The 1,086,730-nt window shown below is 35.5% G+C and overlaps 3 protein-coding genes, 5 long non-coding RNA genes and 2 pseudogenes across 8 annotated transcripts; 1 reads left to right on the plus strand and 9 right to left on the minus strand.

The window, feature by feature from the left end:
* Window positions 1–204: 204 nt before the first annotated feature.
* Window positions 205–106,624, minus strand: LOC138858252 (uncharacterized). Its single transcript, XR_011397438.1, has 6 exons — window positions 106,574–106,624; window positions 106,455–106,511; window positions 106,380–106,397; window positions 4,053–4,073; window positions 3,978–3,995; window positions 205–226 (listed from the first exon to the last, which is right to left on the minus strand). It is a non-coding gene; the product is annotated as an uncharacterized lncRNA (long non-coding RNA).
* On the minus strand, window positions 61,860–62,905 carry LOC118680112 (uncharacterized). Its single transcript, XM_036358507.2, has one exon. It carries the CDS (start codon window positions 62,513–62,515, stop codon window positions 61,868–61,870), a length of 648 nt encoding a protein of 215 aa, XP_036214400.2. The 5' UTR covers window positions 62,516–62,905; the 3' UTR covers window positions 61,860–61,867.
* Window positions 106,625–244,290: 137,666 nt separating the features above from the next.
* On the minus strand, window positions 244,291–247,961 carry LOC138858296 (uncharacterized). Its single transcript, XR_011397445.1, has 3 exons — window positions 247,914–247,961; window positions 247,513–247,560; window positions 244,291–244,344 (listed from the first exon to the last, which is right to left on the minus strand). It is a non-coding gene; the product is annotated as an uncharacterized lncRNA (long non-coding RNA).
* A 24,776-nt stretch (window positions 247,962–272,737) lies between these two features.
* On the minus strand, window positions 272,738–770,051 carry LOC138858253 (uncharacterized). The gene is made up of 4 exons (XR_011397439.1): window positions 769,998–770,051; window positions 424,564–424,617; window positions 275,880–275,933; window positions 272,738–272,791 (listed from the first exon to the last, which is right to left on the minus strand). It is a non-coding gene; the product is annotated as an uncharacterized lncRNA (long non-coding RNA).
* LOC138858265 (uncharacterized) lies at window positions 623,315–625,058 on the minus strand (annotated as a pseudogene).
* Window positions 770,052–793,723: 23,672 nt separating the features above from the next.
* Window positions 793,724–804,482, minus strand: LOC138858286 (uncharacterized; annotated as a pseudogene).
* Window positions 804,483–830,632: 26,150 nt separating this feature from the next.
* LOC118683610 (uncharacterized) lies at window positions 830,633–849,458 on the minus strand. The gene is made up of 7 exons (XM_070112783.1): window positions 849,411–849,458; window positions 844,676–844,729; window positions 844,454–844,507; window positions 840,747–840,800; window positions 840,525–840,578; window positions 830,859–830,912; window positions 830,633–830,690 (listed from the first exon to the last, which is right to left on the minus strand). Exons 2-7 carry the CDS (start codon window positions 844,708–844,710, stop codon window positions 830,633–830,635), a joined length of 309 nt encoding a protein of 102 aa, XP_069968884.1. The 5' UTR covers window positions 844,711–844,729; window positions 849,411–849,458.
* Window positions 849,459–898,885: 49,427 nt separating this feature from the next.
* LOC138858254 (uncharacterized) lies at window positions 898,886–906,567 on the minus strand. Its single transcript, XR_011397440.1, has 4 exons — window positions 906,518–906,567; window positions 902,863–902,916; window positions 900,392–900,445; window positions 898,886–898,939 (listed from the first exon to the last, which is right to left on the minus strand). It is a non-coding gene; the product is annotated as an uncharacterized lncRNA (long non-coding RNA).
* Window positions 906,568–939,770: 33,203 nt separating this feature from the next.
* On the plus strand, window positions 939,771–940,499 carry LOC138858287 (uncharacterized). The gene has a single exon (XM_070112784.1). It carries the CDS (start codon window positions 939,771–939,773, stop codon window positions 940,497–940,499), a length of 729 nt encoding a protein of 242 aa, XP_069968885.1.
* A 108,250-nt stretch (window positions 940,500–1,048,749) lies between these two features.
* On the minus strand, window positions 1,048,750–1,053,734 carry LOC138858300 (uncharacterized). The gene is made up of 4 exons (XR_011397447.1): window positions 1,053,673–1,053,734; window positions 1,051,221–1,051,274; window positions 1,049,208–1,049,261; window positions 1,048,750–1,048,933 (listed from the first exon to the last, which is right to left on the minus strand). It is a non-coding gene; the product is annotated as an uncharacterized lncRNA (long non-coding RNA).
* Window positions 1,053,735–1,086,730: the final 32,996 nt, after the last annotated feature.

Genomic DNA, 1,086,730 nt, shown 5'->3' on the forward strand with positions numbered 1-1,086,730 from the left:
TTTTTAGATGACTTTAGTAGTCCCAAATTATAGGTTCATATTATTTTCTTACTTGAAGGCTGCCATTATTAGTTTGGCTCATAAGATAAAATAATAATTCCACAGCTTATAGATGTTAAATATGTCTTACCGTAGTTTCCATATCCGTCTATAAGTGCGATCCAATTAATGCTTTTACACAAATCATGTCTTCGAAACTATTTACCGTCGTTGTAGGCATTTGAGTCTAAGGGAAAAAATTTACAAAAAAATTCAGTATATTTACCTAAATACATATATTTTAATAAACAGGGTGACATTATTTAAAAAGCTTAAAACCCAAGGACACCTGAACCGATATCGATGACAGACGAAAATTTCCGAAAAAGTCTCGAGCAAACAATGATAACAAAGCTCTACAATGCCTACATTATGACCTTATTCTTGAAAGTATTGAAGGTGCTTTTAGTTTTATGATAATTGTATATCTAATATTTTAATAACTATCCACTTTTTAATAATAAATATTTAGCTTTTCAGTCATGTATATGGTTTTGGTCCCTATCCTCAACTTGCTTACTGAAAATATGAGTAAAATTATGCGAAAAGGGTTAAGATATTATTAAAAATCAAACTCTAAGGTATTTAGAATGACAGTCTACAAAACGTCCTGTTTTAATCAATGAAAATTTAGTTCAAAAGTACACATTTACTAGTCTGAAACAATGATGCCGCCAAATATTCAGATATCGGTATAATCTACGGGTGAATGTAAATAAGAGGGTGAAACATCATCAGCAGAGTTTTTATCTCAAAATAAACTCAAATGGACTACTCTGAAGCAATGATGCCGTCATACACTCAGATATGAGTACCGTCTACCAATGGATGTAAATAAGAAGGTGAAACATCAACATCAGAGTTTTTTCTCAAAATAAACTGAGTGATTTAATATGTGATCAAGATAAGAATGACAAAACCATTTTGAAAAAGCTTATAACTCAAGAACACCTTTGACCGATATTGATGACCTGCGAAAGTTTGCAAAAATTGTAAGTTAGAATATTTGGTGATCCTCAAATACGACAAATAATGGGAAAGCTTGGAAAATTTTTGTGTCCGTAATCAAAAATTTGTTAGGCAAACAGTGAGTACCAAATTAAACAAACTAACAAATTGAAGTTATTTCTAGAAAGCAATTTGTGTATCAAGTTAAACTACAGGTATCTCCGTAATAATCTGGATAAATTTTAGGATTTCTTTGGAAATTATAGTAGATAACAGGGAGAGCGGTTCAACTAAAATCGAAAAGTGACGGAAAAAAGGTATCAATCCTGAAAAATTACAAAAGAAAAGTTCACCAAAGGCATTTTATTGAAATGTAATATATATATTCGATTTCGATGCATCTTTATTTTTCAAAACCAAACTAACATTACGAATATTTGTTTCATATTTTTTGATTTTTGTAGAGTTAAATAAAACTAAAGATTCAACTATGAAAGAAGAAAATCTTACAAAACAATTGATAGTCTCATGATCTGTTGACACAAATATAACCAAAATTGATTTTACACCTAAGGCAACAAAACCGCTGTAGACCAACGTAGTGTTTAAAAATTATTTGTTGCGTAAGTTACCAACGAATGGTAATTTCACAGATGTGAGTTCAGTTTGATGAAGTTCAATGTTATTTTCTTTGTGTTTGAGTGCGATCGATAATCAATCCAAATGTTAACTGTATGTGCAATTAATTATTGGTGTATTATTTTGAATATCAAATTTAAATTATTATTCATTGAATTCTGATTGATCATTTTGTCGTTGAATTCAACTTTCAAACGGCATATCCATAATTCCTTAAGTGCATTTGTAGAGTAGAGTTCGGAATATCACCAGTATTATATACTAGTGGGTTTGAACGCAATTAAATTTTTGAGTCAGAATATAACTGTGACACATTTTTTAATTGTTACATATTTTTCTAAGAAATCTTTTAATAGTGGAGTATTTTCTAACACATTTTTTAAATCAAAATGTTAGATCAATTGAATTAGCTTAAAAATTGGTACCAAAATAAGAGTAATCTGTTGTTGGAAGTTGTTATTATTAAATTAGATTTTATAAGTGAAATAAATGATTTTTAGTAGTGAGTTTTCATTATTAGCTTAGATTTTTTAAACTGAATTAATAAAAACCAGTTGAGGGTTGCCATTATTATATATACATTCTAGAGATTTTAAAATGTTTTTAGCAATCGCTAATTAAAGATTAATCTATTTTCCTTATTTAATGGCTGTCATTATTATTTTGGCATAAAAGACAAAATACTCCCATAATTCAACACCAGACAGATTTGACAAATGTCTTACCGTAGTTTCCCATGCCGTCTATAAATTCGATCTAAGTAATGATTTTACACAAATCATATATTTGAAACTATTTACCGTCGTTGTAGGCATTTCAGTCTAAGGAAGACAATTTACATGAAAACTGAATATAACCATAAATATATATATATATATTTAAAGAGAGTTACGTTGTAAAAAGGTTTATAACTCAAGAACACCTGGAACGATATTGATCACCTACGAAAGTTTGCAAAAATTGTAAGGTGGAATATTTGCAGATCCTCAAATACGACAAATAATGGAAGATAATGGGTGAAAATGAAACTTGGAAAATTTTTGTGTCCATAGTCAAAAACTTGTTAGGCAAACAGTGAGTACCTAATTAAACAAGCTAACAAACTGAAGTTATCTCAAGAATACAATTTGTGTATCAAGTTGAACTATCGCGGTAATAATCTGGATAAATTTTAGGATTTTTCTGGAAATTATTGTAAGCAAATGGGAGAGCGGTTCAACTAAAATCGAAAAGTGACGGAAAAAAGGTATAAATGCTGATGGGATCGCCACATGATGTCAGATTATTGCTAGTTCTTAAGAAAGAATTGCGACTGAAAAATTACAGAAGAAAATTTCATCAAAGGCATTTTATTGAAATGTAGCGTATGTTTTCCACTTCGATGTTTTCCACATCTTTATTTTTCAAAACGAAACTAACATTACAAATATTTGTTTCATATTTTTTGATTTTTGTAGTGTAAAATAAAAGAAAAGATTATAATATGAACGAAGAAAATCTTACAAAACATATGATAGTCTCATGATCTGATTACACAAATATAACCAAAATCGATGTTACACCTAAGGCAGCAAAACCTCTGTAGACCAGTGTAGTTTTTAAAAATTATTTGTTGCGTAAGTTGCCAACGAATGCTAATTTCACAGATGTGAGTTCAGTTTAATGAAGTTCAATGTTATTTTCTTTGTGTGTGGGTGCGATCGACAATCAATCCAAATGTTAACTGTATGTGCAATTAATTGTTGGTGTATTATTTTGAATATCAAATTTTAATTATTATTCATTCAATTCTGATTGATCATTTTGGCGTTGAACTCAACTTTCTAACGACATGTAGCCAACGAATATGTACTTGTATATATCTATAATTCCTTAGGTGCATTTGTAGAGTAGAGTGCGGAATATCACTAGCATTATTGTAGTTGTAGGTTTGAACGCAATAAAATTGTTCAGTCAGAATATTACTCTGACACATTTTCGAATGTTACATAATTAATAACACATTTTTTAAATCAAAATGTTAGATCAACTGGGGTAGCTTAAAATTGGTAACAAAATAAGATTAATCTGTTGTTGGAAGTTGTCATCATTAAATTAGATTTTGTAAGTGAAATAAATGACACTTAGTAGTGAGTTTTCATTACTAGCTTAGAATTTTTTAAACTGAATTAATAACCACTAGTTGAGGGTAACCATTATTATATATACACTTTAGAGATTTTAAAATGGCTTTAGTAATCTCTAATTAAAGCTATCTATTTTTCCTATTTAATGGCTGTCAATATTATTTTGGCTTAAAAGACAAAATACTCCCATAATTCAACACCAAACAGTTTTGAAAAATATCTTACCGTAGTTTCCCCTGCTGGCTATAAGTTCGATCCAAGTAATGCTTTGACACAAATCATGTCTTCGAAACTATTTACCGTCGTTGTAGGTATTTCAGTCTAAGGAAGATAATTTACAAGAAAATTCAGTATATTTACCAAAATACATATATTTAAATAAACAGGGTGACATTATTTAAAAAGCTTAAAACTCAAGAACACCTGAATTGATATCGATGACAGACGAAAGTTCGCGAAAAGGTCTCGAGCAACCAATGATAACAAAGCTCTACTGAACGTGGTTTTGGTTTTATGATAATTTTGTATCTAATATTTTATTAACTATCTACTTTTTAGTAATAAATATTTAGCTTTCCTGTCGTGTATATGGTTCTGATCCCTATCCTCAAACTTCTTACCGAAAATATGAGTAAAATTATGCGAAAAGAGTTAAGATATTATTCAAAATTAAACGCTAAGATATTTAGAATTACAGTCTACAAAATGTCTTGCTTTAATCAACGAAAATTTAGTTCTGTTTCAAAAGTACACATTGACTACTCTGAAACAATGATGTTGCCGTCTACGAGTGGGTGTAAATAAGAGGGTGAAACATCAACAGCAGAGTTTTTTTCTCAAAATAAATTCAGTGATTTAATATGTGATCAAGAAAAGAATGACAAAACAATTTGTTAAAGCATTAGACGTGGATGGATATTGTTTTAGTAAAACTGGCGGAAAGGTTGAAAGAGGGAAGGCTCGAAGGACCACATGAATAAGTGGGGTGTCAAGTATATTCCCCTATTGAACTTTCACAAAGAAAAATGACAGCGCTTTAGACGTATACACTTTATTTGACTTAATTTTTTTTAAATTAATTTTTCACAAGTAAATGTATCGAGTAAGTGTATAATTGTTCAAAGTAGTGTCGTATTAAATTGACCGGAGCGCGCGGGATTGTTGTGGTGACGTTTATATCCAAAAATGAAGTTGATGAAGGCGAAGGTTACTCTTACGGTGGAACGATGTCTCATCGGAATCGTTGTTATGTTGAATAAGGTTGCCGAACAAGTCTGGTTTTGCGAAAAATATCATGTGGTGCTCAGCAACGTGGATTGCTGTATTAGCAGAAGGGACTTTAACTTGGTTTTTTCTGCCAATTAGTGGAGTGTTGGAACATTGGGAGTTTAGTGGTAGGCGTATGACGTATCGGCCCTTATTTGATCGAGTAGTTGTGGCTTTGTGGAAGTCTTCACAATACTGATCCTTTGGGGTTGTAATTGATATGACGGGGAAAGAAAAATGTTCTAACTCCTCAAATTTACTTAATTGTGAATTAAGGTATTTTTTTGAATTTTCGTCAACTTGAGTTGTTGATGTGGAAACTGGTTTAGTAACTAGTCCACTTAGAATCCAACCGAATATAGTATTTTGGGCTAGAAGGGTCGTTGAAATTTTTTCAACACCTTCAAGCATTATTTGCGGTATAAGGTCGCTGCCTACTATTATATCTATTTGAGCGGGGGTATTGCAGTTGGGATCTGCTAGCTTCAGGTGTGAAACCTTTTGCCAATGCTTGCTATTTGTATGATAGCTTGGAAGCATATTTGTTAGCTGCGGTAAGACTATAGCTTCTGCTTTAATTCTTTTATCCGCTTGGGGGGAAATTAGGGTAATGGGGCAGATATTATTTGAGTTTTGGACTACTCTTCCGCCCATTCCCGTGATTTCAAAGTTGGCTTGTTTTGTTGGCAGTTGTAGCCTACTTTGTACCCTAGACGCTATGAAAGATCGTTGTGATCCTTGGTCTATTAAGGCCCTAAGTTTAAACAGTTCTCCTCGGTGTTCGATGGAGATGACTGCTGTGGGTAGTAATGCCCTATTTTGTATTTCGCTGTGTAGCGTTTGAGTGTTTTGTGCCTTTGAGCAACATGGTGTCATTAGGCAATTTTCGGTATTGTGGTTTTCGGGATTTGTAGTTGAAACTAAACTCGTGGTTCTTTTTATACTACTATATGCACTCTTTTAGGGTGAGCTGGGAAATGTGCTGTAGTGAAGCATTGTGTGATGTCTTTTTCGACAGTAAATGCAATTGAATTTGCTTTTACAATTTTTATGAGTATGCGTATGTGACAAGCAATTTGTACATAATCTTTTTGTTCTTATAAAATTGTTTCTTTCGTGAATTTTTAATTTTTTAAATATCTCGCAAGATTGTAGTTTATGCTCTATTGTGCATAGTTCGCATGACGTATGCTTATTCTGTTCGGATGTGAACGATTGCGTTTTGTAAAATCTTCTGTTTAATTTGTTTTTGCTACTAGCTTGGGGTCTATTGAAACTTCTTTTTAGGTCGTTTTGAACCATTTTTGTTTTAATTAGTTTTTTATCTACCCTTTCAGCGATTTCGTACTGGGTAGTTAGAAAGTCTTTCATTTGTTGCCACGTGGGGCATTTCTTTCGTGATGAGAGCGATTGCTCCCATAAAAGTAACGATTTTTGTGTCGATAAAACCGACTACAGTGGATTGTAGTCTAATAAATTTTTCACTTGTTTCTTTTTGAATTCCCAAGCCAAATTGAAATTGTCGTCATCTAGTGCGAACTGTTTTACTATTGCGCCTGCTTGACCTTTAGTTTTGTATCGGAGGTGATACCATTTTTGCGCTTTTAATATTTTTGGATGGTTGATGTATACGGCAGTGAACATGTCCCGGAAGGACGGCCATTCTTCATAACCTCCATAAAATATTTCTGTGTCACATGCGGGCACCTCGAGATGGATGCCCGAACTTGCCTCTTGACTTTGAATTTGTGGCAGCTCTACTCTCGGATGCGGAGTAGGTGCAATCGCTTTTATTAGCTTTAATTGATCAGAAATCATAGCTTTTGTTTCTTCATACTGGTCTAAGCAGTTTTCGTATAGTGCGTAAACCGATGATTTAAAATCGTGTGGTAGATCTGAATTGTCATAATCTACTATGGCGTCATGAGCCGTTTGGAGACGAGTCCAAAAATTGTCAATATTTTGTTTTTTTTATTTCCAATAACGATTCAGAGATGTCTTGAATCGGTGAAGATGAAAATCGAGTGCAGTATCGTGTTAATCTGTCACTCTCAGAAATGAATTTGGTGGCACAAATATTTTTGCCTTTCATCATGTTTTTTTTTGTATGTTAAAATATTTGTCAAAATTTATTAAAATTTTCTCAGTGTAAACTGTATTTGCTAGCAATATGATTTTGTTGTGGTTTTATTTTGAATGTATTGCTTTCATTTATTTAATTATTAAAAATCGCACTTTTAATTCAATAATACTTTTTATGTCCTTATATTGATGTATTTAGGTACACCCTAATAAACGGACTTGTTAGTATATATTTATGTGCTCGTAAATTTGAGAGCTCGTTGAAGAAATCAATTGGTTGTGGGTATGTATGTATACTTTCTAATGCAATTGAGAGCTCGTTGAAGAGATCAATGTGCTTTTAGTTTTTTATGTACGCAATCTTGCTTGTTTGTTACAAAGGGTATTGCGGGATGTATGCCAATGTGGACTTTGAAAATATGTACAACTATAATTGTATATGTTTTAATATGTTATTTATTATTTTTAATTTTTTAATATCTAGTAGTGTTACCTTTACCACAACGTTTATTGTTTTATTTTTCATTTAATTTTACAACTTTGTAATTTTGTAAATTTTCAATGTGTAATTGACCCAATGTATATAGGGTATATAAGCATAGGCATAGATTATATGCCGTATGTATAAATATGTATGTTCGCACTGCGAAGAGAGCGCGAAAGCGAAGTGAATAATGTGCAGGTATTTTCCCTTATGCACTTTGTAAATATATTTTTGTTTATATATATTTGTTTAGTAAAAATATATATATAACGACATATATAGATATAATATGTAAACGTTAATTCGATATGCATATATGTATGTTTGTCTGTTGTATTTTTATTTCTTTCTCTGTTTGTTTTATGTTTGATATTTTGCCTTTGCTTACTTATTGAATGCAATCCTGCTTATTGCTTTATTAAGCATAAGGGGTATTGCTGGATTAATGTGCAAGTATATACTTGAATTAGTTTTTTGTGTTTGTTAATTGGTGTGTTTGAATACACAAAGGTAAGCTAGTAGATAGGCACTAAATAATTAGATATTTGAGTCTATATATTACACCAAACTGTTTTCGGTTTTCAAGTAAATTAAACCCGAAAATTGAACCAGTTTGGTAACCGTATTAAATTGTTAAACGGATTTGGTATAACAGGTATTATATAGTTATATATAAACCTATAAATTGTACATACATATGGGCATTTTCGTATAATAAATATTTAAGGAGTAAATACGCTCACTTGGTATTCCATCCATGAAAATATATTATATGTGTATGTTTATGAGCCTGGGCGTTTTGTTCCAATTCATTCCTTCCCCTTCTTTTGATGTCTTCCAGCAGTGTTGTGTTATTTGTTGTTTAAACAATTTGAGTTTATGTGTTTAAATCCGCGCCCGTTTATTTTGTTTTTATTTTTATTTCTGTTTTGTGTTTAAGTGCTTTTAGGTTTCGCGCCCGATATGTCTTTTAGTTTTTTTTTTTTGTTTGCTTATACTGTTTTGTAGTTTTTGTTTTTTAAATGCACTTTGTGTTTTTAACTGTTTTGTTTCACTGCACTTTTTTCGTTGGTTTTTTTTATTTTTATTATATGTTCTGTCACTAAACTTTGTGTTAAGTATGGGTATACATAATTATGTATTTTATTTTCACTATGTATATTTGATCACCACACCACACTGTTTGTATAAGTGTTTTTTTTTTTTTTTATAAAAATCCGAAGGTGCCTTTCGGTAAGGCTCGAAGGACCATGAATAATTGGGGTGTCAAGTATATTCCTCTATTGAACTTTCACAAAGAAAAATGACAGCGCATTAGACGTATACACTTTATTTGACTTAATTTTTTTTAAATTAATTTTACACAAGTAAATGTATCGAGTAAGTGTATAATTGTTCAAAGTAGTGCATCGGTGTCGTATTAAATTGACCGGAGCGCGCGGGATTGTTGTGGTGACGTTTATATCCAAAAATGAAGTTGATGAAGGCGAAGGTTACTCTTACGGTGGAACGATGTCTATCGGAATCGTTGATATGTTGAATAAGGTTGCCGCACAAGTCTGGTTTTGCGAAAAATATCATGTGGTGCTCAGCAACGTGGATTGCTGTATTAGCGGTCTAATAAGCGAAAGATGATGTGGCGCTCAGGCCCGTAGTCGATAACGAATGAGGTGCGCGCAGGATCGCTATTACTTCGAATGAGGTGTATATGCTGCGGAGACCATCCTATTTGATTGCTGAAGGGCGCGATGCTGTGCTGTGTTGAGTTGTCCCGTGTGGTGATGTATGAGTGTGGTGTATTGTAGTGGGTTATACTAGGGTGCGCCAGTTCTTGCCGAGTAGATGGTATGGTAGGGGCGGCTTATCTCATTTAAACATCCTGGGCCCCCTAGTCGAATATTTTGCCTAGTATTACCCATCTGTGGCTGTAAATGTTGGAAGTATTTCGGCGTGCTGCTGGTAGAGTAGCCGAGGGCGCTTAATGTAAGCAAATTTATTTTGCGTGTTTATTTGGTTCACTATTTTGACGACTTGTTATTTTAGTAAAAGTATATGACTTTTGTGTTTATAATTTTTATTTCCGGTTATTTACCATTTATTTATTATGACTTAGTAAGGATAGCGACTCCACGCCTGGCTCACATATTGCCAGAATGGGTGCTACTTTGAAAACATTTGAAGAGGGATCTTGCGAGAGTGAGCTTTGTGATTTTCGCTCACTTTTTTGAAGTGAGATTTACAACTTTTACAAGTGTTTCCCATAAACTACCCGTTTGATGAGCGCTTAGATAGTTGCGATAAGTGCGACCTTTGCTTTTTGTAAGTCTGAGTGCGTCACTGTATCACATTGTAAATATGGTGATCCCTTAACTTTATTTTTGAAGTTTTATGTATTATGAAAATGTTGTCAACTATCAGGCACTATAGTAAGAGAGGTGTCGATTTTTCGACAACCTTTGGACAATTTTGTTATATATTATGTTAAGTGCGATTTTGGCAAGTAGTAGCGCGCCACATAACTCAAGATTTTTGAAGCAGGATTTTTGTATCATTATTGGCAGAAGCCATCCTGCGTAGTCGAAAAGTAACATATTTGTGTTTTTAAACCTGATCTTGTCAGAAGGGACTCTAACTTGGTTTTTTCTGCCAATTAGTGGAGTGTTGGAACATTGGGAGTTTAGTGGTAGTCGTATGACGTACCGGCCCTTATTTGATCGAGTAGTCGTGGCTTTGTGGAAGTCTTCTCAATACTGATCCTTTGGGGTTGTAATTGATATGACGGGCATTTTTCTAACTCCTCAAATTTACTTAATTGTGAATTAAGGTATTTTTTTGAATTTTCGTCAACTTGAGTTGTTGATGTGGAAACTGGTTTAGTAACTAGTCCACTTAGAATCCAACCGAATATAGTATTTTGGGCTAGAAGGGTCGTTGAAATTTTTTCAACACCTTCAAGCATTATTTGCGGTATAAGGTCGCTGCCTACTATTATATCTATTTGAGCGGGGGTATTGCAGTTGGGATCTGCTAGCTTCAGGTGTGAAACCTTTTGCCAATGCTTGCTATTTGTATGGTAGCTTGGAAGCATATTTGTTAGCTGCGGTAAGACTATAGCTTCTGCTTTAATTCTCTGATCCGCTGGGGGGGAAATTAGGGTAATGGGGCAGATATTATTTGAGTTTTGGACTACTCTTCCGCCCATTCCCGTGATTTTAAAGTTGGCTTTTTTTGTTGGCAGTTGTAGCCTACTTTGTGCCCTAGATGCTATGAAAGATCGTTGTGATCCTTGGTCTATTAAGGCCCTAAGTTTAAACAGTTCTCCTCGGTGTTCGATGGAGATGACTGCTGTGGGTAGTAATGCCCTATTTTGTATTTCGCTGTGTAGCGTTTGAGTGTTTTGTGCCTTTGAGCAACATGGTGTCATTAGGCAATTTTCGGTATTGTGGTTTTCGGGATTTGTAGTTGAAACTAAACTCGTGGTTCTTTTTATACTACTATATGCACTCTTTTAGGGTGAGCTGGGAAATGTGCTGTAGTGAAGCATTGTGTGATGTCTTTTTCGACAGTAAATGCAATTGAATTTGCTTTTACAATTTTTATGAGTATGCGTATGTGACAAGCAATTTGTACATAATCTTTTTGTTCTTATAAAATTGTTTCTTTCGTGAATTTTTAATTTTTTAAATATCTCGCAAGATTGTAGTTTATGCTCTATTGTGCATAGTTCGCATGACGTATGCTTATTCTGTTCGGATGTGAACGATTGCGTTTTGTAAAATCTTCTGTTTAATTTGTTTTTGCTACTAGCTTGGGGTCTATTGAAACTTCTTTTTAGGTCGTTTTGAACCATTTTTGTTTTAATTAGTTTTTTATCTACCCTTTCAGCGATTTCGTACTGGGTAGTTAGAAAGTCTTTCATTTGTTGCCACGTGGGGCATTTCTTTCGTGATGAGAGCGATTGCTCCCATAAAAGTAACGATTTTTGTGTCGATAAAACCGACTACAGTGGATTGTAGTCTAATAAATTTTTCACTTGTTTCTTTTTGAATTCCCAAGCCAAATTGAAATTGTCGTCATCTAGTGCGAACTGTTTTACTATTGCGCCTGCTTGACCTTTAGTTTTGTATCGGAGGTGATACCATTTTTGCGCTTTTAATATTTTTGGATGGTTGATGTATACGGCAGTGAACATGTCCCGGAAGGACGGCCATTCTTCATAACCTCCATAAAATATTTCTGTGTCACATGCGGGCACCTCGAGATGGATGCCCGAACTTGCCTCTTGACTTTGAATTTGTGGCAGCTCTACTCTCGGATGCGGAGTAGGTGCAATCGCTTTTATTAGCTTTAATTGATCAGAAATCATAGCTTTTGTTTCTTCATACTGGTCTAAGCAGTTTTCGTATAGTGCGTAAACCGATGATTTAAAATCGTGTGGTAGATCTGAATTGTCATAATCTACTATGGCGTCATGAGCCGTTTGGAGACGAGTCCAAAAATTGTCAATATTTTGTTTTTTTTATTTCCAATAACGATTCAGAGATGTCTTGAATCGGTGAAGATGAAAATCGAGTGCAGTATCGTGTTAATCTGTCACTCTCAAAAATGAATTTGGTGGCACAAATATTTTTGCCTTTCATCATGTTTTTTTTTGTATGTTAAAATATTTGTCAAAATTTATTAAAATTTTCTCAGTGTAAACTGTATTTGCTAGCAATATGATTTTGTTGTGGTTTTATTTTGAATGTATTGCTTTCATTTATTTAATTATTAAAAATCGCACTTTTAATTCAATAATACTTTTTATGTCCTTATATTGATGTATTTAGGTACACCCTAATAAACGGACTTGTTAGTATATATTTATGTGCTCGTAAATTTGAGAGCTCGTTGAAGAAATCAATTGGTTGTGGGTATGTATGTATACTTTCTAATGCAATTGAGAGCTCGTTGAAGAGATCAATGTGCTTTTAGTTTTTTATGTACGCAATCTTGCTTGTTTGTTACAAAGGGTATTGCGGGATGTATGCCAATGTGGACTTTGAAAATATGTACAACTATAATTGTATATGTTTTAATATGTTATTTATTATTTTTAATTTTTTAATATCTAGTAGTGTTACCTTTACCACAACGTTTATTGTTTTATTTTTCATTTAATTTTACAACTTTGTAATTTTGTAAATTTTCAATGTGTAATTGACCCAATGTATATAGGGTATATAAGCATAGGCATAGATTATATGCCGTATGTATAAATATGTATGTTCGCACTGCGAAGAGAGCGCGAAAGCGAAGTGAATAATGTGCAGGTATTTTCCCTTATGCACTTTGTAAATATATTTTTGTTTATATATATTTGTTTAGTAAAAATATATATATAACGACATATATAGATATAATATGTAAACGTTAATTCGATATGCATATATGTATGTTTGTCTGTTGTATTTTTATTTCTTTCTCTGTTTGTTTTATGTTTGATATTTTGCCTTTGCTTACTTATTGAATGCAATCCTGCTTATTGCTTTATTAAGCATAAGGGGTATTGCTGGATTAATGTGCAAGTATATACTTGAATTAGTTTTTTGTGTTTGTTAATTGGTGTGTTTGAATACACAAAGGTAAGCTAGTAGATAGGCACTAAATAATTAGATATTTGAGTCTATATATTACACCAAACTGTTTTCGGTTTTCAAGTAAATTAAACCCGAAAATTGAACCAGTTTGGTAACCGTATTAAATTGTTAAACGGATTTGGTATAACAGGTATTATATAGTTATATATAAACCTATAAATTGTACATACATATGGGCATTTTCGTATAATAAATATTTAAGGAGTAAATACGCTCACTTGGTATTCCATCCATGAAAATATATTATATGTGTATGTTTATGAGCCTGGGCGTTTTGTTCCAATTCATTCCTTCCCCTTCTTTTGATGTCTTCCAGCAGTGTTGTGTTATTTGTTGTTTAAACAATTTGAGTTTATGTGTTTAAATCCGCGCCCGTTTATTTTGTTTTTATTTTTATTTCTGTTTTGTGTTTAAGTGCTTTTAGGTTTCGCGCCCGATATGTCTTTTAGTTTTTTTTTTGTTTGCTTATACTGTTTTGTAATTTTTGTTTTTTAAATGCACTTTGTGTTTTTAACTGTTTTGTTTCACTGCACTTTTTTCGTTGGTTTTTTTTATTTTTATTATATGTTCTGTCACTAAACTTTGTGTTAAGTATGGGTATACATAATTATGTATTTTATTTTCACTATGTATATTTGATCACCACACCACACTGTTTGTATAAGTGTTTTTTTTTTTTTTTTATAAAAATCCGAAGGTGCCTTTCGGTAAGGCTCGAAGGACCATGAATAATTGGGGTGTCAAGTATATTCCTCTATTGAACTTTCACAAAGAAAAATGACAGCGCATTAGACGTATACACTTTATTTGACTTAATTTTTTTTAAATTAATTTTACACAAGTAAATGTATCGAGTAAGTGTATAATTGTTCAAAGTAGTGCATCGGTGTCGTATTAAATTGACCGGAGCGCGCGGGATTGTTGTGGTGACGTTTATATCCAAAAATGAAGTTGATGAAGGCGAAGGTTACTCTTACGGTGGAACGATGTCTATCGGAATCGTTGATATGTTGAATAAGGTTGCCGCACAAGTCTGGTTTTGCGAAAAATATCATGTGGTGCTCAGCAACGTGGATTGCTGTATTAGCGGTCTAATAAGCGAAAGATGATGTGGCGCTCAGGCCCGTAGTCGATAACGAATGAGGTGCGCGCAGGATCGCTATTACTTCGAATGAGGTGTATATGCTGCGGAGACCATCCTATTTGATTGCTGAAGGGCGCGATGCTGTGCTGTGTTGAGTTGTCCCGTGTGGTGATGTATGAGTGTGGTGTATTGTAGTGGGTTATACTAGGGTGCGCCAGTTCTTGCCGAGTAGATGGTATGGTAGGGGCGGCTTATCTCATTTAAACATCCTGGGCCCCCTAGTCGAATATTTTGCCTAGTATTACCCATCTGTGGCTGTAAATGTTGGAAGTATTTCGGCGTGCTGCTGGTAGAGTAGCCGAGGGCGCTTAATGTAAGCAAATTTATTTTGCGTGTTTATTTGGTTCACTATTTTGACGACTTGTTATTTTAGTAAAAGTATATGACTTTTGTGTTTATAATTTTTATTTCCGGTTATTTACCATTTATTTATTATGACTTAGTAAGGATAGCGACTCCACGCCTGGCTCACATATTGCCAGAATGGGTGCTACTTTGAAAACATTTGAAGAGGGATCTTGCGAGAGTGAGCTTTGTGATTTTCGCTCACTTTTTTGAAGTGAGATTTACAACTTTTACAAGTGTTTCCCATAAACTACCCGTTTGATGAGCGCTTAGATAGTTGCGATAAGTGCGACCTTTGCTTTTTGTAAGTCTGAGTGCGTCACTGTATCACATTGTAAATATGGTGATCCCTTAACTTTATTTTTGAAGTTTTATGTATTATGAAAATGTTGTCAACTATCAGGCACTATAGTAAGAGAGGTGTCGATTTTTCGACAACCTTTGGACAATTTTGTTATATATTATGTTAAGTGCGATTTTGGCAAGTAGTAGCGCGCCACATAACTCAAGATTTTTGAAGCAGGATTTTTGTATCATTATTGGCAGAAGCCATCCTGCGTAGTCGAAAAGTAACATATTTGTGTTTTTAAACCTGATCTTGTCAGAAGGGACTCTAACTTGGTTTTTTCTGCCAATTAGTGGAGTGTTGGAACATTGGGAGTTTAGTGGTAGTCGTATGACGTACCGGCCCTTATTTGATCGAGTAGTCGTGGCTTTGTGGAAGTCTTCTCAATACTGATCCTTTGGGGTTGTAATTGATATGACGGGCATTTTTCTAACTCCTCAAATTTACTTAATTATGAATTAAGGTATTTTTTTGAATTTTCGTCAACTTGAGTTGTTGATGTGGAAACTGGTTCAGTAACTAGTCCACTTAGAATCCAACCGAATATAGTATTTTGGGCTAGAAGGGTCGTTGAAATTTTTTCAACACCTTCAAGCATTATTTGCGGTATAAGGTCGCTGCCTACTATTATATCTATTTGAGCGGGGGTATTGCAGTTGGGATCTGCTAGCTTCAGGTGTGAAACCTTTTGCCAATGCTTGCATTTGTATGGTAGCTTGGAAGCATATTTGTTAGCTGCGGTAAGACTATAGCTTCTGCTTTAATTCTCTGATCCGCTGGGGGGGAAATTAGGGTAATGGGGCAGATATTATTTGAGTTTTGGACTACTCTTCCGCCCATTCCCGTGATTTTAAAGTTGGCTTGTTTTGTTGGCAGTTGTAGCCTACTTTGTACCCTAGACGCTATGAAAGATCGTTGTGATCCTTGGTCTATTAAGGCCCTAAGTTTAAACAGTTCTCCTCGGTGTTCGATGGAGATGACTGCTGTGGGTAGTAATGCCCTATTTTGTATTTCGCTGTGTAGCGTTTGAGTGTTTTGTGCCTTTGAGCAACATGGTGTCATTAGGCAATTTTCGGTATTGTGGTTTTCGGGATTTGTAGTTGAAACTAAACTCGTGGTTCTTTTTATACTACTATATGCACTCTTTTGGGGTGAGCTGGGCAATGTGCTGTAGTGAAGCATTGTGTGATGTCTTTTTCGACAGTAGATGCAATTGAATGTGCTTTTACAATTCTTATGAGTATGCGTATATGACAAGCAATTTGTACATAATCTTTTTGTTCTTATAAAATTGTTTCTTTCGTGAATTTTTAATTTTTTAAATATCTCGCAAGATTGTAGTTTATGCCATCTTGTGCATAGTTCGCATGACGTATGCTTATTCTGTTCGGATGTGAACGATTGCGTTTTGTAAAATCTTCTGTTTAATTTGTTTTTGCTACTAGCTTGGGGTCTATTGAAGCTTCTTTTTAGGTCGTTTTGAACAATTTTTGTTTTAATTAGCTTTTTATCTACCCTTTCAGCGATTTCGTACTGGGTAGTTAGAAAGTCTTTCATTTGTTGCCACGTGGGGCATTTCTTTCGTGATGAGAGCGATTGCTCCCATAAAAGTAACGATTTTTCTGGTAATGCGGCAGTGCATATGTTTACCAGTATAGGGTCCCAGCTGTCTGTGGGAATATTTTGTGTCGATAAAACCGACAAACAGTTTGAAACAGTGGATTGTAGTCTTATAAACTCTTCACTGGTTTCTTTTTGAATCTTAGGCAAGTTTAATAGTGTCGTTACTTGGTTATCGACCAATATTCTTCCATTTTCATATCTGGATTTTAGAGCTTCCCAAGCCAAATTGAAATTGTCGTCATTTAGTGCGAACTGTTTTACTATTGCGCCTGCTTGACCTTTAGTTTTGTATTGGAGGTTATACAATTTTTGCGCTTTTGATAATTTTGGATGGTTGATGTATACGGCAGTGAACATGTCCCGGAAAGACGGCCATTCTTCATAACCTCCATAAAATATTTCTGTGTCACATGCGGGCACCTCGAGATGGATGCCCGAACTTGCCTCTTGACTTTGAATTTGTGGCAGCTCTACTCTCGGATGCGGAGTAGGTGCAATCGCTTTTATTAGCTTTAATTGATCAGAAATCATAGCTTTTGTTTCTTCATACTGGTCTAAGCAGTTTTCGTATAGTGCGGAGGCCGATAATTTAAAATCGTGTGGTAGATCTGAATTGTCATAATCTACTATGGCGTCATGATCCGTTTGGAGACGAGTCCAAAAATTGTCAATATTTTGTTTTTTTATTTCCAATAACGATTCAGAGATGTCTTGAATCGGTGAAGATGAAAATCGAGTGCAGTATCGTGTTAATCTGTCACTCTCAGAAATGAATTTAATGGCACAAATATTTTTGCCTTTTGTTTGCTTTGTGGTAACCTGTCTTGCGCGTGTAGCTTCTGCAGGTGTAATTTGAATTTTATCCACATTCATCATTTTTTTTTTTGTATGTTAAAATATTTGTCAAAATTTATTAAAATTTTCTCAGTGTAAACTGTATTTGCTAGCAATATGATTTTGTTGTGGTTTTATTTTGAATGTATTGCTTTAATTTATTTAATTATTAAAAATCGCACTTTTAATTCAATAATACTTTTTATGTCCTTATATTGATGTATTTAGGTACACCCTAATACACGGACTTGTGTGTACATATATATTTATGTGCTCGTGAAATTGAGAGCTCGTTGAAGAGATCAATACGAATTGTTTGTGCGTATGTAATATTTTTATTTTCTAGGGCAATTGAGAGCTCGTTGTAGAGATCAATTTGCTTTTACTTTTGTGTATGCAATCCTGCTTGTTTGTTACAAAGGGTATTGCGGGATGTATGCCAATGTGGACTTTGAAAATATGTGTATTTTTGTTTTTAATAAATTATTTATTATTTTTAATATCTAGTAGTGTTATCTTTACCACAACGTTTATTGTTTTATTTTTCATGTAATTTTATAACTTTGTAATTTTGTAAATTTTCAATGTGTAATTGACCCAATGTATATAGGGTATATAAGCATAGGCATAGATTATATGCCGTATGTATAAATATGTATGTTCGCACTGCGAAGAGAGCGCGAAAGCGAAGTGAATAATGTGCAGGTATTTTCCCTTATGCACTTTGTAAATATATTTTTGTTTATATATATTTGTTTAGTAAAAATATATATATAACGACATATATAGATATAATATGTAAACGTTAATTCGATATGCATATATGTATGTTTGTCTGTTGTATTTTTATTTCTTTCTCTGTTTGTTTTATGTTTGATATTTTGCCTTTGCTTACTTATTGAATGCAATCCTGCTTATTGCTTTATTAAGCATAAGGGGTATTGCTGGATTAATGTGCAAGTATATACTTGAATTAGTTTTTTGTGTTTGTTAATTGGTGTGTTTGAATACACAAAGGTAAGCTAGTAGATAGGCACTAAATAATTAGATATTTGAGTCTATATATTACACCAAACTGTTTTCGGTTTTCAAGTAAATTAAACCCGAAAATTGAACCAGTTTGGTAACCGTATTAAATTGTTAAACGGATTTGGTATAACAGGTATTATATAGTTATATATAAACCTATAAATTGTACATACATATGGGCATTTTCGTATAATAAATATTTAAGGAGTAAATACGCTCACTTGGTATTCCATCCATGAAAATATATTATATGTGTATGTTTATGAGCCTGGGCGTTTTGTTCCAATTCATTCCTTCCCCTTCTTTTGATGTCTTCCAGCAGTGTTGTGTTATTTGTTGTTTAAACAATTTGAGTTTATGTGTTTAAATCCGCGCCCGTTTATTTTGTTTTTATTTTTATTTCTGTTTTGTGTTTAAGTGCTTTTAGGTTTCGCGCCCGATATGTCTTTTAGTTTTTTTTTTGTTTGCTTATACTGTTTTGTAGTTTTTGTTTTTTAAATGCACTTTGTGTTTTTAACTGTTTTGTTTCACTGCACTTTTTTCGTTGGTTTTTTTTATTTTTATTATATGTTCTGTCACTAAACTTTGTGTTAAGTATGGGTATACATAATTATGTATTTTATTTTCACTATGTATATTTGATCACCACACCACACTGTTTGTATAAGTGTTTTTTTTTTTTTTTTATAAAAATCCGAAGGTGCCTTTCGGTAAGGCTCGAAGGACCATGAATAATTGGGGTGTCAAGTATATTCCCCTATTGAACTTTCACAAAGAAAAAGGACAGCGCATTAGACGTATACACTTTATTTGACTTAATTTTTTTAAAATTAATTTTACACAAGTAAATGTATCGAGTAAGTGTATAATTGTTCAAAGTAGTGCATCGGTGTCGTACTAAATTGACCGGAGCGCGCGGGATTGTTGTGGTGACGTTTATATCCAAAAATGAAGTTGATGAAGGCGAAGGTTACTCTTACGGTGGAACGATGTCTATCGGAATCGTTGATATGTTGAATAAGGTTGCCGAACAAGTCTGGTTTTGCGAATGGCGTGTATGTGTAGGGGAGGCTTATCTCATTTAAACAATGGTAATCATATACGTCAAATAATGATAGATACAGATAACACCAATGTTATAACTGTTAAAATAAAATTAATAACCACTAGTTAAGGGTTAGCATTATTACTACGGATATTTTTAGATGACTTTAGTAGTCCCAAATTATAGGTTCATATTATTTTCTTACTTGAAGGCTGCCATTATTAGTTTGGCTCATAAGATAAAATAATAATTCCACAGCCTATGGATGTTAAATATATCTTACCGTAGTTTCCATATCCGTCTATAAGTGCGATCCAATTAATGCTTTTACACAAATCATGTCTTCGAAACTATTTACCGTCGTTGTAGGCATTTCAGTCTAAGGAAGACAATTTACAAAAAAATTCAATATATTTACCTAAATACATATATTTTAATAAACAGGGTGACATTATTTAAAAAGCTTAAAACCCAAGGACACCTGAACCGATATCGATGACAGACGAAAATTTCCGAAAAAGTCTCGAGCAAACAATGATAACAAAGCTCTACAATGCCTACATTATGACCCTATTCATGAAAGTATTGAACGTGCTTTTAGTTTTAGGATAATTGTATATCTAATATTTTATTAACTATCCCCTTTTTAGTAATAAATATTTAGCTTTTCAGTCATGTATATGGTTTTGGTCCCTATCCTCAACTTGCTTACCGAAAATATGAGTAAAATTATTCGAAAAGGGTTAAGATATTATTAAAAATCAAACGCTAAGGTATTTAGAATAACAATCTACAAAATGTCTTGTTTTAATCAATGAAAATTTAGTTCAAAAGTACACATTGACTACTCTGAAACAATGATGCCGCCAGACACTCAGATATGAGTACCGTCTACCAAGAGATGTAAATAAGAAGGTGAAACATCAACATCAAGGATTGCGACTGAAAAATTACAAAAGAAAAGTTCATCAATGGCATTTTATTGAAATGGAGCATATGTTTTCCACTTCAATGCATCTTTATTTTTCAAAACGAAACTAAGATTACAAATATTTGTTTCATATTTTTTGATTTTTGTAGTGTAAAATAAAAGAAAAGATTATAATATGAACGAAGAAAATCTTACAAAACATATGATAGTCTCATGATCACTTGACACAAATATAACCAAAATCGATTTTACACCTAAGGCAACAAAACTGCTGTAGACCAGTTTAGTGTTTAAAAATTATTTGTTGCGAAAGTTGCCAACTAATGGAAAATTCACAGATGTGAGGTCAGTTTGATGAAGTTCAATGTTATTTTCTTTGTGTTTGGGTGCGATCGACAATCAATCCAAATGTTAACTGCATGTATAATTAATTGTTGGTGTATTATTTTGAATATCAATTTTAAATTATTATTGATTGAGTTCTGATTGATCATTTCGGCGTTGAATTCAACTTTCTAACGACATGTTGCCAACGAATATGTACCAATATATGTACGAATATCCATAATTCCTTAAGTGCATTTGTAGAGTAGAGTTCGGAATATCACCAGTATTGTGGTACTAGTGGGTTTGACAGCAATTAAATTTTTCAGTCAGAATATTACTCTGACACATTTTTTAATGTTACATAATTTTCTAAGAAATCCCTTAATATTGGAATATTTTCTAACATATTTTTTAAATCGAAATATTACATCAATTGGGGTAGCTTAAAAATTGGTAACAAAATAAGAGTAATCTATTTTTGGAAGTTGTTATCATTAAATTATATTTTTTAAGTGAAAAAAATGACCTTTCATTATTACCTTAGATTTTTTTTAAACTGAATTAATAACCACTAGTTGAGGGTAACCATTATTATATATACACTTTAGAGATTTTAAAATGGCTTTAGTAATCTCTAATTAAAGATTGATCTATTTTCCTTACTTAATGGCTGTCATTATTATTTTGGCTTAAAAGACAAAATACTCCCATAATTCAACACCAAACAGATTTAAAAATATCTTACCGTTGTTTCCCATGCTGTCTATAAATTCGATCCAAGTAATGCTTTTACACAAATCATGCCTTCAAAACTATTTACCGTCGTTGTAGGCATTTCAGTCTAAGGAAGACAATTTACAGGAAAATTCAGTATACAGCGCCTATATATACAGTATACTAAATACATTAATTTAAATAAACAGGGTGACATTATTTAAAAAGCTTAAAACTCAAGAACACCTGAACCGATATCGATGACGGACGAAAATTCCCGAAAAAGTCTCGAACAAACAATGATAACAAAGCTGTACAGTGCCTATATTATGACCTTATTCATGAAAGTATTGAACACGCTTTTAGTTTTATGATAATTGTATATCTAATATTTTATTAACTATGCACTTTTTAGTAATAAATATTTAGCTTTCCAGTCATGTATATTGTTCTGATCCCTATCCTCAAACTCCTTACCGAAAATACGAGTAAAATTATGCGAAAAGAGTTAAGATATTATTAAAAATCAAACGCTAAGGTATTTAGAATTGCATTCTACAAAATGTCTTGTTTTGATCAATGAAAATTTAGTTCTGTTTCAAAAGTACACATTGACTACTCTGAAACAATGATGCCGCCAAATACCCAGATATCGGTATAGTCACCGAGTGGATGTAAATAAGAGGGTGAAACATCAACAGCAGAGTTTTTTTCTCAAAATAAACTTAGTGATTTAATATGTGATCAAGATAAGAAGGACAAAACAATTTTATTATAATAATAACCCAACGATTAAACTCCTCCCGCCCAACCGACGTGAGGGGCGCAATCCGCATACGTGCGGAATTAGCCGAGTCAGAAAAGGCAAGAGAGTTTTTTAAGTGTTGAGATCTAAAACTGCTCAGCTACAGAAAAAAAAATTTCAACAGCTAAGATCTAAAGTTACAATATAATAAATTGTTACATTTTCATTTATTAAGAGAAAACAATAAAGTCTTTTTAATTTTGAAAAGTGAGTCAGATAAGTCAAATGTGCTGGAATGAGAATTAAAATCATGACATATTCGGAGGAATGGCTCGTTTAGTTCAAAATTTGATCTACAGGATTTTAGCAGTAAAGGTCTAAACTGCCTCGAAAGGCGAACCGGGATATTAAATTTAATTTCAGACAGGAGAAAAGAACTGAAAACAGTTCCATTCAAAAGTTTCACTAAGAATGTTATGCCAAGCATTTCCTTACGAAAAGTAAAAATTGTTTTTGAACCGACTCTAACTTGTCAGAATGGATTTGGTAGCTAGGGTTCCATACCACAGAGCCATATTCCAATATAGGTCTAACCAAAGTTGTATAAAGTGTTTTAGTAATATACGGATCTCTAAATTCTTTATACCAACATTTAACAAAACTGAGGACAGCTTTTGAAGACCATGTATCAATATGAAGACTGAAATTAAGCTTAGGGTCCATATTAACTCCCAAATCAGCATAGTTAAAAACTTCTTCCAGAATATGGTGTTTTATTACATAAGAAGAGGGGTGCACAGATCTGCGGGAAAAGCACATCGTCTTACATTTATTGAGATTCAATGGCAAATCATTTATATCACACCATGCAACCAAATTGTTTAAGTCTGTTTGCAACAGACACCTTTCCTCAGTTGAAGTGTATGATTTAAAAAGCTTTACATCGTCAGCGTATAATAAAATTTTTGAGAGTTCTATTACTGAAGAGATATCGTTAATAAACAACAAGAACAGAATCGGGCCAAGATGACTTCCTTGCGGAACACCAGAAGAAACATTAATTGTATCTGAAGGTGTATCCTCAAATATCACTCGTTGTATTCTATTATAAAAATAGGAAGATACTAATTGAAGGAATCTTGGCTGAAAGCCCAGCAAATCAAGTTTATGTATGAGAATCGAGATATTTACTTTATCGAAAGCTTTGCTAAAGTCTGTGTATATAACATCCGTATGCTTATGTTCCCTAAAACCCAATGATACATGGTTTACAAATTCAAGTAAGTTTATTATAGTCGAGTTTCCTTTACGAAATCCATGCTGAGATGAGGAAATTAACGGAGAAATCGAAAATATTATATGGTCAGTGATGATAGCTTCAAAAAGTTTAGGTATAACTGATAGTTTTGCGATACCTCTATAGTTTGCAATGTTGGATCTAAATCCACTTTTATGCAAAGGGATTATAAATAACTGTTTCCATATTGAAGGAAATATACCGTGTTTAAGAGAGGAATTAAATTTCCTTGTCAAAGGCAAGTAAATATATTTGGCACTATTTTTTAGGAAGCATGAGGGTATCATGTCTGGGTCATAACTTAAAGATGGTTTTAACGTATTTAAATTAAAAAGGACGTTTTCTTCAGAAATAATTGGAGCGTTAATTAAAGTATTCGAACACAGCACTTGCTGATAAGAAAAAGTTTTGGAAGAATTATTATAGTAGTTTGACTTGAAAAATTCTGCAAACATATTGGATATAATATCCAATATATTTGCTAAAGTATTAGACGTAGAAGGATATTGCTTTAGTAAAACTGACCGAAAGGTTGAAAGAGGGAATAATGGTAATCAAATAAGGCAAATAATGATAGATACAGATAACACCAATGTTATAACTGTTGAAATAAAATTAATAACCACTAGTTAAGGGTTCCCATTATTACTACGGATTTTTTTAGATGACTTTAGTAGTCCCCAATTATAGGTTGACATTATTTTCTTACTTGAAGGCTGCCATTTATAGTTTGGCTCATAAGATAAAATAATAATTCATCAGCCTTTAGATGTTAAATATGTCTTACCGTAGTTTCCATATCCGTCTATAAGTGCGATCCAATTACTGCTTTTACACAAATCATGCCTATGAAACTATTTACCGTCGTTGTAGGCATTTCAGTCTAAGGAAGACAATTTACAAGAAAATGCAGTATATTTACCTAAATACATATATTTAAATAAACAGGGTGACATTATTTAAAAAGCTTAAAACCCGAGGACACCTGAACCGATCCCATCCGAGCTCCCGGAGCTTCTGACGAGTCATCAACGATGTGTGTGGTCTGGCTTTGTCCTGGTGGAACACTACACCCTTCCTGTTGGCCAATTCTGGACGCTTCTGGTCGATCGCCTGCTTCAAGCGGTCCAGTTAATCGCAGTAGATGGTAGAATTAAGCGTCTGGCCATATGGGAGCAGCTCACAGTGGATGATTCCCTTCCAATCCCACCAAACACACAGCAAAACCTTCCTGGCCGTCAATCCCGGCTTGGCCACTGTTTGGGACGATTCACCGGCCTTCGACCACGACCGTTTTCGCTTGATATTGTCGTATGTGATCCATTTTTCGTCGCCAGTTACCATCCGCTTCAAGAATGGGACGAGTTCGTTCCGTTTCAGCAGCATATCGCAGGCGTTGATTCGGTCCAGAAGGTTTTTTTGCGTCAAATTATGCGGCACCCAAACATCAAACTTTTTTTTTGTATCCAGCCTTCTGCAGATGGTTCAAAATGGTTTGGTGACTAACTCCCATCTCCTGGGCGATGTCACGAGATGCCATATGCCGGTCTAACTCGATGTATTCCATGATTTGATCGGTATTTGTCATCACAGGTCTTCCGCCGGCTGGCTTATCCACGGTGTCGTTTTCACCGGCTCTGAATCGTCGAAACCATTCCTCCGCGGTTCGAAGTGATAGAGTACCATCCCCCAAAACACCATTAATCTCACGGAACGTTTCTCTAACGAACGGACTCCATGTTTACACGTCTATACCTGTTGAACGCAATATCCAAACTAATCATGCATAGCGTTGTTTTGTACGTTATGGCAAGACCTTTCAAATTATGTATGGTGTTGCCAGATACGAGCTCTGTAGCGCTTTGTACATAGCCGCGAAATTCAAAAGACAAAAAAACGGAAGGGAGACAACCTTATATAGATTTATATAGAGAATTACGTTATTTAAAAAGCTTATAACTCAACAACACCTGGACCGATATTGATGACCTTCGAAAGTTTTCAAAAATTGTAAGGTAGAATATTTGATGATTCTCAAATACGACAAATAATGGGAGATAGTGGGTGAAAATTAAACTTGGAAAATTTTTGTGTCCGTAGTAAAAAACTTGTTAGGCAAACAGTGAGTACCAAATTAAACAAACTAACAAACTGAAGTTATCGCTAGAAAACAATTTGTGTATCGAGTTGAACTATCTCCGTAATAATCTAGATAAATTTTAGGATTTTTTTGGAAATTATAGTAGGCAAAAGGGAGAGCGGTTCAACTAAAATCGAAAAGTGACGGAAAAAAGGTTTCAATGGTGATGGGATCGCCACGTGATATCATTGGCATCAAAGGATTGCGACTGAAAAATTACAAAAGAAAAGTTCATCAAAGGTATTTTATTGAAATGTAGCATATGTTTTCCACCTCGATGCCTTTTTTGTTTTTCAAAACAAAACTAACATTACAAATATTTGTTTCATATTTTTTGATTTTTGTAGAGTAAAATAAAACTAAGGATTCAAATATGAACAACGAAAATCTTACAAAACATATGATAGTCTCAAGATCTGTTGACACAAATATAACCAAAATCGCTTTTACACCTAAGGCAGCAAACCTGCTGTAGACCAACGTAGTGTTTAAAAATTATTTGTTGCGAAAGTTGCCAACGAATGGTAATTTCACAGATGTGAGTTCAGTTTGATGAAGTTCAATGTTATTTTCTTTGTGTTTGGGTGCGATCGACAATCAATCCAAATGTTAACTGTATGTACAATTAATTGTTGGTGTATTATTTTGAATATCAAATTTAAATTATTATTCATTGAATTCTGATTGATAAATTTGGCGGTGAATTCAACTTTCAAACGACAACTTGCCAACGAATATGTACTTGTATATATCCATAATTCCTTAAGTGCATTTGTAGAGTAGAGTTCGGAATATCACCAGTATTATGGTACTAGTGGTTTTGAACGCAATTAATTTTTTCAGTCAGAATATTACTCTGACACATTTTTTAATGTTACATAATTTTCTAAGAAATCCCTTAATATTGGAATATTTTCTAACATATTTTTTAAATCGAAATATTACATCAATTGGGGTAGCTTAAAAATTGGTAACAAAATAAGAGTAATCTGTTGTTGGCAGTTGTTATTATTAAATTAGATTTTGTAAGTGAAATAAATGACCTTTAGTAATGAGTTTTCATTATTAGCTTAGATTTTTTAAACTGAATTAATAACCACTAGTTGAAGGTTACTATTATTATATATACACTTTAGAGATTTTAAAATGGCTTTAGTAATCTCTATTTAAAGATTGATCTATTTTCCTTACTTAATGGCTGTCATTATTATTTTGGCTTAAAAGACAAAATACTCCCATAATTCAACACCAAACAGTTTCGAAAAATATCTTACCGTAGTTTCCCTTGCCGTCTATAAGTTCAAACCAAGTAATGCTTTTACACAAATCATGTCTTCGAAACAATTTACCGTCGTTGTTGGCATTTCAGTTTTCAGTGCCTACTAATACTAATTCAGTATACAGTGCCTACTAATATTATATATACAGTATACTAAATACATATATTTAAATAAACAGGGTGACATTATTTAAAAAGCTTAAAACTCAAGAATACCTGAACCGAAATCGATGACGGACGAAAATTCCCGAAAAATCTCGAACAAACAATGATAACAAAGCTCTACAGTGCCTACATTATGACCTTATTCATGAAAGTATTGAACGTGCTTTTAGTTTTATGATAATTGTATATCTATAATTTTATTAACCATGCACTTTTTAGTAATAAATATTCGAAACTATTTACCGTCGTTGTAGGCATTTCAGACTTAGGAAGACAATTTACATGAAAACTGAATATAACCATAAATATATATATATAAGGTTGTCAAATATCTCCCTTCCGCTTTTTTGCTCTTCATTCAATGCTTTATAAAAAGTGTTCGGATTTAGTTAAAATATGCGCGGTTTTGTTCGATGATCTGTTTCCATCAAGACGGCAATTTCATAATACCTTCCTCGTAAAAGCCCCTCTCCTTATTTGCGAAGAATTCGGACAGCCACTTTTCACAAGCCTCTTTTGAGTTCAACTTCACACCACCAAGGGCATTCGCCATGGACAGGAACAGGTAGTAATCACTTGGCGCTACGTCCGGGCTATATGATGGATGCGATAAAACCTCCCATCCGAGCTCCCGTAGCTTCTGACGAGTCATCAACGAAGTGTGTGGTCTGGCGTTGTCCCGGTGGAACACTACACCATTCCTGTTGGCCAATTCTGGACGCTTCTGGTCGATCGCCTGCTTCAAGCGGTCCAGTTGTTCGCAGTAGATGGTAGAATTAAGCGTCTGGCCATATGGGAGCAGCTCATAGTGGATGATTCCCTTCCAATCCCACCAAACACACAGCAAAACCTTCCTGGCCGTCAATCCCGGCTTGGTCACTGTTTGGGACGATTCACCGGCCTTCGACCACGACCGTTTTCGCTTGATATTGTCGTATGTGATCCATTTTTCGTCGCCAGTCACCATCCGCTTCAAGAATGGGACGAGTTCGTTCCGTTTCAGCAGCATATCGCAGGCGTTGATTCGGTCCAGAAGGTTTTTTTGCGTCAAATTATGCGGCACCCAAACATCAAACTTTTTTTTTGTATCCAGCCTTCTGCAGATGGTTCAAAATGGTTTGGTGACTAACTCCCATCTCCTGGGCGATGTCACGAGATGCCATATGCCGGTCTAACTCGATGTATTCCATGATTTGATCGGTATTTGTCGTCACAGGTCTTCCGCCGGCAGGCTTATCCATGGTGTCGTTTTCACCGGCTCTGAATCGTCGAAACCATTCCTCCGCGGTTTGAAGTGATAGAGTACCATCCCCCAAAACACCATTAATCTCACGGAACGTTTCTCTAGCGAATTTGCCTTTAACGAAGGAAAACTTTAAAATAGCGCGAATTTCGGCGTTAGTAAACTCCATGTTTACACGGTTATAACTGTTGAACGCAATATCCAAACTAATCATGCATAGCGTTGTTTTGTAGGTTATGTCAAGACCTTTCAAATTATGTATAGTGTTGCCAGATACGAGCTCTGTAACGCTTTGTACATAGCCGCGAAATTCAAAAGACAAAAAAGCGGAAGGGAGACAACCTTATATATATATTTATAAAGAGAGTTACGTTATTTAAAAAGCTTATAACTCAACAACACCTGGACCGATATTGATGACCTTCGAAAGTTTTCAAAATTGTAAGGTAAAATATTTGATGATTCTCAAATACGACAAATAATGGGAGATAGTGGGCGAAAATTAAACTTGGAAAATTTTTGTGTCCGTAGTAAAAAACTTGTTAGGCAAACAGTGAGTACCAAATTAAACAAACTAACAAACTGAAGTTATCGCTAGAAAACAATTTGTGTATCGAGTTGAACAATCTCCGTAATAATCTGAGCAAAAGGGAGAGCGGTTCAACTAAAAAGCGGTTCAAAAAAGTGACGGAAAAAAGGTATCAATCCTGATGGGATCGCCACATGATATCATATTATTGCTAGTTCTTAAAAAAGGATTGCGACTGAAAAATTACAAAAGAAAAGTTCATCAAAGACATTTTATTGAAATGTGGCATATGTTTTCCACTTTGATGCATCTTTATTTTTCAAAACGAAACTAACTTTACAAATATTTGTTTCATATTTTTTGATTTTTGTTGAGTAAAATAAAACTAAGGATTCAAATATGAACAAAGAAAATCTTACAAAACATATGATAGTCTCAAGATCTGTTGACACAAATATAACCAAAATCGATTTTACACCTAAGGCAGCAAAACCGCTGTAGACCAACGTAGTGTTTAAAAATTATTTGTTGCGAAAGTTGCCAACGAATGGTAATTTCACAGATGTGAGTTCAGTTTGATGAAGTTCAATCTTATTTTCAATCAATCCAAATGTTAACTGTATGTACAATTAATTGTTGTTGTATTATTTTGAATATCAAATTTAAATTATTATTCATTGAATTCTGATTGATCAATTTGGCGTTGAATTAAACCTTCAAACGCCAACTTGCCAACGAATATGTACTTGTATATATCCATAATTCCTTAAGTGCATTTGTAGAGTAGAGTTCGGAATATCACCAGTATTATGGTACTAGTGATTTTGAACGCAATTAAATTTTTCAGTCAGAATATTAATCTGACACATTTTTGCATGTTACATAATGTTTTAACAAGACTTTTAATATTGGAATATTTTCTAACACATTTTTTAAATCAAAATATTTGATCAAATAGGGTAGCTTAAAAATTGGTAACAAAATAAGAGTAATCTGTTGTTGGCAGTTGTTATTATTAAACTAGATTTTGTAAGTGAAATAAATGACCTTTAGTAGTGAGTTTTCATTATTAGCTTAGATTTTTTAAACTGAATTAATAACTACTTGTTGAGGGTCACCATTATTAAATATACACTTTAGAGATTTTAAAATGGCTTTAGTAATCTCTAATTAAAGATTGATCTATTTTCCTTACTTAATGGCTGTCATTATTATTTTGGCTTAAAAGACAAAATACTCCCATAATTCAACACCAAACAGATTTAAAAAATATCTTACCGTTGTTTCCCATGCTGTCTATAAATTCGATCCAAGTAATGCTTTTACACAAATCATGCCTTCAAAACTATTTACCGTCGTTGTAGGCATTTCAGTCTAAGGAAGACAATTTACAGGAAAATTCAGTATACAGCGCCTATATATACAGTATACTAAATACATTAATTTAAATAAACAGGGTGACATTATTTAAAAAGCTTAAAACTCAAGAACACCTGAACCGATATCGATGACGGACGAAAATTCCCGAAAAAGTCTCGAACAAACAATGATAACAAAGCTGTACAGTGCCTATATTATGACCTTATTCATGAAAGTATTGAACATGCTTTTAGTTTTATGATAATTGCATTTCCAATCATGTATATTGTTCTGATCCCTATCCTCAAACTCCTTACCGAAAATACGAGTAAAATTATGCGAAAAGAGTTAAGATATTATTAAAAATCAAACGCTAAGGTATTTAGAATTGCATTCTACAAAATGTCTTGTTTTGATCAATGAAAATTTAGTTCTGTTTCAAAAGGACACATTGACTACTCTGAAACAATGATGCCGCCAAATACCCAGATATCGGTATAGTCACCGAGTGGATGTAAATAAGAGGGTGAAACATCAACAGCAGAGTTTTTTTCTCAAAATAACCTCAGTGATTTAATATGTGATCAAGATAAGAATGACAAAACAATTTGTTAAAGCATTTGACGTGGAAGGATATTGTTTTAGTAACACTGGGGGAAAGGTTGAAAGAGGGAATATTTACTGGTAATCAAATATGGCAAATAATGATAGATACAGATAATACCAAAATTATAACTGTTAAAATAACATTAATTACCACTAGTTAAGGGTTCTCATTATTACTATAGATTTTTTAGATGACTTTAGTAATCCCCAAATATAGGTTGATCTTATTTCCTTACTTGAAGGCTGCCATACTAGATTGGCTCATAAGATAAAATAATAAGTCCACAGCTTATAGATATTTAATATGTCTCACCGTAGTTTCCATATCCGTCTATAAGTGCGATCCAATTAATGCTTTTACACAAATCATATATTCAAAACTATTTACCGCCGTTGTCGGCATTTCAGTCTAAGGAAGACAATTTACATGAAAACTGAATATAACCATAAATATATATATATATATAAAGAGAGTTACGTTATTAAAAGGTTTATAAATCAAGAACACCTGGAACAATATTGATGACCTACGAAATTTTGCAAAAATTGTAAGGTTAAATATTTGAAGATTCTCAAATACGGCAAATAATGGAAGAAAATGAAACTTGGAAAATTTTTGTGTCCATAGTCAAAAATTTGTTAGGCAAACAGTGATTACCAAATTAAACAAGCTAACAAACTGAAGTTATTTCTTTAAAACAATTTGTGTGTCAAGTTGAACTATCTCCGTAATAATTTGGATATATTTTAGGATTTTTTTGGAAATTATAGTAAGCAACAGGGAGAGCGGTTCGACTAAAATCGAAAAGTGACGGAAAAAAGGTTTCAATGCTGATGGGATCGCCACATGATGTCAGATTATTGCTAGTTCTTAAAAAAGGATTGCGACTGAACAATTACAAAAGAAAAGTTCATCAAAGGCATTTTATTGAAATGTAGCATATGTTTTCCACTTCGATGCATCTTTAGTTTTCAAAATAAAACTAACATTACAAATATTTGTTTGTAGAGTAAAAAAAAACTAAAGATTCAAATTTGAACGTTGACACAAATATAACCAAAATCGATTTTACGCCTAAGGCAGCAAAACCGCTGTAGACCAGTGTAGTGTTTAAAAATTATTTGTTGCGAAAGTTGCCAACGAATGGTAATTTCACAGATGTGAGTTCAGTTTGATGAAGTTCAATGTTATTCTTTTTGTGTTTGGGTGCGATCGACAATCAATCCAAATGTTAACTGTATGTACAATTAATTGAATATCAAATTTAAATTATTATTCATCTAATTCTGATTGATCTTTTTGGCGTTGAATTCAACTTTCAAACTGCAAGTTGCCAACGAATATGTACTTGTATATATCCATAATTCCTTAAGTGCATTTGCCGAGTAGAGTTCGGAATAGCACCAGCATTATGGTACTAGTGGTTTTGAACGAAATTAAATTTTTCAGTCAGAATATTACTCTGACACATTTTTGCATTTTACATAATGTTTTAACAAGACTTTTAATATTGGAATATTTTCTAACACATTTTTTAAATCAAAATATTTGATCAACTAGGGTAGCTTAAAAATTGGTGACAAAATAATAGTAATCTGTCGTTGGAATTTGTTATTATTAAATTAGATTTTTTAAGTGAAATAAATGACATTTAGTTGTGAGTTTTCATTATTACCTTAGATTTTTTTAAACTGAATTAATAACCACTAGTTGAGGGTTACCAATATTATTTGTACACTTTAAAGATTTTAAAATTACTTTAGAAATCTCTAATTGAAGCTTGATCTAGTTTCCTTACTTAATGCCTGTCACTATTATTTTGGCTTAAACGACAAAATACTCCCATAATTCAACACCAAACAGATTTGAAAAATACCTTACCGTAATTTCCCATGCCGTCTATAAATTCGATCTAAGTAATGATTTTGCACAAATCATACAATATATTCGAAACTATTTACCGTCGTTGTAGGCATTTCAGTCTAAGGAAGACAATTTACATGAAAACTGAATGTAACCATAAATATATATATCTACTATATAAAAATAAGTCGGGTTTTCCTTCCTGACGCTATAACTCCAGAACGCAAGAACCGATTTCCACGGTGTCGCATTCGTTGGAAAGGTCTCGGGCTCTGTGAGGTTTATAGCACAGAAAATTTAGGAAAAATTTAACAGAAAAGCGGGAAAATCTTTTTTTATATACAGTGCCATCTCTGATACATAGCATGTACTATAAACTAACACATAAGTAGATGGCGCCGGTGCGTGATACGTTGTTTGACAGCTACTCATTGTTCTCTGCTCAGTAAATTTCATGTGACAAACCGGTATTGTGTTCACTATGAAATTGTGAAAAAAAACTAAAAAAAAATAAGTTATTCGTTTCCTAACATTTCAATTGGAAACCATCAAATCAATAACGTGTATTTTTATTCAATTTTAACAACAGCCATTTGTCTTTAAGGTGGTAAGTTGAACTGTGTAAATTATGTGGATCGTGCATTTGAGGTTAAATTCACTACTCTGTCCATAGTCCAGAATGCTGACATGCAAGTCAGCAACAAGTGTATTTACAGAACTTAAGCGAAGAAAGACAAAATATAATAAGGGAAAATGCCCGATTGAGACAACGCGTGAACACACGAAGATCATTAGCTTCATACAATCGTTTGGCATTCCAATATGATCCTACTGCGAACTACAGTTATGATGAAAATTTAGATATTGGACCAATGACGACTATATGCCGATATTGCAATGCGTTAAAGTTCAAAAGAAAAACGGCTGGATTGTGCTGCGCAAATGGAAAAGTCAAACTGGATCCATTACTTACACCACCAGAACCACGGAGACCATTGTTCGATGGAAGTGATCCCGATTCCAGCCATTTTCTTCAACATATCCTTGAATACAATAACTGCTTTCGCATGACTTCCTTTGGAGCTAATATCAATCGAGAAGGCGGCTTCATGCCGACTTGCAAGGTATAAGATACAACACACATAACCAATCATTCACACCAACACAATAAATTGCAACACAAAAAAACTACATATACACCACACACTACACTATCACACGATCAGAAGTTACACCGTATTCTTTAACAAATGATTGTTTGCATATACAGATACAAGGACAACTATATCATTTGCATGGTTCAATGGTGCCAACACCAGATGAACCGCATCAATTTCTGCAAATATATTTCATTTCGTCGATGGTTGATCAGCTGAATGTGCGGTGCAATATACAGGGAACACAACAATTAAAGAGACGAATTATTGAACAGTTGCAATCATTTTTACACGCTATTAATGCTGTGGTTAATATGTTCAAAACAGCATTGGAACGAATGCCATCGGATACGGATATTTGTCATAAGAGCGGATTGTACTCCAACAGGTGAAAATGTGCGAAGATTCAATGCACCCACCGTTAATGATGTTGATGCAATTATTGTTGGCGATCTAACTAAATCGCGAGACATTGTCGTTCAGCGAAGAAGCAATATCATGCATCGTGTAAACGAGACACATCGTTTGTACGATGCGTTACAATATCCAATCATTTATTGGCAAGGGCAAGACAGGTACGACATCATGATGAAGATGGTCGATCCAATTTCAGGTACAATATTCACACACTAATTATTGCTAATATTCGTTTCTATTAACAATTCATTTAATTTTGCATTTTCAGGCGTAACAACGAATACAAATCTAAGCGCAATGAATTATTATGCGTATCGTATGATGATTCGTACACATGAGGAGAATGTCATTCTGAAGTGCCGTCGGCTATTCCAGCAATTCGCTGTGGACATGTATGTCAAAGTCGAGACCGAACGTTTAGTGTTCATCCGATTCAATCAGGCAAAGCTACGATCTGAGGACTATATACACTTGCGTGATGCTATTCATTCAGATGGTGATGTTCAGAATATTGGACGTCTGACGATTCTACCATCAATGTTTTAAATATACACTTTAGAGATTTTAAAATGGCTTCAGTAATCTCTAATTAAAGCTTGATCTTTTTTCCTTACTTAATGGCTGTCATTATTATTTTGGCTTAAAAGACAAAATACTCCCATAATTTAACACCAAACAGATTTGAAAAATATCTTACTGTAGTTTCATGTTTATTTAAAAGCGTAAACTTAAGAACACCTGAACCGATATCGATGACAGATGAAAATTTCCTAAAAAGTCTCGAGCAAACATTGATAACCAAGCTCTACAGTGCCTACATTTTGACCTTATTCATGAAAGAATTGAACGTGCTTTTAGTTTTATGATAATTGTATATCTAATATTTATGGGTAAAACTATGCGAAAAGAGTTAAGATATTATTAAAAATCAAACGCTAAGTTATTTAGAATTACAGTCTACAAAATGTCCTGTTTTAATCAATGAAAATTTAGTTCTGTTTCAAAAGTTCACATTGACTACTCTGAAACAATGATGCCGCCAGACACTCAAATATCGGTATAGTTTACGAGTGGATGTAAATAAGAGGGTGAAACATCAACATCAGAGTTTTTTTCTCAAAATATGTGACCAAGATACGAATGACAAAACAATTTGTTAAAGTGTTAGACGTGGGAGGATATTGTTTTAGTAACACTGGCAGAAAGGTTGAAAGAGGGAATATTATGTAATCAAATACGGCAAATAATGATAGATACAGATAATACCAAAGTTATAACTGTTGAAATAAAATTAATAACCACTAATTAAGGGTTCCCATTATTACTATGCCTTTTTTTAGATGACTTTGGTTATCCCCAATTATAGGTTGATATTATTTTCTTACTTGAGGGCTGCCATTATTAGTTTGGCTCATAAGATAAAATAATAATTCCACAGCCGATAGATATTAAATATGTCATACCGTAGTTTCCTTATCCGTCTATAAGTTCGATCCAAGTAATGATTTTACACAAATCATATATTTGAAACTATTTACCGTCGTTGTAGGCATTTCAGTCTAAGGCAGACAATTTACATGAGAACTGAATATAACCATAAATATATATTATATATATATATAAAGAGAGTTACGTTATAAAAAGGTTTATAACTCAAGAACACCTGGAACGATATTGATGCCCTACGGAAGCTTACAAAAATTGTAAGGTGGAATATTTGATGATCCTCAAATACGACAAATAATGGGAGATAATGGGTGAAAATGAAACTTGGAAAATGTTTGTGTCCATAGTCAGAAATTTGTTAGGCAAACAGTGAGTACCAAATTAAACAGGCTAGCAAACTGAAGTTATCTCTAGAAAACAATTTGTGTATCAAGTTGAACTATCTCCGTAATAATCTGGATACATTTTAGGATTATTTTGGAAATTACTTGTATAGCAAGCAACAGGGACACAGTTTTTAATGTTACATAATTTACTAACAAGTCTTTTAATATTGGAATATTTTCTAAAACATTTTTTAAATCAAAATGTTTGATCAACTAGGGTAGCTTAAAAATTAGTAACAAAATAAGAGTAATTTGTTATTATTAAATTAGATTTTGTAAGTGAAATAAATGACATTTAGTTGTGAGTTTTCATTATTGCCTTAGATTTTTTTAAACTGAATTAATAACCACTAGTTGAGAATTACCATTATTATTTATACACTTTAAAGATTTTAAAATGACTTTAGAAATCTCTAATTGAAGCTTGAACTATTTTCCTTACTTAATGGCTGTCACTATTATTTTGTCTTAAACGACAATATACTCCCATAATTCAACAGCAAGCAGATTTGAAAAATATCTTACCGTAGTTTCCCATGCCGTCTATAAATTCGATCCAAGTAATGCTTTTACGCAAATCATGTCTTCGAAACTATTTACCGTCGTTGTACTTGTAGGCATTTCAGTCTAAGGAAGACAATTTACATGAAAATTCAGTATATTTACCTAAGTTTATATATTTATATAAACAGAGTGACATTATTTAAAAAGGTTAAAACTCAAGAACACCTGAACCGATATCGATGACAGACGAAAATTCCCGAAAAAGTCTCGAGCAAACAATGATAACAAAGCTCTACAGTGCCTACATTATGACCTTATTCAGGAAAGTATTGAAAGTGCTGTTAGTTTTATGATAATTGTATATCTAATATTTTATTAACTATCCACTTTTTAGTAGTAAATATTTAGCTTTTCAGTCATATATATGGTTCTGATCCCTATCCTCAAACTCCTTACAGAAAATATGAGTAAAATTATGCGAAAAGAGTTAAAATATTATTAAAAATCAAACGCTAAGGTATTTAGAATTACTGTCTATAAAATGTTCTGTTTTAGTCAATGAAAATTTAGTTCTGTTTCAAAAGTACACATTGGCTTCTCTGAAACAATGATGCCGCCAGACACTCCGATATCGGTATAGTTTACGAGTGGATTTAATAAGAGGGTGAAACATCAACAGCAGAGTTTATTCCTCAAATAAACTCACTCGGACTAATCTGAATCAATGATGCCGCCAAACACTCAGATATCGGTACAGTCTACCAAGGGATGTAAGTGAGAATGTGAAACATCAACAGCAGACTTTTTTTCTCAAAATAAACTCAGTGATTTTATGTGTGATCAAGATAAGAACGACAAAACAATACGTTAAAGCATTAGACGTGGAAGGATATTGTTTTAGTAACACTGCCGGAAAGGTTAAAAGAGGGAATATTTATTGGTAATCAAATACGGCAAATATTGATAGATACAGATTAAAATTAATAACCACAAGTTAAGGGTTCCCATTCTTACTATGTCTTTTTTAAGATGACTTTGGTAATCCCCAATTATAGGTGATATTATTTTCTTACTCGTAGGCTGCCATTATTAGCTTGGCTCATAAGATAAAATAATAATTCCACAGCCTATAGATGTTAAATATGTCTTACCGTAGTTTCCATATCCGTCTATAAGTTCGATCCAAGTAATGATTTTACACAAATCATATATTCGAAACTATTTACCGTCGTTTTAGGTATTTCAGTCTAAGGAAGACAATTTACATGAAAACTGAATATAACCATAAATAGATATATATATAAATATATATAAAGTGAGTTGCGTTATTTAAAGAGCTTATAACTCACGAACACCTGGACCGATATTGATGACCTACGAAAGTTTGCAAAAATGGTAAGGTGGAATATTTGATGATCCTCAAATACGACAAATAATGGGAGATAATTAGTGAAAATGAAACTTGGAAAATGTTTGTGTCCATAGTAAAAAATTTGTTAGATAAACAGTGAGGACCAAATTAAACAAGCTAACAAACTGAAGTTATCTCTAGAAAACAATTTGTGTATCAAGTTGAACAATCTCCGTGATAATCTGGATACAGTTTAGGATTATTTTGGAAATTACTTGTATAGTAAGCAACAGGAACACATTTTTTAATGTTACGTTATTTTCTAACAACTCTTTTAATATTGGAATATTTTCTAGCACATGTTTTAAATCAAAATATTTGATCAACTGGGGTAGCTTAAAAATGTATAACAAAATAAGAGTAATCTGTCGTTGGAATTCGTTATTATTAAATTAGATTTTGTAAGTGAAATAAATGACATTCAGTTGTGAGTTTTCATTATTACCTTAAATTGTTTTAAACTGAATTATTAACCACTAGTTGAGGGTTACCATTATTATATTATATAAACACTTTAGAGATTTTAAAATGACTTTAGTAATCTCTAATTAAAGCTTGATCTATTATCCTTACTTAATGGCTGTCATTATTATTTTGGATTAAAAGCCAAAATACTCCCATAATCAACACCAAACAGTTTTAAAAAATATCTTACCGTAGACTCCCTTGCCGTCTATAAGTTGGATCGAAGTAATGCTTTTACATAAATCATGTCTTCGAAACTATTTACTGTCGTTGTAGGCATTTCAGTCGAAGGAAAACAATTTACAAGAAAATACTGAATTTCACCTAAATACATATATTTAAATAAACAGGGTGATATTATTTAAAAATCTTAAAACTCAAGAACACCTGAAACGATACAGATGACAGACGAAAATTCCCGAAAAATTACCGTGCAAACAATGATAACAAAGCTCTACAGTGCCTACATTATGACCTTATTCATGAAAGTATTGAACGTGCTGTTAGTTTTATGATAATTGTATATCTAATATTTTATTAACTATCCACGTTTTAGTAATAAATATTTAGCTTTTCAGTCATGTATATGGTTCTGGTCCATATCCTCAACTTGCTTACCGAAAATATGAGTAAAATTATGAGAAAAGAGTTAAGATATTATTGTATTAAAAATCAAACACTAAGGTATTTAGATATACAGCCTCAGTAGTTCTGTTTCAAAAGTACACATTTACTACTCTGAAACAATGATGTCGCCAAATACCCAGATATCGGTATAGCCTACGATTGGATTTAATAAGAGGGTGAAACATCAACAGCAGAGTTTTTTCCTCAAATAAACTCACATGGACTAATTTGAAGTAATGATGCCGCCAGACATTCAGATATCGGTACAGTCTACCAATGGATGTAAATAAGAAGGTGAAACATCAACAGCAGAGTTTTTTTCTCAAAATAAACTCAGTGATTTAATATGTGATCAAGATAAGAATGACAAAACAATTTGTTAAATTAGACGTGGAAGGATATTGTTTTAGTAACACTGGCGGAAAGGTTGAAAGAGGGAATATTTACTGGTAATCAAATACGGCAAATAATGATAGATACAGCTAATACCAAAGTTATAACTGTTGAAATAACACTAATTACAACTAGTTAAGGATTCCCATTATTTCTATGGAATTTTTAGATGACTTTAGTAGTCACCAATTATAGGTTGAAATTATTTTCTTAATAATAATACCACAGCCTATAGATGTTAAATATATCTTACCGCAGTTTCCATATCCGTCTAGAAGTTCGATCCAAATGATTTTTACACAAATCATATATTCGAAACTATTTACCGTCGTTGTAGGCATTTCAGTCTAAGGAAGACAGTTTACATGAAAGCTGAATATAACCGTAAATATATATAGAGAGTAACGTTATAAAAAGGTTTCTAACTCAAGAACACCTGGAACGATATTGATGACCTACGCAAGTTTGCAAAAATTGTAAGGTGAATAATTTGAAGATTCTCAAATACGACAAGTAATGGGAGATAATGGTAGAAAATGAAACTTGGAAAATTTTTGTGTCCATAGTCAAAAACTTGTTAGGCAAACAGTGAGTAACAAATTAAACAAACTAACAAACTGAAGTTATCTCTAGAAAAAAAAATTTGTGTATCAAGTTGAACAATCTCCGTAATAATCTTGATAAATTATAGGATTTTTTTGGAAATTATAGTAAGCACCAGGGAGAACGGTTCAACTAAAATCGAAAAGTGACGGAAAAAAGGTATCAATGCTGATGGGATCGCCACATGATGTCAGATTATTGCTAGTTCTTAAGAAAGGATTGCGACTGAAAAATTACAAAAGAAAAGTTCATCAAAGGCATTTATTGAAATGTAGCATATGTTTTCCACTTCGATGCATCTTTATTTTTCAAAACGAAACTAAGATTACAAATATTTGTTTCATATTTTGTAGTGTAAAATAAAGGTAAAGGATATAATATGAACGAAGAAAATCTTAAAAAACATATGATAGTCTCATGATCTGTTGACGCAAATATAACCAAAATCGATGTTACACCTAAGGCAACAAACCTCCTGTAGACCAGTGTAATGTTTAAAAATAATTTGTTGCGAAAGTGGCTAACGAAAGGTAATTTCACAGAGGTGATTTCGGTTTGATGAAGTTAAATGTTGTTTTCTTTGTGTTTGAGTGCGATCGATAATCAATCCAAATGTTAACTGTATCTGCAATTAATTATTGGTGTATTATTTTGAATATCAAATTTTAATTGTTATTCATTGAATTCTGATGGATCATTTTGGCGTTGAACACAACTTTCTAACGACATGTTGCCAACGAATATGTACTATATATCCATAATTCCTTAAGTGCATATGTAGAGTAGAGTTCGGAATATCACCAGTATTATGGTACTAGTGGGTTTGAACGCAATTAAATTTTTCAGTCAGAATATTACTCTGACACATTTTTGAATGTTACATAATTTTCTAACAAATCCTTTAATATTGAAATATTTTCTAACAGATTTTTTAAATCGAAATGTTAGATCAATTGGGGTAGCAAAAAAATTGTTAACAAAATAAGAGTAATCTGTTTTTGGAAGTTGTTATTATTAAATTAGATTTCTTAAGTGAAATAAATGACATTCAGTTGTGAGTTTTCATTATTACCTTAAATTTTTTTAAACTAAATTAATAACCACTAGTTGAGGGTTACCATTATTATATATACACTTTAGAGACTTTAAAATGGCTTTAGTAATCTCTAATTAAAGCTTGATCTATTATCCTTACTTAATGGCTGTCATTATTATTTTGGCTTAAAAGACAAAATACTACCATAGTTCAACACCAAACAGATTTAAAAATATCTTGCCGTAGATTCCCTTGCCGTCTATAAGTTGGATCCAAGTAATGCTTTTACATAAATCATGATTTCGAAACTATTTACCGTAGTTGTAGGCATTTCAGTCTAAGGAAAACAATTTACAAGAAAATTCAGTATATTTACCTAAATACATATATTTAAATAAACAGGGTGATATTATTTAAAAATCTTAAAACTCAAGAACACCTGAAACGATACAGATGACAGACGAAAATTAACGAAAAATTTTCGTGCAAACAATGATAACAGAGCTCTACAGTGCCTACATTATGACCTTATTCATGAAAGTATTGAACGTGCTGTTAGTTTTATGATAATTGTATATCTAATATTTTATTAACTATCCACTTTTTAGTAGTAAATATTTAGCTTTTCAGTCATGTATAGGGTTCTGGTCCATATCCTCAACTTGCTTACCGAAAATATGAGAAAAATTGTGAGAAAAGAGTTAAGATATTATTAAAAATCAAACACTAAGGTATTTAGAATTACAGTCTCAGTAGTTCTGTTTCAAAAGTACACATTGACTTCTCTGAAACAATGATGCCGCCAAATACCCAGATATCGGTATAGTCTACGAATGGATTTAATAAGAGGGTGAATCATCAACAGCAGAGTTTTTTCCTCAAATAAACTCACTCGGACTAATCTGAAGCAATGATGCCGCCAGACACTCAGATATCGGTACAGTCTACCAAGGGATGTAAATAAAAAGGTGAAATATTAACAGCAGAGTTTTTTCCTCAAAATAAACTCAGTGATTGAATATGTGATCAAGATAAGAATGACAAAACAATTTGTTAAAGCATTAGACGTGGAAGGATATAGTTTTAGTAACACTGGCGGAAAAGTTGAAAGAGGTAATATTTACTGGTAATCAAATACGGCAAATAATGATAGATACAGCTAATACCAAAGTTATAACTGTTGAAATAACACTAATTACAACTAGTTAAGGATTCCCATTATTACTATGGAATTTTAAGATGACTTTAGTAGTCCCCAATTATAGGTTGAAATTATTTTCTTAATAATAATACCACAGCCTATAGATGTTAAATATATCTTACCGCAGTTTCCATATCCGTCTAGAAGTTCGATCCAAATGATTTTTACACAAATCATATATTCGAAACTATTTACCGTCGTTGTAGGCATTTCAGTCTAAGGAAGACAGTTTACATGAAAGCTGAATATAACCATAAATATATATATATATACATAAAGAGAGTAACGTTATAAACAGGGTTATAACTCAAGAACACCTGGAACGATATTGATGACCTACGAAAGTTTGCAAAAATTGTAATGTGGAATATTTGAAGATTCTCAAATACGACAAGTAATGGGAGATAATGGGAGAAAATGAAACTTGGAAAATTTTTGTGTCCATAGTCAAAAACTTGTTAGGCAAACAGTGAGTAACAAATTAAACAAACTAACAAACTGAAGTTATCTCTAGAAAACAATTTGTGTATCAAGTTGAACTATCTCCGTAATAATCTAGATAAATGTTAAGATTTTTGTGGAAATTATAGTAAGCAACAGGGAGAGCGATTCAACTAAAATCGAAAAGTGACGGAAAAAAGGTATCAATGCTGATGGGAGCGCCACATGATGTCAGATTATTTCTAGTTCTTAAGAAAAGATTTCGACTGAAAAATTACAAAAGAAAAGTTCATCAAAGGCATTTTATTGAAATGTAGCATATGTTTTCCACTTCGATGCATCTTTATTTTTCAAAACGAAACTAAGATTACAAATATTTGTTTCATATTTTTTGATTTTTGTAGTGTAAAATAAAAGTAAAGATTATAATATGAACGAAGAAAATCTTAAAAAACTCATGATCTGTTGACGCAAATATAACCAAAATCGATGTTGCACCTAAGGCAGCAAAACCTCTGTAGACCAGTGTAGTTTTTAAAAATTATTTGTTGCGAAAGTTGCTAACGAAAGGTAATTTCACAAAGGTGATTTCGGTTTGATGGAGTTAAATGTTGTTTTCTTTGTGTTTGAGTGCGATCGATAATCAATCCAAATGTTAACTGCATGTGCAATTAATTATTGGTGTATTATTTGGAATATCAAATTTTAATTGTTATTCATTGAATTCTGATTGATCATTTTGGCGTTGAATTCAACTTTCAAACGGCAAGTTGCCAACGAACATGTACTTTTATATATCCATTATTCCTTAGGTGCATTTGTAGAGTAGAGTTCGGAATATCACCACTATTATGGTACTAGTCCGAATATTACTGTGACACATTTTTTAATGTTACGTAATTTTCTAACAACTCTTTTAATATTGGAATATTTTCTAAAACATTTTTTAAATCAATATGTTTGATCAACTGGGGTAGCTTAAAAATTTATAACAAAGTAAGAGTAATCTATCGTTGGAAGTTGTTATTATTAAATTAGATTTTGGAAATGAAATTAATGACCTTTAGTTAAAACCTTCATTATTACCTTAAATTTTTTCAAACTGAATTAATAAACACTTGTTGAAGTTTACCATTACTATATATACACTTTAAGGATTTTAAAATGGTTTTAGTAATCTCTAATTAAAGGTTGATCTATTTTCCCTACTTAATGGCTGTCATTATTATTTTGGCTTAAAAGACAAAATACTCCCATAATTCAACACCAAACAGTTTTGAAAAATATCTTACCGTAGTTTCCCCTGCAATCTTTAAGTGCGATCCAAGTAATGCTTTTACAAAAATCATGTCTTCGAAACTATTTACCGTCGTTGTAGGCATTTCAGTCTAAGGAAGACAATTTACAGGAAAGCTGAATATAACCATAAATATATATATATACAGAGAGTAACGTTATAAAAAGGTTTATAACTTAAGAACACCTGGAACGATATTGATGACCTACGAAAGTTTGCAAAAATTGTAAGGTTCTCAAATACGACAAATTATGGGAGATAATGGGAGAAAATGAAACTTGGAAAATTTTTGTGTCCATAGTCAAAAACTTGTTCGGCAAACAGTGAGTAACAAATTAAACAAACTAACAACCTGAAGTTATCTCTAGAAAACAATTTGTATATCAAGTTAAACTACAAGTATCTTCGTAATAATCTGGATAAATTTTAAGATTTTTTTGGAAATTATAGTAAGTAACAGGGAGAGCGGTTCAATTATAATCGAAATGTGACGGAAAAAAGGTATCAATGCTGATGGGATCGCCACATGATTACAAAATATTTCTAGTTCTTAAGAAAAGATTGCGACTGAAAAATTACAAAAGAAAAGTTCATCAAAGGCATTTTATTGAAATGTAGCATATGTTTTCCACTTCGATGCATTTTTATTTTTCTAAACGAAGCTAAGATTACAAATATTTGTTTCATATTTTTTGATTTTTGTAGTGTAAAATAAAAATAAAGATTATTATATGAAGGAAGAAAATCTTACAAAAGATATGATAGTCTCATGATCTGTTGACACAAATATAACCAAAATCGATTTTACACCTAAGGCAACAAAACCGCTGTAGACCAGTGTAGTGTTTAAAAGTTATTTGTTGCGAAAGTTGCCAACTAATGGCAATTTCACAGATGTGAGTTCAGTTTGATGAAGTTCAATGTTATTTTCTTTGTGTTTGGGTGCGATCGACAATGAATCCAAATGTTAACTGCTGTATAATTAATTGTTGGTGTATTACTTTGAATATCAATTTTAAATTATTATTGATTGAGTTCTGATTGATCATTTTGGCGTTGAATTCAACTTTCTAACGACATGTTGCCAACGAATACGTACTTGTATATATCCATAATTCCTTAACTGCATTTGTAGAGTAGAGTTCGGAATATCACCAGTATTGTGGTACTAGTAGGTTTGAACGCAATTAAATCTTTCAGTCAGAATATTACTCTGACACATTTTTGAATGTTACATAATTTTCTAAGAAATCCCTTAATATTGGAATATTTTCTAACACATTTTTTAAATCGAAATGTTACATCAATTGGGGTAGCTTAAAAATTGGAAACAAAATAACAGTAATCTATTTTTGGAAGTTGTTATTATTAAATTAGACTTTTTAAGTGAAAAAAAATTACCTTTAGATGAGAGTTTTCATTTTTAGCTTAGATTTTTTTTAAACTGAATTAATAACTACTAGTTGAGGGTAACCATTTTTATATATACACTTTAAAGATTTTAAAATGGCTTTAGTAATCTCTAATTAAACGTTGATCAATTTCCCCTACTTAATGGCTCTCATTATTATTTTGGCTTAAAAGACAAAATACTCTCATAATTCAACACCAAACAGTTTTGAAAAATAACTTACCGTAGTTTCCCTTGCCGTCTATAAGTTCAAACCAAGTAATGCTTTTACACAATTCATGTCTTCGAAACAATTTACCGTCGTTGTTGGCATTTCAGTAAAGGGAAAAAACTGAATTAATAAACCCTTGTTGAAGTTTACCATTACTATATATACACTTTAAAGATTTTAAAATGGCTTTAGTAATCTCTAATTAAAGGTTGATCTATTTTCCCTACTTAATGGCTGTCATTATTATTTTGGCTTAAAAGACAAAATGCTCCCATAATTCATCACCAAACAGTTTTGAAAAATATCTTACCGTAGTTTCCCCTGCCATCTATAAGTGCGATCCAAGTAATGCTTTTACACAAATCATGTCTTCGAAACTATTTACCGTCGTTGTAGGCATTTCAGTCTAAGGCAGAGAATTTACAAGATAATTCAGTATATTTACCTAAATACATATATTTAAATAAACAGGGTGACATTATTTAAAAAGCTTAAAACTCAAGAACACCTGAACCGATATCGATGAATGACGAAAATTCTCGAAAAAGTCTCGAGTAACCAATGATAACAAAGCTCTACAGTGCCTACATTATGACCTTATTCATGAAAGAATTGAATGTGCTTTTGGTTCTGTGATTATTGTATATCTACTATATTATTAACTAACTACTTTTTAGTAATAAATATTTAGCTTTCCAGTCATGTATATGGTTCTGATTCCTATCCTCAAACTACTTACCGAAATTTTGAGTAAAATTATGCAAAAAAAGTTAAGATCACACGCTAAGGTATTTAGAATTACAGTCTACAAAATGTCCTGTTTTAATCAATGAAAATTTAGTTCTGTTTCAAAAGTATACATTGACTACTCTGAAACAATGATGCCGCCAAATACCCAGATATCGGTATAGTTTACGAGTGGATGTAAATAAGAGGGTGAAACATCAACAGATCAAGATAGGAATGACAAAACAATATGTTAAAGCATTAGACGTGGAAGGATATTGTTTTAGTAACACTGGCGGAAAGGTTAAAACAGGGAATATTTATTGGTAATCAAATACGGCAAATACTGACAGATACAGATAATACCAAAGTTATAACTGTTGAAATAAAATTAATTACCACCAGTTAAGGGTTCCCATTATTACTATGGATTTTTTTAGATGACTTTAGTGATCCCCAATTATAGGCTGATATTATTTTTTTACTTGAACGCTGCAATTATTAGTTTGGCTCATAAGATAAAATAATAATTCCACAGTCTATAGATGTTAAATATGTCTTACCGTAGTTTCCATATCCGTCTATAAGTTCGATATAAGTAATGATTTTACACAAATCACATATTCGAAACTATTAACCGTCGTTGTAGGCATTCCAGTCTAAGGAAGACAATTTACATGAAAACCGAATATAACTATAAATATATATATATATAATATATAAAGAGAGTTACGTTATAAAAAGGTTTATAACTCAAGAACACCTGGACCTATATTGATGACCTACGAAAGTTTGCAAAAATTGTAAGGTAGAATATTTGATGGTCCTCAAATACGGAGAATGGGAGAAAATGAAACTTGGAAAATTTTTGAGTCCATGTCAAAAAATTGTTCCGGTGGAAGTGCTGACATTATCTGTGTTCTCATCTTCTGCTTATGCTTTGCGCAGAATGTTACGTTAGGCTTGAGTTGACCAGAAAGAGACCTATCGTCTGTAGGAATGAGCTTAGAACTAAGAGGGCACTCCTTATATCAATAGGTTTTGATTCTCTTAATGGGGATACATCGCAGCTGAAGTAGCGCGTTTTAATATGTGCGATAACAGCGACCTTTGCGTTTTGTAGGGTTAGGTGCGTCATTGTTTCCATTGGGAGTTTGCTGATCAATTGACTTTGATTTTGAGTTGCTCTATAAATTTGAACATGTAAGCAACTACACTTAAGGCCCGGGGGACCGATGAAAATCGTTCAAAGATGTCGGTATCATCCAGTGTTGTATGAAAAATGTCGATCTTTCGACCCTCTGGGGCAATTATGTTACGCATGGGCGATTGTGGTCAAGAATCGGGAGATTCTATCAGCCGCCCTCTCGTACCTAGATTGTCAGCATTGGCTACGGGCCAAGTGGCTGATCCTACTAGGTCAAGTATTTGAAATATTCGATTGGAAATATACGCCTTCCATACATATTTTGGTTTTTCTAACCAGGCCGAATCGGACCACAGATATAAATAATTTGTATTTTACCATATTTAAATGCATTCGCACCATGGATACTAGTTTGTAGACATATTGTTTTTAAAAGAGCCACTTTTGCTTTTGCTACTAGTAAGTGGCTTGTGTTCGCAATTTCGCTTTGTGTGCGAACGTATACCTATAGTGGCGCAGTATGCTTTTTCAGAGGCGTCACAGAAGCGGTGTAGTTCGACTTTGTGCTCTAAGACATAGTTTGCCCATAGAGTGATTTCTGAGATATCATTTAGAGTGCTCGGAAACTGGGACCACTTTTCTAAACTTAGGGGTTATAGTTGTTCATCCCAGTATTCCATCTAGCCATAATTTTTGTATAAGGATTTTTGCTTGTATCATAATAAGCGAAAGCCTATGAAAACTGGTCAGATATCGCATTGCATTGGATCTCCAGAGTTTTTGTTGTACCCTGGTTGTTTCGAATTTAAGGAAATTAGTGTTCAACAAATTTTCCTTTAATATATTTTTTACAATATGGGTCATTTGCATTAATTTTTTTTAAAGGAATCCTTTAGGGTTTGAGGGCTGATATAACCTGTGGTACGGATTCGTATGCTTGTGAAAGACTGTGACTTGCAGAGAGGATATATTTTTAACACCAGAGAAAGTTCTGACTTGGTGTTTTCTGCCAACTCGTGAAGTGTTCGAATGGCTAGATATAGAGCACAGTTGACACCAAGGGTAACTGTTTTTAGTTGCGGAGTGGACTATTAGGAGATTTTCGAAAAATAGTTCACTAAAAATCGTGATTGTCGTTGTGTACGACTATTTGTGAATACACTTTCACAAAGTCCCCATTGTATACGTATTTGAATATACGCCTATTAGATAGATATCTGAGATAAGGGAATTTTCTGAGCTAGTCGAACTTGAGACATTGAAGACCACTTTAACTTTTGTTGTTTTTTTTTTTGGCTTTACTACTGCGTGCCAGGGCAAGTAAAATGAGTGATATTTGCCGTTTATGATTTTTTTACCTGCGCTTACTTTCTCCATGTGGTCTAAATGGAGGTATTTTTAAGCTCATCTTTTTATACTCTCGCAACCTGTTGCTACAGAGTATAATAGTTTTGTTCACCTAACGGTTGTTTGTATCACCTAAAACTAATCGAGTTAGATATAGGGTTATATATATATAAATGATCAGGATGAAGAGACGAGTTGAAATCCTGGTAACAGCAAGCTGCAAGCTCTAACTTGAGTAAAAATTGAGATATCTTTATGAAACTCGGTAGACATGTTTCTTGGTACCGTTAGACGGTTTTTATTGCAGATGGGCGTAATCGGACCACTGCCACGCCCACAAAATACCATTAATCAAAAACAAATAAATTGCCATACCTAAGCTCCGCAATAAGACACAAGACTGTTATTTGGTACACAGAATCACATTAGGGAGGGGCATTTGCAGTATAAATGTTTTTTTTAACGCTATAATAAAAATTTAGAACCTCTACCCACAGTGTGAAAATAGTTGAAATCGGGTGGCAACTCCGCCCACCTCCGCATATCATGATACTATTAAAAACTACTAAAAGCGCGATAAATCAAGCACTAAACACGCCAGAGACATTAAATTTTATCTCTGGGATGGTATGAGATGACTTAATAGTAACCGCGTTCAAAATTAGTTAGTAGGCGTGGCACCGCCCACTTTTAAGTGAGACCCCATATTTTGGGATCTGCTTAACCGATTTCAACCAAATTCGGCGCATAACGTTCTTTTCACATTTCTATATTATAGTGCAAAATGGGCGAAATTGGACTACAACCACGCCTATTTCCCATATAACACCATTTTCAATTTCATCTGATTCTTTCATTTTCCACTAAGCATATCAAGCAACAATGATTATATCGGGGTAAAACTTTGCGTGAATAATACCTTTAAAGTATGCCACCTTGTGACCAAAAATTGTCTAAATCGAACCAAAAATCTTCAAGCCCCTATGAACTAAATATGTGGACCCCAGTGCCAATAGTTGACCTTCTACCGAAAATATCAGTCAATCCACAAAGAAATCACAAACGAGTATACCATTTGACTTTGCGAGAGTATAAAATGTTCGGTTACATCCGAACTTAGTTCTTCCTTACTTGTTTTAGTAAGCTTTTTTCCATACTTAAAAACTGCTGTATTGCAGAGGTGTGAGAGTGACCTAAGGCGATTGTGTTGGGAAATTGTTGTTTTAGTGGTATTCGTACGACGTGCCGACTATTATCTGATCTAGTAGTTGTGGCTTCGTTAAATTCGTCACAATACTAATCTTCAGGGGTTGTGATTGATATGGAGGGTTGTTCTTCTAACTCCCTAAACTTCTTTAATTGTGAATTGACGTATTCATTTGAGATTTTCTCAACCTGAGTGGTCATGGTTGTAACTGGTTCCGTAACTAGTCCACTTAGGATTCAACCGAAAACAGTATTTTGTGCCAGAAGTGTATTTGAAATTTTCTCAATACCTTCGCGTATTATCTGTGGTATGAGATCGCTGCCTAATAGAAGATCTTTTTGAGCGGGGGAGTTGCAGTTGGGATGTGCTAGCATGAGGTGCTGAGGTCCCAATGTTTGCTATTTATACGATAGCTTGGAAGCATGTTTGTGAGTTGTGGTAAGACTATAGCTTTTGCTTGAATTCTTGGAGGATAGTAACGGGGCAGATTTTATTCAATTTTTGAACTACTCTTCGGCCCATTCCTGTAGTTTCGAAACTCGCTTGTTTTGTTGGCAGTTGTAGCCTATTTTGTGCCCTAAACGATATGCATGATAGTTGTGATTATTGGTCTATTAAGGTCTAAGTTTAAGCAGATCTCTTCGATGTTCGATGGAGACGACTGCTGTGGGTAGTAGTACCCTACTGTGGTTTCCACTGTGTTGCGTTTGCGTTTTTATATTTTGATTTCGGGATTTTCTGTAGCAATTAATCCCGTAGCCTTTTTAATATTAATTTGAGGTGAGCTGGAAAAATGTGTGATATGTAACATTGAATAATATTGTTTATGACAATAAACGCAATTAAATTTACTGTCGCACTCTTTAAGGGTATACACATGTGACAGTTAATTTGGGCAAAGTATTTTTGTTTTCACAAAATTGTTCCTATCGAAAATAATAAATTTTTTGAATTTCTCGCAAGATTTCAACTTATGCATTTCTGTTCGCATACGTTTGTTTATACTGTTCGGATGTGAACGATTGAGTATTAAACAAGCTTCTATTTAGATTGTTGTTGCTACTGGTTTGGAGTCTATTGAAGCTTCTATTTAAGCCGTTTTGAACATTTTTAGCTCTAACTAGTTTTTTGTCTACCCTTTCTGCTATTTCGTATTCCGTAGTTAGAAATTTTTTCATTTGCTGCCGCGTTGGGCATTTTGTTCCGAGATGATAGCGATTGGCAGAATAGGGTCCTAGCTGTCTGTAGGAATATTTTGTGTCGATAGAACTGACAAGCAATTAGAAACATTGGATTGTAATTCTTCACTTGTTTCTTTCTGAATTTTAGGCAAGTTCATTAGTATCATTACTTGCTTATCGACCAGTATTCTTTCATGTTCGTATCTTGCTTTTCCTCTGGATTCCCAAGCCAGATGGAAACTATCGTCATTTAGTGCGAACTGTTTGACTATGACGCCTGCTTGACTTTTAGTTTTGTATTGGAGGTGATACGATTTTTGTTCATTTGAAAGTTTTGGGTGATTTATGTAAACGGCTGTATACATGTCCCGGAACGACGGTCATTGTTCATAACCGCCGTCACATGTGGGCACCTTGATGACTAAATTCGACTCCTGATTACTTTAATTAATTTTAATTGATCCAAATAATTGATTTGGTTTCTTCTGGTCTAAGCAGTTTTCGTACTTAGCGTAAGCCGAAGATTTAAAATTTTCAAGTCGATCTGAGTCGTCAGGTTCTACTATATATTATCAAAACTTTCCTTTTTTATTTATAATACCGATTCACAAGTGGCCTGAATCGGCGAAGAAAAAAATGGAGTTAAGTATCGTATTAGATTGTCACGCTCAGAGATAAATTCTGCAGGTGTACATAGACTCTTCTCTTGAGAAATCATTTTCGGTACTTTTACAGACTGTGTTGTTTTGGATTCTGAGCTCATTTAGAAAATATATTGAAATTAATGTAAAAATTCTTCGACCGATGGATTTTAAGCCATATGCGTGTATATGAATGTGTGAACGAAACTTATGCTACCGTTATGTTTTCGTCCTCGTAATTATATGAATATTTGAAATGCCTACAAGTACAACGACGATAAATGGTTTCGAAGATATGTTTTGTGTAAAATGATTACTTGGATCGAACTTATAAACGGAAATGGAAATTACGATCAGATATTTTTTAAATCTGTATGAATTATGAAAGCATTGTATCTTTTGAGCCAAAATAATTATGGCAGCCTTTAAGTAAGGAAATAATATCAACCTATAATTGGATATTACTAAAGTCATTTAAAATAATCTAAAGTGCTAATGGTAACTCTCAACTAGAGGTTAATAATAACAACCTCCAAATACAGGTTACTATTATTGTTGTGTCATCGATTGAGAACCACTGCATTTTACCGTCATATGTTCCAACATTTTTTTTGCTATTTCTTGTTCTCTATTTAATAACCTAAAATATTCAAGGGCAAGCAGTAGAATTCATTCACCTCAATGTAGTTAATAATTGTATATTCGTTGTGTACACACATATTTGCTTGCTTGCGCTTGCTTTGTACACTTATACTACCGCTATTTTTTCGTCCTCGCAATTATATGAATATTTGTTTGTGCACATTAGCTAGTCCCATTTAACATGTACTAAGCTTAATATGTAAGCAGCCTCTTGCAATGCTGCATTCCCATTTTTTAAATTTCTCTCTTTTTTTAATAACTACATTATATACGAAGGAGCAATAACGCAAACTAGGAACTTGGATCATTCTCCTTTTATGAACTGTTAAATGTATATAATTTACATACTTATGTATTATATAATACATATGCACTAATATAAAACGAAGCTATGTATTTAGCGGTAATGAAATATTGTTAAGAATATTATTTAAGGAGAAGAATGTTGCAAATAAAGAGAGTAAAAAAATTCTTTGTAGCCTACATAATTTTGGGTCCAACGTTTGTTCTTTAGCATATTATTTCGAAATATGGTCAGTATTTGACTGGGCATTATCGTCATTGCATATTATCGTCGTTAGAAATTACCGTCATTGGACTTCGTCACCATTGGATATACCAGCATCGCTCGTACACAGTATTGCTTAACTTAGCTTATTGCTTATTTTAATTAAATTCTCTCAATTCATACTGTTATCGAAAGATTGGATTCTGATGATGGAAGACGTGCTGGTCTGGAAAAACTTTACCTCACAACTAAACTGGTTGGCCAATCGCAACTGGCAGAAGATAACAACGTTTCACTTTCGGACTCAACTTGCGTAGTACAATCAAGTTCAAAACTTTATCAAGCAAATAATTGGTCGTGAGTTTAATTTACCTAATATTAAAAATTCAATAATTTGCGAAATTGTCTCCAAGGTCAAACTTTAGAAACTGTAAATGCGTTTCAAGTGACAAGGGAAAACTACCCAAAAGCGTTAGACTGGTTGAAGATACGGTATGGCAACAAAACACTAATTTTGAAAGAAATAAATTCGTTATTTGATTGACCAGCAGTTATAAACCAAATGGCATTCAGCTAAGAAGTTTTATTGATAAGGCTTCAGCTATTTATGGTTCCTTGTCATAGGTAGGTACCGACAGCCAAATATAATAATAATAATATAATAATTAATTTAATATTGCAGAAGTCTGATGAAAAAAGGTGGAAATATATCATGAACAACAGATTGCGAACACATATACCATTTAGCTGTTTTAAAAAGACCTTACGGTAGAATAACAAATTACATTTCAGGATGATCCGACGTGTTTGTGCGAGTCATATACTACGGCGTTGATACGATTCAATGCACAAGAACTTCGATTAGTCAAATCACCACAATTGAAAGCCCAATATGTTGAATTAATAAACGACTACGAGAGCTTGGGTCATATGAGCGTTGTAAAAAATCCAAATCTTCACCCCAAATTATTAAACACATCCCAAAAATTATTAAACGATATTTAGATGGTTGGTCCTATTCATTAAAAAGGAACTTCTTCTTCTTTTACTTTGTTTTCGATTCTATAGGTTTGTAATCACTGTCGATTTAGTGAAGATGTATCGCCAAATATTAATGCATGAAGATGATGGAAAGTTCCAGTACAATCTGTGAAGGAGTTCACCGACTGAATATATTCGCACGTATCAACTAAATACTGTAACCTATGGAATGGCTGTGCTCTCGCTATATGCAGTTTGTTCTATCTAGCGGAGCAGCATTCAGAAGTGAAGTCATCATTCTACGTAGATGTCTACTCTGTGGTGCTGATACTCTAACCGAACTTTCACAGATAAAGCAACAGCTGTTAGAATTAGGGCAGTTTAAATTAACAAAGTGTCCATCACTAGCACACTTGTACTAAAATGGAACCAAAATCTTGATTGTTTGTTTTTTCATTTGAAGCAAAACAAGCACTGACTAGTTGTTGGACTTTTGGTTCCTATTGTTATAACATCAAAAGTTATTTTGCAAAAAATATGGCTACTAAAGTTGGATTGGGATGAATCTGTGCCAGAGAACATTGAATTTGCGTTAGAAAACTTTCTTAACTGTTTATCGGATCTTTCATTAATTAATCTGCCTAGATCCTGTTTCTCGACAAATATGGAGCCTTATCAGACTCACAAATAGTATTACATTGGCTGAATATGCATTTTGCAACACTTTCGTCTCTTGTTGGTAATCGAATTTCGGAAATTCCGGATTTATGCAAGGGTGCCCATCAACTCATTGTAACCCGGTGGAGATTGTTAATTGAATATGGTACACCGAACCAAAGTTTCTATACGAAAACTCAGAGAAACGGCCAAAGGACAGCAGCGATGATATCGACATGAAAGTTGTCAAATAGCTTGGATGTTCCGCTTCATCAATAAATTTTGATATGGTGCAAACCTTAATGATTCATTAACACTTTCACCACAAGCGCTACATTACGCCTTTTTTTGCGTAATTTGGAATATTCAACACATACATTTCGCTAATGAAATTCATCTTCTACGGAAAGAGCTCACGATAAACGGTCCGTTACGTTATTTAAATCCTTTAATCGAGTATACCGAAGGATTTCAAATACTCAAAGTTGAAGGTCGATTGGAATCAGCAGATATTCCAGAATAAATTAAACACCCAATACTGTTTTACGATCGCCATCTACATCGGAAACACTACCATGCAGAAACAAAGGCACTCGTAGCAATTATAAGGCTTAATCAATTTAATTTTTATTTAGCAAGACGCACTGTCAGATTGTGCACACATTGTATATATTTTATACATTACAAGCCTAAGCTGATGAACCAAGTAATGGGAAGGTTACCTGTCGAGCGATTAACTTCATATCGCTTTTTTGCATGGTTCGGTATTGATTTCTGAGGACCAGTCAACGTATCGGTGTTTGCGTATTTGAGGCAAAACACCTTATAAAGCGTACATTGAGATCTTCGTTTGTCTAGCGACAAAGGCGGTTCACATCGAAGGACATAAACATACTGACCCTTAAAACACAATAACTTCACTCCCAATAGATGAAATGTCAAGAAATTTTTACTCGAAGTCGCCAAAGGATAGGAGATTCTAACGCACTAGTCGACATATAGATGGCGCATTTACTTTGTAACTTTTTTACTGTTTACTTTGGAACGCACCTTGTATGTTATATTTATAATATAATAATTATTATCAGTTATCAATAAATTCATGTGCGCGCACTGCTCTGTAAAGTAAGTATGTATGTACGTATGACATTGCAATAGAAATAATGCATACGCAAATCTACATATATATGTGTACAAATGTAAGGATGTAAGCCAATAGGAAAAATACAAACGTTGTTATACAAAAACAACAATTCTCTAATTAAATATGTTAAATAAACAAATTTGAACGGAGTTTCATTATAAAACTAATAATACGAGTGCTTTCTTTATAATTCTATTTAGAACTAGTGGAAATAAATTTCGTGCTCCCCAATAAATTTGGTATCCTTTTATTCATGGTCCTTCGAGCCATACCGAATTTATTTATTTTTTTTTTTTCGGGGGAGGTTGAGAAAAATGCCTCCCGCATCGTCATTGTGTCATCACAGCAATAATATGTGCCACTTGCGGGTCACTAAAAAACTCTCCTCTAGGGAACCGTCGCCCACCCTGGAACCGCTTTCGCATTACTTCAGGGTGGCGTTCCATATTTCTCGTCTTAAGACTTACATGTCGTTACCTGCGTCTAGATTCCGGTTTTTAATCCGTAGTACGTTTTCTATATAATTTTTCACGTTCTTCCAATTTTCCTCGTTTTGGAGCGTGATAGTTATGATGTTATCTGCATTCAGGGTGCCGACCAAAGTGTAGACCTTATTTCGTTGCGTTTGCCAGCGTGTGCATTTGAAAAATGTGTGTTCAGCGTCGTCCTCGATCGCGTCATTGTATATACAGGACGGCTCTTCGACTTTCCCCATTTTATATAGATACTTCCTGAAATATCCATGCCTGGATAGCATCTGAGTAGTGTAGAAATCCACCTCACCATGTTCCCTGTTAGACCATTCTTTTATGTTTCGGACTAGTCTGGCCGTCCATCTACCGTGGCGTCCTTGCTCCCAGCGAGCTTGCCATTGTTCCAAGGTGTCGCTCTTTATTTCCTCTTTTGTAGCGGCAGCATCTGTTCCTTGTTTCTTCAACGTCCACATTTCCTTTCGTTCAAATGCTAATAATTCGATGGGTGTGTTTCCGCTTATTACATATACAGCTTCGCCCGAGGCTGTATGGTATGCCGATGCTACTCTTAGAGCAGCTGTACGACACAATTTTTCGAGGGATTTGCGTCGATTATTTTTGCTTAATGTGTCTGCCCATAACTATGTTTCGTAGAGCAAGACATTTAGTGTTGTCGACATCAAAAGCCGTTCCGTTTATCCTGTCTCGGTGCTCCGATATTAGACATCAGCCTGCTCAGTTGGCTAGTTATTATGGACGCTTTTTTCGCAGCGTCTTGAATTTGTGCCCAGTAGGTAAGCCTGGAAACTATTTTTACCCCAGGTAGTTGATAACCTTTTGTGTCCTTAATGTTTCTGTTGTTGTCCTCATGTCTACTAGAGTCGAAATATGCTTCTTTGTTAGCAGTACCAGCTCGGTTTTTCAGTGGCAAGTTTGAGACCTTTCGCATCAAGCCACATTTGTGCTCTGATCATCACCTGGTTTAACTTCCTGCGCGCATCTTCGGGGTCTCTCGCAGTTATTATCGCGGCGATGTCATCTGCGTAGCCAACAAGATATGATCCCTGCGCAGCTCCGGACGTGACCTTCAAGTGTCGTGGTCTTTCAGAGGTTTTATACAGCAAAACTCTGTCTCCCAAATAGCTCCTCATCATTATGCTGAGAAATGTGGGTATTTGAAGGTTTTCCTATAATGCTTCAATCATGTTTTCTCATCGAGCGCTGTTGCAGGTGTTCCGAACTTCAAGGGTGCCGAGTAAAACAACTCGTCTGAGTTTATTGCATCCTCTGTGCGCTTCTTCTACGCTCCTCACGACCTTCTCAATAGCCCCCAGCGTTTATTTACCAGGTCTAAAATCGTATTGCTTCGGTGATAAGCCACCTGCTGTCGTGATTGCTTCTTCTATTCGCGGTTTCAGCATTCTCTCGAGAAGCTTATCGGCTGTGTCAAGCATGCAAAGAGGTCGGTATGCTGATGGTTTTTATAATTACCTTATACCCTAGACCCCACGGGTTTATGTTTAAGTCATTCCGAAGCTCTTTCCATTTTCCTCTTTTGCTAATTTCGAAAGCCCGCTTTAGTTCTTTCTACGCGGCGTGAATATTATACATTTCTGTTGTTGCGTTACTTCTACGTCTGTTTCTTGTGTAGATACGTCTTAAGTAAACAGGAGTGTGTTTTTAACTGAGCAATGTTCACTGTCCACCAGTATGCAACCCATTTTTGTCTCCTGCTTTGGGTCCGAGGCATTCCTTCACTACATACTTGGGTGATTCGCCTCATTGTTTTCTTGACGTTTTCTCTTGAATCCCATATGTCGTTTTTTGGGAGCTCATGCTTATCAATTTCTGAGATAAGTGCCTCGCTATTAAGTTTAGATACATTCTAGTTTTTCGTGATACCGTGTAATCTATTCTGGGTGACTGCGTTTTGGGGGTCTATTTCGAAGGTTATGTACTGGTGGTCACTACCAGTGTAATCCTCCATATCCTGGATATCTGGTGCAGTTTCCTCGATGCCTGGTCTCCTAAATGTCGTTGCTGCTCCCGTGTTGAGTACCATAACGCCGAGGCCGGCAGCCATGTCAAGTATACGTTTACCTCTGGAGTCAGTATTTCGAATTCCCCATTCAATAGCTTTTGAGTCTCGTGAATCCTCCAATATCTCGTTCTGTGTCTTCCATGCTGTCTAATTTGGCTTGGAAGTCATGAATATTATCGCTAGGGGTTAAGAAGCAGCTACAGAGATCGCATTTGGTCCAGACGAAACCGTGCTCAATTCCTCTACTTGGCGTGGCTATTTTGCTACTGGGGGAAAGCTAGGTCGCGGCAGTGCCACTGTCGACTTCTATCTATATTCCATTCTGTTTCCTTTTGTACTTCTCGCTTATAATGACAACGTCATAATGGCGCTACGTTGTCATTTGAGTCAGGAGTGCGTATGCATTTTTACTTCTGTGCGTGTTGGCTTGGAGAACTTTAATTTGTCTACGAAGTCTTTAAATACTGTGCATTTATTTGATCCGTTCGTATATGTTTGGCCTCTGTGCATATGCAGCAGGTTAAAAGCTTGTTGTACTCCTTAAGTCTGTGTGCCGGTTGGCCGTATTTAATACAAATAGCTTGCTCTCTTCTGTCTGATTCCTTGCAATCATAAACAAGGTGTCCTCGTTCGAAGCAACGGAAACATCTATTAAAAGATTTAAGTCCTAGTCTGCAGCTGATCAATGCAAATTTGTCTTAGCAATGTATCTGCTTTAGCACTTGGTAATTTAATATATGCTCTGACCTGCTCTCTACTGTTGGGTGGAGATATGTTTATTTTCGGGTCAGGCACTGCTTCTCCAAGAGCGCTCTCTATTGCTTCGATCACTTCTTCCTCTGTCGTTAGGGAATCCAGGTCTCCAATCTCCACTGTGGTCTTTGGTTTAAGGTCGGCTACTGATGGGCTCTCTTTTAATGTACTCTTTAGAGATTCGAAGAAATTCGGGCTTGCCACCTGGCCTTTTTCTAGCTCTAGTAAAAGTGCTCCTGCTCTAGTTTTTCGTATTCCTTTTATTTTGACTGCTGTTTCGTCGGGCTTTAAGTTCTTTTTGATATCCCTGAGGGCATCTGCGTAGCTGTTTCCTTTTGTTGGATTAATAATGACGGCTTCCGAGAGTATTTTTGGCCTGATTTTGGCGTTGGCCTTTTCTATTGGCTTTCCTGAGCTGCCAGTTTTTGTGGAGACCTTTGTTGATTTATGACGCTCGTCGAGTTTCCTTGGCTTCTTCGGCATCACTGTTTTCCACTGCTCGGCTTCTTCCTTTCGGGGACGTGTAGCGGTGCGTGTTTCTGCAGGGCTGGTGGCCCGTCGTTTGGATGTGGTAGCCTGGGGCGTTGTCCTTGGTTGATTATTAGTTTCGGCTAAAGGCTGCGGTTTCTTCTCTGACATCATCCAGCTCCTTCTATCTCTTTTAATGATGTCGAAACGCTCTTCCAGCTGAGCTGCTCCGTTTTTTACGTCGAGACTGACGTTCTTCTCTTTAGCCATTGCCTGCTTCATTTTTTGAACAATGGCTCTACACTTTTCGAGGGACTCTTTTTCTGCAAGTCGAATTTTGTGCACGAACTCCCTCTCGGGGACTTTTGTGGGGTATAGGTTATTTTTGCCGATGTTGGAGTGTTGTGTTCCGTCATTGGTCTTTCCAGGATTGCAGCTGAAATCGTCGTTGTAGACTCGGTCGGTACCAAGTGTTTTTGGCTGGTATTCGCGCTCTTTTGGGTCACTGGCGATCGCAGAAGCAGTAGGCATTGGTAAAAGCATTGTTGTATTCATTGTTTCTGTTGTTCTGTTTCTCTTGTTGTGATTTTTTTTCGCTGTTGTCGTTTTTCTTGTTTTGATTTTTGTTTTGAATGTTCCTGTTCAATTGAGTCTTCGCCGTGCTTGTCTACACTTACGGTAGGTCATGTGAGGGTTGGCACAAGTTCTCATGAGAGATTGTGTTTAGAGTCAGCCGGACGCTAGTCAGGAGTTCTCTCAACTGAGCCTGTACGACCAATTTAATGGGGACGTGCTTTGAACGTACTCTGCCTGGGTTTTAACGAGACGGAGGCGATTGTGATATTAGCCTACCAGCCATTTCAGCAAGGTGTCACCCTTGCTTACTGAAGTGGTAGGATATCACTCTCACCAGCCCGAAAACAATTTTGTCCTATCAGTTTTTTTCCAGTATGCCTTAATCAGGATCTTACTGGTCTCGACCCTGATGGGCGCGAGCCCGTGGTGGTTTTTCCGTGCAGTTGTGCACGTGCATACATTGGGGATTTTTTTTTTTGATGTGCCGTCTCGCGTCGCTCTGTCACCTTCCTCTCATCGGTAGGTAGCGGTTGCCTCGAGACCCCTTAGGGGCTGTGGATGCTTATACCGAGGCGGCATCTATTCGCCTCGCCACCGGAGTTTCGTAGGATGTTTCTGGTCTTTTAGGCCGAACCCTCCTCTACTGTCGCTCTTGGTCAATGGCTGCTTATTGGATATTCACAGCTAACCTAAGATTGTAGGCCGTCTACAGTTCGCCAAGCTGTAGCCCTTGGTGGCCTGGGCACCTTTGGTTTTAACATAAAATTAACTAAACTGACAAATAAAACAGTGCAGTTTCCTAAAAGTGCAATGTAGTGACAAATAAAAATGAAAAGATACAAATAAATATATGAAAAAGAAAAGAAATTTAAACATACATATGTATACATACATAGAATAAGTGCGGGCTAAACAAAATACCAAAAGGTGAAAACATTTTCACTAAAAGGAAAACAAAACCCAAATCCATAAAGCGGGTGCGAAACTATTTATAATAAAAATAAAATAATATATAAATACCGGTCGCGACTAAACAGAAAACATTCAGTGGATAAATTTTTTCAATATTCCTTTCAGTTTAGAAAATATTGGGATGCGAAATTTATATCGACTGCTGTATCAAAAAAGCTGTGACCCACTGTATGTATATACAACAAATAAGTTCAACAAATAACAGGCACAAGCAATCTTTCACGGAGGCGAAGGAGGAATTCACGACTAAATAATTCGATTACGCACTCACCTTTTTTCACTTGTTGGCACTGTTCCCTAACAAAAAAACCAAACGGACACGGTCACGGCTGATGTCGAAAATATACGGACGCAAAAAAGGGGCGGAAAAGTGGCACGTCTTGTTCGCTTGAAATGCTAACGAAAAAGGGAAAGATTTTGTCCTCTGTTAGCCCCTTTTTAGTGTTGAGTTGTGTAGTGTTGTGGTGTGATGTGATGTGTATGTGTGGGTGGTCTGAGTGGTGTGATGTCTGTTGTGGATCGTGTTGATGTGGTGTGTTGGCGCGCAGTGGCGTGTATGGAGGGGGCAGGCGTAACTCATCTAGCCATCCCTGCCCCCCTAGGCGAATTCTAGCCTAGCAATCGCTGTAGTTGCTGCAGCGTAGCAACAACACTGCTGAGGCCAGTGGAACGGCGGTATGTTGGCCTGGGCTGCCGACGCCGCGTTGATGCCTCCTGTCGCCTCGGTCTGGATGGAGGTGGAGCTGCCTGTCTTCGGTTGTGCTCCGGATGGCTGCTCTGCTGCGATCTGCGGCTTGGGGCGAGTTGTCGCCCGACGGCCCGCTTTGGGGTGCGATGCAGCATAGTATGGTGCTGTCTATGGCACAGTTGGCAGAGCGTAACCGACGTACACTCCGGAGTCGTGTGGACCGTAGACAAACAGTTGAGGCAGTGCCCGTGCGCTTGGGCAACCTGCTGACGCTTTGGTGGCTGCATGCTTCGGAAAATGCTGCAGTGTTGCAGCCGGTGTGTGCGTCGACACAGTGGGCATCGGCTGCGTTGCGGCACCGTTGCCGGGGCTGATGAAGGTGTCAGTGGTCGTGCGCCATTACGGGGAGCGGTTGCAGGAACGATTGCCGCTGCGTTTCGTGGTGTTGGAGTTGCCCCAGGGCGTGGCACATTGATGGCGGACCTCACAGCTGGCGTTGGTGTTGCTGCCATATCTACTTCCATATTGATCTGTATGAAGAAGTTGGAATGATTATACATTTGTTGCATGTAAATTTATGGCGAATGTGCCACGGTATGTGGCAGGAATGGATCGTCACTTTGATCGATCATTGCGGTTAGAATGGTTGGTTTATAACGGTTTTGTCATTTGCGGGTTTATTGGTTATTTATACGACTAATTCATTTGCGTCGCGGTAATATCGGCGGATTGGTTGTTATTTGCGATTTTGTCATTAGATACGGTTGGCAGAAAACATAATTTCACGAGCGGTCTTGTCAGCGTTCCGCTTTGAGTACGGAGATCAACTACTCGTATATGACCGTCGGAACCGTAATATAGTTTTTCTATGCGGCCAAGCCGCCATTCTGTGGGGGGTAGACAATCATCGTGTATGATAACACAGTCTCCAAGCTTTGGTGCCTTTTCTGGAGTTTTCCATCGGTACCTTTTATGAAGGTCATTGATGTACTCTTCCTTCCATCGGCGGCTGAAATCATGATGGAGAATTTTGATTCTTTCCCATCGATTTAATAGGGATAGCGACCCCACGCCTGGCTCAGGTATGGCCAGAATGGGTGCTCCTTTGAAAAAATGACCTGGAGTTAGGGCTGTGAAGTCGGAGGGATCTTGCGAGAGTGTTGGGAGTGGCCGTGAATTGAGAACGGCTTCAATTCGGGTTAATAAGGTAGTGAATTCTTCATAATTCAATTTATAATTTCAAGCTACTTTTTTGAAGTGGGATTTGAAGCTTTTTACAGCTGATTCAATTAATGCCTTGGGGAGCATACTTCTGAACAATTTCAGGTGATACTTGTTTAATAAAATCCACAAACTGTTTTTCAGTGGCTCTTTGAGCTCCAATGAAGGTTTTGCCGTTATCGCTCATTAGTTTTGAGGGGAAGCCGCGTCGTCCGACAAAGCGAGCAAATGCCGCGAGAAAAGCCTCCTTAGTCTGATTTGTACATAGCTCGAGGTGCAGCGCTTTTGTCGTGAAACAGACAAAGACAGCCACATAGCCTTTCATTATGGTGGGCGACCTTAGCATGGACGCCTTTATTTGAAAAGGCCCAGCAAAATCGACACCTGTGACTGTGAAAGGCAGAGCGAAGTTACAGCGTTCCGGAGGAAGTGCTGCCATAATCTGCGTTCGCAACTTCTGCTTATGCAGAGTGCAGATCTTGCACATGAAAATGCATTTTTTTGATTTGGGGCTTAAGTCGGGGAATATAGAACTCTTGGCGGACTATATGTTGCATTAGGCGATGTTCTGCGTGGACCATAAGTAAGTGGATATAATTGAGGAGTAAAGTGGCAAGTCGAGATTTCTCTGGTATGATTAGAGGATGGCGTTCATTATACGTGAGGCTTGAATTGGCAAGCCGACCATTCGCACGAAGCAGACCTTTCGTGTCTAGGAATGGGTTAAGAATTAAGAGTGAACTCTTTTTGTCAATGGGTTTTGATTCTCTTAATAGTGTTATATCGCGGCTGAAGTAGCGCGTTTGAGTTGATGCGATTAGAGCGACCTTTGCCTTTTGCAATTCCAGGTGCGTCAATGTATCGCATTGGGGGTACTCTGAGGGAACTCCCTTAACTTTAATTTTAAGTCGCTCTATGAACTTTAACATATAGGCGATTACTCTGAGGGCTCGGGAGAACGATGAAAATCGCTCAAGGATGTCAGTATCCTCCACTGCTGTGTGAAAGGAGTCGATCTTTCGACTTTCAGGGGCTATTATATTGCGCATGGGCGATTGTGGCCAAGAATCGGGAGATTCTGTTAACCATCGGGGGCCATTCCACCAGAGGGTGGTGGTGGCGAGATGCAGGGGTTTGCATCCTCTTGTACCTAGATCAGCAGGATTGTCAGCACTGGCTACATGTCGCCAAGAGGCTGATCCCACTAGGTCAAGTATTTGAGACGTTCGATTAGCAATGTACGTCTTCCATGCATGTGGTGGTTTTTCCAACCAGGCTAGAACAATTTCAGAATCGGACCAGAGATACAATCTATGTTTCTTCATGTTTAAATGGGTCTGCGCCATAGAAGCTAATTTTGCGAGTAGTAGCGCGCCACAGAGCTCAAGTCGAGGTAGACTTAGCGTTTTTACAGGAGCCACCTTTGCTTTTGCTACTAATAAGTGGCTTGTGGTCGCGGTATCGCTTTGTGTGCGCACATAGATAATGGCACAGTATGCCTTCTCCAAAGCATCACAGAAGCCGTGTATTTCGACTTTGTATTCGGGGAAATAGTTTACCCATCGAGGGATTTGTATCTGGGAAATGTCTTTCAGATTGTTTGCAAACTGGGACCATTTTTCTAAGCGAAGAGGTTTCGTCCCAGTCGGTTCCGTCTAGCCATAATTCTTGTATCAAGATTTTCGCTTGTATCATAATTGGCGAAAGCCATCCTGCGGGGTCGAAAAGTTTTGCCACAGAGGATAAAATTTGGTGTTTTGTTATGGCGGATAATGCTGATATTGACTCTGTAGTGTATGAAAACTGGTCAGATATCGCATTCCATTGGATCCCCAGAGTTTTTGTTGTACTTTCCTTTTCGAATTTAAGGAAATTTAGTGTCCAACAGATTTTCTTTAGGTATGTTCTTTAAGATATTAGGGTGGTTCGCCGTTATCTTTTTTAACGGAAACCCTGCGGTTTTGAGGGCTTGTGTCACTTGTGCTAGTGACTCGTATGCTTGTGGAAGACTGTGACTTCCAGACAGAATATCGTCTACATACGTTTGTGTTTTTAACACCTGGGTTGCCAGAGGAAACTCTGACTTGGTGTTTTCTGCCAATTCGTGCAGTGTTCGAATGGCTAAATATGGGGCACAGTTGACGCCAAAGGTAACTGTTTTCAATTTATAGTCGCGGAGTGGACTATTGGGAGATTTTCGGAAAATAATTCGCTGAAAATCTTGATCATCTTTATGTACGACTATTTGTCTATACATTTTTTCGACATCTCCGTTAAATACGTATTTGAATATACGCCAATTTAAAATTAGTAGCATTAAATCTGGTTGGAGCGTGGGTCCCGTAAATATAATATCATTTAGGGAATTCCCCGAGCTAGTAGATCTTGATGCATTAAAAACAACTCTTACTTTAGTTGTTTTTTTGTCTGGCTTTACTACTGCGTGATGAGGCAAGTAAAATGAGTAATATTTGCCATTTGTGATTTTTTCGCATGGGCTTACTTCCTCCATTTGGTCTAAATGGAGATATTCTTCTAACACGCCATCGTATTCTGGCTTAAGCTCACCTTTTTTAAGTAAGTTTTTTTCCATACTTAAAAACTGCTGTATTGCAGAGGTGCGAGAGTGACCTAGGGCGAGTGTGTTAGGAAATTGTTGTTTTAGTGGTAGTCGTACGACATACCGACCATTATCTGATCTAGTAGTTGTGGCTTTGTAAAAGTCTTCACAATACTGATCTTCAGGGGTTGTGATTGATATGGGAGGGAGTTCTTCTAAATCCCAATATTTTTTCAATTGTGAATTGAGGTATTCGTTTGAGATTTCCTCAATCTGAGTGGTCATGGTGGTAACTGGTTCCGGCCAACATACACATCACATTTCCTTTAAAACCCTTGTCGTATTGATTCCACTTATTGTTTCATTTAATATGCACTTATGTATACCGAAAACTACAGTTTACCCTTATAAAAACTGTAAAAAAAAAAAACTTAATAAAAAAAATCCGATCAGTAATTTTACGCAATGGCTTTAATTTGCCGATACCATATATGCACACACATTGTGCATAAATATACATTCCATCCATAGTAAACATAATTATTTGCTATATTTATATAAAATTACAAATTTACATGCATACATATATGTACATACGGAGAATACCTGTACATTATCAATTTCCTTTTCGCGCTCGCTTTCTATTGCAAAAATATAGAAACGCAGTTTATACATACATACGGCATATATTATACCTAGATTTTTATACCATACTCAACATTGGGTAATATTAGGTAAAGTAAAAAGTTCGTTCGGTTTTTTATTGATTTTTCAAAAGATGATAACTTTGTGTACATTGGTCCGATTTAAGTCAAATGTGCGCTGTTTTGTTCGTAAACGTGTTGCCAACGAGATGCTAACTTCATTATACTCTCTCGTAGAAGACTGCGTCCCTATTGCCAAAAAACTCGGAGAGCCAATTTTCACAGGCCTCTCTTGAGGCCAACTTCTCACCATTAAGCGCGTTCGCCATGGACAGGAAAAGATGGTAATCACTTCGTGCCAGGTCCGGACTATAAGGTGGGTGCATTAGAACCTCCCATCCGAGCTCCAGGAGCTTCTGGAGAGTCACCAAAGACGTGTGTGGCCTGGCGTTGTCCTCATGGAACACAATTCGGCCTCTGTTGAACAAAGATGAACTCTTCTGGATGAGTGCTGCCTTCAAGCGGTCCAGTTGTTGGCAGTAGAGGGCCGAATTGAGCGCTTGGCCATAGGGGAGCAGCTCGCAGTAGATGATTCCTTGCCCATCCCACCAAACACACAGAAAAACCTTCCTGGCCGTCAATCAGGTCTTGGCCACCATCTGGGCCGCTTCCCCGAGCTTCGACCACGACCGTTTGCAAATGGTTCCAAACGGTTTTCTGGCTTATCTTTAGTTCCTCACCAATTAAATAACTGCTCACGTGACGGTCTGTTTCTACTATTTCCATGATTTTATCGCAATTTTCGGCGACAGGCCTCCCGACGCGTGGTGCATCTTTGACATCGAAATTACCGGAACGGAACCTAGCAAATCACTTTTGTGCTACACGTTCGTTTACAGTATCGGGCCCATAAATTAATTAATGTTTTCAGCCGCTGTGGCTGCTTTTTCGCTTTGATCGAAGAAAAATCAAGTCAATCAATCTGTCAAAGACAAACTTTTAGCGCGAATAAACACGTTTTCACGAACCGAACGAAGGTTTTACTTGACCTAATATTAAACTATTAAAACGCAATAAATTCACTTCCAATAGGTGAAATGTCATGAAGTTTTTACTGGAAGTCGATAAAGGATAGCAGATTCTATGGCACTACTCGACATATAGATGGCGCCACTAGAGTTTACTTTGTTACTTTTTTACTGTTTAATTTGGAATGCTCCTTGTATAAACGTGAAGGTGTGTGTATATGTTCCGGGTAGGGTCCAAAACGGCTAGACCGATTTCAGTGAAACTTTCAGGAAATTTCTACATTGACCTGAAGAGTAATCTTGTAAAGTTTTTCAACTGTCAAATACAGTCTTTATTTACTATGATGATATTCTCCTGTTTTATAACCCAAATTGTGTTGACACATGCGTTGTGGATATATTTGTCATTGTGACACATATTGAAGTACAATGGAGTATATTGAAGTATAAAGAAGTATAATAACTTTATTATATAATATAAGTAAACAATTCACGATTTTTAAAAATTTAAGGTAAGTTGTAGCCCCGCGAATGTATTCGTTTACTGATATGTTTTAAATTGATTTTTACAACGGAAAATTGTATTTTCTTCACCATTCATGTTTCTTCGCAGAATCATTGTAATAAATAAAAAATGACACCAAACAAAAAAAAAGTATTGTTAAAAAAACCCCCAAATCAAAGAAAGTTAAGGAAAAAGGATCAAACGAAACAGCTGAGGAACGTGAGTTACGCCTTGGGACAAATCGTAACAGAATATCTACAAGAAGAAATATGGAAACTGAAGAAGAGCGTGAATCACGGCATCAACAAAATCGTGACAAAGAATCTTCATCACGAGCTACTGAGACAATTCAAAAATGTACGACTTGACGCTAATCGTAACCAAATGACTCAATAACGAAAAAGAATAAAACTTGCGGCGTTCAACTACAACAAGGATGACGATTACAGAAAGCACAAGAACGTAGTCATCGGTGAAGTGAACAAAGTTTGTTCACATTGGGGTGCCTTGAAGTTCGCGAAAGAATCCTCTGGATTGTGCTGTTCGAACGGTAAAGTTAATTTGTCACCATTGATGAAACCTGAACCACTTCTGTTTGTGTATTTCTAAGCGCACTCCAACTTCCAAACATTTTTTTCAAAACTTGCGAAAGTATAATTCATGACGTCCCATCCCTGTTCCCGGTCATGATCACTACAGCCTTATCCGTTCATTCAAAACAGCTCTAGACCAGATGTCGACAGATGGTTAAAATATTGTGATAAGAGCAGACAAACCACCACCCGTGCAGCCTAAGCGGCAATTCAATGCACCGGTAAAAGCCGACGTTGCAGTGGTTATGGAACAGAATTCGAGCGACGATCATATGATTTTTCCACGTGGTAAGATGAAGGAAGTAAATTTAAATGTAAATAATGAGTCATCATCCTTATGAATACATTTTTATGTGAATTATTACATCAATTCATGGTCGAAATGTACGCAAAAATTGAAAGTGAACGTCTTCTTTTTATTCGGTTGAATCAATGAAAGCAGGCCTCGACATATGAAAGAGTACGCCCAAGATGCTAAGACTTACGTGCGCAAGTACGGACGATCAGATCTCTTCATTACTTTCACGTGCAATCCAACATAGAAAGACATTAGACGAGGCTTACCACACGCTCATATTTTAACCTGGCTAAAAGAAAAAATTTTGCTAACGAAAATTGATGATGTGATTTCCGCCGAGCTACCAAATCCCATAGAAAATCCAATTCTATTTGAAACTGTACGGAAGCACATGATCCACCGACCTTGCGGTGGACTTAACCTGAATTCCCCATTTATGAAAGATGGTAAGGGTACAAAGCGATATCCACGTGAGCTGATCCATGAAACTCAAACGGGACGCAATGGATATCGTCTACATAAGCGCAGAAAGCAATATGAAGGTGGATACATAACCACAATAAAACGCAGTTGTTGATATCGACAACAGATGGATTGTGCCCTACTCACCGCTGCTTTTAAAAAGGTTTGATGCCCATATTTGGCAACACTTCAAGCCCTTAAGCTGTAATTTTTTAGCTGTGTACATTTGTGTTTTTATTTTAAAAAATTCTTGAAGTTTAATTGATTTTTATTACCGTGTTAATACAAATTTTTAGTGATTAAACTCTCAGTTTCATGATAAGTATTAAATGTTCTGTTTTGTGCGGTATTAAAAAGTTTAAACTTTCCAATTTTTGGTGCCGAGTCAGCCTTTTGTTTCATTTTGTTTTATTTTATTTCTATTTTCTCTCTTTGTTTATCTTATTTACTTCTTTCTTCACAGCTGTGATACGTTTAGCTTTTTATTTGTTACAGTGCTTCTAAAACTGCTCGCTATATTGCTTCTTCAAATTGTCTTGGTTTTAAACTTTGATAAAAAAAATAGTTCTTAATTGAATTTATTATTATTAATATTTTATTAACACACTAATTTATTATTTATCTATTAAATTTTGTTCTACTTACTCTTTTATTTGATCTTCATTCTTGTGGTTTATTATGTCTTGTAACTTCCCCAATTGTAACATTATTGGCGAGTCAGATCGCTACGTTTCATGCTGGCTTTGTGATGGGCTTGCCCATATTAAATGTGCTGGACTGACTGGTAGAATCTTAGATTCTATTCTCGACTGTAAGGCATTGCGTTGGTCCTGTTTAAATTGTAGATCTATTGAAATCGATCTATTTAAAGTTTATAGGGAGACACGCAATGGCTTTAACGAAATCGGTCGTGATCTTGTAACCCTCACTGAAAAATTTTGGCACTATGAAAAATTGTTCAAATCTTTTAAGTGCCTGAATGATTCTCACGAATCCTCTAAACCTGCTCCTAAGCGTAAACGTCCTTCCGATGAAGTAACACTTAGTTCTTCTGTTCTGAAAAGATCGTCTCCTCCCAATGACCTAATAAATCTCTCTACTCCTTGCCCTCAAGGTGATAAGCCGTCAATTTCCAAAGAGCTCAATTCCCCAAAAGCTCTATCTAATAGTAATAAGTGTCTCACAATTCCAGAGGCTCCCCCTATTAACTTAGTAGCATCAGTTAATAATTTGATAGTTATTCCACCTAAAAAGTCTATATTTATTTCGAGACTTGCCAAAGATACCTTGGTGGAGGACATTAAATCTTACATTTCGTTACGTTTAAAAATCGATGATATAAATATACGTAATTTTAACTTCAATTATGATAGAAGTATATCATCGTTTAAAATAGACGTATCTCTTGAAACATTCAAAAAGATCTTAGATAGTTCATTCTGGCCACCTGGGACTTTTGTACGCGAATTTAAACCTAAACTTAGAAGTCAAACTGAGGAAAACATTGTTAAATTACCAAAAGCAACCACCGATATAAAAAACTGATTTGTAGAAATTCGCTAAGCATTTATTATCAAAATGTTAGAGGTCTGAATACAAAATTAACTGACTTGTATTTGAACAGTTCCAATTTTAATTTCCATATAATTGGATTTACAGAAACTTGGTTAAAACTTCACATTTTTAATAATGAGATTTTAAACAGCGAATGTTAAATTTTTAAATGTGATCGACTGAACAGAATCGGTGGAGGTGTTCTATTTGCCGTGCATTCCTCTATCCCATCTGAAAATATTCTTGTTCCAGGGACCGACTCATTTGAATTTAAATGTATTAGAGTATACGTTAATAGTTGCTTTATTTATTTAACCCTATCTTATATACTATCCCATTCAGGCTAATCTATATACATGCAGCATGCTTCTTTAATAAATAGTGCTACCTCGATGGCAAATAAAGCAGATTCAATAATTGTATTAGGGGATTTCAATTTACCGTGTGCTTCGTGGAAACCTTTCGATGACTATATCGTGCCGATTTGCAATCGGTCATGTTTTAATGAGTTTTTCGAAAAAATGTCCGAGTTGGGTCTGAACCAAATTAATTTGATTCCGAATAAATTTGGTAAATGCTTAGATTTAGTATACGTTGATACCTCTGCAAATTGTTCCGTTATCCAGAGTAATCTTCTTGTTCTACCAGAGGACTCATATCATCCTGCTTTGGAAATATCTGTCGAAATCTCAGGCATTGTACGGGATAATAATCATCAAACTTCGTGCTTCTGTACTCGGTTTAACTTTGCAAAAGCTAATTTGAAAGAATTAAATACAGAACTTTCTACAATAACATGGCCTAATTATAATGGTGACATTGAATTGAGTGTCTCTCATTTTAATAACATTATTATGAAATTATTTGAAAAGTATGTTCCAATAGTAATTGTTAATAAAAGCAAAAGTATAAGGCCGTGGTTTTCGAAAGAGTTATATAAATTGAAAAACAGAAAAACTCGAGCCTTTAAACATTTTAAAAAAACCGGTTCACTTGTCGACTATTCTAAATATTCGCTATTGCGTCGACAATATTTTGACCTAAACAAAAAATGTTATAATAATTACTTAAATAAAGTTAAAAAAAATATTGTAAGTAATCCAAAATCGTTTTATGATTTCGTCAACTCCAAACGCAGGATTTCCAAATTTCCGTCCGCAATGAAATACAAATCTATCATTTCAAGTGACAATGATATTATATCCAATATGTTTGCAGAATTTTTCAAGTCAAACTACTGTAATAATTCCTCCAAAACTTTTTCTTATCAGCAAGTGCTGTGTTCGAATACTTTAATTAACGCTCCAATTATTTCTGGAGAAGACGTTCTTTTTAATTTAAATAAGTTAAAACCATCTTTTAGTTATGGCCCAGACATGATACCCTCATGCTTCCTAAAAAATAGTGCCAAATATATTTACTTGCCTTTGACAAGGATATTTAATTCCTCTCTTAAACACGGTATATTTCCTTCAATATGGAAACAGTCATTTATAATCCCTTTGCATAAAAGTGGATTTAGATCCAACATTGAAAACTATAGAGGTATCGCAAAACTATCAGTTATACCTAAACTTTTTGAAGCTATCATCACTGACCATATAATCTTTACGATTTCTCCGTTAATTTCCTCATCTCAGCATGGATTTCGTAAAGGGAACTCGAATATAATAAACTTACTTGAATTTGTAAACCATGTATCATTGGGTTTTAGGGAACATAAGCATACGGATGTTATATACACAGACTTTAGCAAAGCTTTTTAAATCATACACTTCAACTGAGGAAAGGTGTCTGTTGCAAACAGACTTAAACAATTTGGTTGCATGGTGTGATATAAATGATTTGCCATTGAATCTCAATAAATGTAAGACGATGTGCTTTTCCCGTAGATCTGTGCACCCCTCTTCTTATGTAATTAAACACCATATTCTGGAACAAGTTTTTAACTATGTTGATTTGGGAGTTAATATGGACCCTAAGCTTAATTTCAGTCTTCATATTGATACCATGGTCTTGAAAAGCTGTCCTCAGTTTTGTTAAATGTTGGTATAAAGAATTTAGAGATCCGTATATTACTAAAACACTTTATACAACTTTGGTTTGACCTATATTGGAATATGGCTCTGTGGTATGGAACCCTAGCTACCAAATCCATTCTGATAAGTTAGAGTCGGTTCAAAAACAATTTTTACTTTTCGCCTTAGCGCATTTCCGATGGGATGCTAGAGTAAGTCTACCTCCATACACTAGTCGTTTAAAACTTTTTAATCTACCTACACTTTCTAGTCGTAGGGAAATTCTTGGAATAACATTCTTAGTGAAACTTTTGAATGGAACTGTTTGCAGTTCTTTTCTCCTGTCTGAAATTAAATTTAGTATCCCGGTTCGCCCTTCGAGGCAGTTTAGACCTTTACTGCTAAAATCCTGTAGATCAAATTTTGAACTAAACGAGCCATTCCGCCGTATATGTCATGATTTTAATTCTCATTCCAGCACATTTGACTTATCTGACTCACTTTTCAAAATTAAAAAGACTTTATTGTTTTCTCTTAATAAATGAAAATGTAACAATTTATTATATTGTAACTTTAGATCTTAGCTGTTGAAAGTTTTGTTTCTGTAGCTGAGCAGTTTTAGATCTCAACCCTTAAAAAACTCTCTTGCCTTTTCTGACTCGGCTGATTCCGCACGTATGCGGATTGCGCCCCTCGCGTCGGTTGGGCGGGAGGAGGGTAATCGTTGGGTTATTATTATATCAATGATGAGTATTGTTACTCAGTAAGGTCCATGAAATATATTTGCAAATACGTCAACAAAGGCAGTGACATGGCAGTATTTGGGCGATTTCCAACGGTTCAACATTAGCTGTTCATTTGGAAAATGGTCAGCGTATTTACTTCACCGAGAAAAATAGAGAAGCTAAAGCTGCGCAACCACCGCAAACTTCTCTCACCGCTTTATTCGGGTTGTGTTCAACCGACGATTTCGTCAAGATTTTATTATACCCTGACGTTTCTAGATATTGCACATGGAACACGCTTCAAAAGAAGTTTATGGGGAGAAAGGTTAGCGCAATTGTTCCAGAATATCCTGGTCTGTATTCATCTCATGCTCTGGGGCGTGTTTATACCTTTAATCCGAATAGTGCTGAATGTTATTATTAAAGATTGTTATTGCATACAATTAAAGGCCTTACTTCATTTACCGCGTTAAAAGCTATCGATGAGAATGAATACGAGACTTATCGGGAATCGTGTTTCAGATTAGGTTTACTGGAAAGTGATCAGCATTGGAATACAACATTAACTGAAGCATCACTTACGAATTATCGGACACAAATTCGAACTTTGCTTGCAATCATTTTAAAAACAGCTGTCGAATCCAAGAGAGCTGTAAAAAACGCATCGTGAAAGTCTCAGTGAAGATTTCTGAGACAATCGCGTGTAACTGATCCTAACCAAGAGTACTCTGACGATATTTTCAACCAAGCTTTACTACTGATTGAGGATATATGCTTATCAATTATTAACAATGGTCTTAGTCAACTTGGAATGCCATCATTGATAAGAACCAAAGACAATATTTATGACAGTTATCTCACAAGATAGCAGCTCTCCGATTTGCAGCAGTTACTACATTATGTAGATACATGTAAAACTACTGATGCCGGACCAAAAAAATGCTTACGATAAAATCATGCAGCATGTAACAAATGAGATATTCGGAATATTTTTTCTTGATGCACCAGGGGGGACAGGCAAAACATACCTGATTAATTTGATATTGGCGTGCATTCGAGCGCAGAAATGTTTTGCTCTCACAGGTGCATCATCAGGAATTGCATCAACGCACATTCAGCACTTAAACTTTCCTTAAGTTTAAATCTAACAGAAACACCAACTTTCAATATTGGAAAAAATTCTGTTATGGGTAAAGTCCTCAAAACATGTAAAATTATTATTTGGGGTGAATGTATTTACAATTTCCAATAAAAAATCACTGGAAACGTTTGACAAGACCCTGCGCGATTTTTAAGGAATTGACCAACCAATGGGAGGTGTTCTTATTATTCTTGCTGGACTGCAGATGAGCTGAATGCTTGCCTGAAATCTTCATATCTTTGGAAGAAAGCCGAGAAAATCACACTATCAACGAACAGGCGTGTTTATTTACAGCAAGACTTATCTGTTCAAACCTTTTCGCAACAACTTTTAGACATAGGGAAAGGCAAAATTCAAATTGATCCTGCCACAAATGAGATTTCTTTTGCACAGAATTTTTGTCAAATGCAACCAAACCAAATATTCAAGCTGTTGTCGACCAAGTATTTCAAAATTTAACAATTAATTACAAAAATTCGAATTCTGTTTATTAATGCGCAATTTTAGTACCAAAGAATGATGACGTTAACTATCTCAATGACCAAATCAATTGAAACAATTGAAAAAATCAATTACAAGTCAATCAACACGGTAATGGATGAAGAACAAGCTGTTAATTATCCAGTTAAATTTTTAAACTCATTAGAGCCACCTGAAATTCCGCCACATACACAAAAATGAAAAATGGGATCATTCATAATGCTCATTCGCAAATTTGACGCACCTAAGTTATGCAACGGAACAAGATTAACAATTAAAAAATTATCACGAAGACATACTGATTCTCCGAATACCAATGATTTCCAACGATTTACCGTTCGATTTTAAGCGGTTCAAATTCCCTTTGGATATTACTTTCGCAATAACTATCAACAAAGCACAAGGTCAATTGTTGACTATCACAGGCTTAAATGTGGAGAATTTGTGTCATACGTCATCCGAACTATGCACAAGAGGGCATTAATTACAATCTTGCGAGAAGTTTAAACACTTAAAAGTTAACGAACGAAATAATTTCGTAAAAACAAAAAACATAAAAATTGCAAAAGCAAGTTCAATTGCTTGTATTGCCACAAAAGACACCACTCAATGCTTCTTTACAGTAAATTTCCCAGCTCACCCCAAAGCAGTGCTTGTAAGAAAAGAACCACTTGTTCAATCCCGAAAATTGCTAAGAAGCACCATGCTGCTCACAGGCATTAAAAACACAAACCAACAGCAGTCGTCTCTATCGAAAATTGAGGAGAACTGTTTAAGCTTAGGGCCTTAATAGACCAAGAATCACAATAATCTTTCATAGCGTCTAAGGCACAAAATGGGCTAAAACTGTTAACAAAACAATCAAATTTTGAAATTACGGGAATGGAATAGACTTACAAGAATCAAAGGTAGCACTTATCGCATCTACCTCGAGAAAAGCCATTCTCAATTCTCGACCAATCACTGTACTATCGTAAGATCCCTGTTCAAAGGTTTCAAAGGAGCACCCATTCTGGCCATATCTGAGCCAGTTATGGAGTTGCTATCCTATAAACCGAAATAAAGAAATCGCAAAGAAGTGCCGCTAAAAGGTGGCAACACTTCAAGCTTTTAAGCTGTAATTTTTTAGCTGTGTACATTTGTGTTTTTATTTTAAAAAATTCTTTAAGTTTAACTGATTTTTATTACCGTGTTAATACAAATTTTTAGTGATTAAACTCTCAGTTTCATGATAAGTAATAAATGTTCTGTTTTGTGCGGTATTAAAAAGTATTAAAAAGTTTAAACTTTCCAGTTTTTGGTGCCGAATCAGCCTTTCTTTCATTTTGTTTTATTTTATTTCTATTTTCTCACTTTGTTTATCTTATTTACTTCTTTATTCACAGCTGTGTTGCGTTTAGCTTTTTATTTGTTACAGTGCTTCTAAAACTGCTCGCTATATTGCTTCTTCAAATTGTCTTGGTTTTAAACTTTGATAACAAAAAAAAAAAAAATTGTTCTTAATTGAATTTATTATTATTAATATTTTATTAACAGATTAATTTATTATTTATCTATTAAATTTTGTTCTACCTACTCTTTTATTTGATCTTCATTCTTGTGGTTTATTATGTCTTGTAACTTCCCCAATTGTAACATTAAAGGCGAGTCAAATCGCTACGTTTCATGCTGGCTTTGTGATGGGCTTGCCCATATTAAATGTGCTGGACTGACTGGTAGAATCTTAGATTCTATTATCGACTGTAAGGGATTGCGTTGGTCCTGGTTAAATTGTAGATCTATTGAAATCGATCTATTTAAGGTTTATAGGGAGACACGCAATGGCTTTAACGAAATCGGTCGTGATCTTGTAACCCTCACTGAAAAATTTTGGCACTATGAAAAATTATTCAAATCTTTTAAGTGCCTGAATGATTCTCACGAATCCTCTGAACCTGCTCCTAAGCGTAAACGTCCTTCCGATGAAGTAACACTTAGTTCTTCTGTTCAGAAAAGAACGTCTCCTCCCAATGACCTAATAAATCTCTCTTCTCCTTGCCCTCAAGGTGATAAGCCGTCAACTTCCAAAGAGCTCAATTCCCCAAAAGCTCTATCTAATGGTAATAAGTGTCTCACAATTCCAGAGGCTCCCCCTATTAACTTAGTAGCATCAGTTAATAACTTGATAGTTATTCCACCTAAAAAGTCTATATTTATTTCGAGACTTGCCAAAGATACCTTGGTGGAGGACATTAAATCTTACATTTCGCCACGTTTAAAAATCGATGATATCAATATACGTAAATTTAACTTCAATTATGATAGAAGTATATCATCGTTTAAAATAGACGTATCTCTTGAAACATTCAAGAAGATCTTAGATAGTTCATTCTGGCCACCTGGGACTTTTGTACGCGAATTTAAACCTAAACTTAGAAGTCAAACTGAGGAAAACAGTGTTAAATTACCAAAACCAACCACCGATATAAAAAACTGATTTGTAGAAATTCGCTAAGCATTTATTATCAAAATGTTAGAGGTCTGAATACAAAATTAACTGACTTGTATTTGAACAGTTCCAATTTTAATTTCCATATAATTGGATTTACAGAAACTTGGTTAAAACTTCACATTTTTAATAATGAGATTTTAAACAGCGAATGTCAAATTTTTAGATGTGATCGACTGAACAGAATCGGTGGAGGTGTTCTATTTGCCGTGCATTCCTCTATCCCATCTGAAAATATTCTTGTTCCAGGGACCGACTCATTTGAATTTAAATGTATTAGAGTATACGTTAATAGTTGCTTTATTTATTTAACCCTATCTTATATACCACCCCATTCGGACTTATCTGTATACATGCAGCTTCTGCTTCTTTAATAAATAGTGCTACCTCCATGGCAAATAATGCAGATTCAATAATTGTATTAGGTGATTTCAATTTACCGTGTGCTTCGTGGAAACCTTTCGATGACTATATCGTGCCGATTTGCAATCGGTCATGTTTTAATGAGTTTTTCGAAAAAATGTCCGAGTTGGATCTGAACCAAATTAATTTGATTCCGAATAAATTTGGTAAATGCTTAGATTTAGTATACCTTGATACCTCTGCAAAGTGTTCCGTTATTCAGAGTAATCCTCTTGTTCTACCAGAGGACTCATATCATCCTGCTTTGGAAATATCTGTCGAAATCTCAGGCATTGTAGGGGATAATAATCATCAAACTTGCTTCTGTACTCGGTTTAACTTTGCAAATGCTAATTTAAAAAAATTAAATACAGAACTTTCTACAATAACATGGCCTAATTATAATGGTGACATTGAATTGAGTGTCTCTCATTTCAATAACACTATTATGAAATTATTTGAAAAGTATGTTCCAATAGTAATTGTTAACAAAAACAAAAGTATAAGTCCGTGGTTTTCGAAAGAGTTATATAAATTGAAAAACAAAAAAACTCGAGCCTTTAAACATTTTAAAAAAACCGGTTCACTTGTCGACTATTCTAAATATTCGCTATTGCGTCGACAATATTTTGACCTAAACAAAAAATGTTATAATAATTACTTAAATAAAGTTAAAAAAAAATATTGTAAGTAATCCAAAATCGTTTTATGATTTCGTCAACTCCAAACGCAGGATTTCCAAATTTCCATTCGCAATGAAATACAAATCTATCATTTCAAGTGACAATGATATTATATCCAATATGTTTGCAGAATTTTTCAAGTCAAACTACTGTAATAATTCTTCCAAAACTTTTTCTTATCAGCAAGTGCTGTGTTCGAATACTTTAATTAACGCTCCAGTTATTTCTGAAGAAGACGTCATTTTTAATTTAAATAAGTTAAAACCATCTTTTAGTTATGGCCCAGACATGATACCCTCATGCTTCCTAAAAAATAGTGCCAAATATATTTACTTGCCTTTGACAAGGATATTTAATTCCTCTCTTAAACACGGTATATTTCCTTCAATATGGAAACAGTTATTTATAATCCCTTTGCATAAAAGTGGATTTAGATCCAACATTGAAAACTATAGAGGTATCGCAAAACTATCAGTTATACCTAAACTTTTTGAAGCTATCATCACTGACCATATAACCTTTTCGATTTCTCCGTTAATTTCCTCATCTCAACATGGATTTCGTAAAGGGAACTCGACTATATCAAACTTACTTGAATTTGTAAACCATGTATCATTGGGTTTTAGGGAACATAAGCATACAGATGTTATATACACAGACTTTAGCAAAGCTTTCGATAAAGTAAATATCTCGATTCTCATACATAAACTTGATCTGCTGGGCTTTCAGCCAAGATTCCTTCAATGGGTATCTTCCTATCTTTATAATAGAACACAACGAGTGATACTTGAGGATACACCTTCAGATACAATTAATTTTGTTCTAGTGTTCCGCAAGGTAGTCATCTTAGCCCGATTCTGTTCTTGTTGTTTATTAACGATATCTCTTCAGTAATAGAATACTCATAAATTTTATTATACGCTGACGATGTAAAGCTTTTTAAATCATACACTTCAACTGAGGAAAGGTGTCTGTTGCAAACAGACTTAAACAATTTGGTTGCATGGTGTGATAGAAATGATTTGCCATTGAATCTCAATAAATGTAAGACGATGTGCTTTTCCCGTAGATCTGTGCACCCCTCTTCTTATGTAATAAAACACCATATTCTAGAGCAAGTTTGAAACTATGTTGATTTGGGAGTTAATATGAACCCTAAGCTTAATTTCAGTCTTCATATTGATACCATGGTCTTGAAAGCAAAAGCTGTCCTCAGTTTTGTTAAACGTTGGTCTAAAGAATTTAGAGATCCGTATATTACTAAAACACTTTATACAACTTTGGTTAGACCTATATTGGAATATGGCACTGTGGTATGGAACCCTAGCTACCAAATCCATTCTGACAAGTTAGAATCGGTTCAAAAACAATTTTTACTTTTCGCCTTAGCGCATTTCCTTTGGGATGCTAGGGTAAGTCTACCTCCATACACTAGTCGTTTAAAACTTATAAATCTACCTACACTTTCTAGTCGTAGGGAAATGCTTGGCATAATATTCTTAGTGAAACTTTTGAATGGAACTGTTTGCAGTTCTTTTCTCCTGCCTGAAATTAAATTTAGTATCCCGGTTCGCCCTTCGAGGCAGATTAGACCTTTACTGCTAAAATCCTGTAGATCAAATTTTGAACTAAACGAGCCATTCCGCCGTATATGTCATGATTTTAATTCTCATTCCAGCACATTTGACTTATCTGACTCACTTTTCAAAATTAAAAAGACTTTACTGTTTTCTCTTAATAAATGAAAATGTAACAATTTATTATATTGTAACTTTAGATCTTTGCTGTTGAAATTTTTGTTTCTGTAGCTGAGCAGTTTTAGATCTCAACACTTAAAAAACTCTCTTGCCTTTTCTGACTCGGCAAATTCCGCACGTATGCGGATTGCGCCCCTCGCGTCGGTTGGACGGGAAGAGGGTAATGGTTAGGTTTATTATTAAAAATATAGAAATATCAAATAAACACGAAAAATTACTACTACAAGCACAAACTCCCTCAAAATATATAACATCCATTTACAACAACTTTCTCACACTTACAGCACGTATGCCGCACCCTCGGCTGCTCCATCAGCAGTACGCCGAAATACATGCAACAACATATGCGTTCAATACTAGGCAAAATATTCGCCTAGTGGGCCCAGGATGTTTAAATGAGTACAAACCTCCCCTGCCAAGTACACCACGTCCCCCGTGAAAATAATGGCGCACTCTAATGCAACGCACCACATCTGAAAACACTCAAATTCAGGTGTGGCTTGGTAATCAGCTGGACCCTAAGGACTGGGGATAGAAGTTGGTCGACAACACACTAGAGCCAGTGCAAAATTTACTTTCACGAGCTCCACAGAAACTTCTTAACAGGATATTTTGCTTCTGCAAAAAAAGATGTAATACCGGATGTAGTTGCAAAAAAGTTGGACTGTTTTGTTCCCTGGCACGCACAGGGCCGGTCGTGCTCTAATGTTGAGTCACCAACTGACATCGTCTTTTGATATCGTGCCAACTTTTTGCATACACTGGAACGATGAGGACTTTTAAAATTTTTTTTACAATTCTGTTTTAAGCAATTTTGCTGAGTTTTTGTAGCCTTTCTCCTTGTTTTAGGCTTAAATTGACCGGACTTGAATTTCTTTATTTTGTTAAAATTAATAAAAAGTGTCTGAGTTCAAAATCTAGGTATATATATACTTATGCATATATGCATTTTTAACGCAAATAAAATGTTATATGTCAAAAACATACGCCTATAAAGAGAATACAATTTTAAAGGGAAGAAATGATAGTTTGGAAAATTATTCAAAGATGGTCAAATAAGGGTTTTGAAGTATGGTAATAAAGGAACTCAGATTGAATAAAGCGATATACCTAGTGCTGTTGCGCTGCATGCTGCTGGGCCCCAAGCTTATCACCAACTTTAAAAAAAAGAGATTTCTCCTACCGTGTTTTTAACAATGCATAGATGACTGCAAGAAATGATATATTGTAGTTCGTTTATGATAAACTCTGCACATGTGGAAAAAGCGAAAGAAATTTATTTTGTAAGAAATTTTGTTTGAATAAAAAGCCGTATTCGCTAAAGTTTTTAGTCTCAGTATAAAAATTATCTACGTTACTATGTAAGTTTTCTCTAAAAATGCAAAAAGAGAAAGCAAAAAACGATTCAACCCTAATTTTTTTACAGCTACTACTACGAAATAATAGCAACACGTCCATTGTTAAATATTATATTTACACTCTTCGCTACCATCTTGTTTGTAAAATTTAATGCTTGTGGCTCATTTATTTAGTAAATTATCGCACTTTTAGTAGCTTTTTCCGTTATTATCTAATATTACCCAATTTCACAGCGTATGGAAAAGTGCTAACAAGACTGCTCCCAGCAAATTTTATTGAGATGACTTCAGCGGTTTTGAAGATATGTACATTTCACCATGTAGGGGCGGAGCTACGCTCACTTAAAAGAAACAAGACAGCCAGTAGGTGTGCCTTGTCACTACGATCTCCTATACCAAATTACAGTTCGGTATCCTAATTTAGTACTTAGTTATAGCATTTTATAGGTTTCCTTTTAACGGCGTTTTGTGGACGTGACAGCAGTTCGATTACGTCCATCTGCAATACCGACCTCTCTTGGTTAAAAAGGACCACATGTAGCAAATTTCATCAAGATATTTCAATTTATTCGCAATTTATCGCTTCAAGAGAAAAATGTTACGAACATATACGTCAAGATAATAAAAGCGTTACATTTAATAAGGAGTTTCCAATCGTTTTTCAGCTGATTACTCGGATCTCTTTTTACGTTTTCTGAGAAAACTTATAATAGGGTTTATATCATCAAAAAGTAAAGATTTTAATAAAAGCCTACTGATTTTTTTTTAAATACTGAAATTTGGACTTTAAATTTTTTTAATTAAAATTAGGGGTTTTCTATGATATTGGCTTACACCAAGTTCCGTAAAAGAATAAAAAAATGTGTACAAGACAAAAATAAAAGATTGAATTTTCCACACAGGGTTTGAAATTATGTGAAAAAAGTCTGCATGCAAAAATTATAGATCTTTTCATTACCTACAAAATTTCCATATAAATTTTTTTATATAGGAGGCTTAGTTTTACTGGAAGTCGAGATAGACTGTTTTCAACCCTTAACTATTCAACTTTGAACTTAATTATTATTATTATTATTAATAATTATTAATTGTTTGTATGGAAGTATAGAAACATGTTGTTTTTAAACTTTTGTAATAACTTGAATAATTTTTATAACGCTTTTATTAGCTTCTCCTGTGTGTTTGTATACTTGTATGCATGCATGTATGTACAAGTATGTTTGTATTTTTGTAACCTTTTCTGTACAAGCAATCACTTGAGTATAAAATGAGATATCTCGATGTAGCTTGCTACATATGTTGCCTGATATCCAAAAGAGGTGGTTATTGCAGATGCGCGTAGTTGGCAACGCCCACAAAACGCTATTAAAAGAAAACCTATAAGTGCCATAACTAAGTACTTAATTAAGATACCGAGCTGTAATTTGCTACGGTAAAAAATAGACACCTATTGGCTGATTTTTTTTAAGTGGGCGTAGCCCCGCCCCTTAAATATTTTAATATACAAATGTAATAACTGTTTAGAGATCGGTCTGTTAAAAACATTGTGATGGCTCCTGTAAAACAGGTCGTAGCAGGCAGTAGCGGTCATAAAAAGTTTTTTTCAGTTTTGTTTATTTACCGCACCATTCAGATGAAAGTGAGCTTTATCATTGAATCATTTGTTGTTCTTGCGTATTTCTTTCTATCATGAATTTGTAATCATTACTGAATATTCTTGTGTGTACCCAATCGATTTACAATATGTTACGTTGTTTATTTACATATGCATGCGTATGACATGTAAATGTAAATAATTTTATGTGTTGACTTATGTACAAGTATGTATGTACGTTTTGTATTTACTTGTATATAAATTTGTGTTCAAAGATATTTGAACATATTGCCGATTTTTATACCCGAACAGGGTATACTAAGTTTGTCACCAAGTTTGTAATACCAAGAAGGAAACGTCGGATACCCTATAAAACATATACATAAATGATCAGCATGATGAGCTGAGTTGATTTAGCCATGCCCGTCTGTCTCTTCGTCCATCTGTCCGTCTGTATATATGCAAACTAGTCCCTCAGTTTTTAAGATATCGATCTGAAAGTTTGCACCTGTCCTTTTCTCACTAAGAAGCTGCTCATTTGTCGGAACGGCCGATAACGGAACACTGTAGCATATAGCTGCAATACAAACTGAACAATTTGAAACAAGTCTTTGTATGAGAAACTCTTTCAGTTGACGAGGAATCTTCACGAAATTTGGCATAGATTATTATTTAAGGCAATAGTGTGAAGAAATTGTACAGATTGGATGACTATAACGTACATCTGCTATATTAACTGAACGATCGGAGTAAAGTGCCTGCATAGAAAACTTTTTTATTTGACGAGGCATCTTCGCGAAATTAGATCGGAATCAAGTTATTGTAAGAAATCTTTGTATCAGTGAATGGAATGGTATTATAGCTATAATTAATTATTCTTCTTTTCTGCCTGTAATATTGACGTTTTTGTGCCCGGTATTATTGCAGCCATTGGTTTGCGTCTACCCCGTTTACCACCAGCACCACATCGAGAACGTTTTCTTTTGGTTATGGTACCAGTATCATCTGAGTCATCTTCGGCTGTCACACCACCATTGTTGCATCTATGACAATATAAGCAGGCGCTCGTAGTACTTTATTCTTGCTCCGCGCAGTATCGCGACGTTTTCAACTCCAAAGTAGTTGGCATAAGATCCTTTGGGACTGTGGATACTGACGAATATACATACTATTCACTCTGGAAAGACTGACATGTTTCTCCATTTTAGCAGTTTCGCGTGCCGCACTTGTTGTCTTCAATATAATATTTTTTTCAGTGAGATATGAATTTTGATTAATGAAAACAACTTTGAGTTTTTCGGCAATTACGTTGGTTTATGCAAACGCGATTTGAGACTTAATTTAGCTCCTCATATGATTCACCTTTCTCTTCTAAAATGTATTCGATTACTTCAGCTTCGTTCTCGTATTCAAGCGCTTTAACACAAGTTTCGCACATTTCTCAAAGAGTTCGCTAGTCCTTTTCTTCAGAATTATATAAATTATGGTGTTTGTTTAAAATATCAACGTCAATATTTTTAACGTTACATATCTGCATCGGTAGGCGATTGTTCTAGCGTATTTAATATGGCGATACTCAGGCGCTTTAGCTTTTGATTTTTTTGTTCACTAAAATTGAATTGCTGCACCTTTCGTTGCTCAGTTTTATTTGTATATCTTTTAAAGCTTTCTGGGATATTGTTGACAAATCAGCTGATTGTTTTGTTTTCGTTTAAGACCCATTTTCTCACGAAGGTGTGTATGATCATATTTCATATTCATGGTATCCTTTCATTATTTTCTTCATTGAAATATTTTGAACCCTCAGTTGCATACAGATTTCTAATGCCACAGAATAGCGTTTCCAAATATTTTAATTGGTCACTATAGAGTGGTACTTCAAAACTTTAAATGTCCATTTCTTTTTGGAATCTTAAAATTTTTCTTTTAAAAAAGGAGATATTACGATCCCAGCCTATTGTAACCACATTTTTAAATTTGTACATTCTTTGGTACTTATTTTTTAAGATTATATTTTTCAAATGTTGGCCGCAGCTACGTCTTAGTCCAGAGCATCTCGACGTAAAATTCGCCAAGTAGTTCCAGAGGTCAGTCCGAGTAGCTACGAACGGCGCCGGATGAACTTTTTACTATCTTCGTGTACACTCACACCTACCGTCACTGTATTTTCTTCACTACGTGCAGAACGTGGTATGTGCGGTCGAATATTATCCAATAATGAATTCTGAATCTCCAGATGGGTGACGGGGTTACGAATAGTACGCTCAGGATTCCGATTGTGTTGACCATAAGTTGAGCAAAGCGCGCGAAACACATTATTTACAGAACGTGAATTTAAAAAAGCACCTCTACTTGTACCACTCGTTATAACAGGATTTTTTATATTTTTACAGTATTTTTCAATACAGAACTGCTTATACTCTTATACTCTTGAAACATGTTGATACAGAATATAATAGTTTTGTACACCTAAAACTAATAGAGATACGGGGCACATGTATCGTGCTATAAAAATAAACCGTAATTACTCTTTTTCGGTGTCAGTAATCGACATACTTTTTGTTTTAAATTTACAGGTTATTATCTAAATTGTTGTTTTCAAGAATCGATCGCTGCTATGGGTACGTCAGTTCAAGTGAATCCAAGAATTTCGACATTCATGATGACTTACATCTTTTTCAGCCCAAAGTTCAATAACATGACATAAACTGTCTAGATTTACATACTAGCCCGAAATTTTCCAAATAATTATTCGAATTGCCTGTCTTTATCTAGTATGGCCCCTTTTAATCTAAAGGTAAATGCAAACATGCAAAATTCCACGAAACAGAACTTCATTCAGAATGAGTAACTGTTTGGTGCGCAGTTCATCAAGGTGTAATGCCGGGTCATACTTCTTTGAAGAAAATGGAGCAACAATAGCTGTCAATGGCCATCATGATTTAAAGATGTTAATGAGTTTTTTACCCGAAGTGGTTTCCTTTTCAATAGCGTGTGGTTATAGCAAGGTGGAGCAACTGCTCACATAGCTAGATTGGTTATTACGGAGCTCCAACGAAAATTTTAAAACAAATTAATATCAACAAACTCCACTTTTAGCTATCCCCAAAGTCAATTGTTCTGACTGCAACAGACTTTTTTTATGGGGTTATGTTAAGCAAAAGGTATACATGTAAAAATAGTTAATTATATAAATTAAAATAAAATTTGCTATACAATAAAATGAAAATAAATGTAATGTGTTTATTAGAAAAAAAAGTTATTACGATTCTCTTATTGTTGCACGATTCGTGAGCCACACTGTAGATTTAGGAATATATATGTATGTATTAATTATTATGATCTTGAACACTCCAAACGCAAACGCAATATATCACGTATTAAATCTATAGTTGAGGTATCAAAAGACTCTGATGAAAACCCTTCACATGCAAAGTTACAATGTCGGCAGGAAATATTAGAGTCACACTTCAAGCAAGCACTCTCAGTCCAAGCTAACATTGAATATCTTAATCCATCAGACACAGGTCACGCAGATTTAGAAGTTAGCTATGTCATAGCCAAACTTAATATTCAAGTACAACTTGGGGGGGAAGGGAACCTTACAGTTAGCTACGCCGAGACAACAGTTCCAACTCCTGCTTCCAAGCCATCACACTTGCCAAGGTTGTCGCTGCCTAGCTTTAGCGGGAATTATGGAGAATACAAAAATTTTATTACATATTTCACTCAACTTATCGCTCTTGAAACTAGACTTTCAAATATAGAACAATTTAATTATTTGTTGACCTGTTTTAAGCGTTCTGCTCTGATAATCGTGCGAGCCTTCCAAGTAACCAGCGGAAACTACCTAAAATATTCTATAATCCAACTCTGATCTTAGGAAGGTATTGCCTCGCTATTTACTCTGCAAACAGCCGATAAATCAAACTATCAACGATTGCGTAGTTTGATTGACAAGGCATCAGCTATATTTAGTTCGTTAGAATCGTTATGCACAAACTCCAATATCGTGCAAGCAATGCTGATTTACATTGTTATTGGCAAATGTGATCAGCAAACTCGTAACAAGTGGAAGAAATCGATATATTAGAAATCGCTTCCAACTTGGCTACAACGCACCTAAGTTTTAGAACGCTACTATCAGTTTCTGCATTCATTCCACTCTTCATCATACCGTAAGTCTGAGTTAATCAAACTCATTCGTATCACTACCCGTGGACAAAACTCATTGGTCGCAATCACTTAGCCCTCTTGTGTTCTTTGTTCTAGCGATAAATTATTGGTTGCTCTCAATTTAAGGACATGAATACGAATTAACGCTTCGATTCGGCCAAGAAATACGACCTCTGTATCAATTGTCTGAGCACGTGTCACAGAGTAGCTCAGTGTGCGTCGAAACATCGCTGTCGAACCTATAACAAAACGCATAATCCGCTCTTGCATCATGACAACACAACTTTGCCTACCCTCATTTCGCATAAACCTCATACATACAACCAACTAGCAGCCACATATTCGCATATGGAGACATGGGACACGGGCAAGTCATTCTAGCAACAGCGTTGGTTTTTGTTAAAGACTCTATGTATTCGTACAAGCTTGAAAGAGCTCTTCTCGACTCATGCTCACAAGTGAATTTCATGACTGATGAATTCGCACAGCTCGAAACTGTCGACTGGCCATCCAAACCAATTCAACCTGATCATCAGATTTGTGAACGTCAGTTCATAGCCACAACACGTCAAGATAATACTGGACGCATAATTGTGAGGCTGCCATTTAAGGACAATCCCGCTACACTTGGAGCCTAATCCGATTCTTGGCAATCGAATGCAGTCTTTTGCATTCGACAGACATTTATTTCCAATACGTCTCGTTCATGGAAGAGTACGAACGGCTTGGTCCCATGTCTGTAGTAAAGACGCCGAACTTAGATAAATCACACTATTACATTTCGCATCACTTCGTACTCTTACCAAAGATCCAAACAGAGCTGTTGCTACTGCGCTTCTGTCAGCAGAGTTACTCTATCATCGCAGATGTCACTTAAATGTATAGGCAAGTTTCCTTGACTAGAAATTATCGAAAATTTCATTATATTCTTTGGCGAGCTTCTTCAGACGCAGATCTTCTCACATACCAGCTCAACACTGTGACACTTAGGCACTGCCTAAGCTCCATATTTAGCAGTATGAGGCCTTCACTACTTAACAGATAAGCATATAAGCGAATTTCCATTGGGTGCTGCGGCTGTAAAGACTTCGTTTAGAATTGATAATATTCGGTGTGGTGCGGATGATACTGATGCCTTACACACATTAAAGCAGAAGTTGGTGAGATACTTCGACGCCGTCAGTTTCCTCTATTCAAATGGCATTTCAATCATTCAGATTTCATGGAAAGCCAAACTATAAAAGAACTAAGTATTACCGAAGGCCCTATAACAATTGCACTTGGCGTGACATGGAATCAACGCAGCGACACGTTGTTGTTCACTTGGAGCGGCTAAAATTAGGATGGGACAAGTCGGTGCCTCAATATATGCAATACCACAAGCCTGGAATAGTTGCTTAGCATCTTTTAACTCACTCAATCTGATCCGCTTTTGTCTGCTACCAAACGCTCAAGCATACAGTTATATGGGTTTTGCGACGCATCAATTCGTGAATACGGATCGGTGATTTACATATGCACAAAAGATTTCAACGGACATTTTGCAGTACATTTACACACGTCGAAATCAGAGGTCGGACCAGTAAACGGACAATCTCTTCCAAAACTCGAACTTTGCGGTGCCCACCTTCTCGCTCGCCTGTATGCTTTGGTAAAGCATATATTCACCATCTATTCCGAAGATATGTGCCTTCTAAAGGGAATCTAGCCGACCTATTATCTGGAGGCTGCCCTGCAACTGAGCTGAAATCTTCGATATGGTTTTTTGACCTTGAGTTTTTGCGGGAAAATGCATAGTAATGGCATATGCGATATTGAACTTGACATAGACATTGTGAACGCAGAGAAACACAAGAAGATGTTTGCTGTTTCGGCTGCCTCTGGTGCTTTACTAATCATACATGACGACAACATGCCACCTCAACGCTGGATACTAGGTCGCGTTGAATCGACAATACACAAATTAGCCATTTTTCTGATTTTTTGAACGATAGTTCTTTCCACGGAGTCGGACGTTGGCTCACCCTAATAACATTTATCTGTGCTCCAGATAAAATAATGTCATAGTTCTATTTCGATAGGATTCGTTAATTCAATTCACTGTTTATATTCATACACACACACTTATATTGTACATGCATTGTACTCGTAAATCTCTTTTTATTATTTTCTCAAACCTTGTAAAGAGAACAATATGTATACACATATGATCAACTATTAAGACAAATCATTCGCTAATGAATTGCTAATAGGAGCATATCAGAGCTCGTTATTTGGTCGGTCGATGGAAATATAGTACGTCTCCGTTGACTGACATCACACTTGTATCGAGATAGATATAGAGTTGCATACATACTTATACACATATAAATAATCACGATGACGAGACGAGTTGAAAGTTAAAATCCACGTAACTGTCTGTCCCTCCCTCCGTCTGTACGTGCAAGCGATAACTTGAGTAAACATTGAGATATTTTGATGAAAATTGTTACACATATTACTTATCTCCTTACCCACTTTGTTCCTATAACACTCACCACGGTTGATAATTTCAATAGAAATTTTAGTGTTTTAAATAAGTCGACATATTTACAATACTACTTACTTGTCACAATCACTATGCGTATGTGCAAATACGATTAAAATTATCTGGAATTTTTTTTTAATGGGTTCACAAAGTTTCCGTTTAATAAGTATATAAAAGTTATTTTAACAGAAACACTCCCTGGTCGTATACCAGTGGAGACGTGGTAAATATACTTGTATGTACAATATATAAAGTAAATGAAACAAGAAAAAACGTTAACTTCGGTTGCACCGAAGCTATAATACCCTTCACAGATACAAAGGTTACTTACAATAACTTGATTCAGATCTAATTTCGTAAATCGGCAATAAAAAATAAAATTTTTTTCCAAGCAGCCACTTTACTCTGATCGTTCAGCTTATATGATAGCTATATGACATAGTGATCCGATCTAAACAATTTCTTCGGAGATTCTTGCCTTAGAAAATAACTCATACCAAGTTTCGTCAAGATACCTCGTCAAATGCAAAAGTTTTTCATGCAAGCACTTTTCTCCGATCGTTCGTTTAATATGGCAGCTATATGTTATAATCACCCAATCTGTACAATTTCTTCGGAGATTCCATTGTTGTCTTAAATAATAATCCATTCCAAATTTCGGAAAGATGCCTCGTCAAATGAAAGAGTTTTCCATACAATTATTTTACTCCGATCGTTCAATTAATATGGCAGCTATATGTTATAGTCATCATTTATTCGGAGCTTACACTATTGCTTTAAATAAAATTCGTGAAGATACCTCGTTAAATGAAAAATTTTCCCATACAAGGACTTGCTTCCGATTGTTCAGTTTGTATGGCAGCTATATGCTATAGTGGTTCGATATTGGCCGTTCCGACAAATGAGCAGCTCCTTAGTGGGAAAAGGGCAGGTACAAAATTTCAGATCGACAGCTTAAAAACTGAGGGACTAGTTTGCATATATACAGGTGTTACAAAGTTCGTGGCAAACTTAATATACCCTGTTCAGGGCGTAAGAATATATCCGCTTCGAGGATAGATGCTTTGTTCGTTGGGCTGTGTAGAGATCCTACCGATGTGTGTGTATGTGTGTGGGTGTACTGCTGTTTCCAGGTGGGGTGGATGTGCCAGTGTTGTTTTCTGAGTGGTTGGTTGTGCGGTGGAGTTCAGTTCTTCAGGGCAGGAAGCTTAACTCATTTAGCCATCCCGGCCCAAACTAGGCGAATGTTCCTAGTCGGTGTTGCGTTTCGCTAAAGCGTTGTCGTCGTGCCCCACGGTTAGTTTGCTGTGGTTTGTTTGGGGCGCGGATGCGTGGGGCAGGCTGCCGACTGACCGCTCGTCTCGGGGTGCGGTGAAGCCTCGGAGTCGCATTCCTGCGTCGTATTCGTATGTGCCAGTTTTTTCATATTTGCGCTGGTTGGGCGTGAAATGGAAAAATTATTTATATGAATCTCTCGGAAGAGCTTATGCCCTCCTGAACATAGTTCGTAAGACGTACACTTAATCTGCTCAGATGAGAGCGATGTGTTTAGAAGAAGCTTCTAAATAAATTGTTGTTGCTATTGGCTTGGTTTCTATGGAAGCTTCTATTGAGAACGTATTGCATACTTTTGGTTTTAGTTATTTTTTTTGTCTACCCTTTCTGCGATTTCGTATTGGGTAGTGAGCAATTCTTTAATTTTTTGCAACTTTGGGCATTTTTTTTTCGAGATGAGAGCGAATCAATTATATCATTATTTGCTTATCGAACAATATTCTTTCGTTTTCGTATCTTGATTTAGGATCTTTTTAAGACAATTTTGAAGCTTGACATTTTATTTTGTATTTGATAATTTTGGTTGGTTTATGTAAACGGCTGTAAACATGTCCTGAAAGGACGGCCAGTGTTCATAACCACCATGGAGATGGATGCCTGAACTTGCCTCTTGATTTTGTACTTGCGGCAGCTCTACTCGCTGATGTGGAGTAGGTGCAATTGCTTTAGTTAATTTTAAAGCAATTTTCGTATTTGGCGTATGCCGAAGATTTTCCGGTAGATCTGAGTTGTCAGATTCTACTATGGCGTCTTATTCAGCTTGGAGACATATCCAAAAATTTTCGAGATTTTCTTTTTTGATTTCTAATGCCGACTCAGAATTATCTTGAATCGAAGAATAGGAAAATAGAGTGCAGTATGTTATTAAACTGTCACCCTCAGCAATTATTTTTGTGTATGAATTGTAATATCTTTTACCCTTTTTTTTTTGTAGCAACTTGTTTTGAGCGTAATTTCAGCTTTCGTACATTTAGTACAATAGTTGTGTAGATTTAGATTCTTTAGAATATGCGTTAATTTAAAAAAGTTCAACTATTAAAATGATTCTTCTCCGTGCAAACTAATTAAATTTAAGCGAAATTCATAATTATAACGCATCATCTTCTTTATATATTCTAAATCGGATAAAAGAAAATAGCGCGTTTTGTTGTTACGGTATTTATTTATTATTTTTCTAGATTGGATTGCTTATATCAATAATTATTAAAAACAAAATTGAAATATTTGTGTTTGATTGATGTACTCATTTGAACCCACCGGTGATATACGTTTATTGAAAGAAAAAAAATTAAAATAGATTTTCCAGCGGTATTTGCTTTGTTTATTAGGAAAAAAGATATGTAAAAGTTAAAAACTTCACTTAAGGTCCTCGGGTAAAAAGTTGCTGCGACCGGCGGACGTCTTCACGGTTCGAATGCGTACAAAAAAGAAGGGGTCTAGTCCTGTGTTAGTCCCTTTTGAGTGTTGGGTTGTGTAGAGTTGTGGTGCGAAGTCTGCAGGGGTGGTGTGTGTTTGTTTGTGTTAGTGGGTGGAGTCTCCTTGTGGATTGTGTTGATGTGGTGTGTTGGCGCTCAGTGCCGTGTATGGAGGAGGGAGGCGTAAATCATTTAGCCAATATTGTTATTTCTTTTTTTGTGTTCGTATGTCTTATAGGGTATACCTATATGCGAATTAGTGCAAATGAGAGCTCGTAAAAGAGATCAATGCACTTTATACATATGTATGCAATCCTACTTGTTTTTTGGTTGCCAAGAAACAAGTGATATTGCCGGATATATGATTATATGGACTTTGAATATATTATATATAATATAATATATTATAATTGTATTTTTGTAAGCAATCCTGCTCGTTTTTGTTTGCCAAACAATAAGGGGTATTGCAGAATATGTACTAATTTGGACTTTGAATATACCTATAAGATAAAATTGTATAGAAAGCAATATGTACAATATTGTTTATAAAACTAAACTAATCGAGTTAGATATAGGTTTATATGCTCAGAATGAAGGGACGAGTTGAAATCCGAATGACTGTACGTCTGTCCCTCCGTCCATTCGTCTGTGCAAGCTATAACTTCAGTAAAAATTTAGATATATTTACGAAACTTGGTACACATGTTCTTAGTACCGGAAGACGGTTAATATTGCAGATTGGCGAAATAAATTAAGCATAACCAAGCTTCACAATAACATACAAGACTGTTATTTAGTATACAGGATCACATTAGGGAGAAGCATCTGCAGTCTAAAATATTTTAATAAGTGGGCGTGGTTCCGCCACAATAGGTTTAATGTACATATCTCCTAAACCGCTACAGCCATAAAACAAAATTTACTGAAAACTACAATGCTTACTTCAGTATAGTAGTTTTTCTATTTTATTCCAATCACAAAACCTAGTATTAAATTATTCAAATATCTCACAATAATATTTTAATTTTAATTTAATTTACTGATGTATCTTTCATCTTATTAAAATATCTCACAGAGATTTGAAATTAAGTTATTTACGTATTCTTTGCTGCGTGACGGTGACGACCGGGACTATGCTTATCGAAAAATAATGCGGCGTGTTCGAAATCCAAATAAAAAACAGATGCGTGTAGATACAACGAACTCCTCTGTTGATGTTGCTGTTAAGTGATATCCATACGTGGTGTCTTCAACCGTGGCGTATGTTTGCATGTATGAAATGTGGTGCTCTCACGTGCGCATTATATTGGTGTAGTGTATTGAAGTGTGACAGTGTTGTGTATTTTGTGAAGAGGTGCGGTAGGCTTATCTCATCTGGCCATATCGGTCTCCCTAAGCGAATGTTCAGCATTGCAGTCGCGGGAGTGCAGCGTAGCCACAACATTGCTAAGCCCGGTTGTGTGGCGATTTTGCGGCCTTTGCGAGCAATATCTAGCTGCTTTTTGCTGACGGCATGGACGGGTTGCTGCTGGTCGATGTCATACTGTCTGTTTTGTGTGCTTTTAATTGCTGGTGCTGCGGCTGTATGAAGCAGGTGGCCCGCGATGAGCGATCTTCTGGCGTTATGTGGGTGACAGTCCTTTGAAGGGCCCACAGTGCTCCAGCCGATGTTTGCGGCGACATAGGGGGCACCGGATGCGACGCGGCTCTACTGGTTGGGACGGTGTTGAGGGGTGTACTCGTGAGCCATTACGAGTGGCGGTTGTTGCTGTAGTGGCATTGGTTGTTCAAGGCGTGGGAGTAGCCCCAGTGCGTGGCATGTTGCTAGCCGACCGAACAGTTGGCGTTGATGTTACAGGAATGACCATGTCCATATTGATATGTGTAAAAAATTTTATTTTGATTATACATTGTAGCATATAAAATATAATAGGTTATGTAGCAATAATAGGTCGGTAATATTGACTGAACATTTCTGTCAATTATAAGGTGCCTTTTATCGCTTTGTTGCTGTTTGCGGATTTATCAGTTTAGTTGAATTTATTTTTAATTGTGTTTCATTAGTAACGGCGGATTGTTTATAAATGCATTTTCGCTATAAGCCGCGGTTGGTAGAGACCATAGTTTAACGAACGGTCTGGTTAGCGTTTTGTTTGAGTATGGAGATCAACTGCCCGTATATGATCATCGGAGCCGTAGTGTACCTTGTCTATGCGACCAAGCCGCCATTCTGAGCATTCCAACGGTTACTCTTGAGGAGGTCCTTTAAATACACTTCTTTTCATAGGCGGCTGAAATTAGGATAGGGAATTTTAAATCTTTCCCATGGGTTTAATAAGGACAGCGACTACATGCCTGACTCAAGTATGGCCTGAATGAGTGCTCTTTTAAGAAAATGCCCTGGAGTTAGGTCGATGAAATCGAAGGGATCTGGCGAGGGTGTCGTTAGTGGCCGTGAGTTAAGAACGTCTTCAATGCGAATTAATAATATTATAAATCCTTATAATTAAATTTGTAGTTTTCAGCAACTTTCTTTAAGTGGGATTTGAAGCTTTTTACAGCTGATTCGCATAAACCACACATATGAGTAGCTTTTGGGGGGGGATAAATTACGAATTAAAGGTCTGGGAACGTACCTTTGTATAATTTCAGGCGAAACTTGTTTAACAAAGTGCGCAAACAGTTTTTCAGTGGTTCTTTGAGCTCCAATAAAAGTTTCGCCATTATCACTTATAATTTCTGAGGGGAAACAACACCGTCCAACTAAGCGAGAGAATGCCGTAAGGAAAGCATCTGTCATGAGATGACGCGTCGCATACCTACTGAGGTTAGTGGAGGTGCAACCGCCAAGCAAAAAGGAAAGAGCTAACCTAAGAGCTCCATGCATCGATTGACTGGGCGAGAGCAAACATACCCAATTTTAAGCTGGAACCTCCAGTAAAAGTAGCAAAGCGACAGAGGTCAGCTGAAGAGGCTAAGCCATCAGCAAAACGACCGAAAACAAAAGGTCGTGACGCCCGCAAAATAATTTGCAGAAGTGGCCCGGAACCGAATTGGCATTGGCGTTCTGGATGAGGGGGACCTCGAAAAAAAAATCTCCAGAACCCAATGGAAAAGGGTGCAGGCTGCGCTGAAAAATGTGGCGCTGGAAGTGTTACTTAACAATCCAGGTCCGCCACCGCCATGCACAGATGCGTACTGGCACCAGGGCCAGATCAAAATTATTGCATGCGATGGATATCACGCTTGTGTCGGAAGTACTATTTAACAAGGTAACCCAAGAAGAACATTCCTTTTCGGATCACCGATATATTGAATGTATAACAGAATATATATCCCTATGATCCCGCCGTTTCAGCCTAATGGATCTCGACATCCTCGTTGTTTGATTCACTGAATCTTGTCGGGAAGCATTTGAAGTAGGTTGTCCAATAACAAGAAGTAGGGGTAGAATTAGACCAGTGGTGGTCTCCAGAACTTAAAAAGTTACCGAAAGAATGCAGACATCTGTTCAATTTAGCCAACCAATTCCAAGGCGAGTGAGACTGGGATTATTACTACGACCTCCTTAGGTCATACCAAAAGGAAGTTTTTGTAACGATATCGAGAATACAGCGGAAGCGTCTCGACTTAGGAAAATAATGGCACAATCGGTGCATAGTATCGGTTATCTTCAGAAGCCAGGCGGCAGTTGGACGGTCTCCAGTGAAGAGTCGCTGGGACTACTAATGGATACCCACTTCCCAGGTAGTTCTGAAAGCCATACGATTGAGCATACTCAAGACAGTAGAGAAGAAATAGACTCCACTCTTATAAATACAGTGTCAGACAGAAACGTACACTGGGCAATAAATAGCTTCAAGCCCTTCAAGTTGCTGGGAACAAACGGTCTACTCCCGGCTCAATTACAGCAGTCGCAGAATTATATAATCGATTGGCTAGTTACCATTTTTAAGGGGGCGCTGCAATTAAACTATATCCCTTCGCTGTGGACGGAAGTCAAGGCAATAAACATACTTAAGGCAGGTAGAAGCTCGAATATAAGTCCAAAGGACTTCAGACCATCTAGTCTCTCCTTATTCCTTCTAAAAACGTTGGAAAGGCTAATAGAACTACATATAAGAAACAACTAAAACCAGATAAGTTGGCTGATTGGCAGCATGCGTATTCTAATGGAAAATCGACAGAAACAGCGCTGAGCTCTGTGGTGGCGGAGATTGAAAATTCTCTGGAAATTAAAGAATATACTTTAATTACCGTCTTAGATATAGAAGGAGTCTTCAATAACACACAACAGTTATTATAACACACTTCACTGAGAACAAATACTTTTAGCATCTCGTGGGAAAATGGATGATATCTTGTGAAAACTCCGCCTATTCCCCATATGACGGTGCTGTTCGTGTAACCTCGTTCAAAATTAGAAAATGGGCGTGGCACCACCCATTTTTAGGTGAAAATCCATATCTTGAAATTTGCTTAACCGATTTCAACCAAATTCGGTACATAATATTCTTCGCATATTTTTATGTTACGGTGCGAAAATGGTCGAAATCGGATTACGCCTATTTCCCATATAACACCATCTGATTCTATCACTTTCCACTATGCAAATCAAGGAACAATTATTGTATCGGGGTAAAACTTTGCCTAAATAATGCGTTTAAAGTATACCAAACTGTTCAAGCTCCTAAGTACTGAATGTATGGATCCCAATGCCTATAATTGACTTTAAATCGAAATTATGGTCAATGTGTAAGATATATTTTTGTAATTCAAATAATAAAATAAATAAATAAAACTCTTAATAATAATATATTTTTGTGCCAAATTAAGTTGAATCGGATCAATACTTCCTATAGCCCTCATACACCTACTATAATTTCTCATAATATTAGTAAATTTAGTTTACAAATTGCTCTAATTAATTTCACTATGAATGCAAATAACTGAAGCAAAAGTTCCTGCTTCTAATTATTAAAATATATAAAGAAATCTCAAATGAGGGTACCATTTGACTTTGCGAAAGTATAAAATGTTCGGTTATATCCGAACTTAGCCCTTCCTTACTGATTTTCTTTATTTCTTCTGGTGTTTTCGAGCCGTCAGTGTACCACTGAATAGTGCTGCCTCTCAGCTGTTGGTCCAGTGTGGAATCGCTCCCGTCCGCCTTACTGCCGAGAGTAACTTTAAACTTTTTCGTAAAGTTTACGCTCTTCGTTACGCCGTCTCTTGGAAGAAAAGCCAGTGGCGTGTTGTCCTCTAAGGCCCTCATTTGTTGAGACGGGATTAACATCCCTTTTCCATACCCCTCTGCTGTCATAAGCAGCATGGTATGCTGCGCAGTCTGGTTGATAACTAAATGGAGCGGTGGGAGCTCTAGCATGACCTCAAGTGCTGCGGTGGGGCTGGTGCGCACTGCCCCAGTGACGCAGACGCAGGCAAGTATTTACAGCTTCGATAGTTGAAGAGCTATTGAAGTCGTGCTGCTTTCGATGCCCAGACCACCGCTCCATAAGTAACAATAGGCCTCACGATCATGGTGTACAGCCACCTGATGATACTAGGCTTGCAGCAACAGGATATGCCGGCCAGGCGTCTGCACACCATGAGTGCCTTTGTGGCTTTGGATAGCATTATCTCCACATGCCTATTCCACCGCAAGGTGGAGTCCAGTGTGAGACCTAAGTATTTTACTTCCCTAGACACTTCTAGCTCTCTGCCCCCAAGGGATATTATTCCAAAGCCCGGAAGAGATCTTCTTTTTGTGAAAGGGATGATGGTTGTTTTTTGCGGGTTAATGCTCAACCCTACTGTATCGCACCATCCCTTTGCTAGGCTTAGGCCCCTTTGGACTATGTCGCAGAGAGAGTTCTCAAATTTCCCTCTTGCCATTATGACAATGTCGTCGGCGTACCCCTGGCACCGAATATCATTGTTCGTCAGCAACTCAAGGAGTTCATCTACTGCTAGGCTCCATAGAAGAATACAATACCCAAACCTGAGGGCAGCCTCTCGTAGTACCAAGACGTATCTTGCTCTCCCCCACCGTAGTTTCTGCAATCCTAGTATGCAGTACGGCCTTAATCCATCTGCATAAAGGAGCTTCCACGTTCCTTTTCTTCAGTGCTCTGATCACGCTTGCGTGGGACGCATTATCGAAAGCACCTTCAATGTCTAGCAAAGCACATATCGCAACCTCATTGTTCTCCAGCGAGTTTCGGATCTCAGCAGTTAGTTGGTACAGAGCAGTATTAGTAGACCTACCTGCTCTGTACGCGTGCTGATTTACATGCAGAGGTGCTACTTTTAGTGCTTTCGATCTTATGTGGTTGTCTATAATCTTTTCCATTCCTTTTAGCATGAAGGAGGTGAGGCTAATATTCCTGAAGGACTTGGCTAGTGAATAGTCCTTCCTTCCTACCTTGAATATGAAGATTACCTTTGCTATCGAAATCGCAAAATAACTTGTGCCAAAAATGGGTAAAAGCAGATCAATACTTCTTATAGCCCCCATATACCTAACATAAATATTTTCGAAACTGCAGTTCACTTTATACCGCATCTTTCAGTCAATATGTAAGAAATTTTAGTAAAATTCGGAAATAATGTTTTGTATCCTCTTTCCTTCAATTATTGAAATCACGGCGATACTTTCCTTAGTTTGATAAAAAGTTTTGCAAACCCTAAAGGTACTCCTCCTATTATATATAGCTGACACTGCTTCATACCGCCAAACAGCCGATTTTTTAATTATTTGGTTATTCGGGACGTCGGGTCAGCTAGTAAGATAAAAAAAGAAAGTTAATAAATTCGCAATTACATTCTGTCCAAAAATACAAATTATTAAACACCTAAAAATCGTTTATAGTCAATAAAAAATCACATTTGTTTATTATGCTACCCACTTATTATACAAGGAGCTTATAGAGCAAAATCACAAAAGAAATGGAATAATAAGAAAATAAATTACTGTTGAAATATTTATTGGAAAATGCGGAAAATTAGGTAATAATTTATAAAACAAGCTTAACCCCTTGTTGATCAAGCGCTGAAAAATACAGCTTCTCTAATTTACTTTCGTATTATATACATGGTTGGAAGGTATCTCCCTTCCGCTTCATTCAATGCTTTATAAAAAGTGTTGCAGTGATCGGATTTAGTCAAAATATGCGCCGTTTTGTTCGATGATCTGTTTCCATCTAGACGGCAACTTCGTAATACCTTCCTCGTGGAAGCCCCCTTCCTTATTTGCGAAGAATTCGGACAGCCACTTTTCACAAGCCTCTTTTGAGTTCAACTTCACACCACCAAGGGCATTCGCCATGGACAGGAACAGGTGGTAATCACTTGGCGCTACGTCCGGGCTATATGATGGATGCGATAAAACCTCCCATCCGAGCTCCCGTAGCTTCTGACGAGTCATCAACGAAGTGTGTGGTCTGGCGTTGTCCCGGTGGAACACTACACCATTCCTGTTGGCCAATTCTGGACGCTTCTGGTCGATCGCCTGCTTCAAGCGGTCCAGTTGTTCGCAGTAGATGGTAGAATTAAGCGTCTGGCCATATGGGAGCAGCTCATAGTGGATGATTCCCTTCCAATCCCACCAAACACACAGCAAAACCTTCCTGGCCGTCAATCCCGGCTTGGCCACTGTTTGGGACGATTCACCGGCCTTCGACGACGACCGTTTTCGCTTGATATTGTCGTATGTGATCCATTTTTCGTCGCCAGTCACCATCCGCTTCAAGAATGGGACGAATTCGTTCCGTTTCAGCAGCATATCGCATGCGTTGATTCGGTCCAGAAGGTTTTTTTGCGTCAAATTATGCGGCACCCAAACATCAAACTTTTTTTTTGTATCCATCCTTCTGCAGATGGTTCAAAATGGTTTGGTGACTAACTCCCATCTCCTGGGCGATGTCACGAGATGCCATATGCCGGTCTAACTCGATGTATTCCATGATTTGATCGGTATTTGTCGTCACTGGTCTTCCGCCGGCTGGCTGAATCGTCGAAACCATTCCTCCGCGGTTCGAAGTGATAGAGTACCATCCCCCAAAACACCATTAATCTCACGGAACGTTTCTCTAGCGGATTTGCCTTTAACGAAGGAAAACTTTAAAATAGCGCGAATTTCGGCGTTAGTGAACTCCATGTTTACACGGTTATAACTGTTGAACGCAATATCCAAACTAATCATGCATAGCGTTGTTTTGTAGGTTATGTCAAGACCTTTCAAATTATGTATAGTGTTGCCAGATACGAGCTCTGTAGCACTTTGTACATAGCCGCGAAATTCAAAAGACAAAAAAGCGGAAGGGAGATACCTTCCAACCTTTTATATATATAGTATATCATTCATGCATGTTTTAATTATCCATACAAAATATCATACACTTCAAGGATATTTTAGTAAAAAAAGATAAAGCTCGTAGAAGTACCGTCGAGTTTGAGGAACATATAAGTTTGTATGTACTAAGTTTTGTTCATTGCAAAATAAAAATATTCCACTGTGTTGACGTTTCGAATGCGGTTTTGACTGATACGATTTTATGCTACACATTTTTCATTGTAATCGGATATCGATTGACACTGACTCGCTCTTACCACAACGTCTTTTATTAACGGTGCTGATATATTACTTAAACTTTGTTTGTTGGCAGCAACGTTATTCTGTGTCAATTAACCTTATAAAATGTTTCGTCTATATTTTAGCAAAGCAATTTCTCATAACTTTGACAGTATACGAGAAAGGAATTGAAGAACGCAATTTCCAAAAGCCCTCATGCATAGGCATTACGCAGCTGATCGGCATGGTCTACTCCACCCATGAATACATTGTAATATTTAATGACATTTGAATAATAAACATGTATTTATTAACCTTTTCGATTTCTTGACTGTCAAAAAAAAGTATACCGTTCATTGTTGCTCGTGAATCGAACTCGTCTCTTTTCTTCTTTTATTGCATGATTTAAATCTATGGTGGCAACACTTCAAGCTTTAAATCTGGAATTATTTTGCTGTGAACAATTGTGTTTCATTTTGCAAAATTCTTAAACTTTAATTGATTTTTTAGTGATTTAATTAAAAAATTAGGTATTTAACTCTGAATTTCAAGCTAAGTATTAAATGTCCGAGTCAGCATTTGGTTTCATTTTGTTTTATTTTATTCTTCTTCTTGTAACCCTCACTGAAAAATTTAGACACTACGAAAAATTGTTCAAATCTTTTAAGCGCCTGAATGATTCTCATGCTGGATGATCCAAACCTGCTCCTAAGCGCAAGCGTCCTTCCAATGAAGTAACACTTAGTTCTTCTGTACAGAAAAAAACGCCCTAATAACTGAGTAACATCTATTAAAAACTCGGTAGTTATTCCACCTAAAAAGTCTACATTTTGTCACGTTTAAAAATTGATGATATCAATATCCGTAAGTTTAACTTCAATTATGATAGAATTATATCATCGTTTAAAATAGACGTATCTTTTGAAACATTCAAAAATATCTTAGATAGTTCATTCTGGCCACCTGGGGCTTTTGTACACGAATTTAAGCCCAAACTTAGAAGTCAAACTGAGGAAAACATTGCTAAATTTCCAAAAGCAACCACCGATATAAAAAACTGATTGGTAAAAATTCATTATTTACTAAGCATTTATTATCAAAATGTTAGAGGTCTTAATACAAAATTAACCGACTTGTATTTAAATAGTTCTAATTTTAATTTCCATATAATTGGATTTACAGAAACTTGGTTAAAACTTCACATTTTTGATAATGAGATTTTAAACAGCGAATTTCAAATTTTTAGATGTGATCGACTGAACAGAATCGGTGGAGGTGTTCTATTTGCCGTGCATTCCTCTATCCCATCTGAAGATGTTCTTGTTCCAGGAACCGACTCATTTGAATTTAAATGTATTAGGGTCTATGTTAATAGTTGCTTCATTTATTTAATCCTGTCTTACAAGTATATACCACCCCATTCGGACTTATCTGTATACATGCAGCATGTTTCTTTAATAAATAGTGCTACTTCGATGGCAAATAATGCAGATTCAATAATTGTATTAGGAGATTTCAATTTACCGTGTGCTTCGTGGAAAACTTTCGATGACTATATCGTACCGATTTGCAATCGGTCATGTTTTCATGAGCTTTTCGGAAAAATGTTCGGGTTGGGTCTGAACCAAATTAATTTGAATCCGAATTAATTTGGTAAATGCTTAGATTTAGTATACGTTGATACCTCTTCGAAGGTTCCGTTATTCAGAGTAATCCTCTTGTTCTGCCAGAGGACTCGTATCATCCTGCTTTGGAAATATCTGTCGAAATCATGAGCAATGTACGGGATAATAATTATCAAACTTCGTGCTTCCGTACTTGGTTCAACTTTGCAAAAGCTAATTTTAAAAAGTTAAACACAGAACTTTCTACAATATCATGGCCTAATTATAATGGTGATATTGAATTGAGTGTCTCTCATTTTAATATCATTATTACGAAATTATTTGAAAAATATGTTCCAATAGTAACTGTCAATAAAAGTAAAAGTAGAAGTCCGTGGTTTTCGAAAGAGTTATATAAATTGAAAAACAGAAAAAATCGAGCCTTTAAATATTTAAAAAAAACCGGTTTACTTGTCGACTATTCTAAATATTCTGTATTTCGTCGACAATATTTTGACCTAAACAAAAAATGTTATAATAATTAATTAAATAAAGTAAAAAAGAATCTTATAAGTCATCTAAAATCGTTTTATGATTTCGTCAACTTCAAACGCAGGATTTCCAAATTTCCGTCCGTGATGAAATACAAATATGTCAATTCAACTGATAGTGTTATTATATCCAATATGTTTGCAGAATTTTTCAAGTCAAACTACTGTAATAATTCTTCCAAAACTTTTTCTTATCAGCACGTGCTGTGTTCGAATACTTTAATTAACGCTCCAATTATTTCTGAAGAAGACGTCCTACTAAAATTATATAAGTTAAAACCATCTTTTAGTTGCGGCCCAGCCATGATACCCTCACGCTTCCTAAAAATTAGTGCCAAATATATTTACTTGCCTTTGACAAGGATATTTAATTCCTCTCCTAAACACGGTATATCGACTCTAACAAACTTGCTTGAATTTGTAAACCATGTATCATTGGGTTTTAGGGAACATAAGTATACGGATGTTATATACACAGACGAAGCTTTCGATAAAGTAAACCTCTCGATTCTCATACATAAACTTGATCTGATAAAATGATATTTGAGGATACACCTTCAGATACAATTAATGTTTCTTCAGGTGTTCCGCAAGGTAGTCATCTTAGCCCGATTATGTTCTTGTTGTTTATTAACGATATATCTTCAGTAGTTGAATTCTCAAAAATTTTATTATACGCTGACGACGTAAAGCTTTTTAAATCATACACTTCAACTGAGGAAAGGTGTCTGTTGCAAACAGACTTTAACAATATGGTTGCATGGTGTGATAGAAATGATTTGCCATTGAATCTCAATAAATGTAAGACGATGTAAAACACCATATTCTAGAGCAAGTTTTTATCTATGTTGATTTGGGAGTTAATATGGACCCTAAGCCTAATTTTTGCCTTTATATTGACACCATGGTCTTGAAAGCAAAATCTGTCCTCAGTTTTGTTTAACGTTGGCCTAAAGAATTTAGAGATCCGTATCTTCCTAAAACACTTTATACAACTTTGGTTAGACCTATATTGGAATATGGCTGTGTTGTATGGAACCCTAACTACCAAATCCATTCTGACAAGTTAGAGTCTGTTCAAAAACAATTTTTCGCCTTAGCGCATTTCCGATGGGATTCTAGGGTAAGTCTACCTTCATACACTAGTCGTTTAAAATTTGTTAAACTACATACATATTCTTAGTGAAAATCTTGAATGGAACAGTTTGCAGTTCTTTTCTCCTGTCTGAATTTAAATTTAATATCCCGATTAAATTTTGTAGATCAAATTTTGAACTAAACGAGCCATTCCGCCGTATATGTTATGATTTTAGTTCTTATTCCAGCACATTTGACTTATCTGACTCACTCTTCAAAATTAAAAATACTTTATTGTATTCTCTTAATAAATGAAAATGTAACAATTTATTATATGGTAACTATAAATCTTAGCTGTTGAAATTTTTGTTTCTGTAGCTGAGCAGTTTTAGATCTCAACACTTAAAAAACTCTTTTGCCTTTTCTAACTCGGCTAATTCCGCACGTATGCTAATTGCGCCCCTTGCGTCGGTTGGGCGGGAGGAGGGTAATCGTTGGGTTATTATTATTATTTTTAAAAAAAGTTGTTCCGCAAGCAAAAAATGTCAGTGTATGGAGAAATTCTAGGAGTAGAATAATTGTCCAAGTACACGTACTTATTATTGCCTCTTTCGGCTTTTGTGAAGGACAAAACCGCTCTTTCCCCGAGACCAAATATTTCGTAATTTTTTTCAACAGCTTAACATTTTCCTTGGTATATAGATATTTTTTTAATATAATTATGAAGATAAATTCAATATCATAATTTATGGCTACGTAGAATTGGCTTCCCAGGATAATATTGTTTGATAGCGCCCTACCTCTAAACATAATTATAAATTCGTCCACTGATGATTCGATGATTAATAACGACAAAGGGTAAAAGTAACCAGTTTAAATAAATAATATAATATTATATATTAAATATATATTATAATATATATATACAAATTTTGTATAGAAGCTAAACGCTCAGCTATACTTCAAAAGAGTAATTGACCATTGATTAAACTCAAATATAAACATATGTATAAAATCTTATAATACTTTTTAGTGAATGTAAAATATGTCACCAAAACAAAATGATATATATAAGATATGAATTGACTTTGGAACAATATTTTCTCTCCTCTCTACCTCTATGACAGTTTAGTGGAATGAGCAAATTACCACACAGCTTGACAATGGTATCCTCAACTTCCTCACTGAATACATCTTGAAAAAATTAAGGTTCCACGCTTCTCTGCACATCAGTTTTAAATACTTATCAGTAATAAATTTGATCTCCTCCACAGAGATTTCAATTAAACTACTTACAATGTTTGATTTCGCACTTTCTCAAGGCATTTTTACTGCTTAATAAAATTGAATCAGCTGTTTTAGAACAAAATTTATCACACTACGGAGACGGAGATAGAGCAAAAAGTATGTTCACAGTTAAGTGTTTTAACAAAGTATCAACTATCGAATCAGCAGAATAACATGCTCGACATGAATACTCATTATAGTTTAGGTAATGTTGAAAGAATTGAATTGAATCAAATAATATGGATTTCCCATCCTTTGTTTGATGTTTTTTTATAAACCCCGTATATTAAATTTAGCTCCTTTGAGAATGGAATGTCTTTTAAATTTAGATACATGTATAATTTAAACAATTTTAGGAATTTTTTTCGATATACATACCTCAATTTCGTCCACCCACTATTGATGTTTTCCATTTATTAAAATGTCGTCAATATAAATAAATTTGATGAATACTTTAGATTCTCCTTTTGGAAGGCGATACTTGGAAAATTTGTTGTGACCTAATCCATCCTTTATAAATATTTAAAGTTCCAATATTAGTTAATATTCCTCTATGCGAAAACTTTATTTACCTTCCATTGTGTTCTTCGACCACGAAATTTCTTTATTGACTTTGTTATATTCTGGAAAGTATATTAAAAAATATTGATTAAATATATCAAAAATTGTATTTCGGGCGTGATTAGATTCTTTGTTTCGAAATGCAGAGTGATAAATCAGTATCTAAATCTGTCAGATCATTATATTTTACAATCAGGATGCAAGAGGAGGGCTTGTCGCCTACTTTTAAGTGAAATTACATATCTCTGGATCTGCTTAACCGATTTCAACCGAATACGGCACTTAACATTCCTATATCATATTCCAAAAATGGGTGAAATCGGACCACAACCACGCCTAATTCCAATAACATATGACACAATTTTAAATTCCTTCTGGATCTTTCACAATATGTGATATTTTAATGAAATTAAATAGACAAGTTTTTAAAAATTAGCGTGTAACGCCGAATTAGATGGGTGTGGTCAATGCCTCATACTTCTAATATAATAAATTCAGATTCGATTTAATATCATATATGGTACATCTGTATTCTTGACTTGAATCTGTTTTTTATATTCTCGCAAGCTGTTGCTACAGATTGTAATAGTTTTGTTAACCTAACGGTGACTGTATCACCTAAAACTAGTCGAGTTAGATATAGGGTTCTATATATACATACATATATAAATGATCAGGATGAAGAGACGTGTTGAAATCCGGGTGACTGTATATCCGCCCGCCCGTCCGTCCGGCTCTTCAAGCTGTAACTTGAGTAAAATTGGAGATTTCTTCTGAAACTTGGTACACATGTTTCTTGGTACATATGTTTCTTGGTACCATAAGACGGTAGGTATTGTAGATGGGCTTAATCGGACCACTGGCACGCCCACAAAATGCCATTAATCAAAAACAAATAAATTGCCATAACTAAGCTTCGCAATAGGACATTAGGGAGGGGCATCGGCAACTTAATATTTTTTTAAAAAGTGGGCGTAGTCCTGCCTCCTAATATATTTAATCTGCATATCTCCTAAACTGCTAAAGCTATAATAGCGAAATTCAGTGAGAAAAAATTATTTCAGCACCTATATGGACAGTGGGAAAATAGAATAGATAGAAAACCCCGACCTCTCCCCATATATCGGTACTGCTAAAAACTACGTGAAAAATCAAGCACTAAACACTTCAGAGACATTAAATTTTATCTCTGGGATGGTACGAGATGACTTTATAGGAAGTTCAAAATTAGACAGTGAGCATAGCACCACCTACTTTTAGAGGATCTGCTTAACCGATTTCAACCAAATTCGGTACATTCTTCTCATTTGTAGTGCAAAAATGGGCAAAATCGGATTACAACCACTCCTATTTCCAATATAACTCCATATTAAAATCCATCAGATTCTTTCACCTTCCACTATGCAAATCAAGCAATAATGTGTCGGATTAAAACTTTGCGCGAATATGCGTTTAAAGTATGCTACCTTGGGATCAAAAATTGTCTAAATGGAACCAAAACTCGGTTACATCCGAACCCTTCCTTACTCGTTTAATATAAAGCTTTACCAACAGCTCAAGGAATTTCTAGGGCTTTAATTTTTGTAAGTCGCAAGAGTATATACTGTGCGGTTACACCCAAAAAAAAAATGTACACGATACCTATACGTTTTCAACACTTCTTACGACAGAATAAAAATAAATAAAATTCGATGATATCCAAGCCCATTTTCCATAAAAAGTGCGATAAATCAATAACTAACCTGGGATGGCACGTGCGGGGTTTATACAAATCAAGAACCAACCGATGTATCCGATTTTGCCGCAACTTCATGCGACGTCTGATACCTCGACATTTTGCAACTAAGCACACAACCCACCGTACAACATCAAAGAACACAACATAACACAATGCAACATCATACACCACCTACAACACACCATATCACCCACCAACACAACCATATACAACTCACCAACCACACTATACACCGACACTTAATCATCATCTTTTTCACCACCCAAATCAAAAAAAAAGGATTGTTCAGACCAGAATGGCCCCCTTTTTGTTTCTTGACATACATTCGTAAATCGAAAACGTAGCAGCGCAGTTTGTCCGGAAGTACCGTAAAGTGAAAGAGAAAAAGCAAGTGTATTTAACATTAAAAAAAAAACTATTGTGTGGTTTTATGAAACCACGGTAAAAGTGAAACTTATTTTCATATCGCAGACATTAAATTAATAATTTTTGAAATAATATTCTATTAAGAGTACTGAAATGGCATAATCAATTTCAATTTTATTTTTGGAAAATCGAAGTGGTAATGGAAAATGATACAAGCAGATTAGTTTTCCTAGTAACACTTTTTTTATTCAACTCTGTGTTTTAGGATACTCTTAAATTAAATAATTCTTAACATTTATTTAGATGATATACAAACATTAAAGAACTGAAAACAATATTAATTACAATCGTTAAGTCAATTTGACCTATTTTCAATTATTGCCAATTATTCTATTGTCAATACCATCTTCATCCTGAGTTTCTCAGTTTATAAATGTAACCAATATTTTATGGGAACTAAAATACGTAAACAGTGACTTACATTCATTTTTTCAATGTATCTAGTAAACACCGCATCGATCGTTGTACCATATCTCGTGGTGTGTATATTTCTATCATTTAACATTTATAGATTAAATACTTTTTTTAAGTATTCAATAAGTGGAGCAGATTCTTCTTTCTTAAAGTCTGTATTGAAATCACCAGACATAATAATGGGCATTCGTGAATATATATATTTCTCGAGAACGGAAGATTTGTGCTGATGACGTAGCAAATGGAGCTAGATGGAAACCCAGGAAATCCATCACATCATCTATTTTTTGATTTACTTTAATATAAATTGACGCAATTACGAATTTTCTGTTTTCATCAAATTGACAAATAGATGCATAAAATTTCCTACAGCAGATTCGGAAGCAGTTGTTTGACTTACACTCAAGTTACTAATGTATGCTTGCATTTCTGAATAAACCCTCAATGAATTATCATTGTTTTTTAGTATAGCTACTCCACCATATCGAGAAGTACTATGTTTCTGTCTACTCTGATGAAATTTTTTGTTACCATTTTCTGACACAATGTAAAGACCGTTTAAATCAGTGACGCGGCTAAGAGCTACGTAAACTAAATCTTGAGCATGACTTTTTTCGTAATGATAAACAACTTCACTATACGTCCCCCCTTGCGCTTTATGAATCGTTGATGCATTGAAAGCTGATAATGGAAAATGTGTTCGTTTTATTACAGTACTACGTTGACGAGAGTTAATTGGTGATGAAGTTAATAATAACTTGATTGGCACGGATTATTTATTAATATTTAATTCCTCGATGCGATGAGCAAATTTGTGTCGGATTTTTTTCCCCACATTCTTGTCCGGGAACAGTAACCACACTCTTATTACTGTAGTATTGTCAAATTCAAGATGTATCAATTTCCCTACATTACCGTTAGCGATTCCATCTGAAACGTCAATATTTTTTGTTAAGACGTACGGTAAATCATAAACAAAAATTATTTTATGAGGCAGTCCACCAGCATCAACGCGTGATTTTTTTGCAAATGCATCCAAATATTTCTGAGCAAGTACCGGGTCATCCCAGTTCATAATTATGTCCTCAGCAATTGACTCGTATTTTTCATCATACGTCGATAGGATTGAATTGTTGTAATTTTCAACTTTCTTAACTTGAAAAAATAATCGTATTCCTGATGGACACATTCGTTTAGCTTCGTCATCAGTAAACATCCTTGATTCGATAATATTTGTTTCCTCTAAACTTAACTCTGATCCACTACCAATTTTTAGTCCAGTCATTATAGTAAGTTCACCTCGGAATTCAGATACCTAGCTGTAAGTCTGTAAATACTTGTATATTGACAGTCTAAAAGTTGTCTCAAAACCTACATATGGTAGGGTGTATCGGTGTTTTGCGCTTTTTTTGCAAATATCTAATTTCCTATGGGTTTTTTGCTATTGGTATTTATTATCAATATTGTAGAATACAAAATTCTCTACAAATTGAATAGATAAAGATTTAGGGCATGAAGAAAATGATAAAATATAATATAATAGTTAATAAAAATTGACAAATATTTATAATCATTGATTTATCGATAGTTCATCAACTATATATGGCTCGTTTTTGATCGGAGGCACCGGTTGACCTGAAGTGATGCTGTGACCGCGCGCTCTAAGCCCTCTATCTCGAAAACGGTTCACCGTATGAAAAAAATTTTTATACAAATATTGTAGAGAATTTTGAATTCTACAATATTGATAATATCATATATACCAATAGCAAAAAACCCATAGGAAATGAGATATTTACAAAAAAAGCGCAAAAAACCGATTTTTGTGACCTTGACCTTGAAATTTAATAGTTGCGTACACCCTACCATATGTAGGTTTTGAGACAACTTTTAGGGTGTCCATATACAAGTATTTACAGACTTACAGCTGGGTATCTGAATTCCGAGATTCTTACCTAATTTAAGCTTAAATGACTGGACTATTTTGTTAAAATAGACGAAAACACTCGATCTTCCTGACGCATAACTTCATGTAACTGATAAAATTGTAGTTTTCGCCAGAGCATAGGCCCTGCGATACTTTGTTGTGCGAGATATGCAATCAAGTAATGATATTTTTTTTCAAGTTCCGTTACGATTATTCCAGCTTCTACGCATTGTTGTTGTAGAATGGAATGTGTATAAGGAATAAGCGAAAAAATCCCGTTAGATTTGCGAGATTTAAGCAAATGAACAACTCTTTTTGCTAGAAGCACCAGTCTTTGGCTGTTCATTAAAATAGCAGTGCGTATCTTCATAAGCCAAAAATATTTTGTTAAGATGTTTAATTGATAAAAGGTAAGTGGTTTTGGATTAGTGACTATTATTAACATTAGAAAACACTAAAATAAATTTATATTTTTTCACTTAGTGGGCAAGGGCAAACATTGTACTCCTGAAAAAAGAAATATCATAGTGCAACTAAGAAACCTGGGAAAAACATATAAAGACATCCAAGAAATATGTAGATGTTCAGCTAAAATGATTCATAATGCTTTAAACTTAAAAAAAAAACCCGAAAATCGTGGTATCCAACGTAAAACCACGCCTCATGAGGACCGATCTATTGTGCGATATAGCAGGGCGCAGCCTTTTGCATCGTCCAGCAAGATAAAAAATTACTTAAGCTTGAATGTTAGTGGCGTTACTATTCGGCGCATCTTAAAGAACAAAATCTCAAAGCGTGCCATCCACGAAAAGTTCCACTGTTAGCCACCAGACATGGTAAAGCATGTTTGGAGTTCGCCAAAAGTCACCATAATTGGCCCATTACAAAGTGGCGAAATATTTTATGGAGTGACGAAAGTAAAATTGGGTTATTTGGTGGAAAGGGCTCCAGACAATATGTCAGACGTCCACCTAACACAGAGTACGATCCTAGGTACACAGTTAAACACGGCGGATTGAGTGATACGGTATGTGCATGTTTTTCTTACAGTGGAGTGGGCTCTATATTCATGATTGATGGGATCATGGATCGATCTGTATATGTTAACATATTAAAAAATGTTATGTTTCCTTATGCCAATTGGGAAATGCCACTAAAATGGACGTTTTAACAAGATAACGACCCCAAACATACAAGCAAACTGGTCAAAAGCTGGATGGCATCAAAGCGGATCGATCTTATGTCATGACCTGCGCAGTCTCCGGATTGAAATCCAATTGAAAACCTATGTCGAGATGTTAAACGATATGTTGCAAATTCAACATCTCGATCACAGCTTTGGGAGGTTGTTCAAAAATCATGGCAGCGGATCCCTGTCACGCGCTGCCAGGACTTGGTGGAAGATAAAAAATAATGGGTACAGGACTAAGTACTAACCCAAGCAAACAAATTAAAATAGTTTTTTGAAGTTTAACAATGTTTTTTTCAACTAATTCCACTGTTTTCATTACTCACTGCTATTTTTATGAACAGCTGTAAACAGCACTTTTTTGTTTAAATTAATAATGTAAAAAAAATTAACAACATTTTGAATAATAAATTGATTTGTTTTTGTTTAAAATAATCACAAAGTTAAAACAAAATTAAATTTGTGAACATTCATTTACTTTTTGATATATAAAATTAAGTTTAAAGCTGCAGCTCATGAGCACTGCTATTTTTATGAACACAGCTGTATATTTGATATATATATTTGGTACATATGTATATTTGGTATCACAGGACATTATATATAGCACATATTCATATAATATATTTATTTGCTTTGATCATTAAAAGCTTTGATAACATCTGAAAAGACCAAGCGCACATATGCTCATATGTGACTTCCGGCAGATTTTTGGTTCTTCCCACATAGTTCCCGTTCTTGCGGGATTTTCGGAATGGTCGAGTTCCCGCAGAATTTTCAGGATAAAACCTATGTTTTTTTTTCGAATTTCCAACTATATCTGTACAATTTTTAAAGTAAATTTAATTATTTTAAAGAACTTGGCGTAAATCGATCCCCACGTGTTTGAATGTTTGCCCCTGTGATTTATTTATTGTGACTGCGAAAGATAATTTAAGCGGAAATTGTATTCTTTTAAAATTGAAAGGTAAGTCGTTGGGTATCATTGGGATGCAGGGTATGAGGACTGTTTGAATAACTGCTGGACCAGTCAAAACTATTGCAACGATGACGTTATTGCGCAGAAATTTTACTTGAAGGCGGGTCCCGTTGCATAAATTTGGTGGTTTGAGATTTCTTAGTAAAATTATTGGGGCACCTATTTTTAACTTAAGAGAATGTGGGGGAAGGCCGCTTGGGTTCAAGCAATTGAGGAACTCCTGTGGGTAATGAACTACATCTTCTTGATCCATCACGGTATCAATGGATGTGTAGGTTACAATATCTCCTGGGAGTTTACTCAAAATGATATCATTTATTTCGTCAACGCTACTATTTCTTGCCGCCAATATTGCTCTTTGATACATCCATTGATGGTCCTTGTTTTCTATTTGGCTGATGTCAGGGTATACCTTAGTTACTAATTCGTCGATGTTACCCACTTTTACTCCTAAATCGCAATCAATTTCAATTTTATTATTAGAATGAGGTATTTTGCCGTCTCCTACAAAAAGTAATTTTGAAGGGAGTGTTATACTACTTCCCCCCAAATGTGCTCTCATATTTGTCGATAATTTTAAAATATTTACAAATTTCCATAATGGAGAACTTTTAAGGCAAGCCTTCACAATGTCTGCTCTAGTTCCCCTTACTATTACCGGTAAAGTTTGGCGAAAGTCCCCAGCAAACATAACAGTAATCCCACCCATGATTTTATTACAGCTTCTAAGATCTCTAAGAGTTCTGTCTAGAGCTTCTACGTGAGCTCTATGTATCATGGTACATTCGTCCCAGATTATTAGACTGACGTCTTGTAAAATTTTCCCCAAAGGGCCATTTTTGCGTATAGAGCACACGCTATCTTTCTCTAAAGACACAGTTAGGGGCAGTTTAAAAGTGGAATGAGCTGTGCATCCACCTGCTAATAAGGTTGCAGCAATACCTGACGACGCTACTGCCAAGGCTAGATTTCCTAGAGACCTTACTTTTGCTAATATAAGATTAGTGATAAACGTCTTGCCGGTCCCACCGGGAGCATCCAAAAAGAAAATTCTTCCTTCATTAAAACGAACACTTTTCATGACACAACTATACGTTGTCACCTGGTCATTAACTAATCTTGGTTTATTTTGTGTGATATACTAATTTAATTCATTTACCTTTGTTATATGGTTTTCGCAACGCTACTTCTAATGGGTCCATAAGCGAATTATTTCTTTTTGCTGCAGGAAGCCCAAAGTCGGTTAGGGATTTATCTGAAATCTCATGAATTTTATCTTCAATTATGATTAGTCCATCATTGTATATATCATCATTATATGCTAATGTCATATCCTGATTCTCATTACGCATTCTGATTAATATATCTTCACATAAAGTATCCCCGAAATTTATTCCATAACTCTAAGGGGTCAGATGGTTGGCAAAATATAAGGATAGTGGTAAATAATTCTCTTAATTTTGTAGCTGGCTCGGATATGATAGCCAAAATGTTCATCTCCCTACAGTAAACCTAATTCCTTGCAAGCACCTTGGTACGTTTGGAAAATAACATTCTTAGATGTTGAAATGGCATTGGACCGCCAACATATTGCAATAACATTCTTAAATAAAAACATCCAGTTTGAGTTGGATGAATGTTATAAACACGCCCTAAAGTTGTGTCTTTTTTTGCACCGGGATATCCCTCAACAACTTGCCCGCGTCTTCTTCTAGAAAATGAATTTCTTTGCCAAACGTAATACTGGAGAACTTCGTGATATAAAAGGGTTTTTGCAAAATAATCGCTTTTGCAGAGATCAAAGAACGCTGTAAGTGTCGTTGATGAAGGATTGTTCACACGATCTTGGAGATTTTCATTATTATAAAAATATACTCTTTGTCCATTTTCCAAATGAACGGCTAAATGAACTGCTACCGGAAATCGTTCATGAATAGAAAATTTGAAAATTCTCCAAAACGCCTCCGAGGAACTTATATAGCGACCATTTAGATATTTTTCTACTTCATCGTTATTACTTTGTAACGAAAATGTGGCTTGATCAGAACCTTTATGAATAGACTTACAGATGTATTTAATAGCTTTGACCGATAGACAAAACTCTACGTTAATGTGTGCATTGAAAATTCGTGATAGCAGTGGATTATAGGGAACCACCCAACGATTATCCACGCGCATTTCTGTACCTTTTACACGAATTATAGCTGTGTTTCCACCATTATCTGGAGACCTGCGTCTGTAAGTTCGATAACCGTCATCCCCCGTTTGTGTTTCCGAAATAAAATGCCTAGGGAACTTTTTAGAACAAACGTTTTCTTTCATACATGGTGATGTAGGACTATGAAATCCGCAAGGACCATGTATCATATTTTTTATGACAATATTATGAAGAATCGGATTTTGTTGTATGTCAGGTACTTCAGCCGATATTATTGCATCTATAGAATCTGGTTGAACTTTGTTAGCCAGCTACAATAAAATGTGGGCGTGAGGTAAACCTCTTTTTTGCCATTCTACACTGTAAACAAAGGCTTTCAATGGGCCAAAAATATTTTTCTTCGTTAATAGATCATTTTCTTGAGTTTTAAATGAAATACCCTAGAAATTAAATCATGTCTATTATAAGAATGTTGATTGGGCAATAACTCACTTTTTATTTCTGGCCATTACATGTATATTAGAAGCGTTTATATGTCCATCATTTACGACGGCATCTCTTAAATGAATGTACTCTTCTGCTCTCAATTTTTTTTTTGATTTCTTTTGCCGCCACATCAACATAATATTGGTTCAATAATCCTTTGAAATAATGTATACTGTTAAAGTAATTTATTCTCACCATGAATGTAAATGCATAAAACAGCATACATGAAACAATTTTAGATGTAGCCATAGTATTCTGCTGTAGAATATTAATACAGTATCCGTCGTTTCCAAAGGGTAACAGTAAGGGATATTGAAGCGGGTCATAAGATCTATGAATTTCAGAAACTCGTTGAAGTTTACCACTATATCTTTGCTATTAGTCGTAGCGTGATGTTATATAGCCTATAGCCTTCCTCGATAACTGGACTATCCAACACAAAAAGAATTATTCAATTCGAACCAGTAGTTTCGGAGATTAGCGCGTTCAAACAAACAAACAAACAAACTCTTCAGCTTTATAATATTAGCATAGATAAATATTATATAATATATATAATATATATGTATATAATTATGTGTGCATCTAAACAAATATGAAAGAACGCATACTTTTTGTATATCTGACTACCTACAACATATGTACATATGTATGTAAATATGTACACTAATTTCTTCATGCGAAATCTCACGTTTTTTGCTTTCATTTCAAAGGATCAATGTGTTGAAGCCAAATTTATAATAAATCACACAACAACATTTTCATTCATGAACGCAGGCTTAGTCTTAACAAGCGACGTTGACTCATTCATAAAAGTAAACGCCATACACATCTTCCCGAGCATGCGTTTGCCCACAAGCGTTTTTTCGCGACGATGGCAAAAGCTAAAAATCATAAATTGAACAACTTTCTGATGTTCCTTCTTGAAAGGAAAAGTGTCAACCCGGCAACACAGAAAAAAGTGACAAAAATGGCAACATAGCTCTTGTCGATTTAAATTATTTTACAATTTTAAAATATTTTTATATGGCTCGCAAAAATCTGCGTCGATAGATTTGCGATGGTTTATTGGCAAAGCTGTTAGAGAGGCAAGGGAAGCGGTGAAAATCGGCAATCGTTCGTTTGTTGTTTTCGACACAGCTCGGATTTTCTACCAACAACACAATGTTGTGACGCTTTGTCGTCGCGTGAGCCGCTATAGCAATTTGGCTGTTATATTGACATGTGTGTGTGCTGCTTATGCTACTTGAGACGATTGTTGTTTTTGTAGAACAATGTTTGTAATTTTTGCCGGTGACGTATTTACATGTGTACGCATATGTGTACGTAGGTTTGTGTATGCATATGTATAGAGCATTACAAAAACGGCATGCCACGCAGCCCAAAAAATTTGAGACGATGTAATAAAAGTTTCACTTTAAAAGCAAAGATAAATTAAATTAATAGAATCAAAAGCTAGTAGTTATAAATATATACAATATGAGCGATAACCATTTAACACAGCAAACTCATTAGTTCGTTAAAACTCATCTTAAGGGTAGTGGGTATAACACATTTTTCGTTTTTTCATTTGAAGTATAAACGTAAAAGTTTTTAAGTATATAAGCCGACTCGGGAGCAAGCAACATACAATTGACTATGTGAAAAACAATAATTCTCCAAATTTAAACCGGCGATAGTCAACGGTTGACCTTGTGCTTTGTTGATAGTTATTGCAAAAGCAAAACACAAAGGGAATTGGAGCCACTTAAACGTGTAAACAGTTTACGTGGAATCAGTACGTATTCGCCTTTGAATTTACCACCGATGAATAAATTCGGTGACAATTTTTTAATTGCTAATCTGGTTCCGTTGCATAATTTAGGCGCGTTTAAGTTGCGAATGAGCATTATAAGTGATAAAACTTTAAATTTTAGTGTGTGGCGGCATTCCAGGTGGCTCTAATGGGTTTAAAAATTCAACTGGATAGTTAATAGCTTGTTCTTCGTCCATTACTGTGTCGATTGACTTGTAATTGATTTCCTCGCCGGGAAGTTTTAATTGAATTTGATCAATGAGTTTGTTAACGTCATCATTCTTTAGTGCTTAAATTGCGCGTTAATAAAGCTAATTCTAATTTTTGTAATTAATTGTTAAATTTAACAAAAATTGTGTGGGAAAGAAATCTCATTTGTGGCAGGATCAATTTAAATTTTGCGTTGCCTATGTCTAAAAATTGTTTGGGCAGATGCGCGTCGCGTCGAAGGTTTTGATTTCGGAGATGTATGATGAAATCGCGTCACTCGAATTCTGTTCCGACCATAACCCGTGCAACGTCGTCTTTTACCGGTGCATTGAATCGCCGCTTATGATCCCCGGGTGGTGTTTGGTGTGCTCTAATCACAACCTTATAATCATCTGTCGGCATCTGGTCTAGAGCTATTTTGAATGAACGGATAAGGCTGTTGTGTTTATGAAACATAGTTTGAAGTTCTAAGACCATTTCTCGTCTTACTTCAGTACTGATTGCGCAATACTAAGTGGTTAAATAAAGTTAAAACATTCGGTCGCGAAACCAACTATAAAAATAAAAAGCTGGCGCGATACAATACAACATAAGGGAAACAACCAAACTTACAATTACTTAAAACAAAAACAAAGAAAAATCTAAATAAGCTACCGGAGAGTACCCTAATAAGCAACGTGGGAGGAGGAATGCAACGCAGCAGAAAAGTCGGATAATAAAAAGAGAAGAGAAAAGAAGAATTATAAGTATTGCTACCCATAAACCCTTGGCGGAAAAAAGTGCGTCCATTCCAATTTAATTTCCAAACAGAGGCATTTTATGCACATACTTGTATGTACATATATATGTTGCATATATAATCACGTGGTATATACATAAATTAACTAATTCTAAAAGTTCTAAAAAATAATTTACTGTTGTTCAAACACCTGCCATCTTAATTCGTGTCTCCGAACACACCAAAAGAAGAAATGCAACAAAATCGTATAAGTCAAGTTCATCGACTTGCAAACTTTCCAGCGATACCCCTTGGGCCAATAACGCAACAAGCAGGATCACAAAAAGAAAAATAAAACAATAACATTATAGGCATTGGCACATTTCCCGCGCTACATATAAACCGCAACCCAACCTTCTCACTTCTCTTATATATTCTCTTAAAAAATATACATATAAAATAATATAGTTACAAACTGCATGTACATATGTATGTGCACATATCAATATAACTAAAAAGTATACGGTCAAAACGGATAATCATAACCAAACATATGAAAATTAAAATTAATATACATGTTCAAATATCTTTGAACATGCTTATTTTTAGCGTCGACAATGCCAAGGCAGTGAAAGACACTTATACATAAAAAACACATAAAATGCATTAACATGCAATACACATGAAATACACATGAAATACGCATGTAATATGTATGTTTAAGATAAGATCATGCACATGTTTATATGTACACATTGTACCCAACAATGAGTAATATACATATTCACATACACACATACACATATATTTAGCTAGTTAAGATAGTTTTAAAAATTGTATATAAAGCCTTCGAAAATTAAATAAAAATCAGAATCTATTTATTCTCACTGAATGTAAGACTATCATTGCCCCCCACCAGTGGTAAGGAATTTTAGCATTTACATACAGTTTAACATTGGTCCTTCGAGTAAAATAAAGAGCTCAGCCAAAGTAATAAGCCCTGCTATTTATAAAAATACAGGCAAATTTAAAAAAAAGGCAAGAAATCCTTAATAAAATAAAATTGTAAGACGGGTGTATATTCCCACATATTAAACTGATCACATAAGCCGTATTAGTAAGAAACTAAACGCTGTGTCATCATAAACTGTTATCCAAATAAATACTCAACGGCTGTGAATCGAGGCACAGCAAGGTCAACAAGGCGACCAAATCAATATACATACCTCCAGCGATTTCTTTGGAGAATATAAAACAGTTATACACAAAAATACATACACATAGGTACAAGAAGTGTTATAATAAAAAAAATCCAACATGGGAATAAATAGAAAAAAGTTCTTGAAGCCCAAGCGGATTTATATGAAAAAGTGTTGCACACATACAACACTATTTCACTAAACCCATTGAGGAAACATAAAGTTGAAGATATCATCAAAACTCTTTCAAAATACCAAAAAGAGTTCGATGCGAATCACGAAAAACTAATGGCAGATGGCATTGGAGAAAAAGACTACTTCATAAAAGATGTCTATAACAATACAGTAATCAAAATTGAAAAAGCATATGGAAACTGTCTTTCTGGACATTCAAAATTGTCACAGTAAATCAGACTTCAATAATGCAGAAGTTGAGGACATGTACGAAGAGATAATTCGAGATTATTTCCAGGAGCTTGACAACTGTGAAGAAAGACTACAAAAATAAGAGCCCAAAATTAATTACCGCTCTAATTTGGAATTAGAAAAATTAAAAATCCCATATTCTACGGCGATAATAAAGAATGGGCAAATTTAGTTAACGTGTTCCAAGATATGGTACATAATAATGAGCAGCTATCAAGCGCAGAAAAAATGCTACGTCTTAGTCTTTGCTTAAAAGGCGAAGCTGCGCGATTAATACAGCACCTGCAATTATCGACAAAAAATTATGAAGCAGCGTGGAGTCTACTAAAGCAAAGGTATGACAACAAAAGAATTCTGTTCACAACACAGTGGGACAGAATATTGGATCAACCAAATGTAAATAGCAACAATGCGGAAAGTGTAAGACTATTATTAGATACTAGAAATGAGTGTCTTAACGCTATCGATTCACTAGGAGTGCTTACTGAAGATGCTGATCCATTCATTGCACGTATAATTGTCTGTAAATTAGACAAAGAAGGTCTAAAATTATACGAGCAAACAGTAAAAAAGACCAGAAAAATCCAACAATTATCAGATATAAGAGATTTTTTGGATCAACACTTTCAAACATTAAAAGCAGTGGCTGATAAAGAACAAATTTATAGCAATCGTAAACAACATATGTTCAAGGCCAGCAACACAGTGACTAATATAAGACAGGCGATCAAAGAGATGTGTATCTACTGTAAAATGTTAGGCCACACTTTACAATAATGCAGGAGATTCATAAATATATCCATTGATGACAGGCGTAAATATGTAAAGGATAACAAAGTCTACTACAAGAGCCTAAATCATTATTGGGGAGAAATTTGCAACAGCAACATCAAGTGCAATATATGTTAAAAAAATCATCATGAAATATTATATTACATTTCGAATTCGAAGAGAAGAATAAAGCTATGTCCACAAAAAATAGTTCAAAAGGCGTTATTCTAGCTACTGCTCAAATAAGAGCAAAGACAGCAGGTGGAGCCTATATATTACTACGGGCGCTCATAGATCAAGGATCGCAAATAATCACAATATCCGAAGAAGCAGCGCAGATATTAAAGCTGCCGAGGATTAAAAAAAATACAAAACTCTATGGTTTAAGTGATGCTGTAGTAAGCGAATCAAAATCTCCAATTTAAGTAGAAATTAAACCAAGATATCTAAGCACACATACCGAAAACATAAATTACCAACGCTAAAGCGCACAACCGGATCTATCCTTTAATTATAATTTTAAAATATGGGAAAATTATACACTGGCTGATCCGCTTTTCAATAAATCTGACATAATCGAAATGGTACTTGGAGCAGATGTCTTTAGTAGTATCATTGAAAACGGAATAAAAAAAGATCGCGGTGTCCTTGGGCAAGCGACAAAATTCGGCTGGATATTATCCGGCATAATAAAGCAAAAAGTTGCCAGAAAAATAACGACAGCAGTAACAAATTTGGAACGATTTTGGGAACTATAGGACATATCAATTAATGAAGATATACAAGATGATGACATCACATTAAAGCAGGTTGAAGCAACTACCAAGCAAGATGAAGATGGCCGATTTATTGTGGAAATTCCGTTCAAAAAAGATAAGGAATTAGCAGAATCGCGCAGGCAAGCAGTAGCGCGTCTAATTTCTATGGAAAACAAATTCAAAACTAATCTTTAATTAAAAGAAGAATATCATAAATTCATCAGAGAATATATAGACCTTGGTCATATGACAAAAGCAGATGGTAAAGAAAAAGGCAAATATTATTTACCACATCAAGCTGTTATCCGTGAAAATAATTTAACAACAAAACTTAGAGTGGTATTTGATGCATCAGCAAAAACGTTCAATGGTAGAAATCTAAATGACATTATGTGTACAGGACCCAAACTACAAAGAGACATATTCGATATCATACTCAAATGGAGGCTATGGCAAGTTGTTATCACCGCTGACGTAGAGAAAATGTTCAGACAAATTAAAATATCAAAAAAAGATCAGCCATATCACAGAATCTTATGGCGTGAAAATTAAAAAGAAAAAATAGATGAATATGAGCTAACAACAGTGACGTACGGAACTGCATCAGCACCATATCTAGCTGTGCGTACATTAATTGAAATAGCAAATAAGTGTCCAATTGAAAAATTGCAAACAATAGTAAAAGAAGACAGACAAAGAACAGATTCAGTAGAAGAATGTGAATACATCCAACGAAACATCAGCAAACACCTTGAAGAATTTGGATTTCATCTTAGGAAGTGGTTATCAAATCACAACAGCATCACTAATAACATTTCTAACACTGGAGACAATGAAAGCATACAAATAAAGAAAAATGAAGCTGTAAAAACACTTGGACTGCATTGGGACCCACAAAAAGATCAATTTCAATTTAAGATAAATTTTAAAAACTCAAAAAGTGTCACAAAAAGGAATGTTCTTTCTCAACTTGCACAAATATTTGACCCACTGGGTTGGCTTTCACCAATAATTATAGTTGCAAAGTTATATATTCAAAAACTTTGGTCTATGCAAACTGGGATAACCAACTCACAGAAGATCTACAGAAGGAATGGATGCACTTCATTGAAAAATTGTGTTTAATAGAAAACGTCCGGATTCCAAGATGGATAGGAACTTGTATGGATTCTCAGATTCAAATACATGGGTTCTGTGATGCTTCAGAAAGGGCTTATGCAGCAGCAATATACATAAAAAAGGTAACAGTGTTCAACTTTTAACAGCAAAAACAAAAGTAAACCCGCTAAAAAATGGGAAAACAATTCCGAAATTTTAGCTCTGCGCAGCACACTTATTAGCTAAATTGATCAGTAAAGTGACAAAAACCATTACTATTTATCATACAATCTATGCCTGGAGTGATTCTGCTTAACCTTGGTTTGGATTGAAAATACAAAGAACAAGGACAAATTTATACGAAATCGTGTTGGAGATATCAACCAACTTACTTCTCAAGTAAAATGGAAACATGTAAGCTCTAAAGACAACCCAGCAGATATCGCATCAAGAGGAATTTCTGCAGACAAAATACTGAATGTAGACATTTGGTGGTATGGTCCAAAATGTCAGTCAAAACAAACGACGCAGCAAGAACATTGTTAACGACAAATAATGGAACATCGGAATTTATGGAGAATTTAATTAACAGATATTCTAATTGGTTGAAGCTACAAAGAGTTGTAGCGTATATACTACGATTTAAGAAAAAACAAAGAAATAATCAAACCGTAAATTTATCTGCAGAAGAACTTCAATCAGCAAGAAACGTAATCATTAGAGAAACTCAAAAGCAGTTATTCAAAGACGAAATGAATAAATTACTGAATGACAAACACATAAGCAATGCAAGTCAAATCATCAACCTCAATCCATTTTTAGATAAAAATGGCATTATGAGAGTTGGAGGAAGACTAACAAACGCAGAGTTATCGTATTGCAAAAAGCATCCTGTAATTCTAAGCAAATCCGATTTGAGTTCGCTAATAATCAAAGATGCTCATCATTCCACTCTACATGGAACCCATTAGAATGGGTTGGATCTATTTATAATATGCTATTTGGATTAATGGATAACGACGACCAAGAAGTAAAAGAAAGTAATTTCAAAACGTTACTTTCTAATCAACATCAGATCAACAATAGGTTAAAATCACAAATTTTTTTAATCAATTCTACAGAAAACATCATAAATAAGAATTTATTTGAAGTCAACTCACAGTTCTTTAAAATTCAAACACAAATAAACAGCGGAACTACCTTTAATACAAAGTGAATCATCAGAAATATACAAATTAATAGTAATCCCATATGAATGCAGTGGAAGAATATTAAAAGCAAAACTAAGAAAAGAATTTTTAGTCTACAACTTTGGACTTAATTCATACTTTTTAATATCACATGCAGAAGTAAACAGGTGTTCCAAAAGTCTTAACAACCATTTAATATGCAAAGGAAAATCACCATGGCAACCTGCTTTAGATCAAACATGCGAACTTTCAGCATTATTAAAAAGCGGACATAGCAATTGCAAATATGAGGAAGTAAATAAATCAATATTCTGGACAGAACTCTTTGAAGAAAATACATGGATCCTTAAGGTGCTTAAAAATTCCAGCATCCATTTATACTGTCAAAGAGGCAAAACTCAGATATTGAATATTCCACCACAAGGGATTCTTTCAATCAAAGCGGGCTGTACAGCAAGATATGAAGGTATCACCATATTCGGCATGCAAATATTTAAGATGCAGAGCGACATAAATCCGAAGCTGGACCCGATTGTGACAACTATAAAGGAAATAGCAGAAGACCACATAACAACTCTTCAAATAAGCAGTATATTCAACAAAGAAGATCAAAGAAAGCTACGGGAAGACATTGCGAAGATCACCAACGACGAACTAAATTTAAGGGAATTAAATTTAAGAAATCATAGCGGACACCTCTCTTTAGTGTTAATAATAATTACAATATTATGCCTTTTAAAAGTATATTGCCGTTATAAATGTAAAGCGAATCATGCTGACAGAATCATTGTAAATATTCACTAATCACTAGTAGAATATTCATAACAAACACATACAGTCCACTAAATTTAAATAATTAATTTCCTTCCCTCGGCAATATGTTCAAATATCTTTGAACATGCTTATTTTTAGCATCGACAATGCCAAGGCAGTGAAAACACTTATACATAAAAAACACATAAAGTGCATTAGCATGCAATACACATGAAATACGCATGCAATATGTATGTTTAAGATAAGATCATGCACATGTTTATATGTACACATTGTACCCAATTGGTACTAAAAATACATTTAGGCAATTGCGTGTGTGCATCGAAAACCACCCTTATCACGTAACATAAACAATGAGTAATATACATATTCACATACACACATACACATATATTTAGCTAGTTAAGATAGTTTTAAAAATTGTGTATAAAGCCTTCAAAAATTAAATAAAAATCAGAATGCATTTATTCTCACTGAATGTGAGACTATCATTGCCCCCCACCAGTGGTAAGGAATTTTAGCATTTACAAAAATATATAACACATTGGAGGGTACTGGAGGAACATTCCTTCTCAGATCACCGCTACGTTGAGTGTATAATTGAAGATAATGTAGTTAGGAAAGAGAAATTTAGGAATCATAGGAAAACGACCTGTCAGCTGCACTTGCAGGAGAGTATTCCTATGATTCCACCATTTCAACCAGAGAACAAGGAGGACCCAGACATCCTCTTTAAACAGTTCATAGATTCTTGTCGTCCAGCACTGGAGGTGGCTTGTCCATTAACCAACAGTAGGGGAAGAATTAGGCCCCCTTGGTGGTCTCCCATACTTAAGAAGATGCAGAAAGATTGCAGGAAGCAGTTCAATTTTGACAAATTATCTCAGAGAGAAGATGAGTGGGATAACTATTATGACCTCCTACGGTCATATAAAAAGGAGGTAAAAAAGGCAAAAAGAAATTCGGGGAAATCTTTTTGTAAAGACATCGAGAATACGTCAAATAAATTTATTAAGGCCATGTAGAGCCATTACTCCTCCTCCGAGAGTAGTTACAAATCTGAAAGAAAACCTAGATACAATTATGTTTGTAAAAGTACCAGCTTGTGATACTGAAGTTTTTCATGGAGGTTATGATCAATGGCCGTCCTTCCGGGACATGTTCACTGCCGTGTATGTCAACCATTCTAAGCTGTCACGAGCACCACGAAAATTTTAATCTGGCTTGGGATGCACTGGTCGAATGACACGAAAATGAAAAAATGTTGGTAGATAACCAAATAACTATTTTAATGAATTTGCTAAAAATTCAACAAGAAACCAGCCAATAATTTCAAACTTTACTCGACAGTGGCTAATTGTTTACCAAAATGTCTCCACAGAACCATGGGACCCTATCCTAGTAAATATCTGTGCAGCAACACTACCTGATGCTGCTTTGCTTCGATGGGAGTAATCACTAGTGGAAAGAAAGAAATCTCTAAAATGGCATCAAATGAAATAATTTTTAATAACTCAGTACGAAATAGCTTTCAAATCCTCGTCTTTCGCTAAATATGAAAACTGTTTAGACCAGTGTGAAGAAATACAAGCAATGATTGACCAATAAAAATTAATTAAAGTGATTGCACCTATTCCACAGCCGAGAGTAGAGCTGCCACAACTGCAAAGTCTAAAGGCAAGCTCAGGTATCCATCTCAAGATCCGCGCATGTGACACAGAAATTTTTCATGGGGGTTATGAACAACGGCCGTCCTTCCGGGACATGTTTGCAGCCGTTTACATAAGCCATCCAAAATTATCAAATGTGCAAAAATTGTATCACCTCCGATAAAAAACGAAGCTCTTAAATCGAGATATGAAAATGAAACAATATTGGTTGATAAGCAAGTAGCGATATTAATAAACTTGCTTAAAATTCAGAAAGAAACAAGTGAAGAATTTATTAGACTACAATTTACTGTTTCTACTTGTTTGTCGGTTTTATCGACACAAATTATTCCCTGGGACACTATACTGGTAAACATAAGCACCGCCGCATTACCAGAAAAATCGTTACTTTTGTGGGAGCATCATCACGAAGAAAAGGCCCCACGTGGCAACAAATGAAAGATTTCTTAACTACCCAATACGAAATCGCAGAAAGGGTAGACAAAAAAATAGTCAGAACAAAAATTGTTCAACATGACTTAAACAGAAGCTCCAATAGACCCCAATCCAGTAGCATCAACAATCTAAATAGAAGCTTTTTTAAAAATCAATCGTTCACATCCCACCAATACTAACAAACCACATGCGAACTCTGTACAGGAGGGCATAAGCTCAAATCTTGCGAGAAATTCAAAAAAATGAATATTATTGACCGACATAATTTTGTAAAAACAAAAAGACTTTGAACCCCACCGGCGCTGACAAGAAAAAATACGGATCCAGAGCCACGGGTTTAGTTGCAACAGCAAATCCTGAAATTAGAAATCCCGAAAATTGCCAAGAAGCAGTCGTCTCCATCGAACACCGAGGAGAACTGTTTAAACTTAGGGCCTTAATAGACCAAGGGTCGAAGCGATCATTTATAGCGTCTAGGGCACAAAATGGGCTACATCTGCCAAAAAAAAACTAGCCAACTTTGAAATTACAGGAATGGGCGGAGAAGTAGTGCAAAACTGCCCCATTACCTTAATTTCCCCCCAAGCGGATAAGAGAATTAAAGCAGAAACTATGGTCTTACCGCAACTAACAAATATGCTTCCAAGCTATCATATATATAGAAAACATTGGCAAAGGGTTTCTCACCTAAAGCTAGCAGATACCAACTGAAACACCCCCGCTCAAATAGACATTCTATTAGGCAGTGATCTCTTACCTCAGATTATACTCGAGGGTGTAGAGAAAATTTCAAACCCACTATTGGCACAAAATATCATTTTCAGTTGGATCCTAAGTGGACTATTTACGGAACCAGTTACCACCATGGCCACTCAAGTTGAGGAAATCTCAAACGAATAACTCAATTCACAATTAAAGAAATTTTGGGAGTTAGAAGAGCTCCCTCTATACAAGTATCAATTAAAACCCCAGAAGATCAGTATTGTGAATACTTTTACAAAGCCACAACTACTAGATCAGATAATGGTCGGTACGTCGTACGACTACCACTAAAACAACAATTTCCTAACACTCTCGCCTCAGGTCACTCTCGCACCTCTGGAATACAGCAGATTTTAAGTATGGAAAAAAACTTACTAAAAAAAGGCGAGCTTAAGCCAGAAAACGATGGCGTGTTACAAGAATACCTCCAGTTAGACCACATGGAGGAAGTAAGCGCAGGCGATAAAATCATAAATGGCAAATATTACTCATCACGCAGTAGTAAAGCCAGATAAAAAACAACAAAAGTCAAAGTGGTTTTCAATGAAAAAAAAAATAACGGTGAACCACCCTAATATCTTAAAAAATATAGCAAAAGAAAATTTGTTGGGCACTAATTTCCTTAATTTCGAAAAGGAAAGTACAACAAAACCTGTGGGGATCCAATGGAATGCGATATCTGACATTTCATATACTATAGGGTCAATACCATCATTATCCGCCATAATTAAACGCTAAATTCCATCCTCTGTGGCAAAACTTTTCGACCCCGCAGGATGGCTTTCGCCAATTATGATACAAGCAACAATCTTGATACAAGAATTAAGGCTAGACGGAGCTGACTGGGACGAACAAGCGAAACATCTTCGCTTAGAAAAATGGTCCTTGTTCGCAAATAATCTGGAAGACATTTCCCAGATACAAATCCCACGATGCGTAAATAATTTCCCCAAACACAAAGTTGAATTACACGGCTTCTGTGATGCCTCTGAGAAGGCATACTGTGAAACTAACTATGTGCGCACAAAAAGGGATACCGCGACCACAAGCCACTTATTAGTAGCAAAATGGAAAGGTGGCTTCTTTAAAAACGCTAGGTCTACCTCGATTCGCAAAATTAGCTTCCATGGTGCCTGAAGGCGTACATTGCTAATCGAACGTCTCAAATACATGACCCTTTGGAATCAGCCACTTGGCGACACGCTGCACCTTACTACCACCAAATTCTGGTGGAATGGTCCCCGATGGTTAACAGAATCTTTCGGGTTCTTGGCCACAATCGCCCATGCGCATTATAATAGCTCCAGAAAGTCTAAAAATCGACTCCTTTTACACAGCAGTGGAGGAACTCCCTTAACTTTAATTTTAAGTCGCTCTATGAAATTTAACATATAGGCGATTACCCTGAGGGCTCGCGAGAACGATGAAAATCGCTCAAGGTTGTCAGTAACCTTAAGTTAAGGAAGTTCCCTCAGAGTACCATCAATGCGATACATTGATGCACATAGAATTGCAAAAGACAAAGGTCGCTCTAATCGCATCAACTTAAATGCGCTACTTCAGCCGCGATATAACACTATTAAAAGAATCAAAACCTATTGAAAAAAGGAGTTCACTCATAGTTCTTTACCCATGCCTAGACGTGAAAGGTCTGCTTCGTGCGAATCGCCTACTTCCCAATTCAAGCCTTACGTATGACGAACCACCCTCCAATCTTACCAGGGTAATCTCGACTTGCCACTTTACGCCTCAACTATATCCACTTACTTATGCTTCAAGCAGAACATCGCCGACTTAAGCCCCAAATAAAAAAATGAATTTTTATGTGCAAGATTTGCACTCTGCATAAGCAGAAGTTGCGAACGCAGATTTTGGCAGCACTTCCACCGGAACGCTGCATTTTCGCTCTGCCACAATCTGCTTCACAATCACAGGTGTCGATTTTGCTGTGCCTTTTCAAATAAAGGCGTCCATGCTAAGGTCGCCCATTATAAAAAAAGGCGATGTGGCTCTCCTTGTCTGTTTTACGACATAAGCAGCACACCTTGAGCTATGCAAGAATCTAACTAAGGAGACTTTTCTCGCAGCATTTGCTCGTTTCATCGGATGACGCAGCTTCCCCTCAAAAGTAATGAGCGATAACGGCAAAATCTTCATTGGGACCCAAAGAGCCACAGAAAAACAGTTTCTGAATTTATTAAACAAGTATTACCTGAAATTGTTCAGAAGTATGCTCCCCAAGGCATTAATTGGTAGTTTATCCCCCCAAACGCTCCTCATATGGGTGGTTTTACGGGAATGAGCTGTAAAAAGCTTTAAATCTCATTTCAAAAAAGTAGCGTGAAATCACAAATTCAATTATGACGAATTCATTACCTTATCAATTCGAATTGAAGCCGTTTTCAATTCACGGCCACTTGCAACACTCTCGCAAGATCCGTCGGACTTCACTGTCCTAACTCCAGGGCATTTTCACAAAGGAGCATCCTTTTGTGGCAATATTAGCAATTGAATATACTTTTACAATTTTTATATGTATGCGCATGTGACAAGTAATTTGTGCAAAGTCAACTGAGAGCTCGCTGAAAACATCAATGCGTTTTTTTTTTGTATGCGATCCTGCTTGTATGTTATAAGGGGTATTGCGGGATACATGCCAATGTGGACTTTGAAAAGATGTACAACAACAACTGTATATATTTTAATAGGTATGTACGTATAGTGTTCAAATTCATAATTTTTGTTTAACCGCTGGCTTTTTGTATGTTTGTTTTGTAATAAATTACTTATTATTTTTTAATAATTTATTTGTTTACCGGACTGTCTATTCATTTTAGAAGTAATATGTATGTATGTATACTATTATGTAACTCTCGTAAAGTCAAATGGTATACTCCTTTTAGTTTTCTTTGCGGACTGAAAACAGTGGCTTCAAGAATGTTGCCCATGATTTTTTTTATGACTAATTTGCCATTACACTATTTTGGCGCATTCAAATTTCTAAGCAAAATCTGGATCAACACCAGTGTCGATTGATTTGAATGTAAATTCATTACCAGGGAGTGACTGTTGTATTTTGAAATTGATAGCGTCGACATTAGCACGAAGACGTTGATTGCGTTGCTCTGAATTCTCATTTGCACGTGAGTTTGCTATTTGTCCTCTTACATTTACATTAGTTGCCACATGTTCTTCTACTGTTCTGTTCAGTCGGATATTACGGACCATTTGCGCGGTATGCGACTAATATTTCTTGCTCTTCCGCGAAGACGTGAAAAATACACAACAACCAAAGTAGGTAACTTATAAAAGTGAACATTACCCCTCTCGAAGAAGAGTTCGGCCTCTGTTGAACAAAGATGAACTCCACCAAACACACAGAAAAACCTTCCTGGCCGTCAATCAGGTCTTGGCCACTATCTGGGCCGCTTCCCCGAGCTTTGACCACGACCGTTTGAGCTCGATGTTGTCACAAGTGACCCATTTTTCATCGCCAGTCACAATCCGCTTCAGAAAAGGGTCGATTTTGTTGCGATGCAACAGCGCTTCGCAGATGGAAATTTAGTTTATCATGTTTTTTTGCGTCAGTTCGTGTGGCACCCAAGCATCGACCTTTTATTTGAATCCAAGGTTATGCAAATGGTTCCAAACGGTTTTCTGGCTTATCTTTAGTTCCTCAGCAATTAAATAAGTGCTCACGTAAAGGTCTTTTTCCACTATTTTCATGATTTTATCGCAATTTTCGACGACAGGACTCCCGTTGTGGTGCATCTCTGACATCGAAATTACCGGAACGAAACCTAGCAAACCACTTTTTTGCTACACGTTCGTTTACAGTATCGAGCCCATAAACTAAATTAATTTTTGCAGCCGCGTTGGCTGCTTTTACGCCTTGGTCAAAGAAAAATTGTAAAACATAGCGAATTTTCCCTTTGCTGGCGTCCATCTTTGATGAGCGCTCAGAACGTACTGAGTCAATCAGTTGAAAAACTGTCAAAGACTTTTAGCGCGAATAAACACGTTTTCAGCGCCGTATAGTATAACATGATATGACAAGAAACACTAGTACTATGGACAATAACGCTATATCTATTGGATATATGTTTTTACCGGAAAATAAACCGAAATATAGAAGCAGTTTGGTAACCGCTGGTTTTTGTTATTCCTTTCATTAAGACGTTAGAAGGGAATCGATACGACACACTTAGATTTCTTCCAAAGGGTTTTGGAGACAATGTTATTTGCTGATTAGCTGCGCAGACTTTGGTAAGCTGGTGTGGTTGTTGTTGTTTGCTGTTGAGGTGCTTGTTGTAATTCGCGCCTGTACGTAATTTGGGATTATTTCGCGTCCGTTGTTTGTTTTTTCTTGCTTCTTTTATGTATATATGTTTGTGTCACCCTACACTTCACTCACTTCTATTTGTTTTTTTATTTTACTATGTGTATATGTTTGTCACTCCACTGCACAGCACTTTTCAGTCACTTGTATATATATATATATTTTTTTTTGTTCTTTTTGTTTTCCTCTTTTTTTTTGTTTGTATGTGTATATATGTGTTATTCCACTGCACTGCACAACACTCTAAGGTCATTTATATATATTTGTTTTTATTTTCTGAATAATGTACTAGATTGTACTCACTCTTTATATGCGTTTACTGCAAGCACAAAAAATAAAAACAGATTTTCCGGAGGTATGTTTTGCTTTGTTTATTTGAAAAAAAATATTTATATACTTGTATATATAAGTTAAAATTCCACTTAGGGTACTCGGGCGAAGCGACGCTGCGCTCGGCGTGGTTTTAACGGCTCGAAAAGCGAAAAGAAAAGAAGAGGCTCTAGTCCTGTGTTAGTCCCCTTTGAGTGTTGGGTTGTGTAGAGTTGTCGTGTGATGTGATGTGTATGTGTAGGTGGTCTGCGTGGTGTGATGTCTGCAGGGGTGGTGTGTGTTAGTGGGTAGATTCTTCTTGTAGATTGTGCTGATGTGGTGTGTTGGCGCTCGGTGGCGTGTATGGAGTGGGCATGCGTAACTCATCTAGCCACTTTGAATGGATATTAAGTATCCAATTCAGAAGAAGACCTGGCATGCGAGGCCTATTACAAGTCCACAACAACAGGAAACGAACATGGTCGTTATGTTGTGCGACTCCCATTCAAGCCCACCTGTCCAGAAACTATAGCCTAGGCCATTCTATCAGCAGTCCAGCAATTCCTAAGCTTGGAAAAATGCCTGATAAAGAAAAGGGAGGAAAATTTATACGTATAGTCTTCCGGAAATCTAGTTATAGTCCAATCAGCGACTACAAACTTAAAACAGTTACCTTTGGCATCAATTTGCACCCTATTTACTCTTTACGACATTACATGAAGTGGCAAAAATCTGTCAAACAAATTTGTCTTTAGCAGCTTCTGCACTACAAAAACAAATACACGTTGACGACATTCTATCAGGAAGCCACAGTCTCTCATTAGCGTGCGAATCACTATCTCAAGTGATCAAAGCAATATATTCAGCCGGATTCCCCCTAAATTAAAACATAAATTAATTTAAATTAAACATAACAAGTAAGGAAGGGCTAAGTTCGGATGTAACCGAACATTTTATACTCTCGCAAAGTCAAATGTTATACCAGTTTGAGATTTCTTTGTGGATTGACTGATATTTTCGGTAGTAGGTCAACTATAGGCACTGGGGTCCACATATTTAGTACTTACGGGCTTGAACATTTCTAATTCGATTTAGACAATTTTTGGTCAGAAGGTGGCATAATTTAAACGCATAATTCACGCAAAGTTTTACCCCGATATAATTTTGTTGCTTGATATGCATAGTGGAAAGTGAAAGAATCAGATGGAATTGAAAATGGTGTTATATGGGAAATAGGCGTGGTTGTAGTCCAATTTCGCCCATTTTCGCACTTTAACATAGAAATATGAAAAAAACGTCATGCACGGAATTTGGTTGAAATCGGTTAAGCAGATCCTAAGATATGGGGTTTCACCTAAAAGTGGGCGGTGCCACGCCCACTATCTAATTTTGAACGCGGTTCCTAGAAAGTCATCTCATACCATCGCAGAGATAAAATTTAATGTCTCTGGCGTGTTTAATGCTTGATTTATCGCGCTTTTAGAAGTTTTTAACCGTACCGTTATATGGGGAGTGGGCGGAGTTGCCACCCGATTTCAACTATTTGTTTTTGATTAATGGCATTTTGTGGGCGTGGCAGTGGTCCGATTATGCTCATCTGCAATACCAACCATCTCACGGTACCAAGAAACATGTCTACCAAGTTTCATAAAGATATCTAAATTTTTACTCCAGTTAGAGCTTGCTAGGACGGACGGACAGACAGTCACCCGGATTTCAACTCGTCTCTTCATCCTGATCATTTATGTATATATAACCCTGTATCTAACTCGATTAGTTTTAGGTGATACAAACAACCGTTAGGTGAACAAAACTATTATAGGTACAGTACTACAAAAACTCTCGGGATTCAGAGGAACGCTATAATAGATCAATTTTCATATACAATTGAGTCAGTATCTGCAACATCCGCCAAAACCAAACGTCAAATAGCAACAAACAAAACGCTGAACATGGTTGGAGTTGGCTTAGACCTTGGTCTTAATCACATATCCCTAATATCATCAATGACGATCTTCTGTCAATCAAAATGGTGGTTTCGTTAATGTGTTTCCTTAATTTTTTAATAACTAATATTCTGTGATTGCAAAGCCGTAAAGGGTTCAAATTAGGAAGCCAAATATTCGGAGATCCATCATTCAGTTGTAAATGATGCGATGGCATGCTCGGCATATCCAATGAATTTAAAACTCAATTAGAACAGCTTCATTGGTATTGAAAACGACATCGATATATTGGTATGATGCCAAGCCCTTTGCAACAACTGATTTATCTTAGAATTTAATCCATTGACATCCACATTTCTTGTTGTTAAAATCAAACTTTCTGCCAGCTAATCACATATTTTGATATCCGTCAGTAATTTTATGCCTCCAGTATTTTCATGCACAGCTTCTTTTCTATTGCCAATTATCTAACAATTGTTTTCAGAAAGTTTCGGCAGATGGAGCTTGAAGCATATGAATGCCTATGTTCATTGTCAGTTTTACTTTTTCAACATTATGCTACAGTCTCCATGGTTTTACGCAAGCGTTGATTTCATCAGCGTTTGTTGAACACGAAATAAAGAGTATCTATCTGAAATCAATTTTGTTGGAGTTGCAGGGTGTCGCCAAATAGTTCATCGTTATATATTATATCTTTCAATATCCTATCAATGCCTCAAGCGAATGTTTATGTGACATGGAGCATTCATCCCACATGATAATTTTATACTGTTTAAGCGCTGTGGCTATGGACGATGTGTTTAGGATGCGCACTGCATCTATCCAACAAAATTTAGTCTAATAAATTCTTTACTTGTTTTTATTAGTGTCGTTACTTGCTTATCGACTAATATTCTTTCATTTTCATACCTTGCTTTTAGAGCTTCCCAAGCCAGGCTGAAATATTCATTAATAAGGGCGAACTGTTTGACTATTACGCCTGCTTGACCTTTTGTTTTGTATCGGAGGTACTACAATTTTTGTGCTTGTGATAATTTTGGATGGTTAATGCAAACGGCTGTAAACATGTCCTGGAAGGAAGGTCATTCTTCATTATCTCCATAAAATATTTCTGTGTCACATGCGGGCACCTCGAGATGGATGCCTGAACTTGCCTCTTGACTTTGAATTTTATGGCAGCTCTACTCTCGGATGTGGAGTAGGTGCAATCGCTTTTATTTGCTTTAATTGATCAGAAATCAAAGCTTCTTTTTCTTCGTACTAGTCTAAGCAGTTTTCGTATATTGCGTAAGCCGATGATTTAAAATTGGGTGGTAGGTCTGAATTGTCATAATCTACTACGGCGTCATGAGCCGTTTGGAGACAAGTCCAAAAATTGTCAATATTTTGTTTTTTTATTTCCAATAACGATTCAGAGATGTCTTGAATCGGTGAAGATGAAAATCGAGTGCAGTATCGTGTTAATCTGTCACTCTCGGAAGTGAATATGGTGGCACAAATATCTTTGCCTTTTATTTGCTTTGTGGTAACCTGTCTTGCGCGTGTAGCTTCATCTGTTAGAAGTGAAGTTATTGCGTCTTAAGTGTCAGAATGTTTTTGTCATCGGTGCGAAAATGAGCTTCGAACAAAGAGCCAACATTAAATTTTGTTTTAAAATTGGTAAAACTTCTACCGAAACGTTTCAATTGATGAAACAAGTTTATGGCGATGATTGCCTATCCCGTAGCAGAGTGCATGAGCGGTTTCAAGTGGAGGAGTCATAAGTGTAGACAATGCTGATTTGTTTTTATGATTTCAAGCGTATTGTCCACAAAGAACTTGTTCCACCCGGCGAAAACGTTAATACGGTATTCTAATTTTGAGTTTTGAAGCGTTTGGTGCGCCGTATTCGACGTGTTCGGCCCGAAAATCGCGAAGATGGAAGTTGGCGTTTGTTGCACGGTAATGCGCCGTCTCATCGATCGAGGCTTGTTGACGATTATTTGACCAAAAATCACATTTTAACAATCAACCACTCCCCGTATTCACCTGATATGGCCCCGTGCGCCTTTTACCTTTTCGGAAAAATGCATTTGCCGATGAAAAGAAAGCGTTATGCAGATATGGAGGCCATTCAAAAGGCTTGCACCGGCATACTGGCGGCCATACCGGGCAACGAGCTAAAACACTCGCTCGACATGCTTTTGGACCGTGCAAAAAGCTGTATTAAAGCAGAAGAAGACTGTTTTGAATAAAATGAATTGATTTTGCCGATAAAACCATTTGTTCTGTATTTTTTAAAATTCCTGTTTACTTTGCAACGCACCTTGTATATATGCATGATTAAATAAAAGAATAGGAAACGATACGATTCACTTTATGCCTCAAGAGTTTTTTTGTGGGGATAATATATAAGTTAAGTTTTTTATTTATTAAATTGTTTTTTAAAAATAAGCGGACACACGTCCACGGTCTTTATTATTTTGATGTTATTTTAAGACTAAATACAATTAATTTCTTGACTAAAAATTAAACCTAAATCCGTACAGACGATCGGAAGCGCGTGTGTGGAGCGTCAGCAATTGGTCGGTTTCGGTTCAAGTTACTGACCGACGGTGAGAATTGGCTGACCGCGTGAGCTGCTGTGTTAACTCCTCCCCTCTTAAATATGATCGTCCTCGATCATCAATAGAAAGGTAAATCGGTAAATTTTATATGTTTTGGAAAATTGATATTTGCTACCGGCGGGAAAACTCCTTGACTAATATTTGGCCTTTTTGTCTCTTTTTATAGTTTTTTTTTAATATTTCTTCTTCGTACCAAAGTTAGTAGTATAATGGTGGTGATTAAAGCTACCGATGTCAGACTGCCAATAGATAACGTAGCTTTCTTGAGGAAATTTATTCGTTTGATGTTAGTTAGGTGTAACTCTTTTAGAGCTCCCAATGATAGTAATTCGAATCGTTCTTTTTCCCGTAGGGAATTTGATTGTTAATTTTAATTGTTGTTTTGTAGAATATTACAACATGCGTTCCATTTACTTCTTGAGTTGTCCCATCTGCTTCTATCTGTCCATTGAATTGAAAATTCTACAGTTGGCACGTGATTCCCGTTTGTTAATGTACATGTTGAATTTAGACTATTTACTATTCTACTTATACATTCATCATTACTTAAATATATTAAATTTGCTTCTTTACAAATTGCTAGTTCATTAATATTTTCACAATCATTTTTAATTTCGTATATTCTACTTCTTCCTTTTAGAGTTTCTTTGAAATCGGTTTTAATTATAACATTATTTTAATTTTTAACCGGTCTTATAATTATTCTTTCAAATGTTACATATAATGTTAATGGAATTTTTATCATGTACAAGATAGTCACTTCTTTGCTTAATACATTAATTTTTGAAAATTTTAGTGCTTCTTTAGCATTTTTACTAGGCATGTTTTTTTCTTTTAGCTTCCTTATGGAAAGTTTAATTTCGTCATTGCTTAAAATTATTGATTTTACTATATTCTTCGTTGCCCATTGAATGGCATACTTTATATTAACTAATTCCTCTTTTATCAATCTGATTCTATTCTGTAGATTTATCATGATTTCTGTTATAGTGTCTTCGTCTTTTTTTATAGTATTTAACATTTTATTGACAATATTTGTTATATTATTTATGCGTTTTTCAAATAAATTGTTAATAATAATTAGATTATTATGATTTTGGTTTAGATTATTCAAATTATCATTTATGATATTAAGATCATTGTGATCAGGAGATCCGGCTATATATTTCCATGCCGTTCCTAGTATGTCAGTTGATCTTTTTGTTTTGCTGTTTTCTACGGGTTTAAGGGTGTTAAGGATTTCAAATGTTTGGGTGGTTTCGTGTTTGAGGATAGGATAAAGGAAATTATCTTTAGGGACTTGAGTCGTTATTTCGTCATAAGTTTCTTTAAGAAATGTTCGTAACGGTCTCGGTCAATGAGATGTATCAGTCTTAGGGTACCTTCCTGTATTTTTACATTTCCGTTGTCTATTGTAACAAGTTGAGCCTTACTGTAATCCAAGTTTTTACATCTGCTTGTAAGGATGTAATTGCTGTGGAAATAATTATAAGTTTTATTGAATCCATTTTTATTAAAGGGAAAATTCAAGTTATTGTTAGGGGTTCATGTATTCCTGATCTTGTTATAACTGTTGTTCTATTATTTTCGGATACTATTTCTTTTATATATTTTTTTGTTAATTTTGAACCAAGCCTTTTATTTATTTTCGCGTATAATATATCACTTGGAGAGTAATCTTTAGGTTCTGTTCTTTTAATGTTGTGGTAAGAAAGATCTTGTTCCTGTTTTTTCCTGAGTAATCTAATATTTTCGTTTCTTTGCTGTTCTAACTGTTGAGGGTCAGTAAAAATTCTATTCCCAAAGAATGTGGCTAAAGGTTTATTTTTGGTTGTTGAGTGTATTAATGAATTGTATTCCTGCACTAATTTGAATAATAGTTCTTCGAATGTGATTCCTATGTTGTTCACTTATTTAGGCAATTCACAAGCTTCGTCTAATGTCTTATGTCGTAATTCAATAGCTTAAAATATACGACACTTGTGAGCACCTCTTAATTGTTGTATGTCATGTAATATTTCTACACTTCACCAGCTGGTAATGAAAACTTAAGAATACAAAAATGCCACGGGAAAGTGACAAAACTAAATTAGAAATTCTTTATGTTGAAACAGCGGCATTTTCGTTTACATTGCAACCACAGAAACAACAAAATATGTTTATATCTTACTTTTCTTCAACTTAATTTACCTGAATATCGTGGCTTCCTTCAATATTATTAAAGAAATTGATGAAATGTATTTAATTTATTAATTTTAGACATTTAAACGTCAACAATAAAAATACAGATACAGCTGATAGAATAGCACACTCAAAAAGCACACCTCGCCGTGTTGTATTTGTCGCATTTTAATTTTGTATGGGAAATAACAACAGTGTTGCTTTGACAGTCATAAAACAATAAGACAATACGACGATACAATATGACACCTTGTGAATACCTTAATTATTTCAGAAAGTGTACTATGGAATCTTTTAACTTGTCCGTTGCTAGTTCTACTATAGGTTGTTGTGGTATAAATATTGATAGACATTTGGTCTTTGAGTAAGGTTTATATTGTGCCAGAATGAAGAGATTTTTCGTTATCTACTATTACTTGTTTTGGTATGCGATCATTAATTCTCGTATTGGGTTCTTAATATGTTCTATTGCTTTAGACTGTATAATTTTAACCTGTGCGTATTTCGAAAATTTATCAATGGCCGTGAGTATTAGTCTCTTTTCCGTCGAGTAAATGTCGATATGTACAATTTCTCCTGGAAATTGCGGAATGTGAGTGTTTTGTATCTGTGGTTTTGGAGGATGTCTGTCAGATGTATTTTTTCGATTTTCGAATGCGTGCTTGGAAAGTAAAATTTCGGTAATATTTGTGTTTTATTTTCCCGACTATTTTTATGTGCTCTTTGATGTTCCCTAATAATTATTTCTTCCTGTTCTGTTTGTGACACGATATCCTGTAGTAGAGATTGTGTAAATCGAATTTTGATATTTGCAAAGTGAAGTGAATATATTTCCTGATTTTTTTCCATTAAGCTTTCTGTGGTGAATAGTCCGTTGCCTAATGCTGGGTCGTGTGAATATGGCTGTAAAGTCCTGTGTTGAATAGTCTCGTTTCATAATTGTGTGTCTGTGAAAACTGGGAAATGGTATCTCGAACGTATAGTTCTCTTCGACACCGAGCAGGATGAATAGCTGGTTTTTGAAGACATTTATTGATGCTTCTGTGGCTGGAATGAGCCGATCTGCGGAACTTTCGTCGCGATGGTCAGTAGTCGTCAGTCTGTGGAGGCGTCGGCTACCACGTTTGTCTTTCCTGGTTTGTACTCTTCAAGGATGCATTTCCATCTTTCCATTTTTCCGTTATAGTTTTTATTACTCAATGTAGGTTAAATGTTGGTGATCTGTGAAAATTATTACTTTGGGTAAACCAAACAAATAACTTCTGAAGCTATAAAGTGCCCATATTATCGACAGATTTTTTTTTCATTTGCTTCGTAGTTTTCTTCGGCTTTTCTTAGCGAACGAGATATGTATGTTATGGGCTTGCCTGATTCTTCTAAAACTGCTCCGAGAGCATAATTAGATGCATCGGTGGTAAGTTGAAAGTCTTGATTAAAGTCAGGATATACCAGTATTACTTCCATTGAAATGAGTGAGGATTTTTTTTTGTTGAAGGCTTCCAGCGGTGCGTTATTGAGTAGTATCTGCTTTTTACTGGATGCATTTTTTGAAATGCGTCCATCCTTCCTTTTAAGAGCGAAGTAAGGGTTTTTGCTAACTTAGCATAATCCCTTATGAAGCGACGATAATAGCCGGAAAGGCCAAGGAAAGATCTTAAGTCTTTCAAAGGTTTCGGACATGGCAATTTTTGTATAGCTTCAACTTTTGAATGGTTAGTTTTTACACCATTTGTTGAAATGATGAAGCCTAGAAATTCGACTTTATTTCTGAAGAATTCGCATTTGTTCAGTTGCACTTTCATATTTGCTTCTTTGAGAGTGTGAGATATTTGTTCAATATTTTGGGGATGGTTTTCTTCGTTTTCACCGAAAACTATTATGTCATCGATGTAGACATAGCAGATTTTACCTACATAGTTTCTTAGAATATCATTCAAGGCCCTTTGAAATATTGAAGGCGCGTTTTCAGCCCGAATGGGAGTCGTGTAAACTGATATTTGCCATTATTGACAGAAAATGCAGTTTTCTCAATGTCGGAATCCCTTTAAAGGAATTTGGGGGAGTCCGCTTTTTAGATCCAATACGGAAAAGTATTTATTATTCCCTAATTGAGCAATGATTTCCTTTATTTCGGGTATGGGGTGTCTGTCGGAAATAGTGACATTATTTAATTTCCTATAATCAATTACGAGTCTAAATTTTTTTTCGCCGGAAGCGTCTAGTTTTTTTGGGACAACGTACACAGGCGAGTTGAGTAAGGTTTGGATTTCCAAAGTGACAAACTCGCTCATGCCTATAGGATATGGATAATATCTGTATACGCATGTATTTGAAGAAGTTCTGATTTCGCCTACTACGGTGGTTGTGTAAGTCAGTCTTTCATTCGGATCGGAAAATAACTGAGCATATTTATTTGCAAGTTTATGAATATTTCTGAGAAGGTGTCATATGTTCTATTCTAAAGTCAATATTATTTACCGTAGGAGAAAGTTTCTGTTTGATTTTTATTTCTTTGCCATTACCGAACCTAATTTTGTCATCAAGAATGTTTATAGTAGCATTGAGGTATTTGACGCTATCGTTTCCGATAATACCATCAAAAGATTTCAGTCCTGGTAGAGTGAAAAATTTCAAATTTGAATTATCTATGTGGGCTAGATTAAGTATGATGTGATGGGTAATTTGGAATTTGAAAAAAAAGGTTCTCCATTCGGAATGGGTTTTGCTACAAGCTCTGGTTGTATGTAATTTTTGCTTGATCCTCTATCTTTAAGTATTTTTAAAAATTTTCTGTTCTTCGTTCTAAATTCTATATATGACAACGAAGAACTTTTCATTTAAAAAATTAACATCTATGTAGTCGGGATGGTTATGATCAGATTGTTCTTGGACTAGTTGTTCAATCGGTTCATTGTCTAGCATTGTTTCGTATTCTTGTTCGGTTGAATTCAAATTCTGTTCATCATGTTGGTATTGTTGATCATATGGATATTGCTGCTCCTATGTGGCTTGTTGGAAGTATGGACCTTCCGTACCGGTTTCTATATGAAAGTTCCTCTGTTGCTTGAAAGGCAGTTGTTGAGATAAATTTGACGATCGTTTCCATGCTTGGTTATTGGGTGTATTTCTATTCATGTAGTTAACCTTTTTTGAATGTAGAGGGCGGTCTACATCCATTGGCTCCGGACGTGGGAGTCCGAAAGGTCGTGGTGTTGTGGCCTAGCAGGAGGTTGATATGTTGGCCGAAATTTTGGAGAATTGCGATAATTAACAGTATGCTGTGACCGTTGCTGCTTCTGTTTAAGTAAATATGGTTTAGGAATATAAGCCAATTGTGGATAGAGCTCGTTGGTTACTTTCCTATGGGTCTAAGGGTTCCCTCACGCAAAGGAGTCTTGGCAAATCACCATTAAGTCCGCGAATAAAAGTGTCAAAGGCTTTGTCACGATATGTTCGTGTAAGTTAGTGCATGGATTCAGCACTGACTTACAACCAACCAAGTTTATTAAGAATAAGAGATAGGTGGGAATATACCCTTTGGTAGAATTCCTGAAAGGTATAGCTTTCCTGAACTAATGATATCATTTGGTACTCTAAGATACCTACGTCCCTTTTATCCGCGTAATATAGAGTAAGACATTTCGAAATAGCCTTCCACTCTATATGTGTGTTATATGATTCAAGAGCAATGTCTGCGTTGCCCAAGATTTTGTTTCTTATATCGTTAAAGATACCATAGATCTTCTTCCATAAATTGAATACGCCTGGATTCCCGGAAAATTTGCGAAGGTATCTTACCGCATGGGGGATTTTATCTAGTTCGCTAATGTTGTTTGGTAATGTGGGGTCTATGGTGACGTCCGTTGTGGTTGAAAAATTTGCATTCGGATTAAGGGCGGTCTGAACTAGGTTCCGTCCTTCTTGTCTAAAAATATTTGTGACTACGCCACTTACAATGTTTGTCAATTGTTCTAGATTCATTTCGTTAGGATTAAGAATAGGCTGGGATTTTTGGGTATCGCCTGCAGTAGGTGGTCATTGTTCAGTACACCAGGTCATTGGTGGTGGGATTGGTTGGCATATTTTTTAGATATTTGCTATGATTTTATTTTATTTTGGTTAGGTGTCCTTATACTCTGGAGGGTCCCTTTGGTGCTGAATCGCAGAGTTGGACTCTAGTTATTTAGGGTCCCCCGTTAGGTGGTGAATCGCTTGTAAGTTATTGGCTGTACGAGTCTTTTTTTATTTTGATTTGTAATTTATAATTCTCTGGAGGGTTCCTTGGGTGGTGAATCGCAGAGATTTTTATTTATGTGTGGTGGAATGTCCTCCCGTAAGCTGGTGAATCGCAGCTTCTATTTTTATTATTTTTTGTTTTTATTGGCTGTACGAGCCTATTATTACTTATATGTATTATTTAGGGTTAGTAAATATACAAGTTTTAGATTTTAATTTAATTAATAGTAATTCGCAAGACATACATTTTAAACTCTTAAAATTTATCTTTAAATATTTTTTCCTTTTCAGTTTCCTTCTTATTTTTTTTTATTTAAATGCTTAGAAAATTTCAACAGAATAATTTTTAAATTCTTAAAGTTTTTTCTTTAAATATTTTTCTTTTTCAGTTTCTCTCTTACTTTGTTTTATTTAAATGCTTAGAAAATTTTACAGAATACTTTTTAAACTCTTAAACTATTTCCTTTAAATATTTTTTCATTTCCAGTTTCTCTCTTACTTTGTTTTATTTAAATGCTTCGAAAATTTCTTAATATTAGGTGCTTACTTATTACTAGCTTCCTGGCGCATGGGGTGTCCTCCTGTTTGTTCTTTACTACTAAGGCTACCTCGTTGCGCTCGAATAGAGGGTACGTTTTCTTCCTACTGGATTCTAACGCGTGATTGACAAACCAGCTCGTTTGATCCGGGTGCCTTGGTGTTTTATTTCTCGGCCGTCCTTCCACGGGCGATTTTAATGTTGCTCGGATGCCAGTTAAGTTGCTTTATTCATTAAATTGTTTTTTAAAAATAAGCGGACTCGCGTCCGTTGTCTTTATTAGTTTGATGTTATTTTAAGACTAAATACAATTAATTTCTTAACTCTAAATTAAACCTAAGTCCGTACAGTGTCACGTTGCCTAAAGTTACGGCATCAGCAGTCGATCGGACGCGCGTGTGGAGTCGTCAATTTAATATCGCTGCTGCAGCGTCAGCAATTGGTCGGTTTCGGTTAAAGTTACTGACGGATGGTGAGAATTGGCTGATCGTGTGAACTGCTGTGTTAACTTATATGTTTGTTAGCGTGTGTATTCCTTTGTTGTCAATTTCTTTTTCCCCGCTTCCAGTTGTGCCTGGTTTTAGTGAGTGTTGAGTGTTGTTTTATTATCGTTTGTTTTAAATTCACGCCTATTTAAGTTGTTGATATTTATGTATATTTTGTTGTCTTGATATATCGCGCCCGATTTGTGTATCTGGCTTTTTATTTGCAGTTTGTATTTAGATTTCGCGCCCGATTTGTGAGTTAGTTTGTGAAAACCTCTTGTATTTTTTGTTGTTTTGGTTGACACGCACCTTTTATGTATATCTACATGTATATATGTTTTTGTGTCATTGCACTCTTCCTTAGTAATGTGTATGTTTATGTATATTATTTATTTTGTTTGCCACTGCACTTCACCACACTGCACTGTTTTTGTTTTATTTTGTGGTTTGTCTTGTCACCACAGTTTAAAAGTTTTTCTGGATAAAACCAGTAGTGCCATTCGGAATGGCTCGAAGGATCATGTTTTAAACTGGCATCCGATATATTACGAAGCACATCCCACTTTAACAGCAACCAACCAATTAAAGAATTGAAATATTATTTAATCCGGAGGGAGTGGTGGTACTGAGGCTTAACTCAAAATTGTATTTATGAATAAAAACGTATACGTTATTTTTGAATTTGAAAATGATAAACACCAATTATCTTTGTTTTGTCAGAGATCATTATAGTACAAACGGATCAATAGAAAGAAGTTTTTGTATATATTTTTACTGAAATTACAGATGGGCGAATCTCCCTGTGGAAGATTCAATGGTATTAATGGCAATTTTCAAACAGAATGTGAAGTACGTTTTTTGGCTCATCTGTGTCACTTAACAATAAAGTTGTTAAACGTTCTTCTGGTTCCCCAAGTAATGGAAGTGAATATTTACCATTGGTACAGCTCCATCCATAGAGGCAATAACAATTAAGGGATGATTATAATGCTCAACTGAAGTGTCATATTGAAACCCCGTACCATTAAAGCCATGAAATTTCGTCGACGCGTGGTCCTTACTACTGCATCAGGACAATTGTTTCCTTCGCTCTACTAGCTGGCTGTTGCATAGGTTGTTTTAGGTGCTCTCAAAACACGTTGTCTCTCTGCTTGCTGTTGTCTTCTCAACTCTGCGTGAACTTTAGACTCTTGATTTCGTGCAACTTTAGCTTTACGGACCGACGAAGAATTTCTTGATAGCGCAGATTTCCGCTTTCGAGATATTTTTAGAGTATATCAGACCAACAATTATACTCAAATAATAAATTGGCATCCATACGCATATAATGACGGTAGAAATAACAATGAAGAAAAATTCAAAATAGCTTAAGGTACACTCTATAGAAGTATAGTGTTTAGCCTCCGTAGTATAGAAAATTGGATATCTGAAAGTATTGTTTATGGAAGTAAAGTGTGTATTCTCCACTGTATAGTTAATTTGAATGCTTCTTGACGTGTCTGTCGGTAATATAGATTAAGAGTTTATATTGACAATAAAATGTCTACATATTATTTAAAACATATTTTTTATTAGGGATATCGTAACGTAGTACACGAATGAACAGAAAATATAAAAATTACATTTCAACATTAATTGGGAGTTTTGGTGCATTATAAATATTTGATTTACGCTCAGCACCGTATGTATTCCCCAATCTTACCGAAGGGCACCTCCGGATTTTTATAAAAAAAAGAAATATATATATATACATGTATTTACCAAACATGATATTAAATAACATACATAAAAAACATAATAAATAACTTTATGAAAAATAATTTTGGTGACAAAAATCGAAAGTTAGTTAGGTATAATACAAGGTGCGTTCCAAAATAAACAGTAAAAAGTAACGAAGTAAACTCTAGTGGCGCCATCTATATGTCGACTATTGCGTTAGAATTTGCTATCCTTTATCGACTTCCAGTAAAAATTTCATCTATTGGAAGTGAAGTTATTGTGTTTTAAGTGTCAGTATGTTTTTGTCATCGGTGCGAAAATGAGCTTCGAACAAAGAGCCAACATTAAATTTTGTTTAAAAATTGGTAAAAACTTTTACCCAAACGTTTCAATTGATGAAACAAGTTTATGGTAATGATTGCCTATCCCATAGCAGAGTGCACGAGTGGTTTCAACGTTTTCAAAGTGGTCGTGAGGACATAAATGACGATGAACATGAACCAAAAAAATCGCGCCTGGAGAAGTCAAAAGTGAAGACAATGCTGATTTGGTTCTATGATTCCAAGGGTATTGTCCACAAGAATTTGTTCCACCCGGCCAAAACGTTAATGCGGTATTCTACCTTGGAGTCTGAAGCGTTTGGTGCGCCGTATTCGACGTGTTCGGTACGAATATCGCGAAGATGGATGTTGGCGTTTGTTGCACAATAATGCGCCGTCTAAATCGATCTTCGCATGTGGACGATTATTTGACGAAAAACCCCATTTTAACAATCAACCACTCCCCGCAGTCACCTGATATGGCACCAAGCGACTTCTATCTTTTCGGAAAAATGCATTTGCCGATGAAAGGAAAGCGTTATGCAGACGTGAAGGCCATACCGGGCAACGAGCTAAAACCCTTGTCCAACATGCTTTTGGACCGTGCTAAAAGCTGTATTAAAACAGAAGGAGACTTTTTTGAATAAAATTAATTATTTTTTGCCGATAAAAATATTTTTTCTGTCTTTTTTTTGAAAGTCCTTTTTACTTTGGAACGCACCTTATACATACATAACATATATGTATACACATAAAAAAACCTAAAAGTGCAGTGACGCGAAAAAAATCGTACATATGTATACATAAAACATAAATTACAATAAAATTTGCAAAACCAAAAAAGGCGTGACAATAAGTAACAATTGAAAAAACATAAAGAAAACACTTAAGCCTACCATTATATGCAAACGCATATGTAAGGAGGAAAATAAGTTCGGTGAAAATAACAAATACATAACTATACAGTGCCAAATATTACAAACCATTTTGAACAAACAAAAAACAACACAATCGAGCGCGAAACCAAAAGCAAAAAACAAAGAAACGGGCGCGAATTTTTAAACAAAATACAACAGCACAACATACCTGGACGCCGCTGGCGAAACACAGGAACTGACACAAAACGCACTGGCATATATACTTATACCCTACAACGTGAGCGTATTTATTTCATTTACAAGTTTTATTTTATATTATTATTTTTTAAATACATACAAGTAGTTCTATATAACATTAACTTATTTAGCTCACTTTCCTGAATTCAAACACATAATCAAGAAACAAGAAACAAATTCAAGTATATACTTGCACATTTCTCCAGCAATACCCCTAATGCTTAATAAAGCAGTAAGCAGGATTGTATATAATAAGTAAGCGAAGGCAAAAAAGCAAACCTAAAATAAGACAGAAACACAATAAACAAACATACATATACATATATATCTAATTATCGCTTACATATTACAGGTATATATATCGTTAAATATATATTTTTGATAAACATATATATATACAAAAATATATTTACAAAGTGCATACGAGAAAATACACATTATTCACTTCGCTTTCGCGCTCTCTTCGCAGTGCGCACATACCTATTTATACATACGGCATAGAATCTATGCCTATGATTATATACCCTAAATACATTGGGTCTATTACACATTGAACATTTACAATATGGAAAGTTGTAAAATTACAAAAAAGTAAATAATATTCATTGTGGTAAAATTAACACTAATAGAAATTAAAAAAAAAGTATAATAATTAATAATTTATTAAAAAATGAAATATACATCCCGCATACCCCTTGTAACAAACAATTAGGATTGCGTACAAAAAAATGAAAAGCACTTTGATCTCTTCAACGAGCTTTCAATTGCATTAGCAAATAAACATGCATACGCACAAACAATCCGTGCATACTTATGTACAAAGTGTATTGATCTCTTCAACGAGGTCTCAATTTCACGAGCACATAAGTGTATCCAAACAATTACGTGTATTAGAGTGTACCTAAGAAAATCAGCATAAGGACATAAAAAGTATGGCTAAATTAAAAGTGCGATTCTTAATAATTTAATTAAGAAAATTTAAATTATACTCACAACAAAATATTTAAAATAAAATCCAAATGAAAAAATTTATTTCGCAATAAATATTTATCTAATCGGAAAACAAACTTTTATATACGTAAAAGAGTATTCGGTATTTATTATCATTTATCGCTGCATTTAAATCAGTTTACATTGAGAAAATTTTAATCAATTAATGACGACAAAAATCAAATTACACCTACAGGAGCTACGCGCTCAAAACTGGTAGTCAAATTCATTCATGAGAGTGACAGATTATTACGATACTGCAAGATGCAATTCAAGACAACTCGGGATCATTCTTGGAAATAAAAAAGCAAAATCTTAAAAAATTCTCCAAGCGGCTCATGATCATCAAAGTAGAAACTGAGTCATCACATCTACCAAAAAATTTTAAAAGATCGGCTTTCGTCAAACACGAAAACTGCTTAGACAAGTACGAAGCTACAAAAGCTTTGATCTCCGATCAGTTAAAGTAATAAAAGGTATTGCAGCTACTCCAACATCCGAGAGTAGAGCGACCACAAATTCAAAATCAAAAGGCAAGTTCAGGCATCCATCTGGAGGTGCACGCATGTGACAGAGAAATATTCAATGGAGGTAATGAAGAATGGCCGTCCTTCCGGGACGTGTATACAGCCGTATACATCAACCATCCCAAATTATCATAAGCGCAAAAATTGTGTCACCTCTGATACAAAACTAAAGGTCAAGCAGGCGCAATAATAAAACAGTTCGCAATTAAGGACGGTAATTTCAATTTGGCATTGGAAGCTCTAAAAGCAAGATATGAAAATAAAAGAATAATGGTTCACAAACAAGTAACGACACTAATAAACTTGCTTAAGATTAAAAAAGAAACAAGTAAAGAACTACTATCCACTGTTTCAAATTGTTGGTCGGTTCTATCGACCCAAAATATTCCCCACAAACAGCTGGTACCAATACTGGTAAATATGTGCACATTCAGTTTACCAGAGAAATCGTTCCTTTTATGGGAGCAATCGCTCTCATCACGAAAGAAATGTCCCACGTGGCACAGATGAAAGATTTCCTAACTACCTAATACGAAATCGCAAAAAGGCTAGACAAAAAGTATTCAGAACGAAAAGCGTTCAACACGATCTAAATAGAAGCTTTAATAGACCTCAAGCTAGGAGCAAAAATAATTTAAATATAACCTTTTTTAAAAACCAGTCGTTCACATCCGAACAATATAATATTTATAACAAACGTCATGGGAACTATGCACAAGAGGGCATAAATTAAAATTTTGTGAGTAGTTTAAAAAATTAAGAATAAAAATAATTTTATTTACGGTGTTGAGTGTATTCCCCAATAAACTGGGTCCTTTATTATTCAGTGAGGTTAGACACATTGGTCTATATTCCTTCGATTAAAGAGGGACTACGTTGGTCGCCTTCGGTATGAATACGACCCCCACCTCTCTCTAAAGGTTAGGTATGTAGTTAAGCCTTAAACATCCTTCGTATATTACGACAGGTATGGTACTTTTTGCATCATGGCTGGAAAAAAACCCGCTAAAGCTGAACGAATGGCAAACTGTAGTCTTTTAATTCCTGTCAAAATAGTTGCTTTAAGAACCGTTGCATAATTAAGGAAGGTTTAGATTTCACAGTAGTATAATCGGTGATTCAATTTTCAATCGAAGAGGGTGTGATGGCATTCGTGATACGTCTAAAGAATTTAAAAAATCGATTGGAAAATTAACTGCCTACGTTTTCTTCTACAGTAGCATCGATAGATTTAAATGACATTAAATTACTTGGCAATAATTGTTGTATCTAGTAGTTAATCAGGTCAACATCAACATTTTTATCTGCCAAAATTGCACGATTACTAAGCCAGTCCTGATTTAAGTAGTTATGTAGTTATTTAAGATATTAGTTCATTTTTAGTTTGAACGACAGTACAGAAATTATCAGGCAATCGAATGTGTTGCGTATCTTGATGAAATTCTATTTCATAGTTTTCAAGATCCAGAAATTTGTTAGAAAGTTCTTGTGTTTTTGGATCATTTTGGAGTTGTATACGCGTGTTTTGTGTCAGTCTGAGTGTTTCAACATTTCTCCATAAAATTGGTTGTTTAAGACATGCATTAGTTTCATCTGCAAAAGTAAAGCGAGGAATAACTGGCCATGTTTGTTGAAAATCACCAGATAGTAGTAAAATAGTACCACCGAAAAGTCTGTCACTATTGTTTACATCCTTCATATTCCTATTTAATGCTTCGAGCGAATGCTTAAGAGCCGTACATTCATTCCATATTATAATCGAAGTATTCTGTAGCTTCCCCTGCTACATATTGCATTTGGATTGTTATGAATATCTAATGGTAGCTTGACAGCAGAATGGGCTGTCCGCCCACCAGCTAATAAAGCAGCAGCTATGCCTGATGATGCAACTGCTAATGATATTTCTTGTTGTGGCCGCGGGTTAGCAAATATGCCAACATACATATGTAGTTCTTATATTTTTTCCCACAATGTAGATGACTGTGTTGGAAAACATGTCGTCAAAATAATGTCAGATAGTTGACGAATATAACTCGACGAGGACTATAAAGTAGCATCAGCAAGTGACAGATCCCAATGGTTGTCATATTCCGAAAGTGGCTACGCGTGACAGGCATCTTTATACCTACTGAACTCTTAGCCATCACCTGTTCTTAAAAATTAAAAAGAAATTGGTCCAGGAACATATAACGCAGAAAAAATCAGTCACGCTATTTTGGATGTTCAGTATAAAGTCGTCCCAGTGCCTTAGCTTCTTAGTTCCCATTTTTTAGCTGACGTGTTCGATGGAAAATAGCATAGAATATCGGTGTATTATAATGTTTTTGAGAATTGACCATACACATCAGTTTTTTCGCAAAGAGTTAAAAATTCTGTTGGTGTCATTTTTGGTGGTTCAAATGCTCTTTTGAGTGTATTTTCTATAGTTAAATACACACGTTGTCCATTTTCAAGATGCACTGCAAGATGTTGGATAGCAGGTTCTCTGTGGTGTATGCCAGGTATGCCCCAGATAGCTTCTTTGCAGCGTGCTATTATATTATATTATATCCGTTTATATTTTGTGCTTCAAATCCGGCTAAATCACTGCCCTCATTAACGTACTTGCAAATATACTTGATGGATTTGATAGAACTGCAAAGCTCAACATTAATATGAGCCTTGTACGTTTTGGAGAATAGTGGTGAGTATGGCACCACCTATTGATTGTTAGTTTCTAATTGGTTTGAATTTGCTGTTCGCATTTTATATGTATGACCACAATTGTTAGCGTTCTGCGGCGATAGAATGGATACCCATCAATATCAGTGATTGTATCGTTTGTGAATTTCTTAGGAAAATTTTTGTAACATAGGTATTCCATATTCCATGCATGAAGACGTTATGTTAAAAGCTATACACGGTCCATGAATCATATGACTTGTAACAAATTTAAGTAATCCTTGATCAATTTAAAAATTTGGATTTTTGGCTGAAATAATTTGATCGATTTTTTGGATGGATCTTTATTTGGCATTGGCATCAATGACCCAATTATGTGGTATTCCTGGCATTGAATTTTGAATTCTTTTAAATTTTCTCAAAATTACAACCATCACATGACAAATCACAAACTTTGGATGATCCAAACGACGTCATTTGGAAGCAAGAATTAAATTGTCGTGTCTTGACAATACCACTTTTCCTCATGCGCAGTAACATCGCACCAGTAGTAACCTTGGAATCAGCCGAGTAATTGATGTATTGTTCATTATTGGGTGATGCATTAATTCGTGCGGTTTTTTTTCGAAATTTAAGACTTTATTGTGAAAAAATTGTTATACATTTAATGCTCAAAGTATTACTCATCGGAAGCTACGATGCTTGCCCATTTTTCTGGCAGTTTGTGGATTGCATTCCGAAAGAACTTCTCCGGCTTGGAGGTCAAGGAAGAATCGAGCCAATTTCTGATACTCTGTTCTGAACTGAAGCGTACTCCGGTGAGGGCATTTTGCATTGATCTGAACAAGTGGTAATCGGAAGGTGCTATGTCTGGGCTATAAGGCAACATGTGGCTGAGCGTTGTCATGATCAAAAATTAATGATTCGTGTCTGGTCGCATATTCTGGTCGTTTTTCCGCGATGGCCTTTTTCAAACGAATCAATTGTTTTCGGTAGAGGTTCCCATTGATCGGGTCAGAACCCGATTTCATTAGCTCATAATAGAGCACACCCTTGTGGTCCCACCAAATATATAGCATAACCTTGGCACCATGAATATTTGGCTTTGTCGTGGATGTCGATGGTTGGTCGGGCTTCACATACGATTTCTTGCGCGCAGAATCGACGTCCGACGTCTCTTGGCTTTAATTCATAAGGCACCCAATTTCCAAGCTTCTGGATCAATCCTAATCGTCTGGAAACGGTTGCTTGATCAACTCTAGTTAATTTTGTAACTTTGTTCTCACCTTTTCGCTCCACTAAATACTCAAGTTTATGTAAAAATTAGGAAAAAAAATATTACCCAATTTGTTCCGGTTGCAAACGTTGAACGCAATTTACAATGTAATTTATTTATAAATATGTTAATATTTTCTCAACAAATCAAAAACTTATAACGTCACTTGGATAATAAAAAGGTATAATCGGGATGTACGACCGTGGAAAAAAAGGCTAAACTTCAAATTGCGACCTCCCTGTTGACGATTTCGATGGAAAAAGGAAAAGCGCAATCGCCCTCCTTGGTTTTGTTCATGTTGGGGTGTAGAGTTATTCTGCTGTGTGTGGGTGTATGCTGCTGCTTCCAGCAAGGTTGCCTTGGTGAGTGGTGTGTGGGTGTGCTGATGTTTCCAGATGTGGTGTGCCAGTGTTGTCCTGTAAACGGTGTGTTATGCTGTCGTGTGAGTGGTGTGTTGTGTTGTCGCATGAGTGGTGTGTTGTGTTGCCGTATGAGTGGTGTGTTGTGCGGTGTTGTTGACTGCATTAGGGCGGGAAGCCGAACACATTTAGCCAAACTCATAATACTTTTGCAAGTTCTTCTTGCGTCTAGCATGTATCTGCGTCGTGCAATGTATCCAAATCTTCGTCTTGAAAGTTTTTTGGCTGTCCGGGTCGTTCTCCGTCGTCTAGGTAGAAATTGCCGCTTTTAAACCGTGCAAGCCACTTTTGGCCCGTTCGTTCGGCTAAAGCATGGTCACCATAAACGTCCAATAAAATACGTTGGCTTTCGGTAGCACTTTTCTTTCTGTTAAAGCAATGAAGAAGAACTCTTCGTTAAAAAATTTTATCTGGTACAAATTTCGACATTTTCAAAGGAATGAAACAAATTGTTGTTCACGCTAAAATAAATGACATCTATTGAAAACGATGCGAAATGGCAGTACCTTTGAAATGAATATATCCACAGATGAACACGATGCGAAATGCATGCAAATGAAAAAAGGATCCATGTGTTACTATGGGTTGGCTTCTCGGTTTTGTTTTCTCAATGCATTTATGTGTTGTTGATGTGCCACCCTGGTTCTCAATGCATTTTCTTGTCGACGCTGTTCTCGTGATTATCGTGCACGAATTTCAGCTTTCAGCTGTGCGAATTCCTTCAGCTGCATTTCTCTCTGTTCTCAGTTCGATTGACCCATGAGTTCTTTCAACACGTGCATCGAGTCTTCTTGCTAACCTTAATAGATTTTTTGGGTGGCATTTTACTAAAAATAATAATTGAGTTATTAATGTGAATGAATTTCGCTGTTTTCTGATATTGCAGAATATATATTTAGCTGTATTTATATAACTTTAATAATAAATAAATAAAAATATTCTAAGTAATGTACGCAACGAAGAGAAAATGAAGAATGATTGGAAAGAAGCGGCTTTAAGTGATATCAGTAGGATAGCTACGAGGTGGGTTTCAAAGTAAACAGGACTTTTAAAATAAAGACAGAACAAATGGTTTTATCGTCAAAATTAATTTATTTTATTCAAGATTCTCCTTCTGCTTTAATACAGCTTTTAGCACGGTCGAAAAGAATGTCGAACGAGTTTTTTAGCTCGTTGCCCGGTATGGCCGCTAGTATGCCGGTGCAAGCCTTTTGAATGGCCTCCATGTCTGCATAACGCTTTTCTTTCATCGGCAAATGAAATACGGGGAGTGGTTGATTGTTAAAATGTGATTTTTGGTCAAATAATCGGTCACAAGCGTCGATCGGTGAGACGGCGCATTATCGTGCAACAAACGCCAACTTCCTTCTTCGCGATATTCGGGCCGAATCCGTCGAATACGGCGCACCAAATTCTTTGTAGACAATACCCTTGGAATCAGAAATCAGCATTGTCTTCACTATTGACTTTTCCAGGCACGATTTTTTGGGTTTCGGCTCATTTCTTATTTAGATCATCACGACCACTTTGAAAACGTTGAAACCACTCGTGCACTCTGCTACGGGATAGGCAATCATCGCCATAAACTTTTTTCATCAATGGAAACGTTTCGGTAAAAGTTTTACCAATTTTAAAACAAAATTGAATGTTGGCTCTTTGTTCGAAGCTCATTTTCTTACCGATGACAAAAACATACTGACACTTAAAACGCAATAACTTCACTTCCAATAGATGAAATGTCATGCAATTTTTACTGGAAGTCGATAAAGGATAGCAGATTCTAACGCACTAGTCGACATATAGATGACGCCATTAGAGTTTACTTTGTTACTTTTTTATTGTTTACTTTGGAACGAAACTTGTATAGTAGTCTAAGAAAATATATCACATTAAATCTTGGCGCCATCTATGGGGTGCAAAGGACAAAATTTTACAGTCCTCTGTAAAGAAATTCGCTTAATTCGCCATCTGTTCCAGACTTATGGAACCTACGATTAAAAACAACAATTGACTTGATGATCAGTTTATTATTAGTTATTAATTATTGAGACCATAAATTTAAATAATAACAATCATTTATGTTATTGAGTTCATTCGGAACATACTCTGAACACACTGATCTTTTATATATAATATTAAGATAAAACTAAGTGAGTATATAACCTTCAAAATAAGTTAATATGATACCAAAGTTGTTTATAATCCATTCACTAGTTCATTTATCAATTAATGTTGAATTCTTTTGCTACTCTTGCAACATATTGCTACAGAGTAGAAGAGTTTTTTTATCCTAACCGGTTTGTATCACCTAAAAATAATCGAGATAGATATGGGGTTATGGAGATAGTTTATTTTTGTTATATTAGTACACATATGTTTATCATGTACTTGCATTAGGAGCCAATTTCGATTAGTAATTTGTTTTTGAGAACAGAAAAGGTTAGTCTCGATTTTGTGAGCTTTTTGACTTTTGAAAGAAATGGATCAAACGATATGTAATAAATGTTTTATTAAAAATGGAACAAATTGCTTAAAGACACTTGAAATGTTGACTGTGGTAATTGGTGAGTCCATTTTGTACTCAATATAAGAAGTACAAGCGCTTTACAGAAGGCCGAGAAGATGTTGATGATGTTGAACATCCTGGAGATGCGACCACGTTAACAAGCGAAAAAAAAAAATCGAAACCGTGAGAAAAAAACAAATTCTTGAAAATCGTCGAAATACTATTGACGAAGTTACAGAGGATATTGTCATATTAATCGGCTCATGCCATTAAATTTTCTCGAATGCTTTGGACATGAAACCTGTGGCAGCGAAGTTTGTTCAACCAGTTTCTTTGTACCAGCTTACACAGAAATGCTTATTTATGATTTTTTGGCCAAAAACAAAGTCACAATTATGCCTCAACCACCGTATTCACCAGATTTAGCTCCCTGCGACTTTTTGCTATTATCAAAACTGAACAAACGAATGAAAGAAAAGCCTTTTGCCACAATTGATGATATCAAGTCAGAATCGAAGAAAGGCCCGATGGCCATACCGAAAAGTGCTTTTCAGACGTGCTTCGAGGATTGGAAAAAACATTTGAACAAGTGTATTACATCCGAGGGGAATTACTTTGAAGGGAACAAAATACATATCTATATATATAAAACAAAGTCGGTTCGTTGGATTTGTCCCCGCCCGAAAGAGCAGAATACATCTTAAAAACAATAAAAACTCGACGAAAACATAATTATAAAATATGAATAATTTTCCCTAACAGTTTCTTTGCGATTTGTCATAGCGATCCGTTCGCACGAATATTGCTGTACTCAGGATACCCCGTTTTTAAACTTGGATCGTTGCATCGAAGAAATTTCAACATCGGCAACAAGGCCATGCAGTTCCTCGTCATCCAGATATGCGTTCTACTGATGCTCTTGGTTGTATTTATACAATTCATCCGAAGAATGATGAATGTTTCTATCTGCGGTTGTTGCTGATACATGTACGAGGACCAGCATATTTTGAATCCCTACGAACTGTTAATGGTATACTGTGCCCCACATTTCGTGCGGCATCTCAAGAGCTCAATTTGCTTGAAAACGATGCTGATTGGGACACAACAATCGCTGAAGTAATTGTTTCTGCATCTCCAAATCAGATACGCAGATTATTCGCTATCCTCATTTCGACATGCTTCCCATCGAACCCACGTAATCTGTGGAACAAATACAAAGATAACATGTCAGATGACATTTTGCATCGATTTAGTGTCAGCACAAGAAATCCCGATATTGAGACGAACGAGGAGATGCATAACAAGGCTTTGCTCTTGATCGAAGATATGTGTTACCACATTTGCGGCAGTTTGTTAGTCAGGTTAGCAAGGCCAGCGCCCGATCGCGGAATGAATGATGCATTTAATAGAGAATTGGAACGTGAACGTGAATATGGTCCACATGAAGTAGTACAATCAGTTCAAACGAATGCACCACTGTTGAAACCTAAACAGAGAGAAGTCTGTGATACATTGATTAAAGCAATTGATGATGGAAATGGCGGCTTATTTTTTCTGGATGCCTCTGGCGGACCTGAAAGACATTTCTCATATCATTGATTTTGGCCTCTTTACGTGCGAAATCAGAAATTGCGGTAGCAGTTGCTTCTTCTGGAATTGCGGCCACATTGCTAGACGGATGCCGTACGTCTCACGTTAAAATTGCCATTAAACCTTCAAACTACTGCACAACCCACATGTAACATTTTGAAACACTTTGCAAAGGCCAAAGGTTTAGCAGCATCAAAAATCATCATATGGGACGAATGCACAATGGCGCGCAAACGCGCCTTGGAAGCTCTTGACCAAACAATAAGAGATTTACGCAATGACTCAAGATGTTGTGGTGGTGCAAAGATTTTACTATCTGGCGATTTTTGGCAAACACTACTATTGTTGTATTGTATACTTGTTATTCCAAGATCTACTGCTGCCGCCGATATTAGCGCTTGCCTCACAGCATCAAATCTGTGGCGATATGGAAAGAAACTTCAACTGTCAGAAAATGTGAGAGGTGCATTAATGAACGATCTATCTGCTGATGATTTCTCCAAGCAATTTCTGACCATCGGTAATGGCCGTGTTCCTGTTGATGAATCGAGCGGATTGATTTCATTTCCTCCTAATTTTTGCAAATTCGTCTCATCGAAATACGAGTTTATCAACAAAGTATTCCCGGATATCATTGCTAACCATAAAAATATTAAATGGTTAAGTGAGCGAGCAATTTTGGCGGCTAAAAATAAAGATGTAGCTGACCTAAATATTGTAATTCAGAATCAAGTCGTAGGTACTGTGTATTATTTCAAAGCTATCGACTGTGTTTAAACTCCTTGGATGTGCGTGGTTTCCCACCGCACAATTTACAACTGAAGGTTGGCTCAGTAGCCACCATGCTTAGTGTTTAAATGAGTTTAAACTCCCTCCTCCAAGTACACCACTCTACTCGGGAAAAACTGGCACACCTTAATGAAACACACCACACCGCACTCAACATATGAGAAAACTACACATGATGACACCACAACACTCAACCTCTGAGTACAACATGCAGGAAGATACCTAACAAAAAGGACGGGATCATCGCTAAATCAGCATTCGCTTATTAGACCGCTAATACAGCGATCCTAGGCATTTTGCAAAACACTCGCTTATCGTTTACGGGCCTAAGCGCCACCTTACCTCTTTCGTTTATACCACGTCGTTCAACATCGCTTTGGACTTTTTTACTGCGGATTCCATTTGGACAGTTACTCGACCCTCCTTTATTAAATAATTTATAATTACCTGCTTAATAAAATAATACCTGGTTTTTTAAATAAAATCTTTCGCACGAAATAAATGGCATTTTCATTTAACTAATTAAAGCGGTTCTAAGTGACGTAAGTGAAGTGAATAACCCAGTGGTGTGTACTCCCCAATAAATTGTGTGCGAAATTATTCATGATTATTATTCAATTAAAACCAACCAAAACTGTGCAATGGAGCACGTTTGTTGATAAGAAAACTGACAAGTAATGTGATTCACGCGTGGCCTCTATCTAGAAAATTCATGTTTTCTCATGGTCAATTGTACGTGGCCTGTTCACGTGTCGGTAAGCCATCCGCTTTATTTGTTCTTGCGCTTGACAAAAACACAAATAATGTCGTTAACTACAAGGTGCTTGAATGAACAGAGTTAATCCAAGTGTATCACATGATAAACAACATACCCTAATTTAATTATTTTATTTTCACTTACTTAATTTTTATTTGTATTCTCTTTCTGTATATGTTGTTGATCATAAAAAAATACTTTTATATATCTATCTATGTTCATATTTATTTTGTATCATTGTATTACGTTCATCAAAGCCTAAATTAGTTTAGCTAAAATATAATACAACATTAATTGACTGTTAGGCGGTACGAAGTTCGCCGGGTCAGCTAGTTCATGAATAAAGAAGTAAATACTTTTCAAAAAAATTCAAAATTCACATTTTCCTTTGAAGACACCTCGTATAACATAAATGATCAGAATGACGAGGTAAGTTGAAATCAGAGCTACTGGCTATCTGTCCGTCTGTGCAAGCAATAACTTGTGTTAAAATTAAGATAGCTTAATGAAGCTTGGCAAAACAGTTCGTAGATGCGCGTAATCAGACCACTGTCACGCCCACAAAATGCAATTAAACGAAGACCTATTAAATGTCATAGCTAATTCAGACATAAACCTGTAATTTGGTATAGAGGATTGGAGTAGCAAGGGGTACCTTTGGTATAAATATTAAAAAAATGGTCGTGGAATCGCCCTTTAATGGGCTTAATGTATCTCCTCAACCACAAAAGCTACAATAACTAAAAAATAACCAAGGTCAAACTTACCTTAGTGTGAAAATAAATGAGTAATAACTTCGTCCTCTCTAGATACAACGGTTTTATTAAAAATTATTAAAAGCACTATAAGTGAATAACTAAATTCGCCAGAGATATTAAACTTTATGCCTAAGATGATATAAGACGATTTCAGATGATACAATGTCAAATTAAGACAATAGTCAAAACCAATATCTCGGGACCTACTACAATTATTACCCTAATCTTCCTACAATAATTTCAAATTCCTTTATACAAATCAAGAACCATTCACTGTATCCGGATAAACTTCACCATATACCTACCATAAAGATTTTTAAATTTCCGGTTGGTTTCATTCATCTTTGTGCTCTCACTTACTTGCTTACATTTCTAAGTTATACTTTAGAACTTATTTTATATATAAATAAATAATAAACATACTTTTAAAAAACTAAAAGACACGCATAATACGCAATATATCTGTTAGTTTATATAAGGACCTATTTTTCAGTTTGAAAGTGTGTTGTTTAATATTATAAACCATACTTATTATTCAGCCACACATAGTTTTCTCACGTTCCTTAAGTATGCCTTTGAGTAAATTTGCTATTCAAATGATAGCATGGATCGCTGATGCTTTTTACTGCATAGCGTTAGGAGCTTTTTTGGATAGTACATGCTTGTATTTGGATACCTTTTAGCTGCATGGTTTTATAGTCCTATTTTCACAATGTGTGATAGGAATGGTTGGATAACCTCACATACCAAATTTGATTAAAATTAGTTCTATAGTTCCTGAGATATAGAATTTCACCTAAAGATTGGTGATGCCACGCCCATTTTACAATTTTTACAATTCCTTCCACAAAGTTCATCTCTACCATCTTGTTTGTGAAATTTAATGTTTATGACGCATTTATTTCGTGAGTTATCGCACTTTTAATAGTTACCAACATAATCGTTATACTAGTATAAGGAGTGGGGGTGGTTATTATTTGATTTTACCCATTTTCACAGCGTATGAATAAGTGCTAAAAGGACTTCCTAAGCAAATTTGGTTGAATTAGTTTTAGCGGACTGGATGATATATACATTAAACCATTTAGGCGACGCGGTGACGCCCATTTTTAAAATAATGGGAAACTGTTTCCAAATTACTGCATTGCCCTCTGTCCTTGACACGTGTGCAAAGTTTCAAGTTTATCAGACTTCTGTAAGCCAGTGAAAATTGAGGTATAATTTTCCGTTACATACATATAACCCAAGCTAGTATAAGCGTGTTAATATAAGATATAAAAATATGCTATATAAATATAAACATATGGTATACATGGAGCAAAGTCAGCACAAAGATACCCTACTATTAGAAAAACTCGTTTTCTGAATGTCATTAAAAAGATTTTATGCAAGTTGTAAGTTTTTTATCATCAAGTAATATAATCTTTTGAAAATCTGTTAAGGCTTCACTGTTTTAATATTAAATCTATTATAAATATTTTAAATAGAAACAAAGTACCCTACCTAATAGAAATCAATTGAAAAAAATTAAACTCCCCACATCTATAATTCGAAATATTTGCTACATCCCAGGGTAACCGTAGGAGAGCAACACAAGAGAAATGGACCAGTTCAATGTACCAACTGCCAAGAATTCGGCCATACGAACTCCTATTTCATACCTCGCAGTGTTTATGAAGCATGTGGAGATCTACAACTCACATCTGAATGTACATCTCAGAGGGACGATGAAACTATGAAAAAGTATTGTAATTGCGGAGGAAATCGTACTGCTAATTATAGGGACAGCCCTTTATACAAAGGTCTGAAAGTTAGGTTAATTAAAAAAAAAACAAGTACCTGTCGGCGACGGCCTTACCTCATGGTGCTCAAAAGAACAAGGGGTCAAAACAACGCCCCAAATAATACGAGCTATTTGCAAGTATTAATTTGGTTACCAGTGGCCAGTGTGATTGAACCGAAGTCCAAGAGCATTTTGCTCCCCGTGGTACCAGAGTTGAGTCCGGTAAGACTGTGTAGCCGAAGCTACTGCCAATTGAGCTCCGCCTTACTCAATGACTGGTGACATTTTTCGCTTGAATTGTCATAGTGAATTTGGCTTTTGGTCGCCTCTCACGACAGGCATGCCTTACCGCGGGTAAATTCTTACTCCTACCCGCAGGGGGAACTTCGTCTTAGAGTCGTAAACAACAAATTATCTACAGAGATAGCTTTGAAGAAGAGGTGTAGCTTTTAATCATTTTGGCAAAGAATTAAACCTGTCCGCCATTTATTGCCCTCCAAGATATAAAAATCCCAGAAACTTCAATTTTACGAATTTTTCGATACCCTAAGATAGATTTGTAGCCGGAGCAGACCATACTTCAAAGCACGTTTATTTGTATTCTCCATTGATAAACCCAAAAGGGCGTCAACTCTACTGAATAATTTCATTCCCATTATTGGGAAGTATACACCACTGAGATATTCACTTCACTCACGTATAGAATCGCTTTAAGTAGTTAAAAAAAAAAAAAACCGTTACTGTTTTTAAAAATAGTTATTTATAATATATTTTTTGAGGGTACTTGAGTAACGCGTACGAACTGTCCGAATAATACCCCCAGTAATATCCGTCCTTATCTTATCCAATGTTTGAGGTTGATGTGGCGTTTAGGCCCTTAGATGTAAACGTGTAAAAGTGTTTTAGCGAACGAATAAACCGTCCTTTTGTCTATCCTTTTTGTTGGTTGGCGGTGTGGGGTGTTGTCGTGAGGTGACATCCTGCTGAGTGTTGTGGTGTTCTCATGCATGGTGTGTATTAGTAGGGTGCGGCTTAACTCATTTAACCATCCTGGGGCCCTAGGCGAATATTTTGCCTAGTTTTACATATATACAGAAATGGTATATGTACATATTTATTTCGACGTGCTCAAGTAGCCGAAGGCGCAGGGAGGTCACATGCTGATGGAGTAATTTTATGTCCATATTGACCTGTGTGTATAAAACGACTTTGGTTATAAAGACATATTTTGTATGCATTTTGATATTCGTGTAAGTGCTTTAACGTAAGCAACTTTATTTTGCGGGTTTGTGAGGTTGCAGTTACTTTTTATACTTATTATATTTGCGGTTGTTTCTTTTATAGTTTTATTATTTGTTTAAAATTTCTTTACCATCGGCTTATTAGGGTTAGCGACTGCACGCCTGGCTCAGATATGGCCAGAACGGGTGCTCATTTGAAACCTTTGAATAGGGATCTTGCGAGAGCGAGATTTGTGATTTTCGCTCACTTTTTTTTGTCCGAAAAAGTTTTGACTGGGTTTTTGTGTCAATTTGTGGAGTGTTGGAAATTTGTGATTTAGTGGTAGTTGTACGAGGTACCGGCCATTATTTGATCGAGTAGTTGTGGCTTTGTAGAAGTCTTCACAATACCGATCTTCTGGGGTTGCAATTGATATTAGGAGCATTTTTCTAACTCCCCAAATTTCCTTAATTGTGAATTAAGGTATTCTTTTGAATTTTCGTTAACTTGAGTTGTTGATGTGGAAACTGGTTCTGTTTTGGGCTAGAAGGGTGGTTGAGATTTTTTCAACAAATTCAAGTATTATTTGGGGTATAAGGTCGCTGCCTATTAGAATATCTATTTGAGCTGGAGTGTTGCAGTTAGGATCTGCCAGCCCTAGATGTGAAATCTTTTGCCAATGCTTGCTATTATGTGATAGCTTGGAAGCGTGTTAGTAAGTTGCGGTGGGACTATAACTTCTGCTACAATTAGCTTATTCGCCTTGGTGAAAAGGTGGGGTAATGGGGCAAATTTTATTTGAGTTTTGAACTACTCTTACGCCCATTCCCGTAATTTGAAAATTTGATTGTTTTGTTGGCTGTTTTCGATGGAGATGACTGCTGTGGGTAGTAGTACCCTACTTTGGTTTTCACTGTGTAGAGTTTGTGTGTTTTGTGCCTTTAAGCAACTTGGTGTCTTTTGTGTTGTATATAATACTTTCGGGATTTTGGTTTTTGTGATTTGTTGTTTCCACTAAACCTGGGGTTCTTTTTGTATAAGCGCTTCTCTGGAGTGATATGGAAAATTTGCTGTAACGAAGCATTGTGTGGTGTCTTTTTTAATAATATAAGTAATTGAATTTGCTTTTGCAATTTTTATCTGTATGCGCATGGGACAGCCATTTGTACAAAGTCTTTTTGTTTTTACGAAATTAGTTCGTTCGTTAACTTTTAAGTTTTTAAACTTCTTGCAAGATTGTGATTTATACTTTGATGATGAGAACGATTCATTTTTACAAAAGGTTATATTTATATTGTTGTTACTACAGGCTTGGGATCTATTGAAGCTTCTGGTCGTGTTGAACGCTTTTCGTTCTGATTCTATTTCTGATTTCTATTTTTTTTCTACCCTTTCAGCGATTTCGTACTGAGTAGATAGAAAGTCTTTCATTTGTTGCCACGTGCATTTCTTTCGTGATGAGAGCGATTGCTCCCATAAAAGGAACGATTTTTCGGGTAATGCGGCGGTGCGTATGTTTACCAGTGCAGGGTCCCAGCTGTCTGTGGGAATATTCTGTGTCGATAAAACCGACAAATAATTTGAAACAGTGGACAGAAGTTTAACAAATGAAGACACTTGTTTCTTTTTTAATCTTAAGCAAGTTTATTAGCGTCGTTACTTGTTTATGGACCAATCTTCTTTTATATTCATCTCTTGCGACTCACTTTATGCTCCCTCAAAGGTTTTTTGAGGGGATAACATATGCATGTACGAGTGTGTGTTCCGTCGTTGTCAATTCCTTTTCCTCTGGTTCCAGTTGTGCCTGGTTTTAGTGAGTGTTGTTCCTGTTTATTATCTTTTGTTTTAAATTCGCGGCCATTTAAGTTGTTGGTATTTATGTAAGTTTATTTCGTGTTCTAATATTCCGCGCCCGATTTGTATTTTTGGCTTTTTGAAGAATTTTGCTTGTTGAAAATTTCGTGTTTGTTTGTACACATGTATGTACATATAAATATATTTTTATGTCACTGCACTTTTCTTTATTTTATTTTATTACACGCCCACAAAATGCAATTAAACGAAGACCTATTAAATGTCATAGCTAATTCAGACATAAACCTGTAATTTGGTATAGAGGATTGGAGTAGCAAGGGGTACCTTTGGTATAAATATTAAAAAAATGGTCGTGGAATCGCCCTTTAATGGGCTTAATGTATCTCCTCAACCACAAAAGCTACAATAACTAAAAAATAACCAAGGTCAAACTTACCTTAGTGTGAAAATAAATGAGTAATAACTTCGTCCTCTCTAGATACAACGGTTTTATTAAAAATTATTAAAAGCACTATAAGTGAATAACTAAATTCGCCAGAGATATTAAACTTTATGCCTAAGATGATATAAGACGATTTCAGATGATACAATGTCAAATTAAGACAATAGTCAAAACCAATATCTCGGGACCTACTACAATTATTACCCTAATCTTCCTACAATAATTTCAAATTCCTTTATACAAATCAAGAACCATTCACTGTATCCGGATAAACTTCACCATATACCTACCATAAAGATTTTTAAATTTCCGGTTGGTTTCATTCATCTTTGTGCTCTCACTTACTTGCTTACATTTCTAAGTTATACTTTAGAACTTATTTTATATATAAATAAATAATAAACATACTTTTAAAAAACTAAAAGACACGCATAATACGCAATATATCTGTTAGTTTATATAAGGACCTATTTTTCAGTTTGAAAGTGTGTTGTTTAATATTATAAACCATACTTATTATTCAGCCACACATAGTTTTCTCACGTTCCTTAAGTATGCCTTTGAGTAAATTTGCTATTCAAATGATAGCATGGATCGCTGATGCTTTTTACTGCATAGCGTTAGGAGCTTTTTTGGATAGTACATGCTTGTATTTGGATACCTTTTAGCTGCATGGTTCTATAGTCCTATTTTCACAATGTGTGATAGGAATGGTTGGATAACCTCACATACCAAATTTGATTAAAATTAGTTCTATAGTTCCTGAGATATAGAATTTCACCTAAAGATTGGTGATGCCACGCCCATTTTACAATTTTTACAATTCCTTCCACAAAGTTCATCTCTACCATCTTGTTTGTGAAATTTAATGTTTATGACGCATTTATTTCGTGAGTTATCGCACTTTTAATAGTTACCAACATAATCGTTATACTAGTATAAGGAGTGGGGGTGGTTATTATTTGATTTTACCCATTTTCACAGCGTATGAATAAGTGCTAAAAGGACTTCCTAAGCAAATTTGGTTGAATTAGTTTTAGCGGACTGGATGATATATACATTAAACCATTTAGGCGACGCGGTGACGCCCATTTTTAAAATAATGGGAAACTGTTTCCAAATTACTGCATTGCCCTCTGTCCTTGACACGTGTGCAAAGTTTCAAGTTTATCAGACTTCTGTAAGGCAGTGAAAATTGAGGTATAATTTTCCGTTACATACATATAACCCAAGCTAGTATAAGCGTGTTAATATAAGATATAAAAATATGCTATATAAATATAAACATATGGTATACATGGAGCAAAGTCAGCACAAAGATACCCTACTATTAGAAAAACTCGTTTTCTGAATGTCATTAAAAAGATTTTATGCAAGTTGTAAGTTTTTTATCATCAAGTAATATAATCTTTTGAAAATCTGTTAAGGCTTCACTGTTTTAATATTAAATCTATTATAAATATTTTAAATAGAAACAAAGTACCCTACCTAATAGAAATCAATTGAAAAAAATTAAACTCCCCACATCTATAATTCGAAATATTTGCTACATCCCAGGGTAACCGTAGGAGAGCAACACAAGAGAAATGGACCAGTTCAATGTACCAACTGCCAAGAATTCGGCCATACGAACTCCTATTTCATACCTCGCAGTGTTTATGAAGCATGTGGAGATCTACAACTCACATCTGAATGTACATCTCAGAGGGACGATGAAACTATGAAAAAGTATTGTAATTGCGGAGGAAATCGTACTGCTAATTATAGGGACAGCCCTTTATACAAAGGTCTGAAAGTTAGGTTAATTAAAAAAAAAACAAGTACCTGTCGGCGACGGCCTTACCTCATGGTGCTCAAAAGAACAAGGGGTCAAAACAACGCCCCAAATAATACGAGCTATTTGCAAGTATTAATTTGGTTACCAGTGGCCAGTGTGATTGAACCGAAGTCCAAGAGCATTTTGCTCCCCGTGGTACCAGAGTTGAGTCCGGTAAGACTGTGTAGCCGAAGCTACTGCCAATTGAGCTCCGCCTTACTCAATGACTGGTGACATTTTTCGCTTGAATTGTCATAGTGAATTTGGCTTTTGGTCGCCTCTCACGACAGGCATGCCTTACCGCGGGTAAATTCTTACTCCTACCCGCAGGGGGAACTTCGTCTTAGAGTCGTAAACAACAAATTATCTACAGAGATAGCTTTGAAGAAGAGGTGTAGCTTTTAATCATTTTGGCAAAGAATTAAACCTGTCCGCCATTTATTGCCCTCCAAGATATAAAAATCCCAGAAACTTCAATTTTACGAATTTTTCGATACCCTAAGATAGATTTGTAGCCGGAGCAGACCATACTTCAAAGCACGTTTATTTGTATTCTCCATTGATAAACCCAAAAGGGCGTCAACTCTACTGAATAATTTCATTCCCATTATTGGGAAGTATACACCACTGAGATATTCACTTCACTCACGTATAGAATCGCTTTAAGTAGTTAAAAAAAAAAAAAACCGTTACTGTTTTTAAAAATAGTTATTTATAATATATTTTTTGAGGGTACTTGAGTAACGCGTACGAACTGTCCGAATAATACCCCCAGTAATATCCGTCCTTATCTTATCCAATGTTTGAGGTTGATGTGGCGTTTAGGCCCTTAGATGTAAACGTGTAAAAGTGTTTTAGCGAACGAATAAACCGTCCTTTTGTCTATCCTTTTTGTTGGTTGGCGGTGTGGGGTGTTGTCGTGAGGTGACATCCTGCTGAGTGTTGTGGTGTTCTCATGCATGGTGTGTATTAGTAGGGTGCGGCTTAACTCATTTAACCATCCTGGGGCCCTAGGCGAATATTTTGCCTAGTTTTACATATATACAGAAATGGTATATGTACATATTTATTTCGACGTGCTCAAGTAGCCGAAGGCGCAGGGAGGTCACATGCTGATGGAGTAATTTTATGTCCATATTGACCTGTGTGTATAAAACGACTTTGGTTATAAAGACATATTTTGTATGCATTTTGATATTCGTGTAAGTGCTTTAACGTAAGCAACTTTATTTTGCGGGTTTGTGAGGTTGCAGTTACTTTTTATACTTATTATATTTGCGGTTGTTTCTTTTATAGTTTTATTATTTGTTTAAAATTTCTTTACCATCGGCTTATTAGGGTTAGCGACTGCACGCCTGGCTCAGATATGGCCAGAACGGGTGCTCATTTGAAACCTTTGAATAGGGATCTTGCGAGAGCGAGATTTGTGATTTTCGCTCACTTTTTTTTGTCCGAAAAAGTTTTGACTGGGTTTTTGTGTCAATTTGTGGAGTGTTGGAAATTTGTGATTTAGTGGTAGTTGTACGAGGTACCGGCCATTATTTGATCGAGTAGTTGTGGCTTTGTAGAAGTCTTCACAATACCGATCTTCTGGGGTTGCAATTGATATTAGGAGCATTTTTCTAACTCCCCAAATTTCCTTAATTGTGAATTAAGGTATTCTTTTGAATTTTCGTTAACTTGAGTTGTTGATGTGGAAACTGGTTCTGTTTTGGGCTAGAAGGGTGGTTGAGATTTTTTCAACAAATTCAAGTATTATTTGGGGTATAAGGTCGCTGCCTATTAGAATATCTATTTGAGCTGGAGTGTTGCAGTTAGGATCTGCCAGCCCTAGATGTGAAATCTTTTGCCAATGCTTGCTATTATGTGATAGCTTGGAAGCGTGTTAGTAAGTTGCGGTGGGACTATAACTTCTGCTACAATTAGCTTATTCGCCTTGGTGAAAAGGTGGGGGTAATGGGGCAAATTTTATTTGAGTTTTGAACTACTCTTACGCCCATTCCCGTAATTTGAAAATTTGATTGTTTTGTTGGCTGTTTTCGATGGAGATGACTGCTGTGGGTAGTAGTACCCTACTTTGGTTTTCACTGTGTAGAGTTTGTGTGTTTTGTGCCTTTAAGCAACTTGGTGTCTTTTGTGTTGTATATAATACTTTCGGGATTTTGGTTTTTGTGATTTGTTGTTTCCACTAAACCTGGGGTTCTTTTTGTATAAGCGCTTCTCTGGAGTGATATGGAAAATTTGCTGTAACGAAGCATTGTGTGGTGTCTTTTTTAATAATATAAGTAATTGAATTTGCTTTTGCAATTTTTATCTGTATGCGCATGGGACAGCCATTTGTACAAAGTCTTTTTGTTTTTACGAAATTAGTTCGTTCGTTAACTTTTAAGTTTTTAAACTTCTTGCAAGATTGTGATTTATACTTTGATGATGAGAACGATTCATTTTTACAAAAGGTTATATTTATATTGTTGTTACTACAGGCTTGGGATCTATTGAAGCTTCTGGTCGTGTTGAACGCTTTTCGTTCTGATTCTATTTCTGATTTCTATTTTTTTCTACCCTTTCAGCGATTTCGTACTGAGTAGATAGAAAGTCTTTCATTTGTTGCCACGTGCATTTCTTTCGTGATGAGAGCGATTGCTCCCATAAAAGGAACGATTTTTCGGGTAATGCGGCGGTGCGTATGTTTACCAGTGCAGGGTCCCAGCTGTCTGTGGGAATATTCTGTGTCGATAAAACCGACAAATAATTTGAAACAGTGGACAGAAGTTTAACAAATTCTTCACTTGTTTCTTTTTTAATCTTAAGCAAGTTTATTAGCGTCGTTACTTGTTTATGGACCAATCTTCTTTTATATTCATCTCTTGCGACTCACTTTATGCTCCCTCAAAGGTTTTTTGAGGGGATAACATATGCATGTACGAGTGTGTGTTCCGTCGTTGTCAATTCCTTTTCCTCTGGTTCCAGTTGTGCCTGGTTTTAGTGAGTGTTGTTCCTGTTTATTATCTTTTGTTTTAAATTCGCGGCCATTTAAGTTGTTGGTATTTATGTAAGTTTATTTCGTGTTCTAATATTCCGCGCCCGATTTGTATTTTTGGCTTTTTGAAGAATTTTGCTTGTTGAAAATTTCGTGTTTGTTTGTACACATGTATGTACATATAAATATATTTTTATGTCACTGCACTTTTCTTTATTTTATTTTATTACATAAGTTAACACAGCAGTTCTCATGGTCAGCAAATTCTCGCCATCGAATCGACCAATTGCCGACACTGCATCAGCGATATTAAGTTGACGACTCCATACGCGTATCCGATCGACTGCTGACGCCGTAACTTTAGGCAACGGTACGGACTTAGGTTTAATTTAGAATTAAGAAATTATTAAAGATCGCGGACGCGAGTTCGTTTATTTTTAAAGGACGGGCGAAGAAAATTCAACATAAAAATCACTCAAATCATTAGTGGAAGGACGGCTGAGGAAGACTCTATATCAAAATCGTCCGGAAGGACGGCCGAGAAATAAAAACACCCAGGCACCCAGACCAAACGAGCTGGTTTGTCAACCACGCGTTAGAATCCAGTAGAAAGAAACTTACCCTCTATTCAAGCGCAACTGGGTAGCCTTAGTAGTAAAGAAAAAACGGAAAGACACCCCATGCGCCAGGAGTCTATTAATAAAAAAGTACCTAATATTAAAAAATTTTCGAAGCATTTAAATAAAAGTCAGAGAGAAACCGGAAAAAAAAATATTTTAAGGAAAAATTTTAAAAATTTAAAAAGTATTCTGTTAAAATTTTCTAAGCATTGAAATAAAACGAAGTAAGATGAAGACTGAAAAAGAAAAAGTTTAATAATAATAATAAGTTTATTGACATTTTCAAGCATTTAAATAATAAAAAAAGTAAGATGGAAACTGAAAAGGAAAAAATATTTAAAGGTAAATTTTAAGAATATTAAATGTATTATTTTTTGCGAATTGCTATTAATTAAATTTAAATTTAAAACTTCTTTCTTTACTACCTCTAAATAATACATATAAATAATAACAGGCTTGTACAGCCAATAAAAATAAAATAAAAATAGAAGCTGCGATTCACCACCTTCGGGATACCTCCCAACTTATAAAAATAAATTTCCCTGCGATTCATCACCAAAGGGACCCTCCAGAGAATTATGAATTACAAATCAAAATAAAAAGTGATCGTACATCCAATAACTTACAAGAATTGAAAAGAACTGCGATTCACCACCTAAGTGGGGACCCTCCGGTTCTAAATAACTACAATCCAACTCTGCAATTTACTACCAAAGAGACTCTCCAGAATATAAACACACCTAACCAAAATAAAACAAGATCATTGCAAATATCTAACAAAATATGCCAACCAGTCCCAGTAGACCTGGTGTGCTAAACGTACCTATTTTAAGACAAGAGGGACGGAAGCTAGTTCAGGCCGTCCTTCATCCGAATGCAAACTTTTCAAACACAACGGACGTCACCACAGACCCCACATTACCAAACAACATTAGCGAACTAGACAAAATCACCCATGTGGTAAAATACCTTCGCGAATTTTCCGGGAATCCAGGTCATTTCAATTTATGGAAGAAGATCGTAGAACGAAAACTAGAAATATATGAACCTCAAAGAGGATCTCCAAAATACTATGGTATCTTTAACGTTATAAGAAACAAAATCTTGGACAACGTAGACATTGCTCTTGAATCATACAACACACGTTTAGAGTGGAAGGCTATTTCGAAATGTCTTACTCTACATTACGCGGATAAAAGGGACGTAGGTACCTTAGAGTACCAAATGACATCATTAGTTCAAGATAGCTATACCTTTCAGGAATTCTACCAAAGGGTATATTCCCACCTATCTCTTATTCTTAATAAACTTGGTTGCTTGTAAGTCAGTGCTGAATCCATGCATTAACTTACACGAACATATAGTGATAAAGCCCTTGACACTTTTATTCGAGGACTTGATGGTGATTCGCCAAGACTCCTTGGCATGAGGTAACCCTTAGACCCGTTCGCATTACGCGATCAATAATAATTCTCATATTAAGAAGGCCCAAGACTTTAAGCCGCCTCTTTCCACTAGGAAAATGACCAACGAGTTCTATCCACAATTGGCTTATATTCCTAAACTATATTTACCTAAACGGAACTTCATGCCGCAGCAACGGCCACAGCATACTTTTAATCATCGCAATTCTCCAAAATTTCGGCCAACATATCAACCTCCTGCTAGGCCACAACACCACGACCTTTCGGACTCCCACGTCCGGAGCCAATGGATGTAGACCGCCCTCTACATTCAAAAAAGGTTAACTACATGAATAGAAATGCACCCAATAACCAAGCATGGAAACGACCGTCAAATTTATCTCAACAAGTGCCTTTCAAGCAAGAGAGGAACTTTCATATAGAAACCGGTATGGAAGGTCCATACTTCCAACAAGCCACATACGACCAACTATATCCATATGATCAACAATACCAACATGACGAACAGAATTTGAATTCAACCGAACAAGAATACGAAACAATGCTAGATAATGAACAGATTGAACAACTAGTCCAAGAACAATGCGAACATAACCAACCAAACAACAAAAGTTCTTCGTTAAACATTCGTGATGACATAATTAGGTTCGGTAATGTTGAAGAGATAAAAATCAAGCAGAAAGTTTCTCTAATGGTAAATAATACTGACGTTAGAACAGAACATATGACACCTTCTCAGAAATTTCATATTCATAAACTTGCAAATAAACATCTCAGTTATTTTCCGATCCAAATCTTAGACCTTTCCTAGGCCTATCCGGCTATTATCGCCGCTTCATAAGGGATTATGCTAAGTTAGTAAAACCACGTACTTCGCTGTTAAGAGGGTAGGATGAACGCATTTCAAAAAATTCATCCAATAAAAATCAGATACTACTCAATAACGCACCGCTAGAAGCCTTCAACAAAATAAAATCCTCACTCATTTCAAAAGAAGTAATACTGGTATATGCTGACTTTAATCAAGACTTTCAACTTACCACCGATGCATCTAGTTATGCTCATGATGTAGTTCTTGAACAATCAGGCAAACCCATAGCATTCATATCTCGTTCACTAAGTAAAGCCAAAGATGGCGATAAGATGGGCAAGTAAGTGCCTAGAAGTTATTTGTATGGTTCACCCAAAATAATAATTTTAACAGACCACCAATCCTTAAGCTATGCATTGCGTAATAAGAACTATAACGGGAAAATGATCAAATGGAAATGCATCCTTAAAGAATATAACTGTGATATCAAGTAAAATCCAAGAAAGACAAACGTGATAGCCGACGCGCTGTATTTCATAAAACAATTTCTAAAATTTATTTTATATTGTAAGTTAACGAAAACGTTAATGACATTTTATGTTGTCTATCAGTTTTTAAAAATTTATTACCAAGGTTAAAAAGTGCACTATCCAAAGTAGTGGTGTATTATCTAAGCCATTGCCTCTATCTCGAAAGTTCAGGTACTCTTTAAATTTGTTTGCAAAAACGAGGCTTGCTGCATGCACACATCCTAATTTGGTTAGTCGAAAGAATTCGGCCAGATCAAATAGATGGCATCATATATGCGGAGATTCCTGATCCTCATCATCCTGAAACCGACCCAGACCTACATGATGTTGTAATCAAGAATATGATTCATGGGCCGTGTGGCACCATCAACCGCTAATCACCGTCGATGATCAACGGCAAGTGCTGCAAACGATATCCACGAAAAATGGCGGCAGAGACCATCACAGGCAACGATGGTTATCCACTGTATAAGTGTTTATCGCCCGATGATAATGGTAGAAATATCACAACTACTAGAAATTTCAACGTCGGAAGCAAGGCCATGCAGTTCCTGGTCACCCAGATGTGCGTTCTACTGATGCTCTTGGCATTTACACAGTTCATCCGAAGAATGATGAATGTTTCTTTTTGCCGATAAGCACATTTCAGCAGAATATATTGTCTTACCGCAACTAACAAATATGCTTCCAAACGATCACATAAATAGCAAGCATTGGCAAAAGGTTTCACACCTAAACACCTAGCAGATCCCAACTGCAATACCCCCGCTCAAATAGATCTTCTATTAGGCAGCGATCTCAAACCTCAGATAATACTCAATTTCAAACAAACTTCTTGCACAAAATACTATATTTGGTTGGATCCTAAGTGGTCTAGTTACGGAACCAGGTACCACCATAAGAACTCAAGTTGAGGAAATCTCAAACAAATACCTTAATTCACAATTAGAGAAATTGTGGAAGTTAGAAGAGCTCCCCCCATATCAATCACAGCCCCTGAAGATTAATATTGTGAAGACTTTTACGAAGCCACCACTACTAGATCAGATAATGGTCAGTTCGTCGTACGATTTCCACTAAAAAAACAATTTCCAAACCCAATCACCTTAGGTCACTCTCGCACCTCTGCAATACAGCAGTTTTTAAGTATGGAAAAAAAGCTTATTTAAAAAGGTTGAGCTTAAGCCAGAATACGATGGCGTGTTAGCAGAATACCTCCATTTAGACCAGGCAGTAAGCGCGGGCGAAAAAATCGTAAACAACATATACTACTTATTTTCCTTGCCAAAAAAAAACAACTTAAGTAAGAGTTGCCTTTAATGCATCAAGATCCCCTAGCTCGAGGAATTCCTTAAATGATATCCTATTTAGGGGATGCACGCTCTAACCAGATTTAATTCTACTCATTTTAAATGGCGTTTATTCGAGTACGTATTCAACGGAGACTGTCGAAAAAATGTATAGACAAATAGTCGTACATAAAGACGATCAGGATTTGCAGCGAATTATTTTGTGTACAAAACGAATCTGATGAGTAGAGTTGCGCGCAGGATCGCTATTCCGTCGAATGAGGTGTATCTGCTGCAAAGACTATCCTTTTTGTTAGCTGAGGTGGTGTAAAGGCGCGATGCTGTGGTGTGTTGAGAGGTCCCGTGTGGTGATGTATGAGTGTGTTGTATTGTAGTGGATTATACTAGGGTGCGCCAGTTTTTCCCGAGTAGATGGTATGGTAGGGGCGGCTTATCTCATTTGAACAGACACTAATTTCTTTAAATTCGAAAAGGAAAACTCTGGGTGTCCAATGAAATGCGATGTCTGACCAGTTTTCATACACTACAGAGTCAATATCAGCATTATCCGCCGTAACAAAACGACAACTTTTATCCTCTGTGACAAAACTTTTCGACACGGCAGGTTGGCTTTCGCCAATTATAATACAAGCGAGAATCTTGATAAAAGAACCTCTTCGCTTAGAAAAATGGTCTCAGTTCGCAAGTAATCTGTTTGACATTTCCCAGATACAAATCCCGCGATAGGTAAACTATCTCCCCGAACACAAAGTTGAATTACACGGCTTCTCTGCATGCCTCTGAGAAGGCATACTGTGTCTCTATCTATGCGCGCACATGAAGCGATACCGCGACAACCCACTTAGCAAAAGCAAAGGTGACTCCTCTAAAAACGCTAAGTCTTCCTCGACTTGAGCTCTGTGGCGTGGTACTCCTCGCAAAATTAGCTTCCATGGTGCAGACCCAATTAAACATGAATGGAAGACGTACATTTCTAATCGAACGATTTGCAATTCCGATTCTTGGCCCCAATCGCCCGTGCGCAATATTAAAATTCGGAAAATCGACTCCTTTCACACAGCAGTGGAGGATACTGATATCATTGAGCGATTTTCCTTGTTCTCCCGAGAACTCAGGGAAGTCGCCTTTAAGTTAAAATGCATAGAGCGACTTAAAATTAAAGTTAAGGGAGTTCCCGCAGAGTATACCCAATGCGATACATTGACGCACCTAAAATTGCAAAAGGCAAAGTTCGCTCTAATCGCATCGACTCAAATGCGCTACTTTAGCCGAGAAATATCATTGCTAAAAGATTCGAAGCCGATTGATAAAAAAAAGCTCACTTTTAGTACTAAATTCATTTCTGAATACAAAGAGTCTGCTTTGTGCGAATAGTCGGCTTGTCAACTTCAGCCTGACATACAACGAACAATATCCCTAAATTACACCATAAATAGCACGACTAGCCACTTTATTCCTCAATTATATCCACTTACTTATGCTCCACGCAGAACATCGCCTAATGCAACATATAGTCCGCTAAGAGTTCTATATTCCCCGACTTAAGCGCCAAATACAAAAATATATTTTCATATGCAAGATCTGCACTGTGCATAAGCAGATGTTGCGAATGCAGGTTATGGCAGCACTCCAACCGGAACGCTGTAACTTCGCTCTGCCTTTCACAATTACAGGTGTCGATTTTGCTGGGCCCTTTCGAATAAAGGCGTCCATGCTATGGTCGCCCATCATAATGAAAGGCTCTATGGCTGGCTTTGTCTGTCTTACGACAAAAGCAGTGCACCTCGGGCTATGTACGAATCTGACTAAGAGGGTTTACTCGCGGCAGTTGCTCGCTTCGCCGAACGACGCGGCTTCCCCTCAAAACTATTGAGCGATAACTGTGAATCCTTCATTTGACCCCAAAGACTCACTGAAAGACAGTTTGGGGATTTTATTAAACAAGTATCACCTGAAATTCTTCAGAAGTATGACCCCCAAGGTATTAAATGGCAGTTTATCCCCCAACCGCTCCTCCTATGTGTGGGTTATGGGGATCAGCTTCTATCCCCGCAGAATGGCGGCTTGGTCGCATAGAACAATATAAACAAAAGTCATGCGAACTATGTACAAGGGGGGGGGGGAGGGGTCCCAAATCTTGCGAGAAATTCAAAAAAATTAATATTGCCGATGGAAACAATTTTGTAAGAACAAAAAGACTTTGCACAAATTGTTTGTCGCATGCGCATTCAGTTAAAGTTTGCGAAAGCGTTTACTGTCATAAACGAAATCATTCTATGCTTCATATAAATACTTTTTCCAGCTCACGCAAATTTGAAAAGGGCCACGGGTTTCATTGCAATAGCTAATCCCGAAAAAGATCAAATTTATAGAGTAACTTAAAACTAGAGTTAACTCCAAGTAACCGCCAATGCGGTACATTAACGCACCCACACCTACAAAAAGCAAAAGGCGCTGTTATCGCATCTACTCAACCACGCTACTTCAGCAGAGAGATATCATTGCTAAAAGACTCAAAGCCGATTGATAAAACGAGCTCACTTTTAGTAAAAACCCTATTTATAGAAACAAAGGCTCTAATTCATGCGAATGGTCGGCTTGTCAACTCCAGCCTGACATACAACGAACACCATTCCATAATCATACCAGAAAAAGCCCGGCTTGCCACATTTTATCTCCACTATGTCCACATACTAATGCTACACGCCGAACACCGCCTCATGCAACAAATGGTCCGCTAAGAGTTTTATATTTCCCGTTTTGAGTCTTAAATAAAGAAGTGCATTTACATGTGCAAAGTTTGGACGAGGTAAAAGCGCTTGTGGAGTTCCTAATGGAAAATAGAAGCTTCAAGGTTTGTTATTTCTACTTTTAAACAAACAACAGCGTCAAATAATTTTTATTAAAAAGAAACCAACGGCTCAAAACTTCTATGGTCGTGGGACGGGTTGACAGGTGCAGGTATGGAAGGCTTTATTGTGTCGTTGTAAGTTCTTTGAATGAAATCTCATTTTTTTTTAGTTGTGACCATACCATTGGAAGCACAAGAAGCGGGCAGTTCAGCTGAAGTTGAAGATGTGGCACACACACAAAGTCGAAGGCAGAAGGGAATTTATTCCAAAACTGCCTTGTCGGCTATTTTAGAGCTTCATGGCGAGATTGCGAAGCTAAGGAAGCAAAAGTTAGAGATGGATGTGGCAGCAAGGGAAACGGAAATTTTTACTTAAAGAAAAAGAACTAGAGTTAAGGAAAAAAGAAATACAAGGGCATTCCAAAGTAAACAGGACTTAAAAAAAAAGACAGAACAAATGGTTTTATCGGCAAAATCAATTAATTTTATTCAAAATAGTCTCCATCTGCTTTAACACAGCTTTTTGCACGGTCCAAAAGCATGTCGAATGAGTGTTTTAGCTCGATGCCCTGTATGGCAGCCAGTATGCCGGTGCAAGCTTTTTGAATGGCCTCCACGTCTGCATAACTCTTTCTTTTCATCGGCAAAATCATTTTGCCGAAAAGGTAGAAGTCGCACGGTGCCATATCAGGTGAATACATGGAGTGGTTGATTGTTAAAATGTGATTTTTGATCAAATAATCGGCCATAAGCGTCGATCGATGAGACGGCGCATTATCGTGCAACAATCGCGATATTCGGGCCGAACACGTCGAATACGGCGCACCAAACGCTTCAAAACTCCAAGGTAGAATACCGCATTAACGTTTTGGCCTGGTGGAACAAATTCTTTGTTGACAATACCCTTGGAATCATAAAAACAAATCAGCATTGTCTTCACTTTTGAGTTCTCCAGGCTCGATTTTTGGGGTTTCGGCTCGTCCGGCGCCTTTCATTCAGCACTCGGGCGTTTTGTTTCGGGATCATATTGAAAGCACCACGTTTTGTCATCAGTCACAATCTTGTAAAGGAAGTTCGTGTCTTTTTTTGCTTCTTTAATGATGTCCTTCGAATGTTGAATTCTGAGCACTTTTTGGTCGTCAGTCATTTTGTGTGGAACAAACCGTGCACACACCTTTTGTAAGCCCAAATGTTCGGTCAAAATGCGATAAATCGATGTTTTGGAGATCTTCCTTTCTATTTCCATTCTATTTCCATCAATTTCAATGATGATTGTGGCTCTTTTTTCGAAGCTCATTTTCGCACCGATTGCATAAACATACTGACACTTGAAACGCAATAACTTCACTTCCAATAGATGAAATGTTATGCATTTTTTACTGGAAGTCGATAAAGGATAGCAGATTCTAACGCACTAGTCGGCATATACATGGCGCCACTAGAGTTTACTTTGTTACTTTTTTACTGTTTACTTTGGAACGCACCTTGTAGAGCTAAAAAAAGAGAAATTGACGACTAATTAAAAATAGAAAAAATGAAATTGCAAATGCAGGAGAGGTTGGCAATGGAAGAACTTAGACTTAAATATAAGTAATTCTATTATTTATTGTAGTTTTAGTTCACATTTGTTATGAAGTTATTTTTTTGTGTTTTTTTATATTTTAAATTAAGTTTTTATGTTATTATAAATTTTTTTGTGATATTAATAGTTCTTAGTACCTTTTGAAGTATATATAAATATGAAAATATAATGAAAACCATATTGCGATGAATGTACCTAACGCAAATTAAAAAAATTAGAATGAAAAATATAGTGGTTAACTATTAATGAAGTAAAATGATCACGCATTTTTATTACATTGTATGATTAAAGAACAAATACATGTGTATAAGTATTAAGTATTTTGATTTTGTATTTAACGAAGCAAGTAATTTCTCCTAAAATTTCCTGATGTTGAAGGAAATTGAGGCATCGAAACTTCATTGCTGTTTGCATTATCTGTTTCGAAAGTTATTAACATGTTGTGAAGAATCTGAGAATGCGCCATTTATAGTCGCAAAACGCTTGTATTATTACAGAATATTGACGTTTACGCGAATAGTAAATTTCAAGCTGCCTAACTGGAGCTCCGACTAATTTTATTTCAGAACCATCGATGTAACCTACACAACATTGCATTTATTTCGCAGTTGCGGACGCAATCTCCAGCCTTTCTCTTACATTGGGCGAGTATAAAAACTAATTTTTTAATCGAAATATGGCTCTAAAAATTTGTTGTTTTACATTTTTAATAATGCCTCCATCACCCACACCGAATAAGGAAGCCTCTTTGCGAACGGATAGTCCATCGCCGGAAGATCTCAACCGATACAGCACTATTTTGAGTTGCAATTCGATTTGAAGTTGTGTAGCACTTGAACTTATTTAAAAAACAGCGTAATTTTTAATTAATTCTAAGATTCGTTCGCATTCCTCCGGGCGAACACGAAGCATCTGATTGAATGATTCCTTAGCTCATTTCGCTGCCAACTGGAACATTTTGGTAAACCGAAATAAACGCTTCTTCGGTTGCGCAGCAAGCAGCTCATGCTGATTAAAAAAAATTTAATGGCTTCGTCTTCTTCCTCACCTGCAAAAGTGTAAATATTTGTATTGTATAATGAAGAAATGTATACAAATACTTACTTGATTCAACTCCTAATGCATTATTTTCACATAAAGAAGCTATCATTTTATGCTTGTTACTTTCTCGTGGCCATTTTGTATTCTTAATTTTTAACTATCAGCTGATGAAGTGTAGAATTATGACACACAACGATTAAGGGGTGCTCACAAGTGTCGCATTTTTTAAAACTATTGAAATACGACATAAGATATATTATATATAATAATATAAAAATTATATACATATTTAAATATTTTTACGCTGCGTCGAATGTGATTTTTTTATGGAGTGGCTTGAAATATAATTTCATTTTGAATAAAATTGTTACGTGGTGAATGATGACATACAAAGGGTAAGAAAGATCGTTGTGCTCCTTGGTCTATTAAAGTCCTAAGTTTATACAGTTCTCCTGAGCAGCATGGTGCCCCTTGGCTGTTGCAACTAGGCCCGTGAGTCTTTCCACAGTTGCGCTGTTTGGGGTGAGCTGGAAACATTACTTATATGGAGCATTGAATGATGTCGTCTATGATAGTAAACGCAATTAAATTCGTTGTTGTACTCTTTCTGACCACAATGACGTACATAAGTCATTTCATCCTGAATGTATTCTTGCATGTTTCGTGGGCTACCTACGTAGCTGGATGGTAAAATGACAACACTGCCGATTTCATTGCTGTTTAAATTTCCATCGACGTTTTCGACAACCTTAAGTGAATGCAATTCTCTGATCATAGTATAGATTGGTTAAATCAAATCTATCCACAACGTATTGATGATACAATTGACGATATTGAATGATATAATTGTTATGGTTGTGTCTAATCATTAATTGAAACGCATAGTAGTTCATTGAACTAACTTTTTTATTTAATTCATTACCATTGACTGGATCACACTGTTTAATGTTGATATTATATAATATATCCACCTTGTCCTTCTCAGAATATTAGCGAGTACTGGACTACATCGTACGAACGGTGTAAATCAGAAAGTCTATTCACTGAATTCAACTCTTGAACCAATTGATTACTGTGCTCAAAAAGCAATTCTAAGGACAATACAATTGCTCTCTCTTCTGCTTGTTCAATGAAATTATACTGGCATGTTCTTCACAATTGCAAGTGAATGTAATCTTGAATTTTTAATGTGAATGAATTTCGCTGTTCTCTGGTTATGTAGATTATATATTTGGCTGTAATTCTATAACTGTATCTCTAATTTTGTAGATTATATATGTATGTAAATGATTAGGATGGTTGAAATCCGGAAGTCTGTCTGTTTATTATTCAATAAAGTAATAATCAAGAAACCACAACTCTTCGTGTCTTTTACTGGTACAGTCGGTCGCGAAAGAATTCCAAAGAATTATTAAAGGTATCACTTACCATTAAAAAAATAAAATAATATTTCAAGCAGAGTCGGCCGCGAAATAATTCCAAAGAATAATTAAACGAATCACTTACATTGAAAAAAAAGTGATATTTCAACCAAAAGTTAAAAGCAGTTTCATAAAAATAAGCAGTAATATTTTAAATTATAAATCACTCAACCTAATTTCTTTAAAACACTTTACAACAAGTATTTAAAATAAAAAAAACTTATGGTGTAGTGATAAGTGAAAGCGAAAAGGTCTAACAACCAACTAATAAGTAAAAGCATTAATTATCAACCAATAGTGCAAGAACTATTGAAGGGTGCTCAACGTATAAACGAGTTTAGAGGTGATGGAACAATCTCATTATCGTCATTCATCAGGGAGGTGGACACACTCTTGCAACTTGTATCGGATGTAAACGCAAGAAATTATATCTTCGTAAGGGTAATTATTAACTTATTCCAGGGACCAGCTTTAGACGTAATGAGGACTATAGGAGAGAATATATCGTGGGAGCAAATTAAACAAATATTGGTACACAATTTTGGAATTAAAGAGTGTTATCATTCCCTATACCATAAGGTGTTTTCGGTAAGAAATTATAATCTAAGAAAATATTTTACCATATTATGAGATATTTTATCAAAACTTAACGAAAAATACGAATACGATCAAAATAAACCAAGAGAGTTTAATCCACTAAATAATGAGAAAGTTGTGTTAAGGGCATTTTTAAGTAATATAGATGCAAACTTATCATCAGTAGTGTTAAATACAAATGCAAGAATTATCAGAGAAGTATTTTCTATTTTGGAGGTTAAGGGATTAATTCACGAACAAAGTTATAATTTTAATCAAAGTATGCCATCGCAAAATTTTGGGAAGATTTTCGAATTCTAATAATAGACCAATACAACAATGACAGAATTATCCTTGGAAGCAAGAAAATTATGCAAGAAATTCAGGACAAACACGCAAAGCCAATGGATACCAATTACACTGAGGAAGTAACATGTAGTCAGGTCAGAAAATTTACTCATAGTATTACTAACAATTAACAATGAAAGAAAAAAATGCCCAATAGATACAGGTTCATCGATTTCACAACAGTAATAAGTTGAAGTTATGTAAACGAATAATATTAAAACATTCTATTAAGTTTAAGTCATTGCGAAACACTGAAATACACAAACTTATTTAATGAGGATGCTGACATGGTTTAGAAATTAGCTTCATCTATACATACAAAAATGAATTGCTGTTCGTTAGTCTCGCTAAAACTCGAGAACAGCTGCACGGATTTATCTTATCTTGGTTTTGAAATGTTTGTGGAGATTTAGGGAAGGTCTAAAAGATGAGAAAATTTCATTTAATTGCCGGGCAAACCCTCAAAATAGCCCTTTTCTATTTCCTATACAAAGGTTTTCGAAAAAAAGTGGTGAGTCAATTGCTAATTTATTACCGCTGCATAAAGTTCAAATTTGTGTGCACGTTGGAGGATCTAATGTCGTGTTCCGAAATTTTACCAAATTGAATCACCTAGTCGACTAAATTGCATAGTCACAAAAGAGACAAAATTACATAGTCACAAAATACATAGTAAATAAATAATGTTCGGCTTTTAGCTAACTTCTGTTGTTAATCTCTCAGATTTGTTTTTTTATAAGATTGATAAATCTTAAGTTTTGTCACAAATAAAATTTCTGAACGGAATTATAATATTTTAAATTAGATTTGACAATCGACAAATATGTCAATCCAATCTTTCGTACTTCAGAAAACGGAAAAACGATTACGATATTGAGTTATCTATATTTGTTAGTTATCTTTGTGGCTACGTGCGCGAGAACTTTCTTTCCTTTGGTGATGCTTTGTGATAGTGACCAAGTATTGTGCTCTAACTTCGTGATAGTGACACTTTATTGCTAAATGAGCTAAAAAATTCCTCACGTTGATGAGAAACAAAAAATAGTAAAGAACAATTAAAATAATATTTAAAAATTTAAAAAAGTAAGGTTTAGATATAATAAATTGTTTAATTACAATTTACGGTGCCGAGGAGAAGACGACCTGACTTAGGTCGTCGCAGTCAATAAAATGTGCGAAGAGCTACCTCACGGGCTAATCGCACTGATGACCAGAGAGAGACAGATCAAGAAAATAGTCGTATTACTATATCATAATTGCATTCTTTAATATGCAGACGCAGTGCTGTGGTGATTATTCAACGAGTTGCATTCCACTATGATCCGGCAATTGATAACTGTGCCGACAAATCGTTAGCAATTGGGGAAATGAAAATAATTTGTAAATATTGTAAGCCGTTAAGTTACACTGGTGAATCTAATGAATTATGTTGTGCTGGAGGCAAAGTAAAACTGCCGGAATTGGTCCCACCACCAGATCCTTTACGCTCTTTAGTTTCTGGGATTGGAAATGATTCTAAGCACCACTTATAACAATTGTTTCCAGATGACATCATTTGGCGCTACGCATATTATACAGGACAATTTCATACGGACTTTCAAGGTATTATACCAGAATAATTTTTTATAATATTCAAGTTTGTACTACAACATACAGGTATATCAGAAACTAGAGGACCCCGTCCACGCATTGCTGTGGCTAAAGTATATATTAATTATAAACTATCCAATACAGCAATATTGTATTTATGAGTAAAAACGAAGACGTTATTTGCGGTGTAAGAATAACCTCGCGGATCACTTCCAAATCAAGCACAAATAGCCACAGCAACGCGTGGACGGGGTCCTCTAGTTTGATAATAAAAAATCTTATGCAGTTATATGTTATAAATTATTAAAACCATTGGAGGATATAATAAACAAATACTGTTATGATAAATAAAAAACTAACTAATTTCATTTACCCATATAATGAGAATGATAATAGTAAATTTGAGTGTTATGTGTTTAACCGGGAAAAATTACTACAAAATCTAAATAAATAAGAATTCTAGCTACCTAAAAGAATATAATTGTTTATTTTACCATGAAGGATAGGAATTAACAACAACTGAAAGTATACAACATGAGATATTAACTAAAGCAAATAAAATTCATGAGAAAGAAATAGTTAAACAAATTCAAGATATGTTAAAATTAGGTATTATTACAGAAAGAGATTCACCATATACAATAACATCTTATCAAATCCTTGTGAAAAATGATGATCGGCCTAAAACAGCAGTTTCTACATTATTTGGTCATTATGAATTTGTACGAATGCCTTTCGGTTTAAAGAATGCACCGGCAACTTTCCAAAGAATGATAAATTTTGTCCTAAAGATTTCAACAACATAATATGTGTTGTTTAAATGGACGATATGATTAAACACGCTCACTCCCCATAAAATGGTTATGTTGAAAACTACTTAAATCACGATTACTCACTGAATAAAAGAGCCACAAGCATTAAAATCAGAACCAGGATGTCAGAGACGTGGTTTATAGCTTTATCACATACCCCCATATACCTTACATAAATATTTTCGAACCTCCGTTTCACTTTACACCGCATCTATCGGTCAATATGTAAAAAACCTTAATGAAAAGTATAAACAATATTTTTCTAATAACAGTGTATTCTCTTTCCTTAAATGGATGAAATCAAGGCGATACGTGATTTAACAAGGATTTGAAAGACAAAACTTAATACATATTAACATAACATTTTTATAACATTTATTTAATAAATATTGTACTTAAAGTATTTTTATTTGATATTTATACTCTCAATATCTTTAATTGTAGTCAATAATAGCTCCTGTTTAATGAAGCGCCAATCGATGTACATTATTTTTGCTCGATCGGCCCTTTGTTAATACAAATAAACTTGTCTTCCTACTCGTAAACAAGGATTTTCCAAGTCTAAACCGCATAAGCAATGTTTTGGCTTAGTTGCTTTAAGAACTTACAGTGATTTGATCACCAAACGTGTACCGTTGCATAATTTAGGAAGGTTTACATTTCACAGCAGAATAATCGGTGATTAAATTTTCAATCGAAGAGGGTGTGGTGGCATTCCTGATATGTCTAAAGAATTTAAAAATTCGATTGGAAAATTCACTGCCTCGTTTTCTTCTACAGTAGCATCGATAGACTTGAATTACATTAAATCACCTGGTTATAATTGTTGTATCTGGTAGTTAATCAGAGGAACATCAACCATGCGCGATTACTAAACCAGCAATTATTTAAATAGTTATTAATAATGTCTGGGAAGACACTTAGTTCATTTTAAGTTCGAATAACAGTACAGAAGTTATCTGGCAAACTAACATATTGCATATCTTCCAAAATCCAGTAATTTCTTAGAAAATTCTTGTGCTGTTGGATCATTTTGGAGTTGAAAATTTGTTTGTTTTAGAAATGCATTAGTTTCATCTGCGAGGAATAACTGGCAACGTTTGCCGAAAATCACCAGATAGTAGTAAAATAGTAGCACCGAACAGTCTGTCACTATTGTTTAAATCCTGCATTCTCCTATGTAATGCTTATGAGCCATAGTATGCTCATCACAAATTATGAGCGAAGTCTTCCGTAACGCAGCTGCCATTCCGCTTCTTTCTTTGATGATACATATTGCTTTTGGATTCTTATAAATATTTAATGGTAGCTTGAAAGCAGAATGGGCTGTCCGTCTATCATCCAACAAAGAGTAGCTATGCCTGATGAACTGCTAATGCAACTGCTAATGCTATTTCTTGCTGTGGCCGTGGTTTAGCAAAAATGAAAAATATCAAATATGTTTTACCGGTCCCACGTGGTGCATCTCTATCGTGTGAAGATGGGTGCAATCGGGTGACAACTCCGCCCAGTCCCCATATAACGGTACTGTTAAAAACTATTAAAGGCGCGATAAACCAAGCACTAAACACGCCAAAGACATTAAGTTTTATCTCTAGGATGATATGATATGACTTTATAGGAATCGCTTTCAAAACCGCCCACTTTTAGGTCAAAACCCATATCATGGGCTTTGCTTAACCGATCAAGTAACCAAATTCGGTACATAACATTCTTCTCATATTTCAATGTTACAGTGCAAAAATGGGCGAATTACAATCACGCTTATTTTCCATATAACACCATTTTAAATTCCATCTGATTCTTTCACTTTCCACGGGGTAAAACGTGAATAATACGTTTAAAGTATGCCACTTTGTGACTAAAAATTGTCTAAGTCGAACCAAAACTGTTGAAGCTCTAGGTACTGAATATGTTGACCCTAGTACCTATAGTTGAATTTTTACCGAAAATAACGGTCAATGTGTAAGATATATAATTACTATAAGTAAATAAATGAAACTCTCAATAATAGTACGATTTTGTGTCAAAAATTGGTTGAATCGGATGAATAGTTCTTATAGCCCTCATATATCTAACATAAAGATTTTTGAACTTCCGCGTGACTTTATACCGGATATATCGGCCAATATAATTGTACGAGTTATCTTAATAAAATGATAGAGCGTGTTTTACTCATAACAAGGTATCTCTATGCCTAAAATGGATCAAATCGGGTGAAAATTTTATCTAGCCTCCATGTAACTACAAGTAATATAAAAATTTTCGAACATTCGTCTGATTTTACTCCATTTGATTGGTGATAGTATATGAGGTGCCTTAATGAAATGAAACAGTGGAAGCATTTTATTAGTCTGTGTCATGTTAGTAGTATGTGGTATTAGCAAAAATTTATAAAATCGGATTAATACTACCCTCAAATTCCATATACTATTGTACTTATAATGCTTTTCGTTATTCTAACCAGTTTTATTCCACTACTTGTATGTCGGTCAGTAAGTATTAATATTTTTTTTTTTTTATATATGAAATTGCTTCAAAATCAATTCTCGAGTATAACTGAGCAGTGTCAAAATTAATATCTCTCTCTATCCCCAATATATAAGTGAACACATAAGAAATAAGAAACTTTTACCCATTTGCTCCGCTGACGCATGAGTTCAGTGGCCTGAGTGTTGAATTTGATTATGCTGCAAATATCTACGTTATTGCTTATACTGAGTCGGCTTGCCGGCAGCTTTGTAGCTTATGGGTTCAACTTTTAGGTTTAGCTTAAAGTTAATTTTGTAATGTAAATTAGTTCTAATCAGACTCAATAAAGCACAGAAGTGCACTACACCATAACTTATATGCAAGTCCGTTTGTCAACAATTGCGAAACTGTACGCGCATTTAACGCAACACTGCTTAAAACTTCTGCGCAGACGCAACAGTTCATTAGGAGCATACTAAATAACATAACTGGCGCCCAACAGACAGAACTGGCGCACTAGTTAGAGTTGGAGTTACTCTACTTTCCATACCATGTAAGTTCGTTTAGATTTTCTCCAAATTACTTGCACTAATTAGTTATAAACAGCTACCAGTAACAGATGTGATTGTGAAATATAGAGTTATTTAAAAAACAAAAAAAGTATATATATAAAATATATACTGCTGCTAAAAATTTGTTTTATACACATGAGCACAAGAGTTGGTTAGACGCGTTACGCAATATTAAAATCGAGTGCGACAGTGATATTGAGTGGGACATAGAAAACAACGTTAGCCAAATCCCAAACCAAACGAATTTCGCTATGGATGTAAACCAAGTGCAAGCATTAATAGTCACCGCTGTTAGCGAAGCATTAGCGCAAAAAATTAAAGCAAAAACAAAGAATTTAAACACAGCTTAACGCTATGACTGAGCGGGTATATAACTTGAGTATCGAAGTATCACAGGTTGAACGAATTTCTGTGGACCCACAAATCAATTGCAATATTCCTCTGGATATAACAAAATCAGACCCAAAATTTAATGGCGGGTCAGAAGAATACGTAGCATGGAGGCAGGATCTAGCAATCTGCTTTACTTGTAGCATTTGCTAGAGAAGCAAAAGCTATCATCAAGTGTATTATGTTTTTGCCTCATATATAGCAGAAAGAGGGCAGAGGAAAGAGGACCATAGAAACCGCGCCTATGCAAGGCAGGGAAATCTGGACGCTGGCTAGGGACGAACGGGACAGCGAAAAAATTCTCATTTCGTCAGGAAACAGCAAAACAGCAATGGTTATAAAGAACTGAACAGGGACATGCCCTAGAACCAATGGAAATTGACTTTTATTTCAAGTTTAGGTCGCGCACTAACTCCTCCAAACCTCAAAGGAGCAATCAACACATCAAAAGATGAACAATATTGTTCAGAGTGACCCCAATGCTAAGAAACCAAGATATGAAAACGCAGCAGAGACTGCTGCAATTGAAATTGCAGAGGACACTGAGTCGCTGTGTAGTAATGACTCACTGCATTTTTGAGCGAACAAAATCGTACATCAAACAACAGTTGCCTGGGAGAATTTTAAAAATATTAATCGATACAGTGAGCTCGGTACAAGGTTCGAGCAGAATAATAAATAAATGCCTTATGGAAATGATATTGTAGTGCCCATATTCGTCAAAAAGTAGTTCAAAAGCATGATATTAAGAAGGTCAAAGTCGTTTTCGACCTCTAACGAGGCATTACCCTTTAACACTTCGGTCATTGACACGATCGCACAATAAATAATGAACCAATCTATGCCAAACTATATCCATACAACTGCTCAAAGATAGTATCATTAGACTCCCCAAATCCCCATATAACAGATCCATTTGGCTTGTTGACCAAAAACGGTCTTTTAACAATGGCAATAAAAGTAAACGGCTGGTAATCGACTTTAGAAAGTTAAAAGAGCGAACCATAGCCGATCGATACCCGATGCCGAGCATTCCAATGATTCTTGAGAATCTAGGAAAGGCAAGGTTTTTTACAACCCTAGATTTAAATTTCGATCACATGAAGCATATCGACACAATTTTAAAATGCTTATGCGATGCTAATATGAGGGTATCACAATAGAAAACGAAGTTTTTTAAAGAGAGTATCGAATTCTTGGGCTTTGTAGTAACCAAAAACGGGGCAAAAACCGACCCCGAAAAGGTTAGAACCATACGGAAATATGTTGAGCCTAAAAGCTTATTCAGTTTACGATAATTCCTTGGTCTAGCTAGTTATTACAGGGGATTCATTAAGGACTTCGCGTTAAGAGCGGAACATTTGACCAACATTTTCAAAGGAGAAAATGGCACGGTGAGCAAACATATCTCCAAAAATATTTTTGCATCCGAGGATGTTATTTTCATGTACCCAGATTTCACACAGCCTTTTGACTTAACCACTGACGCCTCCATCAACATTTTAACAAACCACCAACCCCTCACCTTTGCTGTATCTGATAGGAACACAAATGCGAAAATCAAAAGATGAAAATCATACAACGATGAACACAATGCAAAAGTGTTCTACAAACCCGGCAAAGAAAATTTTGTGGCGGATGCTCTGTCCCGACAGAATGTGAACAATCTGGAATATGAAGTGCAGTCAGATGCTGCGACAATTCATAGTGAAATAGCATTATCCTACACGATCGATTCGACAGAAAAGCCTTTAAATTGCTTCAAGAACCAGTTCGTTCTCGAAGAAGCCAAATTTCCGTTAAAAAGAAACATGATACTCTTCGGCAAAAAAATACGCCACCTAATAAATTTTTTCAGATAAAAACGCTCTATTCGAAACAATTAAACCACTAGTTAGTACCAACTCAGTAAACGCGATTTACTGCGACTTACCGACGTTGGCCAGTATACAACATGATTTGGTGTTAAATTTTCCGGCAACTAAGTTCTGGCACTGCAATAATATCGTTGTCGACACTACAAACAAAGATGGACAAACTGAAATTATCATCGCTGAACACAATCGCGCACCGGCCCTATGTCTCTCTCTCTCAGGAAAATATTAAACAAATCCTTCGTGATTATTATTGTCCGAAAATGGCAACATTAGCCAATGAGGTGGTATTCAATTGCAAAAAATGTCCCAAAGCGAAACACGACAGGCACCCCAAGTAACATATGCTTTGCACGATAATGTATGTAAAAATGTCCATTATCCAACTTCTAAATTTGTTTCCTCAAACAAAAACAATTTATTGCGATAATGAAGCCGGTTTCAATTTGGAGACAATTAGATCACTGTTAAAAACCCGAACATGCAAAAGAGAGTTTTTGAAGTTGGTGAAAAAGTGTTCGAACAAAACAATAAAAGGTTAGTACTTGTAAATAAGTTAACACCGCTTTGCACAGAGGAAATGATTCAAGCAGACCTGGGAACGTCTGTTCTGGGAGGGTGGTCCACAAAGTAGCACTTACTTACACACGAGAAAATCGCACAGGCTAAGGTTAATAGTTAAGCACACAACTATCTTTATTCTCTATTTTTCTATCTTTGTAGGAATAACTTTGCAGTCCTTTTAATGTCAGGAGTCATATATTGTCGGATTATCGACTACTCTCATTCCAATTATATCGGTGATAGACGGGAAAGTATTGGTATGGGAACATTGGGACTATTTGAAGCATTCGAGTAACCTGACAGAATTTTCTAGCATGTTAGATGGGATGAGCATTTATATGAAACATTAGTAACGAGAAATAGAATTTTAATAATCCAGATTTCAAACATGATTCTCACAATTACATTGGCTAAGGCTAAAATAATAAATCCCACTATTTTTGATTATGAAGATTTGGAGAGAATCTTATAGGAAGAACCCGTAGAGATCCCCATAGTTAGCCCAACCGAAGCATCCAAGATTAAAGTCCTACATTCCGGGAATATAATTCATATACTTATAGCCTACTCTAGATTTAAGTTTATCTGTACCAGAGTCATCATTTTTCTGGGACACACCTCGTCACCTTCCGTTTCTCCGCAATCATCAATGGAACGAAATATGTGAACCAGCGTGAGATACTAAATAGAAAGCCAGGCATGGCGGGGTCACCGCTGCTGAAAATCGTTAGTCACGACCCAGTATTGAGTATTCCGCAACTCCATAGAATTAACAATGTCAACCTTCGTGTCATCCAAGATGTCAAAGACGAGCGGCTAGTCTTAGTGCCTTAAGTTGTGAACGCCGTTCGTTAAGGGTGAGCTCGATAGTAAGTTGATCCTCTGACCGACTCAACCCTTAACTTTCGGTCGCCAATACAGGGTCTTGTGGCCTGGGATTATTTTTCATGGCTATACGCGAGCGGCGGCAGAATCGGAATCGAAGACTACACGGGCAGCAGCAGAACCGCCGTCGAAACCTACACGAGCATCCGGGCGTTGTCGTCGTAGCACCCGCGAGCGTCAACGCACGCAGCAGGACATCGTCATCTAAGCTACACGAGCGCGGACAGAAACATCCGAACGTCGTCATCGTAGCTGCCACGAGCGTCAACGCACGCAGCGGTAGAATCGCCTTCGAAGCCTACACGAGCAGCGGCAGAATCGTCGTTGTAGCACATATCAGTTTGACATCATCACCACAAGACGCAAACATAAGTCATCCTAAGTCGCTTAGCACCCCCAGAGTGGCAGAGTAAAATACGCTATCGTATAATAAGTATTCAACGGGAGTACGAAGAGGCGGATGACGCTACTGAGTCGATCCTCTAACCTGATCCACGCTTAGCAACGCGGCTGCTGCCACTGCATTCCGTAATTCTGTGTATTAGTGAAGTGCTAACGAGCCACGCAAACCGCTACCCTGCCTTAGCGCTGTCCTCGGGTGACGCCACTACAACGCGGAAAGCACCATCTTGTACAGTAAAGTAAACGCAGGCGAAATTGTGGATGTTTGGTAATTTTGATAAAATACGATTTGTAAAATGTCCCACCGTTTACAAATTTATTGTAACGTACCCTGACACGGCGAGTATACCTCAGCAAATCACAAGAAGCAGGGGCAGTAAAAGTTTCCCATTTGCTCCGCTGACGCATTAGTTCAGTGGCCTGATTACTAGGTCAGCTGCGGTAACCTGATATTTGATTATGGTGAAAATGTCTACGTTATCGCTTATGCTGAATCGGCTTGCCGGCTGTAGCTTTGAAGCTTATGAGTTCAATTTTTAGGTTTAGCTTAAGGTTAATTTTGTAATGTAAATTATTCAAAAACGAATTTCCGTAGGGCTTCATATAAATGTAAAATATTAGATATACGATAGTTTAAGGCCGAAAATGTGTGAAATCGGACCACGAATTTTACCATCTCTACTTTTTCTAAAATTTTTTTCATTAATTTGATAATTTATCGTATATCGCTGCATATGAATGAAATTGGTCTAGCCATTTGTTTAAACTTTATAACCCTAAAAGACTGATTTCCGCTACTCTGGTACAACAGCAACCTCATATACCCCACATATTAAATCTAACCCCTTTGGTTCAGTTTATATCATGTTTTAAGTTAAATAGCTTCTGGTTATTAAAGCTAACATTTCAGAGAAAAAAATAGTATTGACACTAAATAAATCTATGATCAATAACATAAGTTAATAATATACCAAATATTAATGGAATAATATAATATAATAATATAAATATTAATGGAATATTTTCGTAACATGTTGCCACAGAGTATATTTTTGTTCATCAAACGACGCTTGCATATCCTAAAACTTATCGAGATAGATATAGATTTCTATATACTTATATTTCTTCTAATATTTGGTGATAATTAGTGGATAGGTATATTTTTTCAGCCATCATGTTGAACTTATAACAAAATATACCAGACAACAATGTTAAAAAGTTTCTTAGAGTGCTTGACTTTATATAAGTCAAAAATATCTTTCTAGGAAAAATCGCATGAAATAGATATAAGTAGTGTAGTATCAAAAGGGTTAAAGACCCTTTTTATGTGGTAATAGATTAACTACGACCCCATCGGTTTAAATGCTACTGTCTATTACTTCAGTTTTGCGACACATTTTAATATAAAGGTTATGAAGTGAACTGTAAACTCAAGAAGATTACATTTTTACCCAGCGCCGTTGGCAGCTTATGAAAGGTTTAGATATTCAGACAGAAAGAACAAAATCTACATACCTGCTCTACGTATGTGTATACCATACTTAATTATATGTAAATTATTGTTAATTTGGCCTTCATGGAGAGACCTTTAAAAATAGGTACCAAAGATCCTCCTGTTTTAAAAAATGTTAGTCAAAAGCAATTTAGGGTGGTTTTCCGAGCACTTAATTTCAATACAATCAAATAAACTACTAATTTCTATAAATAAAACTAAATATTATGTAGGTATTATTATGATAATGAATATCTAAATAATATATAGGTATACAAAAGCACGTATGATGTGTGTGCAAAAATATCTCTGTATACTCTGTAGAAACATGTTGCAAGAGTATAATAAATATCAGTATATAGTGTTTATCAAACTAATTGTGTATTAGTTATATAGTGTTTAAACTATTATTATATTATATAAAGTGGCGAGCAAACACATATACATATGTGCACGAGTACACCATATCACCTATACACCGAACAGGAAAGGAGCCATAGCAAGGACTCGATTACAGTGAAAGAGAGCAGCACCCGGACGGACTGAATAATATAAGTATTTTATATATTAAGCCATTTATTATTTATTAATTATGTCTAGATTAAGGAGAAAGTCTATATAACTAAGTCGTCTTCAGAATAGAAGATGAGAGTTCTTCGTGCAAACTCTTTATAGGGAAATAGTAATAGAACACTCACACGTTCTCACCACACATGACGCACCACACCACACTTAACTTTTGACAACACTACACATGATTACACACCACACAGCAACCTAACAAAAAGGACGGGATTATTGCACACACCTTGTTTGCGCCAAGTCAACATTTGATACGAAACCTCCTACGCGCAACTTTTCGATCGATCGCCGTCATCGTAAAGTTCAATTTATCTGTGTAAAAATATCTCAATAAATTTTAAATTTGTAAACTTTTTTCATCACATTTTCTTTGCTTTATTCGGAAATAAGTGTTAAAGGTCAAGTGTAAAGTGAAAGTGGTGAATAGCTTTGTGCAAATTAGCATCCATTTATTCAAAGACGATATCCAAAGTCCTGAAACTAGTCAGGGAAAGCGAAGGGCATGCAATATTTATCCATCCAAACTGCACAGAATGGGTGTTGCAATCACATATGTCTGCAATATTCTCGCTCCTTGTGCGAAAATTCGCAATGATTTATGCCAAATTGAGTATATGTTAGAATTTTTTTTTTTTTTGATTTTAGAAAAAGCTTTGTGATTTTTTTTTCTTTCTTGATCAGATTTTGAGTAAATATGTTAAATTTGTCATATTAATATTTATAAAAGGTCTATTAAAATGCTAAACAAGGAACTCATGTCAAATAAGACTTAAAAATTCCACAAATTATTAATTAACATATTTAAACAAAAAAAATTTATTAAATTCATTTAAATTTGTTTTATTAACTTTGAAAGTGGTAGCCTGTGAGACGTCATGTCTCTTATAGTGTTATAAATTTGTCATGTCGATAGTTAAGGCCTAGAAGGCGTTTGGAATATGCCCCGCAAAGATTATGGAAGCTTTGCAATTCTCAGTGAATACCCCTCTGTATCGTGAGCGCAATATACATATTAATGAGAACAGGATTTTAGAATTTAATAACCAAGAAGAAGTTCAGTTTGTTACCTCTGCAGAGGATTTCCGATTGGCGATCCAGGTGGTCAAGATACTCTTTTGGACAATATTCCTGTTGAAAACTTAGACTATAAACGTTTAGTTATAGCGCCAGGTGAAGGACAAAGACTAATTGACATTAATTTAAGATAATAAATCAGAAAAGTTGTCATTTGGAACAATATATGTTGGGCAGAAACGTACATGCTCTGAACCATATATCAAGATAATATTATATTATACGTTCTGAAATTCGCGTTGTTCTATGATTACAAAAAATTACCACAGCTACAAATTAAGAATAGTACATCTATTTGTCTTAGAAATTTTCAGGTCTCAACCGAGTTACGGCCCAAAACTTATTAAACGAAAACTTTGTTCAAAACTTGGTTTTGAAAAAAGAAAAAGGCAATCGCTATGATTCACCAATTTGGGCATTTATTGGCTTAATAATGATCCCAGGAGTAAAGTTTAAGATCCTCAGACATTCCCCCTTGCCATTAGTTAATTGACAATTATATTTCTACAAATGGTTCGGTAAGCCACTTAGAAAATTATTTGGGTTATTAAATGTATAACCACAGTCGGTCTTGTAGTAGGGAAATAAGAGGACAACAGTTTTGTCGTTTTGGTATACCATATCCGCCAATGACTTCAACGCAAATACTGTTACCTTTTACAGAAACAAGTCAAAATTAAGAGAAACAAGGAAAACTTTTTCAAAATTCTTAGATCAAGTTTAACAAAGCCCAAAATTTTTCCCATAAGAAAATTACAGGTTCGTTTTGATAAACGTATTTAGATTATTGGAACTCCTTAGAGAAAATATGGATGCATATGCTTGCTGTTTTTATATAATTAATTATATTAACAAGTCTAACTCTTAAATGTTGCTATATCAGAGGCAAGTTCTGGAAATTATACTGTTAAGCAAAAACTTAAACATATAGGTAACAAATTTATATCAGGGACAGAAATATCTGCACAAGAAGCTGTATATTGCTGCATTGGGACCATCTTTCGGAAGCAGATAATACGGAAATATTTATAAATACATCTCTACATGTTCGAATGGTAAAACCTAGAGTGGAACTTCAGAACCTTCCTTCAGATTCGACTGAAATATTCGTAGTCGTTATTTTAGTTTAAAGATCCGATCAGTTGGAAACTCTTTGTTTAGCTGATTATTCATCTACAAGTATGTAAGTATAAATGTTTTAAATCTTTTAAAGTAGCACAAGACAGTGATCATGAAGAAGAAGAAGAAGAAGACAGGGAAGAAGATAATTTATCAGAAAGCAGGGTTGTCATGCCTCTTAAAGACGGTAGCGGTTTTGTTAAAAAACGTACCAAACCTTATATAATTCGGTATTAACCCAGATTTGGATTTCCGCGAAATGGTAATGCTTTACTATCCATGGCGGAATGTACAGCAAGATCTCATTGAAAACGATAATGAGCAGACTTGCATAATACATCGTATTCTAATTGAGTAAAATCAAAGAAAATATGATGTTTTTGAGCAAAGGGAACTGTAGGGCTACAAAGCTTTTTTTGTAAACGCAAAACTGCTTCATCTGACCATGACTCCTGGACCGCGGCCCTTTAGCATCAATGAAGTCGATGCAATTGGCGATCCACTCTGTAACTGATTGACGACAACCAACCCAATAAAATCTTTGTTTTAATTTCTCCAAGGTTTTAGTGATACCCATGTGTCCTCCACTTGGACCGTTGTGCAGCTCGTTGAGAACTTCAGGAATTCTTACCTTTGGAACAATCATCAGAGCTCGTGAACTTTGCCCATTTCGCTTTTCCATACGCGATGCAAGCAGCCAGACTCTAACTTCAAACTATTTCATTGTGTCCAATGAGCCTTCGCGACTGGGCTTTCTGCAGCTATTTCTTCTCTCGTTGGACGTTTATTTATCTTCAATCCGTGTATTACACTTTTCAAATCTGGATCCTCTTGCTGACATTTCCGTAGCTTCTCCGGATCCCAGTCTAATGTTATAGTCATTAATCGGATATCTATAATGTCTTCTTTGGCCTCAGCTTTTCGCTTCCGTCCAACTGGATTATTGTGCTTGTTACAGTTGCGTGCATTTAAGCACCATTTTTCTTATGCGCTTCTGTAGATTTTTCCAGTGCTTTCTGCATGTTGTCAATTTTTTCAAGTAATTGGTTCGCCCAAGTGTGTTCCTCTATTTCTACTTTGGGAGCTTTAAATGTTTGACTGCAAAGCAGAGATGCAGTTCCCTGTGTCAGAGCATACGAAACTGTTTCTGCAAATGTTAGTTTTAGACATACTAATAGCGCGAAGCGTATAGTGTTATCTCATATTCCATTGACGAAAGTCTGAATTTTTGTGTTCTCGATGTATTTCATGGTATTTATGTAATTAATAAATTAATTTTCACTTCGCTCACCTTGGCAAAACTTGGCAAAACTATTTTTTGTAGGAACGAAAGGAAGAGTTGGTTTAGGCGGATGCTCGAAAAACGGTCAAATCGCTTGCGAGTCGAATGCTAAAAAGCAAACGGGGTCCTTCTTTTAGTCCCTTATATATCTGTTGATGTCTTCATGGTGGTGTGATCGGTATTAAGTTGTATTTGTGTGCGTGTTGGTGCATGGTGTAGTGATGTGGAATGTATGGTTTGTAGGTGTGGAATGTATGGTAAGTAGGTGTGGTGATGTGGATGTGAATTGGTGTAGTGTGACAGTGTCTTACGGTGAGGGGGGATTGAGTGGTCATTTAGCCATCCCGGCCCCCTAGGCAAATTATTAGCCTAGTAGTCGCTGCAGCTGTTGTAACGTTTCCACAACGCTGCTCAGTCCATTGGAACGATGTGGTTGCGGTCTAGGCTGTCGACGCCGTGGCGTTACATTCCGCGGGTGTACCGCACGAGTTGAGGGTCGAGGTCCTGTTGCGCGGCTTCGCAGAGTAGGTGGCCGACCAACGTCGCGCCTCGAGGTGCGATGAAGTAGTGTGTGATGTGGTCTACTGCAAATTTGGCACAGACCCGTGGACACACACTCTTGAGTCCCATACGTGTGCGATAGGCATTTTAGACAGTGCCCGTGTGTGCGGTCGCATACTTCGGAAAATCCCACAATGTTCCAGGCAATGTGGGCGCCGAAAAATGGGACATCGTATACAATGTGCCTCTGAAGGCGGCGATGATAGCGTCGGTGAAGGTCGCGTGCCACCGCGAGGAACTGATGCTGACATCGGTGTCGTTGCAGGTGCGCTTGCAGGGGCAGTTGCAGCTGCAGATCGGGGCGTTGGGGTAGGGCCCGTACGTGGCACGTTGGTAGCCGACCGCACAGTTGGCGTGGGAGTAGTTGGCGTATCCACATCCATGTTAATCTGTATGAAAGAGTTGTTTAATTATGCAGACTTGTCATATAAAGGATATGGATGATCGTACCACGTTATGTGGCATGAATGGGTCATCGTATTGATCGACCATTTTTTTATTAGGTATTTGTTATTTAAACGGTTATTAACGAGCTTTTCGGTTTTTTGCTTATTGATTTGATTATTTTATAGAATTTCAGTAGTATCGGTTGATTGTTTGCGATTTGCTGTGTCACTATTATCGGCGGTTGGGAGAAAGCATAGCTTCACGAGCGGTCTGGTTAGCATTCCGCTTTGTGTACGAAGATCAACCACTCGTATGTGACCGTCGGAGCCGTAATGTAGCTTTTCTATGCGCCCAAGCCGCCATTCGGTAGGAGGTAGACAATCATCATGGATGATGACACAATCTCCAAGCTTTGGTGCTTGTTCAGGAGTCTTCCAACGGTATCGTTTATGGAGATCCTTTATGTATTCTTCTTTCCATCGACGGCTGAAATCGTGATGGAGAATTTTAATTCTTTCCCAGCGATTTAATAAGGATAGCGACTCCACGCCTGGCTCAGGTATGGCCAGAATGGGTGTTCCTTTGAGAAAGTGCCCTGGAGTTAAGGCTGTGAAATCGGAGGGATCTTGCGAAAGGATTGTAAGAGGCCGTGAATTGAGAACGGCTTCAATTCGAATTAATAATGTCGTGAATTCTTCGTAATTGAATTTGTAATTTCCAGCTACTTTTTTGAAGTGGGATTTGAAGCTTTTTACAGCTGATTCCCATAAACCACCCATATGAGGAGCGCTTGGGGGGATGAATTGCCAATTAATGCCTTGGGGCGCGTACTTTTGTACAATTTCAGGTGAGACTTGTTTGATAAAGTCCACAAATTGTTTTTCGGTGGCTCTTTGAGCGCCGATAAATGTTTTACCATTATCGCTTATGATCTTCGATGGAAAGCCGCGTCGACCGACGAAGCGAGCAAATGCCGCAAGAAAAGCCTCCTTCGTCAGATTAGTACAAAGCTCAAGGTGCACTGCTTTTGTCGTAAAACAGACAAAAACAGCCACATAGCCTTTCATCAGATTGGCAGACCTTAACAAGGACGCCTTCATTTGAAAAGGCCCAGCAAAGTCGACACCTGTGATGGAGAAAGGCAGAGCGAAGTTGCAGCGTTCCGGGGGAAGTGCTGCCATAATCTGTGTTCTCATCTTTTGCTTGTGCGTGGTACAGATTTTGCACAAGAAAATGCACTTCTTTATTGCAAGAAAATGCACTTCATTATTTATTTCATATGTTGCATGAGGCGATGTTCGGCATGAAGCATTAATATGTGGATATAATTGATGAGTAGTGTGGCAAGTCGAGACTTCTCTGGAACAATTATGGGATGGCGTTCGTTATACGTTAGGCTTGAATTGGCAAGCCGACCATTCACGCGAAGAAGACCGTTCGTGTCGAGGAATGGGTTGAGGTTTTGATTCTCTCAAAAGTGATATGTCGCGGCTGAAGTAGCGCGCTTGCGTAGAAGCGATAAGAGCGACCTGAGTGCTCGGGGATACGATGAAAATCGTTCGAGGATGTCAGTATCATCCACTGTTGTGTAAAAAGAGTCGATTTTTCGACTTTCTGGGGCAATTATATTGCGCATGGGCGATTGTGGCGAAGAATCGGGAGATTCTGTTAACCATCGGGGGCCATTCCACCAGAGGGTGGTGGTGGCAAGATGCAGGGGTTTGCATCCGCTCGTACCCAGATCAGCAGGATTGTCAGCACTAGCTACATGTCGCCAAGTGGCTGATTCTACTAGGTCAAGTATTTGAGACGTTCGGTTGGAAATATACGTCTTCCATGCATGTGGTGGTTTTCTAACCAGGCGAGTACGATTTCAGAATCGGACCACAGATATAGTTTGTATTTTGCCATGTTTATATGCATTCGCACCATGGATACTAGTTTGGCTAGTAGTAGCGCTCCACACAGTTCAAGTCGTGGCAGACTTATTGTTTTTAACGGAGCTACTTTTGCTTTTGCTACTAGTAGGTGGCTTGTGGTTGCAATGTCGCTTTGTGTGCGAACATATATAGTTGCGCAATATGCCTTTTCAGAAGCGTCACAGAAGCCGTGTAGTTCGACTTTGTGCTCTGGGGCATAATTTACCCATCGTGGGATTTGTATCTGTGAGATATCATTTAGATTGCTCGCCAACTGGGACCACTTTTCTCAATGAAGTGGTTTTACTTGTTCGTCCCAGTCGGTTCCATCTAACCATAATTCTTGTATTAGGATTTTGGCTTGTATCATAACTGGCGAAAGCCATCCTGCGGGGTCGAAAAGTTTCGCCACAGAGGATAAAATTTGTCGCTTTGTTATGGCGGATAACGCAGATATTGACTCTGTAGTGTATGAAAACTGGTCAGATATCGCATTCCATTGGATCCCCAGAGTTTTTGTTGTACTTTCCTTTTCGAATTTAAGGAAATTATTGTCCAACAGATTTTCTTTAGGTATATCCTTTAAGATATTAGAGTGGTTCGCCGTGATCTTTTTCAACGAAAACCCTGCGGTTTTGAGGGCTTTTACCACTTGTGATAGTGATTCGTATGCTTGTGGAAGATTGTGACTTCCAGACAGGATATCGTCTACATACGTTTGTGTTTTTAACACCTGGCTTGCCAGAGGAAATTCTGACTTGGTGTTTTCTGCCAATTCGTGCAATGTTCGAATGGCTAGATATGGAGCACAGTTGACGCCAAAGGTAACTGTTTTTAATTTATAGTCGCGGAGTGGACTATTGGGGGATTTTCGGAAAATAATTCGCTGAAAATCCTGATCGTTTTTATGTACGACTATTTGTCTATACATTTTTTCGACGTCTCCGTTGAATACGTATTTAAATATACGCCAATTTAAAATGAGTAGCATTAAATCTGGTTGGAGCGTGGGTCCCGTAAATAGGATATCATTTAGGTAATTCCCCGAGCTGGTGGATCTTGATGCATTAAAGACAACTCTTACTTTAGTTGTTTTTTTGTCTGGCTTTACTACTGCGTGATGAGGCAAGTAAAGTGAGTAATATTTGCCATTTATGATTTTTTCGCATGGACTTACTTCCTCCATGTGGTCTAAATGGAGATATTCTTCCAACACACCATCATATACTGGTTTGAGTTCGCCTTTTTTAAGTAGGTTCTTTTCCATAATTTGAAACTGCTGTATTGCAGAGGTGCGAGAGTGACCTAAGGCGATGATGTTGGGAAATTGTTGTTTTAGTGGTAGTCGTACGACGTACCGACCATTATCTGGTCTAGTAGTTGTGCCTTTGTAAAAGTCTTCACAATACTGATCTTCTGGGGTTGTAATTGATATAGGGGGGAGCTCTTCTAACTCCCAAAATTTCTTTAATTGTGAATTGAGGTATTCGTTTGAGATTTCCTCAACCTGAGTGGTCATGGTTGTAACTGGTTCCGTAACTAGTCCACTTAGGATCCAACCGAAAATAGTATTTTGTGCCAGAAGTGTATTTGAAATTTTCTCAATACCTTCGAGTATTATCTGTGGTATGAGATCGCTGCCTAATAGAAGGTCTATTTGAGCGGGAGTGTTGCAGTTGGGATCTGCTAGCTTTAGGTGTGAAACCTTTTGCCAATGCTTGCTATTTATGTGATAGCTTGGAAGCATATTTGTTAGCTGCGGTAAGACTATAGCTTCTGCTTGTATGTGCTTATCCGCTTGGGGGGAAATTAGGGTAATGGGGCAGATTTTATTTGAGTTTTGGACTACTCTTCCGCCCATTCCTGTAATTTCAAAATTGGCTAGTTTTGTTGGCAGTTGTAGCCTATTTTGTGCCCTAGACGCTATGAAAGATCGTTGTGATCCTTGGTCTATTAAGGCTCTAAGTTTAAACAGCTCTCCTCGATGTTCGATGGAAACGACTGCTGTGGGTAGTAGTACACTACTTTGATTTTCGCTGTGTAGCGTTTGGGTTTTTAATGTCTTTGAGCAGCATGGTGGATCTTGGCAATTTTCGGGATTTGCTGTTGCAACTAAACCCGTGGCTCTTTTCATATTTGCGCTGTTTGGGGGTGAGCTGGAAAATGTGCTGTAATGCAGCATTGAATGATGTCGTTTATGACAATAAACGCAATTAAATTTTCTGTCGCACTCTTTAAGTGTATGTGCATGTGATAGGCAATTTGTACAAAGTCTTTTTGTTCTCACCAAATTGTTCCTATCGACAATATTTAATTTTTTGAATTATTCGCAAGATTTAAGTTTCTGCCCTCCTGTACACAGTTCGTATGACGTTTGTTTATACTGTTCTGACGTGAACGATTGATTTTTAAAAAAACTTCTATTTAAATGGTTATTGCTACTGGTTTGGGGTCTATTAAAGCTTCTATTGAAGTCGTTTGGAACGTTTTTAATTCTAACTAGTTTTTTGTCTACCCTTTCTGCTATTTCATATTGGGAAGTTAGAAATTCTTTCATTTGCTGCCACGTTGGGCATTTTTTCCGAGATGAGAGCGATTGCTCCCACAACAGTAACGATTTTTCTGGTAGTGCCGCGGTGCATATATTTACCAGAATAGGGTCCCAGCTGTCTGTGGGAATATTTTGTGTCGAAAAAACCGACAAACAATTAGAAACAGTGGATTGTAGTCTAATGAATTCATCACTTGTTTCTTTCTGAATTTTAGGCAAGTTCATTAGTATCGTTACTTGCTTATCGACCAATATTCTTTCATTTTCGTATCTGGCTTTTAGAGCTTCGCAAGCCAAATTGAAATTATCGTCATTTAGTGCGAACTGTTTTATTATGACGCCTGCTTGACCTTTTGTTTTGTATCGGAGGTGATACAATTTTTGCGCATTTGTTAATTTTGGGTGGTTTATGTAAACGGCTGTAAACATGTCCCGGAAGGATGGCCATTGTTCATAACCACCATGAAAGATTTCTGTATCACATATGGGCACCTTGAGATGGATGCCTGAACTTGCTTCATGACTTTGGATTTTTGGCAGCTCTACTCTTGGCTGTGGAGTAGGTGCAATTGCTTTGAATAATTTTAGTTGATCAGAAATCATTGCTTTTGTTTCTTCGAACTGGTCTAAGCAGTTTTTGTATTTGGCGTAAGCCGAAGATTTGAAATTTTCCGGTAGATCTGAGTCGTCAGATTCTACTATTGCGTCATATGCAGCTGGGAGACGTGTCCAAAAATTGTCAAGATTGTCTTTTTTAATTTCTAATACCGATTCAGAATTGTCCTGAATCGGCGAAGATGAAAATCGAGTGCAGTATCGTATTATACTGTCACTCTCAGAGATAAATTTGGTGTATGAAATATCTTTCACCCGTTTTTGTTTTGTAGCACCTTGTTTTGAGCGTGTAGCTTCTGCAGGTGTACATGAACTCTTTTCTTCAGAAATTATTTTAGGTACTTTTAGAGACTGTGTTGCTTTGGATTCTTTTGAATCTGAGCTCATTTAGAAAATAGTGAAATAAATTTAAAATTCCTCAGTGTCGACCGATGGAATTCAAGCTATATGCTTGTATGTAACGAAACTCTTTTAAGTAAATAGAGTGTTTTTTTTTTCGAAAAAATTAATTTTAACTTTCGTATATGTGTATAACCGCAAAATCTTTTAGTTAATAAGAGTTTTTAATTCGAATTATGTTTCTTAAATACGAGGATTTAGTTTTTTATAATTACTGGTCGTATTTGGTTTTAATTTATTAATAATCGAACTTGTATTTATTTTATGTTTTTATGTCCTTATGTAGGGGTATGTAGGTACATCCTAATGCGTGGACTTGTAGATATGTATTTATGTACTTGAGCAATTGAGAGCTCGTTGAAGAGATCAATGCACTTTGAACCTAGGTATACACGAAAAATTGTGCTGAAATTATTTTGCGCAATCCTGCTTGTGTTTGTTTGAGAATTTTTTATATTATTGTGTTTAGCTTTCTTTTACCAAAAATTTTTTTTTTTTTGTAATTATTAATTATTTATGTAATTAATAATTATTTGTTGCTATTTAACCGCACTGTTTAATCAGTTTTAAAATAATCGATATTTAAATAATTAAATTAATTAAAAATGTGTATTTGTACACACTGTATATGGGGTATGTGAGCATAGGCAGATCGTATGCCGTGTGTATGTATATGACTGAGCACGCGTGGTGTTTTTCGGCGCGAGAGAAGCGTGTGGAGAAAAATAAAAATTTTAATACGCAGGTATTTTACCGACTGCGCTTAAGCTAATATATTCTGATATAATATATATGTAAAAATATAAGAGAATGTTTAGTTAAGAGATTTATCGGTAAATGCAATTTGCATATTGTTTGCCGATTGAATGTATATATATGTATGTTTGTATTTTTGTCTTTTTGCTGTAGATTCTAGCTGTAATTGTTATTGTGCCTTTAGCTTACATATTGTTACGCAGTCCTGCTTATTGCTTTATTAAGCCTAAGGGGTACTGCCCCTGGAAATTCTTTGTAAATATGTGTATATATATATATATATATATATATACAAATGTAAGCACATAAGTTTAGGCAATCAATAATTTGTTAATATAATATATATATATACATATATGTGTAAATATAAGTATATATGTATATAAGGATATTCACCCGATGTTTTGTTTTGTATGTATCGGTTTTTTTAAATTTTCCGTTAACGTTAGGAAAAATTATAAGTCTGTAGTACTTAAATTTTTAGTTCCGTTTTTTTTTTTATATATATTATCCGTTAACGTTTCCTGTACCCGTGCTTTCAAACTGTTAAAAAGGATTTTCCTAGTTTTAATGGTATACAGGATTTACAAACATACATATATAATTAATAAGAAAAAAGAAAACGATACACTCACTTTGTCTCGCCTCAAGGGGGTTTTGGGGAGAATGTGGTTTTCTTTTTGAGGTGCAGCTCTCTTCCTGTGTTTTGTTGTTGTTGGCTGCTATATGTTTTGTTTTAGTCTCGCGCCCGTTTTTGATTAATATTTTTTTGTTGTATATTTTCGGGTTTCGCGACGCGTTTAGTTTTTTTTTGTTTTTTGGTTTCGCGCCCGTTTGTTTTTGTGTTGAAGTAATTTTTGTTTTTATGTTTTTGTAGCACAGTTAATATGTTTTGCCTCTTTTCCACTTTTTTTCATATGTGTATATGTACGAACATATATTCGGTCACTCAACTTCACTAATCTATTTATACATATGTATGTATGTATGTATATATATGTACAAATATTTCTTTTTATATGGTACACTGCATTTCGCTTATGCTCACATTTGAATTTTTTTTTTTTTGTTTGTTCACTTCTTGGCCCCGCTTCTTTGTCACTGCACCTTTTTGGTTTTTGTTGTTTTTAATGAAATATATATATATATTTTTCCTTTTTTTTTTTTTGTTCAATTTCTGTCACATCACCTTTTTCGTTTTTGTTCACTTTTTCACTGCACTTGTTTTTTGTTTAAATGCACCGGTTCTTTTTTTTTCCCTGTTTGTTAATTTTTTTTTCACGTTATTTAAATTTTTTTTTTTTTATGTTTTGTACCCCATAGTGCCGTCCATCCGGCTCGAAGGACCATATTTATGTAATTAATAAATTAATTTTCACTTCGCTCACCTTGGCAAAACTTGGCAAAACTATTTTTTGTAGGAACGAAAGGAAGAGTTGGCTTAGGCGGATGCTCGAAAAACGGTCAAATCGCTTGCGAGTCGAATGCTAAAAAGCAAACGGGATCCCTTTTTTAGGCCCTTATATATCTGTTGATGTCTTCATGGTGGTGTGATCGGTGTTAAGTTGTATTTGTGTGCGTGTCGGTGCATGGTGTAGTGATGTGGAATGTATGGTTTGTAGGTGTGGAATGTATGGTAAGTAGGTGTGGTGATGTGGATGTGAATTGGTGTAGTGTGACAGTGTCTTACGGTGAGGGGGGATTGAGTGGTCATTTAGCCACATGGATTTATATGCATAAGCTAAGTGAGCTAACCTCTCAATCTCTGTCCAAAACTCCTGCAGAGACTCATTGCCTTTCTGGCGGCGATTTCGCAACTCCATTTGAAAGATCTGCTTCCTGTGCTCACTACAATACCGTCTTTCTAATGCACCCAATGCAGATCCTTTTAACACAACGAACAATGCAGCTACTTTATCTTCAGCGTTCCAATTATTTGAAGATGCCGTCTTTTCGAATTGAAGCTAAAATACGTGGAACGGAACAGTGTCATCAAAGGATGGAGGTTTTACCTTGGATTTAATTGTAGCTCGCGGAGACGATCTTTTAATTCATCCATTTCAATTTTAATTCTATCCCGCTCTTCCGAAATATGTAAGAACACTTCTGTTATTTGTGAGGTTGCGCTACGAACTGCTGTTCCAACCGCGTTTCTAACGAGGACAATTGGGATTGTTGTGTTGGGTTATACGTGCATTCTGCTCTTTAAATTGTGTCGACATTTGCGTTGACATTTGAGACATACGTGTATCCTGCCCTTTAAATTGTGTCGACATTTGCGTTGACATCATCATGTTTTTGTCCACAATCTTTGGCGAGTATTGAGCCTCTTCCTTTTCTTCTATCTTTGTTGTCTCTTTCTCTAATTCCATGATAAAGACCTATTCCTCAACATTAATGTTTTCCGCCTCCATGGCCTCTCTCAACAGTGATTGTAATTCAGTTTTTAATCCATTTGTCGCCAAACCACGTTGCTGCAGCTCCTTTTTCAGTTGTTGAATCTTCAGATCGTTAAACTTGGCCATTTTTAAGTAATTATCTCCTTGGGAATTTATTTGACAATCCCACTTCTGACACCAATTGTAACGGATTTCTCGATAAATCGTCTAACTATAACTCACTCTTGAGCTCGATCACTGGATTGTTAAATTAAAGTCCAAATTTAATGCTATACACTTCTTTCCAATTCCAACAACTTAACACTTATTGCTCTTTATTCGAACTTACAACTTATTGCTTATAGCTTAATTGCTCTTTACACGGCAACACTCTAATTAGAAATGTGTCTGCAGCACAATCCGGCAGTCCTTATATAGTAAATTTTTAACAAAAGTTCGCTACTAGAACATTCTGGCAACTACGAATTCGCTGTCTAGTTGATTCTGGAAGTTTATCGTCAATTCTGATTTGTTCTGGTACTCGTGTTCGCCACAATATGTAAGTATGTACACAATGCAAATACAATTATTAACTGCATTGAGGTGAATGACTTCTAATGCTTGCCCTTAAATATTTTAGGCAAATGAATAGAGAACAAAAAATAGTAAAAAATTTATTAGAACTTATAATTTAGTGGATCTCAATCGGTAACCCAACAGGAACTCATTGTAAGATTGTTCAAGAAAGTCTTTATAAAGAAATAGACTTAGAGAAAGGTGCTCAAAATGAACATTGCTCTAAATCATTTCACTGTGAATGTAAATAACTGAGGCAACAGTTCCTACCTCGACTTATTATAATATAATATAATATATTGTATGTACATATATACACATAGCCAATAAAGTCTGCTTTCACCCGAAACACAATGTAAATGGGTAATTCAGTTCAAATTTTATATATGTTTTTCTTCTTTATATTCTTAAGTTCAAAATGCAAAAAAACTGTATATATTTCTGTTTTCATTTTTGAGATAACTGGATTTTAGTGTAATAACAAATAAATATAGGCACCAGAAAGTCTGTATCATTAAGTTGTGAAAAGATGGCGAAAGTTTCAGAAAAATTGGGCAAACTATTGGAAGAACGTATTTTTCTGTCCAGCGCGTCGAAAAGACTCGCTTATCGTCTACGGGTCTGAGCGTCAAATCACCTCTTGCGTTTTTGTTCCGCCGCGCCGACTTTCAACGAACGAAAAACAACGCTTTTATAGAAATTATTCACGCGATTGTAAATGCAGTGTTAATATCTCGGTGGTGTTCACCAAAATAGTACATACACATTTATTGATGGTCCTTCGAGCCTTACCAAAAGACACGTTCGGATTTTTACAAAACAGTGCTAAGAAACACAATAAATAATTATAGTGGTGACAAAGAAACAGAACAACAAGAAAAGTAACAAAATTTTCAAAGTGGGCTTTTACACACAGACTCTTTTGTAACCCAAACCGGTTTATTGTGGGTGAGGGGACGACGAGGAAAGACGAAGGGACGCTTTGTGTTCTTGTTCGTAATAGCTCGCTGCTACCCTTTTCAGCATTCCTTTTCACTTTCAAATTCTTTGAACGGTTGCAAGAGTTCGTTCGCAAATTTGAATTCTGTTATCTATTTTTTGTATGTAATATGCAAATATGTATGCATAGAATATTAGAAATATTTTGAAAAATTGTAAATAAGGAGCAAACTCAAAAATATTCAATTTAAATTTTTAATAACATACCGCATAACCGCAAAGAATTTAGTTCGAATATCATTTTATTTAGAACAAGAATTGTAACTAATTCAAGGTTGTTTTATAATAAAACTATAGGATTTTAATACTTAAAGATTAGGAAATTCCTGTTATAAATTTGGCCTTGAAAATATTAGTGGCGGGTATTCAATACATTCTGGTGGATTAGGGAATTAGCGTCTTAAGTATTTGTTTGAAACTATTAAGCGGGTATTATGCATATTGTTCTACCGTATGCATGGTAATTCCTTGCAAGCCAAATGTGAGACCACGACATACAACTGAGATATGCAGCACACTCTAAGTGTTGCGAAAATTTTATGAAAAGGAATGACAGAAAAACTAGACTCGAGTTGCTGGACTCTTTTTGCTCGTGTGAATGCACAGAGCGACACCAAAAGAGAATTTGCCGAAAACGAGGGTCGAAAGAGTCTGTGTGTAAAAACCCACATACTAAAACAAAAAACTTTAAAAATGGTGCAGTGACTTAAACAAAAAATTTATATATATACATATGTATATAAATAATTACAATTATTAAATTTTAAAATGTAGAAAACACACAAAACTCACCAAAGATATAGTTATATATCAACAAACATTTTAAACAAATAAAAATTCACACAACCGGCCGCGAAACCTAAGCAAAAAACATATGTAAATAGAATAAAACGGGCGCGAAAACAACAATACAACATACCTGTAAGCAGCTGGAGAAGAAGCACACGAATTGGCACAAAAGGCATATATAGGTATATAAAAACCTTATACCCTACAAAGTGAGCGTATTTATTTTATGGTATATGCATATCGAATAAACGCTTACATATTATATCTATATATGTCGTTATATATATATTTTTACTAAACAAATATATATAAACAAAAATATATTTAAAAAGTGCATAAGGGAAAATACCTGCACATTATTCACTTCGCTTTCGCGCTCTCTTCACAGTGCGAACATACATATTTATACATACAGCATAGAATATATGCCTATGCTTATATACCCTACGTACATTGGGTCTATTACACTTTACAAAATTATATAAAAAGTTGTAAAATTACATAAAAATAATATAATAAACGTTGTAGTAAAATTAACACTACTAGAAATTAAAAAATAATAAATAATTTATTAAAAACAAAATATAAAAAACGCTGTTAAACATACGTACATACTATTTAATACTACATATAATACAATTGTAGTTGTACATTTCTTCAAAGTCCACATTGGCATATATCCCGCAATACCCCTTGTAACAAACAAGCAGAATTGCGTACACAAAAAAAAGCACATTGATCTCTTCAACGAATTCTCAATTGTATAAGAAAATAAACATACATACGCACAAGCAATAGGTGCATACTTATGTACAAAGTGTATTAATCTCTTCAACGAGCTCTCAATTTCACGAGCACATAAATATATACTAACAGGTCCGTGTATTAGGGTGTACCTAAATACATCAACATAAGGACATAAAAAGTATTATTGAATTAAAAGTGCGATTTTTCATAATTAAATTAATTAAAGCAATACATCAAAAAAAAACCACAACAAAATCATATTGCAAGTAAATACAGTTTACACTGAGAAGAAATTAATTCGTTTTGACAAATATTTTAACATACTAAAAAAATTATGAATGTAGATATAAATCAATTTACACCTGCAGAAGCTACACGCGTAAGACGGGTTACAACAAAGCAAATAAAAGGCAAAGATGTTTGTGCCACCAAATTCATTTCTGAGAGTGACAGATTAACACGATACTGCAATAGCTTTTCATCTTCACCGATTCAAGACATCTCTGAATCGTTATTAGAAATAAAAAAGCAAAATCTTAACAATTTTTGGACTCGTCTCCTGCGGCTCATGACGCCATTGTAGAAACTGACTCATCAGATCTACCACAAAATTTTAAAACCTCGGCTTTCAAAAATTATGAAAACTTAGACCAGTACGAAGCCACAAAAGCTATGATCTCCGATCAGTTAAAGCTACTAAAAGCTATTGCACCTACTCCACATCTGAGAGTAGAGCGACCACAAATTCAAAATCAAAAGGCAAGTTCAGGCATCCATCTGGAGGTGCACGCATGTGACAGAGAAATATTCAATGGAGGTTATTAAGAATGGCCGTCCTTCCGGGACGTGTATACAGCCGTATACATCAACCATCCAAAATTATCAAAAGCGCAAACAAATTTATTAGACTACAATCCACTGTTTCAAACTGTTTGTCGGTTTTATCGACACAAAATATTCCCACAGACAGCTGGGACCCTATACTGGTAAACATATGCACTGCCGCATTACCAGAAAAATCGTTACTTTTATGGGAGCAATCGCTCTCATCACGAAAGAAATGCCCCACGTGGCAACAAATGAAAGACTTTCTAACTAACCAGTATGAAATCGCTGAAAGGGTAGATAAAAAACTTATTAAAACAAAAATTGTTCAACACGACCTAAAAAGAAGCTTCAATAGACCCCAAGCTAGTAGCAAAACAAATCAAACAATTAAAAATTAAAGAAAGAACCCCAAAGAAGCGCTTATACAAAAAGAACCACAGGTTTAGTAGTAACAACAACTCCCAAAAACCAAAATCCCGAAAGTTGCCAAAAGACACCAAGTTGCTCAAAGGCAAAAAACACTCAAAGGCTACACAACGAAATTCAAAGTAGAGTACTACTCCCCACACCAGTCGTCTCCATCAAACACCGAGGAGAACTGTTTAAACTTAGAGCTTTAATAGACCAAGGATCACAACGATCCTTCATAGCGTCTAAGTCACAAAATGGGCTAAAACTGCCAACAAATCAATTAAATTTTGAAATTACGGGAATGGGCGGAAAGTATTCTAAAACTCAAATAAAATCTGTCCCATTACCCTAATTTCCCCCCAAGCGGATAATCGAATTCTAGCAGAAACTATAGCTCTACCGAAACTTGCTAACATGCTTCCAAGCTATCACACAAATAGCAAGCACTGGCAAAAGATTTCACATCTAAAGCTAGCAGATCCTAACTGCAACACTCCAACTCAAATAGATATTCTAATAGGCAGCGACCTTCTACCTCAAGTAATGCTTGAAGGTGTTGAAAAAATTTCACCCACCCTATTTCACCCAAACACTTTATTTGGTTGGATTCTAAGTGAACTAGTTCACTTATCGCAACTACCTAAGCGCTCATAATACGGGTAGTTTATGGGAAACACTTGTAAAAGTTGGAAATCTCACTTCAAAAAAGTGAGCGAAAATCACAAATCTCACTCTCGCAAGATCCCTCTTCAAAGGTCTCAAAGGAGTATTCATTCTGGCCACACCTGAGCCAGGCGTGGAATCGCTATCCTTAATGATGCCGATGGAAAAAACAAGTTTTTAAGGACCTCAACAAGGCGAAAGAACGCCAAACCTTGGAAATTGTGTGATTGGAGCAAATACCTTGTGTTGTAAAATCAACAACAAATTCAAGTAGAGAGTAATCAATATGACTACTCCTAAAAATCAGTAAAATTGCTTACCCACAGCATCGCGCCTGTACACCACCTCAGCAAACAAAAAGGATGGTCTCCGCAGCAGATGAACCTCATTCGACAAAATAGCGATCCTGCGCGCTACTCATATCATCTTTCGGAAAACTACATTCGAAAAGACTCGCTTATCGTCTATGGGCCTGAGCGCCACCTCACCTCTTTCGTTTTTGTTCCACCGCGCCGACTTTCAATAATAAAACTTTGTTTATATATACGAAAAACAATGCTTTTATTTAAATTATTCACGAGATTGTAAATGGAGTGTTAATATTTTAAAAGTGTTAATACCTCGATGGTGTTCACCAAAATAGTACATAGGTACACATTTATTCAGACCTCTTCGCTTAAAACCGCGTAGCCAAATCGGCGGGGCGACTGCTGGCGGCAAGGGCATTCACATATAGAACTTTCGGGCATAGCTCGGTGTGCAAAGGCGGTTTGCCAAGTACCAATGATCCCACTTTTCATATGGGAAATAGGGTTCAGAGTAAGTATATTTCGAGCATAAGTCTTTTATATTGGGAAAGCCGCATCAATGCATCAGCAAATACCTCCAGAGTCACACAGCAAATAAGCTTTAACCTCGTTTCGCATATCGGCTAGAAGTGTCTTCAGATTAAAGTTGCAACATTCTTGTCTGTATATTATATTTTGCTAGCTATAACAACTTTAGTGTTTATTTATTTTGCTAGCTACGCTAACTGTAGTAACATTCTATGTACATATGTAAATACAGAAAAGTATAACATGACATGGAACAGATGGACAAAGCATTTTTAGATGATAAAGAAGTTTCGCTTTAAAATACTAAAACCAGTTATTTTTTAAACGAAGTTGACAAAGCTTCTTTGTAATTCCTATACTTTTGCAAATATTTTAAAAAATATTAAAAGTTCGATGCAAAATATATAATATTTTTCAGTAGTAGCTCAGTAGCGAGGAAAGTTGAATTCCTTCGATTTCAATGCATTAAAGTTCCGTTATATTAAAAACATTTATCTTATCAACGAAGAGTTAAAGATAATTTTCTGTGATTTATATGAAGTTTTTTCCGATAAAGAGGGTGAGAATTTTGATTTAATTAGAAGTATATGTATATTATTTTGATTACAAAGAATTTAGTGAAATATAGGGGACAGTAAGAACTAAGTAGGTGGCTAATATACATTTTTATTTTTCCTTTCCACCAACAATTGATAAGATAATTATGTGCCCTACAACAATTTTGTATATTAGCGTGCATCGGAATTATACTCTTTTAAAGGTTCAAATAACGGTGTGTTGCGGACGTGGCGATTGTTTTAGTACGTCCATTTAAAGTACAACCTCTCTGTAATACCAATTTGTCAAAAATCTGAATTTTTCCTCAGGTTATCGCTTACAAAAAAACTATTTTAAAATTGTTAAAAAATATACATAAATAAAAATCTAAATAACATTTTCTTATCTTCTTGGTCGTCGAATTGTCTCCGGTATTATTTGGACTAAACTGAAACTGAAATAAAAAATCTAAGTGGTTATTCATATAGTTTACAAAATTATAGCAACATTGTGGCATCAAGCGATATTTTGTGAAACCAAATATAATATGTATATTTAAATAAGTTCGGTAGGGCTAAGTTCGGATATAATAGAATATTTTATACTCTCGCAACTTGCAAAGATCAAAGCCGAGAAAATACCTTCGGACAACCTGCACCGAAACTATAATACCCTACATAGAAGCATTTTTTATGCGAAGTTTCGTGAAGATATCTCGTCAAATTAAAAGGTTATCGACGAAAGCACTTGATTCCGATCAGGTTGGACGATAGCCATACGCTATGGTAATCTTGTGAAGATATCTCGTCAAATGGGAAAGCTTTCCAAACAGGCATGTCAGAATGTTCAGCTTATATGGCAGCTTTATGCTAAGGTGGTTCGATATGAACAATTTCTTCGAAATTTACATTGCTGCCAGTAAGCCGTTCCAAATTTCGTGAAAATACCTCTTCTAATTAAAAAGTTTTCATTGCAAGCACTAGATTCCGAATGTAGCGACTGGAGGATATTGAGCATGGTGAAGTCTTTAACTGAAAATGAAGGTCACAGCTTTGTCCTCCATATTTATAAGGAGGCTGACGACATTCTCTACATAAGGTTTGGGAAGTTGGCATGGGGCGTTGGAAGCGTGTTCCTTCGCCTTAAAATGCGCCATGTGAAGTGGAGAAATATTAAGTCTTAAGAGAAATTATGGCGACTTCACTTGTCCTTGCTTCTTTTCATAATGCGCGAATTACCTTGCGACTCAAGAACAAAACAAATCCCCCTTGGTGAAACAAGGAGCTCGGCTTTTGCAGACGCTGAGTTCGGGAATTCTTCAACTTGGTCAAGCTAGCAAAAAACGAGTATAGATATCTCTTAAAGGAATTCAAAAAGTTGATGTGCGGGACAAAATGAAAGTCTTGGAAGAACTTTTGTAGCGGCTTTAAATAGACCGATGAGGTGACGGGGTTTTGGAAACTATTATTTATATACCCAGCACCGCCAAGCCCAATTCCAGGCTAGGGTAGTTTTCATACCGAAGGCAGGCAGAAAGAACCCAACCTACTCGAAAGAGTTAAGGCCGATAAGCTTAACTGCCTTCCTATACAGGGTGGAGTGCTACATCCGCACCTAAGTACATTAGTGGTGAATAAGCTGTTAAGGAACTTAGGCGACAAGGCCCCCAAGATAGTGGGATATACTGACAATATTGTCATCTTAATAAGGGGAAGGTGCCTACACACTACTATGACCATCACTTTCAATACAGTTCTGTAGGGTATCGCAAGCGGGTCTGGGGTTAAATAAAAAAAAACTCTGTGTAACTCTGTCTCTGTACCATGGCACACAAAGCATCTTTCGGCTGGTCTTGCACAGAAAACTGCTGTAAAAGCACTATGTGAATGAAAGAGTAAGAAAGGCAATGCCTTATATGCGTGTAAGAAAATGCTCGGCACAACCGGGGGGCTTTCTCCCGCTCTGATGCTCTACGGTGCAGTAGTGTGGTGGACAGGTTTACAGAAATGTACTAACTGCGTAGCAAAATCGGCGGGGCGACTGCTGGCGGCAAGAGCATTCACACATAGATCCTTCGGGCATAGCTCGGTGTACAAAGGCGGCTTGGCAAGTCCGACCACATGATCCCACTTTTCAAATGAGAAATAAGGTTCAGAGTAAACATAGGAAAAGATGATTTAAGTAAAGGCTGCAACACGTTAAACATATATACCGATGGCTCGAAAATGGGAGTAGAAGTGTCTTCGAAAGCAAGGCAGCAATAAAAAGTATCGCTAGGAGCAAGCGACTTCACTTCTACTGGATGCCAGTTCACAAATGCATCGAGGACAGTTAGAAAGTGACTGTTCGATACTAAGATTCAGAGTGGGTTTCATTTTGAGATTTACAATATATTATTTTGAACCCGTTGTATTAACTTCTGTTGCTATTGTTACTTATTACAATTTTTTAAACTATGTTTTAATAATTAATCAAATATTATATATAATTAAGTTCCAGATCTTCTTCTTCTGCATCCTTCTCCGGACAATTTCGTTTTAAGGAGTTGAGTTCCCTGCTAAAGCGTGGGTGATGTTACTAGATTGCCGTTGTATAAAAGTTATGTTAATTTCCACCGAATAAAAGAAGTCGTCTTGATCTTACAAAAGTCTGTCAAAGAATAGGTCGCTTCTTTATTGAATTTCTTCTTAAATATACATTTGGTCAACGGGACATAGCATCACGCCATATGATATAGGTATATGTACATACATATACGGACAGTTTGGATGTTTCAATTTTACATTTACATTCCCTACGCTATTCTGCAAATGCAATGCCAAAAAGAGGACGCAAGGCTTTCGCTTGTTTATTTTATTCATATGTTAGTTGACTCTGACTGAGTTTTCAATATTTTCAACAACACATAAACTGTTTTCTTGTTTAGCCTTTCATGGTGTTTTCGAGTTATACTTATATATTAGAGATGATTTAAAATTCGGATGTCTGTCTGTCTATCCGTGCAAGCGATAACTTAAGTAAAAATTAAGATATATTGATGAAACTAGATACACATAGTATTCGTCTCTTAAAGGAGGTTGGTATTGCAAATGGACGGAATCGGACTATTGCGACGCCCACAAAACGCCATTTAACGAAAACTTTTAAAATGCCATAACTAAGGCACAAACTCAAATATAAATTTGTAATCTGGTATAGAAGATCTCTACGCCCTTAAACTGCTTTAATGTACACAGCTGTCAAACCGTTCAATATATATCAACCTAACTCGATGAAATGAACTGATTTTATCACCTCTTCAAACTTTGTGGTAATTTGCAAAATCAAATAAATATAAACCAAGCCCTCTTCCCATATAACGGGTATGTTGAAAACTACTTAATAATAACAAAACAGCCACAAGCATTAAAATCACAACCAGGATGGCAGAGCAGGGCTTTATAGGATCTGGTGTGAAAATTGGACAAGGGGGTTGACACCGCCCACATTTAAGTGAAATCCAATATCTCAGGAACTACTCGACCGATTTCAACCAAATTTGGTGTGTGATGTTACCCGTTTCTATTAGACACTGCAAAAATGGACAAACTCAGATGACACCGCGTCTAATTCTCATAAAACCAACTTTTAAGTTACGTCTGATTCTTTCACTTTACAGTATACAAATCAAACATTAATAAAGTTATCAGAATAAAACTGTGCCCTCAAGGTATTTCATTTTACGTCCAAAAATTGTCGAAATCGCATTATAACTTATGCCAGAACTGGATAAAAGCAGATCAACACTTTCTAGCCCCCATATACTTAACATAAATATTTTCGAACCTCCCGTTCACTTATACCACGTGTATCGGTCAATATGAAAAAAAATTATTTGTGGAAATCAGAAACAAATTTTTTCTAATAATAGTGTATCCTCTTTCCTTAAATAGATGAAACCACGACCATACTTTCCTTAGTTTGATACATGGTGACATTTTGCCAAACCCTGAAGGTACTTTTACACATTTGATCCCGAACTTTGCCCTTCCTTACTTGTATGTATTATATTTAAAGCCTTGGGTGCCAGGTAATGCTATCCACCGCACACTGAATACAATCGGTCTCTTCGGATTACAAAATTGAACTCAGAAACTTTATTACTTTGTTAACTGACATATGTACGAGTTCTTATTTGCTAGTACTTATTTCTAAATAATCAATAATGATAACGTAAGCATTAATTTGGAGCGAACCTTAGTTTGATCGAGAAACGGCCTACATTGCCGCGTTAGGGTTTCCGCCTTGGTTTGGCCGACGAAATGTGTGGTTTCTGTTTTTGAAATTTTTAGAAATAAACTTTAATTGAGCAAAGCTGATAACAAATATGTTTTGGTTATTTTTGCAATAATTGAACTAAAATTTTTTGATCAATACTAATTTTGTCGCCAATTTTTAATTACATTTCAGATTAAAGTTGCAATATTCTTGTCTGTATATTATATTTTGCTAGCTGTAACAACTTTAGTGTTTATTTATTTTGCTAGCTACGCTAACAAAGCTTCTTTGTAATTCCTATACTTTTTCAAATATTTTAAAAAATATTAAAAGTTCGATGCAAAATCTTAATATATTATATAAATCTCGTTTCACAATGTTTGTCTTCAATGGACTCCTAAACCACTTAACCGATTATAATAAAATTCGCACACCATGTGCAGTTCGATCCAACTTGAGAGATAGGATAGTTTAAATCTCAAATTATAGTCGCAATTTTAATTTATTGGTAATTATTTGTCTGTTATTATTTGACAGTCACAATTATCTGCTAACTCCAAATGATTCTAACAGATGTCGATACCTTTCGACTGGGTTGAGTAAGTAATCAATAGATGGCGCTGCTATGGTAAATCTACGAACGTGTCATATAAGCTACATTTTAACAGCATAATTACCATGTGTTGTTGACGCTATAACATTAATTAAATTTATTTTGTAGTGAACGAAATACCGTAAAATTCAATTATTTCCACTTTTTAAATTTTTGGTGTTATTGGCCGGCCACGTGTTACTAAGACTAAAGTGTAAATTGAATTCATATTATAATGAAGATAATACAGTGAAATTAATCCTGTTTTTTACTTATTTGTCCTTCAATGATCAAAACTTCGATATCGTCAGCTGTTCCATCAATACATTGTTGATATGTATGCTAAGGTCGAAAGCGACCTCTTGCGATTCCTTCGATTCAACCAGGCAAAACTACGATCGGAAGAATATATTCACTTACGAGATGCTGTTGCTGGAAACATCGATGGAAATTTAAATCCCAATGACATCGGTAATGCTTTCATTTTACCTTCAAGCTACATCGGCAGTCCACGGAACATGCAGGAATACATACAAGATGCGATGACTTACGTACGTCATCACGGCCGACCGGATTTATTTATTACATTCACATGTAATCCGAATTGGGAAAAGATACAAACTTTACTATTGCCAGGACAACAAGCCATTCATCGTCATGATTTAACTGCACGTGTGTTTAAACAAAAATTTAAATCCTTAATTGATTTTATTGTTAAATATTCAATTTTTGGTATCACACATTGTTGGCTGTATACGATAGAGTGGCAAAAGCGAGGTTTGCCTCATGCCCACATTTCGGTTTGGCTTAAAGATAGAATCCGTCCTGAAAAAATCGATCAAATAATTTCTGCCGAAATTCCAGACCCATTAATTGATCAAGAATTATTTGATATTGTCACCAAACACATGATCCATGAGCCATGCGGTGCTTTCAACATGACGTCACCGTGCATGGAAAATGGAAAATGTAAAAAAAACTTCCTAAAGCCGCATACGAATGGCACGATCACGAATATTGATGGTTATCCAATGTATCGCCGCAGAAGTACTGAGAATGGTGGCCACACATTTACAATGCGACTGCCGAACTTTCCAAATCAAGTTGAGTTTGATAATCAGTGGGTGGTACCATACTCACCACTACTTTCGAAAACTTACAAAGCTCATATCAATGTTGAGCTTTGCAGTTCTGTTAAATCAATTAAGTATATTTGTAAATATGTAAACAAAGGCAGTGATTTGGCCATATTTGAAGTACAAAACATAAATAAAAATGGCGAAATAGCACGATACCAAATGGGCAGATACATTAGCAGCAATGAAGCTATTTGGCATATTCTCAGCTTTCCCATCCACGAAAGAGATCCTGCTGTCCAACATCTGGCAATACATCTTGAAAACGGTCAACGTGTATACTTCACTGAAGAAAATGTTCTCCAAAGAGCGTTCGAAGCTCCGAAAACGACTCTAACTGAATTTTTTACATTGTGTCAAAAACCTGATGTTTTTGGCCAATTCGCATTTCGACATTGGTGTATGGTGATGTTCCACGTTATTTCACATGGAACAAATCCAGTAAAAAATGGGAGCCACGGAAACAAGAAAAACAACATCCTTCCATTACAGGCATAATCAAAGCTAAGACATTGGGGAGACTTTACACGGTACATCCAAAGCAACGTGAGTGCTTCTATTTACGTTTGTTATTGGTGAATGTTCCCGGACCAACGTCTTTTGAATTTTTACGAACAGTTAATGGTCGAGTATTCAATACATACCAGGATGCATGTCGTGAACTGCAATTACTAGAAGACGATGACCATTGGGACTTAAAGCTTGCTGATGCTGCGTTGACATCAACACCGAATAACATTTGTCAGTTGTTTGCAATTATTTTGACGACATGTTATCCCTCGCAAGCACAAACTTTGTGGGAAAAATATAAAAATTGTATGACAGAAGACATCTTGCACCGAATTAGACAAACAAATCAATGCCAAAACATAGATTATACACCAGAGATGTACAATGAAGCATTGGTGTTTATCGAGGATTTATGTGTTCTTATTTCAAATTTACCACTAAATCATTATGGTATGCCATCACCTAAACGTCCAGCCACCGTCTTAGTCAATACCGATTTACAACGATAAAATCATGAACAGTGAACCATGATCGGATTATGCTGGCTGTTGCTGCTGAACAAGACGGTTTTTTTTTCTTGGATGCACCCGGTGGAACCGGTAAGACATTTTTAATATCGTTGATTCTTGCCAAAATATGGTCGCAACAAAACATCGCATTAGCAGTAGCATCGTCAGGCATTGCGGCTACTTTACTGGATGGTGGGCGAACAGCACATTCAACATGCAAGCTGCCATTGGACGTTCATAATAAACCAGATGCAATGTGTAACATCAAAAAGAATAGTGGAATAGCTGCAGTGTTGCGGAAGAGTTCTATAATAATTTGGGATGAGTGCACAATGGCACACAAATATTCACTTGAAGCATTAAACAGAACTATGCAAGATTTAAACAGCAATAATAAACTTTTCGGTGGTGCTATCTTACTTTTGTCTGGTGACTTCCGGCAGACCTTACCGGTTATACCTCGCTCTACTTTCGCGGATGAGATTAATGCATGTTTGAAACAATCATTCTTATGGCGAAGTGTTGAAACACTTCGATTGACCATAAATATGCGAGTACAATTGCAAAATGATCCATCAGCACAAATATTTTCCGAACAACTACTAGATATTGGGAACGGTAAAATAGAACTGCAACCAAATACGCAATGCATTAAACTACCAAACAATTTTTGGACTGTTGTTAGGGATAAAAATTAATTGATTCAAAGTATTTTCCCGGATATACAGAATAATTATTTGAATCATGAATGGCTTAGTCAACGGGCGATTTTGGCAGCCAAAAACGTTGATGTTGACGAAATTCACTTCCAGATACATCAGTTGTTACCAGGCGATCTGATGTCTTTTAAATCAATCGATACTGTTGTTGATGAAAATGAAAGTGTAAATTTTCCGATTGAATTTTTAAATTCATTAGATATCCCTGGAATGCCACCACATAATCTTCGATTAAAGATTGGTTCCCCTATTATTCTCCTCCGTAATTTGAATCCACTACGATTATGTAACGGTACGCGTTTGGTCATCAAAAAGATCCCCGGAAACATTCTTGAAGCAACCATTTTGGCTGGGAAGTTTAAAGGAAAAATGGTCCTGCTGCCACGTATTCCGATGATACCATCAGATTCTACCACACCCTTCAAAAGGCTACAGTTTCCAATTCGTTTAGCTTTCGCCATGTCTATAAATAAATCTCAAGGTCAAACAATGTCCATTTGTGGTTTAGATTTGGAAAATCCATGCTATTCTCATGGGCAACTATATGTTGCATGTTCAGGTGTTGGGAAACCGTCGAATCTATTTGTGTTAGCTAAAGACAGGTTAACAAAAAACATTGTGCACCGATTGGTGTTAAATTAAATTGAAATTGAAAGTATTTATAATTCAAAATAATAGATATTAATGTTTAAAATTTTAAGACTGTCTGCCTTGCCTACCTCATTCATGAGTTTAAGCGCCACATGTTATTTACTGTATTATACTGTAATATACTTATTTGTTATAAAATTAAATGGAAATAATAAATATGATAAATTTTTACTTTGTATGGATTTCTGCTTAATATCAAGTGTAAGAACATTTTAATTAATTGTGTTCAACGTACTTCCCCTTCAAAAATCCAGTGAATTTGTATACCAACATCAACATTTTCGTCTTTGTTCGTAAATAATTTCATTGTACTAAAGGGTTATAGTAGTAGAAAGTCAAATAAGGAGATCACCATATTTTTTTACAAATACCATCTGCGTGAAAAAGCATAGTGGACTCCGTGACTGATGTTCTCTTATTGCTCCTCTAAGATTCCTTACTATAATGTAATATAACAAAAACTTTAGCCACAGCAACGCGTGGCCGGGTCAGCTAGTATATAATATTTTTCAGTAGTAGCTCAGTAGCGAGGAAAGTTGAATTCCTTCGATTTCAATGCACTAAAGTTCCGTTATATTAAAAACATTTATCTTATCAACGAAGAGTTAAAGATAATTTTCTGTGATTTAGATGAAGTTTTTTCCGATAAAGAGGGTGAGAATTTTGATTTAATTAGAAGTATACGTATATTATTTTGATTACAAAGAATTTAGTGAAATATAGGGGACAGTAAGAACTAAGTAGGTGGCTAATATACATTTTTATTTTTCCTTTCCACCAACAATTGATAAGATAATTACGTATCCTACAACAATTTTGTATATTAGCGGGCATCTGAATTATACTCTTTTAAAGGTTCAAATAACGGTGTGTTGCGGACATGGCGATTGTTTTAGTACGTCCATTTAAAGTACAACCTCTCTGTAATACCAATTTTGTCAAAATCTGAATTTTTCTTCAGGTTATCGCTTACAAAAAAACTATTTTGAAATTGTTAAAAAATATACATAAATAAAAATCTAAATAACATTTTCTTAAAAATCGACTGCGTTGTTATTTTACCTTTTTACTTACATTTTTCTGGTTGGTCGTCGAATTGTCTCCGGTATTATTTGGACCAAACTGAAACTGAAATAAAAAATCTAAGTGGTTATTCACATAGTTTAGAAAATTATAGCACCATTGTTGCATCAAGCGATATTTTGTGAAACCAAATATAATATGTATATTTAAACAAGTTCGGTAGGGCTAAGTTCGGATTTAGTAGAATAATTAACTAATTTAGGCTTATAGATATTACAGAAAAAAAGTTTAACTAAATAATATTGAGTACCTATATACTAATTAATAAAAATGGTAATGTTACTATTTTAATATTTAAAATTAAGTGTGATTTCTGCTGTTGCAATATAATAGATGGTAGGTAAATTATATCAGGCTGATTTTTAATTACTTTCAGTAGGATGCAAGCTGAACTAGAGTCATTCGACAAACGGTTTCGATGAACTTTTTGAATCTTATTCATTTCTGAAAATAGTGACTCATATGCATAGGTTGGTGAAGATATAGGTCAATATAGAAAAGCCAGCTTCTTCAGACCATTGAATAAGTAACGGTCTCTGTGCCGTTATTTAAGGATGTTGAATCAGGTTTTTTTACCCAGAACTGCGCCGAAGACGTATCCCTTTCAATCGCGTTTGATTCGAGTCAGCTTCCAAATAGCCAGATTAATATCGAGAAATTCTACTTTCCGCAGACTACCAAAGTCACCTGACTTGATCGGGATTATATAAAGCGAGAGGTGTAGAAAACAAGACCCAAAAATCTGACTGAATTGAAGCAGTCATTAAAATTTTCTATACAATAAAAAAAACAACAAAAACAAAACAAATAAAAAAATAATTGAGTAATTGCGATTTGGTTTTGTAGCACGATTCGTGAGTCTCCCTGTATTTCAATCAATTCCAATTCTTTTATAATTCGATAAATTTTGTATCCATATTGACCAAAATTGGAAGCCGATCAGCTGCATTTCAAATTATTCAATGTACAACTATTCAAATTTATGTAAGTTTAATTTGTCGCCAGAAGCTACATCAGGATACAAAATTAATTTTAGTGTTTCTCTTAATTCTTTAAACTGACCAAATCTCGCTAAAAATTCTTAGATTGATGAATGAATTACTGAGTTGAACTCTTCGGTAATTTTTCTTCGTCAGGTTTTTCAAAAATTTTTTAGTCCCTGGTGAGATTTACCAAGTTTGTAAAATATTTGTAGTTTTCAGTAGTAATACCATGATTCGATACTTTTAATTTAGCTTCGAAAACACGAATGAGATCTATCATGGCTGTAATGATTTTATTTGGTCCTTAAAGCCTGATTTCTGTCAAACAGCAAACAAATCTTTGCAGTTCGTTAACGCGACTAAACCAGCGTTTAGTAATCTGTTGTACACTGAGTTGACTTCATTTAACAAAAACGTAAAAAAAAGCGAGAGACAACTGCTGTTATACTTTCAACAGAGGCAAAACCGCCCTTAGCTCACAAGGCTCGTTGGTGGATGATGCAATGAAATTCAAGAATTGAGTGTCTGATATGTGCTTGATATGGTCAGATAGAACTTTTTTTTTGTCATCGCAGTAGGAACATCATTAGTCGTTATCAAAACAACTTTAATTTCTTTTTCAGCAAGTGATTCTTCAACAGCCGTACAAATATCTATACCCTTAGTAGTCGTTAACAACGAATCGCTCACATAATTGTATGTTGACAGTTTACAAAGCCAAACCAAGAAATAAAGAAAGTTCTAATTCTCAGTTCAATGCAGAATTCGCGTAGATGCTATCGACCAAATGGCCAGAAATTATTTGGTAAAATCTAAATATCGGAGATGGCTTTTGCAAGTATTTTTAGTATTTTTTTATATCTTGGATTTATCCGGGATAAATGCATAAGTGATATATCTAGAAACTACGGGAGCAGGAATTACAAAACAGGAATTTCTATTCGAATTGGCAGAAGAACTTGCCATGGAATACCAACAAGAGCTCGGCAAAGACAATCAACCAATTCCCCTATCGCAAGTACAAGTACAGGTTCCTGTGAACGGAAAACATGTCAGATAAGGTATTGTAAAGATAATAAGGTGAATAAAATCAATCTAAAATGTAAAAAGTACGTATGGGTAAAAATGTACCGCTAAAAATCCCATTTCTAAAAAGTGCGACGAAAAATAAAAACATGTAATTTATGTATTAAATATAATAATAAAAAAAATATTTTTATGCTTGGTGTGCATTCTATTTTGAAAAATATAAGTTGTGATAGACCGGTAAATTGACCGGCCGAGGTAGGAATAGGTGAAGTACGTGAAGTGTCGGTAGGAATAGTGTTAAATGCGTAATGGTATGTAATACTCGACACAATATATTTTATTGTTATAAATTTAAAGATCTCTCTATCTAGCAGAGGTGCAGCGACACAGCAATGAAAAACAAATTATGCACCAAATGTCTTGAAACAGGAATAAAGGAATGTAAAAGGGAAAATTGTCTTACATGTCAAGGCAAACATCATCTATGGCTTCACAAAGATAAGTCTTCTAAAGGAAAATGCTCAATTATTAAAAATATGGAAAATGAGAGTTTAAGAAGTGATTGTGAATATGTCCTGCTAACAACAACAATCGTTGGTATAAAAGGTCGTGATGAAAGAACTATAAAGGCACGTACCTCACTAGATAGTGGGTCTCAAGTTCACCTCATAACCAAAGAACTCACAAATGAATTGAAACTGTGGACTGGTAGTTTTTTGTACCTGTAGTTTTGGAGGATGTCTGTCATATTTACGCTCGCGGCAGGTGGAATATTGTCTAACTATTTTTTCGATTTTCGAATGTGCGCTTGGAAAGTAAAATTTCTGTAATATTTGTGTTTTATTGTCGCAACTATTTCTATGTGCTTCGTTGTCTTCGTGTTCTGTTTCTGGCAAGATATTCTGTAGTAGGGATTGTGTAAACGGATTTTGATATTTGCAAAGTGAAGTGGATATATTTCTTGTATTTTTTCTTTAAACTTTCCGTGGTGTATAGTCCGTTGAGTAATGCTGCAAGGTGTCGTTTGAATATGTCTATAATGTCCTGTGTTGAATAGTCTCATTTGGTAATTGTAAGTCTGTGAAAACTTGGAAATTGTATTTCGAATGTATATTTATCTTTGACACCGAGTAGGATGAATAGCTGGATTTTGAAGGCATTTATTAGTGCTTCCGTGGCTGGGATGAGCCGATGTGCGGAACTTTCATCGCTATGGTCAGTAGTCGTTAGACCATTAACGTCACTCTGTGGAGGTTTCGATAGCGCGTCGGCTACCACATTTGTCTTTCCTGGTTTGTACTTCATTTCGCAGTTGTACTCTTCGAGGATGCATTTCCATCTTTTAATTTTTCCGTTACAGTGTTTATAACGCAATGCATGGACGTGGGAGTCCGAAAGGTTGTTGGTGTTGTGGCCTAGCGGGAAGTTGATACGTTGGCCGAAAATTTCGAGAAATGCGATGAATAAAAGTATGATGTATACAAAACACTCCGGCATGAAATTTTGCTTAGGTAAATATGGTTTAGGAATATAAGCCAATTGTGAATAGAACTCGTTGGTCACTTTCCTAGTGGAAAGAGGTGGCTTAAAGTCTTGGGCTTTCTTAATATGGGAACTATTATTGATCGCGTAATGCGAACGGGTTTAAGGGTTCTCTCATGCCAAGGAGTCTTGGCAAATCACCATTAGGTCCTCGAATAAAAGTGGCAAGGACTATGTCACGATATGTTCGTGCGAGTAAATGCATGGATTCAGAACTGACTTCCATGCAACCAAGTTTACTATGAATAAGAGATAGGTGGGAATATACTCTTTGGTAGAATTCCTGAATAGTATAGCTACCTTGCACTTATGTTGTAATTTTGTTCTTTAAAGTACCTGTGTCCATTTTATCGACCTAAGGGAGAGTAAGACATTTCGAAATAGCCTTCCACGCTAAAGGTGTATTTATGATTCAAGAGCAATATCTGCGTTGCCCACGATTTTGTTTCTTATAACGTCAAGTACACCATCGTATTTTAGCGATCCTCTTTGAGGTTCGTATATTTCTGGTATTCGGTCTATGCTCTTTTCAATAATTGGAATTCGCCTGGATTCCCGGAAAATTTGCGAAGGCATCTTACCACATCGGGGATTTTGTCTAGTTCGCTAATGTTGTCTGTTAATGTGGGGTCTATTGTGACGCCCGTTGTGTTTAAAAAGTTTGCGTCCAGGTTAAGGGCGGCCTAAACTAGGTTCCGTCCCTTTTATCTTAAAATATTTGTGGCTATGCCACTTATAATGTTTGTCAATTGTTGTACATTCATTTCGTTGATTAGAAATAGGATAGGTTGGTTGAGTATTGCATGCAGTAGGTGCGTTTAGCACGCCAGGTCTTATGGGATTGATTTGCATTTTGTTTTTTGTTTTGCAAAGATTTTATTTTATTTTGGTTAGTTTTCCATCTTTGCAATGAATCTTCTGTTCGACGGATGACTTCGCCTTCAAAATATCTCGCAACATCAGGATTAAAAAATAAAAATAAAATTTTTATTTGAAAATGTTTGAATTTAAAAAAATCGCAACACGTTACAATCAAAAGTAAAACATCTATGACTAAAAATCGCATCTACGCATTTGCAATACCGTTAAGAGAGCTGCCCCTTATCTGCTATTGCGATCACAATTAACCCTATGAAACTGTACTGTTAAAAATCGCAATTTATTGTGTTATTCGAACGGTTATTATCTGCAATTCGAACGGTTATTATCTGATTTTACAAATTTTCAGTACGTATAAAGTAAAAGAACTTCCTCCCAGCAAATTTGGTTGAGTTAGTTTCAGCGGTTTGGTAGTTATGTCTATTAAACTATTTAAGGCCAACGACATGGTGAGAAAAAAATTTATAAAATTGTTAATAGGACAAATGATAGCGAGATTGATAGCAGAATATAAACCACAGATGTAAACTACAAGTTATTGAAGAATTTTCGCGAGACACCTTACAAAGAAAATTCTGTGAGGAGGCGGAGTCGACTCAGTTACTCGTATCCCAACTACTTGTATATCTTGAAAGAAATCTCTTTATTTATATCGAAGCAACGTCCACGAGACGGAACTTCACCCAGAACGAGTTACTGTGTGTTGCGTAGTTTCATCAAGGTGTATTGTCGAGCCATAGTTCTTTGAAGGAAACAGTAGCTGTCAATTGGCACGTTTATTTAAAGATGTTGAATTATTTTTTTTATCCAGAACTGCGCGGAAGACGTATCCCTTTCAAGCAAACAATAAATAAATATTGTTTTAAAAAACTAAAAACATGCTTTTAAACCACTTCAAACTAAAAAGTGAAAAATAATTCTATATATAAATTGACAGAAATATTGACTAAAAATATTTGTAATATTGTGAGAACAGTGTAATGTGCTCGATATACGCTCTTTTGTGTAAATGGGTTATGGTGAAATTGTAAATACGTTACTATAGTCGTTTCGATTCAACCATCGTCGCAACGCAATTAGCTTATACGATTTGACTTTAAACGAAGCAGCTCATATCGTTTACTCGGTCACTATTGTCGAAAAATATATAATACATATTGCGTCAAATCAGTTGACGCTGTGTCTGTTTACACTAATTAATCTCTGATATCTATACACTTACATTATATCAGGAGGGCTGACATCTTTTGTAAAATTCCCTCTTTTATATAATTGCATTTTTGAGCTTATTAATTACTTTAGCCTATTGTTATGCAATAAAACCAGGCTATGTAATTTTGAAATTGTATTTATGTTACCGCGTTGGTCCACCTAAGCGGATTTTATCAGTACTCAGCCACTTAGCCAAATATGCACACAGAGCACTTAGCACATAAGCATCTTTTCATATATGTAAGCATAATATTTCGACAAAAAACAACTCAATAACCCAGTGCTGTTAAGATTTCTTTGTATTATTTAATTTGGTCTTAAAAGCTGATATTAATATATAAAAATATGTAACGTAATATTTGTTGTTTTATTTTTAAATATTTGCGTTGATCTTAGTCTACTCGTACATGACTGATCATTAATTCTACTCTGCATGAACATAACTGGGCCCATACAAATTTCTGAACAGTTCTTAAAATCTACAAGTACAATTGTAGATAATATATTTTTTTTAATTTGTACAAAAACAAATATCATATTACAAATATTTATGTGCATTATCAACAGCATATACGAGATATGTTCAAAGAAAATGGTGAAATTTTAATTATTTTGAAAAATACTTAACTCAATATCTATTTGTCCTCTTCAAGGTAGACCCCTTGAATATAATACACTTATGCCAATGCTTTTTTCAATCCTCGAAGCACTTCTGAAATGCTCTTTTTGTATGGCCATCAGCACTTGCTTCGATTCTGACTTGATCTCATTAATTTGTGGCAAAATGCTTTCTTTCCATCGGTTTTTTCTGTTTTGGGAAAAGGAAAATGTTGGAGGAGCTCACACTGTTTTTTTCAGTTTTAGTTTTTCCCAAAAATCGCAAATAAGCATTGATGTGTGAGCTGGTGCATTATCGTGATGCAGAATTCACGATTTTTTTTCCACAATTCCGATCGTTTGAGCCGTAACAGTAAGATCGTTTGGCTGGAACTCATGATGCACCACACAATTGTAATCAAAGAAAACTATTCAATTGCGATTGATCTGCAACTTCCATAATAGTGGAGAGGACTTTCTTCGATTTTTAACGCAAAATTTAATACAATAATTAATTAATGTCCCTTAACTTCAATACACATATTCCAATGATCCTTCTTAATTTTAATGACTTTCCGGAAGCTCTGCAAAATACTCGTCTACGGCTGTAATAGCTTCTTCATTCAACAAAAACGCTTTCCACAAAGGAAGTACTTCAGATTTCTAAAGAAGTAGTAGTCACGGGGAGCCAAATTGTCAATATCAAAATGGTGAATGCGGAGGTTGCTCAAACAATTCGTACTTTAGTTCATTGAGTTTTGTCATTGTTAAAATACCTTTGTGAACAGGTGCATTGTCTTGATGAAAACTGACTTTTTTGTGCTGCAAACCAGCAACCTCTTTTCACAAATTTCTCCATTCAGCTGATACAAAAGACAACTCTTGGATCTTCACTTACAATATTATGAACTTGCTCAATGATTTCTGCTGAGGTTGCGGTTGTTGGTCGTCCTTCGCATGAATAGTCTTCAAACCTAATACGATCACTTTAAATTCACCAGCCCGAAATTCAACGGTGCGTTTTGAAGGTAAGGACGCTTTATATACTTTTATATACTGTTCATAAATTTCCTTTGCTTTTAAACCTTTCAAAACAAATAATATAAACGCTGCGAGATATTCCATTTTTCTATATGAAAAAAAATACTCTGGATTAAGAAATGTATGAATTTTTTTAATACACTATGTATCTGTTATCTATAATATATAAATTAAGATAACAATGAACCTGGACACATCTTTATTAACATTTTGGTTACGGCGAGTGAAGTAAAAAACTGATTGAGGAAAAAAAAATTAATTATCTTTTTAAAATACGCGAGTGATATAAAACTTAATAGTTAAATTAAAATTTAATAGCAAAATGTGTTGAATTTTTGGTTACCTCAGGTTAACATTCCCGTTTTTAGGAGAATAAGATCAGTGGCAATCTTTTAAAGATTTGTGAAGCAGTATAAGTTGTGCGTTTTATAAAACTAAAATAAGAGGATCGGCTACAAGTTGTATTGCAAATCTGCCTTCAAGCTCGACGAATTTTTCTGTTGCTTGTCACCTTCTTAATGAAAAATTTACAAATAAAAGTTTATTAGCAAATAATTATTTCAGACAAATTTTAGATGTACCACTATTGACTGATACTGCTTTTAATATATGAAAATTTCCAAAAAAATGTCTAAAGTACACAAACATAGGAAAATTATAGCTTGTCTGCTCAAAATTTGTTACAGCTTTATTATGTTATACGCGAGTAGAAAAAAATGTGAGCCTTAACGGGACACCTGTCAGGTGTGAAACATCGCCATTATTTTGTAAAAGTAATATGCAGAAAAGAAAATATTGATTGGTTTTCCAAGAGCTCTACTATTATTATTTTGCGTCGTGTTCATCTGTGGCTACATTCATTTCAAAGGTACTGTTATTTCGCGTCGTTTTCAGTAGATGTCATTTGTTTTAGCGTGAACAACAATTTGTTTCATTCATTTGAAAATGTCAAAATTTGTACCAGATAAAGTGTTTTTACGGGGAGTTCTTCTTCATGTCTTTAACATGAAAAAGTGGTACCGAAAGCCAACGTATTCTATTGGACGTTTATTGTGGCCATGCTTTAGCCGAACAAACGGGTCAAAAGTGGTTTGCATGATTTAAAAGTGGCAATTTCGACTTAGACGACGGAGAACGACCCGGACAGCCAAAAAACTTTCAAGACGAAGAATTGGATACATTGCTCGACGCAGATACATGCCAGACGCAAGGAGAACTTGCAAAAGTATTAGGAGCAAGCAACCGTTTGCAGACTATTAAAATCATTAGGATTGATCCAGAAGCTTGGAAATTGGGTGCCTTATGAATTAAAGCCAAGAGGCGTCAAACGTCGATTCTGCGCGCAAGAGATCGTAAGTGAAGCCCGGCCAACCATCGACATCCACGGCAAAGCCGAATATCCATGGTGCCAAGGTTATGCTATATATTTGGTGGGACCACAAGGGTGTGCTCTATTATGAGCTACTGAAATCGAGTTAGACGATCAATGGAGACCTTAACTGAAAACAATTGATTCGTTTGAAAAAGGCCATCGCGGAAAAACGACCAGACTCGAATCAATAATTTTTCTCCATGACAACGCTCGGCCACATTTTGCAAGGACAGTTAAAAACTATTTTGAAAACTGTGGGTGGGAAGTTCTACCTCACCCACCTTATAGCCCAGACATAGCACCTTCCGATTACCACTTGTTCAGATCAATGCAGAATGCCCTCACCGGAGTACGCTTCACTTCAAAACATGGTATCAGAGTGGTCGATTTTTCTTGACCTCCAAGCCGGAGAAGTTCTTTTTGGATGGGATCCACAAACTGCCAGAAAGATGGGCAAACAGCAAAGCTTTGAATGGGCAATACTTTGAACATTAAATGTATAACAATTTTTTCACAATAAAGTCTAATCGAAAAAAAACCGCACGAATTAATGCATACACCCAATACTTATTACAATTTTTTAAACAATGTTTAAATTATAGGTAATTATAATATTATATGATAAGATCCAGATCTTCTTCTTCTGTATCGTTCTCCGGACAGTTCCGTTGTAAAGAGTTGAGTTCCCTACTAAAGAGTGGGTTGGTTTTGTTCGCTTTCGTATTGGCTAAATGAGCATACGTCGTCCCGAAAACATACACGCCAACACACCTAACACAATCTACACATCAACTAACACAATCTACTTCACACATCAGCAACATTCACCACATCACCTCTCGCAACATTCACCACCTCACCTCACGCAACATACACCTCACACAACGACACTACCACCCAGGATATCCAACACACCAGCGATCACCCCACCAACCATCAACAAAACCAAAACACGGGTAGCGGCTGGCCTCTTTTGCGTATCAAAATTCGAAGCGGACACCTCGTCATCGTTCTGATTCCCGTTGAAGTATCAGGCCTGAGCCGGGCAATCAATCCTTTTTTCTATTTTTTTAAATATTTTGCGCTGCGTCGCAAGTGACGTTGTATTAAGTGGGTGTTAAGTATATTATATTAGAATTCAGTTTATTCAATTGTTGCGAAAAATATTCAAGTTTATTCAATTATTGCGAAACGATATTGAAGAGTGAGTGGTGAGTGTAATACTTCCAAAGGGTTGGAATAAATACCTGGTCCTTCGAACCTAAAAGACAGGCTCTATAGATATACTAGCAAACAACAAAAAAAAAGCTAAAAAGTATATATCTAATATATAAAAATAAGTCGGGTTTTCCTTCCTGACGCTATAATTCCAGAACGCACGAACCATCTCTGATACATAGCATGTACTACAAACCAATATTTTAAGTAGATGGCGCCGGTGCGTGATACATTGTTTGACAGCTACTCATTGTTCTCTGCTCAGTTAATTTCATGTGACAAACCGGTATTGTGTTCACTGTGAAATTAAGTTATTCGTTCCCTAACATTTCAATTGGAAACCATCAAATCAATCACGTGTATTGTGCAAATTTTTATTCAATTTCAACAACACGCATTTGTCTTTAAGGTGGTAAGTTCAACTGTATAAATTATGTGGAGCGTGCATTTGAGGTTAAATTCCCCACTCTGTCCATAGTCCAGAATGCCTAGAGGACGACGTGCCAACATCGGCCGCCGCACAAGCATGCAAGCCAGCAACAAGTGTATTCACAGAACTTAAGCAAAGAAAGACAAAATATTATATAATAAGTGAAAATGCCCGATTGAGACAACGCGTGAGCACACGAAGATCATTGGCATCATACAACCGCTTGGCATTCCAATCTGATCCCACTGCGAACTACAGTGATGATGCAAATTTAGATATTGGACCAATGACGACTATATGCCGATATTGCAATGCGTTAAAGTTCAAAAGAGAAACGGCTGAATTGTGCTGCGCAAGTGGAAAAGTCTTACACCACCACAGCCACTGACACCATTGTCCGATGGAAGTGATCTCGATTCCAGCCATTTTCTTCAACACATCCTTGAATACAATAACTGCTTTCGCATGACTTCCTTTGGAGCTAATTTCATTCGAGAAGACACACATAACCAATCACTCACACCAACACAATGAATTGCAACACATAACAACTACATATACACCACACACTACACCATCACATCGAAAAGAGAGGAAAGGACCAAGAGCATTACGCTGTGGCAGCAACGGTGGCAAACCTCATCCAAAGGGCGGTGGACTCACAGACTGATACCAGACATCAGACCGTGGATAGATAGACAGCATGGGGACCTGGATTTCCACCTGACCCAAATGCTAAGTGGACATGGGTGCTTTAGAAGCTACCTTTACAAATTTCGTCATGACTACAGTCTGTACTGTCCGACGTGTACAGAGTGTATTGAAGACTCTGAACATGTTTTTTACCATTGCCCTCGGTTCTCAAGTATAAGAGAAAATCTGAAAACCACACTTGGCGGTAGTTTCAAGGTGGAAAATTTGACAGCACTTATGTGTGAGTCCTCTATTAAATGGAAAGCAGTCAGCGAAGCTTCAGCTTTGATAATGAAAAGATTGAGACACTTACAACTGATTAGGAGTCAGTTAGTCCGTATCGTAGAGGAGACTTAAATGTCTTCTTCTCTCCCATGAAGTAATACTTTGTCCAGTGGTTCCATGGGAGAGATTTGGGTTGAATGTAGGTTGAGTTTAGCGGATTGAAGTTTCGCACTTCGGCTTTCGATGCTTCCCCCTACTATAAAAAACAAAAAACAAAACAATAAATTAGATCAGAAGTTACACCGTATTCTTCAACAAATGATTGTTTGTAATTACAGATACAAGAACAAATATATCATTTGCATGGTTCAATGGTGCCAATTCCAGATGAACCGCATGAATTTCTGCAAATATATTTCATTTCGTCGATGGTGGATCAGCTGAATGAGCGGTGCAATATACAGGGAACACAAGAGTTAAAGAGACGAATTATTGAACAGTTGCAAGCATTTTTTCACGCTAATAATGCTGTGGTTAATATGTTCAAAACAGCATTGGAACGAATGCCATCGGATACGCACAAATTTGTCATAAGAGCGGATTGTACCCCAACATGTAAACATGTGCGAAGATTCAATGCACCCACCGTTTATAATGTTGCTGCAATTATTGTTGGCAGGCAATTTCAGGCAGACGTTGTCAGTAATTCACCGTGGAACGGCTGCAGATGAATTGAATGCTTGCCTGAAGGCATCACCTTTATGAACCACTAATATGAGAGTTCAACTTCAAAATGATCAAATTGCTGCACAATTTTCCAAACAATGTTGATGCGACATCTGGATAAATTACTCTTTCCAACGACTTTTGCCGATTTGTAGACTCCCAATTAGCTATTTTTGAAAATGTTTTCCCAACCATTAGTGCGAATTATCAGAATTATGCTTGGTTAAGTCAACGAGCAATTCTTGCCGCAAAGAATAATGATGTACAGGCACTGAGTTTCACCATTCAATCAAAACTTGCTGGCGATTTGGTGACATACAATTTCGTTGATTCCATAACAAATCAATCACATATTCATTGCGAATTACAGATTATATTTTGCACAAAACTGTAATAAAACATAAAAAAACCGTTCAATATCTTGTTAACGGGTGCCAATTTGGTCTAACTTACCGATTTAAATTGCGGGTTCAAATAACGAAAAACCGTTTATTGTATTATATATGTACATTCATACACATACATATACGACAGATAGATATTGTATATGTATATAATATATAATAATTGACTACCTGTATCTGCTTACCTTCGTGTATTCAAACACAATATACAAAAAAAAAACCCAAATTTAAATATTTCAATACTTACAAATTTTTCCGGCAATACCCCTTACGCTTAATTAAGCAGTAAGCAGGATTGCGAAATATATGTGAGCAAAGGTAAGTCAAACTTAAAGCATAAAAGGCAAAATAAATATACATACATATATACAATAAACGAAGTTAAACGAAAAAAAAATATGTATATATACGTACAAAAAGGAGTACTTACATTTACTTCTAACGTATATATAACAATTACATATATAAATATAATATACAGTGCATAATTACGTATACATACATATGTATTTTAAACATTAAATATTAAATATTAATATCGTATTTTACATACATATGTATATATTCTATACATCATTTATACATGCAATTAAAACCTTTCATACGTACATACAGTGCTTACGGAAAATTGCGCCAATACATGCAATTGCCAATTTCTCTTTCGCGCTCTTTTACGATTATACATCATTCGCTTTTTTACATTACTTACAATATACAATACGCTTATACTTATATACCCTATATATGTACATAGGGTAAATACGGTTCGGTAAATAAAACGCGGATTATTTAATAATAATCATACTATATTATATAAATAATACAATATTTTGAAAAATATACATACATATTGGTTCAAACTAAATTTATAATTATATTCAAAGTCCACTTTGGCATATATACCGCAATATCCCTTGCAGCAAGCAAGCAGGATTGCGTATAAAATTTTTCAGCACAAATAATTCGTGCTTACTAGTACATAGATACAAAGTGCATTGATCTCTTCAACGAGCTCTCAATTGCACAAGTACATATATACATAACTACAAGTCCACGCATTAGGGTATACCTATATACCCCTAAATAAGGACATCAAAAAATAAAAAATAAAATAGATAAAAAATTTATTCAATAAAATTAAATTAAAAATAAATACGAATCGGTATCTATAACAACTAAATCCGGGAATTTCAGTTATTTATTTGAAATTAAGAACGCTAATCAACAAAAAAAAAAAATTTTTGCGGTTATACATACAAGTATATACGGAAATTAATATTAATTTGGTTCGAAGTGAAAACTCTATTCACTAACAATAGCTTTCGTTCACACATTTATACGAGTATATACGAAGATATTTTCTGAATTATCCATCAGTCGAAACTGAGGAATTTTTAATTTATTTCATACAATTTCTAAATGAGCTCAGACTCAAAAGATTCAAAAACAACACAGTCTCTAAAAGTACCAAAAATGATTTCGGACGAAAAAAGTCCATGCACACCAGCAGAAGCTACACGCTCCAAACAAGGTGCGACAAAACAAAAAAGGGGTAGAGACATTTCTTACACAAAATTCATTTCGGAAAGTGACAGTTTAATAAGATACTGCACTAGATTCTCATCTTCGCCGATTCAGGACAATTCTGAATCGGTATTAGAAATCAAAAAAGACAATCTTGACAATTTTTGGTCACGTCCCCAAGCTGCATATGACGCAATTGTAGAATCTGACTACTCAGATCTACCAGAAAATTTCAAATCTTCGACTTACGCAAAATACGAAAACTGCTTAGACCAATTCGAAGAAACTAAAGCAATGATTTTCGATCAACTTAAGCTAATAAAAGCAATTGCACCTACTCCAAATCAGCGAGTAGAGCTGCCACAAGTACAAAGGCATCCATCTCAAGGTGCCCACATGTGATACAGAAGTATTTCATGGTGGTTATGAACAATGGCCGTCCTTCCGAGACATGTTTACAGCCGTTTACATAAACCATAATACCTCCGATACAAAACAAAAGGTCAAGCAGGCGTCATACTAAAACAGCCCAACGTGGCAACAGATGAAAGACTTTTTAATAACCCAATACGAAATAGCAGAAAGGGTATCTAAATAGAAGCTTCCACAGACCCTAAGCCAGTAGCAATAACAAACAAACGTCAAATCTTGCGAAAGATTCAAAAAGATGAATATTATCAACCGAAACAATTTTATAAAAACAAAAAGACTTTGTACAAACTGCCTATCACATGCACATACACTTAAAGAGTGCGACAGAAAATTTAATTGCGTTTATTGTCATAAACGACATCATTCAATGCTGCATTACAACACATTTTCCAGCTCACCCCCAAACAGCGCAAATATGAAAAGAGCCACGGGTTTAGTTGTAACAGCAAATCCCGAAGGGCGAAATCCCGATAATTGCCAAGAAGCACCATGCTGCTCAAAGGCATTAAAAACCCAAACGCTACACAGCGAAAATCAAAGTAGAGTACTACTACCCACAGCAGTCGTCTCCATCAAACACCGAGGAGAACTGTTTAAACTTAGGGCCTTAATAGACCAAGGATCACAACGATCATTCATAGCGTCTAGGGCTCAAAAAAGGCTACAACTGCCAACAAAGCTAGCCAATTTTGAAATCACGGGAATGCGCGGAAGAGTAGTCCAAAACTCAAATAAAATCTGCCCCATTACCCTAATTTCCCCCAAGCGGATAAGCACATAAAAGCAGAAGCTATAGTCTTACCGCAACTTACAAATATGCTTCCAAGCTATCACTTAAATAGCAAGCATTGGCAAAAGGTTTCACACCTAAAGCTAGCAGATCCCAACTGCATTAGTCCCGCTCAAATAGACCTTCTATTAGGCAACTATCTCATACCACAGATAATACTCGAAGGTATTGAGAAAATTTCAAATACACTTCTGGCACAAAATAATATTTTTGGGTGGATCCTAAGTGGACTAGTTTCGGAACCAGTTACCACCATGACCACTCAGGTTGAGTGGAATCTCAAACGAATACCTCAATTCACAATTGAAAAAATTTTGGGAGTTAGAAGAACTCCCCCCCATATCAATCACAACCCCCGAAGATCAGTATTGTGAAGACTTTTACAAAGCCACAACTACTAGATCAGATAATGGTCGGTACGTCGTACGAATACCACTAAAACAACAATTTCACAACACACTCGCCTTAGGTCACTCTCGCACCTCTGCTATACAGCAGCTTTTAAGTATGGAAAAAAACTTACTTAAAAAAGGTGAGCTTAAGCCATAATACGATGGCGGGTTAGAAGAATACCTCCATTTAGACCACATGGAGGAAGTAAGCCCATGCGAAAAAATCATAAATGGCAAATATTACTCACTTTACTTGCCTCATCACGCAGTAGTAAAGCCAGACAAAAAAACAACTAAAGTAAGAGTTGTCTTTAATGCATCAAGATCCACCAGCTCGGGGAATTACCTAAATGATATCCTATTTACGGGACCCACGCTCCAACCAGATTTAATGCTACTCATTTTAAATTGCCGTATATTCAAATACGTATTTAACGGAGACGTCGAAAAAATGTATAGACAAATAGCCGTACATAACGACGATCAAGATTTTCAGCGAATTATTTTCCGAAAATCTCCCAATAGTCCACTCCGCGACTATAAACTAAAAATAGTTACCTTTGGCGTCAACTGAGCTCCATATCTAGCCATTCGAACACTGCACGAATTGGCAGAAAACACCAAGTCAGAATTTCCTCTGGCAACCCGGGTGTTAAAAACACAACCGTATGTAGACGATATCTTGTCTGGAAGTCACAGTCTTCCACAAGCATACAAGTCACTATCACAAGTGATACAAGCCCTAAATACCGCAGGGTTTCCGTTGAAAACGATAACGGCGAACCACCCTAATATTCTAAAAAATATACCACATGAAAATTTGTTAGATACTAATTTCCTTAAATTCGAAAAAGAAAGTACAACAAAAACTCTGGTGATCCAATGGAATGCGATATCTGACCAGTTTTCCTACACTACAGAGTCATTATCTGCATTATCCGCCATAACAAAGCGGCAAATTCTATCCTCGGTGGCGAAACTTTTCGACCCCGCAGGATGGCTTTCGGCAGTTATGATACAAGCCAAAATTCTAATACAAGAATTATGGTTAGATGGAACCGACTGGGACGAACAAGTAAAACCACTGCGTTTAGAAAAGTGGTCCCAGTTTGCGAGCAATCTACATGATATCTCACAGATGCAAATCTCACGATGGGTAAATTATGCCCCAGAGCACAAAGTCGAACTACACGGCTTCTGTGACGCTTCTGAAAAGGCATATTGCGCAACTATATATGTTCGCACACAAAGCGACACTGCGACCACAAGCCACTTATTAGTAGCAATAGCAAAAGTGGCTCCTTTAAAAATAATAAGTCTACCACAACTTGAACTATGTGGAGCACTACTACTAGCCAAACTCGTGTCCATCGTACAAACGCATTTAAACATGACACAATATAAATTATATCTGTGGTCCGATTCTGAAATCGTATTAGCATGGTTAGAAAAACCACCACATGCATGGAAGACGTATATTTTCCATCTAAAGTCTCAAATCCTTGACCTAGTAGGATCAGCCACTTGGCGACATGTGGCCAGTGCTGATAATCCTGCTGATCTAGGTACAACAGGGTGCAAACCCCTGCATCTTGCCACAACCACTCTCTGGTGGAGTGGCCCCCGCTGGTTAACAGAATCTCCCGATTCTTGGCCACAAGCGCCCATGCGCAATATAATTGCCCCAGAAAGTCGAAAAACGACTCCTTTCATGCAACATCGGATGATACTGACATCCTTGAGCGATTCTCATCGTTTCCCCGAGCCCTCAGAGTAGTTGCCTACATGATCAAATTTATAGAGCAGCTCAAAACTAAAGTTAACGGAACACCTCCAATATACCCCCAATGCGATACATTAACGCACCTACACTTACAAAAAGCAAAAGGCGCTCTTATCGCATCTACTCAAACGCGCTACTTCAGCCGAGAAATATCATTGCTAAAAGATTCGAAGCCAATCGATAAAAAGAGCTCACTTTTAGTACTAAACCCATTTCTGGACACAAAGGGTTTGCTTCATGCGAATGGTCGGCTTGTCAACTCCAGTCTGACATACAACGAACGACATCCCATAATCATACCAGAAAAAGCACGGCTTGCCACATTATATGTATATGCATTATATCCACATACTGATGCTACACGCCGAGCACCGCCTCATGCAACAAATAGTCCGCCAAGAGTTTTACATTCCCCGTCTTAAGCCTTAAATAAAGAAGTGCATTTACATGTGCAAAGTTTGCACAACGCAAAAGCAAAAAATGCGAACGTCGATAATGGCAGCACTCCCACCTGAACGCTGCAACTTTGCTCTGCCTTTCACAACAACAGGTGTCGATTTTGCTTGGCCTTTCCAGATAAAGCCTTCAATGTTAAGATCTCCCACTTTAATGAAAGGCAGTTTTTGTTTGTTTTACGACAAAAGCTGTTCACCTTGAGCTATGTACAAATCTGACGACAGAGGCTTTTCTCGCGGTATTCGCTCGCTTCGTCGGAGTCGTGGTTTTCCTTCAAAAATAATGAGTGACAACGGCAAAACGTGTATTGGACCCAAAAGAGCCACTGAGAAACAGTTTGTGGACTTTATCCAACAAGTCTCATCTGAGATTGTACAGAAGTACGCACCCCAAGGCATTAATTGGCAGTTTATCCACCCAAGCGCTCCTCATATGGGTGGTTTATAGGAATCAGCTGTAAAAAGCTTCAAATCCCTCTTCAAAAAAGTAGCTGGAAACTACAAGTTTAATTATGAAGAATTCTCGACTTTATTAATCCGAATTGATGCGGTACTCAATTCACAAATAATCACAATCCTCTCGCAAGATCCCTCCGATTTCACCGCCCTAACTCCTGCTCCGCCGAAGCTTGGAGATTGCGTGCTAGTACACGATGATTGTCTCCCCCCTACTAAACGGCGGCTTGGCCGCATAGAAAACCTTCACCATGGTTCCGACGGTCACATCCGAGTAGTCGATCTCCGTACGCAAGCCGGAACACTAACTAGACCGCTCGTAAAGCTATGCTTTTTACCCACAGCCGATAATACCGAACAAACGTAAATAATAACCCGATTAGAACCAAAAATCGCTAAAATTAATAAATAAAAAAAACCTAAATCCGTAAAAGGTCGATCGACCAAACGACCCATTTATGCCACTTAACGTGGCCCAAATTTCCAACTCAATCATGCGACAAACTTATAATCTAAATAACTTTTTCCCATATAGATCATTGTGGACGGAAATGCACCAACACCAACGCAAGCAATACGTTCGGCCGTTAATGTGCCACACCCTGGGGCAAACCCTGCACCCCGAACTACGGCTACCACAGCCCCTCCAATCGCTTCTCGTAGTGACACGTGGCCACTAACCCCGTCATCATCGCTTCCGATGCCCGCTATGTCGTCGCCCACACCGCTTGCAACATTGCGGCATATTTAAAGGTATGCCACCAGTCCAACGACAGCAAATCGCCCAGGCACATGGCCACTGCCTGAATTGTCTGGCGCACACCCATGCAACAACCGCATGTAAGTCAAGGGGCCATTGTCAGATGTGCGGTGAGCAACATCACACACTCCTTCACCGCACCGCGAGGCGCGACAGTGGTCGACTAACTGAATCCCACCGCAGCGGCATAGTCAGGCGACTCCCCAGACACGCATCAGCACGACCTCGCCCATTGGACCCCCCTCCGGAGCCGCGTTCCTGGCGCCCACGCAACGAAGCAATTACGCGGCATAACCAGCTTCGGCCACCACCCCGCCGTGCCACTGGGCTGACAACAACAACAACTTCAGCGTCTGCTAGGCTAATATTCGCCTAGGGGGGACGGGATGGCTAAATGAGCCTCCGTCGTCCCGAAAACATACACGCCAACACACCTAACACAATCTACACATCAACTAACACAATCTACATCACACATCAGCAACATTCACCACATCACTTCTCGCAACATTCACCACCTCACCTAACGCAACATACACCTCACACAACGACACTACCACCCAGGATATCCAACACACCGGCGATCACCCCACCAACCATCAACAAAACCAAAACACGGGTAGCGGTTGGCCTCTTTTGCGTATCAAAATTCGAAGCGGACATCTCGTCATCGTTCTGATTCCCGTTGAAGTATCGGGCCTGAGCCGGACAATCAATCCTTTTTTCTATTTTTTTAAATTTTTTGCGCTGCGTCGCAAGTGACGTTGTATTAAGTGGGTGTTAAATATATTAGAATTCAGTTTATTCAATTGTTGCGAAAAATATTCAAGTTTATTAAATTATTGCGAAACGATATTGAAGAGTGAGTGGTGAGTGTAATACTTCCAAAGGGTTGGAATAAATACACGTATGTTAGTTGAATCTGACTGAGTTTTAAATATTTGCAAAAACACATAAACAGTTTTCTTGTTTAGCATTACATAATGTTTTTAAAGTACAGCAGTTATGCGTATTTATAATTTTCACTCGATGTTAACTTAATCATTTGATACTGATTTGTTAAATAATATACACTTCTTTGGCTCTAGACCTTTGGGTCTAGACCTTCTGTGCGAGTTGTTCACAGAAAAGAGCAGCGTATGGTGCGGACTCGAACTCGGCTTCAACAGCCGAAGAGAGGACAATAGCGAAGCTTGGTCCTGGAGCAAAGACAAGCACTACTAATGGAGTAGAAGCCAAAGCTGGCACCAGGAAGCATACAGCAGCCAATGCCAACTCCTCTAGCCAAGGCTTGGTTGCTAAACAGAGGAAGGAGGGAGGTACTGCTAGCGAATGCAAAGTATGCAGAGAAGCGACGCGCCACACACTTGCTGAGGAAGGTGGAGATGCAACCGCCAGCCAATCAGGAGCTTACAAAAGAGCTCCAGAAATCTATTAGATGCGCCAGAGCAGTCTTACCCAACTTCTAGCTGGAAGCGGCAGCAGTGGCAACTAAAAGACAAAAGTCAGCTGAAGAGGATAAGCCGTCAATCAAGAGACCGAAAGGCGTGACGCCCGCAAAATCTTTTGCTAATGTGACCCGGAATCGTATTAGCATTGCGGTGCTGGATGAGGGAGATCCCGAAGGAAAATTTCCGGGAGCCCAATGGAAGAGGATGCAAGCCGCTCTGTCGAATTTGTCCTCATTCAGAAACCATGGGTTAATGGAGTGCGTATTTGCGGTCTGAGGAAACCGAAGTATAATTTATACATGGGAAGCTGCGTAGGAATGGCTAGAACATGTATATTGGCAAGTAAAACGCTTACCGTCTTTTTATTACACAGTTACACTAATAACGACAAAACAGCTATTAAACAGTGGTGCCAGCGACCGGTGCAAAAATTACGCCGTCTAACAGGTCCCGCAGAAGAATTACTGAACCGCGAGGGTTCAGCCGGGCAAGATGTTCAAGATTTAAGTACATTAGAATGCAGTCCTGCGCATAATTAGCAAGGACCCAAACCAATACCAGTCAGCTGTTTGCTGAATGCTGAATGATCAGTATAATTGTGTCCTCCTTTTAGCATTGCTTGCTTTCCATTCTAGCGTAGGGAATGTAAATATAAAATTGAAACATTCAAACTATCCATATATGTATGAACATATGTATCATGTGGCGAGATGCTATGAAGGAATTCAATAAAGAAGCGACCTATTCCGTAACAGACTGTTGTAAGATCAAGACGTCTTCTTTTATCTGGTGGAAATTAACATATTTTTTATACAGTACCTATACTTATTTTTGAGAAAGGTATTGAAAATTCTAACAGCTAGTTAATCTCGATTTATAAAGTTGGATTTTTAAAATCGTATTAAGTATTAAGTATTTCGTAACATTTTTAAAGCCTCTGGGATTAACCCCTGCTGGAAACACATCATTTGAGACGGAGATAAACGAACATTTAAATTAGAGACGTTGAAAAACTGCTTGTAATTTTTTATATATTTCCTTAAGTATTACTTACATTTTTGGTTTCAGTTGTCGAAGGTTCTCCGCCATTATGTGGACGTAACTGATACTGAAAATTTAACACAGCAATAATTAGGAATAATTAATACTAAAAGTTATTTGAATGATAATAAATATTAATGTACTTTTATATAGTATGTTAGTTATTACTAGTTACAAAAGAAGTAAAAATGAATATTACTTATTACTTCAGACTTATGTATTTGATTTATTTAAATTAGTCCATACAAATATATTGGAATGAGACTTAGTTTAGTTTAGAAAGCCTTTATTAAACTTTTTGCAGGTAATGAAAAGTATCAATGAAAGAACTAGAAACATGAATCATATTTAAATATATATCTTTCAATGTAAGGAAATATATACTTAGGTTAATAATTTTTAGATATAGTTATATGGAGTTAATGTTAAAAGTAATGTAGTCTACCATGTTAAAGACACGGGAAACAAAAACGGAGCGAAGCAGCATTTTTATTCAATGCATTACCAAGAGTTTTTCTATATAAACGTCAGTTTTTATTACGACATTTATCTATTAAGTATTTTGACTTACACTATTTGTTGCAGTATTCGAATATTCTCCACTATCAATTGAACGAAACTGATACTGAATAATTAACATAAATTAATTAGGGTATCCTCATAAAGTTATAGGCATAAATAATAAGTAAGCAATCGCTATGTTCGGGTGTAACCAACCATTGTATACCCTTGCAACTGGCAAAGAGCAAAGCCGGGGAAATATCGAAAATTATTTATTTAGTATATGGTAGTATGTGTATTTTGTGGATCAATTTCACTAATTTTCGTCCACCCAATGTTATATGTATGTTTAGTTAATCTTTCGAAGATATCTTACTTATGGAACTTCATACGGACCTTAAAGTAAAATCACGCCACGTAAACCAAATAACAAGTAGCGTACATACTTCCGACATTAGACGCAGCTGTCAATCGATCCTCGGGCTAGTCTTGGTGCCCTAACTTGAGAACACCGTCTTTAAAGGTAAGCTGGGTCGTGAGTTGATCCTCTTACCAACTTAATCCTTAACATTGCGGTCGGAAACACTGTTTACTGTGGTTCGGGATTTTGCACGGTTATGCAGCAGTCACGCCCCAGTACAACACGAGTTAAATAGCAGGGAGTAGACGCAGACTATATGAGTGCGGACATCACAGCATTCCCGCCGCCTATACCAGCGCGGACATACACAGCAGAAAGTCACTGTCGCCTACTCGAGCGCGGTCATACAGCACAGAGTCGCCGCCACAGCCGATACGAGCGCCGACATGTATCGCAGTGAATCGAATCTCTAGCAGGCATTTCGCTTTTTAACTTACGAAGACTGGAAGTCACGCGTGAAGAGGGAAGTGAGGCGATCCTCTGACCTGCTCCACGCTTGGCATCGCGTATGTTGCTACTGCTGTCCGTGATAGTAATGCGCTAACGCGACAAGCTAAACCGTTACTCTGCCATAGCGCTGTCCTTGGGAGACGCCACTACAACGCGGAAGATATCATTTTATATATTTAAAGTACGAGGAATTCTAAATATATGAAAACATAAAAAAAAGTAAGATTTATGAAAAGTCCCATAGTTTACAAATTTATTAAAACGACTCTGGACACGACGAGTATAGCTCAGCTAACTACAAGAAGCAGAACAGCAAAAAGTTTCGTTACAATTGGCTCTCGAGTAGTGGCCCTTCATATCGTATAACATTAATGAATGAATCTCCTTCACTGAGTGTTTGGGCGTTGACCACATAGAAGCCCGAAATACTATAAATATTTTAAGATTGGAATCTACATAAAAAAAAGGGCGGGCGAAGCCCATTAGAGTTCATCGAGTGATTGGGTGAGCTCACCGAAGTATACATGATAGACATACACCTTCTTCCAAGAACCATGCTCTCCATTAGTATCGCAACAACAACGAACACTGTTGGAGTTGGATTACTTTCAAAATAGTTCTTTTTTGCGTTTCTTCTTACTAGCACGTTACTTCGAACGCCTCGAAGATGACATACGGCAACGAAGACAACACGTGCGCGAAAAATACAAAGACTATGTTTTCGCTATCCGGAACCAGGAATAGCGATTGAAAGGAGATTTTTCGAAATAGCCACACTCATTATCTACTCTACATTCGGCGTCGAGATTTCGAGACACTAGCCGAACTTATCACACTCGCAGAATAACTGGGAAATGGCCGAGGGTTCCGCCAGAGACAAGGCGGGGGAACCCACAAAACTCAGCTTCGAACCACCAGTAATTATGCGTCAGGAACACGTCTAGGTATACGCTCTCATCGGCACTGGCGCCTCTAAAAGTTTTGTATTGTCACGAGTTGTTGGACATATGGACGCAACCGGAAATGGTAAGAAGGTAACCGTAGCTATGGAATTACAAATAGCCGACGGGATAGAAGACGTCATACTCGAATTAGATACACTGGAGAGCATGGGAGTTAGAGCGTCCAGCGGAGGTCACCAGGTACTGCTTACAGCTCCAGATGCTTAGCATTCAGCGGCCTTCTAGACCATGTCATCAGAAATGCTAGGTAACTATATCAAATAGCCGAGTACTAAAACACAGTAGAACGAAGCGCAATAAAACTCGTAAACTAAAAAACTCGAGGGATGTAAGCTATCATCAACGACGAAATCAATGTGCTGTTAACGAAGGGATGTATCGAACCCACAAAGCGCGCCGATTGTATTATACCTGACGTATAGGATGCAACACATATTAGACAAGTTACGACGAGTGAGGTATATTTATAATCTGAACCTTAAGAACATCTGCTGGCAAATACGTTTAAAGCAGGCGCCCATATACATTTCCTTCGCATGGATATATTAAATACTTTACTCTACAGTTTTTCGACAAGACTACTCTTTACTTTTTGGTGAGCATACTGGAAAGTATGAGTTCTTGTATAGTTCTAAAACTTTATTTCGTCATTAACAATTGTACGTAAACTTATTTTCGCACAAGGTATTAAAAATTCCATCACCTAGTCTCGGTTTAAAAAAAATTTTTTTTTAATTGTAATGAGTATTGATTATTTCGATAGTTTTTCAAAGTCTCTGTGATAGGCCCTGCAAGAAAAGCATCATCTGAGACGGAGATAAATGAGCACTTAAATTAGAGACGTTGAAAAACTGTTTGTAGTTACTGTTTTATATATAATATTTCCTTGAGTTTTACTTACATTTTTGATTTCAGTTGTCGAATCTTCTCCGCCATTATGTGGACGTAGCTGATAATTAATAATATTATTTAAAGTTATTTGGATGATAATAAATATGTATGTGCTTTTGAATGCACTATTTCATAAAAGAAATAAGAATATGAATACTATTAATTACATCAGACTTAATTAAATTATTCCAATTAATCAATACAAATATATATTGCTCATACAAATATCCAACATAACTAACTAAATTCAGTTTAGAAAAACTTGATTGAACTTTTTGCAGATAATGAAAAGTTTTAGTGAAAGGAATAAAAACGTGAATCGCATTTAAATAAAAACTTTTAACGTATCGTCAACATAAATTTAACATCAGTTTTTATTACTACATCTATTTATTAAGTATTTGAACTTACACTAGTTGTTGCTGTTGTTAAATATTCCCCACCATCAATTGAACGAAACTGATAATGAAAAATTAACATAAATTAATTAGGGAATCCTCATTAAGTTATAAGTCATAAATAACAAGTAAGTAAGGACTAAGTTCGGGTGTAACCAAATAATTTATACTCTTACAACTTGCAAGAACCAAAGCGAGCGAGATAAAATCATATAATATTATATATTACGTATCTTGGAGTTTAGCTAATTTATGGACCAACTTTACATATTTTCGACATAAAACTATAGTCTGTACAAGGTTAAATGTATGTTAATTTTTCTAGATATCCAAATCATGGATCAATATATATGTTATGGAATATGAGATAGGATATGCTATGGGATCAGGAGGGCGATTTTTTAGGTGGGTATAAAGGGACCAGTATATCTATAAATTGCCAAAACTAAACCGCAAATATAATATTATATATTATTATATATAATACGATACAAAATCTTTATTTGGTACAAGAGATCACAGAGTCGTCGCCACACTTCCTAATAGGTTCAGTGTATATATCTCCCAAACCAATAAATTGGTAACACCCAAAATTGCTCACCACTGAAAGTATAATATGCAATATGTTTTGTAGTATAATATCGAAAATATGTGAAATTATATTTTACTACATAGAACAAGTTTGGTTATTCTACGCTGGTCAGTGTGCGCGCTATTTATTTATAAATTGCTTGAAAATATTTTCTTAAGTATATGTAGGAGTTGAGGGGTAAATAATATAACCACGTTCAACTCGTTACTAATCTTTTATTTAAATATATAAATTTAACTTACGCTAATACACGTCTTATCACGTTGGATGATCAGTCGAGAAAAAGGAATAAAGAGATGTAACATAATGCAATTAATATTGTAGCGGGATAATATAATTTAGTTGCTGAATTCAGTACTGCCATGTTCAAAGAAATAAGTGCAATAATTTAATTGCTGAATTTGGTGTTACCAGATTATAAGAATTAAGAACAATATTAAGAATAGTTTTTTACATAGGTCTTCTACAATTAGGAGTCATGCTAGTCGCTACAATACTCCCCTTCTATAAAAAATGTAAAGTTTTTAAGAAGAATTTTAAATTTTACAAGTTAAAATGGAATATAGGTGATCTTATTTTTGAAACTTTATTTTTAAAGTTTTATATTATGTTTCCATTTCTGCTGTGCAAGATACTGGTTCATTTACGTCGCTGTCAGCTACGTAGACTGGTTTTAGTCTGTCTATTGAAATAGAAGTTGCTTTCCCTCGGTAATCTATGACAAAATATTTTTCATGGCGCGCGATAACTTTGAACGGTCCTTCGTAGGGTGATGAGAATGAAATTTCGATATGGTCATTTCGTACTAGAACGTGTGAACAGGTGTTAAGTTCCTTAAAATAAAAAATAGATCTCTTCCCATGACGTGACATTTCTACAGGAGCAATAATTTTAAAATGGTTTTTTAAATTCACCAAAAGTTCGGCGGTGGTTATTATTTGAAGGAGCGATGAATTCTCCTAGTAAACGTATTGGCTCTTCATAAACAAGTTCGGCTGGCGTTGTGCCCATGTCTTCCTTCCATGCTGCTCGTAGACCAAGTAGTACAACTGGTAGTGCGTTCAGCCAAGTTTCGCGATGACAAAGAAGTGCTGATTTAAATTGGCGATGAAAGCGTTCGACTAACCCGTTTGACTGCGGAGGATCTAGAATCTGTAACAGTAAGTTAAAAAGTTCCGACTCAAATTGTCGTCATGGTCAGATGTAATTCGTTTTGGTACTCCGTATCGAGCTATCCAGTGGTTTACTAGTGCTCGAGCTACGGTATCTGCTGTGCCGTATTCCAAAGGTATTGCTTTCGGAAAGCGCGTAAACGATCAATTATTGTTAAACTTTGGTTAAAGCTTTTAGAGGTTGGTAGAGAAACTAAATCGATTTGTATGTGCTCGAATCGTTGTGATGGTGCCTGGAAAGTTGCATACGTGTCGTTGAATTTTGTTACGTTGGGGTTTCTTAGTGTCAACCTGTATTCTCCGCAGTAACAGTGATGTTGACGGATTGCGGAGCAATTTTGTGTCGTTTCACGGCTTCGAATATTGCATGTAACTCACGATCGTAAATGGACAGTTTCTGTATTGACGGTGGTAGCTTTTTGCTGAAGAATGCTAAAGTGTTGCTGACAGCGCCTATGTCTTGTTCGGAAGCGTCTGTAAAAATAGCCCATTATGTGGTTATATCTGGTTGAACTAATAATGTTGCCTGAGCTAGTGCTTGTTTTGCTTTGTTGAACGACGCTTGAAGCTCTTTTGTGCTCTCAATTTTGTGAAAATTCTTAACGTTTGGTCCTTCCAGCAGTGAGTTTAGTAAAGCGAGGATTGATGAATTTTCTGTAAAAATGTATAGTACCCAGAAATCTTCGTAAGCTTTTGATAGTATTAGGAAATTCAATACTTAGGATAGCGTTAACCTTATCTTTTAAATTTAACCATTTTTGTTGACAGTGTGGCCCAAGAATTGTACTTTGGTTAAACCAAAATGTGATTTTGTTTGATTAATCACTAGCCCGTAATCTCGAAACCGGTTAAATAGAATTTCAAGATGTTGCAAATATTCTTTCTTGTCGGCTGAAGCTACCAGAATGTCATCGATATACACAAATAAAAATGGTAGATCCCGTGTTACATCATCAATGAACCTTTGAAACTTTTGAGCAGCGTTTCTTAAACTAAATGTCATAAAAGGAAATTCATATAGTCTAAAAGGCGTTATAATGGCTGTTTTACAGATGTCTTCTGGTGCGACTGTGATTTGATTAAATGCACGGACCAAATCTATTGTTGAAAAAACGTGCTTGCCATGCAATGATGTGGTGAAATCTTCGAGGCAGTGGACAGGATATTTAGCGATTCCAAGTTTGATAATTTTATCGAACTCTTCACGTGCAGCTTGTAGTTTATCCGGTGGTAAACGATGCGCTTTGTTGGTTACAAGGGGTTCATCTGAAGTACGAATGTGGTGGAGAGTACTATGTTTCTTCCCTTTAGTTACCACATCTGGATTTGCTTTATCTGGAAATTATTGTACCAAATATTGTGTATCCGAGGATCGATCTCTGATGTAAAGACGGTGAGAAATTTTCTGAGAGTCTCTAACCGTCATAAGCGATTCTCTGGTGGATTTTCCGACAATGTGCAATCTTGCTTTGAGCGTTTTTTCCAAATTTCGCATGATAGTAACAAAAACCGTAAGAACTAAGCTAGTGTACCTGGGAGTGACTACGTGATCTCGGTTTACTATGCTGTCGTGTGTTTGACCTAAACTCCCGTTTGTGAATAATGGCTGACAATGTTGCTAACTGTTTGTTTAGATCCGAAATTTGTTGTACAATATCTATATCGGTAGTGTTGTTGGTGCTTTTCAATATTGTTGAAAGGTGCATGCTTTGTAAGATCTCGTGGAGCTTGTCTGCACTACCGCCTAAATCTTTTAAAGTTGCATTTGTTTGTATAGCTAACATAGCATGAGTGTCCTTTGGTAAAGAGGGTAACCATTTTGCCTTAAGTACAGCTTCGTCGACTCCTGGAACCAGTGCTTTCAGGTGGTGCAGGAATGGTGATGGTGTGCGATATATAGGAAAAGAATCGCAGCTATCGGATAGGGTTTCTCAACGAAGTCTCGGAGGTTGCACTTCTTAAAACTTCTTTCACTGATGAGGGTGATCAGAAGTGCGGAGTGGTTCAGAGTGGACCCAATAAAGGGGCCCTTAGTCCGGTGGTATTATAATGGGCCTCCTAAAGGCTGAGGCGTGTCGAAAGATAGGCACTCTACCTACCTACCTACCTTAGCTTTTACCGAATATATTTTTATACTCTTACAGCACGTTGCTACAGAGTATAATAGTTTTCTTCACCTAACGGTTGTCCGTATAACCTAACACTACTCGAGATAGATATCGAGTTATATAGATATACTTACATAGCGAAATGAGTTGAAATCCCGATGTCTGTCTGTCTGTCCCTGTAAGCGATAACTTGAGTAAAAATCAAAATATATTGAAGAAACGGCACCCAAATGAGATTGGTATTGAAAATAAGCGGGTTCCGACCATTGCTACGCCCACAAAACGCCATTTAACGTAAACTTTTAAAATGCCATAACTAAGGCACAAATTAAGATATAAATTTGTAATTTGGTATAGGACATCGCAGTAGTCAGGGACTCCTGTAGGCTAAAGATATTTAAAGCGGGCGTGGCTCCGCTCCTAAAATGCTTTAATGGCACAGCTTCCAAACCGTTCAATATATATCAACCTAACTCGATGAGACGAAGTGATTTTATCACCTCTTCAAACTTTGTGGTTATGGGCAAAATCGAATATAAACCACACCGTCTTCCCATACAACAGTAATGTTGAAAACTACTTAAAGTACGATTACTCATTGAATAAAACAGCCACAAGCATTAAAATCATTACCAAGATGACAGAGAAGGGTTTTATAGGATCTGGTGTGAAAATTGGACAAGGGAATTGGCACCGCCCACATTTAGGTGAAATCCAATATCTCAGGAACTACTCGACCGATTTCAACCAAATTTGGTGTGTGATGCTACCCGTTTCTATTAGACACTGCAAAAATGGACAAACTCAGATGACAACCGCGTCTAATTCTCATAAAACCAACTTTTAAGTTACGTCTGATTCCTTTACTTTACAGTATACAAATCAAAAATTAATAAAGTTATCAGAATAAAACTGTGCCCTCAAGGTATTTCATTTTACGTCCAAAAATTGTCGAAACCGCACTATAACTTGTGCCAGAACTGGATAAAAGCAGATCAACACTTTCTAGCTCCCATATACCTAACATAAATATTTTCGAACCTCCTTTTCACTTTATACCACATGTATCGGTCAATATGAAAAAAATCTTAGTGAAAATCAGAAACAACCTTTTTCTAATAATAGTGAATAGATGAAGTCACGACGATACTTTCCTTAGTTTGATATATGGTGACATTTTGCCAAACCCTGAAGGTGTTCCTTCACATGTGATCCCGAGCTTAAAGTCTCCGGTGCAAGGTAATGCTATCCACCGCACACTGAATACAATCGGTCTCTTCGGATTAAAAAATTTAACTCAGAAACTTTATTACTTTATTAATTTAAATATGTACGAGTGCTTATTTGCTAGTACTTATTTCTAAATAATCAATAATGATAACGTAAGCAATAATTCGGAGCAAACCTCAGTTTGATCGAGAAACGGCCTACATTGCGGCGAAGAAATGTGTTGCCTCTCTTATTGCAATTTTTAAAAATAAACTTTAATTGAGCAAAGCTGATAGCAATATGTTGTGGTTATTTTTGCAATTATTGAAATAAAAGTTTTTGATCAATACTGGTTTTGTCGCCAAATTTTAATTAAACAACCAGAATGATATTTCCTATTCGCTTACGCCATTCTGGTTGGATATGAATTGGGGTTACTAATGGGTTAGCTGGGATGAAATTATATTTTTTATTTAGAAATTATAAAGTAGAGTGTGGAGATAGAAATTATTGGCAGATTAATTATATTTAAATTAAATATGCTAGCTATAACAACTTTATTGTTTATTTATTTTGCTAGCTATGCTAACTGTACTAACTTTTATGTATATAAATACAGAGGGTATAAAGTGACATGGAACAGATGGATGAAGCATTTTTAGACGGTAAAGAAGTTTCGCTTTTTTTAAACGAAGTTGACAAAGCTTCTTTGTAATTCGTATACTTTTTCAAATATTATATTTTATAAAATATTAAAAGTTCGTTGCAAAATATATAATATTGTTCAGTAGTAGCTCAGTAGCGAGGAATGTTGAATTCCTTCCATTTCACTGCACTAAAGTTCCGTTATTTTGAAAACATTTATCTTATCAAAGAAGAGTTAAAAATAGTTTTTTGTGATTTAGATGAAGTTTTACCGAGAAAGAGGGTGAGAATTTTGATTTAAGAATTTAATGAAATATAGGGGACAAAAAGCACTAAGTAACTGGCTAATATACATTTTTATTGTGCCTTCCACCAACAATTGATAAGATAATTTTGTGCCCAACAACAGTTTTGTATATTAATGTGCGGCTTAATTATAGTATTTTAAATGTTCAAATAACGGTGTGGGCGTGGCGATTGGCCGAGTACGTCCATCTTAAATACAACCTCTCTGTAATACTAATTTAATCAAGAATCTGAATCTTTTCTCAGGTTATCGCTTACAAAAAAAATTTTAAAATTGCTAAAGTATATACATGAATAAAAATCACAATAATATAATATTTACCAAATATCTACTATGAAGTTACTTAACGTTTTTACTTACATTTTTCTGAAATAACAAATCTAAGTGGTTATTCATATTAGTTTAGAAATTTATAGCAACATTGTTGCATCAAGCGGGATTTTGTGAAACCAAATATAATATGTATATTTAAACAAGTTCGGTAGGGCTAAGTTCGGATATAATAGAATATTTTATACTCTCGCAACTTGCAAATATCAAAGCCGGGAAAATACCTTCGGAGAACTTACACCGAAACTATAATACCCTACATACGAGAATTTTTGTATGCGAAATTTCGTAAAGATATCTCGTCAAATGAAAAAGTTATCGATGAAAGCACTTGATTCCGATCGTTTGGGTTGTACGATAGCCATACGCTATGGTAATTTTTTGAAGATACCTCGTCAAATGGGGAAGCTTTGCACACAAGCACTTCAGAACGTTCAGCTTACATGGCTGCAGAAATTCGCATTGATTTCTTGGGCAATAAGCCATTCCAAATTTCGTGAAGATATCAGTTCTAATAAAAAAGTTTTCGTTGCAAGCACTTGATTCCAATCGTTCAGTTTGTATGTTTGGATTGCCGCCAATTAGCGACTGGAGGATATTGATCTTAGTGAGATCGTGAAATGAAATTGGAGGCCAAAGCTTTATCCGCCAGAATAATAAGGAGGCTGACGACATGCTCAACACTTGGTTTGGGAAGTTGGCATGGGGCGTTGGAAGCTTAGAAGGGATTCTGGCGACATTATTTGTCCCTTGGTAAAATAAGGAGTTCGGGTTTTGCGGACACTGAGTATGGGAATTCTTCAACTTGGTCAAGCTAACAGAAAACGAGTACTGTTGAAACAAGTATAGAGATCTCTTAAGGGAATACAAAAAGTTGATGTGCTGGACAAAACGAAAGTCTTGGAAGAACTTTTGTAGCAGCTTTAAAAATACCGATGAGGTGGCGAGGCTGAGGAAACTATTATCCAAATGCCCGCGTCCCCGATCCTAATTCGCAAAAGGTGAAGGAATCAACGAACTACTGTAAGGAGTCACTAGAGGACCGAGTCAGTGTGCATTTTCTTGGCTGTAAGGACGCGATTAATCCGAGCTATGAAGGAAATAGTACTGTAACATTCCCCGTACATATCATATACGGAGAATAAGATAGAATGGGCAATCCGTTCATTCGACCCATTGAAATCTCCAAGTATGGATAGAATCATTTGAAATACGTTGTAAAATGTACTTTCTCTATCCGTGTCGTGGCTAGAAGCGATTTTTAGAGGATGCATGAAGTTCAGCTATGTGCCGCACTCATGGAGAGAGGAGGGTAGTTTTCATACCGAAGGCAGACAGAAACAACTGAACCTACTCGAAAGAGTTTAGACCGATCAGCTTAATTTCGGTCCTGCTGAAAATTTTATAGAAAATCTGTATGAGCATATAAAGGGCGCAGAGCCCCTGCAAGCTTTTCCAAAGTTCAACATTTATTCAAGAAAGGCAGATCAATTGCGATACACTAGTATTCAACATCGAAAAGGCTCTGGAATACAAGAAATTCGCTAAGGGAGGGTTTCTGGAGATTTCTGGATCATTCAGCAATGTGTCTACGGAATCTATTCTGAATAGTATCGAGTCAATGGGTGTTGATCCTGCTATACAACGCTGGGTCGGAATCCCCTTGATTTCTCAGAAGATAACATCGGAATGGAACAACGGTAAGGCTATAAAGGAAGTCTGGTCAGAGTTCGAGGCGGTACACGCCTGCAAAATGGGGCTGACAGTTCAAGAAGACTACTGAAAATGTCAAGAGCAAGTCACCAGTTAAACAAAAGAACATCTTTTGTGTGCTTGTCCCTCATTGACAAGGCTACGCTTGAAGCATTTGGGGGCCCCACGGTATGAGACACTGGAAGAGGTATCCATAGTGAGGCCATATAGTCTATTGAAGTAACCGGTAACTGAACTCCATCTGGTATCGCAAAGGACTAAAGCTGGCTTAGTTGTCTACCAGAACCTATCTGCTATAGTGATCCGATTTGAACACTTCCTGTTGAGGGTAAAATAATCTGACTCTGGGAACTTCGTACCGCCCAACAGATGATTTTTAAATATTTTAATTCCTATTCTGCTATTTGGGACTCCGTGTAAGCTTGTAAAAGAAAAAAAAAGAAAAAAGAAAGTTAATAACTCAAAAATCACATTATTACAAAAATAAAAATTTTAAATTAGTCAATTTTTTATTCTATATGATTTTATTTTATTTTTACTTATTTTAAATTAGATTTTATTTTCATTGTAGTACGTAGTTCCTATTCTGCTATTTGAGACTCCGTGTAAGCATGTAAAAGAAAAAAATAATAAAAAAGAAAGAAAAAAGAAAGTTAATAACTCAAAAATCACATTATTACATAAATAAAAATTGTAAATAAGTAAATTTTTTATTATATATATATATATTGTTCGATTTCATTTTATTTTTACTTATTCTAAATTAAATTTTATTTTCATTGTAGTACGTAGTGGTACACGATTTTTTTTGTTTGATTTCCTGAATTTCCAATACGGAAACTGGCTACATAGGTACAATTCACCATGTGAGAAACATAGTTTTTCTACTTTAATATCACAAACACTTAATCGCTACCCTTGGAATTTGTTTATACTTATAGCGCAAGCAAACCGTACTGGAAACTGCAGTCGTTCAAACTCGAATGGTACGTCATTTAGAATCATTGGGATACCGGTTATCAAAACATTTTCTCCTTTCAATAAGATTGCTTCTATTCATTTTTTCATTAGTTTGTTTTTATTACTGATCAAGTGCCGTTATAATGGCGGAGTTAGTTATATCTATAGATCCAACCTCTAGTAGAAGATTAAGAGGCGGCAAGCCTATTTACTATTACCAATATCGGTGAGTTGTTTAGCGAATATGTCTCCAGATTGATCGTTTTGAAACATAATACGTAATACGAGATCTAATTTACTATATTATTCCACATCTAAAATTCAAACGATTTAATTTGTGGCTAATTTCTAGGCAAATAGTTTCTTCCAAACGATTTTGGATATAATCTTTTGATATTAAAATAAATTGCCCATTTATATTTTTAAATATTTTTTCACATTGGAATCTCATTTCCAATATCTGTCCAGTTGATTTCACCAACCCGCCCTCGCTTACGTGAATAAACTACGTCTACTTTGTGTTCTTTTAATACTCAACCACATCAGTTTTTAATTTTCTATATATAATATATATCCCACCAAAGGTTCTAGACCTTAGGTGGTTTTCAACCATTTGAAGTGGATGCCTATTTCGAAATCTTCCACTTTTAAATTCGACCAATCGGAGGCGTGTCAATAAGAAGTATGCTTTCAAAGATGTTAAATGAAAAGGTTGAATCTTAAACTACTCTATAATGGGTATTTATTCTTAGAGTTAATTAAGAATTTAATTATATGGATTCAGAAGTACAACTTCACCTTGAACTTTTTCACTCAAAACAGTGGCTTCAAGAATGATGCCCATGACACCAGTGTCGATTGATTTGAATGTAAATTCATTACCAGGGAGTGACTGTTGTATTTTGAAATTGATAGCGTCGACATTAGCACGAAGACGTTGATTGCGTTGCTCTGAATTCTCATTTGCATGTGAGTTTGCTATATGTTCTCTTACATTTATATTAGTTGCCAAGTGTTCTTCTACTGTTCTGTTCAGTCGGATATTACGGACCATTTGCGCGGTATGCGACCAATATTTCTTGCTCTTCCGCGAAGACGTGAAAAATACACAACAACCAATGTAGGTAACTTATAAAAGTGAACATTACCCCTCTCGTAGAAGACTGCGTCCCTATTGCCAAAAAACTCGGAGAGCCAATTTTCACAGGCCTCTCTTGAGGCCAACTTCTCACCATTAAGCGCGTTCGCCATGGACAGGAAAAGATGGTAATCACTTGGTGCCAGGTCCGGACTATAAGGTGGGTGCATTAGAACCTCCCATCCGAGCTCCAGGAGCTTCTGGCGAGTCACCAAAGACGTGTGTGGCCTGGCGTTGTCCTGATGGAACACAATTCGGCATCTGTTGATCAAAAATGGCCTCTTCTGGATGAGTGCTGCCTTCAAGCGGTCCAGTTGTCCATAGGGAAGCAGCTCGTAGTAGATGATTCCCTGCCAATCCCACCAAACACACAGCAAAACCTTCCTGGCCGTCAATCAGGTCTTGCCCACCATCTGGGCCGCTTCCCCGAGCTTTGACCACGACCGTTTGCAATCGATGTTGTCATAAGTGATCCATTTTTCATTGCCAGTCACAACCAGCAGCGATTTGCAGATGGAAATTCGGTCCATCATGTTTTTTGCGTTAGTTCGTGTGACACCCAAACATCGAGCTCCTTTTTGAATCCAAGGTTATGCAAATGGTTCCAAACTGTTTTCTGGCTTATCTTTAGTTCCTCAGCAATTAAATAAGTGCTCACGTGACGGTCTGTTTCCACTATTTCCATGATTTTATCGCAATTTTTGACATTGAAATTACCGGAACGGAACCTAGCAAATCACTTTTGTGCTACACGTTCGTTTACAGTATCGGGCCCATAAACTAAATTAATGTTTTCAGGCACTTTGGCTGCTTTTTCGCTTTGATCGAAGAAAAATTGAAAAATATTGCGAATTTTCTCTTTGTTGGTGTCGATCTTTGACGAGCGCTCACAACAGCACCGTATATTATGACATGATGCGACACGTAACACTAGTACTATGGCCAATAACGCCCTCTCTTAGATAAAAACCGAACGAACTTTTTACTTGACCTAATATATAAATATTATATAACTTTTTCATCGCAAAAAATATTAGAAAGCTTTGTTAAATCTTCATATTTAGGAAAGCTCAAGAAATATATTGTGGGGACCCAACACATCGGGCAACACAATTTCATATGCCATAATTCTTTGATTTTTATTTGCATTAGCATTCGAGGGGATATCCCAACCATTACACTGTTGAATTCTTACAATTATACCAAGCTGAATTTTTTAAAGAATTTTTTCTTCTACAGCTTACGCGTAGTTAAATAGCCAATCGATACAGACGTCATGGAACGTAACACTACATAGTAACAAGAACTTTAAAATTTTGGTTAAGGTTTCAGCTTCAGTTTAAATTATAAGATAGTTTTAATAGCAACATTTGAATTAAAAAGAGATATGTGAATCTAATAATATATTTGAATCTAATAATATACATACATATGTATGTCTACGACAATATTAAGCAAAATAAATAATTTAGTTTTTGAGCAGAATTGAAATACTTAGCAAATGCAGAAGTAGGAAAAACAAATTATAAATTTTCATAGAGATATTCCAGTGATATACTGGTACAAGAACAATGTCATGAATATTCTCCTATTCATATTAGTTAATTTCAACTTTCATTTGGGAAATACATATGTGATACATATGTATGCATGTTTGTGTAACGCGAAATGGAACAGAAGGACGAAACGATTAAGAACTTTCGCTTTAAAAATTATCGTTAGTAAATACAGTTATTATACCCTTGTATCATGTTGCCACAGGGTATAATAGTTTTGTTCACTTAACGATTGTTTATATCATCTAAAACCAAACGAGATAGAGATAGGGTTATATATATAGATATATACAAGTATATAAATGATCAGGATGATGAGACGAGTGGAAATCAGGGGTCTGTCTGTTCGTTCGTACGTCTGTCCGTGTAACCGATAGCTCGAGTAAAAATTGAGATATCTTTATGAGACTTAGTACACAAATTGTGTACACAAGATCGCCTGTGGGCAATCAACTGATTTCAACTAACTGTGGTGTGTGAGGTTACCTAAACATTCCTTTTCTTCTGATGTCGACCATGTCTAATTCTCATAAAACATAAAAATTTTAAATCCCATCTGATTGTTTTACTCTACTGTATACAACCCAAACATCCATAGAGTTATCAGAATAAAAATTTACACATATAGTGCCCTTAAGGTATTTCATCGTCTAAACATTGTCGAAATCTCACTATAACTTGAGCCAAAAATGGATAAACAGTGTATCCTCTTTCCTTAAATAATGAAAACACGACGACGACACGAATACTTTCCTATTTCCTTCTTTCATTATTTATGGTAAAATTTTGCCAAACCCTGAAGGTGGTCCTCCGCCTTTTTCCTTGCAAGTATGAAATGTTCGGTTATACCCGAACTTAGTCCTTCCGTATTTGATTTTTAACGATTTTGACAAAAAAATATTAGAATTTCGAAATGTTCATGCAATACTGTGTTTACATTGAGACTCTTTTTACCCTCATTATCAGCAAATTCTTTTTTGGTGTCGCTCTGTGCATTCACACGAGCAAAAAGAGTTCAGCAAATCAAATCGAGTTTTTTAGTTTCAAAGAATTACTTAAGTCGGGAATTCCTTAATCCACCAGAATGTATTGAATACCCGCTACTAATATTTTTTAGGCCAAATTTGTAACAGGAATTTTCTAATCCTTAAATATTCAAAACCCATAATTTTTTATTCCACATTTTTTTCTATTTATTATAAAACATCCTTGAATTAAATTTGAATTTTGCGTATCTTAATTTTCTCCTTATTTACAATTTTTTAAAATTAATATTACTCTATGCATACATATTTGCATATCACATACAAAAAATATATAACAGAATTAAAATTTCTGAACGAATGGTATATATTCATTTAAAAGCGAAAATAACCGAACTTTAGTTATTTTGAAAACATTTTATATTATCAAAGAAGAGTTAAAGATAATTTGGAGTGATTTAGAAGAGATCTTTCGTATAATGACAGAAATTTTCGACTGAGTGGGAATTTTAATTTTATTATAAGGTTTTTGAAGGTATTGAATATCGAATTAAAGTTGGAACATTATGGTCTGTAGAAACATTTTGAGACAATTAAGAGGGTTTTTAATGGAAGTCAATCTGAGAAAGAGGTCAAAGTAGTCCCGTCAATGTTCGATTTTTTGAAAACAATATATCTTATCAAAGAAGAGTTAAAGAGAATTTTGAGCGATGTAGATAATAAGAGATAAAGATCTTTCGAATGATGACGGAAATTTCAGACTGAGTGAGAATTTTGATCTTATTAGTAATATACGTGTATACTTTTGATTAAAAATAATTTAATGAAATATAGGGGACAATAAGAACTAAGTAGCTGGCTAATATACTTTTTTATTGTGGCTTCCCCCAACAATTGATAAGATAATTTTGTGCCCAACAACAGTTTTGTGTATTAATGTACGGCTTAATTATAGTATTTTAAATGTTCAAATAACGGTATGAGTAGGTCCATCTTAAGTACAACCCTCCTATAATACCAATTTAATCAAGAATCTGAATATTTTCTCAGGTTATCGCTTACAGAAAACAATTTTAAAATTGTAAAAAAATATATATGAATAAATATCTCAATAATATCTACCAAAAATCTACAACGAAGGTATTTAACGTTTTTACTTACATTTTTCTGGTTGGTCGTCGAATTGTCTCCGGTGTTATTTGGACCAAACTGAAACTGAAAAAAAAAATGTAAGTGATTATTCATATTTGTTTAGAAATTTATAGCAGTATTGTGCATCAAGCGATAGTTTTTGAAATTAAATTTTGTATGTATGATTAAACAAGTAAGGAAGGGCTAAGTTCGGATATAGCCGATCGTTTTATACTCTCGTAAAGTCAAATGGTATACTCGTTTTAGTTTTCTTTGCGGACTAAAAACAGTGGCTTCAAGAATGTTGCCCATGATTTTTTTTATGACTAATGTGCCATTACACTATTTTGGCGCATTCAAATTTCTAAGCAAAATCTGGATCAACACCAGTGTCGATTGATTTGAATGTAAATTTATTACCAGGGAGTGACTGTTGTATTTTGAAATTGATAGCGTCGACATTAGCACGAAGACGTTGATTGCGTTGCTCTGAATTCTCATTTGCACGTGAGTTTGCTATTTGTTCTCTTACATTTACATTAGTTGCCAAGTGTTCTTCTACTGTTCTGTTCAGTCTGATATTACGGACCATTTGCGCGGTATGTGACTAATATTTTTTGCTCTTCCGCGAAGACGTGAAAAATACACAACAACCAATGTAGGTAACTTATAAAAGTGAACATTACCCCTCTCGTAGAAGACTGCGTCCCTATTGCCAAAAAACTCGGAGAGCCAATTTTCACAGGCCTCTCTTGAGGCCAACTTCTCACCATTAAGCGCGATCGCCATGGACAGGAAAAGATGGTAATCACTTGGTGCCAGGTCCGGACTATAAGGTGGGTGCATTAGAACCTCCCATTCGAGCTCCAGGAGCTTCTGGCGAGTCACCAAAGACGTGTGTGGCCTGGCGTTGTCCTGATGGAACACAATTCGGCATCTGTTGATCAAAAATGGCCTTTTCTGGATGAGTGCTGCCTTCAAGCGGTCCAGTTGTCCATAGGGGAGCAGCTCGTAGTAGATGATTCCTTGCCAATCCCAAACACACAGCAGAACCTTCCTGGCCGTCAATCAGGTCTTGCCCACCATCTGGGCCGCTTCCCCGAGCTTTGACCACGACCATTTGCACTCGATGTTGTCATAAGTGACCCATTTTTCAAGCAGCGATTTGCAGATGGAAATTCGGTCCATCATGTTTTTTGCGTTAGTTCGTGTGACACCCAAACATCGAGCTCCTTTTTGAATCCAAGGTTATGCAAATGGTTCCAAACTGTTTTCTGGCTTATCTTTAGTTCCTCAGCAATTAAATAAGTGCTCACGTGACGGTCTGTTTCCACTATTTCCATGATTTTATCGCAATTTTTGACATCGAAATTACCGGAACGGAACCTAGCAAATCACTTTTGTGCTACACGTTCGTTTACAGTATCGGGCCCATAAACTAAATTAATGTTTTCAGCCGCTTTGGCTGCTTTTTCGCTTTGATCGAAGAAATTTCGAATTCCACATTTTTTTCTATTTATTATAAAACATCCTTGAATTAAATTTGAATTTTGCGTATCTTAATTTTCTCCTTATTTACAATTTTTTAAAATTAATATTATTCTATGCATACATATTTGCATATCACATACAAAAAATATATAACAGAATTAAATTTTCTGAACGAATTTTATATATTCATTTAAAAGCGAAATTAACCGAACTTTAGTTATTTTGAAAACATTTTATATTATCAAAGAAGAGTTAAAGATAATTTGGAGTAATTTAGAGCGCTCACAACAGCGCCGTATATTATGACATGATGCGACACGTAATACTAGTACTATGGACAATAACGCCATCTCTTAGATAAAAACCGAACGAACTTTTTACTTGACCTAATATATAAAGATTATATAACTTTTTCATCGCAAAAAATATTAGAAAGCCTTGTTAAATCTTCATATTTGGGAAAGCTCAAGAAATATATTGTGGGGACCCAACACATCGGGCAACACAATTTCATATGCCATAATTCTTTGATTTTTATTTGCATTAGCATTCGAGGGGATATCCCAACCATTACACTGTTGAATTCTTACAATTATACCAAGCTGAATTTTTTAAAGAATTTTTTCTTCTACCGCTTACGCGTAGTTAAATAGCCAATCGATACAGACGTCATGGAACGTAACACTACGTAGTAACAAGAACTTTAAAATTTTGGTTAAGGTTTAACCTTCAGTTTAAATTATAAGATAGTCTTAATAGCAACATTTGAATTAAAAAAAGATATGGGATAACGTAAGTCCCCATAATACATTTAAATCTAATAATATACATACATATTATATGTATGTCTACGACAATATTAAGCAAAATAAATAATTTAGTTTTTGAGCAGAATTGAAATACTTAGCAAATGCAGAAGTAGGAAAAACAAATTATAAATTTTTATAGAGATATTCCAGTGATATACTGGTACAAGAACAATGTCATGAATATTCTCCTATTCATATTAGTTAATTTCAACTTTCATTTGGGAAATACATATGTGATACATATGTAAGCATGTTTGTGTAACGCGAAATGGAACAGAAGGACGAAACATTTTGAGACGATTAAGAAGTTTCGCTTTAAAAATTATCGTTAATAAATACAGTTATTATACCCTTGTATCATGTTGCCACAGAGTATAATAGTTTTGTTCACTTAACGATTGTTTATATCATCTAAAACCAAACGAGATAGAGATAGGGTTATATATATAGATATATACAAGTATATAAATGATCAGGATGATGAGACGAGTGGAAATCAGGGGTCTGTCTGTTCGTTCGTACGTCTGTCCGTGTAACCGATAGCTCGAGTAAAAATTGAGATATCTTTATGAGACTTAGTACACAAATTGTGTACACAAGATCGCAGTAGACAGAGACACCTGTGGGCAATCAACTGATTTCAACTAACTGTGGTGTGTGAGGTTACCTAAACATTCCTTTTCTTCTGATGTCGACCATGTCTAATTCTCATAAAACATAAAAATTTTAAATCCCATCTGATTGTTTTACTCTACTGTATACAACCCAAACATCCATAGAGTTATCAGAATAAAAATTTACACATATACCCTTAAGGTATTTCATCGTCTAAACATTGTCGAAATCTCACTATAACTTGAGCCAAAAATGGATAAACAGTGTATCCTCTTTCCTTAAATAATGAAAACACGACGACGACACGAATACTTTCCTATTTCCTTCTTTCATTATTTATGGTAAAATTTTGCCAAACCCTGAAGGTGGTCCTCCGCCTTTTTCCTTGCAAGTATGAAATGTTCGGTTATACCCGAACTTAGTCCTTCCGTATTTGATTTTTAACGATTTTGACAAAAAAATATTAGAATTTCGAAATGTTCATGCAATACTGTGTTTACATTGAGACTCTTTTTACCCTCATTATCAGCAAATTCTTTTTTGGTGTCGCTCTGTGCATTCACACGAGCAAAAAGAGTTCAGCAAATCAAATCGAGTTTTTTAGTTTCAAAGAATTACTTAAGTCGGGAATTCCTTAATCCACCAGAATGTATTGAATACCCGCTACTAATATTTTTTAGGCCAAATTTGTAACAGGAATTTTTTAATCCTTAAATATTCAAAACCCATAATTTTTTATTCCACATTTTTTTCTATTTATTATAAAACATCCTTGAATTAAATTTGAATTTTGCGTATCTTAATTTTCTCCTTATTTACAATTTTTTAAAATTAATATTATTCTATGCATACATATTTGCATATCACATACAAAAAATATATAACAGAATCAAAATTTCTGAACGAATGGTATATATTCATTTAAAAGCGAAAATAACCGAACTTTAGTTATTTTGAAAACATTTTATATTATCAAAGAAGAGTTAAAGATAATTTGGAGTGATTTAGAAGAGATCTTTCGTATAATGACAGAAATTTTCGACTGAGTGGGAATTTTAATTTTATTATAAGGTTTTTGAAGGTATTGAATATCGAATTAAAGTTGGAACATTCTGGTCTGTATATTTTGTTTGCTGTGACAACTTTGTTGTTTGTATATTTGGCTAGCTAACTGTGGGCAGGGAGGTTCAACGCGACATTGAATACTTGTAGATATAAGAAACATTTTGAGACAATTAAGAGGGTTTTTAATGGAAGTCATTCTGAGAAAGAGGTAAAAGTAGTCTCGTCAAAGGTCGATTTTTTGAAAACAATATATCTTATCAAAGAAGAGTTAAAGAAAATTTTGAGCGATGTAGATAATAAGCGATAAAGATCTTTCGAATGATGACGGAAATTTCAGACTGAGTGAGAATTTTGATCTTATTAGTAATATACGTATATAATTTCGATTACAAAGAATTTAATGAAATATAGGGGACAATAAGAACTAAGTAGCTGGCTAATATACATTTCCACCAACAATTGATAAGATAATTTTGTGCCGAACAACAGTTTTGTGTATTAATGTACGGCTTAATTATAGTATTTTAAATGTTCAAATAACGGTATGAGTACGTCCATCTTAAGTACAACCTCCCTGTAATACCGACTTAATCAAGAATCTGAATATTTTCTCAGGTTATCGCTTACAGAAAAAAATTTTAAAATTGTAAAAAAATATACATGAATAAATATCTCAATAATATCTACCAAAAATCTACAACGAAGGTATTTAACGTTTTTACTTACATTTTTCTGGTTGGTCGTCGAATTGTCTCCGGTGTTATTTGGACCAAACTGAAACTGAAAAAAAAAATGTAAGTGATTATTCTTATTAGTTTAGAAAATTATAGCAATATTGTGCATCAAGCGATAGTTTTTGAAATTAAATATTGTATGTGTGATTAAACAAGTAAGGAAGGGCTAAGTTCGGATATAGCCGAACATTTTATACTCAAACGTAAAGTCAAATGGTTTACTCGTTTTAGTGTTCTTTGTGGATCTTGCCGCCTTGTTCTATGTTGACCGATATTTTCGGTTAAAAATCAACTATAGGCACAAGGGTCCACATATTCAGTACGTAGGGGCTTGAACAATTTTGGTTCGATGTAGACAATTTTTGGTCACAAGGTGGCATACTTTAAATCTATTATTCATGCAAAGTTTTACGCCGATATAATCATTGTTGCATACTGGAAAGTGAAAACATCAGATGGAATTTAAGATGCTGTTATGTAGAAAATAGGCGTGGTTTTAATCTGATTTCGTCCATTTTCGTACTATATTATAAAAATATGAGAGGAATGTTATGTACCGAATTTTGTTGAAATCGGTTAAGCAGATCCCAATATATGGGATTTCACCAAAAAATAGGCGGTGCCACACCCACAGTCTAATTTTGAACGTGGTTCCTATAAAGTATAAATAATCAATGATGATGACGTAAGCAATAATTTGGAGCGAACCTCAGTGTGATCTAGAAACGGCCTACAGTGGGGCGAAGAAATGTGTTGCTCTGTTATTGCAATTTTTAAAAATAAACTTTAATTGAGCAAAGCTGATAACAAATATGTTGTGGTTATTTTTGCAATTATTGAAATAAAATTTTTTGATAAACACTGATTTTATCGCCAATTTTTAATTAAATTTCAGATTGAAGTTGTTATTTAGTTTGTTAGCTATGCTAACTGTACTAACTTCTATGCATGTACATACAGAGAGGTATTACGTGACATGGAACAGATGGACGAAGCGTTTTTAGACAATAAAAAAGTTTTGCTTTAAAATACTAAAACCAATTATTTTTTAAACGCAGTTGACAAAACTTCTTTGAAATTCTGTAATAGAAGTTATGTTAAGAAACAGGTTGATACGTTGACTCAGTAGCGAAGAAAGTTGAATTCCTTCCATTTTTCTTATCAAAGAAGAGTTAAGGAAAATTTTTTGTGATTTAGATTACGTTTTTTACGATAAAGAGAATTTAATGAAATATAGGAGACAATAAGAATTAAATAGGTGGCTAATATACATTTTTATTTTTCTTTTCCACCAACAATTGGTAAGATTGTGCCCTACAACAATTTATGTGTGGCTAAATTATATTATTTTAAATGTTTAGATAACTATATGTTTTGGGCTTAGCGAAGGCCTGAGTAACCCCATTTGAAGTACAACCTCTCTGTATTACCAGTTTTATAAAAAATCTGAAATTTTCCTCAAGTTATCGTTTACAAAAAAACTATTTTAAAATTGTTAAAGAATATACATAAATAAAAATCTTAATAATATGTACCTAAAAAACTACTTCGAAATTATTTTAAGTTTTAACTTTCTTTTTCTGGTTGGTCGTCGAATTGTCTCCGGTATTATTTGGGCCAAATTGAAACTGAAATAAAACATCTAAGTGGTTATTCATATCAGTTTAGAATAATACAACAATATTGTTGCACCTAGTGATATTTTCTGAAACCTAATAAAATATGTATGTTTAAGCAAGTCAGGTAGGACTAAGTTCGGGTATAACCGAACATTTTATACTTCAGCAACTTACAACTTACAAGGATCAAAGCCGGAGAAATGCCTTCAGATGTGAAAACTTTATATTAAGCAGAAAAAAGAAGCAGAAAGGCTAAATAAGTGTACAACCAATATTTATACTCTCACAACTTGCAAGGATCAAAACCTTGAAGATACTTTTAGATGTGTGATATAGGTATATGATCTATATATACTCTAAATATTTTAGTTGTTGCTGCTTAATGAAGCGCCACTCGATGTACGATATTTTTGGTCAATCGGTCCTTTGTTAATACAAATAAACTTGACGGTCTTCCTACTCGTGAACAGTCCCCATTGCCCATAAGAGAAATATGGATTTTCCAAGCCTAAACCGCAAATGGACATTTTTTGGCTTCGAGGTTTGTTTATAATCATCGCGAAAGCTAAACAAATGGGAAACTGTGGTCTTTTAAACGGTATGCTAGAATCGGATGATATCATCGGAATTCTTGGTAACAAAACGATTTCTCTTTTAAACTTTCCTGTCAAAACAGATGCCTTAAGAACGTTTTAAAAGATTTTTTTAATCACCAAACGTGAATCGTTGCACTGTTTAGGAGAATTTAAATTCGACTGTAGAATAATCGGTTATCCAATTTTCGATCGAAGATGGTGTGGTGGCATTCCCGATAAGAATTTAAAAATTCGATTGGGAAATTCACTGCTTCTTTTTTTTCTAGAGTAGCAGTAGCAATATACATATATTGTATCTGGTAGTTAATCGGATCAATTTCGGATCATCGGATATTTAAAGTAAAATGGATTGAGTAGTAGTCAAATAGAACCACCGAAAAGCCTGTCACTATTTTTGAAATCCTGCATAGTCCTCTTTAATGCATCGAGTTTTTTGAAAACAATATATCTTATCAAAGAAGAGTTAAAGAGAATTTTGAGCGATGTAGATAATAAGCGATAAAGATCTTTCGAATGATGACGGAAATTTCAGACTGAGTGAAAATTTTGATCTTATTAGTAATATACGTATATAATTTTGATTACAAAGAATTTAATGAAATATAGGGGACAATAAGAACTAAGTAGCTGGCTAATATACATTTCCACCAACAATTGATAAGATAATTTTGTGCCCAACAACAGTTTTGTGTATTAATGTACGGCTTAATTATAGTATTTTAAATGTTCAAATAACGGTATGAGTACGTCCATCTTAAGTACAACCTCCCTGTAATACCGACTTAATCAAGAATCTGAATATTTTCTCAGGTTATCGCTTACAGAAAAAAATTTTAAAATTGTAAAAAAATATACATGAATAAATATCTCAATAATATCTACCAAAAATCTACAACGAAGGTATTTAACGTTTTTACTTACATTTTTCTGGTTGGTCGTCGAATTGTCTCCGGTGTTATTTGGACCAAACTGAAACTGAAAAAAAAAATGTAAGTGATTATTCTTATTAGTTTAGAAAATTATAGCAATATTGTGCATCAAGCGATAGTTTTTGAAATTAAATATTGTATGTGTGATTAAACAAGTAAGGAAGGGCTAAGTTCGGATATAGCCGAACATTTTATACTCAAACGTAAAGTCAAATGGTATACTCGTTTTAGTGTTCTTTGTGGATCTTGCCGCCTTGTTCTATGTTGACCGATATTTTCGGTTAAAAATCAACTATAGGCACAAGAGTCCACATATTCAGTACGTAGGGGCTTGAACAATTTTGGTTCGATGTAGACAATTTTTGGTCACAAGGTGGCATACTTTAAATCTATTATTCATGCAAAGTTTTACGCCGATATAATCATTGTTGCATACTGGAAAGTGAAAACATCAGATGGAATTTAAGATGCTGTTATGTAGAAAATAGGCGTGGTTTTAATCTGATTTCGTCCATTTTCGTACTATATTATAAAAATATGAGAGGAATGTTATGTACCGAATTTTGTTGAAATCGGTTAAGCAGATCCCAATATATGGGATTTCACCAAAAAATAGGCGGTGCCACACCCACAGTCTAATTTTGAACGTGGTTCCTATAAAGTATAAATAATCAATGATGATGACGTAAGCAATAATTTGGAGCGAACCTCAGTGTGATCTAGAAACGGCCTACAGTGGGGCGAAGAAATGTGTTGCTCTGTTATTGCAATTTTTAAAAATAAACTTTAATTGAGCAAAGCTGATAGCAAATATGTTGTGGTTATTTTTGCAATTATTGAAATAAAATTTTTTGATCAACACTGATTTTATCGCCAATTTTTAATTAAATTTCAGATTGAAGTTGTTATTTAGTTTGTTAGCTATGCTAACTGTACTAACTTCTATGCATGTACATACAGAGAGGTATTACGTGACATGGAACAGATGGACGAAGCGTTTTTAGACAATAAAAAAGTTTTGCTTTAAAATACTAAAACCAATTATTTTTTAAACGCAGTTGACAAAACTTCTTTGAAATTCTGTAATAGAAGTTATGTTAAGAACAGGTTGATACGTTGACTCAGTAGCGAAGAAAGTTGAATTCCTTCCATTTTTCTTATCAAAGAAGAGTTAAGGAAAATTTTTTGTGATTTAGATTACGTTTTTTACGATAAAGAGAATTTAATGAAATATAGGAGACAATAAGAATTAAGTAGGTGGCTAATATACATTTTTATTTTTCTTTTCCACCAACAATTGGTAAGATTGTGCAATACAACAATTTATGTGTGGCTAAATTATATTATTTTAAATGTTTAGATAACTATATGTTTCGGACTTAGCGATGGTCTGAGTAACCCCATTTGAAGTACAACCTCTCTGTATTACCAGTTTTATAAAAAATCTGAAATTTTCCTCAAGTTATCGTTTACAAAAAAACTATTTTAAAATTGTTAAAGAATATACATAAATAAAAATCTTAATAATATGTACCTAAAAAACTACTTCGAAATTATTTTAAGTTTTAACTTTCTTTTTCTGGTTGGTCGTCGAATTGTCTCCGGTATTATTTGGGCCAAATTGAAACTGAAATAAAACATCTAAGTGGTTATTCATATCAGTTTAGAATAATACAACAATATTGTTGCACCTAGTGATATTTTCTGAAACCTAATAAAATATGTATGTTTAAGCAAGTCAGGTAGGACTAAGTTCGGGTATAACCGAACATTTTATGCTTCAGCAACTTACAACTTACAAGGATCAAAGCCGGAGAAATGCCTTCAGATGTGAAAACTTTATATTAAGCAGAAAAAAGAAGCAGAAAGGCTAAATAAGTGTACAACCAATATTTATACTCTCACAACTTGCAAGGATCAAAACCTTGAAGATACTTTTAGATGTGTGATATAGGTATATGATCTATATATACTCTAAATATTTTAGTTGTTGCTGCTTAATGAAGCGCCACTCGATGTACGATATTTTTGGTCAATCGGTCCTTTGTTAATACAAATAAACTTGACGGTCTTCCTACTCGTGAACAGTCCCCATTGCCCATAAGAGAAATATGGATTTTCCAAGCCTAAACCGCAAATGGACATTTTTTGGCTTCGAGGTTTGTTTATAATCATCGCGAAAGCTAAACAAATGGGAAATTGTGGTCTTTTAAACGGTATGCTAGAATCGGATGATATCATCGGAATTCGTGGTAACAAAACGATTTCTCTTTTAAACTTTCCTGTCAAAACAGATGCCTTAAGAACGTTTTAAAAGATTTTTTTAATCACCAAACGTGAATCGTTGCACTGTTTAGGAGAATTTAAATTCGACTGTAGAATAATCGGTTATCCAATTTTCGATCGAAGATGGTGTGGTGGCATTCCCGATAAGAATTTAAAAATTCGATTGGGAAATTCACTGCTTCTTTTTTTTCTAGAGTAGCAGTAGCAATATACATATATTGTATCTGGTAGTTAATCGGATCAATTTCGGATCATCGGATATTTAAAGTAAAATGGATTGAGTAGTAGTCAAATAGAACCACCGAAAAGCCTGTCACTATTTTTGAAATCCTGCATAGTCCTCTTTAATGCATCGAGTTTTTTGAAAACAATATATCTTATCAAAGAAGAGTTAAAGAGAATTTTGAGCGATGTAGATAATAAGCGATAAAGATCTTTCGAATGATGACGGAAATTTCAGACTGAGTGAAAATTTTGATCTTATTAGTAATATACGTATATAATTTTGATTACAAAGAATTTAATGAAATATAGGGGACAATAAGAACTAAGTAGCTGGCTAATATACATTTCCACCAACAATTGATAAGATAATTTTGTGCCCAACAACAGTTTTGTGTATTAATGTACGGCTTAATTATAGTATTTTAAATGTTCAAATAACGGTATGAGTACGTCCATCTTAAGTACAACCTCCCTGTAATACCAACTTAATTAAGAATCTGAATATTTTATGAGGTTATCGCTTACAAAAAACAATTTTAAAATTGTAAAAAAATATACATGAATAAATATCTCAATAATATCTACCAAAAATCTACAACGAAGGTATTTAACGTTTTTACTTACATTTTTCTGGTTGGTCGTCGAATTGTCTCCGGTGTTATTTGGACCAAACTGAAACTGAAAAAAAAAATGTAAGTGATTATTCTTATTAGCTTAGAAAATTATAGCAATATTGTGCATCAAGCGATAGTTTTTGAAATTAAATATTGTATGTATGATTAAACAAGTAAGGAAGGGCTAAGTTCGGATATAGCCGAACATTTTATACTCTCGTAAAGTCAAATGGTATACTCGTTTTAGTTTTCTTTGTGAATCTTGCCGCCTTGTTCTATGTTGACCGATATTTTCGGTTAAAAATCAACTATAGGCAGAAGGGTCCACATATTCAGTACGTAGGGGCTTGAACAATTTTGGTTCGATGTGGACAATTTTTGGTCACAAGGTGGCATACTTTAAACCTATTATTCATGCAAAGTTTTACGCCGATATAATCATTGTTGCATACTGGAAAGTGGAAACATCAGATGGAATTTAAGATGCTGTTATATAGGAAATAGGCGTGGTTTTAATCTGATTTCGTCCATTTTCGTACTATATTATAAAAATATGAGAGGAATATTATGTACCGAATTTTGTTGAAATCGGTTAAGCAGATCCCAATATATGGGTTTTCACCAAAAAGTAGGCGGTGCCACACCCACGGTCTAATTTTGAACGTGGTTCCTATAAAGTATAAATAATCAATGATGATGACGTAAGCAATAATTTGGAGCGAACCTCAGTGTGATCTAGAAACGGCCTACAGTGGGGCGAAGAAATGTGTTGCTCTGTTATTGCAATTTTTAAAAATAAACTTTAATTGAGCAAAGCTGATAGCAAATATGTTGTGGTTATTTTTGCAATTATTGAAATAAAATTTTTTGATCAACACTGATTTTATCGCCAATTTTTAATTCAATTTCAGATTGAAGTTGTTATTTAGTTTGTTAGCTATGCTAACTGTACTAACTTCTATGCATGTACATACAGAGAGGTATTACGTGACATGGAACAGATGGACGAAGCATTTTTAGACAATAAAAAAGTTTTGCTTTAAAATACTAAAACCAATTATTTTTTAAACGCAGTTGACAAAACTTCTTTGAAATTCTGTAATAGAAGTTATGTTAAGAAACAGGTTGATACGTTGACTCAGTAGCGAAGAAAGTTGAATTCCTTCCATTTTTCTTATCAAAGAAGAGTTAAGGAAAATTTTTTGTGATTTAGATTACGTTTTTTACGATAAAGAGAATTTAATGAAATATAGGAGACAATAAGAATTAAGTAGGTGGCTAATATACATTTTTATTTTTCTTTTCCACCAACAATTGGTAAGATTGTGCAATACAACAATTTATGTGTGGCTAAATTATATTATTTTAAATGTTTAGATAACTATATGTTTCGGACTTAGCGATGGTCTGAGTAACCCCATTTGAAGTACAACCTCTCTGTATTACCAGTTTTATAAAAAATCTGAAATTTTCCTCAAGTTATCGTTTACAAAAAAACTATTTTAAAATTGTTAAAGAATATACATAAATAAAAATCTTAATAATATGTACCTAAAAAACTACTTCGAAATTATTTTAAGTTTTAACTTTCTTTTTCTGGTTGGTCGTCGAATTGTCTCCGGTATTATTTGGGCCAAATTGAAACTGAAATAAAACATCTAAGTGGTTATTCATATCAGTTTAGAATAATACAACAATATTGTTGCACCTAGTGATATTTTCTGAAACCTAATAAAATATGTATGTTTAAGCAAGTCAGGTAGGACTAAGTTCGGGTATAACCGAACATTTTATACTTCAGCAACTTACAACTTACAAGGATCAAAGCCGGAGAAATGCCTTCAGATGTGAAAACTTTATATTAAGCAGAAAAAAGAAGCAGAAAGGCTCAATAAGTGTACAACCAATATTTATACTCTCACAGCTTTCAAGGATCAAAACCTTGAAGATACTTTTAGATGTGTGATATAGGTATATGATCTATATATACTCTAAATATTTTAGTTGTTGCTGCTTAATGAAGTGCCACTCGATGTACGATATTTTTGGTCAATCGGTCCTTTGTCAATACAAATAAACTTGACGGTCTTCCTACTCGTGAACAGTCCCCATTGCCCATAAGAGAAATATGGATTTTCCAAGCCTAAACCGCAAATGGACATTTTTTGGCTTTGAGGTTTGTTTATAATCATCGCGAAAGCTAAACAAATGGGAAAATGTGGTCTTTTAAACGGTATGCTAGAATCGGATGATATCATCGGAATTCGTGGTAACAAAACGATTTCTCTTTTAAACTTTCCTGTCAAAACAGATGCCTTAAGAACGTTTTAAAAGATTTTTTTAATCACCAAACGTGAATCGTTGCACTGTTTAGGAGAATTTAAATTCGACTGTAGAATAATCGGTTATCCAATTTTCGATCGAAGATGGTGTGGTGGCATTCCCGATAAGAATTCAAAAATTCGATTGGGAAATTCACTGCTTCTTTTTTTTCTAGAGTAGCAGTAGCAATATACATATATTGTATCTGGTAGTTAATCGGATCAATTTCGGATCATCGGATATTTAAAGTAAAATGGATTGAGTAGTAGTCAAATAGAACCACCGAAAAGCCTGTCACTATTTTTGAAATCCTGCATAGTCCTCTTTAATGCATCGAGTTTTTTGAAAACAATATATCTTATCAAAGAAGAGTTAAAGAGAATTTTGAGCGATGTAGATAATAAGCGATAAAGATCTTTCGAATGATGACGGAAATTTCAGACTGAGTGAAAATTTTGATCTTATTAGTAATATACGTATATAATTTTGATTACAAAGAATTTAATGAAATATAGGGGACAATAAGAACTAAGTAGCTGGCTAATATACATTTCCACCAACAATTGATAAGATAATTTTGTGCCCAACAACAGTTTTGTGTATTAATGTACGGCTTAATTATAGTATTTTAAATGTTCAAATAACGGTATGAGTACGTCCATCTTAAGTACAACCTCCCTGTAATACCAACTTAATTAAGAATCTGAATATTTTATGAGGTTATCGCTTACAAAAAACAATTTTAAAATTGTAAAAAAATATACATGAATAAATATCTCAATAATATCTACCAAAAATCTACAACGAAGGTATTTAACGTTTTTACTTACATTTTTCTGGTTGGTCGTCGAATTGTCTCCGGTGTTATTTGGACCAAACTGAAACTGAAAAAAAAAATGTAAGTGATTATTCTTATTAGCTTAGAAAATTATAACAATATTGTGCATCAAGCGATAGTTTTTGAAATTAAATATTGTATGTATGATTAAACAAGTAAGGAAGGGCTAAGTTCGGATATAGCCGAACATTTTATACTCTCGTAAAGTCAAATGGTATACTCGTTTTAGTTTTCTTTGTGAATCTTGCCGCCTTGTTCTATGTTGACCGATATTTTCGGTTAAAAATCAACTATAGGCAGAAGGGTCCACATATTCAGTACGTAGGGGCTTGAACAATTTTGGTTCGATGTGGACAATTTTTGGTCACAAGGTGGCATACTTTAAACCTATTATTCATGCAAAGTTTTACGCCGATATAATCATTGTTGCATACTGGAAAGTGGAAACATCAGATGGAATTTAAGATGCTGTTATATAGGAAATAGGCGTGGTTTTAATCTGATTTCGTCCATTTTCGTACTATATTATAAAAATATGAGAGGAATATTATGTACCGAATTTTGTTGAAATCGGTTAAGCAGATCCCAATATATGGGTTTTCACCAAAAAGTAGGCGGTGCCACACCCACGGTCTAATTTTGAACGTGGTTCCTATAAAGTATAAATAATCAATGATGATGACGTAAGCAATAATTTGGAGCGAACCTCAGTGTGATCTAGAAACGGCCTACAGTGGGGCGAAGAAATGTGTTGCTCTGTTATTGCAATTTTTAAAAATAAACTTTAATTGAGCAAAGCTGATAGCAAATATGTTGTGGTTATTTTTGCAATTATTGAAATAAAATTTTTTGATCAACACTGATTTTATCGCCAATTTTTAATTCAATTTCAGATTGAAGTTGTTATTTAGTTTGTTAGCTATGCTAACTGTACTAACTTCTATGCATGTACATACAGAGAGGTATTACGTGACATGGAACAGATGGACGAAGCATTTTTAGACAATAAAAAAGTTTTGCTTTAAAATACTAAAACCAATTATTTTTTAAACGCAGTTGACAAAACTTCTTTGAAATTCTGTAATAGAAGTTATGTTAAGAAACAGGTTGATACGTTGACTCAGTAGCGAAGAAAGTTGAATTCCTTCCATTTTTCTTATCAAAGAAGAGTTAAGGAAAATTTTTTGTGATTTAGATTACGTTTTTTACGATAAAGAGAATTTAATGAAATATAGGAGACAATAAGAATTAAGTAGGTGGCTAATATACATTTTTATTTTTCTTTTCCACCAACAATTGGTAAGATTGTGCAATACAACAATTTATGTGTGGCTAAATTATATTATTTTAAATGTTTAGATAACTATATGTTTCGGACTTAGCGATGGTCTGAGTAACCCCATTTGAAGTACAACCTCTCTGTATTACCAGTTTTATAAAAAATCTGAAATTTTCCTCAAGTTATCGTTTACAAAAAAACTATTTTAAAATTGTTAAAGAATATACATAAATAAAAATCTTAATAATATGTACCTAAAAAACTACTTCGAAATTATTTTAAGTTTTAACTTTCTTTTTCTGGTTGGTCGTCGAATTGTCTCCGGTATTATTTGGGCCAAATTGAAACTGAAATAAAACATCTAAGTGGTTATTCATATCAGTTTAGAATAATACAACAATATTGTTGCCCCTAGTGATATTTTCTAAAACCTAATAAAATATGTATGTTTAAGCAAGTCAGGTAGGACTAAGTTCGGGTATAACCGAACATTTTATACTTCAGCAACTTACAACTTACAAGGATCAAAGCCGGAGAAATGCCTTCAGATGTGAAAACTTTATATTAAGCAGAAAAAAGAAGCAGAAAGGCTCAATAAGTGTACAACCAATATTTATACTCTCACAGCTTTCAAGGATCAAAACCTTGAAGATACTTTTAGATGTGTGATATAGGTATATGATCTATATATACTCTAAATATTTTAGTTGTTGCTGCTTAATGAAGTGCCACTCGATGTACGATATTTTTGGTCAATCGGTCCTTTGTTAATACAAATAAACTTGACGGTCTTCCTACTCGTGAACAGTCCCCATTGCCCATAAGAGAAATATGGATTTTCCAAGCCTAAACCGCAAATGGACATTTTTTGGCTTTGAGGTTTGTTTATAATCATCGCGAAAGCTAAACAAATGGGAAAATGTGGTCTTTTAAACGGTATGCTAGAATCGGATGATATCATCGGAATTCGTGGTAACAAAACGATTTCTCCTTTAAACTTTCCTGTCAAAACAGATGAATTAAGAACGTTTTCAAAGATTTTTTTAATCACCAAACGTGAATCGTTGCACTGTTTAGGAGAATTTAAATTCGACTGTAGAATAATCGGTGATCCAATTTTCAATCGAAGATGGTGTGGTGGCATTCCCGATAAGAATTTAAAAATTCGATTGGGAAATTCACTGCTTCTTTTTTTTCTAGAGTAGCAGTAGCAAAATACATATATTTTATCTGGTAGTTAATCGGATCAACATCAACATTTTTCGCTACCAAAATTGCGCGATTACTAAGCCAGTCGTTATTTTGATAGTTATTTAGTATTTAAAGTAAAATGGATTGAGAGGTAGTCAAATAGAACCACCGAAAAGCCTGTCACTATTCTTGAAATCCTGCATAGTCCTCTTTAATGCATCGAGTGAATGCTTACTAACAAAAGTACACTCAACCCAAAAAATTATCGAAACCTTCCGTAACACTGCCGCCATTCCTCTTCTTTTATTGATGCTACATATTGTATTTGGATTGTTATGAATATCTAAAGGTAGCTTGAAAGCAGAGGCTGTCCGCTCACTATCCAACAAAGTATTAGCTATGCCTGATAATGCAACTGCTAATACAACTTTTTGTTTTGGTCGTAGTTTAACAAGAATGAAAAATATCAAATATGTTTTACCGGTCCCATAATTCGATGGCACATGTTCCCACGATTATTAAATTGTTCCTCTCCCTGCAAATCACTATTCACTGAGTCTGTAGCTGGGCGATTAGGAGATGAAATACCATAATGACTAAGTGATGAACTTGAGATGATAATATATACTATAAATATTCAGTCATTATTAATGCTTCGTTATACATATCTTGTGTGAAGTCTAAGTTTGAAGAGTGGGTTATTATTAAATGCTGCCTCTGCGAAGAGGCTAAACACGAAAAAGACGACCATATCACGGGCTCCGCAAAATGTACGGTATGTAGGAATCATCAGAATAAATGAATATTCTACAGGCCAATATGCATAAATGCAAGGCTGCTGATGCTTTACTCTCGCTAATGGTGACGGAGAGCGGTTACGACTTAATTATCATAAGCGAGCAATATAAAAAGAAGGAGAGTGGGACCTGGTTAGAAGATAGCAGCTCAACCGCAGCTATATTGCTACCCTCAGGAAGTAAAATCACCATCACAGGTAAAGGGAACAGCCAACGGTTTCGTCTGGTCCAGTTGCGACCTTTTCACAGTAATTAGCTGCTACCTGACGCCAAGCGACAGCATACAAGAATTTCAAGAAAAGCTCGACAATATAGAGGATACAGCCACAAGAATTTCAAGAGAAGCTCGACAATATAGAGGATATAGCCAGGTCAATTAATTATCGCCGGAGACCTGAATTCGAAGGCCGCAGAGTGGGGTATGCCAAACACGGAATCGAAAGGAAAGCGCATTCTAGAAACGACTGCGCGGCTTGTTCTAACAGTGCTTAATACGGGAAATGCAACCACGTTTAGAAGACCGGGTTGCTAGGAACCCACACCAGACATCACCCTATCAACAGAATGCATGGCTGGATTAATAAAGAAATGGAGAGTCCTTGAAGATTACGCTGGCAGCGATCACCAGTACATCTCTTTTGAGGTGGACACCGAAACAAACGCCCACCAGTACAGAAAAAATACTGGAGCCCGAAAATTAAACGTCTCGAAACTAAACACTTCGAAATTAATCTCCGCAATAGACGCCCATAACCCATCTAGCAGCTCCCCTAAGAATGCAAGAAAAGTTGTCGAGCACACAATGCTTAATATAACAAGAGCATGTCACAAATCGATGCCCAAGGCTTCCCACATCAAACATAAAGCGGCAGTTAACTGGTGGACAGAAGATATTCCCCAACTCAGACGCACATGCCTTCGCCTTAGTAGATCGTATACGAGATCCAGGCGAAGAGGAGCCGCATCTCAAGAAGCCGAGCAATATCAAGCGGCGAAAAAGGAGCTGAAGCACGCTATCGATGATAGCAAAAAGAGAAAATGGAAGGAACTACGCGAGGACGTTAACAAAAACCCCTGGGGACTCGGGTTCAAAATAGTAATGAAGAAACTCGGAGTTCGAGCAAAACCACCTGACTTAACCGCTGCCAAAATGGATCATATCATAAGCGCACTCTTCACCACACACGAAAACAGGATAAGTGATCCAGAACAGACAACAAGACTTCTGCAAATCCCTCAGTTCACCCTCGAAGAGCTGCAACTGGCCACTGGCAAGCTCAAAACTAATAAATCACCCGGCCCGGACGGGATTCCAGCAGAAATCCTTAAAAAAAACGCCGCAGAGCGACCGGCATTACTTCTGAATATATACAACGCCTGCCTCGAAGCCGGAATATTCCCTGAACCTTGGACAAAACAACGGCTTGTGCTAATCAGTAAGGGAAAAGGTGATCTCATCTTACCATCAGCATACCGTCCACTATGTATGCTTGACACAGCGGGAAAACTTTATGAAACTCTACTTAAACCCAGACTCGAAGCGGCCATCAGTGAAGCCGGAGGACTCTTCCCTAGACAACATGGCTTTAGACCCGGCAAGTCAACTTTAGGAGCTATAAGATGCATCATTGATCGTAGAAGCCGCACAGCGTAGATGCCATAAATACAAAAGAATAGTTTTGCTGGCGACTCTAGACGTCCGAAACGCTTTCAACAGCTCTAGATGGACGGACATGATCGACGCTCTTGAAAAAAGCTTTAAATCCCCAACTACCTCAGAGCTGTGGTGCGGAGCTACCTCAGCAATAGGTATCTGATGTACCAAACTAGAGAGATACCGGTTACGTCAGGAGCTGCACAAGGATCTATTTTAGACCCAGACTTTTGGAACATCAACTACGACGGCATACTAAAACTCGAAATGCCAGACGAATCGTAAATAATTGGCTACGCGGACGACATTGCAGCAGTAATTACAGCCCGACTTCTTCGACTTTTCCCATTCTGTAGAGATACTTTTTAAAGTATCCATGACCAGATAGTAGCTGCGTTATGTAGAAGTCGACTGCTCCGAATTTACGACTTGTCCATAAGATTAGGTCTTTTATAAGTCTGGCCGTCCATCTGCTGCGACTCTCATTCTCCCATCTTCGTAGCCATGCTGAGATCGTGTCTATCTTTATTTGGTCTAATGCGCTGTTGTTGTATTCAGACATTTTCTTTAGCTCCCACAGCTTTTTCCTTTCGTATGCCAGAAGATGAATTGGGGCATTTCCGCTTATGACTAATATTGCATCACCTGACACCGTTCGACTTTTCGAAACTAAAATAAAATATAAATTAAAAATAAACTTAAAAAAAAAATAAAAATAAATTTAATAATATTGGAATAAATTATAAATGTTTTATGATATGTAAAATACTTTCCTTTTTTTTTACTTATTACAAATCACACAGGCAATTTGCACTTTTTATTCAAGTTGGGCATCCCAATAATCTAATTTTATCTGAAACAGGAGAAAACGTTATTTTTGGCTGCGCTATAATACCGTTCACAGGTGCATTTCTTTTAGTAACTACTATATGTATGACTACATTTGAAAGCGTAACTTGCCAACGGTTTGCATCCAACGGAAAGCATTTTGCCAGTTCTTTCTAGCCAAGTTCTTTGCTATAAACGATCATATATAACATATAATAATATTTATTATTCTATAACACTTTTTTATATGATTTATAAATTACACTAATAACATCTACGACTTACACTTTATATTATAATACAAAATTAAATTTAATAATATTGAATATAACATATATCTATATCTGGGAATTCTTCTTGAGGTAAGGCCCATGTCTCGGCAAATCACAGAATATCAGTAGAACAAATCAGCTTGTCTGATCTGATATCTTCAATATGCTTTTTTAGGCTCCTTACATTTTGATAATAAATATCTAGGCGTTGTTGCGATTTTTCAGTTAAAAATCTGTAGCATGTCGTCAATGCTCCTTCTGTCTTCAATCTATTAAGTTGAGTTTTAATTGGATCCTGCGGTCCAAATGGGTTCGGGGGAGAAAATGTCCCGATTATATATAATCCATTGGCACTTGTGGCTCTGCTACATCCTATATATAAAGCTGATCTGCTTACTCTACCCTCTAGATGAGCAGCAACTTGTGTGTATGTTTTACCTTGACTTTTATGTATCGTGATGGCTTCAGCTGGAATGACTGGAAACTGTCTGCATTCTATGATTACTTTCTCATTTCTCTTGTATTGGAATGATCGGAACACGCTCATGATTGGTGTCCAATCTGCATTGCCACTGTGAGGCTGCTTGGAACGTGCAAAGCTTCCAACTCATGATTCTGCGAAAACTTTCAGATCTATGCGATTCGAAATCAACCTGCATTAGTTCCCCGATAGCACCATTGACGAGAACATCACTTATGCTTATGTTAACTGTCACCATATATTTGATCGAAGTCTTGAGATGCAATGTATAAAGCAGTCCTTGTGTTTCCGATGGCTTAAAAGACTTCACAGCTTCTAAAATGTTTGTCCTGCTACGTTCACTTAAGAAACTTGACTTAATTGTATCATTCGCAGTCAAAATGAACTCCTCGGTCATCATGTTCGCCAGTTTAGTTACATTGAAATCATTTACTCCACCATTTGAATAAAATAGATAGATGGCTTCGTTCGGTATCTCATTAGAGATCTTTACCCTGGTTTTGATTAATTGGATATCAGCGTGTGTCATGATTCCCTCTGACATGTTATTTAAAGCGATGGCAAATGCACATCTTCACGCTGGCGCATTATTTTAGTGAGCTCAAATTACCGAAATTGATCCCAAAGCGTTCCTGTAATTGTACTGTAATGATCATTCCTATTCGGCGCAAATATCCATCGATATCCTACTGGCGGCAGCTGCTTTAAGTCACCAAATACGATAATTAGTATACCTCCAAAGTAAGCGGTGCTCCTGAAAATTTGCTTTAGCCTGCAATCTAAATATGCTAAAATCGTTGCTCCAACCATTGAAATTTCGTCAATTATAATAAGCCTAATATCTATGAGATTGGCATGAATAGTGTTTAATGTGTCACTATTTAGTGGCAGATCGCCGAAAGAGTGGTTGACGGGGAGTGAAAAAACCGAATGAAGGGTTAGACCTCCAATTCCAAATGTTGCTTTGCTAGTGAGTGCGCAGAGTAACACTTTGGCTGTTTCGGGGTTGGTTCCTGGTACACTATTAGCTCGCAATGTCAACGACTGATATATAGTTGTTATAAACTGACTCCAGCACCGCCTCCGACATATTCGATACATTTCCTCTTCTAATATTAGAGGTGGGAGTTTAATTAATCGAACTGCCTCTTCCTCTTCCTCTGTATTGTTGTGCTCTTGAAAAACATTAATGTCTCCTGTTTGCTCTGGAACAGATAGAGCTCTAAATTCGGGATCTAAAAGTTGTGAGGCAGCTCGATCACCAGCTGTTTCTTCCACTGTGAAATGAAGGTTTTCCAAAATCTGTTCTAGTTCGGTCGATGAAAATTTGTCATATTTGAGCAGTAAATAACTCAATTTGCTGCTTGTGTGCATTGCAAATAATTTCGACGTCATTACTTAATAAGTCTGTTTCCTCATTTCTCCATGGGCGAAACATCATGGCGATTTCTCTGAAGAAATCGGCTCTTGAACTTTCAACGCTAAAATATTTCCAACGCAGAATAAGGGCTTGCTTCCTTTTCCTTAGAAATCCTGATCCATCCTTTAATGTCATTGGAAGTGCAGCTGTCGTGTCATCCTCGTTCTCTACTTCGTTGTACTCTTCGTTATTTTAAGAAATATTTCTGCTCAAAGTATTTCTGCTTGTTTTGCCAAATCTGAACCATGCTGCAAAATCTGCTAAACATAGTTCTTCCAATTGATCGGGCCTTTGAGAGTAGTGCTCCAGCTTACTCGGCACATATATGCCCGTAGAGTCCTCCTGTAAAGCATTCAATTCAAGTCGAGGCTTTATCATCCTTACCCGGTTGTTAGGATGTGGTGTATTTATAAATATTTCCCTATTACTGGCTTCTGATAGATGCAGTATTTATACCTATAATTATTGATATAGCTGCAGCAAGCGTATGCGAATGAATTGAATATCCATATTTGCTCTATGGAATTTAAGGATATTATTATTATAGGCTAATAACTGTCTAAAAATTTTCTTTTTAGGAAAATTTGTGGCTTTTTTACAAATGAGCGAAAAGCAAGCTTGTATCCTTCATAATCAGTATTGATCCGCTCATCCGCCAAAAAATTTTCGAAGCAGTTCAACCGTGTTATTACTTTCTATTAGAGATCCGTTAGAGTTCATAGTTCCTGTATTTTTTGGATTCGAACTTTGTGTTGTCAATACTATCCTCATTCTCCAAAGGGAAAAGTATTTCTGTCCGTGGCATCGGCGGATATGGCATATTGAATCGACATACTTGTTTTCCATGTAGGTCTCTTGGGCAAGCTCGACTATCTCTGTGATTTTGATACTGAATGAATTCCTGTAAGTCCATCCCATTTTAGTGCCTCCAATATTTTTGCTGGACGCATTGTTCCGTCATAAAGTTTTCTTCATATTCCAATCGACGTTTCAAGTGCACTTGAATAATATGGCTGTTATCAAATCTTCGTGGAAGCATTGTTACGACTGTCTCTACAACAGAAATTGGGATATTCACCACTGCTGTACGAATAGCACATTGTCGCTCATATTCTAAGGAGATAATGGGCATAAATGGGATCCTCGGTGATATCAGTCAGATATTTGGTATCTTGCACTTCCTAATAATACGATAGCATGTGTTGCAAAAGATGTATTTTTGGTTCGACGGAAATTTTGATGACAGATAAAACACTTTTCTAGCATCTTCTGAGCGCGCAAATTTTGTTGAAGCTTGACATTTTTCTAGGTTTTTCACTTGATGAGGGAACCAAGTGCCACCGCAACACACGCATATTTCAGTGGGTCTTTTCTTGACAACAATGTATACATATCAAAGATATTGACAACTCGACGTTGACGTTCTTGTTCTTCTAGCTGTGCATCAGGAGAAAGTTCACAACGTCTTCTTATATTCCTCCTGGATTGCCTCCCGCTTTCTTACTGACGATTTGCGAGATCAGATCTATGCAATTGTACTCTTTCCAACGTTGATTCCTGCTCGTTTGCTAGTTGTTGCCTGATTTGCTGGCGGTTCACTCTTCTTTGAGAAGAATTTAAAATTTGCCTACGACGCCTTCTTATTGGATCTTCTCGACGACTTCTCCTCAATGCAGCATCTTGTTGCCTCTCTTCTTCCCTTAATATTGCATTCTGACACAGAACGTTCCATTGTGTTGCGCTCCTGCTCCGCTGCTCTATATTCCGGATTGGTTCTCCTATTTAAATGTTCCGCAGTGTTGCGTTCCTGCTCTTCAGTTCTATATTCCTAGCTGCTCGCGTAAACTGAAGGGATCCGATGTGTTGGGCCCTATTTATTGAATGTTTTAGAGCCCGACTTCACATCTGCAAACTCTTTTGCCCTTCTTGGAATCATCAAGGAATTTTCGACGAAATGTTAAGGCGTTAATTACAAAAGTTGCATTGTAGACGTTCTTTTTTACCTAGGTTATATTTTCTACCTCCCCTGCGAACTATGTTTACTTCCTACCAAGGTTTGGTTTAGTACCTACCCATCAGTTAATTAGGATTTTAAAATTATTATTAATAAATATATTGTATTTATTTATTTTATGGGTATTAAAAATATTATTTTTCCGTTAAATATAAAAGGTGCATTATCGAAGTTTTTTTACCTATGTTATGCTTTTGAGCTACGCTTAGTACAATGTTTATTTCCTACCTGTTATTTTACCTAGAATGTTTTGTACCTACCCATCAGTTAATTAGGGTTTTAAAACTGATTAATTACGTTTTCAAAGTTAGTGTTCTATTATTATTAATAAATAATAATATATCTTGAATAATTAGGGATTTGTTTATTTTATGGTTAATTAAATAATATTTTTGCTCCTTACTGATATGTATCCATTCTTAACACAATTTTCAACTTACATTACCTTAATGTCATACCTCACTTTTGGCACAAGCAAAGCAGTTTTTAGCAGATTAAAGAAAAATTTTATTGAAAGCTCAAATTGGACAGTATAAATTATTAATTAATCTGATGGTTTATTATATATTTTTTGTAAAGTGGTTAAATCTGATCACAATGTAAATATATTGGAAAAGATTGATTAGTTATGTTACTCACTATTTACCATATAGGAAAAATTTAAGGGTTTAATTTTCTATTACAAGCTATATTACATTTTCTATTACAAGCTATATTACAAAAGGAAGTCATGCCAAACTTTGTGAAGATATTTTGTTTATAAAAAAATTTCCCATACAACAACTTGAGTTTGATCGGTCAGTTTCTATGACAGCTGTATGCTATAGTGGTCCGATCTTAACCATTCGTTCGAAGATTGAAGTCATATCTTAAGCAATAATCCATACTAAAAACTTCCATACAAAAATTTATTTTGATCGGTCCGTTTCTATGATAGCTATGGTCTGATATGAACAATTCGTTCGAATATTGCAGCGATATCTTGGACAATGATCATCCATGCCATATTTCGTGAAGATAACTTGTCGTAAATAATTTTTTTCATGTAAGAACTTAATTTAGATTGTCAGTTTGTATGGCAGCTATATGCCATTAAGAGAAATCCATGCCGGATTTCGAGAAGATATCTTATCTAATGAACAATTCTTCTATACAAGCACTTGATTCCGATCGTTCAGTTTATCTGGCAGATATATGCTATAGTGATCCGATCTGTACAATGTTTTCGGATATTGCAATACTTTTTCTAGCAATAACCTATGCCAAATTTCGTAAATATACCTCTTCAAATGAAAAAGTTTTCCCTGCAAGTATTTGATTCTGATCATTCAGTTTACATGACAGCTATATGCTATAGTGGTCCGATATCGGCCGTTCCGACAAATGAGCAGCTTCTTGGTAAGAAAAAGACGTGTTCGAAATTTCAGATCGATAGCTTAAAAACTGAGGGACTAGTTCGCGTATATACAGACGGACGGACGGACGCACAGACGGACATGGCTAAATCAACTCAGCTCGTCACGGTGATTATTTATATATATACTTTATATGGTCTCCGCCATTTACTTTTGGGTATTACAAACTTCGTGGCAAAATTAATATACCCTGTTCAGTGTATAAAAAGCTTGAGAATTTTCATGGCGCCCGAGGAGGGGCGTAGTGCGTGCTTAAGATTTAAAGTGTATATTAACTTTTCGCAAAACTAATTTAACTTTTCGTTTGATACTGCCTCTGCATTATCTCTTTTGTCGGATTTCGGTTAAGTGAGTGCAAGTACAAAAATCTTCTAACGAAAGATTAGAACGAGTAATTGCGACAAACTACAAGTTTGTTGGACATCATAAAGCCAAAGACCCAATTGCACCAATAAACACAAACTTTCAGCGACCTGTATTTCTAATGTCGCTGACACAACCTCAATATATGAGTTCTCAACTTTCAAATTCATTTGCATTACCAAATAGCATAGTTTGCTAAGTAAGCATTTTTTTACAATATAAGCGAATAATTCTAATAACAAAACGGGAGAATGTAAAATAAAGTACAACATTTAACAACAAACGAACACTTGGCTATTAACTGTTCCATCAACACATCAACAATAAACGCAGAAAAAATCATTCACATTGTTTTGGATGTACAGTATAAAGCCGTCCCAGTGTCTTAGCTGCAAATACGCCGGCAATTGAAGAACGTGGCTCTCCTTTTTTACATGGTTTCCATTTCTAAGCTGACGTGTTCCATGTAAAATAGCATTATAATGTTTTTGCCAATTGACCATACACGTAAATTTTTTCACAAAGAGTTAATAGTTCTGTCATATTTGGTGGTTTAAATGCTCTTTTGAGAATATTTTCTTCAGTAAAGTACACACGTTATTCAATTTCAAGATGCGCTGCAAGATGTTGGATAGCAGGTTCTCTGTGGTGCATGGGAAAGCTAATTATACGCCAGATAGCTTCACTGCTGCTAATGTATCTACCCATTTGGTAGCGTGCTATTTCATGATTTTCTTTTATATTTTGTACTCAAAATATGTCCAAATTAGTTCTCTTATCAACATTAATATAGCCTTCTACGTTTTGCAGAGTAGTGGTGAGTATGGTATCACCCATTGATTGTCAATTTCTAATTGGTTAGAAATTGAAGTTCTCATTTTATATGTATGATCACCATTATCATGAACCTCATAGGAAAATAATTTGATCAATTTCCTCTGGACGAATTTTATCTTCAAGACAAATTAATATGTAAACATGCGGTAAGCCTAGTTTCTGCTCACTCAATTGAATACAGCCAACAACACGTTTTGCCAAAAACTGAATATATAGCATTAAAATCAATTTTTGATTTCAATTTTTCTTTAAACACTCGTGCAGTAATATCGTGACGATTTCCAATTTGGATTATACGTAGGTGTTATAAACAAATCTGGACGCTTTTTGTAATGACGTACATAAGTCATTGCATCCTGTATGTGTTCCTGCATATGTAACTGGATTGTAAAATAACAGCACGGTCGATTTCATTGGTGTTTAAATTTCCATAGACGTTTCCAACAATATAATTTCGTAAGTGAATGTAATTCTCTGATCGTAGTTTAGCTTGGTTGAAACAAATGAATCGCAAACGTTCGCTTTCAATCTAAGCAAACATATCCACAACGTATTGATGATACAATTGACGACATCGAGGGATATATGCAGCTGTCCTGATTGTATCTAATCATTAATAGATACGCATAGTAGTTCATTGAACTAACTGTTTCAATTAATTCACTACCATTGACTGGATCACACTGTTTAATGTTGATATGATATCCATCTTGTCCTTGCCAGAATATGTATGGGTACTGGAGTGCATCGAATGTGAATTATATCGGCGCCTAATTTTTATCGATCTGTTGTCAACTGGATCACCGACCATAATAATAGCAACTTCATCAACGATTGGTGCATTGAATCTGCCGGCGTGTTCTCCCAAAAGTACTTTGTCCGCTTCGATCACAATTTCATAATTGCCACTTTTTAGTTTTGGTGACACTCTTTTAAACAATTGAATTAATTGATTACTGTTCTCCAAAAATCATTCTAATGACAATACAATTTCTCTTTCTTCCACTTGTTTAATGAAATCGAGTTCTTACATAAAATAGACCGAAAAAAATTGTGGATCCTCATTCGGCCGCGAATTTCGATTGTTGCCTCAAAGTATGACCGTCAGATGAAAATTCACAAACTGTGGATGCTCCAAACGACGTCATGTGAAATCAACAATTAAATTTTCGTGTCTAACGAAAAATAATTTTTATTCATTTGAAATGTAAAAAAGAAGACATTTCAAAGGTTTAGGTAGAGTAGGGAGTGGTTACAATTCAACTTTTCCTAATGTGCAACACATGTTGGGTCTTTCATTTAGCGCCTGACAATAATTGTGTAATTTTTCCATTGCACCGATAGTAACTTTTGAATCTATGTGTTTATTACGTGCCCCCCTGGTTATCACTGCATTTTCTTGTCGACGGATATCACACTACTCTCGTGATTCTCCTGCACGAATTTCAGCTGTGCGAATTCTTTGAGCATTGCATTTCTTTCTGCTCTCTGTTCGACTGATTACTGTGCTCGTTCAACACTTACATATCGAGTCTTCTTGCCAACCTTAATAGATTTTTAAGGTGGCATTTTACTCAAAATAGTAATTGAATTTTTAATAGGAATTAATTTCGCTGGTTTTGATTTTGTGGATCATATATTTGGCTGCATTTATATAACTGTATCTCTGATTTCGTAGATTATATATTTGGCTGTAATTATATAACTATAAATTTGAAATAAAAAAAATACATTCGAAGTAATGTACGCAACGAAGACAAAATGAATAATGATTTGAACGAAGCGACATTAAGTGGTATAGGTAGGTATATAGTAGTCCAAGAAAATATATCTCACTAAAGTTTGGCGCCATCTATGAGCTGCAAAGGACAAAGTTTTGTAGTCCTCTTTAAAGAAATTCGCTTAAGGCGCCATCTGTTCTAGACTTATGGAACCTATGATTAATAACAACAATCAACGTTGATGATCAGTTTAATATTAATTATTGAGACCATTAATTTAAAATATAAGTATTCTATCATTTAAGTTGGACGAAATTCGCCATATGCCAACTTTCATGAATATTAGTTGACTCGTTTTTGAGTTCATTCGGAACATACACACGGACAATAAATTTTTATATATTATATTAAGACTAGCAGACCCGGACACGCGTTGCCGTTGGATTATTGATGTGCTGTTGGATCATTTTGGAGGAGAATTTAAAAATTCGATTTTCGAATCCAGCGAAACGAGTTATGGTAGGGAAAGCGCCGTAAGTATCCTCTATTCATAAAGATAGAAACACGACAAAAAGACTACGTGAGATATAACCTCCAACAAAAAAGCCTAAAACGCAGATGATAAAGCGCAGGCTTCATATCGTGGGGTTACAAAAGTAATGCAGAAACACAGCTCAGGAGATAAGCCTGCAGGCGAGAAATGGGTGGACGTAGTTAAAAAGAGGAAGCCGATCGAAAACAGAATCAGATCGATCTATCTAAATTATTCTAAAAAAAAGAGGGAGCGTCGAATGCGGATATCCTAAAGAAAATTAAATGTGGTAGTGGCCTTGAAGAACTGGGCTCACACGTAAGGTACATCAGGATAACCCTCAAAGGAGATCTGCTTATAGAATTAAAACACCAAGCAGACAAAAGAGCCAACATGTTCGAAAGTGCCATAGAAGGAGTGATTGGTGAGATGGTGGTAATACAGCCAAAAATCCATCATGTTACCATTATGTGCAAGGACCTAGACGAGATAACCACTCCCGAAGAAATTTGCGACGCATTACAAAAGGAATGTGGGCTTAAAAATCTAAAGAAAGAAAATGTTAAAAGTATGCGAAAAACCCGAACATAAATAGCGCTTATATATTTGCGTGCCGAGGATGCCAAAACCGTACTTAAACAAGGCAAAGTAAAGATCGAGTGGTATATTTGTCGCCTACGGGAATATTCATAGGTCGCTCGCTGCTTTAGGTGTTTCGAAGTAGGGCATATGGTGCATAAATGTCGCAACCCTATTGACAGGTCTTTCTTCTGTACACATTGCGGAACCCGTGACAAAAGTATGCACTAATGCCCCGAGCTGTATGCTTTGTAAAAGGAAACACTATGTCTTGAGTACGACCTGTCCTAAGTATCTAGAAATGAAAAAATCAATGGAAAAATTAAAATATTACAATTAAATCTTAACCATTGCTCTGCAACACAAGACCTGGATTAAAGATATAAGTGGAAAGGTAGCAATATGGTCTTGCAAAGGACAAGCTTTCACAACGTGCTCCAGAGAAGAACAAAACGGCTTCACATGGGCAAATAGATGTACATGGAATATATCTTGTTGCTATGCTCGCCCTAGTGCGTCACTAAATAAGTTCTAAGACTTTCTCCTTCAGCTGTCTCTTATGACTAATAAAAAATCCGCGATAATAATAGCGGGAGATTTTAATGCGTGACTGCTGCTTGGGGTAGCAGAAGCACGAACCATCGTGGATGTCTTGTCCTAGAATTCTTGAGTCAAACGAACCTTACAATAATAAACAGTGGCACGCAAAATACCTTTCAAAAGGGCAATTAAGGTTCCGTAATAAACCTAATGTTTACTAACGACGAGCTTAGCAGGCACATTAAGTGGGAGGTGTAAGACATGTACACAAATAGTGACCACATGGCCATAATTACTGAAGTTTTGTTCTCCCGAGAAACGGAACACCTCAGCAGAAATATCTCTCGAAAACGAAGCTGGAGACAAAAGAAGTTCGATACTATCGTTTTCGAGATCATCTGGAGGGCGGCAAAGGCACCAGGCATCGGCGCCGCCCCCCTGTTGGTATCCGCTATGCAGAAGGAACTAGTTACAACATTCGACGCAACTATGCGCAGAACGAGATACAATAACAAGTGAAAACCAGTTTACTGGTGGAACGAATAAATCGCCACGCTGAGGAAGCACTTCCACTCAGCTAGACGTCGCTTCCAGCGTAACCAAGGAGGCGAAAATGAAATCGCCTCAGAGAAAAATTTAAACGCCAAAAAAAGCTCCTGAGGTCAGCACTCACTCGTAGCAAAAGAAGTTGTTGCGAAAAGCTTTTTGAAGAAGCAAACATAGACCTCTGTGGAATCGCGTACAAAATATATATGTTGAAATTCAAAAATATGTCGCAACAACCTAAGAATGCATCATTTAGGAAGAAAGTCGTCGATGCATTATTTCCAGCATATGACCCCATTTCCTATGCTAAGCGAGACGATGTCACAGAGCCGCCTCTATTAGTCACACAAGAAGAACTACTGACCATCGCGAAAAAAAATAAAAACTAGAAAGCGCCTGGCATAGATGATATACCAGATAGAGCCCTAAAAGTCTACGAAAGCATTGTAAGAAACCGCTAGGAGTTAGCAATCCAAAAAGCTGGCGGGTTATGAGAGAGACAATACGGCTTTATTAAAAAGAGGTCCACAATTGAAGCACTAAGTAAAGTCGTTGATATTGCGGAATGTGCAATAAGTGGCAAAGGATGGAAAGGTAGCACCAAAGAATATTGCGCGCTAATTACCCTGGATGTGAAGAATGCATTCAATTCTGCAAAATGGGCAAATATCATCAAGACCCTGTACGAAATACGCGCTCCCGAATACATCAACAACAATCGGCGAAACTAATCGTCTATGCGGTTGACCTCATAGTGGTAGCAGTAGCGAAACATCTTGATGGCCGCTGAGCCAAATGCAATGATTGGCTGAGGAGAAAACAGGGGTCTTGCTTATTAGCTCCAGAAAAATTGAGGAAAAAATATGTGAGCTCATAGGAGAATGTCAAATAACTTCACAGCCACAGCTGAAGTATCTTGATGCAATATTGGACTGAAGGCTAAAATTTAAAGAGCACTTCGAAAACACGACGGGTAAAGCAAATAAAATCTATAATTCTTTATCTAGAATGATGGTAAATAGAGGCTGTGTGCGTTCCAGACGACGATTTTTAATAGCTAAGGCAATGATATCAGTTATAATGTATGCGTCTCAAATATGGATCCGGCGCTAGACATAAAATCATATGCTAGACCAATAATCACATAGGCTTTCTGCAATACTTGTGATAAGTGCTTTCCAAACCGTATTATACCAGTATGGTGGCTGGCCCCGGTTCTCAAGTAAAGAGAAAATCTGAAAACTACACTTGGCGGTAATTTCTCGGTGGGAAATTTGACAGCACTTATGTGTGAGTCCTCAATTAAATGGAAAGCTGTCAGCGAAGCGTCAGCTCTGATAATGACAAGACTGAGACACTTACAGCAGATTAGGAGTCAGTCAGTCCCTACCAGACTTTAATGTCTTCTTCTCTCCCATGAAGTATTACTTTGTCTATTGGTTCCGTGGGAGAGATTTGGGTTGGGAGTATGTTAGGTTTAGCGGATTAAATTCCGCACTTCGGCTTTCAATGCTTCATCCTACTATAACAAAAAAAAAAAAAAAAATTGCGAAATTTTAAAGCCTGACAATATGTATATTTGCATATTTTGAAGAACAAATGATTCACGTGTTACTGCACGGTTAGTCCGACAATTTTTTCGTTTTTCTTCTCTAAAGTCGAGTCAACCTGTTGTTTACGTGCCACCCTGGTTCTCAATTAATTTTCTTGTCGACGATCATCACGCTGTTCTCGTGATTCTCCTGCACGAATTAAAACTGTGTGAATTCTTCGAGCTGCATTTCTTTCTGTCCTCTGTTCGACTGATTCATGTGCTCTTTCAACACTTTACGATCGAGTCTTCTTGACAAGATGGATATCAACATAAAGCAATAAACTAAATAAAAAAGTTAGTTTAATGAACTACTACGCGTATCTATTAATGATTAGACACAACCAGGACAGCTACATATAAACTTCGATATCGTCAATTCTACCATCAATACGTTGTGGATATGAATTCGGTTCAACCAAGCTAAACTACAATCAGAGAATGATATTCACTTACGACATGCTATTGTTGGAAACGTCTATGGAAATTTAAACACCAATGAAATCGACCGTGCTGTTATTTTACAATCCAGCCACATAGGCAAGAATACATACAGGATGCAATGACTTATGTACGTCATTACAAAAATCGTCCAGATTTGTTTATAAAACCTACGTGTAATCCAAATTGGGAATCGTCACCATACTACTGCGCGAGTGTTTAAAGAAAATTTGAAATCTGGAATTGATTTTAATGTTAAATATTGAGTTTTTGGCAAAACGTGTTTATTAACACCACCACTTACGTGCTACTTTAACTCCGCGTATATGTTAATGAAATAAGAATCGTATGGTTTTTAGTTTCAAAAATATTCACAAACTTTATTTCCTTTTTTTTTGTAATAATTTCAAGGATTAGCTCAACGCAATCCCTGGTCGCATACCAGTGGAGAGGTAGTAAAAGATGTTGTGCAATAACAAATTCCAAGAGTATAAAAAGGTTGATAGCCAGAATGAATTCACGTGCGCCAAAGAAATGGTGTTTTTTACTCGACCGTCGCTGGTAGAAGGGCCGTCCGCTTCGAGGACAGATATTTTTGTACTGTGTGTTGTGTAGAGATCTTAGTCGGTGTGTGTATGTGTGCGGCTGTATGATGAGTGGTGTGTGGGTGTTCTGCGGTTGCCAGGTGTGGTGGGTGTTTTTTTTTTTTTTTTTGGTTGTCGGGGGGGAATCTTACATAGATGCCGATGTTTAAGAGTATGCAGTATGCAGGATTCGTACTGGCCGCTAAGGGGTACACCTCTTTCGGGACCACGCCCAGTGAGGAGTATCGTCCCAAGTTGGACTTGCGGCGCAGTACGCCTACGTACTAAACTCTGAACTCCGTCACCTGCAGCTTTGGTGAAAGACCCTGCGGTACCGCCGTTAGGCATTTCATCGCAGGGTCAGCTTAGCCTTTTGGCTCACGTCATTTGTTCGCTATTCGCGGCTCAAGCTTCACTGCTTCTCTGTCTTCCGGCTCTTCTCAGCTCTTGGATTATCAGAGCTGTCGTCTTTTCCATAATGCTCCATACATGTCTCGATTCCAACATATAAGGCACTATATTATCTTGTCTTATTTGGTCTGCCCCTTCTTTTTCCAGATTCTGTCTTTCTTTGGAAAATTTTGGGCAGTGAAAAAAGATATGCATTGCATTTTCGTTACTGATATCACAAAAGGAGCAAGCGACTCCATTGTCATGTCCGTACTTATGCAAGTACTCTCGGAAACACCCATGCCCTGTTAAGAACTGCGTCATATAGAAGTCAATTTCTCCATGTTTTTTTTCCATCCATGCTTGTACATTACTAATTAATCGGTGCGTCCATCTCCCCTTGACTGATGCGTCCCAGCCATTCTTGTGTGCTGGCTTGTCTTTCCTCTTTGCGTTCTGCCAATGTTAACTTCCTGCCCAAACTCTTACTTTTATCGTAAATTCGTTTCAGTTTACAAGCCATTATATCTGGTGGCATTATTCCTGATATAATGCTAACAGCTTCATGTGACCCCGTACGAAATGCACTGACGGTTCTGATGGCACTCAACCGGCATACCGTTTCTGTCATTCTGGCGTATGTTTTTTGTATTAACGTTGGTCCCCATACAGGTACGGCATACATTATGATTGACCGGCTAACCTTAGCCAGGAGCGCTCTGCTGCTCTGTTTTGGTCCTCCAAATTTGGCCATTATTCTGTTTAGGGCCACATTCACACGGGCGGCTTTTTCGCAGACTTTCTCGATATGGACTTTATAACTTAGTCGTGCGTCTATCATTTCCCCCAGATACTTCAAAGATATTTGATGTTAGAAGATAGTCGAGATGTTATGCCCATCTATACTAAGAGAAATCGACTCCATTTTTTTTCTGCTTTTAATAAGCACTGCCTCAGTTTTTGTTCCGCAAATTGAAGTTTTGCGCTTGCTAGCCACTGCTTTATCTGTTGTACTGTATCACTAAATATATTTTGGATTTGGTGTAGTTCTTTAGCTACTATTGTCACTGCAATGTCGTCGGCATATCCGATTATTTTTACTTCTTTAGGCAACGGGAGACGCAGTGTACCATCATACAGTACGTTTCACAGGATCGAACCCAATACGGAGAATTGTGGTAACCCACCCGTGACTTTATATTTTTTTGGTCCTTCCTTTGTTTCATATAGCAGCAGCCTGTCAGATAAATAGCTCTTTATGATTTTGAGCAGATAAGATGGTGTTCTCTTGTTTTCTAGTGCTTGCAGTATATGGGGCCAGCTGGCCGAATTAAACGTGTTTTTTACATCGAAAGTATTGCTTTTTGCCGTACATCCACCTATCTCCTTCAATAGCTTTTTTTTCTATCTCTGTCAGCTTCTTGATTGCATCAACGGTTGAGCGTTTTCTGCGAAAACCATATTGGTTGTCGGATAGGCTGCAAGTTTCCCTTTCCAGGTGTACTTCTAAGCGGGCGCAGATTAGTCGCTCCAGGATTTTTCCCATTGTATCGATCATGCAGAGTGGTCGATAAGAGCTCGGTTCCCCTGGCGGTTTGTTCGTCTTCTGCAGAAGTACGAGCCGTTGTATTTTCCATATCTTTGGGAAGACACCTTCTCGCAAGCATCGTGTATATAACGCCGTGAATGGATTTGTGTTAAGTTTTACTGCGAGTTTCATAGCCCTGTTCGGAATACCATCCAGTCCTGGCGCTTTAGAATTTCCGAACCGCTCCACCGCTTGTAGTACTTCCATATCTTTGACCTCTGGTGCATCTGTAGCTTCTGGCTCTTCAAGGCTTAGAGCTCTACTTTTTTGGTTTTGTGTAGGAAGCAGTGTTTAAACTACCTTTTGGAGTAATGAGGGACAGGTAGGTGCTTGTCCTTTGCCCCCTCCAAACCTTGATAGAGGCATTTTTGCTCTGTTTTATCGCCTTTTTGAGCTTGCTTCGTTTTTTCTTGAAAATGTCACGGAGTACCGTATATTCGCCTCTTCCTTGGTTCCGCAGACATAGGCGCATCGCAAGCTTTAGTAATATGATGAACCAGAAGTTTGGCCAGCTGGTCTACGTCATTAGTTTCATTGAGGTTTTCGTCAAGAATAAATTGGTGTTTCGATCCTCCATCCTTTGGCCTGTACTTTTTGTTGGCAGAGGTTCCTTCTTGGCCGTTCCATGTCCTTGTTGATATTTATCATTATTGCCGGATGATCACTCTGGGTATATGTGTCAGACACCCGCCAGTCTGTTGATCGCAATAACGATCTGCTGGCAAAAGATATATCAATAATGGAGCCACGTCCATTCTTCTCAAAAGTGTTTTGTGTCCCTGTGTTCAACAGTATAACGTCTTACCGAAAGCGTTGAGCAATGTACTGCCTCTGCGGTTAGTGGCTCTGCTTCCCCATTCTAGAGCCCAGGTATTAAAGTCCCCTGCAATTATGTTAGGTGTGGTGGTCATTGCTTCTTGCACAACTTCGTCCAGTATTTTTTCGTAGTCAGTATGCGATATACTTGGCGGTATGTAGCAACTGTAAAAATAAATCCCACATATTTTACCTCGTGTGAAGAATGCATTTTGTGTGAGTGGTTTGTCTTGTATCACTTTATCTCCACATGCCCAGATTGGTGGTATCTCAGATCCACGTGTTAGTGCCTTTATTTTTATATTTTTCACAAATTATTGCTACGTCAATATTGTTTTCATAGGCCATTTGCGTTAAGAGATCTTCTTAGTTTTACTACATGCTGCTGTGTAGATGGGGTATCTTCGGCTTCCTATTTGGTGGTCAGTGTTCATTCTCCCACTGTTTTTGCACGCAGTACAAAAAGGTTTGTTAGTACAAGTTTTGGCCCGGTGGCCCGCTTCTCCGCATTTAAGACAGCACTGACTCCTGTCTTCCGTATTGTTGCATGTTTTTAACATGTGTCCATATTCCAAGCATCTAAAACATTTCCTCAGTTGTGGCTTTTCTCTTATTCTGCATACTGTTCAGCCGATCTTTATCCTTTGCGCCTGCAATAGATATTTTGCTTCTTGCACCGGAAGATTTATCACTGCTTTTTGGGTGCCTGCGTAGGCCGCTCTGATGTTTTTTATTGAAGTGTCGTTGAAAAGACTAAGCTCTTTAATTTGAAGACGGATCGCTTCTGCAATATCCTCTTTAGTAGTGATATCGTCCATGTCACTCACCTCCACTGTTGGCTCCTGTTGCATTGTTCTAATTTGCGCCTGGTCGCCTAGTATTTTTCCTATGTCCTCCTCGTATCCTTCAGTGCTTCCTGTTTGTGTCTTCTTTAGTTCAAGCAAAATCTCTTCTTTGGCTGTCTTCTTTACTCGGGCGACGTTTTTGCCAAGTTCTTGCAATGTTCCGTTATTTTTTACTGCTCAGAGTATGTCAGCGTACGTCATATCACCATTTTTTGCAATGACAATTGCATTAGACCGTGGTGCGGGGTTTGCATTCTTTTTATTTTTCTTCTTTTACTCTTTCCGTTGGACCGTGGTCCAGTCCTCTTCTGTTGACGACTCCATTCTTGAGTATTTACTATTGCTCTTTTCTTCCTCGCAACTCTTGTTAACCACCGTTTTCCCCGTCCGGTTTTGGTCCTTTTTGGTGGCGTCTTTCTGTTTATTTGGTTGTTCTCTCGTGGCCTTTTTGGCGTTACTTCAACAACAGTGTGCTGGCTTGCTACAATTCGATATGTTCCCGTTTGGTTTGCCCCTTCTTTACCGCGATCGTGGATCCCTCCTGTAGCGTCGGTGGTGACGATTTTGCGCGCGTGGGTTTATCCGTAGAAAGCACCTTTACGGGAGATCTGGCCAGACGCGAAGCCTTCTTAAAGGATCTGCTTCTTAGAGGTCACTCGTACTAGCAGTTCTATCTGCGCCATTTATCAGCTTCTCCATATTGGGATCATTCGGTATCGGCGTCTTCCAAAGAGAGCTGCCAAGGGTACCGCTGTATTTCAATCAGTTTTACCAGCGTATCGTGTGCAGGGGGGGCGGGCCGAAATAGACAGGAACGGGTATACCCTCGGAGACGATGCCCCTACTCCTGTTCCCTGAGGCCTATCTTTCGCTTTACCAGTTCCGGAATACACGGACAAACCGACGCTCGCCCGGATCAGCGCAGTCTACTAGTTCTGCGCCCAAAGGACACTTCCTGACCAAGGCCCGAAGGGGCTGGTTACTGATTCACATCGTGGCTAACACTTTGGCAGAGCAAGCTCACATCACCCTCTGCAAAACACCAGCGGTATACAGCTGATGATGTTTCGTGGGACTCCCCGTGCGCCCCGGTATGGACCGGTCGTAGTTACAGCCGCACCTAACATGGTGGACAGACGCTGACCAGGAAGCCGATCATTGTGAGTCCGTCGCGCCTGGATTTTTGTATTACTCACCACGCTCATGCATGGTGAGGGCGACACCTATTTTAGAGAGGCGGTATCGGCTCGTCTCTGTCGCAGGAGTTTCATCGGCTTAGCTGGCTTTTATACCGCATCCTCCACTCCTGCCGCTCTTCGTCGGGGATTGCTTATTCGTTGTTACTTATTTCGCAATTAACCTGCTACTACAGGCCATCCGGCTATCCACGACCTGGCGACCCCCCAGTAGCTTAGAGCTCAGCCGGAAAAGCCTGATCCCTCATAGAATCAAAACCAACGGCTGTGGTGTGGTGGGTGTGCCAGTGTTGCATTGTGTGTGGTGTGTTTGAGTTCTTCGGGGCGGCCCCCCTAGCCGAATGGTTAGCCTAGCAGTCGTTGTAACTGTTGCAACGTTGCCACAACGTTGCTGATTCCGGACGTGCGGCGATAGTTCGGACTACGCTTAGTAGGTGCAATGTTTTGCTGACGCCATGGACGGGACGGTCAGATCGGGATTCCGTTCTTCGGCGACATGCCACGCAATTGGTTTGCTGCGGTTGGTTTGCGCCACGGATTCGTTTGGCAGGCTGCCGACTGCCCTCTCGCCTTGGGGTACGGTGCAGCAACATGTGATGCTGCCAGTCACACATTTGGCACAAAGCCCCGGTCGCATTCCTGAGTCGTGTGGGTATATGCCAGACCATTGTGACAATGCTCATGTGCCTGGGCAGCTTGCTGGCGCTGTGTCGGCGTCATGCTTTTGAAGAGACCACAGTGCTGCAGTTTGTGTGGACGTCGACAAAGGGGGCATCGGATGCGTTAAGGCGCCTGGAAGAGACGGAACGGCTTCAGATTCTCATGTACCGCTACGAGCGGTGATTGACGGTGCGCTTGCGGCTGATGTACGGGGCGCCGCTAGTGGAATAACCCCAAGGCGAGGCACAGCGATGGCCGATCGCATTGTTGGCGTTGGGGTGGAATGCATCTCTGTATCCATATCTACCTGTATGGAGAAAGGGGCATGTTTAGTTACGATTCAGTGGTATAGAGTATGGATATCTTTCTATATGTGACCAACTTTAATTGGTTTGGTGATCGTATTAGTCTACCCATTATTTTATTTGTATATGATTGTAATTTGTCATATTATATTTGCGGCTTTTTATTTCTGTTTTCGGTTATTTAGACGGATATTTCGATTTCTGATCTAGTAGTTGTGGCTTTGTAAAAGTCTTCACAATACTGATCATCTGGGGTTGTAATTGAAATGGGTGGAAGTTCTTCTAACTCCCAAAATTTTTTCAATTGTGTTTTGAGGTGTTAATTTTAGATTTCCTCAACTTGAGTTGTCATAGTGGTAACTGGTTCCGTAACTAGTCCACTTAGGATCCAACCGAAAATAGTATTTTGTGCCAATAGGGTATTTGAAATTTTCTCAATATCTTCGATTATTATCTGTGGTATGACATCGCTGCCTAATAGAAGATCTATTTGAGCAGGAGTGTTGCAGTTGGGATCTGGTAGCTTTAGGTTTGAAACCTTTTGCCAATGCTTGCTATTTATGTGATGGCTTGGAAGCATATTTGTAAGTTGCGGTAAGACTATAGCTTCTGCTTGTATGTGCTTATCCGCATAGGGGGAAATTAGGGTGATGGGGCAGATTTTATTTGAGTTGTGGACTATTCTTCCGCCCATTCCCGTGATTTAAAAATTGGCTAGTTTTGTTGGCAGTTGTAGCCTATTTTGAGCCCTAGACGCTATGAAAAATCGTTGTGATCCTTGGTCTATTAAGGCCCTAAGTTTAAACAGTTCTCGTCGGTGTTCGATGGAGACGACTGCTGCAGGTAGTAGTACTCTACTTTGATTTTCGCTGTGTAGCGTTTGGGTTTTTATTGCCTTTGAGCAGCATGGTGCTTCTTGGCAATTTTCGGGATTTAGCACTTCGGGATTTGCTGTTGCAACTAAACCTGTGGCTCTTTTCATATTTGCGCTGTTTGGGGGTGATCTGGAAAAATTATTTAAATGAAGCATAGAATGATGTCGTTTATGACAATAAACACAATTAAATTTGCTTTCGCACTCTTTAAGTGTATGCGCATGTGACAAGCAGTTTGTACAAAGTCTTTTTGTTTTTACAAAATTGTCCCGCTGTACACAGATCGCATGACGTTTGTTTGTACTGTTCGGATGTGAACGTTTGATTTCTGAAGAAGCTTCTATTTAAATTGTTGTTGCTACTGGCTTGGGGACTGTGGAAGCTTCTAATTAGGTCGTGCTGAACGATTTTCGTTCTGACCATTTTTTTATCTACCCTTTCTGCGATTTCGTATTGGGTTATTAAAAAGTCTTTTATCTGTTGCCACGTTGGGTATTTTTTTCAAGATGAGAGCGATTGCTCCCACAAAAGTAATGATTTTTCTGGTAAAGCTGCGGTGCATATATTTACCAGTATTGGGTCCCAGCTGTCTGTGGGAATATTTTGTGTCGATAGAACCGACAAGCAATTAGAAAGAGTGGATTGCAGTTTTATAAACTCTTCACTTGTTTCCTTTTGAATCTTAGGCAAGTTGATTAGTATCGTTACTTGCTTATCGACCAATATTCTGTCATTTTCATATCGAGATTTAAGAGCTTCCCAAGCCAAATTGAAATTATCGTCATTTCGTGCGAACTGTTTTACTATTACGCCTGCTTGACCTTTTGTTTTGTATCGGAGGTGATACAATTTTTGTGCATTTGATAATTTTGGGTGGTTCATGTAAACGGCTGTAAACATGTCCCGGAAGGACGGCCATTGTTCATAACCATAATGAAATATTTCTTTGTCACATGAGGGCACCTTGAGATGGATGCCTGAACTTGCCTCTTGACTTTGTATTTTTGGCAGCTCAACTGACTGATGTAGAGTAGGTGCAATTGCTTTTATTAGCTTCAGCTGATCGGAAATCATTGCTTTAGTGTCTTCGAACTGATCTAAGCAGTTTTCATATTTGGCGTAAGCCGAGGACTTAAAATTTTCTGGTAGATCTGATTCGTCAGATTCTATTATGGCGTCATATGAAGCTTGAAGACGTATCCAAAAATTGTCGAGATTTTCTTTTTGGATTTCTAATGCCGATTCAAAATTATCTTGAATCGGTGCAGATGAAAATCGAGTGAAGTATCTTATTAAACTGTCACTCTCAGCAATGAATTTACTGTGTGTAATGTCTTTCCTCCTTTTTTGTTTTGTAGCACCTTGCTTTGAGCGTGTAGTTTCTGCAGGTGTACATTGACTTTTTTCGTCCGAAATCATTTTTGGTACTTTTAATAATTGTGTAGATTTAGAATCTTTAAAATCTGCGTTCAATTAATCAAATGATTTCTCTCAGTGTAAATTGATTAAATTTAAGCGAAATTCGTAATTGTAACGCTTAATCTCTTTTATCTAAATAAGAGAATTAGTAAATCGGTTTATTTTTATTTTTTTTTTTTTAATCGGATTAAATTATATAGCGTGTTTCGTTATTAAGATATTTAATTATTATTTATCTCGATTGTATTGTTTATTTCAACAGTTATTCAAAAATTGCAATATCTATTTTTTTATATCTTTTTTGTGTTCGTATGCGTTATAGGGTATACCTATAAGCGAATTAGTATGTGTCAATGAGAGCTCGTATAAGAGATCAATGTACTTTATACATACCTATGTATGCAATCCTACTTGTTTTTTGTTTGCCAAACAACAAGGGCTATTGCCGAGTATGTGCCAAATTGGACTTTGGAATATATTAAATTAAATTGTCTAGAAGCAATGTATATATTATTGTTCATAATTTTTTATTATTGTTATTTATTTATTTATAGGAATATAAATAATTATTTTTCTTTTTTTTTTTGTTAAGAATTCTTTTTTCTTTACCGAACCGTTTAAATGTTTTTTTTCCGAATGCGCTTTTTGAATTTCTTAAACTTTTAGTGGTACCCTAGTAGGGTATAATAATATGTCCCGTACTTGTATAAGTATGTATGTAAACGAGCGGACGTTGTTTCTCAGTTACGAAAGAGCGCATAAACGTAATTAGCAACGAAGTAATCGTATGTGCACTACGATTCGTAAATATGCACTCTCGGTATTGAATGTAAATATGTGCGTATGTATAAGAGTAAAATAATGTACGTATATTTTATATGTTTAACAATTTTTTATTTTCTTTACCTTTCTCTCTCTTATCTTTTATTTGTAGATAAAATATGTTAATAATATTAAGAATATATATTTGCATGCGCTCAAAATTATAAGTTGCTAAAAATTTTGGTATATATTGTGCAAAATATGTAAAAATCTATGTAACGAGAGATTTGGCATATAGGTAAGAAATTCTTTAATTTTATTTGGTTTTTTGAGAATATTGTTCTTATATCTCTTTTTATTCGTTATAAGTATGTTGCTGTGTGGGTATAAGTATATGTGCTTTTTTTTTTTTTTTGTTTTTACCTGCCTTTGCTTACTTGTTTTTGGCAATCCTGCTTATTGCTTGATCAAGCATAAGGGGTATTGCCGGATATTTTTGCAAGTAGAGTACTTGAATTTCATATCTTTGGTTTGCTGCGGTTGGTTTGCGCCACGGATTCGTTTGGCAGGCTGCCGACTGCCCTCTCGCCTTGGGGTACGGTGCAGCAACATGTGATGCTGCCAGTCACACATTTGGCACAGAGCCCCGGTCGCATTCCTGAGTCGTGTGGGTATATGCCAGACCATTGTGACAATGCTCATGTGCCTGGGCAGCTTGCTGGCGCTGTGTCGGCGTCATGCTTTTGAAGAGACCACAGTGCTGCAGTTTGTGTGGACGTCGACAAAGGGGGCATCGGATGCGTTAAGGCGCCTGGAAGAGACGGAACGGCTTCAGATTCTCATGTACCGCTACGAGCGGTGATTGACGGTGCGCTTGCGGCTGATGTACGGGGCGCCGCTAGTGGAATAACCCCAAGGCGAGGCACAGCGATGGCCGATCGCATTGTTGGCGTTGGGGTGGAATGCATCTCTGTATCCATATCTACCTGTATGGAGAAAGGGGCATGTTTAGTTACGATTCAGTGGTATAGAGTATGGATATCTTTCTATATGTGACCAACTTTAATTGGTTTGGTGATCGTATTAGTCTACCCATTATTTTATTTGTATATGATTGTAATTTGTCATATTATATTTGCGGCTTTTTATTTCTGTTTTCGGTTATTTAGACGGATATTTCGATTTCTGATCTAGTAGTTGTGGCTTTGTAAAAGTCTTCACAATACTGATCATCTGGGGTTGTAATTGAAATGGGTGGAAGTTCTTCTAACTCCCAAAATTTTTTCAATTGTGTTTTGAGGTGTTAATTTTAGATTTCCTCAACTTGAGTTGTCATAGTGGTAACTGGTTCCGTAACTAGTCCACTTAGGATCCAACCGAAAATAGTATTTTGTGCCAATAGGGTATTTGAAATTTTCTCAATATCTTCGATTATTATCTGTGGTATGACATCGCTGCCTAATAGAAGATCTATTTGAGCAGGAGTGTTGCAGTTGGGATCTGGTAGCTTTAGGTTTGAAACCTTTTGCCAATGCTTGCTATTTATGTGATGGCTTGGAAGCATATTTGTAAGTTGCGGTAAGACTATAGCTTCTGCTTGTATGTGCTTATCCGCATAGGGGGAAATTAGGGTGATGGGGCAGATTTTATTTGAGTTGTGGACTATTCTTCCGCCCATTCCCGTGATTTAAAAATTGGCTAGTTTTGTTGGCAGTTGTAGCCTATTTTGAGCCCTAGACGCTATGAAAAATCGTTGTGATCCTTGGTCTATTAAGGCCCTAAGTTTAAACAGTTCTCGTCGGTGTTCGATGGAGACGACTGCTGCAGGTAGTAGTACTCTACTTTGATTTTCGCTGTGTAGCGTTTGGGTTTTTATTGCCTTTGAGCAGCATGGTGCTTCTTGGCAATTTTCGGGATTTAGCACTTCGGGATTTGCTGTTGCAACTAAACCTGTGGCTCTTTTCATATTTGCGCTGTTTGGGGGTGATCTGGAAAAATTATTTAAATGAAGCATAGAATGATGTCGTTTATGACAATAAACACAATTAAATTTGCTTTCGCACTCTTTAAGTGTATGCGCATGTGACAAGCAGTTTGTACAAAGTCTTTTTGTTTTTACAAAATTGTCCCGCTGTACACAGATCGCATGACGTTTGTTTGTACTGTTCGGATGTGAACGTTTGATTTCTGAAGAAGCTTCTATTTAAATTGTTGTTGCTACTGGCTTGGGGACTGTGGAAGCTTCTAATTAGGTCGTGCTGAACGATTTTCGTTCTGACCATTTTTTTATCTACCCTTTCTGCGATTTCGTATTGGGTTATTAAAAAGTCTTTTATCTGTTGCCACGTTGGGTATTTTTTTCAAGATGAGAGCGATTGCTCCCACAAAAGTAATGATTTTTCTGGTAAAGCTGCGGTGCATATATTTACCAGTATTGGGTCCCAGCTGTCTGTGGGAATATTTTGTGTCGATAGAACCGACAAGCAATTAGAAAGAGTGGATTGCAGTTTTATAAACTCTTCACTTGTTTCCTTTTGAATCTTAGGCAAGTTGATTAGTATCGTTACTTGCTTATCGACCAATATTCTGTCATTTTCATATCGAGATTTAAGAGCTTCCCAAGCCAAATTGAAATTATCGTCATTTCGTGCGAACTGTTTTACTATTACGCCTGCTTGACCTTTTGTTTTGTATCGGAGGTGATACAATTTTTGTGCATTTGATAATTTTGGGTGGTTCATGTAAACGGCTGTAAACATGTCCCGGAAGGACGGCCATTGTTCATAACCATAATGAAATATTTCTTTGTCACATGAGGGCACCTTGAGATGGATGCCTGAACTTGCCTCTTGACTTTGTATTTTTGGCAGCTCAACTGACTGATGTAGAGTAGGTGCAATTGCTTTTATTAGCTTCAGCTGATCGGAAATCATTGCTTTAGTGTCTTCGAACTGATCTAAGCAGTTTTCATATTTGGCGTAAGCCGAGGACTTAAAATTTTCTGGTAGATCTGATTCGTCAGATTCTATTATGGCGTCATATGAAGCTTGAAGACGTATCCAAAAATTGTCGAGATTTTCTTTTTGGATTTCTAATGCCGATTCAAAATTATCTTGAATCGGTGCAGATGAAAATCGAGTGAAGTATCTTATTAAACTGTCACTCTCAGCAATGAATTTACTGTGTGTAATGTCTTTCCTCCTTTTTTGTTTTGTAGCACCTTGCTTTGAGCGTGTAGTTTCTGCAGGTGTACATTGACTTTTTTCGTCCGAAATCATTTTTGGTACTTTTAATAATTGTGTAGATTTAGAATCTTTAAAATCTGCGTTCAATTAATCAAATGATTTCTCTCAGTGTAAATTGATTAAATTTAAGCGAAATTCGTAATTGTAACGCTTAATCTCTTTTATCTAAATAAGAGAATTAGTAAATCGGTTTATTTTTATTTTTTTTTTTTTAATCGGATTAAATTATATAGCGTGTTTCGTTATTAAGGTATTTAATTATTATTTATCTCGATTGTATTGTTTATTTCAACAGTTATTCAAAAATTGCAATATCTATTTTTTTATATCTTTTTTGTGTTCGTATGCGTTATAGGGTATACCTATAAGCGAATTAGTATGTGTCAATGAGAGCTCGTATAAGAGATCAATGTACTTTATACATACCTATGTATGCAATCCTACTTGTTTTTTGTTTGCCAAACAACAAGGGCTATTGCCGAGTATGTGCCAAATTGGACTTTGGAATATATTAAATTAAATTGTCTAGAAGCAATGTATATATTATTGTTCATAATTTTTTATTATTGTTATTTATTTATTTATAGGAATATAAATAATTATTTTTCTTTTTTTTTTTGTTAAGAATTCTTTTTTCTTTACCGAACCGTTTAAATGTTTTTTTTCCGAATGCGCTTTTTGAATTTCTTAAACTTTTAGTGGTACCCTAGTAGGGTATAATAATATGTCCCGTACTTGTATAAGTATGTATGTAAACGAGCGGACGTTGTTTCTCAGTTACGAAAGAGCGCATAAACGTAATTAGCAACGAAGTAATCGTATGTGCACTACGATTCGTAAATATGCACTCTCGGTATTGAATGTAAATATGTGCGTATGTATAAGAGTAAAATAATGTACGTATATTTTATATGTTTAACAATTTTTTATTTTCTTTACCTTTCTCTCTCTTATCTTTTATTTGTAGATAAAATATGTTAATAATATTAAGAATATATATTTGCATGCGCTCAAAATTATAAGTTGCTAAAAATTTTGGTATATATTGTGCAAAATATGTAAAAATCTATGTAACGAGAGATTTGGCATATAGGTAAGAAATTCTTTAATTTTATTTGGTTTTTTGAGAATATTGTTCTTATATCTCTTTTTATTCGTTATAAGTATGTTGCTGTGTGGGTATAAGTATATGTGCTTTTTTTTTTTTTTTGTTTTTACCTGCCTTTGCTTACTTGTTTTTGGCAATCCTGCTTATTGCTTGATCAAGCATAAGGGGTATTGCCGGATATTTTTGCAAGTAGAGTACTTGAATTTCATATCTTTGTGTTTTGGATTTGGAATATTTGTGTTAAACACGAAGGTAAGCTTTCCTAGAATAAAAATATGTATATATTTAGATATATATATATACCTATATAAATTATATAAATTATTATTATAAATATATATATGTATATTATATGCATTAATTTTTTCGGTAAAACCCGAAATACCGCAAATACAACAGTTTGGCAACCGTTTTTGAAAACCGTAATGAATATACATATACCCTGCAGTAATGAGGTATAAAACGGAATCGATACAACTCACTTGAATATCCGTCAAGGGATTTTGGGGAATATAGCCTGTATCTTTTATGTGGATGCCTGTAGGTGTAGCCAATCCTTTCCTGTAATGTTCCTTGAGGCTTTTGATTGGCTTTTGTTGTATTACTTTCGCGCCGTTTTATATGTTAATATGTATATATACATATATATGGGTTTTAATTCGCGCCCGTTTTTATTTGATTGTATTTTGTTTTTCCGCGCCCGTTTTTTTTTTTTTGTTTTTTTTTTGTGTTTGGTCACTGCACTGTTAATTACGCACCAAAGCATATGCCTATATATATTTTTTTTGTTGTTGTGGCCACTGCACTGTTTTATGCACCAAAGCATATGTCTATATATATATATATATATATAAATTTTTGTTTGTTGTTGTGGTCACTGCACTTTTTTGTCTTCTGCCTTTTTTTGTTGCAGTAAACTTTGTTGTTGAACTCTCCGTTTATATATACATATGTATGTCTACACTGCTAAATCACTTTTGACCACTTTTTATATATATATTTATTTATTTATTTTTTGTTCACAATAGTGCCATTCTGAATGGCTCGAAGGGCATCATCACTTACGTGCTACTTTAACTCCGCGTATATGTTAATGAAATAAGAATCGTATGGTTTTTAGTTTCAAAAATATTCACAAACTTTATTTCCTTTTTTTTGTAATAATTTCAAGGATTAGCTCAACGCAATCCCTGGTCGCATACCAGTGGAGAGGTAGTAAAAGATGTTGTGCAATAACAAATTGCAAGAGTATAAAAAGGTTTATAGCCGGAATGAATTCACGTGCGCCAAAGAAATGGTGGTGGTGTGCGCTTCGAGGACAGATATTTTTGTACTGTGTGTTGTGGAGAGATCTCTGTCGGTGTGTGTATGTGTGCGACTGTATGATGAGTTGTGTGTGGGTGTTCTGCGGTTTCCAGGTGTGGTGGGTGTGCCAGTGTTGTATTGTGTGTGATGTGTTTGAGTTCTTCGGAGAGGGAATCTTAACTCATTTGGCCAGTGTTGTTGGCTGTATTCAATTGAGTGAGCAGAAACTAGGCTTACCTCATGTTCACATTTTAATTTGCCTTGAAGATAAAATTCGTCCACAGGAAATTGATCAAATTATTTCCCTAAGAAATTCATGATAATGGTGTTCATGCATATAAAATGAGAACTTCAAATTCTTACCAATTAGATAGTGACAATCAATGGGTGATACCATACCCACCACTACTCTCCAGCTTGGCAGTACTGTCAAATCAATTAAGTATATTTGCCACTACGTTAATAAGGGAAGTGATCTGGCTATATTTTGAGTACAAACTATAAAAGAAAATAATGAAATAGCACGCTACCAAATGGGTAGATACATTAGCAGCAATGAAGCTATCTGGCGCATACTTTGCTTCCCATGCACCACAGAGAACCTGATATCCAACATCTTGCAGCGCATCTTGAAAATGAATAATGTGTGTATTTTACTGAAGAAAATATTTTCAAAAGAGCATTTAAACCACCAAATATGACAGAATTTTTAACTCTTTGTGAAAAACTGACGTGTATGGTCAATTGGCAAAAACATTATTATACACCGATATTCCATGCTAGTTTACATGGAACACGTCAGCCTAGAAATAGAAACCATTTATAGCTAAGACACTGGGACGACTTTATACTGTACATCCAAAACAACGTGAATGATTTTTTCTGCGTTTATTGTTGATGTGTTGGTGGAACAGTTAATAGCCAAGTTTTCAGATGCACGTCACGCGTTGCGACTTTTAGAAGATTACAACTATTGGGATCTGACACTTGCTGATGCTGCTTTATTGTCCTCGCCGAGTAATATTCTTCAACTATTTGTCATTATTTTGACGACATGGTTTCCAACACAGTCTTCTTGTGGGAAAAATACAAGAACTAGATGACTGAAGATATGATCTACCGACATGAACAAAGAACCCACTCTTCAAACTTAGACTTCGCACACGATATGTATAACGAAGCATTAATAATGATTGAAGATTTATGTATTATGATCTCAAGTTCATCACTGAGTCATTATGGTATTCCATCTCCTAATCGCGCAGCTACAGGTTCAGTGAATGGTGATTTGTAGCGAGAAGAACAATCGTGACAAATCGTACGCAAATACATTTGTTACTACGATTGAATCATTATTAACTGACGAACAGGAGAACATATGCCATAGAATTATGTTGGCTGTTGTAACCAATTCGGTTTTTTCTATTTAGATGTACCAGCTGGGACCGGTAAAACATATAATATTTGATATCTTTCATTCTTGCTAAACCATGGCCAGAACAAAAAATAGCATTAGCAGTTGCATCATCAGGCATAGCTGATATTTTGATGAATAATGGGCAGACAGCTCATTGTGCTTTCAAGCTACCATTAGATATTCATAACAATCCAGCAGCAGTGTTATGGAAGATTTCGATCATAATTTGGGATGGGTGTACTATGGACATAAGAATTCGCTCTAAGCGGTGCAGATGACTATGCAGGATTAGAAAATAGTGACAGACTTTCCGGTGGTACTATTTTACTACTGATCTATCTTTTTTACTACAACTCTAAAATGATCCAACAGCGCAAGCAAAACTTCTAAGCAATTACTGGATCTTGGGAATGATGAAATAAATTTCATTAAGATACGCAACATATTCCATTGCCGGATAATTTCTGTACTGTCGTTCAAACTAAAAATGAACTGATTGAAAATATCTTCCCAGTCATACTATATAACTATTTAAATAATGACTAGCTTGGTAATCGTCCAATTCTGTCAGTGAAAAATGTTGATGTTGATATGATTAGCTACCAAATACAATAATTTCTGCCAGGTAATTTAAAGTCATTCTATCGATGCTACTGCAGAAGAAAGCGATACAGTGATTTCCCAATCGAATTTATAAATTCTTTAGAAATATCAGGAATGCCACCACACCCTCTTCGATTGAAAACTGAATCACCGATTATTCTACTGCGTAATGCAAACCCTCCTAAACTATGCAACAGTACACGTTTGGTGTTCAAAAAAATCACTGGAAACGTTCTTGCAGCACTATTTTGACAGAAAAGTTTAAAGGAAAATTCGTTTTGTTACCACGTATTCCGATGATACTATCCGATTCTTCCATACCATTTAAAATACCACAGTTTCCCATTCGTTTAACTTTCGCGATGACTATAAATAAATCTCAAGGCCAAAAAATTTCTTTTTGCGGCTTAGACTTGGAAAACCCATGTTTCTCTCTTGAGCAACTATACGTGAGCTGTTTCCATGTAGGAAGACCGTCAAATTTATTTGTATTAACAAAAGACCGATTGACCAAAAATATCGTACCTAGATTGGCCGTTCATTAAACAGCAACTGTATTTACTACAATTAAACATATTGAGAGCATAAATAGAAATATTTAAAGTATTTATTAAATAAATGTTATACAAATTTTATGTTAATTTGTGTTAACTTTTGTCTATCAAATCCTTGTTAAATCACTCAGCCACAGTAACGCGAGACCAGGTCTGCTAGTCTTAATAATCAACTGATATTCATGAAAGTACGCCATATATGAGTAACAACGTCCAACTTAAATAATAGGATGGTTAATATTTAAATTAATTGTCTCAATAATTAATTATCTCTATATATATATTTCTTCTGTGCGTGTGTATGTCACTGAACTCCTCCTTGAGGGCTGGACCGATTTTAATGAAATTTTTTGTGGGAGTTCAAAGGGTGTCGAGGATGGTTTAGATTCACAATTCAATCAACTAGATAATGTTTTAACAATGAATTTATTTATTTTTTAAATTGTTGTTGATTTTAGAACGTTTTACACAGAATTCCGGCAGACTGCGCTGCAGTAAGAGTTGGCGTTATAGAATAGCGCCATCTGTACTTCATCTCTTTAACTTGATATTGAAACAGATAAAAATCTATTACTCTATTGTTATTTTTGTTGTCATCTTATACGTGGAGTGTGATAATAGATGCATTTTTTTAGTTAACACTGCTTCTTTATTTCACTTCACTCATACAGTATATGCATACTTACACACACAGTATATACTCACATGCTACTGATTGGTCAAATTTGGATAAGTGTACATGTAATGACGTTAGATATTAAAACAACTCTTGAATAATAATTTTCATCAAAACGGTCCAGATGGTTACAGCTTATTAAAGAATGTTTGAAATTTTCGAATTAACGACATGTGTACAGGACAACGTCTGTCGGCTCAACTAGTATATAGGTATATATAAAACAAAGTCGGGTTTGTTACAACATCTGCTGGACCAATTTTCATGGTTTTTGGTTCGTTGGATTCGTCCCCACCCCGAATAGCAGAATACATCTTAAAAATAATGAAAACTTGCTAAATCATTTTCCCTATATGTTACTTTGTTTCGTACCTGTTATCCGAAATGGATGAAAATTATTTAACTGCTTCCCGGACAAAGTGATCGACATGACAAGTGATCGACACGACATCACCGCACGTGTTTTCAAGCAAAAAATCCAGTCACTGATGAATTACATTGTTAAACAACACGTCTTTGGGATTACTCAAAGCTGGATGTATTCAATTGAATGGCACGAAACACGAGGCTTGCCGCTTGCACACATTCTGATTTGGTTAGTCGAAAGAATTCGATCAGATCAAATAGATTCCATCATATGTGGGGAGATTCCTGATCCTGAAACCGACCCAGACCTACATGATGTTGTAATCTAGAATATGATTCATGGGCCGTGTAGCACCAGCAACCACCTATCACCCTCCATGGTCAATGGCAAGTGCTCCAAACCGTATCCACGAAAAAGGACGGCAGATGACGCCCGATGATAATGGTAGAACTATCACAACTAAAGTGAAAGGAAAAAATTTTGTGATCGACAACGGTGGGTTGTTCTATATTCGCCACTTCTTTCCAGAACATTCAAGGCACATTGTAATGTTGAACAACAAACATCCAATACCACCGATGAAATTACGCGCTATCAAGTCGGTAGATATGTGAACTGCAATGAAGCAACTTGGCGTATATTCTCATTCCCTTTTCACGAACGGCATCCCACTGTTGTTAATTTGGTAATCCATATAAGGAACGGTCAGAGAGTTTATTTCACAACGTCGAATGCTGGTCAATGTGCGGCGAACCGTTCGCACGAAGGTTGCTGTACTCAGAGATGCCACATTTTTACACTTGGAGCGCTACATCGAAAAAATTTCAACGTCGGAAGCAAGATCATGCAGTTCCTGGTCATCTAGATATGCGTTTTACTGATGCTCTTGGTCCTATTTACACAGTTCATTCGAAGAATGATAAATGTTTCTATTTGCGGTTGATGCTGGTATATGTTCGAGGACCAACATCATTTGAATCACTACGAACTGTAAATGGTATAGTGTGCCCCACATTTCGTGCAGCATGTCAACAGCTCAATTTGCTTGAAAACGATACGCATTGGGACACAACAATCGCTAAAACAAATTTTCTGCATCTCCAAATCAGATACGCACATTATTTTCTATCATCATTTTGACATGCTTTCCATCGAATCCACGTGACCTGTGGAGCAAATACAAAGATAACATGTCAGAAGACATTTTACATCGAATTCGTGTCAACACAAGAAATCTCGATATTGAGGCAAATGAGGAGATGATAACCAGGCTTTGCTCTTGCTCGAAGATATGTGTTACCAAATTTGCGGCAGTTTGTTAGTCAGGTTAGCAAGGCCAGCGCCCGATCGCGGAATGAACGACGCATTTAATAGAGAATTGGAACGCGAACGTGAATATGGTCCACATGAAGTAGTACAATCAGTTCGAACGAATGCACCACTGTTGAATCCTAAACAGAGAGAAGTCTATGATACATTGATTAATGCAATTGATGATGGAAATGGTGGCTTTTTTTCTGGATGCCCCTGACGGAACTGGAAAGACATTCCTTATATCATTGATTTTCGCCACTGTACGTGAGAGATCATAAATTGCGGTAGCAGTTGCTTCTTCTAGAATTGCGACCACATTGTTAGAGGGATGCCGTACGGTTTACTCAGTGTTAAAATTTCCATTAAACCTTCAAACTACTGAACAACCGACATGTAACATTTCGAATCACTCCGCAAAGTTTTAGTATCATCAAATTGGAGGCTCTTGGCCAAACACAAAATCTACGCAATGACTCTAGATGTTTTGGTGGTGCAATGATTTTACTACCTGGCGATTTCCGACAAACATTACCAGCCATTCCATAATGCCAACGAAATTGTCGCTTGTCTCAAGGCATCAAATCTGTGGCGATATGCAAAGAAACTGTCAGTAGATATGAGAGTTGCATTGTTGGACGATCAATCTGCTAATGATTTCTCCAAGCAGTTACCGACTATCGGTAATTGCCGTGTGTCTGTTGACGAATAGAGCGGATTAATTTCGTATCCTCCTAATTTTTGCAATTTCGTCTCATCGAAATACGAGCTTATCAACAATGTATTCCCGGATATCATTGCTAACCACAAAAATACTAACCATTTAGTGAGCGAGCAATTTTGGCGGCTAAAAATAAAGATGTAGCTGACCTAAATATTATAATTCAGAATCAAGTCGTAGGTACTCTGTATTCTTTCAAATCTATCGAATGTGTAACGAACGAAGGTGAAACCACTAATTTTCCAACTGAATTTTTAAACTCCTTGGATGTGCGTGGTTTACCACCGCACAATTTGCAACTGAAGGTTGGCTCGGTAGTCATCATGCTTAGAAATTTAAACCAACAAAAACTGTTCAATGGAACACGTTTGGTGATAAGAAACCTGATGAGCAATGTGATTCATGCTTTGATAGTCAAAGGAAAATTTAAAGATGAGGAAGTTCTTAGTCCAAGTATTCCGATGATCCGAAACAATTTAGAATGTATTTCTCCGCGTAAACAAACATATTGGCCCACTGATCGGAGAAAAATACCTGACTTAATAGACTTCGCAGTTTCCATGAAAATCGACCGCCAACTTGTCTCAACTATGTCTGTTGCTGACTTATTATCTGACCACTCGCCAGGTTTAAGCAACCAGTGATAGTTACCCAAGAACTAAGCCTAACAAGCAAATAAACAAACTGACTCCAATTCAAACAAGTCGCGTGCAGCACAGTACACGTGATAGAAGTGAATACTTCTTTACCGATTCATTGATAGTGAGAGAGAGAGAGAGAAAGAAAGAGAGACAGAGGGAGAGTTGTATAATATACAATATATTACAGGAATAAACGAAATAATAAAATATTGTATTGGGTGTAGAGGGCTCTTCTAGTATTATTTTGCGTTGTGTTCATCTGTTTAATTTAATACTTAATTTATTTATTTAATTTGTACATTATCTCGGAACAGGTATGAAACAGGTAGATAAAACGACTATTGCCCCTTGAAATATCTTCATTTGTGATTGTATACAAATATATATTGTGGTTGATTTAAGATCTACATTAAATCGGGTATTGCTTTAGACCAGATTTAAAAGCCCCTTTTCATGCTCTGTATTCTCGATTACGCTCGATCCCCTCCTGATTTAGCCGTTTTCTTAATATGTGGAAACTTTTTTCGAGCTCGAGCTCGAGTATTATATCTTTGCAGAAACTTTAGGCATTGCGTTATCTGTAGAATGAAAGTACGATTGTGTGTTTATATGATCCGTTCACGTAGATACACACTACGTGAACTCACTCTCGCATACACAGACACGTATACTGATTATATACCGTGAGAATACGTACACTAAAGGTAAATAGATAATTTCTTCTATGTAATTTAGACTAAAAATAAATTAATCTTAATATGTATAGGGTGATCAATTTCGAGGTTCCCTACATTTTTAAAGAAAAATCACATAAAATTCTAATTTAATAGAGAATGTTTAATGTCATTCGAAAGAACATTATTTAGCATTTAAATTTGGCTCGAAAACGTCAGATCTTCTTGGAACTTTTCAAGAGTCCATAGAACGAAGCGATGTCACTTGTTAAGGTGGAACAGCTTTAACAAGTGGAACAGCAACAGCCTCTCGACGTAAATTGCGCCAAGTCGTTCTATACGTCAGTCCGAGTTGCTGCGAACGGTGGATAATTGACTGTCCATGGACTTCGTGTACACTCTCAGCTATGGCCGCTATATTTATTTCCCTGCGTTCTGGACGTGATCTATGCGGTAAAATATTATCAAATAATGAATGCTCAAAATGGGTGATGGTGTTTCGAACAGTCCGCTAAGTACGCCGATTATGTTGATCGTAATTTGAGCGAATCGCACGAAACAAATTCTTTACAGGACCAGAATTTTCGTAATAAAGTTAAACGATTTGTAAACGTTGTTCAGGCGTAACTTTTTCCATGATGAAGTGCCTTTACTTGGATAACCCGTTGTATTATATTATAGCTTGGGAGCATAGTTGTTAGTTGCGGTAAGCCTACAGCTTCTGCGATAAAATCATGGAAATAGTGGAAACAGACCGTCACGTGAGCACTTATATAATTCCTGAGGAACTAAAAATAAGCCAGAAACCCGTTTGGAACCATTTGCATAACCTTGGATTCAAAAAAGGGCTCGATGTTTGGGTGTCACACGAACTAACGCAAAAAACATGATCGACCGAATTTCCATCTGCAAATCGCTGCAGAATCGCAACAAAATCGCCCCTTTGATGGTTTGGAAGATGGCCAAGGAATCATCTACTGCGAGCTGCTCCCCTATGGCCAACCGCTCAATTCGGCCCTCTACTGCCAACAACTGGACCGCTTGAAGGCAGCACTCATCCTGAAGAGGCCATCTTTGATCAACAGAGGCCGAATTGTGTTCCATCAGGACAACGCCAGGTCCCACACGTCTTGGGTGACGCGCCTAAAACTCCGGGAGCTCGGATGGGAGGTCCTAATGAACTCACCTTACATTCCGGACCTGGCACAAAGTGATTGCCATCTTTTCCTGTCCATGGCGAACGCGCTTAATGGTGAGAAGTTAGCCTCAAGAGAGGCCTGTGAAAATTCGTTCTCCGAGTTTTTTGCCAATAGGGACGCAGCCTTCTACGAGAGGGGTATAATGAAGTTAGCATCTCGTTGGCAACAAGTTTATGAACAAAACGGAACATATGTGACTTAAATCGGACAAATGCACACAAAGTTATCATCTTTTGAAAAATCAATAAAAAACCGAACGAACTTTTTACTTTACCTAATATTAATATCTTGTTGGTGTGTAATTCAAAACTACTTTAAACAAATTGTAACATAAGATACTGCTTTTGTGCTGAACAAAGTACATAGGATGAAAGCTTATGTACATTGTATAATCCTACAAGTAACAAAAGAATCAGCTGTTTTCCAATGTGCAAGACAACTGAGGTCGTCTGATTTATACATTCCTATTCAGTTCTGTGAGTTGACCTTTGGATTATTCATAATTCGTTATACATCAGTCGGAGATGTTTTGACTTTGAAATTATCCCGACCCAACTTATAAATAACGGGTTTTTCAATAAATTGACATGATTTTTTAGTATCATTTAATGTCATGATCTGCAATTTTTTCTTTTATTGTATTCAGTAATGTTTACATTTTCATCACGCAAGAACAACGATTACAAATTATTCAATTTTATTCCATAATAGTTCTCGAATCGCAAGTTTTCATGCGATTTTGCCATTTTATGGACGTTATGGTTATGGGGTTATATTCAGTTAGAAGGCCAAAAAAGTGTGTTTTCCAGAAGTTTTAATAAAATAGTGCTGTGATTTCTTCACTGAATATGCCGGCAGCTATGTACGCAGCGATTTCCACAGTTTCCAAACTGGCCGGAACAATTTTGAGAGAGATTTTTCAAATCAGTTGATTGCAGCTCTTGTTGTTGTTTTGTGTAATGATTGGCAGCTGCAGCCCTCTGCCAGGGGCACAATGAGTCTGGTCCACCTTCGTCAGTTAAACAATAATGGTAATATGTGGCCCAGATATCATTATACATGTTTTTAAAGGATTCACAACTTCTCCGTATTGCTAAGCCATAATAAACTGTCAACTTATCGATCATCTTTCTAGTAAGTTTGTCTTTTCCACTGAGTGGTTTTTTGTGTTGTTTTTCCTTTATTTTTTTGTTTTCACCTATTTCAAAATTTTTTTTGACATAATCTCGTAGTCGCGTGCCCTTTCGTTTCTGTACGTTTCTTTACAACTTCTTGATAACCATAAAGTGCATTATTTAAAATTCCCGAGTACGTTTTGGAGTCGTCTCCGATGTAATTTTTGTACATGCTTGATTTGCAGTGCAAGTATTTTCATGTTCTGCATGCCATTCATTATATTCTTCGGTATCGAGTTTCTTCTTCCAAGTTTCACACAGTTTGCAGTAGCACTTTTTACAACAATATACATATAACCAATAAAGTCTGCGTTCACTACATTTTTTTAAGTGAAGTAAAAGCACAATGTAAATAGGTAATTCTGTTAAAATTTTCTACATGTATTTCTTCTTTATATTTTTAAGTTCGAAATGCAAAAGCAAAAATGTATATTCCTATTTTTAATTTATTAAGTATTAAAAATGAGAAAGAAAAATTTAATTCAATGTTTTGTTGGACAGTCGCGTTGTTTTAAAATCTCGCTCAATCGATTTGGCATTGATCTTGTCACCTTATGTGCTTCCTCAGCTGTAATCTGGGACTATTCTTCTTTCATAACACTTTGCAAAGCCTCTTTACTTGTTATTGTGTTAACTTTTGTCTATCAAATCCTTGTTAAATCACTCAGCCACACTAACGCGAGACCAGGTCTGCTAGTCTTAATAATCAACTGATATTCATGAAAGTACGCCATATATGAGTAACAACGTCCAACTTAAATAATAGGATGGTTAATATTTAAATTAATTGTCTCAATAATTAATTATCTCTATATATATATTTCTTCTGTGCGTGTGTATGTCACTGAACTCCTCCTTGAGGGCTGGACCGATTTTAATGAAATTTTTTGTGGGAGTTCAAAGGGTGTCGAGGATGGTTTAGATTCACAATTCAATCAACTAGATAATGTTTTAACAATGAATTTATTTATTTTTTAAATTGTTGTTGATTTTAGAACGTTTTACACAGAATTCCGGCAGACTGCGCTGCAGTAAGAGTTGGCGTTATAGAATAGCGCCATCTGTACTTCATCTCTTTAACTTGATATTGAAACAGATAAAAATCTATTACTCTATTGTTATTTTTGTTGTCATCTTATACGTGGAGTGTGATAATAGATGCATTTTTTTAGTTAACACTGCTTCTTTATTTCACTTCACTCATACAGTATATGCATACTTACACACACAGTATATACTCACATGCTACTGATTGGTCAAATTTGGATAAGTGTACATGTAATGACGTTAGATATTAAAACAACTCTTGAATAATAATTTTCATCAAAACGGTCCAGATGGTTACAGCTTATTAAAGAATGTTTGAAATTTTCGAATTAACGACATGTGTACAGGACAACGTCTGTCGGCTCAACTAGTATATAGGTATATATAAAACAAAGTCGGGTTTGTTACAACATCTGCTGGACCAATTTTCATGGTTTTTGGTTCGTTGGATTCGTCCCCACCCCGAATAGCAGAATACATCTTAAAAATAATGAAAACTTGCTAAATCATTTTCCCTATATGTTACTTTGTTTCGTACCTGTTATCCGAAATGGATGAAAATTATTTAACTGCTTCCCGGACAAAGTGATCGACATGACAAGTGATCGACACGACATCACCGCACGTGTTTTCAAGCAAAAAATCCAGTCACTGTTGAATTACATTGTTAAACAACACGTCTTTGGGATTACTCAAAGCTGGATGTATTCAATTGAATGGCACGAAACACGAGGCTTGCCGCTTGCACACATTCTGATTTGGTTAGTCGAAAGAATTCGATCAGATCAAATAGATTCCATCATATGTGGGGAGATTCCTGATCCTGAAACCGACCCAGACCTACATGATGTTGTAATCTAGAATATGATTCATGGGCCGTGTAGCACCAGCAACCACCTATCACCCTCCATGGTCAATGGCAAGTGCTCCAAACCGTATCCACGAAAAAGGACGGCAGATGACGCCCGATGATAATGGTAGAACTATCACAACTAAAGTGAAAGGAAAAAATTTTGTGATCGACAACGGTGGGTTGTTCTATATTCGCCACTTCTTTCCAGAACATTCAAGGCCCATTGTAATGTTGAACAACAAACATCCAATACCACCGATGAAATTACGCGCTATCAAGTCGGTAGATATGTGAACTGCAATGAAGCAACTTGGCGTATATTCTCATTCCCTTTTCACGAACGGCATCCCACTGTTGTTAATTTGGTAATCCATATAAGGAACGGTCAGAGAGTTTATTTCACAACGTCGAATGCTGGTCAATGTGCGGCGAACCGTTCGCACGAAGGTTGCTGTACTCAGAGATGCCACATTTTTACACTTGGAGCGCTACATCGAAAAAATTTCAACGTCGGAAGCAAGATCATGCAGTTCCTGGTCATCTAGATATGCGTTTTACTGATGCTCTTGGTCCTATTTACACAGTTCATTCGAAGAATGATAAATGTTTCTATTTGCGGTTGATGCTGGTATATGTTCGAGGACCAACATCATTTGAATCACTACGAACTGTAAATGGTATAGTGTGCCCCACATTTCGTGCAGCATGTCAACAGCTCAATTTGCTTGAAAACGATACGCATTGGGACACAACAATCGCTAAAACAAATTTTCTGCATCTCCAAATCAGATACGCACATTATTTTCTATCATCATTTTGACATGCTTTCCATCGAATCCACGTGACCTGTGGAGCAAATACAAAGATAACATGTCAGAAGACATTTTACATCGAATTCGTGTCAACACAAGAAATCTCGATATTGAGGCAAATGAGGAGATGATAACCAGGCTTTGCTCTTGCTCGAAGATATGTGTTACCAAATTTGCGGCAGTTTGTTAGTCAGGTTAGCAAGGCCAGCGCCCGATCGCGGAATGAACGACGCATTTAATAGAGAATTGGAACGCGAACGTGAATATGGTCCACATGAAGTAGTACAATCAGTTCGAACGAATGCACCACTGTTGAATCCTAAACAGAGAGAAGTCTATGATACATTGATTAATGCAATTGATGATGGCAATGGTGGCTTTTTTTCTGGATGCCCCTGACGGAACTGGAAAGACATTCCTTATATCATTGATTTTCGCCACTGTACGTGAGAGATCATAAATTGCGGTAGCAGTTGCTTCTTCTAGAATTGCGACCACATTGTTAGAGGGATGCCGTACGGTTTACTCAGTGTTAAAATTTCCATTAAACCTTCAAACTACTGAACAACCGACATGTAACATTTCGAATCACTCCGCAAAGTTTTAGTATCATCAAATTGGAGGCTCTTGGCCAAACACAAAATCTACGCAATGACTCTAGATGTTTTGGTGGTGCAATGATTTTACTACCTGGCGATTTCCGACAAACATTACCAGCCATTCCATAATGCCAACGAAATTGTCGCTTGTCTCAAGGCATCAAATCTGTGGCGATATGCAAAGAAACTGTCAGTAGATATGAGAGTTGCATTGTTGGACGATCAATCTGCTAATGATTTCTCCAAGCAGTTACCGACTATCGGTAATTGCCGTGTGTCTGTTGACGAATAGAGCGGATTATTTTCGTATCCTCCTAATTTTTGCAATTTCGTCTCATCGAAATACGAGCTTATCAACAATGTATTCCCGGATATCATTGCTAACCACAAAAATACTAACCATTTAGTGAGCGAGCAATTTTGGCGGCTAAAAATAAAGATGTAGCTGACCTAAATATTATAATTCAGAATCAAGTCGTAGGTACTCTGTATTCTTTCAAATCTATCGAATGTGTAACGAACGAAGGTGAAACCACTAATTTTCCAACTGAATTTTTAAACTCCTTGGATGTGCGTGGTTTACCACCGCACAATTTGCAACTGAAGGTTGGCTCGGTAGTCATCATGCTTAGAAATTTAAACCAACAAAAACTGTTCAATGGAACACGTTTGGTGATAAGAAACCTGATGAGCAATGTGATTCATGCTTTGATAGTCAAAGGAAAATTTAAAGATGAGGAAGTTCTTAGTCCAAGTATTCCGATGATCCGAAACAATTTAGAATGTATTTCTCCGCGTAAACAAACATATTGGCCCACTGATCGGAGAAAAATACCTGACTTAATAGACTTCGCAGTTTCCATGAAAATCGACCGCCAACTTGTCTCAACTATGTCTGTTGCTGACTTATTATCTGACCACTCGCCAGGTTTAAGCAACCAGTGATAGTTACCCAAGAACTAAGCCTAACAAGCAAATAAACAAACTGACTCCAATTCAAACAAGTCGCGTGCAGCACAGTACACGTGATAGAAGTGAATACTTCTTTACCGATTCATTGATAGTGAGAGAGAGAGAGAGAAAGAAAGAGAGACAGAGGGAGAGTTGTATAATATACAATATATTACAGGAATAAACGAAATAATAAAATATTGTATTGGGTGTAGAGGGCTCTTCTAGTATTATTTTGCGTTGTGTTCATCTGTTTAATTTAATACTTAATTTATTTATTTAATTTGTACATTATCTCGGAACAGGTATGAAACAGGTAGATGAAAACGACTATTGCCCCTTGAAATATCTTCATTTGTGATTGTATACAAATATATATTGTGGTTGATTTAAGATCTACATTAAATCGGGTATTGCTTTAGACCAGATTTAAAAGCCCCTTTTCATGCTCTGTATTCTCGATTACGCTCGATCCCCTCCTGATTTAGCCGTTTTCTTAATATGTGGAAACTTTTTTCGAGCTCGAGCTCGAGTATTATATCTTTGCAGAAACTTTAGGCATTGCGTTATCTGTAGAATGAAAGTACGATTGTGTGTTTATATGATCCGTTCACGTAGATACACACTACGTGAACTCACTCTCACATACACAGACACGTATACTGATTATATACCGTGAGAATACGTACACTAAAGGTAAATAGATAATTACTTCTATGTAATTTAGACTAAAAATAAATTAATCTTAATATGTATAGGGTGATCAATTTCGAGGTTCCCTACATTTTTAAAGAAAAATCACATAAAATTCTAATTTAATAGAGAATGTTTAATGTCATTCGAAAGAACATTATTTAGCATTTAAATTTGGCTCGAAAACGTCAGATCTTCTTGGAACTTTTCAAGAGTCCATAGAACGAAGCGATGTCACTTGTTAAGGTGGAACAGCTTTAACAAGTGGAACAGCAACAGCCTCTCGACGTAAATTGCGCCAAGTCGTTCTATACGTCAGTCCGAGTTGCTGCGAACGGTGGATAATTGACTGTCCATGGACTTCGTGTACACTCTCAGCTATGGCCGCTATATTTATTTCCCTGCGTTCTGGACGTGATCTATGCGGTAAAATATTATCAAATAATGAATGCTCAAAATGGGTGATGGTGTTTCGAACAGTCCGCTAAGTACGCCGATTATGTTGATCGTAATTTGAGCGAATCGCACGAAACAAATTCTTTACAGGACCAGAATTTTCGTAATAAAGTTAAACGATTTGTAAACGTTGTTCAGGCGTAACTTTTTCCATGATGAAGTGCCTTTACTTGGATAACCCGTTGTATTATATTATAGCTTGGGAGCATAGTTGTTAGTTGCGGTAAGCCTACAGCTTCTGCGATAAAATCATGGAAATAGTGGAAACAGACCGTCACGTGAGCACTTATATAATTCCTGAGGAACTAAAAATAAGCCAGAAACCCGTTTGGAACCATTTGCATAACCTTGGATTCAAAAAAGGGCTCGATGTTTGGGTGTCACACGAACTAACGCAAAAAACATGATCGACCGAATTTCCATCTGCAAATCGCTGCAGAATCGCAACAAAATCGCCCCTTTGATGGTTTGGAAGATGGCCAAGGAATCATCTACTGCGAGCTGCTCCCCTATGGCCAACCGCTCAATTCGGCCCTCTACTGCCAACAACTGGACCGCTTGAAGGCAGCACTCATCCTGAAGAGGCCATCTTTGATCAACAGAGGCCGAATTGTGTTCCATCAGGACAACGCCAGGTCCCACACGTCTTGGGTGACGCGCCTAAAACTCCGGGAGCTCGGATGGGAGGTCCTAATGAACTCACCTTACATTCCGGACCTGGCACAAAGTGATTGCCATCTTTTCCTGTCCATGGCGAACGCGCTTAATGGTGAGAAGTTAGCCTCAAGAGAGGCCTGTGAAAATTCGTTCTCCGAGTTTTTTGCCAATAGGGACGCAGCCTTCTACGAGAGGGGTATAATGAAGTTAGCATCTCGTTGGCAACAAGTTTATGAACAAAACGGAACATATGTGACTTAAATCGGACAAATGCACACAAAGTTATCATCTTTTGAAAAATCAATAAAAAACCGAACGAACTTTTTACTTTACCTAATATTAATATCTTGTTGGTGTGTAATTCAAAACTACTTTAAACAAATTGTAACATAAGATACTGCTTTTGTGCTGAACAAAGTACATAGGATGAAAGCTTATGTACATTGTATAATCCTACAAGTAACAAAAGAATCAGCTGTTTTCCAATGTGCAAGACAACTGAGGTCGTCTGATTTATACATTCCTATTCAGTTCTGTGAGTTGACCTTTGGATTATTCATAATTCGTTATACATCAGTCGGAGATGTTTTGACTTTGAAATTATCCCGACCCAACTTATAAATAACGGGTTTTTCAATAAATTGACATGATTTTTTAGTATCATTTAATGTCATGATCTGCAATTTTTTCTTTTATTGTATTCAGTAATGTTTACATTTTCATCACGCAAGAACAACGATTACAAATTATTCAATTTTATTCCATAATAGTTCTCGAATCGCAAGTTTTCATGCGATTTTGCCATTTTATGGACGTTATGGTTATGGGGTTATATTCAGTTAGAAGGCCAAAAAAGTGTGTTTTCCAGAAGTTTTAATAAAATAGTGCTGTGATTTCTTCACTGAATATGCCGGCAGCTATGTACGCAGCGATTTCCACAGTTTCCAAACTGGCCGGAACAATTTTGAGAGAGATTTTTCAAATCAGTTGATTGCAGCTCTTGTTGTTGTTTTGTGTAATGATTGGCAGCTGCAGCCCTCTGCCAGGGGCACAATGAGTCTGGTCCACCTTCGTCAGTTAAACAATAATGGTAATATGTGGCCCAGATATCATTATACATGTTTTTAAAGGATTCACAACTTCTCCGTATTGCTAAGCCATAATAAACTGTCAACTTATCGATCATCTTTCTAGTAAGTTTGTCTTTTCCACTGAGTGGTTTTTTGTGTTGTTTTTCCTTTATTTTTTTGTTTTCACCTATTTCAAAATTTTTTTTGACATAATCTCGTAGTCGCGTGCCCTTTCGTTTCTGTACGTTTCTTTACAACTTCTTGATAACCATAAAGTGCATTATTTAAAATTCCCGAGTACGTTTTGGAGTCGTCTCCGATGTAATTTTTGTACATGCTTGATTTGCAGTGCAAGTATTTTCATGTTCTGCATGCCATTCATTATATTCTTCGGTATCGAGTTTCTTCTTCCAAGTTTCACACAGTTTGCAGTAGCACTTTTTACAACAATATACATATAACCAATAAAGTCTGCGTTCACTACATTTTTTTAAGTGAAGTAAAAGCACAATGTAAATAGGTAATTCTGTTAAAATTTTCTACATGTATTTCTTCTTTATATTTTTAAGTTCGAAATGCAAAAGCAAAAATGTATATTCCTATTTTTAATTTATTAAGTATTAAAAATGAGAAAGAAAAATTTAATTCAATGTTTTGTTGGACAGTCGCGTTGTTTTAAAATCTCGCTCAATCGATTTGGCATTGATCTTGCCACCTTATGTGCTTCCTCAGCTGTAATCTGGGACTATTCTTCTTTCATAACACTTTGCAAAGCCTCTTTACTTGTTATTGTGTTAACTTTTGTCTATCAAATCCTTGTTAAATCACTCAGCCACACTAACGCGAGACCAGGTCTGCTAGTCTTAATAATCAACTGATATTCATGAAAGTACGCCATATATGAGTAACAACGTCCAACTTAAATAATAGGATGGTTAATATTTAAATTAATTGTCTCAATAATTAATTATCTCTATATATATATTTCTTCTGTGCGTGTGTATGTCACTGAACTCCTCCTTGAGGGCTGGACCGATTTTAATGAAATTTTTTGTGGGAGTTCAAAGGGTGTCGAGGATGGTTTAGATTCACAATTCAATCAACTAGATAATGTTTTAACAATGAATTTGTTTATTTTTTAAATTGTTGTTGATTTTAGAACGTTTTACACAGAATTCCGGCAGACTGCGCTGCAGTAAGAGTTGGCGTTATAGAATAGCGCCATCTGTACTTCATCTCTTTAACTTGATATTGAAACAGATAAAAATCTATTACTCTATTGTTATTTTTGTTGTCATCTTATACGTGGAGTGTGATAATAGATGCATTTTTTTAGTTAACACTGCTTCTTTATTTCACTTCACTCATACAGTATATGCATACTTACACACACAGTATATACTCACATGCTACTGATTGGTCAAATTTGGATAAGTGTACATGTAATGACGTTAGATATTAAAACAACTCTTGAATAATAATTTTCATCAAAACGGTCCAGATGGTTACAGCTTATTAAAGAATGTTTGAAATTTTCGAATTAACGACATGTGTACAGGACAACGTCTGTCGGCTCAACTAGTATATAGGTATATATAAAACAAAGTCGGGTTTGTTACAACATCTGCTGGACCAATTTTCATGGTTTTTGGTTCGTTGGATTCGTCCCCACCCCGAATAGCAGAATACATCTTAAAAATAATGAAAACTTGCTAAATCATTTTCCCTATATGTTACTTTGTTTCGTACCTGTTATCCGAAATGGATGAAAATTATTTAACTGCTTCCCGGACAAAGTGATCGACATGACAAGTTATCGACACGACATCACCGCACGTGTTTTCAAGCAAAAAATCCAGTCACTGATGAATTACATTGTTAAACAACACGTCTTTGGGATTACTCAAAGCTGGATGTATTCAATTGAATGGCACGAAACACGAGGCTTGCCGCTTGCACACATTCTGATTTGGTTAGTCGAAAGAATTCGATCAGATCAAATAGATTCCATCATATGTGGGGAGATTCCTGATCCTGAAACCGACCCAGACCTACATGATGTTGTAATCTAGAATATGATTCATGGGCCGTGTAGCACCAGCAACCACCTATCACCCTCCATGGTCAATGGCAAGTGCTCCAAACCGTATCCACGAAAAAGGACGGCAGATGACGCCCGATGATAATGGTAGAACTATCACAACTAAAGTGAAAGGAAAAAATTTTGTGATCGACAACGGTGGGTTGTTCTATATTCGCCACTTCTTTCCAGAACATTCAAGGCCCATTGTAATGTTGAACAACAAACATCCAATACCACCGATGAAATTACGCGCTATCAAGTCGGTAGATATGTGAACTGCAATGAAGCAACTTGGCGTATATTCTCATTCCCTTTTCACGAACGGCATCCCACTGTTGTTAATTTGGTAATCCATATAAGGAACGGTCAGAGAGTTTATTTCACAACGTCGAATGCTGGTCAATGTGCGGCGAACCGTTCGCACGAAGGTTGCTGTACTCAGAGATGCCACATTTTTACACTTGGAGCGCTACATCGAAAAAATTTCAACGTCGGAAGCAAGATCATGCAGTTCCTGGTCATCTAGATATGCGTTTTACTGATGCTCTTGGTCCTATTTACACAGTTCATTCGAAGAATGATAAATGTTTCTATTTGCGGTTGATGCTGGTATATGTTCGAGGACCAACATCATTTGAATCACTACGAACTGTAAATGGTATAGTGTGCCCCACATTTCGTGCAGCATGTCAACAGCTCAATTTGCTTGAAAACGATACGCATTGGGACACAACAATCGCTAAAACAAATTTTCTGCATCTCCAAATCAGATACGCACATTATTTTCTATCATCATTTTGACATGCTTTCCATCGAATCCACGTGACCTGTGGAGCAAATACAAAGATAACATGTCAGAAGACATTTTACATCGAATTCGTGTCAACACAAGAAATCTCGATATTGAGGCAAATGAGGAGATGATAACCAGGCTTTGCTCTTGCTCGAAGATATGTGTTACCAAATTTGCGGCAGTTTATTAGTCAGGTTAGCAAGGCCAGCGCCCGATCGCGGAATGAACGACGCATTTAATAGAGAATTGGAACGCGAACGTGAATATGGTCCACATGAAGTAGTAGAATCAGTTCGAACGAATGCACCACTGTTGAATCCTAAACAGAGAGAAGTCTATGATACATTGATTAATGCAATTGATGATGGAAATGGTGGCTTTTTTTCTGGATGCCCCTGACGGAACTGGAAAGACATTCCTTATATCATTGATTTTCGCCACTGTACGTGAGAGATCATAAATTGCGGTAGCAGTTGCTTCTTCTAGAATTGCGACCACATTGTTAGAGGGATGCCGTACGGTTTACTCAGTGTTAAAATTTCCATTAAACCTTCAAACTACTGAACAACCGACATGTAACATTTCGAATCACTCCGCAAAGTTTTAGTATCATCAAATTGGAGGCTCTTGGCCAAACACAAAATCTACGCAATGACTCTAGATGTTTTGGTGGTGCAATGATTTTACTACCTGGCGATTTCCGACAAACATTACCAGCCATTCCATAATGCCAACGAAATTGTCGCTTGTCTCAAGGCATCAAATCTGTGGCGATATGCAAAGAAACTGTCAGTAGATATGAGAGTTGCATTGTTGGACGATCAATCTGCTAATGATTTCTCCAAGCAGTTACCGACTATCGGTAATTGCCGTGTGTCTGTTGACGAATAGAGCGGATTAATTTCGTATCCTCCTAATTTTTGCAATTTCGTCTCATCGAAATACGAGCTTATCAACAATGTATTCCCGGATATCATTGCTAACCACAAAAATACTAACCATTTAGTGAGCGAGCAATTTTGGCGGCTAAAAATAAAGATGTAGCTGACCTAAATATTATAATTCAGAATCAAGTCGTAGGTACTCTGTATTCTTTCAAATCTATCGAATGTGTAACGAACGAAGGTGAAACCACTAATTTTCCAACTGAATTTTTAAACTCCTTGGATGTGCGTGGTTTACCACCGCACAATTTGCAACTGAAGGTTGGCTCGGTAGTCATCATGCTTAGAAATTTAAACCAACAAAAACTGTTCAATGGAACACGTTTGGTGATAAGAAACCTGATGAGCAATGTGATTCATGCTTTGATAGTCAAAGGAAAATTTAAAGATGAGGAAGTTCTTAGTCCAAGTATTCCGATGATCCGAAACAATTTAGAATGTATTTCTCCGCGTAAACAAACATATTGGCCCACTGATCGGAGAAAAATACCTGACTTAATAGACTTCGCAGTTTCCATGAAAATCGACCGCCAACTTGTCTCAACTATGTCTGTTGCTGACTTATTATCTGACCACTCGCCAGGTTTAAGCAACCAGTGATAGTTACCCAAGAACTAAGCCTAACAAGCAAATAAACAAACTGACTCCAATTCAAACAAGTCGCGTGCAGCACAGTACACGTGATAGAAGTGAATACTTCTTTACCGATTCATTGATAGTGAGAGAGAGAGAGAGAAAGAAAGAGAGACAGAGGAAGAGTTGTATAATATACAATATATTACAGGAATAAACGAAATAATAAAATATTGTATTGGGTGTAGAGGGCTCTTCTAGTATTATTTTGCGTTGTGTTCATCTGTTTAATTTAATACTTAATTTATTTATTTAATTTGTACATTATCTCGGAACAGGTATGAAACAGGTAGATGAAAACGACTATTGCCCCTTGAAATATCTTCATTTGTGATTGTATACAAATATATATTGTGGTTGATTTAAGATCTACATTAAATCGGGTATTGCTTTAGACCAGATTTAAAAGCCCCTTTTCATGCTCTGTATTCTCGATTACGCTCGATCCCCTCCTGATTTAGCCGTTTTCTTAATATGTGGAAACTTTTTTCGAGCTCGAGCTCGAGTATTATATCTTTGCAGAAACTTTAGGCATTGCGTTATCTGTAGAATGAAAGTACGATTGTGTGTTTATATGATCCGTTCACGTAGATACACACTACGTGAACTCACTCTCACATACACAGACACGTATACTGATTATATACCGTGAGAATACGTACACTAAAGGTAAATAGATAATTACTTCTATGTAATTTAGACTAAAAATAAATTAATCTTAATATGTATAGGGTGATCAATTTCGAGGTTCCCTACATTTTTAAAGAAAAATCACATAAAATTCTAATTTAATAGAATTTTCGTAATAAAGTTAAACGATTTGTAAACGTTGTTCAGGCGTAACTTTTTCCATGATGAAGTGCCTTTACTTGGATAACCCGTTGTATTATATTATAGCTTGGGAGCATAGTTGTTAGTTGCGGTAAGCCTACAGCTTCTGCGATAAAATCATGGAAATAGTGGAAACAGACCGTCACGTGAGCACTTATATAATTCCTGAGGAACTAAAAATAAGCCAGAAACCCGTTTGGAACCATTTGCATAACCTTGGATTCAAAAAAGGGCTCGATGTTTGGGTGTCACACGAACTAACGCAAAAAACATGATCGACCGAATTTCCATCTGCAAATCGCTGCAGAATCGCAACAAAATCGCCCCTTTGATGGTTTGGAAGATGGCCAAGGAATCATCTACTGCGAGCTGCTCCCCTATGGCCAACCGCTCAATTCGGCCCTCTACTGCCAACAACTGGACCGCTTGAAGGCAGCACTCATCCTGAAGAGGCCATCTTTGATCAACAGAGGCCGAATTGTGTTCCATCAGGACAACGCCAGGTCCCACACGTCTTGGGTGACGCGCCTAAAACTCCGGGAGCTCGGATGGGAGGTCCTAATGAACTCACCTTACATTCCGGACCTGGCACAAAGTGATTGCCATCTTTTCCTGTCCATGGCGAACGCGCTTAATGGTGAGAAGTTAGCCTCAAGAGAGGCCTGTGAAAATTCGTTCTCCGAGTTTTTTGCCAATAGGGACGCAGCCTTCTACGAGAGGGGTATAATGAAGTTAGCATCTCGTTGGCAACAAGTTTATGAACAAAACGGAACATATGTGACTTAAATCGGACAAATGCACACAAAGTTATCATCTTTTGAAAAATCAATAAAAAACCGAACGAACTTTTTACTTTACCTAATATTAATATCTTGTTGGTGTGTAATTCAAAACTACTTTAAACAAATTGTAACATAAGATACTGCTTTTGTGCTGAACAAAGTACATAGGATGAAAGCTTATGTACATTGTATAATCCTACAAGTAACAAAAGAATCAGCTGTTTTCCAATGTGCAAGACAACTGAGGTCGTCTGATTTATACATTCCTATTCAGTTCTGTGAGTTGACCTTTGGATTATTCATAATTCGTTATACATCAGTCGGAGATGTTTTGACTTTGAAATTATCCCGACCCAACTTATAAATAACGGGTTTTTCAATAAATTGACATGATTTTTTAGTATCATTTAATGTCATGATCTGCAATTTTTTCTTTTATTGTATTCAGTAATGTTTACATTTTCATCACGCAAGAACAACGATTACAAATTATTCAATTTTATTCCATAATAGTTCTCGAATCGCAAGTTTTCATGCGATTTTGCCATTTTATGGACGTTATGGTTATGGGGTTATATTCAGTTAGAAGGCCAAAAAAGTGTGTTTTCCAGAAGTTTTAATAAAATAGTGCTGTGATTTCTTCACTGAATATGCCGGCAGCTATGTACGCAGCGATTTCCACAGTTTCCAAACTGGCCGGAACAATTTTGAGAGAGATTTTTCAAATCAGTTGATTGCAGCTCTTGTTGTTGTTTTGTGTAATGATTGGCAGCTGCAGCCCTCTGCCAGGGGCACAATGAGTCTGGTCCACCTTCGTCAGTTAAACAATAATGGTAATATGTGGCCCAGATATCATTATACATGTTTTTAAAGGATTCACAACTTCTCCGTATTGCTAAGCCATAATAAACTGTCAACTTATCGATCATCTTTCTAGTAAGTTTGTCTTTTCCACTGAGTGGTTTTTTGTGTTGTTTTTCCTTTATTTTTTTGTTTTCACCTATTTCAAAATTTTTTTTGACATAATCTCGTAGTCGCGTGCCCTTTCGTTTCTGTACGTTTCTTTACAACTTCTTGATAACCATAAAGTGCATTATTTAAAATTCCCGAGTACGTTTTGGAGTCGTCTCCGATGTAATTTTTGTACATGCTTGATTTGCAGTGCAAGTATTTTCATGTTCTGCATGCCATTCATTATATTCTTCGGTATCGAGTTTCTTCTTCCAAGTTTCACACAGTTTGCAGTAGCACTTTTTACAACAATATACATATAACCAATAAAGTCTGCGTTCACTACATTTTTTTAAGTGAAGTAAAAGCACAATGTAAATAGGTAATTCTGTTAAAATTTTCTACATGTATTTCTTCTTTATATTTTTAAGTTCGAAATGCAAAAGCAAAAATGTATATTCCTATTTTTAATTTATTAAGTATTAAAAATGAGAAAGAAAAATTTAATTCAATGTTTTGTTGGACAGTCGCGTTGTTTTAAAATCTCGCTCAATCGATTTGGCATTGATCTTGCCACCTTATGTGCTTCCTCAGCTGTAATCTGGGACTATTCTTCTTTCATAACACTTTGCAAAGCCTCTTTACTTGTTGTTGTATGCTGACGAATTCTTTTTTCCAACAGATCCCATAGATGCTCAATAGGATTGAGGTCAGGTGATTGTGGGGGCGTTTTAAGTAGTCTAGGAGCATTGTACAAGAGCCAAAATCTAACTACTTCCGCAGTATGCTTCGGGTCATTATCTTGTTAGAACCAAAACGTCGAAAAGAATTTTCTGCACTTTGTTCCAAATTGTTTTTTTTAATGGTCAAATAATCCCATTTATGCATTGTAGATTCAATAAATTCAAGCTGACCAATACCACCAACCACCATGCAACCCCACACCATAATTCCGCCACCTCCGTGTTTAACTGTACCAAGCTTTTCAAGGGTAGTTCCTAACTTGCGCCAAACAATTTGTCGACCTTTTATGCCAAAATGCAAAATTTTTTTCGTTTCTTTTGAGCGATTCTACCATGATATCCAGCTTTTCGTAAAATTTTTGTAGCAGTTTCCGCACAAATTGTTTTTTTAATGGTTATATTTACGTTTTCAATAATCTTTGTGGACGTAATTCGAGGGTTAACTTGCACCATATTTATTATTTTCCATTCTTCCCGGGCTGATAATATCTCGGAAAACCGGTTTTTTTAAAATTGTTTACGACCCGCTGGACAGAATAATACGTTCTTTCAATAGTTTGCCCAATTTTTCTGAAACCTTCGTCATCTTTCCACAGCTTAATGACAATTTTTCTTTCCGACAGACTAATTTCTTTTCCTTTGGTTTCTATTTTTTTAAATATTATTAAAACGTGTCATGACCTCTTTGAACGACTTACTCTCTCTACTTACGACTCTTAAAAAGAACGAACAGATTCATGAGAGTAATGGTATTTCCAATTCAAGCTAACTGAACGCAGACTTAATGGTGCCTATGTTTACTTGTTCTTCCACTAAAATCCCGTTATCACAAAAATAAAATAGGAATATACATTTTTGTTTTTGCATTTTGAACTTAAGAATATATCGAAGAACGAAGAAAATTTGAACTGAATTACCTATTTATGAAATATTATTTATTTTCCATATTTATTATTTTCCATTCTTCCCGGGCTGATAATATTTTCGGACGGCCAGATCACGGTTTTGACGTTAAAATCCGGTTTTTTTTAAATTTTTAACGACCCGCTGGACAGAATAATACGTTCTTTCAATAGTTTGCCCAATTTTTCTGAAACTTTCGTCATATTTCCACAACTTAATGATAATTTTTCTTTCCAACAGACTAATTTCTTTTCTTTGGTTTCCATTTTTTTAAATATTATTAAAACGTTTCACGACCTCTTTAAACAACTTATTATATTAAAACACAATAGAATCTACGCAAAAAGAACGAACAGATTCATGAGAAGTAATAGTATTTCCAATTCAAGCTAACTGAACGCAGACTTAATGGTGCCTATGTTTACTTGTTCTTACAATAAAATCATGTTTGGTGGGATGGGCAAGGAATCATCAGCTGCTTCGGCCCTCTACTGCCAACAACTGGACCGGCTTATAGTCCGGACCTGGCACCAAGTGATTACCATCTTTTTCTGTCCATGGCAAACACGCTTAATGGTGAGAAGTTAGCCTCAAGAGAGGCCTGTGAAAATTGGCTCTCCGAGTTTTTTGGTAATAGGGACGCAGTCTTCTACGAGAGGGGTATAAGGCAGTTGGCATCTCGTTGGCAACAAGTTTACGAACAAAACGGCGCATATTTGACTTAAATCGGACAAATGCACACAAAGTTATCATCTTTTGAAAAATCAATAAAAAAACCGAACGAACTTTTTATTTTACCTAATATTTGAGTAAGCTGTTTAATATAGTAAATATTATTATCGAAACTAATTTCAGCATTTTTTGCTGTCAATATAACCCAATTATAGTGCCAATTTTGATTTAAGTAACTATTTTATTTTATCTGGGAAAATACTACAAATTAATAATTTTTTTCCGTGTAAAGTAGTACTGAAATTATGTGGCAATTAGCCTAATCCGATTGTAAATAGTATTTTGTTCATCTGTTTGAAATGGCTCACTCTTCGCGATAATTTTAAATTACATGGTTTAATTAAATAACATAAATATACAGTACCCACATGTTAACAGAATTGTGTAATAAAAATAATAACATATCAGCAGTAAAAGAAAATATCATTGACATTAAAAAACAATTTTTTTTTTAATTTTCAATCGCCACCAAAACCTTACCGGATCACTCGCTGGCCAACCTGAAGCTCCTCCGAAAAATGTCATTGAAATCGTTTCAGCCGTTTCGGAGATTATAAGGAGCATACGTATAAATTTTGTCTTGGTGACAAAACAACTTTACCGTTCGAACAGCACAATCCAGGGGACTTTTCGCGAACTTCAAAGCACCACAATGTGAACAAACTTTGTTCATTGCACCGTCCTTGTGATTTCTGTAATCGTCATCTTTATTGTAGTTGAACGCTGCAAGTTTTAAATCTATTATTTTTCGTGATTGAGCCATTCGGTTACGATTGACATCAAGTAGTTGCGTATGTTTTTGGATTGCCTCGGTAGGTCGGATAAAGATGCTTTGTCACGATTTAGTTGGAGCCGTGATTCACGCTTATCTTCAGTTTCCATATTTCTTCTTGTAGATATTCTGTTACGATTTTTCTCAAGGCGAGAAACGTGACCCCAGCTGTTTCATTTACACTTTTTTCCTTAACCTTCTTTGATTTGCAGTTGTTTTTACCAATGCTTTCTTTTCTTGGTGTCATTTTTTATTTATTACAATGATTCTGTGAAGAAAAACATAACTTTCCGTTGTAAACCAAATGTTTGGTTATGTTATTTATTACTATATGTGTCAAAGTTGACTAAATTTTTCTCAGTGTAAACTTATTAAAACGCAGCGATAAATGACAACTAATACAGAATGCTCTTTTACGTTTATAAGAGTTTTAGATAGATATTAACTTGCGAAATAAATTTTTTAATTTGTATTTTTTTGAGTATTTTGTAGTGAGTGTAATATTAATTTTCTTAATTAAGTTATTTAGAATCGCACTTTTAATTTAACAATACTTATTATGTCCTTATGTTGATATATTTTTAGGTACACCGTAATACTGGGACTTGTATGTATATATTTATATGCTTGAGAATTTAAGAGCTCGTTGAAGAGATCAATACACTTAGTAATTTAATTTTGCCTTTGCTTACTTATTGCCTTCTGCTTTATTAAGCATAAGGAGTATTGCCGGAAATCTGTACAAGTAAATACATGAATTTACAATATTTCATATGATTTTGTATTTGTTAAATTAGTGTGTTTAAAGACACAAAGGAAAGCATATAAGGAGTTTATTTACTTTTTTTTTTGTTTTTTATTCTTACAGTTTTATTTATACTGATCGACTGTAACATACTTGTACATACATAAATGCTTGATGTAATAAAATACGAAACAATACGACTCACTTTATGCGCCCTCAAGGGTTTTTTGAGGGGATAACATATGCATGTACGAGTGTGTGTTCCGTCGTTGTCAATTCCTTTTCCTCTGGTTCCAGTTGTGCCTGGTTTTAGTGAGTGTTGTTCCTGTTTATTATCTTTTGTTTTAAATTTGCGGCCATTTAAGTTGTTGGTATTTATGTAAGTTTATTTCGTGTTCTAATATTCCGAGCCCGATTTGTATTTTTGGCTTTTTGAAGAATTTTGCTTGTTGAAAATTTGGTGTTTGTTTGTACACATGTATGTAAATATATTTTTATGCCACTGCACTTTTCTTTATTTTATTTTATTGCATAAGTTAACACAGCAGTTCTCATGGTCAGCAAATTCTCGCCATCGAATCGACCAATTGCCGACACTGCATCAGCGATATTAAGTTGACGACTCCATACGCGTATCCGATCGACTACTGACGCCGTAACTTTAGGCAACGGTACGGACTTAGGTTTAATTTAGAGTTAAGAAATTATTAAAGATCGCGGACGCGAGTTCGTTTATTTTTAAAGGACGGGCGAAGAAAATTCAACATAAAAATCACTCAAATCATTAGTGGAAGGACGGCTGAGGAAGACTCTACATCAAAATCGTTCGTGGAAGGACGGCCGAGAAATAAAAACACCCAGGCACCCAGACCAAACGAGCTGGTTTGTCAACCACGCGTTAGAATCCAGTAGAAAGAAAACTTACCCTCTATTCAAGCGCAACGGGGTATCCTTAGTAGTAAAGAACAAACGGGAGGACACCCCATGCGCCAGGAGGCTATTAATAAATCAGTACCTAATATTAAAAAATTTTCGAAGAATTTAAATAAAACAAAGTAAGAGAGAAACTGGAAAATAAAAAATATTTAAAGGAAAAATTTTAAGAATTATAAAGTTTTCTGTTAAAATTTTCTAAGCATTGAAATAAAACGAAGTAAGAAAGAGACTGAAAAAGAAAAAGTTTAATAATTTAAAAAGTCTTCTATTGAAATTTTCAAGCATTTAAATAATAAAAAAAGTAAGAAAGAAACTGAAAAGGAAAAAATATTTAAAGATAAATTTTAAGAATATTCAGTGTATTATTTTTTGCGAATTGCTATTAATTAAATTTAAATTTAAAACTTGTATGTTTACTACCCCTAAATAATACATATAAATAATAACAGGCTTGTACAGCCAATAAAAAATAAAATAAAAATAGAAGCTGCGATTCACCACCTTCGGGAGACCCCCCAACTTATAAAAATAAAATTCCCTGCGATTCATCACCAAAGGGACCCTCCAGAGAATTATGAATTACAAATCAAAATAAAAAGTGATCGTACATCCAATAACTTACAAGAATAGAAAAGAACTGCGATTCACCACCTAAGTGGGGACCCTCCGGTTCCAAATAACTACAATCCAACTCTGCGATTTACTACCAAAGAGACTCTCCAGAATATAAACACACCTAACCAAAATAAAACAAGATCATTGCAAATATCTAACAAAATATGCCAACCAGTCCCAGTAGACCTGGTGTGCTAAACGTACCTATTTTAAGACAAGAGGGGCGGAAGCTGGTTCAGGCCGTCCTTCATCCGAATGCAAACTTTTCAAACACAACGAACGTCACCACAGACCCCACATTACCAAACAACATTAGCGAACTAGACAAAATGCGATGCTTCGGCGAATTTTCCGGAAATCCAGGCGAATTCAATTTATGGAAGAAGAGCGTAAACCGAATACAAGAAATATACGAACCTCAAAAAGGATCGCCAAAATACTATGGTATTTTTAACTGAATATATGATATTTGATTATTTACCTTTAGAGTGGAAGGCTATTTCAAAATGTCTTACTCTTCATTACGCGGATAAAAGGGACGTAGGTACCTTAGAGTACCAAATGACATCATTAGTTCAGAGTAGCTATACCATTCAGACATTCTACCAAAGGGTATATCTCCACCTATCTCTTATTATATTTTATATAGATGTTTTGGAGGTGCAATGATTGTACTATCTGGCCATTTCCGACAAACATTACCAGCCATTCCATAATGCCGACGAAATCGTCGCTTGTCTCAAGGCATCAAATCTGTGGCGATATGCAAAGAAACTGTCAGTAGATATGAGAGTTGCATTGTTGAACGATCTATCTGTTAATGATTTCTCCAAGCAGTTACCGACTATCGGTAATGGTCGTGTTCCTGTTGACGAATCAAGCGGATTGACTTCGTTTCCTCCTAATTTTTGCAATTTCGTCTCATCGAAATACGAGCTTATCAACAATGTATTCCCGGATATCATTGCTAACCACAAAAATACTAACCATTTAGTGAGCGAGCAATTTTGGCGGCTAAAAATAAAGATGTAGCTAACCTAAATATTATAATTCAGGATCAAGTCGTAGGTACTCTGTATTCTTTCAAATCTATCGACTGTGTACCGAACGAAGATGAAGCCACTAATTATTCAACTGAATTTTTAATTTACCTGGTTTACCACCGCACAATTTGCAACTGAGGGGTGGCTCGATAGTCATCATGCTTAGGAATTTAATACTCAAAGGAAAATTAGAGATGAGGAAGTTCTTATTCCAAGGATTCCGATGATCCGAACGGAACGGCCCTTTGAATTTAAACGAATTCAATTCTCGATTCGTCTTGCCTTCGCGATGACGATTAACAAATGACAGGGGCAATTATTGACTATTTGTGGCCTCAATCTAGAAAATGCATGTTTTTCTCATGGTCAATTGTACGTGGCATGTTGACGTGTCGGTAACCCATCCGCTTTATTTGTTCTTGCGCCTGACAAAAAAACAAAGAATGTCGTTAACCACAAGGTGCTTAAATGAACAGACTTAATTCGAGTGTATCACATGCAACACAACATACTTTAATGTAATAATTTTTTTTTTGACACGTGTTTGAAGTACTTAATTTTTATTTTTATTCTCTTTCTGTATGTATTGTTGATCATAATAAAATACTTTTATATTACTATTTATGTTCATATTTATTTTGAATCATTGTATTACGTTCATCAAAACCTAAATTAGTTCAGCTAAAAGGTAACACGACATTAATTGACTGATAGGCAGTACTAAGTTCGCCGGGTCAGCTAGTTAATAATAAACTGATCATCAACGTTGATTGTTGTTATTAATCGTAGGTTCCATAAGTCTAGAATAGATGGCGAATTAAGCGAATTTCTTTATAGAGAACTGTAAAACTTTGTCCTTTGCACCTCATAGATTGCGCTAAACTTTAGTGTGATATATTTTCTTAGGCTACTATATACCTACATATACCACTTAATGTCGCTTCGTTCAAATCATTATTCATTTTGTCTTCGTTGTGTACATTACCTCGAATATATTTTTTTAATAATTTAAAATTTAAAATTTTCTTAGGCTATTATATACCTACCTATACCACTTAACGTCGCTTCTTTCAAATCATTCTTCATTTTGTCTTCGTTGTGTACAGTACTTCGAATATATAAGGTTGGCCGTTATTTCCCTTCCGCTTTTTTGTCTTTTGAATTTCGCGGCTATGTACAAAGCGCTACAGAGCTCGTATCTGGCAACACTTTACATAATTTGAAAGGTCTTGACATAACCTACAAAACAACGCTGTGTATGATTAGTTTGGATATTGCGTTCAACAGTTATAGACGTGTAAACATGGAGTTCACTAACGCCGAAATTCGCGCTATTTTAAAGTTTTCCTTCGTTAAAGGCAAATCCGCTAGAGAAACGTTCCGTGAGATTAATGGTGTTTTGGGGGATGGCACTCTACCACTTCGATCCGCGGAGGAATGGTTTCGACGATTCAGAGCCGGTGAAAACGACACCATGGATAAGCCAGCCGGCGGAAGACCTGTGACGACAAATACCGATCAAATCATGGAATACATCGAGTTAGACCGCCATATGGCATCTCGTGACATCGCCCAGGAGATGGGAGTTAGTCACCAAACCATTTTGAACCATCTGCAGAAGGCTGGACACAAAAAAAAGTTTGATGTTTGGGTGCCGCATAATTTGACGCAAAAAAACCTTCTGGACCGAATCAACGCCTGCGATATGCTGCTGAAACGGAACGAATTCGTCCCATTCTTGAAGCGGATGGTGACTAGCAACGAAAAATGGATCACATACGACAATATCAAGCGAAAACGGTCGTGGTCGAAGGCGGGTGAATCGTCCCAAACAGTGGCCAAGCCGGGATTGACGGCCAGGAAGGTTTTGCTGTGTGTTTGGTGGGATTGGAAGGGAATCATCCACTATGAGCTGCTCCCATATGGCCAGAGGCTTAATTCTACCATCTACTGCGAACAACTGGACCGCTTGAAGCAGGCGATCGACCAGAAGCGTCGAGAATTGGCCAACAGGAAGGGTGTAGTGTTCCACCAGGACAACGCCAGACCACACACTTCGTTGATGACTCGTCAGAAGCTACGGGAGCTCGGATGGGAGGTTTTATCGCATCCAACATATAGCCCGGACCTGGCACCAAGTGATTACCATCTTTTCCTGTCCATGGCGAACGCGCTTAATGGTGAGAAGTTGGCCTCAAGAGAGGCCTGTGAAAATTGGCGCTCCGAGTTTTTTGCTAATAGGGACGCAGCCTTCTACGATAGGGGTATAATGAAGTTGGCATCTCGTTGGTTTACGAACAAAACGGCGCATATTTTAACTAAATCCGATCACTGTAACACTTTTTATAAAGCATTGAATGAAGAGCAAAAAAGCGGAAGGGAAATAACGGCCAACCTTATATATATTTTTATCAAGAAGACTCGATGTGTACGTGTTGAAAGAGCACAGGGAGCAGAAAAAATGCTGCTCAAAGAATTCGCACAGCTGAAATTCGTGCACGAGAATCACGAGAACAGCGTGATAATCGTGGACAAGGAAATGCATTGAGAACCAGGGTGGCAACACATAGATTTATTGAGAGAAGAAAACCCAGAAAATCAATTGACTAACCGTGCAGTAACACGTGGATCATCTGTTCGTCTTGTATATAATAGTGAACCAGACATCAACTACTCGGCTGATTCCAAAGTTATTATTGCATCCAAAGGGTGTGATTTGTCATCTGATGGTCATAATTTGAGACAATATTCAAAATTCAATGCCAGGTTTTACCATAAAATTGTATCATTGATGCCAATGCCAAATGAAGATCCAAAATTTCTTCAGATATATTTTATGGGCAATTGTGAAAAACGTGTTACAACTCAATGCCAGTAGAGAGAGTAATTGTATTGTCATTAGAATTATTTTTGGAGAACAGTAATCAATTCGTTCAATTGTTTAAAAGAGTGTCACCAAAATTATCAAATTGTCATCTAACCGGAGTACCTTTTTGAGAACACGCCGGCAGACAGCAACAGATCCATTAAAATTACATACCGCAATATTTCAGAGAGTAAATTTCAGGGACCGCTGTTATTCTGGTAAGGACAAGATGGATATCATATCAATATTTAACACTGAATAGCCAGTAATGAATTAAATAAAAAAGTTAGAGCAGTGAACTACTATGTGTATCGATTATTGCTTAGACACAATCAGGACAACTACTTGTATATCCTTCGATATTGTGAATTGTCTAATCAATACGTTGTGGATATGTTTGCTAATATTAAAATCGAACGTTTGCGATTCATTCGACCTTTCATGAATATCAATTGACTGGTTTTTGAGTTTATTCGGAACATACACAGGGACACTCAATTTTATATATTAAGATATACTTTGTAGGATCTCCGACGTTGCCTTTTGGGCCTAACGAAGTTCGTGCCAAACATAGTATACCCTGTTCAGCGTATAATAATGTTGCCATCAAATGCAACATTCTTTATTTGACGAAAATGAGAATGGAATTTTATAAAATGCGAAATTTTATAAAATTATATTATTTGTCAAAAACTTAATTAATTTTATTGAGAACTCAATTAAAAATCACTAGTCACTGTCCAATCTAGTGAGTTTAATCGTTAGTTCATGACATCACCTTTATTAATTGCTGTCTTAACTAATTTATTGTCCTCATTTAACCAGTAATGTCATCTTGTATTTGGAAATTTAATCAATCAGTATTTTTGGTAGACAGTCTAAAAAACTACAAAACATTATTATGTTGTTGTCGTCTTTTTTATTCTTGCGTTTTTTGTTCAATTATCTGATATATATCTATTAAGAGATCTACTTTGAAATAACATTCGATATCTCAAAATCAAACGTTTAATTTTGCCACTGTATTCTAGGTTATTAATAAATATTTATAAATATATATTTTTTGATTTAAAGGGTTTGACCATTTATAATTTTAAATATTTTTTCACTTTGGAATATCACTTCCTCTATTTTTCCAGTTGGTTTCACCAATTGGTTTTTAGTTTTCTAAATATATATCCCCCAAATTTACTAGACCATTGAATTCGATATCCCATAACTCCAAAATTACTTTTACTCTCTTATTGTACAACAATAAGTCTTAAACCCAAGTTTTAATAACAACCTTTCCCAATTTGAAGGGATTGCCTTACCTCTTGTCTAATCATATTCTTTGTACACACCGTACAATATCATACAACACAACACAATGCAACACCACACACCTCATACAAGACACCATATCACCCACCTTCAACCATCGTCTTTTTCACCACCCAAATAATCAAAAGGGATTAGTCAGCTCGGGATGGACTCTCTTTTCGATTTCATCCGTTACCTATAAGGTTTGCCATTAATACGCTCCCGCAACGTGGATTTCGTCGTATAAAAAGTGAAAGTGAACTTGTCAAATTATAAATCATTTTCAAAAAAAAAAAATAATAAATTGAAGTTGTCAAATTTTAAATTATTTTCAAAAAAATTATATAAAGTGAACTATGTCAAAATATAAATTATTTTTAAAAAAAGGGAAATTAATTAAAGAGTTAAAAAACAAAAGGCTTTTCTTTCCAACTCACATTTCCTAACTAAAACTAGTGTAGTGAGTGCAACACCGAACGCAAGGTGAACAAGTAGGAAGGGCTAAGTTCGGATGTAATCGAACATTTTATACTCTCGCAAAGTCACTGGGGTCCACATATTTAGTACTTAAGGGCTTTAACATTTCTAGTTCGATTTAGACAATTTTTTGTGACAAAGTGGCATACTTTAAACGTATTATTCACGCAAAGTTTCACCATATCATTTTTGCTTGATATGCATAGTGGAAAGTGAAAGAATCAAATGAAATTTAAAATGGTGTTATATGGGAAATAGACGTGGTTGTATTCCAATTTCGCCAATTTTCGCACTATAACTTAGAAATATGAAGAGAATGTTATGTAGCGAATTCGGTTAAGCAAATCCCAAGTTATGGGTTTTTACCTAAAAGTGGGCGGTGCCACGCCCACTGTCTAATTTTGAACGCGGTTCCTATAAAGTCATCTCATACCATCCCAGAGATAAAATTTAATGTCTCTGGCGTGTTTAGTGCTTGATTTATCGCGCTTTTAGTAGTTTTAAACAGTACCGTTATATGGGGAATAAGCGGAGTTGCCACCCGATTTCAACTATTTTCACACTGTGGGTATAAGTTCTAAAAATATTATATAATAAAAATGTCCAGTGAATTTTGTTATTATAGCATTAGCGGTTTAGGAGATATGCACATAAAACCTAATAGGGGCGGGACCACGCCCACTTAAAAAAAATTTTAATTGAAAATGCTCCTCCTTAATGTGATCCTGTGTACCAAATAACAGTCTTGTATCTTATTGCAGAGCTTAGTTATGGCAATTTATTTGTTTTTGATTAATGGCGTTTTGTGGGCGTGGCAGTGGTCTGCAATACCAACCGTCCCACGGACCACCAACCTCGGACGGACGGACAGACAGTCATCCTGATCATTCATATATACATAACCCTATATCTAACTCGATTAGTTTTATGTGATACAAACAACTATTAGGTGGACAAAACTATTATACTCTGTAGCAACAGGTTGCGAGAGTATAAAAATAAGTTTGAGCACCAAATGGTTTTTCGAGCCTCTTTGAAAAGCTACTGGCAAAAAAAAAACCGAAAAAACGATATATATACAAACATAAAGTTTTGAAAACCAAAACACCCATAATCAAAAGTACAAAAGTACTGATATATGCACATATATGCATAAACACATGCTAACAGTGGTTAAACAAAATAACAACAACGGGCACCAAAGCAATGGATATACAAAACTAAAAAAAAAATCACTAAGAATTAAAAACGGGCGCGATCTAACATAAGCTAAGTGAAAAAAACACAATCAACATAAAGCAAGGGAATTAAATGCACCAAGCACACAGAGAGGAGGGCAGTAACGCACAGGAAAAAAGCCGGAGAAAACAAAAAAAAGAAACCAAAGGAAAACGAGAAGAAGCACCCATACGTAAGTTCACTCCCAAAAACCCTTGGCGGGAAAAAGTGAGTCCATTCCAATAACCTTTGAAAATAGTATGTATGTACATATGTATGTTAATTTATAGTTTTATCGGTATTTCGGTGGAAATAATTAACCGCAAAAATATACGGTATCTGCCTTATCTTATTTTGTGTTTCCAAACACACATTCTATAAAAACAAAAAATTTTTTATTAAGTCAAGTATTTGTATTTTCAGCGATACTCCTTGGGCGAATAAAGCAGGATCGCTTATAGAACATAAGCAAAGGCTAATAAAATCAAAAATGCATACATACATATGTGTATACACTTATAATATTATTACAAAATTTTTTAGGATTTAAAACTTTGCCGTGAAATATATTAAACGCAAGTAACATGCTTTCTAACATACATACATATATGCGTACATATTCACATGGTACATAAGTAAATTTATTGACTCTAAAAGTTACAAAAAAAGTACTGTTGTTCAAATACCTGCCTACTTAATTCGTGTCTCCAAACATACCACAAGACAAAATAATAAAAATTTTATAAATCAAGTTCGTTGACTTCTAAACTTTCCAGCGATACCCCTTGGGTTAATAAAGCAACAAGCAAGAATAAAAAAAAAAACCAAAAACAAAAAACAACAATAAAATTATCGACATATTTGTGTGTAGACATATATTCTTAAACATTGGCACATTTCTCGCGCTACATATATACCGCATCCCAACCTTTCTGCTCTTCTCATTTCTCTTATATTGGGTTGACAACTAAGTAAGTTGTATTGTCACCACTCCCCACTCCATATGTACCTTTGAAATCCCTTATTTCTAGCATTTCAAATGAATCAAAATTATTGGGTTGGCAAGTAAGTAATTTTTTTTTTAAAATCAAAAATAGCTTTGCATTGTCATGATGGAATACAATACCTTTTCGATTTATCAATTCGGGCCGCCTTTCGTGAACTACATACATTGTTTAATTTCTTTAGGTGTTCAATGTAGACAACAGAAATGAGCGTTCGGTTAGGTGGTAAGAGTTCAAAGTAGACAATTCCTTTATAATCCTACCAAACTGATAACAAAACCTTCTTTTGATGAATACCATACCTTGATGTTGTTTGAGCTGGTTCACCTGGCCTGCTCCACGATCTTTTCCGCTCGATATTGTTGTAAACAACAACAAAAGAAAAATTTGACAAACACTTGTTATATTAACATACATAGGTATGCTAATTTTAAGTTTCATATATATGTTTATAACAATTTATTTTCGAGTTCCTTTTAAACATATACTTGTATTGTAGATACATATAATAAAAACGAATATATTGTATGTTTACTACCCCTAAATAATACATATAAATAATAACAGGCTTGTACAGCCAATAAAAAATAAAATAAAAATAGAAGCTGCGATTCACCACCTTCGGGAGACCCCCCAACTTATAAAAATAAAATTCCCTGCGATTCATCACCAAAGGGACCCTCCAGAGAATTATGAATTACAAATCAAAATAAAAAGTGATCGTACATCCAATAACTTACAAGAATAGAAAAGAACTGCGATTCACCACCTAAGTGGGGACCCTCCGGTTCCAAATAACTACAATCCAACTCTGCGATTTACTACCAAAGAGACTCTCCAGAATATAAACACACCTAACCAAAATAAAACAAGATCATTGCAAATATCTAACAAAATATGCCAACCAGTCCCAGTAGACCTGGTGTGCTAAACGTACCTATTTTAAGACAAGAGGGGCGGAAGCTGGTTCAGGCCGTCCTTCATCCGAATGCAAACTTTTCAAACACAACGAACGTCACCACAGACCCCACATTACCAAACAACATTAGCGAACTAGACAAAATGCGATGCTTCGGCGAATTTTCCGGAAATCCAGGCGAATTCAATTTATGGAAGAAGAGCGTAAACCGAATACAAGAAATATACGAACCTCAAAAAGGATCGCCAAAATACTATGGTATTTTTAACTTTATAAGAAACAAAATCTTGGACAACGCAGATATTGCTCTTGAATATATGATATTTGATTATTTACCTTTAGAGTGGAAGGCTATTTCAAAATGTCTTACTCTTCATTACGCGGATAAAAGGGACGTAGGTACCTTAGAGTACCAAATGACATCATTAGTTCAGAGTAGCTATACCATTCAGACATTCTACCAAAGGGTATATCTCCACCTATCTCTTATTATATTTTATATAGATGTTTTGGAGGTGCAATGATTGTACTATCTGGCCATTTCCGACAAACATTACCAGCCATTCCATAATGCCGACGAAATCGTCGCTTGTCTCAAGGCATCAAATCTGTGGCGATATGCAAAGAAACTGTCAGTAGATATGAGAGTTGCATTGTTGAACGATCTATCTGTTAATGATTTCTCCAAGCAGTTACCGACTATCGGTAATGGTCGTGTTCCTGTTGACGAATCAAGCGGATTGACTTCGTTTCCTCCTAATTTTTGCAATTTCGTCTCATCGAAATACGAGCTTATCAACAATGTATTCCCGGATATCATTGCTAACCACAAAAATACTAACCATTTAGTGAGCGAGCAATTTTTGCGGCTAAAAATAAAGATGTAGCTAACCTAAATATTATAATTCAGGATCAAGTCGTAGGTACTCTGTATTCTTTCAAATCTATCGACTGCGTACCGAACGAAGATGAAGCCACTAATTATTCAACTGAATTTTTAATTTACCTGGTTTACCACCGCACAATTTGCAACTGAGGGGTGGCTCGATAGTCATCATGCTTAGGAATTTAATACTCAAAGGAAAATTAGAGATGAGGAAGTTCTTATTCCAAGGATTCCGATGATCCGAACGGAACGGCCCTTTGAATTTAAACGAATTCAATTCTCGATTCGTCTTGCCTTCGCGATGACGATTAACAAATGACAGGGGCAATTATTGACTATTTGTGGCCTCAATCTAGAAAATGCATGTTTTTCTCATGGTCAATTGTACGTGGCATGTTGACGTGTCGGTAACCCATCCGCTTTATTTGTTCTTGCGCCTGACAAAAAAACAAAGAATGTCGTTAACCACAAGGTGCTTAAGTGAACAGACTTAATTCGAGTGTATCACATGCAACACAACATACTTTAATGTAATAATTTTTTTTTTGACACGTGTTTGAAGTACTTAATTTTTATTTTTATTCTCTTTCTGTATGTATTGTTGATCATAATAAAATACTTTTATATTACTATTTATGTTCATATTTATTTTGAATCATTGTATTACGTTCATCAAAACCTAAATTAGTTCAGCTAAAAGGTAACACGACATTAATTGACTGATAGGCAGTACTAAGTTCGCCGGGTCAGCTAGTTAATAATAAACTGATCATCAACGTTGATTGTTGTTATTAATCGTAGGTTCCATAAGTCTAGAATAGATGGCGAATTAAGCGAATTTCTTTATAGAGAACTGTAAAACTTTGTCCTTTGCACCTCATAGATTGCGCTAAACTTTAGTGTGATATATTTTCTTAGGCTACTATATACCTACATATACCACTTAATGTCGCTTCGTTCAAATCATTATTCATTTTGTCTTCGTTGTGTACATTACCTCGAATATATTTTTTTAATAATTTAAAATTTAAAATTTTCTTAGGCTATTATATACCTACCTATACCACTTAACGTCGCTTCTTTCAAATCATTCTTCATTTTGTCTTCGTTGTGTACAGTACTTCGAATATATAAGGTTGGCCGTTATTTCCCTTCCGCTTTTTTGTCTTTTGAATTTCGCGGCTATGTACAAAGCGCTACAGAGCTCGTATCTGGCAACACTTTACATAATTTGAAAGGTCTTGACATAACCTACAAAACAACGCTGTGTATGATTAGTTTGGATATTGCGTTCAACAGTTATAGACGTGTAAACATGGAGTTCACTAACGCCGAAATTCGCGCTATTTTAAAGTTTTCCTTCGTTAAAGGCAAATCCGCTAGAGAAACGTTCCGTGAGATTAATGGTGTTTTGGGGGATGGCACTCTACCACTTCGATCCGCGGAGGAATGGTTTCGACGATTCAGAGCCGGTGAAAACGACACCATGGATAAGCCAGCCGGCGGAAGACCTGTGACGACAAATACCGATCAAATCATGGAATACATCGAGTTAGACCGCCATATGGCATCTCGTGACATCGCCCAGGAGATGGGAGTTAGTCACCAAACCATTTTGAACCATCTGCAGAAGGCTGGACACAAAAAAAAGTTTGATGTTTGGGTGCCGCATAATTTGACGCAAAAAAACCTTCTGGACCGAATCAACGCCTGCGATATGCTGCTGAAACGGAACGAATTCGTCCCATTCTTGAAGCGGATGGTGACTAGCAACGAAAAATGGATCACATACGACAATATCAAGCGAAAACGGTCGTGGTCGAAGGCGGGTGAATCGTCCCAAACAGTGGCCAAGCCGGGATTGACGGCCAGGAAGGTTTTGCTGTGTGTTTGGTGGGATTGGAAGGGAATCATCCACTATGAGCTGCTCCCATATGGCCAGAGGCTTAATTCTACCATCTACTGCGAACAACTGGACCGCTTGAAGCAGGCGATCGACCAGAAGCGTCGAGAATTGGCCAACAGGAAGGGTGTAGTGTTCCACCAGGACAACGCCAGACCACACACTTCGTTGATGACTCGTCAGAAGCTACGGGAGCTCGGATGGGAGGTTTTATCGCATCCAACATATAGCCCGGACCTGGCACCAAGTGATTACCATCTTTTCCTGTCCATGGCGAACGCGCTTAATGGTGAGAAGTTGGCCTCAAGAGAGGCCTGTGAAAATTGGCGCTCCGAGTTTTTTGCTAATAGGGACGCAGCCTTCTACGATAGGGGTATAATGAAGTTGGCATCTCGTTGGTTTACGAACAAAACGGCGCATATTTTAACTAAATCCGATCACTGTAACACTTTTTATAAAGCATTGAATGAAGAGCAAAAAAGCGGAAGGGAAATAACGGCCAACCTTATATATATTTTTATCAAGAAGACTCGATGTGTACGTGTTGAAAGAGCACAGGGAGCAGAAAAAATGCTGCTCAAAGAATTCGCACAGCTGAAATTCGTGCACGAGAATCACGAGAACAGCGTGATAATCGTGGACAAGGAAATGCATTGAGAACCAGGGTGGCAACACATAGATTTATTGAGAGAAGAAAACCCAGAAAATCAATTGACTAACCGTGCAGTAACACGTGGATCATCTGTTCGTCTTGTATATAATAGTGAACCAGACATCAACTACTCGGCTGATTCCAAAGTTATTATTGCATCCAAAGGGTGTGATTTGTCATCTGATGGTCATAATTTGAGACAATATTCAAAATTCAAGGCCAGGTTTTACCATAAAATTGTATCATTGATGCCAATGCCAAATGAAGATCCAAAATTTCTTCAGATATATTTTATGGGCAATTGTGAAAAACGTGTTACAACTCAATGCCAGTAGAGAGAGTAATTGTATTGTCATTAGAATTATTTTTGGAGAACAGTAATCAATTCGTTCAATTGTTTAAAAGAGTGTCACCAAAATTATCAAATTGTCATCTAACCGGAGTACCTTTTTGAGAACACGCCGGCAGACAGCAACAGATCCATTAAAATTACATACCGCAATATTTCAGAGAGTAAATTTCAGGGACCGCTGTTATTCTGGTAAGGACAAGATGGATATCATATCAATATTTAACACTGAATAGCCAGTAATGAATTAAATAAAAAAGTTAGAGCAGTGAACTACTATGTGTATCGATTATTGCTTAGACACAATCAGGACAACTACTTGTATATCCTTCGATATTGTGAATTGTCTAATCAATACGTTGTGGATATGTTTGCTAATATTAAAATCGAACGTTTGCGATTCATTCGACCTTTCATGAATATCAATTGACTGGTTTTTGAGTTTATTCGGAACATACACAGGGACACTCAATTTTATATATTAAGATATACTTTGTAGGATCTCCGACGTTGCCTTTTGGGCCTAACGAAGTTCGTGCCAAACATAGTATACCCTGTTCAGCGTATAATAATGTTGCCATCAAATGCAACATTCTTTATTTGACGAAAATGAGAATGGAATTTTATAAAATGCGAAATTTTATAAAATTATATTATTTGTCAAAAACTTAATTAATTTTATTGAGAACTCAATTAAAAATCACTAGTCACTGTCCAATCTAGTGAGTTTAATCGTTAGTTCATGACATCACCTTTATTAATTGCTGTCTTAACTAATTTATTGTCCTCATTTAACCAGTAATGTCATCTTGTATTTGGAAATTTAATCAATCAGTATTTTTGGTAGACAGTCTAACTCGTTCAATCAACCAATTGTGATGAATACAAAAACAAAACATTATTATGTTGTTGTCATCTTTTTTATTCTTGCGTTTTTTGTTCAATTATCTGATATATATCTATTAAGAGATCTACTTTGAAATAACATTCGATATCTCAAAATCAAACGTTTAATTTTGTCACTGTATTCTAGGTTATTAATAAATATTTATAAATATATATTTTTTGATTTAAAGGGTTTGACCATTTATAATTTTAAATATTTTTTCACTTTGGAATATCACTTCCTCTATTTTTCCAGTTGGTTTCACCAATTGGTTTTTAGTTTTCTAAATATATATCCCCCAAATTTACTAGACCATTGAATTCGATATCCCATAACTCCTAAATTACTTTTACTCTTTTATTGTACAACAATAAGTCTTAAACCCAAGTTTTAATAACAACCTTTCCCAATTTGAAGGGATTGCCTTACCTCTTGTCTAATCATATTCTTCGTACACACCGTACAATATCATACAACACAACACAATGCAACACCACACACCTCATACAAGACACCATATCACCCACCTTCAACCATCGTCTTTTTCACCACCCATATAATCAAAAGGGATTAGTCAGCTCGGGATGGACTCTCTTTTCGATTTCATCCGTTACCTATAAGGTTTGCCATTAATACGCTCCCGCAACGTGGATTTCGTCGTATAAAAAGTGAAAGTGAACTTGTCAAATTATAAATCATTTTCAAAAAAAAAAAAATAATAAATTGAAGTTGTCAAATTTTAAATTATTTTCAAAAAAATTATATAAAGTGAACTATGTCAAAATATAAATTATTTTTAAAAAAAGGGAAATTAATTAAAGAGTTAAAAAACAAAAGGCTTTTCTTTCCAACTCACATTTCCTAACTAAAACTAGTGTAGTGAGTGCAACACCGAACGCAAGGTGAACAAGTAGGAAGGGCTAAGTTCGGATGTAATCGAACATTTTATACTCTCGCAAAGTCACTGGGGTCCACATATTTAGTACTTAAGGGCTTTAACATTTCTAGTTCGATTTAGACAATTTTTTGTGACAAAGTGGCATACTTTAAACGTATTATTCACGCAAAGTTTCACCCCGATATAATCATTTTTGCTTGATATGCATAGTGGAAAGTGAAAGAATCAAATGAAATTTAAAATGGTGTTATATGGGAAATAGACGTGGTTGTATTCCAATTTCGCCAATTTTCGCACTATAACTTAGAAATATGAAGAGAATGTTATGTAGCGAATTCGGTTAAGCAAATCCCAAGTTATGGGTTTTTACCTAAAAGTGGGCGGTGCCACGCCCACTGTCTAATTTTGAACGCGGTTCCTATAAAGTCATCTCATACCATCCCAGAGATAAAATTTAATGTCTCTGGCGTGTTTAGTGCTTGATTTATCGCGCTTTTAGTAGTTTTAAACAGTACCGTTATATGGGGAATAAGCGGAGTTGCCACCCGATTTCAACTATTTTCACACTGTGGGTATAAGTTCTAAAAATATTATATAATAAAAATGTCCAGTGAATTTTGTTATTATAGCATTAGCGGTTTAGGAGATATGCACATAAAACCTAATAGGGGCGGGACCACGCCCACTTAAAAAAAATTTTAATTGAAAATGCTCCTCCTTAATGTGATCCTGTGTACCAAATAACAGTCTTGTATCTTATTGCAGAGCTTAGTTATGGCAATTTATTTGTTTTTGATTAATGGCGTTTTGTGGGCGTGGCAGTGGTCTGCAATACCAACCGTCCCACGGACCACCAACCTCGGACGGACGGACAGACAGTCATCCTGATCATTCATATATACATAACCCTATATCTAACTCGATTAGTTTTATGTGATACAAACAACTATTAGGTGGACAAAACTATTATACTCTGTAGCAACAGGTTGCGAGAGTATAAAAATAAGTTTGAGCACCAAATGGTTTTTCGAGCCTCTTTGAAAAGCTACTGGCAAAAAAAAAACCGAAAAAACGATATATATACAAACATAAAGTTTTGAAAACCAAAACACCCATAATCAAAAGTACAAAAGTACTGATATATGCACATATATGCATAAACACATGCTAACAGTGGTTAAACAAAATAACAACAACGGGCACCAAAGCAATGGATATACAAAACTAAAAAAAAAATCACTAAGAATTAAAAACGGGCGCGATCTAACATAAGCTAAGTGAAAAAAACACAATCAACATAAAGCAAGGGAATTAAATGCACCAAGCACACAGAGAGGAGGGCAGTAACGCACAGGAAAAAAGCCGGAGAAAACAAAAAAAAGAAACCAAAGGAAAACGAGAAGAAGCACCCATACGTAAGTTCACTCCCAAAAACCCTTGGCGGGAAAAAGTGAGTCCATTCCAATAACCTTTGAAAATAGTATGTATGTACATATGTATGTTAATTTATAGTTTTATCGGTATTTCGGTGGAAATAATTAACCGCAAAAATATACGGTATCTGCCTTATCTTATTTTGTGTTTCCAAACACACATTCTATAAAAACAAAAAATTTTTTATTAAGTCAAGTATTTGTATTTTCAGCGATACTCCTTGGGCGAATAAAGCAGGATCGCTTATAGAACATAAGCAAAGGCTAATAAAATCAAAAATGCATACATACATATGTGTATACACTTATAATATTATTACAAAATTTTTTAGGATTTAAAACTTTGCCGTGAAATATATTAAACGCAAGTAACATGCTTTCTAACATACATACATATATGCGTACATATTCACATGGTACATAAGTAAATTTATTGACTCTAAAAGTTACAAAAAAAGTACTGTTGTTCAAATACCTGCCTACTTAATTCGTGTCTCCAAACATACCACAAGACAAAATAATAAAAATTTTATAAATCAAGTTCGTTGACTTCTAAACTTTCCAGCGATACCCCTTGGGTTAATAAAGCAACAAGCAAGAATAAAAAAAAAAAACCAAAAACAAAAAACAACAATAAAATTATCGACATATTTGTGTGTAGACATATATTCTTAAACATTGGCACATTTCTCGCGCTACATATATACCGCATCCCAACCTTTCTGCTCTTCTCATTTCTCTTATATTGGGTTGACAACTAAGTAAGTTGTATTGTCACCACTCCCCACTCCATATGTACCTTAATCCCTTATTTCTAGCATTTCAAATGAATCAAAATTATTGGGTTGTCAAGTAAGTAATTTTTTTTTTAAAATCAAAAATAGCTTTGCATTGTCATGATGGAATACAATACCTTTTCGATTTATCAATTCGGGCCGCCTTTCGTGAACTACATACATTGTTTAATTTCTTTAGGTGTTCAATGTAGACAACAGAAATGAGCGTTCGGTTAGGTGGTAAGAGTTCAAAGTAGACAATTCCTTTATAATCCTACCAAACTGATAACAAAACCTTCTTTTGATGAATACCATACCTTGATGTTGTTTGAGCTGGTTCACCTGGCCTGCTCCACGATCTTTTCCGCTCGATATTGTTGTAAACAACAACAAAAGAAAAATTTGACAAACACTTGTTATATTAACATACATAGGTATGCTAATTTTAAGTTTCATATATATGTTTATAACAATTTATTTTCGAGTTCCTTTTAAACATATACTTGTATTGTAGATACATATAATAAAAACGAATATACATACAAACAAAATATACAAATTAATCGCAAGTGAAACGAATACCCAGCAAACAATTTTCGTGACAGTGTCAAGTAGATACTGCACACGATTTCCGGCTTCTCCTATTAACGACTAAATTTTAAAGCATAGATAATATATGGGCACGCGTTCTGGCATCGTACGATATAATATCATTCGCTTTGAATGATGAAAATTTAATCTGGCTTGGGATGCACTGGTCGAAAGATACGAAAACGAAAGAGTATTGGTAGATAACCAAATAATGAATTTACCAAAAATTCAACAAGAAATCAGCCAAGAATTTCAAAAACTATACCCGACAGTGACTAACTGCTTATCTGTGTTAGAAACACAAAATGTATCCACAGAATCTTGGGACCCTATCCTAGTAAATATTTGCGCAGCAACACTCCCTGATGCTGCTTTGCTACGATGGGTGCAATCACTAGTGGCAAGAAAGAAATAGCCAAAATGGCATCAAATGAAAGAATTTTTAACAACTCAGTACGAAATAGCTGAGCGAATGGACAAAAAGGTAGTTAAGCCAAAAGGTCATCAAAATTACTCAAATAAATTTTTTTTAAACCCAAAGTCAGTAATAACACACAATATAATAGACACGTTAATAGAAGCCAAATATTCGTGTGAAATCAAACAAACCATTAGCAATCAATATGTGAAATCTGTAAAATAGGACATACTTGTAATATAAGATCTTGCGAGAAATTTAAAAATATGTCCATTTCAGATAGAAACAATCTTGTCCGACAACATAAACTTTGCATCAACTGTCTGTTCAATTCTCATGGGACAAAAGACTGTGAAAGCAAATTCAGTTGTGTGTATTGTCAACGACGACATCACTCATTGCTTCACATAACCAATTTTACAAATATGAAGCAAAATCATATAAATAAAACCACGGGTCTAGTCGCGACAACCAAATCAGGTAATCCCGAAATCCCGAATCCCGAAAATAAAGAGGAAGATACATGTTGCTCAAAAGAAGCAAAAGTTCAAGCGCTTCATTCAGAGAATGAAAGCAAAATTCTTTTACTCACAGCGGCCATTTCTATAGAATATAAAAGAGATTTATTCAAATTAAGAGCATTAATAGATCAAGGCTCTCAAGAGTCAAAAATTCCAGTTTCCAAATTTCGGGAATGGGCGGAAGAATTATACAAAATTCAAGTAAAGTTTGCCCAATCACCATAGTCTCTCCAAACGCGAATATATGAATAGATGCACAAGCCATTGTTCTACCGTAGCTCACTAATTTGCTTCCAAGCTATGAAGTAAATAAAAAACAGTGGGAAAATGCGCATATCTCAAATTAGCAGATCCGAACTGCCATACCCCTTCACAAATCGACATATTATTGGGCAGCGACTTAATACCTCAAATAATTCTTGAAGGTATAGAGAAAATCTCTAAAAAACTGTTAGCCCAAAACACAATATTTGGATGGATATTAAGTAGCCAAGTCACAGAAAAAATTAATTCCTTCAAAACTTAAGTTGAAAATATTTCAAACAAATATTTAAATAATCAACTCAAAATATTCTGGGAAGTAGCAGAATTATCCCAAATCACACAACCTTTAGAAGAAGACCTATTTTAGTACATAAAGATGACCAAGATTTCCATCGTAAAGTCTTCCGAAAATCAATGAATAGTAAAATCAACGACTACAAACTTAAAACAGTTACCTTTGACATTAATTGCGCAAACAAATTTGCCTTTAGCAACTTCTGTGCTACAAAAACAAACATACGCTGACGATATTCTATCAAGTAGCCACATTTTCTCGTTAGCGTGCAAATCATTATATCAAGGGATCAAGCAGTAAAGCCGGTTCCCCCTAAAGAAAATTTCCTCAAATCATCCCGAGATAATAAAAAACACAAAGAGGGAAGACCTATTAGATACAAACTTTCTTAAATTGGAAAAGGTCAGTACTACACAAACCCTCGGGATTCAACGGAATTCGATAACAGATCCATCGTCATATACAATTGAGTCCGCCATAACCAAACGTCAAATATTTTCCTCGGGGGCAAAACTTTTCGACCCCGCAGTATAGCTTTCGACAATAATGATTCAAGCAAAAATCCTCATTTAATAACTGTGGCAAGTTGGCACTGAATGGAATGAGAAAGCAAAACTCATACGTTTAACAAAGTGATTTCAATTTGCTAACAATCTACATACCATCTCGGAAATTCGATGGGTAAATTTCGCACTTGACTAAAATGAAAAATTACATGGTGGCTAAATGAGTTTAGCTTCCCGGCCTGATGCAGTCAATAACACACCACTGACACGACAACCCAACACACCACACTTGGAAACATCAGTACACCCACACACTACGCACCAAGGCAACCTTGCTGGAAGCAGCTGCATACACCCACACATAGGAGAATAACTCTACACACCAACATGAACAAAAGGAGGAAGGACGATCGCGCCTCTATTATACACGTGGAGTTATAATTGTTACAAAACCAAAATAAATTCAATTCAAATTCAAATTTGCGTGCGCGTTGGAGGATCTAATGTCGCGTTCCGAAACTTTACCAAAGTAAATCGCGAAGTCGACTAAATTGCATAGTCACAAAAGAGACAATATTGCATAGTCACAAAATATTACGAGTTCGTGCACATCAAACACAACAATAGCAGGCGAGACATAATGAAATTGAGCGAATCTGCAGACGCAGTGCTCCTATGATTCTTGAACGAGTTGCATTCCACTATGATCCGGCAATTGATTATTGTGCCGACAAATCGGTAACAATTGGGGAAATGAAAATAATATGTAAATATTGTAAGGCGTTAAGATACACTGGTGAATCTAATGGATTATGTTGTGCTGGAGGCAAAATAAATTGGTCCCACCACCAGATCCTTTTCGCTCTTTAGTTTCTGGGATTGGAAATGATTCTAAGCACTTCTTGGCCAACATTCAGAAATATAACAACTGTTTCCAGATGACATCATTTGGCGCTACAAATATTATACAGAACAATTTCTTGCCCACTTTCAAGTTATTATACCAGAATATTTTTTTATTATATTCAGGTTTGTACTAAAACATATATATCAGAAATAATAAATGGACAAATTTTAGAAAATTACATACACAAGGATAAATTTATCACTTACTGGGAATACTATTGCTACTACCTGATGCAGATCACCACTTTTTACAATTTTATTTTATGTGCAATTCAGATGCGGAAATTGATAATCGTTGTGCTCACAACCCAACAGTGAAGAGAACCATTGTCCAAGAATTACAAATGTTTTTTCATCAGATTAACGACTTAGTGAACATTTTCAAAATAGCATTGGATCGGATGCCATCTGATAGCCATAATATTATCATTGGAGCTGACAAAACACCTGCCGGTGAACACACAAGGAGGATTAATTCCCATACCAAAAATAAAGTGGCGGTTGTTATTGTAGGAGAAAATTTACAATCTAGAGATATTGTGCTTCTTCGTCTGAATAGTGATTTAAAACGTGTATCTGAAAAGTTATGAAGCACTACAATATCCTTTGATCTTCTGGCAGGGGGTAAGATGGATACCATTTTAATATCAGAATGGTAAATCCAGTAACAGGTAAATAAATTGAACAAATTAAATCATATTTTTTAAATTCAATTCATCTAAGTAACAATTTAAAGAATTATCATTTTTTATTGTAGGTGCTGAAGCCGACAAAAAAATTAGTGCTATAAATTTCTATTCATACAGACTCATGATCCGTCAAGGTGAAGTAAATCATATTTTCATTTGTTAACGACTTTTTCGTCAGTTTGCACTTGACATGTATGTCAAAATTGAGACTGATGCTATGTCATATGTTAGGCATTAGGGCCGCCCAGACTTATTTGTTACGTTCACATGTAATCCAAACTGGTCCGAAATCGAGAGGGAATTACTACATAGCAAAACACCAGTTGGTAGACATGACATAACTGCCAGAGTTTTTAAACAAAAACTAAAATCTCTCATAAATTTTCTAATAAAGCATTGTGTGTACGGCCGAGACCGTTGTTGGATGTAATATGTAGAATGGCAAAAGCGTGGATTGCCACATGCGCATATTTTAGTCTGGTTAGTAAACAAAATCAGGCCAGATGAGATTGATTCCATATTTTCATTTCAGCGTCGAAAACAAGGAACACCGGTTGAAGGACATCCAAACATATTTGCCTCAGACGCTATGGGTCGCATCTATTCAGTACATCCAAATAACGATAAATGTTATTATTTGCGGTTGTTGTTGGAGAATATTAGTGGTCCGACATCGTTTAAACATCTGAGAACAGTTAATGGACAGCTGTGTGAGGCTTACCGTGAGGAATGTCAATAATTACATTTACTTGAGAACGATTCGAACTGGGATGATACGCTCAAAGATTCTCTAATATCTTCATCGCCTCATCAAATTCATACATTGTTGGTGATTATCATATCAACATATTTCCCCTCAAATCCAAAAGATTTGTGGGTTAAGTATAGAGATGACATGTCTGAGGATGTTTTGCCTCGTGTGCGCCGTCATGCTTTGAATCCTACACTACAACTGATTGAAGAAATTTACAATGAGACATTGATCATGGTAGAAGATATGTGTTTATTGATGGTAAATAAAGTATTATCGAATTCAAGAATGACGGCACCCAATTGTCATATGCGCGATGCATTAAATCACGAGTTGCAAGGAGAACAACAGTACGACATAGAAGCATTGGCCGAAACAGTTCGTGCAAATGTTCCACAAATAAATCAACAACAGAGAATTGCGTACGATACTTTGATTGAAGCTGTGAACAGTGGATTTGGTGGAATTTGTTTCCTTGATGCTCCCGGAGGAACCGGAAAAACGTTTTAAATTTCATTACTTTTGGCGAGGCTCAGATCGCGAAATGCTGTTGCTCTAAACTTGAACTGCACATTCTGCCTTTAAATTACCATTAAACATGCAAATCACCGAAACACCAATTTGCAACATCGCCAAAAATAGCGCAATGGCTAAGATTCTAAATGCATGCCTAAAATCATCGAATATATGGCAGAATGTAAAAACACTCCACTTAACAACTAACATCCGAATATTTTTGCAACAAGATGAAACTACAAATGTATTTGCGAAGCAGTTGTTAAACATTGGTAATAATAAAATTGCAGTGGACACCTCGACCAGATTCATCACATTACCCACAGATTTTTGTCACATCACAGACTCAAAAGAGGAGCTTATTCAGTGTACTTTTCCAGATATAGCGCAAAAGTTCCATAACCATAATTGGCTGGGTAAATGTGCAATATTGGCGGCGAAAAATAAGGATGTCGAGGATCTCAATGCGACCATTCAGAATTTTCTTCCAGGACAGTTAGCGCATTAGTTCTATGCAATGGAACAAGACTGGGTATGAAAAAGCTGATGAATAACGCCATTGAGGCAACAATCATATAAGCAAAAATCAAAGGAGAGGATGTCTTGATCCCGCGGATACCGCTGATTCCAACGGACTTACCATTCGATTTTAAACGCTTACAATTTCCAGTACGACTGATCTTTACGAAGACCATAAATAAATCGCAAGGACAGTCGTTAGAAGTTTGTGGAATCAACTTAGAGTATCCCAGTTTCGCGCATAGACAGTTATACGTCGGGTGTTCGCGCGTCGGCAAACCGTCTTTTTTGTTTATTTACGCACCACAAAACAAAACAAAAAATATAGTTCATGAAAAAGCTTTAAATTTATTAACAGACTGTCAATATCTTTTGACCGTATGCGTCTGTATATATATTTTTTTTATTGTAAATTCATTTATTTCAAATTTAAAATAATCATACATTTTGTAAGTAGTTTTAATCTAGGGTGTTAGTAGTACCTGCTTAGTATAAAAATAAAGATAAAAGTTAAATGTTAATTTTAAAAATAGTAAGTACATCAGGAAAACTGGTTTGTAAATAAGCAACATGATATGTCGAAAAAGATAATAAAACTTGATGGTTTAATAAAAAATGTTTTTTTATTAAATACGGATTCGATTTATTTGTTTTGCAATAATTTTTACAAAAGTTTAGGTATTTTATTTATCGTTTATTAAGGCAGTACGAAGTCTGCCGAGTCAGCTAGTATTTATATATTTCTATACAAGTATTCATTTTCTTTTATTCTTTTCTTGAGCGGGTAAAGATTATTACCTACACCCATATACATGTTAGTAAATAAATATCATTCTTATCATCAATTTCAATTTTATTTTTGGAAAATCGGAATGGTAATGGAAAATGATACAAGCATTAGTTTTCCCAGTAACACTTTTTTTATTCAACTCTGTGTTTTAGGATACTCTTAAATTAAATAATTTTTAACATTTATTTAGATGATATATGAACGTTAAAGAACTGAAAACAATATTAATTACAGTCGTTAAGTCAATTTGATCTATTTTCAATTATTGTCAATTATTCTATTGTCAATACCATCTTCATCCTGAGTTTCACAGTTTATAAATGTAACAAATATTTTATAGTAACTAAAATACGTAAACAAAACTTACATTCAATTTTTTCAATGTATCTAGTAAAAACCGCATCGATCGTTGTACCATATCTCGTGGTGGGTATATTTCTAACATTTCACATTTGGAGATTAAATACTTCTTTTAAGTAAATAAGTGGAGCAGATTCTTCTTTCTTAAAGCCTGTATTGAAATCACCAGACAAAATAATAGGCCTTCGTGAATATATTTCTGGAGAACGGAAGATTTGTGCTGATGACGTACCAATCGGAGCTAGATGAAAACCCAGGAAATCCATCACATCATCTAGTTTTTGATTTACTTGTTGATAGTAATCAGTGGATTTAACGAAAGTCGCTCCAATTCTATTCTCAAATCTTGTGTTTGTTTAGTAACTCGACAACCAGTGTGATGAAATTTTTTGTTACCATTTTCTGACACAATGTAAAGACCGTTTAAATCAGTGACGCGGCTAAGAGCTACGTAAACTAAATCTTTAACATGACTTTTTTCGTAATGATAAACAACTTCACTATACGTTCCCCTTTGCGCTTTATGAATTGTTGATGCATTGAAAGCTGATAATAGAAAATGTGTTCGTTTTATTACAGTATTACGTTGACGAGAGTTAATTGGTGATGAAGTTAATAATAACTTGATTGGCACGGAGTATCTATTAATATTTAATTTCTCGATACGATGAGCAAATTTTTGTCGGATTTTTTTCCCCACATTCTTGTCCGGGATCAGTAAGCACACTCTTATTAATGTAGTATTGTCAAATTCAAGATGTATCAATTTCCCTACATTACCGTTAGCGATTCCATCTGAAACGTCAATATTTTTTGTTATGACGTACGGTAAATCATAAATAAAAATTATTTTATGAGGCAGTCCACCAGCATCAACGGGTGTTTTTTGTGCAAATGCATCTAAATATTTCTGAGCAAGTAGCGGGTCATCACAGTTCATAATTATGTCCTCAGCAATTGACTCGTATTTTTCATCATACGTCGATAGGATTGAATTGTTATAATTTTCAACTTTCTTAACTTGAAAAAATAATCGTATTCCTGATGGACACATTCGTTTAGCTTCGTCTTCAGTAAACATCCTTGATTCGATAATATTTGTTACCTCTAAACTTAACTCTGATCCACTACCAATTTTTGTTAAAATAGACGAAAACACTCGATCTTCTTGACGCATAACTTCATGTAACGGATAAAATTGTAGTTTTCGCCAGAGCATAGGCCCTGCGATACTTTGTTTTGGTTGCTTGTAAATTGCAGTGTCGCGTACAGGTGGAACGAGCAGTGGAAGGGGGCGAAGGGAGTTACATATATATATTTGGTATCACAGGACAAAAGTATATAGCACATATTCACATAATATATTTATTTGCTTTGATCATTAAAAGCTTTGCTAACATCTGAAAAGACCAAGCGGTCGCACATATGCTCATATATATATAAATATATGTATAATATATAATTATGTGTGTATCTAAACAAATATGAAAGAACGCATACTTTTTGTATATCTGTCTATCTACAACATATGTACATATGTATGTAAATATGTACACTAATTGCTTCATGCGAAATCTCACGTTTTTTGCTTTCATTTCAAAGAATCAATGTGTCGAAGCCAAATTTATAGTAAATCACACAACATTTTCATTCATGAACGCAGGCTTATAAAGTAAACGCCGTTTTTTCGCGACAATGGCAAAAGCTAAAAATCATAAATTGAACAACTTTCTGATGTTCCTTCTTGAAAGGAAAATTGTCAACCCGGCAAACACAGAAAAAAGTGACAAAAATGGCAACATAGCTCTTGTCGATTTAAAATATTTTACAATTTTAAAATATTTTTATATGGCTCGCAAAAATCTGCGTCGATATACATACATATATGCATGTTCATACATAAACATACATATTTGCGATGGTTTATTGGCAAAGCTGTTAGAGAGGCAAGGGAAGCGGTGAAAATCGGCAATCGTTCGTTTGTTCTTTTCGACACAGCTCGGATTTTCTACCAACAACACAATGTTGTGACGCTTTGTCGTCGCGTGAGTCGCTATAGCAATTTGGCTGTCATATTGACATGTGTGTGTGCTGCTTATGCTACTTGAGACGATTGTTGTTTTTGTAGAACAATGTTTGTAATTTTTGCCGGTGACGTATTTACATGTGTACGCATATGTGTACGTAGGTTTGTGTATTCATATGTATAGAGCATTACAAAAACGACATGCAAACGCAGCCCAAAAAATTTGAGACGATGTAATAAAAGTTTCACTTTAAAAGCAAAGATAAATTAAATTAATAGAATCAAAAACTAGTAGTTATAAATATATACAATATGAGCGATAACCATTTAACACAGCAAACTCATTAGTTCGTTAAAACTCATCTTAAGGGTAGTGGGTATAACACATTTTTCGTTTTTTCATACAATTGACTATATGAAAAACACGAATTCTCCGGCGATAGTCAACGGTTGACCTTGTGCTTTGTTGATAGTTATTGCAAAAGCAAAACACAAAGGGAATTGGAGTACGTATTCGCCTTTGAATTTACCACCGATGAATAAATTCGGTGACAATTTTTTAATTGCTAATCTGGTTCCATTGCATAATTTAGGCGCGTTTAAGTTGCGAATGAGCATTATAAGTGATAAAACTTTAAATTTTAGTGTGTGGCGGCATTCCAGGTGGCTCTAATGGGTTTAAAAATTCAACTGGATAGTTAATAGCTTGTTCTTCGTCCATTACTGTGTCGATTGACTTGTAATTGATTTCCTCGCCGGGAAGTTTTAATTGAATTTGATCAATGAGTTTGTTAACGTCATCATTCTTTAGTGCTTAAATTGCGCGTTAATAAAGCCAATTCTAATTTTTGTAATTAATTGTTAAATTTAACAAAAATTGTGTGGGAAAGAAATCTCATTTGTGGCAGGATCAATTTGAATTTTGCCGTTGCCTATGTCTAAAAATTGTTTGGGCAGATGTGTCTTGCTGTAAATAAACACACATGTTCGTTGATAGTGTTATAATCTCTACTCGCGTCGTGTCGAAGGTTTTCATTTCGGAGATGTATGATGAAATCGCGTCACTCGAATTCTGTTCCGACCATAACCCGTGCAACGTCGTCTTTTACCGGTGCATTGAATCGCCGCTTATGATACCCGGGTGGTGTTTGGTCTGCTCTAATCACAACCTTATAATCATCTGTTGGCATCTGGTCTAGAGCTGTTTTGAATGAACGGATAAGGCTGTTGTGTTTATGAAACATAGTTTGAAGTTCTAAGACCATTTCTCGTCTTACTTCAGTACTGATTGCGCAATGCTTATCAGCTTCAGCTGCTTCATTACCGGTGAAATAAAATTTCAAAAACTTGGGATCGCCATCTTGAAGTGGGAGCAATATTCCAAATATGTGGTAAATTTGACCTTGCACTTTAAAAGTGGGCATGTAACCAGCATTGTTCACTATGTTGGTTGCTCCAAAGAACGTTATTTGGAAGCATGAATTAAATAAATAATAACCCAACGATTACCCTCCTCCCGCCCAACCGACGCGAGGGGCGCAATCCGCATACGTGCGGAATTAGCCGAGTCAGAAAAGGCAAGAGGATATTTAAGTGTTGAGATCTAAAACTGCTCAGCTACAGAAACAAAAATTTCAACAGCTAAGATCTAAAGTTACAATATAATAAATTGTTACATTTTCATTTATTAAGAGAAAACAATAAAGTCTTTTTAATTTTGAAAAGTGAGTCAGATAAGTCAAATGTGCTGGAATGAGAATTAAAATCATGACATATACGGCGGAATGGCTCGTTTAGTTCAAAATTTGATCTACAGGATTTTAGCAGTAAAGGTCTAAACTACCTCGAAAGGCGAACCGGGATATTAAATTTAATTTCAGACAGGAGAAAAGAACTGCAAACAGTTCCATTCAAAAGTTTCATTAAGACTGTTATGCCAAGCATTTCCCTACGACTAGAAAGTGTAGGTAGATTAATAAGTTTTAAACGACTAGTGTATGGAGGTAGACTTACCCTAGCATCCCATCGGAAATGCGCTAAGGCGAAAAGTAAAAATTGTTTTTGAACCGACTCTAACATGTCAGAATGGATTTGGTAGCTAGGGTTCCATACCACAGAGCCATATTCCAATATAGGTCTAACCAAAGTTGTATAAAGTGTTTTAGTAATATACGGATCTCTAAATTCTTTAGACCAACGTTTAACAAAACTGAGGACAGCTTTTGCTTTCAAGACCATGGTATCAATATGAAGACTGAAATTAAGCTTAGTGTCCATATTAACTCCCAAATCAACATAGTTTAAAACTTGCTCTAGAATATGGTGTTTTATTACATAAGAAGAGGGGTGCACAGATCTACGGGAAAAGCACATCGTCTTACATTTATTGAGATTCAATGGCAAATCATTTCTATCACACCATGCAACCAAATTGTTTAAGTCTGTTTGCAACAGACACCTTTCCTCAGTTGAAGTGTATGATTTAAAAAGCTTTACATCGTCAGCGTATAATAAAATTTTTGAGAGTTCTATTACTGAAGAGATATCGTTAATAAACAACAAGAACAGAATCGGGCCAAGATTACTACCTTGCGGAACACCAGAAGAAACATTAATTGTATCTGAACGTGTATCCTCAAATATCACTCGCTGTGTTCTATTATATTATAAAGATAGGAAGATACCCATTGAAGCAATCTTGGCTGAAAGCCCAGCAGATCAAGTTTATGTATGAGAATCGAGATATTTACTTTATCGAAAGCTTTGCTAAAGTCTGTGTATATAACATCCGTATGCTTATGTTCCCTAAAACCCAATGATACATGGTTTTCAAATTCAAGTAAGTTTGTAATAGTCGAGTTCCCTTTACGAAATCCATGCTGAGATGAGGAAATTAACGGAGAAATCGAAAAGGTTATATAGTCAGTGATGATAGCTTCAAAAAGTTTAGGTATAACTGATAGTTTTGCGATACCGCTATAGTTTTCAATGTTGGATCTGAATCCACTTTTATGCAAAACGATTATAAATGACTGTTTCCATATTGAAGGAAATATACCGTGTTTAAGAGAGGAATTAAATATCCTTGTCAAAGGCAAGTAAATATATTTGGCACTATTTTTTAGGAAGCATGAGGGTATCATGTCTGGGCCATAACTAAAAGATGGTTTTAACTTATTTAAATTAAAAAGGCGTCTTCTACAGAAATAATTGGAGCGTTAAATAAAGTATTCGAACACAGCACTTGCTGATAAGAAAAAGTTTTGGAAGAATTATTACAGTAGTTTGACTTGAAAAATTCTGTAAACATATTGGATATAATATCATTGTCACTTGAAATGATAGATTTGTATTTCATTGCGGACGGAAATTTGGAAATCCTGCGTTTGGAGTTGACGAAATCATAAAACGATTTTGGATTACTTACAATATTTTTTTTTACTTTATTTAAGTAGTGTTTTTCAATTTATATAACTCTTTCGAAAACCAAGACAATTTGAAGAAGCAATATAGCGAGCAGTTTTAGAAGCACTGTAACAAATAAATAGCTAAACGCAACACAGCTGTGAATAAAGAAGTAAATAAGATAAACAAAGAGAGAAAATAGAATAAAATAAAACAAAATGAAACAAAAGGCTGACTCGGCACCAAAAATTGGAAAGTTTAAACTTTTTAATACCGCACAAAACAGAACATTTAATACTTATCATGAAACTGAGAGTTTAATCACTAAAAAATTGTAATAACACGGTAATAAAAATCAATTAAACTTCAAGAATTTTTTAAAATAAAAACACAAATGTACACAGCTAAAAAATTACAGCTTAAGAGCTTGAAGTGTTGCCAAATGTCTACTATTATGCTTTCGAATGTTTGGAAAAAAATGTTTGGAAATTGGGGTGCGCTTAGAAATATAACTAAGAAGTGGTTCAGGAGGCTTTATCAATGTAATCGTCATCTTTATTGTAGTTGAACGCCGCAAGTTTTAAATTTATTCATTTTCGTGAATGAACCATTCGGTTACGATTAGCTTCAAGTCTTTGCATACGTTTTTGGATCGTCTCTGTAGCTCATGATGAAGATTCTTTGTCGCGTTTTTGTTGAAGCCGTGATTCACGCTCTTCTTCAGCTTCCATATTTCTTTTTGTAGATATTCTGTTACGATTTTTCTCAAGGCGTAAGTCACATTCCTCAGCTGTTTCATTTGCTCTTTTTTCCTTAACTTTCTTTGAATTGGAGGTTTTTTTAAGAATACTTTCTTTGTTTTGGTGCCATTTTTTATTTATTACAATGACTCTGTCAAGAAACATTATTGATGAAAAAAACACAATTTTCCGTTGTAATAATCAATTTTAAACGCATCAGTAAACGAATACATTCACGGTGCTACAACTACATATTTTTCTTAAAACTGTCTTAATAACTACTGTCAAAATTGCTATATTATTCTATTTCTATTATATTTGAAAAAAATGAAGAACTATTGCTCTAAGTCTGAAAACTTTAGTTCGAAATAGAGACACAAATACTGTTATGATAGCTGTGTACTGTCTCAAAAGTGATTGAATTAACATGGGAAGGATACATGTTTGAAAATGTCCAATCAACTTGTGTACAGGCAGGTGTAGTTAAATATTCTACATAAAGCAGGGAACTGAAGTTTTTTCTTGGAGCAGATTTCCTATTGTAGTCCTTGTAGACATTAAACAAATGTTGAAATCTTCAAAAGAAAGTTTGATTGAGTAACTCAGAAGTAATAACTTCCTAAAGTTCTAGATTTAAATGTCTGACAGAGAAAGCTGAATTTTTATATTGAGCCAGAATATTAATATTTAAACATTTAAACAAAACTGCTTCTAAAACTTGTATATTACACTGCAATTTTTGATTTTGGTTTTTTTCTTTTTTTCCAATAACTGTCACTTTTTGTTTTTTTTTGTTTTAGTTCACTTTTTGGCACCGCACTTTTGTCACTGCACCCGTTTTTTATTAATTTTTTTTTAAATAAGTTCACCGATTTTTTCACTGTTTGTTCATTTTAACATTTTTTGTTTCTTGTTCAATTTATTTTAATATTTTTTTTTATGTTTAATAGTGCCGTCTACTAGGGCTCGAAGGATCATAATTATTACACTCGTTTGCACTTACCGTTTTAAACGTGTTTGGTGCAAGAAATGAAAGTAGATTTGAAATCTAATGTAGATTGTCCGGCGGTATGTAGGTTGTCCTACTGTCGGCGTACATCTGAACGGCTCGAGTTGCGAACGAAAAAAGGAATTGAGTGTGGTGGTGTTATCATGTGTAGTGTTCTCAATGTTGAGTGCAGTGTGGTGTGTTTCATTAGGGTGTGCCAGTTTTAACCGAGTAGAGTGGTGTGTACATATATGTAGGGGTGGCTTATCTTATTTAAAGGTAATCATCAAGTAACGACACTAATAAGCTTGCCTAAAATTCACAATGAAACAAGTGTAGAATTTATAAGGCTACAATCCACTGTTTAAAATTGTTTGCCGGTATTACAGAATATTCCCACAGAGAGCTGGGACCCTATACTGGTAAACATATGCACCGCCGCATTACCAGAAAAATATTTTTATGTTACTTTTATGGGAGCAATCGCTCTCATCACGAAAAAATGCCCCACGTGGATACAAATGAAATACTTTCTAACTACCTAGCACGAGATCGCTGAAAGGGTAGACACAAAAATTATTAAAATCAATAACTATCAAAATGATCTCAATAGATGCTTCCACAGTCCCCACGCCAGTAGCAAGAACAATTTAAATAGAAGCTTTTAAATAATTCTTCCAGTTGACCCCAAAACACCGCAGCGGTTTAGTTGTAAGGGAAAATCCCGAAGTGCGAAATCCCAAAGTGCGAAATCCCGTAACTCGCCAAGAAGCACCATGCTGCTCAAGGGCATCAAAAACGCAAATGCTTCCCAAAAACCAAAGTACAAGGTGAGTTCCAAAGTAAACAGTAAAAAAAGTGGACTAGTGCGTTAGAATCTGCTATCCTCTATCGACTTCCAGTAAAAATTTCATGACATTTCATCTATTGGAAGGGCGCCGTATTCGACATGTTCGACCCGAATATCGCGAATATGGAAGTTGGCGTTTGTTGCACGATAATGCGCCGTCTCATCGATCGACGCTTGTGGCCGATTATTTGACCAAAAATCACATTTTAACAATCAACCACTCCCCGTAGTCACCTGATATGGCACCGTGCGACTTCTACCGATAGTAGAGTACTACTACCCACAGCAGCTGTGTCTATCGAACACCGAGGAGAACTGTTTAAATTTAGGGCCTTAATAGACCAAGGATCACAACGATCTTTCATAGCGTGCCAACAAAACTAGCCAATTTTTAAATCACCGGAATGGGCGGAAGAGTAATCCAAAACTCAAATAAAATCTGCTCCAATACCCTAATTTCCCCCTAAGCGGATAAGCACATACAATCAGAAGCTATAGTCTAACTGCAACTTACAAATATGCTTCCAAGCTACCACATAAATAGCAAGAATTGGCAAAAGATTTCACACCTAAAGCTAGCAGTTCCCAACAGCAACACTCGCGCTCAAATAGGTCTTCTATTAGGCAGCGATCTCATATATATATATTTTGTGCGTGTGAATGTCACTGAACTTCTTCTAGATGGCTGGACCGATTTTTATGAAATTTTTTGTGTGAGTTTAAAGGGTGTCGAGGATGGTTTAGATTCACAATTCGATCAACTAGATAATGTTTTAACAATGAATTTATTTATTTTTATACTCTCGCAACCTGTTGCTACAGAGTATAATAGGTTTGTTCACCTAACGGTTGTTTGTATCACCTAAAACTAATCGTGACTACTTATGCTATAATGTTAGCACTCAACATTGACATTATTACTTCCCGTTTCTTTCACAAACGCCTTTTTAAGGTTTAAATTGAAATATTCTTTATTTTTTTTTTATTGAATGTTTCACAAGTTTTTTATTGATTTAACACTTTTTTGATAAAAATTAATACTACGATTTTAAACTCAGAAAGTTTTGACGGTTGGTAGCGGAGATAGCGATTTCATACATTTACGTTGCGTAAAGAGATCGGAATTAATTCGAATGTGTTGAATTGAAGATCCAATCCCTCTTCTTGTTGATTGTGTGGGGTGTCATCGTGTATGGTGGTAACTTCTGTGCTGACATCGTGTGCAGTGTGGTCGTTTATGTTGTGAGTGCGTGTTGTGTTCCAAGGTATGGTGTGTTGTATTAGGGTGTGACATTATTTACCCTGAAGAAGCGGTGTAGTTGGAAGGGGAGTTTATAGTCATTTAAACATCCTAGTATTACACGTATTGATAATGAATACATCTGTGCTGTTGAATGTATTTCGGCGTACTGTTGATGGAGTAGCCGAGTGCGCGAATATTAGCTGTGAGAAGCAATTTTGGTTTTAATCAACTTAACAAGAACAAGTGGTTTTGCTTACGATTTGTATTTTGGTATAGTTGGCAATACAATAAGTAGTGATTGTTTTTACGTTTTTTTTTTCTTTTATCGATTTTTTATGCGAATTGTTTATGATTTGCCTTTTCTGTATTATCAGCAATTATTTACAATCTCTTTATTATCGGCTTATGAGGATAGCGACTCCACGCCTGGCTCAGATATGGCCAGAATGGGTGCTCCTTTCAAACCTTTGAAGAGGGATCTTGCGCGAGTGAGATTTGTGATTTTCGCTCACTTTTTTGAAGTGAGACTTACAACTTTAACAAGTGTTTCCCATAAACTACCCGTTTGATGCGCGCTTAGATAGTTGCGATAAGTGCGACCTTTGCTTTTTGTAAGTCTGGGTGCGACGCTGTATCACATTGTAAATATGGTGATCCCTTAACTTTATTTTTGAAGTTTTATACGTTATGAAAATGTTGACAACTATGAGACACTCTAGTAAGAGAGGTGTCGATTTTTCGACAATCTTTGGACAATTTTGTTATATGTTCTGTTAAGTGCGATTTTGGCAAGTAGTAGCGCGCCACATAACTCAAGATTTTTGAAGCAGGATTTTGTATCATTATTGGCAGAAGCCATCCTGCGGGGTCGAAAAGTTACATATTTGTGTTTTTAAACCTGATCTTGTCAGAAGGGACTCTAACTTGGTTTTTTCTGCCAATTAGTGGAGTGTTGGAACATTGGGAGTTTAGTGGTAGTCGTATGACGTACCGGCCATTATTTGATCGAGTAGTTGTGGCTTTGTGGAAGTCTTCACAATACTGATCCTTTGGGGTTGTAATTGATATGAGGGTGCATTTTTCTAACTCCTCAAATTTCCTTAATTGTGAATTAAGGTATTCTTTTGAATTTTCGTCAACTTGAGTTGTTGATGTGGAAACTGGTTCAGTAACTAGTCCACTTAGAATCCAACCGAATATAGTATTTTGGGCTAGAAGGGTCGTTGAAATTTTTTCAACACCTTCAAGCATTATTTGCGGCATAAGGTCGCTGCCTACTATTATATCTATTTGAGCGGGGGTATTGCAGTTGGGATCTGCTAGCTTCAGGTGTGAAACCTTTTGCCAATGCTTTCTATTTGTATGATAGCTTGGAAGCATATTTGTTAGCTGCGGTAAGACTATAGCTTCTGCTTTTATATACTTATCCGCTTGGGGGGAAATTAGGGTAATGAGGCAGATTTTATTTGAGTTTTGGACTCCTCTTCCGCCCATTCCCGTAATTTCAAAATTGGCTAGTTTTGTTGGCAGTTGTAGCCTATTTTGAGCCCTGGACGCTATGAAAGATCGTTGTGATCCTTGGTCTATTAAGGCCCTAAGTTTAAACAGTTCTCCTCGGTGTTCGATGGAGATGACTGCTGTGGGTAGTAATACCCTATTTTGTATTTCGCTGTATAGCGTTTGAGTTGTTTGTGCCTTTGAGCAACATGGTGCCTTTTGGCAATTTTTGGGATTTCGGTTTTTGGGAGTTGTTGTTACCACTAAAGCTGTGTTTCTTTTTGTACAAGCGCTTCTTTGGGGTGATATGGGAAATTTGCTGTAATGAAGCATTGAGTGGTGTCTTTTGTGACAATATAAGCAATTGAACTTGCTTTTGCAATTTTTATACTTATGCGCATGTGACAAGCAATTTGTACAAAGCCTTTTTGATCTGACCAAATTATTTCGTTCGTTAACTTTTAAGTTTTTAAACTTCTCGCAAGATTGTAGTTTATGCCCTCTCGTGCATAGTTCGCATGACGTATGATTATTTTGTTCGGATGTGAACGATTTAGATTTGTAAAAGCTTCTGTTTAATTTATTTTTGCTACTAGCTTGGGGTCTATTGAAGCTTCTTTTTTGGTCGTGTTGTACATTTTTTGTTTTAATTAGCTTTTTGTCTACCCTTTCAGCGATTTCGTACTGGGTAGTTAGAAAGTCTTTCATTTGTAGCCACGTGGGGCATTTCTTTCGTGATGAGAGCGATTGCTCCCACAAAAGTAACGATTTTTCTGGTAATGCATATGTTTACCAGTATAGGGTCCCAGCTGTCTGTGGGAATATTTTGTGTCGATAAAACCGACAAACAGTTTGAAACAGTGGATTGTAGTCTTATAAACTCTTCACTGGTTTCTTTTTGAATCTTAGGCAAGGTTATTAGTGTCGTTACTTGGTTATCGACCAATATTCTTTCATTTTCATATCTTGCTTTTAGAGCTTCCCAAGCCAAATTGAAATTGTCGTCATTAAGTGCGAACTGTTTGACTATTACGCCTGCTTGACCTTGCGTTTTGTATCGGAGGTGATACAATTTTTGCGCTTTTGATAATTTTGGATGGTTGATGTAAACGGCAGTGAACATGTCCCGGAAGGACGGCCATTCTTCATAACCTCCATAAAATATTTCTGTGTCACATGCGGGCACCTCGAGATGGATGCCTGGACTTACCTCTTGATTTTGTACTTGTGGCAGCTCTACTCTCGGATGTGGAGTAGGTGCAATAGCTTTTATTAGCTTTAATTGATCAGAAATCATAGCTTTTGTTTCTTCGTACTGGTCTAAGCAGTTTTCGTATAGTGCGTAAGCCGACGATTTAAAATCGTGTGGTAGATCTGAATTGTCATAATCTACTATGGCGTCATGAGCCGTTTGGAGACGAGTCCAAAAATTGTCAATATTTTGTTTTTTTATTTCCAATAACGATTCAGAGATGTCTTGAATCGGTGAAGATGAAAATCGAGTGCAGTATCGTGTTAATCTGTCACTCTCAAAAATGAATTTGGTGGCACACATATTTTTGCCTTTTATTTGCTTTGTGGTAACCTGTCTTGCGCGTGTAGCTTCTGCAGGTGTAATTTGAATTTTATCCACATTCATCATTTTTTTTTTTGTATGTTAAAATATTTGTCAAAATTTATTAAAATTTTCTCAGTGTAAACTGTATTTGCTAGCAAAATGATTTTGTTGTGGTTTTATTTTGAATGTATTGCTTTAATTTATTTAATTATTAAAAATCGCACTTTTAATTCAATAATACTTTTTATGTCCTTATATTGATGTATTTAGGTACACCCTAATACACGGACTTGTGTGTACATATATATTTAGGTGCTCGTGAAATTGAGAGCTCGTTGAAGAGATCAATACGAATTGTTTGTGCGTATGTAATATTTTTATTTTCTAGGGCAATTGAGAGCTCGTTGTAGAGATCAATTTGCTTTTACTTTTGTGTATGCAATCCTGCTTGTTTGTTACAAAGGGTATTTCGGGATGTATGCCAATGTGGACTTTGAAAATATGTGTATTTTTGTTTTTAATAAATTATTTATTACTTTTAATATCTAGTAGTGTTATCTTTACCACAACGTTTATTGTTTTATTTTTCATGTAATTTTATAACTTTGTAATTTTGTAAATTTTCAATGTGTAATTGACCCAATGTATATAGGGTATATAAGCATAGGCATAGATTATATGCCGTATGTATAAATATGTATGTTCGCACTGCGAAGAGAGCGCGAAAGCGAAGTGAATAATGTGCAGGTATTTTCCCTTATGCACTTTGTAAATATATTTTTGTTTATATATATTTGTTTAGTAAAAATATATATATAACGACATATATAGATATAATATGTAAACGTTAATTCGATATGCATATATGTATGTTTGTCTGTTGTATTTTTATTTCTTTCTCTGTTTGTTTTATGTTTGATATTTTGCCTTTGCTTACTTATTGAATGCAATCCTGCTTATTGCTATATTAAGCATAAGGGGTATTGCTGGATTAATATGCAAGTGTATACTTGAATTGGTTTTTTTGTTTTTGGTTCTTGATGGTGTGTTTGAACACACGAAGGTGAGCTATTAATTGGGCAATAAGTTAAGATCCATTTGTTTTTTTTTTTTGTTTTAAATATATAAGTATGTATTTGAAATACACTCGAAATTGTGTCAGTTTGGTAACTGTTTTTTATGCTATTAAGACTGATTTTCTGTTACAGGTTTTATGTTGTAATATATAAAACTGAAATTTTTACATACATATACGCATAAAATAAGATATGTAAATGAAATAAATACGCTCACTTTGTAGGGTATACGGTTTTTACATATACATATATTTATTTATATTTCCTTTTGTGCCAATTCGTGTGTTTATTCTCCAGCTGCTTACAGGTATGCTTTGTTGTTGTTTTTTGTTTAAAAATTCGCGCCCGTTTGTTCTATTTATGTTTTGTGCTAAGGTTTCGCGGCCGGTTGTGTGAATTTTTGTTTGTTTAAAATGTTTATATGTTTGTTGAAATACATATATATATACATTAGCACTGTATCTTTGGTGAGGTTTGTGTTACATTTTAAAATTTAATAATTGTTATTTTGTCACTGCACCATTTTTAACATTTTTTGACTTAAATTGCAAATTTTGTTACTTTTTTGTTGTACCACTGCACTGCTCTTTGTTACTTGTTTGTAATAATTATTAATTGTGTTTCTTAACACAGTTTTGTTAAAATCCGAAGGTGCCTTTCGGTAAGGCTCGAAGGACCATGACTACTTATGCTATAATGTTAGCACTCAACTTTGACATTATTACTTCCCGTTTCTTTCAAAAACGCCTTTTTAAGGTTTAAATTGAAATATTCTTTATTTTTTTTTTTTTATTGAATGTTTCACAAGTTTTTTATTGATTTAACACTTTTCTGATAAAAATTAATACTACTTTTAAACTCAGAAAGTTTTGACGGTTGGTAGCGGAGATAGCGATTTCATACATTTACGTTGCGCAAAGAGATCGGAATTAATTCGAATGTGTTGAATTGAAGATCCAATCCCTCTTTTTGTTGATTGTGTGGGGTGTCATCGTGTATGGTGGTAACTTCTGTGCAGACATCGTGTGCAGTGTGGTCGTTTATGTTGTGAGTGCGTGTTGTGTTCCAAGGTGTGGTGTGTTGTATTAGGGTGTGACATTATTTACCCTGAAGAAGCGGTGTAGTTGGAAGGGGAGTTTATAGTCATTTAAACAAATCGAGTTAGATATATAGTTATATATATATATATAAATGATCAGGATGAAGAGACGAGTTGAAAACCGGGTGACTGTGTCCGTCCATCCTTCCGCCCGTGCAAGCTCTAACTTGAGTAAAAATTTATATATCTTTATGAAACTTAGTAGACATATTTCTTGGTATCGGGAGACGGTTGGTGTTGCACATGGGCGTAATCGGATCACTGCCACGCCCACAAAACGCCATTATTCAAAAACAAATAAATTTGCCATAACTAAACTCCACAACAAGATACAAGTCTCTTATTTGGTATACAGGATCACAATAGGGAGGGGCATCTGCAGTTAAATTTTTTTTAAAGTGGACGTGGTGCCGCCCCTAATAGGTTTACTGTGAATATAATAAGAAAATTCACTGGAAGCATATGTTTTTAGAACCTCTACTTACAGTGTGAAAATGTGTGAAATCGGGTGGCAACTCCACCCACTCCCCATATAATGGTACTGTTAAAATGTACTAAAAGCGCGATAAATGAAGCACTAAACACGCCAGAGACATTAAATTTTATCTCTGAGATGATATGAGATGACTTTATAGGAACCGCGTTCAAAATTAGACAGTGGGCGTGGCACAGCCCACTTTTAGGTGAAACCCCATATCTTGAGATCTGCTTAACCAATTTCTACAAATTTCTGTACATAACGTTCTTTTCATATTTCTATGTTATAGTGCAAAAATAGGCGAATTCGGACTACAACCACCCCTATTTCCCATATAACACCATTTCAAATTCTATTTGATTCTTTTACTTTCCAGTATGCAAATCAAGCAACAATGATTGTATCGGAGTAAAACTTTGCGTGAATAATGCATTTAAAGTATACCATCTTGTGACCAAAAATTCTCTTAACTGTTCAAACCCCTAGGTACTGAATATGTGGACCCCAGTGCCTATAGTTGACTTTTTACCGAAAATATCGGTCAATGTATAAGATATATAATTGAAATTCATATAAAAAAATTCTCGATAATGGTATGTTTTTGTGTCAAAAATTGGTCCAATCGGATCAATACTTCCTATAGCCCTCATATACCTAATATAAAGATTTTTGAACTTCCGGGTGACTTTATATCGCGTATATCAGCCAGTATGTGAGTTATCTCAATGAAAATGAAAGAGCGTGTTTTGCTCATAACATGGTATCTTTGTGTCTAAAATGGATGAAATCGGGTGAGAATTTTACCTAGCCCCCATGTAACTAATATCATGATTTTCGAACAAGTGTCTGACATTACTCCATATGATTAGTGATGGTATGTGAGGTGCCTTAATGAAATAGTGGGAGCATTTTATTAGTCTGTGGCATGTTATTAGTATGTGGTATTGGCAAAAATTGATAAAATCGGGTTAATACTACCCTCAACTTCCATATACTACTTATAATGCTTTTCGTTATTCTAACCAGTTTTATGCCGAATATGTCGGTCAGTGAGTATTAATATTTTTTTATATATAAAATTTTTTCAAAATATGTTTTCTATGGTCGAGTATAGCTGAGCAATGTCAAAATTAATATCTTTCTCTATCCCCAATATATATTATATATGATTTCCGTCTTTCCACCTGACTTTAAACCGTTTCGGTTGGATAAGATTTCGTAAAAATTATGTGGTTTGACGCTGAATTAGAATAAAATTAGTATATACCTTGGTCTAAACCTCACACCTTCATATAATGAATTCCGATTCTCTGGTAGACGTTTGCCACATAAGCTTATAATATAAAATTTAGCCACTTTGGTAGAGCTAATATCACATTCATACTGATGTATATCTCACTTCAAGCAATAAAACTGAGACTAAGTTTATGGCCTTTATACAAGTCAAGAAGATACCAAATTTGATTGTAATTAAATCACTATTTCATTTAATAATGCATGTTTAATACTTTCTCAACATTTTTTTAATATAAGATTTGAAGGAATTTCCTGGCCTTTGAATCTATTTTTAACATATTTTATGTAAAAAATTAAAACTTCCGTTTGGCGAAATTGGTCCACAAATTTTCCAGCTCACATATACTACTTATGGTATACTTTTTTCGTTAATTTCATATTTTAATGAATTTAAATGGAAGTTACACTAGATTTCTTTACCAGTAAAGTGCTTTATTCAAACTAATTTTAGTGTATTAGTTATACAGTGTTTAAAGTATTATTATATACATCGGTGAGCAAACACATATACAAACGTGCACCAGTATACCATACTACCTATACACCGAACAGGAAAGGAGTCATAACAAGGACTTACAAGGAATTACAGTGAAAGAGAGCAGCACCTAGAATTCAACTTTTCACACCAGGACGGACTGAATTATATAAGTATTATCTATAAGTATTTTATACATTAATTCATTTATTATTAATTAATTATGCCTCGATTAAATAGAAAATCTGTATTACTAAGTCGCCTTCAGAATAGAAGACTTATGAGAGTTCTTCGTGCAAACTCTTTATATAGAGATAGTGAGCAGTCATAAAATACTGTAAGTCACGCTAATCGTAGGTTAGATTCCGATGTTCGTCTGTCCGAACAAATTATCAATACAAATCAACATAGAACCAGGCGGGAAAATCTCGAGGTACGATCTTTTGAACAAAATTTAAATACTGTTCAACATAGAGTAAGACGTCTAAATCCCCAAACTCCGCTGTGAAGAGCAAAGCAGAAATACTAGGGATCAAAGAGAATTTCGCGCAAGAAATCCTGAGCATAGGAATTTAGGGTGCAATCGTGATCAAATGCAAAGCGGACATGCAAGAAGAAATCCTGAAATAAGGGGAGAGAAGCGTGATATAGAAATACAACGTTGACAGCTTAGTCGGAGGGGTAGGAGGGAAGAAATTTTGAATCAGAGACACCTTAGACAAGGTCAAGTTTGCCTTCGTAGAGATATCCCACTCAATAGGCAAAATTGAAAACCTAACGAATCCGATTAACGAGAGAAAATAATATAATAGAAACTGATAATAGTGGCAATTTAACAGATTTCAAAAACATTTATTTCCAAAATATAAATAAGGGCCCTATTGAAATATGTATTTGCTGTGGTGGCTTATGGTTTTCACAGCAAGTTCGCAAATTAAATTTCGAAACTATTGCGCAAGGTCACCCGAATGCTGCATCCGCCTTCTTTTTATTGCAAAAATTTCCTTCAGAAGATGTAAATTACAATTACAAATCTAGACTTTCCTGAAATAGCGGATTGTTTGAAAGGTTTGACCCCAATTGAAGAACGTCTCATAATGCCTAGATTACCTTTTATGACAATCCGTCCATTAGGATATCAAGGTCAGAGTTTGCTCAAAGGTGCTGTTGCTAATATACCAATTTCTGCTAACAATATTGTGACATCTCTACCAAGGTCCTTTGATGAGGCTCATGTTATCCAAATTCACTTAAGAAGGCGTTTGGTATACAATCATGATTACATGATCGATACCATACGCCCCGCAAAGATTATGGAAGCTTTGCAGTTCTTAGTGAATACCCCTCTGTATCGTGAGCACAATATACATATTAATGAAAACTGGATTTCAGAATTTAATAACCAAGAAGAAGTTCCGTTTGTTGCATCTGCAGAGGATTCCCAATTGGTTCAATCTTTTCATTCGGCACAAACTTCTCATGATAATCCCTCAGGTAATATTATTCCCACGGGTCTTTTACCTTCAGAGCTGAATCCAGGCGGTCAAGAAACTCGTTTGGACAATATTCGTGTAGAAAACTTAGACTATAACCGTTTACTTATAGCGCCAGGTGAAGGACAAAGACCAATTGACATAATTCAAGATAATAATTCAGAAGAGTTGTCATTTGGAACAATATACGTTGGGCAGAAACGTACATGCTCTGAAACATATAGCAAAATAATACGGTCTGAAATTTGCCGTTTTGACAGAAAAGCGTGTATTATTCCAAAGTTGTTCTATGATTACAAAAAATTAAACTGCTACAAATTAAGAATAGTACATCCATTTGCCTTAGAAAGTTTTCAGGTCGCAACCGAGTTACGGCCCAAAATCTATTAAACGAAAACTTTGTTCAAAACTTGATTCAACAGGATGATGGTTACAAAGTTTTAAAAGGCGTTAGATCCTCACCGATCTTTCTACCGATGGTTCGATCAACCATTTAAAAAATTATTTGGGTTATCAAAAGCATAACCACAGTCGGTCCTGTACTAGGGAAATAACAGGACAACAGTTTTGTCGTTTTGGTATACCATATCCACCAATGCTTTCAACGCAAATACTGTTACCTCTTACAGAAACAAGTCAAAATTCAGAAAGACACAAGGAAAAATTTTTCAAAATTCAAAACGTTTTAAATTCAAATATGAATACAAAAGACATTTCTAATTTAAACGATTTTGAACACTTCCTGTCTGATAGTGCAATAAATATGTCTTTTGAAGACTATTTGTTAGCCCTTAGGGCAAGTTTAACAACAGCCTAAATTTTTCTATAAAGAAAATTACAGGATCGTTTTATAAACGCTTATAATCCTCTGATTTTGGAACTCCACAGAGCAAATATGGATATCCAATATATACTGGATGCATATGCTTGCTGTTCATATATAATTAACTATATTAACAAGTCTAACAGAGGAATTTCTAGGCTCTTAACTGAAGCTAAGAAGAGGTAAATGCTGGAAATTATACTATTAAGCAAAAACTTAAACATATAGATCACAAATTTATATCAGGCACAGAAATATTTGCACAAGAAGCAGTATATTGCTACATTGGGCTCCATTAGAAGGTTTAACCCAGATTTGGCCAGAGTTGAGTATTTTCGAGAAATGTTAATGCTTTACTATCTTTAGCGGAATGAACAGCAAGATCTCATTGAAAATGATAATGAGCAGAATTGCATAACAAACCGTATTATAATTGAGAAAAATCAAAGAAAATATGATATTTTTGAGCAAAGAGAACTTGCAAATGTTCTAGAAAGTCTTTATAATGAAATAGACCTAGAGGAAGGTGCTCAAAATGAACTACCTATCGTGGAAAATGTGTTCAGGGTGTTGGCACTTCCAGAAATAAACCCAAACATAAATTTGCTGGACTTGCATGGCGCATATTCAACATATAATGGCACTGAATCTGATTGCAATATTAGACTTATTAAACTACCCCCTTTAATTCCAGTTGAGGAATTATATTCTCAAGTTCAAAGTCTAAGTACTAAGCAAAGAACCTATTTGACACATTTGATGCATCAGCTAAAAACAAATCTCCCATTTTATGAGTTCATTGGCGGCGGTGCAGGTGTAGGAAAGAGTCGTTTGATATCTGCAACATATCAAGCTCTTAACCAGCATTACAATTCTACACCTGGATCCAATCCAAGTTCCTTAAAAGTTCTTCTTTGCGCACCTACTGGTAAAGCAGCATTGGGAATATGTGGGATGGCCCTTCATTCAATATTCTCTTTACCTGTTAATCAGTTGAATAGAGAGTTGAGGCCACTTAGCAATAACACAGTTAATTCATTGTATTCCAGACTTATCGATTTAAAATTAATCATAATTGTTGAAATATCGATGGTAGGTGCTCGTATGTTTAGCTCTGTTGATGCGAGATTAAAACAAATTTTCAAAACAGACAGCCGATGGTATACCGATCATAGTGTTTGGTGATTTGAAGCAACTGTCACCTGTTGGAGATAGGTGGATATTCTCTCATACAGCACTTTAGTTGGTTCCCCTTTGTGGGAGTTATTTAAATACTTTGAATTAACAGAGATAATGAGACATATCACTAATTAAAACTCGAGTAGTTAATCGAAGAAGTTCCCGATGATGCCATACATTTATTTTGGTCCAATGAAGAGACAAATAATTTCAATGCCCTTAAGCTCAGTCGAATCCCAACTGAAGCTATCTTTTCAACTGCGAAAGACTCAGTTAAAGGAATTGATATAAGTGAAAATGATAATATTTTGGAAAAAGTTAAACTTTTCAAAACTTCTGAAACGCAGGGACTGCCCTATGAATTGACACTAAAAACATCCGCCAAATATATGATTACAGTGAACATAAACCCGTGTGATGGCTTGGTTAAAGGGGCAGCTGGAAAACTTATGCAAATTGATTTCCATTGTTCTTTTCCAAGAATTATGTGGATTAAATTTTTGGAACCTTCTGTTGGTTTGATAGCACAATCAAAAAAGCCTCTTCCTTTAGAAAGTTCGTGGACACCAATTGAAAAAGTTCTAAAATCTTTTCAATATAAAAGAAATGAACAAATTTGAATTGAAAGAAATCAATTTCCTGAACATCAGGACATCAATTTTTATTCCATAATGTTCAGAATCTTCACGCTCACATTAATGATATAGAAAGCGACTGTTTGATTCTATCTTCAGATATTTTATGTTTTTTAGAAACTTGGAGTTATCCTTGCGAAAGTTTTGATATACCAGGATTTACTCCAATTAACGAGCCGAGGATAGATAGCACGGAAACAAGCAACAGGAATAAACGGGGCATTATAATATAATATATGCAAAGCATAGTATTGCTTGCTCTATAGAATCAAAGGCTGTAAAGAAAATTTATTCAGGCCGCAAAGTTTTAGAAGCGGTTTTGTTTAAATGTTTCAATATTAATATTCTGGTTCTATATAGAAATTCAGCTTTCTCTGTCAGACATTTAATTTAATTTAATAATCAAAATGTGCTAATTGTTAGAGATTTCAACGTTTGTTTAAGGTCTACAGGGACTGCAATATGAAATCTGCTCCAAGAAGAAAACTTTAGTTCCCTGATTGGTGCAGAATATTCAATTACACCTGCCTGTACACAAATTGATTGGGCATTTTCAAACATGGATCCTTCCCGTGTAAATGCAATAACATTTGAGACAGTACACAGCTATCATGACAGTATTTGTGTCTCTATTTCGAACTAAAGTTTTCAGACTTAGTGCAATAGTCCTTCATTTTTTTTTCCAAATATAAGCGAATTAGAATGGTATAGCAATTTTGACAGTAGTTATTAAGACAAATTTAAAAAAAAAATGTAAATAATCTAATTAAGAAAATTTAAATTATATGCATAATTTGTTATTATATATGACATTATTGTATAAATATATGATTGAAATTAAATAGTATACGGAGAAAAGAAATATAATTTGGATATATGTATAAGAATCTTTATAAAAATTTATGTTTAATATTAAATATTATATACAAATTATTATAATAATATTATATAATTTTTAAAGTGGTTAATATTTATTATTTTTAAGCTAAACATGTATAATAATATCGATATAATAAATAAAAAATGTTATTAATTGTCCAAAAACGATTTTTTTTCATACTTCTCAATACAGTAGTAATGCATCCTATATAAAATCAATTATAAGCGTATACAAAAAACACAAGAACGATTTCTTATAATTTGGGTAAATTTAGTTTACAAATTGCTCTAATTATTTTTACTGTGAATGTAAATAACTAAGGTAACAGTTCCTACTTCTAATTATTAAAATATAATATAATATATAAAGAAATCTCAAACGAGTATACCATTTAACTTTGCGAGAGTATAAAATGTTCGGTTACACCTGAACTTAGTCCTTCCTTACTTGTTTAAACTGTTGTTGATGTTAGAACGTGTTACACAGAATTCCGGCAGATTGCGCTGCAGTTGTGTCAGATATTCAAAAGTTTATATTTGAGTTCGGGTAGCGAATGGTAAATGGCGCTGAGATAATATTCTAAGATAGCATAAGAGGCATTAATAAATTATGTAAGGCGTTTAGGGGAGGAGGGGTCTTAAATGAATCTTATAACTTCTTACCAAGAGCAGGAAGGGAAGTGAATTTTGTGATACGTAAGATTTTAAATTTAAAAATTCATCACTTTCGCGGTAAGAGTTGGCGTTATAGAATAGCGCCATCTGTACTTCATCTCTTTAACTTGATATTGAAACTAATAAAAATCATATGCTCTCAGTACTTCTAGACTTTTTATACTCTCGCAACCTGTTGCTACAGAGTATAATAGTTTTGTTCACCTAACAGTTGTTTGTATCACCTAAAACTAATCGAGTTAGATATACGGTTATGTATATATAAATGATCCGGATGAAGAGACGAGTTGAAATCCGGGTGACTGTCTGTCCGTCCGTCCGTGCGTCTGTCCGTCCGTGCAAGCTCTAACTTGAGTAAAAATTGAGATATCTTTATGAAACATGGTAGACATATTTACTGATACCGTGAGACGGTTGGTATTGCAGATGGGCGTAATCGGACTACTGCCACGCCCACAAAACTATTATTCAAAAACAAATAAATTGCCATAACTACCTCCACAACAAGATACAAGACTCTTATTTGGTATACAGGATCACAATAGGGAGGGGCATCTGCAGTTAAATTTTTTTTTTAAAGTGGGCGTGGTCCCGCCCCTAATAGGTTTAATGTGCACATCTCCTAAACCGCTAATGCAATAATAACAAAATTCACTGGAAGCAAATGTTTGTAGAATTTGTACCTCCAGTGTGAAAATGGGTGAAATCGGATGGCAACTCCGCCACTCCCCATATAACGGTACTGTTAAAAACTACTAAAAGCGCGATAAATCAATAACTAAACACGCCAGAGACATTAAATTTTATCTCTGGGATGGTATGAGATGATTTTATAGGAACCGCGTTCAAAATTAGACAGTGGGCGTGGCACCGCCCACTTTTAGGTGAAACCCCACATCTTGGGATCTGCTTAATCAATTTCAACCAAATGCGGTGCATGACGTTCTTTTCATATTTCTATGTTATAGTGCGAAAATGGGCGAAATCGGACTACAATCACTCCTATTTTCCATATAACACCATTTTCAATTTCATCTGATTCTTTCACTTTCCACTATGCAAATCAGGCAACAATGACTGTATCGGGATAAAACTTTGCGTGAATAATAACATTAAAGTATGCCATCTTGTGGCCAAAAATTGTCTAAATCGAACGAAAAATGTTCAAGCCCCTAAGTACTAAATATGTGGACCCCAGTGTCTATAGATGACCTTCTACCGAAAATATCAGTCAATCCGAAAAGAAATCTCAAACGAGTATACTATTTGACTTTGCGAGAGTATAAAATGTTCGGATACATTCGAACTTAGCTCTTCCTTACTTGCTATTTTCGTTGTCATCATTGACATTTTCGTTGTCATCATTGACAGTTGGTGCTGAATCAAAAAGAAAAATATTTGAAATTGTGTGTTATTTTTGTGTTTGTTAAAGTCGTGTGCTAATTAAAATATTAACTACGAATAGATATTGGTGTTGGAAGTGTGCCTAAAAACGATACTTTTTACGAATTTATGGAGGAATCGAAGTAAGTAAATCTTTATATATATATCCGGTAGACTGCGCTACCTACTTGTATTTTAATTTCAGTTTGTCCCGACAGTTGATGTTGCGTGTGCTAATTAAAATATTAATGAAATTGTTCTTTGAAGAGTTTTGACTCGACGATACTTTTTGCGAATTTAGGGTTAAATCGAAGTAAGTATATTTTGTATAAATTTTTTATCAAATTTACACGTGAGTTTTATAACAACCAACCTAACCTAAAAATTTATTTGTGTAGCTCAATAATTACATAATAAATTTTTTAAATTGTTTTTATTATTTATGTTTTCAATAAAAAAATTGTTAAAAAATTAGAAAAAAATTCTATTAAAAATTATTTACTTTAAAAAAATTATTCATTTTCAAAATTAAGAAGCAAGAAAATAAAATTACACGTTTTTCATCTAAAATTTCTTACAATAAATCGTTTTTGGTGATAATTAAAAATTTAATTTTCAATAAATAACTCATATTCGTTGTGGATTACTTGAGTTTATTTCGTATAAATTTTTTATTAAATTTACACATGGGGTTGTTAACAACCACCCTAATCTAAAAATTATTTGTATAGTTTACTGATACCATAACGCATAAATCTTTTTTGTTAATTATTTAAAATTTCATTCTCAATAAAAAAACTCACATTCGTTGTGTATTATATTACAGTATTTTTTTTGCAAAAAAATGCCACGTCTTCGAGGAAGAGCCAGAAATATTGGTCGACGTACTCCGAACGCGCAATTGGTCCATGATCGTCGAATAAATAGAATAGATGAAGAACACTCGGCGGATAATGCAAATTTGAGAGCTCAAATTGCATCTACACGTGCGAATGAAAATTCAGTACAACGCACTCCACGTCTTCGTGCTAATACAGTAACACAACGAAAGGAACGTCAACAAGCGACGGATGCAAACTGATCGAGATCCTGAAATCAACTATTCGTCACATGCAGTAATCTCGATTGGTAGTATGGACAAAGAGTGTCAACATTGTCAATAAGTACAAAGGTAAATCAGCTGGTTTATCTTGCGCATCTGCAAAAATTTCACTGTCATCGCAAAATCCACCGCCGGAACCTTTAAGAACACTTTTAGCTGGCACAACATCTCAAACGAAATTTTTTTTCCGAAAACTTATCCAAACTATTAAAGAAGTTGCAGTTATAGCTGGTGATCCATTTGAACGTCGAGAAATTCGCATTCAACGCAGAGATAATACGATACAAATAATTCAAGACAATCATCGTTCTTACGATGCATTGCAGTATCCGTTGATATTTTGGGAAGGAGAAGATGGATACCATTTAAATATTAAACAAAGGAATCCAACTACAGGTACTACTTATAGACCATCTTACAGAATTTTTTTTCAAATAATTTCTGTATCGCTCATATATATATTTATTTTCAGGTGAAGAACTGATCAAGAAAGTTAGTGCTATAAACTTCGACGCATATCGATTGATGATTCGTGCTAATAAAGACAATAATATTCTCCGATGCAGACAGCTATTTCATCAGTATATTGTCGATATGTACGTAAAAATCGAAAGTGAGAGATTACGATATATAAAATTTAATCAAACAAAACTTTGTGCTGAGGAGTACATTCATTTGCGTGACGCCGTTATTGGTAACGTAGATGCAACTAATGACATCAACAACATCGGTTGCGCATATATTCTCCCATCATCATACATTGGTAGTCCGCGTCATATGCAAGATTATATTCAAGACGCCTTGACTTACGTACGTGCATATGGCCGACCAGATCTTTTTATCACATTTACGTGTAATCCAAACTGGGATGAAATTCAAAGTTTGTTGTTGCTAGGTCAAACATCGATGCATCGGCATGATACCACTGCACGTGTTTCTAAATAAAAATTAAATCTTTGGTGAATTTTATTACACATCACTTGGTATTTGGTGAAACACGTTGTTGGCTTTAATCTGTTGAATGAAAAACACGAAGGTTACCTCATGCGCATATTTTGACTTGGTTGGTGGATAAAGTACGCCTAGAAGAAATCGACAAAATTATTTCAGCCGAAATTCCAGATCCGAATGTTGATTAAGAATTGTTTGTTTTGTAACTAATAATATGATCCATGGTCCATGTGGTACTCTAAACATGATGACACCATGTATGGACAATGGAAAATGTACGAAACGTTTTCCAAAACCATGCCAATCTGATACTATCACCAATATTGACGGTTATCCGTCGTAGAGACGTAGACAATGGCGGTCAATCATATGAATTACGTCTGTCAAACGGTGTGAGAGTAGATATTGATAATCGCTGGGTAGTTCCATATTCACCATTGCTGTGCAAAACTTATAAAGCGCACATAAACACAATATCGTTAAACTATTTAGTTCAGTGAAATCTATTAAATAAATTTGTAAGTATTTTCACAAGGACAGTGATAAAGCTGTATTCGCTGTTCAACATGTAAATGACAATGACGAAATTCCAAATGGGTCGATACATAAGCAGTAACGAAGCTATTTGGCGCATATTTACGTTTCCTATACATGAAAGGGATCCTGCTGTTATACATTTGGCTGTACATCTTGAAAACGAACAGCGTGTTTACTTTACAGTCTGCACTACAACAAGCTTTAACGGCTCCAAAAACAACTCTTACTGAATTTTTCAACTTTTGTTGCAGACAAGATGTTGCTGGTCAATTCGCAAGGACATTAATGTATACTTGTATTCCTAAATATTTTATGTGGAATAAACAACAAAAATTGGAAACCACGGAAGCGAACCATTCCAGTACCAGGATTTACCGACATATTTATGGCAAATACTTTAGGTCGATTATATACAATTCATCCTAAGCAACGCGAATGTTTTTTTTTTGCGTTTGTTTTTGGTTTACGTTCCTGGATCAACATCTTTCCGATTTCTGCGAAAAGTCAATGCTATTGGAGGATAATCAAAATCAAAATATTGAATTCTCCGCAGAAATATTATATATAATGAGTCATTAATATTGATTGAGGATATTTGTATTCTTATTTCGAATATGCCGCTCATGCATTTCGGCATGTCAGCGCCGAACCGCCCAGCAGTAGCTACCATCAACAGCGATGTTCACTGCTGAGCAACGAATTGTATATGATCAAAGAAATGTATCAATTGCAGCGCAACAAGGTTCTTTTTTTTTGGATGCACCAGGTGGTACTGGTAAAACATTCCTCATCTCATTAATACTTTCGCGCATCCAATCACAAAATAATATTGCATTGGCTATTGCCTCATCAGGAATCGCACTAACTTTACTTGATGGTGGACGGACGGCGCATTCAGCGCTTAAATTACCTTTGAATGTTCACACAAATCCCGAAGCAAGGTGTAACATAAAGAAGCATTCAGGTATAGCTCAAGTTTTGAAAAAATTCAAAATTATTATCTGGGATTAATGTACTATGGCCCGCAAGCATTCGCTTGAAGCTTTCGACAGATCCCTGAAAGATATCAAGGATAATACTAGGCTTTTCGGTGGTGCTCTATTGTTGCTGTCTGGTGATTTTAGACAAACATTACCAGTCATCCACGTGAAACATATGCAGGCGAAATAAACGCATGTTTAAAAGAATCTTATCTACGGCGAAGTGTCAGCAAATTATACCACACTATTAATATGCGCGTTCAACTTCAAAATGATCAATTAGCGCCAAGATTCTCTGAACAATTGTTGGATTTTGGCAATGGTAAAATTGAACTATATGAAGATACACAATATATTCGGCTTCCAGAGAATTTTTGCAACATGGTGGCTACGAAACTACTGCCTGGTAATGAAACTACATTTAAATCGATCGACACTGTTGTTAATCCTGATGAAGTTATTCACTATCCTGTAGAATTTTCAAATTTATTAGATTTACCTGGAATGCCACCAGATAATTTGCGACTGAAGATTGGTTCACCTATAATTTTGCTTCGAAATTTAGTTATTAGTTATAAAAAAAATCATGGGCAACATTCTTGAAGCTACTATTTTGAGTGGAAAATTTCAAGGTGAGGTTGTACAACAATTACAATGATTGCTTCACATTCGTCTATACCATTCAAACGTTTACAATTTTCAATCCGATTGGCATAGGCTATGACTATAAATAAGTCACAAGGCCAAACAATGACAAATTGTGACCAAGATTTAGAAAATCCGTGTTTTTCTCACAGTCAATTATATGTTGCGTGTTCTAGAGTTGGAAAACCATCGAATTTGTTTGTTTATACGCCTCAAGGATTAACTAAAAATATTGTACATTCAATAGCATTAAGATAAATTAAGTTTTTGTAAATTAATAAATAAATGTTATAAAATAGTTTCAGTGTAAGATTTTTTACCTTTCCTTAAAACAAGTTAAAGTTTGTATTTACGACGCTGTTATTGCCACACTCCACGGATAATATCCCAGATTGTAATCACTCATTTCATTCGCTTAAAATTTTCGGTGACGCCTAGAAATATCCGCGTCAATAATTATAGACAGTGGCTGCTATAGCCAGTCTACAAATTTCATTCGTGGTGTGTGGTAATAGAGATTCACTTCACTCATACATTCTTACACACACAGTATATACTCACATACTACCGATTGGTCGTATTTGGATAAGTGTACATGTAATGACGTTAGATATTAAAATAACTCTTGAATAATAATTTTCATCAAAACGGTCCAGATTTTTATAGCTTATTAAAGAATGTTGGAAATTTTCGAATCAACGACGTGTGTACAGAAAAACGTCTGTCGGGTCTGTTCGATGGTATTGAGAAAATTTCAAATACACTTTTGGCACAAAATACTATTTTTAGTTGGACTAATTATGGAACCAGTTACCACCACCTTAATTCACAATTAAAGAAATTTTGGGAGTTAGAAGAGCTCCCCCGTTTTTAATTACAACCCCAGAAGATCAGTATTGTGAAGACTTTTACAAAGCCACAACTACTAGATCAGATAATGGTCGGTACGTCGTGCGACTACCACTAAAACAACAACTTCCAAACACAATCGCCTTAGGTCACTATCGCACCTTTTATTGCAGAGGTCAGCAGTTTCAAAGTATGGAAAAAAACCTACTAAAAAAAGGCGAACTCAAACCAGAATATGAAGGTGTGTTGGAAGAATACCTCCATTTAGATCACATGGAAGAAGTAAGCCCATGCGAAAAAATCATCAAGACGCATCATGCAGTGGTAAAGCCAGACATAAAAACAACAAAAGTAAGAGTTGTCTTTAATGCATCAAAATCCACTAGCTCGGGGAATTCCCTAAATGATATCCTATTTACGGGACCCACGCTTCAACCAGATTTAATGCTACAAAACTTAAATAAATTTATTTATAACGTTTGCCACGTTTTCTAACTCTCAGTTTTATTTGGAATTTTAACAAATTGGTGAGCGTGTTAGTGGATGAAAAAGGAAAGATTAACACATAGTTAAAAAAGACGTAAACACATGACTTCTGAGATGCCTCTAAAAAGGCCTATTGTGCAAAAGTTTACGTATGCACTGAATACCCTTATGACACTAAGCCTGCCACGGCTCGAACTGAATGATGGTCTTCTGTTAGCAAAACTAGTTTCAATTGTCCACATACATCTGAAATTAACCAATCACAAAATGTACTTTTGGTCAGACTCAGAAATAGTTTCAGCATCTTTAGAAAACACACCATATACCTGGTAAACTTATGTATTAAACCGCATATCACAAATATTATACTTAGTTGGTACAGCACAATGGCAACATGTTGCAAGTGCAGATAATTTAGCGGAACCGGGGACAAGAGGATGCAACCAACTTCATCTCACCAGTACTATACTTTGGTAGAACGGTCCTACGTGGTTGACAGAATCACAAGAAGTCTGGACAAAGTTTCCCGCACGCAATTTAATAGCTCCTGAAATTCGGAGAATTAAAAATTTTCAAGACTTTAGTAGAACGGTCCTACGTGGTTGACAGAATCACAAGAAGTCTGGTCAAAGTTTCCGGCACGCAATATAATAGCTCCTGAAATTCGGAGAATTGAAAATTTTCATGTCACGCTTAACAGAATAAAAAATTATCCTTCCGTACAACTAACGCATTCCGACCTGCAACATGTCCAGGTCAGCCTTATCATATATACACAAACTCGCTATTTCATTCGGGAGAAATTAAACGGGGAAGCTCACTTCTCGTTTAAAATCCTTTTTGGGCACTAAAGGATTAATCCGGGCACATGGAATACTAGTGAACTCCAAAATTAGTTCCAACGAACCGCATCCCAATATTATTCCTGATAAATCCTGTTTTACTTATTTATTTCTAATATATCTTCACCAACCTACATTACATGGTCAGAATCGCTTGATGCAAGAAATGGCCCGACTAGAATTTTTTATACCGTGCCTAAGGCCACTAATTAAATGGATATGATTAAAGAATTTTGCAGAAGTAACTAGACTAAAAGCGACATATATTTGAAGCTCTAGGCACTTCGGAAGGACTATGAGCTACAAATTTATTATATGTGGCACCCTTACTTTTACGAATAGCTATTCCCTCAGCCGGAACAACTGATAACTGATTTCTTTCAATTAAAATTTGTTCATTTCTTTAATATTGAAAATATTTTAGAAATTTTTCAACTGGTGTACAAGAGCTTTCTAGAGGATTTGGCTTCTTGATCGCGCTATCAAACTAACAGAAGGTTCCAAAAATTTAATCCACAGAATTGCTGGAAAACAATGCAACCAATTTGTATAAGTTGTCCAGCTGGCCCATTAACCTATCCATGACATGTGTTTATATTCACTGTAACCTTATATTTGGCGGAGGTTTTCAGTGCCAATTCATAGGGCAGTCCCTGCGTTTCAGAAGTTTTGAAAAGTTTAACTCTTTCCAAAATATTTAATGCAATTGCAAAAACCTGATCCTCGCGTTGTCTCATTATTTCTGTTAATTCAAAGTATGCAGCAAAGTATGAGCTGATATGTTGCAGATATCAAACGACTCTTTCCTACACTTTCACCGCCGCCAATGAACAATAATGGGCGATTTGTTTTTAGGTGGAGCATCAAATGTATCAAATAGGTTCTTTGCTTAGTATTTAGACTTTGAACTAAAGGAAATAATTCCTTAACTGGAATTAAAAGGAGTAGTTTAATAAGTCTAATATTGCAATCAGATTCAGTGCCATTATCTGTTGAATCTTCACACTCTGAACTAATTTTCCAAGATAGGTAGTTCATTTTGAGCACCTTCCTCCAGGTCTATTTCATTATAAAGACTTTCTAGAACATTTGCAAGTTCTCTTTGCTTAAAAACATCATATTTTCTTTGATTTTTCTCAATTAGAATACGATGTGTTATGCAAGTCTGCTTATTATCGTTTACAATGAGATCTTGCTGTTCATTCCGCCATGGATAGTAAAGCAATACCATTTCGTGGATCTACTCAACTCTGGCCACATCTGGGTTAAACCTTCTATACTGAATTATACAAGGTGTGGTATGTTTTTTAACAAAATCGCTACCGTCTTTAAGAGGCATGCACCACTTTCTGGCAAATTATCGTTTTCCCTCTCTTCTTCTTCTTCATGATCACTGTCTTGTGCTCTTCTACTAGATTTAAAATATTTATATTTAGATGAAAAATCAGCTAAACAAAAAGTTTCTAACTGATCGGATCTTTGAACATAACGATCTAAAATACCTTCTACGAATATTTCAGTCGAACCTAAAGGAAGGTTCTGAAGTTCCACTCTAGGTTTTACCATTCGAACACGTTCCTCATATCGAGAGGTATTTATAAAGATTATATTTCTGCATTACTGCTTTCGACGGATGGATTCAAGTGCAGCAATGTACAGCTTCTTATGCAGATATTTCTGTGCCTGATATAAATTTGTGACCTATAGGTTTAAATTTTTGCTTAACAGTATAATTTGCAGCATTTACCTCTGATATAGCTACATTTAAGAGTTATACTTCTTAATATAATTAAATATATACTTGTGTGAACAACATATTTTGGATATCCATATTTGCTCTAAGGAGTTCCAAAATCAAAATAAGTGTTTATAAAAATTTTTTTTTAGAAAAATTTTGGGTTTTGTTAAACTTAATCTAAGGGCCAACAAATAGTCATCAAAAGACATACTTATTCTACTATCAGACAAGAAATGTTCACAATCGCTTAAATTAGAATTTAAAACGTTTTGAATTTTGAAAAATATTTTCTCGAATCTTACTGAATTTTGACTTGTTCCTGTAAGAGGTAACAGTATTTGCGTTGCAGGCATTGGTGGATATGGTATACCAAAACGACAAAACTGTTGTCCTCTTATTTCCCTACTACAAGTAGGTAGTAGACCGACTGTGGTTATACAAGTACTTTTGATAACCCAAATAATTTTCTAAGGGGCTTACCGAACCATCTGTAGAAATATATAAAATTATTATTTGATATCTTATTATCTTTATCTTATTATCTTGAATTATGTCAATTGGTCTTTGTCCTTCCCCTGGCGCTATAACTAGACGGTTGTAGTCTAAGTTTTCTACAGGAATATTGTCCAAACGAATTTCTTGACCTCCTGGATTTAGCTCTGAAGGTAAAAGAGCCGTGGGAATATTATTACCTGTGGGATTAATATGAGAAGTTTGTTCCGCATGAAAAGATTGAACCAATCGGGATTCCTCTGCAGATGCAACAAACGGAACTTCTTCTTGGTTATTAAATTCTAAAATCCAGTTCTCATAAATATGTATATTTTGCTCACGATACAGAGGGGTATTCGCTAGAAATTGAAAAGCTTCCATTATCTTTGTGGGGCGTATGGTAATGATCAAGTAATCATAATTGTATTTCAAACGCCTTCTTAAGTGAATTTATATCACATGAGCCTCTGCAAAGCATCTTGGAAGAGATATCACAATATTGTTAACAGAAATATTAACAACAGCACCATTGAGCAAACTCTGACCTTGATATCCTAATGGACGGATTGTCATAAAAGGTAATCTAGGCATTGTGGGACATTCTTCAATTGGGGTCAAGCCTTTCAAACAATCCGGTATTTCAGGAAAGGTAGACCGTTAGCTAAACATATTTTTGCAACGCTCTTTTTCGCAATCGTATTTTGCAAGTAGCTCAAAAATTGTAATCTCCATCTTCTGAATAAATTGTTGTATTAAAAAGAAGGCGGATGCAGTATTCGGGTTACCTGGCTAAATATTTTCGAAATTTAATTTGTGAGCTTGGTGTGAAAACCACAATTCGCCGTAGCGAAGACATATTTCAGTAGGGCCCTTATTTATATTTTGGAAATAAATATTATTGAAATCTCTTAAAATGCCACTATAATCTGTTTCTATAACACTATTTTCTCTCGTTAATCGGATTATTTGGGACTATCTATGGTTATCAATTTGCCTTTTGACCGGGTTATCTCTACGAAGGCGAACTTGACTTTGTCTAAGCCTTTTCTGATTCAAAATTTCTTCCCTCATATCCCTTCTTCTAAGCTGCGAACTTTCTGTTTATCTATCACACACCTCTCTCCTTATTTCAGGATTCTGTTTTGCATGTTCTCTTTGCATTTGATCAGGAATGCGCTCTAAATTCCTTACTCAGAATTTCTTGCGCGATGTTCTCTATGATCCCTAGTGTTCCTACTTTGTTCATCATAACGTACCTCAGGATTTTCTCGACGAGATCTATGACCTCGAGTATTTCTTATTTGCTCTTCAGAGCGAATTTGTGGATCTTGCCGCCTGTTTCTATGTTGAACAGTATTTGAAACTTGTATTTACAACTTTCTCAAAATATCGTACCTCGGGGTCTTCGCGCTTTAGAGTGTCCTTATTTGCTCTTGAGAGCGAATTTATGGACCTTGGCGACTTGTTCTATATTAAACAGTATTTATAACTTGCTCAACAGATCGAACTTCAGGTTCTTCACGCCGAGACCTATGACTTCGATTATCGCTTATTTGCTCTTCAGAGCTAATTTGTGGATCTTGCCGCCTTGTTCTATGTTGAACCAGAGAACTTAAATACAAATTTAGGATTTGTCAATTTGGCTGCTATATTGATTTCTGGTGCTAATGCTATTTGAGACAATTGTTGTTTTTGTACAACAATGTTTGTATTTTGCCTATTGGCTGACGTACTTACATTTGTACGCTTAAATGTATGTAGATTTGTGTATGCATTACTTATTTTGCGCGGTCATACGCATATTTGTACATACATACTTACATATAGAGCAGTGCGCTCACATGTTTTTATTGATAATTGATAATATATTATTACAAGTATATTATATAATATAACATATTGATGTACATATGTACATACATAAATTATTAATTCTGTAACAACTGAAATTAGAAAATTATGAAAATAGTAAAAAATCATTTTTTGCATAATCTTTCACATTTTATCAATGTAGCATTTGTGCAAAAAAATCATATTTTATGAATTTTTCATCATAAAAGTCGTTTATATGGCAAAAAATAATCATGCACATTAAAGTGGCATTTGTATTTTTTGTTTTCTCATTCATTTCATTTCATTTTTCTCTTTATGTTGGGAGATACGTAATTTGTCAGAGAACGCTGTTATAAATTCTCATTTCTGTTAAATAACAGAAAATATTACAAAAATGGTGAACTCCTTGATCTCAAATTTTCAGCCAACCAATCGAGCATCATACATAATTCAATTTGCACCTTCTCGTTGTTTTAAGTTCTCTGGTTGAACAGTATTTCCAACTTGTTCAACAGATCGAACCTCGGGATTTTCGCGCCGAAATCTATGTCCCTGAGTACTTCTGCTTTGCTTTTCAGAGTGGATTTGGGCATTTAAACGTCTTGCCCAATGTTGAACAGTATTTAAATTTAGTTCAAAAGACCGTACCTCGAGATATACCGCCTAGTTCTATGTTGATTTGTATTGAACATTTATTCGGACAGACGTATATCGGAATCTAACCTACGATTAGCGTGACTTGTAACTGCTCATATGACTCCTTTCCTGTTCAGTGTTTATATAATATGGTATACAATAAATATGGTATATAATAATAGTTTAAACACTATATAACTAATACACTGAAACTAATATGAAGAAAGCACTTTGCTGGTCCAGAAATCTAGTGTAACTGAAACTACAAACACAGTGTACTGATATTTATTATACTCTTGCAACATGTTTCTACAGAGTATAATCGTTTTTTTATGGTATATTTTTGTTCACACAGCATACGTGCTTTATTTGATTTAGATATTCACTAACATAACAATACATAATATTTCGTTATATTTATATTTCAGAAATTAACAGTATATTTTATAGTATTGAAAGTAGGTGCTCGGAAAATCCCTCCGTAAATTGCTTTTGTCTAACGCTTTTTAAAACATCGGGATCTATGGTACCTATTTTGAAAGGTCTGAAGGCTATTCTTTCTGTCTTAATATCTAAACCTTTCATAAGTTGCCAATGGCGCTGGATAAAAATGTAATTGTCTTAAGTTTACAGTTCACCTCAGACCTTCATATTAAAATGTGTCGCAAAACTGAAATAATAAACAGTAGTATTTAAACCGATGGGGTAGCAGTTTATCTATTACCACATAAAAAGGGTCTTTAGCTCTCTTAATACTACACTACTAATATTTATTTCATGCGATTTTTTCTAAAAAGATATTTTTGCCTTATACAAAATCCAGCACTCTAGGAGAGTTTTTTACATTGTTGTTTGGTATATTTTGTTATAAGTTCAACATGATAGCTGAGAAAATATACCTATCCACTGATTATCACCAAATATTAGAAGAAGTATTTGTATATAGAAATCTATATCTATCTAGATAAGTTTTAGGTGATGCAAGCGTCGTTTGATGAACAAAACTATACTCTGTTAGCAACATGTTGCGAAAGTATAAAAATGTTGCGTAAGAATTCTACATTCATTATTCGATTAATATTTGGTATCTAATTAACTTATATTATTGATCATAGATTTATTTAGTGTCAATATTATTTTTTTCTCCGAAATGTTAACTTTAATAAAAAGAAGCTATTTAACTCAAACATGCTACCGGAAATATAAACTGAACCAAAGGGGTTAGATTCAATACGTGGTATATGAGGATGCTGTTGTACCAGAGGAGCGGAAATCAGTATATTAGGGTTATAAGGTTTAAACAAAGGTCTGTACCAATTTCATTCATATGCAGCGATATACCACGTTATTTTTAAGAAAAACTGTCCATTTAAATTCATTAAATTATGAAATTAACGAAAAAAAGTATACCATAAGTATTATATGTGAGCTGGAAAATTCGTGGACCAATTTCGCCAAACGGAAGTTTTAATTTTTTACATGAAATATGTTAAAGATAGATTTAAAGGCCAGGAAATTCCTTCAAATCTTATATTAAAAAAATGTTGAGAAAGTATTAAACATGCATTATTAAATGAAATAGTGATTTAATTACAATCAAATTTGGTATCTTCTTGACTTATATAAAAGGCCATAAACTTAGTCTCAGTTTTATTACTTGCTCACTGACCGACGTATTCGGCATAAAACTGGTTAGAATAACGAAAAGCATTATAAGTAGTATCTGGAATTTGAGGGTAGTATTAACCCGATTTTATCAATTTTTGCCAATACTACATACTACTAACATTCCGCAGACTAATAAAATGGGCCCACTATTCATTAAGGCACCTCACATACCATCACTAATCATATGGAGTAATGTCAGACACTTGTTCGAAAATCCTGATATTAGTTACATGGGGGCTAGGTAAAATTCTCACCCGATTTCATCCATTTTAGACACAAAGATACCATGTTATGAGCAAAACACGCTCTCTCATTTTCATTGAGATAACTCACATATTGGCCGATATACGCGGTATAAAGTCACCCGGAAGTTCAAAAATCTTTATATTAGGTATATGAGGGCTATTGGAAGTATTGATCCGATTGAACCTATTTTTAACACAAAAACATACCATTATCGAGAATTTTTTTATATGAATTTCAATTATATATCTTATACATTGACCGATATTTTCGGTAAAAAGTCAACTATAGGCACTGGGGTCTACATATTCAGTACCTAGGGGCTTGAACAGTTAAGAGAATTTTTGGTCACAAGGTGGTATACTTTAAATGCATTATTCACGCAAAGTTTTACTCCGATACAATCATTGTTGCTTGATTTGCATACTGGAAAGTGAAAGAATCAAATAGAATTTAAAATGGTGTTATATGGGAAATAGGTGTGGTTGTAGTCCGTTTTCGCCTATTTGCGCGCTATGACATAGAAATATGAAAAGAACGTTATGTACAGAAATTTGTTGAAATTGGTTAAGCAGATCTCAAGATGTGGGGTTTCACCTAAAAGTGGGCTGTGCCACGCCCACTGTCTAATTTTGAACGCGGTTCCTATTAAGTCATCTCATACCATTCCAGAGATAAAATTTAATGTCTCTGACGTGTTTAGTGCTTCATTTATCGAGCTTTTAATAGATTTTAACAGTACCATTATATGGGGAGTGGGCGGAGTTGCCACCCGATTTCACCCATTTTCACACTGTAGATAGAGGTTCTAAAACCATATGCTTCCAGTAAATTTTCTTATTATAGCATTAGCGGTGTAGAAGATATGCACATTAAACCTATTAGGGGCCGGACCACGCCCACTTTAAAAAAAATTTAACTGCAGATGCCCCTCCCTATTGTGATCCTTTATACCAAATAAAAGTCTTGTATCTTGTTGTGGAGTTTAGTTATGCCAATTTATTTGTTTTTGAATAATGGCGTTTTGTGGGCGTGGCAGTGATCCGATTACGCCCATGTGCAACACCAACCGTCTCCCGATACCAAGAAACATGTCTACTAAGTTTCATAAAGATATCTCAATTTTTACTCAAGTTAGAGCTTGCACGGGCGGACGGATGGACGGACGCAGTCACCCGGTTTTCAACTCGTCTCTTCATCCTGATCATTTATATATATATATATATATAACTATATATCTAACTCGATTAGTTTTAGGTGATACAAACAACCGTTAGGTGAACAAAACTATTATACTCTGTAGCAACAGGTTGCGAGAGTATAAAAATAAATAAATTCATTGTTAAAACATTATCTAGTTGATCGAATTGTGAATCTAAACCATCCTCGACACCCTTTAAACTCACACAAAAATTTTCACCAAAATCGGTCCAGCCGTCTAGGAGAAGTTCAGTGACACACGTACAAAATATATATATATGAGATCGCTGCCTAATTGAAGATCTATTTGAGCGCGAATGTTGCAGTTGGGATCTGCTAGCTTTAGGTGTGAAATCTTTTGCCAATTCTTGCTATATACATATGTGGTAGCTTGGAAGCATATTTGTAAGTTGCGATAAGACTATAGCTCCTGATTGTATGTGTTTATCCGCTTGGGGGAAATTAAGATAATGGAGCAGATTTTATTTGAGTTTTGGACTACTCTTCCGCCCATTCCCGTGATTTAAAAATTGGCTAGTTTTGTTGGCACGCTATGAAAGATCGTTGTGATCCTTGGTCTATTAAGGCCCTAAGTTTAAACAGTTCTCCTCGGTGTTCGATAGAGACAGCTGCTGTGGGTAGTAGTACTCTACTAGGTGCTTTTCAAAGTAAACAGGACTTAAAAAAAAAGACAGAACAAATGGTTTTATCGAAAAATCAATTAATTTTATTCAAAATAGTCTCGCTCTGCTTTAATACAGCTTTTTGCACGGTCCAAAAGCATATCGAACGAGTGTTTTAGCAGGTATGTAGATTTTTTTCTTTCTGTCTTAATATCTAGACCTTTCATAAGCTGCCAATGGCGCTGGATAAAAATGTAATTGTCTTAATTTACAGTTCACCTCAGACCTTCATATTAAAATGTGTCGCAAAACTGAAATAATAAACAGTAGTATTTAAACCGATGGGGTAGCAGTTTATCTATTACCACATAAAAAGGGTCTTTAGCTCTCTTAATACTACACTACTAATATTTATTTCATGCGATTTTTTCTAGAAAGATATTTTTGCCTTATACAAAATCCTGCACTCTAGGAGACTTTTTTACATTATTGTTTGGTATATTTTGTTATAAGTTCAACATGATAGCTGAGAAAATATACTTATCCACTAGTTATCACCAAATAATAGCAAAAATATATGTATATATAAATCTATATCTATCTCGATAAGTTTTAGGTGATGCAAGCGTCGTTTGATGAACAAAACTATACTCTGTTAGCAACATGTTGCGAAAGTATAAAAATTTTGCGTAAGCATTCAACATTCAATATTCGATTAATATTTGGTATCTTATTAACTTATGTTATTGTTATAGATTTATTTAGTGTCAATATTATTTTTTTCTCCGAAATGTTAACTTTAATAAAAAGAAGCTATTTAACTCAAACATGCTACCGGAAATATAAACTGAACCAAAGGGGTTAGATTCAATACGTGGTATATGAGGATGCTGTTGTACCAGAGGAGCGGAAATCAGTATATTAGGGTTATAAGGTTTAAACAAAGGTCTAGACCAATTTCATTCATATGCAACGATAAACTATATTATTTAAAAAACTGTCTATTTAATCTAATTAAATGATCAAGTTAACAGAAAATTTTTTTTTACCATAAGTAGTAGATGTGAGCTGGGGAAATTCGTGGACCGATTTCACACATTTTCGGCATTAAACTTGTAGGAGTACTCGACGGCGAGTTTGCCGGTGTTCCAAATAAAATAAAATGTTTATTAAAATTCAACAAAATTTAACTTTAATTACTTTGAGTATATAGGGTAGAAATATAGACAATTTGTGTGGGTTAATTGTACAATATTTATGTGTGTGTTTGTTAAGTGTTATATGTATAATTCAATTTATGTGTTATTTATAAGTTAGACTTAAATAAGATAAATTAACTATAAATTCAATTATAACCTGATGTGGGTTGATAATCCCGCGTAGATTTTGGTGGTGCTGCTGTTCTTGTTGCTGTACTGCTGGGGAGATCTAATTTTCGCGCCTTTTTGTGTCCGTCCGCGTTGATATTTGCTCTTGCCTGCTAATTTGTTCTTGGCTAAATGACCACTCAATCCCCCCTCACCGTAAGACACTGTCACACTACACCAATTCACATCCACATCACCAAACCTACTTACCATACATTCCACACCTACATACCATACATTCCACATCACTACACCATGCACCAACACGCACACAAATACAACTTAACACCGATCACACCACCATGAAGACATCAACAGATATATATTATAAGGGACTAAAAGAAGGATCCCGCTTCCCTTTTTTCATCGACTCGCTAGCGATCAGTTCTTTGAGCACCCGCTTAAATCGACTCTCTTTCTTTTTTAATTATTATTTGCTAACGGTGAGTTAAGGTAAAATTAACTTATTAGTTATTTAAATATGGTCCTTCGAACCCTAGTGGACGGCACTATGGGTAGTTAAACATAAACGAAAAAAAAATATATATATATTAAAATAAGGTGAACAAGATTGTAACGTGAACAATAAATAATGTGAAAAAAAAAAATTTTAACAAACAGTTAAACAAAAAAAAAAAGGAGCAGTGACAAAAGTGCGGTGCCAAAAAGTGAACAACAAAAAACAAAATATATATATATATTGTACGTTCATAAAGTGAACAAAACGCAAAGTGCAGTGGGACAGTGAAAACAAAACGATATCTACAGAGACGAACAATTGCAGTGCAGTGTTTAAAAAAAAAAACAAAACAAAAATAAGAGGAAAAAAAAAACCTCCAAAGTGCGGTGAAGTGTATTAAACACATATATACAGAAAGCTATATATATACACGGTGTTTTCCTTGAGAAAAAATAAAAACCCTTATGTGCATACTGACAACAAAAAATAAGTGGCTAAAAAGTGGTGTGACAAAAACAAAACAAAAAAGAGATAAAAGCTTAAAATACATTTAAATAACAACAATAAAAACAAAACGGGCGTGAAAATAATCCCAAAACCAAACCGGGCGCGATCCTAACAACAAATTTAATATAATATACAAATATACATTCGGGCGCGGAGTAACAAGAAACACCACAAAAAGCAACACCTAGCACGCAAAATCAGAAACAACAGAGGACAAAGGAATTGGAAAGAAACACAGAAGAACACATAGGCGTACATACACGTAACTATTGTATACAAGTATACACGCAAAAGCCCTTGGAGGAAATCAAAGTGAGTCCATTCGATTCCTTTTCTTATATTTATGCACATACATATGTATATTCATTGCGAATTACATATTATATTTTGTACAAAAAACTGTAATAAAACATCAAAAAACCGTTCAATATCTTGTTAACGGGTGCCAATTTGGTCTAACTTACCGGTTTTAAATTGCGGGTTCAAGTAACGAAAAACCGTTTATTGTAATATATATGTACATTCATACACATACATATACGACAGATATATATATGTATATAATATATAATAATTGACTACCTGTATCTGCTTACCTTCGTGTATTCAAACACAATATACAAAAAAAAAACCCAAATTTAAGTATTTCAATACTTACAAATTTTTCCGGCAATACCCCTTACGCTTAATTAAGCAGTAAGCACGATTGCGAAATATATGTGAGCAAAGGAAAAGTCAAACTTAAAGCATAAAAGGCAAAATAAATATACATACATATATACAAAAAACGAAGTTAAACGAAAAAAAAATATACGTACCAAAAGGAGTACTTCATTTACTTCTATATAACAATTATATATATAAAATTATATACAGTGCATAGTTTCGTATACATACATATGTTTTCTAAATATTAAATATTAAACATTAATATCGTATATAACATATCATATTTTACATACATATGTATACCTATATCTTATACATCATTTATACATATAATAAAATACCTTACATACGTACATACAGAGCTTATTGAAAATTGCGACATTACCTGCTATTGCCAATTTCTTTCTCGCGCTCTTTTACGATTATACATAATTCGCTTTTTTACATTACTTACAGTATACAGTATACAATACAATACGCTTATACTTATATACCCTATATATGTACATAGGGTAAATACGGTTCGGTAAATAAAACGCGGATTATTTAATAAAAATCATACTATTTTATATAAATAATACAAAATTTTGAACAATATACATACATATTGCAGCAGGATTGCGTACAAAATTTTTCAGCACAAATAATTCGTGCTTACTAGTACATAGGTACAAAGTGCATTGATCTCTTCAACGAGCTCTCAATTGCACAAGTACATATATACATAACTACAAGTCCACGCATTAGGGTATACGTACATACCCCTAAATAAGGACATCAAAAAATAAAATAGATAAACAATTTATTCAATAAATTGTTAAATTAAATTAAAAATAAATACGAACCGGTATCTATAACAAATGAATCCGGGTATTTCAGTTATTTATTTTAAATTAAGAAAGCTAATTAACAAAAAAAATTTTTCGGTTATACATATATACGAAAATTAATCTTAATTTTGTTCAAAATGGAAAACGCTATTCACTAAAAAGAGCTTTCGTTCACACATTTCTATATACGAAGAAATTTCCTGAATTATCCATCAGTCGACGATGAGGAATTTTGAATTTATTTCATAAAATTTTTAAATGAGCTCAGACTCAAAAGAATTAAAAAACATCTCAATTGTTAAAAGTACCAAATGATAATTTCTGGACACGTCTCCAAGCTGCATATGACGCAATAGTAGAATCTGACGACTCAGGTCTACCTGAAAATTTTAAATCCTCGGCTTACGCCAAGTACGAAAACTGCTTAGACCAGTTTGAAGAAACAAAAGCTTTCGGATCAATTAAAATTAATTAAAGCCATAGCACCTGCTCCATCTCCGAGAGTAGAGCTGCCACAAATTCAATGTCAAGAGTCAAATTCAGGCATCCATCTCAAGGTGCCCACATGTGATACCGAAGTCTTTCATGGTGGTTATGAACAATGGCCGTCCTTCCGGGACATGTTTACAGCCGTTTACATAAACCATCCAAAATTAACAAAGGCACAAAAATTGTATCACCTCCGATACAAAACAAAAGGTCAAGCAGGTGTCATAGTCAAACAGTTCGCACTAAATGACGATAATTTCAATCTGGCTGGGGAAGCTCTAAACGCGAGATACGAAAATGAAAGAATATTGGTCGATAAACAAGTAACGATACTAATGAACTCGATGAATTTATTAGACTACAATCCACTGTTTCTAATTGTTTGTCGGTTTTATCGACACAAAATATTTCCACAGACAGCTGGGACCCTATTTTGGTAAATATATGCACCGCGGCATTACCAGAAAAATCGTTACTTTTGTAGGAGCAATCGCTCTCATCTCGGAAAAAATGCCCAACGTGGCAGCAAATGAAAGAATTTCTAACTACCCAATATGAAATAGCAGAAAGGGTAGACAAAAAACTAGTTAGAACTAAAAACGTTCAAAACGACCTCAATAGAAGCTTTAATAGACCCCAAACCAGTAGCAATAACCACTTATATAGAAGTTTTTTTAAAAATCAATCGTTCACGTCCGAACAGTATAAACAAACGTCATGTGAACTATGTACAGGAGGGCATAAACTTAAATCTTGCGATAAATTCAAAAAATTAAATATTTTCGATAGGAACAATTTTGTGAGAACAAAAAGACTTTGTACAAATTGTCTGTCACATGCACATACACTTAAAGAGTGCGAAAGCAAATTTAATTGCGTTTATTGTCATAAACGACATCATTCAATGCTGCATTACAACACATTTTCCAGCTCACCTTCAAACAGCGCAAATATGAAAAGAGCCACGGGTTTAGTTGTAACAGCAAATCCCGAAGGGCGAAATCCCGATAATTGCCAAGAAGCACCATGCTGCTCAAAGGCATTAAAAACCCAAACGCTACACAGCGAAAATCAAAGTAGAGTACTACTACCCACAGCAGTCGCCTCCATCGAACACCGAGGAGAACTGTTTAAACTTAGGGCCTTAATAGACCAACGATCACAACGATCATTCATAGCGTCTAGGGCTCAAAAAAGGCTACAACTGCCAACAAAGCTAGCCAATTTTGAAATCACGGGAATGGGCGGAAGAGTAGTCCAAAACTCAAATAAAATCTGCCCCATTAGCCTAATTTCCCCCAAGCGGATAAGCACATACAAGCAGAAGCTATAGTCTTACCGCAACTTACAAATATGCTTCCAAGCTATCACATAAATAGCAAGCACTGGCAAAAGGTTTCACACCTAAAGCTAGCAGATCCCAACTGCAACAGTCCCGCTCAAATAGACCTTCTATTAGGCAGCTATCTCATACCACAGATAATACTCGAAGGTATTGAGAAAATTTCAAATACACTTCTGGCACAAAATACTATTTTTGGGTGGATCCTAAGTGGACTAGTTTCGGAACCAGTTACCACCATGACCACTCAGGTTGAGTAAATCTCAAACGAATACCTCAATTCACAATTGAAAAAATTTTGGGAGTTAGAAGAACTCCACCCCATATCAATCACAACCCCGAAGATCAGTATTGTGAAGACTTTTACAAAGCCACAACTACTAGATCAGATAATGGTCGGTACGTCGTACGACTACCACTAAAACAACAATTTCCCAACACAATCGCCTTAGGTCACTCTCGCACCTCTGCAATACAGCAGTTTCAAAGTATGGAAAAAAACCTACTTAAAAAAGGCGAACTCAAACCAGTATATGATAGTGTGTTGGAAGAATATCTCCATTTAGACCACATGGAGGAAGTAACTCCATGCGAAAAAATCATCAACGGCAAATACCACTCATTTTACTTGCCGCATCATGCAGTGGTAAAGCCAGACAAAAAAACAACTAAAGTAAGAGTTGTTTTTAATACTTCAAGATCTACTAGCTCGGGGAATTCCCTAAATGATATCCTATTTACGGGACCCACGCTCCAACCAGATTTAATGCTACTCATTTTAAATTGGCGTATATTCAAATACGTATTCAACGGAGACGTCGAAAAAATGTATAGACAAATAGTCGTACATAAAGACGATCAGGATTTTCAGCGAATTATTTTCCGAAAATCCCCCAATAGTCCACTCCGCGACTATAAATTAAAAACAGTTACCTTTGGCGTCAACTGTGCTCCATATCTAGCCATTCGAACATTGCACGAATTGGCAGAAAACACCAAGTCAGAATTTCCTCTGGCAAGCCAGGTGTTAAAAACACAAACGTATGTAGACGATATCCTGTCTGGAAGTCACAATCTTCCACAAGCATACGAATCACTATCACAAGTGGTAAAAGCCCTCAAAACCGCAGGGTTTTCGTTGAAAAAGATCACGGCGAACCACTCTAATATCTTAAAGGATATACCTAAAGAAAATCTGTTGGACACTAATTTCCTTAAATTCGAAAAGGAAAGTACCACAAAAACTCTGGGGATCCAATGGAATGCTATATCTGACCAGTTTTCATACACTACAGAGTCAATATCTGCGTTATCCGCCATAACAAAGCGACAAATTTTATCCTCTGTGGCGAAACTTTTCAACCCCGCAGGATGGCTTTCGCCAGTTATGATACAAGCCAAAATTCTAATACAAGAATTATGGTTAGATGGAACCGACTGGGACCAACAAGTAAACCCCCTTCGTTTAGAAAAGTGGTCCCAGTTTGCGAGCAATCTAAACGATATCTCACAGATACAAATCCCAAGATGGGTAAATTATGCCCCAGAGTACAAAGTCGAACTACACGGCTTCTGTGACGCTTCTGAAAAGGCATATTGCGCAACTATATATGTTCGCACACAAAACGACACTGCGACCACATGCCACTTACTAGTAGCAAAAGCAAAAGTGGCTCCTTTAAAAACAATAAGTCTGCCACGACTTGAATTATGTGGAGCGCTACTACTGGCCAAGCTCGTGTCCATCGTACAAACGCATTTAAACATGGCACAATATAAAATATATCTATGGTCCGATTCCGAAATTGTACTAGCCTGGTTAGAAAAACCACCACATGCATGGAAGACGTACATTTCCAACCGAACGTCTCAAATACTTGACCTAGTAGGATCAGCCACTTGGCGACATGTAGCCAGTGTTGACAATCCTGCTGATCTAGGTACAAGAGGATGCAAGCCCCTGCATCTTCCCACCACTACCCTCTGGTGGAATGGCCCACGATGGTTAACAGAATCTCCCGATTCTTGGCCACAATCACCCATGCGCAATATAATTGCCCCAGAAAGTCGAAAAATCGACTCTTTTCACACAACAGTGGATGATACTGACATCCTCGAACGATGTTCATCGTATCCCCGAGCACTCAGGGTAATCGCTTACATGCTCAAGTTCATAGAGCGACTCAAAATTAAACTTAATGCGATACAGTGACGCACCTAGACATACAAAAAGCAAAGGTCGCTCTTATCGCATCTACGCAAGCGCGCTACTTCAGCCACGATATATCACTTTTGAGAGAATCAAAACCTATTGACAAGAGAAGTCCCCTCTTAGTTCTAAACCCATTCCTAGACACGGAAGGTCTTCTTCGTGTGAATGGTCGGCTTGCCAATTCAAGCCTAACGTATAACGAACGCCATCCCATAATTGTTCCAGAGAAGTCTCGACTTGCCACACTACTCATCAATTATATCCACATATTAATGCTTCATGCCGAACATCGCCTCATCCAACATATGGTCCGCCAGGAATTTTACATTCCCCGACTTAAGCCCCAAATAAAGAAGTACATTTTCTTGTGAAAAATCTGTACCACGCGTACGTATATTATTTAAAAAACTGTCTATTTAATCTAATTAAATGATCAAGTTAACAGAAAATTTTTTTTTACCATAAGTAGTAGATGTGAGCTGGGGATATTCGTGGACCGATTTCACACATTTTCGGCATTAAACTTGTAGGAGTACTCGACGGCGAGTTTGCCGGTGTTCCAAATAAAATAAAATGTTTATTAAAATTCAACAAAATTTAACTTTAATTACTTTGAGTATATAGGGTAGAAATATAGACAATTTGTGTGGGTTAATTGTACAATATTTATGTGTGTGTATGTTAAGTGTTATATGTATAATTCAATTTATGTGTTATTTATAAGTTAGACTTAAATAAGATAAATTAACTATAAATTCAATTATAACCTGATGTGGGTTGATAATCCCGCGTAGATTTTGGTGGTGCTGCTGTTCTTGTTGGTGTACTGCTGGGGAGATCTAATTTTCGCGCCTTTTTGTGTCCGTCCGCGTTGATATTTGCTCTTGCCTGCTAATTTGTTCTTGGCTAAATGACCACTCAATCCCCCCTCACCGTAAGACACTGTCACACTACACCAATTCACATCCACATCACCAAACCTACTTACCATACATTCCACACCTACATACCATACATTCCACATCACTACACCATGCACCAACACGCACACAAATACAACTTAACACCGATCACACCACCATGAAGACATCAACAGATATATATTATAAGGGACTAAAAGAAGGATCCCGCTTCCCTTTTTTCATCGACTCGCTAGCGATCAGTTCTTTGAGCACCCGCTTAAATCGACTCTCTTTCTTTTTTAATTATTATTTGCTAACGGTGAGTTAAGGTAAAATTAACTTATTAGTTATTTAAATATGGTCCTTCGAACCCTAGTGGACGGCACTATGGGTAGTTAAACATAAACGAAAAAAAAATATATATATATTAAAATAAGGTGAACAAGATTGTAACGTGAACAATAAATAATGTGAAAAAAAAAATTTTAACAAACAGTTAAACAAAAAAAAAAACAAAAAAAAAAGGAGCAGTGACAAAAGTGCGGTGCCAAAAAGTGAACAACAAAAAACAAAATATATATATATATTGTACGTTCATAAAGTGAACAAAACGCAAAGTGCAGTGGGACAGTGAAAACAAAGCGATATCTACAGAGACGAACAATTGCAGTGCAGTGTTTAAAAAAAAAAAACAAAACAAAAATAAGAGGGAAAAAAAAAAACCTCCAAAGTGCGGTGAAGTGTATTAAACACATATATACAGAAAGCTATATATATACACGGTGTTTTCCTTGAGAAAAAATAAAAACCCTTATGTGCATACTGACAACAAAAAATAAGTGGCTAAAAAGTGGTGTGACAAAAACAAAACAAAAAAGAGATAAAAGCTTAAAATACATTTAAATAACAACAATAAAAACAAAACGGGCGTGAAAATAATCCCAAAATCAAACCGGGCGCGATCCTAACAACAAATTTAATATAATATACAAATATACATTCGGGCGCGGAGTAACAAGAAACACCACAAAAAGCAACACCTAGCACGCAAAATCAGAAACAACAGAGGACAAAGGAATTGGAAAGAAACACAGAAGAACACATAGGCGTACATACACGTAACTATTGTATACAAGTATACACGCAAAAGCCCTTGGAGGAAATCAAAGTGAGTCCATTCGATTCCTTTTCTTATATTTATGCACATACATATGTATATTCATTGCGAATTACATATTATATTTTGTACAAAAAACTGTAATAAAACATCAAAAAACCGTTCAATATCTTGTTAACGGGTGCCAATTTGGTCTAACTTACCGGTTTTAAATTGCGGGTTCAAGTAACGAAAAACCGTTTATTGTAATATATATGTACATTCATACACATACAGACAGATATATATATGTATATAATATATAATAATTGACTACCTGTATCTGCTTACCTTCGTGTATTCAAACACAATATACAAAAAAAAAACCCAAATTTAAGTATTTCAATACTTACAAATTTTTCCGGCAATACCCCTTACGCTTAATTAAGCAGTAAGCACGATTGCGAAATATATGTGAGCAAAGGAAAAGTCAAACTTAAAGCATAAAGGGCAAAATAAATATACATACATATATACAAAAAACGAAGTTAAACGAAAAAAAAATATACGTACCAAAAGGAGTACTTCATTTACTTCTATATAACAATTATATATATAAAATTATATACAGTGCATAGTTTCGTATACATACATATGTTTTCTAAATATTAAATATTAAACATTAATATCGTATATAACATATCATATTTTACATACATATGTATACCTATATCTTATACATCATTTATACATATAATAAAATACCTTACATACGTACATACAGAGCTTATTGAAAATTGCGACATTACCTGCTATTGCCAATTTCTTTCTCGCGCTCTTTTACGATTATACATAATTCGCTTTTTTACATTACTTACAGTATACAGTATACAATACAATACGCTTATACTTATATACCCTATATATGTACATAGGGTAAATACGGTTCGGTAAATAAAACGCGGATTATTTAATAAAAATCATACTATTTTATATAAATAATACAAAATTTTGAACAATATACATACATATTGCAGCAGGATTGCGTACAAAATTTTTCAGCACAAATAATTCGTGCTTACTAGTACATAGGTACAAAGTGCATTGATCTCTTCAACGAGCTCTCAATTGCACAAGTACATATATACATAACTACAAGTCCACGCATTAGGGTATACGTACATACCCCTAAATAAGGACATCAAAAAATAAAATAGATAAACAATTTATTCAATAAATTGTTAAATTAAATTAAAAATAAATACGAACCGGTATCTATAACAAATGAATCCGGGTATTTCAGTTATTTATTTTAAATTAAGAAAGCTAATTAACAAAAAAAAATTTTACGGTTATACATATATACGAAAATTAATCTTAATTTTGTTCAAAATGGAAAACGCTATTCACTAAAAAGAGCTTTCGTTCACACATTTCTATATACGAAGAAATTTCCTGAATTATCCATCAGTCGACGATAAGGAATTTTGAATTTATTTCATAAAATTTTTAAATGAGCTCAGACTCAAAAGAATTAAAAAACATCTCAATTGTTAAAAGTACCAAATGATAATTTCTGGACACGTCTCCAAGCTGCATATGACGCAATAGTAGAATCTGACGACTCAGGTCTACCTGAAAATTTTAAATCCTCGGCTTACGCCAAGTACGAAAACTGCTTAGACCAGTTTGAAGAAACAAAAGCTTTCGGATCAATTAAAATTAATTAAAGCCATAGCACCTGCTCCATCTCCGAGAGTAGAGCTGCCACAAATTCAATGTCAAGAGTCAAATTCAGGCATCCATCTCAAGGTGCCCACATGTGATACCGAAGTCTTTCATGGTGGTTATGAACAATGGCCGTCCTTCCGGGACATGTTTACAGCCGTTTACATAAACCATCCAAAATTAACAAAGGCACAAAAATTGTATCACCTCCGATACAAAACAAAAGGTCAAGCAGGTGTCATAGTCAAACAGTTCGCACTAAATGACGATAATTTCAATCTGGCTGAGGAAGCTCTAAACGCGAGATACGAAAATGAAAGAATATTGGTCGATAAACAAGTAACGATACTAATGAACTCGATGAATTTATTAGACTACAATCCACTGTTTCTAATTGTTTGTCGGTTTTATCGACACAAAATATTTCCACAGACAGCTGGGACCCTATTTTGGTAAATATATGCACCGCGGCATTACCAGAAAAATCGTTACTTTTGTAGGAGCAATCGCTCTCATCTCGGAAAAAATGCCCAACGTGGCAGCAAATGAAAGAATTTCTAACTACCCAATATGAAATAGCAGAAAGGGTAGACAAAAAACTAGTTAGAACTAAAAACGTTCAAAACGACCTCAATAGAAGCTTTAATAGACCCCAAACCAGTAGCAATAACCACTTATATAGAAGTTTTTTTAAAAATCAATCGTTCACGTCCGAACAGTATAAACAAACGTCATGTGAACTATGTACAGGAGGGCATAAACTTAAATCTTGCGATAAATTCAAAAAATTAAATATTTTCGATAGGAACAATTTTGTGAGAACAAAAAGACTTTGTACAAATTGTCTGTCACATGCACATACACTTAAAGAGTGCGAAAGCAAATTTAATTGCGTTTATTGTCATAAACGACATCATTCAATGCTGCATTACAACACATTTTCCAGCTCACCTTCAAACAGCGCAAATATGAAAAGAGCCACGGGTTTAGTTGTTACAGCAAATCCCGAAGGGCGAAATCCCGATAATTGCCAAGAAGCACCATGCTGCTCAAAGGCATTAAAAACCCAAACGCTACACAGCGAAAATCAAAGTAGAGTACTACTACCCACAGCAGTCGTCTCCATCGAACACCGAGGAGAACTGTTTAAACTTAGGGCCTTAATAGACCAAGGATCACAACGATCATTCATAGCGTCTAGGGCTCAAAAAAGGCTACAACTGCCAACAAAGCTAGCCAATTTTGAAATCACGGGAATGGGCGGAAGAGTAGTCCAAAACTCAAATAAAATCTGCCCCATTACCCTAATTTCCCCCAAGCGGATAAGCACATACAAGCAGAAGCTATAGTCTTACCGCAACTTACAAATATGCTTCCAAGCTATCACATAAATAGCAAGCACTGGCAAAAGGTTTCACACCTAAAGCTAGCAGATCCCAACTGCAACAGTCCCGCTCAAATAGACCTTCTATTAGGCAGCTATCTCATACCACAGATAATACTCGAAGGTATTGAGAAAATTTCAAATACACTTCTGGCACAAAATACTATTTTTGGGTGGATCCTAAGTGGACTAGTTTCGGAACCAGTTACCACCATGACCACTCAGGTTGAGTAAATCTCAAATGAATACCTCAATTCACAATTGAAAAAATTTTGGGAGTTAGAAGAACTCCACCCCATATCAATCACAACCCCAAAGATCAGTATTGTGAAGACTTTTACAAAGCCACAACTACTAGATCAGATAATGGTCGGTACGTCGTACGACTACCACTAAAACAACAATTTCCCAACACAATCGCCTTAGGTCACTCTCGCACCTCTGCAATACAGCATTTTCAAAGTATGGAAAAAAACCTACTTAAAAAAGGCGAACTCAAACCAGTATATGATAGTGTGTTGGAAGAATATCTCCATTTAGACCACATGGAGGAAGTAACTCCATGCGAAAAAATCATCAACGGCAAATACCACTCATTTTACTTGCCGCATCATGCAGTGGTAAAGCCAGACAAAAAAACAACTAAAGTAAGAGTTGTTTTTAATACTTCAAGATCTACTAGCTCGGGGAATTCCCTAAATGATATCCTATTTACGGGACCCACGCTCCAACCAGATTTAATGCTACTCATTTTAAATTGGCGTATATTCAAATACGTATTCAACGGAGACGTCGAAAAAATGTATAGACAAATAGTCGTACATAAAGACGATCAGGATTTTCAGCGAATTATTTTCCGAAAATCCCCCAATAGTCCACTCCGCGACTATAAATTAAAAACAGTTACCTTTGGCGTCAACTGTGCTCCATATCTAGCCATTCGAACATTGCACGAATTGGCAGAAAACACCAAGTCAGAATTTCCTCTGGCAAGCCAGGTGTTAAAAACACAAACGTATGTAGACGATATCCTGTCTGGAAGTCACAATCTTCCACAAGCATACGAATCACTATCACAAGTGGTAAAAGCCCTCAAAACCGCAGGGTTTTCGTTGAAAAAGATCACGGCGAACCACTCTAATATCTTAAAGGATATACCTAAAGAAAATCTGTTGGACACTAATTTCCTTAAATTCGAAAAGGACAGTACAACAAAAACTCTGGGGATCCAATGGAATGCGATATCTGACCAGTTTTCATACACTACAGAGTCAATATCTGCGTTATCCGCCATAACAAAGCGACAAATTTTATCCTCTGTGGCGAAACTTTTCAACCCCGCAGGATGGCTTTCGCCAGTTATGATACAAGCCAAAATTTTAATACAAGAATTATGGTTAGATGGAACCGACTGGGACCAACAAGTAAACCCCCTTCGTTTAGAAAAGTGGTCCCAGTTTGCGAGCAATCTAAACGATATCTCACAGATACAAATCCCAAGATGGGTAAATTATGCCCCAGAGTACAAAGTCGAACTACACGGCTTCTGTGCCGCTTCTGAAAAGGCATATTGCGCAACTATATATGTTCGCACACAAAACGACACTGCGACCACATGCCACTTACTAGTAGCAAAAGCAAAAGTGGCTCCTTTAAAAACAATAAGTCTGCCACGACTTGAATTATGTGGAGCGCTACTACTGGCCAAGCTCGTGTTCATCGTACAAACGCATTTAAACATGGCACAATATAAAATATATCTATGGTCCGATTCCGAAATTGTACTAGCCTGGTTAGAAAAACCACCACATGCATGGAAGACGTACATTTCCAACCGAACGTCTCAAATACTTGACCTAGTAGGATCAGCCACTTGGCGACATGTAGCCAGTGCTGACAATCCTGCTGATCTAGGTACAAGAGGATGCAAGCCCCTGCATCTTCCCACCACTACCCTCTGGTGGAATGGCCCACGATGGTTAACAGAATCTCCCGATTCTTGGCCACAATCACCCATGCGCAATATAATTGCCCCAGAAAGTCGAAAAATCGACTCTTTTCACACAACAGTGGATGATACTGACATCCTCGAACGATGTTCATCGTATCCCCGAGCACTCAGGGTAATCGCTTACATGCTCAAGTTCATAGAGCGACTCAAAATTAAACTTAATGCGATACAGTGACGCACCTAGACATACAAAAAGCAAAGGTCGCTCTTATCGCATCTACGCAAGCGCGCTACTTCAGCCACGATATATCACTTTTGAGAGAATCAAAACCTATTGACAAGAGAAGTCCCCTCTTAGTTCTAAACCCATTCCTAGACACGGAAGGTCTTCTTCGTGTGAATGGTCGGCTTGCCAATTCAAGCCTAACGTATAACGAACGCCATCCCATAATTGTTCCAGAGAAGTCTCGACTTGCCACACTACTCATCAATTATATCCACATATTAATGCTTCATGCCGAACATCGCCTCATGCAACATATGGTCCGCCAGGAATTTTACATTCCCCGACTTAAGCCCCAAATAAAGAAGTGCATTTTCTTGTGAAAAATCTGTACCACGCACAAGCAAGAGATGAGAACAAAGATTATGGCAGCACTTCCCCCGGAACGCTGCAACTTCGCTCTGCCTTTCTCCATCACAGGTGTTGACTTTGCTGGGCCTTTTCAAATAAAGGCGTCCATGTTAAGGTCTCCCACTCTGATGAAAGGCTATGTGGCTGTTTTTGTCTGTTTTACGACAAAAGCAGTGCACCTTGAGCTTTGTACTAATCTGACGAAGGAGGCTTTTCTTGCGGCATTTGCTCGCTTCGTCGGTCGACGCGGCTTTCCATCGAAGATCATGAGCGATAATGGTAAAATATTTATCGGAGCTCAAAGAGCCACCGAAAAACTATTTGTGGACTTTATCAAACAAGTCTCACCTGAGATTGTACAAAAGTATGCGCCCCAAGGCATTAATTAGCAATTCATCCCCCCAAGCGCTCCTCATATGGGTGGTTTATGGGAATCAGCTGTAAAAAGCTTTAAATCCCACTTTAAAAAAGTAGCTGGAAATTACAAATTCAATTACGAAGAATTTACGACATTATTAATTCGAATTGAAGCCGTTCTCAATTCACGGCCTCTTACAATCCTTTCGCAAGATCCCTCCGATTTCACAGCCTTAACTCCAGGGTATTTTCTCAAAGAAACACCCATTCTGGCCATACCTGAGCCAGGCGTGGAGTCGCTATCCTTATTAAATCGCTGGGAAAGAATTAAAATTCTCCATCACGATTTCAGCCGATACGGCACATACGAGTGGTTGATCTTCGTACACAAGGATGCTAACCAGAACGCTCGTGAAACTATGCTTTCTCCCAACCGCCGATAATTGCGACACAGCAAATCGCAAACAATCAACCGATACTACCGCAATACAATAAAATAATCAAATCAAGAAACAAAAAACCGAAAAACTCGTTAATAACCGTTAAAAATAACAAATAACTAATAAAAAAATGGTCGATCAATACGCTGACCCGTTCATGCCACATAACGTGGCACGATCATCCATATTCTTTATATGACAAGTCTGCATAATTAAACAACTCTTTCATACAAATTAACATGGATGTGGATAAGCCAACTACTCCTACGCCAACTGTGCGGTCGGCTACCAACGTGCCACGCACGGGGCCTGCCCCAACGCCCCGATCTGTGGCTGCAACTGCCCCTGCAAGCGCACCTGCAACGAAACCGATGTCAGTCGGATGACGCTCATTATAAGATAATGCGGCTGAATTACTCAATCGGCCATTAACTCGCATTATTCCTTTGGGATCGATTAAAGGATTTGAGGTCAAAATTGTACTTTTTCTGTGTATGCTTGTTATTTTATACTCCTCCTTGAAGTCCTTTCTTTGGGTTAAAATAATTAACTTCGTGCGGGTAGTTTTGAACTCGTCTGGAGTTATTTCCAACGTTGTGTGTGGCTGTTGTGATCTGTTGGGTGACGCATTCGAGCAGAATCTGAATAAATATGCTATGACTCCAATGGCTTTGGGTAGTGATAAAAATCTATCCAGTATATCCTCTTGTGCTGTGTTGACAAAAGTCTTGATTGCCCGCAGTTCCAGTGTTGTATCGATTGATTTTCGGGTAATTAGCCAATGTTTCGGGTCGAGTTTTAGCCATTGGGGTCCGTGCCACCAGAGGTCATTGTTAACCATTTCCAGAGAGGTGCATCCGCGACTACCCAGATCTGCCGGATTGTCCTGGCTTTCGATGTGACGCCAATTTTCAGTTCCAACTTTTTCTGCAATTGTGGCAACTCGGTGGGATACACAGGTTGTCCATGAGCATGGGGGTTTGCTTAGCCAAGAAAGGACAATTGTAGAATCCGTCCAAAGGTGAGTACGGTACTGAGTAATGTTTAATTGGGGTAGGGTCGCATCCACTAGATTCGCCAGATGAACCGCTCTGCAAAGTTCTAGCCTTGGTAAAGATATACTTTTTATTGGGAACACACGAGTCTTGGATATCAAAAGAGTTGCCCAGGTGTTTGTGTTTGTAGAAACACTGATGTATAGGTTTGCTGCGTAAGCTTTTTCTGATGCATCAGAGAAGCCGTGGAAATTGATGATCGTGGATGTCGAAAAGTGGGTCCTCCGAGGTATTTTAATCAGATTTAGGGTTTCGTAATTCTTTATGAAGGTTTTCCAGCGATGGAGAGTTAAGGGTTTTAAACTTTCATCCCAATAGGATTTATCGAGCCATATTTGTTGCATCATTATTTTGGCTGTGACTACAACGGGACTAAGCCAACCAGCTGGGTCGAACAATTTTGCTATACTAATACTTCTCTTTTACTAAACGATGTTTTATCGTGAATAGGATTACCAGGTCTGCTTGTAGAATAGGTCCAGTGTGTAGTATATCGTTGAGGCTGTTTCTATTTGAGGTGGGGCATGATGCATTGAATACCACTCGCAGTTGGGTCGTTAAGCGATCGGGTTTGATGACTGCGTGATGTGGTAGATACTATATTTTCGTATTCTCTGCGGGGTCATATTCAATTTTGGTCATATGACCGAGTTATCTTGAGTTGTCCAAGTCTATTTTTTCTGGGGTTTTAAAGGGTAATGTTACCACGTAGCGCCCAGTTGAGTGTTTTCGGGTTGTTTTTGATAATTTTGCTCACACAGTATATCCGAAGTTGAGGGTAGAGGCTTTTTCGGAACTTCTTCGACTTCCCAAAATTGTGTGATCAACTTGTCTGGGGTCGTCTTATTGAAAAATGACAACATTGAAATGAGATAGGTTTTTCAGGTGTGGGTCCGGAAAGAATCCTACCGAATTATGTTTCTTGGGCTAGTAATGACCTAAGCACATTTCTCTGTACGCCACTGAGAATTATGTGTGGGTACAGATCACTTCCGATAAGGATGTCGACAGGTTTGGGTTTATAGAAGTGAAGGTCAGCTAAGCTAAAATCGAATTCTTTATTAGAAATTTGTCTATCAAGTAAGTTTTGATAGCTGTTGCGGAGACTGTGTTGTTCAATCCGGTCACTTGTGCGTTTTTCTTGAATGTGGGTATGTTCAATTTTCTGTGGAACTTCTCGGAAATGAACGTAGCTTCTGACCCATAGTCCATTAGTGCTCGAGCTGTATATAATTGTCCTTTGTAAGAAACTTGCACTATGGCAGTACCTAGCAAATCCTGCTTCCTACTTGAGTTGTGTGGGTCTTGAGTTTTATTTTCAGTGGAATGTAAGAGAGTTGTTTAGTCTTGCGGATTTGTATTGGGATTAAGGGTTTGAGAGGTACTACTATTGGTAGAGTCAAGAGGCGGGTTCGAGGCTCTTGATCCTTGCGGGAGGGATTGGGATGCATGAGTATTTGCTCTTGCAATCATTGAAGCTATGCGATAATGCAAGGCAATTAAACAGTAACCATTATTTTTTTTTACGTTTATTCGGGTCTCGACATTCATTTGTAAAAACTTTGGGCATTCCCGAATGGAGTGTTGAGTTCTACATAATTTACAACTCTCAATGTCCTGGGGTTTTTTTGAGATGATACTGCCTTTTACAGGGTTTTCACTAGCGTGTGAAAAACTCAATTTCAAGGTTCCAGAGCATGAAAGGTATTAAATTTCCTGTCTTTTCCTTTTCTATAAGGCCCACTGTCGGGTTGGGTAACTGGAACGGGGTCAGTTAGATTTCCTACTACTTCCAAAGATTTATATCTATGGGTAAGAAACGCGTCGAAAGTTTTCCATGATGGTATTTCGGAGTTGTCTTCTAGGGTATCCTCAAATTGATGAAGTAAAGTTTTAAGTAGTTTCAATCCACATAAGAAGATTAAGATTGGGTCCCAACTAGTCCTGTCTATGTATACATTATGAAGATTTGTAAGACAATTTTAGACGGTCCTCTGAAGGTGTTTAATAGCGCTTCCACTTTCCTGGTTTGTTTGGGGTAAATTGAACAAGATTTTTAATTGCGCGTTGACTTGAACTCGTTTGTTTTCGTATTGCGATACCAGGTCCCTCCATGCCATCAAGAAATAGTCTAGTCCACGTTATGTATGTATATATTGCAACGATTTATAAAAATTTAAATGAAACAAATAATAAATTTCTAGTAATTTTTCTTTTGTGGGGTTCTACGAATTTTTCTTTATTTAAATTTTAACAAATAAATTCCCAAATGCTGGCGAATTTCCAAAAAAAAAAAACACTTTTTTATGTGTTTTATATATGCACAATATTATATTTAAAATTCCGATGAACAAAAAATTTCCTACTGAGTCTATTGAATTTTTTCCTACAGGGTTTTTTTGCTTGCTCGCAATGCACTAGCAATGAATATTTAACAGAGCGGGTAATGCAATTTGAATATATATATATACCTATATATACGTGTATGTACGAATAGGTACCAAGAGTAAGGCTGCTTGGCTCTCAAAAATTTTATATTATATTGTAAGTACGTACTTATGAGCAATTTTAATATATATATTATATAATGTATAAGTGTATGTACGAATTGGTACCAAGAGTACGGCTACTTGGCTCTCAAAAAATATATATTATATATTGTAAGTACCTACTTAGGTATGTATTATGAGCAATATGCTAAACGGAATATGGCAATAACAAATTCCCAAATACTTTGCACTTAATACCTGTTAAGCACAATATTTATTTTATTATATATATTTGTTTTCACTTTGCACTTTTATTCCGTATTACACTGATATTATATTTTTTTGATAACTATTATTAATTATATTATCAATCCAAGTTTGTGGTTGATTGGGTGTGTGAATATATAATATTAGGTAAAGTAAAAAGTTCGTTCGGTTTTTATATAAGAGATTGTCAATAGTATTAGTGTTACGAGTCGCATCATGTCATACTATACGGCGCTGAAAACGTGTTTATTCGCGCCAAAAGTTCGTCTTTGACAGTTTTTCAATTGATTCACTCAGTACGTTGTAAGCGCTCGTCAAAGATGGACATCAGCAAAGAGAAAATTCGCTATATTTTACAATTTTTCTTCGATCAAGGCGAAAAAGCAGCCAAAGCGACTGAAAAAATTAATTTAGTTTATGGGCCCGATACTGTAAACGAACGTGTAGCACAAAAAGCACCTAATATATAATATATAAACGGTGTTTAATTGGGTAGGTTTTATTTTATCGGGAACGGATCCGGCTCGAAGGACCAAAATGTCGGGGTACTCAACATTGAGTTTGCCGGTGTGGCAAATAAAATCAAATGTTAATTAAAATTCAACAAAATGTAACTTTAATTACTTTGAGTATATAGGGTAGAAATATAGACAATTTGTGTGGGTTAATTGTACAATATTTATGTGTGTGTTTGTTAAGTGTTATATGAAGACTTAAATAAGATAAATTAACTATAAATTCAATTATAACCTGATGTGGGTTGATAATCCCGCGTAGATTTTGGTGGAGCTGCTGTTGTTGTTGTTGTACTGCTGGGGCGATCTGATTTTCGCGCCTTTTTGTGTCCGTCCGCGTTGATATTTGCTCCTGCCTGCTGATTTGTTGTAATTGGAATTATGAGCTATGTTGGTGCTGTTGAGCCTTTTGCATTGTCCTCTAATTCGTATTTATACGAGTTTGGAGAACACTGAAGGTTCCGATTTTATCAATTTTTGCTAATCCCATATACTACAAGTACTAAAATGCTCCCACTGTTTCATTAAGGTACATACTATCACCAATCAAATGGAATAAAGTCAGACCAATGTTCGAAAATTCTAATATTAATCACATGGCGGCTAAGTAAAATTTTAACCCGATTTAATCCATTTTAGGCACAAAGATCATTTTATTGAGGTAACTCATATATTGGTCGATATATGCGGTATAAGGTCAGGTGGGAGTTCAAAAATCTTTATATTAGGTATATGAGGGGTATAAGAACCGATCCGATTAAACCCATTTTTTACACAAAACCGTACTACAAGTATTACCGAGAGTTTCATTTATTTATTTTATCATATGAATTTCAATTATATATTTTACACATTGAACGATATTTTCGGTAAAAAGTCAACTATAGATACTGGGGTCGACATATTTAGTACCTAGGGCCTGGAACAGTTTTGGTTCGATTTAGACATATTTTGGTCACAAAGTGGCATACTTTAAACGCATTATTCACGCAAAGTTCTACCCCGATACAATCATTGTTGTCTGATTTGCATAGTGGAAAGTGAGAGAAGTTTCATAAAGATATCTCAATTTTTACTCAAGTTACAGCTTGCACAGACGGACGGACGGACAGATAACCCGGATTTGAACTCGTCTCTTATAATATGTAGCAACATGTTGCGAGAATATAAAAATATGTGTCAAACCATATTTAATTATATATTCCTATTCCAATAGAAATGGGTGTAGAAGATATCCACAACACTCCCAAAACTGTAACTGCGCCGAGAGCATCAGCTCCCCCATCGCACCACCAAGAATGCAAAGCACCACGAGTCCACACAGGCAATAGAGATGCAAACAAGGAGCAGTTTGAAGATCGATTCTCTCAACGAGCAAATCCGTCGACAACGCAGACCACTCACCGGCATAGATAACACGGGAATCCCTTTCAGCGCCTAAGCGCCATTGAACGCACTAGTGAGCATTCTGCAACAATTGCAGAGACTTCTAGGCAATTAATTCGCCTAGGATGGTCGGAATGTTCATGCGACTACTGATCCCGCGACATTTGGGAACTCAGCATTCAACCCACCGTACAACATCATACAACACATCACAACCCAATGCAACACCACACGTCACATACAAAACATATCACATATATGGAATCCTGCAGGCTAAAACGGATTTAAACAGGGCGTGGCTCCGTCCCTTAAATTTTTTGATGTACATATCATCCAAACCGATAACAACGCCCACTGCCCAAATAACAGATATGTTGAAAACTACTGAAGTACTATAACTAACTGAATAAATAAGCCACAATCATTAAATTTCACAACCAGCATGCTAGGGAAGGGCATTTTAGGATATGGTGTGAAAATTGGACAATGAGCGTGGCACCGTCTACATTTAGGTGAAATCCTATATGTCAGGAATCAATGGACCCGTTTCAACCCAATTTGATGTTTAAGGTTACCCAAAGATTCCAATTAGACACTGCAAAATTTTCAAAATCGGATGACTACCACGTCTAATTCTTATAAAACGAACCTTTAAATTTCGTATGATTCTTTCACTTTACAGTATACAAATCAAACATCAATAAAGTTATCAGAATAAACCTTTGCACAATTAGCGCCCTCAAGGTGTTTCATCTTACGTCTAAAAATTGTCGAAATCGTACAATAACTTGTGCCAGAAATTCATAAAAATTAACCTATACCTAACATAAATATTTTCGAACCTTCGGATCACTTCATACCGTATCTATCGGCCAATATGTAAGAAATCTAAATTAAATAATAACAGTGTATCTTCTTTCCTTAAATGAATAAATCACGGCGATACTTTCTTTAGTTTGATATATGGCAAAATGTTCCAAACTCTGAAGGTGTTCCACCGCATTTGTTCTTTCCACGTAATAAATATTCGGTTATACCCGAACTTACCCTTTTCCTACATGTTTTTTAAACGAAGTCGACAAAACTGTTCGATGTAAAAAGCAAAATAATTTCGTTATCGAAATATAATATGATAGTGTACCTATGTAAAACAATGGCAGGATTTGTAAAGTTGAATTCCTTTCATTTTGCTTTCAATTTCAACGCGCTAAGGTTCCGTTCTTTTGAAAAAATTTTATTTTATTAAAGAAGAGTTAAAAAAAATTTTGAGTGGTTTAGAAAAAAATCTTTCCGACAAAGATGATTTAAAGATGACGGAAATTTCAGACTGAGGAAGAATTTTGATTTTGTTAGAAGTATATGTACAAGTATAATATTTTAATTGTAAATAATTTAATGATATATACAGAACAATAAGAACTAAGTAGGTAGCATATATGCATACCAATAATTGGTACAGTAATTATGCGCCCAGTTTTGTATCTTATATTTTGTATCAAATATCGGTATGTTGTGGACGTGGCGATGGTCCGAGTACGTCCATCTACATTACAACCTCCCTGTAATACCAATTTTATGAAGAATCTGACTTTTTTCTCAAGTTATCGTTTACAAAAAAGTATTTGAAAATTTTTAAGGAATATACATAAATAAAAATCTTAATAATATTTACTGGAAAATTTTACGTTTTTACTTACATTTCTCTGGTTTTTCTTCGAATTTTCACCGGTACTATTTGGGCCAAACTGAATCTGAAATAAAAAATCTAAGTGGTCATTCAAATTAGTTTATAACTATATAAATATATTGTGGCATCAAGCGATATTTTGTGAAACCAAATAATATATGTATATCTCAACAAATCAGGAAGTGCTTAGTTCGGGTATAACCGAACATTTTATACTCTCGCAACTTGCAAGGATAAAAGCCAGTTAAACACCTTCAGGTGTTGCAAAAACTTTATATTAAACAAGTAGTGAAGCGCTAAGTTCAGGTGGAACCAAATATTTTATACTCGTGAAACTAGCTAGGATCAAAACAAAGAAAATGTCCGCAGGTCAAAACAATTCTGACGAAATCATCAATGGATAACAATCAAATGTGGTATTTTATTAAGTTACATTATAGGTCATATACTCAGTTAATTTTATTACTACAAGGTACAATTCAAAAGTTCCATTTTTAAACAACGCGGCTTCTAGTGGCGCCATCTATCTGAAATTGTTATCCCTCAATTGTGTATTCTTCAGTGTTGTCGTATAAAATTTGTATAACAGCTGACTTGTATAACAGCTGAAATATCGAGCTACATGCGACATTACATTTGTAGTGTCGGTCGGAAAATGAGCATCGAACAAAGAGCCAGAATTAAGTTTTGTTTTAAACTTGGTAAAACTTTAACCAAAACTCATCAAATGATGAAACAAGTTTATGGCGATGATTGTCTCTCCCGTAGCCGTATTCCCGAGTGGTTTAAACGTTTTCAAGATGAACGAACGTTTCGAAGACGAACGTTCGGGCCGCCAAAAGATGTTGTGAACGAAAAAAACACGGAAATTGTGCGTGAATTCATTAAAAAGAGTCGAAATCATCGCTTAAATACATGGAATCGAATTATCGTATTTTTACAGAAAATTTAGGCCTCAGAAAGGTTTGTGCTCGATTTGTCCCGATTTGAAACACCGTTCGACACTCACGACAGATTTTCTGACCAAAAATCGCATTCATATCATCAACCATTCACCCTATTCACCTAATATGACACCCTGCGATTTTTATTTGTTCGGAAAACTACATTTGGCCATGAAAGGAAACCGCTATGCTGACGTTGATGCACTCGAAAAGGCGACGACCGCCATCCTCAACGCTATACCGACAAATGACCTAAAAAAGTCATTCAATAACCTTCTTGAACGTGCAAAACGTTGTATTCAGGCGGAAGGAGACTATTTTGAAGGCGACCAATAAATTTTTCAAAAAAAAAACAAATAATATTTGTTTTTTAATAACAGTCCTGAACAGTCCCTTTAATAACAGTAATAAATGTTTATAAATCTAAAAATTTCCAAAAAGCAAGACTTAAAGTTGCTTAATTTTATTCCAAAATTGATGACTGTTGGTCTGGATGGTCTTGAAGACCGCCTTTTCTTCTAATGATTCCAAAAATGTTTCGAGGATGTTTTGCTTAAGGCGGTAAGTTAGTACACATGTCTGTGACATACTGATACATGGATAATATCATGAATATTTTTCTACATTTTGACAATAAGGGGATATTCATGGCATTAGGGTCCATTTCGAGGTTCCCAACTTAAAAAAAAGCAGATAAAATTCAAAATTTAATGAGAAATGTTTATTATTAAATTGTGTTTTGCCGCCGGCATTTTCATATCATGTGTAAAAATATTTGTAAATTTGTCTACAAACAACATATGTATGTAGATATGAACATTCATTACTTCATGTGAAATCTCCGTTGACACGGTCAACCAATGATCGAAGCTCACGTTCTTTGCTTTTATGTAAAAGAGTCAATCTGTCGAAGGACTCACGCGACGACAAAGCGTCACAACATTGGGTTGTTGGTAGAAAATCCGAGATGTGCCGAAAAATAAACGAACTCTCGCAGATTGTCACCGCTTCCCTTGCCGCTCTAACAGCTTTGCCCACAAATCATTGTAAATATGTATTTTTATATAATATATGAGCATGCATACATATTGACGCAGATTTTTGCGAGTCACGGAAAAATATTTTTTACATATTTTTAGAATTGTAAAATATTTAAGTCGACAAGAGTTTTATTGCCACTTTTTTCTGTGTTTTCTGTATTTGCAGGGTTGCCACTTTTCCCTTCTAGAGGGAACATCAGAAAGATGTTCAATTTATAATTTCTAGCTTTTGCCATCGACCCGAAAAGACGCTTGTGGGCAAACGCATGCTCGGGGAGATGTGTAAGGCGTTTGCTTTTATGAATGAAACGACTTAGCTTATGGATTGTGCGCCAGCGTTCATGAATGAAAATGTTGTTGGTGTGTGATTTACTACAAATTTAGGATTTGTCAATTTGGCTGCCATATTGATTTCTGGTGCTAATGCTATTAGCGACAATTGTTGTTTTTGTACAACAATGTTTGTATTTTGCCTATTGGCTGACGTACTTACATTTGTACGCTTAAATGCATGTAGATTTGTGTAAGCATTTTTTATTTTGCGCGGTCACACGCATATTTGTGCATACATACTTACATATAGAGCAGTGCGCTCACATGTTTTTATTGATAACTAGCTGACCCGGCAAACGTTGATCTGCCATATACGTTATTTTTTAAAAGTATTTGTGTGTTGGGGATGTAAATAAAATTAAAAAAGGAATGAAGAGTTGTAGACGATTAAAGTTTACTTTATTTATGTTAATAAGTTTACTTTATTTATGTTAATAAATTATTCTTAATTAAAAATAAACAAAGATTAATTTCCCAACGAAATCGAGTAAACAATATTTTTGCTCCGTCCGTACTTAGCTAATAGAAACAAACTGGAGGGTTTGCCCACTCGAGAACATGTCACAAAGATTTGTCCGTGGGAAAAGCATATTGTATCCAAATCTTAGCCACAAACAGACAACGTTTGGACTTGTGACTTATTGATCATCATTGCGAATCTATATCTAAAGTTAAGTGCGAATATTTTGTGAATTAATGAATGTGCAAAAATTCGTCGGTAATTTTATTCATCCAGTATTTTAACACATAGCAATTCCTCCATTGACAATATCTAACAGTTGTTATAAGAAGTTTCGACAGATGAATCTTGAAGCATATGAACGCGCATGTTTACTGTCATATGTAATTTTTCTATATTACGCCATAGTCGCGATGATTTTAAGCTAGCGTTGATTTCATTTGCATACGTTGAACGTGGAATAACGGGAAGCATCTGTCTGAAATCACCTGAAAGAAGTAAAGAGTTCCACCAAATAGATTGTCGTTGTTTTTTATATCTTTCAAAATTCTATCCAATGCCTCAAACGAAAGTTTGTGTGCCCTAGTGCATTCATCACAAATGATAATTTTACAATTGGCCATGGACGATTGTTTTTTTTTTATTTCACACTGCATATTTGTTATTTTAAATGTCTAATAGTAGCTTAAATGCTGAATGAGCTTCTCCACCTACATCTTGCTGATGACAATGCAATGATTCTCTATAACAATCAATGCTTCATTGTACATTGCGTCACTGAATAATATCATTAAATTGTTGCACCTTGTACGTTGTCGATATAATCGGCCCTATTCCCGTTGTGGTTTTCGTTTTAAAACAATTGACCAAAAAACACTTTGGAATTTAACGTGTCACCCTTTTGCGGCCATTTGCGCCTAAACAGGGTGAGCTAAGATGCCGCCAACTAGTGGATTCATGTAGCCGCACAGGTGCACGTTAATTAGAGACATCAATCTAAGATATAGGTTGAACAGGTGAGTGAACTCGCTTTGTCATTCATTTCACGATATGGTGCTGGCATTCCTAACCTGATTAATAAACTACCGCACATGAGGTAACACATATCTTCTATCAAGAGTAAAGCACGATTAAGTATCTCCTCATTCATCTCAATATCGTAATTTCTGGAACTGACACGAATGTGATGTAAAATATCTTCTGACATATTATTCTTGTATTTGTGCCACAGGTTACATGGGTTTGATGGAAAACATGTCGAATTTATGATAGCGAATAGTGCGCATATCTGACTTGGAGATGCAGAGATAATGGCTTCAGCGATTGTCGTATCCCAATGACTATCGTTTTCTAATAAAAACCAGACAGTATTAACTGGGTTATAAATACTTTTTTCTATGGGAGAGTAGAGTTCAGAATTAGCAAATATACTACATAGGTACCAATAGATAAAGTAAGTTATTATTTAACTACATTCTATATAAGTACAAAAATAAATACCTTGAAAGTGGGATTAAATCCTCGTTCTTCGATAATATGTGCCCCAAATGACGTCCTCTGGAAACAACCCTTGTATTTTTGAGTATTTGCAAGAAAGTGGCGTGATTTTTGTGTTTCGCCACAAAGCAATGAATACAATAGCTCAGGTGGCAGAGTTAAGAATGGCAATTTCACTTTACCATTAAGGCAGCATAATCCAGGAGTTTCTCCGGAAAACTTTAATGAACCACAATACTCGCAAACTACATCCATTTGCCCAATGCAAACGCTAGGATGCAAGCTGTAATCATTGCTGCAATCGTATTGAAACGCCGCTCGATTCAAATCAGCACTTGATAAATATCTTGTTCTGCGTCGCAAATTATCTATTTGTTGACCTTTGTTGTTCGCTCGACGATTCTGCATTGCCAACCGAGCTGTTTCACGGGCTGCTTCACTTTGCTCTCGTGATTGAGAAGCACGAAGTCGAGCCACACTAACGCGGCGCTGTTCACGTGCAATTTCTTGTTCTTCTTCAGTCCTTTCGGCTTTTTCGGGAAAGATTCGATCGTCTTGGTCGCGGCATTATTAATTAAACTTCACTTCACTCAAACTCTAATTCAAATTTTCAACCATACCGAGTTTTATAGTTCACTTCACTGTTTATACGAATGGGCAATAGCACTATCATTATAATTGTTAATTATTTATTTAGAAATAGTTTTATTATTGATTTCTTACAAATATCAAATTGTCATCCATACGTCATTACATAGCTGTCATTTGCGTTTTGTTATTCCAAGTCTGATTCTTTTTTGTTATACCACGTTTTATAGTAACTGACGTTTCATGTCAAGTCACACGGGAAAAGTATCATATGTCCTTCTCCTGGCTCTAAACTACCTTCATGCCAATTTTCAGCTAAATCGGTTCAGCCGTTCTTGAGTTATAAGTGGAGTAACTAACACGACTTTCTTTTATATATATAGATAGATAATATATTATTACAAGTATATTATATAATATAATATATTGATGTACATATGTACATAAATAAATTATTAATTCTGTAACAACTGAAATTAGAAACTTATGAAAATAGTAAAATATCATTTCATGCATAATATTTCACATTTTATCTATGTAGCATTTGTGCAAAAAAATCATATTTTATCAATTTTTCATCATAAAAATCGTTTATATGGCAAAAAATAATCGTGCATATGTGAAGTGGCATTTGTATTTTTTGTTTTCTCATTCATTTCATTTTTCTCTTTGTGTTCGGAGATACGTAATTTGTCAGAGAACGCTGTTATAAATTCTCATTTCTGTTAAATAACAGCAAATATTACAGAAAATGGTGAACTCCTTGATCTCATTTTTTCAGCCCACCAATCGAGCATCATACAAAATTCACTTTGCCCCTTCTCGTTCATTTAAGTTCTCTGATTTTACAATACAAGTATGTACATACCCAACGGTGGCTTTGAATTTTTTTATGCTATTGCAATAGCATATTACAATGTATAGTGCATACACAAGTTGATATGATACTTATTAATAACTTATAATATTATATACTAGAAGACCCCGACCTCGCCTTGCTATGGCTAAGGTCTAATTAAATTATATTTGAGTAAGCTGTTTAATATAGTAAATATATTATCGAAATTAATTTTGGCGTTTTTTGCAGTCAATCTAGCCCAATTACAGTATCAGTTTTGACAGAGAACGTATATCATAGAGAAGGTTCATGGTAGTGCATTTCACCACAAACAAATTATAAGCTGATTTCACCAGCGCAAAATAGCAGAATTGAGCATTTTGAATGTTAAATGAGAAAAATAATGCTAAATTCAATGTTAAGGAATGTACGCTTACAGATTCGTATATTTACAATGCGCAAACGAATTTACATATAATTTTAAGATATTCTGCATATACAGGGCGGCTCACGAATCGTGCTACAAAAATAAACCATAATAAGTTTCTTTTTAATCAATGCATTACACTAATTTTTTTGAATTGTATAGAAAATCTTATTTAATTTTATACAATTAATTATTCCTCCATGCTGAGCCACGCATATGCGACACCTAATTAGAAAATTAATGCGGGCTGGAGGGTTCGTCGGGATTGCCTCAAATATCTATTTAATGGACTGCTTCAGTTCAGTCAGATTTCTGGGTTTGATTTTGTACTCCTCTTGCTTGATATAACCCCATAAGAAAATACTAAGCGGTCGCAAATATTCTTATACATATATATGTAAGTATATGTATAATTATGTGTGCATGTAAACAAATATGAAAGTACCCATTATTATTGTTCATTTGTCTATATGTAACGTATGTATGTAAATATGTACACTCATTGTTTCATGGGAAATCAGAACCATACACACTGTTACAAACATACATCGCATATGGCAAGTGCAAAATCAACCCTTATTCATATACAACGTGGCATGCGTAACTGGAAACACATTCAACAAGTCATGTGCCTATATACGGGCAAATGTGTGTACAAAAATTTCAAATATTTACCTACGCACTTACGTACATTTTTTGACAAATACAGTCAATCCTGGTCCTGAAACTTTAATTGAAATCCGTCCAGCCGTTTCGGAGCTTTTCTTTTTTATGTATAAGGTTGTCATATATCTCCCTTCCGCTTTTTTGTCTTTTGAATTTCGCGGCTATGTACAAAGCGTTACAGAGCTCGTATCTGGCAACACTATACATAATTTGAAAGATCTTGACATAACCTACAAAACAACGCTATGCATGATTAGTTTGGATATTGCGTTCAACAGTTATAGACGTGTAAACATGGAGTTCACTAACGCCGAAATTCGCGCTATTTTAAAGTTTTCCTTCGTTAAAGGCAAATCCGCTAGAGAAACGTTCCGTGAGATTAATGGTGTGTTCGGGGATGGTACTCTATCACTTCGAACCGCGGAGGAATGGTTTCGACGATTCAGAGCCGGTGAAAACGACACCATGGATAAGCCAGCCGGCGGAAGACCTGTGACGACAAATACCGATCAAATCATGGAATACATCGAGTTAGACCGCCATATGGCATCTCGTGACATCGCCCAGGAGATGGGAGTTAGTCACCAAACCATTTTGAACCATCTGCAGAAGGCTGGATACAAAAAAAAGTTTGATGTTTGGGTGCCGCATAATTTGACGCAAAAAAATCTTCTGGACCGAATCAACGCCTGCGATATGCTGCTGAAACGGAACGAACTCGTCCCATTCTTGATGCGGATGGTGACTGGCGACGAAAAATGGATCACATACGACAATATCATGTGAAAACGGTCGTGGTCGAAGGCCGGTGAATCGTCCCAAACAGTGGCCAAGCCGGGATTGACGGCCAGGAAGGTTTTGCTGTGTGTTTGGTGGGATTGGAAGGGAATCATCCACTATGAGCTACTCCCATATGGCCAGACGCTTAATTCTACCATCTACTGCGAACAACTGGACCGCTTGAAGCAGGTGATCGACCAGAAGCGTCCAGAATTGGCCAACAGGAAGGGTGTAGTGTTCCACCAGGACAACGCCAGACCACACACTTCGTTGATGACTCGTCAGAAGCTACGGGAGCTCGGATGGGAGGTTTTATCGCATCCACCATATTGCCCGGACGTAGCGCCAAGTGATTACCACCTGTTCCTGTCCATGGCGAATGCCCTTGGTGGTGTGAAGTTGAAAAGTGGCTGTCCGAATTTTTCGCAAATAAGGAGGGGGCTTCTAGGAGGAAGGTATTAGGAAGTTGCCGTCTAGATGGAAACAGATCATCGAACAAAACGGCGCATATTTGAAATAAATCCGATCACTGTAACACTTTTTATAAAGCATTGAATGAAGAGCAAAAAAGCGGAAGGGAGATATATGACAACCTTATATATAGATAGATATATATGTATGTTGTTTGTTACATTGGGGGCTATTTTCAAATACTTCTTTTTGGCAGCTTGGGAGGGTGGAGTCATCTGGTGACGCAACTTCTCCAGCGCTGCTGTAAGAACTCTTCTGAGTTCTTATATTTACGATTTTTGTTTGTTTGTTTTTTTCTTTGCCATTCTTACAAGGATTACTACTACCACCATTACTATGATTATTAATATTATATTAATACCATATGATACAGCTTTATGGTATTTCAATACTGCAATTTCTTTTATATATTCAATATTTTATATAACAATATCAATATCTGTTTTATTATTATACTCTCGCAACCTGTTGCTACAGAGTATAATAGTTTTGTTCACCTAACGGTTGTTTGTATCACCTAAAATTAATCGAGTTAGATATAGGGTTATACATATATAAATGATCAGGATGAAGAGACGAGTTGAAATCCGGGTGACTGTCTGTCCGTCCGTCCGTCTGTCCGTCCGTCCGTCTGTCCGTCCGTCCGTCTGTCCGTCCGTCCGTCCGTGCAAGCTCTAACTTGAGTAAAAATTGAGATATCTTTATGAAACTTGGTAGACATGTTTCATGGTACCGTGAGACGGTTGGTATTGCAGATGGGCGTAATCGGACCACTGCCACGCCCACAAAACGCCATTAATCAAAAACAAATAACTTGCCATAACTAAGCTCCGCAATAAGATACAAGACTGTTATTTGGTACACAGGATCACATTAGGGAGGGGCATCTGCAATTAAAATTTTTTTTTTAAATTGGGCGTGGTCCCGCCTCTAATAGGTTTAATGTGCATATCTCCTAAACCGCTAATGCTATAATAACAAAATTCACTAGAAGCAAATGTTTTTAGCACTTCTATTGACGGTGTGAAAATAGTTGAAATCGGGTGGCAACTCCGCCCACTCCCCATATAACGGTACTGTTAAAAACTACTAAAAGCGCGATAAATCAAGCACTAAACACGCCAGAGACATTAAATTTAATCTCTGAGATGGTATAAGATGACTTTATAGGAACCGCGTTCAAAATTAGACAGTGGGCGGGGCACAGCCCACTTTTAGGTGAAAACCCATATCTTGAGATCTGCTTAACCGATTTCAACCAAATTCGATGCGTAACGTTCTTTTCATGTTTCTATGTCATAGTGCGAAAATGGGCAAAATCGGACTACAACCACGCTTACTTCCCATGTAACATCATTTTCAATTCCATCTGATTCTTTCACTTTCCACTATGCAAATCAGGTAACAATGATTATATCGGGGTAAAACTTTGCGTGAATAATGCAATTAAAGTATGCCACCTTGCGGCCAAAAATTGTCTAAATCGAACCAAAACTGTTCAAACCCCTAAGTACTAAATATGTGGACCCCAGTGCCTATAGTTGACCTTCTACCGAAAATATCAGTCAATCCACAATGAAATCGCAAACGAGTATACCATTTGACTTTGCGAGAGTATAAAATGTTCGGTTACATCCGAACTTAGCCCTTCCTTACTTGTTTTTATATTCATGTTGTATAATTTCTATTTTACAATTTACAACTTTAATTATATAATTATTATGGAATTATATTTTTCTATAATCTCAGTTCTGTTTTATTGTATCGTTATTGGCATTTCTTATTAATATTGTATCATCGCTTATCTCTTGTATTGTTGTTTACTTATAGTATTGTATATAAATTCATAAGTATTTGAAAATTTACAGGGCTTATTCAATTTAAAATTTTTAATTCATTAATTTTTTTTGTAACCAAAATAGCGTTCGCCAATATTGGTAACGAATTTTTCTTTTTCAGTAATGTGTAATTCATTTTTATTTGGCAAAAAAAAATATAATAATATAAATATTTACAAGTTAGGAAGGGATAAGCTCGGAAATAACCGAACATTTTATACTCTCGCAAAGTTGGATGGTATACTCGTTTGAGATTTCTTTATATATTTTAATAATTAGAAGTAGGAACTGTTACGTCAGTTATTTACATTCATAGTTAAATTAATTAGAGCAATTTGTAAACTAAATGTACTCAAATTATGCGAAATCGTTCTTGTGTTTTTTGTATACGCTTATAATTGATTTTTAAAGAATGCATTACAACTATATTGAGGAGTATGAAAATAAATCGTTTTTGTGCAATGAATAATATTTTTTATTTGTTACTAGCGTACCCAGCCCGCTTACCCGGGCTAGATTTTGCTTTATTTTTCTTAGCTAACAAAAATTACAACATTCATATTTAATTCAGCTCTTAAATATATTAAATTATTCAATTATCTTCATACTTGTATTCATTTTCTCTTATTATTTTCATGAGCGGGTGAAGATTATTACCTACCCCATATACATGTTAGTAAATAAATATCATTCTTATCATTGATACAAAAGCATATCTGGCATCGGGACAATAAAATATAAAATGTAATTAAAATAATAATATAATAGTACGTGATAAATATAAACGATATAAATAAGAAGAGAGTACTTTGATAGTTATTTAAAACCAGTTAAAATGATTTCATCCGGGGTAAATGACAGATAGAAGTCTTTTGTTTCAATTCATGAATAAAAAAAGCAAAGATAAATTAAATTAATAGAATCAAAAGCTAGTAGTTATAAATATATACAATATGAGCGATAACCATTTAACACAGCAAACTCATTAGTTCGTTAAAACTCATCTTAAGGGTAGTGGGTATAACACATTTTTCGTTTTTTTCATAGCGATAGTCAACGGTTGACCTTTTGCTTTGTTGATAGTTAATGCAAAAGCAAAACACAAAGGGAATTGGAGCCACTTAAACGTGTAAACAGTGTCTCATTTGTGACAGGATCAATTTGAATTTTGCCGTTGCCTATGTCTAAAAATTGTTTGAGCAGATAAGTCTTGCTGTAAATAAACACACATGTTCGTTGATAGTGTTATAATCTCTACTCGCGTCGCGTCGAAGATTTTTATTTCGGAGATGTATGATGAAATCGCGTCACTCGAATTCTGTTCCGACCATAACCCGTGCAACGTCGTCTTTTACCGGTGCATTGAATCGCCGCTTATGATCCCCGGGTGGTGTTTGGTTTGCTCTAATCACAACCCTATAATCATCTGTCGGCATCTGGTCTAGAGCTGTTTTGAATGAACGGATAACGCTGTTGTGTTTATGAAACATAGTTTGAAGTTCTAAGACCATTTCTCGTCTTACTTCAGTACTGATTGCGCAATGCTTATCAGCTTCAGCTGCTTCATTACCGGTGAAATAAAATTTTAAAAACTTGGGATCATCTTGAAATGGGAGCAATAATCCAAATATGTGGTAATTTTGACCTTGCACTTTAAAAGTGGGCATGTAACCAGCATTGTTCACTATGTTGGTTGCTCCAAAGAACGTTATTTGGAAGCATGAATTATGCTTTCGAATGTTTGGAAAAAAATGTTTGGAAGTTGGGGTGCGCTTAAAAATATAACTAAGAAGTGGTTCAGGTGGCTTTATCAATGTAATGATCATCTTTATTGTAGTTGAAAGCCGCAAGTTTTAAATTTATTCATTTTCGTGAATGAACCATTCGGTTACGATTGGCTTCAAGTCTTTGCATACGTTTTTGGATTGTCTCTGTAGCTCATGATGAAGATTCTTTGTCGCGTTTTTGTTGAAGCCGTGATTCACGCTCTTCTTCAGCTTCCATATGTCTTCTGTTACGATTTTTCTCAAGGCGTAAGTCACATTCCTCAGGTGTTTCATTTGCTCTTTTTGGCTTAACTTTCTTTGATTTGGAGGTTTTTTTAAGAATACTTTCTTTGTTTGGTGCCATTTTTTATTTATTACAATGACTCTGTGAAGAAACATTATTGATGAAGAAAAACACAATTTTCCGTTGTAATAATCAATTTAAAACGCATCAGGAAACGGATACATTCACGGTGCTATAACTACATATTTTTCTTAAAAACTACTGTCAAAATTCTTATATTATTTTATTTCTATTATATTTGAAAAAAATGAAGAACTATTGCTCTAAGTCTGAAAACTTTAGTTCGAAATAGAGACACAAATACTGTCATGATAGCTGTGTACTGTCTCAAAAGTAATTGAATTAACATGGGAAGGATGCATATTTCAAAATGCCCAATCAACCTGTGTACAGGCAGGTGTAGTTGAATATTCTACATAAAGCAGAGAACTAAAGTTTTTTCTTGGAGCAGATTTCCTATTGTAGTCCTTGTAGACATTAAACAAATGTTGAAATCTTCAACAGAAAGTTTGATTGAGTAACTCAGAAGTAATAACTTCCTAAAGTTCTAGATTTAAATGTCTGACAGAGAAAGCTGAATTTCTATACTGAGCCAGAGTATTAATATTGAATCATTTAAACAAAACTGCGTCTAAAACTTTGCGGCCTGAATAGATTTTCTTTACAGCCTTTGATTCTATAGAGCTCGCAATACTATGCTTTGCATATAAGTTGCTTGTTGCGTTCTATCTATCCTCAGCTCGTTAATTGAAGTAAATCCTGGTATATCAAAATTTTCGCGAGGATAACTCCAAAACATAAAACAATGAATATAGCATCAAACAGTCGCTTTTATATTACTAAAGTGAGCGTGAAGACTCTGAACATAATACAGAATCCGATTCAGAAAATTTGTAAGGAGAAATAAAATTTCCTATGATGAGAAGACTTTCTGCAGAAGTAGCTAGACTATAAGCGACATATATTTGAAGCTCTAGGCATTCCGGGTCGAGTATGAACCACAACTTTATTATATGTGGCACCCTGACTTTTACAAATAGCTATTCCCTCAGCCGGAACAACTGTTAACTGATTTCTTTCAATTAAAATTTGTTCATTTCTTTTATATTGAAAATATTTTAGAACTTTTTCAATTGGTGTACAAGAGCTTTCTAGAGGATGGGGCTTTTTTGATCGTGCTTTCAATTCAACAGAAGGTTCCAAATATTTAACCCACAGAATTGTTGGAAAAGAACAATGGCAATCAATTTGTATAAGTTGTCCAGCTGCCCCATTAACCAATCCATCACACGTGTTTATATTCACTGTAATCTTATATTTGGCGGAGATTTTTAGTGTCAACTTATAGGGCATTCCCTGCGTTTCAGAAGTTTTGAAAAGTTTAACTCTTTCCCAAATTCTCATTTTCATTTATACCAATTCCTTCAACTGAGTCTTTTGCAGTTGAAAAGATTGCTTCAGTAGGGATTCCACTGAGCTTGAAGGCATTGAAATTATTAGTCTCTTCATTGGACCAAAATAAATGTATTGCACCATCAGGAACTTCTTCGAAATTAACTACTCGAGTTTTAATTAGTGATATGTCCTCATTTGCCATCGTACCAGATGCCATATAGTTTAATGCAATTGCAAAAACCTGATCCTCCCGTTGTCTCATTATTTCTCTTAATTCAAAGAACTTATATAACTCGCACAAAGGGGAACCAACTAAAGTGATGTATGTATCATTGGGATTATGGGAGAATATCCACCTATCTCCAACAGGTGAGAGTTACTTATACCACCGAATTGGCTGTCTGTTTTGAAATGTTGTTTTAATCTCGCATCAACATTATAAAGACTTTATAGAATATTTTCAAGTTTTCTTTACTCAAAAACATCATATAATATTTTCTTTGATTTTCCTTAATTAGAATACGATGTGTTATGCAAGTCTGTTCATTATCGGTTTAAATCAGATCTTGCTGTTTATTCCGCCATGGATAGTAAAGCAATACAATTTCGTGGAACTACTCAACTCTGGCCACATCTGGGTTAAACCTGACTGAATTATACAAGGTGTGGTATGTTTTTTAACAAAATCGTTACCGTCTTTAAGAGGCATGCACCGCTTTCTGGCAAATTATCGTTTTAACTCTCTTCTTCTTCTTCATGACATTTCAACAACATATTTTGGATATCCATATTGGCTCTAAGGAGTTCTAAAATCAAAATAAGTGTTTATAAAAATTTTTTATTAGAAAAATTTTGGGTTTTGTTAAACTTGATCTAAGGGGAAACAAATAGTCATCAAAAACATATTTATTCTACTATCTGAGAGGAAATGTTCATAATCGCTTAAATTAGAAATTTCTTATGACTACAGAATTTAAAACGTTTTGAATTTTGAAAAAGATTTCCTCGTGTCTTTCTGAATTTTGACTTGTTTCTGTAAGAGGTAACAGTATTTGAGTTGCAGGCATTGGTGGATATGGTATACCAAAACAACAAAACTGTTCTCCTTTTATTTCCCTACTACAAGACCGACTGTGGTTATACAAGTACTTTTGATAACCCAAATCATTTTTTAAGGAGCTTACCGAACCATTTGTAGAAATAAAATTGTCAGTAAAACTAATGAGATGCCATGTTCATGCGGGGAACCTCTCTTTTGAAACTCAATTCTCCAGTAGAAATTTGTGACAAAATTCTCTCCAAAAATTCCGGCTTTATCTTTAAAAAGCTTAAGAATTTGTTGATAGCGGTAGTCAAAAGATTTATCATAACTAACCGCGTCTGACCGAATTAAGCGATATCTATCTTGGGGTGTTAAACTGTTGGCTTCTTCTTCCTAAATAGAGTTGAAAGCCCAAATTGGCGAATTATATCGATTGCCTTTTTCTTCTCAGCTTCCCAGCGTATATTGATTTGCATTGATAATTTGTTCGGACGGACGTACACTGGAATCTAATCTACTATTAGCGTGACTAACAGTATCTTGTGACTGCTCACTATCTCTATATTAAGAGTTTACAGGAAGCACTCCCATATGTTTTCTATTCTGAAGACGACTTAGTAATATAGATTTTCTACTTAATCTAGGCATAATTAATAATGGCCTAATAAATATATAATATTATATATACTTCTTTTGTTCGGAGACGGCTGGATCGATATTGATGAAATTTTTTGTGTGAGTTCAAAGGGTGTCGAGGAGATTCACAATTCGATCAACTAGATAATGTTTTAACAATGAATTTACTTATTTTTTAAATTTTTGTTGATGTTAGAACGTGTTACACAAAATTCCGGCAGATTGCGCTGCAGTTGTGTCAGATATTCGTTTTTATTTGAGTTCGAGTTGCGAATGGTAAATGGCGCTGAAATAATATTCTAAAATAGCGTAAGGGGCATTCATAAATTATGCAAGGTGTTAGGGGAGAGTGGGTGTTTAGTGAATCTTATAACTTCTTACCATGGGCAGGGAGGGTAGTGAGTTTTGTATTACGTAAGATTTAAATTTAAACATTCATCACTTTCGCGGTAAGAGTTGGCGTTATAGAATAGCGCCTTCTGTACTTCATCTCTTTAACTTGATATTGAAACAGATAAAAATATATTATTCTATTGTTATTTTTGTTGTAATCTTATACGTGGAGTGTGGTAATAGATCCATTTTTTTTGTTACTCACATGCTACTGATCGGTCGAATTTGGATAAGTGTACATGTAATAACTCTTGAATAATAATCAATCAATATCAAAACGGTCCAGATTGTTACAGCTTATTAAAGAATGTTTGAAATTTATTTATATATTATAATACTTATAAAATTCCGTCCATGAGGATATGAAAAGTAGGATCCTAGGTTTATTTCACTGTAATTGAGGCCTTGCTATGACTTCTTAGGTGATGCAAACAAATACTGTGAACAAAACTATACTCTGTTGCAACATGTTGCGTAAGTATCAAAATAATGCGAAAGAATTCAACATTCATTATTCTATTAATATTTGGTATCTTATTAACTAATGTTATTGATCATAGATTTATTTAGTGTCAAAACATATAATATATACATATCTATATAGTAAGTGATATAAACTGAACCAGAGGGGTTAGATTTAATATTAGGTAAAGTAAAAACTTCGTTCGGTTTTTTATTGATTTTTCAAAAGATGATAACTTTATGTACATTTGTCCGATTTAAGTCAAATATGCGCCGTTTTGTTCGTAAACTTGTTGCCAACGAGATGCCAACTTCATTATACCCCTTTCGTAGAAGACTGCGTCTCTATTGCCAAAAAACTCGGAGAGCCAATTTTCACAGGCCACTATTGAGGCCAACTTCTCACCATTAAGCGCGTTAGCCACGGACAGATGGTAATCACTTGGTCCCAGGTCCGGACTATAAGGTGATTGCTTTAGAACCTCTCTTCCGAGCTTCAGGAGCTTCTGGCGAGTCACCAAAGACGTGTGTGGCCTGGCGTTGTCCTAATGGAACACAATTCGGCCTCTGTTGATCAAAGATGGCCTCTTCTGGATGAGTTCTGCCTTCAAGCGGTCCAGTTGTTGGCAGTAGAGGGCCGAATTTGATGATTCCTTGCCCATCCCACCAAACACACAGCAAAACCTTCCTGGCCGTCAATCAGGTCTTTGCCACCATCTGGGCCGCTTCCCCGAGCTTTGACCACGACCGTTTGCGCTCGATGTTGTCATAAGTGACCCATTTTTCATCGGCAGTCACAGTCCGCTTCAGAAGCGGGTCGATTTTGTTGCGATTCTGCAGCGATTTGCAGATGGAAATTCGGCCCATCATGTGTTTTGCATTAGTTCGTGCGACGCCCAAACATCGAGCTCCGTTTTGAATCCAAGGTTATGCAAATGGCTCCAAACGGTTTTCTGGCTTATCTTTAGTTCCTCAGCAATTAAATAAGTGCTCACGTGACGGTCTGTTTCCACTATTTCCATGATTTTATCGCAATTTTCGACGACAGGCCTCCCAACGCGTGGTGCATTTTTGACATCGAAATTACCGGAACGGAACCTAGCAAATAACCTTTATGCTACACGTTCGTTTACAGTATCGGGCCCTTAAACTAAATTAATGTTTTCAGCCGCTTTAGCTGCTTTTTCGCTTTGATCGAAGAAAAATTGTAAAATATGGCGAATTTTCTCTTTGTTGGTGTCCATCTTTGACGAGCGCTCACAACGAACTGAGTAAATCAATCGAAAAACTGTCAAATACAAACTTTTAGCGCGAATAAACACGCCGTATAGTATGACTGATGCGACACGTAACACTAGTACTACGGACAATAACGCAATCTCTTAGATAAAAACCGAACGAACTTTTTACTTGACCTAATATGTGGAGTTTATAAAGTGGCTGTTGTACCAGAGGAGCGGATATCAGTAGGCTCAATATGTCCCCGATAATGGATACTAGGGCGGAACCGAGAATTTTATACTCTTGCAATTCGCAAGAATCAAAGGCCAGGAAACTCCTCAAACCTTATATTAAAATGTTGAGAAAGAATTAAAATCCATTATTAAATAAATTCGTGAATAAATTACAATCAAATTTGGTATATTTTTGACATTAAAGGCCACAAACTTAGTCTGAATTTTATTGCTTGAAGTGAGATATACATAATATATATATTAACTAAACCAAAGTGTCCAATTTTATATAATACGCGTATGTGGTAAACGTCTACCAGAAAATCATTATATGAAGGTGGGAGGTTTAGACCAAGGATAATTTTTAAAAATCTTAACCATATAATTTCATTAAAATATCACATTTTGATTAACGGGAACGATTTAAAGCCAGGTTAAAATACATATTATATATAGATTGGGGTTACAGAAAGATATTAATTTTGACATTGTTTCGATATCCTCTATGTTCTCTTTGAAGCAACTTTATATATAAAAAAAATATTAATACTCACTGACCGACATATTCAGCATTAAACTGAAATAACGAAAAGCATTATAAGTAGTATGTGGAAGTTGAGAGTAGTATTAATCCGATTTTATCAATTTTTGCCAATACCACATATTACTAATATGCCACAGACTAATAAGATGCTCTAACTGTTTCTTTAAGGTACCACATACTATCACCAATCTTATCGAGTAAAGTCAGACGAAAGGTCGAAAATTCTGATATTAGTTACATGGGGGCCAGGTAAAACTTTCACTCGATTTCATCCATTTTCGGCACAATACCTTGTTAAGAGTAAAACACGCTCTCTGTTTTTCATTGAGATAACTCACACATTGGCCGACATATGCGGTATAAAGCCACGCGGAAGTTAAAAAATCTTTATATTAGGTATATGAGGGCTATAAGAACTATTGATCCGATTTAACCTATTTTTTACACAAAATCGTACAATTATCGGGAGTTTCTTTTATTTACGTATTATATGAATTTCAATTATATATCTTACGGATTGAAATCAAAATCTATTCAATATTCAGTACCCAGGGGCTTGAACAGTTTTGGTTTGATTTAGACACTTTTTGGTCACTAAGTGGAATACTTTAAATGTATTATTCACGCAAAGTCTTCCCGCGATACAATCATTGTTGTTTGATTTGCATAGTGGAAAATGAAAGAATAAGGTCGAATTTGAAATGGTTTTATATGAAATATAGGCGTGATTGTAATCCGATTTCGCCCATTTTCGCACTATATAATACAAATATAAAAGGAATATTATATACCGAATTTGTTGCTTGATCGGTTAAGTAGATCCCCAGATATGGGTTTTCACCTAAAAGTGGCCGATGCCTCGCCCACTGTCTAATTTTAAACGCGGCTCCTATAAAGTCCACACCATTCCAGAGATAAAATTTGATGTCTTTGGCGTGTTTGGTGCTTTATTCATCACGCTTTTAGTAGTTTTTAACAGTACCGTTATATAGGGGCGGTTATCATCCGATTTCCCTCATCTTCACATGATAAAGGTGCTAAAAACATTTATTCTCAGTGAAGTTTGTGGAAATATGCACATTAAACATATTAGGGTACGGTACCACGCTCACTTTTAAAAAAATTTCAAACTGCAGATGCCCCTCCCTAATCTGATCCTGTACACCAAATAACAGTATTGTATCTTATTGTGAAACTTAGTTATACCAATTTTTTTGTTTTTGATTAATAGCGATTTGTGGGCGCGGTAGTCGTCCGATTATGCCCATCTGCAATATCAATCGTTTTACGCTACCAAGAAACATGTGTACCGAGTTTTATAAAGATATCTGAGTTTTTAGTTAAGCTACAGCTTGCACAGACGGACGGACGGACAGTCACCCGGATTTCAAACAATCGTTAGGTGGACAAAACTATTATAATCTGTAGCAACATCTTGCGAGAATATAAAAATATGAGCCAAACCATATTTAATTATATACTCCTATCCCAATAGAAATGGATCTAGAAGATATCCACAACACTCCCAAAACTGTAAGGTCCGTAATTGCTGCGCCGAGAGCATCAGCTCCCCCATCGCAGCACCAAGAATGCAAAGCACCACGAGTCCACACAGCCAATAGAGATGCAAACGAGGAGCAGTTTGAAGATCGATTCCATCAACAAGAAAATTCGTCGACAACGCAGACCAGTCACCGGCACAGACAACACGGGAATCCCTTTCAGCCCCTAAGCGTCATTGAACGCCGTAGTGAGCATTCAGCAACAGTTCCAGAGACTTGTAGGAAATTAATTCGCCTAGAGTCGTCGGGATGTTCATGCGACTACTAATCCCGCGATATTTTGGAACTCCGCATACAACCCACCGTACAATATCATACAACACAACACAACACAATGCAACACCACACATCACATACAACACATATCACCCACCAATACAACTACATACAATTAACCAACCACACTATACACCCACACTTCAACCATCGTCTTTTTCCCTCCCAAATGATCAAAAGAGACTAATCCGACTGGGATGGACTCTCTTTTCGATTTCATCCGTGACCTATAAGGTTCGCCATTAATACGTTCCCGCAACGCGGTTTTCGTCCTATAAAAAGTGAAAGTAAACTTATTAAATTATAAATAATTTTCAAAAATATATAATAAAGTGAACTTGTCAAATAAAGTGAAGTATTGTCAAATTATAAATTATTTTCAAAAAATATAGAAAAATTAAATTAATTAAAGAATTAAAAAACACAAAGATTTTTCAATTCACATTCTGTAACTAAAACTAGTGCAAGTGAGTATAACACCGAACGCAAGGTAAGAAATTGGTGTAAGCACCACCAATAAACGAAAACTTTTAAAGTGCAAAACTGAATTGTGTACAGGAGATCGCAGTAAACAGGGAATCCTGCGGGCTAAAATGGATGTATAAGTGGGCGTGGCTTCGCCCATTAAATTTTTTGATGTACATATCGTCCAAACCATATATCAACCTAACACGCTGAGAAGAGGTGGTTTTATTAAAGTCAGTTAAAAACAACGCCCGTTCCCCATATAACGGTTATATTGAAAACTACTAAAGTACTATAACTAACTGAATAAATGAGCCACAATCATTAAATTTCAATTTCTCAGAAATCAATCGACCGATTTGGGCCCACCTTGGTGTGTAAGGCGTGTAATTTTTATAAAACAAACTCTTAAATTCCGTATATAAAAATTGTCGAAAACACATTTTAATTTGTAAAAATGGATAAAAGAAGGTATATTCCCTTAGCCACCATGTACCTAACATAAATAGTTTCGAATCTTCGGTTCTTACACTCTCCTTAGTTTCATATATGGTTAAATTTTGCCAAATCCTGAAGGTGCGCCTTTGTTCTTGTTAGTTGCAAGAGTATGAAACATTCAGTTTCACCCGAACTTGGGTCTTCCTGACTTAATTTTCAAACGAAGTTGACGAAACTTCCTTGTTATTCCTATATTTTTATACTCTCGCAACCTGTTGTTACAGAGTATAATAGAGTTGTTTACATGACGGTTGTTTGTATCACCTAACACTAATCGAATTAGATATAGAGTTATATATATATAAATGATCAGGATGAAGAGACGAGTTGATATCCGGGATATCTGTCCCACCGTCCGTCCGTGTGTGCAAGCTGTAACTTGAGTAAAAATTACGATATCTCTATAAAACTCGGTACACGTGTTTCTTGGTACCGTAACGGTATTAATCAAAAACAAATAAATTGCTATAACTAATCTCCACAATAAGATACAATACTGTTATTTGATGTACAGGATCACATTAGGGAGGGGCATCTGCAGTTAAATTTCTTTTAAAAAGTGGGTATGGTGCAGCCTCTTAATAGGTTTAATGTGCATATCTAATAAACGGCTACAGCTATCATAACAAAATTCACTGGAAGCAAATTTGTTTATCACTTCTACCTACAGTGTGAAAATGGGTAAAATCGTAAATTTTATCTCTAGGATGGTATGAGATGACTTTATAGGAACCGCGTTCAAAATTAGTCCATGGGCGTGACACTGCTAATTTTTAGGTGAAAACCCATAACCGATTAAGCAACCAAATTCGGTACGTAATATTCCTTTTATATTTGTACGTTATAGTGCGAAAATGGGCGAAATCGGATTACAACCACGCCTTTATTTCATATAAAACCATTTTAAATTCGATCTGATTCTTTCACTTTCCACTATGTAGTTTGAGCCCAATGTGTTTGTCGGTCCTTTACACTCTCTCGCTTTTTGCCTCACGAAGAGAACATTTTGTGCTCTCCTTGTTTTTCACTTTGTTCATTATGCCATCATATGAATCACGTGATTCCATTGCTACCACGAAATTGTCAAAGGCGTCGGTCAAGCTTGACAACAACAATGGTGGCTAATGCTTTTTCGTCTTTTGCATCAAACGCAGCTTTTACATCTGCAGTGTCATCTTCGTTCTTTATGACACGACCACAAACCATGCCCCATAACTCTGTATGTATGAGCACGCTTTTCATCTAAACGATCCATGCGCTGTAATTGTGGTCATCCAGCTTTTCAATAGAATGCATCACGGAATACATTTTACTTAATACATTTTTTACAAAATACTTGTCCAAGAATGACCCCACTCACCTTATACAAGAAATTTCACTTTAGTCAATTCGACTTATTATTATTATTTTATTTTATTTATTTCACTTGTCTCGTCGCCTGGCCCACATCCTGGATAGATGCACAGTTTATTTGAGACTGACTAAATAAGAGAGAACTTCGTTGCTCGCAGGCAACCAAATTTACAGTGAACATCACGCGTTGTTTATATGTACATAGGTACATGTTTCTGTGTATTTCTAACAATATTTGATATGAAGTACAATCGATACAATTAATTACTGAATATAACATTATTCAAATGGCCTCCATGACTTCTTTTGTAGGAACGAATTTTCGAGTACTGTTTGCACTAAATCATGTCGTATGTCATGAACAGCACGTTTAATATTGACTTCTAAACTGACTTGAGAATATTCTGGTTAATTGCTAAAGGCCAATTACTTTAAGTATGCCCGCAAGAAGTAGTCTAATGGTGTTAAGACACAACTTCTAGGAGGGCATTCAATATCACAATTTTTTGAAATTATCGAACCTGCACACTTTTCTCGCTATAATTCTCTTGTTCTATGTGCTGTGTGGCATGTATCCCCGTCTTGTGGGAACCAGATGTTTTAAGAATCAACTTCTTCAAATTGCGGCCATAAAAAGTTGGTTATCATCGATCTATACCTCATCTCCATGTCACCAGCTTCATTTCGAAAGAAGTACGGACCGATGTTTCTACCATATCAATACCAAGCTCTCAATTTAGATGAACTTAAATATTTTTTATTAATATTTAATTTATCTAAAAAACGTATAACCCTTTTATGGGTTTCAAGTTGCGTCAGTTCTTGAATGAGAACAATTTTCTTTGGATACAAGCCCAAATTCTTTCTCTTTATGTAAAGAAAATGTATGCTCGAAATTTCTAATAACTCGACAAAAGCGAGAACAATACCTGCTTATAGGTACATAGTTTTATAGTCGTTGTACAATTTTGTCCATTTTACACTGTGTGATAGGAATGAATGGGTAACCTCACACACTAAATTTGGTTAAAATTAGTTCTATCGTTCCTGAGATATAGAATTTCACCTAAAGGTTCATGATGCCACATTCATTTTACAATTTTTACAACTCCTCCCACAAAGTTCATCTCTACCATCTTGTTTGTGAAATTTAATGTTTATGACGCATTTATTTCATGAGTTATCGCACTTTTAATAGTTACCAACATAATCGTTATATGAGGAGTGGTTATTATTTGATTTTCTCCATTTTCACAGCGTATGAATAAGTGCTAAAAGGACTTGATTTCAGCAAATTTTGTTGAATTAGCTTTAGTGGTTTGGAAGATATATACAGTAAGCCAATTAGGGGGCAGGGTTAGGCTCACTTTTAAAATAAAGGGAAACTGTTATCAAATTATTGCATTGCCCACACGTGTGCAAAGTTTCAAGCTGATCAGACGTTATTGTATTTGATTGATCGATTGCTTTCGTTTGTTTAAAATCGAAAAAACTATTGGGCGCGGCTGCCGGTCGTTGTTTTTATAATACTTGTAATTAAGAGGTTAAATCGTGATTTGAGCGATTGGATGTGACTTTAGAAGTTGGGTCGTGTATATTGTTAAAAATGTCACCAAACAGATTCTCAAATGTAACAATTACCTATAAACATTTGGGTTTGGATCTGATGCAACTTTACATTACTCTGGGGAAATATTGATTGGTTTTGGAATAATGAATACTATTTGTCCATATTACAATACTTTGAGGTTTCGACTAAAATTGAAAGGATTATGTTGCAAGAAGGGAAAGATCAAATTACCGAAACTAATAACACCACCCGAAGAACTCAATTCGGATCATACATATGTATATCAGAGCATTTATTTGCAGAATAATCAAAGTTATAAAAGTATGTTCGAAAATACATTGTTGGGTCAGCGATTGAGAACCAATGGATTATACGGTCATATGTTCTATATATTTTTGCTATTTCTTGCTCTCTACTTATTTGCCCAATATTCAAGGGCAAGCATTAGAAGTCAGTCACCTCAATGCAGTTAATAATTGTATTTGCATTGTGTACATACTTACAGATTTATTGCTTGCTTGCGCTTGCTTTGTACACTTATGCTACCGCTATGTTTTCGTCCACGCAATTATATGAATATTTGTTTGTGCACATTAGCAGTCCCATTTAACATGTACTAAGCTTAATATGTAAGCAGCCTCTTGTAATGCTGCGCTCCCATTTTTTTATATTTCTGTTTTGTTAATAACTACATTATATACGAAGGAGCAATAGAGTAAAGTATGTACTTGGATTATTCTCTATTTATGAACTGTTTTTATATAACTTACATACTTATGTATATATGCACTAATAGAAAACGAAACTATGTACTTAGCGGAAATTATGTATTGAACGGTATTGCAATATTGCTTAGAATATTATATAAGGAGAAGAATTTGAAAATAAAATTAGTCTAAGAACTGACCACACATAGCATCATTACTCGGCCCTTTGTATTCTATCGGTGTTAAAACTTCGCTTAAATATTTCGCTAAAATAACTAATCACTTATTGCTTAACTACTCACTAGAAGTAGAAGCATTGTTATTTAAAATAATTTTGAAGCCTCTATAAATCACATACAAGATCCTGTTTTGGAATGTCTTTGGACAAGCTAAGACAACAACGCGCCAGCACCAAGAAAAATATTACGCGCATTAAAAATATCGTCGACGCCAGCTTCCGACGAGGTGGAAAGGCTCTTTCAGCTGCGTCTTATTTTAAGCTGGAGTCTTATTTTAAGCAGATTCTCTCAACTCAAACTGACATCGAAAGATGGGATGGTGATGATGGAGGACGTGCTGACCTGGAAGAACTTTACATCACAACTAAATTGATTATCCAATCGCAACTGAGAGAAGATAACAACGTTTTACTTTCGAACACAACTTGTGTGGTACAATCAAGTTCAAAACTTCCACCACTTAAGCTTCCTACGTTTGATGGCAAGTATTCGAAATATCAAAATTTTATCACCTCGTTTAAGCAAATAATTGATCGTGAATTCAATTTAACTAATATTGAAAAATTCAATCATTTGCGAAATTGTCTCCAAGGTCAAGCCTTGCGTTTCAAGTGACAAATAGAAGTTCACCAACTGAAGATATTCGCACGTATCAACTAAATACTGTAACGTATGGAATGGCTGCTGCACCATATCTTGCTATACGTAGTATGTTATATCTAGCTGAACAGCATTCAGAACAATTTACAATTGGCGCAAAAATCGTGAAGTCATCATTCTACGTAGACGACCTACTCTGTGGTGCTGATACTCTAACCGAACTTGCACAGATAAAGCAAGACGTAATACAACTGTTAGAATTAGAACAGTTTAAATTAACAAAGTGGAATTCCAATTATCATCAATTCAGAGAAGACGACTCTATAAAGGATCTAAACGTAGATACATCCATCACTAGTACACTTGGACTAAAATGGAACCAAAATCTTGATTGTTTTATTTTTTCATTCGAAGCCAAACTAGCACTGACTGGTCGACTTACAAAACGTTCCATCCTTTCTGTTGCACCATCACTTTACGACCCACTTGGACTTTTAGTTCCTGTTATTATAACATCAAAAATTTTGTTGCAAAAAATATGGCTACTAAAGTTGGATTGGGATGAATCTGTGCCACAGAACATCGAATTTGCTTGGAAAAAGTTTCTTAACTGTTTATCGGATCTTTCACAAATTAAAGTGCCGAGGCACTGTTTTTCGACAGATATGGAATCTCTTCAGATACATGGATTTTGTGACGCATCGATTCGTGCATATGACTGGGCAATATAGACTCGCGTTCTCAACAATAGTGGCACTACTACTACAATTCGCCTACTCACTGCGAAGTCCAGAGTGGCACCCACCAAAAAACAATCGTTACCCAAATTAAAACTTTGCGGCGCTCTTCTTCTTGCTCGTCTTTTAGCAAAAATTAAACCAACAATTTCTAACAAATCTTCTAACATTTTTCTTTGGGCAGACTCACAAATAGTATTACATTGGCTTAAGATGCATTCTGCAACACCTTCGACTTTTGTTGGTAATCGAATTTCGGAAATTCAAGATTTAACCAAAGGCGCCCAAGGAACTTGTTAATTCAATATGGTACATCATACCAAAGTTTCTATACGAAAACTCAAATAAATGGTCAAAGAACAGCTGCGATGATATCGACATGGAAGTTGTCGATAGGGAGAAACGAAAATCAGCATTCAAAACAATTGTTAGCACAAATTACATTTTGGAAATTGTGAATCAGCGGAGTAACTACACCAGCAGCCTTCGATTAATAGCTTGGATGTTTCGCTTCATCAATAAATTTCGACATGGAGCTAATCTTAATAACTCATTAACATTTTCATCACAAGAGTTACATCACGCCTTTCTTTGCATAATTTGTAATATTCAACACATACATTTCGCTAATGAAATTCATCTTTTACAGAAAGAGCTTGCGATGAATGGCCCGTTACGTTATTTAAGTCCTTTTCTCAAGTATATCGAAGGATTTCAAATACTCAAAGTTGGAGGTCGATTGGAATCAGCAGATATTCCAGAAGAAAGGAAACACCCAATGCTGTTGCCAAACAAAAGCGAATTTGTTGTGCATTACGTTCGTCATCTACATCGGAAACACTACCATGCAGGACCAAAGGCACTCGTAGCACTGATAAGACTTCAGATTTGGCTAGTCAATGTGCGCGATTTAGCAATACGTATCGTCAGATCATGCACACATTGTATACGCTACAAGCCAAAGCTGATGAACCAAGTAATGGGACAGTTACCTGTCGAGCGTTTGACTACATCTCGTCCTTTTGCGCGGTGCGGTATTGATTTTTGCGGACCAGTCAACGTATATTTGCGTATTCAGGGCAAAACACCTTTTAAAGCGTACATTGGGATCTTCGTTTGTCTAGCGACAAAGGCGGTTCACATCGAACTAGTATCTGATCTATCCACGGGCGCATTCTTAGTGTCATTGAAGGGCATGATTGGAAGAAGAGGTCTACCCTCTGACATCTTTTGCGATAACGCAACAAATTTTGTGGGTGCTTGCAACAAACTAGCTCAATTAAAGTCATTTCAAAGATACAATTGTAAAATATTGTGCTAATGAATTTATAAATTTCAATTTTATTCCTCCAAGAGCACCTCATTTCGGCGGTATTTGGGAGGCAGCAGTCAAATCGGCTAAGGGTCAACTCAACCGCACCATCAAAAATGCAAGACTCACAGCTGAAGAACTAACAACAGTCCTGGTTGAGATAGAAGCTGTATTAAATTCTCGTCCAATAACACCAATGTCATCGGATCCAAATGATTATGAAGTATTAACTCCGGGGCATTTTATTATTGGTAGTTCACTTAGGGCACTCCCAGAGCGGAGATTGTCAGCTAACATCAGCAACGTACAACGATGGAATCAGGTCACAAGCATTAAACAGATGTTTTGAACAGGTGGTCAAATGAATACATAAACGAACTTCAAGTACGATCAAAGTGGTTTACGGAGCGACCAAACATCAACAACAACTCAATTGAAGACAACTTACCATCACAAAAATGGCATATTGGAAGAGTTATAAACTTCCAGGAAAGGACTCTAAATTGCGTGTGGTGGACATTCGAACAACGAAGAGAATCATTCGGCGACCAATTTACAAGCTAGCCCTTCTACCTGTTTGAATACAAAATTCTCTAAAATTTTTTTCATACGGTGAACCGTTTTCGAGATAGAGGACTTAGAGCGCGCGGTCACAGCATCACTTCAGATCAACCGGTGCCTCCGATCAAAAACGCGCCATATATAGTTGATGAACTATCGATAAATCAATGATTATAAATATTTGTCAATTTTTATTAACTATTATATTATATTTTATCATTTTCTTCATGCCCTAAATCTTTATCTATTCAATTTGTAGAGCATTTTGTATTCTACAATATTGATAATAAATACCAATAGCAAAAAACCCATAGGAAATGAGATATTTACAAAAAAAGCGCAAAACACCGATTTTTCTGAACTTTGACCTTGAAATTTAATAGTTGCGTACACCCTACCATATGTAGGTTTTGAGACAATTTTTAGGGTGTCAATATACAAGTATTTACAGACTTACAGCTGGGTATCTGAATTCCGAGGTGAACATACTATAATGACTGGACTATCACCGATTGAGAACCAATGCATTATACGGTCATATGTTCTATATATTTTTGCTATTTCTTGCTCTCTACTTATTTGCCTAGTATTCAAGGGCAAGCATTAGAAGTCAGTGCAGTGCAGTTAATAATTGTATTTGCATTGTGTACATACTTACATATTTATTGCTTGCTTCCGCTTGCTTTGTACACTTATGCTACCGCTAGGTTTTCGTCCACGCAATTATATGAATATTTGTTTGTGAACATTAGCTAGGTTCATTTAACATGTACTAAGCTTAATATGTAAGCAGCCTCTTGTAATGCTGCGCTCCCTGAAGAGGGTATATTAATTTCGCCACGAAGTTTGTAACACCCAGAAGGAAACGTCGGAGATCATATAAAGTATATATATAAATGATCACCGTGACGAGCTGAGTTAATTTAGCCATGTCCGTCCGTCTGTATATACGCGAACTAGTCCCTCAGTTTTTTAAGATATCGATCTGAAATTTTGCACCTGTCCTTTTCTCACAAAGAAGCTGCTCATTTGTCGGAACCGCCGATATCGGATCACTATAGCATATAGCTGCCATGTAAACTGAACAATCGGAATCAAGTGTTTGTATGGAAAACTTTTTCATTTGACGAGGTATGTTCACGAAATTCGGCATGGGTTATTGCTAGAAGAAGTAATGCAATCTCCGAAGAAATTGTTCAGATCGGATCACTATAGCATATATCTGCCATACAAACTGAACGATTGGAATCAAGTGCTTGCATGGAAAACTCTTTCATTTGACGAGGTATGTTCTTAATATTTAGCATGAGTTTTTACTAGAAGAAGTAATGCAATCTCCGAAAAAATTGTTCAGATCGGATCACTATAGCATATATCTGCCATACAAACTGAACTATCGGAATCAAGTTCTTGCATGGAAAACGTTTTCATTTGACGAGGTATGTTCACTATATTTGGCATGAGTTTTTGCTAAAATAAGTAATGCAATCTCCGAAGAAATTGGGTAGATCGGATCACTATAGCATATATCTGCCATACAACCTGAACGATCGGAATCAAGTAATTGCTTGAAAAACTTTTTCATTCGACGAGGTATGTTCAAAATATTTGTCATGAGTTTTTGCTAGAAGAAGTAATGCAATCTCCGAAGAAATTGTTCAGATCGGATCACTATAGCATATATCTGCCATACAAACTGAACGATCGGAATCAAGTGCTTGCATGGAAAACTTTTTCATTTGACGAGATATGTTCACAATATTTGGCATGAGTTTTTGATAGAAGAAGCAATGCATTCTCCGAAGAAATTGTTCAGATCGGATCACTAGAGCATATATCTGCCATACAAACTGAACGATCGGAATCAAGTACTTGCATGGAAAATTTTTTCATTCGACGAGATATATTCACTATATCTGGCATGAGTTTTTGCTAGAAGAAGTAATGCAATCTCCGAAGAAATTGGGTAGATCGGATCACTATAGCATATATCTGCCATACAACCTGAACGATCGGAATCAAGTACGAAATATGGCATGGATGATGATTGTCCAAGATATCGCTACAATTTTCGAACGAATTATTCATATCAGACCACTATATTAAACAGCTATCATAGAAACTAACCGATCAAAATAAAAATTTGTATGGAAGTTTTTAGTATGGATTATTGCTTAAGATGTGACTTCAATCTTCGAACGAATTGTTAAGATCGGACCACTATAGCATACAGCTGTCAAATTTAACCACTTTACAAATAATATATTATAAACAAATCAGATTAATTAATTATTTATACTGTCCAATTTGAGCTTTCAATAAAAATTATCTTATATCTGCCAAAAACTGTTTTGCTTGTGCCAAAAGTAAGGTGTGACATGTAGCTAATTGGGACAATAAGTCGAAAAATGTGTTAAGAATAGATACATAAGAGTAAGGAACAAAAATATTATTTAATTAACCATAAAATAAACAAATCCCTAATTATTCAAGATATATTATTATTTATTAATAATAATAGAGAACTATCTAAAGATAATTATTCAGTTTTAAAACCCTAATTAACTGATGGATAGGTACAAACCAAAACCCAGGTAGAAGAGTAGGTAGGAAGTAAACATAGTTTGCAAGTTAGGTAGAAAGTATAACCTAGGTAAAAAAGAACCTCTACAATGCACTTTCTGTAATTAACACATTAGTATTCCTACGAAAGTTGCTTGATGATACCAAGAAGGGCAAAAGAGTTTACAGATGTGAAGTCGGGCTCTAAAACATTCAATAAATAGGACCCAACGCATCGGATCACTTCAGTTAACGCGAGCAGCTTAAACTTTCAAGAACGCAAATAACTTTCAAAATCAAGGAAAAAATCCTTTTTTTAAATAATACGCATTCTTTTAATTATATTATTATTACTTAATTTATTAATATTTTAGTATATTTTTTATTTGTATAATACAACGACGACAATATAGTCAAAATTTGGAAAATAATAGACAAAGGAACGCTGACTATATTGCAGAATTACGCAGCTCAAATTTGGAGTACCGCAATGAGGAGAGAACTCATGATAGTTCTGCACGTTCCACTAGACGACAGAACCTACTTCACAGAGCTGAAGAGCAGCAGCGTAATACAGTAGGTCATTCAAATAGACGTTTGAATCCAGAATATAGAGCAGCGGAGCAGGAGCGCGACACAATAGGACATTCGGTCAGGCGCTTGGATCCGGAATATAGAACTGAAGAGCAGGAACGCAACACCGCGGAACATTTAAATAGGAGAACCAATCCGGAATATATAGAGCAGCGGAGCAGGAGCGCAACACAATGGGTTATTCAAACAGGCGCTTGGACCCGGAATATAGAGCAGCGGAGCAGGAGCGCGACACAATGGAACGTTCTGTACGGCGCCAGAATGCAATAATAAGAGAAGAAGAGAGGCAACGAGATGCAGCATTGAGGAGAAGTCGTCGAGAAGATCCAATAAGAAGACGTCGTGAGCAAATTTTAAATTCTTCTCAAAGAAGAGTGACCCGCCAGCAAACCAGGCAACAACTTGCAAATGAGCAGGAATCAACGTTGCAAAGAGTACAATTGCATAGATCGAATCCCGCAAATCGTCAGTTAGAAAGCGAGAGACAAACCAGGAGGAATATAAGAAGACGTCGTGAACTTTCTCCTGATGCACAGCTAGAAGAACAAGAACGTCAATGTCGAGCTGCCAATATCTTTGATATGTACGCATTGTTGATAAAGAAAGGACCCACTGAAATATACGTCTGTTGCGGTGGCACTTGGTTCCCTCATCAAGTGAAAAAACTAGAAAAATGTCAGACTTCAACAAAATTTGCGCGCTCAGAAGATGCTAGAAAAGTGTTTTATCTGTCATCAAAATTTCCGTCTTCGAACCAAAAGTACAACTTTTGCAACACATGCTATCGTATTGTTAGGAAGGGCAAGATACCAAATATCTGCCTATCGGAAGGATTGGAGTTTCCTGATATTCCGGAATGCCTTCAGGATTTAACGTGTCTAGAAGAAAGACTGATATCACCGAGGATCCCATTTATGCGCATCATCTCCTTAGGATATGAACGACAATGTGCTATTCGTGGAGCAGTGGTGAATATCCCCATTTCAGTTGTAGAGACAGTCACCATGCTTCCACGAAGATTTGATAACAGCCATATTATTCAAGTGCACTTGAAACGTCGATTGGAATATGAACAAAATTTTATGACGGAGACAGTGCGATCAGCAATAATATTGGAGACCCTAACTATCTGCTGGGTACAGAGCTCTACGTCAGGCATAGTATCCAAATGTCAAGTGATTGGCTGGCAAATGCTGGAAACGAGGAAACTGTGCCATTTATTGCGGATCCTGCAGATGAGGCAGAAGTAAGAGACCTTCTTAATGCCCGTCCGGAAAATATTTGAAATGGACGAGGATTTAAATCCAGGTGGTCAGGAGACTTTAATGGACAAAGAACCCGTTGAAAATCGATCCATTGAACGGGTTGCAATGGCACCAGGACAAGGTAGATGCTCAAGAGACGTTACAACCGACGACGATGCTCAGGAATTGTCGTATCCAACGATTTACTGCGGAAAAAAAAGGACAACTACAACAACTTATAGTAAAATTGCACGTTCTGAAATTCGACGCTATGATCGGCGTTGTATGCGCGTGGACGTGCTCCTGTATATTTATAAGTTCTACGAGTTGGAGCGCATTTAAAATGTAATTTCCATTTGCCTGCGTAAAAAGTCTGGATCGAGGAATATAACTGCTGCAAATGTGAGGGATGAAAATTTTGTCAGCAACCTTATCCAGCATGATGAAGGCTATCATGTACTCAAAGGACTTCGATCCTCACCTGCACATTGGGAGGCTGAAAAGAAGAAAGTTTTAGCCATGATCCGCCAGTTTGGTTTGCCAACATTTTTTATCACAATGTCTGCTGCAGAAACAAAATGGCCTGAGTTGTTAGTCATATTGAAGAAACTGGTGGATAAAGTAGACATTTCGGAAGAAGAAGCTACTGCTCTATCAAGATCTGAAAAGGCGAGACTAATAAGGACAAATCCAGTTACATGTTCAGGTATTTCGACAATCGATTCCGCCAAATACTAAAATTATTACAAAACGGGCTACTTGGAGAGAATTTAGTAGTCCGTTACTACTACAGAATTGTGTTCCAGCATAGGGGATCACCACATTGTCATGGCATGTACTGGCTAAGTAACGCACCACAATTGGAAAGTGATGGAATCACCAACACAAATAATGTTGAAATATTCATCGATCGACACATCACAACCGATGGGGATGATTTGGACTTACAGGAATTCATTCAGGATCAAAAACACAGACATGGTCGAGCTTGCCTAAGAGACCTAGATGGAAAACAAGTTTGCCGATTCAACATGCCATATCCGCCGATGCCACGGACAGAAATACTTTTCCCTCTGGAGAATGAGGAAGGTATTGAGCAACACAAAGCTCAATTCCAAAAAATACAGGAACTATTAACTCTAACGGATCTCCCAGAGGAAGAAATAATACGGTTGAACTGCTTGATGAGCGAATCAACACTGACTATGAAGGATACAAGCTTGCTCTTCGCTCATCTGTAAAAAAGCCACATATTTTCCTAAAGAGAAAATTTTCAGACAGGCTTCTAAATGCCTATAATAAAAATATCCTTAAATTGCATAGAGCAAATATGGACATTCAATTCATTCTGGACGCATACGCTTGCTGCAGCTATATCATTAATTATATAAATAAATCCAATAGAGGAGTATCAACATTATTGAGACAAGCCATGGAGGAAATAAATGCAGGGAATTTCTCCATTAAAAGAAAACTGCAGCACATCGGAAACAAATTTGTAAATAGATCGGAAATGTCGGCTCAAGAAGCAGCTTATAATATTTTGGGACTGCATCTATCAGAAGCGAGTAATGGGGAAATATTTATAAATACATCACATCCAAACAACAGAGTAAGGATGATAAAGCCCCGACTTGAATTGAATGCTTTACAGGAGGACTCTACGGACATATATGTGCCGAGTGTGCTGGAGCACTACTCTCAAAGGCCCGATCAATTGAAAGAAATATGCTTAGCAGATTTTGCAGCATGGTTCAGATTTTGCAAAACAAGTAGAAATGTTTCTGATAATAACGAAGAATACAACGAAGTAGAGAACGAGGATGACACGACAGCTGCACTTTCAATGGCATTAAAGGATGGATCAGGATTTCTAAGGAAAAGGAAGCAAGCCCTAATTCTGCGTTGGAAACGTTTTAGCGCTGAAAGTTCAAGAGCCGATTTCTTCAGAGAAACCGCTATGATGTTTCACCCATGGAGAAATGAGGAAACAGACTTATTAAATAATGACGTCGAGAGTATTTGCTATTCACACAAGGAGCAAATTGAGCTGAATAAGCTCAAATATGACAAATTTTCATCGAACGAACTAGAACGGATTTTGGAAAACCGTCATGTCACAGCGGAAGAAACAGCTGATGATCGAGCTGCCTCACAACTTTTAGATCCCGAATTTAGAGCTCTAGCCGTTCCAGAGCAAAGGGGAGACATTAATGTTTTTCAAGAGCACAACAATACAGAGGAAGAGGAAGAGGCGGTTCGATTAATTAAACTCCCACCTCTAATATTAGAAGACCATTTACTGGCAATGGTGCAGTCACTTAACAGCAAACAGAGGGAATATTTTGCTCATGTAATGCACAATGTCAGTAAAAGGGAAATCTTCTTCGAATATGTCGGAGGCGGTGCTGGAGTGAAAAGAGTCGGCTTATAACAACTATATAACAATCGTTGACATTGCGAGCTAATAGTGTACTAGGAACCAACCCCGAAACAGCCAAGGTGTTACTCTGCGCACCCACTGGCAAAGCAGCATTTGGAATTGGGGGCCTAACCCTTCATTCGGTTTTTTCACTCCCCGTCAACCAACCTTCCGGCGATCTTCGGCCACTAAATAGTGACACATTAAACACAATTCATGCCAATCTCATAGATATTAGGCTTATTATAATTGACGAAATTTCAATGGTTGGAGCAAAGATGTTTGCATATTTAGATTGCAGGCTAAAGCAAATTTTCAGAAGCACCTCTTACTTTGGAGGCATACCAATTATCGTGTTTGGTGAGTTAAAGCAGCTGCCGCCAGTGGGAGATCGATGGATATTTGCGCCGAATAGGAATGATCATTACAGTACAATTACAGGAACACCGCTTTGGGATCAATTTCGGTACTTTGAGCTCACTGAAATAATGCGCCAGCATGAAGATCAAGCATTTGCTATCGCTTTAAATAACATGTCAGAGGAAAATATGACACACGCTGACATCCAATTAATCAAAAGCAGGGAAAAGACCTCTAATGAGATACCGAACGAAGCCATCCATCTATTTTATTCAAATACTGCAGCAAATGATTTAAATTTAACTAAACTGGCGAACACGATGACCGAGGAGTTCATTTCGACTGCGAAGGATACAATTAAGTCAAGTTCCCTAACAGAACGCAGCAGGGCAAACATTTTAGAAGCTGTGAAGTCTTTTAAGCCATCGGAAACACAAGGAATGCTTTATACATTGCAGCTCAAGACTTCGATCAAATATATGGTGACAGTCAACATAAGCATAAGTGATGGTCTCGTCAATGGTGCTACAAGGGAACTAATGCAGGTTGATTCCGAATCACATAGATCTGAAAATTCAGTGGTGCGACTATGGATAAAATTCGCAGAATCAAGAGTTGGAAGCTTTGCACGTTCCATGCAGCCTCACAGTCGCAATGCAGATTGGACACCAATCATGAGCGTGGTCCGATCATTCCAATACAAGAGAAATGAGCAAATAACCATAGAACGCAGACAGTTTCCGGTCATTCCAGCTGAAGCCATCACGACACATAAAAGTCAAGGTGGAACATACACACAAGTTGTTCATCTAGAGGGTAGAGTAAGCAGATCAGCTTTATATGTAGGATGTAGCAGAGCCACAAGTGCCAATGGATTGTATATAATCGGGACATTTTCTCCCCCGAACCAACTGTTAAACGTAAACAATTCAACAGTTTCCATATCACTTGGGTACAGGAACCCCCGCTATAGACTTCCGGAATTTAGAAACCAAGTGGAAAATAATATCCGTCAGATAACTGAACAGTATAATGGACCGTCAGTAGTCCTTGGTGACTTTAACATATGTCGCCTAACAGCAACTGATGATTTGGAGGCTCGATTGCAACAGTTAGGATTTCAATCTTCATTGGCTAAGGTCGCCACAACAAACAGGAAACAGCAATAGATTGGATATGGGCAAACATGGATTCTGCAATGACCTCCTGTATCACATATGAAACACCATATAGTGACCATGACGGAACATTTTTAAGCTTTAGAAAATAGATATATTATATATATAGATATATGTTAGATTTAATATTATTAAATTTAAGTTTGTATTATAATATAAAGTGTAATTCATAGATGTAATTATAGTAATTTATATATCATATAAAAAAGTATTATAGAATAATAAATATTATTATATGTTATATATTTTCTAATTTCTATAAATATTATAATTTGTTTTGTTTTCCTTTAATTTAATGTGAATAATCAATCAGCTTAAAAAATTAAAATTTATGTAAATGTCTGAAAGATCTATTTACCTCAATAACTAACTTTAATTCGAATAGAAGATTGTTTATAGCAAAGAACCTGGCTAGAAAGAACTGGCAAAATGCTTTCCGTTGGATGCAAACCGTTGGCAAGTCACGTTTTCAAATGTAGTCATACATATAGTAGTTACTAAAAGAAATGCACCTGTGAAGGGTATATAGCTTCGGCGCAGCCAAAGATAACGTTTTCTCTAGTTTTATATTTCTCTTTTGTTAATAACTACATTATATACGAAGGAGCAATAGAGTAAAGTATGTACTTGGATTATTCTCTATTTATGAACTGTTTTTATATAACTTACATACTTAAGTATATATGCACTAATAGAAAAGAAACTATGTACTTTGCGGAAATTATGTATTGAACGGTATTGCAATATTGCTTAGAATATTATTTAAGGAGAAGAATTTGAAAATAAAACAAGTAAGGAAGGCCTAAGTTCGGATGTAACCGAACATTTTATACTCTCGCAGAGTCAAATGGTACACTTGTTTGAGATTTCTTTGTGGATTGACTGATAGACAATTTTTGGTCACAAGGTGGCATATTTTAAACGTATTATTCACGCAAAGTTTTACCCCGATATAATCATTGTTGCTTGATATGCATAGTGGGAAGTGAAAGAATCAGGGTGTTATATGGGAAATAGGCGTGGTTGTAGTCCGATTTCGCCCATTTTCGCACTATAATATAGAAATATGAAAATAACGTCATGTACCGAATTTTGTTGAAATTGGTTAAGCAGATCTCAAGATATGGATTTTCACCTAAAAGTGGGCTGTGCCACGGCCACTGTCTAATTTTGAACGCGGTTCCTATAGTCATCTCATACCATCCCAGAGATAAAATTTAATGTCTCTGGCGTGTTTAGTGCTTGATTTATCGCGCTTTTAGTAGTTTTTAACAGTACCGTTATATGGGGAGTGGGCGGAGTTGCCACCCGATTTCAACTATTTTCACACCGTCAATAGAAGTGAAAAATATTTACTTTCAGGGAATTTTGTTAGTATAGCATTAGCGGTTTAGGAGATATGCACATTAAACCTATTAGAGGCGGGACCACGCCCACTTTTAAAAAAGTTTTTAGCTGCAGATGCCCCTCCCTAAAGTGATTCTGTGTACCAAATAACAGTCTTGTATCTTTTTGTGAGATTTAGTTATAGCAATTTTTTTTGTTTTTGATTAATGGCGATTTGTGGGCGCCGTAGTCGTCCAGGTTGCGAGAGTATAATTAGTCTAATAACTGACCACACATAGCATCATTACTCGGCCCTTTGCATTTTATCGCTGTTACAACTTCACTTAAATATTTCGAATTCTCGATATTCACACGGCTACAAAAAAAGCTTTGTAGTCCTACATACATCAATTTGTGTAAATTTTATTGAACAGCGTGATTTCGATCTAACTATTAAGGTATTGTTACTCTTTAAATAACATCTTAATATACAAATCCAATTAGATTCAAGGCCAAATTCACCACCGTGCAGTAGCATTGTTGTCATCAGTTGGTGGCGACTACAAATTTCTTCAAAAGTATTTGCTATTTCTGAAAATTAAGTGAATCAATGTTGCGCTATCGTTTAAACTTACTTAAGAATGATAATCATTGGGATCAATCACGCGCTGATGCTGTAGACTGTATGGCTGATTGCATTTTGCATAGTGTACGCTTAACAACGGAAATTTGTGCAGAAATACATAGTGAGGTATTGATATTAACTCGAGATTTGTGCGTGATAATGTCCAGCGTGAATTAGGAATTCCTACATCTAATCGACTCATGCATGATAAATTCAATCGTGAATTTGAAAGCGAACGGCAATATGATATACATGTTTTGAGTCAATCCGTACATAACAAAATACCTCTTTTAAATCCGCTTACCTTACTATTATAAAAACAGTTAATGATGGCGACGGAGAATGTTTTTCTTGATGCCCCGGTGTTTTTGATTTCATTAATTTTCATATTTCGAGTTTTGATGAATGTGTTTGCTATCGATGGCAAAAATTACATCATCTGGTATATTATAATATAATTGTCACAACAACAGTTTTCTCTATTTAAACCGTTTTTTTATTTGTAGCAATGCATTAGTTGAAAGAAGGTACAGGCGGTTTCGAATTTTGCTTTTAAAAATATTAATTACGCTAAAAACGCGTTCTACTTTTACATTTGAGTATGGTAATAACAAGAACCTCAGTGCGATATTGCCAAATTTTCAAAAGGATTCAGACCAACTGAATCTATATACATCTTACCTTGAATCCAGAATTCTGAAGTAGATTCAGTATGATTCTATTGAATTAAATTAATATTTCCCCACCCATGATCAATATTCGCTAAAATTTCAGAATCTTTAACAAACTCTTTCACAAGGGGTAGTATATCACTACCTTTGTTTATAAATAATTTGTGGATTTTCTTCACACCAGAATCAACAGTTTTGCTTACAAGTGCTTACCGCAACACTCACCATAACCATAACGACCATAAAATGGCAAAAGCGCACGAAAAGGTGCAATTGGAGAACGATTATTTTTATAATATAATTTAATAATTTGTAAACGTTGTTTCTGCATATATCGTTCCTTAATGAAATTTTAAACATTACTGAACATAACATAAAAAAATCTGTAGCATGACATATTAAAAATAACCGAAACGACACTTAGAATATATTATATATCATACCTATTGAAAACCCTATTATTTATACACAAACATACATTTTTATATATAAACTAGAAGACCCCGTCCACATGTTGCTGTGACTAAGGTATACATTAACAAGAAAAAACTTCGGTAGCACCGAAGCTATAATATTGCAAACATAAAAGGTTCCGTAGAAGAACTTTATTTCGATCGTTCAGTTTGTATGGCAGTTATATGCTATAGTGATCCGATCTGAACAATTTCTTCGAAGGTTTCATTATTGCTTTAGATAAAAATTCTTTCCAAATTTCATGAAGATATCTCGTCAAATTAAAAAGTTTTCCATACAAGAACTGGTTTCCGATTGTTTAGTTTGTATGACAGCTATATGCTATAGTGATCCGATCTAAAAAATTTCTTCGGAGATTGCATTGTTGCCTTAGAGGATAACTCATGCCAAATTTCATAAATATCACGCGTCAAATGAAACAGTTTGCATGGCAGCTATTTGCTATAATGGTTCTACATCGGCTATTCCGACAAATGACCACTGCTTGGTAAGAAAAGGTCATGTGCTAAATTTAAGACCGATATCTCAAAAACTGAGAGATTAGTTCGCTTATACACAATCGGACGGACAGACGGGCAGACAGACGGGCGTGGCTAACTAAACTCAGCTTATCATGCTGATCATTTATGTATATATTTTATAGGGTCTCCAATGTTTCCTTCTGGGTGTTACGAATTTCGTGGCAAACTTAATATACCCTGTTCAGGGTACACTTATAAAGTATGCAATACAGTAAAACTGTCTTTACGAAAAAAACGAAAACGTTTTTTTCCGGTGTAAGAATAAGCCCGTGGATTACTTCGAAATTTAAAAATGATTGATACTAATTTTCTGCGATATTTGATTAAGCACAAATAATTATGTTGATATTTTATTTGATTAATTTTACCACATATGTATTGTATATATGTATATTTAACCAGTTTCTAACAAACTTACAAATTTTCAAAGATGTTAGTTGATAATATTTGATGTAATAAAAAATATTAATACAAATATTTATAGTTTTTATTTAAAAACATTTACAATTTCAATTTAATTCCGCTCTTTCATATCGTACATCTGACAGTATCAATGGAGAACGTGGCAAGTGGATAGGTAGGTAGGTAGAGTGACTTTCTTTCGACACACCTAGGCCTTTAGGAGGCCCATTGTGATACCACTGGTACCAGTTCCCGGAGATATCACTGCGTGCTGGACCCATTGCAGGTTTAACGTGAAATAGGATGTCAGATCCGCTACGATATCAAGGCATTATTTCACTGTCTAAGACGAAATCCTATGAGACATTAGAGGTTTCAAAGCCGCCTGGTTGTCAGTATACTGTATAAATATATTTCTTGATGTGATCACACTTCTTGGAACACACTGCACTGGTCTGGAAGCAGAAAGGTGACTTTGGTATCTAGTTTAACTCGATTATTCAGTTTTGAACCATCCGTATAGATGCTTAGTGCCTCCTAGTCCACGCTTCCTGTACAAAATTAGTCCCAATCTTGCTTTATCTCCTATCGTAGTGTTACGTGTCGCATCATGTCATACTATACGGCGCTGAAAACGTATTTATTCGCGCTAAAAGTTTGTCTTTGACAGTTTTTCGATAAATTGACTCAGTACGTTGTGAGCGCTCGTTAAAGATGGACACCAACAAAAGGAAAATTCGCTATATTTTACAATTTTTCTTCGATCAAAGCGAAAAAGCAGCTAAAGCGGCTGAAAACATTAATTTAGTTTAAGGGCCCGATACTGTAAACGAACCGGTTCCGTTCCGGTAATTACGATGTCAAAAATGCACCACGCGTTGGGAGGCCTGTCGTCGAAAATTGCGATAAAATCATGGAAATAGTGGAAACAGACCGTCACGTGAGCACTTATTTAATTGCTGAGGAAATAAAAATAAGCCAGAAAACCGTTTGGAGCTTCGATCTGCGAATCGCTGCTGAATCGCAACAAAATCGACCCGTTTCTGAAGCGGATTGTGACTGGCGTGGTCAAAGCTCGATTAAGCGGCCTAGATGGTGGCAAAGACCTGATTGACGGCCAGGAAGGTTTTGCTGTGTGTTTGGTGGGATGGGCAAGGAATCATCAAATTCGGCCCTCTACTGCCAACAACTGGACCGCTTGAAGGCAGCACTCATCCAGAAGAGGCCATCTTTGATCAACAGAGGCCGAATTGTGTTCCATCACCACTCCTGGAGCTCGAATGGGAGGTTTTAATGCACCCACCTTATAGTCCGGACCTGGCACCAAGTGATTTCCATCTTTTCCTGTCCATGGCGAACGCGATTAATGGTGAGAAGTTGGCCTCAAGAGAGGCCTGTGAAAATTGGCTCTCCGAGTTTTTTGGCAATAGGGACACAGTCTTCTACGAGAGGGGTATAATAAAGTTGGCGACAATTTTACGAACAAAACGGCGCATATTTGACTTAAATCGGACAAATGTACACAAAGTTATCATCTTTTGAAAAATCAATAAAAACCGAACGAACTTTTTACTTTATTTAATATATTTACTGTTAGTGTCTTAGCTTATGCCCTTCTATGATATATATCTCTGGGCGCTCCTCCATAACGAGGGAATATAGTTTAATTGCAGTGCCCCTTTAAGCATGGTTGTTAACCAGTTTATTATAAAGCTATTGGACTTCTGTAACTGAGCCGGGAATGTCACAGTGTAAGCTCCATTGTGTCGTTCTCGGAGCTATTTGGGAGAGATGATAACTTCTCTATTCAATTTTTCAGTCAAACAGGTTGCAATAATAATGCCTGTAGCCTTTTTGATTACCAAACCTGGACCATTGCATAATGAGTTGGATTAAAATTACGCTTAATAGTAGTTGGACGATTTGCAAGCGAAGATTATGCGATGACATTCCAAGTATATTTAGATAATTTACGTTTTCATTTTCATCAAAGACCGTAGTCAATACGTCGGATAGCCAGGCAACCACTGTTGTATCTGAAAACTAATTTCGTCAACATCTATAATTTTGGACACAATGTAGCCTGACTACTGAGTTAGTTATGATCCAAACAATTTATTTTTACCTTCAGGCATATTATCTCAATTAATAATTTTTTTTGTGAGCAGGAGTGCAGAAATGATATGGCAATATAAAGCATATTTTTGACTGCAGTTCCATTCTACTATTTCCAATACTAGAAATTGTTCGGAATATATTTGTGCACAAGAGTAATTGCTCAAATATTCTATGATCTAATTGGCTTAAGAAAAGCGAACGTGACCACGCTGTCGGCAACACCAGATATGCCTTGTTCAGTAGCAACTATCAGTATAATCCATATATTATATATATATGTATATACGAAAATTACGGTACTCTTGCAGTAGCTATGTACATGTGTTATTATTATTATAATTTTTGTTTTGAAGTAATAAAATATACTAATTATTCTCACATTACATAATTTTTGTATATATGAATTATATTGACCTTTAACATAAATAAATAAAAAGTACCCTGCACCCGTCCTTGGTTCTAAGCTACCGCCTTACAAATTTTCAGGCAAATCGTTTCAGTAGTTCTTGAGTTACAAATAGATGGACCAATATGATCTTAGTAAACATGTTTACGGAATCTGGAAGTATCGCCAGAAGACCATTCCATCGAGCTCAGTATGTTCGTGTTCAAGAAATAATCGCAGCTGTTACTGTAAACAAGCGAAATTGCCGTATGTGAAGTGAATCAAAGCCACAAATAACCCACGAAACTGATCTTCACCAAGAACGAGTGATTGTATGGTACGCAATTTCATCAACATGTATTGTCGGGCATTTCTTTGCAGAAAACGGGCAAACAGTAACTCTTAATGGGCATCGTTATTTAAAGGTGTTGAATGATTTTTTTTTACCCAGAACTGCGCCGAAGACGTATCCCTTTCAATAGCATTTGGTTCCAGCAGGATGGAGCAACTTCACATATAGTCAGACCGGTTAATGCGGAGCTCCAACGAAAATCTTAAAACAAATTAATATCAAGAAACTCCACTTTTCGCTGGCCCCCAAGATTACCATTAATGCACCAGACAGTTTTTAATGGGTCACACAATAAGTTCCAAGCCACTCAGAAATCAACTGAATTGAAGCAGTCCATTAAATCGATAATTGAGTTATCCCAGGCATGAATAATTTTCTTATTTAGAGTCGCAAATGCGTGGCTGTGCATTTAGGTCATTTACGGTCCATAATTTGCAAAAATAATTAATTATATAAAATAAAATAAAATTTGCTATACAATAGAATAAAAAATTAAGGGATGCTTTAATTTAAAAAAAAAGTTATAACGGATTATTTTTGTAGCACTATTCGTGAGCCACACTGCATAAAAAATTTTCGTGTCACAGCGTTTGTTGCCAAACTCCTCCGAAACGGCTGGACCGCTTTTAACGAATTTTGGTGTGCTTATCGGGTACTTATCGACAGCTATTTTTTATACCCCTTAAGATTATGTTTGGTCCACGCGAAATATTACATTTTTGTTTGATAAAGAAACTTTGTTTACCTTCAACGATTCATTCTAAATTCACTCTTGTACGTTCTAATTAGAGTGTTCGTGTAAAGAGCAATTAAGCTATAAGCAAAAAGTTGTAAGTTCGAATAGCGAGCAATAAGTGTTAAGTTGTTGGAATTGGAAATAAAGATAAGTGTATAACATTAAATTGGGACTTTAATTTAACAATCCAGTGATCGAGCTCAAGAGTGAGTTATAGTTAGACGATTTATCGAGAAATCCGTTACAATATAAAATATTGAATCAAAAGTGCAACTATTAAGTTAATGTTTTATCATATTTAATTCAGTCAATTAATAACGACACTTTTCTCTTATAATTGATTACGGAATCTGATATAAATCAACATATGGTAACGGTAGTTGTTAGTAATAGCGATAGTTTTAGTTTTGAATTACAACAAAAACTTTTACGTGTTTAATAAATATAGGTGTTTTATTTATGCAAAAGTTAAGACAAATTAAGTACAGCAATAATAATAATAATAATTGACGAGGAACGGTAAGTCAGGGTTCGATTCCGGAGAAGGAACCTGAGCAACGGTTACCACATTCAAGGAAGGCAACAGGCAATTACCAACTTCCGGTATTTCAAATTGATTTTTCAACGCATTGTCAGTCACTTAATTTTAAAAATGATATTCCATCTATTTTATGGCTGGCGAGGACTCCGAACGCGCACTTTATTAATCGAAGAAGAGATAATAAATTTAAGTTCATTGCTGACCTCACCGTCCTAATGCCGCTCTTCAATATCCACCAATTTAATGGAAATAAGCATTATCGTATCGTTTGATGATTAGACGCGGTCAAGACACCATCATTTAAGATGTCATGAGCTTTGTAAACAATTCATTGTGGACATGTGTGTGAAGATAGAGAGTGAATGACTACGATATTTCCGACATTGCCAACAGAAGCTGCGTGTGGAAGAATATATTCTTTCGCGAGATGCTATTGCGCACAACTCTGATACTGCCGAAATTAGTCATATGCAAGAATATTATGCTTTGACTTTTAAGCGTGAATATGGACGACCGTTTTGTTTTATTACTTTACCTTGTTTGGCACTACACGTCGTTGGATGTATTCGGTTGAGTGGCAAAAGCGAGGGCTACCTCATACTCACATTTTGATTTGAGTCATCGACAAAATACGTGCTGAAGTCATCGGTTCAAAAATTTCAAACCCGTTTAGCGATCAATAATTGTTTAATATTTTTACTACAAACATGATTCCATGCGGAGATCAGAATCGCTTATCGCCTTGCGTGGTAAACGGAAATGTATGCATTTCCAATCAATATATCGTCGAGGAAATTCCGATAATGGCGTTCAGTAATTCATTTAAAGTGTCAATAATGCGGACATTGATAATGACAATCGACACTTTAGCTGAGTTAAAAATGCAATGCTCATATTAATGTTGAGTCCTGTAGTTCAGTCAAGAGCGTATATTTGTGTAAGTATGTGAATAAAGGAAGTGATTTGACTGAAAATTATGAAATGACGAATTACCTAATTGGCCGATATAATAGCTCAAATGAAGCTGCCTGGCATATCTTCGGCTTCCCAAATCATGAACGGAATCCAGCTGTTATCCATTTAGCTGTGCACCTCGAAAACACCCAACGCATATTTTTCACAAACGAAACAGAGTCTGATTATACTATAAGTTCAGCAAGTTTTTGAATTGCATAATCATGCGGATGTTTTTAGTGCCTTTGCACAAACGCCGCTCTATTTAGAAGTACCGCGTTATTTTACATCGACTTGACCCAACCCGATCATAATTGTTATAAATAATGACAAACATTTGATAACTGATGTTGTAACAGTCTAACGATATCACTCAGTGACGCAATGTACAATGAAGCATTGATTACTAAAGAGTATGCGGCCATCACATTGGCCGTTGTATCATCTGGCATTTCAGCAACTTTATTAGATGGAGGCAAAACAGTTCATTCAGCATTTAAACTGCCATCAAACATTCAAAATAACCTGGATGCAATGTGCAATGCTGAAACACTGTAAAATTATGACTTGGGATGAATGCACTATGGCACACAAACTTCCCTTTAGGCGTTGGATAGAATATTGAAATATTGTGATTAAAAAACAAAAAAAAACGTTAACTTCAGTTGCAGCGAAGCTATAAAACTCTTCACGAAGCTATAATACTCAAAAAAAGTTTTCCATGCATTCACTTCATTTCGATCGTGCAGTTATTTATGTCAGCTGTATGCTATAGGAATCTGAGCTGAACAATTTCTTCTAAGATTGTATTATTGGCTTTGACAATAACCCATGCCAAAGATAGCTCGTCAAATAAAAAAGTTTTCCATGCATGCACTTTACTCCGAAAATTTTGCTAATATGGCAGCTATATGCTACAATCATCCGATCTATACAATTTCTTCGGATACTACATTATTGCCTTTGGAAATAATTCATGCCAAATTTCGTGAAGATATTACGTCAAATGAAATAGGGGTGCTTTTGAAATGGCTATCACGACAGCAGTGTTGCAAATTTGTCAAAGTATCACGTTCTGCGTGACTTTTTGGCAACACTTGCAACATCATCATGTTCTACTGTCACTTTTTGCACGCAATTTATGCAAATAATCGGCAACAATTTCAGTAATTTTTGACTGCTGTTAGATGAATTAATCTAATTGCTGACTCACTTATCTCGTTCATTACTTAGTAATATATGCATAAATACTTGTACGTGTACAAGTATATACATTTTTATATGTATACTTATACCTAATGGCTTCATTTTCTATGTATTTTTTATTTCTGAAGCAGTGATAAAATCCGATCCGCAGCACGAATCCGATCGTTTAACCTCTGAGCAAACGATGAGCAATGCCCAAATGACCGATGTCCAACTGCTGTTATTCCGTAAAGAAACCGATATTATTTTAAAGAATAGCGTGATACACATATAAAACAGGCGCTTAAATCATCAGAAGTCGAGTTTTTCTCCAAATCATATTTTGCATGCATTTAGACTTATAAATGTGGTATAAGCAAATTGTTTATAAAATTTTATAAAATTATATTGTTGAATGTACGTTACTTGTTTAACGTTATAACAAGTATATATAAAGTGTGATCCATGTTGAGGTTCCCTAATTTTTTAAAGAAAAAACACAGAAATTTCAACAGGAAAAATTCTAACGGTGTGATATCACAGGATCGTGGTGGCCAATCGATTGGTAATATTGGGTGAAAGCTTGCCTTAGCCACCGTATGATTGATATCAGTATTTTCAAACATCTTTTAACTTTATATCTTATATACTGTTGATGGTACGTAAGGTACCTTAATGAAACTCAAAGAGCATCTGTTTCTGTTAACAATATGTTCTAATGACTAACTCAGGTCAATATTACACCTATCTCCCAAATACCTAATAAAAGATTTTCAAACTTCCGGTTGGTTTAATACCGTATAGGTTTATCGGTCAATATATAAAATGTCTTAGCAAAATTAACTGAACGTATAATCTATATATAATATATCAAAAAGAAAGTATGTAGGCTCCGAAACGGCTGAACCGATTTCAATGAAACTGTTTATTTACGTACCAAATTTATCAATATTTATATTTTATTCAAAAGGTATCCGTTTAACCTTCCTTTTATTAATTTGTATAGTCTTTATTATTATTATTTTACATAAATTTGTGGTTTAACCAATTATCAAAATAATATATATATGTATATACGAAGTTAAAAAGATGTAGACGAGAGGCGCGTTGAGAGTTTAATTACGCGAAACGACTTTTCGGATGCTGGTACCACATATTGAGGTACAATGGAGTATATTGAATTATAATGAAGTATAATAAAGTATATTAAAATAAATAATTAAGGATTTTTAAGAATTCAAGGTAAGTTGTAGCGCCGCACATGTATTCGTTTACTGATGCGTTTTAAATTGATTATTACAACGGAAAATTTTATTTTTTTCACCAATCATGTTTCTTCACAGAATCATTGTAATAGATAAAAAATGGCACCAAAAAAAGAAAGTATAGGTAAAAAGCGTGAATCACGGCTTCAACAAAATCGTGACAAAGAATCTTCATAGTGGTGCTTTGAAGTTCGCGAAAGAATCCCCTGGAATGTGCTGTCCGAACGGTAAAGCTGTTTTATCACCATTGACTAAGCCATTTGAACCACTTCTTAGTGATAATATTATATAATAAAATATTTAATAATATACAGGAGTAATTATATGTTTTACAAACTCCGAAACGGCTAGACCGATTTAAATGAAATTTTCGTACGATCTTCAAGATGCCCTAGCGAGTAATACTGTAAAGTTTTGTGGAGATCGAAAAAAAAAATTTTTTGTAATGTTGGTGACATTTGTGAGCAATTACTAACTGCAACCAAATACGAAATGCCTTAAACTAAAAGACAATTTCAACACTATTGTACACGAACCAAATTAATTAATTGACCGTATTTTCCCAAACGCACAAAAAATTATTTAAATCATAACTGGCTCGGTAATCAAGCTATCTAGACAGCAAAAAATGCCGAAATAAATTTTTGTAATAACATTTTACTAAAGTAAACAGCTTTCTCGAATATAATTTAATTATACCTTAGCCACAGCAAGGTGTGGCAGGGGTCTTCTAGTATTGTATATACTTTAGTTTAATGCCGAAAATAAATGAAATTATATTATACTACATATTACAATATCCGTTATTTTAACAAACCTTAATAGGTTCATAGTGTGGGTCAGCTTGAACTTATTGAATCCACGATGGATAAATGATATTTGAACATTTTAAAAAACAATTTTAAACAAAGTGTAGAGAATCATGAATTATCTTCGATGTTTTGCTTCCAACAAGGTAATGGTTAAAATTCCAATTTAAATTTTTTTTAAATTGTTTACGACGCGCTGGACAGACGAATAAGTTCTTCCATTAGTTTGCCCAATTTTTCTGAAACTTATGCCATCTTTTCACTTAATGATAATGATAATTTTTCTTTGCAACAGACTAATCTCTTTTCCTTAGGTTTCCATATTTTTAAGTATTATTAAAACGCGTCACGAGCTCTTTAAACGACTTATTATATTAAAACACAATATATTCTACGCAAAATGAAGGAACAAATGATACTTTCTAGTGCCTATATATACTTGTTATTACACTAAAATACCGAATATACATTTTTGTTTTTGCATTTTGAACTTAAGCATATACAAAAGAAATACATATAAAAAATTATCTATTAACATTATGTTTTTACTTCACTTAAAAAAATATGTCGGGTGAACGCAGACTTTATTGGCTATGTGTATGTCCTTCTGATGTGTTACTTTTTTCCCACTCTCTGAACAAAAATATCAAATAATTTAACGTATGCATAAGTAAACAATAAGAAGTCGTTAACACCTTTTCTAACTATCGTCTTGCAGGGTATGTATAAAATTCTCATGTCATGGTGTTTGTTGTCTCCCCACCTTGAAACGTCTGGACTGATTTTGATGAATTTTGTTTGTTTATCGGACTAATATTTACGTTTCGTACCCCTAAATGTTAATGGTGATTCACCCCAAATATTTTTTATTTTTATGTTTTTGGACACATTTTTTTGTGTTAATTTTTTCATGATTTGCATTGAAAAATACACGCAATTATAAATTTTCGCACCTATACGATCAACCTTGATTTTTAATCGAATATAATTATGGTAGCATACCATAATTTTTATGTAGTATAGTTTTATCAATCAATCAGTTATCCCCGCGAGGTGTCTCCCGTTGTCACTTTTCAACCAGCAAACATCACGGAGTAGGAATGAAAATAAGTTTGTTTATTTTATTCTCATCAAGTCAAGTTATGCATGCAAAACAATGACAAACAAATATTCACACATTCTTATGGGCACAGTTATTGAGACAACTGCACGACCTCGCGGTAATTGAATTCAAACACCCTCAAGTTCCAGTTAGACTAGCATGCGCAATGGCGATCATTAAGGTACAAGGTAAAAATTGCCTGTTTGTGGCTTAGACTTGGGCGCAACCATCCAATTTCTTTGTATTCGCTCAAGATAGATTGATCAAAAATATTATACACTCCATTGCGTTGAGAGATGAATCTTTGTTTATTTTGAATTGAAATAGTTAGTAGTAGAAATATGAACGATTTTCGATGTGCCCATATGATTGTTTTTGCTTTGATAACTGCACTATTTTTATTTTTCAGTTTTGATGCTTGTACTTACATATGAGTAAAAACACGTCAAGTGGACCCCCCATTTTCCACTTGATCATCGAATTTAAATGTGAGTATTTTTTCATAAAGTAGTCATCATGAGCAAGTAATCCCCCGCTCAGTTTTTTTAAATTTTAATTTTGACAACAATTTTGTTTTAATTGAAAATTTTTACTACTTGTAGTTAAAAAATTAATAACTAGAAAACCATTGGTGATTTTTTAATAAAATTTTCAGTAGTTATAGTTCAAAACTTTTACTTTGAAAAAATATGTATGAATTTAAATAATTTTTTTTTTTCGAATTGTTAATTAACCTTTAAGTTAAGAAATGAAAATTTTAATGACTTCTCCCTCAAAAAATTAAAAATTTTTTTTAGTATTTTGCAATAAACATTAAAGTAACGGAATCCGCAAAAAAATTTGACTGATCGCAATTAGATTAAGCACAAAAAAATTTTATGACGGGCGGTCAGCGCTGCCGGTATAGCGCTGCCGGTATAGCGGTTCGGCAACGCAACACTTAGAGTGTGTTGCATATTTCATTTGTATGTTGGGATGATGGTCTCACATTTTGCTTGCAGTGAATTAGCATGAATGTGGTAGAACAATATGCATAATACCTACCCGCTTAATAGTTTCAAAGAAATACTTAAGACGGGAATTCCCTAATCCACCAGAATGTATTGAATACCCGCTATTAATATTTCAAGGCCAAATTTTTAACTGGAATGCCCTATTCTTTAAGTATTAAAAATTCATAATTTATTTAAATTGAATATTTTTGAGTATCTTAGTCATTGACTTATCTTTAGAGTTACTTAGTAATTATAAATAAGGAATAATACTTCATTTTTTAATTAAAAATATCGTTATTTTATGATTAATTTTATTTCAACAAATGAAAGATAATAAATTAAATAGTTTTTCATAAATAAAAAAAAAAGAAGTTAAATAATTCTTAAATTAATTCTTATAACTTATACGTATTGCTTTATTTCTTTTTTTTAACTTTATTGGTAACGATTTTAATGTCTTTGGCGAAAACTTTGCACTCAAGTGATGTATTATTAAGAGTTCTGTAATGATGATATTGGCGGGTATTTTTTATGGTTACACATCGGTCATAACGTAATTTAAACATCTTCTCATGGGAGTCATGATATTCTTGAGAGCAAAAACCAAAGTTAATTTTTTTAAATGCATTCTTACCCCATTCAAATAATGAAGTTGCATTGGTTATGTGCTTATCGCTTTCCCGTTGAAGACTTGCACGAAAAGCTTGCCTCTTAAAACTTCCTGCCAAACCATCACCTGCTCCTTTCCCATGAGAAGTAGCAAAAAAATTCCATTCCGCGTCCACGTTGAAATCTTTTTTATGATTTATTAAATTCACAAAATTATACTTATTTTTGTACTGAGAAGCAGCTCCGTCCGAAAAATAGGAAATCTTTTTTATTTTATCCGCTCCAAACTTATTTTTTAGAAATTTTATCAATTTAAAATTAAAAAGGTGAACTGAGCTCGCGTCGTGACTAACTTTTTCCTAAATGACCACGTAGTTTATATGTTTCATTTCTTCATTTTCTCTATAGTACACAACGTAAGGGTGAATTGTAGCCTGACTGGTATTCCAATGATGAGATTGGATGGCATTTTGAACAGTAAAAGTATAATTTTCAGAACAATCAAAGCAAACGATAAATTCTCCATCCTCAACAGATTTTTTAATTATCCATTTTAATATCCAATTAAATGGATTGCAGCATTTCTTAACCAGGCTCATGATTAATTATCAACGAAATTATGAATGGCTCGAGATATTCCTTTGTTGTTTACATACTTGTAGATACTGGGACATAAAATATTAAGATGCTTTCATATTTATTTCTTTTAGCCGCAAAGGATTAAGTTCGAATATCATTTTATTTAAAACAAGTATTGTAATGTTAATTGTAAAGTTAAAAAAATTATGGATTTTTAATACTTAAAGAATAGGACATTCCAGTTAAAAATTTGGCCTTGAAATATTAATAGCGGGTATTCAATACATTCTGGTGGATTAGGGAATTCCCGTCTTAAGCATTTCTTTGAAACTATTAAGCGGGTAGGTATTATGCATATTGTTCTACCACATTCATGCTAATTCACTGCAAGCAAAATGTGAGACCATCATCCCAACATACAAATGAAATATGCAACACACTCTAAGTGTTGCGTTGCCGAACCGCTATACCGGCAGCGCTGACCGCCCGTTTTTTGCGGATTTCGTTACTTTAATGTTTATTGCGAAACACTAAAAAAAAATTTTAATTTTTTGAGGGAGAAGTCATTAAAATTTTCGTTTCTTAACTTAAGGTTAATTAACAATTCGAAAAAAAAAAATTATTTAAATTCAGACATATTTTTTCAAAGTAAAAGTTTTGAACTATAACTCCTGAAAATTTCATTAAAAAATCACCAATAGTTTTCTAGTTATTAATTTTTTAACTAAAAGTAGTAAAAATTTTCAATTAAAAAAAAATTGTTGTTAAAATTAAAATTTAAAAAAACTGAGCGGGGGATTACTTGCTCATGATGACTACTTTATGAAAAAATACTCACATTTAAATTCGATGATCAAGTGGAAAATGGGGAGCACCCCACTTGACGTGTTTTTACTCATATGTATTACGGGATTTTATTATATATATGTATGTAAGTGTTGATATGGAGATGACCGCACTTTTTTTGCCTTTTTATTAATTTGTTTTGTTTGTTCCCAATTTTGTTACATACATATGTACATATGCACACATGTTTTGATGACTTTATTTTTTTTTATCTCCGCACTGTTATTTTACTTACCCATTTTGCTGGTTTAACAACTCACCAATTTTTCAAACTTTCAATTATTTAAGTTATGTTTCGGTTTAATTTCAGCTTTTTTTTGATTAACCTGTGTTTAAATATTTTAAAAATTAATTAATAGCGTAACAGAGGAAACCATCCCGTTTGTTGATGTTGCGTGGTATCCCTGTGTGTTGTTGTTGTTATAACGGCAGAGTTCTATGGAGTGTGGTGTAAGTTTGCATGTATGACTCTCCAATTTGATATCCTTCTATAGATGTGATATGTTTCTGCATCTGGACGATTAGGTAGTTTTAATGCTGATTTAATCTACCTCCAATTGTGCGTCTCAGAAATGTTTTTCACTTCATTTTTTATTTCAACCTGTTTGTTGGTATAATCTATATCTATACTAATATTATAAATGCGAAAGTCCGTTTGTTTGTTAAGCTTTCACGCAAAAACTACTTAACAGATCATCATGAAATTTTGTACATATACTCTTAGAGGTGTCAGAATTAACATAGGATACATTTTATTACAAAATTTATAAATTTTTTACGGATTATTAGGTTGGCAAAAATCCTCCGCTGAACCCTCCACGAGGGTGCCGACTGGAAATAGATACCACGGGTTCACGTCGTTAGTAGTGAGGTGTCTAGCTAAGGTCAGGCTTCCTATCTGGGTGTTCGGTACTCTTCGATAGTGCAGCATCCAGATAGGAGGTCTTAGCATGGTAGGAGGTAAAGGGCTGGATCAAGGTGTCATGCGACCCGTGCCGAAGATCAACCTGGCTGGGGGCCCCTAAATAGCCCAGTCTCGCACGGAGCTTACGGATACCTGGCGCCCTCCGTAATAAGATAGCCTTACTTGCGTAGCGGGGGCTATGCGCAAGCGGACATACTTTCCCCTACACTCGTGGGTCCAATATATGAGCCAAAACATCAACAACGATAAAAAAAAAAACAAAAAGGAGTCCGGACCTCCTTCAAAAAGAACGGAGGGAGCGGGTTGCTCCCAGAGAAGAGCAGCGTTTGGCACGAGCTCGACAACAGCCAAAGCGAGGACAGGAACCAGAAACCGACAGGAAGTATTAGATATAACACTGGTATCGGAAGAACTGGTGGATAAAATAACACATTGGAGGGTATTGGAAGAACACTCCTTCTCAGACCACCGCTACATTGAGTGTATAATTGAAGAAAATGTAGGTAGGGAAGAGAAATTTAGGAATCATAGGAAAACGAACTGGCAGATGCACATGCAGGAGCTAAAAAAGCGTATTCCTATGATTCCACCATTCCAACCGGACAAGAAAGAGGACCTAGACATCCTCGTTAAACGATTCACAGATTCTTGTCGTCAAGCACTAGAGGTAGCTTGTCCATTACCGCACAGTAGGGGAAGAATTAGACCTCCTTGATGGACCCCAATACTTAAGAACATGCAGAAGAATTGCAGGAGGCAATTCAATTCTGCCAAACTATCCCAAGAAGATATAGAGTGGGATAACTATCACAACCACCTTCGGGCATATAAAAAGGAGGTAAGAAAAGCAAAAAGAAATTCGTGGAAATCTTTTTGTAGCGACATCGAAGATAGAGCGAAGTGTCCCGACTGAGAAAGATAATGACACAGTCGAAACATAGCATCGGAAACCTTCAGAAGCCAGATCACAGCTGGACGGAATCCAGTAAAGAGACTCTGGGCCTACTAATGGACACTCACTTCCCAGACAGTTCCGAGAACCTCACAGGGGAGCATATAATGGGGAGTGAAGTAAGCTCAGAGACCCCTCCGCTAGACATAGTGTCAGATGACAATGTTTATTGGGCAATAGGCAGCTTCAAGCCTTATAAAACGCCGGGACCGGACGGTCTATTCCCGGCCCAGTTACAGCAATCCCTGAGCTACACAATAAACTGGATAACAACCATGTTTAGAGGGGCGCTGAAATTGAACTATATTCCCTCGACATGGAGGGAAGTTAAGGTGATATATATCCCAAAGGCGGGCAAAAGTTCACATATTAATCCAAAGGATTTTAGACCAATTAGTCTTTCATCATTTCTTTTAAAAACGCTGGAAATACTATTAGAAATACATATAAAGGACATAAAATGGCAGTTTCGCAGCATGCGTACTCGAAGGGTAGATCCACAAAAACGGCATTAAGCTCAGTGGTAGCAGAGATTGAAAAATCTCTGGAAATAAAAGAATACACCCTCGTAGCCTTCCTAGACATAGAAGGTGTCTTTAACAACATCCAGCCGAAGGCCATATTGAGCGCGCTTAAAGATCTGGGCATAGCTGAGCCTCTCCGGAAATTAATTGAACAGATGCTCTTGGGCAGGTCAATTATTTCAACGCTGGGAGCTTCAACGATGTACAGATCTGTCCGAAGGGGTACACCCCAAGGAGGCGTGTTATCCCCACTTCTCTGGGTCCTGACAATGAATAAAATGCTTGTGGACCTAGAAAAGAAGGGGGTACATGTTGTGGCCTACGCTGATGATGTGGCAGTATCGGTTAGGGGCAAGTTCCCGAACACCCTCGCTAGTCTCATGCAGATAATACTAAACGAGATTTATCGATGGGCCGTATCATGCGGACTGAATTTAAATGCTAGCAAGACAGAACTAGTATTGTTTACTAAGAAACACAGTACTCCCGAAATCACGCCGCCATTTTTAAATGGCACCAGGTTAACGATAGGTGATAAAGCAAGCTACTTGGGTCTAATATTGAACAGGAAGCTTTCTTGGAAACAAAACCTGGAAGCGAGGGTAAAGAAAGCTGCTACAGCGCTTTACACATGTAAAAGAATGGTGGGGCCCAGGTGGGGACTGACACCTCGGGTGGCTCACTGGCTGTACACAGCAATTGTAAGGCCGATCATGACCTATGGGATAGTAGTATGGTGGCCAATTACAGAAAAGAAATATGCGATTAGAAGCATGGAAAGTATACAAAGAGCAGCTAGTATTTGCATCAGTGGAGCTCTCAGAACTACGCCAAGCCAGGCACTCAACATAATTTTACACTTGCTGCCAACAGACTTATATTGCAAGCAAATGCAGCGAAGTCAGCTCTAAGACTGAGGGAAGCCTCCCTATTAGTCGCCTGTAACAAGAGGCATTCTAGGATACTTAAGAAGTTCCCGTTTCTTCCCATAACTACGGATTTTCGCAATCCGGGGGAGCTGAACCTAAATCCGGTCCTCAATATTGCCTTTCCCTCCAGAGAGGAGTGGGAACGGGATGTAGTGGACAAGGAAGAAGGGGTTAGCTTCTATACGGATGGTTCCAAACTGGATAACCGAGTAGGCGGCGGTGTCTTCTCAGCTAAATTAGATACCAAAATCGCCTTCCGGTTACCAGACCACTGTAGTGTCTTCCAAGCAGAGGTCACTGCAATTAAAGAAAGCCTTCTTGTACTAACAAAAAGCGTAATCACAACAAGAAGTGTATTTATATATACAGACAGCCAAGCGGCTTTGAAATCTCTGATGTCTCATAGGATTTCGTCGAAGACAGGGAAGGATTGCCATGATCTTCTAGCGGATCTGTCATCCTATTTCACTGTAAATCTGCAATGGGTTCCAGGACACAGTAACATCCCTGGTAACTGCGTAGCAGATGAACTAGCCAGAACAGGCACCACCCTACAACTAGATCCTGGTAAGGTGGACATAAATATGCCTCTGGCTACGTGTAGATACCTAATCGACAAACATGTCATTAATATAGCCGAGTGTCAGTGGAATCAATCCCTGACCTGCTCAACCAGCAGGCAAACGTGGCAAGAATGGAATATGAGCACATGCCGACTGTTAACATTCAAGAGGAATGATTTAAGAACTCTCGTAGGAGTACTAACAGGCCACTGTCTAATAGGCAGACATGCAAGTAGACTTGGCGCGCCATATAACGACTATTGTAGAAGCTGTCAGGAAGTAGAAGAGGAGGAGACCATTAAACATCTTCTATGCGATTGCGCAGCACTATATAGGAAAAGAATCGCAACCATCGGTCGTGGGTTTCTTGACGACGTCTCGGAGGTTGCAGAGATAAAACTTGTCTCACTGATGAAGTTCATCAGAAGTACGGGGTGGTTCAGAGAGGAGCCAAAAGAGTGAGGGGATCACAGTTCCAGTGGTATCACAATGGGCCTCCTAAAGGCCTAAGTGTGTCGAATGACAGCCACTTTACCTACCTACCTACCTACGGATTATTAAAAAAATTATTTTGGAAGATTATATATGTTTGAAAAAAAAAGTTTGGCAGAAATGATTGTTTGTCGAAAAAATTAAAAATGAAAGAAAACCATCCCTTAATTGTTATTGGCTCAATGGATAAAAATTGTCAGCATTGTGATGCTTTTAAATGGGAAGATGAAACTGCTGGAATGTGCTGCAGCACTGGTAAAGTTTCACTTCCATTACTTGGTGAACCAGAAGAACCTTTAAAAACTTTATTGTTTAGTGTCACAGCTGAGTCAAAACGATTTCTAAGTAAAATAAGGAAGTATAATTCTTGCTTTAAAATGACATCCTTCGGAGTTGATAAAGTGTTAAGAATGCCAGGATTTTCACCAACCTTTACTGTACAAGGGCAAATATATCATCAAATTGGATCACTATTTCCAGGAAATAATGATCAGCATAAATTTTTGCAGGTGTATTTTATGGGTGATGAGCAAAATGAAGTAAATCGTCGTTGCCAGTATATAGATGGAGTAGAAAGAGAAACATTATTAAAAATTCAACGAATGTTACACAGTCACAATGATTTGGTGAAGATTTTTAAAAGTGCGATAGACAACTGGCCTTCAGATAATTACAAAGTTGTCATTCATGCTGATCGAACTCCACGTGGTGAACATGAGAGGCGTTACTGGTGACCCGTGCTCACCTCGAGACATAGTGTTACGAGCACATGATAATCCGTTAAAGCGAGTCGCTGATACTCATAAATTTTATGACGCTTTGCAGTATCCATTAATTTTCAGTAAAGGTGAATTAGGATATCATTTCAATATTTCAGTAATCAATCCGACAACGAACGAGCCAATTCCAAATAAAAAAGTAAAATACTTATGTGATGAATTCGATGCGAGCGAAGCCGCGGGTAAAAGCTAGTATTATATATAACATGAACCGTTTCCTTTCTTGTCTGCTCGTCCTGTATTGTTGACAATAAATATTCTACTGCTCTGAAAACTTAATTTACGATTACTTCGCCTTTTTCGTAAATGTTGGCATATGTCTGATGTTTCTTAGTATCTGTTCACGCCGTTACTGATTTTTTCCGATGACTCCTGCTCTTGTAGTTGTTGCGGTACTTGTTCTTGTAAGTGTATATATGTATTTTTTAACTGCTTCAATTACTACTCTTTTCTTGGTAGTTTCTTCACTATATTCAATGGGACAGCTTTTGTTTGGGGTTGCTCCATCTTCCAGCCGTCAAATAGTTGTTACCTCCTTTGGTTAAAGAATGTGGCTTTACAAACATACTTTGTTTTTAGTATTACGGTGTTCACTAATCTAGTGCTTCCTTATTTCTAGTCTGCACTTTAGTTTAGTTTGCACTTAGTAAAACTTCACAATGTTATTTATTCTTTCATATGTTATATTTTGAAGGGTTCGGTATATTTAGATGTTCTTATTTGATTGATTTTATTTTTCCTCCGCGCACCATTAATTTAACTGAACCCTTATTTATTATTTTGAAAGGATCCTACCGACTGCCCAAATTTCTCTAATGCCGTGCGACAAAAGCGTTAAAAAAATACAAAGACTTAAGCTTAAACCAACTGCACGTTTATTGAATATTCAACTTAAAAAGAAACTTAGTGTTGAATTATAAAATTGTTTATTTTATAAATTTATCCAAAAATGGTTAACAACTAGTTTTTATTTAGTTGTGCATTGTCCGGTGCACTTGTATACGTAACTCATACGCAAGTGCGTTATGAGATACATACACACGTTGTAGTATCCTCTAGTATCCTCTTTGTGTTTAATAAATTAATATAATTGATTTCATGTCTCAAGTTTTAAAGATAAGAAAAAAAATTGAATTCATATTTTCATTCGTTATTTGAACTATTCATAATAATAAAACTTATCTAAACTACGAAAAACAAATTGTGTATCTAGATAATTTATCAATCATCCAATAAGAGTAGCGAATGATTTAAAATATTTCTGAAAACCTGGAAACAACTATTTTACTAGGAAACTAATTTCATTACCTTTTACTGAGCTAGTTACACTCCAAACAATTAGTTTTTACTTTCAAAAATATTATCTCAATTAATCAAGTTTTTTCGTGATGCACTGCGTATTTGGTTGCAGTTCTATTATACTAATCCTAATATCAATTGAACAAAAAAAAAACAAAAACGATAAGTATTTCCGTGTAATAATCCATTACTTCCAAATTTTAAAATTATTGGTACATATTTTCTCTAATATCTCGTTATTAAGCACAATTAGACATAAGAAATAAGATGTTGAATTTTTTCTTTTTTTTAATTTTATATTCAAGTTTGCAACAATTTAGATATTTTCAAAGCTATAAACTGATAACGTTTGTGATAATAAAAGAGAATAAATCATTCTTAATTTTTGACAATAATATTTATAATTAATGATAAACATTTACAAGTTCAATTTAATTCAGCTCTATTCATATTGTACATTTTGACAATATCATTGCAAAAAGTGGCAAGAGCACAATTTCTCTATTAAATTTTCCAGTCAAAATGTTTCTTACGATAATATTATATTTCTTATAATCTTTTCTATTACCAAACATGTACCATTGCATAATTGAGTTGGATTGAAACTACGCTGAGTAATAATCCTGGGTATATAATTTACGTTTGCAATTTTATCAACAACAGTACCAAATGATTTACTCTTAAAATACATACATCTGATTGCCTGTCAAAAACTGTTGCAACTAGAAAATAATGTCATTTTTGGCCGCTAATGTAGCCCAATTACTGAGATAACAACGTATAATTATTTCTTTCAGGAATATACTCTCAATTAATAAACTTTTTTTCTGGTGGTGTTCTGCGTTTTTGGTTACAGATATATTCTACCATTGCCAATATCTAGAATTTAAATTATTTTACATATGCTATTTATAAAATAGTTTATTTAATTCAGTAAAAATATTATTTACGAATAAAGGCGAAAATGTAATTGCCGGTACAAGAAAACGAGTGAATGTACTTGAGGTTTAATTAAGAAAATGATTCATACAGATATTTGTCAATGGAAAAAAGTTGTAATTTCGCTGAAAATATTATTTGATTTATTTATTTTTTTGAATATTGAAAACATGCTCATGTTAAGAAATATATTTTTTTATGAACTGTTTTTACTTATTAAAAGGAAGATTAAAACTATCCTACTATTTACAAGTATGTTGGATCAACCTAGAATCAATGTGCTAAATTTTACTGAAATCGGTTGAATAGTTTAGGTGATAACCCCGGATAAAACGTGACAACTAATTTTTATACGGGTGACTGTATGTCCGTCCGCCTATGTGCGTTGTAACTTGAAAAAAATTTGAGATATTTGATGGAATTTGGTACACATGTTTCTTTGCAGCATAAGAAAGTGGGTATTTTAGGTGAGCGTAATTAGTGCGATAACTCATTTATGAAACTAGTCAGAGGCTTTGAGTTGTATGCATTAACTATGCTTTAAAGGAGCCAATACAAAAATGGATGCATCTCAAGATCTAATTGACCGATTTGGTAAGTAACATTTTTCTGACATTTGTTGTCATGTTACAGTGCGGACATCCCCCACTGAACCCTGCCCGAGTGTGCCGACTGGTAATAGATACCACAGTTTCACGACGTAAGCGGGGACGAGCTAGTAACAGACCACCCCTGCCGTAGACGTGAGGAATCTAGCTAAGGTCAGACTTCTTACCTGTGTGTTCGATGTTCCTCAATAGCACATACAGGCAAGGAGCCTTACCATGGTCGGGGGTACTATAAAGAGCTGGATCAAGGTATCATGCGACCTGTGCCGAGGATCAACCTGGCTGGGGGCCCTTAAATAGCCCAGTCTCAAAGGGAGCTTACTTATACCTGGCGCCCTACTTAATTTGAAAGCCTTACTTGCGTACCGGGGGCTATGTGCAAGCGGACACACTTTCCCCTACACTCGTGGGACCATTTATGAACCTAAATCAAATCAAAAACAAAAACAAACATACACGGGAGCCCGGATCTCCACCAAAAAATGAAGCAGTAAGCTGGGAAACGAGCACATGCAGTTATCGGCTGGTGTCACCTTTGAGGGTAAAAGAGGTGGTACGGGATAGCGAGGCATCCAAGTTCATGATCCCAATGGAGAGTCCTCGAAGAACACATTCCTGTTCGGATCACCGATATATTGAATGAACTGGCAAGTGCACAGCGTTGAGCTCTGTGGTGGCGGAGATTGAAAAATCTCTAGAAGGAGCCTTCAATAACATCCAGCCTAGGGCCATACTGAGTGCTCTTAGTGATCTGTACATCTCTGAACCTCTCAGAAAATTAATTGAACAGATGCGCACGAGCAGGTATACCCCAAGCAGGCGTGTGATCCCCACTTCTCTGAATCCTGACAATAAATAAGTTACTGTGGGATCTAGAAATGAAGGGAAATGTGGGATCAAGATATAAACCGTTGGGCTGTATCGTGCGGATTAAACTTAAGCGCTGGTAAGTCAGAGTTAGTATTGTTTACCAGAAAGCATAACACTCCAGTAGTTACGGCGCCAGTACTAAATGGTTGCAGGCTAACGATTGGAGATAAGGCAAGCTACCTATGACTAATCTTAGACATAAGCTTTCATGGAAACAAAACTTGAATGCTAGGGTGAAGAAAGCAGACACAGCACTCTACACTTGTAAAAGGAAGCTGGGCCCCAAATGGAGGCCAACTCCTTGGATATCATCATGACATACGGTATATTGGTATGGTGAGTTAAGCTCTTAGAACAACGCCTAGCCAACTAAACGTCATTCTACATTTATTGCCAACAGACCTGTTCAGTAAGCAAGTGGCAGAAAAGTCTGCTCTCAGACTAAAAAGCCTTCCAATTAGTCGCCTGCAACAAAGGGCATTCTAGGATACTTAGATCATTCCCGTTTCTACCCAAAATCACGGATTTCTGCAATCCAATAGAATTGAAGCTAAATTCCGTCCAAAATATTGCCTTCCCCACAAGAGAAGAGTGGGAAAGGGACGAGGTGGACAGGAATGCAGGAATTAGCATCTACACGGAAAGTTTAGAGAAATATGGAATAAAAGCACAGAACAAAATCCTAAGATTGAATTAGGTCAACAATCAACTACTCTGATCCTCTGATAACTGGTCAAAGAAACTTACCTTGCAAAAAACGTCGATTCCTTTAAAATCAGTTCTTCAGTTAACTGAATAATATTATACTTTATTTTTCTCAGTTGTCAAGTTAATCTATTTTAATTAAATTTAAATTCATTATTATTACAATAATTTCTCCTAAATTTGTTACTTAAATTAATAAAAAAAATTTAAATGCGCTTTTCTTCAGTGAACAGAAACCAAATTTCAATTTAAAACCTACATGATATTATAATTGTACTGCTATGGCTCCTAGTTATATCTGGAATTATTGTTCCAAAACCGACCTTGGCAATAAAGTTAAGTGCAATATTTGTGAAAAAGAATTTGTATTCAATAAGAGCACATTACCTATGATGAAGCACCATCCGAATCGAAAAGTCGAATTTTAGCAATAATTAATCGAATTTGAGAAACAGGCATATAACTTTCGGTTTCTACGAATTTGAGTCAGTGCTAAAAATAAAGCCGTGAAGATAAGTGACAAACCTAAAACCGGATTTTGGTTTATAATTGAATCTTATTCAATTTTGGTACCTCCTATGAGGAAGTCACTACCGTTGCTTTGATTGGACATATATGGTACATATATAATGACTTCGTTAATTTTGCCTGCATCGTCGCACGCTTAGATTGTTCGCCTTGAGAAGGAAATTAAGAACGACGATTTTGATCCGGATAAAGTGGAGTATGAGATCTTACTCAGCCGAGTAAATCAACACTTCGATCGTTTCATACAGCATCTTTTGGATTTGGTCAGTAAGGAAAGGAACGATGAAGTTGCATCTCACAACGAGTTATATGCGCGACAGAAACACTGTACACCACCCTGTGCGTCACGCTGCAATGGCGTCTAAAACCTCAGACTCCCGTCTAGGTTGTATCATCGACAACAAATCAAATGTCAGACATGCGGCTGGATCCGGTATCAATTCCACGATGTGACGGAAGGCCTACGAATTGGTTGGCTTTTAAGGAATTATTTGTACCCATGGTTCACAACTGTACAGACTTGGGTTCGGCATATAAATTGAGTAATTTGCGCCAATGTGTGGATCAAGAGAGTGTTCCAATGATTGGAGGATTATATAGTGGCGGCTACCACGAGGTGTGGTCTGAGCTAAAGCGACGTTATGACAATCCTCGCCTATTGTCAGAAACACATGTCCAGAGCTTATTTGACCTACCAGACAACGTAGCAGAGACTCCGAGTACCCTGCGATCTATTGTTGATTGTGTGCGCAACTCATTTCTTGCATTTACTGTTGTGGACGTTTCGGTGCACCACTGGGATGCAATTGCAGTTCCTGTACTTTTGCCGAATATACCAAAAACGTCGCAGAGCGAATGGGGATTGAAGTTAGCACACAATCGGTGTCTAAACGTTGTCCTCTCGTACAGTTAAAGCGCACGTGTGCGTCACTGAAAGTTCTCAATTTTTTAACACAAAACAACGCAACCCCCGTAAACATTGCTTGCCTCAATGTTCAGGTAATCATTGTCAAATTAAGTGTTTTCGTTTTCGAAACATGGAAGTTCAAAAACGCTGAGAAAGTGTAAACCGCTTAGCACTATGTTTCAATTGCTTACGGTCAGGGAATACCGTTCGTCAGCTTACTTCTCGTGTATACTCGCTTTGCCATCAGGAGCATAACACACTACTATATCATCATAAGCCTCAATAGCAGGCTCCGCATAGGCATCTAAATCAAGTGCTGTGGTGAACCCCACTTCCCCGGACCGCAGGTGTATTCCCGCCAGCAATGACACATAGCTGAAGTCCATTTGTGCAAGATGACCGGACCGTCTTACTTGCGACGGCTAAGGTGCTCCTTTCTGATTACGAACCGTTCGCGATCTGTACCCGCCTCGCTTGGGTTGTGTTCGGCCCTAAAATGGGCAACGCACCAAATCATTTGAACCGTACTTTAACAGTCAGTAAATGTATAATGATCTCCATCTTGATAAGCTACTGCAAAGATTCGGACAATGTGCTGGAAATAACTACAACATGGTTGAGGACAAGAATCGAGGTTTGACAGCGAGACACGGTGTACTTAATGGTTTTTATGTCGACAACTATTTGAAAAGTTTCCCATTCTTGGAAGAAGCCGTTAATTGTGCTTATGATGTCGATGTGATCCCTCGACAAGGTCAGTTCATTCTTGGCAAATGGAATTCGAACTGCGCCGAGGCACTTGATGCCATCACCGATCCAGAGAAATCAGTAACCGAAATTGAACTAGGCGATTCCAAAGCCGTCGTGTTGGGTTTACATTGGCTCTTGTTATTGCAAAAGCTAAGGTAACATCTGAAAAAGGTATTACAATACTGCGCTTGGAGCTTTGTGCTGCCCACCTACTGGTAGTTATTTTACGTCATATGCAAAAGGCGCTACTTTTAAAAAACGTCCCTTACACACTCTATAGTGGTTCAACTATAGTGCTGCATTGGATTCAACTTTATAAGAGTTCGTTAGTAATCGAGTGGCATATATTCAAATTCACGCTAAGGTAGAATGTTGGAGTTGTAGGTTATTGTGTCCCGTTCGCATCGGTAGCAAACAAACAACTACAACAACTAAAACATATGCAGCTATATTTGTATGTATGGCTTCACGAGCAGTCCAAATAGAGCTTGCTGAAGATTTAAGTGCAAGATCCTTTATAGATGTTTACGATCGCTTTATCAGTCTCCGCGGTATTTTTGCGAAGCTCTTCAGTGACAATAGTACTCGGTTTTAGGCGCTGATAGTATTCCGATCGTTCAAATAAATAAACCTTGTACAATAAATTATAATCCATGCCAAATTTCGTGAACATCTCTCGTTCTAACCAAAAATATTCCTACTTTAATTAAAACTAAGAAAGTAAAAATAAAAGAAGAAGTTTTAAACAAGTTGTAGGACTACAAAGCTTTTTTTGTAGCCGCGTGAATATCGAAAAAGCGAAATATTTAAGAGAAGTTGTAACAGCGATAAAATACAAGGGCCGAGAAGTGATGCTATGTGTGGTCAGTTATTAGACTAATTTTATTTTCAAAATTCTTCTCCTTAAATAATATTCTAAGCAATTTTGCGATACCGTTCAATACATAATTTCCGCTAAGTACATAGTTTCGTTTTCTATTAGTGCATACATACATAAGTATGTAAGTTATATAAAAACAGTTCATAAATAGAGAATAATCCAAGTACATACTTTACTCTATTGCTCCTTCGTATATAATGTAGTTATTAACAAAAGAGAAATATAAAAAAATGGGAACGCAGCATTGCAAGAGGCTGCTTACATATTAAGCTTAGTACATGTTAAATGGGACCAGCTAATGTGCACAAACAAATATTCATATAATTGCGTGGACGAAAACATAGCGGTAGCATAAGTGTACAAAGCAAGCGCAAGCAAGCAATAAATATGTAAGTATGTACACAATGCAAATACAATTATTAACTGCATTGAGGTGACTGACTTCTAATGCTTGCCCTTGAATATTGGGCAAATAAGTAGAAAGCAAGAAATTGCAAAAATATATAGAACATATGGCCGTATAATGCATTGGTTCTCAATCGGTGACCCAACATCCCGGCCCCGTTGAAAGGCATTTCAAACAGGTAGAAGGGCTAGCTTGTAAATGGGTCGCCGAATGATTCCCTTCGTTGTTCGAATGTCCACCACATGCACTTTAGAGTCGTTTCCTGGAATACAGTTTATAACTCTTCCAATATGCCATTTTTGTGGTGGTAACTGGTCTTCATGGATGATAACCATTGAGTTGTTGTTGATGTTTGGTCGCTCCGTTAACCACTTTGATCGTACTTGAAGTTCGTTTATGTATTCATTTGACCACCTGTTCCAAAACATCTGTTTAATGCTTGTGACCTGATTCCATCATTGTACGTTTCTGATGTTAGCTGACAATCTCCGCTCTGGGAGTGCCCTAAGTGAACTACCAATAATAAAATGCCCCGGAGTTAATACTTCATAATCATCTGGATCCGATGACATTGGTGTTATTGGACGAGAATTTAATACAGCTTGTATTTCAACCAGGACTGTTGTTAGTTCCTCAGCTGTGAGTCTTGCACTTTTGATGGTGGGGTTGAGGTGACCCTTAGCTGATTTCACTGCTGCCTCCCAAATACCGCCGAAATGAGGTGCTCTTGGGGGAATAAAATTGAAATTTATAAATTCATTAGCACAATATTTAACAATTGCATCTTTGTTTCCGGTTTTAAATAAAAATGACTTTAATTCAGCTAGTTTGTTGCAAGCACCCACAAAATTTGTTGCGTTATCGCAAAAGATGTCAGAGGGTAGATCTCTTCTTCCAATCATGCGCTTCAATGACACTAAGAATGCGCCCGTGGATAGATCAGATACTAGTTCGATGTGAACCGCCTTTGTCGCTAGACAAACGAAGATCCCAATGTACGCTTTAAAAGGTGTTTTGCCTTGAATACGCAAATATACGTTGACTGGTCCGCAAAAATCAATACCGCACCGCGCAAAAGGACGAGATGTAGTCAAACGCTCGACAGGTAACTGTCCCATTACTTGGTTCATCAGCTTTGGCTTGTAGCGTATACAATGTGAGCATGATCTGACGATACGTCTTGCTAAATCGCGCGCATTGACTATCCAAAACTGAAGTCTTATCAGTGCTACGAGTGCCTTTGGTCCTGCATGGTAGTGTTTCCGATGTAGATGACGAACGTAATGCACAACAAATTCGCTTTTGTTTGGCAACAGCATTGGGTGTTTCCTTTCTTCTGGAATATCTGCTGATTCCAATCGACATCCAACTTTGAGTATTTGAAATCCTTCGATATACTCGAGAAAAGGATTTAAATAACGTAACGGGCCATTTATCGTAAGCTCTTTCTGTAAAAGATGAATTTCATTAGCGAAATGTATGTGTTGAATATTCCAATTATGCAAAGAAAGGCGTAATGTAACTCTTATGATGAAAGTGTTAATGAGTTATTAAGATTAGCTCCATGTCGAAATTTATTGATGAAGCGAAACATCCAAGCTATTAATCGAAGGCTGCTGGTGTAGTTACTCCGCTGATTCACAATTTCCAAAATGTAATTTGTGCTAACAATTGTTTTGAATGCTGATTTTCGTTTCTCCCTATCGACATTTTTCATGTCGATATCATCGCAGCTGTTCTTTGGCCATTTATCTGAGTTTTGGTATAGAAACTTTGGTCCGGTGTACCATATTGAATTAACAAGTTCCTTTACAGTACATCCGCTAGAGGCAACATCCGCCGGGTTACAATGCGTTGGTACATGTCTCCAATGGGCGCCTTTGGTTAAATCTTGAATTTCCGAAATTCGATTACCAACAAAAGTCGAAAGTGTTGCAGAATGCATCTTAAGCCAATGTAATACTATTTGTGAGTCTGCCCAAAGAAAAATGTTAAAAGATTTGTCAGAAATTGTTGGTTTATTTTTTGCTAAAAGACGAGCAAGAAGAAGAGCGCCGCAAAGTTTTAATTTGGGTAACGATTGTTTTTTGGTGGGTGCCACTCTGGATTTCGCAGTGAGTAGGCGAATGGTAGTAGTAGTGCCACATTTGTTGAGTACGCGAGTATATATTGCGCAGCCATATGCACGAATCGATGCGTCACAAAATCCATGTATCTGAAGAGATTCCATATCTGTCGAAAAACAGTGCCTCGGCACTTTAATTTGTGAAAGATCCGATAAGCAGTTAAGAATCTTTTTCCAAGCAAATTCGATGTTCTGTGGCACAGATTCATCCCAATCCAACTTTAGTACCCATATTTCTTGCAACAAAATTTTTGATGTTATAATAACAGGAACTAAAAGTCCAAGTGGGTCGTAAAGTGATGATGCAACAGAAAGGATGGAACGTTTTGTAAGTCGACCAGTCAGTGCTAGTTTGGCTTCGAATGAAAAAATAAAACAATCAAGATTTTGGTTCCATTTTAGTCCAAGTGTACTAGTGATGGATGTATCTACGTTTAGATCCTTTATAGAGTCGTCTTCTCTTAATTGATGATAATAGCAATACCACTTTGTTAATTTAAACTGTCCTAATTCTAACAGTTGTATTACCTCTTGCTTCTTTGCTGTGCAAGTTCGGTTAGAGTATCAGCACCACAGAGTAGGTCGTCTACGTAGAATGATGACTTTACGATTTTTGCGCCAATTGTAAATTGTTCTGAATGCTATTCAGCTAGATGTAACAAACTACGTATAGCAAGATATGGTGCAGCAACCATTCCATACGTTACAGTATTTAGTTGATACGTGCGAATATCTTCAGTTGGTGAACTTCTCCACAGAATATACTGGAACTTTCGATCATCTTCGTGCATTAATACTTGGCGATACATCTTGACTATGTCGGCAGTGAGTGCAAACCTGTGGAATCGAAAACAAATAAGAAGAAGAAAAAGTTCGCAGGCCAACCATCTGAATATCGTTCAATGATTTTTGGGATGTGGTTCGACAAGAAGCGTCAAATACAACTCGAGGCTTTGTTGTTGTACTTGTTGGTTTTAGCACACAATGATGTGGTATTTAATAATGCGGTTCGCTGAGATTTGGATTTTTTACAACGCTCATATGACCCAAACTCTCGTAATCGCTCATAAACTCAACGTAGTGTGTTTTCTATTATGATGATTTGGCTAATCGACGTTCTTGTGCATTAAATCGTCTCAATGCCGTAGTATATGACTCGCCCAAACATGTCGGATCATCCTTGAAAGGTAATTTGACAACTATTCTGCCGCAAGGTCTTCTTGACACAGTTAAATTGTATATGTGATCGCAACTCTGTTGCTCACGAGTCCAAGGCTCTGGTATGGTAGTGATTTCTTCCAATTTCCACAACTTTTCCAATTTGGCATCTAAAGATTCATTGGCTAAAATTGGTAAATTAGATCCAAGATTGATTTGTCCTACAGATAGAAGACTGAAGAACGTTTCTGTACCCAGCAACATGTCGATTTTCTTTGGTATATAAAATCATCATCAGCGAGCGCTATATTGTGTGGAATATTCCATGTTGAAATATTGATTTCAGGATCTGGTTGATAAGCAATGTGCGATGTATTGAAAAAAGTCAATGGAAGTTCGAAACCAGTGACTTGCGACTTGATATTAGTTGAGGTTTTGAATTTAATATTTGTTGACGATGAACCGATACTTTGAATCTGTATGTTTTGCTTACTTCTTGGCAGAAGCAACTTTTGCGAAAAATCATCTGTGATAAAATTTACCTGTTAACAGGAATCTAGCAGTGCTGTACCCAATCTGTAGCTCCCCGATGCATCACGAACGAAAATTTTTGCTGTTGCAAGGATGACGTTATCCAACGATGAATTATTCCTGTGTGTGTGCTCGACTGCCTCTTGTGATGTAAATACCTGAGTAGGTGTTTGTAGGACTGGAAGAGAACCACGGTGGAGTAAACTGTGGTGTTGTCGTGCACAAACCTTGCACCTGTGTGATGATAGACAATTGGCTACTTGATGTCCCTTTGATAAGCAATTGATGCAAAGTCCAATTTTCTTTGCATGTTCGAAACGTTGAGTAATGTTCAGTGACTTAAAGCGTTCGCAATTAAAAACCTGATGGTTGTTACTTGAACAGAAATTACACGATATATTGGAGCAGGAAAATGTATAGCCTCGTGGTTGATTCCTTGATTTCGAAGACGAATATTTGTTAGAACCTTGAGTTGACGAGGTTTGCAATATGATCCTTTAGTTGAGTATTCTAATCATCCCTTAATTGTTATTGGCTCAATGGATAAAAAATGTCAGTATTGTGATGCTTTTAAATGGAAAGATGAAACTGCTGGAATGTGCTGCAGCACTGGTAAAGTTTCACTTCCATTACTTGGTGAACCAGAAGAACCTTTAAAAACTTTATTGTTTAGTGTCACAGATGAGTCAAAACGATTTCTAAGTAAAATAAGGAAGTATAATTCTTGCTTTAAAATGACATCCCTCGGAGATAAGTGTGATACGAATGCCTGGATTTTCACCAACCTTTACTGTACAAGGACAAATATAACATCAAATTGGATCACTATTTCCAGGAAATAATGATCAGTATAAATTTTTGCAGGTGTATTTTATGGGTGATGAACAAAATGAAGTAAATCGTCGTTGCCAGTATATAGATGGAGTAGAAAGAGAAACATTATTAAAAATTCAATGAATATTACACAGTCACAATGATTTGGTGAAGATTTTTAAAAGTGCGATAGACTACTGGCCTTCAGATAATTGCAGAGCTGTCATTCATGCTGATCGAACTCCACGTAGTGGACATGAGAGGCGTTATAATGCACCGATGGTCAATGAAGTTGCTGTTTTGGTTACTGGTGATCCGGACTCACCTCGAGACATAGTGTGACGAGCACATGATAATGCGTTAAAGCGCGTATCTGATACTCATAAATTTTATGACGTTTTGCATTATCCAATAATTTTCAGTAAAGGTGAATCAGGATATCATTTCAATATTTCAGTCATCAATCCGACAACGAACGAGTATGGACTTTTGTGCGTATTATACCTTCTGCTCAACGCAAAACGAGACTTTATACATAACTCGACAAGGACATGACATATGGCCATACCTTTTTTTGCTTAGGTTGGCAGAACTGTTATATGTTTACACGTCAAATTTGAGCGCGACCTGTCACATAGTTTTTTTTTAAGGCACTATAAACAAGTCAACCTCGAGTGTGTTTTTCGAATTTTACTATGGAAATTAACGTTGAGCAAAAAGTGTTTGTTTGAAATTTTGTTATTCCAATGGAATAAGTGCGACTGACGCAATGAAAATGTTGCAGAAGGCATATGGGGAGTCTTGCCTATCACGTGCACGTATTTTCGATTGGTATAAGTCGTTCAAGGACGGCCGTACATCGCTGGAGAACTTGCCCCATGATTGCCGTCCAGCAACGAAAAATAAACGAAGAAAACGTCGAAAAAGTTAAGAAAATTGTATTGGAAAATCGTCGTGTGACTGAAGGAGAGATAGCTAGTGAGCTCAACATATCAAATGGATCCGCTCATAGCATTATTCACGATGTTTTGGGCATGAGACGTGTGTCTGCTCGACTTGTTCCAAAATCCAGCTCATACGTCTCGTCTTGTACGCGATTATTTGACCAAAAGCAACGTAAATATTGTTCCGCAAGCACCGTATTCACCCGACATGGCACCGTGTGACTTTTTTCTTTTCCCTAAACTGAAATTGCCGCTTCGTGGAAAGCATTTTCAGTCGATTGAAGTCATAAAAGAGGATTCGAAGAAGGAACTGAAAGCCATACCTAAAGCGGCCTACCAGAAGTGTTAGGAAGATTGGAAAAAAAGGTGGCATATGTGTATCGCCTCTAATGGTGATTATTTTGAAGGGGATAAAATAAATATTGAAGAATAATTAACCGTTTTTGTTGTTTGAGCCAGTTTCGTTTATATTTGAGCAGAAGGTATGATGCATCGAGAGCATGACTTCAATCTTCTTCTGCATACAAGGCATCTCTTCAATCAATTTTTAGTAGATATGTATTTTAAAGTAAAGAGTGAACGTCTTCGTTACATTTCTCTAAATCAGAAAAAAATTACGAGCTGAAAATTACATACATCTACAAAATGGGATTATTTTAAATGACAATATTATACCTAATGACCTTGGCAAAATGGTTATTCTGCCGACCACTTTTGTGAACAGTCCCCGTTATCTGCATGAGTACACTCAAGACGCATTTACTTATGTACGAACTTATGGAAGGCCTGACCTCTTCGTAACTTTTACCTGTAATTCTTCGTGGCAGAATGTAACTCAAGAACTTATGCTTGTTCAAAAAACAACTGATCGTCGCGATATAGTTGCTCGCGTACTTCGTTTAAAGGTTCAGAAGTTAATGAACGTTGTGACTAAAGGAAAAATATTTGGAGACGTCGAGTGCCATATGTACTCCATTGAATGGCGAAAACGAAGTCTACCACATGTGCAAATATTGATTTGGTTAAAACAGAAGCTACTGCCTAATCAAATAGACAAAATAATTAGCGCTGAAATTCCAGATACAGAAGAAGATAAAAATCTGTACGACAGGGTTATTAAAAACATGGTTCACGGTCCCTGTGGAACTCGAAACACTGCATCAATTTGCATGAAAGATGGCAAGTGTTCAAAAAAATATCCTCGAGAACTGATTAGAGAAACAGTTCATAGTGATAAGGGTTACCCGTTATATAGACGAAGGGCGCCTGCTGATGGTAGTAAACATGTTAACATTCGGACTCACAGTGGGGAATTAAAGATTTTTGATAATAGCTGGGTTGTGCCCTATTCGCCAATTTTGCGTAAAATTAAAACGCCCACATAAATGTTGAAGCCTGTAATTCTGTATGTGCGATTAAATATATTTGCAAGTATATCAATAAAGGAAGTGATCAGGCAATCTTCAATTTGCATAATAAAGATGCTGTGCAGGTTCCAAATGCAATACAAAAATAGCAAGCGGGAAGACATCTACGTAGCAACGAAGCGGCATGGCGGCTTCTTGACTTTCCACTGCATGAAAGATATCCTACTGTTACACATCTTGCAATACATTTAGAAAACGGACAGCGTGTCTGAAGATATTTTACATCAACTTCAGCAAGTACATACAGATATGATTTTCAATGAACATATTTACAACCAAAAGCTAATTCTAATTGAAAACAAGGTTTTTACAATGGTTGGAAAAAAAATTAGATGATTTTAGAATGAAAAGTCCTCGAAGAGATAATGAGGATGATTTTAACAATGAAATTGCTCGGGAGCAAAATTATGATTTCAAAGCACTGCAGCAACAAGTAGCCTGTTCGCGTGTATCTAATACCCGGAATTTACACATATTTGCACCCAAAGGAAAAACGTATAATATAGTTTATAAAAATATCCTTGATTAATCATCCATATTGCTTATTTTTAATTGTTACATTTCAAAATTATTTATTTTCGTTATAGTGAAATATATTTTAATATTTGTTGTATTAATTCAATAAAGTATATTGTAAAATTTGAAAATTCATTGCATTTAGTAAGTTTTTCAAGTAAGTAATCCAAGCGAAGCAATAAAATATATTCTTTCTATTGATCCGTTTCTACTATAATGATATCTGATACTTATTGGATGGATTCAATGCTGGGGAAGCCGCGGGTAAAAGCTAGCATTATATATTATACAATATACTACAAATATTATATTTGCTTACCAATACTAAACCACACAAAAATAAAAAAAATAAATTTTGTCAAAAAAATTTAAGTAAATAACGCCTAATGACCACCCTTAACACTTAAGGGTATGAAAAATAAATGTGGATTCCCAGACCTACCTAATAAATACACTTACCTACGAGAACTTCATATATTAAACGAAAACTTTATATATTAAGTTTTTTTTACACCTCTTCCTATAAAACTCTTCCCTACCATCTTGTTTGTGAAATTTAATGCTTATGGCTCATTTATTTCGTCAGTTATCGCACTTTTATTATATTTTAGCATAACTGTTATATGAATAGTGGGGGTGGTTATTATCTGATTTTGCCCATTATTGCCCCCCGTTATCAAATTATTGCACTGTCATCGGTCTTTGGCACGTCTGCAAAGCTTCAAGTTGATCAGACTTCTGGAAACCAGTAAATATTGAGCTCTAAGATTCCATTACATACATACAACCCAAGATAATAAAAGCGTATTGAAAAGGAAGTAAAAAATTATAAAGGAAAAAATTCGTTAAAATAATTTTAAGAACTTTAAAAAGTATCCTGTTTTGCGAATTCCTATTAATTAAATTTATATGTAAAATATTTATATTTACTAACCCTAACTAATACATATAATAATAACAGGTTTGCACAGGATACTTAACAAAAATAAAACAAAATTCTTTCAAATATCTAACAAAGTATGCCAAACAATCTTATAAGACCTGGTATGCTACGAGCGTCACCATAGACACCAAATTAACAAAAAACATTAACGAACTATACAAATTCCCGATGTGGTAAAATGCCCCCGCAAATTTTCCGGGAATCCAGGAGAATTTAATTTGTAAAAGAAGAGCGTAGACCGAATACTAGAAATATACGAATCTGAAAGAAGATCGCAAAAATACTATAGCATCCTTAACGTCATAAGAAACAAATTGTGGGCAACGCAGACATTGCTCTCAAATCATAAATACACCTTTAGAGTGGAAGGCTATTTCGAAATGCCTTACTCTCCCTTCGGTCGATAAAAGGGACGTAGGTACCTTAGAGTACCAATTGACATCAAAAGTGCAAGGTTGCTATACCATCGAGGAATTCTACCAATGGGTATATTACCACCTATCTCTTATTCTTAATAAACTTGGTTGCATGGAAGTCAGTGCTGAGCATTTACTCATACGTGACAAAGCCCTTGACACTTTTGTTCGAGAATTTAATGGTGATTTTCCAAAATTCCTTGGCTTGAGGGTACCCGTAGAACTCCCTCGAGGGTTAAGAAAATTACCAACGAATTCTATGCACAACCGTCCAACCAAGCATGGACCGTCAAATTAACAACTTTAATATAGAATCCGTTACGAAAGATGTATACCTCCCAAGCATGGAACCAAATACCAAAGCATGGACCGTCAAATTAACAACTTTAATATAGAATCCGTTACGGAAGATGTATACCTCCAACAAGCCATTTTTGACCAACAATCTACATATGATGAACAATACCAACACGTCAAACAAAATTTTAATTGAAAGGATAAGAATACGAAACAATGCTGGACAATAAACCAATTAAACAACTAGTCAAAGAAAACTCCAAACATAGCTAGCCCGACATACAAGCAAAGCTTGTAGGAAAACCAATTCGCAATGAGCCCAAAGAGAAATTTCGAATTGGAATTTTTTCATTCTACCAGGACTTTAATCTTTTGATGGTTTTATCGGAAACGATAAACTCAAACTTACTGAAGACATAATTGGGTTCCGTAATGGTGAATAAATAAAAATTAAGCATATATTTTGTTGTACGGTAAATAATATTGACGTTAGAACAGAATATATGACCTACTTAGTAGGTCTCTCATTCGTAAACTTAGATACAAATATTTCGATTTTCAGAGGACAGGTAGGCTTGAAAATGTACGTATTCCTGAACTAAGTCTGTTTCTAAATAATTAGGATACGTTTCTCGTCTTCGTGACAACTCATTCATTTTAATAAGAAATGAAAATGTTTCGGTAAACCCGTAATAAACCTCTTGCCGCTTTGCTAATGCGGATATGGCTATATCTATGAGAACGAAAAACGTGTTAACTCTGAAGTGAACACTGACAGCCATTCAAATATCTTATTCGGGAGTTTCATCGAATATTTTTTTTTCTTTTTTGCTGTCGCTTTCCCATCTCTTTTGTATATTGTTTTGATACACTCAATTCCATTGCCTTTTCCGCAAAAAACTTAAAATTCTCTCGTTTAGATATGAAAAACTTACGGAGTTATTCGTAAAGATCAGCACAGTGATCGAATCTACAATATATTAGAAGTGTAAATTTGAAATTCACTTTGTTTATTCTCTCCAGAAAACCCAACCATGCAACAACCATTACTGCCGTTTGCAGTTTTTGCAAATTCGAAAATATCCCTGCCGTTTCTGGTCGTGTTACAGGCTTTTCGGTACAATCATCCTTAATTACTTGTAATTCCAAAGTTTTTAGAATTGTATGCCAAGATTCTTTCAAACTTTTGCATGCATCCTCTCTAGCTGAACAGCGTGTCAAATTTACTCTTTTAAAGCTTTTGCCTTTTCCGATTTGATTCATTAATTTTTGCCAGCGTTGTGTCGAGCTAACAAAAAACGTAAATTTCCTGTAACAATTTGAAAAAGCGACAAGCTACTGTAGTCGATTCAGCAGCTGTAGTTGTTACTAGATTTAAAGAATGAGCAGAACACGGCACATAAAAGGCCAAAGGTCGCGAATTTTCGCTTGCAAGCCGTTGTACACGCCAGACATGTTCGCGGCATTATCATATAACTGTCCGCGACAGTCCTCAATATTTGTACCCAGTGTTTTTAGTCCTGAAGTAACGGCAGAAATCATTTCTTCAGGTTTATGTCCCACTGACGGCAAAAATTTGAGAAATCTTTCACATGGCTCATCAGAATCCAAAACGTATCTAATAACGAGCGTGAGTTGATCTATATGGGCTATATCTGGTGTTGAATCGATGATTAAAGAAAAATATTTGTTTGTTTTATTGCGTCTCCAAACTTCTTTAAAACTTTCTGACCCATCAAGGGAATATATTCATCGCAAGTGGTAGTTGATAAGTAACTGGTACTCCCTGATCCTTGATTTCCAAACCGTTCAATGTAATGAGCCAGAAATGGATCGAATTCCGCAAATAGTTCCAAAACCATATATTAATTTCCATGTGTGGATCTCCAAATTTTTAATTTTTCCCTCTAAAAGCGAGACCTCTTGAACACAATCTCTTCACGACAGCAACAACTCTCATCAGAACGTTTTTCCATTAAGTTATTTCTCCATCAATCTGGATCTGCAATAAATCATCAAGTCGGTCATCAATCTTATTTCTATCTTTCAAACTAAGAATACTAGATTTATGACGCGCAGAGTTTTCATGCTGAGCTCCTCCATTCTGAAATTGAGTTCTACACTCCAACCACCAAATGCCAAACACGGTCCACAATATACAGATCTGTTACTTTCAGAATAAACTAACCAATTTCGATGTTTTACTTCATTATTTTTCAGTTTTCTTTGGAAAAACTAATTACCAAATTGATCAGCATATATTCTTTCACTTTCACAGAAGTCACAAGATTTGTTTTGATCAAAGCCGTACCTTGCGATCATCTCCCTCAAGTTATCGTCAATTATTCATAGCGCGGGATCTTTATTTATACTTTTGATTGTTTGTACTATTTCGACGTCGTTAGGTCTCGACGTTTGATTCTGAGACGAATCTTCAATTGTTGGACTTACAGATGATTCCGCTTCTGCCACATTGTCACAAACAGCAGAGTATGTATCGGTCTCATCTTCTTCAGATTGTATTGTATTAGGACTTATGTTTGAAGTTTCCGCACTCAAAATACTGCTTTTTCATTTCTAAAAAATTGTAGATTTTTACTGTTTGTCAGATGACTTCTTTCTGTTCTCCTTTTTTATACTCTCGCAACATGTTGCTACAGAGTATAATAGTTTTGTTGACCTAAAGGCTATTTGTATCACCTAAAACTAATTGAGTTAGACTTAGGGTATATATATAAATGATCAGGATGAAGAGCCGAGTTGAAATCTGTCCGGCCGTCCGTCCGCTTGTGCAAGCTGTAACTTGAGTAAAAATTGAGATATCATTATGAAACTTTATACACATGTTTCTTGGTACCGTAAGAAGGTTGGTATTGCAGATCAGCGTAAGCGGACCACTCCCACGCCTACAAAACGCCATTAATCAAAAACAAATAAATTGTCATAATTAAGCTACACAATAAGATACAAGGCTGGTATTTGGCACACAAATTGTTTTTAAGTGGGCGTGGTTCATATCTCCTAAACTGCTAAGGCTATAATAACCAAATTCACTGAGACCAAGTGCCTTTAGCACCTCTATCTACGGGTGAAATCGGGTGACAATCCCGCCCACTCCTCATATAATGGTACTGTTAAAAACTACTAAAAGCGCGATAAACTAAACAAGCACTAAACACGCCAGAGTCATTAAATTTTATCTCTAGGATGATATGATATGACTTTGTAGTAGCCGCGTTTAAAATTAGATAGTGGGCGTGGCATCGGCCACTTTTAGGTGGAAACCCATATCTTGGGATCTGCTTAACCGCTGAAAATGAGCGAAATCGGATTACAACCACGCCTATTTCCCATATAACAACATATTAAATTCCATCTGATTTTTTCACTTTCCACTATGCAAATTTAACAGCAATGATTGCATCGGAGTAAAACTTTGCGTGAATAATGCGTTTGAAGTATGCCACCTTGTGACCAAGAATTGTCTAAATCGAACCAAAACTATTCAAGTACCCAGGGACTGAATTTGTTGGCCCCAGTGCCTATAGCTGCTTTTTTACCGAAAATATCGGTCAATGTGTAAGATATTTAACTGAAATTCATATAATAAAATAAATAAATAAAATTCTCGGTAATAGTATGTTTGTGCCAAAAAATGGGTTCAATCGAATCAATACTTCCTATATCGCTCTTATACCTAATATAAAAATTTTTGAACATCCGGGTGACTTTATACCGCATATAGCGGCCAATATGTGAGTTATCTCAATGAAAATGAGAGAGCGTGGTTGACTTATAACAAGGTATTGTTGTGCCGAAAATGGATGAAATCGAGTCAAAAATTTACCAAGCCCCCATGTAACTAATGTCAGGATTTTCAAACATTCATCTGACATTACTCGATATGATTGGTGATAGTATGTGAGGTACCTTAATGAAACAGTGGGAGTATTTTATTAGTCTGTAGCATGTTAGTAGTATGTAGTATTGGCAAAAATTGATAAAATCGGGATAATGCTACCGTCTACTTCCATATACTACTTATAGTACTTCTCGTATGTCAATCAGAGAGTATTAAAATTTTTATATACAAAATTGCTTCAAAATATGTTCTCTATGGTCGAGTATAGCTGAGCAATGTAAAAATTTATATCTTTCTCTATCCCCAATATATATATGATTTCCGTCTTTTTTCTTGGCTTTAAACCATTCCGGTTGATCAAAATGTGATATTTTAATGTAATTAAGTGGAGAAGTTTTCTTAAAACTTATGTGGTTTGACGCTGAATTAGAATGAAAATAGTATATACCTTGATCTAAACCTCACACCTTAATATAATGAATTCCGATTCTCTAGTTGACGTTTTTCACACAAGCTTATAATATAAAATTTACCCGTTTTGGTCGAGTTAATATCACATTCATACTTATGTATATCTCACTTCAAGATGTTTTTTGTTTTTTTTAATATAATTTTCGCTGACGCAAACTAAAATATAGCAATAAAACAATTAAAATATAGCAATAAAACTGAGACTAAGTTTATGACCTTTAATAGAAGTCAAGAAGATACCAAATTTGATTATAATTTAATCACGATTTCATTTAATAATGGATGTTTAATTCTTTCTCAACTTTGCCACACCTGAAATAATTTCCTGGCCTTTGATTCTTGCGAATTACAAGAATATAAAATTCTTGGTTCCGCCCTAGTACTCATTAATGGGTATATATTGACCCTAGCTCCAACATACTTTATGTAAAAATTCAAAATCTAGTTTGGCTTTATATAAACGTAAAATATTAGATATACAACAGTTTAATGCCGAAAATGTGTGAAATCGATCCACGAATTTACCCAGCATACACGTACTACTAATGGTACAATCTTATGGTATAATTTATTTCGTTAATTTTATAATTTAATGAAATTAAATAGACAGTTTTTCTTAAAAATAATGTGTTTTATCGTTGCATATGAATGAAATTGGGCCAGACCTTTGTTTAAACCTTATAACCCTAATATACTGATGTCCGCTCCTTTCGTACAACAGCAACCTCATATACCCCACATATTAAATATAATCCCTCCGGTTTAGCTTATATCACATATACCATATTTAAGTTAAATAGCTTTTTTTGTTAAAGTTAACATTTCGGAGAAAAAATAGTATCTATCTAACATAGTAAATCTATGATCAATAACATAAGTAATAAGATACCAATAATGAATGTAGAATTCTTACGCAACATTTTTATACTTTCGCAAAATGTTGCCACAGAGTATAGTTTTGTTCACCAAACGGTTGTTTGCATCACCTAAAACTAATCGAGTAGACATAGATTTCTATATACAAATATTTCTTCGAATATTTGGTGATAATCAGTGGATAAGTATATTTTCTCAGCCATCATGTTGAACTTATAACAAAATATACCAGACAACAATGTAAAAAAGTTTCTTATAGTGCTGAACTTTATATAGAGCAAAAATATCTTTGTAGAAAAAAGCGCGTGAGATATATTAGTAGTGTAGTATCAAAAGGGCTAAAGATCCCTTTTATGTGATAATAGATAAACTGCGACCCCATCGGTTGACATACTTTTATCTATTATTTCAGTTTTGCGACACATTTTAATATGAAAGTCATGAGGTGAACTGTAAACTCAAGAAAATTACATTTAAGTACTTTTTAGGATATACCCAGCGCTATTGGCAGCTTATGAAATATTAAGACAGAAAGAAGAAAATCTACATACCTGCTCTACATATTTGTGTACCAAACTTAATTATATGTAAGTTATTGTTAATATAGCCTTCAAGAGCAGGTACCATAGATCCCTATTTTAAAAAGCGTTAGGCAAAAGCAATTTACGGGGGGGCCCTTAATTTCAAAACAATGAAATAAACTACTAATTTCTAAAATATAAATATAACTAAATAATATGTATTATTATGTTAGTGAAATATAATAAATAATATATAATATATAGGTATACAAAATTACGTAAGCTGTGTGTACAAAAATATACCATAATAAAACTATTATACTCTGTAGCAACCTTATGCCTAGATTAAGTAGAAAATCTGTATTACTAAGTTGTATTCAGAATAGAAGACGTATGAGAGTCCTTCGTGCAAACTCTTTATATAGAGATAGTGAGCAGTCCCAAGATACTGTAAGTCACGCTTATAGTAGATTAGATTCCGATGTACGTCTGTCCGAACAAATTATCAATACAAATCAACATAGAACGAGGCGGGAAAATCTCGAGGTATAGTCTTTTGAACTAATTTTAAATACTGTTCAACATAGGGCAAGACGCCTAAATCCCCAAATCCGCTCTGAAGAGCAAATAAGAAATACTCGATGTCGTAGGTCTCGTCGAGAAAATTCCGAGGTACGTTATGATGAGCAAAGAAGGAACACTAGGGATCAAAGAGAATTTTACGCGAGAAATCCTGAACATAGGAATTTAGGGCGCATTCGTGATCAAATGCAAAACGGACATTCAAGAAGAAATCCTCAAATAAGGAGAGAGGAGCGTGATAGAGAAACACAACGTCGACAGCTTTGTAGGAGGGGTAGGAGGGAAGAAATTTTGAATCAGAGACACCTTAGACAAGGTCAAGTTTTCCTTCGTAGAGATAACCCACTCAATAGGCAAATTGAAAATGAAAGACAGTCACAAAGAATCCGATTAACGAGAAAATAATGTTATAGAAAATTATTATAGAGGGAATTTAACAGATTTCAAAAACATTTATTTCCAAAGTATAAATAAGAGCCTTACAGAAATATGTTTTTGCTGCGGCGGATTATGGTTTTCCCACCAAGTTCGCAAATTAAATTTCGAAACTATTGCGCAAGATCACCCGAATGCTGCACCCGCCTTCTATTTAATGCAAAAATTTCCTTCGGAAGATGGAAATTACAATTTTTGTGCTACTTGCAAAAATGCGATTGTTAAAAGGAACGTTCCAAAAACATGTTTAGCTAACAGTCTAGACTTCCTTGAAATATCGGATTGTTTGAAAGATTTAACCCCAATTGAAGAACGTCTCATAATGCCTAGATTGCCTTTTATGACAATCTGTCCGTTAGGATATCAAGGTCAGAGTTCTCTCAATGGTGCTATTTTTAATACACCAATTTCTGTTAACAATATTGTGACATCTCTACCAAGGTCCTTTGGTGAGGCTCCTGTGATACAAATTCACTTAAGGAGGCATTTGGAGTACAATCATGATTACATGATCGATACCATACGCCCCGCAAAGATTACGGAAGCTTTGCAATTATTAGTGAATACCCCTCTGTATCGTAAGCACAATATACATATTAATGAGAACTGCATTTCAGAATTTAATAACCAAGAAGAAGTTCCGTTTGTTGCATCTGCAGAGGATTCCCGATTGGTTCAATCTTTTCATTCGGCACAAACTTCTCATGATAATACCTCATATTCCCGTGGGTGTTTTGCCTTCAGACCAATTGACATAATTCAAGACAAAACTTCATAAGAGTTGTCATTTGAAAGAATATACATTGGGACAGAAAAGCGAAATCATTCCAAAGTTGTTCTATGATTACAAAAATTAGAACAGCTACACTTTAAGAATAGTACATCTATTTGCCTTTGACCTTTCAGGTCGCAATCAAGTTACGGCCCAAAATCTATTAAACGAAAACTTTGTTCAAAACTTGATTCAACACGATGATTGTTACAAGGTTTTGAAAGGCGTCATATCCTCTCCTGCGCACTGGGAAGCTGAGAAGAAAAAGGCAATCGCTTTGATTCGCCAATTTAAGCTTCCAACCTTCTTTATTTCTTTATCGGCTGCAGAATCACAGTGGGTTGAGCTTTTGGTCAGCCTCTCTAAAACTGTTGATTCTAAAGATAATTCGGAAGAGGAAGCCAACAGATTAACAACCCAACAAGATAGACTTCGCTTAATTCGGTCAGACGCGGTTACTTGTGCTAGATATTTTGACTACCGCTATCGACAAATTCTTAAGCTTTTTAAAGATAATGCCGACATTTTTGGAGAGCATTTTGCAACAAATTTCTACAATAGAGTGGAGCTTCAACAGAGAGGTTCCCCGCATGTATTGGCTTAATAATGCTCCCAGGATCAACCTTCAAGATCCTCAGACATTCCCTGATGTCATTAGTTTTATTGTCAATTATATTTCTACCGATGGTTCGATCACCCACTTTAAATTAAATTTAAATTATTTGGGTTATCAAAAGAATAACCACAGTAGGTCTTGTACTAGGGAAATAAGAGGACAACAGTTTTGTCGTTTTGGTATGCCTTCAAACGCAAATACTGTTACCTCTTACAGAAACAAGTCAAAATTCAGAAAGACACAAAGAACACTTTTTTAAAATTCAAAACATTTTAAATTCAAATATGACTACAGAAGACATTTTGAACATTTCCTGTCTGATAGTAGAATAAATATGTATTTTAATGACTATTTGTTAGCCCTTAGATCAAGTTTCATAAAACCCAAAAGTTTTATAAAGAAAATTACAGGATCGTTTTATACATGCTTGTAATCCTCTATTTTTGGAACTCCATAGATCAAATATGGATATCCACTATTTACTGGATGCATATGCTTGCTAATTAATTATATTAGCAAGTCTAACAGGGGAGTTTCTAGGCCCTTAAATGAAGCTATATCAGAGGTAAATGCTGGAAATTATACTATTAAGCAAAAATTTAAACATTTAGGTCACAAATTTATTTCAGGCACAAGAAGCTGCATACTGCTGCATATGGCTCCATCTGTGGAAAGCAAAAGTAATGCAGAAATATTTATAAATACCTCTCGATGTGAGGAACGTCTTCGAATGGTAAAACCTAGAGTGAAGCTTCAGAAACTTCCTTTAGGTTCGACTGAAATATTCATAGGCGGTATTTTAGACCGTTGTGTTCAAAGATCCGATCAGTTAGAAACTTTTTGTTTAGCTGATTTTTCATCTAAGTATAAATAATTAAATCTAGTAGCAGAGCACAAGACAGGGGTGATGAAGAAGAGGAGAGGGAAAACGATAATTTACCAGAAAGCGGGTTTGTCATGCCTCTTAAAGACGGCAGCAGTTTTATTGAGAAACGTACCAAACCTTGTATTATTCGATATAGAAGGTTTAAATGGTAATGGTATGCTTTACTATTCATGGCGCAATGAACAGCAAGATCTCATTGTTAAAGATAATGAGCAGACTTGCATAATACATCGTATTATAATATATATTATTATAAATTTGCTGGAGTTGCATGGTGAAGATTCAACAGATATTGGCACTGAATGTGAATGCAATGTTAGAGTTATTAAATTACCCCCTTTAATTCCAGTAGAAAAATTATTTTCTTTAGTTTAAAGTCTAAATACTAAGCAAAGACCTATTTGACACATTTGATGCATCTGCTAAAAACAAATCGCCCATTTTATGAGTTCATTGGCGGCGGTGCAGGTGTAGGAAAAAGTCGCTTGATATCTGCAATATATCAATCACTTAAGTTGAGAGTTGAGGCCACTTATCAATGACACAGTTAATTCATTGTATTCGAGACTTGTCGATTTAAAATTAATCAAAATTGATGAAATATCGATTTTAAATGCTCGTATGTTTAGCACTGTTGATGCGAGATTAAAACAAATTTTCAAAACAGACAGCCCCTTCGGTGGTATACCGATCATCGTGTTTGGTGATTTGAAGCAACTCTGACCTGTTAGAGATAGGTGCATATTCTCTCCTAATCCCAATGATGCATATAGTACTCTAGTTGGTTCCCATTTGTGGGAGTTATTTAAATACTTTGAATTAACAGAAATAATGAGACAACGGAAGGATCAGGCCTTTGCAATTGCATTAAACCATATGGCATCTGGTACCATGACAAATGAGGATCTACTATACAGTCTACATACTCATAGAAACTCGAGTAGTTAATTTCGAAGAAGTTCCCGATGATTCCATACGTTTATTTTGGTCCAATTAAGAGACAAATAATTTCAATGCCCTTAAGCTCAGCCGAATCCCAACTAAGCTATCATTTCAACTGCGAAAGACTCAGTTAAAGGAATTGCTATAAGTGAAAATGAGAATATTTTGGAAAGAGTTAAACTTTTCAAAACTTCTGAAACGCGGGGACTGCCCTATGAGTTGACACTAAAAACATCCGCCAAATATATGATTACAGTGAATATAAACACTTGCCATGGCTTTGTTAATGGGGCAGCTGGACGACTGATGCATATTGATTTCCAATGTTCCATTCCAACAATTCTGTGGATTAAATTTTTGGAACCTTATGTTTGTTTGATAGCACGATCAAAAAAGCCTCATTCTCTAGAAAGTTCTTGGACAGCAATTGAAAAAGTTTTACAATCTTTTCAATATTAAAGAAATGGGTTATGTGCAGAAGATGAGTTTGCTAACACGTTGTCGTATCAAGAAGTTTTATCAAAGGAAACAAGGTGCTAAAGTACCTGGTACAATGACAAGAAGAAGTGATGTTATTAGCCGAGTATACATAGTACATCCTAACAACGCTGAATGTTTTCACTTAAGAATACTTCTGCATGTCGTGAAAGGGCCAACATCATTTGAAGGGTTGAGAACAGTTGAAGGGGAGGTCTGCTCAATAACATACCGTCAAAGCGTGTTGCAAACTAGGACTTCTAAATGATGATCAACATTGGGATACACCACTATTTTTCTATATCGATACTCTGCCAAATGGGTCTTCTGTTTGTAATATTTGGCTATCATCAACAAACCACTACAATTACTTGAACTGATTTTGCGATCCAGAGACGTCATATACATACGTTGCAGATACTGAACGTGAGACCAATTACAATCAAGAAGAACTGTTCCGAATCGTGGTAACAAATGTACTTCTTCAAATAGAAGATCAAAGGGGAGGTATTTTTTTTTCTTTGACACACCTTACCTACATAAACATTAGCTGGAGGTAGGAAAGCTCATTCAGCACTAAAATTAACTCTTAATCCCTGAACAAACGATGCCCAAAATTACAGTGTTCAGACAAGCTGTAGTTATGAACATTTATGAATATGCCAGGAAATTACTCAGTAACATACCCAGACAACGTCTGCAACTAAATCGATGGTATCGATGAGAATTTTAATAATCACGCGTGGCTCCAAGAAAGGGCAATTTCATCATCAAGAAACGACCAGGTGACAAACCTCAACATTGACATTCAGAACAAGTTACCAAGCATTGCGACAACGTACAAGTCCATATGATGTCAAAAAATTTGAAACCACCTAAATTGTGCAATGGAACTTGACTGATCGTCAAAAATTAATATTCTAACATCATTGAAACAACGGTTTTGTCTGGCACATCGGCAGATGCAGATGTCTTCATTCATTGCTTCCGGCATACCTTTTGAATTCAAAAGATTTCAGTTTCCAGTTCGCTTTGCTTAGCTTTTGCAATGACAACTAACAAATAACAAAGGCAGTCACTGAACGTTCATTTGGAACCTTCATACTTGTTCAAGGGTGGGCAACCCAAGAAATCTATATATGTATGCTCCAAATAATAACTACAACAAATAACGTTAAGTTGAAAGTAAAGTATATGGGGATTGTAGTTATAATTATATCATTCCAAGAAGCATACGATTCAGTACTATGCAGAGACCGTGACATATTTTACATATTATTTATTTCAAGTAAACAACGACCCCATACAGCATAATTGGCTTAACTATGGTTTAATAGAGCTACAGCAGCACTTTTAGTGGTACGCCCCACCAATTCCCAATTACTCCGCTACAACAGTATAAGGCGACATATGCCTTCTTCACTCTCTCCTCGATATTTGGCTTCCATGAGAGCTTCATATCAAGGATGAGTCTCTAGTACTACACTCTGTCCACCAGTTGAAGAAAATAGCCGCCCAACGAGAGGAGAGTAACATCAGGCATTTTATATCTACGAATAAATAAAACTAGTTCAGTTTTATTTGGATTTATGGCTAATCCATTTCTCTCTGTCTACTTAGTAACCACATTAAGATACCCTTGTGTAAGAGCGTGCACGGTATGGTGGACCACTAGGATCCAGAGCTACGGGGAAGATTATAGATAATAAGCTTGATACTAGCTTCGATCTTAAACTTATTAAGAGCTCCTATAATCGAATCCGGCCGTACGTTGTTGAAGGTCCCTTCGATATCAAGAAAGGCTCCGACAGCGAAGTCTTTATGTATTAAGGCTCCCTCCAGCATATCATTGCCAGAAAAAAAATGTCTCTGAATTTCATTGACATAGCTTACATATTAGCCGATATTCAGGGTGTAAATTTAACCGGATGTTTCAAAATGCTTACGTTAGGAAAATATTATATTATAGGTATGTGGAGGCCCTGTCGACCAGATTTTTTCCAGCTGTAGTTAATTATATATCTCACAGGCTGATTTGTGAGTACGGCATGGTAGTTTTTAGCCATATCGTTATAGTGGGAGTGGGGTGGGTAGGTGGGTTTATTATCAGATTTCCCCATAATTGTTCCCAATATATTCAGGAGCACAAACTATTTACCATATGTATAACTAACACTTGCATTATGGGTTACATACAGTTCTAATTTTCAAAAAATTAATTTTGTTTGTATTAATTTTCTTAATGTACACATATAATATCATATTTAAGAATACACACAGAAAATTGCATATCGTTCCGGTGAATATTTTCGAAATTACACGAAAATTTTAAAAGCCGTTTCAGAGTTGAAAATATTTAAGAATGCTAGTGAAGATACAAAAATGAGCATATAAATGTTTTTAATTCAAAAACAGCTAAAACGGAAGAAAGTAGTTGCAGTGCTTTGGAAAAAAAATTTAAAGAACAATAAGTCTTAGTTATAGGTGAGTATTTTAAATTTTATAACAGTATTTTCATCAATTTCTGAATATGTGAAATGTAAGATCTGTGACGAAAATGTCAAGTGTCAAACTGCTTCTGAACGAGGACTTGGTTTTAAAATTGCTTTGATGTGTGATAAATGTGCAGATCGTAACATAAATTCTAGCCCTTTTGTCACGCACTCTTATGAAATAAATCAAAGATTTTTATTTATCATGAGAGTCCTCGGATTAGGGTTAAAAGGTACAGCACACTTACGTTTTGATAATAAATAATATTCATTCCAGTTAAAAAACAGCCACCGAAAAACTTTTTCAACAGGCTTGTACTGAGGAAAAAAATTTCCTTCCGAACATCAAGCTGATGAACATTCGACAGAATTAACTGTATCTGGCGATGGCACATGGAAAAAGCGAGGGTATACTTTATTGTACGGTGTGACATCATTGATCGGATACTACTTGTATTCTGGTAAAACTATATACACATAGCCAATAAAGTCTGCGTTCGCCCGACACATTTTTTTAAGTGAAGTAAAAACACAATGTAAATAGGTAATTCAGTTCAAATTATCTTCGTTCTTCGATATATTCTTAAGTTCAAAATGCAAAAACAAAAATGTATATTCCTATTTTATTTTTGTGATAACGGGATTTTAGTGGAAGAACAAGTAAACATAGGCACCATTAAGTCTGCGTTCAGTTAGCTTGAATTGGAAATACCATTACTCTCATGAATCTGTTCGTTCGAATTACGTCCACAAAGATTATTGAAAACGTAAATATAACCATTAAAAAAACAATTTGTGCGGAAACTGCTACAAAAATTTTACGAAAAGCTGGATATCATGGTAGAATCGCTCGAAAGAAACGAAAAAAATTTTGCATTTTGGCGCAAGTTAGGAACTACCCTTGAAAAGCTTGGTACAGTTAAACACGGAGGTGGCGGAATTATGGTGTGGGGTTGCATGGTGGTTGGTGGTGTTGGTTAGCTTGAATTTATTGAATCTACAATGGATAAATGGGGTTATTTGACCATTAAAAAAAAACAATTTGGAACAAAGTGCAGAAAATTCTTTTCGACGTTTTGGTTCTAACAAGATAATGAACCTAAGCATACTGCGGAAGTAGTTAGATTTTGGCTCTTGTACAATGCTCCTAGACAACTTAAAACGCCCCCACAATCACCTGACCTCAATCCTATTGAGCATCTATGGGATCTGTTGGAAAAAAGAATTCGTCAGCATACGATAACAAGTAAAGAGGCTTTGCGAAGTGTTATGAAAGAAGAATAGTCCCAGATTACAGCTGAGGAAGCACATAAGTTGGCAAGATCAATGCCAAATCGATTGAGCGAGATTTTAAAACAACGCGACTGTCCAACAAAACATTGAATTAAATTTTTCTTTCTCATTTTTAATACTTAATAATATAAAAATAGGAATATACATTTTTGCTTTTGCATTTCGAACTTAAAAATATAAAGAAGAAATACATGTAGAAAATTTTAACAGAATTACCTATTTACATTGTGTTTTTACTTCACTTAAAAAAATGTGCCTGGAACGCAGACTTTATTGGTTATATGTATATTGTTGTAAAAAGTGCTACTGCAAACAGTGTGAAACTTGGAAGAAGAAACTCGATACCGAAGAATATAATGAATAGCATGCAGAACATGAAAATACTTGCACTGCAAATCAAGCTGGTTCTTCTTTGAAATGAAAGTTGATTCAGATGTCGAATTGTTCCAACGTTCATTGGAAAAACTTGGAGACATGTACAAAAATTACGTCGGACACGACTCCAAAACGTACTCGGGAATTTTAAATAATGCACCTTATGGGGATAAAGAAGTTGTAAAGAAACGTACAGAAACGAATGGGCTCGTGACTACGAGATTATGTCAAAAAAAATTTTGAAATAGGTGAAAAAAAAAGGAAAAACAACACAAAAAACCACGCAGTGGAAAAGACAAGCTTACTGGAAAGATGATCGATAAATTGACAGTTTATGTTTAAATGAGTTTAAACTCCCTCCTCCAAGTGCACCACTCTATTCGGGAAAAACTGACACACCCTAATGAAACACACCACACCTGTAAACACTCAAGGAATTTTACCCCACACAACGACACCACCACACTCTGCCTCTGAGAACAACATGACAATGAAGACCCTAACTAAAAGGACGGGATCATCGCTAAATCAACATTCGATTTTTGAACAGCTGCTACAGCGATCCTACACATTGGTTTTCGCTATACGAACCTGTGCGCCACCTTTTTTCGACGTATTTTTAATTCGTTATATAAACTTTTTCCATACAATACCGATCCTGGCGATTAACTAATTTTTCGTATTTGGTGCTTCTTTTTACATCGGCCACCGAACTTATTTTTAAAACTAATTTGTGCATTCATTCATTGTGTCTACAACATTAAATATACAACATATTGTCTATAAGTTAAATAAATTGCTTACGCCCCATAAGCGGGCATTTTTATTAAAAAATATTTGCGAACTTTTCTTTGAAATAAAGCAAGTGTTACTTTTAGATAAACAGTGTGTGCTCCTCAATATCTTGGGAACAATTCCAATCAAGTTTATTATGGCTTAGCAATACGGAGAAGTTGTGAATCCTTTAAAAACATGTATAATGATATCTGGGCCACATATTACCGTTATTGTTTAACTGACGAAGATGGACCAGACTCATTGTGCCCCTGGCAGAGGGCTGCAGCTGCCAATCAGTTATCCACTTTCGAACATGATTATAAGCCATTACACAAAACAACAACGAGAGCTGCAATCAACTGATTTGAAAAATCTCTCTCAAAATTGTTCCGGCCAGTTTGAAAACTGTGGAAATCGCTGCGTACATAGCTGCCGGCATATTCAGTGAAGGAATCACAGCACTATTTTATTAAAACTTCTAAAAACATACTTTTATGGCCTTCTAACTGAATATAACCCCATAACCATAACGTCCATAAAATGGCAATATCGCACGAAAAGTTGCGATTCGAGAACTAAATATTATGGAATAAAATTTAATAATTTGTAATCGTTGTTCTTGGGTGGTGAAAATGTAAACATTACTGAATACAATGAAAGAAAAAATTGGAGATCATGACATTATATGATACTAAAAAATCATGTTAACTTATTGAAAAACCCGTTTTTTATAAGTCGGGTCGGGATAACTTCAAAGTCAAAACATCTCCGACTGATGTATAACGAATTATGAATAATCCAAAGGTCAACTCACAGAACTGAATAGGAATGTATAAATCAGACGACCTCAGTTGTCTTGCACATTGGAAAACAGCTGATTCTTTTTTTACTTGTAGGATTACGGCTTCAACAGCCAAATGTAGTTTTCCGAACAAATAAAAATCGCAGTGGTTGATGATATGAATGCGATTTTTGGTCAAATTGAATGTTGAATTCTGAGGTCTTTTTCATGTTGTTTTAAAGTGTGCGGGACAAATCGAACCCAAACCTTTCTGAGGCCCAAATTTTCTGTCAAAATACGATAAATCGACGCTGCGGATATTGATAATTCCGATTCCATATATTTAAGCGATGATTTCGGCTCTTTTTTAATGAATTCACGCACAATTTCCGCGTTTTTTTCGTTCAGAACATCTTTTGGCCGACCCGAACGTTCGTCGTCTTCCAAGTCCTCCCGTCCCTCTTGAAAACATTTAAACCACTCATGAATACGGCTACGGGATAGACAATCATCGCCATAAACTTGTTTCATCATTTGATGAGTTTTGGTAAAAGTTTTACCAAGCTTAAAACAAAACTTAATGTTGGCTCTTTGTTCGATGCTCATTTTCCGACCGACATTACAGATGTAATGTCACATGTAGCGCGATATCTCAGCTGTTATACAAGTCCGCTGTTATATAAATTTTATACGACAACACTGAAGAATACACAATTGAGGGATAACAATTTCAGAGAGATAGCGCGTTGTTTAAAAATGGAATAATTGTACAGGAGCTGTCTTGGCTTTGAAGTTACTTATCTCTTAAATTACTAAAACTTTTGAGTTGCATCCAAAAGCGAAAAAGGCGGTTTTATTAATTTTCCAAAAATTTAAAAATTCAAAATTGTTTCAAAACAAACTTTAACATTTCAAATAGGTCTCTCTCTCTCTGAAAATTAGAAGCTTAACAAAGTAAACTATAATATTATTCTATACACAGATTTATAAAAAACCATGACATTATCGTAAGATTGGTTCTCCCCTAAAGTTCAATTACTGACACTTTTCCGTTTGTTCCAAATTTAATTATTTACCTTTCTCACAATATTTACTTAAAATGCTGACCACATGTCTTCGTTGAATGCATTTCAAATAGCTCACGTTTCATTTAATGTGATAATTGCTGTTCGATATTTACAAGTATAATATTAAGTATTTAGTAAATAACTATTCAATTATTAATTAACAGTCCAATAAAAAGACATAGTCTTTTCTTTTGGTAAATTAAATAAATATAGAAATAAAGTTAATTAAGTAAAGATGGACAATAGAAGACGTAGTCTTCTCTTTAAAAAAAATAACCAAAATTAACCAGCATTTTGATAAGTAATATACCAAAACTTAGTTACAAGTAGTAAGAAACATAAAAGCATTACATATATGTACATACATAGGTACGTGCAGTCGGAATATACTTGCATATTACTAATCTCGTTTTCGCACTCTCTTTCTATTGCAAAAATATGGAAGCGCAATTTATACATACATACGGCATAGAATCTGCCTCTCTCTCTTACCCTACACTTGATATTATTAGAAATTTAAAATTTAAATTAATTACAGAAAAAAACCAAAAGTAGTAAAATACATAAATAATTAAACGGTAATAAAGCGGTATAGTATTGATTTCACTAAACTTAGTATATTGAAATAATATAAAATATATCTTAATATATAAAAATCCAGTGTCACTGTGTATGTTCCGAAATAACTCAAAAACGAGTCAACTGATATTCATGAAAATTGGCATGTATATGTAATTTGGTCCAACTTGAATGATAGGATAGTTATTATTTCAATTAATCGTCTCAACAATTAATAATTAACAATAAACTGATCATCAATGTTGATTGTTGTCATTAGTCGTAGGTTCCATAAGTCTGGAACAGATGGCGCCTCAAGCGAGTTTCTTTACAGAGAACTGTAAAATTTTGTCCTGTGCACCTGATAGATGGCACCACACATTAATGTGGTATACTTTCTTATAGACTACACACTATACATGTGTTATTTTGCCTGTATAACTTGACGTCGCTTCTTTTGTCTTCGTTGCTTACATTACTTTGACAGTTACATAAATACAGCCAAATATACAAAATCCGAAAACAACGAAATTCATTCACATTAAAAATTAAATTAATATTTTTAGTAAAATGCGGCCAAGAAAATCTAACCTTAATGCCCGTAGCAAGAAGACTTGATATGCACGTGTTCAAAGAGCTAATGAATCAGTCGAACAGAGTGAAGAAAGAAATGCAACTCAAAGAATTCGCACAGCTGAAATTCGTGTTCGAGAGTCACGAGAACAGCGTAATAATCGTCGACAAGAAAATGCATTGAGAACCAGGCTGGCACGTGAACAACACGTAGATTCATTTAGACTGCGAAACCAAGAAAATCAGCGGACCAGCCGGGCAGTAACACGTGGATCAATTGTTCGTCTTGCTTTTAATTATGAACCAGACATCAATTACTCGGCTCATTCCAAAGTTACTATTGGTGCCATGGACAAAATATGCGAATATTGTCAGGCGTTGAAATTTCGCAATGAAACACCCGGCATGTGTTGTGCATCAGGAAAAGTTGTTTTGTCACCACTCTCTACTCCACCTGAACCTTTGAAATCTCTTCTTTCTGGCATTTCAAATGAGTCGAAATTATTTTTGCGTAAGACGCGAAAATTTAATTCTTGCTTTCAAATGACGTCGTTTGGAGCATCCAAAGTTTGTGATCTGTCATCTAATGGTCGTAATTTTGAGACAACATTTAAAATTCAAGGCCAAGTATACCATCAAATTGGATCATTGATGCCAATGCCAAATGAAGATCCAAAATTTCTGCAAATCTATTTTATGGGCAATTGTGAAGAACGTGTAACAACTCGATGCCAGTATAATTTCATTGAACAAGCAGAAGAGAGAGCAATTGTATTGTCATTTGAATTATTTTTGGAGAACAGTAATCAATTGGTTCAATTGTTTAAAAGAGTGTCACCACAATTAAAAAGTGACAATTATCAAATTGTCATCAAAGCGGACAAAGTACCTTTGGGAGAACACGCCGGCAGATTCAATGCTCCAACCGTTGATGAAGTTGCTATTATTATGGTTGGTGATCCAGTTGACAACAGATCTATAAAAATTACTCGCCGAGATAATTCAGTGAGTAGAATTTCAGATTTGCACCGTTCGTACGATGCACTCCAGTACCCACTGATATTCTGGCAAGGACAAGATGGATATCATATCAACATTAAACAGTGTAATCCAGTCAATGGTAATGAATTACATAAAACTGTTAGTTCAATGAACTACTATGCATATCGATTAATGATTAGACACAATCAGGACAACTATATCCTTCGATATCGTCAATTGTATCATCAATACGTTGTAGATATGTTTGCTAAGATTGAAAGCGAACGTTTGCGATTCATTCGGTTCAACCAAGCTAAACTACGATCAGAGGATTACATTCACTTACGAGATGCTATTGTTGGAAACGTTGATGGAAATTTAAACACCAATGAAATCGGCAGTGCTGTTATTTTACCTTCAAGCTACATAGGTAGTCCAAGAAACATGCAAGAATACATACAGGATGCAATGACTTATGTGCGTCATTACGGTCGTCCAGATTTGTTTATAACATTTACGTGCAATCCAAATTGGGAGGAAATCCAATCTTTACTATTACCAAGTCAACAATCAATACATCGTCACGATATTACTTCACGAGTGTTTAAACAAAAGTTGAAATCTTTGATTGATTTTATTGTAAAATATTCAGTTTTTGGCAAAACATGTTGTTGGTTATATTCAATTGAGTGGCAGAAACGAGGCTTACCTCATGCTCACATTTTAATTTGGCTTGAAGATAGAATTCGTCCAGAGGAAATTGATCAAATTATTTCAGCGGAAATTCCAGATTCTTCAATTGATCAAGAATTATTTAATATTGTTACAAGTCAGATGATTCATGGACCGTGTGGAGCTTTTAACATGACATCACCATGCATGGAAAATGGAAGGTGTAAAAAAAATTTTCCTAAGAAATTAACAAACGATACCATTACTGATATTGATGGTTATCCATTGTATCTCCGCAGAAACGCTGATAGTATGATGGCCATACATTTCAAATGAGAACATCAAATTCTGTACAATTAGAAATTGACAATCAATGGGTGGTACCATACTCACCACTACTCTCCAAAACGTATAAAGCTCATATTAATGTTGAGCTTTGCAGTTCTGTCAAATCCATCAAGTATATTTGTAAGTACGTTAATAAGGGCAGCGATTTAGCCGTATTTGGAGTACAAAATATAAACGAAAATGATGAAATAGCACGCTACCAAATTGGTAGATATATTAGCAGCAATGAAGCTATCTGGCGTATTCTTAGCTTTCCCATACACCACAGAGAACCTGCTATCCAACATCTTGCAGTGCATCTTGAAAATGGGCAACGTGTGTATTTCACTGAAGAGAATATTCTCCAAAGAGCATTTGAACCGCCAAAAACGACATTAACTGATTTTTTCACTCTTTGCCAAAAAAATGATGTGAATGGTCAATTCGCAAAAAAATTATTATATACTGATATTCCATGCTATTTTACATGGAACACGTCAGCTAAAAAATGGGAACCGCGTAAAAAGGGAGAACCACATCCTTCAATTCCAGGCATATTTAAAGCGAAGACACTGGGACGACTTTATACTGTACATCCAAAACAACGTGAATGCTTTTATCTACGTTTATTGTTGGTGAATGTTCCTGGACCAATCTCTTTTCAATTTTTACGAACAGTTAATGGCCAAGTGTTCAGTACGTATCAAGATGCATGTCACGCGTTGCAACTTTTAGAAGATGACAACCATTGGGATCTGACACTTGCTGATGCTGCTTTAGCGTCCTCGCCGAGTAATATTCGTCAACTCTTTGCCATTATTTTGACGACATGTTTTCCAACACAGTCATCTACATTGTGGGAAAAATATAAAAACTCCATGACAGAAGATATACTCTACCGATAAAAACAAATAAACCACTGTCAAAACTTAGACTTCATACAAGATATGTATAACGAAGCATTAATCATGATTGAAGATTTATGTATTATGATCTCAAATTCATCACTTAGTCATTATGGTATTCCATCTCCTCATCAATTGCTTTAGCAGTTGCATCGTCAGGCATAGCTGCTACTTTGTTGGATGGTGGGCGGACAGCACATTCTGGGTTCAAGCTACCATTAGCTATTCATAACAATCCAAATGCAATGTGTAACATCAAAAAAAGAAGCGGAATGGCAACAGTATTACGGAAGGCTTCAATCATAATTTGGGATGAGTGTACTATGGCTCATAAGCATTCGCTCGAAGCATTAAATAGGACTATGCAGGATTTAAACAATAATGACAGACTTTTCGGTGGTACTATTTTACTACTATCTGGTGATTTCCGGCAAACGTTGCCAGTTATTCCTCGCTCCACTTTTGCAGATGAAATTAATGCATGTCTAAAACAATCAATTTTATGGAGAAATGTTGAAACACTCAGACTGACAAAAAACAGGCGAGTACTACTCCAAAATGATCCAACAGCACGAGAATTTTCTCAGCAATTACTGGATCTTGGAAACGGTGAAATAGAATTTCAACAAGATACTCAACATGTTAGATTACCAGATAATTTCTGTACTGTTGTTCAAACTAAAAATGAACTGATTGAGAGCGTCTTCCCAGACATACTAAATAACTATTCAAATCATAACTGGCTTAGTAATCGTGCAATTTTGGCAGCAAAAAATTTTGATGTAGATCTGATTAACTACCAGATACAACAATTATTACCAGGTGATTTAATGTCATTCAAGTCTATTGATGCTACTGTAGAAGAAAACGAGGCAGTGAATTTCCCAATTGAATTTTTAAATTCTTTAGAAATAGCAGGAATGCCACCACACAATCTTCGATTGAAAATTGGATCACCGATTATTTTACTCCGTAATTTAAACCCTCCTAAACTATGTAACGGTACACGGTTGGTGATCAAAAGAATCACTGGAAACGTTCTTGAAGCAACTATTTTGACCGGAAAATTGAAAGGAGAAATCGTTTTGTTACCACGTATTCCGATGATACCATCCGATTCTCCCATACCATTTAAAAGACTACAGTTTCCCATTCGTTTAGCTTTCGCGATGACTATAAATAAATCTCAAGGCCAAACAATGTCTATTTGCGGTTTAGACTTGGAAAATCCATGTTTCTCTCATGGGCAATTATACGTGGCCTGTTCACGAGTAGGAAGACCATCAAGCTTATTTGTATTAACCAAAGACCGATTGACCAAAAATATTGTACACCGATTGGCGCTTCATTAAACATTGGAACTGTGATTTATTACAATTATTAATTATTAATTTAGAGTATTAATTGTTAAACAAAATTTTTTAAAGTATTTGTTGAATAAATGTTATATTAATTTGTGTTAAATTTTCTGTTTCAAACCACAGCAACGCGTGGCCGGGTCAGCTAGTAATATATACAAATTTTCATTCCACATTGACAATTATCCGGCAAAATTGTCCTTGGCAAACAAATCCAAGCAGGATTGCGTAAAAAAAAGTGCATTGGTCTCTTCAACAAGCTCTGAATTGCATAACAATATAAACACATATATACATACGCACAAGCAATGCACGCATATTTATGTACAAAGTGTGTTGATCTCTTCAACGAGCTTTCAATTGCACAATAAAATAAGTACATGCCCGCAAATACAAGTATTAGGGCCAACATCACTTCTTGCAACTTCCGATCCAAAAAACAAAATACTTGAGGCCTTCGGAAATTATGCGGTATGGCTATTGCACAGCATTTTTTTTATCAACTTAATTATATATATAAAAATGAAACCCGTTTCCCGTTATCACGCCATAACTTGAGAACGGCTAGACTGATTTGGCTGTTTTTTTTGTAGTTTTCTAGGACTCTGTAGAAGGTTCTTACGGAAAAAAATATTAAGAAAATGTCTCAGAAAGATTGAAAAAATACATTATCACGTCATAACTTGAGAACGGCTAGACCGATTTGGCTGTTTTTTTTTTGGAGTTTTCTAGGACTCTGTAGAATCTTATTTTCTAATATTAAGAAAATGCCTCAGAAAGATTGAAAAAATACATTTAATTTTGGATATTTTAAAAACATCGTTTATTCGAAAATTTGGTCACTTAATTAAATTCTATCACGATAATTTACTCATTTTTGAAAATTACTCGCCACAATTAAATGTACCGACTTTGACGGTAATATTAATAATACCAGTGATGATTTCATTTTAATGTAAGTATTTAATAATAATAAAATATATTATATATACTATGAGTTAGAATTCAAAACGCAGTATACAAACTTCGCATAGCTATTTAGTAATCTGTGATAATCTGACACACATAACCTAACATAGCGCTAAAATAATTTTATTAAGTTTTTTAAAAAAAAATTTTTTTTTTTAGAGACTCAGAAGTTTGTTATTTGCTAATAATTTGTTAATCACGGCAAGTTCACATCTTCATCGATTTTTGGTAACTTTTGATGACTACACAATATTAAAATTTGGAATACATGGTTAAGCAGAAAATATAAGGGAGTAATATTTTATTTTCAGTTGGACTTTCGTTTTTAAAAATGAAACCAAGAAGACGTACAAACTTTGGCCGCAGAACTCGAAATACTGCAAGTCAACGATATATAAGAGCAAATCAAACTGATGAGCAACGCGAAGCGCGAAATGAAGTTAAACAGAATCGAAACCAACAACCTATAAATATTTTGTTTAATCCCTACAGAGCTGCATTCAGTTATAATGTGACAATTGATTACAGTTCAGTGCAAATTTTTGCAGTTGGACTAATGAATGTTGTGTGTCCACATTGCAAGGCATTGAAAGTCAAAAATAAAGTCCCTGGATTGTGTCGCGCCAGCAGCCAAGTCAAATTGACGCTATTGGTACCGCCACCAGAGCCACTACAATCATTGGTTTCTGGAAATGGACCAAATTCTAATAATTTTTTGACTCATATCCAGCAATACAATAATTGCTTTCAAATGGCATCATTTGGCGTAACAAAAGGTATTCGAGATAATTTTATGCCTACTTTGCAAACATTTTTATTTAGTTTTACCAATATGTGGCTGGTGCAAAATATATTGAGCCAGTGTTGTGTAGATGTGTTTATTTTGTAAACAATATGTATGTATTTGAATAATAGTGTATAATCCAATGACTTAATCAATAACATCAGTATTTCTTAGTGGCATGAGCAAGGTGTTCCAACACTTGGTAAAGCTCAATATTGAGGTTTAAAGCAGTTTTAATCTGAAATGATGTAAAGTATTGTGCCAGTATTTTGCGATCCACATGGTGGTACAAACAATTTGCTATACAATTATCTAAATACATATTTATATTCTTGCAGATTCAGGGTCAAATAAATCATCGAACAGGTTCCTTATTGTCAATACCTGATGATGACTATAAATTTTTGCAAATCTATTTTATGGGAAATTGAGCAAGAGAGTCGAACAGCGTTGTGCATACAACAAGTCAGTGAAAACATCCATTGTGGAACAACTTCAAACACTTTTCCATCAACACAATGAATTAGTTGCATTATTCACAACCGCATAAGACCATCAGATAACCACAAAATTGTCATCAGAGTAGATAAGATGCCTGCAGGACAACATGCTGGACGTTTTAATGCACCAAATATTGATGAAGTGGCTATTGTCGTCTTGGGTGAAAATTTAGAAAACCGAGACATTGTTTTACATCGGCGGAACGATCAACTTCAGCGTGTATCCGAAACACATCGATCATATGATGCCTTACAATACCCTATTCTACTTGTATTTTGGCAAACTGAAGACGGGTATCGTTTTTCAATGAAGATGATAAATCCAGTTACATGTAAATTAACAATATATGTTTACTACATTAAAATATATGTTTACTAACTTAAACTTTATATTATTAACACAAACAATTATTTACAGATGCTGAAACGAACAAAAAAGTTAGTTTAATGAATTATTATTCATACAGACTGACGGTTCGGGAAAATGAGGAGAATCCCATCTTAAAATGTCGGCGTATTTCACCAATATGCTGTGGATATGTATGTGAAAGTTGAATCTGAACGATTGACATATAATATATTAGGTTTAACCAGGCAAAACTCCGTTCCGAGGAATACATTCATCTTCATAAAGTCCTTCTCTGTTATGGCGAGACCAGGGAAATAGGGATTCATTTTTTTATGGAGGATATTGTAGATTCCAGTTTAAATTTAATAGGTACTTATAACTAAGATAGGACAACTGTCAGCTATACAAAATAAAGTAGTGCATCAAAGCTACGCTTTGGTGGTACGAAGTTCGCCGGGTCAGCTAGTGCAATTATAATTTAATTAATTTATTAACTTATTTTTTAAGTTATTGCATTGCTTTTATCGCTGGCTTTGAGCGCGGGGCCTGAATCAAGAAAATCCGTAACGGAAATGAACGATCACAAAGTATGCGCAAATGTTTGCATACTCTTAGGCGTATTTTCCCATTGGTTGCAAGGTTGACCCTTTCCTTCTCAGAATGAACATCTGAAAGTTGTGCATTTTATGATTTTTAGATTTTAGCTTTTGCCATCATCCCGAACAGATGCTGTTAGGCAAACGCATGTTCTGGGAGTACGCGTAAAATTTGTGTATAAAGGGTTTTAAATATGAATAAACAAAGTGCATTCATTAATGAGGAAAGTGATGAAAAAAGTGAAGGAAATGAGTGAGTACTCTATATACATACATACATTTTATTATTATCACAAATGCAGTCGAAATTCGATTATCAAACACTCAATATCGTTTTTTTGTTTAATTTTTTTTAAAGCAAAAGCGTGAAGTGGGGCCATTTGGCACAATTTTATACAATAATCTTATCTAAAATGTTTCCGCTTTAAGCGTGGCGAATCCGTAACGGAAATAAACCTAACATGATCGCAAAGTATGCGCAAAACGTTTGCATAGTTTTAGGCGCACTTTCGCATATCTCAAGCTGAACAAATAAACTGAAGACTAATTCAATTACAATTTTTGTGTGTCGACAGGTCGCGGATCGCCTATATATATAATAGCAGGTTAGTTACGAAATAAGTTAAAACAAATAAGCAGTCCCCGACGATAAGCGGCAGGAGTGGAGGATGCGGTATAAAGCAAACTGAGTAATACGAACACCCAGGATCGACAGACCCACAAGTGAGCGGCTTCCTGGTCAGCGTCTGTTCACCAAGTTAGGTGCGGCTATTAACATAACGTAACACGAAGCGCTGGGATTAAGTCCTAAACCGCGACATAAATGCAAGTACCTGTTTAAGCGGACGCCAGAATCTGAGCCCAGTAAGACCCTGGCGAGACCCTACTGGAAATGTTGATTTGGATTTAGTAGATCCCTGGCAAGACCTCAGGGTACGTTGAATGCTTGCCGCCAATGAGTTGGCACTGCAAGTTTCGGTTGAGCTAGCTTTCAATTAACGGTGATCTGGCACAGTATGTAGGCGCCCATAAGAACTTACGTCAACCTATGCGTAAACTCCCTGCAATGCAAAGATAATCACGGCATCAACACAGCGATTGTATATAGCGACCGGTGGTAGCAGCACTGAGGGGGTACCCAATCACATGAATACTATAACAGAACCAAAATGCATGAATATCACAATGGAACAACCAAACGAACATGAAAATGGACACCAGCATAGGGCTTTCAGGAGAAGCTCAACAATAAGGAGGACGCCTGCACTACATGCAAGACGCGAAAACAGTATACCAGTAAGCGTCGAACAAGATAAATTGGAGAATACGAAACCTTTGGTCGGAAGGGACGATATTGGAGAAAATATATCAGATTTCTTCCAACTTGGCGTACATATAGGAAAACTCAATTAGCACTTATTAGTCTCCCCGTAAAGGTTCTAGTAAAGACCGTCTGTGTGTTATGCCCACAAGGCGGAAATAAGCACCCGACTGGTAGTTACAGCTGGCCAGCATCCAAAAAAGCTGTAGAAAAACCACAGACAAATGATTAGGTGCCTCCAACTGTGCTAAGCAGCCCAAGCACTACTGATAAAAACTGCATCAGACCTCATCGAAGAGTGACAAACCTACACAAGAACCCTTATCATATCGCCCTCTCTGCATGCTCAATACGGCTGTAAAGGTCCTGAAAACTATAATATGCAGCCGGCTCGAAAAATATTGTACACTAAAGGAGACTCTGGATTGCACACAATGCAGTTTGCTTTTCGGAAAGGACGAACCATGGTGGGCGCTATAAACTCTGTTACAAAAATAGCATTAGAAGGGAGTAGATGGCGATGGAGTAATAAGCAATGCTGCTTTGTCATTACCGTCGACATAAAGAGCGCCTTCACCTCGACCAATTGAACGCTAATTATAAGAGCCCTGAAAGAGCTAAAGGTATCGGATTACCTTTGTCGATTTGTGACAAGCTATTTCGAAGATAGAGTTCTGGTTTACGATACCGGGTCAGTTCTTGGTCCTGTATTGTGGATCATAGTATACGCGGGGCTCTAAGGGTGGCGGTGCCGGACACAGTAAAAATAGTAAGATACTTGGACGACATCGCGATCGTAGTCGTGGCGAAAACCCTAAAGAAGTGAGAAACAATACTAGGAAAGCCCACATTAAAATTGGCCAGAGACCGCCTGCTTAGAACTAGCAACACACAAAACTGAGCTGGTGCTAATGAGTAGTAAAAAGAAAGTTGAAACCATTGAGATCGGCACTCATGGCTACACGATTAAATCACCTAAAATACTTGGGAGTCATCCTTCACCACAGACTCTCATTCAAACAGCACACCCCCAAATTGCCTAAGATACAGTATGCGGCATAATAACGTTTATTCTGCAAAAGGCCCGCGAATATGAATTTTGCTAAAAGACTGAGAGTGCAGTCCAGAGATACTGCAAGACAAAATTAAGATGTCCAAATAAAGGAATACAAATATATTAGCATTATTGTATATACTTTATATTGTACAGTGAATCAGACATAATTGATGGTATGGACCACCAATATCTTTGAAAAATTTACATCCACCTTTGGCGTATCCATTAAAGATCAAAAAAATTTATAGAGCAAGGCGCGCAGATGCTATTACTGACATGTGACTTCATGTAACGTTGTGAGGTTTATTTTCGTTACAAAATTTCTTGATTTGGTCGCTGCGATCAAAGCCCGCCATTAAAAGCTATGCAATTCCTTAAGTTTTCGATGCAGGCGCCTTATTCCCATCGTTGACATACGGTATATTGGTATGGTGGCCAGTAATGGAAAAGAAATACGCGGTAAAGCGTATGGAAAGCATACAGAGAGCAGCCAGCATATGCATTAGTGGAGCTCTTAGAACAACGCCAAGTCAGGCTCTTAACGTCATTCTACACTTACTGCCAACAGACCTGTTCTGTAAACAAGTGGCAGCAAAGTCAGCTCTTAAACTGAGGGAATCCTCCCAACTAGTCGCATGCGACAAGGGGCATTCAAGGATACTCAGTATATTCCCGTTTCTACCCAAAACCACGGATTTCCGTAATCCAACAGAACGGAAGCTAAATTCGGTCCACAATATTGCCTACCCCACAAGAGAGAAGTGGAAAAGGGGCGAGGTGGACAGGAATACAGAAATTAGCATCTACACGGATGGATCCAAACTGGATCATAGAGTGGGAGGTGGTGTCTTTTGCGCAGCATTAAACACCAACATCGCCTTCCGGTTGCCAGACCACTGCAGTGTCTTCCAGGCGGAGATCACAGCAATTAAAGAAAGCCTAGTGGTATTGACAAAAAGTGTGCTCACAACAAGGAGCATATATATATACACGGATAGCCAAGCGGCCTTGAAATCACTCAAGTCTCCAATGGTTTCATCCAAGCTAGTGAAAGATTGTCTTGATCTATTAGAGGATCTGACATCCTACTTCACAATAAACCTGCAATGGGTTCCAGGACATAGCGATATTCCTGGTAACTGCGAAGCAGATGAACTAGCCAGAACAGGCACCACTTTGCAACTAACCCCTGAAAAAGAGAGTATCTTTATGCCTCTGGCAACTTGCAAACACCTAATCGGCGAATATGCTATAAATATAGCTGAGTCTCGGTGGAGACAATCAATAACCTGCACAACCAGCAGACTAACGTGGCAGGAATGGAGCGTGAATCGCACAAACCGACTACTAAAATTTAAAAGGAGTGATATAAGAACTCTGATAGGAGTACTAACAGGTCACTGCCTAATTGGCAGACATGCAAGGAGGCTAGGTGTACCATACAACGACTATTGTAGAAGCTGTCAGGAAGCAGAGGAAGAGGAGACTGTAAAGCATCTTCTATGCGAATGTAAAGCTCTATATAGGAAAAGAATCGCAACTATCGGTCGTGGATTCCTTGACGACGTATCAGAAGTTGCTAATATAAAATTATTTGTACTGATGAACTTCATCAGGAGCACAGGTTGGTTCAGGGAGGAGACGATAGAGTGAGGGAACATTAGTCCCGGTGGTATCACAATGGGCCTCCTATAGGCCTAGGTGCGTCATTGGACAGCCACTCTACCTACCTACCTATTCCCATCTTTCAGTTTATACTTGTATGGCAGCTACAAGCTATAGTCATCTGATCCATAAAATCTTTCAGAGATTGCATTATTGTTTTAATTATATTACCGGTCAAATTTCGTGAAGATACCTTGTCATCAAATGATTCCGATCGTTAAGTTTGTATGGCAGCTATATAGTATAGTAATCTAATCGGAACTATTTCTTTGAAGATTACATTGTTTCCTTAGGGAATAACTCATACCAAAAAATTATGCGCAAAAAATCAAAATTTCGTTTTTTCTATGCCTAATTTTGTAAAGATACTTTGAATGATTGAGTTTTCCATGCAAGAACTTTACTCCGATCGTTTAGTTAATATGGCAGCTTTATGCTATACTTGTAGTAATCAGATATAAACAATTTCTGCGGAGATAACATTTTTGCCTTAGGGAATAAGTGATGCCAAAAACTTATGCGCAAAAAATCAAAATATACCTGCAGGAGCTACACGCTCACAACTTGTTGCTAAATTTATTTCATAAAGTGACAATTAAATATGATACTGTACACGACTTTCATCTTCATCGATTCAAGACTACCTTGAAACGGTATTAGAAATCTAAAAAGAAAATTTTGTCAATTTTTGGGCTCGTCTCCAAGCAGCTCATGACGCCATAGTAGAATCTGAAGATTCAGATCTACTACAAAATTTTATACTATCGGCTTACGCCAAATATGAAAACTGCTTAGACCAGTATGATGCTACAAAAGCTTCCCAATACGAAATCACTGAAAGGGTAAACATAAAAATTATTAAAACCTCAAACTATCAAAGCGACCTCTGTAGAAGAGTCAACAAAAATATAAACTTTTAGCTTTTCCAAAACGAAATCGTTCACATCCAAAAGGCATAAAGTACAATCTTTCGAGAAATTTAAAAAAATTTAAATTAATAAAAAAAGAAGTTTATAAGATCAAAAGTATTATGTACAAATTAGTTATATATATTGCATATTGCAAACGCAATTTCAATAGCTTATATAGCAAATTTTTAACCTCAACCCAAAGCAGCTCTAATAAGAAAAGTACCACGGCTTTATTTGCAAAAGCAAATCCTGCATCTTCAAATTTGCCAAGATCAAAAATCCTGATTCAAAAATCTTACGATAAGAGGTGCTACTATAACAATAATAATAACCCAACGAATACCTTTCTCCCGCCCAACCGACACGAGGGGCACAATCAGAATACGTACGGAATTAGCCGCGTCAGAAAAGGTAAGAGAGTTTTTTAAGCGTTGAGATCTACTTGTAAAACTGCTCAGCTACAGAAACAAAAATTTCAACAGCTAAGATTTATAGTTACGATGTCATAAACTGTTACGTTTTTATTTATTAAGTAAAGATAAATTTTAGCAGTAAAGGTCTAAACTGCCTAGAAAGGCGAACCGGGAGCAATTTACTACGATTAGTAAGTGTAGGTAGATTTTAAGTTTTGAACGACTAGTGTATGGAGGTAGACTTAACCTAGAATTCAATCGGAAACGCCCTAAGGCGAAAAGTAAAAATGGTTTTTGAACAGACTCTAACTTGTCAGAATATATTAGGTTAAGTAAAAAGTTCGTTCGGTTTTTATCTAAGAGATGGCGTTATTGTCCATAGTATTAGTGTTACGTGTCGCATCATGTCATACTATACGGCGCTGAAAACGTGTTTATTCGCGCTAAAAGTTTGTCTTTGACAGTTTTTCGATTGATTGACTCAGTACGTTGTGAGCGCTCGTCAAAGATGGACACCAGCAAAGAGAAAATTCGCTATATTTTACAACTTTTCTTGGATCAAGCCGAAAAAGCAGCCAAAGCGACTGAAAAAATTAATTTAGTTTATGGGCCCGATACTGTAAACGAACGTGTAGCACAAAAGTGGTTTGCTAGGTTCCGTAATTGTAATTTCGATGTCAAAGATGCACCACGCGTCGCTAGGCCTGTCGTCGAAAATTGCGATAAAATCATGAAAATAGTGGAAACAGACCGTCTCGTGCGAGTTATTATCGATTTTTACGATATGAGAAAAAAGAAATATGTTTTCACTACGCCGAAGTGCGTGTTCTTTATTCATAATCTTTAGACTATCTAGTTTACATAAATCTTAGTGCTACTTATACTATTGAGCTGTATCAATAGTTATCTGTTTACTAACAGATAGAACTATTCGTTTCTATTGTTATATTTGGGTTGTTATTGATAGTGCATTTCTATTGTTATAGGTTCTTATCTCTGATATTTAAATTTACAATGTGTGTTGTACATTTCAAGTGTGTTAGCTGATAGATATGTTTACATATGCTTATTTTGGTTTTATGTATTTATGTGTAATAAGTGTCATGTCACTTATATATAAGTATTTATGATATGTATGTATGTATGTACATGTGTATGTTTGTATGTATGTACATTTGAATGCGGTGTGCGGCTATGTTGTTAGCTCTCCCACGTGTTAAAATGAAATGTCCTCATTTCGAGACATCTATGACTGAAGTCGGCGTAATTCTGTTTCGAATATTTCTTCGAAATTTCTTTTACGTTGGTTATTTGTTTGTACTTTTCGATAGATATATATTTTTACACATGAATACACGATTAAAACTAATATTATACTAATTAAAATAAGGTATAAAATAAATTTAAAGGGGTGTTCTTCTATAGGTATTAAGAACTTGTACATTTTTTGTATATTATTAAATTTATAATTACTTTCAGAAGATAATATATTCAATATTTCTATTTTTTCATTTTCATGAGCATGGATTATATCTTTTATTTCTTGTTCATGGTTTATATATGTTTTATTATCAATGGTGGTGCTATGGTCATATTGGATTAAATGTGGACCATTTATTTTCTGCCCATTCCATATATGAACATTATCAACTATAATATTACCATGATCTAATATTTGTAAAGGAATATTATTTTCTTGTATCACGTTACATTGAGCTTTTTGGTTTAATAATAATGGAATTGTACATTTATCTTTTAATTCTATTTTGCAGATATTAGTTCCTATATAATTTTTACAATTTGATAGATTTGTGAAATTATTATTACATTTAGCAATTTTATTTTTTAGCTCATATTTTCCGTGTTTAAATGCTAATGGAATTAAATTATACATTTTACATTTATTGGTTATTATTGAATATTTATAAATTGTCACAATGGCACTATTAAAAATACACACGTGGATATTGGAGTATTCTAAGATATTTATTATTGAAATGTCATATGATTCTGTTTTAATGATTTCTTTAATATCTTTAAGGTTAAGAATAAAAAAGACCTGTTTTCGCAAAATTAATTGTGTTTGTTATTGATTCTAATTCTTTATATACTTTGCTAATTATTAGTGTTTCTGTTATAGATTTTGGATCTAAAATTTCTAGGATTTTCTCAAACTTTGAATTAATTTGTCTTTGTAGGTTGTTACTTTCTATTAACTGGTTAAGATCTGATTTTATTTCTATTAGGTCGTCGTGGTCTGGCGTACCTGTTATAAATTTCAAAATTGAGCCTAAAAAATTAAGTTATATATTTCTATATTATATTACGTTTGATACGATGCTCGGATGGTATCAGTTGTGTTTTCAGTCTTTCTATTTTATTAATGAGAATACTTTCTTCCTGGGATTGTATGTTACTGTATCTTGTTCTCATTATATTTACATAAGGCGCTAATATTGTCGAAAGGTTGGCTATATGATACAGGTCGGCTGAGCTATTATATGTATAAACGTCGTCCGTTACGGTTAAAATATATCTTCTACCTGAAAGGTTTGTTATTTTTTCAGCAAATGCAAATGAAGCCAATAAAATAAATAGGCAAAGGTATGACTCTTATTCTTTGCATTGTGTACTTTGCTTCCTAATGTTATCTTTATGTTTAACCGTTCCCCTCACTGTTAAAATCGTGTCTCCGCGATCTTCTTTTACTTTGTGTTTATTATATTTTGTTGCGAGCTTATTACGTCGATCTGTCTTGCTATATATAATATCACCTGTTTTATATGTTATATTTTTTCTGCTTTTGTTATGATATTTTAGTAGTTTATCCTGTTTTTGCTCCAAGATATCCTTGATATTGGTATATTTTTCCCTATTGAAAAATATGTCTTCAGGTTTGTGTGGAAGAGTGAATAGTCCTATTGTATTCTCGAACAGCGTTGAAAATTTCTTCACCAGGCGCGGTTTTGTTTTCAGCTGCTAAACTTTGACAAAGTTCTATAATTGTGCTATGTAACCGTTCTACTTGAGCGTTGGAAGTTGAATGGTGTACTGGAGTAACTGAATGTATTATATCTAATCTATTGTATAAATATTTTACTATGTTTCCATTAAATATACTTTCGTTATCAGTCATGAGATATTTAGCATTTGGGTAAACTTGTGTGAGTATTTCTTCTATTGATTCATGGCCATCTATCTTTGTATTTAGTTTTCGTAAATAACAATATTTGGAGTACCTATCTATTGAGCTAAGATATAGCATATTGTTTATGTGAAATATGTCCATTTGTATATATTCTCCTACTCGAGTTGGTATTGGAGTTTTTCCTATAGGTTGTTTATTTGGTTTTTTTTCGTATTTGTGCTGTAGACATACTTCACAGCCTACGACTAGTTTACTACACATTTCTTTAATATCGGGCCAGTAATGGGACAACAATATTTCTTGCTTATTATTTTTGTAGTTCCTGTGAGCACGTTGATGTGTTTGTGTGACGATTTCTCTTTGTTCGTTTATGGAAGTTACGTCATTTAACTTATTTTGGGCTAGCACCAGGTTATAGTTTGGGAAGGCGGAGATAATTTCTTCTTTTAAGTGAAATAGTATTTCCTCATCTATCTTCATCGCATTAGTAACTTTTGGATTAACTAATTTTTTAAGTTTAGATAGTAAATCCGGGGTATCTTTATAAAATATTGTGTGTCTAAATTGTCCGGGAAATATTGTTTGATTGAGGACTTCATTCCTTTCATTATCTAGTAAAATAATTATTTGATTTTTGAAAGAGTTAAGTGGTTGTTTAACTTTTTTCATATTTTCGACAGGGGAACTTTGTAGATGATCGGAACAATTTGTTGTATTGTTGATTTGCTGACGCGAAAGCGCATCTGCAACGACATTCTGGTGTCCAGGTTTATAGACTAACTTAGCACCATATTCTTCGATTAAATTTTTCCACCTTTTCAATTTTGTATTTGGGTTTTTCTCGGAAATAGAAAATATTAAGGATTGATGATCAGTGTAGATTGTTAAATCTGCAACGCCATATAAATAATTCGTAAGTTTTTGTAAAGACCATACAATTGCTAATAATTCCTTCTCATTAGTACTATAATTTTGCTCCGTTTTATTTAATGTGCGTGAAATAAATGCAATTGGTTGACGATTTTGTGCTAAAACTGCACCAATGGCAACATTGCTTGCATCTGTTGTTAAACTAAAAGGTTTAGAGAAATCTGGTTGGAAAAGTTCAACCTGTTCTTGTAATGCATTTTTTATTTTTTCTAAAGCTTCTACAGCTGCTGTGTCTAAATTCGCAAGTATCTTATTACTTTGGTTCTTTTTTATCATACCTAATTCTCCTCTTAAATGAATAGTTAATGGTTTAGTGATTTTTGCAAAGTCTTTAATAAATTTTCTGTAATAACTAGCAAGTCCTAGAAAAGATCTCAATTCTTTTAAATTTGTTGGTTGTGGGTAATTTTTTATTGTTTCAATTTTTTTTGGATCAACTGTTATCCTATTATGTTTTATAATATGTCCAAGGTATTCAAAGGTACCTTGGAAAAAATGTGACTTTTCGTCAGAAATTTTCATATTTGCATTATCTAAAGCGTTGATTATAATCCGAAGGTGTTCCATATGTTCTTCTGCAGTAGATGAATAAATTAACACATCATCAATATAAACATATGCGAACTTTCCAATGTATTATCTTAGTATGTCATCAATGCATCGTTGAAAGATTGAGGGTTCATTTTTTAATCCGAATGGCATTCTTATAAATTCATACTTCGCGCCGTTGACAGAGAATGCTGTTTTTTCTCGATGTGATTCTTTAATTAATATTTGATGAAAGCTTGATTCTAAATCTATTGTGGAGAAAATCTTTGCTTTTCCAAGGTTTTGTATTGTCATATTAATATCTGGAATTGGATATCTGTCAGTAATCGTATGGGAATTTATTTTTTGGAAATCAACAACAATTTTTCGCTTGGGTTTCCCTTGGTCATCGGTACCAGTTTTTGGAACAGTCCATATAGGTGAATTATATGGGCTTTTGCTTGGTTGTATTATACCATCATTTAAAAGTTTCTCAATTTCTTTCTTGACAAAGTCGTGATCGGACATGGGATATGGATATTGTTTTGTCCATATGAGGTCTTCTGATTCAGTCTTGATAGTTGCTTGTATTGTGGTTGTAAAGGGCAACTTTCCATTAGTATTATTATTTCTTTTCATTAGTTCTTCTATTTGATCTTTAAGTTTTTCATTATTTATTGTGTTATTAATTTTGGTTCTACTTCTAAAGTCTTCTTTTTTTATACTTCAAACTATAGTCAAATAAATTAATTTCTGCCTTCATTTGGCGTAATCTCTGTTCTCCGAGTATAATGTCAAAGTCGTTTAATTCCCTAATTTCGTAAAATGTTAAATGATGTCCGTACATCGTTATTATTTTTTTAGAATTTATGATTGAGTAACCATGTAAGGTTTTGGTTTTAAATGGTTTCAATTTAATAGATATTCCTATATTACAATTTATATTTATGTAATTGTTAGTGGAGCCTGTGTCGATTAATAAGGTAACGGGTGTGCCAGTTAGGCCGCATTTTGTTTGTAAGCAGGGCAACACGTTTACTCGCCTAAAAAAGTACTGCCTGTTTCATATTGTTCTTCGTAATTTGATACAGCTACTGATTCTAGAACTTCTCTGTTTAATTTATTTATCCTTTGGAATTTCCTATCTTGCGGAGAAGTCGTATTAGTGTAGTTGGTGTCCTATCTCTCTTATATATATTACTATAATTATTATTATAATTGGCACTTACAGCGTTATTATTCCTGGTTGTCTGTATGTATTGCCTGGAGTCGTCCACGTCCATGGGTACTGGTGCAGGTTGTGGTTGTAGATGTTTTACTTGGTGATGTTGATTTCTCTGCATGCTGAAGTTCGGTCTATACTGATTTTGGTACCTCTCTTCTCGATGTAGGTGATTATTTTGGCTATTGTATCCCTGATGGTTGTTGTTGGATCTCGATGAAGTTGGTTGGTAATTATTCCTCTGTATTCTTACGTTTGGTTTGTACTCCTTCTCTTCTCTATGTGGTGGTTGATTCTGATTTGAATGATGTTGACGTTGGTTTAGAGGTCTGGACTGTGTCTCGAGTTCCTCTCTCACGTTGTCGTGAAAAATGGTGCAGGCTGTCGCGTCTGCTGATTCTAGATTTCCTGGGTTATGGCTATACAATGTACCGCTGGTATATTTAGAGTTTAACCCAAGAATGAAAGTTCTTACTGCTTCCTGGTTAGTGTATGTTTTCATTCCCTCGTTATTGTCATCATTGGACATCTCAATTTTTGTTAAGGCTAAGTTAAGGGTTTAGAAACCTCACTGTGAAACTCTGCAAGAGTTTTTCAACCCTGGGTGATTCTCTTCATTTCGTCGAGAAGCACATATAATGGGCGTTGGTCCGCATACGTATAGTCTAATCTGTTAATTTTTGAATAAAAATTCAATTTGGTGTTGTGGTTCGTCAGAATATTAGCAGCTGGTCCTGTGATTTTTGTTTTTAATATTCCCAGGGCGCTATAATATTTTGGATGATTCTGGAAGATTTTTATAGCTTCCATGAAGGTCCAAACCTGTGATCTCCATGATCTGTACTGCTCTTTAATTCCGTCAAGTTTGGGTTGAGATTTGAATAACTCAAGGTCGATATCCTTGGGGTCACTGATATTTAGTTTTGCTTCGTCGTATAAAACTAATTCGTGCGGAGCGTTTTGTTGTTCTAGCGAAGCTATTCTCTCCGTGAAGTCAGCTGTTTGTTGCTGCATCTGGTTCATCAACATGGTCATTTAGGCGCTTAGTTGGGCTAGTTGTTGCTCCATTGTAGAGTTATTTATTTTTCTGTGGTCGTCGTAGGATTTCTGCCTTTTTTTTATTCTTAAGTCTTCGTAATGTATCCAGTTTTAATTTTTTCCACTTTTTTCTTAATTTTTCGGAGATTTTTGTTTTGTTCAAACGGTTTATGCTGTATGTTATTTTAAGGTTTGCTTTTGCACGTTTATTAATTTGTTATATCTCGCTTTTTCAGAGATTGGTTTTGTTCAAAATGGTTTATGCTGCCTGTTATTTCAAGGTCTGCTTTTACGCGTTATGAATTTGTTATATATCCTTAAGTTTGAGGATATTTGGCTGCAGTCAAGAGTTAGACCGACTTGATCCCCCAGTTATTACTGATTTTTACGATATGAGAAAAAAGAAATATGTTTTCACTACGCCGAAGTGCGTGTTCTTTATTCATAATCTTTAGACTATCTAGTTTACATAAATCTTAGTGCTACTTATACTATTGAGCTGTATCGATAGTTATCTGTTTACTAACAGATAGAACTATTCGTTTCTATTGTTATATTTGGGTTGTTATTGATAGTGCATTTCTATTGTTATATGTTCTTATCTCTGATATTTATATTTTACAATGTGTGTTGTACATTTCAAGTGTGTTAGCTGATAGATATGTTTACATATGCTTATTTTGGTTTTATGTATTTATGTCTAATAAGTGTTATGTCACTTATATATAAGTATTTATGATATGTATGTATGTATGTACATGTGTATGTTTGTATGTATGTAAATATGTATGCGGTGTGCGGCTATGTCGTTAACTTTCGCACTTATTTAATTGCTGAGGAACTAAAGATAAGCCAGAAAACCGTTTGGTACCATTTGCATAACCTTGGATTCAAAAAGGAGCTCCATGTTTGGGTGTCACACGAACTAACGCAAGAAACATGATGGACCGAATTTCCATCTGCAAATCGCTGCAGAATCGCAACAAAATCGACCCGTTTCTGAAGTGGATTGTGACTGGCGATGAAAAATGGGTCACTTACGACAAAATTGAGCGCAAACGGTCGTGGTCAAAGCTCGCGGAAGCGGCCCAGACGGTGGCCAAGAACGGATTGACGGCCAGGAAGGTTTTGCTGTGTGTTTGGTGGGATTGGCAACGAATCATCTACTACGAGCTGCTACCCTATGGACAACTGGACCGCTTGAAGGCAGCACCCATCCAGAAGAGGCCATCTTTGATCAACAGAGGCCGAATTGTGTTCCATCAGGACAACGCCAGGTCACACACGTTTTTGGTGACGCGCCAGAAGCTCCGGGAGCTCGGATGGGAGGTTCTAATGCACCCACCTTATAGTCCGGACCTGGCACCAAGTGATGACCATCTTTTCCTATCCATGGCGAACGCGCTTAATAGTGTGAATTGGCTCTCCGAGTTTTTTGGCAATAGGGACGCAGTCTTCTACGAGAGGGGTATAATGAAGTTGGCATCTCGTTGGCAACAAAACGGCGCATATTTGACTTAAATCGAACAAATGTACACAAAGTTATCATCTTTTGAAAAATCAATACAAAACGGAACGAAACTGAGGACACCTTTTGCTTTCAAGACCGTGGTATCAACAGAGTTAAAAATTTGTTCTAGACTATTGTTTTTAATTACATAAGAAGAGGGATGCACAGATCTAGAGGAAAAGCACATCGTCTTACATTTATTGAGATTCAATGGCAAATCATTTCTTTTACACAAAGGAACCAAATTTTTTTAGTCTGTTTGCAACAGAAACCTTTCATCAGTTGAGTAATAAAGTTTTTGAGAATTCTATTACAGAATAAATAAATATTAATAAACAACAAGAACAGAATCGGGCCAAGATGACTACCTTGTGAAACACCTAATGATGCATTAATTATATTGAGTATCCGCAAATATCACACATTGTGTTCTATTTAGTATAAAGATAAGAATCTACCCACTAAAGATCAAGTTTAAACGCAAGAGAAAAGAGATGAACTTTATCGAAAGCTTTGATAAAGTCTGTGTATATAACATTCCTATGCTTATGTTCCCCAAAACCCTTTTTCTCTTTACGAAATTCATCTTGAGATGAAGAAATCAAAAAGTTGAGGTATAACTGATAGTTTTGCAATACTCCTATAGTTTTCACTTTTAAGTAAAGGGATTATAAATTACTGTTTCCATATTGAAGGAAATATACCGTGTTTAGGATAGGAATTAAATATCATTGTCAAAGGCAAGTAAATATATTTGGCACTATTTTTCAAGAAGCAGTCTTCTCCAGAAATAACTGGAACGTTAATTAATTAAAGTATTCAGACACAGCACGTGCTGATAAGAAAAAGTTTTAGGAGAATTATTACAGTAGTTTGACTTGAAAAATTCTGCAAACATATTGAATATAATGTGATTTTTACATGACATGATAGATTTGTATTTTATTAAATATTATAACATTTTTTGTTAAGATCTAAATACTGACAACGCAATACAGAATATTTAGAATAGGCGACAAGTGAACCGATATTTTTTAAATGTTTAAAAGTTCGAGTTTTTCTGTTTTTTTATTTATTTAACTCTTCCGTGTCCGTGGTTTGACTTGTACTTTTACTTTTATTAACAATTACAATTGGAACATAATTTTCAAGTAATATTATTAAAATTCGAGACACTCAATTCAGTATCATCATTATAATTAGTTCTCGACCTCAGCAATACCAGACCCAAAAATCGAGGAGAAGAAACGTATGGGACGTCCGGAAACAAAACGCGCACCACAATCACCGAAGTTAATTAGGGACGAAAGTAGTGGAGAGGAGTGTGTTAAGCCACACATAAAGGGTACCCCGCCGTCCGATGAAAAAGAAGAAACACCGACTGAATATCCTCGCAATAAAATAAATATTATATCATTAATACTACATAAGAAGGCGCTTAGTCATCGTAAACCATCATGTTTACATTTAAATGTCACAAACACAAATAATCAAATATAATCAGAGTAAATATTTCTTACTAGTCGACGTGTCTATCAACTTCAGTTCACCACCAGAGGTAAGATGATATTGTTCTGCTTGTCGTCAACCGTTAGACTTTATACTCTGTAATAATATGTTGCAAGAGCATAAAAAGTGCCAATGTAGCAATGGTTTATTTTTGTAATTTGGTGAGTATACTCGAATGAAGGAGTTCTTGTATAGTTCTAAAAATGTATTTTGTCCTCAAATATGTATGTAAACAAAGTATTGAAAATTCATCAGCTATATCTAGGTTATCCCGATTTAATAAGGTATATTTGTAAAAACGTATTGAATATTAAATACATATTTCCATACCTTTTTAAACTTACTGTGATAGCTTCTTTTAAGAAACGTATTATTTGAGACGGACATAAACGAACACCTAAATTACAGCCATTGAAAAACGGCTTTTACTTATTTTATATATTTCCAAAAGATTTACGTACATTTTTCGTTTCAGTAGTCGGATCTCCGCCGACATTTTGTGGGCGTAACTGATACTGAAAATTGAATACAGCAATAATTAGGAGTAATATTAAAATTGATTAAAAATTATATATATGTTTGGACTTTTGTCTACTTTATTTTAAAGAATAAATAAATATATGAATATTACGAGTTATGAATAAGTATTCTAATTAACCCATACAAATATATTAGTACGAGAATTAGTTTAGTAAATTGTTGGCAGATAATAAAACGTTCCAGTAGCAGTAGACATTTGGCGTATTTAAATAAATACTTATAACCTATAGTAATGATAAATATGATATTTACTTGTAAATATCATTTCTGACTAAGTAAAGGATAAATAGCAGTGTGCTATATATATATTTCTAATTATATTCTGTTACAATGTAGTGAAATAAATACTCAAGTTAAAAAACATTTTTCTGATATGATATATGGAATTAATCTTTATTTATTTAATGAAATCTGTAAAAATACGGGAAACATACACGTATCGAAAAAGTTCTGAGTCTATAACAACCAACCGTTTTCAAAAATTATTAAAAGCTTCACGCATTTCATATTACATATGTTATCAATTTTTTTACACAAACATCTATGCGAATATATTCTTTGCTTCCATTTATTACATTATTTCTTGTCGTTGTTGAACTTTCCCCAAGCTCAATTGAAATAAACTGATACTGCAAAATAACCATAAATGATAGAGTGCAACAATAATATGAAACTAAAATAGATTTATAATTTATATGAAGTCATAAATAATAAACGGTAGTATCAAATAAGTATAAAGTTTGTTTTGTTATAAAAAATGTTAACTAGGACTTTCTTGTACGGCCGACTTCAACAGTATAAAGGCATGTAGTGGCTCGAACACCCTGAATAGTATACTTGTATAGTAATCGGGATTAATACAGTGAAAAAAAATTGGACACACGTTAAAAAAATAATTAAATAAGTTATTTCACAAACCTTAACCAATATATAATGAGTAGTCAATCGGATGTTTGAAAATAGTGGCGAGGGCACTTCACCCGAATTAATCTATTTTAGGCTCACGGATGCACCGTTGTTAGAAAAACACGTCTTCAATTATTAAGATAACGCACATATAGACCGATATATCCGGCAAGAAGTCAGCCAGAAGGTCGAAAATCTTTCTATTAGGTACATGAGGACTAAGAGAAGTATTGACCCGATTGAATTTAGTTTTGACATACAGTCATAATATTATATTATCAGGAAAGGGTTCTCTCTTTAAATTACAGGTACATAGACTTGAGATGGCAAATTTTGAAGACAAAGTTTTATTAAAATGTATTCATTAGTAATTTGTTTACTGGAAAATTAAAAAAATTATAAATAACTTAAATGTCAATGGTACGCACCGAATACCCATTGTTCAGTGTTTGTATTGACTCCGATTAAGCTTATTTATTTCATTTTACGTGTAAAATTTAAAGTTAATAGTTTCAATCAAAACCGTTTTTGGGAGTGGTCGGAGCTATAACCCGGTTTCACCCATTTCGACACTGTCGACAGGAATATTTTTAAAAAGATGTTTGCTGAGTGAATTTGGTTATTATGGCTTAGTGGTTTAGGTTAAAAGATTTTTAACCAGCAGATGCTGATACAAATAAACAGTCTTGTATCTTGTTGTCAAGCTTAGTTATGGCAATTTATTGGTTTTCGATTACCGCTCATCTACAATACAAACCTTTCTGCGTTTCCAGGAAACATGTGTTTTATCAAGATATCTCAATTTTTATTAAAGATACAGCTTGCACAGGCGGACGGACCGACGGACAGACGGTCACTCGATTTTCAACTCACATCTTTATCCTGATTATTTATATTTGGATATACATATATAGCGCTATATGTAACTCGATTAGTTTTAGGTTATGGAAACAACTGTTAGATGAAGAAAACTATTATACGCTGTAGCAACATGTTGCAAGAGTATCAAAAATATTGTGACATAATTAAACAGACATTATTCGATGAAATCTTGAATAAATTACAATCAAACTTGCAATCTTCTTGACTTATATTGAAAGCCATTAACTGAGATTTCGTTCTATTGTTAGCATCAGCTAAAATTATATTAAAAACATCTTCAAATGAGACAAATATATGTGATATTAACTCGACCGGAGAGGCTAAAATTAGTATATATTGAGTTGATGGGGAAAACGTTAACCAGAGGATCGGAACCCATTATAGCCGGGATATGAGGATTATACCAATGTATAGACCAATTCCATTCTAATTTAGTGCTAAACCATATAATTTTTAAGAAAACTTGTTCATTTAATTTAGCTGAAATATCACATATTTTGACCAACCTGTACGGATTTAATATAGTTGCAAAGACGGAAATTATTTTATGCGGTATATTGGGGATAGAGAAAAGGATTGCATTAATTTTGACATTTCTCAGGTATACTCGAGAACATATTTTGAAGAAATTTTATTTAGTCCCTGGCAACAACTGTTTAATTTTTGAATTTAATCCAATGGCGTTCACATTTTTTGCTGCTAAAATCAATCTCTAAGCCAGCCAATCTTACATTTTCTGTGCACAACGGGAAGTAAATTTTCGATGAGAATATTTTTTGTGTTAGTCATTGTGCAGAAATCCGTCGGTAATTTTATGCATTCAGTATTTTCATGTACAGCTAGTTTTCTATTGCCAATATCTAACAATTGTTTTGAGAAAGTTTTGTCAGATGGATCTTGAAGCATACATACTTGTACATACACCCATGTTCCCTGTTAGTTGTATTTTTTCACCCTACGCCACAGTCGATTTTGATCGCTGGCTTTGTACATTCGATTACCGCATTTTATTCTCCCTGCGCATTTTATAAGTGCTTCGAGGATTGGAAAAAGCGTTGGTACAAGTGTTTTATATCTGAGGAGGATTACTTTTGAGGGGACAAAATATGTATCGATGAATAAATAAGCACTTTTCAAAAAAATTTAAAATTCACCATTCAAAATTTAAAATTTACCTTTGATATAATATTTATAAAATGTATGAAATATGTAAAAAAGTACTAAATGTTAGCTGTAATGTTTCCATTTCTATAGCAAAAAAAAGTACGTGTGGCACTCGAAGACTTCCGAGGTAAAGCTATTACATACCTGTTTTTGTATCAACTTATGCAATTAAAATTACTTATTTATTTTTTATGCAGTATTTTCTTTCTTTTTAGGTTGTTCCAACATTTTGCACATACTTTGTGATCGTTTATTTCCGTTACGGAGTTTCTTGATTACATAGTTTCTTGATTAAGTCCACGCGCTCAAAACCTGTGTTAGAAGCTATGTAAGAGCTTAATACGTTTTTTATAAAATCTTCTCACTTCACATTGTTTTTGAATACCAATACCAATAAAATGCTTCGAAAATTATTTCAAATCAGAGGTTTCGAAAATACTTCTTTTTCTCTTCAACAATTTCTTTACTTTATCCACGAACTTGCCAGTTGTTATTGGTAGCCTGATATGAATTATGCAATACACCGTATTCAAGCAGCTAAACCAAATTCAAATTGTTCATTAACCTTAGCGTCGCCTCAAATATCTCGCAAGCCAGTTATGATGACTCCGCTGTGGCATTTAATAGTTTTCCGTCGACCACTGCCAAATGGTATTCTTGTTCTACAAGCAAACAAGAATTTGTGCAATTTGCCTTTTAATATTTTCAACCTCTTCAAACGAGTTAAAGAAGGTCAATTATTTTGCCATAGTATTGAGAATCCATTATCTATTTGCAAAAGTGCAATATATAAAGCAAACAAATGTTTATCAATTGTTTCTATTTCAGGCATTGTCGGTAAGCAGAGAGTCACACTTCCATTTGAATATGGCAATCGTTATTGAGGCACTTAAATTGTGGTGAAAAGATCTTTATTATACCATACGTTCAGGGGTGTGGTCAAAGAGATATTGCAAATTCACTTGAGGTTATTGTTCAGTTACGCGTATGCCATTGGATTCACTTACATCAATTTATGAGAGCTTTTTGAATAGTCTCCGTCTAAAAAGAGAGCCAACGTTTGTCCAGGTAAGTAATTTTTGTGTCAACATCTAAACTTTCAATAATTTTTGAAGCCATTGCAGATTCTGAGCTCAATATTGATACAATTTGCGAATACTTCGCTCATCAAACAATGCCATAACCCTGTGCTTCGATTTCCACATATCCCCCAATTTACTAGCAAAGTTTCTTAATTGTTTTTGAACTTGTTGGTATTGCTCTTTTTTAAATTTTGAGGGATAAATAACATTAGAAAACACATATTTTTTAACCGCTAAAAATTGTTTATTAGTACTGTTTCTCTGTACCAAATTAAGACAAGTAAGGAAGCGCTAAGTTCGGATGTAACCGAAGTTTTCATACTCTTGCAACTTACTAGGATCATAGAAATACCTTCAGGCGGTGGCCAAATTTCATGTTAAAAAATGTTACGAAAAAATTCAAAATTCATTATTCGACAAAATCATATATTAAAACTAAACTAAAGTACATCTACATTAAAAATCAACCGGAAATTTCAAAATTTTTATTCAGATATATGGGAGATACCTGGTGTTGACCTGTATTACACCTTTATAACATCACTTCGGTATCTCAGTATGACCACTTTAGTAGTTTTAACAAACTAGTTATATGGGTAGAAGGCGGGTTTATCATCCGATTTCAACTTTTTTCATGCTATCGCAAGGGGTATCGGAAGGATATGTGCTGTACAAATATGGGTGATATAGCATGAATGATTTGGGAGATATATACACTAAACCTATTATGGGGTGTAGCCACAGTCGCTTTTTAAAAACTTTCAAACCACGGATACCCTTGCTACTGCTTTACCTTAATTTTGTGCATAGTTATGAAAATTTATGGGAAACTCCCTTGGTAGACTTTAGAGCTAACGGTGATCAGAGTCGAAGACTCCTCAATAAAGCCCGTGAACGTGGCTCTAGTGACGACTGGCCGTTGTTCAAGGCTAGACTGACCATTTACACGTTCTAGTTGAAGAAAGCCAAGAGATCTTCAAGGAGAGTCTTCTGCGGCAATGTAGAGGGTTGTCACGAGTCCTCAAGGTTTAGGCGCATTCATGCAAAAATCCTACTCCAGTGGGGTATCTAATAAATGAAAAAGCGGGTGGGCAACGAGAACAAAGGCTGGTCGGTCGATATGGTTTGCATGATGTAGTATCATGGCAGGAGATAGCTTTATGTACAAAAATTTGCCATGGGCACCTTTCTCGACATTAAGGGGGACTTCAATAACGTGGGACCGGAGGCAGTGGTTAAAGCCCGAAAAGTTTGAGGTGGAATCGAACCTCAAGCACCATCAATCGAGGAGGTGAGGACTCTCAATCACTGCCTTGCTGCGAAGTGTGCTCTTAGGCTCAGGGAAGATTGGTTTATGAAGAGGTCCGAACAAGGGCACGCCGTAATTCTATCCTCCTTTAGCAGGATTCCTGAAAATTTCGATCACTGCGTCCCAGAGGCCACTTGAAGCGGCTGGTGATGATAGAAGTCCTGCTACGAAGTGCAGCTTCGTTTACAGAGAATTCACTCCGACAGCAAAGCAGCAATATCAGCTCTAAATGTGCGAACCGTACAATCAAAGCTATTCAAGGAGTTTCTGTCATCACTAGAAATAGCATCAGGCTACTTCACTATCAGGCTTGTGTGTCTGTCATCTTGATAATCGTGGCTGATGAGCTAGTCAGAGCGGTACCCTTGCTCCGCTCATATCGGAATGGGATATCCATTAATGGCCTGCGCTATAGCTCTGGGCCAATGAACCACGCGTGCGCTCAGCACATGCTGTGCGACTGCGATATCCTTCAGGCCGAGAGTGGATTGAAGGAGGTTGGGGAATCTTCTCGCCTTGAACAAAGTGCAACTCGCCGCTATGGTAGGAGTTCTTACTGGCACTGTCCGGCATTTGCTAGGCTGAGACTGAAACATCTCGGCAATCACACTTCAGGCGATCCAAAAGACTTGGCCGAAATGGATATTGGCCGTCTCAACAAGTTTGTTATAGGTAAAAAGCGCTTTGCCGACATGTAAGGGTCTTTTGGTCCAGCTCATAGGAGTTTTTGGTACCACAACGGACCCCAGAGGTTCTCAAATTTGAAGCAGGTATTTTTGCTCTGTTTCATCGCCTTTTGAGCTTGCTTTGCTTTCTTTTTTGAAAATGTCAGGGAGTATCGAATATTCCACTCTTCCTATGTTGTGTTGACATAGGCGCCGTGCTTTGTGACAATCGGTTTTCAGTATTTCGATTTTACTGTTCCACATCGGCTTTTTCCGAGCAGTATATTTCTTTTTGATCATAGCGGTGCGCAAGCTATAATAATGTGATGAACCAAAAGTTTCACCTTCTCGTTTACATTATTACTTTCATTGAGGTTTTCGTCAAGCATAAGTTGAAAACTATCCTTTTCCAGTGTTTCGATCTTTCACCCTTTGACCTGCCCATATTGTTGGGAGACGCTTCTTCTTGGTCGTTCGATGTCCTTGTTGATATTTATCATTACAGCGAAGGCTTTAAGCAAGTTAGTCTAGTTAGTGGCTTTGCCTCCCCATTCTAGAACCCAGGCACTAAAGTATCCTGCAATTATATTAGGTATGTGTTGCAAAAGTTATACTTTTGGTTCGAACATTTGGTTTCGATAAGAGGTAAAACACTTTTCTAGCATCTTTTGAGCGCATAAATATTGTTGAACTCTGACGCTATTCTGGTTTTTGCACTTGGTGAGGGAACCAAGTGTCACTGCAACACACGCATATTTCTGTCTATTTCTTCTTCTAGCTGTGCATCAGAAGAAAGTTGACGTCGTCTTCTTATTTTCCTCCTGATTTGCCTTTCGCTATCTAACTGACGATTTGTGGGATCGTTGCCTTTTTTCTTCTCTTATTATTGGATTCTGGCGCCGTACAGAACGTTTCATTGTGTCGCGCTTCTGCTGTTCTATATTCAGGATTAATACGTCTGTTTGAGTGTTATGCGGTCTTCAATTCCTGCTCTTCAGCTCTATATTCCGCATTCAACGGTCTGTTTGAAAGTCTTACTGTGTCACGCTCCTGCTCCGCTGGTCCGCTGGTCCGCTGCTCTGTATTCAGGATTAATTCGTCTGTTTGAGTGTTCTGCGGTGTTCCGCTCCTACTCTTCAGTTCTATATTCCGGACTTAAGCGCTTGTTTAAATGTTCTGTTGTGTCGCGCTACTACTCTGCCGCCCCATATTCAGGATTCATTTGTCTGTTCGAATGTCCTACTGAAGCGCTCCTGTTCTGCAGCTCTGTGAAGTAGGTTCTGTCGTCTAGTAAAACGTGCAGAACTGTCACGAGTTCTCTCCTTGTTGTGGTACTCCAAATTTAAGCTGCGTATATGTACTATATTCTTGTCGGCTTTGATTCAGAGTATTGCGACGTCTTTATTTATGCGATTGATGTTCAAAATTTTAAAATTGTTTATCTTTTTGAAAGTTCAAGCTGCTCGCGTAAGCTGAAGTGATCCGAAGTGTTGCTCCCTATTTAGTTAATATTTTAGAGCCCGAGTTCACATCTGTACACTCTTTTGCCCTTCTTGGTATCATGGTTAATTACAAAAGGTGCATTGTAGAGGTTTTTTTACCTAGGTTATACTTTCTACTTGCTCTTCGAATTTATTGTTTATTTCCTACCTAAGTTTTGATTTGTACCTACCCAGAAGTTTATGAGGGTTTTAAAACTGTTTAAAAGCTCTCTATTATTATTAATATATAAGATAATATTTTGAAAAGTGAGGGATTTATTTATTTTATGGGTAATGGATTAATATTTTTGTTGCTACTTTTATGTACATTTATATTCTTAACATAATTTTCTCCTTACCTCCATACAAAAATTTATTTAGATCGGTCAAATCTGAGCTAATTTTTCAGAAATTGCATTATTGTCTTAGATAATAACCCATGTCAAATTTCGTAGACATATCTCATCAAATGAAAAAGTTTTCCATGCAAGCACTTGATTCCGATTGTTCAGTTTTTATGGCAGTTATTAGTCTTAGATAATAACCCATACCAAATTTCGTAGACATATCTCATCAAATGGAAAAGTTTTCCATGCAAGCACTTGATTCCGATTGTTCAGTTTTCATGGCAGTTATTAGTGAGAAATCAAATAAAAAATAAAATTCTCTGCGATTTACCACACCAGGGAGAGAATTATAAATTACAAATCAAAATAAAAAAGCTATTGTGTGGTTTTATGAAACCACGCTAAAAGTGAAACTTATTTTCATATCGTAGACATTAAATTAATAATTTTTGGAATAATATTCTATTAAGGGTATTGCAATGGCATGATCAATTTCAATTTTATTTTTGGAAAATCGGACTGGTAATGGAAAATGATACAAGCAGATTAGTTTTCCCAGTAACACTTTTTTTATTCAACTCTGTGTTTTAGGATACTCTTAAATTAAATAATTCTTAACATTTATTTAGATGATATACAAACATTAAAGAACTGAAAACAATATTAATTACAGTCGTTAAGTCAATTTGATCTATTTTCAATTATTGTCAATTATTCTATTGTCAATACCATCTTCATCCTGAGTTTCACAGTTTATAAATGTAACAAATATTTTATGGTAACTAAAATACGTAAACAGTGGCTTACATTCAATTTTTTCAATTTATCTAGTAAAAACCGCATCGATCGTTGTACCATATCTCGTGGTGGGTATATTTCTAACATTTAACATTTGGAGATTAAATACTTCTTTTAAGTATTCAATAAGTGGAGCAGATTCTTCTTTCTTAAAGCCTGTATTGAAATCACCAGACAAAATAATAGGCATTCGTGAATATATTTCTCGAGAACGGAAGATTTGTGAGGTACCAATTGGAGCTAGATGAAAACCCAGGAAATCCATCACATCATCTATTTTTTGATTTACTTTAATGAATGAATGAATTATCATTGTTTTTTAGTATAGCTACTCCACCATATCGAGAAGTACTATGTTTCTGTCTACTCACGCATTGAAAATTGGGAATATTTATTTGCTCATTATTTCTCCAATTAGTTTCACATAAAACAAGTGTGTTAATCTTTTTTGTCAGACTTGCAGAAATATCTTCTGAATGAGTTCGTAAGCTTTGTACATTGAATGATACCATCGAGAATCCCCGTCGACTCATAATAAAATTTGAGATTTCATTGGTGATAGTAATCAGTGGATTTAACGAAAGTCGCTCCAATTCTATTCTCAAATCTTGTGTTTGTTTAGTAACTCGACAACCAGTGTGATGAAATTTTTTGTTACCATTTTCTGACACAATGTAAAGACCGTTTAAATCAGTGACGCGGCTAAGAGCTACGTAAACTAAATCTTGAGCATGACTTTTTTCGTAATGATAAACAACTTCACTATACGTTCCCCCTTGCGCTTTATGAATTGTTGATGCATTGAAAGCTGATAATAGAAAATGTGTTCGTTTTATTACAGTATTACGTTGACGAGAGTTAATTGGTGATGAAGTTAATAATAACTTGATTGGCACGGAGTATCTATTAATATTTAATTTCTCGATACGATGAGCAAATTTTTGTAGGATTTTTTTCCCCACATTCTTGTCCGGGAACAGTAACCACACTCTTATTAATGTAGTATTGTCAAATTCAAGATGTATCAATTTCCCTACATTACCGTTAGCGATTCCATCTGAAACGTCAATATTTTTTGTTATGACGTACGGTAAATCATAAACAAAAATTATTTTATGAGGCAGTCCACCAGCATCAACGGGTGTTTTTTGTGCAAATGCATCTAAATATTTCTGAGCGAGTACCGGGTCATCACAGTTCATAATTATGTTCTCAGCAATTGACTCGTATTTTTCATCATACGTCGATAGGATTGAATTGTTATAATTTTCAACTTTCTTAACTTGAAAAAATAATCGTATTCCTGATGGACACATTCGTTTAGCTTCGTCTTCAGTAAACATCCTTGATTCGATAATATTTGTTTCCTCTAAACTTAACTCTGATCCACTACCAATTTTTGTTAAAATAGACGAAAACACTCGATCTTCTTGAAGCATAACTTCATGTAACGGATAAAATTGTAGTTTTCGCCAGAGCATAGGCCCTGCGATACTTTGTTTTGGTTGCTTGTAAATTGCAGTGTCGCGTACAGGTGGAACGAGCAGTGGAAGGGAGCGAAGGGAGTTACATATATATATTTGGTATCACAGGACATAAGTATATAGCACATATTCACATAATATATTTATTTGCTTTGATCATTAAAAGCTTTGATAACATCTGAAAAGACCAAGCGGTCGCACATATGCTCATATATATATATATATATATATATATGTATAATATATAATTATGTGTGCATCTAAACAAATATGAAAGAACGCATACTTTTTGTATATCTGTCTATCTACAACATTCGTACATATGTATGTAAATACGTACACTAATTGCTTCATGCGAAATCTCACGTTTTTTGCTTTCATTTCGAAGAATCAATGTGTCGAAGCCAAATTTATAGTAAATCACACAACATTTTCATTCATGAACGCAGGCTTATAAAGTAAACGCCATACACATCTTCCCGAGCATGTGTTTGTCCACAAGCGTTTTTTCGCGACAATGGCAAAAGCTAAAAATCATAAATTGAACAACTTTCTGATGTGACTTCTTGAAAGGAAAATTGTCAACCCGGCAAACACAGAAAAAAGTGACAAAAATGGCAACATAGCTCTTGTCGATTTAAAATATTTTCCAATTTTAAAATATTTTTATATGGCTCGCAAAAATCTGCGTCGATATACATACATATATACATGCTCATACATAAACATACATATTTAAGATGGTTTATTGGCAAAGCTGTTAGAGCGGCAAGGGAAGCGATGACAATCGGCAAACGGTTGTTTGTTGTTTTCGACACAGCTCGGATTTTCTACCAACAACACAATGTTGTGACGCTTTGTCGTCGCGTGAGTCGCTATAGCAATTTGGCTGTAATATTGACATGTGTGTGTGCTGCTTATGCTACTTGAGACGATTGTTGTTTTTGTAGAACAATGTTTGTAATTTTTGCAGCTGACGTATTTACATGTGTACGCATATGTGTACGTAGGTTTGTGTATGCATATGTATAGAGCATTACAAAAACGACATGCAAACGCAGCCCAAAAAATTTGAGACGATGTAATAAAAGTTTAACTTTAAAAGTGCTCGTACCGCCAATAACTTAGAAGAATAAAAAAGAATTGTGATTCACCACCTAACGGGCGACCCTCCGATTCTAAATAACTACAGTCTAACTCTGCGATTCACCACCAAAGGGATCCTCCAGAGTATAAAGACACCTAGCCAAAATAAAATAAAATCTTTGCAAAAATCTAACAAAATATGGCAACCAATCCCATGAGACCTCCGAACGCAAATTTTTCAACCACAAAGGACGACACCATAGACCCGACATTAGCAAACAACATTAGCGTACTAGACAAAATCTCCGATGTGGTAAGATGCATTCGTAGCATAGACCGAATACTAGAAATATACAAAATCGTGGGCAATGCAGACACTGCTCTTGAATCATATAACACACTTTGAAAGAATTTAGATCTTTTCTCGACCTTTCCGGCTATTATTGCCCTTTCATAAGGGATTATGCTAAGTTAGCAAAACCACTTACTTCGCTCTTAGGAAAGTAGGATGGACGCATTTCAAAAAATGGATTCAGAAACAGCAGATACTACTCAATAACGCACCGCTAGAAGCCTTCAACAAAATAAAATCCTCACTCCTTTCGAAAGAAGTAATACTGGTATATCCTTACTTTAATCAAGACTTCCTTCCACCTTACCATCGATGTATCTAGTTCTAGAACAATCAGGCAAACCCATAGCGTTCATATCTCGTTCACTAAGTAAAGCCAAAGAAAATTGCGCAGGAAATAAAAAAGAAATGCTGGCGATAAGATGGGCACTTAATAGCTTCAGAGGTTATTTGTATGGTTCACCTAAAGTAATTATTTTCACAGATCACCAATCCGTAACCAATGCATTGCGTAATAAAAACTATAACGGAAAAATTAAAAGATGGAAGTGCATCGTCGAAGAGTACGACTACTGACCATAGCGATGAAAGTTCCGCACATCGGTTCATCCCAGCCATATAAGCACTAATAAGTGTCTTCAAAAACCAGCTATTCATCCTACTCGATGTCGAAGATAAATATACGTTCGAAATACCAATTCCAAGTTTTCACAGACATACAATCACCAAATGAGACTATTCAACAAAGGATATTATAGACATATTCAAACGACACCTTGACCCAACATTACTCAACGGACCATACACCAAGGAAATTTTAAAGGAAAAAATTCAGGAAATATAACCACTTCACTTTGCAAATATCAATATTCGATTTACACAATCCCTACTACAGAATATCGATGTCAGAAACAGAACAGAAAGACAAAGAAGATCATAGAAATAGTTGCGACAGTAAAGACAAAATATTACAGAAATTTTACTTTCCAAGCGTGAATTCGTGAAAATCCAAAAAATAGCTAGACATCATTCCACCTGCCGCGAACATAAATTTGACAGACATCCTCCAAACCACAGGTATAAAACACTCCCAGTCTGCAGTTTCCAGGGGAAATCGTACATATCGACATTTACTCGACAGAAAAAGGTTAATACTCACAACCAGTGATTAATATTATTTAATTAATTTCGAAATACGCACAGGTTAAAATTAAAAAGTCCAAACCAATAGAACATATCCTTGTAAAAAACCCAATGCGAGAATTACTGATCACATTTGGAATACCAAAACAAGATTAGTAGATAACGAAAAATCTCTTAATTCTGCCACAATATCAACCTTACTCAAAGACCAAATGTTAATCAATGTTTATGCCACACCACGCTATAATAGCACTAGCAACAATATCAGGCCGTATAATACATAAATCTCTAATAAAAACTAGAACTATCTCTTTTAGGAAAGATGGATTTAAAAAACTAATAACTATTTCCACTGCGATTACATCTTTACTAGCAGATGTAAAAATTTTGGATTACAGTAAGGCTCAACTTGTTACAATAGACAACGGAAATGCAAAAATACAGGACGGTACCCTTAGACTGATACCACAGAATGTTAATAACTAAAATTTAAACTATTAAAAAGGAACATCAAAAATTAGCAAATTCGAAAGTTAAATTACAACACGTCAAAAAGGTACCTTCCCCTCATAATAATCAAACTCAACAAACTACACCACAGATATTCTTTGGCAGTAAATCGTTGGATAGGACAAATCCTGAGCATCTTCGTCGGTTATAACGTTCGTTGGGTATCTATCTTGTCCTGTTGCCATTGCAATCCATTTAATGGATATATTTTCAACGGGTTCATTGTCCATAAGCAGGTCTCTTACTTCTGCCTCATCTGCAGGATCCGCAATAAATGGCACAGTTTCCTCGTTTTCAATTATGCTTGACGTAGAGCGTGAGCAGATAGCTCAATGCTTCCAATATTTTTGCTCATATTCCAATCGACGTTTTAAATGTACTTGATTAATATGACTTTTTTCAAATCTTCTTGGCAGCATGGTGACTGTCTCTACAACAGAAATCGGGATATTCACCCTATTTAGATTGTGGCTAAGTTGCACAAAAAACACTCACCACTTGAATAAAAAGCTCTTCTTGCTCCCGAATAAAGAAAATAAATTTGATAAAATATATATTAATGATTTCCAAATCCGCAATTTTATTATAAAATCTATCAAATTGCAAAATTATTTGAAAAACTATGTAGATTTCCGAAGTGGAACAGAAAAGGACTCGGCTGATCCACATGTAACGGCGATCGATCGAAAAGAAAGGGCCGTATTCAGTCGTCGATCCCTTTTGTTGGCTGGGTAGAGTGGTGAGATCGTGGGTGTGGTGTGCAGTTGTATCTATTGGTGTGTGATGTTTTCGGGAGTGGATGGCATTGTTGTGGTGTGTTGGAATGAGCAACGTATGATGCAGCCTGCCGCATATTTGGCACAGATTAACGGACGTCCACTCCTGAGTGTTATGTGCCGCTGTCAAGCAATTGAGACAATGCCCATGAGCCTGGGCAATTTGCTGGCTTTGCATCGGTTGCATGCCTCTAAAACTGTTGCAGGTTTGTAGTCGGTGGGGGCGGCGGCAAATGATACACCATACTCGCTGCGGTTCCATGGCAGTTGGCATAGGTGCATCTGCGTCCATAATTATCTGTGTAGAAAAGATTATTGGATTATTGATATTAAAGTTGTAAGATAGAAGGTGAAATAGGCATTCTACAACTCTTGGTAGCATGAAGGGGTTGTCATATTGATCGACTCGTAAGTTTATATACTTATATATACGGATTGCAATCGAGTTTATGAGTTATTGTCTTTTCATTTTTTTTTTGTCGATTTATTGAAACGGTTATGAATCACGTTTTCGGGATTATTATCGGGTTATCGTTTATCACTTGCTTTATCGTTTATATCTGCGGTTGTTAGCACAGCTTCACGAGCGGTCTGGTTAGCGTTCCGCTTTGGGTAAAATCATCATGAATAATTACACAATATCCAAGCTTTGGCACTTGTTCAGGAGTCTTAAAACGATATCTTTTATGGAAATCCTTTATGTACTCTTCTTTCCATCGGCGGCTGAAATCGTGATGGAGAATTTGAATTCTTTCCCAGCGATTTAATGAGGATAACGACTCCACGTCTGGCTCAGGTATGGCCAGAATTGGTGTTCCTTTGAGAAAGTGCGCTGGAGTTAAGGCTGTGAAATCTGAGGGATCTTGTGAGAGGGTGGTGAGAGGCCATGAATTGAGAACGGCTTCAATTGGAATTAATAATGTAGTGAATTCTTCATAAATGAATTTGTAATATCCAGCTACATTTTTAAGTGGGATTTGAAGCTTTTTACAGCTGATTCCCATTAACCACCCATATGAGGAGCGCTTGGGGGTAGAAACTACCAATTAATGCCTTGCGGTGCGTACTTTTGTACGATCTCAGGTGAGACTTTTTAAATAATGTCCACAAAATATTTTTCAGTGGCTCTTTGAGCACCGACAAAAGTTTTATCATTGTCGCTCATTATCTTCGATGGAAAACCGCGTCATCCGACGAAGCGAGCAAATGCCGCAAGGAAAGCCTCCTTTGTCAAATTAGTACAAAGCTCAAGGTGTACTGCTTTTGTCGTAAAACAGACAAAGACAGGCACATAGCCTTTCATCAGAATGAGAGACCTTTCTCCAGTGCTGCAATAACCTGTGTTCGCATCTTCTGCTTATGCGTGGTGCAGATTTTGCACAAGAAAATGCACTTCTTTATTTGGGGCTTAAGTCGGGGAATGTAAAGTTCCTGGCGAACCATATGTTGCATGAGACGATGTTCGGCATGAAGTATTAATATGTGGATATAACTGATGGGCAATGTGGCAAGTCGAGACTTCTCTGGTACAATTATGGGATGGCGTTCGTTATACGTTAGGCTTGAATTGGCGAGCCGACCATTCACACGAAGAAGACCTTTCGTGTCGAGAATTGTTTTTAAAACTAAGAGTGGACTTCTCTTATCAATAGGTTTTGATTCTCTCAAAAGTGATATATTGCGGCTGAAGTAGCGCGCTTGAGTATATGCGATAAGAGCGACCTATGCCTGTTGTAAGGTTAGGTGCGTCACTATATCGCATTGGGGGTTTGCTGATCCCTTGATTTTGGTTTTGAGTTGCTCTATAAATTTGAACATGTAAGCAAGTACTCTGAGGCGATTGTGGCCAAGAATCGGGAGATTCTGTTAACCATCGGTTCCACCGGAGGGTGGTGGTGGCAAGATGCAGGGGTTTGCATCCTCTTGTACCTAGATCAGCAGGGTTGTCAGCACTGGCTACGTATCGCCAAGTGGCTGATTCTACTAGGTCAAGGATTTGAGACATTCGAATGGAAATATACGTCTTCCATGCATGTGGTGGTTTTTCTAACCATACTAATACAATTTCAAAATCGAACCACAGATATAATTTGTATCTTGACATGTTTAAATGCATTTGCACCATGGATACTAATTTGGAAAGTAGTAGCGCGCCACATAGTTCAAGCCGTGGTAGACTTATGATTTTTAGAGGAGCTACTTTTGCTTTTGCCGCTAGTAAGTGCCTTGTGATCGCTGTATCGCTTTGTGTGCGAACGTATACAGTGGCGCAACTTGCCCTTTTAGAGGCGTCACAAAACCGTGTAGTTCGACTTTGTGCTCTGGGGCATAATTTACCCATCGTGGGATTTGTATCTGTGAGATATCGTTTAGATTGTTCGCAAACTGGGACCACTTTTCTAAATGAAGTGGTTTTACTTGTTCGTCCCAGACGGTTCCATCTAACCATAATTCTTGTATTAGGATTTTGGCTTGTATCCTAATTGGCGAAAGCCATCCTGCGGGGTCAAAAACTTTTGCCACAGAGGATAGAATTTGTCGCTTCGTTATGGCGGATAATGCAGATATTGACTCTGTAGTGTATGAAAACTGGTCAGATATTGCATTCCATTGGATTTTCAGAGTTTTTGTTGTACTTGCCTTTTCGAATTTTAGAACATTAGTATCTAACAAATTTTCATGTGGTATATTTTCTAAAATATTAGGGTGGTTCGCCGTTATCTTTTTCAACGGAAACCCTGCGGTTTTGAGGGCTTTTACCACTTGTGATAGTGACTCGTATGCTTGTGGAAGACTGTGCCTTGCAGACAAGATATCGTCTACATACGTTTGTATTTTTAACACCTGGGTTGCCAGAGGAAATTCTGACTTAGTGGTTTCTGCCAATTTGCGCAGTTTTCGAATGGCTAAATATGGAGCACAGTTGACGCCTGAGGTAACTGTTTTCAATTTATAGTCGTGAAATGGAATATTGGGAGATTTTCGGAAAATAATTCGCTGAAAGTCTTGGTCGTCTTTATGTACGACTATTTGTCTATACATTTTCTCAACGTCATCAATGAATACATATTTGAATATACGCTAATTTAATATGAGGAGCATTAAATCTGGTTGGAGTGTGGGTCCCTTAAATAGAATATCGTTTAGGGAATTTCCTGAGCTAGTGGATCTTGAGGTATTGAAAACCACTCTGACTTATGTTGTTTTTTATCTGGCTTTACTACTGCGTGATGAGGCAAGTAAAATGAGTAATATTTGCCATTTATAATTTTTTCGCCTGCGCTTACTTTCTCCATGAAATTATTTAAATGAAGCATAGAATGATGTCGTTTATGACAATAAACGCAATTAAATTTGCTTTCGCACTCTTTAAGTGTATGCGCATGTGACAAGCAGTTTGTACAAAGTCTTTTTGTTTTTACAAAATTGTTTCGGTCGATAATATTAAAATTTTTGAATCTCTCGCAAGATTTGAGCTTATGCCCTCCTGTACATAGTTCGCATGACGCTTGTTTGTACTGTTCGGATGTGAACGTTTGATTTCTGAAAAAGCTTCTATTTAAATTGTTGTTGCTACTGGCTTGGGATCTGTGGAAGCTTCTATTTAGGTCGTGTTGAACGGTTTTCGTTCTGACCATTTTTTATCTACCCTTTCTGCGATTTCGTATTTGGTTATTAAAAAGTCTTTCATCTGTTGCCACGTTGGGCAGTTATTTCGAGATGAGAGCGATTGCTCTAACAAAAGTAACGATTTTTCTGGTAAAGCGGCGGTGCATATATTATATTTACCAGTATTGGGTCCCAGCTGTCTGTGGGAATATATTGTGTCGATAGAACCGTCAAGCAATTAGATACAGTGGATTACAGTTTTATAAGTATCGTTACTTGCTTATCGACCAATATTCTTTCATTTTCATATCTAGATTTAAGAGCTTCCCAAGCCAAATTGAAATTATCGTCATTTCGTGCGAACTGTTTTACTATTACGCCTGCTTGACCTTTTGTGCATTTGATAATTTTGGGTGGTTCATGTAAACGGCTGTAAACATATTATATCCCGGAAGAACGGCCATTGTTCATAACCACCATGAAATATGTCTGTGTCACATGCGGACACCTTGAGATGGATGCCGGAACTTGTCTCTTGACTTTGTACTTGTGACAGCTCTACTCGCTGATGTGGAGTAGGTGCAATTGCTTTTATTAGCTTTAGTTGATCGGAAATCATTGCTTTAGTTTCTTCGAACTGGCCTAAGCAGTTTTCGTATTTAGCGTAAGCCGATGATTTAAAATCGTGTGGTAGATCTGAGTCGTCAGACTCTAAATTACGTCATATGCAGCAATATGGAGACGTTTCCAAAAATTGTCAAGACTGTCTTTTTTGATTTCTAATACCGATTCAGAACTTTCTTGAATCGGCGAAGATGAAAATCGAATGCAGTATCGTATTAGACCGTCACTCTCAACAATGAATTTAGTGTGTAGAAATGTCTTTACCCCTCTTTTGCTTTGTAGCACCTTGCTTTGAGCGTGTAGCTTCTGCAGGTGTACATGGAATTTTATCATCTGAAATCATCTTTGGTACTTTCAACAATTGAGTTATTTTTGATTCTTATGGGTCTGAGCTCATTTAAAAGGGTATGCCGTTTTAAATTAAAATATTTTCAGTGTAATAGAAATTGAAAACGCTTTCAAGAAAATAATATTTTTTTTTATATATATATATTTTTTAATATTATTTAATTTATTATTAATAAACGAAAATGTTTTTTATTGTTAATTTTAGTTGTATGTATTATGTAATTCCTATAGGGTATATATGTGGTATGTAAAATGCATATATGTATGTATGTAAATTTCTGTTTGTTTTTTTTCTCTGTTAAGTTCTCAATTTGCTCGGTTCGACGCAATCCTGCTTATTGCTTTGTTAAGCGTAAGGGGTATTGCTGGAAAAGTTTGCAAGTGAATACTTGAAATATTTTGATATGTTGTTGGAAACGTAAAGTGTGTTTTTAATACACAAATATAAGCATATAAAGAAATCACTTTATGTTATATGTTTATTTTCGATACACGTGTATATATCTATATATATGTATATATATAATATGTAATATGTACCAAACTGTTTTCGACTTTTCCCGTAAATTGAGACAGTTTGGTGACCGTTATATTTAAGTTTTAATTTAGTTTTTCATATGGAATAAACGTAATTTTCCATACATATATGCATATAAATATAATCACTAAGAAGAAGAGATACAACTCACTCTGATTTGCTGCAGGGATAGTGGGAGATATAACGTGAATGTTATAAAGTTTAGTTGTCCCAGCTGTTGGATTATATGTATTTGGTATCGCGCCCGCTGTTGGTTATTTTGATTGGTATGTATTTTGTATCGCGCACTTTTATTTGATTTATGTTTTGTACTAATATTCGCGCCCGTTTTGTTATTTTTATTGTTTTATGTCCTTTTAATATTTATTGTACTTTTTTTTATTGCTTAGCATCATTTCTTTTAGTTATGTGCATATATGCACTGAGTTCCTAACACAGGATATGGTCGCTGTACAAGCCAGGAACGACGAAGGAGCGGACTTCGTCGTGGCAGCGGCCTATTTTCCGGAGGAGACTCCGACAGCACCCCCAGAGGCAGTCGGCAACCTAGTAGAGTACTGCAGGCGGAATAAGCTGCCCCTCATCATGGGCTGCAACGCTAATGCCCACCACACCGAATGGGGCAGCACGGACTGTAACACACGGGGTGAGTCTCTTATCGAGTTTATAGCCAGTAAGAATTTAAGTATAGCAAACGTGGGGTGCGAACCCACCTTTGTAACTAGTGTCAGAAGGGAGGTGCTTGACATTACTCTCAGTAACGAGTCTGAGATAGGGCTGATCTCACAATGGAGGGTATCATCGGAACCCTCCATGTCGGATCACCGTATCATAAGATTCGTGCTGCGGATGGGGGTCAAACAACTCCCTCCTAAGCGTATCCCTAGGAACACGGACTGGGCCGCTTTTAGGGACTCGCTTGAATCAAATGTTAGCAGTAGGGAGCAGCTGGATAGAAGCGCAACGGCTTCTGGATTGGAGAGCAGACTGTCTGCCCTAAACCAATCCATTATAGAAATGCACTTCTTTATTTGGGGCTTAAGTCGGGGAATGTAAAGTTCCTGGCGAACCATATGTTGCATGAGACGATGTTCGGCATGAAGTATTAATATGTGGATATAACTGATGGGCAATGTGGCAAGTCGAGACTTCTCTGGTACAATTATGGGATGGCGTTCGTTATACGTTAGGCTTGAATTGGCGAGCCGACCATTCACACGAAGAAGACCTTTCGTGTCGAGAATTGTTTTTAAAACTAAGAGTGGACTTCTCTTATCAATAGGTTTTGATTCTCTCAAAAGTGATATATTGCGGCTGAAGTAGCGCGCTTGAGTATATGCGATAAGAGCGACCTATGCCTGTTGTAAGGTTAGGTGCGTCACTATATCGCATTGGGGGTTTGCTGATCCCTTGATTTTGGTTTTGAGTTGCTCTATAAATTTGAACATGTAAGCAAGTACTCTGAGGCGATTGTGGCCAAGAATCGGGAGATTCTGTTAACCATCGGTTCCACCGGAGGGTGGTGGTGGCAAGATGCAGGGGTTTGCATCCTCTTGTACCTAGATCAGCAGGGTTGTCAGCACTGGCTACGTATCGCCAAGTGGCTGATTCTACTAGGTCAAGGATTTGAGACATTCGAATGGAAATATACGTCTTCCATGCATGTGGTGGTTTTTCTAACCATACTAATACAATTTCAAAATCGAACCACAGATATAATTTGTATCTTGACATGTTTAAATGCATTTGCACCATGGATACTAATTTGGAAAGTAGTAGCGCGCCACATAGTTCAAGCCGTGGTAGACTTATGATTTTTAGAGGAGCTACTTTTGCTTTTGCCGCTAGTAAGTGCCTTGTGATCGCTGTATCGCTTTGTGTGCGAACGTATACAGTGGCGCAACTTGCCCTTTGTGCTCTGGGGCATAATTTACCCATCGTGGGATTTGTATCTGTGAGATATCGTTTAGATTGTTCGCAAACTGGGACCACTTTTCTAAATGAAGTGGTTTTACTTGTGCGTCCCAGTCGGTTCCATCTAACCATAATTCTTGTATTAGGATTTTGGCTTGTATCCTAATTGGCGAAAGCCATCCTGCGGGGTCAAAAACTTTTGCCACAGAGGATAGAATTTGTCGCTTCGTTATGGCGGATAATGCAGATATTGACTCTGTAGTGTATGAAAACTGGTCAGATATTGCATTCCATTGGATTTTCAGAGTTTTTGTTGTACTTGCCTTTTCGAATTTTAGAACATTAGTATCTAACAAATTTTCATGTGGTATATTTTCTAAAATATTAGGGTGGTTCGCCGTTATCTTTTTCAACGGAAACCCTGCGGTTTTGAGGGCTTTTACCACTTGTGATAGTGACTCGTATGCTTGTGGAAGACTGTGCCTTGCAGACAAGATATCGTCTACATACGTTTGTATTTTTAACACCTGGGTTGCCAGAGGAAATTCCGACTTAGTGGTTTCTGCCAATTTGCGCAGTTTTCGAATGGCTAAATATGGAGCACAGTTGACGCCTGAGGTAACTGTTTTCAATTTATAGTCGTGAAATGGAATATTGGGAGATTTTCGGAAAATAATTCGCTGAAAGTCTTGGTCGTCTTTATGTACGACTATTTGTCTATACATTTTCTCAACGTCATCAATGAATACATATTTGAATATACGCCAATTTAATATGAGGAGCATTAAATCTGGTTGGAGTGTGGGTCCCTTAAATAGAATATCGTTTAGGGAATTTCCTGAGCTAGTGGATCTTGAGGTATTGAAAACCACTCTGACTTATGTTGTTTTTTTATCTGGCTTTACTACTGCGTGATGAGGCAAGTAAAATGAGTAATATTTGCCATTTATAATTTTTTCGCCTGCGCTTTCTTTCTCCATGTGGTCTAAATGGAGATATTCTTCTAACACGCCATCGTATTCTGACTTAAGTTCACCTTTTTTAAGTTAGCTTTTTCCTTACTTAAAAACTGCTGTATTGCAGAGGTGCGAGAGTGACCTTAGGCGAGTGTGTTAGGAAATTGTTGTTTTAGTGGTAGTCGTACGACGTACCGACCACTATCTGATCTAGTAGTTGTGGCTTTGTAAACATCTTCACAATACGGATCTTCAGGGGGTGTGATTGATATGGGGGGCTCTTCTAACTCCTAAAATTTCTTTAATTGTGAATTGAGGTATTCGTTTGTGATTTCCTCAACTTGAGTGGGCATGGTGGTAACTGGTTCTGTAACTAGTCCACTTAGGATTTAACCGAAAATAGTATTTTGTGCCAATAGGGTATTTGCAGTTTTCTCAATACCTTCGAGTATTATCTGTGGTATGAGATCGCTGCCTAATAGAATATCTATTTGAGCGGGAGTGTTGCAGTTGGGATCTGCTAACTTTAGGTGTGAAACCTTTTGCCAATGCTTGCTATTTATGAGATAGCTTGGAAGCATATTTGTAAGTTGCGGTAAGACTATAGCTTCTGCTTGTATGTGCTTATCCGCTTGGGGGAAATTAGGGTAATGGGGCAGATTTTATTTGAGTTTTTGACTACTCTTCCGCCCATTCCCGTGATTTCAAAATGTTTTGTTGGCAGTTGTAGCCTATTTTGAGCCCTAGACGCTATGAATGATCGTTGTGATCCTTGGTCTATTAAAAATCTAAGTTTAAACAGTTCTCATCGGTGTTCGATGAAGACGACTGCTGTGGGTAGTAGTACTCTACTTTGGGTTGCGCTGTGTAGCGTTTAAGTTTTTAATGCCTTTGCGCAGCATGGTGCTTCTTGGCAATTTTCGGGATTTGCTGTTGCAACTAAACCCGTGGCTCTTTTCAAATTAGCGCTGTTTGGAGGTGAACTGGAAAAATTATTTAAATGAAGCATAGAATGATGTCGTTTATGACAATAAACGCAATTAAATTTGCTTTCGCACTCTTTAAGTGTATGCGCATGTGACAAGCAGTTTGTACAAAGTCTTTTTGTTTTTACAAAATTGTTTCGGTCGATAATATTAAAATTTTTGAATCTCTCGCAAGATTTGAGCTTATGCCCTCCTGTACATAGTTCGCATGACGCTTGTTTGTACTGTTCGGATGTGAACGTTTGATTTCTGAAAAAGCTTCTATTTAAATTGTTGTTGCTACTGGCTTGGGATCTGTGGAAGCTTCTATTTAGGTCGTGTTGAACGGTTTTCGTTTCGACCATTTTTTATCTACCCTTTCTGCGATTTCGTATTTGGTTATTAAAAAGTCTTTCATCTGTTGCCACGTTGGGCAGTTTTTTCGAGATGAGAGCGATTGCTCTAACAAAAGTAACGATTTTTCTGGTAAAGCGGCGGTGCATATATTATATTTACCAGTATTGGGTCCCAGCTGTCTGTGGGAATATATTGTGTCGATAGAACCGTCAAGCAATTAGATACAGTGGATTACAGTTTTATAAGTATCGTTACTTGCTTATCGACCAATATTCTTTCATTTTCATATCTAGATTTAAGAGCTTCCCAAGCCAAATTGAAATTATCGTCATTTCGTGCGAACTGTTTTACTATTGTGCCTGCTTGACCTTTTGTTTTGTATCGGAGGTGATACAATTTTTGTGCATTTGATAATTTTGGGTGGTTCATGTAAACGGCTGTAAACATATTATATCCCGGAAGAGCGGCCATTGTTCATAACCACCATGAAATATGTGTGTGTCACATGCGGACACCTTGAGATGGATGCCGGAACTTGCCTCTTAACTTTGTACTTGTGACAGCTCTACTCGCTGATGTGGAGTAGGTGCAATTGCTTTTATTAGCTTTAGTTGATCGGAAATCATTGCTTTAGTTTCTTCGAACTGGCCTGAGCAGTTTTCGTATTTAGCGTAAGCCGATGATTTAAAATCGTGTGGCAGATCTGAGTCGTCAGACTCTAAATTACGTCATATGCAGCAATATGGAGACGTTTCCAAAAATTGTCAAGACTGTCTTTTTTGATTTCTAATACCGATGCAGAATTTTCTTGAATCGGCGAAGATGAAAATCGAATGCAGTATCGTATTAGACCGTCACTCTCAACAATGAATTTAGTGTGTAGAAATGTCTTTACCCCTCTTTTGCTTTGAAGCACCTTGCTTTGAGCGTGTAGCTTCTGCAGGTGTACATGGAATTTTATCATCTGAAATCATCTTTGGTACTTTCAACAATTGAGTTATTTTTGATTCTTATGGGTCTGAGCTCATTTAAAAGGGTATGCCGTTTTAAATTAAAATATTTTCAGTGTAATAGATATTGAAAACGCTTTCAAGAAAATAATATTTTTGTTATATATACATTTTTTTTAAATATTATTTAATTTATTATTAATAAACGAAAATGTTTTTTATTGTTAATTTTATTTGTATGTATTATGTAATTCCTATAGGGTATACCTATAAGCCGATCAGCTGATACATATGTACTTGTAGTTATGCGCAATTGAGAGCTCGTCTTAGAGATCAATTCACTTTGTACATATGTATGTATCTATTATATTATGTTTTGCGCAATACTGCTTGTTTTTGTTTAACAAAGAACAAGGGGTATTGCGGAATATTTGCCAATGTGGACTTTGAAGCAAAGTACGTATGTATGTTTGTATACCTGCGCCGGTATGTACATATGTAAATGCGCGTGTATATATGTATGTAAAATTGAATTTATGTATGTATGTATGTATATGTATTGCTCTTGGCAATTATATAAAATGTATTTGCAAATATAGGTATATGTATATGATTGTTGTTAGATTAAGTATATATAGTAAAAATGTATATGTGGATATGAATATGTGGTATATTGTATGTACGTATGTATATATTTTTTGTAAATTAAAATGCATATATGTATGTATGTAAATTTCTGTTTGTTTTTTTTCTCTGTTAAGTTCTCAAATTGCTCGGTTCGACGCAATCCTGCTTATTGCTTTGTTAAGCGTAAGGGGTATTGCTGGAAAAGTTTGCAAGTGAATACTTGAAATATTTTGATATGTTGTTGGAAACGTAAAGTGTGTTTTGAATACACAAATATAAGCATATAAAGAAATCACTTTATGTTATATGTTTATTTTCGATACACGTATATATATCTATATATATGTATATATAAATTAAATAAAAAGTTATCTTTATTTTTTAAAAAGGTTTTATTTATTATTTAAGAAGCGTCTCGCTTCATTGAGTGGTACTTTACGACTAAACTAGAAAGAAACTTTTAAAATTATTTAAAGGAAAAGCAAAGAAGACAATAAAGAGTTGCACATGTTACTGCAACGTGAGTAGAAGTTGTGGTGCAGACATAGCGTCAGTAAATTCGTCCGAACTGTCCGTTGAACTTATTGCGCTACCGGTGCGCGTGGGAAAGCGCTAGGCGCAGCGAAAATATTAATTTCGCTTGAAATTTTTGAGTCGTTAACTCCTCCCCCTTTAAATAGCTCAGTGTCCTCACTGAGGTGCGCTGAGGTCATTGTCATCAGGCCAATGTTTGAAGTCTTTAAAATTCCATCCTGCTCACTGGATGTTATGTCTGGAATCTTTTCGGTCTTATCGATAACTGTTGTTACTGGAAATGATTTAGTTCGTCTTCGGACGATTATTTTAATCGTAAGTATAATTAAAAGTAGCATTACGATTCCAGATAGGCTGTAAACACTAAACTCGTATTTAGTTCCCAAAGCCTTTATTTCTTCAGTGTTCACACTGTGTAATTCCTTCAGCATTTTGAGTGAAAGGATCTCTTCAAAACTTAAGGATATGTTCCCTGGTTGTATTATGGCAGGTAAAGGTTTAGCCTTAGAAATTTGTCTTCTTTCGTAAGTTCTTTGGTTGGCTTTAATGGTAGCGTTGTGAAATTCTATTAAAAATGTTCCCTCCAGGTTAACTAACTTTTCTCCTATCTCTATAGTCCCATTGTAAGCATTTAGTAGGAGTATACCTGGGTTAATTTCTTCTATTTGTGGTATATGTTGTGCGTTTGTCATTGTGCAAGCAGAAGATTGTCCATGAAGTAATTTTGGCAAACATGCGCTATTTGAAATATTTTTAAAGTTTCCTTCTTTACAAACTGATACGTCGTTGAGCGTTTTACATTTGCTTATAATTTCTAATACATCATTCTTACATACTATTATGTTATTATTTGGAATCTTGATTATGGAATTGTTCTTTCTTACTGCTTTTACTAGTAAATTTTTACAATTTTCTTCATTTGTTTTTGGCAAGCTAATAATATAAATCAAAGTTAATGCATTTGATACTATTTTAACATCTCCATACTCGATGGCTTCTAAAAGGTTTACATATATCATATTTTGTTCATCAAAAAATTCTTTAGTTATTCTTAATTCTAGATCTGACAAAATGAATGAATTAATAATTCCGGCCTTTGCCCATTGAATTGCATAATCTACATTTATTATTTCTTCTTTCATTACCTTAAGTTTTCTTTCTAATTCTTCCGATAAATCTTTTTTTATTTGCTCATTAGATTTAATAATGTTTGTAATTTTGTTAGTTCTGTTTATTAGTTCATTGATTCTTTCTTCCACTAATCTATTAATAACTACTTGCCTATTATTATTTCTTAGAACATCATTTATTTTGTCGGAAATTATTTGAAAATCATCGTGATCGGGTGATCCAGCAACCCATTTCCATATGGTGCCGAGTTCATTAATGGCTCTTTTTGTTCGAGTAGGTTTTAGTCTTTGTATGATGGCTTCAATAATTTTAATTTCGTGAGTTAGGTAAGGGTAACTTTCGTATCGTTCTGTCAAGTCTTCTATAAGGGTCCTTTTTATTTCGTAAAGTATCGGTTCATATTGTTCCAAGTTTATTACGTGAATTATCTTGAATGTCGATGTTTGTAGTTTAGCTGTCCCAGTCTCTATTGTCACTACTTGTGCGTTGGTGTAGTCGAAAATCTGAACCTCTCCGTAGCAGAGGGTGGTAAAATATCTGGAAATAGTTAAGACTTAATGTGGCATTTGTGAATTATTTTTCCGGACATAGTTAAAACTGTGTTTCCTTGGTCTTTTTTAATGATTTCTTCCTGATAGCGGGGGGAGAGCTTGTTTCCAAGCCGTTTGTTAATTTTTGCATAAATAGTCTGCCCTTCCTGAAATTCTTTAAATAGTTTTCTATTTTGGTTATGAAATTCTAAATCCTTTCCTTATTTATCTATCAGATTTTTTTCAACTTCCTGACGTTCCTGTTCCAATTGCATTGGATCAGTTGTTACTGTCCTTCCAAAGAAAACTTCTACTGGTTTCCTATTTATTGTCGAGTGAATGGAATAATTATATTTGAAAATGGATCTATTCAGCAGATCGTCGAATGAGTCGTGAACCTTTTCTGCTTTGACGCAGCGAATAATTTCTGATAAAGTCGAATGAAAACGTTCTATCTGTCCGTTCACAGTACTCATGTAAGGTGGAGCTCTAAATATTTCTATATTATATTGGTTCTGTAGCATATGGGTTATTGGAGCAGAATTTAGAGACTTTTCATTATCTATTACAATTTGTTTTGGAATACCAAAGGACATTAGCATATCTCTTAATGGCCCTTTAATGTCTTGTGTAGCCCTAGAATTTACTATACGTGCCATTGCGTATTTAGAAAATTTGTCTATTGCAGTTAATATTAGCTTTTTGTTTGTATGATAAAGGTCTATGTGGACAATATGACCTGGATACATTGGAATTGGTGTGGCTTGTAGTATAGTGTTTTCTGGATGCCTTTCGTATTTATTTAGTTTACACACTTTACATTGTTTTACTATCTTATTGATTTTTGCACTCATCCGAGGGAAGTAGAATTTTTCTAACAATTGTATCTTATTTTCCTTTGCATTTCTATGGGCGCGATTGTGCTCTTCAAGAATTTCATTTTCTTGATCGATTTCATTGACTAAATCTGTAATTATTTTTCGGGAATATTTTATTTTAAGTTGTGAAAAGTAAATGGGATATAGTTCTTGAATTTTTCCGAGGATGCTATCCTCTGTTTTTATGACATTGGTTACCGAGGGATTTAGGCATTTTTTTAGGGTGCTTACTAGCGTGTCGTTGTCATAGTCGTCTTTTATAATTGTATGTCGGTGATATGTAGGAAAAATGATATTGAAATTGTAAGAGGCTTCTTCTCCTTTCTCGAGGATTATTTGGTTTTTGAAAACATTTATCGGGGCGTCTGTAAATGGTATCAAATTTTGAGAAGAACTTTTGTCACTGTGTTGTGTGACAGTCATGGAGTTAACCTAAATATCTTGTGCCGGTCTTGATAGTGCGTCTGCAACTACGTTAGAGCTTCCTGGTTTATTTTTCATTCCATAATTGTATGTCTCCAGTATTGCTTTCCATCTTTTGAGTTTGCTATTGGTGTTTTTATTACTAAGTGCGTATGTTAACGGTTGGTGATCTGTGTAAATTTTAATAGCTGCTGAACCGTAAAGGTAATTTCTCAATGATTTCAGGGCCCATACTATTGCGAGCATTTATTTTTCATTTGTGGCATAGTGTTCTTCTGCCTTATTCAGTGTTCTGGATATAAAAACTATTGGTTTCTTGTCTTGCTCCAAAACCCACCTAAAGCAAAATTGGATGCATCTGTGGTAAGGTGAAAATCTTTTTTATAATCTGGGTATTGTAACATTACTTCGGAAGATGTCAGTGTGCTTTTAATTTTATTGAATGCTTCAATGGCTTGTGGACTTAGAATTATTGGAGTTTTGCGGACATAGTTTTGGACATTCGTCCCTCCTCTCCTCTTAAAAGAGCGGTGAGCGGTTTGGCTAGTTTGCCGTAATCTTTAATGAATCGCCTGTAGAAGCCGGACATGCCTAAGAATGACCTTAGGTCTTTCAAAGTTTTTGGATATGGAAAGTTTTTAATCGCTTCGACTTTTTTAGGATTAGTTTTTATGCCTTCCGAGGATACTATAAAGCCTAAGTATTCGACCTCGTTTTTGAAAAATTCACACTTGTTAATTTGAACTTTCATATTCGCTTTTTCGAGCGTTTCAAACACCTTTTTTATATTATTTAAGTGCGTTTCTTCATCTTCGCCAAAGATTATTATGTCGTCTATGTAGACGTAGCAACATTTGCCAATTAAATCTCTTAAAATGTTATCTAAGGCTCTCTGGAAAATTGGGGTGTTTTTCAACCCAAATGGTAACCGAGTAAATTCGTATTTACCGTTGTTTACCAAAAATGCGGTTTAGGAATATCTTTTTGAAGAAGTGGGATTTGGTGGAATCTGCTTTTAAGGTCTAAGACCGTGAAAAATTTCTGGTTTTGCATTTGCGCCAAAACTTCATTTATTTCTGGGATTGGGTACCTATCGGGAATAGTTACAGAATTCAGTTTTCTGTAATCTACTACCATTCGATACTCTTTTTCGTTCGAGTCATCGAGTTTTTTCGGCACTACCCATATTGGCGAATTATATGGGGACTTTGATTGTCTTATTATGCTTTGGTCTAATAATTCATTTATTTATAATATTGTGAATAAATTGGGTTGTCCGTTGTGGTTTTTATTTCTGCTTTTACTGTAGTCGTAAATGTGAGTTTTTCGTCAGGGTCTGTGAAAAGATTTGGGTGATTTTCGCAAAGAGATTGGAGTTTTTCTGCCTGTGATTGCGGTAAATGATTTATTCGGAGTTCAAGTATATTGACAGATTGGGATTCCTGTTGTAAAATTTTAACTTTTATAGAATTGTTTACTAACATGTAATTGTTTGCGGTGTAAATAACTGCGTTTAATAATTTCAAACTATCGTTACCAAGTATACCGTTAAAAGATTTCAACTGTGGCAAAAGGAAAAATTTAAGATCTATTTTAGTTCCAAAAAGGTTAAGGTTTGTATGGTGTGTTATTGAAATTTTTCCTCCAACTGAGTCTGCGTAAAAGTGGTTTTCATTAGGTATTGGGTTTTTAACTAGAGAAGGTTGAATATAATTTTTGTTTGAACCTGTATCTATCAAAAATTTAAGAATCTTTCCCTCAACTGTTTTACATTGAAAGTAAGGCAGCGAGGATTGATTTAATCTAAAAAATGGATATCAGAGAAATTTGCTGTTTTATTTTCTTCCTTGTCGTATCCTTCCAGGTATTTGTTTATGGGTTGTAGTTTTTCTTCTTCACTAGTCATCTGTGCGTAGTACTCGTCAAAAGGATGTTGCTGTTCGTCCACGTCCGTGCTCTCTATTTGGTTAATTCTTTGAAATTTTGCCGGGGTTTGATGGAGTTGGTTTGAGACTGGGGCTTGTCTACGTATCGCTTGTCCCATGTTTTGTGGTCTGTTAACGTAGTTAACTCTTGCTGTCCATCGGTGTAGGGGGTTTTGGTTGAAAGGGTCTTGGTGGTGGCAAGTTATATTGCTGTTGTATCGGATAGTTATATTGTTGTCTAAGGAATTGTTGTTGTGGTGGGTAGTTGTTTTGTTGTTTGTGAAATTGTTGTTGCGGTGGATTAAAAGGATTATATGGCGATTGGGAGGGAAACTGTTGATACCTAGGATTATAGTTTGTTTGGGGTGTATACCTATATTGATTTTGTGGGAAGTGAGCTAAGTGTGGATAAAATTGTAGCTGTCCATTATTTTGATTTCGTCTAGGATTGTGTGGGGGTGTGTTTTTATTAATTTGTTGAGTTCTGTAATTTTGGTTCTCTAGTTTAAGGCATAAATGTAAGGCTTGTGGAAGGTCAGTTGGTTCTCTTGTTCCCAAAAGTCGGGGTAAGTCACCTCTTAGTCCTCTAATGAAAGTATCTAAAGCTTTGTTACGATACGTTTCTGTCCTAGGTTGCATGGCTTCCGGGCCTATTTTCATGCAACCTATTTTGTTAAGAATGAGGGTTAAATGTGCGTGCACTTCCTGATAAAATTGTTCGATTGTGTGACTGCCTTGGGTGAGTGTTGACATTTGATATTCTAAGGTTCCTAAGTCACGTTTATCCGCGTAATGTGTCTCTAAGCAAATTGAAATGGCTTCCCAATTCAGGGGGGTGTTGTAAGACTCTAATGCAGTGTCTGCGTGACCTACTATTTTATTTCTAATTACGTTCAATATTGCGAAATATTTGGGGGTGCCTTTAGTGGCATCGAACAATTTTATGATGCGATCTACGCTTTTTTTCCACGAGGCGAATTCCTTCGGGTCTCCAGAAAATTCTCTTAAGCATCTAACCACATCTGGGACCTTGTCTAAGTCTCCTAGATTAGCTCTATGCGCTTCGTCTATTTCCTGGTCTCTAAAAATGTTTTGCCTGGGATTTACTAAATTTGGGACTATGGCCTGACATTCTGCTAAACAAATTCTGCGTGCTGCTTGACTTATTGCTATTTCCATGTCTGGGTTTAACTCGTTGGCATTTGGGGCAGCTGGTGACTGATTTACATTTTGGATAACTGATGGCCTTACAAGGTTATTTGGATTTATTTTGCTTATTTTATTTTATTTATTTACTACTATTATTTTTTATTAATTATTTTTATTAATTTCGTGGTGTAAAATATTAGTTAATTAGTTTTATTAAAAATTGGAGAAAAAAAAATATTTGAATTTTTATTCTAAATTTTCCTAAGTTTATTGTTGTTAACCTAAGCAAAGTAAAAGAATTATCTTATTTTAAAAATGATACGCTTACAGTAATAATATGGACTTCATTTTGTTCTGATTTTTCCCGAACTCTGCTGTTGCTCTTTGCTGTCACTGTTGAATAGTGCTGAACGTCGTTGCCGCTTCTGGATTGTGGGTACCGTTGTTGTTGTGAATAAAGCTGAACTTTGATGTTTCTTCTCGGGGTTGAATTTTGTGCTGCTATTTGTTTGTTTGTTGCGTATTTTTAAACGTTTTGAATGTTTAATATTTATTTATTTTTATTTATTAGAAAATTTCACCAGTGTGTAAGTTTTTGACTTGTTTGTTGTAAAATGTTTTCTTAGGTTGATATATTTCATTTGTATTTGCTGCTTTCTTAAATCGAAGTATTTCGCTTAAATTTTAATTAAATTTAATTTGCTGCTTTTCTTGAATCGAAGTATTTCACTTAAATTTTAATTAAATTTGATTTGCCGCTTTTCTTAAATCGAAGTATTTCGCTTAAATTTTAATTAAATTAAGTCCGGTAGATATCGACGCTTCTCCCTCTTTTGTCCTAGCCGGTGACCCGAGGAGCCTCCGATACTGCAGAAAAATTGATTTTCCGATCCAATTTGCTCTATCCAACGATCGAGCACAAGGTATTTTACGCGTACACGATTTCAAAAATGTTTACTGTTTCGCGTAAACCCTTTTAACGTTGGGCGCCAATTAAAGAAAAAGTTATTTTTATTTTTTAATAAGGTTTTATTTATTATTTAAGAAGCGTCTCGCTTCATTGAGTGGTACTTTACGACTAAACTAGAAAGAAACTTTTAAAATTATTTAAAGGAAAAGCAAAGAAGACAATAAAGAGTTGCACATGTTACTGCAACGTGAGTAGAAGTTGTGGTGCAGACATAGCGTCAGCGAATTCGTCCGAACTGTCCGTTGAACTTATTGTGCTACCGGTGCGCGTGGGAAAGCGCTAGGCGCAGCGAAAATATTAATTTCGCTTGAAATTTTTGAGTCGTTAACTTATATAATATGTAATATGTACCAAACTGTTTTCGGCTTTTCCCGTAAATTGAGACAGTTTGGTGACCGTTATATTTAAGTTTTAAATTAGTTTTTCATATGGAATAAAACGTAATTTGCCATACATATATGCATATAAATATAATCACTAAGAAGAAGCGATACAACTCACTCTGATTTCCTGCAGGGATTGTGGGAGATATAACGTGAATGTTATAAAGTTTAGTTGTCCCAGCTGTTGGATTATATGTATTTGGTATCGCGCCCGCTGTTGGTTATTTTGATTGGTATGTATTCTGTATCGCGCACTCTTATTTGATTTATGTTTTGTACTAATATTCGCGCCCGTTTTGTTATTTTTATTGTTTTATGTCCTTTTAATATTTATTGTACTTTTTTTTATTGCTTAGCATCATTTCTTTTAGTTATGTGCGTATATGCACTGAGTTCCTAACACAGGATCTGGTCGCTGTACAAGCGAGGAACGACGAAGGAGCGGACTTCGTCGTGGCAGTGGCCTATTTTCCGGAGGAGGCTCCGACAGCACCTCCAGAGGCAGCCGGCAACCTAGTAGAGTACTGCAGGCGGAATAAGCTGCCCCTCATCATGGGCTGCAACGCTAATGCCCACCACACCGAATGGGGCAGCACGGACTGTAACACACGGGGTGAGTCTCTTATCGAGTTTATAGCCAGTAAAAATTTAAGTATAGCAAACGTGGGGTGCGAACCCACCTTTATAACTAGTGTCAGAAGGGAGGTGCTTGACATTACTCTCAGTAACGAGTCTGAGATAGGGCTGATCTCACAATGGAGGGTATCATCGGAACCCTCCATGTCGGATCACCGTATCATAAGATTCGTGCTGCGGATGGGGGTCAAACAACTCCCTCCTAAGCGTATCCCTAAGAACACGGACTGGGCCGCTTTTAGGGACTCGCTTGAATCAAATGTTAGCAGTAGGGAACAGCTGGATAGAAGCGCACCGGCTTCTGGATTGGAGAGCAGACTGTCTGCCCTAAACCAATCCATTATAGAGGCGTATCACAGCAGCTGCCCCCTAAAGACAACCACCAAGAGCAGTAATTGCTCCTGGTGGTCTAGTAAGCTCTGAGTACTAAGAAAAACGGTGCGCAAGCTATTCAATAAGGCTAAGCGCACCGGAAACTGGGAGGATTACAGATGCATCCTAACTGCTTATAATAAGGAGATTAGGACCGCGAAGCAAAAGAGCTTTAGGAAGTTCTGTGAGAGCGTCTCCTTAACCCCAGAGGCAGCTAGACTGCATAAGGCTCTGGCTAGAGACAAGACGGACACAGTACTAGCGATTAAACGATCTGATAGGACCTATACGTCCAGCGCAGAAGAAAGAGCTACGGCTCTTCTACTAGCGCATTTCCCGGAGACGATTCAGGAAGACCAGTTTCGACGTATGGTCGAACGAAGGCCATCACGCTTGGCCTGGACAGTCGCAAAATAGCTCTTCACTGCAGACTTCATCAAGTGGGCGCGGGCCTCCTTTGAAAAATATAAGTCCCCGGGTGCGGACGGTATCCTTCCAGCTTTTCTGCAACAGGGGGAGCAGGTGCTACTGCCCCACCTTGTTCGGCTGATGAGGGATAGCCTAGCGCTGGCATACATCCCAGAACCCATTCAGGCCAATCAGTCGTACTTCCTTCCTACTTAAGGGTATGGAAAAGATCATAGACCCCGAATTACGATCGAAGGTGCTGAAGGCTTCACCGCTTCATGCGAAGCAACATGCTTACAGAGCAGGCAGGTCAACAAACACTGCTCTGTACCAGCTAACCTCAGAGATCCAGAGTTCGTTAGATGGGGGCGAGGTGATGCTATGCGCCTTCCTAGACATCGAAGGTGCCTTTGACAACACGTCTCATGAGAGCGTGTCAAGAGCACTGGAGAAAAGGAATGTAGCAGCACCAGTGCGCAGATGGATTGCAGCCGTACTGCACACTAGGGTGGCGGAAACCGCAGTACGAGACACTAAAATTCGTCTGGGCACAACAAAAGGTTGCCCACGGGGTGGAGTGCTATCCCCCCTACTTTGAAGCCTAGTTGTGGACGATCTCCTTGAGCGGCTGACTAGCAATGGAATCCGCTGTCAGGGATATGCGGATGACATTGTTAGCTTCGCTAGGGGAAAATTTGAAGACACACTCTGCGATATCGAGCGGTATCGTGGGTTTCTAAAGCATCGCAAACTTCGGTAGGACTTAAACTGTCGATGCTGCAAAGACTTGCCTGCATCTGCGCGTCGGAAGCAATGCGAAAGTGTCCGACCGCAGCACTGGAAGTCATACTAGAACTTTCACCGCTACACCTGGTAATCACACAGACTGCCAAACGAACTCTGCTCCAAATGACAACAGAGGGAGCTGGCAAAGGGAAGGTAGTCTCATCCCAGCAGATGAAAGAGCTAAGTGAGTAAATACCACTAGCCCTTCTCCCAAGGGATAGCATTACCAAAGTAGTAAACTTCAGCAGGAAGTTTCAAGTTACCCTTGGCCGCAAGTCTGAGTGGAATGACTTTTCACTGGACCTGCTGCTAAGGGGAAGCACTATCAAGTGGTACACCGACGGGTCGAAAACGGAAGAGGGGATTGGTGCAGGTGTCGCTGGGCCAAGCACCAAACTCTCCATTCCCATGGGAAGTTTCCCTAGCATTTTCCAAGCCGAGGTCTATGCTATTAGTCGGTGTGTAGGGATAAACCTCCAACGCAACTATCGCAATAAAGGTATTGCTATACTCAGCGTTAGTCAGGCGGCACTAAGAGTGATCTCTGCCTATGAGGTCAGATCTCTTCTAGTGCTGGAGTGTATAGAATGGCTGAACAGCCTATCAGAGCACAACCGAGTGCACCTTATCTGGGTGCCTGGCCATAGGGGTATAGCTGGGAACGAACTAGCTGATAAGTTGGCCCGCTCTGCAGCCTCTACAAAAAACCTCATATCGGTTGGTCCACATACCATCAAAGAGCTCCTCCGTAGGGAGGAAAGAGCAGGCAGGGAGATACATTGGCAACAACTCCAGGGCATGCACCATGCCAGACTGCTAATGGGGGGTTACGACCTCAAGCGGTTCAAAACCATAATTAATCTCCCAAGGAACAAATTCCGCAAGCCGGAAACCCCTGAACATCTGCTGATGAACCGCACAGGAGTATGCAGATGCAGAATCAAGGCCCTGGGATCCATGTTTCCACACAGGGATTGTATCGCCTCACTAGCACCCAGCAGAATTTTGGAATTTATCAACATGCTGGGCCTAGATGATACGATATGACTTAGGGGAGGGCACAATAGACCATAGGTCGCGGTGCATATAATCTAATCTAATCTAATATGCACTGCACAGCACTTATATATGTACATATGTAGTAATATTACTTTGCAACAGCACTTTTTTGGTTTTGTTTTACTGAATACTTTTAGTTATATTATATGTGTATATGCACTGCACTTGTTTTGTATTATTATTTGTACTATTTGTATGCACATAACTTAAAGCGTTTTTTTGTTGTGTTTTCGAACACTTTTACGTTACTGAAATTTTTTTTTTTTTTTGTTTGGATACCTGCACTGTATTAATTCTAATTTTTTTTTTGTTTTTTGTTCTTCATTGATTTTTGGCAATTTCACAGTCTTTCACTTTAGGTTTTTTGTTTTTTTTTGGTCAACACCCATAGTGCCGTCCACTAGGGCTCTAAGGACCATATTTAGATTGTTGCTAAGTTGCACAAAAAACATTCACCACTTTCACTGGCCGTATTCAGTCGTCCATCCCTGTGTGGGTGTGATATGTGTTGGTATCCCTCGGTGAGTTGTGTGAAGTTGTATGTATTGGCAGAGAATGTTGAAGAGTAGAGAAGGAGCAAATGTTAGCAGTACTAAAATGTTAATTGCTAAGAAGGAACATCGAAAACGCGCAAATTGGAAAATAAAATTTCACCATAACTATCAGGGTACGAAACGAACTACACCACTCTATAAGCAAAATGTATATACATACATATGCACAGATGTTCATTGGTATGCGCATAAACAAAAATTGAAATAATAAAAACGAAAGTAATTGACCTCCGACAAGAAAATATAAATAATGAGGGAAATAATACTAAAATAGAATTCAAATATCATTTAATAAAAAAGAGTTATAAAAATAAAAAATAGTATAATATATAAAAATATGATAGGATTTGAACTTAGGCAAAACATTTCATTGCAATAAGGATGTGTGCTATACCAGCAGCACAACAGATGATATTAGAACATATTTATCTAATCTGTGAACTCAAACAGCTATTGTTGTTTACTTGCTTCAATGTTCATATGCCTATATGTGAATATTCTTGAAATTGCCTTCCTTCATTCGCATGTCCAAATATATTTGCATATATGTACACATATGTACATATGTATGTCCATCAATATGTCTTTCGCAAAAAATCTAACACTCGCGCAAATGACAAAAAAAACGTAGACGCACCATCATCGGCCAATAATATTCAAGCGAACTCGCGGCATATTTTCTAAGTATTTTATATTACAACGACAACAAATTCATTCTGCTTCAAAGCAAAGTGCGCTCGTTCATAACTCTGCGCCGCGCTATATTTTCTGTGCGCCTGGTAAACCACATTTGGTTTTCATATAGAATTCCTACCGCAAATGCGCGAAAATAAAAATGAATGAAATTGAATTTGAATGTCTTCAGTAAAATTGAAGAATCAGCAAAATTTCAATTTTACAATTTGTATCACTGAAAATCCTACCATCCCCCTCGCGTTTGTATGTTGCCAACAAGCTGCTTCCTCACAAAATTTGCTAAAAATCAGAAATTGAAGAATTTGTCTGATGTTCACTTCAAAAAGGAGAATTGGCAACATGACCCTTTAGCGAGTTTAAATAATATTTATATTTTTGCATATTATGCACTATTTATGGCATTAAATTACAAAATTTATATAAAATTGCCATTCATATGAAATCATTAACTACTTCTATATATTCTAAGCACAGTCCATATAGTACTTTTATATGTTTACTTATTATCATAATTTCATAGTTTGTCGATTTAGCCCATTTTATCTAGAAACGACGTTATGAAAATGCATACCAATCGTTAATCGTAGCATTTCAAAAGAGCATAAGTCAATTTTCAACAGCAAAGCCCTGCAAAAAGGACAAACGAGACAACATAGCCGATCGACATTGTCGCAAAATTGTCGATTGATACAAATTTTGCCAACTCCGCCACGATGCGCAAAATTCGGTGTCAATATGTATGCGAGCTCGTATGCATGTATGTGAATATGTATGACAAAGTCGTCTTTTCGTTTTTTTCAACATAATGTCCGCGCGAACTCGCCGTTATTTTCTTGGCTTGCCACCATGCACAGAGGCGTGTCAAGTGAGGATTCATAATATATGAATATGTTGCTTAATTTGTATTGAAAAGTACTAATGCATTAATGATTTATTTTCTTAATATAATTAATATATATGTAAAAATATAAATACCAATAAATTTAAACCTATAATCGTTTTTCGTTTAAATTCGATAAATAAAATATATATCTGATATAATTATGTGGCAGTGCGCCCCTGACCCCTTCTTGCTTATGTACGTTCAACTTGTTTCTCGCAAAAAGCAAAAAGTGTAGACAAAAGTCATTGCTTGTGCGGAGCAAGAAGAAGCAAGCTTCAGCGTACGTGTATTTAAGAATGTATGTGTGATTATCACATTTGTGTAAATACGCATAATAAGGAAATATTCAATAAACCTAAACATATGAACATATTCTCCTGATATATTTTAATTATATCAGGAAGTAAAATATGCTATTAAAGTAATTGAATTATGATATGCTTAGATTCCAATTAATAAAATAAAAAAATTAAATACAATTTTAATTTTATATATTTTACGATTCGAACGTATATGCTCGTATTCGGAATGAGCTTAACTCCTTCGCGCTTACGACCTAAGCCACCACAAAAGTGGAAACGTGGCCGCTTAGTCACCGTTTTATTATTATCATTTGTTTAATAAGTATATTGCTTACGCAACGCACATACATAAGTTAGAAAACTAGCTTATTAAATGTTTATTTTATTATGAATTCTGGGGTTTTTACCGGTAATACAGATTTTTAATTCAAAAGGTTTTTCATAATTATAAATTTGTCATATCATAGAAATTGAAGACATAAATCTAAATAGGTATGCGCAACGATTCTTCATATAGGAATATTCGTTGTGTCTATTTATAGCATTTCGCACATTGCGTGGTGTATTTTTCTTTTTCGAAGTTATACTTTTCGATGTTCCCTCTTGCGGAATTACAAATTAGTACTCAAAAAGTTTTCATTTAACATTTGTTCCTTCTCTACTCATCAACATTCTCTGGTATTGGTGTGTGGTGTTTTCGGGAGTGGATGGTATTGTTGTGGTGTGTTGGAATGTATCAGTGTTGCTTGCGAAATGGTGTGTGGCGCTTGTAGTTCATTTAGCCTCACCCTGCTCCGCGAATAGCAAATTGTCGTTCATATCCCAGAGAGATGATGCGCATAAATGGATCCTCGGTGATATCTGTATTTCCTCCAAAGGCATTCCGGAATATCAGGAAACTCCAATTCTTCCGAGAGACAGATATTTGGTATCTTGCCTTTCCTGACAGTCCGATAGTATGTGTTGCAAAAGTTTTAGTTTTGGTGCGAAGATGGGAATTTCGATGAGAGGTAAAACACTTTTCTAGCATCTTCTGAGCGCGTAGAGTTTGTTGAAGTTTGACGCTATTATAGTTTTTTCACTTGGTGAGGGAACCAAGTGCCACTGCAACACTCGCATATTTCTGTCTATTTGTTCTTCTAGCTGTGCATCAGAAGAAAGTTGACAACGTCTTCTTATATTCCTTCTGATTTGCCTTTCGCTATCTAACTGACGATTTGCGGGATCCGATCTATGCAATTGTACTCTTTCCAACGTTAATTCCTGCTCGTTTGCAAGTTGTTGCTGGCGGGTCACTCTTCTTTGAAAATAATTTAAAATTTGCTAACGACGTCTTCTTACTGGATTTTCTCGACGACTTCTCCTCAATGCTGTATCTCGTTGCCTTTCTTCTTCTCTTATTATTGAATTCTGGCGCCATACAGAACGTTCCATTGTGTCGCGCTCCTGCTGTACTATATTTAGGAATAATTCGTCTATTTGAGTGTTCTGCGGTGTTCCGTTCCTGCTCTTCAGCTCTATATTCCGAATTGAACGGTCTGTTTGAAAGTCTTACTGTATCGCGCTCCTGCTCCACTGCTCTGTATTCAGGATTAATTCGTCTGTTTGAGTGTTCTGCGGTGTTCCGTTCCTACTCTTCAGTTCTATATTCCGGACTTAAGCGCCTATTTGAATGTTCTGTTGTGTCGCGCTCCTACTCTGTCGCCCTATATTCAGGATTCATTCGTCTGTTCGAATGTCCTACTATGTCGCGCTTCTGTTCTGCAGCTCTGTGAAGTAGGTTCTGTCGTGTAGGGAAACGTGCAGAACTGTCACGAATTCTGTCCTCGTTGCGGTACTCCAAATTTAAGCTACGTAATTCTGCAATATAGTAAGCGTTTCTCTGTCGACTAATTTTTAAATTTTGGCTATATTCTTATCGGCTTCGATTCAGAGTATTGCGGCGTCTTTATTTATGCGATTGCCTAAATACTCCTCTCAGTTTTACAAATTAATAAAATATATACTAATAATAAACAGCAAAATAATAATATAATTAAAATAATGCTTATTATGAAAAAATAATAATATAATTAAAATAATGCTTGTTATTTAAAAATGATTTTTTTGTTGTTGAAAATTTTAAAATTGTTTACCTCTTTGAAAGTTTAAGCTACTCGCGTAAATCCGATGTGTTACGCCCTATTTAGTTAATATTTTAGAGCCCAAGTTCACACCTGTACTCTGTTTTACCCTTCTTGGTATCGTCAAGCAATTTTCGAAGGAATATTAAGGTGTTAATTACAAAAGGTGCATTGTAGAGGTTTTTTTACCTAGGTTATACTTTTTACCTGCTCTTCGAACTATGTTTATTTCCTACCTAATCTTCCACCTAAATTTTGATTTGGACCTACCCAAAAGTTAATGAGGGTTTTAAAACTGTTTAAAAATTTTCTATTATTAATAATATATAAGATAATATTATGAAAAGTTAGGGATTTATTTATTTTATGGGTAATGAAATAATATTTTTGTTCCCTACTCTTATGTACATTTATATTCCTAACATAATTTTCTCCTTACCTCCATACAATAATGTATTTAGATCGGTCAAATCTGAGCTAATTTTTCAGAAATTGCATTACTGCCTTCGACAATAACCCATTCAAGATTTCGTAAATATATCTCGTCAAATGAAAAAGTTTTCAAATCACTTGATACCGATCGTTCAGTTTGTGTGTCAGCTATTTACTATAATGGTCCGATCTGTACAATTTCTTCGGAGATTGCTTTATTGCCTCAGATAATAACCCATGCCAAATTTCGTAAACATATCTCGTCAAATGAAAAAGCTTTCCATGCAAGCACTTGATTCCGATTGTTCAGTTTTTTTGGCAGCTATATCCCATAGTGGCCCGATATTGGTCGATCCGACAAATAAGCAGTTTATTAGTGATAAATCAAATAAAAAATAAAATTCTCTGTGATTTACCACACTAGGGACTCTCCAGAGAATTATAAATTACAAATCAAAATAAAAAGTGCTCGTACAGCCAATAACTTAGAAGAATAAAAAAGAATTGTGATTCACCACCTAACGAGCGACCCTCCGATTCTAAATAACTACAGTCCAACTCTGCGATTCACCACCAAACGGATCCTCCAGAGTATAAAGATACCTAGACAAAATAAAATAAAATCTTTGCAAAACTCTAACAAAATATGCCAACCAATCCCATGAGACCTCCGAACGCAAATTTTTCAACCACAAAGGACGACACCATAGACCCGACATTAGCAAACAACATTAGCGTACTAGACAAAATCTCCGATGTGGTAAGATGCATTCGTAGCATAGACCGAATACTAGAAATATACAAAATCGTGGGCAACGCAGACACTGCTCTTGAATCATATAACACACTTTTCAATAATAATAATAAACCCAACGATTACCCTCCTCCCACCCAACCGACGCGAGGGGCGCAATCCGCATACGTGCGGAATTAGCCGAGTCAGAAAAGGCAAGAGAGTTTTTTAAGTGTTGAGATCTAAAACTGCTCAGCTACAGGAACAAAAATTTCAACAGCTAAGATCTAAAGTTACAATATAATAAATTGTTACATTTTCATTTATTAAGAGAAAACAATAAAGTCTTTTTAATTTTGAAAAGCGAGTCAGATAAGTCAAATGTGCTGGAATGAGAATTAAAATCATGACATATACGGCGGAATGGCTCCTTTAGTTCAAAATTTGATCTATAGGATTCTAGCAGTAAAGGTCTAAACTGCCTCGAAAGGCGAACCGGGATATTAAATTTAATTTCAGACAGGAGAAAAGAACTGCAAACAGTTCCATTCAAAAGTTTTACTAAGAATATTATGCCAAGCATTTCCCTACGACTAGAAAGTGTGGGTAGATTAATAAGTTTTAAACGACTAGTGTATGGAGGTAGACTTACCCTAGCATCCCATCGGAAATGCGCTAAGGCGAAAAGTAAAAATTATTTTTGAACCGACTCTAACTTGAAGAATGGATTTGGTAGCTAGGGTTCCATACCACAGAGCCATATTCCAATATAAGTCTAACCAAAGTTGTATAAAGTGTTTTAGTAATATACGGATCTCTAAATTCTTTAGACCAACGTTTAACCAAACTGAGGACAGCTTTTGCTTTCAAGACCATGGTATCAATATGAAGACTGAAATTAAGCTTAGGGTCCATATAAACTCCCAAATCAACATAGTTAAAAACTTGTTCCAGAATATGGTGTTTTATTACATAAGAAGAGGGGTGCACAGATCTACGGGAAAAGCACATCGTCTTACATTTACTGAGATTCAATGGCAAATCATTTATATCACACCATGCAACCAAATTGTTTAAGTCTGTTTGCAACAGACACCTTTCCTCAGTTGAAGTGTATGATTTAAAAAGCTTTACATCGTCAGCGTATAATAAAATTTTTGAGAGTTCTATTACTGAAGAGATATCGTTAATAAACAACAAGAACAGAATCGGGCCAAGATGACTACCTTGCGGAACACCAGAAGAAACATTAATTGTATCTGAAGGTGTATCCTCAAATATCACTCGTTGTGTTCTATTATAAAGATAGGAAGATACCCATTGAAGGAATCTTGGCTGAAAGCCCAGCAGATCAAGTTTATGTATGAGAATCGAGATATTTACTTTATCGAAAGCTTTGCTAAAGTCTGTGTATATAACATCCGTATGCTTATGTTCCCTAAAACCCAATGATACATGGTTTACAATTTCAAGTAAGTTTGTTATAGTCGAATTCCCTCTACGAAATCCATGCTGAGATGAGGAAATTAACGGAGAAATCGAAAAGGTTATATGGTCAGTGATGATAGCTTCAAAAAGTTTAGGTATAACTGATAGTTTTGTGATACCTCTATAGTTTTCAATGTTGGATCTGAATCCACTTTAATGCAAAGGGATTATAAATGACTGTTTCCATATTGCAGGAAATATACCGTGTTTAAGAGAGGAATTAAATATCCTTGTCAAAGACAGGTAAATATATTTGGCACTATTTTTTAGGAAGCATGAGGGTATCATGTCTGGGCCATAACTAAAAGATGGTTTTAACTTATTTAAATTAAATAGGACGTCTTCTTCAGAAATAATTGGAGCGTTAATTAAAGTATTCGAACACAGCACTTGCTGATAAGAAAAGTTTTGGAAGAATTATTACAGTAGTTTGACTTGAAAAACTCTGCAAATATATTGGATATAATATCATTGTCACTTGAAATGATAGATTTGTATTTCATTGCGGACGGAAATTTGGAAATCCTGCGTTTGGAGTTGACGAAATCATAAAACGATTTTGGATTACTTACAATATTATTTTTTACTTTATTTAAGTAATCATTATAACATTTTTTGGTCAAAATATTGTCGACGCAATAGCGAATATTTAGAATAGTCGACAAGTGAACCGGTTTTTTTAAAATGTTTAAAGGCTCGAGTGTTTCTGTTTTTCAATTTATATAACTCTTTCGAAAACCACGGACTTATACTTTTGCATTTATTAACAATTACTATTGGAACATACTTTTAAAATAATTTCATAATAATGTTATTAAAATGAGAGACACTCAATTCAATGTCACCATTATAATTAGGCCATGTTATTGTAGAAAGTTCTGTATTTAACTTTTTTAAATTAGCTTTTGCAAAGTTAAACCGAGTACAGAAGCACGAAGTTTGATGATTATTATCACGTACAATGCCTGAGATTTCGACAGATATTTCGAAAGCAGGATGATATGAGTCCTCTGGTAGAACAAGAGGATTACTCTGAATAACGGAACACTTTGCAACGTATACTAAATCTAATCATTTACCAAATTTATTCGGAATCAAATTTATTTGGTTCAGACCCAACTCGGACATTTTTTCGAAAAACTCATTAAAACATGACCGATTGTAAATCGGCACGATATAGTCATCGAAAGGTTTCCACGAAGCACACGGTAAATTGAAATCACCTAATACAATTATTGAATCTGCATTATTTGCCATCGAGGTAGCACTATTTATTAAAGAAGCATGCTGCATGTATACAGATAAGTCCGAATCGGGTGGTATATAAGATAGGGTTAAATAAATAAAGCAACTATTAACGTATACTCTAATACATTTAAATTCAAATGAGTCGGTCGGGGAAAATTTAAAGACACACTCTGCGATATCGAGCGGTATCGTGGGTTTCTAAAGCATCGCAAACTTCGGTAGGACTTAAACTGTCGAAGCTGCAAAGACTTGCCTGCATCTGCGCGTCGGAAGCAATGCGAAAGTGTCCGACCGCAGCACTGGAAGTCATACTAGAACTTTCACCGCTACACCTGGTAATCACACAGACTGCCAAACGAACTCTGCTCCAAATGACAACAGAGGGAGCTGGCAAAGGGAAGGTAGTCTCATCCCAGCAGATGAAAGAGCTGAGTGAGTAAATACCACTAGCCCTTCTCCCAAGGGATAGCATTACCAAAGTAGTAAACTTCAGCAGGAAGTTTCAAGTTACCCTTGGCAGCAAGTCTGAGTGGAATGACTTTTCACTGGACCTGCTGCTAAGGGGAAGCACTATCAAGTGGTACACCGACGGGTCGAAAACGGAAGAGGGGATTGGTGCAGGTGTCGCTGGGCCAAGCACCAAACTCTCCATTCCCATGGGAAGTTTCCCTAGCATTTTCCAAGCCGAGGTCTATGCTATAAGTCGGTGTGTAGGGATAAACCTCCAACGCAACTATCGCAATAAAGGTATTGCTACACTCAGCGTTAGTCAGGCGGCACTAAGAGCGATCTCTGCCTATGAGGTCAGATCTCTTCTAGTGCTGGAGTGTATAGAATGGCTGAACAGCCTATCAGAGCACAACCGAGTGCACCTTATCTGGGTGCCTGGCCATAGGGGTATAGCTGGGAACGAACTAGCTGATAAGTTGGCCCGCTCTGCAGCCTCTACAAAAAACCTCATAGCGGTTGGTCAACATACCATCAAAGAGCTCCTCCGTAGGGAGGAAAGAGCAGGCAGGGAGATACATTGGCAACAACTCCAGGGCATGCACCATGCCAGACTGCTAATGGGGGGTTACGACCTCAAGCGATTCAAAACCATAATTAATCTCCCAAGGAACAAATTCCGCAAGCCGGAAACCCCTGAACATCTGCTGATGAACCGCACAGGAGTCTGCAGATGCAGAATCAAGGCCCTGGGATCCATGTTTCCACACAGGGATTGTATCGCCTCACTAGCACCCAGCAGAATTTTGGAATTTATCAACATGCTGGGCCTAGATGATACGATATGACTTAGGGGAGGGCACAATAGACCATAGGTCGCGGTGCATATAATCTAATCTAATCTAATATGCACTGCACAGCACTTATATATGTACATATGTAGTAATATTACTTTGCAACAGCACTTTTTTGGTTTTGTTTTACTGAATACTTTTAGTTATATTATATGTGTATATGCACTGCACTTGTTTTGTATTATTATTTGTACTATTTGTATGCACATAACTTAAAGCGTTTTTTTGTTGTGTTTTCGAACACTGTTACGTTACTGAAATTTTTTTTTTTTTGGTTTGGATACCTGCACTGTCTTAATTCTAATTTTTTTTTTGTTTTTTGTTCTTCATTGATTTTTGGCAATTTCACAGTCTTTCACTTTAGGTTTTTTGTTTCTTTTTGGTCAACACCCATAGTGCCGTCCACTAGGGCTCTAAGGACCATATTTAGATTGTTGCTAAGTTGCACAAAAAACATTCACCACTTTCACTGGCCGTATTCAGTCGTCCATCCCTGTGTGAGTGTGATATGTGTTGGTATCCCTCGGTGAGTTGCGTGAAGACATATGTATTGGTGTGTGGTGTTTTCGGGAGTGGATGGTATTGTTGTGGTGTGTTGGAATGTATCAGTGTTGCTTGCGAAATGGTGTATGGCGCTTGTAATTCATTTAGCCTCACCCTGCTCTGCGAATAGCAAATTGTCGTTCATATCCCAGAGAGATGATGCGCATAAATGGATCCTCGGTGATATCTGTATTTCCTCCAAAGGCATTCCGGAATATCAGGAAACTCCAATTCTTCCGAGAGACAGATATTTGGTATCTTGCCTTTCCTGACAGTCCGATAGTATGTGTTGCAAAAGTTTTAGTTTTGGTGCGAAGATGGGAATTTCGATGAGAGGTAAAACACTTTTCTAGCATCTTCTGAGCGCGTAGAGTTTGTTGAAGATTGACGCTATTATAGTTTTTTCACTTGGTGAGGGAACCAAGTGCCACTGCAACACTCGCATATTTCTGTCTATTTGTTCTTCTAGCTGTGCATCAGAAGAAAGTTGACAACGTCTTCTTATATTCCTTCTGATTTGCCTTTCGCTATCTAACTGACGATTTGCGGGATCCGATCTATGCAATTGTACTCTTTCCAACGTTAATTCCTGCTCGTTTGCAAGTTGTTGCTGGCGGGTCACTCTTCTTTGAAAATAATTTAAAATTTGCTAACGACGTCTTCTTACTGGATTTTCTCGACGACTTCTCCTCAATGCTGTATCTCGTTGCCTTTCTTCTTCTCTTATTATTGAATTCTGGCGCCATACAGAACGTTCCATTGTGTCGCGCTCCTGCTGTACTATATTTAGGAATAATTCGTCTATTTGAGTGTTCTGCGGTGTTCCGTTCCTGCTCTTCAGCTCTATATTCTGATTTGAACGGTCTGTTTGAAAGTCTTACTGTATCGCGCTCCTGCTCCACTGCTCTGTATTCAGGATTAATTCGTCTGTTTGAGTGTTCTGCGGTGTTCCGTTCCTACTCTTCAGTTCTATATTCCGGACTTAAGCGCCTATTTGAATGTTCTGTTGTGTCGCGCTGCTACTCTGTCGCCCTAGATTCAGGATTCATTCGTCTGTTCGAATGTCCTACTATGTCGCGCTTCTGTTCTGCAGCTCTGTGAAGTAGGTTCTGTCGTGTAGGGAAACGTGCAGAACTGTCACGAATTCTGTCCTCGTTGCGGTACTCCAAATTTAAGCTACGTAATTCTGCAATATAGTAAGCGTTTCTCTGTCGACTAATTTTTAAATTTTGGCTATATTCTTATCGGCTTCGATTCAGAGTATTGCGGCGTCTTTATTTATGCGATTGCCTAAATACTCCTCTCAGTTTTACAAATTAATAAAATATATACTAATAATAAACAGCAAAATAATAATATAATTAAAATAATGCTTATTATGAAAAAATAATAATATAATTAAAATAATGCTTGTTATTTAAAAATGATTTTTTTGTTGTTGAAAATTTTAAAATTGTTTACCTCTTTGAAAGTTTAAGCTACTCGCGTAAATCCGATGTGTTACGCCCTATTTAGTTAATATTTTAGAGCCCAAGTTCACACCTGTACACTGTTTTGCCCTTCTTGGTATCGTCAAGCAATTTTCGAAGGAATATTAAGGTGTTAATTACAAAAGGTGCATTGTAGAGGTTTTTTTTACCTAGGTTATACTTTTTGTGTCAGCTATTTACTATAATGGTCCGATCTGTACAATTTCTTCGGAGATTGCTTTATTGCCTCAGATAATAACCCATGCCAAATTTCATAAACATATCTCATCAAATAAAAAAGCTTTTCATGCAAGCACTTGATTCCGATTGTTCAGTTTTTTTGGCAGCTATATGCCATAGTGGCCCGATATTGGTCGATCCGACAAATAAGCAGTTTATTAGTGATAAATCAAATAAAAAATAAAATTCTCTGTGATTTACCACACTAGGGACTCTCCAGAGAATTATAAATTACAAATCAAAATAAAAAGTGCTCGTACAGCCAATAACTTAGAAGAATAAAAAAGAATTGTGATTCACCACCTAACGAGCGACCTTCCGATTCTAAATAACTACAGTCCAACTCTGCGATTCACCACCAAACGGATCCTCCAGAGTATAAAGATACCTAGACAAAATAAAATAAAATCTTTGCAAAACTCTAACAAAATATGCCAACTAATCCCATGAGACCTCCGAACGCAAATTTTTCAACCACAAAGGACGACACCATAGACCCGACATTAGCAAACAACATTAGCGTACTAGACAAAATCTCCGATGTGGTAAGATGCATTCGTAGCATAGACCGAATACTAGAAATATACAAAATCGTGGGCAACGCAGACACTGCTCTTGAATCATATAACACACTTTTCAATAATAATAATAAACCCAACGATTACCCTCCTCCCACCCAACCGACGCGAGGGGCGCAATCCGCATACGTGCGGAATTAGCCGAGTCAGAAAAGGCAAGAGAGTTTTTTAAGTGTTGAGATCTAAAACTGCTCAGCTACAGAAACAAAAATTTCAACAGCTAAGATCTAAAGTTACAATATAATAAATTGTTACATTTTCATTTATTAAGAGAAAACAATAAAGTCTTTTTAATTTTGAAAAGCGAGTCAGATAAGTCAAATGTGCTGGAATGAGAATTAAAATCATGACATATACGGCGGAATGGCTCCTTTAGTTCAAAATTTGATCTACAGGATTTTAGCAGTAAAGGTCTAAACTGCCTCGAAAGGCGAACCGGGATATTAAATTTAATTTCAGACAGGAGAAAAGAACTGCAAACAGTTCCATTCAAAAGTTTTACTAAGAATATTATGCCAAGCATTTCCCTACGACTAGAAAGTGTGGGTAGATTAATAAGTTTTAAACGACTAGTGTATGGAGGTAGACTTACCCTAGCATCCCATCGGAAATGCGCTAAGGCGAAAAGTAAAAATTATTTTTGAACCGACTCTAACTTGAAGAATGGATTTGGTAGCTAGGGTTCCATACCACAGAGCCATATTCCAATATAAGTCTAACCAAAGTTGTATAAAGTGTTTTAGTAATATACGGATCTCTAAATTCTTTAGACCAACGTTTAACCAAACTGAGGACAGCTTTTGCTTTCAAGACCATGGTATCAATATGAAGACTGAAATTAAGCTTAGGGTCCATATTAACTCCCAAATCAACATAGTTAAAAACTTGTTCCAGAATATGGTGTTTTATTACATAAGAAGAGGGGTGCACAGATCTACGGGAAAAGCACATCGTCTTCATTTACTGAGATTCAATGGCAAATCATTTATATCACACCATGCAACCAAAACCTTTCCTCAGTTGAAGTGTATGATTTAAAAAGCTTTACATCGTCAGCGTATAATAAAATTTTTGAGAGTTCTATTACTGAAGAGATATCGTTAATAAACAACAAGAACAGAATCGGGCCAAGATGACTACCTTGCGGAACACCAGAAGAAACATTAATTGTATCTGAAGGTGTATCCTCAAATATCACTCGTTGTGTTCTATTATAAAGATAGGAAGATACCCATTGAAGGAATCTTGGCTGAAAGCCCAGCAGATCAAGTTTATGTATGAGAATCGAGATATTTACTTTATCGAAAGCTTTGCTAAAGTCTGTGTATATAACATCCGTATGCTTATGTTCCCTAAAACCCAATGATACATGGTTTACAATTTCAAGTAAGTTTGTTATAGTCGAATTCCCTATACGAAATTCATGCTGAGATGAGGAAATTAACGGAGAAATCGAAAAGGTTATATGGTCAGTGATGATAGCTTCAAAAAGTTTAGGTATAACTGATAGTTTTGCGATACCTCTATAGTTTTCAATGTTGGATCTGAACCCACTTTAATGCAAAGGGATTATAAATGACTGTTTCCATATTGCAGGAAATATACCGTGTTTAAGAGAGGAATTAAATATCCTTGTCAAAGACAGGTAAATATATTTGGCACTATTTTTTAGGAAGCATGAGGGTATCATGTCTGGCCCATAACTAAAAGATGGTTTTAACTTATTTAAATTAAATAGGACGTCTTCTTCAGAAATAATTGGAGCGTTAATTAAAGTATTCGAACACAGCACTTGCTGATAAGAAAAGTTTTGAAAGAATTATTACAGTAGTTTGACTTGAAAAATTCTGCAAATATATTGGATATAATATCATTGTCACTTGAAATGATAGATTTGTATTTCATTGCGGACGGAAATTTGGAAATCCTGCGTTTGGAGTTGACGAAATCATAAAACGATTTTGGATTACTTACAATATTATTTTTTACTTTATTTAAGTAATCATTATAACATTTTTTGGTCAAAATATTGTCGACGCAATAGCGAATATTTAGAATAGTCGACAAGTGAACCGGTTTTTTTAAAATGTTTAAAGGCTCGAGTGTTTCTGTTTTTCAATTTATATAACTCTTTCGAAAACCACGGACTTATACTTTTGCATTTATTAACAATTACTATTGGAACATACTTTTAAAATAATTTCATAATAATGTTATTAAAATGAGAGACACTCAATTCAATGTCACCATTATAATTAGGCCATGTTATTGTAGAAAGTTCTGTATTTAACTTTTTTAAATTAGCTTTTGCAAAGTTAAACCGAGTACAGAAGCACGAAGTTTGATGATTATTATCACGTACAATGCCTGAGATTTCGACAGATATTTCGAAAGCAGGATGATATGAGTCCTCTGGTAGAACAAGAGGATTACTCTGAATAACGGAACACTTTGCAACGTATACTAAATCTAATCATTTACCAAATTTATTCGGAATCAAATTTATTTGGTTCAGACCCAACTCGGACATTTTTTCGAAAAACTCATTAAAACATGACCGATTGTAAATCGGCACGATATAGTCATCGAAAGGTTTCCACGAAGCACACGGTAAATTGAAATCACCTAATACAATTATTGAATCTGCATTATTTGCCATCGAGGTAGCACTATTTATTAAAGAAGCATGCTGCATGTATACAGATAAGTCCGAATCGGGTGGTATATAAGATAGGGTTAAATAAATAAAGCAACTATTAACGTATACTCTAATACATTTAAATTCAAATGAGTCGGTCGGGGAAAATTTAAAGACACACTCTGCGATATCGAGCGGTATCGTGGGTTTCTAAAGCATCGCAAACTTCGGTAGGACTTAAACTGTCGAAGCTGCAAAGACTTGCCTGCATCTGCGCGTCGGAAGCAATGCGAAAGTGTCCGACCGCAGCACTGGAAGTCATACTAGAACTTTCACCGCTACACCTGGTAATCACACAGACTGCCAAACGAACTCTGCTCCAAATGACAACAGAGGGAGCTGGCAAAGGGAAGGTAGTCTCATCCCAGCAGATGAAAGAGCTGAGTGAGTAAATACCACTAGCCCTTCTCCCAAGGGATAGCATTACCAAAGTAGTAAACTTCAGCAGGAAGTTTCAAGTTACCCTTGGCAGCAAGTCTGAGTGGAATGACTTTTCACTGGACCTGCTGCTAAGGGGAAGCACTATCAAGTGGTACACCGACGGGTCGAAAACGGAAGAGGGGATTGGTGCAGGTGTCGCTGGGCCAAGCACCAAACTCTCCATTCCCATGGGAAGTTTCCCTAGCATTTTCCAAGCCGAGGTCTATGCTATAAGTCGGTGTGTAGGGATAAACCTCCAACGCAACTATCGCAATAAAGGTATTGCTACACTCAGCGTTAGTCAGGCGGCACTAAGAGCGATCTCTGCCTATGAGGTCAGATCTCTTCTAGTGCTGGAGTGTATAGAATGGCTGAACAGCCTATCAGAGCACAACCGAGTGCACCTTATCTGGGTGCCTGGCCATAGGGGTATAGCTGGGAACGAACTAGCTGATAAGTTGGCCCGCTCTGCAGCCTCTACAAAAAACCTCATAGCGGTTGGTCAACATACCATCAAAGAGCTCCTCCGTAGGGAGGAAAGAGCAGGCAGGGAGATACATTGGCAACAACTCCAGGGCATGCACCATGCCAGACTGCTAATGGGGGGTTACGACCTCAAGCGATTCAAAACCATAATTAATCTCCCAAGGAACAAATTCCGCAAGCCGGAAACCCCTGAACATCTGCTGATGAACCGCACAGGAGTCTGCAGATGCAGAATCAAGGCCCTGGGATCCATGTTTCCACACAGGGATTGTATCGCCTCACTAGCACCCAGCAGAATTTTGGAATTTATCAACATGCTGGGCCTAGATGATACGATATGACTTAGGGGAGGGCACAATAGACCATAGGTCGCGGTGCATATAATCTAATCTAATCTAATATGCACTGCACAGCACTTATATATGTACATATGTAGTAATATTACTTTGCAACAGCACTTTTTTGGTTTTGTTTTACTGAATACTTTTAGTTATATTATATGTGTATATGCACTGCACTTGTTTTGTATTATTATTTGTACTATTTGTATGCACATAACTTAAAGCGTTTTTTTGTTGTGTTTTCGAACACTGTTACGTTACTGAAATTTTTTTTTTTTTGGTTTGGATACCTGCACTGTCTTAATTCTAATTTTTTTTTTGTTTTTTGTTCTTCATTGATTTTTGGCAATTTCACAGTCTTTCACTTTAGGTTTTTTGTTTCTTTTTGGTCAACACCCATAGTGCCGTCCACTAGGGCTCTAAGGACCATATTTAGATTGTTGCTAAGTTGCACAAAAAACATTCACCACTTTCACTGGCCGTATTCAGTCGTCCATCCCTGTGTGAGTGTGATATGTGTTGGTATCCCTCGGTGAGTTGCGTGAAGACATATGTATTGGTGTGTGGTGTTTTCGGGAGTGGATGGTATTGTTGTGGTGTGTTGGAATGTATCAGTGTTGCTTGCGAAATGGTGTATGGCGCTTGTAATTCATTTAGCCTCACCCTGCTCTGCGAATAGCAAATTGTCGTTCATATCCCAGAGAGATGATGCGCATAAATGGATCCTCGGTGATATCTGTATTTCCTCCAAAGGCATTCCGGAATATCAGGAAACTCCAATTCTTCCGAGAGACAGATATTTGGTATCTTGCCTTTCCTGACAGTCCGATAGTATGTGTTGCAAAAGTTTTAGTTTTGGTGCGAAGATGGGAATTTCGATGAGAGGTAAAACACTTTTCTAGCATCTTCTGAGCGCGTAGAGTTTGTTGAAGATTGACGCTATTATAGTTTTTTCACTTGGTGAGGGAACCAAGTGCCACTGCAACACTCGCATATTTCTGTCTATTTGTTCTTCTAGCTGTGCATCAGAAGAAAGTTGACAACGTCTTCTTATATTCCTTCTGATTTGCCTTTCGCTATCTAACTGACGATTTGCGGGATCCGATCTATGCAATTGTACTCTTTCCAACGTTAATTCCTGCTCGTTTGCAAGTTGTTGCTGGCGGGTCACTCTTCTTTGAAAATAATTTAAAATTTGCTAACGACGTCTTCTTACTGGATTTTCTCGACGACTTCTCCTCAATGCTGTATCTCGTTGCCTTTCTTCTTCTCTTATTATTGAATTCTGGCGCCATACAGAACGTTCCATTGTGTCGCGCTCCTGCTGTACTATATTTAGGAATAATTCGTCTATTTGAGTGTTCTGCGGTGTTCCGTTCCTGCTCTTCAGCTCTATATTCTGATTTGAACGGTCTGTTTGAAAGTCTTACTGTATCGCGCTCCTGCTCCACTGCTCTGTATTCAGGATTAATTCGTCTGTTTGAGTGTTCTGCGGTGTTCCGTTCCTACTCTTCAGTTCTATATTCCGGACTTAAGCGCCTATTTGAATGTTCTGTTGTGTCGCGCTGCTACTCTGTCGCCCTAGATTCAGGATTCATTCGTCTGTTCGAATGTCCTACTATGTCGCGCTTCTGTTCTGCAGCTCTGTGAAGTAGGTTCTGTCGTGTAGGGAAACGTGCAGAACTGTCACGAATTCTGTCCTCGTTGCGGTACTCCAAATTTAAGCTACGTAATTCTGCAATATAGTAAGCGTTTCTCTGTCGACTAATTTTTAAATTTTGGCTATATTCTTATCGGCTTCGATTCAGAGTATTGCGGCGTCTTTATTTATGCGATTGCCTAAATACTCCTCTCAGTTTTACAAATTAATAAAATATATACTAATAATAAACAGCAAAATAATAATATAATTAAAATAATGCTTATTATGAAAAAATAATAATATAATTAAAATAATGCTTGTTATTTAAAAATGATTTTTTTGTTGTTGAAAATTTTAAAATTGTTTACCTCTTTGAAAGTTTAAGCTACTCGCGTAAATCCGATGTGTTACGCCCTATTTAGTTAATATTTTAGAGCCCAAGTTCACACCTGTACACTGTTTTGCCCTTCTTGGTATCGTCAAGCAATTTTCGAAGGAATATTAAGGTGTTAATTACAAAAGGTGCATTGTAGAGGTTTTTTTTACCTAGGTTATACTTTTTGTGTCAGCTATTTACTATAATGGTCCGATCTGTACAATTTCTTCGGAGATTGCTTTATTGCCTCAGATAATAACCCATGCCAAATTTCATAAACATATCTCATCAAATAAAAAAGCTTTTCATGCAAGCACTTGATTCCGATTGTTCAGTTTTTTTGGCAGCTATATGCCATAGTGGCCCGATATTGGTCGATCCGACAAATAAGCAGTTTATTAGTGATAAATCAAATAAAAAATAAAATTCTCTGTGATTTACCACACTAGGGACTCTCCAGAGAATTATAAATTACAAATCAAAATAAAAAGTGCTCGTACAGCCAATAACTTAGAAGAATAAAAAAGAATTGTGATTCACCACCTAACGAGCGACCTTCCGATTCTAAATAACTACAGTCCAACTCTGCGATTCACCACCAAACGGATCCTCCAGAGTATAAAGATACCTAGACAAAATAAAATAAAATCTTTGCAAAACTCTAACAAAATATGCCAACTAATCCCATGAGACCTCCGAACGCAAATTTTTCAACCACAAAGGACGACACCATAGACCCGACATTAGCAAACAACATTAGCGTACTAGACAAAATCTCCGATGTGGTAAGATGCATTCGTAGCATAGACCGAATACTAGAAATATACAAAATCGTGGGCAACGCAGACACTGCTCTTGAATCATATAACACACTTTTCAATAATAATAATAAACCCAACGATTACCCTCCTCCCACCCAACCGACGCGAGGGGCGCAATCCGCATACGTGCGGAATTAGCCGAGTCAGAAAAGGCAAGAGAGTTTTTTAAGTGTTGAGATCTAAAACTGCTCAGCTACAGAAACAAAAATTTCAACAGCTAAGATCTAAAGTTACAATATAATAAATTGTTACATTTTCATTTATTAAGAGAAAACAATAAAGTCTTTTTAATTTTGAAAAGCGAGTCAGATAAGTCAAATGTGCTGGAATGAGAATTAAAATCATGACATATACGGCGGAATGGCTCCTTTAGTTCAAAATTTGATCTACAGGATTTTAGCAGTAAAGGTCTAAACTGCCTCGAAAGGCGAACCGGGATATTAAATTTAATTTCAGACAGGAGAAAAGAACTGCAAACAGTTCCATTCAAAAGTTTTACTAAGAATATTATGCCAAGCATTTCCCTACGACTAGAAAGTGTGGGTAGATTAATAAGTTTTAAACGACTAGTGTATGGAGGTAGACTTACCCTAGCATCCCATCGGAAATGCGCTAAGGCGAAAAGTAAAAATTATTTTTGAACCGACTCTAACTTGAAGAATGGATTTGGTAGCTAGGGTTCCATACCACAGAGCCATATTCCAATATAAGTCTAACCAAAGTTGTATAAAGTGTTTTAGTAATATACGGATCTCTAAATTCTTTAGACCAACGTTTAACCAAACTGAGGACAGCTTTTGCTTTCAAGACCATGGTATCAATATGAAGACTGAAATTAAGCTTAGGGTCCATATTAACTCCCAAATCAACATAGTTAAAAACTTGTTCCAGAATATGGTGTTTTATTACATAAGAAGAGGGGTGCACAGATCTACGGGAAAAGCACATCGTCTTCATTTACTGAGATTCAATGGCAAATCATTTATATCACACCATGCAACCAAAACCTTTCCTCAGTTGAAGTGTATGATTTAAAAAGCTTTACATCGTCAGCGTATAATAAAATTTTTGAGAGTTCTATTACTGAAGAGATATCGTTAATAAACAACAAGAACAGAATCGGGCCAAGATGACTACCTTGCGGAACACCAGAAGAAACATTAATTGTATCTGAAGGTGTATCCTCAAATATCACTCGTTGTGTTCTATTATAAAGATAGGAAGATACCCATTGAAGGAATCTTGGCTGAAAGCCCAGCAGATCAAGTTTATGTATGAGAATCGAGATATTTACTTTATCGAAAGCTTTGCTAAAGTCTGTGTATATAACATCCGTATGCTTATGTTCCCTAAAACCCAATGATACATGGTTTACAATTTCAAGTAAGTTTGTTATAGTCGAATTCCCTATACGAAATTCATGCTGAGATGAGGAAATTAACGGAGAAATCGAAAAGGTTATATGGTCAGTGATGATAGCTTCAAAAAGTTTAGGTATAACTGATAGTTTTGCGATACCTCTATAGTTTTCAATGTTGGATCTGAACCCACTTTAATGCAAAGGGATTATAAATGACTGTTTCCATATTGCAGGAAATATACCGTGTTTAAGAGAGGAATTAAATATCCTTGTCAAAGACAGGTAAATATATTTGGCACTATTTTTTAGGAAGCATGAGGGTATCATGTCTGGCCCATAACTAAAAGATGGTTTTAACTTATTTAAATTAAATAGGACGTCTTCTTCAGAAATAATTGGAGCGTTAATTAAAGTATTCGAACACAGCACTTGCTGATAAGAAAAGTTTTGAAAGAATTATTACAGTAGTTTGACTTGAAAAATTCTGCAAATATATTGGATATAATATCATTGTCACTTGAAATGATAGATTTGTATTTCATTGCGGACGGAAATTTGGAAATCCTGCGTTTGGAGTTGACGAAATCATAAAACGATTTTGGATTACTTACAATATTATTTTTTACTTTATTTAAGTAATTATTATAACATTTTTTGGTCAAAATATTGTCGACGCAATAGCGAATATTTAGAATAGTCGACAAGTGAACCGGTTTTTTTTAAATGTTTAAAGGCTCGAGTTTTTCTGTTTTTCAATTTATATAACTCTTTCGAAAACCACGGACTTATACTTTTGCATTTATTAACAATTACTATTGGAACATACTTTTCAAATAATTTCATAATAATGTTATTAAAATGAGAGACACTCAATTCAATGTCACCATTATAATTAGGCCATGTTATTGTAGAAAGTTCTGTATTTAACTTTTTTAAATTAGCTTTTGCAAAGTTAAACCGAGTACAGAAGCACGAAGTTTGATGATTATTATCCCGTACAATGCCTGAGATTTCGACAGATATTTCGAAAGCAGGATGATATGAGTCCTCTGGTAGAACAAGAGGATTACTCTGAATAACGGAACACTTTGCAGAGGTATCAACGTATACTAAATCTAAGCATTTACCAAATTTATTCGGAATCAAATTTATTTGGTTCAGACCCAACTCGGACATTTTTTCGAAAAACTCATTAAAACATGACCGATTGCAAATCGGCACGATATAGTCATCGAAAGGTTTCCACGAAGCACACGGTAAATTGAAATCACCTAATACAATTATTGAATCTGCATTATTTGCCATCGAGGTAGCACTATTTATTAAAGAAGCATGCTGCATGTATACAGATAAGTCCGAATCGGGTGGTATATAAGATAGGGTTAAATAAATAAAGCAACTATTAACGTATACTCTAATACATTTAAATTCAAATGAGTCGGTCGGAGAAAATTTGAAGACACACTCTGCGATATCGAGCGGTATCGTGGGTTTCTAAAGCATCGCAAACTTCGGTAGGACTTAAACTGTCGAAGCTGCAAAGACTTGCCTGCATCTGCGCGTCGGAAGCAATGCGAAAGTGTCCGACCGCAGCACTGGAAGTCATACTAGAACTTTCACCGCTACACCTGGTAATCACACAGACTGCCAAACGAACTCTGCTCCAAATGACAACAGAGGGAGCTGGCAAAGGGAAGGTAGTCTCATCCCAGCAGATGAAAGAGCTAAGTGAGTAAATACCACTAGCCCTTCTCCCAAGGGATAGCATTACCAAAGTAGTAAACTTCAGCAGGAAGTTTCAAGTTACCCTTGGCCGCAAGTCTGAGTGGAATGACTTTTCACTGGACCTGCTGCTAAGGGGAAGCACTATCAAGTGGTACACCGACGGGTCGAAAACGGAAGAGGGGATTGGTGCAGGTGTCGCTGGGCCAAGCACCAAACTCTCCATTCCCATGGGAAGTTTCCCTAGCATTTTCCAAGCCGAGGTCTATGCTATAAGTCGGTGTGTAGGGATAAACCTCCAACGCAACTATCGCAATAAAGGTATTGCTACACTCAGCGTTAGTCAGGCGGCACTAAGAGTGATCTCTGCCTATGAGGTCAGATCTCTTTCAGTGCTGGAGTGTATAGAATGGCTGAACAGCCTATCAGAGCACAACCGAGTGCACCTTATCTGGGTGCCTGGCCATAGGGGTATAGCTGGGAACGAACTAGCTGATAAGTTGGCCCGCTCTGCAGCCTCTACAAAAAACCTCATATCGGTTGGTCCACATACCATCAAAGAGCTCCTCCGTAGGGAGGAAAGAGCAGGCAGGGAGATACATTGGCAACAACTCCAGGGCATGCACCATGCCAGACTGCTAATGGGGGGTTACGACCTCAAGCGGTTCAAAACCATAATTAATCTCCCAAGGAACAAATTCCGCAAGCCGGAAACCCCTGAACATCTGCTGATGAACCGCACAGGAGTCTGCAGATGCAGAATCAAGGCCCTGGGATCCATGTTTCCACACAGGGATTGTATCGCCTCACTAGCACCCAGCAGAATTTTGGAATTTATCAACATGCTGGGCCTAGATGATACGATATGACTTAGGGGAGGGCACAATAGACCATAGGTCGCGGTGCATATAATCTAATCTAATCTAATATGCACTGCACAGCACTTATATATGTACATATGTAGTAATATTACTTTGCAACAGCACTTTTTTGGTTTTGTTTTACTGAATACTTTTAGTTATATTATATGTGTATATGCACTGCACTTGTTTTACACTTATATACCTACGTATGTACTTTTATTTTGTAACAGCACTTTGTTGTATTATTATTTGTACTATTTGTATGCACATAACTTAAAGCGTTTTTTTGTTGTGTTTTCGAACACTGTTACGTTACTGAAATTTTTTTTTTTTTTGTTTGGATACCTGCACTGTATTAATTCTAATTTTTTTTTTGTTTTTTGTTCTTCATTGATTTTTGGCAATTTCACAGTCTTTCACTTTAGGTTTTTTGTTTTTTTTTGGTCAACACCCATAGTGCCGTCAACTAGGGCTCTAAGGACTATATTTAGATTGTTGCTAAGTTGCACAAAAAACATTCACCACTTTCACTGGCCGTATTCAGTCGTCCATCCCTGTGTGAGTGTGATATGTGTTGGTATCCCTCGGTGAGTTGTGTGAAGTTGTATGTATTGGTGTGTGGTGTTTTCGGGAGTGGATGGTATTGTTGTGGTGTGTTGGAATGTATCAGTGTTGCTTGCGAAATGGTGTATGGCGCTTGTAATTCATCGTTGCCTTTCTTCTTCTCTTATTATTGAATTCTGGCGCCATACAGAACGTTCCATTGTGTCGCGCTCCTGCTGTACTATATTTAGGAATAATTCGTCTATTTGAGTGTTCTGCGGTGTTCCGTTCCTGCTCTTCATCTCTATATTCCGATTTGAACGGTCTGTTTGAAAGTCTTACTGTATCGCGCTCCTGCTCCACTGCTCTGTATTCAGGATTAATTCGTCTGTTTGAGTGTTCTGCGGTGTTCCGTTCCTACTCTTCAGTTCTATATTCCGGACTTAAGCGCCTATTTGAATGTTCTGTTGTGTCGCGCTCCTACTCTGTCGCCCTAGATTCAGGATTCATTCGTCTGTTCGAATGTCCTACTATGTCGCGCTTCTGTTCTGCAGCTCTGTGAAGTAGGTTCTGTCGTGTAGGGAAACGTGCAGAACTGTCACGAATTCTGTCCTCGTTGCGGTACTCCAAATTTAAGCTACGTAATTCTGCATAATAGTAAGCGTTTCTCTGTCGACTAATTTTTAAATTTTGGCTTTATTCTTATCGGCTTCGATTCAGAGTATTGCGGCGTCTTTATTTATGCGATTGCCTAAATACTCCTCTCAGTTTTACAAATTAATAAAATATATACTAATAATAAACAACAAAATAATAATATAATTAAAATAATGCTTATTATGAAAAAATAATAATATAATTAAAATAATGCTTGTTATTTAAAAATGATTTTTTTGTTGTTGAAAATCTTAAAATTGTTTACCTCTTTGAAAGTTTAAGCTACTCGCGTAAATCCGATGTGTTACGCCCTATTTAGTTAATATTTTAGAGCCCAAGTTCACACCTGTACACTGTTTTGCCCTTCTTGGTATCGTCAAGCAATTTTCGAAAGAATATTAAGGTGTTAATTACAAAAGGTGCATTGTAGAGGTTTTTTTACCTAGGTTATACTTTTTACCTGCTCTTCGAACTATGTTTATTTCCTACCTAATCTTCCACCTAAATTTTGATTTGGACCTACTCAAAAGTTAATGAGGGTTTTAAAACTGTTTAAAAATTTTCTATTATTATTAATATATAAGATAATATTATGAAAAGTTAGGGATTTATTTATTTTATGGGTAATGAAATAATATTTTTGTTCCCTACTCTTATGTACATTTATATTCCTAACATAATTTTCTCCTTACCTCCATACAATAATGTATTTAGATCGGTCAAATCTGAGCTAATTTTTCAGAAATTGCATTACTGCCTTCGACAATAACCCATTCAAGATTTCGTAAATATATCTCGTCAAATGAAAAAGTTTTCAAATCACTTGATACCGATCGTTCAGTTTGTGTGTCAGCTATTTACTATAATGGTCCGATCTGTACAATTTCTTCGGAGATTGCTTTATTGCCTCAGATAATAACCCATGCCAAATTTCGTAAACATATCTCGTCAAATGAAAAAGCTTTCCATGCAAGCACTTGATTCCGATTGTTCAGTTTTTTTGGCAGCTATATGCCATAGTGGCCCGATATTGGTCGATCCGACAAATAAGCAGTTTATTAGTGATAAATCAAATAAAAAATAAAATTCTCTGTGATTTACCACACTAGGGACTCTCCAGAGAATTATAAATTACAAATCAAAATAAAAAGTGCTCGTACAGCCAATAAATTAGAAGAATAAAAAAGAATTGTGATTCACCACCTAACGAGCGACCCTCCGATTCTAAATAACTACAGTCCAACTCTGCGATTCACAACCAAACGGATCCTCCAGAGTATAAAGATACCTAGACAAAATAAAATAAAATCTTTGCAAAACTCTAACAAAATATGCCAACCAATCCCATGAGACCTCCGAACGCAAATTTTTCAACCACAAAGGACGACACCATAGACCCGACATTAGCAAACAACATTAGCGTACTAGACAAAATCTCCGATGTGGTAAGATGCATTCGTAGCATAGACCGAATACTAGAAATATACAAAATCGTGGGCAACGCAGACACTGCTCTTGAATCATATAACACACTTTTCAATAGTAATAATAAACCCAACGATTACCCTCCTCCCACCCAACCGACGCGAGGGGCGCAATCCGCATACGTGCGGAATTAGCCGAGTCAGAAAAGGCAAGAGAGTTGTTTAAGTGTTGAGATCTAAAACTGCTCAGCTACAGAAACAAAAATTTCAACAGCTAAGATCTAAAGTTACAATATAATAAATTGTTACATTTTCATTTATTAAGAGAAAACAATAAAGTCTTTTTAATTTTGAAAAGCGAGTCAGATAAGTCAAATGTGCTGGAATGAGAATTAAAATCATGACATATACGGCGGAATGGCTCCTTTAGTTCAAAATTTGATCTACAGGATTTTAGCAGTAAAGGTCTAAACTGCCTCGAAAGGCGAACCGGGATATTAAATTTAATTTCAGACAGGAGAAAAGAACTGCAAACAGTTCCATTCAAAAGTTTTACTAAGAATATTATGCCAAGCATTTCCCTACGACTAGAAAGTGTGGGTAGATTAATAAGTTTTAAACGACTAGTGTATGGAGGTAGACTTACCCTAGCATCCCATCGGAAATGCGCTAAGGCGAAAAGTAAAAATTATTTTTGAACCGACTCTAACTTGAAGAATGGATTTGGTAGCTAGGGTTCCATACCACAGAGCCATATTCCAATATAAGTCTAACCAAAGTTGTATAAAGTGTTTTAGTAATATACGGATCTCTAAATTCTTTAGACCAACGTTTAACCAAACTGAGGACAGCTTTTGCTTTCAAGACCATGGTATCAATATGAAGACTGAAATTAAGGTTAGGGTCCATATTAACTCCCAAATCAACATAGTTAAAAACTTGTTCCAGAATATGGTGTTTTATTACATAAGAAGAGGGGTGCACAGATCTACGGGAAAAGCACATCGTCTTACATTTACTGAGATTCAATGGCAAATCATTTATATCACACCATGCAACCAAAACCTTTCCTCAGTTGAAGTGTATGATTTAAAAAGCTTTACATCGTCAGCGTATAATAAAATTTTTGAGAGTTCTATTACTGAAGAGATATCGTTAATAAACAACAAGAACAGAATCGGGCCAAGATGACTACCTTGCGGAACACCAGAAGAAACATTAATTGTATCTGAAGGTGTATCCTCAAATATCACTCGTTGTGTTCTATTATAAAGATAGGAAGATACCCATTGAAGGAATCTTGGCTGAAAGCCCAGCAGATCAAGTTTATGTATGAGAATCGAGATATTTACTTTATCGAAAGCTCTGCTAAAGTCGGTGTATATAACATCCGTATGCTTATGTTCCCTAAAATCCAATGATACATGGTTTACAATTTCAAGTAAGTTTGTTATAGTCGAATTCCCTATACGAAATCCATGCTGAGATGAGGAAATTAACGGAGAAATCGAAAAGGTTATATGGTCAGTGATGATAGCTTCAAAAAGTGTAGGTATAACTGATAGTTTTGCGATACCTCTATAGTTTTCAATGTTGGATCTGAATCCACTTTAATGCAAAGGGATTATAAATGACTGTTTCCATATTGCAGGAAATATACCGTGTTTAAGAGAGGAATTAAATATCCTTGTCAAAGACAGGTAAATATATTTGGCACTATTTTTTAGGAAGCATGAGGGTATCATGTCTGGGCCATAACTAAAAGATGGTTTTAACTTATTTAAATTAAATAGGACGTCTTCTTCAGAAATAATTGGAGCGTTAATTAAAGTATTCGAACACAGCACTTGCTGATAAGAAAAGTTTTGGAAGAATTATTACAGTAGTTTGACTTGAAAAATTCTGCAAATATATTGGATATAATATCATTGTCACTTGAAATGATAGATTTGTATTTCATTGCGGACGGAAATTTGGAAATCCTGCGTTTGGAGTTGACGAAATCATAAAACGATTTTGGATTACTTACAATATAATTTTTTACTTTATTTAAGTAATTATTATAACATTTTTTGGTCAAAATATTGTCGACGCAATAGCGAATATTTAGAATAGTCGACAAGTGAACCGGTTTTTTTTAAATGTTTAAAGGCTCGAGTTTTTCTGTTTTTCAATTTATATAACTCTTTCGAAAACCACGGACTTATACTTTTGCATTTATTAACAATTACTATTGGAACATACTTTTCAAATAATTTCATAATAATGTTATTAAAATGAGAGACACTCAATTCAATGTCACCATTATAATTAGGCCATGTTATTGTAGAAAGTTCTGTATTTAACTTTTTTAAATTAGCTTTTCCAAAGTTAAACCGAGTACAGAAGCACGAAGTTTGATGATTATTATCCCGTACAATGCCTGAGATTTCGACAGATATTTCGAAAGCAGGATGATATGAGTCCTCTGGTAGAACAAGAGGATTACTCTGAATAACGGAACACTTTGCAGAGGTATCAACGTATACTAAATCTAAGCATTTACCAAATTTATTCGGAATCAAATTTATTTGGTTCAGACCCAACTCGGACATTTTTTCGAAAAACTCATTAAAACATGACCGATTGCAAATCGGCACGATATAGTCATCGAAAGGTTTCCACGAAGCACACGGTAAATTGAAATCACCTAATACAATTATTGAATCTGCATTATTTGCCATCGAGGTAGCACTATTTATTAAAGAAGCATGCTGCATGTATACAGATAAGTCCGAATCGGGTGGTATATAAGATAGGGTTAAATAAATAAAGCAACTATTAACGTATACTCTAATACATTTAAATTCAAATGAGTCGGTCGGGGAAAATTTGAAGACACACTCTGCGATATCGAGCGGTATCGTGGGTTTCTAAAGCATCGCAAACTTCGGTAGGACTTAAACTGTCGAAGCTGCAAAGACTTGCCTGCATCTGCGCGTCGGAAGCAATGCGAAAGTGTCCGACCGCAGCACTGGAAGTCATACTAGAACTTTCACCGCTACACCTGGTAATCACACAGACTGCCAAACGAACTCTGCTCCAAATGACAACAGAGGGAGCTGGCAAAGGGAAGGTAGTCTCATCCCAGCAGATGAAAGAGCTAAGTGAGTAAATACCACTAGCCCTTCTCCCAAGGGATAGCATTACCAAAGTAGTAAACTTCAGCAGGAAGTTTCAAGTTACCCTTGGCCGCAAGTCTGAGTGGAATGACTTTTCACTGGACCTGCTGCTAAGGGGAAGCACTATCAAGTGGTACACCGACGGGTCGAAAACGGAAGAGGGGATTGGTGCAGGTGTCGCTGGGCCAAGCACCAAACTCTCCATTCCCATGGGAAGTTTCCCTAGCATTTTCCAAGCCGAGGTCTATGCTATTAGTCGGTGTGTAGGGATAAACCTCCAACGCAACTATCGCAATAAAGGTATTGCTATACTCAGCGTTAGTCAGGCGGCACTAAGAGTGATCTCTGCCTATGAGGTCAGATCTCTTTCAGTGCTGGAGTGTATAGAATGGCTGAACAGCCTATCAGAGCACAACCGAGTGCACCTTATCTGGGTGCCTGGCCATAGGGGTATAGCTGGGAACGAACTAGCTGATAAGTTGGCCCGCTCTGCAGCCTCTACAAAAAACCTCATAGCGGTTGGTCCACATACCATCAAAGAGCTCCTCCGTAGGGAGGAAAGAGCAGGCAGGGAGATACATTGGCAACAACTCCAGGGCATGCACCATGCCAGACTGCTAATGGGGGGGTTACGACCTCAAGCGGTTCAAAACCATAATTAATCTCCCAAGGAACAAATTCCGCAAGCCGGAAACCCCTGAACATCTGCTGATGAACTGCACAGGAGTCTGCAGATGCAGAATCAAGGCCCTGGGATCCATGTCCAGAATTTTGGAATTTATAAACATGCTGGGCCTAGATGATACGATATGACTTAGGGGAGGGCACAATAGACCATAGGTCGCGGTGCATATAATCTAATCTAATCTAATATGCACTGCACAGCACTTATATATGTACATATGTAGTAATATTACTTTGCAACAGCACTTTTTTGGTTTTGTTTTACTGAATACTTTTAGTTATATTATATGTGTATATGCACTGCACTTGTTTTGCACTTATATACTTACGTATGTACTTTTATTTTGTAACAGCACTTTGTTGTATTATTATTTGTACTATTTGTATGCACATAACTTAAAGCGTTTTTTTGTTGTGTTTTCGAACACTTTTACGTTACTGAAATTTTTTTTTTTTTTGTTTGGATACCTGCACTGTATTAATTCTAATTTTTTTTTTGTTTTTTGTTCTTTATTGATTTTTAGCAATTTCACAGTCTTTCACTTTAGGTTTTTTGTTTTTTTTTGGTCAACACCCATAGTGCCGTCCACTAGGGCTCTAAGGACCATATTTAGATTGTTGCTAAGTTGCACAAAAAACATTCACCACTTTCACTGGCCGTATTCAGTCGTCCATCCCTGTGTGAGTGTGATATGTGTTGGTATCCCTCGGTGAGTTGTGTGAAGTTGTATGTATTGGTGTGTGGTGTTTTCGGGAGTGGATGGTATTGTTGTGGTGTGTTGGAATGTATCAGTGTTGCTTGCGAAATGGTGTATGGCGCTTGTAATTCATTTAGCCTCACCCTGCTCCGCGAATAGCAAATTGTCGTTCATATCCCAGAGAGATGATGCGCATAAATGGATCCTCGGTGATATCTGTATTTCCTCCAAAGGCATTCCGGAATATCAGGAAACTCCAATTCTTCCGAGAGACAGATATTTGGTATCTTGCCTTTCCTGACAGTCCGATAGTATGTGTTGCAAAAGTTTTAGTTTTGGTGCGAAGATGGGAATTTCGATGAGAGGTAAAACACTTTTCTAGCATCTTCTGAGCGCGTAGAGTTTGTTGAAGTTTGACGCTATTATAGTTTTGTTCACTTGGTGAGGGAACCAAGTGCCACTGCAACACTCGCATATTTCTGTCTATTTGTTCTTCTAGCTGTGCATCAGAAGAAAGTTGACAACGTCTTCTTATATTCCTTCTGATTTGCCTTTCGCTATCTAACTGACGATTTGCGGGATCCGATCTATGCAATTGTACTGCTCGTTTGCAAGTTGTTGCTGGCGGGTCACTCTTCTTTGAAAATAATTTAAAATTTGCTAACGACGTCTTCTTACTGGATTTTCTCGACGACTTCTCCTCAATGCTGTATCTCGTTGCCTTTCTTCTTCTCTTATTATAGAATTCTGGCGCCATACAGAACGTTCCATTATGTCGCGCTCCTGCTGTACTATATTTAGGAATAATTTGTCTATTTGAGTGTTCTGCGGTGTTCCGTTCCTGCTCTTCAGCTCTATATTCCGATTTGAACGGTCTGTTTGAAAGTCTTACTGTTTCGCGCTCCTGCTCCACTGCTCTGTATTCAGGATTAATTCGTCTGTTTGAGTGTTCTGCGGTGTTCCGTTCCTACTCTTCAGTTCTATATTCCGGACTTAAGCGCCTATTTGAATGTTCTGTTGTGTCGCGCTCCTACTCTGTCGCCCTAGATTCAGGATTCATTCGTCTGTTCGAATGTCCTACTATGTCGCGCTTCTTTTCTGCAGCTCTGTGAAGTAGGTTCTGTCGTGTAGGGAAACGTGCAGAACTGTCACGAATTCTGTCCTCGTTGCGGTACTCCAAATTTAAGCTACGTAATTCTGCAATATAGTAAGCGTTTCTCTGTCGACTAATTTTTAAATTTTGGCTATATTCTTATCGGCTTCGATTCAGAGTATTGCGGCGTCTTTATTTATGCGATTGCCTAAATACTCCTCTCAGTTTTACAAATTAATAAAATATATACTAATAATAAACAGCAAAATAATAATATAATTAAAATAATGCTTATTATGAAAAAATAATAATATAATTAAAATAATGCTTGTTATTTAAAAATGATTTTTTTGTTGTTGAAAATTTTAAAATTGTTTACCTCTTTGAAAGTTTAAGCTACTCGCGTAAATCCGATGTGTTACGCCCTATTTAGTTAATATTTTAGAGCCCAAGTTCACATCTGTACACTGTTTTGCCCTTCTTGGTATCGTCAAGCAATTTTCGAAGGAATATTAAGGTGTTAATTACAAAAGGTGCATTGTAGAGGTTTTTTTACCTAGGTTATACTTTTTACCTGCTCTTCGAACTATGTTTATTTCCTACCTAATCTTCCACCTAAATTTTGATTTGGACCTACCCAGAAGTTAATGAGGGTTTTAAAACTGTTTAAAAATTTTCTATTATTAATAATATATAAGATAATATTATGAAAAGTTAGGGATTTATTTATTTTATGGGTAATGAAATAATATTTTTGTTCCCTACTCTTATGTACATTTATATTCCTAACATAATTTTCTCCTTACCTCCATACAATAATGTATTTAGATCGGTCAAATCTGAGCTAATTTTTCAGAAATTGCATTACTGCCTTCGACAATAACCCATTCAAGATTTCGTAAATATATCTCGTCAAATGAAAAAGTTTTCAAATCACTTGATACCGATCGTTCAGTTTGTGTGTCAGCTATTTACTATAATGGTCCGATCTGTACAATTTCTTCGGAGATTGCTTTATTGCCTCAGATAATAACCCATGCCAAATTTCATAAACATATCTCATCAAATAAAAAAGCTTTTCATGCAAGCACTTGATTCCGATTGTTCAGTTTTTTTGGCAGCTATATGCCATAGTGGCCCGATATTGGTCGATCCGACAAATAAGCAGTTTATTAGTGATAAATCAAATAAAAAATAAAATTCTCTGTGATTTACCACACTAGGGACTCTCCAGAGAATTATAAATTACAAATCAAAATAAAAAGTGCTCGTACAGCCAATAACTTAGAAGAATAAAAAAGAATTGTGATTCACCACCTAACGAGCGACCCTCCGATTCTAAATAACTACAGTCCAACTCTGCGATTCACCACCAAACGGATCCTCCAGAGTATAAAGATACCTAGACAAAATAAAATAAAATCTTTGCAAAACTCTAACAAAATATGCCAACTAATCCCATGAGACCTCCGAACCCAAATTTTTCAACCATAAAGGACGACACCATAGACCCGACATTAGCAAACAACATTAGCGTACTAGACAAAATCTCCGATGTGGTAAGATGCATTCGTAGCATAGACCGAATACTAGAAATATACAAAATCGTGGGCAACGCAGACACTGCTCTTGAATCATATAACACACTTTTCAATAATAATAATAAACCCAACGATTACCCTCCTCCCACCCAACCGACGCGAGGGGCGCAATCCGCATACGTGCGGAATTAGCCGAGTCAGAAAAGGCAAGAGAGTTTTTTAAGTGTTGAGATCTAAAACTGCTCAGCTACAGAAACAAAAATTTCAACAGCTAAGATCTAAAGTTACAATATAATAAATTGTTACATTTTCATTTATTAAGAGAAAACAATAAAGTCTTTTTAATTTTGAAAAGCGAGTCAGATAAGTCAAATGTGCTGGAATGAGAATTAAAATCATGACATATACGGCGGAATGGCTCCTTTAGTTCAAAATTTGATCTACAGGATTTTAGCAGTAAAGGTCTAAACTGCCTCGAAAGGCGAACCGGGATATTAAATTTAATTTCAGACAGGAGAAAAGAACTGCAAACAGTTCCATTCAAAAGTTTTACTAAGAATATTATGCCAAGCATTTCCCTACGACTAGAAAGTGTGGGTAGATTAATAAGTTTTAAACGACTAGTGTATGGAGGTAGACTTACCCTAGCATCCCATCGGAAATGCGCTAAGGCGAAAAGTAAAAATTATTTTTGAACCGACTCTAACTTGAAGAATGGATTTGGTAGCTAGGGTTCCATACCACAGAGCCATATTCCAATATAAGTCTAACCAAAGTTGTATAAAGTGTTTTAGTAATATACGGATCTCTAAATTCTTTAGACCAACGTTTAACCAAACTGAGGACAGCTTTTGCTTTCAAGACCATGGTATCAATATGAAGACTGAAATTAAGCTTAGGGTCCATATTAACTTCCAAATCAACATAGTTAAAAACTTGTTCCAGAATATGGTGTTTTATTACATAAGAAGAGGGGTGCACAGATCTACGGGAAAAGCACATCGTCTTACATTTACTGAGATTCAATGGCAAATCATTTATATCACACCATGCAACCAAATTGTTTAAGTCTGTTTGCAACAGACACCTTTCCTCAGTTGAAGTGTATGATTTAAAAAGCTTTACATCGTCAGCGTATAATAAAATTTTTGAGAGTTCTATTACTGAAGAGATATCGTTAATAAACAACAAGAACAGAATCGGGCCAAGATGACTACCTTGCGGAACACCAGAAGAAACATTAATTGTATCTGAAGGTGTATCCTCAAATATCACTCGTTGTGTTCTATTATAAAGATAGGAAGATACCCATTGAAGGAATCTTGGCTGAAAGCCCAGCAGATCAAGTTTATGTATGAGAATCGAGATATTTACTTTATCGAAAGCTTTGCTAAAGTCTGTGTATATAACATCCGTATGCTTATGTTCCCTAAAACCCAATGATACATGGTTTAAAAATTCAAGTAAGTTTGTAATAGTCGAATTCCCTTTACGAAATCTATGCTGAGATGAGGAAATTAACGGAGAAATCGAAAAGGTTATATGGTCAGTGATGATAGCTTTAAAAAGTTTAGGTATAACTGATAGTTTTGCGATACCTCTATAGTTTTCAATGTTGGATCTAAATCCACTTTTATGCAAAGGGATTATAAATGACTGTTTCCATATTGCAGGAAATATACCGTGTTTAAGAGAGGAATTAAATATCCTTGTCAAAGGCAGGTAAGTATATTTGGCACTATTTTTTAGGAAGCATGAGGGTATCATGTCTGGGCCATAACTAAAAGATGGTTTTAACTTATTTAAAAAGAAAAAGGACGTCTTCTTCAGAAATAATTGGAGCGTTAATTAAAGTATTCGAACACAGCACTTGCTGATGAGAAAAAGTTTTAGAAGAATTATTACAGTAGTTTGACTTGAAATATTCTGCAATGTTTTTCTGTTTTTCAATTTATATAACTCTTTCGAAAATCACGGACTTATACTTTTGCGTTTATTAACAATTACTAATGGAACATACTTTTCAAATAATTTCATAATAATGTTATTAAAATGAGAGACACTCAATTCAATGTCACCATTATAATTAGGCCATGTTATTGTAGAAAGTTCTGTATTTAACTTTTTAAAATTAGCTTTTGCAAAGTTAAACCGAGTACAGAAGCACGAGGTTTGATGATTATTATACCGTACAATGCCTGAGATTTCGACAGATATTTCCAAAGCAGGATGATATGAGTCCTCTGGTAGAACAAGAGGATTACTCTGAATAACGGAACACTTTGCAGAGGTATCAACGTATACTAAATCTAAGCATTTACCAAATTTATTCGGAATCAAATTAATTTAGTTCAGACCCAACTCGGACATTTTTTCGAAAAACTCATTAAAACATGACCGATTGCAAATCGGCACGATATAGTCATCGAAAGGTTTCCACGAAGCACACGGTAAATTGAAATCACCTAATACAATTATTGAACCTGCATTATTTGCCATCGAGGTAGCACTATTTATTAAAGAAACATGCTGCATGTATACAGATAAGTCCGAATCGGGTGGTATATAAGATAGGGTTAAATAAATAAAGCAACTATTAACGTATACTCTAATACATTTAAATTCAAATGAGTCGGTCCCTGGAACAAGAATATTTTCCGATGTGATGGAGGAATGCACGGCAAATAGAACACCTCCACCGATTCTGTTCAGTCGATCACATCTAAAAATTTGAAATTCGCTGTTTAAAATCTCATTTTCAAAAATGTGAGGTTTTAGCCAAGTTTCTGTAAATCCAATAATATGGAAATTAAAATTGGAACTGTTCAAATACAAGTCGGTTAATTTTGTATTAAGACCTCTAACATTTTGATAATAAATGCTTAGCGAATTTCTACCAATCAGTTTTTTATATCGGTGGTTGCTTTTGGTAATTTAACAATGTTTTCCTCAGTTTAACTTCTAAGTTTAGGTTTAAATTCGCGTACAAAAGCCCCAGGTGGCCAGAACAAACTATCTAAGATCTTTTTGAATATTTCAAGAGATACGTCTATTTTAAACGATGATATACTTCTATCATAATTGAAGTTAAATTTACGGATATTGATATCATCGAATTTTAAACGTGACGAAATGTAATATTTAATGTCCTCCACCAAGGTATCTTTGGAAGAATTTAGATCTTTTCTTGACCTTTCCGGCTATTATTGCCCTTTCATAAGGGATTATGCTAAGTTAGCAAACCCACTTACTTCGCTTTTAAGAGGACCGGATGGACGCATTTCAAGTAAGGAAGGGCTAAGTTCGGATGTAACCGAACATTTTATACTCTCGCAAAGTTAAATGGTATATTCGTTTGAGACTTCTTTATATATTTTAATAATTAGAAGTAGGAACTGTTATCTTAGTTATTTACTTTTCACTCACAGTGAAAATAATTAGAGCACTTTAATTTACTCAAATTATGAGAAATCGTTCTTGTGCTTTTTGTATACGCTTATAGTTGATTTTATATAGAATGCATTACAACTGTATTGAGAAGTATGAAAGGAATCGTTTTTGGACAATGAATAAGATATTTTATTTATTATATCGATATTATTATACATGTTAAGCTTAAAAATAATAAATATTAACAACATTAAAAATAATATATTATTATATTAATTTGTATATGACATTTACAATATTAAACATAAATTTTTGTAGAGATTCTTATAAAGATATCCAAATTATATTTCTTTTTTCCTTATACTATTTAATTTCTATCATATATTTATACAATAATGTCATATATAATAACAAATTATATATATAATTTAAATTTTCTTAATTAGATTATTTACATATTTTTCTTTAAATTGTCTTAAATACTACTGTCAAAATTCCTATACCATTCCAATTCGATTATACTTGCAAAAAAAAAAAATTAAGAACTATTGCACTAAGTCCGAAAACTTTAGTTGGAAATAGAGACACAAATACTGTCATGATAGCTGTGTAATCTCTCAAAAGTAATTGCATTTACACGGGAAGGATCCATGTTTGAAAATGCCCAATCAATTTGTGTCCAATCAATTTGTGCAGGTGCAGTTGAATATTCTGGACCAAGCAGGGAACTAAAGTTTTTTTCTTGGAGCAGATCTCTTATTGCAGTCCCTGTAGACATTAAACAAATGTTAAAATCTCCAACAATTGGCACATTTTGATTGCCTAACTCAGAAGTAAGGACTTCCTGAAGTTCTACAATTAATTGTCTGACAGAGAAAGCTGAATTTCTATACAGAACCAGAATATTAATATTGAAACATTTAAACCAAACCGCTTCTAAAATTTTGCGGCCTGAATAAACTGTCTTTACAGCCTTTGATTCAATACTATATATATACATATACTTGTATTATAATGCCCCGTTTATTTCTATTGGTTGTTTCCGTGCTATCTATCCTCAGCTCATTAATTGGAGTAAATCCTGGTATATCAAAACTTTCGCAAGGATAACTCCAAGCTTCTCCAAAACATAAAATATCTGAAGATAGCATCAAACAGTCGCTTTTTATATCATTAATGTGAGCGTGAAGACTCTGAACATTATGGAATAAAATTTGATGTCCTGATGTTTGGGAAATTATAAAATTGAAACTTGTTGTCAAAGCTTTATTTGTGTTCAATTCCCTCAGTTCGCAAAGTACGGGATCCGATTCAGAAAATTTGTTAGGAGGAATAAAATTTCCTATGATGAATATACCTTCTGCAGAAGTAGCTCGACTACAAGCCACATATATTGAAGCTCTAGGCATTCTGGGTCGAGTATGAACTTAAACTTTATTATATGTGGTACCCTGACTCTTACGAATAGTTATTCCCACAGCCGGAACAACTGCAAACTGATTTCTTTCAATTGAAATTTGTTCATTTCTTTCATATTGAAAAGATTTTAGAACTTTTTCAATTGATGTCCAAGAACTTTCTAGAGGATGAGGCTTTTTTGATCGTGCTATCAAACCAACAGAAGGTTCCAAAAATTTAATCCACAGAATTGTTGGAAAAGAACAATGGAAATCAATTTGCATATGTTGTCCAGCTACCCCATTAACCAAGCCATCACACGTGTTTATGTTCACTGTAATCATATATTTGGCGGAGGTTTTTAGTGACAATTCATAGGGCAGTCCCAGCGTTTCAGAAGTTTTGAAAAGTTTAACTCTTTCCAAAATATTATCATTTTCATTTATACCAATTCCTTTAACCGAGTCTTTCGCAGTTGAAAAGATGGCTTCAGTTGGGATTCGACTGAGCTTAAGGGCGTTGTAATTATTTGTCTCTTCATTGGACCAAAATAAATGTATGGCATCATCGGGAACTTCTTCGATTAACTACTCGAGTTTCAATTAGTGATATGTCTCATTATCTCTGTTAATTCAAAGTATTTAAATAACTCCCACAAAGGGGAACCAACTAAAGTGCTGTATGAGAGAATATCCACCTATCTCCAACAGGTGACAGTTGCTTCAAATCACCAAACACTATGATCGGTATACCATCGGCTGTCTGTTTTGAAAATTTGTTTTAATCTCGCATCAACAGAGCTAAACATACGAGCACCTACCATCGATATTTCAACAATTATGATTAATTTTAAATCGATAAGTCTGGAATACAATGAATTAACTGTGTCATTGCTAAGTGGCCTCAACTCTCTATTCAACTGATTAACAGGTAAAGAAAATATTGAATGAAGGGTCATTCCACCTATTCCGAATGCTGCTTTACCCATAGGTGCGCAAAGAAGAACTTTTAAGGAACTTGGATTGTATCCAGGTGTAGAATTGTAAGGATGGTTAAGAGCTTGATATATTGCAGATATCAAACGACACTTTCCTACACCTGCACGGTTCTATTTCATTATAAAGATTTTCTAGAACATTTTCAAGTCCTCTTTGCTCAAAAACATCATATTTTCTTTCACTTTCCTCAATTATAATACGATGTATTATGCAAGTCTGCTCATTATCGTTTTCAATGAGATATTGTTGTTCATTCCGCCAAGGATAGTGAAGCATTAACATTTCGCGGAAATACTCGACTCTGGCCAAATCTGGGTTAAACCTTCTATACCGAATAATACAAGGTTTGCTACGTTTAATCACAAAACCGCTACCGTCTTTAAGAGGCATGACAACCACGCTTTCTGGTAAATTATCGTCTTCCCTCTCTTCTTCTTCATGATCACAATCTTGTGCTCTTCTACTAGATTTAAAATATTTATACTTAGATGAAAAATCAGCTAAACAAAAAGTTTCTAACTGATCGGATCTTTGAACACAACGGTCTAAAATACCGGCTATGAATATTTCAGTCGAACCTGAAGGAAGGTTCTGAAGTTCCGGTCTAGGTTCTACCATTCGAACACGTTCCTCACATCGAGAGGTATTTATAAATATTTTTGCATTACTTGCTTTCGACAGATGGAGCCCAATGCAGCAATATGCAGCTTCTTGTGCAGATATTTCTGTACCTGATATAAATTTGTGACCTATATGTTTAAGTTTTTGCTTAACAGTATAATTTCCAGCATTTACCTCTGATATAGCTTCATTTAAGGGCCTAGCAATTCCCCTGTTAGACTTGTTAATATAATTAATTATATATGAACAGCAAGCATATGCATCCAGTATATATTGGATATCCATACTTGATCTATGGAGTTCCAAAATTAGAGGATTATAAGCATTTAAAAACGATCCTGTAATTTTCTTTTTAGAAAAATTTTGGGTTTTATTAAACTTGATCTAAGGGCTAACAAATAGTCATTAAAAGACATATTTATTCTTCTATCAGACAGGAAATGTTCAAAATGTCTTCTGTAGTCATATTTGAATTTAAAACGTTTTGAATTTTAAAAACAGTGTTCTTTGTGTCTTTCTTAATTTTGACTTGTTTCTGTAAGAGGTAACAGTATTTGCGTTTGAAGGCATACCAAAACGACAAAACTGTTGTCCTCATATTTCCCTAGTACAAGACCTACTGTGGTTATTCTTTTGATAACACAAATAATTTTAATTTAATTTAAAGTGGCTGATCGAACCATCGGTAGAAATATAATTGACAATAAAACTAATGACATCAGGGAATGTCTGAGGATCTTAAAGGTTGATCCTGGGAGCATTATTAAGCCAATACATGCCGTGTACCTGCGGGGAACCTCTCTGTTGAAGCTTCGCTCTATTGTAGAAATTTGTTGCAAAATGACTCCACAAAAATGTCGGCATTATCTTTAAAAAGCTTAAGAATTTGTCGATAGCGGTAGTCAAAATATCTAGCACAAGTAACCGCGTCTGACCGAATTAAGCGATATCTATCTTGGGTTGTTAATCTGTTGGCTTCCTCTTCCGAATTATCTTTAGAATCAACAGTTTTAGAGAGGATGACCAAAAGCTCAACCCACTGAGATTCTGCAGCCGATAAAGTAATAAAGAAGGTTGGAAGCCCAAGCGATTGCCTTTTTCTTCTCAGCTTCCCAGTGCGCAGGAGAGTATATAACGCCTTTCAAAACCTTGCAACAATCATCGTGTTGAATCAAGTTTTGAACAAAGTTTTCGTTGAATAGATTTTGGGCCGTAACTTGGTTGCGTCCTGAAAACTTTCTAAGGCAAATGGATGTACTTTTCTTAAAGTATAGCAGTTCTAATTTTTTGTAATCATAGAACAACTTTGGAATGATACACGCTTTTCTGTCCAAACGGCAAATTTCAGAACGTATTTTTTTTCTATATGTTTTAGAGCATGTACGCTTCTGCCCAAAGTATATTGTTCCAAATGACAACTCTTCTGAATTATTATCTTTAATTATGTCAATTGGTCTTTGTCCTTCACCTGGCGTTATGAATAAACGGTTATAGTCCAAGTTTTTTACAGGAATATTGTCCAAAATAGTTTCTTGACCCCCTGGGTTTAGCTCGAAAGGCAAAACACCCACGGGAATATTATTACCTGAGGTATTATCATGAGAAGTTTGTGCCGCACGAAAAGATTGAACCAATCCGGAATCCTCTGCAGATGCAACAAACGGAACTTCTTCTTGGTTATTAAATTCTGAAATCCAGTTCTCATTAATATGTATATTGTGCTTACGATACAGAGGGGTATTCACTAAGAATTGCACAGCTTCCATAATCTTTGCGGGGCGTATGGTATCGATCAAGTAATCATGATTGTAATCCAAATGCCTTCTTAAGTAAATTTGTATCACATGAGCCTCATTAAAGGACAAGATGTCACAATATTGTTAACAGAAATTGGTATATTAAAAACAGCACCTTTGAGCAAACTCTGACCTTGGATTGTCATTATTCTATGTTGACCGATATTTTCGGTAAAAAGTCAGCTATATGCACTGTGGTCCACATATTCAGTACCTAGGAGCTTGAACAGTTTTGATTCGATTTAGACAATTTTTGGTCACAAAAAGGCATACTTTTAACGTATTATTCACGCGATGATTTACGCCAATATAATCATTGTTATTTGCATACTGGAAAGTGAAAACATCAGATGGAATTTAAAATGCTGTTATATATAGGAAATAATATAGAAATAGGAAAGAATATCATATAGAAATATGAGAACAATATTATGTACCGAATTTGGTTGAAATCGGTTAAGCAGATCCCAAGATATGGGTTTTCACCTAAAAGTGAGCGGTGCCACGCCCGCTGTCTAATTTTAAACGCGGTTCCTATAAAGTCATCTCATACCATCCCTGAGATAAAATTTAATGCCTCTGCCGTGCTTGATTTATCGCGCTTTTAGTAGTTTTTAACTGTTCCGTTACACGGAGAGTGGGCGGGCTTGTCGCTCGATTTCACCCATTTTCACACCGTAGGTAGAGGTGCTAAAAAAATTTGCTTCCAGTGAATTTTGTTATTATAGCTTTAGTGGTTTAAGAGATATGCACGTTGAAACCTATAAGGGGCGGGACCACGCCCACTTAAAAAAAAATTGTAACTGCAGATGCCCCTCCCTTATGTTATCCCGTGTACCAAATAACAGTCTTGTGTCTTATTGCGGAGCTTAGTTATGACAATTTATTTGTTTTTGATTAATGGCGTTTTATGGGCGTGGCAGTGGTCCGATTACGCCCATCTGCAATACCAACCGTCTTACCGTACCAAGAAACATGTGTACCAAGCTTCATGAAGATATCTCAATTTTTACTCAAGTTACAGCTTGCACGGACGGACGGACAGACGGACGGACAGACAGTCACCCGGATTTCAACTCGTCTCTTCATCTCGATCATTTATACCCTAATCTAACTCGATTAGTTTTAGGTGATACAAACAACCGTTAGGTGAACAAAACTATTATACTCTGTAGCAACAGGTTGCAAGAGTATAAAAAGTAAGGAAGAGCTAAGTTCGGATGCAGCCGAACATTTTATACTCTCACATAGTCAAATGATATACTTGTTTGAGATTTCTTTATATATTTTAGTAATTAGAGCAATCGTTCTTGTGTTTTGTTGTATACGCTTATAATTTATTTTATATAGAATGAATTACAACTGTATTGAGGAGTATGAAAAAAAATCGTTTTTTATCGATATTTTATCGATATTATTATACATGTTTAGCTTAAAAATAGTAAATATTAACAACTCTAAAAATTATATTATTACATTAATTTGTATATGACATTTACAATATTAGACATAAATTTTTATATAGATTCTTACACATATATCCAAATTATATTTCTTTTCTCCTTATACTATTTAATTTCTATCATATATTTATACAATAATGTCTTATATAATAACAAATTATACATATTTTCTTAATTAGATTATTTACATATTTTTCTTAAAATTGCCTTAAAACCTACTGTCAAAAATGCTATTCCATTTGAACAAAAAAAACTAAGAACTATTGCAAAAAGTCTGAAAATTTTAGTTGAAAATAGAGACACAAATACTGTCATGATAGCTGTGTACTGTCTCAAAAGTAATTGCATTTACACGGGAAGGATCCATGTTTGAAAATGCCCAATCAATTTGTGTACCGGCAGGTGAAGTTGAATATTCTGGACCAAGCAGGGAACTAAAGTTTTTTTCTTGGAGCAGATCTCTTATTGCAGTCCCTGTAGACATTAAACAAATGTTAAAATCTCCAACAATTGGCACATTTTGATTGCCTAACTCAGAAGTAAGGACTTCCTGAAGTTCTACAATTAATTGTCTGACAGAGAAAGCTGAATTTCTATATAGAACCAGAATATTAATATTGAAACATTTAAACAAAACCGCTTCTAAAATTTTGCGGCCTGAATAAACTGTCTTTACAGCCTTTGATTCAATACTATATATATACATATACTTGTATTATAATGCCCCGTTTATTTCTATTGGTTGTTTCCGTGCTATCTATCCTCAGCTCATTAATTGGAGTAAATCCTGGTATATCAAAACTTTCGCAAGGATAACTCCAAGCTTCTCCAAAACATAAAATATCTGAAGATAGCATCAAACAGTCGCTTTTTATATCATTAATGTGAGCGTGAAGACTCTGAACATTATGGAATAAAATTTGATGTCCTGATGTTCGGGAAATTATAAAATTGAAACTTGTTGTCAAAGCTTTATTTGTGTTCAATTCCCTCAGTTCGCTAAGTACCTGATCCGATTCAGAAAATTTGTTAGGAGGAATAAAATTTCCTATGATGAATATACCTTCTGCAGAAGTAGCTCGAAGCAACATATACTGAAGCTCTAGGCATTCTGGGTCGAGTATGAACTACAACTTTATTATATGTGGCACCCTGACTTTTATGAATTGTTATTCCCACAGCCGGAACAACTGGAAACTGATTTCTTTCAATTGAAATTTGTTCATTTCTTTTATATTGATAAGATTGATGTCCAAGCACTTTCTAGAGGATGAGGCTTTTTTGATCGTGCTATCAAACCAACAGAAGGTTCCAAAAATTTAATCCACAGAATTGTTGGAATGGAACATTGGAAATCAATATGCATCAGTCGTCCAGCTGCCCCATTAACAGCCATCGCAAGTGTTTATATTCACTGCAATCATATATTTGGCGGATGTTTTTAGTGTCAATTCATAGGGCAGTCCCAGCGTTTCAGAAGTTTTGAAAAGTTTAACTCTTTCCAAAATATTCTCATTTTCACTTATACCAATTCCTTTAACTGAGTCTTTCGCAGTTGAAATGATAGCTTAGTTGGGATTCGTCTGAGCTTAAGGGCATTCTCTTAATTGGACCAAAATAAACGTATAGAATCATCGGGAACTTCTTCGAAATTAACTACTCGAGTTTCTATGAGTGATATGTCCTCATTTGTTATAGTACCAGATGCCATATGGTTTAATGCAATTGCAAAGGCCTGTCTGCCTGTCCGTTGTCTCATTATTTCTGTTAATTCAAAGTATTTATATAACTCCCACAAAGGGGAACCAACTAAAGTGCTATATGCATCATTGGGATTAGGAGAGAATATGCACCTATCTCTAACAGGTCAGAGTTGCTTCAAATCACCAAACACGATGATCGGTATACCACCGAAGGGGCTGTCTGTTTTGAAAATTTGTTTTAATCTCGCATCAACAGTGCTAAACATACGAGCATTTAAAATCGATATTTAATCAATTATTATTACTTTTAAATCGACAAGTCTGGAATACAATGAATTAATTGTGTCATTGGTAAGTGGCCTCAACTCTCAACTTAAGTGATTGATATATTGCAGATATCAAACGACTTTTTCCTATACCTGCACCGCCGCCAATGAACTCATAATGCTATTAACACAATACGGGCGGCGGCGAATATTCGTCGTACTCGGCGATGCCGTCGGTGATTCGAACACACGATTGTATACGAAGATTAACACAATACGAGACGGCGGCGAATTTCGCCCACCATGACGATTTTTGATTCAGAGCTATTTCTAAATTTATCGCCGACCGCGGCGGCAAAAACGGCATTGCCATATCAAAGTAAGTTTATTTTGAGTAAAATCTTTAGAATTTTCAAAACAAATGCAAGAAAATGTCTGCGCTGGCAATATTAAGATTGTTTCTGTTTGGTTTTATTTCAATTTCAAAATCAAAACATTGTGATATTTTTAAACGCGAAGTACGCACTAGGTGGCTGAAATGCATTTAAACGAAAAACTAATAGAGGAGATCCGCAAATATGAGTGCATTTACAATTTATCCTCACCGGATTATAAAAATGTATTTAAAAAAGCCCAAATTTGGGAAGAAGTAGCGAAAATAGTAAATTTGCCAGGTGAGTCAAAAAAAAGCCTGTTATATTATAAACTTTATTCTAAAGTATTATAAATATTTGCTGAAGAAAATTGTAGGAAACGATGGAAAGGACTACGTGACACGTACTAAAAACGTAAACGTGCGCAGCGACTGGCTTCCGGCAGTGGAGCTCCGATTCCATGCAAAACATGGAAATATATGAACACATTGAGTTTTTTGGACGGCTACAGTGATTCTCGAGAGTAAATATTACATTTGTCATATTTGTATTCTTATAATTCAATCTTTTCCACTTAATAGAACCACCGGCAACGTGCCTTTTGACGCAATTATGGAAGAAATAGAGTGTTCTACTTCAGCAAGTATAAGGACAAGTCCTCCTCCAGAAGGTTATTACACTACTCCAAATGCGTCAAAACAAAGAAAAAGGAAGGCAGCAAGGGATGACGTTAACGATGTGTTCACTGACATGATGAAGGAGTGCGTGGTTACTGTAAAAGAATTTGCAGCAACGTCACTGTTATTTAAAAGCTTGGCGAGGAACATAAGTGAGGCTAACCTAACCCCTCAACGCGTACGACAAATTGAGGCGAAAGTAGTAGCCTTAGTGTATAGTGAATTAGGAAACTAGATATTTCATGTGTTTATCTGAAATAATTTTTTTATGTATTATTTTTTAATTTTTTATATCAATGCGTTAGTCAGCTTAGTATTTAATTTGAATTTTTACTCATTACTTGTACATGTACATATTTCTTATGAATTGTTTTTTTGTTACACTATAGTGCAATTGTTATTTTTAAATAAGAACGCTTTTTGTTATTTTATATGAATTTTATAGAATGAAAAAGAAATTTATTGAAAAATTAATAAAATTTCAGAAAATACTGGCTTAATGGCGATGCAAACGCTTCCGCCGTTGAACGGTTGGCTTGCGAAATTCGAAAAGTTGGACTTTGCAAAGTTGTTTGCCTCCAAATTCCAGGAACGAAAGCACCATTTTCCGAATGGTCCACCAACTCTTCAGTAAAATATCCCGAGCTCCTGTCTAGCATGAGATAATTATGTAGCACAACTGTTGCTAACACTATTTTGTCAATATTTTTTGGTGCTGCATGTATATTGCTATGTAATATTCTCCACCTATTCGCTAATATACCAAACGCATTTTCGATGTAAACTCTGGCGGAAGATAGCTTTTTGTTGTAGTGTTGCTTCAGAGGCGACAAGTTGCGGCCAGGATATGGATATGGAAAAGCATTGTCCCCCACAAAGAAATACTGGAAGTCTTTATTTGTACCTAAATATGGAAAGTATTTGTAATCATAAAAAATTAAGTTATTTCCAAAATTCAGATTATTTAATTACACGGAAGGTGATCATGAGGAGGCAATACGATGTTTCTTCTTAATATCATTTTCCCAAAAAGCACTTTTGCTTTGACTTCCTACTGCCCCAACATCAACAAAAGTAAATGTATAGTCGGAGTCACAAGCTGCCATTAGAACAATGCTGAATGTTTTTTTGTAATTATAAAAAAGTGAACCACTACGTCTCGGGCAAACTATGTTAATATGTTTGCCATCAATAGCACCTAGGCAGTGCGGCATTCCGGTTTTTATATAAAATCTACGAATAAAAAAAAAAATTCTTTTATGGAATCAATTTTTATTATTTATCAAAAATGTAAAGCCCATCTTACAGAAATGTTTCTCCATTCGGATTGGTTTGGTTGAGCAACATAAACTGTGTGTAATTCATTCCAAATTGCATCGCAGGTTTCGTAAATAATTTTCCTCACCGTTGAAAGTCCAATTTTGTGAGACCATGCCAGAAATTTAAGACAGCATCCTTGAGATAAGTACCTAAATATAACTGTTATTTACAATGCTAATATAAATTATAAATATTAATTACATCAATGTAATTCCCAAACGTGTTTCTTCATTTATCGGTTCTCTTCTCGAACACCGATGGAGCTTGTCTTTTAACAAATAAAGAAGAGGATTAAATTTGTGAACACTCATCCTTGTTGCTTGGAAAAAGTGCTCTTTATTCATTGATTTCAGCGGTTTAAAACAAGTATCATGAAATCCTAATTCCTTTCTTGTTAAATTCACGGGTCGTATCCACCATCTTCTTCCTGAACGCGATTTAAAATCTATGTATATTTTACACATGTTTAACATTATATTTAACATGTTTAAAATTTGAATTAAACGAAAAATATGTGGATTCATATTTTTTAGAAAATAATTTTTCTACTGGAATTAAAGGGGGTAATTTAATAACTCTAACATTGCATTCACATTCAGTGCCAATATCTGTTGAATCTTCACCATGCAACTCCAGCAAATTTATAATTGGGTTAATTTCTGGAAGTGTCAACACTCTGAACTCATTTTCCACAATAGGTAGTTCATTTTGAGCACTTTCTTTTAAGTCTATTTCATTATAAAGACTTTCTAGAACCTTTTCAAGTTCCCTTTGCTCAAAAACATCATTTTTTCTTTGATTTTCCTCTATTATAATACGATGTGTTATGCAAGTCTGCTCATTATCGTTAACAATGATATCTTGCTGTTCATTCCGCCGTGGATAGTAAAGCATACCATTACCATTTAAACTTTCTATATCGAATAATACAAGGTTTGGTACGTTTCTCAACAAAACTGCTGCCGTCTTTAAGAGGCATGACAACCCCGCTTTCTGGTAAATTATCGTTTTCCCTCTCTTCTTCTTCATGACCACTGTCTTGTGCTCTGCTACTAGATTTAAATATTTATACTTAGATGCAAAATCAGCTAAACAAAGAGTTTCTAACTGATTGGATCTTTGAACATAACGGTCTAAAATACCGGCTACGATTATTTCAGTCGAACCTGAAGGAAGGTTCTGAAGTTCCGCTCTAGGTTTTACCATTCGAACACGTTCCTCACGTCGAGAGGTATTTATAAATATTTCTGCATTACTTGCTTCCGAAAGATGGAGCCCAATGCAGCAATATACTGCTTCTTGTGCAGATATTTTTGTGCCTGATATAAATTTGTGACCTATATGTTTAAGTTTTTGCTTAATAGTATAATTTCCAGCATTTACCTCTGATATAGCTTCATTTAAGAGCCTTCCCCTTTTAGACTTGTTAATGTAATTAGTTATATATGAACAGCAAGCATATGCATCCAGTATATATTGGATATCCATATTTGTTCTATGGAGTTCCAAAATCAGAGGATTATAAGCGTTTATAAAACGATCCTGTAATTTTCTTTTAAAAAAAATTTTGGGTTTTATTAAACTTGACCTAAGGGCTAACAAATAGTCATCAAAAGACATATTTATTCTACTATCAGACAGTAAGTGTTCAAAATCGTTTACATGAGTAATGTCTTCTGTATCATATTTGAATTTAAAACGTTTTGAATTTTGAAAACGTTTTCCTTGTATCTTTCTTAATTTTGACTTGTTTCTGTAAACGGTAACAGTATTTCCGTTGAAGGCATTGGTGGATATGGTATACCAAAACGACAAAACTGTTGTCCTCATATTTCCCTAGTACAAGACCGACTGTGGTTATGCTTTTGATAAATCAAATAATTTTAATTTAATTTAAAGTGGCTGATCGAACCATCGGTAGAAATATAATTGTCAATAAAACTAATGATATCAGGGAATGTCTGAGGATCTTGAAGGTTGATCCTCGGAGCATTATTAAGTCAATACATGCCGTTTACATGCGGGGAACCTCTCTGTTGAAACTCCACTCCCCAGTAGAAATTTGTAACAAAATGCTCTCCAAAAATGCCGGCGTTATCTTTAAAAAGCTTAAGAATTTGTCGATAGCGGTATTCAAAATATCTAGCACAAGTAACCGCGTCTGACCGAATTAAGCGATATCTATCTTGGGTTGTTAAACTGTTGACTTCCTCTTCCGAAATATCTTTAGAATCAACAGGTTTAGAGAGGATGACCAAAAGCTCAACCCACTGAGATTCTGCAGCCGATATAGTGATATAGAAGGTTGGAAGCCCAAATTGGCGAATCATAGCGATTGCCTTTTTCTTCTCAGCTTCAAAACCTTGTAGCCATCATCGTGTTGAATCAAGTTTTGAACAAAGTTTTCGTTTAATAGATTTCGGGTCGTAACTCGGTTGCGACCTGAAAACTTTCTAAGGCAAATGGATGTACTATTCCTAATTTGTAGCAGTTCTAATTTTTTGTAATCATAGAACAACTTTGGAATGATACACGCTCTTCTGTCAAAACGGCGAATTTCAGAATTCAGCACTGAAGGTAAAAGACCCGTGGGAATATTATTACCTGAGGGATTATCATGAGAAGTTTGTGCCGAATGAAAAGATTGTACCAATCGGGAATCCTCTGCAGATGCAACAAACGGAACTTCTTCTTGGTTATTAAATTCTGAAATCCAGTTTTCATTAATATGTATATTGTGCTCACGATACAGAGGGGTATTCACTAAGAACTGCAAAGCTTCCATAATCTTTGCGGGGCGTATGGTATCGATCATGTAATCATGATTGTATACCAAACGCCTTCTTAAGTGAATTTGGATAACATGAGCCTCATCAAAGGACCTTGGTAGAGATGTCACAATATTGTTAGCAGAAATTGGTATATTAACAACAGCACCTTTGAGCAAACTCTGACCTTGATATCCTAACGGACGGATTGTCATAAAAGGCAATATAGGCATTATGAGACGTTTTTCAATTGGGGTTAAACCTTTCAAACAATCCGGTATTTCAGGAAAGTCTAGACCGTTAGCTTAACATATTTTTGGAACGTTCTTTTTAACAATCGCATTTTTGCAAGTAGCACAAAAATTGTAATTTCCATCTTCTGAAGGAAATTTTTGCAATAAAAAGAAGGCGGATGCGGTATTCGGGTGACCTTGCGCAATAGTTTTGAAATTTAATTTGCGAACTTGGTGTGAAAACCATAAGCCGCTGCAACAAATACATATTTCAGTAGGGCCCATTCATATTTTGGAAATAAATGTTTTTGAAATCTGTTAAATTGCCACTATTATCAGTTTCTATAACATTATTTTCTCCCATTAATCGGATTGGTTGGGACTGCCTTTGGTTTTCAATTTGTCTATTGAGTGGGCTATCTCTACGAAGGCGAACTTGACCTTGTCTAAGACGTCTCTGATGCAAAATTTCTTTCCTCATACCCCTCCTTCTAAGCTGTCGACGTTGTGTTTTTTTATCACGCTCCTCTCTCCTTATTTCAGGATTTCTTCTTGCATGTTTCCTTTGCATTTGATCACGAATGCGCTCTAAATTCCTATACTCAGGATTTCTTGCGCGAAGTTCTCTATGATCCCTAGTGTTCCTACTTTGTTCATCATAACGTACCTCAGGATTTGCGCGACGAGATCTATGACCGCGAGTATTTCTTATTTGCTATTCAGAGCGAATTTGTGGATCTTGCCGCCTTGTTCTATGTTGAACAGTATTTGCAACTTGCTCAACAGATCGAACCTCGGGGTCTTCACGCCGAGATCTATGACCTCGAGTATTTCTTATTTGCTCTTCAGAGCGAATTTGGGGATCTTGCCGCCTTGTTCTATGTGGAAAAGTATTTGCAACTTGCTCAACAGATCGAACCTCGGGGTCTTCACGCCGAGACCTATGACCTCGAGTATCTCTTATTTGCTCTTCAGAGCAAATTCGCGGATCTTGCTGCCTTGTTCTATGTTGAACATTATTTAAATTTTGTTCAAAAGACCTTACCTCGAGATTTTCCCGCCTGGTTCTATGTTGATTTGTATTGATAATTTGTTCGGATAGACGTACATCGGAATCTAATCTACGATTAGCGTGGCTTACAGTATTTTGTGACTGCTCACTATCTCTGTATAAAGAGTTTGCACGAAGAACTCTCATAAGTCTTCTATTCTGAAGACGACTTAGTTATATAGATTTTCTACTTAATCTAGGCATAATTAATTAATAATAAATGGATTAATATATAAAATACTTATAGATAATACTTATATAATTCAGTCTGTCCGCCTGTTAAAAGTTGGATCCTAGGTGCTGCTCTCTTCCACTGTAATTCCTTGTAAGTCTCCTTTCCTGTTCCGTGTATAGGTACTATGGTATACTGGTGCAAATATGTATATGTGTTTCCTCGCCTGTATATAATACGGTTTTGCTCGTCACTGTATATAATAATACTTTAAACACTATATAACTAACTCACTAAAATTAGTTTGAATAAAGCACTTTGCTAGTAAAGACATTTAGTGAAACTGAAACTACAAACACAGTGTACTGATATTTATTATACTCTTGCAACATGTTGGTACAGCTTACGTACTTTTGTATACCTATATATTACTTAGCTATTCACTAACATAATAATACATAATATTTAGATATATTTATATTTTAGAAATTAGTAGTTTATTTCATTGTATTGAAATTAAGTTCTCGGAAAACCCCTCCGTAAATTACTTTTATTAAACGCTTTCTAAAACAGGGAGATCTATGGTACCTATTTTGAAGGGTCTAACCATAAAGGATAAATTAACAATAACTTACATTTAATTAAGTATGGTATACACATATGTAGAGCAGATATGTAGATTTTCTTCTTTCTCTCTTAATATCTAAACCTTTAATAAGCTGCCAACGGCGCTAGGTAAAAATGTAATTTTCTTGACTTTACAGTTCACCTCATGACCTTCATATTAAAATGTGTCGCAAATCTGAAATAATAGACAGTAGCATGTAAACCGATGGGGTCGCAGTTTATCTATAATCTAAATTGATACCACATTACTAATATTTATTTCATGCAATTTTTTCAAGAAAGATTTTTTTGCTCTATACAAAGTCCAGCACTCTAAGAAATTTTTTTAGCATTGTTGTCTGGTATATTTTATAATAAGTTCAACATGATGGCTGAGAAAATATACCTAACCACTGATTATCACCAAATATTAGAAGAAATATATGTATATCTATATCTATCACTTTAGGTGATGCAAACAACTCTTTGGTGAACAAAACTATACTATGTTGCAACATGTTGCGAAAGTATAAAAATGTTACGAAAGAATTCAACATTCATTACTCGATTATTATTTGGTATCTTATTAACTTATGCTATTGATCATAGATTTATTTTGTGTCAATACGATTTTTTTCTCCGAAATGTTAACTTTTATAAAAAGAAGCTATTTAACTCAAACATGGTATATGTGATATAAACTGAACCAAAGGAGTTAGATTTAATATGTGGGGTATATGAGGTTGCTGTTGTACCAGAGGAGCGGAAATCAGTATATTAGGGTTATAAGGTTTATTTTTAAGAAAAACTGTCCATTAAATTATCTAATTGACGAAAAAATTATACCATAAGTAGTACATGTGAACCGGGAAAATCAAAGACCAGAAAATTCCTCTAAACCGTATATTAAAAAATGTTGAATTAAACATCCATTATTAAATGATATCGTGATTAAATTACAATCAAATTTGGTATATTCTTGACTTAATTAAAGGCCATAAACTTAGTCTCAGTTTTATTGCTTGAAGTGAGATATACATAAGTATGAAAGTGATATTAACTCCACCAAAGTGGCTAAATTTTATATTATAAGCTTAGGTGGCAAACGTCAACCAGAGAATCGGAATTCATTATATGAAGGTGTGAGGTTTAGACTTAGTATATACTAATTTCATTCTATTTTAGCGTCAAACCACATAATTTTTAAGAAATCTTTTCCACCTAATTTCGTTAAAATATCACGTTGATCAACCGGAACGGTGTAAAGTCAGGTGGAAAGACGGAAATCATATATATATTGGGGATACAGAAATATATTATATTAATTTTGACATTGCTCAGCTATACTCGACCATAGAGAACATATTTTGAAGCAATTTTATATATAAAAAAAAATATTAATACTCACTTACCGACATATTCGGCATAAAACTGATTAGAATAACGAAAAGCATTATAAGTAGTATATGGAATTTGAGGGTAGTATTAACCCGATTTTATTAATTTTTTCCAATACCACATACTACTAACATGTCACAGGGTAATAAAATGCTCCCACTGTTTCATTAAGGTACCTCACATACCATTACCAATCAAATGGAGTAAAGTCAGACGAATGTTCGAAAATCCTGATATTAGTTACATGGGGGCTAAGGAAAATTTTCTCCCGATTTGATCTTGTTAAAACATACGCTCTCTCATTTTCATTGAGATAACTCACATATGCGGTATAAAGTCACGCGAAAGCTCAAAAATATTTACATTAGATATATGAGGGCTACAAGAACTATTGATCCGATTAAACCCATTTTTGAAACAAAGACATACTATTATCGATAGTTTCATTTATTTATTCTATTATATGAATTTCAATTATATATCTTACGCAATGGCCGATATTTACGGTAAAGAGTCAACTATAGGTACTGGGGTCCACATATTCAGTACCTAAGGGCTTGAACAGTTTTGGTTCGATTTAGAGCATTTTTGGTCACAAGGTGGCATACTTTAAACGTATTATTCACGCAAACGTATTTTACGCTTATATACTCATTGTTGCTTGATTTGCATAGTGGAAAGTGAAAGAATCAAGTGGACTTTAAAATGGTGTCATATGGAAAATAGGCGTGGTTGTAGTCCAATTTCGCCCATTTTCGCACCATAACATAGAAATATATAAATAATGTCATGTACCAAATTTGGTTGAAATCGGTTAAGCAGATCCCAAGATATGGGTTTTCACCTAAAAGTGAGCGGTGTCACGCCCGCTGTCTAATTTTAAACGCGGTTCCTATAAAGTCATCTCATACCATCCCTGAGATAAAATTTAATGTCTCTGCCGTGTTTAGTGCTTGATTTATCGCGCTTTTAGTAGTTTTTAACAGTACCGTTACATGGAGAGTGGGCGGGGTTCTCGCTCGATTTCACCCATTTTCACACCGTAGGTAGAAGTTCTAAAAACATTTGCTTCCAGTGAATTTTGTTATTATAGCTTTAGTGGTTTAAGAGATATGCACATTAAACCTATTAGGGGCGGGACCACGCCCACTTAATAAAAAAATTTTAACTGCAGATGCCCCTCCCTAATGTGATCTCGTGTAACAGTCTTGTATCTTATTGCGGAGCTTAGTTATGACAATTTATTTGTTTTTGATTAATGGCGTTTTGTGGGCGTGGCAGTGGTCCGATTACGCCCATCTGCAATACCAACCGTCTTACTGTACCAAGAAACATGTGTACCAAGCTTCATGAAGATATCTCAATTTTTACTCAAGTTACAGCTTGCACGGACGGACAGTCACCCGGATTTCAACTCGTCTCTTCATCTTGATCATTTATAAAAACATAACCCTATATCTAACTCGATTAGTTTTAGGTGATATAAACAACCGTTAGGTAAACAAAACTATTATACTCTGTAGCAACATGTTGCGAGAGTATAAAAATGCATCCAGTAAAAAGCAGATACTACTCTATAATGCACCGCTAGAAGACTTCAACAAAATAAAAGCCTTACTCGATTCGAAAGAAGTAATACTAGTATATCCTGATTTTAATCAAGACTACCTTACTATCGATGCATCTAGTTATGCTCTCGAAGAAATTCTGGAACAATCCTTAACCAATGCATTGCGTAATAAAAACTATAACGGAAAAATTGAAAGATGACGTCACAGACTGACGTTAATGCTCTAACGATTACTGACCATAGCGATGAAAGTTCCGCACGTCGGCTCATCCCAGCCACAGAAGCACTAATAAATGCCTTCAAAACCTGCTACTCATCCTATTCGGTGTCGAAGATAAATATACGTTCGAAATACCATTTCCAAGTTTTCACAGACATAAAATTACCAAATGAGAATATTCAACACAGGACATTATAGACATATTCAAACGACACCTTGACCCAACCTTACTCAACGGACTATACATCACGGAAATTTTAAAGGAAAAAATACAGGAAATATATCCACTTCACTTTGCAAATATCAAAATTCGATTTACACAATCCCTAATACAGAATTTACTATCCAAGCGTGAATTCGAAAATCCAAAAACTAGTTAGACAACAGCGAGCATAAATATGACAGACAACTCCAAAACCACAGGTACAAAACACTCCCAATCTGCAGTTGCCAGGGGAAATCGTACATATCGACATTTACTCGACAGAAAAAAGATTAATACTCACGGCCGGTGATTAACTTTCGAAATACGCACAGTAGTCCAGTCATTATAGTAAGTTCACCTCGGAATTCAGATACCCAGCTGTGAGTCTGTAAATACTTGTATATTGACACCCTAAAAGTTGTCTCAAAACCTACATATGGTAGGGTGTACGCAACTATTAAATTTCAAGGTCACAGCATCACTTCAGGTCGAACCTCCGGTGCCTCCGATCAAAAACGCGCCATATATAGTTGATGAACTATCGATAAATCAATGATTATAAATATTTTTCAATTTTTATTAAGTATTATATTATATTTTATCATTTTCTTCATGCCTTAAATCTTTATCTATTCAATAATACTGATCACTGTTTCCTAAAATTAAAAAATAATGAAGGGAAAAACTTAAATCTTACTATAATTATATTCCCATTAACACTAATGACATTTTAATTAGAAAATAATTAAGTACATCTTATTTAAAATCTGTGATTTTGTAAATAATAGGACAAGATATTTATTTACTCATCATTTTAATTGACACAACTTCTGCGCTTTTTAAAAAGGGAAAAAAAACATTTTTAAAAGTTTTTGAGAAACTGACCAATTTGGATGAACTAGCTGCAGCATTTGAGGAAGAAAATTGTTCGGCCCAGAGATTATTAGAGAGTGGAACTCAAACCTTATTGGCAGTCTATAATGCTCCGAAATCTGTGAAAAGTCTCGATCATCTTCGTTATATGCATTACGTCAAGTCTACAAAACTTAATAAACCTGTGCAGCTTTCAAATATTCCACCAACAAGTGCAGCTGCTCATCAACATTTCGAACGTGTATAGTAGTTCAAACTTGGTTAGGGCATGATTTGTAACCCCAGGTATGGGGTTGGGCAATGCGAAACGATTTTCTGGAGCCTATCATGACAATTTTACCACCTGCTCCAGAACATTTGCTAAATACAATTTTCTGCAACTGCAAGAGTGGTTGTGGCTCGCGATGCGGATGCAGGAAAGCGGGCTTGCAATGCTCTTTAGCTTGTGGCCAATGTAATGGGCAAGCTTGTCTCAATGCTCTACCATATCAGAGCGGCATTAACGAAGATGGAACTTTTGACCCCGAAATCATGGAAGAACTTGAAACAAATCTCGTTGAAGACGATAATGAAGACCAGTTTGAAATTTACCAGCAGCCGGAAGACGACGATGAAGAGGAAGAAGATGATTAAAATTATACAATAAATTGTAGTTTTTGTACCCTTTATTCCATTTTTTTACTTTTAATAAAAATAAATGTATTGAATGATATTTTTTAATAAATTTTTTTATTTTTTTTTTATCATGTAAGAAGTTATTAATATTAATAAGGTTTAAATTCAAATATAATTCCTATATTTTCATTAACAATTCTGCAATTTCATGTGGAGGTAAGTGTTGTTAAATAAATTAATACTGAATAAAAAGTGGAAAGGTTAGGAAAAAATGATAAAATATAATATAATAGTTAATAAAAATTGACAAATATTTATAATCATTGATTTATCGATAGTTCATCAACTATATATGGCGCGTTTTTGATCGGAGGCACCGGTTGACCTGAAGTGATGCTGTGACCGCGCGCTCTAAGCCCTCTATCTCGAAAACGGTTCACCGTATGAAAAAAATGTTAAACAAAATTTGTAGAGAATTTTGTAATCTACAATATTGATAATAAATACCAATAGCAAAAAACCCATAGGAAATGAGATATTTACAAAAAAAGCGCAAAAAACCGATTTTTGTGACCTTTGACCTTGAAATTTAATTTTAATGTACGCAACTACCCTACCATATGTAGGTTTTGAGACAACTTTTAGGGTGTTAATATACAAGTATTTACAGACTTACAGCTGGGTATCTGAATTCCGAGATTCTTACCTAATTTAAGCTTAAATGACTGGACTACAGCTTCAAATTATTGTTGGAATACCAAAACAAATTTAGTATATAATGAAAAATCTCTTAATTCTGCCACAATATCAACCTTAATCAAAGACCAAATGTTAATCAATGTTTATGCCACACGACCATATAATAGCACTAGCAACGGACAAAATGAAGGATTCCATAGTACACCTTCTGAAATAATGAGATGCTTAAAAGCAACAACATAGGAATAATATTCGAAGAACTGTTAGTCAAATCAGTGCAGGAATATAATTCATCAATACACTAAACAACCAAAAATAAACTTTTAGCCACATTCTTTAAAAATTGAATTTTTACCGACCCTTAACGGGTAGAACAGCAAGGAAACGAAAATATTCTCAGAAAGAAACAGGAACAAGATCTTTCTTCCCACAACTGCAAAAGAACAGAACCTAAAGATTACTCTCTAGGTGATATAATAGACGCGAAAAGAAATAAACGACTTGGTTCAAAGTAACAAAAGAATATATAAATGATATAGTATCCCAAATTAATAGAACAACAGTTAAAACAATATCAGGCCGTATACTACATAAATCTCTAATAAAAACTAGAACTATCTCTTTTATGAAAGATGGATTTAAAAAGTTATAACCATTTCCACTGCGATTACATCTCTACAAGCAGATGTAAAAATTTTGGATTACAGTAAGGTTTAACTTGTTAAATTATTAAAATTAAATTAAAATAAATTTAATAAAAAACTCAAACGGTAGTCGTCGTTTACTTATTTCATATGACCAGAGAATGTAAATGAATAGAGAAGGAGCAAATGTTAAATGAAATCTTTTTGAGTACTAATTTGTAGTTCCAGATGAGGGAACATCGAAAAATATAACTTCGAAAAAGAAAAATACATCACACAATATGCGAAATGCTATAAATAGACACAACGAATATTCCTATATGAAAAATCGTTGCGTATGCCTATTTATATTTATGTTTTCAATTTCTATGATATGACAAATTTATAATTATGAAAAGCCTTCTGAATTAAAAGTCTGTATTACCGGTATAAACCCCAGAATTTATAATAAAGTAAATATTTAATAGGCTATTTTTCAAACTTATATATGTGTGTTGCGTGAGCAATTGCTTATTGAGCAAAGGATAACAATAAAACGATGGCTAAGCGGCCGTGTTTTCATTTTTGAGGTGGCTGAAGTCGTAAGCGGGAAGGGGCTAAGCACAATCCGAATACGAACCTATACGTTCGAATCCTAAAACTCATGAAACTGAAAATTTATTTAATTTTTTATTTTAGTAATTGGAATCTAAGCATATCATAATTCAATTACTTTAATAGCATATTTAACTGCCTGAGATAATTAAAATATTTCAGGAAAATATGTTCATATGTTTGGGTTTATTGCATATTGACGCCGAATTTTGCGCATCGTGGCGGAGTTGACAAAATTTGTTTCAATCAACAATTTTACGACAATGTCGATCGGCTATGTTGTCTCGTTTGTCCTTTTTGCAGGGCTTTGCTGTTGAAAATTGACTTATGCTCTTTTGAAATATTGCGATTACCGATTGGGCTGCATTTTCATAGCGTCGTATTTGGCTAAAATGGGCTAAATCGACAAACTATGAAATAATGATAATAAGTAAACATATAAAAGTACTATATGGACTGTGCTTAGAATATATAGAAGTAGTTAATGATTTCATATGAATGGCAATTTTATATAAATTTTGTAATTTAATGCCATAAATAGTGCATAATATAAAAAAAAAATTAAAATAATAATTCAAATTCCTAAGAGGTCATGTTGCCAATTCTCCTTTCTGAAGGGAACACCAGACAAATTCTTCAATTTCTGATTTTTAGCAAATGTTGTGAGGAAGCAGCTTGTGGGCAACATACAAACGCGAGGGGGATGGTAGGATTTTCAGTGATACAAATTGTAAAATTGAAATTTTGCTGATTCTTCAATTTTACTGAAGACATTCAAATTCAATTTCATTCATTTTTATTTTCTCGCAATGTGGTTTACCAGGCGCACAGAAAATATAGCGCGGCGCAGAGTTATGAACGAGCGCACGTTGCTTTGAAGCAGACGCACGTTCCTTATGAATGAATTTGCTGTCGTTGTAATATAAAATACTTAGAAAATATGCCGCGAGTTTGCGTGAATATTATTGGCCGATGATGGTGCGTCTACGTTTTTTTTGTCACTTGCGCGAGTGTTTGATTTTTTGCGAAAGACACATTGAGGGATATACATATGTACATACAAGAATATTCACATATAGACATATGAACATTCAAGCAAGTAAACAACAATAGCTGTTTGAGTTCACAGATTAGTTATAATAGTTTGAATATTGTCTGTGGTGCTGCTTGTATAGCAGACTTCTTTATTGCAACGTGAAATATTTTGACTAAGTTCAAATCCAATCATATATTATATAGTCCTTTTTTATTTTTATAACCCTTTTTTATGAAATGATATTTTAATTCTATTTTAATATTATTTCCCTGATTATTAATATGTTCCTTTCAGAAGTCAATTTCTTTCGTTTTTATTATTTCAATTTTTGTTTATGCGCATATCAAAGAACATCTGTGCATATGTATGTGTATACATTATGCTTATAGAGTGGTGTAGTTCGTTTCGTACCCTGATAGTTGTGGTGAAATTTTATTTTCCAATTTGCGCGTTTTCGATGTTCCTCCATCGTAATTAACATTTTAGTACTGCTAACATTTGCTCCTTCTCTATTCATTTACGTTCTCTGCTATCATCAGCTCGTTAATTGGAGTAAATCCTGGTATATGTAAACTTTCGCAAGGATAACTCCAAGTTTCTACAAAACATAAATTATCTGAAGATAGCATCAAACAATCGCTTTTTAAATCATTAATGTGAGCGTGAAGACTCTGAACTTCCCTCAGTTCCCTAAGTACAAGATCCGATTAAAAAAATTATTAGGAGGAATAAAATTTCCTATGATGAATATACCTTCTGCAGAAGTAGCTCGACTACAAGCGACATATATTGAAGCTCTATTCATTCTGGGTCGAGTATGAACTACAACTTTATTATATGTGGCACCCTGACTTTTATGAATAGTTATTCCCTCAGCTGGAACAACTGGAAACTGATTTCTTTCAATTGAAATTTGTTCATTTTTTTTATTGAAAAGATTTTAGAACTTTTTCAATTGGTGTCCAAGAACTTTCTAGAGGCTGAAGCTTTTTTGATCGTGCTATCAAACAAACAGAAGGTGCCAAAAATATAATCCACAGAATTGTTGGAAAAGAACAATGGAAATCAATTTGTATAAGTTGTCCAGCTGCCTCATTAACCAAGCCATCACACGTATTTATATTCACTGTAATCATATATTTAGTGTCAACTTAAAGGGCAGTCCCTGCGTTTCAGAAGTTGATTGAAAATTTTAACTTTTTCCAAAATTCTCATTTTCACTTATACCAATTCCTTTAACTGAGTCTTTTGCAGTTGAAAGGATAGCTTCAGTTGGGATTCACTGAGCTTAAGGGCATTGAAATTATTTGTCTCTTCATTGGACCAAAATAAATATGGAATTCTCGGGAATGATTTGTTTTTAGCTGGTGCATCAATTGTGTCAAATAGGTTCTTTGCTTAGTATTTAGACTTTGAACTAAAGAAAATAATTCCTCTACAAGTCCAGCAAATTTATATTTGGGTTTATTTCTGGAAGTGCCAACACTCTGAACTTATTTTCCACGATGGGTAGTTCATTTTGAGCACCTTTCTCCAAGTCTATTTCGTTATAAAGACTTTCTAGAACATTTTCAACCTCTCTTTGCTCAAAAACATCACATTTGCTTTGATTTTCCTCAATTATAATGCGATGTGTTATGCAAGTTTGCTCATTATCGTTTTCAATGAAATCTTGCTGTTCATTCCGCCAAAGATAGTAAAGCATTAAAATTTCGCGGAAATACTCAACTCTGGCCAAATCTGGATTACACCTTCTATACCGAATAATACAAGGTTTGGTACGTTTTTTCACAAAACCGCTACCGTCTTTAAGAGGCATGACAACCCCGCTTTCTGATCTTTCTTCATGATCACTGTCTTGTGCTCTTCTACTAGATTTAAAATATTTATACCTAGATGCAAAATCAGCTAAACAAAGAGTTTCTAACTGATTGGATCTTTGAACATAACGGTCTAAATTTATAAATATTTCTGCATTACTTGAAATTGCCATAAATGCCATAGGCATCTCTAACGAACTTTATATTATATTTTACATGGAGAATTACATATGAAACCGATAATTGGAAAGTTAGTGCCGCACACGTTAACAATTCAAGAAACCTGGATCGAAAACAAAGCGTTTTAAGCACAATAAACCGATTTCTTGCGTCGTGTTATAACTATGAATAAGACTTGGATCTACCACTATGATAATAAATTAAAACAAAAACGTTTACAGTGGACTCAAGCTATATATGAATATTATTGCAGCCTTTTGAATCAGCTGACTGGAAAAATTTGTGAAAAGAGGTTGCTGGTTTGTAGCACAAAAAAGTCAGTTTTCATCAAGACAATGCACCTGTTCACAAAGATGGAAGGATCGTTGGAATATGTGTATTGAAGTTGAGGGAGATTAGCTGATTATTGTATTAAATTTTGCGTTAAAAATCAAAGAAAGTCCTCCAGAGGGCTTGGAATGTTGATTGTGGCAGTGGTACAAGTGCTTTACAGAAGGCCGTGAAGATATGGATGACAGTGAGCATCCTGGAGATGCGACCCCGTCAACCAGCGAAGAAAATATCGAAACTGTGGAAAAGAAGTTGTTGAAAATCGTCGAAGTACTATTAGGGAAGTTGCAGATCAATCGCAATTGAATACAATGGTGTGGTGCATCATGAGTTCCTGCCAAAAGATCTTCCTGTTACGGCTCAAACGATCGGAATTGTGGAAAAACAAATCGTCAACACACGTCACATCAATGCTTATTTGCGATTTTTTGTTGAAAACTAAAATTGAAAAAAAACAAAAGGAGCTTCCAACCTTTTCCTATTCCCAAAACAGAAGAAACCGATGGAAAGAAAACCTTTTGCCACAAATTAATGAGATCATGTCAGAATCGAAGAAAGTGCTGATGGCCACACAAAAAGGGCATTTCAGAAGTGCTTCGAGGTTAGAAAAAAGCATTGGCATAAGTGTATTATATTCGAGGGGTCTACCTTGAAGAGGACAATTAGATATTGAGTTAAGTATTTTTCAAAATAATTAAAATTTCACCATTTCCTTTGAACATATCTCGTATATGCTGTTGATAATGCACATAAATATTTGTAATATGATATCTGTTTTTGTACAAATTTAAAAATCATGTTATGCTCTCGGATTAGTTCTAGAACAATCAGGTAAATCCATAGCATTCATATCTCGTTCACTAAGTAAAGCCGAAGAAAATTACGCAGCAAATGAAAAAGAAATGCTGGCGATAAGATGGGCACTTAATAGTTTCAGAAGTTATTTTTATGGTTTACCCAAAGTAATAATTTTCACAGATAACCAATCCTTAACCTATGCATTGCGATATAAACACCGTAACGGAAAAATTAAAAGATGGAAATGCATCCTTGAAGCGTACAACTGCGAAATGAAGTACAAACTAGGAAAGACAAATGTGGTAGCCGACGCGCTATCGAAACCTCCACAGAGTGACGTTAATGCTCTAACGACTACTGACCATAGCGATGAAAGTTCCGCACATCGGCTCATCCCAGCCACGGAAGCACTAATAAATGCCTTCAAAATCCAGCTATTCATCCTACTCGGTGTCAAAGATAAATATACATTCGAAATACAATTTCCAAGTTTTCACAGACTTACAATTACCAGAGAACGTATATGAATAGAGAAGGAGCAAATGTTAGCAGTACTAAAATGTTAATTACGATGGAGGAACATCGAAAACGCGCAAATTGGAAAATAAAATTTCACCACAACTATCAGGGTACGAAACGAACTACACCACTCTATAAGCAAAATGTATATACATACATATGCACAGATGTTCATTGGTATGCGCATAAACAAAAATGGAAATAATAAAAACGAAAGTAATTGACCTCCGACAAGAAAATATAAATAATGAGGGAAATAATACTAAAATAGAATTCAAATATCATTTAATAAAAAAGAGTTATAAAAATAAAAAATAGTATAATATACTAGCTGACCCGGCCACGCGTTGCTGTGGTTTGAAACAGAAAATTTAACACAAATTAATATAACATTTATTCAACAAATACTTTAAACATTTTTGTTTAACAAATAATACTCTAAATTAATAATTAATAATTGTAATAAATCACAATTCCAATGTTTAATGAAGCGCCAATCGGTGTACAATATTTTTGGTCAATCGGTCTTTGGTTAATACAAATAAGCTTGATGGTCTTCCTACTCGTGAACAGGCCACGTATAATTGCCCATGAGAGAAACATGGATTTTCCATGTCCGCAAATAGACATTGCGCAAATAGACATTGTTTGGCCTTGAGATTTATTTATAGTCATCGCGAAAGCTAAACGAATGGGAAACTGTAGTCTTTTAAATGGTATGGGAGAATCGGATGGTATCATCGGAATACGTGGTAACAAAACGATTTCTCCTTTCAATTTTCCGGTCAAAATAGTTGCTTCAAGAACGTTTCCAGTGATTCTTTTGATCACCAACCGTGTACCGTTACACAGTTTAGGAGGGTTTAAATTACGGAGTAAAATAATCGGTGATCCAATTTTCAATCGAAGATTGTGTGGTGGCATTCCTGCTATTTCTAAAGAATTTAAAAATTCAATTGGGAAATTCACTGCCTCGTTTTCTTCTACAGTAGCATCAATAGACTTGAATGACATTAAATCACCTGGTAATAATTGTTGTATCTGGTAGTTAATCAGATCTACATCAACATTTTTTGCTGCCAAAATTGCACGATTACTAAGCCAGTCATGATTTGAATAGTTATTTAGTATGTCTGGGAAGACGCTCTCAATCAGTTCATTTTTAGTTTGAACAACAGTACAGAAATTATCTGGTAATCTAATATGTTGAGTATCTTGTTGAAATTCTATTTCACCGTTTCCAAGATCCAGTAATTGCTGAGAAAATTCTCGTGCTGTTGGATCATTTTGGAGTAGTACTCGCATGTTTTTTGTCAGTCTGAGTGTTTCAACATTTCTCCATAAAATTGATTGTTTTAGACATGCATTAATTTCATCTGCAAAAGTGGAGCGAGGAATAACTGGCAACGTTTGCCGGAAATCACCAGATAGTAGTAAAATAGTACCACCGAAAAGTCTGTCATTATTGTTTAAATCCTGCATAGTCCTATTTAATGCTTCGAGCGAATGCTTATGAGCCATAGTACACTCATCCCAAATTATGTATGAGCTCGCATACATATTGACGCCGAATTTTGCGCATCGTGGCGGAGTCGACAAAATTTGTTTCAATCAACAATTTTACGACAATGTCGATCGGCTATGTTGTCTCGTTTGTCCTTTTTGCAGGGCTTTGCTGTTGAAAATTGACTTATGCTCTTTTGAAATATTGCGATTACCGATTGGGCTGCATTTTCATAGCGTCGTATTTGAAAAAAATGGGCTAAATCGACAAACTATGAAATAATGATAATAAGTAAACATATAAAAGTACTATATGGACTGTGCTTAGAATATATAGAAGTAGTTAATGATTTCATATGAATGGCAATTTAATATAAATTTTGTAATTTAATGCCATAAATAGTGCATAATATGCATAAATATAAATATTATTTAAACTCGCTCAGAGGTCATGTTGCCAATTCTCCTTTTTGAAGTGAACATCAGACAAATTCTTCAATTTCTGATTTTTAACAAATGTTGTGAGGAAGCAGCTTGTGGGCAACATACAAACGCGAGGGGGATGGTAGGATTTTCAGTGATACAAATTGTAAAATTGAAATTTTGCTGATTCTTCAATTTTACTGAAGACATTCAAATTCAATTTCATTCATTTTTATTTTCGCGCATTTGCGGTAGGAATTCTATATGAAAACCAAATGTGGTTTACCAGGCGCACAGAAAAAATAGCGCGGCGCAGAGTTATGAACGAACGCACTTTGCTTTGAAGCAGCGCACGTTCCTTATGAATGAATTTGTTGTCGTTGTAATATAAAATACTTAGAAAATATGCCGCGAGTTCGCTTGAATATTATTGGCCGATGATGGCGCGTCTACGTTTTTTTTGTCACTTGCGCGAGTGTTAGATTTTTTGCGAAAGACATATTGAGGTACATACATATATACATATGTGTACATATATGCAAATATATTTGGACATGCGAATGAAGGAAGGCAATTTCAAGAATATTCACATATAGACATATAAACATTGAAGCAAGTAAACAACAATAGCTGTTTGAGTTCACAGATTAGACAAAGTTGCATTAATATTAGCTGTGGTGCTGCTTGTATAGCACACTTCCTTATTGCAATGAAATGTTTTGCCTAAGTTCAAAGCCTATCATATTTTTATATATTATTCTATTTTTTTTTTTATAACTCTTTTTTATTAAATGATATTTGAATTCTATTTTAGTATTATTTCCCTCATTATTTATATTTTCTTGTCGGAGGTCAATTACTTTCGTTTTTATTATTTCAATTTTTGTTTATGCGCATACCAATGAACATCTGTGCATATGTATGTATATACATTTTGCTTATAGAGTGGTGTAGTTCGTTTCGTACCCTGATAGTTGTGGTGAAATTTTATTTTCCAATTTGCGCGTTTTCGATGTTCCTCCATCGTAATTAACATTTTAGTACTGCTAACATTTGCTCCTTCTCTATTCATATACGTTCTCTGACTACACCACTCTATAAGCAAAATGTATATACATACATATGCACAGAGAAACAAAACTTAAAATAATAAAAAGGAAAATAATTGAGTTATGAAAAGAAAATATAAGTAATGAGGGAAATAATATGAAAATAGAACTAAAATATCATTTAATAAAAAAGAGTTATAAAAATAAAAAAAGAGTATATAAAAATATGTGATAGGATATGAACTTAGGCAAAATGTTTTACATTGCCATAAAGAAGTGAATATTCTTGAAATTGCCTTCCTTCATTCGCATGTCCAAATATATTTGCATATATGTACACATATGTACATATGTATGTACCTCAATATGTCTTTCGCAAAAAATCTAACACTCGCGCAAGCAGAGAATGTTGATGAGTAGAGAAGGAACAAATGTTAAATGAAAACTTTTTGAGTACTAATTTGTAATTCCACAAGAGGGAACATCGAAAAGTATAACTTCGAAAAAGAAAAATACACCACGCAATGTGCGAAATGCTATAAATAGACACAACGAATATTCCTATATGAAAAATCGTTGCGCATACCTATTTAGATTTATGTCTTCAATTTCTATGATATGACAAATTTATAATTATGAAAAACCTTTTGAATTAAAAATCTGTATTACCGGTAAAAACCCCAGAATTCATAATAAAATAAACATTTAATAAGCTAGTTTTCTAACTTATGTATGTGCGTTGCGTAAGCAATATACTTATTAAACAAATGATAATAATAAAACGGTGACTAAGCGGCCACGTTTCCCCTTTTGTGGTGGCTTAGGTCGTAAGCGCGAAGGAGTTAAGCTCATTCCGAATACGAGCATATACGTTCGAATCGTAAAATACATAAAATTAAAATTGTATTTAATTTTTTTATTTTATTAATTGGAATCTAAGCATATCATAATTCAATTACTTTAATAGCATATTTTACTTCCTGATATAATTAAAATATATCAGGAGAATATGTTCATATGTTTAGGTTTATTGAATATTTCCTTATTATGCGTATTTACACAAATGTGATAATCACACATACATTCTTAAATACACGTACGCTGAAGCTTGCTTCTGCTTGCTCCGCACAAGCAATGACTTTTGTCTACACTTTTTGCTTTTTGCGAGAAACAAGTTGAACGTACATAAGCAAGAAGGGGTCAGGGGCGCACTGCCACATAATTATATCAGATATATATTTTATTTATCGAATTTAAACGAAAAACGATTATAGGTTTAAAATTATTGGTATTTATATTTTTACATATATATTAATTATATTGAGAAAATAAATCATTAATGCATTAGTACTTTTCAATACAAATTAAGCAACATATTCATATATTATGAATCCTCACTTGACACGCCTCTGTGCATGGTGGCAAGCCAAGAAAATAACGGCGAGTTCGCGCGGACATTATGTTGAAAAAAACGAAAAGACGACTTTGTCATACATATTCACATACATGCATACGAGCTCGCATACATATTGACACCGAGTTTTGCGCATCGTGGCGGAGTTGGCAAAATTTGTATCAATCGACAATTTTGCGACAATGTCGATCGGCTATGTTGTCTCGTTTGTCCTTTTTGCAGGGCTTTGCTGTTGAAAATTGACTTATGCTCTTTTGAAATGCTACGATTAACGATTGGTATGCATTTTCATAACGTCGTTTTTAGATAAAATGGGCTAAATCGACAAACTATGAAATTATGATAATAAGTAAACATATAAAAGTACTATATGGACTGTGCTTAGAATATATAGAAGTAGTTAATGATTTCATATGAATGGCAATTTTATATAAATTTTGTAATTTAATGCCATAAATAGTGCATAATATGCAAAAATATAAATATTATTTAAACTCGCTAAAGGGTCATGTTGCCAATTCTCCTTTTTGAAGTGAACATCAGACAAATTCTTCAATTTCTGATTTTTAACAAATTTTGTGAGGAAGCAGCTTGTTGGCAACATACAAACGCGAGGGGGATGGTAGGATTTTCAGTGATACAAATTGTAAAATTGAAATTTTGCTGATTCTTCAATTTTACTGAAGACATTCAAATTCAATTTCATTCATTTTTATTTTCGCGCATTTGCGGTAGGAATTCTATATGAAAACCAAATGTGGTTTACCAGGCGCACAGAAAAAATAGCGCGGCGCAGAGTTATGAACGAACGCACTTTGCTTTGAAGCAGCGCACGTTCCTTATGAATGAATTTGTTGTCGTTGTAATATAAAATACTTAGAAAATATGCCGCGAGTTCGCTTGAATATTATTGGCCGATGATGGCGCGTCTACGTTTTTTTTGTCACTTGCGCGAGTGTTAGATTTTTTGCGAAAGACATATTGAGGTACATACATATATACATATGTGTACATATATGCAAATATATTTGGACATGCGAATGAAGGAAGGCAATTTCAAGAATATTCACATATAGACATATAAACATTGAAGCAAGTAAACAACAATAGCTGTTTGAGTTCACAGATTAGACAAAGTTGCATTAATATTAGCTGTGGTGCTGCTTGTATAGCACACTTCCTTATTGCAATGAAATGTTTTGCCTAAGTTCAAAGCCTATCATATTTTTATATATTATTCTATTTTTTTTTTTATAACTCTTTTTTATTAAATGATATTTGAATTCTATTTTAGTATTATTTCCCTCATTATTTATATTTTCTTGTCGGAGGTCAATTACTTTCGTTTTTATTATTTCAATTTTTGTTTATGCGCATACCAATGAACATCTGTGCATATGTATGTATATACATTTTGCTTATAGAGTGGTGTAGTTCGTTTCGTACCCTGATAGTTGTGGTGAAATTTTATTTTCCAATTTGCGCGTTTTCGATGTTCCTCCATCGTAATTAACATTTTAGTACTGCTAAAATTTGCTCCTTCTCTATTCATATACGTTCTCTGACTACACCACTCTATAAGCAAAATGTATATACATACATATGCACAGAGAAACAAAACTTAAAATAATAAAAAGGAAAATAATTGAGTTATGAAAAGAAAATATAAGTAATGAGGGAAATAATATGAAAATAGAACTAAAATATCATTTAATAAAAAAGAGTTATAAAAATAAAAAAAGAGTATATAAAAATATGTGATAGGATATGAACTTAGGCAAAATGTTTTACATTGCCATAAAGAAGTGAATATTCTTGAAATTGCCTTCCTTCATTCGCATGTCCAAATATATTTGCATATATGTACACATATGTACATATGTATGTACCTCAATATGTCTTTCGCCAAAAATCTAACACTCGCGCAAGCAGAGAATGTTGATGAGTAGAGAAGGAACAAATGTTAAATGAAAACTTTTTGAGTACTAATTTGTAATTCCACAAGAGGGAACATCGAAAAGTATAACTTCGAAAAAGAAAAATACACCACGCAATGTGCGAAATGCTATAAATAGACACAACGAATATTCCTATATGAAAAATCGTTGCGCATACCTATTTAGATTTATGTCTTCAATTTCTATGATATGACAAATTTATAATTATGAAAAACCTTTTGAATTAAAAATCTGTATTACCGGTAAAAACCCCAGAATTCATAATAAAATAAACATTTAATAAGCTAGTTTTCTAACTTATGTATGTGCGTTGCGTAAGCAATATACTTATTAAACAAATGATAATAATAAAACGGTGACTAAGCGGCCACGTTTCCCCTTTTGTGGTGGCTTAGGTCGTAAGCGCGAAGGAGTTAAGCTCATTCCGAATACGAGCATATACGTTCGAATCGTAAAATACATAAAATTAAAATTGTATTTAATTTTTTTATTTTATTAATTGGAATCTAAGCATATCATAATTCAATTACTTTAATAGCATATTTTACTTCCTGATATAATTAAAATATATCAGGAGAATATGTTCATATGTTTAGGTTTATTGAATATTTCCTTATTATGCGTATTTACACAAATGTGATAATCACACATACATTCTTAAATACACGTACGCTGAAGCTTGCTTCTGCTTGCTCCGCACAAGCAATGACTTTTGTCTACACTTTTTGCTTTTTGCGAGAAACAAGTTGAACGTACATAAGCAAGAAGGGGTCAGGGGCGCACTACCACATAATTATATCAGATATATATTTTATTTATCGAATTTAAACGAAAAACGATTATAGGTTTAAATTTATTGGTATTTATATTTTTACATATATATTAATTATATTGAGAAAATAAATCATTAATGCATTAGTACTTTTCAATACAAATTAAGCAACATATTCATATATTATGAATCCTCACTTGACACGCCTCTGTGCATGGTGGCAAGCCAAGAAAATAACGGCGAGTTCGCGCGGACATTATGTTGAAAAAAACGAAAAGACGACTTTGTCATACATATTCACATACATGCATACGAGCTCGCATACATATTGACACCGAGTTTTGCGCATCGTGGCGGAGTTGGCAAAATTTGTATCAATCGACAATTTTGCGACAATGTCGATCGGCTATGTTGTCTCGTTTGTCCTTTTTGCAGGGCTTTGCTGTTGAAAATTGACTTATGCTCTTTTGAAATGCTACGATTAACGATTGGTATGCATTTTCATAACGTCGTTTTTAGATAAAATGGGCTAAATCGACAAACTATGAAATTATGATAATAAGTAAACATATAAAAGTACTATATGGACTGTGCTTAGAATATATAGAAGTAGTTAATGATTTCATATGAATGGCAATTTTATATAAATTTTGTAATTTAATGCCATAAATAGTGCATAATATGCAAAAATATAAATATTATTTAAACTCGCTAAAGGGTCATGTTGCCAATTCTCCTTTTTGAAGTAAACATCAGACAAATTCTTCAATTTCTGATTTTTAACAAATTTTGTGAGGAAGCAGCTTGTTGGCAACATACAAACGCGAGGGGGATGGTAGGATTTTCAGTGATACAAATTGTAAAATTGAAATTTTGCTGATTCTTCAATTTTACTGAAGACATTCAAATTCAATTTCATTCATTTTTATTTTCGCGCATTTGCGGTAGGAATTCTATATGAAAACCAAATGTGGTTTACCAGGCGCACAGAAAATATAGCGCGGCGCAGAGTTATGAACGAGCGCCATCCTACCATCCCCCTCGCGTTTGTATGTTGCCCACAAGCTGCTTCCTCACAACATTTGTTAAAAATCAGAAATTGAAGAATTTGTCTGATGTTCACTTCAAAAAGGAGAATTGGCAACATGACCTCTGAGCGAGTTTAAATAATATTTATATTTATGCATATTATGCACTATTTATGGCATTAAATTACAAAATTTATATTAAATTGCCATTCATATGAAATCATTAACTACTTCTATATATTCTAAGCACAGTCCATATAGTACTTTTATATGTTTACTTATTATCATTATTTCATAGTTTGTCGATTTAGCCCATTTTATTCAAATACGACGCTATGAAAATGCAGCCCAATCGGTAATCGCAATATTTCAAAAGAGCATAAGTCAATTTTCAACAGCAAAGCCCTGCAAAAAGGACAAACGAGACAACATAGCCGATCGACATTGTCGTAAAATTGTTGATTGAAACAAATTTTGTCGACTCCGCCACGATGCGCAAAATTCGGCGTCAATATGTATGCGAGCTCATATGTATATATGTATGTTTGTCGACAAAATCGTCATTTGGTTACTTTCAACAACACAATGTCTGCGCGAACTCGCCGTTATTTCGTTGGCTTGCCACTATACACAGAGGCGTTCTAACTGAAGACTCTTAGTATATTATTATGTTGCTTATTTTGTATTGAAAAATACTGATGCATTTATGAATTATTTTCGTAATATAATATATATTATATATATATATATATAAATACACATATATTCATACCTATAATCGTTTTTAAACTAAATTCGATAAATAAAATATATATCTGAAATAATTATGTGGCAGTGCGCCCCAATCCCTCCTTGCCTGCGATCGTTCAACTCGCAAAAAGCAAAAAGTGTGGACAAAAGTCATTGCTTGTGCGGGGCAAGAAGAAGCAAGCATCAGCGTACGTGTACTCATGAATGTATGTGTGATTATCACATTTGTGTAAATACGCATAAATAAAGGAATATGCAATAAACCCAAACATATGAACATATTTTCCTGAAATATTTTAATTATCTCAGGAAGTTAAATATGCTATTAAAGTAATTGAATTATGATATGCTTAGATTCCAATTAATAAAATAAAAATTAAATAAAATTTCAGTTTCATGAGTTTTAGGATTCGAACGTATAGGTTCGTATTCGGATGGTGCTTAACCCCTTCCCGCTTACGACCTCAGCCACCACAAAAGTGGAAATGTGGCCGCTTAGCCACCGTTTTATTGTTATCCTTTGTTTAATAAGCAATTGCTCACATAACGCACATACATAAGTTGGAATAATAGCCTATTAAATGTTTATTTTATTATGAATTCTGGGGTTTTTACCGGTAATACAGATTTTTAATTCAGAAGGCTTTTCATAATTATAAATTTGTCATATCATAGAAATTGAAAACATAAATCTAAATAGGTATGCGCAACGATTTTTCATATAGGAATATTCGTTGTGTCTATTTATAGCATTTCGCACATTGCGTGGTGTATTTTTCTTTTTCGAAGTTATATTTTTCGATGTTCCCTCATCTGGAACTACAAATTAGTACTCAAAAAGTTTTCAGTTAACATTTGCTCCTTCTCTATTCATATACGTTCTGTGCAATTACCAAATGAGACTATTCAACACAGGACATTATAGACATATTCAAACGACACCTTGCAGCATTACTCAACGGACTATACACCACGGAAAGTTTAAAGAAAAAATACAAGAAATTTGTTGTTGTTAGCAGGACATATTCACAATCACTTATTAAACTCTCATTTTCCATATTTTTAATAATTGAGCATTTTCCTTTAGAAGACTTATCTTTGTGAAGTCATAGATGATGTTTTCCTTGACATGTAAGACAATTTTCCCTTTTACATTCTTTTATTCCTGTTTCAAGACATTTGGTGCATAATTTGTTTTTCATTGCTGTATCGCTGCACCTCTGCTAGATAGAGAGATCTTTAAATTTATAACAATAAAATATATTGTGTCGAGTATTACATACCATTACGCATTCCTACGTCGGCCGGTCAATTTACCGGTCTATCACAACTTATATTTTTCAATATAGAATGCACACCAAGTATAAAAATATTTTTTTTTTTTATTATTTTATTTAATACATAAATTACATGTTTTTATTTTTCGTCGCACTTTTTAGAAATGGGATTCTCAGCGATACATTTTTACACATACGTACTTTTTACATTTTAGTTAGATTTTATTCACCTTATTATCTTTACAATACCTTATTTGACATGTTTTCCGTTCACAGGAACCTGTACTTGTACTTGCGATGGGTATTGGTTGATTTTCTTTGCCGAGCTCTTGTTGGTATTCGATGGCAAGTTCTTCTGCCAATTCGAATAGAAATTCTTGTCTTGTAATTCCTGCTCCCGTAGTTTCTAGATATATCACTTATGCATTTATCCCGGATAAATCCAAGATATAAAAAAATACTGAAAATACTTGCAAAAGTCATCTCCGATATTTAGATTTTACCAAATAATTTCTGGCCATTTGGTGGATAACATCTACGCGAATTCTGCATTGAACTGAGATTTAGAACTTTCTTTATTTCTTGGTTTGGCTTTGTAAACTGTCAACATACAATAATGTGAGCGATTCGTTGTTAACGACTACTAAGGGTATCGATATTTGTACGGCTGTTGAAGGATGCTGAGAAAGAAATTAAAGTTGTTTTGGTAACGACTAATGATGTTCCTACTGCGATGGCAAAAAAAATGGTTCTATCTGACCATATCAAGCACATATCAGACACTCAATTCTTAAATTTCATTGCATCATCCACCAACGAGCCTTGTGAGCTAAGGGCGGTTTTGCCTCTGTTGAAAGTATAACAGCAGTTGTCTCTCGCTTTTTTTTACGTTTTTGTTAAATGAAGTCAACTCAGTGTACAACAGATTACTAAACGCTGGTTTAGTCGCGGTAACGAACTGCAAAGATTTATTGACTGTTTGAAAGAAATCAGGCTTTAAGGACCAAATAAAATCATTACAGCCATGATAGATCTCATTCGTGTTTTCGAAGCTAAATTAAAAGCATCGAATTATGGTATTACTACTAAAAACTACAAATATTTTACAAACTTGGTAAATCTCACCAGGGACTAAAAAATATTTGAAAAACCTGACGAAGAAAAATTACTGAAGAGTTCAACTCAGTACTTCATTCATCAATCTAAGAATTTTTAGCAAGATTTGGTCAGTTTAAAGAATTAAGAGAAACACTAAAATTAATTTTGTATCCTGATGTAGCTTCTGTCGACAAATTAAACTTACATAAATTTGAATAGTTGGACATTGAATAATTTGAAATGCAGCTGATCGGCTTCCAATTTTGGTCAATATGGATACAAAATTTATCGTATTATAAAAGAATTGGAATTGATTGAAATACAGGGAGACTCACGAATCGTGCTACAAAAACAAATCGCAATTACTCAATTATTTTTTTATTTGTTTTGTTTTTGTTGTTTTTTTTATTGTATAGAAAATTTTAATGACTGCTTCAATTCAGTCAGATTTTTGGGTTTTGTTTTCTACACCTCTCGCTTTACATAACCCCGGTCAGGTCAGGTGACTTTGGTAGCCTGCGGAAAGTAGAGTTTCTTGCTATTAATCTGGCTATGTGGAATCTGACTCGAATCAAACGCTATTGAAAGGGATACGTCTTCGGCGCAGTTCTGGGTAAAAAAACCTTATTCAACATCTTTAAATAACGGCACAGTTACTGAAGAAGCTGGCTTTTCTATTTAGATAATATCTTCACCAACCTATGCATATGAGTCATTATTTTCAGAAATGAATAAGATCAAAAAGTTTATCGAAACCGTTTGTCGAATGACTCTAGTTCAGATTGCATTCTACTGAAAGTAATTAAAAATGAGCCTGATATAATTTACCTAGCATCTATATCATTTAGTTTAACGTTTTTTCGGTAATATCTATAAGCCTAAATTAGTTAATGGGCCGTCATAGCAATAATATTATTTGTTTCGTAAAAAAGGTATATCACTAAAGTGTATAAATATTTATGACTAAAGTGGATCAAATCGGTCATATATCTGATATTCAGCATTTTTAAACGCCCGGCTGACTTTACTCCGTATATAAGGTTATGTTTAGAAATGGTAATTATACAATTTCTTGAATTGTATGAAATATTTTAACTGAGCAATGTCAAAAATTAATGTAATCTGACTTGCATTTCTATGACCCCGAAGAGTTTTTGTTAGTATAATTTTTGTTGATGGGAAGTAATATATAGTAATAAAACTAAGTGAGGCTTCAAAATTAGTTTGGCTTTGATCTTTGCAAGTTGCCAGAGTTTGAAAAGTTCGGTTACAGCCTAACTTAACTCCTACTTACTAGTTTTTCTTTACATTGTATATGGGTTATACTGATTATGTTTACTGAACAAGAAAGAAAAGAAGAGAATTTATTAAAATAACATTAAACAAAATACGAGGTGTGTTCAAACGAAAATGTGAATTTTTAATATTTTTTAAAAGTACTTATTTATTCATCAATATTTGTGTTGTCCTTCTCCCTCGGATATAACACACTTGTGCCATCGCTTTATCCGTTCCTCGAAGTTCTTTTGTAAGAAAATTTAGCAATTTCGGAACGAATTTCGTTGCTATAATTTTTTTGCCCAAAACATTCGAGAAAATTGAAAGGCATCAGCCGATTGGTATGACAACACCCTTTGGTGACGTGATCGCACCTCCAGGATAGTTATCGTCGTCAACATCTTCTCGGCTTTCTGTAAAGTGCTTGTACCATTTATTAACTAATTTTTGAGACAAAGTGGGCTCACCGAATGCCACAGTCAACATTTCAAGTGTCTTGGAGCACTTTATTTCATTTTCAACGTAAATTAAAGCACCCTTATCTTAGAAGAAAGGAAATGTATCTAAAGAAACAATATGTTATATGTAAAGATACTATAAACTAGTAATAAGTAAACAAACTTATTAGTAAAAATAGCAGTAAAATCTATATAAGAAGTTAGTCTTATGAATATCAATAAAGAGTACATATTTCGGTGCAGCTTAAAAGTATACTTTTAATGATGTTCACGGAAAAACATATCCGAACGATATTTTCCGATATATCCTTAGATCTAATTCACTACATACACTTTGTATATGGCGATTTAGACGAGCACTTTATTATATTTACAAACAGAACATTTAAGAGGAAAGTCACAAAAAAATTGATAAACTTCAAAGAGACCAAAAACCACTACACTCCGTTTACTTTGTCATACTGGTTTTAAGTATCATCGATTATATTTAATTAACATATCTCGAAAACAATAAGACTGAGTCTGAATCGGATACACAGAGGTTTCACTTTCGACATGTAAAAATAAGCGTTCAAATATGAACAGGTCAATGGGCGCGATTTGCTTATACAAGTATTATAATGCGAGAAAATTTTCACTTAAGAATACTTCTGCATGTCGTGAAAGGGCCAATATTTTTTGATTGAGAACAGTTGAAAGGGAGGTCTGCTCCACAACATACCGTTAAAACGTGTTGCAAACTAGGACTTCTAAATGATGATCAACATTGGGATACAACACGATTTTTCTATATCGATGCTCTGCCAAATGGGTCTTATGTTTGTAATATTTGGCTATAATCAACAAACCACTACAATTACTTGGACTGATTTTGCAATCCAGAGACGTCATATACATACGTTGCAGATACTGAACGTGAGACCAATTGAAATTAAGAAAAAAATCCGAATCGCGAAAACAAATAAAAATTCTAATAGAAGATCAGGGGGGAGCTACTTTTTTATTTTACGTACCATACTGGCGGTAGGATCGCTCTTTCCGGTCTAAAATTATGCTGAAAAATACTGTATTCAGACAAGCTGTAGTTATGAACATTTATGAATATGCCAGGAAATTATTCAGTAATATACCCAGACAACTTCTACAAAATGACTGAATCGATAGATGATGTCGTTAACAGCATCTTCAATGGTATCGATGCGAATTTTAAAAATCACGTGTGGCTCCAAGAAAGATCAATTTTATCATCAAGAAACGACTAGGTGATAAAACTCAATATTAACATTCAGAACAAATTACCAGGCATTGTGACAACGTACAAGTCCATATTATGTCAAAAAATTTGAAACCACCTAAATTGTGCAATGGAACTTGACTGATCGTCAAAAATTAATATTCTTACATCATTGAAACAACGGTTTTGTCTGGCACATCGGCAGGTGCAGATGTCTTCATTCATTGCTTTCGGCATACCTTTTGAATTCAAAAGATTTCAGTTTCCAGTTTGCTTTGCTTATATTGACATATTTTACATTTCATTTATTTCAAATGATGGGATATTCGTAAATATGTTGTTACATCATACTTGTACCTACATATGTATGTATCTACTAAGCCTGAGCAACGGGGAAGATTATAGATAATAAGCTTCGATCTCAAACTTATTAAGAGCTCCAATATCAAGAAAGGCTGTGACAGCGAAGTATTTATGTATTAAGGCTTCATCCAGCCATGATACTACAGATTGCAAGGCAATGTCGATCGACCTGCCTTTGTTGTATGCATGCTGAGCAATTCATAACCCGTTTTTTAGAATTCGACCCCTAATGTAAAGGTTGGCCAAATGAGTTAAGATTCCCGCCCCGAAGAACTCACCACACACAATGCAACACTGGCACACACACCACACCAGCACGCATTGACCACGGTGCGGAGAAGTGTTGACTAGGCCTCAGGGATCTGGGGTAGGAGTAATATCTCCGAGGGTACACCCGTTCTTAGTCTGCAACCCGCTCCTCTTCCTACGATGCGCTGGTAAATCAAAAAGTATGAGTATTAATAAGGAACTAACGAATCAAGAAGAAGAACGATTGAACAGCGGAGTGGACCCCATGGCTCCGCCGTCAAGAAATGCTACAGGGAGATCAGAAGAAATTGATGTTGACGGACAGCGTATTGACTCATTACCAGCGAGTCGAGAAACTGTCGCACGGGTCTTCACACATCTTCACCGAGAGAGGATGAATTCACTACCGACCGCCACCGGTAAGCAAACGCCTATGGAACGGCTTGGTGAGTTAGCTGATTTTGTTGAGGACAAGAAAAACATACATCATAAAATCAGAGAGCTGGTGAAGTCTATCGGTACGGCCTATAAGTTGGCCAGTAAAGCACCACCGATGTTGGCAACAACCACCCGAACATCTCCGCTTGTGACACTAACGAAGAGTGTCCCAAGTTGTGATGGGATGGATACCGGACCTGTAGAAGATGGTAAGTCAATTACTGACGACAATGGGAAGGATCGTTCTAGGACTGCAAAGAGAAAGCAGAGGCGTTCTCCAGACCTAACAGACATCCAAGCTTAGAAGAAAAAGGACCAGAAACCAAGCCCTCCAAAAACCAAGCCTGTGCAGAGCAGCGGCAAAGAAGAGGAATTTAAATGGCAGAAAGTCCAATCGAAAAAGGAGAAGAGAAGGCCAACGAAGGAGCAGCCCTCAAAGCAGCCGACGAACAAACCCCGGCCTAAGTGTAAAAAACCACGCAAATGGACGAAACCGGATGCTTTGATTGTACGCCCGAAGGAGAACGTGAAGTATTCCGACGTGCTGACTCGGATCAAGGCAGCGGTCCCCAAAGATCAGGTCTGTGATGTGGACAAGATCCTCATGACAGCAGCTGGAAACATGCTTATCACGCTCTCAAAGAAGAGTACTGATAAAGGCCACGCGCTTCAGAAGACTATCGCAGGCGCCCTTCTGGATGATCTGTCATCAGTAAAGGTCCTCAAGAGGAGCTGGAAATCCGTGATCTTGATGAAATCACGACTCAAGACGACGTCCAGAAGGCCCTAAGAGAAGCAGCTAGAGATGGCATCGAGATACTAACAAATGCTATCAGGGTCCGCGCGGCCTTCAGTCGCACTCAGACTGCGTGGGTAACACTACCGGTAGCAACAGCGCGAAAAATAGTTGGAGAGAATGGCAAGATCAGGGTTGGCATGGTTAATTGCCGGATTCGAATAGTAAGAAGATCGCGACCTTGCTATAAATGCTGGCACTATGGGCACGTCGTTGCACAGTGCAAAAGTGGAACCGACCGATCGAAGCTCTGCATGAAGTGTGGACAATCAGATCACAAAGCTGCTAAGTGCCCAAATAAGGCAAAGTGCCTGTTATGTGCCGAAAGGTCCGACTTAAAGGACATTTACCATCAGTCTGGCTCTAGTAAATGCGCGGTTTTCCAAGAAGCGCTTCAGAAGATTACAAATAACCGAGCATGAAGATACTGCAGCTAAACATGAACCATTGTGAACTCGGGCATGACTTGCTTATGCAGATAGTACGTGAACTGAAGATTGACCTTGTGCTTATATCGGAGCCTTATAAACAACTAACTGGCCTACCATGGGAGACAGACATCACCACCAAAGCTGTCATATGGTCTTGTGACAAGCTCCCCTTTCAGAGTGTCGTTAACAATGTCAGCGCCGGCTTTGTAGCAGCACCAGTAGACGGCATCCGCTTCTACAGCTGCTACGCACCACCTAGCCTCACCATTGTTGAATTCATAGACGTCCTGGATCGACTGACCAAGGACGCGAAGCAGTATTACCCAGTGGCAATAGCTGGGGACTTCAACGCCTGGGCCGTGGACTGGGGCAGCAAATACACTAACGCACGAGGAAAAGCACTACTAGAGGCCTTTACTACACTAGATGTGGTACTGCTCAACAGTGGTGACATGCCGACCTACACCAAAGGCGACGCAAGCTCGATTGTAGATCTCACTTTTGTCAGCAGCAGTATTGCCAGAAAAAATTGCAACTGGACAGTGTTAAACATCTACACTGCCAGCGATCACAATGCAATTCTGTGGGAAACAGCAAACCACCAGAGCCCTAGAAGGTCTAATAACCAACTGAACACCGTCGGTTGGAAAGTGAAATCCGATAATCACTGGATCTACAGAAGATAAGACCAAAGATCTGTTGACGAGACTGACCCGAGCTTGTGACGCCAGCATGCCTCGTAAACGAGGTAATAATCAACGACCATCGGTGCACTGGTGGAACGACCGAATCAGTACGCTCCGGGCAAAGTGTCTTAAGAAAAAAAGAATATCTCAGCGTGGCTACCGACGACCTAACTCTGCAGAGCTGGTTGCAGAGTACAAACAGGCGCGTCGGAATCTAAACAAAGTCATCAAGGAAAGCAAAAGACGCTGCTGGACGGAACTGGTCGAAGAAGTGGAGAGGGACCCATGGGGTAGACCGTATAAGGTGGTCATGACCCACCTGAAGAGCCAGCCAATGCCATCGCCAACGTGCCCACAACTCCTACTGAAGATCATAGCTGCGCTTTCCACGGCAACGTGATTTTATGTATTCATCACTGCAGCTGAATTCCGAAGACATTCCACCTGTCACGAAGGAAGAACTGATGGAGGCCAGCAACCGCGTCGGGAATAATAAAACGCCGGGATTGGACGGAATCCCTAATATCGCTTTAAAAACATCTGTAAAAGCGGCACCAGCGTTATTCCTTGACGTCTATAACACCTGTCTCAAGGAGGGGACTTTTCCTTGTAAGTGGAAACAGCAACGACTGGTACTACTACCTAAAGGTAAAAAACCACCAGAAGAGCCGTCATCCTACCGACCTCTGTGCATGCTAGACACGCTGGGCAAGATATTCGAACGTATAATCCACCAACGGATAGAAGAAGTTGTCGATCCGCTCCTGGCAGACAATCAGTACGGATTCCGAAAAGGACGATCAACCCTGGACGCGATCAATCTGGTTGTTAACACGGCCAAGAAGGCAATCGCTGGAACTAGATGGAAAGGTGGTACAAAGAAGTACTGTCTGGTGGCCGCTTTGGACATCAGAAACGCCTTCAATTCCGCCAAATGGGACTGCATCATGCAAGCCCTCCAAGAGAAAAACGTCCCAGAATATCTGTGTAGGATAGTGGCCAACTACTTCACGGATAGAGTTCTCAAATACGACACGACGAATGGTCCCAAAGAGTACGATATTACCGGAGGTGTACCCCAGGGTTCAGTACTTGGTCCACTTCTGTGGAATATCATGTACGATGGCCTATTAAGACTGAAACTGCCGCGAAGCGTCAAACTTGTCGCATATGCGGACGATGTAGCCGTAGTGATCGTCGCAAAACACCTAGACGTAAGACCGAGGCAGTGCTTGTTACTAGCAGAAAAGTGGTAGAGACCATCGGCTTCGGTGAACAAAAAATTACATCACAACCTTATATCCGATATTTGGGAGTGATGCTTGATGCCCGATTGCCAAGCAGCAAGTTGAACACGTCAGTGCGAAAGCATCAGCAGTGAGAGCAAGTCTAGCACGACTGATGCCGAATGTCGGAGGACCAAAGCAAAACAGAAGGTTATTGCTGTCTTCAGTAGTGACATCGGTGCTCACATACGGAATATCTATCTGGAGTAATGCACTGGAGAATCAAGAGTCATGGAGAAAAGCAGGGCCTGTATATCGACTGAGTGCCCTACGAGTAGCTAGCGCCTTTCGCACAATATCCGAAGAAGCTGTGTGCGTCATTTCCGGAACTCTACCTCTTCGAGTTCTAGCTGAGGAAAGACGGAACCTTTACTACCGAAAGAAGGCAACCACACTGAGCGCTGAAGAACTCAAGACAGAAGAACGACAGAAGAGCATCACACGTTGGCAGCACGAATGGGATGCCGCAGAAAAGGGTAGATGGACGCATCGTCTGATCTCGAGGATCGATGTCTGGCTGAACCGGAACCATGGTGAGGTCGAAAGAAAAAGAGCAAATGACATCAACTAGAAGGAAGATAAAATAACATCTTAGTTACCAGAAGACAGAACAGTAGCTATGTCCTCCCCCCACGAAGTAATGCCTAGCGGCGGTTTCCATGGCGATACGAGGCTGGAGGATAGCGGAGGTTTTTAGTCGGTATTAACATTAGCAAGTCATCTTAAGCTAATGTTCGAGTCCGACATACCAGGCAAAACATCTAAGCCGCCCGAGATACGTAAAAGTATTTTCCTTCGCTATAATAAAAAAAAAAAAAAATAAAAAATAAAAAAAAACACACCACACCTGGAAACCGCAGAACACCCACACAACTGATCATACAGCCGCGCACACACACGGCCCTTCTCTCAGCGATTGTCGTCTAACAAACACCGAACTTGCCTTTGGCGCGTAACCGCATTTTCTTGGCTCGTTTTATTTATCATCGATAATTATTATATTCTTTGAATTACTTCTCCACTGGTATGCGACAAGGGAGTGATTTCGTGAAGATAATCTCTTCATAATTATTAATAAATAGACAGTTTTGTGAACATTTTCAAAACGGAAAACCATACAATTTTGATTTAATGTACATACGCGGAATTATAACGTGGCAAGTAAGTGGTGGTGTTAACATATGGTCCTTCGAGCCCTAGTGGTGCAGTGACCACAACAACAAAAAAATATATATAATATATACACTTGGCGCCCTCCGCTGCGCTCCGGGACGCTCGCTCGCCTATCTTATGCTTATCTCTTATGTTAGTTGATTCTCGACAGCAGCAGAAAACTTTTGTATGTAATATAATAGAGAGATATGCTTTTGGGGCATAATTAACAGTGCAGTGACCCAAAAAACAAAAAAACAAACGGGCGCGGAAAAACAAAATACAATCAAATGAAAACGGGGCGAATTAAAACCCATATATATGTATATATACATACAACAAAAACCTCAAGGAACATCCCAGGAAAGGAATGGATACACCTACAGACAAATACAGGCTATAGTCCCGAAAATCCCTGGACGGATATTCAAGTGAGTTGTATCGATTCCGTTTTGTACCTCATTACTGCCGGGTATATGTATATTTATTACGGTTTTCAAAAACGGTTGAAGAAATATAAGAACAATATTCTCAAAAAACAAAATAAAATTAAAGAATTTCTTACCTAAATGCCAAATCTCTCGTTACATACATTTTTACATATTTTGCACAATATATATACCAAAATTTTTAGCAACTTATAATTTTGAGAGCATGCAAATATATATTTTTAAAATAATTAACATATTTTACGTACAAAAAAAAGATAAGAGAGAGAAAGGTAAAGAAAATAAGAAATTGTTAAACATATAAAATATACGTACATTATTTTACTCTTATACATACGTACATATTTACATTCATATACCGAGAGTGCATATTTACGAATCGTAGTGTAGATACGATAACTTTGTTGCTAATTACGTTTATGCGCTCTTTCTTAATTGAGAAACAACGTCCGCTTGTTTATATACGTACTTAAACAAGTACGGGACATATTATTATACCCTACTATGGTACCACTGAAAGTTAAAGAACTTCAAAACGCATTATAAAAAAAAACATTTTAAACGGTTCGGTAAAGAAAAACGAATTATTAACAAAAAAAAAAATTATTATTATTTATCTTAATATATAAAAATCCAGTGTCACTGTGTATGTTCCGAAATAACTCAAAAACGAGTCAACTGATATTCATGAAAATTGGCATGTATATGTAATTTGGTCCAACTTGAATGATAGGATAGTTATTATTTCAATTAATCGTCTCAACAATTAATAATTAACAATAAACTGATCATCAATGTTGATTGTTGTCATTAGTCGTAGGTTCCATAAGTCTGGAACATGTGGCGCCTCAAGCGAGTTTCTTTACAGAGAACTGTAAAATTTTGTCCTGTGCACCTGATAGATGGCACCACACATTAATGTGGTATACTTTCTTATAGACTACACACTATACATGTATTATTTTGCCTATATAACTTGACGTCGCTTCTTTTGAATCATTTTTCATTTTGTTTTCGTTGCTTACATTACTTTGACAGTTACATAAATACAGCCAAATATACAAAATCCGAAAACAACGAAATTCATTCACATTAAAAATTAAATTAATATTTTTAGTAAAATGCGGCCAAGAAAATCTAACCTTAATGCCCGTAGCAAGAAGACTTGATATGCACGTGTTCAAAGAGCTAATGAATCAGTCGAACAGAGTGAAGAAAGAAATGCAACTCAAAGAATTCGCACAGCTGAAATTCGTGTTCGAGAGTCACGAGAACAGCGTGATAATCGTCGACAAGAAAATGCATTGAGAACCAGGCTGGCACGTGAACAACACGTAGATTCATTTAGACTGCGAAACCAAGAAAATCAGCGGACCAGCCGTGCAGTAACACGTGGATCAATTGTTCGTCTTGCTTTTAATTATGAACCAGACATCAATTACTCGGCTCATTCCAAAGTTACTATTGGTGCCATGGACAAAATATGCGAATATTGTCAGGCGTTGAAATTTCGCAATGAAACACCCGGCATGTGTTGTGCATCAGGAAAAGTTGTTTTGTCACCACTTTCTACTCCACCTGAACCTTTGAAATCTCTTCTTTCTGGCATTTCAAATGAGTCGAAATTATTTTTGCGTAAGACGTGAAAATTTAATTCTTGCTTTCAAATGACGTCGTTTGGAGCATCCAAAGTTTGTGATCTGTCATCTAATGGTCGTAATTTTGAGACAACATTTAAAATTCAAGGCCAAGTATACCATCAAATTGGATCATTGATGCCAATGCCAAATGAAGATCCAAAATTTCTGCAAATCTATTTTATGGGCAATTGTGAAGAACGTGTAACAACTCGATGCCAGTATAATTTCATTGAACAAGCAGAAGAGAGAGCAATTGTATTGTCATTAGAATTATTTTTGGAGAACAGTAATCAATTGGTTCAATTGTTTAAAAGAGTGTCACCACAATTAAAAAGTGACAATTATCAAATTGTCATCAAAGCGGACAAAGTACCTTTGGGAGAACACGCCGGCAGATTCAATGCTCCAACCGTTGATGAAGTTGCTATTATTATGGTTGGTGATCCAGTTGACAACAGATCTATAAAAATTACTCGCCGAGATAATTCAGTGAGTAGAATTTCAGATTTGCACCGTTCGTACGATGCATTCCAGTACCCACTGATATTCTGGCAAGGACAAGATGGATATCATATCAACATTAAACAGTGTAATCCAGTCAATGGTAATGAATTACATAAAACTGTTAGTTCAATGAACTACTATGCATATCGATTAATGATTAGACACAATCAGGACAACTATATCCTTCGATATCGTCAATTGTATCATCAATACGTTGTAGATATGTTTGCTAAGATTGAAAGCGAACGTTTGCGATTCATTCGGTTCAACCAAGCTAAACTACGATCAGAGGATTACATTCACTTACGAGATGCTATTGTTGGAAACGTTGATGGAAATTTAAACACCAATGAAATCGGCAGTGCTGTTATTTTACCTTCAAGCTACATAGGTAGTCCAAGAAACATGCAAGAATACATACAGGATGCAATGACTTATGTGCGTCATTACGGTCGTCCAGATTTGTTTATAACATTTACGTGCAATCCAAATTGGGAGGAAATCCAATCTTTACTATTACCAAGTCAACAATCAATACATCGTCACGATATTACTTCACGAGTGTTTAAACAAAAGTTGAAATCTTTGATAGATTTTATTGTAAAATATTCAGTTTTTGGCAAAACATGTTGTTGGTTATATTCAATTGAGTGGCAGAAACGAGGCTTACCTCATGCTCACATTTTAATTTGGCTTGAAGATAGAATTCGTCCAGAGGAAATTGATCAAATTATTTCAGCGGAAATTCCAGATTCTTCAATTGATCAAGAATTATTTAATATTGTTACAAGTCAGATGATTCATGGACTGTGTGGAGCTTTTAACATGACATCACCATGCAGGGAAAATGGAAGATGTAAAAAAAATTTTCCTAAGAAATTAACAAACGATACCATTACTGATATTGATGGTTATCCATTGTATCGCCGCAGAAACGCTGATAGTGGCGGCCATACATTTCAAATGAGAACATCAAATTCTGTGCAATTAGAAATTGACAATCAATGGGTGGTACCATACTCACCACTACTCTCCAAAACGTATAAAGCTCATATTAATGTTGAGCTTTGCAGTTCTGTCAAATCCATCAAGTATATTTGTAAGTACGTTAATAAGGGCAGCGATTTAGCCGTATTTGGAGTACAAAATATAAACGAAAATGATGAAATAGCACGCTACCAAATGGGTAGATATATTAGCAGCAATGAAGCTATCTGGCGTATTCTTAGCTTTCCCATACACCACAGAGAACCTGCTATCCAACATCTTGCAGTGCATCTTGAAAATGGGCAACGTGTGTATTTCACTGAAGAGAATATTCTCCAAAGAGCATTTGAACCGCCAAAAACGACATTAACTGAATTTTTCACTCTTTGCCAAAAAAATGATGTGAATGGTCAATTCGCAAAAAAATTATTATATACTGATATTCCATGCTATTTTACATGGAACACGTCAGCTAAAAAATGGGAACCGCGTAAAAGGAGAACCACATCCTTCAATTCCAGGCATATTTAAAGCGAAGACACTGGGACGACTTTATACTGTACATCCAAAACAACGTGAATGCTTTTATCTACGTTTATTGTTGGTGAATGTTCCTGGACCAATCTCTTTTCAATTTTTACGAACAGTTAATGGCCAAGTGTTCAGTACGTATCAAGATGCATGTCACGCATTGCAACTTTTAGAAGATGACAACCATTGGGATCTGACACTTGCTGATGCTGCTTTAGCGTCCTCGCCGAGTAATATTCGTCAACTCTTTGCCATTATTTTGACGACATGTTTTCCAACACAGTCATCTACATTGTGGGAAAAATATAAAAACTCCATGACAGAAGATATACTCTACCGATAAAAACAAATAAACCACTGTCAAAACTTAGACTTCATACAAGATATGTATAACGAAGCATTAATCATGATTGAAGATTTATGTATTATGATCTCAAATTCATCACTTAGTCATTATGGTATTCCATCTCCTCATCGCCCAGCTACAGACTTGGTGAATAGTGATTTGCAGCGAGAAGAACAATTTAATACTCTTGATTTAAATGCATTTGTTACTAACAATGAACCACTATTAACTGACGAGCAGAAGAACATATACCATCGAATTATGTTGGCTGTTGATGCCAAACAAGGCGGTTTTTTTTATATAGATGCACCAGGTGGAACCGGTAAAACACATTTGATATCGTTTATTCTTGCGAAACTTCGGCCACTGCAAAAAATTGCTTTAGCAGTTGCATCGTCAGGCATAGCTGCTACTTTGTTGGATGGTGGGCGGACAGCACATTCTGGGTTCAAGCTACCATTAGCTATTCATAACAATCCAAATGCAATGTGTAACATCAAAAAAAGAAGCGGAATGGCAACAGTATTACGGAAGGCTTCAATCATAATTTGGGATGAGTGTACTATGGCTCATAAGCATTCGCTCGAAGCATTAAATAGGACTATGCAGGATTTAAACAATAATGACAGACTTTTCGGTGGTACCATTTTACTACTATCTGGTGATTTCCGGCAAACGTTGCCAGTTATTCCTCGCTCCACTTTTGCAGATGAAATTAATGCATGTCTAAAACAATCAATTTTATGGAGAAATGTTGAAACACTCAGACTGACAAAAAACAGGCGAGTACTACTCCAAAATGATCCAACAGCACGAGAATTTTCTCAGCAATTACTGGATCTTGGAAACGGTGAAATAGAATTTCAACAAGATACTCAACATGTTAGATTACCAGATAATTTCTGTACTGTTGTTCAAACTAAAAATGAACTGATTGAGAGCGTCTTCCCAGACATACTAAATAACTATTCAAATCATAACTGGCTTAGTAATCGTGCAATTTTGGCAGCAAAAAATTTTGATGTAGATCTGATTAACTACCAGATACAACAATTATTACCAGGTGATTTAATGTCATTCAAGTCTATTGATGCTACTGTAGAAGAAAACGAGGCAGTGAATTTCCCAATTGAATTTTTAAATTCTTTAGAAATAGCAGGAATGCCACCACACAATCTTCGATTGAAAATTGGATCACCGATTATTTTACTCCGTAATTTAAACCCTCCTAAACTATGTAACGGTACACGGTTGGTGATCAAAAGAATCACTGGAAACGTTCTTGAAGCAACTATTTTGACCGGAAAATTGAAAGGAGAAATCGTTTTGTTACCACGTATTCCGATGATACCATCCGATTCTCCCATACCATTTAAAAGACTACAGTTTCCCATTCGTTTAGCTTTCGCGATGACTATAAATAAATCTCAAGGCCAAACAATGTCTATTTGCGGTTTAGACTTGGAAAATCCATGTTTCTCTCATGGGCAATTATACGTGGCCTGTTCACGAGTAGGAAGACCATCAAGCTTATTTGTATTAACCAAAGACCGATTGACCAAAAATATTGTACACCGATTGGCGCTTCATTAAACATTGGAACTGTGATTTATTACAATTATTAATTATTAATTTAGAGTATTAATTGTTAAACAAAAATTTTTAAAGTATTTGTTGAATAAATGTTATATTAATTTGTGTTAAATTTTCTGTTTCAAACCACAGCAACGCGTGGCCGGGTCAGCTAGTATTCCTATAAATAAATAAATAACAATAATAAAAAATTGTGAACAATATTATATACATTGTTTCTAGACAATTTAATTTAATTTATTCCAAAGTCCAATTTGGCACATACTCGGCAATACCACTTGTTGTTTGGCAAACAAAAGACAAGTAGGATTGCATACATACCTATGTATAAAGTACATTGATCTCTTATATGAGCTCTCAGTGACACATACTAATTCGCTTATACGTATACCCTTTAACGCATAGGAACACGAAAAAAGAACTAAAAAAAAAAAAAGAGTAGATATTGCAATTTTTGAATAATTGTTGAAATTAACAATACAATCGAGATAAATAATAAATAAATAACGTAATAACGAGACACGCTATCTTATTTAATCCGATTTAAAAAAATAAAATAAAAATAAAAATAAACCGATTTATTAATTATCTTATTTAGATAAAAGAGATTACGCGTTACAATTACGAATTTCGCTTAAATTTAATCACTTTACACTGACAGAAATCATTTGATTAATTGAATTTTTTAAATGAACGCAGATTTTAAAGATTCTAAATCTACAAATTATTAAAAGTACCAAAAATCATTTCGGACGAAAAAAGTCCATGTACACCTGCAGAAGCTACACGCCCAAAGCAAGGTGCTACAAAACAAAAAAGGGGTGACAGTTTAATAAGATACTGCACTCGATTTTCATCTGCTGATTCAAGATAATTCTGAATCGGCATTAGAAATCAAAAAAGAAAATTTCGACAATTTTTGGATACGTCTCCAAGCTTCATATGACGCCATAGTAGAATCTGACGAATCAGATCTACCAGAAAATTTTAAGTCCTCGGCTTACGCCAAATATGAAAACTGCTTAGACCAGTTCGAAGACACTAAAGCAATGATTTCCGATCAGCTGGAGCTAATAAAAGCAATTGCACCTACTCCACATCAGCGAGTAGAGCTGTCACAAGTACAAAGTCAAGAGGCAAGTTCAGGCATCCATCTCAGGGTGCCCGCATGTGACACAGAAATATTTCATGGTGGTTATGAACAATGCCGTCCTTCCGGGACATGTTTACAGCCGTTTACATGAACCACCCAAAATTATCAAATGCACAAAAATTGTATCACCTTCGATACAAAACAAAAGGTCAAGCAGACGTCATAGTCAAACAGTTCGCACTAAATGAAGATAATTTCAATTTGGCTTGGGAAGCTCTTAAATCTAGATATGAAAATGAGAGAATATTGGTCGATAAGCAAGTAACGATACTAATGAACTTGCCTAAGATTCAAAAGGAAACAAGTGAAGAGTTTATAAAGCTGCAATCCACTGTTTCTAATTGCTTGTCGGTTCTATCGACACAAAATATTCCCACAGACAGCTGGGACCCAATACTGGTAAATATATGCACCGCCGCTTTACCAGAAAAATCGTTACTTTTGTGGGAGCAATCGCTCTCGTCTCGAAAAAAATGCCCAACGTGGCAACTGATGAAAGACTTTTTAATAACCCAATACGAAATAGCAGAAAGGGTAGATAAAAAAACGGTCAGAACGAAAACCGTTCAACACGAACTAAATAGAAGCTTCCACAGATCCCAAGCCAGTAGCAACAACAATTTAAATAGAAGCTTTTTCAGAAATCAAACGTTCACATCCGAACAGTACAAACAAGCGTCATGCGAACTATGTACAGAAGGGCATAAGCTCAAATCTTGCGAGAGATTCAAAAATTTTAATATTATCGACCGAAACAATTTTGTAAAAACAAAAAGACTTTGTACAAACTACTTGTCACATGCGCATACACTTAAAGAGTGGGAAAGCAAATTTAATTGCGTTTATTGTCATAAACGACATCATTCTATGCTTCATTTAAATAATTTTTCCAGTTCACCCCCAAACAGCGCTAATTTGAAAAGAGCCACGGGTTGAGTTGCAACAGCAAATCCCGAAAATTGCCAAGAAGCACCATGCTGCGCAAAGGCATTAAAAACTCAAAGGCTACACAGCGAAACCCAAAGTAGAGTACTACTACCCAGAGCAGTTGTCTCCATCGAACACCGAGGAGAACTGTTTAAACTTAGGGCCTTAATAGACCAAGGATCACAACGATCATTCATAGCGTCTAGGGCTCAAAATAGGCTACAACTGCCAACAAAACGTTTTGAAATTACAGGAATGGGCGGAAGAGTAATGCAAAACTCCAATTACCTTAATTTCCCCCACACGGATAAGAGAATTAAAGCAGAAGCTATAGTCTTACCGCAACTAACAAATATGCTTCCAAGCTATCATATAAATAGCAAGCATTGGCAAAAGTTTTCACACCTAAAGCGAGCAGATCCCAACTGCAGTAACCCCACTCAAATATATCTTCTATTAGGCAGCGATTTCATACCACAGATAATACTCGAAGGTATTGAGAAAATTGCAAATACCCTATTGGCACAAAATACTATTTTCGGTTGGATCCTAAGTTACCACTATGACCACTCAAGTTGAGGAAATCTCAAACGAATACCTCAATTCACAATTAAAAAAATTTTGGGAGTTAGAAGAACTCCCCCCCCCCATTTCAATTACAACCCCAGAATATCAGTATTGTGAAGACTTTTACAAAGCCACAACAACTAGATCAGATAATGGTCGGTACGTCTTACGACATCTACTAAAACAACAATTTCCCAACACAATCGCCTTAGGTCACTCTCGCACCTCTGCAATACAGCAGTTTCAAAGTATGGAAAAAAACCTACTTAAAAAAGGCGAACTCTAACCAGAATATGATGGTATGTTGGATGAATACCTCCATTTAGACCACATGGAGGAAATAAGCCCAGGCGAAAAAATCATCAACGGCAAATACTACTCATTTTACTTGCCGCACCATGAAGTAGTTAAGCCAGACAAAAAAACAACTAAAGTAAGAGTTGTCTTTAATGCATTATATGATATTATATTTAAGGGACCCACGCTACAACCAAATTTAATGCTCCTCATAGTAAATTGGCGTATATTCTAATACGTATTTAACGGAGACGTCGAAAAAATGTATAGACGATCAAGATTTTCAGCGATTTAATTTCCGAAAATCTCCAAATAGTCCACTACGCGACTATAAACTAAAAACAGTTACCTTTGGCGTCAACTGTGCTCCATATTTAGCCATTCGAACACTCCACAAACTGGCAGAAAACACAAAGTCAGAACTCATTCTGGCAACCAAAGTGTTAAAAACACAAACATATGTAGACGATATCTTGTCTGGAAGTCACAGTCTTCCACAAGCATACGAGTCACTATCACAAGTTGAAAAAGATAACGGCGAACCACCCTAATATTTTAAAAATATACCACATGAAAATTTGATAGATACTAATTAAAACGAAAGTACAGAAAAAACTCTGGGGATCCAATGGAATGCGATATCTGACCGGTTTTCATACACGACAGAGTCAATATCTGCGTTATCCGCCATAACAAAGCGACAAATTCTATCCTCTGTGGCGAAACTTTTCGACCTCGCAGGATGGCTTTCGCCAGTTATGATACAAGCCACAATCCTACTACAAGAGTTATGGCTAGATGGAACCGACTGGGGCGAACAAGTAAAACCACTTCGTTTAGAAAAGTGGTCCCAGTTTGCGAACAATCTAAACGAGATCTCACAGATACAAATCCCACGATGGGTAAATTATGCCCCAGAGCACAAAGTCGAACTACACGGCTTCTGTGAGGCTTCTGAAAAGGCATATTGCGCAACTATATATGTTCGCACACAAAACGACACTGCGACCACATGCCACTTACTAGTAGCAAAAGCAAAAGTGGCTCCTTTAAAAACAATAAGTCTGCCACGACTTGAATTTTGTGGAGCGCTACTACTAGCCAAACTCGTGTCCATCGTACAAGCGCATTTAAACATGGCACAATAAAAATTATATCTATGGTCGATTCCGAAATTGTTCTAGCCTGGTTAGAAAAACCACCACATGCATGGAAGACGTATATTTCCAACCGAATGTCTCAAATACTTGACCTAGTAGGATCAGCCACTTGGCGACATGTAGCCAGTGCTGACAATCCTGCTGATCTAGGTACAAGAGGATGCAAACTCCTGCATCTTGCCACCACCACCCTCTGGTGGAATGGCCCCTGATGGTTAACAGAATCTCCTAATTCTTGGCCACAATCGCCCATGCGCAATATAATTGCCCCGGAAAGTCGAAAAATCGACTGCTTTCACGCAACATTGCAGGATAATGACATCCTTGAGCGATTTTCCTTGTATCCCCGAGCCCTCACGGTAATCGCTTACATCCTCAAATTCATAGAGCGACTCAAAATTAAACTTAAGGGAGTGCCTTCGTTACACTTCCAATGCGATACAGTGACGCACCTAGACTTACAAAAAGCAAAGGTCGCTCTTATCGCATCTACGCAAGCGCGTTACTTCAGCCGAGAAATATCATTAGTAAGAGAATCGAAGCCGATAGATAAAAAGAGCTCACTCTTAGTCTTAAATCCATTCATTTACACGAAAGGAGTACTCCGTACGAATGGTCGGCTTGATAATTCAAGCCTGACGTATAACGAACGTCATCCCATAGTAATCCCAGAGAAATCGCAACTTGCCACCTTATACCTTAATTTTGTCCACGTGCTATTGCTACACGCCGAACATCGCCTCATGCAGCAAATCGTCCGTCAAGAGTTTTATATTCCAAGACTCAAGCCCAAAATAAAGAAATGCATTTTCATGTGCAAGATCTGCACTATGTATAAGCAGAAGATGCGAACGCAGATTATGGCAGCACTTCCACCGGAACGCTGTAACTTCGCTCTGCCTTTCACCATTACAGGTGTCGACTTTGCTGGGCCATGTTAAGGTCTCCCACCCTCATGAAAGGCTATGTGACAATGCTATGTGTTTCACGACAAAAGCAGTGCACCTCGAGCTATGTACAAATCTGACAAAGGAGGCTTTTCTCGCGGCATTTGCTCGCTTCGTCGGACGACGCGGTTTTCCATCAAAACTCATGAGTGACAATGGCAAGACATTTATAGGAGCTCAAAGAGCCACAGAAAAACAGTTCGTGAATTTTGTCAAACAAGTCTCACCTGAAATTGTACAAAAGTACGCTCCCCAAGGTATTAACTGGCAGTTTTTCCCTCCAAGCGCTCCTCATTTGGGTGGTTTATGAGAATCAGCTGTAAAAAGCTTCAAATCCCACTTTAAGAAAGTAGCTGGAGACTACAAATTTAATTATGAATAATTTACAACATTATTAATTCGCATTGAAGCCATTCTCAATTCACGGCCACTAACGACACTCTCGCAAGATCCCTCAGATCTCACAGCCCTAACTCCAGGGTGGGTTTATAATCCGATTTCCCCACAATTGTACATAATACAATATACTGCGGATAATTTTCAAAAAATCAGTTACTTTTGTATTTTATTTTCATAATGTACTTATATTTAAGAATACACACAGAAAACTTCATATCGTTTCGATGAATATTTTCGAAGTTACACGCAAGTTTCAGTGCATGGCGTTTCAATGCCTCAGCGAAAAGAACAACAGGAAATCTCAGTTTCACGTGATCCGTTTGTTGAGTATCGCATTTTAAATTTTATAATAATACTAGCGGTCCGTCCCGGCTTCGCACGGGTACTAAACATGAAACACATATTCTCAATTTTTCGCGTCGAATTTAAACAAAATGGGAAATTTAATTCTTAGATATAATTTATTTTTTTTTGTACTTTTTTCATTGTTTTGTGTATTTTTTATTATAAGTTTTTTTTATAGTTTTTTGCGTTTTAATTTTTTTGTTTAATACAAACATTTTTTTTTCTCAATTTCAGGTTTTTTTTGTTTATATTTTTAATTATTGCAAAGAGGTCATAACGTCAAAAGAAAAGCCTTTTATTGTGATAGAGCTTCCCTGTAAACAATATTTGATGTTGTTTTATTTTGTGGCTACAAAATAAATTGTTTTTCAAGGGCTCCGACAGGCGATAGTCCAACATACAGTTGACCATGAGTAAAACATTTCTTTCGCAAATCGATCCCTACCAATTCAAAGGTTATGCCTTGGGACTTTTTAATTGTTAATGCGAAAGATGTTTTTACCGGAAATTGAAGCCGTTTAAATGGGATTGGCAGATCAGTCGGGATCATCGGTATCCTCGGTATATGAGCCAGTTGACCAGCTGCTGGGCCAGTGATAATAGTTGCTACAATTAAATTGTGCTTTAACTCTTTAATAAGCAGCCTCGTCCCATTACACATGTTCAGAGGGCTTAAATTTCTTAAAAGCATTATTGGGATTCCGATTTTTAACGACAACGCATGTGATGGCAGTCCAGAAGGGTTCAAAGAATCTAAAAATTCCTGTGAATAATGGACTGCGTCTTCGATGTTAGTCACAGTGTTGATCGATATGTATGTTTTTATTTGGCCGGGAACTTTTTTAACTATTAGATTGTTTATTTCATTAACAGTATCATTCTTAGGTGACACTGTAGCCCTAGAACATAGCCAATGAAAATCTTTCTCATGCAAATTGTCGATATCAGGCTAAATAGCATCTATTAAGTTTTCTAAATAATGCAGTATTTGACCTAGAGACTCGTCCAGAAGAATGTCACAATCACCGCTTAAATTTGGAGTGGGAAATATTCCTTCTCCAAGTTTTATTAGTTGTTGTGGGAAATCGCTATCAGTGATTCTATGAACATGAGCTCTCATATTCGTTCGTAATTTTAATCTTTCAATTGAAGCCCATAATGGTGACGATTTCAAGCATGCCTTGATGATATCTGCTCGCGTACCTCTGTTAATAACGGGGAGAGTTTGTCGGAAATCTCCCGCAAAAACAAAAGTAATCCCGCCCATGACTGCAGAGGAGTTCCTTAGATCCTGTAAGGTTCTGTTCACGGCCTCTATATGTGCTCTATGGTTCATCGTGCATTCGTCCCACATAATCAATGAGGCGTCTTGTAGTAATTTACCAAGAGGCCCAGTTTTGCGGATAGAACATGTATATTGTTGCTCTAGATTTACGGATAGCGGAAGTTTAAAAGTAGTATGGGCTGAAAAAAAAATTAGCAAGAAACGTCTTTCCTGTTCCACCGGGTGCATCCAAAAAGAAAACTTTCTTTTGTCATTAATGACGCTATCGATGATAGTTTGAAAAGCATATTTTTGATCAGGGACAAATTTTGGCAGGTTTTCATTTACAAAAGCGGTCAAATTATTTGTATCATAGTGATTAGTTATTGTCTCTGCTCCATTATTTTCTGTACGAACTGAACATGGTAATCCATAGTCACTTAGGCTTTTGTCATTTAATTGCATCAGTTTATTTTCTATTTGTATCAAACCTTGGTTGTAAATTTCCGCATTGTATGGTAACGTGAAGTTAAGATTTTGCTGTCTGATTCTGTGTCTAATATTGTCTAATATCTTCACATAAATCGTCTTTAAAAATGTCCCATAATTTTAATGGTTCCGATGACTGACAAAATAAAAGTATGACTACAAGCAATTCTCTCAGTTGTTGTGAACATTGAGAAAGCAAAGCTTCTCTGAGAGTATTTTCCCAATGGTCATCGTTTTCTAGCAAACCTCTAGCACGGCAAGTAGCAGTTCTTTGAGAACTCCGTCAAAGGTTTTTAAGTACTGGAATGAGGTTGGGCCCCGTACGTGATGTAGCAACATCCCAAGATAGAAACACTCGGATTGAGAAGGATGGACACCGTAGACTCTACCTAAAGCTGCATCTTTTTTTATGCCTGGATGTCCAACTACAACCTCACCACGCTTCCTTCTTGTGAACTTATTACTGGCCCATGTATAGTACTGCGGGACTTCGTGGTATAGAAGTGTTTTTGCGAATTCATCTTCATTACATAGCTCAAAAAAAGCCACCAAAGTTGTTTTACGCGGATTTTGAGCCACTTGTTCAGCCGTTTCGGCGGAAAAATACACCCTTTGGCCATTTTCTAAGTTGACAGCTATCTGCAAGACTGTAGGATGGCGCTCGTGGATTGGAAATTCCAATATTCGCCAGACAGCTTCGGAAGTACTTATGTACGGGCCATTCACGTAGTTATCCACTTCATCATTTGGTTTTCTGACGCCAAATGTAGCTTGATCCGATCCTTTATTTATATATTTACAAATGTATTTAATAGCTTGAACTGAGTGACAGTACTCTACATTTATGTGAGCATTGAACGTCCTGCACAAAAGTGGAGAATAAGAGACAATCCAGCTATTATCTACTGTGAAACTACTGCCTCTGATATTGAGCGATGCACTCTGCATCAAAACCAAACGCCGCGGGTATTTTTTTGTGCAAATGCCATTTTTCATACATGGTGCTGTTAAGTTATGTTCTCCGCATGGTCCGTGCACCATGTTTTTAGTTACGATATCGTACAATATTGGATCGTTTTGTTGGTTGGGAAGTTCTGCAACTATGACCCTATCAATTTCGTCTGGTTGGATTTTTGTCTCTAGCCAAAAAAGCATATGACAGTGTGGTAAACCTCGCTTCTGCCACTCAACACTCGCCATGTAACATTTCACTTTGCCGAATATTTCATCTTTATTGAATAATTTTATGAATTTCTTCAGTTTTAAGTGAAACACCCTTGAAATGATGTCGTGACGATCGAAAGATCGCTGACCAGATAGTAGTTCCGCTTTAATTTCAGGCCATTCAGGATTGCACGTAAACGTGACAAATAAGTCTGGTCTTCCGTAGTTTCGGACATACGTCATCGCGTCTTGGGTTTTTTCATGCAGGTAACGCGGAGAACCTGTAAATCAAGACGGTAAGATTATGCGCTGACCGATATTTGATGGGTTAACATTTCCGTCTTGATTTAAAGCATCTCTGAGATGAATGTATTCTTTAGACCTTAGTCTCTGTTGGTTACGACATATGTAATTCAATCGTTCCGATATCATTTTTGCCATCATATCGACAATATATTGACTAATAAAGTCTCTGTAAAAATGTAAAGGATTAAAACTGTTAGCTCTAACCATCAACCTGAATGCATAAAATTGCATGCATGTCACAGTTTTGTTACGCGCTGTAGCTTCCTGTGGAATGGTTAAATAATAACCGTCTTCTCCTTTAACGAACATTAAGGGATATTGTAGAGGATCATACGATCGGTGTAACTCGGAAACCCTTTTAAGTTGGCCGTCTCTTCCGTGCAGCACTATATCTCTTCTTCGTCAACAAAGAGAACAGCTACCTCGTTTACAGCTGGATAATTGTATCTACCCGGGTGAGCAGTCTGCGGTGGGCGGTCGGAATGAATAATTAGCTTTAAATTGTCCGAAGAGTTGCGTTCAATATTTTGTTTAAAGTTTCGTATATATACGTTGTGGCTTTTCAGTGCGGTCTGTAGTTCGTTAATTAAGTCTATTTTAAGCGTTGGAGCTATGTTTGCCATTAACGATAGCTGATCTGCGTCTGAAATAAAATATATTTGTAAGCATTGTAGATTTTGGCCTGATGGTGGTAAAGGCTACCAATAAAATGATATACCTGGCCCTCTATTTTAAAAGTTGGCATAAAATTACCTTCTCTTATTTCTTTCGCGCCAAACGAAGTCATTTGAAAAAGACTATTGTACTTACGGATGTTGGTTAGGAAATGTCTAGATAGCGAATGATTATTTGTCAAAAGATTTTTTATTGGCTGTGGTGGTTCTTGTGGTTGTGTTTTCAAAGCCGGTGGCAAACATTACGCGAAAATGGGTAAGTCGATTAGTCTCAAATTTTAACACGAGCTTTTTAAATCAATTTTTTAGTAACCTAATGAAGATTTTTTCTCTCCGATAAACATTTTTGTTTTTATAAACAATTTCAGACCCAAAATTTCGGTGAAAAATAGATTTTGCTTTTGCGAAACCATTTTGTAATACAAATTTATTTTGCTTATTCCTTCGATTAATTACTATTATCAGATGATCCAGTTCAGAGATAAGGTAGTCACGTCTTTTTTGAGAAAAAATTAAAATTTAAAATTTTTTTAGTTCTCTTAACGATATTTGGAAAAAATAATAATCCAATGTAACGAAAAAACTTTGAAAAAGATTGGACCATCATAGCAATTGAATAAATAGACTTTATTCGTATCCTACAAGCAGGCATATATTAGATTCGATTCAACAACGATCGCAGCGTAATTAGCTTATACGATTGAACTAAGCTGACGTCGATTATACTGTTTACTCGGTCATTATTGTCGAAGAATATATAGTCCATATTGTGTCAAATCAGTTGACGCTAAATTTAGTTGACCATTCGGTTTGGTTGGGACAGTCCCGGACTCCGAGTTAAGTGTCCCGGCATTAGGCTTAGGAATTAAAAAAATAATGTTTCTTAATAAACGGAACAAAAATACAACAATGTAGATTGCCCACCCTGTATGTTATATTTCTACATTCTTCATTCGGTTTGTGTTTATATATGAATGTACTATTTTGGTGAACACCACCGAGATATTAACACTTTTAAATATATTAACACTGCATTTACAATCGCGTGAATAATTTAGATAAAAGCGTGGTTTTTCGTATACATTTAAAAAGTTTTATTACATAAAAGAATTTGACAATATAATTTAATTGGGTCGTTGAAAGTCGGCGCGGCGGAACGAAAACGAAACAGGTGAGTTGGCGCTCAGACCCGTAGACCATAAACGAGTCTTTTCGAATGTGGTTTTTCGAAAGATGATATGAGTTGCGCGCAAGATCGCTATTTTGTCGAATGAGGTATATCTGCTCCGGAGACCATCGTGTTGGTTTGCTGAGGTAGTGTACAGGCGCAATGCTGTGGTGCAATCAAACTGAACTGCAGGATTTCGTATCTATAACATATCGTCCGTCGCAGGATCACGAGTTTTGGTCTCACCAACTTTTAAATTTGGATTCGGTATTTTTAAATAATTACGATCTCGAATACACAATGAAGGCAACCAACATTTTTACATTCGAATTTTTGTGATATCCTTGTAATTACTTCCGAAGTTAAGTGGTAAGTGGCGACCAAAATTGAACGAAAATCAAAACAATACCAAAGACTTTTTGTGCGGAGCTTTGACACATACATACATACATACGTACATAAAAAAATATATATATTATATATATAGATACATATATTACCAACAAACACGAGTATAGTGATAAAAAAAGAGAAAAAAAATTACTAATTCGACAACGAACATTTGTAAAATATCAGTCATAGAATTCAATTCACATGCAGGAGAAACAAATAACATACAGCTCTCTTAACATGCCCAACCGGGGTATATTGAAGGGAAATGATGCTGATATGTATGCCTAACCCAATATTGATATGGTTTTATTGAACTTTTATTTATTATTTTTTAAATTATTTTATGTTCATTCATTCTTACTTTATTTAGAGTTATTAGTAATAATTTAAAAGTATTCTGATATATTTTATTAATAATATATATAATTCATGTACTTGACACCATTATGGAGTCACAAAAGTATCGAATTGTCATTGGCATTTCACATTACGGATACGCAATGTACGAATGTAAAGAATTTCCTTCTGCCGTCGGCATATTCATACCTTTCTAATTACTTCTTTGTAAATGTAAATAACAACGTAAGAAAATATTTGTAAATCGTAAATTGAAATCTCCGTTAACACGGTCAACCAATGACCGAAGCTCACGTTTTTTGCTTTTAAGTCAATGTGTCGAAGGACTGACGGGACGACAAAGCGTCACAAAATTACGTTGTTGGTAGAAAATCCAAATTTTCAGTTCTTTGTTGTACATAAAGACAACACACCCGGAGAACTTAGAACAACGAGAAGGGGCAAATTGAATTTTGTATGATGCTCGATTGGACGGCTAACCAGAGAACTTAAAACAACGAGAAGGTGCAAATTGAATTTTGTATGATGCTGAAAAATTGAGATCAAGGAGTTCACCCAGTTTATTTTTCGGCACATCTCGGATTTTCTGACTTTTTTTCTTCTGTGAGATTTCACATGAAGAATTGAGTGTACAAGTTAACACGGTATACACCGAAATACCTTTCCCACGATCTACCTTAGCTTAGGCAACAAAATAACTTCCACAATCAAACGACACCACACGCGCAATTGCCAAAATGCTGACTCCACACCGTCGCCGCATGAGAACGTCTGGCCAGCCAGCCCACAACAACAACAATGTGCAATTGCACCTGCTTTACAACGTGACTTACTAGCATAAATTAGCTGTAAGACCAAAAATGTAGTTTAGTTCTAATTTTTATTTGAAACAATAAAGTGAGCAACCCGCTCGCAAAAAAACAAAAATTTGTTTTTTTAAAAGAATCTACCAATAAATAGATTAACTGGCGCCCAACGGCCAGTCGCGACCGATTGTAGCGAAGTGCGAAAAAAAAACAAAAAGACGGGAATTTCGTCGCGAAGTTATTAAAACCCGGCTTTTACGAAGAGCCCTCAAGAAGTGCCAAAAAAAACGGGAATTTCGTCGCAAAATTATTAAACCCGGCTTTCACGAAGAGCCCTCAAGAAGTGCCAGGACGCGGCAGAACCCTCAAGTGGTAAAATCCAATAGGAAAAAACCACACCCCACGGAATTGTGGCATCGTTGGACCGAAGTAGGAAAGCAGTACAAAATGGAGCAGCCCAGCAGTCACATGTGGGACAAATTAGGATTTATGTAAGCATAGACTAAGATATTACAGATAAATAATAATAGAGAAAAAAAAGTAAAAGTGAAAGAAAATAAAACTTAAAATATTTTAATTAAAGAAACAAAATTCATATTTAGCAATTAAAGTAAAGAAATTAAAGTAGTAAAAATTGCAAAGAAATAAAAAAACAAAATACATAAATAAACTTAAAGAATTATATAAATACTTAGATGACTTTGGCGACGTAAAGACGCCCACCAAATAGCAAAGATACATCAATTTCTGCTTAGGGTTTAAATCTAACTTTAAGTTATTTAAAAAAAAAAAAAAATAGCTTTGTGAATCAAAGTAAAATATTTAGATTTTAAAGATTAAATACTTAAACAAAAAAGTATATAAATTAAAGGCTTGTACAGCCAATAAATAAGTAAATGCAAGGCCGCGATTCACCACCTTTAAGGGGGACCCTCCGGCTTTATAAAACAAACAACTCTGCGATTCACCACCTTTAAGGGGGACCCTCCAGAGATTGACGTAATAAAAAAAAAAAAAAAAAAAAAAAAAAATTGCGTAAAATAAAATAAAACCTTCAAAATGAGTAATCCAGAATTAATTAGGCCTCCTGTCCTTAATATAAATGTCCCGCCTCCACCCACCATTCCGCAAAACGCTACTAGACAACCAGGACCATTTAACAATGGTCAAACACTACCAAACAACCCCAGAACTAGCAAGCCTCATTAGAAATATTGTCTCACAGATGATTTTGGAAGAAGCACCTTCTCTTATAGATAATATCATCCATCCTACCAATGAAATAATAACCGATCAGAATATAGACCCAGGACATATTAACAACCTTGCAGGCTTAGATAGAATACCAGATGTCGTTAGATGTCTCCGAGATTTCTCTGGAGATCCTAGAGAATTCGCATCTTGGAAGAAAAGCGTGGAAAGAATTCTAAGGATATATGACAGCGAAAAAGGCACTCCACGTTTTTTTGGCATTTTAAATGTCATAAGAAACAAAATAACGGGCAATGCCGACGTCGCTTTGGAATCATACAACACTCCGTTAAACTGGACGGCAATTTCTAAATGTTTAAACACACACTATGGTGATAAGCGCGATATCAGTACCTTAGAGTACCAGATGTCATGCCTATTCCAAGGCAATAAATCTTTTAATGAATTCTACCAGGATGTATTTTCACATCTTTCACTAATTTTAAATAAAATTTCATGCATGGATGTAGGACCGGAATCCATACAAATCCTTACTAAAACCTACCGCGACAAAGCGTTAGACACGTTCATAAGAGGACTGAACGGAGAACTTCCAAAATTACTAGGAATAAAAGAACCTACTGACTTACCCCAAGCACTCCAATTGTGTATGAAATTACAGAACCAGAATTTCAGGACGCAACACGCTTTTAGTTACCAACCCTCACGGCGAAAACTAAACACCCCACATATTCCACCAAAGAAACCACAACCATTTTTCCCAAATTTAGCATACCTACCCCAACCAACTCACTACTATGGACAACTAAATTCAAACAGGAATACAAATAACCAATATCCACTATACCAAAGAAATTCAATTAACCAAAACCCAACTAATCTTCAATACCGACAAAACTTAAACTATCCACAAAACTTTGCATGCCCTCACAGACCAACATCTAGACCTAATTATTTTAATAATCCACCGCCAAGACCCACTCAACCTAAACCACCAGTGCCAATGGACGTAGACCAATCACAAAGGACCAAAAATATAAACTATATAACCAGACCTACTAATAATCCCTTTGCCGGAAAAAGACCAATATCCCATCACACCAAATGCATCAACCATTTAAGCAACAACGAGTTAATCACATAGAACCCGTTGACGATACAATCAGACCAAGGAAAAGATGAGCAATCATGGGAAGACTACTACCAACAGTATGCTTCTCAGGACAACATACTAGATGAAGATACTAACGAGTTTTCAGATATACATTTTTTAGGTTGACGAACTCCACACTTCCTTATTTTCAAATTCTAATAGACACAGGTTCAAATTAAAAACTATATTCAACCCCAACTTGCAAAAAACCTTATACCCAACAACGAAAGTTTCCTCGCAAGTTCAGTAGCAGGAAATATTAAAATAACTCACCATACCCTTATCAATCTTTTCGGAATGAAAGACGAAAACCTTAAATTTTTTATCCTACCCACCTTAAAAGCCTTTGATGGTATTTTAGGTAATGACAGTTTGAAACAATTGGAAGCAACAATATTCACTTCAAAAAATTACATGATGATAAAAAACAATATAAAAATTGCAATAAAACAACAGGAATCAAAATCAATTAACAATATCCAAATAAGGACGGAACACCTCACAAATAGACAATCAGAAAAACTTTGTAAATTATGCAATTTATACCCAAATCTTTTTTCCGAACCGGACGAGAAATTAACTTATACTACCACAGTAAAAGCTGAAATAAGAACTACCACCCAAGACCCAGTTTATTCTAGATATTACCCTTATCCTATGTCCCTTAAGGACGAAGTCGAAAAACAATTAGCAAAATTACTCGAGGACGGAATAATAAGACCTTCCCGATCTCCTTACAATTCACCAATTTGGATAGTACCAAAAAAAAAATCGATGCATCTGGCAAAAAAATACAGAATGGTCATCGATTACCGGAAACTAAATTTAATCACAATACCCGATAGTTATCCTATCCCAGACATAAACGAAGCTCTATCCCAACTTGGCAGTCGTAGATCTGAAAAGTGGCTTTCATCAAATTCCATTAGTTGAATCTGATATTGGAAAGACAGCTTTTTCGGTCGACAACGGTAAATATGAATTTACCAGACTACCATTCGGTTTAAAAAACGCACCCGCAATTTTCCAAAGAGCATTAGACGATATACTAAGAAAATATATCGGAAAAATATGCTTTGTTTACATAGACGATATTATAATTTTTGGCAAAGACGAAGAGTCTCATTTACAAAACGTTCAAACCATTTTCCAAACATTACAAGAAGCTAATATGAAAATCCAAATTGACAAATGCGAATTTCTAAAAACAGAAGTAGAATTTTTGTGATTCGTTATTTCTCAAAATGGACTAAAAACAAATCCAACAAAAGTAAAATCAATTTTAGACTTCCCATCACCACAAACAACAAAAGAACTTCGATCCTTCCTTGGACTCTCTGGTTATTACCGCCGTTTCATTAAAGACTATGCGAAACTCGCCAAACCCCTAACAATACTTTTAAGAGGGGAGGAGGGACGCATGTCAAAAAATCAATCATCCAAAATAAAAATTGCTCTAGACGATAAAGCAAAAGAAGCATTCAGCAAATTAAAAAATTCACTAGTATCTACAGACGTCATGCTACAATATCCCGACTTCAGTAAAGAATTTCACTTAACCACGGACGCATCGAACCATGCAATAGAAGCAGTCCTCGAACAAGACGGCAAACCCATAACGACTAACGAAAAAGAACTTTTAGCCATAATATGAGCTCTGAAAACTTTTAGGAATTACCTTTACGGATCTTCAACAGTCAAAATTTTGCTGACCATCAACCGCTAACATATTCCCTTAGTAATAGAAATACCAACAACAAACTAAAAAGTTGGAAATCCATTTTAGAAGAATATAACTACAAAATTAAATATAAACCCGGTCACACCAATGTCGTCGCCGACGCACTTTCTAGACCGCCACAGCAAGTAAATTCTATGACAGCAACCCAACATAGTGACGAAAGCTCAAGACAGACCTTAATACAATACACTGACGCACCTATCAACGTATTTAAAAATCAAATTTTCATTTCTACCGACGAAACAGCATCATACCAATTCCAAATAACTTTCCCAACTTATCATAGGCATATTATAATAGAGAGAAGTTTTACAGAAGAAAGTCTCACAGCACTACTAAAAAGATACCTTAACCCTTCCGTAACGAATTGCATTAAAACCGAAGACAGCATATTAGGAAAAATCCAAAACATCTACTCACAAAATTTCAGCAGCTATAGAGTAAAATACACGCGAAAAATAGTGAAAGATTTAACAAACGAATCAGAACAGGAAACGGAAATTATAAAGGAACATAACAGAGCACACAGGAATGCGACTGAGAACAAAATTCAACTACTTGAAAAATACTATTTCCCTCAGATGAACGCGAAAGTTAAGAATATCACAAAACAATGTAAAGTTTGTCAAGAAAATAAATATCAGAGACATCCGGCAAAACCAATATTGAAAGCTTCCCCAATCCCAGAATATCCAGGCCAAATCGTTCACATTGATCTGTATCACACTAATAACAAAGTCATACTTACCGCAATAGACAAATTCTCTAAATATGGTCAGGCAAAGATAGTGAAATCCAGAGCTTCAGAAGATATAAAATTACCCCTGCAGGAACTTCTCACAATGTTTGGCATACCTGCAAACATAGTAATAGATAACGAAAAATTTCTTAGTGCAACCCCCATAACATTCATGCTAGAAAACCAGTATGGAATTCAGATATACAAAACACCGCCCTACACTAGTACCGTAAATGGACAAATAGAACGGTTTCACAGTACATTAACAGAAATAATGCGCTGTGTAAAAAGCGAAAAAACCCACAACTAATTTGAAAATTTACTTTTTAGAGCCATTCACAAATATAACAATTCGATTCATTCAACTATCAATAAAAAACCCGTAGAAGCCTTTTTTGGACGAAGAGTTACTACTAACCCAGCACAATTAGAAAAAGACAGACTAGACAACATTAAGAAAATCTGTGAAAAGCAGGAAAACGACTTAGAGTATCATAATAAAAACAGGACAGAATATAAGACATACAATACTGACGATACCATATATGTGAGTATCAATAAAAGCCTAGGTAACAAACTCACACCTAAGTATAAGAAGGAATTAGTACAGGTAGATAAAGGATGTACAATATTAACAAAATCAGGTCGAATTGTACACAAAAGCCAGATTAAAAGCTAAAGAATGACTACATTACAGGATAATATATATAAATGCCTTGTGCAATGCGGAAACCCAAATTTTTGATTATACGAACAGTAACATAGTGACAATAGAGACAGGACACGCAAAGGTGCAGACTGGTACATTTAGACTGATACATGTTATTGACCTAGACCAATATGACAGCGTACTTGACGAGATACACAATACAATAGAGCATTACGTAACCAAGAAAAGCCAAACTTATCGATTCCTTTCACAAGAAGAAAAATCCTACCGAACACTCTTATCTCAACTTAGACCCAGGAAAATAAAAAGAGCAATAAATTCCCTCGGCACAGCCTGGAAATGGTTAGCCGGATCCCCAAATCACGATGATTTCAAAATAGTAAATGACGAAATAGGTAACTTGCTAAATAATACAATAATAACCAACAAATAGTAATTAATAAATCTGTATTAGAAAGAATAAATAACTTAACACATATTACAAATATAATCTTAAGCGAAGTAAAAGCGAATGATGCTATAAAGTTAGAATTAGAAAGAAATATCGAAAGAAAATTAAATTATATTAAGGAAGATTTAAAGAATGTAGACTATTCAATTCAATGGGCAAAAGCCAAAATTGTTAATTCATTTATACTGTCGAATGAAGAAATTAATGTTACTAAGGAGAAATTGGAAAGGCAAAAAATGCCTTATATAAATGTAATTGAAGCTATAGAATTTAGTGATGTAAAAATCGCATCAAATTTATCATTTATTATTTACATTGTAAAGGTACCTATTACAAGCGAAGAAAATTGTAAATCATTAATAATAAAACCTGTAAAACAAGATAATAAAGTTATTAAACTAGAAAATAAAAATTTAATTGTCTGCCAGAAGAATATATATAATATAAAAAATTGTTGTAAGAACCTAAATGATGTATCTATATGTAAACAAGAAAACATAGAAGAAGTCACACAAAGCAGCTGCATACCGAATTTAAATACCACAGCAAATTTGGAAGAAGTTCTCTCGCTGCAATATTTGAAAAAGCTTAATGTTGCAAACATCAGAGAAATCAATGCCATCAACACAAAGCATAAAATCAGCGTTTTTACTGAATCGGTTATAATTATACTCCTTGTGGCAATGGTCCTAACAATGGTACTAAAAAGAATAATTGCAAACCGAAAAGGAAAAATCCACATCCAAGTTGAGACGAAAAACGTACAAAACAACTCTCCAACACCGATGGAAACATCATCTCCAGCAATTGTCCATATTTCAGAGACATCCATCGAGGACGCTGCATGTTTTAAAGGGGGAGGAGTTAACACGGTATACGCCGAAATACCTTTCCCACGATCTACCTTAGCTTAGGCAACAAAATAACTTCCACAGTCAAACGACACCACACGCGCAATTGCCAAAATGCTGACTCCACACCGTCGCCGCATGAGAACGTCTGGCCAGCCAGCCCACAACAACAACAATGTGCAATTGCACCTGCTTTACAACGTGACTTACTAGCATAAATTAGCTGTAAGACCAAAAATGTAGTTTAGTTCTAATTTTTATTTGAAACAATAAAGTGAGCAACCCGCTCGCAAAAAAACAAAAATTTGTTTTTTTAAAGAATCTACCAATAAAAAGATTAACTTACATATATACATACAAATACATACAAATGTGCAAACGACATAATATATGTAAGCACATATTTACGTACATAATTACTTTTACACATGCATTAGCTGTTCTAAAATGTTAATTGCGATGAAGGAACATCGAAAACGCGCAAGTTCGAAAATAAAATGTCACCACAATTATCAATTTACGCAACGAACTACACCACTCTATAAGCAAAATGTATGTATATACAATACATATGCACAGATGTTCTTTGATATGCGCATAAACAAAAATTGCAGTAATAAAAACGAAAGTAATTGATTTCCGACAAGAAAATATAAATAATGAGGGAAATAATATTAAAATATAATTCAAATTTCTATTAATAAAAAGAGGTTATAAAAATATAAAAATATGATAGGATTTGAACTTAGGCAAAATATTTCACGTTGCAATAAAGAAATCTGCTATACAAGCAGCACCACAGCTGATATTAATGCAACTTTGTCTAATCTGTGAACTCAAACAGCTATTGTTGTTTACATGCTTCAATATACATATGTCTATATGTGAATATTCTTGAAATTGCCTTCCTTCATTCGCATGTCCAAATATATTTGCATATATGTACACATATGTACATATGTATGTACCTCAATATGTCTTTCGCAAAAAATCAAACATTCGCGCAAGTGACAAAAAAACGTAGACGCACCATCATCGGCCAATAATATTCAAGCGAGCTCGCGGCATATTTTCTAAGTATTTCATATTACAACGACAACAAATTCATTCATAAGGAACGTGCGCTGCTTCAAAGCAAAGTGCGTTCGTTCATAACTCTGCGCCGCGCTATTTTTTCTGTGCGCCTGGTAAACCACATTTGGTTTTCATATAGAATTCCTACCGTAAATGCGCGAAAATAAAAATGAATGAAATTGAATTTGAATGTCTTCAGTAAAATTGAAGAATCAGCAAAATTTCAATTTTACAATTTGTATCACTGAAAATCCTACCATCCCCCTCGCATTTGTATGTTGCCCACAAGCTGCTTCCTTACAACATTTGCTAAAAATCAGAAATTGAAGAATTTGTCTGGTGTTCCCTTCAGAAAGGAGAATTGGCAACATGACCTCTTAGCGAGTTTAAATAATATTTATATTTATGCATATTATGCACTAAATATGGCATTAAATTAAAAAAATTTATATAAAATTGCCATTCATAAGAAATCTTTAACTACTTCTATATATTCTATACACATGCAGTAGTACTTTTATATGTTTACTTATTATCATTATTTCATAGTTTTTCGATTTAGCCGATTTTATCTAAATACGACGCTATGAAAATGCAGCCCAATCGGTAATCGCAATATTTCAAAAGAGCATAAGTCAACTTTCAATAGCAAACCACTGCAAAAAGGACAAACGAGACAACATAGCCGACCGACATTGTCGCAAAATTGTCGATTCAAACAAATTTTGTCAACTCCGCGACGATGCGCAAAATTTGGCGTCAATATGTATGCGGGCTCGGTTTTATGTATGTATGTTTGTCGAAAAAGTCGTCTTTTCGTTTTTTTCAACAACACAATGTCTGCGCGAACTCGCCGTTATTTCGTTGGCTTGCCACCATATACAGAGGCGTTTTAACTGAGGACTCTTAGTATATTGTTATGTTGCTTAATTTGTATTGAAAAATACTGATGCATTTATGAATTATTTTCGTAATATAATATATATTATATATATATATAAAAACACATTTATTCATACCTATAATCGTTTTTAAACTAAATTCGATAAATAAAATATATATCTGAAATAATTATGTGGCAGTGCGCCCCAATCCCTCCTTGCCTGCGATCGTTCAACTCGCAAAAAGCAAAAAGTGTGGACAAAAGTCATTGCTTGTGCGGGGCAAGAAGAAGCAAGCATCAGCGTACGTGTACTCATGAATGTATGTGTGATTATCACATTTGTGTAAATACGCATAAATAAAGGAATATGCAATAAACCCAAACATATGAACATATTTTCCTGAAATATTTTAATTATCTCAGGAAGTTAAATATGCTATTAAAGTAATTGAATTATGATATGCTTAGATTCCAATTAATAAAATAAAAATAAAATAAAATTTCAGTTTCATGAGTTTTAGGATTCGAACGTATAGGTTCGTATTCGGATTGTGCTTAACCCCTTCCCGCTTACGACCTCAGCCACCACAAAAGTGGAAATATGAGCGCTTAGCCACCGTTTTATTGTTATCCTTTGTTTAATAAGCAATTGCTCACATAACGCACATACATAAGTTGGAATAATAGCCTATTAAATGTTTATTTTATTATGAATTCTGGGGTTTTTACCGGTAATACAGATTTTTAATTCAGAAGGCTTTTCATAATTATAAATTTGTCATATCATAGAAATTGAAAACATAAATCTAAATAAGTATGCGCAACGATTTTTCATTTAGGAATATTCGTTGTGTCTATTTATAGCATTTCGCACATTGCGTGGTGTATTTTTATTTTTCGAAGTTATATTTTTCGATGTTCCCTCATCTGGAACTACAAATTAGTACTCAAAAAGATTTCATTTAACATTTGCTTCTTCTCTATTCATTTACGTTCTCTGGCTGAACTCCTTGATAAATTCCTACAAATTGTTCACTGTCGAACCTGCACCTTCTCGTTGTTTTAAGTTCTCTGGGCTAACAGAGCTGAAAAATTCGGAGCACGGAATCCACCATTTTCTGTGGTATTCGCTGCTATTTAACAGAAATGAGTATATGTAGCAACGTTCTCTGGCAAAAATACGTATCTACCAACATAAAGAGAAAAATAAAATAATTTGAACAAAAAATACAAATGCCACTTCACATATGCGTGATTATTATACATATAAAAAATTGTTATGATAAAAAATTGATAAAATGTAATTTTTTTGCACAAATGCTACATTAGTAAATGCGAAAGATAATGCAAAAAAATTATATAGTACTATTTTAAATGATTTCTGATTTGAATTATTACAAAATTAAGACGAGCAAAATGTACTTAAATGTACTGGTCATATATTAATTTCTAGGGTAATGTCTTTAATTTGTGTAAATAAAGGAAAGAATGAATTGACTTTCACATATGCATATTCGTATTATTTCATTTTCTTCTAACAACTCTGCTGGAAGCAAACTCTGACTTATCGCATTGTGATTATCAATTTCTTTGTTTTTTGCCACCAATATTGCTCATTAATTTTGCCGCTCAAATTTGACGATTTTAGGCATGAATATAGTTCGTCAGCAACAGTTGATCGAGGAATAACTGGAAGAGTCTGGCTAAAAATACCTGACAACAGGTATAGGTATTATGCTATCATCCCAAATTATTAATTTGCATATCTGAAGAATCTTCGTCATAGCGATATTTTTGACTATGTTGCAAACTGTTGATTTGCTTTTTTAATGGTCAAGACCGATTGTATAATACGTTCACATTCTATCAAAGCTGCAGCTATTACAGATAAAGCCAACGCTAGAATTACTTTATTTTACGATCAGATCTTTGCCAATAACAATGAAATTAGGTACGTTTGCCCAGTATCTCCGGGAGCATTAAGAAAGTAAATCCCTCCAGATCTACTGTTCACAGCTTGTATCAAACTATCGTACACAATCCTTTGTTTTTTATTCAAGTGTGGAACGGTGTGTGCGAATTGATTCGGTCAATATTTTAGTATTGTACCGTTGTTCTCTTTATAACTAATGTTTAAATACAGCTTGCATAGAATGATTGGATGCTGTCAAGCCCAAACACGATAATACTTTATTTGCCTTCAGTAAACACATATCTTCTATCATGATCAATGTCTCATTATAAATTTCTGCAGTAATTATTAGTATAGCAAAGTTTGACAACGAACACGATAAACCCAACTAATACTTGTAATTGACCCGCTTTATGAAAAGTCGGACACAGATGTTTATCAACCTAGTGGTTTAATGTCGTTAGAATGGTTACAGCATAACAGTTAACTTTATAAGTTTTAGTGTGACGTTCGACAAAATATACACATTTGACAACGAACTAACATCCGAAACTTTTATTCATTCCTATAAAATAGAAATAAATTTAATTTAAGTTATCATAATGTGAAGTTTTTTTTTGTTTTCCTCATGAATTCCATGTTTCCATATGAATGACATTTAGGTGTTTACAATCTATTCGTATTCAGTTCAGACATTTCTATTGGCCGGAATTAATAACAAACATATTTTGAATGATATAAAAAACAAAATAGGTCAATTTGACATTATGAATTAAAACTCTTTTGAAAACCTTGTATATATAATTGAATCATGATTCCAAACAATTACAATCATCGAGTTATTTCAACACAATGAGAAAAAGGCCTTAACTGATATTAGCCAAATCGGTTTAGCTGTTCTTGAGTTTTATCGAGACTGACGAACAGAAATTCATATTTATATATATAGTTCAAAACTAATTAGTTTATCGATTTTTGTATAAGAGCAAGAATTACTATTATCGAGAGTTTCATTTATTTATTTATTATATGACTTTCAATTATATATCTTACACATTGACCGATATTTTCGGTAAAAAATCAACTATAGGCACTGGGGTCCAAATAGGGACTGAACCGTTTTGGTTCAATTTAGACCATTTTTTAATCACAAGGTGGCATTTAGTCAAATGCATTATTCACGCAAAGTTTTATCCCGATACAATCATTGTTTCTTGATTTGCATAGTGGAAAGTGAAAGAATCAGTTGGAATTTAAAATGGTGTTATATGGGAAATAGACGAGGTTGTAATCCGATTTCGCCCATTTTCGCACTATAAAATACAAATATAAAAGGAATATTATGTACCGAACTTGGTTGCCTGATCGGTTAGGCAGATCCCACTGTTTAATTTTGAACGCGGTTTCTATAAAGTCATCTCATACCATCCCAGATAGAGAGTGCTAGATTTATCGCACTTTCAGTTGTTTTCAACAGTAACGTTATACAAGTATGGGGAGTGCACGGGATAGTCACCTGATTTCACTCTGTCGATAGAGATGCTAAAACAGTTGTTCTCAGTGAATTTTATTATTACAGCTTTAGCGGTTTAGGAGATATGCATATTTAATCAATATGCATTATTATCATTTAAACTGCAGTTGTCCCTCCCTAATGTGATCCCGTATATCAAATCACAGTATATGCCCTCCGATAACTCCCATCTGCAATACCAACCGTCTTACTTTACCAAGAAACATGTGTGCCAAGTTTCAAAAAGATATCTCAATTTTCACTCAAGTTACAACTTGCACAGACGAACGGACCGACAGACAGTCACCCCTATTGCAACTTGTCTCTTCATCCTGATCATTTATAAATATGTTTATAACCTTATATCTACCTTTGTTTTAGGTGATTAAAACTATTATATTCTGTAGCAGCAGGTTGCGAGAGTAAAAAAAACTGAGGACTGACTTCACATCAGCGCTGGACAAATACCTTTAGTTGTCGTCAAAACTTTATACAATATTAAATCAGTAAAGAAGGGATAAGTGCGAGTATAACCGAACATTTTATACTCTTTCAAATTGGAAAGGTCAAAGCCGGGGAAATACATTGAAGTGTTGACAAACCTTTATACTAAACTTGGGAGGAACAAATTCGGGAGGGCCAAGTTCAGGTGTAACCGAACATTTATATTCTCGCGAGGTAAAGTGATATACGGGATTTTCGTATATACAAGTATTTTAATTAAAAGTAGGAAGTATTACATCTATTATGCACAATCACAGGCAAGAAGATACACTATATTAGAAAGAGATTCTTTCCTAGCTTTATTAAGGTTTGTTAGAGATTGACCGATATGTTCGGAAAGTAATCGGATATAGGCACTGGTGTCCACATATTTGGTTTTGAAAGGTTTCAAAGCAAAGAAAATGTATAAACAATTGCTAGAAGTGTATAAAGAGTTCTCACCTTCAAAACGCACCGTGGAATTTTGGGCTGGTGAATTTAAACGTGATCGTACTAGGCTTGAACACGATCAATGCGAATGACGACCAAAAACCGCAACCTCAGCAGAAATCATTGAGCAAGTTCATAATATTGTTAGTGAAGATGCAAGTTTGACAAACCGTGAAATTGTTATAAATGTCCTAGGCATCTCTAACGAACTTTATATCATATTTTACATGGAGAATTACATATGAAAACGATGATTGGAAAGTTAGTGCCGCGCACGTTAACAATTAAATAAACCTGGATCGAAATCAAATTTCTTTTTGTATCCGCTGGATAGAAAAATTTGTGAAAAGAGACCTGGTTTGCAGCACAAAAAAGTTTTCATCAAGACAATGTACCTGTTCCCAAAGGTGTTTTAACAATGACAAAACTCAATGAATTAAAGTACGAATTGTTTGAGCAACCTCCGCACTCACCATTTGGATATTGACTATTGTTTAAATGAGATAAGCCTCCCCTACACATACACGCCACTCTACTCGGCAAGAACTGGCGCACCCTAGTATAACCCACTAGAATACACCACACTCATACATCACCACATGGGACAACTCAACACACCACAGCATCGCGCCCTTCAGCAAACTAATAGGATGGTCTCCGCAGCAGATACACCTCATTCAATACAAACGCGATCCAGCGCGTTACCTTTTCGTTATCTACATGCGATGAAACAACGATTTTTTCCGTGCCTACTCAATCGTCAGCTCCAAAAGTGATTTCGATGTACATACTTGGATCCTAGCCGCATTACTCGTCAATTTTACATTTGTTAATTTAATTACTGATGGACATATATCTTATATATCGTAATATAGTGCACGAATAAACATAAAATATAAACATTTCATTTAAACACTAATTGCGAGTTTTGGTGCGTTATAAATATTTTATTTACGGTGTTGAATGTATTCTCCAATAAATTGGGTTCCCAATTACTCAACTATTTTGCTCTCAGCGACTACTACTTCTTCAGAAACCTGAAGTACTTCCTTTGTGGAAAGCGTTTTTGTTGAATGAAGAAGCTAATACAGCTGTAGACGGGTATTTTGCAGAGCTTCCGGAAAGTCATTAAAATTATTGATTTGATATTGTGTATTGAAGTTAAGGGAGATTAATTGAATAAAAAAATATATTTCGTACTAAAAATAGTATTTTTTTCATGTGGAGCGCAGAAGCTTTTAAACGAACTTGTATAAGTTTATTACTGGACCCCGTTCCCGCGTTTCTAAGGTATACATACACTAAACATAAACTATTAAATACAGTAAAATAGTATTTATGCATAAAAACGAAAAAGTTTTTTCTGATGTAAGAATCCCATAGGTTAAAATTTGAACATTACTTCCAAATTTTAAAATGATTAATACTAATTTTCTTAGTGTTGTTAATAATTGTGATTAAGCGCAAATTAACATAAGTTATAAGATGTTGAATTTTTCATTTCATTAATTTATATTTAAGTTTGTAACATATGACTAATTCTCAATGTTGTTAGTTAATAACATTGAGATAATGAAAGACAGATTATGTTTAAAAATAAAACTTATAGTTATAAATTATAAATATTTTCAAATTAAATTTAATTCAATAACGTACAATCTGACAGTATCATTGGAAAACGTGTCAAGAGAACCTTTTCTCCATTTAATATTCAAGTCAATAAGTTTGGTGCAATAATATTTTCTATAATATTTTGGATTCCCAAACTTAGACAGTTTCTTAATTGAGGTGGATGGAAATTACGCCGAATAATAATAGGTGAACCACATTTTAACCGAAGATTATGTGATGTCATTCCAGTTATCAACAACAGTAGCGAATGATTTAAAACATATCTGATAGCCTGTCAACAATTCTTGTATCTGGAATTAAATTTCGTCAACATCTATATTTTTGGCCGCAATGTAGCCTTATTACTGAGCCAGCTATGATCCAAACAGGAATATACTCTCAATTAATCAATATATTTCATGAACAGGAGTGCAGAAATTGTCTGTTAGTGTTTAAATGAGTATAAACTCCTCCTGCCAAGTACACCGCTTCACACGGAAAATAACGACACACCCTAGTATAACGCACTACAATACACCACACTCATACATCACCACACAGAACAACACAACAACCTTAACAAACAAACAGGATGGTCTCCGCAGCAGATACACCTTATTCGACAAAATAGTACGTGAGTTAGCGTAGAATAGATTTAGCATCAGACGTAGTATTACAAGGTGCGTTCCAAAGTAAGCAGTAACAAAGTAAACTCTAGTGGCGCCATCTATGTAGTGTGTTAAAATCTGATATCCTTTATCAACTTCCAGTAAAAATTTCATGACATTTCAACTATTGGAAGTGAAGTTATTGCGTTTTAAGTGTCAGTATGTTTTTGTCATCGGTGCGAAAATGACCTTCGAACAAAGAGCCAACATTAAATTTTGTTTTAAAATTGGTAAAAGTTTTACCGAAACATTTCCATTGATGAAACAAGTTTATGGCGATGATTGCCTATCCCGTAGCAGAGTGCACAGGTGGTTTCAACGTTTTCAAGGAGGTCGTGAGGACATAAATGAGAAATGAGCCGAAACCCAAAAATCGCGCCTATTCCAAGGGTATAGTCTACAAAGAATTTATTCCACCCGGTTAAAACTTTAATGTAGTATTCTACCTTGGAGTTTTGAAGCGTTTGGGGCGCCGTATTCGACGTGTTCGGCCCGAATATCGCGAAGATGAAAGTTGGCATTTGTTGCACGATAATGCGCCGTCTCATCGATCGACGCTTGCGGCCGATTATTTGACCAAAAATCACATTTTAACAATCAATCACTCCTCGTATTCACCTGATATGGCACCGTGCGACTTCTATCTTTTCGGAAAAATGCATTTGTCGATGAAATGAAAGCGTTATGCAGACGTAGAGGCTATTTAAAAGGCTTGCACCGACATACTGGCGGCCATACCGGGCAACGAGCTAAAACACTCGTTCGACATGCTTTTGGGCCGTGCAAAAAGCTGTAGTAAAGCAGAGGTAGACTATTTTGAATTAAATTAATTGATTTTGCCGATAAAACTATTTGCTCTGTCTTTTTTTTAAAGTCCTGTTTACTTTTGAACGCACCTTGTAAACTAAAATCAGACTATTTTTAGTTTATATATTTTGGAACTACAAGTACCTATATATACTACAATTTTATCTCTTAAGCTAATTACATTTCCTACATTTAATGATATTTTTGTTACTTAGGGATAAGGATGTTTTAAGTTATGTTTACTTAATACAATAATATGTTTACCTATCGATAAACATGGTTTGGTCACTTTATTATTTGTTTTTTGTAATGATTAAATTGTTTTGTTACGATAAGGAAAACGTTCCTTAAGTGCCGTTTCACACAGGGATTCAAAAGAGTCTCATACCAGTTTATTGTGGGCGAGGGGACGACGAGGAAAGACGAAGGGACCGTGCCACTCGTGTTCGGGTGGCACGCTTTGTGTTCTTGTTCGTAACAGCTCGCTGCTACCCTTTTCAGCATTCCTTTTCACTTTCAAATTCTTTGAATGGTTGCAAGAGCGCTCGGTTTCAAATGAATTCGATCGCAAATTTGAGTTCTGTTATCTATTTTTGTATGTAAAATGCAAATACGTATGCATAGAATAATAGAAATATTATGACAAATTGTAAATAAGGAGAAAATTAAGATATAGATTATGGAGTAAAGAAATTATGAATTTTTAATACGGAGTAAAGAAATTATGAGTTTTTAATACTTAAAGATTAGGAAATTCCTATTATAAATTTGGCCTTGAAAATATTAGTTGCGGATATTCAATACATTCTTGTGGAGTAGGGAATTCCCGTCTTTAGTATTTCTTTGAAACTATTTAGCGGGTAGGTACTTGTATTATGCATATTGTTCTACCATATTCATGGTAATTCATTGCAAGCAAAATGTGTGACCATCATCTCAACATACAAATGAAATACGCAGCACGCAGTGTTGCGCAGTCGAACCGCACAAATATTTACGAAAATTTTGTGAAAAGGAATGCAGAAAAACTAGACTCGAGTTGCTGGACTCTTTTTGACCGTGTGAATGCCCAGAGCGACACCAAAAGAAAATTTGAAAAAACTCAGACTCTTTTGTATCCCTGTCTGAAACGGCACTAACTCTCCCCTGTGTTAAAATTAAATGTTCTCATTTCAAGACATCTATGACTGAAGTCGACGTAATTCCGTTTCGAGTACTTCTTCGAAATTTTTTATGCGTTGGTTATTTATTTGTACTTGCCGATAGATATATATTTTTACACATGAATACATGATTAAAACTAATATTACACTGATTAAAATAAGATATAACATAAATTTAAAGGGATGTTCTTCTATAGAATTTAAGACCTTATACATTTTTTGTATATTAATAAATTTATAATTACTTTCAGAAGATAATACTTGTATATTCAATATTTACATTTTTTTTTCATTTTCATGATCATGGATTATATATATTATTTCTTGTTCATGGTTTATATATGTTTCATTATCAATGGTGGCGCTATGGTCATATTGGATTAAATGTGGACCATTTATTTTCTGCCCATTCCATATATGACCATTATCTACTATAATATAACCATGATCTAAAATTTGTAAAGGATTATTGTTTTCTTGTATCACATTACATTGAGGTTTTGCATTTTGTTCAATTATTTTGTTCAATATTAATGAAATTGTACATTTATCTTGTAATTCTTTTTTACAAATATTAGTTTTATTATTGTAAAATTTGATTGATTTGTGAATTTGTTATTACATTTAGCAATTTTATTTTTTAGCTCATATTTTCCGTGTTTAAATGCTAATGGAATCAAATTATGCATTTTACATTTATTGGTTACTATTTAATATTTTATTTATAAATTGTTACAAAATTAAGGGCTCGTTTGAGATGATGCTCGGATGGTATCAGTTGTGTTTTCAGTATTTCTATTTTATTAATGAGAATACTTTCTTCCGGGAATTGTATACTACTGCGTCTTGTTCTCATCATATTTTCATAAGGCGCTAATATTGTCGAAAGGTTTGTTATAATATACAGGTAGGCTGAGCTATTATATGTATAAACGTCGTCCGTTTCGTTTAAAATATATCTTCTACCTGAAAAATTTATTATCTGTTTAGCAAATGCAAATGAAACCAATAAAATAAATAAGCAAAAGTTTATTACTCCTATTCTTTGCATTGTGTACTTTGCTTGCCAATGCTATCTTTATTTATAACCTTCCCCCTCCATGTTAAAATCGTGTCCTCGCGATCTTCTTTCACCTTGTGCTTGTTATATTTTTTTGCAAGCTTATAACGTCGATCTTTCTTGCTATATACATATATATCACATGTTTTATATGTTACATATATTTTTTCTGCTATTATTATATATTCTAATAGTTTATCATCTTCAGGTTTGTGTCCTATTATATTCAAGAACAGCGTTGAAAATTTCTTCGCCACGTGCGGTTTTATTTCCAGCTGCTAAACTATGACAAAGTTCTATAATTGTATTATGTAACCGTTTTACTTGAGCGTTGTTTAAATTTTTTAATAATTTCATTTGTTGAATTATGCTGCGAATTATCTGAACAATTTGTTGTATTATTTATTTGTTTATTTTGCGAAAGTGCATCTTCTACAAAATTCCAGGCTTTTTTAGACTAACTTAGCACCATATTGTTTAAATTTTTTTAAAATCAACTGTTATCTTGTTATGTTTTATAATATGGCCAAGGTATTCGACCGCACCTTGGAAAAAATATTATTTCCTGTCAGAAATTTTCATATTTGTATTATAATCCGTCATATATATCATAGTCATGTTGAAATCTGGGATAGGATACCTGTCAGTAATTGTATTAGCATGTATTTTTTGGAAATCAGTAACTATTTACCTTTTGGGTCTACCTTTGCCATGGGTTCCCTTTTTCGCGACAGTCTGTATATAGGTGAATTAAATGGACTCCTACTTGGTTGTATTATACCATCATATAATAACTTCTCAATTTCTTTTCTGACAAAATCGTGATCAGACATGGGATATGTATATTGTTTTGTCCATATCGGATCTTCTGATACGGTCCTAATTGTTGCATGTATTCTTGTAGTGAAAGATAATGTTTCCCTAGTGTCACTATTTCTTTTCATTAACTCATGTATTTCATCTTTATTCACACTACAATTAAATACAAGTTGGGTCTGTACAGATTTTGGTACTTCTCTTCTCGATGTGGATTATTATTGTATTTTGGCTATTGTATCCCTGATGGTTGCTGTTGAATCTCGGTGATGTTGGTTGTATATCAAACTGATGATTTTGGTTTTCATGATGAATTGTAGATAATATTACATATGCTGTAGCTGTATAATGTTCCACTTGTATATTTAAAACTTAATACAAAGAAGAATGTTCTCACAGCTTCTTGGTTAGCATAATCTTTCATGGCAGCATTGTCCTGGTCTTTTGACATCTCAATTTTAGATAGCGTCAAATTTAATGCTTTTGACACCATACTATGAAAATCTGTTAATGTATTCCTGCCTTGTGCCATTTTCCTCATTTTTGTAGCAAAACGTAAAGTGATCGTTGGTTAGTATACGTATAATCTAGTCGATTTATTATCGAATAGAAATTCAGCTTCGTGTTGTGGTTGGTGAAAAAACTAGCGGCTGGCCCAGTAATTTTGGTTTTGACAATTCCCAATGCACTGTAATATTTTGGATGCTACCATGAATGTCCAGACTGGTGACCTACACGACCTGTATTGTGATTTATCGCCTTCAAATTTTCGTAAGGATTTAAATAATACTAAGTCAATTTCCTTCGCGCCATTGATATTTAATTGGATGTCCTCATGTTGTTCGAAAAGTACTGACTTAACAATAACCAAAATACATACGCATAAATACATCTTTTCAAAGTCCACATTGTAATTACATTAACATTAAAAAGAATAATAGCGCAATTGATCTCTTCAACGACCTCTCAATTCCATAAGAACATAAACACATACATAGGCACAAACAATTCGTGCATGCTTATGTCAGAGAATGTTGATGAGTAGAGAAGGAGCAAATGTTAGCAGTACTAAAATGTTAATTGCTAAGAAGGAACATCGAAAACGCGCAAGTTCGAAAATAAAATGTCACCACTGCTGTCAATTTACGCAACGAACTACACCACTCTATAAGCAAAATGTATATACATACATATGCGCAGATGTTCTTTGATATGCGCATAAACAAAAATTGAAATAATAAAAACGAAAGAAATTGACTTCTGACAGGAAAATTTAATAATCAGGGAAATAATATTAAAATAGAATTCAAATATCAATTCATAAAAAAGGGTTATAAAAATAAAAAAGGACTATATAATATATGATTGGATTTGAACTTAGGCAAAATATTTCACGTTGCAATAAAGAAGTCTGCTATACAAGCAGTACCACAGACAATATTCAAGCTCTTGAGTCTAATCTGTGGATTCAAACAGCTATTATTGTTTACTTGCTTCAAATGTTCATATGTCCATATGTGAATATTCTTGAAATTGCCTTCTTTCATTCGCATGTCCAAATATATTTGCATATATGTACACATATGTACATATGTATGTCCCTCAATATGTCTTTCGCAAAAAATCAAACATTCGCGCAAGTGACAAAAAAACGTAGACGCACCATCATCGGCCAATAATATTCAAGCGAACTCGCGGCTTATTTTCTAAGTATTTCATATTACAACGACAACAAATTCATTCATAAAGAAACGTGCGTCTGCTTCAAAGCAAAGTGCGCTCGTTCATAACTCTGCGCCGCGCTATTTTTTCTGTGCGCCTGGTAAGCCACATTTGGTTTTCATATAGAATTCCTACGCATATGCGAAATAAATGAATGAAATTGAATTTGAATGTCTTCAGTAAAATTGAAGAATCAGCAAAATTTCAATTTTACAATTTGTATCACTGAAAATCCTACCATCTCCCTCGCGTTTGTATGTTGCCCACAAGCTGCTTCCTCACAACATTTGATAAAAATCAGAAATTGAAGAATTTGTCTGATGTTCACTTCAGAAAAGAGAATTGGCAACATGACCTATTAGCGAGTTAAAATAATATTTTAATTTTTTTCATATTATGTACTATATATGGCATTAAATTAAAAAATTTATTTAAAATTGACATGTATATGAAATCATTAACTACTTCTATATACTCTAAGCACACTGCATATAGTACTTTTATATGTTTCCTTATTATCATTATTTCATAGTTTGTCGATTTAGCCCATTTTATCTAAATACGACGCTATGAAAATGCATCCCAATCGGTAATCGCACTATTTCAAAAGAGCATAAGTCAATTTTCAACAGCAAAGCCCTGCAAAAAGGACAAACGAGACAACATAGCCGATCGACATTGTCGTAAAATTGTCGATTGAAACAAATTTTATCAACTCCGCCACGATGCGCAAAATTCGGCGTCAATATGTATGCGAGCTCATATGTATATATATATGTATATGTTTGTCGACAAAATCGTCATTTGGTTTTTTTCAACAACACAATGTCCGCGCGAACTCGCCGTTATTTCGTTGGCTTGCCACCATACACAAAGGCGTTTCAACTGAGGGCTCATAGTATATTATTATGTTGCTTAATTTGAATTGAAAAATACTGATGCATTTATGAATTATTTTCGTAATATAATATATATTATATATATATATATAAATTCGATTATAAAAATATATCTGAAATAATTATGTGGCAGTGCGCCCCAATCCCTCCTTGCCTGCGATCATTCAACTCGCAAAAAGCAAAAAGTGCGGACAAAAGTCATTGCTTGTGCGGGGCAAGAAGAAGCAAGCATCAGCGTACGTGTACTCATGAATGTATGTGTGATTATCACATTTGTGTAAATACGCATAAATAAAGGAATATGCAATAAACCCAAACATATGAACATATTTTCCTGAAATATTTTAATTATCTCAGGAAGTTAAATATGCTATTAAAGTAATTGAATTATGATATGCTTAGATTCCAATTAATAAAATAAAAATTAAATAAAATTTCAGTTTCATGAGTTTTAGGATTCGAACGTATAGGTTCGTATTCGGATTGTGCTTAACCCCTTCCCGCTTACGACCTCAGCCACCACAAAAGTGGAAATGTGGCCGCTTAGCCCCCGTTTTATTGTTATCCTTTGTTTAATAAGCAATTGCTCACATAACGCACATACATAAGTTGGAAAAATAGCCTATTAAATGTTTATTTTATTATGAATTCTGGGGTTTTTACCGGTAATACAGATTTTTAATTCAGAAGGCTTTTCATAATTTTAAATTTGTCATATCATAGAAATTGAAAACATAAATCTAAATAGGTATGCGCAACGATTTTTCATATAGGAATATTCGTTGTGTCTATTTATAGCATTTCGCATATTGTGTGGTGTATTTTTCTTTTTCGAAGTTATACTTTTCGATGTTCCTTCATGTGGAATTACAAATTAGTACTCAAAAAGTTTTCATTTAACATTTGCTCCTTCTCTACTCATCAACATTCTCTGCTTATGTACACAGCACATTAACCTCTTCAACCAGAGAACTTAAAACAATGAGAAGGTGCAGGTTCGGCAGCGAACAATTTGTAGGAATTTATCAAGGAGTTCACCACAGACAGAGAACGTATATGAATAGAGAAGGAGCAAATGTTAACTGAAAACTTTTTGAGTACTAATTTGTAGTTCCAGATGAGGGAACATCGAAAAATATAACTTCGAAAAAGAAAAATACACCACGCAATGTGCGAAATGCTATAAATAGACACAACGAATATTCCTATATGAAAAATCGTTGCGCATACCTATTTAGATTTATGTTTTCAATTTCTATGATATGACAAATTTATAATTATGAAAAGCCTTCTGAATTAAAAATCTGTATTACCGGTAAAAACCTCAGAATTCATAATAAAATAAACATTTAATAGGCTATTATTCCAACTTATGTATGTGCGTTATGTGAGCAATTGCTTATTAAACAAAGGATAACAATAAAACGGTGGCTAAGCGCTCATATTTCCACTTTTGTGGTGGCTGAGGTCGTAAGCGGGAAGGGGTTAAGCACAATCCGAATACGAACCTATACGTTCGAATCCTAAAACTCATGAAACTGAAATTTTATTTTATTTTTATTTTATTAATTGGAATCTAAGCATATCATAATTCAATTACTTTAATAGCATATTTAACTTCCTGAGATAATTAAAATATTTCAGGAAAATATGTTCATATGTTTGGGTTTATTGCATATTCCTTTATTTATGCGTATTTACACAAATGTGATAATCACACATACATTCATGAGTACACGTACGCTGATGCTTGCTTCTTCTTGCCCCGCACAAGCAATGACTTTTGTCCACACTTTTTGCTTTTTGCGAGTTGAACGATCGCAGGCAAGGAGGGATTGGGGCGCACTGCCACATAATTATTTCAGATATATATTTTATTTATCGAATTTAGTTTAAAAACGATTATAGGTATGAATATATGTGTATTTATATATATATATATATAATATATATTATATTACGAAAATAATTCATAAATGCATCAGTATTTTTCAATACAAAATAAGCAACATAATAATATACTAAGAGTCTTCAGTTAGAACGCCTCTGTGTATAGTGGCAAGCCAACGAAATAACGGCGAGTTCGCGCAGACATTGTGTTGTTGAAAGTAACCAAATGACGATTTTGTCGACAAACATACATATATACATATGAGCTCGCATACATATTGACGCCGAATTTTGCGCATCGTGGCGGAGTCGACAAAATTTGTTTGAATCAACAATTTTACGAAAATGTCGATCGGCTATGTTGTCTCGTTTGTCCTTTTTGCAGGGCTTTGCTGTTGAAAATTGACTTATGCTCTTTTGAAATATTGCGATTACCGATTGGGCTGCATTTTCATAGCGTCGTATTTGAATAAAATGGGCTAAATCGACAAACTATGAAATAATGATAATAAGTAAACATATAAAAGTACCATATGGACTGTGCTTAGAATATATAGAAGTAGTTAATGATTTCATATGAATGGCAATTTAATATAAATTTTGTAATTTAATGCCATAAATAGTGCATAATATGCATAAATATAAATATTATTTAAACTCGCTCAGAGGTCATGTTGCCAATTCTCCTTTTTGAAGTGAGCATCAGACAAATTCTTCAATTTCTGATTTTTAACAAATGTTGTGAGGAAGCAGCTTGTGGGCAACATACAAACGCGAGGGGGATGGTAGGATTTTCAGTGATACAAATTGTAAAATTGAAATTTTGCTGATTCTTCAATTTTACTGAAGACATTCAAATTCAATTTCATTCATTTTTATTTTCGCGCATTTGCGGTAGGAATTCTATATGAAAACCAAATGTGGTTTACCAGGCGCACAGAAAATATAGCGCGGCGCAGAGTTATGAACGAGCGCACTTTGCTTTGAAGCAGACGCACGTTCCTTATGAATGAATTTGTTGTCGTTGTAATATAAAATACTTAGAAAATATGCCGCGAGTTCGCTTGAATATTATTGGGTGTTAGATTTTTTGCGAAAGACATATTGATGGACATACATATGTACATATGTGTACATATATGCAAATATATTTGGACATGCGAATGAAGGAAGGCAATTTCAAGAATATTCACTTCTTTATGGCAATGTAAAACATTTTGCCTAAGTTCATATCCTATCACATATTTTTATATACTCTTTTTTTATTTTTATAACTCTTTTTTATTAAATGATATTTTAGTTCTATTTTCATATTATTTCCCTCATTACTTATATTTTCTTTTCATAACTCAATTATTTTCCTTTTTATTATTTTAAGTTTTGTTTCTCTGTGCATATGTATGTATATACATTTTGCTTATAGCAGAGAACGTAAATGAATAGAGAAGGAGCAAATGTTAACTGAAAACTTTTTGAGTACTAATTTGTAATTCCACATGAAGGAACATCGAAAAATATAACTTCGAAAAAGAAAAATACACCACACAATGTGCGAAATGCTATAAATAGACACAACGAATATTCCTATATGAAAAATCGTTGCGCATACCTATTTAGATTTATGTTTTCAATTTCTATGATATGACAAATTTATAATTATGAAAAGCCTTTTGAATTAAAAAGCTGTATTACCGTTAAAAGCCCCAGAATTCATAATAAAATAAACATTTAATAGGCAATTTTTCCAACTTATGTATGTGCGTTGCGTGAGTAATTGCTTATTAAACAAAGGATAACAATAAAACGGTGGCTAAGCGGCCGCGTTTCCACTTTTGTGGTGGCTTAGGTGGTAGGCGTGAAGGAGTTAGCCTCAATCCGAATACGAGCATATACGTTCGAATTGTAAAATACATAAAATTAAAATTATATTTAATTTTTTTATTTTATTAATTGGAATTAATTAGCATATCTCAATTCAATTACTTAAATAGCATATTTTACTTCCTGATATAATTAAAATATATCAAGAAAATATGTTCATATGTTTAGGTTTATTGAATATTTCCTTATTATGCGTATTTACACAAATGTGATAATCACACATACATTCTTAAATACACGTACGCTGATGCTTGCTTCTTCTTGCCCCGCACAAGCAATGACTTTTGTCTACGCTTTTTGCTTTTTGCGAGTTGAACGATCGCAGTCAAGGAGGGATTGGGGCGCACCGCCACATAATTATTTCGGATATATATTTTATTTATCGAATTCAGTTTGAAAACGATTATAGGTATGAATTTATTGGTATATATATATATATATATATATATATATAATATATATTATATTACGAAAATAATTCATAAATGCATCAGTATTTTTCAATACAAATTAAGCAACATATCAATATATTATGAGCCCTCACTTGACACGTCTATGTGCATGGTGGCAAGCCAACGAAATAACGGCGAGTTCGCGCGGACATTGTGTTTTTGAAAAAAACCAAATGACGACTTTGCCGACAAACATACATATTTATATATATACATACAAACGAGCTCGCATACATATTGACGCCAAATTTTGCGCATCGTCGCGGAGTTGACAAAATTTGTTTCAATCGACAATTTTGCGACAATGTCGATCGGCTATGTTGTCTCGTTTGTCCTTTTTGCAGTGGTTTGCTATTGAAAGTTGACTTATGCTCTTTTGAAATATTGCGATTACCAATTCGGCTGCATTTTCATAGCGTCGTATTTAGATAAAATGGGCTAAATCGAAAAACTATGAAACAATGATAATAAGTAAACATATAAAAGTACTATATGGACTGTGCTTAGAATATATAGAAGTAGTTAATGATTTCATATGAATGTCAATTTGATATAAATTTTATAATTTAATGCCATAAATAGTGCATAATATGAAAAAATATAAATATTATTTAAACTCGAATAGGTCATGTTGCCAATTCTCCTTTCTGAAGTGAACATCAGACAAATTCTTCAATTTCTGATTTTTAGCAAATGTTGTGAGGAAGCAGCTTGTGGACATACAAATGCGAGGGGGATGGTAGGATTTTCTGTGGTGGCTGTCAAATTGTAAAATTGAATTTTTCTCGTTTTACTCAATTTCATTCATTTATTTCGCATATGCGTAGGAATTCTATATGAAAACCAAATGTGGTTTACCAGGCGCATAGAAAAAATAGCGCGGCGCAGAGTTATGAACGAACTCACTTTGCTTTGAAGCAGCGCACGTTTCTTATGAATGAATTTGTTGTCGTTGTAATATAAAATACTTAGAAAATAAGCCGCGAGTTTGCTTGAATATTATCGGCCGATGCTGGTGCGTCTACGTTTTTTGTCACTTGCGCGAATGTTTGATTTTTTGCGAAAGACATATTGAGGGACATACATATGTACATATGTGTACATATATGCAAATATATTTGGACATGCGAATGAAAGAAGGCAATTTCAAGAATATTCACATATGGACATATGAACATTTGAAGCAAGTAAACAATAATAGCTGTTTGAATTCACAGATTAAACTCAAGAGCTTGAATGTTGTCTGTGGTGGTGCTTGTATAGCAGACTTCTTTATAGCAATGTGAAATATTTTGCCTAAGTTCAAATCCTATCAGATATTTTTTTTTACTCTTTTTTTATTTTTATATTCCTTTTTTATTAAATGATATTTTAATTCTATTTTCATATTATTTTCCTCATTATTTATATTTTCTTGTCGGAAGTCAATTGCTTTCATTTTTATTATCTCAATTTTTGTTTATGCGCATATCAAAGAACATCTGCGCATATGTATGTATATACATTTTGCTTATAGAGTGGTGTAGTTCGTTGCGTAAATTGACAGCTGTGGTGACATTTTATTTTCGAACTTGCGCGTTTTCGATGTTCCTTCTTAGCAATTAACATTTTAGTACTGCTAACATTTGCTCCTTCTCTACTCATCAACATTCTCTGCTTATAGAGTGGTGTAGTCAGAGAACGTATATGAATAGAGAAGGAGCAAATGTTAGCAGTACTAAAATGTTAATTGCGATGGAGGAACATCGAAAACGCGCAAATTGGAAAATAAAATTTCACCACAACTATCAGGGTACGAAACGAACTACACCACTCTATAAGCAAAATGTATATACATACATATGCACAGATGTTCATTGGTATGCGCATAAACAAAAATGGAAATAATAAAAACGAAAGTAATTGACCTCCGACAAGAAAATATAAATAATGAGGGAAATAATACTAAAATAGAATTCAAATATCATTTAATAAAAAAGAGTTATAAAAAAAAAAATAGTATACTATACTAGCTGACCCGGCCACGCGTTGCTGTGGTTTTAAACAGATAATTTAACACAAATTAATATAACATTTATTCAACAAATACTTTAAACATTTTTGTTTAACAATTAATACTCTAAATTAATAATTAATAATTGTAATAAATCACAATTCCAATGTTTAATGAAGCGCCAATCGGTGTACAATATTTTTGGTCAATCGGTCTTTGGTTAATACAAATAAGCTTGATGGTCTTCCTACTCGTGAACAGGCCACGTATAATTGCCCATGAGAGAAACATGGATTTTCCAAGTCTAAACCGCAAATAGACATTGTTTGGCCTTGAGATTTATTTATAGTCATCGCGAAAGCTAAACGAATGGGAAACTGTAGTCTTTTAAATGGTATGGGAGAATCGGATGGTATCATCGGAATACGTGGTAACAAAACGATTTCTCCTTTCAATTTTCCGGTCAAAATAGTTGCTTCAAGAACGTTTCCAGTGATTCTTTTGATCACCAACCGTGTACCGTTACATAGTTTAGGAGGGTTTAAATTACGGAGTAAAATAATCGGTGATCCAATTTTCAATCGAAGATTGTGTGGTGGCATTCCTGCTATTTCTAAAGAATTTAAAAATTCAATTGGGAAATTCACTGCCTCGTTTTCTTCTACAGTAGCATCAATAGACTTGAATGACATTAAATCACCTGGTAATAATTGTTGTATCTGGTAGTTAATCAGATCTACATCAAAATTTTTTGCTGCCAAAATTGCACGATTACTAAGCCAGTTATGATTTGAATAGTTATTTAGTATGTCTGGGAAGACGCTCTCAATCAGTTCATTTTTAGTTTGAACAACAGTACAGAAATTATCTGGTAATCTAATATGTTGAGTATCTTGTTGAAATTCTATTTCACCGTTTCCAAGATCCAGTAATTGCTGAGAAAATTCTCGTGCTGTTGGATCATTTTGGAGTAGTACTCGCATGTTTTTTGTCAGTCTGAGTGTTTCAACATTTCTCCATAAAATAGATTGTTTTAGACATGCATTAATTTCATCTGCAAAAGTGGAGCGAGGAATAACTGGCAAGGTTTGCCGGAAATCACCAGATAGTAGTAAAATAGTACCACCGAAAAGTCTGTCATTATTGTTTAAATCCTGCATAGTCCTATTTAATGCTTCGAGCGAATGCTTATGAGCCATAGTACACTCATCCCAAATTATGATTGAAGCCTTCCGTAATACTGTTGCCATTCCGCTTCTTTTTTTGATGTTACACATTGCATTTGGATTGTTATGAATAGCTAATGGTAGCTTGAACGCAGAATGTGCTGTCCGCCCACCATCCAACAAAGTAGCAGCTATGCCTGACGATGCAACTGCTAAAGCAATTTTTTGCAGTGACCGAAGTTTCGCAAGAATAAACGATATCAAATGTGTTTTACCGGTTCCACCTGGTGCATCTATATAAAAAAAACCGCCTTGTTTGGCATCAACAGCCAACATAATTCGATGGTATATGTTCTTCTGCTCGTCAGTTAATAATGGTTCATTGTTAGTAACAAATGCATTTAAATCAAGAGTATTAAATTGTTCTTCTCGCTGCAAATCACTATTCACCAAGTCTGTAGCTGGGCGATTAGGAGATGGAATACCATAATGACTAAGTGATGAATTTGAGATCATAATACATAAATCTTCAATCATGATTAATGCTTCGTTATACATATCTTGTGTGAAGTCTAAGTTTTGACAGTGGTTTATTTGTTTATATCGGTAGAGTATATCTTCTGTCATGGAGTTTTTATATTTTTCCCACAATGTAGATGACTGTGTTGGAAAACATGTCGTCAAAATAATGGCAAAGAGTTGACGAATATTACTCGGCGAGGACGCTAAAGCAGCATCAGCAAGTGTCAGATCCCAATGGTTGTCATCTTCTAAAAGTTGCAACGCGTGACATGCATCTTGATACGTACTGAACACTTGGCCATTAACTGTTCGTAAAAATTGAAAAGAGATTGGTCCAGGAACATTCACCAACAATAAACGTAGATAAAAGCATTCACGTTGTTTTGGATGTACAGTATAAAGTCGTCCCAGTGTCTTCGCTTTAAATATGCCTGGAATTGAAGGATGTGGTTCTCCCTTTTTACGCGGTTCCCATTTTTTAGCTGACGTGTTCCATGTAAAATAGCATGGAATATCAGTATATAATAATTTTTTTGCGAATTGACCATTCACATCATTTTTTTGGCAAAGAGTGAAAAATTCAGTTAATGTCGTTTTTGGCGGTTCAAATGCTCTTTGGAGAATATTCTCTTCAGTGAAATACACACGTTGCCCATTTTCAAGATGCACTGCAAGATGTTGGATAGCAGGTTCTCTGTGGTGTATGGGAAAGCTAAGAATACGCCAGATAGCTTCATTGCTGCTAATATATCTACCCATTTGGTAGCGTGCTATTTCATCATTTTCGTTTATATTTTGTACTCCAAATACGGCTAAATCGCTGCCCTTATTAACGTACTTACAAATATACTTGATGGATTTGACAGAACTGCAAAGCTCAACATTAATATGAGCTTTATACGTTTTGGAGAGTAGTGGTGAGTATGGTACCACCCATTGATTGTCAATTTCTAATTGCACAGAATTTGATGTTCTCATTTGAAATGTATGGCCGCCACTATCAGCGTTTCTGCGGCGATACAATGGATAACCATCAATATCAGTAATGGTATCGTTTGTTAATTTCTTAGGAAAATTTTTTTTACATCTTCCATTTTCCCTGCATGGTGATGTCATGTTAAAAGCTCCACACGGTCCATGAATCATCTGACTTGTAACAATATTAAATAATTCTTGATCAATTGAAGAATCTGGAATTTCCGCTGAAATAATTTGATCAATTTCCTCTGGACGAATTCTATCTTCAAGCCAAATTAAAATGTGAGCATGAGGTAAGCCTCGTTTCTGTCACTCAATTGAATATAACCAACAACATGTTTTGCCAAAAACTGAATATTTTACAATAAAATCAATCAAAGATTTCAACTTTTGTTTAAACACTCGTGAAGTAATATCGTGACGATGTATTGATTGTTGACCTGGTAATAGTAAAGATTGGATTTCCTCCCAATTTGGATTGCACGTAAATGTTATAAACAAATCTGGACGACCGTAATGACGCACATAAGTCATTGCATCCTGTATGTATTCTTGCATGTTTCTTGGAATACCTATGTAGCTTGAAGGTAAAATAACAGCACTGCCGATTTCATTGGTGTTTAAATTTCCATCAACGTTTCCAACAATAGCATCTCGTAAGTGAATGTAATCCTCTGATCGTAGTTTAGCTTGGTTGAACCGAATGAATCGCAAACGTTCGCTTTCAATCTTAGCAAGCATATCTACAACGTATTGATGATACAATTGACGATATCGAAGGATATAGTTGTCCTGATTGTGTCTAATCATTAATCGATATGCATAGTAGTTCATTGAACTAACAGTTTTATGTAATTCATTACCATTGACTGGATTACACTGTTTAATGTTGATATGATATCCATCTTGTCCTTGCCAGAATATCAGTGGGTACTGGAGTGCATCGTACGAACGGTGCAAATCTGAAATTCTACTCACTGAATTATCTCGGCGAGTAATTTTTATAGATCTGTTGTCAACTGGATCACCAACCATAATAATAGCAACTTCATCAACGGTTGGAGCATTGAATCTGCCGGCGTGTTCTCCCAAAGGTACTTTGTCCGCTTTGATGACAATTTGATAATTGTCACTTTTTAATTGTGGTGACACTCTTTTAAACAATTGAACCAATTGATTACTGTTCTCCAAAAATAATTCTAATGACAATACAATTGCTCTCTCTTCTGCTTGTTCAATGAAATTATACTGGCATCGAGTTGTTACACGTTCTTCACAATTGCCCATAAAATAGATTTGCAGAAATTTTGGATTTTCATTTGGCATTGGCATCAATGATCCAATTTGATGGTATACTTGGCCTTGAATTTTAAATGTTGTCTCAAAATTACGACCATTAGATGACAGATCACAAACTTTGGATGCTCCAAACGACGTCATTTGAAAGCAAGAATTAAATTTTCACGTCTTACGCAAAAATAATTTCGACTCATTTGAAATGCCAGAAAGAAGAGATTTCAAAGGTTCAGGTGGAGTAGAAAGTGGTGACAAAACAACTTTTCCTGATGCACAACACATGCCGGGTGTTTCATTGCGAAATTTCAACGCCTGACAATATTCGCATATTTTGTCCATGGCACCAATAGTAACTTTGGAATGAGCCGAGTAATTGATGTCTGGTTCATAATTAAAAGCAAGACGAACAATTGATCCACGTGTTACTGCCCGGCTGGTCCGCTGATTTTCTTGGTTTCGCAGTCTAAATGAATCTACGTGTTGTTCACGTGCCAGCCTGGTTCTCAATGCATTTTCTTTTCGACAATTATCACGCTGTTCTCGTGACTCTTGAACACGAATTTCAGCTGTGCGAATTCTTTGAGTTGCATTTCTTTCTTCACTCTGTTCGACTGATTCATTAGCTCTTTGAACACGTGCATATCGAGTCTTCTTGCTACGGGCATTAAGGTTAGATTTTCTTGGTCGCATTTTACTAAAAATATTAATTTAATTTTTAATGTGAATGAATTTCGTTGTTTTCGGATTTTGTATATTTGGCTGTATTTATGTAACTGTCAAAGTAATGTAAGCAACGAAGACAAAATGAAAAATGATTCAAAAGAAGCGACGTCAAGTTATATAGGCAAAATAACACATGTATAGTGTGTAGTCTATAAGAAAGTATACCACATTAATGTGTGGTGCCATCTATCAGGTGCACAGGACAAAATTTTACAGTTCTCTGTAAAGAAACTCGCTTGAGGCGCCATCTGTTCCAGACTTATGGAACCTACGACTAATGACAACAATCAACATTGATGATCAGTTTATTGTTAATTATTAATTGTTGAGACGATTAATTGAAATAATAACTATCCTATCATTCAAGTTGGACCAAATTACATATACATGCCAATTTTCATGAATATCAGTTGACTCGTTTTTGAGTTATTTCAGAATATACACAGTGACACTGGATTTTTATATATTAAGATAAAAATATGATAGGATTTGAACTTAGGCAAAACATTTCATTGCAATAAGGAAGTGTGCTATACAAGCAGCACCACAGATGATATTAGAACATATTTGTCTAATCTGTGAACTCAAACAGCTATTGTTGTTTACTTGCTTCAATGTTTATATGTCTATATGTGAATATTCTTGAAATTGCCTTCCTTCATTCGCATGTCCAAATATATTTGCATATATGTACACATATGTACATATGTATGTCCATTAATATGTCTTTCGCAAAAAATCTAACACCCAATAATATTCAAGCGAACTCGGGGCATATTTTCTAAGTATTTTATATTACAACGACAACAAATTCATTCATAAGGAACGTGCGTCTGCTTCAAAGCAAAGTGCGCTCGTTCATAACTCTGCGCCGCGCTATATTTTCTGTGCGCCTGGTAAACCACATTTGGTTTTCATATAGAATTCCTACCGCAAATGCGCGAAAATAAAAATGAATGAAATTGAATTTGAATGTCTTCAGTAAAATTGAAGAATCAGCAAAATTTCAATTTTACAATTTGTATCACTGAAAATCCTACCATCCCCCTCGCGTTTGTATGTTGCCCACAAGCTGCTTCCTCACAACATTTGCTAAAAATCAGAAATTGAAGAATTGGTCTGATGTTCACTTCAAAAAGGAGAATTGGCAACATGACCTCTGAGCGAGTTTAAATAATATTTATATTTATGCATATTATGCACTATTTATGGCATTAAATTACAAAATTTATATTAAATTGCCATTCATATGAAATCATTAACTACTTCTATATATTCTAAGCACAGTCCATATAGTACTTTTATATGTTTACTTATTATCATTATTTCATAGTTTGTCGATTTAGCCCATTTTATTCAAATACGACGCTATGAAAATGCAGCCCAATCGGTAATCGCAATATTTCAAAAGAGCATAAGTCAATTTTCAACAGCAAAGCCCTGCAAAAAGGACAAACGAGACAACATAGCCGATCGACATTGTCGTAAAATTGTTGATTGAAACAAATTTTGTCGACTCCGCCACGATGCGCAAAATTCGGCGTCAATATGTATGCGAGCTCATATGTATATATGTATGTTTGTCGACAAAATCGTCATTTGGTTACTTTCAACAACACAATGTCTGCGCGAACTCGCCGTTATTTCGTTGGCTTGCCACTATACACAGAGGCGTTCTAACTGAAGACTCTTAGTATATTATTACTAGCTGACCCGGCCACGCGTTGCTGTGGTTTGAAACAGAAAATTTAACACAAATTAATATAACATTTATTCAACAAATACTTTAAACATTTTTGTTTAACAATTAATACTCTAAATTAATAATTAATAATTGTAATAAATCACAATTCCAATGTTTAATGAAGCGCCAATCGGTGTACAATATTTTTGGTCAATCGGTCTTTGGTTAATACAAATAAGCTTGATGGTCTTCCTACTCGTGAACAGGCCACGTATAATTGCCCATGAGAGAAACATGGATTTTCCAAGTCTAAACCGCAAATAGACATTGTTTGGCCTTGAGATTTATTTATAGTCATCGCGAAAGCTAAACGAATGGGAAACTGTAGTCTTTTAAATGGTATGGGAGAATCGGATGGTATCATCGGAATACGTGGTAACAAAACGATTTCTCCTTTCAATTTTCTGGTCAAAATAGTTGCTTCAAGAACGTTTCCAGTGATTCTTTTGATCACCAACCGTGTACCGTTACATAGTTTAGGAGGGTTTAAATTACGGAGTAAAATAATCGGTGATCCAATTTTCAATCGAAGATTGTGTGGTGGCATTCCTGCTATTTCTAAAGAATTTAAAAATTCAATTGGGAAATTCACTGCCTCGTTTTCTTCTACAGTAGCATCAATAGACTTGAATGACATTAAATCACCTGGTAATAATTGTTGTATCTGGTAGTTAATCAGATCTACATCAACATTTTTTGCTGCCAAAATTGCACGATTACTAAGCCAGTCATGATTTGAATAGTTATTTAGTATGTCTGGGAAGACGCTCTCAATCAGTTCATTTTTAGTTTGAACAACAGTACAGAAATTATCTGGTAATCTAATATGTTGAGTATCTTGTTGAAATTCTATTTCACAGTTTCCAAGATCCAGTAATTGCTGAGAAAATTCTCGTGCTGTTGGATCATTTTGGAGTAGTACTCGCATGTTTTTTGTCAGTCTGAGTGGTTCAACATTTCTCCATAAAATTGATTGTTTTAGACATGCATTAATTTCATCTGCAAAAGTGAAGCGAGGAATAACTGGCAACGTTTGCCGGAAATCACCAGATAGTAGTAAAATAGTACCACCGAAAAGTCTGTCATTATTGTTTAAATCCTGCATAGTCCTATTTAATGCTTCGAGCGAATGCTTATGAGCCATAGTACACTCATCCCAAATTATGATTGAAGCCTTCCGTAATACTGTTGCCATTCTGCTTCTTTTTTTGATGTTACACATTGCATTTGGATTGTTATGAATAGCTAATGGTAGCTTGAACGCAGAATGTGCTGTCCGCCCACCATCCAACAAAGTAGCAGCTATGCCTGACGATGCAACTGCTAAAGCAATTTTTTGCAGTGACCGAAGTTTCGCAAGAATAAACGATATCAAATGTGTTTTACCGGTTCCACCTGGTGCATCTATATAAAAAAAACCGCCTTGTTTGGCATCAACAGCCAACATAATTCGATGGTATATGTTCTTCTGCTCGTCAGTTAATAATGGTTCATTGTTAGTAACAAATGCATTTAAATCAAGAGTATTAAATTGTTCTTCTCGCTGCAAATCACTATTCACCAAGTCTGTAGCTGGGCGATTAGGAGATGGAATACCATAATGACTAAGTGATGAATTTGAGATCATAATACATAAATCTTCAATCATGATTAATGCTTCGTTATACATATCTTGTGTGAAGTCTAAGTTTTGACAGTGGTTTATTTGTTTATATCGGTAGAGTATATCTTCTGTCATGGAGTTTTTATATTTTTCCCACAATGTAGATGACTGTGTTGGAAAACATGTCGTCAAAATAATGGCAAAGAGTTGACGAATATTACTCGGCGAGGACGCTAAAGCAGCATCAGCAAGTGTCAGATCCCAATGGTTGTCATCTTCTAAAAGTTGCAACGCGTGACATGCATCTTGATACGTACTGAACACTTGGCCATTAACTGTTCGTAAAAATTGAAAAGAGATTGGTCCAGGAACATTCACCAACAATAAACGTAGATAAAAGCATTCACGTTGTTTTGGATGTACAGTATAAAGTCGTCCTAGTGACTTCGCTTTAAATATGCCTGGAATTGAAGGATGTGGTTCTCCCTTTTTACGCGGTTCCCATTTTTTAGCTGACGTGTTCCATGTAAAATAGCATGGAATATCAGTATATAATAATTTTTTTGCGAATTGACCATTCACATCATTTTTTTGGCAAAGAGTGAAAAATTCAGTTAATGTCGTTTTTGGCGGTTCAAATGCTCTTTGGAGAATATTCTCTTCAGTGAAATACACACGTTGCCCATTTTCAAGATGCACTGCAAGATGTTGGATAGCAGGTTCTCTGTGGTGTATGGGAAAGCTAAGAATACGCCAGATAGCTTCATTGCTGCTAATATATCTACCCATTTGGTAGCGTGCTATTTCATCATTTTCGTTTATATTTTGTACTCCAAATACGGCTAAATCGCTGCCCTTATTAACGTACTTACAAATATACTTGATGGATTTGACAGAACTGCAAAGCTCAACATTAATATGAGCTTTATACGTTTTGGAGAGTAGTGGTGAGTATGGTACCACCCATTGATTGTCAATTTCTAATTGTACAGAATTTGATGTTCTCATTTGAAATGTATGGCCGCCACTATCAGCGTTTCTGCGGCGATACAATGGATAACCATCAATATCAGTAATGGTATCGTTTGTTAATTTCTTAGGAAAATTTTTTTTACATCTTCCATTTTCCATGCATGGTGATGTCATGTTAAAAGCTCCACACGGTCCATGAATCATCTGACTTGTAACAATATTAAATAATTCTTGATCAATTGAAGAATCTGGAATTTCCGCTGAAATAATTTGATCAATTTCCTCTGGACGAATTCTATCTTCAAGCCAAATTAAAATGTGAGCATGAGGTAAGCCTCGTTTCTGCCACTCAATTGAATATAACCAACAACATGTTTTGCCAAAAACTGAATATTTTACAATAAAATCAATCAAAGATTTCAACTTTTGTTTAAACACTCGTGAAGTAATATCGTGACGATGTATTGATTGTTGACTTGGTAATAGTAAAGATTGGATTTCCTCCCAATTTGGATTGCACGTAAATGTTATAAACAAATCTGGACGACCGTAATGACGCACATAAGTCATTGCATCCTGTATGTATTCTTGCATGTTTCTTGGACTACCTATGTAGCTTGAAGGTAAAATAACAGCACTGCCGATTTCATTGGTGTTTAAATTTCCATCAACGTTTCCAACAATAGCATCTCGTAAGTGAATGTAATCCTCTGATCGTAGTTTAGCTTGGTTGAACCGAATGAATCGCAAACGTTCGCTTTCAATCTTAGCAAGCATATCTACAACGTATTGATGATACAATTGACGATATCGAAGGATATAGTTGTCCTGATTGTGTCTAATCATTAATCGATATGCATAGTAGTTCATTGAACTAACAGTTTTATGTAATTCATTACCATTGACTGGATTACACTGTTTAATGTTGATATGATATCCATCTTGTCCTTGCCAGAATATCAGTGGGTACTGGAGTGCATCGTACGAACGGTGCAAATCTGAAATTCTACTCACTGAATTATCTCGGCGAGTAATTTTTATAGATCTGTTGTCAACTGGATCACCAACCATAATAATAGCAACTTCATCAACGGTTGGAGCATTGAATCTGCCGGCGTGTTCTCCCAAAGGTACTTTGTCCGCTTTGATGACAATTTGATAATTGTCACTTTTTAATTGTGGTGACACTCTTTTAAACAATTGAACCAATTGATTACTGTTCTCCAAAAATAATTCTAATGACAATACAATTGCTCTCTCTTCTGCTTGTTCAATGAAATTATACTGGCATCGAGTTGTTACACGTTCTTCACAATTGCCCATAAAATAGATTTGCAGAAATTTTGGATCTTCATTTGGCATTGGCATCAATGATCCAATTTGGTGGTATACTTGGCCTTGAATTTTAAATGTTGTCTCAAAATTACGACCATTAGATGACAGATCACAAACTTTGGATGCTCCAAACGACGTCATTTGAAAGCAAGAATTAAATTTTCACGTCTTACGCAAAAATAATTTCGACTCATTTGAAATGCCAGAAAGAAGAGATTTCAAAGGTTCAGGTGGAGTAGAAAGTGGTGACAAAACAACTTTTCCTGATGCACAACACATGCCGGGTGTTTCATTGCGAAATTTCAACGCCTGACAATATTCGCATATTTTGTCCATGGCACCAATAGTAACTTTGGAATGAGCCGAGTAATTGATGTCTGGTTCATAATTAAAAGCCAGACGAACAATTGATCCACGTGTTACTGCCCGGCTGGTCCGCTGATTTTCTTGGTTTCGCAGTCTAAATGAATCTACGTGTTGTTCACGTGCCAGCCTGGTTCTCAATGCATTTTCTTGTCGACAATTATCACGCTGTTCTCGTGACTCTTGAACACGAATTTCAGCTGTGCGAATTCTTTGAGTTGCATTTCTTTCTTCACTCTGTTCGACTGATTCATTAGCTCTTTGAACACGTGCATATCGAGTCTTCTTGCTACGGGCATTAAGGTTAGATTTTCTTGGTCGCATTTTACTAAAAATATTAATTTAATTTTTAATGTGAATGAATTTCGTTGTTTTCGGATTTTGTATATTTGGCTGTATTTATGTAACTGTCAAAGTAATGTAAGCAACGAAGACAAAATGAAAAATGATTCAAAAGAAGCGACGTCAAGTTATATAGGCAAAATAACACATGTATAGTGTGTAGTCTATAAGAAAGTATACCACATTAATGTGTGGTGCCATCTATCAGGTGCACAGGACAAAATTTTACAGTTCTCTGTAAAGAAACTCGCTTGAGGCGCCATCTGTTCCAGACTTATGGAACCTACGACTAATGACAACAATCAACATTGATGATGAGTTTATTGTTAATTATTAATTGTTGAGACGATTAATTGAAATAATAACTATCCTATCATTCAAGTTGGACCAAATTACATATACATGCCAATTTTCATGAATATCAGTTGACTCGTTTTTGAGTTATTTCAGAATATACACAGTGACACTGGATTTTTATATATTAAGATAAAAATATGATAGGATTTGAACTTAGGCAAAACATTTCATTGCAATAAGGAAGTGTGCTATACAAGCAGCACCACAGATGATATTAGAACATATTTGTCTAATCTGTGAACTCAAACAGCTATTGTTGTTTACTTGCTTCAATGTTTATATGTCTATATGTGAATATTCTTGAAATTGCCTTCCTTCATTCGCATGTCCAAATATATTTGCATATATGTACACATATGTACATATGTATGTCCATTAATATGTCTTTCGCAAAAAATCTAACACCCAATAATATTCAAGCGAACTCGGGGCATATTTTCTAAGTATTTTATATTACAACGACAACAAATTCATTCATAAGGAACGTGCGTCTGCTTCAAAGCAAAGTGCGCTCGTTCATAACTCTGCGCCGCGCTATATTTTCTGTGCGCCTGGTAAACCACATTTGGTTTTCATATAGAATTCCTACCGCAAATGCGCGAAAATAAAAATGAATGAAATTGAATTTGAATGTCTTCAGTAAAATTGAAGAATCAGCAAAATTTCAATTTTACAATTTGTATCACTGAAAATCCTACCATCCCCCTCGCGTTTGTATGTTGCCCACAAGCTGCTTCCTCACAACATTTGCTAAAAATCAGAAATTGAAGAATTGGTCTGATGTTCACTTCAAAAAGGAGAATTGGCAACATGACCTCTGAGCGAGTTTAAATAATATTTATATTTATGCATATTATGCACTATTTATGGCATTAAATTACAAAATTTATATTAAATTGCCATTCATATGAAATCATTAACTACTTCTATATATTCTAAGCACAGTCCATATAGTACTTTTATATGTTTACTTATTATCATTATTTCATAGTTTGTCGATTTAGCCCATTTTATTCAAATACGACGCTATGAAAATGCAGCCCAATCGGTAATCGCAATATTTCAAAAGAGCATAAGTCAATTTTCAACAGCAAAGCCCTGCAAAAAGGACAAACGAGACAACATAGCCGATCGACATTGTCGTAAAATTGTTGATTGAAACAAATTTTGTCGACTCCGCCACGATGCGCAAAATTCGGCGTCAATATGTATGCGAGCTCATATGTATATATGTATGTTTGTCGACAAAATCGTCATTTGGTTACTTTCAACAACACAATGTCTGCGCGAACTCGCCGTTATTTCGTTGGCTTGCCACTATACACAGAGGCGTTCTAACTGAAGACTCTTAGTATATTATTACTAGCTGACCCGGCCACGCGTTGCTGTGGTTTGAAACAGAAAATTTAACACAAATTAATATAACATTTATTCAACAAATACTTTAAACATTTTTGTTTAACAATTAATACTCTAAATTAATAATTAATAATTGTAATAAATCACAATTCCAATGTTTAATGAAGCGCCAATCGGTGTACAATATTTTTGGTCAATCGGTCTTTGGTTAATACAAATAAGCTTGATGGTCTTCCTACTCGTGAACAGGCCACGTATAATTGCCCATGAGAGAAACATGGATTTTCCAAGTCTAAACCGCAAATAGACATTGTTTGGCCTTGAGATTTATTTATAGTCATCGCGAAAGCTAAACGAATGGGAAACTGTAGTCTTTTAAATGGTATGGGAGAATCGGATGGTATCATCGGAATACGTGGTAACAAAACGATTTCTCCTTTCAATTTTCTGGTCAAAATAGTTGCTTCAAGAACGTTTCCAGTGATTCTTTTGATCACCAACCGTGTACCGTTACATAGTTTAGGAGGGTTTAAATTACGGAGTAAAATAATCGGTGATCCAATTTTCAATCGAAGATTGTGTGGTGGCATTCCTGCTATTTCTAAAGAATTTAAAAATTCAATTGGGAAATTCACTGCCTCGTTTTCTTCTACAGTAGCATCAATAGACTTGAATGACATTAAATCACCTGGTAATAATTGTTGTATCTGGTAGTTAATCAGATCTACATCAAAATTTTTTGCTGCCAAAATTGCACGATTACTAAGCCAGTTATGATTTGAATAGTTATTTAGTATGTCTGGGAAGACGCTCTCAATCAGTTCATTTTTAGTTTGAACAACAGTACAGAAATTATCTGGTAATCTAATATGTTGAGTATCTTGTTGAAATTCTATTTCACCGTTTCCAAGATCCAGTAATTGCTGAGAAAATTCTCGTGCTGTTGGATCATTTTGGAGTAGTACTCGCATGTTTTTTGTCAGTCTGAGTGTTTCAACATTTCTCCATAAAATTGATTGTTTTAGACATGCATTAATTTCATCTGCAAAAGTGAAGCGAGGAATAACTGGCAACGTTTGTCGGAAATCACCAGATAGTAGTAAAATAGTACCACCGAAAAGTCTGTCATTATTGTTTAAATCCTGCATAGTCCTATTTAATGCTTCGAGCGAATGCTTATGAGCCATAGTACACTCATCCCAAATTATGATTGAAGCCTTCCGTAATACTGTTGCCATTCCGCTTCTTTTTTTGATGTTACACATTGCATTTGGATTGTTATGAATAGCTAATGGTAGCTTGAACGCAGAATGTGCTGTCCGCCCACCATCCAACAAAGTAGCAGCTATGCCTGACGATGCAACTGCTAAAGCAATTTTTTGCAGTGACCGAAGAGTCGCAAGAATAAACGATATCAAATGTGTTTTACCGGTTCCACCTGGTGCATCTATATAAAAAAAACCGCCTTGTTTGGCATCAACAGCCAACATAATTCGATGGTATATGTTCTTCTGCTCGTCAGTTAATAGTGGTTCATTGTTAGTAACAAATGCATTTAAATCAAGAGTATTAAATTGTTCTTCTCGCTGCAAATCACTATTCTCCAAGTCTGTAGCTGGGCGATTAGGAGATGGAATACCATAATGACTAAGTGATGAATTTGAGATCATAATACATAAATCTTCAATCATGATTAATGCTTCGTTATACATATCTTGTGTGAAGTCTAAGTTTTGACAGTGGTTTATTTGTTTATATCGGTAGAGTATATCTTCTGTCATGGAGTTTTTATATTTTTCCCACAATGTAGATGACTGTGTTGGAAAACATGTCGTCAAAATAATGGCAAAGAGTTGACGAATATTACTCGGCGAGGACGCTAAAGCAGCATCAGCAAGTGTCAGATCCCAATGGTTGTCATCTTCTAAAAGTTGCAACGCGTGACATGCATCTTGATACGTACTGAACACTTGGCCATTAACTGTTCGTAAAAATTGAAAAGAGATTGGTCCAGGAACATTCACCAACAATAAACGTAGATAACAGCATTCACGTTGTTTTGGATGTACAGTATAAAGTCGTCCCAGTGTCTTCGCTTTAAATATGCCTGGAATTGAAGGATGTGGTTCTCCCGTTTTACGCGGTTCCCATTTTTTAGCTGACGTGTTCCATGTAAAATAGCATGGAATATCAGTATATAATAATTTTTTTGCGAATTGACCATTCACATCATTTTTTTGGCAAAGAGTGAAAAATTCAGTTAATGTCGTTTTTGGCGGTTCAAATGCTCTTTGGAGAATATTCTCTTCAGTGAAATACACACGTTGCCCATTTTCAAGATGCACTGCAAGATGTTGGATAGCAGGTTCTCTGTGGTGTATGGGAAAGCTAAGAATACGCCAGATAGCTTCATTGCTGCTAATATATCTACCCATTTGGTAGCGTGCTATTTCATCATTTTCGTTTATATTTTGTACTCCAAATACGGCTAAATCGCTGCCCTTATTAACGTACTTACAAATATACTTGATGGATTTGACAGAACTGCAAAGCTCAACATTAATATGAGCTTTATACGTTTTGGAGAGTAGTGGTGAGTATGGTACCACCCATTGATTGTCAATTTCTAATTGTACAGAATTTGATGTTCTCATTTGAAATGTATGGCCGCCACTATCAGCGTTTCTGCGGCGATACAATGGATAACCATCAATATCAGTAATGGTATCGTTTGTTAATTTCTTAGGAAAATTTTTTTTACATCTTCCATTTTCCATGCATGGTGATGTCATGTTAAAAGCTCCACACGGTCCATGAATCATCTGACTTGTAACAATATTAAATAATTCTTGATCAATTGAAGAATCTGGAATTTCCGCTGAAATAATTTGATCAATTTCCTCTGGACGAATTCTATCTTCAAGCCAAATTAAAATGTGAGCATGAGGTAAGCCTCGTTTCTGCCACTCAATTGAATATAACCAACAACATGTTTTGCCAAAAACTGAATATTTTACAATAAAATCAATCAAAGATTTCAACTTTTGTTTAAACACTCGTGAAGTAATATCGTGACGATGTATTGATTGTTGACTTGGTAATAGTAAAGATTGGATTTCCTCCCAATTTGGATTGCACGTAAATGTTATAAACAAATCTGGACGACCGTAATGACGCACATAAGTCATTGCATCCTGTATGTATTCTTGCATGTTTCTTGGACTACCTATGTAGCTTGAAGGTAAAATAACAGCACTGCCGATTTCATTGGTGTTTAAATTTCCATCAACGTTTCCAACAATAGCATCTCATAAGTGAATGTAATCCTCTGATCGTAGTTTAGCTTGGTTGAACCGAATGAATCGCAAACGTTCGCTTTCAATCTTAGCAAGCATATCTACAACGTATTGATGATACAATTGACGATATCGAAGGATATAGTTGTCCTGATTGTGTCTAATCATTAATCGATATGCATAGTAGTTCATTGAACTAACAGTTTTATGTAATTCATTACCATTGACTGGATTACACTGTTTAATGTTGATATGATATCCATCTTGTCCTTGCCAGAATATCAGTGGGTACTGGAGTGCATCGTACGAACGGTGCAAATCTGAAATTCTACTCACTGAATTATCTCGGCGAGTAATTTTTATAGATCTGTTGTCAACTGGATCACCAACCATAATAATAGCAACTTCATCAACGGTTGGAGCATTGAATCTGCCGGCGTGTTCTCCCAAAGGTACTTTGTCCGCTTTGATGACAATTTGATAATTGTCACTTTTTAATTGTGGTGACACTCTTTTAAACAATTGAACCAATTGATTACTGTTCTCCAAAAATAATTCTAATGACAATACAATTGCTCTCTCTTCTGCTTGTTCAATGAAATTATACTGGCATCGAGTTGTTACACGTTCTTCACAATTGCCCATAAAATAGATTTGCAGAAATTTTGGATCTTCATTTGGCATTGGCATCAATGATCCAATTTGGTGGTATACTTGGCCTTGAATTTTAAATGTTGTCTCAAAATTACGACCATTAGATGACAGATCACAAACTTTGGATGCTCCAAACGACGTCATTTGAAAGCAAGAATTAAATTTTCACGTCTTACGCAAAAATAATTTCGACTCATTTGAAATGCCAGAAAGAAGAGATTTCAAAGGTTCAGGTGGAGTAGAAAGTGGTGACAAAACAACTTTTCCTGATGCACAACACATGCCGGGTGTTTCATTGCGAAATTTCAACGCCTGACAATATTCGCATATTTTGTCCATGGCACCAATAGTAACTTTGGAATGAGCCGAGTAATTGATGTCTGGTTCATAATTAAAAGCAAGACGAACAATTGATCCACGTGTTACTGCCCGGCTGGTCCGCTGATTTTCTTGGTTTCGCAGTCTAAATGAATCTACGTGTTGTTCACGTGCCAGCCTGGTTCTCAATGCATTTTCTTGTCGACAATTATCACGCTGTTCTCGTGACTCTTGAACACGAATTTCAGCTGTGCGAATTCTTTGAGTTGCATTTCTTTCTTCACTCTGTTCGACTGATTCATTAGCTCTTTGAACACGTGCATATCGAGTCTTCTTGCTACGGGCATTAAGGTTAGATTTTCTTGGTCGCATTTTACTAAAAATATTAATTTAATTTTTAATGTGAATGAATTTCGTTGTTTTCGGATTTTGTATATTTGGCTGTATTTATGTAACTGTCAAAGTAATGTAAGCAACGAAGACAAAATGAAAAATGATTCAAAAGAAGCGACGTCAAGTTATATAGGCAAAATAACACATGTATAGTGTGTAGTCTCTAAGAAAGTATACCACATTAATGTGTGGTGCCATCTATCAGGTGCACAGGACAAAATTTTACAGTTCTCTGTAAAGAAACTCGCTTGAGGCGCCATCTGTTCCAGACTTATGGAACCTACGACTAATGACAACAATCAACATTGATGATCAGTTTATTGTTAATTATTAATTGTTGAGACGATTAATTGAAATAATAACTATCCTATCATTCAAGTTGGACCAAATTACATATACATGCCAATTTTCATGAATATCAGTTGACTCGTTTTTGAGTTATTTCGGAACATACACAGTGACACTGGATTTTTATATATTAAGATAAAAATATGATAGGATTTGAACTTAGGCAAAACATTTCATTGCAATAAGGAAGTGTGCTATACAAGCAGCACCACAGATGATATTAGAACATATTTGTCTAATCTGTGAACTCAAACAGCTATTGTTGTTTACTTGCTTCAATGTTTATATGTCTATATGTGAATATTCTTGAAATTGCCTTCCTTCATTCGCATGTCATATGTATATATGTATGTTTGTCGACAAAATCGTCATTTGGTTACTTTCAACAACACAATGTCTGCGCGAACTCGCCGTTATTTCGTTGGCTTGCCACTATACACAGAGGCGTTCTAACTGAAGACTCTTAGTATATTATTACTAGCTGACCCGGCCACGCGTTGCTGTGGTTTGAAACAGAAAATTTAACACAAATTAATATAACATTTATTCAACAAATACTTTAAACATTTTTGTTTAACAATTAATACTCTAAATTAATAATTAATAATTGTAATAAATCACAATTCCAATGTTTAATGAAGCGCCAATCGGTGTACAATATTTTTGGTCAATCGGTCTTTGGTTAATACAAATAAGCTTGATGGTCTTCCTACTCGTGAACAGGCCACGTATAATTGCCCATGAGAGAAACATGGATTTTCCAAGTCTAAACCGCAAATAGACATTGTTTGGCCTTGAGATTTATTTATAGTCATCGCGAAAGCTAAACGAATGGGAAACTGTAGTCTTTTAAATGGTATGGGAGAATCGGATGGTATCATCGGAATACGTGGTAACAAAACGATTTCTCCTTTCAATTTTCTGGTCAAAATAGTTGCTTCAAGAACGTTTCCAGTGATTCTTTTGATCACCAACCGTGTACCGTTACATAGTTTAGGAGGGTTTAAATTACGGAGTAAAATAATCGGTGATCCAATTCCTGCTATTTCTAAAGAATTTAAAAATTCAATTGGGAAATTCACTGCCTCGTTTTCTTCTACAGTAGCATCAATAGACTTGAATGACATTAAATCACCTGGTAATAATTGTTGTATCTGGTAGTTAATCAGATCTACATCAACATTTTTTGCTGCCAAAATTGCACGATTACTAAGCCAGTCATGATTTGAATAGTTATTTAGTATGTCTGGGAAGACGCTCTCAATCAGTTCATTTTTAGTTTGAACAACAGTACAGAAATTATCTGGTAATCTAATATGTTGAGTATCTTGTTGAAATTCTATTTCACAGTTTCCAAGATCCAGTAATTGCTGAGAAAATTCTCGTGCTGTTGGATCATTTTGGAGTAGTACTCGCATGTTTTTTGTCAGTCTGAGTGTTTCAACATTTCTCCATAAAATTGATTGTTTTAGACATGCATTAATTTCATCTGCAAAAGTGAAGCGAGGAATAACTGGCAACGTTTGCCGGAAATCACCAGATAGTAGTAAAATAGTACCACCGAAAAGTCTGTCATTATTGTTTAAATCCTGCATAGTCCTATTTAATGCTTCGAGCGAATGCTTATGAGCCATAGTACACTCATCCCAAATTATGATTGAAGCCTTCCGTAATACTGTTGCCATTCCGCTTCTTTTTTTGATGTTACACATTGCATTTGGATTGTTATGAATAGCTAATGGTAGCTTGAACGCAGAATGTGCTGTCCGCCCACCATCCAACAAAGTAGCAGCTATGCCTGACGATGCAACTGCTAAAGCAATTTTTTGCAGTGACCGAAGAGTCGCAAGAATAAACGATATCAAATGTGTTTTACCGGTTCCACCTGGTGCATCTATATAAAAAAAACCGCCTTGTTTGGCATCAACAGCCAACATAATTCGATGGTATATGTTCTTCTGCTCGTCAGTTAATAGTGGTTCATTGTTAGTAACAAATGCATTTAAATCAAGAGTATTAAATTGTTCTTCTCGCTGCAAATCACTATTCTCCAAGTCTGTAGCTGGGCGATTAGGAGATGGAATACCATAATGACTAAGTGATGAATTTGAGATCATAATACATAAATCTTCAATCATGATTAATGCTTCGTTATACATATCTTGTGAGAAGTCTAAGTTTTGACAGTGGTTTATTTGTTTATATCGGTAGAGTATATCTTCTGTCATGGAGTTTTTATATTTTTCCCACAATGTAGATGACTGTGTTGGAAAACATGTCGTCAAAATAATGGCAAAGAGTTGACGAATATTACTCGGCGAGGACGCTAAAGCAGCATCAGCAAGTGTCAGATCCCAATGGTTGTCATCTTCTAAAAGTTGCAACGCGTGACATGCATCTTGATACGTACTGAACACTTGGCCATTAACTGTTCGTAAAAATTGAAAAGAGATTGGTCCAGGAACATTCACCAACAATAAACGTAGATAAAAGCATTCACGTTGTTTTGGATGTACAGTATAAAGTCGTCCCAGTGTCTTCGCTTTAAATATGCCTGGAATTGAAGGATGTGGTTCTCCCTTTTTACGCGGTTCCCATTTTTTAGCTGACGTGTTCCATGTAAAATAGCATGGAATATCAGTATATAATAATTTTTTTGCGAATTGACCATTCACATCATTTTTTTGGCAAAGAGTGAAAAATTCAGTTAATGTCGTTTTTGGCGGTTCAAATGCTCTTTGGAGAATATTCTCTTCAGTGAAATACACACGTTGCCCATTTTCAAGATGCACTGCAAGATGTTGGATAGCAGGTTCTCTGTGGTGTATGGGAAAGCTAAGAATACGCCAGATAGCTTCATTGCTGCTAATATATCTACCCATTTGGTAGCGTGCTATTTCATCATTTTCGTTTATATTTTGTACTCCAAATACGGCTAAATCGCTGCCCTTATTAACGTACTTACAAATATACTTGATGGATTTGACAGAACTGCAAAGCTCAACATTAATATGAGCTTTATACGTTTTGGAGAGTAGTGGTGAGTATGGTACCACCCATTGATTGTCAATTTCTAATTGTACAGAATTTGATGTTCTCATTTGAAATGTATGGCCGCCACTATCAGCGTTTCTGCGGCGATACAATGGATAACCATCAATATCAGTAATGGTATCGTTTGTTAATTTCTTAGGAAAATTTTTTTTACATCTTCCATTTTCCATGCATGGTGATGTCATGTTAAAAGCTCCACACGGTCCATGAATCATCTGACTTGTAACAATATTAAATAATTCTTGATCAATTGAAGAATCTGGAATTTCCGCTGAAATAATTTGATCAATTTCCTCTGGACAAATTCTATCTTCAAGCCAAATTAAAATGTGAGCATGAGGTAAGCCTCGTTTCTGCCACTCAATTGAATATAACCAACAACATGTTTTGCCAAAAACTGAATATTTTACAATAAAATCAATCAAAGATTTCAACTTTTGTTTAAACACTCGTGAAGTAATATCGTGACGATGTATTGATTGTTGACTTGGTAATAGTAAAGATTGGATTTCCTCCCAATTTGGATTGCACGTAAATGTTATAAACAAATCTGGACGACCGTAATGACGCACATAAGTCATTGCATCCTGTATGTATTCTTGCATGTTTCTTGGACTACCTATGTAGCTTGAAGGTAAAATAACAGCACTGCCGATTTCATTGGTGTTTAAATTTCCATCAACGTTTCCAACAATAGCATCTCGTAAGTGAATGTAATCCTCTGATCGTAGTTTAGCTTGGTTGAACCGAATGAATCGCAAACGTTCGCTTTCAATCTTAGCAAGCATATCTACAACGTATTGATGATACAATTGACGATATCGAAGGATATAGTTGTCCTGATTGTGTCTAATCATTAATCGATATGCATAGTAGTTCATTGAACTAACAGTTTTATGTAATTCATTACCATTGACTGGATTACACTGTTTAATGTTGATATGATATCCATCTTGTCCTTGCCAGAATATCAGTGGGTACTGGAGTGCATCGTACGAACGGTGCAAATCTGAAATTCTACTCACTGAATTATCTCGGCGAGTAATTTTTATAGATCTGTTGTCAACTGGATCACCAACCATAATAATAGCAACTTCATCAACGGTTGGAGCATTGAATCTGCCGGCGTGTTCTCCCAAAGGTACTTTGTCCGCTTTGATGACAATTTGATAATTGTCACTTTTTAATTGTGGTGACACTCTTTTAAACAATTGAACCAATTGATTACTGTTCTCCAAAAATAATTCTAATGACAATACAATTGCTCTCTCTTCTGCTTGTTCAATGAAATTATACTGGCATCGAGTTGTTACACGTTCTTCACAATTGCCCATAAAATAGATTTGCAGAAATTTTGGATCTTCATTTGGCATTGGCATCAATGATCCAATTTGGTGGTATACTTGGCCTTGAATTTTAAATGTTGTCTCAAAATTACGACCATTAGATGACAGATCACAAACTTTGGATGCTCCAAACGACGTCATTTGAAAGCAAGAATTAAATTTTCACGTCTTACGCAAAAATAATTTCGACTCATTTGAAATGCCAGAAAGAAGAGATTTCAAAGGTTCAGGTGGAGTAGAAAGTGGTGACAAAACAACTTTTCCTGATGCACAACACATGCCGGGTGTTTCATTGCGAAATTTCAACGCCTGACAATATTCGCATATTTTGTCCATGGCACCAATAGTAACTTTGGAATGAGCCGAGTAATTGATGTCTGGTTCATAATTAAAAGCCAGACGAACAATTGATCCACGTGTTACTGCCCGGCTGGTCCGCTGATTTTCTTGGTTTCGCAGTCTAAATGAATCTACGTGTTGTTCACGTGCCAGCCTGGTTCTCAATGCATTTTCTTGTCGACAATTATCACGCTGTTCTCGTGACTCTTGAACACGAATTTCAGCTGTGCGAATTCTTTGAGTTGCATTTCTTTCTTCACTCTGTTCGACTGATTCATTAGCTCTTTGAACACGTGCATATCGAGTCTTCTTGCTACGGGCATTAAGGTTAGATTTTCTTGGTCGCATTTTACTAAAAATATTAATTTAATTTTTAATGTGAATGAATTTCGTTGTTTTCGGATTTTGTATATTTGGCTGTATTTATGTAACTGTCAAAGTAATGTAAGCAACGAAGACAAAATGAAAAATGATTCAAAAGAAGCGACGTCAAGTTATATAGGCAAAATAACACATGTATAGTGTGTAGTCTATAAGAAAGTATACCACATTAATGTGTGGTGCCATCTATCAGGTGCACAGGACAAAATTTTACAGTTCTCTGTAAAGAAACTCGCTTGAGGCGCCATCTGTTCCAGACTTATGGAACCTACGACTAATGACAACAATCAACATTGATGATCAGTTTATTGTTAATTATTAATTGTTGAGACGATTAATTGAAATAATAACTATCCTATCATTCAAGTTGGACCAAATTACATATACATGCCAATTTTCATGAATATCAGTTGACTCGTTTTTGAGTTATTTCGGAACATACACAGTGACACTGGATTTTTTATATTAAGATGTTGCTTATTTTGTATTGAAAAATACTGATGCATTTATGAATTATTTTCGTAATATAATATATATTATATATATATATATAAATACACATATATTCATACCTATAATCGTTTTTAAACTAAATTCGATAAATAAAATATATATCTAAAATAATTATGTGGCAGTGCGCCCCAATCCCTCCTTGCCTGCGATCGTTCAACTCGCAAAAAGCAAAAAGTGTGGACAAAAGTCATTGCTTGTGCGGGGCAAGAAGAAGCAAGCATCAGCGTACGTGTACTCATGAATGTATGTGTGATTATCACATTTGTGTAAATACGCATAAATAAAGGAATATGCAATAAACCCAAACATATGAACATATTTTCCTGAAATATTTTAATTATCTCAGGAAGTTAAATATGCTATTAAAGTAATTGAATTATGATATGCTTAGATTCCAATTAATAAAATAAAAAAATTAAATACAATTTCAGTTTCATGAGTTATATGATTCGAACGTATAGGCTCGTATTCGGATTGTGCTTAACCCCTTCCCGCTTACGACCTCAGCCACCACAAAAGTGGAAATGTGGCCGCTTAGCCACTGTTTTATTGTTATCCTTTGTTTAATAAGCAATTGCTCACATAACGCACATACATAAGTTGGAAAAATAGCCTATTAAATGTTTATTGTATTATGAATTCTGGGGTTTTTACCGGTAATACAGATTTTTAATTCAGAAGGCTTTTCATAATTATAAATTTGTCATATCATAGAAATTGAAAACATAAATCTAAATAGGTATGCGCAACGATTTTTCATATAGGAATATTCGTTGTGTCTATTTATAGCATTTCGCACATTGCGTGGTGTATTTTTCTTTTTCGAAGTTATATTTTTCGATGTTCCCTCATCTGGAACTACAAATTAGTACTCAAAAAGTTTTCAGTTAACATTTGCTCCTTCTCTATTCATATACGTTCTCTGGTATTATGTCGTTTGCACATTTGTATGTATTTGTATGTATATATGTACACTCAATTCTTCATGTGAAATCTCCGTTGACACATTTTTTGCTTTTATGTCAAAGAGTCTGTCTGTCGAAGGACTGACGCGACGACAAAGCGTCACAACATTGTGTTATTGGTAGAATTGTAGATAAACGAACGCTCGCCGATTGTCATCATTTCCCTTGCCGCTCTAACAGCTTTGCCTACAAATCATTGTAGGTATGTATATATTTATATAAACATGCATACATATTGACGAAGATTTTTGCGAGCCGCGGAAAAATATTTTAGAATTGTGAAATATTTTAAATCGACAAAAGCTTTGTTGCCAGTTTTGTCATTGATTTCTGTGTTTGCAGGGTTGTCACTTTTCTCTTATAGAGGGAACATCAGAAAGATGTTCAATTTAAAATTTCTAGCTTTTGCCATCGTCGCGAAAAGACGCTTGTAGACAAACGCATGCTCGGGGAGATGTGTAAGGCGTATGCTTTTATGAATGAAACGACTTAGCTTATTGCTTGTGCGCCAGCGTTCATGAATGAAAATGTTGTTGGTGTGTGATTTACTACAAATTTAGGATTTGTCAATTTGGCTGCCATATTGATTTCTTGTGCTGATGCTATTTGAGACAATTGTTGTTTTTGTACAACAATGTTTGTATTTTGCCTATTGGCTGACGTACTTACATTTGTACGCTTAAAGGTATGTAGATTTGTGTATGCATTACTTATTTTGCGCGGTCGTACGCATATTTGTACATACATACTTCCATATAGAGCAGTGCGCTCACATGTTTTTATTGATAATTGATAATATATTATTACAAGTATATTATATAATATAACATATTGATGTACATATGTACATACATAAATTATTAATTCTGTAACAACTAAAATTAGAAAAATATGAAAATAGTAAAAAATCATTTCTTGCATAATCTTTCACATTTTATCAATGTAGCATTTGTGCAAAAAAATCATATTTTATCAATTTTTCATTATAAAAATCGTTTATATGGCAAAAAATAATCACGCATATGTGAAGTGGCATTTGTATTATTTGTTTTCTCATTCATTTCATTTCACTTTTCTCTTTATGTTGGGAGATACGTAATTTGTCAGCGAACGCTGTTATAAATTCTCATTTCTGTTAAATAACAGAAAATATTACAGAAAATGGTGAACTCCTTGATCTCAAACTTACTCTAAAAAAATTAAATAAAATTTAATTTACATGAGTTTTAGGATTCGAACGTATAGGCTTGTATTCCTATTAAATGTTTATTTTATTATGAATTCTGGGGATTTTACCGGTAATACAGATTTTTAATTCAGAAGGCTTTTCATAATTATAAATTTGTCATATCATAGATATTGAAAACATAAATCTAAATAGGTGTGCGCAAGGATTTTTTATTTAGGAATATTCGTTGTCACTATTTATAGCATTTCGCATATTGTGTGGTGTATTTTTATTTTTCGAAGTTATATTTTTCGATGTTCCCTCATCTGCAATTAGAAATTAGTACTCAAAAAGATTTCATTTAACATTTGCTCCTTCCCTATTCATTTACGTTCTCTGATTGAACCTTCTCTATAATATACGTTCTCTGTATCTTAGAATATTACCTCCGCGCCATCTACCATTCGCAACTGCAACTCAAATATAATTTTCAATGACATAACTGCAGCGCAGTCTGTAAAACTTTCTAAAATCAACAACAATTTAAACAAGTAAGGAAGGGCTAAGTTTGGATGTAACCGAACATTTTATACTCTCTCAAAGCCAAACGGTATACTCGTTTGAGATTTCTTTGTGGATTGACTGATATTTGCGGTAGAGGGTCAACTATAGGCACTGGGGTCCACATATTTAGTACTTAGGGGCTTGAACTGTTTGGTTCGCTTTAGACAATTTTTGGTCACAAGGTGGCATACTTTAAACGTATTATTCACGCAAAGTTTTACCCCGATATAATCATTGTTGCTTGATATGCATAGCGGAAAGTTAAAGAATCAGATGGAATTAAAAATAATGTTATAAGGGAAATAGTCGTGGTTGTAGTCCGATTTCGCCCATTTTCGCGCTATGACATAGAAATATAAAAAGAACGTTATACGCCGAATTTGGTGTTGAATTGAAATCGGTTAAGCAGATCCCAAGATATGGGTTTTCACCTAAAAGTGGGCGGTGCCATGCCCACTGTCTAATTTTGAACGCGGTTCCTATAAAGTTATCGCATACCATCCCAGAGATAAAATTTAATGTCTCTGGCGTGTTTCCTGCTTGATTATAGCGCTTTTAGTAGTTTCACACAGTGGGTAGATGTTCTAAAAACATTTCCTTCTAGCGAATTTTGTTATTATAGCTTTAACGGGTTAGAAGATATGCACATTACATCTATTAGGGGCGGGACCACGCCCACTAAAAAAAACAAATTTAACTGCAGATGCCCCTCCCTAATCTGATCCTGTGTACCAAATAACAGTCTTTTATCTTATTGCGGAGCTTAGTTATGGCAATTTATTTGTTTTTAATTAATGGCGTTTTGTGGGCGTGACAGTGGTCCGATTACGCCCATCTGCAATACCAACTGTCTCCCGGTACCAAGAAACATGTCTACCAAGTTTCATAAAGATATCTACATTTTTACTCAAGTTAGAGCTTGCACGGACGGACGGACGGACTGACAGTCACCCAGATTTCAATTCGTCTCTTCTTCCTGATCATTTATATATACATAACCCTATATCTAACTCGATTAGTTTTAGGTGATACAAACAACCGTTAGGTGAACAAAACTATTATACTCTTTAGCAACAGGTTTTAATATTTTTGCGAAGTTTCCTATCTTATTGCTTTTATTGCCAATCGGAGTATGTTAGAGATGATTTCTGAGCATTTGAGTTGCCTTCCAACGAATAGCGAACACATTATTGTTTCGATCGAAACATAAATCAAAAGAGCTTTTAGATTTCTTGCTTATATGAATTTTAAACATTAGTACAATACAAGTACAATTGTTGCATTAAACCTTCCTTTTTGTAATTACAACTTGATTGATCCACTTAGTCTTTTATGGAACAAAAATTTACTGTTCCTGGGAAGTGCATCCAATATATTTGAAGTAATAACAATATGTATTATATTATATACATATGTGTTATTATTATCTTAATATATAAAAATCCAGTGTCACTGTGTATGTTCCGAAATAACTCAAAAACGAGTCAACTGATATTCATGAAAATTGGCATGTATATGTAATTTGGTCCAACTTGAATGATAGGATAGTTATTATTTCAATTAATCGTCTCAACAATTAATAATTAACAATAAACTGATCACCAATGTTGATTGTTGTCATTAGTCGTAGGTTCCATAAGTCTGGAACAGATGGCGCCTCAAGCGAGTTTCTTTACAGAGAACTGTAAAATTTTGTCCTGTGCACCTGATAGATGGCACCACACATTAATGTGGTATACTTTCTTATAGACTACACACTATACATGTGTTATTTTGCCTGTATAACTTGACGTCGCTTCTTTTGAATCATTTTTCATTTTGTCTTCGTTGCTTACATTACTTTGACAGTTACATAAATACAGCCAAATATACAAAATCCGAAAACAACGAAATTCATTCACATTAAAAATTAAATTAATATTTTTGGTAAAATGCGGCCAAGAAAATCTAACCTTAATGCCCGTAGCAAGAAGACTTGATATGCACGTGTTCAAAGAGCTAATGAATCAGTCGAACAGAGTGAAGAAAGAAATGCAACTCAAAGAATTCGCACAGCTGAAATTCGTGTTCAAGAGTCACGAGAACAGCGTGATAATCGTCGACAAGAAAATGCATTGAGAACCAGGCTGGCCCGTGAACAACACGTAGATTCATTTAGACTGCGAAACCAAGAAAATCAGCGGACCAGCCGGGCAGTAACACGTGGATCAATTGTTCGTCTTGCTTTTAATTATGAACCAGACATCAATTACTCGGCTCATTCCAAAGTTACTATTGGTGCCATGGACAAAATATGCGAATATTGTCAGGCGTTGAAATTTCGCAATGAAACACCCGGCATGTGTTGTGCATCAGGAAAAGTTGTTTTGTCACCACTTTCTACTCCACCTGAACCTTTGAAATCTCTTCTTTCTGGCATTTCAAATGAGTCGAAATTATTTTTGCGTAAGACGCAAATATTTAATTCTTGCTTTCAAATGACGTCGTTTGGAGCATCCAAAGTTTGTGATCTGTCATCTAATGGTCGTAATTTTGAGACAACATTTAAAATTCAAGGCCAAGTATACCATCAAATTGGATCATTGATGCCAATGCCAAATGAAGATCCAAAATTTCTGCAAATCTATTTTATGGGCAATTGTGAAGAACGTGTAACAACTCGATGCCAGTATAATTTCATTGAACAAGCAGAGGAGAGAGCAATTGTATTGTCATTAGAATTATTTTTGGAGAACAGTAATCAATTGGTTCAATTGTTTAAAAGAGTGTCACCACAATTAAAAAGTGACAATTATCAAATTGTCATCAAAGCGGACAAAGTACCTTTGGGAGAACACGCCGGCAGATTCAATGCTCCAACCGTTGATGAAGTTGCTATTATTATGGTTGGTGATCCAGTTGACAACAGATCTATAAAAATTACTCGCCGAGATAATTCAGTGAGTAGAATTTCAGATTTGCACCGTTCGTACGATGCACTCCAGTACCCACTGATATTCTGGCAAGGACAAGATGGATATCATATCAACATTAAACAGTGTAATCCAGTCAATGGTAATGAATTACATAAAACTGTTAGTTCAATGAACAACTATGCATATCGATTAATGATTAGACACAATCAGGACAACTATATCCTTCGATATCGTCAATTGTATCATCAATATGTTGTAGATATGTTTGCTAAGATTGAAAGCGAACGTTTGCGATTCATTCGGTTCAACCAAGCTAAACTACGATCAGAGGATTACATTCACTTACGAGATGCTATTGTTGGAAACGTTGATGGAAATTTAAACACCAATGAAATCGGCAGTGCTGTTATTTTACCTTCAAGCTACATAGGTATTCCAAGAAACATGCAAGAATACATACAGGATGCAATGACTTATGTGCGTCATTACGGTCGTCCAGATTTGTTTATAACATTTACGTGCAATCCAAATTGGGAGGAAATCCAATCTTTACTATTACCAGGTCAACAATCAATACATCGTCACGATATTACTTCACGAGTGTTTAAACAAAAGTTGAAATCTTTGATTGATTTAATTGTAAAATATTCAGTTTTTGGCAAAACATGTTGTTGGTTATATTCAATTGAGTGGCAGAAACGAGGCTTACCTCATGCTCACATTTTAATTTGGCTTGAAGATAGAATTCGTCCAGAGGAAATTGATCCAATTATTTCAGCGGAAATTCCAGATTCTTCAATTGATCAAGAATTATTTAATATTGTTACAAGTCAGATGATTCATGGACCGTGTGGAGCTTTTAACATGACATCACCATGCATGGAAAATGGAAGATGTAAAAAAAATTTTCCTAAGAAATTAACAAACGATACCATTACTGATATTGATGGTTATCCATTGTATCGCCGCAGAAACGCTGATAGTGGCGGCCATACATTTCAAATGAGAACATCAAATTCTGTACAATTAGAAATTGACAATCAATGGGTGGTACCATACTCACCACTACTCTCCAAAACGTATAAAGCTCATATTAATGTTGAGCTTTGCAGTTCTGTCAAATCCATCAAGTATATTTGTAAGTACGTTAATAAGGGCAGCGATTTAGCCGTATTTGGAGTACAAAATATAAACGAAAATGATGAAATAGCACGCTACCAAATGGGTAGATATATTAGCAGCAATGAAGCTATCTGGCGTATTCTTAGCTTTCCCATACACCACAGAGAACCTGCTATCCAACATCTTGCAGTGCATCTTGAAAATGGGCAACGTGTGTATTTCACTGAAGAGAATATTCTCCAAAGAGCATTTGAACCGCCAAAAACGACATTAACTGAATTTTTCACTCTTTGCCAAAAAAATGATGTGAATGGTCAATTCGCAAAAAAATTATTATATACTGATATTCCATGCTATTTTACATGGAACACGTCAGCTAAAAAATGGGAACCGCGTAAAAAGGGAGAACCACATCCTTCAATTCCAGGCATATTTAAAGCGAAGACACTGGGACGACTTTATACTGTACATGCAAAACAACGTGAATGCTTTTATCTACGTTTATTGTTGGTGAATGTTCCTGGACCAATCTCTTTTCAATTTTTACGAACAGTTAATGTACGTATCAAGATGCATGTCACCGCCTGTTGATGCCAAACAAGGCGGTTTTTTTTATATAGATGCACCAGGTGGAACCGGTAAAACACATTTGATATCGTTTATTCTTGCGAAACTTCGGTCACTGCAAAAACTTGCTTTAGCAGTTGCATCGTCAGGCATAGCTGCTACTTTGTTGGATGGTGGGCGGACAGCACATTCTGCGTTCAAGCTACCATTAGCTATTCATAACAATCCAAATGCAATGTGTAACATCAAAAAAAGAAGCGGAATGGCAACAGTATTACGGAAGGCTTCAATCATAATTTGGGATGAGTGTACTATGGCTCATAAGCATTCGCTCGAAGCATTAAATAGGACTATGCAGGATTTAAACAATAATGACAGACTTTTCGGTGGTACTATTTTACTACTATCTGGTGATTTCCGGCAAACGTTGCCAGTTATTCCTCGCTCCACTTTTGCAGATGAAATTAATGCATGTCTAAAACAATCAATTTTATGGAGAAATGTTGAAACACTCAGACTGACAAAAAACAGGCGAGTACTACTCCAAAATGATCCAACAGCACGAGAATTTTCTCAGCGATTACTGGATCTTGGAAACGGTGAAATAGAATTTCACCAAGATACTCAACATGTTAGATTACCAGATAATTTCTGTACTGTTGTTCAAACTAAAAATGAACTGATTGAGAGCGTCTTCCCAGACATACTAAATAACTATTCAAATCATAACTGGCTTAGTAATCGTGCAATTTTGGCAGCAAAAAATTTTGATGTAGATCTGATTAACTACCAGATACAACAATTATTACCAGGTGATTTAATGTCATTCAAGTCTATTGATGCTACTGTAGAAGAAAACGAGGCAGTGAATTTCCCAATTGAATTTTTAAATTCTTTAGAAATAGCAGGAATGCCACCACACAATCTTCGATTGAAAATTGGATCACCGATTATTTTACTCCGTAATTTAAACCCTCCTAAACAATGTAACGGTACACGGTTGGTGATCAAAAGAATCACTGGAAACGTTCTTGAAGCAACTATTTTGACCGGAAAATTGAAAGGAGAAATCGTTTTGTTACCACGTATTCCGATGATACCATCCGATTCTCCCATACCATTTAAAAGACTACAGTTTCCCATTCGTTTAGCTTTCGCGATGACTATAAATAAATCTCAAGGCCAAACAATGTCTATTTACGGTTTAGACTTGGAAAATCCATGTTTCTCTCATGGGCAATTATACGTGGCCTGTTCACGAGTAGGAAGACCATCAAGCTTATTTGTATTAACCAAAGACCGATTGACCAAAAATATTGTACACCGATTGGCGCTTCATTAAACATTGGAACTGTGATTTATTACAATTATTAATTATTAATTTAGAGTATTAATTGTTAAACAAAAATTTTTAAAGTATTTGTTGAATAAATGTTATATTAATTTGTGTTAAATTTTCTGTTTCAAACCACAGCAACGCGTGGCCGGGTCAGCTAGTTATATTGTATATTATTTTTTCTTACTCATTCTCTTTGTATCGAATTATTATCTCTGCTTCTACTTAATGGTCTTCATTAGCAGTACACCACTGAACTTCTATCTCACCGGCAATCTCTCTTCAAGTCTTGGATTTCATCATTTACATATTCATTATCACTTGTATCGTGAACCATGCTAGGTGGCAAAGCAACCATCGACCAACGCAAATCGGTGGGGCTTGGAAATCCGTACATCATCTTACGTCATTTCAGTTCGGCAGACTTCAGCAGGGTGTTTGTGTGCGTGCGCCTAGACGTATGCGTGTAGACTAGCTACTAACTGGTCATAACTGAATCTATTTTTTTAGACACAATGCTAAGTGAGACAGCGTGCTTTGTGGCAGTGTCCAGATACTGCAAGAATAATAAAATAAAGGAACTACGATATGGTTGACAATTACAACAGTTATAGGCGTGAAATGGTTCTGTTGCATGTTCCTTTTTAAAGCGAAAATGATATTGGTGAAAATAAGTTCATTCAAATATACAAGGACAACAAAGATACGATATTAGAACGTAGGAAAGAATTTGAATCAAATTTGGACACAGAGAAAACTTTAGAAATAATTATTAATTAATTATTCTCTTAATAACTTTAAGTTTTTTATAATTTTACTAGCTGACCCGGCCACGCGTTGCTGTGGTTTGAAACAGAAAATTTAACACAAATTAATATAACATTTATTCAACAAATACTTTAAAAATTTTTGTTTAACAATTAATACTCTAAATTAATAATTAATAATTGTAATAAATCACAATTCCAATGTTTAATGAAGCGCCAATCGGTGTACAATATTTTTGGTCAATCGGTCTTTGGTTAATACAAATAAGCTTGATGGTCTTCCTACTCGTGAACAGGCCACGTATAATTGCCCATGAGAGAAACATGGATTTTCCAAGTCTAAACCGCAAATAGACATTGTTTGGCCTTGAGATTTATTTATAGTCATCGCGAAAGCTAAACGAATGGGAAACTGTAGTCTTTTAAATGGTATGGGAGAATCGGATGGTATCATCGGAATACGTGGTAACAAAACGATTTCTCCTTTCAATTTTCCGGTCAAAATAGTTGCTTCAAGAACGTTTCCAGTGATTCTTTTGATCACCAACCGTGTACCGTTACATAGTTTAGGAGGGTTTAAATTACGGAGTAAAATAATCGGTGATCCAATTTTCAATCGAAGATTGTGTGGTGGCATTCCTGCTATTTCTAAAGAATTTAAAAATTCAATTGGGAAATTCACTGCCTCGTTTTCTTCTACAGTAGCATCAATAGACTTGAATGACATTAAATCACCTGGTAATAATTGTTGTATCTGGTAGTTAATCAGATCTACATCAAAATTTTTTGCTGCCAAAATTGCACGATTACTAAGCCAGTTATGATTTGAATAGTTATTTAGTATGTCTGGGAAGACGCTCTCAATCAGTTCATTTTTAGTTTGAACAACAGTACAGAAATTATCTGGTAATCTAACATGTTGAGTATCTTGTTGAAATTCTCTTTCACCGTTTCCAAGATCCAGTAATTGCTGAGAAAATTCTCGTGCTGTTGGATCATTTTGGAGTAGTACTCGCCTGTTTTTTGTCAGTCTGAGTGTTTCAACATTTCTCCATAAAATTGATTGTTTTAGACATGCATTAATTTCATCTGCAAAAGTGGAGCGAGGAATAACTGGCAACGTTTGCCGGAAATCACCAGATAGTAGTAAAATAGTACCACCGAAAAGTCTGTCATTATTGTTTAAATCCTGCATAGTCCTATTTAATGCTTCGAGCGAATGCTTATGAGCCATAGTACACTCATCCCAAATTATGATTGAAGCCTTCCGTAATACTGTTGCCATTCCGCTTCTTTTTTTGATGTTACACATTGCATTTGGATTGTTATGAATAGCTAATGGTAGCTTGAACGCAGAATGTGCTGTCCGCCCACCATCCAACAAAGTAGCAGCTATGCCTGACGATGCAACTGCTAAAGCAATTTTTTGCAGTGACCGAAGTTTCGCAAGAATAAACGATATCAAATGTGTTTTACCGGTTCCACCTGGTGCATCTATATAAAAAAAACCGCCTTGTTTGGCATCAACAGCCAACATAATTCGATGGTATATGTTCTTCTGCTCGTCAGTTAATAGTGGTTCATTGTTAGTAACAAATGCATTTAAATCAAGAGTATTAAATTGTTCTTCTCGCTGCAAATCACTATTCTCCAAGTCTGTAGCTGGGCGATTAGGAGATGGAATACCATAATGACTAAGTGATGAATTTGAGATCATAATACATAAATATTCAATCATGATTAATGCTTCGTTATACATATCTTGTGTGAAGTCTAAGTTTTGACAGTGGTTTATTTGTTTTTATCGGTAGAGTATATCTTCTGTCATGGAGTTTTTATATTTTTCCCACAATGTAGATGACTGTGTTGGAAAACATGTCGTCAAAATAATGGCAAAGAGTTGACGAATATTACTCGGCGAGGACGCTAAAGCAGCATCAGCAAGTGTCAGATCCCAATGGTTGTCATCTTCTAAAAGTTGCAACGCGTGACATGCATCTTGATACGTACTGAACACTTGGCCATTAACTGTTCGTAAAAATTGAAAAGAGATTGGTCCAGGAACATTCACCAACAATAAACGTAGATAAAAGCATTCACGTTGTTTTGGATGTACAGTATAAAGTCGTCCCAGTGTCTTCGCTTTAAATATGCCTGGAATTGAAGGATGTGGTTCTCCCTTTTTACGCGGTTCCCATTTTTTAGCTGACGTCCAAGACTTGAAGAGAGATTGCCGGTGAGATAGAAGTTCAGTGGTGTACTGCTAATGAAGACCATTAAGTAGAAGCAGAGATAAGAATTCGATACAAAGAGAATGAGTAAGAAAAAATAATATACAATATAACTAGCTGACCCGGCCACGCGTTGCTGTGGTTTGAAACAGAAAATTTAACACAAATTAATATAACATTTATTCAACAAATACTTTAAAAATTTTTGTTTAACAATTAATACTCTAAATTAATAATTAATAATTGTAATAAATCACAGTTCCAATGTTTAATGAAGCGCCAATCGGTGTACAATATTTTTGGTCAATCGGTCTTTGGTTAATACAAATAAGCTTGATGGTCTTCCTACTCGTGAACAGGCCACGTATAATTGCCCATGAGAGAAACATGGATTTTCCAAGTCTAAACCGCAAATAGACATTGTTTGGCCTTGAGATTTATTTATAGTCATCGCGAAAGCTAAACGAATGGGAAACTGTAGTCTTTTAAATGGTATGGGAGAATCGGATGGTATCATCGGAATACGTGGTAACAAAACGATTTCTCCTTTAAATTTTCCGGTCAAAATAGTTGCTTCAAGAACGTTTCCAGTGATTCTTTTTATCACCAACCGTGTACCGTTACATAGTTTAGGAGGGTTTAAATTACGGAGTAAAATAATCGGTGATCCAATTTTCAATCGAATATTGTGTGCTGGCATTCCTGCTATTTCTAAAGAATTTAAAAATTCAATTGGGAAATTCACTGCCTCGTTTTCTTCTACAGTAGCATCAATAGACTTGAATGACATTAAATCACCTGGTAATAATTGTTGTATCTGGTAGTTAATCAGATCTACATCAAAATTTTTTGCTGCCAAAATTGCACGATTACTAAGCCAGTTATGATTTGAATAGTTATTTAGTATGTCTGGGAAGACGCTCTCAATCAGTTCATTTTTAGTTTGAACAACAGTACAGAAATTATCTGGTAATCTAACATGTTGAGTATCTTGTTGAAATTCTCTTTCACCGTTTCCAAGATCCAGTAATTGCTGAGAAAATTCTCGTGCTGTTGGATCATTTTGGAGTAGTACTCGCCTGTTTTTTGTCAGTCTGAGTGTTTCAACATTTCTCCATAAAATTGATTGTTTTAGACATGCATTAATTTCATCTGCAAAAGTGGAGCGAGGAATAACTGGCAACGTTTGCCGGAAATCACCAGATAGTAGTAAAATAGTACCACCGAAAAGTCTGTCATTATTGTTTAAATCCTGCATAGTCCTATTTAATGCTTCGAGTGAATGCTTATGAGCCATAGTACACTCATCCCAAATTATGATTGAAGCCTTCCGTAATACTGTTGCCATTCCGCTTCTTTTTTTGATGTTACACATTGCATTTGGATTGTTATGAATAGCTAATGGTAGCTTGAACGCAGAATGTGCTGTCCGCCCACCATCCAACAAAGTAGCAGCTATGCCTGACGATGCAACTGCTAAAGCAATTTTTTGCAGTGACCGAAGTTTCGCAAGAATAAACGATATCAAATGTGTTTTACCGGTTCCACCTGGTGCATCTATATAAAAAAAACCGCCTTGTTTGGCATCAACAGCCAACATAATTCGATGGTATATGTTCTTCTGCTCGTCAGTTAATAATGGTTCATTGTTAGTAACAAATGCATTTAAATCAAGAGTATTAAATTGTTCTTCTCGCTGCAAATCACTATTCACCAAGTCTGTAGCTGGGCGATTAGGAGATGGAATACCATAATGACTAAGTGATGAATTTGAGATCATAACACATAAATCTTCAATCATGATTAATGCTTCGTTATACATATCTTGTGTGAAGTCTAAGTTTTGACAGTGGTTTATTTGTTTTTATCGGTAGAGTATGTCTTCTGTCATGGAGTTTTTATATTCTTCCCACAATGTAGATGACTGTGTTGGAAAACATGTCGTCAAAATAATGGCAAAGAGTTGACGAATATTACTCGGCGAGGACGCTAAAGCAGCATCAGCAAGTGTCAGATCCCAATGGTTGTCATCTTCTAAAAGTTGCAACGCGTGACATGCATCTTGATACGTACTGAACACTTGGCCATTAACTGTTCGTAAAAATTGAAAAGAGATTGGTCCAGGAACATTCACCAACAATAAACGTAGATAAAAGCATTCACGTTGTTTTGGATGTACAGTATAAAGTCGTCCCAGTGTCTTCGCTTTAAATATGCCTGGAATTGAAGGATGTGGTTCTCCCTTTTTACGCGGTTCCCATTTTTTAGCTGACGTGTTCCATGTAAAATAGCATGGAATATCAGTATATAATAATTTTTTTGCGAATTGACCATTCACATCATTTTTTTGGCAAAGAGTGAAAAATTCAGTTAATGTCGTTTTTGGCGGTTCAAATGCTCTTTGGAGAATATTCTCTTCAGTGAAATACACACGTTGCCCATTTTCAAGATGCACTGCAAGATGTTGGATAGCAGGTTCTCTGTGGTGTATGGGAAAGCTAAGAATACGCCAGATAGCTTCATTGCTGCTAATATATCTACCCATTTGGTAGCGTGCTATTTCATCATTTTCGTTTATATTTTGTACTCCAAATACGGCTAAATCGCTGCCCTTATTAACGTACTTACAAATATACTTGATGGATTTGACAGAACTGCAAAGCTCAACATTAATATGAGCTTTATACGTTTTGGAGAGTAGTGGTGAGTATGGTACCACCCATTGATTGTCAATTTCTAATTGTACAGAATTTGATGTTCTCATTTGAAATGTATGGCCGCCACTATCAGAGTTTCTGCGGCGATACAATGGATAACCATCAATATCAGTAATGGTATCGTTTGTTAATTTCTTAGGAAAATTTTTTTTACATCTTCCATTTTCCATGCATGGTGATGTCATGTTAAAAGCTCCACACGGTCCATGAATCATCTGACTTGTAACAATATTAAATAATTCTTGATCAATTGAAGAATCTGGAATTTCCGCTGAAATAATTTGATCAATTTCCTCTGGACGAATTCTATCTTCAAGCCAAATTAAAATGTGAGCATGAGGTAAGCCTCGTTTCTGCCACTCAATTGAATATAACCAACAACATGTTTTGCCAAAAACTGAATATTTTACAATAAAATCAATCAAATATTTCAACTTTTGTTTAAACACTCGTGAAGTAATATCGTGACGATGTATTGATTGTTGACCTGGTAATAGTAAAGATTGGATTTCCACCCAATTTGGATTGCACGTAAATGTTATAAACAAATCTGGACGACCGTAATGACGCACATAAGTCATTGCATCCTGTATGTATTCTTGCATGTTTCTTGGACTACCTATGTAGCTTGAAGGTAAAATAACAGCACTGCCGATTTCATTGGTGTTTAAATTTCCATCAACGTTTCCAACAATAGCATCTCGTAAGTGAATGTAATCCTCTGATCGTAGTTTAGCTTGGTTGAACCGAATGAATCGCAAACGTTCGCTTTCAATCTTAGCAAACATATCTACAACGTATTGATGATACAATTGACGATATCGAAGGATATAGTTGTCCTGATTGTGTCTAATCATTAATCGATATGCATAGTAGTTCATTGAACTAACAGTTTTATGTAATTCATTACCATTGACTGGATTACATTGTTTAATGTTGATATGATATCCATCTTGTCCTTACCAGAATATCAGTGGGTACTGGAGTGCATCGTACGAACGGTGCAAATCTGAAATTCTACTCACTGAATTATCTCGGCGAGTAATTTTTATAGATCTGTTGTCAACTGGATCACCAACCATAATAATAGCAACTTCATCAACGGTTGGAGCATTGAATCTGCCGGCGTGTTCTCCCAAAGGTACTTTGTCCGCTTTGATGACAATTTGATAATTGTCACTTTTTAATTGTGGTGACACTCTTTTAAACAATTGAACCAATTGATTACTGTTCTCCAAAAATAATTCTAATGACAATACAATTGCTCTCTCTTCTGCTTGTTCAATGAAATTATACTGGCATCGAGTTGTTACACGTTCTTCACAATTGCCCATAAAATAGATTTGCAGAAATTTTGGATCTTCATTTGGCATTGGCATCAATGATCCAATTTGATGGTATACTTGGCCTTGAATTTTAAATGTTGTCTCAAAATTACGACCATTAGATGACAGATCACAAACTTTGGATGCTCCAAACGACGTCATTTGAAAGCAAGAATTAAATATTTGCGTCTTACGCAAAAATAATTTCGACTCATTTGAAATGCCAGAAAGAAGAGATTTCAAAGGTTCAGGTGGAGTAGAAAGTGGTGACAAAACAACTTTTCCTGATGCACAACACATGCCGGGTGTTTCATTGCGAAATTTCAACGCCTGACAATATTCGTATATTTTGTCCATGGCACCAATAGTAACTTTGGAATGAGCCGAGTAATTGATGTCTGGTTCATAATTAAAAGCAAGACGAACAATTGATCCACGTGTTACTGCCCGGCTGGTCCGCTGATTTTCTTGGTTTCGCAGTCTAAATGAATCTACGTGTTGTTCACGTGCCAGCCTGGTTCTCAATGCATTTTCTTGTCGACGATTATCACGCTGTTCTCGTGACTCTCGAACACGAATTTCAGCTGTGCGAATTCTTTGAGTTGCATTTCTTTCTTCACTCTGTTCGACTGATTCATTAGCTCTTTGAACACGTGCATATCAAGTCTTCTTGCTACGGGCATTAAGGTCAGATTTTCTTGGCCGCATTTTACTAAAAATATTAATTTAATTTTTAATGTGAATGAATTTCGTTGGTTTCGGATTTTGTATATTTGGCTGTATTTATGTAACTGTCAAAGTAATGTAAGCAACGAAGACAAAATGAAAAATGATTCAAAAGAAGCGACGTCAAGTTATACAGGCAAAATAACACATGTATAGTGTGTAGTCTATAAGAAAGTATACCACATTAATGTGTGGTGCCATCTATCAGGTGCACAGGACAAAATTTTACAGTTCTCTGTAAAGAAACTCGCTTGAGGCGCCATCTGTTCCAGACTTATGGAACCTACGACTAATGACAACAATCAACATTGATGATCAGTTTATTGTTAATTATTAGTTGTTGAGACGATTAATTGAAATAATAACTATCCTATCATTCAAGTTGGACCAAATTACATATACATGCCAATTTTCATGAATATCAGTTGACTCGTTTTTGAGTTATTTCGGAACATACACAGTGACACTGGATTTTTATATATTAAGATAATTTTATTTTAAAGTATTGTAATTAATTATGATTGATTGTTTCATCTGCAACTACTATATTATAAACTCTTTGTAATTAAAAATTAATTTGTACTTTTTTGTTCGATTAGGTATAAAAGCGTTGTTTTTAGTTTTTTTATACTGTTTTATTTTTCATTTTTAGTTCGATTTATCAATTAATTATTCGCGGACATGCGGTAGTATTAAAATGTTTAACGGACTATTTGGTAATCTACTCATTTCATAAAGCTTCATTGTTTAATGGTGTTTTTCTTGTTAACTTCTAAGTGCTCTATATGCTTGTCCAGCAACAAACAGTCGCGCACCTAGATAAACCACTGCATGATGTTGACGATTGAGGCCCAACTCAGGATTAATGATAACATTCGTCTCTCAGCAGTTCCATAGCTGTATTTCGCTAGGAACTGTATCGATATAAGTTTAATCAGATGCACACCATTCGAAGCGAAATCGATACAGACTGACGTCGTCATTAATCTTTGACCTTAACTATAGCACGTACGAATATATTCAGTACTTTCGGAAGACCCCCAGTTTTAATAATTTCAGTGGGTATTACAGAATCTAAGTCCTTGTTATTAAAATTAAAAGTCGGTGAGTTGGTGTTGCGCTTTTTTTTTATAAATAACTGTCTCATTATTCTCAAACCTCTGCAGAACTTTTTCGTTGTGTCTAATAACTTGATCATTCGAACATAATGGTAACCACAGAATATACTGACACAATCGGAAGCGAACGGGCTTTTTCTTATATGGATAGTTAATTAAACTTCCGGCCTTATTTTTCTGAAATAAAAGTTGTTATTTACATTTATGTCGATGAAAATGTAGGACAAGATATGTGTGAATCATTATTAATTTTTTCTTTATCGACTGAAAGTTCAAATATTTATATGCAAAAATCGTTAACAAAAAAAGACGTTAAGTAAGAAGTTATTTATCTTAGAGCAAGTCTTAGAAACGGGTACCACATTCAAGGAAGTCAGCAAATTACTCACTCCTAGAAAGTGGTAATGACTACAGAATATACTGACATAATTAAGACGCGATCAGCCATTATTATACACCTTTTTTTAACTAGAATTATGGTATTGTATTTTTAATTTATAATCGTTTTTTTTTTTGTATTTTAGTCAAGGAGATTTTATGATTACAAATTTATTGATCGTAATAAATTCCTTCTTTACCGACTGTACGGAATTTTGTTCCGAAATTTTTTTTTTTATCATTTCAGATGATCCTGTCAGGAGTTATGCTGACAACGCGGAACTTTTTTCGAGAGGTCACAGAAAATGACGTTACAATGGCGGAGTTTTATTTTATTTTTCCTTGAAAATCTCAGAAATTATTATTTGAATGTGAATCTTTAAGACAGTAAAAAGCATGTTTTAGATACATAATTTTTCAAATGTTGCGTACAATTTGCTAACAAGTACTTCTAAACCAGAGAACGTAAATGAGCGACAAGGTGCAGATTCAACAGCGAACATTTGCACAGCAGATTTACCAGCGGTGAATCTGTACAAACCCAGCTCTCTTAACATGCCCAACCGGGGTATATCGAAAAGAAATGATGCTGATATGTATGCCAACCAGGGAATATTGATATGCCATTTGAAATATATTTTTTTTTATTGAACTATTATTTCTTATTTTTAAATGATTTTTTGTTAATTCCTTCTTACTTTATCATGAGTTATTTGTAATCATAAATCGTATATCGTAAAAATATTTTGATATAATTCCTAAAATAATTCATGTACTTGACACCATTATGGAGTCACAAAAGTACAGCAGTGAAGTGGAAAAGCGGATAGAAAAGCGAATAATAGCGTACAGGAAAAGTTAATTAAAACGGAGAAACGAATCAAAATCATATTAGAAAAATAAAATTATGATGCCAACGAATGTCAATGAAAATAGAAGATGCAAATGTTAAGTGAAAACTTTTTGTGTACAAATTTGTAGTGCCAGATGAGGAAACACAGAAAAATATAACTTTGAAATACACGACACAATGGAGAAAATGCTATAAATAGACACAGCGAATGAAAAATTGGTGCACATACCTATTTAGATTGGTGCTTTCAATTTCAATTCATAATAAAATAAATGTAGTTTTAATATGCAACTTTTCCAATTTTTGTGAGTTACCTAAACAATATGCTGATGATAATAATACAACTTTGGCTAAAGCGGTCGCGTTTCCACTTTTGTGGTGCCTTAGGTCGTAAGCGTGAAGCTTGCTGCCAGACTCTCAAACATGTACGTGTATATAGAGAGAAGAGAGCTTTTAAGCGACTCTCAGGAAGACGCAGATACAACATTAGTTAATGGGTCTTTTACAAATTAACCTTCATCACAGCAAACTAGTTTCAGCAGACCTAATTAAATGCGTGGCAATAGAACAGCCTGAGTTTGTCCTCATTCAGGAGCCATGGGTTAATGGAGGGCGTATTTGCGGACTGAGAACATCGAGCTTTAAGTAATTTATGGCTAATTGTCAAGGTAAAATCAGAGCCTGCATAATGGCAAAGAAAAACCTTAACGTTTTTATATTACATCACTACAGCAACACCGACATAGCAACAGTAAGCTGGGAAACGAGCACATGCAGTTATCGGTTGGTGTCGTGCTACATACCATACGAATGAGCTGGCGCTACCTCTGATGGTTGAATAGATGGTACGGGATAGCGAGGCATGAAAGTGCATGATAATACTTGGATGCGACTCAAAAGCGCATCACACAGTCTGGGGCAGCACACATGTCAACGACAGAAGTGAGTGTCTCTTCAATTACCTACTAGGCACTAAGCTACTGTTGCCACTGTTGTGTAATAAGGAAAGTACACCAACGTTTATCACAACTAACCGACAAAAGGTACTGGATATCACGCTTGTGTCGGAAGTACTATTTGACAGGGTAACCTAATAGAGAGTCCTCAAAGAACATTTCTTTTCAGATCACCGATATATTGAATGTATATTAGAAAAAAGGGCCGATAGAGGCATTGACTTCAGGAATCATAGGAAAACGAAATGGTAGGTGCACATGCAATAGCTGGAAAAGCGTATCCCTATCCTCCCGCCGTTTGAGTCTAATAGTAAGGATCTCGACATCCTCGTTGTTCGATTGACTGAATCTTGTCAGCAAGCATTAGAAGTGACTTGACCAATAAGACGAAGTAGGGGTAGAATTAGGCCCCCCTGGTGGTCACCCGAACTGAAAAAGTTACACAAAGAATGCAGAAAGCTGTTCAATTTAGCCGAGAAATCCCAAGAGAGTCAGACTATGGCACAATCAGTTTATAGGTTTGGATGTCTTCAGAAGTCAGACGGCAGTTGGACGGTATCCAGAGAAGAGTCACTGGGACTACTAATGGATACCCACTTCCCAGGTAGTTCAGAAAGCCATACGATTAAAAAGACTTGAAAAATGTCAAGCCTTTTTGAGATGAAATAAAATGTTGGGATGCGCAACTTAAATAAAAAGTGCCAATTGCCTGTGTCTAAACGAAATGAAAATATCCAGTTAAGTCAAAGACGTGCGTTCACGAGTGCGGTTTTATTACAATAGAATTCTTTATTTTAAGTATATTATAATTTAGCCTAAACCTTAACCTAACGGCTTAAACTTGTGATAAGTATGTGATAGAAAAGTATATTTCAACAGTCTCGTTAATTTATTGTAATAGATAATGTGTTCTGTAATAAATATAGTAAAGGTAAGTGTTTTAATAGCATAGAACATTTATAATTAATTTCAATATTATTCAATTAATCTTTGTTTATTTTTAAGTTTATTTTTAACATATATTTTATTTTAGTTTCGAAAAGATGCTTGACGCAACACCGACCACCTAGACAGGATCATGACCCTTCAACATTGATGGGTAGCAGGACGAGCTCGTACCTTGCCGTCTTTCCCTTCTATGGTTCCGACGACTCGTCCTAGTACCCACTGTTGCGCTGGTATGTTGTCTTCGTGAACGAGGGCGAGATCGTCGGGCTGAGGTTTCCGCTTCGGATACAACCATTTGTTGCGCTCCTGAAGACTCGTAACTTTAACTGGAGTTAGCGCTTCGCCGTCATTGGGGTCCTGGCTCAACGGTGCGAAGGGTCACAAATTGAGGATGGCCTTCACTTCGGCCTACAGTCGGCGCCGACAAAGTTGGTTGCGTTGTCGCTGTGCATTGTTTGGGCATCCCTTGGCGACCAATGAACCTTTTCAGGGTTAAAATAAAGGAATTAGTCGATAAGTCAGAAACTAATTCTAAATGTACAACTTTTGAAGTGAAGCAAACAAAAACTGCGATGTACGTTTTCATGGGTGGTCGACCGCGTATTTTTAATGTAGTATATATTGGACCACAAAAATCTATGCCACATTTATTTGGGTTTGCAACTTCGGCATGTAATGAAAACAGTATGTACAGATTCTTATGGTTCTATTGCATGCTTCTTTGGCATATGCGTTCTCGAAGCAGCGCAACCAACGCTTTTGCCCCAGCGTGGTGGTTTCGAAAGTGCAGGAACCGTAAATAGGTGTTAACGAAATGCGAATTTTTATTCAGTAATAAAGGAAATTTGGGAGAGGTGCATTTAATAGGCGACCTCCTACTCGGATAAATTTTAATGCAAGCAACATATCTGAATGCTCAAGCAAAAACGGATTGAGTTTTAGCAAGTTTGCGGGTAGCGTGGTGCCCTTAGTCAGTTTTTGGATATCATTCGCAAATTCTGAATGTTTAACCACCTGAACAATTCTCAAAAAACTCAAGTGTAATTCATCTGATTTCAGATCCCTTCCCACAGTATGCAATTTTGTCGTCTAATCCACCGAAATAAATATGCGACCACACGAAGCAATTTTTGATGAGAAGAGATTTTTTCGATAAGGTCCATTATTTCACATCTGCAGCAAATGTAAAAGTATTTTTCTTCTTCTCTAATGCTTCGTCTTCTGCAGAGAGCTGGAAGTGAGTATTAATTGTACACAAAGCGGGGTCTTGGAACTGCCAAACCATATCGAATTATTCAATTCGTCCACGTTGCAACCTTGATCCGTAGGATTTTGTTTTGTTGGCACATGTCGCCAATGTACTTTGTCAGTCATTTCTTGGATTTCGGACACTCTATTTGCGCAAAGGTTTGTAATGTAGATGGATGTGCTTTACCCCAATTCAAGACGATTTCAGAGTCTGTCCAAAATGTAATTGTCTCGAATCGTCGACTCAACATAGGAGCTACTCGTGACCATAATTAGGCAAGAAGATGTGCTGCTGAGAGTTCGAGACGCGGAAGAGGATTGGTCTTCAGCGGAGCCACTCTAGACTTTGCAGTAAGCACCATACATTTGACACCACTAGCAGATTGGCTTCGTTTGTATATGCAGCATCCGTACGCTCTTTTTGAAACGTCGGAGAAGCTATGTAGTAAGTTGGCTTTGAAATTCTGCAAGCTAGTGTCAAGGCGCATTGGAATCGACTCATCCCAATCTAGTTTTTGGATACAAAGCTCCTGCAATACTATTTTTGCTTTGGTGACTAGTGGGGCTAATAAAAAAAGAGGATCGAAAAGGCGAGCAGAGACTGACAATATGTTTCGTTTCGTGGCTCGCAGATCATTAAAATTGGCAATCGAAACAAGTCCTCTTTCGGCAACCAATGGATTCCTAGTGTTTTAGTTGAGTTTTTGTCATTGAAGCGTAATGAATTTTCAGTGCAATCACTTTCGAAAAATTTAGGGTGGTTCGAAAACCACTTTGTTAAGGTTAATCCGGCCGAGTTTAATATTTTAATTACCTCACTTCTTATAAGATCTAGAGGCTCAAAATTTTCAGATCCTGTTAATAAGTCACCAACATAAAAGTCTCTTTTTATTAGTTAGTTGCGATGCAGTGCCGTAAGTGACGGTGTTAATTCGAAAAATCTGATTTTGCTCTTGCCGTTAAAGCGTACTTGTGTAAGTAAAACCGAAGTAGAGTTAAGTATAATTCTTCTTGGATGTTTGGACCTACCATCAAAAGTTCATTTAATGAAATTTGAGAAGAGGTACGACTCGACGCATCAAAGACAACTCTAATTTTGTTGTGGTGCTCTCTGGTCTCAAAACGCACTGATGAGGAATGAAATAGTGTGGCTCTCTCGGGATCTTATTATTTGTTGGGCTCACGTGACCCAGTGCTTTATACTCGTTCATGAAGTCCAGATACATTTTACGAAGTTTTGGATCTTTCAATGTTCTTCTCTCCAGGGCCTGAAATCGCCGAACTGCGGTTTCATAGGAGTGACCGAGTAACTTACGGTCAGCTTTGAAGGGCATTCTGACTTGAAGCCTTCCTGAAGGTAATACTTGAGTTGTATCAACGAAAAGCTTATCACAATCTGTTTGTTCTGGTGTGAATTTGCTGCCATTAGTTTCCGAAGGAAGTTCCTCCAGAGCCCAAAATCTTTGGACTACTGAATTTATTAACGTTAAGTCTTCTTCAGCTTGGCATAATGTGCTATTTACTTCCGGAGGAGGACTTACACTGCTGACGTATTTGCCAGACACAATCCATCCCAAAAGAGTTTTCTGTAGCGTTGGTTGGTTTGATTAGGACCACTTTTGATTTGGCCAACAGCTAGCAGATCGAAAAAGGTTTCTGCTCCTAATAACATATCCATCTTTTGGGATTTTTGGAATTCTGGATATGCAAACAATTTATGCATAAGGGTACCGATTTGACAAACTCAAATCTCTGTTGCACAGAGAGAGCTTCGAAAGTGGGACAGGCGATTAGATATTGGTCCTTTGATTTGCATTGCTGACAAGCCGGATTTGTATTTGCAGCAACTAGAGCTGACTTCGTCCTATCCATTTGGGATTGCTTAATGTGACTCGCGCTGGCTGCGACTATGGGTCTCGTCTTCGAACACGATGCTCCTTCTGCTGATAGGTGCTGGTACCGTCTGTTCAAAGTAGCTTCACAATCCTTCCACAATGGGAGCTTGTCGTAATCCAGCTGTTCTTCCCACTTAGATCGGGTAATAGAGTCAACCTTTGTCATGACTATATGTATGATTATCGCATTTGTTATATGTTTCTCATCGCCCAACGATAGCAATGAGTCATAAACAGCAGACACTTCATCGATCAACGCGCGCAATGAAGGTGCTGATGGCTTTGAGATAGTTGGCAGCTCAAAAAGTTTTGAAATTGTATTGAAAAATATCAAACATTTATTATCATAAACTTGTTTGAGACTTGCCAATGCCTTCGGATAATTTTCATCCGACATTTGAAATACCTTTACCGTTCCCAAAGCTTCTCCAGATAGACAATCAACCAAATGGTAAAATTTTTCAATATCTGGGATATTTGGATCATTATGAACCAAACTCTCAAACAAACTCATGAAATTTTTAAATTCCGAATATTCTCCTTTGAATTTCGGCAAATTCATATTTTGGAGCCTTGAGCTGTAAGATGTTACAAAGGATGTTTCGGTAATAGACGTTCTATTTTTTGCTAAAATTGTTTTAATTATTGACTTGGTTTCAGCAATTATGTCCTCTAACTCTCCTCGGGCCATGTTATCTTCATCAATTTCTTCAGTCTTAGATTGGCATTTCATCAATTTTTCACTATGTGAATTTAGTATGTCGAGACGACATTCCAATTCGATTGGATCTAGATACATAGTCTTCCCGAGAAATCCCGTTTTTATGCGCAAAATGCTACTTTTCGCCACCGTCCTTTGACGCTTTAAAGATTATAAGTCGATCAACTCCTTACATGGAGAGAGGTTGGCGATAGTTGGCTTTGGCTTGCTCATTTTGACTTTTTTGAATTAAAATTCACGAAAAATGATAGAAGTTGGCACAGAAATAAATCCGATCGATTGACAAAAACGAAAAAAATATCGATTCCTAATTGTACGAAGAACCATACCAAGGATATGCAAAATGACCAATAGCACCATTAGAAATTTTTTTTTTTTGGGAAACGAGAAAATTTTATTTTAATATAATATGTGTATAAAAGATGTATATAAAAAGTAGTGAATAAAAGGGAGAGCCAAAAACTGAAAGTGTGCACTTGCTTTTGTTCTATTATAATTTTTTATTTATCTTCTTCTTGTGTTCGCACCACTTTCAGTAGTTCGCACTCGTTACCTGTTGTGAAGGCGTAGGCGGTTTGCCTGCGTTCACTTCCCTTTGGCAGAGGATGCAGGTGCAGCTCATTCCCGCGAAGCGTTAGCAGCAGTGGATGTACTTGTAGCGTCAACGTTAACAGCAGCCGGCCGTTGTTGATGTTGACGCAGCAGCGGTAACAATGTTGGCGTTGACGCAGCCGCAGCGGGGATGACGGCGTTGACGCAAATCCGTACGGGAAAAACAAATAATGTAGCGATGGCTTTTTTGTTTTTTTTTTACCGAACGGCAATTGAGGGAACAATTTTTTTTTTTGAAACGGTCTTACCTCTGTTTCGACACTTTCAATAATTAACGGCTTTACCCCTTTTTTTTGTAATGGCGGTAATGGTAAAAACATCAATTTAGGGGGATTTTTAAAATAATGTTTAATTTAATTTACCGCACTTTGTAAAAAATATATTTTTCACATCAAAAACACTTGTGTGATTTTATTTGCGCACTTCACTGTACCTGCCGTTTTTAAACGAATTGCCGAATGTTATACATATGTTTTTGCAGAAGTACTTTTGTTTTTCACTTCACTTTTGGCCTTTTTTGTTTGTTCTCGCACTAGTAGGTAAGTATGTACTTTGTTATAGGATCTACCTAGGTAAGTACCTCTATATGCTGTACATATGTATATTTCGTATTAAATATTTTATTTATTTAGCACACTGCACAAGGAGGCGTGTTATCCCCACTTATTAGGATCCTGACAATGAATAGGTTGCTGTGGGATCTAGAAAAGAGAGGGTTATGTAAATGATCTTAGACGATATAAATCGTTGGGCTGTATCGGGCGGATTAAACTTAAATGCTGGTAAGACAGAACTAGTATTATTCACCAGAAATCATACCACTCCAGTAATTACGGCGCCATTAATTAATGGTTGCATACTAACAATTGGAGATAACTTTCATGGGAACAAAACTTAGAAGAAAGCAGCCACAGCACTCTATACCTGTAAAAGGACGGCGGGCTCCAAAGGGGGCTAATGCGTCGGATAGCTTATTGGCTCTATACAGTAGTTGTCAGACCAATCATGATATACGGTGTATTGATATGGTTGCCAATAATGGATAAGTTTATTAGTGGAGCTCTTAGAACAACGCCAAGCCAGGCACTAAACGTCATTCTACATTTATTGCCAACAGACCTGTTCTGTAAGCAAGTGTCAGCAAAGCCAGCTCTCAGACTGAGGGAATCCTCCAAATTAGTCGCCTGAAACAACGGCCTTCTAAGATACTTAGTTTATTCCCGTTTCTACCCAAAACCACAGATTTCCCCAATCTAATAGCATTGAAGCTAAATTCGGTGCACAATATTGCTTTCCCCAGAAGAGAAAAAGACGAGGAATGCAGGAATTAGCATTTACAAGGCCACTGCAGTATTTCCCAGGCGGAGATCACAGCAATCAGTAGTGACAAAAAGTGTGCTTACAACAAGGAGCATATATATATATATATATACGGATAGCCAGCGGCCTTAAAATCACTCAAGTCTCCTATGGTCTCATCAAAGATAGTGAAAGAATGTCTTGATCTATTAGAGGATCTAACATCCTACTTTACGATAAACCTGCAATGGGTTCCAGGGCATAGTGATATCTTTGGTAACTGCGAAGCAGATGAAGTAGCCAGAACAGGTAGCACTCTACAATTAACCCATGAAAAAGAGGGTATTTTTATGACTCTGACAACTTGCAAGCACCTACTCAGCGAACATGCTATAAATCTAGCTGAGTTTCGGTGGAGACAATCAATAACCTGTTCAACCAGCAGGCTAACGTGGCAGGAATGGAGCGTGAGTCGCACAAACCGACTACTAAAATTCAAAAGGAATGACATAAGAACTCTGTTAGGAGTACTACCAAGTCACTGCCTAATTAGAAGAAGAGGAAATTGTAAAACATCTTGTATGCGAATATAAAGCTCTATACAGGAAAAGAATCGCAACTATGCAACTATAACTGTCTTGGGTTCGACGTTTCAGAAGTTACTAATATAAAATTATTTATACTGATGAGCTTCATCAGGAGTACAGGTTGGTTCAAAAAGGAGGCTAGAGGGCTAAGAGGATAGAGTGAGGGAACATTAGTTCCGGTGGTATCATAATGGGCCTTCTATAGGCCTAGGTGCGTCGTTAGACAGCTACTCTACCTACCTACCTACCTATGAATGAATTTTTTTGTTGATGTTATTTGAATTTGCTTTTGTGCTTATTTTTGTGAATGAATGGGTAGATATATGTAAGAATGAATTAGTTCTTATTGTAATTATGAATAGAAGGCATTTTGAAGAGCATATAACTTGTTTACATTCAAATATACCGTGGAAAATTCACGTATTTATGTATGTAGATATACTACATATCATATCTGAATTTCTTCTTGTTGTAATTATGAATAGAAGGGCATATTGAAGAACATATAACTTGTGTTCATACAAACAGACTGTATGTATTTCTATTTGCGGCTGTTTTGTGTAAAAGAGTGAACACTAACTGGTGGTAGAATCATAAAATTGTATACAATATTAGCTGCATATATTATATTTAAAATATAATCAATCAGGTTCGTACTCTCTTTCATCAGAATCTTTTATACGATTGAATATTCATATCAATAGAATATTCACATACATACAAATTGGTCTTTTGAAACAAGTAACAAATTATTGGTGTTTGCGTTCACACATTAGACTATTCAAATAAGATGTTATCTGTGGTGCCGCGTGTATAGCACAATTCTTTATTGCAAACATCAAATATTTTGCCTAGGTTCAAATCCTATCACAAATATTTAACTTATAATCCCAACGTGGATCTAAACATGCTGGATGGTAATGCTCGTCAATTAATTGCTCAGATTAAACTATTTCATAAAGAGCAATTACTACTAATTTCATTGAGTTTGATGGTGCATTTAATATTATTGCGACCTTGTCACTTGTTTGATCTGTGCTGGTAGTCATGAGACTGATCAGTACAATAGTCAAACAAAGAAATGTTTAATGTGTGTGTTCTAAAACAAGAAATGCTGCTGATAAATATTGCGATTATCTTAAATATAAACTGAATAAGATTATTAATGAAACTGAGTATCCCCTTTAACTTATAGTACCAAGCTCTATTGGTAAACTTGGTACTAGGTATGTGAATCCTAATAAATAGTCTTACAATGGATGATAATGACCCATGTATTGAAGTGAATTTTAATGATTTATGCAGCTTAAATAAATCTCTGTGTAAAGATGATATTTTGTTTTACATTTCAACGTCAGAGATCTTAATGCAAATTTGGAAAATCTTGAACTATTTATTAAAAATCTACTTGTAAAGCCTGATGTTATAGTGTGCACTGCGACCTGGATATTACAATACCATGTTTTACTTTCTTTACCATTCATGATTACCAGTGTCTCGTACCAAAAGAAAAGTCTGAAATTAAAAAAGTCTTACATGATTTAAAGAACACAGCTGGAGGAGTTGATCATATTCATAGCAAAGTACTGAAATGTACTGCTGAAGATATTAGTATACCTTTTTAATACATTTTTTATTTGTGTATAAGTAAAGCTGTTTGGCCTACTTCTTTGAAAAAAAAGGAAATTATCCCAATCCTTTGAAAAACTTATACATAAAATATTGCATGACTTTTGTAATGCTAACAACCTGTTATCATGTCAACAATATGGTTTCATGAAAGTGTTAAAATGAATGATTGTATTAGTGATTATATATCGGTGAAGATTGGAGTTCCGCAAGGAACTATATTAGGACCCTTATTGTTTCTTCTGTATATTGATGATATGATATGTTCCTAAAGATGCACTGGTTTCTTATGCTGATGATAGAGCTGTACTGTGTAGTGGTAATAAATAATGTAGTGGTTAAATAAATTTGATATTTGGTTAGAAAACATATTCCATTAGCCATTATTCCGATAGTATTCCTAATGACTTGCAATTGTTCGTTAATAAAAGATTAAATTAGAAAGAGTAGCAAATTGCAAATATTTAGGTATTTACTTTGACTGTCATATGAAATACTAAGTTCATACCTTTTCGAATTCTAACTGGCTTAGATATGCACACATTTGATAACATCGAACTTCGGAATACTCTGGAAGATTCACTATTTAGGGAACTAGATGAGGAACGAGAAAGTATAAGAAAGAAGGCTGAAGAGAACATATCCAAGATCCAGGAAGAGAATATGCAAACTTTTGAAGACAAAGAATACAATAGTAATGATTTAGTGGCGATAAAGAGGGTACAGGGTCCTCTGAGCCATAGCTTAAACTGACAGCAAAACTTGTTGGACCGTATTTAGTGCAGGAACGACTTCCACATGGAAGATATACTGTGGAAAAAATATGTGTTGGCGGAACCCAGCGTTCAGGGCTAACGACAGACCAGGACGGCCGAATGTGGGGCAATTGTGAACAATACGATCTGGACAGTTCTACTGAATGTGACCCTGTAGACTGGAAACTGACGAGACGCTTTGGACGGGAAAACGGGACGATTACTGACGATCGAGAACGTACATTTGCAAGTCGTTTGTAATAAAGGGCAGACGTGCCATTATACTAAGTTAATTACTCAGCGTTTTCGTTTCAAATAATGAAATCCTATACATATTTGCATACATTAGTTGAAAAGAAAAATTAAAGCAGGAATGTGAAATGCCGACGACGAAATGCAATTCCCTTGTTGAGAAAAGCAACCTGCAGCATAATGTGAAAACCGTAGTCAAATCGCAATTATGTACTTTTTTTACTTCATAATGAATTATTTTCAAAATTTTATCAAAATATTTTTAAAATATTACTAATAGCAAAATTAATTTTGTGTAATGTTTGATTGGACGTTTACCAGAATTCGCTGCTATTTAAAAGAAATGAGAATTTATAATAACGTTCTCTGCCAGAATTATGTATCTACCAACAGAAAGAGAAAAATGAAATATTGTACTTTGAACAAAAAATACAATTGCCACTTCACATATCCGAGATTATATTTTGTCTATGATGAAAAATTGATAAAATATGATTGTTTTGTGCAATATATATTACTTTTTTAATAATTTTCTAATTATGTATGTACATACATATATACATACATACTTATGTACATATATTCGTATGACATTGCAAAATAAGTAATGCATACACAAATCTACATATATATTATATATGCTAAGCGAAATGATTGTACAGAGCCCCCTCTATTAGTCACAGAAGAAGAACTATTATCGCGATAAAAATTAAAAACTCCAAAGCGCTTGGAATAGATGGTGTACCAAATAGAGCACTAAATGAAGTTATGACTCTGAGACAAAGTTTGTTTGTTAAAATGTACAATTCGTGTATATTGGAAGGCGCGTTTCTCGGCCCGTGGAAGGTGCAGCGTTTGGTTCTACTCCCAAAACCGAAAAAGCCACCTGAAGAACCTTCATCATATCGACCCCTGTGCATGCTCGACACGATTATAAAAGTGTACGAAAGCATAGCAAGAAACCGCTTGGAGATAGCAATCTAAAAAGCCGGCGAATTGTCAGAGAGACGGCTTTATAAAAAAGAGGTCCACTATTGACGCACTAAGTGAAATCGTTGATATTGCTAAATGTGCAATAAGTGGCAAAAGTTGGAAGGTGGCACAAAAAAATATTGCGCGCTAATTACCCTGGATGTGAAGAACACATTCAATTCTGCGAAATGGGCAAATATCATCAAGGCTCTGTACGAAATACGCGCTCCCCAATACCTCATAAATATTATTATGAATTATTTTGAGAACATAAGGCTGCTATTCGACACAGATGTGGGGACAGAACTGAAGTATTTTGGTGTAATATTGGACTTAAGACTAAAATTTAAAGAGCATTTGGAAAACTCGACGGGTAAAGCAAATAAAATCTATAATTCTTTAACTAGAATAATGCTAAATAGATTTTCTGTGATAAGTTCCTTCCGAACTACAGTAATATAAGTGGACATGGGTGCTTTAGAAGCTACCTTTACAAATTTCGTCATGACTATAGTCCGTACTGTCCGACGTGAACAGAGTATATAGAAGAGTCTGAACACGTTTTTTACCATTGCCCTCGGTTTTAAATTATAAGAAAAAATCTGAAAACTGCACTTGGCGGTAGTTTCATGGTGGAAAATTTGACAGCACTTTTGTGTGAGTGTTAAATGTGTACTAATACAAACATTGTTGTACAGAACCAACAATTGTCTCAAATAGCATGAGCACCATCACAAATCAATATAACAGCCAAGTCCTAAATTTGTAGTAAATCACCCAACAACAAATTTTCATACATTAACGCTGGCGCACATGCACTAAGCTCAGCCGTTTCATTCATAAAAGTAATCGTCTTTTTGCGACGATGACAAAAGCTAAAATTCATAAATTGAACAACTTTCTGATGTTATCTTTAGAATGGAAAGGTGACAACCCTGCAGACTCACAAAACACCGAAAAAAGTGACAAAAGTGGCAACAAAACTTTTGTCGATTTTAAATATTAATTAATAATTAAATACCACAGCTTCACGACGTCAGCCCCAGAAGTCGGGGTACTATAGAGGACTGGATCAAGGTGTCATGCGACCTGCGCCGAGGATCAATCTGACTGGGGACCCAAGTCACGAACTTACGGATACCTGGCGCGCTCCCACGGCGAGTCAGATTGGGATTATTATAACGACTTCCTTAGCTCATACCAAAAGGAAGTTAAGAGAACAAAAAGAAATTCTTGGCGGAGATTGAAAAATCTCTGGAAGTTAAAGAATATCAACAATATCTAGTTCACGGAATGAATGCGCTTAAGACATCTCTGAACCTCTCAGAAAATTAATTGAACAGATGCTCACCAGCAGGTCAACGCTAAGAGCGTCAAGGATGTGCAGATCATTTCAAAGGGGTACACCTCATGGAGGCGTGTTATCTCCACAACTCTGGATCCTGACAATGAATAAGTTGCTGTGGGATCTAGAAAAGAAGGGGATGTCATCGTCATTCGGCCTATTCAGTTTAATCCTGCCTAGCCATTGCTCTGCCCAAATTGAAGCGCAGCTCAGGATTCTGGGTGCGGTAAGAGATTTTGACAAATTTTATCATGCAGTTTCAGTCCTCGATGCGGGACATGCGGCAGAAGTGGAAGATATCATTATACATCCGCCAATATCAGCACCCTTCACAGCACTTAAAATGGCACTTATTAACCGTTTTGCTAAGTCCAAAGAAGCGAAGTTGCAACAACTTCTCGATGGTGAAGAAATTGGTGATCACACGCCATCACAATTCCTGCGCCACCTGAAAGCACTGGTTCCAGGAGTCGACGAAGCTGTACTTAAGGCAAAATGGTTATCCGCTTTACCAAAGGACACTCATGCTATGTTAGCAGTACAAACAAATGCAACGTTAAAAGGTTTAGATGCTCGTGCAGACGGGCTTCACGAGATCTTACAAAGCACGCACGTTTCAACAATATCGAAAATCTCCAACAACACTACCAACAAATTTCGGATCAAAACAAACAGTTAGCAGCATTGTCAGCCATTATTCACAAATGGGAGTTTAGGTCAAACACACGACAGCATAATAAACCGAGGTCACGTAGCCACTTCCAGGTACGACAGCTGAGTTCTAACGGTTTTTGCTACTATCATGCGAAATTTGGAAAAAACGCTATACGATGCAAGCAAGGTTGCACATTTTCGGGAAATGCACCAGAGAATCGCTTATGACGGGTAGAGATTCTCAGAAAATTTCTCACCGTCTTTACATCAGAGATCGATCCTCGGATTCACAATATTTGGGGAACACAGGTTCTAATGTTTCGGTTTTTCCAAAAGAGCGATCGAGAAATGAAACACCAACAATTGGTCACACGCATACACAACATACGGAAACAGGTTATTATCACTCAATTTAGGTCTTCGCCGCGATTTTTCGTGGCACTTAATTATCGCTGATGTCACCAAACCAATCATCGGGGCCGACTTTCTTAGTCATTTTGACTTACTAGTCGACCTGGATAGACGCACAGGCTTGACATCACCTGCAATAATTGCCCCAGTAACGGACACGAATTCCATTCGAGCAATCAAAACCAATGCAATATATCACAAATTACTACAAAAATTTCCAGAAAAACAAATGCCGTAACTAAAGGGAAGAAACATAGTACTCTCCACTAAATACGTACTTCAGATGGACCCCTTGTAACCAACAAAACGCGTCGTTACCCACCGGATAAACTACAAACTGCACGTGAAGAGTTTGATAAAATGATCAAACTTCGAATCGCTCGACCATCTAACAGTCCGTGCTCATCACCATTACACTTATCCGCTAAAAGCTCTGGAGGATGGCGACCATGTGGAGACTATCGCAGTCTAAATGCTCGCACAGTTCCAGATAAATATCCTGTCCACTACCTCGAAGATTTCACCGCATCATTGCATAGCAAGCACATTTTTTCAACAATAGATTTGTCCTTGCATTTAATCAAATCTGTAAAACAGCCATTATAACGCCTTTTGGATTATTTGAATTTCCTTTTATGACCTTTGGTCTAAGAAACGCTGCTCAAATGTTTCAAAGGTTCATTGATGATGTAACACGGGATCTACCATTTTTATTTAAGACATCCTGATAGCGTCAGCCGACGAGCAAGAACATTTGCTACATCTTGAAATTCTATTTAACCGGTTTCGAGATTACGGACTAGTGATTAATCAAAAAAATCACATTTTGGTTTAACCGAAGTACAGTTCTTGGGCCACACAGTCAACAAGAATGGTTAAATTTAAAAGATAGGGTTAACGCTATCCTAAGTATTGAATTTCCTAATACTATCAAAAGCTTACGAAGATTTCTTGATACTATATATTTTTACAGAAAATTCATCAAGAAAGCGGCTGAAATCCTCGCTTTACTAAACTCACTGCTGGAAGGACCAAACGATCGTGAGTTACATGCAATATTCGAAGCCGGGAAGTATTTTCACAGACCACCATCGACTGCCAACGTAACAAAATTCAGCGACATGTATCAACGCATGTTGCGACTTTAGTTTCTCTACCAACCTCTAAAAGCTTTAATCAATGTTTAACAATAATTGATCGTTTTAGGCGCTTTCCGGAAGCAATACCTTTGGAAAACAGTACAGCAGATACAGTAGCTCGAGCACTAGTAAACCACTGGATAGCTGTAACAGATTCTCGGCAACTTCTCCATATCATCCGCAGTCAAACAGGTTAGTTAGGTACATTTCTCTGAATTCAAAATTGAACGAGTGAGAGCATTTTATTCATCGCACTTTACTGGAATAAACAGAAGAAGGATCGAAAATATTAGGTACAAATGGTAATAATTTCCACTTATCTTGGCTGATTAATCCGGTTAACATAAACTTATAGTTTCAATGTTAAAGATTTTAATGTTATTAATTTCTCATTTATTCAATACTAGCGGTCCGTCCCGGCTTCGCACGGGTACTAAACATGAAACACATATTCTCAATTTTTCGCGTCGAATTTAAACAAAATGGGAAATTTAATTCTTAGATAAAATTTATTTTTTTTGTACTTTTTTCATTGTTTTGTGTATTTTTTATTATTAGTGTTTTTTATATTTTTTTGCGTTTTAATTTTTTTGTTTAATACAAACATTTTTTTTTCTCAATTTCAGGTGTTTTTTGTTTATATTTTTAATTATTGCAAAGAGGTCATAACGTCAAAAGATCAGTCGGGATCATCGGTATCCTCGGAACCAGTTGACCAGCTGCTGGGCCAGTGATAATAGTTGCTACAATTAAATTGTCCTTTAACTCTTTAATAAGCAGCCTCGTCCCATTACACATGTTCGGAGGGCTTAAATTTCTTAAAAGCATTATTGGGATTTCGATTTTTAACGACAACGCATGTGGTGGCAGTCCAGAAGGGTGCAACGAATCTAAAAATTCCTGTGGATAATGGACTGCGTCTTCGATATTAGTCACAGTGTCGATCGATTTGTATGTTTTTATTTGGCCGGGGACTTTTTTAACTATTAGATTGTTTATTTCATTAACAGTATCATTCTTAGGTGACACTGTAGCCCTAGAACATAGCCAATGAAAATCTTTCTCATTCAAATTGTCGATATCAGGCTAAATAGCATCTATTAAGTTTTCTAAATAATGCAGTATTTGACCTAGAGACTCGTCCAGAAGAATGTCACAATCACCGCTTAAATTTGGAGTGGGAAATATTCCTTCTCCAAGTTTTATTAGTTGTTGTGGGAAATCGCAATCAGTGATTCTATGAACATGAGCTCTCATATTCGTTCGTAATTTTAATGTTTCAATTGAAGCCCATAATGGTGACGATTTCAAGCATGCCTTGATGATATCTGCTCGTGTACCTCTGTTAATAACGGGGAGAGTTTGTCGGAAATCTCCCGCAAAAACAAAAGTAATCCCGCCCATGACTGCAGAGGAGTTTCTTAGATCCTGTAAGGTTCTATTCACAGCCTCTATATGTGCTCTATGGCTCATCGTGCATTCGTTTCACATAATCAATGAGGCGTGTTGTAGTAATTTACCAAGAGGCCCATTTTTGCTAATTGAACATGTAGATTGTTGCTCTAGATTTTCGGATAGCGGAAGTTTAAAAGTAGAATGGGCTGTTTTTCCATCTGTCAAGAGAGTTGCAGCAATTCCTGAGGAAGCAACTGCTATTGCTATCTTTCCCGATTCTCTTATATAGTATACAAGTATCAAATTAGCAAGAAACGTCCGGGTGCATCCAAAAAGAAAACTTTTCTTTTGTCATTAATGACGCTATCGATGATAGTTTGAAAAGCATATTTGTGATCAGGGACTAATTTTTAATAATTAATTAATTAGTTATTGTCTCTGCCCCATTATTTTCTGTAGGAACTGAACATGGTAATCCATAGTCACTTAGGCTTTTGTCATTTAATTGCATCAGTTTATTTTCTATTTGTATCAAACCTTGGTTGTAAATTTCCGCATTGTATGGTAACGTGAAGTTAAGATTTTGCTGTCTGATTCTGTGTCTAATATTGTCTAATATCTTCACATAAATCGTCTTTAAAAATGTCCCATAATTTTAATGGTTCCGATGGCAGACAAAATAAAAGTATGACTACAAGCAATTCTCTCAGTTGTTGTGAACATTAAAAAAGTATTTTTTCAATGGTCATCGTTTTCTAGCAAACCTCTAGCACGGCAAGTAGCTTGATATGTTTCTTTGAGAACTCCGTAAAAGGTTTTTAAGAACTGGAATGAGGTTGGGGCCCGTACGTGATGTAGCAACATCCCAAGATAGAAACACTCGGATTGAGAAGGATGGACACCGTAGACTCTACCTAACGCTGCATCTTTTTTTATGCCTGGATGTCCAACTACAACCTCACCACGCTTTCTTCTTGTGAACTTATTATTGGCCCATGTATAGTACTGCGGGACTTCCTGGTATAGAAGTGTTTTTGCGAATTCATCTTCATTACATAGCTCAAAAAAAGCCACCAAAGTTGTTTTACGCGGATTTTGAGCCACTTATTCAGCCGTTTCGGCGGAAAAATACACCCTTTGGCCATTTTCTAAGTTGACAGCTAACTGCAAGACTGTAGGATGGCGCTCGTTGATTGGAAATTCCAATATTCGCCAGACAGCTTCGGAAGTACTTATGTACCGGCCATTCACGTAGTTATCCACTTCATCATTTGGTTTTCTGACGCCAAATGTAGCTTGATTCGATCCTTTATTTATATATTTACAAATGTATTTGATAGCTTGAACTGAGTGACAGTACTCTACATTTATGTGAGCATTGAACGTCCTGCACAAAAGTGGAGAATAAGAGACAATCCAGCTATTATCTACTGTGAAACTACTGCCTCTGATATTGAGCGATGCACTCTGCATCAAAACCAAACGCCGCGGGTATTTTTTTGTGCAAATGCCATTTTTCATACATGGTGCTGTTAAGTTATGTTCTCCGCATTGTCCGTGCACCATGTTTTTAGTTACGATATCGTACAATATTGGATCGTTTTGTTGGTTGGTAAGTTCTGCAACTATGACCCTATCAATTTCGTCTGGTTGGATTTTTGTCTCTAGCCAAAAAAGCATATGACAGTGTGGTAAACCTCGCTTCTGCCACTCAACACTCGCCATGTAACATTTCACTTTGCCGAATATTTCATCTTTATTGAATAATTTTATGAATTTCTTCATTTTTAAGTGAAACACCCTTGAAATGATGTCGTGACGATCGAAAGATCGCTGACTAGATAGTAGTTCCGCTTTAATTTCAGGCCATTCAGGATTGCACGTAAACGTGACAAATAAGTCTGGTCTGCCGTAGTTTCGGACATACGTCATCGCGTCTTGGGTTTTTTCATGCAGGTAACGCGGAGAACCTGTAAATCAAGACGGTAAGATTATGCGCTGACCGACATTTGATGGGTCAACATTTCCGTCTTGATTTAAAGCATCTCTGAGATGAATGTATTCTTCAGACCTTAGTCTCTGTTGGTTACGACATATGTAATTCAATTGTTCCGATATCATTTTTGCCATCATATCGACAATATATTGACTAAATAAGTCCCGGATTAAAACTGTTAGCTCTAACCATCAACCTGAATGCATAAAATTGCATGCATGTCACAGTTTTATTACGCGCTGTAGCTTCCTGTGGAATGGTTAAATAATAACCGTGTTCTCCTTTAACGAACATTAAGGGATATTGTAGAGGATCATACGATCGGTGTAACTCGGAAACCCTTTTAAGTTGGCCGTCTCTTCCGTGCAGCACTATATCTCTGGGGCCATTTTCTTCGTCAACCAAGAGAACAGCTACCTCGTTTACAGCTGGAGAATTGTATCTACCCGGGTGAGCAGTCTGCGGTGGGCGGTCGGAATGAATAATTAGCTTTAAATTATCCGAAGAGTTGCGTTCAATATTTTGTTTAAAGTTTCGTATATATACGTTGTGGCTTTTCAGTGCGGTCTGTAGTTCGTTAATTAAGTCTATTTTAAGCGTTGGAGCTATGTTTGCCATTAACGATAGCTGATCTGCGTCTGAAATAAAATATATTTGTAAGCATTGTAGATTTTGGCCTGATGGTGGTAAAGGCTACCAATAAAATGATATACCTGGCCCTCTATTTTAAAAGTTGGCATAAAATTACCTTCTCTTCTCGCCAAACGAAGTCATTTGAAGAAGACTATTGTACTTACGGATGTTGGTTAGGAAATGTCTAGATAGCGAATGATTATTTGTCAAAAGATTTTTTATTGGCGGTGGTGGTTCTTGAATATTGGGGACACTAACTTTTCCAGAAGCACAGCACATGCCATTAGTTTCATCGACCCATTTTTTGGCAAAACAATAGGGCAAATCTCATTCATGTCGCCGATTTGGACAGAAGACTGTTGAGCATAATCAATCTGTGGTTCGTATCTAAAAGCCGATCTGTTACTGTGAGCTACAACTCGATTGCGAACTTTAGCTCTTGTAGTCTGTTGTCGTTCTCTCTGGTCTTTAAGGCGTTGGGAACGCCCTGAGCTTGATTCCCTATTGCGGGATTGTATATTTCTGGAATTTTGCTCTTCAAGCCGCTGCGAACGCTCTGTACTTGACTCTCGCGCGTGCACATGAGAGGTTCTTAAATTTTGCTCTTCAAGCCGCTGCGAACGCTCAGTACTTGACTCTCGCGCGTGCACATGAGAGGTTCTTAAATTTTGTTCAGCGAGCCGTTGTAACTGCTGAATACTGGACTCTTGCGCACGTCTTTGAGAGGTTCTAATATTCTGTTCAGCGAGCCGTTGCGAACGCTCGTTACTCGACTCTCTGGCACGCGATTGTGCCACATATTCTCTCTGACTTAAAAGACGATTTTCAGTTTCAGATGAAGATTCTTTATTTCGACATGTTTTTTTGGCCCTGGCCTGAGAATTATTTCTAGAAAGTTGAGATCTTGATCTTTTGAGCATTTTAAAATGATAAAAGAAAAAAACGTCTTCGAACTAAATAATTACCTATGTAGCTATGCTATCGTTGAGCTACTTACTACAACAACGTACACAACTACTAACTATTTATTAAATCATAATAATTTAGAATAGAATTTAGCTCTGAAAAGAACTTTTTGAATGGGATTAGTTACCTGTTAACGAATTATTAACTACTAACTAAGCGACAAAATATTATCAAGCGACAATTTTTTTATTTCCGCACACGACCACTTAGTAGCGAGCCGACCGCGCGAGTGAGCCGAGCGGCAGATTATTTCGTGATCTTAAACCCCCTCCCGTACCACCGTGATCAGAATATAATAATTCAAAAAGTGATATAAAGGTTTATTTAAAATGTTGTATTAAAATGTTTTCCCAGTTCCACATGGTACGCCACAAACAAAACCGCCCTGTTAAGTAGCAACAATCAGATAATCCATGTATGTGTATGTATACGAAAATTACTGCGCCCTTCCAGTAGATATGTGTTGTTATTTTTTTTTTTTAAGTAAGAATATATGTAAATAATTCTTAGATGAATTTTGAGCACATGCTATGACTTGAAATATAATTTTTTGCTTGTAAATTATAATATATTGATTTTTAAACTAAAGAAATAAAAAGTATCCAATGACCGTCCCCTGGTTTAAGGCTACCTCCCAACTAATTTTCAGTCAAATCAGTTCCGCCGTTCTTAGGTGTAATAGTGTAACTAAGACGACTTTCTTTTATACAAGTATATATAGATTTGACTTACATTATTTATTGCAGTTGTTGAATCATCCCCACCCTCAACTGAACGAAACTGATACTGAAAAATAAACATAAAATTATTTTTAAGATATAGTTATATGGAAGTAAGGTTTAAAGTAGTGAAATCTATAAAGCTCACGGGGGAAACAACGAACCAAAATAGTCGTTACTACATTTTTATCATCACCAAGCATTTTGAAAAAAATATTTAAATGTTCATGATTTTTCATAATTTGACTTACATTACAAGTATTTGCTGCAGTGTTAATTCTTCCTCACTTCCAATAGAGCTAAACTGATACTAAAGATCTAAGGAAGGGTGTAACCGAAATAAATAAAAGCAAAAGTGTATAAACTTCCAGACAAAACTAATTAATTTCCCGTATTTTCTCCATCACACAAAATAATTATTTAAATCATAACTGGCTCGGTAATCGAGCTATATAGACAGAAAAAAATACTGAAACTAGTTTTGATAATAACATTTTACTAAATTAAACTGCTTACTCAATATAATTTAATTATACCTTAGCCACATAAAAAATATAAAATAAAATAAAATTCTATACAATAAAAAACAAGAGAAAACGTTATCTTCGGCTGCGCCGAAGCTATAATACCCTTCACAGGTGCATTTCTTTTAGTAACCACTATATGTATGACTACATTTGAAAACGTGACTTGCCAACGGTTTGCATCCAACGGAAAGCATTTTGCCAGTTCTTTCAGGTTAGTTATTGAGGTAAATAGATCTTCCAGACATTTACATAAATTTTAATTTTTTAAGCTGATTAATTATTCACATTAAATTAATGGAAAACAAAACAAATTATAATATTTATAGAAATTAGAAAATATATAACATATAATAATATTTATTATTCTATAATACTTTTTTATATGATATATAAATTACAATAATTACATCTATGACTTACACTTTGTATTATAATACAAACTTAAATTTAATAATCTTAAATCTAACATATATCTATATATATAATATATCTATTTTCTAAAGCTTAAAAATATTCCGTCATGGCCACTATATGGTGTTTCATATGTGATACATGAGGTCATTGCAGAATCCATGTTTGTCCATACCCAATCCATTGCTGTTTCCTGTTTTGTTGTGGCGACCTTAGACAATAAAGATTGAAATCCTTACTGTTGCAATCGAGCCTCCAAATCATCAGTTGCTGTTAGGCGACATATGTTAAAGTCACCAAGGACTACTGACGGTCCATTATACTGTTCAGTTATCTGACGGATATTATTTTCCACTTGGTTTCTGAACAGTTGACAGTTAACAGTTGGTAAAAATTTGTTGAACCGGTGTCGTTTCTTGAAAATGATCCTTCTGATAGACCTGGGCACCTATCTTGCTTGTAGTATATTATAAGGCCGTTGGCAGGGCATCGTCGGGATGATCTTGTTTCTCCATAAAGGCGTGCAATAACACTGTAGCCTTCTATTGGGAATTCTTCTTGAGGTAAGGCCCATGTCTCGGCAAAGCACAGAATATCAGAAAATGTCCCGATTATATACAATCCATTGGCACTTGTGGCTCTGCTACATCCTACATATAAAGCTGATCTGCTTACTCTACCCTCTAGATTAACAGCAACTTGTGTGTATGTTCCACCTTGACTTTTATGTATCGTGATGGCTTCAGCTGGAATGACCGGAAACTGTCTGCGTTCTATGGTTATTTGCTCATTTCTCTTGTATTGGAATGATCGGACCACGCTCATGATTGGTGAGCTGCAATGTATAAAGCATTCCTTGTGTTTCTGATGGCTTAAAAGACTTCACAGCTTCTAAAATGTTTGCCCTGCTGCGTTCTGTAAGGGAACTTGACTTAATTGTATCCTTCGCAGTCGAAATGAACTCCTTGGTCATCGTGTTTGCCAGTTTAGTTAAATTTAAATCATTTGCTCCAGCATTTGAATAAAATAGATGGATGGCTTCGTTCGGTATCTCATTAGAGGTCTTTTCCCTGCTTTTGATTAATTGAATGTCAGCGTGTGTCATATTTCCCTCTGACATGTTACTTAAAGCGATGGCAAATGCTTGATCTTCACGCTGGCGCATTATTTCAGTGAGCTCAAAGTACCGAAATTGATCCCAAAGCGGTGTTCCTTTAATTGTACTGTAATGATCATTCCTATTCCGCGCAAATATCCATCGATCTCCTACTGGCGACAGCTGCTTTAAGTCACCAAACACGATAATTGGTATGCCTCCAAATTAAGCGGTGCTCCTGAAAATTTGCTTTAGCCTGCAATCTAAATATGCAAACATCTTGCTCCAACCATTGAAATTTCGTCAATTATAATAAGCCTAATATCTATGAGATTGCCATGAATTGTGTTTAATGTGTCACTATTTAGTGGCCGAAGATCGCCGGAAGACTGGTTGACGGGGAGTGAAAAAACCGAATGAAGGGTTAGGCCCCCAATTCCAAATGCTGCTTTGCCAGTGGGTGCGCAGAGTAACACCTTGGCTGTCTCGGGGTTAGTTCCTGGTACACTATTAGCTCGCAATGTCAACAATTGATATATAGTTGTTATAAGCCGACTCTTGCCCACTCCAGCACCGCCTCCGACATATTCAAATAAGATTTCCCTTTTACTTACATTGTGCATTACATGAGCAAAGTATTCCCTCTGTTTGCTGTTAAGTGACTGCACCATTGCCAGTAAATGGTCTTCTAATATTAAAGGTGGGAGTTTAATTAATTGAACCGCCTCTTCCTCTTCCTCTGTATTGTTGTGCTCTTGAAAAACGTTAATGTCTCCTGTTTGCTCTGGAACGGCTAGAGCTCTAAATTCGGGATCTAAAAGTTGTGAGGTCGCTCGATCATCAGCTGTTTCTTCCGCTGTGACAAGAAGGTTTTCCAAAATCCGTTCTAGTTCGTTCGATGAAAATTTGTCATATTTGAGCTTATTCAGCGCAATTTGCTCCTTGTGTGAATTGCAAATACTCTCGACGTCATTATTTAATAAGTCTGTTTCCTCATTTCTCCATGGGTGAACCATCATGGCGGTTTCTCTGAAGAAATCGGCTCTTGAACTTTCAACGCTAAAACGTTTCCAACGCAGAATAAGGGCTTGCTTCCTTGTCCTTAGAAATCCTGATCCATCCTTTAATGCCATTGGAAGTGCAGCTGTCGTGTCATCCTCGTTCTCTACTTCGTTGTATTCTTCGTTATTATCAGAAACATTTCTGCTTGTTTTGCAAAATCTGAACCATGCTGCAAAATCTGCTAAGCATAGTTCTTCCAATTGATCGGGCCATTGAGAGTAGCGCTCCAGCCCACTCGGCACATATATGTCCGTAGAGTCCTCCTGTAAATCATTCAATTCAAGTCGAGGCTGTATCATCCTTACTCGGTTGTTTGGATGTGATGTATTTATAAATATTTCCCCATTACTCGCTTCTGATAGATGCAATCCCAAAATATTATAAGCTGCTTCTGGAGCCGATATTTCCGATCCATTTATAAATTTGTTTCCGATGTGCTTCTTTTAATGGAAAAATTTCCTGCATTTATTTCCTCCATGGCTTGTCTCAATAATGTTGATACTCCTCTATTGGATTTATTTATATAATTAATGATATAGCTGCAGCAAGCGTATGCATCCAGAATGAATTGAATATCCATATGCTCTATGCAATTTAAGGATATTTTTATTATAGGCATTTAGAAGCCTGTCTGAAAATTTTCTCTTTAGGAAAATGTGTGGCATTTTTACAGATGAGCGAAGAGCAAGCTTGTATCCTTCATAGTCAGTGTTGATTCGTTCATCTGCCAAAAAATTTTCGAAGCAGTTCAACCGTATTATTTCTTCCTCTGGAAGATCCGTTAGAGTTAATAGTTCCTGTATTTTTTGGAATTGAGCTTTGTGTTACTCAATACCTTCCTCATGCTCCAGAGGGAGAAGTATTTCTGTCCGTGGCATCGGCGGATATGGCATGTCGAATCAGCACACTTGTTTTCCATGTAGGTCTCTTAGGCAAGCTCGACCATGTCTGTGTTTTTGATACTGAATAAATTCCGGTAAGTAGAAATCATCCCCATCGGTTGTAATGTGTCGATCGATGAATGTTTCAACATCATTTGTGTTGGTGATTCCATCACTTTCCAATTGAGGTGCGTTACTTAGCCAGTACATGCCATGACAATGTGGTGATCCCCTATGCTGGAATTCAATTCTGTAGTAGTAACGGACTACTAAATTCTCTCCAAATAGTCCGTTTTGTAATAACTTTAGCATTTGGCGGAATCGATTGTCGAAATACCTGGAACATGTAACTGGATCTGTCCTTATCAGTCTCGCCTTTTCAGAGCTTGATAGAGCAGTAGCTTCTTCTTCCGAAATGTCTACTTTATCCACCAGTTTCTTCAATATGACTAACAACTCAGGCCATTTTGTTTCTGCAGCAGACATTGTGATAAAAAATGTTGGCAAACCAAACTGGCGGATCATGGCTAAAGCTTTCCTCTTTTCAGCCTCCCAATGTGCAGGTGAAGATCGAAGTCCTTTGAGTACATGATAGCCTTCATCATACTGGATAAGGTTGCTGACAAAATTTTCATCCCTCACATTTGCAGCAGTTATATTCCTCGATCCAGACTTTTTAGGCAGGCAAATGGAAATTGCATTTTTAATGCGCTCCAACTCGTAGAACTTATAAATATACAGGAGCACGTCCACGCGCAAACAACGCCGATCATATTGTCGAATTTCAGAACGTGCAATTTTACTATAAGTTGATGTAGTTGTCCTCTTTTTTCCGCAGTAAATCGTTGGATACGACAATTCCTGAGCATCGTCGTCGGTTGTAACGTCCCTGGGCATCTACATTGATCGATTTTGAACGGGTTCATTGTCCATTAAAGTCTCCTGACCACCTGGATTTAAATCCTCTTCCATTTCAAGCGGTACATTTTCCTGACGGGCATTAAGAAGGTCTCTTACTTCTGCCTTCTTCGTGGAAGCATGGTGACTGTCTCTACAACTGAAATGGGGATATTCACCACTGCTCCACGAATAGCACATTGTCATTCATATCCTAAGGAGATGATGCGCATAAATGGGATCCTCGGTGATATCAGTCTTTCTTCTAGACACGTTAAATCCTGAAGGCATTCCGGAATATCAGGAAACTCCAATCCTTCCGATAGGCAGATATTTGGTATCTTGCCCCTCCTAACAATACGATAGCATGTGTTGCAAAAGTTGTACTTTTGGTTCGAAGACGGAAATTTTGATGACAGATAAAACACTTTTCTAGCATCTTCTGAGCGCGCAAATTTTGTCTGACATTTTTCTAGTTTTTTCACTTGATGAGGGAACCAAGTGCCACCGCAACAAACGCATATTTCAGTGGGTCCTTTCTTTATCAACAATGCGTACATATCAAAGATATTGGCAGCTCGACGTTGACGTTCTTATTCTTCTAGCTGTGCATCAGGAGAAAGTTCACGACGTCTTCTTATATTCCTCCTGGTTTGCCTCTCGCTTTCTAACTGATGATTTGCGGGATCCGATCTATGCAATTGTACTCTTTCCAACGTTGATTCCTGCTCGTTTGCTAGTTGTTGCCTGGTTTGCTGGCGGGTCACTCTTCTTTGAGAAGAATTTAAAATTTGCTCGCGACGTCTTCTTATTGGATCTTCTCGACGACTTCTCCTCAATGCTGCATCTCGTTGCCTCTCTTCTTCTCTTATTATTGCATTCTGACGCCGTACAGAACGTTCCATTGTGTCGTGCTCCTGCTCCGCTGCTCTATATTCCGGATCCAAGCGCCTGTTTGAATGACCCATTGTGTTGCACTCCTGCTCCGCTGCTGTATATTCCGGATTGGTTCTCCTATTTAAATGTTCCGCGGTGTTGCGTTCCTGCTCCGCTGCTCTATATTCTGGATTCAAACGTCTATTTGAATGACCTACTGTACTACGCTGCTGCTCTTCAGTTCTATATTCCAGATCCAAGCGCCTGATAGAATATCCTATTGTGTCGCGCTCCTGCTCCGCTGCTTTATTACGCTGCTGCTCTGTTGCTCTGTGAAGTAGGTTCTGTCGTCTAGTAGAACGTGCAGAACTATCACGAGTTCTCTCCTCATTGCGGTACTCCAAACTGCGTAATTCTGCAATATAGTCAGCGTTCCTTTGTCTATTATTTTTCAAATTTTGACTAAATTGTCGTCGGCTTCGATTCAGAGCATTGCGACGTCTTTGTTCCTGCGATTGCCTAGATACTCTTGGCATTTTCAAAAATTATTAAAAAATATTATACAAATAAAAAATATACTAAAATATTAATAAATTAAGTAATAATAATATAATTAAAAGTATGCGTATTATTTAAAAAAAATTTTTTCGTTGATTTTGAAACTTATTTGCGTTGTTGAAAGTTTAAGCTGCTCGCGTAAACTGAAGTGATCCGATGCGTTGGGTCCCATATATTGAATGTTTTAGAGCCCGACTTCACATCTGTAAATTCTTTTGCCCTTCTTGGTATCATCAAGCAACTTTCGTAGGAATACTATTGTGTTAATTACAGAAAGTGCATTGTAAAGGTTCTTTTTTACATAGGTTATATATTATATATTTACTTCCTACCTACTCTTCTACCTAGGTTTTGTTTTGTACCTACCCATCAGTTAATTAGGGTTTTAAAACTGAATAATTATCTTTAGATAGTTCTCTATTATTATTAATAAATAATAATATATCTTGAATAATTAGGGTTTAGTTTATTTTATGGTTAATTAAATAATATTTTTGCTCCTTACTCTTATGTATCTATTCTTAACACATTTTTCAACTTATTGTCCCAATTAGCTACATGTCACACCTTACTTTTGGCACAAGCAAAACAGTTTTTGCCAGATATAAGATAATTTTTATTGAAAGCTCAAATTGGACAGTATAAATAATTAATTAATCTGATTTGTTTATAATATAATATATTATTTGTAAAGTGGTTAAATCTGACAGCTGTATGCTATAGTGGTCCGATCTTAACAATTCGTTCGAAGATTGAAGTCACATCTTAAGCAATAATCCATACTAAAAACTTCCATACAAAAATTTATTTTGATCGGTCAGTTTCTATGATAGCTGTTTAATACAGTGGTCTGATATGAACAATTCGTTCGAAAATTGTAGCAATATCTTGGACAATCATCATCCATGCCATATTTCGTGAAGATAACTTGTTATAAACAATTTTTTTCATATAAGAACTTTATTTAGATTGTCAGTTTGTATGGCAGCTATATGCCATTGAGAGAAATCAATGCCGGATTTCGTGAAGATATTTTATCTAATGAACAATTTTTCCATGCAAGAACTTGATTCCGATCGTTCAGTTTATATGGCAGCTATATGCTATAGTAATCCGATGTGAAAAATTTCTTTGGAGATTGCATTACTTCTTCTAGCAAAAATTCATGCCAAATATTGTGAACATACCTCGTCAAATGAAAACATTTTCCATGCAAGTACTTGATTCCGATCGTTCAGTTTGTATTGCAGATATATGCAATAGTGATCCGATCTGAACAATTTCTTCGGAGATTGCATTACTTCTTCTAGCAATAACCCATGCTGAATTTCGTGAACATACCTCGTCAAATGAAAAAGTTTTCCATACAAACACTGGATTCCGATTGTTCAGTTTACATGGCAGATATATGCTATAGTGATCTGATATCGGTTCCGACAAATGAGCAGCTTCTTGGGGAGAAAAAGAAGTGTTCAAAATTTCAGATCGATATCTCAAAAACTGAGGGACTAGTTCGCGTATATACAGACGGACAGACGAACATGGCTAAATCAACTCAGCTCGTCACGGTGATCATTTATATATATACTTTATATGGTCTCCGACGTTTCCTTCTGGGTGTTACAAACTTCGTGGCAAAATTAATATACCCGTTCAGGGTATAAAAATAAGTGTAATGCATTGATTCGTGAGCCGCTCTGTATATGCAGAATATCTTAAAATTATATGCAAAGTCGTTTGCGCATTGTAAATATACGAATCTGTGAGCGTACACTTCTTAACCTTGAACTTATCATTATTATTCTCATTTAACACTCAAAATGCTCAATTCTGTTATTTTACGCTCCGTAGGGGTAAAATTCTGGTGAAATCCGCTTATAATATGTTTGTGGTGAAATCAGAGAACTTAGAAGAACGAGAAGGTTCAGGTTCGACAGCGAACATTTGTACAATTTCAGTAAGGAGTTTACCGCACACGCAAAAGAAACAAATAACATTTCTCGCTTTTATAATAGCGGTGAATCTGTACAGATATGCTGTCTTAACATAACCAAACGGCGAATATTAAAGAGAATATTATATGTTCGCCAAACTGGGAATATTGATATGCCATTTGAAATATATTCCCTTTTATTGAACTATTATATATTATTTTTTAAATTATTTTATGTTAATTCATTTTTACTTTAGTGTGATATAGCCTTCTTGAGTATGATAGATCGATGTCATTCACATTTCCCGTTATTAAGAACCGTTGGATTTTCTCAGTAAAAACCAAAAATCATGTCACATAAGTATGTATGCAATTCACCATTTCATTATGCTTTCGGCTGGCACACAGTATTTGTGCCCTTCACAATGAATAAATAGTTATTTTTGTTTAAGATAACATGATTTCCAAATTTTAATAGTATTTCAACCGTAAAAATTGATCGTGGTGCCGCGCGCAAGAGAACTATCATAATTTAAAAGATGTTATAATAAAACTACATCAAGGGAAAAAAAGTCAGAGGCAAATTGGAAAAATAACGACTAAAAGTAGTTCTATTATTCAAAAAATAATAGAAAAATATAAAAAAGAGGGCAATATACAAAATAAGGAAAGATCCGGGCGTCCAAAAATATTTGATGCAAACTAGCGGCGTATTATAACACGCAAGATACAGGTGAACCCAAAGAAGAGTGCACCAAAAGTGAGTACAGAGGTTGAAAATGAGATTGGTAAAACCTGCAATCCCCAAACTTTTCGTCGAGTACTGTATTTTGTTGGTCCACCTCGTGCTTCAATAACTGCTTTTAGACGGCGTGGCATAGATAGAACCTTTGGAGCACTTATTTTGGGATTTTTTGTCACTTCTTTGATAATTAAACTAACATCTCGCCGAGAAAGCTTCCTTGGACGCCCAGACCTTGGCCTATTTTCCACGGATTTGTGCGTTATGTACTTTCGAATAATATTTTGCACACTTGCACAAGATATATTAAGGATTTTCAATATATCTCGGTAAGATTTTCCATCTTGAAAATGTTTAATTATTAAATTATTCTATGTCCACTCTTGGAGAAGAAATCGCTTCTAATACCGAATACAAATGTATAAATTGCTAAATCATCGCATATAACGGCACTTTTTTCTAAAGAATTTGTGAAACATATGCGATGCGTATTTTTCAGTGGTTGTATTTAAACTTTTGTTCCGTGGAATTTTATGTTTCTGATGAATTAACCGCTATTTTAGCTACATTGAATGTTTTTTTGGTTTCAATGTTAATAAATAATTTACTAAAATTAAACTTCATGCTTTCATTTGCGTTAAAATGCTTTGTTTGCATAAAAAGTGATATTTTGGTGGTGTATTTAAACTTTTGTCTTTGACTGTATATATAAAAATGAAACCAGTTTCCCGTTGTCACGCCATAACTTGAGAACGGCTTAACCGATTTGGCTGTTTTTTTTTGTGGTTTTCTAATCCTCTGTAGAAGGTTCTTACTAAAAAAAAATAAAGAAAACGGCTCAGAAAGATTGAAAAAATTTTGCATATTTTAAAAAACGCGCGTAACGAATGTCATTCACAGCCATAGACTATATTGAAAGAGCATCGTTTGTTTAGAAATGTGGTTACTTAATTAAATTCTATCGCACTAATTTCCTAAGTTTTGAAAATTACTCGCCACAATTAAATGTACTGACTTTGACGGGAATATTAATAATACCAGTGATGATTTCATTTAATATAAGTATTAAATAATAATAAAATAATAGTGTATACTATGAGTTAGATTTCAGAATAGAAGTTAGATTTCATATACTTACTGCAACCAAATACGAAATGCCCTACACTTCCAGCTAATTTCAACATTATTGTACACGGAAAAAATTAATTAATTGCCCGTATTTTCCTAGTCGCACAAAATAATTATTTAAATCATAACTGGCTCGGTAATCGAGCTATATAGATAGAAAAAAATGCTGAAATTAGTTGTGATAATAGCATTTTACTAAATTAAACTGCTTACTCATTATAATTTAATTATACCTCAGCCACAGCATGGCGTGGCTGGGGTCTTCTAGTATTTACTATAATTTTTTTCTTTAGCAGGAGTTAACACAAGGGAATATGATACTTCAAGCCCCCTGTACTCATATATACAAAGTTGGGACTAATATATGTATAAGTGACTGTCAAGTTATTTGCCATTGAGATAGTCAATGAATGAATTGATTGGTTATGTTGAGAGTCGGATAGCTCACGAATCATTTATCTCTTTTATGGGGATGACACAATTGTATAAGGAGAATACAAAATGAGAAGGTCTAGAATAGTAGAAGATCTACTTATGTGGGCGAATGTAGTTTTGGAAAAATAAAATGTTTCACGTATTTGTGTTGCTAAGAATACATTAATTATATTATGGAACATTTTTTAATACAGTAAAAATATGTTTACAATTAAAGGCAAAGCGGAAAAACCATAAATTTGAAAATGATTGATGTGCATTTTTGTGAATCTGTATTATTGCAAATCAACATAGAATATAAAACTTTGGATTTTAATAATCTTATATTCCGGCTTATGTAGAATAATAGTTCAAGTAATAAAATGAAATACTATGCAATACGTCTCTCGTTATATTGTCTCCTTTAATCACGACACAAAACGTCAAATCGTGCTTTTCATTTATCCCTTCACTGTTAATTCATTCAGTCACTGATTTTAGTTGGAAGCCTTCTTGTTGAGTTTTCCATTGTCATCGTCATCTGTGGCAGCTTGGATTAATCGATTTGCTGTGACGTCGTGTGTACGAGATAATAATTATCAAACTTCGTGCTTCTGTACTCGGTTCAACTTTGCGAAAGCTAATTTTCAAAATGTGATATTGAATTGAGCGTCTCTCACTTTAATAACATTATTACAAAATTATTTGAAAAGTATGTTCCAATAGTAATTGTTATTAAAAGTAAAAGTAGAAGTCCGTGGTTTTTGAAAGAGTTACATAAATTGAAAAACAAAAAAAATCGAGCTTTTAAACATTAAAAAAAAACCGGTTCACTTGTCGACGGTTCTAAATATTCTGTATTACGTCGACCTAAACAAAAAATGTTATAATAATTACTTAAATAAAACAAATAATCCACATAATTTATTAATTTTCACAAATGGAATTAAAAATTAGCCGTTGTTCTGCTTGTGATAATTCTGCAATTAATTTTATGCAAATATGGTGCTGACTTAATGTCTCCAATCTGTAATAGATCTGATTTTGATAGTACCGTTTAGCGCAAATTTCCCAGATCTTGTCACAAAACGTGTTAGTTAACTGCATGAAACCTAATATAATGGTCGTACCTACACGACTCTGCGATTCGTTGCTTCAATTGCTACAAGCGAACTACTCTGTCTCTGAGCCTCGATATTCATCAATATGTTACCGCATGTGCCTTAACCGAGCCGAGATAGAGCATCTGATTGTGAAGCTCTACATTATTTCATGAATAGTCGCCATTTATTTTTTCTCTCGACAATTCCTTCAGTCGACATTCCTGAAAGTTTTTCTTTCAGTTTTTGTCTCTCTTTCGCCAATCTTCTCTTTCTTTGTGTGTGTCATGTTTGTTCCCACGAGTAATGAACAATTACAACGTAATTTTTCTGAGAGGCCTGAGAAACTGGTACCACATCCAAGGAAGCCAGCAGGCCCGCAAATTACCCACTCCTACAACGAAGGGGTAACCACAAAATATACTGATACAATTAAGACGCCATCAGCCATTATTACACACCTCTTGTAAACTAGATTGAGGGTCTTGTATTTTTTATTCATATTCGTTTTTTCTTATCATATATGTAGTAAATAAACTTTTAAGTTAGTAATTAAAACTTTAAGTGACTTCTCGGTAAATATATAAAGTTTCTTTTTTATCAGTTACATGTGTTATTTAACTAAGTTTAAGATTGCAGAAGAACATTTCACAATTAGTTTATTGGACTGATATTAATATTCGCATGTACACGTATACCAATTTTACAATAATATCTTAAATGAATGAATTCAGTATTTAATAACTAATAGCTTACTTAAATATTATAGGGGGGGCTCCAATATTTAACATGCTACTTAACATAGATATGTTATCTACGATGGATCAACGATTACCCTCCTCCCGCCCAACCCACGCGAGTGGCGCAATCCGCATACTTGCGGAATTAGCCGTGTCAGAAAAGGCAAGAGAGTTTTTTAAGTATTGTGATCTAAAACCGCTTAGAATGAGAATTAAAATCATTACATATACGGCGGAATGGCTCGTTTAGTTCAAAATTTGATCTACAGGATTTTAATAGTAAAGGCCTTGAAAAGAGAATCGGAATAATAAATTTAATTTAAGACAATAGAATAGAACTGGAAACTATTCCATACAAGATTTTCACTAAGGTCTAACCAAAGTTGTATAAAGTGTTTTAGTAATATATGGATCTCTAAATTCTTTAGACCAACGTTTAACTAAATTGAGGACAGCTTTTGCTTTCAAGACCCTGGTGTCAATATGAAGACAAAAATTAAGCTTAGGGTGCATATTAATTCCCAAATCAACATAGTTAAAAACTTGCTCCAGAATATGGTGTTTTATTACATAAGAAGAGGGGTGCACAGATCTACGGGAAAAGCACATCGTCTTACATTTTTTCTGATTCAATGGCAAATCATTTCTATCACACCATGCAACCATATTGTTTAAGTCTGTTTGCAACAGACACCTTTCCTCAGTTGAAGTGTATGATTTAAAAAGCTTTACGTCGTCAGCGTATAATAAAATTTTTGAGAATTCAATTACTGAAGAGATATCGTTAATAAACAACAAGAACAGAATCGGGCCAAGATGACTACCTTGCGGAACACCTGAAGAAACATTAATTGTATGTGAAGGTGTATCCTCATATATCACTCGTTGTGTTCTATTATAAAGATAGGAAGTTACCCATTGAAGAAATCTTGGCTGAAAGCCCAGCATATCAAGTTTATGCATGAGAATCGTTGGATTTACTTTATCGAAAGCTTTGCTAAAGTCTGTGTATATAACATCTGTATGCTTATTTTCCCTAAAACCCAATGATACATAGTTTAAAAATTCAAGCAGGTTTGTTAGAGTCGATTTTCCTTTACGAAATCCATGCTAAGATGAGGAAATTAACGGAGAAATCGAAAAGGTTATATGGTCAGGGATGCAAGCTTCAAAAAGTTTAGGAATTATAAACGACTGCTTCCATATTGAAGGAAATATACCGTGTTTAAGAGAGGAATTAAATATCCTTGTCAAAGGTAAGTAAATATATTTGGCACTATTTTTTAGGAAGCATGAGGGTATCATATCTGGGCCGTAACTAAAAGATGGTTTTAACTTATTTAAATTAAGTAGGACGTCTTCTTCAGAAATAATTGGAGCGTTAATTAAAGTATTCGAATACAGCACGTGCTGATAAGAAAACGTTTTGGAAGAATTATTACAGTAGCTTGACTTAAAAAGTGCAGTAATAACATTGTCAGTTGAAATGATAGATTTGTATTTCATCGCGGACGGAAATTTGGAAATCCTATTACAAGGTGCAATTCAAAAGTTTCAGGACTTTTACTAAAAAACGAATATTATTTGTTTTTTTTTTTGAAAAATTTATTGGTCGCCTTCAAAATAGTCTCCTTCCGCCTGAATACACCGTTTTGCACGTTCAAGAAGGTTATCGAATTAGTTTTTAAGGTCATTTGTCGGTATAGCGTTGAGGATGGCATCAACGTCAGCATAGCGGTTTCCTTTCATGGCCAAATGTAGTTTTCCGAACAAATAAAAGTCGCAGGGTGCCATATCAGGTGAATAGGGTGAATGGTTGATGATATGAATGCGATTTTTGGTCAAAAAATCTGTCTGATTCTGAGGTCTTTTCGTGTTGTTTTAAAATGTGCAAGACAAATCGAGCGCAAACCTTTCTAAGGCCCAAATTTTCTGTCAAAATACGATAAATTGACGTTGCGGATATTGATAATTCCGATTCCAGATATTTAAGCGATGATTTCGGCTCTTTTTTAATGAATTCACGCACAATTTCCGTGTTTTTTTCGTTCACAACATCTTTTGGGCGGCCCGAAAGTTCGTCGTCTTCCAAGTCTTGCCGTCCCTCTTGAAAACGATTAAACCACTCGTAAATACGGCTACGGGATAGACAATCATCGCCATAAACTTGCTTCATCATTTGGTGAGTTTTGGTAAAAGTTTTATCAAGTTTAAAACAAAACTTAATGTTGGCTCTTTGTTCGATGCTCATTTTCCTACAAATGTAATGTCACATGTAGCGCGATATCTCGCTGTTATACAAGTCAGCTGTTATATAAATTTTATACGACAACACTGAAGAATACACCATTGATAACAATTTCAGACAGATGGCGCCACTAGAAGCCGCGTTGTTTAAAAAGTCCTGGAACTTTTGAATTATACCTTGTATAACATTTTTTGTTTAGGTCAAAATATTGTCGACGCAATTATTAAATTTTAAAATGTAACACAAACCTCACCAAAGATACAGTGCTGATATATATATATATATGTATTTCAACAAACAGATAAACATTTTAAACAAACAAAAATTCACACAACCGGCCGCGAAATCTTAGCACAAAACATAAATAGAACAAACGGGCGCGAATTATTAAACAAAAAACAACAACAAAGCATACCTGTAAGCAGCTGGAGAATAAACACACGAATTGGAACAAAAGGAAATATAAATAAATATATGTATATGTAAAAACCGTATACCCTACATAGTGAGCGTATTTATTTCATTTACATATCTTATTTTATGCGTATATGTATGTAAAAATTTCAGTTTTATATATTATCACATAAAACCTGTAACAGAAAATCCGTTTTAACAGCATAAAAAAACGGTTACCAAACTGACACAATTCCGAGTGTATTTCAAATACATACTTATATATTTAAAAACAAAAAAAACAAATGGATCTTAACTTATTGCCCAATTAAAAGCTTACCTTCGTGTGTTCAAACACACCATCAAGAACCCAAAAAAAAAAAAAAAAAAAACAACAAAAAAAAACCAATTCAAGTATACACTTGCACATTAATCCAGCAATACCCCTTATGCTTAATATAGCAATAAGCAGGATTGCATTCAATAAGTAAGCAAAGGGAAAATATCAAACATAAAACAAACAGAGAAAGAAATAAAAATACAACAGACAAACATACATATATGCATATCGAATTAACGTTTACATATTATATCTATATATGTCGTTATATATATATTTTTACTAAACAAATATATATAAACAAAAATATATTTACAAAGTGCATAAGGGAAAATACCTGCGCATTATTCACTTCGCTTTCGCGCTCTCTTCGCAGTGCGAACATACATATTTATACATACGGCATATAATCTATGCCTATGCTTATATACCCTATATACATTGGGTCAATTACACATTGAAAATTTACAAAATTACAAAGTTGTAAAATTACATGAAAAATAAAACAATAAACGTTGTGGTAAAGATAACACTACTAGATATTAAAAATAATAAATAATTTATTAAAAACAAAAATACACATAGTTTCAAAGTCCACATTGGCATACATCCCGCAATACCCCTTGTAACAAACAAGCAGGATTGCGTACACAAAAGTAAAAGCAAATTGATCTCTACAACGAGCTCTCAATTGCCCTAGAAAATAAAAATATTACATACGCACAAACAATTCGTATTGATCTCTTCAACGAGCTCTCAATTTCACGAGCACATAAATATATATGTACACACAAGTCCGTGTATTAGGGTGTACCTAAATACACCAACATAAGAACATAAGTATTATTAAATTAAAAGTGCCATTCTTAATAACTAAATTAAGAAAATTTAAATTACGCTGACAAATATATATTTAAAATAAAATACAAATTAAAAAATTATTTCGCAAGTAAATATATATCTAGTCCGAAAAAAAAAATCGTATATACGTAAAATAGTATTCGGTATTAATTATCATTTATTGCTGCGTTTAAATCAGTTTACACTGAGAAAAATTTAAATTAACTTTGACACATATAGTAATAAATAACAAAACAAAAATGGTTAATGATGATAAAAATCAAATTACACCTGCAGAAGCTACACGCGCAAGACAGGTTACCACAAAGCAAATAAAGGGCAAAATATTTGTGTTGCCAAATTCATTTCCGAGAGTGACAGATTAACACGATACTGCACTCGATTTTCATTTTCACCGATTCAAGACATTTCTGAATCGTTATTGGAAATAAAAAAACAAAATATTGACAATTTTTGGACTCGTCTCCAAACGGCTCATGATGCCATAGTAGATTATGACAATTCAGATCTACCACACGATTTTAAATCATCGGCTTACGCACTATACGAAAACTGCTTAGACCAGTACGATCAACTAAAGCTAATAAAAGCAATTGCACCTACTCCACATCAGCGAGTAGCGCTGCCACAAGTTCAAAGTCAAGAGGCAAGTTCGGGCATCCATCTCGAGGTGCCCGCATGTGACACAGAAATATTTTATGGAGGTTATGAAGAATGGCCGTCCTTCCGGGACATGTTCACTGCCGTATACATCAACCATCCAAAATTATCAAAAGCGCAAAAATTGTATCACCTCCGATACAAAACTAAAGGTCAAGCAGGCGCAATAGTAAAACAGTTCGCACTAAATGACGACAATTTCAATTTGGCTTGGGAAGCTCTAAAAGCAAGATATGAAAATGAAAGAATATTGGTCGATAACCAAGTAACGACACTAATAAACTTGCCAAAAATTCAAAAAGAAACCAGTGAAGAGTTTATAAGACTACAATCCACTGTTTCAAACTGTTTGTCGGTTTTATCGACATAAAATATTCCCACAGACAGCTGGGACCCTATACTGGTAAACATATGCACCGCCGCATTACCAAAAAAATCTTTACTTTTATGGGAGCAATCGCTCTCATCACGAAAGAAATGCCCCACGTGGCAACAAATGAAAGACTTTCTTACTACCCAGTACGAAATCGCTGAAAGGGTAGACAAAAAGCTAATTAAAACAAAAAATGTACAACACGACCAAAAAAGAAGCTTCAATAGACCCCAAGCTAGTAGCAAAAATAAATTAAACAGAAGCTTTTACAAATCTCAATCGTTCACATCCGAACAAAATAATCATACGTCATGCGAACTATGCACGAGAGGGCATAAGCTACAATCTTGCGAGAAATTCAAAAAATTAAAAATTATAGAAAGAAACTATTTCGTGAGATCAAAAAAATTATGTACAAATTGCTTGTCACATGCGCATACATATAAAAATTGCAAAAGCAAATTAAATTGCCTATATTGTCACAAAAGACACCACTCAATGCTTCATTACAGCAAATTTCCCATATCACCCCAAAGAAGCCCTTATACAAAAAGAACCACAGGTTTAGTGGTAACAACAACTCCCAAAAACCGAAATCCCAAAAATTGCCAAAAGACACCATGTTGCTCAAAGGCACAAAAAACTCAAACGCTACAAAGCGAAATACAAAATAGGGTATTACTACCCACAGCAGTCATCTCCATCGAACACCGAGGAGAACTGTTTAAACTTAGGGCCCTAATAGACCAAGGATCACAACGATCTTTCATAGCGTCTAGGGCTCAAAATAGGCTACAACTGCCAACAAAACAAGCCAACTTTGAAATTACAGGAATGGGCGGAAGAGTAGTTCAAAACTCTAATAAAATCTGCCCCATTACCTTAATTTCCCCCCAAGCGGATAAGCACATACAAGCAGAAGCTATAGTCTTACCGCAACTTACAAATATGCTTCCAAGCTATCACATAAATAGCAAGCATTGGCAAAATGTTTCACACTTAAAGCTAGCAGATCCCAACTGCAACACCCCCGCTAACATAGATATTCTAATAGGCAGCGACCTTATACCGCAAATAATGCTTGAGGGTGTTGAAAAAATTTCAACGACCCTTCTAGCCCAAAATACAATATTCGGTTGGATTCTAAGTGGACTAGTTACTGAACCAGTTTCCACATCAACAACTCAAGTTGACGAAAATTCAAAAGAATACCTTAATTCACAATCAAGGAAATTTCGGGAGTTAGAAAAATGCCCCCTCATATCAATTAAAACCCCAGAAGATCAGTATTGTAAAGACTTCTACAAAGCCACAACTACTCGATCAAATAATGGTCGGTACGTCATACGACTACCACTAAATTCACAATGTTCCAACACTCCAAGAATTGGCCGAAAAAACAAACTCAGAGTCCCTTCTGACAAGATCAGTTTGAAAAAACACAAATATGTAACTTTTCGACCCCGCAGGATGGCTCTTGCCAATAATGATACAAAAATCCTGATTCAAAAAGCTTGAGATGTGTTGTGCCCTCCTACTTGCCAAATTAGTGCATACGCATTTTAACATACATACATCCAAATTATCCCAAAAAAGTCGAAAAAATCGACACATAACAAATTATGCTCTAGTAGCTTACTTTTTCAAAATTATAAAACAATTTAAAAATAAAGTTAAGCGATCAGCATGCTCCCAATGCGATACAATGACGCACCAAGCCTTACAACAAGCAAAGGTCGCTCTAATCGCATATATCTAAGCCCTCTTCGTATTGGTGGTTTATGGGAAATACTTGTAATACGTGTACAAATCCACTTAAAAAGTAGCCGTAAATCACAAATCTTACGCTCGCAAGATCCCTCTTCAAAGGTTTCAAAGGAGCACCCATTCTGGCCATATCTGAGCTAGGCGTGGAGTCGCCATCCTATAAGCCGATAATAAAATAATAGTAGATAACCGGCAATAAAATGAATAAACAAAATTATACCATCTAATAATACGTCGTCACAACAACAAATCGAATAAATGCAAAACAACGTTGCTTGCTCAACGCACTAACTTCTAAATCAAAAAAACATAATACCCATTTCAAAATAAAGATTCCATCCTACACGTACAGGTAAATATGGATCTACCACTACTGCATTATCATGCATACCGCGCCCTCGGCTACTCCAATTGCAGTACGCCGTGATACCTGGGACATTTACAGCATATCTGTACTACTAGGCAAAATATTCGCCTAGGGGGCCCAGGATGTTTAAATGACTATAAACTCCCCTTCCAACTACACCGCTTCTTCAGGGTAAATAATGTCACACCCTAATACAACACACCACACCTTGGAACACAACACGCACTCACAACATAAACGACCACACTGCACACGATGTCAGCACAGAAGTTACCACCATACACGATGACACCCCACATCATCAACAAAAAGAGGGATTGGATCTTCAATTCACCTCATTCGAAATAATTCCGATCTCTTTGCGCAACGTAAATGTATGAAATCGCTATCTCCGCTACCAACCGTCAAAACTTTCTGAGTTTAAAATCGCTGTATTAATTTTTATCACAAAAGTGTTAAACCAATAAAAAGCTTGTGAAACATTCAATAAAAAAATAAAGAATATTTCAATTTAAACCTTTAAAAGGCGTTTGTGAAAGAAACGGGAAGTAATAACATCAATGTTGAGTGCTAATATTATAGCATAATTATTCACCGGTTCAGTTGTCGACGGTTCTAAATATTCTGTATTACGTCGACCTAAACAAAAAATGTTATAATAATTACTTAAATAAAACAAATAATCCACATAATTTATTAATTTTCACAAATGGAATTAAAAATTAGCCGTTGTTCTGCTTGTGATAATTCTGCAATTAATTTTATGCAAATATGGTGCTGACTTAATGTCTCCAATCTGTAATAGATCTGATTTTGATAGTACCGTTTAGCGCAAATTTCCCAGATCTTGTCACAAAACGTGTTAGTTAACTGCATGAAACCTAATATAATGGTCGTATCTACACGACTCTGCGATTCGTTGCTTCAATTGCTACAAGCGAACTACTCTGTCTCTGAGCCTCGATATTCATCAATATGTTACCGCATGTGCCTTAACCGAGCCGAGATAGAGCATCTGATTGTGAAGCTCTACATTATTTCATGAATAGTCGCCATTTATTTTTTCTCTCGACAATTCCTTCAGTCGACATTCCTGAAAGTTTTTCTTTCAGTTTTTGTCTCTCTTTCGCCAATCTTCTCTTTCTTTGTGTGTGTCATGTTTGTTCCCACGAGTAATGAACAATTACAACGTAATTTTTCTGAGAGGCCTGAGAAACTGGTACCACATCCAAGGAAGCCAGCAGGCCCGCAAATTACCCACTCCTACAACGAAGGGGTAACCACAAAATATACTGATACAATTAAGACGCCATCAGCCATTATTACACACCTCTTGTAAACTAGATTGAGGGTCTTGTATTTTTTATTCATATTCGTTTTTTCTTATCATATATCTAGTAAATAAACTTTTAAGTTAGTAATTAAAACTTTAAGTGACTTCTCGGTAAATATATAAAGTTTCTTTTTTATCAGTTACATGTGTTATTTAACTAAGTTTAAGATTGCAGAAGAACATTTCACAATTAGTTTATTGGACTGATTTTAATATTCGCATGTACACGTATACCAATTTTACAATAATATCTTAAATGAATGAATTCAGTATTTAATAACTAATAGCTTACTTAAATATTATAGGGGGGGCTCCAATATTTAACATGCTACTTAACATAGATATGTTATCTACGATGGATCAACGATTACCCTCCTCCCGCCCAACCCACGCGAGTGGCGCAATCCGCATACTTGCGGAATTAGCCGTGTCAGAAAAGGCAAGAGAGTATTGTGATCTAAAACCGCTTAGAATGAGAATTAAAATCATTACATATACGGCGGAATGGCTCGTTTAGTTCAAAATTTTATCTACAGGATTTTAATAGTAAAGGCCTTGAAAAGAGAATCGGAATAATAAATTTAATTTAAGACAGGAGAATAGAACTGGAAACTATTCCATACAAGATTTTCACTAAGGTCTAACCAAAGTTGTATAAAGTGTTTTAGTAATATATGGATCTCTAAATTCTTTAGACCAACGTTTAACAAAATTGGGGACAGCTTTTGCTTTCAAGACCCTGGTGTCAATATGAAGACAAAAATTAAGCTTAGGGTGCATATTAATTCCCAAATCAACATAGTTAAAAACTTGCTCCAGAATATGGTGTTTTATTACATAAGAAGAGGGGTGCACAGATCTACGGGAAAAGCACATCGTCTTACATTTTTTCTGATTCAATGGCAAATCATTTCTATCACACCATGCAACCATATTGTTTAAGTCTGTTTGCAACAGACACCTTTCCTCAGTTGAAGTGTATGATTTAAAAAGCTTTACGTCGTCAGCGTATAATAAAATTTTTGAGAATTCAATTACTGAAGAGATATCGTTAATAAACAACAAGAACAGAATCGGGCCAAGATGACTACCTTGCGGAACACCTGAAGAAACATTAATTGTATGTGAAGGTGTATCCTCATATATCACTCGTTGTGTTCTATTATAAAGATAGGAAGTTACCCATTGAAGAAATCTTGGCTGAAAGCCCAGCATATCAAGTTTATGCATGAGAATCGTTGGATTTACTTTATCGAAAGCTTTGCTAAAGTCTGTGTATATAACATCTGTATGCTTATTTTCCCTAAAACCCAATGATACATAGTTTAAAAATTCAAGCAGGTTTGTTAGAGTCGATTTTCCTTTACGAAATCCATGCTAAGATGAGGAAATTAACGGAGAAATCGAAAAGGTTATATGGTCAGGGATGCAAGCTTCAAAAAGTTTAGGAATTATAAACGACTGCTTCCATATTGAAGGAAATATACCGTGTTTAAGAGAGGAATTAAATATCCTTGTCAAAGGTAAGTAAATATATTTGGCACTATTTTTTAGGAAGCATGAGGGTATCATATCTGGGCCGTAACTAAAAGATGGTTTTAACTTATTTAAATTAAGTAGGACGTCTTCTTCAGAAATAATTGGAGCGTTAATTAAAGTATTCGAATACAGCACGTGCTGATAAGAAAACGTTTTGGAAGAATTATTACAGTAGCTTGACTTGAAAAGTGCAGTAATAACATTGTCAGTTGAAATGATAGATTTGTATTTCATCGCGGACGGAAATTTGGAAATCCTATTACAAGGTGCAATTCAAAAGTTTCAGGACTTTTACTAAAAAACGAATATTATTTGTTTTTTTTTTGAAAAATTTATTGGTCGCCTTCAAAATAGTCTCCTTCCGCCTGAATACACTGTTTTGCACGTTCAAGAAGGTTATCGAATTAGTTTTTAAGGTCATTTGTCGGTATAGCGTTGAGGATGGCATCAACGTCAGCATAGCGGTTTCCTTTCATGGCCAAATGTAGTTTTCCGAACAAATAAAAGTCGCAGGGTGCCATATCAGGTGAATAGGGTGAATGGTTGATGATATGAATGCGATTTTTGGTCAAAAAATCTGTCTGATTCTGAGGTCTTTTCGTGTTGTTTTAAAATGTGCAAGACAAATCGAGCGCAAACCTTTCTAAGGCCCAAATTTTCTGTCAAAATACGATAAATTGACGTTGCGGATATTGATAATTCCGATTCCAGATATTTAAGCGATGATTTCGGCTCTTTTTTAATGAATTCACGCACAATTTCCGTGTTTTTTTCGTTCACAACATCTTTTGGGCGGCCCGAAAGTTCGTCGTCTTCCAAGTCTTGCCGTCCCTCTTGAAAACGATTAAACCACTCGTAAATACGGCTACGGGATAGACAATCATCGCCATAAACTTGCTTCATCATTTGGTGAGTTTTGGTAAAAGTTTTATCAAGTTTAAAACAAAACTTAATGTTGGCTCTTTGTTCGATGCTCATTTTCCTACAAATGTAATGTCACATGTAGCGCGATATCTCGCTGTTATACAAGTCAGCTGTTATATAAATTTTATACGACAACACTGAAGAATACACCATTGATAACAATTTCAGACAGATGGCGCCACTAGAAGCCGCGTTGTTTAAAAAGTCCTGGAACTTTTGAATTATACCTTGTATAACATTTTTTGTTTAGGTCAAAATATTGTCGACGCAATACAGAATATTTAGAATCATCGACAAGTGAACCGGTTTTTTAAATGTTTAAAGCCTCGAGTTTTTCTGTTTTTCAATTTATGTAACTCTTTCGACGACCACGGACTTCTACTTTTACTTTTGTTAACAATTGCTATTGGAACATACTTTTCAAATAATTTTGTAATAATGTTATTAAAATGAGAGACACTCAATTCAATATCATCATTATAATTAGGCCATGATATTACAGAAAGTTCTGGATTTTACTTTTTAAAATTAGCTTTTGCAAAGTTGAACTAAGTACGGAAGCACGAAATTTAATAATTATTATCGCGTTCATTGCTCTTGATTTCGACAGATATTTCCAAAGCAGGATGATACGGGTCCTCTGGTACAACAAGAGGATTACTCTGAATAACGGAACACTTTAAAGAGGTATCAACGTATACTAAATCTAAGCATTTACCAAATTTATTCGGAATCAAATTAATTTGGTTCAGACCCAACTCAGACATTTTTTCGAAAAACTCATGAAAACATGACCGAGTGCAAATCGGGACGATATAGTAATGGGAAGCTTTCCACGAAGCACACGGTAAATTGAAATCTCCTAATACGATTATTGAATCTGCATTATTTGCCATCGAAGTAGCACTATTTATTAAAGAAGCATGCTGCATGTATACAGATAAGTCCGAATACATTTAAATTCAAATGAGTCGGTTCCTGGAACAAAAACATCTTCAGATGGGATCTCGTTATTAAAAATGTGAGGTTTTAGCCATGTCTCTGTAAATCCAACTATATGGAAATTAGAATTTATTATGGAAGATTTTTTTGCAATATTTTCTTCACTTGTTACTTTTCCTTTTTGGAATACATGCTCGTTGTAGCGGCATTTAGTTGCTAGCTATTGCTTCTAAAGCTTGAAACTGCTGTTTCAGAAAATGGAAAACATCATCTAACGTTTGTATATTCCTGCTTTTTTACGTTCTGCTCGTATAAAAATAGATTTGAAAGTGAAACTTTTATAACATCGTCTCAAACTTTTTCGTCTGCATTTGCATGTCGCGCGTCACGCCACTTATCACTAACAACATGTGCTCGCACTGCTGTGCTCGTACATACATATGTGCTTATGACATTTGCGAACAAATAATACATACACAAACCTACGTACACATATGAGTACACATGTAAATACCAACCCGGCAAACACAGAAAAAAGTGACAAAGATCTGCGTCGATATACATAAATGCATGCTCATACATAAACATACATATTATATTTACCATGGTTTATTGGCAAAGCTGTTAGAGCGGCAATGGAAGTGGTGACAATCGGCGATCGTTTGTTTGTTATATTCGACATAGCTCGAATTTTCTACAAACAACACAATGTTGTGACGCTTTGACGTCGCGTCGGTTCTTCGACACATTGATTTTTTGACATGAAAGCAAAAAATGTGAGATTTCGCAGGAAGCAATTAGTGTACATATGTACATACATAAATATGTTGTAGGTCGACAGACATACAAACAGTGTGCGTTCTTTCATATTTGTTTAGATGCACACATCTATATATGTATATAAAAATGAATTGCTCGTTAAAACTCGAGAACAGCTAAACGGATTTATCTTATACAAGTATATAGATGCACACATTTATATATGTATATAAAAATGAATTGCTCGCTAAAACTCGAGAACAGCTGAACGGGTTTATCTTATCTTGGTTTTGAAATGTTTGTGGAGATCTAGTTGAGAAAATTTCATGTATTGTAATTGCAAAACAGCCCTTTTCCAGTTCCCATACAAAGGCTTTCTAAATAAAATGGTGAGTCAATTTCTAATTTATTACCGCTGCATAAAGTTCAAATTTGCGTGCGCGTTGGAGGATCTATTGTCGCGTTCCGAAACTTTACCAAAGTGAATCGCGAAGTCAAAATATACAAAATTGCATAGTCACAAAATACATAGTACACAAATAGTGTTCGGCTTGGAGAAACTTAATTTTAGCTAACTTCTGTTATTAATCTCTCAGATTTTTTTTTTATAAGATTGATAAATCTTAAGTTTTGTCACAAATTAAATTTCTGAACGGAATCATAACATTTAATTAATATATAAATCCATCCTGTCGCACTTTAGAAAACGGAAAAAACTATTACGATATCTACATCCTTATATCTTTGTGGCTACGTGCGCTAGAACTTTCTTTACATTGGTGATACTTTGTGATAGTAACCAAGTATTGTGCTCTTATTTCGTAATAGTGACACTTTACTGCTAACTTAAGTCGTCGCAGTCAATCAAATGTGCGAAGAGCTACCTCACGGTGCTAACCGCACTGATGACCAGTGAGAGACAGATCAAGAAAATAGTCGTATTACTATGTCAGAATTTCGTTCTTTAGTTAGTGACAATGTAGGAGGTAGGCTTAGAATTCAACGAGTTCGTGCACATCCCACACAACAACAGCAAGCGTGACATAATAAAATTGAGCGAATCCGCAGACGCAGTGCTCCTGTAATTCTTACATTCCACTATGTTCCTGCAAATGATTATTGTCCGACAAATCGGAAACAATTTGGGAAATTAATATAATTTGTAAATATTGTAAGGCCTTAAGAAGTGGTGAATCTACTGGATTATGTTGTGCTGGAGGCAAATTAAATTGCCAGAATTGGTCCTGGTATACAGGACAATTTCATATCCACTTTCAAGTTATTATACCAGCATATTTTTTTGTAATATTCAAGTTTGTACTAAAACATACAAGTGAATTTCAGAAATAATAAATGGACAAATTTTCAAAAATTACAGATACAAGGACAAATTTATCACTTAGTGCCGTTTCACATTGCGACTCAAAAGAGTCTCATACCAGTTTATTGTGGGCGAGGGGACGACGAGGAAAGACGAAGGGACCGTGCCACTCGTGTTCGGGTGGCACGCTTTGTGTTCTTGTTTGTAACAGCTCGCTGCTACCCTTTTCAGCATTCCTTTTCACTTTCAAATTCTTTGAATGGTTGCAAGAGCGCTCGGTTTCAAATGAATTCGATTGCAAATTTGAGTTCTATTATCTATTTTTGTATGTAATATGCAAATACGTATGCATAGAATAATAGAAATATTATGACAAATTGTAAATAAGGAGAAAATTAAGATATAGATTATGGAGTAAAGAAATTATGAATTTTTAATACGGAGTAAAGAAATTATGAGTTTTTAATACTTAAAGATTAGGAAATTCCTATTATAAATTTGGCCTTGAAAATATTAGTAGCGGATATTCAATACATTCTTGTGGATTAGGGAATTCCCGTCTTTAGTATTTCTTTGAAACTATTTAGCGGGTAGACTTGTATTATGCATATTGTTCTACCATATTCATGGTAATTCATTGCAAGCAAAATGTGTGACCATCATCTTAACATACAAAGGAAATACGCAGCACGCAGTGTTGCGCAGTCGAACCGCACAAATATTTACGAAAATTTTGTGAAAAGGAATGCAGAAAAACTAGACTCGAGTTGCTGGACTCTTTTTGACCGTGTGAATGCCCAGAGCGACACCAAAAGAAAATTTGAAAAACATCAGACTCTTTTGAATCCCAATGTGAAACGGCACTTACTGGGAAAATACTATTACCACTACCTGATGCAGATCACCACTTTTTACAAATTTATTTTATGGGCAATTCAGATACGGAAATTGATAATCGTTGTGCTCACAACCCAACAGTGAAAAGAGAGAGTAAGTATTACAACTGAAGGTTGGTTCGGTAGTTATCATGCTTAGAAAATTAAACCAACCAAAACTGTGCAATGGAACACGTTTGGTGATAAGAAAACTGATGAGCAATGTGATTCACGCGTGGCCTCAATCTAGAAAATGCATGTTTTTCTCATGTTCACGTGTCGGTAAACCATCTGCTTTATTTGTTCCTGACAAAAAAACAAATAATGTCGTTTACCACAAGGTGCTTGAATGAACAGATTTAATCCGAGTGCATCACATGCTACACAACATACTTTAATTTAATCTTTTTTTTCGGACACGTGTTTGAAGTACTTCATTTTTATTTGTATTCTCTTTCGGTATGTCTTGTTGATCATAATAAAATACTTTTATATATCTATCTATGTTCATATTTATTTTGTATCATTGTATTACGTTTATCATAACCTAAATTAGTTCAGCTAAAAAGTAACACGACATTAATTGACTGTTACGCAGTATGACGTTCGCCGGGTCAGCATGTAATTATATACATAAATTAATATATACTTGTACTTTTAAATGAGTAAATATCTATAATTAATAAACGTACATTTCTTAACATTGGAATTAGTATTATTTCTATAATTTAACAGTGAAAATACTCAATTTTGCTATTTTTAGTTTTAGTTACCATAAAATATTGGTTACATTTATAATCTGTAAAACTCAGGATGAAGATGGAATTGAAAAATATTTAAAAACGGATCAAAATGACTCAACGATTATAAAATATTGTTTCCAGTTTTAAAGTGAAACCTTTTAATATGTGTATATCATCTAAATAATTGTAAAGTATTATGTATTTCGTACTCTAAGACACAGAGCTCAATAAAAATATTATTGTAGTTGGAGACCTAGTCTACTTTTATCATTTCCGATTATCATTCTCATTTTCCATGTATCAAATTATCATTGATGAAGCGATTTTTAGTTAAAAGTCTATAATGTGAAAAAAGTTCACTTTTAACTTGGTTTCATAAAACCACACAAGCCGTTTTTTTAAGTACTATCCGAGCTATGATGGCTTGTTCATCGTGAAAATTTAAATTCAGCCCATTTAATGCATGAGGACATTTGCTGGTATCCAAAACTTGCTTCATGCTTGTTACACTCTCTCCAGTTGCAGTTGGTTTATCAAGAAGTCTGTCAACTTGTGCTGAAATAGTAGCCTTCTCATATCTTTCCTGAAGAATTTGCCAAGCAGCTTCGTAATTTGTTTGTGTTACCTTTAGTTGTGAAACTACCAGTTTTTCCACCGAATGATGTCTTCGGTCGGAAAATCTTTTTTACTTCAGTAAAATGCTTAGAATTATGTACTAAACTTGTAAAAAGATCGCAGAATGATGACCATTGTTTCATCTTTCCATAAAATATTGGAATTTTTTTCTTGTAGTTTTATTTTAGAACACACTGTTTGTGTTGGAGTATTCTTGTTTAATTATACTCTTGCAACAATATAATAGTTTTATACACCTAACGGTTGTTTGTATCACCTGAATCTAACTAAGATATATATGGAGTAATATGTAATATATATAAATGATCAAGATGACGAGACGAGTTAAAATTTGTGTCTACCTGTCCTTTTGCCTGTGGATGCTGTAACTTAAGTCAAAAGTGATATATTCTAATGAAACTTGGTACGCCCACAAAACGTTAAACGAAACTATAAAGGGCCATAACTAAGAAATAAATCAAGATATAAAACTGAAATCTAAGAGGTTTAATGTACATTTCTCCTAAAGCACTTAAGGAACAAACTACAAAAAACTCGACAAATCAATAAATAAATACGCCAGAGACAATAAATTTTAAATCAAGAAGACTTTATAGGGGCTGGAGTCAAAATTGGATGAAGGGGGTGGCACCGCCCACATTTCAGTGAAAACCCACACCTCAGGAACTACTAGACCGATATCGACCAAATACTTTACAATTAAAATGTATTTGAAGTTTAATTTTAAAATCTCTCAATTCTTCAAAAGAATACATTTAATTTTATTTTTCTGTTAATATCATTTTAGCATTTGTGGCTTACTTTTACATATATTTTCGTTACCTCTTTTTTAGGCTTCGAAGGGCCAATACAGAACCTGATTTGTTTTACAATTGCTCAGGAGCATTAAAATTTTATTATTTGTGTTATGAGATATAACATTATTTTTGCGGGTACATTTAGTTTGCAATTCATGTGTGCATTGCCTGTTGCTACAGAGTATAATAGTTTTGTTCACTTAACGGTTGTTTTTATCACCTAAAACTAATCGAGTTAGATATAGGGCTATATATATATAACTGATCAGAATGAAGGGGAGTTGAAATGCCCGTCACTACACATGTTTCTTGGTAACGTAAGACGGGTGGTATTGCAGATGGGCGTAATCGATCCACTGCCATGCGCACAAAACGCCAAAACAATATAAATTGCCATAACTAAGATCCACAATAAGATACAAGACTGTTATTTTAATGTACAGGAACACATTAGGAAGGGGCATCTGCAGTTAAAGTTTTTTTTAAAAAGAGAACGTGGTCCCGTCCCCTAATCTATTTAATGTGCATATCTCCTAAACCGCTAAAACTATAATAACTAAATTCACTGAGAGCAAATGTTTTTAGCCCCTCTATCGACAGTGCGAAAATAGGTGAAATCGGGTGACAATATCCCTATATAAAACTACTGTTAAAAACTACTAAAAGCGTGATAAATCAAGCATTAAACACACCAGAGACATTAAATTCTATCTCTACCTACTATTTTAAATTCCATCTGATTCTTTCACTTTCCACTATTCAAATCAAGCGACAATGATTGTATCGGGATAAAACGTGTTGAAGAACCTAGGTACTGAATATGTGGACCCCAGTTGACTTTCTACCGAAAGGTAAGGTGAGGGACTAGTTTGTATATATATAGACAAACAGACAGACAGACGAACATGACTAACTCAACTCTTGTCCAAAAAAATTTTAACTCGAAATTTAATTTAAAACTGAGTAGCCCGCCTCTAGATGTTAAAACAATTTTATAATCTACAGATTTTATAATATATAGATTTAGAAATAAAACCAATTTTCGCTCCGTATGTACATATGTACATATTAGGTCAAGTAAAAAGTTCCGTTTTTTAATGATTTTTCAAAAGATGATAACTTTCTGTACATTTATCCGATTTAAGTCAAATATGCGCTGTTTTGTTCGTAAACTTGTTGCCAACGAGATGCCAACTTCATTATATCCCTCTCGTGGTATATATATACAGACAGACGGACATGGCTAAATCAACTCAGCTCATCATGCTGATAATTTATGTATATATTTTGTAGGGTCTCTACATTTCCTTCTGGGTTTTACAAACTTCGTGGCAAGCTTAATATACCCTGTTCAGGGTAATAAATAACAGTTTAATAAACGGGAATATATTTTAAATAATATACCAATATTCCCTGTTTGGCATACATTTTGTTATATATTCGCCGGTTGAACATATTGAGATGTATGTGTACAGATTCACCGCTGTCAAACCTTCACCTTCTCGTTTTGCTAAGTGCTCTGGTTGGACCTTCGCTATAATTAACATTCTCTGCTGTAAACTATCTCCCCACCAATTTTCAAATTGGTTCATTGGTTCTTGAGTTATAAATAGTGTAACTAAAATTACTTTATTTTATGTACAATATATAGACGGAAAATGTATATAAGGCAAAAATAGAATAAATGTAAAATTCACTTTAAATCAGAAAAATACGTAATTTAAATAGATGACAATTTCAACTTTAAATGCAAATATTTGGAAAAAATTAAGTTTCCCGCGGCTATATCTGTAAATATTCTTGATCTGCGTTCTATCACTTTGATGCTGGGGGTTCTTCCACAAGCGATGTACGAATTACAATATTGTCCAGAACAAGAGTCACTATTCAATATAACGTGTTTTATGGTTCCCGATAAACTCATCAGACATTTATACCACGCGACAGCTATACTCTAAGTGTGTTCCGCGGAACCCTAGGGTTCCGTGATACCTCTGCCGGGGTTCCACAAGAATTTAGAAAAAAAATCAAAACACCTCTCTCTGGTCGCTGCGCGGCTGCGCGCAGTGAACGTTATTTATTTTTTTATTTGTATTTGTACAAACATGTGTTACAATAGCTGGTACAAAATGTCATAAGTTTGGTATCAACAATTTTATACTTGTACAACCCGTTCGCTCTAAGTTTGCCGGTCTGTGGAATGCGCGTACCCTCCCCCATGTGACAACAAAACTTATAATGTGTCATAGTTTTACCCAAATACATACACAATTTTTGTTGTTACAATTAAATAAAAAATATTTTGTATTATGTTTTACGGATGACGCTACTTTTCGAACGTACTGGTCATACCTATCGCCAGCGGCAAACTTAAAGTATACTTGTGAGCGCGCAGTTTCTTTGATAAAAGCCGCCTCTGAATTAGCGCTATAGTTGTTAACAAGCGACTTTCGCCTCTAACTTTTAGAGGATAAAGTCGATATTGTTTTCAACGCAATTTTTAAATTTATTTTGGCTTTTTGTTTATCAAAGGTGCCGACTCGAGTATTTTTGAGAATATTCGAGATCGAGTCTAGGACTAAGTATAAAAGCGGCGATTGCGCGTCGCGCGTCGTCAGTTGACGATTAGCGTTCGGAGCGATAAGTTACTACCTACTTACAAGCTCGCTAGCGAGAAACTAGTGTTCATTGTTTTACTGCCTGCTGTATTCTGTTGTCTCAGTTTTATCGGTACATTTCTTCACTGTAGGTGCTAAATTTAGTCTCTTATACGCAGTAACGATTGTGCATTATTTAAACCCCATTATCCTGACGTGTAACATTATAAATAAAGAAGAATGGAACGTTGGCGTAAAGTTGTTAAACGTGTTGCAACAACATCTTCTAATAACGCTGAATGTTCAAAAGCAGTGCGCGCGGAGAATATAGCATCACCGATCCAGAAGATGATGCCTCGACGTTAAGCTTGACGGTTTCAAAAACGAAAAAAAGGAAGTATGATGAATCTCATATCAGTTTCGGATTTGTTGATGCCAACGGCTCACCTCTCTGCATGCTCTGTAGTAAACTGCTTCCTAATAGTTCCATGGCACCTGCCAAATTGCGCCGACATTTAGAAACTGTACACCCCGAGTCTAAAGACAAGAATAAAGCATTTTTTGTTCGCAAAAAAGATCAGTTATTAGAAAGTCAAAAAAATATGATGAATGTAACACAAACTATCATCGAAAAGACCACGGAGGCATCATATTTAGTTAGCTATCGCATTGCACAAGCAGGTGAAGCGCACACTATCGCTGAGAATTTAATAAAACCATGTGTATTAGACATAACAAAATGTATGCTCGATGAAAAATCTGCAAAGCATCTATCTACTGTTCCGCTATCAAACGATACTGTTTCACGACGAATCCATGATCTGGCAAGCTACGTCAAACAAGAACTAGTTACACGTCTACAAAATACGCGATTCGCCTTGCAAAAGGACGAGTCGACTGATGTCGCTGGTTTGGCTATCCTGCTGGTTATTGTGAGATATTCATATAAAAGTTCTTTTGAAGAAGACATGCTTATGTGTTCACCGCTGCTTACAAACACTACCGGGGAAGAAATTTTTAATAAAATAAATATATTCTTTGAAGAAAATAATCTCAGTTGGAACAATTGTATTGACATTTGTACAGATGGGGCCAAGGTGATGACAGGTAAAACAGCAGGAGCAGTGTCACGAATGAAAAATGAAGCACCTAATTGTAGTTCCAGTCATTATATTCTGCATAGACAAGCACTTGCGATGAAGCAAATGCCTTCAAATCTAAAATTAGTTATGGATGAAGCTGTAAAAATAATTAATTTTATCAAATCACGACCACTACAATCCCGATTGTTCTCATTATTGTGTGAAGATTATGGCAGCAAACATAAAATACTGCTGCTCCATACAGAAGTGCGATGGCTGTCTCGGGGTAAAACTTTAACAAGGCTATTTGAACTCAGAGCCGTGTTACAAATGTCTCTTTCAGCAGATACTTCTTTTAATTTGAAGGTCCGTTTGTATGATAAAAATTGGTTGTTTCGATTGTCTTTTATGGCGGATATCTTTCAAAAACTTAACGAATTGAATTTATCATTGCAAGGCAAACAGGTACCAGTGTTTCAGGCCTATAATAAAATAACTGCTTTTAAAAGAAAATTAGATTTTTGGATCATTTGCATTGGTAAGAAAGAAATAGAAAGCTTCACGTTACTCAGTTAGTATATAAGCGAAAACGACTTAGAAATGTTCGAAGATGATATGTTTGCAGAATTGGTCAATTATCTCAGTTCGTTGTGCGCATCTTTTGAAAGTTATTTTCCGAAGAACACAATACAAAAATTAAAGTGAATTCATGGATTCATAATCCTTTTTTACCTAATTTAGAAAAGCCTGAAAACATGTCAAACGAGATATATGAATCTCTTTTAGAAATGTCATCCGGTACAAGTATGGAGTCACTATTCAAAACGACGCCTCTCAATGATTTTTGGTGCAGAATCCAAGATGAATATGCAATGCTTGGCCAAATGGCTCTGGGTATTCTTCTCCCGTTCCCAACTACATATTTGTGCGAAACAGGATTTTCTACTTATGCAGCCACAAAACTAAAATATCGCAATAGACTGCCGAAGCTGATATGAGACTCCAACTTTCTTCCATCAAACCTGATATCAACCAATTGTTGAAAAATAAAAAACAGTTTCATACCTCGCACTAGTTAGATTTTTTCTTTTTTAAAGTTTTTTATTATCGTCCTTGCCAAGTGGTGAAGTAAATAATAATTAGTCACTGTTACATTTTACTTTTATTATGCTGATTAATAAAGAATACACTTATAAAAACAATTGTTTTATTGTAGGGTTCCATCAAGTATTTTGCTTCCCAAAAGGGTTCCGTCATTAAAAAATTTTGAGAACCACTGCCATACGATATATGCAAGAATCTATATCATTTGATCCACGCCTGGCAATTGCTTCATGCCGTGTGTAGCAATTGGCCTTTTTTCTGTCCCCATCGTATAGATACGATAAATTGAAATTTTACGGTAGACGATTATAAAAATATGTTGATGAATGTGTGGTAAAAATGGGGTTGGCGAGCATTGCTGAAGGTCGAAAGAAAACCTTTTGATGTTTGCATCTTCTATTGCCAATTTTTTGACGGTTTTTTTTGGTTTGGTAAGGGAAATCTGCATCGTGGATGCATTCTGCATCTGCATTGTTGAATTAAGAGTTAATTGTTTCCTTCTTGCTCCAAAATTCTTACTAATTTTGCTTTTCTGAGTTCACTCTTATTGCCAAGATCAATCTGGGGCTTTTTAAATTTTTTATTTAGTGGCCTAAATATCATTTTTGTACTTTTCGACACTAGGTTTGAATGCTTTTCAGTATATTATCGATATTACGCAGCAAGATTTAAGCCACGTTGAAAATACAACTAATTTGTATGACCATGACTGTAATTGCTTTGATATTTATGGCACAAACAGTCACCGACGCAAAATCGTGGACCGAATCAGCTGATACGGCATATTTTATGAGAGCGCAATGTAAATGAACAGTCACCACTGCTTCTACCATCCGCTTCAACAGTCCGTACGGTAGAATATCCGCGTAGAAACTAGCGAGCTAAGAGTAAGAGACCAATCTCTTGCAACGCAGGTTTGCGAATCTCGATATTTTGTAGTAATTAGAAAATGAAATTGAATATATTTGAAATATTCTTAAAATAACTCAAAATCACAGTCGTATACACTTATAAACTGTATACTGCGTTGCAACTACGGGCATAACTTTTGATAAGTTTGGTTTGATACGGGCGGTAAGTACGGAAGGGAAGAATGCCGGTGACTGCTTGTGCTATTAGGCAGAGAATGTAAATGAACGAGGAGGACAGGTTCGACAGCGAACATTCGTAAAATTTCAGTCGGGGAATTCTTAAAATAATTCATGTACTTGCCTTGAATGGTGTTTTGCCGCCGTCATTTCACATTTATGCTACATGTTGCCATTCCGGCCTTTCATATTCCTGCTTCAATTTTTCTTTTCAAATAGGAAATCGCTTGTACAAACAATGTATGCAAATATGGACGTACGTATGCTTTTGCGTTTTGCCGTCAGTATATTAAATTTTCTCTGCACATATTATATCCGAGATGTGCCGAAAAAATAAGCGCACGCTCGCCGATTGTCACCGCTCTAACAGCTTTGCCAACAAATTATTGTAAATACTTGTATGTACGTTTATATAATAGGTATATGAACATGCATACGTATTGACGCAGATTTTTTCCAGCCACCGAAAAATATTTTATATCTACAAAGGCTTTGTTGCCACGTTTGTCACTTTTTTCTGTGTTTTGTGGGTTTGCAGGGTTGTCAGCTTTTCCTTCTAGAGGGAACATCAGAAAGTTTTTCAATTTCTGACAGAGAACGTGTGTATATTATATAGAAGGTTCAATTGCGGTACAGCGAGTGAATTGTCAAAACCTAACAAGATTCTATTAGTGGATTTCACCACATCTGACCCGGAAGGAGAAATTTTAACAGTGGCGCGTAAACAGAGCTGAAAACTCAATGAAAATTATGCTCAGAGACTTGCTTTGATATTACAGCTGCATATTAGGCTTTTGGCTAATATTTTTATACGTTTATATGCAATCATATTTATTGATATGAATATCATTTTGTGAATTTTTATGAATGCATGCAAAACTGATAAGATTAAATTATGGAATTTTGAAATAATATTTATAGTCAATTTGGGCATTTAATAATTTTATCTGGCTCGGAAAGAGAAATTTTAACAGTGGCGCGTACACAGAGTTGAGATTTCAATGAAAATTATGCTCAGAGACTTGCTTTAATATTACAGCTGCATGTTAGCCTTTTGGCTTGTATTTTAATACGTTTATATGCAATGATATTTATTGATATGAATATCATTTTGCGCTTTTTATGAATGCCGAACATAAAATTGCCGAACAAATAGTGCATACACAAACCCACATGTGTATATGCGTACACATGTAAATATGTCACCCGCAAAAACTACAAAGATTGTTCTACAAAAACAACAATCGTTACAAGTCAATATGTTATCCAAATAGGCGAATACCAAATTTATAGTAAATTACGGAACAGCAACACTTTTATTCATGAATGCAGGCGTACTTTTAACAAGCTACCTCGTTTCATTAATAAAAACAGATACCCCTACATCTCCCCGAACATGCTTTTCCCTACACGCATCTTTTTCTTTCCTCGATTTACAATTCAAGAAACTTTTTAAAGAAAATATTCAATATTCCTCTGATTTGTGTATACAGTAAGCCCCGGTTAAGTATCACTCCTTCAATCCCTCTTATCTGCCTTGTTTTCTGCATCCCACGTGTTTTTTTTAAATATATAGAAATTATTTTCTTTGATACCACTAGCTCAAGTACCACAATCGCTTATGTACTACAAAACTACAAAAATCTGCATCTTTGGTTTTGGCAAAGAATATACGTATGTAAATATTCGAATTTATTGTACAGACATCTGCCCGTATATATGCATACGGCATGTTGACTTTGTTTCCATTTACGCATGCCACGTTGTATATGAATATGGGTTGATTTTGCAATTGCCATATGCGATGTATGTTTGTAAGAGTGTGTATGGTTCTGATTTCCCATGAAACAATGAGTGTACATATTTACATACATACGTTGCATATAGACAAATTAACAATTATAATGGGTACTTTCATATTTGTTTACATTCACATATAATTATACATATGCATATATTTGCGAACGCTTGGTCTTTTCTTATGGGGTTATGTCAAGCAAGAGGAGTACAAAATCAAACCCGGAAATCTCCCTGAACTGAAGCAGTCCATTAAATAGATAATTGAGGCAATTCCGACTTCAACCCTTCAGCCCGCAATAACTTTCTAATTAGGTGTCGCATATGAGTGGTTAAGCACGGCGGTCATTTCTTTTACAATAAAAAAAATAAATGTAATGCATTGATTAAAAATAAACTTATTACGGTTTATTTTTGTAGCACGATTCGTGAGCCGCCCCGTATATGCAGAATATCTTAAAATTATACGCAAAGTCGTTTGCGCATTGAAAAAAACAAATCTGTAAGAGTATATTTCTTAACCTTGAAATTAGCATTACTTTTCTCATTTAACATTAAAAATGCTTAATTCTGCTATTTTGCGCTCCGCAGAGGTAAAATTCTTGTGAAATCCGCTTATAATTTGTTTGTAGAGAATAGTCCAGTCATTTAAGCTTAAATTAGGTAAGAATCTCGGAATTCAGATACCCAGCTGTAAGTCTGTAAATACTTGTATATTGACACCCTAAAAGTTGTCTCAAAACCTACATATGGTAGGCTGTACGCAACTATTAAATTTCAAGGTCACAGGTCACAAAAATCGGTTTTTTGCGGATTTTTTGTAAATATCTCATTTCCTATGGGTTTTTTGCTATTGGTATTTATTATCGTCTTCAACGACATTTGTTTCAAGTTCTTCCATGATTTCGGGGTCAAAAGTTCCATCTTTGTTAATGTCGCTCTGATATGGTAGAGCATTGAGACAAGCTTGCCCATTACATTGGCCACAAGCTAAAGAGCATTGCAAGCCCGCTTTCCTGCATCCGCATCGCGAACCACAACCACTCTTGCAGTTGCAGAAAATTGTATTTAGCAAATGTTCTGGAGCAGGTGGTAAAATTGACATGATAGGCTCCAGAAAATCGTTTAGCATTGCCCAACCCCATACCTGGGGTTCCAAATCATGCCCTAACCAAGTTTGAACTTGATAATATACACGTTCGAAATGTTGATGAGCAGCTGCACTTGTTGGTGGAATATTTGAAAGCTGCACAGGTTTATTAAGTTTTGTAGACTTGACGTAATGCATATAACGAAGATGATCGAGACGTTTCACAGATTTCGGAGCATTATAGACTGCCAATAAGGTTTGAGTTCCACTCTCTAATAATCTCTGGGCCGAACAATTTTCTTCCTCAAATGCTGCAGCTAGTTCATCCAAATTGGTCAGTTTCTCAAAAACTTTTAAAAATGTTTTTTTTCCCTTTTTACGAAGCGCAGAAGTTGTGTCACATCCACTTAATGCGTGCACAAATAAAATATGTGTTTTGGAATGAAGATAATTATCAAAACTTTTAGTCGAGTATATCTCCGTTTTTACATTGCCTATCCCAACTTTTGTAAAGAAAATTTCTTGTTCGTAAGACAGTGTACGCCCAATTAAAATGATGAGTAAATCAATATCTTGTCCTATTATTTACAAATTTACAGATTTTAAAGAAGATGCACTCAATTATTTTCTAATTAAAATGTCATTAGTGTTAATGGGAATATAATTATAGTAAGATTTAAGTTTTTCCCTTCATTATTTTTTAATTTTAGGAAACGGTGATCAGTATTATTGAATAGATAAAGATTTAAGGCATGAAGAAAATGAAAAAATATAATATAATAGTTAATAAAAATTGACAAATATTTATAATCATTGATTTATCGATAGTTCATCAGCTATGTATGGCGCGTTTTTGACCGGAGGCACCGGTTGACCTGAAGTGATGCCGTGACCGCGCGCTCTAAGCCCTCTATCTCGAAAACGTATTCTACAATATTGATAATAAATACCAATAGCAAAAAACCCATAGGAAATGAGATATTTACAAAAAAAGCGCAAAAGACCGATTTTTGTGACCTTTGACCTTGAAATTTAATAGTTGCGTACACCCTACCATATGTAGGTTTTGAGACAACTTTTAGGGTGTCAATATACAAGTATTTACAGACTTACAGCTGGGTATCTGAATTCCGAGGTGAACTTACTATAATGACTGGACTAGAAATCAGAGAACTTAGAAGAACGAGAATTTTCAGGTTCGACAGCGAACATTTGTAAAATTTTATCAAGGAGTTTACCTCACACGCAAGAGAAACAAATAACAATTCTCGCTTTTATAACAGCGGTCAATCTGTACACATACGCTCTCTTAACATAACCAACCAGCGAATATGGAAAAGAATATAATATGTATGCCAAAATGGGAATATTGATATGCCATTTGAAATATATTCCCTTTTATTGAACTATTATTTATTATTTTTATACCCTGAACAGGGTATATTAAGTTTGCCACGAAGTTTGTAACACCCAGAAGGAAACGTCGGAGACCATATAAAGTATATATAAATGATCAATAATGAACTTACCACCATCGTAAGTATATATGTATGTTTATATAAATAAGCATACATATTGATGCAAAATTTTGTGAGGCACGGAAAATTATTTTAAATCGACAAAAGCTTTGTTGCAACTTTTTTCTGTGTATTGTGGGTTTTAGCTTTTGCCATGGTAGCGAAAAGACGCTTGTAGGCAAGCGCATGCTCGGGGAAATGTACGGGTGTTTTTATGAATGAAGCCAGGTTGCTTGTTGAAAGTACGCCTGCGTTCATGAATGAAAATGTTGTTTTTGTGTAATTTACTATACATTTGGGCCTCGGCTATTTGGCTGACATATTGTTTTGTTTTTGTAGAACAATGTTGTGTATGCATTATTTGTTCGGCAATTTTATGTATAAATAGATATATGCGTGTACATATAAATCAATGCGCGCACATGTAGTGAATTGATAAGTGATAAAATCATTTCTGAATGCGTACACTCAAATACATACGTACATACATAAGACTATATAAGATTAATATGATAAAAGATGTGCATATAAATACATATATTGTAATACATTTAATCTCTATTATTATAATACAAAATATTTATTAGGAATGTATATTAGGTAAAAACTAAATAAAATTATTAAATGCCCAAATTGACTATAAATATTATTTCGAAATTCCATAATTTAATCTTATCAGTTTTGCATGCATTCATAAAAATTCACAAAATGATATTCATATCAATAAATATGATTGCATATAAACGTATAAAAATATTTGCCAAAAGGCTAACATGTAGCTGTAATATCAAAGCAAGTCTCTGAGCATAATTTTCATTGAGTTCTCAGCTCTGTTTACGCGCCACTGTTAAAATTTCTCCTTCCGGGTCAGATGTGGTGAAATCCACTAATAGAATCTTGTTAGGTTTTGATAATTCACTCGCTGTACCGCAATTGAACCTTCTCTATAATATACGTTTTCTGCTTATACATGGAGTGTGGTAATAGATGGATATTTTTATTTTACATAGCTTTTTTATTTCACTTCATTCATACAGTATATGCATACTTACACACATAGTATGTACTCACATGCTACTGATCGGTTGAATTTGGATAAGTGTACATGTATTACGTTAGATATTAAAATAACTCTTGAATAATAATTTTCTTATTAAAGAATGTTTGAAACTTTCGAATTAACGACGTGTGTACAGGACAACGTCTTTCGGAAGTCTTCGTAAGACGACTGGTATTGGTATATTAATCAAAAACAAATAAATTGCCATAACTAAGCTACACAATAAGATATAAGACTGTCATTTGGCATATAGGATCATATTAGGGAAAGGCATCAATAGTTTAAAAAAATGTTATAAGTGGGCGTGGTCCCGCCCCCTAATAGGTTTAATGTGCATATCTCCTACCCCGCTAAATCTATAATAACAAAATTCATTGGAAGCAAATGTTTTTAGCACCTCTACCTACAGTTTGAAAAAGGGTGACAACCCCGCCCACACCCAATATAACGGTACTGTTAAAAACTACTAAAAGCGCGTAAAATCAAGAAGTAAACATTAAATTTAACTCTTTGATGGTAAGAGATGACTTTATAGGAACCGTATTCAAAATATACTGCCGTAACACCGCCCACTTTGAGGTGAAAACCCATATTTTGGGACCTCTTAACCAATTTCAACCAAATTCGGTACATAACATTTTTCTCATATTTCTATATTATAGTACGAAAATGGATGAGATCAGGTGAAAATTTTACCTAGCCTCCATGTTATTAATATCAGGATTTTCAAACATTCGACTGATTTTACACCATATGGGATGTGAGGTACCTTAATGAAACAGTGGGAGCATTTGATTAGTCTGTGACATGTTAGTAGTATGTGGCTACCCTCAACTTCTATGCCGAATATGTCGGTCAGTGAGTATTAATATTTTTTTTATGAATAAAATTGCTTAAAAATATGTTCCCGAGTATAGCTGAGCAATGTCAAAAATAATATCTTTCTCTATCTCCAATATATATATGATTTCCGTTTTTTCACCTGACTTTAAACCGTTCCGGTTGATCAAAATATGATATTTTAACGAAATTAAGTAGATAAGATTTCGTAAAAATTATGTGATTTGACGCTGAATTAGAATGAAATTAGTTTATACCTTGGTCTAAACCTATATAATAATAATATAATAATCTTCGTATAATGAATTCCGATTCTCTTGTTGACGTTTTCCACACAAGCTTATAATATAAATTTTGGCACACACTGAGTTAATATCGAATTCATACTTAGTATATCTCACTTCAATATTTTTTTTTTTTAATACAATTTTCGCTGACGAAAACTAAAATATAGCCACAAAACTGATACTAAGTTTATGGCCTTTCATATAACTCAAGAAGATACCAAATTTGATTGTAATTTCATCACGATTTCATTTTATAATGTATGCTTAATTCTTCTCAACATTTTTTTAATATAAGGTTTGAAGTAGTTTCATGGCCTTTGAATCTATCTCCAACATATTTTATGTAAAAAATTAAAACTTCCGTTTGGCGAAATCGGTCCTCTAATTTTCCCGGCTCACATGTACTACTTATGTTACATACTATATTAAATGGACAGTTTTCTTAAAAATAACGTGGTATAACGCTACAACAGCCACCTTATATACCCCACATATTAAATCTAACCCCTTTAGTTCAGTTTATATCACATATATTTTGTTTGAATTAAATAGATTCTTTTTATTAAAGTTAACATTACGGATACCAAACAATAATCGAATAATGAATGTTGAATTCTTTCGCAACATTTTTATACTTTCGCAACATGTTGCAACAGAGTATAGATATAGATTTCTATATATGTACATATATTTCTTCTAATATTTGGTGATAGATAAACTGCTACCCCATCGGTTTAAATGTTAATGTTTATTATTATAGTTGTGATACATTTTAATATGAAGGTCATGAGGTGAACTGCAAACTTAAGAAAATTACATGTTTACCAGCGCCGTTGGCAGCTTATGAAAGGTTTAGGTATTAAGACAGGAATAATAAAATCTATATACCTGCTCTATATATGTGTATACCATACTTAATAATATATAAGTTATAGTTAATTTAGTCTTCATGACAGACCTTTCAAAATAGGTACCATAGATCCCCTGCTTTCAAAGGGAAAGACAAAAGCAATTTACGGAGGGGTTTTCCGAGTACTTAATTTTAATACAATTAAATAAACTACTAATTTCTAAAATATAAATGTAACAATGTTAGTGAATATCTAAGCAATATATAGGTATAAAAAAGTACGTAAGCTGAACTGAACAGGAAAGGAGTCATAGCAAGGACAAGGCGGCAAGATCCCCAATTTCGCTCTGAAGAGCAAATAAGAGGTACCCGAGGTCATAGGTCTCGGCGTGAAGACACCGATGTTCGATCTGTTGAGCAAATTGTAAATACTGTTCAACATACAAGTCGAACAAGGCGTCAAGATCCACAAATTCGCTCTGAAGAGCAAATAAGAAATACTCGAGGTCATAGATCTCGTCGAGAAAATCCCGAGATACGATATGTTGAGCAAGTTTTAAATACTGTTCAACATAGAAAAAGGCGGTAAGATCCCCAAATTCGCTGTGAAGAGCAAATAAGAAATACCCGAGGTCATAGATCTCGGCGCAAATACTGTTAGCTCTTACAGAAACACGTCAAAATTCAGAAAGACACAAGAAAAACTTTTTCAAAATTCAAAACGTTATAAATTCAAATATGACTACATTTCCAATTTAAACGATTTTGAACATTTCCTGTCTGATAGTAGAATAAATATGTCTTTTGTTGACTATTTGTTAGCCCTTAAATCAAATTTAACAAAACCCAAAATTTTTCTAAAAAGAATATTACAGTGTATTGCTGCATTAGGCTCCATCTTTCGGAAGAAAGTAATGCAGAAATAGTTATAAATACCTCTCGATCTGAAAATCGTGTTCGAATGGTAAAACCTAGAGCGGAACTTCAGAACCTTCGTTCAGGTTCGACAGAAATATTCGTAGCCGGTATTTTAGACCGTTATGTTCAAAAATCCCATCAGTTAGAACCTCTCTGCTTAGCTGATTTTGCATCTAGATATAAATATTTTAAATCTAGTAGAAGAGCACAAGACAGTGAGCATGAAGAAGAAGAAAGCGGGGTTGTCATGCCACTTAAAGACTGTAGCGGTTTTGTGTAAAAACGTACCAAAACCTTGTATAATTCGGTATAGAAGGTTTAACCTTTATGTTAGTAACCAACTTTACCGACGTTTTTTAGCAACCGATCTGAGTATTATTATTATTTTGTTTATTGGATTAAAAAAAATTTTTAGAAAAAATATTAATAGTCAGTGACAATTTAAAGAAAAAAAATTACAACGTAGAATAAAAAAATAAAAAAATGTTATTCACACAAATACACCGCAATGGGTACCCGGGTACCCGGTTACTAACATAAGGGTTAACAAGATTTGGCCAGAGTTGAGTATTTCCTCGAAATGGTAATGCTTTATCAACCATGGCGAAATGAACAGCAAGATCTCAATGATGATGAGCAGACTTGCATAACACATCGTATTCTAATTGAGGAAAATCAAAGAAAATGTGATGTTTTTGAGCAAAGAGAACTTTAAAATGTTCTAGAAAGTCTTTAGAATGAAATGGATTTAGAGGAAGGTGCTCAAAATGAACTACTTATCGTGGAAAATGAGTTCAGAGTGTTGGCACTTCCAGAAATAAACCCAAATATAAATTTGCTGGACTTGCATGGTGAAGATTCAACTGATAATGGCACTGAATCTGATTGCAATATTAAACTTATTAAACTACCCCCTTTAATTCCAGTTGAGGAATTATTTTCTTTAATTTAAAGCCTAAATACTAAGCAAAGCACCTATTTGACACATTTGATGCACCAGCTAGAAACAAATCGCCCATTTTCGTTCGTTCGTTTGATATCTGAAATATATATCAAGCTCTTAACCATTATTATAATTCTACACCTGGATCCAATCCAAGTTTCTTAAAAGTTCTTCTTGCGTAAAGCAGCATTCGGAATAGGTGAAATTACCCTTCATTCAATATTCTCTTTACTTGTTAATCATTTGAATAGAGAGTTGAGGCCACTTAGCAATGTCACAGTTAATTCACCGTATTCCAAACTTATCGATTTAAAATTAATCTTAATTGATCAAATATCGATGGTAGGTGCTCGTATGTTTAGCTCTGTTGATGCGAGATTAAACAAATTTTCAAAACAGACAGCCCCTTCGGTGGTATTACCATCGTAGTGTTTGGTGATTTGAAGCAACTCTCACCTTTAGGAGATAGGTGGATATTCTCTCCTTAGTGCAATGATGCATACATCACTTTAGTTGGTTGCCCTTTGTGGAAGTTATTTAAATACTTTGTATTAACAGAAATAATGAGACAACGGGAGGATCAGGTTTTTGCAATTGCATTAAGCCATATGGCATCTGGTAGTATGACAAATGAGGACATATCACTAATTGAAACTTGAGTAGTTAATTTCGAAGAAGTTCCTGATGATGCCATACATTTATTTTGGTCCAATGAAGAGACAAATTATTTCAATGCCTTTAAGCTCAGTCGAATCCCTACTGAAGCTATCACAAAAATGAACTTTTAATCGCATCCAATGCGTTGCGGGCGTCTTTGACAGTGAAATCACTTTGGCCATTGCAACTGAATTTACTGGATCAAAGGACGTTTTTAAAAAACCTATTTTACGGAAGATTGTAGGTAGTGATCGTAGTTGCAGTGAAAGAGGAATTGAAAATTTTAGGTTTGTATCCTCAGCTTCTTGGAAAAGTAGCAAGTAGCTGCGAGCCAATGAAATCAAACTATAGTCAAAAAGCGATTAACTAATGGGGGGGATGTTTTTGACTACAGTCAAACAGCTGGCGAGAAAAGCAGTCATTTGTTATATAAAGTTTTTTGATCACAAAATTGTTAAGTAAAGGTCAAAAATAGTTTCGATCTATATTTTGCTGAGTCTAAAAATTCTTTATAGTGCGGTTGAAAAAAAAATATTCGTAATACAAAGTTATATTTTACATGTGCTCTTATGGGCAAGGCTAGGGGATTTTGAAAAATTCGTTATATCAAGGAATTCGCTATATTGAGGTTCGTTATATCAAGGTTTCACTGTATTTTGGAAAGAGCTAAAATTTTCAAAACTTCTGAAACGCAGTGACTACTCTATGAGTTGACACTTAAAATCTTCGCCTAATATTGTAAATGATTACAGTGAATATAAATACGTGTGATGAATTGGTTAATGGGGCAGCTGCCCAAATTATGCAAATTGATTTCCATTGTTCTTTTCCAACAATTCTGTGGATTACATTTTTGGAACCTTCTATTGGTTTGATAGCACGATCAAAATAGCCTCATCCTTTAGAAAGTTCTTTGACACCTTTGAAAAAGTTCTAAAATCTTTTCAATATACATACATTAAAAGAAATTAACAAATTTTAATTCAAACAAATCAGTTATCAGTTGTTCCGGCTGAAGCGATAACTATTCATAAAGGTCTGGGTGCCACATATAATAAAGTTGTAGTTCATACTCGACCCAGAATGCCTAGAGCTTCAATATATGTCGCTTGTAGTCTAGCTACTTCTGCAGAAGGCCTATTCATCATAGGAAATTTTAATCCTCCTAACAAATTTTTGAATCGGATCCTGTATTTAGGGAACTGAGGAAATTGAACACAAATAAAGCTCTGACAACAAGTTTCAATTTTATGATCCGAACATCAGGACATCAAATTTTATTCCATAATGTTCAGAGTCTTCAAGCTCACATTAATGATATAAAAAGCGACTGTTTGATGCTATCTTCAGATATTTTATGTTTTGTAGAAACTTGGAGTTATCCTTGCGAAAGTTTCCATATACCAGGATTTATTTCAATTAACGAGCTGATGATAGATAGCACGGAAGCAAGCAACAGAAATAAAGGGGCATTATAATACAAGTATATGCAAAGCATAGTATTGCTTGTTCTATAGAATCGAAGGCAGTAAAGAAAATTTATTCAGGCCGCAAATGTTTCAATATTAATATTCAGCTTTCTCTATCAGACATTTAATTGTAGAACTTTAGGAAGTCTTTACTTCTGAGTTAGGCAATCAAAATGTGCTAATTGTTGGAGAGTTTAACGTTTGTTTAATGTCTACAGGGACTGCACTAAGAAATCTGCTCCAAGAAAAACTTTAGTTCCCTGCTTGGTGCAGAATATTCACCTGCCGGTACACAAATTGACTGGGCATATTCAAACATGGATCCTTCCCGTGTTAATGCAATTACTTTTGAGACAGTACACAGCTATCATGACAGTATTTGTGTCTCTATTTCGAACTAAAGTTTTCAGATTTACTGCAATAGTTCTTCATTTTTTTTTCAAATATAATCGAATTAGAATGATATATCAATTTTGACAGTAGTTTTTAAGACAATTTTAAGAAAAATATTTAAATAATCTAATTAGGAAATTTAAAATTATATGTATAATTTGTTATTATATATGACATTATTGTATAAACATATGATAGAAATTAAATAGTATTAGGAGAAAAGATATATACTTTGGATATGTGTATAAAAATCTCTATAAAAATTGTAAATATTATATAAAAATTAATATAATAATATAATTTTTAATATTATTAATATTTATTATTTTTAAGCTAAACATGTATACTAATATCGATACGAGGGCTGCTATATAGCTGGCTGTCCTAGGCAACACTAAGTGTTGCCCGGTGCAATCTGACATTTCCATTGGAAAGTTTGAAATTTTTTAGCATAACATCACTCAGAACGTTTTGTCATTTAATCGTGAATTGTTTTATTTACAGGGAATTAAAAAATTCATCTCGGCCAAAAAATGGAATTAACTCGTGAACATTTTCGTGCGATCATTTTTCACAACTTTCGACGTGGATTATCACGACAAGAGTGAATCGATGAACTAAAATCTTTGTATGGCTATGAAGCACCATCCTATAGCACTGTGAAAAACTGGTACAACGAATTCAATCGTGGCCGACGCTCGCTCAAAGACGAATTCCGTGAAGGTCGTCCAAAAACAGCCGTTGTGCCAGAAAACATCAATGCCGTACGTGAACTGATAATGCAAGACCGTCATGTAACATACCTTCAGACAGAGGCATGCCTATGCATTTCTTCCACCAGCATACATTCAATATTGCATGAACACCTGGCCGGATCTCGTTGAATCCCGCACAATTTGACAATCGCTCAAAAAAAGGCTCGTGTGGATTGGTGTAAAGAAATGCTGAAAAAATACGATCGCGGAGCTTCAAAAGACGTTTATAAGATCGTCACAGGTGACGAATCATGGATCTATGCGTATGAGCCCGAAACAAAACAACAATCGACTGAAAAAAAAAATCCATTTTCGTTGATAAATATTCGTATTTTCATTATTAGGCCAGAAATATATATAGCAGCCCTCGTATAATAAATAAAAAGTGTTATTCATTGTCAAAAAACGATTTCTTTTCCTACTGCTCAATACAGTTGTAATGCATTCTATATAAAGTCAATTATAAGCGTACACGAAAAACACCAGAACGATTTCTCATAATTTGAGTAAATTTAGTTTACAAATTGCTCTAATTAATTCACTATAGAATTAAATAAATGAGGCAAGAGTTCCTACTTCTAATTATTAAAATATATAAAGAAATCTCAAACGAGTATATCATTTAACCTTGTGAGAGTATAAAATGTGCGGTTACATCCGAACTTAGCACTTCCTTACTTGTGTTTAATCTTTGTTTTAATCAAAAGTTTTAATCTTATTTGTTACACTTGCACTCACTTAACCGAAACCTGAAAAAAGAGATAATGCACAGGCAATATAAACGAAAAATTAAATTAATTTTGCGAAAAGCTGATATACACTTTAAATCTGAAGCACGCAAGAAGTCCTTGCTCGGCCGTTATCAAAATCTCAAGCTATTTTGAGATAAAAATAAGAAAAACGTTAACTTCGTGGCACCGAAGCTATAATACCACTATTCACTAATACAAAGGTTTCTCACAAGAACTTGTTTATGATCTAATTTCGTGAAGATATCTCGTCAATTAAAAAATTTTCCATGCATGCACTTTATTCCGATCGTTCAGTTAATATGGCAGCTTATGCTATTGTCATCCGATCTATACAATTTCTTGAGAGATTGCAATATTGCCCTAAATAACAATCCATGCCGAATTTTGTGTAAATACCTCGTCAAATGAAAGAGTTTTCTATACAAGCACTTGAGTCCGATCGTTCAGTTTGTATGGCAGCTATATGCTATAGTGATCCGATATCGGCTGTTCCGACAAATGAGCAGCATCTTAGTGAGAAAAGGACAGATAAAAAATTTCAGATCAATAGCTTAAAAACTGCGTATATACAGACAGACGGACGGATATACGGACATGGCTAAGTCAACACAGCTCAACATGCTGATCAGTTATGTATATAGTTTATAGGGTCTCTGATGTTTCCTTCTTGGTGTTACAAACTTCGTGGAATACTTAATATACCCTGTTCAGGATGTAGTAAAACATTGGAATTCGCATCTAGAATAAAAAGGGCAAATTGCCTGTGCTTAGACAAATTGAAAATATCCGGTTAAGGAAAAAGACGTGCGTTCGCGAGTGTGGTTTTATAACAAAAAAATTTTTATTTTACGTACGCGTATATTATAATTTAGCCTCAACCATAACCTAACGGCTTAAAACTAATGGTAAGTATGTATTAGAAAAGGGGGTAAAGTATATTTCAACAGTTTCGTTAATTCATTGCAATATATTATTGTAACGGATAATGTGTTTTGTAATAAGTATAGCAGAGATAAGTATTTTAGATATTGTAGCAAACAATTTTCATAATTTATTCCAATACTAATATATTAATATTTATTTTTTTAAGTTTATTTTTAACATATATTTTATTTTAGTATAAAGTAAATAAAAAATAAATAAAAAATTAATATTTATTTTTTTAAGTTTATTTTTAACATATATTTTATTTTAGTATAAAGCGAAGAATAACCTTAACGATTTTATGTTATATCGCTATAGCAACCACAGCAGCAGTAAGCTGGGAAACGGGCGAAAGTAGGAGTACCTTCTACATATGACGAGGAACAAGTACCATCTCATCTGGGAAGGGAGCTGGTACGGGACAGCGAGAAATCCAAGTGCGTGATTATAGTTAGATGTGACTCAAACGCGCACCCCACAATATGGGGAAGCACAGATGTCAATAATAGAGGTAATTACTTTAATTACTTAACTTACAAGAATTATTAGATATCACACTCGTGTCGGAAGCACTGTAAATCCACAGAAACAGAACTAAGCTTAGTGGTAGCAGAGATTGAAAAATCTCTGGAGGTTAAAGAATACACTTTAGTAGCCTTCTTAGAAAAAGAGGGTGATTTCAATAATATCTGGCCTAGGGCCATACTGAGCTTTAATAGCGCTTGGACATCTCTGAGACACAAAAATTAATTGCATAGATCCTAATAATTTCAACGCTGTGAGCTTCTACGATGTGCAGATCTGCCTATCGCGGTACCCCTCAAGGAGGTATGTTATACCCACTTCTCTGGATCTTAACAAGGAATAAATTGCTAATATATCTAGAAAAACCCTGTACCTCCTTAGGTGGCGGTTTCGATTAGAGGTAAAATAGTCTCTCGTCAAGAGTCTCTCGGACTCTCTTTCAAACATACTTATTACAATACATACATATAATATACTTATTTATATGATGCAAATAATTATGAGAATTCAAACGCATTTTTGATTTATTTATGACAATTTCATTTGGTTTACGAAAAACGACGAATGTTTGGTTACAAAGAGGTTGCTTTACACTGAACTATATAAAAGTGATTTGAGTGAATTAACGGTGTGAAATAGCTTTAAAAGAAACTAATATTATTTCAGATGATGAGATTCCCCAAAAACTTGAAGCGGAATCAGGAGAGTAGTAAATAAACCAAAAACTAAAGTTTAAAGTAACAGTAAACAATGATGTTATATGTAAATCATGCTATAGAAATCTTCTAAGCTGGTTAAGATTAAATGGTACCAGGCTAACAATTGCAGGTAAGGTAAGCTACTTAGGACTAACTTCCACGGGAATCAAACTTAGACGCCACTTACACCTGCAAAAGGATGGCGGGGTCCAAATGGGAAATACACAGTAGGGGTGAGACCGATTATAACTTAAAGTAAGGTGGCCAATAGTGGAAAAAAAACGCCAATTCATGCAGTAAACGTTATTTTATATTTACTGCCAACCGGCTTATTTCGTAAGCAACTGGCAGCGAAGTCAGATCTTAGACTGAGGGAATCCTGCCAATTACTTAGTAAGTACCTGTTTCTACCCACTACCACGGATTTTCAAAACCCTTCAGAATTGAAACTAAATTCGGTCCCCAATATTGCTTCCCTTTCAAATAATAGTGGGAAAGGGGCGAGGTGGACAGAAATAAGCATAATCGAGTGGGAGCGGTGTTTTTTCTGCAAAATTTAATAGTAAAATCGACTTTCTATTTCACGATAAACTTGCAATGGGTTTCAGGGCATAGTGTTATCCCTGGCAACTACGAAGCAAATGAGCTAGAATTTTTCTAGAGGGAATTTTTATGCCTCTGGCCAGAGAGGTTGCACAATTAATATTATTTGTACTGATGAACTTCATCAGACGCACGGGGTGTTTCAGAGAGAAGACAATAAAGTGAAGGGACATTAGTCCCGGTGGTATTACAATGGGTCTCCTAAAGACCTAGGTACATCGGCAGACAGCCCCTCTACCTACCTTCCTGACTGCTCCCTCTACTGTGTGTAATTATGGTACTCTACATGTTTTCGATTAGGGGCACTTTATGGGCATGGTAATGAACCGATTGCGCCCAACTGCAACACCAACCCGCCTTGGATACCAAGGAAACCGCGTAAAAAGTTTCGCGACGATACCATAACTTTCACTCAAGTTTTCGCTTGCACAAACGGACAGACAAACGAAAACACTGACGGCCAATCAGATAGTCATTCGGAATTTATCTCTGTATATATCTTTTGTATATATATAACTCCATATCAATCTTTTTTAGTTTTAGGTGATACAAACAACCGTTAGGTGAACAAAACGATTGTACTTTCTGTTGCAAGATGTTTTGAAAGTATAAAAATGCTGCGAAAGAATTCAACATTCATTATTCGAAAAAATCCAAAAAACACAAAAGTACTTGCAACTGGAAGAAATATAAGCAGCACCTAATAACTTATAATGAAGGAAATTAGGACCGCAAAAACCAATACAAGTACTTTCAGGAAATTTTGTGAAAACATCTCCTTAACCACAGAGACAGCTAGACCGCACAAGACTATGACCAGAGGTAATACTGACACCGCATTGGTCATAAAAAGGTCTGATGGAATTTGGAGCGCAGATGAAAGAGCAATGCACTTCCCGGAGACTATTCGGGCCGATCAGCAATGGTCGCACACAAGCCAGACCGTTCGGATTGGACAGCTGCAAAGAATATATTCACTGCAGACTCAACACTGTTGGCACTGGCCTCCTTTCGAAATATAAAATACAAACAACCATTAGGTGAACAAAGCGAAAGATGTTCTGTTCGAGCATACAGTGTAGTTTCTGGAAAATGGATTATCACGTTCGCGCCGACAAACGAATTTGTTGTTCTCGGCATCTGGCGGTGAACGATACTTACTAAATATATATGCTTATGTGTCGCTTAAAAAGTTTTAATTCAGTTTATTTATTGTACAAACTTATTTCTTTTCATTAGCAAAAACTACACATTTAATTGATTTCTTTCTTTGTTCCACTAGATGTACGTGCCGCCCGATGAGACAATTGAGTATATACCACCAATGGTACAAGCCGTCCAATGGAACTGGCCCCAATGTACCACTAATGGTACATGCCGGCGGGAACGTGTTAATAATGATATATTTCAAATAACAGAATAACATTTCTTACCTCGAAAGTTGAAATTTGCATTCTGAAATGGCTATAAAATACGTCATTTTACAGTTTCAAATTTTTTTTTTTTTTTTTTATTTTACTCCCTGACACATTTTTTTGCACAAATAATGCAGTCAGGTTATTAACTTTCTTAAAAGTATTTTTGCTTCACAAAGTAAAAGTACAAAGTTCAAAACCAGCAACGTTGTCAAGTGTGTATTCATACTACAACTTTGCACTCGGACGTTGAGGAAGTCAGCTCTCTTATAACTAGTTATTTTATACAATATATTTCCTTAAGATTTACTTTTATTTCTGGTTTCAGTTATCAAGTCCTCATCACTATTATGTGAACGTAACTGATACTGAAAATTTAACACACCAATAATTAGGGTTAATATTAAAATAGATTTGAATGATAATAAATGTTTGTGGACTTTTGTATATATTATTTCACATAAATATAAAATACAATTTTGTTTCCTTTCCGAGATAATGAATAGTTTCAGTGATCTTCAATCGTATTTTTAACTTATCGTCAACATAATTTCTGACTAAGGAATGATCTCAGATACCAGAAAACAGGTAGCAATATGGTTATGCGGGTACAAAATGATACAAGACAAAACACTAACTAAAAATAACTGCTACGCAAGATTAAAAATATGTGGGATTTATTTCTTGTCAAGTATATCGCTAGAAGTATATGACAAAATACTGGACGAACTTGATAAAGATACAACGATAACGTCGGCATTAATACCTGGGCAATAGCATTTGGAAGCAAAAGTACTAACCAGAAAGGGAACGCACTACTTAAAGCCTTCGATCTAATAGACGCATACGTAATTTATTTGAATAATGGTCGTAAACTTTAATTATTTTCCGAATATTGACAAATTGTTTACGTAACGACACTTAGTTAATTTATTTGTTTAAGGGTTGCTAACTTTAATCACTACTGATTTAATTTTTAGTTTTAAGTAAAGTCTTTAGACTAACTTGAACACATAAAGAAGTACATTTTTATTCAAAAATAAGAATCCGTATTTTTATTCAAAATACTTTGAATAATATAAGTACGAATTCAACCCGATAACTTTGTTGTTGCTTTTATATATAACTTTTCCCAAAAGAGCAGAAACGAGCAGAGAAATTGCGAATCGAAGATAGCTGATATCAACCAAGCCTGAACTGAAAATGATAATATTTTAAAAAAGTAACAAAGGTCTATTATTATAATTTGGTGAGCATACTCGAATGAATGAGTTCTTGTATAGTTCTAAAACTTTATTTTGTTCTTAATTGTGCGTAAACTTATTTTCGCGCAATGTATTGAAAATTCCAACAGATTGTTAATCTCGGTGTAAAAATTCGAATTAATCGTATTGAGTATTGAATTTTCGACACTTTTTTAAAGTATCTAATATGACCTCTTGCTGCCAACGCATCATATAAACGAATACTGAAATTATACATACATTTTTAGTTGTCGATTCTTCTATGCCATTATGTGGACGCAACTGATACTGAAAATTTAACACAGCAATAATTAGAATTAATATGAAGATGTATATGAATGATAATAAATAATTATTGACTTTTCTATACATTAGTTAGTAGTATTACTAATTAGTTCAGACATATGTATTTGATTTCTTCCCATTAGTCGATAAAAATATATTGACACGAGCCTTAGTTTAGTCTAGAAACCCTTTATTAAACTTTTTGCAGATAAAAAAAAGTGTCAGTGAAAGGCATAGAAACAAAAGGTTAATAATTTTTAGATATAGTTATATGGAATTAAAGTCAAAAGTAATGAAATCTACCATGTAAAAGAAACGGGAACCAAAACGGAGCGAAGCAGCGACTTTAATTCATCCACCACAAGGGGTTTTCTTATATTAACGTCAGTTTTTATTACTACATTTATTTATTAAGTATTTTGACTTACACTATTTGTTGCAGTTGTTGAATATTCCCCACTATGAATTGAACGAAACTGATACTGAAAAATTAACATTAATTAATTAGCGAATCCTTATAAAGTTATAGGCGTGTCATAAATAACAAGTAAGTAACGGCTATGTTCGGGTGTAACCAACCATTGTATTACCTTGCAACTGGCAAAGAGCAAAGCCGGGGAAATATCGAAAATAATTTATTTAGAATATCTAATTTCGTCCACCCAACATTATATGTATGTTCAGTTAATCTTTCTAAGATATCTTACTCATGGTTGAATATATACGTTATGGGGTGGGAGATAGGGATAGTATTGATCCGATCTTATCAATTTTTAGCATTGCTACCGTGAGAATTAAATCTCCATATGGAATTTAGCCCACACAACGCATGAAGACGCACCCTGTTAAACAAATGCAACACAGCAAGTATACAAGAAGAACGAAAAAGAAGGCATTTCGCTTTTTAACTTACGAAGACTGGAAGTCTCGCGTGAAGTGGGAAGTGAGTCGATCCTCTGACCTGCTTCCCGCTTGGCATCGCGTATGTTGCTACTGCCGTGCGTGTTGGTAATGCGCTAACGTGTCAAACTAAACCATTACTATGCCATAGCGCTATCCTCGGGTGACGCCACTACAACGCGGAAGATATCATTTTATATATTTAAAGTACGAGGAATTCTAAATATATGAAAACATAAAATAAAGTAAGATTTATGAAAAGTCCCATAGTTTACAAATTTATTAAAACGACTCTGGACACGATGAGTATAGCTCAGCAAATTCCAAGAAGCAACATGTGGTTGGACAACATATCTAAGGAGCTATGAATCTTCCTCACTGAGAGTTTAGGTGTTGACCACATAGGTCCCCGAAATAAATTTTCAAGAATGGTATCTACATAAAAAACGGCGAGCGAGGCCCATTATAGTGCATCGAGCGATTGGATGAGCTCACCGAAGAATACATGATAGACATAGACCTTCTTCCAAGAATCTTACTTACCCCTTTTCTAATACATACTTACCACTAGTTTAAGCCGTTAGGTTAAGGTTTAGGCTAAATTATAATATAATATATGTATACTTACCTTATAAAAATAAAAGAAGAGAAAAGAAAAGGTGGTTCATAGTAAATACATACATATGTATGTATATACAATGTTGTAATACTTGTATGTATGGTTACCATTTTCAAGGAATTCCCGTTTTCTTACACTGTACTAACTACGAAGTGATCTTATCATTTGTCGCGCACCTAAGTTCCATGGAATTAAAGTTATAACCAAAACGGAGCGAAGTAGCGACTTTATTTCAGCGTTTTGATAAATTGTTTTAAACTTAATGGCTATTTATAAATATAAATAATATAAATGTAAATTAAGTTTTTTTTATATAACTGTTTAAATTATAATATTATTATTTTTCACATATTAATGCCAGTTTTTATTACGATATACATATATTATTTAAAGAAAAAGACGTTCTGTGTATTTCATTAAGGTATTTCACATATCATCACCAATGTATAATAAGTAAAGTCAACCGGGTAAGGGCAAGCCTTTATCCGATTTAACATTGTAAGATCACAGATACATACAAAAATACTGCTCGCTCAATTCTAATTATACCTCCTGCTCAAAGCAAAACGAGACTTTATCCATAACTCGACAAGGACATGACATATGGCCATACGGCTAAGGTTGGCAGGACTGTTATATGTTTACATGTCAAATTTAAGGGCGATCTGTCACACAGTTTTTTTTACGGCACTATAAACAAGTCAACCTCGAGTTTGTTTTTCGAATTTTACTATGGAAATTAACGTTGAGCAAAAAGTGTTTGTTTGAAATTTTATAATTCCAATGGAATAGGTGCGACATACGCAATGAAAATGTTGCAGAAGGCATATGGGGAGTCTTGCCTATCACGTGCACGTATTTTTGATTGGTATAAGTCGTTCAAGGACGGCCGTACATCGCTGGAGAACTTGACGCATGATCGTCGTCCAGCAACGTCAATAAACGAAGAAAACGTCGAAAAAGTAAAGAAAATTGTGTTGAAAAATGGTCGTGTGACTGAAAGAGAGATAGCTAGTGAGCTCAACATATCAAATGACTTGTTCCAAAATCCAGCTCATACGTCTCGTCTTGTACGCGATTATTTGACCAAAAACAACGTAAATATTGTTCCGTATTCACCCGACATGGCACCGTGTGACTTTTTTCTCCCTAAGCTCAAATTGCCGCTTCGTGGAAAGCAGTTTCAGTCGATTGAAGTCATAAAAGAGAATTCGAAGAAGGAACTGAAAGCCATACCTAAAGCGGCCTACCAGAAGTGTTAGGAAGATTGGAAAAAAAGGTGGCATATGTGTATCGCCTCTAATGTTGACTATTTTGAAGGAGATAAAATAACTATTGAAGAATAATTAACCGTTTTTTTTGTTTGAGACAGTCTCGTTTATATTTGAGCAGAAGGTATATCTCACATATTTTCGGTATAAAAACAGGCGGATGTTCGAAAATTTTGCCATTACGCATATTGGGGCTAAGAGAAGTATGTACCCAATTTAATCCATATTTGGCATACAGATATAATATTAACAGGAAACGGTTCTCGCCAAATTCCAATTACATATCTTATACATTGAAGGATAATTTATGTAAAAACTTAACCAATGACACTTTAATCAACTTGGTTGTTATACAAGGTGCGTTCCACAGTAAACAGTAAACAATAAAAATATAACAAAGCAAAATCTAGTGGCGCCATCTGTATGTCGACTAGTGCGTTAGAATCTGCTATGCTTTATCGACTTCCAGTAGAAATTTTATGACATTTCATTTATTGGAAGTGAAGTGTTTTAAGTGTCAGTATGTTTTTGTCATCGGAGCGAAAATGAGCTTCGAACAAAGAGCCAACATTAAATTTTGTTTAAAAATTGGTAAAATTTTACCGAAACGTTTCAATTGATGAAACAAGTTTATGGCGATGTTTGCCTATCCCGTAGCAGAATGCACGAGTGGTTTCAACTGGTCTTATATAGTTTTATTTGACATTAAAAAGTGTATTTTAAATACTATTCTTTTTGAATAACCCAGCCTCCTCTTCAATTAATTTCTTCCGATTGAGATATGCGCAAATACGCCTAAAAGTATGCAATGGAGACATCACCGTTATCGGTAACATAGCACGCCCCATCTGCTGCACCTCCCATTTCTTAAAAATATTCTAGATAAGTACGAATTCAACTCGATAACTTTGGTGTTGTTTACATATAACTATTTCCCAAATGAGAAGAGAAGAAGCGAGAAATGGCGAATCGAATATAGCTGATATCAACAAAGCTATTAACTGTAAATCATAATCATAATATTTTAAAAAAGTGCAAAGTAGCAAAGGTCCATTATTATCAGAGAATGTTGATGAGTAGAGAAGGAGCAAATGTTAAATGAAAACTTTTTGAGTACTAATTTGTAATTCCACATGAGGGAACATCGAAAAGTATAACTTCGAAAAAGAAAAATACACCACACAATGTGCGAAATGCTATAAATAGACACAACGAATATTCCTATATGAAAAAACGTTGCGCATACCTATTTAGATTTATGTTTTCAATTTCTATGATATGACAAATTTATAATTATGAAAAGCCTTCTGAATTAAAAATCTGTATTACCGGTAAAAACCCCAGAATTCATAATAAAATAAACATTTAATAAGCTAGTTTTCTAACTTATGTATGTGCGTTGCGTAAGCAATATACTTATTAAACAAATGATAATAATAAAACGGTGGCTAAGCGGCCACATTTCCACTTTTGTGGTGGCTGAGGTCGTAAGCGGGAAGGGGTTAAGCACAATCCGAATACGAACCTATACCTTCGAATCCTAAAACTCATGAAACTGAAATTTTCTTTAATTCTTATTTTATTAATTGGAATCTAAGCATATCATAATTCAATTACTTTAATAGCATATTTAACTTCCTGAGATAATTAAAATATTTCAGGAAAATATGTTCATATGTTTGGGTTTATTGCATATTCCTTTATTTATGCGTATTTACACAAATGTGATAATCACACATACATTCATGAGTACACGTACGCTGATGCTTGCTTCTTCTTGCCCCGCACAAGCAATGACTTTTGTCCACACTTTTTGCTTTTTGCGAGTTGAACGATCGCAGGCAAGGAGGGATTGGGGCGCACTGCCACATAATTATTTCAGATATATATTTTATTTATCGAATTTAGTTTAAAAACGATTATAGGTATGAATATATGTGTATTTATATTTTTACGTATATTAATATTATAATTCGAAAATAAGTAATTTATGCATCAGTATTTTTCAATTCAAATTAAGCAGCATATTAATATACTATGACCCTCAGTTGAAACGCCTTTGTGTATGGTGGCAAGCCAACGAAATAACGGCGAGTTCGCGCGGACATTGTGTTGTTGAAAAAAACCAAATGACGATTTTGTCGACAAACATACATATATACATATGAGCTCGCATACATATTGACGTCGAATTTTGCGCATCGTGGCGGAGTTGATAAAATTTGTTTCAATCGACAATTTTACGACAATGTCGATCGGCTATGTTGTCTCGTTTGTCCTTTTTGCAGGGCTTTGCTGTTGAAAATTGACTTATGCTCTTTTGAAATAGTGCGATTACCGATTGGGCTGCATTTTCATAGCGTCGTATTTAGATAAAATGAGCTAAATCGACAAACTATGAAATAATGATAATAAGTAAACATATAAAAGTACTATATGGACTGTGCTTAGAATATATAGAAGTAGTTAATGATTTCATATGAATGGCAATTTAATATAAATTTTGTAATTTAATGCCATAAATAGTGCATAATATGCAAAAATATAAATATTATTTAAACTCGCTAAGAGGTCATGTTGCCAATTCTCCTTTTTGAAGTGAACATCAGACAAATTCTTCAATTTCTGATTTTTAGCAAATGTTGTGAGGAAGCAGCTTGTGGGCAACATACAAACGCGAGGGATTTTCAGTGATACAAATTGTAAAATTGAAATTTTGCTGATTCTTCAATTTTACTGAAGACAAAATTCAATTTCATTCATTTTTATTTTCGCGCATTTGCGGTAGGAATTCTATATGAAAACCAAATGTGGTTTACCAGGCGCACAGAAAATATAGCGCGGCGCAGAGTTATGAACGAGCGCACTTTGCTTTGAAGCAGACGCACGTTCCTTATGAATGAATTTGTTGTCGTTGTAATATAAAATACTTAGAAAATATGCCGCGAGTTCGCTTGAATATTATTGGTCGATGATGGTGCGTCTACGTTTTTTTGTCACTTGCGCGAATGTTTGATTTTTTGCGAAAGACATATTGAGGGACATACATATGTACATATGTGTACATATATGCAAATATATTTGGACATGCGAATGAAGGAAGGCAATTTCAAGAATATTCACATATAGACGTATGTACATTGCAGCAAGTAAACAACAATAGCTGTTTGAGTTCACAGATTAGACATGAAAAATTGAATATTGTCTGTGGTGCTGCTTGTATAGCAGACTTGTTTATTGCAACGCGAAATATTTTGCCTAAGTTCAAATCCTATCATATTTTATATAGTCCTTTTTTATTTTTATACCCCTTGTTTATGAAATGATATTTGAATTCTATTTTAATATTATTTCCCTGATTATTAATATTTTCCTGTCAGAAGTCAATTACTTTCGTTTTAATTATTTCAATTTTTGTTTATGCGCATACCAATGAACATCTGTGCATATGTATGTATATACATTTTGCTTATAGAGTGGTGTAGTTCGTTTCGTACCCTGATAGTTGTGGTGAAATTTTATTTTCCAATTTGCGCGTTTTCGATGTTCCTCCATCGTAATTAACATTTTAGTACTGCTAACATTTGCTCCTTCTCTACTCATAAACATTCTCTGTTATTATGAAAGGTCCATTTGATGAATGAGTTTTTGTATAGTTCTAAAACTTTATATTATGATTAGGAATTTTGCGTAAACTTTTTCGCTATTTCCTTAAGTTTTACTTACATTTTTGTTTTCAGTTGTCGAATCTTCTGCGCCGTTATGTGGACGTAACTGATACTGAAAATTTAACACAGCAATAATTAGGATAAATATCAAAATTTATATGAATGATAATAACTAAATGGACTTAATTAGTCCATAACAGTTCAAATTATTATATTATTCGTTTTCATATATTATTGTCAGATTTATTGCTACATATATTTATTTAGTATTTTCACTTACACTATTTGGTGCAGTTGTGGAATGTTCCCCACCATCAATTGAGTGCAACTTATACTGAAAAATAAACATACATTAATTAGGAAATCCATATTGTCTCATAAAGTTATAGGTAATAAATAACAAGTAAGAAAGAGCTAAGTTCGGGTGTAACCAATCATTTTATACTCTTGCAACTGGAAAGGATACCTTGTCAGTTTCACTATACTATCTTCTCTTGGATCAATATATACGGTATAAAACCATAGGTTTCAAATTATTTGTCGGTTCTATCGACACAAAATATTCCCACAGACAGCTGGGACCCAATACTGGTAAATATATGCACCGCCAATGAAAGATTTTCTAACTATCCAGTATGTAATCGCTGAAAGGGTAGACACAAAAATTATTAAAACCCAAAACTATCAAAACGACCTTAATAGAAGCTTCAATAGACCCCAAGCTAGTAGCAAAAACAAATTAAACAGAAGCTTATACAAAACGCAATCGTTCACATCCGAACAGAACAATCATACGTCATGCGAACTATGCACAAGAGGGCGCAAACTACAATCATGCGAGAAGCTTAAAAACTTAAAAGTTGACGAACGAAATAATTTTGTCAGATCAAAAAGACTTTGTACAAATTGCTTGTCACATGCGCATAAGTATAAAAATTGCAAAAGCAAATTCAATTGCTTATATTGTCACAGAAGACACCACTCAATGCTTCATTACAGCAAATTTCCCATATCACCCCAAAGAAGCGCTTATACAAAAAGAACCACAGGTTTAGTTGTAACAACAACTCCTAAAAACCAAAATCCCGAAAATTGCCAAAAGACACCATGTTGCTCAAAGGCACAAAAAACTCAAACGCTATACAACGAAATACAAAATAGGGTATTACTACCCACAGCAATCATCTCCATCGAACACCGAGAAGAGCTGTTTAAACATAGGGCCCAAGCGGATAAGAGAATTAAAGCAGAAGCTATAGTCTTACCGCAACTAACAAATATGCTTCCAAGCTATTATATAAATAGCAAGCATTGGCAAAAGGTTTCACACCTAAAGCTAGCAGATCCCTACTGCAGTAACCCCGCTCAACTAAATATTCTATTAGGCAGCGATCTCATACCTCAGATAATACTCGAGGGTGTTGAGAAAATTTCAAGCACACTATTGGCACAAAATGCTATTTTCGGTTGTATCCTAAGTGGTCTAGTTACGGAACCAATTACAACAATGACAACTCAAGTTGAGGAAATCTCAAACGAATACCTCAATTCACAATTGAAAAAATTTTGGGAGTTAGAAGAACTCCCCCTCATATCAATTACAACCCAAAAAGATCAGTATTGTGAAGACTTCCACAAAGCCACAACTACTCGATCAAATAATGGCCGGTACGTCATACGACTACCACCAAATTCCCAATGTTACAACACTCCACGAATTGACAGAAAAACCAAGTCAGAGTCCCTTCTGACGAGATCAGGTTTAAAAATACAAATATGTAACTTTTCGACCCCGCAGGATGGCTGTTGCCAATAATGATACAAAAATCCTGCTTCAAAAATCTTGAGTTATGTGGCGCGCTACTACTTGCCAAAATCGCACTTAACATAACATATAACAAAATTGTCCTAAGGAAGACGAAAAATCGACACCTCTCTTACTAGAGTGCCTGATAGTTGACAACATTTTTATAATGTATATAACTTCAAAAATAAAGTTAAGGGATCACCATATTTACAATGTGATACAGTGACGCACCCGTTTTAGCACCCGGGTAGTTTATGGGAAACACCTTTAAATGTTGCAAATCTCACTTCAAAAAAGTGGGTAAAAATCATAAATCTCACTCTAGCAAGATTAAGCGCCCTCGGCTACTCTACCAGCAGCACGCCGAAATACTTCCAACATTTACAGCCAATATGGGTAATACTAGGCAAAATATTCGCCTAGGGGGTCCAGGATGTTTAAATGAGATAAGCCTCCCCTACACATACACGCCACTCTACTCGCCAAGGACTGGCGCACCCTAGTATAACCAGAGAACGTATATGAATAGAGAAGGAGCAAATGTTAACTGAAAACTTTTTGAGTACTAATTTGTAGTTCCAGATGAGGGAACATCGAAAAATATAACTTCGAAAAAGAAAAATACACCACGCAATGTGCGAAATGCTATAAATAGACACAACGAATATTCCTATATGAAAAATCGTTGCGCATACCTATTTAGATTTATGTTTTCAATTTCTATGATATGACAAATTTATAATTATGTAAAGCCTTCTGAATTAAAAATCTGTATTACCGGTAAAAACCCCAGAATTCATAATAAAATAAACATTTAATAGGCTATTATTCCAACTTATGTATGTGCGTTATGTGAGCAATTGCTTATTAAACAAAGGATAACAATAAAACGGTGGCTAAGCGGCCACATTTCCACTTTTGTGGTGGCTGAGGTCGTAAGCGGGAAGGGGTTAAGCACAATCCGAATACGAACCTATACCTTCGAATCCTAAAACTCATGAAACTGAAATTTTCTTTAATTCTTATTTTATTAATTGGAATCTAAGCATATCATAATTCAATTACTTTAATAGCATATTTAACTTCCTGAGATAATTAAAATATTTCAGGAAAATATGTTCATATGTTTGGGTTTATTGCATATTCCTTTATTTATGCGTATTTACACAAATGTGATAATCACACATACATTCATGAGTACACGTACGCTGATGCTTGCTTCTTCTTGCCCCGCACAAGCAATGACTTTTGTCCACACTTTTTGCTTTTTGCGAGTTGAACGATCGCAGGCAAGGAGGGATTGGGGCGCACTGCCACATAATTATTTCAGATATATATTTTATATATTTAGTTTAAAAACGATTATAGGTATGAATATATGTGTATTTATATATATATATATATATAATATATATTATATTACGAAAATAATTCATAAATGCATCAGTATTTTTCAATACAAAATAAGCAAATAATAATATACTAAGAGTCTTCAGTTAGAACGCCTCTGTGTATAGTGGCAAGCCAACGAAATAACGGCGAGTTCGCGCAGACATTGTGTTGTTGAAAGTAACCAAATGACGATTTTGTCGACAAACATACATATATACATATGAGCTCGCATACATATTGACGCCGAATTTTGCGCATCGTGGCGGAGTCGACAAAATTTGTTTGAATCAACAATTTTACGACAATGTCGATCGGCTATGTTGTCTCGTTTGTCCTTTTTGCAGGGCTTTGCTGTTGAAAATTGACTTATGCTCTTTTGAAATATTGCGATTACCGATTGGGCTGCATTTTCATAGCGTCGTATTTGAATAAAATGGGCTAAATCGACAAACTATGAAATAATGATAATAAGTAAACATATAAAAGTACTATATGGACTGTGCTTAGAATATATAGAAGTAGTTAATGATTTCATATGAATGGCAATTTAATATAAATTTTGTAATTTAATGCTATAAATAGTGCATAATATGTATAAATATAAATATTATTTAAACTCGCTCAGAGGTCATGTTGCCAATTCTCCTTTTTGAAGTGAACATCAGACAAATTCTTCAATTTCTGAATTTTAGCAAATGTTGTGAGGAAGCAGCTTGTGGGCAACATACAAACGCGAGGGGGATAGTAGGATTTTCAGTGATACAAATTGTAAAATTGAAATTTTGCTGATTCTTCAATTTTACTGAAGACATTCAAATTCAATTTCATTCATTTTTATTTTCGCGCATTTGCGGTAGGAATTCTATATGAAAACCGAATGTGGCTTACCAGGCGCACGTTCCTTATGAATGAATTTGTTGTCGTTGTAATATAAAATACTTAGAAAATATGCCGCGAGTTCGCTTGAATATTATTGGCCGATGATGGTGCGTCTACGTTTTTTTTGTCACTTGCGCGAGTGTTAGATTTTTTGCGAAAGACATATTGAGGTAGATACATATGTAAATATGTGTACATATATGCAAATATATTTGGACATGCGAATGAAGGAAGGCAATTTCAAGAATATTCACTTCTTTATGGCAATGTAAAACATTTTGCCTAAGTTCATATCCTATCACATATTTTTATATACTCTTTTTTATTTTTATAACTCTTTTTTATTAAATGATATTTTAGTTCTATTTTCATATTATTTCCCTCATTACTTATATTTTCTTTTCATAACTCAATTATTTTCCTTTTTATTATTTTAAGTTTTTGTTTCTCTGTGCATATGTATGTGTATACATTTTGCTTATAGAGTGGTGTAGTTCGTTTCGTACCCTGATAGTTGTGGTGAAATTTTATTTTCCAATTTGCGCGTTTTCGATGTTCCTCCATCGTAATTAACATTTTAGCAGAGAATGTTGAAGAGTAGAGAAGGAGCAAATGTTAAATGAAAACTTTTTGAGTACTAATTTGTAATTCCACAAGAGGGAACATCGAAAAGTATAACTTCGAAAAAGAAAAATACACCACACAATATGCGAAATGCTATAAATAGACACAACGAATATTCCTATATGAAAAATCGTTGCGCATACCTATTTAGATTTATGTTTTCAATTTCTATGATATGACAAATTTATAATTATGAAAAACCTTTTGAATTAAAAATCTGTATTACCGGTAAAAACCCCAGAATTCATAATAAAATAAACATTTAATAAGCTAGTTTTCTAACTTATGTATGTGCGTTGCGTAAGCAATATACTTATTAAACAAATGATAATAATAAAACAGTGGCTAAGCAGCCGCGTTTGCATTTATATAGTAGCTTAGGTCGTAGGCGTGAAGGAGTTAAGCTCAATCCGAATACGAGCATATACGTTCAAATCGTAAAATACGTAAAATTAAAATTGTATTTAATTTTTTTATTTTATTAATTGGAATCTAAGCATATCATAATTCAATTACTTTAATAGCATATTTTACTTTCTGATATAATTAAAATATATCAGGAGAATATGTTCATATGTTTGGGTTTATTGCATATTCCTTTATTTATGCGTATTTACACAAATGTGATAATCACACATACATTCTTAAATACACGTACGCTGATGCTTGCTTCTTCTTGCCCCGCACAAGCAATGACTTTTGTCTACGCTTTCTGCTTTTTGCGAGTTGAACGATCACAGGCAAGGAGGGATTGGGGCGCACCGCCACATAATTATTTCAGATATATATTTTATTTATCGAATTCAGTTTGAAAACGATTATAGGTATGAATTTATTGGTATATATATATATATATATATATATATATAATATATATTATATTACGAAAATAATTCATAAATGCATCAGTATTTTTCAATACAAATTAAGCAACATATCAATATATTATGAGCCCTCACTTGACACGCCTATGTGCATGGTGGCAAGCCAACGAAATAACGGCGAGTTCGCGCGGACATTGTGTTGTTGAAAGTAACCAAATGACGACTTTGCCGACAAACATACATATTTATATACATACATACAAACGAGCTCGCATACATATTGACGCCAAATTTTGCGCATAGTCGCGGAGTTGACAAAATTTGTTTCAATCGACAATTTTGCGACAATGTCGATCGGCTATGTTGTCTCGTTTGTCCTTTTTGCAGTGGTTTGCTATTGAAAGTTGACTTATGCTCTTTTGAAATAGTGCGATTACCGATTAGGCTGCATTTTCATAGCGTCGTATTTAGATAAAATGGGCTAAATCGACAAACTATGAAATAATGATAATAAGTAAACATATAAAAGTACTATATGGACTGTGCTTAGAATATATAGAAGTAGTTAATGATTTCATATGAATGTCAATTTGATATAAATTTTATAATTTAATGCCATAAATAGTGCATAATATGCAAAAATATAAATATTATTTAAACTCGCTAAGAGGTCATGTTGCCAATTCTCCTTTTTGAAGTGAACATCAGACAAATTCTTCAATTTCTGATTTTTAGCAAATGTTGTGAGGAAGCAGCTTGTGGACATACAAATGCGAGGGGGATGGTAGGATTTTCAGTGGTGGCTGTCAAATTGTAAAATTTAATTTTTCTCGTTTTACTCAATATGCGTAGGAATTCTATATGAAAACCAAATGTGGCTTACCAGGCGCACAGAAAAAATAGCGCGGCGCAGAGTTATGAACGAGCGCACTTTGCTTTGAAGCAGACGCACGTTCCTTATGAATGAATTTGTTGTCGTTGTAATATGAAATACTTAGAAAATAAGCCGCGAGTTCGCTTGAATATTATTGGCCGATGATGGTGCGTCTACGTTTTTTTGTCACTTGCGCGAATGTTTGATTTTTTGCGAAAGACATATTGAGGGACATACATATGTACATATGTGTACATATATGCAAATATATTTGGACATGCGAATGAAAGAAGGCAATTTCAAGAATATTCACATATGGACATATGAACATTTGAAGCAAGTAAACAATAATAGCTGTTTGAATCCACAGATTAGACTCAAGAGCTTGAATATTGTCTGTGGTGCTGCTTGTATAGCAGACTTCTTTATTGCAACGTGAAATATTTTGCCTAAGTTCAAATCCAATCATATATTATATAGTCCTTTTTTATTTTTATAACCCTTTTTTATGAATTGATATTTGAATTCTATTTTAATATTATTTCCCTGATTATTAAATTTTCCTGTCAGAAGTCAATTTCTTTCGTTTTTATTATTTCAATTTTTGTTTATGCGCATATCAAAGAACATCTGCGCATATGTATGTATATACATTTTGCTTATAGAGTGGTGTAGTTCGTTGCGTAAATTGACAGCAGTGGTGACATTTTATTTTCGAACTTGCGCGTTTTCGATGTTCCTTCTTAGCAATTAACATTTTAGTACTGCTAACATTTGCTCCTTCTCTACTCTTCAACATTCTCTGATTTTAGTACTGCTAACATTTGCTCCTTCTCTATTCATATACGTTCTCTGGTACTGCTAACATTTGCTCCTTCTCTATTCATATACGTTCTCTGGTATAACCCACTACAATACACCACACTCATACATCACCATACGGGACAACTCAACACACCACAGCATCGCGCCCTTCAGCAAACAAATAGGATGGTCTCCGCAGCAGATACACCTCATTCGAAGTAATAGTGATCCTGCGCGCACCTCAATTCGATTCGACACTGCGTAATATACTTGTACAATCCAGCTCGCTACAAACATTTTTTAATCCGTCCATTGGTTTACCACATCAATCGACATCGCTCCGGATTTATTTCGACAATCTTCTTCGACACCGTTCCGCACTCTTTCGGATGAAGTGATTCATTTTATTATATTTTAGATTACGTGTAATATAAACTTGTGTAAAAAAAATAAATTTTCGCCTATTTTATATTTATTTTAAATATTATGTATTTTCACTTGTAACATTAACCGGGAGTGTAAGTGATTCACAAAACCTTAAATATGTGCTTCCCATTAAAGTGGGCACCCAATTATTCAGTTAGTTATGGCAATTTATTGGGTTCCGATTAATGGCGTTTTGTGGGAATGGCAGTTGACTTATTACGCCGATCTACAATACAAGCCGAATTACGATGTCAAAAAAAAATGTGTACCAAGTTTCATCAATATATCTTATCCAAACTGACTTTTTACAAAAAACATATACATAAAACTTCTAAAAAACAACAACAATAACAACAAAAAAATTTTCCACGAATTTTTGTGCGGCAATTCTAATTGAAATTGTAAAATAAAAATGTTTAGACTTTTAATAAACAAATCTAAAATTAAAAACCCAACACGAACCAAAGCAACAAAACTGAAAATTTTAATTAGCAGAAGAAAAAGAAATATGCCAGGACCTCAACCACCTCTGCCGGTGCAATGGAGATATTAGCGCTATCGGCAACATATCAAGCTCCATCTGCTGCAACTCGCATTTCTTAAAAATATTCTAGATAGGTACGAATTCAGCTCGATAACTTTGCTGTTGCTTTTACATATAACTATTCCCCAAGAGAGAAGAAGAAGCGAGCAGAGAAATGGCAAATCGAATATAGCTGATATCAACTAAGCCATAAACTGTAAATCATCCTCATAATATTTTAAAAAAGGGCAAAGTAGCAAAGGTCCATCCATTTGCACCGGAATGTAAAGAATTAGACGGAACTTAAATGTGTGTTAATGGGAAGTAGGCGTGGTTTTTATCTGATTTCTCCCATTTTTGTACTATAATACAGGTACGGATAATGTTATGTATCAAATTTAGTTGAAATCAGTCAAGTAGATCTCGGGGTATGGGTTTTCACCTAAAAGTGGGTCATGTCACGCCCATTGTCTAATTTATGCAAATGCTTGTATTAACCTTACATGTTAAACTTGAAGTCTCTGATTTATTTATATAATAAGTTTTAATCAAAACCGTTATATGAGGAGTGGGTGGGGTTATCACAGTATTGTGCCATATTGTGAAGGTTAGTTATGGCAATTTATTGAGTTTCGATTAAAGGCGATTTGTGGGCGTGGCAGTTGACTTATTACCCCGATATGCAATACTAGCCTTCTTGCATGAGTACCAAGTTTCATTAATATATCTTATTCAAAATTACTCTTAACAAAAAACAAGTACGTGTGGCACTCGGGACTGCCGCGGTAAAGCGTTGTTTTGAACTGATGCAACTATAATTATACAATTTTTTATATGCAGTATTTTTTTCTTCTTTGGTATTTCTTTAATTGAATAAATGAGAAGTTAATATTTTTTAAAATATTTTTAGTATCTTACAATACATATAGGGTATTCAGGTAGGAAATAAGAAACATAAGTTTAAGGCTGATATCCTCTTAATATATTGGCAAATAGCGTCCCCTATTTTGTTGTGGCTTTTTGAGGATCATTATTCATTTTCAAATTAAAGTTTTCGGAAAGAAAAGTTGTCAACAGCTCTGACGTTTTATCAGCGAAGTTGATGTTAAAATTGCCAGCCAAATAAGTGGATATTTATTACCATCGATAATACGACGGAAATACCTAACTTTAATTGTATTTTTCAAGTCAAACGAGGTACTGTTCCAACAGGACCCCTACCCCTATTTAAAAAAATATTAATAATGTTACTAATACTATGACTGCGAATATTGAATAATATTTTATTAGTAATAAATTTTCATTATCTTATATAGTTTTATTTGACATTAAAAAGTGTATCTTAAATACTATTCTATTTGAATCACCCAGCCTCCTCTTCAGTTAATTTCTTCCGATTGAGATATGCGAAAATACGCCTAAAAGTATGCAATGGAGACATCACCGTTATCGGTAACATCGCAAGCTCCATCTGCTGCACCTCCCCTTTCTTAAAAATATTCTAGATAAGTACGAATTCAACTCGATAACTTTGGTGTTGTTTACATATAACTATTTCCCAAATGAGAAGAGAAGAAGCGAGAAATGGCGAATCGAATATAGCTGATATCAACAAAGCTATTAACTGTAAATCATAATCATAATATTTTAAAAAAATGCAAAGTAGCAAAGGTCCATTATTATGATTTGGTGAGCATACTAGAATGAATGAATTTTTGTATAGTTCTAAAACTTTATATTATGATTAGGAATTTTGCGTAAACTTTTTCGCTATTTCCTTAAGTTTTACTTACATTTTTGTTTTCAGTTGTCGAATCTTCTGCGCCGTTATGTGGACGTAACTGATACTGAAAATTTAACACAGCAATAATTAGGATAAATATCAAAATTTATATGAATGATAATAACTAAATGGACTTAATTAGTCCATAACAGTTCAAATTATTATATTATTCGTTTTCATATATTAATGTCAGATTTATTGCTACATATATTTATTTAGTATTTTCACTTACACTATTTGGTGCAGTTGTGGAATGTTCCCCACCATCAATTGAGTGCAACTTATACTGAAAAATAAACATACATTAATTAGGAAATCCATATTGTCTCATAAAGTTATAGGTAATAAATAACAAGTAAGAAAGAGCTAAGTTCGGGTGTAACCAATCATTTTATACTCTTGCAACTGGAAAGGATACCTTGTCAGTTTCACTATACTATCTTCTCTTGGATCAATATATACGGTATAAAACCATAGGTTTCAAATTATTTGTCGGTTCTATCGACACAAAATATTCCCACAGACAGCTGGGACCCAATACTGGTAAATATATGCACCGCCAATGAAAGATTTTCTAACTATCCAGTATGAAATCGCTGAAAGGGTAGACACAAAAATTATTAAAACCCAAAACTATCAAAACGACCTTAATAGAAGCTTCAATAGACCCCAAGCTAGTAGCAAACACAAATTAAACAGAAGCTTATACAAAACGCAATCGTTCACATCCGAACAGAACAATCATACGTCATGCGAACTATGCACAAGAGGGCACAAACTACAATCATGCGAGAAGCTTAAAAACTTAAAAGTTGACGAACGAAATAATTTTGTCAGATCAAAAAGACTTTGTACAAATTGCTTGTCACATGCGCATAAGTATATAAATTGCAAAAGCAAATTCAATTGTTTATATTGTCACAAAAGACACCACTCAATGCTTCATTACAGCAAATTTCCCATATCATCCCAAAGAAGCGCTTATACAAAAAGAACCACAGGTTTAGTTGTAACAACAATTCCTAAGGACCAAAATCCCGAAAATTGCCAAAAGACACCATGTTGCTCAAAGGCACAAAAAACTCAAACGCTATACAACGAAATACAAAATAGGGTATTACTACCCACAGCAATCATCTCTATCGAAAACCAAAAAGAGCTGTTTAAACATAGGGCCTTAATAGACCAAGGATCACAACGATCTTTCATAGCATCTAGGGCACAAAATAGGCTACAACTGCCAACCAAACAAGCCAACTTTGAAATTACAGGAATGGGCGGAAGAGTAATGCAAAACTCTAATAAAATCTGTCCCATTACCTTAATTTCCCCCCAAGCGGATAAGAGAATTAAAGCAGAAGCTATAGTCTTACCGCAACTAACGAATATCCTTCCAAGCTATCATACATATCAGATCCCAACTGCAGTAACCCCGCTCAAATAGATATTCTATTAGGCAGCGATCTCATACCTCAGATAATACTCGAGGGTGTTGAGAAAATTTCAAGCACACAAATTGGCACAAAATACTATTTTCGGTTAGATCCTAAGTGGTCTAGTTACGGAACCAATTACAACAATGACAACTCAAGTTGAGGAAATCTCCAACGAATACCTCAATTCACAAATGAAAAAATTTTGGGAGTTAGAAGAACTCCCCCTCATATCAATTACAACCCAAAAAGATCAGTATTGTGAAGACTTCCACAAAGCCACAACTACTCGATCAAATAATGGCCGGTACGTCATACGACTACCACTAAATTCCCAATGTTACAACACTCCACGAATTGACAGAAAAACCAAGTCAGAGTCCCTTCTGACAAGATCAGGTTTAAAAATACAAATATGTAACTTTTCGATCCCGCAGGATGGCTGTTGCCAATAATGATACAAAAATCCTGCTTCAAAAATCTTGAGTTATGTGGCGCGCTACTACTTGCCAAAATCGCACTTAACATAACATATGACAAAATTGTCCTAAGGAAGACGAAAAATCGACACCTCTCTTACTAGAGTGCCTGATAGTTGACAACATTTTTATAATGTATAAAACTTCAAAAATAAAGTTAAGGGATCACCATATTTACAATGTGATACATTGACGGACCCGTTTTAGCACCCGAGTAGTTTATGGGAAACACCTTTAAATGTTGCAAATCTCACTTCAAAAAAGTGGGTAAAAATCATAAATCTCACTCTAGCAAGATTAAGCGCCCTCGGCTACTCTACCAGCAGCATGCCGAAATACTTCCAACATTTACAGCCAATATGGGTAATACTAGGCAAAATATTCGCCTAGGGGGTCCAGGATGTTTAAATGAGATAAGCCTCCCCTACACATACACGCCACTCTACTCGGCAAGAACTGGCGCACCCTAGTATAACCCACTACAATACACCACACTCATACATCACCATGCGGGACAACTCAACACACCAGAGCATCGCGCCCTTCATCAAACAAATAGGATGGTCTCCGCAGCAGATACACCTCATTCGAAGTAATAGTGATCCTGCGCGCACCTCAATTCGATTCGACACTGCGTAATATACTTGTACAATCCAGCTCGCTACAAACATTTTTTAATTCGTCAAACCATTGGTTTGTGTAACATAACTTGTGTAAAAAAAATAAATTTCCCCTATTTTATATTTATTTTAAATATTATGTATTTTCACTTGTAACATTAACCGGGAGTGTAAGTGATTCACAAAACCTTAAATATGTGCTTCCCATTAAAGTGGGCACCCAATTATTCAGTTAGTTATGGCAATTTATTGGGTTTCGATTAAAGGCGATTTGTGGGCGTGGCAGTTGACTTATTACCCCGATATACAATACTAGCCTTCTTGCATGAGTACCAAGTTTCATTAATATATCTTATTCAAAATTACTCTTAACAAAAAACAAGTACGTGTGGCACTCGGGACTGCCGCGGTAAAGCGTTGTTTTGAACTGATGCAACTATAATTATACAATTTTTTATATGCAGTATTTTTTTCTTCTTTGGTATTTCTTTAATTGAATAAATGAGAAGTTAATATTTTTTAAAATATTTTTAGTATCTTACAATACATATAGGATATTCAGGTAGGAAATAAGAAACATAAGTTTAAGATTTGATATCCTCTTAATATATTGGCAAATAGCGCGCCAATGGTGGTCCCCTATTTTGTTGTGGATGTTTGAGGATCATTATTCATTTTCAAATTAAAGTTTTCGGAAAGAAATGTTGTCAACAGCTCTGATGTTTTATCAGCGAAGTTGATGTTAAAATTGCCAGCCAAATAAGTGGATATTTATAACCATCGATAATACGACGGAAATACCTAACTTTAATTGTATTTTTCAAGTCAAACGAGGTACTGCCCCTATTTAAAAAAATATTAATAATGTTACTAATACTATGACTGCGAATATTGAATAATATTTTATTAGTAATAAATTTTTATTATCTTATATAGTTTTATTTGACATTAAAAAGTGTATCTTAAATACTATTCTATTTGAATCACCCAGCCTCCTCTTCAGTTAATTTCTTCCGATTGAGATATGCGAAAATACGCCTTAAAGTATGCAATGGAGACATCACCGTTATCGGTAACATCGCAAGCTCCATCTGCTGCACCTCCCCTTTCTTAAAAATATTCTAGATAAGTACGAATTCAGCTCGATAACTTTGGTGTTGTTTACATATAACTATTTCCCAAATGAGAAGAGAAGAAGCGAGAAATGGCGAATCGAATATAGCTGATATCAACAAAGCTATTAACTGTAAATCATAATCATAATATTTAAAAAAAATGCAAAGTAGCAAAGGTCCATTATTATGAAAGGTCCATTTGATGAATGAGTTTTTGTATAGTTCTAAAACTTTATATTATGATTAGGAATTTTGCGTAAACTTTTTCGCTATTTCCTTAAGTTTTACTTACATTTTTGTTTTCAGTTGTCGAATCTTCTGCGCCGTTATGTGGACGTAACTGATACTGAAAATTTAACACAGCAATAATTAGGATAAATATCAAAATTTATATGAATGATAATAACTAAATGGACTTAATTAGTCCATAACAGTTCAAATTATTATATTATTCGTTTTCATATATTATTGTCAGATTTATTGCTACATATATTTATTTAGTATTTTCACTTACACTATTTGGTGCAGTTGTGGAATGTTCCCCACCATCAATTGAGTGCAACTTATACTGAAAAATAAACATACACTAATTAGGAAATCCATATTGTATCATAAAGTTATAGGCAATAAATAACAAGTAAGAAAGGGCTAAGTTCGGGTGTAACCAATCATTTTATACTCGTGCAACTGGAAAGGATACCTTGTCAATTTCACTATACTATCTTCTCTTGGATCAATATATACGGTATAAAACCATAGGTTTCAAATTATTTGTCGGTTCTATCGACACAAAATATTCCCACAGACAGCTGGGACCCAATACTGGTAAATATATGCACCGCCAATGAAAGATTTTCTAACTATCCAGTATGAAATCGCTGAAAGGGTAGACACAAAAATTATTAAAACCCAAAACTATCAAAACGACCTTAATAGAAGCTTCAATAGACCCCAAGCTAGTAGCAAACACAAATTAAACAGAAGCTTATACAAAATGCAATCGTTCACATCCGAACAGAACAATCATACGTCATGCGAACTATGCACAAGAGGGCACAAACTACAATCATGCGAGAAGCTTAAAAACTTAAAAGTTGACGAACGAAATAATTTTGTCAGATCAAAAAGACTTTGTACAAATTGCTTGTCACATGCGCATAAGTATATAAATTGCAAAAGCAAATTCAATTGTTTATATTGTCACAAAAGACACCACTCAATGCTTCATTACAGCAAATTTCCCATATCACCCCAAAGAAGCGCTTATACAAAAAGAACCACAGGTTTAGTTGTAACAACAACTCCTAAAAACCAAAATCCCGAAAATTGCCAAAAGACACCATGTTGCTCAAAGGCACAAAAAACTCAAACGCTATACAACGAAATACAAAATAGGGTATTACTACCCACAGCAATCATCTCCATCGAACACCGAGAAGAGCTGTTTAAACATAGGCCCTAAAAGACCAAGGATCACAACGATCTGTCATAGCGTCTAGGGCACAAAATAGGCTACAACTGCCAACAAAACAAGCCAACTTTGAAATTACAGGAATGGGCGGAAGAGTAATGCAAAACTCTAATAAAATCTGTCCCATTACCTTAATTTCCCCCCAAGCGGATAAGAGAATTAAAGCAGAAGCTATAGTCTTACCAACTAACGAATATGCTTCCAAGCTATCATATAAACAGCAAGCATTGGCAAAATTTTTCACACCTAAAGCTAGCAGATCCCAACTGCAGTAACTCCGCTCAAATAGATATTCTATTAGGCAGCGATCTCATACCTCAGATAATACTCGAGGGTGTTGAGAAAATTTCAAGCACACTATTGGCACAAAATACCATTTTCGGTTGGATCCTAAGTGGTCTAGTTACGGAACCAATTACAACAATGACAACTCAAGTTGAGGAAATCTCAAACGATTACCTCAATTCACAATTGAAAAAATTTTGGGAGTTAGAAGAACTCCCCCTCATATCAATTACAACCCCAAAAGATCAGTATTGTGAAGACTTCCGCAAAGCCACAACTACTCGATCAAATAATGGCCGGTACGGATACGACTACCACTAAATTCCCAATGTTACAACACTCCACGAATTGACAGAAAATTCAAGTCAGAGTCCCTTCTGACAAGATCAGGTTTAAAAATACAAGTATGTAACTTTTCGACCCCGCAGGATGGCTGTTGCCAATAATGATACAAAAATCCTGCTTCAAAAATCTTAAGTTATGTGGCGCGCTACTACTTGCCAAAATCGCACTTAACATAACATATGACAAAATTGTCCTAAGGAAGACGAAAAATCGACACCTCTCTTATTAGAGTGCCTGATAGTTGACAACATTTTTATAATGTATAAAACTTCAAAAATAAAGTTAAGGGATCACCATATTTACAATGTGATACATTGACGGACCCGTTTTAGCACCCGAGTAGTTTATGGGAAACACCTTTAAATGTTGCAAATCTCACTTCAAAAAAGTGGGTAAAAATCATAAATCTCACTCTAGCAAGATTAAGCGCCCTCGGCTACTCTACCAGCAGCATGCCGAAATACTTCCAACATTTACAGCCAATATGGGTAATACTAGGCAAAATATTCGCCTAGGGGGTCCAGGATGTTTAAATGAGATAAGCCTCCCCTACACATACACGCCACTCTACTCGGCAAGAACTGGCGCACCCTAGTATAACCCACTACAATACACCACACTCATACATCACCATGCGGGACAACTCAACACACCAGAGCATCGCGCCCTTCATCAAACAAATAGGATGGTCTCCGCAGCAGATACACCTCATTCGAAGTAATAGTGATCCTGCGCGCACCTCAATTCGATTCGACACTGCGTAATATACTTGTACAATCCAGCTCGCTACAAACATTTTTTAATTCGTCAAACCATTGGTTTGTGTAACATAACTTGTGTAAAAAAAATAAATTTCCCCTATTTTATATTTATTTTAAATATTATGTATTTTCACTTGTAACATCAACCGGGAGTGTAAATGATTCACAAAACCTTAAATATGTGCTTCCCATTAAACTGGGCACCCAATTATTCAGTTAGTTATGGCAATTTATTGGGTTCCGATTAATGGCGTTTTGTGGGAATGGCAGTTGACTTATTACGCCGATCTACAATACCAGCCGAATTACGATGTCAAAAAAAAATGTGTACCAAGTTTCATCAATATATCTTATCCAAACTGACTTTTTACAAAAAACATATACATAAGACTTCTAAAAAACAACAACAATAACAACAAAAAAATTTTCCACGAATTTTTGTGCGGCAATTCTAATTGAAATTGTAAAATAAAAATGTTTAGACTTTTAATAAACAAATCTAAAATTAAAAACCCAACACGAACCAAAGCAAAAAAAAGGAAAATTTTAATTAGCAGAAGAAAAAGAAATATGCTAGGACCTCAGCCACCTCTGCTGGTGCAATAAAGATATTAGCGCTATCGGCAACATATCAAGCTCCATCTGCTGCAACTCGATTTCTTAAAAATATTCTAGATAAATACGAATTCAGCTCGATAACTTTGCTGTTGCTTTTACATATAACTATTCCCCAAGAGAGAAGAAGAAGCGAGCAGAGAAATGGCAAATCGAATATAGCTGATATCAACTAAGCCATAAACTGTAAATCATCCTCATAATATTTTGAAAAAGGGCAAAGTAGCAAAGGTCCATCCATGTGCACCGGAATGTAAAGAATTAGACGGAACTTAAATGTGTGTTAACGGGAAGTAGGCGTGGTTTTTATCCGATTTCTCCCATTTTTGTACTATAATACAGGTACGGATAATGTTATGTATCAAATTTAGTTGAAATCAGTCAAGTAGATCTCGGGGTATGGGTTTTCACCTAAAAGTGGGTCATGCCACGCCCATTGTCTAATTTATGCAAATGCTTGTATTAACCTTACATGTTAAACTTGAAGTCTCTGATTTATTTATATAATAAGTTTTAATCAAAACCGTTATATGAGGAGTGGGTGGGGTTATCACAGTATTGTGTCATATTGTGAAGGTTAGTTATGGCAATTTATTGGGTTTCGATTAAAGGCGATTTGTGGGCGTGGCAGTTGACTTATTACCCCGATATACAATACTAGCCTTCTTGCATGTGTACCAAGTTTCATTAATATATCTTATTCAAAATTACTCTTAACAAAAAACAAGTACGTGTGGCACTCGGGACTGCCGCGGTAAAGCGTTGTTTTGAACTGATGCAACTATAATTATAAATTTTTTTTATGCAGTATTTTGTTCTTCTTTGGTATTTCTTTAATTGAATAAATGAGAAGTTAATATTTTTTAAAATATTTTTAGTATCTTACAATACATATAGGGTATTCAGGTAGGAAATAAGAAACATAAGTTTAAGATTTGATATCCTCTTAATATATTGGCAAATAGCGCACCAATGGTGGTCCCCTATTTTGTTGTGGCTTTTTGAGGATCATTATTCATTTTCAAATTAAAGTTTTCGGAAAGAAAAGTTGTCAACCGCTCTGATGTTTTATCAGCGAAGTCGATGTTAAAATTGCCAGCCAAATAAGTGGATATTTATTACAATCGATAATACGACGGAAATACCTAACTTGAATTGTATTTTTCAAGTCAAACGAGGTACTGTTCCAACAGGACCCCTACCCCTATTTAAAAAAATATTAATAATGTTACTAATACTATGACTCCGAAACTTTAATAATATTTTATTAGTAATAAATTTTTATTATCATATAGTTTTATTTGACATTAAAAAGTGTATCTTAAATACTATTCTTTTTGAATCACCCAGCCTCCTATTCAATTAATTTCTTCCGATTGAGATATGCGAAAATACGCCTAAAAGTATGCAATGGAGACATCACCGTTATCGGTAACATATCAAGCTCCATCTGCATGGGAGGTGCACCATTTCTTAAAAATATTCTAGATAAGTAATTCAGCTCGATAACTTTGGTGTTGTTTACATATAACTATTTTCCAAATGAGAAGAGAAGAAGCGAGAAATGGCGAATCGAATATAGCTGATATCAACAAAGCTATTAACTGTAAATCATAATCATAATATTTTAAAAAAATGCAAGTAGCAAAGGTCCATTATTATGATTTGTTGAGCATACTAGAATGAATGAATTTTTGTATAGTTCTAAAACTTTATATTATGATTAGGAATTTTGCGTAAACTTTTTCGCTATTTCCTTAAGTTTTACTTACATTTTTGTTTTCAGTTGTCGAATCTTCTGCGCCGTTATGTGGACGTAACTGATACTGAAAATTTAACACAGCAATAATTAGGATAAATATCAAAATTTATATGAATGATAATAACTAAATGGACTTAATTAGTCCATAACGGTTCAAATTATTATATTATTCGTTTTCTTATATTAATGTCAGTTTTATTGCTACATATATTTATTTAGTATTTTCACTTACACTATTGGGTGCAATTGTGGAATGTTCCCCCCCATCAATTGAGTGAAACTTATACCGAAAAATAAACATACATTAATTAGGAAATCCATATTGTCTCATAAAGTTATAGGTAATAAATAACAAGTAAGAAAGAGCTAATTTCGGGTGAAACCAATCATTTTATACTCATGCAACTGGAAAGGATACCTTGTCAGTTTCACTATACTATCTTCTCTTGGATCAATATATACGGTATAAAACCATAGGAGATAGGAGTAGTATTGACCCGATTTTAAACAGTTTTGGCATTAGTACTTATTATTTACGGAAAAAGACTTTCTCTGTGGGTACCTCACATACGATCACCAATGAATAAAAAGTAAAGTCAACTGGATATTTGAAAATCCTGATATTAGTTATGTAGGGTAAGGGCAAGCCTTCAGCCGATATAATCGATTTTAGGCTCACAGAAGCATCGTTATTAATAAAAACTTGCCCGCTCAATTTTGTAAGATAACTCTATATATATATATATTTGCCCATATATGCGGTATAAACACAGCCGGAAGTTCGAAAATCTTCTATAAAGTATATTGGGGTAAGAGAAGTATGGACCCGATTTAATCCATTTTTGATATACAGATATGGTTTTATCAATAAAGAGTTCTGTCCAAATTCCAATTATACAATATATCTTATACATTGAAGAATAATTTCGGTAAACAGTCAACCATTGACACTTAAGTCCACATGGTTAGTTTATGGGGGCTTGAACAGTTACGGCCTTTTCATAAATTTATTTACGCACAATGTATTGAAACTTCCAAAAGCTAGTTGATATCGGTGTAAAAATTTGAATTTTTAAAATCGTATTGAGTATTAAATATTTCGATACCTTTTTAAAGCCTCTGGGATAGTCCCCGTAAATTAGCGCCGTTGAAAAACTGCTTGTCATTTTTTATTTTATATATGTCCATAAGTTTTACTTACATTTTTGGTTTCGGTTGTCGATCCTTCTCTGCCAATATGTGGACGTAACTGATACTGAAAATTTAACACAGCAATAATTAGGATTAATATTAAAACTGATATGAATGATATTAAATATTTATGGACTTTTCTATACCATAATTAGTAATATTACTAATAAGTTCAGACATATGTTATTGATTTTTGCTAATAGGTCCATAAAAATATATTTGCACGGGACTTAGTTTAGTTTAGAAACACTTTATTAAACTTTGTGCAGATAATTAAAAATTTCAGTGAAGGAACTAGGAACATGAATCGTATATATATACATACATATATCTCTTTTAATGTAAAGAAATATTATATATATTTAGGTTAATAATGCCTTAGATACTTTTACATGGAATTAAACTTATAACCAAAACAGCGTTTTGATAAATTATTTTAAACTTAATGGCTATTTATTAATATAAATAATATAAATGTAAATTAACAGTTTAAATTATAATATTATTTGTTTTCATATATTAATGTCAGTTTTTATTACAACATATATTTATTAAGTATTTTCACTTACATTATTTGTTGCAGTTGTTGAATATCCTCCACCATCAATTGAATGAAACTGATACTGAAAAATAAACATATATTAATTAGGAAATTCATATTGTCTTATAAAGTAATAGGTAATAAATAACAAGTGAGAAAGGGGTAAGTTCGGGTGTAACCAACCATTTTATGCTCTTGCAACTGGAAAGGATCAAAGCCGGCGAAGTAACGAAAGTAACTTATTTAGTATATGGCAGTTTGGATTTGTGCACCAATTTCACATATTTGCGACAAAACACTGTGTTATACAAGTATGCAATGTAATATATATGTTCAGGTAATTTTTTTAAGATATCTTAACTCTTGAATCAATATACACGGTATAAAATCATTGGAGATAGGGGTAGTATAGACCCGATTTTATTTAGTTTTGGTATTTGTACATATTATTTACGAAAAAGGATGTTCTATGTATTTCAATAAGATACATACGTACATATCATCACCCATGTATAAAAAGTTAAGTCAACCGGATGTTTGAAAATGCTGATATTAGTTAAATTGGGTATTCAATAAATTGAACTCGATTCATTCTATTTTTGACACACAGATATAATAATAATAGGAAAGGGTTCTCTTCAAATTCCAATTAGTTATTTAATACACTGAAGGATAATTTCGGTAAAAAGTCAACCATTGACACTGGAGTCCACATTTTTAGCATATGGGGGTTTGAACAGTTATGGCCCGATTTGACAATTTTGGACTTGAGATGGCATGTCTTGAATGCACCCTTTGTTTTTATTTGTATACTGGAATGTGAAAGAATTAGATGGAACTTAAATTTGTGTTACATGGGAAGTAGGCTGTTTGTGGTACGATTTCGATAATTTTTTTACTATAATATAGGTCAGGATATTATTATGTACCCAATTTAGTGGAAATCAGTCAAGTAGACCTCGAGGTATAGGTGTACACTTAAAAGCTTCGATTAACCTTACTTATGCCTTCTAACGTGTATTTGAAGGCTCTGACTTATATGTTTAATGAGTTATCGCACTTTTATTAGTTGTAATCCAACCCGTTATATGGGGAGTGGGTGAGTTTATCACCCTATTTCACCCATTTTGACACTGTCGGTATAGGGCTAAAAATATTTGCCCTGATTGAATGCTAGATTACAGCTTTTAGAGGGCGGGGCCAGGACCACTTTTTAAAAATTGTTTAAACTGCAGGTGTTCCTACCTTATGTGATTCGTTATACAAAATAACAGTGTTGTATCTTATTGTGAAGGTTAGTTATGGCAATTTATAAGAATGGAAATTTTAATCAGCAGAAGAAAAAGAAATCTGCCAGGACCTCAACCGTCTCTGCCGGTGTAATGGAGACATTAGGGTTATCGGCAACATATCAAGCTCCATCTGCTGCAACTCGCATTTCTTAAAAATATTCTAGAGAAGTAAGAAATCAGCTTGATAACTTTGCTGTTGCTTTTACATATAACTATTCCCCGAGAGAGAAGAGAAGAAGCTAGCAGAGAAATGACGAATCGAATATAGCTGATATCAACAAAGCTATTAACTGTAAATCATAATCATAATATTTTAAAAAAGGGCAAAGTGGCAAAGGCCCATTATAATGATTTGGTGAGCATACTAAAATGAATGAGTTCTTGTGTTAGTTCGAAAACTTTATATTATTCTCAAGAATTTTACGTAAACTTATTTTCGCTATTTTATTAAGTTTTACTTACATTTTTGGTTTCAGTTGTCGAATCTTCTGCGCCATTATGTGAACGTAACTGATACTGAAAATTTAACACAGCAATAATTAGGATTAATATCAAAATTCATATGAATAATAATAAATATTTATGGACAATAGTTAGTATTATTAGCAATAGTCAGACATATGTATTTGCTTTATGCTAATTAGTCCGTAAAAATATATTGGCAGAGGAGTTAGTTTAGTTTAGAAACCCTGAATTAAACTTTTTGCAGATACTGAAAAGTTTCAGTGAAAGAAGTAAAGGGTGTTCTTTTAGAGGTATAGAAATTTAAATTACAATTAAGCAACGATGGATTATTTGATTGGCATAAATTTTATTTATCCGAAATATAATTTTGTGGCATTAAATTTTAAATATGACTTCTGGCATATGACCGCCACGGCTGGCTCGGATGCAGTCCAATCTGGACGTCAAATTTTCGATTTTTTTTCCTAACATTTGTGGCCTATATCAGCAATAACGCGGCGAATGTTTTCTTCCAAATGGTTTAGCTTTTGTGGCTTATGCGAATAGACCAATGACTTTTCATAACCGCACAGGAAGTAGTCTAGCGGTGTCAAATCACAAGATCTTGGAGGCCAATTCACAGGAATGAAAAAGATAGTATTCATGGCTCTATACCGATCACTTTTGACTGTAACGTTTTAGTTTCAAAAACGATGATGAAGAAGTACGGATCAATGATTCCACCAGCCCATAAAGCGTACCAAACAGTCAGTTTTTCTGGATGTAACGGTGTTTTGACACGCACTTGAGGATTAGGTTCACTCCAAATGCGGCAGTTTTGTTTGATAACATAGCCATTCAACCAAAAGTGCGCACCGTCGCATTATACGATAAAATGAACCGAGTGCATGATACGTATTCCGCACAAAACCATTATTTGCAAACGCTGTTCAGGCGTGAGTCTATTCAAGATAAATTGGCAAACCAAACTGAGAATAAATCAGTTGACATCTGTTAAATCGGGCGCCATCTTGAACAGGAATGCCAACTTAAAGTTATATTCCTCGCAAAAAAACACCCGTTAGAAACATGAATCATATATAAATACATACATCTCTTTCAATGTAAGAAAATATATACTTAAGTTAATAATGTTTTCAATATAGTTTCATCATATTAAAGTTATAAGCAAACCGGAACGAAGTAGCGAATTTACTTCATTCACCACTAAGCGTTTCGATTAATTATTTTAAGCTTAATGGCCTTTTATACAATAAATATAAATATTATAAATGTTAATTAATTTTTTTTTGTAAATAACAATTCAAATTATAATATTATTTGTTTTCATATAAAAATGTTAGTGTTTATTACTATTGTACATAAATTTATTAAGTATGTTAAACTGTATGTAAATGCTAAAATTCCTTACCACTGGTGGGGGGCAATTATAGTCTTACATTCAGGGAGAATAAATGCATTCTGATTTTTATTTAATTTTTGAGGGCTTTATATACAATTTTGAAAACTATCTTAACTAACTAAATATATGTGTATATGTGTATGTGAATATGTATATTACTCATTGTATATGTTACGTGATAAGGGTCGTTTTCGATGCACAGAAGCCATTGCCTAAATGTATTTTTAGAACCAATTGGGTACAATGTGTACATATAAACATGTGCATGATCTTATCTTAAACATACATATTGCATGCGTATTTCATGTGTATAGCATGTTAATGCATTTTATGTGTTTTTATGTATAAGTGTCTTTCACTGCCTTGGCATTATCGATGCTAAAAATAAGCATGTTCAAAGATATTTGAACATATTGCCGAGGAAAAGAAATTAATTATTTAAATTTAGTGGACTGTAGAATTGATTAAAGAAATTTGTGATTTTAACCTATTGTTGAACTAATGTTGATTAGAAAGTAACGTTTTGAAATTACTTTCTATTACTTCTTGGTCGTCGTTATCCATTAATCCAAATAGCATATTATAAATAGATCCAACCCATTCTAATGGGGCTCTTTTATGCCTTTTATTGTCTACAATCAAATTATGATTGTGACCTAAGTCTTCATAGCGCTTTCCTAGAGATAAGGATATGACTTTGCATGCCTCTTCAAACTGAGATAAAAGCTGGTAATGATCTTTTATTCTAGCAATGCAATTTGGCAACATACTATATTGTTCGAAATATGCATTGAGATCATAATATATGAGCAAATCCCAGGTAGATGTAATTACATCCATTTTTCCTAGTGAGTCCAGGTAAATTGTAGTATTTTCAGGAAGTTTACTGACTGTTGCACTTCTTTCTTGGGAATAATTTATGTTCATACCGAGAGTATTTGTTGTCATGCAAAGGATCGCGAAGATTAAAAATCCAAATCTATTTATATGTTGCTTCTTTTTAGGCTTGATTGTGGTTGTTAAAGTTTTTACATCCTTACTCTCTTCGTTATTGTCTGTCTGTTTGATAAGAGGACATAATTTGTGAATTGGTCTTTTCAATGTGTTATTGGAAAGCTTTAACGTTACCACTCGAACACGACCATCACTTCCTGGATGTGTTTTTATGACTTTTCCAAGAGGCCACCTGGTAGGCTGTGTATTTTCATCTTTTATAATTACAACATCTCCTTCTTTTATATTATTCGTTGGAATTTTCCATTTATTTTTTTGTTGGAGTGTGTGCAAATACTCATTTTTCCACCGATTCCAAAAATCACGCTGAATTTTTTGTGTTAATTTCCATTAATTTAGCGTGGAAACGTTGACATGTGTTCCCGAAGACGGGGTAGATATTATTGGTTTTCCTATCAAGAAATGTCCTGGTGTTAACGCATCTGTTCCATTATCATCGTTTATCGCATATAATGGACGCGAATTTAACGAAGCTTCTATTTGAGCTAGAACTGTTGACATTTCTTCAAAAGTTACCTTAGTGTCTCCAACTGCTCTTTTTAAGTGGTACTTCATCCCTTTAACTCCTGCTTCCCACATTCCTCCAAAATGTGGGCCTGCCGGGGGCGAAAAATGCCAAGTTATTTGTTCATTAGCCAAAATTCGTTGTATTTTTTTAAACTGCATCTTTAAATTCTTTATCAATCCATCTATTGGCTCCCACAAAATTTGTTCCGTTGTCAGAGTAAATGTGAAGACTTTTTCCTCTTCTGGCAAAAAATCGTCTTAACGCTGCTAAAAAGGCTTCTGTTGACAAATCACTTTCAGCTTCTAGATGTATTGCTTTTGTTGAAAGGCATACAAAAACTGCAACATATCCTTTGAATGTTTTTTGTCCGCGGCCTTTGAAACATCGCATCTGGAATGGCCAAGCATAGTCAACACCGGTGTAGGTTAAAGGACTTGATGGTGATACTCTGAAGTCTGGTAAGTCGCCCATCATTTGTGTTGCTGTTTTATTTTTTTGATATATTGATATGTATTGATTGTATCGTATGCACTTGCAACATTTCCGTATACAACTTTTGATTGCATTTTTTAATCCTATAATCCAGTATTGCCTCCTTATTACTGCTTCTGTTAATCTGTTTGCACCATGTAGAGTGGAATGATGAGCATCTTTGATTATTAGCGAACTCAAATCGGATTTGCTTAGAATTACAGGATGATTTTTGCAATACGATAACTCTGCGTTTGTTAGTCTTCCTCCAACTCTCATAATGCCATTTTTATCTAAAAATGGATTGAGGTTGATGATTTGACTTGCATTGCTTATGTGTTTGTCATTCAGTAATTTATTCATTTCGTCTTTGAATAACTGCTTTTGAGTTTCTCTAATGATTACGTTTCTTGCTGATTGAAGTTCTTCTGCAGATAAATTTACGGTTTGATTATTTCTTTGTTTTTTCTTAAATCGTAGTATATACGCTACAACTCTTTGTAGCTTCAACCAATTAGAATATCTGTTAATTAAATTCTCCATAAATTCCGATGTTCCATTATTTGTGGTTAACAATGTTCTTGCTGCGTCGTTTGTTGTGACTGTTGGCCATTGATTTTCAGATAATTGAAGCCATTTTGAACCATACCACCAAATGTCTACATTCAGTATTTTGTCTGCGGAAATTCCTCTTGCTTACATGTTTCCATTTTACTTGAGAAGTAAGTTGTTGACCCAAGGTTATAGTATAATCACTCCATGTATAAATTGTATGATTAATAGTAATGGTTTTTGTCACTTTACTGATCAATTTAGCTAATAAGTGTGCTGCGCAAAGTTCTAATTTCGGAATTGTTTTCCAATTTTTTAGCGGGTTTACTTTTGTTTTCGATGTTAAAAGTTGAACACTGTTACCTTTTTTTTTGCTGCTGCATAAGCCCTTTCTGAAGCATCACAGAACCCATGTATTTGAATCTGAGAATCCATACAAGTTCCTATCCATCTTGGAATCCGGACGTTTTCTATTAAACACAATTTTTCAATGAAGTGCATCCATTCCTTCTGTAGATCTTCTGTGAGTTGGTTATCCCAGTTTGCATAGACCAAAGTTTTTGAATATATAACTTTGCAACTATAATTATTGGTGAAAGCCAACCCAGTGGGTCAAATATTTGTGCAAGTTGAGAAAGAACATTCCTTTTTGTGACACTTTTTGAGTTTTTAAAATTTATCTTAAATTGAAATTGATCTTTTTGTGGGTCCCAATGCAGTCCAAGTGTTTTTACAGCTTCATTTTTCTTTATTTGTATGCTTTCATTGTCTCCAGTGTTAGAAATGTTATTAGTGATGCTGTTGTGATTTGATAACCACTTCCTAAGATGAAATCCAAATTCTTCAAGGTGTTTGCTGATGTTTCGTTGGATGTATTCACATTCTTCTACTGAATCTGTTCTTTGTCTGTCTTCTTTTACTATTGTTTGCAATTTTTCAATTGGACACTTATTTGCTATTTCAATTAATGTACGCACAGCTAGATATGGTGCTGATGCAGTTCCGTACGTCACTGTTGTTAGCTCATATTCATCTATTTTTTCTTTTTGATTTTCACGCCATAAGATTCTGTGATATGGCTGATTTTTTTGATATTTTAATTTGTCTGATCATTTTCTCTACGTCAGCGGTGATAACAACTTGCCATAGCCTTCATTTGAGTATGATATCGAATATGTCTCTTTGTAGTTTGGGTCCTGTACACATAATGTCATTTAGACTTCTACCATTGGACCTTTTTGCTGATGCATCAAATACCACTCTAAGTTTTGTTGTTAAATTATTTTCACGGATAACAGCTTGATGTGGTAAATGATATATGCTTTTTTCTTTATCATCTGCTTTTATCATATGACCAAGGTCTATACATTCTCTGATGAATTTATGATATTCTTCTTTTAATTTAAGATTAGTTTTGAATTTGTTCTCCATAGAAATTAGACGCGCTACTGATTTCCACAATAAATCTGCCATCTTCAATTTGCTTAGTAGTTGCTTCAAACTGCTTTAATGTGGTGTCATCATCTTGTATATCTTCATTAATTGATATGTCCTCTAGTTCCCAAAATCGTTCCAAATTTGCTACTGCTGTCGTTATTTTTCCGGCAACTTTTTGTTTTATTATGTCCAGCCGAATTTTGTCGCTTGCCCAAGGACACCGCGATCTTTTTTTATTCCGTTTTGAATGATACTACTAAAGACATCTGCTCCAAGTACCATATCGATTCTGTCAGATTTATTGAAAAGCGGATCAGCCAGTATATAATTTTTCCATATTTTAAAATTGTAATTAAAGGATAGCTCCGGTCGTGCGCTGATTAGCGTTGGTAAAACTACGGCATTTATGTTTTCGGCATGTGTGTTTAGAGATCTTGGTTTAATTTCTACTTGAATTGTAGATTTTGATTCGCCTACTACAGCATCACTTAAACCATAGAGTTTTGTATTTTTTTTAATCCTCGACAGCTTTAATATCTGCACTGCTTCTTCGGATATTGTGGTTATTTGCGATCCTATCTATGAGTGCCCGTAGTAATATATAGTCTCCACCTGCTGTCTTTGCTCTTATTTGAGCAGTAGGTAGAATAAACTGCAGGTGTTCCTACCTTATGTGATTCGTTATACAAAATAACAGTGTTGTATCTTATTGTGAAGGTTAGTTATGGCAATTTATAAGAATGGAAATTTTAATCAGCAGAAGAAAAAGAAATCTGCCAGGACCTCAACCGTCTCTGCCGGTGTAATGGAGACATTAGGGTTATCGGCAACATATCAAGCTCCATCTGCTGCAACTCGCATTTCTTAAAAATATTCTAGAGAAGTAAGAAATCAGCTTGATAACTTTGCTGTTGCTTTTACATATAACTATTCCCCGAGAGAGAAGAGAAGAAGCTAGCAGAGAAATGGCGAATCGAATATAGCTGATATCAACAAAGCTATTAACTGTAAATCATAATCATAATATATTAAAAAAGGGCAAAGTGGCAAAGGCCCATTATAATGATTTGGTGAGCATACTAAAATGAATGAGTTCTTGTGTTAGTTCGAAAACTTTATATTATTCTCAAGAATTTTACGTAAACTTATTTTCGCTATTTTATTAAGTTTTACTTACATTTTTGGTTTCAGTTGTCGAATCTTCTGCGCCATTATGTGAACGTAACTGATACTGAAAATTTAACACAGCAATAATTAGGATTAATATCAAAATTCATATGAATAATAATAAATATTTATGGACAATAGTTAGTATTATTAGCAATAGTCAGACATATGTATTTGCTTTATGCTAATTAGTCCGTAAAAATATATTGGCAGAGGAGTTAGTTTAGTTTAGAAACCCTGAATTAAACTTTTTGCAGATACTGAAAAGTTTCAGTGAAAGAAGTAAAGGGTGTTCTTTTAGAGGTATAGAAATTTAAATTACAATTAAGCAACGATGGATTATTTGATTGGCATAAATTTTATTTATCCGAAATATAATTTTGTGGCATTAAATTTTAAATATGACTTCTGGCATATGACCGCCACGGCTGGCTCGGATGCAGTCCAATCTGGACGTCAAATTTTCGATTTTTTTTCCTAACATTTGTGGCCTATATCAGCAATAACGCGGCGAATGTTTTCTTCCAAATGGTTTAGCTTTTGTGGCTTATGCGAATAGACCAATGACTTTTCATAACCGCACAGGAAGTAGTCTAGCGGTGTCAAATCACAAGATCTTGGAGGCCAATTCACAGGAATGAAAAAGATAGTATTCATGGCTCTATACCGATCACTTTTGACTGTAACGTTTTAGTTTCAAAAACGATGATGAAGAAGTACGGATCAATGATTCCACCAGCCCATAAAGCGTACCAAACAGTCAGTTTTTCTGGATGTAACGGTGTTTTGACACGCACTTGAGGATTAGGTTCACTCCAAATGCGGCAGTTTTGTTTGATAACATAGCCATTCAACCAAAAGTGCGCACCGTCGCATTATACGATAAAATGAACCGAGTGCATGATACGTATTCCGCACAAAACCATTATTTGCAAACGCTGTTCAGGCGTGAGTCTATTCAAGATAAATTGGCAAACCAAACTGAGAATAAATCAGTTGACATCTGTTAAATCGGGCGCCATCTTGAACAGGAATGCCAACTTAAAGTTATATTCCTCGCAAAAAAACACCCGTTAGAAACATGAATCATATATAAATACATACATCTCTTTCAATGTAAGAAAATATATACTTAAGTTAATAATGTTTTCAATATAGTTTCATCATATTAAAGTTATAAGCAAACCGGAACGAAGTAGCGAATTTACTTCATTCACCACTAAGCGTTTCGATTAATTATTTTAAGCTTAATGGCCTTTTATACAATAAATATAAATATTATAAATGTTAATTAATTTTTTTTTGTAAATAACAATTCAAATTATAATATTATTTGTTTTCATATAAAAATGTTAGTGTTTATTACTATTGTACATAAATTTATTAAGTATGTTAAACTGTATGTAAATGCTAAAATTCCTTACCACTGGTGGGGGGCAATTATAGTCTTACATTCAGGGAGAATAAATGCATTCTGATTTTTATTTAATTTTTGAGGGCTTTATATACAATTTTGAAAACTATCTTAACTAACTAAATATATGTGTATATGTGTATGTGAATATGTATATTACTCATTGTATATGTTACGTGATAAGGGTCGTTTTCGATGCACAGAAGCCATTGCCTAAATGTATTTTTAGAACCAATTGGGTACAATGTGTACATATAAACATGTGCATGAGAAATTAATTATTTAAATTTAGTGGACTGTAGAATTGATTAAAGAAATTTGTGATTTTAACCTATTGTTGAACTAATGTTGATTAGAAAGTAACGTTTTGAAATTACTTTCTATTACTTCTTGGTCGTCGTTATCCATTAATCCAAATAGCATATTATAAATAGATCCAACCCATTCTAATGGGGCTCTTTTATGCCTTTTATTGTCTACAATCAAATTATGATTGTGACCTAAGTCTTCATAGCGCTTTCCTAGAGATAAGGATATGACTTTGCATGCCTCTTCAAACTGAGATAAAAGCTGGTAATGATCTTTTATTCTAGCAATGCAATTTGGCAACATATTATATTGTTCGAAATATGCATTGAGATCATAATATATGAGCAAATCCCAGGTAGATGTAATTACATCCATTTTTCCTAGTGAGTCCAGGTAAATTGTAGTATTTTCAGGAAGTTTACTGACTGTTGCACTTCTTTCTTGGGAATAATTTATGTTCATACCGAGAGTATTTGTTGTCATGCAAAGGATCGCGAAGATTAAAAATCCAAATCTATTTATATGTTGCTTCTTTTTAGGCTTGATTGTGGTTGTTAAAGTTTTTACATCCTTACTCTCTTCGTTATTGTCTGTCTGTTTGATAAGAGGACATAATTTGTGAATTGGTCTTTTCAATGTGTTATTGGAAAGCTTTAACGTTACCACTCGAACACGACCATCACTTCCTGGATGTGTTTTTATGACTTTTCCAAGAGGCCACCTGGTAGGCTGTGTATTTTCATCTTTTATAATTACAACATCTCCTTCTTTTATATTATTCGTTGGAATTTTCCATTTATTTTTTTGTTGGAGTGTGTGCAAATACTCATTTTTCCACCGATTCCAAAAATCACGCTGAATTTTTTGTGTTAATTTCCATTAATTTAGCGTGGAAACGTTGACATGTGTTCCCGAAGACGGGGTAGATATTATTGGTTTTCCTATCAAGAAATGTCCTGGTGTTAACGCATCTGTTCCATTATCATCGTTTATCGCATATAATGGACGCGAATTTAACGAAGCTTCTATTTGAGCTAGAACTGTTGACATTTCTTCAAAAGTTACCTTAGTGTCTCCAACTGCTCTTTTTAAGTGGTACTTCATCCCTTTAACTCCTGCTTCCCACATTCCTCCAAAATGTGGGCCTGCCGGGGGCGAAAAATGCCAAGTTATTTGTTCATTAGCCAAAATTCGTTGTATTTTTTTAAACTGCATCTTTAAATTCTTTATCAATCCATCTATTGGCTCCCACAAAATTTGTTCCGTTGTCAGAGTAAATGTGAAGACTTTTTCCTCTTCTGGCAAAAAATCGTCTTAACGCTGCTAAAAAGGCTTCTGTTGACAAATCACTTTCAGCTTCTAGATGTATTGCTTTTGTTGAAAGGCATACAAAAACTGCAACATATCCTTTGAATGTTTTTTGTCCGCGGCCTTTGAAACATCGCATCTGGAATGGCCAAGCATAGTCAACACCGGTGTAGGTTAAAGGACTTGATGGTGATACTCTGAAGTCTGGTAAGTCGCCCATCATTTGTGTTGCTGTTTTATTTTTTTGATATATTGATATGTATTGATTGTATCGTATGCACTTGCAACATTTCCGTATACAACTTTTGATTGCATTTTTTAATCCTATAATCCAGTATTGCCTCCTTATTACTGCTTCTGTTAATCTGTTTGCACCATGTAGAGTGGAATGATGAGCATCTTTGATTATTAGCGAACTCAAATCGGATTTGCTTAGAATTACAGGATGATTTTTGCAATACGATAACTCTGCGTTTGTTAGTCTTCCTCCAACTCTCATAATGCCATTTTTATCTAAAAATGGATTGAGGTTGATGATTTGACTTGCATTGCTTATGTGTTTGTCATTCAGTAATTTATTCATTTCGTCTTTGAATAACTGCTTTTGAGTTTCTCTAATGATTACGTTTCTTGCTGATTGAAGTTCTTCTGCAGATAAATTTACGGTTTGATTATTTCTTTGTTTTTTCTTAAATCGTAGTATATACGCTACAACTCTTTGTAGCTTCAACCAATTAGAATATCTGTTAATTAAATTCTCCATAAATTCCGATGTTCCATTATTTGTGGTTAACAATGTTCTTGCTGCGTCGTTTGTTGTGACTGTTGGCCATTGATTTTCAGATAATTGAAGCCATTTTGAACCATACCACCAAATGTCTACATTCAGTATTTTGTCTGCGGAAATTCCTCTTGCTTACATGTTTCCATTTTACTTGAGAAGTAAGTTGTTGACCCAAGGTTATAGTATAATCACTCCATGTATAAATTGTATGATTAATAGTAATGGTTTTTGTCACTTTACTGATCAATTTAGCTAATAAGTGTGCTGCGCAAAGTTCTAATTTCGGAATTGTTTTCCAATTTTTTAGCGGGTTTACTTTTGTTTTCGATGTTAAAAGTTGAACACTGTTACCTTTTTTTTTGCTGCTGCATAAGCCCTTTCTGAAGCATCACAGAACCCATGTATTTGAATCTGAGAATCCATACAAGTTCCTATCCATCTTGGAATCCGGACGTTTTCTATTAAACACAATTTTTCAATGAAGTGCATCCATTCCTTCTGTAGATCTTCTGTGAGTTGGTTATCCCAGTTTGCATAGACCAAAGTTTTTGAATATATAACTTTGCAACTATAATTATTGGTGAAAGCCAACCCAGTGGGTCAAATATTTGTGCAAGTTGAGAAAGAACATTCCTTTTTGTGACACTTTTTGAGTTTTTAAAATTTATCTTAAATTGAAATTGATCTTTTTGTGGGTCCCAATGCAGTCCAAGTGTTTTTACAGCTTCATTTTTCTTTATTTGTATGCTTTCATTGTCTCCAGTGTTAGAAATGTTATTAGTGATGCTGTTGTGATTTGATAACCACTTCCTAAGATGAAATCCAAATTCTTCAAGGTGTTTGCTGATGTTTCGTTGGATGTATTCACATTCTTCTACTGAATCTGTTCTTTGTCTGTCTTCTTTTACTATTGTTTGCAATTTTTCAATTGGACACTTATTTGCTATTTCAATTAATGTACGCACAGCTAGATATGGTGCTGATGCAGTTCCGTACGTCACTGTTGTTAGCTCATATTCATCTATTTTTTCTTTTTGATTTTCACGCCATAAGATTCTGTGATATGGCTGATTTTTTTGATATTTTAATTTGTCTGATCATTTTCTCTACGTCAGCGGTGATAACAACTTGCCATAGCCTTCATTTGAGTATGATATCGAATATGTCTCTTTGTAGTTTGGGTCCTGTACACATAATGTCATTTAGACTTCTACCATTGGACCTTTTTGCTGATGCATCAAATACCACTCTAAGTTTTGTTGTTAAATTATTTTCACGGATAACAGCTTGATGTGGTAAATGATATATGCTTTTTTCTTTATCATCTGCTTTTATCATATGACCAAGGTCTATACATTCTCTGATGAATTTATGATATTCTTCTTTTAATTTAAGATTAGTTTTGAATTTGTTCTCCATAGAAATTAGACGCGCTACTGATTTCCACAATAAATCTGCCATCTTCAATTTGCTTAGTAGTTGCTTCAAACTGCTTTAATGTGGTGTCATCATCTTGTATATCTTCATTAATTGATATGTCCTCTAGTTCCCAAAATCGTTCCAAATTTGCTACTGCTGTCGTTATTTTTCCGGCAACTTTTTGTTTTATTATGTCCAGCCGAATTTTGTCGCTTGCCCAAGGACACCGCGATCTTTTTTTATTCCGTTTTGAATGATACTACTAAAGACATCTGCTCCAAGTACCATATCGATTCTGTCAGATTTATTGAAAAGCGGATCAGCCAGTATATAATTTTTCCATATTTTAAAATTGTAATTAAAGGATAGCTCCGGTCGTGCGCTGATTAGCGTTGGTAAAACTACGGCATTTATGTTTTCGGCATGTGTGTTTAGAGATCTTGGTTTAATTTCTACTTGAATTGTAGATTTTGATTCGCCTACTACAGCATCACTTAAACCATAGAGTTTTGTATTTTTTTTAATCCTCGACAGCTTTAATATCTGCACTGCTTCTTCGGATATTGTGGTTATTTGCGATCCTATCTATGAGTGCCCGTAGTAATATATAGTCTCCACCTGCTGTCTTTGCTCTTATTTGAGCAGTAGGTAGAATAAACTGCAGGTGTTCCTACCTTATGTGATTCGTTATACAAAATAACAGTGTTGTATCTTATTGTGAAGGTTAGTTATGGCAATTTATAAGAATGGAAATTTTAATCAGCAGAAGAAAAAGAAATCTGCCAGGACCTCAACCGTCTCTGCCGGTGTAATGGAGACATTAGGGTTATCGGCAACATATCAAGCTCCATCTGCTGCAACTCGCATTTCTTAAAAATATTCTAGAGAAGTAAGAAATCAGCTTGATAACTTTGCTGTTGCTTTTACATATAACTATTCCCCGAGAGAGAAGAGAAGAAGCTAGCAGAGAAATGGCGAATCGAATATAGCTGATATCAACAAAGCTATTAACTGTAAATCATAATCATAATATATTAAAAAAGGGCAAAGTGGCAAAGGCCCATTATAATGATTTGGTGAGCATACTAAAATGAATGAGTTCTTGTGTTAGTTCGAAAACTTTATATTATTCTCAAGAATTTTACGTAAACTTATTTTCGCTATTTTATTAAGTTTTACTTACATTTTTGGTTTCAGTTGTCGAATCTTCTGCGCCATTATGTGAACGTAACTGATACTGAAAATTTAACACAGCAATAATTAGGATTAATATCAAAATTCATATGAATAATAATAAATATTTATGGACAATAGTTAGTATTATTAGCAATAGTCAGACATATGTATTTGCTTTATGCTAATTAGTCCGTAAAAATATATTGGCAGAGGAGTTAGTTTAGTTTAGAAACCCTGAATTAAACTTTTTGCAGATACTGAAAAGTTTCAGTGAAAGAAGTAAAGGGTGTTCTTTTAGAGGTATAGAAATTTAAATTACAATTAAGCAACGATGGATTATTTGATTGGCATAAATTTTATTTATCCGAAATATAATTTTGTGGCATTAAATTTTAAATATGACTTCTGGCATATGACCGCCACGGCTGGCTCGGATGCAGTCCAATCTGGACGTCAAATTTTCGATTTTTTTTCCTAACATTTGTGGCCTATATCAGCAATAACGCGGCGAATGTTTTCTTCCAAATGGTTTAGCTTTTGTGGCTTATGCGAATAGACCAATGACTTTTCATAACCGCACAGGAAGTAGTCTAGCGGTGTCAAATCACAAGATCTTGGAGGCCAATTCACAGGAATGAAAAAGATAGTATTCATGGCTCTATACCGATCACTTTTGACTGTAACGTTTTAGTTTCAAAAACGATGATGAAGAAGTACGGATCAATGATTCCACCAGCCCATAAAGCGTACCAAACAGTCAGTTTTTCTGGATGTAACGGTGTTTTGACACGCACTTGAGGATTAGGTTCACTCCAAATGCGGCAGTTTTGTTTGATAACATAGCCATTCAACCAAAAGTGCGCACCGTCGCATTATACGATAAAATGAACCGAGTGCATGATACGTATTCCGCACAAAACCATTATTTGCAAACGCTGTTCAGGCGTGAGTCTATTCAAGATAAATTGGCAAACCAAACTGAGAATAAATCAGTTGACATCTGTTAAATCGGGCGCCATCTTGAACAGGAATGCCAACTTAAAGTTATATTCCTCGCAAAAAAACACCCGTTAGAAACATGAATCATATATAAATACATACATCTCTTTCAATGTAAGAAAATATATACTTAAGTTAATAATGTTTTCAATATAGTTTCATCATATTAAAGTTATAAGCAAACCGGAACGAAGTAGCGAATTTACTTCATTCACCACTAAGCGTTTCGATTAATTATTTTAAGCTTAATGGCCTTTTATACAATAAATATAAATATTATAAATGTTAATTAATTTTTTTTTGTAAATAACAATTCAAATTATAATATTATTTGTTTTCATATAAAAATGTTAGTGTTTATTACTATTGTACATAAATTTATTAAGTATGTTAAACTGTATGTAAATGCTAAAATTCCTTACCACTGGTGGGGGGCAATTATAGTCTTACATTCAGGGAGAATAAATGCATTCTGATTTTTATTTAATTTTTGAGGGCTTTATATACAATTTTGAAAACTATCTTAACTAACTAAATATATGTGTATATGTGTATGTGAATATGTATATTACTCATTGTATATGTTACGTGATAAGGGTCGTTTTCGATGCACAGAAGCCATTGCCTAAATGTATTTTTAGAACCAATTGGGTACAATGTGTACATATAAACATGTGCATGAGAAATTAATTATTTAAATTTAGTGGACTGTAGAATTGATTAAAGAAATTTGTGATTTTAACCTATTGTTGAACTAATGTTGATTAGAAAGTAACGTTTTGAAATTACTTTCTATTACTTCTTGGTCGTCGTTATCCATTAATCCAAATAGCATATTATAAATAGATCCAACCCATTCTAATGGGGCTCTTTTATGCCTTTTATTGTCTACAATCAAATTATGATTGTGACCTAAGTCTTCATAGCGCTTTCCTAGAGATAAGGATATGACTTTGCATGCCTCTTCAAACTGAGATAAAAGCTGGTAATGATCTTTTATTCTAGCAATGCAATTTGGCAACATATTATATTGTTCGAAATATGCATTGAGATCATAATATATGAGCAAATCCCAGGTAGATGTAATTACATCCATTTTTCCTAGTGAGTCCAGGTAAATTGTAGTATTTTCAGGAAGTTTACTGACTGTTGCACTTCTTTCTTGGGAATAATTTATGTTCATACCGAGAGTATTTGTTGTCATGCAAAGGATCGCGAAGATTAAAAATCCAAATCTATTTATATGTTGCTTCTTTTTAGGCTTGATTGTGGTTGTTAAAGTTTTTACATCCTTACTCTCTTCGTTATTGTCTGTCTGTTTGATAAGAGGACATAATTTGTGAATTGGTCTTTTCAATGTGTTATTGGAAAGCTTTAACGTTACCACTCGAACACGACCATCACTTCCTGGATGTGTTTTTATGACTTTTCCAAGAGGCCACCTGGTAGGCTGTGTATTTTCATCTTTTATAATTACAACATCTCCTTCTTTTATATTATTCGTTGGAATTTTCCATTTATTTTTTTGTTGGAGTGTGTGCAAATACTCATTTTTCCACCGATTCCAAAAATCACGCTGAATTTTTTGTGTTAATTTCCATTAATTTAGCGTGGAAACGTTGACATGTGTTCCCGAAGACGGGGTAGATATTATTGGTTTTCCTATCAAGAAATGTCCTGGTGTTAACGCATCTGTTCCATTATCATCGTTTATCGCATATAATGGACGCGAATTTAACGAAGCTTCTATTTGAGCTAGAACTGTTGACATTTCTTCAAAAGTTACCTTAGTGTCTCCAACTGCTCTTTTTAAGTGGTACTTCATCCCTTTAACTCCTGCTTCCCACATTCCTCCAAAATGTGGGCCTGCCGGGGGCGAAAAATGCCAAGTTATTTGTTCATTAGCCAAAATTCGTTGTATTTTTTTAAACTGCATCTTTAAATTCTTTATCAATCCATCTATTGGCTCCCACAAAATTTGTTCCGTTGTCAGAGTAAATGTGAAGACTTTTTCCTCTTCTGGCAAAAAATCGTCTTAACGCTGCTAAAAAGGCTTCTGTTGACAAATCACTTTCAGCTTCTAGATGTATTGCTTTTGTTGAAAGGCATACAAAAACTGCAACATATCCTTTGAATGTTTTTTGTCCGCGGCCTTTGAAACATCGCATCTGGAATGGCCAAGCATAGTCAACACCGGTGTAGGTTAAAGGACTTGATGGTGATACTCTGAAGTCTGGTAAGTCGCCCATCATTTGTGTTGCTGTTTTATTTTTTTGATATATTGATATGTATTGATTGTATCGTATGCACTTGCAACATTTCCGTATACAACTTTTGATTGCATTTTTTAATCCTATAATCCAGTATTGCCTCCTTATTACTGCTTCTGTTAATCTGTTTGCACCATGTAGAGTGGAATGATGAGCATCTTTGATTATTAGCGAACTCAAATCGGATTTGCTTAGAATTACAGGATGATTTTTGCAATACGATAACTCTGCGTTTGTTAGTCTTCCTCCAACTCTCATAATGCCATTTTTATCTAAAAATGGATTGAGGTTGATGATTTGACTTGCATTGCTTATGTGTTTGTCATTCAGTAATTTATTCATTTCGTCTTTGAATAACTGCTTTTGAGTTTCTCTAATGATTACGTTTCTTGCTGATTGAAGTTCTTCTGCAGATAAATTTACGGTTTGATTATTTCTTTGTTTTTTCTTAAATCGTAGTATATACGCTACAACTCTTTGTAGCTTCAACCAATTAGAATATCTGTTAATTAAATTCTCCATAAATTCCGATGTTCCATTATTTGTGGTTAACAATGTTCTTGCTGCGTCGTTTGTTGTGACTGTTGGCCATTGATTTTCAGATAATTGAAGCCATTTTGAACCATACCACCAAATGTCTACATTCAGTATTTTGTCTGCGGAAATTCCTCTTGCTTACATGTTTCCATTTTACTTGAGAAGTAAGTTGTTGACCCAAGGTTATAGTATAATCACTCCATGTATAAATTGTATGATTAATAGTAATGGTTTTTGTCACTTTACTGATCAATTTAGCTAATAAGTGTGCTGCGCAAAGTTCTAATTTCGGAATTGTTTTCCAATTTTTTAGCGGGTTTACTTTTGTTTTCGATGTTAAAAGTTGAACACTGTTACCTTTTTTTTTGCTGCTGCATAAGCCCTTTCTGAAGCATCACAGAACCCATGTATTTGAATCTGAGAATCCATACAAGTTCCTATCCATCTTGGAATCCGGACGTTTTCTATTAAACACAATTTTTCAATGAAGTGCATCCATTCCTTCTGTAGATCTTCTGTGAGTTGGTTATCCCAGTTTGCATAGACCAAAGTTTTTGAATATATAACTTTGCAACTATAATTATTGGTGAAAGCCAACCCAGTGGGTCAAATATTTGTGCAAGTTGAGAAAGAACATTCCTTTTTGTGACACTTTTTGAGTTTTTAAAATTTATCTTAAATTGAAATTGATCTTTTTGTGGGTCCCAATGCAGTCCAAGTGTTTTTACAGCTTCATTTTTCTTTATTTGTATGCTTTCATTGTCTCCAGTGTTAGAAATGTTATTAGTGATGCTGTTGTGATTTGATAACCACTTCCTAAGATGAAATCCAAATTCTTCAAGGTGTTTGCTGATGTTTCGTTGGATGTATTCACATTCTTCTACTGAATCTGTTCTTTGTCTGTCTTCTTTTACTATTGTTTGCAATTTTTCAATTGGACACTTATTTGCTATTTCAATTAATGTACGCACAGCTAGATATGGTGCTGATGCAGTTCCGTACGTCACTGTTGTTAGCTCATATTCATCTATTTTTTCTTTTTGATTTTCACGCCATAAGATTCTGTGATATGGCTGATTTTTTTTGATATTTTAATTTGTCTGATCATTTTCTCTACGTCAGCGGTGATAACAACTTGCCATAGCCTTCATTTGAGTATGATATCGAATATGTCTCTTTGTAGTTTGGGTCCTGTACACATAATGTCATTTAGACTTCTACCATTGGACCTTTTTGCTGATGCATCAAATACCACTCTAAGTTTTGTTGTTAAATTATTTTCACGGATAACAGCTTGATGTGGTAAATGATATATGCTTTTTTCTTTATCATCTGCTTTTATCATATGACCAAGGTCTATACATTCTCTGATGAATTTATGATATTCTTCTTTTAATTTAAGATTAGTTTTGAATTTGTTCTCCATAGAAATTAGACGCGCTACTGATTTCCACAATAAATCTGCCATCTTCAATTTGCTTAGTAGTTGCTTCAAACTGCTTTAATGTGGTGTCATCATCTTGAATATCTTCATTAATTGATATGTCCTCTAGTTCCCAAAATCGTTCCAAATTTGCTACTGCTGTCGTTATTTTTCCGGCAACTTTTTGTTTTATTATGTCCAGCCGAATTTTGTCGCTTGCCCAAGGACACCGCGATCTTTTTTTATTCCGTTTTGAATGATACTACTAAAGACATCTGCTCCAAGTACCATATCGATTCTGTCAGATTTATTGAAAAGCGGATCAGCCAGTATATAATTTTTCCATATTTTAAAATTGTAATTAAAGGATAGCTCCGGTCGTGCGCTGATTAGCGTTGGTAAAACTAAGGCATTTATGTTTTCGGCATGTGTGTTTAGAGATCTTGGTTTAATTTCTACTTGAATTGTAGATTTTGATTCGCCTACTACAGCATCACTTAAACCATAGAGTTTTGTATTTTTTTTAATCCTCGACAGCTTTAATATCTGCACTGCTTCTTCGGATATTGTGGTTATTTGCGATCCTATCTATGAGTGCCCGTAGTAATATATAGTCTCCACCTGCTGTCTTTGCTCTTATTTGAGCAGTAGGTAGAATAAACTGCAGGTGTTCCTACCTTATGTGATTCGTTATACAAAATAACAGTGTTGTATCTTATTGTGAAGGTTAGTTATGGCAATTTATAAGAATGGAAATTTTAATCAGCAGAAGAAAAAGAAATCTGCCAGGACCTCAACCGTCTCTGCCGGTGTAATGGAGACATTAGGGTTATCGGCAACATATCAAGCTCCATCTGCTGCAACTCGCATTTCTTAAAAATATTCTAGAGAAGTAAGAAATCAGCTTGATAACTTTGCTGTTGCTTTTACATATAACTATTCCCCGAGAGAGAAGAGAAGAAGCTAGCAGAGAAATGGCGAATCGAATATAGCTGATATCAACAAAGCTATTAACTGTAAATCATAATCATAATATATTAAAAAAGGGCAAAGTGGCAAAGGCCCATTATAATGATTTGGTGAGCATACTAAAATGAATGAGTTCTTGTGTTAGTTCGAAAACTTTATATTATTCTCAAGAATTTTACGTAAACTTATTTTCGCTATTTTATTAAGTTTTACTTACATTTTTGGTTTCAGTTGTCGAATCTTCTGCGCCATTATGTGAACGTAACTGATACTGAAAATTTAACACAGCAATAATTAGGATTAATATCAAAATTCATATGAATAATAATAAATATTTATTGACAATAGTTAGTATTATTAGCAATAGTCAGACATATGTATTTGCTTTATGCTAATTAGTCCGTAAAAATATATTGGCAGAGGAGTTAGTTTAGTTTAGAAACCCTGAATTAAACTTTTTGCAGATACTGAAAAGTTTCAGTGAAAGAAGTAAAGGGTGTTCTTTTAGAGGTATAGAAATTTAAATTACAATTAAGCAACGATGGATTATTTGATTGGCATAAATTTTATTTATCCGAAATATAATTTTGTGGCATTAAATTTTAAATATGACTTCTGGCATATGACCGCCACGGCTGGCTCGGATGTAGTCCAATCTGGACGTCAAATTTTCGATTTTTTTTCCTAACATTTGTGGCCTATATCAGCAATAACGCGGCGAATGTTTTCTTCCAAATGGTTTAGCTTTTGTGGCTTATGCGAATAGACCAATGACTTTTCATAACCGCACAGGAAGTAGTCTAGCGGTGTTAAATCACAAGATCTTGGAGGCCAATTCACAGGAATGAAAAAGATAGCATTCATGGCTCTATACCGATCACTTTTGACTGTAACGTTTTAGTTTCAAAAACGATGATGAAGAAGTACGGATCAATGATTCCACCAGCCCATAAAGCGTACCAAACAGTCAGTTTTTCTGGATGTAACGGTGTTTTGACACACACTTGAGGATTAGGTTCACTCCAAATGCGGCAGTTTTGTTTGTTAACATAGCCATTCAACCAAAAGTGCGCACCGTCGCATTATACGATAAAATGAACCGAGTGCATGATACGTATTCCGCACAAAACCATTATTTTCGAAATAAAATTGCACTATTTGCAAACGCTGTTCAGGCGTGAGTCTATTCAAGATGAATTGGCAAACCAAACTGAGAATAATTCAGTTGACATCTGTTAAATCGGGCGCCATCTTGAACAGGAATGCCAACTTAAAGTTATATTCCTCGCAAAAAAACACCCGTTAGAAACATGAATCATATATAAATACATACATCTCTTTCAATGTAAGAAAATATATACTTAAGTTAATAATGTTTTCAATATAGTTTCATCATATTAAAGTTATAAGCAAACCGGAACGAAGTAGCGAATTTACTTCATTCACCACTAAGCGTTTCGATTAATTATTTTAAGCTTAATGGCTTTTTATACAATAAATATAAATATTATAAATGTTAATTAATTTTTTTTTGTAAATAACAATTCAAATTATAATATTATTTGTTTTCATATAAAAATGTTAGTGTTTATTACTATTGTACATAAATTTATTAAGTATGTTAAACTGTATGTAAATGCTAAAATTCCTTACCACTGGTGGGGGGCATTTATAGTCTTACATTCAGGGAGAATAAATGCATTCTGATTTTTATTTAATTTTTGAGGGCTTTATATACAATTTTTAAAACTATCTTAACTAACTAAATATATGTGTATGTGTGTATGTGAATATGTATATTACTCATTGTATATGTTACGTGATAAGGGTCGTTTTCGATGCACAGAAGCCATTGCCTAAATGTATTTTTAGAACCAATTGGGTACAATGTGTACATATAAACATGTGCATGATCTTATCTTAAACTTACATATTGCATGCGTATTTCATGTGTATAGCATGTTAATGCATTTTATGTGTTTTTATGTATAAGTGTCTTTCACTGCCTTGGCATTATCGATGCTAAAAATAAGCATGTTCAAAGATATTTGAACATATTGCCGAGGAAAAGAAATTAATTATTTAAATTTAGTGGACTGTAGAATTGATTAAAGAAATTTGTGATTTTAACCTATTGTTGATCTAATGTTGATTAGAAAGTAACGATTTGAAATTACTTTCTATTACTTCTTGGTCGTCGTTATCCATTAATCCAAATAGCATATTATAAATAGATCCAACCCATTCTAATGGGGCTCTTTTATGCCTTTTATTGTCTACAATCAAATTATGATTGTGACCTAAGTCTTCATAGCGCTTTCCTAGAGATAAGGATATGACTTTGCATGCCTCTTCAAACTGAGATAAAAGCTGGTAATGATCTTTTATTCTAGCAATGCAATTTGGCAACATATTATATTGTTCGAAATATGCATTGAGATCATAATATATGAGCAAATCCCAGGTAGATGTAATTACATCCATTTTTCCTAGTGAGTCCAGGTAAATTGTAGTATTTTCAGGAAGTTTACTGACTGTTGCACTTCTTTCTTGGGAATAATTTATGTTCATACCGAGAGTATTTGTTGTCATGCAAAGGATCGCGAAGATTAAAAATCCAAATTTATTTATATGTTGCTTCTTTTTAGGCTTGATTGTGGTTGTTAAAGTTTTTACATCTTTACTCTCTTCGTTATTGTCTGTCTGTTTGATAAGAGGACATAATTTGTGAATTGGTCTTTTCAATGTGTTATTGGAAAGCTTTAACGTTACCACTCGAACACGACCATCACTTCCTGGATGTGTTTTTATGACTTTTCCAAGAGGCCACCTGGTAGGCTGTGTATTTTCATCTTTTATAATTACAACATCTCCTTCTTTTATATTATTCGTTGGAATTTTCCATTTATTTTTTTGTTGGAGTGTGTGCAAATACTCATTTTTCCACCGATTCCAAAAATCACGCTGAATTTTTTGTGTTAATTTCCATTAATTTAGCGTGGAAACGTTGACATGTGTTCCCGAAGACGGGGTAGATATTATTGGTTTTCCTATCAAGAAATGTCCTGGTGTTAACGCATCTGTTCCATTATCATCGTTTATCGCATATAATGGACGCGAATTTAACGAAGCTTCTATTTGAGCTAGAACTGTTGACATTTCTTCAAAAGTTACCTTAATGTCTCCAACTGCTCTTTTTAAGTGGTACTTCATCCCTTTAACTCCTGCTTCCCACATTCCTCCAAAATGTGGGCCTCCCGGGGGGCGAAAAATGCCAAGTTATTTGTTCATTAGCCAAAATTCGTTGTATTTTTTTAAACTGCATCTTTAAATTCTTTATCAATCCATCTATTGGCTCCCACAAAATTTGTTCCGTTGTCAGAGTAAATGTAAAGACTTTTTCCTCTTCTGGCAAAAAATCGTCTTAACGCTGCTAAAAAGGCTTCTGTTGACAAATCACTTTCAGCTTCTAGATGTATTGCTTTTGTTGAAAGGCATACAAAAACTGCAACATATCCTTTGAATGTTTTTTGTCCGCGGCCTTTGAAACATCGCATCTGGAATGGCCAAGCATAGTCAACACCGGTGTAGGTTAAAGGACTTGATGGTGATACTCTGAAGTCTGGTAAGTCGCCCATCATTTGTGTTGCTGTTTTATTTTTTTGATATATTGATATGTATTGATTGTATCGTATGCACTTGCAACATTTCCGTATACAACTTTTGATTGCATTTTTTAATCCTATAATCCAGTATTGCCTCCTTATTACTGCTTCTGTTAATCTGTTTGCACCATGTAGAGTGGAATGATGAGCATCTTTGATTATTAGCGAACTCAAATCGGATTTGCTTAGAATTACAGGATGATTTTTGCAATACGATAACTCTGCGTTTGTTAGTCTTCCTCCAACTCTCATAATGCCATTTTTATCTAAAAATGGATTGAGGTTGATGATTTGACTTGCATTGCTTATGTGTTTGTCATTCAGTAATTTATTCATTTCGTCTTTGAATAACTGCTTTTGAGTTTCTCTAATGATTACGTTTCTTGCTGATTGAAGTTCTTCTGCAGATAAATTTACGGTTTGATTATTTCTTTGTTTTTTCTTAAATCGTAGTATATACGCTACAACTCTTTGTAGCTTCAACCAATTAGAATATCTGTTAATTAAATTCTCCATAAATTCCGATGTTCCATTATTTGTCGTTAACAATGTTCTTGCTGCGTCGTTTGTTGTGACTGTTGGCCATTGATTTTCAGATAATTGAAGCCATTTTGAACCATACCACCAAATGTCTACATTCAGTATTTTGTCTGCGGAAATTCCTCTTGCTTACATGTTTCCATTTTACTTGAGAAGTAAGTTGTTGACCCAAGGTTATAGTATAATCACTCCATGTATAAATTGTATGATTAATAGTAATGGTTTTTGTCACTTTACTGATCAATTTAGCTAATAAGTGTGCTGCGCAAAGTTCTAATTTCGGAATTGTTTTCCGATTTTTTAGCGGGTTTACTTTTGTTTTCGATGTTAAAAGTTGAACACTGTTACCTTTTTTTTTGCTGCTGCATAAGCCCTTTCTGAAGCATCACAGAACCCATGTATTTGAATCTGAGAATCCATACAAGTTCCTATCCATCTTGGAATCCGGACGTTTTCTATTAAACACAATTTTTCAATGAAGTGCATCCATTCCTTCTGTAGATCTTCTGTGAGTTGGTTATCCCAGTTTGCATAGACCAAAGTTTTTGAATATATAACTTTGCAACTATAATTATTGGTGAAAGCCAACCCAGTGGGTCAAATATTTGTGCAAGTTGAGAAAGAACATTCCTTTTTGTACTGCTGTCGTTATTTTTCCGGCAACTTTTTGTTTTATTATGTCCAGCCGAATTTTGTCGCTTGCCCAAGGACACCGCGATCTTTTTTTATTCCGTTTTGAATGATACTACTAAAGACATCTGCTCCAAGTACCATATCGATTCTGTCAGATTTATTGAAAAGCGGATCAGCCAGTATATAATTTTTCCATATTTTAAAATTGTAATTAAAGGATAGCTCCGGTCGTGCGCTGATTAGCGTTGGTAAAACTACGGCATTTATGTTTTCGGCATGTGTGTTTAGAGATCTTGGTTTAATTTCTACTTGAATTGTACATTTTGATTCGCCTACTACAGCATCACTTAAACCATAGAGTTTTGTATTTTTTTTAATCCTCGACAGCTTTAATATCTGCACTGCTTCTTCGGATATTGTGGTTATTTGCGATCCTATCTATGAGTGCCCGTAGTAATATATAGTCTCCACCTGCTGTCTTTGCTCTTATTTGAGCAGTAGGTAGAATAACGCCTTTTGAACTATTTTTTGTGGACATAGCTTTATTTTTCTCTTCGAAATCGAAATGTAATATAATATTTCATGATGATTTTTATAACATCTATTCCACTTGATGTTGCTGGTGCAAATTTCTCCCCAATAATGATTTAGGTACTTGTAGCAGACTTTGTTATCCTTTATATATTTACGCCTGTCACTAATGGATATATTTTTGAATCTCCTGCATTGTTGTAAAGTGTGACCTAATATTTTACAGTAGATACACATCTGTTTGATCGGCTGTCTTATATTAGTCACTGTGTTGCTGGCCTTGAACATATGTTGTTTACGATTGCTATAAATTTGTTCTTTATCAGCCACTGCTTTTAATGTTTGAAAGTGTTGATCCAAAAAATGTCTTATATCTGATAATTGTTGGATTTCTCTCGTCTTTTTTACTGTTTGCTCGTACAATTTCAGACCTTCTTTGTCTAATTTACGGACAATTATACATGCAATGAATGGATCAGCATTTTCAGTGCTTATTCCTAGTGAATCGATAGCGTTAAGACACTCATTTGTAGTATCTAATCATAGCCTTATACTTTCCGCATTGTTGCTATTTACATTTGGTTGATCCAATATTCTGTCCCACTGTGTTGTGAACAGAATTCTTTTGTTGTCATACCTTTGCTTTAGTAGACTCCACGCTGCTTCATAATTTTTTGTCGATACTTGCAGGTGCTGTATTAATCGCGCAGCTTCGCCTTTTAAGCAAAGACGTAGCATTTTTTCTGCGCTTGATAGCTGCTCGTTATTATGTACCATATCTTGGAACACATTAAAAAATTTGCCCATTCTTTAATATCGCCGTAGAAAAATGGGATGTTTAATTTTTCTAATTCCAAATTAGAGCGGTAATTAATTTTGGGCTCTTCTTTTTGTAGTCTTTCTTCACAGTTGTCAAGCTCCTGGAAATAATCTCGAATTATCTCTTCGTACATGTCCTCAACTTCTGCATTATTGAAGTCTGATTTACTGTGACAATTTTGAATGTCCAGAAAGACAGTTTCCATATGCTTTTTCTGAATATTGTTTATCTGTTCTTCCATACTTAGATCATCCATTATGGTCCATTGGTTTTATCTTTTTCAATTAAGGATTTGTCTTCTAGACTACTCGTGTTAATTGCCTTGACTATTTCTTCAATTTTGATTACTGTATTGTTATAGACATCTTGTATGAAGTAGTATTCTTCTTCAATGCCATCTGCCATTAGTTTTTCGTGATTCGCATCGAACTCTTTTTGGTATTTTCCAATAGTTTTGATTATATCTTCAACTTTATGCTTCCTCAATGGCTTTAGTGAAATAGTGTTGTATGTGTGCAACACTTTTTCAGATAAATCCGCTTGGGCTTCAAGAACTTTTTTTCTATTTATTCCCATGTTGGATTTTTTTTATTATAACACTTCTTGTATGTGTATGTATTTTTGTTTATAACTGTTTTATATTCTCCAAAGAAATCGTTGGAGGTATATTGATTTGGTCGCCTTGTTGACCTTGCTGTGCCTCGATTCACAGCCGTTGAGTATTTCTTTGGATGACAGTTTATGATGACACAGCGTTTAGTTTCTTACTAATATGGCTTATGTGATCAGTTTAATACGCGGGAATATACACCCGTCTTACAATTTTATTTTATTAAGGATTTCTTCCCTTTTTCTATTTAAATTTGCCTGTAATTTTATAAATATATACATAAATTGTATTGCATGTTAATCCATTTTATGTGCTTTTTATGTGTAAGTGTCTTTCACTGCCTTGGCATTGTCGATGCTAAAAATAAGCCTGTTCAAAGATATTTGAACAAAGTATTTTCACTTACATTATTTGGTGCAGTTGTTGAATATTCCCTACCATCAATTGAATGAAACTGATACTGAAAAATAAACATACATTAATTAGGAAATCCAATTTGTCTCATAAAGTGATAGAAAATAAATAAGAAGTAAGAAGGGCTAAGTTCGGTTGTAACAAACCATTTTATACTTTTGCAACTAGAAAGGATCAAGGCCGTCGAAATAACGAAAGTAATCTATGTAGTATATGGGAGTTTCGATAATTTGTGGTTAATTTCACATATTTTCGACATGAAACTATAGCATTTCCAATGTAATATGTATGTTCAATGAATGTTTTTAAGATATCTTACTCTTAGATTAATATATTCGGCACAAAACCATAGGAGATAGGGGTAGTATAGACCCGATTTTATTTAGTTTTGGCATTAGTACATATTTTTCCCCGAAAAAGAAGTTTATATAACTTATACATTTAAGGATAACTCGGTAAATAGTCAACCATTGACAGTTGAGTCCACATGGTTGGTATATGGACACTTGAACAGTTATATTCAATAATGCTTGATTTGTACACCAGAATGTAAAGAATTAGACGGAATTTAAATGTATGTTAATGGGAAGTAGGCGTGGTTTTAATCTGATTTCATCCATTTTTGTACTATAATACAGGTACGGATAATGTTATGTATCAAATTTAGTTGAAATCAGTTAAGTAGATCTCGGGGTATGGGTTTTCACCTAAAAGTGGGTCATGCCAGGCCCATTGTCTAATTTATGCAAATGCTTGTATTAACCTTACATGTTAAACTTGAAGTCTCTGATTTATTTATATAATAAGTTTTAATCAAAACCGTTATATGAGGAGTGGGTGGGGTTATCACCCTATCTCACCCATTTTAACACTGTTGGTATGAGTGCTAAAAAGATTTGTCCTGAGTTAATGCTAGATTTGAGCTATAGGAGGGCGGGGCCGGTCCACATTTTAAAAATTTTTGATTCGTTGTACAAAATAACAGTATTGTGTCTTATTGTGAAGGCAAGTTATGGCAATTTATTGGGTTTCGATTAAAGGCGATTTGTGGGAGTGGCAGTTGACTTATTACCCCGATATACAATACTAGCGTTCTGGCATGTGTACCAACTTTCATCAATATATTTTATTCAAAATTACCCTTAACAAAAAACATGTACGTGTGGCACTCGGGACTGCCGCGGTAAAGCGTTTTTTTTTGAACTGATGCAATTATAATTATAAATGTTTTTTATGCAGTATTTTTCTCTTCTTTTATATTAATTCAAGTTACCCTTTTTAAGCGTGGAGCTCGGTTTCTTTAATTGAATAAATGAGAAATAAATATTGTTTAAATTATTTTTAGTATCTTACAATACAGGTAGGGTATTCAGGTAGGAAATAAGAAACATAAGTTTAAGATTTGATATCCTCTTAATATATTGGCAAATAGCGGGCCATTGGTGGTCCCCCATTTTGTTATGGATTTTTGAGAATCATTATTCATTTTCAAAGTAAAGTTTTCGGAAAGAAAAGTTGTCAACCGCTCTGATGTTTTATCAGCGAAGTTGATGTTTAAATTGCCAGCCAAATAAGTGGAAATTTATTACCATCGATAGTGCGACGGAAATATCTAACTTTAATTGTAGTTTTCAATTCAAACGAGAACTATTTACCAAAATATTAATAATGTTACTGATACTATGACTCCGAATATTGAATAATATTTTATTAGTAATAAATTTTTATTATCTTATAAATTTTTATTTGACATTAAAAAGTGTATCTTAAATACTATTCTTTTTGAATCACCCAGCCTCCTCTTCAATTAATTTCTTCCGATTGAGATATGCGAAAATACGCCTAAAAGTATGCAATAGAGACATCACCGTTATCGATAATATATCAAGCTCCATTTGCTGCAACTCCCATTTCTTAAAAGGTGTTGTTTACATATAACTATTTCCCAAATGAGAAGAGAAGAAGCTAGCAGAGAAATGGCGAATCGAATATAGCTGATATCAACAAAGCTATTAACTGTAAATCATAATCATAATATTTTAAAAAAATGCAAAGTAGCAAAGGTCCATTATTATGATTTGGTGAGCATACTGGAATGAAAGAGTCCTTGTATAGTTCTAAAACTTTATATTATGCTTAGGAATTTTGCGTAAACTTATTTTCGCTATTTCCTTAAGTTTTACTTACATTTTTGGTTTCAGTTGTCGAATCTTCTACGCCATTATGTGGACGTAACTGATACTGAAAATTTAACACAGCAATAATTAGGATATAGGTATATCAAAATTTATATGAATGGACTTTTCTATTAATAAATGGACTTTTCTATACATTAGTTAGTAATATTACCAATTAGTTCAGACATATGTATTTAATTAATTCTAATTAATCCATAACAGTTCAAATTATTATATTATTCGTTTTCATATATTAATGTCAGTTTTATTGCTACATATATTTATTTAGTATTTTCACTTACACTATTTGGTGCAATTGTGGAATGTTCCCCACCATCAATTGAGTGAAGCTTATACCGAAAAATAAACATACATTAATTAGGAAATCCATATTGTCTCATAAAGTTATAGGTAATAAATAACAAGTAAGAAAGAGCTAATTTCGGGTGAAACCAATCATTTTATACTCATGCAACTGGAAAGGATACCTTGTCAGTTTCACTATACTATCTTCTCTTGGATCAATATATACGGTATAAAACCATAGGAGATAGGAGTAGTATTGACCCGATTTTAAACAGTTTTGGCATTAGTACTTATTATTTACGGAAAAAGACTTTCTTTGTGGGTACCTCACATACGATCACCAATGTATAAAAAGTAAAGTCAACTGGATATTTGAAAATCCTGATATTAATAATGTGGGGTAAGGGCAAGCCTTCATCCGATATAATCGATTTTAGGCTCACAGAAGCATCGTTATTAATAAAAACACGCCCGCTCGATTTTGTAAGATAACTCATATATATATATATATTTGCCCATATATGCGGTATAAACACAGTCGGAAGTTCGAAAATCTTCTATAAAGTATATTGGGGTAAGAGAAGTATGGACCCGATTTAATCCATTTTTGATATACAGATATGGTATTATCAATAAAGAATTCTCTCCAAATTCCAATTATACAATATATCTTATACATTGAAGGATAATTTCGGTAAACAGTCAACCATTGACACTTGAGTCCACATGGTTAGTTTATGCGGGCTTGAAAAGTTACGGCCTTTTTATAAATTTATTTACGCAGAATGTATTGAAACTTCCAACAGCTACTTGATCTCGGTGTAAAAATTTGAATTTTTAAAATCGTATTGAGTGCTAAATATTTCGATGCCTTTTTAAAGTCTCTGGGATAATCCCCGTAAATTATCGCCGTTGAAAAACTGCTTGTAATTACTTATTTTATATATGTCCATAAGTTTTACTTACATTTTTGGTTTCGGTTGTAGATCCTTCTCTGCCAATATGTGGACGTAACTGATATTGAAAATTTAACACAGCAATAATTAGGATTAATATTAAAATTTATATGAATGATATTAAATATTTATGGACCTTTCTATACCATAATTAGTAGTATTACTAATAAGTTCAGACATATGTTATTGATTTTTTCTAATAAGTCCATAAAAATATATTTGCAAGAGACTTAGTTTAGTTTAGAAACACTTTATTAAACTTTGTGCAGATAATTAAATTTTCAGGGAAGGAAGTAGGAACATGAATCGTATATATATACATACATATATCTCTTTCAATCTAAGGAAATATTATATATACAATACTTAGATTAATGATGCCTTAGATACATTTACATGGAATTAAACTTATAACCACAACAGCATTTTGATAAATTATTTTAAACTTAATGGCTATTTATAAATATAAATAATATAAATGTAAATTAACAGTTTAAATTATAATATTATTTATTTTCATATATTAATGTCAGTTTTTATTACAACATATATTTATTAAGTATTTTCACTTACATTATTTGTTGCAGTTGTTGAATATTCTCCACCATCAATTGAATGAAACTGATACTGAAAAATAAACATATATTAATTAGGAAATTCATATTGTCTTATAAAGTAATAGGTAATAAATAACAAGTGAGAAAGGGGTAAGTTCGGGTGTAACCAACCATTTTATGCTCTTGCAACTGGAAAGGATCAAAGCCGGCGAAGTAACGAAAGTAACTTATTTAGTATATGGCAGTTTGGATTTGTGCACCAATTTCACATATTTGCGACAAAACACTGTGTTATACAAGTATGCAATGTAATATATATGTTCAGGTAATTTTTTTAAGATATCTTAACTCTTGAATCAATATACACGGTATAAAATCATTGGAGATAGGGGTAGTATAGACCCGATTTTATTTAGTTTTGGTATTTGTACATATTATTTACGAAAAAGGATGTTCTATGTATTTCAATAAGATACATACGTACATACCATCACCCATGTATAAAAAGTTAAGTCAACCGGATGTTTGAAAATGCTGATATTAGTTAAATTGGGTATTCAATAAATTGAACTCGATTCATTCTATTTTTGACACACAGATATAATAATAATAGGAAAGGGTTCTCTTCAAATTCCAATTAGTTATTTAATACACTGAAGGATAATTTCGGTAAAAAGTCAACCATTGACACTGGAGTCCACATTTTTAGCATATGGGGGTTTGAACAGTTATGGCCCGATTTGACAATTTTGGACTTGAGATGGCATGTCTTGAATGCACCCTTTGTTTTTATATATTTCATAGTACGTTATTTGTATACTGGAATGTGAAAGAATTAGATGGAACTTAAATTTGTGTTACATGGGAAGTAGGCTGTTTGTGGTACGATTTCGATAATTTTTTTACTATAATATAGGTCAGGATATTATTATGTACCCAATTTAGTGGAAATCAGTCAAGTAGACCTCGAGGTATAGGCGTACACTTAAAAGCTTCGATTAACCTTACTTATGCCTTCTAACGTGTATTTGAAGGCTCTGACTTATTTGTTTAATGGGTTATCGCACTTTTATTAGTTGTAATCCAACCCGTTATATGGGGAGTGGGTGAGTTTATCACCCTATTTCACCCATTTTCACACTGTCGGTATAGGGCTAAAAATATTTGCCCTGATTGAATGCTAGATTACTACTTTTAGAGTCGGGGCCAGGACCACTTCTTAAAAATTGTTAAAACTGCAGGTGTTCCTACCTTATGTAATTCGTTATACAAAAGAACAGTGTTGTATCTTATTGTGAAGGTTAGTTATGGCAATTTATAAGAATGGAAATTTTAATTAGCAGAAGAAAAAGAAATCTGCCAGGACCTCAACCACCTCTGCCGGTGCAATGGAGACATTAGGGTTATCGGCAACATATTAAGCTCCATCTGCTGCAACTCGCATTTCTTAAAAATATTCTAGAAAAGTAAGAAATCAGCTCGATAATTTTGCTGTTGTTTTTACATATAACTATTCCCCGAGAGAGAAGAAGAAGCGAGCAGAGCAATGGCGAAGCGAATATAGCTGATATCAACTAAGCCATTATCTGTAAATTATAATCATAATAAATTAAGAAAAGGCCAAAGTAGCGACTGTCCATTATTATGGTTTGGTGAGTGGTACTGGAATGAATGAGTTCTTGTCTCAGTTCTAAAACTTTATATTATTCTCAAGAATTTTGCGTAAACTTTTCGCTATTTCCTTAAGTTCTACTTACATTTTTGGTTTTAGTTGTCGAATCTTCTACGCCATTATGTGGACGTAACTGATACTGAAAATTAAAACTAAATTTAACACAGCAATAATTAGGATTAATATCAAAATTCATATGAATAATAATAAATATTTATTGACAATAGTTAGTATTATTAGCAATAGTCAGACATATGTATTTGCTTTATGCTAATTAGTCCGTAAAAATATATTGGCAGAGGAGTTAGTTTAGTTTAGAAACCCTGAATTAAACTTTTGCAGATACTGAAAAGTTTTAGTTAAAGAAGTAAAGGGTGTTTTTTTAGAGGTATAGAAATTTAAATTACAATTAAGCAACGATGGATTATTTGATTGGCATAAATTTTATTTATCCGAAATATAATTTTGTGGCATTAAATTTTAAATATGACTTCTGGCATATGACCGCCACGGCTGGCTCGGATGTAGTCCAATCTGGACGTCCAATTTTCGATGACTTTTTCTAACTGTTGTGGCCGTATATCAGCAATAACGCGGCGAATGTTGTCTTCCAAATGATTAAGCGCTTGTGGCTTATGCGCATAGACCAATGACTTTTCATAACCGCACAGGAAGTAGTCTAGCGATGTTAAATCACAAGATCTTGGAGGCCAATTCACAGGTCCAAAACGTGAAATTAGGCGGTCAGTAAACGTCTCTTTCAATAAATCAATTGTGGCACAAGCTGTGTGACATGTTGCGCCGTCTTGTTGAAATTACAGCTCCTGGACATTATGGCTCAAGGATGAAAAAGTTAGTATTTATGGCTCTATACCGATCACTATTGACTGTAACATGGCTAGAACATCATCGTTTTTGAAGAAGTACAGACCAATGATTCCACCAGCACCAAACAGTCAGTTTTTCTGGAGTAACGGTGTTTCGACACACACTTGAGGATTAGCTTCACTCCAAATGCGGCAGTTTTGTTTGTTAACACAGCCATTCAACCAGAAGTGCGCTTCGTCGCATTATACGATAAAATGAACGGAGTGCGTGATACGTATTCCGCACAAAACCATTATTTTCGAAATAAAATTGCACTATTAGCAAACGCTGTTCAGGCGTGAGTCTATTCAAGATGAATTGGCAAACCAAACCATTGTATAAATCTACAAGTAACTAATCCTAAGATTTTCACTAATACACACGCAAAAATATCCCACTTGGTACGGGTTGCCTCGAAAATTCTACTACTATAATCACACTTGGTGCGGGTTGCCAACAAATATTCTGCTACTAAAGTCACACTTTGTACGGGTTGCCAACCAATATTCTATTACTAAAACGTCCAAATGACAGAAATTTGCTCTAGTGTGTTGCCGTATTATGTTTTAAAATTTATAACTTTAAGAATGTTTTAATTATATATTCAAATATTTTTGGGTTGTTTTAATTCCTAAAGATTAAATTTACATAGTATTATTAAAACTATCACTTATTGTATTAAAATATTATTAAATGTTTCCAATTTGTGAATATTATTTATTACTTAGTAGATTGTTTTGATTATTGTTATTGTTCCTGAATTGTACCTCATTTTTTATACTTATTTCTTTTTTGTTCAAATCAAATAATTAATATTCATGAACCAGATTCATGTACTTGATTTTATGTATATATCTTTTCGAGTTACAATTGTTATGAAAAGTAGATTGTTTTAGAACTGTATATATTATATGGGTGAATATAGAATTCCTGGGGAACCGAACACCTAAAAATTATCGGTAACGCACCTATATTGCAAGCTCAGAGGTTGTGAGGAAAAGCAATAAAAATATAATAATCTTTTGTTTCGAAAATATTCTTGAAAGTTTTCATTAATATTCTCCATTACAAATACATGTTCACAAACAAGCCTTTCATTTACATCTCTGTGTCAAAACAAAGGCAGATTCGATCAGGTGATCACGGCTGTTTCACACACATAGGAAAACAGCTGATTCTTTGGCTACTTGTAGGCTTATACAATGAACCAAACTGAGAATAAATCAGTTGACATCTGTTAAATCGGGCGCCATCTTGAACAGGAATGCCAACTTAAAGTTATATTCCTCGCAAAGAAACAACCGTTAGAAACATGAATCATCTATACTAATATTATAAAGCTGAAGAGTTTGTTTGTTTGAACGCGCTAATCTCCGAAACTACTGGTTCGAATTGAATAATTATTTTTGTGTTGGATAGTCCAGTTATCGAGGAAGGCTATAGGCTATATAACATCACGCTACGGATCCAATAGGAACAAAGATATACTGGTAAATGTGTAAAAAACGGGAGAAATTATTTCATCTTTGAAGCCTTCCGTTGCGTGCGCCGTGAAAACGGTTCAAGATACACAAAAAATATGTATTAAAGAATAATAGCTCTTTTAATGGTCTAAAAAACAGTCCGCGATAGTATATGTCTATCTTTTAAGATTAACTCACAAAAACCGTTTTAAACCTAATTTGGTCGAAATAATTTTGTTTAAGTTGTATCAACATAATAATATTAATCTTTATTCAAATAAATATGTTGTTGGTTAAGAGTACTTCATTGTGAATAAAATTGTCTTTGACATAACTTAATTTCAACACAAAACTTTAAAGATTACAATGATAAATAACTCCGAAACAAAACCAACTCGCTCTCTGCGCTGGCCGGCGCGGCGGGAGAGTGGTGGTACTTGCGGGCAAGCCGGGAGGGGGGTGTAGCTCAACGAGATACCATGCCGCGCGGCTCACTCGCGCGGTCGGCTCCCTACTGAACGGTTGAATGCACCGCTAATTTGTTTATGCGATATAATTATCATCGTAATATTACTTTTTAAAGTTTCATTTTGTAGTTGTTTTCTATATAGTAGGTAATTTATTTGTTTTAGGGTAGTATTTAGTTACACAATATTAACACTTTTTTGTTTTCATGTAGATTATTAATTTATAAGTATGTGTTTTCTATAAGTATAGTATTGTTTGTTTTAAAAATAGTATTTAGCTTCTAATATTTTTTTTTGTGTTTCATAATACCGGTAAGTACCTAAATAGGTGTCGCCTACTTAATTATTCTTATTAGATTAGGGTTTAGTTTAACCAGAGAACGTAAATGAATAGAGAAGGAGCAAATGTTAAATGAAATCTTTTTGAGTACTAATTTGTAGTTCCAGATGAGGGAACATCGAAAAATATAACTTCGAAAAAGAAAAAATCACCACACAATATGCGAAATGCTATAAATAGACACAACGAATATTCCTATATGAAAAATCGTTGCGCATACCTATTTAGATTTATGTTTTCAATTTCTATGATATGACAAATTTATAATCATGAAAAGCCTTCTGAATTAAAAATCTGTATTATCGGTAAAAACCCCAGAATTCATAATAAAATAAACATTTAATAGGCTAGTTATCCAACTTATGTATGTGCGTTGAGTGAGTAATTGCTTATTGAACAAAAGATAACAATAAAACAGTGGCTAAGCGGCCGCGTTTCCATTTATATAGTGGCTTAGGTCGTAGGCGTGAAGGAGTTAAGCTCAATCCGAATACGAGCATATACGTTCGAATCGTAAAATACATAAAACTAAAAATTTTATTTAATTTTTTTATTTTATTAATTGGAATCTAAGCATATCATAATTCAATTACTTTAATAGCATATTTTACTTCCTGATATAATTAAAATATATCAGGAGAATATGTTCATATGTTTGGGTTTATTGCATATTCCTTTATTAATGCGTATTTACACAAATGTGATAATCACACATACATTCATGAGTACACGTACGCTGATGCTTGCTTCTTCTTGCCCCGCACAAGCAATGACTTTTGTCCACACTTTTTGCTTTTTGCGAGTTGAACGATCGCAGGCAAGGAGGGATTGGGGCGCACTGCCACATAATTATTTCAGATATATATTTTATTTATCGAATTTAGCTTAAAATCGATTATAGGTATGAGTTTATGTGTATTTATATATATGTATAATATATATTATAGTACGAAAATAATTCATAAATGCATCAGTATTTTTCAATACAAATTAAGCAACATAATAATATACTAAGAGTCCTCAGTTAGAACGCCTCTGTGTATAGTGGCAAGCCAACGAAATAACGGCGAGTTCGCGCAGACATTGTGTTGTTGAAAGTAACCAAATGACGATTTTGTCGACAAACATACATATATACATATGAGCTCGCATACATATTGACGCCGAATTTTGCGCATCGTGGCGGAGTTGACAAAATTTGTTTCAACCAACAATTTTACGACAATGTCGATCGGCTATGTTGTCTCGTTTGTCCTTTTTGCAGTGGTAACTCTAAGGTCAGAGAATGTTGATGAGTAGAGAAGGAGCAAATGTTAAATGAAAACTTTTTGAGTACTAATTTGTAATTCCACATGAGGGAACATCGAAAAGTATAACTTCGAAAAAGAAAAATACACCACACAATGTGCGAAATGCTATAAATAGACACAACGAATATTCCTATATAAAAAAACGTTGCGCATACCTATTTAGATTTATGTTTTCAATTTCTATGATATGACAAATTTATAATTATGAAAAGCCTTCTGAATTAAAAATCTGTATTACCGGTAAAAACCCCAGAATTCATAATAAAATAAACATTTAATAAGCTAGTTTTCTAACTTATGTATGTGCGTTGCGTAAGCAATATACTTATTAAACAAATGATAATAATAAAACGGTGGCTAAGCGGCCACATTTCCACTTTTGTGGTGGCTGAGGTCGTAAGCGGGAAGGGGTTAAGCACAATCCGAATACGAACCTATACCTTCGAATCCTAAAACTCATGAAACTGAAATTTTCTTTAATTCTTATTTTATTAATTGGAATCTAAGCATATCATAATTCAATTACTTTAATAGCATATTTAACTTCCTGAGATAATTAAAATATTTCAGGAAAATATGTTCATATGTTTGGGTTTATTGCATATTCCTTTATTTATGCGTATTTACACAAATGTGATAATCACACATACATTCATGAGTACACGTACGCTGATGCTTGCTTCTTCTTGCCCCGCACAAGCAATGACTTTTGTCCACACTTTTTGCTTTTTGCGAGTTGAACGATCGCAGGCAAGGAGGGATTGGGGCGCACTGCCACATAATTATTTCAGATATATATTTTATTTATCGAATTTAGTTTAAAAACGATTATAGGTATGAATATATGTGTATTTATATTTTTACGTATATTAATATTATAATTCGAAAATAAGTAATTTATGCATCAGTATTTTTCAATTCAAATTAAGCAGCATATTAATATACTATGACCCTCAGTTGAAACGCCTTTGTGTATGGTGGCAAGCCAACGAAATAACGGCGAGTTCGCGCGGACATTGTGTTGTTGAAAAAAACCAAATGACGATTTTGTCGACAAACATACATATATACATATGAGCTCGCATACATATTGACGTCGAATTTTGCGCATCGTGGCGGAGTTGATAAAATTTGTTTCAATCGACAATTTTACGACAATGTCGATCGGCTATGTTGTCTCGTTTGTCCTTTTTGCAGGGCTTTGCTGTTGAAAATTGACTTATGCTCTTTTGAAATAGTGCGATTACCGATTGGGCTGCATTTTCATAGCGTCGTATTTAGATAAAATGAGCTAAATCGACAAACTATGAAATAATGATAATAAGTAAACATATAAAAGTACTATATGGACTGTGCTTAGAATATATAGAAGTAGTTAATGATTTCATATGAATGGCAATTTAATATAAATTTTGTAATTTAATGCCATAAATAGTGCATAATATGCAAAAATATAAATATTATTTAAACTCGCTAAGAGGTCATGTTGCCAATTCTCCTTTTTGAAGTGAACATCAGACAAATTCTTCAATTTCTGATTTTTAGCAAATGTTGTGAGGAAGCAGCTTGTGGGCAACATACAAACGCGAGGGATTTTCAGTGATACAAATTGTAAAATTGATTTAACCAGAGCAGAGAATGTTTATGAGTAGAGAAGGAGCAAATGTTAGCAGTACTAAAATGTTAATTACGATGGAGGAACATCGAAAACGCGCAAATTGGAAAATAAAATTTCACCACAACTATCAGGGTACGAAACGAACTACACCACTCTATAAGCAAAATGTATATACATACATATGCACAGATGTTCATTGGTATGCGCATAAACAAAAATTGAAATAATAAAAACGAAAGAAATTGACTTCTGACAGGAAAATTTAATAATCAGGGAAATAATATTAAAATAGAATTCAAATATCAATTCATAAAAAAGGGTTATAAAAATAAAAAAGGACTATATAATATATGATTGGATTTGAACTTAGGCAAAATATTTCACGTTGCAATAAAGAAGTCTGCTATACAAGCAGTACCACAGACAATATTCAAGCTCTTGAGTCTAATCTGTGGATTCAAACAGCTATTATTGTTTACTTGCTTCAAATGTTCATATGTCCATATGTGAATATTCTTGAAATTGCCTTCTTTCATTCGCATGTCCAAATATATTTGCATATATGTACACATATGTACATATGTATGTCCCTCAATATGTCTTTCGCAAAAAATCAAACATTCGCGCAAGTGACAAAAAAACGTAGACGCACCATCATCGACCAATAATATTCAAGCGAACTCGCGGCATATTTTCTAAGTATTTTATATTACAACGACAACAAATTCATTCATAAGGAACGTGCGTCTGCTTCAAAGCAAAGTGCGCTCGTTCATAACTCTGCGCCGCGCTATATTTTCTGTGCGCCTGGTAAACCACATTTGGTTTTCATATAGAATTCCTACCGCAAATGCGCGAAAATAAAAATGAATGAAATTGAATTTTGTCTTCAGTAAAATTGAAGAATCAGCAAAATTTCAATTTTACAATTTGTATCACTGAAAATCCCTCGCGTTTGTATGTTGCCCACAAGCTGCTTCCTCACAACATTTGCTAAAAATCAGAAATTGAAGAATTTGTCTGATGTTCACTTCAAAAAGGAGAATTGGCAACATGACCTCTTAGCGAGTTTAAATAATATTTATATTTTTGCATATTATGCACTATTTATGGCATTAAATTACAAAATTTATATTAAATTGCCATTCATATGAAATCATTAACTACTTCTATATATTCTAAGCACAGTCCATATAGTACTTTTATATGTTTACTTATTATCATTATTTCATAGTTTGTCGATCTGGTTAAACCAGAGAATGTTTATGAGTAGAGAAGGAGCAAATGTTAGCAGTACTAAAATGTTAATTACGATGGAGGAACATCGAAAACGCGCAAATTGGAAAATAAAATTTCACCACAACTATCAGGGTACGAAACGAACTACACCACTCTATAAGCAAAATGTATATACATACATATGCACAGATGTTCATTGGTATGCGCATAAACAAAAATTGAAATAATTAAAACGAAAGTAATTGACTTCTGACAGGAAAATATTAATAATCAGGGAAATAATATTAAAATAGAATTCAAATATCATTTCATAAACAAGGGGTATAAAAATAAAAAAGGACTATATAATATATGATTGGATTTGAACTTAGGCAAAATATTTCACGTTGCAATAAAGAAGTCTGCTATACAAGCAGCACCACAGACAATATTCAATTTTTCATGTCTAATCTGTGAACTCAAACAGCTATTGTTGTTTACTTGCTTCAATGTACATACGTCTATATGTGAATATTCTTGAAATTGCCTTCCTTCATTCGCATGTCCAAATATATTTGCATATATGTACACATATGTACATATGTATGTCCCTCAATATGTCTTTCGCAAAAAATCAAACATTCGCGCAAGTGACAAAAAAACGTAGACGCACCATCATCGACCAATAATATTCAAGCGAACTCGCGGCATATTTTCTAAGTATTTTATATTACAACGACAACAAATTCATTCATAAGGAACGTGCGTCTGCTTCAAAGCAAAGTGCGCTCGTTCATAACTCTGCGCCGCGCTATATTTTCTGTGCGCCTGGTAAACCACATTTGGTTTTCATATAGAATTCCTACCGCAAATGCGCGAAAATAAAAATGAATGAAATTGAATTTTGTCTTCAGTAAAATTGAAGAATCAGCAAAATTTCAATTTTACAATTTGTATCACTGAAAATCCCTCGCGTTTGTATGTTGCCCACAAGCTGCTTCCTCACAACATTTGCTAAAAATCAGAAATTGAAGAATTTGTCTGATGTTCACTTCAAAAAGGAGAATTGGCAACATGACCTCTTAGCGAGTTTAAATAATATTTATATTTTTGCATATTATGCACTATTTATGGCATTAAATTACAAAATTTATATTAAATTGCCATTCATATGAAATCATTAACTACTTCTATATATTCTAAGCACAGTCCATATAGTACTTTTATATGTTTACTTATTATCATTATTTCATAGTTTGTCGATTTAGCTCATTTTATCTAAATACGACGCTATGAAAATGCAGCCCAATCGGTAATCGCACTATTTCAAAAGAGCATAAGTCAATTTTCAACAGCAAAGCCCTGCAAAAAGGACAAACGAGACAACATAGCCGATCGACATTGTCGTAAAATTGTCGATTGAAACAAATTTTATCAACTCCGCCACGATGCGCAAAATTCGACGTCAATATGTATGCGAGCTCATATGTATATATGTATGTTTGTCGACAAAATCGTCATTTGGTTTTTTTCAACAACACAATGTCCGCGCGAACTCGCCGTTATTTCGTTGGCTTGCCACCATACACAAAGGCGTTTCAACTGAGGGTCATAGTATATTAATATGCTGCTTAATTTGAATTGAAAAATACTGATGCATAAATTACTTATTTTCGAATTATAATATTAATATACGTAAAAATATAAATACACATATATTCATACCTATAATCGTTTTTAAACTAAATTCGATAAATAAAATATATATCTGAAATAATTATGTGGCAGTGCGCCCCAATCCCTCCTTGCCTGCGATCGTTCAACTCGCAAAAAGCAAAAAGTGTGGACAAAAGTCATTGCTTGTGCGGGGCAAGAAGAAGCAAGCATCAGCGTACGTGTACTCATGAATGTATGTGTGATTATCACATTTGTGTAAATACGCATAAATAAAGGAATATGCAATAAACCCAAACATATGAACATATTTTCCTGAAATATTTTAATTATCTCAGGAAGTTAAATATGCTATTAAAGTAATTGAATTATGATATGCTTAGATTCCAATTAATAAAATAAGAATTAAAGAAAATTTCAGTTTCATGAGTTTTAGGATTCGAAGGTATAGGTTCGTATTCGGATTGTGCTTAACCCCTTCCCGCTTACGACCTCAGCCACCACAAAAGTGGAAATGTGGCCGCTTAGCCACCGTTTTATTATTATCATTTGTTTAATAAGTATATTGCTTACGCAACGCACATACATAAGTTAGAAAACTAGCTTATTAAATGTTTATTTTATTATGAATTCTGGGGTTTTTACCGGTAATACAGATTTTTAATTCAGAAGGCTTTTCATAATTATAAATTTGTCATATCATAGAAATTGAAAACATAAATCTAAATAGGTATGCGCAACGTTTTTTCATATAGGAATATTCGTTGTGTCTATTTATAGCATTTCGCACATTGTGTGGTGTATTTTTCTTTTTCGAAGTTATACTTTTCGATGTTCCCTCATGTGGAATTACAAATTAGTACTCAAAAAGTTTTCATTTAACATTTGCTCCTTCTCTACTCATCAACATTCTCTGACCTTAGAGTTACCACTGCAAAAAGGACAAACGAGACAACATAGCCGATCGACATTGTCGTAAAATTGTTGGTTGAAACAAATTTTGTCAACTCCGCCACGATGCGCAAAATTCGGCGTCAATATGTATGCGAGCTCATATGTATATATGTATGTTTGTCGACAAAATCGTCATTTGGTTACTTTCAACAACACAATGTCTGCGCGAACTCGCCGTTATTTCGTTGGCTTGCCACTATACACAGAGGCGTTCTAACTGAGGACTCTTAGTATATTATTATGTTGCTTAATTTGTATTGAAAAATACTGATGCATTTATGAATTATTTTCGTACTATAATATATATTATACATATATATAAATACACATAAACTCATACCTATAATCGATTTTAAGCTAAATTCGATAAATAAAATATATATCTGAAATAATTATGTGGCAGTGCGCCCCAATCCCTCCTTGCCTGCGATCGTTCAACTCGCAAAAAGCAAAAAGTGTGGACAAAAGTCATTGCTTGTGCGGGGCAAGAAGAAGCAAGCATCAGCGTACGTGTACTCATGAATGTATGTGTGATTATCACATTTGTGTAAATACGCATTAATAAAGGAATATGCAATAAACCCAAACATATGAACATATTCTCCTGATATATTTTAATTATATCAGGAAGTAAAATATGCTATTAAAGTAATTGAATTATGATATGCTTAGATTCCAATTAATAAAATAAAAAAATTAAATAAAATTTTTAGTTTTATGTATTTTACGATTCGAACGTATATGCTCGTATTCGGATTGAGCTTAACTCCTTCACGCCTACGACCTAAGCCACTATATAAATGGAAACGCGGCCGCTTAGCCACTGTTTTATTGTTATCTTTTGTTCAATAAGCAATTACTCACTCAACGCACATACATAAGTTGGATAACTAGCCTATTAAATGTTTATTTTATTATGAATTCTGGGGTTTTTACCGATAATACAGATTTTTAATTCAGAAGGCTTTTCATGATTATAAATTTGTCATATCATAGAAATTGAAAACATAAATCTAAATAGGTATGCGCAACGATTTTTCATATAGGAATATTCGTTGTGTCTATTTATAGCATTTCGCATATTGTGTGGTGATTTTTTCTTTTTCGAAGTTATATTTTTCGATGTTCCCTCATCTGGAACTACAAATTAGTACTCAAAAAGATTTCATTTAACATTTGCTCCTTCTCTATTCATTTACGTTCTCTGACTATACTATCTTCGGTTGGATCAATATATACGGTATAAAACCATAGGAGATAGGAGTAGTATAGACCCGATTTTTAACAGTTTTGGCATTAGTACTTATTATTTACGGAAAAAGACTTTCTTTGTGGATACCTCACATATGATCACCAATGTATAAAAAGTAAAGTCAACTGGATATTTGCAAATCCTGATACTAATTATATGGGGTAAGGGCAAGCCTTCATCCGATATAATCGATTTTAGGCTCACAGAAGCATCGTTATTAATAAAAACACGCCCGCACAATTTTGTAAGATAACTCATATGTATATATATTTGCCCATATATGCGGTATAAACACAGCCGGAAGTTCGAAAATCTTCTATAAATTATATTGGGGTAAGAGAAGTATGGACCCGATTTAATCCATTTTTGATATACAGATATGGTATTATCAATAAAGAATTCTCTCCAAATTCCAATTATACAATATATCTTATACATTGAAGGATAATTTCGGTAAACAGTCAACCATTGACACTTGAGTCCACATGGTTAGTTTATGGGGGCTTGAACAGTTACGGCCTTTTTATAAATTTATTTACGCTGAATGTATAGAAACTTCCAACAGCTAGTTAATATTGGTGTAAAAATTTGAATTTTTAAAATCGTATTGAGTGTTAAATATTTCGATACCTTTTTAAAGTCTCTGGGATAATCCACGTAAATTAGCGCCGTTGAAAAACAACTTGTAATTACTTATATTATATATGTCCATAAGTTTTACTTACATTTTTGGTTTCGGTTGTCGATTCCTCTCTGTCAATATGTGGATGTAACTGATACTGAAAATTTAACACAACAATAATTAGGATTAATATTAAAATTTATATGAATGATATTAAATATTTATGGACTTTTCTATACCATAATTAGTGATATTACTAATAAGTTCAGACATATAATATGTTATTGATTTTTGCTAATAGGTCCATAAAAATATATTTGCACGGGACTTAATTTAGTTTAGAAACACTTTATTAAACTTTGTGCAGATAATTAAAAATTTCAGTGAAGGAAGTAGGAACATGAATCGTATATAAATACATATTATATCTCTCTTTCAATGTAAGGAAATATTATATATACCTAGATTAATGATGCCTTAGATACATTTACATGGAATTAAACTTATAACTAAAACAGCGTTTTGATAAATTATTTTAAACTTAATGGCTATTTATAAATATAAATAATATAAATGTAAATTAACAGTTTAAATTATAATATTATTTGTTTTCATATATTAATGTCAGTTTTTATTACAACATATATTTATTAAGTATTTTCATTTACATTATTTGTTGCAGTTGTTGAATATTCTCCACCATCAATTGAATGAAACTGATACTGAAAAATAAACGTATATTAAATAGGAAATTCATATTGTCTTATAATAAGTTATTTAGTATATGGCAGTTTGGATTTGTGTACCAATTTCACATATTTGCGACAAAACACTGTGTTATACAAGTATCCAATGTAATATATATGTTCAGTTAATTTTTTTAAGATATCTTAACTCTTGAATCAATATATGCGCTACAAAATCATAGGAGATAGGGGTAGTATAGACCCGATTTTATTTAGTTTTGGTATTTGTACATATTATTTACGAAAAAAGATGTTCTATATATTTCAATAAGATACCGTACATACCATCACCCATGTATAAAAAGTTAAGTCAACCGGATGTTTGAAAATGCTGATATTAGTTAAATTGGCTATTCAATACATTGAACTCGATTCATTCTATTTCTGACACACAGATATAATAATATTAGGAAAGGGTTCTCTCCAAATTCTAATTAGATATCTAATACGCCGAAGGATAATTTCGGTAAAAAGTCAACCATTGACACTAGAGTCCACATTTTTAGCATATGGGGGTTTGAACAGTTATGGCCCGATTTGACAATTTTGGACTTGAGATGGCATGTCTTGAATGCACCCTTTGTTTTTATTTGTATACTGGAATGTGAAAGAATTAGATGGAACTTAAATTTGTGTTACATGGGAAGTATGCTGTTTGTGGTACGATTTCGATAATTTTTTTTACTATAATATATCAGGTCAGGATATTATTATGTACCCAATTTAGTGGAAATCAGTCAAGTAGACCTCGAGGTATAGGTGTACACTTAAAAGCTTCGATTAACCTCACTTATGCCTTCTAACGTGTATTTGAAGGCTCTGACTTATTTGTTTAATGAGTTATCGCACTTTTAGTAGTTGTAATCCTACCCGTTATATGGGAGTGGGTGAGTTTATCACCCTATTTCACCCATTTTCACACTGTCGGTATAGGGCTAAAAATATTTGCCCTGATTGAATGCTAGATTACTGCTTTTAGAGGGCGGGGCCAGGACCACTTTTTAAAAATTGTTTAAACTGCAGGTGCTCCTACCTTATGTGATTCGTTATACAAAATAACAGTGTTGTATCTTATTGTGAAGGTTAGTTATGTCAATTTATAAAAATGGACATTTAAAATATTCTAGATAAGTAAGAAATCAGCTCGATAATTTTGCTGTTGCTTTTACATATAACTATTCCCCGAGAGAGAAGAAGAAGCGAGCAGAGCAATGGCGAATCGAATATAGCTGATATCAACTAAGCCATTATCTGTAAATCATAATCATAATATTTTAAGAGAGGGCCAAAGTAGCGACTGTCCATTATTATGATTTGGTGAGTGGTACTGGAATGAATGAGTTCTTGTCTCAGTTCTAAAACTTTATATTATTCTCAAGAATTTTACGTAAACTTATTTTCGCTATTTTATTAAGTTTTACTTACATTTTTGGTTTCAGCTGTCGAATCGTCTACGCCATTATGTGGGCGTAACTGATACTGAAAATTTAACACAGCAATAATTAGGATTAATATCAAAATGTATACGAATAATAATAAATATTTATGAACTTCTATACAATTGTTAGTATTATTACCAATATTCAGACATATGTATTTGATTTATGCTAATTAGTCCGTAAAAATATATGCCCCGAATTAAACTTTTTGCAGATACTGAAAAGTTTCAGTGAGAGAAGTAAAGGGTGTTTTTATAGAGGTATAGAACTTTAAATTACAATAAAACAATGATGGATTATTTGATTGACATGAATTTTATTTATCCGGAATATAATTTTGTGGCATTACATTTTAAATATGTATAGTCCGAAATATAATGTTGTGGCATTAAATTTTAAATATGACTTCTGGCATATGGCCGCGATCCGACTGGCTCGGATGTAGTCCATGATTTTTTCTAAGGTTTGTGGCCGTATATCAGCAATAACGCGGCGAATGTTGTCTTCCAAATGGCTAAGCGTTTGTGGCTTATGCGCATAGACCAATGACTTTTCATAACCTCACAGGAAGTAGTCTAGCGGTGTTAAATCACAAGATCTTGGAGGGCAATTCACAGGTCCAAAACGTGAAATTAGGCGGTCACTAAACGTCTCTTTCAATAAATCGATTGTGGCACGAGCTGTGTGATATGGTTGTTCAATTCAGGAATGAAAAAGTTAGTATTTATGGCTCCATACTGATCACTATTGACTGAACGTTCTAGCCATCATCGTTTTTGAAGAAGTACGGACCAATGATTTCACCAGCCCATAAAGCGCCCCAAACAGTAAGTTTTTCTGGATGTAACTGTGGTTTGACACACACTTGAAGATTAGCTTCACTCCAAATGCGGCAGTTTTGTTTGTTAACATAGCCATTCAACCAGAAGTGCGCTTCGTCGCATTTTACGATAAAATGAACGGAGTGCGTTATACGTATTCCGCACAAAACCATTATTTTCGAAATAAAATTGCACTATTTGCAAACGCTGTTCAGGCGTGAGTCTATTCAAAATGAATTGGCAAACCAAACTGAGAATAATTCAGTTGACATCTGTTAAATCGGGCGCCATCTTGAACAGGAATGCCAACTTAAAGTTATATTCCTCGCAAAAAACACCCGATAGAAACATGAATAATCATATATAAATACATACATCTCTTTCAATGGAAGGAAATATGTACTTAAGTTAATAATGTTTTAAAGATAGTTCCATCATATTAAAGTTATAAGCAAACCGGAACGAAGTAGCGAATTTACTTCATTCACCACTAAGCGTTTCGATTAATTATTTTAAGCTTAATGGCTTTTTATACAATAAATATAAATATTATAAATGTTAGTTAATTTTTTTTTTAAATAACAATTCAAATTATAATATTATTTGTTTTCATCTATTAATGTCAGTATTTATTACTATTGTACATAAATTTATTAAGTATTTTAACTTACATTATTTGTTGCAGTTGTTGAATATTCCCCACCATCAATTGAATGAAAATGATACTGAAAAATAAACATACATTAATTAGGAAATCCGTTTTTCCAAGTGAGAAGCCCTAAGTTCGGGTGTAACCAACCGTTACATACTCTTGCAACTGGAAAGGATCAAAGCAGGCGAAATAATGAAAGTAATCGATTTAGTATATGGGAGTTTGGATAATTTGTGGTCAATTTCGCATATTTTCGACATGAAACAATAGCATATCCAATGTAATATGTATGTTCAGTAAATGTTTTTAAGATATCATACTCTTGGATCAATATATTCTGTATAAAACCATAGGAGATAGGGGTAGTATAGCCCGATTTTATTTAGTTTTGGCATTAGTACATATTTGTTCCCAAAAAGATGTTACATACATTTAAGGTAAAATTCGGTAAAAAGTAAACCATTGACACTTGAGTCCACATGGTTGGTATATGGGCGCTTGAACAGTTATGGCCCGAATTTGACAATTTTTGAACTTGAAATGGCATACCTTCAGTGCACTCTTTGTTTTCATATATTCAATAATGCTCGATTTGTACAACGGAATGTAACGAATTAGACGGAACTTAAATATATGTTAATGGGAAGTAGGCGTACAACGACGATCCGATTTCGCCTATTTTAATACTATAATTCAGGTACGGATAATGTTATGTATCAAATTTAGTTGAAATCAGTCAAGTAGATCTCGGGGTATGGGTTTTCACCCAAAAGTAGGTCATGCCACGCCCATTTTCCAGATTATGCAAATGCTTGAATTAGCCTTACATGTTAAACTTGAAGTTTTTGATTTATTTATATAATAAGTTTTAATCAACACCGTTATATGAGGAATGGGTGGGGTTATCACCCTATTTTACCCATTTTAACTCTATCGATATGACTGCTAAAAAGATTTGTTCTGAGTAAATGCTAGATTAGAAATGCTAGATTAGAGTAGTAGGTTAGTTATGGCAATTTATTGCGTTTCGATTAATGGCGATTTGTGGGCGTGGCAGTTGACCTATTACGCCGTTCTAGAACCCCAGCCTTCTTATGGTGTCCAAAAACATGTGTACCAAGTTTTATCAATATATCTCATTCAAACTGACTCTGAACAAAAAATAAATATACACTAATAAGTGTTACGAAAAACAAAATTAACAAAAAACAAAACCAAAGTTTTCTATGACTTTTTGCGCGATAAATTTCAATTTTAAGAAAAACATTTTTAAACTTAGTTAACAATTCCAAATTTTGAAAATCCAACACCAACCAATGCAACGGAAATGAAAATATGAAGAATGTAGCACCAAAATAAGCAATCTTCCAGGACCCCAACAGCCTCAGCAGGTGCAATGGAGACATTAGCGTTGTCGGCAACAAACGAAGCTCTATTTGCTGCAACTCATATTCCTTTAAAGTATTCTAGAATAGTACGAATTCAACTCGATCACTTTGTTGTTGCTTTTACATATAATTTTTTCCCAAGAGAGCAGAAGCGAGCAGAGAAATGGTGTATCGCAGATAGCTGATAGCAACTAAGCCATTAACTGTAAATCATAATCATAATTTTTAAAAAGGGGCCAAAATAACAAATGTCCATTATTATGATTTGATGAGTATACTCGAATGGTTGACTATTCTTATAGTTCTAAAACTTTATTTTGTCCTTAGGAAATTTTCCTAAACTTATTTTCGCGCAATGTATTGAAAGATCCAATAGTAGTTAATTTCGGAGTAAAAGTGTGAATTTTTAAAATCTTATTGAATATTGAATACTTCGATACTTTTTTTCAAGTCTCTGGGATAATCTCCTGCTGGAAACGCGTCATAAGAGATGGAGATAAGCTAACACCTAAATAAGCACCGTTGAAAAACTGCTTATTATTACTTATTTTATATATTTCCTTAAATTTTCGGTTTCGGTTTTCGATTCTTTTACGCCATTATGTGGACGTAACTGATATGGAAATTAAACATTATTATTATCAAAATTTATATGAATGATATTAAATATTTATGGACTTTTGTATATATTAGTTAGTAGTATTACTAATTAGTTCAGACATATGTATTTGATTTATGTATTATTAATCCGTAAAAATTCATTGGCACGAGACTTAGTTTAGTTTAGAAAGCCTTTTTTAAATCTTTTGCAGATATATCTCTTTCAATGTAAGGAAATATATATTCAGGGTAATAATGTTTTAGATATAGTCACATGGAATTAAAGTTATAACCAAAACGGAGTGAATTAGCGACTTTCTTTAATTTACCACCAAAAGTTTCGATACAATAATAATAAACTTAATGTCTTTTTATAAATACAAAAATTATAAATGAAAATTAATTTTTTTGTACATAACTGTTTAAATTATAATATTATTTGTTTTTTTATATTAATGTCAGTTTTTATTACTACATATATTTATTAAGTATTTTCACTTACATTATTTGTTGCAGGTGTTGAATATTCCCCACCATCGATTGAATGAAACTGATACTGAAAATAAACATACATTAATTAGGAATTCCATTTTGTCTCATATAGTGATAGAAAATAAATAACATAGGGACCCGATTTTATTTAGTTTTGGCATAAGTACATATTTTTGTAAGAAAAATACTTTCTGTGTGTTTCATTAAGGTGTTTCACATAGCACCTTGAATAAAAAGTAAAGTCAACTGGATATTTGAAAATCCTGATATTACAAGTAGTTATATGGGGACAAGAGCAAGCCTTCATCAGATTTAATCCATTTTAGGTTCACAGATGCATCGTTATTTAAAAAGCCACATATATTTACAAAGATAATTCACATATAGGCCCATATATGCGATATAAAGGCTACACTTGAGTCCACATTTTTTGTATATGGGGGCTTAACAGTTATGTCCCGAATTTGACAATTTTGGACTTGAGATGGCATATATTGAATGCACCTTTTGTTGTCATATATTCAATAGTGCTTGATTTGTATACTGGATTGTGAAAGAATTAGATGGAACTTAAATTTGTGTTATATGGAAAGTAGGCGTGGTTGTGATACGGTTTGTACTATAATATAGGTCAGGATATCGATACGTACCAAATTTAGTTGAAATCAGTCAAGTAGATCTCAAGGTATGGGTTTTCACTTAAAAATGGGCCATTGTCCAATTTTTGCAAAGGCTTCGATTAACCTTACTTATGCCATTCTACGCATAAAATTTGAAGTCTCTACTTATTTGTTTAATGAGTTATGGCCTGTGTAGTAGGTTTAATCAAAACCTTTATATGGAGAGTGGGTGTGGTTATCACCTTATTTCACCCATTTTCACATTGCCGATATGAGTGCTAAAAATATTTGGCTTGAATGAATGCTCGATTAGGGCTATTAGCAGGCGGGGCTGGCACAGTTTTTAATAAATGTTTAAACTGCAGATGCTCCCTGCTCTGCTTCGTTATACAAAAAAAAATAACACTCTATCTTATTGTAAAGATTAGTTATGTCAATTTATTGGGGTTCGATTAATTCTACAATACCAGCCTTCTTTCGGTGCCAAGAACCATGTGTACCAAGTTTTATCAAGCTAATGGATCGCAACTGGAAATTTGAACAATGTAGCAGAAGAAAAGCAATGTACCAGGACCTCAACAATGGAGACATCAGGGTCATCGGCAACCAATCAAGCTCCATATGCAGCAATTCGTAATTCTAAAAAATATTGCAGATAAGCTAGATACTAAATACTATCAAGCTTTAAAAAACCAATAGAGTTTCGACCCATTTATACTCCCCGTTACACATAATAGAAACATAGAGAGCCTTAGAGAAGCATAATATGGTCTGGAGGAGTGTGTTTTAATAGAAAATAAATTTAATAAAAGCAACAACATACATACATATCCAGTTAGAAACCAAAATAACGCACTACCAATGGAGGTCGATAATCTTAAAGAAACTAATATGTATACAGCAGCAAATAGTTAGGTAATTTTCACAAAAATCGATTTTAAAATTATAACAGAAGTACCTCTCAATGAACTAAAATGGCTTGGAAACTTATAAATAAAAAAAATTAATGGGCTAACTGACCAAAATATATTCAAAGCAAAAAGTGCAAAAATTAACTGTTTAGGAGATTTTTGGAAAATTAACAACAACAAAATCTTTATATATAAAAATAAAACCCGTTTCCCGTTGTCACGCCATAATTTGAGAACAGCTAGACAGATTTGGCTGTTTTTTTTTGTAGTTTTCTTATACTCTGTAGAAGGTTCTTACGGAAAAAAGTATTAGGAAAATGTCTCAGAAAGATTGAAAAAATGCATTTAATTTTGCATATTGTAAAAAACGCGCTTAACGAATGTCATCATCATTCACATACATAGGCTATTTGTATGTTGAAAGAGCATTGTTTGTTCGGAAATGTGGTTACTGAATTAAATTCTATCGCACTAATTTACTCATTTTTGAAAATTACTCGCCACAATAAATTGTACCGACTTTGACGGTAATATTAATAATACTAGTGATGATTTCATTTTAATGTAAGTATTTAATAATAATAAAATATTTACATAAACTTCGCATAACCTATTTAGTAATCTGTGGTAATCTGACACATATAACCTAACATAGCGCTAACAATAATTTGATTAAGTTTTTGATAAAGTTTGTTTTGTTTTAAAGACTGAGAAGTTTGTTGTTTGTTAATAAGTGTTTGTTAATCATGGTAATTTCCCAGATTAATATCGATTTTTGGTAACTTTTGATGACTACAAAATATTAAAATTTCGTAAACATGGTTAAACAGAAAATACAAGGGAGGAATTTTTTATTTTCAGTGCAGACCAGGCAGACGGACAAACTTAGGCCGTAGAACTCGAAATACTACAAGTCAAAGATATATAAGAGCAAATCAAACTGATGAACAACGCAAAGCGCGAAATGAAGTGTTAGCTACAATATTTATAACTTATGAACGGCTAAACCGAAATAATTATCTCGATATACTCGGAATGATATCACATAATCTTTGGTTGAAAATTTTTCAAAGCTATTTCAATTCATTTGAAAATGTTTATAATTAAAAACTATAAATATTATTGTTAAAATTATGAACGATCAACCTCTTTCATTATTTCAAACGTTATGTACTAACAAAGTTTTAAAATTACTCTTTTGTTTCATACTTGAATATAAAATTAATAAAATAAAAAAATAACCATATTATATTTTATGTTTATTTGTGTTTAATAACAAATCGAAGGAAATTAGTATTAATCATTTTCAACTTTGGAAGTGATCCGCTTGGTTATTCTTACATTGGATTTAACGTTTTCGTTTTATTTCATAAATACAATTTTACTGTATAGAATAGTATGTAATTAATGTATACTTTAGCCACAGCAACGCGTGGACGGGGTCCTCTAGTAAAATTATAAATATGGAAATACTCACACTTATACCTTATACCCATGAACGATAAGGAAAACGTATATATATATATTTTAATTTACAAAGATATTAGCCATTCTACGTGTAAAATTTGAAGTCTCTGACTTATTTATTTAATGAGTTATCGCACTAATAGTAGTTTTAATCAAAACCTTTATATGAAGAATTGGTAGGGTTATTTTATCTTATTGTGAATGTTAGTTATGGCAATGTATTGGGTTTCGATTAATGGCGTTTTGTGTAGCTAGTTAATCTCGATGTGAATTTTTAAAATCATATTGAATACTTAATATTTCGATACTTTCTTAAAGATTCTGGTATAATCTTCTGCCGAAAACGTGTCATTTGAGACGAAGATAAACGAACGTTTAAAGCGCCGTTGAAAACCTGCTTGTAATTACTTATTTTATATCTTTCCTTATACTATGTTCGCATCGAATTGAAATCCTCTTGAAAACTGACATTTAGGGTTAGCAAAATATGTCTTCTAATAATATCGATTAAACTAGAGGAGGCACCGATTATAATGAGTGGAATGTAAGTTTTCAATGGGTTTTCAGCGAAAACTGGATAAAAACACACGTTTTGCGTGAAAGCCTTATTTGTCTATGAAAACACTAATTTTGTGTCGGTGCGAATTTAGTATTAAGTTTTACTTACAGTTTTGGTTTTAGTTATCGAATCTTCTACGCTATTATGTGGACGTAACTGATACTGAAAATTAAACACAACATTAATTAATATTAAAATTATATGAATGATAATAAATATTTATGGATTTTTCCATACATTAGTTAGTATGATTACTAATTAGTTCAGACATAACTTTATTTCTTTCTACATAACAGTTAAAATTATAATATTATTGGTTTTCGCATATTAATTTCCGTTTTTATTGCTACATATATTTATTAACTATTTTCACTTACACTATTTGTTGCAGATGTTGAATATTCCCCACCATCAATCGAATGAAACTGATACTGCAATATGAAGATACATTAATTAGGAAATCCATATTGTCTCAAAAAGTGATAGGTAATAAATAAAAAGTAAAAAAGGGCTAAAATCGGGTGTAACCAAGTATATTATACTCTTGAACCTGGAAAGGAATAACAAAAATAATTTATTTAGCATATGGGAGTTTGGATAATTTGCGGACTATTCACCAATTTTCGACATAAAACTATAGTATACCCAAGGTAATACGTATGTTCATTTTAAGATATCTTACTCTTGGATCAATATATACGGTACAAGCCCATTGGAGAGAGGGGTAGTATAGAACCGATTTTATTTAGTTTTGGCATTAGTACATATTTTTACCGAAAAAGAAGTTTATATATCTTATACATTTAAGGATAACTCGGTAAAAATAGTCAACCATTGACAGTTGAGTCCACATGGTTGGTATATGGGCGATTGAACAGCTATGGCCCGAATTTGACAATCTTGGACTTGAGATGGCATATCTTGAATGCCCTCTTTGTTTTTATATACATATATTTAATAGTTCTACATTTGTGCAACTCGATAACTTTTTTTTTGCTTTTAGATATAACTTTGTCCCAAAAAAGCAGAAGCGAGCAGAGAAATGCCGAATCGAAGATAGCTGATATCAGCTAAGCCATTAACTGTAAATTATTATTAGAGGCCTGTGAGAATTGGCTCTCCGAGTTTTTACGGTTGTGGGTCTGTGACATCATTGGTACAGACAAAAAGTTAAGAAGTGTCTGATCTGTATACACATAGGGATCACCTGCGATTATGATGGAGATTGGAAACTCCAGCAGTAAAAAATATAACACAACTATTTTTAACAAATGAATTATTTCCACATACTTGTCGAATAGCCTGCTACTGTATGATACTGGCGAGGACCTAAAGAGTATACGGTGACGGGGGGGCACCGCAGGGCTCAGTTCTGGATCCGCAGCTAAGGAACGTACTTTACGACTCCAATTCCCAAAGCGTGCCAAATTATCGGGTACGCTGATGATATTGCGGTAACTGTAGTAGGAAAATAACTCAGCCAGATAGAAATCCAATGTGAAGACTTTAAATATTAAAAACTGGCTCACGGCGAAATAACGCAATTGGGACAAAAATCAAAGCGGTGCTCATTACCAGCAGAAAAAAATATAAAACGCTACACTTAATATCGATGGCTATAACAAAACCACCCAGGAGTCGTTGAAGTACCAAGGTGTTATAACAGATACGCGGCTCAACTATAAAACATACAGTGGATCACAGCTTATTTGATACAGCAGTCGATATAAATTTCGAATCCCAATATTTTTTAAACTGAAAGGAATATTGAAAAAATTTAAACGCTATATTTTAGAGTAAAGAATTTCATATATATAATGTACTTCATTTATTTAAAAAATATTTTATTTTCAACTATATGTACATAAAATTAAAATTACTGCTAAATTTCAGGTCACAGCTTATTTGATACAGATATTTTTCCATCACGAGGCGCCAGCTTGTCGCACCGCATAACTGTATTTTATTTTGCCATGCATATTGGCGTCGTTTATGATTAGTTTTAAATATTTTTTAGTGTGTTATAATAAACCATGGAGACAGCAAGTGCGTTTATATAAAAATGGGTCGTCGTACAACAATTGAGCAGCGTGAACTGGTCATAAACAAATTTAAAAACGGTAAATCGGTTCGACAAATTGGTGAAATTGTGAACCTTAGTGCCTCCACTGTACAGCACATCATTGAGCGATATTTACATGAAAATCGAGTGGAAAGTAAAGGCAGAAGTGCGCCAAACAAAATTTTTAGTGCTTCCGAAGAGCGCTATATTGTTCGAAAAATCAAGGTAAACCCCAAACTATCAGCTCCAAAATTGGTTGTGGATGTTCATCAGGAATTAGGAAAATCATGTAGTGCTGAAACTATCCGCCGCGTACTCCGCGAACATGATTTTAATGGTCGAGTTGCTCGTAAGAAACCATTTATTAGTAAAAAAAACCAAATATGTCGACTAAAGTTCGCTCAGGAACATGTTTGTAAGACCCATGATTTTTGGAACACGGTTATATTTTCAGACGAGTCGAAATTCAATATTTTTGGGTCCGACGGCATGTCTTACGTTTGGCGAAAAAAGAATAGAGAGCTAAATAAGGAGAACCTAAGAGCTACAGTGAAACATGGCGGTGGAAGTGTGATGGTTTGGGGTTGTATGTCCTCAGCCGGTGTAGGAAATTTGGAGTTTATTGAAGGGACAATGGACAAAAATATGTACCTTAATATCCTGAGAAGTAATTTGCTGCAAAGTGCCGAGAATCTTGGTATAAAAGAAAAATTCCGCTTTTATCAAGATAACGACCCAAAACACAAAGCAGCAGTCGTTCAATCCTGGCTCATATGGAACTGTCCCCATTTGATGACACCCCCGGCACAGTCACCTGATATGAATGTTATTGAAAATTTGTGGGCTTTATTAGACAAAAACATTCGAAGCCACAAAATTTCGAACAAAGAGGAATTGAAAAGGGCGCTACTAGAGGAATGGCAGAAAATTACCCTAGAAACCACACAAAAGTTGGTCCATTCAATGCCAACCAGGATCCAGGCTCTTGTTAAGGCGAAAGGCTTTCACACAAAATATTAAGAATTTAAGATTGAAAGTGATTTGTTTTTGTTATTTTAGAAAGAATTGAACTGTATCAAATAAGCTGTGACCTGAAATTTAGCAGTAATTTTAATTTTATATACATATATTTGAAAATAAAATATTTTTTAAATAAATGAAGGACATTATATATATGAAATTCTTTACTCTAAAATATAGCGTTTAAATTTTTTCAAAATTCCTTTCAGTTTAGAAAATATTGGGATTCGAAATTTATATCGACTGCTGTATCAAATAAGCTGTGATCCACTGTACATCGAGAAAGCATGTGAATGAGTGCAAATGAATCGTACCGTATATTACTGTAAGTTTATATTAAGAACTATTTTTCACTTTTTAGTTTGAAGTGCATTAAAAGCGTGTTTTTTAATTTTTATACTCTTGCAAGATGTCGCTACAGAGTTTAATGGTTTTGTGCACCTGACAGTTATTTTAACTAATCGAGATAGATATAAAGTTATGTGGTATATACTAACGAACCCGATAGATGGTGTCCTGCATGCTATTTCAAGCTATTAAGACATTGAACAAAGTATTAAATGAAAGACATATAATAAAATAATTTTCATATTTTGATTAAATTCATTAAGAGTATAAATGCATAATATTATTATAAAGTCCATAGTACTAGTGTTGCGTGTCGCATCATGACATACTATACGGCGCTGAAAACGTGTTTATTCGCGCTAAAAGTTTGTCTTTGACAGTTTTTCGATTCATTAACTCAGTACGTTGTGAGCGCTCGTCAAAGATGAACACCAACCAAGAGAAAATTCGCTATATTTTACAATTTTTCTTCGATCAAGGCGAAAAAGCAGCCAACGCGGCTGAAAAAATTAATTTAGTTTATGCGCCCGAGCGTGTAGCACCAAAGTGGTTTGCTAGGTCTCGTTCCGGTAATTTCGATGTCAAAGATGCACCACTCGTCGGGAGGCCTGCCGTCGAAAATTGCGATAAAATCATGGAACTAAGGGGAAGAGACCGTCACGAGAGCACTTTATTGCTGAGGAACTAAAGATAAACCAGAAAACCGTTTGGAATCATTTGCATAACCTTAGATTCAAAAAGAAGCTCGATGTTTGCCACACGAACTAATGCAAAAAAACATGATGGTCCGAGTTTCCAACTGCGAATCGCTGCTGAATCGCAACCAAATCGACCCGGTTCTGAAACGGATTGTGACTGGCGATGAAAAATGGGTCACATACGACAACATCGAGCGCAAACGGTCGTGGTCAAAGCTCGGGGAAGCGGCCCAGACGGTAACCAAGACCGGATTGACGGCCAGGAAGGTTTTGCTGTGTGCTTGGTGGGATTGGCAAGGAATCATCTACTACGAGCTACTCCCCTATGGCCAAACGCTCAATTAGGTCTTCTACTGGCAACAACTAGACCGCTTGAAGGCAGAACTCATCCAGAAGAGGCCATCTTTGATCAACAGAGGCCGAATTGTGTTCCATCAGGAAAACAAGTTTGCGAACAAAACGGTGCATATTTGACTTAAATCGGACAAATGTACGAATTTTTTAGTTGACCTAATATTAACTGTTTTCAAATGCGAAAACACGCCACATAGAATTAGCCATGTGGAAAAACTGGACTTTTTAGATCCTATTCACAAATCGACATTGTTTAACCGTGTGATTTATTAATATTCATGGTAAATACCAAGCAAATTGGAAATTGCAGACATCTGAAGGGATCATTGCGATTCGTGGCAGGGAAACAACTTTAAATGCAGTGAATTCAAAAACTCAACAAGATAGCTGACTCCTTCATCAAGATCGGTGACAGTGTCGATCGGTTTGAACAATATCTCTTTGCTGGGCAATGACTATTGTTGTTAGTAGTGTCAATATCGATATTTTTTAGCAGCTAAAATAGCTTGGTGTTGAAGCCACGCAGGTACGGAGCAGAAAACGACCGATTCAAACGCTGTTGTTCACGCCAGTCTTTGTCTCAATGCATTAGCTTGAAGGCGTTCCTTGCTTTGCTCTTGATTTTTATTAGCTTGTGCCATTGCAGCTTGGTTTCTCAAATTCCATTGTAAGTCAAACGATCTTCTGCCGATATATCGGGTTTTCCAATAGGGATGATATGATTTTTATGTAAGTGTCATTTTGGCCATTTTTAATATTTTGTGATCAGTAGGTTTTATTCATTGTATTTAATTTAGTTTAGGCATGGGTTGCTGTAGATCGCGATTTGTGGATTCCAAGACGTTCGCAAGAACTGTCAAGAACAAAGACTGTTTAAACCACAACCTGGCGGATTTTGAAAAAAGATTTAAACTTTTGTTGTTTGTTGTTCCCACTCAAGAACTGAAGCTATTTGACCACCGTTAATGTATTGAATTTGCTGATTTTGTCTTGGAACAACTTGAAAGCGACAACAATGTTTGGTTTTTTTAAATCATCTTCTCTAATGGGTCTCACTTTCGTCTAAGTCACTTTCAAACTGTCGATTCTGATGCGAAAAAAAAAAAAAACTAATAATTATACAAGAACATTACATTCACCTAAATTTACAGTTTGCTAGTTACACCGTTACTGTCAATTGAAAGCGAGACGGGGCTACATGCTACGCAGCACGTGCAACAACCGAATTATTGTGAGAAAAGTTTGGATATTCGATAATTTCACGAAATTGTGACATTAAATGGCCTCCAAGAAGTTCTCATTTAACACCATTAAATACTACTTTTTGTGGAGTTATTTGAAAGCATAGGTATTTAGCAATAAACCTGACTGCCTTCAAGCTTTTGAAGTCAATATTGAACGTGCTATTCCTGACATACGACTTAATTTAGTGGAAAAAGTACTTGGAAATTGGGTTCATCGAATTCGTTCCTGCGGCATTTGAACGATGTTATATTCAGAACTTAATTGTATCGATTGTACTTCACATTAAATAAATTTTACTAATAATTAGTATTTGGTTTGCAAAAAAACATATCACTCTTATTGCAAAACTCTTTATTTAACCGATGGTTCTGGCCTAATTGTGAATTTCGTGTCCGTCTTCCAATATTTTCTCTTCGCCCACGAACACGTGGCACTGATTTATGTACGTAACTTATATGTTCATATAGGATATTCACAAGGTGTCATACTGCGTCATATAGTCATATTGTCTGATTTTTTTATGACTGTCATAACGACACTGTTGTCGTTTCCCATACAAAACTGAAATACAACAACTACAACACTCTAGCAGCGTATCTGTTTACTTTTTTATTGTTGATGTTTAAGTGTCTAAAATTATAATAAATTAAAATAATAAATAATTTCCTCAATTTCCTTAATAATATGGAAGGAAGCCACGATTTTCAGGTATTAAGTTGAAGAAAATTAAGGTGAAGAAATGTGAAATATAAAAATATTTTTTGGTTTCTGTGGTTGCAATGTTAACCAAAATGCCGCCGCTTCAACATAAAGAAGCTTTAATTTTATTTGTGTCACTTTCTCGTACCATTTTTGTATTTTTAATTTTTCATTACCAGGTGGTGAGCGTAGAAATATTACATAATATGACATACAACTATTAGGGGTGCTCACAAGTGTTATATTTTTAAGACTACTGAAATACGACATAAGACATAAGGCGAAAATTGTGAATTGCTTAATAATATTATCAAAATACAGCGTATAAAAAATATCAAAGAATTCTCTGAATACATACACAAAATGACCTCAGCACCACTTGTTGGGACAAACTGGAATTAATATGCAATTTAGTTGAAGATCTGGTAAAGCAACAGTAGCGCAATCTGTGGGATCCAATGTAAAACATTTCGCTACCAACAACAATTATATGTACCATAAGGGTGGTTTTTAATTACCACATGTGAACATTTGATAGAAAATTATTAAAAAATATCTACTTCAATTCCGCGCTAAATTTGCAAAAACACCAAAACCGAACTGCGAGGCGAGTGGTTATGAAACGTTGATGAGTGCATTATAAAAAAAATATATTGTAGTAGTGAGCACAGCACGCAGATCTTCCAAATCGAGTTGTTAAATCGCCGCAGGAAAGCCAATGAGTCTCTGCAGGAGTTTTCTACAGAGACTGAGAGGTGACCTTACTTGGCTTATGGACATAAATTCGTAGAATACATCAAGGACACGAAAATTCAAACCTTCGTCAATGAAAAACGAAATATCACTACACTTTTCTCAGACACATGAAACTGCATATTTTATATCCATTATTCAATCTGATCTAGTTATTAAGAGGTAATACCATTAGCTCGGACAAAGCTAAGTACTGCATTTGAAGCAAATACTCAAGTTCTCGGAAAACGAATGTGCGAGATCGTAATTGGAGAGGCAGCCGTTACACAAGAGTAGACTTTCTAGCAAATCAAGGGCAAAATGGACATGGAGAATTATGACCTATACAAATATGGAAGTGTCATTTAGAGAGTCAACAGATTCCAGCAAAGTCATAGGCAGTTATTTAGGCAGAAATCGATGGAGATTATGGGACAAATAAGTCTTGAGTAGTTGAAGCCACAGAAGACTCCACATCAAACTTACTTATAGGCAAAACCCTGGCTATAACAGGACAGATAAACTTTCCAGAGGAGCTATATTAGGGCAGTGATTAAAAAGATTGACGCCGTGGTAAGTTGCTAAATATGTCTTGAAGAACATTCCATGGAGAAAAACGATATATTGAAGCGAAATAAACTCATGTATAATGGCATCATCAGCGAGTCCATGGAGTTCACCTCCTCGATGGGCACGTGAGGTTTTGTGTCAACTATAAAAGGTTGAATGATGTAACGAAGAAGTCATTGTAGGTATCCACTACTTAGAATCGATGATACTCTGGACTCGTTATCAGACATAAAGTGGTTCACAATAACCACATTTAAATAGTGGTTTTTGCCAACGTAGCTAGTAACCTCCATGAGCTCGCGAAAAAGAACAGAGTCTTTGAGTGGAATAAATAACTGGAAGTAGCCTTTCAAACTCTAAAAAAGCGGTTAAGTACAGCATCAATGAATAGCTGATCTCACTATCACCGTTTATTTAAAATAGAAGACCCAGTTGCAAAGGCTTATTGGATACAATGGAATGGTTTAATGTAAGTGCCTGGTTGCTTGCGTCGCTTATAGGAAAGCGAAGATGGGCAAAGTTCACGAGCACTGATGATTGTTCTGAAAGTAAGAATTCCCAAAGTTCTCAATGAATTGCACGACGGTTAAAATGGAGGACACATGGGTATCGCTAAAACCTTGAAGAAAACTATGAGCGATAAAATGAAAGCAAAATACGACAAGGCAGTGAACTCAGCAGATTTTTATTGAAGGCGATTGGGTATTCCTATATAACCCACAAGGAAAGAAAGGACTATCTCTCAAAACTCAACGATGGAGTGTATCACATTCAGACCGTTGGAAGGCCAAGGAATAATATGAAGGTAGTTTATCTGCAACGGCTTGAGGCGTTTGGTGCCGCAAATATATCTAATCAGAATTCCAGAACAAAACAAAATAAGGGCTGCCGGACTGTGAGCAAACACAGTTCTCATTATTGTGTTGTCGTGTATAGAGCAATTCAGCTATAAGCAATAAGTGGGAAACTCAAATAACGAGTAGTAAAGCATTAAGTAATTGGAATTAGATATAAAGATAAGTGTATAGCCATTAAGTTGGGACTATTATTTAACAATCCAGTGATCGAACTTGAAAATGAGTTATAAAGTAGACGATTTATTTATTTGACCACCTGTTGTGATAAACTGGAAGTCCTTGTGTGCGATTTGACTATAAAACCTTGTTTTTAATTTTAAAAATGTATCAGTGCAGATGGTTTTCTTAACATCTTGATCGATTTTGGATGCAGTAAATCGAAGGTTTTGCTTCACACTTTGCAAAGCGTTACGAGTTTCACGCTGTGCTAGTAGTTTTAGCCGCCCTGGACGTGTCGAGATAAAAAAATGCAGATATGTTTTGTAATTTTTTTATTACTCTTTGTATGAAAAAAAGTGTTCTTCCAACAATTCGACTTCTTCGAAAAGTTTGACCATTATTTTCGTTTCAGAGGGTTTTTTTTTCTTTTAAGCTAGATTCGATATTCTAAATTTAATGACAAATTGAATAGAGCAAAAATCATTTGAAATTGCTACTTTTACGAAAACAAGTAAAACTAAAACTTTCCGACACCTTTACATTTGCTTATTAAGTAGGGAATTTCCATTGTACTATTTGTAGGCAGACTTTTTTTGAGATGCCAAATTACTATTTTTTGTAAATTTATCTATAAAATTATGGTGTCAGATTTTCATTGCTTTAAATACTTGTTATATGGGCCTATGCAATAGACTAGCAATGAAATACTTAATACAATTATTCTCCAAAATTAAGTATATGAAGTTATGCTTTGTAAGCACACTTTTTCTGACGAGTGTATAAAGATAAATGCTCAGGATGGCGAGATGAGTTTGATTAAATGAGTAACTCAACACATCATCCCACACATGAAGACACACTACACGCCACACCGAAGGAGGTAAAAAGGGGACGACGAGCGACCACCAGCCTCTTTTTTGGCGCAACGTCACCGTGAAATCGCTATCTCCGCTACCGACCTCTTTAAATCGTTGTATTACCTTTTATCAAAAAGGTTGTGAAAAATATCATTTAATAAAAAAAAATACAAATAAAAATTGTTTAATTTAAATTTTAAAAAGGCTTTTTGTGAATAAAAAGAAAATAAAGTGTCTTTGGTGAGTGCTAACATTGCAGCATAGTTAATCATTGGTCTTTCGAGCCTTACGGAAAGGCACTATTAGGAAAAAAAACTGTAATAAAATAAAGAACAAAAGTGCGGAAAACGAATACTTATATATACAATACATACACCTTAAACAAAAAAAAAATCAAAAGTGTTCAGTGAAACAAGCAAGTGCGGTACAAATGAATATACATATATAAAACAAAACAACAACAAAAAAGTGCTGAATATAAAAATATACATATATATACATATACAATGCCGTAAAAATATATACATATATACAAAAAGTGCGAAAAAATAGATATCAAGATAATATATAAATACACAAAAAAAAATATATATATAATATAATGAAATATATAAAAAAGTGTAAGAAACCTTTCACATACTGTCTGTGAACAAACCTAAAACATATAAAACCCGGGCGCGAAACCTCTGTACAGTAACACAAAGTAAACGGGCGCGATTACTAAACACAGTATATATTATATATAATTAAATAGTAACCGGGCGCGAAATCAAAAATAAAACACAAAAATCTTGTACAACAAACTAAAGAACATATCTACGGGACGAAGAACAACAAAGCAAGCTCGGACAGTAGAGAGAAACAAGCGGATTGCATTGGCACACCCACACGTATACACACATATAAAATCCCCAAATACCCTTGAGGCGGTACAAAGTGAGTCGTATCGGTTCCTTTTACTTACTTATAATTTATTGGCATAAATGTATGCTGAGAGTAATAAAATCGGTTTATATTTAAATATAGCGAGCGTACGGTTAATTATGGGAAAACCAAATTGAATAACTCAGACACTTGCACAAACCATCGTAAATAAAAATGTCCGAGTAATGAGTACAAACTTTAAATTATTTATTAATATATTAAAATATTAAATTGACGTGAAATGTTCGTGCCGAAAACTGGAGGCGGTGAAGATCCAAAACTACGTTCGCGAAACGAGTTTGGGTTTGCGAAAAGTATGGTATGCGCGCAGGATCGCTATTACTTCGAATGTGTTGAATTGATGATCCAATCCCTCTTTTTGTTGATTGTGTGGGGTGTCATCGTGTATGGTGGTAACTTCTGTGGTGACATCGTGTGCAGTGTGGTCGTGTATGTTGTGAGTGCGAGTTGTGTTCCAAGGTGTGGTGTGTTGTATTAGGATGTGACATTATTTACCCTGAAGAAGCGGTGTAGTTGGAAGGGGAGTTTATAGTCATTTAAACATCCTGGGCCCCCTAGGCGAATATTTTGCCTAGTAGTACAGATATGCTGTAAATGTCCCAGGTATGCATGATAATGCAGTAGTGGTAGGTCCATATTTACCTATACGTGTAGGATGGAATCTTGATTTTGAAATGGGTATTATGTTTTTTGATTTGGAAGTTAGTGCGTTAAGCAAGCTACGTTGTTTTGCATTTATTCGATTTGTTTGTTTAAAACTTCTTTACCATCGGTTTATTACGGTTAGCGACTCCACGCCTGGCTCAGATATGGCCAGAATGGGTGCTCCTTTGAAACCTTTGAAGAGGATCTTGCGAGAGTGAGATTTAAGATTTTCGCTCACTTTTTAAAGTGAGGTTTACAACTTTTACAAGTGTTTCCCATAAACTACCCGTTTGATGAGCGCTTAGATATTTGGGATAAGTGCGACATTTGCTTTTTGTAAATCTAGGTGCGTCACTGTTTCACATTGGGAGTATGGTGCTCCCTTAACTTGATTTTTGAATTATTTGTAATTATGAAAATTGAGGCAAGCATGAGCCACTATAGTAAGATAGGTGTCGATATTTCGACTTTCTAGGACAACTATACTGCGAACGATATTATGTATGGGCGTGGGCGATTGCGGCCAAGAATCGGGAGATTCGAATATCGTTTAGATTATTTGAGAATTGTGATTAGGATTTTCGCTTGTATCATAATTGGCGAAAGCCATCCTGCGGGGTCGAAATTATTATTGCGAATAATGCGGAAATTGACTCAGTACGATATGAAAACTAGTCAGATTTTGCATTCTAGTGGATCCCCTGTATTTTTATATTGTTGGAAATTATTTTCTTCTGGTATATTTAGTTATATATTTGGATGATTTAGTTGTTTTATAAATATTTGTGTTGTTAACACTAGGAGTGTCAGAAGAAGCTCTGACTTGGTTTCTTGTGCCAATTTGTGGAGTGTTGGAAAGTTGTGGCTTTAGTGGTAGTCGTACGACGTACAGGCCATTATTTGATCGAGTAGTTGTGGCTTTGTGGAAGTCTTCACAATACTGATCTTCTGGGGATGTAATTGATATGAGGTGGCATTTTTCTAACTCCCAAAATTTTTTCAATTGTGAATTGAGGTATTCGTTTGAGATTTCCTCAACTTGAGTGGTCATGGTGGTAACTGGTTCCGAAACTAGTCCACTTAGGATCCGCCCAAAAATAGTGTTTTGTGCCAGAAGTGTATTTGAAATTTTCTCAATACCTTCGAGTATTATCTGTGGTATGAGATCGCTGTCTAATAGAAGGTCTATTTGAGCAGGAGTGTTGCAGTTGGGATCTGCTAGCTTTAGGTGTGAAACCTTTTGCCAATGCTTGCTATTTATATGATAGCTTGGAAGCATATTTGTAAGTTGCGGTAAGACTATAGCTTCTGCTTGTATGTGCTTATCCGCTTGGGGGGAAATTAAGGTAATGGGGCAGATTTTATTAGAGTTTTGAACTACTCTTCCGCCCATTCCTGTAATTTCAAAGTTGGCTTGTTTTGTTGGAAGTTGTAGCCTATTTTGAGCCCTAAACGCTATGAAAGATCGTTGTGATCCTTGGTCTATTAAGGCCCTAAGTTCAAACAGTTCTCCTCGGTGTTCGATGGAGATGACTGCTGTGGGTAGTAATACCCTATTTTGTATTTCGCTGTGTAGCGTTTGAGTTTTTTGTGCCTTTGAGCAACATGGTGTCTTTTGGCAATTTTTGGGATTTCGGTTTTTGGGAGTTGTTGTTACCGCTAAACCTGTGGTTCTTTTTGTATAAGCGCTTCTTTGGGGTGATATGGGAAATTTGCTGTAATGATGCATTGAGTGGTGTCTTTTGTGACAATATAGGCAATTGAATTTGCTTTTGCAATTTTTATATGTATGCGCATGTGACAAGCAATTTGTACATAATTTTTTTGATCTCACGAAATAGTTTCTTTCTATAATTTTTAATTTTTTGAATTTCTCGCAAGATTGTAGTTTATGCCCTCTCGTGCATAGTTCTCATGATGTGGGAATATTTTGGGTGGATAAAACCGACAAACAGTTTGAAACAGTGGATTGTAGTCTTATAAACTCTTCACTGGTTTCTTTTTGAATTTTTGGCAAGTTTACTAGTGTCGTTACTTGGTTATCGACCAATATTCTTTCATTTTCATATGCTAATCTTGCTTTTAGAGCTTCCCAAGCCAAATTGAAATTGTCGTCATTAAGTGCGAACTGTTTGACTATTATGCCTGCTTGACCTTTTGTTTTGTATCGGAGGTGATACAATTTTTGCGCTTTTGATAACTTTGGATGGTTGATGTATACGGCAGTGAACATGTCCCGGAAGGACGGCCATTCTGCATAACCTCCATAAAATATTTCTGTGTCACATGCGGGCACCTCGAGATGGATGTCTGAACTTGCCTCTTGATTTTGTACTCGTGGCAGCTCTACTCGCTGATGTGGAGTAGGTGCAATTGCTTTTATTAGCTTTAGTTGATCGGAGATCATAGCTTTCGTAGCTTCGTATTGGTCTAAGTAGTTTTCGTATAGTGCGTAAGCCGATGATTTAAAATCGTGTGGTAGATCTGAATTTTCATAATCTACTATGGCGTCATGAGCCGTTTGGAGACGAGTCCAAAAATTGTCAATATTTTGTTTTTTTATTTCCAATAACGATTCAGAGATGTCTTGAATCGGTGAAAATGAAAATCGAGTGCAGTATCGTGTTAATCTGTCACTCTCAGAAATGAATTTGGTGGCACAAATATTTTTGCCTTTTGTTTGCTTTGTGGTAACCTGTCTTGCGCGTGTAGCTTCTGCAGGGTGTAATTTAAATTTTATCCACATTCATCATTTTTTTTTTGTATGTTAAAATATTTGTCAAAATTTATTAAAATTTTCTCAATGGTCCTTCGAGCCATAGTCATGGTCCGAATGGTTATCAGTGTACACTGAGAGAAAAAATTAATAAAATATATCTAAAAAACAAACAAACAAAAAATTAAATTTATAATTTCACTTTCATCTTTGTAAATGAACGCAGATTCTACGGAATCTAAACCAACCCAATATCTAAAAGTGATTTCGGACGAAAAGAGTCCATGTACACTTGCAGAAGCTACACGCTCAAAGCAAGGTGCTACAAAACAACAAAAAGATAAAAGACATTTTATACACCAAATTCATTGCAGAGAGTGAGTGTCTAATATAATACTGCACTCGATTTTCATCTTCGGCGATTCAAGACATCTCTGAATCGTTACTGGAAATCAAAAAAGACTATCCTGACAATTTTTGGAAACGTCTCCAAACTGCATATTACGCAATCGTAGAATCTGACGACTCAGATCTACCGGAAAATTTCAAATCTTCGCCAAATACGAAAACTGCTTAGACCAGTGCGAAGAAACAAAAGCTATGATTTCTGACCAATTACAATTAATCAAAGCAATTGCACCTACTCCACAGCCAAGAGTAGAGCTGCCACAAATTCAATGCCAAGAGGCAAGCTCAGGCATTCATCTCAAGGTGCCTGCATGTGACACAGAAATTTTTCATGGTGGTTATGAACAATGGCCGTCCTTCTGAGACAATTTCAATTTGGCTTGGGAAGCTCTAAAAGCAAAAATCTGAAAATGAAAGAATATTGGTCGATAAACAAGTAACGACACTAATAAACTTGCCTAAAATTCAAAAGGAAACAAGTAAAGAATTTATCAAACTTCAATCCACTGTTTCAAATTGTTTGTCGGTTTTATCGACACAAAACATTCCCACAGACAGCTGGAACCCAAAAAATTATTACATAGAAAGGTAGACAAAAAAAGAGTCAGAACGAAAAACGTTCAACAGGACGTAAATAGAAGCTTCCATAGATCCCAAGCCAGTAGCAACAAGAACTAAAATAGAAGCTTCTTCAGAAATCAAACGTTCACATCCGGACAGTACAAACAAATGTCATGCGAACTGTGTACAGGAGACCTTAAGCTCAAGTCCTGCGAGAAATTCAAAAAAAAATAATATTACCGATCGAAACAATTATGTAAGAACAAAAGTACTTTGTACAAACTGTATGTCACATGCCCCCCATTCAAAACTCACTCACACGCTATACAGCGAAAAGAAAAGTAGGGTACTACTACCCACACCAGTCATCTCCATCGAACATCGAGGAGAACTGCTTAAACTTAGGGCCTTAATAGGCCACGGATCCCAACGATCTTTCATAGCGTCTAGGGCTCAAAATAGGCTACAGTTTCCAACAAAACAAGCCAACTTCGAAATTACAGGAATGGGCGGAGGAGTAGTTCAAAACTCTAATAAAATCTGCCCCATTACCCTAATTTCTCCCCAAACGGATAAGAGAATTAAAGCAGAAGCTATAGTCTTACCGCATTTTACAAATATGCTTCCAAGCTATCACATAAATAGCAAGCATTGGCAAAAGGTTTCACACCTAAAGCTAGCAGATCCCAACTGCAACACTCCTGCTCAAATAGACCTTCTATTAGACAGCGATCTCATACCACAGATAATACTCGAAGGTATTGAGAAAATTTCAAATACACCTCTGGCACAAAACACTATTTTTGGGCGGATCCTAAGTGGACTAGTTTCGGAACCAGTTACCACCATGACCACTCAAGTTGAGGAAATCTCAAACGAATACCTCAATTCACAATTGAAAAAATTTTGGGAGTTAGAAAAATGCCACCGCATATCAATTACATCCCCAGAAGATCAGTATTGTGAAGACTTTTACAAAGCAACAACTTCTAAATCAGATAATGATCGGTACGTCAATTTCCTAACACACTCGCCTTAGGTCACTCTCGTACCTCTGCAATACTGCAGTTTCAAATATGGAAAAAAACCTACTTAAAAAAGGCGAACTCAAATCAGAATATGAGGTGTCTTGGAAGAATACCTCCATTTAGACCACATGGAGGAAATAAGCCCATGCAAAAAAATCATCAACGGCAAATACTACTGATTTTACTTGCCGCACCATGCAGTAGTAAAGCGAGAGAAAAAAACAACTAAAGTGAGAGTTGTCTTTAATGCATCAAGATCCACGAGCTCGGGGAATTCCCTAAATGATATTCTATTTACGGGACCCACGCTCTAACCAGATTTAATGCTCCTCATATTACGGAGACGTCGAAAAAATGTATAGACAAATAGTCATACATAAAGACAATCAAGATTTTCAGCGAATTATTTTCCGAAAATCTCTCAGTAGTCGACTCCGCGACTATAAATTGAATACCTTTGGCGTCAACTCTGCTCTATATTTAGCCATTCGAACACTGCACGAATTGGCAGAAAACACCAAGTCAGAATTTTCGCTGGCAACCCAAGTGTTAAAAACACAAACATATGTAGACGATATCTTGTCTGGAAGTCACAGTCTTCCACAAGCATACGAGTCACTATCACAAGTTGAAAAAGATAACGGCGAACCACCCTAATATTTTAAAAAATATACCACATGAAAATTTGATAGATACTAATTAAAAGGAAAGTACAAAAAAAACTCTGGGGATCCAATGGAATGCGATATCTGACCAGTTTTCATACACTACAGAGTCAATATCTGCATTATCCGCCATAACGAAGCGACAAATTCTATCCTCTGTGTCGAAACTTTTTGACCCCGTAGGAGTTAAGATACAAGCCAAAGTCCTAATACAAGAATTATGGCTAGATGGAACCGACTGGGACGAACAAGTAAAACCACTTCGTTTAGAAACGTGGTCCCAGTTTCTAAACGATATCTAACAGATATAAATTCCACGATGCGTAAACTAGGCCCTAGAGCACAAAGTCGAACTACACGGCTTTTGTGACGCCTCTGAAAAGGCATATTGCGCCACTTTATGCGTTCGCACACAAAGCGATACTGCGACCACAAACCCATTACTGGTAGCAAAAGCAAAAGTGGCTCCTTTAAAAACAATAAGTATACCACGACTTGAACTGTGTGGAGCGCTATTACTAGCCAAACTAGTATCCATGGTGCAAATGCATTTAAACATAGAAAAATACAATTTGTATCTGTTTTCCTAATCTGAAATCGCAGTAGCCTAATTAGAAAAACCACCACATGCATTGAAGACGTCGACCACATGCATTCCAATCGAACATCTCAAATACTTGACCTAATAGGATCAGCCACCTGGCGACACGTAGTCAGTGCTGACAATCCAGCTGATCTAGTTACAAGAGGGTGCAAACCCCTGCACCTTGCCACCCCCACCCACTGGTGGAATGGCCCCCGATGATAGATATAATCTCCCGATTCTTGGCCACAATCGGCCATGCGTAACATAATTGCCACAGAGAGTCGAAAAATCGACTCCTTTCACACAACATTGCAGGATAATGACATTCTCGAGCGATTTTCCTCGTACCCCCGAGCCTCGTACCTAATCGCACACATGCTCAAGTTCATAGAGCGACTCAAAATTAAACTTAAAGGAGTAACCTCATTATTATCTCAGTGCGATACAGTGACGCACCTAGACTTACAAAAAGCAAAGATCCTATTATCGCATCTACTCAAGCGCGTTACTTCAGCCGAGAAATATCATTGCTAAGAGTATCGAAGCCGATTGATAAAATGAGCTCACTCTTAGTACTAAATCCATTCATAGACACGAAAGATCTGCTTCGGAGTCGCACCGCACACGATGTCCGCTGTGTCGCTGCTCACACCGGCTACAGCACTGTACCATCTTCAAATCAATGCAACCCAGTCAACGTCAGCGGGTAGCCCAGGCGTATGGACACTGCCTCAATTGTCTTAGTCTCACCCATACAACGCAAGAGTGTGACTCGGAGTGTTCTTGTCAATTGTGCGGAAGGCTACATCATACATTCCTTCACCGTACCTCCAGGCGCGACGTTCGGCGACCACCCGTACTACACAGTCGCGGCGCTGTCAGGCAGCCACCGTCCAGTCACCCGATACCACATCAACGCTTAGCTGTCGCTCCACAGTACTGTCCAAGGAATGTGAGGAACGAAACACCCGCACGGCGCCGACGGCCGAGACCATCATCCCGCCACCCACTGGTGCAACAACTACAGAATTTGTAAGGCTAAATATTTGCCTAGGTGGGCCGGGATAGTTAAATGAGTAACTCAACACATCATCCCACACATATTCCACACCAACCACGATCACCCCACACATGAAGACACACCACACAGAAGGAGGTAAAAAGGGGACGACGAGCGACCACCAGCCTCTTTTTTGGCGCAACGTCACCGTGAAATCACTATCTCCGCTACCGACCTCTTTAAATCGTTGTATTACCTTTTATCAAAAAGGTTGTGAAAAATAACATTTAATAAAAAAAATAAAAATAAAAATTGTTTAATTTAAACCCTAAAAAGGCGTTTTGTAAATAAAAAGGAAATAAAGTGTCAGTTGCGTCAAGCATCTTTCGAATCTAAAATAAAATATATGTTAAAAATAAATAAAGATTAATTGAATAATGTTGAAATGAATTATAAATGTTTTATGCTATTAAAATACTTACCTTTACTATACTATACTTATTACAGAACACATTATCTATTACAATAATCTTTTACAATGAATTAACGAAACTGTTGAAATATACTTATACTACCTTTTCTAATACATACTTACCACTAGTTTAAGCCGTTAGGTTAAGGTTTAGGCTAAATTATAATATACTTAAAATAAAGAATTCTGTTGTAATAAAACCACACTCGCGAACGCACGTCTTTTAACTTAACGTTTAGGCACAGGCAATTGGCACTTTTTATTTAAGTTGCGCATCCCAACATTTTATTTCATCTCAAAAAGGCTTGAGATTTTTCATGGCGCCCGAACAGGGACTTAGTGCGTGCTTAAGATTTAAAATGTATATTAACTTTTCGCAAAACTAATTTAACTTTTCGTTTGCAATTGCCTGTACCTTATTTCTTTTTCGGGTTTCGGTTAAGTGAGTGCAAGTGGCAAAAATAAAACCAAATTTTTTATTAAAACAAAGATTAAAAACAAACCTAAGTAAAAATAAATAAAGTATATCTACACATATACGAAGTTTTCAGTTTTCGAGTGCTAAAATAAAAATTAAAATTTTTAAAAATTTACCTAGGTAGATCTTATAACAAAGTACATACTTACCTATTAGTGCGAGAACAAACAAAAAAAAAAGGGGAAAAAGTGAAGTGAAAAGCAAAAGTGCTTCTGCAACAACATATGTATACATTCGGCAATTCGTTTAAAAACTGCAGGTACAGTGGAGTGCGCAAATAAAATCACAGAAGTGTTTTTGATGAGAAAAATATATTTTTTACAAAGTGCGGTAAATTAAATTAAACATTACTTTTAAAATCCCGCTAAATTGTTGTTTTCACCATTACCGCCATTACAAAAAAAAGTTCCGTTTTGCCGTTAACTATTGAAACTGTCGAAACAGTGGTAAAAAAAAAAAAAGCTATTGTGTGGTTTTATGAAACCACGCTAAAAGTGAAACTTATTTTCATATCGTAGACATTAAATTAATAATTTTTGGAATAATATTATATTAAGGGTATTGCAATGGCATGATCAATTTCAATTTTATTTATGGAAAATCGGAATGGTAATGGAAAATGATACAAGCAGATTAGTTTTCCCAGTAACACTTTTTTTATTCAACTCTGTGTTTTAGGATACTCTTAAATTAAATAATTCTTAACATTTATTTAGATGATATAAAAACATTAAAGAACTGAAAACAATATTAATTACAGTCGTTAAGTCAATTTGATCTATTTTCAATTATTGTCAATTATTCTATTGTCAATACCATCTTCATCCTGAGTTTCACAGTTTATAAATGTAACAAATATTTTTATGGTAACTAAAATACGTAAACAGTGGCTTACATTCAATTTTTCCAATGTATCTAGTAAAAACCGCATCGATCGTTGTACCATATCTCGTGGTGGGTATATTTCTAACATTTAACATTTGGAGATTAAATACTTCTTTTAAGTATTCAATAAGTGGAGCAGATTCTTCTTTCTTAAAGCCTGTATTGAAATCACCAGACAAAATAATAGGCATTCGTGAATATATTTCTCGAGAACGGAAGATTTGTGACGTACCAATTGGAGCTAGATGAAAACCCAGGAAATCCATCACATCATCTATTTTTTGATTTACTTTAATATAAATTGAAGCAATTACGAATTTTCTGTTTTCATCAAATTGACAAATAGATGCACAAAAATCTCCTACAGCAGATTCGGAAGCAGTTGTTTGACTTACACTCATGCTACTAATGTATGCTTGCATTTCTGAATAAACCCTCAATGAATTATCATTGTTTTTTAGTATAGCTACTCCACCATATCGAGAAGTACTATGTTTCTGTCTACTCACGCATTGAAAATTGGGAATATTTATTTGCTCATTATTTCTCAAATTAGTTTCACATAAAACAAGTGTGTTAATCGATTTTGTCAGACTTGCAGAAATATCTTCTGAATGAGTTCGTAAGCTTTGTACATTGAATGATACCATCGAGAATCCCCGTCGACTCATAATAAATTTTGAGATTTCATTGGTGATAGTAATCAGTGGATTTAACGAAAGTCGCTCCAATTCTATTCTCAAATCTTGTGTTTGTTTAGTAACTCGACAATCAGTGTGATGAAATTTTTTGTTACCATTTTCTGACACAATGTAAAGACCGTTTAAATCAGTGACGCGGCTAAGAGCTACGTACACTAAATCTTGAGCATGACTTTTTTCGTAATGATAAACAACTTCACTATACGTTCCCCCTTGCGCTTTATGAATTGTTGATGCATTGAAAGCTGATAATAGAAAATGTGTTCGTTTTATTACAGTATTACGTTGACGAGAGTTAATTGGTGATGAAGTTAATAATAACTTCATTGGCACGGAGTATCTATTAATATTTAATTTCTCGATACGATGAGCAAATTTTTGTCAGATTTTTTTCCCCACATTCTTGTCCGGGAACAGTAACCACACTCTTATTAATGTAGTATTGTCAAATTCAAGATATATCAATTTCCCTACATTACCGTTAGCGATTCCATCTGAAACGTCAATATTTTTTGTTATGACGTACGGTAAATCATAAACAAAAATTATTTTATGAGGCAGTCCACCAGCATCAACGGGTGTTTTTTGTGCAAATGCATCTAAATATTTAAGAGGAAGTACCGGGTCATCACAGTTCATAATTATGTCCTCAGCAATTGACTCGTATTTTTCATCATACATCGATAGGATTGAATTGTTATAATTTTCAACTTTCTTAACTTGAAAAAATAATCGTATTCCTGATGGACACATTCATTTAGCTTCGTCTTCAGTAAACATCCTTGATTCGATAATATTTGTTTCCTCTAAACTTAACTCTAATCCACTACCAATTTTTGTTAAAATAGACGAAAACACTAGATCTTCTTGACGCATAACTTCATGTAACGGATAAAATTGTAGTTTTCGCCAGAGCATAGGCCCTGCGATACTTTGTTTTGGTTGCTTGTAAATTGCAGTGTCGCGTACAGGTGGAACGAGCAGTGGAAGGGAGCGAAGGGGGTCACATATATATATTTGGTATCACAGGAGATAAGTATATAGCACATATTCACATAATATATTTATTTGCTTTGATCATTAAAAGCTTTGATAACATCTGAAAAGACCAAGCGATCGCACATATGCTCATATATATATAAATATATGTATAATATATAATTATGTGTGCATCTAAACAAATATGAAAGAACGCATACTTTTTGTATATCTGTTTATCTACAACATATGTACATATGTATGTATGTAAATATGTACACTAATTGCTTCATGCGAAATCTCACGTTTTTTGCTTTCATTTCAAAGAATCAATGTGTCGAAGCCAAATTTATAGTAAATCACACAACAACAACATTTTCATTCATGAACGCACTCTTACTCTTAACAAGCGAAGTTGACTCATTCATAAAAGTAAACGCAATACACATCTTCCCGAGCATGTGTTTGTCCACAAGCGTTTTTTCGCGACAATGGCAAAAGCTAAAAATCATAAATTAAACAACTTTCTGATGTTCCTTCTTGAAAGGAAAATTGTCAACCCGGCAAACACAGAAAAAAGTGACAAAAATGGCAACATAGCTCTTGTCGATTTAAAATATTTTACAATTTTAAAATATTTTTATATGGCTCGCAAAAATCTGCGTCGATATACATACATATATGCATGCTCATACATAAACATATATATTTACGATGGTTTCTTGGCAAAGCTGTTAGAGCGGCAAGGGAAGCGATGACAATCGGCAATCTGTTGTTTGTTGTTTTCGACACAGCTCGGATTTTCTACCAACAACACAATGTTGTGACGCTTTGTCGTCGCGTGAGTCGCTATAGCAATTTGGCTGTCATATTGACATGTGTGTGTGCTGCTTATGCTACTTGAGACGATTGTTGTTTTTGTAGAACAATGTTTGTAATTTTTGCCGGTGACGTATTTACATGTGTACGTATATGTGTACGTAGGTTTGTGTATGCATATGTATAGAGCATTACAAAAACGACATGCAAACGCAGCCCAAAACATTTGAGACGATATAATAAAAGTGTCACTTTAAAAAAAAGTTCCCAAAATTGCCGTTCGGTAAAAGCAAAAACCAAAAAAAAAAAAAAAAGAAAAACCATCGCTACGTTAGTTATTTTTTCCCGTATGGATTGGCATCAACGCCGTTGTCCCCGCTGCTGCTGCGTCAACGCTGCTGCGTCAACATCAACAACGGCCGGCTGCTGCAAACGTTGACGCTACATCCACTGCTGCTGACGCTTCGTGGGAATGAGCTGCAACTGCGTCCTCTGCCAAAGGGAAGTGAACGCAGGCAAACCGCCAACGCATTCACAACAGGTAACGAGTGCGAATTACTGAAAGTGGTGCGAACAAAAAGAAGAAGAGAAAAAGATAAATAATAAAATTATAATAAAACAAAAGTGCACACTTTCCGTTTTTGGCTCTCCCTTTTATTCACTACTTTTTATATACATCTTTTATACACAAATTATATACTATTCAAATACGTATTATATATGTGCATATGCATTTTGAAGTGAAAAAGGGATTGTGGGATTTGCGGTATCGTCCTTATTTATACGAAAACATTAAGGTGCGACATTTTTATAATTGGAAATTTAATAAAATTTTACAATTTGGTCAGTGTTTTTGGCAAATTTTCTCGGTTATCCAAAAATTATCAATTAAAAAAAAATTTTTCTCGCTTTCATTTTGCATATCTTTGGTTTGGCTTTTCGTACAATTGGGAATCGATACTTTTTTCGATTTCGTCAATCGATTCCTAATTTTTCAGATTTATTTCTATGCCAACTTATATCGTTTTCCGTGAATTTTAATTCAAAAAAGCGAAAATGAAAGGAGTTGATCGACTTAAAATCCTTAAAGCGTCAAAGGACGGTGACGAAAGCGATTTTATCTAGTAAGTGCTGAATGAACATCGAAGTTCTGGAACAGAAGAAGCCAGTACAGGAGCAGTTGCAGGGGTGCAACAGCAATAAAAATAAGAAAATGGCATAATAATCGAAGCATGTGAACAATAAAATTACTGGAAGAAGACGCGTGAAATGGATAGGACGTAAGGGGTGCGCAGCAACGAAAGATAAGAGCCACTATTGGCGGCGGCAATGGGCGAAGGCACTGAGTCCAGACAGCGACGGTAATTGAAAATGTCTTACGCTTCTCCGATCAACTAAACAATCAGCCAAGCGGTAACCGGCGCAACTGGTAAAGAACCGATGGACCGCACGGGTGAGCTAATACCATATAACTGTGTACATAAGTATGTGAAAATGTGTTATACCTAAGTATATTTTCTTTAAAAACAAACTTTGTTGCGCATTCCTCGTAGTATAGTGAGAATGATGCTGCGTATACGAGGGCGGTCCGCTAATTACTCGTAGTTAAGTTTTGACCGCATGTGGAAGCGATCGTATCCGTGGATTTAAAAAAAAAATGGAAAAAGAGCATTAAAAAGTCAAAAGAATACAATTTGTTAAATTTCCAAAATTTTCGTGATATTTTTTTTGAAGGCTAAATAATTATTGGCAACCCTCGTGGGTGCTCGGCTGTGGGGACACTTTTTTGAAGTTTTTGACAGACGTGTAATCGCTTTAAACTACTCATCAACTGCTGTCGATTGTTGGATTATTATTGTTGTACTAAAGCTGGCAGTGTTGGTGTCCTGTTGCTACAGAGTATTATAGTTTTGTTTACCTAACGGTTGTTTGTATCACCTAAAACGAATTGAGTAGATATAGGGTTACATATATATAAATGATCAGGCTGAAGAGACGAGTTGAAATCCGCGTGACTGTCTCTCCGTCCGTCCGTCTGTCCGTCCGTGCAAGCTGTAACTTGAGTAAAAATTAAGATATCTTTACGAAACTACGTAAACATGTTTCTGGGTACCACTGCCACGCTCACAAAACGCTATTATTCAAAACCAAATAAATTGCCATAACTAAGCTCCACAACAAGATACAAGACTCTTATTTGGTATACAGGATCACAATAGGGAGGAGCATCTGCAGTTAAAATTTTATTTCTAGGTGGGCGTGGTCCTGCCCCTAATAGGTTTAATGTGCATATCTCCTAAACCGCTAATGTAATAATAAAAAAAATCACTGGAAGGAAATGTTTTCAGAACCTCTACCTACAGTGTGAAAATGGGTGAAATCGGGTGGCAACTCCGCCCACTCCCCATATAACGGTACTGTTAAAAACTACTAAAAACGCGATAAATCAAGCACTAAACACGCCAGAGACATTCAATTTTATTATTTTAACGTTAAGAAAAGTAGCATTTTGCACATAAAAACGGACCTTCTCGAGAAAACTATGTCTCTAGATCCAATCGAATTGGAATATCGTCTCGACATATTAAATTCACATATTGAAAAATTGATGAAATGCCAATCTAGGATTGAAGAAATTGATGAAGACGACATGGCCCGAAGGGGAAATAGAACGTCTATTGCCGAAACATCCTTTGTAACATCTCACAGCTCAAGGCTCCCAAAAATGAATCTGCCGAAATTCAAGGGAAAATATTCGGAATTTAAAAATTTCATGAGTTTGTTTGAGAGTTTGGTTCATAATGATCCAAATATCCTAGATATTGAAAAATTTAACCATTTGGTTAATTGGCAAGTCTCAAAAAAGTATACGATAATAAATGTTTGATATTTTTCAATGCAATTTCAAAACTTTTTGAGCTGCCAACTATCTCAAAGTCATCAGCACCTTCATTGCGCGCGTTGATCGATGAAGTGTCAGCTGTTTATGACTCATTGCTATCGTTGGGCGATGAGAAACATATAACAAATGCGATAATCATACATATAGTCATGAGAAAGGTTGACTCTATTACCCGGTCCAAGTGGAAAGAACATTTGGATTACGACAAGCTCCCATTGTGGAAGGATTGTGAAGATACTTTGAACAGACGGTACCAGCACCTATCAGCAGAAGGAGCATCATGTTCGAAGACGAGACCCATAGTCGCAGCCAGCTCAAGTCACATTAAGCAATCCCAAATGGACAGGGCGAAGTCAGCTCTAGTTGCTGCAAATACAAAGCAGTCGGCTTGTCAGCAGTGCAAATCAAAGGACCATTATTTAACCACTGGTCCCACTTTCAAAACTCGCTCTGTGCAACAGAGATTTGAGTATGTCAAATCGGTACCCTTATGCATAAATTGTTTGCGTAAGGGACATACGGTCTCCAAGTGCAGGGCGGATCGATGTCGCGTGTGCAATCGATCCCACCATACGTTACTGCACCAGTATCCCGTTTCACTAGCTGTTGCACCTCCTCCGCAACCAACAACAACTACACATGCTATGCACACAACAAGCGTACCAGATCGTGTAATGTTTGCAACAGCAGTTATTCTTGTGAGAACCAGCTGTGGAGAATACCTGCCCGCTAGAGCATTGTTGGATTCAGGATCACAAGTCAACTTTATGACGGAGAATTTAGCTCAAAAATTGCGGATTCGACGTCAAAACAGGACGTTAAATATTATAGGAATTGGAAATTCCAACACCAGAGTCGGGGCAAAATTAAGCGCATTTGTTAAGTCCCGGGTAAATAGTTTCGAATTTTCGGCGGAATTCTGGATTATGCGATGTATTTCGGCAAATCATCCAGACCACTTGGCAACACTTCAAGCTGTAAAGTTGTACTTTTTTTGCTGTGAACTATTGTGAGTAATTTTGCAAAATTTCTTAAACTTTAATTGATTTTTTAGTGATTTAGTTCAATATTTAGTGATTTTAACTCGGAGCTGCAAGATAAGTATTAAATGTTCTTCAGTTTTGTGCAGCATTAAAAAGTTTAAAGTTTGGAATTTTTGGTGCCGAGTCAGCTTTTTGTTTCATTTTGTTTTATTTCATTCTATTGCCTTTCTTTATTTATCTCATTTACGTCTTTATTCACAGCTGTGTTGCGTTTAGCTTTTTATTTGTTACAGTGCTTCTAAAACTGCTCGCTATATTGCTTTTTCAAACTGTCAAACTGGTTTTAAACTTTGATCAAAACAAAAAAAAAAAAAAATTTCTTTTATTTTTGCGTCTATTCTTAATTGAATTTATTATTATTAATATTTTGTTAACACACTAATTTATTATATATCTATTAAATTTTGTTCTACTTACTCTTTTATTTGATCTTTATTCTTGTTATTTATTATGACTTGTAACTTCCCCAATTGTAACATTAAAGGCGAGTCAGATCGCTACGTTTCATGCTGGCTTTGTGATGGGCTTGCCCATATTAAATGTGCTGGACTGACTGGTAGAATCTTAGATTCTATTCTCGACTGTAAGGGATTGCGTTGGTCCTGTTTAAATTGTAGATCTATTGAAATCGATCTATTTAAAGTTTATAGGGAGACACGCAATGGCTTTAACGAGATCGGTCGTGATCTTGTAACCCTTACTGAAAAATTTAAGCACTATGAAAAATTGTTCCAATCTTTTAAGTGCCTGAATGATTCTCACGAATCCTCTAAACCTGCTGCTAAGCGTAAACGTCCTTCCAATGAAATAACACTTAGTTCTTCTGTACAGAAAAGAACGTCTCCTCCCAATGACCTAATAAATCTCTCTTCTCCTTGCCCTCAAGGTGATAAGCCGTCAACTTCCAAAGAGCTCCATTCCCCTAAAGCTCTATCTAATAGTAATAAGTGTCTCACAATTCCAGAGGTTCCCCCTAATAACATAGTAGCATCAGTTAATAATTTGATAGTTATTCCACCTAAAAAGTCTATATTTATTTCGAGACTTACCAAAGATACCTTGGTGGAGGACATTAAATCTTACATTTCGTCACGTTTAAAAATCGATGATATCAATATCCGTAAATTTAACTTCAATTATGATGGAAGTATACCATCGTTTAAAATAGACGTATTTCTTGAAACATTCAGAAAGATCTTAGATAGTTCATTCTGGCCACCTGGAGCTTTTGTACGCGAATTTAAACCTAAACTTAGAAGTCAAACTGAGGAAAACATTGTTAAATTACCAAAAGCAACCACCGATATAAAAAACTGATTGGTAGAAATTCGCTAAGCATTTATTATCAAAATGTTAGAGGTCTTAATACAAAATTAACTGACTTGTATTTGAACAGTTCCAATTTTAATTTCCATATAATTGGATTTACAGAAACTTGGTTAAAACCTCACATTTTTAATAATGAGATTTTAAACAGCGAATTTCAAATTTTTAGATGTGATCGACTGAACAGAATCGGTGGAGGTGTTCTATTTGCCGTGCATTCCTCTATCCCATCTGAAAATATTCTTGTTCCAGGGACCGACTCATTTGAATTTAAATGTATTAGAGTATACGTTAATAGTTGCTTTATTTATTTAACCCTATCTTATATACCACCCCATTCAGACTTATCTGTATACATGCAGCATGCTTCTTTAATAAATAGTGCTACCTCGATGGCAAATAATGCAGATTCAATAATTGTATTAGGTGATTTCAATTTACCGTGTGCTTCGTGGAAACCTTTCGATGACTATATCGTGCCGATTTGCAATCGGTAATGTTTTAATGAGTTTTTCGAAAAAATGTCCGAGTTGGGTCTGAACCAAATTAATTTGATTCCGAATAAATTTGGTAAATGCTTAGATTTAGTATAGGTTGATACCTCTGCAAAGTGTTCCGTTATTCAGAGTAATCCTCTTGTTCTACCAGAGGACTCATATCATCCTGCTTTCGAAATATCTGTCGAAATCTCAGGCATTGTACGGGATAATAATCATCAAACTTCGTGCTTCTGTACTCGGTTTAACTTTGCAAAAGCTAATTTTAAAAAGTTAAATACAGAACTTTCTACAATAACATGGCCTAATTATAATGGTGACATTGAATTGAGTGTCTCTCATTTTAATAACATTATTATGAAATTATTTGAAAAGCACGTTTCAATAGTAAATGTTAATAAAAGCAAAAGTCCGTGGTTTTCGAAAGAGTTATATAAATTGAAAAACAGAAAAACTCGAGCCTTTAAACATTTTAAAAAACCGGTTCACTTGTCGACTATTCTAAATATTCTCTATTGCGTCGACAATATTTTGACCTAAACAAAAAATGTTATAATAATTACTTAAATAAAGTAAAAAAAATATTGTAAGTAATCCAAAATCGTTTTCAGATTTCGTCAACTCCAAACGCAGGATTTCCAAATTTCCATCCGCAATGAAATACAAATCTATCATTTCAAGTGACAATGATATTATATCCAATATGTTTGCAGAATTTTTCAAGTCAAACTACTGTAATAATTCTTCCAAAACTTTTTCTTATCAGCAAGTGCTGTGTTCGAATACTTTAATTAACGCTCCAATTATTTCTGAAGAAGACGTCCTATTTAATTTAAAAAAGTTAAAACCATCTTTTAGTTATGGCCCAGATATGATACCTTCATGCTTCCTAAAAAATAGTGCCAAATATATTTACCTGCCTTTGACAAGGATATTTAATTCCTCTCTTAAACACGGTATATTTCCTGCAATATGGAAACAGTCATTTATAATCCCTTTGCATTAAAGTGGATTTAGATCCAACATTGAAAACTATAGAGGTATCGCAAAACTATCAGTTATTCCTAAACTTTTTGAAGCTATCATCACTGACCATATAACCTTTTCGATTTCTCCGTTAATTTCCTCATCTCAGCATGTATTTCGGAAAGGGAATTCGACTATAACAAACTTACTTGAATTTGTAAACTATGACTATAACAAACTTACTTGAATTTGTAAACTATGTATTATTGGGTTTTAGGGAACATAAGCATACGGATGTTACATACACAGACTTTAGCAAAGCGATTCTCATACATAAACTTGATCTGCTGGGCTTTCAGACAAGATTCCTTCAATGGGTATCTTCCTATCTTTATAATAGAACACAACGAGTGATATTTGAGGATGCACCTTGAGATACAATTAATGTTTCTTCAGGTGTTCCGCAAGGTAGTCATCTTGGCCCGATTCTGTTCTTGTTGTTTATTAACGATATCTTTTCAGTAATAGAGTTCTCAAAAATTTTATTATACGCTGACGACGTAAAGCTTTTTAAATCATACACTTCAACTGAGGAAAGGTGTCTGTTGCAAACAGACTTAAACAATTTGGTTGCATGGTGTGATAAAAATGATTTGCCATTGAATCTCAATAAATGTAAGACGATGTGCTTTTCCCGTAGATCTGTGCACCCCTCTTCTTATGTAATAAAACACCATATTCTAGAGCAAGTTTTTAACTATGTTGATTTGGGAGTTAATATTGACCCTAAGCTTAATTTCAGTCTTCATATTGATACCATGGTCTTGAAAGCAAAAGCTGTCCTCAGTTTTGTTAAACGTTGGTCTAAAGAATTTAGAGATCCATATATTACTAAAACACTTTATACAACTTTGGTTAGACCTATATTGGAATATGGCTCTGTGGTATGGAGCCCTAGCTACCAAATCCATTCTCACAAGTTAGAGTCGGTTCAAAAACAATTTTTACTTTTCGCCTTAGCGCATTTCCGATGGGATGCTAGGGTAAGTCTACCTCCATACACTAGTCGTTTAAAACTTATTAATCTACCTACACTTTCTAGTCGTAGGGAAATGCTCGGCATGATATTCTTAGTGAAACTTTTGAATGGAACTATTTGCAGTTCTTTTCTCCTGTCTGAAATTAAATTTAATATCCCGGTTCGCCTTTCGAGGCAGTTTAGACCTTTACTGCTAAAATCTTGTAGATCAAATTTTGAACTAAACGAGCCATTCCGCCGTATATGTCATGATTTTAATTCTCGTTCCAGCACATTTGACTTATCTGACTCACTTTTCAAAATTAAAAAGATTTTATTGTTTTCTCTTAATAAATGAAAATGTAACAATTTATTATATTGTAACTTTAGATCTTAGGTGTTGAAATTTTTGTTTCTGTAGCTGAGCAGTTTTAGATCTCAACACTTAAAAAACTCTCTTGCCTTTTCTGACTCGGCTAATTCCGCACGTATGCGGATTGCGCCCCTCGCGTCGGTTGGGCGGGAGGAGGGTAATCGTTGGGTTATTATTATAACATCAATGTTAATGGCTGGAAAATTCCGCACAATATTAAATTGGCGGATCCAGAATTCCAAAAATCACAAAAGATTGATATGTTATTGGGAGCAAAAACCTTTTTCGATCTGTTAGCTGTTGGCCAAATTAAAAGTGGTCCTAATCAACCAACGCTACAGAAAACTCTTTTGGGATGGATTGTGTCTGGCAAATACGTCAGCAGTGTAAGTCCTCCTCCGGAAGTAAATAGCACATTATGCCAAGCTGAAGAAGACTTAACGTTAATAAATTCAGTAGTCCAAAGATTTTGGGCTCTGGAGGAACTTCCTTCGGAAACTAATGGCAGCAAATTCACACCAGAACAAACAGATTGTGATAAGCTTTTCGTTGATACAACTCAAGTATTACCTTCAGGAAGGCTTCAAGTCAGAATGCCCTTCAAAGCTGACCGTAAGTTACTCGGTCACTCCTATGAAACCGCAGTTCGGCGGTTTCAGTCCCTGGAGAGAAGAAGATTGAAAGATCCAGAACTTCGTAAAATGTATCTGGACTTCATGAATGAGTATAAAGCACTGGGTCACATGAGCCCAACAAATAATAAGATCCCGAGTGAGCCACACTATTTCATTCCGCATAAGTGCGTTTTGAGGCCAGAGAGCACAACAACAAAATTACGAGTTGTCTTTGATGCGTCGAGTCGTACCTCTTCTCAAATTTCATTGAATGAACCTTTTATAGTAGGTCCAACCATCCAAGAAGAATTATACTCAACTCTTCTTCGTTTTCGCTTACAACAGTACGCTTTAACGGCAGACATTACAAAAATGTACCGCCAAATAATTATGCATGAAGAAGATAGAAACTGTCTGCTTATTGTGTGGAGAGAGCATCCCTCAGAGCAAATTCAGATTTTTCGACTTAACACCGTTACTTACGGCACTGCGCCTGCACCATTTCTCGCAACACGGTGTTTACAAATGCTCAGCGATGCTAATACAACTAAGTATCCACTCGGTTCATTGGCCGTAAAAAGAGACCCTTATGTTGATGACTTATTAACAGGATCTGAAAATTTTGAGTCTCTAAATCTAATTAAAATATTAAACTTGGCCGGATTCACCTTAACGAAGTGTTTTTCGAACCACCCTAAATTTATCGACATTGACTGCACTGAAAAGTCATTAAGCTTCAATGACAAAAACTCAACAAAACACTAGAAATCCATTGTTTGCCGAAAGAGGACTTGTTTCGATTTGTTTTAGATGCCAATTTTAATGATCTGCATGGCTTTTCCGATGGTTCAATAAGAGCTTACGGATGCTGCATATACATACGAAGCCAATTTGCTAGTGGTGTCAAATGTATGGTGCTTACTGCAAAGTCTAGAGTGGCTCCGCTGAAGACCAAGCCTCTTCCGCGTCTCGAACTCTCAGCAGCACATCTTCTTGCCTAATTATGGTCACGAGTAGCTCCTATGTTGAGTCGACGATTCGAGACAATTACATTTTGGACAGACTCTGAAATCGTCTTGAATTGGGGTAAAGCACATCCATCTACATTACAAACCTTTGCGCAAATAGAGTGTCCGAAATCCAAGAAATGACTGACAAAGTACATTGGCGACATGTGCCAACAAAACAAAATCCTACGGATCAAGGTTGCAACGTGGACGAATTGAATAATTCGATATGGTTTGGCAGTTCCTCCTAGAAGACCCCGCTTTGTGGCCAATTAACACTCACTTCCAGCTCTCTGCAGAAGACGAAGCATTAGAGATGAAGAAAAATACTTTCACATTAGCTGCAGATGTGAAATAATTGACCTTATCGAAAAAATCTCTTCTCATCAAAAATTGCTTCGTGTGGTCGCATATTTATTACGGTGGATTAGACGACAAAATTGCATACTGTGGGAAGGGATCTGAAATCAGATGAATTACACTTGAGTTTTTTGAAAATTGTTCAGGTGGTTCAACATTCAGAATTTGCGAATGAAATCCAAAAACTGACTAAAGGCACCACGCTACCCGCAAACTTGCAAAAACTCAATAAGTTTTTGCATGAGTACTCTGACATGTCGCTTTCATTCAAATTAATCCGAGTAGGAGGTCGCCTATTTAATGCACCACTCCCATACGATGCCAAATTCCCCTTATTACTAAATACAAATTCGCATTTCGTTAACACTTATTTACGGTTCCTGCACTTTCGAAATCACCACGCTGGGGCCAAAGCATGTATTGCGCTTCTTCGAGAACGCATATGGCTGATTAATGCCAGAGAAGCATGCAGTAGAACCATAAGAAACTGTTCACACTGTTTTCATTACAAGCCGAAGTTGCAAACCCAAATAATGGGAAATTTGCCAGTCGAAAGACTTCGAGCGCTAAGACCCTTTCTCATATGTGGCGTAGATTTTTGTGGCCCAATATATACTACATTAAAAATACGCGGTCGACCACCCGTGAAAACGTATATCGCAGTTTTCGTTTGCTTCACTTCAAAAGCAGTACATTTAGTATTAGTTTCTGATTTATCAACTAATTCCTTTATTTTCGCCCTGAAAAGGTTCATTGGTCGCCGAGGGATGCCCCAAACAATATACAGCGACAACGCAACCAACTTCGTCGGCGCCGACCGCAAGCTGGGCGAACTGCAGGAGGCGTTTCTGTCCCAGTCACCGGAACTAATGGGATTCGCCGCCGAAGAAGGGTTCAAATTCGTTTTTATACCACCGAGGGCGCCGCACTTCGGCGGGTTATGGAAGGCGGCAGTGAAGTCCGCCAAACATCTCATCGTACGCGCAATGGACAACGTGCTGCTCACAGCCGAAGAACAGCTGGAAACACTGCTGTCCGAAGTGGAGGCCATCCTCAATTCGCGACCCCTCGCACCGTTTAGTCAGGACCCCAATGACGGCGAAGCGCTAACTCCAGCACACCTACTCATAGGGTGCTCCCTCCGAGCACTACCACCAGCACAAGTCGCAACGGACCCAATTCGTTGCTGCGAGAGATGGCAACTTGTTTGCTGTCTCAAGCAACAGTTTTGGCGACAATGGTCCAAAATGTACGTTACGAGCTTTCAGGAGCGCAACAAATGGTTGTATCCGAAGCGGAACCTTCAGCCCGACGATCTCGTCCTCGTTCACGAAGACAACATACCACCGCAGCATTGGGTTCTAGGACGAGTCGTCGGAACCGTAGAAGGGCAAGACGGCAAGGTACGAGTGGCAGACGTGGCAACCAAGGCAGGCACACTTAATCGCCCTATCTACAAGCTCGCCCTGCTACCCATCAATATTGAAGGATCATGATCCTGTCAAGGTGGCCGGTGTTGCGTCAAGCATCTTTCGAATCTAAAATAAAATATATGTTAAAAATAAACTTAAAAAATAAATAAAGATTAATAGAATAATGCTGAAATTAATTATAAATGTTTTATGCTATTAAAATACTTACTTTTACTATACTATACTTATTACAGAACACATTATCTATTACAATAATCTTTTACAATGAATTAACGAAATTGTTGAAATATACTTATACTTACCCCTTTTCTAATACATACTTACCACTAGTTCAAGCCGTTAGGTTAAGGTTTAGGCTAAATTATAATATACTTAAAATAAAGAGTTCTGTTGTAATAAAACCCCACTCGCGAACGCACGTCTTTTAACTTAACCGGAGATTTTCCTTTCGTTTAGGCACAGGCAATTGGCACTTTTTATTTAAGTTACGCATCCCAACATTTTATTTCATCTCAAATACGCTTGAGATTTTTCAGTGTCTTTGGTGACTGCTAACATTGTAGCATAATTAATCAAAGTTTAGATCCGGTTAATTGTCTGTTTGTTCAAAACTTTTACAACGTGTTTTAATATAAAGCGTAGCCAACACCCGAAGATATTTACGCGACTTTAATACTGACCAGCTGCAAGAGTATAATTGCTATCTTTCAGTTGACTTATACATTACCGGCGTTCGTTCGAGAATGGTGTGTCTGTTCACCCAAATTTATCTCGGATGTGTATACACTTACATAAAAGCGGAAGGATTGACCTATTTTGCAAATTTTCTTCGCATGGATATTCATCATTTTTCTTAACATGAGTTGAGATATTATACCTAATTGCATTTTTGAGCATATCTAATACCTTAGTCTACTCTTTTGCAACAAAATAATCCTTTACAGTTACAGTTAAGCAAAAATTTTTAAGAAATCGGTAAACAGGTGACATACGGCAATAATAGCTGTGTTCGATTCGCCAAGCGTTGGAGACTAGCGAATCGAACGAACTATACCAGTTGCTAAAATGTCATTTGACACGTGCTCAATAGTGCATTAAAAAACGCAACCTTTAGACTTATTTTTAAAAAATCACAATAATTGACTTTAAGTGTTAAATTTAAAAAATACAGTAAAATATTTGTAAATCGAACAATACACACAGTAAAACTAAATTAAACTATGAAAAACAAATTGGTAGCATTAAAGATTGCTGTTACACCACTTTTATGAGTTACGTGCATATTTCCTTGCACGAATTCAACTCGATACCTTTGTTGTTGCTATATAACTGTTTTCCCAACAGTGCAGAAGGGAGCAGAGAAATTGCGAATCGATGACGGCTGATATCAACTAAGCCTTCATTTGTAAATCATATTCATAATATCTTAATAAAGGGCTAAATTAGCAAAGGTTTATTAGCTATTATGATTTAGGGAGCATACTCGAATGAAGGAGTATATATAGTTCTAGTACTTTATTTTGTCCTTAAGAATTGTAGATACTATACTTATTTTATAGCTAGGTATTGAAAATTCAACAGCTAGTTTATCTCGGTTTAAAAAGTTGTGTTTTTAAAGTCGTATTAAGTATTAAATATTTCGTTACATATTTAAAGTCTGTGGGATAAACCCCTGCTGGAAACTAGAACATTTAAATTAGAGACGTTGAAAAACTGCATGTAATTACTGTTTTCTATATATTTCCTTAAGTATTACTTACATTTTTGGTTTCAGTTGTCGAATCTTCTACGCCATTATGTGGACGTAACTGATACTGAAAATTTAACACAGCAATAATTAGGATTAATTAGTACTAAAAGTTATTTGAATGATAATAAATATTTATGTACTTTTATAGGTATATGTTAGTTATTATTAGTTACAAAAGAAGTAAAATATGAATATTACTTATTATTTCAGACATATGTATTTGAATTATTTAAATTAGTCCATACAAATATATTGGTATACTTTGGACTTAGTTTAGTTTAGAAAGCCTTTATTAAACTTTTTGCAGATAATGAAAATTATCAGTGAAAGAACTAGAAACATGAATCATATTTAAATATATATATTTTAATGTAAGGAAATATATACTTAGGTTAATAATAATTAGATATAGTTATATGGAATTAAAGTTAACAGTAATTAACTTCACGAAATTTGACCGGTAATATAATTAAAACAATAATGCAATCTTTGAAAAATTTTATGGATCGGATGACTATGGCTTGTAGCTGCCATACAAGTATAAACTGAAAGATAGGAATAAGGCGCCTGCATCGAAAACTTGAGGTATTGCATAGCTTTTATCGTGGGCTTTGCTCGCAGCGACCGAATCAAGAAATTTTGTAACGAAAATAAACCTAACAACGTCACATGACGTGACATATCAGTAATAGCAACTGCTCTATAAATTTTTTTGTTCTTTAATGGATACGCCAAAGGTGGATGTAAATTTTTCAAAGATATTGGTGGCCCATACCATCAATTATGCCTGATTCACTGTACAATATAAAGTATATACAATAATGCTAATATATTTGTATTTCTTTATTTGGACGTCTTAATTTTTTCTTGCAGTATCTCTGGACTGCACTCTCAGTCTTTTAGCAAAATTCATATTCGCGGGCCTTTTGCAGAATAAACGTTATTATGCCGCATACTGTATCCTAGGCAATTTGGGGGTGTGCTGTTAGAATGAGAGTCTGTGTTGAAGGATGACTCCCAAGTATTTTAGATGAAGGCTCGATTTAATCGTGTAGCCATGAATGCCGATCTCAATGGTTTCAACTTTCTTTCTACTACTCATTAGCACCAGCTCAGTTTTGTGTGTTGCTAGTTCTAAGCAAGCGGTCTCTGGCCAATTTTAACGTGGGCTTCCCTAGAATTGTTCCTCACTTCTTTAGGGGTTTCGCCACGATCACGATCGCGATGTCGTCTAAGTATCTTACTATTTTTACAGTGTCCGGCACCGCCACCCTTAGAGCCCCGTCGTATACTATGATCCACAAAACAGGACCAAGAACTGACCCGGTATCGTAAACCAGAACTCTATCTTCGAAATAGCTTGTCACAATTCGACAAAGGTAATCCGAGACCTTTAGCTCTTTCAGGGCTCTTATAATTAGCGTTCAATTGGTCGAGGTGAAGGCGTTCTTTATGTCGACGGTAATGACAAAGCAGTATTGCTTATTACTCTATCGCCATCTACTCCCTTCTAATGCTATTTTTGTGACAGAGCTTATAGCGCCCACCATGGTACGTCCTTTCCATATTTTTTTCTTTTTCTTTATATTCCATATACAATATTATAAATATACATAGATATATATACAAGTGACTGAAAAGTGCGGTGCAGTGAGGTGACATACATATACACATAGAAAACAAACACAAAAAACCAAACAGAAGAAAGTAAGTGAAGTGTGGACAGACACAAACTTATATACATAAAAGAAGCAAGAAAAAACCAACAACGTGCGCAAAATAATAATTAATTACGTACGGGCGCGAATTTCTTAAAAAACCGACAAAGTACATACATAACCATACAGAACGGGCGCGAATTAAATCAAAAACCTCAACAGCAAACAACAACAACCACACCAGCTTACTAAAGTCACCCACCGCTGCTAAGCAACAAAGGACTGGGCAACAGAACGAAAGGCACACGCACAAGCACATGTACAATATTGTCCCCAAAACCCCTTGGCGAACCCCAAAGTGAGTCGTATCGATTTCATTTAGTATCTGTATATATCCTAATATTATATGAATGTTAAACTGTATGCATTTGCGGTTTATTTATTACCTAAATCCGTCTGAATATCTAATAATCTAAAAATAAAGGCAATAACAAAACAGAGCGGTTACCAAATTGTTTTCATATTTCGGTTTATTTTCCGCTAAAAACCGAAATACTGCTAACAGATAAAACAGTTTGGTAAAAAATATATATCCAACGAACTCTTGATTGCCTAACTGCTTTACGTTGTGTTCGAATACACAAAAATATCTCTACAACAAAATAATTCAAGTATTTACTTGCACCTATATCCAGCAATACCCCTTATACATTATCAAGTATAAGCAAGATTGTGTAAAATAAGCAAAGCCAAATTAAAAAAAAAAAAAAGAGCGAAAACTTACAAGATAAATTTAAACATACATACATAAAGGCCAATGCATTTTCTGATACATACACATACAAGTACAATATTATATATAACATAGATAAATATATACATACTACAAGGTGCGTTCCAAAGTAAACAGGACTTTTAGAAAAAGGCAGAACAAATGGTTTTATCGGCAAAATCAATTAATTTTACTCAAAATAGTCTCCTTCTGCTGTAATAGAGCTTTTTGCAAGGTCCAAAAGCATGTCGAACGAGTGTTTTAGCTCGTTGCCCGGTATGACCGCCAGTATGCCGGTGCAAACCTTTTGAATGGCCTCCACGTCTGCATAACGCTTTCTTTTCATCGGCAAATGCATTTTTCCGAAAAGGTAGAAGGCGTGCCATATAGCTTCAAAGTCCACAATGTCCAATATTCCGCAATACCCCTTGTTCTTTTTGGAACAAAAACAAGTAGGGTCGCATATATACATATAATATTCTAAGTCCACATTGGCACATATTCTCAATACCCCTTGTTCTTTGACCAACAAAAAGAAGCATGATTGTGCAAAACATATTAAAACATAATATATTACATACATACATATGTACAAAGTGCATTGATCTCTAAGACGAGCTCTCAATTGCGCATAACGACAAGTACATATGTATACATACAAACAAAATAAAAAACATTTGCGTTTATTAATAATCAATTAAATAATAATAAATTATAAAAATTTAATATAGAAGCGAAAAAACACGAAATATGCGTAATTTATTAATTTCATTAAATAAAAACTCTTATTATTTTAAAAGAGTTCAGTTACTTATACGAGTTTAAAAACGTAATTAATTTATTAATTTTTTCAAAAAAAAAAGAAAAAACAGCTCTTCTTTTCTTAAAAGAGGTTTCAAATATCTATATACATAAAACAAAGTCGGGTTTGTTACAACACTTAAAACTCGAGATCGGCTAGACCAATTTTCATGGTTTTTGGTTCCTTGGATTTGTCCATACCCCGAATAGTAGAAAACATCTTAAAAATAATGAAAACTTGATACATAATTTTCACTAAATTTACTTTATTTCGTACCTGTAATCCGAAATGGATGGAAATTATTCAACTGCTGTTTCCCGGACAAACATCAAGTGATCGACACGACATCACCGCACGTGATTTCTAGCAAAAAATCGAGTCACTGATGAATTACATTGTTAAACAACACGTCTTTGGGATTATTCAAAGCAGGATGTATTCAATTGTATGGCAAAAATGAGGCTTGCCGCATGCACACATTCTAATTTGGTTATTCGATCAAATAGATGACGTTATATGTGCGGAGATTCCTGATCCTGAAACCGACCCAGACCTACATGATGTTGTAATCAAGAATATGATTAATGGGCCGTGTGGCACCATCAACCGCAAATCACCACTGACCAGTTTCTTTGCGATTTGTCAAAGCGATCCGTTCGCATGAACGTTGCTGTACTTAGAGATGCCACGTTTTTACACTAGGAACGCTACATCGAAGCTACGCTACAAGGTCGGAAGCAAGGCCATGCAGTTCCTGGTCATCTAGATATGCGTTCTACCGATGCTCTTGGTCCTATTTACAAAGTTCATTCGAAGAATGATGAATGTTTCTATTTGCGGTTGTTGCTGGCACATGTTCGAGGGCCAACATCTTTTGAATCACTACGTACTGTTAATGGTATAGTGTGCCCCACATTTTGTGCAGCATGTCCAGAGCTCACTTTGCTTGAAAACGATCCTCATTGGGACACAACAATCGCTAAAGCAATTGTTTCTGCATCTCCAAATCAGATACGCACATTATTTGCTATCATCATTTCGACATGCTTTCCATTGAACCCACGTGACCTGTGGAACAAATACAAAGATAACATGTCAGAAGACATTATACATCAAATTTTTGTCAACACAAGAAATCTCGATATTGAGGCAAATGAGGAGATGCTAACCAGGCTTTGCTCTTGATCGAAGATACGTGTTACCTAATTTGCGGCAGTTTGTTTGTCAAGTTAGGAATGAAAGCGTCCGATCGTGGAATGAATGACGTACTTAATAGAGAATTAGAACGTGAACGTGAGTATGATCCACATGAACTAGTACAATCAGTTCGAACGAATGTACCACTGTTGAATCCTAAACAAAGAGAAGTCTGTGATATATTGATTAATGCAATTGATGATGGAAATGGTGGCTTATTTTTTCAGGATGCCTCTGGCGAAACTGGAAAGGCGTTTCTCATATCATTGATTTTGGCTACTGTACGTGCGAGATCAGAAATTGCAGTAGCAGTTGCTTCTTCTGGAATTGCGGCCACATTGTTAGACGGATGCCGTACGGCTCATTCAGTGTTAAAATTGCCATTCAATTTTCAAACTACTGAACAACCGACATGTAACATTTCGAAGCACTCCGCAATGGCCAAAGTTTTAGTATCATCAAAAATCATAATATGGGACGAATACACAATGCCACACAAACGCGCATTGGAGGCTCTTGACCGAACACAAGATCTACCCAATGATTCGAGATGTTTGGTGATGCAATTATTTTACTATCTGGCGATTTCCGACAAACACTACCAGTTATTCCAAGATCGCTTGCTTCAAGGCATCAAATCTGTGGCGATATGCAAAGAAACTACAACTGTCAGTAAATAGAGAGTTGCATTGTTGAACGATCTATCTGGCGATGATTTCTCTAGGCAATTGCTGATTATCGGTAATGTCCGTGATCCTGTTGACGAATCGAGCGGATTGATATCGTTTTTTCCAAATTTTTGCAATTTCGTTTCATCGAAAGACGAGCTTATCAACAAAGTACTCCCGGATAACCTTGATAACCACAAGAATACTAAATGGTTAAGTGAGGGAGCAATTTTAGCGGCTAAAAATAAAGATGTAGCTGACCTAAATATTATAATTCAGAATCAAGTCGTAGGTATTCTGTATTCTTTCAAATCTATCGACTGTGCAACGAACGAAGGTGAAGCCACGAATTATCCAACTGAATTTTTAAACTCCTTGGATGTGCCTGGTTTACAAAATTGCAACTGAGGGTTGGCTCCATAGTCATCACGCTTAGGAATTTAATACTCAAAGGAAAATTTAGAGATGAGAAAGTTTTTATTCCAAGGTTTCCGATAATCCCAACGGATACGCCCCTTGAACTTAAACGAATTCAATTCCAGATTCGTCTTGCCTTCGTGATGACGATTAACAAATGACAATGCCAATCATTGACTATTTGTAGCCTCAATCTAGAAAATGTATTTTTTTATAGTCAGTTGTACGTGGCATGTTCACGTGTCGGTAAACCATCCGCTTTATTTGAATTAAAGAATGTGGTTAACCACAAGGTGATTGAATGAACAGAGTAAATCCGAGTGCATCATATTCTACACAACATACTTTAATTTAATCTTTTTTTTCTAACACGCGTTTGAAGTACTTAATTTTTATTTGTATTCTCATTCTTTATGTATTGTTAATCATAATAAAATACTTTTATATTACTATCTACGTTTATATTTATTTTGTATCATTGTATTACGTTCATCAAAGCCTAAATTAGTTCAGCTAAAAGGTCACACGACATTAATTGACTGTTAGGCAGTACGAAGTTTGCCGGGTCAGCTAGTATACATATATTTTAAATGAGCTCAGACTCGAAAGATTCTAAAACAACTCAGTTGCTAAAAGTTCCAAAAATTAATTCTGACGAAAAAGTCCATGTACACCTGCAGAAGCTACACGCTCAAAGCAAGGTGCTACAAAGCAAAAAAGGTGTTAAGACATTTCTTACACTAAATTCATTGCTGAGAGTGACAGTCTAATACGATACTGCACTCGACTTTCATCTTCGCCGATTCAGGACAATTCTGAATATTGTGGACCTAACTGATTACTTACTTCAGACATATGTATTTGACTTATTTAAATTAGTGCATACAAATATATTGGTATGAGACTTAGTGTAGTTTAGAAAGCCTTTATTAAAATTTGTGCAGATAATGAAAATTATCAGTGAAAGAACTAGAAACATGAACCATATTTAAAGATATATATTTCAATGTAAGGAAATATATACTTAGGTTAATAAGTTTTAGATATAGTTATATGTTAAAGTAATGAAATCTACCATGTAAAAGAAACGGGAACCAAATTCGGAGCGAGGCAGCGACTTTATTTCATTCACCACCAAGAGATTTCTTATATTAAGGTCAGTTTTTATTACGACATTTATTTATTAAGTATTTTGACTAACACTATTTGTTGCAGTTGTTGAATATTCCCCACTATTAATTGAACGAAACTCATGAAACTGAAATTGAAAAATTAACATAAATTAATTAGAGAATCCTTATAATGTTATAGGCGTGCCATAAATAACAAGTAAGCTAGCGCTATGTTCGGGTGTAACCAACCATTGTATACCCTTGCAACTGGCAAAGCGCAAAGCCGGTTAAATATCGAAAATCATTTATTTAGTATATGGGAGTGTATTTTGTGGATCAATTTCTAAGATATCTTACTCACTTATCGGACATCACAGAATTCCCGCCGCCTATACCAGCGCGGACATACCCAGGAGCAATTCACTGTCGCCTACTCGAGAACGGTCATACAGCACAGAGTCGCCGCCGAAGCCGATATATACGTCCTAGCGACGTCGTCGTGTAAAAACACGAGTATCACGAGTGAATGTATCACAGTGAGTCGAACCTCTGACAGGCATTTCGCTATTTAACTTACGAAGACTAGAAGTCACGCGTGAAGTGGGTAGTGAGGCGATCCTCTGACCTGCTCCACGCTTGGCATCGCGTATGTTGCTACTGCCGTGCGTGATAGTAGTCCAAAAATATGAAAACATAAAATAAAGTAAGATTTATGAACAGTCCCATAGTTTACAAATTTATTAAAACGACTCTGAACACGACGAGTATAGCTCAGCTAACTACAAGAAACAGGACAGCAAAAAGTTTCGTTAAAATTGGCCCTGGATTAGTGGCCCTTCATATCGTATAATATTAGGAAGGTATTTAACACGGAAAATAACGGACCACATCAGACGTTGGACAAAATATCTAAGGAGGAATGAATCTCCCTCACTGAGTGTTTGGGCGTTGACCATATAGGAGCCCGAAATACCATAAAAATTTTAAGAATGGAATCTACGTAAAAAACGGCGGGCGAGACCCATTAGAGTTCATAGAGTGATTGGATTAGCTCACCGAAGTATACATGATAGACATAGACCTTCTTCCAAGAACCATGCTCGAGTTACTGTGCGGTACCGCTATCCATTGGTATCGCAACAACAACGAAGATTGGAGGAGTTGGACTACTTTCAAAATAGGTTTTTTTGCGTTTCTTCTTACCAGCACGTTACTTTGAACGCCTCGAAGATGACATACGGCAATGAAGACAACACCTGCGCGAAAAATACAAAGACTATGTTCTCGCTATGCAGAATCCAATGAGACACGCCGGAACCAGGAATAGCGATTGAAAAGAATCTTTCGAAATAGCCACACTCATTATCTACTCTACATTCGGCGTCGAGATTTCGAGACACTAGTCGAACTTATCACACTTGCAGAATGACTGGGAAATGGCCGAGGGTTCCGCCAGAGACAAGGCGGGGGAACCCCCCGAACCACCAGTAATTATGCGTCAGGAACACGTCTAGGTATACGCTCTCATCGGCACTAGCGCGCAGAAGGTAACCGTAGCTATGGAATTACAAATGGCCGACGGGATTGATGACGTCATACTCGAATTAGATACACTTGAGAGCATGGGAGTTAGAGCGTCCAGCGGAGGTTCCCAGGTAGTGCTCAGAGCTAGGTAACTACATCAAATAGCCGAGTACTAAAACACAGTATTACGAAGCGCAATAAAAGATGTTAATTAAAAAAATTTAGGGATGCAAGCTATTATCAACGATGAAATCGATGGGCTGTTAACGATTATATATTAAATACTTTAGTTTACTGTTTTGCAACAAGACAACGCTTTACAGTTACAGTTAAGCTAAAATTTTTAAGAAATCGGTAAACAAATGGCATACGGCAATAATAGCTGTGTTCGCCAAACGTTTGAGAATAGCGATCGAACGAACTATACCAGATGCTAAAATGTCGTCTGACACGTGCTTAATAGTATTATGATGCTTTCTTAGTGATAGAATTATTTTGCATTAAAAAACGCAATCCTTTAGATTTATTTTTAAAAAATCACAATAATTGATTTTAAGTGTTAAATTTAAAAAATACAAGAAAATATTTGTAAATCCAACAATTCGCAATAGTAAAACTGAATTAAACTATGAAAAACACATTTGTAACTTTAAAGATTGCTGTTACACCACTTTTATGAGTTACCTGCATATTCTGTTGCACGAATTCAACTCGATACCTTTGTTGTTGCTATATAAATTTTTTCCCAAGAGAGCAGAAGCGAGCAGAGAAATTGCGAATCGAAGACAGCTGATATCAACTACGCTTCATTTCCAATCATATGCATAATACCTTAAGAAAGGGCCAAATTAGCAGAGGTTTATTATGATGATTTGGGGAGCATACTCGAATGAAGGAGTATATAGTTCTAATACTTTATTTTGTCTTTAGGAATTGTATATACTATACTTATTTTATACCAAGGTATTGAAAATTCAACAGCTAGTTAATCTCGGTTTAAAAAGTTGTGTTTTTAAAATCGTATTAAGTATTAAATATTTCATTACATTTTTAAAGTCTGTGGGACAAACCCCTGCTGGAAACACATCACTTGAGACGGAGATAAACCAACATTTAAAGTAGAGACGTTGAAAAACTGCATGTAATTACTGTTTTCTATATATTTCCTTAAGTATTACTTACATTTTTGGTTTCAGTTGTCGAATCTTCTCCGCCATTATTTGGACGTAACTGATACTGAAAATTTAACACAGCAATAATTAAGATTAATTAGTACTAAAAGTTATTTGAATATTAATAAATATTTATGTCCTTTAAATATAACATGTTAGTTATTACTAGTTACAAAATAAGTAAAATATAAATGTTACTTATTACTTCAGACATACGTATTTGATTTATTTAAATTAGCTCAAACAAATATATTGGAATGAGACTTAGTTTAGTTTAGAAAGCCTTTATTAAACTTTGTGCAGATAATTAAATGTATCAGTGATAGAACTAGAAACATAAATCATCTTTAAATATATATATTTCAATGTAAGGAAATATATACTTAGGTTAATAATTTTTAGATATAGTTATATGGAATTAAAGTTAAAAGTAATGAAATCTACCATGTAAAAGAAACGGGAACCAAATTCGGAGCGAGGCAGCGACTTTATTTCATTCACCACCAAGAGTTTTCTTATATTAAGGTCAGTTTTTATTACGACATTTATTTATTAAGTATTTGGACTTACACCATCTGCTGGAGTTGTTGAATATTCCCCACTATCAATTGAACGAAACTGATACTGAAAAATTAACATAAATTAATTAGGGAATCCTCATAAAGTCATAGACGTGTCATAACTAACAAGTAAGCAAGCGCTTTGTTCGGATGTAACCAACCATTGTATACCCTTGCAACTGGCAAAGAGCAAAGCTGGGGAAATATCGAAAACCATTTATTTAGTATATGGGATACAGTTAATCTTTTTAAGATATTTTACTCATGGATCTTCACACGGACTTTAGCCCACACAACGCATGAAGACGCACCCTGTTAAACAAATACAACACAGCAAATATAAAAGAAGAACGAAAAAGAAGACATAGCAAGCGCTCATAACCAACAGTAAAATCACGCCACTTAAACCAAATAACAAGTAGCGTACATACTTCCGGCGCTAGACGTCGGTCGATCCTCTGGCTAGTCTTGGTGCCCTGACTTGAGAACACCGTCTTTTAAAGGTAAGCTGGGTAGTGAGTTGATCCTCTTACCAACTTAACCCTTAACATTGCGGTCGGAAACACCGTTTACTGTGGTTGGGGGTTTTGCACGGTTATGCAGCAGTCACGCCGCAGTACACCACGAGTTAAATAGCAGAGAGTAGACGCAGACTATATGAGTACGGACATCACAGCATTCCCGCCGCCTATACCCGCGCGGACATACACAGCAGAAAGTCACTGTCGCCTACTCGAGCGCGGTCATACAGCACAGAGTCGCCGCCGCAGCCGATACGACCGCCGACATGTATCGCAGTGAATCGAATCTCTAGCAGGCATTCGCTTTTTAACTTACGAAGACTGGAAGTCACGCGTGAAGAGGGAAGTGAGGCGATCCTCTGACCTGCTCCACGCTTAGCATCGCGTATGTTGCTACTGTCGTCCGTGATAGTAATGCGCTAACGCGACAAGCTAAACCGTTACTCTGCCATAGCGCTGTCCTTGGGTGACGTCACTACAACGCGGAAGATATCATTTTATATATTTAAAGTACGAGGAATTCTAAATATATGAAAACATGAAATAAAGTAACATTTATGAAAAGTCCTATAGTTTACAAATTTATTAAAACGACTCTAGACGCGACGAGTATAGTTCAGCTAGCTACAAGTAGCAGGACAGCAAAAAGTTTCGTTACAATTGGCCCTCGAGTAGTGGCCCTTCATATCGTATAACATTAGGAAAATATTGAACACAGAAAATAACAGGTCTGATATGGTTGAACAACATATCTAAGGAGCAATGACTCCCTCACTGAGTGTTTGGGCGTTGACCACATAGGAGCCCGAAATACCCTACAAATTTTAAGAATGGAATCTACGTAAAAAACGGCGGGCGAAACCCATTAGAGTTCATCGAGCGATTAGATGAGCTCACCGAAGTATATATTTTAGACATAGACCTTCTTCCAAGAACCATGCTCGAGTTACTGTGCGGTACTGCCCTCATTGGGCATCATCGCAACAACAACGAACATTGGAGGAGTTGGACTACTTTCAAAATAGTTTTTTTGCGTTTCTTCTTACTAGCACGTTACTTCGAACGCCTCGAAGATGACATACGGCAACGAAGACAACACGTGCGCGAAAAATACAAAGACTATGTTCTCGCAATGTAGAATGTAATGAGACGCGCTGGAACCAGGAGTTGCGATTGAAATGAATCTTTCGAAATAGTCACACTCATTATCTACTCTATATTCGGCGTCAAGATTTCGAGACACTGGTCGAACTTATCACACTTGCAGAATGACTGGGAAATGGCCGAGGGTTCCAGAGACAAGGCGGGGGAACCCACAGAACTCAGCTCCGAACCACTAGTAATTATGCGTCAGGAACACGTCAAGGTATACGCTTTCATCGGCAATCGCTCAGAGCTAGGTAACTACATCAAATAGCCGAATACTAAAACACAGGATTAAGAAGCGCAATAAAAGACGTTAATTAATAAACTTCAGGGATGCAAGCTATTATCAACGATGAAATCGATGGGCTGTTAACGATTATATATTAAATACTTTAGTTTACTGTTTTGCAACAAGACAACGCTTTACAGTTACAGTTAAGCTAAAATTTTTAAGAAATCGGTAAACAAATGGCATACGGCAATAATAGCTGTGTTCGCCAAACGTTTGAGACTAGCGATCGAACGAACTATACCAGATGCTAAAATGTCGTCTGACACGTGCTTAATAGTATTATGATGCTTTCTTAGTGATAGAATTATTTTGCATTAAAAAACGCAATCCTTTAGATTTATTTAAAAAAAAATCACAATAATTGATTTTAAGTGTTAAATTTAAAAAGTACAAGAAAATATTTGTAAATCCAATAATTCGCAATAGTAAAACTGAATTAAACTATGAAAAACACATTTGTAACTTTGAAGATTGCTGTTACACCACTTTTATGAGTTACCTGCATATTCTTTTGCACGAATTTAAATCGATACCTTGTTGCTATATAACTTTTGTCATAAGAGAGCAGAAGCGAGCAGAGAACTTGCGAATCGAAGATAGCTGATATCACCTGAGCCTTAATTTGTAAATCATATGCATAATATCTTAAGAAAGGGCCAAATTAGCAAAGGCTTATTATAATATTTTATTTTGTCCTTAAGAATTGTACCTGTTCAAGATATAAGTACATTAGAATGCAGTCCTGCGCATAATTAGTAAGAACCCAAACCAATACCAGTCAGCTGATTGCTGAATGCCGAATGATCAGCATAATTGTGTCCTCCTTTTAGCATTGCTCGCATTCCACTGCAGCGTAGGGAATGTAAATGTAAAATTGAAACATTCAAACTATCTATATATGTACATATATATCATATGGCGTGAAGCTATATACCGTTGACCACATGTTTAATTAAAAAGGAATTCAATAAAGAAGCGACCTATTCCGTAACAGACTCTTGTAAGATCAAGACGACTTCTTTTATTTGATGGAAATTGATATAACTTTTATACATCTTATTGGTGCCTCCTGTGAGGAATTATTTGATCCTGATTCAAAGTTAGGTTTACAAGTTTGGCAAGCCTGAATCTACGTACTTCAGCGCCGTGATTGTGCGCATTGGAAAACTGACAGAAGCAGCTATTTACGATCCAGACAGCATTTCGGCAGGTTCATGGAGTATCATTCTGACGTGGTTTCCTCAGCAGAAGCCAGTGAATTGATCACGCAAGACGAATTCTTAGGAAGTGCACACACAAATATGTATTCGACTACGTCGAATATGTAGCGCAAGTACAGGTGATAATCGTGTAACGAATCAACTGGACATGCGATTAGATCCAATTAAGATTAATGTTTTCAATGGTGATACAGCGAATTGGCTGCCTTTTAAGGATTTGTTTGAGGCACTGGTTCACAATCGTACAGATCTGGATTCCAATTAAGAAAGTTACGCCAACATGTAAATGCAGACAGCATACCATTGGTTGGCGGATTATATACAGGTGGTTATGTCGACATTTGGCAGGAATTGAAACGGCGTTTTGACAATCCACGATTGTTGGTTGAATCTCACATGCAGCGTATCCTGGATTTGCCCAACCAACCCGTCGAGTCTCAAAACTGCTTGCTCCGACTAGTCGACACCGTGCAAAATGTGATGCGAGCCCTAAGTGTTATGGGCCTTCCGGTAAACCATTGGGACGCCCTATTGGTACCACTTCTGCTGCCCAAATTGTCTACAACCACCAGGTATGAGTGGTGGATGAGCCTTCAGACGAACAACATCCCAATGACTCAGGACTTTTTAATATTTACTGAGAAGCGTGCCAAAAATTTGGTTCAAGGAGCTACGAACGGTACAACAACTACTCATCAGAGACCAGCCCGTCCCGTTAAAACTCATGTGGCAACAGTAAATTCATCTGAGCCGTTACATTGCGGCAAAGGTGCAACGGTTGTTTGCCAACTTTGTTCTAACGGGGTGCCCGGGTATAAATGTCAACGGTTCATCAATCTTTTAATACTCGAACGGTGGAATATAGTTAAACGGCTCTCATTATGTTTCAATTGTCTTGGCGAGGATCATGGATCGCGCGATTGTACATCGCGTGATTGTTTAAGATGCCATCATCGCCGTCATACTATGCTTTGCAAAGCCAACGTTGCACACGATTCACCGACTATGGGGGAAGACATTAACAGTCAGGTCAGTCTCATTACCGTTGCTACTACAAAACGTATGTGTCTTCATAGGCATCCAGGAGAGATACGAATTGAAGGCATTGGTTCTAACGTGTAGTAAGGGCCATATAACGGGGTTAAAACAGGGTTCTCCAGAGCAGCCTTGCGCTTTAAACACCTGTCTTGGCTGGGTAGTATTCGGACCAATCACAAGTTCCGCGCACACTACATCACACACATCTCTCACTGCGAAATGCGTCAACGAATAACGACTGGACAAGTTACTTGAGAGCTTCTGGGAACTCGAAAAAGAAGAACTCGAGAAGATCTTCAACGACACAGTCACCCGCACTTCAGACGGCAGGTACCAGGTGCAAATTTTATTTCGACCGGATGCTCCTGCACTTAGCGAATGTCATCAATAGGCAATGCGCCAGTTTTTACAACTCGAGCGGCTGATAATTTACCCATGTCTTCGTGAGCAGTACATAACATTTATGCGAGAATACATTGCTCTCGATCATATGAAGATTAGCAAAGAAACCTTCATTGTCAAAGAAACTGGTTACTTCATACCTCATCATGCGATATCCACAAAATTTCGCGTGGTTTTCAACGCTTCCGCGAAGGCTTCTAATGGGACAACCTTAAAAGATACACAGCTTTCTGGACCATAGTTACATGCAAATATTGTCGACATTCTTAACCGTTTTCGCAAATTCAACACAGACTAATTACTGCAGACGTTAAGGAAAATGTTCCGACAAATATTGATAAACAAACGGCATCGTAAATGGCAGCGAATACTCTGGCGTGAATCACCAAATAGTATATCAATTAAAGACGGTAACTTATGGAATGGCGTGTAGCCCATTCAACGCAATACATGCACTGCGTCAATGTGCGAATGACAATTATAAAGCCATCTATGACCCAAGCCGGGTTGCCGCAGTGCATCATAGCATACTTTATAATTTCTACGTTGATGACTATTTAGATAGCGTCGACAGCGACGAACTTGCCGTTACTCGTGCTTAAGACGTAGCAACTGTTTTGGAACAAGGACAATTTATTTTGGGAAAGCGGAATTCCAGCTCTACACATGTATTATCTACGATAACCGGTACAACAGTTTCTGCATCGGAATTGGAGTTAGAGAACACCACGGTATTGGGTCTCTACTGGGATCCGAACAGTGACGAACTCTTCTTCAAGGTAAGCATGGTTGACGACATCTCACTACATACTAAACGAAGGATTTTAAGTGACGTGGCGAAATTATGCGATCCAACTAGGGTATTAGCACCTGTAGTTGTGTTGGCCAAACTTTTCATACAGGACTTTTCATACAGGACGAACTCCCAGCAGAGCTGCTTAATACATGGTTGATATTATATTTCGCAATAGCTTGCAAGATATTGGACGGCTTCGTATTCCTCGTTGGCTTTACACGGCTTTTGCGATGCTAGTAGTAAAGCATATGCAGCAGTTATATATGTTCAAACCATAGATAACAGCGGAAGATCACGCACCGTTTTTGTTTAAGCGAATACGAAGATAGCACCAATTAAGGATGTGACTATACCGCGCTTTGAACTGTGTGGTGCTCATCTTCTAACCAAGGCGCTAAGTAATGGACCTAAGGCTCTAGATTTACAGGACGCCCCATGTACGTATTGGATGCTGGACATACACCGAGGTGTGGGCTGCACAATGAGCCTATCCACTTTACCAAAAGAGTAAGAGCAACTCTCCATAGCTGAGTCTCGTTCGGTCCTCATCTTCGTTTCTAGAGCTGATTACTGGTGGATAATGACATCCACGAAAGACAAGCGGATACCACTCGTAGTGAAATTTAGCAAATTGAGTCGTTTACTCAACACCACTGTTTAGTTAATGCGATGGTTACCGAAATATCATGGTCACAGGAACGATGTAATTTCTGTCAAAAAGCAGCATTGGGCGTTACTTATGCACGTTCGACAAGCACAAGGTAATAATTTTAAATTCGAAACTAAATCGCTTGCGTTGCATTCTACGATTGTGGGTCGTAGTCAAATCATAGCACTCAATCCCTTTCTGGATACTGACGGCATACTGAGAGTAGGCGGTCGACTCACCAACACCTTAGATGAAGCTCATCGCCCTCTCTTACTTGCTAGTGCGCATACACTTTGTCTACATGGTGGCATACAATAAATGCTTCAGTTTCTTAGACAACGATTCTGGCTTATAGGGGCACGAGCTTAAGTAAAGTCTTTCATCTGGACATGCACTACATGTCGTAGGCACCTCCAAATTATACAACGCCAGCCATTTCGTTTCCTAAAGAACGAATACTAGTGGCACCACCATTCTCTCGTAGCGGATTGCTGCGGGCCATTCCATGTCCGTGTGGGAATGCATCGCGCTACCCCGACTACAAAAACATACGCTGCCATATTTGTTTGTTTGGCTTGACGAGCGGTACGTACTGAGCTGGCAGAGGATTTGAGTACACAGGAATTATAGATGTTTGCGTGACAATGGCACACAATCGTCGCGAATCGTTAAATGCAGGAGGACTTAAGAAATTGGGTAGCGACACGTGCTCAACGACATTTGGCAGCTGAATTTACTTGCTGGAAGTTCATAACCCTTTCCGCACCTCATTTTGGTGGTCTATGGAAGGCGGCAGTTCGTTCGGCTATAAAGCATCTGCTGCGGGTCATGGGCAGTCAGACGTTGCATTACACTGAGTTGTACACTCTCTTGACTCGCATTGAGTCTGAATTCGAGACCACTAATAGCTCTCTGTGATGATCCTGAAGGTGGGACAGCTCTAACTCCGGGGGATTTCCTGATCGGACGTCCACTTAATTGTCGCCCAAATCCTCCATTACCTGAAGCTCCAGAAAATCGTCTTCGATATTGGCAACGGCTCCAGAAAATGCTGGAGTACTTTTGGCGTCTCTGGCAATCTTAATACCTACAAACTCTTCAAACTCGTAATAAATGGACTAGAGCGTAACCCAATGTTCAGTTCAAATCTACCACCATCGGTTTGGCGTATCGGACGGGTGATTGACGTTCACCCGGGCAGTGATGGCCTGATACGAACGTGACGATAGAGTACAATGCAAACCAGAGATCATCAGATGGAGTTCCTATTAAACAGTGGTGTCAGCGACCGGTGCAAAAATTACGCCGTCTAACAGGTCCCGCAGAAGAATTACTGAACCGCGAGGGTTCAGCCGGGCAAGATGTTCAAGATTTAAGTACATTAGAATGCAGTCCTGCGCATAATTAGCAAGGACCCAAACCAATACCAGTCAGCTGTTTGCTGAATGCTGAATGATCAGTATAATTGTGTCCTCCTTTTAGCATTGCTTGCTTTCCATTCTAGCGTAGGGAATGTAAATATAAAATTGAAACATTCAAACTATCCATATATGTATGAACATATGTATCATGTGGCGAGATGCTATGAAGGAATTCAATAAAGAAGCGACCTATTCCGTAACAGACTGTTGTAAGATCAAGACGTCTTCTTTTATCTGGTGGAAATTAACATATTTTTTATACAGTACCTATACTTATTTTTGAGAAAGGTATTGAAAATTCTAACAGCTAGTTAATCTCGATTTATAAAGTTGGATTTTTAAAATCGTATTAAGTATTAAGTATTTCGTAACATTTTTAAAGCCTCTGGGATTAACCCCTGCTGGAAACACATCATTTGAGACGGAGATAAACGAACATTTAAATTAGAGACGTTGAAAAACTGCTTGTAATTTTTTATATATTTCCTTAAGTATTACTTACATTTTTGGTTTCAGTTGTCGAAGGTTCTCCGCCATTATGTGGACGTAACTGATACTGAAAATTTAACACAGCAATAATTAGGAATAATTAATACTAAAAGTTATTTGAATGATAATAAATATTAATGTACTTTTATATAGTATGTTAGTTATTACTAGTTACAAAAGAAGTAAAAATGAATATTACTTATTACTTCAGACTTATGTATTTGATTTATTTAAATTAGTCCATACAAATATATTGGAATGAGACTTAGTTTAGTTTAGAAAGCCTTTATTAAACTTTTTGCAGGTAATGAAAAGTATCAATGAAAGAACTAGAAACATGAATCATATTTAAATATATATCTTTCAATGTAAGGAAATATATACTTAGGTTAATAATTTTTAGATATAGTTATATGGAGTTAATGTTAAAAGTAATGTAGTCTACCATGTTAAAGACACGGGAAACAAAAACGGAGCGAAGCAGCATTTTTATTCAATGCATTACCAAGAGTTTTTCTATATAAACGTCAGTTTTTATTACGACATTTATCTATTAAGTATTTTGACTTACACTATTTGTTGCAGTATTCGAATATTCTCCACTATCAATTGAACGAAACTGATACTGAATAATTAACATAAATTAATTAGGGTATCCTCATAAAGTTATAGGCATAAATAATAAGTAAGCAATCGCTATGTTCGGGTGTAACCAACCATTGTATACCCTTGCAACTGGCAAAGAGCAAAGCCGGGGAAATATCGAAAATTATTTATTTAGTATATGGTAGTATGTGTATTTTGTGGATCAATTTCACTAATTTTCGTCCACCCAATGTTATATGTATGTTTAGTTAATCTTTCTAAGATATCTTACTCATGGAACTTCATACGGACCTTAAAGTAAAATCACGCCACGTAAACCAAATAACAAGTAGCGTACATACTTCCGACATTAGACGCAGCTGTCAATCGATCCTCGGGCTAGTCTTGGTGCCCTAACTTGAGAACACCGTCTTTAAAGGTAAGCTGGGTCGTGAGTTGATCCTCTTACCAACTTAATCCTTAACATTGCGGTCGGAAACACCGTTTACTGTGGTTCGGGGTTTTGCACGGTTATGCAGCAGTCACGCCCCAGTACAACACGAGTTAAATAGCAGGGAGTAGACGCAGACTATATGAGTGCGGACATCACAGCATTCCCGCCGCCTATACCAGCGCGGACATACACAGCAGAAAGTCACTGTCGCCTACTCGAGCGCGGTCATACAGCACAGAGTCGCCGCCACAGCCGATACGAGCGCCGACATGTATCGCAGTGAATCGAATCTCTAGCAGGCATTTCGCTTTTTAACTTACGAAGACTGGAAGTCACGCGTGAAGAGGGAAGTGAGGCGATCCTCTGACCTGCTCCACGCTTGGCATCGCGTATGTTGCTACTGCTGTCCGTGATAGTAATGCGCTAACGCGACAAGCTAAACCGTTACTCTGCCATAGCGCTGTCCTTGGGAGACGCCACTACAACGCGGAAGATATCATTTTATATATTTAAAGTACGAGGAATTCTAAATATATGAAAACATAAAAAAAAGTAAGATTTATGAAAAGTCCCATAGTTTACAAATTTATTAAAACGACTCTGGACACGACGAGTATAGCTCAGCTAACTACAAGAAGCAGAACAGCAAAAAGTTTCGTTACAATTGGCTCTCGAGTAGTGGCCCTTCATATCGTATAACATTAATGAATGAATCTCCTTCACTGAGTGTTTGGGCGTTGACCACATAGAAGCCCGAAATACTATAAATATTTTAAGATTGGAAGCTACATAAAAAAAAGGGCGGGCGAAGCCCATTAGAGTTCATCGAGCGATTGGGTGAGCTCACCGAAGTATACATGATAGACATACACCTTCTTCCAAGAACCATGCTCTCCATTAGTATCGCAACAACAACGAACACTGTTGGAGTTGGATTACTTTCAAAATAGTTCTTTTTTGCGTTTCTTCTTACTAGCACGTTACTTCGAACGTCTCGAAGATGACATACGGCAACGAAGACAACACGTGCGCGAAAAATACAAAGACTATGTTTTCGCTATCCGGAACCAGGAATAGCGATTGAAAGGAGATTTTTCGAAATAGCCACACTCATTATCTACTCTACATTCGGCGTCGAGATTTCGAGACACTAGCCGAACTTATCACACTCGCAGAATAACTGGGAAATGGCCGAGGGTTCCGCCAGAGACAAGGCGGGGGAACCCACAAAACTCAGCTTCGAACCACCAGTAATTATGCGTCAGGAACACGTCTAGGTATACGCTCTCATCGGCACTGGCGCCTCTAAAATTTTTGTATTGTCACGAGTTGTTGGACATATGGACGCAACCGGAAATGGTAAGAAGGTAACCGTAGCTATGGAATTACAAATAGCCGACGGGATAGAAGACGTCATACTCGAATTAGATACACTGGAGAGCATGGGAGTTAGAGCGTCCAGCGGAGGTCACCAGGTACTGCTTACAGCTCCAGATGCTTAGCATTCAGCGGCCTTCTAGACCATGTCATCAGAAATGCTAGGTAACTATATCAAATAGCCGAGTACTAAAACACAGTAGAACGAAGCGCAATAAAACTCGTAAACTAAAAAACTCGAGGGATGTAAGCTATCATCAACGACGAAATCAATGTGCTGTTAACGAAGGGATGTATCGAACCCACAAAGCGCGCCGATTGTATTATACCTGACGTATAGGATGCAACACATATTAGACAAGTTACGACGAGTGAGGTATATTTGTAATCTGAACCTTAAGAACATCTGCTGGCAAATACGTTTGAAGCAGGCGCCCATATACATTTCCTTCGCATGGATATATTAAATACTTTACTCTACAGTTTTTCGACAAGACTACTCTTTACTTTTTGGTGAGCATACTAGAAAGTATGAGTTCTTGTATAGTTCTAAAACTTTATTTCGTCATTAACAATTGTACGTAAACTTATTTTCGCACAAGGTATTAAAAATTCCATCAGCTAGTCTCAATTTAAAAAAATTTTTTTTTTAATTGTAATGAGTATTGATTATTTCGATAGTTTTTCAAAGTCTCTGTGATAGGCCCTGCAAGAAAAGCATCATCTGAGACGGAGATAAATGAGCACTTAAATTAGAGACGTTGAAAAACTGTTTGTAGTTACTGTTTTATATATAATATTTCCTTGAGTTTTACTTACATTTTTGATTTCAGTTGTCGAATCTTCTCCGCCATTTTGTGGACGTAGCTGATAATTAATAATATTATTTAAAGTTATTTGGATGATAATAAATATGTATGTACTTTTGAATGCACTATTTCACAAAAGAAATAAGAATATGAATACTATTAATTACATCAGACTTAATTAAATTATTCCAATTAATCAATACAAATATATATTGCTCATACAAATATCCAACATAACTAACTAAATTCAGTTTAGAAAAACTTGATTGAACTTTTTGCAGATAATGAAAAGTTTTAGTGAAAGGAATAAAAACGTGAATCGCATTTAAATAAAAACTTTTAATGTATCGTCAACATAAATTTAACATCAGTTTTTATTACTACATCTATTTATTAAGTATTTGAACTTACACTAGTTGTTGCTGTTGTTAAATATTCCCCACCATCAATTGAACGAAACTGATAATGAAAAATTAACATAAATTAATTAGGGAATCCTCATTAAGTTATAAGTCATAAATAACAAGTAAGTAAGGACTAAGTTCGGGTGTAACCAAATAATTTATACTCTTACAACTTGCAAGAACCAAAGCGAGCGAGATAAAATCATATAATATTATATATTACGTATCTTGGAGTTTAGCTAATTTATGGACCAACTTTACATATTTTCGACATAAAACTATAGTCTGTACAAGGTTAAATGTATGTTAATTTTTCTAGATATCCAACTCATGGATCAATATATATGTTATGGAATATGAGATAGGATATGCTATGGGATCAGGAGGGCGATTTTTTAGGTGGGTATAAAGGGACCAGTATATCTATAAATTGCCAAAACTAAACCGCAAAGATAATATTATATATTATTATATATAATACGATACAAAATCTTTATTTGGTACAAGAGATCACAGAGTCGTCGCCACACTTCCTAATAGGTTCAGTGTATATATCTCCCAAACCAATAAATTGGTAACACCCAAAATTGCTCACCACTGAAAGTATAATATGCAATATGTTTTGTAGTATAATATCGAAAATATGTGAAATTATATTTTACTACATAGAACAAGTTTGGTTATTCTACGCTGGTCAGTGTGCGCGCTATTTATTTATAAATTGCTTGAAAATATTTTCTTAAGTATATGTAGGAGTTGAGGGGTAAATAATATAACCACGTTCAACTCGTTACTAATCTTTTATTTAAATATATAAATTTAACTTACGCTGATACACGTCTTATCACGTTGGATGATCAGTCGAGAAAAAGGAATAAGGCGATGTAACATAATGCAATTAATATTGTAGCGGGATAATATAATTTAGTTGCTGAATTCAGTACTGCCATGTTCAAAGAAATAAGTGCAATAATTTAATTGCTGAATTTGGTGTTACCAGATTATAAGAATTAAGAACAATATTAAGAATAGTTTTTTACATAGGTCTTCTACAATTAGGAGTCATGCTAGTCGCTACAATACTCCCCTTCTATAAAAAATGTAAAGTTTTTAAGAAGAATTTTAAATTTTACAAGTTAAAATGGAATATAGGTGATCTTATTTTTGAAACTTTATTTTTAAAGTTTTATATTATGTTTCCATTTCTGCTGTGCAAGATACTGGTTCATTTACGTCGCTGTCAGCTACGTAGACTGGTTTTAGTCTGTCTATTGAAATAGAAGTTGCTTTCCCTCGGTAATCTATGACAAAATATTTTTCATGGCGCGCGATAACTTTGAACGGTCCTTCGTAGGGTGATGAGAATGAAATTTCGATATGGTCATTTCGTACTAGAACGTGTGAACAGGTGTTAAGTTCCTTAAAATAAAAAATAGATCTCTTCCCATGACGTGACATTTCTACAGGAGCAATAATTTTAAAATGGTTTTTTAAATTCACCAAAAGTTCGGCGGTGGTTATTATTTGAAGGAGCGATGAATTCTCCTAGTAAACGTATTGGCTCTTCATAAACAAGTTCGGCTGGCGTTGTGCCCATGTCTTCCTTCCATGCTGCTCGTAGACCAAGTAGTACAACTGGTAGTGCGTTCAGCCAAGTTTCGCGATAACAAAGAAGTGCTGATTTAAATTGGCGATGAAAGCGTTCGACTAACCCGTTTGACTGCGGAGGATCTAGAATCTGTAACAGTAAGTTAAAAAGTTCCGACTCAAATTGTCGTCATGGTCAGATGTAATTCGTTTTGGTACTCCGTATCGAGCTATCCAGTGGTTTACTAGTGCTCGAGCTACGGTATCTGCTGTGCCGTATTCCAAAGGTATTGCTTTCGGAAAGCGCGTAAACGATCAATTATTGTTAAACTTTGGTTAAAGCTTTTAGAGGTTGGTAGGGAAACTAAATCGATTTGTATGTGCTCGAATCGTTGTGATGGTGCCTGGAAAGTTGCATACGTGTCGTTGAATTTTGTTACGTTGGGGTTTCTTAGTGTCAACCTGTATTCTCCGCAGTAACAGTGATGTTGACGGATTGCGGAGCCATTTTTGTAATTCTGTATCGTTTCACGGCTTCGAATATTGCATGTAACTCACGATCGTAAATGGACAGTTTCTGTATTGACGGTGGTAGCTTTTTGCTGAAGAATGCTAAAGTGTTGCTGACAGCGCCTATGTCTTGTTCGGAAGCGTCTGTAAAAATAGCCCATTATGTGGTTATATCTGGTTGAACTAATAATGTTGCCTGAGCTAGTGCTTGTTTTGCTTGTTTTGCTTTGTTGAAGTAAAGCGAGGATTGATGAATTTTCTGTAAAAATGTATAGTACCAAGAAATCTTCGTAAGCTTTTGATAGTATTAGGAAATTCAATACTTAGGATAGCGTTAACCTTATCTTTTAAATTTAACCATTTTTGTTGACTGTGTGGCCCAAAAATTGTACTTCGGTTAAACCAAAATGTGAGTCTGTTTGATTAATCACTAGTCCGTAATCTCGAAACCGGTTAAATAGAATTTTAAGATGTTGCAAATGTTCTTGCTCGTCGGCTATCAGGATTTCATCGATATACACAAATAAAAATGGTAGATCCCGTGTTACATCATCAATGAACCTTTGAAACGTTTGAGCAGCGTTTCTTAGACCAAAGTTCATAAAAGGAAATTCAAATAGTCCAAAAGGCGTTATAATGGCTGTTTTACAGATGTCTTCTGGTGCGACTGGGATTTGCACGTACCAAATCTATTGTTGAAAGTATGTGCTTGCCATGCAATGATGCGGTGAAATCTTCAAGGCAGTGGACAGGATATTTAGCGATTCCAAGTTTGATCATTTTATTAAACTCTTTACGGGCAGCTTGTAGTTTATCCGGTGGTAAACGACGCGCTTTGTTGGTTACAAGCATCTGAAGTACGAATGTGGAGGAAAGTACTATGTTTTTTCCCTTTAGTTACGGAATCTGGGTTTGCTATTGCTGGACATTTCTGTAGTAATTTGTGATATATTGCGTTGGTTTTGTTTGCTCGAATGGCTAGTCTTGGTGCCCTAACTTGAGAACGCCGTCTTTTAAAGGTGAGCTGGGTAATGAGTTGATCCTCTTACCGACTTAACCCTTAACATTGCGGTTGGCAACACCGTTTACTGTGGTTCGGGGTTTTGCACGGTTATGCAGCAGTCACGCCGCAGTACACCACTAGTTAAATAGCAGAGAGTAGACGCAGACTATATGAGTGCGGACATCACAGCATTCCCGCCGGCAGACATTTCGAAAACTGCATTTTTAACTTACGAAAACTGGAAGTCACGCGTGAAGTGGGTAGTGAGGCAATCCTCTGACCTGCACCACGCTTGGCATCGCGTATGTTGCTACTGCCGTCCGTGATAGTAATGCGCTAACGCTACAAGCTAAACCGTTACTCTGCCATAGCGCTGTCCTTGGGTGACGTTACTACAACGCGGAAGATATCATTTTATATATTTAAAGTACGAGGAATTCTAAATATATGAAAACATAAAATAAAGTAAGATTTATGAAAAGTCCCATAGTTTACAAATTTATTAAAACGACTCTAGACACGACGAGTATAGCTCAGCTAACTACAAGAAGCAGGACAGCAAAAAGTTTCGTTACAATTGGCTCTCGAGTAGTGGCCCTTCATATCGTATAATATTAGGAAAATATTTAACACGGAAAATAACAGGTCTGATGAGGTTGAACAACATATCTAAGGAGCAATGAATCTCCCTCACTGAGTGTTTTGGCGTTGACCACATAGGAGCCCGAAATACTATAAAAATTTTAAGATTGGAATCTACGTAAAAAAAGGGCGGGCGAAACCCATTAGAGTTCATCGAGCGATTGGGTGACCTCACCGAAGTATACATGATAGACATGCATCTTTTTCCAAATTCGTGTCCGTTACTGGCGCAATTAGTGCAGGTGATGTCAAGCCAATGCGTCCATCCAGTAGACATTTTCGCTTGAGGTCGACTAGTAAGTCAAAATGACTAAGAACGTCGGCCTCGATGATTGGTTTGGAGACATCAGCCACGAAAATCGCGATGAAGACCTAAATTGAGTGATAATAACTTGTTTCCGTATGTTTGGATGATGGAACCATTCGCTGCCCGTAGCGTGTGACCAATTGTTGGTGTTTCATTTCTCGACCGCTCTTTTGGAAAAACCGAAACATCAGAACCTGTGTCCCCCAAATATTGTGTATCCGAGGTACGATCTCTGATGTAAACACGGTGAGAAATTTTCTGAGAAGCGGTACCCGTCATAAGCGATTCTCTGGTGCATTTCCCGAAAATGTGCAACCTTGCTTGCATCGTATAGTGTTTTTTCCAAATTTTGTATGGTAGTAACAAAAAACGTTAGAACTCAGTCGGCGTACCTGGGAGTGACTACGTGACCTCGCTTTATTATGCTGTCGTGTGTTTGACCTAAACTCCCGTTTGCGAATAAAGGCTGACAATTCTACTAACTGTTTGTTTAGATCCGAAATTTGTTGTACAATATCTATATCGGTAGTTTTGTTGGAGCTTTTCGATATTGTTGAAACGTGAATGCTTTGTAAGATTTCGTGGAGCTTGTCTACACTAGCGCCTAAATCTTCTAACGTTGCATTTATTTGTAGTGCTAATATAGCATGAGTGTTTTTTGGTAAAGCGGAGAACCATTTTGTCTTTAGTGCAGCTTCGTCCACTCCTGGATCCAGAGCTTTCAGGTGGCGCAGGAATTGTGTTGGCGTGCGATCACAATTTTCCTCACCATCGAGGAGTTGTTGCATCTTCGCTTCTTTGGACTTAGAAAAACGGTTAATAAGTGCCATTTTAAGTGCTGTGAAGGGTGCTGATATTGGTGGATCAACAATGATATTTTTCACTTCTGTCGCATGTCGCGCATCGAGGACTGAAACTGCATGATAAAATTTGTCAAAATCTCTTACCACACCCAGAATCCTGAACTGTGCTTCAATTTGGGCGATCCAGAGCGATGGCTTGTCAGGATTAAACTGGATAGGTCGAACGACGCTAGATGATGTTGGAACTGGAGTGATGTGTCGTGTTTGTGGTTGCTTTAACTTTAAGATTGAGTTTAAACTGTTTAAGTTGCTCAAAATGTTTGATATTTTAATAAAATTCAGTAAATAAGTTTTATTAAAAATTATAATATTACATTAAAGGCTTAGCGTTGAATATTAATGGGGTTGATCTAGACTTAGGTCTTTAGTTCATTTCATTTAATAGGATGGATTCCGATCCTCCGGTTGACGTTTTTCACATTAACTCAATACTCGTATATTAAATTTAGTCTCTTCGGTTGAATTTATATCACATATGTATATAGCATTTGATAATGATTTTAATATAATTTTAGATAACGCGAAGTAATATATTATATAACAACAAAAAAGAAATGTGAGCCGTCACGGGACGCCTGCTAGATGTGAAACATAGACATTATTTTGTAAAAGTAATATGCAGAAAAGAACAGATTGTGATCGGAACTAAATATATCATAATGATATAATAAAATATTACGATTTATTCCAGATAACGATGACTATTTATTGAATAAACATTTATTTTCATTAAATTCAAAAATTTATTTCAAATTGTAACTACTCAATTCGTTTAATCATTGACTTTGGTAATAGTTATATTCGATGTTGCCTCTGAGAACGGTATTACTGTGACAATTGGTCGATGGCAACTGAAGTATGTTACAAAAGTATTGGACATAACATTATCAAGATATCTAATAAATACAGCATCTATTGTTGTTCCGTATCTGGTGGTATGTTCTCTTGGATTGTTATTAAATGCAATTGAAATTCTTCTTGGAGCAACGTAATTAAAGGCGTTGATTCATCTTTTGCAAAATTTACGTTAAAATCCGCAGCTAAAATCAATGGTAGTTTGTCTTTATTGGTATTGAAAATTATTGAACCTCAGTGACTGTACGGAAATAATCTCTCGTGTAAAAATGAAATGATATCAATAATTTTTTTTATTAGGAGAAATGTACGCAAGAATCATCATCTAGTTTAACGTGTGAAGCACACATATCGCCAATAGATGTTTGGGAGACATGCACTTCTGTAGCAATTTGAATTACTAAATCCATGTTGAATGTAGTAATATGTGAAGTATTGTTGATTTATATTTACTACACATATTTACAGGAAAAGACGTTCTCTGTGTTTCACTAAGGTATCTCACATACCATCACCAATATATATAAAGAATAAAGTGAACAAGATGTTTGAAAGTCCTGATATTAGTTATAAGGAGCAAGGCAAGTTTTCACTCGATCTAATCCATTTTAGAATTAAATGATAGATATTTAAAAAACTTAAAATCATTTACATATTGGCAGATATTCGAGTATGCAGAGTAAAGACAGCCGGCAGTTCGAAATTTTTTCTATTAGGTATATGACTGTTATGAGAAGTATTGGCCCGATTCAGTCCATTTTTTAAATACGAACATTTGCGGTATATAGGGGCTTGAACAGTTAGGGCCCGATTCTGACAATTGCTGAACTTGAGATGACATATCTTGAAATTGATTTGATTACTGTTGATAGGGGTACTAAAAGGATTTGTCATGAGTGAATTTAATTTAAGGGTTTTAGCGATATGCAGATTAAACCTATTAGAAACAACAGTCTCGTATCTTGTGACGGAGGTTAGTTTGGAAATTTTATTCGATTTATGCCTTCTCAGGCCGCCAAGAATCATGTGTAACAAGTTTCATTACGATATCTCAATTTTTACTCAAGTTACAGCTTGCACAGACGAACTGGGACGGACAGACAGTCAACCGGATTTCAACTCGTCTCGTCATTCTGATCATTTATATGTATATATTATATATAATAATCTAACTCGATTAGCTTTGGGTGATACGTATATACAACTGTTAAGTGAACAAAACAATTATACTCTGTAGTAACAAGATGCAAGAGTATGAAAATGTAAACATGTAGGGAAGCTTATAGTTCGAATGTGACCGAGCATTTTATACTCTCGCAAGGTAAAATGATATACGAGACTTTCGTATTTTAGTTAAAAGTGAAAAGAATTGCATCGATTATTTACAATCAGATTCATTCGGAATTTCATAAAAATTCTTACACATTGACCGATAGATATGGAGTAAAGTCAACCCGTAATTTGAAATTGCTTATATTAGGCATAAAGGGAAGTATTGACCCAATTTACCCACTTTTGCTCGAGAAAAATTTAAGTAATTTTTTATATAAATAGCTTATGTACACACTGGCCAACCTATTCAACATAATTTTGTTTAAAGTTGAGGTATGTAAAGCGATTTATTTTTTTTATTTATAAGTATTTCTATTTCATATCGAAACAGCTGTTTGCAGCAACTGATATTTGTTTTCGACTGATATCTAAATATTTTATTTTCTAAAGCACCCCACGCTTTTCTCATAATAGTGCAGGTCTTTTTTGGTCAATATTATTGTCAGTTTTATTGAGAATTATTTTTCACTTTTTAGTTTGAAATGAGTTAAAAGCGTGTTTTTTAGTTTTATGGCTTGGAACTTGTTTCTACAGAGTACAATAGTTTTGTGTACTCAACAGTTGCTTGCATCGCCCCAAACAAATCGAGATAGATATACAAGTAGGATTACATATACAGGTAGGTTTCTGCGTTCGATGTGAAAAAATTCTGTTTTTGGTATAATTTCTTATTCAATATAAACTATCTTATCTTCAATACACTTATTTTAATGATCCTCCAATAATATTAGTGCAGCCTTTTGGAGCTGGATGAAAAAATTCGTGAGAAAAGACCTGGTTTGCAGCACAAAAAAAATGTTCATCAAGACAAAGCTTCTGTTCACAAAGGTGATGTAACAATGACTAAATTGAATGCATTAAAGTACCAATTGTTTGACCATCCACCGTATTCACCAGATTTTGCTCCCATCGATTAAAAACTCTTCTGAAAAGTGAAACAATTCCTTCCGAATGAAGAATTATTTGTATTTTAGCAGTAGACGGGTACATCGCTGCGCTTGCGGAAGGTCATTATACGGATGGCATAAAATTATTGAAGGATCATTGGAATAAGTGTTTTGAAGTTAAAGGAGATTATATTAATAAAAAAAACATACCAATAACAGAATTTTTTCCTGTACAAAAAAGATTTTCATTTTTTCGCCAACTTTGATCCTTGTCAGTTGCAAGAGTATAAATTGTACGGTTACACCCGAACTTAGGTCTTCTTTACTTGTTTAATACAAAGTTTTGCCAAAACCTGAAGATATATCCATGTCTAGGATCTTTGCAAATGACAAGAGTATATTTGTTTTTTTTGCAGCCCCTGTTAGTGCTATTCAGTTTCCATACCATTGAAAAAAGTTACATACACACATACATACATACATGCATATAAACATGCACATAAATGCAAGCGTTTCAAATTTACGATACGATTTAAGTTCAACTAGGTGAAATTGTCGCCACAAATGTGTAGCACGATTCATGTGTTTTAGTTGTTGAAAAACTTGGTATCCTCAGACAGGTGGTTACTGTATTAGATCACCAAAGAGTAAAACATTCACCGCTCAGAAGCAAGAGTTCGGAGTCTTTAGTTGACGCAAACAGGAGTCGATCATAAGATAGACCCTCTTAAAAAATTTCCAGTACGAAGTGGCATGCTAACGATGACTTCATCTTTTCGTACGGGTAGTTTTAGCAGACGATATAGTGTAGATCCACCGACCAACCGTTATAAAACATTTCTCTCATTTAATATCACCACTTAGTTGATTTTTAATACTCTCTATAATAAAAGTAAACAATTGTCTGTGATCCATATTCATAGTCTGCTGTGCCCTCTAAATTTTACTATTGTTGATTGTATGTTTTCATTTGTATGTCTGGTGATTCCTCTTCTTCAACTTCAGGATTATTAATCTTTGAGTGTTCTTAAAGTTTAAATGCATATACTTGATTGAATGCGTTTTCATGTTGTTGGTGCCGCTTTAGAAATTAATGCGTATTCTTACTAATTTCCTTCAAACGATTCTCTTGATATAAGAATACCTCTTTTACATTAGCGTAACCTTCCAGTAATTTAGTTTCCAAACAATAATGGAATGAGTAAGCTAAAGAAAAAAGTTGTCTGGGTCAGATGTTGCAATAAAGTGTTGAACTATGACAACTGCGGGAACTTTTCTCACAATCATTTAGTGTTATCTAATAACGGTATGACGTGTTTGGATGTTCTTCATACTTTCCTGAACAGGATACGCCTTCAGGTTCTACTTTTATATGTACTTTGCTATATAGTATGCTATCGCGTTATTTGATCTGCGTGGCTAAATATCCATGTTGCCTGTCAACAGTCTTAATAACACGGTGTGGTAATTATTTTATTTAATCAAGCATACTGAATCGGCATTTTACAGAGGTATTATATTACAGAGGTTTTATAATTCATACAAGTGTGCCTATGCCGATGAATATGATATTTTTTAACTAGTATATGCAGTTCTTGATCTTCTTCTTCGGTAGGCATTCTATATCAACAGTTACGATCGAGAAAAGTTTATTTTAAAAGTTAAAGTCTAGATAACTTCCGATCCAAATCACCATATGAAGGTGCGCATTGCCCCAAATCTGAAATTCAATACCAGCTAAAAGTTGAAAAGTATGTTGGCGCTCCTAATCTGATTTCAGCTAATAGCTCATCTAAGGCCGATATTCACAAAGCTGCAGAACCTATTTTATTTATATTTAGGTGGGCGTCATGGACTGCTCTTTCCAGATTAACAATTTTTTTGCTGCTTGCTGTTATAGTGTTATTTTATTCCATAATACTCAAAGAAGGAAAAAGCATAAAAGATATATATAGAAATCTTGTGTCACTTCTCAAAACCGAAAGATATCTAACTCAATATTTTACATGCTTATTCTACATTAATGATATTGTCTTTCGTTTTGCGAGAATATCGTTAAGGTTTCGCGAAACTTGTAATTCATCTTCCACATTAGGTTGATTTACATCAATCGTGGCCAGTGTAGTGAAATTATTTGTTCACACTCAGCTTATAGAAAAAAAAAACACAGAAAATTTAATTTAATGAGAAATGTTTATTATCATTCGAAAGAACATTCTTGGGTCCATGGTTCATTCGTTGAGTCCAATTTTCTATGACTCGTTCGAACATTTCGACTGATAACTGGCGAATGACATGTGTGATGTTTTGCTCTTTTTCTCTCATTATTTTCCTCAGAAACTTTATAGAGTGAATTGTTTTCAATAAACCAATGAAGTATTTGTGGTTCTTGGCAATATGTTCGGCAGATTTTTAGTAACTTCGAAAACATCCTGAGCGAACAATATCGCAAGACCTCGAAAACTAATTTGCCCAAAAACACCGCTTAATTTTATAACTAAACAAAAAATGGAATAAGACGTGAGATTAGCCTTTGCTCTGCTTGGCAATCACTTCTGGAGCATGAGTTCAGATTGTTTCAATAAGATTTAGATGGTTCAATATTTTTTTAGAAGCTAAATGAATCTTGCAACGTTTGCAAACAATTAAGCATTTTTTTTTTGGAAATCATAAGTAAGTAAGTAAGTCAATAAAAATAAGAAATTTGTTGTTGATTGCAGCGTTTAGTGCAAACTAAACATATCCTAAAACAGACTTAATGTTGGGAACTCAACATTTCGTTGCTGCATTTGTTGCAAACGGGTTTCTCTAGCTTGGATTCTGATACTATGGCTTGGCTTTTAAATCTATTATATAAAAATAAGTCGGGTTTTCCTTCCTGACGCTATAACTCCAGAACGCACGAACCGATTTCCACGGTTTTGTATTCGTTGGAAAGGTCTCGGGCTCCGTGAGGTTTATAGCAAAGAAAATTCAGGAAAAATTTCAACAGAAAAGCGGGAAAATCTTTTTTCACATACAGCGCCATCTCTGATACATAGCATGTACTACAAACCAATATTTTAAGTAGATGGCGCCGGTGCGTGATACATTGTTTGACAGCTAGTTATTGTTCTCTGCTCAGTTAATTTCATGTGACAAACCGGTATTGTGTTCACTGTGAAATTGTGAAAAATAAGTTATTCGTTCCCTAACATTTCAATTGGAAACCATCAAATCAATCACGTGTATTGTGCAAGTTTTTATTCAATTTCAACAACACGCATTTGTCTTTAAGGTGGTAAGTTGAACTGTATAAATTATGTGGAGCGTGCATTTGAGATTAAATTCACCAATCTGTCCATAGTCCAAAATGCCTAGAGGACGAAGTGCCAACATCGGCCGCCGCACAAGCATGCAAGCCAGCAACAAGTATATTCACAGAACTTAAGCAAAGAAAGACAAAATATTATATAATAAGTGAAAATGTCCGATTGAGACAACGCGTGAGCACACGAAGATCATTGGCATCATACAATCGCTTGGCATTCCAATCTGATCCCACTGCAAACTACAGTGATGATGCAAATTTAGATATTGGACCAATGACGACTATATGCCGATATTGCAATGCGTTAAAGTTCAAAAGAGAAACGGCTGGATGAAACCATTGTTCGATGGAAGTGATCCCGATTCCAGCCATTTTCTTCAACACATCCTTGAATACAATAACTGCTTTCGCATGACTTCCTTTGGAGCTAATATCATTCGAGAAGACACACATAACCAATCACTCACACGAACACAATGAATTGCAACACATAACAACTACATATACACCACACACTACACCATCACATCAAAAAGAGAAGAAAGGACCAAGAGCATTACGCTGTGGCAGCAACGGTGGCAAACCTCATCCAAAGGACGGTGGACTCACAGACTGATACCAGACATCAGACCGTGGATAGATAGACAGCATGGGGACCTGGATTTCCACCTGACCCAAATGCTAAGCGGACATGGGTGCTTTAGAAGCTACCTTTACAAATTTCGTCATGACTACAGTCCGTACTGTCCGACGTGTACAGAGTGATTGAAGACTCTGAACATGTTTTTTACCATTGCCCTCGGTTCTCAAGTATAAGAGAAAATCTGAAAACCACACTTGGCGGTAGTTTCTCGGTGGAAAATTTGACAGCCCTTATGTGTGAGTGCTCTATTAAATGGAAAGCAGTCAGCGAAGCGTCAGCTTTGATAATGAAAAGATTGAGACACTTACAACAGATTAGGAGTCAGTTAGTCCGTATCGTAGAGGAGATTTAAATGTCTTCTTCTCTCCCATGAAGTAATACTTTGTCCAGTGGTTCCGTGGGAGAGATTTGGGTTGAAAGTAGGTTAGGTTTAGCGGATTAAAGTTTCGCACTTCGGCTTTCGATGCTTCCCCCTACTATAAAAAACAAAAAACAAAACAAAAAAAAAACCATCACACGATCAGAAGTTACACCGTATTCTTCAACAAATGATTTTTTGCAACTACAGATACAAGGACAAATATATCATTTGCATGGTTCAATGGTGCCAACACCAGATGAACCGCATGAATTTCTGCAAATATATTTCATTTCGTCGATGGTGGATCAGCTGAATGAGCGGTGCAATATACAGGGAACACAAGAGTTAAAGAGACGAATTATTGAACAGTTGCAAGCATTTTTTCACGCTAATAATGCTGTGGTTAATATCTTCAAACAAGCATTGGAACGAATGCCATCGGATAGGCACAAATTTGTCATAAGAGCGGATTGTACCCCAACAGGTAAACATGTGCGAAGATTCAATGCACCCACCGTTAATGATGTTGCTGCAATTATTGTTGGCAGGCAATTTCAGGCAGACGTTGCCAGTAATTCCCCGTGGAACGGCTGCAGATGAATTGAATGCTTGCCTCAAGGCATCACCTTTATGGACCACTAATATGAGAGTTCAACTCCAAAATGATCAAATTGCTGCACAATTTTCCAAACAATTGTTAGCTGTTGGAAATGGAAATGTCCCAGTTGATGCGACATCTGGATTAATTACTCTTACCAACGACTTTTGCCGATTTGTAGACTCTCAATTAGCTATTTTTGAAAATGTTTTCCCAACCATTAGTCCGAATTATCAGAATTATGCTTGGTTAAGTCAACGAGCAATTCTTGCCGCAAAGAATAATGATGTACAGGCACTGAGTTTCACCATTCAATCAAAAATTGCTGGCGATTTGGTGACATACAATTCCGTTGATTCCATAACAAATCCCGATGATGTAGTAAATTATCCAACGGAGTTTTTGAACTCTCTGGAGTTACCAGGATTTCCACCACATAACTTGCAACTCAAAGTTGGTACAGTTATTATGATATTGCGTAATTTGAATCCACCGCGACTTTGCAACGGTACTCGATTTTCGGTAAAAAGACTTATGCCGAATTTGATTGAGGAAACCATTATTAACGGAAAGTACGCAGGTGAAAATGTATATATTCCTCGGATACCAATGATTCCGACTGATCTTCCGTTTGACTTCAAACGATTGCAATTTCCAGTTCGCCTTGCGTTCGCAATGACAATTAACAAGTCGCATGGCCAATCGCTTAGTGTTTGCGGGATAAATTTAGAAAATCATTGTTCAATTTCACATGGGCAGTTATACGTTGCGTGTTCACGAGTTGGGAAACCATCCGCTTTGTTTGTGTTAACGTCAGACCAAAAAACAAAAAATGTGGTTTTCCAAAGAGCACTTCAATGAAACGGATAATTTGCGGACACGTATAACGCTTGGATTCCGTATTTACTTTGGATCCACTTTCATTTACTTAGAGAAGTTCAACTAAATAACACTTCATTTTTGTAATCGAAATGAATTCATTACTGTTGTGAAATGAAATAAAATTTTTCCTTTCCAAATATAAAACAAAAAAAAAAATGTTCTTCATCTTTTAATCCCCAAACGAAATATAACATAAAACGAAGCCATCTGGTGGCGAAACGGAGATCGCCAGGTTTGCTAGTTTAATATAATTTTTCTTATAGAGTCTCCTCTTCTGCTATCTCATCTCTAATTAGCTTAACAGCTCTGACGTTATTTCCAGATCAATGTGTAAAGTCTAAACTGTCAATTGACTGACGGCGAGGTATGTTTTTTGAGTGTGCTATTCTATCAGCTGCATTTGTTTACTTTTTGATTATCGATGTTTAAGTGTCTAAAATTAATAAATTAAATAAATTGCATCAATTTCTTTAATAATATGTTCCTTCCATATATTCAAATTCATGCCACGATATTTAGATAAATTAAGTTGAAGAAAAGTGAAATATAAAAATATTTTGTTGTTTCTGTGGTTGGAATAATTTTTTATTATCAGCTGGTGAAGTGTAGAAATATTACATAATATGACATACAAGAATTAAGGAGAGCTCACAAGTGTCGATTTTTTAAGACTATTGAAATGCGACATAAGCCAAGGAATCCGTTGTCAGGGATATGCGGACGATTTTTTTATTTTAGCCAGGGGTAAGTTTCCAGACACTCTCTGCGATATTGAACAAAGGGGATTGGGGCTGGCAAAGGGATGGCATAGTGGGGTTGGTTTAAGAATCAACCCCTCAAAGACTACAATCATACCGTTTACCAGGCGCAGGTTACTACCGGGCCTCAGAAACCTATCCCTAAACGGCATGGAGCTGGAGATGGCTAACACGGTCAAGTACCTGGGCCGCACGCTAGATTCCACTCTACGGTGGAAGCAGCATGTGGACCTGATCTTAGCCAAAGCTACGAAAGCACTCATGGTGTGCAATCGACTTGCTGGGAAATCAGATGGTTGTACACCATGATTGTGACACCGATCATAACATATGGAGCGGAGGCTTGGGTTTCCAATGCATCGTAGACTTTGATAGGACTTCGAAAATCGAATCTACAACGACTTGCCTGCATCTGCGCGTCGGTCGCGATGCGTACTCGTCCGACCGCAGCTCTTGAAGTAATGTTGAAGCTCACACCGTTACATATAGTGATCGAACAGATGGCCAAACAGACCCTACTTCAAATGACAGCAGAAGGGTTTGACAAAGGGAAGGTAATCTCGTCCCAGCAGATGAAGGCCCTAAGTAACGAAATGCCACTGGCCCTTCTTCCAGAGGACAGCATTACCAAAGCAGTAAGTTTCACTAGGAAGTTCAGAGTTACCCTTGGCAGTAAAGCGGGATGGAATTATTCCACGCTGGACCTACTGCTAATGGATAGCATTATCACGCACCAAGCTCTCCATTCCCATGGGAAGTTTTCCTAGAATCGGAAGTATATGCTATAAGTCAGTGTGTAGAGATAAACCTCCAACGCAACTATTGCAATAAGAGTATTTGAATACTCAGCGATATTCAGCGGCACTAAAAGCGATTTCTGCTTTTGATGTCAAATTGCTACTAGTGCAGGCGTGCATAGAACGACTGAACAGTCTAGTAAGCCACAATAGGTCCACATACCATTAAAAAGGTGCTCCGTAAAGGGGAAAGAGCAGGCAGGGAGAGACATTGGCAACATCTCCAAGGCATGCGCCAGGCCAAGTTTCTGATCTGGTGTTATGACCTCAGATGGTTTAAAACCGTAATCAATCTCCCGAGAAATAAATTCCGGCTACTTGTCGCGTTCTACACCGAACATTGCAGGCTCAACAAGCATTTATTTCATATGGACTTAGTCTCTTCTGTAAACTGCCGGTTCTGTGACATTGAGTCGGAGACCCCAGAACTCTTGCTAGTGGACTGCACAGCAGTCTGTTGACGCCCTGGGATCCATCTTTCCTAACAGGGATCGCGTCGCCTCACTAGCACCTGGCAGTATATTGGATTTCATCAATATATATGGGCTAGATGAGTCGCTGTGATCTAGGGGAGGGTATAATATATCATAGGTCGCGATGCAAACCTCTATCCTTATCTATTCTATTTTATTCTGAAAATGAATGTGTAAATACTATAGATATGCTACCACATAATCTTAGGTTGAGAAAAATGCTCCTGTTGCCAAGTATGTAACTGATACCATGTTAAGATTACATTAAGAAGGCTACAGTTTCCCATTCTTTAGCTATCGCCATTTCTATAAATACTCAAGTCGCAAGACCAAAAAATATCCATTTAGAAAATCCACGGTTTTCCCATGCCGTAATCTCACGTGCAGGAAAATCACCGATTCTATTTACGCTAGCTAGAGATAGATTGATCTAGAATATTGTGGACCGAGTAGTACTGAATTAAAACACATTTAAAATACTCATAATACAACATTATATATTTTACTATTAAAAATAATGAAGGGTACACCCATTATACAAGTATACTTACCTCATTCATTATATTAAATGTTATGTACCTGAACTAAAAACTTTTTTTTATTAATTTCTTACATTACAAATTTAATATTTTATATTGATTTGCGCTACAGATTTATAAAAATTTACTGGTTATAAGATTTATAAGCTGAACCTTAACTTACCTATCCCTTGCTAACATACAAATCTTACACATTAATTCTAAATACTTGGGCTAAGTTTTGATAAAAAACTAACCTTGAAATATCACTGTAAATGTGTGATTAAGATTACTCACTAGACCAAATAACTAACAACACTACCACATTCATATGTCAACTCTTGTAATATAATATTGTTGTTGTCAAAAATGGACTACGGGCTTGCGACTAATGGACATTGTGTTGAAGCACATCTCGTAGCTGAACGTATTATATTTTTTTATAATCGATATAATTTTTTTAATTGAAAAGGATTGACGTAGGGTGCAGTATTTGGATCAATCAGCTTTTTCTATAATGAATTTAACTCTTAGTTTAATGGTATATTGAATTGGGGTAATGTAAGTAGTTATTGCAATAAGGTCACTATTATGCAGGCCTTTTAATGTAAGGGAGAAGAGTAGGTATAGATGTTGAACAAATGGCTATTATTACGATGGTGAAGGATCTGGACACGGAAAAGTGTTTTGGGGATCCATCATTGAGAACAACTATGTTTTCCGTGAGTATTACATCTTCTATTATTTGACCTCTGAGGTTTGACGATGAGATTCTGATAGTGGACTCCATGCGTTGAAATCCCCTATGATTATTTTTGGGGTTGGAAGAGCATTTACAGTTGCCAATAAGCTCACTTGCGTTAAACTTTAATGCGGGGATATGTAGCATGTGGCTACAGAAAGTTTGAAACCGATGTTCATTTCGATAGCAATGACGAATATGTTGGAAATGATGGGAATACATTTCTGTTTTATATTTTTTATAAACAGGGCCTTTTACTGTTTTATTTTGAGGTAGGTTTAGAAATTGTGATTTCTTCGTTTGTCGAAGTGTTGAAGATGTTAGTGAATGAAGGAGACAATAATTTGAAAATAGGAGGTATTTGTGCTTAATGTATATCTACTGCTTCGTGAAAAGAGCATTTATTGTAGGTTTGTACGGTTATTTAATTTTTTGTATATTTGAATGTACACACAGTATTTGACAGTTTTTGCATCTCACCATGAAACATAAATTTTTTCCAAAAGGTAATTATGATCGAAAGTTAATAACGGATCGGAGAGTGTACACGAAGACCGTGGAGAGTCGATTCGGTCTTCAATTGAAAGCATAAAAAATGCAGCTTGTACAAGAACTAAAGCCGCTCGACCTTTCCAAGTGATATCGCTTCTCTCAATGGTCTCCAAGTTTCAAGAAGATCCGACGTTGTAGAGCCAAATTTTCTTTAGCGTTGAGTTCCATTTCTGGCTTAATGGGTATGTATGTATGTACGTTGGACACATAACAATTCAGTAAAAAGGTCAATAGTTGAACAATTAGAAAACTTATTTCACGAACACAATCAATGGATTGTAATATTTAAAAGTGCTATGGATATGTTATTGGAGAAAATATTAAGAAAATATTAATTGAAATGTTGGTTTATGAAATGTTAGTAGTTGACGCCTACTATATAACATGCTAAATAGTTAAATTTTTATTCACCTGTTATTCAAATAATATAATCTGAAATCAACAAAAAAGTCAGTTGAATATTCATACCGCATAATAATTAGAGAAAATGAAAACAATCACATCTTGCAATTATGTCACTTAAATCAATTAAATTTCATATTCACCGGAATTTTGAAACTCACTAGATTAGCGAGTATGTATCACCTAAAACTAATCCATTTAGATGTAGTTTTATATATATATAAATAATCAGGATGAAGAAACGACTTGAAATCCGGGTGACTGTCTGTCTATCCGTCTATCCGTCCGTCTGTGCAAGCTGTAACTTGAGTAAAAATTGATATATCTTTATGAAACTTGGTACACATGTTTCTTGGTACCGTAAGCCGGTTGGTATTGCAGATGGGCGTAATCGGACCACTGCCACGTCCACAAAACACCGTTATACTATGTTCGCACCAACACAAAATTCGTGTTTTCATAGACAAAAGACGTTTTCATGCGAAAACTTGTGTTTTCATCCATACAAAATCTGATCTTTTCGTTGTAAATCGCTTTAAAACTTACATTCCACTCATTATAGTGCCTCCTCTAGTTTAATCGATATTATTAGAAGACATATTTTGCCAGCCGTAAATGTCAGTTGAAACTACCAGAAACTGCTGATGGGTTCACCAATACACTCACATTTGATAAGTCAGTACTGTTAATTTACATTTGCATTTTTAAATTCAGACCTTTCCACTGATTGGAGAAAGACGTACGCAGAGCTATTGAGAGGAGGAGATGGCATCAAGTGAAAATTTATTTTTATATTTTCATATTTATTATATTTTTTTTTTGCATTCCGTTTAATATTTACGTATATTAATTTAACTAATTCTGATTAAAAGTTTGAAATTTATGAAAGAAATAAAAGTTATATTATCTACTGCGCAAAAGAACATTTCACTTCTGATAGCGTTTCAGTCATAACTTACAATTTTCAGCTATGACGGATTTATGGTCAATGACTCAGAAAAAGGCATGAGAGTGCACAGTATAGGTATATGGTGAATAAATTCCGAATAACCATGTGTTAAAGAAAGATGCTAACTAACAAACATACGTTTGTTTACATCACTTTTGCAAAATTTTACAAAATTTTTTCAGCTATGACTGTCATATTACCCATCAGATGACCGTCACTGTTCTTGTAGGGTACATAACAAGTGTAAACAAATAGATGTGTGAACTGTCAATGAAAACTCATCGAAAATACACAATGTCGGTCAGAACGACTTTGGTTCCACAATCCACAAATTGTGTTTTCAAGAGGATTTCAATTCGGTGCGAACATAGTATTAATCAAAAACATATAAATTGCCATAACTAAGCTCAACAATAAGATACAAGACTCTTGTTTGGTATACAGGATCACATTAGGCAGGGGCAACTGCAGTTACATTTTTTTTAAGTGGGCGTGGACCCGCCCCCTATTAAGTTTAGTGTGCATATCTCCTATACCACTGAAGCTATTATAACAAAATTCACTGGAAACAAATGTTTTTAGCATCTCTATCGACGGTGTGAAAACGGATGAAATCGGGTGACAACCCCGCCCACTCTCCATATAACGGTACTGTAAACTACTAAAAAGCGATAAATCAAGCACTATCAAGCCAGTGGTATTAAATTTTATCTCTGGGATGGTATAAGATGATTTTATAGGAAGGACGTTCAAAATTAAATAGTGGGGGTGGTATAGCCCATTTTTAGGCGAAAACCCATATCTTGGGATCTGCTCAACCGATTTCAACCAAATTTGGTACATAATATTACTCTCATATTTCTATGTTATAGTACGAAAATGTTCGAAATTGGATTACAGCCACGCCTATTTCCCATGTAACATCATTTTAAATTCCATCTGATTTTTTAACTTTCCAGTATGCAAATCAAGCAACAATGATTATGTCGGCGTAAAACTTTGCGTGAATAATACGCTTGTCACCTTGTGACCAAAAATTATCTAAATTGAATCAAAACTGTTTAAGTTCCTAGGTACTGAATATGTGGACCCTAGTTTGGGTAATTTAATTGCTTTTTCCTTAAGTTTTACAGGGTTGGCAAAATCCTCCGTTGAACCCTCCACGAGGATGCCGACTGGGAATAGATACCACAGGTTTACGACGTGGGCGAGGGCGAGCTGGCAGCAGTTCGCCCCTGTTGTAGTAGTGAGGTATCTAGCTAAGGTCAAGCTTCCTATGTGAGTGTTCGGTACTCTTCAATAGTGCAGCATCCAGATAGGAGGTCTTACCATGGTAGGAGGTATATAAAGGGCTGGGCCAAGGTATCATGCGATCCGTGCCGAAGATCAATCTGGCTGGGGGCCCTTAAATAGCCCAGTCTCGCACGGAGCTTACAGATACCTGGCGTCCTCCGTAATAAGATAGCATTACTTGCGTAGCGGGGGCTATGCGCAAGCGGACAGCGGACCCAAAATTATAAGCGAAAATTTTAAAAACAAAAAGAAGTCCGGACCTCCTTCAAAAAGACCGGAGGGACGAGCGACAGGATCGAAGCTTGGTCCTGGAGCAAAGGCAAATGCTAAAGGGGCAGAAGCCAAGATTGGCGCCATGAAAGCAGCAGCGCTGGAGGCAGCCCATACCAACCCCTGTAGCCAAGGCTTGGCAGCTAAGCAGGAGAATGAGGGAGATGCCAAAAGCGATGCTGCCTGTAGTGGGTCAGCCAGAGAGTGGCCTTCCTTTAGGATTGACGACCCAGTAAAAACAAAGTATGCAGAGAGGCGACGCGCTGCATACCTGCTGAAGAAGGTGGAGCTGCAACCGCCAACCAATGAGGAGCTGACAAAGGAGCTCCAGGAATCTTTTGATTGCGCGAGAGCTGTTCTACCTAACTTCAAGCTAGAAGCGCCGGTAGTGGCAGCTAAAAGACAAAGGTCAGCTGCAGAAGCTAAGCCGTCAGCTAAGAGACCGAAAACTAAGGGCGTGACGCCCGCAAGATCTTTTGCTGATGTGGCCCGGAACCGCACTGTCATTGGGTACTGGATGAGGTTGACCCCGAAGGAGAAATCCCCAGAGCCCAATGGAATTGGGTGCAAGCCGCACTGACAAATGTGGCTTTGGAAGTGCTACTAAGCAATCCAGGTCCACCCCCGTCATGTGCGGATGCCGGATGGTATCAAGGGCAGATAAAGATGATAGCGTGTGACGACGAGAGATCGGTCCAGCTATATAAGGCAGCAATAGCTAAGATGGGGGAGGCCTACCCCGGAGCCAAATTAGTAGCGGTAGGCAGAAAATATATCCCATCCCGACCGAGGACAAGGGTATGAATCCCGGCTACGCCATCGCAGCCAGACTAAATAATGCGGCTCATAAGAGCCTGCAACCCGAATCTGCCAACTGGGGGATGGAGATTCGTTAAGGCCTTTGACGACCCCGCAGCGGAATCTGGTATGGAGACGAAACGAGCCACAATGCAGATTCTGCTGCTTCTAACAAAAGAATCCGTAGAGCCGCTAGCGAAAGATCAACTACGGATTCACAAAAGTGAAGGTCATGACCTACAAGTCAGACGCCGATGCAGGAGAAAACTTGGCATCGGAATCGGAGTGCGAAGTTGAGGAACATCCAGTTTACTCTTCGAGCGACGCAGAGATGACAGATCAAGGTGAGTGTACTTCGGGGTCTGAGCTTGCGGACAGACCCTTTAAACTTTACACTGAGAGTGAGCTTTTAAGCGACTCTCATGATGATGCAGAGAAGACAATAGCTAATGAGTCTTCTCCAAATTAATCTACACCACAGCAAACTAACGTCTCTAGCCCTAGTTAACCGCATGGCAGAAGAACGGCCTGACTTTGTCCTCATTCAGGAGCCATGGGTTAATGGAGGGCGTATTTGCGGTCTGACGACACCAGGATATAATCTATACGCGAATGATTGTGTAGATAGCCTAGGACATGTATTTTGGCTAGCAAAAAGCTTAATGTCTTTTTATTACACAGTTACAGTAGTAACGACACTACAGTGGTAAGCTGGGAGACGGGTAAGAAGGAATACCGGCTGGCATCATGCTACATGCCGTACGACGAGGTAGCAGTACCATCGCTGTTCAAAGAGATGGTACGAGACACCGAAGCATCCAAGTGTTCGATTATACTTGGGTGTGACTCCAATGCGCACCACACACTATGGGGAAGCACGGATATTAATGAAAGGGATGAGTTGCTCTTTAATTATTTAATAGGAAGTAAGCTTTTGTTATGTAACAAAGTTAGTACACCAGCATTTATAACCAGAAACCGACAGGAAGTATTAGATATAAAACTGGTATCGGAAGAACTGGTGGATAAATAACAGGAGGGTATTGGAGGAACACTCCTTCTCAGATCACCGCTACATTGAGTGTATAATTAAAGAAAATATAGTTAGGGAAGAGAAATTTAGGAATGGGAAAACGAACTGGCAGATGCACATGCAGGAGCTAAAAAAGCGTATTCCTACGATTCCCCCATTTCAAGCTGAAAAGAAAGAGGACCTAGACATCCTCGTTAAACGATTCACAGATTCTTGTCGTCAAGCACTAGAGGTAGCTTGTCCATTAACGTACAGTAGGGGAAGAATTAGACCTCCTTGGGGGTCTCCAATATTTAAGAACATGCCGAAAAATTTTGTAATGACATCGAAAATACGGCAAAAGCGACTGAGAAAAATAATGACACAGTCGTAAACGGCATTAAGCTCAGTGGTAGCAGAGATTGAAAAGTCTCTGGAAATAAAAGAATACACCCTCGTAGCCTTTCTAGACATAGAAGGTGCCTTCAACAACATCCAGCTGAAGGCCTATTGAGCGCGCTTAAAGATCTGGGCATCTCTGAGCCTCTCCGGAAATTAATTGAACAGATGCTCTTGGGCAGGTCAATTATTTCAACGCTGGGAGCTTCAACGATGCACAGATCAGCCCGAAGGGGTACACCCCAAGGAGGCGTGTTATCCCCACTTCTCTGAATCCTGACAATGAATAAAATGCTTGTGGGTCTAGAAAAGAAGGGGGTACCTTGTGTCGCCTACGCTGATTATGTGGCAGTCTTGGTTAGGGGTAAGTTCCCGAACACCCTCGGTAGCCTTATGCAGACAATATTAAACGATATTAATCGATGGGCCGTATCCTGTGGACTGAATTTAAATGCTAGTAAGACAGAACTAGTATTGTTCACAAAGAAACACAGTACTCTAGAAATCACGCCGCCATTTTTAAATGGCACCAGGCTAACGGTAGGTAGAGATAAAGCAAGCTACTTGGGACTAATTTTGGACAGGAAGCTTTCTTGGAAACAAAACTTGAAAGCGAGGGTAAAGAAAGCAGCTATAGCTCTTTACACATGTAAAATAATGGTGGGGCCCAGATGGGGACTGACACCTCGGGTGGCTCACTGGCTGTACACAGAAATTGTAAAGCTGATCATGACCTCCGGTGTAGTAGTATGGTAGCCAATTACAGAAAAGAAATATGCGATCAAAAGCATGGAAAGTATACAAAGAGCAGCTAGTATTTGCATCAGTGGAGCTCTCAGAACTACGCCAAGCCAGGCATTCAACATAATTTTAAACTTGCTGCCAACAGATCTGTATTGAAAGCAAATGGCAGCGAAGTCAGCTCGGAGACTGAGGGAATCCTCCCTACTAGTCGCCAGCAACAAGGGGCATTCTATGATACTCAGAAAGTTCCCGTTTCTTCCCATAAACACGGATTTTTGCAATCCTATTGAGCTGAACCGAAATCCGGTCCTCAATATTGCCTTGAGAAAGGGACGTAGTGGACAAGGCGGCAGGGATAAGCTTCTATACGGATGGTTCCAAACTAGATAACCGAGTAGGCGGCGGTGTCTTCTCGGCTAAACTAGATACCTAGATAGTTTTCCAAGCGAGATCACTGCAATTAAAGAAAACTTTCTTGTACTACCAAAAAGTGTGATCACAACAAGAAATATATATTTATATAAACAGACAGCCAGGCGGCTTTGAAATCTCTGATGTATCATAGGATTTCGTCGAAGACAGTGAAAGATTGCTACGATCTTCTAGCGGATCTGTTATCCTATTTATTCCTCGTTTTCTTCTACAACAACACCGATAGACTTGAATGACATTAAATCACCTGGCAATAATTGTTGTATCTGGTAGTTAATCAGAGCTACATCAACACAGTCATTTTATAAAAATTTATTTAGTATGTCTAGGAAGACAATTTCCATCAGTTCATTTGTAGTTTGAATGACAGTACTGAAATTATCCGGCAATCTATTATTTTGCGTATCTTGATGAATTTCTTTTTTAATAGTAAAATAGTACCACCGAAAAGTCTATCACTATTGTTTAAATCCTTTATAGTCCTCTTTAATGCTTCGAGCGAATGCTTATGAGCCATAGTACACCCATCCCAAATAATGATCGAAATCTTCCGTAACACTGACACCATTTCGCTTCTTTTTTTGATGTTATATACTGCATTTGGATCAGAGACCTTAAAACAACGAGAAGGTGCAAATTGAATTTTGTATGATGCAATATAAAGAGAAAAATGAAATGAAATGAATGAGAAAACAAAAAGTACAAATGCCACTTAACATATGCATAATTATTTTTTGCCATAAAAACGATTTTTATTATAAAAGTCGATAAAATATGATTTTTTTGCACAAATGCTACATTGATAAAATGTGAAAGATTATGCAATAAATGATATTTTACTATTATCATAATTGTCTAATTTCAGTTGTTACAGAATTAATAAAATATGTATTTACATAAGTACATCAATATTTTATATAATATAATATAATAATATTTTATCACTTATCAATAAATACATGTGCGCGCACTGCTCTATATGTAAGTATGTATGTACAAATATGCGTATGACATTGCAAAATAAGTAATGCATACGCAAATCTACATACATTTAAGCGTACAAATTTAAGTACGTCAGCCAATAGGCAAAATACCAACATTGCTGTACAAAAACAACAATTTTCTCAAATAGCATCAGCACAAGAAATCAATATGGCAGCCAAATTGACAAATCCTAAATTTGTATTGTAGTAAATCACACACCAACAACATTTTCATTCATGAACGCTGGCGCTCAAGCAATAAGCTAAGTCGTTTCATTTATAAAAGTAAACGCCTTACACATGTCCCCGAGCATGCGTTTGCCAACAAGCGTCTTTTCTCGACGATGGCAAAAGCTAGAAATCATAAATTGAATAACTATTTTATGTTCCCTCTAGAAGAGAAAAGTGACAACCCTGCAAGCCCACAAAACACAGAAAAGTGGCAACAAAGCTTATGTCGATTTAAAATATTTTGCAATTATATATGTTCATATATAAACATACATATTTACAATGATTTGTAGGCAAAGCTGTTAAAGCGGCAATGGAGGCGGTGACAGTCGGCGAGCGTTCGCTTATTTTTCGGCACATCTCGGATTTTCTACCAACAACACAATGTTGTGACGCGTTGTTGCCGCGTCAGACCTTCGACAGATTGATTTTTTGACATAAAAGCAAAAAACGTGAGCTGCGATTGATTGATCATTGGTTGACCGTGTCAACGGAGATTTCACATGAAGTAATGAGTGTTCTACCAGAGAACTTAAAACAATGAGAAGGTGCAGGTTCGACAGCGAACAATTTGTAGGAATTTATCAAGGAGTTTACCACAGATGCACGAGAAACAAATAACATTTTTCGCTTTTATAACAGCGGTGAATCTGTAAACATACGCTCTCTTAACATAACCAAACGGCGAATATTGAAGAGAATATAATATGTATGCCAAACTGGGAATATTGATATGCTATTTGAAACATATTCCTTTTATTGAACTATTATTTATTATTTTTTAAATTATTTTATGTTAATTCATTTTATTATGAGAAATATATCAAAATACTTTTAAATTATTAGTAATAAAGTATTTTGATATATTTCTTAAAATAATTCATTAATTGTACTTGACACCATTATGGAGTCATAAAAGTGCAGAATTGTGTTTTGCCGTCGGTATTTCACATTCATGCTTCAATTTTTCTTTTCAAATGCATGTGTAAACATATGTAACAGGACATACATATATTATGTCGTTTACACATTTGTATGTATTTTTATGTAGATATGTACACTCATTACTTCATGTGAAATCTCCGTTGACACATTTTTTGCTTTTATGTCAAAGAGTCAATCTGTCGAAGAACTGCCGCGACGACAAAGCGTCACAACATTGTGTTGTTGGTAGAAAATCCGAGATGTGCCATACACACTCTTACAAACATACATCGCATATGGGCAAGTGCAAGGTCAATGTGTGTACAAAAAATTCGAACGTACTTACGTAAATTCTTTGACAAATACAGTCAATCCCAGTTAAGTGCCAAAACCAAAGATGCAGATTTTTTGTGCTTTGTAGTACATAAGCGATTGTGGTACTTAAGCGAGTGGTACCAAAAAAAATTATTTCTATGTATTTAAAAAAAATTACCGTTTTCTTTAAAAAATTAAGAAAAAAAAAGTGAAATGCAGCAAGACACCGGCAGATAAGAGGGATTGGAGGAGTGATACTTAACCGGGGTTTACTGTATACATAAATCAGAGGAATATTGAATATTTTTCTTAAAAAGTTTCTTGAATTGTAAATCGACAAATTTACTATGTTGTCACTTTTATTCTAAAATATTTTAATACTCATATTTGAGGGGTTGTCACTTTTCCCTTCTAGAGGGAATATCAGAAATTTGTTCAATTTATGATTTTTAGCTTTTGCCATCGCCGCGAAAAGACGCTTGTAGGCAAACGCATGCTCGGGGTGATGTGTAAGGCGTTTGCTTTATGAATGAAACGACTTAGCTTATTGCTTGTGCGCCAGCGTTCATGAATGAAAATGTTGATGGTGTGTGATTTACTACAAATTTAGGATTTGTCAATTTGGCTGCCATATTGATTTCTGGTGCTGATGCTATTTGAGACAATTGTTGCTTTTGTACAACAATGTTTGTATTTTGCCTATTGGCTGACGTACTTACATTTGTACGCTTAAATGTATGTAGATTTGTGTATGCATTACTTATTTTGCGCGGTCATATGCATATTTGTACATACATACTTACATATAGAGCAGTGCGCTCACATGTATTTATTGATAATTGATAATATATTATTATATTATATAATATAACATATTGATGTACATACATAAATTATTAATTCTGTAAAAATTGAAATTAGAAAATTATGAAAATAGTAAAATATCATTTTTTGCATAATCTTTTACATTTTATCAATGTAGCATTTGTGCAAAAAAATAATAATTTATCAATTTTTCATCATAAAAATCGTTTATATGGCAAAAAATAATCATGCATATGTGAAGTGGCATTTGTATTTCTTGTTTTCTCATTCATTTCATTTCATTTTTCTCTTTATATTGGTAGATACGTATTTTGTCAGAGAACGTTGTTAAAAATTCTCATTTCTGTTAAATAACAGCAAAACTATACAGAAAGTGGTGAACTCCTTGATCTCAAATTTTCAACCAACCAATCGAGCATCATACAAAATTCAATTTGCACCTTCTCATTGTTTTAAGTTCTCTGGTTCTACATACATATGTTGTTTGTAATCAAATTTACAAATATTTTTCTTTCATATTTCCTTACAGGACACATGGTCTGAAAATGCCGACGGCAAAACACAATTCCTACTTTTATAACTCTATAATGGTGCCAATTACATGAAATATTTTAAGAAATATATCAAAATACTTTATTATTAATAATTTATTAGTAATACTTTATTATTAATAATTTATTAGTAATAATTTAAAAATATTTTGATATATTTCTCATAATAAAGTAACAATGAATTAACATAAAATAATTAAAAAAATAATAAATAATAGTTCAATAAAAGGGAATATATTTCAAACGGCATATCAATATTCCCAGTTTGGCATACATATTATATTCTCTTTAAACTTCGCCGGTTGGTTATGTAAAGAGGGCGTATGTGTACCGATTCACCGCTGTTATAAAAGCGATAAATGTTATTTGTTTCTCCTGCGTGTGAGGTGAACTCCTTGATAAAATTTTACAAATGTTCGCTATCGAACCTTCACCTCCTCGTTCTTCTAAGTTCTCTGGTTAAATTACCTGTTTATGTCTGCTAAGGCCCTTTTTATCTAAATGAAAATGAAAACATTCAAAATTGCAATATATGGAGTAAATCATTATAGTAAGTTCACCTCGGAATTCAGATACCCAGCTGTAAGTCTGTAAATACTTGTATATTGACACCCTAAAAGTTGTCTCAAAACCTACATATGGTAGGGTGTACGCAACTATTAAATTTCAAGGTCAAAGGTCACAAAAATCGGTTTTTTGCGCTTTTTTTGTAAATATCTCATTTCCTATGGGTTTTTTGCTATTGGTATTTATTATCAATATTGTAGAATATAAAATTCTCTACAAATTTTGTTTTAAAATTTTTTTCATACGGTGAACCGTTTTCGAGGTAGAGGGCTTAGAGCGCGCGGTCACAGCATCACTTCAGGTCAACCGGTGCCTCCGATCAAAAACGCGTCATATATAACTGATGAACTATCGATAAATCAATGATTATAAATATTTGTCAATTTTTATTAACTATTATATTATATTTTTTCATTTTCTTCATGCCTTAAATCTTTATCTATTCAATAATACTGATCACCGTTTCCTAAAATTAAAAAATAATGAAGGGAAAAACTTAAATCTTACTAAAATTATATTCCCATTAACACTAATGACATTTTAATTAGAAAATAATTAAGTGCATCTTCTTTAAAATCTGTAAATTTGTAAATAATAGGACAAGATATTGATTTACTCATCATTTTAATTGGGCGTACACTGTCTTACAAACAAGAAATTTTCTTTAAAAAAGTTGGGAAAGGCAATGTAAAAACGGAGATATACTCGACTATAAGTTTTGATAATTATCCTCATTCCAAAACACATATTTTATTTCTGCACGCATTATGTGGATGTGGCACAACTTCTGCGCTTTTTAAAAAGGGAAAAAAAACATTTTTAAAAGTTTTTGAGAGACTGACCAATTTGGATGAACTAGCTGCAGCATTTGAGGAAGAAAATTGTTCGGCACAGAGATTATTAGAGAGTGGAACTCAAACCTTATTGGCAGTCTATAATGCTCCGAAATCTGTGAAAAGTGTCGATCATCTTAGTTATATGCATTACGTCAAGCCTACAAAACTTAATAAACCTGTGCAGCTTTCAAATATTCCACCAACAAGTGCAGCTGCTCATCAACATTTCGAACGTGTATATTATCAAGTTCAAACTTGGTTAGGGCACGATTTGGAACCCCAGCTATGGGGTTGGGCAATGCGAAACGATTTTCTGGAGCCTATCATGACAATTTTACCACCTGCTCCAGAACATTTGCTAAATACAATTTTCTGCAACTGCAAGAGTGGTTGTGGTTCGCGATGCGGATGCAGGAAAGCGGGCTTGCAATGCTCTTTAGCTTGTGGCCAATGTAATGGGCAAGCTTGTCTCAATGCTCTACCATATCAGAGCGACATTAACGAAGATGGAACTTTTGACCCCGAAATCATGGAAGAACTTGAAACAAATGTCGTTGAAGACGATAATGAAGACCAGTTTGAAATTTACCAGCAGCCGGAAGACGACGATGAAGAGGAAGAAGATGATTAAAATTATACAATAAATTGTAGTTTTTGTACCCTTTATTCCATTTTTTTACTTTTAATAAAAATAAATGTATTGAATGATATTTTTTAATACATTTTTTTTATTTTTTTTTTATCATGTAAGAAGTTATTAATATTAATAAGGTTTAAATTCAAATATAATTCCTATATTTTCATTAACAATTCTGCAATTTCATGGGCAGGTAAGTGTTGTTAAATAAATTAATACTGAATAAAAAGTGGATAGGTTAGGAAAAAATGATAAAATATAATATAATAGTTAATAAAAATTGACAAATATTTATAATCATTGATTTATCGATAGTTCATCAACTATATATGACGCGTTTTTGATCGGAGGCACCGGTTGACCAGAAGTGATGCTGCGACCGCGCGCTCTAAGCCCTCTATCTCGAAAACGTATTCTACAATATTGATAATAAATACCAATAGCAAAAAACCCATAGGAAATGAGATATTTACAAAAAATGCGCAAAAAACCGATTTTTGTGACCTTTGACCTTGAAATTTAATAGTTGCGTACACCCTACCCTTTGTAGGTTTTGAGACAACTTTTAGGGTGTCAATATACAAGTATTTACAGACTTACAGCTGGGTATCTGAATTCCGTGATTCTTACCTAATTTAAGCTTAAATGACTGGACTATGTCGTGTATTAGCGGGCCATACTTTTATCCCTACAATAGCGTTAAGCGTCTGGTTGTAGCTAGATGAAGCAACTGCACACATAACCAGACCCGTCATTCCAAAACTCTAAAGAAAATTTGAAAACAAATTAATATCATGAAACTCCACTTTGGCTCATAAAGTTTAGTGAATTTAATTGCAAATCAGCAAACTAAGAATAACCAATTTCCGAATAAGACGATGAATTCTTGTCGGAAAACAATATAATGAGTAAGACATTATTGTAAATAATTAAAATTACCAACTACACTGACCAATACTCATTTCAGTGCTTTAGATTGAGTTTGGTTTATTTTATGATACGAAAATATCAGTCACATTTTGTACATCGGCCATCGTTTTCTTATTTTTATGGGTTTACATTTCTAAACATTTTACTTGATTACTGAATAAGCTTGCTTCTTTCATGAAATTAAAAAGTTTGGTAGACATTCTTGGGTTGTCTTAATGTAACTCAAAATGCAGTTCTTAATAATAGCTGTATATCCTTGCGCCTAAAATACATTAAATCGGGTGAATATATCCCTATATATTTATTATCCTATTTATTTATTATTTATATTTAATGCAGAGAGTTTTAAACATTTAATTGCTTTTACGCCTTGTATATTGTCAATATGAGGTATCTGAATTTAAGTTCCTTTTTAATATATATATCACGGACAAGAATCAAAATGCAGTAATGAAACTATGTGAGTATATCACCTATAGTATAAATTATTATGTTATAATACTTAATTTGATTGTAATCCTTCCAACCTTACAACGAATAAGGAGTGTAGAGTTCTTTCGCAGTCTAATATACTTGTACATAGTGTTTTCGTTAAATATACTCCTCCGAAACGGCTGGACCGCTTTTGATGAAATTGGGTGCGTTTAACGAGTAGGTCTGAGAATCTCCCAATTTTTATTTTTCATACCCAATACTATTAAAAAAAATTTTTTATTGTGACAAAATTTTTCGTTTTTATTTTTCCACCCTCATTCGATCAACCCTAGAATTTTAATAGGGATTTTTATATTACTCTAATTCATCCGCAAAACCACCAGATGACAGTCAAATATTATAATTGTAGTATATACTATACTATATAGTATATTTTAAGAATTTATTAACTTAAGTAAGATATAATTTACTTGTCTACAACTAACCTTCCATATACGAGGTGGGATATCACATAAAAAAATAAACGTTACAATCCAACGTTACAGCACTTGTACTTTCATCCATAAAAGGCTATTATAATATAATCTAAAATAAAACTAGTTTTACTTAAACTAATTAATTATTAAATATTTATTATTATTTAAAAACAAAAAAAACAAAATCACGGATTTTACTACCTTTTATATTTGGATAACAAAAACCACCTAGTACAGCAAGGACTTATTGGTCACCTCGTATACGGAAAGCTAAAGTGTTAATTGTTTGAAAAAATTGTCCTGAAAAAAAAAGATCTTATAAAAATTACGTATATAACAAAACGACGTTTGCGGATCATCTAGCTTATGGTAATATAAAGCTTTTCACCACCCATCAATAATTTTTTCTTTTGAACCACATAAATTCCGAGAGTGTAAGATTAGGAAGGTTACACTCGTACTTAGCCCTTCCTTATTTCTTCCTAATATTTTTGATACGCGGACCAAGGTCGCAATTATAGATATGAGTTCTTTGAGAAAGGACTAAGGACTACTCCGTATTGGACCGATCGGGGCTATTTTTTTTCATAAAAACATTTTATTGAAAAATTACTTACTTCTAATTTTATTTATTTATATTCGTTCCCAAAACAGTCGTAACCCCAGTTTAATATTAATGTTATTCGGAGATTAAATTTTAGAGTTTTCTTATATTATTTTGAGCCTATTATTGCTGAAGAAAAATAAACCTCAATCTTTATTTCATTACATCATTTATTTGAATTGACTATTTCCACAACATACGGTGTACGCACGAATAATAATTATTATAACTAAATATTAGGTCAAGGAAAAAGTTCGTTCGGTTTTTATCTAAGAGATGGCGTTATTGTCCATAGTAGTGGTGTTACGTGCCGCATCATGTCATACTATACGGCGCTGAAAACGTGTTTATTCGCGCTAAAAGTTTGTCTTTGACAGTTTTTCGATTGATGTACTCAGTTCGTTGTGAGCGCTCGTCAAAGATGGACACCAACAAAGAGAAAATTCGCTATATTTTACAATTTTTCTTCGTTCAAAGCGAAAAAGCAGCCAATGCGGCTGAAAACATTAATTTAGTTTATGGGCCCGATACTGTAAACGAACGTGTAGTACAAAAGTAATTTGCTAGGTTCCGTTCCGGTAATTTCGATGTCAAAGATGCACCACGCGTCGGGAGGCTTGTCGTCGAAATTTGCGATAAAATCATGGAAATAGTGGAAACAAACCGTCACGTGAGCACTTATTTAATTGCTGCGGAACTAAAGATAAGCCAGAAAACCGTTTGGAACCTTGACCTTGGATTCAAAAAGGAGCTCGATGTTTGGGTGTCACACGAACTAACGCAAAAAACATGATGGACCGAAGTTCCACACGTGAAAACGTGTTTATTCGCGCTAAAAGTTTGTCTTTAACAGTTTTTCGATTGATGTATTCAGTTCGTTGTGAGCGCTCGTCAAAGATGGACACCAACAAAGAGAAAATTCGCTATATTTTACAATTTTTCTTCGTTCAAAGCGAAAAAGCAGCCAAAGCGGCTGAAAACATTAATTTAGTTTATGGGCCCGATACTGTAAACGAACGTGTAGCACAAAAGTAATTTGCTAGGTTCCGTTCCGGTAATTTCGATGTCAAAGATGCACCACGCGTCGGGAGGCTTGTCGTCGAAATTTGCGATAAAATCATGGAAATAGTGGAAACAAACCGTCACTTACTTAATTGCTGCGGATCTAAAGATAAGCCAGAAAACCGTTTGGAACCATAACCTTGGATTCAAAAAGGAGCTCGATGTTTGGGTGTCACACGAACTAACGCAAAAAACTTGATGGACCGAATTTCCATCTGAAATCGCTGCAGAATCGCAACAAAATCGACCCGTTTCTGAAGCGGATTGTGACTGGCGATGAAAAATGGGTCACTTATGACAACATCGAGCGCAAATGGTCGTGGTCAAAGCTCGGGGAAGCGGCCCAGATGGTGGCCAAGACCTGATTAACGGCCAGGAAGGTTTTGCTGTGTGTTTGGTGGGATGGGCAAGGAATCATCTACTGCGAGCTGCTCCCCTATGGCCATACGCTCAATTCGGCCCTCTACTGCCAACAACTGTACCTCTTGAAGGCAGCACTCATCCAGAAGAGGCCATCTTTGATCAACAGAGGCTGAATTGTGTTCCATCAGGACAACGCCAGGCCACACACGTCTTTGGTGGCTCGCAGAAGCTCCTGGAGCTCGGATGGGAGGTTCTAATGCACCCACCTTATAGTCCGGACCTGCCACCAAGTGATTACCATCTTTTCCTGTCCATGGCGAACGCACTTATTGGTGAGAGGTTGGCCTCCAGAGAGGCCTGTGAAAATTGGCTCTCCGAGTTTTTTGGCAATAGGGACGCAGTCTTTTACGAGAGCGGTATACGGGCGCATACTTGACTTGAAGCGGACAAAATGTACACAAAGTTATCATCTTTTGAAAAATCAATAAAAAACTGAACGAACTTTTTACTTTAACTAATATAAATTATTCGTACAGTACACTATACATATGTTGTATCGTTGCCGCATACATCTACCTCAGCCTGCTTCATTTGTCTAGATACTTGAAAGATCAGTTCTCAGGTTATTTGTCGCCCTTAATAATTTGAATTTTCATTTGTATGCACAAATATTTACTTGTACCTACTTTTTTCGATTCCATTCCTGAATTGTCTCCGTCATTATTTGAGCCAAACTGAAACTGAAATTAAAAATATATTTACTTGGAATTATCAAGCTGGGGTTGAAAACATACAATAAATATTTTGAAAACGAACATAAATAAATAAAATGATAATACATAATTTTTCAATTCAAAGTTTTTATGGAAAAAAATAATCCTGATCAATTTAACACCGAGATGCCTTTACTCCTTTCGCAAAGAACTCCTATCTGTAATATTGTTTATACAAAATATTTCAATGGAATGGTTGATAGCACTAATTTGGTTAGGTATAACATACTCGAATACTTGTTTTGAAACAATTTTCAAAAATCTCAAGCTTTTTTGATATGAAATAAAATGTTGGGATGCGCAACTTAAATAAAAAATACCAATTGCCTGTGCCTAAACGAAATGAAAATATCCGGTTAAGACGTGAGTTCGCGAATGTGGGTTTAAACCCAATATAACGGGTTTGATTAAAACCACGAAAAGTGCGATAACAAATTAAATAAATAAAAATAAGCCCCTTGGTACCGAATATATGACCCCTAGTAGTTGGTACTACTTGTAGTATATAGTATATCAATGTATGGGTCGACACTTTCCTTAGCTCCCATATACCTAATATAAAGATTTTCGAACTTTCGGGTGCCTTTACACTGCATATGTCGACCATTATATGAGTTGTCTCAATTACACTGAGGGAACGTGGTTTATATATAGTGGATCCCCGAACGAAATGAAATACTTTTCAGATATTTTTTGATATGTTTCACCCGTTTTACTATTTTCTTTAATTAAGTTCTGAATTTGTTCAGTTTTTTCCATTGTTCACCAAGTATATTTATCTCCGCAGAAGTTCACGTTATAAATGCAAATTTGTTAAAGCTGTAGCAAAATTCAGTTTTACCTTGAAAGAACTCAACAAAAACTAAAATATGCTTTAATTTGACGCGTTTGCTATTTTTGTTGATACAGATGTTATGTGCTTATGTGATAACGTTATTTTCGACATGTTAGTTTGTTTTCATGTTGATTATGTGGTGTGTGAAGTAAATAAGGAATGTGTTTCTTAACTTAAAATGAAATATCCTCATTTCAAGGCGCTTGGGTAAGTCGACGAAGTTCAATGATATCCGTACGTTATTGTTGGTAGAAATATATAATTAAAGTTAAGGTTATGACTTTAAAAATGGAATAGAGGGCAAACTCGAAGGGATGCTTGGTATCATTTTTTGTATGTTGGTGAATTTGTAATCTGAGTCGGACGTTAGTATTTTTAATATTTCGAATTGCTCATATGTGTGTGTGATTGATTAATTTTTTATTTCTTGTTCATGATGTTCATGATTATGGTTTCTTATACATTTTTGTAGAAATGCTGAATTGTATTTGTTTGGTCGGTTAATTGGATATCCGTTCCACACATGTTCTCCATCTATAGTAATTTAACCGTGATCTAATATTAACTTATTGTTTTCCTGCTTATTGCTTATTGTTTTCTTGAATAATGTTAGATTTGGCTTTCTTATATTCTAGTAGAGGTATAGTACAATTATCTTCTGTCAATTGTGTGCATATATATTTCAACACAATTTAATGTATATTTTAATATATTTATTATAGGTGTGTCAATTTCTTCATTAATTATTATTTCTTTAACACCGTTTAAATTTAAAGTGATTGAATAAAAGTTTCCAAATTTTTGCAAAATTAATTGTATTTTTTATGGTTATATGTTCTTGATATACCACATCTAATATTATATTTCCATTTATTGATTTAAATCTAAAGTATTAAATATCTTTTCAAATTGTGAGTTAATTTTTCTTTGTTGGTTATTGTTTTCTATTAATTGGTTTAATACTGGTTTTATTTATATTAGATCATCATGTTCCTGTTATAAACTTTAAAATTGAACCTAAGAAATTTAATGATCTCTTTACTTTATGTGAAAGGGGTGTTAGTTGAGATTTTAAAGTTTCTATCCTATTTATTAATAATACGTATTCTTGATTTTCATTTACATTATACATGTTTCTTATTATTTTTTCGTATGGTGTTAGATTGTAGTTAGATTGGCTACATGATAGAGATCTGTTGAATTTTCAAATAAGAAAGCGGGATTAATTTTTGTTAATACGTATATTTTGTTATTTAAGTTTATTGTCAGAGCTCACACTGCTTCCTAGTACTATCTTTGTGTATAATTTTCCCTTTATCTGTTAAGATTGTGTACCTACGATCTTCTTTTACTTTTTGTTTATTATATTTTTTTGTTTTCACTTAAACTGCTTCACCTGTTTTATAAGTAACTGTTTGCCTCTTTTTGTTGTTTTATCGCAAAAGTTTATCTTATTTTTACTTGAAATATCTCTTATTTCATGATATTTTTCTCTATTAAAAAATAGTTCTTCGGGCTTGTATCCTGTAGATGATTTAATGATTTAGTTACATTGGCGTACAGCGTTGAACGCCGTAAGTAGTACTGAAAAGAAGCAGCTGAGTGGAGTTCTTCACACAAGAAGAGTGGCATCAAAGGGTGAAATAGTATAAAGCGGAAGCTTATTTTAATGTAAGACATAAGCTAAGTTAATAAAAAGTAATAATTAAGAATATATAAAATATTAAACATTTTAGACAAAAAGAAACTGTTAAGAGACAGAAGAAATTAATGATTCAAAATTATATGGACATTTTTTAGAAAAACAAAAAAAAAAATTATGCGAAATTTGTAATAGAAATTAATATAAATTTTCTGAAAAAGAAATTCTGCAATATAATTATTCTTAAAAAAAAATTTTTGTTTGATATATATGTTACACAAATTAATTCTGTTTTTATAAACAAAGGCATGTTGAGTCTATATTATTGGAATAAAAAACATTTATAACAAAAAAATAACTCTGTATTCAGCAAAAACCAGACCCTCCACATATTATTAACAAATAAATAAAAAAAAATATATACTCATAAACAAAGATGTTTACAGTTTATTGAAAAAAAATTATTATAAATTAATTCAAAATTAATAACCCTACACCCACTCAAACAGCCACTCGTTACCCTGCTCCCCAATTATCACCCGAATTAAATAATTTAAGAAACAACATGTGACTAAAATTTTTCAGACAGACGCACATAATTCAATCCTTCTTTTCAGGGAGCGCTTCAGAATTCAGTTCCTGGTAAAAAAAGCGTCAAACGTGTCCTTAGGATTTATCAACCTACGAAAGGAACGCCCCGATATTTTGGTATACTAAATGTTATTAGAAACAAGTTAATAAGAGAAGCAGACATAGCCCTAGAAACACACCTTTAGACTGGATGACAATATCTCGTTACCTAACAACCCACTATGCTGACAAACGCGACATAGGTACATTAGAATACCAAATGACCTGTCTTGTACCATTAGCGAATTCTACCATAAAGTATATTCGCATCTATCCTTAATTCTTAACAAGATAGGATGCACGGAGGTAGGAGAAGAAGCTGTACATCTACTGACAGAAAACTATCATGCTAAAGCACTAGATACCTTTATTAGAGCACTCTCAGAAGATCTCTCCAGACTTCAGAGAACCAAAAAGTCTTCCCCAAGCCCTACATATTTGTTTAAAACTCGAAAATCAGAGTTTCAAAGCACTATGCCAATAACCAAAAATCCAATTTACCACCACCTTTTCGACAACAACAATTCGTTTAATCAAACAAAATATCTATATCTAGAACATTAAGTAAAACTATGCAGTCAATGAAAAAATATTGCCATTATTTGGGCATTAAACACATTTAGAAACTATCTCTATGGAACTGCGAAAGTAACAATCCTTACAGATCACCAACCTCTAACCAGTAGAAGCACCAAAAAATATTTTTAAAATGCAAATCTTGCTATTAATAGGACAAGAAAAAAGCCATAGACATATAATAATCAAACCAAATTACTCAACCGACGACTTATTAACAATTTTAAAAGGACGAACCTTCAGACTTAATCCTTCAGGAGAAATAATGGGCAGAATTCAAGAAATTTACCCAATAGATTTTAGTAATTACAAAGTAAGACACACAAAAACAAAAGTTAAAGACCTAGAATTATATGAATAGAACATAAAAGAGCACACCGAAATGCAATAGAAAATAATAAACAAATTTTAGAAAAATTGTATTTTCCAAAACTGTTACAAAGAATTAAAGGAATAGTTAAACAATGCAGCATTTGCGCAGTAAGCAAACACGATAGACAACCTAATAATCCAGAAATTCAAACAACGCCAATTCCAAAATATCCAGGACGAATAGTGCGTATTGATATACCAATTTAAATTTAAAGTACTGCAGAATATTATAATAGACAAAAAAAATTTTTAAACGCCAACTCAATAACTTTTATGTTAAAAGACCAATTAATATACATAGAATATCTCCACAAAATATAAAAAATAATTAGTAAAAGAAAATATAATATATACCGAAGAAGTGCGTATAAGCCAAAACAAAAACAACAACACATTTAAAAGGGTTCAAACAGACAAAAACACCAATCGGGCGCGAAATGCAAAAGCATCACTCAAACCAAAAAAAAACAACACAAGACCAGTGACCAGTGATGTAAACAAACTCATGTGGGGATTTTGCATATCGTTTTAACACATGGATATTCGGAATTAATTTATTATATTATATATCTATACTTCCCTGCTTTTGGAAAAATCGTAAACAGAAGCAATCATTTTACTGTTCATTTGACTGTCAGTGGTAAAAGTACTAAAGAATGCAGCTATATAATTCTAACATAAAGCTATATAAATCGTAGGGGTCTATTTATAACAATAACAGTGTCGGTCACTTACCGGGTAAATTATTCGTCAGTACTAACATAACAAATCTGAGTGTATTGGTGAACCCATAAGCAGTTTCTTATAGGGTTATCACGTTCTTATATACATACATATTCCATATTTCATATACAATGCACATATACAATATATGGTAGCAAATCAATGTTATAGAGAGTACGAATATTGCATACATTGATGTATTATCAACAAAAAAGTTTAAATTTACATATATAAAATCATGCGTAATTGCGTTTGGGAAATACCTGCATATATTCAATTTCGTTTCGCGCTCTCTTCGTATTGCGAACATCTGGCAAATATTCAGCAATTTCCCTTGCTCTTTGGCAAACAAAAAGAAGCACGATTGCATACATTGAAAAAACATATAACAACTAAATACGAAACTGTTTTAATTAACGTTTTTACAAATATAATATAAATAACAAACTGTAAAATAGTATTCGGTTGGTAGGGCTGAGTCCAGGCTACTAGTCACAACTGGCGGATAGTGGACGGCCTACATTAAGCAGGTTAGCTGCAATAGGAATACACAGCCGCATGCACGTCACCAATAATTTGGCCGTCTGTGCTCACCTAACGGTTGTTTGTATCACCTAAAACTAATCGAGTTAGATATAGGGTTATATATTTACATATAAATGATCAGGATGAAGAGACGAGTTGAAATCCGGGTGACTGTCTGTCCGTCCGTGCAAGTTGTAACTTGAGTAAAAATTGAGATATCATTATGAAACTTGGTAGACATGTTTCTTGGTACCGTGAGACGGTTGATATTGCAGCTGAGCGTAATCGGACCACTGTCACGCCCACAAAACGCCATTAATCAAAAACAAATAAATTGCCATAACTAAGCTCCGCAATAAAATATAAGACTGTTATTTGGTGCACAGGATCACATTAGGGAGGGGCATATGCAGTTAGAATTTGTTTTTTCAAAGTGGGCGTGGTCCTTCCTCTAATAGGTTTAATGTGTATATCTCCTAAACCGCTAATGCTATAATAACAAAATTCACTGGAAGCAAATTTTTTTTAGAACATCTACGAACAGTGTGCAAAAAAATTGAAATCGGGTGGCAACTCCGCCCACTCCCCATATAACGGTACTGTTAAAAACTACTAAAAGCGCGATAAATCAAGCACTAAACACGCCAGAGACATAAAATTTTATCTCTGGGATGATATGAGATGACTTTATAGGAGCCGCGTTCAAAATTATACATATCTTGAGATCTGTTTCACCAATTTCAACAAAACTCGGTACATAATGTTATTTTCATATTACTAAGGTTTAGTGTGAAAATGGGCGAAATCGGACTACAACCACGCCTATTTCCCATATAACACCATTTTCAATTCCATCTGATTCTTTCACTTTCCACTATGCATATCAAGCAACAAAGATTATATCGGGGTAAAATTTTGCGTGAATAATACGTTTAAAGTATGCCACCTTGTGAACAAAATTGTCTTAATCGAACCAAAACTGTTCAAACCCCTAAGTACTAAATATGTGGACCTCGGTGCCTATAGTTGACCTTCTACCGAAAATATCAGCCATTCCACAAAGAAATCTCAAACGAGTATACCATTTGACTTTGCGAGAGTATAAAATGTTCGGTTACATCCGAACTTAGCCCCTTCTTACTTGTTTTAATTTCAGTTTCAGTCTGGCTCAAATAATGACAGAGAAAAGTAAGGAATGGAATCGAACAAAGTAGGTACAAATTAATACGAATAATTTGTAGTTATAATGATAATTTTTCGTGCGAATGCGCATACGTTGGGGAAATGTGAATTCAACTAAATCGTATAATTAAACAAACAGCGCGGATTATTTTACTAAAGTAAAAATATGCTCAAAATAATTTTGGGAAAATTTAGCGCATCATACCCGAATTATATGAATTATTAAACTGGGGTTGAAAACATACGATAAATATTTTGAAAACCGTCCATCCGACTGTCCAAGCTGTAACCTGAGTACATATTATATTTTGATATTTTAATGAAACTTGGTACCGACGTTCGGTTCGTATTACAATGCTAAGCCCCATAATAAAATACAAAACTGTTATTTTCTACAATGGGGAGAGGTTGAGATTATAATCCGATTTTGTCCATTTCACACTGTCGATGGTTATTGCACTTTTAGTGGTTTAGAGGCGGGCCAATACCGTTTTTTGAAAATTTTTAGTCCACAGACATACGGACAGTCATTCGAATTTCAGCTTGTCTAATCCTCCAGATCATATATATATAATATATATATAACTCCATATCTATCTCTATTAACATTAGGTGATACAACCAATCGTTTGATAAACAAAACTATTACAAGTATACTCTGTAGCAACATGTTGCAATAGTATAGAAATTTTAACATAACCACAAGTACCAATTGGTACCCGACTATGAAGTTTTGATATTAGTTCTTTATATAATGGTTTATTTCTATACGACTAAATTTGGTAACTATTAAGTTATATTATAGGTCATAGACTCAATTCGTTTTATAACTATACGTTACTTGCACTCAGCGAAAAATATGTTAAAGTCGTCCTCAGATGAGATATATCTAACATAAGCATAACCGCATCACTACATATTATTAATAGAAGCATATGTCCACTTACTAAAGCCAACCGTATGTTTTTAAATTCTTATAAGAGTTTAATGGTGGGAATTGCAAGCTTTCACCCGATTTTATCGATTTTAGGCACAAAAATGCATCGTCAGGAAAAAAACACGCTCACTCAATTTAAGTAAGGTAACTTCAGAAGTTCGAAAATCTTTCTATCTAAATTGTATCCCGATAAAATTAATTTCTCTCCCGGTATTGGCGCTTGATTTGTATACTGAGAAGTGAAAATATCATGGAATTTAAAGTTGGGTTAGTCGTGGTTGTAGTTCAATTTCATTTTCGTACTGTAAAAGGCGAATCCCCCTGCGGGTAGGGGTAAGAATTTACCCGTAGTAAAGCATGCCTGTCGTAAGAGGCGACAAAACTGTTATTATACCTTCCCTAGAAATATCAGCATAGTAATGATGTCAGAAATAGTGCTATAGTACTCAGCTTGAACTGATATTATAGACTTCAAATAAGATTCCAAATAAAAAGACATTTGAAGTTCAAGCGAAAAATGTCACCACATTGAGCCGCATTACTCATCTGGCAGTAGCTTCGCCTACGCAGTCTTACTGGAGACTCAATTCTGGTACCATGGGTGGCAGAATGCCCTTGGACTTCTGTTCAATCTGCTCGTTGGGCTTGGTCCTTTGGGGAGTACCGTGGTGGCTGTGATTTAAACCTAAATGCTGGAAGAACTGAATTTTCAGTTAAAAAAAAAGAAGTTGCACAAGGAACTGGGTTCCGTACCTGGAAACGGAAGAGGTTATAGGTCGGCCTCGACTCTCACAAAGATGGTCAGTGTATCCCTATACACTGGCCACTGGTAACCAAATTAATACTTGCAAATAGATCGTATTATTGGGACGTAGCTAGTATTGTCGCCCTACTATCGGAGTGGATGCTCACTTCTACAAACGGGGCTGCACTACGCAGTAGTACTTCTACCGCCACCTTGATAGCAGCCACTTCCGCCTGAAAAACACTACAGTTATCCGGTAGCCTGAAGCTAAGACTGACGGAGAGCTCCTTGCTCCTCTTCTCCAGCGGCTTCTTCCCATCCACATGTCCCTCGTTGGAATATGAGCGGAGAAGGAGCCGCCTCGAGTGGCCTCAGTGACGCAGTGATCTATACTTTCCGGAATGCAGCTGAAGGATGCAAGAATTTCGGACCTCTTCATAAGCCCAGCTTCCCTGAGCCTTAGAGCACACTTCGCAGCAATGCACCTACCGGCAATGTCCACAGGTGCTATGTTTAAAATAGCATTAAGAGCTATTGTAGGTGTGGTCCGCAGTGCACCGGAGATTCCGATGAGCGCCGCTCTTTGGAACCGCTCAAGCTTTTTAGCCAGTGTGGACCTTTCGAGCGCCCTCCACCAGACGAACACACCATAGAACATTATTATAGTCGTCCTTAGATGAGATATATCTAACATAAGCATAACCGAAGAGGCTAAATTTATTATATTTAGAAGATCGCAATTTATAATATTAGGGATATGAGATTAAGACTAAGGTCTAGACCAACTCCAGTTAATTTGGCTAAGACATATACAGTATAAGGTGAGCTGTAAGTTTGAAAATCTTTTATTGGGTGATTGATTTTGTCCATTTTTGGCATCACTACATATTATTAATAGAAGCATATGTCCACTTACTAAAGCCAACCGTATGTTTTTAAATTCTTATAAGAGTTTAATGGTGGGAATTGCAAGCTTTCACCCGATTTTATCGATTTTAGGCACAAAAATGCATCGTCAGGAAAAAAACACGCTCACTCAATTTAAGTAAGGTAACTTCAGAAGTTCGAAAATCTTTCTATCTAAATTTTATCCCGATAAAATTAATTTCTCTCCCGGTATTGGCGCTTGATTTGTATACTGAGAAGTGAAAATATCATGGAATTTAAAGTTGGATTAGTCGTGGTTGTAGTTCAATTTCATTTTCGTACTGTAAAAGGCGAATCCCCCTGCGGGTAGGGGTAAGAATTTACCCGTAGTAAAGCATGCCTGTCGTAAGAGGCGACAAAACTGTTATTATACCTTCCCTAGAAATATCAGCATAGTAATGATGTCAGAAATAGTGCTATAGTACTCAGCTTGAACTGATATTATAGACTTTAAATAAGATTCCAAATAAAAAGACATTTGAAGTTCAAGCGAAAAATGTCACCACATTGAGCCGCATTACTCATCTGGCAGTAGCTTCGCCTACGCAGTCTTACTGGAGACTCAATTCTGGTACCATGGGTGGCAGAATGCCCTTGGACTTCTGTTCAATCTGCTCGTTGGGCTTGGTCCTTTGGGGAGTACCGTGGTGGCTGTGATTTAAACCTAAATGCTGGAAGAACTGAATTTTCAGTTAAAAAAAAAGAAGTTGCACAAGGAACTGGGTTCCGTACCTGGAAACGGAAGAGGTTTTAGGTCGGCCTCGACTCTCACAAAGATGGTCAGTGTATCCCTATACACTTGCCACTGGTAACCAAATTAATACTTGCAAATAGATCGTATTATTGGGACGTAGCTAGTATTGCCGCCCTACTATCGGAGTGGATGCTCACTTCTACAAACGGGGCTGCACTACGCAGTAGTACTTCTACCGCCACCTTGATAGCAGCCACTTCCGCCTGAAAAACACTACAGTTATCCGGTAGCCTGAAGCTAAGACTGACGGAGAGCTCCTTGCTCCTCTTCTCCAGCGGCTTCTTCCCATCCACATGTCCCTCGTTGGAATATGAGCGGAGAAGGAGCCGCCTCGAGTGGCCTCAGTGACGCAGTGATCTATACTTTCCGGAATGCAGCTGAAGGATGCAAGAATTTCGGACCTCTTCATAAGCCCAGCTTCCCTGAGCCTTAGAGCACACTTCGCAGCAATGCACCTACCGGCAATGTCCACAGGTGCTATGTTTAAAATAGCATTAAGAGCTATTGTAGGTGTGGTCCGCAGTGCACCGGAGATTCCGATGAGCGCCGCTCTTTGGAACCGCTCAAGCTTTTTAGCCAGTGTGGACCTTTCGAGCGCCCTCCACCAGACGAACACACCATAGAACATTATTAGGTGAGAGTCCCCACCTTTTCCCTATAGCCCTTTTGCAGCAGTATAAGGCGACCGATGCCTTCTTAGCTCTCTCCTCAATGTTTGGCTTCCAGGAAAGTTTTCTATCGAGGATAAGCCCTAGGTATTTCCCTTTCTCAACAGGTTGAAGAAGTGAACCCCCGAAGGAGGGGAGAGGCACATTTGGTATCTTATACCTCCTGGTAAATAAAACCATTTCGGTTTTACTTGGGTCGAGGGCTAGGCCGCTTCTATTCGCCCATCTATATACCACTTTCAGGTACCCCTCGGTGAGCTCGTAGACGGTATTCAGGAATTTTCCCTTAACCATAATAACCACATCATCAGCGTAGGCTGTCACTCGTCTCGAGTTCTATAAGTAGGTCATTTACCACCAATATCCAGAGAAGTGGGGAGAGTACTCCCCCCTCCGAAGTTCTCCTATGCACTTTTCTGGTTGTCTTGGCACCACCCCACTCCTCTGCGACAGTTCTGTCGCAAAGAAGACTAAAAATAACGTGCTTGAGGTTGATTCCACTTCAAGCTTTTCGAGGACTTTAACCACTGCCTCTGGTCGCACATTGTTGAAGGCCCCCTCGATGTCGAGAAAGGTGCCCACAGCAAATTCTTTGTGCTATCTCCAGCCATGACACTACATCATGCAAAGCAGTGTCGACCGACCTGCCTTTGATATATGCATGCTGCCCCCGTAACAGTTTACCCCTCGGTATTCTGCTCCTAAGTACAGATCCATAAGCCTCTCTCTCTTTTGTCAACAGAAACGAGGATAGGCTGATGGGTCTGAAATTTTTTGCAATGACGTGAGAGCTTTTGCCGGCCTTCGGAATGAAAGCAACCTTAACGTGTTTCCAGACCTTCGGGACATGGCCCAATCTGACACAGTTCGCGTACATGGGGCCAACCAGCTGCATGACATCTTAATCGTACGCTGTAATTGCGCTGGAATAACAGTGAAATACAGCCCTCCTGCAGCTCCCCCAGTTGCACTTCTTCAGCAGAGTGATTAAGTGGAAAATGAGCATCCAGGAGTAGTTTCAACGACTCCTCGCTGCTCGTTGTCCAACTACTATCTGCATTTTTTAGATACCTCCCTGGAGTAGGATTTTTTGCAAGAATGCGCCTGAATAGTGAGGACTCATGACAGCCCTCTACACTGCCACAGAAGGCTCTCCATGAAGCTCTCTTGGCTTTCTTCAACTCGGACTTGTAGATGGCCAGTCCGGCGTGGTACAACGCGCAGTCGTCACTCGAGCCGCCTTTGCGGGCTTTGTTGAAAAGTCTTCTGCTGGAAGATCTGATCTCTGTTAGCTCCGAAGTCCACCAAGGGGTTTCTCTTTGATTTTCTGAGTTCTCAGAGAACAGGAGCTGTCAAGAGTAGTTCCACTAACAGAGCTGAAAACCTCGACGAGTTCATCGACCGCATCCGCCGATAGGATCGAATCCCTCTCGGGTGCGGTTGGAAGAGCTGATCGAAGCTTCCTGCAGTACAGGACCCAGCCAGTTGGTATTCCTGAAATTTCTTTAGGTTTTGAGCTCCGGGCGTGAGTCTTTCAAGCTGAAACCAATATATTTATGATCCGAGAAGGATTGGTCGTCTAGAACCCTCCATTCCGAAATCAAGGGAGCAATTTCCCTAGAGGCTGGCGCAACGTCAAGAACTTCCGCCCTGCTAGCAGTCACAAAGGTAGGGCTGTTCCCTACATATAGAAAAATCTACACTACAATAAAATCAAAAAGTGACTCACCTCTTGCGTTGATGTCCGAGCTCCCCCAGACGGTGTGCCTTGAATTAGCATCCGAGCCTATTAAGACTCCGGCCCTTTTGCGCCCAGAGCCCTTTTTAGCAGGTACGGAGGTGGCTCCACCCCTTCGCCGTGCGGCATGTAGGCTGAGACAAGCCAGAGCTCTCCAGCACTGTCCTCCAGTCTAGTCTGAAATTAGGCAAACGAAAAACGTTAAGTTCGTTTACGATCAACAAGTAGGCTCTGGTTCTAACTGTACTGTTTGCCGCCAGGAGCTCAGCCACGGTTCCTGGAGAAGGACAACGTCAGCTTCGTCCCGCCCTATACGAAGCATTAGATCGGAGGAGGCCGCCTTTGAGTGCATGGATGTTAATTTGGGGGATCCTCATCTTCCAAACTCCTCTCCAGGAGTGCGAGTTCCGCACCATCATCGGTACTATCGACCCCAGCATCCTCGAACATGCGCTCGAGACTGAAGACGGATCCATCATCGCATGACGATCCGCGCTCCGTGCTCACCACATCCGAGAGGATGGGGTCGATGTCCATTTTAGAGTGGGTCGGGCCATGGTGGCAACGGGTCATCAGCCCTGGTTTCAGTTGGGAGAATCCTAAGGACGACCATAGCTTATGGCTCCCTTTGCAATGCTGAGAGGAGGGAGGAACTCCTTGTTTAGGAGTATCAGCGCTCGCCGATATGGTTCCTCGGTCTTCTCCAGTCTAACCACCTTCCAATCTTGGGTGGAAAGAGATGGATTGCAGTACCGCGATAGCTCCTCAATTTCAGTCGGGGTAGAGGGTTCGGCCGGAAGCCAGACACGAGCACGAGGTCGCATCGAAAGATCCGATTTGGCCACCGCCTCGAGCCTTGCTCCCTTCCATACATCCACCACCTTGGCTACCGACCGTTCGTCGGCACACCTTATAAGTTTGTGTAAGCCGAGGTTCCAATCGGCACTTTCACATCTTGGGGGTGGTCCAGGGTTTCCCTTGACCACCTTCATGAACACAGCGGAGATAGTAGCCGCTACCCGCTTCCACTCATCATGGGAGATGCCTTCTCCTCTCCTCCTGCTATCGAACACCCCGAGCTCTATTGAGCTGGCGAGTTTAGCGATTTCGCTAAACATCGGTGCGGCTCCGACTGCGACCTCTGTCGATTCATCGAGGTGTGGGGTTCGCTCGGCCCCACTTTCCCGTCATTAACGTCGCTTAGCACTCTTTTGGCCCACTCAAGTGTGCTAGCATGCTGATCAGATTTCTGGTCAGCCTGCTTGCCACCGTAACGCTCCAAAATCTTTGTAGCTAGTCCGACTTCAGCTTTTTAGCTGTGACCACGCGTTTCCCCCCGGAACCCTTAGCTTTCGCTGAGGACCCCGCCCCCCCATGTATTTAACAGAGGTTCTTCTGCTAGTGCTGGCGATTCCACCGCGCACTACTGCCCTGCCTAAGGTGTCAGTCGGCAGATTCCTACCCACTCCCCCCGCCTTACCGCCCCTAGGTAAGCCAGGAACCTCCGGAATTTTTCTCCTCACCCTTAGGCGGAGACGGCTTCGATCCATAGGTGAGGAATATGTTAAATTGGGTGAATATTTCCCTTAGCTCACATACAAGTATATTCAATATAAATAATTTCAACCATTCGATGTCTTTTACGCCTTGTATATTGTCAATATGAGGTATCTTATTTAAAGTTAATGTTAATATAAATATGTCGGGCAAGAATTAAAATGTAGTAATGAAACTATGTGAGTATATCACCTACAGTAAAAATTTATATGTTTCCTTATTTTCCACCTATCAAACATTTTTGCCTTTGAAACACATAAACTCCGAGAGTGTAAAATGTTGGGTTTTACTCGTACTTAGCCATTCCTTCTTTCTTCCCATTAGTTTTGAAACGTGGACCAAGGTTGCCATTATAGATAAGAGTTCTTTGCAAAAGGTCTAAGGACATCTTGGTTGGCGAACCTATCGAGACTGTTTTTTTTCCTTAAAAATCTTTTGTTTTTGTTTCCAAATTATTGATTGTATAGTTGGAACCTCAGTTTAATATAAATAGTTTTCCTAAATTATTTTGAGCATATTAATTTTTTACAAATATACCTGACTATTTATTGCATAACATCATTTATTTGAATACACTATTTCCGCAACATACGATATACGCACGAATAAAACTATATATAAATTATTCGTACAGCACACTATACATATTTGGTTTATGGCAACGTATACTTCAGCCTGCTATATATGTCCAAATACCTGAAAATCAGCTCTCAGGTTATTTTGGCCCTTAGTAATTTCAATTTTCATTTGTATGCACAATACTAATTTTTACCTACTTTTTTCGATTCCATTCCTGAATTGTCTCCGTCCTGATTTGAGCGAAACTGAAACTGAAATTTAAAATATATTTATTATAATTTTATACAATTTTTATGATATTACACCAAGGAAAATAATTAAACTAATCTTAACTTAAATATATTTATGTCTAGTAGAAGTCAAATATTAGCTAAAAAGTATCATTGTGACCTTCATCATATGAATCTAGATTTCTGAGCACAAATCTTAATTTTCTTTTTTGCGTCCAATTCATGACTTATCTCCGTTATTATTTGAGCCAAACTCAACTTGAAATTTCTATTATATTTCTTAATATAGTCAAATGTTATGGCATAATAATAATAATCAATTAATGCGGAAATTATGTATTAACAGGTGGTTTTTATAACCAATCGACATAGATATAGAAGCGATCTACATTTGTCTGCACAAATTTTTATTTGTGTACCCTTATTGGTTAAATGAACTAAGCTTCCCGTACGTACATATCGTACAAGAAAGAGGAAACCATTTTACTACTGCACTTATTTTCATTCTAACTACATATACCCATATAGTTACTCACTTTTTATTCTCACTTTGCTTGTATTTTTTTTGAAATACAATTTCACTTATATACAATAATATTTTGAATGTTTGTTTTTTAATAATAAATACACTTTATCCAATATAACACTTTAAATAGTTCAACGTTAAAGAAAAATCTTGAGTTTGGGGCACTTCCGGACAACTGCGCTGCTACGGTTTTTTTCTTTTCGGACGGGTGTCGAGAAACAAAAGGAGGCCATTCTGGTCTGTACAATCCCTTTTATTTCTTTGGGTGGTGAAAAAGATGTTGCTTGAAGTGTCGGTGTATAGTGTGGTTGGTTAGTTGTACAAGTATATAGTTGTGTTGGTGAATGATATGGTGTGTTGTAGGTGGTGTATGATGTTGCATTGTATTATGTTGTGTTGTATGATGTTGTGCGGTGGTTGTGAGCTTAGTTGTAAAAATGTCGCGGGATTAGAAGTCGAATAGACATCCCCTAGGCGAATTAATTGCCTAGAAGTCTTTGCAACTGTTGCAGAGTGCTCACTACGGCGTTCAATCCGGTTGCCCTTTGCCGCTGGTTGCGATGATCATAGGGTGGTGGAGGTGGCCGTGAGCGTGCCCCTCTGGACGGCTTCGAACGATGTACTCTTTGGCGCTGGACGGAATTCCCTTGTTGTCTGTGCCGGTGACTGGTCAGTGTTGTGGACGGATTTGTTCGTCGAGGTAATCGATGGAACAAAGTATGATGCGGTCGTTGGCAATATTGACACGATCCGTCGGTCATACAGTCAAAGGTGGAGTGACTATCTGCCAAGCAAGTCATACAGTGTCCGTGGGCTCTGGCGATCTCTTGGCGTTGAGCGGGTTTCATGCTCTTGAAGATAGTGCACCTCGTTTGCATCTCTGACTGCTGCTGCAGATGATTGGCTGTGCGGAGCCGTGGCGCTTTGCATCCTTGGTGCTGCGGTGGGGGGACCAGATGCTCTAGGCGCAGCAATTACGGACCTCACAGTCTTGGCGATGCTGTGGATATCTTCTACGTCCATTTATATTGGAATAGGAATATATTAAAATATGGATTGGTTCATAATTTTGAATTATGATATTGGTTGCTTGGTTTGCAAAATAGATATATATATATATATATACATATGTATATGTAACTATATATGTTGTGGTTAATTTTTAATCACGTTTGTTAGTGTTAGATTTACATGTACGGATTTTAAAACGGTAGTATTTCGAGTTAAACGAATTAATTGTCGGTTTTGATTTTATTTATGCGCTTGTCTTGGCGGGATTTGTGTAGTTAGTTCTTCGGTGTTCGGAAGAAAACACAATTTTACTAATGGTCGAGTTAGTATACCAGTTTGAGTTCGTTCGCCTACTATTCTTATGTACCATCTCGTCCCCGATGGACCTTTTCAATGCGGCCTAGTCGCCATTCTGTTGGAGGAAGGCATTCATCATGTATGATGACGCATTCGCCCGTATTTGGTTCCTTCTGGATCGTTTTCCACCGATGTCTTTTATGGAGATCTTTAAGGTAATCTTCCTTCCATCTATGGCTGAATTTATGATGAAGTATCTTAATTTTTTCCCATCGGTCTATTAAATTGAGTGAGTCTCCTTCTGCCTCAGGTATGACGAGAAAAGGAGCTCCTCTGAGGAAATGTCCAGGTGTAAGAGCTGTGAAATCGGAGGGATCTTGTGAGAGTGGTGAGATGGGTCTTGAATTTAGTACGGCTTCTATACGAGCGAGTAGTGTGGTAAGTTCCTCATAATTGAATTTGTGATTACCTGCCGTTTTCTTTACAAGGGACTTAAAGCTTTTTACAGCTGATTCCCAGAGTCCGCCCATGTGGGGAGAACAAGGGGGTAGAAACTGCCAATCGATTCCTTGTGGTGCATATTTTTTAACAATTTCGTGGGAGACTTCTTTAATAAATTTTACAAACTCTTTCTCTGTGGCTCTTTGAGCTCTGATAAAGTTTTTCCCATTGTCGCTCATAATTTTTGATGGAAATCCGCGTCGTCCGACAAAGCGTGCAAAGGTGTAGCTCGAGGTGTACTGCCTTTGTCGTGAAACATACAAAGACAGCCACATAATCTTTTCTGAATGAGGAAGACCTTAACATAGACGCCTTTATCTGAAAAGGTCCAGCAAAATCGACCCCAGTAATGGTAAAGGGAAGAGGAAAATTGCAGCGTTCAGGTGGCAAAGCTGCCATGATATGCGTGCGTACTTTGTGCTTGTACAATGTGCATTGTTTACACATAAAAACCGTTCTTTTAATTTGTGGCTTTAGACGCGGTATATAAAATTCTAGTCGGACCATTTGTTGCATAAAGCGGTGCTCACCATGTAATATAAGTTGGTGAAGATATATAATATTAAAAATAAATAAGTAAAACGGGATTTCTCGGGAATTATAATGGGATGTCGTTCGTTATAACTAAGGCTGGAATTCACTAGTCTTTCATGTGCCCAGATTAATCCTTTAGTGTCCAAAAAAGGATTTAAAACGATAAGTGAGCTTCCCTTATCGAGGGATCGTCGAGTTTGTGAATATGTAATAAGGCTGACCTTGGCATGTTGCAGGTCGGAATGCGTTAGTTGTACGGAAGGAATTTGTTATTCCTTTAACCTTTTGTTTGAGTCTTTGGATAAATTTAAACATGTAAGCGACTACTCTTTGTGCTTTTGGGAATGACGAAAATTGATGTAATATAACATCTTCATCAGGAGTGAATGAAAGTTTTCAATTCTCCAAATTTCAGGAGCTATTTTATTGCGAGCGGGAGACTTTGGCCAGACTTCTTGTGATTTTGTTAACCACGTAGGACCGTTCCACCAGAGTTTAGTGCTGGTGAGATGAAGTGGTTTGCAGTCTCTTGTCCCAAGATCCGCTGGATTATATGCACTTGCAACACGTTGCCATTGTGCTGGGCCAACTAAGTCTAATATTTGAGATATACGGTTAGATACACAAGTCTTCCAGGTATATTTTGGTTTTTCTAGCCATGCTGAAACTATTTCTGAATCTGACCAAAGGTATATTTTGTGATTGGTTAATTTCAGATAGGTTTGCAAAATTGAGACTAGTTTTGCCAACAGAAGTGCACCATTCAGTTCGAGCCGTGGCAGGCTTAGTGTCTTCAGGGGAGCAACTTTGGGTTTGGCTACCAAAAGGCGTGAAGATCTTTTGTTATCATATTCAGTGCGTACGTAAACTGTTGCACAATAGGCCTTTTCAGAGACATCACAAAAGCCATGTAATTCTTAATTAATTTACCCATCGAGGAATTCGAATTTCCGAGATGGTATGTAGATTGTTTATAAATTGAACCCACTTTGTTAAACTTATGGGTTTTACTTGCTCATCCCATTTAGTGCCGTCTTGCCACAGTTCTTGAATGAGGATTTTTGCTTGAATCATTATTGGCGAAAGCCAGCCTTCAAGGTCGAAAAGTCTTGCCACCGAGGAAAGTATTTGACGTTTGGTTATAGTGGATATTGCAGATATTGACTCAATTGTATATGAGAATTGATCTGTTATCGCATTCTATTGAATCCCGAGAGTTTTTGTAGTACTGGGCTTTTCAAATTTAAGGAAGTTAGTATCTAATAAGTCTTCCCTTTTTATGTTCTTATGTTTTATTATCTCCGGATGATTTGATGTAATTTTCTTTAGGGGGCTGAATTTAGTGCTTTGATCACTTGAGATAGTGATTCGTAATCTAATGAGAGACTGTGGCTACCTGATAGAATATCATCTACGTATGTTTGTTTTTGTAGCACAGAAGTTGCTAAAGGCAAATTTGTTTGAGAGGTTTTTGCCACTTCATGTAATGTCCTAATGGCTAAATGGGGTGCACAATTGATGCCAAAGGTAACTGTTTAAAGTTTGTAGTCGCTGATTGGACTATTACTAGATTTTCGGAAGACTATCCGCTGGAAATCTTGGTCATCGTTATGTACTAAAATTTGCCTATACACTTTCTCTACATCTCCATTGAAAACATATTTAAACATGCGCCAATTTAGTATTAGCAGCATAATATCAGGTTGTAATGTTGGCCCTGTGTATAGTAAATCATTGAGTGATTTGCCTGAGATCGTAAACTTTGAAGCATTAAAAACAACTCGTACTTTTGTTGTGATTTTATCTGGTCTTATTACCCCGTGATGCGGAAGATAAAAAGATAAATATCTACCTTTAGATATTTTTTCATATGGTACAGCTCCTTCCATATGATTGAGGTCAAGATATTCATCCATCACGTCATCATATGCCGATTTAAACTCGCTTTTCTTTATCAAGCTTTTTTCCAAGCTTAGGACTGCTGATATTCTCGAGTGGCCTAGAGCTATCGTGTCTGGAAAGGTGGGCTTCAATGGGAGTCGCACAACATAACGACCATGTTCGTTTCTTGTTGTTGTGGACTGGTAATCGGCTTCGCATGCCAGGTCTTCTTCTGAAGGTTTTGTGATTTGGGGTAGTTCTTCTACTTCCCAGAATTTTTTGAGTTAATTATTTAAATATTCGTTTGAAATATTTTCAACTTGAGTTGTGAAGGAGTTAATTTTTTCTGTGACTTGGCTACTTAATATCCATCCAAAGATTGTGTTTTGGCCTAACAATTTATTAGACATTTTCTCTATACCTTCAAGAATTATTTGAGGTATTAAGTCGCTGCCCAATAATATGTCGATTTGTGATGGGGTATGGCAGTTGAGATCTGCTAATTTGAGATATGAGCATTATTCCCACTGATTTTTATTTACTTCATAGCTTGGAAGCAAATTAGTGAGCTGCGGTAGAACAATGGCTTGTGCTCTATTCGTATATCCGCGTTTGGAGAGACTATGGTGATTGGGCAAACTTTATTTGAGTTTTGTATAATTCTTCCGCCCATTCCCGAAATTTGAAAACTAGAATTTTTGACTGGCAGTTTTAGCCGATTCTGAGCTTTTGATGATATAAAGGATCTTTGAGAGCCTTGATCTATTAATGCTCTTAATTTGACTAAATCTCCCTTATGTTCTATAGCAATGGCCGCTGTGGGTAAAAGAATTTTGCTTTCATTCTCTGAATGAAGCGTTTGAACTTTTGCTGCTTTTGAGCACTCTTTATTTTCGGGATTCGGGATTTCGGGATTACCTGATTTGGTTGACGCGACTAGGCCCGTGGTTTTATGTATATTATTTTGCTTCATATTTGTAAAATTGGTTATGTGAAGCAATGAGTGATGTCGTCGTTGATGCGAAGTTTATGTTGTCGGACAAGATTGTTTCTATCTGAAACGGACATTTTTTTAAATTTCTCGCAAGATCTTATATTATGTCCTCCTTTACAGATTTCACATAATGATTGCCAATGGTTTGTTTGATTTGACACGAATGTTTGGCTTCTATTAACGTGTCTATTATATTGTGTGTTATTACTGACTTGGGGTTTAAAAAAGTTTTTATTTGAGTCATTTCGATGACCTTTTGGCTTAACTACCTCTTTATCTACTCGCTCAGCTAATTCATACTGAGTTGTTAAAAATTCTTTCATTTGATGGCATTTTAGCGATTTCTTTCTTGCCACTAGTAATTGCTCCCATCGTAGCAAAGCAGCATCAGGTAGTGTCGCTGCGCAAATATTTACTAGGTTAGGGTCCCACGATTCTGTGGATACATTGTGTGTTTCTAACACAGATAAGCAATTAGTCACTGTCGAGTATAGTTATTGAAATCCTTGGCTGGTTTCTTGTTGAATTTTTGGTAAATTCATTAAAATAGTTATTTGGTTATCTACCAATACTCTTTCGTTTTCGTATCTTTCGACCAGTGCATCCCAAGCCAGATTAAAATTTTCGTCATTCAAAGCGAAATGCTTGACAATACTGCCTGCTTCCCCTTTTGTTTTGTAGCTGAGATGGTACAGCTTTTGTGCTCGTGAAAGTTTAGGATGGTTGATATACACGGCAGTGAACATGTCCCGGAAGGACGGCAATTGATCATAACCTCCATGAAAAACTTCAGTATCACAAGCTGGTATTTTTAAAAATATACCTGTATCTAGGTTTTCTTTTGGATTTGTAACTACTCTCGGAGGAGGAGTAGTGGCTCTACATGGCCTTAATAAATTTATTTGGTCTAATACCATTGCCTTCGTAGTTTCGTACTGATCGAGGCAGTTTTCATATTTGGCTGATGCCGAAGCTTTAATGTTTTCTGGGCGATCAGCGTCGTCAGTATCTAATATTGTATCGTACGCTGTCAGAACGCATATATTATCTATGCTCTGAATTTTTAAATTTAGGACTGATTCTGTATTGTCGTTAATAGGCGAAGCCGAAAACCGTGTGCAGTATCTAATAAAACTGTCATTTTCAGTTATGAACCTTGACAGTGAATTGTCTTTGGTTCTTTTTTGTTTTGCACCCTGCTTTGGGCGTGTAGCTTCTGCGGGTGTGCCTTGTGCTTTATCATCATAAGCCATTTTTGGAATTTCTAATGATAGAGGTGTTCGTGGTTTAACCTCTTTTGGTTTATCAGCTTGCATTTATAACTCTTTGAATTAAATTGAAAGCTATTAGCTAGCTATTAAAATAGTTTTGTATTAAATATTTGTTATAATACGGTTGTAGTAAAAAATTTTAGTTTTCTGACCGAAGCTGTAGTTAAAAAAATTTTTTTTTGTTGAAACTGATTTTAAAATTAGTCTGTTATAATTTTTTTTTTTTTGTTTTTTATCGGACAAGTCAATTTAGATTTTATTAAAATGTATGTCCGTATTATTATTATCTTAAAAATTGCCGAAATTGCTTACTGGGTATTCGTTTCACTCGCGAATAATTTGTATATTTTGTATGTATGTATATTCGTTTTTATTATATGTATCTATATACACTTGTTTAAAAGGAACGCGAAAATAAAATTGTTCTTAACAACAAATGTATATATATCTGCATACCTATGTATGTTAATTTTAATTTTCATATGTTTGTAGGTATATGCTAATCCGTTTTGACCGTATACTTTTTAGTTATATTGGCATGTGTACATCTTATCTTAATATATATAAATCTCGTGTCACAATGTTTGTCCTCAATGGACTCCTAAACCACTTAAGCGATTATAATAAAATTCGCACACCAAGTGCAGTTCGATCCAACTTGAGAGATAGGATAGTTTAAGTCTCAAATTATAGTCGCAATTTTAATTTATTGCTAATTATTTGTCTGTTATTATTTGACTGTCACAATTATTTGTTAACTCCAAATGATTCTAACAGATGTCGATACCTTTCGACTGAGTTGAGTAAGTAATCAATAGATGGCGCTGCTATGGTAAATCTACGAACGTGTCATATAAGCTAAATTTTAACAGCATAATTACCACGTGTTGTTGACGCTATAAAATTAATTAAATTTATTTTGTAGTGAACGAAATACCGTATAATTCAATTATTTCCACTTTTTAAATTTTTGGTGTTAGCATAACCGGCCACGTGTTAGTTAGACTAAAGTGTAAATTTAATTCATATAATAATGAAGATAATACAGTGAAATTAATCCTGTTTTTTACTTATTTGTGCTTCATGGATCAAAACTTTATAATTTAATTTGAATATATGTATGTAAGTATTATCACATAATTATAAAATTTAATTAAAATGTCAATGAAAAAATTATACACAATTTCCTACACTTTTTCAATAGTTGTACAAATATTTTTTTTTATTGTTTTTTTATATATATATATATGTACATGTCAGTATTATCACATAATTCTAACAGTTAATTAGAATGATTTTCAATTTTGTTTCTCATATTTAAACGATTAATTTATTATTTTCAGTCAAATGCCACCGAAAAAATCTAACCTCAACAACGCGAGCACCAGAGAGGCACGACGCAAACGATTAATTTATTATTTTCAGTCAAATGCCACCGAAAAAATCTAACCTCAACAACGCGAGCACCAGAGAGGCACGACGCAAACGTATTGAAAGAGTCCATCAGTTGGCAGAACAAATTGAATCAAGAAATCCACCAGAAATCCAGGTCATACCCAAGAATCTCAAGAACAGTATAACAAACGTCTTCAAGAGAATAACATGAGAACAAGAGCAGCAGGAGAACGAGACATAGCCACAGTAGGAGTACAGGAACAATAATTTCAATTTATACATGCAAGTAATATCACATAGTTTTATAAAATTTAATTAATATATCAATGAGAAAATGGCACAAAGCTCCCACACTTTTTCAATAATTGTACAAAAATTTTATATTATTTTTAGTTAACCTCCATTGAAAATTATTTTGCACTTATTATTTCAATGCGCTATGATAACATGTTTTTCAGTTCCTCTTTCTAATATTTAAACGATTAAATTATTATTTTCAGTCAAATGCGACCGAAAAAATCTAACCTCAACAACGCGAGCAGCAAAGGGTCACGACGCAAACGTGTTGAAAGAGCTCAGCAATTACCAGAACAAATCGAAACAAGAAATGCAGATCAAAGAATCAGGACTGCAGAAAGTCGTGCACAAGAATCTCAAGAACAGTGTGACGAACGTCTGCAACAGAATATTACGAGAACAAGAGCGGCACGAAAACGAAACATAGCTACAGTACGAGTACTAGATCGACAAAGGCAACGGATCAGCCGCTCATTAACACGTTCATCATTCATTCGGCTTGCCTTTGAATATGCACCAGATATTAACTACTCAACCGCTCCGCCGGAGCCTTTATTATCCCTTCTTACTGGCAATTCAGATGATTCCAAATTATTTTTGCGTAAGATACGCAAATTTAATTCTTGCTTCCAAATGACGTCATTTGGGGCAACTAAAATTTGCGACCGTGCATCCGTGACGACTCGGTGCCTGTATAATTATAAATTATAAATGTAGAGGAAAGAGCAATTGTGATATTATTGGAAAATTTTTTAGAAGATCACAATCAACTAAATAATTCAATTGATCAAAAGAGTTTTGCCACGACTGCAAAATGACAATTATCAAATCGTCTTAAAAGCCGATAAAGTACCATTAGGTGAAAATGCTGGTAGATTCAACGCTCCAACTGTTGATGAGGTTGCTGTTATCATGGTTGGTGATCCAGTTGACAAAAGATCTACAAAAATTACACGGCGAGACAGCAATGTCAATACGATTTCGGATCTACACCGTTCATATGACGCACTACAATATCCATTGATATTTTGGCAAGGACCAAATGAATATCGTCGGAACATGCAGGAAGACATACAAGATGCGATGACTTACGTACGTCATTACGGCCGACCGGATTTATTTATTACATTCACCTGTAATCCGGGGAAGAGGATTGGGAAGAGATACCAACTTTACTATTGCCAGGACAACAAGCCATTCATCGTCATGATTTAACTGCACGTGTGTTTAAACAAAAATTGAAATCCTTTATTGATTTTATTGTTAAATATTTAATTTTTGGTATCACACGTTATTGGCTGTATACGATAGAGTGGCAAAAGCGAGGTTTGCCTCATGCCCACATTTTGGTTTGGCTTAAAGATAGAATCAGTCCTAAAAAAAAAAGATCAAATAATTTCAGCCGAAATTCCAGACCCATTAATTGATCAAGAATTATTCGATATTGTCACCAAACACATGATCCATGGGCCATGCGGTGCTTTCAACATGACGTCACCGTGCATGGAAAATGGAAAATGTAAAAAAAACTTCCCAAAGCCGCATACGAATGACACGATCACGGATATTGATGGTTATCCAATGTATCGCCGCAGAAGTACTGAGGATGGGGGCCACACAATTACAATGCGACTGCCGAACTTTCCAATTCAAGTTGAGTTTGATAATCAGTGGGTGGTACCATACTCACAACTACTTTCAAAAACTTACAAAGCTCATATCAATGTTAAGCTTTGCAGTTCTGTTAAATCAATTAAGTATATTTGTAAATATGTAAACAAAGGCAGTGATTTGGCCATATTTGAAGTACAAAACATAAATAAAAATGACGAAATAGCACGATACCAAATGGGCAGATACATTAGCGGCAATGAAGCTATTTGGCATATTCTCACCTTTCCCATTCACGAAAGAGATCCTGCTGTGTAACATCTAGCAATACATCTTGAAAACGGTCAACGTGTATACTTCACTGAAGAAAATGTTCTCCAAAGAGCGTTCGAAGCTCCGAAAACGACTCTAACTGAATTTTTTACATTGTGTCAAAAACCTGATGTTTTTGGCCAATTCGTGAAGAAATTGGTGTATGGTGATGTTCCACGTTATTTCACATGGAACAAATCCAGTAAAAAATGGGAGCCACGGAAACAAGGAAAACCACAGCCTTCCATTACAGGCCTATTCAAAGCTAAGACATTGAGGAGACTTTACACTGTACATCCAAAGCAACGTGAGTGCTTCTATTTACGTTTGTTATTGGTGAATGTTCCCGGACCAACGTCTTTTGAATTTTTACGAACAGTTAATGGTCGAGTATTTAATACATGCCAGGATGCATGTCGTGAACTGCAATTGCTAGAAGACGATAACCATTGGGACTTAACGCTTGCTGATGCTGCGTTGACATCAACACCGAATAACATTCGTCAGTTGTTTGCAATTATTTTGACGACATGTTATCCCTCGCAAGCACAAACTTTGTGGGAAAATAAATTAAATTGTATGATAGAAGACATCTTGCACCGAATTAGACAAACAAATCAATGTCAAAACATAGATTATACACCAGAGATGTACAATAAAGCATTGGTCTTGATCGAGGATTTATGTGTTCTTATTTCAAATTTACCACTTAATCATTATGGTATGCCATCACCTAATCGTCCAGCCACCGACTTAGTCAATACCGATTTACAACGAGAAAAGCAATATGACCATGGAAGTTTAGCAACAATTATCATGAACAGTGAACCATTACTGACAGCAGAACAAAAAATTATTTCGGATTATGCTGGCTGTTGCTGCTAAACAAGGCGGTTTTTTTTTTCTTGGATGCACCCGGTGAACCATAAATATGCGAGTACAATTGCAAAATGATCCATCAGCACAAATATTTTCCGAACAACTACTAGATATTGGGAACGGTAAAATAGAACTACAACCAAATACTCAATGCATTAAACTACCAGACAATTTTGTTCAGGATAAAAATGAATTGATTCAGAGTATTTTCCCGGATATACAGAATAATTATTTGAATCATGAATGGCTTAGTCAACGGACGATTTTGGCAGCCAAAAACGTTGATGTTGACGAAAGTTGACTTCCAGATACAACAGTTGTTACCAGACTTTTAAATCAAAGTAAGTGTAATTTTCCGATTGAATTTTTAAATTTATTAGATATCCCTGGAATGCCACCACATAATCTTTGATTAAAAATTGATTCCCCTATTATTCTCCTCCTCCATCAGATTCTACCATACCCTTCAAAAGGCTACAGTTTCTAATTCGTTTAGCTTTCGCCATGTCTATAAATAAATCTCAAGGACAAACAATGTCCATTTGTGGTTTAGATTTGGAAAATCCATGTTTTTCTCATGGGCAACTATATGTTGCGTGTTCACGTGTTGGGAAACCGTTGAATCTATTTGTGTTAGCTAAAGACAGGTTAACCAAAAACATTGTGCACCGATTGGTGTAAAATTAAATTGAAATTGAAAGTATTTATAATTCAAAAAAATAGATATTAATGTTTAAAAGTATAAGACTGTCTGCCTTGCCTACCTCATTCATGAGTTTAAGCGTCACATGTTATTTACTGTATTATACTGTTATATACTTATTTGTTATAAAATTAAATGGAAATAATAAATCTGATAAATTTTTACTTTGTATGGATTTCTGCTTAATATCAAGTGTAAGGACATTTTAATTAATTGTGTTCAACGTACTTCCCCTTCAAATCTCAATCCAGTGAATTTGTATACCAACATCAACATTTTCGTCTTTGTTCGTAAATAATTTCATTGTACTAAAGGGTTATAGTAGTAGAAAGTCAAATAAGGAGATCACCATATTTTTTTACAAATACCATCTGTGTGAAAAAGCATAGTGGACTCCGTGACTGATGTTCTCTTATTGTTCCTCTTAGATTGTTTACTATAATGTAATATAACAAAAACTTTAGCCACAGCAACGCGTGGCCGAGTCAGCTAGTATACATATATGTACATGCATACATGTAACGCGTTTTTGTAAAGTTTTGTTGAATGCCTATATTTATATACATATATGTATATATAGTTGTAAATATATTACTTTTATTTTTTATGTTTATTTTTTAAGAGAATATATAAGAGAAATGAGAAGAGCAAAAAGGTTGGGTTGCGGTATATATGTAGCGCGGGAAATATGCCAATAATTAAGAATATATGTGTACATACATAAATGCCGATTGTGTTATTGTTGTTTTTTTTTCTTTTTGCCTTTGCTTATATGTTCTAAGCGATCCTGCTTGTTGCTTTATTGGCCCAAGGGATATCGCTGGAAAGTGTGCAAGTCGATGAACTTGACTTATACAATTTTTTTTATATTTTTTCTAGTGGTGTGTTTGGAGACAAGAATTAAGCAGGCAGGTATTTGAACAACACTAATTTTTTTTTAGGTTTTATTTGAATTTTTAGAAGTAGTTAATTTATGTATGTACCATATGATTGTGTATGCATATATGTATGTTGTTAAAAGGATGTTACTTGCGGTTAATATTTTTCGCGGCAAAGTTTTAAAGCCAAAAAATTTTGTATTTAAAAATTATAGGTATTTGCACATATGTATGTATGTATTTCTGTAGTATATATGAGTTTTTGTGAGCCTTTGCTTACGCGTTATAAGCGATCCTGATTGTTGCTTTATTAGCCCAAGGGGTACCGCTGAAAATATCGCAAGTAGGAATACTTGACTTTGAAAATTTTTTTATTTTTTTTATAGAATATAACGGTGTGTTTGGAGGCACGAAATAGGCTGGGGCAGGTACCGTATAATATATATATATATTTGTTTTTTTCTTTTTCAGTTATATCGTTGGGTTATTTATTTCCACCGAAATACAGATAAAACTGTAACTAACATACATATGTACATATGCGCATAAAATGTCTCTAGTTGCAAATTAAATCGGAATGGACTCACTTTTTTTCCGCAAAGGGTTTATGGGTAGCAATACTTCCTTTCTTTTCTCCTTTTATTATGGGTTTTTTGTTCTTGTCTACGGCGTTTTTCCTGTGCGTTACAGTCCTCCTCTCTGCGTGCTTGTTAGGGTACTCTCCGGTGGCTTATGTAGAGATATTTTGTTTTCTTTGTTTTAAGTAATTGTAAGTTTGGTTGTTTCACTTATGTGGTATTGGATCGCGCCCGCGTTTTAGTTTTAGGTCTGTTGCTGTTTTTTTTTTTTGGTTTATATTATATTTTAGTTGGTTTCGCGCCCGTTTGTTGTAATTTAACTTAACCACTTAGTATAGTATGTATATCAGTACTTCAGCAGAGTCCTTTCAAGGAGGCTCGAAGGACAATTTAGTTACTCACTTTGCTTTTATAATTTATTTTATTCTTTCCGAAATAAAATTTCACTTATATATAATATAATTCATTTAGTTTCTCACTTTGCTTTTATTTTTTTTCGAAATACAATTTCACATATATACAATAAGTAAGTGGTTGTGAGCTTAGTTGTAAAAATGTCGCGAGATTAGAAGTCGCATGAACATCATATATAACTCTTAGTGGTTAAAGTCAAAATTATTTTGTAAGGGTAGCAACATCTATGAATCTTAATGGTTAAAATCTGCTAACTGGAAAACAATTTGAAATACTTGATTATAAATTAATATAATTCCCATTTATTTTTATTAAGCCCAACTCAAGCCCAACTCTTGTTAAGACAACGAAGACAACATTTAATAGAAATATACCATAATATAAAGAACTAATAACAAAACTTAATAACAAGGAACCAATATAATTAGTAAGGAAAAGCGAAGTTCGGGTGTAATTGACCGTTTCATACCCTTCCAATTTGCAAGGCCCTTCAAGTGTTGACAAAACGTCATATTAAAAACTGTTATTAGGTTATATTATAGGTCATATACTCAATTCGTTGTTACAATGTTACTTGAACTCAGCGAAAAATATGTTAAAGTCGTTATCAAATGAGATATATCTAACGTAAACATAACCAAAGAGACTAAATTTATTATATTTAGAAGATCCCAATTTATGATATTAGGGATATGAGGTTAAGACTAAGGTCTTCTCTAGGATATATACAGTATAAGGCCAGCAGTAAATTTGCAAATCTTTTATTGGGAGATTTGCATGATTTTGTCTATTTTTGGCATCACTACATATTATTATTATAATCATAGTTCTCTAAGTTTCATTAAGATACCTCCCATACCGTCGACAATATATAAGTAGTAAAGCCAACCGGATGGTTTTAAATTAAGTGTTTAATGGTTGCAAGTACAAGCGTTTACCCGATTTTATCCATTTTAGGCACAGAATTTCATCGTCGAAAAACAAAACGCTCACTATATTTAATTATGATAACTCCAGAGGTTTGATTATCTTTCTATCTAAATGTTATCCCGATAAAATCTTAATTTTTACCCCGGTATTGGCGCTTGATTTGTATACTGAAAAGTGAAAATATCATGGAATTTAAAGCTGGATTAGCCGTGGTTGCAGTTCGATTTTGTACTGTACTGTATTGTGAATGGGAATATCAACATAGCCATAGCAACGAAATTTGGTTGATATTGGTGGAGTAGGCCTGAAGATATGTGATTTCACTTATGTGTGGACGGTGCCTATAAAGCTATCTAGTGCCATTCAGGATGTTAAATTGAATATCTCTGACGTATATAGTTATTGATTTATCGCACTTTAAGTATGTAGTTATTAACAAAACCTTCTGCCATTACGTACTCACCGCATTTATAACAAACAGTTTACATTCCTAAACTTGTATAGCCTGTTCCTATCATGAAATTTAAAAGTTTGGTTGACATTCTTGGGTTGTCTTAATGTAACTCAAAATGCATTTCTTAATAATAAAAAAGGACTAAGGACATTTCGGTGTTGAACCTATCGGGGCTATTTATTTTTTCATAAAAAACTTTTTTTGGTTAAATTACTTACTTCTCATTTTATTTGTTTATATTCGTTTCCAAAATATTTATTGTATAGTTGTAACCTCAGTTTAATATTAATATAATTCCGAGATGATATATTAGAGTTTTCCTATATTATTTTGAGCATATTATTACTTTAGTAAAATAAACCTTACTGTTTATTTCATTACATTACTTATTTGAATACACTATTTTCACAAAATATGATATACGCACGAATAATTATTATTAAAACTACATATAAATTATTCGTACAGCACACTATACATATTTTGTATATGGCAACGTATACTTTAGCCTGCTATATTTGTCTAGATACCTGAAAATCAGCTCTCAGGTTATTTTGGCCCTTAGTAATTTGAATTTTCATTTGTATGCACAATATTAATTTGTATTACTTTTTTCGATTCCATTCTTGACTTGTCTCCCTTATTATTTGAGCCAAACTCAACTTGAAATTTCAATTATATTTTTAAATACAAGTATAGTGTAATGTTATGGCATAATAATAATCAATTAATGTGGAAATTGTGTATTAACAGGTGTTTTTTATGGTTGTATGTAGATCTTTAACCAATCGAAATAGATATAGAAGCAATCTACATTTGTCTGCACAAATTTTTATTTGTGTACCTTTATTGGTTAAATGAGCTAAGCTTGCCGTACGTACATATCTTACAAGAAAGAAGAAACCATTTACTACTGCACTTATTTTCACTCTTACTATATTCACTCATATATAACTCTTTTTGGTTTAAGTCAAAATTATTTTGTAAGGGTAGCAACATCTATGAATCTTAATGGTTGAATGTATAGAAAAAAAATGCACATAAAAATAAAGATTCTATCAAAATCTGCTATCTGGAAAACAATTTGAAATACTTAGACGTTCCGAATTACATTAAAATATAATTAAATATAAAATTAATAGATTATAAACAAATAGAATTCCCATTAATTTTTATTAAACCCAACTCTTGTTAAGCCATCGAAGACAACATTCGAAGAGTTCCGTTCAATATTTTGTTTAAAGCTTCGTATACCTATATATGTTGTGGCTTTTCAGTGCGGTCTGTAGTTCGTTTATTAAGTATATTTTAAGCGTTGGAGCTATGTTTGCCCTTAACGGTAGCTGATCTGCGTCTGAAATAAAATATATCTGTAAGCATTGTGGATTTTGGCCTGATGGTGGTAAAAGGCTACCAATAAGATGATATACCTGGCCCTCTATTTTAAAAGTTGGCATAAAATTACCTTCTCTTATTTCTTTCGCGCCAAACGAAGTCATTTGAAAAAGACTATTGTACTTACGGATGTTGGTTAGGAAATGTCTAGATAGCGAATGATTATTTGTCAAAAGATTTTTTATTGGCTGTGGTGGTTCTTGAATATTGGGGACACTAACTTTTCCAGAAGCACAGCACATGCCATTAGTTTCATCGACCCATTTTTTGGCAAAACAATTAGGGCAAATCTTATTCATGTCGCCGATTTGGACAGAAGACTGTTGAGCATAATCAATCTGTGGTTCGTATCTAAAAGCCGATCTGTTACTGTGAGCTACAACTCGATTGCGAACTCTAGCTCTTGTAGTCTGTTGTCGTTCTCTCTGGTCTTGAAGGCGTTGGGAACGCCCTGAGCTTGATTCCCTAGCGCGGGATTATATATTTCTGGAATTTTGCTCTTCAAGCCGCTGCGAACGCTCTGTACTTGACTCTCGCGCGTGCACATGAGAGATTCTTAAATTTTGTTCAGCTAGGCGCTGCGAACGCTCAAGACTGGACTCTCGCGCGCGAACTCGAGAAGTTCTCACATATTGTTCAGCGAGCCGTTGTGACAGCTGAATAATGGACTCTCGCGCACGTCTTTGAGAGGTTCTAATATTCTGTTCAGCGAGCCGTTGCGAACGCTCGTTACTCGACTCTCTGGCACGCGATTGTGCCACATATTCTCTCTGACTTAAAAGACGATTTTCAGTTTCAGATGAAGATTCTTTATTTCGACATGTTTTTTTGGCCCTGGCCTGAGAATTATTTCTAGAAAGTTGAGATCTTGATCTTTTGAGCATCGTCGAGAGAAAAAAACGTCTTCGAACTAAATAATTACCTATGTAGCTATGCTATCGTTGAGCTTCTTACTACAACAACGTACACAACTACTAACTATTTATGAAATCATAAAAATTATGCAAGTAATAATTTCTTAGGATAACTATAATAAATACAATATCTATGCTATATTCTAGAATTTAGCTCTGAAAAGAACTTTTTGAATGGGATTAGTTACCTGTTAACGAATTATTAACTACTAACTAAGCGACAAAATATTATCAAGCGACAATTTTTTTATTTCCGCACACGACCATTTAGTAGGGAGCCGACCGCGCGAGTGAGCCGCGTGGCAGATTATTTCGTGATCTTAACCCCCCTCCCGTACCTCCGTGCCCGAGTGACGCCTGCCACTCCACAGTGCATGGTTAGCCGCCGAGCGGTTATTTAAAAAAAAAATTTACTCGTGATATCTTTTGAATGGAATGTCAGAATATAATAATTCAAAAAGTGATATAAAGGTTTAAAGCAATCTTAAATAATAAATAATTTATTTTGTTAAGGAATAATACCACGGTAAAAATAAAGAGCCTTTTCAAGCAGTGGTATTTTAATTATTTTTTTTAATATAAAAAATCGCTTATTGTCACAAAACTATAATAGTTAGAGATATGATGTTACGACGTTTTTTGTAAATAAAGATAAGTTCTACAAAATTGTAATACATCACTTTGTTATATATTCAGTAGTTTTAACAGCATTCGCGATTAAACAAAGTTTTTAGGTTTTTTTTTTCATCTTGGGTTACATTATCGGAGTTTCAGAGCCTATTCGAGACAAACAAACAAACAAAAAATCAAACCTTTCCTCTTTATAATATAATATTAGTATAGATATGGCAGATTGACAAGATTTTGGCTGTTTTTGGCATCCCTACATATTTTTAATAGAAGCAGATGTCATCTAATTCTCATTAAGGTACTTCTCATACCGTCCACAAGTAGTAAAGCCAACCGGATGTTTACAAATTCTTATAATAGTTTAATAGTGGCAAATGCAAGCTTTCATTTTATTTTATTCATTTTCGATTTTATCCATCTTAGAAACAGAAATGCAACTTTACCCTCGGTATTGGCGCTTGATTTGTATACTGAGAAGTGAAAATATCATGGAATTTAAAGTTGGGTTAGGCGCGGTTGTAGTTCGATTTCAATTTCGTACTGTTAAATGGGAATATCAACATAGTCATAGCAACGAAATTAGGTTGAAATTGGTGGAGTAGGTCCGAAGATATGTGATTTCACTTATAGGTATGTGGACGGTGCCTATAAAGCTATCTTGTGCCATTTTGGATGTAAAATTTAATTTAATTTAACTCAAAATGCAGCTCTTACTAATAACTGTATATCATTGTGCCTAAAATAAATTAACTCGGGTAAATATTTCCCTTAGTCCTCACATATTTAATATATATAGTTTCAAACGTCCGATTACTTTTACGCCTTGTATATTGTCAATACGAGGTATCTTATTTGAAGTTCAAGTCATTATAAATACAATAGATCGGACAAGAATCAAAATGTAGTAATGAAACTATGTGAGTATATTACCTATCGTATAAATTAATTTAAATACTTAATATGATTGTAAGCCTTTCACGCTTGCAGCGAATAAGGAATCTTTGAATTCTCATCTTTTGTTGTCTAATATACAAGTATATTGAGTTTTCGTTTAATATATGAAATTCTCGTGTCCGGTAATTGTTGTCAAATTCCTCCTGAAATTGGGTGTGTTTAACGAGTAGGTCTGCGAATCTCCCAATATTTATTTTTCATACCCAAAACTATGAACTACTTTTTTTTATTGTGACACATTTTTTCGTTTTTATTTTTCCACCCTCATGTTTTAATAGGGATTTTTATATTACTCTGATCCATCCGCAAAACCACCAAATGGCAGTCAAATATTATAATTGTAGTATATAATATACTATATAGTATATTTTAAGAATTTATTAACTTAAATAAGACATAATTTACTTGTCTACAACTCCCCTACTTACCTAACATTCCATATACGAGGTGGGATATGACATAAAAAAGTAATCGTTACAATTCAACGTTACAGCACTTGTATTTTTATTCATAAAAGCCTATTCTAATATAATCTAAAATTAAACTAGTGTTACTTAAACCAATTAATTATTAAATATTTATTATTATATAAAAACATAAAAACAATTTCTCGGATTTTACTACCTTTTATAATTGGAGTTTGTTATCCTCCACCTAGTACAGCAAGGTCTGATTAGTCACCTCGTATACGGAAAGTTAAAGTGTTAATTGTTTGAAAAAAATTTCCTGAAAAAAAAGATTTTCTAAAAATAACTTACATAACAAAACCACGTTTGCAGATCACCTAGTTTATGGTATATATATATATATATAAAGCTTTTCTTCACCCATCAATAATTTTTGACTTTGAACCACATAAATTCCGAGAGTGTAAGATGTTGTGTTACACTCGTACTTTGCCTTTCCTTCTTTGTTCTTATTGTTTTTGAAACGCGGACCAAGGTCGCCATTACAGATAGTTGTTCTTTGCGAACGGACCAAGGACATCTCGGTATTGGACCGATCAGGGCTAGTTTTTTTTTTGTGTTTCATAAAAACATTTTATTGAAAAACTACTTAATTCTCATTTTACTTATTTATATTCGTTTCCCAAATATTTATTGTATAGTTGTAACCTCATTTTTATATTAATATTAGGTCAAGTAAAAAGTTCGTTCGGTTTTTATTTATGAGATGGAGTTATTGTCCATAGTACTAGTGTTACGTGTCGCATCATGTCATACTATACGGCGCTGAAAACGTGTTTATTCACGCTAAAAGTTTGTCTTCGACAGTTTTTCGATTGATTTACTCAGTTCGTTGTGAGCGCTCGTCAAAGATGGACACCAACAAAGAGCAAATTCGCTATATTTTACAATTTTCCTTCGATCAAAGCCAAAAAGCAGCCAAAGCGGATGAAAACAATAATTTAGTTTATGGGCTCGATACTCTAAACGAATGTGTAGCACAAAAGTGATTTGCTAGGTTCCATTCCGGTAATTTCGATGTCAAAGATGCACCACGATCATGGAAATAGTGGAAACAGACCATCACGTGGGCACTTATTTAATTGCTGAGGAACTAAAGATAAGCCAGAAAACCGTTGGAACCATTTGCATAACCTTGGATTCAAAAAGGAGCTCGATGTTTGGGTGTCACACGAACTAACGCAAAAAACATGATGGACCGAATTTCTCGCCAGAAGCTCCTGGAGCTCGGATGGGAGAGTTCTAATGCACCCACCTTATAGTCCGGACCTGCCACTAAGTGATTACCATCGTTTCCTGTCCATGGTGAACGCGCTTAATGGTGAGAAGTTACCCTCCAGAGAGGCCTGTAAAAATTGGCTCTCCGAGTTTTTTGGCAATAGGGACGCAGTCTTCTACGAGAGGGGTATAACGAAGTTGGCATCTCGTTGGCAACAAGTTTTTGAACAAAACGGCGCATATTGGACTTCAATCGGATATATGTACACAAAGTTATCATCTTTGGAAAAATCAATAAAAAACCGAACGAACTTTTTATTTTTCCTAGTTTAATTCGGAGATGATATATTACAGTTTTCCTATATTATTTTGAGCATATTATTACTTTAGTAAAATAAACCTTGCTGTTTATTTCATTCCATTATTTATTTGAATACACTATTTCCGCAACATACGATATACGCAGGAATAATTATTATTAAAACTACATATAAATTATTCGTACAGCACACTATACATATTTTGTTTATGGCAACGTATACTCCAGCCTGCTATATTTGTCTAAATACCTGAAAATCAGCTCTCAGGTTATTTGGGCCATTAGTAATTTGAATTTTCATTTGTATGCACAATATTAATTTGTACCTACTTTCTTCGATTGCTTTCCTGAATTGTCTCCGTCCTTATTTGAGCCAAACTGAAACTGAAATTAAAAATATATTTATTATTATTTTTATGATATTACACCAAAGAAAATAATTAAACAAATCAATTATATTTATGTCTAGTAGAAATCAAATATCAGCTTAAAAGTATCATTGTGACCTTAATCACATTTCTGAATCTACATTTCTGTCAAAGTGAAACTGAAATTAAGCTTAAAAGTATCATTGTGACCTTAATCATATGAATCTACATTTCTAAGCACAAATCTTAATTTTCTTTTTTGCGTTCCATTCTTGACTTGTCTGCCTTATTATTTGAGCCCAACTCAACTTGAAATTTCTATTATATTTATTAATATAGTCTAAGGTTATGGGATAATATTAATAATCAATTAAGGTGGGAATTATGTATTAACAGGTGGTTTTTATCTTCTCATGGTTGTATGTAAATCTTCAACCAATCGACATAGATATAGATGCAATCTATACTTGTCTGCACAAATTTTTATTTGTGTACCCTTATTTCTTAAATGAGCTAAGCATCCCGTACGCACATATCTTACAAAAAAGAGGAAACCATTTTACTACTGCACTTATTTTTTTTCACTCTTACTAGATACAATATACCCATATATAACTCTTTGTGGTTTAAGTCAGAATTATTTTGTAAGGGTAGCAACATCTATGAATCTTAATTGTTGAATGTATAGGAAAGAAATGCACATAAAAACAATGATTCTATCTAAATCTGCTAACTGGAAAACAATTTTAAATACTTAGACGTTCCGAATTTGTTTCAAATATAATTTTAAAATTAAATTTTAAAATTAATTGATTATAAACAAATATAATTCCCATTCATTTTTACTAAGCCCAACTCTTGTTAAGCCAACGAAGACAACATTTAATAGAAATATACCATAATATAAAGAACTAATAACAAAACTTAATAACAAGGAACCAATATGGTTAGTAAGGAAAAGCGAAGTTCGGGTGTAATTGACCGTTCCGTACCCTTCCAATTTGCAAGGACCTTCAAGTGTTGACAAAACGTCATATTCAAAAATGTTATTAAGTTATATTATAGGTCATAGATTCAATTCGTAGTGTAACTATATGTTACTTGAACTCTGCGAAAAATATGTTAAAGTCGTCCTCAAATGAGATATATCTAACGTAAACATAACCAAAGAGACTAAATTTATTATATTTAGAAGATCGCAATTTATGATATTAGGGATATGAGGTTAAGACTAATGTCTACTCTAGGATATATACAGTATAAGGCCAGCAGTAAGTTTGCAAATCTTTTATTGGGAGACTTACATGATTTTGTCTATATTTGGCATCACTACATATTAATAATATAAGAATACTCCTATAAGTTTCATTAAGATACCTCCCATACCGTCGACAATATATAAGTAATAAAGCCAACCGGCTGTTTTTAAATTAAGAGTTTAATGGTGGCAAGTGCAAACGTTTACCCGATTTTTTTCATTTTAGGCACAGGATTGGATCGTCGGAAAAGATGCTCACTCAATTTAATTAAGATAACTCCAGAAGTTCGAAAATCTTTCTATCTAAATGTTATCCCGATAAAATCTTAATTTTTACCCCGGTATTGGCGCTTGATTTGTATACTGAAGAGTGAAAATATCATGGAATTTAAAGTTGGATTAGCCGTGGTTGCAGTTCGATTTTGTACTGTACTGTATTTTGAATGGGAATATCAACATAGCCATAGCAACGAAATTTGGTTGATATTGGTTGAGTAGGCCTGAAGATATGTGATTTCACTTATGTGTGAACGGTGCCTATAAAGCTATCTAGTGCCATTCAGGATGTTAAATTGAATATCTCTGACGTATATAGTTATTGATTTATCGTACTCAGCGCATGTATAACAAAACATATCTCTCCTCTCAGTTAACGTTATAAGTCAGTTTACATTCCTAAACATTTTATTTGTTCCTATCATGAAGTTTAAAAGTTTGGTAGAAATTCTTGGGTTGTCTTAATGTAACTCAAAATTCATTTCTTAATAATAAAAAAGGACTAAGGACATCTCGGTGTTGAACCTATCGGGGCTATTTATTTTTTCATAAACTTTTTTTTTTGGAAAAATTACTTAATTCTCATTTTATTTATTTATATTCGTTTCCAAAATATTTATTGTATAGTTGTAACCTCATTCCGAGATGATATAGGTGTTGAACCTATCGGGGCTATTTATTTTTTCATAAACAACTTTTTTTTGGAAAAATTACTTACTTCTCATTTTATTTATTTAGATTCGTTTCCAAAATATTTATTGTATAGTTGTATCCTCAGTTTAATATTAAAATAATTCCGAGTTGATATATTTGAGTTTTCCTATATTATTTTGAGCATTTATTACTTTAGTAAAATAAACCTTACTGTTTATTTCATTACATTCCTTATTTGAATACACTATTTCCGCAAGATACGATATACACACGAATAATTATTGTTAAAACTATATATTATATAAATTATCCGTACAGCATACTATACATATTTTGTATATGGCAACGTATACTTCAGCCTGCTATATTTGTCTAGATACTTGAAAATCAGCTCTCAGGTTATTTTGGCCCTTAGTAATTTGAATTTTCATTTGTATGCACAATATTAATTTGTACCTACTTTCTTCGATTGCATTCCTGAATTGTCTCCGTCATTATTTGAGCCAAACTGAAACTGAAATTAAAAATATATTTATTATTTTTTTATACTATTTTTATGATATAACACCAAAGAAAATAATTAAACTAATCCACTATATTTATGTCAAGTAGAAATCAAATATCAGCTAAAATGTATCATTGTGACCATAATGATATGAATCTACATTCCTAAGCACAAAACTTACTTTGTAGCTACTTTTTTGCGTCCCATTCTTGACTTGTCTCCGTTATTATTTGAGCTATACTCACCTTGAAATTTAAATTACATTTCTTGATATAGTCTAATGTTATGGTATAATAATAATAATCAATTAATATGGAAATTATGTATTACCAGGTGTTTTTTATCCTCTCATGGTTGCATGTAAATCTTCAACCAATCGACATAGATATAGAAGAAATCTGCATTTATCTGCTCAAATTTTTATTTGGTTAAATCAGCTAAGCATCCCGTACGTACATGTCTTACAAGAAAGAGGAAACCATTTTACTACTGCACTTATTTTCACTCTTACTACATATTCCCATATATAACTCTTTGTGGTCAAAAAAGTCAAAATAATTTTGTAAGGGTAGCAACATCTTCGAATTTTAATGGTTGAATGTATAGGAAAGAAATGCACATAAAAACAATGATTCTATCAAAAAATACAATTTGAAATATTTAGGCGGTGAGAATATGGTTAAAATATAATTAAATATAAACAAATATAATACCCATTAGTTTTTAGAAATTTAGCTGAGATAACTTACATATTAACCGATATATACAGTATAAGGCCAGCTGGAAGTTTGAAACTCTTTTATTAAGTATATGGCAGATTGACAAGATTTTGGCTGTTTTTGGCATCCCTACATATTTTTAATAGAAGCAGATGTCCTCTAATTTTCATTAAGGTACCTCTCATACCGTCCACAATACAGAAGTAGTAAAGCTAACCGGATGTTTTCAAATTCTCATTACAGTTTAATGGTGGCAAATGCAAGCTTTCATTTTATTTTATCCATCTTAGAAACAGAAATGCAACTTTACCCTCGGTTTGGCGCTTGTTATGTATACTGAGAAGTGAAAATATCATGGAATTTAAAGTTGGGTTAGGCGTGGTTGTAGTTCGATTTCATTTTCGTACTGTAAAATGGGAATTACCCCTGCGGGCAGGGGATAGAATATGCCCGCGGCAAGGCATGCCTGTCGTAAAAGGCGACTAAAAGCCAATATGCACTATGACTGTTATTATATACCTTGCTCAGTAATATCAGCATAGTATGTGGAGTGATAGTGCTATAATACTCAGCTTGAACTGATAGTAGAAACACTTTAAATGAAAAAAGCGAATAAAAAGACATTTGAAGTTCAAGCGACAAATGTCACCAGTCATTTGAGTAATGGGGAGCTCAACTGGCAGTAGTTTAGGCTACGCAGTCTGACCGGAGACTTTCCGGTACCACGGGGAGCAGAAAGCCCTTGGACTTCTGTTCAATCTGCTCATTGGGTTCGGCCCTTTGGGGAGTATCGTGGTGGCTGTGGTTTAAACCTAAATGCTGGAAGAACTGAATTTTTAGTTCGAAAAAAGAAGTTGCACAAGTAACTGGGTGCCGTACCCGAAAACGGAAGAGGTTTTAGGTCGGCCTCGAATCACACCAAGATGGTAGTGTGGACCCAGACACACTGCCACTGGTATCCAAATAAATACTTGCAAAAAGCTCGTATTGTTTGGGGCGCTGATCAACGCATTGTATTGATACGTTGTGTTTTTGAACACCGTGAGGTAAGGCCGTCGCCGGCAGGTACTCACGTAAATCTACAACGAAAGTTGTAAAATGGGAATATCAACATAGCCATAACAATGAAATTTGGTTGAAATTGGTGGAGTAAGTCCGAAGATATGTGATTTCACTCACAGGTATGTGGACGGTGCCTATAAAGCTATCTTGTGCCATTTTGGATGTAAAATTTAATTTAATTTAACTCAAATTGCACCTCTTACTAATAACTGTATATCATTGTGCCTAAATAAATAATAAATTAACTCGGGTAAATATTTCCCTTAGTCCTCACATATTTAATATATAGAGTTTCAAACGTCCGATTACTTTTACGCCTTGTATATTGTCAATACGAGGTATCTTATTTGAAGTTCATGTCATTATAAATACAATAGATCGGACAAGAATCAAAATGTAGTAATGAAACTATGTGAGTATATTACCTATCGTATAAATTAATTTAAATACTTAATATGATTGTAAGCCTTTCACGCTTGCAGCGAATAAGGAATCTTTGAATTCTCATCCTTTGTTGTCTAATATACAAGTATATTGAGTTTTCGTTTAATATATGAAATTCTCGTGTCCGGTAATTGTTGTCAAATTCCTCCGAAATGGCTGGTCCGCTTTTGATAAAATTGGGTGTGTTTAACGAGTAGGTCTGCGAATCTCCCAATATTTATTTTTCATACCCAAACCTATGAAATACTTTTTTTTATTGTGACACATTTTTTCGTTTTTATTTTTCCACCCTCATGTTTTAATAGGGATTTTTATATTACTCTGATCCATCCGCAAAACCACCAAATGGCAGTCAAATATTATAATTGTAGTATATAGTATACTATATAGTATATTTTAAGAATTTATTAACTTAAATAAGATATAATTTACTTGTCTACAACGCCCCTACATACCTAACCTTCCATATACGAGGTGGGATATGACATAAAAAAGTAATCGTTACAATTCAACGTTACAGCACTTGTATTTTTATTCATAAAAGCCTATTCTAATATAATCTAAAATTAAACTAGTTTTACTTAAACCAATTAATTATTAAATATTTATTATTATATAAAAACATAAAAACAAATTCTCGGATTTTACTACCTTTTATAATTGGAGGATAACAAACCCCACCTAGTACAGCAAGGTCTGATTAGTCACCTCGTATACGGAAAGTTAAAGTGTTAATTGTTTGAAAAAAGTTTCCTGAAAAAAAGATTTTCTAAAATTAACTTATATAACAAAACCACGTTTGCAGATCACCTAGTTTATGGTATATATATATATATAAAGCTTTTCTTCACCCATCAATAATTTTTGACTTTGAACCACATAAATTCCGAGAGTGTAAGATGTTGTGTTACACTCGTACTTAGCCTTTCCTTCTTTGTTCTTATTATTTTTGAAACGCGGACCAAGGTCGCCATTACAGATAGTTGTTCTTTACGAACGGACCAAGGACATCTCGGTATTGGACCGATCGGGGCTATTTTTTTGTTGTTTCATAAAAACATTTTATTAAAAAACTACTTAATTCTCATTTTACTTATTTAGATTCGTTTCCAAAATATTTATTGTATAGTTGTAACCTCATTCCGAGATGATATAGGTGTTGAACCTATCGGGGCTATTTATTTTTTCATAAACAACTTTTTTTTGGAAAAATTACTTACTTCTCATTTTATTTATTTAGATTCGTTTCCAAACTATTTATTGTATAGTTGTATCCTCAGTTTAATATTAAAATAATTCCGAGTTGATATATTTGAGTTTTCCTATATTATTTTGAGCATTTATTACTTTAGTAAAATAAACCTTACTGTTTATTTCATTACATTCCTTATTTGAATACACTATTTCCGCAAGATACGATATACACACGAATAATTATTGTTAAAACTATATATTATATAAACTATCCGTACAGCATACTATACATATTTTGTATATGGCAACGTATACTTCAGCCTGCTATATTTGTCTAGATACTTGAAAATCAGCTCTCAGGTTATTTTGGCCCTTAGTAATTTGAATTTTCATTTGTATGCACAATATTAATTTGTACCTACTTTCTTCGATTGCATTCCTGAATTGTCTCCGTCATTATTTGAGCCAAACTGAAACTGAAATTAAAAATATATTTATTATTTTTTTATACTATTTTTATGATATAACACCAAAGAAAATAATTAAACTAATCCACTATATTTATGTCAAGTAGAAATCAAATATCAGCTAAAATGTATCATTGTGACCATAATGATATGAATCTACATTCCTAAGCACAAAACTTACTTTGTAGCTACTTTTTTGCGTCCCATTCTTGACTTGTCTCCGTTATTATTTGAGCTATACTCACCTTGAAATTTAAATTACATTTCTTGATATAGTCTAATGTTATGGTATAATAATAATAATCAATTAATATGGAAATTATGTATTAACAGGTGTTTTTTATCCTCTCATGGTTGCATGTAAATCTTCAACCAATCGACATAGATATAGAAGAAATCTGCATTTATCTGCTCAAATTTTTATTTGGTTAAATCAGCTAAGCATCCCGTACGTACATGTCTTACAAGAAAGAGGAAACCATTTTACTACTGCACTTATTTTCACTCTTACTACATATACCCATATATAACTCTTTGTGGTTAAAGTCAAAATAATTTTGTAAGGGTAGCAACATCTTCGAATTTTAATGGTTGAATGTATAGGAAAGAAATGCACATAAAAACAATGATTCTATCAAAAAATACAATTTGAAATATTTAGGCGGTGAGAATATGGTTAAAATATAATTAAATATAAACAAATATAATACCCATTAGTTTTTAGAAATTTAGCTGAGATAACTTACATATTAACCGATGTATACAGTATAAGGCCAGCTGGAAGTTTGAAACTCTTTTATTAAGTATATGGCAGATTGACAAGATTTTGGCTGTTTTTGGCATCCCTACATATTTTTAATAGAAGCAGATGTCCTCTAATTTTCATTAAGGTACCTCTCATACCGTCCACAATATAGAAGTAGTAAAGCTAACCGGATGTTTTCAAATTCTCATTACAGTTTAATGGTGGCAAATGCAAGCTTTCATTTTATTTTATCCATCTTAGAAACAGAAATGCAACTTTACCCTCGGTTTGGCGCTTGTTATGTATACTGAGAAGTGAAAATATCATGGAATTTAAAGTTGGGTTAGGCGTGGTTGTAGTTCGATTTCATTTTCGTACTGTAAAATGGGAATTACCCCTGCGGGCAGGGGATAGAATATGCCCGCGGCAAGGCATGCCTGTCGTAAAAGGCGAATAAAAGCCAATATGCACTATGACTGTTATTATATACCTTGCTCAGTAATATCAGCATAGTATGTGGAGTGATAGTGCTATAATACTCAGCTTGAACTGATAGTAGAAACACTTTAAATGAAAAAAGCGAATAAAAAGACATTTGAAGTTCAAGCGACAAATGTCACCAGTCATTTGAGTAATGGGGAGCTCAACTGGCAGTAGTTTAGGCTACGCAGTCTGACCGGAGACTTTCCGGTACCACGGGGAGCAGAAAGCCCTTGGACTTCTGTTCAATCTGCTCATTGGGTTCGGCCCTTTGGGGAGTATCGTGGTGGCTGTGGTTTAAACCTAAATGCTGGAAGAACTGAATTTTCAGTTCGAAAAAAGAAGTTGCACAAGTAACTGGGTGCCGTACCCGAAAACGGAAGAGGTTTTAGGTCGGCCTCGAATCACACCAAGATGGTAGTGTGGACCCAGACACACTGCCACTGGTATCCAAATAAATACTTGCAAAAAGCTCGTATTGTTTGGGGCGCTGATCAACGCATTGTATTGATACGTTGTGTTTTTGAACACCGTGAGGTAAGGCCGTCGCCGGCAGGTACTCACGTAAATCTACAACGAAAGTTGTAAAATGGGAATATCAACATAGCCATAACAACGAAATTTGGTTGAAATTGGTGGAGTAGGTCCGAAGATATGTGATTTCACTTATAGGTATGTGGACGGTGCCTATAAAGCTATCTTGTGCCATTTTGGATGTAAAATTTAATTTAATTTAACTCAAATTGCACCTCTTACTAATAACTGTATATCATTGTGCCTAAATAAATAATAAATTAACTCGGGTAAATATTTCCCTTAGTCCTCACATATTTAATATATAGAGTTTCAAACGTCCGATTACTTTTACGCCTTGTATATTGTCAATACGAGGTATCTTATTTGAAGTTCATGTCATTATAAATACAATAGATCGGACAAGAATCAAAATGTAGTAATGAAACTATGTGAGTATATTACCTATCGTATAAATTAATTTAAATACTTAATATGATTGTAAGCCTTTCACGCTTGCAGCGAATAAGGAATCTTTGAATTCTCATCCTTTGTTGTCTAATATACAAGTATATTGAGTTTTCGTTTAATATATGAAATTCTCGTGTCCGGTAATTGTTGTCAAATTCCTCCGAAATGGCTGGTCCGCTTTTGATGAAATTGGGTGTGTTTAACGAGTAGGTCTGCGAATCTCCCAATATTTATTTTTCATACCCAAACCTATGAAATACTTTTTTTTATTGTGACACATTTTTTCGTTTTTATTTTTCCACCCTCATGTTTTAATAGGGATTTTTATATTACTCTGATCCATCCGCAAAACCACCAAATGGCAGTCAAATATTATAATTGTAGTATATAGTATACTATATAGTATATTTTAAGAATTTATTAACTTAAATAAGATATAATTTACTTGTCTACAACGCCCCTACATACCTAACCTTCCATATACGAGGTGGGATATGACATAAAAAAGTAATCGTTACAATTCAACGTTACAGCACTTGTATTTTTATTCATAAAAGCCTATTCTAATATAATCTAAAATTAAACTAGTTTTACTTAAACCAATTAATTATTAAATATTTATTATTATATAAAAACATAAAAACAATTTCTCGGATTTTACTACCTTTTATAATTGGAGGATAACAAACCCCACCTAGTACAGCAAGGTCTGATTAGTCACCTCGTATACGGAAAGTTAAAGTGTTAATTGTTTGAAAAAAAGTTTCCTGAAAAAAAGATTTTCTAAAATTAACTTATATAACAAAACCACGTTTGCAGATCACCTAGTTTATGGTATATATATATATATAAAGCTTTTCTTCACCCATCAATAATTTTTGACTTTGAACCACATAAATTCCGAGAGTGTAAGATGTTGTGTTACACTCGTACTTAGCCTTTCCTTCTTTGTTCTTATTATTTTTGAAACGCGGACCAAGGTCGCCATTACAGATAGTTGTTCTTTACGAACGGATCAAGGACATCTCGGTATTGGACCGATCGGGGCTATTTTTTTTTTTTTGTTTCATAAAGACATTTTATTAAAAAACTACTTAATTCTCATTTTACTTATTTATATTCGTTTCCCAAATATTTATTGTATAGTTGTAACCTCATTTTTATATTAATATTAGGTCAAGTAAAAAGTTCGTTTGGTTTTTATCTAAGAGATGGCGTTATTGTCCATAGTACAAGTGTTACGTGTCGCATCATGTCATACTATACGGCGCTGAAAACGTGTTTATTCACGCTAAAAGTTTGTCTTCGACAGTTTTTCGATTGATTTACTCAGTTCGTTGTGAGCGCTCGTCAAAGATGGACACCAACAAAGAGAAAATTCGCTATATTTTACAATTTTCTTTCGATCAAAGCCAAAAAGCAGCCAAAGCGGATGAAAACAATAATTTAGTTTATGGGCTCGATACTCTAAACGAATTTGTAGCACAAAAGTGATTTGCTAGGTTCCATTCCGGTAATTTCGATGTCAAAGATGCACCACGATCATGGAAATAGTGAAAACAGACCATCACGTGGGCACTTATTTAATTGCTGAGGAACTAAAGATAAGCCAGAAAACCGTTGGAACCATTTGCATAACCTTGGATTCAAAAAGGAGCTCGATGTTTGGGTGTCACACGAACTAACGCAAAAAACATGATGGACCGAATTTCCATCTGCAAATCGCTGCAGAATCGCAACAAAATCGACCCGTTTCTGAAGCGGAATGTGACTGGCGATGAAAACTGGGTCACTTATGACAACATCGAGCGCAAATGGTCGTGGTCAAAGCTCGGGGAAGCGGCCCAGATGGTGGTCAAGACCTGATTGACGGCCAGGAAGGTTTTGCTGTATGTTTGGTGAGATGGGCAAGGAATTATCTACTACGAGCTGCTCCCCTATTGCCAAACGCTCAATACGGCAATCTACTGCCAACAACTGGAACGCTTGAAGCAGCACTCATCCAGAAGAGGCCATCTTTGATCAACAGAGGCCGAATTGTGTTCCATCAGGACAACGCCAGGTCTCACACGTCTTTGGTGACTCCCCAGAAGCTCCTGGAGCTCGGATGGGAGAGTTCTAACGCACCCACCTTATAGTCCGGACCTGCCACTAAGTGATTACCATCGTTTGCTGTCCATGGAGAACGCGCTTAATGGTGAGAAGTTACCCTCCAGAGAGGCCTGTAAAAATTGGCTCTCCGAGTTTTTTGGCAATAGGGACGCAGTCTTCTACGAGAGGGGTATAACGAAGTTGGCATCTCGTTGGCAACAAGTTTTTGAACAAAACGGCGCATATTTGACTTCAATCGGATATATGTACACAAAGTTATCATCTTTGGAAAAATCAATAAAAAACCGAACGAACTTTTTATTTTTCCTAGTTTAATTCGGAGATGATATATTACAGTTTTCGTATATTATTTTGAGCATATTATTACTTTAGTAAAATAAACCTTACTGTTTATTTCATTCCATTATTTATTTGAATACACTATTTCCGCAACATACGATATACGCACGAATAATTTTTATTAAAACTACATATAAATTATTCGTACAGCACACTATACATATTTTATTTATGGCAACGTATACTTCAGCCTGCTATATTTGTCTAAATACCGGAAAATCAGCTCTCAGGTTATTTTTGCCATTAGTAATTTGAATTTTCATTTGTATGCTTAATATTAATTTGTACCTACTTTCTTCGATTGCTTTCCTGAATTGTCTCCGTCATTATTTGAGCCAAACTGAAACTGAAATTAAAAATATATTTATTATTATTTCTATGATATTACACTAAAGAAAATAATTAAACAAATCGAATATATTTATGTCTAGTAGAAGTCAAATATCAGCTTAAAAGTATCATTCTGACCTTAATCATATGAATCTTCATTTCTGAGCACAAATCTTAATTTTCTTTTTGCGTCCCATTCGTGACTTGTCTCCCTTATTATTTGAGCCAAACTCAACTTGAAATTTCTATTATATTTCTTAATATAGTCTAATGTTATGGGATAATATTAATAATCAATTAATGTGGGAATTATGTATTAACAGGTGGTTTTTATCTTTTCATGGTTGTATGTAAATCTTCAACCAATCGACATAGATATAGATGCAATATACATTAGTCTGCACAAATTTGTATTTGTGTACCCCTATTGCTTAAATGAGCTAAGCATTCCGTACGTACATATCGTACAAGAAAGAGGAAATCATTTTACTACTGTATATTACCTATCGTATAAATTAATTAAAATACTTAATTTGATTGTAAACCTTTCACGCTTACAGCGAATAAGGAATCTTTGAATTCTCATCCTTTGTTGTCTAATATACACGTATATAGAGTTTTCCTTTAATATATAAAATTCTCGTGTCCGGTAATTGTTGTCAAATTCCTCCGAAATGGCTGGACCGCTTTTGATGAAATTGGGTGTGTTTAACGAGTAGGTCTGGAAATCTCCCAATATTTATTTTTCATACCCAAAACTATGAAATATAATTTTTTATTGTGACACATTTTTTCGTTTTTATTTTTCCACCCTCATGTTTTAATAGGGATTTTTATATTACTCTGATCCATCCGCAAAACCACCAAATGGCAGTCAACTACTATAATTGTAGTATATAGTATACTGTATAATATATTTTAAGGATTTATTAACTTAAATAAGATATAATTTACTTGTCTACAACTCCCCTACATACCTAACCTTCCATATACGAGGTGGGATATGATAAAAAAAAGTAATCGCTACAATTCAATGTTAGAGCACTTGCATTTTTATTCATGAAAGCCTATTCTTATATAATCTAAAATTAAACTAGTTTTACTTAAACCGATTAATTATTAAACATTTATTATTATTTAAAAACATAAAAATAATTGCTCGGATTTTACTACCTTTTATAATTGGAGGATAACAAACCCCACATAGTACAGCAAGGTCTGATTAGTCACCTCCTATACGGAAAGTTAAAGTGTTAATTGTTTGAAAAAACTTTCCTAAAAAAAGAGATTCTAAAAATAACTTATATAACAAAACCACCAGTTTATAGTATATATATATATGTAAAGCTTTTCATCACCCACCAATAATTTTTGACTTTGAACCATATAAATTCCGAGAGTGTAAGATGTTGTGGTACACTCGTACTTAGCCTTACCTTCTTTGTTCTTATTATTTTTGAAACGCGGACCAAGGACGCCATTACAGATAGTTGTTCTTTGCGAACGGACTGAGGACATCTCGATGTTGGTCCGATCGGGGCTATTTTTTTTTCATAAAAACATTTTATTGAAAAACTACTTAATTCTCATTTTAATTATTTATATTCGTTTCCCAAATATTTATAGTATAGTTGTAACCTCAGTTTGATATTAATATTAGGTCAAGTAAAAAGTTCGTTTGGTTTTTATCTAAGAGATGGCGTTATTGTCCATAGTACTAGTGTTACGTGTCGCATCATGTCATACTATACGGCGTTGAAAACGTGTTTATTCACGCTAAAAGTTTGTCTTCGACAGTTTTTCGATTGATTTACTCAGTTCGTTGTGAGCGCTCGTCAAAGATGGACACCAACAGAGAGATTCGTTCGCTATATTTTACAATTTTTCTTCGATCAAAGCCAAAAAGCAGCCAAAGCGGATGAAAACAATAATTTAGTTTATGGGCCCGATACTCTAAACGAACGTGTAGCACAAAAGTGATTTGCTAGGTTCCATTCCGGTAATTTCGATGTCAAAGATGCAATACGATCATGGAAATAGTGGAAACAGATCGTCACGTGGGCACTTATTTAATTGCTGAGGAACTAAAGATAAGCCAGAAAACCGTTGGAACCATTTGCATAACCTTGGATTCAAAAAGGAGCTCGATGTTTGGGTGTCACACGAACTAACGCAAAAAACATGATGGACCGAATTTCTCGCCAGAAGCTCCTGGAGCTCGGATGGGAGAGTTCTAATGCACCCACCTTATAGTCCGGACCTGCCACTAAATGATTACCATCGTTTCCTGTCCATGGTGAACGCGCTTAATGGTGAGAAGTTACCCTCCAGAGAGGCCTGTAAAAATTGGCTCTCCGAGTTTTTTGGCAATAGGGATGCAGTCTTCTACGAGAGGAGTATAACGAAGTTGGCATCTCGTTGGCAACAAGTTTTTGAACAAAACGGCGCATATTGGACTTCAATCGGATATATGTACACAAAGTTATCATCTTTGGAGAAATCAATAAAAAACCGAACGAACTTTTGTTTTTCCTAGTATAATTCGGAGATGATATATTACAGTTTTCGTATATTATTTTGAGCATATTATTACTTTAGTAAAATAAACCTTACTGTTTATTTCATTCCATTATTTATTTAAATACACTATTTCCGCAACATACGATATACGCACGAATAATTTTTATTAAAACTACATATAAATTATTCGTACAGCACACTATACATATTTTATTTATGGCAACGTATACTTCAGCCTGCTATATTTGTCTAAATACCGGAAAATCAGCTCTCAGGTTATTTTTGCCATTAGTAATTTGAATTTTCATTTGTATGCTTAATATTAATTTGTACCTACTTTCTTCGATTGCTTTCCTGAATTGTCTCCGTCATTATTTGAGCCAAACTGAAACTGAAATTAAAAATATATTTATTATTATTTCTATGATATTACACCAAAGAAAATAATTAAACAAATCGAATATATTTATGTCTAGTAGAAGTCAAATATCAGCTTAAAAGTATCATTGTGACCTTAATCATATGAATCTACATTTCTGAGCGCATATCTTAATTTTCTGTTTTGCGTCCCATTCTTGACTTGTCTCCTTTAGTATCAATCATTTTATTTTGCCCCTTAGTAATTTGAATTTTCATTTGTATGCACATTATTAATTTGTACTTACTTTTTTCGATTCCATTCCTGAATCGTCTCCGTCATTATTTGAGCCAAACTGAAACTGAAATTAAAAATATATTTATTATTATTTCTATGATATTTCACCAAAGAAAATAATTAAACTGATCAACTATATTTATGTCATGTACAAGTCAAATATCAGCTTAAAAGTATCATTCTGACCTTAATCATATGAATCTTCATTTCTGAGCACAAATCTTAATTTTCTTTTTGCGTCCCATTCGTGACTTGTCTCCCTTATTATTTGAGCCAAACTCAACTTGAAATTTCTATTATATTTCTTAATATAGTCTAATGTTATGGGATAATATTAATAATCAATTAATGTGGGAATTATGTATTAACAGGTGGTTTTTATCTTTTCATGGTTGTATGTAAATCTTCAACCAATCGACATAGATATAGATGCAATCTACATTAGTCTGCACAAATTTGTATTTGTGTACCCCTATTGCTTAAATGAGCTAAGCATTCCGTACGTACATATCGTACAAGAAAGAGGAAATCATTTTACTACTGTATATTACCTATCGTATAAATTAATTAAAATACTTAATTTGATTGTAAACCTTTCACGCTTACAGCGAATAAGGAATCTTTGAATTCTCATCCTTTGTTGTCTAATATACACGTATATAGAGTTTTCCTTTAATATATAAAATTCTCGTGTCCGGTAATTGTTGTCAAATTCCTCCGAAATGGCTGGACCGCTTTTGATGAAATTGGGTGTGTTTAACGAGTAGGTCTGGAAATCTCCCAATATTTATTTTTCATACCCAAAACTATGAAATATAATTTTTTATTGTGACACATTTTTTCGTTTTTATTTTTCCACCCTCATGTTTTAATAGGGATTTTTATATTACTCTGATCCATCCGCAAAACCACCAAATGGCAGTCAACTACTATAATTGTAGTATATAGTATACTGTATAATATATTTTAAGGATTTATTAACTTAAATAAGATATAATTTACTTGTATACAACTCCCCTACATACCTAACCTTCCATATACGAGGTGGGATATGATAAAAAAAAGTAATCGCTACAATTCAACGTTAGAGCACTTGCATTTTTATTCATGAAAGCCTATTCTTATATAATCTAAAATTAAACTAGTTTTACTTAAACCGATTAATTATTAAACATTTATTATTATTTAAAAACATAAAAATAATTGCTCGGATTTTACTACCTTTTATAATTGGAGGATAACAAACCCCACATAGTACAGCAAGGTCTGATTAGTCACCTCCTATACGGAAAGTTAAAGTGTTAATTGTTTGAAAAAACTTTCCTAAAAAAAGAGATTCTAAAAATAACTTATATAACAAAACCACCAGTTTATAGTATATATATATATGTAAAGCTTTTCATCACCCACCAATAATTTTTGACTTTGAACCATATAAATTCCGAGAGTGTAAGATGTTGTGGTACACTCGTACTTAGCCTTTCCTTCTTTGTTCTTATTATTTTTGAAACGCGGACCAAGGACGCCATTACAGATAGTTGTTCTTTGCGAACGGACTGAGGACATCTCGATGTTGGTCCGATCGGGGCTATTTTTTTTTCATAAAAACATTTTATTGAAAAACTACTTAATTCTCATTTTAATTATTTATATTCGTTTCCCAAATATTTATAGTATAGTTGTAACCTCAGTTTGATATTAATATAATTTGGAGATTATATATTAGAGTTTTCCTATATTATTTTGAGCATATTATTACTTTAGTAAAATAAACCTTACTGTTTATTTCATTACATTATTTATTTGAATACATTATTTCCGCAACATCCGATATACGCACGAATAATTATTATTAAAACTACATATAAATTATTCGTACAGCACACTATACATATTTTATTTATGGCAACGTATATTTCAGCCTGCTATACTTGTCTAAATACCGGAAAATCAGCTTTCAGGTTATTTTTGCCATTAGTAATTTGAATTTTCATTTGTATGCTTAATATTAATTTGTACCTACTTTCTTCGATTGCTTTCCTGAATTGTCTCCGTCATTATATGAGCCAAACTGAAACTGAAATTAAAAATATATTTATTATTATTTTTATGATATTACACCAAAGAAAATAGTTAACCTAATCGACTATATTAATGTCATGTACAAGTCAAATATCAGCTAAAAAGTATCATTGTGATCTTAATCAAATGAATCAACATTTCTGAGCGTATATCTTATATTTCTGTTTTGCGTCCCATACTTGACTTGTCTCCCTTATTATTTGAGCCAAACTCTACTTGAAATTTTAATTATATTTCTTAATATAGTCTAAGGTTATGGGATAATATTAATAATAAATTAATGTTTGAATTATGTATTAACAGGTGGTTTTTATCTTCTCATGGTTGTATGTAAATCTTCAACCAATCGACATAGATATAGATGCAATATACATTTGTCTGCACAAATTTTTATTTGTGTACCCTTATTTCTTAAATGAGCTAAGCATCCCGTACGCACATATCTTACAAAAAAGAGGAAACCATTTTACTACTGCACTTATTTTTTTTCACTCTTACTAGATACAATATACCCATATATAACTCTTTGTGGTTTAAGTCAAAATTATTTTGTAAGGGTAGCAACATCTATGAATCTTAATTGTTGAATGTATAGGAAAGAAATGCACATAAAAACAATGATTCTATCTAAATCTGCTAACTGGAAAACAATTTGAAATACTTAGACGTTCCGAATTTGGTTCAAATATAATTTTAAAATTAAATTTTAAAATTAATTGATTATAAACAAATATAATTCCCATTCATTTTTACTAAGCCCAACTCTTGTTAAGCCAACGAAGACAACATTTAATAGAAATATACCATAATATAAAGAACTAATAACAAAACTTAATAACAAGGAACCAATATGGTTAGTAAGGAAAAGCGAAGTTCGGGTGTAATTGACCGTTTCGTACCCTTCCAATTTGCAAGGACCTTCAAGTGTTGACAAAACGTCATATTCAAAAATGTTATTAAGTTATATTATAGGTCATAGACTCAATTCGTAGTGTAACTATATGTTACTTGAACTCTGCGAAAAATATGTTAAAGTCGTCCTCTAATGAGATATATCTAACGTAAACATAACCAAAGAGACTAATTTTATTATATTTTGAAGATCGCAATTTATGATATTAGGGATATGAGGTTAAGACTAAGGTCTACTCTAGGATATATACAGTATAAGGCCAGCAGTAAGTTTGCAAATCTTTTATTGGGAGATTTACATGATTTTGTCTATATTTGGCATCACTACATATTAATAATATAAGAATAGTCCTATAAGTTTCATTAAGATACCTCCCATACCGTCGACAATATATAAGTAATAAAGCCAACCGGCTGTTTTTTAAATTAAGAGTTTAATTATGGCAAGTGCAAGCGTTTACCCGATTTTTTTTAATTTTAGGAACAGAATTGCATCGTAGGAAAAAAAATGCTCTTTCAATTTAATTAAGATAACTCCAGAAGTTCGAAAACCTTTCTATCTAAATGTTATCCCGATAAAATCTTAATTTTCACCCCGGTATTGGCGCTTGATTTGTATACTGAAAAGTGAAAATATCATGGAATTTAAAGCTGGATTAGCCGTGGTTGCAGTTCGACTTTGAACTGTACTGTATTTTGAATGGGAATATCAACATAGCCATAGCAACGAAATTTGGTTGATATCGGTGTCATATCTATTGCCATTCAGGATGTTAAATTGAATATCTCTCACGTATATAGTTATTGATTTATCGCACTTTAAGTATGTAGTTATTAACAAAACCTTCTTTCATTACGTACTCACCGCATTTATAACAAACAGTTTACATTCCTAAACATTTTATTTGATTACTGAATAAGCTTGTTCCTATCATGAAATTTAAAAGTTTGGTTGACATTCTTGGGTTGTCTTAATTTAACTCAAAATGCATTTCTTAATAATAAAAAAGGGCTAAGGACATTTCGGTGTTGAACCTATCGGGGCTATTTATTTTTTCATAAAAATTTTTTTTTGGAAAAATTACTTACTTCTCATTTTATTTATTTATATTCGTTTCCAAAATATTTATTGTATAGTTGTAAAATCAGTTTCATATTAATATAATTCGGAGATGATATATTAGAGTTTTCCCATATTATTTTGAGCATATTATTACTTTAGTAAAATAAACCTTACTGTTTATTTCATTACATTACTTATTTGAGTACACTATTTTCGAAAGATACGATATACGCACTAATAATTTATATTTAAATTACATATAAATTATCCGTACAGCACACTATACATTTTTTGTATATGGCAACGTATACTTCAGCCTGCTGTATTTGTCTAAATACCTGAAAATCAGCTCTCAGGTTATTTTGGCCCTTAGTAATTTGAATTTTCATTTGTATGCACAATATTAATTTGTACTTACTTTTTTCGATTCCATTCCTGAATTGTCTCCGTCATTATTTGAGCCAAACTGAAACTGAAATTAAAAATATATTTATTATTATTTTATACTATTTTTATATCATTATAGCAATGAATTAATTGTGGAAATTTTATAATGTTTATAACACTTAAACTAATCGACATAAACATAGATGTCAAATATCAGCTATAAAGTATAATTCTGGCCTTAATCATTTGAATCTACACTCGCCAGAAAAATTATCCGTACACCTCGACATGAAAACAATAAACTGAGAAATTTGTGATCAAATAACTTATTATGTATAAAAATAGTATCCAAAAGTTTTATTCAGTATTTTTACTACACTTTCCATGAGTTATTTTTTTAGACATACACTTTACAAAAAATTTCACAGAACAAAAACAAAAAAAGCTCACATAATGAAACAGAAAAAGTATTCGTACATTTTGATTATAATTAAATATAATTAAATTATTTTGAAAAAATTTAATATCCTAATAACTAGTAGGATAGCCCTTACGTTTTAGGACCTCGGCAAGTCGATGTGGCATTGAATGAACTAGTTTGGATGTGTCATGATTTGTAATTTTCGCCCATTCATTTATGATCACATTTTTGAGCATTTCTCTGGAGGTTATGGTGTGTTGGCGGATTCTGCGCTCCAGTAAATCCCACAAATGCTCGATGGGGTTGAGATCTGGAGATTGAGGTGGCGAGCGCAATTGATTTTTTATGTTATAAAGCAACCAAAGCCTGGTATTGTGCGCCGTGTGCTTTGGATCATTATCCTGTTGGAACCAAAAATCATCACCAAGCCCCAACTGCCGGGCACTTTCCTTCAAATTATTTTTTAAAATATCTTTATAGCCGAATTGATCCATTATTGTATCTATAAAAACGAGTTTGCCTATTCCTTCTGCCGCCATACACCCCCATACCATCACACCTCCTCCGCCATGTTTGACGGTGGGTAAAAGATTTTCTTTATCAAGTGCAGTACCAATTTTACGCCACACCAACTTTTTTCCTTTAATGCCAAAAGTACAAAACTTGCTTTCGTCGGTGAATAAGACCCAAAGTTCCCAAAACTCCCGAGGCTTGCTGATATATTTGTTTGCAAAATCCATACGTCTCTGTCTATTTACTTCGGATATAAAGGGCTTTCTACGCGCTACACGTGCGTGATACCCATCTTTCTTCAAAAATTTTCGTACAGTATCTTCATGGAGATCCTTGTCGAACAAATTTTTAATATTTTCACATATTTTCGTGCCAGTAAGTCGAGGATTTGCTTTACTGACTGTAATATTGTTCGTTTTTCTCGAACGGTTAATATACTTGGTCGACCAGAGCGCGGCTTTGGCACAATCGACTTAGTTGTTTTTAATGCTTCCACCACATACTGCACAGAAGAATGTGCCCTTCCTATCATTTTACCTATTTCACGGAATGATTTGCCTTATTTTCTGAGTTTAAGAATAATTTTTCTTTCGCCAGCATTAATTTCTTTAATTTTAGGGGTCATCGCGAATTTATGCACAATGAAAAATTATAATAACTTTAAGGTCAACCGTCAAATTCGAGATCAATTATACAATACAATATAAGCGCTTAAGGGAATGTATTTGTCATCATATTATAAGGGAAATATCCCGTTTTGATATGTACGGATACTTTTTCCGTTGAATTTAAGTAACTGTGTTTAGTTTTTTTCTGGGAATTTTTTTAAAGTGTTTGTCTAAAAGTAAAAAACGTATGGAAAGTGCAGTAAAAATATTAAATAAAACTTTTGTATACTATTTTTATACATAATAAGTTATTTGATCACAAATTTATCAGTTTATTGTTTTCATGTCGAGGTGTACGGATAATTTTTCTGGGGAGTGTACATTCCTAAGCATAAAACTTACTTTGTAGCTACTTTATTCCGTCCCATTCTTGACTTGTCTCCGTTATTATTTGAGCCAAACTCAACTTGAAATTTCAATTATGTTTCTTAATATAGTCTAACGTTATCTATTATATAATAGTATCCAACGGAGTTTTTGAACTCTCTGGAGTTACCAGGATTTCCACCACATAACTTGCAACTCAAAGTTGGTACAGTTATTACGATATTGCGTAATTTGAATCCACCGCGACTTTGCAACGGTACTCGATTTTCGGTAAAAAGACTTATGCCGAATTTGATTGAGGCAACCATTATTAACGGAAAGTACGCAGGGGAAAATGTATATATTCCTCGGATACCAATGATTCCGACTGATCTTCCGTTTGACTTCAAACGATTGCAATTTCCAGTTCGCCTTGCGTTCGCAATAACAATTAACAAGTCGCATGGCCAATCGCTTAGTGTTTTCGGGATAAATTGAGAAAATCATTGTTTTTCACATGGGCAGTCATACGTTGCGTGTTCACGAGTTGGGAAACCATTCGCTTTGTTTGTGTTAACGTCAGACCAAAAAACAAAAAATGTGGTTTTCCAAAGAGCACTTCAATGAAGCGGATAATTTGCGGACACGTATAACGCTTCGATTCAGTATTTACTTTGGATCCACTTTCATTTACTTAGAGAAGTTCAACTAAATAACACTTCATTTTTGTAATCGAAATGAATTCATTACTGTTGTGAAATGAAATAAAATTTTTCCTTTCCAAATATAAAACAAAAACAAAAATGGGCTTCATCTTTTAATCACCAAACGAAATATTACATAAAACGAAGCCATCTAGTGGCGAAACGGAGTTCGCCAGGTTTGCTAGTGATATAATAATAATCAATTAATGTGGAAATTATGTATTAAGAGGTGTTTTTTTATCCTCTCATGATTGTATGTAAATCTTGAACCAATCGACATAGATATAGAGGCAATCTATATTTGTCTGCACAAATTTTTATTTGTGTACCCTTTATTTAAATCCCGTACGTACACATCTTACAAGAAAGAGGAAACCATTTTACCAGAGAACTTAGAAAAACGAGAAGATGCAGGTTCGGCAGCGAAGATTTTTTAAATTTTATCAAACAAATAACATTTCTCAATTTTATAACAGCGGTGAATCTGTACACATACGCCTTCTTTACAGAACCAAACGGCGAATTTTGAAGAGAATATAATATGTATGCTAAACTGGGAATATTGATATGCCATTTGAAATATACTCCCTTTCACTGAACTGTTATTTATTAGTTTTTAAATTATTTTATGTTACTTCATTTTTACTTTATTATGAGAAATATATCAAAATACTTTTAAATTATTACTATTAAAGTAGTTTGATATATTTCTTAAAATAATTCATGTACTTGACACCGTTATGGAGTCATAAAAGCAGAGAACTTAGAAGTTCGTCCTGGAAGAAAATTTTGACCTGTCGCATTGGGATCCTCGACATCTTTATTTTTCGCCGCCAATATTGCTCGTTCACCCAGCCAATTATGGTTATTGATTTTTTGCGCTATATCTGGAAGAGTCCACTGAATAAGCTCCTCTTTTGAGTCTGTGATGTGACAAAAATCTGTGGGTAATGATGAATCCGGTCTAGGTGTCCACTGCAATTTTATTATTTCCAATGTCTAGCAACTGCTTCGCAAATACATTTGCAGTTTCATCTTGTTGCAAAAATACTCGCATGTCAAGTGGAGTGTCTTTACGTACTGCCACAAATTCGATAATGACTGGAAGAGTCTGACGAAAATCACCGGACAACAGAATCATGGCCCCACCAAAAATATTTTGGTTGAAGATCTTTCAACGTTCTGTCCAGTGACCTCTTATGGGCCATTGTACATTTATCCCAAAAAATCACTGTAGGATCTAAGCCATTGCGCTATTTTTGGCGATGTTGCAAATTGGTGTTTCGGTGATTTGCATGTTTAATAGTAATTTCAAGACACAATGTGCAGTGCGCCCGCCTTCTAGCAGAGTCGCAGCTATTTCAGATGAAGCCAATGCGAGAGCAACAGAGAGAGAAATAAATTCCACCAGATTCACTGTTCACTGTTTCAATCAAAGTGTCACACGCAATTTTCTGTTGCTGATATAATTGTGGAACATTTGTACGAACCAATTTTTTTGGCCAATGCTTCAATGTCGTACTGTTGTTCTCTTTGCAACTCGTGGTATAATGCATCGCGCATATGACGATTGGGTTCTGTCAATAAACACATATCTTCTACCATGATCAATGTCTCATTGTAAATTTCTTTAGTCATTTGTAGTGTAGGATTCAAAGCTTGACGGCATACACGATGCAAAACATCCTCAGACCTGTCATCTCTATACTTAACCCACAAATCTTTTGGATTCGAGGGGAAACATGTTGATATGATAATCGCAAACAATGTACGAATTTGATGTGGCAATAAAGATATTAAAGAATCCTTGAGCGTTTCTTCTCCGGGCGAATTTATTGTAATTGTTGACATGCCTCACGGTAAGTCGCACACAGCAATCCATTACCTGTTTTCAGATGTTTAAACGATGTCGGACCACGAATATTCACCAACAACAACGCAAATAATAACATTCATCGTTATTTGGATGTACTGTGTAGATGCGACCCAGAGCATCTGGAGCAAATACATTTGGATGTCCTTCAACTGGTGTTCCTTGTTTTCGACGTTGAAATGATTTCGATGATGCGTTCCATGTATAATAGCGTGGCATGTCAGCATACAGCAAAGTGCGAGCAAAATCATCAATTTGACATACTGTGAAGAAACTTGTTAATGTTGTCGACGGTGGATGTGCCACCTTGTCTGCCGCGTTAGATTCATTAAAATAAACTCGTTGACCATTTTCTAAATGGACTGCCAAATGGACTACTGTAGGGTGTCTTTCATGGATGGAAAAGGAAAAGATACGCCAAATTGCTTCGTTGGTCGTCTTCTCCTCGGCATCTTAAATTGTAATTAATCAATTTATTATATCTAAACCTTACTTTTTTTAAATTTTTAAATATTATTTTAATTGTTCTTATTTTTTGTTTCTCATCAAAGTGAGAAATTTTCTCGCTCATTTAGCAGTAAAGTGTCACTATCAGGAAATAAGAGCACAATACTTGGTCATTATCACAAAGCATCACCAAAGTAAAGAAAGTTCTCGCGCACGTAGCCACAAAGATATAAAGATGTAGATATCGTAACTCACTATCGTAATACTTTTTTCCGTTTTCGGAAGGGCGACAGATTGGATTGACATATTTGTTGATTGTCGAATCTAATTTCAAATATTATGATTCCGTTCAGAAATTTAATTTGTGACAAAACTTAAAATTTATCAATATTATAAGATAAACAAAAAATGTGAGATATTAACAACAGAAGTTAGCTAAAATTAAGTTTCTCCAAGCCGAACACTATTTATGTACAATACTATGTATTTTGTGACTATGCAATTTTGTCTCTTTTATGACTATGCAATTTAGTCGCCTTCGCGATTCACTTTGGTATAGTTTCGGAACGCGACATTACATCCTACAACGTGCACGCAAATTTGAACATTATGCAGCGTTAATAAATTAGCAATTGACTCACCCTTTGATTTAGAAAACCTTTGTATGGGAAATAGAATACGGCTGTTTTGAGGGTTTTCCCGGCATTTACATGAAATTTTCTCACTTTTTAAACCTTTCCTAAATCTCCACAAACATTTGAAAACCAAGATAAGATAAAGCCGTTCAGCTGTTCTCGAGTTTTAGCGAGATTAACGAACAACAATTCATTTATATATATAATATATAGATTTGTCTACAAACAACATAAGTAAGGAGAACACTCCTTACTTCATGTGAAATCTTCGTTGACACGGTCAACCAATAATCGAAGCTCACGTTTTTTGCTTTTATGTCAAAGCGTCAATCTGTCGAAGGACTGACGCGACGACAAAGCGTCACAGCATTGTGTTGTTGGTAGAAAATCCGAGATGTGCCGAAAAATAAACGAACGCTTGTCGATTGTCACCGCTTCCCTTGCCGTTCCTTGTTAAATCGACAAAGGCTTGGTGCCACCTTTGTCACTTTTTTCTGTGTTTTGTAGGCTTGCAGGGTTGTCACTTTTCCCTTCTAGGGGGAACATAAAAAAGTTGATCAATTTATAATTTCTAGCTTTTGCAATCGCCGCTAAAAGACGCTTGTAGGCAAACGCATGCTTGGGGAGATGTGTAAGGTGTTTGCTTTTACGAATGAACCAACTTAGCTTATTGCATGTGCGCCAGGGTTCATGAATGAAAATTTTGTTGTTGTGTGATGCCATACTGATTTTTGACGCTGCTCATACTATTTGAGAGAATTGTTGTTTTTGTATAACAACGTTTGTATTTTTTCTATTGGTTCATATACTTACTTTTGTACGCATATATATGTATATATGTAGATTTACGTATGCATTACTTATTTTGCAATGTCATATGCATATTTGTACATACACACTTACATTTAGAGCAGTGCGCGCACATGTATTTATTGATAAGTGATAATATATTATTATATTATATAACATATTGATGTACTTATGTACATACATATTTTATTAATTCTGTAACAACTGAAATTAGAAAATTATGAAAATAGTAAAATATAATTTTTTGCATAATCTTTCACATTTTATGAATGTAGCATTTGTGCAAAAAAATCATGTTTTATCAAGTTTTTATATAAATCGTTTATATGGCAAAAAATAGTCATGCATATGTGAAGTGGCATTTGTATTTTTTGTTAACATATTTAATTTTTCCTTTTATGTTGGAGATACGTATTTTGTCGGAAAACGTTGTTATAAATTCTCATTTCTCTTAAATAACAGCAAATACTTGTAATACAGAAAATGGTGAACTCCTTGATCTCAATTTTTTAGATCTGTTAGCCGTCCAATCCAGCATCATACAAAATTCAATTTGCATCTTCTTGTTCTTCTAAGCTCTCTGATTTTACTACTGCATTTATTTTTTTCACTCTTACTACATATACCCATATACCTATAACTCTTTGTGGTTAAAGTCAAAATTATTTTGTAAGGGTAGCTACATCTATGAATCTTAATGGTTGGATGTATAGAAAAAAAAAATCCACATAAACACAATGATTCTATCAAAATCTGCTAACTAAACAAAATTTTATATAAAATTAATTGATTATAAACAAATATAATTCCCATTAATGAATATTAAACCCTGCTCTTGTTAAGCCAATGAAGACTAAATTTAATAGAAATATACCACAATATAAAGAACGAATAACAAAATTGTGTAATTGACCGTTTCATACCCTTCCAATTTGCAAGGGGCTTCAAGTGTTGGCAAAACGTCATATTAATAAATGTTACGAAAGAATTCAATATTCATTACTCGATGAAATCGTAAATGATTTACGACCAAATGTGGTATTTATTAAGTTATATTATAGGTCATAGACTCAATTCGTTTTACAACTATATGTTACTTGCACTCAGCGAAAAATATGTTAAAGTCGTCCTCAAATGATATATATCTAACATAAACATAACCAAAGAGACTAAATTTATTATATTTAGAAAATCGCAATTTATGATATTAGGGATATGAGATTAAAACTAAGGTCTACTCTAGGATATATACAGTATAAGGCCTATGGGGGATTGACATGATTTTGTCTATTTTTGGCATCACTACATATTAATAATATAAGAATAGTCCTATAAGTTTCATTAAGATACCTCCCATACCGTCGACAATATATAAGTAATAAACCCAACCGGCAGTTTTTAAATTAAGAGTTTAATGGTGGCAAGTGCATGCTTTTACCCGATTTTATTCATTTTAGGCACAGAATTGCATTGTCGGAAAAAAGCGCTCACTCAATTTAATTAAGATAACTCCAGAAGTTCGAAAACCTTTCTATCTAAATGTTATCCCGATAAAATCTTAATTTTCACCCCGGTATTGGCGCTTGATTTGTATACTGAAAAGTGAAAATATCATGGAATTTAAAGCTGGATTAGCCGTGGTTGCAGTTCGACTTTGAACTGTACTGTATTTTGAATGGGAATATCAACATAGCCATAGCAACGAAATTTGGTTGATATCGGTGTCATATCTATTGCCATTCAGGTGCTCTCAGGTGATTTTGGCCTTTAGTAATTTGAATTTTCATTTGTATGCACAATATTAATTTGTACTTACTTTTTTCGGTTCCATTCCTGAATCGTGTCCGTCATTATTTGAGCCAAACTGAAACTGAAATTAAAAATATATTTATTATTTTTTATACTATTTTTATATCATTATACCAATGAATAAATTTTGGAGATTTAACTTATACTAATCGGCATAAATATAGATGTCAACTATCTGCAATAAAGTATCCACAAAGGCCTTAATCATTTGAATCTACATTTCTAAGCACAAAACTTAATTTGTAGGTACTTTTTTCCGTCCCATTCTTGACTTGTCTCCGTTATTATTTGAGCCAAACTCAACTTGAAATTTCAATTATATTTCTTAATATAGTCTAATGTTATGGTATAATAATAATCAATTAATGTGCAAATTATGTATTAACAGGTGTTTTTTATCCTCTCATGGTTGTATGTAGATCTTTAACCAATCGAAATAGATATAGAAGCAATCTACATTTGTCTGCACAAATTTTTATTTGTGTACCCTTATTGGTTAAATGAGCTAAGCTTGCCGTACGTACATATCTTACAAGAAAGAAGAAACCATTTACTACTGCACATATTTTCACTCTTACTATATTTACTCATATATAACTCTTTTTGGTTTAAGTCAAAATTATTTTGTAAGGGTAGCAACATATATGAATCTTAATGGTTGAATGTATAGGAAAGAAATGCACATAAAAACAATGATTCTATCAAAAACTGCTAACCGGAAAACAATTTGAAATACTTAGACGTTGCGGATTTGGTTAAATTATAATTAAATATAAAATTAAATGATTATAAACAAATATGATTCACCAACATTAGAGGATTTCACCAGAGAACTTAGAAGAACAAGAAGGTGCTGGTTCGACAGCGAAAATTTGTAAAATTTTATCAAGGAGTTCACCTCACACAATCTGTACACATACGCTCTGTTAACATAACCAACCGGCGAATATTGAAGAGAATACAATATGTATGCCCATATGTATGTTTATATATGAGCATGCACACATATTGACGCAGATTTTTGCGAGTCACGGAAAAATATTTTAGAATTGTAAAATATTTTAAATCGACAAACGCTTTTTTGCCACCTTTGTCACTTTCTTCTGTGTTTTATGGGCTTGCAGGGTTGTCACTTTTCTCTTCTAGAGGGAACATAAAAAAGTTGATAAATTTATAATTTCTAGCTTTTGCCATCGCCGCGAAAAGACGCTTGTAGGCAAACGCATGCTCTGGGAGATGTGTAAGGCGTTTGCTTTTATGGATGAAACGACTTAGGTTATTGAATGTGTGCCAGCATTCATGAATGAAAATTTTGTTGTTGTGGGATTTACTACAAATTTATGATTTGTCAATCTGGCTGCCACACGGATTTTTGACGCTGCTCATACTTTTTGAGAGAATTGTTGTTGTTGTGTAACAATGTTTATATTTCTTCTATTGGTTCATATACTTATTTTTGTACGCATATATATGTATATATGTAGATTTACGTATGCATTACATATTTTGTAATATTTGCATACATATTTACATATACAGCAGTGCGCGCATTTGTATTTATTGATAAGTGATAATATATTATTATATTATATAATATAATCTATGGATATACATATGTACATACATAAATTATTAATTCTGTAAAAATTTAAATTAGAAAACTAAAATATATTTTTTTTGCATAATCTTTAGCATTTTATCATGCCTCATTTGTGCAAAAAAAAAAACATATTTTATTATTATATATTCAGAGATCAAGGAGTTCACTATTTTCTGTAATATTTGCTGATATTCAACAGAAATGAGAATATATAACAAGGTTATCTGACAAAATACGTATCTACCAATATAAAGAGAAAAATTAAATATGTTAGCAAAAAATACAAATGCCACTTCTGATATTCTGATATGCATGATTTTTTTTGTCATATAAATGATTTTATGATGAAAACTTGATAAAATCTGATTTTTTGCACAAATGCTGCATTGATAAAATGTGAAAGATATCGTAATACCGGGTACCACAGTGGAAAGCATAGGAAAAAAAATTGTATATAATTTCCGTTATTGCATGCAACTAACCTTTTTTAAAATTAATGACATTGAACTGTACACGATTAACTGAGTGCTCGTCAAACACATGTTGGTGACAATTGGCATATGCCTTACGTGTCTTTCGCCGTCTTCTTATTGGCAAAGCATTGCAGACATGTCAAGATCCTGTTACTTTTTTCCTTCCGGTTTTATATTTTGGAGTCTCTGGACCAGGATTTATCACGACTGTTTCTGTTAGTATATGGCCTAATACACTTTCAATGGCAATCTTTGTGGAGAGGTGGCACATTACTTGTGGATTCGCCGTGCGATGTTCAATCATCGGCAAGGCTAGTTCTTCACTTAGTTCCGTTCTGTCGTTTTTTTGACAATTATTTTATTATTTTCTCAATAAATTATGTATATCGCAACTGAGGAAATATCTAGCATGTTGAAGAGCATTGCCATTGGCCATCTCGTGAAATCCAAAAACTGTCGAATGCTGCTCCCATAACACTAGGGATGTAAGGTTTATTCTTTTTAAGTGTGCCAACAATGATAATATTCCACGACAACAAATATATATTATACGATTAATTCATTTACGTTACGGATATTAATTGTCGGATTGTTCGTTATTTGCGGTTTCGTCATTAGGTGCGAATGGCAGAAAATATAATTTCACGTGCGGTCTGGTTAGCGTTCCGCTTTGAGTACGGATATCAACTACTCGTTTATGACAGTCGTAATCGTAATGTAGGTTTTCTAACCGGCCAAGCCAATTTGTAAATTCGACCTTTTTTCTGAAGGGGGATTTGAAGCTTTTTACAGTTGATTCGCTTGGGGAGATGAACTGCCAATGAATGCCTTGGGGTGCATACTTCTGAACAATTTCAGGTTATACTTGTTTAATAAAATATACAAACTGTTTTTCAGTCACTCTTTGGGCTCCAATTAAGGTTTTGCCGTTATCGCTCATTAGTTTTGAGGGGAAGCCGCTCGATCCGACGAAGCGAGCAAATGCCTCGAAAAAAGCCTCCTCAGTCAGATTCGTACATAGCTCGAGGTGCACTGCTTTTGTCGTAAAACAGACAAAGACAGCCACATTGCCACTCATTTTGGTGGCCGACCTTAGCATGGACGCCTTTATGTCTACAAATGGGTTAAGAACTAAGAGTGAACTCCTTTTGTCAATGGATTTTATTCTTAATAGTGTTATATCGCGGCTGAAGTAGCGCATTTAAGTTTATGCGATTAAAGCGAACTTTGCCTTTTGTAATTCTAGGTGCGTCAATGTATCGCATTGATGGTACTCTGAGGAAACTCCCTCGGGAGAACGATGAAAATGATTTTTAGACCTTCTGGGGCTATTATATTGCGCATGGGCGATTGTGGCCAAGAATCGGGAGATTCTGTTAATCACCGGGGAACATTTGTCACGTTAGTAGTTACTAGAATAGTAGAAGTTCGATTAGAAATGTACGTCTTCCATGCATGTGGTGGTTTTTCCAACCGGGCTAGACCAATTTCAGAGTCGGACCAGAGATACAATCTATATTTCTTCAAGTTTAAATGGGTCTGCATCAAGGCAGCTAATTTTGCGAATAGTAGCGCGCCACATAGCTTAAGTCGAGGTAAACTAAGGGTTTTTAGAGGAGCCATCTTTCCACATAGATAGTAGCACAGTATGCCTTCTCAGAGGCATCACAGAAGCCTTGTAATTCGACCTTGTGTTCAGGGAAATAGTTTACTCATCGTGGGATTTGTATCTGCGAAATATCTTCCAGTTTATTTGCGAACCGGGACCGTTTCTCTAAGCGAAGAGGTTTCGCTTGTATGTCCCAGTCGGTTCCGTCTAGCCATATTTCTTACATCAAGATTTTTGCTTGTATCATAATTGGCGAAAGCCATTTTGCGGGGTCTAAAAGTTTTGCCACAGAGGATAAAATTTGGCGTTTCGTTATAGCGGATTATGCTGATATTGACTCTGTATTTTCCTTTTCGAATCTAAGGAAATTAGTGTCTAACAGATTTTTTTAGGTATGTCCTTAAAGATATGAGGGTGGTTCGCCGTTATCTTTTTTAACGGATACCCTGCGGTTTTGAAAGCTTGTGTCACTTGTGATAGTGACTCGTATGCTTGTGGAAGACTGTGATTTCCAGACAGGATATACTCTACATACGTTTGAGCTTTTAACACTTCTGTTGCCAGCGGAAATTCTGACTTTGTGTTTTCTGCCAATTCGGGCAGTGTTCGGATGGCTAAATATGGGGCACAGTTTACGCCAACGGTAACTGTTTTCAATTTATAGTCGCGGAGTGGACTATTGGGAGATTTTCGAAAATAATTCGCTGAAAGTCTTGGTCGTCTTTATGTACGACTATTTGTCGATGCATTTTCTCAACATCCCCATTGAATATACGCCAATTTAATATGGGAAGCATTAAATCTGTTGGAGTGTGGGTCCCGTAAATAGAATTTCATTAAGGGAATTTCCTGAGCTAGTAGATCTTGACGCATTGAAAACCACTCTGGCTTTTGTTGTTTATTTTTTATCTGGCTTTACTTCTGCGTGATGAGACAAGTAAAATGAGTAATATTTGCCATTTATGATTTTTTCGCCTACGGTTGCTTCCTCCACGTGGCGTAAATGGAGGTATTGTTCTAACACGCCGTCGTATTCACCTTTCTTCAGTAATTTTTTTCAATACTTAAAAACTGCTGTATTGCATAGGTGAAAGAGTGACCTACGGCGAGGGTGTAATAAAATTGTCGTTTTAGTGGTAGTCGTGCGACGTACCGACAATTATTTGATCTAGTAGTTGTGGCTTTGTAAAAGTCTTCACATTACTGATCTTCTGAAGTTGTAATTGAAATGAGGGGGGAAACTCTTCTAACTCTCAAAATTTCTTTAAATGTGAATTGAGGTATTCGTTTGAGATTTCATCAACTTGAATGGTCATGGTGGTAACTGATTTCGGAACTCTTTTAACTCTCAAAATTTCTTTAAATGTGAATTGAGGTATTCGTTTGAGATTTCATCAACTTGAATGGTCATGGTGGTAACTGATTTCGTAACTAATCCTTTTAAGATTTAACCGAAAATAGTATTTTGTGCCAATAGTTTGTTTGAAATTTTCTCAACACCCTCGAGTATTATCTGAGGTATGAGATCGCTGCCTAATAGAATGTCTATTTGAGCGGGGGTGTTGCAGTTGGGATCTGCTAGCTTTAGGTGTGAAACCTTTTGCCAATGCTTGCTATTTATGTGATAGCTTGGAAGCATATATGTTAGTTGCATAAGACAATAGCTTCTGATTGTATGCGCTTATCCACTTTGGGGGAAGTAAGGGTAATGGAGCAGATGTTGTTTGAGTTTTGGACTACTCTTCCGCCCACCGCCGTGATTACAAAATTGGCTAGTTTTGTTGGTAGTTCTGTTATGAGGTTGGTAAACTTGTTGTTATTAAGTTTTTTTAAATTAATGCTTTGGATACCGAAAAAAGGATTTATATAGTGCAGCGGTATCATCCTTTGCAGTATGTTATTTCTGTCCAAAAGGGTTGGTATACATGTTTGCCGAATCTGGAATTATCGCAGGAAGACCGTACCAGTGAGATCGTCAAATCAGGCAAATCTAAGAATTTCGACTCGCAATTTATGCTATATATGAAGTAATTGCAATCCAAAATTATACAGGAGACGGAATTTCACCGAGAACGAGTCATTGTGTGATTAGCGGTTATATCAAGGTGTATTGTCAGGCCGTACTTCTTTGACGAAAACGATATAACAATAACTGTCAATGGGCACCGCTTTTAACCCAGAACTGCGCTGAGAAGGTACTCTTTTCATAACGTTTGTTTCCAGCTAGATGGAGCCTCTCCATACATAGCCAGACCGGTCAACTGACCTGACTGCACCAGACTTTTTTATGGGGTTATATCAAGGAAGAAGTGTACAAACCCAGAAACCTGATTGAACGGAAGCAGTTCATTAAATCGATGATTTAGGTAATCGCGACTTCAACCCTTCAGGTCGCAATGAATAATTCTCTAATTAGGTGTCGCATATACGTGGCGGAACATGCAGCTTATTTTCGGTTCATAATTTTTAAAAATAATTATTTATTTAAAATAAAATAAAATTTATTACGTTTTGTTGTTGTAGCATAATTTGTGTGACAACTTGTTTATGTATAGATGAAAAGTAATCGTGTTGTCGTCTTCAATAATTTTTCTTTAACTCAAAATCATTTTAAAATGGCTCCTAAACTTTAGTGAATTTGTTTGCAAAAAAGCAAACTAAAAATATCCAATTTCCGCATAAGACGATAAATGGTTGTCCAAAAACAAAAGAAAGAGTAAGATATAATTCTAAATAAGTAAAAATACTAACTACACTGACCAACACTCTTTTCGGTGACTCAGATTTTATACGTGTGTTTGGTATATTTTGTGAACTGATACGAAAATATCAGTCACATATTTTACATCGCCTCTCGATTTCTTAAATTATGGGTAATTTCAATATCAAAGTGAACAGAATACAAGCAAATTACTGTGTAATTGATGGGTTTCCTCTAAGTTAACGTTTTAAGTCAGTTTACATTCCTAAAAAATTAAATTGATTACTGAATAAGCTTGTTCCTATCGTGAAATTAAATAGTTTGGTTGACATTCATTATCGTTCAATATGTGGGTTGTCTTAATGGAACTCAAAAAGCAGCTATTACTAATAACTACATATCCTTGTGCCTAAAATAGATTAAATTGAGTGAATATTTTCCTTAGCCCACATATATTTAATATATAGAGTTTCAAACATCCGATTACTTTTACGCCTTGTATATTGTCAATATGACGTATCTTATTTAAAGTTCATGTTAATATAAATATGACGGACAGTAATCAAAATCTAGTAATGAAACTATGTGAGTATATCACCTATAGTATAAATTATTATGTTATAAGACTTAATTTCACTTTAATCCTTTCACACTTACAACGAATAAGGAATGTTGAGTTCTTTCCTTTCCTTTTCCGTTTTTTATCTAATATACAAACTCCTCCGAAACGGCTGCACCGATTATGATGAAATAAGGTGTGTAGGGCTGAGAACCGGCAAATTTATTTTTCATACCTTTAAATATTAAGTGTGCTCCACCTCAAATGTTATTAAATTTAATTTCTTTTGAAAAAATTTTTCGCTTTTATTTTTTTGTGGTTCAGCATTGAAGAAGCCGTAGCATTCTTAATTGTCACCCTTATACGAGCAACCCTAATAGGGATTTTTATATTATTCTGATCCATCTACAAAACCACAAGATGGTAATCAAATATAATAATTCTAGTATACAGTGTAATATATAATATATTTTTAGTATTCATTAACTTAAATAAAGTATAATTTAAATGTCTACACACTTAACCTTCTGTATACGAGGTGGTGTTGAACATAAAAAAAATAATAGTTACAATTTAACGTTACAGCTTTTGTACTTTTATTCATAAAATCATATTCTAATGTAAAAGTAAAACAAAAAATAACAAATTTTCGGATTTTACTACCTATGGTAATTTGACGAGGACAAACCCCACGTAGTACAGCAAGGTCTGATTAGTCACCTCGTATATGGAAATTTAAAGTGTTAGTTGTTTTTAAAAATATCACCTGAAAAAACATGATATTTTAAAAATTATGTATATAACAAAAGAACGTTTGCGGATCAGCTTGCTTATGGTAATATAAAGTTTTGTCACCACCCATCAATAATTTGTGCTATTGCACCATATAAATTCCGAGAGTGTAAGATGGTTATACTGGGTTACGCTCGTATTTAGCCCTTTGTCCTTTCTGCTTATTATTTTTGAAACGCGGACGGAGTTTGTTTTCATAAAAACTTTTCTACTTCTCATTTTATATATTTATGTTTGTTTCTAAAATATTTAAGGTATGTTTTTAATCCCAGTTTGGTTGGCAAAAATCCTCCGCTGAACCCTTCACTAGGGTGCCGACTGGGAATAGATACCACAGTTTCACGACGTAGCGTTGCAGTACTGAGTTATCTGGCTAAGGTCAGGCTTCGTATCTGGGTGTTCGGTACTCTTCAATATGCAGCATCCATATAGGAGGTCTTACTATGGTAGGAGGTGTGTCATGCGACCCGTGGCGAAGATCAACCTGGCTGGGGGCCCTTAAATAGCCCAGTCTTGTACGCCGCTTACGGATACCTGGCGCCCTCAGTAATAAGATAACCTTACTTGCGTAGCGGGAGCTATGCGCAAGCGGACATACTTTCCCCTACACTCGTGGGTCCAAAATATGAACCAGTCAAAATACTATAAAAAAATAAAAATTTAAACATAGAGGAGCCCGGACTTCCTCTGAAAAAGCCGTAGGGAGCGAGTTGTTCCTAGAGGAGATCAGCGTTTGGCACGAGCTTGATAACAGACGAGGCGAGGCCAGGAGCGAAGCTTTGTCCTGCAGCAAAGGCAAACACTAAAGGTGCAGAAGCCAAGACTGGCGCCAGGAAGGCACAGCCCCGGAGGAAGCCCATAACAACACCTGTAGCCAAGGTTTGGCTGCTAAGCAGAAGAAGGTGGGAGTTGCCAAAAGTGATGCTGCCGGTAGTGGGTCAGCCAGAGAATGGCCTACCTTTAAGATCGACGACCCAGCGAAGGCAAAGTAAGCAGAGAAGCGACGCGCTGCATATCTCCTACGGAAAGTGGAGCTGCAACCGCCAACCAAAGAGGAACTCACAAAAGAGCTCCAGGAATCCACTGATTGCGCGAGAGCTGTCTTACCTATCTTCAAGCTGGAAGCCTCGGTAGTGACAGCTAAGAGACAAAGGCTAAGGCATCAGCCAAGAGACCGAAGATAAAGGGCGTGACGCCCGAGAAATCTGTTGCTAATGTGGCCCGGAACCGCATTGTCATTGGGATGCTGGATGAGGGTGATCCCGAAGGAAAAATCCCCAGAGCCCTATGGAAGTGGGTGCAAGGCGCACTGACGAGTGTGACGTTGGAAATGCTACTAAGCAATCCAGGTCAACCTCCGTCATGTACGGATACCGGATGGTATCAGCGTCAGATAAAGATGATAGCGTGTGACGACGAGAGATCGGTCCAGCTATATAAGGCCGCAATAGCTAAGGAGGTGGAGGTCCACCCCGGAGCCAGGCTAGTAGCGGTAGACAAAAAATATATCCTATCCCGACCGAGGACAAGGGTATGTATCCCGACTACACCATCGCAGCTGGACCAGATAATGCAGAGATCAGCTACGGATTCACAAAATGAAGGTTATGACGCCGATGCTGAAGACGGAATGCGAAGTCGAGGAAGATCTAATGGAGTCCTCGAGAGATATGGAAAACAATGAGCAAGGTGAGTGTACTTCGGGGTCTGAGCTTGCGGACAGACTCTCCAAACTTCACACTGAGAGTGAGCTTTAAAGCGACTCTCAAGAAGACGCAGAGAAAACAATTAATGCGTTTTCTCCAAATTAATCTACACCACAGCAAACTAGCGTCTCTAGCCCTAGTTAAGCACATGGCAGAAGAACGGCCTACCTTTGTCCTCATTCAGGAGCCATGGGCGAGCGTAGTTGCCATCTGAGCAAACCGGGGTATAATGTATACGTGGCTGGCTAGGAAGTAAGGCTTACAACAGGAAGTATTACAATAGATATAACACTTGTATCGGAAGAACTGGTGGATATACTAACACACTGGAGGGTACTGGAGGAACATTCCTTCTCAGATCACCGCTACAATGAGTGTATGTTTAGGAGAATGTAGTTAGGGAAGGGAAATTTAGGAATCAAAAAAAAAAAAAACGCAGCTGCACATGCAGGAGCTAAAAACGCGTACCAAAGAACAACGAGTACCTAGACATCCTCGTTAAACAGTTCACAGATTCTTGTCGTCAAGCACTAGAGGTGGCTTGCCCATTAACCAATAGTAGGGGAAGAATTAGGCCCCCTTGGTGGCATCCCATACTTAAGAAGATGCAGAAAAATTGCAGAAAGCAATTCAATTTCGCCAAATTATCCCACAAAGAAGAAGAGTGGAATAACTATTATAACCTCCTACGGTCATATAAAAAGGAGGTAAGGAAGGCAAAAAGACATTCGTGGAAATACCCTTTTCGTAATGACATCGAGAATACGGCAAAAGCCACTGAGAAAAATAATGACACAGTCGAAACGTTACATCGGATACCTTCACAAACCAGACCACAGCTGGACGGCTCCCAGTGAAGAGACTCTAGGCCTACTAAAGGATACTCACTTCCCAGACAGTTCCGAGAAACGCATAAGGAAGCATATACTGGGGAGTGGTAGGCCCACAGTCCCCTCCGCAAGACATAGTGTCATATAGTAACGTTTACTGGACGATAGGCAGCTTCAAGCCGTATAAATCGCCGGGACCAGATGTATTATTCCCGGCTCAGTTACAGCATTGCTTAAAGGGGCACTGCAATTAAGCTACACTATATTCCCTTGATATGGAGGGAAGTCAAGATGAGGATTCAGCCTGCTGCATTTGTCTAGATACCTGAACGATCAGCTCTTAAGTTATTTGTCGCCCTTAGTAATTTGAATTATCATTAGTATGCACAAATATTAATTTGTACCTACCTTTTCGATTCCATTCCTGAATTGTCTCCGTCATTATTTGAGCCAAACTCAAAGTGAAATTAAAAATATATTTCTCAATATAGTCAAATATTATGATTTAATAATAATAAATTAATTTTTGATATTATGTATTAAAAAGCATTTTTTATACTTTCAAGATTGTACTTGTATGTAACATTTAAAGCAATCGACATAGATATACAAGTAACATATAGTAATTTGTGAGTCTTAATTATTTTAATATACATTTGTATAGAAGCAGATTAAGATACCTTCCTTGCCATCGACAATATATAAGTAAAAAGCTAACCGGATGTTTTCAAATTCTTATAATAGTTTAATGGTGACAAGTGCAAGCTTTCACCCGATTTTATCCATTTTTGGGAGTGAAATGCACCGTTAGGGAAAAAAACACGCTCACTCAATTTAGTTAAGATAACTCCAGAAGTTCGAAAATTTTTCTTTTTAAATGTTATCCCGATAAAATCCTAATTTTTACCCCGGTATTGGCACTTGATTTTTGAATGAAAAGTGAAAATATCATGGAATTTAAAGTTGGGTTAGCCGTGGTTGTAGTTCGACTTCGTACTGTACTGTGGATGGGAATATCAACATAGCCATTGCAACGAAATTAGGTTGAAATTGGTGGAGTAGGTCCGAAGATATGTGATTTCACTTATAGGTATGTGGACGGTGCCTATAAAGCTATCTTGTGCAAATTTGGATGTAAAATTTGATATTTCCGACGTATTAACTTATTGATTTATCGCACTTTAAGTATGTAGTTTTAATTACGTACCTCATTTATGACAAAAGCTACCTCTCCTCTCATTTAACGTTATATGTAAGTCAGTTCACATTCCTAAAAATTTTATTTGATTACTGGATAAGGTTATAAAAAGGTTTTGTTGACATTCTTGGGTTTTCTTAATGTAACTCAAAATGCTGCTCTTACTGATAACTGTATATCCTTGTGCCTAAAATAAATTAAAACGGGTGAATATTTTCCTCATATATCTTTATATATATATTTCTTCTGTGCGTGTGTATGTCACTGAACTCTTACTAGACGGCTGGGCCGATTTTGATGAAATGTTTTGTGTGAGTTCAAGGGGCGTCGAGGGTGATTTAGATTCACAATTTGATCAGCTAGATAATGTTTTAACAATGAATTTATTTATTCTTTAAATTGTTGTTGATGTTAGAACGTTTTACATAGAATTCCGGCAGACTGCGCTGAAGTTGGGTCAGATATTCAAAAGTATATTTGAGTTGAAGTTGCGAATGGTAGATAGCGCTGAGATAATATTCTAAGATAGCATAAGGGGCATTCATAAATTATGTAAGGCGTTTAGGGGAGGGGGTGTGTTTAGTTAATCTTACGTTACGGTAATAGATGCATCTCTTTAGTTAACACAGTTTCTTTATTTCACTTCATTCATACAGTATATGCATACTTACACACACATTATATACGCACATGCTACTGATTGGTCAAATTTGGATAAGTGTACATGTAATGACGTGAGATAATAAAATAACTCTCTTGAATAACAATTTTCATCAAAACGGTCCAGATTGATTGAAATTTTCGAATTAACGACGTATGTAAAGGACAACGTCTGTCGGGTCTACTAGTTTATTATATAGAGTAGGACTACTTTTAGGGCTTGTACTTATGTTGTCAATATGCGGAATCTTATTCAAAGTTCAGGTTAATATAAATATGTCGAACAAGAATCAAAATGTAGTAATAAAACTAAGTGTGTTGCGTCAAGTGACATCATATATGCTGAAACTAAAACATTATAAATAGGAATATTAAATATTGAAATGAAATTATAAAGTTTATAGTTTTTATAAAATACTTACTCTAGTAATACTAGTTAAAATGCTCACCTTAACCTTTTACCATAATTTTACAAAATGAATTATAATTACCCCTGTTTGTAAATACATACTTAAATTACAACTATTTTTCGCCGTTAGCTTAAGGTTTAGGCTAAGTGACATACTTGCATGAACTAGAATAAAGGGTTCAATTGTATAAAAACCGCAATCGCGATCGCATATCTCTTTTTTGATCGGTATTTTACATATAATTAACTTTCGGCACAGGCAATTGGTAATTTCAAAGTACAGTCGGCCATCCCAAATTTATTTTTTTCGCAAAATTACTATTAAATTTATTTAACTTTTCGGTATCAATATAAATGAAATTTGTTAAACCAAGAACAAATAGTACCAAACAAACGCAAAACATTACATATGTATAAAGAAAACAGTAATGTTTATAAAAGTGCAAATAAAGTGATTTAAATAAATAAAAAAGTGATAAAAATTAACTAAACAATATATATACGCAACATTGTAAAGGATTATAAATTGATAGTTTAAAAAAGACAAAAACAAAAAAAAACTAAGTGAAGTGGTACAATTAGTTAAAAGTTATAAAAGTGAACAGATACCTAAAACACAAAAATATGATAACTTAATTTACAGTACAGTGGTGTGCACAAATAAAAGCACAAAAAGTGTTTGCTCTAATTAAAAAAAAAAAATTTATTTACACGTTTTCAGAGCTGTTAAAAAAACCGGTTTAAAGTGCCGGTATTAATAAAAACCGTTTGTTTGTTTTGCCGTCACTCCGCTGCTGACATTTTGCTGCTGCTGACATCTGGCCGCTGTTGATATCGTTGCTACTATCACTGCACTGCTGCCGACAATTCGCTCCTGCCATCGCTCCGCTGCTGTCGTGGGACTGAGCTGCTGCCGCATCCCGTGCCAAAGGGAAGTATACGCCGGCCATTGTATAAGTCTACATGTAACCAAAGGATCAGTTGTTTTCCTATGTGTGTGAAACAGCTGTGATCACCTAATCGAATATGCCTTTTTTTGACACAGAGTTTTAAATAAAAGGAGTAGTTTAACAATATTATGAACATGTAGTCGTAATGGAAATAATAATGAAAACTTTCAAGAATATAAGGTTAGTATAAGTGCGATTTATTGAAAGTGTTACTAACAACAATAAAATTAACACAAACCAAACGCACCCTTTAATTTTTTGGCTCTTCCTTGTTCACATACAATTGTATTGTAAGAGACACTAAGATAGCAATATGATAATTGTAAACGTTACTACACACTTGATAAACAAAAAATAAAAACAAAAAAAATGTCGTCCGAAAATTAAAAAAAGATCCAATTGAACTGGAATGTCGGAAAAATTAATGAAATGTCAATCTAAAAGTGAAGAGATTGATGAAGAAGACATGGCTCAAAGGGAGTTAGAATACATAATTGTTGTAACGAAATCAATAATGAAAACTATTTTAGCCAAAAATAGAACGTCAATTGCCGAAACATCTTTCGTAACTTCTTACCACTCAAGACTCCCAAAAATGAATTTGCCGAGATTCAAGGGAGAATATTCATTTCATGTTCATTTATAATGATACAAATATCCCAGATATTAAAAATTTTCACCACTTAGTTAATTGCGTGTCTGGAGAAGCTTTGGGAACAGTAAAAGCATTTCAAATGTTTCAAAATTATCCAAACGCATTGGCACGTCTCAAAAAGGTTTACGATAATAAATGTTTGATATGTTTCAATACAATTTCGAAACTTTTGAGCTGTCAACTATCCCAAAGCCATCAACACCTTCATTGCGCGCGATGATAGATGAAGTATCTGCTGTTTATGACTCATTGATATCGCTCGGCAATGAGAAACAAATAACAAACGATATCATTATACACATAGTCATGACAAAGGTTGATTTTGCCACCCGATCCAAGTGGGAAGAACAACTTGACTACGACCAGGTACCATTTTGGAAGAACTGTGAAGCCACCTTCAATAGAAGGTTTCCACAGTTAACAGCAGAAGGAGCGTCGTGTTTGAGGACGAAACCCATAGCCGCATCCAGCATGAATCACATGAAGCAGCAACACATGGACAGGATGAAGTCAGCTTTAGTTGCTGCAAGTTCTAAGCAGGCAATGTGTCAATAGTGCAAGTCGAAGGAGCACCATTTAACTGCTTGCCGCACTTTCAAGGCACTTCCGTACAACAACGGTTCGAGTTTGTGAAATCGGTGCCCTTATGGAGAAATGGTTTGCGTAAGGGACATACTGTATCTAAGTGCAGACGGGATCGATGTCGTGTATGTAATCGGTCCCATCACACGTTGTTGCACTAGTATACGGTTTTTTTCCCCGCAGCATCTCATCCGCAACCATCCACTACACATGCTATGCATACAGCGAGTATGCCGGATCGGGTAATGTTGTCGACAGCAATTATTTAAGTAAGAACCAGTTATGGAGAAAACTGCCTGCAGGAGCATTGTTGGACTCAGGCTCCCAAGTCATCTTTATTACAAAATGTTAGGCGTAATAGGAATTGGAAATGCAGAAACTGTTTCCGATCTGTTAGCGGTTGGCCAAATTAAAAGTGGTCCTAATCAACCAACGCTACAGAAAACTATCGATGGGCCACATGAACCCAACGCTCTGTATTCATTCCTAAAGTCCAGATACATTTTGTGAAGCTCTGGATCTTTCACTGTTCTCCTCTCCAGGGCCTGAACTGTACTCAACTTTTCTTCGGTTCCGTACATAAGTACACTTTAACAGCAGAGATTACTAAAATGCACCGCCAAATGATTATGTATAAAGAAGACAGAAACTGTCAGCTTATTGTGTGGAGAGTGCTTTCCTCAGAGCAATTTAAAATTTTTCGATTTAACACCGTTCCTTACTGCTCTGCGCCTGCACCATTTCTCGCAACACGGTGTTTACAAATGCTCAGCGATGCTAATACAACTAAGTATTCACTCGGTTCATTGACCACTAAAAGAAACTTTTATGTTGATGACTTATTAACAGGATCTGAAAATTTTGAGTCTCTAGATCTTATAAGAAGTGAGGTAACTAAAATATAAAACTCGACTGGATTCATTCTAACGAAGTGGTTTTCAAACCACCCTAAATTTTTCGACAGTGACTGCACTGAAAAGTCATTTAGCTTCAATGGCAAAAACTCAACTGAAACACTAGGAATCCGTTGATTGCCGAAAGACTATTTGGTTCATTTTTTTTTGGGTGCCCATTTTAATGATCTGCGAGCTACTAAACGAAACTAATTGTCAGTCTCTGCTCGCTTCTCTTGGATTATTAGCCCCACCAGTCACCAAAGCGGAAATCTTATTGCAAGAACTTTGGATCCAAAAATTGGGATTGGTCCATTCTATCGCGTCTTGACACTAGCTGATAGAATTTCAAAGCCAACCAAGTCTCTTCCACGAGTCGAGCTCTCGCCTGCACATCGTTTTGTAGCGTAGCGCTTATGTTGAGTCGACGATTCGGGAAAATTACATTTTGTACTGTTAAATTATGCCACAATGATAGCACTCACCATAGACATTTTATTATTTTTTTTTTATTAACTAACACGTCTTTTAAATTTTAAATTTAAATTAAAATTTTTTATTTTTAAGTTCACAACTTTTTCTTGATAAAAATTACTAAGACAACAGCAAAATCAAATGGTCTTGCCGGTTGGTAGCGGAGATGGCGATTTCACGATGACGTTGCGAAAAGAGATTTGCGGTCGCGCCGTCCCCTTTTTACCTCCTTCGGTGTGGTGTGTCTTCATATGTGGTGTGATCGTAATCGATCGATTTTTTAATGCACTATTGAGCACGTGTCAGACGACATTTTAGTACATGGTATAGTTCGTTCGATTCGCTAGTCTCCAACGCTTGGCGAATCGAACACAGCTATTATTGCCGTATGTCATCTGTTTACCGATTTCTTACAAATTTTAGCTTAACTGTAACTGTAAAGGATTATTTTGTTGCAAAAGAGTAGACTAAAGTATTAAGTATGCTCAAAAATGCTCAAAAATGGTATAATATCTCAACTCATGTTAAGAAAAATGATGAATATCCATGCGAAGGAAATTTGCAAAATAGGTCAATCCTGCTGCTTTTATGTAAGTGTATACATGTCCGAGATGAATTTGGGTGAACAGATACACCATTCTGGAATCAACGACAATAACGTCTAGGTCAACTGAAAGACAGCAAATATACTCTTGCAGCTGGTCAGTATTAAAGCCGTGATAGCACTCACTAAATACACTTTATGTCCTTTTTATTCACAAAACGCCTTTTTAAGGTTTAAATTAAATATTTAATATTTTTATTTTTTTTATTGAATGTTATTTTTCACAACCTGTTTGATAAAAAGTAATACAACGATTTTAAAGAGGTCGGTAGCGGAGCAAAATAAGTCACCAAAAAGTGGCTGGTGGTCGCTCGTCGTCCCCTTTTTACCTTGGTGGTAGGGTTGGTGTGGAATGTGTGTGGGATGATGTGTTGAGTTACTCATTTAACCATCCCGGCCCACCTAGGCAAATAGTATTATGTAGTTGTTGCAACGTTGCGGCAGCTGGGCGTTGATGTTGTATCAGGTGGCTGGGTGGCGGCCGCCTGACAGCGCTGCGACTGCGTGGTGCGAGTGGTCGCCGAACGTCGCGCCTGGAGGTGCGGTAAATAATGTACGCCTGGGCTACCCGCCGACGTTGACTGGGTTGCATTGATTTGAAGATGCTACAGTGCTGTAGCCGGTGTGAGCGGCGACACAGCGGACTCGGAGGTGGTGCGACTCCGGCGGCACCAATGGCGACGCTGGCGGTGGTTCTGCTGTGTTCCGCGCAACAGCTGTGACAGTTGTTGCAGCGGTGTATCGGGGCGTTGAAATCGGCCCAGTGCATGGCGTTGGGGTAGTTGGCATTTCCACGTCCATATTAATCTATATGAAAAGATTAGATTTAGTACATGTTTGTGGCATATAACTGAATATGGGCACTTATGCCACGTGATGTGGCACGCGCGGATCGGCATATTGATCGGCCATTTCTGTTTGGCTTGGGATTGTTGTTAACGTTTTTGATTTTTATTTATTTGCGGGTTTATTGACTCGATTTATTTGAATTGGATACCATTTTAGCTTTGGTAGTATGGTCGGTGGGCAGGAAGCATAGTTTCACGAGCGGTCTGGTTGGCGTTCCCGATTGTGTGCGGAGCTCTACTATTCGGATATGATCGTCGGACTTGGAACAAAGCTTTTCTATGCGGCCAAGCCGCTATTCTGTGGGAGGGAGACAATTATCATGGATTAGGACACAATCTCCAATCTTTTGCGCTTTTTATGGAGTTTTCCATTGGCACCTCTTGTGGAGGTCCTTTAGTTCTTTCCATCGGCGGCTAAATTCATGATGAGAAGAATGGAGATTCTTTCCCATCGATTTAATAAGGATAGCGACTTCACGCCTGGCTCAAGTATGGCCAGGATGGGTGTTCCTTTGAGCAAATGGCCTGGAGTTAGAGCTGTCAAATCTGAGGGATCTTACAGAGAGTGTCGTTAGTGGCCCTTAATTGAGACCGAAAGTCTTTATAGCTGGTTCCTATAAACCACCCATACCAGGAGCGCTTGGGGGCATAAATTGCCAATTAATGCCGTACTATTGTACAGTCTCAGTTGAGACTTGTTCAATAAAGTCCCCAAACTGTTTTTCGGTGGCTCTTTGAGCGCCGATTAAGGTTTTACCATTGTCGCATAGCAAATGCCGCAAGGAAAGCCTCCTTTGTCAGATTAGTACAAAGCTCAAGGTGTACTGCTTTTGTCGTAAAACAGACAAAGACATAGCCTTTCATCAGAGTGGGAGACCTTAACATGGACGCCTTTATTTGAAAAGGCCCAGCAAAATCGACACCTGTGATGGAGAAAGGCAGAGCAAAGTTGTAGTGTTCCGGCGGAAGTGCTGCCATAATCTGTGTTCGCATCTTTTGCTTATGCGTGGTGCAGATTTTGCACAAGAAAATGCACTTCTTTATTTGGGGCTTAAGTCGGTAGCTGATATTGACTCTGTAGTGTATGAAAACTGGTCAGATATCACCGCTATCTTTTTCAACGGAAAGCGGTTTTGAGGGCTTTTACCACTTGCGATAGGGACTCGTATGCTTGTGGAAGACTGTGACTTCCAGACAGGATATCGTCTGCATATGTTTGTGTTTTTAAAACCTAGGTTGCCAGAGGAAATTTTAACTTTGTATTTTCTGCCAATTCGTGCAGTGTTCGAATGGCTAAATATGGAGCACAGTTGACACCAAAGGTAAATGTTTTCAATTTAAACTCGTGGAGTGGACTATTTTGGAGATTTGCGGAAAATAATTCGCTGAAAATCTTGATCGTCTTTATGTACGACTATTTGTCTATACATTTTTTCGACGTCTCCGTTAAATACGTATTTTAATTTACGCTAATTTAAAATGAGTAGCATTAAATCTGGTTTGAGCGTGGGTCCCGTAAATAGGATATCATTTAGGGAATTATCCGAGCTGGTGGATTTTGATGCATTAAAAACAACTCTTACTTTAGTTGTTTTTTGTCTGGCTTTACCACTGCATGATGCGGCAAGTAAAATGAGTAGTATTTGTCGTTGATGATTTTTTCGCATGGGCTTACTTCCTCCATGTGGTCTATATGGAGGTATTCTTCCAACACACAATCATATTCTGATTTGAGTTCGCCTTTTTTAAGTAGGTTTTTTTTCATACCTTGAAACTGCTGTATTGCAGAGGTGCGAGAGTGAAATGGGAAATTGTTGTTTTAGTGGTAGTCATACGACGTACCGAAAAATATCTGATCTAGTAGTTGTGGCTTTGTAAAAGTCTTCACAATACTGATCTTCTGGGCTTGTAATTGAAATGGGGGGAGTTCTTCTAACTCCCAAAATTTTTTCAATTGTGAATTGAGGTATTCGTTTGATATTTAATCAACATTGTGGTAACTGGTTCCATAACTAGTCCACTTAGGATCCAACCGAAAATAGTATTTTGTGCCAATAGTGTGTTTGAAATTTTCTCAACACCCTCGAGTATTATCTGAGGTATGAAATCGATGCCTAATAGAATGTATATTTGAGCGGGGGTGTTGCAGTTGGGATCTGCTAATTTAAGGTGTGAAACCTTTTCCCAATGTTTGCTATTTATATAATATGATAGCTTGGAAGCATATTTGTGAGCTGCGGTAAGACTATAGCTTCTGCTTTGATTCTCTTATACGCATGGAGCGAAATTAGGGTAATGGGGCAGATTTTATTACAGTTTTGAACTACTCTTCCGACCATTCCTGTAATTTCAAAAATGGCTGGTTTTGTTAGCAGTTTTAGCCTATTTTGTGCCCTAGACGCTATGAAATTTCGTTGTGATCCTTGGTCTATTGAGGCCCTAAGTTTAAACAGCTCTCCTCGGTGTTCGATGGAGACGACTGCTGTGGTTAGTAGTACCCTACTTTGGTTTTCGTTATGTAGCGTTTGAGTTTTAATGCCTTTGAGCAACATAGTGCTTCTTTTCAATTTTCGGGATTTTGCAATTCGGGATTGGTTGTAGCAACTAAACCCGTGTCTTTTATCATATTTGCGCTATTTGGGGGTGAACTGGAAAAATTAGTTAAATGAGGCATAGAATGATGTCGTTTATAAGAATAAACGCAGTTGAACTTGCTTTCACAATCTTTGAGTGAATGCGCATGTGACATACAGTTTGCACAAAGTCTTTTTGTTCTTATATAATTCTTTCGATCGGTAATATTAATTTTTTTGAATTTCTCGCAAGACTTGAGCTTATGCCCCCATGTACACAGTTCGCATGACGTTTATTTGTACTGTTCGGATGTAAACGGTTAATTTCTGAAGAAGCTTCTATTTAAAATATTGTTGCTACTGGCTTGGGGTCTGTCGAAGCTTCTATTTACGTCCTGTTGAACGTTTTTCGTTCTGACTATTTTTTTGTCTACCTTTCTACTTTTTCGTACTGCGGAGTTAGGAAATCTTTCATTTGTTGCCACGTGGGGCATTTTCTTCGTTATGAGAGCGATTGCTCAGATCGAAGTAATAATTTTTCTGGTAATGCGGCAGTGCATATGTTTACCAGTATAGGGTTCCAGCTGTCTGTGGGAATGTTTTGTGTCGATAAAACCGACAAACAATTTGAAACAGTGGATTGAAGTTTGATAAATTATTCACTTGTTTCCTTCCGAATTTTTGGCAAGTTCAATAATATCGATATTTGTTTATCGACCAATATTCTTTCTTTTTCGAATCTTGATTTAAGAGCTTCCCAAGCCAAATTGAAACTATCGTCATAAAGTGCGAACTGTTTTACTATTACGCCTGCTTGACTTTTTGTTTTGTATCGGAGGTGATACAATTTTTTTGCATTTGATAATTTTGAATGGTTTATGTAAGCGGCAGTAAACATGTCTCGGAACATGACAGCCATTGTTCATGACCACCATGAAAGATTTCTGTGTCACATGCGGGCACCTTGAGATGGATGCCTGAACTTGCCTCTTGGCATTGAATTTGTGGTAGCTCTACTCTTGGCTGTAGAGTAGGTGCAACTGCTTTGATTAATTTTAATTGGTGAGAAATTATTGCTTTTGCTTTTTTTTGTCGATATGGACTTTGAATATATGTACAACTGTGTGTGTACCACTAGTTATGCGCTATTCCCACCAAGTATAACATTGTCTTTGTTTTTTCGTTTGTTAAACCGATTGTTTTTGTGCCCTTGTTTTTTGTTTTAATAAATTTTTTTTCTGTTTATAAATTTAATAATTCCTACTTATGTACCTTAACGTTTAGTGTTCGAAAATTTTGTTATTATTAGGTTTGAGATCTTTTATCATATATATGCCAATAAATTATAAGTAAGTAAAAGGAATAGATACGACTCACTTTGTACCGCCACAAGGGTATTTGGGGGTTTTATATGTATGTATACGTGTGGGTGTGCCCATGCAATCCGCTTCTTCCTCTCTACTGCCCGAGCTTGCTTTGTTGTTCTTATGTTCCTTAGTTTGTTGTATAAGATTTTTGTGTTTTATTTTTGATTTCGCGCCCGGTTACTATTTAATTATATATATACTGTGTTTAGTAATCGCGCCCGTTTACTTTGTGTAATTGTACACAGGTTTCGCGCCCTGGTTTTAATATGTTTTATGTTTGTTTACAGACAGTATGTAAACGGTTTGTTGCACTTTTTTTTAATCTATTTTATTATATTAGGTAAAGTAAAAAGTTCGTTCGGTTTTTTATTGATTTTTCAAAAGATGATAACTTTGTGTACATTTGTCCGATTTAAGTCAAATATGCACCGTTCTGTTCGTAAACTTGTTGCCAACGAGATGCCAACTTTATTATACCCGTATCGTAGAAGACTGCGTCCCTATTGCCAAAAAACTCGGAGAGCCAATTTTTACAGGCCTCTCTTGAGGCCAACTTCTTACCATTAAGCGCGTTCGCCATGGACAGGAAAATATGGTAATCACTTAGCGCCAGGTCCGGGCTATAAGGTGGGTGCATTAGAACCTCCCATTCGAACTCCAGGAGCTTCTGTACACTTTTGATTGTTTTTTTGTTTAGGTATGTATATATATGTTCTTTATTTTATTACATTTTTATTTTTTTCCTAATAGTGCCTTTCCGTAAGGCTCGAACGACCAATGTTTAATTATGCCACAATGATAGCACTCACCAAAGACATTTTATTATCTTCTTTTTTTTATTAACGAACACGTCTTTTAAATTTTAAATTTAAATTTAAATTTTTTATTTTTAAGTTCACAAAATTTTCTTGATAAAAATTACTAAGACAATTTTATAATCAAAAGGTCTTGCCTGTTTGTAGCGGAGATTGCGATTTCACGATGACGATGCGCAAAAGAGATTTGTGGTCGCTCGTCGTCCCCTGTTTACCTCCTTCGGTGCGGTGTGTAGTGCGTCTTCATATGTGGTGTGATCGTGGTGGTAGGGTTAATGTGGAATGTGTGTGGGATGATGTGTTGAGTTACTCGTTTAACCAGGACAAACTCTGAAACCGTGTTGCATTGGATTGATTCGAATTGAAAAATTTAATATGGTTTGGCGGTCCACAATTCCTCCTAGAATTTTTATAATTGGATGATGACAAACCCTACCTAGTACAGCAAGGTGTAATTAGTAGTAAAGTGTTAGTTATTTTTAAAAATATTTGATGAAAAAAATATTCCCTAAAAACTACGTATATAACAAAACAATTTTTGCGGATCAGCTCGTTTATGGTAATATAAAGTTTTGTCACTACACATCAATAATTTTTGCATTTGAACCACATAAATTCCCCGTACCAATGTCACCATTACAGATAGGAGTTCTTTGCGAAACGACTAAGGACATCTCAGAGTTTTTTTCATAAATACTTTGTATTGAAAAATTATTTATTTATGTTCGTTTACAAAATATTTATCGTGTGTTATATTTTAGAGTTTTCCTAAAATTATTATTACTTTAGTAAAATTAACCTTATTGTTTATTTCATTACATCATTTATTTGAATTCACTATTTCCACAACATACGTTATCCACACGAATAATTAATATTATATTATAACTACATATAAATTACACTGGTATACAGTGGTTCTGTTGCTCTGGATATAACACTGATTTTGGATATATATAAAAAAATGTTAAAAACGTTTACTATGTTTCCATAAAACGCCTTTTATTAGCTTTTCTTTTACAATTATTCTTTGGAGAATCTCTTTTTAACGACTTGCAGTAATATGCCATCATATGACAATCACAGCGACCCTGATACCGTTCTTCCATCACCGTTAGATCCTTGTGGAACCGCTCTCCCTGTTCTTCACTATAACTCCCTAAATTAATTTAATTAATTTGGTGTTTTATGATTACCTAGGAAATTTTCGACTACCAATACAAAAATCTTCAAAGCTTTACTTTCCGGAACAGTTATTACTTTAATAAAATCTGAGTCTTTTATCATTTGCCTAATTTGAGGACCATCAAATATTCCACCTTTCAACTTTTCCATACTAAGCTTTGGAAATTTTCTGCAAATGTAATTAAAACAATTTCCGTTTCCGCATTAGACAAGGCTTTAACAAATTGTTTTATCATTCCTAACTTTATATGTATGCGATATCATTACAGTGCACCAAACCTTCATCTTCACTCTTCTATGTATGTTCTATATGTTGTAATTGTCACTGATTCTGATCCTTGTATTGATAAATAGAGATCACGAATTAAGTCACTGAGTTCATTTTGAGAAAATAACTTGGGCGTAGATGTTTCACCTTCCCATTCACTTTCACTTGTAGGCTGTCCCGATTTCTGTGAATTTGGTAACATCATTGTTTCTGAGGTCATTCGAATTACTTTTGAAACGTAAATAGGCCAAGGAAAATTTTCACTGTGTAGTGCAGGACATTTTGTAGACTGCAAATCTGGATATCTCCAGGTTTGATTGCAATTAAAACCTTCAGCATCTACAACGCAAAGGTAACAATCATCGAAATGACTTGTAGGCTCCATCCAGATCATCGAAATACCAAAGTCTAATCCAGAACGTTCTCACTTTTTCATTGAAAGCCTCCTTACCAAGTCTGTGATGTTTCGTGTCGAATAACTGAGATCTCAGCTGTTCGGCGGAGCAAAGTGTGGGGATGGCTAAGAGTAGGGATCACATGATGTTTGTATGAGCGAATAAGTTGCGCAGAAGCCTAATCATGACCGATAGAATCAATTTTTATGAATAAAAAGCAGATTATTGTTCAAATTATAAGATTTGTCAAAATCGTAAAAATTAAAACCCCATTCAGTGCTTCAATAATTAAATTTGTGATCTGGACACTTGAAAACATGAAAATTTTCACAAATATCGAGAGCAACACAAAAAAAAATAATTTTTTGTAGAGCTATATGTCAAAAATCGGATCAATTCTTTTTTTAGCACCCATATATCTTGTAAAAAGATTTTCAAACTTCCGGTTGACTTTATTCCGCATATATCGGCCAATATGTGAGTTATCGTAATAAGGGCGGGTTTTCCTAACGCAAAACTTTTGCAAAATATTTATTGTATATTTTTAATTTCAGTTTAACAATTAATATAATTGGGGGATGATGTTTTACAGTTTTTTCAACATTATGATTTTTATTAAATAATCCACCTGTTTATTTCATCACAACATACAACATTTATTTATCTTTATACATACTTGTATATAAAAATTAAACCAGTTTCCCGTTGTCATAACTTGAGAACGGGTAGACCGATTTGGCTGTTTTTTTAGGTAGTT

The sequence above is a fragment of the Bactrocera oleae genome, chromosome Y (assembly GCF_042242935.1).
Source record: "Bactrocera oleae isolate idBacOlea1 chromosome Y, idBacOlea1, whole genome shotgun sequence".
In the NCBI taxonomy this organism is placed as follows: domain Eukaryota; kingdom Metazoa; phylum Arthropoda; class Insecta; order Diptera; family Tephritidae; genus Bactrocera; species Bactrocera oleae.

Excerpts from the sequence above, each read along its gene's own strand:
- LOC118680112 (XM_036358507.2), bottom strand. The coding sequence starts at position 62,515 with ATGCAACAAATGTATAATCATTCCAACTTCTTCATACAGATCAATATG.
- LOC118683610 (XM_070112783.1), bottom strand. The coding sequence starts at position 844,710 with ATGGTGGGGAACATTCCACAACTGCACCAAATAGT. Across the intron at positions 844,508-844,675 it reads CCACAACTGCACCAAATAGT|TATCAGTTACGTCCACATAA; the intron begins GTAAGTGAAAAT and ends TTAAATTTTCAG. Across the intron at positions 830,691-830,858 it reads CCACAACTGCACCAAATAGT|TATCAGTTACGTCCACATAA; the intron begins GTAAGTGAAAAT and ends TTAAATTTTCAG.
- LOC138858287 (XM_070112784.1), top strand. The coding sequence starts at position 939,771 with ATGCCCCAAACAATATACAGCGACAACGCAACCAACTTCGTCGGCGCC.